The sequence below is a fragment of the Mesoplodon densirostris genome, chromosome 4 (assembly GCF_025265405.1).
Source record: "Mesoplodon densirostris isolate mMesDen1 chromosome 4, mMesDen1 primary haplotype, whole genome shotgun sequence".
NCBI lineage: Eukaryota > Metazoa > Chordata > Mammalia > Artiodactyla > Ziphiidae > Mesoplodon > Mesoplodon densirostris.
In genome coordinates, this window is record NC_082664.1 from 88632827 (window position 1) to 89767201 (window position 1134375).

The 1134375-nt window shown below is 41.0% G+C and overlaps 25 protein-coding genes, 1 long non-coding RNA gene, 5 other non-coding genes and 3 pseudogenes across 63 annotated transcripts; 19 read left to right on the forward strand and 15 right to left on the reverse strand.

The window, feature by feature from the left end:
- Positions 1–8213: 8213 nt before the first annotated feature.
- On the forward strand, positions 8214–8332 carry LOC132489444 (5S ribosomal RNA; annotated as a pseudogene).
- Positions 8333–12110: 3778 nt separating this feature from the next.
- LOC132489684 (small nucleolar RNA SNORD88) lies at positions 12111–12192 on the reverse strand. Its single transcript, XR_009532074.1, has one exon. It is a non-coding gene; the product is annotated as a small nucleolar RNA SNORD88 (small nucleolar RNA).
- Positions 12193–17989: 5797 nt separating this feature from the next.
- On the forward strand, positions 17990–40087 carry MAP1A (microtubule associated protein 1A). 2 transcript variants are annotated; one of them, XM_060096726.1, is made up of 7 exons: positions 17990–18227; positions 19188–19289; positions 27425–27507; positions 27786–27926; positions 28152–36357; positions 36512–36732; positions 37070–40087. In XM_060096726.1, the coding sequence occupies exons 1-7, from the start codon at positions 17990–17992 to the stop codon at positions 37223–37225; spliced, it is 9147 nt and encodes a 3048-aa protein (XP_059952709.1). In that variant the 3' UTR covers positions 37226–40087. The 2 variants fall into 2 exon arrangements, with proteins under 2 accessions (XP_059952709.1, XP_059952708.1); XM_060096725.1 differs by lacking the exons at positions 17990–18227; positions 19188–19289 and adding an exon at positions 24343–24353.
- Positions 39837–89365, reverse strand: PPIP5K1 (diphosphoinositol pentakisphosphate kinase 1). 11 transcript variants are annotated; one of them, XM_060096727.1, is made up of 32 exons: positions 89333–89362; positions 85458–85553; positions 84997–85171; positions 84368–84563; positions 83831–83921; positions 83520–83605; positions 83066–83220; positions 82832–82933; positions 82208–82369; positions 81937–82058; positions 79918–80019; positions 79609–79695; positions 79416–79491; positions 79163–79272; positions 78995–79077; positions 78695–78826; positions 78418–78539; positions 77862–78044; positions 75479–75620; positions 75066–75289; positions 74618–74745; positions 74292–74406; positions 74015–74122; positions 73286–73402; positions 72958–73122; positions 70979–71128; positions 70252–70342; positions 67222–67347; positions 66443–66505; positions 61132–61269; positions 44439–44552; positions 39837–41816 (listed from the first exon to the last, which is right to left on the reverse strand). In XM_060096727.1, the coding sequence occupies exons 3-32, from the start codon at positions 85141–85143 to the stop codon at positions 40882–40884; spliced, it is 4572 nt and encodes a 1523-aa protein (XP_059952710.1). In that variant the 5' UTR covers positions 85144–85171; positions 85458–85553; positions 89333–89362; the 3' UTR covers positions 39837–40881. The 11 variants fall into 11 exon arrangements, with proteins under 11 accessions (XP_059952710.1, XP_059952711.1, XP_059952715.1 ...); XM_060096728.1 differs by lacking the exon at positions 85458–85553 and having other exon boundaries at positions 89333–89365; XM_060096732.1 differs by lacking the exon at positions 70979–71128 and having other exon boundaries at positions 74642–74745.
- On the reverse strand, positions 58272–59183 carry LOC132489192 (forkhead box protein K2-like; annotated as a pseudogene).
- A 4611-nt stretch (positions 89366–93976) lies between the features above and the next one.
- On the forward strand, positions 93977–98931 carry CKMT1A (creatine kinase, mitochondrial 1A). Of its 2 annotated transcripts, XM_060098322.1 has the most exons (10): positions 93977–94133; positions 94595–94603; positions 94671–94945; positions 95147–95242; positions 95623–95844; positions 95990–96075; positions 96185–96308; positions 98156–98290; positions 98494–98619; positions 98818–98931. In XM_060098322.1, the coding sequence occupies exons 1-10, from the start codon at positions 93977–93979 to the stop codon at positions 98929–98931; spliced, it is 1344 nt and encodes a 447-aa protein (XP_059954305.1). The 2 variants fall into 2 exon arrangements, with proteins under 2 accessions (XP_059954305.1, XP_059954306.1); XM_060098323.1 differs by lacking the exon at positions 94595–94603 and having other exon boundaries at positions 93977–94125; positions 94747–94945.
- Positions 98932–99326: 395 nt separating this feature from the next.
- On the reverse strand, positions 99327–116303 carry STRC (stereocilin). Its single transcript, XM_060098324.1, has 29 exons — positions 116167–116303; positions 115074–115859; positions 114960–114984; positions 112956–114210; positions 111923–111985; positions 111703–111813; positions 111365–111531; positions 111009–111195; positions 110777–110892; positions 110388–110520; positions 109832–110014; positions 109510–109548; positions 109174–109341; positions 108946–109011; positions 108339–108464; positions 107976–108034; positions 107026–107149; positions 106800–106912; positions 104258–104393; positions 103649–103845; positions 103364–103454; positions 102991–103147; positions 102213–102382; positions 101417–101572; positions 100522–100664; positions 100182–100330; positions 99855–99952; positions 99611–99758; positions 99327–99415 (listed from the first exon to the last, which is right to left on the reverse strand). Exons 1-29 carry the CDS (start codon positions 116210–116212, stop codon positions 99327–99329), a joined length of 5301 nt encoding a protein of 1766 aa, XP_059954307.1. The 5' UTR covers positions 116213–116303.
- A 5662-nt stretch (positions 116304–121965) lies between these two features.
- Positions 121966–136588, reverse strand: CATSPER2 (cation channel sperm associated 2). The gene is made up of 13 exons (XM_060096739.1): positions 136418–136588; positions 135795–135941; positions 135115–135288; positions 134853–134921; positions 131276–131448; positions 130362–130517; positions 129962–130086; positions 128541–128719; positions 128230–128329; positions 127870–127926; positions 124868–125079; positions 124336–124503; positions 121966–122249 (listed from the first exon to the last, which is right to left on the reverse strand). Exons 2-13 carry the CDS (start codon positions 135937–135939, stop codon positions 122218–122220), a joined length of 1590 nt encoding a protein of 529 aa, XP_059952722.1. The 5' UTR covers positions 135940–135941; positions 136418–136588; the 3' UTR covers positions 121966–122217.
- A 201-nt stretch (positions 136589–136789) lies between these two features.
- Positions 136790–159722, forward strand: PDIA3 (protein disulfide isomerase family A member 3). The gene is made up of 13 exons (XM_060096740.1): positions 136790–137082; positions 143445–143523; positions 145266–145383; positions 149995–150102; positions 151529–151658; positions 154981–155097; positions 155410–155535; positions 156126–156308; positions 157137–157245; positions 157794–157922; positions 158483–158562; positions 158918–158975; positions 159404–159722. Exons 1-13 carry the CDS (start codon positions 136916–136918, stop codon positions 159515–159517), a joined length of 1518 nt encoding a protein of 505 aa, XP_059952723.1. The 5' UTR covers positions 136790–136915; the 3' UTR covers positions 159518–159722.
- A 1846-nt stretch (positions 159723–161568) lies between these two features.
- On the reverse strand, positions 161569–175000 carry ELL3 (elongation factor for RNA polymerase II 3). 2 transcript variants are annotated; one of them, XM_060096741.1, is made up of 12 exons: positions 174876–175000; positions 164753–164886; positions 164479–164514; positions 164019–164131; positions 163689–163890; positions 163520–163599; positions 163309–163384; positions 162940–163123; positions 162813–162855; positions 162515–162686; positions 162240–162284; positions 161569–162161 (listed from the first exon to the last, which is right to left on the reverse strand). In XM_060096741.1, the coding sequence occupies exons 2-12, from the start codon at positions 164882–164884 to the stop codon at positions 162051–162053; spliced, it is 1194 nt and encodes a 397-aa protein (XP_059952724.1). In that variant the 5' UTR covers positions 164885–164886; positions 174876–175000; the 3' UTR covers positions 161569–162050. The 2 variants fall into 2 exon arrangements, with proteins under 2 accessions (XP_059952724.1, XP_059952725.1); XM_060096742.1 differs by lacking the exon at positions 164479–164514.
- SERF2 (small EDRK-rich factor 2) lies at positions 174221–175981 on the forward strand. 2 transcript variants are annotated; one of them, XM_060096743.1, is made up of 3 exons: positions 174221–174299; positions 174896–175004; positions 175622–175981. In XM_060096743.1, exons 1-3 carry the CDS (start codon positions 174293–174295, stop codon positions 175905–175907), a joined length of 402 nt encoding a protein of 133 aa, XP_059952726.1. In that variant the 5' UTR covers positions 174221–174292; the 3' UTR covers positions 175908–175981. The 2 variants fall into 2 exon arrangements, with proteins under 2 accessions (XP_059952726.1, XP_059952727.1); XM_060096744.1 differs by having other exon boundaries at positions 175645–175804.
- A 961-nt stretch (positions 175982–176942) lies between these two features.
- On the reverse strand, positions 176943–181448 carry SERINC4 (serine incorporator 4). The gene is given in 14 exon segments (XM_060096086.1): positions 176943–176972; positions 176974–177021; positions 177023–177158; positions 177353–177506; positions 177993–178189; positions 178594–178695; positions 178697–178718; positions 178823–178918; positions 179103–179305; positions 179555–179648; positions 179774–179853; positions 180325–180503; positions 180679–180855; positions 181347–181448. Coding segments are annotated over 14 exon segments (1620 nt in total).
- Positions 181449–181814: 366 nt separating this feature from the next.
- On the forward strand, positions 181815–183340 carry HYPK (huntingtin interacting protein K). Of its 2 annotated transcripts, XM_060096745.1 has the most exons (4): positions 181815–182227; positions 182565–182620; positions 182973–183024; positions 183173–183340. In XM_060096745.1, the coding sequence occupies exons 1-4, from the start codon at positions 182066–182068 to the stop codon at positions 183266–183268; spliced, it is 366 nt and encodes a 121-aa protein (XP_059952728.1). In that variant the 5' UTR covers positions 181815–182065; the 3' UTR covers positions 183269–183340. The 2 variants fall into 2 exon arrangements, with proteins under 2 accessions (XP_059952728.1, XP_059952729.1); XM_060096746.1 differs by lacking the exons at positions 182565–182620; positions 183173–183340 and having other exon boundaries at positions 182031–182227; positions 182973–183032.
- Positions 183341–184949: 1609 nt separating this feature from the next.
- On the reverse strand, positions 184950–197906 carry MFAP1 (microfibril associated protein 1). Its single transcript, XM_060098325.1, has 9 exons — positions 197687–197906; positions 193814–194033; positions 192538–192667; positions 191836–192023; positions 191205–191313; positions 190942–191102; positions 188893–189052; positions 185787–185876; positions 184950–185691 (listed from the first exon to the last, which is right to left on the reverse strand). Exons 1-9 carry the CDS (start codon positions 197763–197765, stop codon positions 185509–185511), a joined length of 1320 nt encoding a protein of 439 aa, XP_059954308.1. The 5' UTR covers positions 197766–197906; the 3' UTR covers positions 184950–185508.
- A 138-nt stretch (positions 197907–198044) lies between these two features.
- WDR76 (WD repeat domain 76) lies at positions 198045–271829 on the forward strand. 12 transcript variants are annotated; one of them, XM_060096750.1, is made up of 16 exons: positions 198045–198123; positions 199372–199438; positions 199518–199618; positions 199857–199938; positions 200909–201209; positions 215443–215535; positions 216839–216894; positions 235863–235989; positions 237611–237727; positions 237813–237856; positions 238730–238883; positions 255797–255955; positions 260862–261079; positions 261895–262047; positions 263665–263718; positions 270274–271829. In XM_060096750.1, exons 3-16 carry the CDS (start codon positions 199612–199614, stop codon positions 270527–270529), a joined length of 1821 nt encoding a protein of 606 aa, XP_059952733.1. In that variant the 5' UTR covers positions 198045–198123; positions 199372–199438; positions 199518–199611; the 3' UTR covers positions 270530–271829. The 12 variants fall into 12 exon arrangements, with proteins under 12 accessions (XP_059952733.1, XP_059952739.1, XP_059952732.1 ...); XM_060096756.1 differs by having other exon boundaries at positions 198051–198123; positions 200799–201209; XM_060096749.1 differs by having other exon boundaries at positions 198058–198754.
- Positions 271830–277453: 5624 nt separating this feature from the next.
- Positions 277454–638520, reverse strand: FRMD5 (FERM domain containing 5). 5 transcript variants are annotated; one of them, XM_060098328.1, is made up of 15 exons: positions 638419–638520; positions 327089–327193; positions 322010–322052; positions 321702–321780; positions 312708–312805; positions 310418–310541; positions 307359–307446; positions 293395–293483; positions 290321–290384; positions 289636–289727; positions 286905–286979; positions 286268–286336; positions 285254–285360; positions 278410–278753; positions 277454–277531 (listed from the first exon to the last, which is right to left on the reverse strand). In XM_060098328.1, exons 1-15 carry the CDS (start codon positions 638518–638520, stop codon positions 277454–277456), a joined length of 1557 nt encoding a protein of 518 aa, XP_059954311.1. The 5 variants fall into 5 exon arrangements, with proteins under 5 accessions (XP_059954311.1, XP_059954310.1, XP_059954309.1 ...); XM_060098329.1 differs by lacking the exon at positions 277454–277531 and adding an exon at positions 278183–278230; XM_060098327.1 differs by lacking the exon at positions 277454–277531 and having other exon boundaries at positions 278176–278753; positions 321702–321775; positions 322026–322052.
- LOC132488500 (uncharacterized) lies at positions 300400–302999 on the reverse strand. Its single transcript, XR_009531753.1, has 2 exons — positions 302624–302999; positions 300400–302498 (listed from the first exon to the last, which is right to left on the reverse strand). It is a non-coding gene; the product is annotated as an uncharacterized LOC132488500 (long non-coding RNA).
- Positions 302308–302380, reverse strand: LOC132489660 (small nucleolar RNA R38). Its single transcript, XR_009532053.1, has one exon. It is a non-coding gene; the product is annotated as a small nucleolar RNA R38 (small nucleolar RNA).
- On the forward strand, positions 598884–598956 carry TRNAG-UCC (transfer RNA glycine (anticodon UCC)). The gene has a single exon. It is a non-coding gene; the product is annotated as a tRNA-Gly (tRNA).
- A 60521-nt stretch (positions 638521–699041) lies between the features above and the next one.
- On the forward strand, positions 699042–699425 carry LOC132489403 (MORF4 family-associated protein 1-like). The gene has a single exon (XM_060098332.1). The coding sequence runs from the start codon at positions 699042–699044 to the stop codon at positions 699423–699425; it is 384 nt and encodes a 127-aa protein (XP_059954315.1).
- Positions 699426–712758: 13333 nt separating this feature from the next.
- GOLM2 (golgi membrane protein 2) lies at positions 712759–821494 on the forward strand. 2 transcript variants are annotated; one of them, XM_060096759.1, is made up of 10 exons: positions 712759–713385; positions 752249–752303; positions 759001–759103; positions 760820–760910; positions 764812–764956; positions 765499–765579; positions 782780–782878; positions 783813–783983; positions 811720–811887; positions 818644–821494. In XM_060096759.1, exons 1-10 carry the CDS (start codon positions 713059–713061, stop codon positions 818712–818714), a joined length of 1311 nt encoding a protein of 436 aa, XP_059952742.1. In that variant the 5' UTR covers positions 712759–713058; the 3' UTR covers positions 818715–821494. The 2 variants fall into 2 exon arrangements, with proteins under 2 accessions (XP_059952742.1, XP_059952743.1); XM_060096760.1 differs by lacking the exon at positions 811720–811887.
- Positions 756836–757671, forward strand: LOC132489404 (large ribosomal subunit protein uL22-like). Its single transcript, XM_060098333.1, has one exon. The coding sequence runs from the start codon at positions 757103–757105 to the stop codon at positions 757655–757657; it is 555 nt and encodes a 184-aa protein (XP_059954316.1). The 5' UTR covers positions 756836–757102; the 3' UTR covers positions 757658–757671.
- A 7729-nt stretch (positions 821495–829223) lies between the features above and the next one.
- On the forward strand, positions 829224–902945 carry CTDSPL2 (CTD small phosphatase like 2). Of its 2 annotated transcripts, none has more exons than XM_060096761.1 (13): positions 829224–829414; positions 848661–848870; positions 865865–866003; positions 867537–867686; positions 873991–874206; positions 878242–878320; positions 878618–878729; positions 881498–881584; positions 892209–892271; positions 892376–892455; positions 895673–895799; positions 897282–897377; positions 898033–902945. In XM_060096761.1, the coding sequence occupies exons 2-13, from the start codon at positions 848685–848687 to the stop codon at positions 898096–898098; spliced, it is 1401 nt and encodes a 466-aa protein (XP_059952744.1). In that variant the 5' UTR covers positions 829224–829414; positions 848661–848684; the 3' UTR covers positions 898099–902945. The 2 variants fall into 2 exon arrangements, with proteins under 2 accessions (XP_059952744.1, XP_059952745.1); XM_060096762.1 differs by having other exon boundaries at positions 867540–867686.
- Positions 902946–913410: 10465 nt separating this feature from the next.
- Positions 913411–935428, forward strand: EIF3J (eukaryotic translation initiation factor 3 subunit J). Its single transcript, XM_060096765.1, has 8 exons — positions 913411–913518; positions 913605–913708; positions 924085–924142; positions 924647–924738; positions 928741–928855; positions 932084–932245; positions 933931–934004; positions 934348–935428. Exons 1-8 carry the CDS (start codon positions 913482–913484, stop codon positions 934477–934479), a joined length of 774 nt encoding a protein of 257 aa, XP_059952748.1. The 5' UTR covers positions 913411–913481; the 3' UTR covers positions 934480–935428.
- A 640-nt stretch (positions 935429–936068) lies between these two features.
- SPG11 (SPG11 vesicle trafficking associated, spatacsin) lies at positions 936069–1011654 on the reverse strand. Its single transcript, XM_060096764.1, has 40 exons — positions 1011387–1011654; positions 1008848–1009032; positions 1007757–1007981; positions 1006106–1006307; positions 1002892–1003029; positions 1002258–1002706; positions 1000812–1000957; positions 995818–995950; positions 993596–993751; positions 993009–993184; positions 991014–991190; positions 990069–990140; positions 989652–989779; positions 989151–989332; positions 988207–988420; positions 984351–984554; positions 982711–982817; positions 980538–980683; positions 979199–979360; positions 976810–976876; positions 972466–972631; positions 971090–971295; positions 970729–970837; positions 969634–969793; positions 968988–969260; positions 968152–968352; positions 967291–967398; positions 954340–954580; positions 951943–952157; positions 950737–951490; positions 945069–945208; positions 944133–944331; positions 943571–943708; positions 941502–941635; positions 940616–940723; positions 938867–939035; positions 938341–938429; positions 938036–938191; positions 937164–937315; positions 936069–936694 (listed from the first exon to the last, which is right to left on the reverse strand). The coding sequence occupies exons 1-40, from the start codon at positions 1011614–1011616 to the stop codon at positions 936514–936516; spliced, it is 7398 nt and encodes a 2465-aa protein (XP_059952747.1). The 5' UTR covers positions 1011617–1011654; the 3' UTR covers positions 936069–936513.
- LOC132489463 (U6 spliceosomal RNA) lies at positions 939677–939784 on the reverse strand. The gene has a single exon (XR_009531873.1). It is a non-coding gene; the product is annotated as a U6 spliceosomal RNA (small nuclear RNA).
- Positions 950292–950364, forward strand: TRNAG-CCC (transfer RNA glycine (anticodon CCC)). Its single transcript has one exon. It is a non-coding gene; the product is annotated as a tRNA-Gly (tRNA).
- A 3724-nt stretch (positions 1011655–1015378) lies between the features above and the next one.
- On the reverse strand, positions 1015379–1023100 carry PATL2 (PAT1 homolog 2). The gene is made up of 14 exons (XM_060096087.1): positions 1023025–1023100; positions 1022403–1022623; positions 1021705–1021785; positions 1020844–1020986; positions 1020272–1020343; positions 1019901–1020042; positions 1018517–1018637; positions 1018322–1018419; positions 1018055–1018108; positions 1017827–1017954; positions 1017528–1017687; positions 1016870–1017010; positions 1016101–1016198; positions 1015379–1015532 (listed from the first exon to the last, which is right to left on the reverse strand). The coding sequence occupies exons 1-14, from the start codon at positions 1023098–1023100 to the stop codon at positions 1015379–1015381; spliced, it is 1689 nt and encodes a 562-aa protein (XP_059952070.1).
- Positions 1023101–1028896: 5796 nt separating this feature from the next.
- On the reverse strand, positions 1028897–1029364 carry LOC132489405 (transmembrane emp24 domain-containing protein 5-like; annotated as a pseudogene).
- Positions 1029365–1037464: 8100 nt separating this feature from the next.
- LOC132488506 (beta-2-microglobulin) lies at positions 1037465–1044435 on the forward strand. The gene is made up of 4 exons (XM_060096766.1): positions 1037465–1037578; positions 1040810–1041085; positions 1041664–1041691; positions 1043301–1044435. The coding sequence occupies exons 1-3, from the start codon at positions 1037512–1037514 to the stop codon at positions 1041675–1041677; spliced, it is 357 nt and encodes a 118-aa protein (XP_059952749.1). The 5' UTR covers positions 1037465–1037511; the 3' UTR covers positions 1041678–1041691; positions 1043301–1044435.
- A 13627-nt stretch (positions 1044436–1058062) lies between these two features.
- LOC132488507 (beta-2-microglobulin-like) lies at positions 1058063–1064911 on the forward strand. Its single transcript, XM_060096767.1, has 4 exons — positions 1058063–1058171; positions 1061286–1061561; positions 1062140–1062167; positions 1063777–1064911. The coding sequence occupies exons 1-3, from the start codon at positions 1058105–1058107 to the stop codon at positions 1062151–1062153; spliced, it is 357 nt and encodes a 118-aa protein (XP_059952750.1). The 5' UTR covers positions 1058063–1058104; the 3' UTR covers positions 1062154–1062167; positions 1063777–1064911.
- Positions 1064912–1078539: 13628 nt separating this feature from the next.
- LOC132488508 (beta-2-microglobulin-like) lies at positions 1078540–1085392 on the forward strand. The gene is made up of 4 exons (XM_060096768.1): positions 1078540–1078648; positions 1081767–1082042; positions 1082621–1082648; positions 1084258–1085392. The coding sequence occupies exons 1-3, from the start codon at positions 1078582–1078584 to the stop codon at positions 1082632–1082634; spliced, it is 357 nt and encodes a 118-aa protein (XP_059952751.1). The 5' UTR covers positions 1078540–1078581; the 3' UTR covers positions 1082635–1082648; positions 1084258–1085392.
- Positions 1085393–1099277: 13885 nt separating this feature from the next.
- LOC132489406 (beta-2-microglobulin-like) lies at positions 1099278–1105785 on the forward strand. Its single transcript, XM_060098334.1, has 4 exons — positions 1099278–1099386; positions 1102511–1102786; positions 1103365–1103392; positions 1105262–1105785. The coding sequence occupies exons 1-3, from the start codon at positions 1099320–1099322 to the stop codon at positions 1103376–1103378; spliced, it is 357 nt and encodes a 118-aa protein (XP_059954317.1). The 5' UTR covers positions 1099278–1099319; the 3' UTR covers positions 1103379–1103392; positions 1105262–1105785.
- A 19138-nt stretch (positions 1105786–1124923) lies between these two features.
- On the forward strand, positions 1124924–1125644 carry LOC132489407 (E3 ubiquitin-protein ligase RNF4-like). Its single transcript, XM_060098335.1, has one exon. The coding sequence runs from the start codon at positions 1124975–1124977 to the stop codon at positions 1125530–1125532; it is 558 nt and encodes a 185-aa protein (XP_059954318.1). The 5' UTR covers positions 1124924–1124974; the 3' UTR covers positions 1125533–1125644.
- The last annotated feature ends 8731 nt before the right edge of the window (positions 1125645–1134375 follow it).

A 1134375-nucleotide genomic window follows, 5' to 3' on the forward strand; every position in this document is an offset into this window, starting at 1 on the left:
CGCCACCAGGGAAGCCCACTTTAACCATTTTTAAATGTATAGTTTAGCGGCATTAAGTGCATTGACATGCAACCATCACCACCATCCATCTCCAGAACTTTTTTATCCTCCCAAACTAAAACTCTGTACCCATTCAACATTTATTTCCCCATTCCCCTCTCCCTCCAGCCCTTGGCAACCACCATTCCACTTTCTGTCTCCATGAATTTGACTACTCTGGGTACCTCACACAAATGGACTCCTACAATATTTGTCCTTTTGTGTCTGGCTTATTTCACTTAGCATAATATCCCCAAGGTATATCCATGTTGTAATTTTAATAGCATGTGTTAGAATTTCCTACGTTTTTAAGCCTGAATAATATTCCATTGTAGGTATATATCACATTTTGTTTATCATCCTTGTTCAGTTTAACCCACTTTTCAAACATTTCCAGAGCCCCAACTTTGCCACACCAAAATATAGAGAAGGCCCTGGAGGCACATTTGCAGAACCCCACCTGGGCAGCACACTGCCACCCCTTCCAGGTTGCTTAATTTTCCAGCCAACCAGTTAGCTGTAGGCCCTCTTATCAACCTGAGTCTCTCAAACACACAACACCAGGCACAATTGTGACTCCACCTTTCCAAATGTTTAATCCAAAGAGCTCAACTCCACCAGAAGCTGCCTACCTGGAAAGAGAGAGGTAGAAACAGAAGGTTGTGGTATGAGGGGGGAACAAAATGGAATCCTTGTCTATCTGAATACTGATGGGGCCTGCCATTTTACCTTCTCTGGCTCATTCCCTCTCCTTATAGAAGTATTCAAATCTCCACATCCTAGTAGCATCTCCCCTACACTCCACTTTTTTATCAAGCTCCAGGCCTTTCTTTTGTCGTTGCCCTCCAAATTCTGCTTTCTCCATACCAGTAACTCCATAATCCTTTGCAATCTAGCTTTAACCTCCATAAATCTAGTGCCTAGAACAAAGCAGTTACTCTAAAAATGTTTGTTAATAACTGATTCTGAAAATTTCTTGTCAAGTCATCTTATTAGCTTTGACCTCTATCATGTTTGATAGTGTTGCTGATTCCCTCCTCTTTAAAATTCTCATCCTGTAAACAAGCTAAGTGCCCATGAACAGATGAATGGATGAAAATAAGATGTGATATATATATATATATATATATATATATATGAATACTACTCAACCATTAAAAAGAAGATGAAATCTTGCCGTTTGTGACAACAGGATGGACCTTGAGGGTATTATGCTAAATGAAGTTAAGTCAGATGGAGAGAGACATATACCATATGATTTCACCCATGTGTGTGTGGAACAAACAAACAAACAAACAAATAAATGAACAAGCCAAACAAAAACAAACACATAGATAAAGAGAACAGAGTAGGGGTTACCAAAGGGGAAGGGGTTGGGGAAAGACAAAGTGGCTAAGGGGGTCAACTGTATGGTGACAGATGGAAACTAAACTTTTGGTGGTGAGCACTCGGTAGGGTACACAGAAGTAGAAATATAATGTTGTACACATGAAACTTATGTTGTAAACCAATGTTACCTCAATAAAAATATAAATTTAAAAACAATAAATTTAAAAAATAAAATAAAATTCTCATCCTATGACTCCAGAGTTCCTGGTTGTCCTCCCTGTCAGTTATTCTTTCCAATCCCTAATTTCCTGGAGGCCAGTACTTACTACAGAATAAGAATCAAGAGTGTTCCCAACATGCTACAACATGGATGAACCTTGAAAACGTGCTAAATGAAATAAGCCAGATACAAAAGGACACATATTGTATGATTCCATTTATATTCCATTTATATACCTGGAATAGGCAAATCTACAGAGACAGAAAGTAGAACAGTGGTTTCCAAAGGCTGGAGGAAGGGAGGAATATGGAGTTATTGTTTAATAAGCACAGAGTTTCAGTTTGGAAAGATGTAAAAGTTCTGGAGCGGGATGGTGGTGATGGCTGCACAACAGTGTGAATGTACTTAATGCCACTGAACTGTACACTTTAAAATGTTTAAAACGGTAAAGTTTATGTTATGTGTATTTTACTATAATAAAAAAGTTTTTCAACGAGACAAAACTAAATTTTAATAAAGATGCATACCTAAATCATAAAAAAATAATAAAGAAATTACATGATGCAATAAAAGTCAGGCCTAGGGTCTTCCCTGGTGGTCCAGTGGGTAAGACTCTGCACACCCAATGCAGGGGGCCCAGCTTCCATCCCTGGTCGGGGAACTAGATCCCACATGCATGCCACAAGTAAGAGTTCACGAGCCGCAACTAAGATCCGGCACAGCCAAAATAAATAAATGATAAATAAATAAATATATATATATATTTTTTAAGTCAGGCCTAGTGGTTAACTTTAGAGGGTATAAAGAGGTTGTAATTCTTTTTTTTTTTTTTTTTTTTTTTTTTGCGGTACGCGGGCCTCTCACTGTTGTGGCCTCTCCCGCTGCGGAGCACAGGCTCCGGACGCACAGGCTCAGCGGCCATGGCTCACAGGCCCAGCCGCTCCGCGGCATGTGGGATCTTCCCGGACCGGGGCACGAACCCGTGTCCCCTGCATCGGCAGGTGGACTCTCAACCACTGTGCCACCAGGGAAGCCCCCGAAGAGGTTGTAATTCTTTAGGAGCCAAGTGGGGTGCTTGGAAATTCTATTTTCTTACTAGAGGCATTACACACGTGTACTACAGTTAAGTCTCCTACATATGAACCTTCAAGCTGCAAGCTTTCAAAGATGCGAATGTGCATCTGGTTCCAGCAAGGAACCAGAAACTGTGCCAACAACATCATGCATGAGTGAAATTGCAACTTGCCCTCCGTTTCCTATTGCTGACAATTCTTCAGCTCTACCATCTTCCACCTCCTCTCCCTCCACTAGTCAGTAACTCTTCTTGCTTCACTCGATGCCAGTCCCTGTTTGGCAGCTGGTGTACTGTACTTTTCAAGGTACTATACTGTAAGATTAAAAATGTTTTCTTTATTTTTTTTTTTTTTTTTTTTTTTTTCTTTTTGCGGTATGTGGGCCTCTCACTGTTGTGGCCTCTCCCGTTGCGGAACACAGGCTCCGGATGCGCAGGCCCAGCGGCCATGGCTCACGGGCCCAGCCGCTCCGCGGCATATGGGATCCTCCCAGACCGGGGCACGAACCCGTATCCCCTGCATCGGCAGGCGGACTCTTAACCACTGCGCCACCAGGGAGGCCCTTCTTTATTTTTTGTTTGTTTTTTATGTATTATTTCTGTGAAAAGTATTATAAACCTATTACAGGACTTCCCTGGTGGCACAGTGGTTAGGAATCCGCCTGCCAATTCAGGGGACACGGGTTCGAGCCCTGGACCGGGAAGATCCCACATGCTGCAGAGCAACTAAGCCCGTGTGCCACAACTATTGAAGCCCGTGAGCCTGGAGCCCGTGCTCCATATCAGGAGAGGCCACCACAATGAGAAGCCTGCGCACCACAGCAAAAAGGGGGCCCTGCTCCCTGCAACTAGAGAAAGCATGCGTGCAGAACAAAGACCCAACTCAGCCAAAAATAAATAAATAAATAAATAAATTTTTTTAAAAAACCCTATTACAGTACAGTACTATATAGCCAATTGTGTTAGTTGGGTACCTAGGATAACTTTGTTGGACTTATGAACAAATTGGACTTAACGAACGTGCTCTCGGAATGGAACTTGTTCATCTGTAGGGGACTTACTGTATTTATAATTCATACATCTGTACATTTATGTTTCCTTCACTTTTTAATGTGTTAAAATAAAGATGATTTAAAATAAATAAATATCATTGATACTAAAACTAGTACTGTGCTGGAAAAGGGGGTATTTATATTGTCTCAAACTATCTCCCTAAAATGTACTGAATTATTACAAACAGAAAGTAGTAAATTTGCAGTGAAAAAATCTGGTAACTTAATGAAGTGATCCCAGTTAACATCACTAGTAATGGGACAAAATATCATCACGTGTCACTTGATATGATACACTGAGAAGGAAACAACATCACTTTAATTGTATTCCTGCCCAAAATTCATAATCTGAATCTGATCATGAGGAAACATCAGATAAGCCCAAATTGGTGGAAGCTCTGCAAATAAGTAGCCCATATTCTTCAAAGAGAGATATACAAATAACTATAAGACAAGATACAATAAAAGTGCTGTAGGAGTGCAAAGAAGAAATCAAAAGAAAGAATTTTAATCATGTGGTTATAATGAATATTATTGAGCATTTACTGTGTTCTAAGCTCTGTCTAGTCTCACTCCTTTCTGATCTCATCCGGTCTCATTGCTGTAACTACCATTTATATACCAATGACTCCCAACTTTATATATCTAGCCCTGACCTCTCTCCCAAATCCTGAACTTATATACCTAACAGCCTATTCAATATCTCCCTTTGGATGTCCAATTGACATCTTAAACTCGACATGTTTAAAACTGAACTCATTCTATCAAATCTGCTCTACTTGCAGCCTTCCCCATCTCAGTTGATGGCAACTTCATCCCTCCTGCTGTTTATAACAAAAAGCTTGGAGACATTCTTTTTTAATAGAAAGGAAAAAATAACCCAGGTACTTATCATCCAACTTCAACAATTATCAACAAATGTCCAATCTTTTTTAAAAATTTATTTTATTAAAGTATAGTTGATTTACAATGTGGTGTTAATTTCTACTGTACAGCAAAGTGATTCAGCTATACATATGCATACATTCTTTTTCATATTTTCATTATGATTTAATCACAGAACATTAAATATAGTTCCCTCTGCTATACAGTAGGACCTTGTTGTTTATCTGTTCTACATACGATAGTTTGCACCTACTAATGCTAAACTCCCAATCTATCCCTCCCCCTTCCCCTCTTCCCTTGGCAACCACAAGTCTGTTCTGTGTCTGAGTCTGATTCTGTTTCTTAGATAAGTTAATTTGTGTCATAGTTTAGATTCCACATATAAGTGATATAATATGGTATTTGTCTTTCTCTCTCTGACTTACTTCACTTAATATAATAACCTCTAGGTCCATCTATGTTGCTGCAAATGGCATTATTTCATTCTTTTTTTATGGCTGAGTAGTATTCCATTGTGTGTGTGTGTGTGTGTGTGTGTGTGTGTGTGTATAACACAATTTCTTTATCCATTCATCTGCCGATGGACAGTTAGGTTGCTTCCATGTCTTGCCTATTGTAAATACTGCAGCAGTGAACATTGGGGTGCATGCATCTTTTCAAATTACAGTTTTGTCTGGATATATGCCCAAAAGTGGGATTGCAGGACCATATGGCAACTCTATTTTTAGTTTTTTGAGGAACCTCCATACTGTTTTTCATAGTGGCTACACCACTTTATGTTCCCACCAACAGTGTAGGAGGGTTCCTTTTCTCCACACCCTCTCCAGCAATAAATGACCAATCTTGTTTCAACTATATACCCACCCACTTCCCCCCAACTGATTATTTCTAAGAAAATCCCAGACGTCATATCATTTCATCCATAAATACTTGTTTGTGTGTTAAATATAAAGAATCTTTTAAACATAATATCATTAACACACCCAAGGAAAATTAACAGTAATTTTTTAATGTTATCAAATATATAGTGTTCAAGTTTCTGCAATTGTCTCATAATTTTTTTTTTTTTTTACAATTCCAAACAAAGTTTACACATTGCATTTGGATGATACTTACCTTAGGCCTCTTTTAATCTGTAAGTCTTCCTCTTTTTTATTTCCTGCAATTTATTTATTTGTCGAGGAAATCACATCATTTGTTCTGTAAAATTTCCAACTTTGTGGATTTTTCTGATTGCATCCCTGTTGTGTCATTTAAAGTATTTTCCGGACTTCCCTGGTGGTGCAGTGGGTAAGAGTCTGCCTGCCAGTGCAGGGGACATGGGTTCGATCCCTGGTCTGCGAGGATCCCACATGCCGCGGAGCAACTGAGCCTGCACGCCACAGCTGCTGAAGCCCGCATGCCCTAGAGCCCATGTTTCACAACAAGAGGAGCCACCGCAAGGAGAAGCCCCGCGCACCGCAAAGAAGAGTAGCCACCGCTCGCCACAACTGGAGAAAGCCCAAGAGCAGCAAGGAAGACCCTATGCAGCCAAAAATAAATAAATAAATAAAATTAAAATATAAATAAATAAATAAAGTACTTTCTTTTTTATTTTTTATAAATGAACAGATAGGTATATTTGTTCAGATTTATGTTCCTTTTTTTGGCAAGAATAACTGGTATCATAAACTTCCTATTGCATCTCATCAGGAGGCATATAACATCTGGTTTAATGTATTTTTGTTCTGTTACAATTGATTAATAGGTTTAAATATTACCATCTTTTTACTTGACAGCTTAGCAGTCACTGGTAATCATTTTCTAGCTGCATTATTTCATGAGGGGCTGTAAAAAAGTGATATTCTAATTTTAGAACACTATCTTTATTCATTAGCTGGAATTCTATAAATAAGAACTTTCCCTTCATCAAATATTTGATTACCTAAGGAATGGCAGGATAAATGTTTGATTCTTTCCTTTGATTTACTAGTTTTCAAAATAATGAGTTGAGGTTCTCATGTAATACAGAATAGTTCTCTAAATAATGAACTTCTCCAGCATACTGGATGACTTATGAGACTTTTGTTTTTAGTATCACTATGAACTATGGGTTTTAACACATTTGGTGTACTTCAACCCACTGCAATTATTCTTCATTTTGAAATGCATATTGTCCCTTGGGACTTCCCTGGTGGCGCAGTGGCTAAGAATCCACCTGCCAATGCAGGGGACACGCGTTCGATCCCTGATTCAGGAAGATTCCCACATGCCGTGGAGCAACTAAGCCTGCGAGCCACAACTACTGAATCTGGCGTGCTCTAGGGCCTGTGGGCCACAACTGCTGAGCCCACGTGCTGCAACTACTGGAGCCCATGCACCTAGAGCCTGTGCTCCATGCTCTGTGCTCCACAACAAAAGAAGCCACCGCAATGAGAAGCCCACGCACCGCAATGAAGAGTAGCCCCTGCTTGCTGCAGCTAGAGAAAGCCCATGCGCAGCAAAGAAGACCCAACGCAGCTAAAAATAAATAAATAAATAAAATAAAAATTAAGAGGACCCAAGTACGTTTTAAAAAAAGAAAAAAGCATATTGTCCCATCTTTGGGCTGTGGAAGTCCTTTCAGATTAGCCCCAGATTTCTCTTGACATGATTCCAGTAGTCTTGGATAGCTTCCTTGCTTTCTGATATAACAAGATGTTCCAGGTTCATCTTGTTTATTTCCGGCCTCAGATCTAGAATCAGATGTTTCTCTAAGAAGTCTTGGTTCATTTAGTAGTAAATGGCATTTAAAGACCACAATTTGGATGGTTGGATGCTTGTTGCTACTGAGTTGGTCATTGTTTGTCTTTTTCTAACTAAATGTAGGATTTCAGGGATTTTATCCAAGTTTCTTGATTTTATATTTGTATCTCTTTCTAGTATAATCAACATCTTGGTTCCTGATAACATTAGCACAATTTATTTTCTTTATTCTATTACATATATAAAACCATTTCTGAAAAAACCCAATATTACTAATAAGGTGGCTAATGAAAACAGTTTAACATTTTTTGCAGTTCATTTCTTTCCTTTGGGGATATCCCATAAAAATGTATGATTGGGCTTCCTGGTGGCACAGTGGTTGGGAGTCCGCCTGCCGATGCAGGGGACGCGGGTTTGAGCCCTGGTCCGGGAGGATCCCACATGCCGCAGAGCAGCTAGGCCCGTGCGCCACAACTACTGAGGCCCGCACGCCTGGAGCCCGTGCTCCGCAACGAGAGAGGCCACCGCAATGTGAGGCCCGCGCACCCCAAGGAAGAGTGGCCCCTGCTTGCCGCAACTAGAGAAAAGCCTGAGCACAGCAACAAAGACCCAAAGCAGCCAAAAATAAATAAATAATAAAAATAAATAAATTTTTTTAAAAAGTATGATTAAGACGTATGTTACAACATGGATGAATCTTGAGGACATTATGCTAGGTGAAATAAGACAGTTACAAAAAGACAAATACTGTGTGATTCCACTTATATAAGGTATTTAGAGTAGTCAAAATCATAGAGAAAGTTGAATGGTGGTTACCATTCAGGGGGGGAATTGGGAGTTATTGTTTAATGAGTATAGAGTTTCAGTTTTATAAGATAAAAAGAAGTATGGTGTCTATGGCCATACCACCCTGAGTGTGCCTGATTTCATCTGATCTCAGAAGCTAAGCAGGGTTGGGCCTGGTTAGCACTTGGATGGGAGAAGACCTGGGAATGCTGAGTGCTGCAGGCTTAAAAAAAGGGGGGTAGGGTATGGAGACGGATGGTGGTTACGGTTCCACAACATCATGAACATATTTAATATCACTAAACTGTACACTTAAAAATGGTTGAAATGGTAAATTTTATGTGTATTGTATTTTATTTTATTATTTATTTATTTGGTTGTGCCGAGTCTTAGTTGCGGCAGGTGGGCTCCTTTAGTTGCAGCTCGCGGGCTCCTTAGTTGCAGCTTGAGGGCTCCTTAGTTGTGGCTTGCCTGCGGCACGTGGGCTCCTTAGTTGAGGCATGCAGGCTCCTTAGTTGTGGCATGCGAACTCTTAGTTGTGGCATGCATGTGGGATCTAGTACCCTGGCCAGGGATCAAAACCAGGCCCCCTGCACTGGGAGCACGGAGTCTTAACCACTGCGCCGCCAGGGAAGTCCCATATGTGTATTTTATCACAATAAAATTTTTTGAAAAAAATATACAGTTAAACTATTATATTTTAAAGTCATTTGAAAGAATTCTACCAATACACAGGTTAATTTATTTCACTTTGATTTTTATTTTTAGTGACTGCTTTCTTCATTTTGATTTTTTAATTGAGGTAAAATTTAAACACAGTGAAATGCACAGATCTTAGTTGTATAATTTGATGAGTTTTGATAAATATAAACATCTATTAAACTTATATACCAGTCAAGATATAAAACATTTTCCTCACTCCAGAGAGTTTTTCACGGCAACTATATTCTTATTTCTATCACTATATATTAGTTTTGCTGCTCAACAATTTTATATAAATGGAATCATGCAGTATGTAGTCTTTTGTATCCATCTTCTTTGCGCAATACAACATTTTTGAGATTCATCCATGTTGTTGCATGCATCAGCTCAGTAGTATTCTTTTGTATACATGTTCCACAATTTATCAATTCACCTATTGATGGATATTTGGGTTGTTTTGGACCATTATAAATAAAGCTCCCATGAATATTCATAAATAAGTCTTTTTGTGAACATACGTTTTTATTTCTCTTGGGCTGATATACAGGAGTAGAACTGCTGGGTCATAGGATAAGTATTTGTTTAACTTTATAAGAAACTGACAAACGGTTTTCCAAAATGGTTGTATAATTTTATACTCCCACTAACAACATATGAGAGTTTCAGGTGCTGCACATCCTCACTAACATTTGGTATTGTTAATGTGAAGTGGTAGTTCATCGTGTTTTTCAGTAAACTTTATACATCATTTATGTACAATAAAATGTACCTGTGTTAAGTATAGAGTTTGATGAACTCAACAATGTATATATGTGTGTAACCACTACCATAATCAAGTACAGCACATTTTCTTCACTCCAAATTCCCTTGTACCCCTTTGCAATCAATTCCCATCCCCTCCCCAGCCTCAGTAACCACTTTTTTGCTTTCTATCACTGTAGATAAGTTTTGCCCATTCTGTATAGAATTTCACATAAACTTATTCATGCAGTATGTACTTGTGGTGACCATGAATACGCATCACTGAAATCTTCTTTCAGAGAGTATATTTGGTTGGTGACCACACCTGCTGCCACTCTGGACCTACTCCCACGTTTGCACCAAAGCCACACTTCCATAGGCTAATCCCAGCCAATGCCAGAGAACAACAGGGCTACAAAGGCAGGCCCAATCCTGTGATAAAAAGGATTCTTCCAACAGGTCCTTTGACTTGAAGACTCTTCATCAGCCTGGCCAAACCTTTTTGGGACCTATGCTGTAGGATAAGACTCTTCCTTTCCAATCCTCATTCCTTTCCTCTCTCTTTTCCACAGATGTCAGACCTGTATCTTGGTCTGAAGCTCTCTCTGCCTTCCCTTGATCTCTCTCTGTGGTGGTTTAAAATATATCCACAAATTCAGTGACACTCCCTTCAAAAGGTAGAGCCAATTTCCTTCCTCTTGAGAGTGGACTACACTCAGTGACTTGCTTCTAATAAATAAAACAAGGCAGAAGTGATGATGCCTAACTTCCAACGCTATGTCGTAAAGAGGCATTATAGCTCCCTCCTTATTTTCTTGGTTCACTTGCTCTGGGAGAAGCCAGCTGTCATGAAGATACTCAAGCAGACCTATGGAGAGTCCTACAAGGTGAGGAGTTGAGGTTTCCTGCCAACAGCCATGTGAATGAGCCATCTTGGAAGCAGATCATACAGCCTCAGCCTCAAGCCTTCAGATTACCGTAACCCCAACTGACATCATGACTGTAACCTCACAGGAAATCCTAAGTCAAAACCACCCACCTAATTTGCTCCTGGGTTTCAGAGCCTTAGAAACTATGTGAGATAATAAATGTTTGTTATTTTAGGCTGCTAAATGTTGGAGTAATTTGTTTCAAAGCAATAGATAACCAATAAATCTCTTGCACATCTAATCACGTCTTGGTATCTACTTCTCAGGAGACCAAAAAATATTCTTTTGTGTTTTGTTTCTTTTATTTCAGCATAATGTTTTTTATTTTTCACCTATGCTGTGTATATTTGTAGTTTCTTTTTATAGCTGAGTAGTATTCTATTGCATGAAGGTAACACAATTTGTTTATCCATTTTCCTACTGATGGATGGGTTGTTTCCAGGTTTTGGCTATTATGAATAAAGTTGCTATGAACAACTATCACAAATCTCTTTGTGGACATACGTGTGTTGATTTTTCTTGGGTAAATGCCTAGGAATGGAATTTCTAGGTCATAGTGTAGATGTTTAGTTTTATAAGAAACTTCCAAATACTTTTATAAAGTCATTATAACTTTTTACACTACTATTAGCAGTATATAAGAGTCTTAGTTGTTCCACATCCTTGCTCACATTTGGTATTATTGGTCTTTTAACTTTTGCCATTTTGTGGATAAGTGATGTTACACTGTGGTTTTATTTTTTATTATTATTGTTATTTTTTGGTTGTGCCACGTGGCTTGTGGGATCTCAGTTCCCTGATCAGGGATTGAACCCTGGCCATGGAAATGAAAGCCCGAAATCCTAACTACTAGGCCACCAGGGGACTCCCCACTGTGATTTTAATTTGCATTTCCTTAGGACTAATGATGTTAAACACTTTTTCATGTACTTATTGGTCATTTGTATATCATCTCTAGTGAAAATCCATTCAAATTGCTTGGCCACTTTATAATTGGGTTGCCTTTTTTTATTGATTTGTAGATTTTAAAAAATATATTCTGGGACAGGTTATTTATCAGATTGGTCATTTCGATTTAATTTTGTTTTATACTTATGTAAAACATTTACATGATTCCAATGTCAAATTTACAAAATAAGATAAATTCAAAAAGTCTACCTTCCATCCCTGGCTGCCTTACAATCTGTTTCTTCTTTCCTCCTATAGATAACTTTTTTTTTTTTTTTTGCTGTACGCAGGCCTCTCACTGCTGTGGCCTCTCCCGTTGCGGAGCACAGGCTCCGGACACGGCTCGCGGGCCCAGCCGCTCCGCGGCATGTGGGATCTTCCGGGATCGGGGCACGAACCCGTGTCCCCTGCATCGGCAGGCGGACTCCCAACCACTGCGCCACCAGGGAAGCCCTATAGATAACTTTTGAAAAGTTTTTCATTTATCTTTGGAGTCACTATTTACTCTCTTTCTCTCTTGCTCCCCATTTGGGAGGCAGGAAATCAGATTGGCTCTACCTTTAAAATACTGTGTGTCTAGCATCCCACCATCTCCACTGACATTGCTCTGATCTGAGCTACATCATTGCTCACCAAGATTACTGCAAGTCCCCTGGCTGGTTTCCCACTGTTTTAACCAGGGCGCCTCAGACCCCCAGGTGTCAAAGTCCGGCGGGCACTTCATCCTCAGGGGTGATCGGAGTCCAGTGCTGGACATCATGAGACTGGTTTCCCACTTTAATCCTTACAGCCTCTACAGTCTATTCTCAATACAGCAGCCAAAGTTATCCTGTAAAAATCTACATCAGACCATAACATTCCTCTGTTCAAATGCCTGCATATGTTCCCTAATTCACTCAGAGTAAAAACCGAAGTCCTAACAATGCCTACAAGGTCCTAGGTAACCTGGCCTCTATTATCTCCAGTCTCATCTCCTGTTCCTCTTTCTTTCACTCCTCTGCTCCAGCCACAGTGGGCTCCAGCTATGCCTTGAATATACCAGGCATACCCCTACCTTAGGGACCTTGTACTGGCTATCCTCTCTGCCTATGAGACTCACTACCAGATACCCAAATGGCCAACACCCTTACTTCCTTCAAGTCTGCTTAAGTCTCATCTTAATAAGGCTCACCCTGACCAGCCCCTTTAAAATTGCAATCTTTCCTGCCCCTTCACCGTTCTTCCCCGTCACCACACCCTGCTCCAGCATTCTCAATCACCCTTACCATATTTTTTTCTTTTTTGCCACAGCATTAATCACTTTCTGACATACTATATACCTATTTATTATTTATTATCTGTCTCCTCCACTTGAACATAAGCTCCACAAGACCAGGGATCTTTGTGTTTTATTTGCTGGCACACAGTAAGTGCTCAATAAATATTACTGGATGAATGACTTAAAAAATGAATTCTAGGCATTGTTCTAAGCATATTTAAAAGATTATCCCACTTAATAATCAAAATAATCCTTAAGGTGGGGTGCTATTACTAATAATTTGACAGATGAGAAAACTGAAGCACAGAGAGGATGAGAAGTTGCCTAAGTTCACACAGTTGGCAAGTGAGGAAGTCAGTTTCAGAGAGGCAGTTATTTGAGTTAGGCCATACTCCTTAAATTCTTTGTGAGATGAGATGGAACCTTATTCCACAAATAAAGTAAATCATAAAGGTAAAGGTAAATAAATCCCTAGATGAGAATTAAGGGTAACAACACACTCAAGGAAAGAGATGCAGCCTGAACAGAAAGTTCAAGAATGGGGACTTCACTGGTGGCGCAGTGGTTAAGAATCTGCCTGCCAATGCAGGGGACACAGGTTCGAGCCCTGGTCCGGGAAGATCTCACATGCCGTGGAGCAACTAAGCTCGTGCGCCACAACTACTGAGCCCGCGTGCCACAACTACTGAAGCTCATGTGCCTAGAGCCCATGCTCAGCAACAAGAGAAGCCACCACAATGAGAAGCCCGTGCACTGCAACGAAGAGTAGCCCCTGCTCGACACAACTAGAGAAAGCTGTGCACAGCAACGAAGACCCAACACAGCGAAAAATAAAAATAAAAAAATAAATTTATAAAAAAAGAATGGCTGAGGGAAAGGCAAATGTCTCAGATTGACTGAATGAAGGGGTTAATGCAAAGTACTTACAGGAGGTATCATTAGAAAGGGAAGTTAGGATGTATGATGAAGGATCTTCAAGAAAGAACGGATGAGGACTTCCCTGGTGGTCCAGTGGGTAAGACTCCGCGCTCCCGGTGCAGGCGGCCTGGGTTCAATCCCTGGTCAGGGAATTAGATCCCGCATGCATGCCGCAACTGAGATCCCACGTGCCGCAACTGCAACCCGGTGCAGCCTAAATAAATAAATAAATAAATAAATAAATATTAGATAGAAGGAAAGAACTGATGAGAAGACAAAGTATCTGTGAGTTTGTAATATTGTAAAGGGAACAAAATTTCTGCAACCCTACTATACCTTGAAGGAAAGTAACTCTATTATATGAATATCTTGAAAAAAAAAGATGCAAAATTTAATTCATACACAGGCATGGCCTGCAAACTAAGTTATACATATAGATTCTCTGTACCACCATCCTCTTAACCATCCCATGAAAATCCTTAGCAATCCCTACAGTAAGAGGCAGCTTTATTCAGACTAAAGGAAAAGGTGTTATCAGAGGCCACAGCCAAACACTAACTTTCATTTCAGATGCTAATGGAATGGAAAAGAGAAAATAGTATCCATAAATGTTTCTTTCTCACATTTGGGAATCACTTTCTTAAAAAGAAGACTGTGGAGAGTGAAGGAGGAAAAGGGGAAGTTTCTTCGTTGTCCTTTGCAATGCTCTGCACAAGGAGGGTAAACCCAGTGCCTTTGCTCTTCCCATTACTTAGGGAACAAATAATAATTAGGAAAATTATGCAACAAATGTTTATTGTGGGCTTCCTCTGTGTGCTAGATAGAGTAATAAAAGCAGACTTCTTCCCCATCTCAAACTTTTTAGAGATTATTTTACTCAGTACCCGGTTAGAGGTTATTTCACTCAGTGCCTTTGCAGATAAACCAGCTATTCATGCTAAGAAGTGATCCTTTGGTTGCTGGTATGTATTATGATCATAGCATTTTCCCCAAAAGCCAAGGATAAGCTTCTGACACATCAATCCTGTAATCCAACACACCTCTCTCTGTGTAAAGAATGCTTTATAGGCAGAACTGAGTACAGGATGGGAATGTGAGCTGCATACACCTCCTTTTGGATATTTTGGTTGATAAGACCATGCAATCCAGCAGAGCAGGCTGGAATTCTGCCAAACAAGCTCATATCCCCAGAAAAACTAATGACATTCATTGGGCTAGCAGGGAGGAGCCAGTATTTTTTCTTTATGAATTATCAGAGCTAGCTTAAGTCCTATGGAGACCCTAAGCATTGAAAGGATTATGGTACCTTCCTCTCCCACACGTACATAATTCAGGATGAGTGTAATTAATTCCAATAAATTTCTGACTTTCTCATGAGGACAACCGCAATAATTGAAATATCAAAAATGAAATTATTTCCACAAAAAATTTAGAGAAGTCCCTCCTACTTTGTTAAGCATGTATATGATTTACCTGTTGGGTATTTATCACTATGTATTATGAACTGACAAAAGTCTGGGGGCTGAGAATCCCTTAAGTGGCTTAAACTTAGCCAAGGCTACCGTTACCTTTCAAACAATTTACGACCTGTAATATCTTCTGCCTTGTGCCCACTCCAGTGCATACGCAAGGAAAGAGCCTGTAATACCGTCTTCCTTTTACACCCCCTCTAACTTCCTTTTTCAGTGATGGATCCCTAGAGACCCCTTCCACAATTCAAGGGTCCTTCATCACAAATAGTTTGGAAAGCATTGGTTGTAACTGTTATATCTACGAATGCTGTATGACAAGAGTGTGGAAGAGAATACAGGAGAGTTCTCAAAAGATCACACCTGGTCAGTTCAAGGGGTAAACAGGAAAATGAAATACTACAATGGGCCCTATAACCACCACACATTACTGCATGTGCCTCACAATCATGTATATCATAGGTTCTCAAATGGACGGGTCTTTGAATGCTCCTGCCACAGCAAACTATTCCTAAACACAAAATAGGGCTTCATATACTTCTCAATTCATGTATAAATGTATTTCTTTAAAAATTTTATTCAGCTTTCGATGCATTGTATGTAGGTCGATCAGTGTTTTCTGTCTTCAGTTGTAAAATTCTGGAGCATAGATGCTAACACCCCACAGTTTTCTTTTAGTACTATCATAACCTGTATTTGCAGCTCTAATTATTATTATTATTTTTATTTATTTATTTTTGGCTGCATTGGGTCTTCATTGCTTCACATGGGCTTTCTCTAGTTGCAGCGAATGGGGGCTACTCCTTGTTGCAATGTGCAGGCTTCTCATTGCGGTGGCTATTCTTGTTGCGAAGCACAGGCTCTAGGCGCGCGGGCTTCAGTAGCTGTGGAACGCAGGCTCAGTAGTTGTGGCTCGAGGGCTCTAGAGCACAGGCTCAGTAGTTGTGGTGAATGGGCTTAGTTGCTCCGCGGCATGTGGGATCCTCCCGGACCAGGGCTCGAACCCGTGTCCCCTGAATTGGCAGGCAGATTCTTAACCACTGTGCAACCAGGGAAGTCCCCTGCAGTTTTAATTATTAAAAAAGCCAATTCTAGCAGGGTCTGAGATCACAGGCCTGAATTTCTGCCCCTACCATCTGATCAGTGTGTGGTCCTTCCCTATACCATTCATATCTATTGTCTAACCTCTTTGTCAGACTTGATGAAAGCAGAGCCTATGGTTAACTGCTGCTGACCATTATACTGAGGCCCTGTGCTAGTTAAAGGCTTCATCTTTACAGTTGCTATGGTAACTATCCCCTTCCTCTCCCTACAACCTATTCTGGCTCTGTCTCCATGTGGCACTCTTTTCTGATTGCAGAAGAGGAGGCCTGCACATCTCTCTGTGCTCTTTGCCAGATTCAGATCTGCAAATGGTGGGGTGGAGGTGTAGCAGAGCATTGTCTCATGCGTCATATAGGGTGAGGCATCCCCACCGTCTTATGTTCTGCCAGTACTATTTCTCTCTCTGCTACAAAAAGGATTTTCAGGGCCCTGTCCATTTTTAAAAACTGAGATGTAATTGACATATTATGTTCATTTCAGGTAGGGCCATATCCAAATTGCAGAATGGATTGGATATTTTGCTAAATACATGTTCCATGATAGGAACCAGGACTGCTGTGAGATACTCAAAATGCAGACACTGTCCAACCCTCCTCAGGGCCTCCAGAGGAGGCCTCCAGTGGTTCACAGGCAGTCTTGCTGAATCAGGTGCCGTGCTCCTTTCTTCCCTGTACATCCGGAAAGTATAAGGCAAATGAGACCCCAAAAAGTGCTGCTGGAGCCCTAGGGTGAAAGACAGGCTCTGTCTGATACATACACAAACAGAATGATTCAGTATTCTGTGTAAAAGAAGACACTGGAGTGCAGAGTAGGTGGTGGAGACACACTGAGGAAAGGGGGAGGGTAGACTAACAGCACCACACCATTTTTACAAGGATGTTCCAGTCAGTCATAAAACAGTGCCAGCCTCCTCAGTCCTCTTTCACCTCCCCTGGTTTTTGTTTTGTTTTGTTTTGTTTTTAATTTTGGAAGGGCCAACCTCTTCACTGGTTCAAACACTGCCCCTTCTATTTTGAGAATTCCCTGGGGGGAGTAATACCATTGTCACCCAAGGTTACCCAACTCACTGTGTCACATTACTTGCAGTTGGGTAGGTCTTTCCTGGGTTTTACTCAAACCCCCCTTGCTGCAGTCTGAGCTCATTGCACTCAGCAGAGATGGCGATGAGCCAACCACTATCTTCGGAATAACAACTCACCAGGGACTCAGGGCCGGAAGGTCATTCTGTCCCTCCAATACTGCACAGCCTTCCAGAGCACACCCAGGGCCTGAGGCAATGAGGACAGAAACACCGAGGATGCAATGTAGGACCCTGGCAGGCCGTGACAGAAGGAAAAAAAAAAAAAAAAAGCTCCAGACAATGATAATACAGACACACCGACAAAGAACGATGCACCCAAACAAACTCAGAGTCAGAGAGGGCCAAGATGGCTCCCCTCAGTTCGGGCGAGGCTGCGGAATTGCCAGATAGCACTTCTCCGGGAAATATCCTAACTAGAAGCTTCTTCTGGCGCCGAGGCAATAGACTCGCCCCTCCACCCGGCCCTCAGAGCCCCCTTCCCTACTCAAGTCCGAGTGGGAGCTCCCTCTGGAAAACGAGTGGGGGCGAAAGGGGACAGCCACGCCCCCGCCCCCCCAGGCACAGCGAAACCGCAGAGCCGGAGCACGCGGCCCCAGCCCGGCCCCTGCGGCGCCAACGGCCCACCCCCTGACAGGCAGCAGCCAATGAGCGACTCCTGCCGCCGGCCTTTAAGAACCGCGCGCACTCTCCCTGCAGCGGATGCTGCCGGCCTAGCACTCCAACGGAGTTTCCATGGAGACCGAGGCTGGGCCCTGGCGGCCTTTCGACGTTGCCATGGAGACAAGTCCCGGGCTAGGGCTCCGAAGCCCCGGCTCTCTGCTGGCTCAGAACCCCGCGGAGCCGCTGTGCGAGGCCGGAGCCGCGGTGGCGGCGGCACACTGGGACCTGCGGAAACACTCTTTGCTCATCGTGATCGGTGATATCGGTACAGAGAATCAGCTGAGGGCCGTTCGGGCCCACCTTGAGCAAGGTGAGCTTGCTGTCCTGGCTGCGCTCGGGACATCCTCCATCCCGTGCTTCTCTGCCATGTGCATCCTCCATCCCTAGCGTGCACTTCCTGAGATCTGCGCACCCTGTTAATCTGAATCATCAGAGCCTGTCACCTGCATCTTCTGTGTCACGCGTTCATATCCTCCCAAGCTGCCAACATCTCACATCTCCATCCTTCCCGCACAACCCATGGCGTTCGCAATCTCCCTGAGGCAGGGGGGAGCGTGGGGGAGGTGGGGGGCTGGGCAGTGCCTGGGTGGGGGGCCCTCTGGTTACACCCCTCTCTCCCGCAGTGTCTTGGGCCAGAGGTCCTGAAAGTCGTCACCATCCCCTGGAGAGTCCATGTCCCTACCTTAGTTTCTTCTTTAGGGTGTCTGAACAGGAACAGGGTGCGTTTTGAACGCCGCAGACAAATCTCAAATATCCCAGTGCCAGCGGCCAACCTGAGAGAGTGACCTTCGTGGCCACAAGCTCCTCAGTCCTCCACTGCCTGTGGCGCAGTGCTGCGGAGCCACCTGCGGGTGGAAGCATGCCGCGGGGCAGTGGAGGCAAGGAGGGGGCCACGGAAGGAGAGTGTAGAATCCTACTTACCTGTATGGGGAAGGCAGTCCCTAGTATCTGGGAATGGCCCCTTGGGTGTCACTTCTATCACAATTGGGCAACTGCGCAAGAAAATTCCTACATACAAACTCGTTAATGACCAAATTTAGCCTAAACTCTGCACTTCTCCCTCTGGCTCAGCAAAGCCCAAGAAAGGCACAGGATGGGAGCTAGACATAGGCACTAGCCACATTTCTTAAAGACATCAGTGAGGCTGATCATGGCAGCCGTCCTTATCCCCTCCCTCTCCTTACCCCTTCTGTGAGCTTGAAAATGCTCCCACAAGTCCAATCCCTCTTGACCTTATCTAGGTCCCTCTTTGTTTCTTTTTCTCTCACAGGGATTCTCTCCTGGAACATTGATTTATCATCCATTGACTTGAACCAACAACTGAGACTCTTCATTACCCGGCACCTAGCTCACTTCTCCTCAGAGGTCAAAGGTTAGGACCAGTGTCATTTGTCTCAGTCCTTTGGGTGAGGGCTGGTCACAGAAGAGCAGAAGTCCACTCTCCCTGGCAGAACTGGCCTTGTGGGAAGTTTGGGTCAGGGAGGAGGGAGGGACTCCTGAGGGGAAAGTTGTAAAGCTCCTTAACTATCCCCATATACCCAGTACACTTCGCAGACAGATGGTATGATGGTGGAGGAAGCCTGGAGAACGTAATTTCTACTTGAGAAGAGGGTGGTTTATGGACAGCCACTGACGTGCAGTAAGGGAATGTGGTACCTCTTGAGTGATCAGTCATCTCCCAAGTAAAAATTCCTTTTTTTTTGTTTGTTCCCCTTTCTGTATGCCCTGGCCTCCTTGCTTCGCTTTGCAGAGACCCTTGAACCTCCCACTCACCTTCCCAGATCCTTGCTTAGGACTTTCCCTCAGGCTGCACAGCCTATCCTCCAGCTTTCAGGGTTTCTGGCTCCTCTTTTGGCTCAGTCAACAGATGTCCAGAGCGGAGCAGAAACCTTGTACCAAAGGCTGATGAGCACCATGAAATCCAGAGCGGAAGCAGGGTTTCCTGGATTTACTGCTGCAAGAACTAGTCATACTTTGAGGTTTGGCACTGAGATCAAAGTTCACAGGATGCAGCTTCCCATTCTGCTGTGTGGCAGAAATGGTCAGGAATTTGAGAAAATAATATTTTAGGAGTTATTATTCCACGACAATATCTGTGGGGAGACTGCAGAAAGCCCTACACCCCATTATAAAAGTGCTGGGCATCTGCTCATGTTATTGGTAAATATTGACAAACCAATTCATACACCAGTGTCTTTACGGAATATAAATCCACCCAACTCGACAGTCACTGCCATCAAATGACTGAATTCGTATCTTATACAGATAATTCTCAATTATCCAGCATAATAGATAGTCACTTCCCTTCTTTTCCTGCTCCTCCTGCTAATTGCCACATGGTTGGTCATTTCCGTGATCACCTACTCCTCTGCTGCTCCTGGAGAGAGAAGACTTGGTTAATATGACTAATGCTCCATTATCTTAGGAATATGTGCAGCATTTTTTAAATGTGAGGCTGGCATCTTCTTGATGTGACTGGCTTCCTATGAAGGGAACCAGTCACTGTTTTTTTGTTTTGTTTTGTTTTGTTTTGCGGTACGCGGGCCTCTCACTGCCGCGGCCTCCCCCGCTGCGGAGCACAGGCTCCGGACGCGCAGGCCCAGCGGCCATGGCCCACGGGCCCAGCCGCTCCGCGGCACGTGGGGTCCCCCCGGAGCGGGGCACGAACTCGTGTCCCCTGCATCTGCAGGCGGACTCTCAACCACTGCGCCACCAGGGAAGCCCCCAGTCACTGTTTTGAGACTGCCTTCTGTTTAGTATTACTCAATTCATGGCTTCCTCCATTAGCTCTAATAATTTTAAAATCAACAGTTTTACCACTTTATTAATCCTAGGAGCTTTGGTGCAAGGCTGGATAAAGGGAAGGCAGCATGAAATTAATGACTGAACTGAAGTTTGGGGAGTGTCTGCTGATGTTATTAATTCACACTGAATTCTCCAACCTTGTCCTTTTGGACACGGATGTAAGAGTAGGATGCCTTCTGGAATGATGTAAGAATGAACAGAACTTAAACCAAAACACCTAGCCATTCTTCAGATTAAGATTTGGGGATGCTTAGGAAAACACTTACAGGGAGATGCATAGTTACTCTCAGGGACCTCTCAGAAACAAGCACTGATATACAAGCACCTACTAGATCTTTTCAAGCAAAGAGTTTTACCATGGTGTCCTCAAGGGGCTTAGGGCCATTATACCCAAGATCAGGGCTTACTTTTGAGTTTTTTTAGGTTTGGATATTTTCATGGTGGCCTGTGTATGTCCCTGGAGAATAGTGGAGAATTTCCTGGAAAACCCCACAAGGCCCAAGACAGCCACAGCCCCACCCCTGCTGGCTCCTCTTTCAGCTGTCCCCACAAACAACAGCCCAGAGCAGCTGCAGACACTTCCCCTCCCTTCAGCCTCCATTAGTGGGGAGGCAGAGGGAACCAGGCTGCTGGGATGGGCTCAATGGAATATGCTAGTACCTTATGATTTAATCCTTTCTGCCCACCCTGTAGGCTGGGCCACCATCCCTCTCACCTCTCCTCAAGCCCTTGGCCAAAATATTGAAAAGGAGGACAAAAATTTATCTTGCTATGATAGGGAGAGTGTAATCATTCCTGCCACTACCCCCTACACACACACACACACACACACACACACACGCACGCACGCACACACACACACACACACACGCACACAGAATAGGAGGGGACCCTTTGATGGAGCGTCAGTGGCCCAGCTCCTTCTAGTGGTCAAATGTGGTAAAGGCTTTCCGAGGTGAATTTGCACCACTTTTGTCTCCAGTGGTGACTTGGAGCCTTCCTTTCTAACTCCTGCAAAAAAATGTGGAGCTTCTAAGCATTTTAAAACAAACCCAGAAACAATTAGAACAGTGGGAAACTGAGCTTAAATAACACTCTAATACTACTTCTACTATTGGGCACATATAAGAAAGGGAGAGGGCTTCATAATTTATAATTCATGATGGATATTCTAGGACTAAAAAAACACAGGCTGAAGGACCAGTTTGGAAGCCTTCTGTCTGACTCTGCATCACCACTGATGCACTCACTCAGGAACTGTTAGTTCCTTTACTTCTGCAAACATGAAGACTATTCTGAATTAATACAACAGCTCATTGGCCCCTAGAACTGGGTTTTGCATGGCTGTCAGAAATGGGAAAGGAGGGACATGAAGAGTATTTTAAGTCCCTTCCTGCAGGCACCTCCCAGGCACCTGGGTTTACCTGGGAGCTAAGTTACTCTAGAGTTGAGATTCTGGTTTAGGATTTCCCTGATCACCTAGGTGACCTCTCATAAATCTTCCACAAAAGGGAGACAGACTTCCAGTGGTATTTGTGCATTGCAGGTTTTTAGGATTCTAGGAATGAAGGACTTTTTCATCTTTCATGTCATTCACTCCTCATAGCATTATTGGAGGATGGTACTAATATTACACTCATTTTATAATTCAGGAAGCAAGCTTTCAGAGGGCTTAAGTGGCTTGTTGAAAAGCATGATTAGTAAAATGGTAGAGAGGGGTCTCAAATCCAGGACTTGCAATCTCGCTTTGTGTCTGAGCTCAGGCCTCCCTCTCATCTTTGGCATCTCACCATTTCATTGCAGCAGAGCCAAGGAACACAGCGGGTGGAGGTGTGGTTGTGGTGGGTGGCTGTTCAGAGGGTGAGGGCTGAAGGAAAACTCCACTGTGAGTTGGAACCTTGCCCAGGGTGTGGCCCTTGGGGGTAACAGCTGAGAATAAGGGTGGGCTCTGCGTTGGGCTGAGAAATGTTATTTTGTTCTCAAGCTACATGTCTACTCAAGTTTCCCTCTTTGCACACTCCAGAAAGCTCCAGAAAGCAGGGAGGAGATGGAAGGTTTGAGGTGGGAGGAAATAAGAACTATGAAGTTGCAGAAAGGAGGTGTTTCCCCTTTGTGATGTTCCGAACTCAGCCTGGTTTGTGTTGTGTATCTCTGTAGCTGGCCTCCTCTATCCAAGTGGGGCTGTTGCCATGTTGCTGCTTTGCATCCCCTGATCTCTGCAAGGATTCCTCCTCCTCTGGAGTCCCCCTCCCCCCCTTGCACTAGTGACTCAGCTCCTCCTCTCCTCTGGTGGCAGTTTAGGGGGGGATGGGGATGCTGAGAGCAGAGACTATTTTGGCTTCTCTGACCTTCAAAAGCTGCTCTTGGCAGCCAGGGGCAAGGGTGGGGCTGGTGCTGGGCTAAGAGTGGGTGGATGTCATTGTGAGGAAGGCAATAGGAATCGGCCAGGACTGGGGAGGGATGATGGAAGGGAAGAGTGCTGGAGCTCTCCAGGTCCTCTCTTTGAGTCCTAGAGCACGTGCCACCAAATCTGAGACAGGGGTAGAGACTAAGGGAAACAGGGCCAATATTAGAAGGATTAAGATCCTATAAAATGGAGACATCAAAGAGAAATAGCAAAGTGCAGAGACAAGGAGGACAGGGACCCAACACCCTACAAAGTCATTACAAGATCTTTTTAGTCCAAAGAGTACTTTCTGTGACATTTAATAATTGGCCTAGAGTAAGAAAATCTTGTTCGCTTGGGGCCCTGGTGATCTTCCTTCATCCCTTTAACTATTTCACTGAAAGGCAGAAAGTGCGCTGAATCTTCAGAAAATGCCTCTTCGTACCCAATGACCAAGAATACCAAGTATCAGTGCCTGTGTGGTTGCTGTGCTGTGCTGCATCGGCACAGAATTGTATGCGGTCTTAGGGCCCCTGTGCCCCACCCCCGATGGGCTAGAGATGAACTAAGGACCATGTGTCCACTCCAGAATTTCAAACTACCCTCCAACCTAAAATGAGACTTATTTCTGCACTCCCACCCCATTTCTACAGCTATGGCTCAGAAGCCAGCAGAGCTCAGCGCAACTCCCTCCCTTCAGTTGTCCCCAGCCTTCTCAAGTAGTCCCCCCTCACTCCTACCCCATGTTTTCAGGCCCCCAGCCTCTTTGTCTCCTGCTCCTCCAGGGATTGAAGGTCACTCCCTGAGTCTGAGGGGAGAGGCGGCAGATGGTTCCGGAGAGAAGGGGGAGGGCCCAAAGCAGCCCATACCTCCTACGTCCCCCCAGTGTGTAGCACAAGGCTTTGGTCTTTTGGCTGATGCTAAAAGAATATTTCTTAACTAAGCGGGGTTGGGGGAGAAGGGCCCTGTGGGCCATTGCAGACCACCCTGGCTCTGAGCTGCTAGACAACTCCTCAGCTCCCAGCCAAGCAGAAGCACCAGATCACTGACATTGTGAAGGCAAAGAAACAGTTAAGTCTCCAGTGCCTCGTCATGGACCAGCCCCTCTTCCCCGCCCTGGCGCCGCCCTCACCATCAAGCGCCCCCCCCACACTCCCACCCCTAGTGCCGCAGACTTCTTTCCCGAAGCTGCCGGCTGAGGCCGGAGCCACAGCCTCGATGAGGGTCTCTCTCCCACACCCCGGGGTAAGAACCGAACCGAACCAAAGGGCTTGGCATGGGGCACGGGGGATGCTGTGATAGGGAGGTGGGATGCGTGTAATGGGAAGGGAGTTGATACCTCATCTGGTGTGTCTGGAACTAGCCCAGCGGGGGTGGGCAGGGTGGGGGAACAGAGAGAGGAGATGAACTGGCTGTGGGGCCAGCCTGGACCCAGAACCAGGCGGAGGCCAATGGGGCCGGGACCGTGACAGGCCACCTCGCGGGCTGAGCTGGGCTGAGCTGAGCTGGGAGCCAGCCGCCTAGGGGCAGCCGCAGAGGGTGGTGTCACTGGCTCTGCCCCGAGGCCTGGGGCTCTGGTGGCGTTTGGGGGCTCTGTCTTTGGTAGGGGCAGAAGCATCTGAGGGAAGGGCGGATGTTATGGGAAGGCACCTGATGGGAGGGTCTCTGGGTGTCAGCTGCTAGATTGCTCAGCTGCCCCTATGCTGGGGGGCGAACGGGACTGCGAGTTTTTGCCAAGTATGGGAAGGTGGGGACACTATGGAAAAGAAGGAAGGAAAGGGTCATTAAGACGTGGCATGCGCCTCCTCACAGACCAACCTATTTGCAGCGTACTCCCCACACCCATTCACTGCGAAGAGCTTGAAACTTGGGCCGCGAGCCCCCCTTTCTGGCTCCCTCCGGGGATGTAGAGGCCGCTCCGGAGATTGAGAGCACTCCCTCCCCAGCAGCTGCCCCGCATTCCCCGTCCTGTCAACCCCACAGGTTCCCAGTCACGGCCCCCGCCACCTCATCTCTGCTTCCCTTCCCAAGATGGGGGCTCTGAACAGAGAAGCCAGTTCCTTCTCCCTCTCTGCGTCCCCCCCTCCCCGCCCCCCGTGTAGAGGCAGCCAAGAAAATGACTTGTCATGCTGGTGGGGGGGGTGGGGGCGGAGCTGGAGCCTGAGCTCAGCGCGCACACTCACACTCGCTCACACACTGCGGCAGACTGCAGCTGCCCGGGCGCACCCCCTCCACGGCCGCCTCCCTGCGGAGACACCTGCCCTCCCGCCCGCTCAGCCTCAGCACCCGCAGCCCACCCCCCAGCTCCATCTCTGGCAAAGGGACGGGCCCCTGCCGCACCAGGTGTCCTCTCCGAAGAAGGAGGGAAGACAAGTCCATTGCCTTCAGTGGGATTGCGGGTTGGGGCGGGGTGGGGGGGCGGTGTAGAAGAGAGAAACAGGGCTTTCCCCCAGGCCTGAAAAGGAGGAGCACAAGGTATAAACCATGTAATTGCCAGTCACAACCGGAGAGCACATGGGTGAGGGGTAGGGTCTTGCGCCAAGGCAAGTACTGGGATCAGAGAAGTCTAGTGGTTATAAGCCAGTCTAGGGGACTGCAGGGAATGGTAGTAGACTGGGGAAGGCAGGTAGTAGATAGAAAGCAAATCCATCCGTACCCCAGATCTTTCTCTTTCTGGCCGTCCTAGTTCAAATGTGTGACCTTGTGTGTTCGTGGTGTGTGCGGTGGGTGGGTGTGGGGGGAGAGGAACTGCCCTTCTAAGCTAAACTGCTTAGAGCTAGCGTAGGGCTGGCCGCTCCCCGAACCATGGTGTATCCCTCATCCATCACCTGCCCAAGCCCTGCCCGTGCGTGTCTCTGAGGTGCTCCTCATCCTCTGAACTGACCTCAAAGTGTCCCTCAACTCCCAGGTTAATAGAAGAGAACGCTTGAACTCCTCATGGGCCCCACCTACCCTGTGCGGGGCTTGGTCTTCTGACACCATCCCTAGTTCATTTCCCCCCGCAGCTGCAACTGCAGCCCAGTGCTGCTAGATCTGCCCGATCCTGGCACCATCGCTCTTCCACTTAACAAAGGCCCTGGCCCCAGGGTCCTCCTGTCTGAGCCCCAGAAAGAGGAGAGAGCGCTGGGTCACAGAAGAGGGTCTGGGGGACAGGTTATGTGTCCTCCCACCAATATCCTCCACACAGCCCACTCCCCAGACCATCTGTTCAACTCCATGTTTGTAAGGCAACTCCACTGTGTGCTGCAGTTGGTAAGGGCAGGAACGGGATGGCAGCATCCTTCTTCAGGATCTCCTGTCTAACCTGGCACTTTTTTTCTTTGCTGCATTGCTTGGTGTTTCATGTGAGCCTGGATAAGGGAAGTAGAGAGAGGGGATTTGACGGTGTATTATGTTCCTCCATAGCCTGGGGAACACTCGGAACCTCTCCTGCCTTATCTGTTTCTTGTTTGTGAATCCCAGACTCCTCTCTCCATGACAGAAGGCCCACAGGAGAGGTGCAAGGATGAGGAGAAACTGTTTGAAAGGGATGGGTTGTGGGGAGTGAACCAGGTCTTTCTGGAGCCGGGGGACATGAAGGTGAGGTGGGAGGGGGAGCTGTGAAACCTTTGGTGGTGGAAACAGTATGATTGTGTGCATGTTTGTGAGTGCAGGCTCAGCCTCTGAGGAACCAGAGCACAGAACAAGAGGTCCTATTTCTCCTCTGCATTGTAACCAATGCCCAAGGGTTTAGATAGCGTAGATTTCTCTGAGTCTTTTGGAATGGGACTTCTGGCCTTGGATGGGGGTTTGAAAGGAGGGTGAGGAGTCTGTACTCAGTGCACAGAAGCGCCCATCTCCTTATTTCCAGGCACTCTGGCAAGAAAGCCCAGGGCAGAGGCAAGCTAGTGAGGACAGAGCCGAGTGAGGATCATCCTCCGAGAGGCCCTCCCTTCAGCTGAGCCCCCACCCCACCCCCAGGCAGCACCAGGAGCTTAGTGCTCAGAGAGGGACAGACAGGGACAAAAGGTTCTTGTCTCCAGGGCAGCCTGAGGCGGGACTTCCAGGCAGAGGGGGTGGCAGATGAAGGGAGGGAGAAGATAGCCATTGTGGGAGAGGGGAGGAGGAAACCCTGAAAGGGAAGGGCTGCAGGAGCCAGTCCCTAGACCTTACTCAGCAGTAGCCAGAGTGGCAGGATCTCAGGATAAGCAGGCTTCTCTTTCCCCTAAGCCCCATTTTCTGACAGCGCATTCCTTCCTCTCCTGCCCTACACAATGCCTCTCCGTTTTAGTCTATACCCACTTCCTCCAGTACAAATTCCTGCATCTCTCCCTCAGGCCAGAGGACCCTCTGCCACCAGAGTGAGATCCTAGAGACCATCGTCCTGGTAAACCCCAGTGCCGACAGCATCAGCTCCGAGGTAAGGCCAGGGCCTGTGCTTTGCCACGAGGGCCTGCCAAAAGTGCCGTAACCCACCCTTGCCAGTGCTACTGCTGTAAGGCCAGGAATTCCCAGACCTGGCTTTGAGCCATCCTCTCTCTGCCATCTAAGCTGCCTCACAATCCCAGCCCCATCCTGGAGGTGCTGTGGGGCTACCAGTGGGGAGCATGTCCTTGCAGAACTGAGAGGGACCAGGAACATTCTGTGCCCTTCCCTGGGCTTCCTCTCTCTGTGACCAATCCTCTCCTTCCACTCTAGGTTCACCACTTCCTTAGCAGCCCATCAGCTCACAAACTACTGATCTTGAGTGGGCAAAGTTTAGAGCCTGGGGGAGACCTCATCCTACAGAGTGGCACCTACTCCTATCAAAACTTTGCTCAGGTCCTTCACAACCCAGAGGTAAGTTCTATGTCTGAGTGTCTAGGAGGAACAGAACATGGGGTAGGACTAGAGCTGTGGGGAGGGATCCAAGGAAGGGAAAATCCCACATTCCTTGACCACCAGGGATGCTGGCAGAATGGTAGGAGATCACCTCAGAGAGAGATGGAGATTAGCAGATTGAGTCTGAGTTGGGTTGCGATAACCCCAATGACCTGATCAGCCTTCTATCTCCCCTTCATCTAGATTGCCCAATTGCTCAGCAATAGAGACCCTGGGATCCAGGCTTTCCTCACTGTGTCCTGCTTAGGGGAGGGTGATTGGAGCCACCTGGGACTATCCAGTTCCCAAGAGACCCTGCACCTCCGGCTAAACCCTGAGCCCATGCTGCCCACCATGGATGGTGTGGCTGAGTTCTCCGAGTATGTCTCTGAGACCGTGGATGTGCCATCCCCCTTTGACCTGCTGGAGCCCCCCACCTCAGGGGGCTTCCTCAAGCTCTCCAAGCCATGCTGCTACATCTTCCCTGGCGGCCGCGGGGACTCTGCCCTCTTTGCCGTTAATGGTTTCAACATCCTGGTGGATGGTGGCTCTGATCGCAAGTCCTGCTTCTGGAAGCTGGTGCGGCACCTGGACCGCATTGACTCCGTGCTGCTCACACACATCGGGGCAGACAACCTGCCAGGCATCAACGGACTCCTGCAGCGCAAAGTGGCAGAACTGGAGGAGGAGCAGTCCCAGGGCTCTAGCAGCTACAGTGACTGGGTGAAGAACCTCATCTCCCCCGAGCTTGGAGTCGTCTTCTTCAACGTGCCCGATAAGCTGCGGCTGCCTGATGCCTCGCGGAAGGCCAAGCGCAGCATTGAGGAGGCCTGCCTCACTCTGCAGCACTTAAACCGCCTAGGCATCCAGGCCGAGCCGCTCTACCGTGTGGTCAGCAACACCATCGAGCCACTGACCCTCTTCCACAAGATGGGTGTGGGCCGCCTGGACATGTACGTCCTCAACCCTGTCAAGGATAGCAAGGAGATGCAGTTCCTCATGCAAAAGTGGGCAGGCAACAGTAAAGCTAAGACAGGCATTGTGCTGGCTAATGGGAAGGAGGCTGAGATCTCGGTGCCCTACCTGACCTCCATCACTGCTCTGGTGGTCTGGCTACCAGCCAACCCCACTGAGAAGATTGTGCGCGTGCTTTTTCCAGGGAATGCTCCCCAGAACAAGATCTTGGAGGGCCTGGAAAAGCTTCGACACCTGGACTTCCTGCGCTACCCCGTGGCCACGCAGAAGGAGCTGGCCACTGGGGCTGTGCCTGCCAACCTCAAACCCAGCAAAATCAAACAGCGGGCTGATAGCAAGGAGAGCCTCAAGGCCACAACCAAGACAGCAGTGGGCAAGCTGGCCAAACGGGAGGAGGTGGCCGAAGAGGGAGCCAAGGAGGCCCGCTCAGAACTGGCCAAGGAGTTAGCCAAGACAGAGAAGAAGGTAAAGGAGTCATCTGAGAAGCCCCCAGAGAAGCCTGCCAAGCCTGAGAGGGTGAGGACAGAGTCGAGTGAGGCACTGAAGGCCGAGAAGCGAAAGCTGATCAAAGACAAGGTGGGGAAGAAGCACCTGAAAGAAAAGATATCAAAGCTGGAAGAGAAAAAAGACAAAGAGAAGAAAGAGATCAAGAAGGAGAGGAAGGAGCTCAAGAAGGATGAAGGAAGGAAGGAGGAAAAGAAGGATGCCAAGAAGGAGGAGAAGAGGAAAGATATCAAACCTGAGATCAAAAAGATTTCCAAGCCAGACCTGAAGCCCTTTACCCCTGAGGTACGTAAGACCCTCTACAAAGCCAAGGCCCCTGGCAGAGTCAAGATGGAGAAGAGCCGGGCTGCCCGTGGGGAGAAGGAGCTGTCCTCTGAGCCCCGGACACCCCCAGCCCAAAAGGGGACTGCACCATTCCCAACAAGAGAGCTGGCCTTGTCTTCACCAGAGGATCTCACACAGGACTTCGAGGAGTTGAAGCGTGAGGAGACAGGGTTGCTGGCTGAACAAAGGGACACAGGACTAGGAGAGAAACCACTCCCCCCAGACACTGCAGAGGAGGGACTCCCAAACACAGCAGCCCCGGGGGCACCACCCTCCGTCCCAGGGCTGGAACCAGAAGAGCCTGCGATAGAGGAGAAAGAGGCTGTCCCAGACATCCCAGAGGAACAAGGCAGCAAGGACAGAGGGCCAGACTCTGGGGCTGAAACAGAGAAAGAGAGAGCCCCCTGGGAGGAAAAGAAGGCAAAGGAATCAGAGGGGCTCCCCGACAGAACAGAAGCCAGAGAGGAAAGTGAACCTGAGGTAAAGGAGGATGTGATAGAGAAGGCCGAGTTAGAGGAAATGGAAGAGCTGCACCCTTCAGACGAGGAGGAAGAGGAAGAGACAAAGGCTGAGGGTTTTTACCAAAAACATATGCAAGAAGCCTTGCAGGTAACGCCAAGGGGCAGGGAGGCTCTCGGGGGCCAGGAACTAGGACTCCAAGGCAAGGCCCCTGAGAAGGAGACCTCGTCATTCCTAAGTAGCCTGGCCACCCCTGCAGGAGCCACTGAGCACGTCTCTTACATCCAGGACGAGACAATCCCTGGCTACTCAGAGACCGAGCAGACTATCTCAGATGAGGAGATCCATGATGAGCCGGAGGAGCGCGCAGCTCCACCTAGATTTCCTACAGGTACCTATGACCTCCCTGGGCCTGAAGGTCCTGGCCCCTCTGAGGCTAGCCAGCCTGCAGACAATGCTGTTCCCACCACCCCCAGCAAAGGCTATGGAGCGCCAGAGTCGGAACTCACCTACCCCCCCAACATGGTGGCTGCCCCTCTGGCTGAAGAGGAGCATGTGTCCTCGGCCACCTCAATCACTGAGTGTGACAAGCTTTCTTCCTTTGCCACATCTGTGGCTGAGGACCAGTCCGTGGCTTCACTCACAGCTCCCCAGACAGAGGAGACAGGCAAGAGCTCCCTGCTGCTTGACACGGTCACAAGCATCCCCTCCTCCCACACGGAAGCCACTCAGGGCCTGGACTATGTGCCATCAGCTGGTACCATCTCACCCACCTCCTCACTGGAAGAAGACAAAGGTTTCAAATCACCACCCTGTGAGGAGTTCTCCGTGACTGGGGAGTCAGAGAAGAGAGGAGAGATTGTACGGAGAGGCTTGTCTGGAGAGAGAGCCGTGGAAGAGAAAGAGGAAGAGGAAGAGGAGGAGACCGCAAATGTACAGATGTCCGAGAAACTTCACGGTCAGTATGAACCCCTGATGTTTGCTGCCCCTGGGCACACCCTACCTCCAGGGGAACCAGCCGTTGGAGACGCGGAGGAGCGCTGCCTCAGCCCAGATGACAGCACAGTGAAGATGGCCTCTCCCCCACCATCTGGCCCACCCAGTGCCACCCACACGCCCTTTCATCAGTCCCCAGTGGAAGAAAAGTCTGAGCCCCAAGACTTTCAGGAAGCAGACTCCTGGGGAGATACTAAGCGTACACCAGGTGTGGGCAAGGAAGATGCTGCAGAAGGGACAGTCAAGCCAGGGCCTGAAGAGGGCACACCAGAGGAGGAGGGACAGCTGCCTCCTCCCAGGAGCCCCCAGGCCCAGGAAGCACCCATCAGCATTGTTGGAGGACATGCAGGCCGTACCGTCCAACTGCTGCCAGAAGAGGACAAAGCAATAGTCTTTGAGACTGTGGAGGCGGGAGAGCCCACAGGGCCGATTCTGGAAACAGAAGTCCTTCCCAGAGACTTGAGAACATCACACCAAGAACCTGGTGAACCTCAGAAAGATGAGGTGCTCCGGTTTCCTGACCGAGGCCTCTCCCCTGAAGAGGTGGAGTCCCCCTCTGTCCTCAGCGTGGTCTCCCCAGACATTGCCAACCAAGAAGCCATCCCTAGGTCTCCCTGTGGCCTAACAGAGCAGCACCTACACAAAGACCTTTGGCCACAGGTATCTCCAGAAGACACCCGGTCGCTTTCTCTCTCAGAAGAGAGTCCCAGCAAGGAGACCTCTCTGGATATCTCTTCTAAGCAGCTGTCTCCAGAAAGCCTTGGCACCCTCCAGTTTGGGGAACTAACCCTTGGAAAGGAAGAAAAAGGGCCTCTGATGCAGACTGAGGACACCTCTCACCACCTAGCCCCTGTGTCTATTCCAGAAGCCCGTGCAGCCACAGGGTCACCTCCCACAGATGGGACCAGTGGATATGCTGCACAGGCAGACATCACAGATGAGAGCCCTGACGGAAAATTACCTGCCAGCTACTTCTCTCACTCTACACTGTTGGGAGATGGGAAGCACTCACCTGGAATGATCACAAGCCCTGGTGAACACATTCTGACACCTGATAGCTCCCTCACCAAGAGTCCTGAGTCCTTGCCAAGCCCTGCCATGGAGGATATTGCCATGGAGTGGGAAGGTAAAGTTCCAGAGTTGAAAGAAAGACCCCCAGAGCAGAAGGAGAAGGGACCTGAGCCAAAGGATGAAGTCCTACAGCAAAAGGACAAAAGTCTGGAGCAGAAGGATACTGTCACAGAGCAGAAGGATACAGCCATCTATCGGAAAGATGAGGTTCTGGAAGAAAAGGACAAGGCTGTGGAACAGCAGGATAAGGCTTTGGAACAAAAAGGCAGAGACTTAGAACATAGGGACACAGCCCTGGAACAAAAGGACAAGGCCCTGGAAGGAAAAGGCAAAGACTTAGAACCTAAAGACAGAGACTTAGAACCAAAAGAACCTAAAGACAGAGACTTAGAACCAAAAGAACCTAAAGACAGAGACTTAGAACCAAAAGAACCTAAAGACAGAGACTTAGAACCAAAAGACAAGACCTTGGAACAGGAGGACAAGGTCCCAGGAGAGAAAGATGAAATCTTAGGACAAAAAGTCAGAGACTCTGAACATAAAGACAAGGTTCCAGAGGACAAGGTCCCTGAACTGAAGGGCAAGGCCTTAGAACTGAAAGATAAAGCCCCTGAGCAGGACAAGGCCCCGGAACAGAAGGACAAGGCCTTGGAAAAGGAGGACCAGGCTTTAGAACAAACATACTTGGCCCTAGAACAGAAGGGTGAAGCTCTGGAACAAAACATTAAGGCTGTTGAACAAAAAGACAAGATTCTGGAAGAGAAGGACAAAACTCAGGAGCAGGAGAGTCCTGTGCAAGAGGATGAAACCATGACACTAAAGGAGAAGATCCTAGAGGAAAAATCTCCAGAAAAAGTCAAGGCTGTGGGACAGAAGGAAGAGGCTCTGCTGGAGAAGAGAGGCTCACTGGAAGAGAGCCCAGTGCAGGAGTACAAGGCCCGGGAGCAGGACGAGAAGTACTGGAAGGAGCAGGACGTGGTCCAGGAGTGGCAAGAAGCATCTCCAGCCAGAGGAGAGCCAGCTGGAGAACAGAAGGAGCCTGCCCGGACATGGGAGGACACATCTCCTGAGCAGGAGGACAGGTACTGGAGGGGCAGAGAGGATGCAGTCCTGGAACAGGACACATACTGGAGGGAGCTGAGCTGTGAGCGGAAGGTCTGGTTCCCTCATGAGCTGGGTGGCCCGGGGGCCCGGCCACGGTTCACAGAAGAGCGGGAGAGCACTTTCCTCGATGAGGGGCCGGATGATGAGCAGGAAGTGCCCCCCTTGGAGCATACACCCAAGAGTCCCTGGGCCTCAGACTTTAAGGGCTTCCAGGAGCCCTCACCACAGAAGGAGCTGGAGGTGGAGCGCTGGCTTGCTGAGTCACCAGTTGGGCTGCCACCAGAGGAAGAGGACAAGCTGACTCGCTCCCCTTTTGAGATCATCTCTCCTCCGGCCTCCCCACCTGAGATGGTTGGACAGAGGGTTCCGCCGGCCACACGACAAGAGAGCCCTATCCCAGATCCTAAGCCCATGCCACCCATGAGGAATGAGCCCACCACCCCCTCATGGCTGGCTGACATCCCACCATGGGTGCCCAAGGACAGACCCCTGCCCCCTGCACCCCTCTCCCCAGCTCCAGCTCCCCCAACACCTGCCCCACAGCCACTCACTCCTGTGCCCTTCTCTTGGGACACAGCCGAGTATGACAGTGTGGTGGCTGCAGTGCAGGAGGGGGCAGCTGAGTTGGAAGGCGGGCCGTACTCCCCACTAGGGAAGGACTACCGCAAGGCTGAAGGGGAAAGGGAAGAAGAAGGTGGGGTGGGGGTTCCTGACAGCAGTCCCCGCGGGTCAAAGGTCCCAGAAGCCAGCGAGAGCCATGCCTCTAAAGAGCCCGAGCAGACCGAGCCAGAGCAGAGAGAGCCCACACCCTATCCTGATGAGCGAAGCTTCCAGTATGCAGACATCTATGAGCAGATGATGCTCACTGGGCTGGGCCCTGCATGCCCCACTAGAGAGCCTCCACTTGGAGCAGCTGGGGATTGGCCCCCACACATCTCAACCAAGGAGGAGGCTGCTGGCCGAAGCACATCTGCAGAGAAGGAGCTTTCGTCTCCTGTCTCACCCCATCGCCTCCAATTCGACACTCCAACCTTCAGCTATGCAGCTCTGGCGGGACCCACCATACCTCCCAAGCAGGAGCCTGAGCCAGAGCCAAGCGTGGATCCCAGCCTCACCCCACCTGCAATACCCCCCCGTGCTCCTATCCCCCAGAGCAAAGGCCCAAGCCCCCCACTTAATGGTAACATCCTGAGCCGTAGCCCAGATAGGAGAACCCCATCCCCCAAGGAACCAGGCCATGGTCACTGGGATGACAGCATGAGTGACTTGGAGCTGGAGAAGGGGGCTCGGGAGCAGCCTGAGAAAGAGGCCCAGTCCCCAAGTCCCCCGCAACCCATGCCTGCAGGCCCCTCCACCCTGTGGCCTGAAAGTGAGGCACATACCAGCCCTTCCTCAGACTCACACCTGGGTCCTGCCCGACCCAGCCTGGACTTCCCTGCATCAGCCTTTGGCTTCTCCTCATTGCAGCCAGCTCCTCCACAGCTGCCCTCTCCAGCAGAACCCCGCTCAGCGCCCTGTGGGTCCCTTGCCTTCTCTGGTGACCGCGCTTTGGCTCTGGCTCCAGGGCCCCCCACCAGAGCCCGGCATGATGAGTACCTAGAAGTAACCAAGGCCCCCAGCCTGGACTCTTCACTGCCCCAGCTCCCATCACCCAGCTCTCCTGGGGCCCCTCTCTCCAGTCTGCCGCGACCTGCCTCACCAGCCCTATCTGAAGGCTCCTCTTCTGAGGCCACCACACCTGTGATTTCGAGTGTGGCTGAGCGCTTCCCTCCCGGCCTGGAGGCTGCAGAACAAGGCTCTGTAGAGCTGGTCCCAGGAATGGAACCAGCTGCCCACGGCCTCTGGGACCTCACTTCTCTGAGCCCAGCACCTCCAGCTTCACTGGACTTGGCCCCAGCTCTGGCTCCAAGCCTGCCTGGAGACATGGATGAGGGCACCCTGCCCTGCCGCCTGGAATGCTCAGGGGCAGCCACCAAGAAGCCAAGCCCCTTACAGGGCCCCTCCACGGGTCATGCCACCAATGGCCCAACTGAAACCAGCCCCAAGCCCCCAGGCCCTGCCCCAGCTGAGGCTGAGAAAGGAAAGGCTGAGGCCTGTCCCGCCTGGGAACGTGGGGCCTGGCCTGAGGGAGCCGAGAGGAGCTCCAGGCCTGACACACTGCTCTCCCCTGAGCAGCCACTGTGCCCTGGGGGGGCCTCTGGAGACCAACCTAGAAGTGTCTCCCCTGAGATGGAGACGGGGCCCCAGGGATGTGCTGCTGAGCCCCGGCCCCATCGTGGGGAACTCTCTCCATCCTTCCTGAACCCACCTCTGTCTCAATCCACGGATGACAGTGACCTCTTAACTGAGGAAGCCCGGCTGGTAGGGAGAGGGGGGCGGCGTCGGGTGGGCGCTGCAGGGGCCACAGGGGGCCCCTGCCCCGTGGCAGATGAGACACCCCCGACGTCAGTCAGCGACTCGGGCTCCTCGCAGTCAGATTCTGACGTTCCACCAGAAACTGAGGAGTGTCCATCCATCACAGCTGAGGCAGCCCTCGACTCAGATGAAGATGGGGACTTCCTGCCTGTGGACAAAGCTGGTGGGTTTAGTGGGACTCACCATCCCAGGCCTGGCCATGACCCACCCCCTATCCCCCAGCCAGACCCTCGCCCATCCCCTCCCCGCCCTGACGTGTGCATGGCTGACCCCGAGGGGCTCAGCTCAGAGTCTGGAAGGGTAGAGAGGCTACGGGAGAAGGAGAAGACACACGGGAGAGTCGGCCGCAGGGCCACAGGCAGGGCCAAGCCAGCGTCTCCTGCCCAGCGTCTGGATCTTCGGGGAAAACGCTCACCCACCCCTGGTAAAGGGACTGCAGATCGAGCATCCCGGGTGCCACCCCGACCACGTAGCACTCCAAGCCAGGTCACCCCAGCAGAGGAAAAGGATGGACACAGCCCCATGTCTAAAGGCCTGGTCAATGGACTCAAGGCAGGACCAAGTAAGTATAACATGGAAAGTGGGAGAGATTGTGGTTTGGGGCTGGGTGTGGCTGGTCAAGGGCTCCAGTGGAAGAGAGGGAGGGTGGGAGGGAAGAAGAAGGTTGCCAAGAGTTCTACTTTCCCTCTACAATGAGTCCTGTGTTGTCTCTACAGCGGCCTTGGGTTCCAAGGGCAGCTCTGGCCCCCCTGTATATGTGGATCTCGCCTATATCCCGAACCATTGCAGTGGCAAGACTGCTGACCTTGACTTCTTCCGACGAGTGCGTGCATCCTACTATGTGGTCAGTGGGAATGACCCTGCCAATGGCGAGCCGAGCCGGGCTGTGCTGGACGCCCTGCTGGAGGGCAAGGCCCAGTGGGGGGAGAATCTTCAGGTGAGTGGCAAGAAGCACCCGAGGAGGTAGCCTGGTCAAACTTTACTCAGAGGCAGCAGTGGAACACAGTCTCTATTTATAAAAGGACTGAGGGGCACTTCCCTGGCGGTCCAGTGGTTAAGACTCTGTGCTTACACTGCAGGGGGCACAGATTTGATCCCTGGTCGGGGAACTGACATCCTGCATGTCACGCAGCGTGGCCAAAAAAGTAAATAAAACATAATAAAATAAAAGGACTGAGCTCTTTCTACGGGAGTGGGACTACATCCTGGACCATCAGGTGCCCCATCCCCCGACTTCACATCCTCACCTCAGGCATGTCTTGTCTCCCACCTAGGTAACTCTGATCCCTACTCACGACACGGAGGTGACTCGTGAGTGGTACCAGCAGACTCATGAGCAGCAGCAACAACTGAACGTTCTGGTCCTGGCGAGCAGCAGCACCGTGGTCATGCAGGATGAGTCCTTCCCTGCCTGCAAGATTGAGTTCTGAAAGAACCACTCTCCCCTCCCCAAGGACCTGCTCCCACACCCCCCTTAGAGAATGGCTACTGCTGAGTCCTTTGGGGTTGAGGGACATGGGAGTTGAGGGGGGCGAGGGGGACAGGATGTCTCGTGGGAACTTAGGCTGGGCTAAATGGGAGGGGTTGTCCCTCCCCTTCATCCATGCCTGAAAGGAGTCTCAAAACCAAAGGTAACAGGATTAGGATAGGGGGAGGGTGAAAAATTAGGATACAAGGTCATCTGATGCCTGAGAACCCTGGAGTGACACCCTCTCTTAGCACTGCCTAATGCTGGTGTTGGGTGGGGAGTGAGGATGGATCTCAGAGAGCAACCTCCTCCCTCATGGAGGGAGATCATATCCCCAACCCCAAGGACCTCTTTATCTTAATCTATGTATTTAGCATCCCAAGGAAGGATTTCCAATAGTAATTTATGTGACCTGGGGGCAGGATACTGTCAGTGAGGTTGCCAGAGCTGCATCCTTTCCTCCATCTCCCATTCCCTTCCCCACCAGAGTCTGGGTCCCAGCAGGGGCCTGGGGGTACGCTGCTGCTACACTGTCCCACTGCTTCCCTCCGTACCTGAATGTTTCAATCCAAAACTTGAAGCTCTTTTGACCAACATTGGTGAGAGAAGAAAGGAGCTTATCCTCCCGGCCCCTGCTTCATACCATTCACATCCCAGAGCTGTGCCCAGACCAGGCCTACTGGGCAGCACAAAGGAGCAAGGAGAGCCCAGCCCCAATCGCAGACTTCTTCCAAGCTCCCCTGACCTTATGAAGTTTTCACCCACCCATTCCAACTCTCCTGATCCCTTCTCATACCTGCTTGGCTTATCTGCATGTGGTCACCTGCTGTGGCCTGGTGTGTAATGGGTTAAAAAGCCACTGCCTGACATCCTAACATTTGACACCCCAGCAATGTGTGACTCCCCCAGCATTCCACTATACCATCCTGCAGCTGAAATGGGAACGCTGGCTGCTTTTCCAGCCCCAAACTCTTGGACCGAGGATCGGGGAGGTGGAGGCCATGCCAGAGGACTTGGGGAAAATGAGAGGGAGAGGAAGCTGAGCTAAGTCTTAACTCCTACTGAGTGAGATGAAAACAGGCCGAAAATACCACCCCAGGAGAGGACCTCACCCCAAGCAAGCCAATAAGCAGCCCTGCCAGACTACTGTGGGACTGAGAAATCCAGACGCTCTTCAGGGCGCAGCTCTCCAAATGACTGTGTGGTGATCAAAACGAGACCACCTGTGTTCTTCCCAGCTCCCACCCTCTCGTGCTGCTGTGCTCTGCTCACCCCCAAACGTCCCTGCTACAGTTCCCAGCTGCTGTAACGGAGCCACCTCCAACTCTAACAATAAATCAAGTTCATTACAGACGCTGTAGTGCTGCTTAGGCTTTTTCTGACTCCACACGTTGCTTAGTTGCTGGGCCCTGACTTCTAACTCTCTGCTTCTACCAGCATGGTCATTTATCTTGATGCCTTTGATGACTGGAAGCAGTTCCAGGACCCAGGGAAGCCAGAGAATATAGGGCGGGTGAAGGGAGAAAAAGTTACGGGAAGCCAGCATAATTTCTGAAAATAGGTGAGAATGCCCAAGTATGGGTAATAGGAACTGAGGGTGGGGATATACATTTGGTTTGGGGGGAGGAAAGAAAGGCAGGGGGCCTCCTGGGAAGGGGATCTGCATACCATGGGGTCAAGAGCTAAGGACCGAATAACCAGCATCAGATACCTTGCATAGAAGAACACCAAAGAGGTAAGGAATTGAGGGGCCCTAAGAGATCCAGAGCCTATTGAGGTTGTAAACAGCTTTCACCTGTGCAGTCAGGATTTCCATGAAGTAGTATAAAATGTTGGATTCTCCTCTGCAGTGAAACCCGTTATAGTCCTGGGTATGTCAGGAAAGGCCAAGTTGTGAATGTGAATACATGCGGAGGGGGATATTCCAGCCCCCCTAGTGTTCTAGGCTCTCCCAGTGTACAGACATCAAGGGGGTAAAGAAAGCACACCCCGTTTATATCAACTCCTGACACTCACTCCCAAGCATCAGAGTTAAAAATTAAGAGGGTGATTTCAACGATCTGGTGAGAAGGCACTGTACCCTTTGGTGCTTCACAGAGATAGAACCTCTCTTCCCGGTAACACTACTTATTTAAGAAATTTTGGGATTGTAGGCTGATTGCCATAGGGACCTCCTGGGATGTTTAATCTCCATATTTTTAAGGTCCATTCCTGCTCAACTATAATGGCTTTTGACTGGTTCAGATTAATTCAGTCACAGACATGACTGACCTACAGTCATTCATTCTTTTTTTTTTAAATTATTTATTTGGTTGTGCCAGGTCTTAGTTGTGGCTCGCAGGCTCCTTAGTTGTGTCACGGGTGCCCCTTAGCTGCGGCCAGCAGCCTCCTTAGTTGTGGCATGCAAACTCTTAGTTGCAGCATGCATGTGGGATCTAGTTCCCTGACCAGGGATTTAACCCCGGCCCCCTGCATTGAGAGCACAGAGTCTTAACCACTGTGCCGCCAGGGAAGTCCCCAGTCATTCATTCTTGAGTTCACAAGGACATCATCACCACCATTATTATGGTTGACTATTCTCATTATATTTATTGAGCACTCATAGTGTTCCGGCCCCCAACTCCAATGACCACATTACCCCTCCTACTCATCCCCATCCCCATCCCCATATCTTTGGGAAAAGCTTCATAATCACACCTGGCCTTAAAGACACAATGATATGAGGACAAATCCTATGGGGACCCTGGAGTATTTGGTCTTTGGCCAGTCTGTCCCTGGCTCGACTACAGAAATATATATATAATCTTTGCTCATGTCTGTACAATACTGATCTCTGCTGATTGCTTAAAATAGAACCTGATTTTTCTCTACTACAGTATCTCCTAAGCCATATAGTCCCACAACAAAAGGAGGCCCAGCTTTACAGATTGGCCAAGAACCCCCATAGCATTTTAAGTAGTTACTCTGAAATTTTCACAGCAATCTAATACCTATTTTTCCCTAGAGCGATTGCCCAGAGGAACAGGACTAGGGCAGAGAGGGCACCTGGGGATATGGAAACATCCATAAGCCCAATCTAAAAATTTGTGGCCATGATGGATATTTGTTTGGGAAAGGAACTCTTTTTTCCCAGACATTTCAGACAGCCATCCTGGGCCCACCTGAGGATACTAACAAAGACAAGAGTCCCCTGAATGCGCATATGGTCTAAGGGTACCTTGAAAAGTTGTGAATATTTTCCGGAAAAGTAGAGACCTTGGAGTCCCCTTTTGCACTTGCTACCCCCAGGTGTTGTCTTCAGCAGTTAAGTGGCAGTTCCTTTACCAATCTGGGATTTCCTGGGATGATCAGAGAAAGTTAGGTAATGATAGACCCATTTACCTCTTGAAGGAAATTGTATTCAAGTCTAATGGCTGGGTGAGAAGTCAACAGCTGGTTTAACATGAAGTTGGCTCCTCCCCAAGCCCAGCTCTGGCACAGGTATGCTTCATGCCAAGAGGACTGCTTCCTCAGACACCTCTGGTGAGATCCAAGGCCTTAACGCTGGTGGGTGAGTTAGCCAATAGAAAAATGTGCTCAAATGTCTGGTATAGTGTGACACCACTAATGAGAAAATGATTAATCACATGTTGCTGGCGGAAGGGGTGAGTTCTGGTCACGGGCTAGAGACTGGCTCTGAAGGTTTGCATTGCTAGATGGATACTGGACTTGAGGAACATCCTCTCCAGACAGCTGGTCAATCAACTCAGGGACCACATAGGACTGCTGCTGATTCCCCTCCTCTGGGACCTCCTGGACATGCATATCACCCGCCCCAGGGAACTCTTGGGATGGTTTATCAACCTCTGGGATGTCCTGAGACAACAAAATGATTGCAGAAGCCTCTTGGGCCAGCCTGCCAATGTCCCCAGAGAATTCCTGGCATGGCTGGCTGAGCTCCTCAGGGATCCCTTGGGCTGGTTTGCCGACTTCCACGAGGATTTCCTGGGCCAGGCCACCAACCCCTACAGGGAACCCAGGGACCTGCCTGCCAACCTCCACAGGGACCCCCTGGCGTGGATGGTTGACCTCCTCAGAGTTCTCCTGGCAAAGCTCGCAAGCTTCCTCAGAGACTTTCTGGTACAGTTGGCTGGCATTCTGGCATGGTCGGCTGATCTGAGGGACCTCCTGGCATGTCTGGTTAACATCATCACGGTTCTCCTTGCATGGCTGGCTGATGTCAGGGACTTCCTGGCATGGCTGGCTGACCTCTTCAGGGATGTTGTGGCATAGCTGGCTGACCTCCTCAGCAACCTTCTGGCATGGCTGGCTGGTTTCCACAGGTGGTTCCCGTGGGGACTGGGTTCGTTCAAAAGGCTCTTGCTCCCCTTCTATGGGGCGCTCTTGTGCTCCATTCCCAATGGTCTCCTGGAGCAGCCCAAGGCCTTGATGTTCTTCAGTCACATGTGAATTTAGGGAGGGGTGATCACTGAAGCCAAAATGGCAGTTACCATCCACTGCAGTAGGGGAGGAAGGACCAGCACTGGACACAGTGCTGGAAGGGCCACTGCTGTCTGCAAAGCAAAGTCAGGAGACCAAGTCAGACAAGGTGGAAGAGTAGGCTCTATGTATGTGGTTCAAATGCCAGAACAGACGGCCTATATTACTCATGTCTTTGGGAAAGAGGGTCTGAATTCTTCTTAAGTTTTGCAGAGACTCCTAAGTTAGCCTAGCCCAGGAACTGTTGCTCTGGCTTAAGGTGTACTAAAGGAGTGGCACTAAGGGACATCTAAGACTTCAGGAGAGAGTGCTGAGGCCCACTTCATCCAGTTCTTTCATAAATGTACCCCCATTCCAACTCCAAATTCCCATGGCCCCTCATTCTTACTTTGGAGGCATATGAACACTTCATACCAGTGGTTCACAATTAGGGTTACATACCAAAATTTTTTAAAAATAGATATTTCCAGGTTCCATTTCCAGAGATTCTAATTCTAGATTTAGGGTAAAGGTGTGGGATGTTGAAACACTCCCAGTTAAATCTGATGTATATCTTTTGTTAAGAATTACTTCTTTAAAGCACATTTCTGGGGCAGAGGTAACCTTTATTTACTGCCCAAGAGACAAATAAGCAGGAAAATGTAGAAAAACTTTGTGAATCAGAATAATAGGAAGGAAAATGATTTACTCAAAGATGGAAGACTGCCATGAAATCTCTAAATGGCAGCAGTTCTTTTATTTTTTTTAAATGGCAGCAGTTCTTAATTAACCTTTCTGGAGGTCACTGACCCCCTTTGAAATTCTAGTGAAAGTCATGGACTATCTTCCCAGGAAAATGTACATATGGATATTCCCCCTCACCTTTACATATAATTCCTGGGGTTCATAGACTTTACCCTGAAATCCATCTACAGATCCAGGGTTAAGACCCTCTAAGTCTTGGGACATACAGTGTGTGTTACAGGCTTATGGATATTATATACATATAAAATATAAAAACTAATTTCCTAGATCTTGACAGTAGTAAATGAAGGCCTTAGAGTCTTCAGTTTCACTGTGGGACAACTCCTACCCCAACTTCTACCTCTACATTAATTTCTAGTAGGGGACTAATCTACTTTTCCCTTTGTAAATATCATACTAATTGATGGTACTGTAGCTTTAAAGCACTCTGATGTCAATAATGATAGATTTTGGAAATCGGGGACACCTGAATAGCTTGTCATCAACGAGAACCAGGGAAGTTGGTAAACCTGAGTCTGCAAAGGCTCCAACAGTCATTGAGTTTAAGGAATGCCAGCTATCTCTTTTCTGTAAAGCAGGGGTCCTCAGCCCCCTGTCCGAGGCCTGTTAGGAACCAGGCCGCACAGCAGGAGGTGAGCGGTGGGCTAGCGAGCGAAGCTTCATCTGCCAGCCGCTTGCCATCGCTCCCTATCACTCGCATTACCGCCTGAACCATGCCGCTCCCCACTGGTCCGTGGAAAAACTATCTTCCACGAAACCAGTCCCTGATACCAAAAAGGTTGGGGACCACTGCAGTAAAGGATCATATGAGGTATGCTTCAAGGCAGAAAAAAAAAAAAGAGGAATGTGGTTTGGGGCCAACAAGGCCTATTTAGGGCAGACAGACAGACTCTAAAGAAAATGTTTATCAGTGAGGCTATACATCTGATACTGAGATTTAAAAAAGAAGAAAAAATGTGTAAGCTGAGTTCACCCAAGGATAGAAGTAGCCTTAATATTCAGCTAGTAGTTTGATTCAGACAAATCAAAGAGTTCAGACAGAAACTGAAGTTGAAGAAAGATAAGATTTCTAGGGCACAGAACCTATAAACACTATTGGACAGAGGTAAAAGGACCAATGGCAAGGTGAGTATAGGATAATCTGAAATTCAGGGGAAGAATTCTTGGTGTCAGGAAGGAAAGTTTCTTCTGCATAGAGGGTGCTAGAAGAAGGGCAAAATTCTACAACTGTTTGCCCCAATGCTAAAAATATGAATCTGTGCTTCAGTTCTATCCAATTAAAATAATGTTTGATTTTAGATAGTCCCTGGAGGTAGGACGAATAAGGAAAGGATCCTTCCATTGCCAGTGTCTCTGGGCCTTATCCCCTGTCTGGTCACCACTGGTATCTCTCCCCCTCTACAATTACCCTAAGAACTCCTTGTGGCTCCACTGTTCACACTGTTACCAAGGATAAATAGTTATAGGCTAGAGATTATAAAGAAGAGATGGGGAAAAGCAGCACCTGAACTTGAACTAACAAATGAGAACAGACAACTTGAAAGAAGGGACAGGTAGAAAGTAGTAGCAGATTCTAGTTTATTTTTCCCAGGTTTTCTATATATCCAGGTCTCCTCCCAAGTCATTTTTACTGAGAAAGCTGTAGAGACCAAATGCAGACTTGAGGAGAATGCAGCCTTCATCTTTTCTTCCCTAAAGGACCCTCTGAGCCACTGTCATTTAGGAGCCCCTCCAAGGAGATAGAGGGGACAGGGAGGACAGAGGCGACGGATGAGAGAGAATAAACAGATCCGCCCTTCACCTTGGAAACAGCAAGTGCAACTGCTTCCCTGCCTGGTTACTCCTGGTCCTTCAACCCTCATCTTTGTTTCCCTCCTGCGATGAGTCTCTTATTCACCAATCCCTCCATTCCCTCTTGGCCTTCTCTAGGCAGTTCCAAAACAATTACTTACACCAAGGGGGCTTTTCAGAGCGCTGCCGGAGTTGCAGTGTAGGTGAATGAAGAGTGCGAGGTGGAGAAAACGGGCTATCAGAGGTCTGGTTGCTGTGCATAGAGTCAAAGAGGGCTGGACATGTGAGGGAGAGAGAGGGAAGAAAAAAAAAGGCTATGAGGAAGAATTCAAGAACCACAGGTTCTCAATATAAGTGAAAACCAACTTACACTTCCTCAGGCTGAGAAGTGGCATTTCCTAGGGACCCTTCATACAAACCATTTTTAATATTTTAAACTTTATATTATGAATATTGTCAAACATATTTTTTAAAAAGTAGTTGAGGGACTTCCCTGGTGGCGCCGTGGTTAAGAATCCGCCTGCTGGGACTTCCCTGGTGGTCCAGTGGTTAAGATGCCGTGCGTGGGCTTCCCTGGTGGCGCAGTGGTTGAGAGTCTGCCTGCCGATGCAGGGGACACGGGTTCGTGCCCTGGTCCGGGAAGATCCCACATGCCGTGGAGCGGCTGGGCCCATGAGCCATGGCCGCTGAGCCTGCACGTCCGGAGCCTGTGCTCCGCAACAGGAGAGGCCACAACAGTGAGAGGCCCGCGTACCGCAAAAAAAAAAAAAAAAAGATGCCGTGCGTCCAATGCAGGGGGTGCGGGTTCAAACTCTAGTCAGGGAACTAAGATCCCACGTGCTGCGTGGCCAAAGAAAAAGAAAGAATCCACCCGCCAATGCAGGGGACACGGGTTCATCCCTGGTCCGGGAAGATCCCACATGCCACGGAGCAACTAAGCCCATGCGCCACAACTACTGAACCTGCGCTCTAGAGCCCGCGAGCCACAACTACTGAGCCCAAATGGCACAACTACTGAGGCCCATGCTCCTAGAGCCCGTGCTCCGCAACAAGCAAGCCACTGCAATGAGGAGCCCGTGCACTGCAAGGAAGACCCAACGCAGCCAAAAATAAATAAATATATTTAAAAAAATAAAGTAGTTGAAAGACTAGTACAATCAATACCTGTATATTCATCTCCTATATTTAACATATGTTAACATTTTGCCGTATTTGTTTCATCTATTTCTTCATGCTGAAGTTCTTTAAAATAAATGACGAACAGTATGAGACATTTCACCTCTAAATACTTCAGTATTCATTTCTAAAATATAAGGAATTTTCCTACATAGCCATACACCATTAATAAACTTAACAAAATTTTAAAATACCCTAATATCATCTTAGTACCCAATCCACATTCAAATTTCCCCCAATTATTCCCAAAATGTCTTTTATAGTAAGATCCAAACATGAACTATGCATTCCATTTTATTATGTCTCCAAAGTCTCTTTTAACACATTTTTGACTGGAGATGTATTATGGCCACAGGTGTTAGTTTCTGCAAAAATCCCCCAGTCAATAATGTGTTACCTAGAATCGAGCTCCCCCCTATTTTTTTTATACTGACTTTTTAAAAAAAATAAATTTATTTATTTGTATTTTATTTATTTATTTTTGGCTGCGTTGGGTCTTCATTGCTGCTTGCGGGCTTTCTCTAGTTGCGGTGAACAGGGGCTACTCTTCGTTGCGGTGCGTGGGCTTCTCATTGTGGTGGCTTCTCCTGTTGTGGAGCATGGGCTCTAGGTGTGCAGGCTTCAGTAGTTGTGGCATATGGGCTCAGTAGTTGTGGCTTGCGGGCTCTAGAGCACAGGCTCAGAAGTTGTGGCGCGTGGGCTTAGTTGCTCCATGGTGTGTGGATCTTCCTGGACTAGGGATCGAACTTGTGTCCCCTACATTGGCAGGCGGATTCTTAACCACTGTGCCACCAGGGAAGTCTCTCATAGTGACTTTTTGAAAAGAACAGGCCAGCTGTCTCACAGAATGTCACATTCCACACTCTGGATTTGTCTGATTGCTTCCTCACAGAAACATTTAACTCGTTTCACTATCCCTTGTACTTCCTATAAACTGACAGATACAAAAGGCTTGATTCAATGATTCAGGTGTTTTCTCTTTTTGTTTGTTTGTTTTTTTGTGGTACACAGGCCTCTCACTGTTGTGGCCTCTCCCGTTGTGGAGCACAGGCTCCGGACGCACAGGCTCAGCGGCCATGGCTCACGGGCCCAGCCGCTCCGTGGCATGTGGGATCCTCCCGGACCGGGGCATGAACCTGTGTCCCTTGCATCCGCAGGCGGACTCTCAACCACTGCGCCACCACGGAAGCCCTCTTGTTTGTTTTTAATTTTTAATTTTTGGCTGCGTTGGGTCTTTGTTGCTGCACACATGCTTTCTCTAGTTGTGGCGAGTGGGGGCTAGTCTTCGTTGCAGTGCACGTGCTTCTCATTGCAGTGGCTTCTCTTGTTGTGGAGCACGGGCTCTAGGAGCGTGGGCTTCAGTAGTTGTGGCATGCGGGCTCTGTAGTTGTGATTCACGGGCTCTAGAGCTCAGGCTCAGTAGTTGTGGTGCACGGGCTTCGTTGCTCCACGGCATGTGGGAACTTCCCGGACCAGGAATTGAACCCGTGTCTCCTGCATTGGCAGGCAGACTCTTAACCACTGCACCACCAGGGAAGTCCAATTGAGGTGTTTTTCTTTTTCTTTTTCTTTTTTTTAGTGTAAAAACAAATGCTTACATTTTTTTTTTTTAGGTTTTGATAATTTTTTAAAAATTGTAGTTGATTTATAATGTTAGTTTCAGGTGTATGGCAAAGTGATTCAGTTATGTGTATATATATTCTTTTTCAGATTTGTCTCCACTATATGTTATTACAAGATATTGAATATAGTTACCTGTGCTATACAGTAGGTCCTTGTTGGCTATCTATTTTATATGCAGTAGTGTGTATATGTTAATCCCAAATTCCTAATTTATCCCTCTCCCCCTTTTCCCCTTTGGTAACCATAAATTTGTTTTCCATGGCTATGAGTCTATTTCTGTTTTATAAATAAGTTCATTTGTATCATATTTTAGATTCAAAATATAAGTGATATCATATGATATTTATCTTTCTCTGCCTGACTTACTTCACTTAGTATGATAATCTCTAGGTCCATCCATGTTGCTGCAAATGGCATTATTTATTCTTTTTTATGGCTGAGTAATATTCCATTGTATATATGTACCACATCTTCTTTATCCATTTATCTGTCAATCAACATTTAGGTTGGTTCCATGTCTTGGCTACTGTAAATAGTGCTGCTATGAACATTGGGGTGCATGTATCTTTTCAAATTACAGTTTTCTCTGGATATATGACCAGGAGTGGGATTGCTAGATCATGTGGTAGCTCTAATTTTAGTTTTTTAAGGAACCTCCATACTGTTCTCCATAGTGGCTGCACCAGTTTGCATTCCCACCAACAGTGTAGGGCTCCCTTTTCTCCACACCCTCTCTAGCATTTATTGTTTGTAGATTTTTTGATGATGGCCATTCTGACTGGTTCAATGATTCAGTTTAAATAACTTTGGGACTTCCCTCGTGGTGCAGTAGTTAAGAATCCAATGCAGGGGACACAGGTTCGATACCTGGTCTGGGAAGATCTCACGTCGCGGAGCAACTAAGCCTGTGTGCCAGAACTACTGAAGCCTGCATGCTCTAGAGCCTGCAAGCCACAACTACTGAGCCCACGTGCTGCAACTACTGAAGCCCACGCACCTACAGCCCGTACTCCACAACAGAAGACACCGCAATGAGAAGCCTGAGCACCACAGCGGAGTAGCCCCCACTTGTGGCAACTAGAGAAAGCCCGTGCGCAGCAATGAAAACCCAACACAGCCAAAAATAATAATGATAATTAATAAATAAATAACTTTGGCAAGAATACTTCAAGAGGTGATCCTGTGTACTTTATATTGCATCATATTGGAGGAACATAATGTCTCATTATCCCACTAAGGCTAAATTTACTAACAAAGTTAAAGTGGGGCCCATGAGATCTCACCATTGTAAAGTTTTCCCCTTCTGATTAGAGGTAATCCTTTGGCACTGTGGAACCTGATCAACATTTCACCTAATTGTGTTAGTATCCATTGATGATCCTTAATTACTTTATTAGGAGTGTCAAGTGGTGATTTTCTAATTCTATTAATTCTGTATTTATTAGTTGGCATATTTTCTGTAAAGCAGAGCTTTCTCTCTTCAACTGGGGCCATTTGATTACATTAAACTGCAGTTCTTACTGAAAAGGAGGGATACGTGTTTATTTCCCTTTAATTAGTTTTCAGAAGAAAGAGTTGGTGAAAAGTATTCATCAATAGTGACAGATGATTATTATTTTATTTTATTTTTGTTCTCTTTTTTGTAAGATTATGAGCTTGTAGATGTTTACATGTTCAGTGCACTTTAATCAATTACAATAAATTACTCTTTTTAATGCTAAAATATTCCAATTCTGGTCAGTGGGAGCCTCTTCAGGCTTGATTGCTTCCTTGCTTCTGTTACAACATGCCTCAGGATCACCTTGTGCTTTCCTTGCCCTAGATCATGCATCCTCAATAAAATTGGTTCTTGGTGAAAGTGAAAAAACTTAGATATTCCACTGGTTTGTGGTCCACCAAATGGCTACAATACATAAACAGTCATATTGGAGGAAAAAAGTCTAAAAAGGCTCTGTAGCAGGGGGTGTGATTTTAGTAAAAAAAAAAAAAAAAAAGAAGGTTAAAAAACATGGGCCTAGACCAGGAATCCAACCATGGAATCCTGGTTGCTTTTAGTGGGGAATGATATGTAGAGACCAAAATCTAGGTGCCAAGGGAGCTCACTGATACTCTTCCTAATGCATGATATTAGAAAAAGCGTTAAAAAATGGAAATCATATTGATATTTTCAATTCAAATTTAACATTACAGCACTTTAAAAATCTTCTGAATTTATATTTGTATCTAATTTATCTTACTTTGAGAATTCTTATTCCTAATAACAGAAACATAATTACTTATTTGCATTACTCTATTATATGTGTGTGTGCATATGACACATACGTTTCATAATAGTATCAATATCACTACTAACAAACCACTGAATGAGGATTAAAATTATTTTATATTTCTTTTTGTTCCACTAAATAATTTACAGTCAAAGTACAGTATTCCAAAGTTATTTGAAAAATTATTTTCCCTGTGTGATTCTGTTACTATTTTGATATAAAGCTAGGGTAATTTCTTTCCATTTTTTTTTCCAATTTTAGGATTTGCTTCTTTTGATTTAGTCTTATATTTTGAAAAACATTTATAGGTTCACAAGTCAAAGGTTTATAAAAAGGCATATTCAGAGGAAGTTGCTTTTTCTTCGTGCCCTTCAGCCCCGTTCCTATTGCTCTCCGGTGGTAAACATTTTTATTAGTTTCTGGTGTTTACTTTTATCATTTCTTTTTGCAAATATGTATATTTTCCCCTTATTTCCCCTCCTTATAGAATGGGTAACATACTATCAACACTATTCTGCACCTTTTTTTTTTCCACTTAACAATATATCCTGGAGATAACTTCATATCAAAACACAGACCTTCCTCATTAGTTTTAACAGATGCATAGTACTCATTTGAGTGGACATACCACTGTTTATTCAACCACTCTTGTACTGAAGAACTTTTGTGTTGTTTCCAAAAATAATAAATAAACAACATAAATTATGTCACAATAACTGTATACAAATGTTATTTCAACTTTGTATACAGTAGCTTCAGAATAGATTCCTAAAATTGTATTATTAGATAAGAGAGTAACTGTATCTGTAATTCTCTGAGATATTACAAAATTTACCTTCATAGGGGTTGTACCATTTTGCACTCCCACCAACAGTGTATGGAACTGCCTCTCTCGTTTTAGACTTGTCAAGAGAATGTGTTATCAAACTTTTGGATTTTTTACAATCTAATAGGTGAGATACGATATCTCAGTGTAGTTTTATTTATTTATTTTTAATTTTTTAAAAATTTATTTATTTATTTATTTTTGGCTGTGTTGGGTCTTCATTGCTGCATGCGGGCTTTCTCCAGTTGCGGCAAGTGGGGGCTACTCTTCGTGGTGGTGTGCGGGCTTTTCATTGTGGTGGCTTCTCTAGTTGTGGAGCATGGGCTCTAGGTTCGCATGGGCTTCAGTAGTTGTGGCACGCGGCCTCAGTAGTTGTGGCTCATGGGGTCTAGAGCACAGGCTCAGTGGTGGCACACGGGCTTAGTTGCTCTGTGGCATGTGGGATCTTCCGAGACCAGGGATTGAACCCATGTCCCCTGCATTGGCAGGTGGATTCTTAACCACTGCGCCACCAGGGAAGTCCCTCAGTGTAGTTTTAATTTGCATATTTCTTATGATCGAGGTTGAGCATCATTTCACATGTGTAACAGCCACCTGTATTTCTTTCTTTGTAAACTATCCTTTTTCAAAAATCACACTTTTGGTCTTTTCCTTCCTGATATGTAAAAGGTCTCTGTATGTTAGGATGATTAAGCCTATATGTGATATAAATTGCAGAAAAAATTTTTCTTTGCTTATGATGTTGCTATTGGTTTTGCAACATATAAAAAAATGTTTATATGGCTTAGTTTATCAATCTTTTCCTATTGTTTCCCAAATTTAAGTTTGAGTCAGAATTAGGTTCTCCTTACTTTCAGGTGATAAAGGAATTTATCACCATCACCCCTGCTTACTTTTAGTAGTTGCATTGTTTATTTTTTTAATTATTATTATTGAAGGGAAAGCCATATAACATAAAGCTAACCATCTTAAAGTGTATAATACTGTGGCATTTAGCACACCAACAATGTTGTACAACTGCCACCTTATCTAGTTCCAAAACATTTTCATCACCCCAGAAGAAAACCCCATATCCATTAAGAAGTCACTCCTCATTCTACCCTACCTTCAACCCCTGGAAACCACCAATTTGCTTTCTGTCTATATTCTAGTTCTTTCATATAAATGGAATCATACAATATGTGACTTTTTCTGTCTGGTTTCTTTCACTTGCCATGTTTTTGAGGTTCATCCATATATTAACATATATCAGTACTTCATTCCTTTTTATAGTTCAGTAACATTCTATTGTATGTATATACCACATTTTGTTTACCTATTCACATACATTTCAGTTGTTTCCACCTTTTGACTATTGTGAATAGTGTCACCATAAACTTCTGTGTGTAAATATTTGTTAGAGTACCTGTTTTCATTTCTTTTGAATATATACCTGGGAGTGGAATTGCTGGGTCAGATAGTAACTCTATATTTAACTTTTTGAGGAATTGTCAAACTGTTTTCCACAGGGGCTGCACCATTTTACGTTTCCCCCAGCAATGTACAAAAATTCTAATTTGTTCATGCCATTACTAACACTTTTCTGCTCGCTCTTTCTCTTTTTAAATTATAGCCATCCTAGTGGGTGTGAAGTGGTACCTCATTGTGGCTTTGATTTGCATATCCCTGATGGTTACTGAGGGTGAGCATTATTTCATGTGCTTCTTGCCTATCTGTATATCTTCTTTGAAGAAGTGTCTATTTAAGTCCTTTGCTCACTTTTAAGTTGGGTTGTTTGTCTTTTTGTTGTTGAATTGTTATATTATGGACCTTTATCAGATATATGATTTGCAAATATTTTCTCCCTTTCTATAGGCTGTCTTTTCACTTTCTTTCATGTTCTTTGATGCACAAAAAGTTTAAATTTTGGTGAAGTCCAATTTATCTATTTTTTTTCCTTTTGTTGCTTGTGCTTTTGGTCTAAGAATCCATCAGCCAACTCCTTAGGTCATGAAGATTTATCTTATGTCTTGTAAGAGTTGTACAGTTTTAGCTCTTATATTTAGGCCATTGATCCATTTTGAGTTAACTTTTGTACGTGGTATGAGGTGTGTGGGGGGGTCCATCTTCATTCTTTTGCATGTGGGTATCCAGTTGTTCTAGCACCATTTATTGAAGAGACAATTCTTTCCCCATTAAATGGTCTTAGCAACATTGTTGAAAATCAACCGGCCATGGAAGTATGGGTTTATTTTTGGACTATTGATTCTATTCCATTGGTCTATATCTTTATCCTATGGCAATCCCACACTGTTTGGATTACTGTAGTTTTGTAGTAAGTTTTAAAATCAGAATATGTGAGTCCTCCAACTTTTTCTTTTTCAAGATTATTTTGACTATTCAGGTCCTTTTGCAATCCCATATAAACTTGAGGGCCAGCTTTTCCTTTTCTACAAAACAGTGCATTGGAATTCCAATAGGGATTGCATTAATCCAGAGATCTCTTTGGGGAGTACTGTCATCCTAAAAATGTTATGTATTCTACATGAACATGGAATGTCTTACCATTTATTTAGGTCTTCTTTAATTTATTTCAGCAATGTTTTACAGTTTTCAGTGTACAAGTCTTTAAACTTCTTGGTTAAATTTTGCTCCCAGGTATTTTATTCTTTTGGATGCTATTATAAATGGTATTGTTTTCTTAATTTCCTCTTTGGATTGTTCATTGCTGGTGTATAGAAACACAACTGATTTTTGTGAGTTGATCTTGTACCCTGAAACACTGCTGAATTTGTTTATTAGTTCTGGTAGTTCTTTTGAGGCTTCTTTTCCATTTTCTCTATATAGGATTATGTCCTCTGTGAATAGCGACAGTTTTACTTCTTCCTTTCCGATTTAGGTCCTTTTTTTTTTTGCCTAACTGCTCTCCCTAAAACTTCCAGTACAATACTGGATAGCAGTGGTGAAAGTGGGCATCCTTGTCTTGCTCCTGATCTTATGGGGAAATCTTTCAGTTTTTCACCACTGAGTATGATTTGTGCTGTTTTTTTGTTTTTGTTTTTTAATATGTATTTATTTATTTGGCTACACCAGGTCTTAGTTGCAGCACACAGGATCTTTGCTGCCTCATGTGGGATCTTTTTTGTTTTGTTTTTTTGTTTTTTTTACATCTTTATTGAAGTATAATTGCTTTACAATGGTGTGTTAGTTTCTGCTTTATAACAAGGTCACGTGGGATCTTTGATGTGGCATGTGGGATCTTTGGTTGCAGCATTTGGGCTCCTTTAGTTGTGGCATGCAGGCTCCTCTAGTTGCGGTATGTGGGATCCCTGACCAGGGATCGAACCCTGGCCCCTTGCATTGTGAGCACAGAGTCTTAACCACTGGACCACCAAGGAAGTCCCTAGGGGTTGTTCATAAATGTCCTTTATAGTGCTGAGGAAGTTCCTTTCTGTTCCTAGCTCGGTGAGTGTTGGGTTTTGCCAAATGCTTTTCCACATCAAGTGACATGATTGGTTTTTTTCTCTCTTTGTTCTATTGATGTAGTGTATTACATTGACATAGTTTCTTACGTTGAATCACCCTTGCATTCCTGAGATAAATCTCACTTGATCATGGTATATTATAATCCTTTTAATGTGTACTGTTGGATTTGGTTTGCTAATATTTTGTTGAGAATTTTTTTGGGGGGGGATTGTTGAGAATTTTTGCCTCTCATAGGGGAAATTAGTCTGTAGTTTTCTTTTCTTTTTAAATAAATAAATAAATAAATAAACAAATTTATTTATTTATGGCTGTGTTGTGTCTTCGTTGCTGCATGGGCTTTCTCTAGCTGTGGCAAGCAGGGGCTACTCTTCACTGTGGTGCATGGGCTTCTCATTACAGTGGCTTCTCTTGCTGTGGAGCATGGGCTCCAGGCATGCAGGCTTCAGTAGTTGTGGTGTGCAGGCTTCAGTAGTTGTGGTTCATGGGCTTCAGTAGTTGTGGCTCACGGGCTTAGCTGCTCCACAACTTAGTTGCACGTGGGAATCTTCCCAGACCAGGGCTCGAACCTATGTCCCCTGCATTGGCAGGCAGATTCTTAACCACTGCACCACTAGGGAAGCCCTGTAGTTTTCCTTTCTTAGGGTGTCTTTGTCTGGCTTTGGTATCAGGGTAATGCTGACTTCATAGAAAGTGTTTCCTCCTCTTATATTTTTTGGAAGAGTGTGAGTAGGACTGGGGCTAATTATTCTTAAATGTTTGGTAGAATTCACCAGTGAAACCATCTGGTCTTGGACTTTTCTTTGTTGAGAAGTTTTTGCTACTGATTCAGTCTTTTTCCTTGTTATAGGTATGTTCAGATTTTCTATTTCTTCTTGAGTTGGTTTTTAGAGTTTGTTTCTAGGAATTGTCCTTTTCATCTATATTATCTAATTTGTTGGCATACAATTGTTCATGGTACTCTCTTACAATCCTTTTCTATTTCTGTAAGGTCAGTAGCAATGTTTGAATTGATGGCAATTAGCTTCAATAACATACAAAAACTCTGTTCCTATAAAGCTCAGTCCCCACCTTGTTATTGTCACAATTATAATATATCTTTGTACATTGTGTGCCCATTAAAACAGACATAATGATTGGTTTATTCATTTGCATGTTGTCACATATGAAACAAAAAGACAAAAAGGGGAGCTACAAACCCAAAATACAATAATGCTGGCTCTTATATTTACCAGTGTAGTTACTTTTACCAGAGTTCTTTATTTTTTTTCTTCTTTCTTTCTTGTTTTTTGAGTTCTTTATTTTTTGATATGGCTTCAATTTTCTGTTCAGTGTCATTTTAGCTGAAAACCCTCCTTTTAGCATTTCTTGTAGGGCAGATCTACTACTGACAAAATCCCTCTGCTTAAAGATGTTACTGGAAAACTACTAGAGCTAAACAATGAATTTGGTAAAGTAGCAGGATACAAAATTAATGCACAGAAATCTCTTGCATTCCTATACACTAATGATGAAAAATCTGAAAGTGAAATTAAGAAAACACTCCCATTTACCATTGCAACAAAAAGAATAAAATACCTAGGAATAAACCTACCTAAGGAGACAAAAGATCTGTATGCAGAAAACTATAAGACAATGATGGAAGAAATTAAAGATGATAAAAATAGATGGAGAGATATATCATGTTCTTGGATTGGAAGAATCAACATTGTGAAAATGACTATAATACCCAAAGCAATCTACAGATTCAATGCAATTGCTATCAAACTACCACTGGCATTTTTCACAGAACTAGAACAAAAAATTTCACAATTTGTATGGAAACACAAAAGACCCCGAATAGCCAAAGCAATCTTGAGAAAGAATAACAGAGCTGGAAGAATCAGGCTCCCTGACTTCGGGCTATACTACAAAGCTACAGTAATCAAGACAGTGTGGTACTGGCACAAAAACAGAAATATAGATCAATGGACCAGGATAGAAATCCCAGAGATAAACCCATGCACATATGGTCACCTTATCTTTGACAAAGGAGGCAAGAATATTCAATGGAGAAAAGACAGCCTCTTCAATAAGTGGTGCTGGGAAAACTGTACAGCTACATGTAAAAGAATGAAATTAGAACACTCCTTAACACCATACACAAAAATAAACTCAAAATGGATTAAAGACCTAAATATATAAGGCCAGAAACTATCAAACTCTTGGAGGAAAACACAGGCAGAACACTCTATGACACAAATCACAGCAAGATCCTTCTTTGACCCACCTCCTAGAGAAATGGAAATAAAAACAAAAATAAACAAATGGGACCTAATGAAACTTCAAAGCTTTTGCACAGCAAAGGAAACCATAAACAAGACCAAAAGACAACCCTCAGAATGGGAGAAAATATTTTCAAATGAAGCAACTGACAAAGGATTAATCTCCAAAATTTATAAGCAGCTCAGGCAGCTCAATATCAAAAAAACAAACAACCCAATCCAAAAATGGGCAGAAGACCTAAACAGACATTTCTCCAAAGAAGATATACAGATTGCCAACAAACACATGAAAGAATGCTCAACATCAGTAATCCTTAGAGAAATGCAAATCAAAACTACAATGAGATATCATCTCACAATGGTCAGAATGGCTATCATCAAAAAATCTACAAACAATAAATGCTGGAGAGGGTGTGGAGAAAAGGGAACCCTCTTGCACTGTTGGTGGGAATGTAAATTGATACAGCCACTATGGAGAACAGCATGGAGGTTCCTTAAAAAACTAAAAATAGAACTACCATACGACCCAGCAATCCCACTACTGGGCATATACCCTACCCTGAGAAAACCATAATTCAAAAAGAGTCATGTACCACAATGTTCACTGCAGCTCTATGTACAATAGCCAGGACATGGAAGCAACCTAAGTGTCCATCGACAGATGAATGGATAAAGAAGATGTGGCACATATATACAATGGAATATTACTCAGCCATAAAAAGAAACAAAATTGAGTTATTTGTAGTGAGGTGGATGGACCTAGAGACTGTCATACAGAGTGAAGTAAGTCAGAAAGAGAAAAAAATACCGTATGCTAACACATATATATGGAATCTAAATTAAAAAAAAGTGGTCATGAAGAACCTAGGGGCAAGATGGGAATAAAGACGTAGACCTACTAGAGAATGGACTTGAGGACACGGGGAGGGGGAAGGGTAAGCTGGGACAAAGTGCAAGAGTGGCATGGACATATATACACTACTAAATGTAAAACAGATAGCTAGTGGGAAGCAGCCGCATAGCACAGGGAGATCAGCTTGGTGCTTTATGACCACCTAGAGGGGTGGGATAGGGAGGGTGGGAGGGAGGGAGACACAAGAGGGGAGAGATATGGGAATATATGTATATGTATAACTGATTCACTTTGTTATAAAGCAGAAACTAACACACCATTGTAAAGCAATTATACTCCAATAAAGATGTTTTAAAAAAATCCCTCAGCTTTTGTTTATTTGGGAATGTCTTAATTTTCCTTCATTTTTGAACCGTTTCGACAGATATAGAATTCTTGGTTGATGTTTTTTTCTTTTAGCACTTTAAATATGTCACCCCACTACTTTCTGGCCTCTATGGTTTCTGATGAGTGACTTGTTAATCTATTAAATATTCCTGGTATGTGACAAGCTGTTTTTCTCTTGCTACTTTCAACATTTTCTCTTTGTCTTTTGACAATTTGATTACAATGTGTCTCAATGTAGATCTCTTTGCATTTATCCTTCTTGAAGTTTGAACTATTTGGAGACATAGATTTGTGTCTTTATCAAATTTGAGAAGTTTTCAGCTATTTTTTCTTCAATATTTTTTTCTGCCTCTTTCTCTCTCTCTTCTCCTTCTGGGATTTCCATTATACATACAGTGGTATGTTTTATGGTGTCCCACAGTATCTTTGGCTCTGTTCACTTTTCTTCATTCTTTTTTATTTCTTCTCCTCAAACTGGATAACTTCAACAGACCTACCTTTTTTTTTTTTTTTGGCTGGAACACTATTTTTATTATAACATGTTTATACATCTGCAGGTAGAAGAAAAAAGTTTTTACCCTCCATTAAACAGAATGGCTTACCCCCACCCCCACCCCACCCACATCACTTGATTATGGTTATGGTTCAACAGATGCATTTTTCAAAGGATCATTTACTCATTAAGCCTCAAAGGAATTCTGTAGCCATTCCTGGTTACTTAATAAATTCAAAATTTGTAAATGTATATTTCTTCTCTCTTTTGTTATGCTTTTACCATTCCATACTTCAAATTTACCCTTTCCCATACTGTCTTAATTAGTGAGATCCTGCTAAACACCTAGTAAATGGCCACACATAACACAGACATGTAGAGGAAAAACATACACAATGTAGAGGTTTAAAAATTAAACAAATTAAAAAGCTAAACAATGGAAATACTATGCACCAATTTCAAAGTGTCCTCTGAGGAGGCCTGGATTCACAGACAGCCTAGGAATAGGCTGGAAGTACAGGTGGATCATTGAAACAGGGCAGCACTGTGTTCATCTGTTTTGTATACTGGCCAACTGGAGGAGGTATCTTTTGAAGAAAGGGTTCCTCAGGAAAACAGTTTGAAAACCATCACTGTGCAAACTTCAAAAAGATACGTATGTCAGCCTACGTATAGCTGCCAGCCCGTCTGCAGTCCTGTAGTAGGGATAGTTTTTCGTGATATACGAATAAATTCCATTTAGGGTGAGTTGTTTATCAGGAGCCATCGTAATTGCGTGTACGATTAATTGTGCATAGGAAAAGGTGGCTTTGAATCATCCTTTGGGCTGTCTCCACCTGAAGCTTCCTTCTTATTTTCTGGCTGTGAGTTGTCGGCCATTAAATTGAGGTCAGATGGTACCACACGGCCCATTTTGTACCCTGAAGACCCTGCTCCCCAGGGGGCTGGATGGACAGGAGTTCGCAGCACTGATGGTTCCTGTGGGGGAGGGGAGGGGGCTGATGAGGTTGGCCATGGTGTCTGGAATGTTGATGGTCAGTGGGGAGATGTGAGCCTGCACAAGCTTCACCAGGGATTCGGGCGCTTCCTGTTTCTCCCTCTTCTTGCTGGACAGGGCAGTGAACGTGAGTGATCTTGACGTTTGTGCTCGGGAACCTGAATGTGCACATGCGCGGCAGGTGCAGCATGGCGCCCCGTGCCTTTGGAACACACCGCCCACGCACACGCCATTCTTGCCGAGGCAGCGCAGGTAGAAGTCGTCATCCGCGTTGGGCCCGGGCTGCGCTGACGGCTCCAGGGCTGCCCCGGGATGGCCGCTGCCACCGCCGGCCGGGGGCATTAAGATCTCGCGGTGGCACTGTGAGATGAAGCTCGAGTGGCCCATGCTCACGTCCACCGAGCCCTGCAACAAGTTTCGCCCGATGGTCACTGAGCGCTTCTTCATCAGGTACTTGAACTCACGGCCCTCGAGGCGCGCCACTGCCCAGCTGCCCGGTGGGTACCTGCTGCCCCCCAGAGGCCCGCCCGCACCCGGCAGCACCACGGCCGCCGCCATGGGTCTGCGAGGGCCCGGGCCACCTTCCAACGCCACTACTGAGCTGAGGGCCAAGCTAGGCCGCTGGCCAGCGAGCAACGAGTGGCAGCGAGGGGCGGAACACGTGCAGCGCACCGGCGCCAGACCATGACTGACGGCCTTGACCTATCTTTAAGTTTGCTGATTTTTAATTCTGCCTGCTCAAACCCTCTAAGAAATCCTCCAGTAAATTTTTCATTTCTGTTATTATGCTTTTCAGCCCCAGAACTTCTGTTTGGTTCCTTTAAATACATATATATATATATATATATATATATATATATATATATATATATATATATATATAAATAAATTTATTTATTTATTTTTGGCTACATTGGGTCTTCCTTGCTGTGCCCAGGCTTTCTCTAGTTGCAGTGAGCAGGGGCTACTCTTCGTTGTGGTGTGCAGGCTTCTCATCGCGGTGGCTTCTCTTATTGTGGAGCATGGGGCTCTAAGCGTGTGGGCTTCAGTAGTTGTGGCACGCGGGCTGTAGAGCACAGGCTCAGTAGTTGTGGTGCACGGGCTTAGTTGCTCCGTGGCATGTGGGATCTTCCCGGACCAGGGATCGAATCCGTGTCCCCTGCATTGGCAGGTGGATTCTTAACCACTGTGCCACCAGGCAAGTCCCCGAACTCCATTTTTTTTTTTGAGATGATCATATGGTTTTTCTTCTTCCACTTGTTGATATGCAGTAACACATTGATTGATTTGCATATATTGAAGAATCCTTGCACCTCTGGGATAAATCCCACTTGATCATGGTGTATGATCCTTTTAATGTGTTGTTGGATTCTGTTTGCTAGTATTTTGTTGAGGATTTTTGCATTTATATTCATCAGTGATATTGGTCTGTAATTTTCTTTTTGTGTAGTATCTTTGTCTGGTTTTGGTATCAGGGTGATGGTGGCCTCATAGGATGAGTTTGGGAGTGTTACTTCCTCCGAAGTTTTTTTGGAAGAGTTTGAGAAGGATGGGTGTTAGCTCTTCTCTAAATGTTTGATAGAATTCACCTGTGAAGCCATCTGGTCCTGGACTTTTGTTTGTTGGAAGATTTTTAATCACAGTTTCAATTTCATTAGTTGTGATTGGTCTGTTTATATTTTCTATTTCTTCCTGGTTCAGTCTTGGAAGGTTATACCTTCCTAAGAATTTGTCCATTTCTTCCAAGTTGTCCATTTTATTGGCATAGAGTTGCTATAGTAGTCTCTTAGGATGCTTTGTATTTCTGCGGTGTCTGTTGTAACTTCTCCTTTTTCATTTCTAATTTTATTGATTTGAGTCCTCTCCCTCTTTTTCTTGATGAGTCTGGCTAAAGGTTTATCAGTTTTGTTTATCTTCTCAAAGAACCAGCTTTTAGTTTTATTGATCTTTGCTATTGTTTTCTTTGTTTCTGTTTCATTTATTTCTGCTCTGATCTTTATGATTTCTTTCCTTCTACTAACTTTCCAACTCCATTTCTTAAAGGCTGTCTTTCCCCTAGTATTTTGAAATGCTAACTTCAACTATTTCTGGATTTTCTACTTTGTTTGCTTGGTCTCTGTTTATTCATGTACCAATACTACACTGTTTTTATTATAGAAGTTTTATAAAATGTTTTAAAATCTGGTAGGGCCAGCATGACTTCATTGCTCTTCTTTTCAAGATTTCCTTGGCTATTCTTGCTTGTTTTTTTTTTTTTAATGACAACTTCAAAATCAATTTGTCTGACTTTAGAAAAACAGTACTATTTTTATTGAGATAACATTAAATTTATAAGTTAACTTTGGAAGGAGTGATAGTTCTATGCTTTTGAGTTAACCTATGCAATTAAACATCTTTTCAAGTCTACTTTTTCAGAGTGCCTATCTTTTTAATTTATTACTCATGTTCTAGGAAGCATGGGAGTGCGGGCAGAGATAGTGGTACAAGATAAGAGTATTCTCCATACCTGCAGATGCCTGTGCTTGGGCATCAGTGTGGCGCTGGCAGACTCTACTCAAGAATTCACTCACTTGACGCAGGGAAAGGGCATTATGTAGTGTTTCCAGGGGGTAAATGGTAGGCACCATGGAGCACCCTTCAAATCCTGTTAGAAAAGAGATGGGCAAAGTCAATGTTATTCCTGCTGGATATACCCCAGCTGGCCAAGGAAGCATGGAGGGTCCCTGAGAACCATCAGGAGTGTCTGTGGCTTTTGGAGTGTGGGGTATCCAAGATTCTCAGGAGAGGGAACTCTTTAGAGCCCCTACAGGAATCTATTTTTGTCACCTCCAGATTTTCTAAAAAGTCTTCCTGCTAAGGCCTCTGGGTGAATCAAATCACCTCTTATCCTACCTATGGAAAGTCTGCAATATTCCATGGAAAAATCAACAGAATCCCAATAGGGTAAGCACCTACACTCCTCTTGTACTTTCTGGGGGAAATAAAACAAAGGTCCAGAGGTAAGGGGTGAAATTGTAGGTCTAAATGAGAGGTAGGGAGGTCATGGAGCCGGGAAAAAACAGCAGATTTCAGGGATCATGTACAAGAGAACCAGATTAAGGAGGAGGGTTTGGGATCTGAGGAGGGGTTCATGCAGATTTAGGATATGGGTAGAAAGGCTAGAATATCGGAAGCAGGAGGGCATGCAATACACATGAAGCTCAGCTCAGGAAAACCGCATGTATGAACAGGTTGGGGGATGGAAGTTCTTTCTTGGTTATTTTCATCACTTCAAAGCTTCTTTCCTCTGCTCTCACTGAAGACCCCAGGCTTGCTAGTATTTCTCTATTCCTTCAGGAAAATGAGGCAAACCCCCTAGAAAAAAGAATAAATACCAATTCTCTGCTCTGAACCCAACAATTCCAATGTAGATCTACATTGTAGGGTGAAGGGTAAACCTAAATGTGTAACTCTAATCCCAGGGCCTGTTGATGAAAAAAAATATGCCCCCATTAGAGGATCAAGAAGCATACATCTCAACCACTTTTTTAGTCCCCAATATTTCCTATGCTTCCTTTATATCTCCTTAAATGGATTAAAGGTAGGCAGGACAGCAATATCTATTCAAGACACAGCCTCCTCTCTGACAATGATTAAAACCTATATAACTCGAAAGGATTATACCTGACCATCTTCTAACCTTCGGCCCTTGTTTTCTTCAAGGATTCAATTGAGACCTCTGTGCCTCAATTTCCCCCTGTACTCTAGTGGCAGGAGGGCAGGAGAGGTACAGTCCCCAGCTTCTCAGAACAGTTAGAAAAACATTTGGATTTGAAGATGGTGGTAGTAGAGGGTCATAGAGATAAGAATAGATTCCAGGGCAAGAGACTACTCCTGTACCGAATAGCACTGGGAATAGGTAATATTAGGAGGCAGTGAGGAAGGAGAACAGGAAGGGGAGGAGCAGCCAGCACTACAGCTACCAGGCAGTCTGGCCCCAATCCCATCCAAGCAACTAAATGCAAGTCCCATAACCTTAGAGTAAATAGGAGAAAGGAATAGGTGGGCTCTCCTGCCAAAAGTGCAAGAAGCAAAGCAGTCAGTCCCAGCCAGGGTAGTGGCAGCAGCCAGCTTAGTGGCAGGGGGTACCGTAGAGGCACTCAGGATCATCCTGGCCTGAGTGCAGCCAGTTCCGGAAGAGGCGCAGGTGGTAGGAGCACTGGTGCAGGTGATGCGCCAGCGTGGCATCCAAGGAGACTGGCCAGCCCCCTGTGCAGTCAGAGGAAAAACTGCGCAGCAACCGGACCACAGGGTGCTGGTCATCCAGCAGCTCTTGGAGGGGGTGGGGGAACCACGGCAGGAAGCACAAAGATAAAGAAAGAGAAGAGGGAGAGACAATGAGGAGGGTACTGGATGACATAAGCATTCCTGGGAGGTGGGGCCCCTCAGCTCCAAGGTGAGCTAAGAGAGAAGCAGAGATGGTCAGAGCCACAGGACATCTCTTGCAGGGGAGAAGAGTATTGGCATCATGCTAAAAGAAGTCTAAAAGAAGTGAGTCTAGAAGAAGGGGCATGTGAGACCTCATCACACAGCAGGCCCTCTCCTTTCTCGTTGTGCACAATTCAGTCAGTGCTTGCAGACAGCAGGCACATCGTTCTGGATGGGGTGAGCTGGCAGTTCTGTAGCTAGGAACTCCAGTGTCCCCAGTCATTCTTGGGCAAACCCTAGTTAGGGCTTGTTTCTCAAACGAATGTATTTATGAGGTTGGGATAGAGATGAAAAGATTTGAAGTCACTCGGAGAAGAGGGTCAAGAGTGGTATAGGTTATCAAGATAAAGTCTGAAGCTAAAAAAGCTCCTAAGGACTCAGGCTGGGCTCCCTGGACCAGACTCTAAGATAGCCACAGACAGGGCTTGTGTTAGGTAACTGACGTAGATTAGCGGGAAACCAGGTGTCCTTTAAAACAGCATGTAAAAAACGGAATCAATATGTGAAAATGCCAATATTGATTAATCATCCTTCATTCTTGTTCAAATACATAGACTTTTTAAAAAACGTTTGCACAAGTCTTGGGGGACATTGTACCAATTATAGAAGCCAAAAGAGATAATTTTATATTTTCTTCCCACTGCTGGTGAGTTTAACTGCACTTTGTTCAGCTAGATGAGTGGAAAAGCTTTAATACGAAACTAATTACTATCTTAGCTGGTTGGCAAACTTTGTGGATATATGCGATTCAGCTGCAAATGGTTGAAGGCAGTGAAAGGCATGTGGAAGGGGGTTTAAGAGGAACAGTAGGAAAAAGATCTTGGGGAAAAGGTACAGGGTCTTAACTGATAACAGGAATATGGTACAGAGAAAGTAGGCTCAAGGTAGCTGAGGATGACTGCTCAGAACTCCCAGACCAGAATGGGCTCCACAGGGTGATCCCATGAGACTATGGTTTCCAGAGACCTTAGTCTGGATGTCAAGAGAGATTTCTGTACCAATGGTCACACAGTTGTATGGGTCCCTAGAAGAGAATGAGCTTGGCAAATCTGGTGGGTACACTCTGACATTCTGGATGAGGGAGAGACACAGTCTCTTTCCCACTATATTAGTTCACCTTGGTAAGTTCAGCATGCAGTTTACTAATGGGCCATACTTATATACTTGTTGTAGTCACAGGATGTGACAGAAGCTTATCAGGAATAGAGGGAGGGATGGGCTGAGGGGTGTTCTCCCATCAAAGCAAGGAAGTAGCACTGCCTTGCCTCCTTTCCAAAGCCAGGTCCAGTTCTTCCAGCTGCTATTTCAAAGCCACACATCATGGCAAAGAGATGGTGGTGATGGACAGTAGGCTGGTACATTGTTGTGACTAATCTGTTGCAAGCAATTGCAGACAGAGCATCCACTCTGTAATTGCTGGGTCAGTCCAGTAACATGTGGCCATGGGGTAGAGCCCTCATATTGTCCTGAGGGCCAAATTAAATCTAGATAATCTTCAGCAAGAGACATAATAGCTCCAAATCTTTTTCTCCTAGATCCCAGATTCCGGCTTCTCAGGCACTTTAGCCTCCAGGCTCAAGTACAAGAAGAACAAAGGCCAGCAGAGCCCTGAGGTTGTGTGCAGGGTGCTGGAGGAGATCTTGAATTTACTCTCTTGCACTATAATTGTCCAGGTCTTTCTTCCTCTCCCCCTTTTGGTAGAATTAATTCTTCTTTACTGGTGAGGCTGCTAACCAAGCCTTCAGGGAACTAGAGATATATAGGTTTGAGGATCTGTTTTAGGAATTTGGATCTTTTCTCACAGAGCCTAAGAGTTAGGAGAGTTGTGATTTAGCTCTCATGTCAGGGGCCCAAGTTCCTAGTACCATCTTCTGTTCCCTAAGTAACAAGTCTCCTAAGTCCAAATCCCAGGCTGTAGTGTTGGGGTTGGTGCCTGAGGGTCTACTCTGGAGATGACTGTGGCACGAAGGCCAGAAGAGCTTGAAGCTAACCGTGCAGGCACAGTCACGCCACTCTGAATGGGAAGCTCCTGTCACAGGCACAAACAAGAGTGCAGGTCGGGGGTAGGGGTATAAACTGAGCAAGTATAAGCTAGTCAACATAGGGAGATTTCACCAGTGCCTAGTGGAGATGTATGGCCTGACTGGGCTAAAATCTAGCAGCTGCCACTGTCTAAGGAGCAGGTGATCAGCACCTAGAGTTTTTTCAGCCAGGAAAGCCAGGCTAATTTTACCTCCCTCAGAGTCTTAGCTCTTGAACAGAAGAAAATCGTATCTAACAAAACTGGATTTACCTTGAAGACAAGATACAATGCAGAGAGAAACTAAGGATATAAAGGCTAAAGCAAGGAGTAAGTCCTGGGTTCCACTGCCATACCCTACAAAGAGACCACAGCCCTTCAGTTTTGGGTTTACGCAGATCTCTAAACTCTCCCACCTTAGTGTGGGCAGACCCTGTTCTTCAGTATTCTTGAAATATTATTTATTCCTAAGCTCCCCCAGAATCTCCAGTAGACACCTCAACTCTTCACTTCCCCTTCCTGGAGACTGCAGTGCCATAAGTAGGCTGGGGCTACATGGAAACCGCATGGAAACCCTCAAGGCACAATTCTTTTTCCTTTACCTACCACCTCCTACTCCTTTTGTTCTTTCTTGTATCCCAAACCAATCTGGACTCCTGTTTTCTAGGCCCAGACCCTAGGTTAGTAGTGACGTAAAGCAGATGTCAGGAGCACAAGAGCCACACAAAATACACACAATGGTAGGAGATAGGAATATGGAGATGGAAAACAATATACTCAAGACTAATGCATTTATGGGTAGGCTTGGGAACTGGGAACTGCAGCACTGCTCCAAAAGGGAAGCAAACTAGTCATCCACTCCAACAAAAGAGCTGATGAAAAAACAGGAAGATCAAAATTACATAAGCTGATGAGTTGGGGAAACAAATAGACAGAAGAAATGGGGATGATATAGGTAATACTACGCTCTTTCTAAGAAGGGGAACCATTATCATGTTTGTACAAAGCCTGGCAGTCATGTGATGGGAAAGGAAGAGGTTTAATTCATGTTTCGGTGATGATGCTGAAAAAAGTGACACAATGGTGATGATGGTGACCATGGAAATAAGACCTTGAGTTGCCCCAGGAATCGGGCAGCCAGGCTGCAGCCAAGGCTAAGGTCTGTCACAACAAGTGATATATCCCAAGAGCGACAATAAGTGAATGGTTCAGAGACAGCAGGGTGTCAACACAGTGGAGGGAGAGGGAAAGTCAGTGTCAGAACTCAGAGGTTAAGTGTCTGGAGGTGACATGGTGAGGAGGAATGACGTTGAGTCAGAAGCAAACGTACCGTTAGTCGGATGCTTTGCAAACGACACAGAAAATCGTTTTACGGCCGGGACAAACAAGAGCTCTGGGGAGAAAAGACATCACGGGGATTATACCCACCGCTGTCCCCACCCTCTGCTCTGGAATTTGCTCACAATACACTCTGTTCTTTACAGTTAGTATACGACCTGCTCCCACCCCCGCCCCTTAGATTCCTTACTACCACATTTCAATCTTTTCCTTTGGATGATCTCCTCTCAGGAATCCATGTGTCATCTCTACCATAATACGGCCCCACAAACAACCCTAATCTCACCACCACGTCCTCTTTCTGGTCATTTACAAAGAAATAAAATCTTTGTAGAAACTTTCATCACTTCCCCCAGTCTCTTTCCATATCATTTTTCCTGCCTTGGCTGAACAACTTCCCCATCCCTGATTTCCTAGATTTTAATTGAGGCTCCACTGCATTCTTCCTGACTGTGGATCCTCCTCCTTGGTCCCTACCCCTACAGGCCAGAATCCAGGAAAGAATACAAAGGTGGAGTAAATTGATGTAGCAGGGCTGTATGTGGCTGATTATGAAGGGATAAGCATAAATAAGTAGTATTTGTATGGCGAGAGGGAATGCAAATGGAGGGGTGGATGGGGTCTTGGTTGCTTCTCCCCTCTATAACTGATGCAGAAAACTTGTCATAAGGCTAGTGTCAGCGCCATCTTAAGCGTGAATTGTTCTTGAGCTGTGTCCTTGCTGGCGGACAAATGAAGAAAAGAGTTGCCCCCCAAAACCCACCCACATACCATCTCGGTGCTTCAGACTGGCAGGTGGTAGCTTTTTGCCTTGGCTGCGGGCGTAGTCCTGAAGATTCGGGGCGCTGGAGGAGCCGCCCAGCACTGTGGTGCTGAACAGCCCCGTGCACTGTGAGCCTGCAAGGCCGGGAGTGCATTAGTAGCCACGCAAAGCTGCAATTACCACACAGAAGTACGCACAATTTCACATGACAACGTCAGGACACACACACATAACCATTCAGAGCCACCACCACGTGGCCACTTCACATAGCCACACACAGCTTTCACTACTGTCCACAGCCACACTGGGCAAGCAAAGTGAGGATGCTCCTGAAAGTCTACTTGGCAGATACAAGAGGCCACTACAAATACAGGGTTAGTCATATTAGGGGACTCAAAGCTACTGAAAGGGATGAACTATGCTCTCCAGGTGGCTCTCAGGAATGCTCAAAGAATAGATAGATTCCTCTAGATCTCCCTAGATTTAATTCAGTGCTCCTTATGCTGGATATAGGGTTTGAAGAACCCAGAAATCGAGTCCCTTATTTGTTTAAAAGGAAAGAAACCTTGACTGAAACTAGAGACTAAGTTTAGAGTACTGAACTCAAATTCAAAGTTCTCATAAGTTCCAATTCCTCCTAAGTTTTTCATCCAACATTCCCTCCCTTCTATTTTCCCTTAGGCCTTTTTACCTTTCCCAAGAAAGTATGAGACTCACTGAGTTTTTGAAGCTGGAATGGATTCAAAGATCATCCAGTTCAGCCTTCTTATTTTAGAGATGAAGAAACTGACATTCAAAAGGGATCTCATTTGTTCAAGGTCATACAGTTTGTTAGGAGTTAAGCTGGACTAGAATCCAGGTCTCCTGACTCAGGATCAACTGTGTTCAGTTAGAAAAGAAATAGTAATTTTTTTCATCAAGAAGAAACAGAGCATTGTTTCTGAAGTGAAAATGGACACAAATTGAAAGGCATGTGAAGGGTCCGGTGATTATATGCAGAACATGCCTACTAACAGCTGAACACCCTACTTACTCAGGAGAACCTCGTGAGCAGAAAACAGCAAAAAAGATGTTTTTTCCACTCTCGAAAGTTTATTGTCTTGTAAGTTCTGTGCTCAAAGCCAGATGCCCACACACATAAGTTCAAAGAAAGCAAAGAGAACTCTTGACAGTAAGTGGAGTAAATAAAACTTGAAAAATCCCAGAAGCAAATAAATCAAGCTAGTCACTGTCCCAAGTACCTGATCGACAGTAGGGTTGGGACTCCCATGGTCCCATCTCCTACTATAGCCCACAAGGAGAGAATGGGCAGGAGGAAACAAGATTAACACTCCAGTTTGTGGGATTTTCTCCTCTACTTCCAAATCCATCTTAGCCAAGACCCTGGGTTTGACTTGGGAACTTAACATTCATAGGGGAAATGCAGAGAGTGGAGACGTCAGTTTCCTTTGAGCCCACAGAGGGGATATGGTTTCAGGGGTCCCAGCATTTCAGGGTCACCACATAAATCAACAAGTTCAAAAAAAAAAAAAAAAAAGAAGTTCAGATGGCTGATAATTTCCACCCTGGAATTAAGGACCACTCCTCTGCACAGCAATTTCTCCTACCTTTCACGTTGAAACAAGCTCAAGAATAGAGTGCCAGAGAGAAATAAGGGTTGCTAAATATGTCTGCTTTTTTCAGAGAAGCTGGAACTAGCTGGCTGTATCCCAGCCCACCCTCAAGCTTTGTTCTACATTTACTTCCTCCACGAAATAATTTTCTGGCATAGTCCCACCAATCCTGCCGTGTCCAGTCTTGGATCATCTCAGGGGGTAGTCTTTACCTTACCACCACCATCTGTCAACCAGACTCATGCCTCTGCCCTGTTCTTGACAGCACTCCTCCTTAACTGGGCCAGACACACCTATCCTCTTTCCCACCTACCTGAAACCTATTCTCTTCTGGGGTTTCTGGGAAAAAAGTCCATATTCACAGATCTAGACATTTGTCATTTATTTTTCATGCACCAAACCATCTACCTCATTTTAGGGATCTAGAAGGCAATCTACTCCCATAAAATTAGCCTGGAAAATTACTAAAAACCTTTCTTCCCATTTCTGGTCCAAATGCTGACTGTTGTAGGGTCAAGAAATTGGGTGCCAAGGAGAAAGGTAACAGAAAAATGAAAGGAGCTAAATGGAGAGAATAATAGGACAAGATAGAAAGAGCCAAGGGACCCAGTCTAGATCCCACACCACTGTCTCTACCTGCCAGTTCTGGTTAATGGCTCACAGATGCTGTGTTCAAAGATAGTCCCTCCCAAGGACCCCTCCCCACTCCCAAAGAATACAATACCCTCTGAGGCTTGGTCCTTCCTGCAGTCTGTGTTCTTAGGAAAGGTTGAATGATGTTCTCCACCCCTCTCCAGGAATCAAAAAAATCAAGAGACATTCCCTCAAAGTCCTGAGAGAAGCCTCTGCCACTACACCAGTCTCAGATTTGTCCCTCAATTTTCAGGAAGGAAGGAGGAAGAATTACAGGATTAAGAGAGGATGAAGGGGAGGGCATGGAGGTAGGAGGGGCCAAAGCAAGGATGTAATAAACACAGGTCTGAAAGGAAGACATGGCACAAGTTCTCCAAATGTGAATATGACCGTTATTGAGGGAAGGGAGCGTCTCACAAGTGCCTCTATTTATAGCTTTGTCTCTGAAAACTCTGAAGAGTCAGAGTCTCCGTGGACCCTAAATGTCTGGGCTAGACTGAAGGGACAGATAAGGAATAAGACGGGAAGCCAGAAAAATGCCCTTCAGCCAGAGAAATGGGGGTTGTGTAGTAAACCAAAAGACAGACGCCTTCTTGGAATACAAACGATCATCTGGGATCAAAGTTCACACCTACATGTGGCTTCTCCCAATTCATCCTCCCTAGCCCCACCCAACAGTTCCACTGACTAGATGACCCCAACTCCCATGACTAAGGTTCCCCACAATAAAACTCTAAAGAACAGACAGACACCCCTTCCCAACAACAGATGAGAGATGCTGGAAAACCATACCTAGGCCGCTCTGCTTCATCTCCGTTGGTGGCCGTGAAGATGAAAAGAGTCGGTAGCCACTAGGCCTGGAGGATGAAGTCTCAGAAAGCACCTGGAGAAAAAGGACTCTATGTTAATTACCGTTTTGCCACCTCAACTGAGAAGTCTAAAACCCAGGTCCTGAATTCCTGCCCCTACAAAACCAAGCAATGTCAGGAAGTTTAAGGATTTTTATGAGGAAGAAGAATGCAAAGTCTAAGAGTATACTTTACAGAGGAAACTGTCCAGGGAATCCTTCTATACTAGAAAGCACTTCTATTTCCAAGATGCCTGTCCCTACAGCTCTCTAATCCCAAATCTGAGAAATCACTATTCAACCATTCTCAGTGCTTAGCAGGGCAGGGTACCTTAATCTTTTATATTCCTCCACAGAACTCAGAAAGCAAATCACAATAGCTCAGCCACAATAAGAAGTCTGGCTACGCTCTCTTCTTTCCATGGGACAGCGGTGGCTACGGCAGCCATACTCAGTTTCTTATCTGAGCCGAAAGCCCTCCCCTCCACTCCTGGAGACATGAAATGGATTTCTGAAAAGCCCACAAGGGCTCAATCACACAACCCACACCACACACACACACACACACACACACACACACACACACAAAACCCCCTCAACGGTGTTCTGAGTCCCTAAATCCCAAAAGGCAAAGACAGAGGCAATAAGGGAAGATGAAGTATGGAGGGACACCTGTGTGCAGGATGCCAGGTGAGTGGTGGACACAGCCCGGGGCTGTAGGCCGATGGCTGGGGAAGGCCGGGGGAGGTCCCCTGACCTCCGGCGGCGCCGTCCCCGCAAGGGGATCAGGTCCAGGTTCCCCGTGCACTGCATGTTCATGACCTGCAATCAGACCGGGTGGAAAGCCGGTCACGGCTCCTTACACCCCCAGGCTCCCCAAAGCCCTGGGCCCATTGGGCAGAGGCAGTTGTAAGGCTGGAGAGGATGATTGCCTAGGGCACAGCTGCTCTGAAGGTCACAGATTTTGTATTCTAAACCAGTCCAAAAATATAAGATGACAAGAGGAGAAGAAGGGATGGAAAGAAGGTTGTAGTGGATAAGAATAAGACTACCAATGCCTGTACTTATAGAACACGGAGAGGAAATATTAATATTAAAAGGTTGTATGACCAAAGAGCAGAGAGAAGATTTTCTTGCAAAGCTGAGGAACATATCTTGGGCAACCATCATCCTGGGTAGCCATGGTATAAACAGCACTAGTAACTGAGAGGAAGAAATCTGATTACAACAGAAAGCTTCCTATAGGCCTGAAAGAAGTCAATTTCATCAAGTCTGAGAGATGATACACTGAGAGCTCTGCTTTGCCTGTCTCTTGACTGCTTAAATCAGAAGAAAAATGGGGGTCCAACATAATAGTGCCAGAGACTGACAGACGATGTGAATGGGGAAGACACTGGATGTGGAGGAGCAGTTTATTAATGGAAGATCATATGTCATTCTGTCCATTTGATCTATTCACATGAGTCTGCAGTGTACTAATGTACTATGGATACTAAGTTAACTTACACCTCAAAGAAAATATGATGCATACCCCACCTAAGGAAACTCTGAGTATTCATGACCTCAAGTCCATCTTAAAATAATCAGGAAGAAAAGGATGAGTCTAGAAGAGAGACTGCAGTTTGTCTTCTCAGCATTCTCCAAAATCTGAACCATAAACCTTTGTCTGAACCTATGTAAGCTAGTTATAGATTCTTCTGAGATATTTCAAAATGGAAAGACCAATTCCTTTAAGACAGAGAGCAGGCACCAAGCCAAGTGAACGGATTCATCTGTCAAAGCAGGACCCAAAATAGACAGTCATGGTCCCTGAGACAGGGATAAATCATGGGGTCAAAAAGAGTCTCATTGGGCCAAAGAGGGAAAGGATCTCTCCAGGAAAAGACCAAAACTTTGGTTTTTACTCCAGGACACAATGTGAGATTTACAACAGTCCTTTCCTCTAGGCTAGAGAAATAGAACCAGGACTAGGAGAACCCAGGCCCAGACTGATAAACCTCATCAGAACAAAGGGGAGACAGACCTCGAGACTTGATTCCCTTTCTGGGATGAGAGTATAGATAACCCTAAAGAGGTTAAATTAAAGTGCCATTTTTAGTAAAGTGATATTTACTACAATCTCAGCTTTAATATTTACCCAAGACAACAAAGAGATGGAGGGGGCCTGGCCTTCAATATCAACTATATTGTTATCATTGTTACTGTTTACTAAGCATCTATATGGTGAGTATTACGTATATTTTACAGATGAAAAAAATTTAGGCTTGGAGAAGGTACCTGTCCAAGATCACACAGCGTCTGATTATCAGACTGGGATTTTAGCCCAGAGTACATGCTTTTCTACTATATTTCCTTTTAAAGAACTGCCTTCTCAAATTCATCCAGAGGCCTCCTCCTCAATCTCATCTCTAAAAGTCCTTATCTCTCAGGCACCCCTCACTGGCATCTCTTTAACCTCAGAAGTAGCAACCAGCTTAAAGGAGCTTTCCTGCGAGACCAGCTGTGAAAGAGAGATTAAGTAAAACATATCCATCAGGGGCCGGAAGACTCTGTTTAAGGTCCTAAGAATCCCACTGAGGGGATTCAGAGATTCATGGACATTGTCCTATGAGCACTTCCACCACTTCTTTCTCCCAAGCCCCTCCCATTACCTCCATGGAGCCGGCTTTGCGGTTACGAATGAGGGGTGATCTCTTTGGGAGGCCAGGGCCCTCAGAGGGCTGGGGTGAGGTCTGCAATGCTCCGTCTGGCTCATCTGATGCCTTTCCCGGGCACAGGTCCTCCATGCTGCCTTGGTCTGTTTTCATCTCCTCATTCTACCCAACAACAGGCATAGACAGGAGACAGGAGAGGTGTTAATGGTCTCCAGCCTCCTAATCCAATTCTCCCCAATCCTTTTAACCTCCCTGTACTGTTTCCGAGTTTCCCATCACTTGGTTCCTAAATCCTCCAGTCCCAAATCCTAGAACTCTGACCCACCTCAGAAGAGGCTGGACGGAATCCACAGCCAGGTGGGGCACTGCCTTCTTCCTCCACACCTTTCACTCCAGGGCTGAAGTGCAGCTCCACGTGGAACCGCTCCTCTGATAAGGGATCCTTTAGGGCATCACCAGATGAAAGGGCAGTTGGAGAAGCTGTACATGGTGGTGGAAGACCAGGCAGGCACAACAGAGAGGAACTCAAGAGGACACATCCTCCCAGGGCTGAGGTTTCAGTGTCTTACACCCCTCTACAGTAATAGCTCCCTTTAACTACAGTCTAGTGTTACAGGATCCTCATACTCTCAACCTCCACAGGACTTGCCAACTTCCAGTTCTACAACTGTCCCCCTCCCTATCCATCTCCCACAGGAATTCAGCTTTGCTACGGTGCATACAGCAGCACATTTAAAGATATCTTTGTGGAGCCAGATGAAGAAGGTATATGTGTAACAATGTTTGAGAGAAAAAGACTCATTGTAACATTGTTCAAATTCCATACCCTCCCTAATGCCAGAGCTATGTTCTCTGGTATCTCTCTGGCTCAACACCAACCCAAAACATGTTTTCTGTTCCAGGAGGAACCTCCTGGATGTTCTCTATCATGCTGCACCTAGGTACCACACCTAACTGGATTCTACAGAATCTAAGCATAAGAAAGTTTTTCCCTAAAAGGGGATGGAGAAGAAAGAAGGGGCCCTCTCCTCACCCCACCCTGTTAGCTCCTCACCCGTGTGTTGTCTTCATAAAGCATGATGACAATCTGGGTCATGTAGTTGAGCTCTGAGATGGCACTAAGATAAGCCAAAGCTCGCTGCCACTGTGCATCCTTGGTCTCCTACCGAACACAAGAAGAGGTAAGCTAATGCCCAAGGACGAGGGAGTCAGTGAATGGGCAGGGAGACGAGGAGAACAGAGGAAGCTTGCAGTAAAAAAGAAGCATGAGGAGGAGGGTAAAAGAACGCTGGGAAAAGATGTTAATAGGCTGAAGGGAAAAGGATCCTTACATCAAGAAGTCCCCCATAACGGAAGACACTGAGTAGGGAGTGGACGTGGCTTTCACTGGTGAAGTAGAGACGTGTTCGAACATGGCGGCCTGGGGAGAGCACTCCTCGGGAGTACCTGAGACAGCAGCTAAGTCACTCACACTGTCAGCCAGTCCTCTTCTCAGCCCTCCACAAACTCCCTCCTCCCGCCTCAAAGACTTCTCTCTCTTTTCCACCCCAGGACCCCTTCCGTTCTTGGTTCCCCAAGCTGTCCCAGCCTGGGTTCCCCCAAGAGCTCCCTGACATGCCCCTCCCTCCATCCAGCACCCCACCCAGCCCTCCCTCACAGGGGGTGCAGCTTGTTGACAGACTCATCCTCGTGGGTTCTCTGGAGGTCAAGTAGTATCTTCCGCAACAGTGGAAGACAGAAGCCCACAGCAATTTCCAGCTTCTCCTCCCGACTGATCCCGTACTCCTAGGGGCCACAGGCCAGGAATAAGCACCTCAGTGAATCTTGTTTTCCTCTTGCCTCATACTCCCAGGTCCAAGAGCATGCTTGTCTTCACCTCAGGTCTAGGGCTTCTTCCAAAATCACCACATTCCCCCTCTCCAGGTTTTTCCTCAGTTAGCCTCTTGGGCTTCCTCAGAGCCAGGATTGTAGCTCTAATTGTAACAACGAATTCCTTCTCTAAGTTTCCTTCCCCTGGTTCCCACACCGCCCCTCCTTCCTGACTTTTCTCTCCTTCCTTCCTTAGTGCCCCCAGCCCCAGGCTCCATCCCTTATGTGAGACGCACCTGGGGAATGACCACATCAGCCAGTGCCTTAGAGAGACGGAGCAACTCCGCTGTGCCTTCAAGTCCCAGACTCCCGTTGTGCTGCACGTCATACTTGACACAGTCATAGATGTCAGGGATCTTACTTATATCATAGCGCCCACTCTTCTGTCGAAAGTCACGCTCCAGCTTGCTCCAACGCTGTAGCATTAGCTCTAGTGTCTCACTGTGGTAAAGCTGCAGGTCTGGAAGGAAAGCAGACAGTCAGACAGAGCTAAAGGCTTCACCTCTAACAAAAGACCCTAGCAAATCTGAAGCAGAACCAGAGAGATGAGGATGACGTGTCTCAGACACTTAGGAGAGGACACAGGATTGCCTGAGGAACCCATCCGTACCCAAAATCTTGAAAGGAAGATAGTAGTATTCAAACTCACCTACAGACTTGGGGTCCTGCATCCGTTCCTGGATCTGGTGAGTGAGGTTTTCAATCAGGGCAAATACCTGATCACAGACCTTCACAGGATTATGGATTATAGCCATGGAGTTGAGTAGGGAAGTGCTTCCAGTGGGAGCCAGCTGTGGAGAATAGAAAGATGAAAAGCAAGACAGGTTCAGTGCCAGTTGCCTAGATTGCTGTGAGCTTATTAGAGAGACTGCCTGCAAATAAGCTCTGTCTGTTGGCTCACCCCAACGAGCATTCTTTTTTCTTCTTCTTTTTTTTTTTTTTGAGGTACGAGGGCCTCTCACTGTCGTGGCCTCTCCCGTTGTGGAGCACAGGCTCCGGACGCGCAGGCTCAACGGCCATGGCTCACGGGCCCAGCCACTCCGCGGCATGTGGGATCTTCCTGGACCGGGGCACGAACCCGTGTCCCCTGCATTGGCAGGCGGACTCCCAACCACTGCGCCACCAGGGAAGCCCCCAACGAGCATTCTTAGGCTAGTGGGAACACTAGCAGTTCAGATGAGGGGACTGCTCTAGCACACAGTCATCTAAGAATGGGTCATCTTAAAAGTCTTGGAGCCAGAGGAAATAAAATAGATCCAGGTTCTTTTCTTGGGGGTTCTAAAATAAGCATGGAAAATGCTGAGGAATACAGATGAAACCAAAATCCCCACAGAACGTTTTCATGAGGGGGTAATAGACATAACTACCTTATTCCTCTAAACAAGATGCTTGCTTGAATCTAGAGTAGAGGTGCTGTCTCAGAACTAAGTTCCAACTCAAGCATTTAGGATGGTCACAGTCAATGAAGAATGGGGAGGGGCAAAGGAGATTGCAAGTTGAATGTACTCATTCTACCTCGGTCCTCACAAGTTCCATTCTTGCTGGCAAAAGGAAGCAAGGAAAAAGGAAAGATACCTTAGCTTTTTTGGATTTGACGTTGAGCAATGGATTGGAAAATAAGGCAGCAAGGTCCTGCCCCTTTATCAAGGCCTGCTCAGAGAACACAGAAAATGCCATTCTCTAGTCAACGTGCTCAGCTACTTGGCTTATTTAAGAATCTATCAAAAATGGTTACACAGCAGTTATGAAATGAGGAGCTGTGAGTAGGAGGATGGTAGAAAATCATTGTCTGGCACATGATCCCCAGTCAATCATGGCATGGATACATAGGAAAAAGGAAAAAGGATGGCTTGGGTAGTGGCATCCACTGGGATTAATACTGTGAGGCAGTATATTATAGTGGCTAACAGCCTGGGCTCTCTAGTTAGATTCCTTGGGTGACCTTGGAAAGGCTGCTTAAGTTCTTCTGAGCCTAGGCTTCCTCATCTGTAAAGGGTGGGGGGGGGGGAAGTAGTACCGGTCCACAGTTCTTACAGTGGATTAAAGATGGCCATTAATTCTTTGTCACATTCCCCTTCCCTTGAATCTGGGCTGGCCCTGTGACTGCTTAACCAACAAAAAATAACAAAGTTATACTGTGCTAATTCTGGGCCTACACTTTAAAAAAGCTTGAAAGTTTCTGCTATGGGGGAGTCCTAAGCTACTATTTAAGAAATCCGTCTAGGGAATTCCCTGATGGTCCAGTGGTTAGGACTTCATGCTTCCACTGCCGGGGGCATGGATTTGATCCCTGGTCTGCTAGAAAAACCACATGGGAAAAACACTTGGAGAGGAGAGGCTCTGAGACTACAGGGACAGGGACATCACGAGGAGGGAGAGAGCCCAGCCATCCTAGCATCCCAGTTGAGCCTCCAGATGGTTCCAGCCCCAACATCTGGACAGCAGCTGGGCAATTTTAGGGAAGACCCTAAGCAAGACTAGTTGAGCCTAGAGCTGTAAGGTGATAAAATGGTTTTTGTCTTTAAGTTACTGAGTTTTGGGGTAGTTTTTTATACAGCAACAGATAAACTGAAACATCCTTTCATTCAAAATCCTTGGGATCAGCTGTGTTTTGGAATTAAGAATTCTTGGGACTTTAAGAAGTTAATACGGTGCATATGCCAAATGTTAGATAATACCTCCAGCAGGGCCTAGGACATAACCAAACACTTTTCTATTTCTGTAGCAAAATGTATGACTATTTACACTAGATGGGATAAATGGGAATTAGAAAGAGTCTTACCATGTCGGGTTTTGCTGTCAAACGAATCTTGGTGGCAAAGTTATAAAAATCTTTTTCATTTCCAAAACTGTGGATGACAGATTGTGGACCCATACTTATCTCAAAGGGTAAGGATTAAATGATACAATACATGGAGAGCACATAAAACAGTGCCTGGCACATAGTAAGTACCATTACTGATCACTATTATTTAGAATTCTAGGATTTGGGGATTGGGTTGTGTTGGGCACAAAGTCTAGGAGAGCCTGACCTGATCATAATCCTCAGGGGCAAAGGGTGCATCCTGCTGCAAAATGTGGTGCAGCCGAGCCTTCACCCGGTGCTGGCAGCTGCTCAGGGAATCACCATCACTGTCCAAGAGCCCATTCATGTTGGCACTCTTCACCATTTGTACCAAAATGGGTGTCAGCTCCCCTTCTAGAGCTAGAAGGCCCTGGAGGGGAAGCACAAAATCTATTAGTTTTCCTTCCAGTCTAGTTCCCCCAGGCCTCGATGGTCCCAGAGATCAAATGAGAGCTGACTTGGGAGTTGGGGTATAGGTCAAGGGGCCCACCCCACTAGTTATTCTCAGAAGTATAGAATGCAGTCAGTACATACAGCTGATTCACTTTGCTGTACGGTAGAAACTAACACAACATTGTAAAGCAACTATATCCCAATTAAAAAAAAAAAAAAGAATGCAGTCAGACACAAGCAGAAACTTCTCTGAGTTGGCACACAAACACTCTGAAATTTCCAACTAGTTCTCCAAACTCTGCTTCTCTACCTAATGGAAGCTGGAACTGTGGGAGAACTGTAGTGTGCACCTTAGCAAAGGCTGCAGCAGTCATCTGGACACGGCCCTCATCAGAGGCATAAATCTTGAGATCATGGCGGAAGGTGCTATGGAGGCGAAGCAGCCCACACCCAGGGAAGCCAGCATAGTCACCTGGGGGCAAAGGGGAAAACCAGGAATGGACGGCTATAAATACCCAAGAATGCTCATTTCCCCTTTAACTTCCCTATTGTCTCTGTCCCTTGTTTCCCCAACTTATTCTCTAATCATCTTATCTCAGCCCTGCTAGGTATGTACAAAACACTCACCCTGTCCTCCAGGGTACATGCAGCGGAAAGCTCGCCCCAGCTCCTCAGCCTGAACACGGCCAGCAGGGGTCAGTTCTCCACCCCACTTCAGTACCAGCAATAGGGATGGGGCCAGAGCCTCCCCCTGTGGATCTGCAGGAATAAGGGGCAGTGAACAGGTCTAGATCTAAGGAAAATAGTGGGGACATCTAAATGTTAGGTCTTCTGAGGAGCCCGGAATGGTAATTTGGGATAGAGGTCATCTAAGGGTTCAAGAATAAAAGATGTGAGTGGTAATGGGAAGGGGGTATTACATCTTACCTTGCCCCTCATTAGAAGCTTTTACTCCATGAGGGTAGTAAGTTAACTGCACCTTCCGGTTGATGCCTGAGAAGTGACCATACCTGCAGGATAAACTCACAGTTTACTTTCTACCCCAGCACCCAATTCTCACTGCTAGTGGCCCCCCTTTCCTATTCCCTTTCTCACATCTCCAGCACAGATTTCAGCTGTTCCAGTTTCCCAGTCTTCTCCTCAATCTCACCACCTGGTTCTTTTTCCAGTTCAGCCAATAGCAGCCTTGTGATGTCCAGCACCTCCTGGAGGAAACAACAGGGTATCTGTGCAGGGGGCCAAGTCCTGGCTGGTTAGGCTTTCATCCTGGTCTCTCACTGAGGCCCCCAATCCCATACCCTCTATCTTTCCGTAGCACTGCTCCTCCCAGCCAGATTTATCACCTTACCTGTAGCTGCTCGGGCCGCTTCAGTTTTAATTTCCCTGTCTTGTAGCCACCATGTTTTTCAAATAGACTAAAAAACCTGAAGAAATAAGGAGAAGCTTCAGTATGGGCTGAGACAGACAAGAGCCTCTGGGAGGTACCCCTCCCCATTTCCCTCACAAAAACCTATTTGTCTAGATTAGGATACTCTTCCCACCTTGGGTGTGTCACTTCCATCTTCATCTTCTGCTTGGGGGTACGATCCCCGTGACGGATAATTGCAATGACGCAACGAAGTTCCATCCTAAGATAGGGAATGTTGTTAGAGCCTCTCCCCAATCCCACCCCACACCACCGCCCATTTCATCCTACCCAACGGGTCAAAGAACAGAGGAAAAACTATCTGAGATTAGGAATAAGGGTAGGCTCCACCAGTCAGATGGCACAGGGTCAGGAAGTAACCACTGGTCTGACACAGATGCCTTAAGTAGGTTACTCCAGATTTTTAACTTTTACTTTTGCTCACATAGTGCCAGATGTGGTAGGGACAATGGGAATGTCCTCAGCTTCTGTGGGGATGGACCATGGGATCTGGAACTGCGGGGCAAGCTCCCGCATTATGGTGTTCCTAGAAGGAGAAATGCAAAGAAGCCATGTGAAAATGAATGAACCAGAACTACATATATGAATGAAGCTCACAAAAACTAACAAGTAGTTGAAAAATACATTAATATAAAATCTAAAAACATGCAAAAGCCACCCCATATATGTAATAAAAATATGAATATATAAATGGGAATGACCAAATAAAGGACTGGTTACCTCTGGGGGGTGGAAGGGAAGGGAATATAATTAGTAAGGGGTATGTAGGGGCTTTAACTATATTCTTTTTTTTTTAATTTATTTTATTTTTGGCTGCATTGGGTCTTCGTTGTTGCATGCGGGCTTTCTCTAGCTGCGGTGAGTGGGGGCTACTCTTTCTTGCAGTACGTGGGTTTTCATTGCAGTGGCTTCTCTTGTTGCAGAGCATGGGCTCTAGGCACTGAGGCTTCAGTAGTTGTGGCTCGTGGGCTCTAGAGCACAGGCTCAGTAGTTGTGGAGCTCAGCCTTAGGTGCTCTGTGGCATGTGGGATCTTCCAGACCAGGGATCAAACCCGTGTCCCCTGCATTGGCAGGCGGATTCTTAACCACTGCTCCACCAGGGAAGCCCTATATTCTTTTTTATTTTTTGGCTGCACTGTATGGCTTGTAGGATCTTAGTTCCCCGACCAAGGATTGAACCCGTGCCCCCTGCAGGGGAAGCTCGGAGTCCCAGCCACTGGACCGCCAGGGCATTCCCACCTTTTTCACTTTTAAACCATTTTTACAATATTTAAAATACAGGCATACCTCGGAGATATTGTGAGTTCAGTTCCAGACCACCACAATAAAGTGAGTATCGCAATACAGTGAGTCACGTGAGTTTTTTAGTTTCGCAGTGCATATGAAAGTTATGTTTACAGTATACTGTAGTATATTAAGTGTGCAATAGCATTAGGTCTAAAAATATGTACATATCTTTTTTTTTTTTTTTTTTTTTTTTTTTTTGCGGTATGCGGGCCTCTCACTGTTGTGGCCTCCCCCGTTGCGGAGCACAGGCTCCGGACGCGCAGGCTCCGGACGCGCAGGCTCAGCGGCCATGGCTCACGGGCCCAGCCGCTCCGCGGCATATGGGATCCTCCCAGACCGGGGCACGAACCCGTATCCCCTGCATCGGCAGGCGGACTCTCAACCACTTGCGCCACCAGGGAGGCCCTGTACATATCTTAATTAAAAAATAATTTATTGCTAAAAAATGCTAACCATCGGGATTCCCTGGTGGCACAGTGGTTAAGAATCTACCTGCCAATGCAGGGGACACGGGTTCGATCCCTGGCCTGGGAAGATCACACATATTGTGGAGCAACTAAGCCCATGCGCCACAACTACTGAGCCTGTGCTCTAGAGCCTGTGAGCCACAACGACTGAGCCTGCGTGTCACAGCTACTGAATCCCACGTGCCTAGAGACGGTGCTCTGAAGCAAGAGAAGCCACCACAGTGAGAAGCCTGTACACCACAATGAAGAGTAGCCCCTACTCGCCGCAACTAGAGAAAGCCTGCGCGCAGCAACAAAGACCCAACACACCCAAAAATAAAAAAAAATAAAATAAATTTACTAAAAAAAAAAATGCTAATCATCATCTGAGCCTTCAGCAAGTTGTAATCTTTTTGCAATAGTAACATCAAAGATCACTGATCACAGATCACTATGACAAATATGATAGTGAAGAAGTTTGAAATATTGTGAGAATTACCAAAATGTCACACAGAGACACGAAGTAAGCAAATGCTGTTGGAAAAATGGCGCCAACAGACTTGCTCTACACAAGGTTGCCACAAACCTTCAATATGTAAAAAAAACGCATATCCGCGAAGCTCAATAAAACAAGGCATGCCTATAAAGTAAAAACTTTCCAATTCTCTTCTTTAAGCCCATTCTCCCCAGCTCAGACCAGTGTCCCTTACCCCAGAATCTTGGCACAGTCATCGTAGTATTTCATCGAATTCTTGACGAAACTGAAGCCATTGACATCACACACAAAGGAGTGACCATTGGCACGAAGGAGGTCAAAACCGCAGACTGTTTGCTGCAGGGGATAAAAGCAAGATGAGAACAAGAGAGCCACTCTTCCTTCTCAGCACCCCCCTCATTCCACAGCCCCTCTCCTGCATCCCTCCCCCCCCCACCCCCCAGCACACACACCCTCCCCTTCGCCGCCAAGGGGACTTCCTCCACCTTAAAAGCTACGCAGACTTTCCTGGCCACCAGCTTTTCCATGGCAGTCAGCATGACTGGATATCGAATTTCTTTCCCCTCACTGTCTCTTTCGACCTTCCCATCCAAAGCTGGAGATTTTCTGGCTTCAGCATGGGCATAGTCTGGTCCCACTGTATACACCTGCAGGTACATAGCATCACTGAGTATGCCCACAGCTCACCCTGCATATGAGAAGACAATATGAGCACTATGTCTGTAGACTAGTTTCACAGTAAACAAAAACAAAAACAAAACAAACAAATCCCCAAGTTTTATGAACAAGGAGACTGACATTTTTCTTACTGAGCTCTCCTTTAGTATCATTATGAAGGTTTCTCCACAGGACTCCAAAACTATTGCCTAGTCCTTACTAAGAAATAACTTACCAACAGTATTCTATTTTCCATGTCACTCTTGCCCTTGCTCTGATAGTAACAATGTAAATACCTACTTCCCCCACTTCTTACGTTCACCTGCATATGAAAGCCAATCACGTTCATACTTTATTTTCTACGACCACTTCCATACACTTCCACTTGCTTCCCAAGCACCCCGCCCCACCCAGACATTTATAACCTCTTAAATCCCTGTATCCACCATAACCTTGACATCTGTGCCATCTGTTGGCATAAACTCCTCATAGATGTATGACCCTGTCTTCCGGACGCTGCTCTCAGGAGAGTAAACGCTGCTCCGGCTGCCAATCTTCAGGAGAAAAAGGAAGGGGAAAAAAAGTTGCCTCTAACTTGTCCCCAAATCCTCCAGCTTCCCTCCCCACAACCTCACTCTCGCCCTTCTACTTCTCTGCCTCCCCAAATGCCCAAATGTCTCCCATACCTTACGGAAGAGGCGCTGGCTTCCTCCTCCAGCTGAGCTGGGGTAGTAGATGTAAACATTGTGGTCCTCTGCACTCACTGGCTTCTCCACAAAGGGCTTGGGAAAGACGGCTCCATTTACCTCCACCTGGTCTTCACCCTCAATCAGGTTGCACTCTGAAAGGTAGGCATGTGGTCATTCCTAGGGCCTAAGAATACTTCCAACTCCCACTTCTCTGAGTTGTAATCTCTATAACCCTCAAATTGCTATGACCATATCTTAATAATAGATATCGTAATTCATATCTATATAAGAGGTCCAAGGTTCTGTCCAAAGACCCATGGCTCTAGCTCCACCCATAATCCAGTAACCAAAGCCTCACTGAGCCAGGTGGTACATAGGAGACGTCTAGAGGAAGGAGGACTGGGCTAAGTCGTAGAAAGAAGGGCAGGACTGGACAAGGCCAGGTACTCACCCTCAGGCCGGGCAGGGTCACGGTTGAGCACAGCATATCGAGGCAGATCAATACCCTCCTCCTGCAGGATCCGGTACACCTCCCTCCTGTCACCCCCGAATAAATTAGCTGGGAGAGGTGGGGGATGGTGACCAGGGGAGAGGCTAGGGATTTCATTCATTCAGGAATTGGGAGACACACATGTACAGAACTCAAGAGGGTATGGTACAAAAATTAAGCATGTTTGTTTGACTCTGCCCCTCCCAGAGTGGGTTCTCTAAACAGGCATGATCTCAGGGCCACCCATCCCACCAGTCAACAGAAAGCTATACCTATCCTGGATGTAATACTGCATAGCCAGGTCATTGATAAGAAAAGGGTTTCGAAGCTTGGAGTAAGCAACAGCTTTGTCCAGAGGAAAGCCTGGGATGGAGAAAGGAAATAGAGAGACCAAAGGAAGCAAGTGAAAGAGACAGTGAGAAAACAGCAAGAGAAATAAACATATTAAAGCTATTAGTTGCCACTGAGCTCCACCACCCATCCAACCCAGCACTCATCCTCCTGCCCAACTTCCCAAGTCTGGAATATCCATCAGAAAAAAGTAAAACAGAAATTATTTTTAGGGTCCTTCCAAAGACCAATTCTGTCAGAGACCCTAAGAATCTTAGAGCTGTCCTGAGGTTCAAATATGGGCTTTAAACTACCCCCAGCAACTCCTCCAAGATGTAGGGAGAACAAACCCCTTTGCACTGTTCCCTAGTGTGTTGGGAAGAGCTGATGGCCTCCTTACTATTTGACAGTAAGAGCCTCATTTCCCAGTCCAGCATTCCCAACACCATTCCTTCGCATTTTCCTTCACACACACCAACCTTTGGAGTGGAAAGAGATGAGGCAGTGGCAGGATGGCCAGTTTTCCACAGGTTCATTGAGGATCACATCTTCTCCCAGGATGATAACAGTCAGGTAGTCAAATCTGCAGAGTCGCTCTAGGATTTGGGTCATTGGCTTGGACTTGGATTTCTTGGTCATGGCACAGATGCCAACAATGATCTGAGGTTCAGGAGGCTACAGAGAGGAAGTGCTGTCAGGTACTTCCCACCTAAACCATCCCTATCAGGGAACACACTGTCTCCTCTCCTTAGGGCACAGAGTTTCTTGCCAGGACTTTGGACCTATGGGGTTAAGGTTATCTCCTAACTGAGGCCTAGACTGGGGTACCTGCAGGTATTCCCACTGCCACAGTAGGAAATGTGTACTCGGGCAGAAGAGTAGGAGAACCAATAATAATGAGACAACAGGAGGAGGGCATAAGGGTTGGGGCTTCAAAGAGAGGCAATCTAACCAACCTCCACTGCCCTTCCCCTTAATCAGAATAGGGCCTGTTTATGACAGGGAGTCTATGCCTTTGGGAAGAATGGGGAGAGGTGTCTCCATCTTATGGAATCTCAACTATGACAGGGGTCCCAGAACCAAGTTACATTGTTTTCCCTGGTCTTACCACTTCATCCTCCTCATCCTCAAGGAGCTCGCTGTCACTCTCTTCTGTCCTCATGCCTATTCCACGGGTGCCCAGCCCCTCATCTCCAGCTCCAAGGAAGAAGTGGGCTGTGGCGCTCTCGCCCTCACTGGCCGGCAATGACCACATCCCCGCCGGAGCACCCACTCATCCCGCTCTGCAGTGGAGGGTATGTATCCCTGTTAGTTCAGAATCCAAGCCCCATGGCAGTGGTTGCGGATGGGGGATGGGGAATGAGAAAATAAGAGGGAACTACAAGGGGACTAGGGGAAACAGGAAACAAAGCTATGGTGAGAAGGATCAACAGGAAAGGAGGCATGTGGGCTATGACTTGAGAAGACTAAAGATCCCTAAGAGAAAATCATCAAGGTCTCCCTTTTCCTCCCTGCTCACCCCACCCCCAACCATGAGACTGGTAAGAGGATCAGTAGATTAACCCTTACAGTGCTGGCATGTCCCTGATTCTGCCAGCAGGAAAAACCGTTAACTCCAGCAGCAAATGGGAAAGGCAGTTCCTCATGGAAGGCTACTGTTGATTCCTACCAGAAGAGAAGGTTAGAGTGACATTTCAACTTTGGATTCATTCCAAAATGTTCCTGGCCCTTCTCCACTTCCCCACAGTAGTGTTGAACTCAGTGATTTAATTCAAGAGCAGAGGAATAAGAGAGTTCATTTGCCTTTGCTCTTAACCCCTATCTTCATTCCTACCAAGGATTAACTCAAAAAAAACATTGACTGAGGGCACCCTATGTTCTAAACATTAAATCAGAACATTAAAACCCCCTATGCTCCGTCTCTCCTTCACCTGCTTTACCTTAAAAGAGAGATGCTCAGTTCCAGAAAATCTGTTCAAGGAAAGAGGTCTAGTGCTAGTTGGGAAGCTGAGGATACAGGCATCCATACAACAGGCTCCAACCCATTCTCAAACTGAAATTTCAATTTTCTCTCTACCATCTCAGGGTACAACAGACACAAGGCTGGTCTAGCCCAAGGTACTTCATACCAGAAGCTACAATGGACTACAATGGAAAAAAAAATCCTGCCTAGAGCCATTATCAGTGAGAATATCTTAAGACTTAAAAATGAGTCAGAACAACCTGGCAGTTCCACTTCCGCATACATACACCTGCAGCAGTGGTTCTTAACCAACTGTGATTATACTGTGCAAAGGACATTTGTCAGGAGACACTTTTGGTTGTCACAACTGGGGAGATGCTATTGGCATCTAGTGAGTAGAGGCCAAGGATGCTGCTCAACATTCTAAAATGCATAGGATATACCCCCACAGCAAAGAATTGTCCAGTCCAAATTGTGAGTGGTGCCGAGGTTGAGAAACTCTGCTGTAGAGAAACTCTCCCACATAAGAAGACGTTTGCAAGGATGTTCATAACCTTACTGCTGGTAATGGCAAAAACAGAGAACAACTCAGATGTCACAAGTAGAAGAATGGATAAATATAATGTTGTGTTTACAAATGGTTGACTAACAGCAATTATTAAAAATGAATCGGAGGGATAAATTAGGAGCTTGGGATTAACATATATATACTACTATATAAAAAATCGGTAAACAGGGCTTCCCTGGTGGCGCAGTGGTTGAGAGTCCGCCTGCTGATGCAGGGGACACGGGTTCATGCCCTGGTCCGGGAAGATCCCACATGCTGCGGAGCGGCTGGGCCCGTGAGCCATGGCCGCTGAGCCTGTGCTCCGCAACAGGAGAGGCCACAACAGTGAGAGGCCCGCATACCGCAAAACAAACAAACAAAAAAAAAATCGGTAAACAACAAGGACCAACTGTATAGCACAGGGAAATATACACAATACCTTGTATGTGTGTATATACATATATATATATGAATCATTTTGCTGTACACCTGAAACTAACACATTGTAAATTAACTATATTTCCATTTTTAAAAAGTGAATCAAAGCTATATATAACATGGACAGCTTCCAAATGCAAACTGCAGAAATATACATGCAGGACAATTCCACTTGTACAAATAAAAAATACTACATATGTTTATGGCTGTATACATAATTAGAAGTATAAAAACAGACGGGAAAGAAAGACATCAAATTCATGATAGTGGTTACCTCTGAGCAGAGGGGAAAACAGAACTGAGAAGGATTCAAATGGAACCTCACAACCTTATCTATAATGTTTATTTCAATTAAGAAAACTCTGAAGCAAAAATACAAACGGTTAACATCTGTTAATACTAAATTGTGGGGATACGGGTATCTGTTATTTTTTTCCAAAAATGAAATTGAGTCACATCAGCAATTTTCTACATTCTGCAGAAGTTTCCAGAAATACTGACCAATGGCTCTAATGAAAGGCACAAACTCCTTAAGTAAATGGAGCAATTTAGTCTTATAGGTTTTTAGTCTTCAATATTTACTTTCAGTATTTTTATTTTAAATCCTTCCACTACAAGTGAGTTTGCAGCTTTGATTAGAAAGTTATAGCTAATCTTTATATAGATCTTGACCTTTCTAGTCTTCACCATCTGCTTTTCTCTGTTGCTCAACCACCGTGAGGGCACAACATTCTCCTTAGGCTTAACGTTTTCAGTTGTACACTGCAGGTCTTATACATACACACTCCTCTGATTATAGCCTGTTTCTTGGAAATCCTTTTTTGTGACCTAACCCAATTTCCATGACTTGTGACATTCCCAAGGTCCCTGTATAGTTTAAGCAAGCAGAATTTTGTTGCACGCTTTATCCTTTCTCTGAAGCAGGAGCTTTCTCTCTGTCTAAGATTCCTAACCCTCCACACTTTCTTCCACTAGGTCTTTCCTGGTTTTCTACTGAATGTACACTGTCACATTCTTGAAATTCTATTATAACTCTATAACAGGAGATGATAATTGCATGGCAAAGGAGAATCTGTTCACAAATATGGAGCTGAAGAGAGATGAAAGGTCTAAATTCATAGTTAACAAAGCAGAAATAGAAGCTTGACAGAAATAGCTATGAAATAAGCCAGGATTTATTTAGATGTACCTCTGCGAGAAGCTGGGATTTAACGTGTTGTTCCAGGAGCCATTGCCCTGTTTTCTGTGCTCTTCTCCCCTTCCCCCTTTCCCCTAATACTTTGTTGCAAAAGAAAACTTCAGACTCTACAGTAGGCTAAAGGGCAGTCTTACTAGGGCCTGAATCAATGTGGAAGGGAGCGAGAGAGGGGAGGAAGGAGGAGATAGTATAATAGGTAAGGAGAGAGGGAGGGGCAGGTGGGCAATCTTCTCAGGAACATCTATTTTAAATGAGATCTAGAGACGGGACTGAAGGGAGGGTAAACTGTGTAACTTCTTTATCCCTTAGAATTTAGGGCTGCTTTCCTAGTCCTCTAATTTCTTTAACCACCATGCACTTCTGCACTTGATGGAGGGCTCCATCAGTGATGAAAGAGAAAGGTCAGTACAGAGTCAGGCGGGAATACTTCCAACACAGTTAAAACTCCTCAGGCCACAAACACTATCTCCTTCAACAGTGGACTCCTTCTCTCCTTCTTGATGCAGTTTTTAATGCTTCACACATACCCTTATTCTGCCACTGATGAACTGTGTTGATGTCCTTGTTCTCGGTATCAACTCACTCACACTGCCTTCTTTCCCCAACTTACTAAAAGGACTCTTCATTGACTCCCCTAACTACTGCCCCCTCCTACATCACTAATCAACCGATCCAATCAACAATACAACGAATCCTCTCGCTCATTGACTCCCCAGCCTTAAACAGTCCTTCAAACCCTCAGATGAGTCACCACACTTGGTAACAAATTTATATGGAACCCTCAATGCTCCCCCGCACAGACTGTCTGAGAGCCACTCCTTCCCAACCTGCCTTCCCTCCAGGCTCCCCTTCTCTCTCCTCTGCAACAACCCCTTCCTCCAGCCGAGCCTCCGGTCTGACTCCACTCCCACGCCTCCTCACACAGACCTGCCCGCCCTGACTCTCTCCTCGGCGGACTCCCCTGGCTCAGCAGGACCCCCTCTTCCTCACGCACACCTTCACACGCCCATCTCTTCTCTCGCTGACCCCCTCCTCTGCGCTCTCCCTCACTCAGCTCCGGGTCACGATTACCACCTCCCATCCCGACTCCTCTAGCCTTTTGCCCGCCCCCGCCTTCCCCGCCTCACTCTCCCTTCGCTGACACTGAGGCCTCTCCGCTGGGTCTCTTTCTAGAGCTGCCCCCAGCCGCTCCTAACCAGCGCCCTCGGCACCGAAGGAGCCCACTCTACCCAGTCCACCCCCTCAGATACCGCCCCCAGCCCCCAGCCACTCCCCCACCGCCCCCGGCCCTCACTCACCCGCCTCCCTGCGTTCGCGCACCCGAACCTGCCGGCAGCGACACCTGACAGCGGCCCAATCAAAGCACGACTTCTCTTCGGCGCCACCAATCAGCGGAGGGCGCGCACCGGCAGCTGAGTCAGGCTGCGTTGGCCGGCGCTTCTGCGCGGAGGATGGTGGCCTCTAGTGGTTCTGGGGAGGAAGTGCAACCTGTTGTTCTTTCTCTGATTTCTAACTGCGTCGCCACAGTCCAGATGCTTGGTCTAGACAGAGAATTTCCAGTGAGACGAAGTCTGGGGAAGCGAGATGTAGAGGAAGAAGCAGAGTCTGTGCCATTGCACCTCCATGAGGACAAAACCAAGTCTTCTGTTCGTTTTGTAAAATAAAACGGGATATGATAGACGTAGAGATCCAATAAATGTACGTTGCAAATGTTAACGGACTAGAGGAGTGAAAGGGAGGCTAGAGACAAAAACAGAGACAGAAACAAATCAGAAGGTTAAGGGAAGGAAAAGAGACTTACTTATGGAGGAGACAAGACGATGGATGGACTTGGAAGGCTGAACAAGTGGATTCCTATCTCCACACTCTGCTTGCCCTCTTGCCTTTAATAGCTGTGCAGCCTTGGACAAGTCATTGAACTTCCCTCAGCCCCTCTTTTCTCACTTGTGAGAGAGTGGGACTAGAAACCCTAACTCACAGGGTACTGATTATATGAAAGCATTTTGTGGATGTTTGTATTGTTATTATCTTTGCATCCTCACTCAGCTTTCCCTGGTCAAGACTATTCCAAGTTCTGTTACCCAACACAAGTTTGTGTGCCCAAAGCACAGTGAGGCCAAACAAACAGAAAGGCCAGAGTTAGGAGCAGAGAAAGGTTTATTGCAGGGTCAAGCAAGGAGAACAGGTGGCTTGTTCTCAAAAAACCCCATTAACTCCCTGATGGTTTTGGGGAAAAAGTTTTATAGGCAAAATTTGGGGTGAGGGCTGCAAGTGTGTGACTTTCTTCTGATTGGTTGGTGGTGAGGTAACAGGGCGGTGCTCCAGAAATATGTTATTCAGCCTAAAGTTACCATCTTCCATGTGGGGGGTGGGGTTAGTTCCTGCAGAAGAACTCAAGGATATTGTTACAAATATTCCTCTGTGAGGAACCAAGATCCTGCTTTAATTGCTGCACTATAGTTTTTTGATTGTCCCTCCTGTGTTTCTGTATCCCTTCCCTTCCCTGATTAGCAACTGTTTGAATCTGCCCTTGAAACTCTGGAAAGGTCAAGGAGGCTGAATGAAGCCTATTTCCTACAAACAAGAAACGGGGGACACAGAAGGGATTTGTACCTGGGAGGGACCCACAGTGTCCTGCTCCATTTTGTCCCTAGTGTAAGCAGATAGGTTAGGGGGTCACCGGAGAAAGAGAGCCAGGAATGGCTTTCTTGATATAAGAGAACCCATTTTGGCCTAAGCCATTTTGTGATATAAGCCTGGCCCCAGTGCTTGCCCTTGAACAGTTCTCAGTAATTAATTATCTTAAGGGAGGGAATGCAGAAACAAGGGAGGAGCAGTCAAGAAACAACAGTGCAGTCTTGGGGCAGGGCCCTGATTTCTTAAAGGATATACATAATAATTCATCTTTGAGCCCCATAGGGTCCTGCTCGGTTTCACCCCTTCATGAATATGAATGTATCCTTAGCTGAAAACTTCCCAGATTTTGCTGTTCGGGGAGACGCTGCTTTGGGAGAGATCCCTGGTGTTCTCCTTACTTGTGGCAAGTAATAATAAATCCTTCCTTCTCCTGATCTTTGGCTTGGTTGTGTCTATTGGCTTGACACCCACCAAAAGGCAAACCCAGTTTTCAGGTAACACAACTGCAGAACTCCATCTATTCTCTGATTATTGCTCTCTTACCAGGAGAAGAAGGAACTGATGAACCTGGAAGAGAGGTAATTGGCTACTAAGGCTACCCACAAATGAGGAAGAAAGGAAAAGGAGTACTAGGGAAGCCTGAGAGGAATGAATGAAGTGAGAGTAAAGGGATGGAGTGGGGTCTCATCAGTGAGGCCAGCGGACAACTTGAAGGGAATTTCTTTTTCTCAGATACTCTCCCTTAAGATTAACAAGTATCTTGCTGTCTTGTGGGTACACCAAGGTAATGATACTGAGCAGGGCCCTGTGGGGCTCCTGGGCACAAAGACTTTCTGTGTCCCCCATGTCTTTGATTTCAGGAAATAACCTTCATTCAGCCTCCATGACCTTTCCCTACTTCCAATAGGCAGGTTCAAGCAGTTGTGGTTTTTTTGTTTGTTTTTTGTTTGTTTGTTTGTTTTCTTTTGCGGTATGTGGGCCTCTCACTGTTGTGGCCTCTCCCGTTGTGGAGCACAGGCTTCGGACGCGCAGGCTCATCGGCCATGGCTCACGGGCCTAGCCGCTCCGCGGCATGTGGGATCTTCCCAGACCGGGGCATGAACCCACCACTGCACCACCAGGGAAGCCCTCAAGCAGTTGTTAATCAGGGAAGTGAGAGGATGCAAGACAGGAGAGAAACAGTCAAGAGAAACAATAGTGCAGCCTTGGGGCAAGGTCCTGGTTCCCCATCAACGGACACACACAAAGGTATCTTTGGAGCTTCCCTGGTGGCGCAGTGGTTGAGAGTCCGCCAGCCGATGCAGGGAACACGGGTTCATGCCCCGGTCCGGGAAGATCCCACATGCCGCGGAGCAGCTAGGCCAGTGAGCCATGGCCGATGAGCCAGCGCGTCTGAAGCCTGTGCTCCACAACGGGAGAGGCCACAACAGTGAGAGGCCCGCGTACCGCAAAAAAAAAAAAGATATCTTTGAGCTGTTTTGCAGATACTGAAACCCCCTCCAGGTGGGTATGCTGCCCACAGGCACGTAGACCCCAGACCAGCTGGAACCTGAAGGTTGATGTTGCTGACTCCTACTTACCTCACCACCAACCCATCAGAAGAATGCAAGCCCAGTCACTGCCTTGATCCGCCCTGACTAGAAGACCACTCCCTATTCCACAGGGAGGGGGGCACAGTTCTTGAGGTGCTAGCCTGCTGTGTTCCCTCCAAGAATAAAGCTACTATTTATTTATCCTCCAAAACTCTGTCTCTGTATCTCATTTTGGCATCCGTGTACAGAGAGCCAATATTTTGTCATCAATACCTGAAAGAATGGGCTAATGCCACCATGCCTGCCCCATCTTAACTGACCCTCCATACTGAAGCCCACATCTCTATTTCAGCTCCAAGCATTCATTCTCCTTCTGCCAGGACAAAGGTCAAGTCATACCCAAGTCACACTTGGAGATATGGGAACAAAGCCCTCTCAAATATGAATATGCACCTTGTGAGGAGAGAGGAGAAGGGACCAGGTGGAAGGCAGCGATTCCTTGGTGACCCTATGCCTTTGGACACCCCTCCTTACAGTCGGGATTAAACAGCATTAGGGAGCCAAGAGAGGAAGCACATGTGGTGGTTGGGGACCTGTGCCTGCCTGTTTCCGTCCTACACCTCGTCATCTCACCACACCCTTCACGTCACCTTACGCTGCCCTTCAGCTCAGGAACTGGGAGCTACAGAGAGCGGGGAGAAGGGAGAGGAGGAGAAGAAAGCATTGTAATTCCTTGTCCAACTCCAGCCCCACGCCCAGCACAAGCAACAGGTAGGCAAGCCTGCGGAGAATACTCAGAGGGAGTCCTGTGAGCAGCAAACTGGTCGGAGCCTGGAAAATACTCTGAGAAGTAAAAGATCAAAGGTGAAGTAGGAGATGGGGAGGAGGGCAGAGGTGGGGGGAAAGTGAGGGATCTTGAGAAGTGGAGGAAGGACAGAGCAGGGCTTCAGACTTGGGGGCAGGGCGGGGGTGGGCAACACAGCACAGATGGGGTAAGAGTTGATGTTTCCCTGATTTCTCTCCGGGAATCCTTCCACAACCTTATAAGGAGAGCACAGGTGTGGCAGGGAGGAGCTTTGGTCCTCTTCCTGGTTCTAAGGAAAAGGTGACCTTGAGCCATCTTGTGTCTTTCTCAGTGTCTGCCTGTGTGCTTTCTCTTTGTCTTCCTCTGGTATCTGTGTTTATTCCACGGTTCCCCGAGGCCGCCTCCCCTGGGAAGATGGAGAGGTTGCTGAGGCAGGCCGAGAAAACGAGAAGAGGTTGGGTGGTGTCACGCTTTCACACCCACAGGGCGACGAAACGGGTTTCCTATTAAACCGAGAGGCTTAGGGGAAGGGTGTTCGGGTCTCGCCTGTCCCCTTGGGTGCTGTCCTCTACTTGGTGCTGAAATCTGGGCGACCTCATCTCAGGTGGGCCCGTTCCCCGGCCTAAGGCTGCAAATCTCCAGTCGCCCTACTCTACCTGGTGGGTGGTGCCTGCCCTCTGCCCCCGCACACCTAGGGCCGTGGCAGGCGGGAAGGCGGGGCCTGCACGAGCCCCACCCCTGGAGACTGCAGCTCTGCTTCCCTCTCCTGCGCCCAACCGCCACTAGCTCATTGCGCCTCTCCTGCAGCCTGGTCGGCACCGGCTTCCACTCCCGCTCCAGCCTCCCCCCATTTCGGATCCAGCCTCGCACCCACCTCCGGCTCTCAGTCAGCCCGTTTGCATCCTCCCTCCCGGTTCCTGCCCTGAGCCAGCTCCTACTCCGGGATTCCGTAACCAGACCCTCAAGCCATGGCTGGTCCCTTCTCTCGTCTCCTGTCTGCCCGCCCGGGGCTCAGACTCCTGGCTTTGGCTGGAGCTGGGTCTCTAGCCGCTGGGTTTCTTCTCCGCTCGGAACCTGTTCGAGCCGCCGGCGAACGACGAAGGCTGTATCCCCCGAGGTATCAGTGTCTCAGGCGCCTGGGTGAGGGTGGGGGTGGGGGACGGGTAGGTGCTGACGGGGATGGAGATGGGGACCTGGGCAATAGAGAAGGGCTATAGTCACGAAGGCTCTGGAGTACAGGCGCTGGACAGTCAAAACCTCAGTGGGGTGGGGATGGAGGCCAAAACCATAAGGTGAAAGCATTCCTGAGGACTTGGAGCCCGCAGTTCCCACCCCCAAGGCCAGCTCTGGCCCTGTGAGTTCTGGCTGCACCTACTCTGCCCAAATTCCTAATTGAGAGACCAGGAACTATCCTTTCCGCTCTCCTCCATCTCCTTTTCCTGCTGTTCTCTCCCGTTTCCTGAATTCCCCTCCTTAGTCTTTCCCCTCCCCCCATCCCTAATGTGTCCATGGGAGGAAAGAACTGAGCAGATCTGGGAGAATTGAGCCTCCAGCCAGAGGAAGCTAGAACTCTTGGGAAAGAATAGATCCTGAAAGTCCCTGATGAGATTACCAAGGTTTAGCCTCCCTCTAACCTCCCCTCCTCCCAAGGAACAAAGCCAGACATGCTCCCAGCTGAGTGCACTGGGTCTAGGCCCCCTGTGCCCTCCCTCCATGGTTACTGGTACCCCCTCCCTAGTGCTGAGTACCCAGACCTCCGAAAGCACAACAACTGCATGGCCAGTCACCTGACCCCAGCAGTCTATGCCCGGCTCTGCGACAAGACCACACCCACTGGTTGGACGCTAGATCAATGTATCCAGACTGGCGTGGACAACCCTGGCCACCCCTTCATCAAGACTGTGGGCATGGTAGCTGGTGATGAGGAGACCTATGAGGTAGGGGGCCCCCAGAGTTTCCCCGGTGACCCAATTCATCTCCCCAGTAATCCTAGCTCCTTTCCCCTAAAGACCTCACTTTCCCTTAAGACTGGAGCATCCATACTCATGTTTTCTCACCCAGTGAAATCAATCCACAGCTAAAGCTTGGGAAGGGATTCCCTCTCCTTAACCATCCTCTTCCTCTGAACTGCCCCTCAGGTATTTGCTGAGCTGTTTGACCCTGTGATCCAAGAGCGACACAATGGATATAACCCCCAGACGATGAAACATACCACTGACCTGGATGCCAGCAAGGTAGGTCGAATATTCCACTTCTGACTTGCATTGCCTTAGGTACAACATTCTGTTTCTCCCGTCCCTTCAACCATAATTATACCCTGACTCATAGTCATTATACTGCTGAGCTTTTAGTCTCAGTGTGGGGAAATAATTGTATGTTCAGGAGCAGCCTCTGTGGAGAGGAGAGGGCGGATGAGAATGGCCATCCCCCAAGGTGGGCAGGTTTGCGGGAGGGTTTACAGTGCTCCTTCAGTTGGAATGCTTGCCCAATGGGCTTCGCCTTCCAGTGCAGGCAATGAGGACCCCTCTAGTCCTTAAGGTCTCTCCTACCCAAAGGCCCTCAGCTCCCGTCCACTGTGTTTCTGTGACTTACATGAATTTCTCTGATTCCCCAGATCCGTTCTGGCTACTTTGATGAGAGGTATGTATTATCCTCAAGAGTCAGAACTGGCCGAAGTATCCGGGGTCTCAGCCTGCCTCCAGCCTGCACCCGGGCAGAGCGACGAGAGGTGGAGCGTGTTGTGGTGGAGGCACTGAGTGGCCTGAAGGGTGACCTGGCTGGACGCTACTATCGGCTCAGTGAGATGACAGAGGCTGAGCAGCAGCAGCTAATTGATGTGAGGGGCTCTGAGAGCGAGCTGGGCGGGAGGGGCAGATGGAAAGAAGAGTCAGGGGAGGCTGGGCCAGATGAGGGAGATGGGCTCTGAGAAGCCCAGGGGCTACTGTGAGGATTCATAACCCAAGTCCCTTTACTCTCCCCAGGACCACTTCCTGTTTGATAAGCCTGTGTCCCCATTATTGACCGCAGCAGGAATGGCTCGAGACTGGCCAGACGCTCGTGGAATCTGGTATGAGGCTTAGCTTACCCCCTGCCCCTATAAGTGCCCTTTTTTTTCCATCTCTCCCAATTCTTGCCCTACCTCTTAATCCCTGTCCCTCCCTCTCTCCTGCCTTCAGGCACAACAATGAGAAGAGCTTCTTGATCTGGGTGAATGAGGAGGATCATACACGGGTCATCTCCATGGAGAAGGGTGGCAACATGAAGAAAGTGTTTGAAAGATTCTGCCGAGGCCTCAAAGAGGTTGGAGAAGAATGTATAAGGGAACTAGGTGGGAGGACTTGAGGAAAAAACAAATTTAAGTAGGTAGATTGACCATATAATTTATCAACCAACCCAGGATAATTTTGATGGTGAAAAGGATCACCACCAATCACTCTAGGACAAGAGGTATAAATCAGAACTGTCCAGGGAAAACCAGGATATGTGGTCACCCTAAGAATAGGAAGAGAGAAAGAATGTCAGGATTCTAAGGAAGTAAATAAAGCAGTTGCCAAATAATGCAAAGAAGGAGTAAATGAGATGGTGGCTCAGTGCCTGGGGGATGTGGTGTGGGATGGTGGGATGTGCAGATAGGAAAAGGTTTAAGCCTGGATGGATGTAAGGAGTGAGAGATTGGTATGTTCATGATTCTAATGTAACCACCCAGTTGGGAGCCAAGGTAGGCCTTAACTCTGGATTCTGTCATTCTTGCTAAAGTAGCATGTCTAGATTTTAAGCTGAGAGTAGGAGGGAAACCAGGGAAGGTGGAGGATGGAATGGCCTAAATTCCAGAATGCGTTGCTCTGCATGAGGAGTTGAATCCTCAGTCCTATATGGATTAGGTCTCCATATTCAATTCCAGATTACAAATCCCCATAAACCCCATCCTTATTGTATGTTCTCATGTATACAGTTCTATTTTGAACTTGTAAAGGGAGAGAGCTCCTCTTCCGTTTAGATCTTGGCTGGGAAGTTTCTATTATTTTTAGCAAGTAATAGGTAACATATTAAATTATATGCCTTAGTATTCTCATCTGTAAAATTGGGAGAGTAAGACTTCCTACATTTTTTTTTTTTTTTTCTGTACGCGGGCCTCTCACTGCCGTGGCCTCTCCCGTTGCGGAGCACAGGCTCTGGACGCGCAGGCTCAGTGGCCATGGCTCACGGGCCTAGCCGCTCTGCGGCATGTGGGATCTTCCCAGACCGGGGCACGAACCCGTGTCCCCTGCATCGGCAGTCAGACTCTCAACCACTGCGCCACCAGGGAAGCCCCTTCCTACATTTTAAGTTGTGGGGTTTAAGTGAGATAATGCATATAAAGTGTGTGGCCCGTAGTAAGTGTTCACTAAGTGTTAACTGCTGTTACTGTTGTAGATGGAAGAATTTCCCCTTGTTCAGCATATACAATATCCCCCTACGCCATGGTTCTTTCTGAACTAGGAACAGCGTCCCCCTTACTCAGGTTAGGTAGTGGTCTTCATGTCCATCAACTCCGGCAGATCTCCAGTCTCTTCAACTCTAATAGTCATCTTCATGATTAGGATGCTTAAGTGAAACAAAAACATGCTTCCCACACTCCTCCCCCACCCTCCACAACTATGAATCCGGCTCTTCTGTTCCATATTCACCTTCCTCTTGCTTTCTCACATGTGCTCTTTCCACAGTTAACAGGCTCCCTTGCCTCTTCCTGTTGCAAAGCCTACAACCTCATTTTTTGGCTGAAAGAAGCTTCCAAGCTCTAGGCTCATTAGCAAAGTAAAGATGTCAATGCATGCAGAACTCACTGAATAATCGATCTTTTCTCAGTTCAGTTTACCACCTCTGTTCATCTCCCTAGATCATCCTTAATGCATCATTCCCTCAGGTTTCTCTTCTTCCACACAGGATATTTTTGCACAATCTCATCATTATGGGCTTGCAACATCAAAATTATCTTTTATGCATGATAATAATGAGCCATTTCCACCAAAAAAAAAAAAAAAAGCAGTGTCATTCTTTCACATCCCAAGTCTATGTTTCAAGACATATTTCTAGAGTTCCTGTGGGTCTAGCTAAGGGAAGGCTAGCATATCCCTGGCTTTTCACTAACAGAGCCTTTCTGCACTCAGGTGGAGCGGCTGATCCAGGAGCGTGGCTGGGAGTTCATGTGGAATGAGCGTTTGGGATACATCTTGACCTGTCCGTCTAACCTAGGCACTGGACTTCGGGCAGGAGTGCACATCAAACTGCCCCTGCTAAGCAAAGTAAAGGAGATGTGGAGTTAGAGTGTTGTGAAGGAGGAAGGTGGCTGTGTATGGGTGGGAGGGATTGGGCGTTTTGGAAAGGAGCAGACATAGTGTAGCTAAAGAGTCAAGGGGAAGAGCTCTGAGTGGGTTCAGGGCTCTTTCAGGTCGGACCAGTCTCTGCCTCTGTTGACCCTGCCCCCCAATCTCTATCTCCCTTCTAGGATAGCCGCTTCCCAAATATCCTAGAGAACCTAAGACTCCAAAAACGTGGAACTGGAGGAGTGGATACAGCTGCCACAGGCAGCATCATTGACATCTCTAATTTGGACCGACTGGGCAAGTCAGAGGTGAGATTCTTAGGGATTCGGGATAGGTCTGTGGGGGTTGAGATGTGACAGGGAGTGAGCCTCAGGAATGTAAGAGAATCTGAAATGAAATTCAGGTTGAGTGGGGAGGAAATTGGAAACGAGTTCCCAGAGCACCCAAATCAGTGCGGAAGAGAGTCGGATTGTGGGAAGCAGAGATCAAGAGTTAGTGTCCTTCAGGTGGAGCTGGTGCAGCTGGTCATCGATGGAGTAAACTATTTGATTGACTGTGAACGGCGTCTGGAGAGAGGCCAGGATATCCGCGTCCCTCCGCCTCTCCTCAACAAGCATTAACTCCCATCCCCAGCAGATGACTCAAGACTCGCAGGACCTCTGCCATTCTAACAGTAGCCCATTCTCCTTACTCTGGATGCCCCCTTTTCCCCCTCACTCCCTCTGTCCTAGTAAAGACTCCTGGCTACGCTCCAGTTGTGTTATTTCTAATGGTGGGATGAGGAGGAACTAGCCTCCAGAAGAAAAAGGCAGTGGGATTATTTGTGATGGAAAGAGACTCCAGATATGGCATGCCAGGAACACTGATTCTCAGGTGGGTGGAAAGCATTAGCATTTTACCCATATTCCTCATCAGCTTCCTGAGGATAATTAGATTGCACTTCCATTTGCACTTTATTCATTATTACTTAAAATGACTTCCCCAACAATCCCTCTCTTTAACTGCAGAGACAGGCTCATAGCAGGTTGCCAAGGAAGTAGATGGTCAGTGCCAGGGCCCAGGAGGGTTGTGACCAGTCCTGGAGACCCCAGGCTGTGCTTCGACCTACAATGAGACAGAGAATGGAAGGAATATCACAGCTCTGCTCCACAGGAGCCACTGATACTTGGAAACTATCTGCCTGTAGACCCCTTCACTCCAGGATCTCTCTGAAGGATTCTGTGAGCCAACCAGTACCAAATTAGGGTTCAGATTCTGGGTCAGGGGTTGGTGGGTCAAGCTGTGCAGTTGGGAACTCACCCTGCTGTTCTGGGATCTCCTTCCCCTCATACTGGGCCCATGCAACTGCTCGTCGCTGCTCAGGACTCAGAAAGGCCATTTGCTCAGGAGTGACAGCCACAGCCTGAACACTGGTAAGACTAGATAGCTGGGTGGGGCTGAACACCACCTAGGGGTGGAAGCAAGAATCAGGACATCCACTGTAGCCCTTGTTGGGCCCTGGCTCTCTTGTGGTCACCCCAGACCCCACTCCATCAATACTTACAGCAAATTTCGGAGGAGGGATGACAGAAATGGCCAGAGGGGTAAGGCCCTGGATCTGTCCTCGCAGCAGTGCTGAAAGAGCCAGGTCTGGGATTCCAGCTGTTGAAGCAAGTGGGATGGGCATGCAAACATTATCTTGTACTGGCCTTCTCCAGCTAATCCCAAGGTATCCTACCATAGACCTTCCCCAACACATCTCCAACCTCTTACCTAAATGCCTTCTCAGACTCCCACCTTAAGAATTCCAGAGCAGTCCTCCAACCAGTCCATCCATGGTATGGAAACCAACCCCTGACAACCAGCAACAGCAGTGGCCCAGTCTCCCTACCTGCTATTGTACCAATTTCGGTGAAGATCTCAGGCCCCCAGTTACTGACTGGGCCAAAACCACCAGGCAGCACAAGGAGCTGGGCCAGAACCTCCAGTTGCTCCTCAGAACACGGGAGATGCAGGTTGCCCAGGAAGAGAGCTGCTTGGCTGTGGAAGAGTGGGAAGGAAGGGAGAAGGATTCAGCCATGGTGATAAGGGTCCGTGGTCATGAGTTGATGGTAGAAATGGCTTCAGGTGAGATCCCTTCCTCCATGGGACCACTGCTGTATGATCCTTCCCTCCCCAGTGAGCCCACCTTTCCCTCAGCACCACCACCCACACCCTCCTCCACAGGTGACCTAAACTCCCAACTGCTGATATGCTGCAGCTCCTCTGGCCGAAGTCCACAGAGCGTGTAACCCAGTGCAGTCAGGTGGAGGAAGTCCAGGTGGCTCACGTGCCGACCACTCTGCTTCAGGAAACTGGAGACCACAACCCGGAGCTGGGGTGGGGGTGGAGGCCACGGGATAAGGAGAGAAGTCATGGGGAAGTCATGGATGGGCAACTGCTTAGGGAAGGGACAAGTGCTACTGGATTTTTTATTATTAAGACCTGAAGATCTGGGATTCTCTGGTGGTGCAGTGGTTAAGAATCCACCTGCCAATGCAGGGGACACAGGTTCGAGCCCTGGCCCAGGAAGATCCGACATGCCACGGAGCAACTAAGCCCGTGCGCCACAACTACTGAGCCCGCGCTCTAGAGCCCACGCACCACAACTACTGAGCCCCCAAGCCAAAACTACTGAAGCCCGCGTGCTCCGCAACAAGAGAAGCCACCGCAATGAGAAGCCCGCGCACTGCAACCAAGAGTAGCTCCCGCTTGCCGCAACCAGAGAAAGCCCGTGCACAGCAACGAAGGCCCAACGCAGCCAAAAATAAATAAATTTATTTAAAAAAAAAAAAAAAGACCTGAAGATCCAATGGCCATGGGAAAGGTTGAGGATCCAAAAAAGAGAAGGATGGAAAAAAAGAAGGCCAAAGGGAAAGGAGGCAGAAGGAAGTATTATGTGTCCAGGGCCTCAGAGTGAATAAATCACAGAGTTCCTAAGGCTACTAGTATGGGGTATTAGGAAAAGATAGAAAGAATGGCCAGGCAGGATCACAGGAAAGAAATTCCATGGGCTTTAGATGCCCTAGAGGCCTGTATCTGTGGGATGGGTGTTTGGAAGGTGGTAGAGAGCATAGAAGATGTTACCTGGATGGAGCTCCAGCCATCTATCTGCCCCAGGGTGCTCAGCACACCCCAGTCCACCAGGCTCAGCTCCTGTAGTTCCCTCTCTCCTAGACCTATTAAGAGCCGACCCAGCTGCAGGATCTGCTCAGGACGGAATCCCCAGGGGGGACCCCACAACTAGAGAAAGAGAGGAAGAGTGTGAATGGAAAAAGCACTGGATTAAGAGTCAGAATGCTGGGTCTTAGTTTTGCCTCTGACCTTAGCTGTGTAACTCTGGGCAAATCACTTGCCTTCTCTGGGTCTTTAGTTTCTTCAACTGTAAAATGAGAGGACTGGATTAAGGTTCCTCTGACTAAGGTGTTATTTATTGAAAGACTCTAGAGTCTCAGTAGTGAAGAATAGCAGACTCTAGTCCATGAGTTCTAAACTCTTACATGCACCAGACTCTTGGGGTTTGGGGGTGGGCGGTGACTGCTAAGATGCAGATGCCCAGACCCCATCCTCAGAGATTCTTCTTCGGTGAGTCTAGCATGAGATCCTCGAATAAGCATTTAAAAAACCTGCTCCCTAGATGATTTTGATACACACTAAAGTTTGGTAACCACTTCTCTAGTCCCTCTACCCATTTCACTAGCTTCCTTCCCTCAGTATTCATCCCCTCTGACTTCCTACTCAGGATCCAAACCCTCTAATTCTTTTATCTCCTATGTCCCCCACCCCTCACCCAGCTATCCATTCCCTTGTGTTCCACATCACACCCAACCAGCTTCCTCATGTTATTCCACCTCCAACCCCAACTGGACTCTCCATCACTAACTTGTTTTGCTTTGCCCATCGCTGCCCGTAGTTCCTCAGGCCCAAGTCCTGGGTCTCCTGCAAACAGTGCTAGGCAGTCCTCAAAGTCTAAAAGCTCCATCTCTGCGATCTGGGTTGCAGACCAGGCTGATGGGAATGTTCCCCGTACATCTGCACAATTTGGCACAGGTTCTAAAGGGGGAAGGCAGGGCCAGGGGGTCAGTGTAGTACTAAAGTATGCCCAGAGAGATAGCTATAGATGGAATGACCCCCCCAACCTTTGAAGGACAGGGCAATATGGGCACTATGGCTCAAGGGATTACTACAGTGTGAGATTTATAGGACTCGATATTAGAACAAGTGACTGGAGAGGACAAGCCCCTCACTGTATAGATGGAAGACCGACGGGGTTGCTCAGGGACTGAATGGCAAATCTACATTGGAACCCAGGTCCCTAGCCCCACAGTGTCACCTTCCTCCATCCTAAGCATCTTCCCAGCAGAGAGCTCCACGCTTAATCAAGCCTAGAGCTGAGTCAGCTGTTAACAGGGATAAGACAGCAGGGAAAGGGGAGTCCTGGGCTAAAAATATAATGAGTTATAAATTACCAGAGCTATAGAACCCTAGAACTAGAAGAGACCTTGAAGATCATCCCTCACACCTCTGTGCTTTATAGGTTAGAAAACCCCAGCCTAGAGAGAAGTTACACAAATCTGCCCAAAGGGCACAAGTCTGACTGCATTGTTGGATACTCTTTCCTGTAAACCATGCTACATGTATGGGCATGTGGGGATTTTCACCTGGGAGATCGTCTGCTGTGGGCCGCACAACCCCAGCTACCAGGGCTGCTTTCTTGGCAGTGAGCTGTGGCCCTGCACACAGCTGTCCAGCTCTGCTCTGCTCCCAGCTCTGCTGCTTTTCTAGGAGCCGCTCCAGGGTCTCTGGGCCCAAGGCCTCCTGGGTGAGAAGGTAGAAGGAGGGTGGGCAGAGCCGGGCAGGTCAGGGCCAGCTGCTACAGCTGTAATTCCAAAGTCCTGTCTCTTTTTAGCAGTCTCCCCCTGCTAAATTCGAGCTTCACACCCTTTGCCCTCAACTTCCTTGGCCTTAGCTCCCTGGAACCAGCTCCCCAGTCCCCTCTCTGCTCTTACTCCCTCCCTTGTTCCTTCACCTCACCCTGGGGATCAAGGAAATAGCCTCGGGAGACAGAGTGAATACTAGGCGTCCTGCTTGCTCGACTTCATCCTGGCTCCATAACTCTGGTTTCCTGAGGGACAGAAAGAAGATCAGGGGTTGGGATGTTGAGTGAACTGTGAGGGGAAGGAAGAGGAAAGACATGCTGGGACTGGGGACTCAGAGCTCCAAGGACCTCAAGCATATTGAATGGGCTGCCACTGATGAGGGTGGTTGAGAGAGTGGGTGAAGGATGAATTAGAATCTGAAGTTTCCGGAGGTCCGTACCCAAGAACAGGCTCCTGCAACAGCAGCCATCCCAGCTCTGTGGCAAATGGTTCTCCTAGGCAGATGCCCTGCAGCTGACTGAGATGGGCCAGCAGGATCTGTAGGGGGATCCGTCGTGTGCTCTCTATTCCCAGGAATCCAACCAAGGGACCCAATGTCTCCAGCACTTCCCTTGACACTGTTGTCTCCTCTGGAGCCTGGAGAGGGGCATCAGGCCTTGGGACAATGCACCACTGGCTCAGAGGACCAGTCTCTTTGATCAAGACACCAAGATCTTTGACCTTGCCTCCCTCCAGCTCCCAACCCAAGACCCTATGAAGTTCATTGCCATTGTTCACTTTTCTAAACAATGAGCCCAAATAGGAGCAGGCAGGAAGACTGGGAGGTGGAATCCAAGGAATTCCTTATACTCCGAGGGATATGGACAAGAAACCTGAAGCAGACTATCAAGGAATAGAACCCAGAGGTAGATCTAGGGGCTAAGGCCTTGTAGACAAAAACCTGTTTGGCAGCAAAAGTTCAGGTCTGGGCCTAGAAGACAGAGAGCATTGTCTGAGTGGTAAGAATGGCCCAGGCTACAGTTCTGAGTCTGATGGTGTGGACTCTTACCAACTTTTGTAGTGCCCTTTCTGCCAGGGCTGCACGGTGGAGTGGAGTCAGTGCCAGCAGCTGCTCTGGAGTGCCTCGTACCAGCTCCACCACCAACATAATGGATTCACTGGACAGTCTGTCCATCAACCGGACCCTATAGCAGTTTGACAGTCGGGGGACTCAGAATTGAGCCAAGTTGAGAAGGGACCACAGAATGCCACATTGCCCAGACAAGAGGTAACACTAGACCAAACCCTGTGGCCCTGGAAAGGAAGCCCCAGACCCAGTTCCCACCACAGTGCTTGCAGGGAGAGAACAAAGGGAGTGACATATTTCCAGTCTTCTTGAGAAGAAGTAACAAACAATCCTACCTCATCTAATGGAATCAAAAGCCCCAAATATTAAGTATCACTAAGTCCCCTCCCCCATTTTATTAAACACTGAGGTTCAAAGAGATCAAATGGTGGGGTCTTACTTTCAGTTCCTGTTTTCCACAGTACGACCCTTCCTCTACTTATTGTGAGAAGGTCCCCTCTTGTTCGTATAGCACTATACAATTGACAAAGTTCTTTTAGGCATTATCTCATTTGATCCTGTGGCAAAACCTGGGGGTAAGAGAGGTATTTTCTCATCTCTCTTTCACAAATGAGGAACTCGGGTCTTCCAACTCATGGTCCAGGGTCTTTCACCTCATCCAGGTCTTTGGGATTCTAAATTATCTCCAAGAACCAATATATTTAAATAGATTTGAAAGGCTTTTTTTTTTTTTTTTGCTGTACGTGGGCCTCTCACTGTTGTGGCCTCTCCCATTGCGGAGCACAGGCTCCGGACGCACAGGCCCAGCGGCCATGGCTCACGAGCCCAGCCGCTCCGCGGCACACGGGATTCTCCCGGACCGGGGCACGAACCCGTGTCCCCTGCATCGGCAGGCGGACTCTCAACCACTGCGCCACCAGGGAAGCCCTGAAAGGCATTTTTAAAAAAGCCATTTTGCCCAAAAATCAGAAGTGACACCATGTACTCTATCTAGGGTTGCCAAGTCTGGAACTGGACCAAGTAGTACAAAAGCCAAAATCTGTAGGAAGGTCTATAAAAATGTAAGGATGGAGTCACCTCCCAGAAAGACCAACGCCAGCTTTTTCCTACTCTGACTTACAGTTCAGTTGGCAATGGGGTGAGCATGGGGGTAAAATGGGAACAGAAGCCTATGAGTGAGATACTCATAAACTCCTAGAGTCTCTAGTTTAGGAGCCGCCTTAGGTTCATCTAGTCTTCTCTCTCCTCATGCATACTTGAATCTGCTCTACAACATTCCTGCTATGGGGCCATCCAGACTAGGCTTGAATAGTTCCAGTGGCCAGGAACTCACTACCACAATTTTCCTCATATTGTGTAAAAATCTGACTTACATTCACTGGTACTAGTCATGCCCAGTGGGGCCATTCAGAAACATGTCAATCTATTTTCTATTTGATAGCCCCTGGGGTATTTGAAGGTATTTATCACATGCTTCATACATTTTCTCTTTACCTACTCCTCTGAACATATTGAGAACACAGTTCTCTAAGCAGACTACGGTCCTATAGGGCAGAATTGAATCACTACCTCCCTCATTTTTTTTTTAATTTTTATTTTTGGCCATGCCATGTGGCTTATGGGATCTCAGTTCCCTGACCAGGGATTGAACCCGGGCCACGGCAGTGATAGCCCAGAATCCTAACCACTAGGCCACCAGGGAACTTCTACCTCCCTCATTTTAAATATTCTAACTCTATTAATGTGGCCTAGGTTATAATAAGATTGCTTGGGGACTTCCCTGGTGGTCCAGTGGCTAAGACTCCATGCACCCAATACAGGGGGCCCGGGTTCAATCCCTGGTCAGGGAACTAGATCCCACATGCTGCAACTAAGAGTTCGCATGCCACAACTAAAGATCCCACATGCTGCAACTAAAGATCCCTGCACGCAGCAAATGAAGATCCCATGTGCCACAACTAGGACCCAACGCAGCCAAATAAATAAATATTTAAAAAATATATATATATATTGCTTGGCAGCTCACATCACAATGTTGCCACCCTCAGGTGTCCCATGCTGGGGCTTTGTTTGGGGAGCCAGTCAATACCTAGAGCAACTCTGTTTTTCATTTTTAAAAAAATATTTCCTTATTTAGGCTGCGCCAGGTCTTAGTTGCAGCACGCGGGATCTTCGTTGCAGCATGTGGGATCTTTAATTGTGGCATGAGGTATCTTTAGTTGCTGCATGTGGACTTCTTAGTTGCGGCATGCTAACTCTTACTTGCGGCATGCATGCGGGATCTAGTTCCCCTACCAGGGATCGAACCTGGGCACCCTGCATTGGGAGCATGCACTCTTACCCGCTGGACCACCAGGAAAGTTCCCCTAGCACAACTTTGAACAGAATCCTCTGATTTAGGCTGTAACTGATGTCAGGGAACCACCAGACAGAAAAACACCACCTCTAAGGTGTTTCCTAAGGGCAGATCTTCTACCCCAGGTTGAGCCTTCTGAGAATCCAGTATCTCCAGTTGTAGCCTTACGGTAAGTCCAGGAGTAGCTTGGTGTCCAGCCCACTCAGTTCTGGCCCCAGGGTTGCCAGCTCTGGCTCTGGCATTGTCATCCTCCTCTGTAGCTCTGCCCAGATACAGGTCCTCTGTAGGACAGGGTAGGGAAGCAGGTTCAGGACAGTGCTGAGCATGGAGGCTGGGTTCTATACCCAGCATCCCCGCCTTCCTGCTCCCACTAATGCCCAAGCACCCTTCTCACCAGGCTCCCTCGAACCCCAGTGGACAGTTGATAGATCATGTGTACCACTTCAAGGAAGTCTGCCATCGAGTTGATCTGCTGCAGAAACTCACAGGACATGCCCCCTGCCAGAGTACCCAGAGCCCTGTAGATGTGTGAGTGGGTAGATGCTCATTCAACACATGCCACAGCCTCTCTGCTCCTTGATATCAACATTCTCAACACAAGTACAGATGTTCATTTACGGTAATTTACAGTTTGAGAAATATCTTTCCATAGATATTCTCACTGGCTTCCCACAACATCATCACTGTTTATCCGAGAAGAAAAATAAAGATTTACAGAGGTCAAGTGACATTCCCAGCATCATTCTACTAGAAATGTGGTAAACTGAGACTAGAGCCACGTCTTCAGAAGCCCATGGTTCTTTTATTGTGGGTGGAAGTAAGGTGATACTTAACTCCTGTCTATTCCTGCTTGGTCAGTAGCTCTGAAGGATTAATTAGCAAATGTCTACCAGAAGCTTACACTGGGCCCAGCACTGTATTAAGTACCTTTTATGCCTTATCTCATTTAATCTTCACAACGACCTATAGGAAGGTACCATTTTATTTATTTTTAAAATTTTTATTGGAGTATAGTTGATTTACAATGCTGTGGTAGTAGGAAGGTACCAGTTTAATTCTTATTCTACAGAAGGAAAAATTGAAGCTTAGAGAGGTTAAATGACTTGCCCAAGATCACAAACAGGTGACGGGGCTAGGACCTGAACCCAATCAGGATAGATACTGTGCTATGGAAGGGCAGGAGGGTCAGGGGAGGAGGAGCCAGAAAAAGACCCCCAGGCTGAGGCTATGCATCATTGATCCTCATACCCCCACTCCCCCACATATCACATGGTGCCTGGCACATGGTAAGCACTCAAAAAATGTTAGTTGAATTAAACTCACAGCTCAACACAAGTTACTCACTGCAGATTCCTGAGGGTCAGGTTGGTGGGCACCTGCATCTTATTCCAGAGAAACTGTGCCTACAGGAGAAAGAAAGAGGAGCCACTTCCCAGCAGAGATATTGCCCAAGGACCTATGATGCCTTGGACCCAGTGCTGCCTCTCCACCCTGTGGGTCCCACCAGCTTCCTACTCTCCCAAATGCCCACTGCTGAGACAGAGAGAGAGAGAGAGAAATGGGGCAATAGGGAGGAGGGAAAACGAAAGAGCTAAGCAGGTCACATCATAAGGGATGCTAGGGATAATATGCCGTATGTCTGAGGGATGGGTGAGGGAGGTGGAAAATAGTGAGAGAAGGGAGTTCTGGGGTAGTGGGAAGAATTACCTGCTGCTCAGACCAGGGCAGCTCCCGGTAATGCCTTCGGTCAGCCAGAACAGCAGCAGAGTCCAGCTGTAGCAGCTTTAGTGGGAGCAGAGGCAGCAGGCAGTCTGGCCAGGTGGTGGGGATAGGCTGCTGGTGGGGTGGGTGTAGCAGTGTAGTGATAGGTGAGAGGGTCTGGACTCAGGCCTCAAAGAAGAAGGGGAACCATGGGGGGCAGGAAGGGACCAAAACTAGGAGAAGGGTGGAATGGCATGTGCCACTCTAGAAGGGCACACCCAAGAGCCCTCACATAAAAGGCGGTTGTGGTCAAGTGTCGCTGTTGATTAGGCACCTGATGGACAAAACTCCCTCAGTCTCTCAGAGCCTTGGTCTCTTTATCTGAAAACAGGATGATTGGCCTGGAAGATTTCTCAGACCCTTGTGCCTTTGACATTCTAGGATGTCATGCTGTCCGGCAACTGGCCCTGGGGAGAGCTACGAATGTCTTGGTGGACACAGAGCTAACTTGGACTCTCGGGGCCACTGCAGGGAGAGAATGTGGGGCAGCACCAGCCACATGAAACAGCCCTGGGATGTGGAGAGGAGCTCAGTCGGGAGAAACCACACGTACCTGACCAGGGATACACACAGCTGCACTGGCACCTGTTGCACCCATGTTTTTAACTCCATCTTTCACCTGCATGAGAATTGGCTGCATGTATGTGTGTGTGTGTGTGTGTGAGTGTGTGTGTGTAAAAGTGGTGAGGTTTGAGGGGGCTTCCCTGGGCACAGGGAAGATGCCCTCCGCCCAACCAGAGCCCTCATCCCTGATTGGCCATCCTCCCTGCTGCTCTCATACCCGAAAGGTCTGCAGCAGTGCTGCGGTCTGGCAGGCTGAGAGGCGTGACAGTTCAGGGGCCAGGCAGGAACAGGCCCCGACCAGAACTCGCCTAGGGATGGCCTGGAATGTCTGGGAGCTGAGGCCTGGAAGCAGAGGGTGCAAGGAGCAGAGTTCCTCCAGGGACAGCTGGGGAGCAAGAGAGACAAGAGGCCTGAAGAAGCCGGGCCAGGTGGTAGGGAAGACGACAATCACAGTACACAGAAAGGCGGCAGGTATGAGGGGAGCTGAGAGGGAGCCAGGGAAAACGGGGGGACAGAGAGCTCTGGGGGATGTTGAGAAGTTGCTTCTACTCACGTCACGCGTAGGGAGAAGCCGTCCAAGCAGTAGGACAGCCTAAGGGAGGATGGGACAGGAAACAGCAGCTCTCAGGTCCTGGCAGCCAGGTCCCAAGCAGGTCCCTAGGGCCCGCCCTCCAAAGCTTCCAGCTCCCTCTCTACCACACCAGTGACCAGCCTGGCTCTGGGCTCTTCTTCATCTGAGGAAGGGGGTTGAGGGAGTCCTCCTTGGGACAGAGGAAAAGGAGGCTTCAGGGGGGCCAATGGTATCCTTGAATGTAATTCTCTTGACTGAGGTTCCGCGGGTGGCAGGTGGAAGCCAGGGAGTGAGATAGGCCCACCTGGGCAGGTGTGACACTGGTTCCTTGCAGCGCAGGAAGCATGGCTCTAAGCTGGGGCTCTGACAGCTCCTGCAGGAAGCGGAGGCCCAGCTGAGGGAAGAGAGGGGCCCAAACTCGAAGCTCCCGGGGACTCAGCACAGTTCCTCCAGATGAGCGCAACACCCCCAGAAGTTCATATGCTACCTGTAACCAAAGGAGGTCTGGGACTGGAGAGAAAAGACAGGTGAACCTTAAGCCTCCTCTCTAATCCCACATCTGGATTTCCCAGGGCCTGGATTAGGGCTTGGAACCAGGGATGGGAGAGGAGAAGATTGGGTTCAAGACATCAAAGGATATGTTCGAGATGTCATAGACCAGGTGGAGCAGGGTCCCGAAGAGGTGGTAATAGATAAGAATGGCCATGGAGTAAGGAAGTAAGGAATGAAGGTAGCCAAGGTGCGGCAAGGGCTGGCACCAACTGTGCTCAAGCTTGGTTGAGATGACTGGGCACGTCCTCCACACAGACCACCCCCCACGGGAAGCCTGGAGTCTTGTAGGCCTGTGCCGAGGGGCTCACCCGTCCTTGTGGGCTGAGGGTCCCGTTGGCCGCGCATTCCAGCAGCCCCTGTTCTACCGACCCCATTGGATCGTTCAAGGGTACCAGGCTCTGCAGCTCCTCAGGGCTCAGGAAACAGGCGAGGGGCCCCAGCCTGAAGAGGGCACAAAGCTGGCCTTCACTGAGGCTGGTACTAAGGCAGGGACCATGTGGGTACGTGGAGCAAGCACTCCGAGCGCTAAACTAGGAAATGTGGATGCCACAGACAGGCCTCTCTCCTGGAGCCCTACACTGCCAGGGGCCACTGCCTACTCTCTTGCCCCTTCCTTTCTAGGACCCCAACCCATCATGGCAGCTGTACCTGCCTCTCCCCCGCTCTGGCCGTGATCACCGGTCCCACAGCCACTCACCTGCGCACCTGCTCCTCTCCATCCTGGACACTCTGGTTCACCAGGCTGCGCAGCACATGTCGGGCATGTCCTGGCCCAAGACCTGCTGCTGGCCAGCTATCCTCCAGGGCCTGGATCTGAGATGGGGCAGGTCAGCTCATGTTGGGGTCACTGTGGGACTAGGAGACATGCCACTGACTCCCATCCCACCTATCAGAAAACAGCCTAGTCAAATAAAGGATCGTCCTCATACCTGATGAGGGCTGAGTTGCAGAAAGTTCTCCAGAGGCAGATGGGGGAGCAGGGGCAGCGCTGCCCATAGCAGCTCCTGGGGCCAGGCGGGCACTTCCCCAAACAGCTCGGGGGCCAGCAGTCGCCTTGCCAGAGCCTCCTTCTGTTCAGGCCTCATTTCAGGGCTGTAATTCCGGATGGCAGCCAGGCTGGGGAAAGTAATGGGTCTTAGCCCTTGGCCCTGTTCCCTGACTCTGTGCAGCCCTGCTGTCATGGACAGGAAGGAGACTCCCCAGTTTTAATCGAAGGGGCTGCTCTAGGTGGGGGGGGATTGTCCTGACCCTGACAGGGTCAGGAGGAGTTGTACAAGGTCCTTACACACTGTCATTGGCCAACAGGGAGGGTGGGAAGCGCATCAGGTCGGAGACAGCCAAGAAGGGGATGAGTGGTGAGAGATCGATGAAGAGCTGGGAGGTGAGGCGCGGGTACCGCTGGAGCAGCAAGGCTGTCAGACGACCCAGGGCCTGCTCCTCAGATGGTGGCACCTGTGTGGGCACAGGAATGAATGCCGGCTCTGGGGATGCCCACTCTTCTGGCCATCTCCCCTGCTGAGTTCCTCCTTCTGCTGGAGTGAGCCCACTGCCTACCTGGTTCCAGGTGCTCTTGATTCCTAGATTTTCCCCGCCACCCTCGTTCCCTTCTCCCTCCGTGCCCACCTGTAGCTGGGCCCAGGAACGGTGCATGAGCGTCAGGAAGCCCTGAGCAGCCTCGCTCTCCGCTGAAAGCACCAGCTGCTGGAGATTTTCTGGCGGCATGTGCAGGTATGCCTGGGAGTAGGAGGTCATGGTGGTTATGGCCTCACTGGGCAGGGACCTCAGGCCACAGCTATCACCCAGTCCACCCACATACTTCCCCCCCACCCCCCGCATCTGTTACCTGCACTAGAATCTGCAGGGCCCAAACACTCTTCTCCCTCTGGAGCAGATCCCACAGCACAGGCTGGTGGGGAGACAGACAAGATGCCAAGAGAGCTGTCTCCTCTGTCCCTCCTGCGGCTTCCCCAGGCACTCCAACTCCACTTGCTAGAATGCTTGTCCTTCATCTAAAGCTAGTATGTGTGTCTGCTCAGATGTTACACTCCTTTAGGTCAGGGACCACGTCTGCTATAGCCTTTCCCATGACAGGCCCATAGTTGGCTCAGTAAATACTTGTAGATATGAACCAAATTATTACATTTCACTGGTCTCAGGACTGGAGAAAGTGGGCCCTAACTTGGAGTAAGGAATCTTTATATTCCCTACAGAACCTAGCAAAGTGCCTTACAAATAAGCGGAACTCAATGAATGAACTAAGGTATTCACATATTCCAGCCCCTTCACTCTACAGAGAAGAAACTGAAGCCCAGGAAAACCAAATTAAATTACCCCCCTAAAACCACACTTGTGGCATAGTTGAACCTGAAACCCAACCCTTCTGATTTGCAATCACCCTGAATTTTTTCTCATTTCTGCCTTATCTTCCTATATTTTGCCAGTTTCCAATTCTCACTCTCTAGGGACAGAATTAGAGCCCTCTAACTTGATCCCTTTCCTTTCCAGAGCAGAAAGGGGGAAAATCAAAAAGTCAGGAAGAATAATGAGATCACATTTATTACATGTTGTTTTTATATCATATACTAGTGCTAAGGTCACAGCATGTGTTATCTGATGTAATCCTTACAGCCACCCTAAAAAAGAGTGGCACCGTTATTCTCCCTGTTCGTTTGCAGATGACAAAAATATTGCTCAGAGAGGTTAAAAACTTGTCCTGGGTTGATCACAGAACTAAGATGTAAACCCAAGCCTGTATGACTCCAGAGTTGTGGGCTTAACCGCTGCACTACACTTCTGCCTCTCAGTAATACAGTAGAGAATTCCCATGGAGGCCCTTCCCTCTGTTCCAGGAGCTTTCACCTTGGCAGATCACTCACGCTGAAGCAGGCCAGCAGCTCCATCTTGCTTAAACCAGAGCTGGAGCTGGCAGTGGGGTCAAAGTCCAGGGGTATCGGCTGCTCCTCCTGTTCCAGGTACTCCCCAACTGTCCGCAGCACACTGCGCCGGCCCTCGGGGCGGAAGGCATCCCAGAAGGAGCAGTTGTCTGGGAGACTGGAGAGCATCAGGGCCTGTCCCAGCATCCCCTGGGCCTCCTTCCCTCCGGCCCCTGGACCCAGGAGGAAGGTCAGCAGGCGCAGGAGATAGTGTAGGCGTGTGGGGTGCGCAGGGGCTGGCACGGAGGACTGACAGCGTGGCAGCTGGGACAGCATGCCAAGCAGGAAGGGGCCTGGAGCCAGGCAAAGTGGGGACGGTCCCAGTGGGGGCTGAGAGGGCAGAAGAGGGCCCAGTAACCCCTCTAGGAAGCAAGTATCATTGCCCCCACGACTTATCCTGCACTGGCCTGCTAGCCAAGGCCAGGAGGGCACCAGGGCCTCGTACATGGTGTCATTGGCACAGACCATCATCAGGAAGCTGCCCCCATCTGGGCAGCGTTCCCCACACGGTCCAGTGTGGCAGGGTGGGAAGGCCGTGACATCGGGGGTGGGGCCCTGGCACACGTGCTGAACCCAAGCCTGGTTGCTGGGGGGCACAGCCTGCAGACTCGCCTCCCCACACATCCGCTCAGCCCACAGAGTCTCGTTCTCCAAGAAGCAGCCCCAGAAGATCTCTGGGGTGAGGGGGACAGGGGGCAGGCCTTCAGGGCAGCTGGTAGGGGGTGGGAGCAGGCCCGCACAGAGCCGCTTTACCAAGCGGCGGGTGGGACCCGACAGGGTGGAAAAGGAGAGGTCGCTACAGATTGCCTCCAGGAACTCTTCGGGAAACTGGTCGTGGCAGGCCTGGAGCCAGCCTTGGGCACCTGGTGCCCATGAGACTGCATACCACACAGCTGTCTGGCAGATGGCAGCGGTGCTGGGAGGGGGCTGCGGGGAGACAGGCTTGATGTGCTGGCAGATCACGTAGAGGGAGAAGTTGGAAATGCTGTAGTGCGGTGCTGGGCCTGCGGAGTTCTCGCAGAGGGCCTCCACAGAGATGGCCCGCCGCTGGCGAGGGCTGATCTGGCCTGAGGGCTGGGAAGTCCTGGGCAGAGGCACAGCTGTGCTCAGGCAGTGGAGGAGCGCAGGGGGTGGAGGTGGCGATCCAGACAGAAAGCCCAACGCCCGCACATCCCAGGAGAGATTGTGCCGGATGCCCCTGGATGCAGAGGGAGGAGCAGGTGAGCATCTGATCAGTTTACATGTCCTCAGGTTGAGACTTCTGGCCCTGGCCCAGAGCCCTGCAGGGAGGGTGGCAAGCATAGGCTTTTCCAAAACTGAGGTCGTTGGGAGTACTGGTGTTACCGGTGTAAATGTTGGAATGGGGGGAAAGGGGAGAGAGATCTGTCCCGCCAAGGCACAAAAATCACCTAGGAGCAGTTGGAGTCCCTTCTGTCCACCCGGCCCCCTTCTTTCTCCTTTCTGCATACGCTTTTAGGCAGCTTAAACACAACCCTTGGTTGGCCTCAGATCAGGAAATCTGCCCAGCAACTGAATATGTCTGCCTGTGCTCTGGCACTGTTGTACTGAAACAGTAAGGGGTGGAGGAAGCCAATCCCATCCTTTCTTTCCATACCGCATCTTTATTAGTTAACATTTATCAAGCACCATGTGCAAGGCACAGTTCTAAGTGGTTTACACATACAGTATCAACTCATTTAATCCCTTGCAAAAACTCTGAGGTAGTTAATATTATCCATATTTCCCAAGTGGGGAAACTGAGGTATAGAATGAGGCTATAACCTGCCCAAGGTCACATGGCTAGGAAGAGGTAGAGCTGGGACACCAACCTCGACAGTCACACTCAAAAACCAGTAAACTACACCCCTCCCATCAGTTTCCTCTTCAGCTCTGGAGGCTGATGACGTCCCAGGCCCAATCCCTCAGAACTCCTCTCCTGTTACTTACCACAAGAGCAGCTGCTGAAGATTGCCTAGGAGGGAAAGAGTAAGGAAGAGAACTACCGCAGTCTCACCCTTCCTTGCCCTGCCACAGCCCAGCCCCAGGCCCGGCAGCACTCACCTCCCTGGCACTGCCCATTGACATCAGGCTCTGGTTGCCCCAAAATGGAAAAGACCTCATCCTGCAGGGAGTCAGTGACTCGGAGCAGCCCCTCCTGGAAGGTAGCATAGAGGGGGGCCCCCACTGTGCGCAGCAGACCTCCCCAAAGAGCCTCCTCAGAGCCCAGCTCCCCCACTGGGGTGAGCAAAGCCAACAGACCCTGCAAAAGGTGGGGGGCTGGCTCCCTCCCATCGAGGCCTGTGGCATTGGTGGGGTCCACGCTGGGCTGCACCTGCACCAGGGCCTGCCAGCGTGTACCCTCTAACAACAGCAGCAGAGAAGGCAACCAGTCAGCTGCCAGAACGCAGTCAGAGGGCCCATCACGGGTGCATGGGGGCCGGGTAGGGCTAGGGGGTCCCCCGGGAACTAAGGCTCCCAGCAGCACCTCTGCAAGTCCACCCAGCACACCTGCCTGGTGCCCCAGGAAGTCCCTGGGGGTCTGCTCGTGTCCCAGCAGTGCCAGCACATCCCCCAGCAGCCCCAGCATTGGCTCCCAGTCTGGGCTGCCTCTCAGCGTCACTAAGAAATCATGCAGCCGGAGGGCAGGGGGCTGGAGAGGTGGGGGCTCTCCCACCGGTCCCTCCCCCATTCTCCCAGGCTCAAAGGAAGAAGAAATGTTGGCCAGGAATGCAGAGAACCGTGAGCGGCTGAGGGACCCCTGGGGAGCCTGGTCCAGAACGGAGAGCAATGACTTCAGGAAGGAGAGACCAGGGTCCAGGGACTGAGGCCCAGTAGGGACCAGGGTCACTGTAAGAAGAGACACCAGAGATCACTGAAGGGGAAAAGCCTGGAACCCAAATTCAGCCCTGCCCTGGAGCCCGGTCCCTGCCTGGATATAAATATGATGTGAAAAAGATGGTGAGCTGAGTCCCTTTCAACAGCCTACAGTAGGTCTTGGCCTGATTTCTTAACCCTCATTCTCTCCCTTAGCTCCAGTCTCTGCCCCTCTTCCTTTCCCCTTTATTTTTTTTCTAACCAGTTAACCTCTGCATTCTTAAGTCTCTTTCCAGCAACCATTCCCTTCATCCCCAGCCCAGCTCACTGTTCCTCTCACCTGCACAGGACAGCAGCAGCACCAGGGCCCAGAGGCTCAGAGCCATGTTTCCAGGTAAGCGCTGGTACTAGAGGTGAGTTCTGGTTATTCTCACCTTGTGTGGGATAGCCAGGTGAGGGCAGGGTACTGCAGGCAGCCTGAGTCTCCACTGACACTGTAGTGTGGTCTTTCAGGAAACAATATCCGTAACCTGACAGCAGGTTTGTCACCTGAGCCACTGAATACCTGATCCTTTGGCTTTGGAGAAGGGTGTGCCTGTCAGAGGGACCAATGATAGGGGATCCCAGGGGGCCCTCAGAGGAACCCAAGGATATAACTTCAGTTAGGAGCCAGGATGCAGATAGGAGTAGGCAGACATAGAGATGGAGCAGTTCTGGAGATCAGGAGTGTAATCTGGGAGGGTCTGCAGAAATATAAGAAATATATATATATAATATTAAATAAACAATAATAGAAATATAAGAAAAGAGGGTGCAAAGCAGCTAAAAAGCAAGTAGCATTTGAGGGAATTGAAGAAGAAAGGGGGCCAAGAGAAGGGATCTGGGCAGCCAGGTGTAAACAGAGAAGAGGAATGAAGACAAAGGTCTGGTCTAAGGATGGAGCATTCAGGAAGAGAGGGGCTTTTGATTCAGTACCCAGAGCCACAAAATGTTAAGAGTTGGGCAGGATTTCAGAGATCACATAGACCAAACCTCTCATCTTATGGATAAGAAAATAGACACAGAGAGGAGTGACTTGCTCATTAGGCCATTCAAGTGTTTGGGTTTGCCCTCTGGCTCTCTTCCTGTGGCCCAGGAGAAAGCCCTTAGAAAATTCTGAGGTGAGAAAATAAATAAATCAGATTAAATGACTACGCAAGGGGGCTATTCCCCACTTGCATACACACACACACACACACACACACACAGAGAAACTGCTCATAGATCAGAGAGATCCATCTCTCTGATCTGGTCAGGGTGAGAAGTCTTTTCTGCCCTCCGTTTATATATCCCCAAGGCCTTTACCTGACACCAGTTCTAAACAGTAATTCACCACAGGCTCCACTCAAACCTATTCTGTCCTTCTTTCCTTAGAACATTTCTCTATTCTAAAGCCCAAACCCATACGTTCAAATCCATTATTAATGTGCCTCTGTCCTGGAAGGTCTATTTACGATCATAGAATTTTTTTTTTTTTTTTTTTTTTTTTTTTTTTTTTTTGCGGTACTCGGGCCTCTCACTGTTGTGGCCTCTCCCATTGTGGAGCACAGGCTCCGGACGCGCAGGCTCAGCGACCATGGCTCACGGGCCCAGCTGCTCGGCGGCATGTGGGATCTTCCCGGACCGGGGCATGAACCCGCATCCCCTGCATCGGCAGGCGGACCCTCAACCACTGCACCACCAGGGAAGTCCAAGATCATAGAATTTTAGAGCTGGAAAGGACTTGAAAAATCCTTTTGTAAAAGCTTCTCATTTTATAGATGAGGAAATGGAGGCCCAAAGAAATAGACTGCCTTGGCCCACGCAATCAAAGGAGGTGAGGGCAGTGCTGGGACTTTCCAAGGTAAGTCAAAAAGTTAGAACCAGTGAAATGATCTGTTGCATCACTTTGCCAATATTTTCTCTTTGCTTATCAAAGGTACATCTAGTCTGAAAAGCAGAGAGGAGAATCAGAGGAAGAATACGGCCTGGGTTCCCAAGAGCTTTCTAGCTCCTGGCTCCAGCCCATTCTGCAATCCACTTGAATTTCTGCCCTTGATTCTATAACAACCCTCTTATAATAAATCCTCCTATTTGCTAATAGGGTAGCAAAAAATGAGATGGCTGGGTTCAAGTCCTGGCTCCAGCATATACTAGCAGTGTGTCCTGGGCAGTTTCTAAACCTCTCTGTGGCACAGTGTTCTTTTCTGTAAAAAGTATAGAGTTGTCATGAGTATTAAATTTGATAGGGCATTTAAAGTATTTAGCACAGTGCCTGGCATTCATTCAAAAAGAGTAAGCACCCATTATGTGCCAGACACTGGTACAGAATAAACATTCACTAAATGTGACTACTATTATTATTAGACTAGCTCAATATGAATTCTTTTATTTGAAACTAAAGAGTCCTAATTAATACAGAAATTGTCACCAAGAAGTAGTGTCTTGAGTGAAAGACCTTTAGAACAAGTATGGAGCTAGCTGAGTCAAGCAGAGAGGGGAACAATGAGGACTCCCTCAACCCAGGAGGGGAAATTCTTGGTACTCCACATGATGATGGAGCAATCAGGTTAAGCAATCCTGTGGCTGCCAAGGATTCAGGCTATCTGCCAACTGAGGATGAAGTGCTTAGGGTTTATAGCAAAGATATCAGCCTTATTCAATACAAGCAAGTTACTGCTTATACTATGGTAAGGTTCAACAAAAGCAAGACAAGTTCCAATCCTCAGATGAGCAAATGGAAAGAGAGAAAACCAGAACCAACAAACTGAAATTACAGGGGTCCAGAGCACGATATTAATCATGCGTGTTGCTAAAGTGAAATGGATTAGATTGGTGGGGTGATTGGAATGCTCTGTGATCTGGCAGTTGGAATGGAGATACCTGCAAGGAGCCAAACGAGTTGAGAAATCTGAAGCATCCTCAATCTCCCAAATCAGCCACAGGGCACTTTCTGTCTGATTAGAACAGAGGCCTCCCTTTGTACAATTGTTTTTCTCCCTTTTTGGTTTGCCTTTTGTAACTTAAATATAGATACATATTGCTCACTAAGGATCCAAGCAGTCCCCAGATCTCTTGCTGTTAGGTGGGGTCAGGTGATTAGTTTTGGCTAATGGATAGTGAATGATCAAAGAATTTAAGGGCTAGTGAATGATGCTCCAGCAATCTCTTCCCTGTTGAGGTAACCTAGAAACCACACATTGAGATGGCAGCATCGTAAGGCCAACTAGCCTAAAGCTCCAGATTATCACACCGCATTTAGAGTAAATTCTCATTTGTGAGTTCTGTTGCAGATTCCTCTGCTAAAATTTATTTGTGACCCCAAAATCAATACCTATGGCGTTTTCACAACCATTCACAGACATCTGCAGAGTGGTAAAAAATTTGAGTCGCCTGATGTGTACATTCCCAGCTGAGTTCAAACAAGGCAATACTCCTCTACAGCCATACCACCCTGAATGTGCCCGATCTCATCTCGGAAGCTAAGCATGGTCGGGCCTGGTCAGTACTTGGATGGGGAACAAGGCAATACTCCACCTTCTTCTCATACTGTAAATCAGTGTCCTTTTCATGATCTATTTAGTGCCACAATTTTAGCATTTTTGTGCTTTTTGTTGGTCATTTCACTGTTTAAAATGGTCCCCCAGCTTAGTGCTGAAGTGCTTTCTAGTGTTCCTAAGCACAGGAAGGCTGTGATGCACCTTACAGAGAAAACGTGTGTTTGATAAACTTTATTCAAGCATGAGTTATAGTGTTGTTGACAGAGGTCAATGCTAATGAATCAACAACATATATTAAATAAGGTGTCCTTAAACAGAAACACCTTACATAAAACACCATACATAAAAAAAGTTATGTATCCATCGATATTTGACAGTGAGTGATAATTGAAGATCAAAGGGGGAAACCATGTTCCAAAATAAAAGCTTAATACAAACCATATGTGAAAAAATTCAATTGTATCACAATATCTAAATCCTAACTTCACTTCCAAAATGCTCCTGAGGAACCTTCATACTTACCTGGCATAGAGCCTGAATCTCTTCCTTGACTTGAGAATACTGGTGAAAGTTATAGCAGGGTTATTAGGTCAGGGCAAGGATAAAAAGGAAGCTGGAGGAGTAATGGATTCATTGCCAGTGGGGCTTGATCCTCAGACCTTAAAATATTTTTATTTAGTCAGAAAAAAGTTTGGTTTTGTTTTTGAGCAGATGTTATCACATGGCTCTGGGCTGCTGGAAAGATAATTTGGGGGAAAAAATAGAAGGAGGTAAAATCACTGTCTTCATGGAAGTTATTTATTACTTGGAGATCTTATGGGGAGCTAATCAGAACTGGCAGGGATCTCTGTCTTGTTCATTCATTGACATATCCGAACACCTATAACAGTGTCTGGAACATAGGAACATGGGAAAAATTCAAATTTGTTGAATAAATTCCATTCCAATAGAATTGAAACCGATCATTTTCGTTAAGGAAGGAGTTAAAGAATGAGGCAGCATGCATGGGCCATTCATTTGAGAAGGTTAACTATAGAAAGCAGGAAGGGATCAGTCATCACATGACTATAAAGCAGTGCTTTTTGAAACTTTAACGTGCATATGTAACACCTGATTCAACAGGCCCTGAGGATGGGACCTGAGATTCTGCACTTCTAACAAGTCAGGTGAAGCCAATTCTGCTGGTCCTCAGACCACACTTCGAGCAAAGCTACTCAATGATACTGCTCGATGAGGATTTACTTTGTGGATAGCACGTGCAAGATTTATTAAATACTTCCTTATTCTGTTTTATTATATTTATTGTATTCTGATTGCTGGGTTCAATGGATGCTCCAATCCAGATCTTACTGGACCATTCCTTTCTTGAAATTCTAGGGACATTACTCTAGAATGACTATCCTCCTGTCTCTTCAGTTCTTCCCTCTCAGGCTTTTTTCTGGCTCCTCCTCCTCCTATCCCTTAAGTGTTCCTGTTTCCCAGGTTTCTCTCTCCAGTCCTCATTTCCTCTATTTGTACTTAATGGAAATTCTTTGTTATCTCTAATTCTATTTGATTCCTTTGGGGTTTCTAGGTATACAATTGTGTCTAAAAATAGTATTTGTAGTTCTTCTTTTCAAGTATTTATTTCTTATGATAAGATTTTAATATAATATTATATACTGGCATTTATTTTTAAAACATTTTTGTTTTGTCCCACATGTTATGGGGAATGACTAAAATGCTTTTCCTTGAAACATAATGTTGGTTATTGGGTTCAAATAATCTTTTCTTACTTTATTTTAAAAATTGAGATCTAATTCACATAAAATTTACCATTTTAAAGAACACAATTCAGTGTTTCATGTAGTCCTCATACATGTGTATGTTCATACATGTTAAGCACTCAATAAGTGATAGAATTTTTAATAATAAACATGTCTAAAGACTTGAGTCATCCAACAATGGAACATGATCCCCTCTAGATAATAAGTCACCAGTAACTAGAAACATTAAAACATTGGATAATCCCCTTTCAGTGACGTTCTATATAAAAGGTGTTCCTACTTTGACAGGAGATAGATTGACTCTAAAAAAATCTGTGGGAGGGCCTCCCTGGTGGCGCAAGTGGTTGAGAGTCCGCCTGCCGATGCAGGGGATACGGGTTCGTGCCCCGGTCTGGGAGGATCCCATATGCCGCGGAGCGGCTGGGCCCGTGAGCCATGGCCGCTGAGCCTGCGCGTCCGGAGCCTGTGCTCCGCAACGGGGGAGGCCACAACAGTGAGAGGCCCGCATACCGCAAAAAAAAAAAAAAAAAAAAAAAAAAAAAATCTGTGGGACATACTGATTTGCTCCGCCCCCTACAGAACAGAATCACTGCCCTCAGAAAAGGCAAGGAAATGGAATAAAGGGATGCTCTTTTGGCACAGAAACAGGTGAAAATGACGTTTGATTGAAGTTAATGGTGCCCAGGAGAAGCAATGTTCTTTGAGTAGCAATGGAAACAACAGTTCTCAATTAGTTACACTCACAGCTCCTGGGGTCTTCTTACTCCCAACCCCCAGGGGCCTGTACCCACCAGTGAGGGAGAAGGTGAAATTAGGACTCTAGCAGGAAGTAAATGCTATAGAAAAGGTGGGGGCTATAGTGATAAAGCCAAAGAAAGAGCGAGAGGAGCTGTGGAAAGGGTAGAAAGCCAAGGACCATGGGCCTCACTGGCATCTGAACTAACTTCCACCTGATCTTATATCTTTCAGTATCCCCTATGTCTCAGAGACAGACCACTGTATAATTATCAGCAGGATTTATTAGACATTTATACTGGGAATTCTCCATTTCCAACACTTCCCTTCATTAATTTTTGCCAAAGATAGTGAAGCCATCCGCTGTCAGCTTTACTTGTCTTCAAAATTCATCAGCGCCTGCACTGTAAAGAAACAGACTGTGAAGCTGGAGAGCTAAGAATATTCAGAACATACAAATGTTTGGTGAAGACCCTGTTTTTCTGGGTTCTAGGTTTCCACTCAAAGTTTTACTAATCTTTACTCTAAATTAAGCCTATGAGTCTGTCCTCTTTGCCACAGATGAATTAATCAGGATTAAAGAAGCCATCTTGCTACCTTCGCCGCCCTTTCACCCTGTTCTCCCCAGAACAAATGGGGAGGCAGGGCTGAGGGCAGTTGGAAAGAGCAGGTTAACAATGCAATATTCTAAGTAGGCAAAGCCTGTCTGACATCCTGCTCTAAATTCCATGTTCCAATGTTATAAATTCCTCTTATTGCTCTCCTGTGCCCACCACACACACATTCCTCTTCCCCCATTGATATTTTCACTTTGGGTTGACTTCAGCTAGGTATTAGGAGGATAACACTAATCCACATTAAATTGTTTAAAAAAAATTGTCCCTAACTTTTGTAATTTTAGAGGGAAAATTCATTGATCCAAATTAATCTCTAGGTGGTGAAATCTCAAATGAGAAATTTAGGGAAAATAATTCTGAGCAGGTAGTTCTCAGCTTAAATCAAATTTTACTGTTTTTTTCTGGGCTTCCCTGGTGGCACAGTGGTTGAGAATCCGCCTGCCAATGCAGGGGACACGGGTTCGAGCCCTGGACTGGGAAGATCCCACATGCCGCAGAGCAACTAGGCCCGTGAGCCACAACTACTGAGCCTGCACGTCTGGAGCCTGTGCTCCGCAACAAGAGAGGCCGCGACAGTGAGAGGCCCGCGCACGGCGATGAAGAGTGGCCCCCACTTGCCACAACTAGAGAAAGCCCTCACACAGAAACGAAGACCCAACACAGCCAAAAATAAATAAAGCAATTAATTAATAAAAAATTTTACTGTTTTTTTTTTTAGAGAATTTAAAAAATTTTTATTTATTTTATTTTTGGCTGTGTTGAGTCTTCATTGCTGCACGAGGGCTTTCTCTAGTTGCGGCGAGCGGGGGCTACTCTTCGTTGTGGTGCGCGGGCTTCTCATTGTGGTGGTTTCTCTTGTTGCAGAGCACGGGCTCTAGGTGTGCAGGCTTCAGTAGTTGTGGCACACGGTCTTAGTAGTTGTGGCTCATGGGCTCTAGAGCACAGGCTCAGTAGTTGTGGCACACGGGCTTAGTTCCTCTGCAGCATGTGGGATTTTCTCGGAACAGGGCTCGAACCCATGTCCCCTGCATTGGCAGGCAGATTCTTAACCTCTGCACCACCAGGAAGTCCCAACTTTACTATTTTTAAAAAACATTTATTTATTTATTTGGCTGTGTTGGGTCTTAGTTGCGGCACACAGGATCTTCGTTGCGGCACGCGGGCTTCTCTCTCTAGCTGTGGCATGCGTGCTCAGTAGTTGCGGCGCATGGGCTTAGTTGCCCCATGGCATGTGGAATCTTAGCTCCCCAACCAGGGATCAAACCTGCGTCCCCTGCATTGGAATGCGGTTTCTTAACCACTGAACCACCAGGGAAGTCCTAAACTTTACTATTTTAATCACATATTTTCTCTGCATAGGCTTGACTCTAGAAGGGACTGAAAGGAAGAGGAGTCTGTAATTCATAAACCTCTTGAGGACAGTGGGCACTTGTGGGCTTTCTGCTGACTGTCTAAACCCCATAGCTATTGAACTTGAGCCTGAGGCCCTTACTGTTGAGGTCTGAAAGGTGACCTTCAAAGAGAAGAAACATGTACAAAAGGGGGCAGGCTGCCCAAATAGAGTGAGAGCCCACCTTATCCTAATTTCCAGCAGCTGGAACTGGATACTCTCCTCTTGGGAAATAAGCTCTCAGACCTAACAGGATTTAGGTATCCCCTATCAGAGAAACAGGGTTGCCAGGTCCTCATTAGAAGAAATCCAGACATATGCCCAGAATGTGACATACCAAACAGTGAATTTGCCTTTTTTAGGTGTGAGGTGGAAATTCAGAGGCTGAGGTGCCAAAATAGCAAACACCCTTCTTCTCCCCAGTTATATATGCTACTCCAATGGACTTAACTCCTGGTCTCCATGGCTGCCCTAAATCCATACCTGCAAACTCTTGCAACCGCTTACGCTCCTCTAGGTTATACTGCAGCTTTTCTAGCAACTCAAAATATCGGAAGAGTGAATCCCTAGGCCAAATAACACGTTCATCCTGATCCATATCCATTAGCCCAGGCAGATTCTGGTGCACATGAGTCTCCCAGTCCAACTGACCTGGAGGGAGAAATGCTTCTCAAAAACATATCTAGATTCGTGGAAGCTGGATAAAAGCTGATAAACTCTATGGGGGCAGGCGAGGAGAAAGCAGGGATGAAAGAGGATATAGGAAGGAGAGGGAGAAAAGTATGTATCACCAAGACACCACTTCTACAATAAACAAAGAGAGGCACAACCATACTTTTCCAAAGTGCAGCAGAAGCACAGGGGAAATGAAGAAGCGTGAAGAAAGTAACCAAGGCCAGAAAATCGGACTGGTGGAGAAAATCGGGAAATGTGCATAGTGGGAGAGCTCCTATGAAGAATGGGATGTCTCATGGAGAAGGAGTCTGAATTCAACTGGGAGAAACCCTCGGCTTACCAATAGGGTCATAATATCTGGAGCCAGAAGAAGAGGAACAGTAGGAAGATGAAGACGAGGAGGAAGAGGAAGATGCAGACTTCTTCATTTTTGACAAGGACTTCTTTGTTTTTGACTTAGATGGTCTTGAACTCTCTTTAGTGGCACTGCGTTTGGACTCTTCTTTAGAAGCTTCTGTTAAGTCCAAAGGTTCCCCTTGTTGATTGGCATTTCTGTAAGTGAAAGGCAAAATTTTATTGCTTCAAATACATTTACACGATATGGCTAGTTCTTTCATTATTCTGATTCTGGCCCTGGGCTAAAGCTAGGAGTTAAGGCAATGAAGGCCAAACTGCTCCCCAAATCTAAGTTTAAGCACATCCAACCTAAATTATCCCATGTCATGTACCCCTATTAGTGCCCCTCACCACATAACAACTGTGCTCAGGCTTACTTGGGCTTCCACGTTGCACACGCCACCTTATTTTGCAAAGTTTTAGCCCCCTACCCCTTGGCCCTATGCCTATTACACCACAACTATAGCCTCTGGCCCATCGATTCCATCTCTTAATATTAGAGGGACCTTGGGCTCAGCTCTTTATATCTTCTCCATCTACAGTTGCTCCTTTGGTGATCTCATCTGCTGAGTTCGAATGCCTACCAGATGCAAATTTAAGCCTCTTGTCCAGACCTCACTCCTTAATCCAGACTTGTATATACAACTTTTACTCACTTAGCACCACTTGAATGTCTAAGGACATCTCAAATTCAATCAAAACTGAACTCTTTGCCCACCAAACCTCTTCCACCCACAGCCCTCCCCATCTCAGCTAATCAACCCTTCCAGTTGCTTGGGTCAGAACTTTCATCCTTAATTCTTCTCTCATACCTCACATCCAATCCATCAAGAAAGCCTGTTGAGGGCTTCCCTGGTGGCACAGTGGTTAAGAATCCGCCTGCCAATGCAAGGGACACGGGTTCAAGCCCTGGCCCGGGAAGATCCCACATGCCGCGGAGCAACTAAGCCAGTGCGCCACAACTACTGAGCCTGAGCTCTAGAGCCTGCAAGCCACAACTACTGAAGCCTGTGCGCTTAGAGCCCGTGCTCTGCAACGAGAAGCCATGACAATGAGGAGCCCGCACACCACAACGAAGAGTAGCCCCGGATCACCCCAAATAGAGAAAGCCCGCGCACAGCAACGCAGACCCAACACAGCCAAAAATAAAAAATAAAAAACAAACAAAAAGAGCCTGTTGACTCTACCTTCAAAATATATCTTTTCTCACTAGTACCACTGGTACCACTCTGGTCTGAGCCATCAATGCCTCTTGCCTGTATAGCAGCATAGCCTCCTAACTCATCTCTCTGCTTCTTCTTTTATTCTTCCCTCAGTTTATCATCAACACAGCAACCAGACTAATCCTTCTTAAATGTAAGTCACTGCATGTCACTGCTCCACTATGTTCCCCATTTCACCTGAAATCAAAGCCTAAGTCCTCACAATGGTCCCCACAGCCCTACAGGATCAAGTCCCCATTACCTCTCTGACCTCATCTCCTATCATTCTCCCCGCTACTTACTCTGCTTCAGTCACAGTAGCTCCCTTGCTATTTCTCAAACACACCAGGCATGCTTCTGTTTTAGGACATTTGTACTAGCTGTTCCCTCTGCCTATAATACTCTTCCCGTAGATATCCACATAGTAATCCCTTGACCTCCTCCAAGTCTTTGCTCAAATGTTACCTTTTCAGAGGCCACCCTGACTACCTTGTTTAAAATTACAACCCATATGCAACCCCCCCTCTTATACTCCAATCCCCCTTAACCTGTTCTACTTTTTACTTTTTTATAATGCTTATCCTATTTTAATGTTTTTTATTAAAGTATAGTTGAGTTACAATGTTAATTTCTGCTTATAGCAAAGTGACTGTTATACACACATATATACATTCTTTTTATATTCAATGCTTATATTTTAATGTGCTAATTTTCTTATTAATATGATTGTTTACTGTCTCTTTCCTCCTACTAGTATATAAGCTCCATGAGAACAGGCATTATTGTTTATTTTGTTCACTGATATACTCTGAGCAACTAATAAGCATTCAATAACTATTTGTTGATGGATTTCTTATTTCTCCTTCTGCTCTCTTGTCCACTGCTGAACACTCAGGGTCTTGAATAACATGTTTCATGGAAGGTATTTTTATTAGTTTCCTGTGGCTGCTGTAGGAAATTACCACAAACTTGGTAGCTTATTTATTTATTTATTTATTTATTTTTTTGCGGTACGCGGGCCTCTCACTGTTGTGGCCTCTCCCGTTGCAGAGCACAGGCTCCGGACGCGCAGGCTCAGCGGCCATGGCTCACGGGCCCAGCCGCTCCGCGGTATATGGGATCCTCCCAGACCGGGGCACGAACCCGTATCCCCTGCATCGGCAGGCGGACTCTCAACCACTGCGCCACCAGGGAGGCCCCTTGGTACCTTAAAACAACAGAAATTTATTCTCACAATTCTGGAAGCCGGAAGTCGGAAATCAATGTGTCAACAGGGTCATACTCCCTTTGGGATCTCAAAGAGAGAAGGTTCCTCGCTTCTTCTTGCTTCTGGCAGTTGCCTTGCATCCACTGGCTTCCTCTGGCTTGTGGGTGCATCACTCCAATCTCTATCCCTATCTTGACATCTTCTCCTATTCTCTCTGTCTATGTCTTCTCTCCTGTCTCTTAAATCCAGTGACCCTTGTCACTGGATTTATGGCCCACCTGGATAATCCAGAATGATCACATCTCAAGATCCTTAATTTAATTGCATCTGCAAAGACCCTTTTTCCAAATAAGGTCATGTTCACAGGTTCCGGGAGTTAGAACATGGACGTATCGTTTTGGAGGCCACCATTCAACCCACTACAATAAATAGTTATTGAATGAATGAATTCTCTCTCAAAGCCAATCTTCACCTTTGGTTTTTCTACCCTTTCCTCCTTCATGTGTGTCCATCCCACTTCACAGATACACTCCTCACCTGGCATCTATTTTGCTAGCGCTTGACCTCTGTGCCTCAGGGATTAGGTTTTGTCTCCTGCAAAGCAAAAAACACCAAAGAGTGAAGAGAGTTACACTGAAGCGGGAGTGTAGTAAGGAGAAAGAATTTGGATCATCAAGTGAGAAGAATAAGTAAAGTGGTAGTAAAGGAGTGAAAAAGAGTGGGGAAGCCCTGACAGTGGATAAGGAATCAGGCAACATTTTAGAGCTGGGGAATTCTAACTCTGAGGCAAATCTGTCACAAAGGGGAAAATGGCATTGTGGCCAAGGAGCAGAAACAGAGAGTGAGATCGGGGCACCCTCAAGCACTAAAGCTGGGTTTGAAAAGGGGGAAGCAGACCTCCGGAGAATCTGCCGCTTGAATACGTCGGCTTTGTGCTGAACCTCCAGGTGTGCCATCTCCTTGTTCAGCTCATTTCTGATTTTCTGGAAGTTAGTCACTGCCCCAAAGGGCCATTAGGAGTCGGGAGATGGTGGTGACTAGACATGGGGAGAGGGCTTGGGTGGGGAGAAGCCAAGTGAAATATCCATTCCAGGCCCCGCACTTTCCTGTTACATCAGCTTCTCTCTCTGTAATTCACCGATCCTAGCTTTCGCTCTCATTTCTTCCCAAACACCCCTCTCACCAAGTTTCACCTCTTCTATGCTTACCCATCATGGCTACTATGATGTTTCGAAAGATAATGGAACCAAGTAACAACCAGAGGATGACATAGATGCTGCTGAAGGTACGGCTGACTTCAGGCACCTTCCAGGTATCCTGAAGCAGTGCATACCAATGATCCATAGTAAAGAGAATGAACACTGTCACTATGGAATTCGGCAGGTCCCTAAAGAAGAAGGAGGTGTGTGTATAGACAGAGCTAATTCTCTAAGAAGCACTATCATTCTTACTCTCAAAGCAACGTAAGAGCACCTCTTTGTAGTTTGCTCTGACTTTAGCCCCTTTTCTACCATACTCAATTTTTTACCTAATCTTTCTTCAGTTTGAGATTGTTTTGTTAGGTTTTCCTTTATCATGAATAATCTATGAATAGCTCTCACCATTTCATCAGTGCCTGGGGCACAGTAAGTATTTAATACATAGGTATTGACTGAATGTTTATAAATTGAATCACCAACTACACATCATTTTTTTCTAAGTTCATTCTCCACTCTTCTATGGACTTCGCCTAACAGAAGGTCACATACAAATTTAGCAAACATCATGCCTACTTAGTTTGCTGGCATGAACTGACAGTCAAGTAAATGCACGGATATGTGACATAAACATGTGATTCCAAATAATGAATGATAATGAATATATCACAAAAGGTCTCAGGAAGATATCTAAAATTGCCTTCTTATCCCTCAATATACAGATTACTGAAAACATCAGCGCCTGAATAGAATTAATTCTAGGACTTCCCCAAGTCAATACTCTTACAAAACTACCTGTTAGTCTAAGATAGAGACCTGAGAGGTGCTGAAAAGATTGGATTCCAATTCACAAATAACACTGTCTCCTCTAAATCCAAATTGACTTTCTACTAGTAATCAGTGTTCTCTAGACAAAAAGCTTATCAGGATTTTACTTTTGAAAGAATTTAAGTATGTGCATGTGTAATCTCTACATTTAAGAGACTGGGGTAAAACCAGTGACCATGTTTGAGGTCATAGTAACATTTACTGATCACTTACAACGTGTGAAATGCTGTGCTAAATGCTTAAATGAATTACCTCATTTATCCCTACACTCTTATGAAGTAGTACTACTTTTAATCCCATTTTTCAAAAGAGGTAACTGAGACATGGAAACCAGGGCTTAACCCCTGGAGTATACTGCTATTTAAAGGTAAGAGTAAGTTTGAATTTGCAAAACCCAAAGCAAACCAGGAATAACTGACCTATCCTCAAAATTGGAGCTAATACCACTCACTATTCCTTTGCTTTCTCTTTACCTCTCTTTACTGTGTTCTATTCCCATTTCTTACAATATATTATATTTTTTGTATTACTGTACTTTGGACTAGCTTCCCAGTCTTATGCCCAAATTCTCTCCCCCAACCCAGGCTTCCCCCAGTCCTGCCTACGAGAAGAACATGTGATACTCCAGGTCCTGGCGAGTTGAACGGGTGTAATCCTCGAAGAAGTAGACACCAGCCACAGCAAAAATGTAGAAGAAGATGAGCAGCAACATCAAGAAGGAGGTCATGCTCTAGAAGTCATGACCTTGAGTCAGAGCTGGGCCAGACTAGGCTGATCTCCACCTACAGCCTAGTCAGACCCACCCTGGAAATCCCCCACCAAACCCTCACTTCTAGCCCGAGCCCAGTCATCTCTAGAACACAGCAGCTTGTCCCTAGCCCTTTCTCATCGACAACATTTCACAGGGTCTTTCATTGCCTTCTTTCATCCACCCAGACTGTTTCATGTTAAACCCCCATGTTTATCCACCTTGCCCACTTGATACAGCTGCAGCAGTCAAATCACCTTGAGGGCCCTGACCAGGGCCAAAATAATGACTCGAACTTGACGGAATCGTGCAAAGAGTTTAAGAGACCTTAGCACCCGGCAGATCCTCAGCAACTGGAGCCATACGGAATGGCTCGTTACCCCTACCAGCACCACAACCTCAGGAATCAGGGACTGTAGGAAACACACAGATCATGAGTAAAATATACCCCAAAGCACCCACGCTCAGTTGCCCTTTTTTTTTTTTTTTTTTTTTTTTGCGGTATGTGGGCCTCTCACTGTTGTGGCCTCTCCCGTTGTGGAGCACAGGCTCCGGACACGCAGGCTCAACAGCCATGGCTCACGGGCCCAGCCGCTCGGCGGCATGTGGGATCTTCCCGGACCGGGGCACGAACCCGTGTCCCCTGCATTGGCAGGCGGACTCTCAACCACTGCGCCACCAGGGAAGCCCAGTTGCCCCTTCTTTATCTCTTCATTGTCATAGTTCCTTGGTCATTATCCTTTGAAAAGCCTTCTCTGGGGACTGTTTCTTATTCAGCCTTTCTATAAGAAATTACTTAAACCCTGCACTTCAATTTGCTCAGACATTAAAAGGGGATAAATACAATGCTTAACTCATTGGGTTGTTGTGGAGCTCAAATTTTTAAAAATGCATGAAAAACAGGATAGTTTCTGACATTTAGTAAGTGGTTAGTAACTGGTAGAGATTATTGCTGGGGTTAATGTTGTGATCAGATTCTTCCTTGCTCCTCATACTAACTACTCCTACCATGCCTGACTTTTAGAGAAAAAAAAAAAACCAAAATAAGGAGGTTAGGTACATTTCTATTTGTTTCTTCCTGTGCTCTAAGTATCTTAACTTTTCTTGTCTTTGATTCACATAGGCACATTTCTCAGCCCAGTAAACTAATCTTCAGGATATCTATCCTTACCAATATGGTGACAACAAAGTCAAAGACATTCCAGGCATTCTTCCAGAAGAGGAAAAAGCTGGATAGCCACATAAGAAGGATCTCCACGATGAAAACAAGCAAGATGAACCAAGCTGCCACCTCCAGAGTCAGCTTCAGTGGCCACAGTTGGGTACTTGAGGATTCGAGCAATTCTGTGAGAATAGAGCAAAGGATGAGTAAAGGGTAAAGAAGCAGGAAGCTGAATGATGGAGAATGATCAGCAACTGTTAAAAACCACAGTTGTGCCCACTGCTATGCCATTTTTCTTTTGAGTTTCTCCTCTTAATGCCGTTGTTGCTTCAGCCTGTGAAATTCAGGGGAGGACAGAATCGAACATGAAAAATAGCTACAACTCATCTCCTGCTGGTACCGGTATGTCTAACAGCTGTAAGTTACTGCCTTCCCACTCTGGGGTCAGAGAGCCACCAAGGGATTGCTCTCTTAATGACCACCAACCCTATCTGTTCTGTTACCCTGGTACCAAACTTCATGAAGAAGCAATAGGCCTTGAGAAAAGAACACAAATGTAGGGCCATGATATGGAAAGTGTTGTATAACAGATCTTGGAACAAGAAGCCAGATTCATGGGGCATATTAGGTTATAATAAGAAATTACTTGGTTCTTTGTTACTTTTAAAGCTTCCCTTTTCTACTCTGCCTAAAATTGATTTTATTCTGCAAAGCAAACTGAATTCTATACTTTCTCTCTAGAACCTAATTATTTGCTGACTTCAATTCCTTAACTCATTTGCCTTCACCTTTCAACTCTCTTCACCTCTTCTATAAATTTAATAGATGTATATCATGATGTAGAAAAAAGCACTGAGATCAAAATAGGTTTAAAAGCTAAATAAAATTTTCTCTTTGAAACAGAACAATCTGAGAGCCTCCAAATGCACTATGACTGATATGCCTGGCAGTTAATAGAGACAAGAGAATACTCAATCACCCTGTAACAACACAAATGGCTGTGTAGATTTTGACACTTACAGTTTTAAATTGTTATTGCTTTTAGCAGTGTTTTGGCTAATTACATTAACGAAGTAAGGAACACTGATGTTGAAATACAACTTAATGAAGAGCAAAAGAATAATTCCGCAAGTTTATCTCAAGACAATCTTCATCAGATTCTATAAATTGCATTCATCTGATAGAAAATTTTATATGGCATATGAAGATATCTCTAGAACCTCAAAAATCAGTGTTTAAATTATAATAATGTTGTACTCAGTTTTTTGTTGGAAATAAGGACTATTCACACTCACGATGTGTTATTTTCAGAGAAGGGCTTGCAAATGAGCCAAATCTTTTTTCTTTTCTCACCTTCTCACCATTTAGAAACAAAATATGAAAATTATAAAAATAAGCCCATTGATTAAAGTTTAAAGTGCAAAGTAGAATTACCAATATCATTGTGGAAGAAGATTTTTTTTCTATTTTTTTATGCCCAAACACATAATTAAATTTCCACCTATACTTTAACATATAACATGTATTTAACATACAATACACAATGTTGTAAACCTAAAACTAATATATGTTATATCTAAACTTTTTAAAAGAAACAGAAAATTTAGAAATATAATACATAGGGAATTCCCTGGCAGTCCAGGGTCCAGTGGTTCAGACTCGGTGCTTTCACTGCCATGGGCCCAGGTTCAATCCCTGGTCAGGCAACTAAGATCCTGCAAGCCACTTGACACAGACAAAAAAACACCCAAAAACCATAAATTAAATATATTTCATCCCCAAACCGAACTTAATATATAATGTCACTTAAAAATTCATTTGTAGACAAATCATATATTTTCTTTAAAAAAAGCATGATCACTTATAAAATGGCAAAAGTAAAAATTTGCTTACATTTTATGATTATTAAAATTATAAAATAATATGCACTAAAATATAATGTTTAGCAACATGTTAGTCTAAATTACCATTTTTACTTCAACTTGCTTCTCCATATCACAGAAAAAATGTGATAAAATAAAATGATTAAAATTACTGTGGAGGTTTTCAAGGTTATATATGTTTTTCTGGGAAACAAAATCATAAGATGAAAAAGATTGGGGAGCTTTGATCTAGAAAACTGTTTGTTCCTTATCTATAACAGCATTCTTTATGATCTGGAAAATTGCTTTTTAAAAGTCTAAACAAAGTCTTAATGTTTATCACACGAATTAGTCTATTCAAAGAAATCTGTTAGTCACAAATTATTTCCCTTTGCAAAATCCCTCCTGACTTTCTACCATGAGAATGTACTTAATAAGATACAATTTTCATGAGCTTGCCAGGTGATTCCCACTCAGGCAATCTACCTATCTTCTGGCACAGTGAACATGTTTCATATTCAGCTGTTTTACCAAAAAGAATGGTTAGTGTTATTCTATTTTGATTTGTCTGTTAGATCCAGGGAATCCCATATATTTACTGTTACTTACTTTATTCCAAGGTTGAAATCTATATCTCTAATCCCACAGGGCAAATACTTGCCAATTATCATTATCAACAAGAAATAGGAAATGTGGGTGACTTAATTTAAAACCTTCATTACTGTGGGGAGGAAATAAAACAGTTCAAAGCATATAGTATACTGCAGTTGGTCAACGACACCACATACTGTTGTGTATTTAAATGCCTTTGACCTGATTCCATTAAAGACTATTTTTTTAAATTTACTTTTTATTTTTATTATTTATTTTTTGGCTGTGTTGGTCTTCCTTGCTGCGCGGGCTTTCTCCAGTTGCGGCAAGTGGGAGCTACTCTTTGTTGTGGTGCACGGGCTTCTATTAGGGCTCTAGAGCGCAGGCTCAGTCGTTGTGGTGCATAGGCTTAGTTGCTCTGCGGCATGTGGGATCTTCCCGGACCAGGGTTTGAACCCATGTCTTCTGCACTGGCAGGCGGATTCTTAACCACTGCGCCACCAGGGAAGTCCAAAAGACTATTTTTAAAGTGGGAAACTTCCCCAAAGTAGTGAGGATGAAATAAGGAAGTGAGTACTTCTACTGTCCTTTCTGAGCAGTTTGAGATGATAATCAAATGAGGTCACTGATTCTCCAAACATTTTTTTGCTTTTAATACATTTCATAAAATTTATGATTGGTTTTAGAGTCATCTACTCTTTAAGTCATTTTTTGGCTCACCTAATATCTTAGTTGTAACTCTACATACATTGTGAGTTTTCTTATTTGTACTTAATCTTTCTAAACATATTTGTAAAAATGTAGATGTTGGATCACTTGCTGATAGGTACCGATATCTCTATTAGAAAAGATTCATTCAAATTATTAGACTAACACAAGAAATGCAACTGGTCTTCCCATCTCCAATTCCTTGTGAGACTACTACACCCCACCTCTAAGTGTCTAGACTACCTTATATCTACTACACTTGAGAGCCCTTCAAATGTTTCTAGGTCTTAGCAGTTGCACAAATCCTACTCCAAGAGACTTAATATAATTGTCCCTATCACAATTCAAATAACATTCAAATGTGTAAAATGATCAACTTAAAAGGAAAAATGACTCCCACCCTTTCATTCAATGTGAGTTCTCACCTATTTCAACCATCAGTACAATTGTATTCAGAAAAATGAGGAAGATGATAAAGTTTCTGAAGAGAGGACCTGTTTTCTCTTAAGAAAACATAGAGTGGAGTTCTTTTTGGTTTAGGCAGGTGACATAATTAGGGCAAGAACAGAACCGGTGAGAATGAGAAGAAAATAGAGTTTGGGAAGGGAAAAATAAGTCAATAGGCAGATGATGAGGCCAGAGAGACCGTAAAGCCATGGGATAAAAATGAGTGGCATGAAAGGATACACTCAAGGACCCATCCAGCCCACAAGGAAAGAGGTGGCCTCTCGCTGCAGCGCACTCGAAGGGTGCTCATCAGTCTCTGGGCATGTGTAATCCGTTCTACATGACGAGGCTTTATGGAAAAGCGCACAAGCTGGTGTTGATCTCCCAACATAACTTTCTTCTGACAGGAAGGATCTACACCAAAAATAAAAAAGGGACAGTGGATAAATATAAAAAGAAGTCTGGGAGTATCAGGAGCAGGTAGGATTGGGGGCAGGAACACTGGTTACTTAATGGGCCTCCTAGTGCAGGGTCTTACCTTGCTGCTCCTTCACACAGCAACTAATACTATTTTGGAGTAAGAGCTAACCTACTGCTTATGACCAACACTGTCCCTGCCCAGAATAAAGGCTGCAGGTTCAACACTCAAAGTTTTAAGTGTCTTTGGTAGAAACTTCCAAGTCAGCCAGGGCTAATAGTTACCCTAGGCCTAAAAGTGAGTGACACGGGTTCCATCTCCTGGAACCAGAGTTTTATTGATAAAGGCTTTGATTTATCAAGTTTGGTGTAACTTCCAAACTAGCAACCAAACCAATCTCCTCTGAATTTTCCACCCTTAAAATTGCCTCTCTGCTTCCTACTCTTTGGAGGGTGTGGAAGGGAGTCTTAAATTCATCCTAGTGAAGAAACAGGCTGCTGACCAAGTATCTCTCGAGTAGTGTGCCGTGGCACAGCTTGGCTCAAGCCGTGCAGATGCTCAAGGAGAGAGAAAGTATCAATGAGTCGGGAACGAATGGCATCAGCCCGGGGCAGTTGCATGTGTCCTTCTGGGTGATAAGTGGCCATGTCTGTTAAGAACATAAAAGAATCGAGTGTCATTTCATTTTTGGAGTTGCACCAAGCCTTCCCTTCCTCCCAACCTCTTTGCCCTAAAGAAGACACATTGTACCCAGACTCAAGGCTTTTTTAAACAAATGAGACAGGAGTCATTACAGAGAATCTGCGTAGTTGACTAAGCGGACAGGCACCTTCACCTGTGTGACAGCATTTCTAGTTAAAAGCAGCAGCCACAAAGAGCAGGAGTCCCGGGGTTGGACAAAGAGGAATTCAGGCACCACCTGGACCTGAGGGTATCAGGTAATGCGATGAGGTGGGTCAGTGGGAGGGCTTAGGACTGCCGCCAAAAGAAAAACCAAGTTAAGAGGAACTGGACAAAATGCAACAGCCTGACATTTTGAAAATGTGTCCCGTCCCAAGTGTGTCCACTCCAACGCGCTCCCTCGGGTGCCAGCTCCCTCTCTCAATTCCCACTTCTGGGCCTCACCTTTGCCCAGGCTCTCTTCCGCCCACTCAGCCCTGACTTCACTCCTCCTCCTCCGGCTCTGACGCCCCCTGAGCTCGGCTCTCCCCACGCGGGGCGAGCTCAGGGTCGGCTCCCAGCGCCGCAGCGCCGCACGTCCAGCTCCGCCAGCCCGCCCGCTCCCGGGTTCCGGCTCGCCCCGGCCCCACCCCCAGCACCAGGCCCGGGCGCCAGCCCCCTCCCGGCTTCGCTCGCCCCGGCGCCCGTCGCCTCCGCCCAGCCCCGCTCTCCGGCAACTCGGCGGTTACCAGCTGGTCCCGCCCGCCCGACGCAGGCGCCGCACAGCCAATCGGCGGCTGCCACACTGCGGCCCGAGCCGGCCTGGGGGGTGGGACCTCCGGCTGCGGGGCCGACTGGGCCAGACGCGCGAGCGTAGGCTGAGGGCTCGTGGTTCACTGCCCGGCCTCCGCAGTCCCCGCCGAGCCCTGACCCTCCTGGCCGCCGCCGCCTCACCTAGTCGCCATGCGCCTCCGCCGCCTAGCGCTGTTCCCGGGCCTGGCGCTGCTCCTCGCAGCGGCCCGCCTCGCCGCTGCCTCTGACGTGCTGGAACTAACGGACGACAACTTCGAGAGTCGCATCTCCGACACGGGCTCTGCAGGCCTCATGCTTGTCGAGTTCTTCGCCCCCTGGTGAGGCCATTTAGCCGGGGCGGGAGAGGGAGGGCCGGGTGGGCAGGGGGCGAAGGCGCGGGGACGGTAGGGCCTACGCAATGCCGGCGCCCTCCATCGTTCCCCCGAGCCCGGCTGCGGCCGGCAGGTTTTCCACCCACCGGGGAGCCGAGCTGCCTCGCGGAGAGCGGAGACGTCGGTGCTGATGGCCTGGGAGCGAGATCCGAGAAGGAGAACGCGAAGGCCCCTCTCGGGCAGGGCCACATCCTTACCTCGGTGCTCCTGCGGCACTTCCTATCTGCAGAGGGTTTCACCCCCTGCACCCCATCCTCCCTCGATTGGTATCTTTAGAGTTTCTGGGTGAGTCCGTTTTTACTGTTTTCCATTCTATAGACGAGGCATCTCAAGGCCTTATATTGGAAGCCAACGTTTCACCAAGTGCAGAGGCCCTGGGCCCCCAGGATACTTCCTTTCTTCTTGCCCCACGCAGCCGTTGGTTTCTAGCCAAGGTCAGAGTGGCTGCAGAATGGTCATAAGTGCTCTTTTAAGGAAGGCAGTTATTTGTCCATCGCCAGGTGCACACTTTCTCCATTAAACTGAGCATTTCTCAGCACCAGCAGAATTCCGTTAAAAAGAGTAGGTGAACAGAGTAATTCCGTCAGGATCTGTCTAAATGGTCAGTTTTAATTAGGATTTCTGAAAAATGCCAAAGAAGACCCCAGTGAGAAAGTAATCAGTGTTGGAGAAATACTCCACTTGAAAGTGCTTTAACTGAACTAGGATGTAAATTACTTAGGATAGAACTAACTGGAAATAAAAAGCTGACGGTGGGGTGGGACTGGGGAGAGAGCAAATAGGATTTCTGACCCAGTAAACCTGAGCGTTGGTTTTTTTTTTTTTAACTCCCACATCTTTACCATAGCAAACAATGATTATCTTAACGCTGGGGACAGCTCAGTATAACCACGCTAATTACAATACTTAATTTTTCTCCTGCCACAGTGACCCTTAATTAAAAACTATTTGTATTCAAAAGTCTCAGTAAAAGAAAGTTAGTGGATAACTTTCACTTGCTTCTAACTCTGGTCTTCACTCTGCAGGGGCTCAGCTGACTCGAGGGTTACACTAGAAGTGCTATAATGAAGACCACCTGAGCCAGAAGGGTGTGCTTAGAGGCAGCACATTTTGTTTTCAGCTTCTGACAGGTTTTGCATCCAGGGCATTACTGCGACTAACTAGCAGTACTGATTACACATCATAGGTGGTCTTTACACGTCACTAGAAATCACGTTCTCTTAGAAACAACTCTTCCCAATCATGTAACCATGCTGTTAGCTTTGAGGGGGTGTTACTGTAATTAGAATGGCTGTATGGAGTTGTATCAAAACTGGGAGGTGCCTCTGTGACTACAGGGGTCCACATGAAGTGAATTGCTGGAGAATTGTGGGCTATTAGACTATTAGTTTAAAGCAGATTTTTCCCCCCCTGATTGAAAGTGATCTATGCTACTTTAAATTGTTGCATGTGCTTCCCTAAAAACTACATATCCCATCATGCACTAAACTATCCCTAAAGTTGGGTGGATCACTGCTGTGGTGTCTCCTTGTAATTGGTCTGGAAGGTAAAGTCATCCTCCACAATGCCTACAAGAAGGATCAGTTTTCTGAATGAGTAATTTGGAATCAAGGAAGTCTCCTGTTGATGATGTCCTTATTTCGTCACATTCAACTCTTATTTATTGATATCTCAGCTGGAAATGCTCTCTAACTGCTTTGTACTCCTGTTATAAGTTAGATAGGAACAGTTAAAGAATCCTTATTAAGAGTAAAATGGACCCATTTTGAACAAGTTGTTTTTCTCATTTGTTTTAGGGTATTTTTTCCACTTTCATTTTACAAGTGAAAGTGAAAGATTTCTTTACAGCTGACTCTTTAGACTAATATTTCCATTATGGAATCAATCATCTATATAGTTTGTAAGAATGGGAGTGTCAGAATTTCTCTGGAAGTAAATAGAACTATTTAAATGTTTGTGATAATTTCTGAATATTTATTAGTCTTAAGTCTTCAGCATCTACCTGTGTTGTAGATTTGTGCCCTACCCTCTAGGACAATAGTATTAATTGATGATATTTGATACACAGTGTTTCTAGAGTATAGAAAAGGACTACGTAGATAGTATAAAATGGAATATTTAATATTTCTTATACATACTGATTCCCTTACTTGGAATTCCCTCCCCTCCCCACCCCCAGTTGATCTTTTCAACAATATTTAGCTCAAAAGTGATTTCTTCCTTCCCTGGACAACTAACTGGTTGTTCCCTCCTCTCTATTGGGACCTAATAATACTATCACCCCTGCCAGACTGATGCTCCTACAGGGAAAGGACTATATCAGTTTTTCTTCTATCAGAGGCTAAAGTAGCATGAGGCACATGACAGGCATGAAGTAATGATTTTTGGGTGAGTATGTGTTGGGAGTCATTAACTGCTGGGTGCCATCCCTGAAGGTGAATGGGATTATTTGTGTTTTAGTATTATCTAGTAGTAGGTGAAAGAAGTAGTGGTAAAACTTGATGATCACCTTCAAAACCCACCTAAATTCCATTCCTGGTGAATTTAAAGAGGGCAATCTCCTCCAGCCTTATTGGAACTTGTTAGACAGGTCCTCCCTTTGGACATTTGATGATGTTGTGGATATTAACAATGCTTAAGGCGATGGTTTTCTTTTTTTTTTTTTTTTTTTTTTGCGGTATGTGGGCCTCTCACTGTTGTGGCCTTTCCCGTTGTGGAGCACAGGCTCCGGACACGCAGGCTCAGCGGCCAGGGCTCACGGGCCCAGCCGCTCCGCGGCATGTGGGATCTTCCCGGACCGGGGCACGAACCTGTGTCCCCTGCATCGGCAGGCGGACTCTCAACCACTGCGCCACCAGGGAAGCCCAAGGCAATGGTTTTCAGTCCCAACCTTGCCACTTATACACACTCCCCCTACACCTCTGGTTATCTCCTGGATTCCTAGAGGAATCATTCAATAAGTCCCAGGGTGGGGCCTAGGCACACAGTTTTTTTTGGTTTGTTTTGTTTTTTAATTTATTTAATTTTATTTATTTTTGGCTGCGTTGGGTCTTCGTTGCTGGACGCGGGCTTTCTCTAGTTGCTGCAAGTGGGGGCTCCTCTTCGTTGCGATGCACGGGCTTCTTATTGCGGTGGCCTATCTTGTTGTGGAGCACGGGCTCTAGGCACGTGGGCTTCAGTAGTTGTGGCATGCAGGCTCAGTAGTTGTGGCTTGTGGGCTCTAGAGCACAGACTTAGTAGTTGTGGTGCATGGGCTTAGTTGCTCCGTGGCATGTAGGATCCTCCTGGACCAGGGGAACCCGTGTCCCCTGCATTGGCAGGTGGATTCTCAACCACTGTGCCACCAGGGAAGTCCCTTTTTTTTTTCTTTTTTTTTTTTAATGCTTAATGGATATTTTTTATATGCATCTGTTTTGAGACCCACTGGTCTGGCCTAATTATTTTGTACTATTTTTTTTTTCTCTTCAGATGTTTAAAGGTAGTTGAGGTGAAACTTCTTAAATCTGTTGTCTGTCTTCTTAACAATTACTACATACCTATTCAACAGAAATCTCTTAATACATATAACACATTTATTATCTCTTAACCAAAAAAAAAAAGCCCTTCATAGTTCTGTTTTTTTTAACCAATATTTTGTAATTCTCAGTGTACAGTTCTTACGCCTCTCGATAAATCTTTTCCTAATTACTTTTCTTTTTTTTTTCTTTTTTTGGCTGCGCTGGCTCTTCGTTGCGGCACATGGGCTCCAGAGCGCACGGGCTCAGTAGTTGCGGCACGCGGGCTTAGTTGCCTTGCGACATGTGGGATTAGTTCCCCAACCAGGGATTGAACCCACGTCCCCTGCATTGGAAGGCGGACTCTTAACCACTGGACCACCAGGGAAGTCCCCATAGTTCTCTTGAATGCATCATTCTCACTAGTAATTTTAACTTTGCTCTACTATTCCCCTTCTCTAAAACACCCTACCCCATCCTGTCTGAAGCCTTAAATCTTTAAGGCCCAGATCCAATTCTTACTCTAACACACATTCATTTTTAACCTTTGCACCCTTATGTTCCCAAAACCTTAGGTTTATCAGATAAATTGGTTATTTTATTAAATCAATTGGAATTTGTGTAGTTTTGTTACAACCCATGTACATGAATTTTTAATTTACTATGGAATACAGAGGATATAATGAATATATTTTATGTCTCACGAAGAGAGAAATGCTACCAATGAAACTATGACACGATTGCAAGACACATCCCAACTTCAGATATGGTAAAAGGTGCATCTGTGAAACACATTATAAGGAATACCATTTATTCACCACCCAGTCTAAAAAATAAAGCCAGTACAGTTGAAGTCCCTTGTGTACCCCTTCCCCATCTTACACACTGGCCATCCTGAGTTTGGTTTTTATCATTTGGTTCTTTTATACTTTTAGTAAATATGTATGTGACCCTAAGCAACATCTAATATTATAGTCTTTTTTTTTTTGCGGTACGCGGGCCTCTCACCGTTGTGGCCTCTCCCGTTGCGGAGCACAGGCTCTGGATGCACAGGCTCAGCGGCCATGGCTCACGGGCCCAGCCGCTCCGCGGCATGTGGGATCTTTCCGGACCGGGGCACGAACCCGTGTCCCCTGCATCGGCAGGCAGACTCTCAACCACTGCGCCACCAGGGAAGCCCTCTAATGATTATTTTTGAATAGGACTTCTAAAGACCTTGAAGAATATAAATTCTTAGAATTCTTTGTTTTAAACAAGTTTTGGGGGCAGAATGTTTCCAAGTTATTTATCCATCCATTACTTAATAAAATAAATTTTGAGACTTTGGCTATGAAATGTCAGCTCAAATTTCTTCTGTTTCCTTCCTTCTGTTTTCTAATCCTATATTTGCTGTTTGTGGGGAGGTCACAGAACTACTCACGTTCTCCCAGTGATCCCTCTGCAAGTCGTTGGCTTTTGAATAGATGATACATAGCTGGTGCTAGTTGCGTACTGATAAGCCCCTACCCACACTGCATGTACAGTGTGCCTGTGGGACTGTTGGGGCTTTCTGGGCAGAGGAACAGGTGTTCATGATGGCCCTCTGGGAAAATATTCTAATTGACATAATGCTTTATCTTCATCAGTAGTTACAGTCAGGTGAACTGTGTAGCTGTAAAAATCAAGCTTGCTGTCTTAAATATATCATTCTCACGCTATGTTGAAACTCAGCTGAGAAGGAAAAAAGCCTCCATCAAGCTGCTAAAGTATATCAAATGAGCACCTTCTGGGCCTTATTCGACTAACCCCCCCTCAAACTGGGTTTCTGGTCAAAGAGTCATATTCAAGGAATGGAGAAAAAGTACTTGATTGTGACTCTTAAAGAGTTAATATCATACTTGGGACCTTATAAAGTTTCAACCACTATATTTTTAAGAACCACAGTGCTGGTTTTCTAAGGAAAAATACCTACCTTCCTTTAGGAAATGCTACCAGGAATGGGATTATTGCTGTCTTGCCCTTTATTTTGTCCTCATTAATTGGTCAAAAGGGCTTGAGCCCTTTCCCTCTTTAATGTGGCTTATACTTCTGACCACAGTTTTCAGGGCTCAATTGTACTTTTTTTTTTTTTTTGCGGTACGTGGGCCTATCACTGTTGTGGCCTCTCCCGTTGCGGAGCACAGGCTCCAGACGCGCAGGCTCAGCGGCCATGGCTTGCGGGCCCAGCCGCTCGGCGGCATGTGGGATCTTCCCGGACCGGGGCACGAACCCGCATCCCCTGCATCAGCAGGCGGACCCTCAACCACTGCACCACCAGGGAAGCCCTCAATTGTACTTTTTTAATCTTTTTTTTTTAATCGAAGTATAGTTAATATACAATGCTGTGTTAGTTTCAGGTGTACAGCAAAGTGATTCAGTTATACATATATATATCTATTCTTTTTCAGATTCTTTTCCAGTATAGGTTATTACAGGATAGTGAATATAGTTCCCTGTGCTAGGTCCTTGTTTATTTTATATATAGTAATGTGTATATGTTAATCCCAGACTCCTAATTTACCCCTGCCATTGCCACCCCATTGCACTTTTGAGAACATAGATGCTGCTCTGGACTGAACCAGTCCTATAGAGTCGACCTCAGGCTAGAGAAGGTAGCTTTACCTCTGAGAGCTCTGGTTTACCTTCTCAGTACTGGATGTTGTTCAAGTGATGTTTTTGCTTTTGGAAGCAGCTACTAGTCAAAAGTAGTATTATAATTAGAGATTTTTCCCAGAGAAACAAAATTAACAAACTTATAGGATATATTTGCCTTTTTTCTTCAATATATCTGTATAGGTGCGGACATTGCAAAAAACTTGCCCCAGAATATGAAGCTGCAGCTACCAGATTAAAAGGAATAGTCCCATTAGCAAAGGTGAGTATAGGTGGATTCTTCATTAAAGGAAATGAGGTATTTTAAATAGTAGTTGGTAAAAATTAACATTGATTTTCTTTATTATTACGGTGCTAAGAAGAAGAGGGAACACTAGTTTCTGGGCAAATACACAACTGACTTGTATTAATTACGGTTTCAAAAGATTACAAGTAGTGAAACTAAGGGAAATGCTGGCATAAGAAAGAAGTAAAATATATGGTAAATAAAAATTAAGGGGAGGCTTCCCTGGTGGCGCAGTGGTTGAGAGTCCGCCTGCTGATGCAGGGGACGCGGGTTCGTGCCCTGGTCCCAGAAGATCCCACATGCTGTGGAGCGGCTGGACCCGTGAGCCATGGCCACTGAGCCTGCGTGTCTGGAGCCTGTGCTTGCAGTGGGAGAGGCCACAACAGTGAGAGGCCCACGTACAGCAAAAAAAAAAAAAAAAAAAAAAATTAAGGGGCAAACATGGAAAGTAAAATTACAATAGTCAAGTTTAGAGGAAAATTATCAGTGGGTAAATGAGTTTCCTAAATTACTATATGCTATTCACAATGATGGGAATAGGAAGATGACAAGAGGATGTGGATAAGTATTAACTAACTGGTCAGCTGTAAACTTAATATTTGCTTTTACAGTCAAACTAATGCTTCCAGAATTTTATGTAGTAAACCCCTAGTTGCCCCGGGCTACAAGTTCACATCTTGGCCAGCCTCAGATAAATAGTTCATACATATATAGGACTTTTTTTTTTTTTTTTGCCGTATGTGGGCCTCTCACTGTTGTGGCCTCTCCCATTGTGAAGCACAGGCTCTGGACGCGCAGGTTCAGCGGCCATGGCTCACGGGCCCAGCCACTCCACGGCATGTGGGATCTTCCGGGACCAGGGCACGAACCCGTGTCCCCTGCATCAGCAGGCAGACTCTCAACAACTGCGCCACCAGGGTAGCCCAGGACTGTTTTTGAAAACTATTTTTAATCCTGATGTTCTGTGGCAGCTTGCCATAGAAAAAAAGAGTTCAGTCATGATTTTGTTCGTGCTTCATGTAGCTATAGTCTTTGTTACTATACATGCATTACTTTTCTGAATTTTAGTTTTTGTTAAGGCATTGGGATCATACCTCAGAATCTTACGAAGATTAATGAGATAATACATGCAAAGTGCTGATGGCATTACCTAGTTTGGAATAAGTCACTAAATAGATGGAAGTTGTTTTTCTTCTTCTTGATAGGTCTCACTAGATCTGTCATGTTATAGTTTAGCCCAGATTCACACTAGCTCAGGGAGCATGTTTAAGTATCAGTACATTTGCTAATAACCATAGGTGACTTGCCAAATCAAATTATACCCCAGCTCACCTAAGGGGTATATATCGATACATCCCACTGATGATAATCATTATCAAAGTAAGCCACTATTACTAATTTAAGTGATTTATCCTTTGCATATTCTGAGAGGCGGGAAAAAGGTGGAGAACACTGCTTTAGACAATAGAGACTCTAAGGGCAGAATTTAAATAGTCATTTGTGCATTTTGTATAAGGCCCAGGGATCTAAATTTTAGAGTTCCTTAGGTGGTTCTGAGGTAGCTAGCCAAGCACCAGTCTGCCTTTAAAATCTAATATTCTGTAGGATGTGTCAAAAATTGCTTGATATTTTGATTTGACCACTCTTATTATTTTGGGAATATAGGAAGAGCCTGCAGCAGGCTTTTGGATAAGTGGTTCATGTATTTTAATCTTTAGGTTGATTGTACTGCCAACACAAATACCTGTAATAAGTATGGAGTGAGTGGATATCCAACCCTGAAGATATTTAGAGATGGTGAAGAAGCAGGTGCTTATGATGGGCCTAGGACTGCCGGTAAGGATCCTGGATTACATTCTGGAAACTGGATCTGTTTAAGTACCCTGTTCTTTGCAGTGGGAACATGACATTTTCTATACAAGATACTTTAAGTCTTAAAAATTCCTCACCTAAGAGGTCAGTTTGGAAGCTAACAAAAGACTTCTCTAACTGAACAGATTATGTAAGTAATATAGAAAATACTTGAACTTGATTTATAAGGTTTACTAGGCATTTTTTTATTTGACAAATACTTATTCAGTACTTACTCTGTGTCAGATATTCTAGATATACTGGGTGCCCAGAATTTATTGATAAATAAAGCAGACAAGGTTCCTATTCTTGTGATGCTTACATTCTGGGAGATGAAGAGAAGAAGGCAACACACAAGTTTAAAAATATATATAGATAACCACCTCACATCCATTAGGATGACTACTATAAAGAAAAAAAAGAAAAGAAAAGAACAAGTGTTGGCAAGGATGTGGAGAAATTGGAACCCTTCTGCACTGTTGTTGTGGACTTACATAAAATGGTGCATGCAGCTGCTATGGGAAACAGAATGGTGTATCCTAAAAAAACAAAAATAGAATTACTGTATGATCCACTATTCCACTTCTGGGTATATACCTAAAAGAATTAAAAGCAGAGTCTGGAAGAGATATTTGTATACCCATGTTTATGGCTGCATTATGGACAATAGCAAAAAGGTGGAAGCAGCCCAAGTGTTCCATCAGTGGATGAATGAATATACAAAATGTAGTATATTAATAATAATTAATTATATGTAAATTGTATATAATACAGTGAGTGGGATATTATTCAGCCTTAAAGAGGAGGTTCTGATGTGCTACAACTTGGGTGAACCTTGAAGACATGCTAAGTGAGATAAGCCAGTACAAAAAGACAAATACTGTGTCATTCCACTTATATGAGATTCCTAGTCAGTTTCACAGAGATAGAAGTAGAATGTGGTTCCCAAGGGCTATGGGGAGTTGCTTAATGAATAGAGTTTCAGTTTTGCAAAGTGAAAACAGTACTGGAGATTGGTTGTACAGCAATGTGAATGTACTTAATGCCACAGAATTGTATACTTTAAAATGGTTAAGATGGTAAATTTTATGTTATGTATATTTTACCACAATTAAAAATTTTTTAATGCCAATAATATATGTGGATAAGATAAATTCTGTTAGTGATAAGAGCATTAAAGGAGAAAAATAAAACTGATGTGATAGTGATTGGGGTTGGGAGTACCACATTATGAGTGATCAGGGAAGTAACCTTTGAGCTGAGACCTGAATGATAGGAAGGAGCTCACCATGAGAAGATGTGGACCGGAGCTTTCCAGGAAGAGGGAAAACAGGTACAAAAAGACCCTAAGGCATAACTGAGCTTGATGTGTTCAAGGGACAGAAAGACCTTGTGGCTGGAATATAATTAGCAAGGATGACAGGTGAAGTTTGGGAGGTAAGTGGGCTGGCCCTGTACGTAGGGCCCATAATTAATGAGAAAGTATGTTTTGGACAGTTTTATCTTGAGTCTGTCAAATAATTAGGCATATTTTACCTTTTTATGATGAAAAGGTGAGAGGAAAGGGGTTCGTTCAGTTTGGGCATTTTAGGTGATGTGGAATTTTTTCAGCATGTATGATTGGTACTCGTATACAGAGCTGTACATAAGATGGCCCCTGTCTAACTCTTAAGATTATTAAGACTTAAGCCTATTTCACTTTAGGACCTTTGCCCTAGCTGTGTCCACAGCCTGAAATGATCTTCCCCCGTGTTTGCATGGCTTGCTCCTTTTTTTCATTCAGATCCTGGCTTAAATTTCACCTCCCAGGGAATTCCCTGGCGGTCCAGTGGTTAGGACTCGGCGCTTCACTGCAGTGGCCCGGGTTCGATCCCTGGTCATGCAACTAAGATCACACAAGCTGCTCAGCACGGCACCGCTCCCTCCCCACACACAAAATTCTTCCAGATGCTTTCCCAGGCCACCAAACCTAAGGTAGCCACCTAGTCATACTCTTACCATCCTCTTAATTCTCTGCATAGCACTGGTTATTATCTGATATTTTAAATTGTTTACTTATTTGAAGATTTATTGTATTATTTATTTGGGGATTTATTTGGAGATTTACTTATATTGTAAGCTCCAAGAGATCAGAGACCTTGTTTGGTTCATTTATTACTCTATCCCCAGTACCTAGATTCTCCACATGTAGTAGATAATAACTCTTCAATGCATGAATAAGTATTTTGGCCCAACTGAGGTCATTTAGCCAACACTCAGAATTTGATATGTCTAAGAACAAAAGGTAAAATCTTCATTTTTTTTTTTCCTGATCTTAAAAGCATTAATGAACACATGTTACGATTCAGATTTTATTAGCTCAGGGTAGAGTTAGCAGTTAGAATTATTGATATGTTTTTCTCTGGACTTAGGTCTAAACTATATTGTATGTGAACCCAACCAGACTGCTACTAGGCAGATAATCTCACTTGGGCTGCACATAGATTTCTTAAACTCAAGTATTTCTCAGCATCTGACTAGGTGATCAGACGTTTGGCTACTTAAGATGGATTATTTTATTCATGTATTCTAAGAACTATGCTGTTTGCCTTCCTGCTTCAACTGGTTACTCAGCACTCCCATTATACCTTCCAGAAAGTTTTAAATACTCAGGGAGAAAAGTAACACTTTTCATCATAGCCCTGAGGTAAAGTTCTTTATAATAATTTATATTGTGATATAGTAATTACAATCCCCTTGCAGGCCAAAACATTCATATCCGATTTCAATTTACCTATTGATACAACCCCTCCTCTGTGAGGAGTTGAGGAAAACATTTAAGAGGAAAAAAAATCATGAATGGAGAGAGAAGGAAAGAAAAACCTCTAAAAGAAGCAAAATAGACTCAATCATGTTGAAAGAGTTAAACAGTACTCTGTCTCAGTGGGTCAGCAAATCCTTAGAGTTCTCAGAAGAGAAAGGGGTGGGAGGGGTGGAGTATTACAGAGGAGTAGCACGGAGCCCAGAAGAAAATAGAATAATGGTCTGTCAACTAGACTTAAAGGGTAAAAGATTTTTTGTGTTTTTATGTGTGATTATTATTTTCAAACAGTTTTACTTACCTAGCGCATTTCACCTAAATAGGAAAGTGTGATTTGGGTGGATCTGGTTCATGGCATAGTTTGACCTGTATATAGTTAAACCCTGAAACAAGATAGCCAAGGCACTGCATTTTCTACTTTTAAAATGCAAGGCTACATGTGACTGTGCCACTTAAGAATAAAGGATTTGTTTGTTTAATTCATTTGCAAAATGGATATTTCTTGAACTTGTTATGCGTTAGGTATTATTCTTAGAGTTAGGTATATATCAGCAAAACAGACAAAAATAAATAAGGATAGAGTATTAGACGGGTGAAATGTGCTGTAAGAAAGATAAAGCAGGCGATAAGGGAGTGTTGGGGGTTGAATAGGTTTTAGTTTACAGGAAATGGTTAGGGAAGGCTTCCTTGAGAAGATGACTTTTTAAAAAAAATTTGTATTTATTATTTTTGGCTGTATTTGGTCTTTGTTGCTGCACGTGGGCTTTCTCTAGTTGCAGTGAGTGGGGGCTACTCTTCGTTGTGGTGTGCAGGCTTCTCATTGTGGTGGCTTCTCTTGTTGCGGAGCACGGGCTCTAGGCGCACGGGCTTCAGTAATTGGCAGGTGGTTTGGTAGTTGTGGCTTGCGGGCTCCAGAGCACAGGGTCAGTAGTTGTGGCTCACGGGCGTAGTTGCTCTGTGGCATGTGGGATCTTCCCGGACCAGGGTTCAAACCTGTGTCCCCTGCATTGGCAGACTGATTCTTAACCACTGAGTCACCAGGGAGGTCCCGAGAAGATGACATTTTGAGTTAAGACCTAAAGGAGGAGGTGAGGAAGGAAGCCAGGTGATATCTGGGGCAAGATTGTTCTAGGCAGAGAACAGCATGCACAAAGGTATTATCTGTATTGTTATAAACACTTTAATACATCACTGGCAGGGATATGAATAAGTACAGTCTCTTTGGGGGGGCAGTTAAACAGTTATAAATGCATGTACTCTTTGACCCAGTGAATCCACTTTTAGGAAATTGCCCTACAGATACACTCAGTCATGTGTAAAATGACGCTAGTACAAGGTTGTTTATTGCAGAATCATTTACAGCAGCAAGAAATTGGAAACAAATGTTCATCAGTTGTGGCTGGTTAAATAAATTATGGTACATCCATACAATGAAACACCATGTGGCTATAAAGAAGATTGAGGTAGCTTATTATGTATATTGACATAAATTATCTCTAAGCTGTGTTAAATGACAAAAAAAACAAAATACAGAACAGCATATGTGTGTGCTGCCATTTGAGGAGAAAAGAAAAGAATAAATATGTAGTTGCTTGTTTGTGAATAATATGTCTGGAAAGATGTACAAAAAACTGAAATGTTATCCTATAGGGAAGAAACTGGGTCACAAGGAAAAGGATAGGAAGAAAACCTCATTGTATATGCTTTTGAACTTTTTAAACTTTAAATCATGTGAATGATTACCTTTTCAAAAATTATAAATTTGTGTTGCTATAATCTTTCATCTTGTCTTTAAGACGGAATTGTCAGCCACCTGAAGAAGCAGGCTGGACCAGCTTCAGTTCGTCTCAGGACTGAGGAAGAATTTGAGAAGTTCATTAGTGATAAAGATGCTTCTGTGGTGGGTGAGTAGCAAATTTGATAATGCCACAAAATCATCAACATGGTTTCAAAAGCCCTCTATGTCTGAGTAAACGATAAAGTTAAAACTGTTTAGGAAACCTTGGGGCAGCTGAAAAGACAACTCGCAAAATTAGGTCAGCATTACTATAATGTAGAAAAAATTGTTTTATTTGAGTGGCCTGGTATTCTTTCAGGTGTAAAGATTTAATGTCAATTAAAGAAAATAGGAATAGCTTCAGTTTTTCCTATCACTTCTTAGACTCCTGAGATTTAACTCAAATAATAGAGTACTTAAAACTGAAAATGGGGTTTTAAGGTGGGAGGATATAAGTATATGATAAACCTCTGTGTCTGCTATTTTCACAGTTGTAGGGGAATTTTCAATTTAGGATCAAATTGCTAGGATTTGTGTATGTTTTTACAGCAATCTTTGCTTTCTTGGGTGTTGCAATATCTCATTATTATTAAAATAACTTGAGCCAATTAAACACATTCTACATCTTGGTGTTTTTTGTTTTGTTTTGTTTTATTTTTTTATTTTTATTTTTTTTTGCGGTATGCGGGCCTCTCACTGTTGTGGCCTCCCCCGTTGCGGAGCACAGGCTCCGGACGCGCAGGCTCCGGACGCGCAGGCTCAGCGGCCACGGCTCACGGGCCCAGCCGCTCCGCGGCATATGGGATCCTCCCAGACCGGGGCACGAACCCGTATCCCCTGCATCGGCAGGCGGACTCTCAACCACTTGCGCCACCAGGGAGGCCCTGTTTTGTTTTAAATGTAATGTATAATACATTTGACTAAAAAATAAATTTAAACATACAAGCGTGTGTTCTCTTAATCTCCTAATTACTGTAATAAAACTGACTTTCTGGCAGTAGAGGATGGTTTATCATTTAAGTTTGGCTAAGTCACTCCTTATCTGGATATTGATTCTGTATATTTTACAAGGAGTTAACCATAAGTAGACATTTAATAAACACTGAGGTTTCGGGCACTTTACTAGATTTGAAGTTCTAAAGACAAATACGACATAGAAAAAAATATGGTGAATTAATTTACAGTTTATTTTGACATACTACCTTATTTAATCCTCTGACACCTGAAATAGTCCCTGAGACTCTAAGGAGTTAGGCAATTTGCTCAAATTTTTCAACTGTGAAAAACTAGAATTAAGACTTGAACCCTGACAAATTGTCTCCCTTGGCTTCCTCAAAAAAGTTTTTTTTTTAAAGGTAGAGAAAGAATTCTTATCCTAATTGTTTCATCAAATATCCTCAGTACTCATGGCAAAGCAGACCCAATCCTCCTATCTATCTTGCTTTGCTTATCCATAATAAGATAAAGACTTTGAAAAAATAGAAGAATTTTAAAGTTTTGAATATGTCTCAGCACTTACTGTTTCTTCCTTGTGTTTGACATTTTCTGTATAGGTTTTTTCAAGGATTTATTCAGTGATGCTCACTCTGAGTTTCTAAAAGCAGCCAGCAACTTGAGGGATAACTACCGATTTGCACACACCAGTGTTGAGTCTCTGGTGAACAAGTATGATGATGATGGAGAGTAAGTAACTGAGTTAAATGCCCTTGTAAATGTGCACCTTGACCAAGTGCTGTTGTGTGAACTGGTGGTTTTTAAGCCTAGTTTTTCCAAAAGCTTTATTGAGCACATACTAGGCAGTAAGCTAAGTTCTGGAAACTGTTGCTGCCTTTGAGGGGCATCTAGTAATGGGAGACAGTGAATGTATTTAAAAATACAAGTGTAAGTGAGCATTATATGTATTATGGTAGAAATTAGGCAGAGTGTACCAGAAGTACAGAGGAGGGAATGATTTTTGGGGGGGCGGGGGTGGGGAGTAGTATCAAAAAATGTCATAGAGGAGGTGACTTTTGAGGTATATCTTGAAAGATAAGTTTTTCCAGGCCGGTTATGGTGGGGGATAAAGATTATTCCAGATAGAGCAGCAGGAGAGAGGGCCCCAAGATGTGAAACAACCTAAGCGTATTGGGACCTGTAGTATTGCTGGAGTATTGTTCGTGGATGAGGTCATAGTGAAAGGTAAGCTTGAAGAGGTAGGCAGAGACCAAATTATAGAAAACCTTAAGTGCCATACAGAAAAATTTAGATTTTATCTTTTAGACATTTGAGAGCCATTGAAAGACTTTGAGCTAGACAGTAATGTGATTAATTTTGTGTTTTCAGAGGAAAAGACTGGCACCCATACAGTGGTGGTTTAAAAGGGAGGGATGGCAAGGCAGTCAAGAGAGTCTAGACTAAGAGTGATATCTGAGAATCTAAATTAAGGCAGTATTAGGGACAGTGAAGAAGAAGGAGTGTGTATAAAAAATATAGACAGTAGGATTTGGCCCCTAGCCAGGTGTGAAAAAGGGCAGATCTACAGTAAGTCTAGGTTTCTAAAGACTTGGATAACTGGGCCAATCATCATCAAGCTATGAAGAAGACGAAGAGAAACAAATTTGGGGGGAATGATGATGAGTTCTATTTTGGCACAGTGAATTTGAGTAGTTTTGAGACATCCCGGTGGTGAAGACCCATTGGACAATTGGATAAATGAGACCGAAATTCAGGGAAAGTTCTCAACTGAGATAAAAGATTTATAGGTCAACCACATGTAAGTGGTTATTGAAACCATGGGACTAGATGAGATCACTCAAGGTGAGCATATAGAGTAAAAAGAAAAGCGTGACAAGGGTTAGTGTTATTTATATTTAACAAAATATGCAGTGTTTACTATGTGCCATGTACTGTTAACTCTTTTAATCCTCTTAACAAATTGTTGAGGCAGCTGTCATTATCTCCATTTTACAGAGGAGAAAGCACACAAAGAAGTTAAGCTTCACATGCCGTAAACGGCAGAACCAGGATTGAACCTTTGCAGCTAGAAGGTCTAGCTGCAAAGTTGTTGGGCTTAACCATGAGGCTCTACTGCCTTTTACCAAGTCTGTAAATGATGTGGAGCCACTTGTGGCTCATTAAGCACATCACATTATCAGCCTGTTACCCTTAGATTTGTTCACTGTGTCTGCCTCTCACACTTGCCATTAAAAGCGGCCTGTCAGCGGGACTTCCCTGGTGGTCCAGTGGCTAAGACTCTGCCCTCCCAATGTAGGGGGCCTGGGTTTGATCCCTGGTTGAGGAACTAGATCCCACATGCCGCAACGAAGATCCCGCGTGCTGCAACTAAGACCCAGGGCAGCCAAGTAAATAAATAAATAAATCTTAAAAAAAAAAAATTGGCCTATCAGCCTCTGATCAGAAGTCTTATTTAGAAGACCTTATATGAAGGGTGTCTTAAGTTCTTCATGTGTACCCCAGTGCCATAACATCATTAAAAATCACGTTTAGAACTGATTTCTATTTTTGACAAGAACTGCTCTGAAATTAGTAACTATGCTTTTAAAAAAAATCTGAGACACATTCACCTTCTTGGTTGCCCAGCATGTTTATATTAGGTCCCTTTTTGCTATGTAGTTTCCCTGTGTACTATGAAAATGCCTGTGTTTTAACTGACATAAAGTTAATGGTTAACACTGGAAGAGTTGAGAGAGGGATATAAGGACTTAAAGGTGCTGACACCTAGCCCAAAACAAGTGATAAAATTGTATACAGGCGTGTATAGTGTGGGGAGGAGGAATGAGTGAAAGAGAAGCAAGAGGCAAGATATTGATAGTTAGAATAGTGATATTTTCTGGGAACGCTTGTACTAGATATAAACCTGTGACTCAGAACCAAATTGGGGTTCAGTTTTAGCTGAACAAAAGGTTAGAAAGTAAAGAAGGGCGCTTCCCTGGTGGCACAGCGGTTATGAATCCGGCTGCCACTGTAGGGCACATGGGTTCGAGCCCTGGTCCGGTAAGATCCCACATGCCGCGGAGCAACTAAGGCCATGCGCCACAACTACTGAGCCCACGCTCTAGGGCCCGTGAGCCACAACTACTGAGCCCACATGCCTAGAGCCCGAGCTCCGCAACAAGAGAAGCCACCACAATGAGAAGCCTGCGCATCTCAATGAAGGGTAGCCCCTGCTTGCCACAACTAGAGAAAGCCTGCACAGAGCAACAAAGACCCAGCGCAGCCAAAAATAAATAAATAAACTTATTAAAAGAAAAAAAAAGTAAAGAAGGAATTTCCTTCAAGTATTCTGGTGGAATGAGGAAAGCTTGGTTTAGGGAGAGGCAATGTAGTACCAGGAAGAGAAAACTTTGTAAACTGTGTTTATTCATATAGAGAAATCTAGAACAAAAAAATTTTTAATGGACTCAAGCTAAACATTATCTATAATCATATACTTACCTATAGAATTTTTACAGCTGGGAGGAATCTTAAATATATTTTCTCTAATGAATAATTTTCTTACTGTATGGGAGAGTTGAATTTTCAAGGAGACTGGCAGGGCAAGGTACCTTCGAATAAGAGCAAGTTCTGCTTTATTTTATTGTACATATTGGGTCTTTGGGGTAAGTTGGGTTCTATTTTTTATTGTTTTTAAAGGTTTAGAAATTAATTATCTACTCTAACCCCCTTTTGTACTGATGTAAAAGCTGAAGCCCAGAAGAATTAAATTGATACCTGGCCCAAGGTCTTTGAAGTTAGTGGTGGAGCAAGAATTAGAACCAAGGTATTCTGACTTTGCAACCCAGGTTTATTAAATCATCATACCCAATTATTGCACTTGAAATTAAGGTGGTTAACTCCTTAGCGTTAATGAGAAGGTCATGTTGCCAAGGCTGTGGTCCCAGAAAAGAGTCCTTATGTGCTTAAATGGTGATAGTAGAAGTGCCAGCAAGCGTAGATAGTCTGAGCTTTAAATAGAAGGTGGGAGACAGTTATTTTGCTGTCTACCTACTAAGACTTTTTTCTAAAGGGGTATCACCTTGTTTCGTCCGTCACATCTGATGAACAAGTTTGAGGACAGGACTGTGGCATATACAGAACAGAAAATGACCAGTGGAAAGATTAAAAAATTTATTCAGGAAAACATGTGAGTACCTCTTTATACTTTTTGGGATTTCTTGGCTTCATTTTAGTTTGTTTATCTCAGTTATTAAGCAGAGCCATGTTTTAGATTAAATAGCCTCATTCATGGGATTGTAATGATAATAGTTGAGTTTATATTAAAGTAGTAATGTTTGGGTCCTAGAACTCCTATTGTGGTCCTATAAGTTACATTACTCGGTACTTATCCTATATATTGAAAATTTCTTTCCTTTTTAAGTGCTGTCAGTTACTTTATGATAATTCCATAATATAGCTATAAACCAGCCAAATTTGATAATCGATTGTATCATTTCAGTTTTGGTATCTGCCCTCACATGACAGAAGACAATAAAGATTTGATACAGGGCAAGGACTTACTTATGGCCTACTATGATGTGGACTATGAAAAGAATGCTAAAGGTTCCAACTACTGGAGAAACAGGTAATAAGAATAATTTTTCCCCTTTGTAAGTAAGTTTAGCCAGTGCATAAACAATTCCTTCTAACTATCCTATTACCATGTGTGATGTAAGAACAGATAAGAAAATGGGATTTGAAGCTGTAAGGATAAATAAACTATTTCCAAAATCTGTTGGGCATATCTTCCATAGGTGTTCCTTTGTCGTGTGACACAGCTGATTCTTGACCTCCCAATAAAAGATGCAAATGTCATCTAAAACGTCCTTTAACACATTGTGCCTTGTTGCCCATTGAGACCCTCAGTGTATTTTATCCTTATAAATTTTCTTTTTAGGTTAGTTATTATGCCTGCAATATTTTATAGTTATATAGTATAACAAGTTTCAGTGGGAATGGACTATTTGCTTGGGTACCACCAGTTTGGCAGTGAAGTTCAGTAAGACACTGGAGTACACCATAATCCTATGTCAGTGCCCAAGAACACAAGTTCAGACTGTTTCCAGAGGGCTGTAGGGACTATGAAATTTTGCTTTCTAGTCTCTTGTTTCTTGGTTTAGAAGTGCTTTACCACCCTGGTATAGTCTTGGCATAAATATCTCTTGTATCCTATAGAGTGATGATGGTGGCAAAGAAATTCCTGGATGCTGGGAAGAAACTCAACTTTGCTGTAGCTAGCCGCAAAACCTTTAGCCATGAACTTTCTGATTTTGGCTTGGAAAGCACTACTGGAGAGATTCCTGTTGTTGCTATCAGAACTGCAAAAGGAGAGAAGTTTGTCATGCAGGAGGAGTTCTCGTGAGTTACAAGTTAGCGTGGGTTTGGGATTTGATTCTGCAAAGAAACTATTAAAGCCTTTTACACTACTGAGGATTTATAAAGAAGAACATTGGAATGTGAAGCTAGGTCTTGTAATCAAGACATATGACGGTCACTTTTCTCAATTAATTATACTTTAAGGATCATGATTCTTAATAAATTTTGAAAAGTAACAAAAGGATGGCAGCTTGGAATTCTTACATGATTGTTTCCACCCTGCCATTAAAAATAGTAGATAGAGAATATTAGACAGTCTCTTTGAGATTCATGTAACTTCAGACCAACCCAGTCCCCTCCCATCCCTACAGAATGTCTTTTCTTCTTGGAATACCACATTGGCCTAAAGTAAACTCAGGGTATTGGAAAGATCTTAAGACCCCAGACAGTTTTGACTATCACCTTGTGAGACTTCGGGAGATTAAGACAAGAGAAAATCTTCCTGTGAGTGAAATCAGTAAAAAAAAAAAAAAAAAAAAAAAAGATAGGCATTATTATCCAGAGCAACAAAATAGGACCTGGTTCTTTTGCAGAATTGAATTTCCAGAAGGACCAATGTTTTCTTCCTTCTCTGACCTTTCTAATCCACAAAGAACACACTAGAAATACAAGAAGGTGGTTGCTTTCTTGTTCAGTCTGTAGTTCTGCATATTGAGAAACAAGGGCTCTGTCTTTTTTTTTTTTTAAACTTCCAGTTACTTCCTAGCCTTGAAATTTAAACTATGTAGAAACTATTCTAAGAAATGGTTTTTAGTTTTCTCAGTGGAGGGAGCAAGTTAACAAAAGTGATCCTTGTTTTTCTAATACCAGGCGTGATGGCAAGGCTCTTGAGAGATTCCTGCAGGATTACTTTGATGGCAACCTGAAGAGATACCTGAAGTCTGAGCCTATCCCAGAGAGCAATGATGGGCCCGTAAAGGTGAGGCGCACACAACCTCCCCAAGCCTCTACACAGCTGTCTCTCCTCATTTCTTTATTCCCAAAATACTGGGAAGTGCTAAGTGAAGGCCGTGTTGGTTACTCAGTTTCTGTTTTTGTTTGTACTCACCTCCCTCATCATAAAATAAACATTGTCAGAGTTCATAATGCTTAATAGGGGCAGGAGTAGAATTTTCTGATGATATTTGTATTAGGGTTAGGTTACTCTTCAGGGCAGAGCAAGCTAACCCCTAATAGAATACTTTTAAGAAGAGTTTTAATATTGTTGTTCTGAGATTATTTTAAGGAAGGGTTGGGTAGCACTTGTTTCCTGTGACTTCCTGAACTTAGTCTGACAGGTGACAGACATGGGAATGAGTTGATTTCTGGGGAATGGTAATATCTTAATAAAGTCTATAAATATGAGTTGGGTTTCATATTTTTAGTGGCAACACAACAAATTTGAGAGGGATTGGGTCCAGAAACAAATATAGCTCATGAATGTATTCAACTTGCCTTACCAGCTAGAGAATCTTCTTTGTTTCCCAGGTAGTGGTAGCAGAGAATTTTGATGAAATAGTGAATGATGAAAATAAAGATGTGCTGATTGAATTTTATGCTCCTTGGTGTGGTCACTGTAAGAATCTGGAGCCTAAATATAAAGAACTGGGAGAGAAGGTAAGTCTGAACCATATTCTGAAGTTAAATTTGAGTTGGGAAGTTTACATACATAGTCAGCATTGGCTATTTAGTTACCCTTATTAGTTCAGAATCTAAGTACTGGTAGATTTTTTTTTCAACTCTCTACTGTTTACTCACTTTCTCCTGACTGCCCTCTGAGCCTGTGCAGTGCCTCAGATACCTGCTTTACCTTTCCACTCCTCAGACTCAATCTAGATTGGGGTTAAAAGTATCCTGGCTTCTGAATTTTGGTAATGGCTTATATGAATTCATTATGTTCCTTCATGTTAAATCACTTGGCTTAGTCCTTATAATATCTTATTTAGGCCAGGTAATTTTGAAGGTGTCTGTATATAGAGTCCTAATGTGTAGGAACCAAGAGAGAAAAGGCAAGTTTATGGAAAGTTTGATATTGTGTGCAAGTATCACTACTCTTCCTATCTCAGCAGCAAAACTTATCCAAGCTTTTAAAGAATGAGATTGTTTTAAGTCCTAAATTGACTGTCCCTCAGTCACTGAAAACTTGAAATTTAAAGATCTAACCTTTTTATTAACAGCTCAGAAAAGACCCAAATATTATCATAGCCAAGATGGATGCCACAGCCAATGATGTGCCTTCTCCATATGAAGTCAGAGGGTAAGTAGATTAAAAACTAGTAAAACTATATAGGTAACTGATAGGAAAAAATAAGCCTGTAAACCGTTTCTGTATTGTGCATAGTTTGGAGAGTCCTCATATTCCAGTTGAGCACAGAACCACCAATGCCTTCCTGGCTTAAAGTTCTGGAGCATTGGTCCACATGACTGCCACAGACCTTGTGAGCTTTCATGTTTCTGAATTTTGATAGGATGTAACGTAGCCACCAATGGAAAATAGTATCTGGTCAGATTAGAAATCATGAAGAGAAGTTACTCCTAGAAGCAGTTATTAGGAAAGTGTATGTCAGAGTTACTCTGGAATCTAAAATTTGTCAACTCTTTTCTTTTCCCAGTTTTCCTACCATCTACTTCTCTCCAGCCAACAAGAAGCTGAATCCAAAGAAATATGAAGTAAGTGCATTGTCTCATCTCCCCACAAATACATACACACACACAGACACATATTTAGTTCTTTGAGTTTATGTAACTGGAAACTCAACTCATGGTCCATATATGTGGTTGCTAATGTGCTTTTAAAAATTCAAGTCTTGGGCTTCCCTGGTGGTGCAGTGGCTGAGAGTCCGCCTGCCGATGCAGGGGACACGGGTTCGTGCCTCGGTCCGGGAGGATCCCACATGCTGCGGAGCGGCTGGGCCCGTGAGCCATGGCTGCTGAGCCTGCACGTCCGGAGCCTGTGCTCTGCAATGGGAGAGGCCACAACAGTGAGAGGCCCACGTACCGCAAAAAAAAAAAAAAAATTCAGGTCTTCCTATTGGGGAAAAAGAAAATCCACAGTTCTTTAACAGGTTAAATTTTCAGAGTTATCTTTCTGTTTTCAGGGTGGCCGTGAATTAAGTGATTTTATTAGCTATCTAAAGCGAGAGGCTACAAACCCCCCTGTAATTCAAGAAGAAAAACCCAAGAAGAAGAAGAAGGCACAGGAGGATCTCTAAAGCAGCAGCCAAACACAACACTTTGTAAAAGGACTCTTCCACGAGAGATGGGAAAACCATTGGGGAGGACTGGGACCCATATGGGATTATTACCTCTCAGGGCTGAGAGGACAGAATGGATATAATCTGAATCCTGTTAAATTTTCTCTAAACTGTTTCTTAGCTGCACTGTTTATGAGAATACCAGAACCAGTTTATGTTTGTGGTTTTGGGAAAAATTATTTGTGTTGGGGGGAATGTTGTGGGGGGGGAATTGAGGTGGGGGGTATTTTCTAATTTTTTTTGTACATTTGGAACAGTGACAATAAATGCGCCCCCTTTATACTGTCTTTTCTCCACGAGGTGGGGAAGCAGAGGTTCTCTAGACCAGCACTGTCCAGTAGAACTTTCTGCCATGATAGAAATGTTCTATAGTCTTCATTGCCCAATACCTGTAGCTATTGAGCATTAGAAATGTAGCTAGAAACCATATTTAAAATTTTCATTAAACAGTTACATATAGGGCTAGTGACTGCCATAATGGTCAATACAGCTGTACTGTTCTGGGTGTGGACCCAGTTATCACCTGTAATTCCTTTCCAGATTTCATCTCTTTCTATCCTCACGTGTTTATTGCACAGGACCCTAGCCTGATGATTAGAACAGGTGAGGGACCTTTCTTGTTGGGCTGTTTCTGGCCTGCCCATGCCCTAAGGATGGATTGCAGTTTATCCTTGCCATGCAGCTGAGCATGTTTATATCTCCCAAGGGCTATTCTCTGCCCAGAAATGCCCTGTGTGGGTGTGGCATCAGGTTGGGGTTCCATCCAAGTTGTTTCAAGAATTGCTGACAGGGCCTCCCTGGTGGCGCAAGTGGTTGAGAGTCCGCCTGCCGATGCAGGGGATACGGGTTCGTGCCCCGGTCTGGGAGGATCCCATATGCCGCGGAGCGGCTGGGCCCGTGAGCCATGGCCGCTGAGCCTGCGCGTCCGGAGCCTGCGCGTCCGGAGCCTGTGCTCCGCAACGGGGGAGGCCACAACAGTGAGAGGCCCGCATACCGCAAAAAAAAAAAAAAAGAATTGCTGACAATGGGCTTCCCTGGTGGCGCAGTGGTTGAGAGTCCGCCTGCCGATGCAGGGGACACGGGTTCGTGCCCCGTTCCGGGAGGATCCCACATGCCGCAGAGCAGCTGGGCCCGTGAGCCATGGCCACTGAGCCTGCGCGTCTGGAGCCCGTGCTCCGCAACCAGAGAGGCCACAACAGTGAGAGGCCCGCATACCGAAAAAAAAAAAAAAAAAGAATTGCTGACACTGCCGGGTACAGCTCTCTCCCCCACAGCCCAGGGTGTGGTCATCAACTTCCTTCTCCAGCGGAACTGGGAAAGGCAGTATCATTCCTCGTTGTGAGTGAAACATCCACTTTCTTATGCAACAGTGAGGAATGAAAAGGATACGACTGGTGTGATCTATGGTTCAGATGAATTGAACCATTTCCCTCTTCCTTTTTGTGGGTAAATCCAAATCCTATCCACAGTTCTAGTTTTCAGTTACTGGATAATTCCAGATAGGAGCCCCAGTTGCAGGTGATCCTCAACCTCCATGTTTGGAAAAGGAGAGCTTTATTCCTACTATATCCTCTAGTTACCAATTTCAACAGGGGTCCCCAGCCCCTGGGCCGGTCCGTGGCCTGCTAGGAACCGGGCTGCACAGCAGGAGGTGAGCGGTGGGCCAGTGAGCGAAGCTTCACCTGCCGCTCCCCATCGCTCGCATTACCGCCTGAACTACCGCCACAGCCCCCCGCCCCAGTCTGTGGAAAAATTGTCTTCCATGAAACCGGTCCCTGGTGCCGAAGAGGTTGGGGACCACTGAATTACGAGACTTGACAGAGTCTCCTAGCAAAATATATATCAGGATCATCCATAGTGCTTTGAAAAAGTAAAGATGCCTAACCATAATCTTGGAGATTCTAATTCATAAGACCTGGGCTGGGATCTGGGGATCCGATTTTTTAGGGAGCCCCAGAACTGGCTCATATACACAGCCAAGGGTAAGAGGATTCAAGGAAAACATAAACTTGACACAGAAGCAATCAGTTTTAATTTTTTAGCCATGTTTGTAAAAGAATTCACTTTCAGTACGTGGGTAACATCCAAGCCCTTTCCCATTATATCCAGTTGTATTACAAGTTCCTTTAGTTCTGTTACCAAAAGTTTTCATTGTTTCTTCAGGGAGGCTACCAAGTAAATTCTGATGTTCTCAAGGTATCTTGTCCTGGAAATGGTATCATTTCTCAGCATTTAAAAATAACTTGGCTGAACTAAAGGTGGAGAAGCCAAGTCTCTGCTACTTTTCCTAGTCTCTTGGGCACAGCTGTGGAGTCTTGGCACTGTGCCCATGCCCTAAAAATTTAAATATGGCAATACGAAAACCAAACCTTAAGAACCTGGTGGGAACATGGACTCAGCAATAAGAAGAGCAGACAACTGTACTCTAGTTAATAGCTGCTTTGTTCCTTCATAGCACACTGGGCAGAGGGTAAAGAGCCCTCTGTCATCTTCAGCTGCCCCTGTTCTTTTCCTCAAACTCCAGGATGAGACCTTTAATGTGGGACAATTTCTGATGCAGGTACTCACAGCGGCGCTTTTCTTCCCTGTAACCTGGGTACCGCTGCAGAGAAAAAGCATCCATGTCAAAAAAAAAAAGTCAGTTCTGCCTTTTTGCTACCATTCCCAGGCCTGGTCTTACCTTCCTGAACTTTTTATATTCCTGGACTATCTTTTCTTCCAGCATCTGAAACAGAAAATGTTAGCACCAAGTTTAACCTTAAGAAAAAAGCTCCAGTTCTCTTAGGGAGTGAAGGAACTTCCCTTCTCATTCTACCAAATTATACAGACTAATTTTTCCCTTAAAACTGGCTTGCTTGTCACGTTGGTTGTTGAACAAACAGGATTATGGGCAGTTAGCCAGGAGTTGACGGCCAGTAGAGCTCAGGGGCCAGCCTGGGCCCATCCAGCCCTTACCTTGTGTTCTGGAGTTCCTCGTTGGGTGCTCTTCATCTCTGCTCCCAGCTCTCTGAACCTTTGGCTTGCAGCCCCAACACGGGCATGCAGGGTGCGGTATTCAGCATAATCTGTCTCAAAGTCCTGCTTGTAAGCATGGTGCTGTTCTGCACTGTGGATGGCCCTGTATTGCCTGCCAGGAACAGAGTATTGTCACCTTCAATATCATTGCCCCCCAAAGCTTCCAGCTCCCAGGAAGTTTACCTTAATATCTCATATGCACAAGGCTTGATAAAATTGGAAATGGCAGGGGACTCACAGGAGGTAATCTGGTACCTCTTCAGGGCTTGGGGATTCAGAGTCTAGGAAGGAAGCAAGACATGAAGGTGATGATAGGCTTTTTTCCCCCCGACTATGGCAGTTTCACCCTCCTCCCATTAACTCACCTGCTTGAACTGAGGGACAGTGCACCAGCCTGGAGCTAATGTCTTCATCTTTATCTTCTTGCTCCCAATCTTCTCCCTCTTGTAGCTCCAGACTAGGCAGCCCTTGTAGGGGATTTGGAGCTAGAGACAGAGATCTGAGCCTCTTTTCTTTTAGTTTTACAGTAGCTGCAGGTGCTGGACGTTTCTGTTGGAGAAAATATCTCTGTCACATGAACAGTAAGCCAGAAGCCTCCTATTCTGTCCTTCTCTTTAAAATTACTTCCATATAATGAGCTCTAGGAGCATGAAAATGATAAGGTCCCAATTGGTACATTTTTAGCCTCATTGGACACAACTCTCTTTGAAAAAACCCTTGCTATTACAACTTACCTTGTCCACGTGTTTCTGGCTAGCAGAGGAAGGCAGTACCTGATCAGGCTCTCTGTTTGGAAGATGGGTCTGGTTCCTAGGGTATTTGAAGAGGGAATGGGAGAGGTGAAGCCAAGGGTAGGGCTAGATCCCTTTTTACAGCATTTAGGGTGGAGATTAGAGAAGACAATACCAGGGCTTCCCAGATTAGTCCCACCCTGCCCCCAAGTACCTCACTTCCCACTGTGCCATGTGTTCCCTCAAGGATCCTGGGAGTGACTGTCCTTGGCTGCTTGCCAGTGGATCTGACACCTGGCAGGGAAAGTGGCAGGGGCACTTGTTTCCCTAGGCTTCAGGCTTTGCCCCACCTTATCCCAACTCCCTGCAGTTTCTGGCCTTACCTCTTCTAGTGCCATCTGTGGCTGTGAAATTGTGTCTCCTGCAGAATAGTCTCCCATGTTCTGCCAGCTCTCGTGACCTCTGGCATCTTCAGTCAGGTTGTGTCCCTGAACTGAAGATGGGGCTGGGATAGAATCCATGGCTGCCCAAATAGTGAGGCACCCCCTGAGTGGACCCAGGCAGTGGAGGCGGTTAGGCCCAGATCTGGAAAGAGGTGGTTTAAAACAAAAAACAAACAAAAAACAGGAAGGTGGAGATCTTTGAAGCACCTCTGATATCCCCTTCCCGGACTTTGCACAAACTCTTTCTTACCTGCTACCTATTCCCCTTACCTGCCTAAATGTTGGCACACAAGGTCCAAGCCACCACCAGGGCCCTCCTGGCCACACTGAGACACTATGAAGGAAAAGAGGCAGGACCAGCCAGGACCTGGGAGCCTCAAATACTGTGGGTGAAAGGAGACGGTAAGCTCTATGAAAGTCAGTTCCTCCTCCTACTATCAATGCCACTCCTCCCTGAGCCAGCCTAAGCCTGAAGATGGGTCCCACGGGGCTCATTAGCACAACAGGTGCAGCTGGGCCTGAGTTCCTCAGGAGGCTAAGACGGCACAGGCTCTTCAACCGCAGCCTCTTGGGACCACAACCCAGCAACCCTTTGCCCCATTTGGGGTTCAATTCTCGAAACTTCCTCAGACCTTGACTGCCCTCAGCCTCCCGCCCTGATGGTACCTTCCTGGAGCCCATGTCTGTTCTCCCTGCACTCCACCTCCACACACCCCAGGCCCGCGCTTACCCCTCGGTTGCCTTGGAAAGCAATCACTGGCCGAACCTGGGGGGAAAGCACAGACTTGAGCTATGAGCAGGTGAAGCAGCGTCCCGGATCCGGCGTTGGGTGCCCGGGGTGGGGGTGGGGGGACCTGCCTCGCAGGCTTCACTTGGAAAGGTGGGGAGGCCGGAGACTGAGGATGCTGCTTCCCATCCCCAGGCCCCTTCGGCAGGGTCGCCGGCTGAGGCCCGACTTCCCGAGGGGTAGGGGATGGAGAGGATGGGGCCCGGGCGGGCCGTACCTGTTGCCGCTGACACTCGTGCAGCGCCCGCAGCACCGCGTCGTTGAGCCTGAGCAGCAGGAGGCTGGTCCGGGCAGCGGGGGTGAAGCAGAGCCGGAGCTTCCCACTCAGAAGCTCCTGGGGTCCCTCCATGGCTGCGAGGTTCAGAGCAAATAGGACGGGAGCCACAGACCAGGGCCACTACCACCGCCGCTGTGCAGGGCTAGGCTGGCACACCCGGTATCCCAGGTAGGCCCCGCCCCCCGCCGGGACCCCACCCCAGGCCCCACCCACAGCCAGCCCCACCTCTGGGATTTCCCGCTCGCGTGGGCGGCGCTTCGCTCTCCCCCAGATGTTAGCACCTATCCCAGCGGTTTCTTCTTGGATTGGCATGCGCTTTTTGGGCTTTCGGAAGGTGCTCTCCCAGTTCCGGGGAGAAAGTCTGCAGCCAGCTTCAGACCTCTCACCAGAGTCCCCAGTCCTGCCTCAGTTTTTCCACCTAACCTGAACACTTAAAGAGTTTCGGTCTCTAAGTGAAGCTGAACCTGCAACCCCTCGAGGGTTTTAGACGCAGAAGGGCGGGAGACAGCGACAGCGACTGGTTGCTGGGCGGGCCCAGCCCATCACGCCAAGAGCCCCAAGGGACCGGAGGCTGGCAGACCCGAAGGGGGATTCCCGACGCCAACACCTGGCCTAGCGCTTTTGCTTTTTCCTGCCCGACGTACTGCGGCGAACCCGGAGCCGGTTTCTAACTATGAATGGAGAGAAAATCAGGCCCCGTTTTTGGCAGCAGTGAAGCTTGGCTGTCGCAAGCCGGAGCGCCCCCCATCGATGGGCAGAGATGGGGGCCGTGGTTGGTGGCAGGAAAGTTGCAGGGCAGAGGAGAGGGAGAACTCAGTCCCAGGTCTCCCTTCCTGGCCTATACACGTGAGATTGGTGGACACTGGTGTGAAAGGGAGCAGGCTCACTCCCTCAGGAGGACCAAGAGGTGCCACGAAGTTTCCAGACATTCTGGAGGTCCAGATCCTGGTGCAGTGAAACCCCAGGACCAATCTCCTGTCGGCCCTTGGTGTCTCCACCTGTCCCTGTTTGGGTATGTCTCCCAAGAGCCCTGGTGTTGTTCTCTTTCCTAGCTAGGATACCTCTGCTAAATCCCTGGACGGGCATAATCCCAGATGACCTTAATGCCCTTCACCTTAAATCAAATTATCTATACATTTGTCAAAACTCATCAAATTGCACACTTAAAATGTATCTATTTTAATGTCTGTAAATTATACCTCAATAAAGTTGATTTTTATTTTTTGGCCACACCCTGCGGCTTCTGAGATGTTAGTTCCCCCACCAGGGACTGAACCCAGGCCACAGCAATGAAAGCACCATATCCTAACCACTGGACCTCCAAGGAACTCCCTAAATTTGACTTTTAAAAAATAATTTATTTATTTTATTTTTGGCTGCGTTGGGCCTTCTCTAGTTGTGGAAAGTGTGGGCTACTCTTCGTTGCGGTGCGCATGCTTATTGCGGTGGCTTCTCTTGTTGCGGAGCACGGGCTCTAGGCTCACGGGCTTCAGTAGTTGTGGCACGTGGGCTTAGTTGCTCCGTGGCATGTGGGATCTTCCCGGACCAGGGCTCGAACCCGTGTCTCCTGCCTTGGCAGGCAGATTCTTAACCACTGCGCCACCAGGGAAGCCCCCCAAAATTTGACTTCTTAAAAAAAATTAATTAATTTTTGGCTGTGTTGGGTCTTCGTTGCTGCTCACAGGCTTTCTCTAGTTGCGGGGAGAGGGGGCTACTCTTCGTTGCTGTGCGTGGGCTTCTTATTGCAGTGGCTTCTTTTGTTGCAGAGCACAGGCTCTAGGCGCGCGGGCTTCAGCAGCTGCGGCAGGCAGGCTCAGCAGCTGTGGCTCGTGGGCTCCAGAGTGCAGGCTCAGCAGTTGTGGCACATGGGCCCGGTTGCTCCGCAGCATGTGGGATCCTCCCGGACCAGGGCTCGAACCCTTGTCCCCTGCATTGGCAGGCGGATTCTTAACCACTGTGCCACCAGGGAAGCCCCACGGTTGGGTTTTTAATTTAGTATTTACTTGTCTTTATGGAAGTTATATATGTACATATAAGTTCCATACAAGACATAATGAAAAATATTTATCCCTTATTCCTTTCTGCTTTCTACTGCTTAAAGGAAGTTAAAGCTCTTTTAACTGTTTCTTCTGGCATTTATTGCTTTTTCTAAGTATCATGCCATTTCTGGCCTTTTAAGTGTCAGATATTAGCCATTGGTTTCTATCTTAAAAATGAGGATTTTAACTCTCCCATCCTCTCCATATATATGCATGTACTTTCTCTCTTCATCCTCCTAGTGTAGTAATGTTACTTTTTTTAGATCAATAATGAATGTTTACATTTTATGAGTGTGTAAATATTATTTACAAGCTGTGACACAGTGCACTGTTTACATTTCCTTTCTTGTATGTTTCCCCCTTGATATTAATAATTATTCCTTTTTTGGTTTGTTTACTTAGCTTTGTATGTACTTTTTAAAAAACATTATTTAATTAATTTATTTTATTTTTGCCTGCGTTGGGTCTTCGTTGCTGTGCGTGGGCTTTCTCTAGTTGCGGAGAGCGGGGTCTACTCTTCATCGCAGTGCACGGGCTTCTCGTTGCAGTGGCTTCTCTTGTTGTGAAGCATGGGCTGTAGGCACGCGGGCTTCAGTAGTTGTGGCACATGGGCTCAGTAGTTGTGGCTTGCGGGCTCTAGAGCGCAGGCTCAGTAGTTGTGGCGCACGGGCTTAGTCGCTCCATGGCATGTGGGATCTTCCTGAACCAGGGCTCGAACCCCTCTCCCCTGAATTGGCAGGCGGATTCTTAACCACTGCACCACCAGGGAAGCCCCTGTATGTACTTATTATCAATTAATTCTTTTTTATATCAATTAATTCTAATATGCTCCTCTAGAAGTGGAAATTTCCTCCTCATATATTCAAATATAATCAGTTATATTATCAATTTTATCAGTTATAAAACTTATCAGTTTTATAAGTTTCCATTTTTTTCCTTAGGTATATACCTCCAGACCCTTTCATTCTCCTGTTCCACTCTGAAATAGTTGCTTCTCTAAGCCTGCTGCAAAGTTATCATCCTGGGGTCTCCCTTCAAACAGCCTGGGGATTTCCTTATCTCCTATATTGGATGCCCTTTTTTCCTGAATTCTACTACTTTTTTCCTTGATTTACCCCCTCATTTTGGTGTACATCTCCAATAGCTTCCTGGAAAGGGTGCATGGTAGATAAGTCCTTTGAGACTGTGTGTCTTTATTCTATTCTACTTAATTGATAGCTTGGCTGGGTAAAAAAAATTTGGTTGTTAGTTATTTTTCTTCAGATATTTGATGACATCACTCACTGTCTTTTGGACTCCAGTGTTGCTGCTGACAAGTCTGAAGTCATTCTGATTCTTCATCCTTTGTATGTGACCTATTTTGTATCTCAGAAACCTTTAGGATCTTCTCTTTGACTCCAGTGTTCTAGTATGTTGTGGCATCGATCTTTTCTTATTCTTTGTGCTGGGCACTCAGTGGGCCCCCTCTCATTCTGAAACTCATATAATACAGATGTTGGACCTCCTGAACTGATTGCCTAATTTTTAAATTTTTTCCTCTCCATCACTATCTTTTTGCCCAATTTTCTTGACTATTTCTTCAAGTTTTATCTTCCAATGCTCTTATCACATTTTTAATTTCCAAGAGCTCTTTATTGTTCTCTGAATGTTTGTTTTTTATAGCTCCCCTGTTTTTGTTCAATATCCTCTTCATTTCTAAGGTTACTAATTATAGTCCCCCTCCCACTTTCATTTCTGGAATTGTTTCTGATCCTCTAAGACCTTATTTTCTGTTTCTGTTTTGTTTTGGCCTATTTTTATGTTAAAAGTGTTTTCTCCAACGCTTGGTGATCCTCAGTTATCTACTCATCTCTACAAGCAAGGCACTAAAATCTGACTAGAAGCTTAATATGCATGGAGAGTGCTGGTTGTACTTTAAGATAATCTTACTGGATCATTTCATTATGTGATCTCTGTAATTTCTCTAATTATTCAAGGCTTTTCCCATCTCAGGGCCTTGGCATATGCTATTTCTATTGTTTGTGTATTTCTTAAAATGTACTTGGCAGAAGTTACAGAAATCTGACTCAAGGCAGCTGACACAAAAAACAAATACGTATGGTGGTTCTCATAGCAGGAAGCTCAGTGAGAGAACAAATATTATAGTTGATGTATTCAGTGGCCCAAGAGCATCATCAAGGACCAAGTTTCCTCCTGCCACTCACTTTGCTTCAACCTAAGGCTTGTCCTTCAAGGTCATAGAAGCCAAAAGCAGTAAGGGTTATGTGAATTCTTATTCAAGTCAGTGGGAGAGAGCACTGTCTGTCTCCACAATGGAACAAAAATCCTTCCCTTTGGTCTGATAAGACCAATTTAGGTCATATGCTAACTTCTAAACCTATAACTGTCACAAGGTGAATATCATGCATGGTTTAGGCAATCCTGAGCCAGTAATGCTAAGAGTGATGAGTTTACTTTGATTGACTTAGTCATTCAGGACCACTTTTGGAATATAGGGAGGGAAAGAATTTCCTAAAACTGTATTGCTCTTCCTTGTTAAAGGAGGGATGTTAGAAATGTTTGGAATTCAGCTGCACTGCTGGAGCCTTCTTCTACTTTTCCTACAGGTCTCAGTTGAAAAGTCACCACAGGGTGGTCCAGTGGTTAGGACTCCATGCTATCACTGCCAAGGGCCTGGGTTTGATCCCTGGTCGGGGAACTAAGATCCCATAAGCTGCATTGCGTGGCCAAAAAAAAAAAAAAAGTCACCACAGAAGTGGGTCTCTCCCATTATTCTTTGTCCTTGAACTTTTGTTTCTCTTTTAACACTTAACACAAGTTGTAACTTCATACTGTTTGGTTTGGCTACTTGTGAATTTTAAGTCTCCTCTACTGAAGTGTTAACTTCATGAGGTCAGAAACCATGTCAATTTTGTTCACCACTGTATACCCACTGCCTAGAAGTGTCTTGCACTTAATAGGTGTATACTTAATATTTGATGAAGAACCTAGAAATCAATAGTATCTTCCTCTCTAACTGAATATCCAAAATATATTTTGAAGCTGCACACTTTTGCCATTTCTGCTGCCACCATTTTGGTCCAAGTGGCTATCTTCTGTTCCCTGATGTAATGGACATCTTTTGTTTGAGCTGTCTAGCATCCTCCTTTTCTGGGGAACAAACCCCCTTTCTTTGATAAACCTGTTCCTTCCCCATACTAACCATATGGTTCTGGTGGGGGCTACTCTTATTATATCCTGCCCCACACCACCTCCTCACCACAAAGGTAGGCACCTAAACCATCAGAGCCCTGTCCTGGGGTTTTAAAAACTGAATTTAAAGGAAGAGACTCAGACCCCCTCTCTTGGACACACTGTGATATGTGAGGGCAGGGACCACTGGTGGCCCTTTCCTACCATGTCAAGGGATCTGGATCTGAGAAAATAAAGCAAAGAAATGGGGAGGCATCCCCTGTCATTGGTTTTAGTCATTCACACCCCAGCCCATGCCCCAGTTTGGTTATGTAAGCCAACAAATTCCCCTTTTTGCCCCAGTTGGTCTGAACTGCATTTCAATTATCTGTTACCCAATTAGGCCTAGAATCCTGGATGTCTGTGACAGCCTCCTGACTGGTCTCCCCATTTCCATTTACCTGCTCTAACCCACTTTCCTTCCATGGAGTGATCTCTTCAAAATTTACATCTTGCTGCTGAAGAGCAGTGACTGGGTTAAACTCTCAGCCCCACCCTTTATTACCTGTGCTTCCTTGGGAAAGTTATTTAACCTGCCTGTGCCAAAGTTTCTAAATAGGTAGAAAGGGAATAATGACACCTCAAAAGGTCATTGTAAGGCCCAAATAAGAAAAGTAAACTTAATATACTTAATAAGTACTCACTCAATGTTAGTGAGTAGTGGTATTAGCAGTAGTGACTCAGATCATATCACTACCCTACTTTCTCCCTGACCTAGTTTCAAAGCATGCTCACTAGGCATTAGTGACTCGCCTACTACCTACCTATCCACTAACCTTGTGGCTCTTGATGGGATGGCCTGAGGGAGCAGGGCCTTAGGGCCTTCACACATTCTGTTTCCTCTCCTAAAATGTTGTCCCCGCCTCCCCCCACCCCTTGCCCTGGCTAAATCCTCCTCCTTTTGCCTCAGCTCAGTTATCACTTGCTTTACTTCTCTAATCAAAGTTAGGGTCTACAGATATACTCCCTTCACAGAACCAGAAGTAGTATGATTTCTTACCAGGAGAGGTAGAAAAATTGTTCACAGATAGTCTTTATTCAGATTAAACTGACATGTATTTTGATGGATAGGTGCTTATGCTGTGTGCCCTGTTAACTCTTTTGAATATCATCCTTGTGTAAAATCAGTTCATTTCTTTCAAAGCAATTATCACAATTGATTTGCATATATATATATATATATATATATATACACACACACACACACACACAGAGAAATACCTATATATGTATTATATATAGAGAGAGAGCTGTTTCTTCTTCTCTACACTATATGTTCCGTGAGTATGGAGATATACATGTTTTGTTCATCACTGTATACCTAATGACTAATACAGTAGTTGGTACATCGTTGGTGCATAACACAATGAATATTTGTTGAAAGAATGAGTGATTTCTTTGGCAATTCCTGGAAACGTTAGACTGGAGGGAGGTGTGGCAACCAGCCTAGGTTCTGTTAGGATTGGAAATAGACTCTTGAGCATGGGGGTAGAGTGGGGTGAGTTAATAAGAAGAGACTTGTTACAGGGTTGTTTCACTCTCTCACCCACCTGAGCAGCTGGAGTTGATAAAGAGGTAGCAGGTGCCAAAAGAGAACTTGCTTCCTCATCCTGCACTATTTCACTCATCCCTGGTTAGCTCAGTTTTCTCCATGGGGCTGGTTCTGTAGTCTCTCTATATGCAAGAGGACCCATTGGAACCTGGGGGCTAGGAAGCCAGATAGTCCAAACTCTTTTTGTGAACTGTGGTCAGTCTGTTGCTATAAGTCTGCAGATGCTGTCCCCACCCTTGAAGTCCAGTTTCCTCATCTTCTCACTTTATATGTGGGGTCCCTAAATCCTGCCTCACCTCCTTCTCTCAGAGCCTTGGGTCCCTAACTCTCAACCTCGTGCTAAGTTAAAGTGGAGGTATTTTCTCTGCCCTCTGGCTGTTGGCCAGTGGCCACAGTTCTTCACCACATGGGCCTCTCCTCCTGACATGACAGCTGGCTCTCCCTGAGCCACTGATCCAAGAGAGAAAGGAAAGCACAAGCTGCAATGTCTTTTAGCATCAGAAGCGATATACCATCACTTCTGCCATATTCTATTGGTCACATAGACCAACCCAGATTTAGTGTGGGAGAGGATTACACAAGGATGTGAATACCAGAAGGGAGGGATCATTAGGGGCCATTTCAGAGACTGGTTAATACTCAGGAGTTAGAGGAATTTGGAGAATGAAGAGGAGGTTTTAGGACTTGCCAAAGGGAGATGGAGAGGACATTAACCAAGTGCCTATTATGGGCCAAGTCCTTTATATTAATTATCTATATTAATCTTTTCCACAACACTAAGGGGTAGATATTATTCCCATTTTTCATATAAAGGAATTGAAGCATGGAAAAAATGATTGTCCAAAATCAAATCCAGTAAGTAGCAGAGTCAGAATTTGCACATTGTTATGTGTGCCACCAATGTTGATCTGTTACATTTGGTATGTACCAAAGGGTGGGATATATGCTACTGGTGATATAAGAAGTAAATTTAATAGTATAGAGACATAGCAGTAAGTAACATTGAAAGTATAAAAATTAAATGCTTTTCAATATTCTGATGATGGCAAGAAAAAGCTTCAGTTTGGGAGACTTATGCCTTATTATCTCTTTAACACTTGTTAATTTCTCTCTCTGAGAAAGAGAGGGCAGGCCCCAGTTTCAGTAGCTTTGACGTTGATGTTATTTTGGTAGAATTTAATAATACATTTCCTTTTCATTGTATTTCTTTTTATAGTTACTTTCAGTTTGTGGGCAGGTGATACTGATTTTAAATTTACTAAAGGAATATGAAGTTTGGGTTATATCCTTCATTTGAAACTGATACAGGGAGTTCCCTGGTGGTTTAGTGGTTAGGATTTAGTGTTTTCACTGCAGAGGCCCAGGTTCAATCCGTGGTGGGGGAACTGAGATCCCCACAAGCCACACAGCGCAGCCAAAACAAAACAAAACAAACCAACCCTGGTAAAAAATTTTAAAGTAATAAATAGTAGTAGTTCAAGTGATACCTGGGTATGGCAAAAATTGTGAGGATGGTACTGAATGAGGTTTATTGTCTTCCCTCAGCTCTATGTTGAGAAAGAAGCCAGTCTGAAGTGCCAGCCTCAGCTTGGTTCTGCTGTGGGCACTAGCTGGAGAGAATCGGAAGTTAAAATTTACAACCAGTCCTTTCCTGTGAGATTTCCTAAGCATTTCTCCTTTATCCCATGAATTCCTTGGGACTGGTGGGGAGTCTTGTACACAGATTAGTGAAACTGGGAATGAGAGCGATTTTAGTGGGAAATCTAAGCTTCCCGCCCTATTCAACTGCGAATTGTAAACCAGGTGTGGTTGGTGGTGATGGTGGAGATAGTACAGTACAGTGGGGAAATGCCAGAGGGAGAAATGGACATAGTATGTGGATTTTCCAATCTCGTAGTCCCTGATCCAACTCCATAGTCTGTGATTTTGGGGTCCTCCAATACTTCCAAGCTACATATTTGAAGCTTCTATGGGGATATGAACAGGACCAAAGTTTTAGGACATATGGGATGTGGATGCGAATTTCTATACTGGAGGAGTTTGGGATGGGGGAACAATGTGGTTAGAAAGGGGTTTCTGAAGTTGCGTTTCTACACGATTTTACATAGTATGCAAACTCAAGTGTCTAAACAGGTGGTTGGTTGGGGGGGATCCTAGGTAACAAGGGCAAGTTTAGTCCCAGAGTCTTGGTAACAGCACCGGCCGGACCATTTCAGCCCCCACGAACCCCCAGCCCTCTGTTTCCCCTACGTTCCCTCAAAGTGAGTCTGTCCGTGTCCCAAACAGTCCCCGCATGAGGGCACTCTGCCAGGTCACGTGCCCAAGCCCGCGGGAGCACCACGTATCCACCCGGAACGCCCCCCCCCCTGCCCACGTGACCTGGCCTACTTTCTCCCCTCCCGACCTAACGACTGGTTTGGAAAGCCCCGCCCCACGCAGCGCGTTCTGCCTGCGAACCTCCGCCCCTTATCCGCCCGAGCTCCAGCGTGGCTCGCGGCCCCCACGTGTTTCTTCCTGTCCAATGGGAATCGGCTCCAGGGCGCGAAGGGGCGGGGAGGAAAAGACAACTTCGTTACGCTTCGAGAAAGGGGCGGGGCCTGCAACGTCGTATTGAACGAGGGGACGCAACGGAGGCAGGCCGGAGCTGCTGCCGTCGCCATGACCCGTGAGCACTGAGACCCCCTCCTCTTGCCCTTTTCTCCTTTTCCATCCTAAACATGACTGCCGGACCTCGGCATTGACCTCGTTTTGGCTTCCCCAACGAGACCTTTCTCTAGGAGCGCTGTTTAGCGACCCTCACACTTGGAGCCCGGAAGTCGACCCTTTGCCCACCGAGACACTTCTTGAGAACCTCCCCACCTCGTCAGGCAAAGGCCCTCCCCGACGCTCTGCGGTGTGGGAAGAAGCCCTGCGCCCCTGTGATAGACCCAGATCCCCCATTCCAGATCCCTGCCCATCCCCCACAGAGACCCAGACCGTCTAAACATACCGCCACCCCCTGTCTGGGCCCCCATGCTGCCCCGAAATTCGAAGCACGCTTCTAGCAGGCTCCTCAGGACCGTCCTCCGTCCACTCCCCACTTTGACCTGCCCCGTGGCAGCTACCCCCTCCGCCCAATCTGCAGCCTAGGCCCCGAAAAGGGCCGGTGTCGGCGCCCCGGGAATGAATTGTTGGACCCTACGAGTGTCCGGTGAGGGGAGAGGGTCGCCGGTGTGTGGCCAGAAAGGCCCTCGCGTCTCACCTTTTATCTTCTTTCTCTAGGCGGTAACCAGCGCGAGCTCGCCCGCCAGAAGAATATGAAAAAGCAGAGCGACTCGGTTAAGGGAAAGCGCCGAGATGACGGGCTTTCTGCTGCCGCCCGCAAGCAGAGGTAGCCCCAGGGAGGGGAGGGGAGGGGAGGGGAGGGGAGGGGTGGGGTGGGGTGAGACCTGGCTTTAGACCAAGGGTTGTACCTGGAAAGAGAGTTAGCTCAGAGCTTACATCTAGACGAGTCGTGAGAGACAGAGTGCATTGTTTCCTCTAGGGTTTTATTCCTCTCACCCTTTAAATTGTTAGCTCACAGCCTTATAGGAAGGGACTGGGGCGGGTGCTGCCCTCGGTCTGATTTCTGAGTGCCCCCGGGTCTGACATTAAGGGCAAGGGCAGGGAGCTTCACATTTCAAATGCAGTGGTGGTTATGACAGCCCAGTACTTTTGGCCCTCCTTGCTGTTCATTTGTCCTCCCTTCTCCCAGCCTTCTCACTGGTGTTGCTGGGTGTGGTACTCAGCACAGAATAGCCTTGGGCCTGTGTGGCCAGACTTCTGACCCCTCGGGCAATAGCCAAATAGAGACTGATTGCCTTTTGAGCCTCAGCTCTCTTCCTCTTGTTCTCCTAGGGTGGGAATACAGCAGCTACATGCTGAATTTTGTCCCATCCACTTCCATCTTATCCTTTGTGCCCTTCATCCCCCTGCATCTTGTCCCTTTTGCCCTCTGGTACCTCCCAGTGCCCCATCATCTCTACCCCCAGGGACTCGGAGATCATGCAGCAGAAGCAGAAAAAGGCAAACGAGAAGAAGGAGGAACCCAAGTAGCTTTGTGGCTTCGTGTCCAACCCTCTTGCCCTTCGCCTGTGTGCCTGGAGCCAGTCCTACCACGCTCGCGTTTTCTCCTGTAGTGCTCACAGGTCCCAGCACCGATGGCATTCCCTTTGCCCTGAGTCTGCAGCGAGTCCCTTTTGTGCTTCCTTCCCCTCAGGTAGCCTCTCTCCCCCTGGGCCACTCCTGGGGGTGAGGGGGTTACCCCTTCCCAGTGTTTTTTATTCCTGTGGGGCTCACCCCAAAGTATTAAAAGTAGCTTTGTAATTCCTTGAGCGCCTGGTTTGACTGGGGATTTGGGGGGATGGGGGTGGAGGAATGGCTGTCCTTTCCCACCAAGAGGGGAGAGAACTTCAGACTCTAAAAGGATGTGGATATGTAGACTAAGTGAAACATCACAGGAAAAAATTCTTTTTTGTACTGCAACAAACAGGTATTCTGGGTATGTGGTAGAGAAATCCTCTAAGAGCCTTAGGGACTTCTTTTCTGTGATTTTTTTTGTCCCCCACTCAGACCCTGAACATCATCCTACGGATGGAGTTGAGGTCCTAAGAAGGAAGGCTGCAAGACCTAAATTTATGTCCCTCTTCCTCATTCTTCCTCAGTTTGTTTGCCTGCTTGGACGTTGGCCCAGATCCTGCTGCTCACTGACTTCCCATGGTTAGCTGCTCTCAAGTGTTCACATTCTCTTCTGTTCTGTCATTCCTCATGTGAGGGTGGTTTTTGTCGTCCCATTTCCTTTGACCTCAACATCAGGATTAAAACCTAGGGTAGTCTCTGTGCTCCTTTCTTCCTGCGTCCTGGTTTGTTCTAGGGTTCTGGGCTTCTTAAATCCCTGTACCCAGGGCTGAATTCCTTATTTTCCTTTTTATCTCCAAGGGCAGAGCCAAGTAAGTCTTCAGTCCCTGTTGGTCTTTCCCTGCCCCCATCTCCACCATGAGAGCCAGGAAGGAGCTGATGCCGCACTGTCTGCTGGTTCCTGAGCTGCTGACTTGGGAGTCAGGCTCTTGAGCTGGGGTGAAGACGTAACGGTAGCTCCAGCGTGTCAGATGCTCTGCCCAGAGCATTAGGGTGTGTATGGCCACTTTTTTCAAGTCAGACATACTACTGACTTTAGCCTAAAGGGAGGTAACTACCCATTATGTCCTTGAGGTATTTGTTGGGCTGGACAGCTCCTGTGAGTCAAGACTAGGGGTACAATTTGAAGGGAACCCCAGTTTGTTAAAAGTACCTAGACTGGATATTTGTTATCTGGCAATACTTACGCCATGACGGTGTCACTTGAAGATAAGAGGAGGCTGGGGGTCCTGGGGTTGGGGACCAACAGAATGGTGCCAGTAGCAGCCCCAGATAGAGGAGTACACAGGCCTAGCATGAGGCAACCTCGACCCAGAAGGTAGTCCAGCTACCCGTGGTGAAAGTCTTTTCCAGTTCCGCTCCCTCATAGCTGTGGAACCAAAGTCTCTGGTTAGAGAATCTACAGGGCCATGACTTTTAGATCTGTCCTACCACCCCACCGAAGAGTATGGTATACGGTAGACCCATGTGTGTGTCCTGAGAACTCGGGACTGGCCTTGAATTGCTCTTTCCCTAAAACAACTAGGTTTTCAGAAGAGTGTCCCAGGCCCGCCTCCATCCTACCTGAACCAGTTGGTGAGGGTAACCATGACATAGAGAGATGCAAGGAAGACGACGAAGTGGAAGGCAGAATAGCTATAGGAAAGCTGCTGGGCTTGCACTGGAGGAGCTGGAGCGGTCTCTTGGTTAGCTGGCCTGGCAGCCCCACCTCTTTGCCCTGGAGAGAGGAAAGGACTGCTGGCAGCAGTGCTGCTGAAACACCTCTTCCCTCCCCCATCTTCTTTTGTGAAGGCACTTGAGGGCTCTTTGGCACTCTGCAGAAATCTGCACTTACGGATCCTCACTTGACACCTTCCTCTGGCTCCACTGTTTCAGGGCAGCAGAAACTGTGAGGGCTTTTGTAAAACAAAAGGCAGCATGTTTTGGAATGACTTTAAAAAGAATGTCTGGGTAACAGTACAGGAAACTCCTCTTTGAAAAGATTGGTGTGGTGTAAAAAGTGGAGGCACACCTGGGTTCAAATTCTAGCTTCAGTATATAACTGGCTATGGGAACTTTGGTAAGATGTTTAACCTTCTGTGCCTCAATTTCTCCATTTGTAAAATGGAGCAAATACCTACCTCACAGGGTTGTTGTGAGGATTAAATTAAATGAGATTATGTATGTAAAGTATCTAGCACAGTGCCTAGCACATTGTGGGTACTCAATAAAAGGTAATAGCAGCTAGAATCTGAGCAATCTGGGTAGAGGTTGATAGGATGTGTGTGTGTCTGTGACTGTGTGTGAGGGGGGAGGGGTATTGGGGATATTGTGCTCTCCATCCTCACCTGGATCTCACAGCTGTAAACCTTGACAGTCCACAAGGGCCCAAATACCTCAGCAAGGTAGGAAGCCTCATTGCTGAGAAGGAAGAGATGGTTCTCAAGCTGGTCCAGTCAGATAGCAGGATTATTGCCTGAGGACATTTACTGCTAGCTGGTTGGTCCATATTAGTAACTCTCAGGAAGGGTACTGTGCTCCTGGAGCCCTTTTCCGCCAAAGATTTAGAAATCTTTTCATGTGAGGGCCCTGAAGTCTTTACACATTTAAAAATTCTCAAGTCATTTCCCCTACCCCCTTCATCTCATAGAGATCATCTGACAAGTGCTATTCTTAGAAGTTGTTTTTGTTCATGGGGAGCTTTCCTTTTATCTTGCTCTAAAGTTTAAATAAACCGTGGTCCCAGACAGTCTCCTGACCGTCGTTCCCTGTCCTTCTGAGCATCCTCCCGTCTCTCATACCTTTCCCTTGACACCTTTATGCACCAAGCAAAAAGCACACAAGCATACATGATGCCAGCACTCAACACTGCCAGAGAAGTATCTGGTGTTTGGGGTTCCATTTTACTCAGGCCAGGCAGGCACAGAGTGATTCTGTCCTTAAAGGATTACTGAGAAGGGGCAACAGAAGAGAAAGGTGGTAAGAACAAAGAGTTAGGTATTTGGCAGGAGCAAAAAAGGTTTTAGCATGGGGAAATCCATGTCCTGTCCTTACCACTCTCTGGAGGACGGCTGGATAGCGCAGAGAATGTCAGGTACGTGATATAGCAGCTGTTGACAGAGGCTTGTAGAAGGCCAGAGTGGAGCTGCTCTGGGGAGAATGGGAATCCTTGCTTTAGCCTACAGGGTAGTAATTTCCTTTACTTCTACCCTCACTTGTACTTCTGTTCCCCCACCCTTTGGGGGAAGCAGAGAATTGACTGAGGTAGGGAGGCTAATGAAATTGCTATACTAAAGGTCCGCAAAATCTGGAATGTTGCAAGGCATGTATCCACTGAGGTGGATGCAGGGAGTGATGGAGAGGAGACCACAGCAACAAAGATGCAGACTAAGCAGCATCTTGTTGAGCAGGCAGCCATCTGGGGGTGTGTAGTAGTGGAGCAGGAGCACAGCTGCTACACCTGCCATGCTGTAGAACCCTAGGGTGGTCAGCAGCACAGCTAGGAACAAGCGGCAGTCGTGGGCTGCACCTGTTTGCCTAGGGCTGGGAGGTGGGCAATGGCTTGGCGCTCCAACTCTTCTTTTTACCCATTATCAACTATTCCCCCTCTTCCAGAAGACTGGTGAGACTTACCCATCCCACCTGGCCCACAGTCATTTCACATTCCTGAGCTTTTCGATACTGCTTAGTGAGAAGCTCTAGGACCTGTCATGTCCTTTGCCCAACCCAACTGAGTCTAGTAATGTCAGACTTCCCAGGAAGCCTTTAGGGTTATGCCCTCCTTACCAGTTCTTGTTCCAGGAACGAGCAAAGGCTGTAAAAAGCACCAACTGCAGCAGGATGAATGTGAAGCCGCTATAGATGCCAATGTAAAGCCAGGCTGCACGTGAGGCACCAGTGGGAAAATGTAGCTGATCATATTACTCCTGGTCCTCTTCCTACCCTCTTTTTTTCTTAGAAAATCTTTTAGCTTACTTCTGCTGATCAGGATGAGATGGAAGGTACCTGGGAAGAGATGCTCATCAGGCATGCAGAAGGCCACAGCACAGAGACCTAGCAGGAACAGAAGCTTGAGGAGCCAGAAGCTGGTTAAGAGGGAAAGAGAAAACCAGACTCAGAAGAAAAGGCAAAGGAGAGTGAACAGTGCCAATGGAGGAAGGCAAAGGAGAAAGCAGAACTATAGGAAGGGAGAGAAGAGACAACTAAGTATAGGAAGGGAGGAACCAGTCCCATGTGAGAGGGGCTGGAGATGGGCCCATCACAGCCCATTCCAAATTCTGACTTTCAGATACCTAAATAAAAACATCCGGACAATGTTTTAGAGTTGACAAAAGATTTGCATATAGTAACCCCACTGTGATCTCCATTTCAGAAACTAGAATGTCAAAGAGGATAAGTTTGTGGCTTGTAGTCACACAGCAAGTATAGTGGAAGCAGGGACTTAAACCTGTTTTCTGTCTTTTTACAGTGCTATTACTTCATCTTGGAATTTCCTTTACTCAGCTTGTGTCTACCTTCCTCCTCATCCCCTCCCCACCCAAAGAATACACACACACCTCTTACGCAGCTGTGCTCTCAGGCTGGTGGGGGAGTGGAGGTCGACCAACAGCACAGCCTGCAGCAGGTGAAAGGTGGCAGTTCCTGCACATACTCGGTATACAGCCCCCGAGCCGCTGAGCACTGGGCAGTGAGAGCGGCCAAACAGATGGGCACACAGCCCTGAGGGCATCTGGATCTGGAGGGAAGGTACATGTGAGAAATGGCTGGACAAGTCATCATGCATAGAGAAGTACCTCCTTCTTATGGGTATGTCCACTCATTTGTCCCCTTCCCCCAACCTGAATCTTTTGTTTATCTCAGGGTTTCTCCTTTTATCCTGTCCTGCTGCACCCCAACCTCCTCCCACTTACCCCATGTGCCTTGCCCCAGACTCTTTCTACTACCGTCCTTGACAGCAGGAGGCAGCGGACTGCTGAGGTCCCCACGTGGAGGAGGATGTAGAACAGGCGGCTACAAGGAGACTCCGTGAGAGGGGGCCACCTAGAATGGCAGCAGCAGGTACAGGGAGCAGGCCCACAGCAGAGCACCTGAGGGTAGAGCAGATGCAGGGCAGCAAAGTGGAGATTTGCTGAGGAAAGGCTTACATTAATGTACATGTGAGGTTAACCCAAGAGGCTGAATTCCAAAATTTCCCCCTCCCTTCTCTTCTCTCCTTTCACTCAGGAATTCTCAGACTGTCTGGTTCCAAGCTATTTGGGATTGCCTTCCACTGACATCAAGTAGAGCTTTCATCATAAGAGCTTAACTGCAGGCTTGAGCAGAACTTTCTAAAAGCCTAAGTCACATCTGGCCTCTAATCTTTCCCAGGATCTAAACATCCGGTACCGGGTATATGGGAGGAGATTTAATGATCAGTAGTCTTAGAGGCAAAGAAGCAGAAGGGCCTCACAAGTGAAAGGAAGGCCTATCATCTTGATCAGCTCCCATGGGTTTTCCTCCCTGGCTTCAGCCACCATTCCCTTCCACTTTTTCAGACAGCGCTTGCTCCAGGGAGCTCTCTGCCCAAGTACGCCCCCACCTGATAGGAGGGAAGACCCACTGTGACACTGCGGACTCCACTGCGTTGCTGTGCCAGGCGGAGGGAGGTGCGGGGGCCTGTGACCGCCTTTGCACCCACCATCCTTATCCCAGGGATTAGGCCCAGGTCCACCAGATGGAAGGCAGATGAGAAAGTAGTAGCTTTCTTTTGTCCTCAGCTCATTGGACTCCTGCTGTGCCGGGGCTGGTCACCCAGTTTAAGGCAGAATGGGGAGGGACATCAGGAAAAGAACACCGACCTTCAGGATGTGGTAAATGCAAATGTCCCTGTGAAACTACTTTCTCCCCAGGGCCCTTGGGCCACTCAGTCTGTTCTCCCCAGATTAGGGAGCAGTTTGCATATCTGGTTTGTAGATTAGCATTCTTAATTGGTTTAGGATTAGACGTCATCCATCTTGAACAGAATTCCTTGGGGTGTGTGGGCTGGACCTAGGTGAAGAGGGGGGAAGGATGGGAAGGCCTGGAGTGGTGACGGGTTAGGTCTGGGACACCGCCTGGCAGAAAGCAACACTAGAAGCCGGAAAGGAAGTCTGAGAGGCGTACTGTTTTCCTCGCTGAAGCTTCTAGAACCAGAGCACCCAAGGAGGTGTGGCCCAGGGCCGGTCCCGCCTCCTCCTCTCCCGGCGGAAGTTGCGAGGCAGTTACCGGAAGTCTTCCTGAGGCGGGGCCGGGCTTTTGGGGCGGCGAGGTGGGGTCGACATGGCGACCGAGGGGGACGTGGAGCTAGAGTTGGAGACTGAGACCAGCGGCCCGGAGCGGCCTCCAGAGAAGCCACGGAAACATGACAGTGGGGCGGCGGACCTGGAGCGAGTCACCGACTATGCCGAAGAGAAGGAGATCCAGAGTTCCAATCTGGAGACGGTGAGGTTGGCCGGGAGCCTGTCTGGGAGGGATGAGAGCAGAAGGGGCTTGGGCGGCTGAAACTGGAAGCCCAGCTCCAGGACGGGTCTCCATCTCCGTGGTGGGAGGAGGCAAGAGGGAAACTGAACCGTCATTGGAGCCCGCCGCTTGCGAAAAGGAACTTGATGGAGATTGGGTTTAAAATGGGTCTCAGGTGCACAGAGTTGAATTAAACGTAGGCCCCGGTTCCTGGTACGCTCGTCATCGTGAATACACACCTCCCCGGCTTGTTACTGGTATTTTAGATTATTAGGAATTGTGGGTAGCAGACCAGTAACTCGATCTTTCTTTCCCGTAGGCCATGTCCGTGATTGGGGATAGACGGTCCCGGGAGCAGAAAGCCAAACAGGAGCGGTAAGTCGTTTTACCTACGGGCCCCTCTCATTCCCCCAGACAAAAACAGCCATCGTTAAGCCTTTGTACCTTGTACTGTTCTTCAACTCTATCACCCATTTCTGCAGATCTAAGATTTACAACTTTACTCTTGTTGGTGGAAGGAAAGGCCCCCTGGCAACACCTACTGCCTGCTGTAAATATTCCAGGGGATGGGATGGGATGTTAGGTGAGAGGGTAGGAGTCGTTTTGTATTTTCAGTCAACAGTGTTTATCAAGAGTCATTTATTTGTAAGGCACAGCTGGAAAAAATCCTTTCTGGGAGTTTATAGTGGAGGTAAAGAATGAGGACTAAGTACATGAATATTTGCAGGGAGAAGGAACTGGCAAAAGTCACCATCAAGAAGGAAGATCTGGAGCTGATAGTGAGTAGTAATGTCTAACTAGTGTATGGGTGGGGGAGGTTTCTTTGTTTAATTTGGGTTGTTTCCTGAAACAAGTAGAGTCATGTTTTGCTGGCACATTAATGCCCGGGAGGAGACTTAGGTAAAATCATTGATCCTTTTCCTGCAGATGACAGAGATGGAGATCTCGCGAGCAGCAGCAGAACGGAGCTTGAGGGAACACATGGGCAACGTGGTAGAGGCTCTTATTGCCCTAACCAACTGATTTGTATTTTCTCAGACCTACCCACTGGATTAACTTATTTCAATAAAGATGTCGTTTTTTTTTTTTTTCCAAGTTGCAGTTTTATCATTTTGGATCAAGTGCAATGTATATCATATTGTATTTTATTGTGGGAAATTTACATGTTGGAGTATAACTCTTAATGAACCTATGTGAAGGATCAGTGTAGAAGAGTACCTCATGTTCAGATGCAGATGCTATGTGGCAGATCAGGCTCATTCATATGACTAGTTCTCAACAGCATTCGAGGTACACTTAGAGTCTCAGCAAAGTGTACTGTACTCCATGGCATGCGTCTCTAGGGTAGCTTCTGAACAGCTGAAAGGCCAGTACCTGCCTAGGAGCCACTGTATATAATTTTAAGTTCCCAATCCAGTTCATAAGCCACTGTGAGTTAGAATTTAGGTACTGAGGTGGAAACATGGTAACTACAATAGAAGTTATCAAAGGTTATGTCTTACATAGAATTAATTTGTGAAAGATTTTGATTTAATATTTTCTGAACCACAACACTTACACCTTGGATTCCATTTTCTAACCTGGAGAGAAAGCAATTTTACTTTAAAAGTTGATCAAATTTTTGATCACCAACTCACCCTTGCTGAGCTTGTTTCCTCAACTATAAAATGATACATAGATCTGATAGGTTGTTGTAAGAATTCATGAGCAGGTGAATGTAGCTCTCACTCTCATTTTGGCTCTAGGATAATTCTTAGATTGTATCTCCTTCTGGCACATACAAGTGACATATTCATCTCTGTTTATTACCTCACAGTAATTATTTGCACTCGTATTTTTATTCTAGGACATTTAAGGATTTATGAGTGTTTCTTCTAGTGGGGCATTTAAAGATTGTGAAAAGACCTTGCCCGTCTCATTTTTTAAAATGAGATATTTTTGGCTGAGTTGGGTCTTCGTTGCTGTGCGCGGGCTTTCTCTATTTGTGGCGAGCGGGGGCTACTCTTGGTTGCAATGCACGGGTTTCTTATTGCAGGGGCTAAGCCTCTTGTAGAGCACGGGCTCTACGTGCATGGGCTTCAGTAGTTGCAGCATGTGGGCTCAGTAGCTGTGGCTTGCGGGCTTTAGAGCGCAGGCTCAGTAGTTGTGGCACACGGGCTTAGTTGCTCCGCAGCATGTGGGATCTTCCTGGACCAGGGCTTGAATCCGTGCCCCCTGCATTGGCAGGTGGATTCTTAACCACTGTGCCACCAGGGAAGTCCCGCCCTTCTCGTTTTTTAATGCAATTTCGAGATAGTCTTCCCACTGGTTAAATGTCCTTTCTTATAACCCCTGGGACTCGTAATGCTCTGCCACATGCACGGTGGTCATGTGGTAAATATTAAATGGAAAAATTAACTGCCAGTGACGTCTAGCATGTTGTCGCTACATTGCAACTCAGCACTGTGCCCTTGATATATGAGCTGGGCAAGAAGATACTAGTATGCTAGCTACATGGATTCCTCATTTCATGTGTCCTGTTTTGTTCTATATGCAGCTACAGTTTAGACAGCAAGGACAACCACATATGCATTTGCTCATGGAATAACTCTAGGTGCCACTTAAAATACAGCCTGTCTAGCATCTGTGCTGGTTTCTGAGACCAAAGGGGATGATTAAAATGTGAAACATCATTTGCCTGACAATTCCCTGCTGTCTTTTATTTTAGTTAATAGGTAGGTACTTGTCAGCCTGCACATTTTATTTCTGGTATGCTAAAAAACCTCTTGGTGTATGATTCTTTTATTTCTTGACACACATACACACACATAAATGGATCAAAAAGTTCATCTAGAAAAATTTACCCCAAAAATGCAAAACAGGTTTCAATGAGCTTAGATTTCCTGTACGGTAGAAGTAACGCATTGTCCGCTTACATGCCCATCCATTTTTCTAACCCAAGCTAAGGGCTGGAAAAAGAAACCTGGAACAGTCCCAAGTGAATATGGGAAGCCAGAGCAGTAATGAAGTTGAAGATTTCTCAGAAATAATCCTAAGTGGGGAGGCTCTAATCCTACCTGGACAGTGCTTTTCTGCAGGTTTCTCAGCATGAGTCCAAACCTCACAAAGCACCTCAAAGACTAGGTTTGCCCAGTGTCACAAGTATGGCAGTAGGCTCAGCAGGCTGGATACAGGGGCCATGTAAATAGTAGTAAAAACAATCAAGGACCAGATGCTGAGATTTCCCCTTGTGTCCCACAGTTGGAAGAATAAGTAGTTGAACTCTAAGTAGTTTTCCGCTTCTTGGCAGATGGCCGCTCAAATACATCTCGTACCCCAGCTGCCTTTTGTTTAAAGAACTTTGTGTTCTGAGCACTCTCTTGGCCCCATGCTGAGTCAAAGGAGGTGGTGTCTTGATCCACGAGGTGGGTGTACTTGGTACGACCAGAGCGTCCAAAGTTCTTGACCTGTTAGGATAGATGATCAGTTATACCACCAGACATATCATGTCACAGCCCTCAATACGTTACTTTCTCTCTCATGTCATTAAGGTACCCCATACCTGCATGACTTTGGGAAGAATGGTTTTGTTGAAATGATCCTCCAGGGTAGGTGCGCTGAAATCTCTCTTGTATACTTCTTCATCCTCATCCTGTAGAAGAGAGTCTTTATCAATCTTGTGGTTTTATTTCTCATATATTCAAACTACATTTTTTTTTAGAGATCATTTTTTAAAACCATTTAACTTTTTTATTATTTTAATTAATTAATTATTTTTGGCCGTGCTGTGCTGCATGTGGGATCTTAGTTCCCTGACCAGGGATCGAACCCGTGCCCCCTGCAATGGAAGCACAGAGTCGTAACCACTGGACCACCAGGGAAATCCCTCAAACTACAAATTTATTAAATTTTACAACAAGGGATAAAAAGAAAGCAGAGGGTATTGAACCTATTGAACCAAGGGCTTACATCTAGTTGAGGAGATGATAATCTTTTTTTCCCTGTGTTATCTTTTTCCTTCCTAAGTGTAGACATTTCCTGAAGGTTGGCTATATTCTTCTCTGCACTCAACATGTTCATTCACTCACATGATTTCAACTTCGTACAGGCCTCTCAAATCTCCAATCCTGATTCTTCTACTGCCCAATACACATCTTAGCTTGGGTATTCTGGGATTTCAAACTCACATCTAAAGTGAAAACTGTATGCCTAACCTTTCCAAATCAGCCTCTTCCTGACTTAACTTCTGTTAATAGGACCAACATTCTCTCAATTACCTAGATGCTCATTACCTGGGTTATTATAGTTTTTCCCTGCAATCAATCTTACACATTTCATGGGATTAATGTTTCTAGAACACAACTCTCATTATACCTCTGTTCTGCTCAAAAACTTTCAATGGTTCTCTACTTTATTAAATAAGCACAGTTCCTCTGTGTACTAGTCAAGGCCAAATGCTATGTAGCCTTAATCTACTCCTTGCCTTTACAGATGATACTTTTTGCCTCCATTTCTTGTTCCTTTACATGGAATGTTTTCCTACCCCCCTGAATGTCAGGAAGTCTATACATCTTAATTTTTTTAAAAAAAGATTTATTTATTTATTTGGCCGCACTGGGTCTTAGTTGCGGCACATGGGATCTTCCTTGCAGCGCGTGGGATCCTTAGTTGCGGCATGCAGGATCTTTTTTTTCTTTTAGGTGCAGCATGCGGGATCTAGTTCCCTGACCAGGGGTCAAACCTGAGCCCCCTGCATTGGGAGCGTGGAGCCTTAGCCACTGGACCACCAGGGAAGTTCCAGGAAGTCTATATATCTTAAATGTCACCTCCTTGATGTTACCCTTTTCAATCTTCTACCAAATATAACACCTCTCTCTTCGCAAGTCCCTTAGTACTTTCACTGTTCCTTATGTTACAGTAGATATTTGCCTTAGCTCTATTATTAGATTGTAAGCCTTCTGAGGGCAAGGATTATATAACCTGTAGCTGTGCTTAACAGTAGTACCCTTCATACAGTAAATGCTCAAAAGGTTTACTTAATGAACTGTATAAAATAACTATAGAGAACAGTTTCAAATCAACATATAAGTAAGACTATAATGTTATGATACAGATCATAAACATATGTGCTGAAAAAATTAAAATAGTACCATTTTGGTTAAGGACAGTTTCATGGAAGAGCTGAGTCCTTTAACCAAACATACTTTTGGAGTAATCTTTTCCCTTCAGCTATAGAAAGGCCAATTTAAAGGCAGGACAATTAAACAGTTTTCATGAAACCAACTTTTCTCCTTGTTAGAGTCTGAGAGTCCCTCATTTAATCTCAGAAGCCATTACAACTTCCCTCTCCTTGTCCAGATGAGAAGAGTTGATATTTGAGTATGTGCACCAAAAGACTCTCACATAAACCTTTCCTTATGTATCACAGTCAGCAATGCACTGCTTCCTTAAGGAGCTTGGTTATTAAAGCTGCTGAAATGCTTAAGCAATGATATTTTATGACGTTGAAGCAGTATAAGAAGTAATTCATAATCTCCACTGACTCCTATCTTGAAAACTACACGGGCTGGAAAACTACATAATAAGCAAACATTTCCTGCTGAGCAGATAGACTGAAACTGATTATGGAGGGAGAGGAGTAAGGAATCCTCCAGTGAAGTTTTAAAATTTTTCTACAGTGAAAGGGAGGAATTAGCTGCAGTAGGGATATTTAAGGTTTTCTATACAGCATTTGAAAAAGCTAGTCTAGTTTTTGATAAAAACTTCTTTAACATCAGAAAATAGTTTGACAAACCACATGCTATTAGAGTAATAAATGTAACCAATTCTCCCATTCCCTTTCCTGCTCTCTGTTACGGAATTATCACTAGTGCTAACCCAAATCATTTGGAAGAAGTCCTTTTCACTTTATACAGGGTTAACAGACTGATATTTTGACTTTGGTTTTTATATGAAGAACAAAGATGATGGCATTACACATAATGGTTAGATAATTAAGTTTTTTTTTTTTTTTTTTTTTTTGCGGTATGTGGGCCTCTCACTGTTGTGGCCTCTCCCGTTGCGGAGCACAGGCTCCGGATGCGCAGGCCCAGCGGCCATGGCTCACGGGCCCAGCCGCTCCGCGGCATATGGGATCCTCCCAGACCGGGGCACGAACCCGTATCCCCTGCATCGGCAGGCGGACTCTTAACCACTGCGCCACCAGGGAGGCCCGATAATTAAGTTTTTTTGGTTAGACTTAGTCACTTTCTGTCACTCAGAATGAAGTAAATTAAACTTATGCCACCCAAACATGAGTTAATGTAAAGCTCTTTGCAGAGCCTGGTTTTCTCATAACCAAAATTTCTCACTCAGCTATGGATAATGATATCTAAGTGATTTGGGGAACCCAAACAGTCTAGTATCTATACAGATCACTCTCTATTTCAGTTCCTCTGTTCTTCTACTACATCATTTCCTCCTTCTGAGAGCTGGGGCCAAAAGAGAACAGTTGCTGCTACATCTAAAATCCTGTTGCCAATGCTTTCCTCTATTTGGATTTATATTCTTCAGAGGCAAAAAGCAAATGAGAAAGTTGACCACTGGCAAGTGGAAGTAACATCCCAGGACCAGGGAAATGGGGAGTTATTCCTACTGCCCCATTTTCCCATTCCCTTTTCACTTCTTACCATGAAGAAGGCACCCCGGTGATAATACTTCTGTAAGAACTTATATTTGCCCTTAACAGCTTTGTTGGTAATGACTTTGCCATTTGCCCGAAGCTCAGCTCGCCTCTCTTCCTCAGTCAGGTTTCGCATGCGTTCAATTTCTGCTTTCTCCTTTTCAAGCCTGTCCAGAGAACAAAACTATTTATTAGTATCATTTTAGCTTCAGAAAGACCCAGTTATCTGAATATGACACAGTCCCACCTCCTTTCAACCATCATTCACCTTCATCAATTCTAGTTATTACCTGTTAGGAATCAAGATCGGGAGCTCAATAAATAAGAGGGTGACATAGTCTTCATTATGCTCGCAAGACCAGGTTTTGCAAACTTCTGAAAGTTGATTCTAGCCTTTCTGAGGTTTAGACATACTACCACTGCTTGATTTTATAACATTACTAATTTCCCTTCCCTAAAAAGCCTTCTTAGTTAAAAAAAAAATCAGAATTTAAAATGACTCTGGGGGCTTCCCTGGTGGCGCAGTGGTTAAGAATCTGCCTGCCAATGCAGGGGACACGGGCTCAAGCCCTGGTCCAGGAAGGTACCACATGCCGCGGAGCAGCTAAGCTTGTGTGCCACAACTACTGAGCCTGCGCTCTAGAGCCCGTGTGCCACAACTACTGAAGCCCAGGTGCCTAGAGCCCGTGCTCTGCAACAAGAGAAGCCACCACAATGAGAAGCCCATGCACTGCAACAAAGAGAAGCCCCCGCTCGCCACAACTAGAGAAAGCTCACGTGCAGCAACGAAAACCCAACACAGCCCAAAATAAATAAATAAATAAATAAATTTATATATTAAAAAAACAAATAACTCTGTATAAGAGTTTACTGGTATTTCTTTAGTAATGTACTTATTTGCCACAAACCAAGGATCACCCTCATTAATTAAACTGTGTGACTTTAACCCTTTTTTTGGGGTGGAGAGTCACAGATCCCTTTTCTTCAAAAAATGCAAATAAACATAATTTTTCATACAATGTTAAAGGGTACATGTACTCCTTGAAGCCCAGGATAAAAACCTTAGAAACTGCAGGCTGAGGACAGAGTCTTCTACTGAGGATTATAATCTGGGATTACCCTCTCTCATTCCTAGTAATTTTTAGGAATGGGTGATGCAGCTCAGAAATGATTCTGCTCTAACACAGTGATTGTGGTAGATTATTTAAATGCCACAAATTCTTCCCCTCACAGTATGCATGTCCCTTTGCAGAAATGACATGTGAGCTTCAAAAGACCTTGCCAGCTTCCACCTTTGCCCTCTTAGAATGCTGCCCTGAGACCATTATGTAAGGAAACTAGTCTAGCCTACTGAAGAAAAAGTGAGGCATCGTAATTGACAGTGCCAACTACCAGACACATGAGTGAAGCCCAGTCAATCTTCTAGCTGGACACAACTGCATAAGAGAACCCAGGTGGGCTTCCCTGGTGGCGCAGTGGTTGAGAGTCTGCCTGCCGATGCAGGGGACGCCAGTTCGTGCCCCGGTCCGGGAGGGTCCCATATGCCGCAGAGCGGCTGGGCCTGTGAGCCATGGCTGCTGGGCCTGCACGTCCAGAGCCTGTGCTCCACAACGGGAAGGCCACAACAGTGAGAGGCCCGCGTACAGCAAAAAAAAAAAAAAAAAAAAAGAGAACCCAGGTGAAATCAGCAGAGGAACTGCATAGCCAACCTCCAAAATTATGAGAAATAATTGTTTCAAGTCACTTACTTTTGGGTTGGGTTGTTATGCAACAAAAGATAACTGATTACAGTGAGTAACTTGTGTGTGTCTACTAGGAAACTACTAAAGGGAGTATCAGCTGGCACTCTATCGTGGAGAAACACGGACATAATGCATTTCTTTTCCCTGATTTTATTGTAAAAGCCACATTCCAATGTATGGGGAACCCACCCAGTTGCAGGAACCCTAAAGGAAGCTAGAATGGAACTCAATAGTAGGTGTGGAGCCTCAGAGCTACCCTACTAGGAGCCTGTCCCACCAGTGGTATTAAACCCTAGGCCCATCCAATTACTCACGCTTCTCGATCTTCTCTGTCCCTCTTGATTCTCTTTAGCTCCCGAACTTTCCATGCCTCATATTCCTCCTCATCATTTTCATCGTCAGTATTGAGTGCATCCAGTGCAGCCAGGGACCGCTTGTTCTCCTCCAGCTCTTTCTTGGTCTCCTCTTCTACAATCTGGATAGGGAGAACAGTTCAACTGTTGGACTTCCTTATTCTCCTCAGACAGACCTAGGCACACAACTCCTGGCACTCAAACCTCACAGCTACCCCCAGTACCTTGAGTGTGTACTTGCGCCTCTCCTCAGCCATACGTTTGGCCTCCTGCTCCAGCTCCTTCTGTTTCAATGCTTCAGCCTCACGTTCCTGAACCGTTACCCGGTCCTTCCTGCAGCACAGAGGTCCTGTTAATTACCCAAAGCCCTTAGAGTGGAGGTCTTTGTTCCCCTAAATTAAGTCCCATCCAAACCAGACAAAGCCCAACAATCTCTGGCTCTATTATTTGCAAAGAGCCAAAAATGGGAGTCATTCCCCGTTTTCAGAGTATCAAAATTCCATTCATCTTTGAGAACTGCCTGAATAGCAAGAAATCTGCTGGACTGTAGGATTTCTAACCATTAGAAAAGGAATAGGAATTTGCTCTTCAAGCTTGATTTTGTGTTTAAAAGAATATAAGACCTTGGCAGGTATGTCTTCTTTAAGTGGAAAAGGAGATGTGAAAACAAACTCAGTCTCCCTGCTAACAAGATATTCCTCAGCAAATACCCTGCCAAGTTGGGGCACTGGGCAGAAGACTTTTCCTTGGTGCTTACATTTCAGAAGAGCGTGAGAGAGAAAAGAGGCTTCCATCTTCAGACCTGGAAAGCAGTAATTATTTCCAGGATTCAGGCCTGGTTTGTGAGATACTTACTTCCGAATGAAAACTGGCTTAAGGCGAGGCTCCATCTCATCTTCACTGTCTGTGTATTCTTCATACTCAGACTCTGATTCTGACTCCTCCCCAGAACGTCCTTCATCTTCCACCTCCATGACTTCCAGCTCTTCATTTTTTCTCTCCTGCGCTCGTTGACGCATCATGCCACGGCGCCGTTCTATTTCCTGTCAAGTTACATGTCCAAGCCAGTCAGCTAATTGGCCTGTGCTCTGAGATGTCTTTTTATTTTAACCTCATCAAGCTCAACAAATTTTGATATGAGTAAATGCAACTTAGTACCATTCTATTTCTTTTTTTTAAACATCTTTATTACACTATAATTGCTTTACAATGGTGTGTTAGTTTCTGCTTTATAACACAGTGAATGTTATACATATACATATGTCCCCGTATCTCTTCCCTCTTGCACCTCCCTCCCTCCCACCATCCCTATCCCACCCCTCTAGGTGGTCACAAAGCACCGAGCTGATCTTCCTGTGCTACATGGCTGCTTCCCACTAGCCATCTGTTTTATGTTTAGTACCATTCTAATTCAATCCTATCCCCAATAAGCAGGGAACACTGGATCAGACTTCTGCCAAAAGCAGATATCTTGCGCCTTTAAGGCCTCATCAAAGGAGCACAAGCCCTAACTTTTTCTTGTACCCAGAAAGAACTTCCCATTTTCCGAAATTATACCTCATCATCAATCTCTTCCTCTTCTTCTTCACTGCTATCTTCTCGTTCCATGCGCCAAGCATCTCCTTCCACTTCGGAGTCACTTTCTCCAACCACTTCAGGTTCCACTATTTTCCGATGTCGAGCCAATCTGAAAGACAGCGTCCAAGTGTAACACCAACCTCACAAAAATGAAGGGGCATCAACCACATTTCCTTAGTCACAGAGCACCTGGACATTATGTTTGCTTTTATTAGTACTGAAGTCTTGAGATGAGGAAACTGAGGGGCAGATAAAAGAAACTAACTCAAAGTGTTAGAACAAATAGTCATGTTGGACCCAAAACATTACATGTATGCTGAGGCACCCTGGGGCACTGCAACAAACGTAGATGGGTGCACTGGGATATATTTTAAAGCTCAAGGTAGTTCACAATTTCAACAGTAGATCACACTATGTTTCCTTTCAATGATATATCTTAGTAAAACTGGGATTTTTGGGCTACTGTGATAAAAAGTAAGTACTGCATGAAGTCAATATGCAACAGGAAATGAGTGACAGGGCCAATGTGACTAAGGTTTGAGAAGTTGTCAGCGCCCAAGAGAGACGCAAACCCCAGTAGTAAGTAAGTGTGGTTATGTAAAAATGAAATAAAAGTGTTTTTTCTCTTATACATATTATATTTTTCAAGTGGCTAAGTTGCTAGGACATAAATATTTATTAAATCATTTGGATCTAACTACTTAATAAAATAAACGGAATTGTTTGGGCCCAGGGCTCTGTGAAAAAACTCCTGAGACAATATGAACTGTGAAAATTTGGGGCCTCTGGCCTCCTCTGTAAGGTAATGTCTCTAGTCAATACACAATACACAAAACCCCTTATTGGGAGGCTCCCTCTTCGACATCAGTCCTTTTTTCCTACTTCATCAGTGTCATTTCTCCTCACTGGCTTTTAGAATAAATGCATGGATAAAATCAAATTTCTCAAGTTTTATAAAACATCTTTGTGCTAAAAAGACTCCTCAACAAACTAACCAACAGTCAGTGTTTTCCATCACCTTAGTGAGTTATTTTCCTAACCCCACTGTGCCTGTTTGCTCACTTGTAAAAATGGGGATAACAGTACCTACCTCATAAGGTTATTATGTGGATTACAAGAATTAGTAAATGTAATATACCTGGAACAGTGCCTGGCACATAGTAAGTCCTATTCAAGTATTAGCTATTACTGCTGTTGTTCCTATTAATTAACCTGTAGGGGTTCAGGTCCAGGGAAACATAACCCTAGTCATTACCTCTCCTCCACATCTTCACTAATACGGTTCTGCAAACGCCGTAGCCGAGGGTCGCTAGATGAATCCTCCTCCTGTTCCTCAGGCTCTGCTTCTTGTTCTTTGGCTTTCTTAATGAACTGAAACTCTTCATCCTCCTCATCTGAGGACTCCATAGGGGCATAGTCTGGCCTCTTTCCCGACACATAACGTTTTACCTTCACTTTTTCCATCGAAATCTCACCTGGGTGAGAAAGATAACTTATGTTTCAGTAGCCTCTTTCCCAATGTCCTTCAACCCTTGGCCTTTCCAGGTAGAGCCCTGTATTCCTGGCAAACCAGAGTCCAAGCAGGAGAAGAAGAGAGCCATTACCCAACCATCTATTCATCTAATGCTGTTTTCCTACAAAGGCCAAGTCATGCGAAGGCATTCTTGTGAACACCAACACTAATGATAATGAGGCTTAGCTTGGGTACAATGAAGTGGAGGAAGGCGGGCAGTGAAACGATAGAAAAAGTCCCCCCGAACAGGGAGACTACCTCCAACACAAATTCATGCTATTCCACCTCAACTATGTGCTTAAGCGAATTATTTGTAATAGTGCCCAGCACACAGTAAGGATGACTTAAGTGGGAATATAAAATTAAAATACTGCTCATTCTTTTAGTTCGAGACTTTTCCGTGGCAGCCTTTATAAATTACCATATAACGCAATCTTCTAATCTTTATTTCTACCTTCTTTTCTTTTAGCTTATGTTCTATCAAACCTTTAAGAGTAGATTATCTGTCTTTTACAAATACCAACAATTCCAGTGAACAGAAAATAAGTGAAAACTAACCAACATATTTTATAAGATGAATATAACCCTGATAACCAAACTGTACAATTCAAGGGAAAATTTTAGGTGGATTTCACTTATGAACATATACAAAAATACTACATAACATAATAGCAAATGTATTCAGGCAATGTAAAAACTAACCAAAAAACCCCTGTAAGCTATAGTGACATAACAGGATCTAGCCCAGGACTACAAGCATGGCTTAACCTTAGAAAATTAACAGGGGAAAAAGTAATGTACTATTTAAAGTTTATATATTTATGGGACTTCCCTGGTGGTCCAGTGGTAAAGAATCCACCTTCCAATGCAGGGGACGTGGGTTCGATCCCTGATTGGGGAACTAAGATCCCACATGCCACAGGGCAACTAAGCCCGCGCACCACAACTACTGAGCTCGCGTGCCTCAACGAGAGAGCCCACGTGTTGCAACTGAGACCCAATGCAGCCAAAAAAAAAATAAAATTAAAAAATAAAATAAATAAATATTTAAAAAAGAGAAATCACAACAAATTAAAAACTAAAAAAATAAAGTTTATACATTTAAAGTGACATAATCTAACAATAGATACAGCAAACATTATATTTAATGATAAAACATTAGAAGCATTCCTTTAAAAAACAGTGGGCAGGGCCTCCCTGGTGGCGCAGTGGTTAAGAGTCCGCCTGCCGATGCAGGGGATACGGGTTCGTGCCCCGGTCTGGGAGGATCCCATATGCCGCGGAGCGGCTGGGCCCGTGAGCCATGGCCGCTGGGCCTGCGCGTCCGGAGCCTGTGCTCCGCAACGGGAGAGGCCACAACAGTGAGAGGCCCGCGTACCGCAAAAAGGAAAAAAAACAAAAAACAAAAAACAAAAAACAGTGGGCATCATTAGGTTGTCCCTATCATATCTTCTAATCAACATTATATTACAGTTTTAGTTAGCACAATAAGAAAAGGAGATAAAAGGTAAGAATTGAAAAGGAAGAAACTGCCACAATTTACAGATTATATGATTACTTATGTAGAAAATTCAGTTTAAAAATACTACTTACAATAGCAACTAATCTGTAAGATACTAAGGAATAAATCAACAAATGACATAGACCTTTAGGAGGAAAAATATATAATTATATTTAAAGATATAAAAGATCAAAGTAAATGGAGAAATATATCATGTTCAAGTATGAGAAGTCGGCAACTGTGCCCGAGTTGATCGATAAATGTGTGATCTATAATTTTAATGCAATTTCATTAAAAGCTGTTCCCAGGCTGATTTTAAAATCATATGGAAGAACAGGAGGTCAAAAAGAGCCAAGACAATTCTGAAGAACAAGGTGAGGTAAAAGACTTTAACAGACACCTCAGCAAAGAAGATATAAAGATGGCAAATAAGCACGTGAAAAGATGTTCCACATTATATGTCGTCAGGGAAATACAAATTAAAAAAACAATGAGATACCACTACACACATATTAGGCTGGCTAAGATCCAGAGTTCTGACAATACCAAATGCTGGTGAGAATGTGGAGCAACAGGAACTCTAATTCACTGCTGGTGGGAATGCAAAATGGCACAACCACTGTAGCAGATAGTTTGATGGTTTCTTACAAAACTAAGCATACTCTTACCATATGATTCAGCAATCGTACTCCTTGGTATTTACCCAAAGGAGATGAAAACTTATGTCCACACAGAAACCTGCACACGGATATTTACTGCAGCTTTGCTCATAACTGCAAAAACTTGTAAGCAACCAAGATGTCCTTTACCAGATGAATGGGTAAATAGACCGTGGTACATCCAGATGATGGAATGTTACTCAGCAATTAAAAAAAAAAAGAGCTATCAAGCCATGAAAAGATACGAAGGAACCTTAAATGCATAGTAAAAATACTATGTGATACCATAATGATGGATAAATGTCCCTACACATTTGTCCAAACTACAGAATGTACAACACCAGAGTGAACCTTAATGTAAACTATCGACTTTGGGTGATAATGATGTGTCAATGTAGGTTCACCCTACCCTAGAGAAATTCTTACACAAGTGCACTAAAGAGACATGTTTAAGCACTGTTTGTAACAGGAGAAAAAGGAACAAAACAACACTGTCCCTCAGCAGGGAGCAAACTGTGGTTTAATTATATAATGGAACTCATAAACAGTTAAAATGAATGCATAAGATCTTCATGTATTCAAAGAATACTTCTCAAAAAACATGTTGAGTCTTAAAAAAAAAAGGCAGGTTGCACAAGGATAGGTACTGTATATTTTTTTAAAAAAGAATTGACATTGTTTTTCAAATACTTTACTGAAAAAACTCTATAACTTTCAGTCTGACTTCCCAAACAGGTACAGTTTTCCTTCATCCATCTGCACCCATCCTTTAAAGATCAAGTTAAATACCCCAATCTGAAGAGATTATTCCTTCTCTGCCCTCCCTAAGCACTTCGTTTGTATCACCTATGTGACAGTTATTATAGGTGCAAAAGACCGTACACCTGCTTAGAATGTGCCTCTTTTCGCATGTCTCACATCTAGTAGACTATGAGTTCCTTACACCACTGTCTTACACCATTTTGTATTCAATTTAACAAATACAGGCACTGCGTTGGTTGAAGGGATAAAAAGTTTAATAAGACAGAGTTCCTGCCTCAAGGAGGTTATGAGCTTATGATGTAGTAGAGGGAAATGGACATGTAATTAACAACGATAAGAGTTATAAAAACATCATAAACAGACTATGGATAACAAAAGAGGGATTGTATCCCACACAACCCCTTGCAAACAGCGGCATTCACTATATTTATTAGTCTAACTTATTGGTGGAGGCCAAGGCAACAGGGTGCTTGCTGTAGGAGAGAGCACACAGGCTCTAGTAACAGGATGAGACGGAAGTAGCTTTTTTTTCCCCTAAGCAACGCGACTGGATGCGAGTTTGATAGGGAAAGTCGAAGAAATAGGGGGCAAGGTCGTAAGGGTCGCTGGGGTTGAGGTGGTGGGCCTGGGGTAGGTTTGGAATATGCTGGGGAAAGAGGTAAGATCCGACTGGAAAGCCGCTCAGCACAGTACCTTTCTCATTGCGAACCGGGACGGCCCCAGCCGTAGACTGAATGGGCGGCTGTTTCATGAGTGAGCTTGGGACCGACATGTTGACGGCAGCGGCAGTGACTCCCAAAACTTGACTGATTCCAAACTGAACAGAACAGAACAACGTCAACAAACAGAAAAAACCTCTTCCACTAAGGCCACTGTACACCGCTGCGCGACTGATAGAGACACCACTTACGGCTGAGCTAGAAAAACCGGAAATATGCGGCCAGAGGATTGTGGGATTGTGGAGGACGTCTGGGCGCCTACGGCTAGAACGTCGAGTCTGTTACTGCGCATGTTCCTAGGCTGCCCTGGCTTCCTCAGTCTCGCAGTATTTGGACGCCCTTTCTGGCGGGAAGTTGCTTCCGCTGGGCTTTGCTGTTGAGACCTTGCGGCGAGGAAAGGCTGAATGAAAGGTTTCGCTCGTTAGGGTTGGTTTGAAGCCGAGGAAAATCGGGTAGTGAGGGATAAGAAACTGAGGAGATAGTGAAGGGCGGTTTGTCCAGATTGTTGAAAGCTCAGAATTAGAGTTTAATCGGAATAGAAATCCTGTTAATAGTACCTGATTAGCTCAGTTGATGAGGCTGAGCGGGTTGTGGTGAGGTATTTTTTTGGTCACGTGAGGGCAAGTGTCAAGAAAAAAGAAAATCCCCTAAGCGGCTTAGAACAGTGCCTGAAATCCGAACACTCTTAGGCTTTCCAGTTCTTTCCGTTTCTGGAGACTGTCTATTAAAACATATTCCTGGCTGGAATGTTTGTACATAAAAGTCCCTAAGTAATTATTAAGCACCGCGCTTAGCTTTCTCTAAGGAGTATGGAATATTGTTGAAAGGCTTGTTTCCTCCAGGAACTTGAATTTCATTTAGTAAGTCTTCAAGGGCTTATAGAAGAGTAACTGAAATAATCCCAATTTACTAGTTGGGTTGTGTAAAAAACATAGGCTAATTGGTAGTCAGAACACAGTCACTGTAGAAAGGATTTTATAACTGCAGTGGTGGGGACAGAAGGGACAGCCTGAGCAAAGTCTTGAAGTCCAGAAATAACGTGGTATGTATCAGACACTATGAAAAGTTTGATTTTATCAGTAATTTTTGAGTCGAGGAGAGTGCAAGTTCCTGAAGGGCTTTAAAGGTGCTCTTAATAGGATTAGTTCTCAAATTATTTCACCTGTATCCTAAAATTGGGCCTCAGCTGGGAGAAGAAATAAAATTGGGCAAGTCTCGATCAAGGAACAGTGGATAACTCAAGTAACCAACCAAGGGAGCAGTTTTGAGCTATAAAGAAAAGGACTGTAAAAGAGTAGATAGAAATTTGTTATAAATTCATCAGCTCCAAAACTATGCTATCCAGAGGGAGTAAATCTGATGGGAAGGCAATTGTTTCTGCTCGCGGCAACCCAGAAAATAGGAAAAAAAAAAAAAAAAAAGGTTTAGTATGGCAGTGACTATAAGAAATATAGTGCCCTGGAATCTTATTTATGATGCTTTGTGATACAAAAGTTATTTAAAACTTTTCCCCAGTCTTTGGGCTTTGTAAGGTCATCACTAAATCTTAGTTAACTGGTGGGCGAAATTTAAACCAACTTAGTTAACTGGTGGGTGAAGTTTAAACCAGCTTAAGTTATCAGCTCTTGAAAAAAAAAATCAAAATGCTTCTCTTCCTAGGAAGAAAATACGGTGGCCGTTGGGCATAATTTTCTGGTGGTGGGATTACAAGGAACTAGGGGCTGAGGTAAAGGCTGCATATATATTGATTTCATTTCCTCTCTATTTCATATGGCATTTATTAAGTGCTCCTGAATCTTTTCCAGGCTCACGTTGCTAGGCAAGGTGGTTTTTCCTTAGGAGAGGCGCAGGTGTTTTTCAGAGTGAGAAACTGGCATCAGCAGCATCAAAATCACCGGGATGCAAGGTAAAAATGTCGACTCGCTCCCTTCGCTTCCCTGAGGAATTTGAGTTTGTGGTGAGGCTGGCAACCTTGCCTCTTTAAGAGACTAATGTAACGCCCCGTGCCCCTCCCCCTCCCCCCCACCCCGCCCGGGCTGGGATCTGAACCCTCCTGCGCCGCCCTGGCCTCCCCCGCCCCGGACCCCTCCCCGCCCCTCCCACCTCCACCCATCCCCGCCTCCCGCCGCAATCTTGGCGGGAAGACGCCAGCTGCCAAGCGGAGGGAGGATGTCTGGGTCGCGCGCGGAGGCCGAGGAGAAGGTGGGCTCCAGACAGCGACTCCAGGTGAATGGGAGAAAAGGCTTGTCCCTTTCGGGTGTGTTCCTGCCTCAGTCTTCGTGAGGGGTGTGCCGGGCATAGGCCGAGGAGGATGGGAGGACTTGGCACCCGGCACCTCCTGACTCTAAAACTTTTCTGCTCCTTGGGGCATCTCTCAGTTTAACGGGTTTTTGGGGGTGTTGCTTTAAAGATAAGCGGGGATGTCTGTCCTGGTTTTCCTCTGGAAAGTAGACCTTCAGCATTGAGGAAGATGCTTATCAATAACCCCCAAAATAGTGTCTGGCTGGGATCCGGAAGCCTGCATTTGCTTTTGCAGTCGTTATGGTCAGTTTCCCACTCTTGAAACAATTCCAGTTACTCAGTCTCCTCAGTTACAGTTACAGATTGTCGTCATTTTTTTTTTTTTTTTTTTTTTTTTTTTTTTGCGGTACGCGGGCCTCTCACTGTTGTGGCCTCTCCCGCTGCGGAGCACAGGCTCCGGACGCGCAGGCTCAACGGCCATGGCGCACGGGCCCAGCCGCTCCGCGGCATGTGGGATCCTCCCGGACCGGGGCACGAACCCATGTCCTCTGCATCGGCAGGCGGACTCCCAACCACTGCGCCACCAGGGAAGCCACTGTCGTCATTTTTATTATTGGTCTGGCCGACTCATGGGTAAGAAATGTGTCCAGTATAATAAATAATTCTATTCAGGTTAATGAATTAGGTATCTAGATTTTGGAGGGAAAAAGGTTTCCTTACAGGCTATCAGTTTGACTTTATGTTGTCATTATGAAATAGGAATTAGATTTATTTACGCAGATCTGTAAGAAAAGGCTTAAAACCTGGAATTTTAATACTCTGTTTTCCTTTATTGACCTGAATAGGTGAATGAATATAAGGAAAACCAAAACATCGCTTATGTGTCTCTGAGACCGGTACAGACTACAGTTTTAGGAAAAACACCTAAGGTGTATCTTGTTCCCTTTTCACTCAGTAGCTACAAGCCAGATCAACTTAAGCGCCCCAAATCCCTATTAGATAAGAATTCTAACAATGAAGTGGCATGTAAGAAATGTAAGAAGGCTGAAATAAAGAAAACTTGCAGAAGGATTTTAACCCCAAAGATGGAAGCCACATCTTCCAAAGCAGAATCCACTCTGCAAAAATCATCCTTAGATGTTCATGCTGAAAGTAACAAGTGGCAATACAAGAGCACTTCAGATACAGTGATTCTCAGTGCTGATACAGAGAGCAGCCAGGATGGAGACAGTGATGAAGGTACCACACCAGGCATGGTAAGAATTTAATTACTCGCTTATTCAAATTTTTCATATTTAAAAATATTTTTTAAGTTCTGATAAGCTAAGGTTATCAAGGGTCTCTTTAGCTCAAACAAATTATTTTATCATCTAATTTATGTTTAACTGAAATTTTATTCTTTAAATGTATAACATAACTTCCTTGGGTTAATTTTACTCTTGGTTTCGATTTGTGAAGGAGGGGATTGACTTAATCTTCACTCTGCTTCCCTTTTTCTTCCTCTCAGCTTATTGCATTTATTTTTGAGCTTACTTCTACTTTATGGTGTCATGCTCACCTTTATATGTTTATGCACAGTATACCACAAGAAGTTGAGTTATGGGACATATAGCATTTGAATGACTCGATGTCAGGGTAGGAAAATCACCAGTAATTGATTGCATTCATGTGCTGAATATTTCCTTTAATTATGTAAAGGAGACAGGTGATGGAGTAGAGAAGATACGTGAGAAACACTAATTCTATTTAAAATAATAGTTCCATCAGTTTAAGGAATTAAGCATCTAATCCCTTTGGCTTCTATTGCCTACCGGGAGTGTTGTACTTCATTTAAAGTGACAAATTTTATGCAAGACAAGATAAAACCCTACCACATGATGAAAAGTTGATGGAACTAGAACAGAAAATGATGGTAGGGAAAGGGAGATGGGATAATTGACGCGGTGTTGTAATGAACTAGGACCTGTGGTGGGACAGGGTGGGCTAAGTCATAAATGCATTGGACTGGGGGTTGGAAGCCTGGGTTTTAGGCGTGGCCGCTTCTAAGAAACCTTGTACCTTTAAGCAGGTCACTTCTACGGTGAGGGAATTGGATAAGATTGGTGGTTCTCAAACTTTAGCCTATATCAGAATTACCTGGGAGGCTTGTTGAAACTCCTTTGCAGGGCTCCACCACCAGTTTCTGATTCAGAAGTTTTGAAGTGGGTATAGAATTTGCATGTCTAAAATGGCTTCCTAGAGACAACGGTCCAGGACTGCACTTTGAGAACCAGTGGATTTGATTATCTCTCTGGCCTCTTAGACTGTAAGATTCTGAGTATATGAGGCTAATATAAAACAGATTTTATTTTGATGTAAGGTAAACAGGGTCAGAAATTAGAACATGAGGTAGGACTGGAGATAGAGTCATAAATGCTCAGCATATATTTTCTTAGGACAAGCTGAAAGAGCTCACATCTTTTATAGAACATTTCATTCTTTTGTTCTCTTCCCTTTTGTTAATTATCTTTTTGGGGTAAAATGGTTAAGGCTTTGTGGTACCATGCTTTAGGAAAAGTATTTAGTCTATAAGCTTATTTGTTCTCAGATGAAGGATGGCTTCTGTCACATCAAAAACAAGTGCCTGCAAGTCTAGAATTTTATTCTCCTTTTCTGGGAAGTTTGCTAAATTTCATCTCTTAGTCCTTCTATTAAATATTTTAATGTCATGAAGCATTTCTGAACAGTTGTTTTAAAAAAATTTGAGAAAATTTTACGCTTACAGAAGAGCTGCAAAAATAGTAAAGAGAATTCTCCTATATCTTTCTCCCGTCTTCAGTTTTTGTTAATATCATACATAGCATAGAATGTTTATTGAACTAAGAAATTAACCTTGGTACAGTGCTGTTAACTAACGTACAGAATTTATTAGGATTTCACCAGTTTTCCCACTAATATCCTTTTCCTCTTCCAGTATCCAGTCCAGGATCATACAGTGGATTTAGTTGTCATGTCTCTGTAGATCTGGAAATAGTTTCTCAATCTTTCGTGACCTTGACACTTTTGAATAGTGCTGGGCAGTTATTTTGTATAATTTCCCTCAATTTGGGTTTATCTGCTGTTTTCTCATGATTAGAGTAAGATTTTGCATTTTGGGGAAGCATGCCACAGAAATGAAAGTGCCCTCCTCAGTGCATGATATCAGAGTGTACATGATGTTGGTATTTTACTGGTGATGTTGACCTTAATCATTTAGCTAAGGTGGTGTCTGCCAGGATTCTCTAATGTAAACTTACTATTTTTCCCTTTGTAATTACTAAATACTTTGAGGAAGATACTTTGAGACTATGTGAATATCTGGTTTCTGTCATCAAGCATATATTTATTTTTTTATTAAGATAGAATTCACATAACATAAAATTTACTAAATTGTGTAATTCAGTGTTTTTTAGTATACATACATAAGGCTGTGCAGCCATCACGACTATCCAATTTCAGAAATTTTCATCACTCCAAAAAGAAACCACATAACTGTTAGCAGTGACTACAAACCCTATTCCTCCCTCCCTCAGCCCTGGAAACCACTAATCTACTTTCTGTCTGTAGATTTGCCTGTTCTGGACATTTCATATAAATGGAATTATACAATATATGGCTTTTTTGGTCTGGCTTCACTTACCCTGTTTTCATCATTCATTCATGTAGCATGTATTGGTACTTCATTCCTTTTTATGGCTGAATAATATTCCATTGTATGGTTATACCACATTTGGTTTATGCATTCATCAGTTGATGGACATTTGGGTTGCTTTCACTTTTTTGCTCTTAAGAATAATGCTGCCATGGGCATTTACTTGTGAGATTTTGTGTGATGTTTTCCATTCTCTTGGTATATACCTTGGAGTGAAATTGCTGGGTCAAATGGTAACTGTGTTTAACTTTTTGAGGAATTGTCAAATTGTTTGCCAAAGTGACTGCACCATTTTTACATAACCACTATGAAAAATCCAATTTCTCTATACCCTCAACAATACTTATTATTGTTTGTCTTTTTTAAAAATTAAAAATTTTTAATTGAGGTAAAATACACAATGTATAATTTACCATCTTTACCATTTTTAAGTGTACAGTTCAGTAGTGTTATGTACATTTACATAGATGTAAAACGAATGTCCAGAACTCTTTTCATCTTGCAAAACTGAAGCTCTATACCCATTAAATAACTCCCCATTCCCCTACCTCCTTTCAGCCCGTGAAAACTACCATTCTACTTTTTGTCTCTGTGGATTTGATTGTTATAAGTACCTCATATAAGTGGAATCATATAGTATTTGTCTTTTTGTGACTTATTTCACTTAACCTAATGTCCTTAATTGTTTTGATTATAGCCATACTAGTGGATGTGAAGTGGTATCTCACTGTGGTTTCTAAAATCAATTAATTAATTAATTAATTAATTAATTAATTTTTGGCTGTGTTGGGTCTTCGTTGCTGCACGCGGGCTTTCTCTAGTTGCAGCGAGCGGGAGCTACTCTTCCTTGCGGTGCGTGGGCTTCTCACTGCAGTGGCTTCTCTTGTTGCGGATCACGGGCTCTAGGCGCGTGAGTTTCAGTAGTTGCGGCACATGGGCTCTAGGCACGTGGGCTCAGTAGTTGTGGCTTGTGGGCTCTAGAGCGCAGGCTCAGTAGTTGTGGTGCATGGGCTTAGTTGCTCTGTGGCATGTGGAATCTTATTGGACCAGGGCTCGAACCCATGTCCCCTGCATTGGCAGGCGGATCTTAACCACTGCGCCACCAGGGAAGTCTCCCTTCATTGTGGTTTTTTTTTTTTTTTTGGCGGTACGCGGGCCTCTCACTGTTGTGGCCTCTCCTGTTGCGGAGCACAGACTCCGGACACGCAGGCTCAGTGGCCATGGCTCACCGGCCCAGCCTCTCCGCGGCATGTGGGATCTTCCCGGACCGGGGCACGAACCCGTGTCCCCTGCATCGGCAGGCGGACTCCCAACCACCGTGCCACCAGGGAAGCCCTATTTTTAGTTTTTTAAGGAACCTCCATACTGTTTTGATTTGCGTTTTCCTAAAGACTAATGATGTTGAACATCTTTACATGTGCATATTTGCAGTTTGTACTTTGGAGAACTGTCCTTTCAAGTCCTTTGCTCATTTAGAAATTTAAGTTGTCTTTTTTTTTTAACATCTTTATTGGAGTATAATTGCTTTATAATGGTGTGTTATTTTCTGCTTTATAACAAAGTGAATCAGCTATACATACACATGTGTCCCCATATCTCCTCCCTCTTGCCTCTCCCTCCCACTCTCCCTATCCCACCCCTCTAGGTGGTCACAAAGCACTGAGCTGCTCTCTCTGTGCTAAGTGGCTGCTTCCCACTAGCTATCTATTTTACATTTGGTAGTATATATAAGTCCATATCACTCTCTCACTGCATCTCAGGTTATCCTTCCCTGTCCCCATGTCCTCAAGTCCATTCTCTACGTCTGCATTCTTTATTCCTGTCCTGCCCCTAGGTTCTCCATAACCATTTTTTTTGTTTGTTTCCATATATATGTGTTAGCATACGGTATTTTTCTCTTTCTGATTTACTTCACTCTGTATGACAGACTCTAGGTCCATCCACCTCACTACAAATAACTCATTTCGTTTCTTTTTATCACTGAGTAATATTCCATTGTATATATGTGCCACATCTTCTTTATCCATTCATCTATCGATGGACACTTAGGTTGCTTCCATGTCCTGGGTATTGTAAGTAGTGCTGCAGTGAACATTGTGGTACATGACTCTTTTTGAATTATGGTTTGCTCAGGGTATATGCCCAGTAGTGGGATTGCTGGATTGTATGATGGTTCTATTTTTAGTTTTTTTTTTTTTTTTTTTTTGCGGTACGTGGGCCTCTCACTGTTGTGGCCTCTCCCGTTGCGGAGCACAGGCTCTGGACGCGCAGGCTCAGCGTCCATGGTTCATGGGCCCAGCTGCTCCGTGGCATGTGGGATCTTCCCGGACCAGGGCATGAACCCGTGTCCCCTGCATCGGCAGGCGGACTCCCAACCACTGTGCCACCAGGGAAGCCCTATTTTTAGTTTTTTAAGGAACCTCCATACTGTTCTCCATAGTGGCTGTATCAATTTACATTCCCACCAACAGTGCAAGAGGGTTCCCTTTTCTCCACACCCTCTCTAGCATTTATTGTTTGTAGATTTTTTGATGATGGCCATTCTGACTGGTGTGAGGTGATACCTCATTGTACTTTTGATTTGCATTTCTCTAATGATTACTAATGTTGAGCATTCTTTCATGTGTTTGTTGGTAATCTCTATATCTTCTTTGGAGAAATGTCTATTTAGGTCTTCTTCCCATTTTTGGATTGGGTTTTTTTTTGCTATTGAGCTGCATGAGCTGCTTGTATATTTTGGAGATTAATCCTTTGTCAGTTGCTTCATTTGCAAATACTTTCTCCCATTCTGAGGGTTGTCTTTTGGTCTTGTTTATGGTTTCCTTTGCTGTGCAAAAGCTTTTAAGTTTCATTAGGTACCATTTTTTTTTGTTTTTATTTCCATTTCTCTAGGAGGTGGGTCAAAAAGGAGCTCGCTGTAATTTATGTCAAAGAGTGTTCTGCCTTTGTTTTCCTCTAAGAGTTTTATAGTGTCTGGCCTTACATTTAGGTCTTTAATCCATTTTGAGTTTATTTTTGTGTATGGTGTTAGGGAGTGTTCTAATTTCTTTTACATGTAGCTGTCCAGTTTTCCCAGCACCGCTTATTGAAGAGGCTGTATTTTCTCCATTATATATTCTTGCCTCCTTTATCAAAAATAAGGTGACCATATGTGCCTGGGTTTATCTCTGGGATTTCTATCCTGTTCCATTTATCTATATTTCTGTTTTTGTGCCAGTACCATACTGTCTTGATCACTGTAGCTTTGTAGTATAGTCTGAAGTCCAGGAACCTGATTCCTCCACCTCCATTTTTCTTTCTCAAGATTGCTTTGGCTAAGGTAGGATTGAATTGCTATAAACTTCCCTCTTAGAGCTGCTTTTGCTGCATCCCCATAGGTTTTGGGTTGTTGTGTTTTCATTGTCGTTTGTTTTCTAGGTATTTTTAAATTTCCTCTTTGATTTCTTCAGTGATCTCTTGGTTATTTAGCAGTGTATTGTTTAGCCTCCATGTGTTTGTATTTTTTACAGATTTTTTCCTGTAATTGATATCTAGTTTCATAGCATTGTGGTCAGAAAAGATATTTGATACGATTTCAATTTTCTTAAATTGAAGAAAAAGTCACAAGGCTTGATTTGTGACCCAAGATATGACCTATCCTGGAGAATGTTCCATGAGCACTTGAGAGGAAAGTGTATTCTGTTGTTTTTGGATGGAATGTCCTATAAATATCAATTACGTCCATCTTGTTTAATGTATCATTTAAAGCTTGTGTTTCCTTATTTATTTTCATTTTGGATGATCTTTCCATTGGTGAAAGTGGGGTGTTAAAGTGCCCTACTATGAATGTGTTACTGTCGATTTACCCTTTTCTGGCTGTTAGCATTTGTTTTATGTATTGAGGTGCTCCTATGTTGGGTACATAAATATTTACAGTTGTTCTAGCTTCTTCCTGGATTGAACCCTTGATCAGTACATAGTGTCCTTCTTTGTCTCTTGTAATAGTCTTTATTTTAAAGTCTATTTTGTCTGATAAGAGAATTGATACTCCAGCTTTCTTTTGATTTCCATTTGCATGGAGTATCTTTTTCCATCCCCTCACTTTCTGTCTGTATGTGTCCCTAGGTCTGAAATGGGTTCTTGTAGACAGCATATGTATGGGTTGTTTTTTTTATCCATTCAGCCAATCTGCTCCAGGTTGGAGCATTGAATCTTACGTTTAAGGTAGTTATCGATATGTATGTTCCTATTACCAATTTCTTAATTGTTTTGTGTTTGTTATTGTAAGTCTTTTCCTTCTCTTGTGTTTCCTGCTGTGAGAAGTTCCTTTAGCATTTGTTGTAGAGCCGATTTGGTGGTGCTGAATTCTCTTAGGTTTTGCTTGTCTGTAAAGGTCTTAATTTCTCTGTCAAATCTGAATGAGATCCTTGCTGGGTAGAGTAATCTTGGTTGTAGGTTTTTCCCTTTCATCACTTTAAATATGTCCTGCCACTTCCTTCTGGCTTGCAGAGTTTCTGCTGAAAGATCAGCTGTTAACCTTATGAGGATTCCCTTGTATGTTATTTGTGTTTTTCCCTTGCTGCTTTTAATATTTTTTGTTTGTATTCAATTTTTGTTTGATTCATATGTGTCTTGGCATGTTTCTCCTTGGATTTATCCTGTTTGGGACTCTCTGTGATTCCTGGACTTGATTGACCATTTCCTCTCCCATATTAGGGAAGTCTTCAACTATAATCTCTTCAAATATCTTCTGAGTCCCTTTTTTTTACTCCTCTTCTTCTGGTACCCCTATTATTCGAATGTTGGTGCATTTAATGTTGTCCCAGAGGTCTGTGAGACTATTCTCAATTCTTTTCATTCTTTTTTCTTTATTCTGCTCTACAGTGGTTATTTCCACTACTTTATCTTCCAGGTCACTTATCCGTTCTTCTGCCTCAGTTATTCTGCTGTTGATTCTTTCTAGAGAATTTTTGATTTCATTTATTGTTTTCATCAGTTTTTGTTTGCTCTTTATTTAGTTCTTCTAGGTCCTTGTTAAGCGTTTCTTGTATTTTCTCCATTCTATTTCCAAGATTTTGGATCATCTTTACTATCATTACTCTGAATTCTTTTTTAGGTAGACTGCCTATTTCCTCTTCATTTGTTTGGCCTGGTGTGTTTTTATGTTGCTCTTTCACCTGCTGTGTATTTCTCTGTCTTCCCATTTTGCTTAACTTACTGTGTTTGGGTTCTCCTTTTCGCAGGCTGCAGGTTTGTAGTTGCTGTTGTTTTTGGTGTCTGCCCCCAGTGGCCAAGGTTTGTTCAGTGGGTTGTGTAGGCTTCCTGGTGGAGGGGACTAGTGCCTGTGTTCTGGTGGATGAGGCTGGATCTTGTCTTTCTGGTGTGCAAGACCACCTCCAGTGGTCTTGTCTGTGACCTTATTATGATTTTAGGCAGCCTCTCTGCTAACGGGTGGGGTTGTGTTCCTGTCTTGTTAGTTGTTTGGCATAGGGTGTCCAGCACTGTAGCTTGCTGTTCGTAGAGTAGAGCTGGGTCTTAGCGTTGAGATGGAGATCTCTGGGAGAGCTTTTGCCATTTGATATTACATGGAGCTGGGAGGTCTCTGGTGGACCAATGTCCTAGCTCGGATCTCCCACCTCAGAGGCATAGGCTTGATACCCAGCTGGAGCACCAAGACCCTGTTAGCCACATGGCTCAGAAGAAAAGCGAGAACAAAATGAAAGAAAGAAAGAAAAAATAAATAAATTAAATAAAGTTCTTAAAATAAAAAATAATTATTAAAAATTAAAAAATGAAAAAGTAATTAAAAAAAGGAAGGAAAGAAGAGAGCAACCAAACCAAAAAAGAAATCCACCAATGATAGCAAGCACTAAAAACTATACTTAAAAAACAAAAACAAAAACGGACAGACAGAACACTAGGACAAATGGTAAAAGCGAAGCTATACAGACAAAATCACACAAAGAAGCATACACGTACACACTCACAAAAAGAAAAAGAAAAAGAAATCTATATATATATATAAAAAGGAGGAAGAGAGCAACCAAATTAATAAACAAATCTACTAATGACAATTAACTCTAAATACTAAACTAAGATAAACATAAAACCAGAAACAAATTAGATGCAGAAAGCAAACCCTAAGTCTACAGTTGCTTCCAAAATCCACTGCCTCAATTTTCAGTTGATTCGTTGTCTATTCAGGTATTCCACAGATACAGGGTACATCAAGTTGTGGAGATTTAATCCGCTGCTCCTGAGGCTGCTGGGAGAGATTTCCCTTTCTCTTCTTTGTTCGCACAGCTCCTGCGGTTCATCTTTGGATTTGGCCCTGCCTCTGCGTGTAGGTCACCTGAGGGCGTCTGTTCTTCGCTCAGACAGGATGGGGTTAAAGTAGCAGCTGATTAGGGGGCTCTTGCTCACTCAGGCCGGGGTGGGGGAGGGAGGGGTATGGAATGTGTGGTGAGCCTGCGGTGGCAGAAACCAGCGTGTCATTGCAACAGCATGAGGCGTGCTGTGTGTTCTCCTGTGAAGTTGTCCCTGGATCCCGGGACCCTGGCAGTGGTGGGCTGCACAGGCTCCCGGGAGGGGAGGTGTGGATAGTGACCTGTGCTTGCACATAGGCTTCTTGGTGGCTGCGGCAGCAGCCTTAGTGTTTCATGCCCGTCTCTGGTGACCACGGTGAAAGGCGTGGCTTGCGCCCATCTCTGGAGCTTGTTTAAGCGGTGTTCTGAATCCCCTCTCCTCGTACCCCAAAACAGTGGTCTCTTGCCTCTAGGCAGGTCCGGACTTTTTCCTGGACTCCCTCCTGGCAAGCTGTGGCGCATTATCCCCCTTCAGGCTGTGTTCACACAGCCAACCCCAGTCCCCTCCCTGGGATCTGACCTCCAAAGCCTGAGCCTCAGCTCCCAGTCCCCTCCCACCCCAACGGGTGAGCAGAGAAGCCTCTCAGGCTGGTGAGTGCTGGCCGGCACCGATCCTCTGTGCGGAAATCTCTCCACTTTGCCCTTCCTAGTGTGTGGAAACTTTTCCTCCTTCACAGCTCCCTCCCAGAGGTGCAGGTCCTGTCCCTATTCTTTTGTCTCTGTTTTTCTTTTTTCTGTTGCCGTACCCAGGTACGTGGGGAGTTTCTTGCCTTTTGGGAAGTCTGAGGTCTTCTGGCAGTGTTCAGTAGGTGTTCTGTAGGAGCTGTTCCACGTGTAGATGTATTTCTGATGTATTTGTGGGGAGGAAGGTGATCTCCACATCTTACTCCTCCACCGTCTTGAAGGTCTCCTCTAAGTTGTCTTTTTATTGTTGAATTGTAAGAGTCCTTTATATATTCTGGACACTAAGTCCTTATTAGATATATTATCTGCAAATATTTTCTCTCATTCTGGGACTTTCTTTTCACTTTCTTGATAATGTCCTTTGACGTACAAATGTTTTAAATTTAAATTTCATTAAAAAATTTTAATTCGAGGTCAGTTTATTTTTTCTTTTGTTGCTGGTGCTTTGGTGTCATATCTAAGAAACCATTGCCTACTCCAGGGTTATGAAGACTTACACCTATATTTCCTTCTGAGAATTTTATAGCTTTAGCTGTTAAATTTAGGTCTTTGATCTATTTTGAGTTAATTTTTGTATATGATATGAGATGGGGTCCAAATTCATACTTTTGCATGTGGATATCTTTTTGTCCTAGAACCGTTTGTTGTCAAGACTCTTCTTTCATGTTGAATGGTCTGGACTTCCTTATTGAAAACAAATTCACCATAGGTATATAGGTTTATTTCTAGACTCAGTTTTGTTCAGTTGATCTATCTGCCTATCCTTATGCCAGTTCCACACTGTTTTAACTACTGTAGCTTTGTAGTTAAGTTTTGAAATCAGGAAGTGTGAGTCTTTTAACTTGGTTCTTCTTTTTCAAGATTGTTTGGCCATTCTAGGTCCCTTGCATTGCCATATGAATTTTAGGATCAGCTTATCCATTTCTGAAAAAATGACATTTAGAATTTTGACAGATATTGCGCTGAATCTGTAGGTCAATTTGGGGAGTGTTGCCATTTTAACAATATTAAGTTTTTCAATCTATGAACATGAGATGTCTTTCCATTTACTTAGATCTTCTTTAATTTCCTTCAATATTTTGTAATTTTCTGTGTACAAGCCTTGCAGTTCTTTGGTTAAATTTGTGTCAAAGTATATTTTTCTTTTTGATGCTATTATGAATGGTATTGTTTTCTTAATTTCATTTTCTGACTGTTCATTGATAATGTATAGAAATACAACTTATTTTTGTATATTGATGTTGTATCTTACAACTTTGCTGAAGTCATTTATTGTAATTTTTTTGTGTGGATTCTTTAGGATTTTCTGCATATAAGATTATGTCATTGGCAATAAAGATAGTTATATTTCTTCCTTTCCAATCTGGATGTCTTTTATTTCCTTTTTTGTCTAATTGTCCTGGCTAGAACTTACAGTACAATGTTTAACAGAAGTGGTGAGAGCAGACATATTTATCTTGTTCCGAAGTTTAGGGGAAAAGCTTTCAGTTTTTCACCGTTAAGTATGATGTTAGCTGAGAAATGTATATTTTTAAAAATTTTATTTCAAAGTGATTACAGATTCATAGCAATTTGCAAAAGTAGTACAGAGAGGTCTCATGTATTCTTCACTCAGTTTTTCCCAATGAGGACATCTTGTTTGTTCTTTGATTGAACCGGGCCCTTGGCAGTGAGAGTGCAGAGTCCTAACCACTTGGCCACCAGGGAACTCCCCCAATGAGTACATCTTAAATAACTACATTGCAATATCAAAACCAGGAAATTCATATTGGTATAAGGTGTGTGTATAGTTCTGTATCATTTTATTACATGTATAGCTTCTTGTAGCTACCACCACAATCATGATACAGAACTATTCCATCTCTACAAAGATCTCTGTTAGGCTACCCCTTTATAGTTAGTTATGCCCACTGCCCTCCCTCTCACCATCCTTAACCCCTGGCAACCACTAATTTGTTTTCCATCTCTACAGTTTTGTCATTTTGAGAATGTTATATATATCTTCATACAGTTTGTAAATTTTTGGCATTAAGCATTTTTTTTTTTTTTTTTTTTTTTGCGGTACGCGGGCCTCTCACTGTTGTTGCCTCTCCCGTTGCAGAGCACAGGCTCCGGATGTGCAGGCTCAGCGGCCATGGCTCATGGGCCCAGCCGCTCTGTGGCATGTGGGATCTTCCTGGACGGGGGCACGAACCCATGTCCCCTGCATTGGCAGGCAGACTCTCAACCACTGTGCCACAAGGGAAGCCCAAGCATATTTTTAATTCAAGTTATTTTCCTTCTTTCGTTTTTTTTTTTTTTTTTTTCGGTATGCGGGCCTCTCACTGTTGGGGCCTCTCCCGTTGCGGAGCACAGGCTCTGGACATGCAGGCTTAGCGGCCATGACTCACGGGCCCAGCCGCTCCACGGCATGTGGGATCTTCCCGGATCGGGGCACGAACCCGTGTCCCCTGCATTGGCAGGCGGACGTTCAACCACTGCGCCATCAGGGAAGCCCCTTCTTTCGTTTTTTTAAAGATAGCATTTCTTTTCCTGTTTTATAGATGCAGTAACTTCTCAAGTGTCAAGATAATGGAATTAAAAAGATTTCTATTTCCTATAATATATTTACTTTGAGACCCCACCTTGTCTGATATTCTTTGCTCGGTGTTTGATGTTGCAAGTTTTTGAGGGGTGGCTAATGGGTGAGAATAGTTTCAATTACACATACCTCAAAGAAATGTCTGATGATTTTTGTTAATTTTCTTAATTTTTCCTGTGGTAAGTAGAATCATTTACATTTGTTTCTTTGATCTCCAAATGCAGCATTTTGAAATAGATTCTTAGGAAGTTCTTGATGATGATGGTGGTGATGTTTTTCTCTGAGAAGCAATTTTAAAGGCAATGACAAAATAGCCGTACACCTTTGCTGCCACTGTTATTTTATGTGTGTGTGAGAAAAATCTTTATTTTGGTCAAATTGATGCATGTACATACGTTGTTTACATCATATGATTCCACATGTATGTGTATATGTATCTTACATAGAGGTAATTCCATATGTACACACATGTATACACAGGAACAAATCGAAACAGCCAACAGGGCTTCCCTGGTGGCGCAGTGGTTGGGAGTCTGCCTGCCAACGCAGGGGACACGGGTTCGAGCCCTGGTCTGGGAGGATCCCACATGCCGTGGAACAACTGGGTCCGTGAGCCACAATTACTGAGCCTGTGCGTCTGGAGCCTGTGCTCTGCAACAAGAGAGGCCGCGATAGTGAGAGGCCCGCGCACCACGATGAAGAGTGGCCCCCACTTGCCGCAACTGGAGAAAGCCCTCACACAGAAATGAAGACCCAACACAGCCATAAATAAATAAATAAACAAATAATTTAAAAAAAAAAAAAACAGCCAACAATTTTCTGTCACATACCTCTCTATTTGTGGTTGCTGCTCAACAGACAAGTTGCACTTTAAGCCATTTTAGCTTTTCTCCCCCACATTATCTGTTGACTTACTATGGAAAATGAAGTTTACACATGTGTGCTGTCCTCTTTTCCCCCCACCCCATGTTTTCCCTTCCCAGATCCTTATTACATATAGTCCCAAGTTTTACCTGAGTTGAAAAATTCCTCTCAATGTAAATCAGAGAATTCTAATGGCTTCATGTGTATATATATATTTTATTCAGGAAATATTTTCTGGGGCCCTCCATCTTCCTACTTCTTTCTGGACTGTTTTACTCTTTCTTGGCCTTCTTTTTACTGTTTTCCTTTAAATTTCTTTTATCTTTTATCTGTCCTGTGTTGGAACTTCTGTAGTCTGGATCCTGTCTTTCTCTTTCTTGGTTTATTCTCTCATTTTGATGAAGTGCAGCTTAGAGTAACTTACTGAAAACAGGTGTATGAGAGATAGTTTGCATGTCTGAAAAAGGCTTTATGCTTTTTATTTGATTGCTGGCTTAACTGGATTTAGAATTGTAAGTTGAAAATAATTTAATTTTTCCTTATCATTTTTAACACATTTTTCCGTTGTTTTCTAGCTTCCTCGATATTGAGAAGTTAGTATCATTCTGATTCTTGGTTCTTTGTGGTCTATTTTTCCCTCTGTAAGCTTTTGGGATCTTCTCTTAACTCACCCATCTCAGGAACTGAGAAATTTTGTGATGATGTGCGTAGCCTTGAGTCTTTTTTCATTCATTGTGTTGCATACACGTCAGGCCCTTTTAATCTGGTAACTCATTTCTTCAGTTTTGAGAAACTTTCTTGTATTATTTCTCTGATGATTTTCTCTCCATTTTCTCTGCTCCTTTTTCCCCCCTACAACTATTAGTTGGATATTGGATCTCCAAGATTTTCTAGTTCAAAGTTGTCTTTTTTGCCCATGTGTTTCTCTTTCTTTGTTCTTTTTTCTGAATTTCTTTAACCATTTCAATGAATTTAAACATTTCTGTTATTGAGTTTTTTTTTCTTGTTTTGTTTAATAAAAAGATAACTTTGAGAAATAGTACAATTAATGGCCAGTAGGAAGTAATGTGCTATTAGGTTACACTAGCTGACTTCTGACATCAGATCACTTGTTATTTAATTGGGAAGCCATACATATATTCTGTGATTATCCCAAACTCAGACTCTTTATCTCAATATTCAATGTAGCAAAGATTATGTGCTGTTTGGTAAGGTAACATAAAATAATTAGAGTAGGTGCAATTCAAAGGAAAATATACATGTGGAGAATGCAACAACTAGTTTTGCGAGGCACTTTTGCTATGGATTATGTAAAGTAACAGAATCTTTTTGGTGTAATTTCATAGGATGATTTTTCAGGATTGTCACCATACGAAAAGAAGAGACTGAAGAACATATCAGAAAATGCGAACTTTTTTGCTTCTCTTCAGTTGTCTGAGGTTTGTGTGGAGTTTCTAATTAAAACTGAGATACTATTCCTCTTGCTAGTAGGTTGATAAAATACTCATAGTATCAGGTTTCATAGTGTCAAATGAGGGAGGGTAAAACTAGGAGCAAGATTTTCACTTAATAGAAAGAGGTTACTATATTTTATTGATTCCAAGACATTTTTTTTGAAATTGGCATATTAAAATTATAACTGTCAGCTTCCCCTCACCCCTTTTTTGGTAGTACATAAAATAATGGTGTCCTATGAATAGTTGTCTTGGATTCAAAGAAACGGGGTATGTTCCAAGAGGTTGCTTTAACTAAAGGTTAAAGGTTAAGTGGGAGGGATGGGTTAAGGGATGTGTGGTAGAGGAGAGAGAGGACAGCTTTTTTTTTTTTTTAAACTTTAAGAATAGATGCGAGGAACTTTCCTGGAGGTCCCATGGTTAAGATTCCGAGCTCCCATTGCAGGGGGTGCAGGTTTAATCCCTGGTCAGGGAACTAAGATCCCTCATGCAGCATGGCAAGGCCAAAAAGAAAAAAAAAGAATAGATGGGAATATGCTTTGTATAGGAAACTTTAAGGATAAGTGGCCAGAAGTATGCTAATGTCTTATAATCATTATTACTAAAGGTATAATTTACACTGAAGGTCTTCACACTGGGGTAAAATTTCTATGTGTGAGAGAATAGCTGTTTAGGAGGGTGTGTGATGTTTTCCCCCAAAATACATTAAATCCTTGGCTTTATTAAATAACTATTTGGTTTCTCTGAATACCAGATTCCTAAATATTCAGTGTGTATTTGCATCTTGAGGGGAGGGAGGGTGAGTTAATATAAGGGACTAAATTGTTGAGTCACTAGCAGTTGAAAATTCATAAGAAATTTAGACAAAAGTATCTCTGATTTTGATTTTAGTTAACAGAAATTCTGATTTGATTTGTGGAAGTATAACCTGTAACTTTTCTGGAAAACACCAAAGTAGGATTGCCTGTAGTAGAATTTAAACTTTTAAATTTCTAATAGTATATTTGATAAATGTTTAATGTTTAATCATGTAAACTTGTTAGCAACTTGGTCCAAGGTATCAGAATGTCAGTACATTAGATAGTATTATATACTTGTCTTTATTATTGATAGTGTATTTGTCTCATGTCTACTAGAAGAACAGGTATCATATCTCAGGGTTCTTTAGTTCCTATATAGATCTTGGTTTAGTGTGGATACAGTAGCAGATACTTAATATTTTAGAAGGCAATCTATGTAGTTATAAGATAGTGTTTTTTAACATGTGTATGTTTTGTGTATTTTGCAGTCAGCTGCAAGGCTCCGTGAAATGATAAAGAAGAGACAGCCTCCGGAATCCAAAAGGTAAAAAGATTTGGTTGACATTTCCTGTACCATGATATATTGCTGAGTTGTTTTATAATTTGAAAAACTGGTTCAACATAGTAAAATAAATAGCAGATCAGAAACTCTGTAATTTAATGTAATTTAATCTTAATCCTTTATAGGAACTCTGAGGGAATGCTACCTTTTAATAAGTCTAAAGTTCTCATCTTCATCAAAGGACTGTACAGGAAATAGAATCTTGAGAGCTGAATTTTGTTTATATTTATTATTGCTGCTAATGGAGGGAAATCTTTATTACCACTAAATTGTTCTTATTTTTGCCTGAGAAACTGTTCTTAAAGATTCTTCTACTTTATTTTTCTGGCTATCTTTTTGCTTCTCAATTTGTTTTTTCTTTCCCATTCCTAGAATAAAGGAAGGAAATGAGCATTTGTTGCACATTTATGAAATACAGTGCAATGACCTAAAATTTTTATACTGCATTATCTCATTTATTTCTGGCAAAAATTTTGTGGGATAGAAAACAGGCTCAAAGAGGTAAAGTACTGATAATTTGCTCAAGGTCGAAGTAGTTCTTAAGTAGAAGCTTCAGGATTTGAACTCCAGTATTCCTTAGGTTAAGTTCTCTCCTCTTCATTTTAGCAGGGCTTATGTATAAGTGAAGAAACTGAAAATCTTGGCATCAGTAGACCATTTTTTTAGTGCTAAATGCTAATGAAATGTAGCATCATTTAATTGGTTTGATTCTCATACAGGTTAGCTAGCTTGAGAAAAGCTAAACCTTTAATTATGACCAGGTATCTGCAAGTGTGAAAAATTGTTACAGGAGGAACATCATTAACACTGGAAGATAATAGCACCGGTTGTGTTGTCAAGTGGTCATTAGCTTATATTTGCATATTTTTTATTAGCAAAGATTAATGGTGTTTTTCTCACCTAAGTCACAGAATTCCAGCACTTAGTAGTTGTATAAGTATTAGTATCCAGTAGATAGAGCAGAAGTTATATAATATAGAGGAAAGAGCATAGCTTTTGAAATTTGGCAAACATGATTTCAAGTTTCAATTCAGCAACTTATAGCTGTGGTATTAACTTTGGACAATTTACATAATTTTCTTTCCTTATCTGTAAAGTTGGCATTATGCCAATCTAGAGGTGTTTAAGTTTTTAAAAATTACTAAATATATTATACATACAAAGAAGCACATATGAAGTATTTTTTTATTAATCTATTTTTTTTTAAAATATTTATTTATTTTTGGCTGCGTTGGGTCTGCATTGCTGTGTGTGTGGGCTTTCTCTAGTTGCAGCGAGCAGGGGCTACTCTTTGTTGTGGTGCACTGGCTTTTCATTGCAGTGGGTTTTCTTGTTGTGGAGCACTGGCTCTAGGCACACGGGCTTCAGTAGTTGTGGCACGTGGGCTCTAGAGTGCAGGCTCAGTAGTTGTGGCACATGGGCTTAGTTGCTCCGTGGCATGTGGGATCTTCCCAGACCAGGGATCGAACCTGTGTCCCCTGTATTAACAGCCAGATTCTTAATCACTGTGCCACCAGGGAAGTCCCCACATATGAAGTATTTGTATAGTTGAAAAAATAATAGTAATTCAAGCACCCATCCATGTACTTGTCATCCAGGTCAATAGAAATTTATAGTACCGCTTAAGGCCCTCCCTCCAGATAACAGTCATTATGTGAATTCTTATTTATTTATTTATTTGGCTGCGTGGGGTCTTAGTTGTGGCACACGGGATCTTTCGTTGCAGTGCGTGGGCTTCTCTGTAGTTGCGGTGCGTGGACTCTAGAGCATGCGGGCTTAGTTGCCCTGCAGCATGTGGGATCTTAGTTCCCCGACCAAGGATCGAACCCGCATCCCCTGCAATGGAAGGCTGATTCTTAACCACTGACTGTCAAGGAAGTCCATTATGCTGAATTCTGTGATAATCACTCCTTGCATTTATTTATAGTTTTACCACCTGTGAATGTATATTTAAACAGTATTTTGCTTATTTTGTCCTGTTTTTTATATTGACATATAATGTGCCATTTTTATATTCTGGGATTTTATTTTGCTCATTTTTATATCTTTATGTCTTAAAATTCATTCATGTTGATGTGTACAGCTTTACTTCATCATGTGTTTTCTTCTGTATGAATGTGCTATGTTGATGGACAGTTGAATTGTTTCTTTTGTCAATATCACACTGTTTTGCTTATTATGGCTTTAAGGTAAGTTTTGACATTGGGTAGTCAGTCCTCTAACTTTGCTCTTCTCCTTAAATATTGTGTTAGTTCTTCTGTGTCTTTTGCCTCCCTGTATAGACTGTAGAATCAGTTTGTCAATATCTGCAAAATAACTTGCTGGGATTTTGATTGGGATTGCTTTGAATCTATAGATTAAGTTGGGAAGAACTGACATCTTGACAATATGTCTTCTTATCAAAGAACATGGATAATCTCTCCATTTATTTAGTTCTTTGATTTCTATCATCAGAGTTTTGTAGTTTTCCTCATATAAACCTTATAAATATTTTCTTAGATTTATGCCTAAGTATTTTTTTTTTGGTTTATAATTTAAATGGATTGTATTTTAAACTTCAAATTTCACTTGTTTCTTGCTGGTATATAGGAAATCAGTTGACTTTTGTATATTAACCCTGTATCCTACAACCTTGCTATAATCACTTATTACTTCCAGGAATATTTTTATCCATTCTTTAGAATTTTCTAAATAGACTATCAAGTCATTTGTGAACAAATACTGTTTTATTTCTTTCTTCCCAATCTTTATACCATTTATTTATTTTTCTTCTATTATTGCATTAGCTAGAACTTTCAGCACAACACAGTGGGGTTTTTTTTTTTTGGTTGTTAGTTAATTAATTAATTAACTTTTGGCTGTGTTGGGTCTTCGTTGCTGTGCTCAGGCTTTCTCTAGTTGTGGCAAGAGGGGGTTACTCTTCCTTGCGGTATGCGGGCTTCTCATTGCGGTGGCTTGTCTTCTTGTGGAGCACAGGCTCTAGGCGCACGGGCTTCGGTAGCTGTGGCATGTGGTCTCAGTAGTTGTGGCTCGTGGGCTGTAGAGTGCAGGCTCAGTAGTTGTGGCGCATGGGCTTAGTTGCTCCGCAGCATGTGGGATCTTCCAGGACCACGGCTCGAACCCATGTCCCCTGCATTGGCAGGTGGATTCTCAACCACTGCGCCACCAGGGAAGTCCGACAGTATTGAAAAGGAGTGGTGAGAGAGGACATTCTTGCCTTGTACCTGATCTCAGTGGGAAAGCTTGGCATTTCTCACCACTAAATATTATGTTATCTATAGGGTTTTTTGTAGATTTTATTTCGTTGAGGAAGTTCCCCTCTATTTTCAGTTTACTGAGAATTTTTATTCTGAATGGATGTTGGGATTTGCCAAATGCTTTTCCTGCATTTATTGATAAGATCATGCAATTTTTTTTCTCAGCCTGTTGATGGGTGGATTACATTAATTGATTTTTGTGTGTTGAGCTAGTGTTGCATACCTGAGATATATTCCAGTTGTTTGTGGTTTATAATACATTTTATACATTGTTGGATTCAATTTACTAATATTCTGTTGAGGGTTTTTGCATCTCGGCTCATGAGAGATATTGATCTGTAGTTTTCTGTTCTTGTAATGTCTGTCTGGTTTTGATATCACAGTAATGTTAGCCTCATAGAATGAGTTAGGTAGTATTCCCTCTGCTTCTGTCCTCTGAAAAAGATTGTAGAGAATTGGTTTAATTTTTCCCTTCAATGCGTGGTAGAATTCACTAGTGCACCCATATCAGCCTGGTGCTTTCTGTTTTGGAAGGTTATTAATTACTAGTTCAATTTCTTTAATAAATACCGGCCTATTCAGATTGTTTCTTGTATGAGTTTTGGCAAATTGTGTGTTTCAAGGAATTGGTCCATTTCATCTAGGTTTTCAAATATGTGGGCATTGAGTTGTTTATATTATTCCTTTATTACCTTTTTAATGTCCATAGGATCTGTAGTGAGTCCCCTCTTTTATTTATTTATTTTTAAATTGGAGTATAATTGCTTTACAATGTTGTGTTAGTTTCTGCTGTACAACGTGGTGAATCAACTATATGTACACATATTCCCTCCCTCTTGGACCTTCCTCCCACCCCCCACCTCCCCATCCCACCCATCTAGGTCATCACAGAGCACCAAGCTTAGTTCCCTGTACAGCAGGTTCCCACTAGCTATCTGTTTTACACATTGTAGTGTATATATGTCAATCCTAATCTCTCAGTTCATCCCACCCTCCCCTCCCACCCACCCCCACCCCCACCACATCCACATGTCCGTTCTCTACGTCTGCGTCTCTATTCCTGCCCTGGAAATAGGTTCATCTGTAGCATTTTTCTATATTCCACATTTATGTGTTAATATACGATATTTGTTTTTCTCTGACTTACTTCACTCTGTATGACAGACTCTAGGTCCATCCACATCTCTACAAATGACCCAATTTCGTTCCTTTTTATGGTTGCATAATATTCCATTGTATATATGTGCCACATCTTCTTTATCCACTCATCTGTCATTGGACATTTAGGTTGTTTCCATGTCTTGGCTATTGTAAATAGTGCTGCAGTGAACATTGGGGCACATGTGTCATTTTGAATTATGGTTTTCCACGGTATATGCTCAGTAGGGGGATGGCTGGGTCATATGGTAGTTCTGTTTTTAGTTTATTATTTATTTATTTATTTATTTATTTGCGGTACGCGGGCCTCTCACTGTTGTGGCCTCTTCCGTTGCAGAGCACAGGCTCCGGACACACAGGCTCAGCGGCCATGGCTCACGGGCCTAGCCACTCTGTGGCATGTGGGATCTTCCCAGACCGGGGCACGAACCCACGTCCCCTGCATTGGCAGGCAGACTCTCAACCACTGCGCCACCAGGGAAGCCCCTGTTTTTAGTTTTTTAAGGAACCTCGGTACTGTTCTCCATAGTGGCTGTATCAATTTACATTCTCACCAACAGTGCAAGAGGGGTCCCTTTTCTCTACACCCTCTCCAGCATTTATTGTTTGTAGATTTTTTGATGATGGCCATTTTCACTGGTATGAGGTGATACCTCATTGTAGTTTTGATTTGCATTTCTCTAATGATTAGTGATGTTGATTATCTTTTCACGTGCCTCTTGGCCATCTGTATGTCTTCTTTGGAGAAATGTCTATTTAGGTCTTCTGCCCATTTTTGTATTGGGTTGTTTGTTGTTTTGATATTGAGGTGCATGAGCTGTTTGTATATTTTGGAGATTAATCCTTTGTCAGTTGCTTCGTTTGCAAATATTTTCTCCCATTCTGAGGGTTGTCTTCTTGTCTTGTTTATGGTTTCCTTTGCTGTGCAAAAGCTTTTAAGTTTAATTAGGTCCCATTTATTTATTTTTGATTTTATTTTCGTTACTCTAGGAGGTGAGTCAAAAAAGATCTTGCTGTGGTTTACGTCAAAGAGTGTTTTTCCTATGTTTTCCTCTCAGAGTTTTATAGTATCTGATCTTACATTTAGGTCTTTAATCCATTTTGAGTTTATTTTTGTGTATGGTGTTTGGAAGTGTTCTAATTTCATTCTTTTACATGTAGCTGTCCAGTTTTCCCAGCGCCACTTATTGAAGGGGCTGTCTTTTCTCCATTGTATATTCTTGCTTCCTTTATCAAAAATAAGGTGACCATATGTGCATGGGTTCATCTCTGAGCTTTCTATCCTGTTCTGTTGATCTATATTTCTGTTTTTATGCCAGTACCATACTGTCTTGATTACTGTAGGTTTGTAGTATAGTCTGAAGTCTGGGAGTCTGATTCCTCCAGCTCCATTTTTCTTCCTCAAGATTGCTTTGGCTATTCAGGGTCTTCTGTGTGTCCATACAAATTTTAAGATTTTTTGTTCTAGTTCTGTAAAAAATGCCATTGGTAATTTGATAGGGATTGCATTGAATCTGTAGATTGCTTTGGGTAAAGAGTCACTTTCACAATATTGATTTTTCTGATCCAAGAGCATGGTACATCTCACCATCTCTATGTATAGTATTGTGTCATCTGCAAACAGTGACAATTTTGCTTCTTCTTTTCTGATTTGGATTCCTTTTATTCCTTTTTTCTTCTCTGATTGCCGTGGCTAAAACTTTCAAAACTATGTTGAATAATAGTGGTGAGAGTGGGCAGTCTTGTCTGGTTCCTGATCTTAGTGGAAATGGTTTCAGTTTTTCACCATTGAGAATGATGTTGGCTGTGGGTTTTATGGCCTTTATTGGCCTTTATTATGTTGAGGTAAGTCCCTCTATGCCTACATTCTGGAGGGTTTTTATCATAAATGGGTGTTGAATTTGTTGAAAGCTTTTTCTGCATCTATTGAGGTGATCATATGGTTGTTCTCCCTGAATTTGTTAATATGGTTTATTACAGTGATTGATTTGTGTATATTGAAGAATCCTTGCCTTCTGGGGCTAAAACCCACTTGATCATGGTGTATGATTTTTTTTTGAAATTAATTAATTAATTAAATTATTTTTGGCTGCGTTGGGTCCTCGTTTCTGTGCAAGGGCTTTCTCTAGTTGTGGCAAGCGGGGGCCACTCTTCATCACAGTGTGCGGGCCTCTCACTGTTGCGGCCTCTCTTGTTGTGGAGCACACGCTCCAGATGCGCAGTCTCAGTAGTTGTGGCTCACGGGCCCAGTTGCTCTGCGGCATGTGGGATCCTCCCAGACCAGGGCTCGAACCCGTGTCCCCTGCATTGGCAGGCAGATTCTCAACCACTGCACCACCAGGGAAGCCCTTGGTGTATGATTCTTTTAATGTGCTGTTGAAATCTGTTTGCTAGTATTTTTTTTTTTTTTGGAGGAGCACAAATCAGACATATCAAGTGAAAAAACCGATATGTGTAATTTTCAAAATCCATTTTTCATTTATAGTTAAGAGACTATATGACAAACTTGTGCTTTTCTAAGAATTTGTCCATTTCTTCCAGGTTGTCCATTTTATTGGCATATAGTTGCTTGTAGTGATCTCTCATGATCCTTTGTATTTCTGCAGTGTCAGTTGTTACTTCTCATTTTTCGTTTCTAATTCTGTTGATTTGAATCTTCTCCCTTTTCTTCTTGATGTGTCTGGCTAATGGTTTTTCAATTTTGTTTATCTTCTCAAAGAACCAGCTTTTAGTTTTATTGATGTTTGCTGTGGTTTACTTCATTTCTTTTTTATTTATTTCTGATCTGATCTTTATGATTTCTTTCCTTTTGCTAACTTTGGGGTTTTTTTTTTTTGTTCTTCTTACTCTAATTGCTTTAGGTGTAAGTTTAGATTGTTTATTTGAGATTTTTGTTGTTTCTTGAGGTGAGATTGAATTGCTATAAACTTGCCTACAGAAGTTCTTTTTTTTGTGTCCCATAGATTTTGGGTCATTGTGTTTTCATTGTCATTTGTTTCTGTGTATTCTTTTCTTTATTCTTTGATTTCTTCAGGATCTCTTGGTTATTTAGCAGTGCATTGTTTAGCCTCTATGTGTTTGTGTTTTTTTATAATTTTTTTTCGTTTAATTGATTTCTAATCTTACAGCATTGTGGTTGGAAATGATGCTTGATACGATTTTTATTTTCTTAAGTTTCTGAGGCTTGATTTGTGACCCAAGATGTGATCTGTCCTGGAGAATGTTCCATGAGCACTTGAGAAGAAAGTTTATTCTGTTGTTTTTGGATGGAATGTCCTATAAATATCAATTAAGTGCATCTTGTTTAATGTATCATTTAAAGCTTGTGTTTCCTTCTTTATTTTCATTTTGGATGATCTGTCCATTGGTGAAAGTGGGGTGTTAAAGTGCCCTACTATGAATGTGTTACTGTCGATTTACCCTTTTCTGGCTGTTAGCATTTGCTTTATGTATTGAGGTGCTCCTATGTTGGGTGCGTAAATAGTTACAAGTGTTATATCTTCTTCTTGGATTGATCCCTTGATCATTATGTAGTGTCCTTCTTTGTCTCTTGTAATAGTCTTTATTTTAAAGTCTATTTTGTCTTATATGAGAATTGCTACTCCAGCTTTGTTTTGGTTTCCATTTGCATGGAATATCTTTTTCCATCCCCTCACTTTCAGTCTGTATGTGTCCATAGGTCTGAAGTGGTTTCTTGTAGACAGCATATGTTTGGGTCTTGTTTTTGTATCCATTCAGCTAGTGTATGTCTTTTGTTTGGAGCATAATTATCGATATGTATGTTCCTATTACCATTTTCTTAATTGTTTTGTGTTTGCTATTGTAAGTCTTTTCCTTCTCTTGTGTTTCCTGCCTAGAGAAGTTCCTTTAGTATTTGTTGTAGAGCTGGTTTGGTGGCGCTGAATTCTCTTAGGTTTTGCTTGTTTGTAAAGGTTTTAATTTCTCCGTCGAATCTGAATGAGATCCTTTCTGGGTAGAGTAATCTTGGTTGTAGGTTTTTCCCTTTCTTCACTTTGAATATGTCCTGCCACTCCCTTCTGGCTTGCAGAGTTTCTACTGAAAGATCAGCTGTTAACCTTTATGGGGATTCCCTTGTATGTTGTTGCTCTTCCCTTGCTACTTTTAATATTTTTTCTTTGTATTTTTTTTTTTTGGAATTTTTGAATTTTATTTTATTTTATTTTTTATACAGCAGGTTCTTATTAGTTTCTCAGTCCCCCCCTTTTTTTTTTCCTCTTCTTCTTCTGGGACCTGTATAATTCAAATGTTGGTGTGTTTAATATTGTCCCAGAGGTCTCTGAGATTGTCCTCAATTCTTTTCATTTTTTTCTGTTTATTCTGCTCTGTGGTAGTTATTTCCACTATTTTATCTTCCAAGTCACTTATCCATTCTTCTGCCTCAGTTATTCTGCTATTGATTCCTTCCAGAGAGTTTTTAAAATTTCATTTATTGTGTTGTTTTTCCTTGTTTGTTTGCTCTTTAGTTCGTCTAGTTCCTTGTTAAACATTTCTTGTATTTTTTCCATTCTATTTCCATTATTTTGGGTCATCTTTACTATTATTACTCTGAATTCTTTTTCAGGTGGACAGCCTGTTTCCTCTTCATTTGTTTTGTCTGGTGGGTTTTTACCCTTGCTCCTTCATCTGCTTTGTATTTCTGTGCCTTCTCATTTTGGCTTAACTTACTGTTCGTGGTGTCTTTTTTGCAGGCTGCAGGTTCGTTGTTCCCATTGCTTTTTTGTCTGCTCCCAGTCAGTAAGGTTGGTTCAGTGGGTTGTGTAGGCTTCTTGGTGGAGGGGACTGGTGCCTGTGTTCTGTTGGATGAGGCTGGATCTTGTCTTTCTGGTGGGCAGGACCACGTCCGGTGGTGTGTTTTGGGGTGTCCGTGACCTTATTATTATTTTAGGCAGCCTCTCTGCTAATTGGTGGGGTTGTGTTCCTGTGTTGCTAGTTGTTTGCCATAGGGTGTCCAGCACTGTAGCTTGCTGTTCGTTGAGTGGAACTGGTTCTTAACGTTGAGATGGAGATCTGTGGGAGAGCTTTTGTCGTTTGATGTTACGTGGGGCTGGGAGGTCTTTGGTGGACCAGTGTCCTGAACTCCGCTCTCCCACCTAGAGGCTCAGGCCTGACACCTGGCCCGCGCACCAAGACCCTGTCAGCCACATGGCCTAGAAGAAAAGGGAGGAAAAGAATGAAAGAAAGGAAAGAAAAAATAAGTAAAGTAAAATAAAGTTAGTAAAATAGAAAAAAATTTAAAAAATTAAAAGTAATTAAAAAAAGGAGAGAGTAAGAAGAGAGCAACCAAACCAAAAAACAAATCCACCAATGATAGCAAGTGCTAAAAAGTATACTAAAAAACAAAACAAAACAAAACAAAAACAAAACGGACAGTCAGAACCCTAGGAAAAATGGCAAAAGCAAAGCTATACAGACAAAATCACACAAAGAAGCATACACATACACACTCACAAAAAGAGAAAAAGGGAAAAAAAGTTATATATATAAAATGTAAAAAGGAAGAGAGCAACCAAATCATTAAGCAAATCTACCAGTTATAATAAGCTGTAAATACTAAACTAAGATAAACGTAAAACCAGAAACAAATGAGATACTGAAAGCAAACCCCAAGTCTGCAGTTGCTCCCAAAGTCCACTGTGTCAGTTTTGGGATGATTCGTTGTCTCTTCAGGTATTTCACAGATACAGCATACACCGAGTTGACTGTGGAGATTTAATCCGCTGCTCCTGAGGCTGCTGGGAGAAATTTCCCTTTCTCTTCTTTGTTCGTACAGCTCCTGAGGTTCAGCTTTGGATTTGGCCCTGTCTCTGCGTGTAGCTCTCCTGAGGGCATCTCTTCCCCACCCAGACAGGACAGGTTAAAGGAGCGGCTGGTTAGGGGGGCTCTGGCTCATTCAGACTGGGGGAGGGAGTGGTACAGAATGCGGGGAGAGCCTTTGGTGGAAGAGGCTGGTGTGATATTGCAACAACGTGAGGCGTGCCATGTGTTCTCCCATGGAAGTTGTCCCTGCATCACGGGACCCTACAGTGGTGGGCTACACAGGCTCCCAGGAGGGGAGGGATGGATAGTGACCTGTGTTTGCATACAGGCTTCTTGATGGCTGCAGTAGCAGCCTTAGCGTTTCATACCCGTCTCTGGTGTCCCTGCTGATAGCCGCGGCTCACACCTGTCTCTGGAGCTCGTTTTGGCGGTGCTCTGAATCGTCTCTCCTCACGCACCCTGAAACAATGGTCTCTTGCCTTTTAGGCAGGTCCAGACTTTTTCCTGGACTCCCTTCCGGCTAGCTGTAGTGCACTAGCCCCCTTCAGGCTGTGTTCATGCAGCCAACCCCAGTCCTCTCCCTGGGATCTTAACTCTGAAGCCCGAGCCTCAGCTCCCAGCCCCAACCCACCCTGGTGTGTGAGCAGACAAGCCTCTCAGGCTGGTGAGTGCTGTCAGCACCGATCCTCTGTGCAGGAATCTCTCCGCTTTGCCCTCTCCACCCCTGTTGCTCTGCTCTCCTCCGTGGCGCCGAAGCTTCCCCCCACCCAGCCCCCCAATCCCCACCAGTGAAGGGGCTTCCTAGTGTGTGGAAACTTTTCCTCCTTCACAGCTCCCTCCCAGAGGTACAGGTCCCATCCCTATTTTTTTGTCTTTGCTTATCCTTTTCTCTTTTGCCCTACCCAGGTATGTGGGGAGTTTCTTGCCTTTTGGGAAGTCTGAGGTCTTCTGCCAGTGTTCAGTATGTATTCTATAGGAATTGTTCCACATGTAGATGTAGTTTTTTTTTCGGTATGCGGGCCTCTCACTGTTGCGGCCTCTCCCGTTGCAGAGCACAGGCTCCGGACGCGCAGGCTCAGCGGCCATGGCTCACGGGCCCAGCCGCTCCGCAGCATGTGGGATCTTCCCGGACCGGGGCACGAACTCGCGTCCCCTGCATCGGCAGGTGGACTCTCAACCACTGCGCCACCAGGGAAGCTCCCTTCTAGTGTATTTTTCATTTTAGTTATTGTATTGTTCATTTCTTTTTGTTTGTTGTTTAGTTATTCTAGGTCTTCATTAAACATTTCTTGTATCTTCTGAATCTGTACCTCCATTCTTTTTCTGAGATCTTGGATCATCTATACTGTCATTACTGTGAATTCTTTTTCAGGTAGATTGCCTTTCTCCACTTCATTTAATTGTTCTTCTGGGCTTTTATCATGTTCCTTAGTGTGGGATATGTTTCTCTGCTGTCTCGTTTTTGTCTAACTTCCTGTGATCGTGGTGTCCATTATGCAGGCTGCAGGGTTGTATTTCTTCTTCCTTCTGCTGCCTGCTCCCTGGTGGATGAGGCTGTCTAAGAGGCTTGTGCAGGCTTTCTGGTGGGAGGGACTGGTTACTGCCCACTGGGGTGTGGAGCTGGGTCTTGTCCCTCTGTTTGGCAGGGCTGGGTCATGCTGTGTGTTTAGTGGGCAGCTGTGTGCTCAGGAAGACTTTAAGTAGCCTGTCTGCTGATGGGTGGGGCTGTGTCCCGCCCTGTTGATTGTTTGGCCGTGGGGTCCCAGTAATGGAAGCTTCAGGTTGTTGGGTGGGGCCAGGTCTTGGTACGACATTGGTGGCCTCCAGGAAGGCTCACGCTGATGAGTACTCCCCAGAACTACTGCTGCCAGTGTCTTTGTCCCTGCAGTGAGCCACAGCCACCCCTGCCTCCAATGGAGACCCTCCATTTTTGGCAGGTAGGTCTGGTACAGTCTCTTATGAGGTCACTGCTTTTTTCCCTGAGTCCTGGTGCGCATGAGACCTTGTGTGTGCCCTCCAAGAGTGGAATTTCTGTTTCCCCAGTCCTGTGGAATTCCTGCGATCAAACTGGCCTTCAAAGCCAGGTTCTCTGGGGGCTTCTTCTCCTGTTGCCAGAAACCCAGGCTGTAGATGCTGATGTGGGGTTCTCCCTCCTGTGGGAGAACTTATGTGGTATAAGTATTTTCCAGTTTGTTAGTCATCCACCTGGCAGGTATGGGATTTGATTTTATTGCGATTGTGCCCCTTGTACCAGCTCCTTGCGGCTTCTTCTTTGTCTTTGGATGTAGGGTATCTTTTCGCAGCTTCCAGCGTGTTTTTGTTGATGGTTGTTCAGCAGTTAGTTGTGATTTTGGTGTTTACGTAAGAGGAAGTGAGCTCACTTCCTTCTACTCTGCCATCTTGTCTTTTTGTCTGGAAACTCCAGTCTTAAAGAGACAGGTGTAATCTGGTCAGCAACAACTCCATGAATCTGGGATTATATCTGAGTAAACTGGATGCTTGTTGGTCCTTTTAAGAAAGTGTCCCTGGAAAAGGTGTGAGTAGTAATCACAGAAGGTTCTCAAGAGCACCATTCACCTTGTGCTGTTTATTACAATGGATATGACTCAGGAACAGCCAGATGGGATAGATGCATCAGGCAAGGCATGGAGAAAGGGCACGGAGCTTCCATCTCTCTCTGAGAGCATCACTCTTCTAGCATCTGTCCGTGTTCACTGTCTCAGAAGTTCCTAATTTGCTTTTCCTTTGATGGATAACTTCCCAGGGTACAGAATTCTAGGTTGGGTTTTTCTTTTCTCTCAACACTTTAAATATTTTCACTCTCTCCTTGCCTGCATGGTTTCTGAGAAGATAGATTTAATTTCTATCTTTGTTCTCTGTAGGTAAAGTGGTTTTTCCTTCTGGTTCCTTTCAGGATTTTATCCTTGATTTTTCTGTAGTTTGGAAATGAATTGCCTAGTTGTAGATTTTGTTTGTTTGTTTTCATTTTTGTTTTTGCATTTATCTAGCTTGATGTTCTCTGAGCTTTGTAGATCTGTGGTTTGGTGTCTGACACTAATTTGGGGGGAATTTTCAGTTATTATTTCAAATATTTCTTCTATTACTTTTTTCTTCTCGTATTCCCATTATTTATATGTTAGACTTTTTTGTTATCTACATTCTTGGTTATTCTGTTCTGTTTTTTGTCTTTTTCTCCTTGCTTTTCAGTTTTAGAGACTCCTATTGAGATATCCCCAAGGTCAGAGATTCTTTCCTCAACCATGTCTAGTCTATCACTGAGCCCATTAAAGGCATTCTTCATTTCTATTATAGTGTTTTTGATCGCTGGCATTTCTTTTTCATTCTTTCTTAGTATTTACATTCCTCTGTTGACATCGCTTATCTGTTCTTTCATGGTGTCTATTTTATCCATTGGAGCCCTTAGCATGTTAATCACAGTTGTTTTAAATTCTTAGTGTGATAATTTCAACATTTCTGCCATGTCTGGTTTTAAAGCTTGCTCTGTTTCTTTCTTTCTTTTTTTTTTTCTTTTGCGGTACGCTGGCCTCTCACTGTTGTGGCCTCTCCCGTTGTGGAGCGCAGGCACAGCGGCCATGGCTCACGGGCCTAGCTGCTCCGTGGCATGTGGGATCTTCCCGGACTGGGGCACGAACCCGTGTCCCCTGCATCAGCACGTGGACTCTCAACCACTGCATCACCAGGGCAGCCCTGCTCTATTTCTTTAAATTGTGTTTTTTGCTTTTCAGTGTGTCTTGTAATTTTTTCTTGATAACTGGATGTGATGTACCAAGAAAAGTAACTGTTATAAATAGGTCTTTAGCAATGTGGTGGTGAGATGTTGGGGGAGGGGAGCATTCTGTAGTCTTGTTATTAGTTCTCAGTCTCTGACTGAACCTATGTCTTTGGATTGTGAACTTCACAAGTGTTTTAGTTTTTTTCCTCTCCTTAGGTTGGAGAAGATGGCAAGAGTGGGCTGCTGTTGGGTATTTCCCTTCCCCAGGTTAGTTAGCCTCTGACAATACCCTAGCAGGTTAGGCTCTGGTTAACTTATTTCTCCTGAGGGCAGACCTGTTAAGAAGAACAGAGTGCTCTGGCCTATTTCAAAACTCTTCCTTTTCTCCTCCCCCTGCTAGAAGCATGAGGAGATTTTTCTCTGATATTTACTTTGAGGGCCTGGTCAAGCTCCTGGATATAAATCTTACAAAATTGTGGGGGTGAGGCCCCCTTGAGGTTTCTTTTTTTTTAAGATTTTATTTTTAGAGCAGTTTTAGTTTCACAGCAAAATTGAGAGTAATTTACAAAGATTTCCATCTCCTGCCCAACACATGCATAGCTTCTCCCATTATCAGAATCACTCACCAGAGTGGTACGTTTGTTACCAAGGATGAACCTACCTTGATATATCATAATCACCCCAGATCTGTAGTTTACCTTAGGGTTCACTCTTGGTGTTGTTCATTCTTTGGGTTTGTACAAATGTATAATAACATATATCTATCATTATAATGTACAGAGTATTTCACTGCCCTAAAATCCTCTGTGCTCTGCCTTTTCATCCCTTATCACCCTCACCCCTTGCAATCACTGATCATTTTTGCCTCCATAGTTTTGCCTTTTCCTGAATGTCAGTCATGTATTTGGAATCATACAGTATGTAGTCTCATTCAGGTTGGCTGCTTTTTTTAGTAATATGCATTTAAGGTTCCCCCATGTCTTTTCATGGCTTAATAGCTCATTTCTTTTTTTAAAAATATTTTTATTATGGATCTTTTGTTATTTAGATCATTTCAGCAAAAAGATTAAGGCTAAATTACAATGGAACTGCCATTGACTAAGTAATGTGAGAGATCTACTTTTCTCCAACTACCAGTCTTTTTACTTTTTTCAGAGTTCAGTCACCATAGGTCAAATTCTTTTGGAGATAAATGTCAGTTTTAATAATATACGATATCAGGCTTTAGTTCTGTTTACAGTGCTATAAATATCTTTGTGACAAAAGATTTAGGGGACTTTGAAATTGGCACATTACTTATAATATTTTAATACTATAAAAGTTAATAAAGACTGTTAAATTTACCAAAGACTTCTGGAGGAATCTTTGGTAAATTTAACCAGTATTTAACCAAGTATATAACAAGTATACTTGGTTTTGCTTTATACCTCATTGTTAAGCTAAAGTGGTAACATTTAAGTTAAAAGGTACTGGTTACAGTCTTTTTAAGGCCGTGGGCCAGAGATCATTTCAAATTTTTGGTCTTCATATTAGGTTTCATAGCAGTACAGTTTAAGTGTAGTTGATTTACAATATTATATTATTTTCAGGTGTACAACATGGTGATTTAAAATTTTTATAGATTATACTCCATTTATAGTTACTATAAAATGATGGCTGGGGCTTCCCAGGTGGCGCAGTGGTTGAGAGTCCGCCTGCCGATGCAGGGGACGTGGGTTCGTGCTCCGGTCCGGGAAGACCCCACATGCCGTGGAGTGGCTGGGCCCGTGAGCCATGGTCGCTGAGCCTGCGCGTCCGGAGCCTGTGCTCCGCGGCGGGAGAGGCCACAACAGTGAGAGGCCCGCGTACTGAAAAATAAATAAATAAATAAATAAATAAAATGATGGCTGTATTCCCTGTGCTATAAATATATCCTTGTAGCTTATTTATTTTGTACAAAGTGGTTTGTACCTCTTAACCTCCTACCCCTGTCTTGCCCCTCCCCTCTTCCCTCTCCTACTGGTAACCACTAGTTTGTTCTCTATATCTGTGAGTCTGTTTCTGTTTTGTTATATTCATTCATTTGTTTTATGCTTTAGATTCCACATGTAGGTGATAACATACAGTATTTGTCTTTTTCTGTCTGATTTATTTCACTAAGCATAATAGCCTCCAGTTTCAGTCATGTTGTTGCAAATGGGAAAACTTCACTTTTTTATGGCTATGTAGTATTACATTGTATGTATATATATATATATATATATATATATATATATATATATATATATATACACACCACATCTTCTTTATCCATTCATCTGTTGATGAACTTTTAGGTTGCTTCCATATCTTGTCTATTATAAAAAAAATGCTGCTATGAACATTGGGGTGCATGTATTTTTTTTTTCTTTTTGGCTGCACTGGGTCTTTGTTGCTGTGTGCAGGTTTTCTCTAGTTGCAGTGAGCGAGGGCCACTCTTTGTTGCAGTGTGTGGGCTTCTCATTGCGGTGGCTTCTCTTGTTGCGGAGCATGGGCTCTAGGTACACGGGCTTTGGTAGTTGCAGCACACGAGCTCAGTAGTTGTGGCATGCAGGCCCTAGAGCACGTGGGCTTCATTAGGTGTGGTGCATGGGCTCAATACTTGCAGTGCACGGGCTCTAGGGTGCATGGGCTTCAGTAGTTGTTTCGCGCAGGCTCAGTAGTTGTGGCTCACGAGCTCTAGAGCACAGGGTCAGTTGTTGTGGTGCACGGGCTTAGTTGCTTCGCGGTATGTGGGATATTCCCAGACCAGGGCTCGAACCCGTGTCCCTTTCACTGGCAGGCAGATTCTTAACCACTGCACCACCAGGGAAGTCCTGCATGTGTCTTTTTTTTTTTTTTTTGCTGTACGCGGGCCTCTCACTGTTGTGGCCTCCCCCATTGCGGAGCACAGGCTCCGGACGCACAGGCCCAGCGGCCATGGCTCACGGGCCCAGCCTCTCCGCGGCATGTGGGATCTTCCCAGACCGGGGCACGAACCCGTATCCCCTGCATTGGCAGGCGGACTCTCAACCACTGCGCCACCAGGGAAGCCCCTGCATGTGTCTTTTTGAACGAGTGTTTTTCTTTTCTTTGCATAAATTCCCAGGAGTGGAATTGCTGGATAATATGGTAGTTCTATTTTTAGTCTTTTGAGGAGCATTTATACTGTTTTCCACAGTAGCTGCACAAATTTACATTCCCACCAACAATGTACAGAGGTTCCCTTTTCTCCACATCCTTGCCAACACTTGTTATTTGTGGTCTTTCTGATGATAGCCATTCTCACAGGTGAGAGGTGATATCTCAATGTGGTTTTCATTTGTATTTCCCTGATGATCTAATCTTTTCATTTGTTCCTGTTGGCCATCTCTATGTCTTCTTTGGGTCCTCTACCCATTGTTTAATCAGATTTTTTTTTGTTTTTGATGTTGAGTTATATGAGCTGTTTACCTATTTTGGATATTAATCTGTTATTGGACAAATCATTTGCACAAATCTTCTTCCCTTCAGTCAGTTGCCTTTTCATTTTGTTGATGGTTTCCTTTGTTTTGCAAAAGCTTTTAAGTTTGATTAGGTCCCATTTGTTTATTCTTTGCTTTTGTTGCTCTTGCCTGAGGAGACACATCCAAAAAATATTGCTAAGACCAATGTCAAAGAGTGTAGTACCTGTGTTTTCTTCTAGGAGTTTTATGGTTTCAGGTCTTACATTAAAGCCTGTAATCCATTTTGAGTCTGTTTTTGTATATGGTGTAAGAAAATGTTCTAGTTCCATTATTTTACATGTAGCTGTCTAGTTTTCCCTGGAGTTTTTAACTCTCAGACTTGTGTACACTGAACCTCCAGCAATTGGTCAATTACAGTTCAGGCTTTCCTACCCTGGTGCTGGTTCCCATGATGGTTTCCATTTCTAAGTCTGCTCCAATAAGCCATGACTTCTTGCATTTGCCTGTCTGTCTCTCCAGTATTAGGCTCAGCAGTTTCTACTGTGCCCTCATTTCTCTTAAGGATCCTAGAAGAGTTGATTTTTTAGTCTGTTCAGCTTTTTACTTGATAAGACAGTGCAGTGACTTTCAAGCTCTTTAAATTTGGAACTGGAAACTGGAAGTTCTGAACTACTTTTTTAAAATAAAAAAATGATGCATAAAAAAGTAGGATATGGGCTTCCCTGGTGGCACAGTGGTTGAGAGTCCGCCTGCCGAGGCAGGGGACGCGGGTTCGTGCCCCGGTCTGGGAGGACCCCATGTGCCGCGGAGCGGCTGGGCCCGTGAGCCATGGCCGTTGAGCCTGTGCGTCCGGAGCCTGTGCTCCGCAAGAGGAGAGGCCACAAGAGTGAGAGGCCCGTGTAACAAAAAAAAAAAAAAAGTAGGATATGTATATGATTTAAAAAAGTAAACTATATGGAAGGCAATGCCATGAAACATTTAAGTCTCTTTCCTATCCTGGACCTTAGTTCTCCAGGCCTTTTCCCTAGAGGAAACCACTGTTAATAGTTTCATGTGTATTCTTCCATAGGTAATCTCAGCAATTACAAACGTATGTGTATATATTTTGTAAAAAAGCAAATGGAACCATATTCAACATGTGCTGGACCTTGTTTTTGCTTCTTGTATCTTAGAGTTCATGTCATATCAGCACACAAAAATCTATTTCCTTTTTTATGACTGCATAATATTCTGCTAGATATGTATGTCATAATTTATTTAACACCCCTCACCTCCCCATGATGAACATTTATGATGTTTCCAGGCTTTTAATTAAAATCAGTGTAGGGACTTCACTGGTGGTCCAGTGGTTAAGACTCCGTGCTTCCATGGCAGGGGGCACGGGTTTGATCCTGGGTTAGGAAAGTTCCACATGCTGCGCAGTGTGGCGAAGAAAAATAAAAAATCAGTGTAGCCATGTATATACATCTTTGCAATGTGTGAATATATCTGTGAGATAGAATACTAGACGTTATCTTCTTGATATTAATAAATACATATAACTTTTATGAGTATAACATGATTTTTCCCCCACTCCTTTAGAAAGAAGCCTAAGAAGAAAGAAAATGAGACTGGATGTAGAAGGTCAATGCGATTACTAAAAGTTGATCCTTCAGGAGTTTCATTACCAGCAACTCCAACCCAGCCAATATTAGTAGCAGATGAAAATGTAAGAAAGAGTACAAATACAATATATTAACCAATAAAATACTAAAAAATTTGAAGTGTTTGAGAGTAGAGTAAAAAGTCATTAAATTATGTTTAATTTGTACTTCATTAATTTAATACTTGGCTGTTGTATGGTTTAATGAGTAAGATTTCAAACTCATAAAAGACTGGCTTGGATTCTATATTTCTGCAGACTTACCCTGTGTGGGATTGTGGGTAAATTCCTTAGTCTTTCTGAGCCCCAGTTTCCCCATTTTTAAAATGGCAACAATAGCAGAAACCTCTCAAAGAGGTGTTGTGAGGGATAAATGAAATAGTATCTATAAAGTTTCTTACATTATATTAAGGACTTAGTAAGCAATAAATGGTAGTTATTAATATTATTAGTAATAAATAATATATGTCAGTAGTGATGGGGTTCTCTTACTGTAGTTTAATTTTATGCTATCAGTGAGTGGAAAGAGTTTTATTTACCAAATTTATTGTCTAAATAAGATTATGAGTATATTTTTTATTCAGGGGCACCTACTGTTTTTAATACTTTGTATCTAAGTGCTTAATTATAAATTGGAAGATTAGCCTGGTGCTTTGAGAGCTAATTGCAAATTAAGTTGCTAGGGGAAGAGTAGCTTTCAAATTTTTTTGAAGCCTCCATCCATCCATGATAAGAAATACATTTACATTGAACCCATTCCACACACACACACACACACACACACACACACAACTGAAACAAAACTTTTGTGAAATGATACTTATCCTTACTACATGTGATACGCTTTTGTATTTCCTAGTCTGTTCTTTTCTTATTCACGAAAACACACTGTTGGTTGTAATGTATTAAAATGATTTCACGACCTATGGGTTACAACCTGTGATTTAAAAAACACTGACATACAGAAAGAGAAAGACAAATATCATATGATATCACTTAATATGTGGAATCTAAAATGTGGCACAAACGAACCTATCTACAAAACAGAAACTCACAGAAATAGAGAACAGACTTGTGGTTGCCAAGGGGGGGCAGTGGGGGAGGGAAGGACTGGGAGTTTGGGATTAGCAGATGTAAACTATTATATATAGGATGGGTAAACAGCAAGGTACTACTGTATAGCACAGGGAACTATATTCAGTATCCTGTGATAAACCATAATGGAAAAGAATATAAAAAAAGAATGTCTATATGTGTATAACTGAGTCACTTTGCTGTACAGCAGAGATGGACACAACATTGTAAATCAACTATGCTTCAATTAAAAAAATAAAAAACACTGACATAGAGTAATAACTTTGAGGTATGAAATTGAACTGATCTGAATCAATTCCCAGCAACTTCAGGTATTGACAGTGTAACTTTGGACAAATTAACTTCTCTAAGTTTCATTCCACTGTCTTTATAATGTGCTATCTCATTCACTGGATTATTAAGGGGATTAAATGAGATAATACATGTTATTACTTTACAGGATACTTGGCATTCATTCATTGAACAACTGTTTTTGAATGCTAACTATGTGTCACCACTGTTGTTGGTATTGAAAGTAAAGTAGTAAGAAATCTTAAGCTTACATTCTAGGGCAGAGCGACAACCAACTTTTTTTTCTTATTTTTTATAACAGCCTTTGTTACCTCCTGGGCCTTTAGAAATGACTTCTGAAAATCGAGATGATAACAGTGAACTATTTAAAGGATTTCTGCAGACTTGGGCAGAAGTGAGCAAGGTATCACTTGGGAGGGTAAGCCCAAGCTTTTAGAATCATCTGTTAAGCAAATTTTAGTACATATATTAACTTAGTGCTTTGGTTTCTCCCATTGTTTCAGACAAGAAGTAAAAACACTGAGAAGGAGTTATCTAGCATTAAAAGGTGAGTTAAAATTCCTTGCCTTTGTTTTACATTTTCTGAGATCTTTATAACTTAAAGACTATACCATTACAGGAAATTTGAAAATGAGGTGAGAAAAATTATCCATCATATTTCTACCCTAACAACTGTTGTTTTTGTATATTTCCTTTCGTGTATCACCATATGCAATACCACTAGGATATGAGCTTCATGAATGCATGGATTTTGTCTCAATAACCAGAACAGTGCATTTCACATAGTATATATTCATTCAGTGTTTAATAAATGAGTGAAATCACATACATTTTTACTTTGTTATGTTCTAATATATGTACAGTTTTGCATTATGCTTTTCTGTTAACATTGTGGTTGCATGTTACTAGAGTCTTTAAATTTATTGAATAATTGCATAATATTTGATTTAGCAGGTAGAATTTACCTAACCTCCTCTTACTCCTTTGATATTTGGAATTGTTTTCTATTTAGTTTTGAGTGTTTGTATGTGTGTTTGTTGAAGTTTATATTGTGATAGGGGATTATTTCCTTAGGATAGATTCCAGAATTGGGATTAATGTGTCAAATATTATGGACATTTTCATGGCTTTTAGGACATGCTGGATTGTTTTCCAAAATCTTTTTAAAAAATTTCTGAAAATCTTAAATGAATTTACTCTGCTGTTAGCAATATATATGAATGTATGTTTAACTGCAGCCTCCTAGCTTTTATAAGTGAAAAATAGTACCCCATTGTTTAATTTTATTTCCTTGGTTGCCAGGAAGTTGAATATTTTCCCACATTTACTAATTGTGATTTTACTTTTTCGAATCATCTTTTACTTGTTTTGACTACTGAGTTTGGTTTTGCTTCTAAATTTAACCTTTTAATCTTCTTAGCTACAAAGCCAACTTAAATGGCATGATCATTAGTGAAGATACTGTTTATAAAGTTACCAAAGGCCCAATATTCTCAATGGCTCTCCACCCATCAGAAATTAGAACTTTGGTGGCAGCTGGGGCCAGATCTGGACAAGTTGGGCTTTGGGATTTGGTAAGTTATTATTAATTGTTTTGAAGATATTAACATTTGAAGCAAATAGTCTGCGAAAGAATAGCCTAGAGCCATGTGTTTCGAGATGTCACTTGAGATTTATAGTTTTGTGCTTTGTGATTCCAAATTTTAGAAACCTAGAGGAATTTAAATTTGCTTTGTAGAACTTTAACATTTTTAGCTTGAATATCTTTAGTCATCTGGGCATAAATTCCTGCCAGGAAAGTTTATTACAACTTTAAGCGTGTATATGAAAAGAATCGTACAAAGTTCTTAGGTTTCTAATTATGTTTAAAATACAGTTTCCAAGCTGGATCAAAATATCTTCCCAAGGATCTTAGGATGGTCCTAGTAATTTTTTTTTAATTAATTTATTTTTTGTCTATTTATTTTTGGCTGCGTTGGGTCTTCATTGCCGCGCGTGGGCTTTCTCTAGTTGCAGGGAGCGGGGGCTACCCTTCGTTGCGGTGCGCGGGCTTCTCATGGCGGTGGCCTCTCTTGTTGCAGAGCACGGGCTGTAGGCACGCAGGCTCAGTAGTTGTGGCACATGGACTCAGTAGTTGTGGCTAGCGGGCTCTAGAGCTCAGTAGTTGTGGTGCATGGGCTTAGTTGCTCCGTGGCATGTGGGATCTTCCCGGACCAGGGCTCGAACCCGTGACCCTGCATTAGCAGGTGAATTCTTAACCACTGAGCCACCAGGGAAGTCATTTTTTGATGAGTCAGAAACAGGTACTGAATTTCATTTATTGTACGTATAATAATGCATTGGTTGCTTTCAGTGTTTACAAAATTGAAAAAAACCAAGTTAATGTTCTCTGAATTTATTTTTTAATTGGGGAAGTAGAACAAAGACCTGAAAAATGCCATAAGGACAATTAATGGAGATGGAGAAATCATGGTGACTTGCAGTGGGTTGGGGTTAATAAATAAAATGGATTTTGTAAGTGAGAAGAGAAGAAATGAAAACCAAATTCTCTCTTATTTTGGGAGCATAGGTTCTCCCTTATTTTGATAAGATGTGAGTGAGGGTAGGAGGTGAAAGGATTTGGTAAAGAAAACAGAAGCAGAGAAGTGGGAAGAGGACCAGAAATAGTATAAGGTTGTATAAGCTAAGAGATGAATTTCAAGCATGGGAGTTTGACAGGGCTTTTTTTTTTAGATGAGTTAAAAAGAATGGAAACAGAAAAAGGGCCATTAGTTTTGAAAATAGGGTATCATAAGTGAGTTGAGAGAATAGCTTCAACAATAAGGTAAGAAAGGAACACAGACTTTAGGAGATTAAAAAAAGTATGGGGTGGAAGAAGAAATGGAAGCAATGGATAGACTATTTGTTGAAGAACTTAGAAAAGGAAAAATAGAGAATTAGCATAGTCAAGTGAAGATCTTTTCAGGGTGTGTTGAAGATATGTCGGAAAGTCCCTTTGTCATGTCTTTCTGGTGACTCCAAAAATCTGTATTATTGGGTCTCTGTAGTCCAATATTTTTATCAACTTTCTAATTTTTCAGGACACCTGGCTATCTCATTAACAGACTGAGCAAGTCTAAAACCATTATCTTGGCTATCCTGTGCTCACTCCACAACTCCCCTAGTTTTTTAAAAAAAAGTTTAGCTTTACTGAGGTATAATTTACATTTTATAAAATCTACACATTTAAAATTTACAGTTTAATAATTTTTAATAAGTTTATTGAGTTGTGTAAAATATCACCATAATTCAGTTTGAGAACATTTTCATCATTCCTGTAAGATTCCTCATGGCTACTTACATGTAATCCTTGTTTCTACCCTTATCCCCAGGCAAATCTCCACAAATTTGCACTTTTTGAACATTTCATAGAAATAGAATCATAAAATATGTGGTCTTTTATATTGGAGTTTTTCTTTTAGCATAGTTTTTTTAAAAAATTAATTTATTTTCGCTGCGTTGGGTCTTAGTTGAAGTACGTGGGGTCTTGGTTGAGGCATGCAGGATCTTTTGTTGAGGCGTGCAGGATCTTTCATTGAGGCGTGGGCTTTTTGTTGCGGCGCGCGGGCTTCTCTCTAGTTGTGGCATGTGGGTTTTTCTCTAGTTGTGGTGTGCAGGCTCCAGGGCTCGTGGGCTCTGTAGTTGTGGCATGTGGACTTAGTTGCCCTGCGGCATGTGGGATCTTAGTTCCCCAACCAGAGATTGAACCTGTGTCCCCTGCATTGGGAGGTGGATTCTTTACCACCGGGCCACCAGGGAAGTCCCTCTTTTAGAATAGTTGTTTTTGTTTGTTTGTTTGTTTTGTTTTTTTGTTTTTTTTGCGGTACGCGGGCCTCTCACTGTTGTGGCCTCTCCCGTTGGGGAGCACAGGCTCCGGACGCGCAGGCTCAGCGGCCATGGCTCACGGGCCCAGCCGCTCCGCAGCATGCGGGATCTTCCCAGACCGGGGCACGAACCTGTGTCCCCTGCATCGGCAGGCAGACTCTCAACCACTGCGCCACCAGGGAAGCCCTTTTAGCATAGTTTTAAGGTTTATCTGTCTTATAGCATCTATCAGCACCTCATTCTTTTTTTATTGCTGGATAGTATTCCATTGTTTGATTTTACCACATTTTGTTTATCCATTCATCATTTGATAGACATTTGGGTTGTTTCCACTTTTTGGCTATTCTGAATAATTCTACTATAAACATTTGTGTACACATTTTTGTGTAGGTCTGTGTTTTCATTTCTCTTGGGTTTTGCTAGGTCATATGGTATCTGGTTAACATTTGAGGAACTGCCACGCTGCTTTCCAAAGTGGCTGCATCGTTTTCTATTCCTACCAGCAATGTATGAGGGTTCAAATTTTTCTACATGCTCACCAACATTTATTATTATCTGTCTTTTCGATTATAGTCTTTCAAGTGGGTGGTATCTTCCTAGTGAAGTTGTATCTCCATGTGGTTTTGATTTGCATTTCTCTAATGACTAATGATGTTGAGAATCTTTTCCTGCCACTTGGATATCTTTGGTGAAATGTCTATTCAGATCTTTTGTCAATTTTTTATTGTGTTGTTTGTCTTCTTGTTGAGTTGTAAGAGTTCTTTGTATATTCTAGATACACATCCTTATCAGATATGTGATTTGAAAATATTTCTTCTTTTCATCTTCTTAATGCTATCCTTTGAAGTGCAAATTTTTGAATTTTGATGATGTCTGGTTCATCAAACTTTTAATGGACTGTGTTTTTTGTGTCATATCTAAGAAATCTTTTGTGTAGCCCAAAGTCTTAAAGATTTTCTCCTGATTTTTTGTAAAAATTTTATAGTTTTAGCTTTCACATTTACTTCACTGATCCATCTTGAATAGTTTTTTTTGAATTATTTTTGTATATGCTGTAAGGTAAGGGCCCAAGTTCATCTTTTTGTATGTGTATATCCAGTTGTCTCAGCACTATTTGTTGAAAAGACTTTTTTTTTTTTTTTTCGGTACGCGGGCCTCTCACTGTTGTGGCCTCTCCCTTTGCGGAGCACAGGCTCCGGACGCGCAGGCTCAGCGGCCATGGCTCATGGACCCAGCCGCTCCGCGGCATGTGGGATCTTCCCAGACCGGGGCACGAACCCGTGTCCCCTGCATCGGCAGGCACACTCTCAACCACTGCGCCACCAGGGAAGCCCTGTTGAAAAGACTTTTACCTCATTGTATTGTCTTGGCAGTCTCTCAGTTTTCCTCTTAACCTTCTGTCAGATTCCTAGTCTCATCTAGTATCAAAAGATGAGCTGTCATTTATTTGGTCACCCCACCCATTCATTCATTCCACACTTATTGAGTATTTTGTGCTAAGTACTCTTTTTTTTTTTTTTTTTTTTTTTTTTTGCGGTATGCGGGCCTCTCACTGTTGTGGCCTCTCCCGTTGCGGAGCACAGGCTCCGGACGCGCAGGCTCAGTGGCCATGGCTCACGGGCCCAGCTGCTCCGCGGCACATGGGATCCTCCCAGACCGGGGCACGAACCCATATCCCCTGCATCGGCAGGCGGACTCTCAACCACTGTGCCACCAGGGAGGCCCAGTACTCTTTTTTTTAAATAAATTTATTTCTATATTTATTTTTTGGCTGTGTTAGGTTAAGCCTGCGCGTGGGCTTTCTGTAGTTGCGGCGAATGGGGGCTACTATTTGTTGTGGTGCACGGGCTTCTCATTGCGGTGGCTTCTCTTGTTGTGGAGTACGGGCTCTAGGTGTGTAGTCTTCAGTAGTTGTGGCACGTAGGCTCAGTAGTTGTGGCTCACAGGCTCTAGAGCACAGGCTCAGTAGTTGTGGCGCATGGGCTTAGTTGCTCTGCGGCATGTGGGATCTTCCCAGACCAGGGCTCACACCCGTGTCCGCTGCATTGGCAGGCAGATTCTTTTTTTTTCTTTTCTTTTTTCTTTTTTTTTTTTTTTGCGGTACGCGGACCTCTCACTGTTGTGGCCTCTCCCGTTGCGGAGCATAGGCTCCAGACGCGCAGGCTCAGTGGCCGTGGCTCACGGGCCCAGCCGCTCCGCGGCATGTGGGATCTTCGCAGACCGGGGCACGAACCCGTGTCCCCTGCATCGGCAGGCGGACTCTCAACCACCGCGCCACCAGGGAAGCCCGGCAGGCAGATTCTTAACCGCTGAACCACCAGGGAAGTCCCCTAAGTACTATTCTAATGACTTCCCATCCATATTTGTGAGGAAAGATTGTCTCTGTCCTTATGGAGTTTAGAATTTAGTGGCAAAAACAGCATGAATGAAATAATTACATGTTTGATAAGTGGAGTGAATTATATACTGTGATTAATGGAGTGGATGAAAAGTAGTGTTATAAAAACACATAACAGGGGAACTGGCCTGATTTTGAGGATCAGGGAAGGCTTCCCTGAGGAAGTGAGAATTGAGTTGAGATTTGAAAGCTAAGTAGGAGTAATAAACCAAGCAATGAAAGGGAAAAGAGCATTTCACACAAGAGGAACAGCATGTCAAGGACCTTAGGCAGGAGGATGCCGCTTGATACATTTAAGGACCTGAAGAATGCCTCTGAAAGAATGCCTCTGTGGCTAGAGCATAAACAGCAGAGGCATAAACGGAAGGGATGAGCGGAATAGGGGGAAGCTGTAGAGGTGGGTAGTGGTCAGATGTATAGCTTTATACATAAAGCCTCTGTAACAACTTCCTGTAAAACAAATGCTGAATAATATTTTCATTTTTCACCTTTTCTCACAAAAGCAAAAATCTTCTTTGGATTCCCTTCAGTTAGCAAAAATAGGTACTAACATAGGTGTTTTGTAAGAGCAAAGTGTCATAAAGCGAACTTTTGAAAAGTGGGGGATATGTGTATTTATTTTAAATTAATTAAAATAGAAAATTCAGTTCTTCAGTTACACCAGGCACATTTCAAGTGCTTAATAGCTGCACATGACTAGTGGATACCATATTGGACAGTGCATACATATAACATTTTTGTCATCTCAGAAAGTTCTTTGGGACAGTGCTGCTGTGGAGAAAGTTAATATCAACATTAATTTGGTAAAATAAGACTCAAAGATAAGGTGATAAAACAACAGAATGAAATGAAAAGGGAGACTGTAGAACTAAGGAAACAAATTGAAGATCAGTGAAACTAATAAATTAGACAAAAGCAAGGAACAGAATATACATTGCTGAAAATGAAATTACAGATATTAAAGGAAAGATACGAGGTAATCTGAAACACAGATGAAAAAAGTTTTATGAGAAAAACCAATAGAAAAGGAAAGCCAGGACTTCCCTGGTGTTGCAGTGGTTAAGAATCCGCCTGCCAATGCAGGGGACACGGGTTCAATCCCTGGTCCAGGAAGATCCCACATGCTGCGGAGCAATGAAGCCCGTGTGCCACAACTACTGAGCCTGTGTGCCACAACTACTGAAGCCCATGCGCCTAGAGCCTGTGCTCTGCAACAAGAGAAGCCACTGCAATGAGAAGCCTGCGCACCACAACGAAGAGTCGCCCCCACTTGCCATGACTAGACAAAGCCCGTGTGCAGTAGCAAGACCCAAGGCAGCCAAAGATAGATAGATAGATAGGTAAATAAATAAATTCATTAAAAAAAAAAAGGAAAGGAAAGCCAGTCAAAGATGACCCAACAAATGGAACAGAAAATATATTCAAAGAGAACTTTTCTGAAAAGACAGAATTGAATTGGCAGATTTGAGTGTGTATGCCATGTTCTAGGAAGATTTGGACTTCAAGGATAAAGAATTCTTTAGTCAGGAAAAACAAATTATATTCAAGGAGAAAAGCCAGGTTTGCCTCAGTTTTCTACAGCAACATTTCATGTAATGTCTACAAAGTTCTGAGAGAAGGAAGTGTGGCCTGGAATACATACCCAGCCCAAGATATTATTCTAATGTAAAGACAGCAGGTAGGTCTTTTCACATCTGAAAAAACTCAAGAAATTGAAGACCTATGAGTTCATCTGGAAAAAACTGCTTGATAGCAAATCTTGGCCAGTTGAGAGTAAATCAAAATTAAGGATTCAGGAATGGAGAAGCTTGACAGAAAAATTGATGATGAGTATTGAATCCATTTAAATACAGAACTGGGACTTCCCTGGTCCAGTGGTAAAGAATCTGCCTTCCAGTGCAGGGGACACAGGTTCGATCCCTGGTTGGGGAACTAAGATCCCACATGCTGTGGGGCAACTAAGCCCGCGGGCCTTAACTAGAGAGCCCGCATGCCGCAAACTACAGAGCCCACATGCTCTGGCGCCCACGCACCACAACTAGAGAGAGAAAACCTGCGCGCCACAACTAAAGAGAAACCCATGTGCCACAATGAAGAGCCTGTATGCTGCAATGAAAGATCCCGCGTGCCGCAATCAAGATCCCACGTGCCGCAACTATGACCTGACGCAGCCAAAAATAAATGAAATAAATAAATAAATATTTAAATACAGAACTAATATTAAACAGCCATATGAATTATAATTACAGAACTGGATATGAATGTTGTTTACCTGGAAAAAACAAAAATAACAAAATATAGAGATGAAGAAAGGGGAGATTGGAGGAGGGGTGAGAATAATGTTCTCAGTCAATAGAAATTGTCTAAAATTGAGACATCCATAGTTACAGAACTGGATATGAATGTTGTTAACCTGGAAAAAACAAAAATAACAAAATATAGAGATGAAGAAAGGGGAGATTGGAGGAGGGGTGAGAATAATGTTTTCAGTCAATAGAAATTGTCTAAAATTGAGACATACATAGTTAAATAAAAAAGTGTAATGACTAAAACTGCTTTATATTTTATACTTTTTCCTTCTTAGGAGATAGCTCTTGTAAAGAAATACTCGAAGTTCAAAAATTCCTTCAGCTTGATTTTCTTTTATTATTTTAAAGTATATAGTTAAAATTTTTTTAAATATAAATTTATTTATTTATGGCTGCATTGGGTCTTTGTTGGTGCGCGCGGGCTTTCTCTAGTTGTGGCAAGCGGGGGCTACTCTTCATTGTGGTGTGTGGGCTTCTTATTGTGGTTGCTTCACTTGTTGCAGTGCATGGGCTCTAGGCATGCGGGCTTCAGTAGTTGTCGCACAAGGGCTCAGTAGTTGTGGCTTGAGGGCTCTAGAGTGCAGGCCCAGTAGTTCTGGCACATCAGCTTAGTTGCTTCACAGCATGTGGGATCTTCCTGGACCAGGGCTCAAATCCGTGTCCCCTGCATTGGCAAGTGGATTCTTAACCACTGCACCACCAGGGAAGCCCCTAAAGTATAGTTAAAATATTTAAATTTAAAGTGGCCTTTTTTTTCCCTCTAAATTTCTTCTCTGTCCTTCTATCTGTATAAGTAAGTACATGTAAAGACATCTTTAATGATCACTTAGTATTTTAATGATAATTTTGGTCAATTTTGGGTTTTGAATGATTTTTCAAAACTTTTGTCTTTGTATATTCCTTTGTATATTTGTTTGAGTTCCTTATAACAATGGAGAGTTTTGTTTTTCTAAAAAATATATGCTATAGACAAATATGCCAAAATGTTAACAGTGGTTAACTCTGGGTAGGAGGAGGAGTTTGTGTGATTGTAATTTTTTTTCTTCCTTCTCTTTTCATGTTTCTTTAAATTTTTTTTCTCTTTATTTAAAAACTTAAATAAAAAAGACGAAAACAAAAGTGTTTGAGTATTTCAGAGCCGACTAAGCTAGATTTAGAAAGTTGTTCTGGTTCATAATATGACATATGGCATAAGAATATAACAGCAGAATCCGAAAAATGATGATTTCGGAGTTGGTAATCCAGTTGTGGAAAGGATAATCCTTAGAAGTAGTAATATTACTACTGAAATTCAAGTTCATGCATTTTTAAAATTTTATTTATTTATTTACTTATTTAGGGCTGTTATTTATTTATTTATATTTGGTTGGGTCTTCGTTGCTGTGCGCGAGCTTCTAGTTGCGGTGACTTCTCGTTGTGTACTACAGCTCTAGGCTTGTGGACTTCAGTAGTTGTGGCACGTGGGCTGACTAGTTGTGCCTTGCAGGCTCAGTAGTTGTGGTTTGCAGGCTCTAGAGCACAGGCTCAGTAGTTGTGGCACATGGGCTTAGTTGCTCCGCAGCATGTGGGATCTTCTCAGACCAGGGCTCAAACACATGTGCCCTGCATTGGCAGGTAGATTCTTTTTTTTTTTTACATCTTTATTGGAGGATAATTGCTTTACAATGGTGTGTTAGTTTCTGCTTTACAACAAAGTGAATCAGTTATACATATACGTATGTTCCCATATCTCCTCCCTCTTGCGTCTCCCTCCCTCCCACCCTCCCTATCCCACCCATCCAGGTGGTCACAAAGCACTGAGCTGATCTCCCTGTGCTATGCGGCTGCTTCCCACTAGCTATCTATTTTACGTTTGGTAGTGTATATATGTCCATGCCACTCTCTCACTTTGTCACAGCTTACCCTTCCCCCTCCCCATATCCTCAAGTCCATTCTCTAGTAGGTCTGTGTCTTTATTTCCGTCTTACCCATAGGTTCTTCATGATATATTTTTTTTTACTTAGATTCCATATATATGTGTTAGCATACGGTATTTGTCTTTCTCTTTCTTTTTTTTTTTTTTGCGGTACGCGGGCCTCTCACTGTTGTGGCCTCTCCCGTTGCAGAGCACAGGCTCCGGATGCGCAGGCTCAGCGGCCATGGCTCACGGGCCCAGCCGCGGCATGTGGGATCCGCCCGGACCGCGACACGAACCCACGTCCCCTGCATCGGCAGGCGGACTCTCAACCACTGCGCCACCAGGGAAGCCCCTGTCTTTCTCTTTCTGACTTACTTCACTCTGACAGACTCTAGGTCCATCCACCTCACTACAAATAACTCAATTTCGTTTCTTTTTATGGCTGAGAAATATTCCATTGTATATATGTGCCACATCTTCTTTATCCATTCATCCATCCGATGATGGACACTTAGGTTGTTTCCATCTCCTGGCTATTGTAAATAGAGCTGCAATGAACATTTTGGTACATGACTCTTTTTGAATTATGGTTTTCTCAGGGTATATGGCCAGTAATGGGATTGCTGGGTCATATGGTAGTTCTATTTGTAGTTTTTTTGTTTGTTTGTTTGTTTTTTGTGGTACGCGGGCCTCTCACTGTTGTGGCCTCTACTGTTGCGGAGCACAGGCTTAGCAGCCATGGCTCACGGGCCTAGCCGCTCCGCGGCATGCGGGATCCTCATGGACCAGGGCACGAACCCGCGTCCCTTGCATCGGCAGGCAGACTCTCAACCACTGCGCCACCAGGGAAGCCCTATTTGTAGTTTTTTAAGGAACCTCATACTGTTCTCCATGGTGGCTGTACCAATTCACATTCCCACCAGCAGTGCAAGAGTGTTCCCTTTTCTCCACACCCTCTCCAGCATTTATTGTTTCTAGATTTTTTGATGATAGCCATTCTGACCGGTGTGAGATGATATCTCATTGTAGTTTTGATTTGCATTTCTCTAATGATTAATGATATTGAGCATTCTTTCATGTGTTTGTTGGCAATCTGTATATCTTCTTTGGAGAAATGTCTGTTTAGGTCTTCTGCCCATTTTTGGATTGGGTTGTTTGTTTTTTGCTATTGAGCTGCAAGAGCTGCTTGTAAATTTTGGAGATTAATTCTTTGTCAGTTGCTTCATTTGCAAATATTTTCTCCCATTCTGAGGGTTGTCTTTTGGTCTTTTTTATGGTTTCCTTTGCTGTGCAAAAGCTTTGAAGTTTCATTAGGTCCCATTTGTTTATTTTTGTTTTTATTTCCATTTCTCTAGGAGGTGGGTCGAAAAGGATCTTTCTGTGATTTATGTCATAGAGTGTTCTGCCTATGTTTTCCTCTAAGAGTTTGATAGTGTCTGGCCTTACATTTAGGTCTTTAATCCATTTTGAGCTTCTTTTTGTGTATGGTGTTAGGGAGTGATCTAATCTCATTCTTTTACATGTAGCTGTCCAGTTTTGCCAGCACCACTTATTAAAGAGGCTGTCCTTTCTCCACTGTACATTCCTGCCTCCTTTATCAAAGATAAGATGACCATATGTTCGTGGGTTTATCTCTGGGTTTCTATCCTGTCTCATTGATCTATCTTTCTGTTTTTGTGCTAGTACCATACTGTCTTGATTACTGTAGCTTTGTAGTATAGTCTGCAGTCCGGGAGCCTGATTCTTCCAGCTCCGTTTTTCGTTCTCAAGATTGCTTTGGCTTTTCGGGGTCTTTTGTCTTTCCATACAAATTGTGAAATTTTTTGTTCTAGTTCTGTGAAAAATGCCAGTGGTAGTTTGATAGGGATTGCATTGAATCTGTAGATTGCTTTGGGTAGTAGAGTCATTTTCACAATATTGATTCTTCCAATCCAGGAACATGGTATATCTCTCCATCTATTTGTATCATCTTTAATTTCTTTCATCAGTGTCATAATTTTCTGCATACAGGTCTTTTGTCTCTTTAGGTTTATTCCTAGATATTTTATTCTTTCTGTTGCAGTGGTAAATAGGAGTGTTTTTTTTTATTTCACTTACAGATTTTTCATTATTAGTGTACAGGAATGCCAGAGATTTCTGTGCATTAATTTTGTATCCTGGTACTTTACCAAATTCATTGATTAGCTCTAGTAGTTTTCTGGTAGCATCTTTAGGATTCTCTATATATAGTATCATGTCATCTGCAAACAGTGACAGCTTTACTTCTTCTTTTCCGATTTGGATTCCTTTTATTTCCTTTTCTTCTCTGATTGCTGTGGCTAAAACTTCCAGAACTATGTTGAATAAGAGTGGTGAGAGTGGACATCCTTGTCTTGTTCCTGATCTTAGTGGAAGTGGTTTCAGTTTTTCACCATTGAGGATGATGTTGTCTGTAGGTTTGTCATATATGGCCTTTATTATGTTGAGGTAAGTTCCCTCTATGCCTACTTTCTGGAGGGTTTTTATCATAAATGGGTGTTGAATTTTGTCGAAAGCTTTCTCTGCATCTATTGAGATGATCATGTGGTTTTTCTCCTTCAATTTGTTAATATGGTGTATCACGTTGATTGATTCACATATATTGAAGAATCCTTGCATTCCTGGAATAAACCCCAGTTGATCATGGTGCATGATCCTTTTAATGTGCCGTTGGATTCTGTTTGCTAGTATTTTGTTGAGGATTTTTGCATCTATGTTCATCAGTGATATTGGCCTGTAGTTTTCTTTCTTTGTGACATCCTTGTCTGGTTTTGGTATCAAGGTGATGGTAGCCTCGTAGAATGAGTTTGGGAGTGTTCCTCCCTCTGCTATATTTTGGAAGAGTTTGAGAAGGATAGGTGTTAGCTCTTTTCTAAATGTTTGATAGAATTCGCCTGTGAAGCCATCTGGTCCTGGGCTTTTGTTTGTTGGAAGATTTTTAATCACCATTTCAATTTCAGTGCTTGTGATTGGTCTGTTCATATTTTCTATTTCTTCCTGATTCAGTCTTGGCAGGTTGTGCATTTCTAAGGATTTGTCAATTTCTTGCAGGTTGTCCATTTTATTGGCATGGAGTTGCTTGTAGTAATCTCTCATAATCCTTTGTATTTCTTCAGTGTCAGTTGTTACTTCTCCTTTTTCAGTTCTAATTCTATTGATTTGAGTCTTCTCCCTTTTTTTCTTGATGAGTCTGGCTAATGGTTTATCAATTTCGTTTATCTTCTCAAGGAACCAGCTTTTAGTTTTACTGATCTTTGCTGTCGTTTCCTTCATTTCTTTTTCATTTATTTCTGATCTGATCTTTATGATTTGTTTCCTTCTGCTAACTTTGGGGTATTTTTTGTTCTTCTTTCTCTAATTGCTTTAGGTGCAAGTTTAGGTTGTTTATTCGAGATGTTTCCTGTTTCTTAAGGTAGGATTGTATTGCTATAAGCTTCCCTCTTAGAACTGCTTTTGCTGCATCCCATAGGTTTTGGGTCGTCGTGTCTCCATTGTCATTTGTTTCTAGGTATTTTTCGATTTCCTCTTTGACTTCCTCAGTGATCACTTCGTTATTAAGTAGTGTATTGTTTAGTCTCCATGTGTTTGTACTTTTTACAGATCTTTTCCTGTAATTGATATCTAGTCTCATAGCGTTGTGGTCAGAAAAGTTACTTGATACAATTTCAATTTTCTTAAATTTACCAAGGCTTGATTTGTGACCCAAGATATGATCTATCCTGGAGAATGTTCCATGTGCACTTGAGAAAAATGTGTATTGTGTTGTGTTTGGATGGAATGTCCTATAAATATCAATTAAGTGCATCTTGTTTAATGTATCATTTAAAGCTTGTGTTGCCTTATTTATTTTCATTTTGGATGATCTGTCCATTGATACAAGTGGGGTGTTAAAGTCCCCTACAATGAATGTGTTACTGTCGAGTTCCCCTTTTGTGGCTGTTAGTATTTGCCTTGTGTATTGAGGTGCTCCTATGTTGGGTGCATAAATGTTTACAGTTCTTATATCTTCTTCTTGGATCGATCCCTTGATCATTATGTAGTGTCCTTCTGTGTCTCTTCTAATAGTCTTTATTTTAAAGTCTATTTTGTCTGATATGAGAATTGCTACTCCAGCTTTGTTTTGATTTCCATTTGCATGGAATATCTTTTTCCATCCCCTTACTTTCAGTCTGTATGTGTCTCTAGGTCTGAAGTGGGTCCCTTGTAGACAGCATATATATGGGTCTTGTTTTTGTATCCATTAAGCCAGTCTGTGTCTTTTGGTGGGAGCATTTAATTCATTTACATTTAAGGTAATTATTGATAGGTATGTTCCTATTGCCATTTTCTTAATTGTTTTGGGTTTGTTATTGTCGATCTTTTCCTTCTCTTGTGTTTCTTGCCTAGAGAAGTTCCTCTAGCATTTGTTGTAAAGCTGGTTTGGTGGTACTGAACTCTCTCAGCTTTTGCTTGTCTGTAAAGGTTTTAATTTCTCCATGAAATCTGAATGAGATCCTTCCTGGGTAGAGTAATCTTGGTTGTTGGGATTTCTCCTTCATCACTTTAAATATGTCCTGCCAGTCCTTTCTGGCTTGCAGAGTTTCTGCTGAAAGATCAGCTGTTAACCTTATGGTGATTCCCTTGTGTGTTATTTGTTGTTTTTCCCTTGCTGGTTTTAATATGTTTTCTTTGTATTTAATTTTTTTTTTTTTTTTTTTTTTTGCGGTATGTGGGCCTCTCACCGCTGCAGCCTCTCCCGCTGTGGAGCATAGGCTCCGGACGCGCAGGCTCAGTGGCCATGGCTCATGGGCCCAGCCGCTCTGTGGCATAGGGATCCTCCCAGACCGGGGCACGAACCCACGTCCCCTGCATCGGCAGGCGGACTCCCAACCACTGCGCCACCAGGGAAGCCCTTTGTATTTAATTTTTGACAGTTTGAGTAATATGTGTCTTGGCATGTTTCTCCTTGGATTTATGCTGTATGGCACTCTCTGTGCTTCCTGGAGTTGATTAACTATTTCCTTTCCCATATTAGGGAAGTTTTCAACTATAATCTCTTCAAGTATTTTCTCAGTCCCTTTCTTTTTCTCTTCTTCTTCTGGGATCCCTATAATTCGAATGTTGGTTCGTTTAATGTTGTCCCAGAGGTCTCTGAGACTGTCCTCAGTTCTTTTCATTCTTTTTTCTTTTTTCTGCTCTGCAGTAGTTATTTCCACTATTTTATCTTCCAGGTCACTTATCTGTTCTTTTGTCTCAGTTATTCTGCTATTGATCCCATCTAGAGTATTTTTAATTTCATTTATTGTGTTGGTCATCGTTGCTTATTTCATCTTTAGTTTTTCTAGGTCCTTGTTAAATGTTTCTTTCATTTTCTTTATTCTATTTCCAAGATTTTGGATCATCTTTACTATCATTATTTTGAATTCTTTTTCAGGTAGACTGCCTGTTTCTTCTTCATTTGTTAGGTCTGGTGGGTTTTTATCTTGCTCCTTCTTCTTTTGTGTGTTTTTCTGTCTTCTCATGTTGCTTATCTTACTCTTTGGGGTCTCCTTTTTGCAGGCTACAGGTTCGTAGTTCCCGTTGTTTTTGGTGTCTGTCCCCAGTGGCTAAAGGTGGTTCAGTGGGTTGTGTAGGCTTCCTGGTGGAGGGGACTAGTACCAGTGTTCTGGTGGATGAGGCTGGATCTTGCCTGTCTGGTGTCCAGGTCCACATCTGGTGATGTGTTTGGGGGTGTCTGTGGACTTATTATGCTTTTAGGCAGCCTCTTTGCTAATGGGTGGGGTTGTGTTCCTGTCTTGCTAGTTGTTTGGCATAGGGTGTGCAGCGCTGTAGCTTGCTGGTCGTTGAGTGAAGCTGGGTGCTTGTGTTGAGATGGAGATCTCTGGTAGATTTTCGCTGTTTGATATTATGTGGAGCTGGGAGGTGTCTTGTGGATCAGTGTTCTGAAGTTGGCTCTCCCACCTCAGAGGCACAGCACTGACTCCTGGCTGCAGCACCAAGAGCCTTTCATCCACACGGCTCAGAATAAAAGGGATAAAAAGTAGAAAGAAAGAAAGAGGATAAAATTAAATAAAGTAAGATAAAATAAAGTTATTAAAATAAAAAATAATTATTAAGAAAAAAATTATTTTAAAGTAAAGAAAAAAACAAAAAACGGACGGATAGAACCCTAGGACAAATGGTGAAAGCAAAGCTATGCAGACAAAATCTCACACAGAAGAATACACATACACACTCACAAGAAGAGGCAAATGGAAAAAAATAATAAATCTTGCTCTCAAAGTCCACCTCCTCAATTTGGGATGATTCGTTGTCTATTCATATATTCCACAGATACAGGGTACCATCAAGTTGATTGTGGAGATTTAATCCGCTGCTCCTGAGGCTGCTGGGAGAGATTTCCCTTTCTTCTCTTTGTTCGCACAGCTCCCGGGGCTCAGCTTTGGATTTGGCCCCGCCTCTGCGTGTAGGTTGCCAGAGGGCGTCTGTTCTTCGCTCAGAGAGGACGGGGTTAAAGGAGCAGCTGCTTCGGGGGCCCTGGCTCACTCAACGCCGGCTGGAGGGAGGGGTGCGGATGCGGGGTGAGCCTGCAGCGGCAGAGGCCGGCGGGACGTTGCCCCAGCCTGAGGCGCGCCGTGCGTTTTCCCGGGGAAGTTGTCCCTGGATCATGGGACCCTGGTAGTGGCGGGCTGCACAGGCTCCCGGGAGGGGAGGTGTGGATAGTGACCTGTGCTCGCACACATGCTTCTTGGTGGTGGCAGCAGCAGCCTTAGCGTCTCGCGCCCGTCTCTGGAGCTCCTTTATGCAGCGCTCTTAATCCCCTCTCCTCACGCACCAGGAAACAAAGAGGAAAGAAAAAGTCTCTTGCCTCTTCGGCAGGTCCAGACTTTTCCGCGGACTCCCTCCCGGCTAGCTGTGGCGCACTAGCCCCATTCAGGCTGTGTTCACGCATCCAACCCCAGTCCTCTCCCTGGGATCGACCGAAGCCCGAGCCTCAGCTCCCAGCCCCGCCTGTCCCGGCTGGTGAGCAGACAAGCCTCTCGGGCTGGTGAGTGCGGGTCGGCACCGATCCTCTGTGAGGGAATGTCTCCGCTTTGCCTTCCGCACCCCTGTTGCTGTGCACTCCTCCGTGGCTCCGAAGCTTCCCCCCTCCGCCACCCGCAGTCTCCGCCCGCGAAGGGGCTTCCTAGTGTGTGGAAACCTTTCCTCCTTCACGGCTCCCTCCCACTAGTGCAGGTCCCGTCCCTATTCTTTTGTCTCTGTTTATTCTTTTTTCTTTTGCCTTACCCAGGTACGTGGGGAGTTTCTTGCCTTTTGGGAGGTCTGAGGTCTTCTGCCAGCGTTCAGTAGGTGTTCTGTAGGAGTTGTTCCACGTGTAGATGTATTTCTGGTGTATCTGTGGGGAGGAAGGTGATCTCCGCGTCTTACTCTTCTGCCATCTTCCCCCTCTCTCGGCAGGTAGATTCGTAACCACTGTGCCACCAGGGAAGTCCCTCAAGTACATGCATTTTTCATGGGGCATTTAGGGGCTAAAATATTTTTAAAACTATCATTTTGTGCCAGGACCAAACACCTTATGAAAATTGAGCTGAGAATGACATACTTGTATAGAAGCACACCTAGCAAGCAAAGTGGGAGTGGTATTGATAGAAGTTTAGGTAGTAAGGAATTATTCTGCATGTGAAATAAAAGTAAATTTCCCATTTCCTGAGAATTTCATGAACTGAAGTCATTATAAGCAGTAATTTTTTCCCTCTGTATTATGAAAAACTAGTTGGCTAGTTGCAAAAAGCTGGAAACTATTAAAATAAATGTGACTTAATTTTGTTGGATTGAAAATTAGGAAAAAGTAACTTAGTGAGTGTCTAAAGTTTCTAGTTCTGACTTTCTGAGTGGGAAGGTGGGTACAGTTATAGACTACGACTGAATATAATACAATCAGTTTAATGACATAATGGTGTAGAAAATATTACTGCTTTTCACCAGTTTTTGTCTCTCTCCCCACCCCCAACTCTATCCTAGACTCACCAACCTAAAGAAGATGGAGTTTATATTTTTCAACCCCATAGTCAACCAGTTAGCTGTCTTTACTTTTCGCCTGCCAATCCAGCTCACCTGCTGTCACTGAGCTATGATGGCACATTACGCTGTGGGGATTTTTCCAGAGCTGTTTTTGAAGAGGTAAATGTTAATGTGTTTACATATGGACCTCAGGTGATATTCTGGATTCCTTACGAAATGCCACATGAATGTTTATTATACCATCAAACTGGGTGAGATGGTGTAGAATAGGGACTTTAGAACTACACTGCCTAAATTCAAATCCCATCTGTTACTATTTGTGTGACCTTGGCAAGTTGCTTAACCTCTTTGTGCTTCAATTTCCTTAGTTTTGAAATGGAATGGTAATAGTATCTACCTTATAGGATTGTCATGAGGATTAAATGAGTTAATGTAGATAAAGAATTTACTTAAAACAGCCTGGTACATAGTAAGTTTTTGCTCTTATTTTTTATTTTTGCAGAAAGCTTTTAAATAAAATAACTTATTCTTCTATTTTAAGGCTTAAAACTTGTCCTCTTTTATTCAGGAAAAAATATTGGAATATTATTTTACTTTTGTTCATTATTTCTAGCCTTGGCAGATATGAATTTTGTCGGGATGAGTCTTAGATGTGACAAAAAAGACTAGAGAAATTCATCACATAACAGTTCTATAACACATTGTCCAACACAGTAATGTAACACAGAAACTATAAAATTTGTTTTTTTGTCTTCTAGCTAAGATTTATCATCTCTTATATGCCATGTATAGCTGATGGTAGAGAGATTAGCTCAGCTGTTTTTATCCGGTGAAGTTAGAATGAAAAACTGCCATTCGATGTCATATAATTGTACTCTGGCAAGAAATGGACACCTAAGTGGTTTCATTCAGAACATCTTAGGCCAGGTTTATTCATAACCACCTGTTGAGGATAAGGTCTTTTCCTGGGCTAGTCTAACCCCCTGCAAGGTAAGATTAAGTTGAAGTTTAAGAATAGTTGAAAGATGTTGGTCTCATACTCGTGACTGTCCATCCTCCCAGAGATAGTCTACCAAGTTAACCAGACTACTTACCCTTGGAGGTTTTCAAATTGGTTTGATCTCTGGTTGGGTAGGCCAGAAGCTTCCAAAGGCCTGAGGAATCCTCACAATATTGGATCCCAGTGATTACATTTTGTTCTACTACTTAAATATCTACTACTTAATGTTACAACAAACATATTTCAAGTGAGCTTTCAGATTTACTTAACCATATCAGATTTCCTCATTAAGAGAATTCCTACAAACTCTTTTTTTATATGGATTTTAATCTTTGTGAAATTTAGGATGGTTTAGATGTAGGTTTTCATTCTTTAGCTTATTTTGAATGGGACTTTTAAAGTTTTTAGAGGTCCTCAGTATAAGAGCATTTTATTTGTGATAGACAATGAAGAAAACAGGGTATTATCACTGATTATGGCTTACCATCATAAATATTAATTGATGATCTAATTTTATGCCTTAATTTTCTTATGTAAGCCAGTACTCAAAGTTAACACATTCTGTCTTTGTAATTATTCTAATATTCTATGTATAGATGATTCATAATTACTTACAAAAGAGTTTTTAACCAATTATTTTAATAGCTATAGTATAATACGTAACTGCTTTTGTTCTTCACTGAACTCCTAAAATGATCTTTCTTATAGTTGGGAAGACTTTATCTCTCTTCTTGAGAGCTAATAGTTTTTGGGTTTTCTTTTAAAAATGAGGATGTTTAATTTCTTTTAAGTCTGTTTTTAACCATATGAAAAAAAGACTTTTCAAGACTGTTAATGTATTGCTGGTCAGACTTGATTTCCTAATTACTGACAATTAGAAGAAACACAGTTTCTTTTTTTACTGGTGTCTTTGCTTTTTTTTTTCTTTTAATTTCTATTTTTACCTTTTTAAAAATAGGTTTTTAAGAGCAACATTGATATTTAAAATCCTTAGTGGAAATGGATGGGCTATTAATCATGGATTAAATGAAATAATTTTTGTGAAAAGTCCTCTTTAAACTGTTTAATGGTAGCACTTTGGTTATTAATGCATACCATATAGTTATGTATGCAAGTCACATTCTGTTTTGTATTTGTTTATATGCTTACAGGAAGGTTGGAGTTTGAAATTTGAAGGTACATCTATGTTTTATCAGCCACTTAATAATAACTGATTGTACTTATTTTTTAATACAACTTTGTTGAGATATATAATTCACATACCATTCGATTCACCCATTTAAAGTGTAAAGTCCAGTGGTTTTTAGTGTATTTATAGGGTTGTGAAACTGTTACCACAATCTAATTTTAGAATACGTATCACCTCCAAAAGAAACCCCTTGCTTATCAAGTACTCCCAATTGCCCCTTTCACCCTAGAAAACCACTAATCTACTTTCTGTCTCTACATATTTGCCTGTTCTGGACATTTCATATAAAAGGAATCATACAGTTTATAGTCTTTTGTGACTGGCTTCTATACTTATCAAAATGTTTTCAAGGTTCATGCATGTTGTAGAATGTGTCAGTACTTCATTCTTTTTAATGGCTGAATAGTATTCCCTTGTGTGGCTGTACCACATTTTACACATCCATTCATTAGTTGATGAACAATTGGGTTGTTTCCATTTTTAACTATTACGAATAATGCCATTATGAACACTCATGCACAAGTTTTGTGTGCTTTCATTTCTCTTGGGTATATACGTAGGAGTGTAATTGCTGGGTCATGTGGTAACTCTATGTTTTACATTCTGATGAACTGCCAAGCTGTTTCCCAAACCGGCTTCACTGTTGTACATACTCATCAGCAATATGTGAGGGTTCCCATTTCTCCACATCTTTTCCAACACTTGTTGTTAGTGGTGAGTATAGCCAACCTCGTGGGTATGAAGTGGTATCTCATTGTGGTTTTGATTTGTGTTTCCCTAATGATTAATTATGCTGAGCATGTTCATCTGCTTATTGGCCATTTGTAATTATTTAGAGAAATTTGGATCTTTTGCCTATTTTTTAGTTGGGTTATCTGTGTTTTCAGTATTGAGTTGTAAGAGTTATACACTTATTTATTTTTTTAAAAGTCAGGTTTATTGAGGTATACAGTACATATTATAAAATTTACCTTTGTTAGGTGTGCAGTTTTATAAGTTTTGGCAAATTGTATATACCTGTTTAACCACCACTGCAATCAAGACATAAAAAATTTCCATCACTCGGAAAAATTACCTCATGACCCTTTGTAGTCAGTCCTCTCCCCCTTCCTGAAGCCCCTGGCAACCACTGATGTGATTACTGTCCCTATAATTTTGCCTGTTCTAGAATGTCAAGTAAATGGAATCAAATGGTGTGTAGCTTTTTGTGTCTGGCTTTATTTACCTAGCATAATGTTTTTAAGATTCATCCATGATACTGCATGTATCAGTAATTTGCTTCTGATACTACTGATTGAACAATTACCTTGTGTTAGGTACTAACCTGAGTGTGCTTTATATATATTATTAAGCCTAATAACACCCTATGAAATAGGTAATGTTCTCCCCATTTAACAGTTGAAAAAACTGAGGTAAAGAGGTTTATTAGCTTGCTGAAGGACATAAATGGCAGAACTAGAATTTGCACTTGAGTCTCTCTGACTCCAAATCCCCTGCACTTAACTATTTTAATATAATGACTGAATACTTCAAGTTTCATTTGTGTATATTGGGCTTTTTTTGGTATAGGGGTTGGGATACCTTTGGTGTACTAATTTGTTAATCTCAGTTTATAGTAATAGTTATTAAAACTAAAAGTCAGTAGCAATTCATGATTCAGTGATAAGAATTGTGGTAATTCTCTCTTACTTGAGTACTGACACGTTCTACAACATTTATTTTTTATTCCTTATATGTGTGAGCCCTGAACCCAAAGTAATAATATTGTGGATTGTAAGTGATTAAAAAGTTATAACAATAATACCTGCTCATGATAAAATATTTACAGTAGGGGACTTCTGTGGTGGTCCAGTGATTAAGAATCCGCCTTCCAATGCAGGGGATGTGGGTTTGATCCCTGGTCGGGCAACTAAGATCCCACACGCCGCAGGGCAACTAAACCTGCATGCCGCAGCTAGAGAGAAGCCCGCAACGAAGACCCAGTGCAACCAAAAAAACCCCACAAACTTACAGTAAATAGGATGTGCAAACTAAATCTGCCCTTTCCCCATTCCCACTCTCCCGAAGTAACCTTTGTATTTTTTGTGTATGCTTCCAGAAAGTACACATATACTTACAAGCATATAGATACAGATTTTTTTCTTTGTGCTAATGGGTTCACACTATATACATACTTTTTTGCAACTTGCTTTTTTCATTTACTAGTATATCTTGGACAGTTAATAGCACAAATCTACCTCATTCTTTTTTAGCATTGCATGGTATTTCAAAGTAGAGATGTACCATCATGATTTAACCAGATCTTTTTTGGTGGACATTTAGGTTGCTTTTTATTGCTGTTATAAGCAGTCTGGCAGCAAGCATCCTTATATATATCTTAGTGAAATTACTGGGTCAAAGGGTATGTATAAGCATTAAATATTTTGATAGGTGTGTCCTGATTGCTGTAAAAATTTTGTATCTATTTACACTTCCACCAAGAGTAGGTGAGCATTCAAGCCATATACCTTGGACTTAGTTGGCAAAGTTACTTGGTATATTAAGGTATTTCAACTGGGTAAGATTCAGATTCAGTCCATTTCCTAGTAAGTTTCACAGGGTAGCTCTGTATCTGAGGTTTATTGGATTTAAGAGATTTGGGATGTAGCCCTGACATGGGTGGATGGGCTGTTTGATTGCAGTCTCACAGCTGATCAATGCCTTAGTTTCCATCTAAGGGGATTACCATTTTGCCCTATGCTTCTTGTGGGGATCAAGGGAGGATAAATGAGGTTATTTGGGTTAAGTGTTTTGTTACTCTTTTAACAAAGAATTTATGCATTGGCTTTCTTTAAAAGAAGAGTGTTACATAAGTTGATTGTTACTTATATCCTTAGGTATATAGAGATGAAAGAAGTAGCTTTTCCTCCTTTGACTTCTTGGCAGAAGATGCCTCCACTTTAATAGTAGGTCACTGGGATGGAAGTATGTCACTAGTGGATAGGCGGACGCCTGGAACTTCTTGTGAGAAACTTATCAATTCTTCTTTGAGCAAAATAAGAACTGTACATGTCCACCCAGTGCATAGACAGTATTTTATCACTGCGGGATTAAGGTATGTCCTTCATGAAATTTTATGATTTAGGCCTTTTAATGTTAGGAATAATGTTTTAGTTTGGTGGTCAAGGACTTCTGACTTTTTTTGTGATACCCACAGACCAAATAATTTTCCTTTCTACACTGATTGAGCATTTTTTTTTTTTTAACGTGATTTTTTTTTTTTTTTTTTTTTTTTTTTGCGGTATGCGGGCCTCTCACTGTTGTGGCCTCTCCCGTTGCGGAGCACAGGCTCCGGACGCGCAGGCTCAGCGGCCATGGCTCACGGGCCCAGCCGCTCCGCGGCATGTGGGATCCTCCCAGACCGGGGCACGAACCCGTGTCCCCTGCATCGGCAGGCGGACTCTCAACCACTGCGCCACCAGGGAAGCCCCTAATGTGATTTTTTTTAATGAGAGATTCTTTTGGATTTAATAAATAGCGCAAGTATTGAAAAAATATACATTTTTGTTTTCCTTGGCCTCGTGTTTACTTCTAGTCTTTTGAGAAGAACGTACGTAAAAAATATAAAAGTTCCATGTAACCTATAGCTTCTTGGTCTGTGTTAACTTTTTTCTTGGATAGATTAGAAAACCAGCTAGAATCTTGTCTCTCTATACCCACCTGGTTACATATATATGCTATAATTTTGAAAATTTTCTTATTTTTTACTCTATACCAGTGTTTTTAAAATTAATATAGAAGATTAGAGGGTTCTGTCTTAACTGTTCTTCAATGTAGTGAGTATTTGAGTGTCTAATTTATGTTCAGTGCTATTGTAGAGTCTTACTATGTGTACTGTGAAAACACTGAGAATTATTCCTCCTGTTACAGGGATATTCATATTTATGATGCAAGGTGCCTGAATCCCAGTAGAAGAAAGCCTTTGATTTCTTTGACTGAACACACAAAGAGCATCGCTTCTGCCTATTTTTCACCTCTTACTGGTAACAGAGTAGTAACCACATGTGCTGATTGTAAGCTGAGGTAAATTGGGAAGACAGAAATACTTGTTAAGGAATCTAGAGTCTGTAGTTACTGTGTTAAACAGTAGCTTTGTTGACTATCGCTCCTTATTATATCACTGGTGTTATTGTTTCATAGTCATGTCTAAGTTCCCAAAGATCAATGACCTGTACTTAATGGCTTTTCAGCAGTTTTGGGATCTGTAGATTTCCTTGAGATTGGCAAGGAAGGTCTGTAGCTACCCTGGAGAGTGATGTCAGTCTTTGCTTTTAGCACTGAAATCTGATGAAATCAGGCTTGTGATATCTTGGAAGGCAGATAATTTTAGCATAGGGAGAAGCTCTTACTTTGGAGATAGTGGGGTCTACCCCACAAGTGAAGTGCTGAATCGAAGTTGCAGAGCCCCAGGCCATGGGCAGGCAGAAAAGGTAGCAAAAATTGGGCTTCTATACAAACTACTGGATAAAATTTTATGGTTTTAGCTTTGATACCTTTCTATAGCTACTTCCTAAAAATGGATTTTAAAATGTAATATAAACCAATTGAACAAAAATAGAAAATAATGCCAATTAAAAAAGATGTGGAGAATGTTAATACAATCACAAAGGAAATGATTTTGTTCTCTTCTAAAATCCCTGATTTTGCTTAACATTGCAAGCAATTCTCTGTTTATGAGTGTTTTACCTTAAGTGATTTTGGAATTCGTTCATTATTCATTCAGCAAGTATCTGTTAAATGTATGCTATGGGCCAGGCTCTAGAAAGGCACCTAATTTCTGTTTAGACCCATCTATTGGGAAGAACATGGTTTATAGTGTGTGACAGGTACCCAGTTAATTTCTAGTAAAGTGTGTAAGCATTACCAGGTAATACATTAAGAGATTTAGTCACCAGACAGTGGCAGCCCAGTGTCCCCTTTCCACCCACGCAGTTTTCTTTGTCTTAAGGGCTACTTATTTGTCCCATTCCTGTTCATTTGCACTGAAGAGTTTACTCTTGTTACATTAGCTATTAGTGATTTGGCTTTCTAGTAATCTAATTAGTTAATAAGCTCCAGTGCCAAGAAATTTCAGTGGAATAGCTAGGCACAAGGAGAAGGGGGAGGTGGTGATGATTCGGTTAGTTTCTGTCTGCCAGGGTACCTAGTGGAGGCTTCTGGATTCCTCCAGTTGCCCCACAAGAACTCCTCCCCTTGGTCACTGGACAGTCTTAGTCTCGCCAGAATCTGGAAATGACACTATCACGCCCTCAACTGATGAGTCTCCCTTGATACATGCATGCACTTTTAGGTTATTTTTGCATTTTCAGACTACATCCCTTATGTATGACCTATATTACTGTGAATCTGAATATAGAGTCTAGATTATCACTTTAGAATGTACATTTAAGTTTGGAGTAATAATGTCTAAATAAGTAATTTCCACACTAAATTATAAGCACTGAATTTTATAATATTCTTTGTAACTTCTGTAAATATATTAGCTGAGGTTTGTTAGAGGCTGATCCTATATATTTTAAGATAACAATCATATTTCGTATCATGAACCAGTGAAAAGCTTGTTAAATATACTGATAATATTTCAGAAAATTTTCAAGAAACAAAGAGTGTGCTCCTTTATTCTTGCTCTTTATTTTGTAGAATCTTTGACAGCAGCTGTATATCCTCGAAGATTCCTCTTCTCACCACCATCAGGTAGGTTTCCATGTGCCAAATAAAGTAGACCCTGGATTACTATGAGGTCTTTGTTGGAGTGCATACATTGGACATCTGATTATCAAGGAGATGTAATAGGTCTGATTTTGTATTACATTGTTCCAGTGTTCCAGGTTGCTAGTTCCTATCCTATACAGAAGGGTTCTTGCTTCCAGGTTTCCTGTTTCTGTAAAGAGGTTCAATCTCTTTTAGTCAGTAGCTGTTCTCTGCCTCTGGGTGGTTATTTTTGGTTAAGATGTGGCTATTCCAACCTGAATTACTCATGTTATCTTATTGAGACTTACTTGCTGGTGAGGCTAGCTGAAGCTCTGTTTATTTGCACCTGTTTGTTCTGGGCTTGGAGGGCTTCCCCACCTTCCCACTTACTTTGTTTGGTTACCCTTTTTTTTGCATCTGCTACTTTTAATGTATGTATTTTACATCAAACTTTATGCGATGCCTTCTTCCTAGACATACCTCTTTATTAGTATTTATGAAGTTGGGGACAGGGTGTGCAATGTATGTTGATTGTTGCTTCATGAGTTTTATAGTCTATAGAGGCTATATTTAAGCATGTTTGTTTTCTTTTTCACAGAATTTCCCTCTTCATTTCCTTTTTCAAACTTTATTAATTCTAGTTTATTGGTTTCTAATGCATATTTTAAAAAAATTATCTAGTGTGATGATTCAGAGGTCAGTAGAGATAGGGTCATTGAGTGGCAGAGGGAAGTGTGGTTCTCCATTGTTCATATTTCTTTAGTAAGAAAGGGTTGCTAATGGTGTTACAATATAGAGAATAAAAAGGCAGTGCTTTGTTTTTTGCTTTGGAGAGCAGTAAAGAGCCCCAAATATATTAAAAAAATTTTTTTTACTTTATTTTTAGTTGTGGTTATAAACACATAAATTAACCATCTTAACTATTTATATGTATACAGTGCAATAGTGTTAGGTATATTCACATTGTTGTGCAGCAGACTTCTAGAATTTTTTTATCTTGCAAAACTGAAACTGCCCATTAAACATTAATTCCTCTTTCCCTCTTTTCCTAGACCTTGGCAACCATCTTTCTACTTTCCATTTATATGATTTTGACTACTATAGATACTTCATATGAGTGAAATCATACAGTATTTGTCATTTTGTGACTGGTTCATTTCACTTAGCATAATGTCCTTGATGTTCATCCATATTCTAGCATGTGACAAGATCTCCTCCTGTTTAATTTAAATTTTTAAAATTAATTATTTTTTCCCCATATTTGCCCCTAGGTTCTTCATGACCATTTCTTTCTTTATTTTTTTCTTATATTCCATATATATGTGTTAGCATACGGTATTTGTTTTTCTCTTTCTGATTTACTTCACTCTGTATGACAGACTCTAGGTACGGGAATAAAGACGCAGACCTACTAGAGAATGAACTTGAGGATGTGAGGAGGGGGAAGGATAAGCTGTGACAAAGTGAGAGAGTGGCATGGACATATATACACTACCAAACGTAAAATAGATAGCTAGTGGGAAGCAGCCGCATAGCACAGGGAGATTAGCTTGGTGCTTTGTGACCACCTAGAAGGGTGGGATAGGGAGGGTGGGAGGGAGGGAGATGGAAGAGGGAAGAGATATGGGAACATATGTATATGTATAACTGATTCAATTTGTTATAAAGCAGAAACTAACACACCATTGTAAAGCAATTATACTCCAATAAAGATGTTAAAAATTATTTTTGGCTGCGTTGGGTCTTCGTTGCTGTGCACGGGCTTTCTCTAGTTGAGGCGAGTCGGGGCTACTCTTCATTGCGGCGCGCGGGCTTCTCATCGCAGTGGCTTCTCTTGTTGCAGAGCACGGGCTCTAGGCGCATGGGCTTCATTAGTTGTGTCACACGGGCTCAGTAGTTGTGGCTTGAGGCCTCTACAGCCTGGGCTCAGTGGTTGTGGCACATGGGCTTAGTTGCTCCGCGGCATGTGGGATCTTCCTGGACCAGGGATTGAACCCATGTCCCCTACATTGGCAGGCGGATTCTAAACCACTGCGCCACCAGGGGAGTCCCTTCCTCTTTTAAAGGTTGCATAATATTCCACTGTATGTATGTGCCACATTTTCTTTATCCATTCATCTGTTGATGGACATTTTGATTATTTCTACCTCTAGGCTATTGTGAATAATGCAGTGAACAAATGGGTGTAAAGATATCTCTTTAAGAACCTGCTTTGAATTCTTTTGGATATATACCCAGAAGGGGGATTTTGATGGATCATCTGATAATTCTATTTTTAATTTTTTGAGGAAACTTTGTACTGTTTTTCCATAGCAGCCAAACCATTTTACATTCCAGTAGTGCACCAGGGTTCTAATTTCTCTTTATATGCATCAACACTTACTGTCTGTTCTTTTGTTAGTGATTATCCTAAGGAGGTAATATCTCGTTGTGGTTTTGATTGAATTTCTCTAATGATTAGTGATGTTAAACATCTTTTCATTTGCTTGTTGGCCATTTGTGTATCTTCGTTGGAGAACTGTCTATTCAAGTCTTTTGCCCGTTTTTGAATTGCATAATTTTTGCTGTTGTTGAGTTATAGGAATTCCTTACATATTCTGCATATTAACCCCTTATCAAATATATGATTCATGAATATTTTCTACCATTTTGTGGGTTGCCTTTTCACTCTGTTGATTGTTTCGTTTGATGCACAGAGTTTTTTTTTTAATATTTAAATATTTAAATATTTATTTGTTTATTTATTTATTTATAGCTGTGTTGGGTCTTCGTTTCTGTGTGAAGGCTTTCTCTAGTTGCGGCAAGCAGGGGCCACTCTTCATTGCGGTGCGCTGGCCTCTCACTATCGTGGCCTCTCTCATTGCGGAGCACACACTCCAGACGCGCAGGCTCAGTAGTTGTGGCTCACAGGCCTAGTTGCTCCGTGGCATGTGGAATCTTTCCAGACCAGGGCTTGAACCCGTGTCCTCTGCATCAGCAGGCAGACTCTCAACCACTGCACCACCAGGGAAGCCCCTGATGCACAGAGTTTTTAAGTTTGATGTAGATTTGTCTGTTTTTCCTTTTGTTGCCTGTGCTTTTGGTGTCATATTGAAGAAATCTTTGCTAAATTCAGTGTCCTGAAACTTTCCCCTATGTTTTCTCCTCTGTTTTATTAATAGTTTTATGTCTTATGTTTAGGTCTTTAATCCACTTTGAGTTAATTTTTGTATATAATATAAGATTATTGTCCAACTTTATTCTTTTGAATGTGGATATCCAGTTCTCCCAGCACCATTTGTTGAAGAAACTGTCCTTTTCCCATTTTGTGGTCTTGGCACCCTTGTTGAATATCACTTGACCATGTACATGTACACTTATGGGATCTCTTCTGTTCTACTGGTCTGTAGTGTCTGTCTTTATCCCAGTACCACACTGTCATGATTACTGTTGCTTTGTAGTATGTTTTGAAATCCGGAAATATGAGGCCCCCAACTTGGTTCTTTTTTTTTTTTTTTTTTTTGGCTGCACTGGGTCTCCGTTGCTGTGCGTGGGCTTTTCTCTAGTTGCGGCGAGCAGGGGCTACTCTTCGTTGTGGTGTGCGGGCTTCTCATCGCAGTGGCTTCTCTTCGTTGCGAAGCATGGACTCCAGGTGCACGGGCTTCAGTAGTTGCGGCATGCGGGCTCAGTAGTTGTGGCTGCGGGCTCTAGGGCGCAGGCTCAGTAGTTGTGGTGCATGGGCTTAGTTGCTCTGCGGCATGTGGGATCTTCCTGGACCAGGGCTTGAACGCATGTCCCCTGCGTTGGCAGGAGGATTCTTAACCACTGCGCCACCAGGGAAGTCCTGTTCTTCTTTTTAAAGATTATTTTGACTGTTTGTAGTTCCTTGAGTTTCCATATCAATTTTAGGATTTTTTTTCAATCTCTGTAAAACATGCCATTGGGATTTTCATAGGGATTGCATTGATTGAATTTTATAGATCACTTTGGGTAGTATAGACATTTTAACAATATTAAGTCTTCCAGTCCACAACCACAATGTCTTTCCATTTATTTGTGTCTTCTTTGGTTTGCTTTAGTAATGTTTTGTAGTTTTCAGTATACAAATCTTTCACATCTTTGGTTAAATGTATTCCTAAATATTTTATTCTTTTTTATGCTATTGTAAATGGGATTGTTTTCTTAATTTCCTTTCTGGATTGGTCATTCTTAGTGTGTAGAAATGCAACTCATTTTTGTGTGTTGATTTTTGTATCCTGTAAATTTGCTGAAATTGTTTAGTTTTTTTGTGTGTTTGTGGAGTCTTTAGTCCTACCCAGTTTTCTGGTCCTACCAAATTTCCAATACTATGTTGAATAGACATGGCAAGAGTAGGCATTCTTGCCTTTTACCACATCTTACAGGAAAAGCTTTCAGTTTTTCATCATTGAGTATTCTGTTAGCTGTGGGCCTTTCATATATGGCCTTTATTATGTTGAGGTAGTTTTTTTTTTTTTTTTTTTTTGCTGTACGCGGGTCTCTCACTGCTGTGGCCTCTCCCGTTGCGGAGCACAGGCTCCGGACACACAGGCTCCGCGGCCATGGCTCGCGGGCCCAGCCGCTCCGCGGCATGTGGGATCTTCCGGGATCGGGGCACGAACCCGTGTCCCCTGCATCGGCAGGCGGACTCTCAACCACTGCGCCACCAGGGAAGCCCCTGTTGAGGTAGTTTTTGTCTATTCCTAGTTTGTTGAGCGTTTATCATGAAAGGGTATTGAATTTGTCAAATGATTTTTCTGTACTGGTTGAGAGGATCTTATGATTTTTGTCCTTCATTCTGTTAATGTGGTATATTACATTAACTGAGTTTTATATGTTGAACCATCCTTGCATCCCAGGTATAAATTCAACTTGGTCATGGTGTATAATCCTCTTAATGTGCTGTTGAATTTGGTTTGCTGGTATTTTGTTGTGAATTTTTACATCAATATTCATCAGGAATATTAGTCTGTAGGCTTTTTTTTTTTTTTTTCTTGTAGGTTCCTTGTCTGGCTTTGGTATCTGTGTTGGCCTCACAGAATGAATTGGGAAGTGTTCCCTCCTCTTCAATTTTTTGGAAGAGTTTGAGGAGCACTGGTGTTAATTCTTCTTTAAATGTTAGGTAGAAATCTCCAGTGAAGCCATCTGGTCCTGGGATTTTTTTGTTGGGAGGTTTTTGGTTACTATTTTAATCCCCTTACTAGTTATAGTTCTATCTAGATTTTCTGTTTCTTCATGATTCAGTCTTGGTAAATTGTATGTGTCTGGGAATTTTTTAAAAATAATTAATTTATTTATTTTTTGGCTGTGTCGGGTCTTAGTTGCAGCACATGGGATCTTCATTGAGGCATGTGGGATCTTTTGTTGAGGTGTGCGGGCTTCTCTCTAGTTGCGGCATGTGTTTTTCTTTTCTCTGGTTGTGGCGTGCAGACTCCAGATTGTGTGGGCTCTGTAGTTGTGGTGCATGTGCGTAGTTGCCCCTCAGCATGTGGGATCTTAGTTCCCCCACCAGGGATCGAACCTGTGTCCCCTGCATTGGAAGGCAGATTCTTTACCACCGGACCACCAGGGAAGTCCTTTGTCAGGGAATTTATTCATTTTTTCTGGATTGTCCAGTTCATTGGTGTATAATTATCCATAGTATTATAATCCTTTTAATTTCTGTGACATCAGCTATAATGTCCCATTTTCATTTCTTATTTTAGTGATTTGCATTTCCTCTCTTTTTTTCCTTAATCTAGCTAAGGGCTTGTCAATTTTGTTGATCTTTTCAAAAAACCAACTCCTAGTTTATTTTTTTCTGTTGTTTTTCTATTCTGTAATTCATTTATCTCTGCTCTAATCTTTATTATTTCCTTCCTTCTGCTGTCTTTTGGTTTTGTTTGTTCTTCTTTTTCTAGTTCCTTGAGGTGTAGATTGTTGATTTTTAGATCTTTCTTTTCTAATGTTTACTGCTGTAAATTTCCCTCTTACTATTGCTTTCACAGCATCCTGTAGATTTTGGTAGGTTGTGTTTTCATTTTTATTTGTCTGCAGATATCTAATTTCCCTTGTGATTTCTTCTTTGAGCTCCAGATGTATTTTTAACTTTAAGGTTGTATGGAATATAAAATGATTTCAGGGTTTGGTTATTAGGGGAATACAAATATGGGAAATAGCTGATCCTGTTAAAACAACAAAAACCTAGATTATATATTTCTTTGTTCTAGGTCTTCTTCTGTTTGCATGTGCTAAAAAAAAAAGGAGGGGAGTAGTCCATTGAGCTAGTAAATAGTGAACAAAAAAGGTGCCATTTCAATAGACATTTAGTGACCCTCCACTGAGCACAAACCACTATACCCAGCACTGGAGATTCAAAAATGCAGAATACATCATGTCTGTCCTGAGTTTCAGTCTTGCATGAAGGATGAGACTAGGTTGTTGGTGACGCAGTAACTTAATGAAAAGAAACTTGGCAGAGAATATCAGCATTTGGGAGCAATGCCATCTTTACCCTCTGCCCATGCTACCTGGAGTTATTTAACACTACTGTCCTTTTAAAAAATCGTTTTTTTTCACTAGGCACAACACCATTACTGGGAGATGGCTGACCAGGTTCCAAGCTGTGTGGGACCCTAAACAAGAAGACTGTATCATAGTCGGCAGCATGGCCCATCCACGGCGAGTGGAAGTCTTCCATGAGAGAGGAAAGTGGGTGCACTCTTTTCTTGGTGGAGAATGCCTTGCCTCTGTGTGTTCCATCAACGTTATGCACCCAACTCGGTATATTTTGGCTGGAGGTAACTCCAGTGGGAGGATACATGTTTTTATGAATTAAGAAAGTTGCCGAGTTTTTGGTTTGACAACGCTGATTTGTTCAAATTAATCAGTGTCTAAGGAGCCCAGTAATTCACGTGGCTTAGTCTGTTTACTTGGTAATATGTTCTATTTTTAGCAAATATAAAATTGCCTTGTTAATAAGAACTATGAGCAGTAGGTACTTTTAGTAAGAGAAGCCTTGGAGGTTGTTTCTGTAGGATGGCGAGGGAATTAAAGGGGAGACTGTGATGCCTTCAGCACTTTTAATCAGGCAGAATATTGAGAAATTCTAACATTATAAATTATAAAGCTTTGAGTGATCAGTATTTTGGTTGTTTTTGTGGTTTTGATTCTATGGTGATATATAGATTTGTTTTTTTTTTTATAGTTTGCAGTAAATATTTATTTCTAGACTCATACACTGGAAGGGGTCCTGAAAGGTCATCTAACTCAGTGACTTTGAAACTTTTGAGTTTTTAAATTGAGCACCTTTTTTCCCCCTTGCCTCTAAATTAAATCTTACATGAAACCCCAAGAAATTGCTGAGAAGCTTTGGTTCACTTGGGCAGGGCCTGTGTCTGTGTGTGTTGACCCTTTCCCTCCAGCTCCTCTACATGGCTCCTGAGACACAGCCAAGGAATCCCAGGGCTTGTAGGCACAGGGTTTGGATCTACCTGATTGCTGTAATCCGGTATGAGATTACCTTCAGACCAGTGTTTCCCAGACTGTGGTTTGTAGCTGTTCACATGAAATCAGTTAAGTGGCCATGAACAGTGTTTACAAAAATGAAAAGGAGAGGAATAGTAAAGAATAGCAAACATAATTAGAGTAAGTATTCTTTTGTGAAACTTAGTTCCATATGCATACATATTTGTAGGTATACATGCATACGTATATTCTGACATAAAATGTATTTCTTTATTACTGTGGTACTGTGGGTCATTGTTAAAGAAGTAAAAGCTCCTGACTTAGAAAGTCATAGATAGCCTTATCTGTCCCTGTCTTTAAACTCTCCAGAGGAGATTCAATAACTTGGGGAAGTGTTATAAATACCATTTTTGGAATTTCTTCATAAAATATTTTTTTCAGAAGCTATGGCAATTTGAATGTGTCTGTTGTTGGATATTACTAAATCAGTGACTAATATTACTGTGTGACCTTATCTATCCAACTTTTTCCGTTGTTCTTCATTGCCAAACTACTACTGAAAGCCTGTTGTAAATAGCTTCAGCGATATGTTTGATTTCTAAGAGGAAATATTATCTTTTCATAATTGTATATTACAGAAATAAAGTGACGTGTATCATTTCCTTGAAGAATATTTTTTTGTTAAATTATTTCCTTCTCTAATTAAAGTCTAAATAAGTTTTGAGGCTTAGTTTATTAATAGGTTGTGGGAGTTTAGAAGGAATAGGATTTCTCTATTTTCTTGGTGATATGAATACAGGAATTGATAAGCAAGGTGGAAATATTAATTTATGAAATGCAAAAAGTAAGGTTATGTGAGGTTGAGGTATATTTAAACTGTCCTGGAAATAGTAAATGAAACCTTTAGGCTCCCTTTCCCTTTAACACGGCACTTAATTTTACAGGTTCTAGAATGGCTAGTTCTGTGGGAGTTGTTCTTTTAAGATGTTGAAAACTACTCTCAATCAAATTAGTACTATCATTTAAGCTTCGAATACTTGGTGGTATACTTGGTGCTAATTGCCTGGCTTCTGCACTAAATGTTAGCAAATTCTTGATGTTTCTCACTTTTCTGGTTTCTTTTGCCATTGTAGCTTCATCAGCTGTGCTATTTATATCCCATTCTACTTAACAGAGTTCTGTCTTCTTGAGGCGGTGCAGGAAGGAGAGGAGGAGAGTGAGTGGGGGACTTGTTTCTTGGTGGTAAGTTCTATAAAGGAGCAATTGTTTAAATCTAGAAAGCATGTAAAGGACAGTTGCCTCCCTTAGGACATCCTTAAACTGTATTCTGTTGTGAAAGGCACTTCTCCCAGAGACTCGCTTAAAGCTGTGTGGCTTCTGTAATTATGTGTGTATTATGATTGCTCTCTCCCTTCTGGATAAACCTTTTTTGTTAGCTGGCCTTTATAACATCTCATAAGCATGTAAGCTCTGCATTCTCCTGTAGTTATATTCTTTGAGATGCCTGACCTTTTTTAATGTGACGTTAAGGAGGAAGGAGATGATCTCATTTGGGGTGGATGGAGACTTGGTCAGACTAAGAGAGACCGCAAATGATTAGGAACTGATAGAATCTGAATTGCTTAAGACCCATGTTAGTATTCTGTCCTTTGAGTTAATGTCTCCACAGAGAAGACTGCAAAGGTAGTTCTCCAGGAAAGCAGAGAGCTTTAGGGCTGTGGATACAAAGGTTTAAATACTTTCAGCCAGTGTACAGTACATGAGAAGAGGAGGAGGGCAGAAACATGTGCCTTCTGTATCAAACTTGAGAGGAAGAAGTATATGCCTTCTGTCTTCAGATTCCAAAAACTTAGGCGTCTCATTTGTTAGGCTGTCCCTTCTGATTTAGTACTTTTGTTTTTCCTTGTTAGTACAGAGTTGATGGCCACTAATGAGTTTTAGTTTTAAGACAGCATAGACCCATAATTCTGGTTCATGTGGCTGTAAATGTTTGACTTTTCAAATGAAAAGGTGGAATTTTGTGAGGAAGATAATATTTAGCACAGTTACACAGAGCGAGGAGTAAAACATCTTAAGGTATGTTTTCCTAAAATGGAAGCTATGCAAGAGGATATGTTTTAAAAGTATCTTTTGTGTGTTTTACTCCACTCCATCAGCATGTTGTAGGGGTGTGTAGAAGAAGCCTGTTCATGAGCTAAAACCAGAAGTGTGTTCAGGTGCAGAGGGGCTTGGTTGTGGTTGAGGCACCCTAAGCAGGGGCCTTGAAAGGATGTGTGCATAGGTGAGTCATCATTAGTTATCCAAAGAAGGGCTATAGGGACTTCCCTGGTGGCACAGTGGTTAAGAATCCGCCTGCCAATGCTGGAGACCCGGGTTCGAGCCCTGGTCAGGGAAGCTCCCACATGCCGCGGAGCAACTAAGCCAGGGCGCCACCACTACTGAGCCTGCGTTCTAGAGCCCATGAGCCACAACTACTGAGCCCACGTGCCATGACTACTGAAGCCCGTGTGCCTACTAGAGCCCGTGCTCCACAACAAGAGAAGCCACTGCAATGAGAAGCCTGCGCACCGCGACGAAGAGTAGCTCCCGCTCGCCGCAACTAGAGAAAGCCTGTGCGCGGCAACGAAGACCCCAATGCAGCCAAAAATAAATAAGTAAATTTATTAAAAAACAAAAAAAGGGCTGTAGCTGTAAGTCTGTAGGATCATGGGAAACCACTCGCATCCAGCGGTTCTCACGCTTTTTTACTCTTCAGATCACTTTAAGCAGAGACTCCTGTCATTAAAAAAAAAACAACTTCCCTGGGGACAGGGCACTGGATATAATTTTATTTTTTTATTAATTTAATTTTGACTGCATTGGGTCTTCGTTGCTGCACATGGGCTTTCTCTAGTTGCAGTGAGCAGGGGCTACTCTTTGTTGTGGTGCACAGGCTTCTCATTGCAGTGGGTTCTCTTGTTGTGGAGAACTGGCTCTAGGCACACGGGCTCTAGAGCGCAGGATCAGTAGTTGTGGTGCACGGGCTTAGTTGCTCCGCGGCATGTGGGATCTTCCCGGACCCGGGCTTGAACCCGTGTCCCCTGCATTGGCAGGTGGATTCTTAAACACTGCACCACCAGGGCGGTCCCTGGATATCATTTTAAAGGTAATAGGAACCTCTTAAAATTTGGAAGTAAGTGACATAACCTGATCAGTGCTTTAGGAAGATGATCTAGTGGCAGAATGGAGGGTTGGAGGGCAGGTAGAACTGAAAATAGGAAGATTAGATAATAAGCTAGTACAGTGGACTAGCCTAGTCTCACCTTTTATCCTCATGGAATTTAGAAGACCATTACCAGTCTATAGCTACAGAGTGATGGTTACAGAATCAGATGAGATAGTGTTAAAGGAATGTATGTTGTTAAGTTGTAAATATGAGGTTTGTAATTGTAGTGGTGATATCATTCTGTTCCCTTCATAGGAAGTGTTTGCTGTTCTCTCTCTTACTCCAGGCTTACAAACACTGGTGCAGAAGCTGGACCATCTAGATTCTCCTTTGGGCTCTGAGACTGTGTGTAACCTTGGGAAAATCATTTCTTGGTTTTCCTCATCAGAAAAATGTGGTCCAATTCATCTCCAAAATTATTCCACACTTACAGCTTCTAAGTTTTTAATAGTATTTATTTTGGGGGGAAGAACAAGGATAATAGATGGCTATAAACAAAATGATTATTTTAAATAATTCCAGTCGCAGACAGCAGTCAGCTGTGTAAATCCCACTGGTATTCTTTTATCTATGTGTTGTTAATTTTAAGGAGGAGAAAGTGAGATAGGCTGTAAGTTTAAAAAAAAAAAGAGTCCACTCTTCTATGATATTTAAATATTTATTTACGTTTAAAAATAATTTTCATGGCACCAATGATTTTATGCTAACTACATACTGCATATGTAGAAAAAAGTACATTGCTTTGAAGGAAAATGTAACTTCGAATTTTTGGCACACAAAAGGTTAACAACTATATATATTTTTAATGAAACTAAGAAATTCACATTTGCAGGTAGTTTACCTTCTACTGCTTAAAGATGCAGTACACTATTCTTTAGTAAGAGTTTTATTTCCTCTGATAGATGAAGCTGTGGAAACCACTGCTTTTTCTACAATGAGATCAAAACTAATTTTGAGAGAAAATAGGAGACATAGTGGAACACAGTAAAATCAGGTTAAAAACTTGAACAATTTTTAATGATGGGGAGATACCAAAAAAGACTCGTCACCAACAAAGGAAGTTTGTTATTCAAGCACTATTTGAAAAGCAAATTGAAGGAAACTTCTATCTGTATTTTGTGGGATAAGCCCTGGAAAAAAATAACCCAAAAGTTTCTGTTCAGAGAGCAAAAAACCCAGCTGTAGGAAGTGGTATGGACTATTGTACTGTTAGAACTCTAGACACAAGTACGTACCAGGATATGGAATACTGCATCTTTCTTTAATGTGAATATGAAAGGTCAGAGTCGAGGCTATCACTCACTGCATAGAAACACCATATTCTACAGACTGAGGTAGGAACACTACACTAAATGGTAATCTGCTATGTTGCATAAGACAGTAGATATCCAGGTTAAAACCAGCCCCCTATTTCCTGACAGCCTTTTCTTCTCTAAGTCTACTTTTTACTCCAGTCCTGTGCTAATAAAGCCTTTCCTGTGTAGATGACAAGTGGCAGTGGCTAGTTGGTTCTAAGCGATCCCTAATCTTTACTAGGATCTCCCTCAGTTTTTGTCTTGTCACTTTGAAAATAGATGTTTGTAATTCTGCCCAAATTGTTGCTGGTATGGAAATGATCAGACAGGCCCTCTTCCATGCTTAGATTCTGGCTGCGTTTTAGCATATTTCAGCGCTTGATCTTGCTCATCTTGGCATCAGACATCTCTTTGCTGGTTGGTTGTTCGAGCACCCTTTAAACAAGCAACCCCAGTGCCTCTACTGGGAAATGATCCCGGATCTTTAACACGTGTCAGGCACTGGAGCAGAGCTGGCCCTCTTTCTGCTCACACACTGGTGAGGAGCGGTTTTATTGTCGAGATCGGGGTTGGCAAATTATGGCCTGTGGGCTAAATTCAGCTCACTGCCTGTTTTTATAAATAAAAATGTTATTGGAACACAGCTTTGCTCCTTTGTTTATGTCTTACCTATGGCTGTTTTGTGATAAGATGGCAGAGTTGAGTAGTTGCCAAAGAGTATGGCCCACAAAACCAAAAAAAAAAAAAAAATTTACTATCTATCTGGCACTTTACAGAAGAAGTTTGCCTACCCCTGGTCTAGATAAAAGGGCAATTAAAATTTCGAAACACAGCACCACCCCCAACCTTAAAAAAGGAAAAACTCCGTTTATTCCATGGCTATTAGATTCTGTATATGGACATGGTTCTGCCGTCTCAGAGGACAAACTAGGGGAAAGCAGATCTACACATGACTCATTCTGTTCTGCATTTGGGGCTGCCCAGCATCATAGGGTGTCAGCAGCTGCTCCACTGTCATGTGGGTCCCAGGAATATGTCCACTGACTGTCCTTACATAAGTCCTCAGGCCCCAGATGACTTAGAAATCTCTCCCTGAGATGAAAACAAGATCTTGTGTGTGAGTGGCTGTAAGAGTTGCAGAGCTTGGGCCTCGGACCCCACACTCACCCTCCACATGCTGCGCTTCTGCATGCTTCCACGGCGCCCCTCGGGCAAGGATGGCAAGTGCTTTCCTACGACTTTCATTTTCCCAGTGCAGAGGATGACGCTAGGGGGCAGGATTTCTACATCTAAGTCTTGGTTTCTGCCACATTCACCTTCTTTTGTAGGCATCTCTTAGAACTCCTATTTAAAGAGATTCTTTTCCTGGTCCCTTCCCAGGCTGTTTGTTGATCTTGGAATTCTATTTTCTGAAGCTTTTCATTCTCAGGATCAGTTTCTTCCTTGTATCGTTTAAGTTCGTCAGGCTCTATTTTTCTTAATCCATAAAGTAAAAACAAAATATGAATTGATAAGAAAATACATTTTGTTGTTAAAATATAAATTGAAATAGTCTTTTTTGGGGGGGACGGTGTTGTACAAAATAAGTACTGCTCTGTGATCTCAACAGTCTCTCAGGTACCTTAGCTCTGGTTTCTGTTAAACTTAGTCCTGCATTTCTGACAGTTCTATCCCTGGCACCACCGAATTCACCTAATGCTTCTGGAGCACTATAAAAGTCTTGAGGTTCTTCAGAGAAAAACCCCACAGAGGTCTAAGTTCAGTATACAAAACTCTTGGTGATGCCCACTAGGATCTAGTCTAAGGGGACAGACTTACCCCACCCCTGCTGCTGCTGCTGCTGTAGTGGTGGTGGTCCCTTCAGATGCCCACTCTGCTCAGATTTGAAAGAAATAAAAGGAAAAGAAAATCCAACTCAGACCGTCATAAGAAGCAACTTTCCATTTAATCATTCTACACGGATGTGTACTTTTTTTTAAAAGCTCTGTCTGGGAAGAAAACCTAGACAGTCCCCATTGTCCAGACCCCTGGCCTGCCCCGCTGAGGCTGCAGTGATGAGTCTACTGGAACTGAGTAGGAAAGCTCCTGCAGAATACAGAAGACAACAGCTCTCTAGTAGTCTCCAACTAGTGTCCCGTCTACTAGGTGACACTACTGCGAGAATCAGTAATAATAAAATAAATTATTTTTGATATTTTCAAAATAATACACATCTATGAAAAATCAAAATTCAAAACCAAAAATTTTATCCTGCAAATTGGGAGGATGAGAAACAGAGTGGCCGAGCCTTTCTTGAAAGAACCTCTGAAGGAAATGAGTTTTCCCAGTTAGTTTAGACAAGGCATGAGCCTATCCCTTTCTTCTTCTGGGAAACGACCCTCCTAGGCTGTGGACTTTGAGTCATGAGAGGAGGACTTGGTACATGTGCCGATGGTTCCGCGATGGGTCCCATTGCTGGGAATGGGTAGCCGGGCTCCTTGGTCCACCTGGCTAGTTATTGGGAGGATTCATGCCTTCTCAGGTGTCAGTGAGCAGGCTCACCACTGAGCGGATTTTGCAGGCAAACCATCGCCTGAGGGGACAAAAGTATTGATAGTGGAATTGTTCAAACTCGGGGGTCTGGCGGATATCGCGGAAAAAGGCAATGTCAAGGTCGGACTCAGTAAGGATGATCAGGAGGAGGAGCAAAACAAAGAGGAGTCCCATGGTCACAAGGAGCAAACGGAGGACACTTAAAACAAACTTATTCACCTGTTCCTCCTCTGGCCTGCCGTGCCCCTGACACAGGGCCCTCAGCTCTCCCCCAAGGGCCTCCATCTCTGCAGCAGTTGGGGTGCTGGCCTCAGACTCCTTCTCCTCCTCAATGCTGCAGGTGGCCCCATTGATCTGCCGGGAAAGCAGCATCAGCTCCAGGCTGTGCTCGGCCACAGGGGTGGGCAGCACGCTGTCTGCAGGGCTGTAGGCCTCATCCGCGATCACGGCGACTCGCTCATTGCTGTCTGCCCGGCTGCTTCTCACGTGAGGCAGGAAAGTGTCCCCGTGGGAGGAGGAACGTACCGGGGTGGAGTGGGCACTGTCCCGTAGGGACTCGAGGCCTGGAAAGGCAAAAGGAAAATGAGCAGGCCTTCTGTGTGCCGGCACCCACTTCGCTGTCAGGCAGAGGCAGCACCTACCTTGCTTTATCTGGTCACTAAAATCTTAGGAGAAGCCCCTTTGCACGCCCCACGTGACCAGCAGCAATGGCCACTGCACTCTGTTTTGATGTATCAAGAATAGGACAAGAGAAGCAGCAGGAACTAGAGTGGCATTGGTTGAAAGTTTCTTTCTTTTTGCTTATAGTTTTGGCCATATTGGTTAAAGATTCTGCCTTTCCTGCCTTTGGTGTCTTGGGCCTGCCTTTAGCCCAATTTGAAAGAGAATCGCAGACTATCCCTGACCCAACCAGAGCTGGGGTCATGGTTCAGGGAGCCGAGGGCCTTGAGAGGCAGGAATGTGGAGGAGACTGTGTTTTGCCCAGCTGGGCCTCATCAAATACAGATTCTGGAGCTGAGTGTCCTCCTAACAACCCGGCACACAGCTCCTTGAGTTCATGAGCTCATCTTTTGGATTTCTGCAGTTGCTATCAGTCTCCTTAGCCTCCCAGTTCTAGCTGTCCTGACTTTGTGGGAGGTAAAAACCTGATCTGCTCTTCCTAAGTGCTCTCCCTCTCTTTTCACCTTAGACTGAGCCGGGTCCAGAACAGGCTAACAGCTCCCCTTGCTTTAGCTACTCCAGAGTACAGAGTGGTCTCTGAGACTATCTTGTTGCATCGGTGGGAAATTCTCTTACATTAGTTAGGAGAAAGGGTCTTCTGCCCCTAAAACTACTCATTATCTCTTTACTTTCTTAGATGGAACGTTTCTTTCTTTCCAGGGCTCAAAGCTCTAGTAGGGAAGAACAGGAGCTGGTTACCCCCCTCAACCAAACAGCAGCCACCCAGGCCAGAGGATGTCAGAGCTCAGAGTCACCAAGTGTGGCCCGTGTCATAGTGCTCCCAAGGAAATGGCTTCTTGTTTCAAGTTCAGTGTCTGTATTTTCTACTCCTGGCCATATTGGTGGTTCCAGAGTGGCTCTCCCTGCTTTTGTGGTTCACATCCAGAGAAGCTCGTCCCCTTCTGTTGCTCTGAAATCGACCCTGACTGCCCCAGACAGCTGGACACCCAGCTAGTAAAGGTAAGACCTAACCAGAGCCGATTACGGAGTTTTCTGGTTCTGGGCTGGCTTCAGAAGCCCCAAGGTCTCTTTTAAAAGGTGGCAGTAACATTTCAGAAACAGTGTATCTCGTCTTCCTTGGCTTCCTTGGTAGGTAGCCAGTTGCAGCCAGGCCTCCTGCCTGCCCAGCCTGCTGTAGCCCGTCTCGGCATACACACAGTAAAAGATTCTCCATAGGAATGAACCCTGGGTTACGAACGAGTGGCTGGCATGGGCAGGGGAGATGGCAGCCCCCTGCTATCCGCCTCTGCTCCCCACCACCTCACCATTGGTATACTAGCCGCAGCTCTCGGCTCCTGCTTTCAGAAGCTGCACGGTCTTGGCTGTATTTCCTTTGTCCCTATGCTATAAAATACTTAAATTTGTATAATGTTTTAAACTTTTTAAAGCACTTCCATTTTATCTTTAAACAACTTCATGAAGTGGTGAGGGCAAGAGGTTACAGTCACGTGGTTGGTTGTTACTGGCAAAGACAAGGGTAGAATGCAAGCCTCTTTCTATTCCGTGGTGCTAATGATCATGCAGTTGGATTCCGGGGAGTGGAACAACAGGCCAGGATGAATTAAGTCAACAGCCTGCACCTGCCTTAGACTTAGGTCCCAATTGCCCAAGAAACTGTTGTGAAATAGGTGAAATTAAGAGACTGTCCCTTGTTCCAGAGCCTTTGATGTTCCTCCGCTCTCTGCTTTCCCCAGTGTTCCTCCCTTCTTCCCCCACTTGCACGTGTGTAGCATGAGAAACAGTACCTGGGAGTGTGAAATGGGTTTCTGATAAAACAAACCTTTCCAGGCTCTGACCTTACATGTTGCTGGCTCAGCTCCTTTCCCAAGTACTCTTCTGGCTCCCTGTTCTCTGGAACCTCAGCCCCGTTGCACAGGGCACCTCACACCCTTTCAAGGGCTGTTCCCTCACAAGGACAGCTCTGACTGCCAGATCTTCCAATGTATGACCAGCATAGCTGCCGGAAGCCACTTAGTGCAATCATAGCCTGGCCTACAATTCAGCCCTAAGCTTGCTGGGGAAGGTGAGAGGCAAAGGCTGTGACATCAGAAAGAGCAAATCTGAGGGACACCAGAAGCCACATTAGAGTGAGTTGTTGGTGCTCTCAGTAAACAAGATAATGGCTACATATGTATTTCTAAGTAGAGGGCCTGACAAACAAAATTACTCAGTGAATGTTAGTCTTCTGTTCCCTCAACAGACCTCACCTGTAAAGTTAAGGTTATTCCTATGCTAGGTTAGTCCTGTACAGAATTTCAGGTTTCACTAGAAACCACCACTCGCCTCAAACATGTTATTCTGGGATGGATGGGGTGGGTGCCGTGGGTGGGATCTGGGTGAGGGGCACAGCAAAACAGAGGGTGTCTTTTTACCTTGGAGGTGCTCCAGCTGATCTCCTTGCCCAGAGGTGGCTCCCAGTGGGCCAGGGGGCACAGTGGTCAGGAGCCTACCCTGGAGCCGGGGCCCCATCCTCAGGATGCGCACACTCAGGGGCCGAAGGCAGTGATTAGTCAACCGGAGCTGAACTCGGACTCTGGTGTGAATCTTAATCAGACTCTTCCCCATGGTGGCCCAGGAAGGCAGGTACTTCTTCAGTGGAAACCAGCTGATCTCTTCATGGGAACCAGCCAGGCAGGGAAGGTACAGAGGGAGAGGATGGGAAACCAACTGCTCTCACGCCACGGCAGCCCTGTCGAGTGCCTCCCATGCTGGAGAGAAAAGGTTGGCTCTGAGAGTCTCAGAGCAGACTGAGCTGCAGGGAAAGAGCAGCTCTGAGAGGCCAGTGTTATCAGGGGACTGGATTCAGTCAGAAGGACTTAGAGCTATAAAAGGTAATGCTTTCCCAGCCAGTAGCTGTTTCCCTGAGGCCCGTATAAGGGCCCCAGACCTCTCAGAGGATGAGGAACAGAGAGGGCAGGGAATAATCCCAGAGAATAGGGGAAATCGGGACTGTCCTAGAAAATTCAGGATGTGAAGCTACAAAGAAAATGGCTTTGGGTTGGGTGGCTCTGAAGTGTGAGGCGGTGGCTCTGGGGCTGGAAATGGGCTGCGTCCCCTCCTCCACTGGGATCTACGCTATTTGTCTGGCTGCCCCATGGGGCACAATGGGTGAAAGGAACTGACATACCTGAGTGTCCTCTCTGGGTCAGGCCTGTGCTAATAACGTGTTATCTTGGCATCCCTGAGAGCAGAGGGCAGGGCCAACCAATGCAGTCTTCTTTTTAAGGGTCTCAGCTCATTGAGATTACATGGTTTCATTCAAACTGTAACGTTACGTTAATGTTTTTGCAATTTTCCCCACTGTTTTTGGAGATAGCAAACAAAGCTTTCCCCTGGAAAAGGCAAATGGTTTCTGTGATATTAATTTACGTGCCGTATGGACTACAGGAAAGACAATCCCTGATGAAGCGTGAACCAATTTCAAATGTCCACAACTTCCTGGGAGTTTTGATGGTTTGTGTCCTTCCTCTGAGGTCCCCATCGCGTCCCTCCCACCCTTCCCTGCCTGGTTGGGGTGAACAGTGAGGGTCAGCCGTGTTAGGTGCTTTAAAGGCAAAACCCCCTCTTGAGAGATGATGCAGCTGAACTCTCACCATCACAATGGATTAATGAAATAATCCATTCTTTATTTCCCCAGACTTGATGATCCCTGCACTGACAGAGCCACTCAACTGCTAAACTCTTGTATTTTTTTTTCACGTCCAAACCGGATGTCCATCTGCCTCTCCTCACCCTGAATTACATTCTGCCTGTGAGTTTCATTCCTGCCAGGGCAGTTCTGAGCTGCTACCCATGCCCTTCTGAGTCTAATGGCCCCCGAGGGCCATGACCAGGGATGAAGACTGTGCTTGTCTATAGGCACCACTGGGCATGGGGTGTAAGGAGCACGTTGGCTTGGGGAGTAGCACGTGGAGGCCTGCTGTGTTATAATCTGCCAGGTGTGAAGTTCTGAGCCTAAGCTTTTGAGGCCGTGCCCTGGCCCTGGGGTGTGTGTGGGGGGTCTCTGCTCTAATAGCTTTCTGCACCCTCTCCTGGCATTTTGTAAGCATGGGTGACAGTTTTGGATGTTGAGGAGCCTACTGCTGCTACAATGGGAGAAGACAGGTTCTGGGAGGAGGCTGAAGGCACAGCCAGAGCTGGTTGGGAACTGAGGCAGCCTCACAGATCGTCTTGGGGGAGCTTGAGGATGGTTCTTCCCACCTCTGAGTTGTTCTGCTAACCCTGCTTGGCAGCTACTCCAAATGAGTTATATCCCCACATGGAAGGCCTCAGTCTTCCCTCTTCTGGGAATGCTGGTTTTACTGGACATTCTTCCATATGCTGGGGAGCAGTAGTGCCTGAGGCTGCTCTTCTATGCGATACCTGCATTAGGGCCAGCTTCCCCCAGGGGGCGGCCTTTTCTCTGGGAGGACAGCTGTCCCGACTTTCTGCAAGAGCCTTGGGATGAACCTGGTGGCTTCAGCCTCAGGACAGATGGGAACAAGGGCCACAGAGAGGGGAGAAAGTTATGTTTCCTCAAAAGAGGAGAAGACAGTCCACTTTCCTGAGATGCACACCCCAAAATAAGAGAGCTGGGCTCACTTCTCCTGCTCAGCCTAAGATATGAGGGAAAACCAGGGGGCTGTGTCTGATGATGGCCAGACCTCAATAATTCCATACCTTGCATAGCGATTATACTTGGGAGTTTCCAAGGCACCCTCCCTCACCCCCCCACCCCTTTCTACAGTGGGGGCAACAGGCTCAGAGAGGTTAAGCAACCTGCCCAGAAAAATGTGTGGCAGAGCTCCTATTTTGACCTCATCCTTGACTTCCTGACCACGGCTCTTTGCATTGTGCTTGCTGCCTGCCCAGTAAATGCTTTCATCTCTTTAAAGTACTTGCACGTAGATCAGCTTCCTCGAAACCCATGGGGTTTTACAAATGGAGCAACTAAGGTACTCACATAAATAAGGCCTTTGATGGTGGTTGTCCAGCCAGGGTTTTCAACCCCTAGACTGTTTGTAGTTTTACAACATACTCAGGTGATGCAGAGTCAGTGACACACTGTAAAATCCTAAACACAAACCAGAGATCCTCCCGGAGGAGCAGCAGAGCAATGTCCTTCCTAACCTAAGCGATTCTTCATTTTCATTAACAAGCAGCATTCCCACAGAAAGGGCAGAGGGCCTTCCCTCCCCAGCTTCCAGGAAAGGGACAGGTTTGAAGCAGTCCTACTGCTGTGTACTGCTGCTTGAGATCTTCTGAGGTCCTACAAAACACTGTCTTCAGGGGACTTCCCTGGTGGCGCAGTGGTTAAGAATCTGCCTGCCAATGCAGGGGACATGGGTTCGATCCCTGGTCAGGGAAGTAAGATCCCACATGCCGCGGAGCAGCTAAGCCCATGCATCACAACTACGAGCCCAAGCGCCTAGAGCCCGTGCTCCCCAACAAGAAAAGCCACCGCAATGGGAAGCCCGCGCACCACAACGAAGAGTAGCCCCCGCTCGCCGCAACTAGAGAAAGCCTGCGCGTAGCAACAAAGACCCAACGCTGCCAAAAATAAATAAATAAATAATTTAAAAAACCCCAACAAAACAAACAAAATGTTGTCCTTAGGAAGGAAAGCACTCAACTCTATACCTGTATCAAGCCTGTGGGGCAAGCTGGGTCAGTGACTCCAGCTGGAGGGCAATCTTCCCAGAGTCTCCTAACAGTATAAACTGCCCAGAGACTGGAGAGGTATCAACCCCAGCTACTGGGTCATCTCGTTCAGTGAAAATACACAGACTTTGTCTCTCTCCCCACCTCCACCTCCTCCAGAGCGAGGGAACGGTAGAGAGAGAAGGGGCATATTGGATTTCCTGAGACAATGTTAAAGAATTCAGATAGCAAGAGGACAGATTTCTACAACTGAAGTAGAAGGTGGTGGCAGCTACTGGAATGCTTCAGAACCAAGAGTTTTCATTTCTTGGTTACCTGCCTCAGCCACCCTGATCCTTTAAGCTGTGGAAACTGGTTATCAGATCTGGAACACAAGTGAAAGAAAGCCTCTGATGGAAATCAATTTCAGAACTGCATGGAGCCTGGTAGCTTCCACGTACAAAGTTCTCTCCCAAAGGTTTAGTCTAATACTCTCAGATCTACAAACCCCTCCTGGACCACAGCTCGTCAGGGCTGGATGGGATTACCCTTCACCTGACACCCAGCTGGTGTTCCCACTGACGGGATGACACATTCTCCCGACCGTTGGAGAAACTTGCTGCTGTCTCTAGTGCAAATTCACTTCTTTTCAAGGTCCCTGTGCGGAACTGGTCCGGGTGACAACTTGGAGGAGCCCCAGGTCGTCTCCAGAGCTCATGCTCACCTTCCATGATGGAGATGTGAACAGCTCTTCTCCGGGTCCTGGGGACACTGCTCAGCCTTGGGCCATGGGTTATGGAGGGACAGCTGCGGCTAGGGACCATCCCTGCTCTGAGGTTAAAGAAAAAAAGAATTCTGTTGACTTAGTGCACTGACAAATGTGGTCAGGACTCAGAGTTGAGGACTGGTTACTAGAATTGCCTGAGAATTGCCTGGCTGTGTTAAGTTTTGTTTTGTTTTTAAAAATCTTTAATACCTGCTTTCTGCCTTTAGCCCCTGGATCCCAGTCAGAGACACTACTTCAAACTTGTCAACCTCCTTATATCCCAGACCCACCCGAACCTTTCTCTAGTGTGTGGTAACGGTGCCACTGGTCCCTGGGCAGGACTGTCAGAGAGCAGAGCCCAGGATATGCGGTGCTCCCAAACATGTGCCTAAGACTGAATCGCAGCCTCCCCTGACTTCCCACAGAGGCTGCTGGTGGCAGGGGGCTCCGTGTGAAGGCAGGTAGTAATGCTCCCATATTCCCAGAGGTCAGTCTGGTTGGCAACCCCCAGACCTTTTGGCCAATCATATTCTCCCTCAGTCTTACCAGGTTTTAGGAGATGGCCTCCTGGACATACATGATTTACAGTTATACATAAAGCATGGATCCTGAAACTGTTTCAGACCTAGTGTGACTGGCTTCCTGTAATGGACTGTTTACAGAGCCAATGAAATCTTGCTGCTTGTGCATGTCCTCCAAGGTCTATGACCAGTTTCAGGACTTGGGATGATGGTAGAGAATTACCCAGGAAGGTGGCTCCTGGGTCTGATGTACTGTCTGCATTAGCCCACCTTCCCTCATTCTCCAGGGTCACCCTGTTCCCATGCCTTTGGCTGAGATGGGTCTCTTTACCCTGCTGCCCTATTAGGAAGCCATCATGGCCAGAATCTTCACAGTACTCAGACTGCTGGCTCTTTTAAGATTCTGAGATCTGAGCTGGACCTGGTTTTGGGGTAAGCCCCTGGTGCTTACCTGTGTATTTCTGGTGGCTCCCGTTTGATCTTGGCACTGGACTCCATTACTTCCTTTGCAACTCGGCCACTATAAGTAGTATAAATAAAACAAGCAGCAAGACATGAGACAGTGTTCCAGGACTGAGCTCCTCTGTAAGATCTCAGATACTTGGGCTGAATCGGGAAGTGGCCTCTTTGGCCTACCCCTTCTCAATGTTTAGGCCACTGAGTAGGGCTTGCTTGCTGGGGTAAAGAGCTCTAAGGCGTCCTGACAGCTCTCTATCTCTGTGGTCTTTGGGATCTTCCATCCTCATTTAGGAATGATTCCTCATTGTCCAGCGTGTTCCAAAAATATTGCCCCCCAAAAAAGAAATCTTTATATAGAAATGAAAGGAATCACTCTTACAGTTCTTATTTTGCTGCTTTTGTAAGGGCAGGAGAAGACACACATTTTAACCCCTACAGGCAAACAGCTGCAGGGAAGGAAAGAAATAGTCAAAGGGTTAGGAGACAGGAGAATCGGATGGAAACCTCACACTTCTCTGGAGGTTCCCAGTGTCTTTGTTCTCAGGATAAGGACCACTGGGCCAGGCCACCCTTCTCCAGAGAAGGGTCTCAAAATAGGTCCACAACGGTTACTTACTGTCACTATTTACCTGTATCGGAACCGGCTCCCTTTAAAGAATAAATTGCTGCTGGACACTGTGCGGACTTGGCTTGATTTCTCCAGCCTGCAGCAAGGCAAAGTCCAGTGTGAGAGATGGCCTGCAATGCCTTACAGCCTAAGGCTCTGCAGCAAGGCAAAGTCCAGTGTAAGAGATGGCCTGCAATGCCTTACAGCCTAAGGCTGTGTCCCCAGCTCCTTCCAAAGGCTACTTGAAGAAACCCTTCAGGAAAAGGCCCTTCACAGCCCTGCTCGTCTCTGACTCTCCTTTAGCACCTGAGGGCCGTGTTCACGGTCTCAGTGCTCTGGACAGGCATGCTGCAACCCACTTCCACATTAGGAGAGTGAGGGCTCCCCAAGAGTGCCTCATGGGTTCACCATGGGGACTGAGAGAATAAATGGTAGGGAAAGAGAATGCCACCTGCTGAATCTCAGCCAGGCCACTGGTTAGCAGCGTGACCCTGGGCAAATTTTTCCTCTCTTAGCCTCAGTCTTATCTATAAAATAGTGGAGCTGGGACTGCTTGACCTCAGGAGTCCCTTCCAGTCCTAGTATTTGAGAATTCATGTCCATGTCTGGGTAACTGTGGGTGGAGAAGAGAGTAGTGCCCTTCCTACTCCATCTCCTTCTTGGAGAGAACCTGAAGTATATTGTCACATTAGAGACTCTGAGAAGTTGTGAAATGAAGAAACTAGCTGAACTTCAATAAAAGTTCCACCATTTGTTTGAACTTGGAACCATTTGCCCTCCCCCAGAAAGCCCATTAACACCACTTTCAAGGCCGTGAACAGCTGAGGTGGAGACTCTGGAAGCCACCCTTGAGTGACTGCTCTGATCCCTGTACCTCCTCTCACTTAGAAAGGGAAGCTTGGGCAGAGCTGCCCAGATTGAATCTCCTGAGACCTGACCCCATCCACAACACGCCCTGGGTGCCTGTAGTGCTCACCCAGCTGGGAACCGAACTGGTCTGGAGCCTTTGTCCTGAGCGGGCAGTGAATATTTAGGGAGTTGTCCCTATAATCCATGAACAGCAGGTGCTGGGGACACCATCCCCACCTGTCTCAGGGCTCCATGAGGCTCTGAGCCTACTTACTCTCCTGTCTGAGCACATTTTTTTTTTTTTTTGGTTTAAAATATTTAATACGTGTTAGACACGTAAAGTTATTTTTATCTGAGCACGTTCTTGAGTCTGACCGGCTCCCTTCAAAGCACTAGGCCAAAAGCAGGGCAGGGTTCTGCCCATGACAGACACTCTGAGTGAGGCCGAAGTGGCTCCTGCTAGCTACTTGGCATAAATGGGGGTCTGACCCAGGCTAGAGGCTTTTAACACCTAATTAGTAGTCATGGAGAACAGTGAAAAGGGGCCTTGGTTTCCAGTGTGGATGTTGGCAATCTGTTAAGGAAAGACTCAGAAACTGAGTTTGGTCACAGGTTCAGAAGCACAATTCTGTTCCCATGGCTCATACGGAAAAACAAAGGAGGGCCTCCAGAAATGGTGCTGAAATGTTTTCTTGGCTTTCCTTGGACAGCCAGGGACTGAATAGGAGGGAAATGTGACCACATGAAAGTCTTCCGAGTGTCTTCTCCATGAAAAGAAAGAAGCCCACTCAGGTGAGAATTCAGGCTGCCCATTCAACTCACCCCTGATTCTGGTATCAAATGCACAGAATTTATTATACAACTCAGAAAGCCTGCCCAAGAAACAGCCTCTGGGGGCCAGCATCCCACAGCAGTCAGCAGGTAGCAGAGTCTGTTGAGTGGGGAGGAAGATGGTGCCCTCCCAGCCCAGAGCAATTCTGCTCTGGATCCTTCAGGTAACTGGAGGGAGAACTATGGCCTGTCGGGGGGAGGAATATACCACACATTCTGTCTTACGTTGTTCTGACTAAGATGCAGCTTATTAAAGCATAAGTCATGGCATTCTATTTTAAAAACAAGACCAAGGGTTTTAGCGAAATACACTTTATCTGGCATCACCCCAGTTTCTCGATGGGCTATTTCTTTGCTCCCTAATGCTTTTATAACAACTTTTTAAATCTTTTCTTTAAAAAAGAAAACTGGGCACAAAAGCCTCAATATGCTTCACAAAATCATTTGGTAAGCTAAGCTCTCTCCTTTGCCCCAAAGCTGCTATCTCAGTAACAGTCAAGTCCTTGCTTCCTCCAGCTACCCCACCCCCAGCTCCTGAGCACTTGGCCTGTCACTGGCAACACCTCTGTCAGTGACACACCAGGAAGGGCTGGTATCAACCCCAGCTCAGCACCAGGCCACCCACCGGGGAGCGGGCCCCAGAGTCTCTCCAAGGCTTAGGGAGCTGCTCTGGGCTGCGCCTGTTCCTTCATGGAGCTCTTGTATTCTGGGCTCTGAATGGCTCCAAGGGGCCAGCTTTATTCAAGTCAGGCACCTATGGGCTTTCTCTGGCCCAAGCCTTACCCTGAAAAGACCCAGAACTGCTTTGCCACTGGGGGCTGTCCAACGACATCGCAAGGTAGACGCCTTGGGCAACTCCGCTGACACACATTCCCAGACATCAGCTCTGACCCTCCAGGTGGTACAGACAGCCACCCGGAAAGGGGTCTGAGTTTTATAAGGAAGCCCAGCCTTGTCATCTCATGTCTCCTTTGTCAGAGTTTCTCAAACTTTCCTGCCCATTGTTCCTCTAAAAGTAGCTTCTATGGCTTTGGCCCTGATAAAGGCAGTTCCCATCCCAAGTGTCCACTCACTTGTAGAAGGCTTGGTTCTCTATCCCACATTTCCAGAGGTGCTTGCAGGCTTCTGGAGTTGGAGCAAAATATGTGAGAATAATTTTCTTTTCCTACAAAAAATCCCACATAGAAACAGCTGAGTGTGGATGGCGAAGCAAAGGGTGAAGAGGGCCAGGACACTGAGCCCTGAGCTGTCTGAAGGCTCCCCAGTGCTCTCAGGGAGAGGCTTCAGACGGGGAAGGGGCTGCCTGGCGGGAAGAGAAGCCTGCAGTACCCACAGGACAGAGCTGAGTTCAGTGCAGAAGGGCACACCTGGCAGGTCCAATCAGAGTAAGTCTCTGCTGGCACCGCTTGAACCAAGTGAGCCCTCCCCAGAGAAAGTGGCACTCTCATCTGGAATTTTTTTTTGTATTTATTATCTTCCTGGAATTTTCATATGGAAGCAAAAGAATCTTACTCTGTACTTCCTGGAGGTATGGAACCTCTGAGGGTCACCAGCATCCCTGAGGAAGTCCCTGTGCTCCAGGACCTACAGCCACCTCTCATCATCTCATGTCTCCTCACCTCCAGCCTTGACCTTGGTCCCGGCTTGGCATGCAGGGGGCTTAGCTCTGCCTGGATGGACCACTTTGGTTCAGCCCTGGCCATCAGGAGCCACCCCAGTGCCCCAGCCCTCCCTGAAGAGGAGGAAGCCAGCACTCACCTCTTTCTGACTTACGTACAAATAAAAAGTCTTTCCTTCAAATTTCAGCTTGGTCACCTCATTCCTAGAAGCACAAAGAGAGCACCCGTCATCTCACTGTGGGCTACTTGCTCACAGCTAAGTCTTGTAGATGCACAGCCCACCCTGACTGGAAGGGGCTCCAGGCACAGACACAGTTTTAGCCAAAATTAGAACTGAAACATGACAGCAGCGCAGGGGCCTTAGAGAACAGTTGTTGAAACAGTTCAATCCACAGTTTTCTGGTCAATCACACTATAATAATAGGGTGATAGGAGGATTTCGGGCTCATCAACAGTGGCTGTAAAAGGGAAACGTTTGCATGGGAAGTGAGTTTAGGTAGAGTGGTCCTGGGCCATTTCGGGATTTGGTTCATAACACAGGTGCATTATCTGGATGGGACTGTCAAACGTAAGATGCCACAGGTAGCTGATGAGGCCAAAGTTCAAGATAACAGCAAATAATGAAAAACAATGCGACCAGGTTCTGAGGGAGTTGAGTCTTTCAGGTGACTGTGCCACTGGATGGAAAATGCAGTTTAATGCAGACAAATGTCAAACGATCTCAGGGAGGGGGGCAGGGCAACATACCAAAGAGAGAGAACAGATTACATGGAACAGTCATGCAGCGTACTGACCAGGAAAGGGGCTTAGGGGTTTTTGTAGAAAAATCCTTGAAGCCACCAGCCCAGTGAATGGCTGCAGTAAAAGAGGCAAACAGGATACTGGGGTACATCCACCCGCAGGACAGACGCAAATCAGAAGAAGGGACATGGTTACTGCACATGGCACGACTTAGACCTCACCTCCACATACTGCTCTCAGCCTTGGTTACATTTACAAAATGGAGAAATGACTGGGGTCTTAGGTGGATGTCCCTGAGAGCCAGAGAACTAGGCCTCAGCATTGGTCACTCCTCACTTCCCTTCCATTGGCCTGACACAGCTACCCTCTGGAGCCTGAAGGCCCTCCTACCTCACTGGGGGCAGAGTCTTTATTTTTCTACCCAACTGGGACCCCACAAGGAGGTCTAACCATGCATATCTGCCTCCACTTGGCTTCTTCCTCTTTGCGATTTCTAGGGAGATTTCCTCAATATCCTAGAAAGTAGCAGAAAGGTAGTGAGAACAATGTACCCAATTTACTACTGGACAAAACTCAGGGGACAGAGGAAGGTCACCTGTTCCCTGGAAATCATGGCTGGGTCAGGATGAGAGCTCACAACTTCTGACCACCAGATTCCTTCCCTGTTAGATTCCCTCCCAATCAATCTCTCATACACATACAGAATACAATAAATATCAATTGATTGATAAATAAACAAGCACACAGATCATCCTAGGCTTCAATAAGCAAGATAGGAAAGTAGGAAATTTTCTATTGGAAGTGTGATTAAATTTACATCTATTACTTGGAAGTTGAGGTATATGAAGAGACGTCCTGAAGAAATGGGCTGTGAGAGAAGCTATAGAAGGAAAAAGGGTCTGGGACAACCCAGTGAGCAGCAGGGCTTCTGGAGGGTAAGGATACTTTAGGGACTACAGGCCCGGGTGTGTCCTACCTGTTTCTAGCTAAAATGCCCCCTACCAGCCACCTCATGAGACAGCTACCCTGGTTGGAGTGTGGCCAGGATCCGGGCCTTCTAAGGAACATCAGACGACCCAGAGGTCTCCAAATAGCAAGTGCTCCTCACTGGGAGAGCGGTGGCCTGACCCTGTTCATTGTCTTTTTCTGAAAAGTATCTTGTTGGATAGAAGACCGCAAACCCTCACCATCTTCACCCAAGAAGTGCAGTGAGTGGGCCAGCTTGAGAAGGGGTAGCAAATGGGCGTGTTAGGGAGCACACCAGTTAGCCCAGTGGAGCAGGCCACCCTGGGAAGGGGTTTTCTGGGGGAATGGGGCCTGGCCAGGCATGTCTGGGGAGCAGTTTCACAAGCACTGTGGTTGATCATGTCGCCAAACTTCACAAGAGCCACAAGGGTTGGAAAGGGGGTGTCTGTTCACAAGCTAACAGGGGAGCTGAAGAGGATGTCACAGGAGAGCTGGCCTGCAGCATCCCCAGCAGAAAGCTCACCAGGGAGCAGCTCTGTCATCAGGTTCCCTGCTAGCTCTTCTTGAGAAGGCGGAGGAGACAAGACAGGAGCAGGCTTCCCTGGCTGAGCTCTGCTGGGCCAAGGAAAGATGCCTGTCCAAGTCCCTGAGAGGAGCTGGCCAGCTTAGACTTGGCAGTCTAAGGCCCAGGAAGGTTCAGAGATCACAGGGGCTTAGTAAAACATGCAACGTGAGGCTGCAAGATGTTTGCATGGGCCAGAAAAAGGGTCTCTAGGAGAGCCAAACCTCCATCAACAAACCAGAGTCTGCAGCATCAGCTCACAGAGCCACGCAGCAGAACAGACCCCAACCGATGGGCGGAGAGGAAGCAGTTCCGAGCAGCTGTGGCTGCAGCAGTGGCTCTTGCCTGCTAGAATTGGGAGTGGAAGAGGCAGGGGAGGGAAGAAAGAGTGGGGATGTGACTCTTGGAGGCTGAGGACACCTAAGCCCTGAAGAGGGACAGGAGACGGAGCAGCATCTGTGCTCCTGCAGGCAGTGCCCACCGTGGGGTTTGGTCCAAGGAGGGTGTTTTGCCAGAGCAACAGGGTAACTTATATCTGCCCCAGGGGTCATTGCAAGCCCTCCTTCGTTAGGAGAGTGGGTAAGGAGTAAACATCCCTGCAGATGCTATGGTCCTCAGTGGGGGACAGTCCCAAGGACTCAGTTCTCATGGGAACTTTGCTTCCCTAACATTGGCTCCAGCTCTAGACGTCTCATCCTACCCAGAAACCAACTTCCCATACCCTTTCTCTCTCTGGAGAGGCTGTTGGCTCTCAGGAACACCCCTGTGAAAGCATAGGATCCCTAGAAGAGACCACTACCTTCACCAGTTACCATTATGGATGCAAGGCTTTGGAGAGGGCTCAGAACCAGAACTTGCCCAATCACAGACATAGGACATGGGAACCACAGCCCTCCCCAGTTGGTGAGGTATAAAAAGCCTATTTTGGAAATAAAGACACTCACCATTTAATGAAGTGGACCCTCTTGTTTCCTTGCAGAACAACAAACCCAAAAGGAGTGAAGGCCAGAAATGCAGCATTTCCTGACACGTCCTGTAACACATAAAGATTTCTCATCAGGGTGATGCAGGCATAGAGGTAAAAGGGTGAGAAACACAGTTGTTCACTGGGGATACAGGGTTAAAACTTGGCCGTTGGTCACAGAGGGAAGAGCCTGGCATTTGGAAGTAATAGCCAAGTTACTTACCTTTTCTGAGCCTCGGTGGTCTTAACTGTAAGTTGCAGATTATAATACCAATCTTAGAAAGCTGTTGTGAATATCCAAAGAGAACCGCAAACCCTGGTGGGATTGTAAAATGGTGCAGTCACTTTGGAAAGCAGTTTGGAAGTTCTTCAAATTGTTAAACGTAGAGTTACCATATGACCCAGCAATTCCACTCCTAGGTATGTACCCAAGAGAACTGAAAACTATGTTCACACAGAAACTTGTGCATGAATGTTCATAGCAGGATTATTCATACTGGCTGCAAAGTGGAAATAATCCAAATGTCCATCAGCTGATAAGTGAATAAACAAAATGTGGTACATCCACACAATGGAATATTATTCAGCAGTAAAAAGGAATGAAGTACTGATACCTGTAACAACACAAATGAACCTTGAAAACATTATGCTAAGTGAAAGAAGCCAGTTACAAAAGATCACATGTTGTATGCTTGCATTTATATGAAATATCCAGAGCAGGCAAATCCACAGAGACAAAAAGTATACTACTGGTTGCCAAGGGCTGTGGGGAAGAGGAGATAGGGAGTGACAGCTAATAGGTACAGGGTTTCTTTTTGAAGGTGATGAAGATGTTCTAAAATTAGATAGTGGTGATTGTTTCACAAGTTTCACGATTCTGTTAATGGACTAAAAACCATCAAATTGCACACTTTGAAAAGGATGGATTTTTTTTTTTTTTTTTTTTTTTTTTTTTTTTTTTTTTTTTTTTTTTGCGGTATGCGGGCCTCTCACTGCTGTGGCCTCTCCCGTTGCGGAGCACAGGCTCCGGACGCGCAGGCTCAGCGGCCATGGCCCACGGGCCCAGCCGCTCCGCGGCATATGGGATCCTCCCAGACCGGGGCACGAACCCGTATCCCCTGCATCGGCAGGCGGACTCTCAACCACTTGCGCCACCAGGGAGGCCCTAGGATGGATTTTTTTGATGTGTGAATTATATTTCGAGAAAGCTGTTCTGTGTGAGAGAGAGAATAGCTGTTGTCATTATCATGAAGGCCTGACACCCTGGGCTCCCTCAGGAAAGTTTAGCTGAAGAAAATATAAGAAGCAACTGGCCAAGTGGAAGAGCTATCGCCAGCCCTGTGGTGCCTGAACCAACAAAGAGGCCTCCTGGTCACCTGTCACTGTCAGTTGGTAAACACAAGGCTTGAGGTTCTACTGGGCAAAGAGAGGAGAAGGTGCAGAAGCCGTAGGTCCTGGTTCCATCACGTGGGAAATGAGCTCCAGGAGGCCCAGGTCTTTTCTAGGCTGGGACGGGGCACAGAAAGCTGGGTGACGATTACATTCTCTCACCTGATAGCGGCCACAGGTGAGAATCTGCTCTGTCAGGGTGTGTGTTCAGGTGGCCAGAAAATTATGCCAGGCTGCTGATCGCATGGGCATGCAGGCCAGTTGTCTGGGCCACAGCTCAGGTAGTGCCAAGGGGTCGAGGCCAGGCCCCTGGTGTGAGGGGTGCAAGTGCGGGCCGGGGCTGTCAGGCTCTCCTAGTCTCTCCCGCCTTCAGGCTTCGCCTCCCTGGCACAGATCTTCAGCCTAACCAGTCCTAAGAACAGTGGGGCCTCTGCAGTGCCTCATAAGCCTTGCCTCAAGGAAAAGTGCAGTTTTGCCTTAAAGCTATCTCTTAGAGTCAGGATTACAGGTATGAGCATCTGGGCCCAGGGAATAAACTAAATATATATTTTGCAGACATTTGAATTAATGCATAGTTGTTACTGTCCTTTCCTCAGGGTCTGTCGTGACCCCAACACTTGGCTGCAAGCATAGTGTCATTCAACCCACGGGCACAGCAAAATGCTGTTTAAAAATAACCTGAATGGAGATACTTTGAAGCCACGGGGCTGGGCTTCCCCCTGCCTGTCATCAGGGCTTGGTGGTGGGTGCTAACAGCTGAGCGCCAGCAGTGCACACAAACACTGTCCCTGCCAGGGGGCACCGGCACTAACTGGGCAGGCTGGCCGGGGGGGGGGGGCGGCGGTGGGTGAGGGAGGGCTCTGTGCGCAGGGTTGGAGGGTGGGCACCGGGAGGCCTTCAGCTCACTGTGCAGGCAGGACCCGAGGAAGGCCTACAACTGCGGGTTTAGACAGAGACTCGAGGGTGGAGGCCTTACCTTATTTGTACTCAGAGAACAGGCCTGCAGGAGACGTTTATCAGGAGAATGTGTGAGGCAGTGAGGTGGGCCAGAGGGACCAGTGTGGCTGGCGGGGGCTGGCGGGGGGAAGCCCACACGTGAGCAGAACGAGGGGAGGGCACAGTGGGGCAGAGGGAGGAAGGTGTCTTCTGCTGCTCGCTGAAGGCCAGGCCCAGGAGGAAGGATGGAAAGGAAGGGCAGGGCCTGCAGAGGCTTGTGGATGGACTGTGGATGGTAGAGGAGGGACGGGAAGCAGCGAAGTGGGCAGGAAAGGCCTCCTTCCAGGTCTCGCACTCCAGGCCCCTGTGGGCAACGGTAGAAGAGCACCTGCGCCAGAACCAGGGGCTCCGGGTCAGTCGGCCCAGGTCCTGGCCCTGCACTCACCGCCCGTGTGGCTTCAGCCAGGTCCCTTCGTTGCCCTGTGTTTCAGGCCCCTCGCTGTCAAGTCAGGGTTGATGATATCATCTGCCTCTTAGGCTGTGCTCAGTCAGCACCCAATACATGCTAATGGTTGTGTTGCTGTTAATAATATTATAGTTGCTACTGATTAGCTGAGTTTATTGAACTCAATACAGAATCTCTTTTAAAAAAGCCTAACATTTTACTATTTTTCCTGATGCTGATGGATTTAAATTTTGCTACTTAGGAAAAGAGGGTGTGGGAAGTTGAGGTAGAAAGGGAGAAGTTACTCATTGTTAGGGACCATGGAGAAGGGGGATGTGGGTGATACATTTGGGATCCGGGGGAAAAGTGAAGTGGGCAGGAGGGGAAGGACGTCTGTGAGAGTCATCGCGGTGACAGGCCTGTCTCTGGCCAGAGCAAAGGGAAGGGCAGGTCCTCCCACGAACTGGGTGGTGCTGGCCATCTGCGCCGCCCAGACACCACAGGGCCGGCCTCCAAGTGAAGGCAGGTATTGGAGTTAGAGGGGAACAGTCTCTCCTGACCAGACTGGCTGATTTGGAACAGGGAACAAACTGGGAGTAAATCCCTATTAGACGCCAATAAGTATTACTGATTATTCCAATAAGTCATAATAGCACCTTGTGCAATCCCAATCCATCCTCCCATTTGAAGAGAGCAATTATCCAAACTGCTTCCAATGCAATAGTTGCAGATGAAGCTGCAAGGCCCTGGCACGTGGGCATCCACAGTGTGGGCAGCTGGGATGTTTGCTACTCGTCTCTGACACGTGAGGCATGGGGCTGGAATTACAGCAAGAAATCTCCCATCTGGACCAGCATCAGGGAGTTCCCTGGTGGTCCAGTGGTTGGGATTCCACGCTTGCTTTCACTGCTGAGGGCTCAGGTTCAATCCCTGGTTGGGAAGTAGGATCCCCCAAGCTGCACAGCGCACCCGAAAAAAAAAAGAGCGTGGACCAGCGTGAAAACACAAACAGGCAGCCACAAGTTTCCCAGTTTCTTTCATCTAACAAGCCATTCTCCTTGTGAGCCTGCCCTTTGGATTTGTATGTGGAAGGACAAGTTATGTGACAAAAAGAGAAGGAAATGACCAGGAGAGAAGTGATACAGAGGGCAGTAAGCTGTCCCTCAGCTCTTCCATCTTATCAAGCTGGATTCTGCCTTTTCTCCCTGCCCCCTGCCCATCCCAATGCAATCAGCACCCACAGGACTGAGCCATTAATTATCTGGGAGGTGGAATAAAAACTCAGGTCTTAAAGTGAAAGAGCGGCATGGACATATATACACTACCAAACGTAAGGTAGATAGCTAGTGGGAAGCAGCCGCATAGCACAGGGAGATCAGCTCGGTTCTTTGTGACCGCCTGGAGGGGTGGGATAGGGAGGGTGGGAGGGAGACGCAAAAGGGAGGGGATATGGGAACATATGTATATGTATAACTGATTAAATTTGTAAAAAAAAAAAAAAAAAAAAAAAAAAAAACTCAGGTCTTGACAGCCCCACCGCAGATATCGCCACGCCCGCTCTACATCAGGTAACAGTCAAAAGACTTTAGCTTGCTTCTGTGGTTGTGAGATGACAAATCTATTTTCAATTTTTCATCCTTGTGGAAGGAGCTTCAGCCTTGGTTTAAGAACCCAACTGTGCTTCTTATTTGCTCTGTAACCTACTTGCTTCCTTCTCTGGACCTCAGTTTCCTCATCTGTAAGATGAGGACAATAATACATACTCCAAGAAATACTATCGATACTTCCATCCGATTTTAGGGAGATGGCCTAAATGATGTACTGCCAGGACAAGGCCACTGTGTTTTTCTTGGGGAGGGGATGGATTTGCACAGTCATTCATGTTCATACGGAACCCACCATCAAACTTGACCTGCATCAATACATCATCATCAAATGTTCACCCTAAGACGATCACTCTGTCTAGAGAAGGATTTTTGGAAATCATAGTACTGACTGGTTCTTGGAAATAGGGACATCTGGCCATCTTTGCCCAGGTCTACCTATGGATACAATGAAGTAGGCTTCTGTCTGCTGCTCCCCAGAGGACATCCTGGATGTGACTGAGTCAGGACCACAGCATTCTTGGTTGTTATGCCTCTCAAAGTCAGCCATCCCCTCTCTGGAGCACGACTGAAACTAATTCAGTCTGGGTGGATGAAGCCTCTATTATTCTTAAAAAACCTGAGAGAAGAAGACTCCATATGCTCTTCCAGACAGTGGTGCCCATTCCTGAAAGGGCTCATAGCTGGGGACCTTCACATTCAATCAATCATGAAAACCACCCAGTTTCAATACACTTAAACACAGCCACAAGAAGCCAGAGTGGAAATGAGGAGGAGGAGGCAGGCACCCTGGAAGAAGCTTGGCGTCAACCCGTGACAGCTCAGAAATGGAAATCTTGGCAGAAACGTGCCACTTAAGTGGCTTTAGTTCTTCATTTTGGCAGTAAACCTAACACGCTCCCCACAGTGTAGCCAAGAGGGGCCCACCTGAGGGGGAGGGCAAGTCATCACTGATGCTTCTTGTTCTGTTTCTCTGAGGTCAAGGGCAACGTGTCAAGATGGGGAGCGGGTTTATTTAGAGAGGAGCTTTGGTAGCTGGATTATGAAAGTAATGATCTTATTTTAAGAGCAGGCGAATGACACTATCATTTTATTTGTGTGGTTGATCTAACGTAGACCCTGCTGAAATCAATTTTCCCCTGGTCTATACAAAACAGACATAAAGCCATTTGGTGAATTTACATCACATTTTTCTATGATGATTTCAGTAGTCTCGTAGGTCTTTTGTCCTCTCTTTATCAGAACTGGCAGTGAGTTCCGCTTTGTTCCTAAATAAATGCCATCTCTCCAGATGGAAGACCATGAATGATAACTGAAAGAGCACAGCACTGAGACTCCACAACTCCAAGTTCGAGTCCCAGTACCGTCCTTGCCACTAACACTGGACATGTTAGTTAGTTCCTCAGAGCTCAGTGTTCTCATCTTAAAAAGAAGACAAGAATGTCTTCTTTTTTTTTTAAATAAATTTATTTGTTTTATTTATTTATTTTTGGCTGCATTGGGTCTTCGTTGCTGCGTGTGGGCTTTCTCTAGTGGCGGCGAGCGGGGGCTACTCTTCGTCGCGGCGCACAGGCTTCTCATTGCGGTGGCTTCTCTTGTAGTGGAGCACAGGCTCTAGGCGCGGGGGCATCAATAGTTGTAGCATGTGGCCTCAGCAGTTGTGGCTCATGGGCTCTAGAGCACAGGCTCAGTAGTTGTGGCACACGGGCTTAGTTGCTCTGTGGCATGTGGGATCTTCCTGGACCAGGGCTCAAACCCGTGTCCCCTGCATTGGCAGGCGGATTCTTCTTTTTTTTTTTTTAAACATCTTTATTGGAGTATAATTGCTTTACAATGTTGTGTTAGTTGCTGCTTTATAACACAGTGAATCAGCTACATGTATACATATATCCCCATATCTCCTCCCTCTTGCTTCTCCCTCCCACCCTCCCTCCCTCCCTATCCCACCCCTCTAGGTGTTCACAAAGCACTGAGCTGATCTCCCTGTGCTATGCGGCTGCTACTCACTACCTATCTATTTTACATTTGGTAGTGTATATATGTCCATGCCACTCTCTCACTTTGTCCCAGCTTACCCTTCCCCCTCCCCATATCCTCAAGTCCATTCTCTACGTCTGTGTCTTTATTCCTGTCCTACCCCTAGGTTCTTCATAACCCTTTTTTTTTTTTTAGATTCCATATATTTGTATTAGCATTCGGTATTTGTTTTTCCCTTTCTGATTTACTTCACTCTGTATGACAGACTCTAGGTCCATCCACCTCACTACAAACAAGTCAATTTCGTTTCTTTTTATGGCTGAGTAATATTCCATTGTATATATGTGCCACATCTTCTTTTTTTTTTTTTTTTTTTTTTTTTTTTCCCATTTTTATCCATACTTTATTTTTCCCTATTCCCATCACATCTGTAGTTACCAAAACCTGTCAACCGGTTAGAGGGGTATAAGATTAATTTAGTGGGAAACTTATAAACACCAAAACATCTGATTGCATCCTGTTACCCACAACGATTCTTCTCTGAAACTTTCACTTATAAAACAATATGCCGAGTCACAGAATAAAACATTGCGTTTACATGGGTCTCAACCTGAAATCCACAAATGCTGGTAAGTCAGTTTTAAAATTTTTTAATTTGTTTCAAAGTTAAACCCAAGACACACTGACTTCAGAGGAAATCCACCGAGAAATGTTTTTCTAGGCTGAACACCTCTTTCCTTTTGGCCTCCCCCCACACAGCATGCACATGTTAATGACTTTCATTTCATAATCACTGCTGTCCCACCACTATACCAAGATCACCTATACTATGTGTGTAGTATTCTGAATGTTCTTAGTTATACCCTAATTTCACTAACTGCAAAAGATTTTCTGGGATACCCTGTCACTTGAATTCTTTGGCTACTTTGAAGTCCAAAGAACTCTTAAATGATTCTCCTTTGCAGGGGGGAGGGTGGTATTTTATAGGCATTAGCAACTAGCACCTGGGGCTCTGCTGATCCCTTCTGGCATCACTGGGAGGCAACCTATAAAACCAAAGAATCGGGCTTCCTGGTGGCGCAGTGGTTGAGAGTCCGCCTGACGACGCAGGGGACGCGGGCTCGTGCCCCGGTCCGGGAAGATCCCACATGCCACGGAGCAGCTGGGCCCGTGAGCCATGGCCGCTGAGCCTGCGCGTCCGGAGCCTGTGCTCCGCAACGGGAGAGGCCACAACACTGAGAGGCCTGCGTACCACACAAAAAAAACCCCCAAAGAATCATTTGATGTGGCAGCCAACTAAGAGACTCAAAACTAAGGTTAAATTTAAAGAAAATTTAAAAAATGGTAATCCTAGAGGAACTCATTCTAAGCAATCAACCATTATGCGTGTGCGTGTGTGTGGAAGGCACAACCAGATCAATTCAGTGCAGCCTGGTTGGTCCCAGATGACTCTCCTTTTCGGGAGACTGTGCTCTGAGGAAGCAGATCTGGCAAGTGGCCAGTACCAGTAAAGAGCAGCCATTAAGTGCTGGCAACATTCATATTCAACCCCCGTCTGGAGTCAAACCTACAGGTTCGGGAATTCCCTGGCAGTCCAGTGGTTAGGACTCATCACTCTCACTGCCAAGGGCCAGGGTTCAATCCCTGGTTGAAGAACTAAGATCCCACAAGCCATACGGTGCAGCTTAAAAAAAAACAAAAACAGAAACCAACCTACAGGTTCACTTGGGTCCCACAGAGCAGTCAAGTCCACTCAGAAGCAGACTATAACCCAGCAGGTAGACTTTCCCACTTGCTAACACGTCCTTTCGCTTTGTTTTACTTCCAGCTATAAGCTGCTTGGACCGGTTTTCAGGCTCTTTAAATCTCACTCCAAATATAGCTTCCTTGGTGACCGAACAAATATGTGACCTTATGTATAAAAAGTTGCACACACCTCCCAACTTCAACAGAAAAGGCAATCTGTGTCCAGTTCAAGCCTGGCATTTAAATGGGAACAAAGCTCAGCTCCACTCTGCTACTCTCTTGCTCACATGCCAGCCATGCCATTCAGACAGAGCTCAGCTAACACCAGCAGAGCTCCCTGGTGTTAACAAAGCACCTGGAAACCAAATCGCTCTGCTAGTGCCACTGTACCCTGTCTTTCCTGGATGTCAGGATATGGTGCAAGGGCAAGAGGTCAGACAGTCCTGAAGTGTTCTCACTGCCACAGCTGGCATACATCTGCCATTCCCGTCTGTTTCAAACAGCACATTCATTTTTTTGAAATATGTGACAAGCACTCTTTCATTCTACAGTAAGTGTACAAATCAAATCTGGGCCACTTGCCCATTTCTGCCACCTCTTATAGCCTGTGCCCTCAGAGCCATTAATCAAGGGGCCTAAAGTGTGACAGGGCAGCCACACCACTGGTTTTCAAGCTGCAGAGGGATGATGCATTAGGACTGGGGTCTTGGCAGGGTGTGCACAATTCCCTTTGGAGTCCATTCAATTCGATCCCTTATAGAGCCTGAACTTCTTTTAAGAGCACAGGGCCAGCCCCTTAAGCCTCAGAACAGATTGTTTTCCCTCAGTTGAGATTTTCAGACAGGGATAACTAACCATCATAGGCTTGTGGGGCTTCTTTGGGACATGTTAACATGGAAAGAGAAAGCTTACAAACAACAGGAGAAGAATCATCATTTCACTTCTTCAGGCAAAGCAGTTCAATTCTGTCTCACTCACTGCAGACACCTAGCGAAGAAAACAAACCTATGTGAAAGTCTCCCTGCCACTCAGCACAACTCAAAGGCCAGGACAGGGGAAGCAGAAAGAACACTCCACCCAAGCCTGTTCCAAAGATCTTCTCTATTACACACACGAGAGAAATTCCGCCTCGGGTCCAGGGCAGCTGAAACGGCACTGCTGCTAGTTAGTGTCTTGTTCTGGAGCATCCTTTTCGGCCTCAAACTGAGGCTGAGACTACCATTTATAGAAATTTCATCACGAAGATCCTTACACTCAATATCTTTGGATGATGGTTTTCATGTGACTTTTTTCCAAGTCCACAGCCAACATCTTTAATCTGCATCCATGCGACTCAATTCAGGGTTCCATGCGCTAGTTTTAAGCTTCAACGTGCACGTCGGCTTCTCACCGTCTCTGCAGATGCCGAACAAAGGCCGCCGCCAAAGGTCCGAGGTTGCCGGAATAGCTCGGACGGGCCTGAGGCCGCCATGACTTCCTGCCACGAGACCGATCCCGAAAAGCCACATCTTCTTTATCCATTCATCTGTCGATGGACACTTAGGTTGCTTCCATGCCCTGGCTATTGTAAATAGTGCTGCAGTGAACATTGTGGTACATGACTCTTTTTGAATTATGGTTTTCTCACGGTATATGCCCAGTAGTGGGATTGCTGGGTCATATGGCAGTTCTAGTTTTAGGTTTTTAAGGAACCTCCATACTGTTCTCCATAGTGGCTGTACCAATTTACATTCCCACCAACAGTGCAAGAGGGTTCCCTTTTCTCCACACTCTCTCCAGCATTTATTGTCTGTAGATTTTTTGACGATGACCATTCTGACCAGTGTGAGGTGATACCTCGTTGTAGTTTTGATTTGCATTTCTCTAATGATTAGTGATGTTGAGCATCCTTTCATGTGTTTGTTGGTAATCTGTATATCTTCTTTGGAGAAATGTCTATTTAGGTCTTCTGGCAGGCGGATTCTTAACCACTGCGCCACCAAGGAAGCCCAAGAATGTCTTCTTGGCAGTGTTATTGTAAAGATGAAATGAGATTGGGACTTCCCTGGTGGTCCAGTGGTTAAGACTCCACGCTTCCACTGCAGGGGGCACAGGTTCGATCCCTGGTCGGGGAACTAAGATCCCACATGCCGTGTGGTGTGGCCAAAAAAAAAAGATTAAATGAGATAGTGTAAGTGGCTGGCATGTGGAGGCTCTCAATAAATGGCACCTTCATGATTCATGATAAGGCTGGGCTCACGTGGTAGGTCCGACCACTTCAAATCCTTGACAGGGCAGGAGGCCACAGTCTGGGCCTGCAGGAGACCCAAGGCAAACAACCAGTCCCAGGCCCCCTGGAAGGAACAAGATGCTGAGAGGTTGGAGAGGTGTCGGGGCCGGGGAGCAGACGCAACCCTGGGCTGTCAGTGGTTTGCTCCATCCTCCTCCTCCTCCAGCAGCTGTAGGCTTGGTCTGCTAGGGGCTCCTGCCAGGAGCTGGGGGCCAGGGGAAAGGCAGAGAGCTCAGGACAGCTTGTGCAAGTTCAGAGTTTGAGTATTAGTGTAAGACAGCTAGCTACTGGAGCCCTCTGGCTGTCCCACCCAGATGGGTAGGATATCCTCTTCCTAGTCCCAGGGCCAGGCAAGGACCCTCTGGGCAGAAAGAAACCATCAGTGTGGACAGAAAGAACAGCAGCTTCTTAATCAGTCCAGGAGAACAGAGCCCGACCGAAACGTTGTTCTGATCTCATTTAATCATCGAAACGATTCCTCTTCTTCTGTCCTCCCTAGGGCTGTGTGCCCCAGATTCCCAGGGCCCAGTAATAGAAATCATCAGTATTTATTACACCAAGCACTCCAGCTTATTTCAGCTCTCCTTGTAGCAACATTCAGGCGAGTGCTTGGTAGCCTATCACCAAAGTGGCTCTAGTTAATGACAAGAGTAAAGGCTCCCAAACTGTTCTCCTTTCTCAGGAGGGCCGAGGGAATCCTGAGCCAGAGCCTAATGAGATGAGCCGCGGGGTCTGCAGCAGGGCCCTGATGTGGCCCTGGGTGAGCAAGAAGTATGGGGCCCAGGAACAAGGGAGTGGAATCCCAGCAAGATGACTCCTCCCACCTTCTCCCCAGAGGAAGTCTCCTGGCGGCTTCTGCTCCTTAGAGATATACAGCAGCAGGAAGTGACCTTCGTTCATGTATTCTTGCTCTGCCACTCAGGGCCTTCCTTGTACATTGTGGCCTCCTGGAACCTTCATCTTCTTCATCTCCTTGTCTATAAATCAGGAAGAATAATATCCACCTCCCAGAGCTGGCATGAGGATTAAATAAGAAAGTAATGTGAAAGGATTCCAGTGGGCCTGCTAGGGAAGGTGTGCCACAAACATCTCTTCCCTCCCTCCTTCTAGGAGTGGGTGCTGTGGGGATGAAATGATATGATATATGGGACTGGGCCTTGTGCAGGGCCTGGTATGAAAGCCGGTTCCTTCCTGTAGCCTCTTCACCTCCCTGTCTGTTGGTGGACAGACTCGTCAAAGACAGGCCTGAGCCAGGACCCCTGCAGTCCTAGGGTGCATGTGGATTTGGGCTGGACACCGAGCTGGCTGCCGCTGTAGCTTCCAGACCCCCATAGGCAACAGCAGAGAATTCCCACCCTGCTACACTCAGTTGTCACGCTCAGGTTCATTGTCAGCCCACCTCTACGTGCCATCAGGTGACAGCCCTGCCTAGGGACCCATCTCTGAAGAGGTGGGCACTCTGTGTGGCCTCAAGGGGACTGGACAGATGTGGGTTAAATGCAGAGGTGACCTGGCATCTTCTGTTGACCATATGTATCTTTAGGCAGCTATGTCTTTTTTTTTTCCCCTTCTGACCAAAGGTCTCACGTATTTACTACTAAACCAGAGCACTAGTGCAGAAACACGCAAAGAGAAAAATAATTTTCCCAATAAAACACACCCAGCTGGTCAGACGGTCGTGATGTTCTCAAAGTGATACGGTAAGATGCAAGTGACCTTGACACAGCATAAATGTGTGCCACTTCATATGCGAGGCTCCTTACAGACCCAGCTTGGTTCTTCTCCAATGTCTTCTCTTGGAGTTGTACCTCATTTTATTACCAGTTTTCATTCCAATCCATTGGGGAATGGGATGATTCTGCTTTTGTTTCTTGGCCAGGAATTGCTTGATCCTGAAAGTCTTGTGAGAAGACAAGACTTGTGAGCCTTGTGAGAAGACATGGAGCAAATCCAGCCGCACACAGGATGGCGGAGAAGAGAAGAAGGCAGCTGTTGTCTTTTCAGGTCCTGAAGTGACTCAGCGGTTCAGGGAGCACAGGTGTGGAGTATCTGCTGAGGACTTTCACACGGATGAGGAAAGCGAGGCTCAGAGAAGTTTCTGAAGGCCCCAGGAAGGAGGAGACCAGCCCTGGAGCCAAGGCCAGCTGACTCCAAAGCTCTCTTCAGTCCTCTGCAGCCCCCTGCTGATAGTATCTGAGGAATTTATGCAAGTTAAACTACATCGGTTGTACAGAAGGCATTATTCAGGAAGCTTTGCTAATTCATTTGTAAATATCCATATGTCTTTTTTTTTTTTTTTTTTTTTTTGGTATAAAATGGCATGAATGTGTTTTCTGACAGTATGGCCCCCAAGAGCACAGGGGTTATCTTCAGTAGGCTGTGCTGGTAGATAGGGGCCTGTGGAGCTGGGGGGGTGACCAGGTTTCTGAGTGCCAGAATGTTCTCAAAGTTCATATTTGACATTTCGGCATTAAATCCTATGCAACAAAAACATCACCAACTCCTCACCAAGCGGCCAAGGGAAACGCAACTCTGCCTCCACATCACTGGGTTCCTCGGTTTCTAGTCTATTAATTTTTATTGGAAACTTATGGTGCCCCTCACTTATTAGGAAGAAGAGGTCAGTGTTTGAGAATCAGTTTCACTTGTGATACTGGGGTCTCTCCAGTAGTGGAAAGAGAGAGGCAAAGATTTGGAGAAACTGAGGCAGAGACCAGAAATGTCAGAGCAGCTGGGATGAGGAGATGAAGCGCAGGGACCCGGCCACAGAGAGACAGGAAGAGGCCACGGGTCTCCACTGCTTTCCATAGTCTCGAGTGGCTGCCTGAGCTCGTCTCTGAAATGCCAGACTCACGTGAGTAATCACAGAGGTTCCTCTCTGGGCAGAGCCTCCCTGGCTGGTTCCTGTCCCGCCCTCACACGCACATAATGGAATTAAACGTGACTCCACTGCAGTTCCACGCAGGGACTTAGGCTGCTGCAGTCAATAAAAACCCACTCTTGGAAGGAAACTAGATTACGGGTCAGGGAAGGGGGGGCAGTGCGCTGAGCCGCCTCTGATCATTCCCTGTGGGGGGCCTCCCCCATTCCTCCTCTCTTCACTTCCACCAAATTACCCACTGCTGCCAAAGTGGGGCCCCGGTTTCCAATTTGTTATTTAGATGGACTTTGTCTCGGACCCTCTGACATCGATGTGGCACCACAAGATTATGCAGCGTGGAATCCAGAGGAGTTTTCACAATGAGACATTTTCTCTGGCGTCTGTCACTAAAAAAGCCAATCATCCCAATACTGAAGGGGCGGGTGGCACAGGCACGTGGTCCCTGTCTGTCTGTTACCCTCTAGAGCAGCGGTCCCCAACCTTTTTGGCACCAGGGATCACTTTTGTGGAAGGCAATTTTTCCATGGACGGGGGCGAGGGGAAGATGGTTCAGGCCATAATGCGAGTGATGGGGAGTGGCAGATGAAGCTCTGCTCGCTCGCCTCCTGCTGTGCGGCCCTAACAGGCCGCGGACTGGGGACCCCTGCCTAGAGGGGGCAAGGTCAGCGCAGTCTCCGGCCATGGGGGCAGGTCTCACCTTACACGGGTGAGGGTCCACTCCGTATGTCTCCAATGTCTGCGCTTTTCTTAAAAAGTTCAGCTCCGATGTTGCTGGTGTTTGGCCACTGGAATAAAGAAAATGGGATAATTTCAGGATTTCCTGCTCCCATAAGTTCCCCTGAGGTAAACTCAATTAGGAAGTGCTCAGGGTGTCTCACACTCCGATTTTTCCATAGAGTGTGCTCCCTGCTCCATCCTAGGACCGAATTCAGAGACTCTTATCTAGGGTCAAAACCTTGGAAGTCTTGAGAGTGAGGCAGGCTACATAATGAATGACATGGGCTGAGTGTAACACAATAGGGAGTGGTGGGGACTAGGGCAAACTGGGAGTGCCACCCCGTCTAATGAGGGCAGCTGCTCCTCAGCTATAGTCTTGGAATGCAGTCTTGGATTGTAGTCACACCAGCATTGCTAGGTGTGACTTTTAAAGAGAATTCACAGATACCGATTTTTATGTGGCATTTCAGTTTTAAGTACTATGGGGGCAGAAAAAAAAATACATCTGTAGGCTGGCTGCAGGCCATCTGATCTAGACTGAAACACAAAGAAGGGACCTGTATATCTTGCTGCCTAACCCTCTTCCTTTACCAAATGGGAACACAGGAATGGAGGGTAAAGAGATGCAACAGAAGACAAGGCTGAGCTCCCCAGACTCCACAATAGCTCTGTCTGCCCACAGGGTGATGACTGTGAAAAGGAAACAAGCAGAAAAAAGGAAGAAACCAGCGCTGGCACCAAGCCATCTGAAGAAGGGGCCTTCAGCATCACTCCCCTCCTGGCTGCCTCTTTAGCAGGGGCATGGATGGGCTCCACACAGAACCAGTGCAGGATCACCACAGGCTGTCTCAGGGTCCAGTGCCCTGGGAAGCTGACCTCCTTCTACAGATGTGGGATTGGCTTCAGTGTGAGGAGGTGTGGGCAGTTTGTCAAGTCAACAACTCTGACGGCTGGTGGGCAGGACTGAAACTTTCTAAGTTCATCATTTGCCTCAAGTAATATGGCAGGGCAGGAAGACAAGCCAGCCTGAGGGAGAAGCAGACCAGATTCCCTCTAGTGTCTTTCTGGAGAGGCATCAATCAATCAGCACCTCAGCAGCTTCTGTGCTGCCCTGTATGAAATACACCATAAACTATAGTGCAGTCTGGGCCCTCAAGGAACGCATGTTAGAGTTGGAGAAAGGAAACACAGACATATTTTTACATTATGAAGACGAGGCTGAGCCTGTGTTAGTACCTGTGTAAGGAGGCATTTTGTAGAATGCAGATGTTTACACCCACCAGCGCACCTGAGACACAGGGAAGGTGTTTGGAAAATGCTGGCACATCAGGCAAAGGACCGGGCACCAGAGGCATCTGAGCACCACTACCCCTTCCAGGGAGCCTCCTTATTCCCTGTGTGGAGACTGGAGGGCTCTGTGGGCTGCATTCACCCTCAACCCTCTGGGGCCCTCAAAGTGGGCATCCTTTCCTGGGGGATCCCCTGACTTCTGTGAGGTTTCTGGAGGACTGTCCCCACTGCTCTGACATCTCCTAAAACCCTCCTGGCAGGGCCTCCCTGCTGTCCCAGCACACCCTTGATCTCTCCTTTGAATGAGCCAGGAGCCCTCACACATGTGTTTATTCTGACCTGTACCACAAGGGGCCACTATTCCCTAAGGGTGATGGGAGGAGCTCGGCAGCACCTGCACAGGGAGAGGGTGGGAGGCGGCTAGGATTCCACCTCTGGTAGGTGTCTCCATTCCTCTGGAGGGTGGGGACCAGTCCAACCACACAGTGGGCAGGTGGTCTGTTTATAAGGCTAAAGAGGCTTTGGGGACGTATTTGTTGATAAAATCTTTGAGTGAAGGTGAAGATTTTTTGTTTCGGGGGGCATCAGGTAGGAACTAGTTTAAGGTTAATGTTATCATTAGAAATATCTTTTTCCCACCCCTTGGACATTGTCCTTCCCCAGAAAGGTAGTTACAAAAACATTTGAAAAAGTTTTTTTTTTTTTTTTTTTTTTGCGGTACGCGGGCCTCTCACTGTTGTGGCCTCTCCCGTTGCGGAGCACAGGCTCTGGACGCGCAGGCTCAGCGGCCATGGCTCACGGGCCCAGCCGCTCTGAGGCATGTGGGATCTTCCCGGACCGGGGCACGAACCCGTGTCCCCGGCATCGGCAGGTGGACTCTCAACCACTGCGCCACCAGGGAAGCCCAAGATTTTTTTTTAATTGCACTGTATTAATATGATAGCAGGTTTTATTTTACAATGCTGTATTGTATATAAATTTTTTCTTCATAGTTTATCACTTTGGGGAATCTGTGCTCCAGTGTGCCATACAAAGTAGAGCCTAAACACCCTTTTGTTGCTTTTTAAAAAACCAGCCTTTGTAGAAAACACTATTTCATATGGGTGAGAGGATGCATTGATGCTATTTTATGGGATGTGGCCCATTCTGGGTGACCTAGGAGAATCTGAGGAGGACAAGCCTCCTGCTTCCAGCTGCTTCTCCCCTCCTTCCCTCAGTGCAGGGGTGTGGGGTTGAGGAAGCAGTGCTGAAGACACACCCCTGAACGAGGTGCTCTCAAGGTACCCACACCAGCTATGAATCAGGCCAGCCCTGTGCGGTCCCATCCACTGATCCAGAAGCCCCCTGTCACTGTCACGGACCGAGGTCGGAGGCTTGCCCATTTTTCCCATCCCCCCACTCAACCCCTCCTCTCTTCCCTCTTCTGCTCTTTTTGTTTTCCTTTTCCTTTTCCCCAGTTCATGATTCTTCCCTCTGTCTCTTCATTTATCTTAGTGGAGCAAATACCTTTCAGAGGCCAATCCTTCTCCATTTTCCTTACAATATAGCTTCTCTCTTGCCTTTAAGCCTCAGCCTACACCACTGTTCTTGGAGAGGGAGCCTTGAGGTTGTACTGTCAGTGGATCACTGAAAATGGTACATCCCAGAGTCTGGAAGCCTGGGTCTGCAGAAGCAGAGGGTGCAGTGCAGAGGCTGTGTGCTCAGGCTGTGAGGGGGACAGTGGCCTGGACTGAACCGAGTGTCACGCACCTGAGTTCTGTTTTGTGAATCTCAGCAATCTTCCTTTCCAGCTTCTCTGAATGTTTAGGGAAAAACTGGAACTTGGAGCTGTAGCCTTCAGGGTGTTTTCCTGGGTCATAATCCCCAATCTCCGCTTGCAAAAGGAAAGTAGAGGAAAACAATTGTGGAGATAGATAAATCATCACTAGCAAAGCAACAAGAGATTAACACAGAGAGCAAAAGCCAAAGTCTGCACCAGATTTGCAAAGAACAGTGGATCCTGAGCACGGGTGTGAGTCAGGCAGAGGGCATGTTCCTCTGGAGCAGGCCCACCTTTGTCTTCCCAGGTGTGCACACTGAGTTGCTATCAAGGCCAAGTAGAGATGGTAGAGCTGACCCTGCGTTCTGAGGTCACCGCATGTAAATTTGCAATAGAAGAGCAGAAGCCTGCACCATGGCCCACAGGCTCCCAGAAGAGAGCCTGAGAGCAATGCTCTTTGTGGCAGCACAGGAAACTGTGAGCTTGATCAGAAAGACAGAAGCTTTGGGGCCTGAGCCACATCTAAAGTCTAAATCTCGTTTTGAGGATTTTAGCAGGGACACAGCAAAATGACAAATGAGCCATGACCCAAACTCAGAACTCAACTCTCAGTCCCAATCAAATCCAATCAAGTGAATACATTTGAATAAATATTCACTGAGGGCTGAACAGGTGCCAGGCCCCCTGGAGAGGGCTGCAGAGTGGGAAGACTGGCTGTAAGCAGAAAGTGCCGCTGAGTTCAGGAGCACCAGGTCCTAAGGCTGACTTCTCCGTTCCCAGCAGGGGGTGGGGCTTTCTCATCCTGCAGATGCACAGAGAGTCCATCCCCAAAGCTGCTGAGATCTTAGATCTGGGGGGGCCAGTGGGCCCACGCTACTCCCTGCAATGTGTTCCTAGGTCAGAATCCAGCCTTCTCAACACGCAGCATTCCACAGGGAACACTGTGTGTGTCAGGAGGAAGGATGTTAAGAAGTTCAGCTGCTTTGTGGTTGTCTTTTCTCCTCCCCTAGTGAGAACCACAGCCAGTGCAGATGAGAAGTCTTGAGCGGGGAGTAAATATTAAGAGGAAAATGTGCCCTTTTTCCACAACTGAATATTGTTCTGTGGCACAGGTCTCCTCATCGTGCCTTCCAAACTACTCAGGAATTTCTATCATTTAGCAAGAGACTAAAGGCTTCCCTGGGCTTAAAGTCTGAAGTGATCTTGAGCCATGGAGTCATTTATTATGATTTTACTTAGAAAGGTCCAAATGGGAAACATCATTGTTGGATATCAATAACTTCTTTAAATTAAAAAAAAAAGAAAATTTCAATATGGTTGTCAGGGTAAAACTAGAGTTTAAAATTTCACTTAGATGGGACCAGGTTTTCCTTTAAAAATGAAAGGAGTATCTTTGGGTACCTTAACGTTGGCAAGTACCTTCTAGACTTCAAGCTTAGGAGGTTTTTTAAAACAGGAGTCTCAGAAGTCAAAGTTGCAATAGGCTGACTTTTACATTCTTAACGCAGCTGTGATATTTTTTTTTGCCGGAAGAACTTTAGTTTCTTATTGGCAAGCATTTTTTTTAGGTTCTGTTCACAAAGTAGCTTCCTGGAGTTCACAGATTTCTGATTATGAATTCAGATTCTTTGATAGAAACTTCATGATTTTAGTGCTATGGTCCAAAATAACCCAGTGACAGCTTCAGGCCAAAGGACTAAGAGAAGTCTACGAACTTAGAATACTTAGAAGTCCCCTGTATTTCCCGAAAGGAGAAAGGATCACATATGAAGAGTATGTACCTTTCCCACTGTTTTGCAAAAACCGCCAGACTGGGTACTGGCTGAGTACAACCCCAGCTCTGCCTTCTTTGCATGTTAGAAAATGGGTTTGTTACTTGGAAACATTTTTAACTTAGAGCACTCTGAATGGAAAGGTCTCTGAAACAGATACCAGAATTCCAACGTGCTTCACATCTTTGAGATTTGAATAAAAAGACAGGGAAAAGCTGATCTGGATTACTCTCCAGTGTCTCGATAACTTTATCAACCAAGGGTGCAAGGAAAGCCACCCCCCCGAACAGAGTCTGAAGGGGCTGCCAGAAAGACTTTAGGTACAAACAATTTAAGGTTGCAAGGTCAGGGCTTCCTGGGTCTAGGGAGTCCAGGCAAAGTCCTTTAACTCGGGCTCTGTTTCAAGTTAGATACTGTTTATATCCAAGAAGTAGTCATCTGTGGTAACTGAAATAATGTAATCAGTACTTAGCACGAAAAGCAAATTTATCCTGTCAAAAGTCATTACCTTGAAGGATATAAGCTGCTAACAAGGCAGCATCTGATGTTTTACAGAGGAGGCGGCCGTGGTACAGATCCCTTTTGATCTGCAGGAAGACTAAATACCTGGAGAGAAAACAGAAAATGAACTAGAAAGGATTTCTTTGATTGCTTTAAAGACATAAATATGTAATATAAGCCTATCAAAATCTCTGTCAGGACACTTTTACTACATTAAAACAAAAATCTCAAAACATACCACAGAACAGATAACATTTTTCATTTCCCTGAAGGCTCTTTCAAGCACTTTGCCCTGACCTGATTTTGAAGTTCAATTCAAAACAACCTGTCAGTTTCCTTCTGTAGCTCAAAACAGAAATGGCGGGCTTCCCTGGTGGTGCAGTGGTTGAGAGTCCGCCTGCCAATACAGGGGAGACGGGTTCGTGCCCCGGTCCGGGAGGATCCCACATGCCGCGGAGCGGCTGGGCCCGTGAGCCATGGCCGCTGAGCCTGCGCGTCCGGAGCCTGTGCTCCGCAACGGGAGAGGCCACACAGTGAGAGGCCCGTGTACCGCAAAAAAACAAAACAAAACAAAAAACAGAAATGGCACCTCCTGGTTAAAAGTATTGTCCCCCAGTGCTGGGATTTGGAAGGAGCCAGCCCCCCTCAATTCAATGCTGAGAAAGAAACCTGTGTCATAAGAGAGGGGCCGATGGGGCCTCTCTCCACCTTGGACTCCCGCTGACATTGCCTCTTAAGAAGCAGAAAGGTGGTGAAGGAACTAGCCCTGGGGAGAGTTCTGCCTCGGCTTGCCAAGTCAATCTGTCCATATGTGGAATGGCCCTCATTACGGGCAGAGGTCAACCAGACCTCTCAGAATTTGAATAAGGTGTAAGAAGAGGCACTGGTGAAGGAAATGCAGAAACTTGTGGCTAATATTTCTTCAACCGTAGGAAGCTCTCACCTCAGGTGGAAGCAGGCTATTAAGAACAGCTAATAGTAGCTGATGTGTATTGAGCACTTACTATTTCCCAGTCCAGGACTTACACACTTGACATCAGCATCTCATCTAATTTTCGCATACCACGTTGAGATATATATTGTTATTATCTCCCTCTTTTAAGATAAACTGAGGCTTAAGTGATTTTCTCATGGGCACATAACTGGTAAGTGGCAGAACCAGGATTCAAATTCAAGACTGAGGTTGGCTCGTCATCACTGTGTTATTCTACCCTCTTTGCACTATAACTGCTTTGTAGTTTCACAAGTAATTGGGTGGACTCTGTTGCCATGGGATGGAACTGTTGACGTTCCATTCTGAAAGGTCTTTACAAGGAGTGGGGTCTCTGATGTTCATAACCTCACAGGTGCCCTGAGAAGAGCAGAGGCCAGGGGTATCACACCCTTAAGTGAGTCACCTACCACAGTGGCTCCTTGGCGGTGGGCATTTGTGGTGGTTTAAATATGTCCACAGGGAATTCCCTGGCAGTCCAGTGGTTAGGAATCTGCACTTTCACTGCTGAGGTCATGGGTTCAATCCCTGGCTGGGGAACTAAGATCCCCCAAGCCACGTGGCATGGTTAAAAAAAAAAAAGTTCACAAATTCCTTGATACTCCTCATTTCTAGAGGTAGAGCTTAATTCACTCCATTTCAGTGTGGGTTAGACTCAGTGGCTTGCTTCTAACAAGCAGACTAAAGCAGGAGTGGTAGTTAGCGTCTGACATCTGAGACTAGGTCACAGTGTCCCTGCAGCTTCCTCCTTGTGCTCTCCTTCTCTTGGATCACTCACTCTGCTCGAGGACACTTAAGCAGCCCTATAGAAAGGTCCATGGTGAGGAACTGAGGCGTTTTGCCAACAGCTAGCAAGGAACTGAAGCTTTCTGCCAACAGCCATGTGAGTACACCATCTTGGAAGTGAATCCTCCGGTCAAGCCTTCAGATGACCACAGGCCCAGCCAACCGCTTGGCTGTAACCCCAGGCGAGACCCTGAGCCAGAAGCACCCAGCTAAGCTGCTCCTGAATTCCTGACCCACAGACACTCAGAGATGAGAAATACTTTTATTTTAAGTGAAGTTTTGTGGCATTTTGTTAAACAGCCATAGATAACTACAGCATCCTCACAGGAGTAATGGGAATATGGTAAAATTCCCTTAAATTCCATCCGTTTGAACCAAAAAGAAATTGGGCACTCCCTGGACAACTAGAGGTGTTTCTATTGCTTCTGTTTTCAGGCTGAAGAATAAAACAGAGGATTCCGTGCCCACTTGATCATGTGAAAATGCTCAAAAGAAAGAGGACCAGTGACAGCACAACTTCTGGGGTGAGGAGGGGCACCAGCACGTGACTCAAGTCATTAAATAGAAACGAAGGAGGAATCAAACCTTCTTTTCTCCTAAAGCTTTGCTATTCAAAGTGTGGCCCACATAACAGGGGTGTCCGCAGCATCTGGGAGCTGGTTGGAAATGGAGAATAAGGCCCATCGGAGACCTACTGAATCATTTTAACAAGATCCCCAGGTGATCTGTACATAGATTAAAATTTATGAAGCACTGTCCTAAGAAAATTCGCAAGCATCCTTCTAACCACATCAGGATGGACTGCCCTCCTCAAACCAAAGGGAAGGCGACTACTGTGGTCCGGAAGTTAGTAAGAACTCCCCTTCTTATCCCAAGCACTCCCACTCGGCCCCAAGGAAAACTGAAGGAAAAAGACAACGTGCAATGAGTAGTAATTTTTTAAGCTGGATCTACCAGATCAAGCTTGTCTTCACTCTGCTTCCCACGATGAAATGCCACAGGTGTGTGGAAGGAAGGAGGCGGTGCTTCTCTGCCTCTCACGGCTTCGACTCCCACCTTCCACCGGCTTTGGCAGGGTGTGGCAGCAAGCCTTTGGCCTCTTACTTACAGATCACTCCCGGGGCCTGAGTTCATGCATCACTCCTCCCACACCCCTCTGCTTGTCTGTGTCCAAAATTCAGGGACTGCACGTACTGGACTGAAGGAGATATTTCAAAGGCTCTGGATAGTGATCCTCAAGGTGGTGGTGAGGAGAACACCCCCCCCACACACACACACACACCCCGGGGTGGAGCATGATGAGAGTCTGTGTATGGGTGCTGCTGGGTTTGAAAAGGCTCCTCTAGAGCTTCTGATTTGCCCTCCGAGGGGGACACACTCCTCCTCACAGTGAGAACCACGATAGGTGCATAGGTGCATGACGGGTGCCTCAGGTGAGCTGGAAAGTAAACAAGGCTTTCCGCTGCTGGGCGGGGTTCCTTCAGACTTCAGAAGGTAGAACAGCTACAGGGAGGTCAAGGGTAAGGCCGTGGGAACACTGTCAAGCAATGGCATAGCGACTGGAGGGGGAGGGGATGGAGGGGCAAGTCAACATCCTAAAGAAACACACCACAGTCTGCAGAGGACGAGATGAGCTCATGAAAGAATCAGCTGACAGCTTCAAGGGAGAGAGTTACACTAGGGGTCCCCCCTCCCTTTTCTCCCACAGCAGCTTCCGTCAAGCTTTGTGTTTTGTTCATTTAAGGAGGTAACCAATGACTCAGTGTTGTTGGTCATGAAAATACATCCCACATGACTCATAGCATCCTTAGACCTATTCCCAAGAGGGTCTGGCATGTTCTCCCCTGCGACATAAGGGCCTAAGGAAGACTATCTTGTTGCCTGAGGCATTGTCACCAGGGCCACTGTGTTGCCAGGCAAGGGATCAGCCTGCTTATAATAAGCAGCTCATAATGAGCAGGCTGGTTGGGCTCCCCAGTCTCAGACCCTCATAGTAGGAGTTACAGAGCCTAACTCTCACATTTTATAGCTGAGGAAACAGAACCCGCATGGTAATTCAGTGAGCTATGGTTAGGGAGAAAAGGGTCCTAAATGAAGTCAGGGGAGCTCTTTGTCATCAGAGAGAAATTCTCACTGGAATGAAAAAGAAACCAGCTTTAGACCAGATTTAAGACAAAAAGCTTTCTCTTTAGGACACTTTTTTGGTTAAACTTTGCCTATCTCCTTCTGGCTCCAAAGAGGATTTACCTCACCTCCAGTTTTGTTTAAATGCCAGGTTGTCCTAAATTGATGGAGGACCATCCAAAGGCAGAATGTGTGACAGCCTAAAAGACGACCAAGGAGGGCTTCCCTGGTGGCGCAGTGGTTGAGAATCCACCCGCCAGTGCAGGGGACACGGGTTCGAGCCCTGGTCTGGGAAGATCCCACATGCCGCGGAGCAGCTAAGCCCGTGTGCCACAACTACTGAGCCTGTGCTCTAGAGCCTGCAAGCCACAACTACTGAGCCCACGTGCCACAACTAGTGAAGCTTGCGTGCCTAGAGCCCATGCTCCGCAACAAGAGAAGCCACCGCAATGAGAAGCCCGCCCGCCACAATGAAGAGTAGCCCCTGCTTGCCGTAACTAGAGGAAGCCCGCGCGTGGCAACAGAGACCCAACGCAGCCAAAAAACGAAAAAAGAAAAAAGATTCTTCAGGGTTAAAGAAAAAAAAAAAAAGATGACCAAGAAAAACCCATGTATTTCTGGAACATGTACATCCAAGGAACTGGCTTTGGCATTCTGATTTCTGATATCAGAGGGTGAGGATGAATCCAGAGATATTTCCCCAATTAAAGGTTCTGAACTCTGGAAAGCACTGGCAGCTCCTGAAGAGTTTCTTCCAGAAGATCCTTTGGCCCTGTCTTCCCTTCATTAGAGTCTTTGCCCCTGGTTTCCTCTGTTTTCTGCCATCCCTTTTCCTAACTATGATCGTGTTTAGTACGTCTTCCTCCCCCATACTAGACTGCGGGCTCCTTGGAGTTAGAGATTATGTTTTGTCACTTTTAATATTCTTCTAGAGAGCCTATACATCCTGTGCCTATTCACCCTCCCTCCCACCCATCCATCCACTCATTCATCCATCCATCCATCCACTCATCCATTCATCCATTTATCCATCCAACCACCAACCCATCCATCCATCCAACCATTCAACCATCCCTCCATCCGTCCATCCAACCTTCCATCCATCTATCCATCTAGTTCTGAGCACACACATGTGCCAGGCACAGCCACAGGTGCTGGGAATACAGCAGAGAACAAAGCAGAGTCCTTACTCTTATGGAGCTTACATTCCAGTGGAGAGAGACACAATACAGCAGTGATATACTGAGTGCACGCTGTGTGCCACACACTGTACTGTTCAACACGCACTCTTTCAGCAATTCTATGAGGTGACTACTGTTTTTATCCCTGTCTCATCATACATGAGGAAAGGGTGTGATCAGAGATATTGTTGCTTGCCTTGTCACATATCTAGTTAAAGAACGACCTGGGATTTGAACTCAGATCTTTTTGATTCCTTCTCCCAGGATTGGCACACTAAACCTGCCACCAGAGTCCCCAGTGAGATAAAATAACATTTTATTGGAACACAGCCATGCTCATTCATGTATGTACTGTCTGTGGCTGCTTTCGCATTACAATGGCAGAACAGATTAGTTGCGACAGAGACCATATGGCCCATAAAGCCTAAAATACTTACTATCTGGTCTTCTACAGAAAAAGTTTGCCAACCCATCTTAGCCTAAGCCAGGCTCAAGTGATGTTCACTGATGGAATACATTACCTATAAACTCTATTAACTTTTTTTTAAAAAAAATAAATGACCTGAAAAGTCTATTAACATTTTTTGAGCACCTGCTCAAACGTGTCAGGCAGTTTGCTTCCTTTGGAAGGTGGGGCCCCATGTGCACTCAGTTTCCTTCTATTGATCTTTCAATGAGTTCGAACACCTGCAGCCCTTGTTAAAAGCTAAATCTGGTGCCTAATCCCCATTTTCTCTGCCTTGTCTCTAGCTCAGACAAGAAAATCTATTTATTTATTTAAAAAATGACAAAAGAGATTAATCAGGATTTGGCAACTAAATTTATCATCTGGGAAGCGTCCAAGAGATAAATTGAAGCACAGTTCTTCTTCATCCCCTCCTCTAAGCCTGGCTTTATGGGAGAAGCTGAGACGGCAGCAAAATTTAGGACTGATGTTGCCAGGAAAAAACCACACTGACAGCTAAATTGGTTTGGCAGGAAGGTGGGGTGGAGAGCTCTAAGCCAGTAATGAATTATGGGTATTGAATGAGGCTGGGGCAGGTACCCACTCTTTTAAGAGCAGCAGGGATGTGAATGAGGAGAAAGACACAGCGAAGCCCAGGGCCTCCACAGAACGCCTCAGGGAGGGGGAGGGGCACAAAGACTCCAAATCAGGCCCAGGCACCCTGAGGTCCACACACCTGACAACGCTTGGAAAATGCACTCTAGGGAAGGAAGGCTGGTGAGGCAGAGAGCAAGGGAAAATAGTCGAGGATGGTGGGCACAGTTGCATGCGGAAGGGGCAGGAGCTCACATGCTTGCCCGTGTCTTTGAAGTTTGCTGACTTGGACAGAGGCCTGGCCATGGCTTTCCCAGCCCTCACAAGTTAGCTGCTTAAGTGTTAGGACTCTAGCTAGGACAGAAAAGGAGTGGGGATTATCACATAAACAAGGGAGAAAAGCCAGAACCAACTGTACTTGTGCCCCATGCAGAGCCCCTGAGGTCTGCGGACCATGTAATCGACCTGGCAGTAAACAGTGAGCCTTTGCTCAGTGCCAGGCTCCCTGGGGGTGTATTAAGAAGTACAAGACCCCGTGTAGTGGTTAATCCTCCCAACAAAGCTGGGAGGTACTATTACTATCCTCATTTTATAAATAAGGGATCTGAAGGTCAGAGAAGTTAAATATTTTATGTCCAAGGCCACATAGCCAAGGAACAGAAACAGGATCTGAGCCTCCTGGTCTATGCTACTCCTTGGGTAGGAGGGTCTGTACATTAGTATCATGTAGTGACATTTGTTTTAGAAAATTGTATTGTTAAGACCTCCTCCTGGGACTTCCCTGGCGGTCCAGTGGTTTAGACTTTGCCTTCCAATGCAGGGGGTGTGGGTTTGATCCCTGGTCAGGGAGCTAAGATCCCACATGCCTCACAGCCAAAAAACCAACACATAAAACAGAAGCAATGCTGTAACAAATTTAGTAAAGACTTTAAAAATGGTCCACACATTGGGCTTCCCTGGTGGCACAGTGGTTGGGAGTCTGCCTGCCAATGCAGGGGACACGGGTTCGTGCCCCGGTTCAGGAGGATCCCACATGCCGCGAAGCGGCTGGGTCCGTGAGCCATGGCTGCTGAGCCTGCGTGTCCGGAGCCTGTGCTCCGCAACGGGAGAGGCCACGGCAGTGGGAGGCCTACTTACCGCAAAAAAAAAAAAAAAAAATGTCCACACATCAAAAAAATCTTAAAAAAAAAAAAAAAGACCTCCTCCTAAGGGCCCAGAGAACTATATATTTTTGTCCTTTAATCAAATCAGAAAGCCGTGTGTCTGTCGTGCTCTCACTGGCAGCCCTCTGAGTCGTTAGACCAAACCCTCTCATCCTTACTGTTGGTCCAGTGAGGTGCAGAAAAGGTGATCCTGATGCGAGGTGTTAGGAGGCTAGGTGCTAGGCTCTCAACAAAGATGTGTTAAATCTGCCCTGACATGTGGACAGGAACGTGGACTTCTGGGTCTGCCCTGGCACCATTACCTCTTTCGGGAGAGAAAGGTGGGGAGGGAGGGAGGAAAGGAAAGGGGGGAGGGGGAGGGAAGCGGGGAAGGAGGGGCAGGTACAGAACTGTGCCAAGCACTCTGGAAGTCATGAGCAGGGCAGGCTAGCGCTTTACCAAAATTCCTCCCTGTTTAAGTGTTAAACACAGTGGGTCTACCCTTACTCTCCCGCCTAAAGCTACAGGATTGCTCATTAATATGGATGAGCTTGGTTTTCACAGGCAAAGTAGGGGCCACATCCCCTTCCACATGGATTAGCAGAGCCTGCAGTTTCCATGTGCCCAGTAAGGAGCACGAGGCTTGGTTGTAACTACACGCTTCACTGTCCTCAGTGCTTTAAAGTGGGTGGTGGGTGCGCTCAGAGCACCTGGAGGAAACAACCTTCCTGATCCTTTTGATTCCTTTGCAAGATTCCCCTCAACCTCCACTGGGGCTCATGTGGAGTTCAGGATCTAGAAATCGATCTCAAGGCCTTAGAGGACAAGCAGCCTCTACACTGGCAATGGCTCGTCCCACTCTTTGCTGTCTCTCGGGCTTTAGGGAGGGGGCGCGCAGAGCTGGCAGAGCCGTCTCTTCCTCGGCTCTAGGATTCCCTGGCATCGTCTCTTCACCTAGGGCTCCACCCTTTACAAGGTAACATCAAGGTTTTGCTAATGTCCAAATTACATCTTTCTAATATAAAAATTAAGGATCCCAGTTCAGAGAGTTCTAAATCTCTGAGGTCAGACTTTTAGAGTGGATTTGGCTTAGATACACAAAACCCTTGGGGGAGCTTTGAAGCCCCAATTCACTGACCCTCTTGTAGGATGGTGTGGGCACAGAGGTTCTTTCTCATCCCCAAGTGGTGCTGGATGAGACAGGATTCATTCCATGTAGCTGCCTGCCACAGAACACGATCCCCACAATGAAGACTTTATCATGGGCCTGATCCATATAAGCACACGGGAGGTCACCCACTTGGATTTAAAATCTTCAGTGTTTCCCAGCTCGTTTTTCAGTGTCCTGCTTTGCCATTTCCCAAGTACCTTAGGCTGCTGGAGTCTATTTCAAGCCCCTAAATAAGGGGCCGTCTCCAAAACCATCCATGGTGGCCACATCATTGGTAAAAGAAAAAAATGCTTTTGATTAATTCATTACTCCAGACCCCTTTGCAGATGACCAGTTTAAGATGAAGTATTCTTGAAGGAAAGAAGCTCACTCAGTTGCAATTCTGCTGAGGGGATGGGCAAAGAGAGCATGTGGAAATGAAATATAGAAGTAAGGCTATATTTAGGAAGAATTCCTTGCCTATCAGAGTTGGGAGCTTCCAAAGTAGAGGATCTAGGAAGTTACAGTCCCTCTTTCCTATCCTCTCCAACAAGTCTTAGAGGCTGAGGGACATGGGCTCAGCCTTACCTGGTTATTTCTTCTTTCAGGGCAGCAGGGTCTGCAGGGTAAAACTTCACGCGGAAACACATGGTGAATGGAGGCTGGGCTGCAGAGAAAAAGAGGTGCCCATCAGGAAGACCTTCCCAGAAAGATGACTGGGCTCCCTGCCCCACTGGGATGCACAGGTCTCTGAACCATCTGAAGAAAATCTTCACATGTTTAGGGCCAACTTACACTTAGAACAGTGGAAAATTCCCAAGACTCAGTGCAAGTGGGAGGTTTCCTCCCACCCTCCCCAGGGGTGAGGCTTCCGTCTTTTCATGGACAATACTTACATCTCAACTGCTTCACCACAGACTTTGTAAACTCCAACCAATGCTGAAACAGAGAACACAGAACAAGAAAGCCCTAATGAGAAGCAGTGTCAAATATAACTTGTTTTATTCAATTTAAAAAACTAGACAGATTGTAGCCCAGGGTGAAAGCAGCTCAGAAGCTTGTGATATGTAGGCTTGGAGAGTACAGAATGATATGATTTTCTGAAATAAGCTCTCCATGGAACCAGCTGTGAAGGGGGGAAGAGATCCAGCTTCAGATGCCATTTCTGGGCTTCCCTGGCAATGCTGCCTTCCAACGTAGGGCGCCAGAGTTCCAAGCCATGTTTCTGGCACGCCAGTAGGCACAAATGAAAGCACATATGTGTGATGAGGACAGAGCCCCACCTGGCTTTAGTAGGGAAATACTCCCTTTAATGGGTTGTGTTTGTGTTATGCAGTGGGGACAGGATGACACACAGAGGCTATTGGTAGCAGCTCTAGAAAGCAATGGCAGGTGGAATTTCATAAATGTTGAGAAGGCAGGGATGGCTGGTGTATATTTCATCTTTGTTTGAGCAACGCATTGCCAACCCTTGTGTTAGGGAATACATACTCAGGATTCCTTGGCATCCAGGGATGTTTAAAATCTAAGTCTCATAAGATAACTAACCACAACCAGTGTGTAGTATCCTGTTCTCCCTGGATTTTCACAGAGGCAGGACATGGTAGCAATGCAGTTTTTCCCATGGTACTTACGTTTGGGAAAGGAAGCAACGAGAACGTTCTATATCAGTTTCCCACTTCTCCATGGATGCCTTATAAAATGCACTATTGATGTTTATTGCTTTTATGATAATGAGGAACCTTGATAATTTGCAGAGAGCTAGAATTGCTGATATTTGGGGCTTGATTATCTGGAAGTAGCTTAAAACCACTGCTCTGTGAGGGCAGAAAACTCTGTCCTGTTTACCACTGTATCACTGGTGCCCAGCTCAGTGTTCAATGTGCAGCTGTAGAACAGGAGAAGGAACCAGGTCCACACCTCCCTCTTTTCTGACTACTTCTATTTAGTAAAACGTCTGGCAGAGTCCTCCCTCTGGCAGGAAAGCAGGCAGGGCCACGCAGACGCATCCTAGCCTCCCTCGATGCCCAGCTCTCACCTTCTGGGCTGGGCCGTGGGTCACACAGTTAATGGACCCACCAAGAGCCAGTTCTTCCGTCAGCTCCACATGGATAATCTGGGCTGACATCCTGCTCTCTTGCTTCCTCTGATCTGAGTTCCCACGAGGCTGGCAACTCATTATAGCCACTCAGTGTGGTTTAAGAGGTCCTTCTCACATTACACGGCCCACTGCGGCTTGGCTTCACAGGGAAGCAAAGGCAGGAGATGAAACTGCATGGAAACAACTGGGGTTCCAGACCATGCCTATGAAGGCGGAGGAGGCCTGTCTGTGCGGAGCACACCAGAATTGTGGACAGTGAGAAGAGCACAGCAAGTGTCGGGGACTCAGAAAACTAAATGCCCTGAGGCACTGGACCGATAGATTAAAATAAATAAACGAAGATAGAAGGAAGCTAAGTGCGATGATAGATCCATTATCAGCAGAAGGCAGAGAGGCTGAATGACAAAAGGCTATTCCCCTTGGCAATAGCTGGAGAGAAGACTTTAGTTTGTACTGGAGTGAGAGCTCCAGAAAGGAGTGAGGCTGGAGGAGACCAGGAGCAGGTGGAAAGAGGGTGGAACGCTTGTCCAAGAGAGGGTCTGGTAGAGAAATCTTGACAGGATCCCCCAAATATGGTGATGGCCAGAGTTACCTTTTGCAGCTGTCTGCCTACATCTGGGTCCCAGAATCACTAGCAAATTGATAACACTGGGTTGGGGAGGAGGGATCAGGAGAAGAGTAAAAAGAAGGTTCAGAGGGCGGAGCTTCCTCCTGCATGTGGGTGAAGGAGCCAAGGTGGTCCAACCTTCAGACTCTGGGGGCTTGAAGGAGAGGGTGAGAATAGTCTGAGACCAGGGCCTGAGTCAGGAACAGGGGAGGGGAGTGAGGGCAGCTCCTCCAGGAGGGACCAGAGAAATCCCAGACCCCATGGAGACCCCTGCAGAGCAAGCGATGATGGGATGGATGTGAGCAATGGGCTCTGCCGCCCTGGCGCTCAGGGGAAGAGGTCTGGGGCAGGCAGGGAGCTCACCTCCTCCATCTCTATTGTGATCAGTAGATCTAGGACAATTCTTTACAGGTCCATTTCCCCACAGCTCTCAAGGACCCTCTCAAGCCTCCCTGCTCTCCTTAAACCCTCAATAAAAGCACAGAATCATGTCACTTTAGAGGCTATAGGCTATGAATTCAGCATGGAACCCCCAGAAACCACACAGGCTCTGGCATCAGGCAGGTCTGAGCAGGAGACAGGCTTTGCCACTTGCCTTGGGCAAGGTACATAACTTGTCCGAGACCGTCCACTCATCTGGAGAATGGATGGTATAACTGTGGATACTCATCTCATTCGTGTTAAGGATCAAATAGCACATGTGAACCTCTTAGCTTCGTGCCTGATACACTTCATCACTCAACGTCCACTGGCTGAAAGATCTAGGTTTATGCCCAGCGTGGAGCCTGGCACAAAGGAGTCACTCCATGAAAGTTTCTTTCTCCGTTTCCCCATTTCCTTATTTTTCTCTGTCTCCTTTGGCTTTTAATCTTTGTCATCTCAACATACTCTCTTATCCTCCTCAAGCACATGCTGATCCAACTAAAAAATAATGAACAGGATACATTTTACCCTTTTTTCTTCATATGCCACCGTCTTTGGGAGATGAAGAGACCTTGGGGTAACTGGTCTTCCTTCTTAAGGAGAAACAGCTCTGACTGCCCAAAATAAACAAACTACAACAACAAAATCCCTTTGTAAAAACCGTCTAAGACTCTACCATTACAGAGTGAACGGACACCTAGAGCATGTGATGACATGTAGCTTCCTGGTGTCATGGCACTTTGGGGGGTCTTATACTATCGTCCAGAGCTAAGGATAGTATTTATGACAAGACAGTGGGGCCTTTATAGGGTGAGAGGCTGACCTCAACACTCCTCAAACACTGGTGACGCTCAAAATTCTGCTGAGCCAGGAGGAATGAAACACGGCAGCAAAGTGGGGCAGGGCTTGTCAAAGGAAACAGATTCAGGCTTTGGTTTCTTCCCTATAGCTCAAGTCTTCAGCATAAAACCCTAAATGTGACCTGGAGACACAACGGCTCAGAGCATCAAACAACAAAACAACACCTGGGGGCTTCTGTGGTGGTGCAGTGGTTAAGAATCCGCCTGCCAATGCAGGGGACGCGTGTTCGATCCCTGGTCTGGGAAGATCCCACATGCTGCGGAGCGGCTGGGCCCGTGGGCCACAACTACTGAGTCTGTGCTCTAAAGCCTGCGAGCCACAACTACTGGGCCCATGTGCTGCAACTACTGAAGCCCGTGTGTCTAGAGCCTGTGCTCCGCAACAAAAGAAGTCACTGCAGTGAGAAGCCTGCTCACTGCAACGAAGAGTAGCCCCTGCTCGCTGCAACTAGATAAAGCCTGGGAGCAGCGATGAAGACCTGATGCAGCCAAATAATTAATTAATAAATCAATGAATAAATGAATGAATGAAACAAATAACACCACCTGATTCTGGCTTGGAGAGGGAGTTACCTGTGGCCCTGGGCACTGCTGGGAGGCTGCGCCCTCCAGGGCTCCAAGGTCCCCAGTGGTGACAGAGATGAAGCTCATGTTTGGAGCTATGAAAAAAATGAGTGGACCCACGAAAGGGGGGCCCGCTGGGGCTCGTGGTGACAGTGCTTTTGGAGGATGGTAGACGACAGTGGGTGTGGGGAAGGGAGGCAGTGAGGCCTGAACGCTTCTGCATACTTTCCCACTTCGGTGGGGATGCCAGAGAGAACCTCCCCACACGGAGCAAAGGGCTGATGGACGGAAGTTATAGGAACTGCAGGTGTGGGCCTGAAGGGTAGCTGGGCAAGTGGAGGGCAGGAACATGGCCCTATAACCCACTAACTCACCCACTCACCATTCCTTCAGCAGATATTTATTGAGCATCCACTGCATTCTAGGCCCTGTGCTAGTTCCATGGGTTACAGTGATGAATGAGATAAAGTCCACGCCCTCATGGAACTCATATTTTTGCAAGGAACACAGGTAATCAAACAGGTGATACCAGCATGGTGTAATAAGTTCTACTCCAATAGGGGTAGAACAGGGCACATGGGGACACATCAGGGGGGCCCCTCAGTCAGAGTAGGGGTTAGGGAAGGCTTCCGGGAAGAAGTCAAAGCCTAAGCTGAGACCTTACATGTGAGAAGGAGTTAGCCAGAAGGAAAGTGTGGAGAGTAGAGAAGTGAGGAAAGGGGAAGCGATGTTCCAGAGGAGAACTGTACAGGTGAAGGCTCTGAAGAGAAGACTGATGTGTGTGGAGAGCCACAGTATGGTCCGGCGGGGCCACAGCAGGGTGGAGACAGTCGGGGAGATGAAGCTGGAGGGGTAGTCAGGGGCCTTGTTTCTGTATCTGTCCGGAATATCACAGTCCTTGTCAATGCCTTGTGTCTGTAGAGCCGCCCACGTTGTGTAGAGCAGAACAAGAATTGCAGGATTTGCAAAGGCTGAAAAGCCCACGTCAGTTTGGCTCCATCTCTGTCCTGCCCAGACTGGGTTGTTGTGGCACTTAGGTGAGACCCTTCCTAAGCAGAACAAGGCGAATCAGCCCATTTACTAGAGAGGGGCAGGAGAGCCTCAGCCTGTGACCTGGGCTCTGAGACCACAACACCTGCCCAGCTGCCCTGACTCTAACTGGGCAGCTTTGGGCACATCACTTCAGCTCTCGAGGCTGCCATTTCAGCATCTAAAAAATGATGGACCACTCCAGCTGAGCTCTGCTACGGGGTCTTCTTCCAGGTCTCACAATATGATCTGAAGAGGTGACACCGAACTGCAGGGTCCGGTTGGTCCCCGACTCCTGCGGCTAAACTCTGAACATGAGTGACAGACAGTTCAGGGCCTCAGGCTTACTGACCAACCCTCTCCTCGATCTGTGCTTTGAATATTGACTTACCCGCTGCTTATCAGGGTCCACAAAGCGAATCCCAAAATAGTCTTTCTCAAGCAGATTCAGGTGGTGGCAAAGAAGGTCAAACAGGTATTGGCCTTTGGCATCTCTCTGCAAAGAAAGCAAGCTCCGTTGAGAAATGGGCGGGCTTCTTCAGTATAACTTTGTTTTGTTGGTCATTAAAAATTGTCTGTAACAGTTGCATAAGGATGTGAAAGGGGCACATGTCCATAACTGTGTCCTCCATAGTGTGATGGATTCAACATTCTCAGGAATTCTGAGGCTTTCAGCACCTGGAAGGAGACCAAGAACCCTTCCATCCACAAAGATGTCAGAGAAGGCAGACAGAGTCAAGTAGGCCCAGTTCCCACCTATAATGCACACAGCTTTCCTCTGGCCTGTCGTGTGGAACTCACCAAGTCCAGCTGGCTCTGTCTCTAAAGTGCATCATGAACCCTCCTGCTTGTCTCCATCCCCATCACCAACTCCCTAGGTGAAGCCCCCACCACCCGCAACTGGACCATGGCCAGAGCCTACTAGCCAGTCCTCTGCTTCTGTGCTCACCCTTTCTCCACATGGCGGCCAGGGTGACCGCAATTTAGACAAACTGTCTTTTTTTAATGAATAAGTAATACAGGCACATAGTAAGATATTCAAACATACAAAAGAAAATACTATGAAGAGTCTCCCTTTTACCTATGCTGCAGTTCCCCATCCCCAGAAGCAAACCCTCACCAGCTTCTTGGGTATCCTTAATGAGGTTATTTTATACACCGGCAAGCCTGTATACATATACATCTCCTGTTTTAAAAAGACATTAGCAGGGCTTCCCTGGTGGCGCAGTGGTTGAGAGTCCGCCTGCCGATGCGGGGGACGCGGTTCGTGCCCCGGTCCGGGAAGATCCCACATGCCGCGGAGCGGCTGGGCCCGTGAGCCATGGCCGCTGAGCCTGTGCGTCCGGAGCCTGTGCTCCGCAACGGGAGAGGCCACAACAGTGAGAGGCCCGCGTATCGCAAAAAAAAAAAAAAAGACATTAGCAGCATATTTTATACTGTATTCTGCTTCTTGGGATTTTTCCCCACCTAGGGTATCTTGTGACTCTTTCTACAGCAGCACATATAGATATGCCTCATAGCTCTTAACTGCAGCGAGCACACAGTGATCTTTAATGACGTTGCCGCTTGTGTGTAACACTGTCAGCAAGGGGCTTCTCTTGCTCTCAGAATAAAATCCAAGCTCTGACCGTGGCCTCCAAGGCCCTACACGACCTGGCTCCTGCCTCCTCTCTGAACTCACCCCAAATCATTCTTCTCACCACTCTCCGGCCACCGTCTCTCTGTTCCTGAGCATGCCGAGGCTTTTCTGCCTCTGCGTCTTTGTATCCCCTCTGCCTGGGATGCCCTTCCTCCAGCTCTTCATCTCCTTGAGGTCTCAACTCAAATGTCCTTGCTGCAGAGAGGTCTTTCCCTACAGAGCAGCCCCTCCCTGTCACTGTCTATCTCATTTATTTATCCTGCTTATTTCCTTCATGGCACTGACAACAGCCGGTCATTATCGTGTTGATTTGTTTACTTATTTATCATCTGCTCCCTTTCTACACCATACTTTTCATGAGGGTAGGAGCCCCCCCACCCCAGAATTTAGCACAGGGCTTGGCATATGGCAGGTGTGTCCTCAATAATTATTTGTTGAATCAACGGATAGAAGGTGGAGGGGTGGCTAAAAGGTTTTACAAAATGTCAAGAAATTAGGCCACTTCTAAACCCATAACCTTCTCCTCAGGGACCTGCCTGGGTATCTCTGATGAGCTGGGAGAATGACTTGCAGGGAAGTGTCCGAACAGCTGGAGTTCTGCAAGACAGCACCTCTGGGCCTGTCCCCAGTGGTCTCCGCAGCTCAGCTGAGATGCTCATCTCTGGGGGATGTGTGTTTAATTCTGCATGCAAATCAAGGTGGTCTTATAAGATCCAAACTATCTCACCTATGACAAGGCCCAAGGCCATGGGTAATTACAGAAGGACCTGGCCCTGTTCCTGGAATGGAGAGATCTTTAAGACCGTTTACCCCTCACCTCCATCCCTTCTGCCAGCTCACCCTATACTTTCCAAGGAGAACTAGGGCAGGCGATCAAATCTCTCAGCAAGTATCTTAAGAAGCTTACGCTTGCAGGATTGGAAGGATGAGTGAGTGGACAGCTCAACTAAGGAAGGTGGTGCCATGTGGGCACCTCCCCTGCTCTTCTGCTGGCCTCACACTCCCGCCCACAACATAACCTTGAGGCAACTGGCCCCATTCTTACACCCTTCGGTCTCCCATCAGCAAGAGCTACTCTCACAACAGAGACTTGTTATGAATCACACTGGGACTTCAGGGCAGTGGGCCACAAACCAGGTCTTTCAAAGGACTCCATCAACAACTGTCACTGTGGGCAGGGGCTGTCAACTCTTTCCTTACTGATGCCCCAGAGTGTGGGAAGAGTTTCAAGTCATTTTTAAGGTTCTTCTGGGAACAGAGAAAATATGCTTAACCCGGTCTCAAGCAGCATGTCCTGTACCGTTCTCTCTCTCAAAGCAATTGAAATGGAATACTAAGAGACAGTTGCATATTATGAATATTTTTCTCTACAAATTGTCCTTTGCACCAAGCTGGCTACTACACTGTGATCAGCTGGGGTGAGTTTTTTTTTTTTTATTGAAGTATAGTTGATTTACATATTATGTTAGCTTCAGGTAAACAGCATAGTGATTCAGTATTTTTGCAGATTATACTTTATTACAGGTTATTACGAGATAATTGGTATAATTCCCTGAGGTATAGAGTATATCCTTGTTGTTCACCTATTTTATAAATAGTACTTTGTATCTGTTAATTCCATACCCCTAATTTGTCCCTCCTGGTGTGAGTTTTAATAGCTGAAGAAGTTCCCTTCCTTACATACAACAGCCATATTAGCAGAAGCCTGGGGCAGCCATGGGGAAATTGCGCCTCTGTGATAGAAATCACATGGACTTTTGATAAGAATCATGTCTTCTCGCAGACATAGAGAATGGACTTGAGGACATGGAGAGGGGGAAGGGTAAGCTGGGATGAAGTGAGGGAGTGGCATGGACGTATATACACTACCAAATGTAAAATAGATAGCTAGTGGGAAGCAGCCACACAGCACAGGGAGATCAGCTCAGTGCTCTGTGTCCACCTAGAGGGGTGGGACAGGGAGGGTGGGAGGGAGACACAAGAGGGAAGAGATATGGGGATGTATGTATATGTATAGCTGATTCACTTTGTTATATAGCAGAAACTAACACACCATTGTGTTAAAGCAATTATACTCCAATAAAGATGTTAAAAAAAAAAAGAACCATGTCTTCCACAAAAACAACTCATACTCATGGGTTGGCAGCTCAAATACACTTGTAGGGCTCTTAGCTGGTAAGAACATTAAATTCAGCAGATCCAACCTCAGAGTTCTTCCACTTCACAGGAAGAAAAAGGAAGCATGGTTTTTCTCTTCAGGTAGTTGTAAAAAAAGAAAAAAAGGCACATGCCATTGTACATTCCCTTTATCAGTGAAAAAGGATCTTTTTATCATTATTTCTCAGCATCTGGTGAAACCCCTGCTCCCCACCAGGAAGTCAGAGTTCCCTCAGGTTCCCACTTACCCGTGGTGGAGGCATGGTTTTGAGCCTCGAGGCTCTCGTGGGGACTAATGAAGACAAGCATCTTCCCTTGCTGTGTCTCCAAGGTTGGAGGGAAGGAAGGGAGAGAGGTAGGAGCAGAGCCCCTCCTTAGAGCGGAACCCCATGAAGTTTAAAACCCCAGAAGAAACACAAAGGCAGGATCTACTGAGAGCCGCTGGGACACCTTTCACACAGAGTTGCAATCGCCCCTCCCTTGGAGCACCCGCTCCTGTGGCTGGTGGAGTGGCCCCAGGCAGTCTTTGGGGGGAAAGTCACATTCAGCTGGACCCTCCTGGTGGGTTCCTACAGCAAGCCTCTGGCAAGGCCTAGGGTTTAGGAATTTAAAACTTCCTGGCCTTGCACTTCCAGATGCCAGCCATGTCCTAGGATTCCCTCTCCGTGGTCTCCCTGCCTTAAGTTGGGGCTTTCTGGAATATTCTCTGGCAGCCGGCTTTCTCTTTTGGTGGGACGGCAAAGTCCAGCGAGTTCTGTCTCCTTTTCCCTTTGCTGGCGGTTGCCCTGCTGCTATGCTAACCCGCATGTTGTGTGCTCAGTGTTGTACCATCGATTATACTGGAGAAACAGGCACTCACGCTGACAGGTGATTACTGTTTAGTCAAAAAGTCGGGGCTCCAAGCCTGAGGCCGTTTATCTTCAGGACAAGCGAGCCGAGGCGGAGCACACAAATCCAGCTACACCTCAGAGGTTATTCTCTTCACAAGGACATTAGTGGGTCACAATGACGTACTAAACACCCATCTAAAAAATACATTTACATTTTATGAACCACAATAGCACCTACACACACTTGAAAATAATAGTGCGTACACATGCATCCTTTTAATTCTCTCTATATGGTGCCCAGAATGATTCGTGAGCCCCTTAGAATCATTTTGAAACTCAGAGGTCAGGAGAATTCATATTGGTGCTCCTTCCTGGAGGGCCTGGTTCTAGTTCTCTATGGTTTGTCTGTTCTTTAGGGAAGGCGCTGAGACAGCAAGCAGTAAGCAGGCTTGGGCCAGTGACCTAAACTAGTCAAGGTTAATTGCATTTTCTGCCTCACAGTCAATACCCTTGGGTAGGAGAACCGCTTTTTTTTTTTTTAACCCATCACAGGGTCAATCCCAGGGACTCTGGTGTGGTGCATCCAGGTAAGAGGAGCTAACATGTAGAAAGCTCCCCACTCACTGGGCCTTCTTCAATCCAGCTTACCTGTGAGGCAGGTAGATTATAAGTGCAAGCTACCTGAGTCGTGAAGAGGGCACGAGCCATCACAACTTTCTCAGATCCTGGGCCACATGCAGTTAAAGGGGAGCTGGCCATGGTTTCACGGCCCTTCAAGAAGGCAGAGGGGAGGTGGAGGGTTGCAGGAGGTGGGCACCTGGCCTCCAAAAGCGCAAGAGTCCGGGAGTGTGGAAAGGCCATGCCAGGATGGGGGGTGGCTGGGGGAGGAAGCAAGAGCTGAACAAGTTGTCCTCGGGGGCCCGAGAGTGAGGGACAAGGTACCCAGCACCCTAGGGGTGGGATGGCATCCCAGCCTCTATTCTGTCTTAACTTTATATTTACACTTCTTGTGGGTCAAAGACTTCCTGGCTTTCCTTATCCGTGTCGTATAAGGGCATGTGCACGCAGCCATCTGCCAGATTCAGGAGCAGATGCTGTGTAAAAGCACTTTAATGTCGGAACTTCCCTGGTGGCGCAGTGGTTAAGAATCCGCCTGCCCATGCAGGGGACATGGGTTTGAGCCCTGGTCCGGGAAGATCCCACATGCCGCGGAGCAACTAAGTCTGCATGCCACAACTACTGAGCCTGCTCTCTAGAGCCACGAGCCACAACTACTGAGCCCATGTGCCACAACTACTCAAGCCTGCGCACCTAGAGCCCGTGCTCCCCAACAAGAAAAGCCACCGCAATGAGAAGCCTGTGCACCGCAACAAAGAGTAGCCCCCATTCGCTGCAACTAGAGAAAGCCCGTGCGCAGCAACGAAGACCCAAAGCAGCCAAAAAGAAATAAATAAATTAAAAAAAACAAAAAGCATTTTAATGTCACAGAGGAACAGCCACATTAGCTCATCTTCTCAGGGCCAGGGCGTGAGTACGCTGAGCTGAGAAGTGTGAATCCATCCCTGGGGTGCAGTCCTGCCCCTGTGTTCGCACACTACAAGCGGCCTGGCTTTCTGAGGCTCAGGGAGGAGAGGGGCACGAATGCTAAATGCTAACCGCAGGGCCCCAGAGTTCTTAGCCTCTGCACCGTCCATGCCAATTTACATTTTCTTTGAAGGGACACAACTCCTGCCGAGCTTCTGGCCCAGGAGCCCACTTTTCTTGCTTAGTCATAAACCAACAAAATCTGCCCAGGAACTGCTGAGGCTGCGGCTAGAAAAGGCAGCCAGCTCGCTCTGGTAGAAGATGAGGGAGGGTAATTGCAGGGAGAAGTGCAGCTGTACTGTGCCGTATAGCGGGTTGCCCCCAGTGCAGCAGGGCCAGAGCTTAGCCCCATGCAGGCCCTCGCTCCCTACTCTCAGAGGAGATGGACTCCAGAGCTCGGCAGTTAGGCTGGGAATGATGGGGCCCATGCAGGTACTTGGTACCTAGAATGTAGCACCAGGAGGCTGCCCTGGAGCCAGGTGGCCATGTGGCTACTGGGGGAGAGGTCCGGCCCTGAGGAGGGAAGGCAGAGTTCAGAGGGAGAGAGGAACAGTGGTCACCCAGACTCCTGCAGCCACTGGCCCCAGCTAGTCCTTAACAAACGCATCACCTTCTTGCACCAATAACCAGCCATTCTACATGCAAACTGAGGGAATTGGGTGCTTTTCATGATGCAAATAGATATCTGTAGGTTCAGATGCCAGGCATGGGGCCTCAGGGAGCCCTGTTGGCAGTCCTTGCTTGGGTCACAGAACTGGCTGAGCTTGGCGCCACATGGTGTGGTAGGCAGAGGACATGCACGTGGGGCAGGCAAAACACATTCCGTCTGGAAGGTGGAGGTCACTGTGTGCAAGTCAGTGGCAGGGAGGACTACGTGTTCTGTTAGCACAGATGGTCCAAGCCAGACTCAACAAGGGCAGTTAAGACCCTCTGAGCAGATCCTCAAACCTGCTGTCGTAGCGCTTGTAAGAGCAGGGCTAACGAGAGGGCTAGACTTACTGAGATATCAGTGACGATGCTTCAAGAGCCAAGGCGTCCCCATTCCTATGTGGATTCCTTGTACCCGGTGAAGTTACCAGAAGGACAAAAAACCTGAGCTGGGCCTGAAGGAAAGCAAACTCACCTATCTTTCTCATGGTGAGGCCACTTTTACAGTAAAGTGACTCTTAGAAGCGTCACTGTTTCTTGCTATTGATTGAATAAATTTGGGTTGTATTTTTCTAGCCAGTGCTGAATACCTCAGTGGACTAGTCATATCACAGCTATAGAATTACTGAAAACTCAGCCAGGCTTGTTAGAAAAAAACTCAAACACTTTGTATTTGTGTAAAGCTCATATTCTCTCTCTCTTTCTCACACACACACACACACGCACACACACATCCTCTCATACAACTATGCCTACAACCTTTCTTCAGATAATTTGTAAAGAAAGCCCAGCATTGCATTTGGGGGCAAATAGACAACCCCTTGGAATGTAAACTGGTGCAGCCACTATGGAAAAGAGTATGGAAGTTCTTCAAAAAACTAAAAATAGAGTTGCTATGTGATCCAGCAATCCCACTCCTGGGCATATATCCAGAAAAAACATAATTCAAAAAGATATATGCACCCCTATGTTCACAGCAGCACTATACACAATAGCCAAGACATGAAACAACCTAAATGTCCATTGACAGATGAATGGATAAAGAAGATATGCTACATATATACCACGGAATATTACTCACCCATAAAAAGAATGAAATAAGGCCATTTGCAGCAACATGGACAGACCTAGAGATTATCATATTAAGTGAAGTAAGTCAGAAAGAGAAAGACAAATACCATATGATATCACTTATATGTGGAATCTAAAATATGACACAAATGAACTTATCTACGAAACAGGAACAGACTCACAGACATAGAGAACAGACTTGTGGTTGCTGGGGGCAGGGGGGGGTGGGGGAGGGAAGGACTGGGAGTTTGGGATTAGCAGATGCCAACTATTATATATAGAATGGATAAAAATGGATAAACAACAAGGTTCTACTGTATAGCATAGGGAACTATAGTCAAGATCCTGTGATAAACCATAATGGAAAAGAATATGAAAAATAATGTATATATGTGTAACTGAATCTCTATGCTGCACAGCGAAAATTAGCACAACATTTGTTGTAAATCAGCTATACTTCAGTAAATAAATTACTTAAAAAGGAAATACAATAGACATCCCCTTGCACCCAACCCTAAAGACAGTTTGACAACACATTTTATTGCCTTTTTCTTTTTCTTTTTTTTTTTTGCAAAGGGCAAATGCACATGCTATTTGTCAAGCCTGGGAATTTCTGGGGTTAAGGGGAGTGGCCTGGGTGGCCAGGGTCAGGAGCACCATGTCAAGCTCAGCAACCTCACTGGTTCTCATAATCCTGCAGCCTTTCCCCCAGTCTCCTTGCCCCTCAGCAGAAAACTGTTTATTGGCCAGTACCAACAAATGTGGTGGGTTCTAGGCTGGACACATCCCATAATGAAGAGGCCAGGATTTCTGAGTCCTGGTGCAGTCTCCTTTTCAATTACCCTATCAGGTCACTCACGTTCCCTTGGAGTTGACGTGGAGGCAAAGAGAGCAGAGAGGGTAAGGGCCCTGGGAAGCTTCACTGAGGATGAACCCTGGGCTTGGAGTCAAGGCCCTGCTCTGCCACTTCTCAGCTTGTGACCTCAGACCTGTCCCTTAATCCTTTGGAGCTTCTGTTTCCTTAGCTACAAAACAAGATTAACACTGCATCTCTCAAAGGATTATTGTGAGGCTCAAAACAAGAGACATAATATACATAAAAACCCTGTGTATTTTCCCTACCAACCTCCTCTGCCTCCTGTGACCTCTTCTTCCCTTAGGCTGAATGGACTTGAACATAACACGGCCTTAGCGATGAGGCTGTGCACTCACGGAACAGAAGCCAGTCCTCCCTGGACAAGAATGCTCAGGTGGGTCCTGGCTACACGTCCACCTGTGCAGTGTCCCCGAGCTTATGGGGTTGGCCACTATTTTGGAAATCTGCCCCGCAGGGCTCTCAAGGCACAGATTTGCATCTTCTCCATATCCCAAGGCTATTTTCCCCAGACTAGGTCAGAAGAAAAGTATAAAATATCAAATATATGCCATCAACCCAAACCCCTCAGAGGCCTGGCAGCTGTATTTAATTCCATGGGGACAAAGGCAGAGCTTCCTCTGATACACTCTTGACATGCTCCTAACACTAGGGAAGGAGTGAGTGAGGTGGAGGATAAGACACGACACAGTTCCAATGGCCACCATACCATTTAATGCCTTGGCATTAATTAGAATAAAAAGAAAAAAAAATTGGAAAAGTGAATTTAAGTTACTCCAGAGCCCCGATCTCTTTCAAAAATCATAATTGGTTCTCTTTGGCATTAAAGCTACAAGAGTGAACTGTAGCTTCAGACTCTTCCCCCTGCAGTCCACAGGTGACTGCCCATCCTGCTGGCAGGTAAAGGGGGAGGTACGAACAAGCAGAGCTCACAGCTCCTGGATTGCAGTCCCAAGTTCCTCAGAGCTCACTCAGTCACTCACAGATGCTGGTGTCCCTAGCTAGGACCAGGCAGGTCATTCTCATTGCTTCTCCTGAGAAGGACAGCCAGGGCCTCCCTTGAAAAGTCTCTCATCAGAGCAGAGAAGCCTCTGAGGCAGGGTCCAGGGCCTGGCTCTTGGTCTGTGGTCCCACTGATGGTACAAAGCCACACTGATGAATGACCCCCTTCCCACCATTTAAGTGGAGACAACCTCACTGGAACAACAAAATTGGAAGTCCCAGGAGAGGAGTGAGACATCTGGGGCCAGAAACCAAGCAGGTGGTGGAAAGATGGTTTATTTTACAAATGCTGAGGCCCGGGAAAGCAATGGGGCAAACCCCAGATCTCCCAATAGCAGCTGTCCCAGTGGTGGAGGGGGATGGAGAGGGGAGGTAAGGTAGGAGGCAAGCTCTCTTGAAAATAGTTTCCTTAATAAACAAATTCAGAACCATACCATGCTCTGGACCAGTGGTTCTAACTGGAGCCTGCGTTGGAATCACCTGGATAGTTGTTAAAACAGAATGCTGGGCTCCTCTCCCAGAGCATCTGGCCCAATGGGTCTGGGATGGGGCTTAACAAGATCAAGGTGATGCCCATGCTGATGGTCTGGGGATCATGGGACTAGATCCACCCTTCTCCAGCACCTGTTGGTCACTAGCAGCTCTCGGGGCAAGGACTGCAGGGATAAGGGGGAGAAAAAGTGGATATTTGAACTCCAGGACAAATACCACTCTAGAATTGTGCTCCTGCTTTGTCAGCACAATTCTCACTATTTTTTTAAGTGCTCAGTTTATTTATTTTTTTAAAGATTTTTTTTGATGTGGACCATTTAAAAAGTCTTCATTGGATTTGTTACAATACTGCTTCTGTTTTATGCTTTGGTTTTTTTTGGCCGTGAGGCATGTGGGATATTAGATCCCTGACCAGGGATCGAACCTGCACCCGCTGCATTGGAAGGCGAAGTCTCAACCACTGGACCGCCAGGGAAGTCCCACAACTCTCACTTTTTATTCAGTTTTCATGTTCTCATGTACCAAGAGTACCAACTTCAGAGCACTAGGCTTGTGGGTTCAATACTACAGAGGAATTCTGCTCCTTCCTGCCAGATTTTTCAAACTCTACCTTTCATGACAGTGGGCAGCTGCCCAGTTCTGGCTGGAAAGTTCAAGTCCCCAATCACCATTTACTTTCAATGGCTAAGTAGCAGAAAATTCACTGCCCTTTTGCCATGAGCTACATCATCAGAAAATAAAGCTGGCAGGTATCATCAAGCCTAATTCAGAGAAAGAGCTCCCTTCTCACCCCAGTTCTGCCATCAGTGGCAGGGAGTCTGTTCCAGAACATTTCCTCTCCTGGCCTCTAGGGTCTCTCGTCTAGGAAGCAGGTGGGCTGGGGGCTGCCCGAGACCCCTGCCTGCTTCTGCCTCCTTCCTGTATCTGTGCTCTTTAAGGTTCTCAGTCAGACTTGCGTCTTGGCGGTCATGACCAGCCTTCTCCTTTCTCTTTCCTGGGCGAGGATCCAGATGTTCCTCCATCAGTGGGTGGGGAAGTAGATGGGTATGGGATAGGTGCCCTGAGGATGTTCCGTGCCAGGGAGGAAAGTCTTCTGTGTTCAGCTTTGAGCAGGGAGTTTGGGGCAGGAGGGGCGTGAGGGAGTAAGGAAAGGCAAATTCTGAGACCAAGAGAATTTGGGCAAGTCATTTCTTTCTCTGAGTCTCAGTTTCCCTCTGTGTAAATGACCTTGTGTCCCTTTATGCCTTTATGTGCCCAGAGCCTCTGATTCTGTTCTTAGCTGACCAGAGTAATCACACTCCAGGTCCATCTTCTCTTAAGTGAGGATAAAATAAGTGAAAAAAAAAAAAAAAAAAACAACCTCAAAAGGGTAATCAGGTAGCTTTACAAGGTGGATGTTTATTAAGACATTTATCGCTAGTTTAATTAATTTGAAAAACTCAGGGCCATTGCTCAACGTAAATGGGAAGAGTAGCTAAACAGAATTCATTCCATTCTGGAAACTGCCTCTAGCAGGCCTCAGACAGTGAAGACCATTAGGTGAAACTATTATCCCACTATGAGTTAGGTCATTTTACATTCCGCTGTGAACTACGGAAACAATCCTCTTAGATCCTCCAGTGCACCCCTCCGGCCTCACACAGAGGGAACTGCTGCAGGATCTTCTCAGGTTGGATGCTGAGGCTGTGCCTCCCTCTGTCCTCCCCAGGCCCACTGTTTCCTAGACTACATCCCAGGCAGCAGTGAGGCTCCTGAATTTCTGTATGAAAGGGCCTTAGGGGTGATAGTCTGGGGTTGGGGAGGGGAATGAAGTTTTCTTTGCATGACCCTGAATATAAGATTGACAACTCTTCAACTGTCTAATAAAGAAGGGATAGAGAATGACAGAGATGGGAAGGGGCTGATAAGGTGTCCCTTCCAACCTCATCCCACACTATCCTAAATTTGCCTGGAGGCAGAGCCTCTGAACTTGGGCTGAGGTAAAAGTCAAGGATGTGCTTTGAGGTAAGTGCCCTCCCAGTCCCTGAGCTTAAGTTTCCTGAGGGTTCTTCCAGATATAATTACTTCAGTGGCTGAGCAGCAACAGGTACCTCTTGGTCTATGAATAATTCCTGGGCTTGGAAATGTATCTCCTCACATGCACTGGAGGTGGGGTGGGGTGATCACCTCCCCAGGACATCAGGTGAAACCACGGTCTAGGCCTTGCAGTATGGTGGAGAGAGCAAACAGAGGTGGCAAGACTTGGGGACGTGTGTCAGAGCTCCTTCAGCAGTTCTTCGGCCTGAAGAGTAGGGGTGAATGCAGGAGAGGTGGGAGCCTTGAGCTCAGCAACACTCCCGAGGTCTCCGGCACATCCCTGTCATCTCTGTGCCTCCGCACAGCAAGGCCACCAATACTGAGACCAAGAGTCCCCTGAGGGCTGTACGGCAGCGCAGAGAAGTCACCACTGAAAAAAATTTTGCACATTTGCTGCAAACTGAATATTGTGTCATTTGAAGGCCAAAAAATGGATGACAAACCACTGGGGAAAATGCTCAACTCAGTATATATCTATTGAGGGCCTCCCATGGGCAAGGCACTGCCTGAGCGTTCTCAGGACTGCAGAGACATGGGATTTAGAGGCATCTGAAAAAGCGACTTGGGAAAAGCCATCTTCTTTCCTCCAATCTCCTGGCGCTCACGACGTGTACCGTGCACCTGTCCTCCTGCTGCCTCTCCATGTTCACGTCCCCGTTCCTGTGTGTCACCAGGAGAGGTAGAAGTGTGCTCCCCAGCGTTTGCGCTCATGGGGCACAGCCCAGGGACTTGTACCTGATCCTCAGGAAGTGTTTGTTGATCAGCTACTAAATGATATGACCAGGCTATTAGCTGAAGATGAGCAGTAGCTCATCTTCCTGATGAGGTCCTCCTGGGTCTTCAACTCCTAATACCCAGTGAGATCAGTGCAGGAAAGAACAGAGAAGGATCATGTTGGGATAAGACTGCTCCTGGAGATGGAGTCCCTGTCCAAAGCAGAGTCAAACTTAACCCTAGCAATTATTCCAGGATTGGAGTCCCAAGTATTATCTTTTGTCTGGCCTCCTGATTCTAACTCCACCTGCATCTGAGTGGTACAAGGGGCTCCCAGACTAAATGCCACCAGGCAATAGACAGTGGCCTGCAGTACAGCTCAGCTCCAAAATAACTGCTTGGTCACCCACACACAGTCATGGGAAAGGGAAACACAGCTCCGCTTCCAGGAAGGTCTCTAGCTGGGTCCTTGCCATTGAAAAGGGAATTAAAAGTTCGATACTGGAAAAGACGAATCATTACATATGTGTAATTATATTGATGTGAATCTCAGAGCCAAGTTCCTTTCAGGAAGTTGATTTTGGAAAACACTTTCATGCTCCTGGGATCATGTGGAATAGGATTTAGGATGTTTTTAATTTCTGTAAATTATCAGACACCTTCCCATGGGCAAATTCCACATGTCTCTAGGTATTTCCTCTTTCCCTTACAGTTTTTCTGATGCTTTGCCTGTCTTTCTAAAATATTTCCCGACACCTAGCCAAGGTGCCCAGGATCTTCTCTGGGCTTCAGATCAATGGGTGATTAATAACATAGGACTGGATACCTTCCTTGTCATTTGTCACAGGTCAGGTTATACAGGAAGTGACTCTGGGATGGAGTTTAGCACACAGGATGTTTTTAAGGAGTGCTCTTGGAATTGACACCCATGGAAAGTTATGAAAGAAAGCTGGAGTGGGCAGAGGGAGAAGGTGAGCTGTGACGCAGGCCTAGTGTCGACTTGGCTGAACTATGGAGAGCTCTGGAGCTAGAATGGTCCTTCAGAGTTATTTCAAGTTGAACCAAAATAGCCAGGCCTTGTATACCCCTGCTTGAGCAGTCACTGGATGTAGACCACTGCCAACAGCACTCCCAGGGGATTGGGTGGAACATCAGAGTCTATCATATCACTCTCAACACAAACCCAAAATCATAACTACCATTTCTTAAGAGAAATGTGAAAAGCATTCCTCAAGCATTCTCTCTGATGCTAACAATTCCATAACAAAGGCTTCTATTAATCCCATTTTACCAAAGAGGAAACCAAGGCTTAGTGGAGTTAAATGACATATCTAAGACCACACAACTAGTATGTGGGGCTCAAATCCAGGCCTACCTTGCCCCAAAGTTCACACTCCTTCCATTATGCTGAACTCCCATCACTCGATTTTTCTCGTATGTCCCCTGCGGAAGCAACCTACAGCTCCATACTTCTATGCAGCTTTGGGTTGGATTTATAATCCTCTGACTCTATGTCTAAATGCATAGCTAAGCCCATTGCTTGAATTTTTTTCTGACTCTTTAGATCTCTTAGACCAAGGCACTATTGGCCTGCTTCAAGCAGAAAACCACTCCTGCTGGAAAAAGTGGAGCTGCCAGGCTTCTCCATGAGGATACGCAAAGGGGAAAAATCCTCAAAACCTAACAGGAAACCAGTAATTTAGTGACAATATTTGAAGATGATGAATAAGAAATAAGCAGCATTTAAAGCCAGATTTCTTCTTACTTTTCTTTTAGGTTTTTTTTTGGATCAGAACATTTCCAAATCTTTATATCCAGGAGATTAGAGATCAGCTGGTAACCAATCCCAAATCCCCTAGATGGGGGAGCTGAGGCAAGAGCTGGGTGTAACATGAGAGGTCATATGCACTCTTTCTATACCCCCAAAGGCTGTTATCAATTTTTCTTTTTTAATTTTTAATTTTGTCTGCGCCAGGTCTTAGTTGCAGCATGCAGGACCTTAGCTGCGGCATGTGGGATCTAGTTCCCTGACCAGGGATTGAACCCGGGCCCCCTGCATTGGGAGCATGGAGTCTTACCCACTGGACCACCAGGGAAGTCCCTACCTTATTCTTCCTTTGTACACTCCAGATATCGTTAAACTTTAACATGACATCTAGAGGCCAGAGGAAGTCGTCAGCTCATGACAAGAAAAGCTGTTGTCTCAGCAAAACGATGCATCATTGGCAAGTTTACTTGGCCCTGTGGGTCTTTCTCCCCAGGCAGAGTGTCTTATATGTTGTTCTCTGAGGTGCTCTTTTCAATTCATCAAAGGTACTTACTTAGGAAAGCATGTGACATCAGACTGTGTAAGAGACACAGTCAGTGGAATAAGCTCTGGAGCAGCCCCTCAGTGTGTTCAAGTCCTCCCTGAATTTCAAGTAAGAAATTGTTTGAGGCCGTATTACTGATGCCTATTCTCCCTGCCCAGGAGGACTCCAAAGAGGAAGAGTGATGGGGTGATTCCCTCACTTTTCCATTAACTAGAGGTGAACCTTATTTTGAGGAGGGGAAGAATTCTCACAAATTACGGTGAGGAGATATATGTCATAACAGAGGTATTGTACAAGGTACAGGGATAGTGTGATGGAATGAGACTACCAGAAGGACCTCACAAATGGAGGGATTTACAAACTGAGTCTTGAAGGATGCATAGAGCTTGCCAGCCTACGAGTGGGAGAACTGCATAGGGAACAGCATGTCCAGAGCAGGGCATGTTCTAGGAATTTTACCACCTGCCATGGCACAAGCAGGTCTGTTGCAGGAGATCAAGGTGAAATACGGAGAGGCAGACAAGGGCTGGGTGGTCAATGGCCACATACGCCATCCTAAGGGCTTTATTCTGTCAGTGATGGCAAGGGTTGGAAAGATTTTGAGTGGGAATAAGATGTAAGTAGATTTCATGTTGGTGGAGGAGGATTAGAAGACGGTAAGACTAGAAGCAGGAAGACCAGATGGAAAATCATTGTAACAATCCAAATGAGCTTTGATGGACACACAGACTACGATAATGGTGATGAGAATAAAAATGGGATGGATTAAAGAAATATTTAGGTGGCAGAATAAACAGTGTTTCAGTGACCAGTTTGAAGAGGGGTGTGAATGAGTAGAAACGGAGGACAATTTCCACAATTTCAGTTCAGCAAGGAGGCTGGGAGAATAGGTTGAAAAGCTATCTTTAAATTGAGCATTATCACAATGACTTTGGTGAATGGGTCATTAATTCTTTCAGGGCTCCGACTATTGAATTAATTAAGGAAATAATTAAGATTTCCTAGATCAGTCATTACATTGATTTATTTTTAGAGCACACTGTTTTTGGCAAATCTTATCTTAAAAATATTTGCTAGAATACGTTTCCTTCTTATAGGTACCACGATTGAATTCAATTATCAAGGCATATAAGTCATGTTTGTATAAATAGAGATTTGTACCTTTCTTTAAAGTTAGTTTTAGATGCTCTCCTCTGATCTTCCATAGCATTCTGGGCATACCTTCCCTCTCCGTATGTTGTAATGATCTACTAATTTGTCATGGAGGCAGGGTGGATGGGACAGGGACCTTGTCTTACTTCTTTGGTATGCCTAATCCTTGAAACATAGCAGGCACTCAAGGAAATAATCTTGACTGAATAAAAGCTGTAAAATAAAAGTAGTAGAGTATATCTAACAATCCCATTCCAAGTGCCCTTTCCTTAGACTGGCCAGTAGAACTGAAACTAATTGTGCACAAAAACCTATGTGAATGCTCCTCTCGTCCCAGCAACTGAGTCTCAGCACTAACTTCAAGTGGTATATTGGTGATCACTTTCACACCAAGGAGAGTCAATTCCAGGCATAGGAAACACAAGACATCTCAAGATTTAGCCCATCAGCAGGCGTTCTGGAAGCAATATTTTTTTCATCTCTAAGATTCTTATTCAAGAGGTATATTAAGAGAATGACTGGCACTTATATTTATTGTCAAATTAGCCATGACAGGTGTACAATGTTTTCACTTTAAGGAAGAGCTTCAAGATGGCAGAAGAGTAAGACGTGGAGATCACCTTCCTCCCCACAAATACATCAGAAATACACCTACACGTGGAACAACTCCTACAGAACACCTACTGAACGCTGGCAGAAGACCTCAGACCTCCCAAAAGGCAAGAAACTCCCCACGTACCTGGGTAGAGCAAAAGAAAAAAGAAAAAACAGAGACAAAAGAATAGGGACGGGACGGGACCTGCACCAGTGGGAGGGAGCCGTGAAGGAGGAAAGGTTTCCACACACTAGAAGCCCCTTCGCGGGCGGAGACTGCGGGTGGCGGAGGGGGGAAGCTTCGGAGCCACGGAGGAGTGCACAGCAACAGTGGTGCGGAAGGCAAAGCGGAGACATTCCCGCAGAGAGGATCGGTGCCGACCAGCACTCACCAGCCCGAGAGGCTTGTCTGCTCGCCCAAAGGGGCGGGCGGGGCTGGGAGCTGAGGCTCGGGCTTCCGTCGGATCCCAGGGAGAGGACTGGGGCTGGCGGCGTGAAGACAGCCTGAAGGGACTAGTGCGCCACAGCTAGCCGGGAGGGAGTCCGGGAAAAAGTCTGGACCTGCCGAAGAGGCAAGAGACTTTTTCTTTCCTCTTTGTTCCGTGGTGCGCGAGGAGAGGGGATTAAGAGCGCCGCTTAAAGGAGTTCCGGAGACGGGCGCGAGCCACGGCTATCAGCGCGGACCCCAGAGACGGGCATGAGACGTAAAGGCTGCTGCTGCTGCCACCAAGAAGCCTGTGTGCGAGCACAGGTCACTATCCACACCTCCCCTCCCGGGAGCCTGTGTAGCCCGCCACTGCCAGGGTCCCATGATCCAGGGACAACTTCCCCGGGAGAACACAGGGCGCGCCTCAGGCTGCTGCAACGTCACGCCGGCCTCTGCAGCGCAGGCTCGCCCCGCATCCGTACCCCTCCCTCCCCCCGGGCTGAGTAAGCCAGAGCCCCCGAATCAGCAGCTCCTTTAACCCCGTCCTGTCTGAGCGAAGAACAGACGCCCTCAGGCGACCTACACGCAGAGGGGGCCAAATCCAAAGCTGAACCCCAGGAGCTGTGCGAACAAAGAAGAGAAAGGGAAATCTCTCCCAGCAGCCTCAGGAGCAGCGGATTAAATCTCCACAATCAACGTGATGTACCCTGCATCTGTGGAATACCTGAATAGACAACGAATCATCCCATATTGAGCAGGTGGACTTTGGGAGCAACGATATATATTTTTTGTCCCTTTTTCTCTTTTTGTGAGTGTGTATGTGTATGCTTCTGTGTGTGATTTTGTCTGTATAGCTCTGCTTTTACCATTTGTCCTAGGGTTCTGTCTGTCCGTTTTATGTTTTGTTTTTTAAGTATAGTTTTTAGCACTTGTTATTATTGGTGGATGTGTTTTTTGGTTTGGTTGCTCTTCTTTCTTTTTTTTTATTAAAAAATTTTTTTAATAATCACTTTTTATTTTAATAACCTTATTTTATTTTATTTATTTTACTTTCTTCTTTCTTTCTTTTTTTTCTCCCTTTTACTCTGAGCCGTGTGGATGACAGGGTCTTGGTGCTCCAGCCAGGAGTCAGGGCTGTGCCTCTGAAGTGGGAGAGCCAAGTTCAGGACACTGGTCCACAAGAGACCTCCCAGCTCCACGTAATATCAAACGGTGAAAATCTCCCAGAGATCTCCATTAAATGCCAAGACCCAGCTCCACTCAATGACCAGCAAGCTACAGTGCTGAACAGCCTATGCCAAACAACTAGCAAGACAAGAACACAACCCCACCCATTAGCAGAGAGGCTGCCTAAAATCATAGTAAGGCCACAGACACCCCAAAACAACCACCAAATGTGGACCTGCCCACCAGAAAGACAAGATCCAGCCTCATCCACCAGAACACAGGCACTAGTCCCCTCCACCAGGAAGCCTACACAACCCACTGAAGCAAGCTTAGCCACTGGGGACAGACACCAAAAACAACGGGAACTACGAACCTGCAGCCTGCAAAAAGGAGACCCCAAACACAGTAAGTTAAGCAAAATGAGAAGACAGAGAAACACACAGCAAATGAAGGAGCAAGGTAAAAACCCACCAGACCAAACAAATGAAGGGAAAATAGGCAGTCTACCTGAAAAAAAATTCAGAATAATGATAGTAAAGATGATCCAAAATCTTGGAAATAGAATGGAAACAATACAAGAAACGTTTAACAAGGACCTAGAAGAACTAAAGAGCAAACAAACAGTGATGAACAACACAATAAATGAAATTAAACATTCTCTAGAAGGAATCAATAGCAGAATAACTGAGGCAGAAGAACGGATAAGTGACCTGGAAGATAAAATAGTGGAAATAACTACTGCAGAGCAGAATAAAGAAAAAAGAATGAAAAGAATTGAAGACAGTCTCACAGACTTCTGGGACAACATTAAACGCACCAACATTCGAATTATAGGGGTCCCAGAAGAAAAAGAGAGAAAGAAAGGGACGGAGAAAATATATGAAGAGATTATAGTTGAAAACTTCCCTAATATGGGAAAAGAAATAGTTAATCAAGTCCAGGAAGCACAGAGTCCCATACAGGATAAATCCAAGCAGAAACATGCCAAGACACATATTAATCAAACTATCAAATATTAAATACAAAGAAAAAATATTAAAAGCAGCAAGGGAAGAACAACAAATAGCATACAAGGGAATCCCCATAAGGTTAACAGCTGACTTTTCAGCAGAAACCCAGCAAGCCAGAAGGGAGTGGCAGGACATATTTAAAGTGATGAAAGGGAAAAACCTACAACCAAGATTACTCTACCCAGCAAGGATCTCATTCACATTCAATGGAGAAATTAAAACCTTTACAGACAAGCAAAAGCTAAGAGTATTCAGCACCACCAAACCAGCTTTACAACAAATGCTAAAGGAACCTTTCTGGGCAGGAAACACAAGAGAAGGAAAAGACCTACAATAACGAACCCAAAACAATTAAGAAAATGGGAATAGGAACATACATATCGATAACTACCTTAAATGTAAGATTCAATGCTCCAACCTGGAGCAGACTGGCTGAATGGATACAAAAATAAGACCCGTACATATGCTGTCTACAAGAACCCACTTCAGACCTAGGGACACATGCAAACTGAAAGTGACGGGATGGAAAAAGATACTCCATGAAAATGGAAATCAAAAGAAAGCTAGAGTAGCATTTCTTATATCAGACAAAATAGACTTTAAAACAAAGACTACTGCAACAGACAAAGGAGGACACTACATAATGATTAAGGGATCAATCCAAGAAGAAGATATAACAACTGTAAAAATTTATGAACCCAACATAGGAGCACCTCAATACATAAGGCAAATACTAACAGCCATAAAAGGGGAAATCGACAGTAACACAATCAGAGTAGGGGACTTTAAACACCCCACTTTCACCAATGGACATATCAACCAAAATGAAAATAAATAAGGAAACACAAGCTTTAAATGATACATTAAACAAGATGGACTTAATTGATATTTATAGGACATCCCATCCAAAAACAACAGAATACACTTTCTTCTCAAGTGCTCATGGAACATTCTCCAGGATAGATCATATCTTGGGTCACAAATCAAGCCTTGGTAAATTTAAGAAAATTGAAATCATATCAAGTATCTTTCCTGACCACAACACTACGAGACTAGATATCAATTACAGGAAAAAATCTGTAAAAACTACAAACACATGGAGGCTAAACAATACACTACTTAAGAACGAAGTGATCACTGAAGAAAGCAAAGAGGAAATCAAAAAATACCTAGAAATAAATGACAATGAAAACACGATGACCCAAAACCTATGGGATGCAGCAAAAGCAGTTCTAAGAGGGAAGTTTACAGCAATACAATCCTACCTTAAGAAACAAGAAACATCTCAAATAAACAACCTAAACTTACACCTAAAGCAATTAGAGAAAGAAGAACAAAAACCCCCCAAAGTTAGCAGAAGGAAAGAAATCATAAAGATCAGATCAGAGATAAATGAAAACGAAATGGAGGAAACAATAGAAAAGATCAATAAAACTAAAAGCTGGTTCTTTGAGAGGATTAACAAAATTGATAAACCGTTATCCAGACTTATCAAGAAAAAAAGGGAGAAGACTCAAATCAATAGAATTAGAAATGAATAAGGAGAAGTAACAACTGACATTGCAGAAATCCAAAGGATCATGAGAGATTACTACAAGCAACTCTATGCCAATAAAATGGACAACCTGGAAGAAATGGACAAAGTCTTAGAAATGCACAACTGTCCGAGACTGAACCAGGAAGAAATAGAAAATATGAACAGACCAGTCACAAGCACTGAAATTGAAATGGTGATTAAAAATCTTCCAACAAACAAAAGCCCAGGACCAGATGGCTTCACAGGAGAATTCTATCAAACATTTAGAGAAAAGCTAACACCTATCCTTCTCAATCTCTTCCAAAATATAGAAGAGGGAGGAACACTCCCAAACTCATTCCACGAGGCTACCATCACCCTGATACCAAAACAGACAAAGATGTCACAAAGAAAGAAAACTAAGGGCCAATCAATATCACTGATGAACACAGATGCAACAATCCTCAGCAAAATACTAGCAAACAGAATCCAACAGCACATTAAAAGGATCATACACTGTGATCAAGTGAGGTTTATCCCAGGAATGCAAGGGTTCTTCAATATATGCAAATCAATCAATATGATACACCATACTAACAAATTGAAGGAGAAAAACCATATGCTTATCTCAACAAATGCAGAGAAAGCTCTCGACAAAATTCAACACCCATTTATGATAAAAACCCTCCAGAGGGCTTCCCTGGTGGCGCAGTGGTTGAGAGTCTGCCTGCTAATGCAGGGGACACGGGTTCGAGCCCTGGTCTGGGAAGATCCCACATGCCGCGTAACAACTGGGCCCGTGAGCCACAGCTACTGAGCCTGCGCATCTGGAGCCTGTGCTCCAGCAACAAAAGAGGCCTCGATAGTGAGAGGCCCACGCACCGCAATGAAGAGTGACCCCCCCGCTTGCCACAACTAGAGAAAGCCCTCGCACAGAAGTGAAGAACCAACATAGCCAAAAATAAATAAATAAATGTGGGTTTTAAAAAAAAATTTAAAAAAAAACTGGAAATAATAACAGTCCTTTAAAAAAAAAAAAAAACCCTCCAGAAAGTAGGCATAGAGGGAACTTACCTCAACATAATAAAGGCCATATATGACAAACCCACAGCCAACATCATCCTCAATGGTGAAAAAACTGAAACCATTTCCACAAAGATCAAGAACAAGACAAGGTTGCCCAGTCTCGCCACTATTATTCAACATTTTTTTGGAAGTTTTAGCCACAGCAATCAGAGAAGAAAAAGAAATAAAAGGGATCCAAATCAGAAACGAAGAAGTAAAGCTGTCACTGTTTGCAGATGACATGTTACTATACATAGAGAATCCTAAAGATGCTACCAGAAAACTACCAGACCTATTCAATGAATTTGGTAAAGTAGCAGGATATAAAATTAATGCACAGAAATCCCTTTCATTCCTATACACTAATGATGAAAAATCTGAAAGAGAAATAAGGAAACACTCCCATTCACCACTGCAACAACAAGAATAAAATACCTAGGAATAAACCTACCTAAGGAGACAAAGGACCTGTATGCAGAAAACTATAAGACACTGATGAAAGAAATTAAAGATGATACCAACAGATGGAGAGATATACCATGTTCTTGATTGGAAGAATCAACATTGTGAAAATGAGTCTATTACCCAAAGCAAGCTACTGATTCAATGCATTCCCTATCAAACTACCAATGGCATTTTTCACAGAACTAGGACCAAAAATTTCACAATTTGTATGGAAACACAAAAGACCCCGAATAGCCAAAGCAATCTTGAGAAAGGAAAATGCAGGTGGAGGAATCAGGCTCCCTGATGTCAGACTATATTACAAAGCTACAGTAATCAAGACAGTATGGTACTGGCACAAAAACAGAAATATAGATCAATGGAACAGGATAGAAAGCCCAGAGATAAACCCACACACATATGGTCACCTTATTTTTGATAAAGGAGGCAAGAATATACAGTGGAGAAAAGACAGCCTCTTCAATAAGTGGTGCTGGGAAAACTGGACAGCTACATGTAAAAGAATGAAATTAGAACACTCCCTAACACCATACACAAAAATAAACTCAAAATGGATTAAAGACCTAAATGTAAGGCAGACACCATCAAACTCTTAGAGGAAAACATAGGCAGAACACTCTATGACATAAATCACAGCAAGATCCTTTTTGACCCACCTCCTAGAGAAATGGAAGTAAAAACAAAAATAAACAAATGGGACCTAATGAAACTTCAAAGCTTTTGCACAGCAAAGGAAACCATAAACAAGATGAAAAGACAACCCTCAGAATGGGAGAAAATACTTGCAAATGAAGCAACTGACAAAGGATTAATCTCCAAAATTTACAAGCAGCTCATGCAGCTCAATATCAAAAAAACTAACAACCCAATCCAAAAATGGGCAGAAGACCTAAATAGACATTTCTCCCAAGAAGATATACAGTTTGCCAACAAACACATGAAAGAATGCTCAACATCAGTAATCATTAGAGAAATGCAAATAAAAACTACAATGAGATATCATCTCACACCGGTCAGAATGGCCATCATCAAAAAATCTACAAACAATAAATGCTGGAGAGTGTCTGGAGAAAAGGGAACCCTCTTGCACTGCTGGTGGGGATGTAAATTGATACAGCCACTATGGAGAACAGTATGGAGGTTCCTTAAAAAACTAAAAGTAGGGCCTCCCTGGTGGCGCAGTGGTTGAGAGTCCGCCTGCCGATGCAGGGGATACGGGTTCGTGCCCTGGTCTGGGAGGATCCCATATGCCGCGGAGCGGCTGGGCCCGTGAGCCATGGCCGCTGGGCCTGCGCATCCGGAGCCTGTGCTCCGCAACGGGAGAGGCCACAACAGTGAGAGGCCCACATAACGCAAAAAGGAAAAAAAAAAAAACAAAACTAAAAGTAGAAGTACCATACGACCCAGCAATCCCACTACTGGGCATATACCCTGAGAAAACCATAATACAAAAAGAGTCATGGGGCTTCCCTGGTGGCGCAGTGGTTGAGAATCTGCCTGTCAATGATGGGGACATGGGTTCAGGCCCTCGTCTGGGAGGATCCCACATGCCACACAGCAACTAGGCCCGTGAGCCACAATTACTGAGCCTGCACGTCTGGATCCTGTGCTCCGCAACAAGAGAGGCCGTGATAGTGAGAGGCCCGCACACCGCGATGAAGAGTGTCCCCCGCTTGCTGCAACTAGAGAAAGCCCTCGCACAGAAACGAAGACCCAACACAGCCATAAATAAATAAATAAATAAATAAATAAATAAATAAATAAATAAATAAATAAATAAATAAAGTAAGAGTCAGATCACTGGAAGACAGCTGATACTTAAAAAAAAAAAAAAAAGAGTCATGTACCACAATGTTCATTGCAGCTCTATTTACAATATCCAGGACATGGAAGCAACGTGTCAATCGACAGATGAATGGATAAAGAAGACGTGGCACCTATATACAATGGAATATTACTCAGTCATAAAAAGAAACGAAATTGAGTTATTTGTAGTGAGCTGGATGGACCTAGAGTCTGTCCTACAGAGTGAAGTAAGTCAGAAAGAGAAAAACAAATACCGTATGCTAACACATATATATGGAATCTAAAAACAAACAAATGGTCATGAAGAACCTAGGGGCAAGACGGGAATAAAGATGCAGACCTACTAGAGAATGGACTTGAGGATACGGGGAGGGGGAAGGGTAAGCTGGGACAAAGTGAGAGAGTGGCATGGACATATATACACTACCAAATGTAAAACAGATGGCTAGTGGGAAGCAACCGCATAGCACAGGGAGATCAGCTCGGTGCTTTGTGACCACCTAGAGGGGTGGGATAGGGAGGGTGGGAGTGAGGGAGACGCAAGAGGAAAGAGTTATGGGGATATATGTATATGTATAAGTGATTCACTTCGTTATAAAGCAGAAACTAACACACGATTGTAAAGCAATTATACTCCAATAAAGATGTCAAAAAAATATTTTCTCTTTAAGTTGAATCTCAAAAGCTTTATTTGAATTTTCTCTAACTCCAGGGATATTGTTAAGAAAAAGCCAGGGTGGCTGGCTTAGGGGTGGAGGGAGAAGGAGGAAGAGGATGCTTCATCTCCGGTTCTTCTAAATTGAATTAAATATTTTAAATCAGTCATCTCTGATCTGTCATTAGGGGATTTGCCCCAATGCTTTTTACAAATTACAGCTGCCAGGAGTTTACAATTTAAGAATCAGTGAAGGTTAAAAATATGGACTTCCAACTAATATCTGAAATGATAGCCTCAAAGACAAGAGTCCTTTACTGTCCCCTCCCTCTCTAGAGCATACTAGTACAAGGGCTACTGCTGAGATGCAGACATTTCCAAATGTAGCAACACTGAAACTCATTATAAGTTTTAACAACTTGCTTTTCTGTCTATGGGGCTTTGACAATCTAAATTTAGGTCTCCTTAATGGAATGGCTTTGCTTTAGAGAACAGATTTTGTCAAGGGCCTTATAACACTATTCCCACCCAGCTTCATTTAACCTTACTCATTTGGAACAATGGAAGGGGGAAGGGGCCAGGAGAAGGCCAGGATTAATTAGCGGTATCTTAATTTTAAATGTTCACAATAAAAATAAATTGTTGTTACTTCCAATGATGACATATATAAAAGTTAAAATACAGATGAGTCATGAATAATTAGGTAATCATAGCACACAATACACTTTCCTGAATAATAGTGTTCCATAAGACAGAGAGTACTTTAATACTTAAGGATTAATTAGACCCAGAACTTAAAGTTCTGGATCTTTCACAATACTTTTTATTCCCCTCTTTACTGGGTAGAATAGCATTCCCCCCCTGAAAGCTCATGTCTACCTAAGAACCTCAGAATGTGACCTTATTTGGAAATAAGGTCTTTGCAGACTTATTTAGCTAAAATGAAGTCATCCTGGATTAGGGTGGGCCCTAAATCCAGTGGATAGTGGCCTTATAAGAAGCCCATGTGGAGACAGACATGCAGACAGAAGAGCCATATGAAAATGGACGCAGGGTTATATCAGTAACCACTAGCAGCTAGGAAGAGGCAAGGAAGGAGTCTTCTGAGCTTTCAGAGGGAGCATCGCCCTGCTGACACCTTAATTGCAAACTTCTAGTCTCTAGAACTGTGAGAAAGTAAAGTTCTGTTGTTTTAAGCCACTCAGTTTGTGACTGTTTGTTATAGCAGCTCTAGGAAACGAATACGACTCTTTCAGGGCAAAGTCCCACTCTGTGTATGACAGACATTTGGCACTGAATGCGGCCTTGTTTTATTTAATGTTTTCACATATACATGTGTGTTATGGTTTCATATGTGTATGGAATTTCAACTAGTATCTGAAATGATAGCCTCAAAGTCAAATTTCAACAATATTTAAATTCCTCCAGCACACAGCCACACACCAAACTAAATGCTCAATAAACCGAGAATTTATTTGCATTGTTTAAAAAAGGAGATGCTACCTAGAGAGGATATAAAGTTTCAATTCTTTTAGGCTTAGCTGGGATCCTTGGAGTCTGTCCCAGGAGTGCATAGTCAAGGGTCAGCCAGAGATTTGGGCAGAATTTATGCACAAAATTTGGGCCTCCCTTATCTGCATCTCTCCTTTCTGGGATTTTCCTCTTCGCTTTCCAGCTGCTGTGGTTGACCCAAACTCTGACCTCTGTGGGTTCGATAGAAACTAGGGGTTTCTATGAGTTTTAGCCGCCTTACATGACACCAAATGGGACACATGCCCTCAAGCTAAAAGCCGTAAAAGAATGGGAGGCTTGCCCACTGCTGTCTCCTTCTCCCAAGAGTAGACCCTCCTTCAGTTTCTGCTGCTTTCCAGTCATGCTCCAGTGGCTTAAAGTGGTTGTGCTTTATATTTTGTCCAGCATTTATAGTTGTTGTCTGTGGAGAGTGGGTTCAATAGGAAGTACTTGGCCATTAAAGGAAGCAGAAACCTCCTTCACTAAAAATTCTGATGCCATTTTTTTTTTTTTTTTTTTTTTGCGGTACGCGGGCCTCTCACTGTTGTGGCCTCTCCCGTTGCGGAGCACAGGCTCCAGACGCGCAGGCTCAGCGGCCATGGCTCACGGGGCCCAGCCGCGGGATCCTCCCGGACCGGGGCACGAACCCGCGTCCCCTGCATCGGCAGGCGGACTCCCAACCACTGCGCCACCAGGGAAGCCCCCCATTTTTTTTTTAAATAAAAATTTTCCTGAACCCAAAGAACTAGAAAGAGTACTACACAAAAGCCAAAGTCATAGCCACTTGCAAGCAGAGGGGAAGTGATTTAAAGTACCACTCAGGAAGTCTCCATTTAATTTTTTAAAAATACGAACTTACATTGGCCTGTAACATTAAATATCAGTAGGAAGGAAGAGGCTGCTGGAACCTGAACCTGTCACACTCCCATTCTGCGCCCACCGCAAGGACACTGATACCCAAAACACCTTCAACATCATGTATGCTCAACCACATGCACCCAACTCCAAACATCCTGAAATGTAACGCAGACTTTTTTGTGAACATTTCTTAGGGAATGGAGCAAGGAGTACACAGCACGACAGAGAGTAAAACTTTCCCCCAAGTGACTTTTAAGATGTCTTCCCCCAAGTCTCACTTTCTCAAGCAGCTACTCAAATCCCTCCTCATGTCTCCCTCTTCCAGTCTCGTCCAGCCCCTCCACTCTCTTCCCTTCTCTCTCTTTTTTGAGGCAATGCTCTCGACTGCTTCAAATCTGCAGCTCTCTCCAGTTCTCTGCTCATCATAACAAAGACAGTGTAGTCGAGCTGCTTGACAGCAGGATTCTTTTCCTCATTGTGTGGTGGGGTGTGTATATGTGTGTGGGTGTGTAGCATGACTGCAAATAGTTATAAATTAATAGCTTTCTCCTGTCATAGCTGCATATTCATATACATGTGGAAATAACTGGAAGGAAAGGGGAGCATTTCAGGACAGCAGAGTCTGAGCTAACCGTGTGCCAGGCACTGTATTTACACACATTATTTCTAATTTACACACATTATTTCTAATCCTCTCCATCTTTCAGATGAGGAACTCCAGGCTCAGAGCCGCTGTTCATTCTCTTTCGCCCAGCACACAGCCTCTGGGATGTTGTTAACATATTAATGTAAAATGCAAAAGAAAACATGAAAGATACGTCTGGGAGTTACTGGGGAGAGGAAATGGAGTAGAGGCTGGGCTGTCTTGTGCTCGGGAGGGAAGGTCTGGAGGCTGGGGCAGTGGAGGGAAAAGGTTGTTTAAAGGAAGGGTCCTGTTAGATGGAGCAGGGGCTCCAGGGGCGGAAGAGGGTCTCGGGCTCGTCTTGTTCTCCTCTTTGCCCATATGGTGATCAAACGGCCACCTCTCTGTTCCTCAAACTCTTACAGCTCATTTTTAAAGATAGAGACCCTCTGAATGATGACTTGGTTAATTTATGTACTAAAGCTAATTAAAGTAGATACTTTGGAAGTCTCATAGGCAATTTCAGTCTTTAAAACACTGAATGACACCATTTCAAACAGTAAACTACTTATCTTGGTTCACCCATATGCTAAAGAGTACGAGCTTTTAAATTCCTAAACACCTTGTCAATTTGGGGTGAACTGGTTCAAAAGAAAAAAAAAGTATCTGTAGAAGTGACTGCTTTTAAAATTATCACTTGAGTAGAATTTAATGAATACTAGTACTTAAGTGACTTCTTCTGTTTTATTGTATGATATCCTTTAAAATCTAAATTTCCTGGCATAAATGTCTTGAATGATTCATTTTTAGCAAGCATCACACAGGGATGGCTGCTGGATATTTATCTTGGATCTGAGCATATGTGTGAAGAATATTAGCTAGGAAATATACTATTGGTAGATTACAAAAAGCCATGCGTGGCTACAAAAATTTCCATTTATACTGTGTTCTAAACTCCATATATTTAAAAGCTGTCATCTCGATTTCATGCTGATAACTTTGAGTTAGGCAAAAATTGACAGTTAAAACTGCCTTCCCATAGAGTTTAGGTGTTGTTTTATAAGAAGCAATTTACAAAAGAAAATCCATTCAAAATTTAAAATTCTGATTTTAAAATGATGGTTTTTATGATCTCTGGTTTTAAGGCAGTTTCAAGGAATAAGGAAGGCATGAAAAACAAAAACAAGAATGAACAAATGATGAAGGAAGATGGGAGATAGAGTCAAGGGAATTGGTGAGTTGAATCACTGTCAGAGAGATTCAGAAAGGCAAAGACGGGAGAAACTGCACATCCAGGGAGAAAGCACAGCTGCACATTATGCCAGATAGACAGTGTAGTCCTGGGAAAGTTTAAGTTTTGATAAATTAAATTTTCCTGTTGATGAGGCAGAGGCAGCTGGGATATTTGAAAATTAAGAGACAGCTCAAACCCTAACCACATTTCAAATACCTCTAGCACTTAAAACCTTCTACCCCAGCTGTTAGCAAAAGCTAAAAAGTGGCCAGGCTGATGTTTTTTAAATAGCCATCCTTGTGTTTATCCTCCTGCAGGTGGATAAATAAGAGAGGCGGGGAGGGAAGGAGAAAGAAAGCCAATGCTGACTGAGTGCTAGTTATGTGTCAGGCCCTGTGTTAAGCACTCCACTAATGTACTCCTTCATCTTCACAGCAACCTTATGAGACAGGCACTATCATCAAGCCCATTAGACAGACGGGAAAGCTAAAGCACGGGGAAGGTTGGTAATGAGATAATTATCACACAGTCAGTCAGTGACTGAGCTGGGAGTTGAAACCAGGCAGTTTAACCATAGAACCCAAATACATAATCACTGTACCATATGGCATTTTCTAAAATAACCAAAAATTAGTTGACAGGATAAAAGGGACTGAAAGTGTGTGGTACTCAAACACCTGGCTGCTACCTGGGAAATCTGTTAGGACATCGTAGTAGAAGTCCCGAGTCCTCTTGGGTGTTTGTCTCAGACACCCACTATTATTTTTAAGTCAAGGAAGAAAAAGAAACCTACCTGAAGGTATCCTTTCTTCTAAATTCAAACGTGAATAAGTGAAAGAATTTAAAATGTTTGAATTTTTGACATATTCACTTCATTATACTAAAATTTCTACAAAATGTCAAATACCCCTTGAGGGGAACATTTCAGTAATTTGGTGGTTGAATCATGTAGCAATTATAAGCCTAACTTCTAAAGCAGTTTCCAGAAAGAGAGTGCAATTTTTTTTTCAAAGTACGTATAAATACACACACATACCAATACTCTCTCCCTATAAGACATCTTCAAGCCAAGTTTCCATTTCTTTCAGACTCTATTTATATGCAAGCAGTTCTAAGAATTCTCAGAAAAGGACAGGTCCGACACTGTCCCCTCACTAACATCCCTCAGAGCAAGAGTCCTCATCCATTTTTCAGGCATGACCCACTTTAAGGGTTCAGGCTCCGTGGTGAGTCACATGCATATCTTCTAAGGACCTGGATGGGCTGCAAATGAGATGAAATGAAAATGACTAAAATGTTCAGAGTCAGCCACCTTAGTCTCTTTCTTATTTGCCATCTGTCCACAGATCATTAGGTTCAAATCACATTTTTGTGAATAAATATCTAGAATTCGGGGACCTCTTTTTGGGACACTTCTCCCACTTCACAGCCATACAGGCCCAAAGCAGCAGCTATAGGGCTCCAGTGGCCAGTAGGTGAAGCTCGCAGGGCAAGAACTCAAGGAGGCCCAGAGCTGGGGGCACTGCAGGCCCCCGAACGAGTTTACCTCCTCCTGCCTTTGTGGATGACTCAGACAGGCCTTGCAAAGCCCCTACAAGGCTTCTGACACCCCCGCAGTAACGGCAAGCTCCTTACTCCCTGCCTTCCCCTCAGTCCCATCTTCTGCCATATACACTCATGGTCCACACGAGGCCCCCTTCACAATGGCCTTTCCATCCCTCTTCTAAATCAGTCTTAAGGCCCTCCTAACTTTCCACTCAGTGCTGTAACTATTCATAAACATATTCTGTTTCTCACTAGACTGTAAGCTCCCTTTAGTAGGGCCCTCATCCAATTCCCCTTTCTGGAACTCATGGAGCCTTGCCCAGTAGATGTTCAACAAATACTGAATTAAACAAATGGTTCTGAAATCCAGTTTCTGAAAACTGAGAAGTCATATGCAGCTCAGTGGAAACCATAGCACTGGATGGGCACCTTTTGAGCCTCAGAATGTTCACTCCTTGTATAACACTGGAGTTGTGGGATTATTCTGCACAAGCTGATGGTGTTTTCTGTAGGTCTGCTTTGTATACTTACCAGCATCCCAAAGGTGAAGCAGTCTGATTTAGGCAATGACGGTTTAAACACACATTAATCATGCATTAGGAGTCCTAAATTGAATAGCATGATACACAGGAAAATACCTTGGACACAAGGCATCCATTACAGACAGAAGTGATCTCTCACATCCTGCTGTGTACATATTTGGAGAGTAAGTGCACTTTAGGGAGCTCTGCTTACTTAAAAGAAAAAAAGGGATGAAAGAAGAAAGAATACATCTGCATGCTGCTTGGAGGCCATGGCTTGGCGCGGATGTCAGGGAGCCAGGGGTTTTGGAACTTGTATTGGCCATCGCGACGATGAGCTGCTCAACACAAGGATGCCTCAGTGTCTCTAACTGCTTCCTTCTTCTTCCCTGGCATGCAGGAAATCTAGGAGGTTGTCCTACACTGTCTTATAAGCCCGCTGCTCAGTGGCCTCAGCCCTCCCAGCAGAGGTAGCAGCAGTTGGTATAGCACCTGCAGAAACCCACTCAAATATCTGGTCTAGAGGCCCTGTGTGCTTGAAGTGTTTCTGCAGGACAGGGAGGCTGGAGGGGTGAGGCTGGAGGGGTGTGACCAGGGAGATCCTACACCTATTCCCATTCTCCTCAAGAAAAAGGGGAGCAGTGGGGATATTGGCTTCACCCTTTAAAAGATGCATTCACACAGATGAACATCCATGCCTGAACTACACCAGGATGGAAGCTGATGACAGGTCCTTGGGGATTATGGATCTGTGCCCTCTCTCTCAGCTGTCTCAGGAATGCTTGGGGACGGACACACACACACACACACACACACACACACTTCTCTTGTCAGGGTCACACTGAGAGAGGCATCAACTGTGCTTCTTAACCTCAGTTTTACCTGCAGCTCCTAAATGACGGAGGCAGAGGCCAAGCACTCCCATTCGATGGAGCTGAGTCCCCCAAGTGAGCTCAGCTTGGGACCTGGCATCCTAAGATGATGAAGAGATCTTGCACAACAAGGCGCAGCTGGGGCATCCTTACCAGAAACAGCAAATTCCAGATTCTCAAGTGGTTTTCTCCAGCTGCCTTGCCCAGATGTTTTCATAACCAGAGAGGGAAACTGGGTGCTTAACAGAATGAAGAATGAATGCTCCCCTAACCGTCTTTTTGGTACTTCGATTATGAGCAAAGTGACACTGACTTTGAACAAGAGGGATATATACTCTACAATATAATGCTCTTCATGTAAACAGAGATTGATTAACCTTTGTTTCTTTCCTTTAAACATGGTATGAGACCAGATAAAATTCAAGTGGGGCAGTCTGGAGACCTACAGAGGTAAAGCACTTAACAATGTAGAGCATTATGATTACACGTACAAGAGTGAATAAGAAAAAAGACTAGAAGGAAATAAGAGCAAATTATAATGTTAGTGTATTAAGATGCTGAGGTTGAGAACTTTTCTCATAATTTCTCAATGTTCCATGATGTGATTTTTTTTGTGATGAAAAATATTTAAAGTAAAATAATGTAGACTTCAGGTATTAAATAATTTGTGCTTTGGATAATTAAACATAGATTACTCAATTCTCCACACACCAGATGACATAATGTATGTGAAAGCACCTTATACACAGAAAGGCATACAAATGTATTGGATATTATTGCCCCTCAGTGCTTTTGAGTATTAGGCTGCCATATCAGAAAACTATTTAGAATGGCTCTTGTTTGTTATGGTGAGTGATATTCAGTAGGGATAATTCACATGCCATCAACGAAAAACATCCTTACACTAAAAAAGGGCTTGCCCACTATCTCTTTAAAAATAAACACTAACCTATGACAAATTCTATCCTGGCCAGGCCTCTCTCCTGTCCTGGGGGGAAGGCTAAACTATGAATGGGGCGCATTCTTCTAGCCAAAGTCTGTAAGTGCATCTGTCTATATGTGTGAGTGGTTCGGAGTTGCCATGTGGTCAGACTGCCATACAGTGTCCCATCCAAGCTGGCTGAGTGGCTCTTCCAGGACGACTGGGGTCACATAACAATCTGCTCAGCACAGCGAGCAGCTTCCTTCCTAAGTGGGAAAATCTGGACCTGCCCCATACCGACTTTTTTTTTTTTTTTTTTTGCGGTACGCGGGCCTCTCACTGTCGTGGCCTCTCCCGTTGCGGAGCACAGGCTCCGGACGCGCAGGCTCAGCGCCCACGGCTCACGGGCCCAGCCGCTCCGCGGCATGTGGGATTCTCCCGGACTGGGGCACAAACCCGTGTCCCCTGCATCAGCAGGCGGACTCTCAACCACTGCGCCACCAGGGAAGCCCCATACCGACTTTTTATCACGCTCCACATAAGCAAATGGTGCACTAAATATATATTCCAAATACCATTTTATCAGAGCAACACCAGCATTTGTGCTCAGGCTAATGCTCTATTATATGGATTATAGTCAACTGGAATAAAATGAATATTCTTCACCACAACTCAATTGTTCTTTACACAGTTTTTAATGAGATTCCGCCCAGTGTCACAGCAGTACTTATGTAATTACTCTATATAACTCTGCCAGCAAGGAGGGAATGAAATCTCCTTATCAGGGTATTGCAAACCAACAACACCTCAGCAGACTGTCTCTCTCAGTGCACTGCTGAATTTTGGATAGTCTGGGAGCGTGGCCATCATGCAGAGGGAACGCTTGGGTGACCCAGGCTTCAGCACCGCAGAATAGCTTTCAGGGATGAGGACTGCACTTTCCTGACATTTCTCAAGGAAATGTTCTATGAAAAGAAAGGGAGCCTGCAACTTCTAAGCTGGGTCCTCTTTAATCAGGATGGTCAAAGGGACACGTGTGGCAGCGTGTACCTCACTCAGAGGCTGCCGAATGCAGCTTTGCTGGAACCTGGGACAATCCATCAGGGAAGGGTAGAGAGCAGAAGTGGATGGAGTTGAAAAATAGTTTATTTGCCTCCTTGAGGAAGACTGTAGGTCAGCAGAAAGCAGCATAAAGAAAGTGCTGCTGGAAGCAGGTTAAATCTGGTCTCGGAAAATTATCTAAATCAGCAAGACGGGCCTCTGCCTCCTATTCCTGGGGAACCCCAGAAGCCAGGGGCTAGACCCTGAGAAGTTCCACTGAGGCTTTGTCCTGTGGTCTCAGGAATGACTTTGTTCTCTACTTGCAGTTCTGCTTTGGGCCATGAGAGAGAGGACACTGCAGCATAGTCTTGGTTTCTGCTGAAGAATCCTCAGAGCATTCAGGGAAGCAAAACTCCACAGAAGCTGCCGAGGGAGAGTGGAAGAGGGGACAGGACAGCTGCATTACAAAGTCCCCGCTCCTGCTTTCTGGGCTTCTCGGTGGTAGCATCGCCCCTGCCCTGTCCAAGCAAGACGCAATTCTTGGTGGTAGAGGCAGGCAGACTTAGGAAGCAAGTATTGCTCCTATTCCACAACCAAAAGAAGATCAACAATGAGAAGGCTTGGTCAGAGAGTAATAGGAAAACACAAATGGAGAATCTCTACTCCTACGGTCTACACTGCCGATTACTGTTCTATACGGTTGATGTCACTGATCAACCATAGACCACGTTGCTCACTAAGCCTTGTAGATCCTTCTTTGCTCCTTACACACCTGGCCTTCACACCCACTTCCCTCACATTTCATCTCCAACTTCCCCTGCCAATAACAACAAGGACAGTAACCTCACACCTTAGCTACAATTTACACTTCTTGTGTAAACAGAAAGACTGCTTAGCAAGTTTCCACACTGTACCTTTCATTTGTTACCTGCATGGGTGCTAGTTTTTGCACTTGGGTGTGTTAATAGTAAGACTCTAGTAATCGTAATATTCAGCACATATTTAACCCTTCGAAGGGCATTCTCAGCTATTATGTGATTTTTACAGTCTCAGATAAAAAATTCACAGAGACTGGCAGGATGGGTATTCTTCCTAATTTATAAATGAAGAAAATGTAATTCGCAGATGTTAAGTGACTTGCCTAAAGTGTATGGCACAAATGAAACCAATTCCCAGTTTTCTTGATCCTCACCCAAGGTTTCATTTAATGAAAAAGTTCTGTGCTACCTGGGTGGAATGATCATTACAGAAGAAATCTGGCAGAGCTGAGCGGCACGTGGTGGGAAGAAAGCTACTCAGCCAAGCCTTGTCAGTGCCCAGATTCAATTAAATATCATCAGGAAGAGGGCTATTCAGTTTGTGCACCTCTCATCCCTTCCTGCTCTCATGCTGTCATGGGGACTGGCACAGAACTGCACAGACTGTGATCCAGGACCTTCTGGTCCAGAGATGCCTCTGTCTGTGTGCTTACCTAGGAGATGGAGGCCTGCTGGAGGCTGAAGCCCAAAGCAGATGGGCAAGCTCATCACTGCACTTGGCATCGCCCCTGGCTCATCCAGGCACTGTGAGAGACAGTGACTCAAAGGTTATTTTACAGATCCCAAATTATTCAGTTGGCCCTATGTGCTTCCCTACCCCAAATACAGGGGCTGAGCAAGAAGGCAAAGTGAGAATTTGGGGGCCAAAGTAAGATGAGTAATATTAAAGGGTAAGCCAAAGAATGACTCTAAAAGGTGAATGGTGTTGCTTTTTACTCACCCTGATGCCATCCCAAAATAGGTAGCAGGTGATAATGTGTGTGGGGAAGGGGAGTTGACTCATCCTGGCTTGCCATATCTGAACAATAACTATGACATTTTACTTTGCGTTTCTGTAGCATCTCTTTCTATTGAGCTTGGCATTGGCCACATCCACCTTCCCTCAGCTTGATGAAATAGTCTTGTCTAGCAGGGGATGAGAGGGTTCCTTTAGCAAGACTGTTCCCACCATCCTGCAAAGCCTAACATGCAATTTACCTTTCTTCATGAAGTCTTCTGATTCCTTCCAATTATCAATGATATTTCCTTCCTTTAAAGCCTCAAAACATTCACCTCTAAACTCATGTCTTTTTTTACAGACATTTGTGCAGTACGCTCATTCCCCTACAAAGAATAATCATTAGACTATGTTTCTTGGGGGTAGAGACTGTGTCTCACTCACTGTTTGCCCACCCCAAGGCCTGGCAGTAATGCCCTGTCCACGGTGAGTGCTCCATGAATACTGCTCAAGAGACGTGGATTATTTTCATCTTATCTAGGTTGGAACCTCTCACAGTACCTCCCTGCTATTCTTCCAGGTAGTCTTGACCATACTGAGCGCTCACATCTATGGCAGTAACTAAGCAGAGGCACAGCTTTCCTCTCTCAGGGATGTGCTGTAAGCAAAGCTGGGCAAACTGACTGGGAGTTAGGATTAGGTGATTGCTGAAGTTCCTTCTAGTTCTGAAACAATAATTCTAAAATTTTGGATAAATGAAAATAGGAGGTTAGTGAATGTGGAGGGGGAATAATAAATACTGAAATAATGAATAAATGAAAAAGGAATTGGGTATGTTGTAGGCTCAAGGAAAATACAAAATATTCAGGAAAGATATTCTGGGATGACATAATTTAAGATGCTCCATGTAGAATGGGAAGAACGTTTTCCAGAAAAAGTGGGGTTTTCTAGTACAACAGGGTCTGGTTTAGGGAGTCTTGAAATGAGATAAATGAATATAAAATACTGTTGAGTAAATCTGACAGGGAGAGTAAAGGAAAGGCAATAAGACAGTCTGAAACAAGTGACAATCTGAAAAGACAGTGAACTCAGACACTGTGTGTGTGTGTGTGTGTGTGTGTGTGTGTAGGTAGATGTGATATATTAAGTATAGGTTTTGGAATCAGATTAGTGTGGAATCCCAGGTGCCATGCTCAGTAGCTGTGTGACAGTGGATAAGTTATTTAACTGAAGTTTCAGTTTCTTTACGTTTATCATGAAGATATATATGCATCTTCATATGAAATTAAATGAGATAAATGATATAAAATGCTAGCGCTCATTCATTTAACAAATATTGAGTATCTTGTATGTGCTAGATAGTTTGCTAAGCATTTTTAAAAAATTAATTATTTTTTGGCTGCATTGGGTCTTCATTGCTGCATGCAGGCTTTCTCTAGTTGCAGCGAGTGGGGGCTACTCTTCATTGCGGTGCGTGGGCTTCTCATTGCGGTGGCTTCTCTTGTTGTGGAGCACGGGCTCTAGGCGTGCGGGCTTCAATAGTTGTGGCACACGGGCTCAGCAGTCGTGGCTCGCGGGCTTCAGTAGTTGAGGCTTGCAGGCTCCAGAGTACAGTTCAGTAGTTGTGGTGCACGGGCTTCATTGCTCCGCGGCAGGTGGGATCTTCCTGGACCAGGGCTCGAACCTGTGTCCCCTGCATTGGCAGGTGGATTCTTAACCACTGTGCCACCAGGGAAGTCCAAGTTTGCTAAGCATTTTACATGATAAATCATCAGAAAATGGACGCTATAATTGTTATTAGCCAAAGGGACTATGCCTCCCCTTCCTGCATCCCCCACTGCAAATTATGTCCCTTTTGATTCTGGAACTTAGAAGAAAAAATGTCATTTTATTGTATATGTGAGTTCACTTATTGGCCTTTCGTATATTTTGCTTAAAAAATAAAACAAACCAAAATTTTGTCCTGAGCTTTACGTGCACTGTAAATACAAATTAAGTAACAAGAATTTTCTTAAAGTCTCAACTTTTTAAGACAGTCTCTCCTTTGTGCACAGAGGTGTAATCAAAAAGCCAAACACACATCCTTCTCTCCTCTTGGAAAGTCATTTCTTGACATGGTACCCAAAGAAACATCTTGAAAGAGACATGCATGGTTATGTGTCCCCTCTCCGGGGACAGTCTTCTCCCGTGGATGTGAAACAGGCTTTGGCAGCTGCTCAGTATCATTAGACCAAGGGCAAGTCAACTGCTCTCTCAGGCTTAAAATAAAGTTATCATCTCAAACCAAAAATGCTATGCATTTGACCAAGAAAAGAAAGCCAACAGAGATTCAGTTATCATGAGGGATTTCTTTTTTTTTAGTTTCTGCTTTATAACAAAGTGAATCAGTTATACATATACATCTGTTCCCATATCCCATGAGGGATTTCTTGTTGATCTTATGAGTTTTCTACAGTGAATGCCTGAAGGTCTGATTTGTATTTTTGTATGTATGTACATACATATGTATGTATATAGGGTATTATGGAAAAATTGCTGAAGGATACCTGCTTTGCAAAAGGGCTGTTCTTGTGTGTAGATTAGCAAACCATAAAACTTGAGTGAGGTTTGTTTTGCTAAGTATACAACTTCTTAATACATTTCATGAGCAATCAATCTCTGGGGAAAATATATTAGTTTTCAATAAAGGAACACATTATTTTTCTATTCTGTATGTTGCTTGTTTTCCAATGGGCCTTATCTACTCTGGTTATAACCAAGAATAAGGTGGCAACTTCAGAGACTGTTTTCTTGAGGTCTTGGCTGTATGAGAGAACCAAAATGTTTTCAGAGTTGCAGATGGATAACCTGGGATTCATTTGGAGTTCAAGTATTTTGGTGGGAAGTTCCCGACAAAGAAGGCAAAGATATAAGGATAAGTAACTAGTACATGCAAACAAGGAGTTTTTAGAAAACCACTCACAGCTACACTTATTCAAGCCTTGGGTAAGAAGAAAGGAGGACATACATTCACTATTTCGCTTAATAATTTGAATATGATCCCATCACACTTAGAGTAGATTCATTTCGAAACTAATGCTTGGTTTTCTCTAATCCCTATTTATTCTTAATTGACACAGTAATCTCTAGCTAGGATAAGGTATTTTCTCTCATAAATTTATAAACTTTTACAAAGGAAATTACTTTGGGGAAATTACTTCAAATGTCAAGTAACTCAAGGGACTTAATCTTGGAATTTATGTTTTCTATTTTTAACGTTTTAATCCAGACACAGTTTTTCCCCCTTAAGTCCCTTCAAGTATTGAAGGGACTAAATCAGCTCTCATACAAAGAGCTCATCAAAAGGGAAATCAGAATTTTCCTCCTCATTTACTTCTTTTAAATTCAGCTGTTTTGTGAGATGTAAAAAAATAAATAAATGAAATCAAACCAATTAAAATACACATGATGTGAGATGACATTTTCTGCTCCAAAGTTTTCAACATCTCAGTTACTTAGAAACATCTGCTCCACTATTTTTCCATAAGAAAAATAGATAGAAGTAATCTCAAAAAGTCATTCAATCTATGATCCCATTCCTGGGTCATATGTCAACTAAAATATCCCTAAATGAAACTGCCTATATTATGGTCTCTGAACCTTAACTTTGCAGCACTCCAAAGCATCAAACGAAATGTATTTTAAACTATTTTCATTTGTTAAAGATGCTATATAGCACTCTTCCCGTGTGTGTGTGTCTCCTTCCAAAAAGGCTGGGAATTATGAGTCTATGAATTTTAGGAAAGGTATAAACAAGGAGGGGATTACTAATGCTCATTGTTGGCCACTGTTTACATAACTTTATATTTAGGCTTTTTTTCTTTTGTCTCTGCAACATTGATTGTACAGTTATCAATTCATTTCTTTCAACTCTACCCTCTATGAAAACAAGAATTACCATCATCTATCCCTTATTTATTTTTTACCTGTAATATCAGGAGGCAGTTTAGTCAGCCTTTCTTGAGGGGAGTAAATATCTTCCCCCATTATCGCCTTAAAAAGTGATTCATACAATGTTTTGCAATTTGCAAAGTTGCAAAGCATATTCACAGAAATTATCAGAGATTTAAAAATTATTTTTAATCTTTTTTACAGATGTGAAAGCTAAGTGAGGCTATGTGTTGCCTATTAAAGTATTTGTGATAATTTCTAGTTAGGTGCCTAGAAAATGCTGAGCAGAGGCTCACATCCATTTTCTCTACCCCAAATCCTTGATTCTCTCCACTGTTCCTTACTGACATTCCAGAAGGCATTCAGACATTTGTATTACTTTTCTTCTCTTAGTGCTTTGAAGTCTTGTAGCCCCAAACTGAAGCAACACTCCAGTGATGTACAGTGAAAGCATGATCACTTGATTTTGAATGCCATGTTCTTGCCAAATACCCTTTTAAAATAGCCTCTTCTCATTGATTATTAATTCAACTACCAGTCTGCCTTGATTCCTTATCATTTCCCCCATGTTTCCTTGTGGTAGCAAGCAAGTAAACATCACTGCCTACTTACTTAGTTTACTTCCCTTTCTAAACTCAGAGACCACTTATTGAGTCCTTACTGTGGGCAAGACACTGTGATAATTTCATTTTACTTAATTCTCATGTAACTCCATGAGGTATGTATTGTTATCCTATTTTATAGATGAAGAAACTGAGGCTCAGAGAGGTTAAGTATGTGTCACCTATTAAGCTGTTTGTGATCGTTTCTAGAATACATCTAAGAGAATTTGAATTTTTTTCAGGTTTTTCTTCATCCCATTTATGATACAATGTATGTTCCTTTCTTCTTACATAAATTAAAGAAGCACTAAATGCCATCCCAAAGAAAGACTAAATGGGGCACGCACTAGACTCAGACTATCAGACTAATTCTCATGTAGCCAGATTCATGCTAACATAGTGGCTGGCACACAGATGCTGAATAATGTGGTACCGAGGGCTGCTCATGCCTTGACTACCATTGATGGACCTAAGTAAAAAGGTAGGGAAAAGTAATCTTGGAAAGAAAAAAAAAAAGGAAAAGGTGAAAGAAAGAGTAAAAAGAAAGGGGATATGTTTTTGCATGTTTCTGTTGCCTCTGACATGATGCTTTTTAAAAGCAGGGTTCATTGCTTCACATTCTGTTACCAAGTTCTTATTGATACCATTATTGCTCGAGTGCCTGTTCTTTCCTGTGTGGTGGTCTCTGTGACTAAGAATTTCCAGGATGACAGACCCTGTAGAAACAGAACATCTTAGTGTTGGACTTTATGCCTCTCTGCTGGCCACTCATGTCAATCCAAATCACACCTGGCACACCAGCAACACTGCTGTCAACTCCCATCCGTTCCATGAACAGAGTAGAAAAGAAGAGGCCTTCCTTACCTTAGTACAAAGCCCAGCCCCCACCATCACAGAAGACTGTGCTTACTTCCAAATTCAAACAACCTCTAGTGACTAATTATGTAAGAAGTCTCTCTCCTTGGACCTCATAGCTCACTACCTCAATTCCTCTCAAGAGAGCCATCTGTTAGCCAAGGACTCAACATCAAAACATTCTTTGATTAGTCACAATTAATTGACAAGTACAATGTGAATACTGCCAGAATGATAAATTTAACACTAGTCAAATATTCATCATGGACTAAATAAAGAGCCTTTTAGGTTTTGAAAACAAAATATTTTAAGGTTTAAAGAACTGCTTGGCTTTAAAAATAAACCAAATACAGTCCTGGCAGTTCCAAAGAAATCGACTGATATTGAGGTGGTGTTAGCAAAGCTGCCATTACGTGCCTGAAAATAATCACAATTGACTTATGTTAATTGTTGACGTGGAAAACTTTGCAAATAAAGCAGTGAGGTGAGTGCGTGGTGAACTGGAAGATGAGACCCAAGAGTTCTTACTCTGGCTGGGACACCAACTACCTTATGTCTCTTTGGTAATCAGCTGGTCTAGCTGATTACCAAAGTCCCTGCCAGGACTAATACTCCATCATTCTATGGGTATATGATTTAGATCCACAGACATATGGCTGCCTTTGGATTTCAAGGGGACCTCACTGACAATTATACTGTCTCTGTTGAGATTCCTGGCAATCCTCTGAAATTTTTTCTGGACCTTCTTGCTTGTTAAAAGACCAGCAAATACAATGAGTGGAGTTAGTCAATATTTCTTTTCCCTTTTAATGGGTTCTAGTTGGCAAGACCCATTACTTGGTACTAATGAAAGAGCAAGTTATTTACATTCACACACTCACTAAAATTCTTCAATGAGATGATTATTTTTTAAAAAAGAGATCCATATAATGGAAACCAACAGTTCTCCTTCGGTCTGTTTTGCAATCAATAAAAGATAAGTAAAAAACATATCAGTGATAATGAGCAGTAGAAAAACGAATATAATTTAGAATTTGAGTCCCTTTCTATGACTCAAGGCTGAGGAGCAAGAGTGAACAAATTGAAGTCTAATACTGTGTTTGAAAAAAGGTAACCTATATAAAATTGCCCTTTTAAAAGCATTTGTGAATGCAACTACCATAGATTAAGCAAGATGACCATTCACTGGTTATAGATCAACTTTAAACAGATTAGCCACAAGGGCTCCATCTCAGAAATGGCATTCCATACAGTGGGTCAGACTCACAATCAAAAGTCCTTACATATAATAACATGATAATCTTGTGATGTTATTTTCCCTATTCAATTCTTTGATAATTAATGCTTTTATGGCCATTTTTCCTGAAATTTTTATTTCTTTTTCAATCATGAAATAATACAGCATTAAATATTGAAAAAAATGCCCATAATGACAGAATCCTGATATAACAAGGTTTTTCTATTATGGCATATTAGATTTTGGCCTTTTTCACATACTGATTCTTTTTCTTATGCATAAGCAAGCACATGTCCAGAAGCCTGCCCTCAGTGGAGAGAAAATATTACCTAACGGCCAATTCCAGATGATGATAATTCTCTTTTGACCTTGTATTTTGCTAGTTTCATATCTTCAAGTATTGACAACATCGTGCTTTATGACTGAAGTCTGTCTTTATCATTGCTTTGGGTCTTGCCTAGAAGAAGCAACCTTGGATCACTAAATAAATGAAAACACGATGATTTACAGCCCATGGTTCAGACTCAGAGCTGGCAAACCCCACGTAACTGCAGGTAGAAGAATTCAGGAAAACTAAGTATAATTAGGGTTGCTATGAAATAAAGGAGCAAGGAAAAAAGAGGGTATGACTGAGCTATGGTTTAGGTTGAGGGGGAGCCTCCAAAGAAGTACTAAGGGACTCACCTGGTACAGAATGGGATGAAAAATGGCCTGGGGACCTAGGACTTTTTAAATTGACCATTAGGGATTCCAGCTATATTTAGCCCATAATCCTTATGGCTAAGGATGCACAAGAGCAAATAGAGAGCACGGAGGCAGGGCTTGGAGAAGTGGGTAGAGGCTTTTCCTGACTCTGTTCTATTATTTGCTGTATCCTAACCCACAAGAGTTAGATAGAACCATGATCCTTCACTTTGACAACCTGTCAAAACCATATGATGTACACTAAGATAATATGTCTTTTACTGATCACTGGCCAGGTACTATACGTCTATTGTGCCAAACTGTGCAAAGCAAGTATTAGTACTGCGTTTCCATTATATGATTGAGGAAGATAAGGAATCAGAAGGTCAAGTAAATTGCCAGGATTTCACATAGCTAATGTCTCTAGGTTGGGATTTGAATTTAGATCTGTGTAACACTTAAGACTGAGCTTTTCCCCCATGATGCCACTCTATAAGGTATCATGCAAAATTTAAAAAAAAATTGAGGTCATTTTTAAGATCCAAAGAAATACAAATGAGGGTAGTATTAATATGCTAACTATTGGCCTCACCAGGGACTATGATGGAAGCAGAGGGTAATGTTTGAAAGGGTTAATCAAAGTACCTGCTATATGCAAAGCACTGGGCCTTGATACAGAAAGACACAAAAGTTACAGTTCTTGCCTTCTAAGAGTTTGTAATCTAATAGAAAAGGCCATGAAGGAAGTTAAGGAACAGCAGGGATAATTAACTATTTAATATAACAATACAAGTGATATCATGAAGGAATACATAGTTAATTGCCAAATCAAATATATTTAAAACTGAGAAAAAGGAGACATTATATGGTCTGGAAAGGTTTAGGAAGACTTCCTGGAGGAAGAAGGATTTAGGCTGATTCTTAGGGATTGATAAACTCTGGGCAGACAGGGAGAAAAAGGGTACTGCATCCCTAGAGGAGAAACGGGGAACAAAGGCACAGAGTAAGACTTTGAAAGGGTGGTTAAGTAAACTGGATTTAATCCCATGGGCAGTGGGCATCCAGGAATGTTTCTGAGCAAGGAAATCACATGATCCAAGTGGTGTTCTAGGAAGATTTCTCTGGCAGTAGATTGCAGGAAGATTGCAGAGGGCCATAAAGAAGGCAGGAAAGTCAGTTAGGAGTTGACTAGAGGAGCAGCTCAGATCTCTGATGGAAGCAGAAGGAAAGAAGAAGAAGATGATACTTCATGTTTGTTCTGCTGCTATAGATATAGAAAGACGTGAACTTGGTTCTGGCTGGAACTGGTTTAGTTAAGTGTGGGAAAAGTAAAGCACGAACAACTTTGGATAGGTTTATAGTTCAATTAAGAATTATTTAACTTTACAGTTTTGTAGAAATTTACAAGTTACATAGTATTTTCAGAAATATTCATTCATTTATCCTCATGACACCCTATGAGCTAGATAAGTTTGGCATGGTTTCCATTTTTCAGATGTTGAAACTGAGGTTTGAAGACCTGCAGTACCTAATACAGGGTCACACTGTTAGTACATTTTGGGACTGAGACCTGCATATAATGGACTTCTGATTCCATATTCCATGTGTCTGCTATTTACCATGCCAATCTCAAAAAAAATTTTTTTTCCATTTTGGAGGATCAATATGTTTAGTTTTCTTTTTTAATGGAAAATTTCAAACATACACAAAAGTAAAGAGAACAGTATAATGAACTGCTGTGTGCCTATCACCCAGCTTCATCAATGATAAATTCACAGCTAATCTAGTCTCATCTGTACTCTACCTATCTGTACTCTACCTATCCCTGATTATTAGAAGCAAATCTTCCAAATCACATCATGATTCTTTTACATTTAAGGCTCAGCTGATGTTCTAAAGAAGAACTAAAAATCAGTTGTATTCCTTACAAATGGAATATTTTCTATCTTTAGCTTTAATTGAAAAACTGAGAAGGATGTATGCTGCCTCGCAGAGCACTTCTTTTCTTACTGAGATGTGAGAAAGTGAACAGCAAAGCAACTGACCCCTTTCTCAGAATTTCCTGGGAATTTCATTTTTTCAAGGTACCTCTGGTACATGAAAAATGAAATATATTTCTTTTGTTCTTCTGACTCCTATTCTGTATGTTTCCTTTTTCCAAGCTGGAATGATGACAGTCCGTTTACTGTACTTGAGGCGCTTGTAGCTTTCCTAAAGGTGGTTTTAATAGAATGCCTTGTATCTACATTATTGAATGTGTATGGAATATACAGGGCAATTTTACTGGCTAAAGGAAAACTGTTTTTCTTTCTGTACTCAGAGGGAAAAATATATTCCTATATTTAACAAGCTTTTCCTAAAATTGCAAAAAGATTTCTTTTGCTAAGGGCATGATCATTTCAAAATCATTTATTTATTTTTTCTTTTTTTTCCCACAATCATTTATTCTTACATTGCCTAGGGAAAAAATTCTATTTAGAATTTTAAAGTTAATAATTGAAAGACACTGAAAAGTCTTTGCTTTCACCCCAAATCCTGTAAGTTGTCTTTTTATTCTGAATTTGTACCTAAAGTAACATTATTTTATGTTACCTGGGGTGAGACAGGACTGTGGGTGAATAAGGACTGATCGATTATATACAGAGGCCTTAATTCAGATTTAGAGGGAAGGATATACTTTGTTACAGACACCCAAAAAAGAGGTTTAAATTGTCTTGATTCTTTAATTATTCAGAATTTGATAGCTTTGCAGATTCATTCATTCATTTGATCAACATCTACTGTGCCCAGGTTCTGTGTGAGACTCTTAGGATGCAAATAATGAACAAGACAGATGTGGTCCTTTCCCCTAGGTAGTATTTCTCCATATAAATTAGTAGGATTTCTACAAATAAATATTGCAATATTTGATTCCTGAAAATTGTCACATATGCTCAAAAACACTGAAAGGTCTTCTTAAAAGGGGCTCATTTTAAATGCCTTAGCAAATAAATAACTGTAACTAGGATCTGAGAGGATTGTATGTGGCCTGTAACCTAATCCATAAAACGTTCCAGATAGAACGTATGCCACTGATAAGCCTGCGCCTGTGGGAATAGGAAGGGCCTCTACTAGTTAACTGGATAGTTCCCTGGTTAAGAAAAGATGAATAAGGGACTTCCCTCGTGGTCCAGCAGGTAAGACTCTGCGCTCCCAATGCAGGGGGCCAGGGTTCCATCCCTGGTCGGGGAACTAGGTCCCACATGCATGCCACAGCTAAGAATTCACATGCCACAACTAAGAGTCCGCATGCCACAACTGAAAAAAAAGAGATGAATGACACTAACCCTCTAAGATTTTCTGGAGGTAAGAACTATAATGGTTATAAATATGTTTTTGTTGGAGCAATGTAATTTTATTTCTTGTACTTTCTAATATAAGCACCTCCTCCCTCAGCCGGCGCCTTACATCATAAAACCTGCCAACTGGCTTTAATTATTGCCAGTTTTTCTGTCCCTTCCCCAGAGTGAGGATCCGTTTTTAGTGGGAGTCTGCAGGAACTTGTGGCAAATCTCTGTCCTGGCAGTGTCTTAGCAATTGGAACACGCCCTTTAGCTGGTGAGGTGCCTGGATTACACACAAGAGTGAAGTCAAAGCAGATTGCTGCACAGACACACAGTCACACGAGTGTCCTAGCTGAGACACAAACTGCACCTGACAAAATGCAAATCACAAAAGGGAGGGTAGAAAAACAGGAAATTGGATTCTGTGCTTAATTTTCTACAATTACTCCATTGTAATGTGATTGATGAACTAGATAAAGAGAGGTCTAAAATTAAAACAAGAACCAGGTGGAGATTTAAGATAAACCTCTATTCCCAGAAACATCAGAGACACCCTGGGTTGCTGGCCTGATGCTCGTGGCCTATCTGCTGTCAGCAGTTCTGACAATTTGCTCTTTCTAACTGCTTGATGCTTCCATTCTTTGTCTTTGAAATGCTCCTCTTCCAGCATTGCACTGGAGACAGAACACAGCTTAGGAGTCGAAAGTACTGCATCAGATGTTTGTTTGCAACTTACGCCTTCTCCTGCTTCAACATGTATGGAATCTAGGAAAACTCACTCTTCTTGGATATAGCATTTTACCCCATCTGTTTCTGAAGGTCATTTCCAGGATCAATTCCTCAGTCGATGAGGTGTCTTTTTTCCCCCAAAGATTTTAATTGCACTTTGTTTTGGTAGTATGTGGTAGTAATGCAATCGAAGAATTGAGAACGTAGAAGGTGTGAATCCCATTGGTGAGTAATCTGCTGACAGGGTGGGAGGATGAATCAAATTCAAATTCTGTTGTGCTGCTAGATACTACTATACTTCAACGATCAACCTAGACATACCATGGGTAACTCACCGAACTGACCCAACCCATTAGCTCAGTAAAATAGACAAGTTTGGGTCATGCAAAGTTAAAAAAGAAGAGACCGTTTTTCTTCTTATATCATATTTGGAGACATAAGGTGAAATGAAACATTTAAAATGTATACTTTTCAAGGTGAAGGAAAGATTGTTTTAAAGTATTTGTTTTCCGTTTACAAAATACATAAAACTCACCAATTATTCCATCCCTCAGAGAGTAGATCTCTGTTATTATTTTGTTGTCTTTGATTCAAGAAAATTTCTATGCAGCGGAGTGGAAATGATATTATATGTACAGTTTTATATCCTGCTTTTAAAATTTACACTTAAATATAAGGATTTTCAGTGGAAAACATTTTAACGGTGCTTCATCTCCAAATAAAGATATGACAGGCACTGGATATGCCTCGGATGTAGCAGAGCTCACATCTTGTTATTGGGAGAGCTTAGCAATAAGCATGGAAGACCACCAAACTCCATCCCTCTCATTCCCTCCTGCACAGCGCAGCAAAGAATGTCATGTGGAGAGAGTTAAGGAGCCCTTCAAATGCATCAATACTTTGAAAAGCATAATTAAATTATGCTCCTTTGGGTTAAATGGAATGTTTGCTTGGTTGTTTTTTTTTTTTACTTTATTTTCTTGAACGATAAAAGTTGGCAGGGAGTTAGCAGTTACTGATCTGTTCTCTCGCCTGATGAGAAAATCTCTCTGTATCTGCTAGACCTGGAGTATCTTTTGGTGAACTATAAAAAGATGCCTCTTCCTCTGGGGGACCGATGCCAGGATGCATGATATAGCTACTGCAGCACTGGCTGGATTTCAGCCTTAGTTGCCCCCTTGGCCAGATGCCGTGTGTACCAACCAACCTATACAACTATACAGCCCTGATCTCAGGGTGATGGCTTTCCACTCTCCACTTGAGTGATAGAGAGCTCATCAGCTCACATACATACTCCATTGCACCTCTGAATAGTGTTAACTGCGGCAAGTTCTTTTTGACAATGAGAAATGTCTTCCTGTAAGTTCAACCCACTGATCCTAGCTCTGCTTCTGAAAGAAATGAAATATCCTCTACTCAGGCTTCCACAAGATTCCCCTTTAGATACTTGATGCTGTACTATACCATGTCTTCCACGTCTTCCCTTCCCCAAGCTAAATACCTAATTCTTACAACTGGATCTTCACATGACTTATTTCTAGATCTTGGTCAATATCCTGTGTTATTCTCTGGTTTGCTAATATTTGTTAACTCAGAAGATCATACTGAACATGATAGTCCATGTATATTACAGCTTTATGAGATAGTAAAGCTATTAAATTTTTTTTAAATAAATAAATAAATTTATTTATTTATTTTTGGCTGTGTTGGATCTTTGTGGCTGCGTGCGGGCTTTCTCCAGTTGCACTGAGCAGGGGCTACTCTTTCATTGTGGTGCACGGGCTTCTCATTGTGGTGGCTTCTCTTGTTGCAGAGCAAGGGCTCTAGGCACGCGGGCTTCAGTAGTTGTGGCTCACGGGCTCTAGAGTGCAGGCTCAGTAGTTGTGGCACATGGGCTTAGTTGCTTCACGGCATGTGGGATCTTCCCAGACCAGGGATCGAACCCGTGTCTCCTGCATTGGCAGGCGGATCCTTAACCACTGCACCACCAGGGAAGCCCCAAAGCTATTAAATCTTGATCTGAACATTATAGTTCCCTTAAAAAAAAACCTAAGCCTGTATTTGGTTTAAGAGAAACTTACATTGTTCAATTTGTGGATATCTAGAACCCCATTTCAAGTATTCCTTTACTAAGCTAGGCCTCCATTATCTTCTACTTGTGCAATCAATTGCTAGAACTAAATGTGAGACTTATTATGCTAGTACATTTCTTTTTGTTGATGTTAGCCCACTGTTTCAGTATGTTAGGGTCCTGTTAAAACATATCAAATTAATTTCTTGGGAAGTCACTCCACAGCTAAGCCAGGGAAAGGTCATAGCTATGGTGAATTGACTTTGATCAAGGTACTTCACCAAGTTGGAGAGTCATCTTTTAGGTGAGTTTGATTTACAGCCATTTGAACAACCATTTCTGAAAGGTGTTGCTTAACAGATCAAATAGTTCTAGAAGGGAGCTCTATGTCTTAATCCCGTCTTTTTCAGTAGTCCCTTCACTTAGATAACAACAGAAGGCACCAGCTTCATCTGCAAGCACTTTATGGGAGAGACCATAATTCCCAGGACACCTAATACACAACTAGGCACATAATCAATTTTTGATAATTCCTGCCAAGTCTTGAACTTGAACTGTGGAGGAGACTGGGGCCAACAACAATCAGTAGCATGATGAAAAGGAGACACTCCTCCAATTACTGATGCTGTCTAATAGTACGTACCCCTCCAGTTTCAGAGCCCTTAGCCTTATTCTTATATTGGGGCCTTTTCTTTCTCTGGGCTAAACACTCCCCCTCCCCACCCTTCATTTGTTCATCAGTTTGTTCATTTACTTATCAGACACTTCACTGTTTATTCATTTATTCATCAGATACTTAATAAGTGCCTGCCACATGCCTTATACAATGCTAGACACAACACTGTACAATACAGTGGTGAACAAGATACATCTGTGGTCTACTGGGAGGAGACAGACAAATAAAGGGGCACTTTCAATGCAGTGTGATAAGTGGAACAGTAAGGGCATATGTTACGGTGCTATGAAAGCACATAAGAGGGTCCCCTAGCTGAAATGGGAGATAAGGAGGAAAGCTTTCCCATAGGAAATAAAATCTAAGATGAGTCCTTAAGGATGAGTGGGAGGTGGCCAAATGAAAAGGGTCATGGAAAACATTTTAGGAAGAGAACAGCATGAGCAAGGGTCTGGGAGCACAGAAATCTGACTGCCAACTTCTTTCAATATTTCTTTTTGGTCTCCAGTCATCTAGAAATCACATGTTGCAGGTATTCATTTAATTCTCTAGATCTACTCTTCCTGACCAAGTTTCTATAAGACTGCTTGCTTTTTGAGCCTTAGAATGCCTTTACCTTCCCTTTTCTTTTTCTGATAAAGCACTGGAGTTAGTTAACTCCCACCTACATTCTGGTGTCTCTAAGCCTTCCAGGGGAAGAACCATGCCGTCTTCACCCTGATAGTGTAGATTCTTGACACACTGCTCGGCATACAGTAGGTACTCAACAAGTGTTTGAAGTATTGAAAAGCAAAACATAATTATTTACAAACTGTAATATCATAAAGAATATTCTGTAAGACATAACCAGATTCATGTAGGACTCTGACTTAGAAATCACAGAAAGCCTCTTTTATAACCAACAGAAATCAAACTTTTTAATTAAAATCAATCAACAGGGACTTCCCTGGTGGTCCAGTGGTTAAGACTCTGTGCTTCCACTGCAGGGGGCATGGGTTCAATCCCTGGCTGGGAGAACTAAGATGCCATGTGGCGCAGCCAAAAAAAATAAATTAATTAATTAATTTAAAAAAGAAACATGGATCATCAATAAAACCAATCACCAAATTTCTCTTGAGAAATTGTTATCTGCAGATCCCTTTTGCGGCTAAAGCAAGTTCACAGAACAATGACTGAGGCTCTTGTGCTTTCTGACAACCCTCTCCCAGAGGGTTGAGCACTCTGCCAAGGTGCCAGCTGCCTCAAAGGTGAGAACCCCAGGCTACCCAAGTTCTGCCCAGTGATGCGGAATTGTCTCTCTCTTTTAATATGCTCAGTTGGAACAGAATCGCAGAATGTCCAGAGCAGTGAACCATGAGGAATGAGCAGATTAGCTGAGCAAAGAGATAAACTAGGCATTGCCCAAGGGACGCTGACAAGTTAAGTGACCTCCTGCTTTGCTTTCAAATCAGAGTTCTCAGAAGTTATCTAAGCTAGAACATCCAGGGCACAAGAGAAAGACTGGAACTTCCTACTGGCAGAAAATAGGAGAGGATAAAGTTAATAAGAAATGAAAAGATGTAAAGAGGTATTTGCCCCAATGTCTAAATTACTATATCAGAATTCAAGAGCTAAACAACAACAAAAAATTCGACTATCAATAAAAACTAAAGATAGATGAAAAACAGGTGACCCTAAGAACACCCAAATGGAGATATTCTTGCTAAATAAAATATAGGGTCAACATGAAAGCAATACAGGGAAGAGGAAACCTGAGGGCCAATAATCACTCAAAAAATGCTTGATCTCAGTGGTGATCAGGGACCTCCACTAAAACCTCAATGAGATAACATTTCACATGCAAGTGATTAGCAATTTTAAAAACTCTAACAATTACACTGAAAAATCACAAAACATTGCTGAGAGAAATTAAAGAAAACCTAAACAAATGCAGGGATATATTGTGTTCATGGATTTCAAGACTCAGTATTGTTAAGATATCCATTCTCTCCAAACAGATCTATGGATCCGGCATAATTGCTGTCAAAATCTCAGCAGGCTTTTTTTTTTTGAAGAATAACAAACCAATTCTAAAATTCACGTGGCAATACAAAGGACCTAAAATAGGCAAAACAATATCACAAAAGAAGAACAAATTTGGAGGACTAATACTGCCTAATTTCAAAATGTATTATAAAGTTACAGTAATCAGGATAGTGTAGTACTGACAGAAAGAAAAAAAAGATCAACACAACAGAATAAAGAGCCCAGAAACAGATGCACACTTTTTTCCTAGGTTGCTTGCTCTAGGCTAGCATCCTCTTGATTCATATACTGTTTGTTCATCACACTCTTTGGAGAGAGAAAGCTAATTGTGACTCGAGTCCTGTGTAGGTGAAAGAAAATGGTCCTCCTGGCACTGGATATGTGATTAGTTTTACTATATGTAATTTGTGATTGGGTTGTACAGTGCTGTGGGCCTGTAATGATAAGATTGATGAACAGGTCCGTTCTCATCAGTGCCCACAATCTTGCCAGTCAGCAAGGAGCATCTTTTCCTCACCAGGAATCAACTGAGAGAATCCTGGGAGCATGGAAGGGATGGTTTTGGTCTTTTTAGCCATGCCTGTGAGCACTCCTGGCCTTTCCTCATCTCTGTGGATTGACATCATAGACAAATACCTCCATCGTAAGCATTCTTCCATGTCGGCTTCCAGGATACTATTCTGTCTGATGTGTCTCCTGTTTTATATTTTAGGCTCTTTCTCTTTTCCATCCTTTAAATGTTGGTGTTCCCCATGGTTTCTTCTTCTAATCTCTTTCCTTATTCCATGAAATCTGAGATTTCCCATCCACTTCTATAGCTTCAATTGTCCCTGCGAAGAGATGACTCATCTCCCTCCTGAACTCCAATTTAGTTAATACCACCTCGGCAATGTTTTCCTCATTTCCTTAAAATTTTTTCATTATAAAAGTAAAACACATTTACTGTTAAAGGATTAATAAAGAAAATAAAAAGTGTCCACAATTCCCACACATTTCTTTTTATCTTCCTATATCCTCATACATTCTTTTCCAACTCAAAACATTTTTATCATTTTTTCCTTTCTCCTCCTCTCACTCTTCATTCAACTTGTAAATACAAAAATGATCTAAATTATAGCTAATAAGATCTAGTTATATGCTGGTTTCAATGAACATGAAAGCAACATGACTTGCAGCAACGATAGATAAAAAATTAGTGAGTCAACAAAAAATTTCAAAATTTCAAAATTTGTTTGGAAAAACAAAAGACCCCGAATAGCCAAAGCAATCTTGAGAACGAAAAAAGGAGCTGGAGGAATCAGGCTCCCTGACTTCAGACTATACTACAAAGCTACAGTAATTAAGACAGTGTGGTACTGGCATAAAAACAGAAAGATAGATCAGTGGATCAGGATAGAAAGCCCAGAGATAAACCCACGCACATATGGCCAACTTATCTTTGATAAAGGAGGCAGGACTGTACAGTGGAGAAAGGACAGCCTCTTCAATAAGTGGTGCTGGGAAAACTGGACAGGGACATGTAAAAGTATGAGATTAGATCATTCCCTAACACCATACACAAAAATAAGCTCAAAATGGATTAAAGACCTAAATGTAAAGCCAGAAACTATCAAACTCTTAGAGGAAAACATAGGCAGAACACTCTATGACATAAATCACAGCAAGATCCTTTTGGACCCACCTCCTAGAGAAATGGAAATAAAAACAAAGATAAACACATGGGACCTAATGAAACTTCAAAGCTTTTGCACAGCAAAGGAAACCATAAACAAGACCAAAAGACAACCCTCAGAATGGGAGAAAATATTTGCAAATGAAGCAACTGACAAAGGATTAATCTCCAAAATTTATAAACAGCTCATGCAGCTCAATAACAAAAAAACAAACAACCCAATCCAAAAATGGGCAGAAGACTTAAATAGGCATTTCTCCAAAGAAGATATACAGACTGCCAACAAACACATGAAAGAATGCTCAACATCATTAATCATTAGAGAAATGCAAATCAAAACTACAATGAGATATCATCTCACACCAGTCAGAATGGCCATCATCAAGAAATCTAGAAACAATAAATGCTGGAGAGGGTGTGGAGAAAAGGGAACACTCTTGCACTGCTGGTGGGAATGTGAATTGGTACAGCCACTATGGAGAACAGTATGGAGGTTCCTTAAAAAACTAAAAATAGAACTACCATATGATCCAGCAATCCCACTACTAGGCATATACCCAGAGAAAACCATAATTCAAAAAGAGTCATGTACCAAAATGTTCATTGCAGCTCTATTCACAATAGCCCGGAGCTGGAAACAACCTAAGTGTCCATCATCGGATGAATGGATAAAGAAGATGTGGCACATATATACAATGGAATATTACTCAGCCATAAAAAGAAACGAAACTGAGCTTTTTGTAATGAGGTGGATAGACCTAGAGTCTGTCATACAGAGTGAAGTAAGTCAGAAAGAGAAAGACAAATACCGTATGCTAACACATATATATGGAATATAAGAAAAAAAAATGTCATGAAGAACCTAGGGGTAAAACGGGAATAAAGACACAGACCTACTTGAGAATGGACTTGAGGATATGGGGAGGGGGAAGGGTAAGCTGTGACAAAGCGAAAGAGAGGCATGGAGATATATACACTACCAAACGTAGGCTAGATAGATAGTGGGAAGCAGCCGCAGAGCACCGGGAGATCAGCTCGGTGCTTTGTGACTGCCTGGAGGGGAGGGATAGGGAGGGTGGGAGGGAGGGAGATGCATGAGGGAGGGGATGTGGGAACAGATGTATATGTATGACTGATTCACTTTGTTATAAAGCAGAAACTAATAAAAAAAAAATGGAAGAAAAAAAGGAAAAAAATAAAATTTAAAAAAAAAAAAAAAAAATTAGTGAGTCATGTATACAGCCCCTGAAAATGTCCAAAAGCCTACTTCAAAATCACTGTAAAACTTTCCATCCACTTCCATATTAGCGGACGTCCCTGGTGGCGCAGTGGTTAAGAATCCACCTGCCAATGCAGGGGACATGGGTTCGAGCCCTGGTCCGGGAATATCTCACATGCCACGGAACAACTAAGCCCGTGTGCCACAACTACTGAGCCTGCACACCTAGAGCTCGTACTCCTCAACAAAGACAAGCCACCCCAGTGAGAAGCCTGCACACCGCAATGAAGAGTAGCCCCCACTCACCACAAATAGAGAAAGCCCGTGCGCAGCAATGAAGACCTAATGCAGCCAAAAATAAATAAATAAAATATAGAAAGATATTAAAAAAAAACTTCCATATTAGCCTCTGATAATGTGATTTTCATTAGGCACCACATTCAAAATTTTCAATAAGTGTATTATTCAATATTGGGTTTCATTTTTACAACCTGTACTGCACTATTTGTATTTCTGCTGTTTTTCATCACAAAAGTACAGTTCATCAGTTGTCCCATGAGTTCAATGATATTTTGTGGGCTAACCTAAAAATTACATCGCCATTTACAATGTTATGTCTCTGGAGAAATATATTATAGGTTTCTGTGAACCAATTTAGAATAAAGTTTTGGAATATAATCTATGTGTAAATTGGAAAAGTTCCTGCACTTTTGAAGGGCTGTGGAAAATGGTGCTATTTATTATATCTAATGTCATTTAAAAACTTTTATGTGGTTCCAACTGAAGTTTTAGGGACTATCCTTTATATCATTAGCCCTATCCAAACTACTCATTTGGTCATATTTATTTCTTCTGTATAATTTATACTGATAATCTCCCTTTGAGATGGGGTATGGAAATGTTTGCAGGGATCACATCCTGATTCCTAATTCTATCTTTCATCTACCATTTACTCTTTCTACAATATTTATGCTTTCTAGAATTCAGAGTCTAAGCAAATTGAGAGCTGGTAGGATGTGACACTATCTCCTTTCCCTTCTTCTCTCCTTTTATCCTCACATTGCTACACTAACTAATATACAGCTGAGGATGTATTTCCTTGTCCCTTAAGATTTTCTTTTTCAGGGCTGTCCCTTTTCTTTCTCTTTTTTTCCTTTTTGGAGACAGTCAGTCATACCTACTGGGGATGCCCTTTACATGCCCATACAAACAAGGCAAGCAAATTGCTTAGGCTATTCTCCATGAATTTCAAAAGTGAGTGTAACACATTTTAGTCCACAAATGCCTTTACCACAATGGGAAAGATAAGTGGACTTAAGGTATATCTTCTTTTATACGACAGATTTTCCCTAAAAAATTGGAAGTTAATTAGAAATTAAATAAATACTTTAAAACGCATTAAGAAAAATGGACATGACTAAAATAGTGTCTAGGAATGCACATTTGGGTGATAAAATGATAAAAATGCAAGGAAAAGTGATTTCTATAGAAGTCAGAACAGTAGCTACTAATCAGGAAAGGAAAGGGCTATGATTGAGTTGGGGCATACGGATGGGACTATCAAACAGGTGGCAAAGTTCTATTTCATGACCTTCATGGCTGTTTTAGCCAGTTCAGGATGCTCTAATAAACTACTGGCCTAAACAACAAACATATATTTCTCACAGTTGTGGAGGCTGCGAAATCCAAGATCAGGGTACCAGGTGACAGCCCTCTTACTGGTTTACAGATGGTCATCTTCTTGCTGTGTCCTCACATGGCAGAGACAGGTGATTTCTCTGTGTCACTTCTTATAAAGGCCCTAATCGCATTCATGAGGGCCCTAGCCTCATGGTCCAATTACCTCCCAAGGGCCCCAACTCCAAATACCATCATATTGGAGATGGGGGTTTCAACCTATGAATTTGGGAGGAGAAACAAACATACAGTCCAAAGCAGTGGTGTTCACCTTATAATAAGGTATTAAGCCATATATTTGGTTTACATGGTCTTCCATGTCTGTTTTATTTTATAATAAAAAGGTTTTAAAAACTACACCAGGAAGTTTGGTTTTTAGATGAAACATGGGCCAACTTAAAAAAAAAAAAAAGCCTTTAGGGCTTCCCTGGTGGCGCAGTGGTTGAGAGTCCGCCTGCCGATGGGGGGGACACGGGTTCGTGCCCCAGTGCCGCGGAGCGGCTGGGCCTGTGAGCCATGGCCACGGGGCCTGCGCGTCTGGAGCCTGTGCTCTGCAACGGGAGAGGCCGCGGGAGTGAGAGGCCCGCGTACTGCCAAAAAAAAAAAAAAAGCCTTTAAAACAAAAAGTTCTTTACCCCTCACTATGGAATAAACATAGTTTTTACATGTGAAGTTTGCTTAAAGGAATATGGAACTGTATTGGCAAAGTACTGTTCCCTAAATTGGCAATACAATTCCCTGTACTGGCAAAGTACTGTTCCCTAAATAAATAAGCCTGTACTTTTGAGGGCAACACATTCTATTTCTGGCACTGTAGAAACTGCTTACAGAAAGGGTTCAATTTGCTTCCCATGGCATGTTCATGCAGCTTCTATAATCCTGGACTTTTATAGGTATATACTGACCCATAATGATTTGGATTCCATTCCCAGGAGAAGGGATAGACACGAAAGTCAAGGGACTGGGACTTAAACTCAGCCTTCCATGGCTTAAAAGAGGCAACCTCCTTCCAGATTCAAAACAGTTTACTCCACATAGATTGGGGCAGGGGTCAGGGGAGGAGATAGCAAATCTGGAAACATCACCACCATTACTGACCAGAAAGAAACCTAGGTGGTGATACACAAAACTGTCGGGTGATTTCTTTCTCTCCAGCCCCAAAAGTCCAAATGGATTGTCATGAGGCATTAGTGCAGATGCTCTGAATATTTTTGTATATTTTCTGATCCATTAAGAATTTCTGGAGTGATCTCTGCTTACTTTTACCCACTGTTTTTCACAAATGTTAGGTAAGCCTGGAAAGTACCCCAGAATGATAAAATAGTGAGATAAGGCAGAATATTTCTTATTCAACAATAACAACACAGGTGTTGGGCAATGATGTGAAAATCAAGACTTGAAGAACAAAACCAATCTCCAATTGGAGAACAGACTATTTAGTATTTAGGGTGAGGGAACCAGGAAATAACAGATTATGATTGAATTCCAAGTCCAATACACTGCCCAGAATAGCCGATGTTCCATTTGAATTCCTCCAGTTGCCACTTTGAAATACTAGTCTATAAATTTAGTCGGTTATAACCATAATTTCCCAAGAAACCTGTTTATTCTTTTTATGTAGTATTCTATTGCTTTTAATAAGGTATTTAGGCCCTACAAAGTATGTTTCCCCCCAAATCAAAGCTAATTCACTACACTTAGCAGTTAAGTGCTTCTCTGAGTGAATAAAACCCACCTCTGCTTAACAATAACTAGAATCTCAACTATCTCAGCTCCTGTAACAGAGAGCTCTCCCTTCCACTTGTGCAGAACTCCTTCAGAAAATGGACAATGCTGGCTGGGTGTAAGTCATCCAATCTTTAGATTATTCTTATTAGAAAAACAAATGCGCCCCTCTTTAGGAAGAGTTAGTATTAGTGAAAATAACTCATTATCTCTAACACGATATCCCCCATTAAGTCTTTACCATTTCCCTATTCACTTCCTAATGTCTTTTCTGCCACCACTGAAGTTGTTTTGGTTCCTTAAGATAGAGCCAAGGAAGCACTCAATTAGAACCTGGCCCTGGCTGTCTCCCAATACTCCCTGGTTTACGGTGTTCTACTTTGACACCCCATCTAGTTTCTTGATCATTTTCCCCCTTACATGTGAAATGAAGTAATCACTGAAAACATAAACACCCAAACCATATATCAGAAATCAGAGTCTTCTTGATATTAAGACTGGTTCCCAGTTGGAAGCATCCTAGGAGAATGAAGATATATGCTATTTTATTTTATTTTTAAAAATTTATTTATTTGTTTGTTTGTTTTATTTCTTTATGGCTGCATTGGGTCTTTGATGCTGCGTGCGGGCTTTCTCTAGCTGTGGCGAGTGGGGGCTCCTCTTTGTTGCAGTGAGCGGGCTTCTCATCGCAGTGGCTTCTCTTGTTGTGGAGCACGGGTTCTAGGCAAGCAGGCTTCAGTAGTTGTGGCACATGGGCTCAGCAGTTGTGGCTTGCAGGCTCTAGAGTGCAGGCACAGTAGTTGTGGTGCACGGGCTTAGCTGCTCCGCGACATGTAGGATCTTCCCGCATCAAGGATCAAACCTGTGTCCCCTGCATTAGCAGGTGGATTCTTAACCACTGTGCCACCAGGGAAGCCCAATGCATGCTATATATTTTAATGGAGGAAAGGGTTTCAGTAAAGTTAGGGCTGTAGTTGACCCTGGCCAACCATAGTTGTGGACGGTGCTCATTTCATGTATTCATTATATACTATATGTAAGAGACATTAATTTATTTATTCATTCAAAAACATTTATGCACCACCTACCCTGCCAGGTACTATGCTTGTGGCTGCAGATAGAATAATAAGCAAAATGGTATAACCTCTGCTGTCTTTGAACTTACAATAATAATCCACAAGTCTACAAACCCTCAAATCTACTATGTAAGTTTCATAATGGAAAACTACAGGGACAACAGGATAGAAATAATGAGGAAGATCTGCCTTAGACTGGGGTTTAGGGACGTCTTTGAGGAAATGCTCTAATATGAAGGAAGTATAGAAGATATCCAAGTGAAAGGGGAATGAGGAGAAGAGCCCTCCAAGTATAAAGAACAGATTTTCAAAGGCCATGAATCAAAAAGGAATGAGGTACATTCAAGAAAATGGAAGACTATGGTTGAGCCCCGAGTGGGGCGGATGTGCGAAAGGAGATGGAGGTCAGCTGGTGCAGAGCCTTGGAGACAATGTTAAGGATCTGAGATATTATCCAAAGAGCAAAAGAAAGCCACTGAAGAGTTTTTAAGCAAAGGAGTGACAGGATCAGACTGTGAGTGATCAGAAAATAACAAGATTATGAGAAGGAGTCTAGTTAGGAGGCTCTTTCAATGACTCTGGCAAAAGATGAGAAGTGGATGGATTTGACAGTTCTTTAGGAAGTAAAATGGGTAGGACTTGGTGATAGAAGGACCATGAGGGGTGATGGATAGATGGAAGTTCCATTTATTGACATAGGGCTTCCCTAAGAATACTTCTACAGGGGAATGGAGCTTCAAGATGGCGGAAGAGTAAGACGGAAGAGATCACCTTCCTCCCCACAAATACATCAAAAATACATCTGAACAACCCCTACAGAACACCTACTGAACGCTGGCAGAAGAACCCAGACTTCCCAAAAGGTAAGAAACTCCCCACGTACCTGTGTAGGGCGAAAGAAAAAAGAAAAAACAGAGACAAAAGAATAGGGACGGGACGTGCACCAGTGGGAGGGAGCTGTGAAGGAGGAAAGGAATCCACACACTAGGAAGCCCCTTCGCGGGTGGAGACTGCGGGTGGCGGAGGGGAGAGCTTCGGGGCCACGGAGGAGAGCACAGCAACAGGGGTGTGGAGGGCAAAGCGGAGAGATTCCCGCAGAGAGGATTGGTGCCGACCGGCACTCACCAACCTGAGAGGCTTGTATGCTCACCCACCGGGGTGGTGGGGCTGGGAGCTGAGGGTCAGGCTTCGGTCGGATCCCAGGGAGAGGACTGGGGTTGGCGTCGTGAACACAGCCTGAAGGGGGCGAGTGCACCACAGCTAGCCGGGAGGGAGTCTGGGAAAAAGTCTGGAGCTGCCGAAGAGACAAGAGACTTTTTCTTGCCTCTTTGTTTCGTGGTGCGTGAGGAGAGGGGGTTAACAGCTTCGCTTACAGGAGCTCCAGAGACGGGCATGAGCGTGGCTATCAGCGCGGACCCCAGAGACGGGCATGAGATGCTAAGGCTGCTGCCGCCGCCACCAAGAAGCCTGTGTGCAAGCACAGATCACTATCCCCACCTCCCCTCCCGGGAGCCTGTGCAGCCCGCCACTGCCAGGGTCCCGGGATCCAGGGACAACTTCCCTGGGAGAACGCACGGTGCGCCTCAGGCTGGTGCAATGTCAGGCTGGACGCTGCCGCCGCACGCTAGCCCCGCATCCGTACCCCTCCCTCCCCCCCAGCCTGAGTAAGCCAGAGCCCCCGAATCAGCTGCTTCTTTAACCCCGTCCTGTCTGAGCGAAGAACAGACGCCCTCAGGCGACCTACACGTACAGGCGGGTCAAATCCAAAGCTGAATCCCGGGAGCTGTGCGAACAAAGAAGAGAAAGGGAAATCTCTCCCAGCAGCCTTAGGAGCAGCGGATTAAATCTCCACAATCAACTTGATGTACCCTGCATCTGTGGAATACCTGAATAGACAACGAATCATCCCATATTGAGCAGGTGGACTTTGGGAGCAACGATATATATTTTTTGTCCCTTTTTCTCTTTTTGTGAGTGTGTATGTGTATGCTTCTGTGTGTGATTTTGTCTGTATAGCTTTGCTTTTACCATTTGTCCTAGGGTTCTGTCTGTCCGTTTTTTGTATTTTTTTAGTATAGTTTTTAGCGCTTGTTATCATTGGTGGATTTGGTTTTTGGTTTGGTTGCTCTCTTCTTTCTTTCTTTTTTATTACCTTACAAATTTTTTTATTTTTAATAATTATTTTTTATTTTAATAACTTTATTTTATTTTTTTCTCTTTCTTTTTTTCTCCCTTTTATTCTGAGCCATGTGGATGACAGGGTCTTGGTGCTCTGATCAGGCATCAGTCCTGTGCCTCTGAAGTGGGAGAGCCAAGTTCAGGACACCGGTCCACCAGAGACGTCCCAGCACCACCTACTATCAAATGGAGAAAATCTCTGAGAGATCTCCATCTAAATGCCAAGACCGAGCTCCACTCAACAACCAGCAAGCTACAGTGCTGGACACCTTATGCCAAACAACTACCAAGACAAGAACACAACCCCACCCATTAGCAGAGAGGCGGCCTAAAATCATAATAAGGTCCCAGATACCCCAAAACACACCACCAGACGTGGACCTGCCCACCAGAAACACCGGACCCAGTCTCATCCACCAGAACAAAGGCACTAGTCCCCTCCACCAGGAAGCCTACACAGCCCACTGAACCAACCTTAGCCACTGGGGACACACACCAAAAACAATGGGAACTACAAACCTGCAGCCTGCGAAAAGGAGACCTCAAACACAGTAAGTTAAGCAAAAGGAGAAGACAGAGAAACACACAGCGGATGAAGAAGCTAGGTAAAAACCCACCAGACCTAACAAATGAAGAGAAGATAGGCAGTTTACCTGAAAAAAAATTCAGAATAATGATAGTAAAGATGATCCAAAATCTTGGATAGAATGGAGAAAATACAAGAACGTTTAACAAGGACCTAGGAGAACTAAAACACAAACAGACAATGATGAACAACACAATAAATAAATTAAAAATTCTCTAGAAGGAATCAATAGCAGAATAACTGAGGCAGAAGAACGGATAAATGACCTGGAGATAAAATAGTGGAAATAACTACTGCAGAGCAGATTAAAGAAAAAAGAATGAAAAGAATTGAGGACAGTCTTAGAGACCTCTGGGACAACATTAAACTCACCAACATTCGAATTATAGGGGTCCCAGAAGAAGAAGAGAAAAAGAAAGGGACTGAGAAAATACTGGAAGAGATTATAGTTGAAAACTTCCTTAATATGGCAAAGGGAACAGTCAATCAAGTCCAGGAAGCGAAGAGATTCCCATACAGGATAAATCCAAGGACACATATTAAACAAACTATCAAAAATTAAATACAAAGAAAAAACATTAAAAGCAGCAAGGGAAAAACAACAAATAACATAAAAGGAAAGCACCATAAGCTTAACAGCTGATCTTTCTGCAGAAACTCTGCAAGCCAGAAGGGAGTAGCAGGACATATTCAAAGTGATGAAAGGGAAAAACGAACAACCAAGGTTACTCTACCCAGCAAGGATCTCGTTCAGGTTAGATGGAGAAATTAAAACCTCTACAGACAAGCAAAAGCTAAGAGAATTCAGCACCACCAAATCAGCTTTACAACAAATGCTAAAGGAACTTCTCTAGGCAGGAAACACAAGAGAAGGAAAAGACCTACAATAACAAACCCAAAACAATTAAGAAAATGATAATAGGAACATACATATCGATAATTACCTTAAATGTAAATGGATTAAATGCTCCAACCCAAAGACATAGATTGGCTGAATGGATACAAAAACAAGACTTGTATATATGCTGTCTACAAGATACCCACTTCAGACCTAGGGACACATACAGACTGAAAGTGACGGGATGGAAAAAAATATTCCATGCAAATGGAAATCCAAAGAAAGCTGGAGTAGCAATTCTTGTATCAGACAAAATAGACTTTAAAACAAAGACTATTACAAGAGACAAAGAAGGACAGTAAATAATGATCAAGGGATCAATCCAAGAAGAAGATATAACAATTGTAAATATTTATGCACCCAACACAGGAGCACCTCAAAACATAAGGCAAATACTAACAGCCATAAAAGGGAAACTGACAGTAACACAATCATAGAAGGGGACTTTTAACACCCCACTTTAACCAATGGACAGATCATCCAAAATGAAAATAAATAAGGAAACACAAGCTTTAAATGATACATTAAACAAGATGGACTTAATTGATATTTATAGGACATTCCATCCAAAAACAACAGAATACACTTTCTTCTCAAGTGTTCATGGAGCATTCTCCAGGATAGATCATATCTTGGGTCATAAATCAAGCCCTGGTAAATTTAAGAAAACTGAAATCATATCAAGTATCTTTTCCAACCACAATGCTATGAGACTACATATCAATTACATATCTTAATAACCAAGAGATCACTGAAGAAATCAAAGAGGAAATCAAAAAATACCTAGAAACAAATGACAATGAAAACACGATGACCTAAAACCTATGGGATGCAGCAAAAGCAGTTCTAAAAGGGAAGTTTATGGCAATACAATCCAACCTTAGGAAACAAGAAACATCTCAAATAAACAATCTAAACTTACACCTAAAGCAATCAAAGAAAGAAGAACGAAAAAACCCCAGAGTTAGCAGAAGGAAAGAAATCATAAAGATCAGATAAGAAATAAATGAAAAAGAATCAAAGGAAATAGCACGGATTAATAAAACTAAAAGCTGGTTATTTGAGAAGGTAAACAAAATTGATAAACCATTAGCCAGACTCATTAAGAAAAAAAGGGAGAAAACTCAAATCAATAGAATTAGAAACAAAAAAGGAGAAGTAACAACTGACACTGCAGAAATACAAAGGATCATGAGAGATTACTACAAACAACTATATGCCAATAAAATGGACAACCTGGAAGAAATGGACAAGTTCTTAGAAATGCACAACCATCGGAGACTGAACCAGGAAGAAATAGAAAATATGAACAGACCAGTCACAAGCACTGAAATTGAAACGGTGATTAAAAATCTTCCAACAAACAAAAGCCCAGGACCAGCCCACTCCCAAAGTCATTCCATGAGGCTACCATCACCCTAATACCAAAACCAGACAAAGATGTCACAAAGAAAGAAAACTAAGGGCCAATGAATATCACTGATGAACACAGATGCAACTATCCTCAACAAAATACTAGCAAACAGAATCCAACAGCACATTAAAAGGATCAAACACTATGATCAAGTGGGGTTTATCCCAGGAATGCAAGGGTTCTTCAATATATGCAAATCAATCAATGTGATACACCATATTAAGAAATTGAAGGAGAAAAACCATATGCTTATCTCAACAGATGCAGAGAAAGCTCTCGACAAAATTCAACACTCATTTATGATAAAAACCCTCCAGAAAGTAGGCATAGAGGGAACTTACCTCAACATAATAAAGGCCATATATGACAAACCCACAGCCAACATCATCCTCAATGGTGAAAAACTGAAACCATTTCCACATAGATCAGGAACAAGACAAGGTTGCCCAGTCTCTCCACTCTTATTCAACATAGTTTTGGAAGTTTTAGCCACAGCAATCAGAGAAGAAAAATAAATAAAAGGGATCCAAATCAGAAAAGAAGAAGTAAAGCTGTCACTGTTTGCAGATGACATGATACTATACACAGAGAATCCTAAAGATGCTACCAGAAAACTACCAGACGTATTCAATGAATGTGGTAAAGTAGCAGGATACAAAATTACTGCACAGAAATCTCTTTCATTCCTATACAATAATGATGAAAAATCTGAAAGAGAAATTAAGGAAACACTCCCATTCACCACTGCAACAAGAAGAATAAAATACCTAGGAATAAACCTACCTAAGGAGACAAAAGACCTGTATGCAGAAAACTATAAGACACTGATGAAAGAAACGAAAGATGATATAAACAGATGGAGAGATATACCATGTTCTTGGATTGGAAGAATCAACATTGTGAAAATTAGTCTACTACCCAAAGCAATCTACTGATTCAATGCATTCCCTATGAAACTACCAATGGAATTTTTCACAGAACTAGGACAAAAAATTTCACAATTTGTATGGAAACACAAAAGACCCCAGATAGCCAAAGCAATCTTGAGAAAGGAAAACGGAGGTGGAGGAATCAGGCTCCCTGACGTCAGACTATAGTACAAAGCTACAGTAATCAAGACAGTATGGTACTGGCACAAAAACAGAAATATAGATCAATGGAACAGGATAGAAAGACCAGAGATAAACCCACACACACATGGTCACCTTATTTTTGATAAAGGAGGCAAGAATATACAGTGGAGAAAAGACAGCCTCTTCAATAAGTGGTGCTGGGAAAACTGGACAGCTACATGTAAAAGAATGAAATTAGAACACTCCCTAACACCATACACAAAAATAAACTTAAAATGGATTAAAGACCTAAATGTAAGGTCAGACACCATCAAACTCTTAGAGGAAAACATAGGCAGAATACTCTATGACATAAATCACAGCAAGATCCTTTGTGACCCAACTCCTAGAGAAATGGAGATAAAAACAAAAATGAACAAATGGGACCTAATGAAACTTAAAAGCTTTTTCACAGCAAAGGAAACCATAAACAAGATGAAAAGACAACCCTCAGAATGGGAGAAAATACTTGCAAATGAAGCAACTGACAAAGAATTAATCTCCAAAATTTACAAGCAGCTCACACAGCTCAATATCAAAAAAACAAATAACCCAATCCAAAATGCGCAGAAGACCTAAACAGACATTTCTCCCAAGAAGATATACAGATTGCCAACAAACACATGAAAGAATGCTCAACATCATTAATCATTAGAGAAATGCAAATCAAAACTACAATGAGATGTCATCTCACACCAGTCAGAATGGCCATCACCAAACAATCTACAAACAATAAATGCTGGAGAGTGTCTGGAGAAAAGGGAACTCTCTTTCACTGTTGGCGGGAATGTAAATTGATACAGCCACTATGGAGAACAGTATGGAGGTTCCTTAAAAAACTAAAAATAGAACTACCATACGACCCAGCAATCCCACTACTGGGCATATACCCTGAGAAAACCATAATTCAGAGTCATGTACTACAATGTTCATTGCAGCTCTATTTACAATATCCAGGACATGGAAGCAACCTAAGTATCCATTGACAGATGAATGGATAAAGAAGATGTGGCACATATATACAATGGAATATTACTCAGCCATAAAAAGAAACGAAATTGAGTTATTTGTAGTGAGGTGGATGGACCTAGAGTCTGTCATACAGAGTGAATTAAGTCAGAAAGCAAAAAACAAATACCATATGCTAACACATATATATGGAACCTAAAAATAAAAAATGCTTCTACAGGGACTTCCCTGGTCATGCAGTGGTTAAGAAACCACCTGCCTGTGCAGGGTACACAGGTTCGATCCCTGTTCTGGGCAGATCCCACATGCCGCAGAGCCACTAAGCCCATGAGCCACAACTACTGAGCCTACGTGCCACAACTCCTGAAGCCCGGGTGCCTACAGCCTGTGCTCCACAACAAGAGAAGTCACCGCAACGAGAAGCCTGTGCACTGCAAAGAAGAGTAGCACCCACTCGCTGCAACTAGAGAAAGCCCGCAGGCAGCAACAAAGACCCACACAGCCAAAAAAAAAAAAAAAAAAAGAATACTTCTACAGAGAGGGGGAAAAAGCATAGTTTCATTCTAAACTTTATACAACAAGTCTTAATGAATATCAGTCTTCTACATTAATAGTAAGATTGTGTGAGCTCTTAGAATCATCTTGTATTCTGGAGAAGAAAGAGAAAAATATCTCACAGTCGTAGAAAAATTATCTCATAAGGATGTCAGAGAACTTTATAAAATGCCATATAACCTACCTCATTAAAGAAAGCATGGATGGTGGAAAGTGGCGGGGGTGGTGGTGGTGGGATGAACTGGGAGACTGGGATTGACATATATACACTAATTTGTATAAAATGGATGACTAATAAGAACCTTCTGTATAAAAAAATAAAATAAAATTCAAAATTAAAAGAAAGCATGGATTCCAAGAATTTTAAAGTAGTGAAGAAAAGGTTTTACTTATTGCAGAATTAAACACTTTCATGTAGAATGAAGCCAGGACACTACAGCCTTTAATTTATTTTATTTTATTTTTTTCTCATGATGGTTTTTCTTTGGAGAAAATGAAAAAGAAGCACTGGAAGACCTTTAAAGGTATCTTACTTTAAAGCTTCACTGGAAAGGCACCACTTTCAGGAAAACCCAGTAATATTATCCCTGGTCCTCACTAAATGTTATGAAGAAAGTCTCTGACAGATACCATTTTGAAACTCTTGAACTAGTGACCAGCTAAAAATACCAAATTGAGACTGAATTGGTCTCTGCTTAGGCAAGGTCAGGGACTAGAAAGTGATGGAAAACTTCAGGTAACTAAATATAGTGTGCAGACTGCAGGACTACTGAGAACTATACAGGATTCACAGAATGGGGTGAAGACACCTGGTTCTATATACATACAGGGAACCTGCTGGCAGACTTTACTTTCTGTTCAGAGGACTCAGTTTTCATACTTCACTGGGGGAAAAATGGGACTTCAAGAACCTGACTAAGAGGTTCTTAAAGAACACTTTGACGTTTCACAAATTATACTGAAAAGCTTTTAGAGAAAAAATAGAAAATAAAAAGAAAATTATTACCTAAAATAGACTGCTGGTATAGTTCCCAGAGAACAGAAGGCAATGTTTCTTTGTTTATCAGGGTGTATGACTTGATGTTAAAAATTTTTATTAATTTATGCTAACCTTTACTTGGAAAGATAAAATTGAGCGTTCACTTGCAAATTAAATTTCCCCCACTTTCTTTTTCAAATCTTCTAGCTTTTTAAGATGATTGTTCCCTTCTCATTATCCTGGGATCGGATGCATCTATACATAATCAAAATAGGTGTTTTCTGTACATTTTGGTCTCAGTCTTCAGGGTGAGCCATAACTTAAACAAGTAATGGAACCTTTTCTGCACCTTCTCAGTAGGGCCTGTTAATGTTTTTAAAAGAGTATGCTACTATGAAAGGTCCTCACGGATAATTCTTCATGGTTCCAGTCTGTAGCCCAGATAGGAGTGTCTCAACTTCTTAAAAGAACTTTCTGGAAACTTGAGTCATGTAAAAGAATGTGGAAGGTAGGGTCTGCCACCTTAATAGCTTCAGCCTGCAATACTGACTAAGCTTGAAATGTCAGAATAAATCAGAGATGGAACACACCAGGGATGTGGAGATGACACTGCAAAACCAGTTCTTCCAAGAACTAAGCAATCCCAATGGCAGTCCATACAGGGAACCCACTCTCAGGGAAGCTGGGCGTGCTTTTAGAAACTGAATGGTGTTTATTCATAAGTTCTGGTGAAGTTAGGAGAAGGCAAAAATGATTTAAAAGGGGGAAAATCACCACCACCAAGGAATAATCAATGGGTTCAAATCTGTGAGTTGCCTATAAAATCAATCCCAGAAACATTACCTTTGAGGTAAATACCCCTGCCTAGAATCAGCTGGCTAATGAAGAACATCCTTCCTAATGTCCTGTTTACATAAAGACTTTCTTCCTTTACCTCCTGACATTTTAAGCAGACTTATGTTAAAGTTCCTTTCATTGCTCTATTATCTGTAAGTTCTTGGTTCTGTCTGCAAGTGGGTTTTTTTTCCTCTGTGAACTCATCTCCAGTGAGAGCTGCCTTTTGTGAGACTCCTTCTGGTGCCCTGAGTTGAAAAGTTATCTCAATGGAGAGGCTGTGAGCATGGCTGGGATTTTTTGTTTTTTGTCTTCAGTCCTTGGACCAGTTTACACATTAGATTCCTTGGCTTGCGGCTTGTGCACTTTGCAAGTAGCCTAACTTTGGGACCCCGCATCAAGTGAGTAATCCCTTACCAGAAACTGAACAGTTCCTTTCTGGCCCCTGGTTTTAGGCAAGGAGCCCAGGTCCATCTCCTAGCCACTCACAGGGACCTAACTATCTCAATTCCAGCCACACTGAATACTTTCCAAATTCTATCTTCTATTTAGTAGAAAAGTATTGATCTGACTTCTCCAGCTATAACAATGCAGTCCCATGTCTCTAAAAGTCTGTCACAGCTACCAAAATTCACAATTGCCAAATCACTAGGATTTCATATTAAAAGAAGTCTGACAATGTTTTTATGTGCAATATGATGCAGCCATAACCACACTAGCCTGGGAATCAGGAGACCTGAGCTCTAGTCAAGTCCAGCTCCAAACAAGCCATGTGACTGTAGCCAAGTTTGTTGACCCCTTGGGGTCTCAGGGGAGAAAACTAAGAATGTGGAATTGAAACAGAATGCTAATACCTCTTCCAGCTCTAAAATGCCATGATTCATTGAAATACTATCTTTCATCCTCTGGGGCCTAGCGGGAGGCTGGGATGAGGGCAGCACATGCTTGAGAGAAGGTGGGAAAATTTATAAGGAAGCCCCTGGATTTCAGCTTCTAGGATTATGCAGCTCCTCCTCCTACAAAATGGCTACTAGACACATTAGCATTTCAAACACCGTTGCCTGTGACAGGGCAGCTCAGAGAGATTAGGAGGTAGACAAATTCTGTTTTTGTTTTTTTCATGGCAGGCTCAGTATGTAAACATTAACTGTTCATACACTCTGTTCAGCGTTCCCACTCATTTTTCATGAACTCATAAAACATATCAAAGGGATATATGCTTGACTCCTTAGTTCTTCTCTCAGAATTACAAACAGACTCATTTTCCCTTGTCAACAAACCTGAAGGCTAGAGTCTTCGTTCAGTTGTAAGAATGTCTGATGGAAATAGAGAAAGCTTCACAGAATAGGACATTCCCACCCCACCCTGCCTTCCTCCTCTCCTGTCAGGCAGTATCTGTAGTTACACAAACAGCCTCTGGAAACAAATGCTGTGTACAACGCAAACAGATATCTAAGCACATCAGAGGAGCAGCTTGGGCACCAGTGGGCAGACACAGAGCAGGCAGAGAGTACACACCAGAGCTGGACTGAATTGAGGCTCCCAGAGCTTCTCCAGGGCCCACAGCACCTATTATGTCAAAAATCTTTGCCTCAACCACTGTCCCAGCTGCTACAGAGAACCTTAGATAAGCATCTCTCCTCAAAAGTTAATGCACAGATACACTCATAACCAGAAAAAAAAAAAAAAAAAAAAGACTGCCATAGCAGAGCTTGAAGATGATAGTCAGTGCTTCTGACTGTGACCCAACTGATGGAAATTAGGTAGAAACAGTACTAGATTCAGAGTTTGGAAACATGGGTTCTAATCCGCACTCTGTCTGTAACTATGAGACCACGGCCAAGTCATCTGGCATCTTTGTGTCTTACTTTTCTCATTTATAAAATGAGTATGTTTGACAAAGTGATCTCTAATGTATTTGTCAGTTCTAAAGTTCTATGAGTCTATGATAAGGTTACTAAGAACTAGGAAAACATAGTTTATATTACAGACCAAACCTAGCTAATTACAGGGGAGCATTCAAATATACAGATTCCCAGGCCCTTCACCAGTCCCTTACAGGGCTTGGGAAGCTGTTTGTAGAGCTCCTTGGAAGAACCCGATGATGAACCATATCTGGGAACCACTGGCCTTAAGCTAACAGAACTGACTGAACTGTATGACCAAAATGAATTAGCTGGGTCAACCTGGGAGGTAATAAGGAACTGACATTCTGTGAGGATAATTAGTATTCACATTAATGAGTGGGGAAATATTTATTTAATTTGCAAACGCGAATAAACTTGGGAGGGGAATCAGTATTCCAAAAAACTTTAGAAACTGAAGGAGTGCTCTCTAGTGGAAACCAAAAGTATAAAATCAAAGAGGAAAGACCTAAGGTATCAATAGCACCCCTGGCGAAGAAAGAAATGTCACTAAGATGAAGTTGGCAAGGTTGTATGTCAGAAAAAGACCTAAGTGTTATTAGAGTGGATAACAAACTGACCAGGAACCAGAACATTAGCACCAACCTGGGGGTAGATGTAGGAATTGAATAAGGCCATTCTCATTTTGTGTGGTTCTAAAATGCAAGAATTTCAGTTATAATCGTTTAGCTAAACAACACAAGTGCTCCCAGAACAGGGTTTAAATTTCAGCTGCCATGGGATAGTAGCATAAGGTACAAATTTTACTGCTAGCTCTTCAGTTCACAAATCACAACATAAATAACAAATGTGCATCATGATCAGTGACAAATCACATCTCTTCTTTCAAAGTCTGTTGGTGATTGGTCACTGTGGGCCTGTTATTCAGGTTCACACACAAACAACAAAGTGTCCAGTGGGGTTGTCTTCTTGAGTCCCAGTGATGAACCTGATAATGGGAAAACAGAATTGGCCAACAAAGACGAACGTGCAGCAAAGAATAAAAAAGTGATAATGCTGGAATGCATATAGAGTTATAGAAGAAAGAGCTAAGTGTGGGATTGTTGACACTGCTACCATTCGAGAGACTAGATATGCACCAGAGGAACTGAGGGAAGGCAAACTAATCAACATAAATGAGGAAAGTGGTTGTGATGAAAAGTAGAAGATGTCCCAGAGGAAGTGAAGCTGGCAAAAAACTTCACATTAAAGGAACTCTTGGAGCTATTTCATGACATTGATAGCACAAGGGAAAAAAATGTTTGAAGCCGATCCAAACTTAGGAAGGAGTCTAACAAATTGCCAAGGCATGGAAAGCATGTGTGCCCAGTATGGTAAATTACACGACAAGAAGAAGGCAAGCACTATTCAAACTACTCTGGATACGTTTTTTTTTTTGTTTGTTTGTTTGTTTTTTTTGCAGTACGCGGGCCTCTCACTGTTGTGGCCTCTCCCGTTGCGGGGGGACGCGCAGGCTCAGCGGCCATGGCTCACGGGCCCAGCCGCTCCGCGGCATGTGGGATCTTCCCAGACAGGGACAAGAACCCGTGTCCCCTGCATCGGCAGGCAGACTCCCAACCACTGCGCCACCAGGGAAGCCCTCTGGATAAGTTTTTACAAAGAAATAAAACACTTAAATTCTTAATGTTTTAAATTACAGTATACTAATATTAGTTTAACCATGTTTTTTAATTTCTCTATACATTTATAACCAACAGGAACAGTGTTTTAAAGGTTTTGACACACATTCATGTATCATAATTTTCCCACTGATTATTAAGACCACACTATACAGTCTCAGCCTGCATGGTCATTTTTATAGTCTCACACTACCGTGCAAAGCAAAAGCCTCTGGTATTTAGGAATCATGAGGTGATTTTCTCATTATACTAAGTACTTGTCAGATATTCCTACAGTACTGGATCCAGTTGAGATATTACAACCGAAGACTCACATGAAGAACTTGAAGGAGAAAATGAAAGTAATAATAAGTAAGAGACTAAAAAAATAGGCTATAGTAAAATATGTAAGGAAACAGATTTCTGTCACTGAAAAGAAGGTTGAAGTGGTAATTTAACTATGGCGGATCTTCAGGGACTTTTGTTTGTTTGTTTTTGTTTTTTGTTTTTTGCTGTACGCGGGCCTCTCACTGCTGTGGCCTCTCCCGTTGCGGAGCACAGGCTCCGGACGCGCAGGCTCAGTGGCCATGGCTCACGGGCCCAGCTGCTCCGCGGCATGTGGGATCCTCCCAGACCGGGGCACGAACCCGTGTCCCCTGCATCAGCAGGCGGGCTCTCAACCACTGCGCCACCAGGGAAGTCCCAGGGACTTTTATATAAGGGATACTGACTAGTCATTATACCTCTCCACTAAAGAATGAACAAATAAAAACCAATTTTAACTGCAATATGACTGATTTGGGTTCAAAGAAGAATGAACTTACAGTGAAAAAGGTCCTATATATCAGAACATGTTCCAAAGGGAGTCATGTAATTTTTGTTCTGGAAGGCCTAAAACGTAGAAGCAGTTCTTATTCACCTGGAATGGTTTAAGTTTTGAAGACAGGCAATGGAAGATGGTCTGTATGACCTTTCAAGGTCTCTGCCAGAGCTAAGATGCTATGATTTTTACCACTGTGGGACTTTATCTTACCCTAAGCTGCCAATTATTTCTGAGCACTGTACTTAAATTGTTCTTTGCTTTGTACATTCAGCTCTCTTTGTCCCAGATCCTCTCTAGTTAAAGGGCGTTAGGTTATGAAGTGGAACTCTGATGGGAAAGCAAAGCTGTAGAACAATCCTGTTTTCCATGAGGCTCTATGGTGGGGACTGCAGTAGCTTTGATGTATGCAGCTCCCACAGCATCAGTGCATCCATACACATGAGCCCTGAGTGCCTGGGACAGGTCCTTGCTGCTGCTGCCACTGCTGCATTCTCTGCACTCAGACCAGCACTCCTTCAGAGCTGGGTTTGAAGCATAGATATTCACAAAAACCTACTGCCAAACCAGGCTTATAAACACCCTCCCAGGACAAACCATTCACAGTAAGGACAAAAATGGACCTTTGGAGCTCTCTTCAGTGCTGACAATTCTTGAACTATAATCCAGACAATTGTTGCCACAAGAAACACACAATCTCTTCACCTTTAAGAATGATTGGGGCGACCAAGTGAGGGAATACTTGATATTTTTAAACAGGACACTGAACTGTTCTCCATTCTCCCATTCTCTGATCTCCATTTATGTATTAGCTCTGCTAAACTTGAGATCTACTCCAATATTCTTCAGGGGATGGCTCGATAATGAAATCTCTAATACACTATAATGTCCTAGCCCCTGCAGCCTTCTTCCAATTACTAGATTTCCAGGAAGAAAACATGTGATAGACAAAACCCAAACCCTGACTGCCCATAGCTCCCAACAAGATGAAATATGAGAGACACAGAAGTTCATTAAACTATGAGTTACTTGAAGACAAGGTGTCTTTGATTAAAAAAAATACTACTGGGAGTAGAATATTTGTTTTCTGTTACAAATTTGGATTTAGAAGTAGAGACTACACATATTCTCCATAAATGAGTGTCACATCAGAATTGAAACTATTCTTTCAGCAGGCTTCTAATGGGAGGCTTTTCTCAGTTTTCCTTGCTTTTGTTTTGTTTTAATTCGATGTGTAGTTTCAGACTTGAGAATTGCCCCTACAGCAGAAACAATCCAATTTTGGTTGGGCATTCCTGAGAATGACCAATTGTCTATTTGAAGAGGAAGTTGTGAATTCTTAAAAGAAATAATTATAAAATTATAATAAGATTAATTACTTAATTTTTCATTTAAATTTAATGTTGACATTAATATACAAATGTCACCAAACACTTTTAGAGTTTAAAAGAGAGATGTTTCAGCCCGCTCCCTATCACACATGTACAAACCTTGCTTCAACTTCTGATATAAGTATCTCTACTTACAAAGAATGGACAATACTGTTCAACCAATGTGTTCTTTCACAAGCTCACAGAAGATTCTACTAGGAGATGGGAGAACAGGACTCTCTGAAAATAACTATTATAAACTAAAATAAAACAGTAACTACTATTATCCAGCCTCTTTTTAGATGAAATTTGATTTTTTTTTAAACTAAGAGAACAGAATGCAACAGTTTTAGAAATAAGAGAACTTCTCCTTTCAGAATATTTGTTGTATAGAGTTGCTCTAGATTTTTTAGTGCTGGCCAATAGAACTTAGTGTTAATGGAAATATTCCACATCTGCACTATCTAAGCCACTTGAAATGTGGTTAATGCAACTGAGAAAGTGAATTTTTTGTCTAATTTAATTTAAATTTAAATACCCACAAGTGGTTAGATGCTAGTACAATGCAGATTTAGAACCAAGGTGCCCAAACCTAGCCACAGAATGGAATCATCAGGGGAGCCTAAAAAATACCCATGCTTGCTGAACCCCATCTCTTATTGATTCTGACTTCATAGGTCTGAGTAGGGACCACTATTGTTCTTTTTTTTTAAAGCTTACCAGGTGCTTTTACAACTTTTTTTTTTACAGCAGTTTTAGATTTATAGTAAAATTAAGAGGAAGATACAGAGATTTCCCAAATACCTCCTGCTCCCCAACAAGCATAGACTCACCAATTATCAACAACAGATTAGTACACTGTTACAACTGATGAACTTACATTGATACATCATAATCACCCCAAATCCATAGTTTACATTAGGGTTAGCTGTTGGCATTATACATTCTATGGGTTTGTACAAATGTATAATGACAATGTGGGACTTCCCTGGTTGTCCAGTGGTTAAGACTCCACGCTCCCAACACAGGGGGCCTGGGTTCCATTCCTGGTCAGGGGACTAGATCCTGCATGCCACAACTAAAGATCTTGCATGCTGCAGCAAAGATCCCACATGCGGCAGCAAAGATCCTGCATGCCTCAACTAAGACCCAGCGTGGCCAAATAAATATTTTTTTAAATGCATGACATGTATCCATCATTATAGTATCATACAGAGTATTTTCACTGCCCTAAAAATCCTCTGTGCTCTGACTTTTCATCCCTCCATCCACCTAACCCCTGGCAACCACTGATCTTTTAACTGTCTTCATAGTTTTGCCTTTTCCATAATGTCATATAGTTAGAATCATACAGTATGTAGACTTTTCAGACTGGCTTCTTTCACTTAGTAATATGCATTTAAGTTTCCTTCATGTCTTTCCATGCCTTGCTAGCTCATTTCTTTCCAGCAGTGAAGAATATTCCATTGTCTGGTTGTACCACAGGTTATTTATCCACTCACTTCATGAAGGATATCTTGGTTGCTTTTAAGTTTTGGCAATTATGAACAAAGCTGCTACAAATATCTGTGTGCAGGTTTCTGTGTGGACATAAGCTTTCAACTCCTTTGGGTAAAAACCAAGGAGTGCAAATGCTGGATTGTATGGTAAGAGTATGTTTCATTTTATAAGAAGCCACCAAATTGTCTTCCAAAGTGGCTGTACCATTTTGCATTCCCACCATCAATGAATGAGAGTTCCTGTTGCTCCATATCCTTACCAGCATTTGATGCTGTGGTATTTCATTGTTTTTATTTGCATTTCCTTGATGACATACAGTGTGGAGCATCTTTTCCCATGCTTATTTGCCATCTGTACATCTTCTTTGATGAGTTGTCTGTCAAGGTCTCTGGACCATTTCAGCAATAGAGTTGCTGTTTTTTTCCTGTTGAGTTTTAAGAGTTCTTTATATATTTTGGTTCTTTATTAGATGTGTTTGATAAGTGTTTTGCAAATATTTTCTCCCAGTCTGTGGCTTATTTTCTCATTCTCTTGACATTGTCTTTCCTGGAGCAAAAGTCTTTCTTTTTAATAAAGTCCAGCTTATTTTTTTCTTTCATGGATCATGCCTTTAGTGTTGTATCTAAAAAGTCATCACCATTCCCAAGGTTATCTAAGTGTTTTTCTCTGTTATCTTCCAGGAGTTTTATAGTTTTTTCATTTTACATTTAGGTCTATGATCCTTTTTGAGTTAATCATTGTGATGGGGGTGCAAGGTCTGTATCTACACACTTTTTTTTTGCATGTGGCTGTCCAGGTTTCCAACCACATTGTTGAAAAGACTATCCTTGTTCCATTGCCTTGCCTTTGCTCCTTTGTCAAGGATCATTTGACTACATTTATGTGAGTTTATTTCTATGTTCTCTGTTCTATCCCATTGATCAATCTGTCTATTCTTTCACCAATACCACACTGTCTTGACTATTGTAGCTTTATAGTAAGTCTTGCTGTGCCAGTCTTCCAACTTTGTTAACTTTGTTCTTCTTCAAAATTAAACTGGCTATTCTAGGCCTTTTGCCTCTCCATATAAACTGTAGAATCAGTTTGTCAACAGCAACAAAATAACTTGCTGGGATTTTGATTGGGATTGCATTGAATCTATGGATTAAGTTGGAAAGAGTGGACATCTTGACAAGTTTGAGTCTTCTTAACAATGAATCATGGAATATCTCTCCATTTATTTAGTTCTCCTTCTATTTTGTTCACCAGAGTTGTACAGTTTACCTCATATAGATCTTGTACATATTTTGTTAGATATATACCTAAGTATTTCATTTTTGAGACACCAATGTAAATGGTATTGTGTTTTTATTTCAAATTCCACTTGTTCGTTGCTGATATATAGAACGATTGACTTTTGTATATTAACCTTATATCCTGAAACCTTGGTATATTCACTTACTAGTTCCAGAAATTTTTTCATCAAATTTTTTTCAGATTTTCTATATAGATGATACCATTTGTGAACAAAGACAGTTTTTTTCCATCCTTTCCAATCCATACATCTTTTTTTTTTTTTTTTTTTTTTTTGCGGTATGCGGGCCTCTCACTATTGCGGCCTCTCCCGTTGCGGAGCACAGGCTCTGGACGTGCAGGCTCAGCGGCCATGGCTCACGGGCTCAGCCGCTCCGCGGCATGTGGGATCTTCCCGGACCGGGGCACAAACCCGTGCCCCCTGCATCGGCAGGCGGACCCTCAACCACTGCGCCACCAGGGAAGCCCATCCAATCCATACATCTTTTACTTCCTTTTCTTGTCTTTGCATTAGCCAGTACTTCTAGTACAATGTTGAGAGCAGTGATGGGTACAAACTTCCAGTTATAAGATGAATAAGTTCTGGGGATGTAGTGTACAGCAATGTGACTAAAGTTAACAAGACTGTACTGTATATGTGAAAGTTGCTAAGAGAATAGCTTTTAAAGTTTTCACAACACACAAAAAAATTGTCACTATGTGAGGTGATGGACATATTAACTAACCTTACTGTAGCAATCATATTGCAATATATATACATATCAAATCATTACACTGTACACCTTAAAATTACACAATGTTGTATATCAGTTATATCTCAATAAAGCTGGAAAAATTGGTTTCCTTATGTTCACTGCTCCCACAAAATAAAATATGAAAAAAAAATTTAAAGGAAAAAGCCTACAAATAATAAATGCTGGAGAGGCTGTGGAGAAAAGAGGACCCTCCTACACTGTTGGTGGGAATGTAAACTGGTGCAGGCATTATGGAGAACAGTATGGAGGGTCCTTAAAAAACTAAAAATAGAGTTAACCATATCATCCAGCAATCCCAATTCTGTGCATATATCTGGAGAAAACTATAGTTTGAAAAGATACATGCACCCCAATGTTCACAGCAACACTATTTACAATAGCCAAGACAGAGAAGCAACCTAAATGCCCACTGACAGATGAATGGATAAAGAAGATGTGGTATATATATACAATGAAATATTACTCTGCCATAAATATGAATGAAATAATGCCATTTGCAGCAACATAGATGGACCTAGAGATTATCACACTTAGTGAAGTCAGACAGAGAAAGACATATGTATATGTATAAGATTCCACTTACATGTGGAATCTAAAAAAATGATACAAATGAACTTATTTAAAAAACAGAAATAGACTCATAGACATAGAAAACAAACTTATGGTTACCAAAGGGGATAGCAGGGGCAGGGGGGGAAGATAAATTAGGAGTTTGGGATTAAGATATATATACTACTATGTATAAAATAGGTAAACAACAAGGACCTACTGTATAGCAGAGTTAACTACTCAGTATCTTATAATAACCTATAATGGAAAAGAATCTGAAAAGTATATATATATATATCTATATATCTATATCTATATCTATATCTATATCTGGATCACTTTGCTGTACACTTGAAACTAACACAACATTGTAAATGAATTATACTTCAATTAAAAGAAAAAAGAAAAAAGAGAAAAGAAAAGGAATAGTGAGAGGGGATATCCTTCCCTTGACCCTAATCTTAGTAGGAAAGCTTTCAGTTTCTTTCTCACCATTAAGCATAACACTAGCTGAAGTTTTTAGTAGGTAGTCTCAATAGGTTGAAAAAGTTCCCCTCTATCCCGAATTTACTGAGAGATTTTATGATAAATGAGTGTTGGATTTTGTCAAGTGCTTTTCTGGGACGTATTTATAGGATCACGTGATTTTTCTTTTTTAGCCTGTTGATCTGAAGGATTAATTGATTTTTGAGTGTTGAAACAGCCTTCCAAACTCAGGATAAATTCCATTTGATCATAACATATAATTCTTTTTGTACATTGTTGGATTCAATTTGCTAATATTTTGTTGAGGGTTTCTACATCTATGTTCAAGATAGATAGGGGTCTGTAGTTTTCTTTTCTTGTAATGTCTTTCTCTGGTTTGGGTATCATGGTAATGCTGGCTCATAGAATGACTTAGGTAGTATTTCCTCTGCTTCTATCCTCTGAAAGAGACTGCAGAAAATTGGTATAATTTCTTCCTTAAATGTTTGGTAGAACTCATCTGAGCCTGGTGCTTTCTGTTTTGGAAGGTTATTATTTATTTATTTAATTTCTTTAATAGATGTAGATTGTCTATTTCTTCTTGTGAGAGTTTAGGCTAATCATGTCTTTCAAGGAATTGGTCCATTTCATCTAGGATATGAAATTCGTGGGCATACAGTTCTTCACAGTATTCCTTTATTATCCTTTTAATGTCCATAGAAGGATTTGGTTTTGCTGATTTTCTCTATTGACTTCTTGTTTTCAATCTCATTGATTTCCATTCTAATTTTTATTATTTCTTTTCTTCTGTTTATTTTGAACTTAACTTGTTTTTCTTATTCTAGTTTCCTAAGGTGGAAACTTAGACTACAGATTTTAGATTGTTCCTCTTATCTAATAATTACATGCAATGTTAAAAATTTCCCTCTAAGCACTGCTTTCATTATATGCCACAAATTTTGATAAGCTGTGTTTCATTTTTATTTAGTTCAAAACGTTTTTAAATTTCTCTTGAGATTTCTTCTTTGACCCATGTGTTATTTAGAAGTGTGCCGTTTAATTTCCATATGTTATCAGAGATTTATCCTTCTGTTACTGATTTCTAGTTTAATTCCATGGTGTTCTGAGAGCAGACACTGTATGATTTCTGCTATTTTAAGGTGTGTTTTATGGCCCAGAACGCGGTCTATCTTGTTGAATGTTCCATGTGAGCTTGAGAATCATGCGTACTCTGTTTTTGATGGGTGAAGTAGTATATAGATGTCCATTCTATATAGTTGATTGAACGTGTTGTTGAGTTCAACTATGTCCTTACTGATTTTCTGCCTGTTGGATCTCTCCATTTCTGATAAAGGGGTGCTGAAATTTCCAACCATAATAATGGAGTTATTTCTCTTTGCAGTTCTATTAGTTTTGCCTTACAGTTTGGCACTCTGTTGTTAGGTCATACACATTAATGACTGTCATATCTTTTTGAAAAATTGACTCCTTTATCATTATGTAATGTCCTTCTTTATCCCTGATAACTTTCTTGGAAATCTGCTCTGTGTGCCCTGAAGTTAATACAGCCACTCCTGCTTTCTTTTGATTTGAGCTAGCATGGTATATTTTTCTCCATCCATTTCCTTTTAGTTTATATGTGTCTTTATATTTAAAGTGGGTTTCTTGTAGACAACATATATTTGGTTGTTGTTTTATGATGCACTCTGACAATCCCTGTTTTTGAATAGGTGATTTAGACCACTGATGTTCAAAGTGATTATTGATATAGTTGGATTAGTATCTACCTTTTTTTTTTTTTTTTTTTTTTTTTGCAGTACGCGGGCTTCTCACTGTTGTGGCCTCTCCTGTTGCAGAGCACAGGCTCTGGACATGCAGGCTCAGTGGCCATGGCTCACGGGGCCAGCCTCTCTGTGGCATGTGAGATCCTCCCGGACCGGGGCACGAACCCGTGTCCTGTGCATTGGCAGGCGGACTCTCAACCACTGAGCCACCAGGGAAGCCCTATCTACCATATTTGTTACTGTTTTCTACTTGCCCTTGTTCTGTTCGTATTTTTATTTCCACTCTTTTTCTGACTTTTGTGGTTTTAATTGAACATTTCATATGATTCTATTTTCTCTCCTTTCTTAGGATATCAGTTATACTTGACTTTTACTTTTCTTAGTGGTTACCCTAGAGCTTGCAATATACACTTTTCCCTTAACAACATGGGGGTTAGGGGCATTGACCCTCTGCACAGTTGAAAATCCACATATAACATACAGTCAGCTCTCTGTATACACGGTTCTGCCATATCTGCATTTCCTCTGAATCCACACTTTTGCATCTGGGGATTCAACAAACTGTGGATCATGTAGTACTGTAGTATTTACTATTGAAAAAAATCTGCATATAAGTGGAGCCATGCAGTTCAAATCCATGTTGTTCAAGGGTCAGTTGTGGGACTTCCCTGGTGGCACAGTGGTTAAGAATCTGCCTGCTAATGCAGGGGACATGGGTTCGAGCCCTGGTCCGGGAAGATCCCACATGCTGTGGAGCAACTAAGCCTGTGTGCCACAACTACTGAGCTTACGCTCTAGAACCCGTGCTCCGCAACAAGAGAAGCCACCGCAATGAGAAGCCCGCGCACTGCAATAAAGAGTAGCTCCCACTCGATGCAACTAGAGAAAGCTGCACACAGCTACAAAGACCCAACACAACCAAAAACAAATAAATAAATAAAAGGGTCAATTGTACCACGGGCAGTATCTTAAAATAATCCTAATTCCTCCCTCTTGTCTTTTATATCATTGCTGTCATTCATTTCACTTATATATATAAGTATACAGAATCAAACACTGTGATCTGTTAGATCAATTAAGAAGTTTTTATTTTTACCTTCACTTATTCCTTCTTTGATGGTCTTCCTTTCTTCATGTAGATTCAAATTTCTGACCCATATCATTTTCCTTTTCTCTAAAGAACTTTTAACATTTCTCATAATGCAGATCTACTGGCAAAAAATTCCCTTAATTTTTGTTTGTCTGAGAAAGTCTTTATTTCTCCTTCACTTTGAAGGAAATTTCAGAGCATACAGCATTCTAGGCTGGTGGGGTTTTTTTTTTTCCTGTCAACACTTAAATATTTCATTCCACTCTCTCCTTGTTCTCATGATTTCTGAGAAGTTTATGTAATTCTTTGTTCCTCTATAGGTAAGGCTATTTTCTCTCTGCCTTCTTTCAGGATTGTTTCTTTATCTTTGATTTTTCTGTAATCTGAAAATCATATGCTTAAGTGTAGTTTTTTTTGGCATTTATCCTGCTTGGTGTTCTCTGAGCTGCCTGGATCTATGTTTTGGTGTCTGACATTAATTTAGGAGAAATTTTCAGTCATTATCATTTCAAATATTTCTTCTATTCCTTTCTTCTCCTTTGGTATTACCATTATATATGTTATACCTTTTGTAGTTGTCCCACAGTCCTTGGATATACAGTTCTTTTTCTTTTTTCAGTCTTTTTTCTCTTTGCTTTTCAGTTTTGGAGGTTTCTACTGAGAAATTCTCAAGCTCATGGCTCCTTAGCCATGTCTAGTCTGCTAATAAACCCTTCAAAGGCATTCTTTATTTGTTATAGTGGTTTTTATCTGTAGCATTTCTTTTTGGTTCTTTCTTAGGATTCCTATCTCTCTGCTTTCATTGCCCATCTGTTCTTGCCTGGTGTCCACTTTATCCATTAGAGCCCTTAGCATAATAATCAGGTGCTTTAAATTCCCAGTATGATCATTCCAACATCCCTACTATGTCTGGTTCTGAAGCTTGCTCTATCTCTTAAAATTGTGCTTTTTGTCTTTTAGAATGCCTTGTAATTTTTTCTTGATGGCTGGACATGATGTACTGGGTACAGGGAACTGCTGTAAATAAGCCTTTAATAATGTGATGGTAAGGTGTATGGAGGGGGAAGCATACTAAAGTCCTATGATTAGGTGATTAGGTCTCATTCTTCTTGTGAACTTGTGCCTCTGGACTGTGAACTTCCGAAATATTTCTTAGTTTTCTCCCCTACCCCCAGCCCCCGCACCTTTAGGTGGAATAGGATAGCTAGAGTGGGCTGGAGTTGGGTATTTCCTTTCCCTAGGTCAGTTAGGCTCTGAAATTATCTGAGTACGTTAGGCTCTAGTTAACTAGTTTCTCCTGAGGGTCAGCCTTATTAAGAAGAGAGAGTGCTCTGGTGTATTTAAAAATGGTCCCTCTCCTCACCTCCACTCCCACCCCTCAGTCCCCTCTGCAGGAAACATGAGGGAATTTTTCTCTGACATGTATTGTGTGAACCTGGAGGAGCTCCTGGTGGCAAATCTCACATAACTGTGGGAGACCTCCTCTGTAATGGGTCCCCTGGAGTTTTCAACTCTCACAGTTGTCCATACTGAGCCTCTAGCAAGTTGTCAATTATAGCTCAGGTTTTTCTACCAGGACACTGGTTCCCTTGACAGTCTCTGCTCTGGTAAGCTGCGACTCCCTGTATTCACCTGTCTCTCCAGTCTTGGGAGGCAGTAGTTTGCGCTGTATTCTCTCTTCTCTTTTGGATCCAAGAAGAGTTGTTGAATTTTTAGTCTATTCAGCTTTTCACTTTTGGGACAGGATGGTGATTTCCAAGCTCCTTACATGTAGAACAGGATACTAGAAGTCTCTCCAGGTGATCTTACTGTGTGGCCAGAGTTTGAGGACCTTTGTTGTAGAATTTTGCTACTCAAAGTGTTCTGTATCACCTGATAGCTTATTAAAAATGCAGAAGCTCAGGCTCTGCCCTGGATCTACTGAAATCAGAAACTGCCATTTAACAAGATCCCCAGATGACTCACTTGCACATCAAAGCTTGAAAATCACTGCTCTTGAACAGTATTTTCTACCTTGGCTACACATTAGAATGATGTACAGAGTTAAAAAATAATAATACATATATCAGTATTTTACAGCATCTTTGCTCTATATCTCTAAAACCAGGTATCATTGTTGTCCTGTTCTCTGCCCACTCCTCTCCCCAAACCACACGCAAACAGTACTCTTGACATTTCTCAAGAAAACATATTTCTGGTTCTAGGAAAGCAGAATGGATCACACTTAATAGAAATACCTCATTCTGCAGTAAAGCTGTAAAGGATATATTCCTACCAATGCATTCTCTTGTAGTTCATCACATCCCCTTCAGGGTGCCTACTGCCAACAACCTAGGATGCCAGAACTGCCGATGAAACCTAGTCTTTCTCCACACAAGAAATTGTCTCTTTGCCTATTGTCTTCCTTCCCTCAAATTTTCTTTTTTTTTTTAGTTTATTCTTTTTTTTTTTTTTTTTTTTTTTTACAAATTTAATCAGTTATACATATACATTTGTTCCCATATCCCCTCCCTTTTGCGTCTCCCTCCCACCCTCCCTATCCCACCCCTCCAGGCAGTCACAAAGAACCGAGCTGATCTCTCTGTGCTATGCGGCTGCTTCCCACTAGCTATCTACCTTACGTTTGGTAGTGTATATATGTCCATGCAGCTCTTTCACTTTGTCACAGCTTACCCTTCCCCCTCCCCATATCCTCAAGTCCATTCTCTAGTAGGTCTGTGTCTTTATTCCTGTCTTACTCCTATGTTCTTGATGACATTTTTTTCTTAAATTCCATATATATGTGTCAGCATACAGTATTTGTCTTTCTCTTTCTGACTTACTTCACTCTGTATGACAGACTCTAGGTCCATCCACCTCATTACAAATAGCTCAATTTCATTTCTTTTTATGGCTGAGTAATATTCCATTGTATATATGTGCCACATCTTCTTTACCCATTCATCCGATGATGGACACTTAGGTTGTTTCCATCTCCGGGCTATTGTAAATAGGGCTGCTATGAACATTTTGGTACATGTCTCTTTTTGAATTATGGTTTTCTCAGGGTATATGCCCAGTAGTGGGATTGCTGGGTCATATGGTAGTTCTATTTGTAGTTTTTTAAGGAACCTCCATACCGTTCTCCATAGTGGCTGTACCAATTCACATTCCCACCAGCAGTGCAAGAGTGTTCCCTTTTTTCCACACCCTCTCCAGCATTTATTGTTTCTAGATTTTTTGATGATGGCCATTCTGACTGGTGTGAGATGATATCTCATTGTAGTTTTGATTTGCATTTCTCTAATGAGTAAAGATGTTGAGCATCCTTTCATGTGTTTGTTGGCAGTCTGTATATCTTCTGTGGAGAAATGTCTATTTAGGTCTTCTGCCCATTTTTGGATTGGGTTGTTTGTTTTTTTGCTATTGAGCTGCATGAGCTGCTTATAAATTTTGGAGATTAATCCTTTGTCAGTTGCTTCATTTGCAAATATTTTCTCCCATTCTGAGGGTTGTCTTTTGGTCTTGTTTATGGTTTCCTTTGCTGTGCAAAAGCTTTGAAGTTTCATTAGGTCCCATGTGTTTATTTTTGTCTTTATTTCCATTTCTCTAGGAGGTGGGTCAAAAAGGATCTTGCTGTGATTTATGTCATAGAGTGTTCTGCCTATGTTTTCCTCTAAGAGTTTGATAGTGTCTGGCCTTACATTTAGGTCTTTAATCCATTTTGAGCTTATTTTTGTGTATGGTGTTAGGGAGTGATCTAATCTCATACTTTTACATGTCCCTGTCCAGTTTTCCCAGCACCACTTATTGAAGAGACTGTCCTTTCTCCACTGTACATTCCTGCCTCCTTTATCAAAGATAAGGTGACTATATGTCCGTGGGTTTATCTCTGGGCTTTCTATCCTGTTCCATTGATCTATCTTTCTGTTTTTGTGCCAGTACCATACTGTCTTGATTACTGTAGCTTTGTAGTATAGTCTGAAGTCAGGGAGCCTGATTCCTCCAGCTCCATTTTTCGTTCTCAAGATTGCTTTGGCTATTCGGGGTCTTTTGTGTTTCCATACAAATTGTGCAATTTTTTGTTCTAATTCTGTGAAAAATGCCATTGGTAGTTTGATAGGGATTGCATTGAATCTGTACCTCAAATTTTCTTGATGTAGCTCCATCACCAAAGCGAGCGACTATATTCCTTGGGCTTGTTTTCCAGTGATAAGACTTTATGATAGTGAAGTCTAACAATGATAGGTTTTCTCCCTATAATTTAGAGGCTACTTGCCAATGATGACAAGAAAATATCTCCACTCTTTCAGAAAAACCAGGATGGTCATACACAACACAAGCAACAATCACTTCAGCCCAAATGACTTCTGTTATTTCTGAACAACAACAACAACAAAAGATACATTTCTCAAGATTCATGAGATTGAGACTTCCCATCTGCATCCAGTAGGTCTTTAAAATTTTTTCTCCTCTGTTTTGTGTGAGGTATTTTCTCCATCACATTGGAGAGACTTTACTAGACAATGTGATTAATAAAACTACATTTCCTTAACTGGTTCAATGTGGAAACTTAGATACTTTCTACACCAATTCGTCAGGGAAAAGAGTCACAGCTGCTTACCAATGGTATATGATCTTTAGCTATGTTTCTTTCTCTACAAAATGGGGATAAGACTCTTTTTTAGTTCTGTTATCAAGATTAAATGAGATAATGGATATACAAGGGCCTGTAAGTTACAAAGTGCTCTATGAGATTTAGATATGCTTGTTATTGGTCAGTTGGAAAGAATGATGTTTCCTGAAAGATGAGTATAGAAATAATTTCCAGGGCACAGTGAAGGTATCAAAGGATAGACAGAGGCCTTCTGATAGCAAATCTTTGGACCAGTGAACAAAGGTTTTATTTCTCATTTCTTGTCAAAGATTAGTGCCAACACTACACATTGCCTTTGACATTAGTTTCAAACAAGCAGACTGATCAGAGGCAATGCATATGTGATCCAGCATTTGGCGGGGAGGATGTCTGTCATGACTGTTAGGCTCTCTAGTTCACTAACTTTAAGTACAACCCCCCAAAGCCCACTGCTGTTCACAATGGCTGACACTAGGGCTTGCACACTAAAGGGGAAACAAGAGGGTACTCTTTCAGATCTAATTATGGATAGCCAGGGGTTTCTATCCCCAGCAGCACAGCTGCTTTCTACCAGGAAACTGATGAGAGGAGCTTGTGAGATGAGGGCTGATTTTAGCATCCGAAAGTTTGCCTGTGATTTGAATGAAAGACTGTTTGCACTCCAAAGTTCTGCCCTGCTGTGAAACAGGCAGGCCTATTTCTATCCAGCTGCCATCTGCCATGCAAGATGACTTCACTTTCTAGAACACAGATATTCTCTGTGGACAACCTGCTGGCAACTAGGCACCAAAACATCTGGGGAAAAAAATGAGCTGGGGTCATCGAATACTGGAGATAGGAGACACACAGTAATTCCATTCCTCAGCTGTTAACAGTGTTTCTTCTTGCTTCACAACTAGCTTTTAAACAAATCCCAAGTTCTTCAACTTGGACAACTGACTAAAAGTGAAGTAAAGAGCATTATTGAGGGAAATATAAATTAAGTAGTTAACTCTTCCAGGACTCAGTTCTTGATTCTATTCTACCTTAACTTACTTCCTTGGTAATCTTGTCAATTCTCATAGCCTTAAACTCCATTAATAATGGAGACCCCCAATTTTTTATCTTCAGCCCAGACTTTTATCTCAAACTCCAGAACATGGTACTGCCTGTGTGACATTTCCATTTAGATGTCTACTAGATATCTCAAACTCCACATGTCCAACAATGAACTCCTTTTTGGAATTTTTTGTTTTCAAATAATTTCAGATTTATAGAAAATTTGCAAGAATAGTACTAAGAAATCCTGTATTCCCTTCACCCAGATCCCCTAATTGTTAACATTTTTCCATATTTACTTAAGCATACTTTCTCTGCCCATATATGTATGTATATACATTATTGTTTTTCTGATCCATTTGAGAGTAAGTTGAAAACATAATGGCTCATTACTCCCCCAATGCTTGTGATGTTTCCTAAGAATAAGAACAGTCTTTAACATAACCACAGTGCAATTATCCAAATCAGGAAGGTAATGCTGACACAATATTTTTATCTAATCTACAGGCCTTGTTCATATTTAGCCAATTGTCCCAATATTTTACTATGTATTTTTTCCCTCCTTATCCAGGGTTCAATCCAGAATCACAAACTGTATTTAGTTGTCATGTCTTTTTAGTCTTCTTTCATCTGGGACAGTTTCACAGTTTGTCGTCGCCTTTCATGATTTACTGAAGATATTTTATAGAATGTTCCTTAATTTTTTGAAGATTTTAAAAAATTGTGGTAAAATACACATAATATAAAGTTTATTATCTTAACCATTTTATTTATTTATTTATTTTAACAACTTTATTGGAGTATAATTGCTTTACAATGGTGTGTTAGTTTCTGCTTTATAACAAAGTGAATCAGCAATACGTGTACATATATCCCCATATCTCCTTCCTCTTGTGTCTCCCTCCCATCCTCCTTATCCCACCCCCCTAGGTGGTCACAAAGCAGTGAACTGATCTCCCTGTGCTATGCAGCTGCTTCCAAATAGCTATCTATTCTATATTTGGTAGTGTATATATGTCCATGCCACTCTCTCACTTTGTCCCAGCTTATCCTTCCCCCTCCCTGTGTCCTCAAGTCCATTCTCCACGTCTGCATCTTTATTCCTGTCCTGCCCCTAGGTTCTTCAGAACCTTTTTAAAAATTCCATACATATGTGTTAGCATACAGTATTTGTTTCTCTCTTTCTAACTTACTTCACTCTGTATGACAGACTCTAGGTCCATCCACCTCACTACAAATAACTCAATTTTGTTTCTTTATATGGCTGAGTAATATTCCATTGTATATATGTGCCACAACTCTTTATCCATTCATCTGTTGATGGACACTTAGGTTGCTTCCATGTCCTGGCTATTGTAAATAGAGCTGCAATGAACATTGTGGTACATGACTCTTTTTGAATTATGGTTTTCTCGGGGTATATGCCCAGTAGTGGGATTGCTGGGTCGTATGGTAGTTCTAGTTTTAGTTTTTTAAGGAACCTCCATACTGTTCTCCATAGTGGCTGTATTAGTTTACATTCCCACCAACAGTGCAAGAGGGTTCCCTTTTCTCCACACCCTCTCCAGCATTTATTGTTTGTAGATTTTTTGATGATGGTCATTCTGACTGGTGTGAGGTGATACCTCATTGTAGTTTTGATCTGCATTTCTCTAATGGTTAGTGATGTTGAGCATCCTTTCATGTGTTTGTTGGCAATCTGTATATCTTCTTTGGAGAAATGTCTATTTAGGTCTTCTGCCCATTTTTGGATTGAGTTGTTTGTTTTTTTGATATAGAGCTATCTTAACCATTTCAAAGTACACACTTCAGTAGTGTTATGCATATTCATATAGTTGTGCAACCAATTTCTATAGAACTCTTTTCATCTTGCAAAATAAACTCTAGATCCATTAAACGACTCTTAATTTGGGTTTGTCTGAGGTTTCTTCATGAGTAGGTCGAGGCTGTACATTTTCAGCAGGAATTCTACAAAAGTGATGTTATGTCCTTCTCAGTGCACCATATAAGGAGGTCATGATGTTAGTCTGTCCCCTTTCTGGTGATAGGAACGTTGGCTAGATGATAGCTGCCAGGTTTCTCTACTGTAAAATGACTATTTTCCTTCATAATAAGTGCTTTGAGGTCATGTAGAGATGCTATTCCTCATCAAATTTTTATCTTTTAGTTTAGGACCCATTGATAATTCTTGCATAAATCAATTATTACCTTCATATTTGTCAAATGGTGATTTTTCTAACTTTACCATTCCTTACTCATTTATCATCTGGCATTATACTATAAAGAAGAGCTTTCTTTCTCTCCCATTTAATTCACTTATTTATATATCAGTATGGACTCATGGACCTCATTTTATCATATGAGTGATAATCTATTACTATCACTATTTATTTTGATGCTAAAATAGTCCCAGATTTGGCCAATGGAATCCTTTTAAATTGGCTCTTGTGTCTTTTTGACATAAGTAATGTTCCTATCATTACCTGAGTACTTTCTGGCACAGTAAGATGTCCCAGGCTCATCTCAACCTTTCTCTGCTCCAGCCTGGAATCAGCTGTTTCTCCAGGGTACCTGATGTCTTTAGTGGAGAATGATATTTAAAAACATACATCTAGGTGTTGTGTGCTCACTGTTAGTGGAATGTCATTCCTTTCTGGCCTTTTCAGTGATGGAGTTAAGAAAATATGTTTGAGAGTATATATTTATATCCATTTCTATACCTATGTATCTATATATTAAAAATCATGAACTCACAACAATATCTCTAATTGCAATGCAACATCACAAGGTTCATTCCGGTCTTCCCTCTTGCCATACTGTAACTCCCTTTTCTGACAGTGAGAGACCTGGCTCCTATTATTCTCAGTTTACTTATGAGCTAAATCCCAGAGGCACCAAAAGTAGTCTAAGAATTCCCAAGTCATATAACCCTTGGAAGTTAAACTCCTGATCTTTCATTCCAAATGGGCTCCACCCATAGCCTTTTCCATCTCAGGTGATGGCAACTCCATCCTTGTAGTTGTTCAGGACAAAAACTTGTATTAATCCCTGACTCTTCCTCTCTCTCTCTCTCTCTCTCTCTCTCTCTCTCTCTCTCTCATACCCTGTACCTAATCTGTCAGGAAACACTGACATTTCTGCTTTCAAAATACATTCAGGGCCTTGGACATGGATCCAGGGTGCAGACGCCTATCAAGCCCAGGCAGAGTCCCTGGCACACTGGGCAGTGCAGGCAGCGCAGATGACCTGGCTCTGACCCTGAGGACATCAGGCCACCCTGTGCACCTCAGGCCGCCGCCCTGCCACTCCAGAGGATCTGGGTCCCCATCGGCACACACCACCCAGGTGGTTCCAGGGATTTGGACGTCTGTGTCTTTGACGGACCATTACTTCACCTGCCACTTGCTTGTGGGATCTTGGTTCCCAGGCAAGAGGTCAGGCCCGAGCTCCTATGGTGGGAGCTCTAAGTCCAAACCACTGGACTAACAGAGAAACTCATATCCAAGGGAATATCAATCGGAGTGAGGCCTCCTGGAAGTTCTCATCTCAGCACGAAGACCCCGCTCTATCCAACTGCCTGCAAAATCAAGTGCTGGACGTCTCAGGCCAAACAACCAGTAAGACAGGGATACAGCACCACAATTCAAAAAAAAAAAAGAAAAAAAAAAAGAAACGACAAAAAAATATGTTACAGACGAAGGTGGAAGGTAAAAACCTACAAGACCAAATGAATGAAGATGAAATAGGCAATCTACCTGAAAAAGAATGCAAACTAATGATAGTAAAGATGATCCAAAATCTTAGAAAGAGAACAGAGAAAATACAAGAAACATTTAACATGGATCTAGAAGAACTAAAGAGCAAACAAACAGTGATGAACAACACAATTACTCAAATTAAAAATACTCTAGAAGGAAGCAATAACAGAATAACTGAGGCAGAAGAATGATAAGTGAGCTGGAAGATAAAAAGGTGGAAATAACTGAAAGGGAGCATGATAAAAAAAAAAGAATGAAAAGAATTGAGGACAGTCTCAGAGACTTCTGGGACAACATTAAATGCACCAACATTCGAATTATAGTGGTCCCAGAAGAAGAAGAGAAAAAGAAAGGATCTGAGAAAATATTAGAAGAGATTATAGTCAAAAACTTCCCTAACATGGGAAAGGAAATAGTCAATCAAGTCCAGGAAGCAAAGAGAGTACCAAAAAGGATAAACCCAAAGAGAAACATGCTGAGACACATACTAATCAAACTATCAAAAATTAAATACAAAGAAAAAGTATTAAAAGCAGCAAGGGAAAAACAACAAATAACATACAAGGGAAAACCATAAGGTTAACAACTAATCTTTCAGTAGAAACTCTGCAAGCCAGAAGGAAGTAGCAGGACATATTAAAAGTGATGAAAGGGAAAAACCTACAAACAAGATTACTCTACCTGGCAAGAATCTCATTCAGATTCGATGGAGAAATTAAAAACATTGCAGGTAAGCAAAATTAAAGAGAATTAAGCATCACCAAACCAGCTTTACAACAAATGCTAAAGGAACTTCTCTATGCAGGAAACACAAGGGAAAGAAAAGAACTACAAAAACAAACCCCAAAGAATTAAGAAAATGGTAATAGGAACATACATATCGATAATTACCTTAAATGTAAATGGATTAAATGCTCCAACCAAAAGACACAGACTGGCTGAATAGATACAAAAACAAGACCCATATATATGCCGTCTATAAGAGACCCACTTTAGACCTAGGGACACATACAGACTGAAAGTGAGGGGATGGAAAAAAATATTCCATGCAAATGGAAATCAAAAGAAAGCTGGAGTAGCAATTCTTATATCAGACAAAATAGACTTTAAAACAAACACTATTACAAGAGACAAAGAAGGACATTACATAATGACCATGGGATCAATCCAAGAAGAAGATATAACAATTGTAAATATTTATGCACCCAACATAGGAGCACTTCAATACATAAAGCAAATGCTAACAACCATGAAAGGGGAAACTGACAGCAACACAATAATACTAGGGGACTTTAACACTTTACACTTTCACCAATGGACAGATCATCCAAAATGAAAATAAATAAGGAAACACAAGCTTTAAATGACACATTAAACAAGATGAACTTAACTGATATTTATAGGACATTCCATCCAAAAACAATAGAATACATTTTCTTCTCACATGCTCATGGAACATTCTCCAGAATAAACCATATCCTGGGGCACAAATCAAACCCTGGAAAATTTAAGAAAATTGAAAACATATCAAGTATCTTTTCCAACCACAACACTGTGAGACTAGATATCAATTACAGGGAAAAAAAACCATAAAAAAAAACAAATACATGGAGGCTAAACAGTATGCTACTCAATAACCAAGATATCACTAAAGAAATCAAAGAGGAAATCAAAAAACCTAGAAACAAATGACAATGAAAATATGACAACCCAAAACCTATGGGATACAGCAAAAGCAGTTCTAAGACGGAAGTTTATAGCAAACAATCCTACCTTAGGAGACAAGAATAATCTCAAATAAACAACCTAACCTTACAACTAAAGCAATTACAGAAAGAAGAACAAAAAACCCTCCAAGTTAGCAGAAGGAAAGAAATCATAAAGATCAGATTAGAAATATATGAAAAAGAAATGAAGGAAACTATAGCAAAGATCAATAAAACTAAAAGCTGGTTCTTTGAGAAGACAAAAAAACTAATAAACCACTAGCCAGACTTATCAAGAAAAAAAGAGAGAAGACTCAAATCAATAGAATTAGAAATGAAAAAGGAGAAGCAACAATTGACACTGCAAAAATACAAAGGATCATGAGAGATTACTACAAGCAACTCTATGCCAATAAAATGGACAATCGGGAAGAAATGGACAGATTGTTAGAAAAGCACAACCTCCTGAGACTGAACCAGGAAGAAACAAAAAATATGAACAGATCTATCATAAGCACTGACATTGAAACTGTGATTAAAAATCTTCCAAAAAACAAAAGCCCAGGACCAGATGGCTTCACAGGTGAATTCTATGAAACATTTAGAAAAGAGCTAACACCTATCCTTCTCAAACTCTTCCAAAATATAGCAGAGGGAGGAACACTCCCAAACTCATTCTACAAAACCACCATCACACTGATACCAAAACCAGACAAAGATGTCACAAAAAAAGAAAACTAAAGGCCAATCTCACTGATGAACATAGATGCAAAAATCCTCAACCAAATCCTAGCAAACAGAATCCAGCAGCACATTAAAAGGGGTTTATCCCAGGAATGCAAGAATTCTTCAATATACGCAAATCAATCAATGTGATACACCATATTAACAAATTGAAGGAGAAAAACCATATGATAATCTCAACAGATGCAGAAAAAGCTTTTGACAAAATTCAACACCTATTTATGGCATAAATTCTCCAGAAGGTAGGCACAGAGGGAACTTACATCAACATAATAAAGCCATATATGACAAACCCAAAGCCAACATCTTTCTCAATGGTGAAAAACTGAAATGCTTTCCTCTAAGATCAAGAACAAGACAAGGGTGCCCACTCTCATCCCTATTATTCAACATACTTTTGAATGTGTAAGCCAGAGCAATCAGAGAAGAAAAAGGAATCCAAACCAGAAAAGAAGTAAAGCTGTCACTATTTGCAGATGACATGATACTATACACAGAGAATCCTAAAGATGCTACCAGAAAACTACTAGAGCTAATCAATGAATTTGGTAAAGTAGCAGGAGACAAAATTAATGCACAGAAATCTCTGGCATTCCTGTACACTAATGATGAAAAATCTGAAAGTGAAATCAAGAAAACACTCCCATTTACCATTGCAACAAAAAGAATAAAATATCTAGGAATAAACCTACCTAAGGAGACAAAAGACCTGTATGCAGAAAATTATAAGACACTGATGAAAGAAATGAAAGATGATATAAACAGATGGAGAGATATATGATGTTCTTGGATTGGAAGAATCAACATTGTGAAAATGGCTATAATACCCAAAGCAATCTACAGATTCAGCGCAATCCCTATCAAACTACCACTGGCATTTTTCACAGAACTAGAAAAAAAATTTCACAATTTGTATGGAAAAGACTCCAAAGAGCCAAAGCAATCTTGAGAAAGAAAAACGGAGGTGGAGGAATCAGGCTCCCTGACTTCAGACTATACTACAAAGCTACAGTAATCAAGACAGTATGGTACTGGCATAAAACCAGAAATATAAATCAATGGAACAGGATAGAAAGCCCAGAGATAAACCCACACACATACGGTCATCTTATCTTTGATAAAGGAGGCAAGAATATACAATGGAGAAAAGACAGCTTCTTCAATAAGTGGTGCTCAGAAAAATGGACAGCTACATGTAAAACAAGGAAATTAGAACACTCCCTAACACCATGCACAAAAATAAACTCAAAATGGATTAAAGACCTAAATGTAAGGCCAGACACTATAAAACTTTTAGAGGAAAACATAGGCAGAACACTCTAAGACATAAATCACAGAAAGATCCTTTTTGACCCAACTCCTACAGAAATGGAATTAAAAACAAAAATAAACAAATGGGGTCTAATGAAACTTAAAAGCTTTTGCACAGCAAAAGAAACCATAAATAAGATGAAAAGACTACCCTCAAAATGGGAGAAAATATTTGCAAATGAAGCAGTGACAAAGGATTAATCTCCAAAATATACAAGTAGTTCATGCACCTCAATATGAAAAAACAAACAACCCAATCCAAAAATGGTAGAAGACCTAAATAGACATTTCTCCAAAGAAGATATACAGATTGCCAAGAAACATATGGAAGGATGCTCAACATCACTAATCATTAGAGAACTGAAAATCAAAAGTACAATGAGGTATCACCTCACACCGGTCAGAATCGCCATCATCAAAAAATCTACAAACAATAAATGCTAGAGAGGGTGTGGAGAAAAGGGAACCCCCTTGCACTGTTGGTGGGAATGTAAATTGATAGAGCTATTATGGAGAACAGTATGGAGGTTCCTTAAAAAACTAAAACTAGGGCCTCCCTGGTGGCGCAGTGGTTGAGAGTCCGCCTGCCGATGCAGGGGATACGGGTTCGTGCCCCGGTCTGGGAGGATCCCATATGCCGCGGAGCGGCTGGGCCCGTGAGCCATGGCCGCTGGGCCTGCGCGTCCGGAGCCTGTGGTCCGCAACGGGAGAGGCCACAACAGTGAGAGGCCCACATACCGCAAAAAAAAAAAAAAAAAAAAAACTAAAACTAGAACTACCATACGACCCAGCAATCCCACTACTGGGCATATACCCTGAGAAAAACAATTCAAAAAGAGTCATGTACCACAATGTTCACTGCAGCTCTATTTACAATATCCAGGACATGGAAGCAACCTAAGTGTCCATCAACAGATGAATGGATAAAGAAGTTGTGGCACATATATACAATGGAATATTACTCAGCAATATAAAGAAACAAAATTGAGTTATTTGTAGTGAGGTGGATGGACCTATAGTCTGTCATACAGAGTGAAGTAAGTTAGAAAGAGAGAAACAAATACTGTATGCTAACACATATGTATGGAATTTTTAAAAAGGTTCTGAAGAACCTAGGGGCAGGACAGGAATAAAGATGCAGACGTGGAGAATGGACTTGAGGACACAGGGAGGGGGAAGGATAAGCTGGGACAAAGTGAGAGAGTGGCATGGACATATATACACTACCAAATGTAAAATAGATAGCTAGTGGGAAGCAGCTGCATAGCACAGGGAGATCAGCTCGGTGCTTTGTGACCACCTAGAAGGGTGGGATACTGAGTGTGGGATGGAGACCCAAGAAGGAGGAGATATGGGGATATACGTTTATGTAGTGCTGATTCACTTTTTTATACAGCAGAAACTAACCCAACATTGTAAAGCAATTATATTCCAATAAAGAGTAAAAAAACCAAAATACATTCAGAATCTGACCACTTCCCATTACCTCCAGTTCTACCAACCATGCTGATCCAAGCCACCACCAGTGTCTTGGGCTTGGAATTCTCCCAACTGGTCTACTTGCCTCTTAATCAGTCTTTTGTCAACACAGGAGCCAGAGTTGTCCTTTTAAAATATGTCACCTATTTTATATATAGTAGTGTGTCTTTTTCAATCCCAGTCTCCCAGTTTATCCCCAACCATCCCCCAGCCCCACTCCCCTCACTGGTAACCATAAGTTTGTTTTCCACACCTGTGACTATATTTCTGTTTTGTAAATAAATTCATTTGTATAATTTTTTTAGATTCCACATATAAGTGATATCATATGATATCTGTCTTTCTCTGTCTGAATTATTTCACTCAGATAACTAATAAGGACCTACTGTATAGCACAGGGAACTCGTGTCAATACTCTGTAATGACCTATATGGGAAAAGAGTCTAAAAGAGAATGGATATATGTATAACTGATACACTTAGCTGTACAGGAGAAACTAAAACAACAGTGTAAATCAACTATACTCTAATAAAAACTTTTTAAAAACAGAAATAAAATAAAATAAAGTGTAAATCACTCTTCTGCTAAACCCCTGCAATGCCCTCCTGTTTTACTCAGAGTAAAAGCCAAAGTCAATGGCTTAAAATGGCCCTACATGATCTGGCCTCTTACACCTTTCTGACTTCACCTCTAACTTTTGTCTCCATCGTCTTACTCCAGCCATGCTAGACTCCTTGCTATTTGTCAAACACTCCAGCCACACTGCCGTTTAAGCCCTTTGCTCCGAATCCCCTGCTAAAAACAATTCCTTCATTTCCCTCAAGTGTTCAATCTCACTTTCTCAGTGAGGCTCACCCTGACTCCTGGGTTTGAGATTACTTTCCACCTCCCCAGCAGTCTATCCTCCTCATGCTGTTCTAAGTTTTCTTCTTCTGTAACACTAATCACCTTCTCACATACCATGTAATTTACTCATTGATTATGTTAATTATTTATTGCTTATCCTCCATCCCTGGCTCTCTGCCAGAATTTAAGCTCCATGAGGGCATGAATTCTTGTCTGTTTTGTTTGCTGATATATTCCAAGTGTCCAGAATGGTGCCTGGCATACAGTGGACACTCAACAGATATTTGGTGATGTTGAATGAATAAATTTTTGAGACCTAGTCTCAAGAATTACTTCATCTCCTAGTTTGGCTGTGTAGTTGGATTAATGATTTCCTATAAACCATAATTTGATCTTTAACCTATAACAGCAGTTTGGGCCAATGACTCTCATATTCATACTTCAGACTAATATTCTCCCAAGGAGGAAGGTGTCCTTGACAGATATTTAATAAGTAACACAACCATACCAGTGATCCAAGGGACTTCAATAAATGTCAAATAAAAGTTCCAGAGAAAATTGTATAGCTTTTATACAACCTGTGTGAACCTACACGTAAGGCTTCTGTTTTTAATTTCTATAATACTGTGAGGACCTAGAATTTCATTTGGAGTTAATGTACACATTTGACAAATTTGCCCATTTTAAGAGCACTGTTTAAAAACCTTCCAGGGACTTCCCTGGTGGCACAGTGGATAAGACTCCACGCTCCTAACGCAGGGAGTCCGGGTTCAATCGCTGGTCGGGGAACTAGGTCCCACGTGCATGCCGCAACTAAGAGTTTGCACGCCACAACTAAGGAGCTGGCAAGCCACAACTAAGGAGCCCGCCTGCCACAACTAAGACCCGGCACAACCAAATAAATAAAATAAATAAATATTTTTTAAAAACCCACAGCTTTTGCCCCAGAGAAACTACCTAAGGTGACAGTGTTTATTGACTTAGTCAACAAGTATTCATAGGGCACCTACTATGTGCCAGGCATCGTGCACAGTGTAAACGTGCATGACGCAAACCCTGTCCTTGCGTATCTTGCACTCTTTAAAAACAAACAAACATACAAAACCTTCCAGTTCTCCTTCTACTGATCAAAATGGAGATTAACATCCTAACACACTGCATTTCCCAGCACCTACCAGGCCAGGTATTTTTAATATTGGGTTCACCAATGGTTTTTGTATTCAGAAGTTTGTGTGTATCTATTTTCAGTGGTGGAAGGAGAACTAATACTTTCTTCAAATTCTCAAAGGAGACTCTGACTTAAAAAAATTAAGAAACATTACACTTCACTATTTAGTGGCACACCTCCATTAACAATCAGTTTCCTGAGGGCAGGAAACATGTCTTTCTCATCATCAAACCTCAGTGCCTAGAAAATAATACATAAAAAATGTTTGTTGAACCATCAAAAAATAAATGAATGAGTAAAGAACAAATGAATGAGTCACTGCTGCTTCAGCTCACACTCTCTCCCCTTCTCCAGGTTTCTGAGGACGTGAACCCCAGCAGCACATCAAGAAAATCTGAATGATAATGTTTCAGAAAGTAAGAACCACTCCAAGAAGTTATCACTAGATTTGAGTGAGGGAAACTTCATAGGAGTGGAAAAGAAATCGTAAAGATGGGAGAGACTTTTGTCTTTCTCTAGCTTTTTAAAGTTATGGTGTTCTTTTGAGGCACTGGGTTCCTAGGGGCTATGGGGCTTTGTGTACTGCTGGGTGCTAAGAGGAGAGGCCCAGAGTACAGGCTGCAAGAACTTGCTCTAGGTCCTCAGTTTAAGGGGGAAAGGTGATAATACCTTTATGTTCCTTTCTAAGTCGTTCATCAGGGTAGGAAAGAAAGCAGAAATTCAAATAAGAACCCTGTCTAGGGGTGGGGCTAATGGTGGACTCCAGGAGGGCTCAATGCCAAGGAGTACTTCCCAGAACTTCTGCGGCCAGTGTGCTTTTCCCCGTGGTGAACAACAGACACCCCCCGCCTCTGCAGGAGACCCTCCAACACTAGCAGATATAAGCCCAGGAGTCTCAACTGGAGAGTATGTCTCTACTACGCTCTCTGACGACAGGATTCAGACATCCTTGACAAATTGATAGCAAGGACATCTTTTGAAAAATGGATTTGCTCATCTTTTCTTTAAGGACTTCATTTGGCTCATCTCTGGAAGTGATACAGCAGACAGGGTCTTGGTACTCCGGTGGGTGTCAGGCCTGTGCCTCTGAGGTGGGAGAGCTGAGCTCAGGACGTTGGTCCACCAGAGACCTCCTGTCTCCGCGTAATATTAAACAGTGAAAGCTCTCCCGGAGATCTCCATCTTAACGCTAAGACCCAGCTCCACTCAATGACCAGCAAACTACAGTGCTGGACACCCTAGGACAAACAACTAGCAAGATAGGAACACAACTCCACCCATTAGCAGAGAGTCTGCCTAATATCATAATAAGGTCAAAGACACCCCAAAACACACCACCGGACGTGGTCCTGGCTACCAGAAAGACAAGATCCAGCTTCATCCACCAGAACACAGGCACTAGTCCCCTCCACAAGGAAGCCTACAGAACCCACTGAACCAACCTTAGCCACTGGGGACACACACCAAAAACAACGGGAACTACGAACCTGCAGCCTGAGAAAAGGAGACCCCAAACACAGTAAGCTAAGCAAAATGAGAAGACAGAGAAACACACAGCAGACGATGGAGCAAGGTAAAAACCCACCAGACCTAACAAATGAAGAGGAAATAGGCAGTCTACCTGGAAAGAATTCAGAGTAATGACAGTAAAGATAACCCAAAATCTTGGAAATAGAATGGAGAAATACAAGAAATGTTTAACAAGGAACTAGAAGAACTAAAAAGCAAACAAACAATGATGAACAGCACAATAAATGAAATTTAAAAATTCTCTAGAAGGAATCAATAGCAGAATAACTGAGGCAGAAGAACGGGTAACTGACCTGGAAGATAAAATAGTGGAAATAAACACTGCAGAGCAGAATAAAGAAAAAAGAATGAAAAGTATTGAGGACAGCCTTACAGACCTCTGGGACAACATTAAACACACCAACATTTGAATTATAGGGTCCCAGAAAAAGAAGAGAAAAAGAAAAGGACCGAGAAAATATCTGAAGAGATTATAGTTGAAAACTTCCCTAATATGGGAAAGGAAATAATCAAGTCCAGGAAACACAGAGAGTCCCATACAGGATAAATCCAAGGAGAAACATGCCAAGACACATATTAATCAAACTAACAAATATTAAATACAAAGAAAAAATATTAAAAGCAGCAAGGGAAGAACAACAAATAACATACAACGGAATCCCCATAAGGTTAACAGCGGACCTTTCAGCAGAAACTCTGAAAGCCAGAAGGGAGTGGAAGGACTTATTTAAAGTGATGAAGGAGAAAAACCTACAAAGAAGGTTACTATACCCAGCAAGGATCATATTCACATTTGACAGAGAAATTAAAACCTCTACAGACAAGCAAAAGCTAAGAGAATTCAGCACCACCAAACCAGCTTTTACAACAAATGCTAAAGGAACTTCTTTAGGCAGGAAACACAAGAGAAGGAAAATACCTAAAATAACAAACCCAAAACAATTAAGAAAATGATAATAGGAACATACATATCGATAATTACCTTACATGTAAATGGATTAAATGCTCCAACCCAAAGACACAGACTGGCTGAATGGATATAACAACAAGACCCACATATATGCTGTCTACAAGAGACCCACTTCAGACCTAGGGACACATACAGACTGAAAGTGAGGGGATGGAAAAAAGATATTCCATGCAAATGGAAATCAAAAGAAAGCTGGAGCAGCAATTCTCATCAGACAAAATAGACTTTAAAACAAAGACTATTAGAAGAGACAAAGAAGGACACTACATAAGGGTCAGGGGATCAATCCAAGAAGAAGATATAACAACTGTAAATATTTATACACCCAACATAGGAGCACCTCAATACATAAGGCAAATACTAACAGCCATAAAAGGGGAAATCGACAGTAACACAATCATATTAGGGGACGTTAACACCCCACTTTCACCAATGGACAGATCACCCAAAATGTAAATAAATAAGGAAACACAAGATTTAAATGATACAATAGAAAAAATGGACTTGGCTGATATTTATAGGACATTGCATCCAAAAACAACAGAATACACTTTCTTCTCAAGTGCTCATGGAATATTCTCCAGGATAGATTAAATCTTGAGTCACAAATCAATCCTTGGTAAACTTAAGAAAATTGAAATCGTATCAAGTATCTTTTCTGACCACAACGCTATAAGACTAGATATCAATTACAGGAAAAAATCTGTAAAAAATACAAACACATGGAGGCTAAACACTACTTAATAACCAAGAGATCACAGAAGAAATCAAAGAGGAAATCAAAAAATACCTAGAAACAAATGACAATGAAAACACAACGACCCAAAATCTATGGGATGCAGCAAAAGCAGTTCTAAGAGGGAAGTTTATAGCTACACAAGCCTACCTTAAGAAACAAGGAATATCTCAAATAAAAAACCTAACCTAACACTTAAAGTAATTAGAGAAAGAAAAACAAAAAAACCCAAAGTTAGCCGAAGGAAACAAATCATAAAGATCAGATCAGAAATAAATGGAAAAGAAATGAAGGGAACGATAGCAAAGATCAATAAAACTAAAAGCTGGTTCTTTAAGAAGATAAACAAAATTGGAAAACCATTAGCCAGACTTATCAAGAAAACAGGGAGAAGACTCAAATCAATAGAATTAGAAATAAAAAAGGAGAAGTAACAACTGACACTGCAGAAATACAAAGGATCATGAGAGATTACTACAAGCAACTCTATACCAATAAAATGGACAACCTGGAAGAAATGAACAAAGTCTTAGAAATGCACAACCTTCTGAGACTGAACCAGGAAGAAATATAAAACATGAACAGACCAATCAAAAGCACTGAAATTGAATCTGTGATTAAAATTCTTCCAACAAAGGCCCAGGACCAGATGGCTTCACAGGCGAATTCTATCAAACATTTAGAGAAGAGCTAACACCTATCCTTCTCAAACTCTTCCCAAATATAGCAGAGGGAGGAACACTCTCAAACTCATTCTATGAGGCCACCATCACTCCGATAACAAAACCAGACAAAGATGTCACTAAGAAAGAAAACTACAGGCCAATATCACTGATGAAGATAGATGCAAAAATCCTCAACAAAATACTAGCACACAGAATCCAACAGCACATTAAAAGGATCATACACCATGATCAAGTGGGGTTTATCCCAGGAATGCAAGGATTCTTCAATATACACAAATCAATCAATATGATACACCATATTAACAAATGGAAGAATAAAAACCATATGATCATCTCAATAGATGCAGAAAAGGCTTTCAACAAAATTCAACGCCCATTTATGATAAAAACCCTCCAGAAAGTAGGCATAGAGGGAACTTTCCTCAACATAATAAAGGCCACATATGACAAACCCACAGCCAGCGTCATTCTCAATGGTGAAAAACTGAAAGCATTTCCACTAAGATCAGGAACAAGACAAGGTTACCCACTCTCACCACTATTATTCAACACAGTTTTGGAAGTTTTAGCCACAGCAACCAAAGAAGAAAAAGAAATAAAAGGAATACAAATTGGAAAAGAAGAAGTAAAGCTGTCACTGTTTGCAGATGACATGATACTATACGTAGAGAATCCTAAATATGCTACCAGAAAACTACTGGAGCTAATCAATGAATGTGGTAAAGTGGCAGGATACAAAATTAATGCACAGATTATCTCTTGCATTCCTATACACTAATGATGAAAAATCTGAAAGGGAAATTAAGAAAACACTCCCATTTATCATTGCAGCGAAAAGAATAAAATATCTAGGAATAAATCTACCTAAGGAGACAAAAGACCTGTACGCAGAAAATTGTAAGACACTGATGAAAGAAATTAAAGATGATACAAATAGATGGAGAGATATACCATGTTCTTGGATTGGAAGAATCAACATTGTGAAAATGAGTCTACTACCCAAAGCAATCTACGGATTCAATGCAATCCCTATCAAACAACCACTGGCATTTTTCACAGAACTAGAATAAAAAATTTCACATTTTGTATGGAAAAACAAAAGACCCCGAACAGCCAAAGCAATCTTGACAAAGAGAAACAGAGCTGGAAGAATCAGGCTCCCTGGCTTCAGATTATACTGCAAAGTGACAGTAATCAAGACAGTATGGTACTGGCACAAAAACAGAAATATAGATCAATGGAACAGGATAGAAAGCCCAGAGATAAACCCACATGCATATGGTCACCTTATCTTTGATAAAGTAGGCAAGAATATACAGTGGAGAAAAGACAGCCTCTTCAATACGTGGTGCTGGGAAAACTGGACAGCTACAATGAAATTAGAACACTCCCTAACACCATACACAAAAATAAACTTAAAATGGATTAAAGACCTAATGTAAGGCCAGACACTATCAAACTCTTAGAGGAAAACATAGGCAGAACACTCTATCACATAAATCACAGCAAGATCCTTTTTGACCCAACTCCTAGAGAAATGGAAATAAAAAGAAAAATAAAGAAATGGAACCAATGAAACTTCAAAGCTTTTGCACAGCAAAGGAAACCATAAACAAGACCAAAAGACAACCCTCAGAATGGGAGAAAATTTTTGCAAATGAAGCAACTGACAAAGGATTAATCTCCAAAATTTACAAGCAGCTCACACAGCTCAATATCAAAAAAACAAATAACCCAATCCAAAATGCGCAGAAGACCTAAATAGACATTTCTCCCAAGAAGATATACAGATTGCCAACAAACACATGAAAAGATGCTCAATGTCAATAATCATTAGAGAAATGCAAATCAAAACCACAATGAGGTATCACTTCACACCAGTCAGAATGGCCATCATCAAAAAATCTACAAACAATAAATGCTGGAGAGGGTGTGGAGAAAAGGGAACCCTCTAGCACTGTTGGTGGGAATGTAAATTGATACAGCCACTATGGAGAACAGTATGGAGGTTCCTTAAAAAACTAAAACTAGAATTACCATACAAACCAGCAATCCCACTACTGGGCATATACCCTGAGAAAACCATAATTCAAAAAGAGTCATGTACCACAATGTTCATTGCAGCTCTATTTACAATATCCAGGACATGGAAGCAACCTAAGTGTCAATGGACAGATGAATGGATAAAGAAGATGTGGCACATATCTACAATGGAATATTACTCAGCCATAAAAAGAAACAAAATTGAGTTATTTGTAGTGAGGTGGATGGACCTAGAGTCTGTCATACAGAGTGAAATAAGTCAGAAAGAGAAAAACAAATACCGTGTGCTAACACATATATATGGAATCTAAAGGAAGATAAAATGGTCATGAAGAACCTAGGGGCAGGACAGGAATAAAGACGCAGAGGTAGAGAATGGACTTGAGCACATCGGGTGGGGGAAGGGTAAGCTGGGACGTAGTGAGAGAGTGGCATGGAGTTATAAATACTACCAAATGTAAAATAGATAGCTAGTGGGAAGCAGCCGCATAGCACAGGGAGATCAGCTGGGTACTTTGTGACCTCCTAGAGGGGTGGGATACGGAGGGTGGGAGGGAGACGCAAGAGGGAGGAGATATGGGGATATATGTATATGTATAGCTGATTCACTTTGTTATAAATCAGAATCTAACATACCACTGAAAAGCAGTTATACTCCAGTAAAGATGTAAAAAAAAAACAAAAACAAAAAAAACAAGAACCCTGTCCAGGAATAAACAGGGATTTATGAGGTATCTTTTTGGGACCTGAATATTTAGTCAGGGCACAGAGGCTACTCCTCTAATAGCATACCCTGAACTTCTAAGGGATTTTGAAATATTTATTACACAATTTATGCACCATGTTGGCCAAAAGGATTCATTTCTATTTATAAGAGAACTATCCACTAAGATTGATCAGGCTGTGGTTGAAGATAGATTCAATCTCTGGAATTGGCTGCATCTGTCCTGCTGAGGGAACTTTCTGCTATGGATGGCTTGGCTATGAATTACCCAAAATACTCCAGAGGGCAACAAGCCGCCTTCTGTCCCCACTTGACACTCAGCAATAGACCAAAGTGGCTACAGAACACAGTGAGTTGCCCAGAAATAATCATGACTCAGGTTCTTTAAGGCCACAGTGACAGTGACGGCTAACCTCATAGAAGAAGCCGTACAAGAATCTCTCCTCTAAATCAGACCCCACAAACCATGTTTATGACAGAGGCAAGGAAAGAAGCAAAAAAGGGGTAAAGCAAACATGCATACAATGGAGAAATCTTCCATTTACCCTTTATGCTGAGCAAAAGAGCAGTAACTGGGGGCAGGTGTAGTGACGGTCACACTTCATTCTCAGTACTTCTGTGAGTATCTACTAGCTGTTAAAGCACAGTGCTGGGTACGGGGGGTACTAAGTGAACAAGATGAGAGCCCAGGGTCTCTAGTAGTAGAGATAAACATAAATGCTAATAACTGTAATTCAAGTGAGAAAGAGAGGTACAGATACACGTGTTTAGAAGAGGTAGTGAGAATATTTGCTACTGGCAGCGAGGTCTGTTGCTTGTGCTTGGTGGATCAAGGAAGGAAGGAGTGAAGGTTGGGTCCTTGGGTGCCCAGCTAAGGAAGCCTCTTCTCTTTTCTTTCCTCCCTCTCTCCCTCTCTTCATTTCTTTCTTCTTAATACTTTATATCCTTGAAAGTTTTGAATAGAGAATTAAAGATGATCAGAGCTATTCTCTGGAGAGATTAATCAGGTAGTAATGAAGTTTGTGGGAATGGAAATTAAGAGACAGAGGCAACGGATATTTAGGACATAAAATCAACAGGTCCAGGCCACTGACTGTTGTGGGGATCAGCAAGAAGGATGAGTCAGAGGTGACTTGGAGAATGCTGATGTCATTCAAGAATAGGGTCCCTAGGAGAGAAACAGGAGGCTTGAGAGAAACATATGATGTGTGGTTTTGGACACACTGAAGTGCTAGGGAAGCTACCTGACAGGCTGTTGGACATGTGGGGCTAAAGCCCTGGGGAGAGGTCTGGATTGCTGAAACTACAGATGAGAGAGCGTTCTGCATACAAATGGGAGCTGACACCGTGAAAATGCATGAGATCTACAAGGGAGGGAGTTTAGGAGGAGGAGAGAAGAGGGTCAAGGACAGAACCTGAGGGAATGCCTGCATATAGGATGAGAAAAAGGGCCAGACAACAAAACTAAAATAGTAGTCATCAGAGCAATAATCTGAGACTCAGCAGACTGTCACAGAAAATAAAGCAGGCAAGTGGCTCAAGAAGGAGTGGGAGGTCACAAAGGTAAGTGCCACACAGAGATCAGAGGATGGGACTTAAGGAAATGCTGGTAGGGCTTCGAGGTGCAGTTTCACTAGACTTGTGGTGGGATCACAAATCAGGTTTCAAGTTCAAGGGTCAAAAAGGGAGCAACAGTTATCTAGTTTACATATAGTAGTGTGTGTATGTTAATCCCAAGCTCCTAATTTATGCCCCCCCCAAAGTTTCCCCCTTGGTAACCATACATTTGTTTTTTTTTTTTTTTTTTTTTTTTTTTGCTGTACGCGGGCCTCTCACTGCTGTGGCCTCTCCCGTTGCGGAGCACAGGCTCCGGACGCACAGGCTCCGCGGCCATGGCTCGCGGGCCCAGCCGCTCCGCGGCATGTGGGATCCTCCGGAATCGGGGCACGAACCCGTGTCCCCTGCATCGGCAGGCGGACTCTCAACCACTGCGCCACCAGGGAAGCCCCATACATTTGTTTTTGAAATCTGTGAGTCTGTTTCTGTTTTGTAAATAAGTTCATTTGTATCATTTTTATAACTAGATTCCACGTATGAGTGGACCTTCTGTATAGCACAGGGAACTCTACACCATATTCTGTAATAACCTATATGGGTAAAGAGTCTGAAAAAGAATGAATATATGTATAACTGAATCAATTTGCTGTACACCTGAAACTAACACACATTGTAAGTCGACAATACTCCAATAAAATTAAAAAAATAGAGGGAACGTATGAATTGTTCAATTCACATTTGTGAGCGTCCATCTGTCTTTACTGCTTGCTTCTTCTTTTTCCTCAACTGAACTCACCATCTGTCCACACTCCTCACTGCTATGTGCAAGTTTCTAAAGCCTCTTCCTATTAAGGATTCAATAGACACTGACAAATATTGACAAAACGAATGAGTAAGTCCCTCTAGGAAACCCCAGGCTCCTAAAAGGTTATTGCTTATCTAGATTTTGTTCTCCAGGCAAAGATATACTGAAGACAAAGAAATGTAGTTGTTTATTTTCATGGGCTGTGAGTCAGACAGGTCTGGGTTTAAATTCTTATACCCCTACCACTTCCTAGCTGTGTAATTTCAATGTGTCAACTGAAAAAAAGGATATAATAATCGTTCTTACCTCACAGAGCTGATGTGAGGACTAAGTGGGATAATGTACACGGTGCCTAATATATAATAAGGACTCAAAAACTGTATCACTCTTTATTATGTCACTGGACATTATCAAGGTTACTTACTGAAATAAGTATTTATTATTGATAGAGACAATAAGGAACACAGAAGAAGCATTTGAAATCGTTTCTGACCTCACAGGAGTTTACAATCTCATTAGAAGAGTCAAGGCTGACATAGATGAGAAAATAAAGGAACAATACCCTACAGGTGCTAGGTGGTGTGGTAATGTCTATATGCGAAACAGGAAATGAGGACAAGGTGGAGATCACTGGAGATTCAAAACAGAGGTGGGATGAAGATACTTTTGATAGGCTATTGAGAGAGAGACAGAGAGACAGAAAGTAGTCCAGAGGACGGGTGAATGTGTTAATGCAGAAATGCCTATGCAGGTATTGGGGTCACTTATGACCAGCTGCCTGAACATGGAAGATAAGTGATGAGGAGTAACTACATATGAAACTGGTTATGGCAGGATGGAGCCTGTCAAGACTTTAGTACAACAGTTCTCGGTGTTTGGTGGCTATCGCTGGGAAGTCCGTGCAAGTCTATCTGGAGGTGGGCAGAAAGACCTGGTAGGGAGACTGGCCTCACATGGCAGAATCAGATAGGCAGACTGAAGTCTGATGCTCATGCAAGGGTCCAGAGGACTAAATGATTTTTTGAATACCAGCCAGGATTGGAAGCAGAAGACTCATTCCAGACTGGATTTGCTCCTAATGAACCAATAAATCTGGATCTTGAGGCTTTAGATAACAGGGAGCATCAGGGGAGCTGGGGCAGAAGTGGGACAGGCAGATATCAGTGCCACACGTACGTATATGTGCACCAGTGAATGAATAGTTATGTGTGTGCATACTTCCAAAGTCTTCCTGGGAATTGCAGAGACTCTAAATCTCCCTAAAGATTGCAGAGAGCATCATTCTTTTGACACCTTTAAGTTCTGCAAAGCTACACACTCTAATTACATTTAGTGACAAACCATCTTAGAACTTAAGTGTATTTAGCCATTTCAAGTCTGTAACAGAAAATGGCATTAAATGATAAAGTTTCCCTACCAAATTAAATACGCCTAACCATTATATTTATAGATGAAAGAAACACATAACACAGATATAGCTCTTCCAAATTCAGTGACCAACTTCCAAAACATCTGCACTGAAAAATATGATGTTGAGGAGCATTGGGGGTAAGAATCACAGTATTTGTCACTAATGTCATTCACTGATCTCAATTAATAGGATGTCCACTTGCTGGGTATATAAATTAATCCAGGTTTAATTGGTTACTGGAAAGGTATCATATTTTTTAGAAGTTCATTCTCAAACGAAAGCACACATTTATTTCTGAAAGTCAATATTTTGCAGTTTGCATTTCCAAGTTTTAAACTTTTCTCAAACACCTGAAGTTAAGACTGTCATTACTGGCAATACCTACATTATGAAAGAGGTACCTTCCCAGAGTTCATTAGTGCTTCTTTTCTCATATATTCAATGCTGTAAATAATGCATTAGGTTCTATGGACCAGCCACGGACTTAATCCAATGGTGGCAATTTGTGTCCCTAGCACCTCGTATAATACCTGGCACATGGTGCTCTTTATTTATTTATTTATAATTAATTAATTTATTTTTAATTAATTTATTTATTTTTGGCTGCGTTGGGTCTTCGTTGCTGCGGGTGGGCTTTCTCTAGTTGCGGCAAGCGGGTGCTACTCTTTGTTGCGGTGCGCAGGCTTCTCATTGCGGTGGCTTCTCTTGCAGAGCACGGGCTCTAGGCGTGCGGGCTCAGTAGTTGTGGCTTGCGGGCTCTCGAGCGCAGGCTCAGTAGTTGTGGTGCACGGGCTTAGTTGCCCCACGGCATGTGGGATCTTCCCAGACCAGGGCTCGAACCCGTGTCCCCTGCATTGGCAGGCGGATTCTTAACCACTGCGCCACCAGGGAAGCCCTGCACATGGTGCTCTTTAAAAACTTGCTGAACAAATGATCTAATGAATCAACAAATAAATGAAGTATAGGTCTATGCTGTCCTGAAAGTAAATAACACATAAAAACAACCTACCATATATAAAAACGTTTCTTTTGGAAAATGTGTTCTGAGTCCCAGTTTAGTCACCAAGAATGACCTCTCCTATGGTTCATCCTCTAACTTTGGTTGCCAAACAGGAATTTCTCCCTCAACTCTGAAAGAAAACTCAAATTAAGTACCAGCTATCCTTGACATTTTCTCACTTCTCACTTTATAGGAAGTCCTATAAAGAAAGAGGGGTGAAAGGAAGGGGATGATGAGAGGAGAGTGATGGGAGAGTTTGGGACACATTCAACAGAGACTATCATTAGGGTTGGTCCAGCCTATTTTGTCACTACATGTTCAACATTAGCATGACTGGAGCAGGTGAGGACAGAGACTGGAGTGGGTAGGGGTCAAGGTAGCAAAGAGTCTGCACTTGTGATGGGGGAAAAAATCGCAGGCAGGGCTAACACTGAGGAAAGGAGTCCTCCTGTGGTAGCCCATCTAAGGCCAAAGCACTATAGCATAGTGGTCAAGTGCAAGGCCCCTGGAGCCATAATTCCTGGGTTCAAACTGCAGCTCCCGGGCTTCCCTGGTGGCGCAGTGGTTGAGAGTCTGCCTGCCGATGCAGGGGACACGAGTTCATGCCCCGGTCTGGGAAGATCCCACATGCTGTGGAGCAGCTAGGCCCATGAGCCATGGCTGCTGAGCCTGCGCGTCTGGAGCCTGTGCTCTGCAACGGGAGAGGCCACAACAGTGAGAGGCCCGCGTACCACCAAAAAAAAAAAAAAAAAAAAAAAAAAAAAAAAAACAAAGTGCAGCTCCCAACTTATTAGCTTTGTGATGTCAGATGAGGTACTTAACCTCTCTGTATCCCAGTAAAATGGGGATAAGGGTCCTTACCTCAAGAGTTGTAGGAGGATTAAATAAATTCACAGTGCCTGTGATGTACAAGGGGTGTTTAAGTGTTAACTAAACAAACACATTAGGCCCCTAATAAGTTGCTAATTACATGTTATAATATTAAATGAATATTAAAAACATATTCAACCTCGGTAACTATAGGCCTTCCTAAGGATTAAGGAGCAAGAAGAAAAGAAGGTGGGTATTGTTTACTAAATATCAATAAAAAGCATAGTACTATCTTCAGTTGTACTGGGACCACTGTTTTTACCTCAAAAGAAAAAAATTGTGCCAAATCACCATCTAGGAATAGGAATTGTAAAATGGTACTCTGAGGTTCGCAATGAGAACCAAACAAGTCTTAGACTTATTTTAGGAGTGTATTTTCTTCTGATGATACGGAAGAATATAAATTTAGCTCTTTCATTTTTTTTTTTGACAGGGCTGCCCTATGAACAACTATTCAAAATGGGTTCCATTAAAGAGTTCATCTCATTTCACTAAGTGAAATAAGGTCATCCTTTTTAATTTCAGAAATGTCTTTGCCCAGCCAAATGACAAACGTCATTTGGACCCTTGGTACATAAATTGCAGTAATTTTTTAGACACAAACTTCAGGGTTGGACTGCCAAGTCCACATGCTTCCTTTCATGGTTTGCCAGCACCAAGAATTACTAGGGAAAACTGTTTGTTAAATGAAAAAGTTTACGTCATATTGAAGGACTGTGTGCTTAGGAACGGTTTCCCTTTGCCCAGTATTCGAAGATCAGAGTAGCTGTCATTTCCTCCTTTACTGCAGGATTATCCTTTTAAGTAAATGAAAGGTTGATTTATATGTGCATTACCCTTATTATCTTGCTAGAGCACAGAGTAAGGTTTAGAATACAGTATTCGGGTCTAGGGAGTGACGAGATGTGGTGAAATTCCCTGTTTACAGAGTTTCTAATAGAAAAGACTAACCCCTTGGTTTCCTACCAGTTCACAGGACCCAAAGAAGCATTGCTCTCTTTTGCCTCAAAATGAAGCTGTTTATCAGCTATGCTAGCTGTCCTCACCATTCTCTCATCCTCTGCAGAGCAATCTCATCAAACAACATCTGCAAACCCAGAGTGATGACAAAACGTGGCAGATCTGATCAGAGAGGGGAAAACACTAAAAATCACAAAAACTGCTTAGAACACTGAGACCAACAAGTACCAAGCCATGTAACAGGAATTTGCTATGCCACTGAAGTGTTTTCCAAGACACCATCACAGTCTTTATAACATAGCTAATATTTTTATATGCAAATAATGTATTTCTTCACTATATCCTGAAACAGGTGATAGACATAGCATGGTATTGTGGAAACTGCACAGGTCCTGGAGTGTGATGACTTGGGTTCAAGTGTAGCTCCATTATTTAGAAACAGGGTGGCCTTCGATAAAAAGGGATGATGATAATACCTGCTGTATCGACTTCACAGCATTTTTGAGGGGATCAAATGAGATCATGTATCTGCAAGTACTTTGTAAACTGTTAAGGCCTTTCAGATCCAACTCTATTATCATGATTGTATTTGGCTGCTTATTTTGTATATTAATCAGTATGGGTCACAGGGTATACTGTAAATCAATCAAGCGCTGATTTTAGCAAGTCACTGATCTAATAGCATGAAGCCTTTGGGGACTTAAGCATGGCTCTCAAACCCTGCTGCAGGCTGCAGAACAAGTCTCACTGTCTAGAAAAGGCTAAATGTTCATCCATTTTTGTGTATAAGGAAAGAGCAGTAAGCAAATGGAATCTTGTACATCTATATTAGCATTTAAATCAATATTTTCTCTGAGAATATATTAGGCAGCAGGATTATTTAGGTTAATGTTATCTATTTGAAATACTTTTTCAAAGCACAGGCTGCCATCGAAGTATTTAATGTGGTTTAGATCAAGGGATTAGACTTTGAGGCTTAATGGAAATAAACTTCAAAAGGCACTTTTCACAAAAGTTAATATAAATGGAATATATAAATATAAAATATCATTTTTGTCTCAAAGGAACGGTTAAGCTGTAAACACAACTCTGTACCATGTCTCAGTGAGATTTAGGTTTTTAAAAGGGGGAGGGCCAACTCCTGTAATAAAGTGTGGAGCTACTCTTAATGGCTGTCTTTATAAAGTGATGAGGAACAATTTGATTAAGGTTAGGCATGTGGGTGATTAAGCCTTAGCAGGAAAATCTGATTGGGGTCTATGCATATGGAGGCTTGAAAAGAAAGAATACCACTTTGGGCCATAGTCATTAAAAATGTCCTGTCACTAACTTCTCAAACTATGTACTTGTTTAATACCAAGTCCACTGGCACCAGCCAGCGACTGCACCCCTAAGAATTCTAGTCCAATTTTACAGGGTGAGACAAAGTATATAGGGTGGGAAGAGAGGGCCCTAGCTTCCACAGCCCTAATCCTCTCCTTTTCCATTCTTTTTTCTCATTTAGTTCAAAAGAGCCTTTTGTCCTATAAATCCCAAGCCAGCACTATCCCTTTGTCCCCCATGTCCCTCCCGACATAGACAATTTATGCCAGGAAATAATTTTTGGTAGAGTAAGACAGACTGTTGAGAGGCAGAGAGATGGCTAATAGTTGCTGTGGATATATATTTCTAATACCTCTCTGCTTGCCTATTTTTCTTCTCCAACAAGCTGTATTTCACCCAACTTTGTAAATCATAATGTTGACATTCTTATTAGCACAGTGAGTGCACACAGTGATCATCTATTAAATGCTTACTAATGATGATCAAACATCACCATCCAAGATGCCCTGGAGAAGAAAATCTACGCTACTTTAAAGGCATTAGAAGAAGAGTTTTTATAACCAGAAAGGCTACTCACAATACCTTTGGCATCTCATTAAGAAAAAAAAAATTAGAGTCCTTGGCAGAGTAGCAGATCATACACTCTTTCAGTGCAAGGAATATATTTCTCTGGTATTTTCTAGACCATCTAGAACTGAACCAGGCAAAAGAAAAGACTGCCAAGTATTTAAAGAAATAAAGTGAACATATGTTTTCTTTGGGTGAAGCAAATGAGCTATATAAAAATCCTTATTTCATTAAAGAGTCCTCTAACCAACATATGAAGAAAATATACATTCAATATATATCATATCACATCATATTTTAATAAGACTACTTTACATTGGTTTAGTGCTACTTGTTTATAAAGCACTTTATCTTTACTATCACCTTTGCTCTTCCCTCACCCCAGTCTCAAAGGAAGACTGTCCTAGGAAGCCGCTTAGGAACACTGTCCTTAATTTACAGATGAGAAACTGAGACACTGAGAAGTTAAGTGTCTTCATTTGTTCAACAAGCCAGGTACTTTTCTGGTTTCCCTGTTTACAGTGATGAACAAGACTAAGTTCCTGCTCTTATGGAGCTTTATCAGTGGTATATTTATAAATATTTAACAACCAGCTCTTTGAGTGTAGGTTCACCAAGAACTTATGATTTAACATTTCTTTTACTTTAATAAGACAGAATTGAAATAACAAAGTCATATGTTGGAACTTCACTCATTTCTCAATAGTCTGAGTGACTTCTTTGCTAAATTAATAGTTTTCAAACATTAGAAGAATATTTTCTCAATTTTTTGTGCTATTCGCTATGTAATAGCCATAGACAATAAATTATTAACATTTTATCCACCATTTTCTTAAATTTAGATCATCAACAAAACAATAAACCAAACGCTGATTTGTAGCTTTGATGATTTCAGTGCTATAAATACTCCTACCGTGACCAATTTTATGCTATCAATATGAAGTCAGTGAACTCAGAGTTGGGAAAAAAAGTACAGTAGTACACCACTGTATAGTATTTCCACAATTCATATGTAATAGATGTAAATATACTGAAGAACATAGATAATCATAAAATGGTAAGTTTTGAGCATTTATATTTTTCTTTTCTTTTTTTTTTACCACCTTTATTGGAGTATAATTGCTTTACAATGGTGTTTCAGTTTCTGCTTTATAACAAAGTGAATCAGCTATACATATACATATAACCCCATATCTCCTCCCTCTTGCATATCCCTCCCACCTATATTTTTAAAATATAACTTTATAATTTAATTTCTAATAATTTCCATATTTTTTACTAGCTCACAAAAGGCAACACAGAATTTTCTTAATGTCACTGAAATTCAGACTTAAAAATGATTAAAACAAAACACTTTACATTATATATATATAGAGAGAGAGACACACAGTTACAAAAGAGACAGCAGGAAATAAAATAAGGAATATTCTGATGCTTGAATAATGTTTGAAAAGCAACAGCTGACAATGTTGCTGAAAATTTAACAGATTTTGTGAGCCAGGACAGGCTGGCTCCAGCATACCAATGAGCTTGCCTTCCTTCTAATAGGGAGGGAAAAGACAGAGTGGCTCAGGGTCATACATGAAATGGAAGAGCCAGCCCTGACTCTAGATCCTCTAGCAGTCTAGCACTATTTCTACAGCAGCATACTGTTTTCCGTAGAAGCAAGTAATTATCAGATTGGTATCAGAAAGTTCCAAGGTATATCTGTTTGTTATAGAACGGCTATATGGGGATCAGAAAAAAATGCCCCAAAGCTTAAACTCTATAAAGATGCTGAATTTGGTAAGAAAAGATGCAGCAAGTTCTGGAGAGAATGAAGATGGGAGAGTAGGGTAGGAGGAGTCTGAAGGTCCAATAGCTGTTAGATCTGTAGATATGCAGGAATGTTGCAGTGGGGAGATGGAAGAAGCCCCCTTCTAAATGGGTCCTGATTAAACTTAAAAGCAAAATTTTGTAGAACATCCAAGGAAACCATCAACAAAACAAAAAGACAATCTACAGAATGGGAGAAAATATTTGCAAATGATGGAACTGACAAGCGGCTAGTATCCAAAACATACAAACAGCTCACACAACTCAATATCATAAAAACAAACAACCCAGATCACTGCAACAGGACAGAAACCCCAGAAAGAAACCCGCACACCTATGGTCAATTAATCTATGACAAAGGAGGAAAGAATATACAAGGGAGAAAAGACAGTCTCTTCAATAAGTGATGTTGGGAAAACTGGACAGCTACATGGAAAAGAATGAAATTAGAACATTTTCTAACACCATACACAAAAATAAACTCAAGGGATCAAAGAACTAAATGTAAGGTCGGACACTATAAAACTCTTAGAAACTGGGTCTTAGTGTTGAGATGGAGATATCTGGGAGAGCTCTTGCTGATTGATATTATGTGGGGCCGGAGAGTCTCTGGTGGTCCAAGGTCCTGGACTCAGCTCTTCCACCTCAGAGGCTCAGGCCTGATGCCCGGCCAGAGCACCAAGACCCTGCCAGCCACATGGCTTGGAAGAAAAGAAAGAAAAAACAAAGGGGAAAAAAAAAAAAAAAGAAGAAGAAGATATAGAACCCCAAACCAAATGGAAAAAGCAAAACAAGACAGACAAAATCACACAAAGACACAAACACATACACATTCACAAAAAGAGAAAAAAGGGAAAAAAATTTTTAAGTAAAAAAAAAATAATAATAATAAAATAAAAATTACAAAATAATATAAAAAAGAAGAGAGAAACCAAACCAATAAACAAATCCACCAATGATAAAAAGCACTAAAAACTAAACTAAGATAAACATAAAAACCAGAAACAAATCAGATAGAGAAAGCAAACCCCAAGTCTACAGTTGCTCCCAAAGTCCACTGCCTCAATTTTGGGAACATTCATTGTCTATTCAGGTATTCCACAGATGCAGGGTTCATCAAGTTGATTGTGGGGATTTAATCCATTTCTCCTGAGGCTGCAAGGAGAAATTTACCTTTCTCTTCTTTGTTCGCACAGCTCTTGGGGTTCAGCTTTGTTTCTGACCCTGCCTCTGCATGTAGGCTGCTCTCAGGCATCTGCTCCCCACCGGGACAGGAGGGGGTTAAAGCAGCTCCACCCAATGGCCAGCAAGCTACAGTGCTGGACACCCCATGCCAAACAACTAGCAAGACAGGAACACAACGCCACCCATTAGCAGAGAGGCTGCCTAAAGTCATACTAAGTTCACAGAAACCCCAAAACACAACACTGGATGTGGTCCTGCCCAACAGAAGGACAAGATCCAGCCCCACCCGCCAGAACACAGGCACCAGTCCTCTCCACCATGAAGCCTACACAAGCCAGTGAATGAACCTCACCCACTGGTGGCAGACACCCAAAACAACGGGAGCTATGAACCAGAAGACTGTGAAAAGGAGCCAGCAAATGCAGTAACTTAAACAAAATGAGAAGACAGAGAAATATGCACCAGATGAAGGAGCAAGGTAAAAAACCACCAGACCAAACAAATGAAGAGGAAATAGGCAGTCTACCTGAAAAAGAATTCAGAATAATGATAGTAAAGATGATCCAAAATCTGGGAGATAGAATGGAAAAAAAAAGGAAACACTTAACAAGGACCTAGAAGAACTAAAGAGCAAACAAACAATGATGAACAACACAATATATGAAAATAAAAATTCTCTACAAGGAATCAATAGCAGAATAACTGAGGCAGAAGAATGGATAAATGATGAGGAAGATAAAATAGTGGAAATAAACACTGCAGAGCAGAATAAAGAAAAAAGAATGAAAAGAACTGAGGACAGTCTCAGAGACCTCTGGGACAACATTAAATGCACCAACATTCGAATTATAGGGGTCCCAGAAGAAGAAGAGAAAAAGAAAGGGACTGAGAAAATACTGGAAGAGATTATAGTTGAAAACTTTCCTAACATGGGAAAGGAAATAGTTAATCAAGTCCAGGAAGCACAGAGAGTCCCATACAGGACAAATCCAAGGAGAAACACTCCAAGACATATTAATCAAACTATCAAAAATTAAATGCAAAGAAAAAATATTAAAAGCAGCAAGGGAAAAGCAACAAATAGCATACAAGGGAATCCCCATAAGGTTAACAGCTGATCTTTCAGCAGAAACTCTTTCAGCCACAAGGGAGTGGCAGGACATATTTAAAGTGATGAAAGAGAAAAACCTACAACCAAGATAACTCTACCCAGCAAGGATCTCATTCAGAATCAATGGAGAAATTAAAACTTTTACAGACAAGCAAAAGCTAAGAGAATTCAGCACCACCAAATCAGCTTTACCACAAATGCTAAAGGAATTTCTCTAGGAAGGAAACACAAGAGAAAGACCCCCCAAACCCCCCCACAAAACAATTAAGAAAATGGTAATAGGAACATACATATCAATAATTACCTTAAATGTAAATGGATCAAATGCTCCAACCAAAGACACAGAGTGGCTGAACGGATACAAAAACAAGACCTGTATATATGCTGTCTATAAAAGACCCACTTCAGACCTAGGGACACATACAGACTGAAAGTGAGGGGGTGGAAAAAGATATTCCATGCAAATGGAAATCAAAAGAAAGCTGGAATAGCAATTCTCATTTCAAACAAAACAGACTTTAAAATTATGACTACTACAACAGACAAAGAAGGACACTAAATAACGATCAAGGGATCAATCCAAGAAGAACATATAACAATTGTAAATATTTACGCACCCAACATAGGAGCACCTCAAAACATAAGGCAAATACTAACAGCCATAAAGGGGAAATCAACAGTAACACAATAATAGAAGGGGACTTTAACACCCCACTTTTACTAATGGACAGATCATCCAAAATGAAAATAAATAAGGAAACACAAGCTTTAAATGATACATTAAACAAGATGGACTTAATTGATATTTATAAGACATTCCATCCAAGAAGAGCAGATTTCACTTTCTTCTCAAGTGCTCACGGAACATTCTCCAGGACAGATCATATCTTGGGTCGCAAATCTATCCTCAGTAAATTTAAGAAAACTGAAATCATATCGAGTATCTTTTCCAACCACAATGCTATGAGATTACATATAAATTACAGGGAAAAAAACTGTAAAAAATACAAACACATGGAGGCTACATAACCAAGAGATCACTGAAGAAATCAAAGACGAAATAAAAAATACCTAGAAACAAATGACAAAGAAAACACAATGACGCAAAACCTATGAGATGCAGCAAAAGCAGTTCTAAGAGGGAAGTTTATAGCAATACAGTCCTATCCCAAAAAACAAGAAACATCTCAAATAAACAACCTAACTTTACACCTAAAGCAACCAAAGAAAGAAGAACGAAAATACCTCAAAGTTAGCAGAAGGAAAGAAATCATAAAGATCAGATCAGAAATAAATGAAAAAGAAATGAACGAAATAGCACAGATTAATAAAACTAAAAGCTGGTTCTTTGAGAAGATAAACAAAATTGATAAACCATTAGCCAGACTCATCAAAAAAAAAAGGGAGAAGACTCAAATCAATAGAGTTAGAAATGAACAAGGAGAAGTAACAACTGACACTGCAGAAATACAAAAGATCATGAGAGATTACTACAAGCAATGATATGCCAATAAAATGGACAACCTGGAAGAAATGGACAAATTCTTAGAAATGCACAACCATCCGAGACTGAACCAGGAAGAAATAGAAAATATGAACAGACCAATCACTGAACAGACCAAGCACTGAAATTGAAACCATGATTAAAAATCTTCCAACAAACAAAAGCCCAGGACTAAATGGCTTCACAGGTGAATTCTATCAAACATTTACAGAAGAGCTAACACCTATCATTCTCAAACTCTTCCAAAATATAGCAGAGGGAGGAATACTCCCAAACTCATTCTATGAAGCCACCATCACCCTGATACCAAAACCAGACAAAGATGTCACAAAGAAAGAAAACTAGAGGCCAAGATCACTAGTGAACATAGATGCAAAAATCCTGAACAAAACAGCAGCAAACAGGATCCAACAGCACATTAAAAGGATCATACACCATGATCAAGTGGGGTTTATCCCAGGGATGCAAGGATTCTTCAACATATGCAAATCAATCCATGTGATACACCATATTAACAGAATGAAGGATAAAAACCATATGATAATCTCAATAGATGCAGAAAAAGCTCACCAAAAAATTCAACACCCATTTATGATAAAAACTCTCCAGAAAGTAGGCAGAGAGGGAACATACCTCAACATAGTAAAGGCCATATATGACAAACCAATAGCCAACATCATTCTCAATGGTGAAAAACTGACACCATTTCCTCTAAGATCAGGAACAAGACAAGGTTGCCCACTCTCACCACTATTATTCAACATACTTTTGGAAGTGTTAGCCACAGCAACCAGAGAAGAAAAAGAAATAAAAGGAATCCAAGTTAGAAAAGAAGAAGTAAAATTGTCACTGTCTGCTAATGACATGATAATATACATAGAGAATCCTAAAGATGCTACCAGAAAACTACTAGAGCTAATCAATGAATTTGGTAAAGTAGCAGGATACAAAATTAATGCACAGAAATCTCTTGCATTCCTGTACACTAATGATGAAAAATCTGAAAGGGAAATTAAGGAAACATTCCCATTTACCATTAAAACAAAAAGAATAAAATATCTAGGAATAAACTCACCTAAAGAGACAAAAGACCTGTATGCAGAAAACTTTAAGACACTGATGAAAGACATTAGAGATGATACAAACAGATGGAGAGACATACCATGTTCTTGGACTGAAGAATCAACACTGTGAAAATGACTATACTACCCAAAGCAATCTACACATTCAATGCAATACCTATCAAACTACCAATGGTATTTTTCACAGAACTAGAACAAAAAATTTTGCAATTTGTATGGAAACACAAAAGATCTTGAATAGCCAAAGCAATCTTGAGAAAGAAAAATGGAGGAAGGAATCAGGAAGGATTCAAGCCTGAAGGAATCAGGCTCCATGACTTCAGACTATACTACAAAGCTACAGTAATCAAGACAGTTTGGTACTGGCACAAAAACAGAAATATAAATCAATGGAACGGGATAGAAAGCCTAGAGATAAACCATACACATATGGTCACCTTATCTTTGATAAAGGAGGCAAGAATATACAATGGAGAAAAGACAGCATCTTCAATACATGGTGCTGGGGAAACTGGACAGCTACATGTAAAAGAATGAAATTAGAACACTTCCTAACACCATACACAAAAATAAACTCAAAATGGATTAAAGACCTAAATGTAAGACCAGACATTATAAAACACTTAGAGGAAAACATAGGCAGAACACTCTATGACATAAATCACAGCAAGATCCTTTTGGACCCACCTCCTAGAGAAATGGAAATAAAACCAAAAATAAACAAATGGGGCCTAATGAAACTTAAAAGCTTTTGCACAGCAAAGGAAACCATAAACAAGATGAAACCATAAACAACCCTCAGAATGGGAGAAAATATTTTCAAATGAAGCAATTGACAAAGGATTAATTTCCAAAGTATGCAAAACAGCTCATGCAGCTCAAAATAAAAAAAAAACAAACAACCCAATCAAAACTGAGCAGAAGACCTAAACACACATTTCTCCAAAGAAGATATACAGATTGCCAACAAACACGTGAAAGGATGCTCAACATCACTAATCATTAGAGGAATGCATATCAAAATCACAATGAGGTATCACCTCACACAGGTCAGAATGGCCTTCATCAAAAAATCTACAAACAGGGCTTCCCTGGTGGCGCAGTGGTTGAGAGTCCGCCTGCCAATGCAGGGGACACGGGTTCATGCCCCGGTCCGGGAAGATCCCACATGCCGCGGAGTGGCTGGGCCCGTGAGCCATGGCCGCTGAGCCTGCGCGTCCGGAGCCTGTGCTCCGCAACGGGAGAGGCCACAACAGTGAGAGGCCCGCATACTGCAAAAAAAAAAAAAAAAAATCTACAAACAATAAATGCTGGAGAGGGTGTGGAAAAAAGGGAACACTCTAGCACTGTTGGTGGGAATGTAAATTGATACAGCCACTATGGAGAACAGTAGGGAGGTACCTTAAAAAACTAAAACTAGAACTACCATATGACCCAGCAATCCCACTACTGGGCATATACCCTGAGAAAACCATAATTCAAAAAGAGACATGTACCACAATGTTCACTGCAGCTCTATTTACAATATCCAGGACATGGAAGCAACCTAAAGGTCCACTGACAGATGAATGGATAAAGAAGATGTGGCACATGTATACATTGGAATATTACTCAGCCATAAAAAGAAATGAGATTGATTTATTTGTAGTGAGGTGGATGGACCTAGAGTCTGTCATACAGAGTGAAGTAAGTCAGAGAAAAACGAATACTGTTATGCTGACACATATATATGGAACCTAAAAAAAAAAGGTTCTCATGAACCTAGGGGCAGGACAGGAATAAAGATGCAGACGTATAGAATGGACTTGAGGAAATAGGGAGGGGGAAGGGTAAGCTGGGACAAAGTGAGAGAGTAACACTGACATATATACACTACCAAATGTAAAATAGATAGCTAGTGGGAAGCAGCTGCATAGCACAGGGAGACCAGCTCGCTGCTTTGTGACCACCTAGAGGGGTGGGATAGGGAGGGTGGGAGGGAGGCTCAAGAGCGAGGGGATATGGGGATATGTGTATACATACAGCTGATTCACTTTGTTACACAGCAGAAACTAACACAATATTGTAAAGCAACTGTACTCCAATAAAGATGTTAAAATTTTTTTAAATAATAATAAAACTCTTAGAAAAAAACAAAGGCAGAACACTCTTTGACATAAATTGCAGCAATATCTTTTTGATCCACCTTCTAGAATAAGGAAAATAAAATAAAAAATAAACAAATGGCACCTAATTAAACTGAAAAGCTTCTGCACAGCACAGGAAACCATGAACAAAAAGACAACCCTCAGAATGGGAGATAATATTTGCAAACAATGCGACCGACATGGGATTAATCTCCAAAATGTACAAACAACTCATGCAGCTCTATGTCAAAAAAACAAACAACCCAATCGAAAAATGGGCAGAAGATCTAAATAGACATTTCTCTAAAGAAGACATACAGATGGCCAAAAAGCACATGAAAAGATGTGCAACATCACTAATTACCAGAGAAATGCAAACTAAAAGTACAATGAGATATCATTTCACAGGAGGCAGAATGGCCATCCCCAAAAAGTCTACAAACTATAAATGGTGGAGAGGGTGTGGAGATAAGGGAGCCCTCCTACACTGTTGGTGGGAATGTAAATTGGTACAACCACTGTGGAGAACAGTATGGAGGTTCCTTAATAAACTAAAAAGAGAACTACCATATGATCCAGCAATCACACTCCTGGGCATATATCTGGAGAAAACCATAATCCAAAAAGATACATGCACCCCAATGTTCACTGGAGCACTATTTACAATAGCCAAGACATGGAAGCAACATAAATGTCCATTAACAGAGGAATGGGCAAAGAAGATGTGGTACATATATACAATGGAATATTACTCAGCCATAAAAAAGAATGAAATAATGCCACTGCAGCAACATGGATGGACCTACAGATTATCATACTAAGGGAAGTAAGTCAGACAGAGAAAGACAAATATTATATGGTATCACTCATTTGTGGAACCTAGTTTTTACAAATGAACTTAGTCACAAAACAGAAACAGACCTAACAGATATTGAAAACAAACTTATGGCTACCAAAGGGGAAATGTGAGGGGGAAGGATAAATCAGCAGCTTACTGATAAATCAGTAGTGTGTGAACATTCACACACTACTATATATAAGATAGATAACCAACAAGGACCTACTGTATAGCAGAGGGAACTCTACTCAATATTCTGTGATAATCTACATGAGAAGAGAACCTAAAAAAGAATGAATATATGTATACGTACAACTGAATCATTTTGCTGTACACCTGAAACTTACACAACATTGTAACTCAACTATACTCCAATTTAAAAAAAAGAAAAAAAAATAAAAAACCAAACAGCCCAATTAAAAACTGGGCAGAAGACCTGAATAAATATTTTTCCAAAAAAGACATACAGATGGCTAACAGGCACATGAAAAGATCCTCAACATCACTAATTATTAGAGAAAAGCAAATCAAAACTACAATGAGGAATCACCTCATACCTGTCAGAATGGCCATCATCAAAAAGTCAACAAATAACAAATGTTTGAGAGGATGTGAAGAAAAGGGAACCCTCCTGCACTGTTGGTGGGAATTTAAATTGATGCAGCCACTACGGAAAACAGTATGGACGTCCTTTAAAAAACTAAACATATAACTACCATATCATCCAGCAATTCCACTTGTGGGTATATAACCAGAAAAAATGAAAACACTAATTTGAAAAGATATATGCACCCCAATGTTCACAGCAGCACTATATACAATACCCAAGATATGGAAGCAACCCAAGTGCCCCCTCAACAGATGACTGGATGAAGAAGATGTTTTACACACACACACACACACACACACACACACACACGCACACTGGAATATTACTCAGCCATAAAAAAGAATAAAATTCTGCCATTTGTAGCAATGTGGGTGAATCTAGAGAATATTATGCTAAGTGAAATAAGTCAGAGAAACAAATACTGTATGATATCACATATGTGGAATCTAAAAAATAATACAAATGAATATATATGCAAAACAGAAACAGACTCACAGATACAGAAAACAAACTTGTGGTTACCAGAGGGGAGAGGAAAGGGGGAGGGACAAGTTAGGGGTATGGAACTGACAGATACAACCTACTATATATAATAGAAAAGCAACAAAGGTTTATTGTATAGCACAGGGAATTATACCCATTATCTTTTTTTTTTTTTTTTTGCGGTACGCAGGCCTCTCACTGTTGTGGCCTCTCCCGTTGCGGAGCACAGGCTCCAGACGCGAAGGCTCAGCAGCCATGGCTCACGGGCCCAGCCGCTCCACGGCATGTGGGATCTTCCCGGACCGGGGCACGAACTCGTGTCCCCTGCATCGGCAGGCGGACTCTCAACCACTGCGCCACCAGGGAAGCCCCCCATTATCTTTTAATAACCAATAATGGAGTATAAGCTGCAAAAATACTGAATCACTATGCGGTACACCTGAAACTAAAACAGTATTGTAAATCAACTATACTTCAATTTTTTAAAAAAGTCCCCTTCTTTGGGCCTCACCAATTAGGTACACTCCTAGGTTGTGTTCAAGGGTCTCTGAGAGATGTCCCTGCCTTGTAAGTGTAGCTACCACCTTGACAACAGATATCCAAGGATATCTTCATCTCTCCTAAATTTCCCCAGATCCTCTAGTACCTCCCATCTAGAGGTTGTCTTAGGAATTGCTACAAATGAGGCATTACCAGTGATAGCCTGACAAAGGAGTCCTAAGCTATGATGTTGAGAAAAACACTTTATTCAGAGAAAATGGCATGTACAAAGGCTCAGAGGAAAGAATAAGAAAGCCAAGGGCTTTGGATAGAAAACATCTTTGCCAGAACAGGGAGGTTAGCAACAGGCAGACCACTGCAAAGCATCCTGAACCCTGTGATGAGGAACATGTCTCATTGTGAGAAAGATGCTGTTTTAGCACAACACCTTTTCGTCTATTTTTTTGTTTTCAGAAATAAGTTCCTCCCTCAACATCTGTTTACATCTAGACTTTAAAACTGTAGAGTGAATTTTTAAAGCCCCTTTTAAAGGAAGTTGGACTTATTTATGGTTCTCACGCTCCCAAAAAAGCAGAGATCCTTCCAAGGGTCTTAAAATGAAATTATAAGGGGAATTAGCAAATATGAAAGTCTTTGAGAACATTTATAGTGTTTGAATTTCGTTTTTACTAATATTAAAGTAGACTCTTCTGAGAGATCAAGTTATTTCCTGATTGTAAGATATGGAGCATTGATGCTTTCAAGAGACAAAAGTAATACTTCGTGGATTTCTGAGAATCAGCAAGATCAAGAAAGAAGACATACTTTACCTCCCTGGGCATCTTTTACCCATTTACTAGCTAGTCTAACAATTCCTGCATTGCAGGGTTGTTGTGGGAAAAAAGAAGAAAAGAGTGTGAGGTACATACAGCACCTAGGAATAAGTAAGCATTCAGTATACTATGACTGCTGTTAACATTGTGCACAGAAATGTTTAATTCAATAAATGATCATTAAGTGTTACAATATACAAAACACGGTCTAAAATCTAGGTTTTGTTTCATCTTTTAAGTTATAAGATATTTCAGTCACAGAAAAAATACAGGGAAAAAACCCCAGATGTCTGGCAGATCATTTAATTCCCTATGATTTCCTTTATGAAAATACCACGGTTTACCCATTCCCCAAATAATACTGGCACTGAACCTGCCTCCTGGGAGAATTTCTCTAGGGTATATATCTAGAAGTGGAATTGCTGGTCACAGGGCATGATAATCTTCCCATCACAAATTGTTCTCCAGTTTGGAACATCATTTTCTTTTGCACCCAACATTGTAGGAGCATTCTCATTCAACAACACTAGATGTCAGGTGTTTTACTTTTTGCCAACACTATGGGTATGAAATGGTATCTCATTGTTTTAACTTATATTTCCCTAATTACTAAATAGGCTGAGTATCATTTCGTGTGTTTTTGTCTATTATAGGTTTCTCCTGCAGTAAACTTCCTGTTCATGTCTTCTGCTCATTTTTTAAATTGGGAAATCAGTCTTTTCCTTGATTCTATTTTGACTCTCAGTTTTTTCCCAGTTACATGTACTATAAATATCTTCTCAAAGTCTATTCCTTGTCTTTTCAAATTTTGTTTACAGTGAACTATAATCATCTGAAAATGGAAAAGATAGCGTTACCTCACATGACAAATAATGCACCTGAAAGCCCCTACTCAAGCATCAGGCACAGATTAGATATTCAGTAAATGTGCTTTGCTCCATTCTCCCTCAACTCCCAACCTTAAGAAGTTCATAACTCAGTAGCAGAGGAGTGATTAAAAGCATTGGTCCTGGAGTTGAACAGACTTTACTATATTTAGCTCTATAACCTTGGCTCACCTTGCTTTAAGCTCTTTTAGCCTCAATTTCCTCATTTGCAGAAATGGGATAATAATAATTAACTCACAGAGTTATTGTGAGGTATAAAGTGTTTAGCCCAGGGTCCGGCAAACAGAAAGGTCTCAAAATATGGTAACTGCTATGACCATCAACATTATCAGGAGAGATACACAATGTATACAAATAATTATAACATAGACCCAAATATCATTAACATTCCCTATGAGAAAAATAGTAATTCAATGTTATCACAAGGCAGAGATGAGTGTGATAACATCCAGCTGGGGTCCAGAGGGAGTGAGGGAGGCTTCATGGAGGAATGGAGTGCGAATGGGCCTTGAAGGAAGATAGAAATGAAGGAGAAGGACATTCTAGGAAACAAAGCAGAGGCGTGGAGATTAGATACATCTATCTCCAGTCTGCCAAGGTATAGGGACAACTGAATAAATCAGACTCAGGAAGTGAGCATTCATTTTTCTGGTTATAAGAGTATTCTATTAGGGCTTCCCTGGTGGCGCAGTGGTTGAGAGTCCGCCTGCCGATGCAGGGGACGTGGGTTCGTGCCCCGGTCCGGGAGGATCCTGTGTGCCGCGGAGCGGCTGGGCCCATGAGCCATGGCTGCTGAGCCTGCACGTCCGGAGCCTGTGCTCCGCAATGGGAGAGGCCACAGCAGTGAGAGGCCCGCGTAACGCAAAAAAAAAAAAAAAAGAGTATTCTATGCACTAAAAGGTAACTCATGGATTAATTAGCATTCTGAGTATAAGTACGGAATATTGTTGGCTTTGGAATAAAATTTGGTGCACAGGACTCAGTGGAAGAATTACTCAGAGAAAGGTGCATTAGGAGAATAGGAGATGGAACATCTGACAAGTACAGGTAAAGCAAATAGATGTAGATGCCAAATGAGTGACAGGTAAGGGGCCTGCTGCTCTGAAAAGCCAGGTTTGGTGGCTGCTCACTTACTGAGTTTCTGGGGATCAGCAGGTATGATTTTCTTTCTTAAACAAGATGAGTTCTGAAATCTGACCCAGAAAAAAAACACAGCCTTTTCTCATTGCCTCATTGCCTTTGCTTATATAGGCTCAGGCAATCATTATCAGTCTAATTTTCTTTTTTTTTTTTTCTTTTTTTTTTTTTTTGCAGTACGCGGGCCTCTCACTCCTGTGGCCTCTCCCATTGCGAAGCACAGGCTCCGGACGCGCAGGCTCAGCGGCCATGGCTCACGGGCCCAGCTGCTCCGCGGCATGTGGGATCTTCCCGGACCGGGGCACGAACCTGTGTCTCCTGCATCGGCAGGCGGACTCTCAACCACCGCGCCACCAGGGAAGCCCCTAATTTTCTTTTTTTTGAATGAAACAAATTTCATATATTTTGTCTTGAACAAAATGTGCTCCACTTATTATCTACTTTTATCTGCTTAAATTTAAAATAGCATTTGACTGTACTAGAATATACTAAAATATCTATTACCATATTTCTCATGAGCTAGTTTGTTTCTTTCCAAATTCATAGTATGTAATCAATTACTTTAAAAATAATTAGGCCTTATGTTACTGTTTTCTTAACAGTTTATAATTTATGTACTCATGAGAGAACTGACCTACAAACCTGTTATCAGGTCCAGCTGTAAACTCTGTCCATCAAGACAAGTATCTGAAGTTGGACTTCCATTACAGTAGGACTGTTATTCTTGTTGTTGAACCCAAGTTCATGTGCCTGATGCATAGTGAGACCAAACAAACAGAAATGTTGGAGTCTGGAGCAGAGAAAGATTTATTGCAATGGCCAAGCAAGGAGAATGGGTGGCTCATGCTCAAAAGACTCCAAATTCTTTTGGGGAAGAGTTTTCAAAGGCAAAATTTGGGGTGAGTGCTGCAGGGTGTGTGACTCTCTTCTGATTGGTTGATGGTGAGGTAACAGGGTGATGTCTCCAGAATCTCAACCTTCTGGTTCCAACCTGTCTGGGGTCTATGTGCTTGTGGTCAGCATGCAGTCATCATCCTCCACCTGGGTGGGGGGTCTTAGTTTCTGCAGAATAACTCAAAGATATGCATCAGATTGTTATCTATAGCTCTTCAGGAGGAACTAGGAGTCCTGTGACTCTGTTGTCCTATTAACGGCTGGAGTCTGCTCTCTGGAACTCAGGGAAGGCCTAGGAGAAAGCCTTTTTAAATTTTTTTCTACAAACAAGAATACAGGGAACAAAGAGGGGTTTTTGTACCCAGGAGGGCCCCACGGGGTCCTGCTCAGTTTCACTTTTTTTCTTAGGAAATCCCAGGTTTGAGCATGGCGAAATGCTTTTTCTCGAACAGAAAATAGTGGGCAGTTCTGTATACAAAACCAGAAATGAACCACAGTAGCAGGGAAATTCCAATCACTCAAATCCAGCAGAACCCTAGGCATTTCTAAAGGAAAAAGCTACTATGCTTTTCTACCTTTTCCAAAATTTATCTGCTCATGGTGACTACTGTGTGTGCACAGATGTAGCTAAAATAATCACGCGGGACCAACAGTTCTTTCCTCACTGTTTCCAGTTCTTTTGTTTGCCTCTGGAATAAGTAAACAAACAGCAGGTGTATTCACCACTAAATAAGTCTTAGCTGCTTGCAAGTCCCTAAAATACAACAGAATGAAGAATGGCAAGAAGAATCCTTGCTGTCTGTTGGAATTTGAACTCAATCACATGCATAAGGACAGAAGGGATCTTGTGGTTGGTCACAAACTATGGACCACAACTCTGAGATCACAGCCCAGAATTTACCTGCCACTGTATGAGGTTAGCACCCTCTTCTACGTATTACATCTCTGTAACAATACCATAACCTCAAAATGTTACTTTCTATCCTTTAATAACCACTTTCTAATTGTCACCTAGATGTGCTGTATGCATAGCATATACCACCATGTATTTACACAGTGGTGATTACTTCTTTCTTTTGGAGCAAACAACCCAAAAGCAAAACACACACAAATTAAAAACAAACAAAACCAAAAAAATCACAGTTTGTTTTCCACATGAAGTTCCTCTCTTTATGTATGTAACCTGGCAATATTTTGAAAAGAATTAAGATAATTTATTCTTTTGCCTTTCTGAAAGCATAATCTTCACCCTGTCTAGCTCAAGGCATCCATCTGCTTGGGGTGAGATTACGATTTATTAGAGAAGGAATATAAATAGAAAGAAGGAAGTGACATTTGGCTTTTGATATGCAAAATATTATGGCGTATATTAGTCAGCTTTGTTACAGTAACAAATAACCCCAAATCTCAGTGGCTTATAGCAAAAAAATTTTATTTCTTACTCACATTAGAGCTTGGCCACATCCAGTGTCAGCTCATCCTGTGATGAAGGCTGACAAAGAAGCCCCTGTTTTGGTCATGCCACCCTCATGGCAGAAGGAATAGAACAAGAGGGCTGGTGGAAACCTGCACTGACTCTCAAAGCTTCTGCTCAGATGTGGCCTCTATCACATCCACTCACATGCCGTTGACCAATGAAAATCACTTGTCTCGTCCCCACTTCAATGGGTCAAGAATGTGTACTCTTCTCATAGGAGGTGTTACAAGTCACATGGCAACAGGAACAGAGAATGAACAACTGCACACAACAAGAGAATCTACAACGTGCCTAAAGACAGCAGCCTGGCAAGCCAAGTTGTCTTGCGAGAGGGTTTTCCAAAATTCTTTACCTCTCCCTTTGCTATATCAACAAGTCTACATAAAAGAGAATGTGGAGGAGATATTCCATCCAGCTATTCAGCCACATTAGGTCTATGGAAGGAGGAGGATATAATGTCAGAGAATGCCCAGTCCTTCCAGACCCTGAGAGACTGGGGGAAAGGCGGCAAAGCAGCTCTCATTTCCTCTGCCTGCAGAGTCTATTAAGAGAGGATGAAACCAAAGGCTGAGTGCCTGCTCTCTCTTCTTGTTTGAGACTCCAGGACAAGATCAACTCTCTGGTGGCCTTCACCACCACATGGGGCAAAGACACAGCGACTCAGTGTTGCAGCAGGGCTGGCAGAGAAGAGCCTGAGATTCAGGTGTCCTGAGCTCCCATAGGTCATATGAGGCACGGACCCTGAAAGATTACAAGAGGAGAGAGGATGGCAGATGCAGCACAGACTCAGGGATGTGCAACCAGTAGAAGCCAAGGTGAAGCCCAGCCAGCAAGAGTGCTACTGGGTTCTGATCAGGCAGCCTACAGCCATATTTCAGCCGTAATGCCAGCAAAGCAAGCAGCACTCAGGTGGATGAGGGACACTGCCCCTGAGACCCAGAGACTGACAGGCCTGTCATTTGTGATACTACCTCAAGGGACTGTTTGAATCACTGCATCAGCTTAAGCTTTAAAAGAGATTGGATATTTCGGTAATCTGTCTTCCCTGCTAATCAGCGGGTAGAAGCTCAGGAGAAAGGACACTGTGATACTGACAAAATTATGAAGCTATATATTCTCTTGGGAAGGCTCAAAGAAATAAGTAGAACCACTTCTATTCTGTTCACCACTATATCCGCAGCCCTAACACAGTGCCTGATGTAAGTATTCAATAAATATTCACTGAATGAAGGAATGAATGAGAGGCTGTGAGAGGAAATTGATCAACAGGTAATGCTATATCATCCAGGCAGACTTAATTAAGAAGACAATGCCGGGGCTTCCCTGGTGGTGCAGTGGTTAAGAATCCGCCTGCCAATGCAGAGGACACGGATTTGAGCCCTGGTCTAGGAAGATCCCATGTGCCACGGAGCAGCTAAGCCCGTGCACCACAACTACTGAGCCCATGTGCCACAACTACTGAAGCCTGCGTGCCTACAGCCCGTGCTCCACAACAAGAGATGCCACCGCAATGAGAAGCCCGCGCACCGCAACGAACAGTAGCCCCCACTCACCACAACTAAAGAAAGCCCACAGGCAGCAATGAAGACCCAACGCAGCCCAAAATTAATTAATTACCAAAAAAAAAGAAGACAATGCCAGTATCTTCTTGGTATCAAGTCAACACAGTCCCTAGTTCATTCCTAAAACAAGCTTATAATCTTTATGACATGGTTCCTACCACCATATTTAACTTACATCTGGTTCCCCATTTCAAAGCCCTTTGGATAACTGCAGTATCCTCTTGCCTCAAGAGAAAAACATGAAAAGCTGCGCAGGATTCAACCTTGCAGTCACAACAGGAAAGCAGTGAGCATTATGGAACCACAATGGGTGATGTCTGAACCAATAAACTAACTTTGGCATTTAGTGGCAACCTGACTTTACCTGTCCCAAGAGAATTTCAGTGTTGGAGCTATGCAGCCTGTCGGCATTACAGTGGCTAGGATTCATAACACAGAATATCACAAGGAATGACAGAGAAAACATGGTAAATAAAATACAAGGTTATACAGGACTGAGGTGGAAATGTGTGCTGACTGAAACAATGAACTTCCACAATGAACTATGTTTCTCAGCATCCTAGCTGTATACCAGAATCATCTGTGAAGCTTTAAAATAGACAGATGCCTGGCAGTTCTAAGTAGGGTGGGGCCTGAGCAATACTAATTTTTAAAAGCTCTGCAGGTAATTCTGATGCACAGCCAGAGTGTTCTGCAAGTGAGAACACCTGAGGACATAATCAGCAAGTACTGAATGAATCAATGAATGAAAAAGCTCCGTGGGATTATAAATTCTTCATGCGTATGGACTATGTGTCTTATTCATTTTTGTATGCTAGCCTCCAATGTTTCCTGTAATGAATGAATAAATGGATGAATGAGTCATGAATACTCTGCCTTGGGTAGCCTGATCTCTCAGGGAGTTTTGAACATGGGAAACAAATGAAAAAGTCGATAGCTGATGTTTGTTGTATAGACTTCCTTAACAGAATTCCTGGCATAATTTAAACAGACTAATTGAGAATGAACATGTGTGGTCATTAGAACACTAATTTTTAAAAAATTAAATGAAATTAATTTTTGTTGAACTTGGGGGGGTGCTAAGGGAGGGGGACAGAGGAAATTGGTGCTATGATAAGATTTGCGTAATGAAATCCTACACCCAGGATATGAAAAAGAGCAGAAGCACAAAGCCGCCTCATTCTGCCCTCTACTATTTGTTTATTTCTATATTTACTTCTCCTTGAGCAGGAGTATAAGGTACAGATGAAAATACCTACTGCTACTGATATGATTTATGATAAAGTGCAGCACTGCTTTATAGAAATGTTTAATGTGTTAATGACTCCAAAGCCCTGGATGAGTGAAGCAAACACGGATGGGCTCAGTCAAGTTTCTAGCTCCCTGTAAGCTTCATGCTCAAGCTTTGCAGTAACAGAACCTACGCTGGGGAAAAGCGAGCATGTTTCTCTTCCTAGTTAAATGCTAAATCACAGGCAACTCCGCCTTGTTAGCAAAGCTCAGCTACACCACAGATCCCACTCCGTTTCCCCAAAAAGAGGAGGTGAAGGAGGAGGCTGAGGAGAGGCTGGAGTGGTCTGACTCTGTGGAGAGTCTGAAGGAGGTCCTGCAGTCTCCTGTCACACTGACACTTGAGCTTACATGGAAGGGAGGGGGATGGAAGTGCTGGATGAGGGATACTGAACAAAAGAATGTGAAGTCTGAGGCAGGCAGGAGAGAGAAGAATGGCTTGGAACTAAAGAGGGTCATTTGTAGAGACGTGGATGGACCTAGAGAGTGTCATACAGAGTGAAGTAAGTCAGAAAGAGAAAAACAAATACCGTATAATAACGCATATATGTGGAATCTAGAAAAATGGTATAGATGATCTTATTTACAAAGCAGAACAGAGACACAAACGTAGAGAACGAATGTATGGATACCAAGGGGGAAAGGGGTGTGGAGGGAGGAATTGGGAGACTGGGATTGGCACACATACATTATTGACACTATGTATAAGACGGAAAGCTGGTGGGAACATGCTGTATAGCACAGGGAACTCACCTAGTGCACTGTGGCAACCTAAATGGGAGGGAAGTCCAAAAGGGAGGGGATGTCTGTATGTGTATGGCTGACTCATTTTGTTGTGCAGTGGAGGCTAACACAACATTGTAAAGCAACCATACTCCAATAAAATTTTTTTTTAAAAAACTAATCTCAGGAGAAAAAATAATTAAAAAAAAATAAAGAGGGAGAAGAAATCTATTCTCTGTTAAAACGATAAGAGCTTTCTTATTAGAAGTTTTCCAAAAAGGGCCAGTGTAAACAGGGAAGGAAGGAGAAGACCTGAGCATGCAGGAGAGCTGTTAGTTTGACCGAGTGTCCTAACCAGAAGGCCTGGCAGAGTGATTAGACACCCACGTGCTCGGCAGCAGAGCTCTGGGCCCTGCCCGCCTGGTGGGTGCGGCCACACACGTGGCTATCTTGCCCTGGCTGACAAAAGCAATTATACGAGACAGTGCAAATGAAGGTTGTCTTTGAATTTCTTGAAATAAGCAAGAACCTAAAGTCTGTCCAGGGCCTCTCATCTGTAAGAAGGAAAAAAAAAAAAAAACAACTGTGGATATTATAGCAATCCCATTATTGCCCAATGAAAATATTAAAACAAAATTAATAATGTTAATGTTCTTTTGTTCTATTTTGTGTACTCCGATATTTGGTGGCTATTTCTATGGTGTTCCTCAATCACCATACACCTTCTTCTGCCTTCACTTTTTTTTTCTGGCCGTGGCATGGCATGTGGTATCTCAGTTTCCCCACCAGGGATCGAACTCGTGCCCCCTGTAGTGGAAGCGCAGAGTCTTAACCACTGGACCGTCAGGGAAGTCCCCGCCTTAACTTTGAGATTACCTGAATGTTACAAAGACATTAGAGAAACTAAAGACAAGGACAACTTTTGTATTTCTCAAATGATTACTCTGTCCCTGTTCTACAGATTATACGGCCAGAAGCAGGCCACATGCTGACCAGGTCCCTTGGAAGCTTTTTAAATATTGCAGCAGGCCAGAAAATAGACTATTAAAGCTTTTCAAACGATGATAAAGGACAAATTCTCTTTTAAGACGCATCTCCACAAATATCACAAATGACCGTTTTTCCACAAGCCCCTTTCTTGATATGGCATTAGTGAGCTCTATGCTTAATATTTTCATGTGATATAATTTGCACTGTGTATATTCAATAGAGGCTTTCATTTATCCCCTTACTTCCTTTTGTTTTGTAAGATTTTTTTCTTCAGGAAACTCCATAGGTAAACATTTCTAATATTTAAAAAATGGTTTTAGTTCTGACTTAATTTCAAAAGTGGAAAGAGGAAAGGCAATAGAATATAATGATTAAAATCATAGGCATTGCAGTCAAACTCCTTGAGTTCAAATTCTGGCTCTTTTACTAACTTGGTGACTTGGGCAAGTTACTTGATCTAAGTCTAGCTTTCTCTATAAAACAGGAAAAATAGTTTGTCCCTAAAGATTTACAAAAATTAAATAAGATCATTCATGTTTGGGGCTTAGCACGGTGTCTGATATCTAATAAGTGTTCAGTAAATGGTGATTATGATTCATTTGTACCTACGTGATCTACAGCACAAATTTTCCCATGCAGCACTCACAACATACAGGAAAACATAACAGGTCACAGACACAGCATATATAAAACTGGTGGTTAGAAAGATTTCAGGAGTTTGCCTGGTCACACAGGGATTTAGCCAGGCTGCAGAGTTGAAGTTGTTGCTCTTGCTTCCTTGGCAATAGTCTGGGTGTGAAAAAGATCCCAATTTCAATAATGGAAATAAACTTTTCAGGCAGGTATCTAGTTGAATCTGGCTTCCTTGAAAAGAAGAGTGATATAATTTGCCACAATAGGATCTTAAGGGTCACCAATCACGCAGGGATGACTTCTGTTCATTCAACCCTCCTTTTCCAGCAAGGTAGTTTAGTTTTTCAGGCCTTCTAGTTAGAATGATCTGACTAGTTACTTAAATGGTTTTTTCTCCTGACCTAATAACATCTGTGTATTTTCCTTGAAGGCCCACTTGGCCTACACTCAAGTTCACAGACTTCTATAGACCGGTAAACTGAGTCACATTCCCTTCATTTACCACCTGCATTAGCACCTGTTTCTGCATCAATTTCACAGTAAGGGATTATAGAGAGAAAGCTGTGTTCCCTTTCTTACTCCTTTGAGAGTTAATGGGCTTATCTGTCTATCTCAGGGAAAATATATCCTCCTTACTTAGCATTGCTTGGGGCAGGGAGATGTAGGGCTTGCCTACTTCCCTGTCCCTCCACCCAGGCCCCAACCTCCAAACCAAATCCTCAGAGACGTCAGCTATTTCAGATTTAGCTCTTTCTCTAGGCTTTAGGGCAGTCTGAAACTTGGGAGCTGAAAGGGAAGAGATTTAGGAAGCCCTAGTCCAATACTGATGAGTTCTGCTATCAGGCTCAGTCTAGCTCTAACCTAGCAATTGGTTGCTTGTAATTAGGAGTCTACTTTCCCTGTACCCAGGTTAGAGAACTGTATCTCCCCCTTGTCGTCTTATGTATCTATCCCCTCTTTTGGTGATATCAGGCACTGAAGATGACTCCCTGAAACACTGAATGATGCTTACTCCAAGAGTCCCCATTTCCACTGGCATCTTGCTGGAATCCTCCTTTTCTCCATTTCCATATTTGCCAAAGACCTTGTCCTAGAACTAGAATTGCCAAATTCCTCCCAGCACACGCAGCAGGTTCCAGACTTCAGTCCAAGACCTGGCCTTCTCTGGTGGCACAGTGGTTAGGAATCCACCTGCCAACGCAGGGGACACGGGTTCGAGCCCTGGTCTGGGAGGATCCCACGTGCCCCAGAGCAACTAAGCCCGTGCACCACAACTGCTGAGCCTGCACTCTAGAGCCCACATGCCACAACTACTGAGCCCACGTGCCACAACTACTGAAGCCCACGCACCTGGAGCCCATGCTCCTCAACGGGAGAGGCTGCCGTAATGAGAAGCCCATGCACCAAAACAAACAGTGGCCCCCACTCGCCGCAACTGGAGAAAGTGGCCTTCGCGCACAGCAACGAAGACCCAACACAGCCAAATATAAATAAATAAAATAAATAAATTTTTTAAAAATGTTACTCTTCCAACATTGGTCATGTTCTATACAAACTGCCATTATAAAAAAAAATAATTGCTGCCACAGGTGGCTCTTCCAGAGCTGGCTGAGTTACAAGATACAGAACCCACACCCAGAGGATACTCTACATAAATCCATAGTTTAAATTTTTTGTTGTCTTGCCATGGCATGCTGACAAAAGGCCATAGAGTCTCTTAAGAAATTTATAATCACTAAGCCATGAAATCAACCATGGAATAAGTTTACACCACTTAGGCTTGGTCTGAGTTCAAATTTTGAACACATACACCTGGAGCAGTATCCTAAGTGCTACTCTGATGGTGCAGAGAAGTACCCCTTAATCTTTACATGTGCCTGACTGGCTGTGAGCCAAGCACCCAGCATCCTGGCTGACTGAGACTCTGGCACTTGCTGCAATGTCTTTTGCCAAATTCTTCTGGCGTTTGTTTGAAGGTGTCAAAATGTGTTTTATTTCCTAAAGAATATTTTACTTTCTTATCCAAAGAATGTCTGTTGATTATTATCTGCCTACTAGTGCTGTCAGTATACCACAGACGTAACAGAATTTGGAGACACCTTTGGATCTGCACCATCAGTGATGTGCAATTATGTGGATGCTTCTCTTGTTAGAGGTTGGTACCTTACTATATTTTCCTTTGAACCAATTGTTCCTTTGCCAATTGAACAATTCTGATCCTATATTGAAAAATCTATCTGCTGTTTATATATCACAAACCTGAGCAGCCCTGCGCTATTCTCAGGCATCTCAGGAAGGTGAGGTCAGTCCAGTACTTTTTATTCATCAGCTGAAAGGCTCTTATTCTGTCCTGGAGCCAACTAAATAGAATGACTCAAAAATGTCACATGTGTGTTCCTGACAGACCTTCCCCATAGTAAACTCTCTCTAAAGGTACTGCTTGGATGAACTAAGTGAGAAATGTGTGCTGACCTAAGAGAAGCCGCTGGCGAGAGAAACTGCGCCACATGTCACAAAAATCAAAGGAATAGCTCCTAATACATCCTACTACATCCAGTCAGACAGCCCTTGTCAACGGGACAGAACACCACCAGAAATGCCTTACTCCAAACTCTGCTATCTCTTTCAGACATAACCACTCTTGAACTAGTGTCAGAGGAGGAGGCATCCTTTCTCCGACCAAGGTTGAATGTGTCCTGAGGGTTTTTAAAATCTCTTTCTTTTTTGTCTCCTTCAGACCTAAGTTTCATTAATCAGTGGCTCTCAGCCTCATCACTCACACACTCGCTCAACATCCACCTATCTTTAAACTAAAAAAACAAACAAACAGAAAAACTCTCCTTGAATCCTGGGTCTCTTCTAACTGCTCTGTCCCTGTCTTTGAAGACAGTAGAGAGCAGCGGTTAAGAGTTTGGGTCCTTGCAGCTGGACTGCCTGGGCTTAAGTCCTCTTACCCACATGGCTGTGTGACTGTGTTAGTTGCTTAACCTCTCTGTACCACAATTTCCTTACCAATAGAATGGGGAGGATCACTGTACTTCATTGTAGTTACTAAGAGGAATAAACAAGAAAATACATGCCAAGCACTTGAAGAAAAATCAAATTCTGATTTTTATATATTCTTGTACCCAGTAGTCTGTAGATTCTCTTGGATTTTTCTAATAGAAAATTAAAAAAAAAACATATCATCTGTAACAACATTACTTTTGTTTCTTTCTAAGCCTTACCCATTTTTGTTTGTTTTGCTTTATTCATGGGCTTCCAGTACAATAGTGAGTAGAAGCATCCTTATCATCTTCTATTTTAATAAGGACCCCTGCCCCACGATGTCACTAAAAGGCCCTGACAAAGGCCATTAACGACCTCCTTGTTGTTGAATCCAACAGGCACATCTCGATCATCATGTTCCCTGTTAAGCACCATTCAACATTAATGACTACAGCTTTTTTTTTTTTTAACTCTTGCTTCCTTTACTTCCCACTAACACATGCCCTGTGTTTATCTCCTACCTCTGAACATTCTGTCTCAAACGTCTTTGATGACTACACTTCCTCTGACCACCCCTTAAACATAACTGCGACACATAACAGCTCACACTACGACTCAGATGTGGAAAGAAAAATAAAATTCCTTTATTTTGTTTAGAACTACTCTGACTTCCCTTCCAAACCTATGTTCATTGGTTAGTGGGAAAAATTAGTTAACTATCCAATTCAGCTTAAAGTACAGTCTTATCCAATAATTTATAAAATCCTATTAGGTGGAATTCAGTCTCTCTTGGATTAGACAGTCAGATGTGTCCAGGAAGGCAATCGTTCTCCTCCAAGATGATTACAAGTGACATTACTGAATAATTAGCAAATTCCACCATTTTTCCTAGATATTTTTCAATTTAACCTTAGATTTTTAGATATGGCATTTACGGCAAGGACTCATTCTCCTGTCATTCTCTCTTTTCTAACATGAGAGAAATGGCTAATATGTTATGACAGATTCACTTCCCCCTCTGGTGTATACCTTGTACTCTGACTATGCTTAAATGATTCATACCAAAAGACTACTCAACCCACATCAACCATAGTTAAAACAACTTAAAATGGCAAAAAGAGAATGGGAAAACGGAATAAAAAGTTTACTATGCCTAGGTAAATATTTGTGCATACATGTACATATGTCCCTTAAGCTCAACATGGAAAACCAGACGATTTGTTAAGGAATATCAGTGACACCAAAACTAGTAATAAAGACTATTATTCAACAGAGAGTAATATGGAAGGAGGAGAAATAAAATTGAGATAAGAATGGTCAGAAAGGACATTTAGAAGTATAAGAAAAGGGCAGAAGGAGAAGAGTAGAAAGGAGAAATATAGTAGTATTTGTCATCCACTCTCTTTGATATGTGAATACAATGCTGTTATATCCTGAATATGAGAACAACTGGCTTTAACATCATGTCAAAGCACTATCTCACCCCTGGGAAATACAGTCATTCTTCAGCTCATGATTAGGGCCTGAACAAGGTCTGTTGCCATTTGTCATTCTGTCACAGAGGGGTCAATGGAATTATCTATTTCTTCTTACCTACAACAGTATTGTCTCTTTGCTGCTACCATCATTCATAGCACTGTGATGTTAACATTAAAATGTACTTCAGAGCTCAGCTTTGCAGTAATCTCCTTGATTATTTTAGAAAAACCCACAACCTTGCCTAATGCCTTGCACAGAGTAGACACTGAATAAACAATTCCTGAATGAATGAATGAGGATCTCCTTTCATTGAAGAAGGGAGGTAGGTGTCTCATTCTTCCCTGTACAAATATTCCACAAAAGGAAAAGATTTTGGCATGTTTAACTTAGCTCTGGGGCTTCCCTGGTGGCGCAGTGGTTGGGAGTCCACTTGCCATGCGGGGGAAACGGGTTCGAGCCCTGGTCTGGGAGGATCCCACATGCTGTGGAGCAACGGGGCCCATGCGGTACAGCTGCTGAGGCCCGCGTGCCTGGAGCCCATGCTCCACAACAGGAGAGGCCACCGCAATGAGAGGCCCAGGTACTGCAGCGAGGAGTGGCCCCTGATCTCTGCAACTAGAGAGAGCCCACGCGCAGCAGCAAAGACCCAACACAGCCAAAAATAAATAATTAATTTTTTAAAAAAGAGAGAGAAAAGAATCAAAATAAAATAAAATAAAATAAAATTTAGCTCTGAATAGAGACCAAGTAGGAGAGAAGTCAAAGAAAATAAAAAGGGGAAAAATAATAAATAGCTACAGATGTGCTATTACATTACATTAAGAATGGAAGTAGACAAATCACACATGCAGAAAAAATAATGTTTGAAGACAAATGATGGAAAATGTATTATGAGCTTTACTGCTACAAGGTCATTTCCATGTAGTACACATTTCCATCTATTTCCTTAATTCAACATCTAATTACCAAAGCCAATTCAAGGCAAACAGAAAAGTACAATGGACCACACACAAAAGAACTGACTCAAGATGCTAATATTAATTTAATTTCCCAATTTTCCTCCCTAGCAGCTTTCCTAGTGTTTGCAAGGTTACTTTGACACAGTTTCTGTTGGCTCTGGAATTGAAATACAGTGTTGGTGTAATTGCTTTTCTAAGAATAGCAATGGTCACTACAATTTTTCTAAGCAGTTCCTAACCTTTCCAAATTTTTGGAGTTTGCTAATTCTTGGAAACACAGTATATAAATTTAATACATTTGAAAGCTATATTAAGGTTAGCCAAATTCAATTTCCCTTGATTCTAAAATTCAAGAAATAGAGCATCCATGCAGGCTGAGAAAAGATTACCCTATCACTTTTCCACACCAATACTGGATGCAACCTTTCTTAAAGACATTCAGATTTAGCTGTAGGTGTCTAGCATGCCAGTACTGTCTCTACTGTGAGGACAACGGCTTTATTAAGATAGATGCACTTCACATACTTTACAATTCACCATTTAAAGTATACAATTCAATGGTGTTTATTATATTCACAAGGTTGTGCAACCATCACCAGGATCTAATTTTAGAACATTTTTGTCTCCCCTAAAAGAAACCATTAACAGCTAATTCTCATTCCTCCCAACACCTACCAGCCCCTGGTAACAACTAATCTACTTTCAATCTCTATGGATGTGCCTGTTCTGGACGTTTCATATAAATGGAATCATACAACACATGACCTTTGGGGGTCTGGCTTCTTTCACTTAGCATGTTTTCAATGTTCATCTGTGTTGTAGCATGTATCAGGACTTTCTTTTTATTGACAAACAATATTCTATTGTAGGGATATACCATATTTTGTTTATCCACTTCTCAGTTGATAGACATTTGGGTTGTTTCCAATTATTGTGTACAAGTTTTTGTGTGGACATATGTTTTCATTTCACTTGGGCATATACCTATGATTTGTATTGCTGGATCATATGGTAACTCTCTATATATTTAACTTTTGGAGGAACTGCCAGACTGTTTTCCAGAGTGACTGTCCCCATTTTATATTCTCACCAATCATATATGAGGGTTCCAGTTTCTCCACACCCTCACAAGGCTTGTATTATATACTTTTTTTATTATAGCTATCCTAGGGAGTGTGAAGCAGTATCTCATTCTGGTTTTGATTTGATTTTAATTTCCATAAGAACTAATGATATTGAGCACTTTTTCATGTGCTTATTGGCCATTTGTATATCTTATTTGGAGAAATGTGTGTGCAAATCCTTTACCCATTTTTTATTAGGTTGGCTTTTTATTATTGAGTTGTAGGAGTTTTTATATATTCTGGATGCAAGTCCCTTATTAGTTAAACGATTTGCAAATATTCTCCTCCATTATGTGGACAGTCTTTTCACTTTCTTGATGGTATCATTTGCACCACAAAAGTTTCTTATTTTAATAAAGTCTAATGTATCTATTTTTTATTTTGTCACTTATGATTTTGGTGTCATATCTATGCTAGTTTTTATTATAGCTGTATCCCTAGAAACCACTGTTAAAGCACTTTGTATTTCTTGAAGGAAAGGCAGCACGCATTATTGCTATTACCTGTAGATAAAAAACTTGGGTCACTTAAAAAACCAAATTACAATAGTGCAACCAACAGGGAAACCCTCCTAAAAATGGCTGAGATATGCTATCAGCTACCTCTTAATAATCCATAGAAATGAGAGAAAGAACCCATATAACTGAAATCCACAGATGATATGCAATATTTATTTTAGATATAGTTTTAACCTCCTTCACCAGAACCCTGACCAGAGTTTTTAAGAAGTAGATGACTCATTTGATTTTTATTTCTTCTCCCTGAATTGGTACCACTATCTGGTAGAGAGTTCCACAAGCCTTAAAGTAGCCCAGAGAAGAAAGGCAAATGAAAGTATAAGCTGCCTGATTAAATCTCAGCTTGGACAGTGGACTCCTAAACAATAGAGCCCTCTGGTTGAATAGAGGACTGGCTCTGCTCCTTCATTCCATATCCTAGCCATTGGAAAGTCACTGTAAAAGCCTTTGTAAATAATGTATTCATAAGTAAGGTATTTGTTGAGATGCAGAAATGGAAAGTGACAGAATCAAACTAACTAATTTATCAACTCAATAATCAACGAGGCAAAGAAAAAATACGATACACAGACGTTAGTCTTATATCACATTGTTAGAAGCAATAGGTAGGACTATAATGTCTTTCCTTCCTCCTATCTCTGCATTTACAAATTCTTCAGTCATCCAACAAATGTTATTTAATACCTACTATGTGCTAAAGGTACACAAATTAATAATACATAAACTCTGCCTTAGTGGAGTCTGCAATTATTTAAGACCAAGTCAAACTACTATTTCCTTCATGAGCCCTCCAATTTGGAGTAACCTTTTCCACTAATCATCTTGGATAGCACTTTATCTACACCTTTATTGGAAAGTAACAACCCTCTACTTTATAGTATATTTGTTTATAAACATGTCATGTCTCCAGCACTAAACTATAAACTCTTTGTGGGCAGGATCTGTGTACAAGTCACCTTCCTGATCACCATATCACCCTGTACATGAATACACAATCAATTTTAGTTGAGTGAACGGAGTTTTTAAAATATCAAATTTAGAAACACCAGTAGAAGATTAATATAAAGCATAACCTTCACAAAAATTACATCCATGAATTGTTAATGCCGAAGCTTATTACTTTAGTCTGGAATACCAGCTATTCTAGTTTCCATATAAATGGTTTCTTCTCAACTTCAGCAGAGTGCCAAAAAGGGGGTGGTTACATTTTTAGAATTTTTCAGCTCAAGTGAAAGAAAAAAACGCTAGAAACAAAAAATTATGGGAAAGTTATACTTGGAGGGGTATCTGATGAATAAAGAGTATTTTCCTTTAAGAAAAACTTTCACCAAATCTACCCCAAATGGGCAATAGATAAACCTACAAAGCAAACAATTAGATCCTAAGTTGATTTCTTAATTGACCCTGAAATTCAGAGTATTCTTTAACTTTTCCCTATCTTTCATCTCCTAATTAGTTTATATATTCAGCTACATTTTAAAAAGAACATTTAAATAATTTAAAACATTTTTAGAACAGTTTTAGAGATACAGAAATTTGCAAAGATAGTACGTTTATCCCATACCCAGTTTCTTCTCCTATTAAAACATTTTACATTATTATGGCACATTTGTCACAATTAATGAACTAATACTGATATATTATTTTTAAGCAAAATCTACACTTTATTCATATTTTCTTAGTTTTAACCTAATGTCCTTTTTCTGTTCCAGAACCCCATCCGAGGAACCATTGTACATTTTGTAGTCATGTCTCCTTAAGCTCCTCTTGGTTGTGACTGTTTTTCAGATTTTCCTTGTTTTTTAAGATCTTGCCAGTTTTGAGGAATATTAGTCAGGTATTTTGCAGAATGTCTCTCAGTTGGGATTTGTCTAAGGTCTTCCTCATGATCATACTGGGGTTATGGGTTTGGGAGAGGAAAACCACAGAGGTAAAGTGCCATTCTCATCGTATCATACCAAGGGTGTGTATTATGAACACTTCCTGTCACTGTGGATATTAATCTTTATCACCTGGCAAAGGTAGTGTTTGTCAGGGTTCTACATTGTAAAGTTACTCTTTCCCTCCTCCATTTTCCATGCTGTATGCTTTGGAAGGAAGTCACTATGTACAGCACACGCTTAATGAGTAGAGATTTACGCTCCACCTCCTTGACAGCAAAGTAGCTACATAAATTACTTGGGTTCTCCTGTATGGGAGATTTGTCTTTTCATCACCATTTATTTATTACAGATTTTTCTATTTTCTCCCATTTATTAATTTATTCATTTATTTGTATCAGTATAGACTCATGTATGTGTATTTCATACTTTGGGTTATGATACAACACTACTTTATTTTGTTGCTCAAACTGTTGCAGCTTTGACCATTAGGAACTCGTTCAGTTGGCTACTGTGTCCCTTTAACATATCCCACCATATGAGTTTCTTTTGAGCACTTCCTTACTCTCTGGCACTAAAAGATGCTCTACACTCATCTTGTATATTTCCTGCCCCAGTCCTGGAATCAGCCATTTCTCCAAGGATCTTGGGTTCCTTTTACTGGAGAAAGGTATTAGCATCCAAAAAACTGTGTGCTAGCTCTACTTGTTGCTACTTGAGTACCATTGCTTCTACAGCCACTTCTTTTTATACAATATTTCTCTCCATTTCCAGAATCAAAATGTTGTTCAGGCCACCCTGTGATAGAGCCTAGGAAGGATATTAGAGACCAGTAAGCCTTCTGCTCTGATCTCTGGGAAGCCCCACTCTCATGGATCAGTTTCCATCTCAACAAAAGACATTGTTACCATTTCTTACAAAGAGTGAACAATTAGACTCCATTCAATACTTATCCAGTAGTATACTTCTCTGCCTCTTACAGAATCATAGATGTTAGGACCAGAAAAGGCTTTAGAGGACATCAAATTCATTTGTTCACTCATTTATAAACACACATTGAGGGCCTACTATGTGCTGGGTACAATCCTAGATGATACGGATGTAACAGTACACAAAACCAGATACAGTCCCTGATATCATGAAGCTCATGGTCTTGTGAGAATGATGAATATTAATTTCAAAATATCACAGCAATGCAAGTGTGCTAAGTGCATAAGAAGAGGTAAAGGATAGCATGAGAGAGTACTGCAGGGAGTCTAGATCTGTTGTGGATTAGGATTCAGGGAGCTAAAATCAGGTAGAGTAGCAGGTAACTAGGTAAAAGGCAGAAGGAAGACAATTCCATTCAAAGGGAAAGCATGTGCAATGGGCAGTGGCTGGAGGGAACGTGGTGTATTAAAAAGCTCAGAGAAGGGAGCTCAGGAACCTGGCAAAAGATGAGGATGGAAGGGAAGCAGGGACTAGAACACAAGTTCTTGCCAAATAGAGACTTTGCCTCTATTTTAAGAGGAATGGGAAGTTCCTGAAGTAAAACTCATTGAGGTTTTAAGCAGGGTGGAAGTAGGTACAGACATCTTGAGATTTATGTTTTGTAAAGATCATTCTGGATGTTGTGTGGAGAATGGATTATGGGTGGGCGAAAAGCTCCAGTATGAGGTGACCAATCATGAAACTACTGGAGCAGGATAAAGAGATGATGCTGGAGAGCTTGGATTGGAGTGGTGGCAGTGGAGATGCAGAGAAGTGGGCAGATTTCAGGACTACATAGGAGGCAAAGTTGAGGGAACTCTGACATTTTGGGTATGAGGCAAGAGAAAGAACAGTTTAAGGGCAAGAACTGAGTTTCTGGTTTTGCACAACTGGATGGTGGATGGCGATGTCATTCACTAATAAGGAAAACATTGGAAGAGAACCAAGTTTGACAGGGAGGCCATGAGTTCAGTTTTGGATCTGTTGAATGTGAGGTATTCATGAGACATCCAAATGGAGAGGCCAAAAATATCACTGGATTAAAAAAATCTAGAGCTCAGGGTTAGTGATAAAAACTTGATATAGTTAGGTGATAACTGAAGCCATGAACACAGATAAAATAGCGTAAGAAAGGATACAGAATGGAAGAGAAGTGGCACTGGAGGAGTCAAGTTACCCACAAAATGAGATTAATAATAATTCCTGTTTCACAGAGTTGTAGTCAGGATTAAATGTCATCACATATGTGAAAGCAAGTGGCAAACTGTAAGCAACAACTATGTTAGTTACTACTATTAAAATTGTGCGTTTTATAAAAAACACTCCAATGGGATTTGTGTATGGCTGTTTACCTTCTTGTGTTCAACCACTTAACAGAACATAATGTGTATACCATTACTCATTATTTGAAAAATACAAAACCTCTAGTAGTTACAGTAAAGGATTAACAGCTATTAATGATATGAAGAACAAGATTGGCTTAATGTTATCTCATTTTCCCACTCATTGGCCCATAGGTGGAAAATGAGGCACTGAGAGAAGAAAGAATTAAGGTGCAGGAACAGCCCACATCCTGGCCTCCATCCTATTACCTTCCCTGCAATTCTGTGCTCTACAAAGCCATTTGGAACCACAAAAATCTGAAACACTGTAACTTGGAAAAATCTGCCAGATTTTACCAAGACTCTCTTCAAATACACATTAACTAACTAAACATAAGTGACAAAGTAACATCTTCATTACAGAAACTGACTTGAATGAATGGGGAAACATTTAATACAAAGAATTATTTCTTTAATAGATTGTGACCATCAGCTAAATGCTATTTTCACAGGGGTGTCCTCCAGAAAATGAAATTAGCTTCTTTATAGAGAACTGGATATATTTTTAAAAATTAGATTCTACCCATATTTTAAACAGATGCAAACTCTTTAAGGATACAATTTTAATATGTCAGTTTTCATAATGGTAATCCCAGATCACAAAGGTGAAAGGTACACAAGGATCTGCCTCCAAAAATGTTGAGCTGTCTCCTAAGGTTTCACAGTTTGTGAATTGCCCCAGGCACCTGGCCATGGGGGTCTGAAATTCAGCCCATGTTCCTCTCATAAAGTCTTGTGACTAGGAACAGGGTTAGGATAGCTTGGATAAAGACAGGGGATGGGGGGTGGATTTTATTTTGTTTGGCCCATAATTGGCGCCATTGGCACCAATATGTTACAGTAGCACTGCAGAAGGATCATACAAGAGCAACTGTTTGAACTCCAGACAAACACTGGACTCCTTTAAGATCTGATTTGGGTTTATGTGGTCTTGAAAGGAAGCTTATGACAAAAGCAACTATTAAAATGCTTTTATTAAACTATTAATACTATGCTCAGCTAAGAAGATGGTTTGATTTTCTTGTTGAAGCCCTTTACCTGACACTACACTGTCAGTGTGAAGTTATTACATAAACTCTAAGCTTTAATACCAAATGTATTTGGAAACATTAGAAGTAAACAAAAACTCAGGTACCTTTAATTTTACCAAGTACAGTGGTAAAAAGAAAAAAAAAACACCAAATAGTAAAAATAATTCTGTAGAAGCTTTTCAGGAAAAGAAGTACGGAACATTGTTACAGTAGATGTGGTACTTTGTGGTACAAAGCAGGTATGGAACAACCACCTGACTGAAAACCTCAGTTCAAAAACTGGGATCTGAAGCTGTGGTTTGGCCTTAAGTCACTCAACCTCTTTCAGCCTCAGTTTCTTCACTTGTACGAAGTGGATTGAACTAAATTATATCTAGAGCTTCCTCCAGCTCTGACATTCTCTAATTCTACAAATGTCATTGTTACAAATCCCCTTTTCTTTGTGTCAGCTTCATTTTCTATACCACAGTTATCATTTAACCACTGTTTTTGCCCTTCTTGTTCTGGTATTTCTTACCATTTTCCCCCACAATGAAATAACCTCCTCTCTTATTCATTAACTAATATATGATCCTCTCTCATCTTCAAACCTTTTCAAACTCACTAAATTTTTCATTAGCAATTATTCACTGAAAAGCTTAAAGACTTAATCATCTCTTTGTCCACTGTCCAGATTCTGCTGGACAGCTTAGCCTAAATAAACCCAATACTCCAACCCATGTTTGGACAGTCAACAAGCATTCATAATTCTAGGCAGTGGGAGGATTTACAAAAAGTAAAGGACATTCAAATTAGCATAGAATCAAACTAGGAGAGAATAATTCCGAAGTGATATATAAATGAGAGAGAGTAGGGTAAATACAGGGAAAGCAAACTTTAAGAGGTCAGAGCAGGAGAAATCTCAATATAGGCTGGAGAAGAATAAGAACTTAACTGGCAGAGGAAATCTCTCCATGTGGGGCAAACGATACAGAAACCTAGGTACTGAGCAATTATAATTATGAAAAGACTTTCCAGATGTTCTCTTTATTGTAGAGAAGAGAGGTGGTCAAGAGAACAAGTTTCCTAACTCAAGGTTTTCGTTACAGGTTTCTAAATATTCAGTACTCTGAAGAGTCTCAACCACGACAATGTGAAAAAATATCTTGTTAGAACAAAGACTGTTACTGTCAATCTAAATAAATCCTTCAGATATATTAGCTCATAAATGACTTCAGAAACCTAGGCTAAGAAGGATACTATCTTGCCAAGACATCAAACATAGCTTCTGCACCTCCTCAATTCCCCTCCAGACCATTATTTCATTGTCCCTGAAGCCAACCAGGGACACCGTGGGTGAGGGGGTGATCCCCCATATTGACGGCTAGTTAGCCATATACCCTGAGTTTCCGGATTCTCCTGTTACTTCCAAACTTGGATAAAATCCTACACCAGGGCATGCAATCTGGCTTTCCAAGTGACCACTGGTGAAGCAGGAGGACACAACTCAGAACTATGAATTAACTCACCACAGGGTGATGTTTGATAATCAGAAACAGTAGGCAGAAAGGGTCCAGGCAGATACATTTCCTCTCCCTCCCTGCTCCCACGAACTGTTCATCTATCCTATCTGGACACACCACATGAGGTCAAGTATATGCACTTGCTGAACAACCAGCTTAATCCCTTTGAGGATCAACATGACACAGTCACGGCAATCCAATCACTTTACTTTGTTTCTCATAGCTTCTTTTTTTTTTTTTTTTTACAGGTTTAATGGGTTTAATAAGTTTACCCCTTCAGTTCCTATTTGCAGCACCCAATATTCCTTTGAAATACCAGACAGACCCAGCAGTGGCCAACAATAAAGTTCAGACCTCCAGAGTTTAAAAGTTCAGGTTTCTCATAGCTTCTTGTTTTTTGATTTTGTTTGTGGTACGCAGGCCTCTCACTGTTGTGGCCTCTCCCGTTGCGGAGCACAGGCTCCGGACGCGCAGGCTCAGCGGCCATGGCTCACGGGCCCAGCCGCTCCGCGGCATGTGGGATTCTCCTGGACCGGGGCGTGAACCCGTGTCCCCTGAATCGGCAGGCGGACTCTCAACCACTACGCCACCAGGGAAGCCCCTCTCATAGCTTCTTGCTTCTCATCTCTTTCCCCTTACTCTCAGTGTTCTGGGATTGTACCTCTAAATAAATCTTCATTTTAATTCCTGCCCTCAGACTCTGGCTTCTAGAGAACCCAGGCTAAAACAGCAATCAGGCCAAAAAGAAGTAAAGGAAAGAAGCTTGGATTAGTAATTGAGATACACTGGTTCTAATCTTGCTATGACTGGCTCTATTAATTGGCTATTTGACCTTCTGGGATCTGTAACACTCTGAGATCTGTGAAATGGGATAGGAGTTAGAGAAAGAGAGATTAAGCCAAATGACTGCTGGGTTGCTTCCAGCTCCAATGCTTTATGATCCTTATGAATTATACAATCCAAAGCCTCACATAACCCATGAGAAGATGGGTCAGTGTGAAAACCATGGAGTCCTATTATATTCCAATTCATTTGATCACAGCAATAGTTTGGAACAGCCTTATGAAATATAACTTTAACTGAATCTTGTGCAAAATTCTCTTAGCTCTGAAATAGGGCCATTTTCAATACCATCAGCAGCCAGTGTTATTTGATGTGTGACAGTATATTTTGCAACTTAACCAAATATCACAAATCCAATAAAAGTAGGCCACAGAAGGAGTTATGAGAGTTATAAGGCCACATCTGTTCTGTAGAAAGTTATAAATATAAGAGTATTTTTAAAAATAAGTAGTATTAAGTGAAAAAGGTCAGTCACAAAAGACCACATATGGTATGATTCCATTTATATGAAATGGCCAGCAAAGGCAAATCTATAGAGATAGAAAGTAGATTCATGATTGCCTGGGACTGGAAGGTGGGGAAATGGAGACTGACTGATAATGGGCAGGGGATTTCTTTTGGGGATGATGAAAATATCCTAAAATTAGTTTATGGGGATGGTTGTGCAACTCTGTGAACATACTAAAAAACACTGAATTATATACTTTAAATGTGTGAATTGTATAATATGTGAATTATACCTCAATAAAGTTATTTAAAAAGTAGTGGGCCTATTTTATTGTGGGGAGTGAACTGGCTCAGAGACCAAAAAAAATGTGTGAAGAACAAATGAGCATTTATTCCTAAGGACAGAGAATTGTAAAGAACTTATTTATATCTTTAAAAAGGCTGTAGAAGAGGACTTACATAGTAACTTTATCTGGTTTCTGTTTGACACTAAATTCCCCTAAGCAGCAAAGAGCCAGACTCTTTGGGGACAGACTATCAGAAGAATTTAGGAATTTGGGCAACTGGCAGAGGAGATTCAGTGTGACCAAGTGCAAAATGACACAAATGGGAGAGGCCTTCAACTAGCATCAGTCACAAACTACAAAAGGGATCTGGGAGAGACAGTGGGTTATTAATTCAACAGAACACTTTGGGGACAACTATTATATACAAGGTACTGTTTTAAGAGCAATAGTAAAGAAGGAAATTAAAAAATGACACCAATATATACCCACTCCCTCCTCTACTTCAAAGAGCCCCTAACGTGGTAAGAGACAACAAGCATACTGAGAGGCCAGGTGAATAAATGCTGTGATAGAGTCTGAACAGGTACTAGGAAGGTTAAGGAAGACTTCATGGAAGAGCTGGCCTTTTCTCTGGGCCTCAAACATTTGAGAGTATCAATTCAATATGCTGCCGTATCCTGGAAAACTAAACAAATACTGGGATCCATTCAAGAAGAGTAAGAAATATAAACACTAAATTAGTCTACCTTATGTAAACAAGAAATGCACTCTAGGATGACTACACTTCACAAGAGGTAGAATAAAATGTCATTTATATAGAGACAAGTCTCGACAAGTCCTTGGCTTCAAATTCAGAAGCACCTTTTTTCTTAAAGTATTTAACATTCAGAGTCAGCCCCTGAACACTTGGCTACAAAAACAGCCCAAAGTGTTAAAGAGCTTCAGACTGATCAGATGGCTATTTGTAGGAAAAGCCTTCCTCAGATTTGCTAATAATGTCCATGAGCACAAAGGAGAAGAGAAAGGGTAGAAAAAGATAAGAAGGGAAGGGGAGAGAGCTGTCAGACAGCAACAGAGATGGGAAGCAGAAGCAGAGATTACAAACAATGACAGGGTAGGCGGCAAGGCTGCAAGTGGCAGACACTGGCACAGAAGAAAGCCAGTTACAAAAGAGGCAGAAAAGAAACTCATTCTACCGTCTAAACCAACGAGTTACCAGCTCACCAACAGCCCTGGAAGGCAGGGGAGAAACAGAAAGCAAAAGGTGCCTAAGGACACGCACATCCACCCAGAAGCCTGCCAGCCAAGGCAGTTCAAGGGCCCCTGGGGAGAAGGGGCTGTCCACGGTGCAGAGTTACATAGCTGCAAACTACATCAATCAGCTCCATGTCCCCACGCCATATATATGCACAGCACAAAATACTAACATTCCTAAACATGACCCTGAGTCAAGAAGAGATCAAGTCAAGATAAACATTCTATGTTTAGGGACTTCCCTGGTGATCCAGTGGGTAAGACTCCAAGCTTCCACTGCCGGGGGCACAGATTCGATCCCTGGTTGGGGAACTAAGATCTCACATGCCTTGTGGCAAAAAAAAAAAAAAAAAAAAAAATTCTCTGTTTAAAAAGGCGCCTCTTCAGAAATACACACACAGATGTAGAGAACAAACGTATGGACACCAAGGGGGGAAAGGGGTAGTGGGATGAATTGGGAGATTGGGATTAACATATATACACTAATATGTATTAAACAGATAATGAGAACTTGCTATATAGCACAGGGAACTCCACTCCGCTGTACAGTAGAAACTAATACAACACTGTAAAACAACTATACCCCAATAATAATAATAATAATAATAAAGGCACCTCTTAAAACAATTTCACTCAAAATTAAAGTAAAAAATTGGGAACATAAATCATCAAATCCTCAACTATATGGAAAACTTATTTTTTTAGTCCTCAAATGGCTTATTCCCTAATGACTTCGCACAATAGAAATTTCATTCCATAATGGAATAAGAAGATAGAAATGACAATTCTATAAGGGTGATCTAAAAGAAGACAAGGTCAGAAGCCATTTAATTACATAAAATAAGAAAAAAATCCCTGTCATACTAACTTATTCTCCAAATATGAATCTAAGAATACTTGGCTTAAGGGCCTGTGCTCTAGAGAGTAAATGAGAGAGGACCCTATGTGAAAACATGTTAAATCCCTTTAAAAATATAAGCTCAATGAAGGAAGGAACTATTTGATGATTCTCTCTCTATCCTCCATAGCCCTTGGACATAATGTCTCACATGCAATATAACTTTCCAAACTGCCACATTCTTCCCTGCATTTCACAACTGAAGCTTTCATTATGCACTAGCTGCTGCTTCTGATTAGGTCAGAAGAGTACAACAGTATCCTCCCACATTTTTCAACTCTTGACACAAAGATACAACAGTGGGGAAATCCTACATCTTTCACCTCTCTACTCCTTGTGCTTTACAAATGTGATTTTATCATTACGTTATCTTTTCTCTCAACTCCCACAACCCAGACATGCCAGCTCCTCTCAATATCATAGTTACTTAACTCTGAATCCCTCCCAGTCAAACTCTAGGGGCAGATTTTTGGGAGAGCATTTGGGAGAGATCATCGTATAAGTCTGGGATCAAAGAAGGCAAACTGTAATGCCCACGGATACTCCCAGAGGCTCAGTCCTAAGGAAAATTGTGGGGTAATCCCAGGGTTGACCAAGATAAAAAGCAGTAAAGGAGGCGGAGTCAAGATGGCGGTGTGGGAAGATGCGGAGTTAACGTCTCCCCACAACTAGGGCCCCTGCCGGCCACTGGAGGGGGACTCTGACACCCAAGGAGACAGGAGGAACCCCAAAGTGAATCGGCGGCTTGTGGGATCTTGGTTCCCGAGCCCAAGGTCAGGCCAAAGCTCCTGTGGTGGGAGCTCTGAGTCCAAACCACTGTACTAACAGAGAACGTCAGACCCCAGGGAATATTCTTCAGAGTGAGGTCTCACGGAGTTCCTCATCTCAGCACCAAGACTCAGCTCTATTGAGTAGCCTACAAACCCCAGTGTTGAAAGCCTCAGGTCAAAAAACCAGTAAGACAGGAACACATTCCCACTCATTAAAAAAAGAAAAATGAGATGGCAAAAAAATACGTCACAGATGAAGGAGCAAGATAAAAACTTATAAGACCAAATAAATGAAGAGGAAACTGGCAATCTACCTGAAAAAGAATTCAGAGTAATGATAGTAAAGAAGATCCAGAATCTTGGAAATAGAATGGAGGCATGGATTGAGAAAACATAAGAAATGCTTAACAAAGATTTAGAAGAACTAAAGAACAAGCAGAGATGAACAACACAATAACTGCAATGAAAAACACACTAGAAGGAATCAATAACAGAATAACTGAGGCAGAAAAACCAATAAGTGAGCTGGAAGACAAAATGGTAGAAATAACTGCTGAGGAACAGATAAAGAAAAAAGAATGAAAATAATTGAAGACAATCTCAGAGACCTCTGGGACAACACTAAACGCACCAACATTCGAATTATAGGGGTCCCAGAAGAAGAAGAGAAAAAGAAAGGGTCTGAGAAAATATTTGAAGAGATTATAGTTGAAAACTTCCCTAACATGGGAAAGGAAATAGTCACCCAAGTCCAGGAAGCACAGAGAGTCCCATACAGGATAAATCCTAGGAAAAAAAACACCAGACATATATTGATCAAACTAACAAAAATTAAATTCAAAGAAAAAATATTATAAGCAGCAAGGGAAAATCAAAAAATAACATACAAAGGAATCCCCATAAGGTTATCAGCTGATTTTTCAGCAGAAACTCTGCAGACCAGAAGGGAATGGCAGAATATATGTAAAGTGATGAAAAATAAAAACCTACAACCAAGACTATTCTCCCCAGCAAGGATCTCATTCAGATTTGATGGAGAAGTCAAAAGCTTTTCAGACAAGCAAAAGCTAAGAGAATTCAGCACCACCAAACCAGCTTTACAACAAATGCTAAAGAAACTTCTCTAAGAGGGAAACACAAGAGAAGAAAAAGTCCAAGAAAAACAAACCCAAAACAATTAAGAAAATGGTAATAGGAACATACATATCAATAATAACCTTGAATATAAATGGATTATATGCCCCAACCAAAAGACACAGACTGTCTGAATGGATACAAAAACAAGACCAATATATATGCTATCTACAAGAGACTCACTTCAGATCTAGGGACACATACAGACTGAAAGTGAAGGGATGGAAAAAGATATTCCATGCAAATGGAAATCAAAAGAAAGCTGGAATAGCAACACTCATATCAGATAAAATAGACTTTAAAATAAAGACTATTACAAGAGATAAGGAGGGACACTACATAATGATCAAAGAATCAATCAAAGAAGAAGATATAGCAGTTATAAATATTTATGCACCCAACATAGGAGCACCTCAATACATAAGGCAAATGCTAACAACCATGAAAGGAGAAATCAACAGTAACACAATAATAGTGGCGGACTTTAACACCCCTCTTTCACCATGGACAGATCATCCAAAATGAAAATAAATACGGAAACACAAGCTTTAAATGACACAATAGACCGGATATATCTAATTGATATTTATAAAACATTCCACCCAAAAGTGGCAGAATACACTTTCTTCTCAAGTGCACATGGAACATTCTCCAGGATAGATCACATCTTGGGTCACAAATCAAGCCTTGGAAAATTTAAGAAAATTGAAATTGTATTAAGATCTTTTCTGACCACAACGCTATGAGACTGGAAATCAAGTACAGGAAAAAAACTATAAAAACCACAAATACATGGAGGCTGAACAGTGTGTTACTAAATAACCAAGAGACCACTGAAGAAATCAAAGAAGAAATTTAAAAATACATAGAAACAAATGACAACGAAAACACAATGACCCAAAACCTATGGGACACAGCAAAAGCAGTTCTAAGAGGGAAGTTTATAGCAACACAATCTCACCTCAAGAAACAAGAAAAATCTCAAACAATCTAACCCTACACTTAAAACAACTAGAGTAAGAAGAACAAAGAAAACCCAAAGTCAGTAGAAGGAAAGAAATCATAAAGATCAGAGCAGAAATAAATGAAATAGAAATGAAGAAAACAATAGCAAACATCAATAATACTAAAAGCTGGTTCTTTCAGAAGATAAAATTGATAAACACTTAGCCAGACTCATCAAGAAAAAAGGGAGAGGACGCAAATCATTAAATTTACAAATGAAAAAGGAGAAATCACACCTGACACTGCAGAAATACAAAGGATTATAAGAGACTACTACAAACAACTCTACACCAATAAAATGGACAAGCACGAAGAAATGGACAGTTCTTGGAAGGGTACAATTTTCCAAGACTGAACCAAGAAGAATTAGAAAATATAAACAGACCTATCACAAGTAATGAAATTGAAACCATAATTTAAAATCTTCCACAATCAAAAGTCCAGGACCAGAAGGCTTCACAGGTGAATTCTATCAAACATTTAGAGAAGAGCTAACACCAATCCTTCTCAAACTCTTCCAAAAAATTGCAGAGGGAGAAACACTCCCAAACTCATTCTACAAAGCCACCATCACCCTGATACCAAAACCAGAAAAAGATATCACACACACAAAAAATTATAGACCAATATCACTGATGAACATAGATGCAAAAATCCTCAACAAAATACTAGCAAACAGAATCCAACAGCACATTAAAAGGATCATACACCATCATGAAGTGGGATTTATCCAAGTGATGCAAGGCTTCTTCAATATACACCAACCAATCAATATGATACACCACATTAACAAATTAAGGAATAAAAACCATATGACCATCTCAATAGATGCAGAAAGAGCTTTTGACAAAATTCAACACCCATTTATGACAAAGACTCTCCAGAAACTGGGCAACATTTACCTCAACATAATAAAGGCCAATTATGACAAACCCACAGCAAGCATCATATTCAATGGCAAAAAACTGAAAGCATATCCACTAAGATCAGGAACAAGACAAGTATGTCCAATCTCACCACTATTATTCAACATAGTTTTGGAAGTCCTAGCCATAGCAATCAGAGAAGAAAAAGAAATAAAAGGAATCCAAACTGGAAAAGAAGAAATAAAACTGTCACTGTTTGCCAATGACATGATACTATACATAGAGAATCCTAAAAATGCCACCAGAAAACTACCAGAACTAATCAATGAATTTGGTAAGGTTTCAGGATACAAAATTAATGCACAGGTATCTCTGGCATTCCTATACACCAACAATGAAAAATATGAAAGAGAAATTAAGGAAACACTCCCATTTACCACTGCAACAAAAAGAATGAAATACCTAGGAATAAACCTCCCTAAGGAGGTGAAAGACTTGTACTCAGAAAACTATAAAACACTGATGAAAGAAATCAAAGATGACATAAACAAATGGAGAAATATACCGTGTTCTTGGATTGGAAGAATCAATGTTGTGAAAATGACTATACTATGCAAAGCAATCTACAGATTCAATGCAATCCTTATCAAACTACCAATGGCATTCTTCACAGAATTAGAACAAAAAATCTTACAATTGTATGGAAACACAAAGACCCTGAATAACCAAAGCAATCTTGAGGAAGAAAAATGAAGTTGGAGGAATCAGGCTCCCTGATGTCAAACTGTACCACAAAGCCACAGTAATCAAGACACTATGGTACTGGCACAAAAACAGAAATATAGATCAATGGTACAAGACAGAATGCCCAGAGATAAACCCACGCACATATGGGCATCTAATTTACGACATAGGAGGCAAGAACATACAATGGAGAAAAGACAGCCTCTTCAGTAAGTGGTGCTGGGAAAACTGGACAGCTACATGTAAAAGAATGAAATTAGAACACTACCTAACACCGTACTCAAAAATAAACTCCAAATGGATTAAAGACTTAAATGTAAGACCAGAGACTATAAAACTCTTAGAGGAAAACATAGGAAAAACACTCTTTGACATAAACCACAGCAAGATCTTTTTTGACCCACCTCCTAGAGTAATGGAAATAAAACCAGAAATAAACTAATGGGACTTAAATAAACTTAAAAGCTTTTGCACAGCAAAGGAAACCATAAACAAGACGAAAAGACAACCCTCAGAATGGGAGGAAAAATTTGCAAATGAAACAACAAAGGATTAATCTCCAAAATATACAAATAGCTCATGGAGCTCAATATCAAAAAAACAAACAATCCAGTTTAAAAATGGGCAAAAGACCTAAATAGACATTTCACCAAGGAAGACATACAGATGGCCAAGAGGCACATGAAAAGATGCTCAACATCACTGATTATTAGAGAAATGCAAACCAAAACTACAATGAGGTATCACCTCACACCAGTCAGAATGGCCATTATCAAAAAATCTAGAAATAATAAATGCTGGAAAGGGTGTGGTGAAAAGGGAACCCTCCTGCACTGTTGGTAGGAAGGTAAATTGATACAACCACTATGTAAAACACTATGGAGGTTCCTTAAGAAACTAAAAATAGAACTACCATATGACACAGCAATCCCACTACTGGACATATACCCTGAGAAAACCGTAATTCAAAAAGAGACATATATCACAATGTTTATTGCAGCACTATTTACAATAGCCAGGACATGGAACCAACCTAAATATCCATCGACACACGAATGGCTAAAGAAGATGTGGTACATATATACAATGGAATATTACTCAGCCATAAAAAGAAATGAAATTGAGTTATTTGTAATGAGGTGGATGGACCTAGAGTCTGTCATACAGAGAAGTAAGTCAGAAAGAGAAAAACAAATACTGTATGCTAACACATATATATGGAATCTAAAAAAAGGTTCTGAAGAACCTAGGGGCAGGACAGGAATAAAGACGCAGATGTAGAGAATGGACTTGAGGACACGGGGAGGGGGAAGGGTAAACTCAGATGAAGTGAGAGAGTGGCATGGACATATATACACTACCAAATGTAAAACAGATAGCTAGTGGGGAGCAGGCATATAGCACAGGGAGGTCAGCTCAGTGCTTTGTGATCACCTAGAGGGGTGGGATAGGGAGGGTGGGAGAGAGAGACGCAAGAGGGAGGAGATATGAGGATATATATATGTATATGTATAGCTGATTCACTTTGTTATAAAGCAGAAAGTAACACACCATTGTAAAGCAATTATACTACAATAAAGATGTTAAGAAAAAAAGAAGATGGCCTTAGGAAACGATTTTAGTAGATAATAAAAATAATTTGTAGTATATAAAATGTTTTTCTGAAACACTTAAAAAAACAAACAAACAACAACAAAAAGAGATGTACCACAATGTTTATTGCAGCGCTATTTACAATAGCCAGGATATGGAACCAACCTAAATGTCCATCAACTCATGAATGGATAAAGATGTGGCACATATATACAATGGAATATTACTCAGCCATAAAAAGAAACAAAATTGAGTTATTTGTAGTGAGGTGGATGGACCTAGAGTCTGTCATACAGAGTAAAGTCAGAAAGAGAAAAACAAATAACGTATGCTAACACATATATATGGAATGTAAAAAAAATGGTATGAGGAACCTAGTTGCAGGGCAGGAATAGAGGCAGACACAGAAAATGGACTTGAGGACATGGGGTGGGAGGGCAAAGCTGGAGCAAAGTGAGAGTAGCATCGAATATATGCACTACCAAATGTAAAATAATTGGCTGATGGGAAGCAGCCGCATAGCACAGGGAGATCAGCTCGGTGCTTTGCGAGGACCTAGAGGGTTGGGATAGGGAGGATGGGAGGGAGGCTCAAGAGGGAGGGGATATGGTGACATGTGTATGCATATGGCTGATTCTCTTTGTTGTGCAACACAAACTAACATAGTATTGTGAAGCAATTATACTCCAATAAAGATCTATTAAAAAAAAAAGCAGTAAAGGGTACCCATGGTCTGCCACTATTAGTCTGACCCTTTGGCTAGAGTGTTATCATTATCCACTGTACTTTAAAGTGTTTAAGACTTCGGCTAGGTAATAAATGTGTGATCATTCATCCTGGCCTGTCACCCAGTCCAGGTTACAGCTGCCAATCAGGGAATTCCATAGAGTGTGACATTTGAATCAGAGTATCTACTTTTCAGAAAGTGTTGTTTTGTTTTGTTTTGTTTTGTTTTTGTGGTACGCAGGCCTCTCACTGTTGTGGCCTCTCCCGTTGCGGAGCACAGGCTCCGGAAGTGCAGGCTCAGCAGCCATGGCTCACGGGCCCAGCCGCTCCGTGGCATGTGGGATCTTCCCGGACCAGGGCACGAACCCGTGTCCCCTGCATCGGCAGGCAGACCCTCAACCACTACGCCACCAGGGAAGCCCTCAAAAAGTATTTTTCACTGCAATAAAATAAGCTTGGATGGGCTGGGACAGGTTTAGCAGGCTCTTTGCTTTGAACTTCCAGCCTCTTCCATGGTCTTGTCTAGTGGTGAGACACATTTCCCATATGTTGTTAAATCTGCAAGATGACCAGCAATCATTTTCCACCACCATTTCCTGATACAAATAACTAACATTGTCCTTTCAAAGACATCATGCAAGGTGCCTGCTGGTAAAATGAAGTGTGCCAGAACACAAGTGGCTAGGCACAACTCATTCTTTCCTGTCCTGAGTGTTCACAGGAGAAGTATTTGATGCTGCTGTCCCCTGCCATCTACCTGATAAACCAGCCAATCATGTTGTAACCCATGCCATCCATGTGTTGTGAGATGCACAAAGCTACCAGGCCTCCAGGATCAGTGGGAAATATATTAAGTCACAGGTTAGATATACGTGAAGAAAATACAACCTGAGTAGTCCTGCTGTAAAATATTTGAACAGTAGAGCATTCCTTCTACAGTACTTTTGTCATTTATTTTACTGGTGTAAACAAAGACTGTATTTTATTGCTTGGTGATGTGTTTTTAATTTGTAATAAACCCTTTCAGCATCAATGAGCGTTTAAAATGTGCATGCTTAACGAAAAATTAAGTCCCAAGTTCCTTTCTCAAGTAAGTGGATTATGAGCAAGTACCCTACACAAAGTATTTGTTGACATCTTCCATCTACCATAGGAGGGGTAGAGATATCACCATCCATACTAAAACTAGAAGATATAATCTTTTTGAAGAAGTATTGGCATTTACATCAAAAATTAGTAGCTGCACGTACAGAGGAGTCGAACAAATAAGTAAATGAGTGGTGGATGGTGGGAGCCAGTTTTCTTACTGTTAGAGAGGAAGCAAGGGAAGAAGGCCAGAATAAGCCATGTAGTACTGGGTTAGAGTTAAACATGTTATTAGAGTCAAAGACATGAATATAAACTCATGTTCAGCTTAATATATGTATGAAGATAGATGCAGAAATAATTATAGATATGTACTTTTCCATGGGTTTGCATGGAGACATTTTCTGGCTCTGTCTGCTGAGAGAGACTAGAAGCAGTCACACTCTAGTAGCAGTGAGCACACCCAGATCTTGGTTTCTAAATACCATTCTACAATAAAAGAAACCAGGGTTCCTTGGATAAGTGAATGATCCTAAGGCTGGGGAAAAATGAAAGATAAGCCTGGAGCAAACAGTAGTGCCACAAGGTAAGGAAGTACTAAAAAATCAAAAAAGGATGGGAGTATATCAAAGGAATTTAGAGCCAACCTGAAAGAATGGCTAAAGCTGAAACAGTCTGAGCAATAAAATAAATAATATAGTTTGGTTTACAACACAAAGTAGAAAATAAATAAGCATGAGTTGATGATGATATAAATAGATTATTGAGTAAATAAATGAATGGGGCAGAAAAGATAAATCTTCCTTTATAGAAGATAAATCTTCCTTTATAAAAGAACTCCAAATAATTTATGTAGATACTGCCGCTCCCACTGCAAGAGATAGAGCTTAATTCTTCCCTCCTCTCTCGAGTGTGAGCTGGACTTAGTGACTTGCTTCCAAAGAAGTATAGCAAATAGTATGGTGGTAGGCTGGGGGTGGGTATGAGTAACTGTACAGTGTAGAAATCGGGCAAACACTGCTTTGGCCAGGTGACAAGGTTTACATCACCAGTGATAAGTCATGCTGATAGCACGTATACCCCTTTATGTTATTCAATGAGAACACTTCATTTCTGGGGGTCTTCCCCCTCCCCAGCTTCACTGAGATATTACCGACATATAATATATGTAAGTTTAGGGTGTACGTTGCAAAGATTTATATATATATATATATATATATACACATACACATATGTATACATATATATATATATATATATAATAATGAAATGATTACCATAATAAAGTTATGGTAATACATCCATCCCTTCACATAATTACTTGTGTGTGTGTGTGTGTGTGTGTGTGTGTGTGGTGATAACATTTAAGATCCACTCTCTTTAACAACTTTCAACTATATAATACAGTATTGTTAATTAGACACCATGCTGTTCATTAAGTCCCCAGAACTTATTCATCTTATAGCTGGAAGTATGTATATTTTGACTAAAATCTCCCTATTTCCCCCACACCCAAGCCCCTGGCAACCACCATTCTACTCTCTGAATTCAGCTTTTTTTTTTTTCTTTCAGTACGCGGGCCTCTCACTGTTGTGGCCTCTCCCGTTGCAGAGCACAGGCTCCGGACGCGCAGGCTCAGCGACCATGGCTCATGGGCCCAGCCACTCTGCAGCATGTGGGATCTTCCCGGACCAGGGCACGAACCCATGGCCCCTGCATCGGCAGGCGGACTCTCAACCACTGCGCCACCAGGGAAGCCCTGAATTCAGCTTTTTTAGATTCCACATGTAAGTAAAAATGTACAGTATCTGTCTCTGTCTGACTTATTTCACTTAGCGTAATACTCTCCAGGGTACATCCATGTTGTCACAAAAGGCAGGATATTCTTTTTAATGACTGAATACATGTCTGGTATTCTTTCCTAAGACCATAACTCCTGTTGAATCATGAGAAAAACGTCAAACAAATCCAAACTGAGGGATATTTCACAAAATACCTGACCAATACTCCTCAAAACTGTCAAGGTCATAAAAGTCAAGGAAAGGCTGAGCAACTACCACAGACCAGAAGAAATTGAGGAGACAGGATGCTGTGTGGTACCCTGAATTGGATCCTTGGACAGAAAGAGAACATTAGTGGAAAAACAGGCGAAATCCAAACAATGTTTGGTTAAGATAACAGTAATGTAGCAACAGTGGTTTCTTAATTTTGACAAATGTACCATGGAAATATAAGCTGTAAACAACAGGAAAAACTAGGTGAGGGATATGTGAGAACCCTCTGTACTATCTTTGGAACTTTTCTGTAAATCTAAAATTATTCCAAAATTAAAAGTTTATTTTTAATACAATGTTATATGTAAATTATACCTCAACAAAAGTTAGTAGTGGACTTCCCTGGTGGCACAGTGGTTAAGAATCTGCCTGCCAATGCAGGGGACACGGGTTCGAGCCCTGGTCTGGGAAGATCCCACATGCCACAGAGCAACTAAGCCCATGAGCCACAACTACTGAGCCCATGTGTCACAACTACTGAAGCCCACGTGCTTAGAGCCCATGCTCTGCAAGAGAAGCCACCACAATGAGAAGCTTGAGCACTGCAATGAAGAGTAGCCCCCACTCACCACAACTAGAGGAAGCCCACGCACAGCAAAGAAGACCCAATGCAGCCAAAAATAAATAAATTTATAAAATAATAATAATACTGGGGCTTCCCTGGTGGCGCAGTGGTAGAGAGTCTGCCTGCCAATGCAGGGGACACGGGTTCGTGCCCCAGTCCGGGAGGATCCAACATGCCGCGGAGCGGCTGGGCCCATGAGCCATGGCCACTGAGCCTGCGCGTCCGGAGCCTGTGCTCCGCAACAGGAGAGGCCACAACAGTGAGAGGCCCGGGTACTGCAAAAAATAAAAAAAATTAAAAAAATAATAATAATATTGAAGTATATATAGTTCAATGAGTTTTGACTCACTGTGTACAATCATGTGAAATCACCACAATTAAGACATAAAGTATTCACATCACTCCAAAAAGTTCTCCTGTATCCTTTGCAGTCAATCCACTCACCGCTCTCCAGCCTGGCAACCACCGATCTGTTCTGTGTCCCTATGGTTTTGCCTTTTCTAGAATTTCACATAAATTGGACAGTACAGTAGATAATCCTTTGTTTCTGGCTTCTTTCATTTACCATAATGCTTTTGCAATTCATCCATACTGTAGCCTGTATCAGAAGTTTCTGCCTTTGTACTGCTGAGTAGCATTCCATTATATGAATTTACTGCAGTTTACCTGCTGAAAAATATTTGGGCTATTTCCACTTTGGGGCTTTCATGATTAAAGCTGATACGCACATTTACATACAAGTCTTTATGTGGACATATGTTAGGAGTGGGACTGCACGGTCATATTCTTAGTGTATGTTTACCTTTGTAAGAAATGGCCAGGCTTCCCTGGTGGCGCGGTGGTTGAGAGTCCACCTGCTGATGCAGGGGACACGGGTTTGTGCCCTGGTCTGGGAAGATCCCACATGCCGCGGAGCGGCTGGGCCCGTGAGCCATGGCCGCTGAACCTGCGCGTCTGGAGCCTGTGCTCCGCAACGGGAGAGACCACAACAGTGAGAGGCCCACCTACTGCAAAAAAAAAAAAAAAAGAAATGGCCAAACTGCTTTCCAAAAAGGGTGTATCATACTGCATTCCTGCCAGTAGTATACAATAACACTACTTCCTCCAGATTCTCAACAGCACTTGATATTATAAACCTTTAATTATAGTCATTCTAGTGGGTGTGTATTGCTATGCCATTGTGGTTTTAATGTACATTTGCCTGATGACTAACAGTGTTGAGGTTCTTTTCAAGTCATTATTGACAATTTGTATATTTCCACTGGTGAAGTGTTTAAATCTTCTGCATATTTTAAAAACTGAGTTTATTGTCTTAATGATTTGTGATATTTATATATTCTGGACATAAGTCCTTTATGAACCTATTCTAGGTTCTCTGCACTTCCATATGATTTTTAGCATCAGTCTGTCAGTTTCTTTTTTAAAAAGCCACCCAGGAAGAGTTTGTATATGACTGTAAAATTTATTAGCATATCGATCTAGGACTATAGTTTATTTGTTGTTGTTGTTTTTTTTGGGGGGTATGCAGGCCTCTCACTGTTGCGGCCTTTCCCGTTGCGGAACACAGGCTCCGGACACGCAGGCTCAGCGACCATGGCTCACGGGCCCAGCTGCTCCGTGGCATGTGGGATCTTCCCGGACCAGGGCACGAACCCATGTCCCCATGCATCAGCAGGCGGACTCTCAACCACTGCGCCACCAGGGAAGACCTAGGACTAGAGTTTTTGTTTGTTTGTTTTGGTTTCAAGGTTTCTAACTATCAGCTGACTTCCTTTAAGAGATATGGGGCTACTCCAGCTATCTGTTTCTTCCTGAGTGAGCTTTGGTTGTGTCTTTCAAGAAATTTGTCATCTCATCTAAGCTGTCAAACTTCCTGGCATGAATTTATTCATGTACTTATATATTTTAATATAAAAACAAAAGCAAAAATATTCCCCATTTAATAGAATTTGTTCTGAGTTTATCAAGTACCTCAGCATCTTAGAGGAAGCATTTTTTTCAATTAATAATATTATGGTTTATATAGAAGCATCAGTAAGGTCACATTTATGAGCCATAAAATGTAACTGTGAAGACAACTGAGCAATTTTGTAAAAATACTAAAAACAGTAAGTTCATTTCGAAATATATTCTTCAGAAAAAGACCAGTGACATGCTAATAGATACAGACATAGTTAAGAAAATGATTAGAGTATGTGATTATGCCAAGAATAACTGTTCTGATTGTTATTTTTGAAAGTTTGGATAATCAATATACAGTTTTTTTTAGTTTGTTTTCATGTATATGTGTACATGTGTTTTAGAAAAAAATATTTCAGGAAAATTGTTTTTGAACAGGCTATTTTAAAGTCCACGAATGTAATAAAACAATTTTTCAGTCAAGAAATACTTTAAAAGATATGTATTTTAAATATCTTAAGAATCCACTTTCATTCTCAAAAGTGAATTAGGAGGAAAAATTATATTGTCAACTCAGACATAATCCACCGCTCATATCACAATTAGGATGACTTTCTAACCTCTTCCTATCACTTTACTGACCTTGAAAGCCTATCTTCAACAATCCTGGGGAAAAAAAGCAATACAGAGAAATAGATATGGTCCTGGGCATATGATAGAGGAAAGATTTCAAAGAATCAGGGAAAGGATGGACTGTTCAATAAATGAGTGAGATAACAGGCTTTTCATTTGGAAACACACATGCAAAATTATATGTATTACAACTAGATCTCTACCTTACATTCTATACAAAAATAAGCAGCAAATAGGTGGAAGGCCTAAATTTGAGGTGTAAAACTTTAAAACTAGTACAAGAAAATCTTTATTCAGCAAAAATTCCTTAATGGGGATAGCATCATCCACCAGCAGGCAGACAGCAGAAGCAAGAAGAACTACAATCCTGCAGCCTGAGGAACAAAAACCACATTCACAGAAAGATAGACAAGATGAGAAGGCAGAGGGCTATGTACCAGATGAAGGAACAAGATAAAACTTCAGAAAAACAACTAAATGAAGTGGAGATAGGCAACCTTCCAGAAAAAGAATTCAGAATAATGATAGTGAAGATGATCCAGGACCTTGGAAAAAGAATAGAAGCAAAGCTCTAGAAGGTGCAAGAAATGTTTAACAAAGACCTAGAAGAATTAAAGAACAAACAAACAGAGATGAACAATATAATAACTGAAATGAAAACTACACTACAAGGAATCAATAGCAGAATAACTGAGGCAGAAGAATGGATAAGTGACCTGGAAGACAGAACGGTGGAATTCACTGCTGCGGAACAGACTAAAGAAAAAAGAATGAAAAGAAATGAAGACAGCCGAAGAGACCACTGGGACAACATTAAATGCAACAACATTCACATTATAGGGGTCCCAGAAGGAGAAGAAGGAGAGAAAGGACCAGAGAAAATATTTGAAGAGATTATAGTCAAAAACTTCCCTAACATGGGAAAGGAAAGAGCCACCCAAGACCAGGAAGCGCAGCAAGTCCCATCTAGGATAAACCTAAGGAGAAACACGCTGAGACACATAGTAACCAAATTGGCAAAAATTAAAGACAAAGAAAAATTACTGAAAGCAGCAAGGGAAAAATGACAAATAACATACAAGGGAACTCCCATAAGGTTAAGAGCTGATTTCTCAGCAGAAAGTCTCCAAGCCAGAAGGCATGGCATGATATACTTAAAGTGATGAAAGGGAAGAAACTACAACCAAGATTACTCTACCCGGCAAGGATCTCATTCAGATTCAATGGAGAAATCAAATCTTTATGGACACGCAAAAGCTAAGAGAATTCAGCATCACCAAACCAGCTCTACAACAAATGCTAAAGGAACTTCTCTAAGTGGGAAACACAAGAGAAGAAAAGGACCTACAAAAACAAACCCAAAACAATTAAGAAACTGGTCATATGAACATACATATCAATAATTACCTTAAATGTGAATGGATTAAATGCTCCAACCAAAAGACACAGGCTTGCTGAATGGATACAAAAACAAGACCTATATATATGCTGTCTACAAGAGACCCACTTCAGACCTAGGGACACATACAGACTGAGACTGAGGGGATGGAAAAAGATATTCCATGCAAATTGAAATAAAAAGAAAGCTGAAGTAGCAATACTCATATCAGATAAAATAGACTTTAAAATAAAGAATGTTACAAGAGACAAGGAAGGACACAACATAAAGATCAAGGGATCAATCCAAGAAGAAGATATAACAATTATAAATACATATGCACCCAACACAGGAGCACCTCAATACATAAGGCAGCTGCTAACAGCTATAAAAGAGAAAATCGACAGTAACACAATAATAGTGGGGGACTTTAACACCTCACTTACACCAATGGACAGATCATCTAAAATGAAAATAAATAAGGAAACAGAAGCTTTAAATGACACAATAGACCAGATAGATTTAACTGATATTTATAGGACATTCCATCCAAAAACAGCAGATTACACTTTCCTCTCAAGTGCGCACGGAACATTCTCCAGGATAGATCACATCTTGGGTCACAAATCAAGCCTCAGTAAATTTAAGAAAATTGAAATCATATCAAGCATCTTTTCTGACCACAACACTATGAGATTAGAAATGAATTACAGGGAAAAGAACGTAAAAAACACAAACACATGGAGGCTAAACAATATGTAACTAAATAACCAAGAGATCACTGAAGAAATCAAAGAGGAAATCAAAGAATACCTAGAGACAAATGCCAATGAAAACATGATGATCCAAAACCTATGGGATGCAGCAAAAGCAGTTCTAAGAGAGAAGTTTATAGCTATGCAAGCCTACCTCAAGAAACAAGGAAAATCTCAAATAAACAATCTAACCTTACACCTAAGGAAACTAGAGAAAGAAGAACAAACAAAACCCAAAGTTAGCAGAAGGAAAGAAATAATAAAGATCAGAGCAGAAATAAATGAAATAGAAACAAAGAAAACAGTAGCAAACATCAATAAAACTAAAAGCTGGTTCTTTGAGAAGATAAATAAAATTGATAAACCATTAGCCAGACTCATCAAGAAAAAGAGGGAGAGGACTCAAATCAATAAAATTAGAAATGAAAAAGGAGAAGATACAACAGACATCACAGAAATAACAAAGCATCCTAAGAGCCTACTACAAGCAACTCTATGCCAATAAAATGGACAACCTGGAAGAAATGGACAAATTCTTAGAAAGGTACAACCTTCCAAGACTGAATCAGGAAGAAATAGAAAATATGAACAGACCAATCACAGGTAATGAAATTGAAACTGTGATTAAAAATCTTCCAACAAACAAAAGTCCAGGACCAGACGGCTTCACAGGTGAATTCTATCAAACATTTAGAGAAGAGTTAACACCCATCCTTCTCAAACTCTTCCAAAAAACTGCAGAGGAAGGAACACTCCAAAACTCATTCTATGAGGCCACCATCACCCTGATACCAAAACCAGACAAAGATACCACAAAAAAAGAAAATTACAGACCAATATCAGTGATGAATAGAGATATAAAAATCCTCAATAAAACAGTAGCAAACAGAATCCAACAACACATTAAAAGGATGATACACCACGATCAAGTGGGATTTATCCCAGGGATGCAAGGATTCTTCAATATATGCAAATCAATCAATGTGATACACCATATTAACAAACTGAAGAAGAAAAACCATATGATCATCTCGATAGATGCAGAAAAAGCTTTTGACAAAATTCAGCACTCATTTATGATAAAAACTCTCCAGGAAGTGGGCATGGAGGGAACATAATAAAGGCCATATAAGAAAACCCCACAGCAAACATCATTCTCAATGGTGAAAAACTGAAACCATTTCCTCTAAGATCAGGAACAAGACAAGGATGTCCACTCTCACCACTATTATTTAACATAGTTTTGGAAGTCCTAGCCATGGCAATCAGAGAAGAAAAAGAAATAAAAGGAATGCAAATTGGAAAAGAAGAAGTAAAACTGTCACTGTTTGCAGATGACATGATACTATACATAGAGAATCCTAAAAATGCCACCAGAAAACTACCAGAGCTAATCAATGAATTTGGTAAAGTTGCAGGATACAAAATTATTGCACAGAACTCTCTTGCAATCCTATACACTAATGATGAAAAATCTGAAAGAGAAATTAAGGAAACACTCCCATTTACCACTGCAACAAAAAGAATAAAATATCTAGGAATAAACCTACCTAGGGAGACAAAAGACCTGTATGCAGAAAACTATAAGACACTGATGAAAGAAATTAAAGATGATACCAACAGATGGATAGATATACCATGTTCTTGGATTGGAAGACTCAATATTGTGAAAATGACTATACTACCCAAAGCAATCTACAGATTCAATGCAATCCCTATCAAATTACCAATGGCATTTTTTACAGAACTAGAACAAATCATCCTAAAATTTGTATGGAAACACACAAAAGACCCCGAATAGCCAAAGCAGTTTTGAGGGAAAAAAACGGAGCTGGAGGAATCAGACTCCCTGACTTCAGACTATACTACAAAGCTGCAGTAATCATGACAATATGGTACTAGCACAAAAACAGAAACATAGATCAATGGAACAAGATAGAAAGCCCAGAGATAAACCCACGCACCTATGGTCAACTAATCTATGACAAAGGAGGCAAGGATATACAATGGAGAAAAGATAGTCTCTTCAATAAGTGGTGCTGGGAAAACTGGACAGCTACATGTGAAAGAATGAAATTAGAACACTCCCTAACACCATACACAAAAATAAACTCAAAATTGATTCGAGGCCTAAATTTAAGACCGGACACTATAAAACTCTTAGAGGAAAGCATAGGAAGAACACTCTTTGACATAAATCACAGCAAGATCTTTTTTTATCCATCTCCTAGAGTAATGGGAATAAAAACAAAAATAAACAAATGGGACCTAATGAAACTTCAAAGCTTTTGCACAGCAAAGGAAACCATAAACAAGACCAAAAGACAACCCTCAGAATGGGAGAAGATATTTGCAAACGAATCAAGGGACAAAGGATTAATCTCCAAAATATATAAACAGCTCATGCAGCTCAATATTAAAGAAACAAACAACCCAATCCAAAAATGGGCAGAAGATGTAAATAGAAGACATACAGATGGCCAAGAAGCACATGAAAAGCTGCTCAACATCACTAATTATTAGAGAAATGCAAATCAAAACTACAATGAGGTATCACCTCACACCAGTTAAAATGGGCATCATCAGAAAATCTACAAACAACAAATGCTGGAGAGGTTGTGGAGAAAAGGGAACCCTCTTGCACTGTTGGTGGGAATGTAAATTGATACAGCCACTATGGAGAACAGTATGGAGGTTCCTTAAAAAACTAAAAATAGAATTACCATATGATCCAGCAATCCCACTACTGGGAATATACCCAGAGAAAACCATAATTCAAAAAGACCCATGCACCCCAATGTTCATTGCAGCACTATTTACAATAGCCAGGTCATGGAAGCAACCTAAATGCCCATTGACAGATGAATGGATAAAGAAGTTGTGGTACATATATATGATGGAATATTACTCAGCCATAAAAAGGAACAAAATTGGGTCATTTGTTGAGACGTGGATGGATCTAGAGACTGTCATACAGAATGAAGTAAGTCAGAAAAAGAAAAACAAATATCGTATATTAAGGCATGTATGTGGAACCTAGAAAAATGGTACAGATGAACTAGTTTGCAAGGCAGAAGTTGAGACACAGATGTAGAGAACAAATGTATGGACACCAAGCAGGGGGAAAGTTGTGCGGGGGTGGGGCTGGCGGTGTGATGAATTGGGTGATTGGGATTGACATGTATACACTGATGTGTATAAAATTCATGACTAATAAGAACCTGCTGTATAAAAAAATAAATAAAATTAAATTTTAAAATTTAAGAAAAAGAAAGAAAGAAAAAGAGAGAAAGTAAGGAAAGGAGGAAGGAAGGAAAGAAGGAAGAAAGAAAGAAAGAAAACATGAGTCCATGTTTCTGGGAGTAGGTCCTAGGCATTAGTTGTTTTGTTTTGTTTTTGTTTTTTTTTGCGGGGGGGTGTGGGGAGAAAAAAAAAAAGAAATGTAAACCAAACCACACATGTAATTCAAAATGTTTCAGCAGCCAAACTAAAGTAAAAGAAATAGGGAAAATTACTTTTAATAATATATTTTCTTTAACTCAATACATTTCACAATAGTATCCTTTCAATATGAAATTAATAATCAATGTGTAATAATATAAAAATAAAAATGAGGGCTTCCCTGGTGGCGCAGTGGTTGAGAGTCCGCCTGCCGATGCAGGGGACACAGGTTCGTGCCGTGGTCCAGGAGGATCCCACAGGCCGCGGAGCAGCTGGGCCCGTGAGCCATGGCCGCTGAGCCTGCGCGTCCGGAGCCTGTGCTCCGCAACGGGAGAGGCCACAACAGTGAGAGGCCCGCGTACCGCGCAAAAAAAAAAAAAAGAGAGAGATGTTATTTTCATACTAAAAGTGTGAAAGTTTTACTTCCAACATGTCTCAATTCAGATTAACCTCATTTCAAGTGTTCAATAGCCATGTGTGGTTAGTGGTTATCATACTGGACAACACAGCAATAGAGCTTTGTTACTCAAAGCGTTAGCACTACCTAAAACACAGAATCCCAGACCCAACCCCAGTCCTACAGAATCAAAATCTCCATTTTAACAAGATCACATTTAAATGTTTGAGATTTGCAGCAACATGGATGGATCTAGAGATTGTCGTAACTGAGCAAAGTAAGTCATACAGAGAAAGATAAATATCATATGATATCACTTTTATGTGGAATCTAAAAAAATGGTACAAATGAACTTATTTACAAAACAGAAATAGAGTCAAAGATGTAAAAAACAAGCTTATGGTTATCAGGTGGAAAGGGGGGATAAATTGGGAGATTGGAATTGACATATACACATTACTATATATAAAATAGATAACTAATAAGGACCTAATGTATAGCACAGGGAGCTCTACTCAATACTCTTTAATGACCTGTATGGGAAAAGGATCTAAAAAAGAGTGGACATATGTATATGTATAACTGATTCACTTTGCTGTACAGCTGAAACTAACACAACAGCGTAAATCAACTATACTCCAATAAAATTTTTAAATAAAATAAAAGTTTGAGAGACAAGGCCCAAGAGCAGAATTTCTCAAAAGGTGTGATGTGGCAAGATGGTCCTGATGTGCTTAAATAATGACTCCTTCAGCCCTCAGGATGGCAGTGGGGCTTAGCCAGAGACCCTGCCATTTACCTCTAATCTGTTTACCACAGTCTGCCATGCAAAAATCCTTTTCTGTCTTTGACTTAGACAAAAAGTTTGGGAAGCCCTGCCCTAGAAAACCTCTCACACAGGTACGTAAAGAGAGATGTACAGGGATGTCCACTGAAGAACCATCCATAAGAGAAAAAAAAATATGGGAAGAACCCAAGTATCCACCTGTGGAAGGTGACATAAATTGTGATATATTCATATTACTGGATACAATATATATTCCTCCCTCAGTATCTGTGGGGGATTGATTCCAGAACCACATGAATACCAAAATCTGTGGATGCTCATTTCCCTTACATAAAATGATGTAGTATTTGCATATAATCTACACACACCCTTTCATATACTTTAAATCATCTCTAGATTGCTTGTAATACCTAATATAATGTAACTGATGTACAAATAGTTGTAAATACACTGTAAATGCTATGTCAATAGTTGCTGGCACGAGGCAAATTCAAGTTTTACTTTTTGAAACTTTCTGGAATTCCCCCCCTCCCGTTTTTTTTTTTTTTTTTTTGCCATGCTGCATGGCTTGTGGGATCTCAGTTCCCTGACCAGGGATTGAACCCAGGCCACAGCAGTGAAAGTCCAGAATCCTAACCACTAGGCCACTAGGGGACTTCCCCCCAAATATTTTTGATCTGCAGTCGGTTGAATGTGCACATATGAAACCCACAGATATGGAGGGCCCACTGTAGTACTAAAATGTTTGAACTAGATATGAAGATATTGACATGGCCAGATATTGAGGCTAGTTATTGACCTCAGGGAGGGAAATAAAGGAATAGAATTGGGAAGAGAATATAGGTGATTTCAACTATATAACTTTAATTTTTAAAAATTTCTAAAGCAAATATTAAAAAAGTACATTTCTTCATTTTGGTTGATTGGTGCATGGGAGTATGTTTTATTATCTTTGTACTTTTTTGTATTTAGGAAGTTATTTTTCAAGAAAAACAAACCCAACACAACCAAAACAGAAATAAAAGCACATATAATTTTAAATAAAACAGAAATATGTAGAATAAAAAGTCCTACTTCATTCCTTCCCTCAATCTCAGTCTTTTCCCCAGAGTTAACCATAGTTGAGAGCTTGGTGTATATTATTCCAAATAATTTTCTATACATTTACAAATATATCTTCTATATATTAATAGGCTCTTAAGGGGGAGAATACTGAATATATTTCTGGAACTTGCTCTTTTTACACAATATACTGTGGACATCTTTCCTTGTGAAAACATATCTAATTGCTACATAGTATTTCACTGTATGGATACTCATAATGTACTTAAAAGTAGCAGTAGAAAATTGGAAAGCACTCTTACCTGAAGATAAAGCAAAGGTTCCTTAAAAGTCTTTAAAATTATATTTATTTTTTCTCTCATCCAATAAATTTGATATAAAGAAAATCTCAAAGTTGCCTCTACCTCTCCCTTTAGAGAGGCATAAGTAGATAAATAACTTAGAATAAAAGTTCCTGCAATTCGCTACTTCCTTTCTCCGTAATTGGGAGATGAACATGACATCCTTCCTAACAATTCTAGGGCCATGATTCTGAACAGATTATTCAACTTGTCACATAAAGTGACTCTACATCATTTTACTCAACTGGTTCTGCTACATATACATATATATGTGTATGTGTGTGCATATTTATATATGCACATATATATATAATTTTTTACCCTTGGTGTTTTGAAAATAAAGAATACATCTGTATGCAATGATCAGTTTTAAAACTGACATTCAGAAAAATTAGGTTTTGAGCTTATATTCTGATTCACTGTAAAGCTAAAGCATAAATTACTTGCTCAGCTTCACCAATCCCTGTCTACCTCATGTTTTCTGCCTTATCTTTTCCAGATTTTTCTCCAAGGATGTGGGTGCCCTGGTTCTTGTTTTCAATTCAAGTTTCATCAATTCAAGAGATACTTACTCAGTACCTACAGATCTAAAGCCCTGTCTGGTTACTAGAGAAGGTCCAGAGACGGACAAGCTATTAGTCTCTGCCTTCAGAGAGCTTACAATCTATTTTAAAGAGCTATAATACAAGGCAGAATAATCAGGGCCACATAGAAGTTTGCAATGTGGTAGGGGTATACAGATTAGAGAGTGCCCTCTGGTGGAAGGGGGAGGAGATGGTGAAAAAAGACCGGGGTGAGTAAAGACAGAATTTTCATAGGAAAAGAGTAAGGAAAACAGGCATTCTGGGGAGCAGACATTAGGCAGGAAGCTGAGGGGCTGTGTTTAGGGCAGAGTGAGTTGTCCAGATGTGTCAGAGTTGAAAGGATGTTATAAAGACTTTGAATTAAATTAGTCTGGAGAGTCCTGTAGATAACTTGGTATTAAATGAGTCATCAAAAGATTTTAGGCTGGAGAGTTAGGTGATTAAGAACTTCATTTTGGGAAGATTTATCTGATGGAAAGTGCGTAAGATGAGTCAAAGTGGGAGACTGGGGACTTGGAGACCATTGAGAAGGTTACTGCAATATTTTAGATGAGGTGAAACATCTTCAAGATTAAAAGTAAAGGGAAAAGTCAAAGAGGTTGTTAGGTTAAAGGAAAAATAAAACTGGGGAACGTCCCCCCCCTTATTTTTCTTTAAAGGGGAAACAGAGGGCCTCCCTGGTGGCGCAAGTGGTTGAGAGTCCGCCTGCCGAGGGGATACGGGTTCGTGCCCCGGTCTGGGAGGATCCCATATGCCGCGGAGCGGCTGGGCCCGTGAGCCATGGCCGCTGAGCCTGCGCGTCCGGAGCCTGTGCTCCGCAACGGGGGAGGCCACAACAGTGAGAGGCCCGCATACGGCAAAAAAAAAAAAAGGGGAAACAGAGACCTGAGATTATATGAAGGCAGAAAAGAAAGAAGAGTAGAGAAGGAGAGATTATTGATGCTAGGAGGAAGAGAGAGTCCAATCATTGAATCAAAGTCTGAGAGGAGGGGATGAAATAGCCCAAGTGGAGGTGTTCATCTTAACAAGGAAAAGCAAAACTTTGTATTTCAAAGGAGGATGTGACAAGAGGAGGGAGAGTGAAAATACATAGAAACTTATGAAGTTGAGACAAAGGAAGTTGGGGAAATTATCGCAAATAATCGCAGCCTTCTCAGAAAGAAGGAGGCAAGTTCATCTGTGTAAAGTAAAGGAACTAGGGAGATAGGGTACTTGCTGTGAGTGGGGGGTACTTGGAAAAGATCAAAGGGGTCATAATAAAGAGTAAAAGAACATAGTTTAAAAATTGCTAAGATACCTAAAAGCAAAAGCAACCAAAGGAGAAATAGTTAAAATGGTCTTATTCCAAATTAACAACCTTTGTGCTTCAAAGGACACCATTAAGAAAGTGAAAATACAGGCCACAGAATGGGAGAAACTATTTGCAAATCCTATATCTGATAAAGGTCTTGCATCCAAAATATATTAAAAAAAACACTCTTACAACTCAACAATTTAAAAACGGGCAAACAAGGTGAATAGACATTTCTCCAAAGAAATACGAATAGCCAATAAGCCTATGTGAAAATACGCAATATCACTAGTCATTAGGGAAATGCAAATCACAATGTGGTATCATCTCACACCCAACAGAATGATCATAATCAAAAACAAATGGCTGTAATAAAAATAACAAGTGTTGGTGAAGGTGTAGAGAATTTGGAACTCTCATACATTGCTGGTGGGAATGTCAAACGGTGCAGCCATTTTGAGTTTGGCATTTTCTCAAACAGTTAAACATAGGGTTACCATATGACATAGCAGTTTCATTCCTAGGTATGTCTCAAAAGCAATGAAATTGTATGTCCACACAAAAACTTGTACACAAATGTCCACAGCAGCATTCTTCTAATAGCTGAAAAGTGGAAATAAATATCTATTAACTGATGAACAGATAAACAAAATGTGGGATGTATCCATAGAGTATTATTCAGTCCTGAAAAGGAATGAAGTACTAATACGTGCTACAACATGGATGAACCTTAAAAATGAACCTGGAAAACATTATGCTAATTGAGAGAAGCCAGACCCAAAGGGCACATACTGAATGATTCAATTTATATTAAATGTCCAAAACACGTATATCCACAGGGTCAGAGAGTAAATTAGTGGTTTCCAGGGACTGGAGGAAAGGGGGAATGGGGAAATTCAGAGTGACTGCTAATAGAAACAAGGTTTCCTTTTTGCAGTGATGAAAATGTTCTGGAATTACACAGTGTGATAGTTGTACAACTTTGTGAATATACTAGAAATCAATGATTTGTACAATTTAAACAGGTGAATTTTATGACATGTGAATTATATCTAAGAAAAAAAGATTGTTAGGCAGCTGTAAGTTCAGACAACCTGTATTTTGTTCTACATCTATTCAGAATGGAATCACAACTTTTCCAGGCTATAAGAAGTCACACAAGTCAGGCTATGGGAGTTACCCTGAGCAGGGTATTGGCAAGACAGGTATGACAGAGGTAATGAAGAGCACATTGTTGAATGGATATCTATAAAAGTTCAGGCTCTTTCAAAACCTAACAGTAAAAATGCAAACAATCCAATGAGGACATGGGCAAAAAAAAAAAAAAAGAACAGACATTTCACTGAAGAGAATACACATGTGGCAAATAAGCATATGAAAGGATGTTCAACATCATTAGCCACCAGGGAAACGTAAATTAAAACCGCAATGAGAGGGCTTCCCTGGTGGCACAGTGGTTGAGAGTCCGCCTGCCGATGCAGGGGACACGGGTTTGTGCCCCAGTCCGGGGAGATCCCACATGCCGCGGAGCGGCTGGGCCCATGAACCATGGCCGCTGAGCCTGCGCGTCCGGAGCCTATGCTCCGCAACGGGAGAGGTCACAACAGTGAGAGGCCCGCGTACGGCAAAAAAAAAAAAACAAAAAAAACACATTGAGATATCACTACACATCTCTCAGAATAAAATAAAAAATAATGACAACACCAAATGCTGGTAAGGATGCAAAGAAACTGGGTTATTTATACACTGTTGGTAGGACTGTAAAATGGTACAGCCACTCTAAGAAACAGTTTGGCAGTTTCTTATAAAACTAAACACCAACCTACCATATAACCTAGCAATTTCACTCCTGGACATTTATCTCAGAGAAATGAAAACCTCTGTTCACACAAAAACCTTTTCACCAGTGTTTATAACAGCTTTATTCATAGTAACTGAAAACTGGAAACAACCCAGATGTCCTTTAACAGGTAATGGTTAAACAAACTGCGTTACACCATGGATATTTCTGGGCAATAAAAAGAAAACTATTGTTAACTACAACAACCTAGATGAATCTCTAAGGAATTATGCTGAGTGAAGAGAAACAATCCCAAAAGGTTATATGAGGTATGATTTCATTTATATGACATTCTTAAAATGACAAAAATTATAAACATGGAGAATAGATTAATGGTCGTCAGGGTGAGGGATAGGAGGGTGGACGAGAGGAAGGTGGCAATAAAGGGGCAATAACAGGGATCCCTGTGGTAATGGAAATGTTCTGTATCTTGACTGTATCCATGTCAATATCCTCCTTGTGATATTGTGCTATAGGTTCGCAAAGTATTATTGGGGGAAATTGGATAACGAGTACACTGGATACCTCTGTATTTATTCTTAAAACTGCATGTGAATCTACAATTATCTCAAAATTAAAAGTTCAATTAAAAAGTAGTTCAGTTTGGGCTGGAGTCAGGTTGATCAAAATCTAACATACAGTTTTCACATTTATAATACAGGGATTAGAATACCTACTAAGGAGAATTTTTTTAAATATATGTAAAGTGAGTAGATTTTAGGAACACGAGTTCTCTTAATGATAAATGGTAGTTTAATATAACTTCTACCATTACGGAAATGGCTCAGGAACTGCAAACGGCTGGCTGTTTCCAGAGGATTTATTATCAAGGACTGTGAATGCACACAGGCTTGCAGGGCACATTCATGACACTAAATCCCATAAGAAACCAGATCCCCGAATGCAAGCTGGGCCCTCTCATTGAGAGATTCCTTCTGTTCAAAAATGTTGTAAGTCATGAAAGAAAGGATCTAAATAAATCTAATACATATTTATGTGAGTCAGAGAACTGCAGTTAAGGGTCAGCTGCAGCACAGAAATTACCAAAACTGGCTCTGGAGCCCAACTGCCTGTATTTGAAACCCACCTCATCAATTACTAACCATGTGACCATAGGCAAAAACAAGTGGTTCTCTGGGCCTCAGCCTCCTCATGTATCGTCAATATTATAAGACTCAATGAGATAATACATATACACTACTTTAGCATAGCAATCCATAAGTACTCAATAAATGTTAGCCCTTATTAGCAATTAAAAGGGGCTATAATAATAAACTAGTATATTCCAACCTTTCCTGCACAGAATGTATCACCTCAACAACATTCTCAGCCTTAACTTGAACATATCCAGTGATGGGCAGCTCACTGCTTTTCAAGGCAATCTATTCCAAATTTAGGCAGCTGTAATCACTAGGAAGTTGTTGCTTCTATTTTTATTTCAAATCTTTCCTTCAACTTCCAAACATTAGTCTTGGTTCTGCCTTTTCAAGCTATGAAAGACATCTGGGCCCTCTTCCACACAGCATGTCACATATTTGGCACCTGCTCTCTCATCATGTAGCACTTTTGGAAACTAGTCTGCTCCTGTCTTGTCCTGTGACTCAGGACACAGCTCTCTGAACCAGTTTCCTCAGGTCAAAAGTAAGAGTTCCAGATTAAATAATCTCTTAGGTTTTTTTCCCCAGAGGCAAGAACTATGATTTTACTTATGCTTTCCCCCAGTTACTCTGCTTCAGTCTCTCGGGAACTTTTCAGTCCCCTCATTACCCTGCCACCATCTGTCCAGTATGCCTCAGTTGGCTGACATCCTTCTTAAAATGTAACCCCCCAGAAGGGAACACAACACTAAAGTTCTGGCAACAATAGTCAAGTGTACTGTAAAACTCTCCTCCCTATTAGATGCAATTTAATATAAGCATTTGGGGCTACTGTCTTACCACTTTGCTTTAGGTGAGCTTATAATTAACTAAAATCTCTGGGGGTTTTGCCATAAAATGCTATCATCTCCATCTTGTATACACAGTTGACTTTTGGAATTTAAGTTCAGGATTTTATATTTACTTGTTTAATGTCATCTCTTTAGGCTTTGTTCCATCATTTCAGGACATAAAGCTTTATTTGAATCTTAATTATGTCATTCATTATCTTTTTTTTTTTTTTTTTTTTTGCGGTACGCGGGCCTCTCACTGCTGTGACCTCTCCCGTTGCGGAGCACAGGCTCCGGACGCGCAGGCTCAGCGGCCATGGCTCACGGGCCTAGCCACTCCGCGGCATGTGGGATCTTCCCAGACCGGGGCACTAACTCGTGTCCCCTGCATCGGCAGATGGATTCTCAACCACTGTGCCACCAGAGAAGCCCTCATTGTCTTAATGAAGGTACACTAATCATATTCTTAACAATTAGGAAAACATTTATTTAAAATCTTTTCATATTCCACTACACACACAAGTGCTTATATGCAAAAACTGCTTCCTTACTATTAATGCTGGCTTTTCTTTTTAACTTTAAGATATTTCTTAAGAGTTCTTATTGTACAAACAGATAGAAAACATGTTTTGGACCTATCAACCTCGTCAGTCTTTTAATAATTCTAAAACCTAGCAGTTCTATGTGTGACATAAAACACTCAAAACAAAGAGCAGGGTATGCCTCTTATGTGTTGTGACTGCCTGGTGGAAGAGGAGACCAATCCACACCACCCTGCAAATGTTTGCACCTTCCAGCTACTTGTCTGTCACAATAGTGCCTGCATGATTCTCCTTTATTAATTAAATAAGGGATTTTGAAACATCGCTAGACTATCTTGTCCTTCAGAAGTGAAAAAGGTAAAAATTGTTAAAGAAACGTTGTCATAGACAATTTAATCAACTTCAGAATTGGTTACTGCTTACCTCCATTATAAAAACTTCCAGTGACAAGCACTCATTATTTTTGCTTTTGTAGGGCTCCAGAATTTGCTGTGTTATATTCCTTTATGTCATACTAACATCAAAATGACTGTGTTCAGGGCTTCCCTGGTGGCGCAGTGGTTGAGAATCTGCCTGCTAATGCAGGGGATACGGGTTCGAGCCCTGGTCTGGGAAGATCCCACGTGCCGCGGAGCAACTGGGCCTGTGAGCCACAACTACTGAGCCTGAGCGTCTGGAGCCTGTGCTCTGCAACAAGAGAGGCCACGATAGTGAGAGGCCCGTGCACCGCAATGAAGAGTGGCCCCCGCTTGCTGCAACTAGAGAAAGCCCTTGCACAGAAACAAAGATCCAACACAGCCATAAATAAATAAATAAATAAATAAATAAATAAATAAATAAATAAAAATAAAAGAATTCCTTAAAAAAAAAAATGACTGTGTTCAGGTTGGAAGAGGTTCATTCCATTAACTGGACTATGATTCTGGATGCTAGATACTGCCTCTTTCAAAGATAAAACTGTCCCATATTTTTGCTAGCAAAAAAAAATAATAATAATCTGTGCTTTTTATTATCTCTAAATTATACCTCAATAACGTTTTAAAACATGAAAATTGTAAAGAGTTCATCTTTCAGGTAAAGTTTGGTATTTCTCTCCCCATTGTATGACTTCCTCATATTCTCTACATGAATAGGGACTTGTGATTAATAATTTTGACACTCAAACTTAACTGACCATCTATTATCTTGTTGACATGTTAATAACAGCAAAAATGCAAAACATCATAGAAACTAGAATCTTGACCCACTTCAAATCCTTGACCTTGCTTCGCTGCAGAGTTTCACCCCTGGTTTTCTCTGTAGGCTTTACAAAGGTTGATGCCACTGTTCTCAAGAGTCAATCTGTTGTGGCTGCTACTGGCCTGATCTCAAGTTGATGACATGTACCCTCAAGCGATTCCCTCTCCTGGGGCCATAAGGAGGGTGTTCCCACATCCTTCTTGGACAAAATGGGTCCTCTATGACAGGGGTCCCCAACTCCCGGTACTGGTCTGTGGCCTGTTAGGAACCGGGCCACACAGCAGGTGGTGAGTGGTAGGTGAGCGAGTGAAGTTTCATCTGTATTTACAGCCGCTCCCCATTGCTTGCATTACCGCCTGAGCTCCACCTCCTGTCAGATCAGTGGCAGCTTCAGATTCTCATAGGAGCTCGAGGCCTACTGTGAACTGCACATGCGAGGGATCTAGGAGCTAAGGTGGTGATGCTAGTGCTGGGCAGTGGCTGCAAATACAGATTATCATTAGCAGGAAGGTTTGACTGAACAGAGACCACAATAAATCAATTGCTTGCAGACTCATAACAAAACCCTATCAGTGAGTGGCAAGTGACAATTAAGCCGCATCTTACGGAGTAGACTGGACATAAGCAACACACTTCGGGTGTCACTGTCTCCCATCACCCCCAGATCGAACCATCTAGTTGCAGGAAAACAAGCTCAGGGCTCGCATGATCCTGCATTATGGTGAGTTGTATAATTATTTCATTATATATTACAATGTAATAATAATAGAAATAAAGTGCACAATAAATGTAATGTGCTTGAATCATCCCGAAACCATCCCTCCCCCTGGTCTGTGAAAAAACTGTCTTTCATGAAACCAGTCCCTGATGCCAAAAAGGTTGGGGACCACTGCTCTATGACATCTATTCATAGGAATTATTTTAACCTGGTAGAATTTTGTGATCCATAACAATAAAACATTAGTATGAACTATGAGCTAGATCACTGAAATATGCAATTATATTATATGTAACTAGATGTGAGATAATAAAGTGTGTATTAAAATGGGATTCTATCTGTAACCTATTTTAATCAGCACAATCCAAAAAAAAGAGCCAAGTGTAGTGGGAAGCAGCCGCATAGCACAGGGAGATCAGCTTTGCGACCACCTAAAGGGGTGGGATAAGGAGGGTGGGAGGGAGATGCAAGAGGGAGGGGATATGGAGATATATGTATACATATAGCTGATTCACTTTGTTATAAAGCAGAAACTAACACACCATTGTAAAGCAATTATACTCCAATAAAGATGTTTAAAAAAAAAAAAAAAAAGAGCCAGGTGCTTAAGGCCTCATTCTAAGTATCCTCTCTAAGCCCTAGCCTATATACCCATCTTAACCAGACTCTTTAAACTGGGAAATGGGAATCAATTAGTCTGGCTTTACCAATAAATCATTTCACTCTAACTCCTTACACTTTAGCAAGTTTATCTATAAAGTGAGTAGGTTAGACTAAATCATTAATTTTCAGTCTGCATGCTCAGACTCAGAGGAGACTTCCAAAAAGTAATACTGGGCTGGAAGTTACTTTTATTTCAAAAAGCTTATTTGTTACATCATCTAACTAAAATGTCAAATTTCTTTTTTTCTGAGCTGGAATTACAGTCCTAACTAACCATGATTTTCTCATGTTGACCAGAAATCCTGGTTGGCTTTGGTCAATAAAATTAGAAAACAAATAAATTATTACCTAATGCAGAGCAGGAAATCTTTCAAAATTTGGAGGCCATGGGAAACAAAATTAATTTAAAAGATCTTTGCAAAGAAAAAAAGTGCAAATCACAGAGCAAGGTCACTGAATTATTCTTTCAGCTAATATTTACTGTTTACTTACCTGTGCCAGGTTTTCCTCTAGGCCTTAGTATTACAAGGATAACATTGAGAAGCCCACGGCCACAGTCCAATAAAGGAGATGATCTATTAGGTGCTTTCCAATTGCGGTATGGGAAATCTGTTTATTTGTTAATGGGGAAGTTGGTTGTTGGTGGTGTAGTGTTTTAATTTATGATTTCCCCCTTAACTGTAGGTAGGATATAAGAAATTTTAAACTTCCTCACAAAGGGCACAATACCTCCTGCCCACTTTTCATAACGATGTCAGCTTTTATGCCATCACCAGGAATTCCTAGGTGTACATTTCAGAAATCTAGAACTTATACCTCAAACACCAAGGAAATGGAGTATTGGGGTCCCTCCTGAGGCTGCAGGCTACAAGCTAAAGCAAGGACTGGGGCAGTTCAGGATGACATGACAAAGAGCCGGATTTTCTCTGTCTAGGCCTCAGTGCAAGTGAATCCTGAGGGAAAAGAGTGATTCTTAGGTCCTAAATAGTATAAAATAGAACACGCTTGTTTCTTCCCTCTATATAATAAATCTCTAAAACACTACATAGGCCTTGGAAGGTTACTAGACATTGCTGGTTTGGTACAGAGTCATCATACACAGGCCCAGAAAATATCATTTCCCTGGCTTGGAGAGCAACAATTTTAAAGTATAGGATAGAAATGAGGTCTTACACAAGTAGACCTCAAAATGTAAATTCTAAGCGGTGTCAGTTTTAATGGAAAATAAATTGCTTCCAACAAGATGCTGTTCAACCCTTGAATAGTTGTAGTTTATTACATATATTAAAGGATATAAGTTTCTTAATCCTCTATTTCCAAATATAGAGTTTAAGCATCATAAAAGAACAAGTGTTTCCCCTCTTAATTTAAATGAGCTCTAACCCAATCTGCTTTTTGAAAGTTATAATAAAAAAACATTCAGGGCTTCCCCGGTGGTGCAGTGGTTGAGAATCCGCCTGCCAGTGCAGGGGACATGGGCTCGATCCCTGGTCCAGGAAGATCCCTCATGCCACAGAACAGCTAAGCCCATGCGCCACAACTACAGAGCCTGCGCTCGAGAGCCCGCGCTCGAGAGCCCATGAGCCACAACTACTGAGCCCATGTGCCACAACTACTGAAGCCCACGTGCCTAGAGCCCATGCTCCGCAACAAGGGAAGCCACCACAATGAGAAGCCCGCGCACCGCAACGAAGAGTAGCCCCCATTTGTTGCAACCAGAGAAAAGACCATGCGCAGCAACGAAGACCCAATGAGGCCAGAAACAATATATAAATAAAATAAAATAATAAAATAAATAAATTTATTTAAAAAAACATTCAATGATAAATACTCAAATGACGATATGACTATAGAACACTATCCTCTTATTTTAGACAGTACTTTCCTTTTACATAGGTTCTAACATACCAAAGAAAACAAATATGTATGTGTCCATGTAAGCATTCAGAGTTGCTTCCCCTGCGTGTCCTCTGTTTGACCCATTTCTTCTATGGAAGTTCCATATGGAAAGTATTGGTCCAACTCAAAAACCAACTATCTAAATTCAGTTATTCCCTCCCCTGGTGTGAGGGCAGGAATTTGTGAGAACACAAGGCCTGACAGGCAGAGGGAAACACTCAGAAAAATGAAAAGCTCTATGAATAAGAATAGAAGTTTCCTGGTCTCTGGGTGTAAAACAATCCCTCTTCCAGTCATCTCTCAGTTTGAGATGTCCAGAAAGGGGTATCTGATAGAGGCCCATAGTTGTCACCAGAAATCTTAATTCCAGCCATCACATATATTCAGAAATGCCAGATTCATCTGCTTGGCTGGCATAGATTTGCTCTTGGATACAGACTGCTAGAGGAAAAAATTGTGACGTCTGAAATCACAATGCTCTTGCCCTGATTCTTTCCCCAGAAAACATTTCTTTTGCTCACTGTCCTGGAACATTTCCCCTGGGGAGATCTATAAGCCAAGGATGACAGGTTATAGCATATCCACGTCAATGGTACCTCACGGTTCCAATGCCACAGAGCAACTAGGCCCGTGAGCCACAACTACTGAGCCTGCGCGTCTGGAGCCTGTGCTCCGCAACAAGAGAGGCCGCGATAGTGAGAGGCCCGCGCACCGCGATGAAGAGTGGTCCCCGCTTGCCACAACTAGAGAAAGCCCTCGCACAGAAACGAAGACCTAACACAGCCAAAAATAAATAAATAAATAAATTTTCCCTTTAAAAAAAAAAAAGACTGAACTGAATCTGAGCAGTAGACAGAACCTTCAGTCTTTCTCCATCTGGTCTACTTACACCTGAAATATACAGATTTCTTCTAAATCCTGGCTAATCATTTTGGCTCACTTGTAAATGGAAGGTCAGAGGTTTACAGCTGGACCATAAAGTCTATATTTCAGAACCCATTTTACTGCATGAATATCATTCAATAAAAAGTACAAGCCAGGAATTTCCCCTTTTTTGGTTCACTCAGCTCCAGACTCTCCTTGTACATCCACCCCTTCTTGAGAATCCTGGCACAGAGTTTCACAGCCAAAAATAAGGCACAAGGTCAAGCAGTGCTCCTTTTGCAGAGAGGATATTCCCTCCCTTCCTTTTGGAAACACTTCAACTAACCTTGTTTTAGTTTGGCTGCTTTGCCTCATTTCAAAAATATTTCATTATACTCCATAGCCCTTCCCTTGATGCCCTAGTTAATTAAGTTTACATAATTTCCTACTGATTAGTTTTGAACAGCTTGTTCTGGATTTTCTCTCCTTTAATTTTCTGCCTTTACTGACTGCTTAAAATCCTCAACTACGAACTTGGGAAAGGATGTATAACCTCAAAATTCACTGTTCTACACATCAAAAGGCAAGTCAGTATTGTGATTCTTTAAGAGATCTGAGATCATCTGTTCCAGGAAACAAAGAGATTGTTAGGTGGAATCCAGCAATAAGCCAGTAATAATAAACACAAAGAAGTCACTAGTTATATTCTTTCACATACAAAAATGAACTATGGTCATTCCTTTACTTATAATGTATTTACTAAGATTGTTTGAGATTTTTTCTCTTTGCTTAGGAACTCAGAGGATTAATAAAAAAATTATTAGTATCGCTCACACTGATTTATATCCCTTCTCAAATAAAATTCTGAACTGACATTTTGTCCGTCTGTTGGTGCCATAATTGAATGGCTCATAAGGCATTGAAAAATCCATTAATTTTGGACATCTTAGGGGCTGATGTGAATTGCAGCACAACCAATGAAAGTTTCCAATAATGAATATGGTCAAAATTAATAGGTCAGCTGTGCCACACTCTGGTCCATCTGCTGCATATATACAGCCTCAAAGGACAATGAGGAAGGAAAGTTAACCCAAAACATCAACACCAATATCCTAAGGTCTTTCATGATCTGCAGAATGGCAGTAGGCTTTGAAATTACTCTAAAACCTGCTTTTCCCATTAATTCTTTCATTTTCTTGGTACTATGGGGACAATAAAACTATTCATTTTCATAAATGGTCATTCTTAAGACTGATCAAAGTTTCATCCAGTTTTCTCTTGCTCATGTTAACTCTATAAAACAAAGTCAAGGGCCCCTTCCTCCATGAACCCACATCAGAACAGAGGCAAGGAAAGTGACTTTCAAGGTTGCAGCAAATCTCCTTCAAATACACTCTATCCACCAATCAAGAATAAGTCTGAAATGGCAAAAACCAAACAAGTGCATTTTTTAAAAGTACTCTCGTGTGGATCAGCTCGGTGCTTTGTGTCCACCTAGAGGGGTGGGACAGGGAGAGTGAGAGGGAGACACAAGAGGGAGAGGATATAGGGTTATATGTATACATATAGCTGATTCACTTTGTTATAAAGCAGAAACTAACACACCATTGTAAAGCAATTATACTCCAGTAAAGATGTTAACAACAAAAAAAAGTACTCTCGGGTGACTTTTCTGATGGTGAGATTCCCTCAGTGAACCATGCTGGGTCAGCCAGTATTCTTGCTGTGTAACAATCAGTCCTCCTCCCTGGAAGGATCAGTGCTTTTTTCTCTGGTGATTTTGTCCATAACTGACACCTAAATGTGCTGACTTTTCAGAAACATGCTTTGCATAAATCTCATTCCAGTGTTCTTTTATTTCTGTTGAAGATTATGTTGTTTCATATGAAAAGAAACGCTGTAAGATGGGAGGTTTCTGTAAAAAATTTTTTTAAAAAATCAGTTTCCACATACAGCCTGCAGATTTTTTTTACCCAGACATAAATAATCACTTCCTGAAAGCATAGCTGAAGGTCATATTATGCAGTGATGAGATGTCTAGCAAAGGAATACATACTTTTCAATTTACAAGCTCACAGATAAGTGTCGGTACTTGGAGAGAAAAAATTCATAGGTGTGGGAATGAAAGATAAGATATGGAACACTGGCTAATTGGCTAATTCAAAAGGAGAGCTTCTCCTTGGAACAAGCCTTTGGAACAAGCATAATCCGCATTATGATAAGCACTTTGCAGGTGTGCTGAAAGGAGGAGAGAGAAAGTTTGGCAATTAAGTTAGTGTTTTCCCCAGTAAATACTGACTCCAACAGGGGTATCAAAGGAGTGTGATGCAGTTATGAAACTAAATTTCACAGGATTTGGTGGCTGAAGATAGTTTGTCAATGACTTACTGAAAATGCTCATAATTCATAACAGGCTTCTCAAACACTTTCTGATCATATGCTTTAAAAGACAGATTAACATGCCCTTCTTTTACCTTTGAGCCTCAGTGGACATGTATAAGTATCACAGGATATTTCCTGTGATAACAAACAGTGAAAAGAGACCTGGAAATATGCAGACTATCCTAATACTCTCTTTAGGATGCTATGGGAAAGATTAGGATATGAAATCCCACAGGGAAGAGCAGAAGGGAATCAAGATGTCCCCAGTACCCTGAACAGCATCCATTTTAAGGAAGAAAATTTATTTGATAAACTCCTCTTAAAATATTCAAAAAAATGATCAAGATTAGATTTTATTTCTCATGACAGTCTTACAAGGTTACTAATTGTTACAATACTTTCAGGCTATGTGTTTAAATTTGGGGGACAGAAGTGCTGTCTATCCATAGTCTGGCACATCTACGTGTAATGTGACCACCTCAGTGGTCCTGCACAGGCCTCATAACTGGCTGGCATGCTCCTAGCAGGGCTTCAGCTGAGCCCAAGATTTTTTCCCCATTGCTTTTATTTCATTGTTCTTGAATGCTTTACTGTTATCAATGTTAGAAGTTTTGAATCCTTTGCTGTTTAATGCATTTGTTGTGTGTGTTACACATTCAAGACACTCAGATAAAGGTGAACGTGGAATAAAACAAGATTGGTGTGATCAAACTAGGAAAATAATAGGACATTCAAAAACAATGATAAAGGCAAAGACAGAAAAAACACAAAGACATAGAACACAGTTTAAAGGGCCATACTGTGTCAAATCAATGGTTCATTCAGTACAATATCTTCTCTCTGACAGCGGCACCAGGGTGAGTTTTGTGGTAAAGCTTGTCATTCACTCTTTGATCTTGTCCTCAAAAGGTTAGAAAGACATCCTGAACATACCTAGCTTTCATTAATAATACATTAGGGATCTTGTCATAATCTAGTCTTGGATTTGTTGGTATTTCTATCCAGTAAATTATTTGTATCTTCTTTTAATTGTTGAAATGAATAATTCTCTCATTTATTTTATTATTTTTTAATTAAAAAATTTTTATTTATTTTAAAACAATATGGATTCTAGTCCAGACTCTGCCAGTAATTGAGTATTTGACCATGGGTGTGGTGAATAATCTCTGTATCTGTATCCCCATCTATATAATAAGGAGGCATAGCCGAAGTGATCAATGAGGTCCTTCATTGCTCTAAAATTTTATGATTTGGCTACCAAATTCCAAGAGAATGATAATATACTCATCTTTACCTTATACTTGCCCACCGTTTTCCAGGCTGTAGTTAACTTCCTCTACCTTTGTTTTCTCTAGACATCAAAGAACCAGTTTCTCTTGGTTGAAAGGAACCTCAAAAATCATCTAAGACAACCCACAGGATGCTGAATCACCATTACAGAATTCCGTACTAGCAGTCATCTTGCTCCTGTTTGGATACTATTATTGATGGAGAATTACAAGAACTCCCAAGGCGGCCCAATTCATTTGCAATTAACTCCATCTGTCAAAAATTATTCTGATATGAATTCAGATATAAATGTTGGAATAAATCTATCTCCTTGAAACTTCCTGCTTCTTCCCTCTGGGGCAAGATAGCACAGCTCTAAACCTTTTTCCAAATGTTTCACATGATAGGTCTTCTAATCTGAAAGAAGCTAACACATTCTTCTTTTTTTTTTATAATGATCTTTATTGAGGACTGAATGTTCCTGACCCCCCAGAACTTCAGAATTTTTTGTTGTTGTTGTTGTTGTTTTTGGCCACGCCGTGTGGCTTGTGGGATTTTAGTTCCCTGACCAGGGAATGAACCTAGGCCCTCGGCACTGAGAGCGCAGAGTCCTAACCACTGGACCGCCAGGAAATTCCCACAGCTATCATGTTCTTGTAAGTCTTCTCTCTTCTCCATGCCAATCACTGGAGAATACAGCCTTTATTCCTATATCATAGTGTTGAAGCCTTTCATTGGCTGCTCTTCTCTGAACAAACTCCAGGTTGACAGTACCTGTCTTAATGTATGTCATCCCAGATGGAAACTAACATTTTAGCCATGGGACAGTTAAGTGCTAAGGACAAAAGGATTATATCTTCCCTTCTTTCAAAAACGTATTTGGATGTTTCTATTAACATAACTAAGATCATATTAACTTATGAGGTTTATACTTTTTAATATTTTTAATGCATTGCTATCCAGCTCTGTTTCCCCCACCTCATATTTGCAGCCAGATACAGATAGCAGCTGAGAAACACAAAGAGAAAGATGGCCACTACAGGTGTTAGAAGACATGACTCTTATTAGCTGTGTGACCTTTGGCAAACAAGTTCAATTTCCTGTGCCCCGGTTTTCTCATTTCTAAAATGGAGAGGAGAACAATTTTTTTAAATATCTAAGATATTATAAAGATAAATCAGTAGATGTACTTATTATTTTCTTAAGTTAAAAGACCTATGAAAAACAGTTGGGCAGCTCCTAAAATGGTTAAACAAAGAGGTATCATATGACCCGGCAATTACATTCCCAAGTATATACACAAGAGAAATGAAAATATATATCCACACACAGAAAAAAAACTTTACACAAATGTTCACAGCAGCATTATTTATATGAGCTAAAAAGTAGAAACAAGGACTTCCTTGGTGGCACAGTGGTTAAGAATCTGCCTGCCAATACAGGGGACATGGGTTCAATCCCTGGTCCAGGAAGATCCCACCAGCCACGGAGCAACATGCCACAACGCCCATGTGCCACAACTACTGAGCCTGTGCTCTAGAGCCCCTGAGCCCACAGGCTGAGCCTGTGCTCAGCCCTCACAACTGCTGAGCCCCTGAGCCACAACAACTGAAGCCCACTCACTTAGAGCCCATGCTCCATGACAAGAGAAGCCACCGCAATGAGAAGCCCCCGCACCGCAATGAAGAGTAGCCCCCACTCGCCTCAACTACAGAAAGCCCACACGCAGCACTGAAGACCCAATGCAGCCAAAATTTAAAAATTAAAAAAAAATAAAAAGTAGGAACAACTTAAATAGCCATTAATGGATGAATGGGTAAACAACATGTGGAATATTCATACAGTGGAATATTATTTAGCCTCAAAAGTGAACTGATACATGCTACAACATGATGACTCTCTCAAACATGCTAAGTAAAAGAAGCCAGACACAAAAAGCCACATTTTGCATGAGTTCATTCCTATGAAATGTCCACAACAGGCAAATACAGACAGGAAGTAGATTAGTGGTTTCCAGGCTGAGGGAAGAAGAGACTAAAAATAGGTACAAGGATTCTTTTCGGGGGGCATAAAAATGTTCTAAAATTGCTTGTGGTGATGGCTGCACAACTCAGTGAATATACTAAAAGACACTGAATGGTACACTTTAAATGCATGAATTGTATGATATTTGTTATACCTCTATAAAGTTTTTTAAAAGAACTATAGAAACGTGAGACATTAATTGTTGTTATGTCCCTAGTGAATAACTGACAGCAACACTAAGAATACTTCCATGAGTTATAAAACTCAGAGGCCGTCACTCACATAAAAATTATAAATATAATTCTGCTAAAAGAGTGTGACTACAGTACACAATCTGGGGAAGTGGCATGTGTAAACCACGTCCCGGGATCAGGATACATAAATGCCTGTGATCTGAGTACGAAGACATTTACCCTTCGAAATCTAATACAGCTACTGGGAAATGTTCCCATATGCACAAACTTCAATTAGCAGCTGGCATTTATACAGATCATTATTTAACAACTGCAGCCATCAGTTTGTCGTGAATTTTTAAAAGTGAACAAGTCTTCCAAATAAACATTGTAGCCTGGAGAATACACATTAATTCACTAAAGAGATATTATATAACCACTGTGTCCCAGACCCTAGGCATATAAAGATGAATTAACTCCAGTTCTAGTCCCAGAGGAGTCCTGTATGAAGGCAAATGGGAGAGATAGGAGATGAGACTAGAACTATTAAAAGGACTTTTTATTTATGACAATAGGGTGAACCTGAAAAGCTTCCTCCAACATAGCTCAATGAAACTCAGAATAAAATTTAGCAAAGATACTTTTAAATATATAGCTAAGTTTTCAAGAAAATAAGGAAACTCCTCAGAGACCAAAACAGAACATTAAGTAAAAAAAACAGAAGAGTAAATAAATGGTCTGTTGCTGTGGAAACACTGTGGATGGTGGGTATGCAGACAATAGTCTTGAAAATATAAGGGTCCACACAGGACAGGAGAAGGCAAATAATATGGTCTTTAATCAAGCTAAGGAGTCTGGACTTTATCTTGTAGACAAAGAGAGTTGTGACATAAAGTAATATTTATCAATTATACCTCAATAAAGCTGAAAATAGCAGGGAAGCGACATGATCAAATTTGCATTTTAGGAAAATTATTCTGGCAGCAATATGGCTAATGGATCTGAGGAAACCAAACTTGAGGAAGAGAGACAAGTCAGAAGACTACTGATAATAGCTACCATTCACTGAGTCCTCATGTGACAGCATAAAGAGCTTTATATGTATTATCTCAATTATTATAACTCTATATAGAGATTTATTCCACATTTCATCAATAATGAAACTGAGACAGGGAGAGAGAAATAACTTGCTCAAGTCACACAATCATCAGTTGGTTTGGTAAGATACATTAAGAGTCTGATGGCTTAAGTGAAGTTGAGAAAAGGAGTTTCAGAGGTAGAATTGAGAGGACCTGCTGACCAATTAGCTCTAGGAAAGAAAGGGAGGTGTTTAATTATAATACAAGTAGCAATATCTTTATGGGTTATACAATATCTGTAACATGACTAAAGGGATACTGAAGGTTCCTCAATAAACTAAATATAACATTACCATATGACACAGCGATTCCACTCCTAGGTGAATACGCAAATGAGCTAAAAAGAGGTGTTCCAACAAATACTTGTGGATGAATGCTCATAGTCACAAGAGCCAAAATGTGGAAAGGATCCAAATGCCTATCAATAGATTAATGGATAAACAAAATGTGGTATATTCATATAATGGCATATTATTCAGCTATAAAAAGGAACGATGTACTAATACATGCTACAATGTGGATGAGTCTTGAAAACATTATGCAAAGTGAAAGATGTCAGATACCAAAGGTTACATATTGTATGATTCCATTATATGAAATATCCAGGATGGGCGAATCCATAGAGATAGAAGAATCCATAGAGATAGAGATAGAGATAGATAGTGGTTGCCTGGGTAGGAGAGAACAGGGAGTGACTGCTTAATGAATACGGAGTGTCCTTTTGGGGGTGATGAAAACGTTCTAGAACTAGATAGTGGTGGTGGTTGCACAACACTGTAAATGTACTTAATGTCACTGAATTGTACATTTGAAAATGATTACAGAGTGTTATGTGCAGCACTTCCTCACATGCCCGCTGACCTGAGGTGCCAGGCGCAGCCGTTTTGCACTAGGTACTCTGGTCTGAAGCGCTGGGTCCGAGCCCTCTACGTTGCACCCTATGAGCAAGTGAAACTAGATGAAGCAGGAGGGAAAAGGGAGATAAAAGTTTTCTTCCGAGCTGTGTGGCTGACAGGGTCTTGGTGCTCCGGCGGGGTGTCAGGCCTGAGCCTCTGAGGTGGGAGAGCCGAGTTCAGGACAATGGATCACCAGAGACCTCCCGGCTCCATGTAATGTCAATCAGTGAGAGCTCTCCCAGACATCTCCGTCTCAACGTTAAGACCCAGCTCCATCCAACGACGAGCAAGCTACAGTGCTGGACACCCTATGCCAAACAACTAGCAAGTCAGGAACACAACCCCACCCATTAGTAGAGAGGCTGCCTAAAATCATACTAAGCTCACAGACACCCCCAAACACACCACCGGACAAGGCCCTGTGCACCTGAAACACAAGATCCAGCCTCATCCACCAGAACACAGGCACTAGTCCCCTCCACCAGGAAGCCTACACAAGCCACTGAACCAACCTCACCCACTGGGGGCAGAACCAAAAACAACAGGAACTACGAACCTGCAGCCTGCAAAAAGGAGACCCCAAACACAGTAAGTTAAAAAAAGAGAAGACAGAGAAATATGCAGCAGATGAAGGAGCAAGGTAAAAACCCACCAGACCTAACAAATGAAGAGGAAATAGGCAGTCTACCTGAAAAACAATTCAGAGTAATGATAGTAAAGATGATCCAAAATCTTGGAAATACAATGGAGAAAATACAAGAAACCCTTAACAAGGACAAAGAAGAACTAAAGAGCAAACAATGATGAACAACACAATAAGTGAAATTAAAAATTTTCTAGAAGGAATCAATAGGAGAATAACTGAGGCAGAAGAAAGGATAAATGACCTGGAAGATAAAATAGTGGAAATAACTACCACAGAGCAGAATAAAGAAAAAAGAATGAAAAGAATTGAGGACAGTCTGAGATCTCTGGGACAACATTAAACACACTAACATTAGAATTATGGAGGTCCCAGAAGAAGAAAAGAAAAAGAAAGGGTCTGAGAAAATATTTGAAGAGATTATAGTTGAAAACTTCCCTAACATGGGAAAAGAAATAGTCAATCAAGTCCAGGAAGCACAGAGAGTCTCATACAGGATAAATCTAAGGAGAAACACACCAAGACACATATTAATCAAACTATCAAAAACTAAATACAAAGAAAAAATATTAAAAGCAGCAAGGGAAAAGCAACAAATAACATACAAGGGAATCCCCATAAGGTTAACAGCTGACCTTTCAGCAGAAACTCTGCAAGCCAGAAGGGAGTGGCAGGACATATTTAAAGTGATGAAAGGGAAAAACCTACAACCAAGATTACTCTACCCAGCAAGGATCTCATTCACATTCAATGGAGAAATTAAAACCTTTACAGACAAGCAAAAGTTAAGAGAATTCAGCACCACCAAACCAGCTTTACAACAAATGCTAAGGGAACTTCTCTAGACAGGAAACACAAGAGAAGGAAAAGACCTACAAAAACAAACCCAAAACAATTAAGAAAAAGGTAATAGGAACATACATATTGATAATTACCTTAAATGTAAAAGGATTAAATGCTCCAACCAAAAAACACAGACTGGTTGAATGGATACAAAAATAAGACCTGTATATATGCTGTCTACAAGAGACCCACTTCAGACCCAGGGACACAGACTGAAAGTGAGGGGATGGAAAAAGATATTCCATGCAAATGGAAATCAAAAGAAAGCTGGAGTAGCAATTCTCATATCAGACAAAATAGAGTTTATTGATTTTTTAACATCTTTAATGGAGTATAATTGCTTTACAATGGTGTGTTAGTTTCTCCTTTATAACAAAGTGAATCAGCTATACATACATCCCCATACCTCCTCCCTCTTGCGTCTCCCTCCCACCCTCCCTATCCCAGCCCTCTAGGTGGTCACAAAGCATCAAGCTGATCTCCCTGTGTCATGCAGCTGCTTCCCACTAGCTATTTTACATTTGGTAGTGTATATATGTCAACGCTATTTTCTCACTTCATCCCAGCTTACCCTTCCCCCTCACCGTGTCCTCAAGTCCATTCTCTACTTAAGTGCAGGTTTTGAAGCTACATTGAACTTTGACTCTGCTATCTACTACCTGTATGACCTTTCAAGTTGTTTTTCCTCAATTTCCCCACCTGAACTTGAATTCTAGTTGACAAAACAGGCAAGAATCTAACAATTTCTTAAACAAATTTATTGAGATACAATTCACATACCATACAATTAATTTTAAAGTACACAATTCAATGACTTTTAGTGTATTCACAGAGTTGTGCAATTATCACCATAGTCAATTCCAGAATATTTTTCATCACCCCAAAAAGAAACCTTGTGCCCACTAGCAGTCATTCCCCACTTCCCTCTAACCCTCTCCCCACCAGCCCTAAGCAACTCTTCAGCTACTTTGTCTCTACAGATTTGTCTATTCTGGACATTTCATATAAGTGGAATCACAAATACGTGGTAAGAATTCAATCATTTTAAGGCCACTCCAGGATAAGTATAATACTCCCTTACCTAAGTATTTTTCGGTTCAATATTGGGACTTGAAAGAGAGAAATGATGCCCTGATTCTTCTTCCACAAGTCTGATTCTGCTTGCACACCTCTGAGTGGCACCAACTATTCCTATTCCAGGTCATCCCTTCTAGCTTGTTATCTTCTTCCTTTCTTCAAAACCTATGTGTCCAGAGAGGTACTGAGGACTAGAGTTAAGGAGGGAAAATGACTCTAACAGCTACCATTTATTCATTCCATATCACATGCCAGGCACTATGACAGGTACTTTACATGCATGACCTTTCATTGTTACAGAAACTCTGGGAAACAAGATCTACTATTATCTTTGTTTTACAAAAGAGAAACCTGAGGTTCAGAAAGGTTAACTAGCTTCCCTGAAGTCACACAGGCAGCACTGTCAGAGGTGGGATTTGAGTCCTGTTCGGTCTGACTTCAAGGCCCTACCCCTTTAAACCATTAAGCTCTACCACTCAGTAGAGTAGTGGTTTTCTCCTGAAAATGGACAATCAAAATGGCTTATTCAAGGAATCCCTTAGTGTAAAAAAGCAAATGGATACTTGATCCATTTGATATTGTAGATGAACTTTCATATTAATTCTATTTTTATATGTATACTTATAATAAAAACTCAGAGATAGAATTCTAGAGAAAATAAAAGCTGGCTGTCTGATATAACAGAAAGAATGTATAAACAAGGAAAAGAAAGGCAGTGCCTCTGGGACTCCAGATCTACCTATATTTCCCACATTTATTTTTGCCCTCAGCTAACCTACTTCACAATTTCAGACATGCTTTGAAATGTTTCTCTGTGGGTCCATTCTTCTATGTAAAATAAGAAAGAAAAAAGCCGACATAAAGCTATTACAACAGTTATAAAGTTTATATGTAATGTGGAACTGACCATTCCTTGTCAATACCATAGATTCCAGGAGATAAACAGGCATGCCCTTGTTTGTCCTTTAAAAAGTTGATCACTTTCTAACAGGTGGCATTTTATTGGGGTAGGTTTCAGCAGTCAGAGCAGGCAGAAGGAAAATAATTGGGATGTAAGGAATAGCAACACTTTCATTGGAGGATGTCCACAGTGCATGCAGCCAGCTAAGTCAAGACATCAGAAGTGCATATTATAAGTCTACAGAGATGAGAAAGTAGCTGATTAGACCTAAGGGCCTAATGAAATTTTGTCTTCCACCCTTCTTCCTTTCATCTTAAAGAGAGAGCACAGCAAAGACCGCCAACACCGTCCCTCAGCAGTGTATGCATGAGTGTGTGTGTGCATGCACACAGGCTCACATGCACACTCACCTCCAACTTACTTTACTTGAACTAAATTTGTGAGTTAGGGAACTACTCCAGTCTCCACATGAAACTCAGCTATTCTGGAGTTAAAGCCAGAGGCAGGCTATGGCAATGCCAGGAATCTGAAAATCTGTGGTATTGGTGAACGTCAGACACACCAGTGGATTCCACCCCTGAGCTGCAAGGCCATAAGCAAGTTAACTCCTCTCCTAGAGCTTCAGAAGGCTCACCTGTAAAATTACTGAGATGACATTAAAAAAATACCTATGAATACTTCTCACTTTAGATGCCCCACATGTGTTACCAACTTTAATTATGTGTATCATAGCCAGATTTTGCACTTTGACGTGTAACTATATTTCAGCACATACAAGATTTAGCCACAGCAGCCAGCTCAGCCTGCTCAAGACACTTTTTTACCAAATACAAAATGCGGTGGAAGCCTTCTCCGAATTACCAGAGAGATGAATACTGCCATTTTCCCCTGAAGATGTGCGTCTTTAAGTCTTATTGTACTCATTTCCAAAGAAAGTGCTACATTTTAATCACTCTACCCTCCTTGTTTTGAATTTTTAAAAACAGCACTATGAATCCCTAGCACAACTACTAAATTCTTTCCATTGCTACAGACTGCAAATATGCAAACTGAGAAAATGGACAATTTGAGACTATCTAACACAACCAGCTCCGGGACCTTGCACAAAGAGCACTGTAACTATGGAAACATTTGGCAACAGAGTTACAACATAAATCAAAAAACCTGTTTCATTATTCAAGTACCAAGCAATTGAGATCAATTTACAGCAACGGTAAGCTATTAATAATTGTATTCTATTTAATTTGTCAAACATGATTTTCTCTCTCAATGAGATCTTTAGGAAATCCTTAAGTGTTTTCCTTAAGGAGAAGAAAATGATAAATTAAATCCACTTAAGTGGTGCGGTGTACCTGACTGGTGGTTCTGATCCATTTATGAAGCAAACAGTATGAAATCAGGCTTATTTGGCACTTAGTATATGCTTTGTAATATTACTTACTTCATATATATATATATATATATATATTTTTTTTTTTTTTCCTGTTTCCTTAACCAGGGTTATAAATTCCTCAAGTGCAAGAAACCGGAACAACTGACTCCTCATCACCACTACCTAACAGAGGGCTTACAATACAATCCTTAATGAATGCTTTTCTTAGTAATTTACCTCCTACTTCCTGAACACAAGTGGCTCTGGAAGAAGATAAATCACAGCACATGAATGTGAACAAGACTTTAAGAGGGGGAAAAAATGGGAATCGGTAACTGAAAGCGCCCTACAGTGCTAAGCTCCAGAAGGGTATCTTTAGGAGGTTTACAATCTCTACCCCTATAAAAACGGTGGCTGTTTCATTACAGACTCATTTTGCCACAGACTTTGTTGTTGTTGGAGAAAGGAAACCCTAGGCCAGCTCCAACTCTTAATTTCCTTCTGTGCACAGGAAGTTTTCTCTTTTAACTGGCAGTTTTTGTGTTATTTTTCTTTAGAACAGTGTGCTGCCTGAGCCCCTCCTCCCCTCTCTCCTGTTCCCCCTCAGTCAACAGGAGAAGGGGAAAATACAAAGAGGGCTCATGTATGAAACATTTTTAGGATAAAGTTCAGGCCTCCTCCATGGAGCATCAACAGAAAGCCGCACTGTATGACGACACAAGGACGGGAAAGAAGCAGACCTCGAAGTGTATAGTTTTTAAAAATCGCTTCTAATTGATTTGGTTTAATGTTCTCAACTTTTAATTTAAAAAGTCAGGTGAATAAAATATTTCATATTTTTCTCTCATAAGACAGTAATATGTAGGTTTTGTGTGGTCCTCAATCTCTTTAGGAATCCAGTCCCTTAACTGAAAGGGTCTCTTCCCTCTGGTGTGTATCTCTGGTCCTTCAGATTCTACCTCCACAGTATCTTACAGGAAGCCTCCATCCTTTCTGTTCTAGCTGAGAGGTCTTCATTAATTCTCATCCAAACTACTTTATTCACCTCGAAACTGCTCCTGCAGTTCCCAGTCTTCCCCTATAACTCCATCTGGTACTGCTAGATTAATGCTGCTAAAAAATGGTTCTGATCATTCATGTAGTCACAAATATTTATTAAGCACACATTCTCTGTATCAGATACAATGCTAGACTCCAAAGATTCAGAGAAAAAGGCACACAGGTTTTTGACCTCACATATTCTAATGATGTAATTCTTCTGTCCAAAATCTGTCAATGGCTCCCCATTGCCCAAAAAAGGAAACCCTTTCTAAGTGACCCTTTCTAGATTATTCTCCTAATGCACCTTTATCCTTTGTTCTAGTGAAATGAGCTTTGCACACCTTGAATTTTGCTACATCTATGCTCCTGTTTATTCTGACCTCTGTACCTAGAATCCTCTCTCTCCTGCCACCTCAACCTCCAGCAAGTCAACTTGTATTTCAAGGCCTGTCTCAAGTGAAATCTCCTTCATAAAGTCTTTCACTGACCCTATATCTTAATGTTATGTCCTCCTATATTGTTCTTCTGGAACTTCCATTTTGCTTCATGTTATAGTAATCGTGTATTACTTGTAGCCCTGTCTTGCTCTCTTTTATCAGCATGCAAACTTGTACAAATTAGATAGGAAGTACAGGGCCTAGGGCTCATTTTCAAAGATATGTACATTTTCTAAACTCTTTTTCCTTTCCTCCTTCAGGCCAAAAATACTTTATCTCATCAGGGATAAGGGAAGGGAGGGGCATACAGAAGCAAGGAAAACTGACTGATGAGTTCTTCTCCTGAAAAGAGTTATGTAATATGAAAGTTGAACATGAATAGGGGTCAGTCAGGTGAAGAAGGCAGGAATGACTAAATCTGTTAGCGTATGCAAAAGCACAGAAGAGAAGCAATACCTTGGTGATAAAACACTGCCACCATGCTGATATTTTAATGGAGCAATATAATCCAGCCCCACTGAGAAAAAAAATCACAGAAATCTTCAACAATATATATGGCAGTAGTTGTGTTTTGGGGTGAGCAGGTCACCTCACAAGGATCTTCCTTTCTCAGGGATCGCATCTCCACATTCCATTCCATATTTCCAGAGATATATGGACTCTGGCAGCCTTGGATGTACCATGATCCCAGGAATGCACACTGACTAAAGCCAGGCCAATCAGATTTCATCTCCTGAGACTCTGGAGTAAGAACCATGAGAAAGTCAAGGAAGGTCTCCATGAGGCTGGAACTGTAACAGAGATAATATAATAACTTGGGTACTATCAGGTAGTCCTTTTTCTACCAAATGGACAGTGGTGCAGAGTAATTAGGTCTATACATAGATAAGAAATAAGCAGATGTGCAAATAAAAGCATAGGAAGAAAGAACACAAGAACCCCTTAGGTCTGTGCTGGCTTCCTATTTGTTCCCTAGTTGCAGTATCTGCTCTCTTGTTCTTGGGTCTTCCAACCCCTATATCCTTATAATAAACCCCTCTTTCTGCTAAGGCTAGCTCAAGTTTCTTTCAGACACCTATAGCCAGCTAGTCCTAACTAAGACATAAACATTGTACTGAGCCACAAAATTCCCACTTACCAGTGTGTTGGAAACCCTCCAGTGTTAATCAAGCTCCTACAACTCACAAGTTGTCCACCATCAGTGTACAGAACGCTAAGAGGTTTATTTTCCATTCTATTTAACATTTTATTTTGACTATAGCATAAATTATTTTAGGCTACACATATTTAGAAGTTCTATGTCCATGATGTAAATCCAAAGCCTATGATTCTTGTTTCATTTTACAGCTAGTATTCACTCTGAGTTGCTGATATATGGACATGAATATTCCGAAAGACATTTTGGAACATGAAGGGGCCATGAGTTCAGAGAAGCCATTTTTCCTGGCTTTAATCAGACCAAGTTCATCTAACAAATTTCAAGTGGGCTGATAAAATTCATTGAGGGACACACTGAAATGGCCTCTTTAGAAAGCATCAATGGCATTATCACATCCACAGATTTCATATTACCATGATGCAGTGATTCACTGTTCATCACTCATCGGACCCCTGAGGAGCCAGCCAGCGCAGCCATCTAACAAAATGCATGTAGTCTAGCTGCAGGGTGTTTCCCCAAATTACCCAATCATAAGACTCACCTGGAACACTGGTAAACACAGATTCCAGAAGCCCATCTCAGACCTACTGAGTCAGAATCTCTGAGAAACAGGCTGAGGACTCTGTATAATGAGCATCCCCAGAGGACTCAGTTTCCCCAAACAGTTTAGCAAGACTTTAAGAATGACCCCTGAGCTTCACACTCAAGAGGAAGGCCCTGTCAGATGTTGCTGAACCAGTCTGTGACTCCCCTTTGTACTTCATCGTCTCTCTGGCTCACAGTTTCTGACCTTCACTAAACTCTCTGGCTCCTCCCCAAATGCACCCTCCTGCAACAAGGCTCTGGAGCTTTCCTAGAGTTCAGCTACCTTGTTCTTCCTGGCATAGCTGACTGGAAACCCATAATAAATGACCTGCCCCTTTAGGTTCTCCCCTTCTTGCCCTAGCCCCTCCAACTGTATGCTGCCCTCAGAAGCAGCCCTGACGGCGTATGGCCCGGCCTTGATAGCCCACCTCAGCCCAAAACAGACCCCAGGAAGGCTGACCAACATGCTATCCATAAATATGAGAGTAAATCATGTCCATGATTCCAACTCAAGGTGATCTATTTGATCACATATGCAGCACTTTTCCTGTATGTACACTTTAAAAATACTGAAGCAGATTCCCCAGCGTACTACTAAAGAATTAATTAGGGCCTCCCTGGTGGCGCAGTGGTTAAGAGTCCGCCTGCCGATGCAGGGGATACGGGTTTGTGCCCCGGTCTGGGAGGATCCCATATGCCGCGGAGCGGCTGGGCCCGTGAGCCATGGCCGCTGGGCCTGCGCATCCGGAGCCTGTGCTCCGCAACGGGAGAGGCCACAACAGTGAGAGGCCCACATACCGCAAAAAAAAAGAAAAAAAAAAAAAAAAAAGAATTAATTAGTAGTATATTTCTTTGAAATAAATTTTGTAGAAGGGAGTTTTCAAAAGGGCAGTCCTTGACCAGCCCGTTTCATAAACCACAAATGTGCTTAAGGTCACTGTGCAAACAGTCAGCACTGTGTTTTCCACATGTCCACTACTCCCTGGGAAACGTCAGAAGCAAGAAAAGAGACAGTAAGAAGGACGGACAAGAGTGGGTGACCCTTGTCACATCTTGTGATTATGGGGCTCCAGACTACAAAGTGTGGGGTCTGCTTTGGAAAGTACAAAAAAACGTGATAGTGAGTCAGCGGCCAAAAAGTAAAGGACGGGTGTAAAGAGAAGTTTATTCACAGACTTACTGATAATTGTTAATTAAATCACGGACAACTTTATGCAAAATTATAATGCTGTCATTTTAGTTTATGGAACACAGGATTCTTTTTTCTCTCCACAAAAGCTAGTGAGAGAACAAGAAGTCCAATAAAACCACCCTCTTCTCCAAAATAAATGGACACTTCTGATGGTAAAATCCACATTGCCAAGGTTGATGAGTGAGAATATAGTAAACCTAAGGGGAGGGATAGGGCCATAAGACTTACTCGAGGTCAGATGTGAACTGCTGGAATGACATGGCTATGAAAGTGTCCAGGTCAGGCAGACGAGAAGCAGAGCACCCAGCAGCCTGACGCGTCCTCACGCTGGAAGAAGTATAAGGTGCTGCAAGTGTCAGCTACAAGGAGGCTCTCTGAAGAAAGGAAGGCAGCCCAGGCGAGGCTCTGCTTTCAACGCTATATATTAAGATAATATACAAGCATGTGTACAACCAAATACACATATGGGAATGATCTATGTATGTCCTGGAGATTCAGACCAGTAACTTGTCTAATGTGTGCAAATTCCTTCTGTGGACAGAAGGACTGCTACTGTGCGCCCAGCTGAGTACACGGACAAATTATGTTTGCCCAACTGCAGAGAAACCATGCCAACTATTCCTCCCAAACAACTGATTTTAGCTTGTTCTTGTTTTCCTCCAATCACAGCCTAACAAACTGTTTCAGACAGGCATTTGACTTTTCAAATATTTGCAAGCAACCATGGCAAACTCAGTGAGTCTTTGTGTTCCAGGAGCTGCGGCATGGCCTTTGAATGACATGTATACTGCATCCTGATGTAAAATGTCATGTTCTTAAAGTACAGGAGAAAGGCCCTGCAGCAGTATAGACCTGGCCTGACCCTGTGGTATGTGCATCAGCGGGAGCCAGATGCCTAAAGCAGCCAAAAAAAGAAACGCCACACTACCAAAAGTTCAGAGTAACAAAAAAAACAGACAAAATAAAAAGTCTAAGCTTCAATGCCAATGTGTGTGACTCTCCCTGGTCACTTGACTCTTCACTGAACAGAAAGCATATTCTCTACAAAAGGAGACACCAACAGAAAAACAATCCAGGAGGTAGCTTCTGTCAGGGCCTTGGATCTCCCTTCACTCACAGAGTTGGATGACTGTGAACCACAACTGAAAATGTGCCATATCTTCACCCACGGTCATCTGATATTTCTGATGCTTCATAAAGAGACCCAGTCACAACTGTAACTTAAAGGGAGACCCTACTCCATACCTTACTGCTTACATTTTTGTACATCCATTTAATTCCTTTAAAAATCATATATTAGAGTAATTAGACTACGTATCAGGCATAATTAGACAAAGCCACCTTTTCCCAACAACTCTACAACCAATGCAAAAAAAAAAGATATGGGGATATATGTATATGTATAGCTGATTCACTTTGTTATACTGCAGAAACTAACACACTACTGTAAAGCAATTATACTCCAATAAAGATGCTAAAAAATTATCGTTTGAGTTTCTAAACCAACTATTTGCTATTTACAGTAAAGGTGCTTGCTTTGCAGATGAAGAGAGGTGGACTGCTTTCCACCTCATCGATGTATCTATCAAAGTAGAGCAGGACAGTAGTCAGACATCAAAAATATGATGTTATTACAACAAATGCTAAAGGAACTTCTCTAGGCAGGAAAAACAAGAGAAGAAAAACACCTACAATAACAAACCCAAAACAATTAAGAAAATGGTAATAGGAACATACATATTGATAATTACATTAAATGTAAATGGATTAAATGCTCCAACCAAAAGACACAGACTGCCTGAACAGTTACAAAAACAATACCTGTATATATGCTGTCTACAAGAGACCCATTTCAGACCTAGGGACACATACAGACTGAAAGGGAGGGGATAGAAGAAGATATTACATGCAATGGAAATCAAAAGAAAGCTGGAGTAGTAATTTTCATATCAGACAAAATAGACTTTAAAACAAACACTATTACAAGAGACAAAGAAGGACACTACATAATGATCAAGGGATCGATCCAAGAAGAAGATATAACAATTGTAAATATTTATGCACCCAACATAGGAGCACCTCAATACATAAGGCAAATACTAACAGCCATAAAAGGGGAAATAGACAGTAACACAATCATAGTAGGGGACTTTAACACCCCACTCTCACCAATGGACAGATCATCCAAAATGAAAATTAGAAGGAAACACAAGCTTTAAATGATACATTAAACAAGATGGACTTAATTGATATTTATGGGACATTCTATCCAAAAACAACACAATACACATTCTTCTCAAGTGCTCATGGAACATTCTCCAGCATAGATCATATCTTGGGTCATAAATCAAGCCTTGGTAAATTTAAGAAAATTGAAATTGTATCAAGTATCTTTTCCGACCACAACGCTATGAGACTAGATATCAATTACAGGAAAAGACTTGTAAAAAATAAATACACATGGAGGCTAAACAATACAATACTTACTAACGAAGTGATCACTGAAGAAAGCAAAGAGGAAATCAAAAAATACCTAGACAGTGGAGACACAACGACCCAAAACCTATGAGATGCAGCAAAAGCAGTTCTAAGAGGGAAGTTTATAGCAATACAATCCTATCCCAAAAAACAAGAAACATCTCAAATAAACAACCTAACTTTACACCTAAAGCAACCAAAGAAAGAAGAACGAAAATACCTCAAAGTTAGCAGAAGGAAAGAAATCATAAAGATCAGATCAGAAATAAATGAAAAAGAAATGAATGAAATAGCACAGATTAATAAAACTAAAAGCTGGTTCTTTGAGAAGATAAAGAAAATTGACAAACCATTAGCCAGACTCATCAAGAAAAAAAGGGAGAAGACTCAAATCAATAGAATTAGAAATGAAAAAGGAGAAGTAACAACTGACATGGCAGAAATACAAAAGATTGTGAGAGATTACTACAAACAACTCTATGCCAATAAAGTGGACAACCTGGAAGAAATGGACAAATTCTTAGAAATGCACAACCTGCTGAGTCTGAAATAGGAAGAAACAGAAAATATGAACAGACCAATCACTGAACAGACCAAGCATTGAAATTGAAACTGTGATTTAAAATCTTCCAACAAACAAAAGCCCAGGACCAGATGGCTTCACAGGCGAATTCTATCAAACATTTAGAGAAGAGCTAACACCTATCCTTCTCAAACTCTTCCAAAATATAGCAGAGGGAGGAACACTCCCAAACTCATTCTACAAGGCTACCATCACCTTGATACCAAAACCAGACAAGGATGTCACAAAGAAAGAAAACTACAGGCCAATATCACTGATGAACATAGATGCAAAAATCCTCAACAAAATACTAGCAAACAGAATCCAACGGCACATTAAAAGGATCATGCACCATGATCAAGTGGGGTTTATTCCAGGAATGCAAGGATTCTTCAATATATGCAAATCAATCAATGTGATACACCATATTAACAAATTGAAGGAGAAAAACCACATGATCATCTCAATAGATGCAGAGAAAGCTTTCGACAAAATTCAACACCCATTTATGATAAAAACTCTCCAGAAAGTGGGCAGAGAGGGAACTTACCTCAACATAATAAAGGCCATATATGACAAACCCACAGCCAACATCATCCTCAATGGTGAAAAACTGAAACCATTTCCACTAAGATCAGGAACAAGACAAGGTTGCCCACTCTCACCACTATTATTCAACATAGTTCTGGAAGTTTTAGCCACAGCAATTAGAGAACATAAAGAAATAAAAGGAATCCAAATCGGAAAGGAAGAAGTAAAGCTGTCACTGTTTGCAGATGACATGTCGGTATACACAGAGAATCCTAAACATGCTACCAGGAAACTACTAGAGCTAATCAATGAATTTGGTAAAGTAGCAGGATACAAAATTAATGCACAGAAATCTCTTGCATTCCTATACACTAAGGATGAAAAATCTGAAAGTGAAATTAAGAAAACACTCTCATTTACCAGGCAACAAAAAGAATAAAATATCTAGGAATAAACCTACCTAAGGAGACAAAAGACCTGTATGCAGAAAACTATAAGATACTGATGAAAGAAATTAAAGATGATACAAATAGATGGAGAGATATACCATGTCCTTGGATTGGAAGAATCAACATTGTGAAAATGACTCTACTATCCAAAGCAATCTACAGATTCAGGGCAATCCCTATCAAACTACCACCAGCATTCTTCACAGAAATAGAACAAAAAAATCTCACAATTTGTATGGAAACACAAAAGACCCCGAATAGTCAAAGCAATTGTGAGAAAGAGAAATGGAGCTGGAGGAATCAGGCTCCCTGACTTCAGACTATACTACAAAGCTACAGTAATCAAGACAGTATGGTACTGGCACAAAAACAGAAATATAGGTCAATGGAACAGGATAGAAAGCCCAGAGATAAACCCACGCACATATAGTCGCCTTATCTTTGATTAAGAAGGCAGGAGTGTACAGTGGAGAAAGGACAGCCTCTTCAATAAGTGGTGCTGGCAAAACTGGACAGCTACATGTAAAAGAATGAGATTAGAACACTCCCTAACACCATACATAAAAATAAGCTCAAAATGGATTAAAGACCTAAATGTAAGGCCAGACACCATCAAACTCTTAGAGGAAAACATAGGCAGAACACTCTATGACATAAATCACAGCAAGATCCTTTTTGACCCACCTCCGAGAGTAATGGAAATAAAAACAAAAATAAACAACTGGGACCTAATGAAACTTCAAAGCTTTTGCACAGCAAAGAAAACCATAAACAAGACGAAAAGACAACCCTCAGAATGGGAGAAAATATTTGCAAATGAAGCAACTGACAAAGGATTAATCTCCAAAATTTACAAGCAGCTCATGCAGCTCAATATCAAAAAAAACAAACAACCCAATCCAAAAATGGGCAGAAGACCTAAATAGACATTTCTCCAAAGAAGATATGCAGATTGCCAACAAACACATGAAAGAATGCTCAACACCAGTAATCATTAGAGAAATGCAAATCAAAACTACAATGAGATATCATCTCACAGCAGTCAGAATGGCCATCATCAAAAAATCTACAAACAATAAAAGCTGGAGAGGGTGTGGAGAAAAGGGAACCCTCTTGCACTGTTGGTGGGAATTTAAATTGATACAGCCACTATGGAGAACAGTATGAAGGTTCCTTAAAAAACTAAAACTAGAACTACCATACGACCCAGCAATCCCACTACTGGCCATATACCCTGAGAAAACCATAATTCAAAGAGTCATGGGACTTCCCTGTTGGCGCATTGGTTGAGGATCTGCCTGTCAATGGGGGGGACATAGGTTCAGGCCCTAGTCTGGGAGGATCCCACATGCCACAGAGCAACTAGGCCTGTGAACCACAATTACTGAGCCTGCGCATCTGGATCCTGTGCTCCGCAACAAGAGAGGCTGCGATAGTGAGGCCCGCGCACCACGATAAAGAGTGGCCCCCGCTTGCCGCAACTAGAGAAAGCCCTTGCACAGAAACGAAGACCCAACACAGCCATAAATAAATAAATAAATAAATAAATAAAGTAAGAGTCAGTTCACTGGAAGACAACTGATACTTAAAAAAAAAAAAAACCGAGTCATGTACCACAATGTTCATTGCAGCTCTGTTTACAATATCCAGGACATGGAAGCAACGTAAGTGTCCATCAACATGAATGGATAAATAAGATGTGGCACCTATATACAATGGAATATTACTCAGCCATAAAAAGAAATGAAATTGAGTTATTTGTAGTGAGGTGGATGGACCTAGAGTCTGTCCTACAGAGTGAAGTAAGTCAGAAAGAGTAAAACAAATACTGTATGCTAACACATGTCTATGGAATCTAAAAAAGAAACAAAAAATGGTCATGAAGAACCTAGGGGCAAGACGGGAATAAAGATGCAGACCTACTGGAGAATGGACTTGAGGATTCGGGGAGGGGGAAGGGTAAGCTGGGACAAAGTGAGAGAGTGGCATAGACATATATACACTACCAAACGTAAAATAGATAGCTAGTGGGAAGCAGCCGCATAGCACAGGTGATCGGCTCGGTGCTTTGTGACCACCTATGGGGTGAGATAGGGAGGGTGAGAGGGAGATGCAAGAGGGAGGAGATATGGGGATATATGTATACTTACAGCTGATTCACTTTATTATACAGCAGAAAGTAACACACCATTGTAAAGCAATTATTCTCCAATAACGATGTTAAAAAATAAAATAAATATAGTAAAATACAAGCTGTTGACAAGTTGCTCCTCTGAACTAAAAACCACTCCTACATTATTCATCTTAGTGACCTCACATCACATCCAAGGTCTCTTGTAACAAAAGAAAGTGACAACGATGTCAATGAGACACCACGTGAGGAGCTGGTATCTCCTAAGGCAGATGTGAACCACAGGCAGTTTGACTTCTGAGGTTGAAAGTCTACCTCCCAAAGAGGTAGAATTTGCTGAAGGGACAGAACCCTGATATTTCTGGATTCTTTCTACTTGTTAGATTAAAGGGTCTAGACCAGAGAACTAGTTCCTGCAGCTGTAAATAAACTAGTTCTTCAGGCCTTGCAATGCCAAGCTGGAGAAGCCAGCTTTGTGACCAAGCAGCTATACATATAACTCCGTGGGGCTTTCCCCCAGGAAGGGGAGCACAGAGAAAGCTTGTAGATAGCGGGCAGTGTAGGAAATTAAACCAAATCAAGTCAGAATGTTAGAGGATATACATGGTTTCCCCCAAATACAGGCATAGTGGAGTATCTTAAACGATGTGAAACAACACTAACACCATAACCTCATTAACTAACCTACTTACTATATATTTCTTGTTGCTAATTCTCTTGGGTGCTTCTGGATTCCAGGCCTTTTACAGATGATTCTGAAACTCCTGTGAAGGTAGAAATAGACTGATAGAACTGGTATGCCTGCTTCCTTTAGATCTTCACTATAAAGAATGGCAATGGATGTACTTGTTCCCAGGGTGAGGATGAACAAATATAAGGTGGTGAGTACTGTGTTATTTCAGAAATAGATATATTCCAGGTCCTAGGCAACTTATACCATATTTTGCAAATTACTATTAGTTCCTCCTTATTCTCTAGGGATGTAGCCTATAACTAAAGGAAAGGGGATGGTGGCATTGCTTGCTCTGAGAATGATGAATGGAACAAGTGCATCAGAATCATTTGCATGTTTTTAAAAATGCAGATTCCTGGGAGCCACTTCAAGAGAACATGAATCACAGGTTTGGAGTGGGTCCAGAATTCTATTTTAAACCATTACCCTTAGTGATTCTGAGCTCTCTTAAGTCTAGAGAACCCTGGCTTAAGGTACTTCAGTGCTGAAAAGCTTTGCAATACTGACTTGTTGAAAAACCTTGTTAATCGATCTTTATAGTGCTTGCCACATCACACTCAATGGAAGAAGCAGTCCACTTGGCAACATTATCCATTCTTTGCAGGTACCTTTAATCTGTTGGACACACCCACTACCCTGGACCACAAGGTCTAGATTTAAACCAGATGCAGCTGGTCATGAACCCACATGTAGAGCCTTAAGAGAATATTCCAGTTAGGGGATGAGAGAAATACATAGTTCATTGCAAGAGACAAAGATAGATCAGCTGAAAAGTAAGAAGTAAGCCTTGATGCTTCAGTGTGAGGAAATGTTATTGAATCCAATAAGCATCAGTTGAGTTCCAGTCAAAGGAAGAGAGAGTTCTGAGAAGGAGGAAGTGGTCTGGATGTTATCACTAATGTCAAGTAGAATGCAGATTGGGGATTTTGGCGTGAAGGAGGTCCTCAATTTATAAGAATCTTATTTCTGGTAAACAGATCTAGCAAATCAATAGAAATAAAAGCTAAATTGAAAGAGCCATAGAGAAATCAGGGTAAGAAAATGAAGACTACTTTTTGATAGGAAAAGGAAAGGAAGAAATTTACCTAATTTGAAATGAAACATAGTTTTTATTTATTTGCTTGTTTGTTTGAAGATAAGAGACCTTCCAGAAACTCCCAAGCAAACTTTCATTCTGTCTTGAGGACAAAAAAGAATTTAAAGGTACTTTGTAAGAGTTGAAAAGCTTTTCCAGTCCACAGCCTACCCACCCCACTAATCAAATGGATGGTTAGAGTTGGACTTAAGGGCTCACTGGCTCACTTGGGGATCACTTAGACAAGCAACTGGACAGAGAACCTGGCTGGGCTCCCAGCTGTCCACTGTGTGCGCCTGAAAGAGCGAACAAGCCAGAAAGCTCATCAATCACAATCTTTTGGTCCAAGGCTTGGAGACCTAAAAGGAATGAAGGGAAATGGACAAAAGGAGATGATGACTTTGGAACAAATGCTGTGCCTACTCTCATACCCTGGGACACTGGGAGAGGGATAGAAGAGAATCCCAGTAGTTATGGTTGGGAGGCTTTCCTTCTGTTGTCCAAGAAAGAGAGACCTGGCTAGGACAAGAAGACACATATGGTCACTCAGAAAGAAAAACCTCTCTGTGGCTGATATATTGCATTCATTGTCCGCATGTCATTTGCCCAAACGTCAGTACAGCCTTAGGAAAAGAGCCAGCTCGGGCATCCACTGCTGCAACAGTGCTAGTCTCTGAGACCTTGTCAGATCAGTATGGACCTGTCAGAGTCCAAAGTTTCTCCAGAAAGAGAGAAAATAGGAATTAAATAGTAATAAAATGACCACAAGATATAGGAGTTTTTTACTTTCCAAGAGGAAAAACATCCTTGTATTCAAATTATGAAGCAGTTTTATGGAATAATTTTGATTAGACATATTCTGTACTTTATAGTCTGTGGCTTTTTACCTCCCCTTATAACATGCATTTTCAAACTTTTCAGTCTTCAAGTTATCGCTCTAACTGTTGAGATAGAGATAGATGAAGAGACAGATCAAACAGCTTTATTTAGATATAACTCAGACTAATTCACTCATTTAAAGTATACATAATTCAGTGGGTTTAAGTATATACACAGGGTTGTGCAACCTTTACCACCATCAGTTTTAGAACATTTTCATCATCCCAAGAAGCCCCACACCCATCAGCAGTCATACCCATTTCCCAGCTCCACTCTCCCTCAGCCCCAGACAACCATTAATCTACTTCCTGTCTCCATGGATTTGCCTATACTGGACATTTCATACAAATGGAATCAAACAGTATGTAGTCTTTTGTGACTGGTTTCTCTCATTTAGCATGATGCTTTCAAGGCTCATCCATGTTGCAACGTATATTTCTTTATATTGCCAAATAGTACTCCATTGTATGGATATGCCACGTTTCATTTACCTGGTTTCTCAGTTGATGGACATTCGGGTTGTTTCTACTTTTTGGCTATTATGAATAATGTTGCTAAAACATTCATATCAATACCACTATTACTACCATATACAGTAGGCAAGAGCCTATCACTCAAATTATTTCAAAGGTCTGAAAAGCAAGATGTCTTAAAAAACAAATGTGCTAGTTAGAGAAACTGTTAGAGTTAGATTTAAATAGCTGCAAACAGAAAAAAAAAGATGCAGATTTGCTAACATGTTTTGTCATTTATTACTGAGTTGAGGAATTTAAGATTGGTTCATCTTTCCACTATTTATGTGTCGCCTGTCATTTGCTTTCCTGGCTATCCTACTTAGCTCTAGCAGTTCTCAATTTAGCCTTTCAAAAAATGGAAATACTTTTTACATTCATTAGCTTTAACAAGAAAATATGTTAACATTACTGCCCATTAGAACTAAATGGATGGTGAATATTTACCACACAATTCCTTCCTATTAAGCTTATTACTGTGTTTTTTTAAGTTATGGTTAAATTTGTTCCACAGAAAAATAAAGTTAAGTGCTTGCCAAAGAAAGACAGTAAACTTGCAAAAATGTTTTTCAATTTGGAGTAAAACAAGTAGGTACTAAAGCTTATTTTTCCACCTATTGTTTCAAGGTATCACAGAGCCTATGAGAAACCAATATTTACAAGCAAACATCAAAAGACATTAGCCCTTGATTTTAAAGCAAAAACATAAATCCATATATGGACAACACAAAGCAGAGAATGCACTGGAAGGTTAGTAGTATAAAAGTAAGCAGAAAGACAAGCTCACAATATGGAACAAGCTTATTTCATACACATTCATTGCAGAAACCTTTGAATTTCCACATATAACCAAGTAGGGGCTGTGACCCAATTTACACATTTACCTCATAACCTGCATTTGAAGCTCCCAAGGGGTTATTTTCACAGAAGCCTATTAAGGTCCCATTTGCTAAATGTCTATCAACGAATGTTAATAAAAGGGCTTTATTATTAGAATATAAGCCAGAGACTTATTATCTGAGTTGTATCTATAAAAGCTCTATGCATCTCAACATAAGGATCTTCCTTTATTGAGATATAACTCACACAACTATACATTTCACCCCTTGAAACTGCACACTTCAGTAGTTTTTAGCACATTCACAGAGCTAGTTTTCATTTTTGAGAACAGTTTTGTAACCAGCTGTTCACCTCTCAGAACTTTACGCTTTCTCCTTTTCTTTTATACAAGAGGTGCGACAGCATACCAGTGAAGAGTGCTGATTCTGGAGCAAGGCTGCCTGGACTTAAATTTATCATTTCACCCTCTAGATAGCTATGTATCCCTAACCTCTTTGAGCTTTCATTTTCTCATATGTAAAATGAGGATGACTGTAAAGGGTTGATATATGTGAAATATTCAGAAGTTAACCTGACACTCAATAATTAGCTAATATTGTTTTAATAAACCAAACTCTTCAAGTATAGAAAGAAGCATTAAAACTGAATATGTGCTTAAAAAATTAAAAAGGTCCTTTCCTTCTAAAGATGGAATCCAAACTCCTAACAGGCCAAAAATGGCTAAGATCTCTCTAGCCTCTAGCTGCCACCTCTAGCCTCCGCTCCACTCCTCCCTGAGACCCACCCGACACACAATAACACAGACTGGCTGTGTTTGCCTGCACACACTGCACTCTTCTTTGTTTCCATTCCTTGGCTCCTGCTGCTTCCTTGAGAATGCCTATCACAGTCCTCCAGCTAGCTAACTCATTCTGATTTTTAAAATTAGTGGTTTAGTGGTCAACTCCTCTGGAAAGGCTTAACAGATATGGTTCCAGCTTCTCACTGATCCCTTCTACAACCATCATCATAATAGTTAAGTGTCCTTCCCTCTGGATTCCCATGATACATGATTATCTCTGCACTTACTGCCTCCAACTATACTTATTCTTTGAGGAGTCTGTCTTCTCCACTAAACTGTGAGGTGCTTTTTTTTTCAGCTTCACTGAAGTATAACTGATATATAAAATTGTAAGATATTTAAAGTGTACATAGGGTTGGTTTTATATACATATACATTCTGAAAGGAGGCCCCCACCTAATTAATTAACATATCCACCACCTCACTTTCTGAGTGTGTATGAGAGAGAAAATGTAAGTACTACTCCCTTAGCAAATTTAATTATACAATACAGTGTTATCAACTATAGTCACCATGTTTTACATTAGATCTTCAGACCTTATTCATCATTTTTATTAATTAATTAACTTATTATTTATTTTTGGCTGTGTTGGGTCTTTGTTGCTGCGTGCAGGCTTTCTCTAGTTGCGGTGAGCAGGGGCTACTCTTTGTTGCAGTGTGCAGGCTTCTCATTGTAGTGGCTTCTCATGTTGCAGAGCACGGGCTCTAGGTGCGCGGGCTTCAGTAGTTATGGCTTGCAAGCTCAGCAGTTGTGGCTCGCGGGCTCCAGAGAGCAGGCTCAGTAGTTGTGGCGCACGGGCTTAGTTGCTCCGTGGCATGTGGGATCTTCCTAGACCAGGGCTTGAACCCATGTCCCCTGCATTGACAGGCGGATTCTTAACCACTGCCCCACCAGGCAAGTCCCTCATCTTATACATGAAAGTTTGTACCCTTTTACCAACCTCTCCCTTTTTAAACTGTGAGATGTTTGAGGGAAAGTTCTGCCACTTATTCCAAGGGACTAGAACTCTGCCTGAAAATACAAAGGTGCTTAATCAATGTTTGCTGATAGGATAGGACACATCAGCCATTCTCAAACTTTTTGGTCTCAGGATGCCTTTACACTGCTAAAAATAATTAAGAATTTTAAAACTTTTGTTTATATGGGATATCAATAAATATCTACCATATTAGAAATTAAAATGGATAAACTTATAATAAAACATGTATTAATTCAAGAAAGTTAGAAAGGTAAATAACTCTTAGCATTATTATGAAAATAGCTGTGACTCCAAGGACTCTCTGAAAGGGTCTCAGGGACCCCCAAGAGCCCCAGACCACAATATATGGTATAGTGGAGTTTTCATTTGTTTCTTAAATTATAAAATGTATCTTCATTCATAAAATAGTTAAAGTATTTGGGAAGGGTGATGGGAAAATGAAAAGATCTAAGATGGGAAGGGAGATACAACCTTGCCATAGCTAGAGAAAACTGCTGGAGACAGGAAGGTAAAGAAAAGGAAGAGTGGTAATAAAGTACATCACCAGCAGTCTTAGGAGAAATAATAAAGAAGCTACAAGTAACTGCACAAACAAAACCAAAAACAAGAATGACACGGAAGGCCAAAAGTTGAACAAAATCTTAAATAGAAATTGATATTTTAGGTATGAAGTGCACCATTTTGACAATTCTATCCCACCCCATTCCCATCTTTTTTGACATTCTCAATCCTCATGTGCTCTTTTTTTTACAGGACTCTCCACTGTGGAACTCTATTCTCTCTTGCCTTATAATCATTGGCTGAAAAAAGCTGCTCAAATGTTATGTGATTAGAGAAGAAAAAAAAAAGTGACAGCTCTGATGAAGCTGCATGATTGGAATCCAACTGATAAAAATTTTAACATTCTATTAGATCATAAAAAATGATAAGATTTTTAAAATAGGAATGCTGAAGTTATTTTTACATGCTGAAAATACATTAAAAGTTAGTGTCCTTAAAATATGCTACATGAAGGCCAGGATTGGAAAGTAATATGGACTTGGTTATAGTGCTAGGGTGGTAGATGGTTTAAATTATTTCATTAATGTTGTGATATTATCCTTTCTACAGCCACAAAAGCCATGGAAATATGACAATTAAATTTCAACTTACATTTGGCTTTGGTCTTTTCTACAAACTTTTCAGGGATATACAACTGGTTTGAATTTTGTTAAGTAGTCATATGTGCTGGGTCAAAAACTCAATGTCAAGACCAGGCGTAGGCAAACTACAGGCCAAGGCCAAATTCAGCCTGCAGACCCTTTTGGTATAGTCCTCAGGCTAAGAATAGTTTTTCGTTTGTTTGTTTTGTTTTGTTTTGTTTTTGCGGTATGCAGGCCTCTCGCTGTTGTGGCCTCTCCCATTGTGGAGCACAGGCTCCGGATGCGCAGACCCATCGGCCATGGCTCACGGGCCTAGCCGCTCTGCGGCATGTGGGATCTTCCCAGACTGGGGCACGAACCCGTGTCCCCTGCATCGGCAGGCGGACTCTCAACCACTGCGCCACCAGGGAAGCCCTAAGAATAGTTTTACACTTTAAAAAGTATGTAAAAACAAAACAAAACCATCAAACAAACCAAAAAACTAAGAGTAATATGCAAAAGAAAGTGTATGTGGCCTGCAAAGCCAAAAATATTTACTATCCCTTACAAAAAAGTGTTTGCTAATGCATTCATCATAGTGTTGGGTCCATAACATATACTAAATAAATGTTAGCTACTGTTGTTATTAATTTTGATATTATTATTCCTGTATGTGATTATCCTTAATGATTATGCTCCTTGAATAATTTTAATTTCTAAACTCGGAGGACATGGCTTGAATCTTGTCTTATCACATTAACTATGAAGTATTGCTGTCACTATTTTTTTTCATTCTTTTCATCCTGATTTTTTTAACATCTTTATTGGAGTATAATTGCTTTACAATGGTGTACTAGTTTCTGCTTTATAACAAAGTGAATCAGTTATACATATACATATGTCCCCATATCTCTTCCCTCTTGCGTCTCCCTCCCTCCTACCTTCCCTATCCCACCCCTCTAGGTGGTCACAAACCACCTAGCTGATCTCCTTGTGCTATATGGTTGCTTCCCACTAGCTATTTATTTTACGTTTGGTAGTGTATATATGTCCATGCCACTCTCTCACTTTGTCACAGCTTACCCTCCCCTCTCGCCATATCCTCAAGTCCATGCTCTAGTAAGTCTGTGTCTTTATTCCCGTCTTACCCCTAGGTTCTTCATGACCTTTTTTTTTTTCTCTTATATTCCATATATATGTGTTAGCATACGGTATTTGTTTTTCTCTTTCTGACTTAACTTCACTCTGTATGACAGACTCTAGGTTCACCCACCTTACTAAAAATAACTCAATTTCGTTTCTTTATATGGCTGAGTAATATCCATTGTATATATGTGCCACATCTTCTTTATCCATTCATCTGTCAATGGACACTTAGGTTGCTTCCATGTCCTGGCTATTGTAAACAGAGCTGCAATGAACATTTTGGTACATGACTCTTTTTGAATTATGGTTTTCTCAGGGTATATGGCCAGTAGTGGGATTGCTGGGTCATATGGTAGTTCTATTTGTAGTTTTTTAAGGAACCTCCATACTGTTCTCCATAGTGGCTGTATCAATTTACATTCCCACCAACAGTGCAAGAGTGTTCCAATTTCTCCACATCCTCTCCAGTATTTATTGTTTCTAGATTTTTTGATGATGGCCATTCTGACCGGTGTGAGATATCTCATTGTAGTTTTTTTTGTTTGTTTTTTTGTTTTTTGTCTGTACATGGGCCTCTCACTGTTGTGGCCTCTCCAATTGCGGAGCACAGGCTCCGGACGCGCAGCCTCAGTGGCCATGGCTCACGGGCCCAGCCGCTCCGCAGCATGGGGGATCTTCCCGGACCGGGGCACGAACCCGTGTCCCCTGCATCGGCAGGCAGACTCTCAACCACTGCGTCACCAGGGAAGACCCTTATTGTAGTTTTGATTTGCATTTCTCTAATGATTAATAATGTTGAGCATTCTTTCATGTGTTTGTTGGCAATCTGTATATCTTCTTTGGAGAAATGTCTATTTAGGTCTTCTGCCCATTTTTGGATTGGGTTGTTTGTTTTTTTGGTTATTGAGCTGCATGAGCTGCTTGTAAATTTTGGAGATTTAATCCTTTGTCAGTTGCTTCATTTGCAAATATTTTCTCCCATTCTGAGGGCTGTCTTTTTGTCTACTTTATGGTTTCCTTTGCTGTGCAAAAGCTTTGAAGTTTCATTAGGTCCCATTTGTTTATTTTTGTTTTTATTTCCATTTCTCTAGGAGGTGGGTCAAAAAGGATCTTGCTGTGATTTATGTAATAGAGTGTTCTGCCTATGTTTTCCTCTAAGAGTTTGATGGTGTCTGGCCTTACATTTAGGTCTTTAATCCATTTTGAGCTTATTTTTATGTATGGTGTTAGGGAGTGTTCTAATCTCATTCTTTTACATGTAGCTGTCCAGTTTTGCCAGCACCACTTATTGAAGAGGCTGTCTTTTCTCCACTGTACATTCCTGCCTTCTTAATCAAAGATAAGGCGACTATATGTGCGTGGGTTTATCTCTGGGCTTTCTATCCTGTTCCATTGATCTATATTTCTGTTTTTGTGTCAGTACCATACTATCTTGATTACTGTAGCGTTGTAGTATAGTCTGAAGTCAGGGAGCCTGATTCCTCCAGCTCCATTTTTTGTTCTCAAGATTGCTTTGGCTATTCGGGGTCTTTTGTGTTTCCATACAAATTGTGAAATTTTTTATTCTAGTTCTGTGAAAAATGCCAGTGGTAGTTTGATAGGGATTGCATTGAATCTGTAGATTGCTTTGGATAGTAGAGTCATCTTCACAATGTTGATTCTTCCAATCCAAGAACATGGTATATCTCTGCACCTATTTGTATCATCTTTAATTTCTTTCATCAGTGTCTTATAATTTTCTGCATACAGGTCTTTTGTCTTCTTAGGTAGGTTTATTCCTAGATATTTTATTCTTTTTGTTGCAATGTTAAATGGGAGTGTTTTCTTAATTTCACTTTCAGATATTTAATCATTAGTGTATAAGAATGCCAGAGATTTCTGTGCATTAATTTTGTATCCTCTTGAAAAATCTTGATTTCCTCTTTTTTCTTATACTGTGGTAAAATATACATGACAAAGAAGTTATCTTTTTCCCCCTTTTCTAACTTTTATTTAATTGTGGTAAGAACACTCAACATGAAATCTAACCTGTTAAATTTTTTTAACTACCCTCTTAAATTTTTAAGTGTACAATATTGTTGACCACAGGTACAATGTTGTTTAAAAGATCTCTAAAACGTATTCATCTTGCTTAATGCAACTGTATGTCCGTTGATTAGTAACTCCCCAAGCCTCCTTTCTCTCAGCCACTGGCAACCACCATTCCATTCTTTGTTTCTATGAATTTTACTATTTTAAATATCTCATATAAGTGTAATTTTGCAGTATTTGTCTTTCTGTCACTGGCTTATTTCACTCAACATAATGTCTTCAAGATTCATCCATGTTGTTGCATATTGCAATTTCCTCATTTTTAAAGTCTGAATAATAATTCATTGTACGTATATAATACATTTTCTTTATCCATTCATCTGTTGATGGATATTTAGATTGTATCACAGCTATTGGAGATAGTGCTGTAATGAACACAGGAGTGCTAACATTTCTTTGAAATCCTGATTTCAATTCTTCTGAATAAATACCCGGAAGTGGGACTGTTAAATAATACAGTAGTTCTAGTTTTAATTTTTCAAAGAACCTCTGTATTGTTTTCCATAGTGACTGAACCATTTTGCATTCCCACCAACACTGCACATGGGTTCCAATTTTTTTCACAGTCTCACCAGCACTTGTTGTCTTTTTTTTTTTTATAATACCCATCCTGACAGGTGTGAAGTGATATCTTATTATGGTTTTGATTTGCATTTCTCTGATAATTAGTGATGGTGTACATTTTTTCGTGTATATGTTAGCCATTTGTATGTCTTCTTTGGAGCAATGTCTATTTAAGTCCTTAACTATTTTTTTAAATAAATAAATAAATAAATAAATTTATTTATTTAATTAATTATGGCTGCACTGGGTCTTTGTTGATGCACACAGGCTTTCTCTAGTTGCGGCAAGCAGGGGCTTCTCTTCGTTGCGGGGCTTCTCTTGTTGTGGAGCTTGGGCTCTAGGCGTGCAGGCTTCAGTGCAGGCACATGGGCTTAGTTGCTCCGCGGCATGTGGGATCTTCCCAGACCAGGGCTCGAACCCGTGTCTCCTGCATTGGCAGGTGGATTCTTAACCATTGCGCCACCAGGGAAGCCCCTTAACTAATTTTTAGTTGGGTTATTAGGTGGTGTTTTGTTTGTTTGTTTGTTTGTTTTGCTATAGAGTTGTAGGAGTTTCTTACATATTTTGGAGGTTAAACTCTTATCAGATATATGGTTTGCAAATATTTTCTGCCATTCCATAGGTTTCCTTTTCAATATGTTGATTGTTTCGTTTGCCGTGCAGAAGCTTTTTTTTTAAGTTTGATATAGCTCCACTTGTCTATTTTTGCTTTTGCTGCCTGTGCTCTTGGTGTCATATCCATGAAATCACTGCCAAGACCAATGTCATAAAACTTTTCCCCTATGTTTTTTTCTGGGAGTTTTACAGTTTCAGATCTTATGTTTAAGACTTGAAACCATTTTGTGTTGTATTTGCATAAGGGTGTTGAATTTTGTTAAATGCTTTTTCTGCATCTATTGAGATGTATTCTGTTAACGTACTGCACCACATTGACTTTTGTACGTTGAACCATCCTGGCATCTCAGGGATAAATCCCACTTGTTCATGCTGTATGATCTTTTTAATGTACTGTTGGATTTAGTTTGCTGGTATTTTGTTGAGGATTTTCCTCCTTTATTCATCAGGGATATCGGCCTGTAGTTTTTTCTTATGGTGTCTTTGTCTGGCTGTGGTATCAGGGTAATACTGGCCTCATAAAATGAGTTTGGAAATATTCTCTCCTCTTCAATTTTTTGGAAAAGTTTGAAAAGTCTTGGCACTAATTCTTCTTTAATTTGGTAGAATTCACCAGTGAAGGCATCTGATCCTAGGCTTTTCTTTGTTGGGAGGTTTTTGATTCCTGATTAAATCTCCATACTAGTTATAGGCTTGTTCAGACTTTCTACGTCTTCACGATTTAGTCTTGATAGGCTGCAGGTTTCTAGGAATTTATCCAATTATTCTAGGTTATCTGGTTTTTTTGGCATATAGTTTTTCATAGTAATATCATTTTTCTTTTTATTTCTGTGGCATCAATTGTAATGTCTCCTCTTTCATTTCTGATTTTATTAATTTACCCTTCTCTCCTTTTTTCTTAGCTAGCTACGGGTTTGTTAATTTTTGGGGGTTTTTTTTAGAAAAAACAACTCTTGGTTTCACTGATTGTTTTCTATTGTTTTTCTGTTTTCTATTTCATTTATTTCTGCTCTAATCTGTATAATTTTCATCCTTCTGCTAATTTTGAGTTTAGTCTGTTCTAAAGACTAAGGAGTCTAAGGAATTTTCTAGCTCCATAATAAGGTGTAAAGTTGCATTGTTTGAGATCTTTCTTCTTTTTTAATGTAGGCATGTATCACAATAAACTTCCCTCTTAGTACTGCTTTTGCTGCATCCAATAAGTTTTGGTATGTTGCGTTTTGTTTTCATTTGTATTGGGATATTTTCTAATTTCCTTTTTAAATTTTTTCTTCACCCTTTGGTTGTTGAAGAGTATGCTGTTTAATTTCCACATATTTGTGAATTTTCCAGTTTTCCTTCTGCTATTGATTTCCGGTTTCATTCCAGTTGATCAGAATAAATACTCGGTATGATTTCAGTCTTCTTAAGTTTTGTAAGACTTGATTTGTAACCTAACATGTGATCTATCCTGGAGTAAGTTCTGTGCACTTGATAAGAATGTGTATTCTGCTGCTGTTGGATGGAATGTTCTGTATATGACTTTAGTTCCATTTGGTCTAAAGTATAATCCAAGTCCAACGTTTCCTTATTGATTTTCTGTCTGGAGGTTCTGTCCATTATTGAAAGTGGAGTACTGAATCTTCCACTATTTTTGTATTGTTGTCTATTTCTCCCTTCAGTTCCGTCAATGTTTGCTTTATATATTTAGGTGCTCTGATGTTATTAGGTGCATAAACAATTGTTCTGTCTTCCTAGATGACTGACCCTTTATCATTATTTAATATCCTTCTTTGTTTCTTGTGTCAGTTTTTCACTTAAAGTCTATTCTGAATTGACGGACTTTTTTCTTTCAGCACTTTAAAGATGTTATTCATTGTCTTCTGGCTTGCCAGGTTTCTGACTAGAAGTCTGCTCTAATTAATATCTCCGCTTCTGTATATAATGTGCCCTTTTTCTTTGGCTGCCTTCAAGATTTTCACTTCATCTTTGGTTTTCAGAAATTTGAGTATGATATGGCTAGGTAGGATATGTGTATTGTGTTTGGCATTTATACTACTTGGGATTTCTGAGCTTTTTGGATCCATGGTTTAACGTCCTCCATTTCACCAGTTGTGGAAAACTCTCAATCATGTGCCTTCCAATATTTCTTCTGCCCATTCTTTCTGTCTTTTTTTTTCTGGGATTCCAATTATATGGTACATTAGAATGTTATACCATGTGATATTGCCCCTGAGCTCCTGGATGCTCTGTATTGTTTTGGAGTGCTTTTTTCCCATTCTTTTTTCTCTTGGTGTTTTTGGTTTGGGTAATTTCTATTGATTATCTTCAAGGTCACTGATTCTTTCTTCAGCTATGGTAAGTCTACTGATGAGCTCATGAAAAGCATTCTTCATTACTATTACTGTGTTTTTTATGTTTACCATTGCCATTTGATTCTTTCTTGAAGTTTCCATCTCTGCTGAAACCCCCTGCTTGTTCATTTATGTTGTCCATATTTTCCACTAGATCCTTTAACATACTAATCGTAGTTGTTTTAAATTCCCTCTATAAGTATTCCAACACCTTGCTCATCTCTAAGTCTTGTTTTGTTTATTGCTTTGTCTCTTGACAGTGGGCTGTTTTTTTCTTGCTTTTTGGTGTGTTTCATAATATTTTTTATTGAATACATCATGTAGGAGACCTTTAATGGTCTGGGCCCCAGATGGTTTCCCCTTATTCCCCCACAGGTAGAGGGTACTTTATTTCCTTTTCCCCCAGCCACAGTAGGTTTATACATGACCCCTGGGGTGCAACAGGGTTTGCTGTTTTTCTCCAAACAAATGAAGGCTTTTTTTTTTTTTCTTAGAGAAGGGTATGGATAGAGCTTTGTATCTTTTCCACTGCAGCAACTACTCCCCTCCCCAGTCCTGCAGAACTGAGGGAGGATTTCCCTGGTCTCCCACCCCTGTTCCAAAACTTTCCAAAGAATATACAGCAGAAGACCTTGGATATGAACTGTAAGTAGGTACAAATACCCTTTGTGTCTGCAACTCTTAGGTGTTCCATACTCTCATCCTAGCCCACACTCCACCTTTAATAATTGTTAAAATTTATTGCTGAGTTCTTATTCACTTATGTGGTGGTCCCATCTTCCTCCCATGCTCTGCCACAGTAAGACAGTAGTTGCTCCTGTCTCTCCTTGTAGGTACCTATATATTCCTAGCTTTTTGGTTAGTTGATTGCCTTGCAACCTCAGCTCTCTGATAGGTTCAAGAAAAGTGATGGTTTGTTATATTATCTTTTTCTTGTTGGTGGTATAAGAGTAACACTCTATCCAGTTTTCTACATACTAGGCCTAAGTCTGTCCCATCCTGACTATTCTAGAATACTCCAGTTATGAACAGCTCATAGACATTTCATAATTACCTTCATTCTTCTAATCTATTTTATAGATATGCCTCATGTCATCATGCACCAAGAACAAATCTGCACCATAGAGTACACATCCTATTGCAATAATAAGCAGGTATTTATCCATTATGATGCCCCAAGCTATTTTTAAGATGCTACCATTGTTACCCAGGCAAAACAAATTCTTTCCTGTTAGCTATGTTTTGCAGAATTTCATATATTTTACAACTGTAGTACAGACAGTCCTCAATTTACTGCCATTCAGCAAAGTAAATCACTCATACAACCCTCTGGCAAAGACATCCCATTATTGCTTTCAATTCAGCAAAAGCACAGAGCATGGCTTCTTTTCCATTAAAATCCATCTAGCCTCAATTTTTCTCATTGCTCTTTATATCTCTATCCCTGAAACTCTCAAGGAATAAGCATTTTCTAATCCCTTTAATGAATCCATGCTGTAGTACTTCCTGGCCCTATGATCTTCCTCAGATTATTGAATTTCTCCAAACTTTACTTTCCTCATTTGCAAAATGAAGATAACAATGTGAGAAATTAAATGAGAAAATATATTATCTTTGAAAAGTGCTTGGCTATTATTATTATGCTTTTCTATCATTAATAGCTGATTATATATTAGAGTTATAGCCAATTGTATAGAGACTCAGGTATCTCTCCTCTAGTCAAGAATATAACCCTTTTAATAATGTTACTTTAAAAGGAAAACCAAATTAAAATTAAAAATCACTTCCACTTAGAATGCCTTTTCCAGGAATGCAACCCACTGAAAATATAAGGTCTTATTATGCACTACAAAATATCTTTTCTTTCTTATTTTAACTCTCATGTATACATATATATATATATATATATGTAGCATATATATGTGTATGTATGTGCATGTGTTTCTATATATATGAGCCTGATGATTGGCGACTGACTGCCCCTGCTCATCTGGCCTTCCATCTGCAACAGGGACAGGGACAGGCACAGTGCTTAGCTCATTTTTTCTTGGACAGACTCCATTACCCAGTCACATATTTCACTGACTCTACAAGAACCAAGCAAATGATCTGATGGTTTTGGTAATTAAAAAACTTCCGGCCAGCATGCATTTTCAGAAACTGCCAAAGGTATTGCAGAGTGATAAATTGCTCCTGCAAGGGCCTGATCAATTTATTTCTCTTGATCTTCAGGTTTTATCCTGTCAATAAACAAAATCCCTAAGAATATTTTGATGCAGCTGCTAGCAGTATCCTTGAGATACTAACTGTGTATGCATCCTTTCATGATAGTTACCCTAAGGCTAAAAGAGACTCATAGGAAGAAGACCTCTAGATCTAAAAATGTAAAGAAATTTTAATGTCCATAGGACACTTCTTATTTATGAAGACATATCTGTTTGTCTTGGTAGCATTTGGAAAAGCATTTGGTACCATTTGCAGATCATGTGAAGGTTTTTTCCCTTAGAATAACTTGCATGTTGAAAAGTTCCATAGGTTTGAAGGTAGTCTCGAATTTTTACTAAAGCTAAATACAAATCTAGTAATCACTTCAGACTTCATGGAAAACAATTTTCCATCCCTACAAAGGTTTCAACCACCAAGATTAGAATGATGATTTTGCTGCAATAGAGATTAGTTGAGTTCTAATTATGATTTATATATGCTCTGAATATAAACTAATTCAGCTCAAATGTACGGATACATCTGAAAGATTTCAAAAACATACCATTCAATAGAGACATATGGTTTCTTTAAGCTTCTTTGTAAATCTCAAGGTCACTAGGCCTACAGGAGCTAGATTCCAACTTTCTTTAAACTCTAAAGCATTTAGAGTTGTTCTTAATCACATATTCTGAACATTCTGAAGAAGTAAGACAATAAGCATCTTGTTTCTAATCTCTACAAAAGAAATGGATGCACTTCATCCCCCACGGCTCCATTCTCAGTCATTTGGGGTGTAATAACAAGGTAGGAAATATATTCACCAACTTGGAAACCCATATGCCAGAAAAATTATTTGTTGAATACTTCTCCCTCCCTCTTCATATGAAAATGCCAGAGGTCCCTGGAGACAGAAATAGATCTCATTTTTATATTTAACAGTTTTGCTGTAATGACTATCTTAAGTGTACGGTAATTAGAATGAACTTATAATAAAATTAGTTTTACACAAAAATCTATTATATGCTTTTAGAAATAATTTTAAGAGAATAAAAGCCTAAAGGGAATATAGGAATTCCTTATATTAGGCATTTTGTTCATTATTTTAAAATTCACAACTCAATCTTCTCAGTATCTTGAAAAAAAATTGAAGAAAAACTTAATGAGCAAAGAATCCCCTATCTACCATCCCACCCTCTCTGATTTTTCCCTTCTGTCTTATCTCTAAATCAACTTTTAAAATAAAAATGCTTCAGGGACAAGTTAAGCTTTACTAGCGAGTATCTTTGTGTCTAGCCAGATGAGAAGAGGGGCTTTCTAGGAATGGTTCTGTAAGAAAATCTCTCTTCAGCTTTTGCCCTGCAGCTGCCCCCACAGGACCAAAGGGTACCAAATTTGCAGGACTCTCACAAACAGGCTGCAACTACCTCCCTGAGAAACCCTCTTGTAGAGTTCTCCACCACTTATATCCAGACAACCCTGCTGTCACAGCAGGAGCACAAAAGACCTTCAAATGAACAATCTGCACCTTAGGATCATGCCTCCTTCTAGTTTCTGAACCACTGAGATCACTGTCAGGTTCTACCTGATCTCCTGGACTCCAGACTACTGCTTACTTTGGATACAGGGACTTGAAGTCAGAAAATCATGGTTTAATTCTCAACTGCATTACATACTGTCTTTTTGACCTTAAGCAAGTCACTTACATACTCTGATCATCAGTTTCTTCATTTTCAAAAATAGGGATCATGATACTCTGTCTCAGAGGACTGACAAAGGGACTGAAAGGATAAAATAATATATGTGAACTTTATTTGGGGAACTGTGAAGTATTAAACAAATGCCGGTTTAAAGATTACCCAAAGCTTGGAAGATAAAACTGAACATGAATCTACAAAGGGTAAACATAATGGATGGCATTCGTTCTCTGTAAAAGTCATCGATCATAAAAAGGCCATTTGGGTTCCTCTACCCCAAGTCCAATAAGATGATTTGGTATCTCAGCAAAAATGATTTATTTAAAATAAAGTTGTAACCTAATGTTATTGAAATTTATATGAAGTAAGAATGTGTTAAAAGAAGATAACAGTATAAGTGAATATTTTAGAAAGGTGAGGAAGGTGTTACAAAGAAGAATTTGGTGCTATTTACCCTGCTGTGTCCAAGGGAAATGGATACTGATTCAGCAGGCATTGTGATTTTGAGAGACAGATGTTCTGTATTATAAAAGCAATTTTAACATATCAGTCTCCACTGAAGTATAATGAAACATACTTTCAAGACTACTTGGAGACTCACAGACTTCAAAAACAAACTTATGGTTACCAAAGGGGAAAGGCGGTGGGGAGGGATAAATTAGGAGTTTGGGATTAACGTATACTATATATACATATATAAATGAGGGAACTCTATTCAATACTCTGTAATAACCTATATGGGAAAAGAATCTTTAAAAGAGTGGATATATGTATATGTATAACTGAATCACTTTGCTGTACACCTGAAACTAACACGATATTGTAAATCAACTATACCCCAATATAAAATAAAAATCAAATTTAAAAAAGAAGACTAACTGGAGCCCTTTATTCTGATTCTATGTTCATCAAGCCATCTTTTGATTACTAATTGGATCAACCAAAGTAAAAACCAGAACTAAACTGATGTGATCCCCACCAGGACAGTGTGGGTGGGAAGCCAGCCTTAGTGATCTTTATTGAGGAGGTACTTGCATATTTATCAAGAACCATATAACTGTTCTCATTCTTCTGAATCTATACTTCTGCATCTAGGGTATAATGCCAGTGTGGAAAAATATGTTTACAAGGTTGAAAATCACAGAATTATATACACTTTAAAAAAAGGAAACATCATTATAATAGTATACTTACTCTATAGATATTTCATAATAATTTAAAACAATGGTTATAAAGACTACACAGAGCAGGGGTCACAAACTCATATGCCCACAAGACCAGGAAAGAAAGAATAAAGATAGAAGCAGACTGGTTTAAGAGACAACAGGGAATGATGACGACTATGGTGAACTCCTAGCTAACAAGGGCAGCCACTACTTAGCTCCAGTCATTTACTGCCATGGGGGAAGGTGGACCCAGTGCTGCCAAATCTTCTGATTTTTCAAAAGCATCTGGAAGTCAGGATCTCTTTGTGAAACATTTTGACATTCACACATTGGCAATTAATTCAATCTAAAACAACAACAACACCACCGAGTGAGCCAATATTATGAGAGTCAAACAAAACATGAGTATAGCCTGGATTTGGCCTGGAGTCTGCCAGTTTGAACTCTGCTCTGCAACTCTGAAAAATGCTTGTGTTATAATGTTTAAAACCAAAAAATACTGGGACATATCAAATTATACAAATGCAATGCGCTCTTATCATATCAGAGATCTATCAAAACTGTCCACAGGTCACATGTAATATAAAGCAGTAAGAAAGTTTGTTATCTATGTCAACTTTTATCTCCAAGACAATAGTAGTCATTTGTATTACTCACACATATATGCACTTTATCCTTTTAAATCTGGGATTGACTTACAAAATCAACTTAACATATTCTATACGTTTTAATATGCTTGAGCTGGAAATGTGTTTCTTTCTAGCAAAGAAAACTATAAATAATGTTCAGATTTTTAATAATGTTTTGAGTCAATCACACATAGAAGGGTGACATTAAAACCACAGAAATATATGTAAAATAATAAAAACTAAGACTGGATTGAGATGATAGACTTTACACACATCCAAACACCTTCCTATCCTAAATCCAATGAAATGAAAGAAAATACTTTAGAAGAATACATTCAGAATTTCAGTGAAAGCAAGGAAGAGTGCTAAGCAGATCATAAATTTTGAGAATTTCTCAAAGGATAGGAAGCAGGTGGATTCAGATCAGAGAAACAAGATCAGAGGAAAACTGAGTTCTAAACACTTGTAGGAAAAAACTGCTGTGAAGGTAGGTGCAGTTTCAGGGGGCTTCAAATTTAGAGTCAATTGAATGAGGAGCATATGGAGGTTCTGAGGCGATCATCAGGATGAAAAGGCACATCAGGTACAGTAAGACAGGGTCACTCCTTCTCCAGATTATGCCAATAAGATGACTGATCAAAGCAGCTAATATGAGCATAGGAGTCTAAGCTATCCCTTGTTGACAATGCAGGCCCTCTCCCATCACCCCCATCTGACAGCTAGCCTTCTCCAATATGACAGCATCTTATAATAGGTGCTAACCAGAGGAAGTGGCAGGCATAAGGAAGAGAAGGAAAGATGATTTATTTGGGGATATGGAAGAATGTTTCAGGATATATAGATATATACAGAGATACAGATATAGATTTTTTTTTGCTTAACAACTGGCAGAGCCTCCACCCTGACTATGAGGCTATAACAGCCAGAGGATCTAAATGTGCCAGTTAGAGGTGATTCTGCCAGCATAAAAGACTTCTATTAAACAGCTAAAGGGTTAAAGAAGGAATCTGCTGCTTGCAACTGAATAAGGTTGGGAGAGAGAGAGAACAGGTCAGCACTATCTCCTTTATGCTCCCCCCTCCCCTGCTGCTGGTTACTGCTCTCTTCTTTTCTGTCTGCATCCTTGCTCCCTTGGACCCAGAAAATAGAATTCCGGGATCCTCAAAGCAAACTTATATGACCACAACAAGATTTATTAAAGTGTGAATGTACTCCTCCTCGGAGAAGGAGGAGAAAACTAAAATGCATTTTGTCTCCACACATTCAACTTGCCCCTAACCCCTTTCACAGCCCTCTAAGGAAAGTTCTATTTTGTACTGCCCAGTTTCCCAGGACTTACTGTGGTTCAGAATCCAGAGAATGGACAGAGAAGGGCAGAACTACAGAGGGAAGAAGGAAGAATTCCTGCTTATTCTGTCAGTTTCTGGATTCACCTTTGTTGCAGACAATGTAATGTAGAGAGTAATATAATGGGCAAGGAATGGAGAAAAATAATTAAAGAAGCCAGAAAGACTAAGTTTGCCCATCTAATAAAGAGTTGGAGAGAGTAGCTGAGAACAAAAAAAAATCAGGTTGAGGTGCTAGAAATAGCTCAGTCTTTTAGCGAGGGAGGGGTGTCTGAGCAGCCCTAAGGTAAAGAATCTGGAGAAAAGAATAAAGGGGATTGCGAGAAACATAACTAGATTTTTATTTCATATTCTTTGAGAGAAGCAAGTCAAGACTGAGATCACTTTTAAATTCCTCCTGGTTGCTGGATTGTGCTTCTCTGTATGCAACTCTGTAGAGATGATCCAGCAGGGCCTTAATATTTCATGAAGGTGAGGGACTTGGGGTGGCCAGGAGAGGTGGAAGGGAACAGGCTGTAGGTATAGTCAGGGGTTCTAGCAGCTATATGTACCTCTTCCCTTGTCTAAGATACTTATGTTCCAAACATTAAAAGGCATTTCTAAATATAGCAACAGCTTTCAATCATTAATATGTCTTCTACCCTCTCTCTAAAACGTACACACAGCCTTAACAGTCTGCTTTGAGGAATTAGAGGAAGGAATAAATAAAAATTAGTTAACCTGGATTCCATTTCATTTTTTGTCACTGTTCTTTGTAGAAACAAATATCTCAAAGATTAACGAAGTTTGTTAGGGGCAGTGATTGAGGCAGGTTCATATATTCTAGTAATCTCCGCTTGTGATTTAGAATAAAACTATGAGGAAGAAACTAAAGAAGCAATTATGAAAACTCTGGTACCTAAACTTCTTTAATAGGTCACAGGTAACTTCATATTAGTACATAACTCCAGGGCAGCATCTACTCTAAGCCAAATTTCAAAGCAGACCAAGTTAATTTATAGAGAGCATAAGGTGTTTTTCTTTCTACACACATTTGCATTGCACAAGGTCAAAGACATCTTTAAAAGAATGTTTAGCCTAGTAAATGGAAAATATACTTTAGGGCAGAGGGAGATGTCTTTCTGGTGCTCCTAAAAATCCAAAACATGTTGATGGTCTCCTCCTCTGAGCACTACAAGGCCAACCTTGCTTAATACTCTTTATTATTTTATCATAGGAACCCCATTTACCATTTCTGCAATATCTTAGATCCATATTCAATCACTTTTGCCCATATTCACTTTTCCAAGAACCTATCTTTTCTTCCTTTCCTACCCTTATATTTTTCACTTCACTGAATTCTTACCTCAATTTATCAGATTATTTACTTCTCTCATTCAAAATATAATTCAAACTCAAGCCCCAAGCAGATAATCTTCATAAACTAGGCAGTCACAAACTCAGATTCAATCAGATCCCCAATGTGATTCACAAAGGTGTTACAGAGAACTCTGTATATAGCCTGTCCTCTAGGAATAGTTTTATATTATTATTGTTGATTTATTATCATTTATTAGATTTATATGGCACTTTTCCTCCAAAATGGCTCACCAACCTTCCAAGATCCAAGAAAAGGATGTAAACAGTATTTTTCTCCCTAGCTGACAACTAGGGATAAAAAAAATAGTATGAATGGGCTCAAGGTTCCTCATGAAATTGTCACAATGTTAAAAACTGAAGGCCACTGACTTCAGACTCAGAGTGACTACCCACCATAACCTAACTGGTTCTATTTCAGGATGCCTTTTTCTTTCTTTCTTTCTTTCTCTTTTTTTCAGTTTTAACAGTATTGAAAAAATGCAGATTGCTCCAAAATTTAAACTTGATCTTAAGCAATTTGATGCAAGCGTAAGGTTTCTCTGGCCTTTTGGAATGGAATATCTCCGAGAGAGCTAATACTTTAAACTCTCATTTTTACCTTCTATAAAAGGAATAAATTTAAGTTCCTTTCATGAGAACAGGTTTTGATAATGGATGAGAGAGAGGGCAATTTTTATGCATTAGCAGTGATGCCATCTCCAGGGAAGGATATGAGAAGAAAGGCCCTTGATAGAAACATCAGCATCACAGAGACTAACTTCATCTACTGCATACTGAATTTAAGAAAAAATTTAAAGAAAAAAGAGTAAGGCACTGTGAGAGGAGTAAGGCACTGTGAGAGGACAAAGGCACCTAACCCAGTTCTAGTTCTACTAGAATGTAAAGCTCCATGAGGGCAGAGATTCCTCTCTGTTTTGGGGTTTTTTTTTTAATAAGTTTTTGTTTTGTTTTGTTTTTCTTCTTTTTTTTTTTTTTTTTTTTTTTTTTGCGGTATGCGGGCCTCTCACTGTTGTGGCCTCTCCCATTGCAGAGCACAGGCTCCGGACGCACAGGCTCAGCAACCATGGCTCACAGGCCCAGCTGCTCCGCGGCATGTGGGATCTTCCTGGACCGGGGCACGAACCCGTGTCCCCTGCATCGGCAGGCGGACTCTCAACCACTGCGCCACCAGGGAAGCCCTGTTTTGTTTTTTGACTGCGTTGGGTCTCCGTTGCTGTGCGTGGCCTTTCTCTAGTTGTGGCGAATGGGGGCTACTCTTCGTTGCAGTGCGTGGGCTTCTCATTGCAGTGGCTTCTCTCGTTGCGGAGCACAGGCTCTAGGCGTGCAGGCTTCAGTAGTTGTGGCTCGTGGGCTCTAGAGCGCAGGCTCAGTAGTTGTGGCACATGGGCTTAGTCGCTCTGTGGCATGTGGGATGTTCCGGGGCCAGGGCTCGAACCCGTGTCCCCTGCATTGGCAGTCGGACTCTTAACCACTGCGCCACCAGGGAAGTCCCCTCCTCTCTGTTTTATTTATTACTATCTCTGGCATTTAGAACAGTACTTTACACATAGCAGGTAGTAAAAAGTATTTACTGAATGAATGAGTGGGCCTCTCAAAGAATGTGACTAAGTAAAGAAGAGGGAACATATCTCAAGGGAACAGAATATGCAAACACAAAGTAGGAATGGTCAAGAGATGTACAGATAATTCAATATGGCCGGAGCATAGAACACCTGTCAGGGAAGGTCAGGACATAATGTGGACAGGTGCAGAGGACTCAGATCATAAAGGGACCCTATAGGTCATGCTAAGGAGTCTGGGCTTTAGTCTGACAATAATGAAACCATTAAAGGATTCCAAGAAAAAGAATGGCATCAGCATAATGGGTTTTAGAAAGATCTCTCTGTAATCATTGCATAGGTTAATTAGGAAAGAACTGTCTAGAGGCAAGGAGCCTAAGTAAGAGGGCACTGTAGTTTGGGCAAGAATAATGAAGACAGGAAATAAGATAGTGGCAGAGGAGGTGGGGTGGGAGGGCCAGATTTAAGAGAGATTTCAAAGATGAAACTGACAAAATGTGGTAACAGATTGATGCATAAGTGAGACAGAAGAAGGATTATAGGATAAGTAATAGATTTGACTTAGGTAACTAGATGGACAATAAAGACACTGCTTCAAAATAGGGATTATGTCAGAGCAGAGGATTTTGGAGGTATGATGATGAGTGCAATTTGGACGTGTTGAGTTTGAGTGTATGTGCCTCATGCTTGGGAACACAGCCTGAACTCAATCAACATATAGGTTCGGTAGTCATCAGTGTCGTAAGTGGTAGTAGAAACTGAGGCCAACAGTAAGATTACCCAGAAAGAAAGCATAGAGTAAGAAACAGAAATTCAAGTATAGACCTCTGTGAATCCCCAGCATGCAGGAAGGAAAAAGAACTTGCAAAAAAACTCAGAGAAGTGGAAAAGAATGAACAGAAAAAGAGAAAGAAATATTTAGATTGATTTAAAGGAAAACATCACAGAAGAAATTGTTAGCTGTGTCAAATGTTGCAAAAAGGCCAATTAGGATAAGGGCTAAAAAGCATGTCCAGCATCTAGTAGTTAGAAGATCACTAGCGACATTAACTACAGCATTTCAGTAGGGTGGAAGCAAAAGCCAGATTCTGGTGAGTGTGAAGTGAATAAATGCCAAGGAAGTAAAAACAGCAAGAGAAGGTGGTATCTTTCAAGGTGGTTGGCTATGGAAGAAAAAGAGTAACAAACAACTATCAGAGGGAGAAAAGGACTTTCACAAAGTGAGAAAGACCACTAAAAAAGTACTGCCGCACTAGTGTTGAACTATTGACCTGGTTTCAATCTTTAAGCCAATGATCATTGTTCTAAATGTAGTAAAACTAAGACTGGGAGTCTCTAATAGGTAGACAAGAGTCCGATCACCAAATCTCTAAGGCTTGTTTCTTGGTTCTATTCCCTCCCCTCTTCGCCTTCTGTCAGACCCTTTCTTGGTAAATTCTATAACTTGCTGTACCTTTCCTGGGTATTTCCAGGCTTCATGGGAGAACATTTTAAAAAAATATTCCTTATATGATAGTTAAAATAGTCTAGTCAATACCATACTTCTCACTATAAGATATAAAATAAATTTATTCAAATTGCATTCCTAAATTATAGTGACATGTAACTATTAATAGAAGATGTAGTGAAAAATAAAAATTCATTAACAAAAGGTAAAAAACCTTGAAATAGACATTATTTTAACAAAATTTAAGACATTTATTTAAGGAAAGAGACTTAATGGTAGAATAAAAGAAGACATTAATTAATAAAAGCTATACTTCAAGCTGATAAGACTAAGTATTGTAAAGACAAAACTCCTAAAGTAAAAATAAGTTTAATTTAATACCAGTTAAAATATTTTTGTATTTTCATTGATTATCAGCCTGACGAAACATGGAAAAGAAGATGGCAAGAATTATTTATGGAAAAAAATAATTATTTATGGATACAATAAAATGAACATTAATCAAAATTGTATGACACAGACTTGAGAATAAGTGACCCACAGAATGGGATAGATTTATTTGGTATTGTTTATTTAATACATAGAAAGTGAGAAATCAGTAGCAACCCAACATTTGGGGGAAGGACTCACCACTTAAGAAATGTTGAAATAACTGAATATTAGTACAAAAAATTTATTTGGATCCAAACCTTGCCTAGTATATCTGTATATGTGTATGACTGAATATTTAAAAAAATAATAAAATGAACCAGAAAATTAACCTTTTGTGGTGATTAAGAAGATATCTCACAGGAAAAAAAATAAAAACATCAGTTTACTAAACTATAATAAAGAAAAACAAAAAGGAATACAAATTGAGAAAATGTGATAAACATTTGCTGTCCAAAAATGTAAAAGAAGCATACAATTATGTAAGGACAACATCTAAAACTCACTCGCAAGTGGTCAAAGGAAAAAATTTTGAAAAAGAAAATACAAATGAGAAAGTAATCATGTGGGAAAATACACCATTAGAAATTAAAGAAATGCTAATTAAAATTGGTTTTAAGTACTACTGTTTAACTAACAAAATAGAAATTATAAAATCTGATGTTGAATGAACTGTATTTTGACTTAGTGACATTATTAGTCAATTCAATCTTTCTGAAAAATAATCAGTAATGCGTAATCAGTAAGAACTATAAAATTGTTCATATTTTTTGATTCAGTAATTCCAGCTGGCAATATAAGGAATGTAAAGAAATATTCAGTACCCTAAAAAAAGAAAGAAGGGAGGAAGAAAAGAGGGAAGGAAGGAAGAAGGGAAGAAAAAAGAAAAACACAGTTGGCTCTCCAGATCCACAGATGTGGAACCCACAGAAACAGAGGGTCGACTGTACTATGCCATTTAATACAAGGTAGTTGAGCATCCACAGACTGTGGTGTCATGGGGATCTTGGAACCAATCCCCTGTGGAGATTAAGGGATGACTGTAATCTATATAGAGATGTTCTTAGATGTGCTATTTAGAATAGTGAAAAACTAGAAATCACACAAGTACCCCTCAGTAGGAGAATGGTTATAAAAACTACAATATATCAGTAAGACGGACGTTGACACAGAAATTAAAAATACATCTGGTGACAAAGGACAGCAATTAATTTGGAAAAATCTAAATAAATTTTTGTTTTTACTGTATTCTTTTTTTCTGTGCAGTTTCTTACACTCATGAAAGGGTGCTTTCTAGTTTGCCAATGAAAATGTCTCATGAGTCAGAATTGAAAGCTTACTGAAATTAAGAAACAATAAAACTAGGGCTTCCCTGGTGGCACAGTGGTTAGGAATCCGCCTGCCAATGCAGGAGACACGGGTTGGAGCCCTGGTCTGCTCCTGCCACGGAGCAACTGAGCCTGTGCGCCACAACTACTGAGCTTGCGCTCCAGAGCCCAGAAGCCACAACTACTGAGCCCACGTGCCACAACTACTGAAGCCCGTGAGCCTAGAGCCTGTGCTCCACAACAGAAGCCTGCACACCACAACTAGAGAAAGCCCGCGTTCAGCAACGAAGACCCAACGCAGCCAAAAATAAAGTAAATAAAATAAATAAATTTATTTTTTAAAAAACGAAAGTAACTATTTCATCCTTGTCTATGGGTCTTTCGTTCTGTTATAGAACAGGAAATGGATCTGACATGACATTTTCACAGAGTCATTTTGATTATTGCCCTAGTACCTTGTGCTCTTGTAAGTGATACCAAAGTAGATGATAGATGATTTGTTCAGTTTCTCTCTAAATGCTGAGGTTAAGCTGATTTTTTAATTAATTAATTAATTAATTAATTTTTTTGCCTGCGTCGGGTCTTCGTTGCTGTGCGCGGGCTTTCTCTAGTTGCGGCAAGCGGGGGCTACTCTTCGTTGCGGTACACAGGCTTCCCATTGCAGTGGCTTCTCTTGTTACGGAGCAAGGCTCTAGGTGCGTGGGCTTCAGTAGTTGCGGCTCATGGGCTCTAGAGCGCAGACTCAGTAGTTGTGGTGCACAGGCTTGGTTGCTCCACGGCATATGGGATCTTCCCAGACCAGGGCTTGGACCTGTGTCCCCTGCATTGGCAGCCGGATTCTTAACCACTGCGCCACCAGGGAAGCCCTTAAGCTGATTCTTAAATTCCTTTATTTTATACCTCGAGGCCTTTGGAATTGAGGATAAAGCTTCAGCTATAACTTCTGAGATCCTAAAATTCTTAGACGTTAGAGGGGAGAAGGGTGGTCTGATGAATACTAACTACTTTTGATTTGACATTCAGAAGAAATAAAAGCTCTTTTCTCCTAAAGAAAAAAAAAGAATATGAAGATGATAAAATCTCACTCTTTCTCATCAATCTTCAAAATTCCACCATCATTTTTATGACCTCTTTTGAGTGTCAATGATCACTGAATAAAGCACCGGCACCAATCTTGCCATAGTAGTCCTCTTTTTGCTGTCATTTTGAATTGACTCACTGCTACAGTGCCACCACTGACTACAGGGTAAGCACAACATTAACAGTGAAGCCTAGGACATCTTGGCCTTTTCTGAGTGTATCTAAAAGCAATAAGAAGCTTTTTAAAATGTAAGTGGTCTTATCAGTAAGTTCCATAAATTAACTTTCACTTGAAGAAATTCCCACAGAGTTGCAATCAGATGCTATCAAAAAACCAATATAAGTCAGGTCAGCTACTTCAATGATTTTGTGGGACAAATGTATCATAAGTACACCAAAGTATCATTAAAAGTTCACCTCTCTGAACCTTCTCCCAAGTGATTGTCCTTCTATCTGATATATATGTTACCATATTAAAATGACACAATCCAGCTAGGTCAGTTTAAAAAAAAAAAATCTCCAGAAATATGGATCCAGGGCTTCCCTGGTGGCGCAGTGGTTGAGAGTCCGCCTGCCGATGCAGGGGACACGGGTTCGTGCCCCAGTCCGGGAAGATCCCACATGCCACGGAGCGGCTAGGCCCGTGAGCCATGGTTGCTGAGCCTGCGCGTCCGGAGCCTATGCTCCGCAACGGGAGAGGCCACAACAGTGAGAGGCCCGCGTACCGCAAAAAGAAAGAAAGAAAGAAATATGGCTCCAACTGACAGCTTTGAAATCCAGGCTTACTGTTAGAGATACTAGCATTCCCCTATGGCGGGTTTTACTTTCTACAAATTTTGATTTAACCTTCTTCTTAAACCTCATGATAAAAAACTAAAATGCATAAATTGATACAATAAATCTTTAAAATAGTCTAAGTTTGTATGTGACCTGTATTAGAGCATGCTGAGACTAAATGCCACAGTTCTAGAGACTATGATATATTCAAGTAAGTGTCATACAGCTCCTAATAAAATGTGGGAGTCTACAAAAACACAGATTCTTTTCCCTCTGCACTGGTGAGATCCCTTCACAAACTTTTGCAGGAACATTACATTATCCTATTGACTAGGAACCAACTCCTTAACCTGAGTTTCACACTCCTGTCACTGCACTTCAAGGACCCTCAGCTCTTCTTATTCTCCTATAGACTCTTTCCTCATTAGAATGTTTCTAATCCTCTTTCTCTTTGCCAGCCCATCATTCTATCCTGTCTCTTGGCAGTCTCACACACTGTGTCCCTCCTGTCAGCCAACCAATCCTTCAACCTGCCATTACTTAAATCGTTGTGGAAATCAGTCTTCTTTACAAAAATGTTCCTAAGTAACAAGAAGTGAAGGGAACATCCAGCCACTGGATTGTTAAATTAAACTAATAAAATTCCCTCATACCAATCACTGGGGACTATTGCATTCACACATTATAAGCACTTCAAGTATCTGTTTGATGTTTGATCCTAGTGAGTGTTCATTCTGTGATTGTTCACTTTAAATCACAAACAATCAAAAAGGAGCACTCTCTCTATATATCACAAAACAGAACATGTTTCACACAGAGTCATTTAATAAATGCTTTTTTATTATGGAAGTCATAAGAGAGAAATATCCAAATCTCAATCTGGAGTGGTCAGTGATCATTCCAGAAACGGAAAAGCACTGACTAACCACTACCAGCCCCCATTTCCATGACTACTAAACAATCCCAACTTCGTTGTTGTTGGCTCTTTTTTCCCTAATGATACCCGTTAATAAAAATAACCCACCAGATGTTATTGTCACTCTAAGAGAACAAGTTTTTAGTACTATGAAGGAGGCAGCCGGAGGAATCTGGCTTTTCCCACTCTGCCTCCATTTTTACTTATACTTCCATGTTTGATTAATTTCTTCAGCAGCTGTACCAAGGAACAGAAAAGGTAAAAATTTCACCCCCAACGTACAGATGGGATCATGGCAGTAATTTGTAGAAACTCATATTTTAATGATTCTCCTGAGAAAAAAAGGGTACTCATCAAAAAATGTCCAAGATGGGCAACTATTTTGATGTCTGTATTATTTAGTACTAAAGAGTTAAGAAATTAAGTTTCACAAAGAAGTATCAGTGAAAAAGGAACAGGATTATGAAGTTGATTAAGATATAGAAGCAGAATGTTAGTCGAGATCTAACACTCTTACAGAAACAAGTCAACAGTATTGGGTATAAAATATTTCTACATTATAAGATCTCAAACAAGTTTTACTTTGAAAAAGATAACACAACTGATACCTAATCCAAATAGCCCTTAAGGATCAAAGTCAATTATATTGGAAAAATGTTCCAGATGCTCTTATTTTTCCCCAATCTAAAATGAACAAAGAGATACCTACTTACATGCCATTTTTAAAAGTCAATTCAAGAAACTCCATCTAGTAAAAAGGAATTTTGCCTCTAAAGTCAAAACCCCAATTTATGCACTTTAATTAACATTTCATATACTTGGAACCTGACCATTCTGATTTACCATAAGTCAGACTTTGCAAGTGCAAGAAGCACTGTCCCAAAAATGTAATAAGCAAAGGAATCACAGACATTATCCCCAGGGCTATGGAACTATAGCAACAACTTTGTGCTGTGACTGAAGAATCCAGTGAGGAGTGACAGCAATTCCTGTAATTGTGTCTTTACCCTGCCATCCATACCTCAAAGGCATTTTTTATTTAAAATAAACAAAAAGTGAAAGTAATCCTTAGAGATTCCCTGCAGTCCCCAGATGACAATTTAACTCAATTTCCACTTCAATATCCCATTAGCTCCAAACAAGAAGAGACAGCTTAAAGTCATTTCCAAGGACATCAAGAGATTCTGCAGGATAAGCTTTAAGAATAAAGCTCCTCACAACAGTCCACACCACAAAAATAGACTTAACTAGAGCCAAGAACAGAAGGAAGAACCTTTTCCTGTCCGATTTTCACAGCACTGTTCTTCCTCCAGCAAGAAGGTCAGTCTAGAAGCTTTGACTTGCAGTATTTCCCCAGGTTAGTGACTAGGACCCTTCTCGTGGTTGACTTCTGGCAAGGAACAAATGAGCCACGGGTGACACCAATGACTCAGGTAACTTTTATAATAGGTGTTCCTTAAGGAACCCCAGCTTGGGGAGCTCAACCAAGGATCCTCAATGTCAATATCCACAATGTCAGCTAAGATATCCCTTACTTGATGCTCTGTCCCACACAAATCCCTCCCTTCCCCTTGAAAGACGATGGGATGGCTTCAGCCTTGCTTGGTGATTAGTAAAATTACCCCTCCTGCAGCCAATGGCACTACCTCCAAGTGGCCTACACTACTACCAGAACCATCCTCTCCCCTGTAAATCCATCATGCCCCAGCAGGTTGCTACCACCTGTCATCATTACCACATCTGTGACCCCGTGCAAAGTGAGACCCGTGAGAGACTGGCATCCCTGTCAATCCCTGGAGGCAACAGGACTTGCCCTCTGGACCTCAACGGCTCTGCTTCATCTTCGTAGCCTTCTTTCCCAAACGGGCAATGCAGATTAGATCCCTCCCTCAGGGCCCCGATTACATTCTTGTCTACCTCTTTTTCCAAGGATTATACTTCAGTCTTACTACTCCAAGGTAGTTCCAAGTGAGACTTATATACCACCCACAAAGGGAAAGCTCTTCTCAGGTGACTCTGGGAAACTAAAAAGAAAAGGGGTAAGTCTGGTGCAGTCCAGGCCAAGTGAACCTTGTTCAAAATTCCAGCAAATGACTCTAGAAGAAATCTTTCCATAATATATATGTATTATCTGTTAGAGTTGTGAAGCTTATTTGGGAATTTGTAAGATTAGCACTTCAGAAGGTACCTATTTCTTCCAAACTTTGAGCAGCTAACACAAGTTATAGGATAGAAACTGGTTTATAATTGTATGGATCCACTGAGGATAAACTAAAAGGGAGAGAACAACTACTGGGCATATACCCTGAGAAAACCATAATTCAAAAAGAGACATATACCACAGTGTTCGTTGCAGCTCTATTTATAATAGCCAGGACATGGAAGCAACCAAGGTGTCCATCAACAGATGAATGGATAAAGAAGATGTGGGTACATATATGCAATGGAATATTACTCAGCCATAAAAGGAAATGAAATTGAGTTATTTGTAGTGAGGTGGATGGACCTAGAGTCTGTCATACAGAGTGAAGAAAGTCAGAAAGAGAAAAACAAATACCGTATGCTAACACATATATATGGAATTAAAAAAAAATGGTTCCGAAGAACCTAGGGGCAGGACAGGAATAAAGATGCAGACATAGAGAATGGACTTGGGGAGGGGGAAGGGTAAGCTGGGACAAAGTGAGAGAGTGGCATGGACTTATATATACTACCAAATGTAAAATAGATAGCTAGTGGGAAGCAGCCACATAGCACAGGGAGATCAGCTTGGTGCTTTGTGACCACCTAGAGGGGTGGCATAGGGAGGGTGGGAGGGAGACACAAGAGGGAGGAGATACGGGGATATATGTATATGTATAGCTGATTCACTTTGTTATAAAGCAGAAACTAACACACCATTGTAAAGCAATTATACTCCAATAAAGATGTTAATAAATAAATAAATAAAATAAAAGGGAGAGAACGTAGCATCTCTTGTGTAGCTTTTCATTATTAGAACTTCGAAGCACAGGGTACACAGATATACAGATTTACTTACAACCTTGACTCAGGCAAGCAGGAAACCAGTTGGCATAAACTTGTTGGTGTTAACATTGAAAAGAAATTCTTATTTCTGTGCTACAAATTTTACAGTAATGTCACTACCAGAAAGTAAGTAAGTAAGTAAATAAGTAAATAGGGCTTTGTTTCTTTGGCACAGATGACCTCTACTGATCAAAGGATGAATGCAAGCCAGGTTTTAGCCTTAAAGTTACCCAAACTTTCTGTCTATCCAAAAAGCTATCTGGTCTAATGTTTCTAACCTCACTTCTTGTTGCTCTTTCCCTTGCTCCCTCATTCTATAGTCACAGGAGCCATCTTGCTGTTTCTCACTTAGGCATCCTGCCAACTCAGGACCTTTGCATTTGTTGTTGCTTCAGGCTGCAGGGCCTCTCCCCCATAGCCCGGACCCTCATCTCAGTCAAGTCTCTCCTCAAATGCCATCTCAGAAAGGCCTTCAGTGATTATCTAAAGAGTATTTCTATCCTCTTGCCCTGCTTTATTTTTCTTTAAAGTATTATCACTACTGAATATTATATTCTATATTTATTTGTTTGTTGTCTATCTACTCCACTAGAACAGAAGTACTATGAGGGCAAAGATTTTGTCTGCTTTGTTCACCGTTACATGTTCAGTGCCTGGATCAGAACCCGGGACACAGTAGGTGCTCAATGAATGAAGTGCTCCCTTACCAAATATACAGAATTTATTACTTGCGTTTGTTTAATTTCTTTCTAATCAAGGTTTTTCATTCCTTGCCAAGTAGAGTTTCAATCTGGATAAAGAAAGAGACAAACAGGAACTGAGAGCTTCTTTTTTCTCTGCCTCATACAGTGGTCCTTTCCTTACCTTATTCCCCCTACTTTTCTATGCATCTAAGAAGAGCTATTGGAACTCCAGAACAGGGATAATTGTGGCTAAATGAGCCTGAGTCCCCAAGTCTATATAAATGACATCTCAGAATATCAAAAAAATATAGTTATGTTGTTCGCACAACTACTCTCAATAATTTTTTACAATTGACAAAAAAGAGTGCCAGAAGCCTACAGATAAATGTTTTCCTAGTTTTCACAAATGGAGGAGAGGAAAGGCAGATTGCTGAAACTAGGAGTCAAAACAAGCCTACTCTGAACAAAACAAGCCCTCTAGAATGCATCATCTCTTTCCAATTTTTTTCATATTTCTTTCCAGTCCTTAGTCCTATGCATAAATAATTTTTCAAAGTTGTAATTATAATGTAGACATGTTTTTAAGGCCTAATTGTTTTAGATTTCACTGTATTATAAACATTTCTCTGTGTTATGAGTCTGGCATAATTTTTTAAATAACTGCAAATGAAAGGGAACAATGAGACATGTTTGTAGATGAGGCATAACATTTTAAAGATACTTCTGCCTATTTCCTGGACTGGAGTCACAATATTATTTAAAATGCAAACCTGATACAGGTAAGTTTTGGTAACCACAAAGTCATGCCAGGAAAATTATGAAATAGAAGATTTCCTAACAAATGCAAGTAACATTTTAATCAAAACAGAATGTCAGAAATCCCAGAACCCTTTCACAAAGACGGCTAGAGTGAATATTTATTTTTATTCTATAAATCCTAGAGAAGAGCTTTATTTCTCTAGGTATAAAACTAGCAGTCTGGCTATGATAAAATATAAAAGTAGAAAGAAAACAGGGAGAGTAAGATTTAGTTATTCCTATATGGTGTTTTCTAACTTTTTGGTCATATTAATTCATCATAGTCTTCAAAGAGCATAACCTTTCATCACCTTCCAGTGATAGAAAAATGTGTTACATCTTCTAAGTTTCTTTAGGCTGTATTGGAATCTTGAATACGTACTGTCTTCTTTCTCCTTAGGGGTAACAAATACCATTTTATTTCAGTTTCATAATATTATGGTTCAGACAACTATACAAATCAAAAGAGTTTTACATGTTGAGGACCTAAAAGAAAGTGCTTGAAATTGAAAAACAATATTAGAGACAGAGAGTCTGAATAAGACAGTTGTGTAAGTTCACATTTTGAGGCCACACTGCTCCCTACTCCCTGCCCAACCCCCGCATTACTGCACTACTCATATAACAGCAATACACAAAAAAATAAAAGGTAAAAAATGTAAAATCCTAGCTGCTGTATTAGTTAGGGTTCAGTTGCAGGTATGAAAATCTTCTAGTATTTTAAGCAGAATCAGATTTAATACTTAGATGCTAACACAATAATTGGGAGGGTTGGAAGAATAGCCTCTATACTAAACCTTAAGGAACAAGTCTCAGAATCCACACAGAACTCGCCTGCCAAGGGAACTGCCGCCTCTGCCACCATCAGAAAGTTAAGGAAGCAGGGTGCTCCTGTGCCGAGTGCTGGCCCAGATTACACCTCCTTAGCCACAGTCCAGGAATTAGGCAGCCACCAATGTGATTGTTGGCTCTAAGAACACAATGCCTTAGCTTCAGTTAGAGATCAGGAAGTTGCTGCCAGAAATGCTGGCTCTAACAAACTAAGGGCTGCAACTTGGGGACCAAAAATAGCCACAAAATTTAAGCCACTGGATCTGCTCCAGCAAAAGTGATGCCACGTGTACTATATCCTATCCCTATACTATATACTATACTTAGCTCTGAATTCAAGTCTCATAGAAGTGAATATGATTAGTGCAATCTGAATCACATCAGGAACCCTAGATGTAAGGAAACCTATGTGGTAATTTTTACTTTTCAGTCTCTGTGGTAAAGGAAGGCATACTAGAAGGAGGTTCAAACAGATACTCAGTTATTCCACCTACCATAAATGCCAAAGCCATACCCAAGGAGATGACAGTAAATCATATTAATTCTATTGTAATACATTAGCTAAAACAAATATTTCCAGGGACTACAAATGGAACAGAAACATAAAGCAGTGAGTGAGGCCTAATGAGCTCCAGGTCTGGAATCAAGCAAAGAGGGCCAGGAATTCAGCTTCTGTAGGTTAATGAGAATTAAAAGTGCCTCACTTAAGGAACTGGAGCCAGGCTCATTGCTTAAAATCAGGGAGTGGGCAGAACTCCAGAAATGAGACTGAAAAGATCAGTTTATGTGAAACTGTACACCAAAAAAGGCAGGATCCAAGCCAGCCACTTGCTAGCTCAATGGCCGGATGTGCATTATCATGACTATTATGAAGATCAGGAATCCTGAGTTACCTAGTGGAACGAGATGGAGGAAACCACAAAACTGTTAGGCAAGACTGGGTAAGGTGAGATAGGTAATAATTCTCACTCAAGTTAAGCTCTCAAACCAAAATTCCAAAATACATGAACTGACACCACAATTACCAAAACAATCAACTACTGAGAAATCAATTCACTCAAGACAAAATGAAAATAATAGAACAATCTGAAATGACCTTAAAATAAATGTGTTTAGGATCTCAAAGAGATAAAGGAAAAACAGCCATAAAACACAGCATTCAAAGTGCAGTCTCAGTACTAATCGGGATAAATACAAATAAATCCACACCGAGACATATAATTGTGAAACTGCAGAACATCAAGGTGCCATAAAAAATATTACCTACCCAAAAAATAACAATTAGACTGACAGCAGATACTTTATCAACAATAATAGATGCCTTGAAGGTAATGGAGTTAGATTGTTCAATATGTTCAAAGTGTTAAAAGAAAAGAACTGTCAAGCCAGAATTCAATGCCCAGTTAATCTTCATAAGAATGAGGACAAAATAAAGACATTTTAAGACCTACAAAGACTCTGAGTTTTCCACTAACAGATTCTCAGTAAGGAATTGATATATTTTAGGATGAACTTCAGAAAGAAGAGCTCAAAAAAGGAACAAGATATACTGATGCTCCCACAAACTGATAAAATGTATTACCAGGACTTCCCTAGTGGTCCAGTGGTAAAGAATATGCCTTCCAATGCAGGGGACACGGGTTCGATCCCTGGTCGGGGAACTAAGATCCCACATGCCGCGGGGCAACTAAGCCTGCGTGCCACAACTACTGAGCTCACGTGCCTCAACAAGAGAGCCTGTGTGCTGCAAACTACAGAGCCCATGCACTCTGGAGCCCGCGTGCCACAACTAGAGAGAGAAAACTCGCACACCACTAGAGAGAAGCCCACGCACAGCAACAAAAGATACCGCATGCGGCAACTAAGACCTGACGCAGACAAAAATAAAGAGAAGAAAATGTATTATAAAATGTACCTAATTATAGACTATAAAGAAAATAACTAATCTTTCATGATTAAAAGAAAAGTGGTAACAAGAATGAACCTTTGAAACATTATGCTAAGTGGAAAGAAGCCAGTAACAAACAAAACCACATATTATATAATTCCATCTATATGAAATATTCAGAATAGGCAAATCTAAAGAGAAAGTAAGTTAGTGGTTGCCTGGTCCGGGAGGACAGGAGAGGGAATGGGGAGTAGACCAGACACTGTTTAAGGGTACAGAATTTCTTTTAAGGGGGATAGAAATGTTATAAAATTAGATTGTGGAGATGGTTACATAACCCTATGAGCAAACTAAAAACCACTGAATTGTGCATTTAAATGTATGAATTGTAAGGTATGCAAATTATATCTTAATAAAGCAGTTTTTACAAGTGGAGCTAGAAAAGAAGAAGGGGATGTTCAAGTATACCAAGATCCTTTTAAACTCTGATATAAAATTCTATAGTTGTGTGAATATTAAAAACTTAGGAACAACCATTGTAAGAACAGAAATGCCATCTATGGATTCTAAAATCAGTGGAGGAACCAAAAAAAATGATACTGACAATTTTATCAATCTAAATTACAAGAGTAATATAAAAGAAAATAAAGAAAAAGTAAAAATGGCAAAAACGAGTTCAATTCTCTCTCTACACACACACACACACACACACAAACACAGACACACTCATCTATTAAAAGACAGTCTATCAGGGCCTCCCTGGTGGCGCAGTGGTTGAGAGTCCGCCTGCCGATGCAGGGGATACGGGTTCGTGCCCCGGTCTGGGAGGATCCCATATGCCGCGGAGCGGCTGGGCCCGTGAGCCATGGCCGCTGGGCCTGCGTGTCCGGAGCCTGTGCTCCGCAACGGGAGAGGCCACAACAGTGAGAGGCCCGCATACCGCCAAAAAAAAAAAAAAAAAAAAAAAAGACAGTCTATCAGACTAGTTAACAAATCCAATTAATGACACATCTAAAGCAAAATGATCCAGAAAATTTGAAAATAGATGGTGAAAAAATTTATCAGGTAAATATTAAACAAAGGAAAGCTGGCAAAGCAATATTAACAGACAAAATAGAACTTAAGATATAAAACAAAAATAAGAACAAAAAAGACATTATATAATGATAAAAGAACACTCTACAAAGAAGATATAATGAACTTATACAATTAATAATATAGGCTCTCAAATGTATAGGAAACAGAAACATATGCAATTAACAAAGAGAAAGTAACAAAACTACAATTGTGGTGAGAGATTTTAACATTCTGCTATCAGAAACTGACAATCAAGCAGACAAAAATTCCCTAAGGATATAGCAAATTTAACACAACGTTAAGTTTGACGTTATACATACACCCTCACACACACAAAAAAAACCCAATACCAAACAGAAAAAGAATAAATACTGGTTTTAAGCACACATAAGACATTTATAATATTGACTACATATTAGGTCTCAAAGGTAGCATCAACTAATTTCTAAGAATAAATCCCATACTAATCACATTCCTCAAGCACAATTACAGATAATCAGAAATCAACAATAAAAAGTAAATAGAGAACAAACAATCATATGTTTAGAAATTTTTAAATGTACTCAAAAATAACTCATAGGGATGAAATCAAAATAGAAATTATGAAATACTAGAACCAAACAATAATGAAAGCAATATATATCAAACATTGTAAAAAATGCAACTAGGGCTTCCCTGGTGGCGCAGTGGTTGAGAGTCCGCCTGTCGATGCAGGGGACATGGGTTCGTGCCCCGGTCTGGGAATATCCCACATGCCGCAGAGCAGCTGGGCCCGTGAGCCATGGCCGCTGAGCCTTCGCGCCTGGAGCCTGTGCTCCGCAACGGGAGAGGCCACAACAGTGAGAGGCCCGCGTACCGCAAAAAAAAAAAAAAAAAAAAAAATGCAACTAAAGTGGTAAAGAGAGATAGTCAAGAATAGAATGATGATATCCACCATCACCACTTCTAGTCAACATTATTTTGGAGGTCCCAGACAGTATAATGAAGTAAGAAAAAAGTAAAGATAAAAGAATTTAAAAGGAAATATCAAAACTGTCATTATTTGCATGTTATCATTACTCTCATAAAAAATCCAAGGGAATCTACAATCAGAATTAATAAAGAGAATTCAGCAAGGTTGCTGGATATGAGATCAACTTACAAAAATTGATAGTGTTCTTAAGTACCAGTAGTAAACAATTCAAAATGTCATTCAAAAAAAGAAATCAAGTATAAGCAACAAACACTATAAGGCAACTAGAAATAAATTCAACAAATTATGTGTAAGAATCTGCTAGAGAAAAGTATAAAACTGTATTAAAAACTCAAAGAGGAGCTAAAGACAGAAATATATCATGTTCATAAACAGGAATACTTGATGGAATAATTATATCAATTTTCCTCAAATTACTCCATTTAAAAAAATCAACACAATTCCAGTAAAAAATCAATAAGGAATTTTTATAGAACTCACCAAGCTCATTCTAAAATTCACATAGAAGGGACTTCCCTGGTGGCGCAGTGGATAAGGCTCCGTGCTCTCAACGCAGGGGGCCTGGGTTCAATCCTTGGTCAGGGAACTAGATCCCAGATCCCACATGCATGTCACAGCTAAGAGTTTGCATGCCACAATTAAGGAGCCCATGAGCCGCAACTAAGGAACCCTCCTGTCGCAACTAAGAAGCCCACCTGCCACAACTAAGACCCGGCGCAGGGCTTCCCTGGTGGCGCAGTGGTTGAGAGTCTGCCTGCTGATGCAGGGGACACGGGTTCATGCCCTGGTCCAGGAAGATCCCACATGCCACGGAGCGGCTGGGCCCGTGAGCCATGGCTGCTGAGCCTGCGCTCTGCAACGGGAGAGGCCACAACAGTGAGAGGCCCGCATACTGCAAAAAAAAAAAAAAAAAAAAAAGGGGGGACCTGGCACAACCAAATGAATAAATAAATAAATATTTAAAATTCACAAAGAAGAAGAAAAAGCCAAGAATAGCCAAGATAATTTTGAAGAAAATGGTAAAATAATTAAAATCATGAGATACTGGCCCAAGGATAGACCCACAAACCAATGGAAAGACAGTCAAGTGCACACACAGAAACTGGATATTGGACAGTGGTGACACTCCAAACTGAGGGAGGAAATAGACTATTCAATAAAAGTTGGTGGGATACTTGGCTATGCACATGGCAAATTAGATACCCACCATACAGCCAAGTAAAACTGATGGGAGAAGAAAAAAAAAAACCCTAAATGTGAAAGCAAAACTGTAGAAGTTTCCAAAGGAATTATAACACTGTGGTTCCTTTGACTTTCCTTCTTGATTCAGTTTCTAGGCTCTAAACAATCCTAATTGTTCTCCTCAAGGGCACTCTGTACTGAATTCTCCTTGTAATTTGGAAGCTGTAGAGTGGGAGCATCACTTTCCCAGTCCTGTTATTAGACTTCTAGTAACACAGTCTACCTAAGCCCACATTAGCTTTACTTGGTCACTACAATATAGGACTGATGAACACTGTATGCACCATCTATTAAACCTCTAAGTCATTTTCATGCCTGCTACACTTAAGCAAGTCTCTCATATTCTGGGCTCATTTGTATAGGGTTTTTTTGTTTCCTCCATGTGCAGGGCCTTATTCTTAAATCTATTTAATGCTATCATTAAATTAAGCCAGTTGTCTTTATCCTTGGGGACCGTTTCCATATCTTCCTACGTCATCAAATATATTCATTATCCCTTCCCACACTATGTCGTTCACAAAATCAATAAGCATGCCTTTGATAGAAGGCTTCATCTGAAGAACTGACAAAAATGTTGATCAAGAAGTTCTAAACAGAGAACCCTAGAGGTATGATAACAGAAAATTTCTTCCATTGATTAATTAATACTAATCTACCTAATTATATTAGCAGTTAGTCCATATTTTTCCATCTGGCCTTCAAAAATATTATGACATGTGGGTAAATGTCCTATTGAGTTTTAGCTAAACTTTGCTTTTTGCATTTCCATGATCGGTCAGTCTACTAAACCTTTCCAAGAAGAAGTGAGATGAGCCCGACATAACTTGGTTTTGGTGAATCCATGGTAGCATCAAATAACTTGTGCTTCTTCTCTTAGATGCTCATAACAATTTATTAAGAATTTTTTAGAGCTACACGTGGAACAACTCCTACAGAACACCTACTGAACGCTGGCAGAAGACCCCAGACCTCCCAAAAGGCAAGAAACTCCCCACATACCTGGGTAGGGCAAAGCAGAGAGATTCCCGCACAGAGGAGCGGAGCCGAGCGGCACTCACCAGCCCGAGAGGCTTGTCTGCTCCCCCGCCGGGGCGGGCGGCGCTGGAGCTGAGGCTCGGGCTTCAGTCAGAGCGCAGGGAGAGGACTGGGGCTGGCGGCGAGAACTCAGCCTGAAGGGGGCTAATGTGCCACAGCTAGCCGGGAGGGAGTCCGGGAAAACTCTGGAGCTGCCGAAGAGGCAGGAGACTTTTTCTTCCCTCTTGGTTTCCTGGTGCGCGAGGAGAGGGGATTAAGAGCGCCGCGTAAAGGAGCGCCAGGGACGGGCGTGAGTCGCGGCTGAAAGCGCGGAGCCCAGAGACGGGCGTGGGACACTGGGGCTGCTGCTGCCGCCGCCAAGAAGCCTGTGTGCGAGCGCAGGTCACTGCCCACACCGCCCTTCCGGGAGCCTGTGCAGCCTGCCACTGCCGGGGTCCCGGGATCCAGGGGCGGCTTCCCTGGGAGAACGCACGGCACGCCTCGGGCTGGTGCAACGTCACGCCGACCTCTGCCGCTGCAGGCTCGCCCCGCACTCCGTGCCCCTCCCTCCCGCCCGGCCTGAGTGAGCCAGAGTCCCCGAAGAGGCTGCTCCTTTAACCCTGTCCTGTCTGAGCGAAGAACAGACGCCCTCCGGCGACCTACACGCAGAGGCGGGGCCAAATCCAAAGCTGAGACCCAGGAGCTGTGAGAACAAAGAAGAGAAAGGGAAACCTCTCCCAGCAGCCTCAGAAGCAGCAGATTAAAGCTCCACAATCAACTTCATGTACCCTGCATCTGTGGAATACATGAATAGACAACAAATCATCCCAAATTGAGGAGCCAGGAGTCAGTGCTGTGCCTCTGAGGTGGGAGAGCGAACTTCAGGACACTGGTCCACAAGAGACCTCCCAGCTCCACATAATATCAAACGGCGAAAATCTTCCAGAGATCTCCATCTCAACACCAGCACCCAGCTTCACTCAACGACCAGCAAGCTACAGTGCTGGACACCCTATGCCAAACAACTAGCAAGACAGGAACACAACGCCACCCATTAGCAGAGAGGCTGCCTCAAATCATAAAAACTCCGCAAACACCCCAAAACACACCACCAGACGTGGACCTGCCCACCAGAAAGACAAGATCCAGCCTCATCCACCAGAACACAGGCAGTAGTCCCCTCCACCAAGAAGCCTACACAACCCACTAAACCAACCTTAGCCACTGGGGACAGACACCAAAAACAACGGGAACTACGAACCTGCAGCCTGCAAAAAGGAGACCCCAAACACAGTAACATAAGCAAAATGAGAAGACAGAAAAACACACAGCAGGAGAAGGAGCAAGATAAAAACCCACCAGACCTAACAAATGAAGAGGTAATAGGCAGTCTATCTGAAAAAGAATTCAGAATAATGATGGTAAAGATGATCCAAAATCTTGGAAATAGAATAGACAAAATGCAAGAAACAGTTAACAAGGACCTAGAAGAACTAAAGACGAATCAAGCATCGATTAAAAACACAATAAATGAAATAAAAAATACTCTAGATGGGATCAATAGCAGAATAACTGAGGCAGAAGAACGGATAAGTGAGGTGGAAGATAAAATAGTGGAAATAACTGCTGCACAGCAAAATAAAGAAAAAAGAATGAAAAGAACAGAGGACAGTCTCAGAGACCTCTGGGACAACATTAAACGCACCAACATTCGAATTATAGGGGTTCCAGAAGAAGAAGAGAAAAAGAAAGGGACTGAGAAAATATTTGAAGAGATTATAGTTGAAAACTTCCCTAATATGGGAAAGGAAATAGTTAATCAAGTCCAGGAGGCACAGAGAGTCCCATACAGAATAAATCCAAGGAGAAATACACCAAGACACATATTAATCAAACTGTCAAAAATTAAACACAAAGAAATCATATTAAAAGCAGCAAGGCAAAAACAACAAATAACACACAAGGAAATCCCCATCAGGATAACAGCTGATCTCTCAGCAGAAACTCTACAAGCCAGAAGGGAGTGGCAGGACATAATTAAAGTGATGAAGGAGAGAAACCTGCAACCAAGATTACTCTACCCAGCAAGGATCTCATTCAGATTTGATGGAGAAATTAAAACCTTTACAGACAAGCAAAAGCTGAGAGAGTTCAGCACCACCAAACCAGCTTTACAACAAATGCTAAAGGAACTTCTCTAGGCAAGAAACACAACAGAAGGAAAAGAACTACAATAACGAACCCAAAACAATTAAGAAAATGGGAATAGGAACATACATATCAATAATTACCTTAAATGTAAATGGACTAAATGCTCCCACCAAAAGACACAGACTGGCTGAATGGATACAAAAACAAGACCCATATATATGCTGTCTACAAGAGACCCACTTCAGACCTAGAGACACATACAGACTGAAAGTAAGGGGATGGAAAAAGATATTCCATGCAAATGGAAACCAAAAGAAAGCTGGAGTAGCAATTCTCATATCAGACAAAATAGACTTTAAAATAAAGACTACTAGAAGAGACAAAGAAGGACACTACATAATGATCAAGGGATCAATCCAAGAAGAAGATATAACAATTGTAAATATTTATGCACCAAACATAGGAGCACCTCAATACATAAGGGAAATATTAACAGCCATAAAAGGAGAAATCGACAGTAACACAATCATAGTAGGGGACTTTAACACCCCACTTTCACCAATGGACAGGTCATCCAAAATGAAAATAAATAAGGAAACACAAGCTTTAAATGATACATTAAACAAGATGGACTTAATTGATATTTATAGGACATTCCATCCAAAAACAACAGAATACACATTTTTCTCAAGTGCTCATGGAACATTCTCCAGGATAGATCATATCTTGGGTCACAAATCAAGCCTTGGTAAATTTAAGAAAATTGAAATTGTATCAAGTATCTTTTCCGACCACAATGCTGTGAGACTAGATATCAATTACAGGAAAAGAGCTGTAAAACATACAAACACATGGAGGCTAAACAATACACTACTTAATAACGAAGTGATCACTGAAGAAATCAAAGAGGAAATTAAAAAATACCTAGAAACAAATGACAATGGAGACACGACGATCCAAAACCTATGGGATGCAGCAAAAGCAGTTCTAAGAGGGAAGTTTATGGCAATACAATCCCACCTTAAGAAACAGGAAATATCTCGAATAAACAACCTAACCTTGCACCTAAAGCAATTAGAGAAAGAAGAACAAAAACATCCCAAAGTTAGCAGAAGGAAAGAAATCATAAAAATCAGATCAGAAATAAATGAAAAAGAAATGAAGGAAACGATAGCAAAGATCAATAAAACTAAAAGCTGGTTCTTTGAGAAGATAAACAAAATTGATAAACCATTAGCCAGACTCATCAAGAAAAAAAGGGAGAAGACTCAAATCAATAGAATTAGAAATGAAAAAGGAGAAGTAACAACTGACACTGCAGAAATACAAAAGATCATGAGAGATTACTATAAGCAACTCTATGCCAATAAAATGGACAACCTGGAAGAAATGGACAAATTCTTAGAAATGCACAACCTGCCAAGACTGAATCAGGAAGAAATAGAAAATATGAACAGACCAATCACAAGCACTGAAATTGAAACTGTGATTAAAAATCTTCCATCAAACAAAAGCCCAGGACCAGATGGCTTCACAGGCGAATTCTATCAAGCATTTAGAGAAGAGATAACACCTATCCTTCTCAAACTCTTCCAAAATATAGCAGAGGGAGGAACACTCCCAAACTCATTCTACGAGGCCACCATCACCTTGATACCAAAACCAGACAAGGATGTCACAAAGAAAGAAAACTACAGGCCAATATCACTGATGAACATAGATGCAAAAATCCTCAACAAAATACTAGCAAACAGAATCCAACAGCACATTAAAAGGATCATACACCATGATCAAGTGGGGTTTATTCCAGGAATGCAAGGATTCTTCAATATACGCAAATCAATCAATGTGATACACCATATTAACAAACTGAAGGAGAAAAACCATATGATCATCTCAATAGATGCAGAGAAAGCTTTTGACAAAATTCAACACCCATTTATGATAAAAACCCTGCAGAAAGTAGGCATAGAGGGAACTTTCCTCAACATAATAAAGGCCATATATGACAAACCCACAGCCAGCATCGTCCTCAATGGTGAAAAACTGAAACCATTTCCACTAAGATCAGGAACAAGACAAGGTTGCCCACTCTCACCACTCTTATTCAACATAGTTTTGGAAGTTTTAGCCACAGCAATCAGAGAAGAAAAGGAAATAAAAGGAATCCAAATGGGAAAAGAAGAAGTAAAGCTGTCACTGTTTGCAGATGACATGATACTATACATAGAGAATCCTAAAGATGCTACCAGAAAACTACTAGAGCTAATCAATGAATTTGGTAAAGTTGCAGGATACAAAATTAATGCACAGAAATCTCTGGCATTCCTATATACTAATGATGAAAAATCTGAAAGTGAAATCAAGGAAACACTCCCATTTACCATTGCAACAAAAAGAATAAAATATCTAGGAATAAACCTACCTAAGGAGACAAAAGACCTGTATGCAGAAAATTATAAGACACTGATGAAAGAAATTAAAGATGATACAAATAGATGGAGAGATGTACCATGTTCTTGGATTGGAAGAATCAACATTGTGAAAATGACTCTACTACCCAAAGCAATCTACAGATTCAATGCAATACCTATCAAACTACCAATGGCATTTTTCACAGAACTAGAACAAAAAATTTCACAATTTGTATGGAAACACAAAAGACCCCGAATAGCCAAAGCAATCTTGAGAACGAAAAACGGAGCTGGAGGAATCAGGCTCCCTGACTTCAGACTATACTACAAAGCTACAGTAATCAAGACAGTATGGTACTGGCACAAAAACAGAAAGATAGATCAATGGAACAGGATAGAAAGCCCAGAGATAAACCCACGGACATATGGTCACCTTATCTTTGATAAAGGAGGCAGGAATGTACAGTGGAGAAAGGACAGTCTCTTCAATAAGTGGTGCTGGGAAAACTGGACAGGGACATGTAAAAGTATGAGATTAGATCACTCCCTAACACCATACACAAAAATTAGCTCAAAATGGATTAAAGACCTAAATGTAAGGCCAGACACTATCAAACTCCTAGAGGAAAACATAGGCAGAACACTCTATGACGTAAATCACAGCAAGATCCTTTTTGACCCACCTCCTAGAGAAATGGAAATAAAGACAAAAATAAACACATGGGACCTAATGAAACTTCAAAGCTTTTGCACAGCAAAGGAAACCATAAACAAGACCAAAAGACAACCCTCAGAATGGGAGAAAATATTTGCAAATGAAGCAACTGACAAAGGATTAATCTCCAAAATTTATAAGCAGCTCATGCAGCTCAATAGCAAAAAAACAAACAACCCAATCCAAAAATGGGCAGAAGACCTAAATAGACATTTCTCCACAAAAGATATACAGACAGCCAACAAACACATGAAAGGATGCTCAACATCTTTACTTATTAGAGAAATGCAAATCAAAACTACAATGAGATATCATCTCACACCAGTCAGAATGGCCATCATCAAAAAATCTAGAAACAATAAATGCTGGAGAGGGTGTGGAAAAAAGGGAACACTCTTGCACTGCTGGTGGGAATGTGAATTGGTACAGCCACTATGGAGAACGGTATGGAGGTTCCTTAAAAAACTACAAATAGAACTACCATATGACCCAGCAATCCCACTACTGGGCATATACCCTGAGAAAACCATAATTCAAAAAGAGACATGTACCAAAATGTTCATAGCAGCCCTATTTACAATAGCCCGGAGATGGAAACAACCTAAGTGTCCATCATCGGATGAATGGATAAAGAAGATGTGGCACATATATACAATGGAATATTACTCAGCCATAAAAAGAAATGAAATTGAGCTATTTGTAATGAGGTGGATGGACGTAGAGTCTGTCCTACAGAGTGAAGTAAGTCAGAAAGAGAAAGACAAATACTGTATGCTGACACATATATATGGAATTTAAGAAAAAAATGTCATCAAGAACATAGGGGTAAGACAGGAATAAAGACACAGACCTACTAGAGCATGGACTTGAGGATATGGGGAGGGGGAAGGGTAAGCTGTGACAAAGTGAAAGAGCGGCATGGACATATATACACTACCAAACGTAAGGTAGATAGCTAGTGGGAAGCAGCCGCATAGCACAGAGAGATCAGCTCGGTTCTTTGTGACCGCCTGGAGGGGTGGGATAGGGAGGGTGGGAGGGAGACGCAAAAGGGAGGGGATATGGGAACATATGTATATGTATAACTGATTAAATTTGTAAAAAAAAAAAAAAAAAAAGAATTTTTTAAGTATATTCATTAGAAATTAGCATAAATTACAAAAAACCAAATTATGAGGACTCCACACAGTTATAACATAATTACTATAATCTCTATGGGGGACTTAAAATTATGAAAATATGTATATACATCTCCACAATGTGTAGACCAGAAATTTTCTTTAAAATCTATCATTCTCGTAATGATAACTCTAAGAAATGGAGACCCTCGGAAAAGGAAAAGAGTATGGGGAGGGTGATAAATATAAAAGGTTAACTGAATTAATAAGAATTACTTTGATTATTTAAATTAGGAGAAGGTGTACTGGAATACAGCTGGACAAATTCTGTACTTCTTCCTAAGTGGAGGGTAAACAATGTGTTCCAAATCCAGAAAGAGTTATAAAACTCAGCTCCAAGATAACAGGAGGTGCCCTGCCTGACCACAAAGAAAGTATCATGCACAGTACACCCCAAACACTGAAACTGGAGATTAGAAAATACTCTGCCATCCTCACACGGCCAACTTTGAAACACTTCTCATTTGATCTTCATGTTGAATTCACACAAGAGCACTTACAAGATTTACTTCCATCTAGCTTTCTTAGTGTCTCAAAAATACAGACTGTTCACTCTGGGACTGAGAAATCAGCTGTCTATAAAGATACTGTGTATACAGAGAGGGACACACAGCCCAAAATTTTCACTAACCATATAGAACCATGAGCTAGAATAAACATTTTGCTACTTAAAGCACCTTTCCAAGGGTTCCATTAATAAGCAAGATATTATTAGAGAATTATTAACTGTAAAAACTAATTCTGGAGACCAAAGAAACATGATATTTCCCAACAAACTACATGAGAGGGGTCCGGTGCAATACTGGATAATAGACAGTATTATCTTTGCCTGAAGCTCTTTTTCTTGATTGTAAATGAGAAATGGAAACACAGAACTCCTAAACCTAAACACTATAGCCAGCTACTATGTGTGACTATGAAAGTCTCCCAGAGCCTATTAGTGTCTAATACAGTAGGTGTTCATAATTTTGTATTTTGTCTGCTTCTGTGCAGTGATTTCCTTTACACCAGAAGCCTTGCAAAGAAGACTGAATCACTTAGATGTTAGGATTACCATTCAATACCTATTTCCTTGGAGATATCAGTAGGATCTGAGAGCTGAAGGATAATCTAGAAGCCACCTAATGCAACCACCTAAACTTTAAACATTAAAGAGGAAAAAACAGACCCAAAGAGTTCAAGAGCCCGAAGTCTCATGATTACTTCATAGTGAAACTGGAACCAGAACCAGGCCATGAGGCTCCACTATCACAGTTTTCTAAGGTCTCACTCTTCTAAGTAGGACTCATTCTTTTTCATCCTCCTCAAGCTTCACTGGCCATTGTCAGACACTGCAATGACATTTCACAAAAGCATTACAACTCTAGGAAGGTGTAGGACACATTGGGGCCCATGGTCATAGTATTTGGGAACTGGAAGAGTCCTCAGATTGTCCCTTCACATCTCTGCCTCTTACACACGCACAAACAGAGGTTAGGGGTTGGCACAAGCTCCGAATGTGGAGCACAAAGTCAGAATTAAGAACTGACTGTACTGATTCCCAGGCCAGTGTTCTTCACCAGTCATTGCAGGGCTTCTCTTCTCTTTGTTTCCCTTAAAAAAAAAAAAAAAAAAAAAGCAAAACAAAACCAAAAAAACCAAAAAACATAGCTTCTGCTTAAGAACAGGAGCTTTGTAAGTTGAGGATATCTATAGAGTAGATGTTGTTTTTATAAATTTTTTTTTTAAAGTAAAACCCCTCTGGAAAAGGAACTTGTAAATAAACAAGGCCCACTCAGCCTCTGATTCTATCAGTCTTTGGGCTGACTGCTCACTGCCTCTTATCCAACTAGACATGGGCAGGGCTGAGACACAGGAGACAGAAAGGCCTGGCAATGAATCAGTGAGCAGAGGAAGGAATGCACTTAGGAGTCTCCACTGCTTCACTCATGGGACTTCATGTGATGCAAAGCTTTAAGCTATCAAGTGTCTTGGGCCCAGAGGACTTGGTGGTTCAGGCACCCTAAAGGATCCTAGATGATAACAACTTCTCTTCACAGGTACAACCTGAGCTAAATGGTTTCTGTGGACTAGACTGAAAACATAACCACCCCTTAGCACAAATCTATTTCAAACACATTTTCCCATAAGCAACTGACTTTTTTTCTTTTTGTTGGCTGCGTTGGGTCTTCGTTGCTGCGCACGAGCTTCCTCTAGCTGCGGTGAGCGGGGGCTACTCTTCGTTGCGGTGCATGGGCTTCTCATTGCAGTGGCTTCTCTTGTTGCGGAGCACGGACTCTAGGCGTGCAGGCTTCAGTAGTTGTGGCACGTGGGCTCAGTAGTTGTGGCTCGTGGGCTCTAGAGAGCAGGCTCAGTAGTTGTGGCACATTGGGCTTAGTTGCTCTGAGGCATGTGGGATCTTCCCAGACCAGGGCTCAAACCTGTGTGCCCTGTGTTGGCAGGGGGATTCTCAACCACTGCACCACCAGGGAAGTTCCCAGCAACTGACATTTGAATGCTTGCATAATTCATAAATATTCCACTGTTATATTTAAGACATTCCATTCATTTTCTCCGAACAAAATCCTTTTAGAAGGGGGAACTTGCAACAGAGTGAGTCAAGTTCATATGACATCCAAGCGTTCCAAACTGTGAGAAGACTGAGGAAGCCCATGCTTGTTCCCTTACTGTGGCAGGCTGCAAAGAAAGCTGATCTTTGTTGGAAAGCAAGAGAGAAAAAGAGTTCTGGTTGAAACCTGATGAGAGTCACACCATCACAGACTGATGAACTTATCCCAATAAGTTGTTCTGGAGGCAGAAAACTCTTACTCTTTTCAGTTTACTAAGATTTACAATAAAAATGTCTGGAGTAGACTCCCACAAAGATATATAAACTACAGCAGTTTACTCCCCTGTTTTTGCTGCTTCACTACTGATTCTGTTTCATAGACCTACCCATAAAGGCCTCCTGCAAACATCTGTCCTGCAGTCCTAATGCTCCAGGCCATCAGAGAGCTGGCAGATAGCAAAGCTGTACAGAACTGAGCGCACCAACTACTCACCATAGGCTAAACTGGGAATGAGAAATGATCATCCGTTATGGCACCATCACTTTGTGTGCCCATTAACACTTAACTCTGTAAAATCCAGCATCTCTTTAAAATCGCTGTTTCAATTAGTATATTACTTTTCACTATTGCATTTGCTAGAACAAGAGTTTCATAAACGTGGTGTTCTTATATCACTAAAACTACCAGGGCTTAATTGCTGGTAAAAGTTTAAAATAAGGTTTGGCAGGAAAGGTAAGTGGAAACATAGATGAAACATACACTACAAAACACAAAATTTGGGAGTGAAATCCATTTCAGTGTAAAACTTATCTGAACAGGACTCCAGTTCTAAGAAACCCAACCCTAAAAGTCACTACTTAGAGTCTGGGATTCGTCAGCATGTTACTCACAGTTACAGCTCTGATCACCCACTAGCGGTCCAATTATGTTTAATGAGCCACAGGGACACATGGTTACAAAGGATAATTCTGCCAAACTGAATGAGAAAGTTCAATATTTAACACATGGAATTTAGTGAACACATTTGGCCACTAATAAAATATAACTGGCTCCTTGTCTTTCATTTTAATCATCTTTATTAGAAAAAAATACATCATACTAAAGAAGTTTACCATACGGAAATGGCAACTTAAAATTTAATGCTCTATTACCATGTAAAAAAATTAGTACATTATGATTTTGCACAATGAGAATGGAATTGAACTTTCACTATGATGTGAACTTAACTTGAAATAACTTTGTCTTTTAACATGACTTAGAAAACAGGTGTTAAGAACAGACCAACCAATACAGTACACAAGTTTTTAGTTTTCCCTAATCACCATGTTACTTCTTTATCTGCTTACATGTTTGGTTACTTAGGGAACCAAAGCTTTTTCTTTGAGATTAATTTGGATTTTAATCATACTCAATAGTGTAAAACAGTATTTATGATTTATAATCAGAGCAGATTTATAAGATGCTTCTGAGTGAAAACTGCTTGGTATATACTGCTAATTAAGTTTTAGTGAATTGTTTTCATTGCAAAACAGGCAACACTTTATGGATAAAGCCTTTATTGCAACCACTATATAATGTCTTTTCTATTTGACATTGAAATTCTGATAATTCATACTCTGAAGCATTATAGAAAGGGCCTGTATGAAGCAAATTCTATAAATTTATGACAAGTTTGAAAGATGAAAAGCCCTAAATACCTCACAGAAAAATTCTAGAAATCACACAGCTCTTTCCTAATTGTTTTAAAAGGCTGTTTCTTAGATATTCTGGACTCTATAAAATCCTTATTTACCCTCTATCCCATTCCAAGAGAAGATAATAACACACAGTATTGACCACGGTTCCTTCAACAATGAAATCCAAGCTAAAATATCTTCTGTGAAATGAGAGTCCAATACTTGGTACTTACTACTCTCTGATTCCTGGCTCACACCCTTGTTGTCCTCACATCCCATCATACTGAAGAGCACGACCACTTAGAAATCTTTCTCAAACCATGCTCCTTGGAACAATGGTATTCCACAAAAATGTGTGTTCAACATAATAGATGTTAGCAATGTTTATTTTAAATTTTATTTTAAATATATATCTAGGCAAAATGGTAAACACCTTTACACAGTTACTGTCATACACAAATCTTTAAGAAATAATGCACAACCCAAGAGAAATAAAAACATATGCTAGCACACAAGAACTTATGCACAAATGTTCATGGCAGCATTACTCATAATTATGCCAAAAAGCAGAAACAACCAAAATGCCCATCTTCTGATGAAAGTGTAAATAAAATGTGGCATATCCATACAACAGAATATTACTCAGGAATAAAAATGTACGAAGTACTGGATACATGCTGAAATATGGATGAACCTTGAAATCATTATGTTAAGTGAAAGAAGCCAGTCACAAAGGACTTCAAATTGTATGATTCCATTTAGATGAAATGTCCAGAATAGGCAAATGTATAGAGACAGAAAGTAGATTAGTGGTTGCCACGGGCCCAGTGGATCAGGGAGGAGAGTCCTGAGAGGAGGGGTTGGGTGGTGACAGCTAAGGAGAGCAATTATTTTTCGCACAATGAAAACATTCTAAAATTGATGTGGTGATGGATATACAACTCTGTGAATATACTAAAAGTCACTGAATTGTACACTATAAATGTGTGAATAGTGTAGTATGTGAATTATGCCTCAATAAAGCTATATGTAAAAAGAAAAATAGGTATTTGAACAGATTCTTCACTAAAAAGACATCCATAAACATATGAAAAGATGCCTAATTTTATTAGGTATCAGAGAAATATAAAATTAACACGAACATGAGACACCACCACAGACCTACCAGAACAACTAAAATAAAAGATGGATAATAACACATGTTGGTGAGAATGTAGTGTAGCAGACATACAGCACTGAAAAGAACTTAAGTTGTAAAGCCACATAGGAAAGCTTTGGTAGGATCTATTAAAGTTGAATATAAATATACTGTATGACCTAGCAATGCTACTCCTAGATATATATACACACCAAAAAACATGTATAAGAATATTCATAGCAGGATTATTTGTAATAGCTCTAAAAAGAGAATATCCCAAAGTCCATAGAAAACTATGGTATATTTATACACTGCAATACAACACAGTAATTAAGATAAACTACGGACATATACAACATAGATAAATTGGACTAATATTACATTGAGGATAAAAACAGATACAAAAGAACACATAATAAAATAATTTAAAATGGGCAAAAGTGACGTGTTATTAGAAATTATGATAGCGATTACCTTTTGGTAGGAAAAAAAGGCAGTCATGGGGGAGAAGAATGAGTCATGAGGAAGGCTTCTCAGGGTATTGGTAATATTTTATTTCTTGATCTGGGTGCTAGGTACATGGATATGTTTACTTTGTGATAACTCATCTAGTTATATATTTATTATTTGTATTTTCCTATATAAATATATATGTATAAAAAATACTGTACTTTGGTTTAAAAGTTTATTTTTAAAAAGTGAGGGAGAAAAAGAAATGGTACACAATAGCAAAATACCTGACAATGCCGAGAAAGTTTGACCTGTCATTTACCCAGAGTATTTTCCAACAAACAGTTATACAGAACAATGTATTGCCAATTAAATAAATGCTGGTCTATGTTGTGAATCCTGTCATTTTGTTTCAGCATATATTTGTGATATTTTATTTATTACATTGAATATTTATACCACTCTTAGTTATTCCCCACAGACCTATGGCTAGTTCATAATCCATACATGCTGACCCAAGCAAGCAAAAATCCAGACCCCTTCAATGTGAAAATAATAATCATAGCACTTGGTTTCTAAAAAATTGGAAGGTGAGCTGTCCAACATGAAACAATTTATGATTTTCAGAGCTGCATACTTCAAGAGCAGTAGATGACTGTAAACCTGCAGTTCATGTTCTCCCCTTTGTTATAAAAATCTTTTCTGAAATGGGCTTATGCTGTAAGAAAACACTCTCGGGATTTCCCTGGTGGTCCAGTGGTAAAGAATCTGCCTTCCAATGCAGGGGACGCGGGTTCGATCCCTGTTCCGGGAACTAAGATCCCACACGCCACGGGACAACTAAGCCTGCGCACCACAACTACTGAAGTTGCATGCCTCAATGAGAGAGCCTGCGTGCCACAAACTACAGAACCCACGCTCCCTGGAGCCCGCGCACCACAACTAGAGAGAAAAACACCCATGCACCACAACTAAGAGAAGCCCGCATGTCTCAATGAAGACCCCGCGTGCTGCAACTAAGATTCCCACAAAAAATGAAAGAAAATAAATTTTAAAAAAAGAAAACACTCCCAACAAAATTAATGAATAGGTTTGATGCTACATCTACTATGAGGATCAGACTGAGCAACATGGTTCCTGAGAGTAAACAGTGGATATGTATAAAATACAAAAATACTGTTTTCATTTTTAATGTGGTTTTTAGGTTGTATTTCAAAACCAAAAAAAAACTATAAAATATTTTTATCTTGCAATTTTTTAATTCTTTTTGTTCTTAATTAAATTTTTTGCTTGTGGATTAACACTATATATTTATAACAAAAAAAAACAGCAAAAGATTCAAATTCTGATCATTTCTTGCAATAACTAACTCCTCTGTAAAATAGTTTTGTTATATGTCAATCCATGCATTAATTATACATCTCATATATTTCATTTTTACATTTTAAAATGTTCCATGGTCAACATGTTTGGGAAACTCTGACCTAGAATTATCTTCTCAATTTTAAAATATCCCTAAACCTGCATCCATAATAACATTCTATGGTCTCAAAAGGTTAAATTTTTTAAATTCACTAACTTAATCCCTCCCCCACTTTTTTACAGTGACCATTGTCTAGATGCAGTAAGGAGTGTAATGAAATATGCAGAAAGTGCTCCAAAGGAAAGGAGAAAAAAAGAGTTGATAGTAATGATAAACAGTATAGTATCATAAAGGCAGAACCACTGAGGCAAAGATGAAAACCTTAAGTGTATTGAAAAAGACCATGTTTTGTCTCAATGGACAAAAGCCAGTCAACTAAATGCCCAACTGCAAAAACAAAACAAAACAAAAAGTACATGTACAAATATTTTTTAAACTGTAAATATAGGTCATCAAAGATTGTTCTTTAAAAAGTAAGCACAGGGGCTTCCCTGGTGATGCAGTGGTTGAGAGTCCGCCTGCCGATGCAGGGGACACGGGTTCGTGCCCTAGTCCGGGAAGATACCACATGCCGCGGAGCAGCTGGGCCCGTGAGCCATGGCCGCTGAGCCTGCGTGTCCGGAGCCTGTGCTCCGCAACGGGAGAGACCACAACAGTGAGAGGCCCGCGTACCGCAAAAAAAAAAAAAAAAAAAAGTAAGCACAAAGTTCAGGATTTTGTAGTAGCTTTGGCACTCAAGCTTTCCTTTGAGGTTCACACATTTGACTTTTATATGTGTTTCCAGTAACACATAATGTATGAAAGTTGAAGAATACCTATATGCCCCAGGTAGGCTCTTGCTTCTGAAGCTAAGTCACATCCTTCCCCTGCTATTTGGAAATATGAAAATGGGATTTTGTTTGGCACTGTGATAAACACTGGGAAAACATCTTTTAAATTGACACTTCTAGATATGCAAGAAACTAGTAACATTAGTTGCCACTGAGAAAGCAAGCTGGGAGACTAGAGGTCAGGGATGGGACAGAGATCAACTTTTCATTCTATTCTCAAATTTAAAAATGTAATTATTACATCTTCTACATCATGTTAAACATACACAATAATTTTTGCACACATTAGTTATTTTTATGTGGAGCTGAATTCAAATGCCTTCAGATACGTTTCATTCCTAAGTCTCTGCATGAAGCCTCCTTTCTTCAGAAATCCCCATCCTCAACCTCTATTTATAAAGCACAGTTCATGTCAACAAACACTTAAAGGATCCAAAGCACTCCCCACTGGCCAAATGTTCAAGAATAATCCATCAGCATCAGTGTAAGACATATTCTATATTTGTGATCTATGAGGTTCCCTCACATTAAGGACTAAATCTTCAGAATTACTCCTCTTTAAATAACTGTGGATCATTTGATTATATCAAAGTCCTAATAGATGTTTAAATTATTAGTACCACCATAGTACCCTGCAGGCAGCAGTGCCTACATGCTTTCTTTCTTGAAAAGCATTTCTTCTAAATTATACACACTTTTAGATAAATAAATCAACAAAATTACAACATCAGCTTTGTTCAGAAAATATATAACATCCTTAAACTAAATGCTTTTGCTAAGCATGCTAGAAGAAAGGATCCATGTTGAACACCCTTATTCTGAGTTGTTACTTACTTTTTAAATGACATATTTGGGGAGCAAAAGACATTCAGTTACATCAATGCACAATGTGGCCCTAAATTACTAGTGGGTGAATTAGGCTAAATTCTTAGACACAGGCATTTTACAACGACCATCAGGTTGTTTTATCAGTGTTTAAGTTAGAGAGCTAAAAAAGAAAAAAGAAAAAAAAAAAGAATCTAAGTAACAATGATGATTTTAAAAGTCCTAAACAGGGCTTCCCTGGTGGCGCAGTGGTTGAGAGTCCACCTGCCGATGCAAGGGACTCGGGTTCGTGCCCCAGTCCAGGAGGATCCCACATGCCGCGGAGAGGCTGGGCCCGTGAGCCATGGCCGCTGAGCCTGCGTGTCCGGAGCCTGTGCTCCACAGCGGGGGAGGCCACAGCGGTGAGAGGCCCGCATACCGCAAAAAAAAAAAAGAAGTCCTAAACAGGTAAATCACACTACCAAGCCACTACTTTTTCAATATGCTGAAACAGAAATTTCTAAATGTATTGTGTTTAAAACAACTACTGCAAAGTCATTTATATCATAATTGTAAATCCAAAATACCACTAGTTCTACAATATGCAAATGTACCATATAATTTCACTTTAAATTACTCTCACTTCCTTTTCCCACTGGACTCCAAACAGGAAAGAAAATGAAAGAGTACAACTCAAGAGTTGAAAGAAAAAGAAAATGCAGGAACCTCAATCAGATCTGCATGACTCATGTTGTGTCAATTGCAAATTTCTGATTTCAAGCCTTTAAAAAAAAGAAACTTCAAGGACCCTTCAAATTATGTTCAAGTCAGATGCTTGATTAGACAACTGAATCACTTTACTGGACTTCATTTTTTTTTCTTGATTCAGATCTCTTCTCTTGCTGCCGCAAATATGTTTGTTCAGTGTAAATGGAGTGATGAAGATTGACCTTTCCAGCTGAGCAGCTGGCTGAACAGGATTTTAAATGGTATGCTTAGCATTTTACTCCACTCAATTTAAGGCAAAAGGAAGTGAAATCAAAGTGCATGAATGATAGATACACATATCTAAGTTTTATTCTAGGAATTTTTTTTAAGATGTTGGGGGTAGGAGTTTTATTAATTTATTTATTTATTTTTGCTGTGTTGGGTCTTCGTTTCTGTGCGAGGGCTCTCTCTAGTTGTGGCAAGCGGGGGCCACTCTTCATCGCGGTGCGCAGGCCTCTCACTATCGCGGCCTCTCTTGCTGCGGAGCACAGGCTCCAGACGCACAGGCTCAGTAGTTGTGGCTCACGGGCCTAGTTGCTCCGCGGCATGTGGGATCCTCCCAGACCAGGGCTCGAACCCATGTCCCCTGCATTAGCAGGCAGATTCTCAACCACTGCGCCACAAGGGAAGCCCTTATTCTAGGAATTTTGGAGCCTCTGTCCCACTCCTTCTGACAAAGCATCTCACATCAGGGTGAGGTATAACCAGAAGTGAAACGTTGAACGACTACCATGAGAAGTTAGGGACGCCAAAATAGAATTAGTAGTGTCTCTGTCTTTTAAGAATTGTCCCTATATATTTTCCTGTTCTCGGAAACAAATACTGGACAGAAGGAAAAAAAGAAATTGCTGTGCCCTTAAACCCTGCCTAGTACCTTGACTCATTCCAATGTCTTTTCTCTGATTTTCCATCCAATAGCACCAAAGTAAGACATCTATTTCCTTCTTTTATACCTCATAACATGACAAAAAGCAGTCTTGGAAACTCACTATTCTGGATATTGAAGACCACACATATTATACTTTCAGCATTTTGTAATATTTTTACTCTCCCTAATTCTCATCCCCCCTTACGCAGTCACTGTATACTCCTAACTCAACCCATCACTCACCCATTAAAATCATAAGTATAGGAGACTATGTCTAACTGCCTGAGAAATTACATACTCAAAGCTGCCCTCAAAAACAAATTTCCATGAATATCTAATGGAAAGGAGAAAGAGCCTATATTTATGAAATTTCTTTTAGACCTGCTACCTGATTTTCATTCAGTGCTAGCATGTGAGCAAGTGCTAATTTGCCTAGCTGATAGGAAGCTGAGTCCAATCATTTATTCACAGCAGGCACAATGCTAGAAGCTAAGGATGAAGAGATAAAAGACTCTTTATTCAAAGTCAGACTTTTCATTCAAAGACCTCAAAGTCTAGTGGAAAAGAGCCTCATAAGCCAACAATCATAATATCGTAGATGTGTCATGATAGGTGTATGTCCAGAGTGGCACGGGAAGACAAAAAAGCATACACCAAACTCAAGTCTAAAGAATTGTGGCAAGTTTCTCAGACAAGGTGGCATTAGATTCAAGTCTGGAGAGATCCTTAGGAGGAACAGGGGTGGGAGTGGGGGGACAGGGCATTCTATTTAGAGGAAGCAGCATGTAAAAGACACAGCAGTTCGGGGAATTCTCTGGCGGTGCCATGGTTAGGACTTCCCATTTCCACTGCAGGGGGCACGGGTTCCATCCCTGGTCGGGGAACTACGATCCCACGTGCCATGCTGTGAGGCAAAAGAGACACAACAGTTCTGTTTGGGACGATGAAAGAGTTCTGGAAATAGACAGTGGTGATGGTTACACAATATTGTGAATGTACTTCATGCCACTGAATTGTACATTTTAAAATGGTAAATTTTATGTTATATATTTTATTACAATTTTTTTTAAAAGACACAGATGTCTGAGAGAGTAGAAACACCAAATAAGGTATCTATAGAGAGACTGAGTGGCAGGGAAAAGGATGGAACTGTATCAAGGCTAGACCATAAAGGGCTACGTGTTCCATGCTAATGGAGTGTGGAAGCTAACTCGGAAGAGGAGGAAGACTTGGAAGCTTCATGAATGATTAGGAGGCTATTAATATAATCCAGATGAGAAATGAAGGCCTGAACTCTGGAGAGGCAGTGGAGACAAAAAGGATTAACAGATTTCCAAGACTGAAAGACAAAAGAATAAAGAAAACTTGGAGGCTAAACGTGAGCGATCGGGAGGAGTCTGGAATGCCTCAGGTTTCTGGCTGGAACACGGAGGCAGATGATGATGCCATTCACCCAGAGAGCGAAAGCAGGTGGACTGGGGAGCACGGTAACTTCTGCTGTGATCTTCCAAGTTTGAACCCTTGTGAATAAAGGATGAAGACCAGCAGTTAGAGGAATTTCAGGATTTCTTAAGTGGGTCTGTGGACTTTTGCAACAAAGCCCAGCTTTGTGGAGGAGGCCACTTTCCCCCACCTATGAAAAGAGCAAGCACTTCTCTGGCACACCAGACTTAAGGGATTTGATAGACTCATGCTGAATAGAGGCAGCTTCTCTGTCAAGGCCCTGAGGTTCTCAGCAGTACCTTCAGTGAGGCTCATCAAGGGTAGCATCTATCAACAAGGGTGAGCCAAAGACGAATAATATGGCACATTTAGGACTCTCAGAAATAACTGGGAGGTATTACAGGATAGACCAGAATCTGAGAGGTTGGTAAGAAGGAAAGGGCAAGATGGGTTATTATCATTTGGAGAACATAAAAAGGACCTATTTTATTCTTCCAGGCTACTGAGGCCTGGAGCTTACCAGTTAATACACATTTTAGAAGAGTGATACCATGTTATTCACTAACCCATTTGTAGACCACTCTTGGACATTCAGCAACATGGTGAGCATCTATGTCATAACATTCTTCCATAACTTCATACTTAAGGCTAAATAGTATCTGAGAATATACCATGATTTATTCAATCAGTCCCCTATTGTTGGACATTTAGGTTTGAATGGAGCTTTTCAAACTATTAAATATTAAATCCATCATCACCAATTAAGCACATTTTCATGACAACTAAGAATATCTAAGCATTTTGTTTGAAGATTCCTTGTCCAAAAAATTCTCTTTGGATTTTTGTCTAAAAATAAAAAACTTGTAAAAAAAAAAACCCTATATAACCAGCTAAAAGAATACAAAGCAATTTACTAGCCCTGATTTTATAAGAAGAAAGTAAATTGCTCACTTGTGGAGGGGGTGTTAATTTTATCAAGCCACTAGCGTACGATATTGCACAATGGAAGAGGCAGGTAATTCGCTAAAGGACACCCTGGTGGCACAAAAGAATAAATACATCTCCAGTAAGTAAACCATGTTCTCTTTGTCAGCAGGATCAAATGTATTGTTCTTTATCTCCTTTACCATCCCATGGATGCTTATTGGTCCCTTCTTGAGTTGGCAACACATGTAGGCAAAGACGCCTCTACCTGTGCCCATGCTGTTCCTTCTACCTGTAATGTTCCACGGCTCCCCCAATTTCTTTTTTTTTTCTTTTTGGCTGCATTGGGTCTTCATTGCTGCACCTGTGTTTTCTCTAGTTGCAGCGAGTGGGGGCTACTCTTCGTTGTGGTGCATGGGCTTCTCATTGTGGTGGCTTCTCTCGTTGCAGAGCACAGGCTCTAGGCCCACGGGCTTCAGTAGTTGTGGCATGCAGGCTCAGTAGTTGTGGCTCGCGGGCTCTAGAGCGCAGGCTCAGTAGTTGTGGCACAGGGCTTAGTTGCTCCGCGGCATGTGGGATCTTCCCGGGCCAGGGCTTGAACCCGTGTCCCCTGCATTGGCGGGCAGATTCTTAACCACTGTGCCACCAGGGAAGCCCTCCCCCAATTTCTGTGCCCAAACAGCTCCTAGTTATTATTCAAGACAGTTCAACTGTTACTTCCTCTAGAAAGTCTACCCTGACCACTCTCATCCTGAGCCAAGTGTCCCAAAGTATCCTGTCTATATATACCTCTGAATACTTAGCACAGTTTATTATGGTGATTTGATATTCACCCACCTAATCATAAGCCTGTTTAGGCTAAGACCTTGGCTTTCACTGTAACACCTTCAGGGTCTAGCACATTGCTTCATTAAATGATTGCCGAAAAAAATGTTATGACTTAAAGAGCACCAGAAAGTCTCACCTGCATATCAATACTCTTACCCACCAGTAATGCTTTCTATTGAGAGTAATTGAGCAACACACCTAACTACAAAAGTTATGTACAGTTTTCTAATAAAATAAAACACAATAATTTGACAATGCATAATCATTGTTGTGATGCATGGTAATTAAGCAAACAATAAGTGATTGTATAAATTACTACCACTGGTAATTTCCAGGAAGGCACTGGGATGGCATACAGTGATCAACTTCTTTCTCCATCAGAGATGGGACTGATCTTAACTAGTTCTGCTTCTATTTAAATGTCCCAAACTCCACACCTGCCCTCTACTCCACCATACCTTCCCCTCCTTCTACACACTCTCCACTACAATGATTATTTTCTCTGGAAATGGGATTCAGCTGAGAGACTGCTTTCTCTGATTTTGTAATGAACTGTCTGTCACCTTTACGAGCCTCACGTTCTGCCATTCCTTCCTGGGATTTTTAGGTAGAGACACTTCCTTAAAGGGTTATAAGAACCTCAGACTCCTCTTTTCCTTCCCTACTTGAAGTGTCTTTTTTTAGTAAATAGGTGCAATAGGTTGAGTGGTATGAATGAAGAAAACCTGTCCTGCCTCAAAATCTCTCCCTTAGATTACAAAGCATTTCCATCATTTACACCTTCATTTAAGGTAACAAATAAACACATACACACACACCTCCTGCCACCGAAAGCAAATAAACTAAGTAAAACAGGTCTATTGGTCACTTAGGTGGTTGAAAGAAGCTGACAATCATACTGGGGGAGAGTTTCGAGGGAAAGTGAGGAAGAGGAGGAGCAGTGGAACTCTTGTAATGAGGCGGCAACAGAGCTCTGGCAATGAGAGAACAAGGGATGACAACAGAAAGAGGAAGGAAACTGTGTGGAGCCCAAAGATTCACTTCGAATTTCAGTCTACAGCTGCCCAAGCATCCCTCCTTTCTTCCCCTCTTTTCTTTTCTTTTTTTTTTTTTTTTTTTTTTTTTTTTTTTTTTTGCGGTACACGGGCCTCTCACTGTTGTGGCCTCTCCTGTTGTGGAGCACAGGCTCCAGACGCGCAGGCTCAGCGGCCATGGCTCACGGGCCCAGCCGCTCCACGGCATGTGGGATCTTCCCGGACCAGGGCACGAACCCGTGTCCCCTGCATCGGCAGGCGGACTCTCAACCACTGCGCCACCAGGGAAGCCCTCTTCCCCTCTTTTCTAAAAGCCAACTTCCAGGAATTCCCTGGTGGTCCAGTGGTTAGGACTCTGCACTTCCACTGCAGGGGGCACAGGTTCGATCCCTGGTTGGGGAGCTAAGATCCCACATGACGCATGGCACGGCCAAAAAAAAAAAAAAAAAAAAAACCAGAAAGAAAATGGGGACAATACCACCTGCTCTCAGACCAAGAGAAGTTAGGTGATTGCCCAGGAATACATTAACATTACCTCATCAGTCTAAGAGATGCACTTAAAATACAAGTCCAAAGTTCAATCTTCACCATGACTGAAATATTTCAGATTGAAAGTAAATTCTGGTACACAAATGTTCATAGCAGAACATAACAGCCAAAAAGTGGAAAGGATCCAGTGTCCACCAAATGATGAATAGATGAACAAAATGTAGTATATCCATACAATGGAATATTATTCAGCAATAAAAAGGAATGAAGTACAAAAATGTGAATGTACCTAATGCCACAGAACTGTACACTTAAAAATTGTTAAGATGATAAAATTTGTATTTTTTATGTTTTACCACAATTTTTTTAAAAAGAAATGAAGTACTGATACATGCTACAAGCAGGTAAACTTTGGAAACATTTTGCTAGTCATTCACAAAAGGCCACATATTACATGATTCCATTTGTATGAAATTTCCCAAACAGGCAAACTCACAGAGATGGAAAGTAGATAAGTGGTTGCCAGGAGCTGGTGATAGGAGGGAATGGGGAGTGACTACTAATAGGTAAAGGGTTTCTTTTGGGGGTGGTGAAAATAAAAATATAAAGTGGAAATAGACACACAACTTTGTGAATATTCTAAAAACCAGTGAACTGTACTCTGTAAAAGGGTGAATTGTATGGTAACTAAATTATGTCTTTTATATTTCACTTTTTAAAAGGCAAATGCTAGTAAACAAAGTGTGCTGATATATATCTGGGACATTTAAGAACATTTAGAAGGTCAGGATTAAGGTAAGACCTCAGAAAGTGCATAAATGATCTATTTGTATATGGGAAAACAGCAATAAGTTACAAACACGACCACCATCATGAAACTAACAACAAACACACTGTTCAGAAAAAAAGTAAGACTGCCAAGATGCTAACTAAATCCACATGAAGTGAAACGTCCAAGTGTTCATTCTTAACCAGATCTGAAAGAGAAGAAAGTGAATGTCTCATGAATAACAACCTTTGCAGGGTCTCACGTTAGGGTCAAAAGCTGCTGTCTCGGGCTTCCCTGGTGGCGCAGTGGTTGAGAGCCCGCCTGCCGATGCAGGGGACACGGGTTCGTGCCCCGGTCCGGGAGGATCCCACATGCCGCGGAGCGGCTGGGCCCGTGCGCCATGGCCGCTGAGCCTGCGCGTCCGGAGCCTGTGCTCCGCAACGGGAGAGGCCACAACAGTGAGAGGCCCGCGTACCGAAAAAAAAAAAAAAAAAAAAAAAGCTGCTGTCTCCCTCTCCTCTCCACTGTGCTAAGATTTTTAACAAGGCCTCTTCTCTTGTTGCATGGGGTGAGTGTGCAGCTGATTAGAGGCCCTGAACGTTGCCTAGTCAAGTGCCTCCACTTCATGTCATAAGAGCCAAATTAAATGTCGACAGACATCATTATCCATTTTTAACCTCACATTCTCTATCTCTGCCTTTCTTCCAGCAAGAAGTCTTTCAAATCTGCATGCTCCATTGTATGCTCCTCCTTAACCTGGGCACCGTCTCTTAGGAAAGCAAGACAAGAGGCTTCTCTATCTCCTGCTTCTCACTATCCTCTCCACCTTTCATTTCTACAGCCTCACTTCCTTCCACACAATGTCTACCCACCCCCATCATGTTTTCTTTGGTTTCCCTGAACATCCTTCCTTACTAGTGCATGTATGTGGTGGTCATCCTAGCAGATTGCGAGAAGTCCAAGATTTTTCTCATTTCATCTTCTGATATAATAGTCTACTAATGCACTTCCAAATGATGATCTAGCCTGAGATTCCAGCACTTGATCACGGTACACTCTCTTTGTGTACTGATTATTTTTAAGCACACTTTTTTGGTTATAGAAAAATATACTTTTTCTAACTTTTATGGATTTGTTTAACAACATTTACTGACTACTCACCATGTTTGAAGCACATATTATTGGTCATTCTTTGCAGATTCAGAATTATTCTTTAAACTAAAATCAGCCTACATTATTGAAAAAGCAAGAAATAAGTGCTGGTAAGGATGTGGAGAAAAGGGAATGTCCCTTCATGCACTGTTGGTGGGAATGTAAACTGAAGTAGCCACTATGGAAAACAATATGGAGACTCCACAAAACATTAAGAACAGAACTACCGTTATGACCCAGCTATTCCACTTCTGGATATTTATCTGAAGAATACAAAAAAATATTCAAAAATATGCACCCCTATGTTCATGGCAGCATTATTTACAATAGCCAAGATATGGAAACAACCATATGAATGGATAAATTTATCCATTTATGATGGATAAATAAGATGTGGTATATATCAATGGAATATTACTCAGCCATAAAAAGGAACGAAACTGAGTTATTTGTATTGAGATGGATGGTCCTAGAGACTGTCATACACAGTGAAATAAGTCAGAAAGAGAAAAACAAATACTGTATGCTAACACATATATATGGAATCTAAAAAAAAAAAAAGGTCATGAAGAACCTAGGGGCAAGACGGGAATAAAGATGCAGACCTACTAGAGAATGGACTTGAGGATATGGGGAGGGGGAAGGGTAAGCTGTGACAAAGTAAGAGAGTGGCATGGACATATATACACTACCAAATGTAAAATAGATAGCTAGTGGGAAGCAGCTGCATAGCACAGGGAGATCACCTCAGTGCTTTTTGACCACCTAGAGGGGTGGGATAGGGAGGGTGGGAGGGAGGGAGACGCAAGAGGGAAGAGATATGGGGACATATGTATATGTATAACTGATTCACTTTGTTATAAAGCAGAAACTAACACACCATTGTAAAGCAATTATACTCCAATAAAGATGTTAAAAAAAATTTTTTTAAAGACGTGGTATATATATACAATAGAATACTACTCAGACATAAAAAAGATAAAATCTTGCCACTGTGACAATATGAATAAAGCTTGAGGGTATTATGCTGAGAGAAATCAGATGGAAAATACAAATATCATGTGATTTTACTTGTACATGGAATATAAAAAACAAACAAATAAATGCAAATAAGTGAACAAACAAAAACAAACACATAGATACAGAGAACAGAGTATTGGTTACCAGAGGGGAAGGGAGGTGAGGAGGTGAGAGAAATGGGTAAAGGGGATCAACAGTATGGTGACAGATGGAAACTAAACTTTTGGTGGTAGGCACGTTGTAGTGTTGAAATATAATGTTACAAACCAATGTTGCCTCAATAAATAAAATTTTAAAACAAAAAAAGCAGCCTTAATAATGGAGAAAGCTATGCATGTGTATGGGAAATCCCTCTACCTTCCTCTCAATTTTGCTATAAATCTAAAACTGCTCTAAGAAAAAAAGAAAAGTCTTTCAAAAATTAGCCTAAAGATCAAAGATCATATATGAAACTCGACTGTGACAATCATAAACAGCATCATACAATAATAAAAATTAACAGAATGCTAGCCTATTCACTAGCAGGATAAGGGCTACAGAAATTAAAGTTTAAAATTTAGTTCATTATTTTGATGGATGCATAGATATAATGGATTTTTCTGCTCAGCATAACTGCCTTCTAACTTTGTGAGTCTTGGTGGGAGGTACTGTAGAAACTGAAAACATCAGACACTCACTTTCCTAGCCTTCCTTGCAGCTGGAATACAGCATATGACTTTGGCTTGGCCAACCAGACACTTCTACCCTGGACCTCGACTCTGAAGCTGTGACAGTGAAGAAGGAGAGACCAAAGAGAATACATGCTGGTGGCAGACACAGGCAGCTAAGACAGTTGCAGCACCAATATCAAGTGTACAGAGGCAGAAGTGGCAGGAATGTGACACTAGTTTCCGGTATCCTTGGTGACAGTGGGGCAAGTTGTGGCATCAGAGACAGAGACAGCAGTATCTTCTCCAGACAGGCTCTACAGTGTTATTCTTGGTTCTGGGTGCTCTCTAGCCTCCCTTGCTGTTGTCCGTTTTCCAAACCTGCTTTGTATCCTCCCTATAAGTTTTCTGAGCTGTCTAATGTCTTTTCAATAAATTCCTCTTCTGTTAAAATCAGCCAAAGTCAGTTCTGTTGCTTGCAAGTAAGAACTTTGATACAATGGGCTAATGGTTGGCAGGTAGCAGATATTAATCTAATTCCCGTAAATTAATATTTGTTGAGGACCCTCTCAGTATACCTTAACTCTTTTTTGGTCAGATTTAGTGGAGTACAATTTACAAAAAGTAAAATTCACCTTTTTTAAGTAATGTGTTTTGACAAATGTTACAATCATATAACCACTACCACAGTGAACATACAGAATGTTTCCACCATCTAGAAAAGTTGCCTTGTACGTTTTTAGTCAATTCCTTCTCCCAGGCCCCAGCCCCTGATAATCACTGATGTAATTTCTGTCCCTATATTTTTGCTTTTTCCAGAATGTCGTATCATAGAATTATATAGTCCAAAAACCTTTCGTGTCTGGCTTCTATTACTTAGCAAAACGCGTTTGAAATTCATCATGTTGTTGCATAAATCAGTGGTTTGTTCCTTTCTATTGCTGAGTACTATTCCATTTTATGGCTGTTCCACAGTTTGTTTATCCATTCACCAGTTGATGGATATCTGAGCTCTCTCCTACAGCAACCTTTTTTGAAACATAGAAATTTATCAAAATAGATATACTCTACCTTCTGGAAGCTTAAATGGTGGGAATCTTAGGACAAAACAGAGGAAATATGGTATTTTCTCTAGCATAAAACATTTTATTTTTAAAACTGATATATGCTCAGATGTATATATTTTTCTACAAATACCTCCTTTTGGCGCATTTATGAAAATAAAGACAGCATCCCTCCCAATTTCCAAGAAAATTATAAGAAAAATTCTTCAGGGGAAAAAATTCAAGAAATATATATATGTACATTTTTGTTTCTCCTTTGCCTAGCAGTATCATTATAGCAGGATGCAATAAAAAGCAGAATGCTACTTCAGTAACACCTTCTCTCTTAAATTAACTAGGTTCCTAACTCGACAGCAATTCCAAGGCTGTTTTCATCCTGTGGTAATTCATCCTATAGGAGAAAAATCATTCTCCTAACCTATTTTCATGACTCTCAAGTTTATGAACATATGGCCTAAGGCTGTTACAATCCATTTGACCTCTAAGTATTAAAACAGATACAGTTAATATACGTTTCAATATGTAGAAGAAATACTGGCTCAGAAAAAAAATCTTAACACTTCTATGTGAAACAAAGAATTCTAACCCTAATTCTGCTGATGCGGTTTGGGCATAAAGGCTGACCTCTCCACTTCTACTTTCCTCTGGTCATACTAAAAATAAGCATCCTTGTCAAGACTTGTCAAGATTCTAATATGTCTTGGAAGGCTTTTTGAGATTTTCAAAATTATAGATTTGCTTAACTCTATTATTTTGTGGTCATTTTGCAAGCATATTTCCCAAGCACATGGATTCCAGTCAAAGACATTGATCATAATTAAATGTAATTTAAGGTTAAAAATAATAAAATTAAAATCCCCAGGCAATCAGGGTACATATTTATACCCATACTAAGGAAAGTCAATTTATTTCACTTAAAATAACTAGTATTGGTGAAATAATACTATTCTGGATAAATTATGGAGATATTATCCAATATGTATAAAATCAGGGAAAGCTAGATACTGCAGCATACAATAAATCACAGAAATGAGATCTTGAACTTGGTTATATCACACTTACTAATTGAGGCAGGAAATCTTCCTGCCATGTTACAATTCTACTGTAAAAGGTAACATGCATTTGCTATATATTGTTTTATATATGTTATATGTGACTTATCAAAGGCCACCTTGACCTTTAACAAAACAAAGTAAACTAAGGAACTGAAATCCACTCTCTACCCCACAAGCTTACCATTTTTTATATAGTCTCAAACCTAATATTCAACTTCCCCCTCATTTCCTTTACTTCTTAAAGAAAGGACTTGGGGAATTCAAAGGAGTAGAGAATAACAGGGTTTCATAATAGTAGCAACTGCAGCAATGTTAGTGATAGAAATCTTCAGCTGGATGGGAATAATTTCAACCTTCCAGCAACCTGGGGTACCCAACTCCAGCATGGCTCTGGAAATGAATGAAGATACTTCAGGAACTACCAAATTTGAGCAGAAATGAACGGATGAGATCTTATTTGCATCTACAGTTATAAACACAGCTAAGCTTTCTTGTCTTTACATCTTAAAATTTCACCACATTGCTATCTGTCCATCAAAATGAAATGGAACACTTGTTTCTTTCTAAAGTTAGAAGACAGTTTAAGCAAAGTAGAAAGTGAGTTGAAGATGAAAGGTAGATTGGGGTAGCTAATAATATAAAAACAAATTCTGAACGATGTCCAGAAGTTAAAGAACGCTGACAAAAGCAGAGATAGTTTTATCAAAGATGATGGAGGAATTTACAAGTTTAACTTTTGATTCAATGATTAATTTTGTAGATAATAGTCATACTACACTTCCCTAAGAGAAGAATAACTTAAAATATTTATTTAAAATATTTTACGAAATAAATTCTAAGGGTGCTCCTAACCCAGAGTTCTCAGAACATTTAGGAATAAAGATGTCCATTAAAGCCACTACCAGTAAAGAGAATAATAGTGATAATCTATGAGGTATTTTCAATATTTCAAAGAGCCCAGTGAAAATTCTATATTGGCTCAAGATTTCTTTGTATTTGGCTATTCATAATGATCAGAAATTCTAGTTGGCATGTATATATGTCCTTCATTAATTAAAATGGGAAAATTTAATTATTAGTAAATATAGTTTAGTGGTTAAAAGTCTTTGAAAAGCAATCCATAGGAGGACAAATAATAATGGAGTTCTGTTTATCTGTCCTGATAGGGTACAACTTCTAAATCAAATACCCATAATAAAACTGAAGGGGAAAAAAGTCATATTTTTAATGTTTTAAATCCCTTCTGAACCTCCAAGCAGAGTGACCTGATAGTCAAAGATTTCAAAAAGGTTTAAATCATATCTGATACAGTTTAAGAGAAGCTCATGGAGTTAATATTACTTCCCTGAGTCTTCCTGGAAGACAAGGATATAAGATATAAAATTTAAATCCTCCATAATCACAACACCCAGAGATAATAACCATCAAAATTTTTATGTATAACCTTCTGTAACAGGCTGAATAATTGCCCCCAAAGATATCATTTCTAGTCCCTGAAAATGTTACTTTATTTGGAAAAGGTCTTTATAAGATTGATTAAGTTAAATTAAATTCAGGAGATCATTCAGAATTATCCAAGTGGGCCCTAAATGCAATCACAAGTGTCTTTATACAATGGAGGCAAGAGAGGTTACACACAGAAGAGAAGGCAGCGTAACTGAGACTGTAGTGATGCATCCACAAGCTAAGGAATGCCTGTAGCCTCGAGAAGTTGGCAGAGGCAAGGAACAGATTCTCCCCTAGAGCCTCTGGAGGGAGATACAGCCTTGTCAACACCTTGATTTCAGCCCAGTGATACTAATTTTGGACCTCTGGCCTCCAGAACTATGAGAGAATAAATGCTTGTTGTTTTGAACCACGAAGTTTGTGGTAACAACAGCAGTCACAGGAAATTAGTGTATCTTTTGATATTTTTCTATGACATTTTCTATAGTTCAGATTATAATACACATTTAAATTTTTATAAAATTATCTTTCAAATTATCAGATCCTTGTATACATGATTAACTCTATTATTCTATCTTCTGACATACCATATTTACTTAACCATTCTTCTATTTTATATATAAGTTTAATTTTTTCACTCTTATAAATAATGTTCTAAAGAACACCTTAGTATAAATATTATTTTCCTGTGTTTTTAATCATTTCCTTGGGAGAGTGTCCTAGGAATAAACTTGCCAATCTTTTCAAAAAAGACTGCACCAATTTAAACTTTTACTCAGTGTATTCTTACCATAATTGAGAATTATTTTTTAGTTTTTTCTAACTCAAATCAAAATACCTGGCACCTCATTTTAATTTATAGTTTTTTGCTTATGAATGAGGGTGAAGTAAACATTTTTCACATGTTTATTAGCCAACTGTAATTTCCAACTGCACTGTCCACTTTGTGGCATTTTCCCCATTGAGCTATTGGGTTATTTTTTAGTGTTTATATATGGAGTTTCTATTATTATTACTAAGGATATTAATCTTTTACCATATTAGCTACAAAGTTTTCTCCTGAATTTTTGCTTACCTTTTAGCTTTTCTTTTTGATGTTTCTGACATGAAGAAATTTTTAATTTTCATGTGATATATCTTTTGATCTCTTTCTTTTTGATTTCTTCCATTATCTTTATGCTTAGAAAGCTCTCCCCATGCAAAGATTAAACAAATATTTCTAATTTCTTCTAGTGATTCCTATTACTGCTAATTTTGAAATTAAAGTTTTTCCAAAGTGAGAAATTGCCTTCTGAGTTTGCTTTTATCTAAACTCAGATATTTCTGAAAGTCAATGAATCATTCCAACTGAAGCAAAGACCAAAGGTTTAACATCTTTCGGCATTTTTCAATCCAACTAACTCCTTAATTTGTAATTTTTTCCTAATAAATCTGTCTTTACCAATTGGACTTTTCAATATAATAATAAGTAGACAAACGGGCCGACAGGTTTCACTGCCAAGCAACTGGTATGGACCGCCTAGGTGCACTGGATTAAGAAAAATGCTCAGCAGAGAAGAGTATCTGCATTACTGACAATAGTCCAAGAAGGAGAGTACAGCAACAATGCTCTCTTCCCCAGACACCTGGACCCTGGTGGTCCTGACTTTCTTCTTCATTCTTCATCCTCTGTACTTGGCCTAGTGCCTAGCATATAAGAGATATTTATTGAGAATTTTATGGGTGACAATGATATCCATTCCAAGTGCCCTCTCTCTGAGGCATTCTAAGCACTTTAATGAGGCATAGTACTAATAAAATTTAACTTCAAATTTGTAGTAAAGTCACTGAAAGTCCATGTTCAACAAAGCAGAACACTGATCCTATTTATCCTCTGTTCTGAGAAATCTGATGCTAATATCAATTAACAGTTCAATCTTCTAATTAAGTAAAGTGACTAGAAACTCTATTGCCAATCAATAATAGATAAGCAACCCTTCATTAAAAAGGGGGAATAATTTACTTAACTACTAGGACAACTGTTAGAATAAATTAAATTGTTTGCACTGAGAAAGCACACCTCTTGCAGAAAGAGAATGAATGCACTAAACAGAATGGACCATGACAGTTTATACAGCTGTTTAAACATAAGTCTCATGCTGAGTGATTTCTCAATTAAGAGGAAATTAATGTTATAATGCAATTAATATCTTTTCTTTTAATCTCTAAAACTTTGAAGTCCACACTGTGTATGAGGATCCTTCTGAGTTTAAAGTTCTTTCACACATAGAAGATCACTCATTTGATTAAGTTCTCACAAGGACTAGTGGGAAAAATCACATGTATACAGACTTGCTCACTGCCAAATTAAAAGGAATTTCAGAATTCTTGTGTTTGACTTTTGTGTGTTAGAGCCAGTTTTATTTTTGGTGGCAAACACAATGGAAACTATAATAGTAATGACAAGAACAGTTAATTTGGTGTAAAACCTGTTTTTTTTAAACAGCTCCACTATCTGAAAGTGAGCATAAACTGTACCTTTACTGCCCAATCAGACCCCAGGAATCAACTGAAATGTATATGGGAGTTAAGAGTTCAAATTGTAGGCGCAATTATATTTAGAGGCTGGGACAATGCTAAGAATTGGAATTGACTGACTTCCCCAAGATAGTTCATGTTTGATAGTCCAGATTTTACATTTACTCCACCTCTACCCACCCTTTTTCTGATTCCCTCCTAGGTGCTGATCTTAATTCCCTAGTTCCTCTTCTGCCAAGCCGACTAAATAAGTGCTACTCCATCATACACTCACCTGCTGCTACAGGCCTCCTTTACTTCAAAGGTTTCTCCTCTCCCTGTTGTTCCTTGATCGATACCATTTCAGGATCTCCTAGGCTACTCCTCCCTATCACTTACTACTTCAAATTGCTCTATTTGATCTCTCCTGTGCTTACATGTAATCACTGGCCAGAGAACTCACGTGGAAAATGCATGAGCCCTGGATGAGGCAGCTTTCATTTTATTCAATAGAAATTGACAAGTATAAAACATATGTACCGAATAAACCACTTACTTCTGTGTTACACTTGAATTTACTCTCTTCATCTCCAATTACTCCAGGCTTCCTGAAAGGCTTTAATCATCTCTTATACTCACCTTGCATGTATTCCTTCAGGACACTCTACATCCTTTGTCTTCCATCAAGAAAATATAAAATGGTCCCTTACATTCTCCTGCATTCCTCCAGACCTTACAGGAAAATTACCTTTAATCAAATGATTCCTTTGGAACTGGAATCCCAAAAAAATATTTTGAGTAGAAAAGACCCCTTTTTCTAAAAATCCCTGAGACTTAAGATCATCATGAAGAAGGGAGAGTTGAGAGAAATGAAGTTCCTAAGAAAATAGAGTTGAAAGGAGGGAAAGGGGCTGGCAGAGAGCTGCTGAGAACAGTTATCCTGAAAATATTCAAGCACACATCTCCTCCAAGTAAATGTAGGTGTAATATGAAGCCACTCCAGGACCTGCTGTGTCAGATTTTATAAGGGTTTACTTGACAGCAGCAGATTTCTGGAGACCCTTGCTTGAGACAACTCATCAAAATATGTGAGTTCCAATATAACACAATGACAAAATTAGGAAATTTTTTAGCCAAAAATATGGTAACTATTTGTATATAATTTCTGATAATACCAAATTTAGACTATCTGAATATACTTTTTTTTTTTTTTTTTTTTGCGGTACACGGGCCTCTCACTGCTGTGGCCTCTCCCATTGCGGAGCACAGGCTCCAGACGCGCAGGCTCAGCGGCCATGGCTCACGGGCCTAGCCGCTCCATGGCATGTGGGATTTTCCCGGACCGGGGCACGAACCCATGTCCCCTGCATCGGCAGGCGGACTCTCAACCACTGCGCCACCAGGGGAGCCCTGAATATACTTTTAAAAATATGGTAACTAGGGCCTCCCTGGTGGCGCAAGTGGTTGAGAGTCCGCCTGCCGATGCAGGGGATACGGGTTCGTGCCCCGGTCTGGGAGGATCCCATATGCCGCGGAGCGGCTGGGCCCGTGAGCCATGGCCGCTGAGCCTGCGCGTCCGGAGCCTGTGCTCCGCAACGGGGGAGGCCACAACAGTGAGAGGCCCGCATACTGCAAAAAAAAAAAAAAAAAAAAAAAAAATATGGTAACTATAGCTATTTCCCTATTTATATATAGTACTAATACTCCTTTCATGTTATAGAAAAAAAATACTATCATTACCGAAACACATGCAGAGGTAGAATATAATATTCAGTCTTTTGCCTATTGCCTTGTATATAGCAGCTACATGCCCTTTTATGCCTGGAGAGAATACAGGATTAGTGTATAAATTTTTCCTTCTGATTTTTAAATACTACTTTTGGAGGTTTTCTGCTCAAATACAGATTTCCCAAAACTTACTTTTCCCACCATTTTTTAAGACTACCTAATTGTTCTCAGCTGTCTCTTTAAACATGGAAATAAATCTCCATTTTCTCAAGATTTTTCCCTTTCAGTAGAGTTGAGAGTCCTTACATTTACCATTAGTCTCTTTTTGGCCCAAAAAGCATTTCGAGGCCCAGGACCTCCTGCAAACAAAGCAGGCTGTGTCTTTGACCCCTGTCAGCAACTTCTGATGGAGCTTATTATGCCCTTAGATAAACCACTGGCTTTTGTCTGCTATTCCAGAAAGAGTTATCTTACCTAGGTGGTTATACAACACCTTTACCATGAAAACTAGGTTGAGTTATATATTACTTTATATATGATTTTTCATTTAACAACAGGATTTGCTATAGATTTTCATGAATAGTTCATTTAAAAACGCTTCCATTTACAATCAGTTTTTTTAGAAAGTCATCTATTCTGTGACTCAAGATATACCTATATTACTCTAGCTGATAATGCTTTAATTGATATATCCTATTTATGTTGCTATGTTTAAAACACACACACACAACTATTAAAATCTACAGTACTCACAGCTTGGTCAGGAGATGCATGCCTACAATCAGAAATTTTTAAGAGCCCACAAAGATGCCCTATAGCCCTAAGCAGAAGAATCTGCTCTTCTTAAAATATGTTAATGCACATTTTTTGTGTAAAACATCTAAATACAAAATACACTGTTATCACAAAATTGTGACACTTTTAGAATACAATTTAATGTATACATTAGTGAAAAATATGAAAGTTGCATTATAATTCCCACCATAATTAAGTCTGATAAGTGATATTTTAGAGAAGTCATTCTACCGGCAGTCAAATTACTGATCAAGCTGTTCAAACTGCCCGATTTTGCTGGTTATGAATTTCTCTGATCTACTTAGTATTCAACACTGTAAGCTTTTGGTTATAATTGCAAGGATGTATTTAGGGACCCAGCATTTCTGTTTTTGTTTTTAATATACTATGGAGCATATGCACACTGAAAATGCTGGCCCTGTAGTATTTTTAGAAATTAGATTTCTCTAGGCCAAGATATGATTTTCCCCTACATATGAATGATTAAAGCATATGCCAACCTTTGAATTCTCAATGAGGAATTCAACTGGCACAGGCACCTTCATCTACTCCATCCCAGGCTCTGTTTTCCCAACCCTCAGGAAAGACTGTCATGAACAAAATAACCCTAGAACATCATCACTGAAAAGAATATTCCTTAAATGACTATCTGTTGCCTTTTAACACAGTATCCCTATATATAATTTTTCTTTTTACTGAAATATAGTTGATTTACAATGTTGTGTTAGTTTCAGGTATACAGCAAAGTGATTCAGTTTCATGTACATCTATACTTTCTCAAACTCTTTTCCATTATAGCTTTTTACAAGATATTGAATATAGTTCCCTGTACTATAAAGTAGGTCCTTTTTGTTTATCTATTTTATATATAGTAGTGTGTATCTGTTAACCTCAAACTTGTAACCTATATATCCTTTTTATTTAAGTACACAAATGGTGTTTTCTAAAATACAAAGTATAACATAACCCAGTAGTAACTCTAAATAAATCATGAACACACCAGTATTTCTATTCCTTTGCTTTAATTCAGAATTAAATTCAGTGACTTTTTAAAAACTAGCCTCTAATTTTAAAAAATGAAATGTGTTGTTACTTTTAAAATATTACTCCAAATGATGAAGGCAAGCCTAACAAAAATCATAAATAAATCTCCTAACAATGAAACAGTATTTCATGCCAGATATGATTGTTCTCCAAGATATTCATTTGTATTAGTAATATTTAAAATATACAACTTTTTAAAAATTAACTTGAATAAAAAGAAATAAGACAGACAATGGCCACTCAAAATGACTTTGAAAACCCTCTGGTAAAATTTTGTTCTTCTCTTAACCAGGAAGAAAAAGAAACAACACTACAATTGACAACTTCATCAGCTTCAAATATCAGAAATGGAAAATACTTCCATTTCACCAACACAGAAGAAAGTTGTTTCCAGTGTCTACGGTTTCTGAAGACTGACAAAGACCCTTAACTCCATCTAAGACACAGGAGTCAGATCAGCAAATGAAATCTCTTCTTGTCAGTATTGGGGGAGTTGAGATATATGATTCCACCATTCATGTCCACAAACTAAATCTTGATAAGGTATCATGAATTCCATTACAAACCAACAAATGGGCATGACCAAGGTAAAAGTATATTAGGTGTCAAACACACCTAAAGGAAGCAGAGAGCCCAGAGAAAAGGCAGGAGTACAAGAAACTCTACAACCATGAGGAAGGGAAATTCAATACCAAATAAGAAAACCTACATGCAGCTTATAGCTTTAATACTTCAGCCAGGCTTCTTAAGCTAAATATCTGTACAAAATTAAAGAAAAAAACAACTTGTCTTTTCCTTAAGAAAAAACTAACACAGTCATCTTTTCTAATAGACAGCAGTGAGAAAGGGTCACCTATTTGAAAGAAAAAGAAGACAACTAAGGACAGAGCAGAACTTCCCCTAGAAACTAGAGACACGTGACAGAGACAAAAAGAATGCAAGTTATAAACAAACGGGGCCTAATTAAACTTAAAAGCTTTTGCACAGCAAAGGAAACCATAGACAAAATGAAAAGACAACCTATGGAACGGGAGAAAATATTTGTGAATGATGTGACCAACAAGGGATTAATTTCCAAAATATACAAACAGCTCATACAGCGTAATATTACAGCGTAATAAAAAAAACCCAAAATAACCAACAACAACCCAATCCAAAAATGGGCAGAAGACCTAAATAGACATTTCTCCAAAGAAGACATACAAATGGCCAACAGGCACATGAAAAGATATTCAACATCACTGATTATTAGAGAAATGCAAATCAAAACTACAGTGAGGTAACCCCTCACACCAATCAGAATGACCATCATTAAAAAGTCTACAAATAATAAATGCTGGAGAGGGTGTGGAGAAAAGGGAACCCTCTTACACTGTTGGTGGGAATGTAAATTGGTGCAGAAACTATGGAAAACATTATGGAAGTTCCTTTAAAAACTAAAAATAGGGCTACCATATGATCCAGCAATCCTACTCCTGGGCATATATCTGGAAAAGATGAAAACTCTGATTCGAAAAGATACACACACCCATATATTCATAATAGCACTATTTACAATAGCCAAGACATGGAAGCAACCTAAATGTCCATGGACAGATGAATGGATAAAGATGTGGTACATATATACAATGGAATATTACTCAGTCATAAAAAAGAATGAAATAATGCAGCAACATGGATGGACCTAGAGATTATCATACTAAGTGAAGTAAGTTAGAGAAAGACAAATATCATATGTTATCACTTATATGTGGAACCTTTAAAAATGACACAAATGAACTTATTTACAAAATAGAAATAGATTCACAGGCATAGAAAACAAACTTACGATTACCAAAGGGGAAGGGGGGTGGCGGGATAAGTTAGGAGTTTGGGATTAACAGATACATACTACTATATATAAAATAGGTAAACAACAAGGACCTCCTGTAGAGCACAGGGAGCTACAATCGATATCTTATAATAACCTGTAAGTGAAAGAATCTGAAAAAGAATAGATACATATGAAACTGAATCACTTTGCTGTACATCTGAAACACATTATAAAACAACTACACTTCAATTAAAGAAAAAGAATGCAAGTAAATTGTGGCCAAATATCAGGAAGAAAAACCACTTTAAAAACCTTGTATATCACAATTCTAAAAATTATTATTTATAATAATACTATAGCTGAGCAATACTTTAAAATTTACAAAGTACCTTATATGTTTTTCTTATTTTTTTCTCTCCTCATATGACTCTGGGAAGTAGCCTGGGCAGATATCACTGTCATCCTTTCTAATTGAATTTTTTTAAAAAATGAAAAAGTCACAGAAGTGACTCATTCAAGGTCACAGAGCTAGTATGAAGCAGAACTAAGATTTGACTTTAAGTTTTCTGAATCCAAATATGATGCACCTTTCACAATGCCATTATTAAATAAAACTTCTACTCAAATCCACCAAAGGCATTCTAATAAAATTCTACTCAATCTAACCATGCACTGCTTACTCATCAGTCCTGCAGCCAATCTCAGAACTGTCAATAGAGAATTGCTTTCACACTCTAGTAATTTCTAGAAAAAACCTCAATAAAGGAAGAATTTCAGAACTGAATGCTTCTTATAAAATATAACTTATTCTAACCATTATGATTGTGCCTAATGAATTCAATTTTACACTTTCAACCTTGATGAGCCACTGCCAGTGTTTGTCAAAACTGATAAGAAAATATAATGTCTGTTTCCCCAAGGCAAATCCCTGCTTGTTCCCTCACCTATTTCCATAATGTATTGTCATTTATAACCTCTGACAGTTGTGCCACATTTTCTACACCACTTAGAAACCAAGCACATAATTTTAAAAGGTTTTGTACTAGAAATTGGTTTCCTAAAGAAAAAAAAAAAAAACACTTCCTTAGTCAGTGCAGCTAACTCATGAAAGATGACTTAGTTTCTATGTACTATTTTTCAGCATAAAAGAAACTTGTTTTTTTAAATATTTATGATTTTAACAAATCTTGATGATGCTTTTTATCATAATTCTTCCTTGGGCCAACAAATACTAGAATTTTAGTTATGACAAGATAATATAATATAGAATAAAGATCACTGGAGTATGAGCCTACTCCAGACTACCTATATGAGCTTAAGTAAATTTACCTCTCTCGGTCTCAGTTTTGTCCTCTAAAAAAGAGAGTGAGTTCATTAGCTTTCAAACATTATTTTTTTCACAGAGGTATCTTTTTTCTAGTAACATGTTACATGGAAATTCAATATAAAAAATGATAAAAGGAGAGCTCTTCTGGTCAGTGAGCTCAGATCCACACCCAGTCAGAATGCTCCTCAGTCCCCCAACTCCCCCAGCCTCAGACAGCCCATGAGATATGTCTGAGGAACACTGCATAAAAACCAGGAATGAACTCTTTCATGTTTATGCTGACTCCAAAAGTCTAGGATTTCATGAATTTTATGTCCCATAGCATATGTCATTAGAGAAATGCAAATGAAAATTTCAATGAAATACCACTACACACCTATCAAAATAGTTTTTTAAAAAAAAAAAAAAACAATACTACCAAGTGTTGCTGAGGATTTGGAGCAACTGGAACTCTCATATATTGCCAGTGGGAATGCAAAATAGTACAACCACTTTGGAAAACGGTTTGGCAGTTTCTTGTAAAGGTAAACATACACTTATGTACAACTAGCAACTCCATTTCTAGGTACTTACCCAAATGAAATGAAAACCTGTATGCAAATATCTTTTACAGCTTTATTCGTAACTGCCAAAAATAGAATTAACTCAAATATCCATCAACTGGTTAACAGATAAACAAACTGTGATCTATCCATAAAATGGAATAATACTCAGTAATGAAAAGGAACAAACTGCTGATACATGCAGTAACATGAAGGAATCTCAAAACCATTATGCTTACACTGAAAACTACAAAACATTGTTTTAAAAAATCTAAATAAATTGAAAGACATTCTATGTTCATATATTAGAAGACTTAATATTGTTAAGGGGATCGCAACACTCCCCAAACTGATCTACAGATTCAGTGCAATTCTTATCAAAATTCCACCCGGACTTTTTGCATAAATTGATAAGAAAATCCTAAAATTCATATAGAAATGCAATGGACTAAGAATAGTCAAAATGATCTTTTTTTTTTTTTTTTTGGCTCCGTTGGGTCTTAGTTGCAGCACACGGGATCTTCGTCACGGCATGCGGGATCTTTCCTTCCACCAGGCTTCTCTCTAGTTGTTGCGTGCACGTTTTCTCTCTCTAGTTGTGGTGCATGGGCTCCAGAGTGCGTGGGCTCTGTAGTTTGCAGCACGCGGGCTCTTTAGTTGAGGTACGCAGTCTCAGTAGTTGTGGCATGGGGGCTTAGTTGCCCCATGGCATGTGGAATCTTAGTTCCCCGACCAGGGAATGAACCCACATCCCCTGCACTGGAAGGCGGATTCTTTACCACTGGACCACCAGGGAAGCCCCAAAAATGATCTTTTAAAAGAACAAAGTCGGGGGCTTCCCTGGTGGCGCAGTGGTTAAGAATCCGCCTGCCAATGCAGCAGATACAGGCTCGAGCCCTGGTCCGGGAATACCCCACATGTCACAGAGCAACTAAGCCTGTGCGGCACAATTACTGAGCCTGCACTCTAGAGCCCATGTGCCACAACTACTGAAGCCCACGTGCCTAGAGCCCGTGCTCCCAACAAGAGAAGCCATCGCAATGAGAAGCCTGCGCAACACAAAGAAGAGTAGCCCCCGCTTGCCGCAACCAGAGAAAAGCCTGCATGCAGCAATGAAGACCCAACACAGCCAAAAATAAAGCAAATAAAATAAAATAATTTTTAAAAAAAGAACAAAGTTGGAGGATTCACTTCCCGATTTCAAAACTTACCACAAAGCTGAAGTAACCCAGACAGTGGTGTGGTACTGGCATATAGATACATCAGTGGAATAGAAAAATCCGGAAATAAACACATATGTTTATGGTCAATTGAGCCTCAACCAAAGGGACCAAGATAATTTGATGGGGAAGAATAGTCTTTCTAACCAAAGCTGCTCGACAACTGGGTGTCAACATGTAAAAGTATAAATTTAGATCCCTATCTCATATCACACACAAAAATTACCTCAAAGTGAACCACAGACCCAAATGTAACAGTTGACACTACAAAACTCTTAGAAGAAAATACAGGAAATTTTTCTGGGGTTACATCAGTGATTTCTTACATATGACACCCAAAGCACAAGCAATAAAAAAGACTGATAAATTGGACTTCATCAAAATTAAAATCTTTTGTGATTCAAAAGATATCATCAAGAAAATGAAAAGACAACTCATAGAACAGGAGAAAATATCTGTAAATCATCTGTCTGATAAAAGACCTGCATCCAGAATATATAATGAACTATTACAACTCAATAATAAGGACAAGCCATTTTAAAAATGGGCAAAAGTGAATAGACGTTCCTCAAAAAAGATATACAAATGGCTAATAAGCTCATGAAAAGATATTCAGCATCTTCAGTCATCAGGGAAGTGCAAATTAAAACCACAATGAGATCCTACTTCACACTCATAGAATGGCTATAATCAAAAAGACAACAGTGCAGATTGGAGAGGATGTCATGAAATTGGAGCTCTCATGCAGTCACTTTGAAAAACTGTTTGGCAATTCCTCAAACGTTAAACATCAAGTTACCATAGAACACAGCAATTTCACTCCTAGGTATCTATCCAAGAGAATTAAAAACATATTTCCACACAAGAACTTGTATACAAATGTTCATAGCATATCCAAGAGAAATGAAAACATATCCACACAAAAACTTGTACATAAATGATCATAGCATTATTTTTAAAAGCCAGAAAGTGGAACAATGCAAATTTCCATCAACTGATGAATGGAAAAACAAAATGTGATATGTCCATACAATGGGAAACTATTTGGCAATAAAAAAGAAGTACTAATATAAGTTACTACTTGGATGAGCCTCAAAAACATTATGCCAAGTGAAACTTACAAAAGACTATATATAGTGTGATACCATTTATTTGAAATGTCCAGAATAGGCAAATCTATAGACAGAAAGTAGATTAGAGTTTGCCTAGGGCAGAGAGTTGGGAGGAGGGAGACTGGAAATAGGGTACTGCTAATGGGTACACGGTTTATTTTGGAAGTTATATCAGTGTTCTAAAATTGGATTACGCTGATGACTGCACAACTCTGTAAAAATACTAAAAACTTTTGAATTGTACACCTTAAACAGATTAACTTTATGATATATAATTTGCATCTCAAAAAAGCATTATGCTAAGTGAAAGAAACCAGATTCAAAAGATTACATATTGTATGATTCTATTTATATGACATTGTGGAAGAGGCAAAACCATTAGGACAGAAACCAGATTAGTAGCTGACAGAGATCCAGGGAAGGGGGAAGAGACTGACCACAAAAGGGCACAAGGTTCGAATTATAGGGGTCCCAGAAGAAGAAGAGAAAAAGAAAGGGACTGAGAAAATATTTGAAGGATTATAGTTGAAAACTTCCCTAACATGGGAAAGGAAATAGTTAATCAAGTCCAGGAAACACAGAGAGTACCATACAGGATAAATCCAAGGAGAAACATGCCAAGACACATATTAATCAAACTATCAAAAATTAAATACAAAGAAAACATATTAAAACCAGCAAGGGAAAAACAACAAATAACACACAAGGGAATCCCCATAAGGTTAACAGCTGATCTGTCAGCAGAAACTCTGCAAGCCAGAAGGGAGTGGCAGGACATATTTAAAGTGATGAAGGAGAAAAACCTACAACCAAGATTACTCTACCCAGCAAGGATCTCATTCAGATTTGATGGAGAAATTAAAACCTTTACAGACAAGCAAAAGCTGAGAGAGTTCAGCACCACCAAACCAGCTTTACAACAAATGTTAAGGATCATCTCTAGGCAAGAAACACAAGAGAAGGAAAAGACCTACAATAACAAACCCAAAACAATCAAGAAAATGGGAATTAAAAAAAAAAAGAAAGAAAATGGGAATAGGAACATACATATCGATAACTACCTTAAATGTAAATGGATTAAATGCTCCCACAAAAAGACACAGACTGGCTGAATGGATACAAAAACAAGACCCATATATATGCTATCTACAAGAGACCCACTTCAGACCTAGAGACACATACAGACCGAAAGTGAGGGGATGGAAAAAGATATTGCATGCAAATGGAAATGAAAAGAAAGATGGAGCAGCAATTCTCCTATCAGACAAAATAGACTTTAAAATCAAGACTATTAGAAGAGACAAAGAAGGACACTACATAATGATCAAGGGATCGATCCAAGAAGAAGATATAACAATTGTAAATATTTATGCACCCAATATAGGAGCACCACAATACATAAGGCAAATACTAACAGCCATAAAAGGGGAAATTGACAGTAACGCAATCATAGTAGGGGACTTTAACACCCCACTTTCACCAATGGACAGATCATCCAAAATGAAAATAAATAAGGAAACACAAGCTTTAAATGATACATTAAACAAGATGGACTTAATTGATATTTATGGGACATTCCATCCAAAAACAACAGAATACACATTTTTCTCAAGTGCTCATGGAACATTCTCCAGGATAGATCATATCTTGGGTCACAAATCAAGCCTTGGTAAATTGAAGAAAACTGAAATTGTATCAAGTATCTTTTCTGACCACAACGCTATGAGACTAGATATCAATTACAGGAAAAGATCTGTAAAAAGTACAAACACATGGAGGCTAAACAATACACTACTTAAGAACGAAGTGATCACTGAAGAAATCAAAGAGGAAATCAAAAAATACCTAGAAACAAATGACAATGGAGACATGACGACCCAAAACCTATGGGATGCAGCAAAAGCAGTTCTAAGAGGGAAATTTATAGCACTACAATCCTACCTTAAGAAACAGGAAACATCTCGAATAAACAACCTAACCTTCCACCTAAAGCAATTAGAGAAAGAAGAACAAAAAAACCCAAAAGTTAGCAGAAGGAAATAAATCATAAAGATCAGATCAGAAATAAATGAAAAGAAATGAAGGAAACGATAGCAAATATCAATAAAACTAAAAGCTGGTTCCTTGATAAGATAAACAAAATTAATAAACCATTAGCCAGACTCATCAAGAAAAAAAGGGAGAAGACTCAAATCAATAGAATTAGAAGTGAAAAAGGAGAGGTAACAACTGACACTGCAGAAATACAAAGGATCATGAGAGATTACTACAAGCAACTCTATGCCAATAAAATGGACAACCTGGAAAAAATGGACAAATTCTTGGAAATGCACAACCTGCCGAAGCTGAACCAGGAAGAAATAGAAAATACGAACAGACCAGTCACAAGCACTGAAATTGAGACTGTGATTAAAAATCTTCCAACAAACAAAAGCCCAGGACCAGATGGCTTCACAGCCTAATTTTATCAAACATTTAGAGAAGAGCTAACACCTATCCTTCTCAAACTCTTCCAAAATATAGCAGAAGGAGGAACACTCCCAAACTCATTCTATGAGGCCACCATCACCCTGATACCAAAACTAGACAAAGATGTCACAAAGAAAGAAAACTACAGGATAATATCGCCGATGAACATAGATGCAAAAATCCTCAACAAAATACTAGCAAATGCTATCAAACTACCATTGGCATTTTTCACAGAACTAAAACAAAAAATTTCACAATTTGCATAGAAACACAAAAGGCCCCAAAGACCAAAGCAATCTTGAGAAAGAAAAACAGAGCTGGAGGAATCAGGCTCCCTGACTTCAAACTATACTACCAAGCTACAGTAATCAAGACAGTATGGTACTGGCACAAAAACAGAAATATAGATCAATGGAAAAGGATAAAAAGCCCAGAGATAAACCCACGTACATATGGTCACCTTATCTTTGAGAAAGGAGGCAGGAATGTACAGTGGAGAAAGGACAGCCTCTTCAATAAGTGGTGTTGGGAAAACTGGACAGCTACATGTAAAAGTATGAGATTAGAACACTCCCTAATACCATACACAAAAATAAACTCAAAACGGATTGAAGACCTCAATGTAAGGCCAGAAACTATCAAACTCTTAGAGGAAAACATAGGCAGTACACTCTATGACATAAATCACAGCAAGATCCTTTTTGACCCACCTCCTAGAGAAATGGAAATAAAAACAAATGGGACCTAATGAAACTTCAAAGCTTCTGCACAGCAAAGGAAACCATAAACAAGACCAAAAGACAACCATCACATCGGGAGAAAATATTTGCAAATGAAGCAACTGACAAAGGATTAATCTCCAAAATTTACAAGCAGTTCATGCAGCTCAATGTCAAAAAAAACAAACAACCCAATCCAAAAAAGGGCAGAAGACCTAAATAGACATTTCTCCAAAGAAGATATACAGATTGCCAACAAACACATGAAAGGATGCTCAACATCAGTAATCATTAGAGAAATGCAAATCAAAACTACAATGAGACATCATCTCACACCGGTCAGAATGGCCATCATCAAAAAATCTAGAAACAGGGCCTCCCTGGTGGCGCAGTGGTTGGGAGTCCGCCTGCCGATGCAGGGGATACGGGTTCGTGCCCCGGTCTGGGAGGATCCCATATGCCGCGGAGCGGCTGGGCCCGTGAGCCATGGCCGCTGGGCCTGCGCGTCCGGAGCCTGTGCTCCGCAACGGGAGAGGCCACAACAGTGAGAGGCCCGCATACCGCAAAAAGAAAAAAAAAAAAAAAAATCTAGAAACAATAAATGCTGGAGAGGGTGTGGAGAAATTGGAACACTCTTGCACTGTTGGTGGGAATGTAAATTGATACAGCCACTATGGAGAACAGTATGGAGGTTCCTTAAAAAACTACAAATAGAACTACCATACGACCCAGCAATCCCACTACTGGCCATATACCCTGAGAAAACCATAATTCAAAAAGAGTCATGTACCAAAATGTTCACTGCAGCTCTATTTACAATAGCCAGGAGATGGAAGCAACCTAAGTGTCCATCATCGGATGAATGGATAAAGAAGATGTGGCACATATATACAATGGAATATTACTCAGCCATAAAAAGAAACAAAATTGAGTTATTTGTAGTGAGGTGGATGGACCTAGAGTCTGTCATACAGAGTGAAGTAAGTCAGAAAGAGAAAAACAAATACCGTATGCTAACACATATATATGGAATCTAAGAAAAAAAGAAAAAAACGGTCATGAAGAACCTAGGGGTACAACGGGAATAAAGACACAGACTTACTAGAGCATGGACTTAAGGATATGGGGAGGGGGAAGGGTAAGCTGTGACAACGTGAGAGAGTGGCATGGACATATATACACTACCAAACATAAAATAGAAGCTAGTGGGAAGCAGCCACATAGCACAGGGAGATCAGCTAGGTGGTTTGTGACCACCTAGAGGGGTGGGATAGGGAGGGTGGGAGGGAGGGAGATGCAAGAGGGAAGAGATATGGGAACATAGGTATATGTATAACTGATTCACTTTGTTATAAAGCAGAAACTAACACACCATTGTAAAGCAATTATACTCCAATAGAGATGTTTTTAAAAAAAAAAAAAGGCACAAGGGAAATGTATGAGTTGGTGGAAATATTCTACACATGTTGGTTATACAACTTGTATATATTTGTCAAAATTCAAAGAACTGTACACCAATAAAAGAGTGAATTTTTACTCTATGTAAATCAAGTACTGACTTTTTAAAAAGGCAAGTTTACATTATAGAAAATGCAGAAAACAATATTTGGAAACTTGAGAGCAAAAAAATAGTGGAAACCTTTAAAATACTTTCCATAGCATATGTGGAGTATGCCTCCTATTGATGTCATCAAGATAATACTGTCTATGATAGAGTGATATATGAGGACTATGCCAGAACCCCCCTTAAAATTTGAGATCAAAGTTTTAAAAAAGGCCTCCCTCTGAAAGACAGACAAAATTAAAGAAAGTTCTCTGGCCAAGTCCACTAACTTAGGGGGGAAAGTGGCATTTCAAGTAGAGTCCTGAGAAACACCTAAGCCTAATCAAAGTAAACAGAGTATCCTCTAGACTGGATATAACTTTAAAAAAAAAAAAGAAAAAGAAAATTTGAAGATGTATTATTAACATATGTACATGTTAATGTATAATCTGCATGAAGTGGGGGAGGGCTAAAGAGAAGACTTTATCAGCATTTAGTAAGTACTTCTCAAGGGAGATAGAAAAACTGATTCTGGTAGATACATCATTACTAGAACTCTAGTATGGAGCAGAGATAGTTTATAAGGCTTTTACACAACCTAGAAGAATATCCCTCAAAACCATTTGATTTTCTTTGCCTTCCAAAAAAGCTTTTAATTTGGTTTTCCAAAGTCTCTGATGCTAAAAGAAGTGCCTACAATGACAGAAACTAGTATTCAGTACCCTACTATATAATTAACAGATTCTGGATTACAAAAAAAAAAAATTCTTATGACTTTGATTAGCATGAGTCAATCCCCCAGAATCTAATGTGTTGAATGAGTAGATAAAACCATATTTTGTGTTCTGCAAAACCTAGGGCCAGATAATAGACTGAAGCAGTCACCAACCTCTTTTTTGACATCTTTCTTTAAAAGGAATATTTGCATTTATAAAGAATATCCTTCACAGAGGGAGCACAAAGAAAAACACTACTGAGCCATGGACAAATGTCTGTGCTAAAAGAGACTTGAGGGGTCTTCTATTTGAGCCTCCGCATTTTGCAGATGAGAGGTTAAGTTGCATCTTAAAGCTTAAGTTACCTGCTCAAGGCCTCAAAGTTAACCAGTCAGAGTCAGGCATGTAACACAGGTCTCCTGACTCCCCAACATCAGTGTTTTCCCCATTGGACTATACTGCCTGCTTCATCACACAGCAGTGTGTAAGAACAACTCTGAGGTCAGAGACCCATGTTCAAATCCCAGCTCCCACACTGACTAGCTGTGTAACATTGGGGGAGCTATTTAACATCTCTAAGCCTTATTGTACTCACCTGTAACTAGGGGCAATAATATTTTCTATTAAATAGGTAGGATTAAATGAAAGAATGCATATAAAGTGCTTATCACAGAGCCCAGAAACACAGTTAAGTACTCAATAAATTTTTAAATGGATCAATTAACACATATTACAATTAAGATACATAATATGGTCATTACATAACTCTCTAACACATAAGAATGGCACCATGTTATGATATGCATAATTTGTCAGTAGATTCATTTTAATTGTAATTAATTATGTCAGGGAAACATTATAAGGAGAGGAACAGAAAATCATAGAAAAAAAGGATGCAAAAAAGACTACTGAGATATTTCTAAACCCTTAATTTATCTTATTAGAATATAATTGAATTTACTGTATTTTCAAGTACCATATGTCAAAATGTATCTATCTACTTATAAATAATCCTACATAATTTTGTAAAGTAACTGGATCCTAGGGGGCTTCCTTGGTGGCGCAGTGGTTGAGAGTCCGCCTGCCAATGCAGGGGACACGGGTTCATGCCCCAGTCCGGGAAGATCCCACATGCCGCAGAGCGGCTGGGCCCGTCAGCCATGGCCGCTGAGCCTGCGCGTCCGGAGCCTGTGCTCCGCAACGGGAGAGGCCACAACAGTGAGAGGCCCGTGTACTGCAAAAAAAAAAAAAAAAAAAATAGTAGCTGGATCCTAATCAAGTGAGAAAACTTTCTATAGTCATTCTAAACCATAAATCCTAACTAAATAATAAACATATTTGCTCAGGAAAACTAATTTAATCACTCTTTAAAACTTTTTATTATAATAATAGAAAAGTTGTGAAAATAGTTTAAAGATGTCGCATGTGTCCTTCCCCCAGCTTCCCCCAGTGGTAACTTATATAACTACAGTACATTGTCAAAACCAAGAAATTGACGTGTGAATTGAAAATTCACAACATAAGATTACCATTTTAAAGTGTACAATTCAGAGGTTTTTAGTATATTCCTAGAGTTGTGCAACCATCACCACTAAATCACCACCTTTTGAAGTCACCATAACATATCTCTAAAGACCAGAAAATCTGATATGTTCATTTTTTAAAATAAATTTATTTGTTTATTTTATTTTTGGCTGCGTTGGGTCTTCATTGCTGCGTGCAGGCTTTCTCTAGTTGCGGCGAGCAGGGGCTACTCTTCTTTGTGATGCACGGGCTTCTCATCATGGTGGCTTCTCTTGTTGAGGAGCACAGGCTCTAGGCCCGCAGGCTTCAGTAGTTAAAGCACGCGGGCTCGGCAGTTGTGGCTCGCGGGCTCCAGAGCACAGGCTAAGTAGTTGCAGCGCATGAGCTCAGTTTCTCTGCCACAGGTGGGATCTTCCCGGACCAGGGCTCACCCTCGCATCCCCTGCGTTGGCAGGCGGATTCTTAACCACTGCGCCACCAGGGAAATCCCTGTTCATTTTAAAAAATCTATTTAGTTCAAGTCAGAGGTAACCTTACATTTGCATTATTAATAATCCCCTTTATCAGAGATAACATTTTCATTCATGCACATCTATTACCAACATTTGTTGGGCCCCAACATGAGACCTTACCTACTAACTGTACAAAGATATAATCTGTGCCCTTCCAACAGTTCACAGTCTAGTGAGAGGAAGACATGTGAGTAAACATTTACATTTCAATGTGGTAAGTGCTACAATAAGGCCCCCCAAGGCACTGCCTAGCAACACTGGGGAGTGAGTCTACCCTGGAATAAGGAGGTAATGAGAGGCTGATGATTCATGCAGCAGGAGGAGAAAATGCATACGGAGGATGATAGGAGACAAGGCTGGAAGGGAGGCAGCAGAGAGATGATGGAAGACCTCCTATGCCAAGCTAAAAGGCTGTAAGCCAGTAGGCAATGGGAAAAGCTTGAAGGATTTTAAAAAGAAAATGATCAGAGTTGCATTTTGGAAGCATGAGAAAGGTCAGAATTCGTTCACCACTCCGCAGGAGGGTAAAACTTAGACCTTTAGGACCCCATATCTGGCAAGCACAAATGGAGAGCCAGGGAAGGCAATGTAGGAGCTCTGATTCCTGCCATCACTGAGGCTAGAGTCCAAAGAGGAAAACTGAACTCATCCAGATCCCTATCTTACCTCAGAAACACCTGAGCTCTTGTGGCCTCTTGGAAGTTCCCATCTCATCCCACATAACAGAAGAAGCCTAAGGGAGTGATGAGTGAATTCAGCTTGGTGTGCTATCGATAAGACCATGCCGGTCATTAAAACTGAAATCTCTCTCTATCAGTTGGCAAATAGCCTCTGCCCTGAGAGGCTTCTCCCTTCTGCCCTGGGACCAATCCCAACCCCACCTCCCATGATTCAGCACTAAATATTTAGTGTCTGGCGCAGCACAGGGCGCTAGACCCAACTTCAGTGCCCTCTGGCAGAGTCTTGGTCAGTGAGGTAGGTATTCACCATGACTCATTGATTGTTGAATATTTTAAACATCACCCCCACATGGGGGCCAAGCCCAGAGGCCTCCTTTAAACCATTAAGCTCTTCTATCACATTCAGCTGCAACAACAAAAAATAACAGGTTGGCCAAAAAGTTCGTTTGGGTTTTTCCTTAAGATGTTACAGAAAAAACCCAAACAAACTTTTTGGCCAAACCACAGATCTTCAATGTTCTTTCATTATCCCCAACTTTCTTCTCCAGATCCTCCCTCCAAATTCTGACCAGGTATTTCTGCTTAAGGCTCATCTTGCTCTATCCCGACTGTTTCTCTGGTTTTAATCTTTTGTTTCTTCCTTTAGTCAACTATTTTAACTCTCCATCCAGTTTCACTGATTTTAGCTGTCCAGAGTAAAGACTTTCCTGGTCATGGGCAGCCCTACCATGTCCACCCATTCCCTAAGAACCAGACCTGAAGTCACAGTAGACATAGAGTCTCATTAGGTCTATTAATCCATTAAGTATAAAAAAAACTGCAAAAAAGTTAATAGAAAACTCTAAACATATAATACTCAGCCCAGCCTCAAGATACCATTTTATACAATACAGACTTTCATTTGTTTGTATTGTCTCAAATTCCAATTAACTAAAATATACAACACTTTTGTGTTAAATAATGAAACTAAAGGATATGGATCACATTATGCCTCAGTGTATATATACATACGCTATGATTATATCTTTTTTTAACACTTCCCCCCACCAACAGAAGGTGTGGCCACCACACAAAGAATCTGACCATAAGCAAAGGTATAACTTGGCAGTGATGCCAATTAGAAGTGGTGATAAGAGACTGTATTAAATGAATGGCCCAAAGTATAAATCAGCATAAAACAGAGGACATAATAAGAGATGGACAGAAGAGCTATCACGTCAGAAAAGATGGTAGGAAATAAAATTGTGGAAACCAAGAAGAGAAAGTAAAGTTTTTCTACTTCTTTTGTCATTTTCTTTTGACCAGAAGCTAAAGGTATCTTATATGAGATACATTATTAGTAGGAATAGTCCATAATATTTTATAATGACACACTAAAAGATCTAATTTGCAGCAAGACAATATAATAGCATTCTATCTGTCTCCTTAGAATAATCAGACTGTCTAGTATTCCCAAAATCAAAAATTGGAACACAGGTAATATGTGTTCTCCTTTACCATAAAAATTATTAGTAGACAATTCCTAGATGTGCTTTCTGTACTATGGGTATTCATTTAAACAAGCTTGTCTAAATTATCCAAGGTGTATTTAAAAATAAGCAAAGAAAGTGTTGATTAGCTATTCTGCTTATAAAACCTGACATTACAATAGTTAGCTCAGTAACTTATGTCCTACAGCTATACCAAGCAAACTCTCATTCACTTCTTTTTTTTAACCTACTTCACATGTACCAGAACCTGAAACTGGACAGAGATTGAAGAAGCTGCACTGTAGTACTGGAACTACCTTCTGTTTTGATCAGATTTTTATCTCTCAACAGCCAAATTTCCTGAGTGGCCTCCCAAAGAGCTGATGGGATATTCTGTTGTACAGATGAGTGTTACTACGAAATTGTAGGTTCAACATGTCTTATAACATCCCACGCATCATTGCCAGTCCATAGGTCCTCCGGACCTACAAACCTCCAATTCCGTAATAACTCCAGGGGCTTTTAGATTTTTCTAGAGGCAAAAATCTGAAAGAGGGCAGGCTGGATGCCTTCTCCAGCCTCAATTATCCCCTAGAAGTACTTGAGATCCTTAGGTGAATTGATTAATTCTGCTTCCTTGTGTTGTGATCAATTTCTTACCTGCTTGGCTCATGTTTGACAAAACGAGAATCTTAGTAGCACCTCCTCACTAGAGTATCTGGAATCCTCTGGGACTCCTGAAGCCAACTCTTCCACTTAGGTGTCCTCAGAATTAGGCTAGGACCCAGACTAGAGGCCCTAGAGTTAAATCAAGCTATAGAGAAATAAGGCTGTGCACCTGCCTAGAGGCAAAGGATAATTTGCCTGATTATGCAGTGCCTGGAGGGAGTACCAGACTGAGAAGATTCCTAATGATTTGGCTTTTTCCTACCACAAATTCAATGAAAGTGGCCAGACATTTGAGTGTGCCCTAGGGCATGCTGTTTTGAGGTACCACTATTTCTTTCAGGCCTTGGGCCTGTGGGCCTTTGCTAATTTAACTGGCTCCCATAATACCATTTCACAGAAAGCCTCCTTAAACTCACCAACAAAATGGAGTGCTTGTATTGTCAGTCATTCCCCTATTCATCAGTCTTTAGACTATCCCTCCTTATTCTCCTCTTCCAGAGCAAAATAACCTATTAGCATTGGCATTCTGCCGAACATTGATTGCCCAAATGCCAAACAGTGCTTTCTTGGAGGTTCCCATCCCCTAAGCTCCATCCTGGCACTGTGTTGAGTGCTAAAAGTGCACCCTGTGTAGGGCTGGGAACTTTGGAGCCAGCAGGCAGCAGCTCACAGGAGAATCCAGGGAAGCACTCCTCTGTCCTCCAGAAAAGCTATTTTGGGTGGCCACTTAGGTTTGGGAATAGAGATGCTGAAAAGTGCCTTTTAGGGCTCCACGGGTTACATTTCCTAACTGTTAATGCACAATCTAGGCTACACTGTATCAGTCAAAGGATTTTCAAACAACAGCTGAATGTTGGAATTTGATACCCTCTTTTTTTGTCAGATAACTAAACTGATGCCAGACATGACGTCCCTTGAAAATAAAATTCATACTTAGTTGCTGCAGTCACAGAATTAAGATTGATATCCCAATCTACCTTTTCTTTATATGATGCCATTGCTTTGTGAAAAATCTTAATTTGTGTTACACAGTTTTGGAATTAGATTTAATTCATTGCCAGCTTTATGCATTTATTTTTAGTTTAGACTGATTCCTCTGAGCACGTCAAGAATGACTGAAATTTGCTGACAGTAATTTTTCCTAGGCAAGTAGATTTCTGTCGTTTGACTCAACTGTACCAGAGTAAGTCAAATCAACATAGTAAAGGAAAGACTAAGCATACTTGGCTTTACATTTTTAGCTTTTCTACCTAGAAGTAGCCTGCTGTTACCTTAGCCTGGAATGCCCTTTACCCATCCGCACAGCCCATTTTCTGCTTTTGGCAATCTTTCATGACCTAGTTCAAATCTCACCTCCTTTGAGAAATATTTAATTTCAAGTCCCCCACATGTGCACTGCCACAGCATATCACCTTGTCCTAGCCCTGAATTCTGTCATGTTTCATAGTTTGCTATTTACATGTTTATAATCTCTCTCTAGATTGTAAGTCCTTGGACGACAGGGAGCTTTACTCCTCCTATTCCCCCAGTGCTTTAAGTTGTGAAGATTTCTTTGAAAAACAGTATACAAATATGAAATAACCATATTGTTTGTAGGTCAGGAAAGACAAAAATAAAACTAACCAATAAATATAAGAGCATCAAATTGGAATTATGAACCATCTTTAGAATCCTGCCCACTTGAAGACAGATATGCATATCTGCAAATAACTTTTTACCTTTTAAGGGTAGAGAATCAGTTAAAGCCATTCAGAAATAAATCAAAAGTCAGAAATATGAGATTCACTCTTGGCTTCTCCTTCTCCCTCATTTTTTATATCCAGTCAATCAACAATACTCATCAATGTTATCTACTAAATATCTGTGTGACCAAGTAGTAGCTATTCTCAAACCTCAGCAAGCATAAGACTCAGCTGAAAGACTTAAACTGATGAGTTCCAGGCCCCAACTTTCAAATTTGCCAGGTCTGCAGTGGGGACATGAATCTGCGTTTCTAATGAGTACCCACGTGAAACTAATGCTCCTCATCCAGGAACCACACTTTTAAACCACTGAGAAGGTTTAACCCACCCACTCTATTCTCCTTGCTTTTAACACGGTTCACAATTTCTACAAAAGGAAGAAAACCCCTGAGTTGTGACACAGTAAGATGGCTCAAATAAGGCATAAGAATAGCTAGGTTTGGTCCTGATCCTGAATGGCTTCCCCTGGTGGGCAGTGGTTGCCTAACTTGAGATGATCTTTAACATACAAGAACAAGTCCTAAAGCATTTCTGGAGTGGTCCAGAGTGCCTCTAAATACAGACCAACAGATGAGGTCATGGTAATGCAGGGAGTCAGAAGTAGAGGAGGGGGATGAAAGCTATAATCACTGTCAAAGGGGTGTTTTCTGTAGACAAGTGAATGGAGCTATTGTACACAAACTCAGTGGTTGCCAAGCATGTGGCCCAATTATTTTGCCTGTATGAGCATGGCACGGAAGGATCTCCTTAGAGGACTTGATTCACACAGTTGATGTTTACTCTGACGGTAGCAAGCAAAAGCCTAGAGAGTTTGAACCTAAGATTCCTCACAAGTTCCTACCTTCCAAATCTAGGATATGATGCAATTAAGCTGGAAAGACCACAGAGTAAAACACCATCCTTAGAAAGAGTAAATTATAATTGGTGAAAGACCAATACAGGGGCCTATCTTGTTCAAAATATTGACAACAGTAGTGAGTGTCACGTGATGGCCTTGGGAGGCAAGAGGTCCATAATTTAAATCTGGGGATTACCCTCCCAGAGAAACTGCTCTCCCTAGTCTATCTTTGGCTCTACTATATGTAAAATGTTTGTAAAAGCTTCAAAAGTTCTATTGGCCACAAGGGCCTAGGGTCTTAAAGGAACAGAAGGCCTGCTTCAATGGCTAGGATAGACGTATGACAAGGTGTTTTGCTTTCTTAGGGGAAATACCATTCACTGTACAGCATAGGATGGAGATGCTTCAGTACTCTCCAAATTTCTCAGCTGCATAAGAAAACCATTCAGGTGGTTGGCTTGAACCCCAAGGATCAAGGCCATAAAACAGAGGGGCAACAACTGCCACTGGGCCTCCTGGAGAGCAGCACCCTCCTCCCTGAGCACCATTAGGTGAGATACAGAAGCTATGAGGTTGCTGCCAATCCTCCATGATATTCACATCTCTTGTACAAGCTCTGGCTAGGCACAGCTGAGGAAGAGTGACCCACAGGAGGCTGCTCCAAGAAACAGGATTTGCAGAGTCCAACAGAATGTTACAGATGAGGCTATTAGAGAGAAGATGAATTCAACTTAAAATAGACATAGGGCTTCCCTGGTGGCACGGTGGTTAAGAATCCACCTGCCATGATTTGTGACCACTAGAGGGGTGGGATAGGGAGGGTGGGAGGGAGACGCAAGAAGGAGGGGATATGGGGATATATGTATATGTATAGCTGATTCACTTTCTTATACAGCAGAAACTAACACACCATTGTAAAGCAATTATACTCCAATAAAGATGTTAAAAAAAAAAAAAAAGAATCCACCTGCCCATGCAGGGGACACGGGTTCAATCCCTGGCCCGGGAAGATCCCACATGCCGCGGAGCAACTAAGCCCGTGAGCCACAACTACTGAGGCCCGTGCGCCTAGAGCCGGTGAGCCACAACAAGAGAAGCCACCGCAATAAGAAGCCCGTGCACCACAATGAAGAGTAGCCCCCACTCACCGCAGCTAGAGAAAGCCCAAGCACAGCAATGAAGACACGACACAGCCAAAAATAAAAACAAATAAATAAATAAATTTATTTTTAAAAATAATAAAATAAAATAGACATAATTAGAAACAGATTGGGAAGCATGGTTCACTTCCTGTCCAGACAACAGGTTAGAAAATGAGGCTGTGAGGAGGTTGCTTTATGTAGTACTGACTTGGAGCAAAGGAGTGCAGGAGGGTTCTGTGGCTGTGGTGAACCGTATGCTCAATACCCTAATTCTGCCAGACCTCTAACGCTCCATGAAGCACTGTACTACACAGTATTCATTTGCTGTAAGCCTTCTAAACCTGCAGAGATGGGGGAAGTGAAGGCACCTGAAAGGCTTGAAATCCTAACAGACAAAGGAAAAAAATCATAGGAGCTGTGGGCTGAAGCTCCACTAATTCAACAAAGGATAACTGCAAAAAGTTAGCAGGTTTCATAAAATACCACATTTACATACTGTACTTCTCACCAGAGAGAGGGGCTACCCAGCAAAATGGTTTGAAATGGGATGGGATGAAACTACAAAAAGGGTTATACAATTGTTAGAAAATGTTTATTGTTTTCAGGCAGAAGAAATGTTAAAGTGTTGTAGTTAACACAGCAATCATGTAGCACAAACGAATCAGAAAAAGTATTTACTGAACTATGTAAGGCACTGAACTAGGTGTTGTAATTCTTAGGGTTTAAGATTTATAGCTTCCTCTTACTCTCTCCTTTATAAATTCTAAAGTATAATTTATCAGAAAATAAAGTTCTTAAAATAATCCAAAATATTTTAATATAGTAACTATTATATCATTGGTAAATTGCCTCTAAAGCTAATGCCTTGCTACTTATTTTGGATTACACATTTTAAGAATTATACATAAACCACTACAAACATACGAAAAATGACTGTTTTTTGCCTTCAGGTCGTCTGATTTTATTTTGGCAAACATTTCTTTTTTAAAATATGATATTAATATCACAGACATGATACACAAGTCTCTGGACAACGTATAAACAGAGGACTCAAAATCACATGCTCTGTACACTATGTTGAATTGCCTCATCTAGCATATTCATTCCAAGCATTTAACAGAATGCAAATTCATACAAATACCCTTGAGTAAAATCTGCTGTAGTGATTGCATCTAGGTTTCTCTTGGATGCCAATGACACTAGTTAAACAGGACTTCTTCAAGAAGAAAAAGAATGAAAGCATAAATACACATCTAGAATTTACCTTCTGTACTGAAAAGACTGATTTGCATTAGTTTTATACAATAAATGTTTTAATATACAAATTAAGAAACAGAATACAAGTGCTTTTAGGATCCTAGAAGGCTAATTTTGGAACTTAGTTTTAAGAATTAGATTCTAACTGACTTGCTATTGTAACAGAGATCCTGAGACAGCATAATTACTTTTTAAAATAAAGTTTTTAAAAACCAATATTCATGAAAATACAACAGCCTTGTGTTGTTCTCTATGAATAAAATTATCCTAATTCTCTAAGTACATCCTTTTTGCATTAATGAAACGAAGGATTCCACTTACCAAGAAGCAGAAGTTCTTAGAAAAGACAAATCACGGTCCAAGCAATAAATTCCTCTCTAAAGCCAAAGACTTGGTAGAATAGAAGAAAAGCAAACCTGAACTCTTGATTTTAAAGAAGAGTTCTAATAAAGATTTCAGTTATGCCAGTCTTGAATTTCACAATTTTACTGAAATTAATCAGAAATCATTTTACGGGGACTTACAGCTTAAGTTAAATTATTTTTCTAAAAAAGTAAAACATTTCTCAATTCTATTTCTTTTTTTTTTTTTTTTTTTTTTTTTTTTTTTTTTTTTTTGCGGTATGCGGGCCTCTCACTGCCGCGGCCTCCCCCGTTGCGGAGCACAGGCTCCGGACGCGCAGGCTCCGGACGCGCAGGCTCAGCGGCCATGGCTCACGGGCCCAGCCGCTCCGCGGCATATGGGATCCTCCCAGACCGGGGCACGAACCCGCATCCCCTGCATCGGCAGGCGGACTCTCAACCACTTGCGCCACCAGGGAGGCCCTCAATTCTATTTCTGAACTGAATAGAATAAGGCACAATGTAAGTACAGTATATTAGTCTATTTAAATGTTCCTTATTATTTGTAGTGATATCTCCAAATAACTTTCTCTTTACTGCGAAATAAGTATTAAATTTCCATTTTATAGATGAGGAAATTAAGGTACAGACAGGTGAAGTAACTTAAGGAGTCAGAATGGATAGAGGGAATAAAGATGGGATTTAAAGACAAAGGGGCTGGGGTTTAAATACAGTATAGCCACCTACTAGCTTTGAGCAAGTTCCTTCATCTGGGACTATTCGTCATCTGTAAAATGAGGATAATACCACCTACCTCTCAACGGCTGATGTAAGGTATAAGCAAAGCACCTAGCACAAAGCCTAGTACATAGTTAGCCATTCAACAAATATAAGCTCTCCCACCAATCTACAATACCATTTTCTTTAGCTGGTACAATGGGTATAAAATCAATCCATAACACTGATGTGAGGTAAATGAGATAATAATACAGGCGAAGTGCCTGGCAGGTGCAAGGATCAATACATTTGTTCTCTCCCTCAATATTCTCTCCCTTACTCCATGTCCCACAGTTACTAAATGGCTGAGCCACAATCAAATCCACATCTTGGTTCCACTTAGAACTGCCTCTGCACACACATTTCATTTATGGTTGTACCTTATTTAACTGCAAAAACTAATCTAACCTAGCTGCTTAATCAGTTGTTATTTTAATGTGTTCCCAGTAAAATCAAATTCATTTCTAGGGTAGCTTTACTTTTCAGCAATAACCCCAAAAAATTGATTAATATTCTGACTTGGCAATATATATTTTTCAATACATATTTCTACTGGCATTTCTGGAATATATTCTTAATATTTTATAAGCTGTTATAACCTGAAAGATAGTTAAAAATCTATTCTTTAGATATTACATGCCTAAGCACCTAAATGACTCCATTCGGAGAGTTCAAAGATAGTAGCTAACCTTTTCATTTTTCCTATTTTCTCCCAAATAAAATAACAAAGTAAGATAGTAAATGTGGTAAGTAAATAAATATGTGCTTAAATGAAACAGATGTGTGAAAAATATGGACCAGATCTGCATTTATGAGGCAATGACCTTCAAAACTGGCAGGGAGCTGTTAACAATGTTCTTCACAGGGGAGCAATTATACTACAACCCTCCTATGTATACTTTCATTTCTCATGGTCTACAACTACATTCGCATAACAGAAAGAATAAAAGAATAGTCTGGTAACTGTGGCAACCTTCATTGAGAAGATATAAGGCATTTTCATTACCTTAATAATCACATCCTAAATGCCAGATCAGTATAACTACTGCAATATGAAAGACCAACACTTTGACAGAATTTCCTACAACTGAAATTTACCAAATGTAGCTATTATGACTCTAACCCAGTGATACACTTCTGATTCTGTAATACCCTAAGTGGTCTCTGAAGATCTCAAGAAGCACTGAAATTTTTCTAAAATAAATACCTTATTTAAAGAAAAATATGCCATACAATACTTTTAGGAAAAGGAGGTCAAATTATCACCAATTTTTTTTAATATACAGTACTGCAATTCCTAAATGTTGTAAATACAGCTTTAACCCAGTAAGTAGCTCACATACTGATTTAAAAGACCCTGTGCCCAGTGTCTGACAAATAAGCGCATACGTGCTCGCTCTCTCTCTCCCCCCCCACCCCCCAACACACACACACACACACACACACACACACACAATAGAAATATACAAGTGGGAAAAGTTGCTAAGAAAAGCTCAATCTCTAATTCTCAAAAAAAGGTGTATGCACAAAATATTAACTTCACATAAAATATTGTCTTATTTTCCACATTTCCTCACATGGGTAAAAAACAAAAGCAATTCACAATAGTAGTGCCAAAGAATGACAATATTACATATACTTTAGAATTCCTGTGTTTTTTAAATTTCATGCAAGAATCACAATGCACAATCATTAACATATCTAGATAGTGAACACTTACTACAGTATGGTCATATTACACCAAGCTTAATTTTTTTAAGTGGCCTAAATTTTTATAACATATTAAATTGTAATAATGTAAAATAAGACCAGCAGGAAAATAAATACAACCATAGTAGCATATAGCAAGCATAAATACAATAAGTCCTGCTCAACTTAAAAATATTTTTCGCAACAGTAATAAAAACCACCCACAACTATAATACCAATAAGCCAACTGGGTTTTCCACTATCCGAGAAAAATAACTAGTTGCCTTGTTGTGATACCTTAAAACCACAAGGTTACCACTAAATGGAGAGGTGATATGAATTGTGTTTCATTTGTACTTTATATCTTGGCAGAAGTTAAGGATCCGTCCCAGAAATTTTATTTCACCATATACCCCAAAAGTATCTTTAGGACTCATGAAGTCTAAATCTCACACTGCCCTTGATATGCTATTGTGTAAATGCTTTAAATTTTAAAACAAAAGAATAAAGACTTTAAAAGCTCTGCACAATGTATTCAAATGGTAAGGATGCCCACTCAATCCATGTTTCCTCCGAGCCCCCCACCAAAAAACAAAAAAAACCTGTACATGACACATAAAGATACAATAGAAACAAAAAGTAGCATGACACTCATTCAGTAAGGACATAATACACAACATCTCTATATCATATTCAACTACAAAAACCCTTTCACTTGATGGCTAGCATCTTTATGACTGCTTAATCTGTATTTAAGTGGCCTGAAAAAGAGATTTTGTTCTCTTTCTCTACCCTCATAGATCTTTGGCAGCAGTCAGCACTCATGCCCAGAGCTTGTTTTGGAGGTGGGAGAATAAGGAAAGTGGAGAGAAGGCTGACCTGAGCACGGAGTCAGCAGAGAGCATTTGCTCTCATATACTATCCAGCGTCTTTCTCACCCACCGCTATTTTCCGCTATTGAGCATTGTCAGCGAAAAAAATTAATGGGGGAGGGGGGCGGGGAAAGAGACAAAGAGAGTAGGACCCCGGCCGTCAGTTTTTGTCTGCCACATCTGAGGTGAGAAGCCCTCTCGGGTTTCTTGCTGCAAAGGCAAGGGATCAGGTGAGACGCTCTGGGTCCAGCTCAATTTGCTTCTCCAGAAAGAGCAGTTTTAGGCAGTGAGCGCAGGATCCTCCTGGCTGGCGAACTAAACACCGGAGCATTGTTAATGTTTTCTATCTCTTACTTTATAAAGGAGGGAGAGGGCTGTGACCGCATTCCTGGGAAAGACTACTACTCCTGACGTGCCACATAGCGAGAGGTTGTAAAAATCCCTTCAAAAATACCAGGTTCTGAAGAAATGCTGTGCAGCCTTATCGTATTGTTGGCGTTTTTTTGTAAGTCACCGATTCGCACCAACGCCAACCCTCAAATCGCTGGGACTTGTTGCTAAATCTTTACCTCACGGCCCCCAGAATTGCCCAACTGAATAAGATTTGGGGAGCGAAAGGCCAGAGGGGGGCCTACGTCTTTAAAGCCCGGAGGGCTGGTATCCCCTTCAATAGGCCACTCTGCATGGGCTACGCGTTCAATTCTACCTTCTGAAAGCTCTGACTCACAAATGCTGGGCCGGTGGGGGGGTGCAAATTATGACATACACCATTATCCTTCCAGCCAAAGAGATGTAAGAAAAGCCGCCAGCCATCCTTGCCGGGCCGGAGAGTCAAAGCCTGCGCCCCCCGACGGGGCGGCCGGGGAAAGAGCCTCCCTCCCGACGCCCGAGGAAGATGCTCCCCACACCGGCGGGCTCGAGGAGCCAGGATGGAGCGTCCTCACCTCGGGAGAGGGCAGGGGACGAGGTGGGGGTCCAGGACGCGAGGACTCGCCTCTCAGCAGCGCCGAGCTCCGAGTGCCCAGCCCCGGACTGGGGCTCAGGCTGAGGCTCCCTGCACCGGGGCCGTCCGCCGCAGCCAGGGGTGGACAAAGCGCTGGGGTCTGGAGCGACGCGCGGGCGCGGGCCAAGTTGGCCAGACTCGGGGGACGAGGGGGTCCCGCGGGCGGGGCGGGGCGGCACTGACCTGGATGGTGCAGGTGTACTCGCTGTCGTCCAGCAGCCGCACGGTGCAGCTGTACTCGCGCTCCAGGCTCCTGCTGCTGCCGCTCATCAACCTGCTCAGCATCTTCCCGCCCGCCCGCCCCCGGGAGAGACGCGGCGGCGCTGCGGACCCCGGACCAGGCGCCCCTCAGCCGGGCAGCTCCGCACCGGCCCCAAGCACCTGCACCATCACCCCAGCGCGGACGCCGCCGCTGCCTCCTGCTGACCCAGCCCCTCCTCCTTCTCCTCCTCCTTCTCCGCCACCGCCTCCCCACAGCCCAGAACAAGCGCCCGGCTCTCTTTCCTCCGCGCCCCACTGCCCGTGTCCTGCTCGTGGGGCGGGGCCTGGCCGGAGGGGCCCAATGGAGTCAGCGCGGCGGAACCGAATGGCAGACAGTCGAGCCAATAGAAATAGGTCATTGCGATGATGGACAAGCTGGGGAAGCAATCACGGGAAAGCAGTCGGACCGAGCCAAGCCGGACCAGCCCTCTGGCGTCCCAAACCAGGGGCTCCTTTTCTCCCTGCGGTTCCTGTAGATGCTACTTCCCCGCCCCCGGGCCAGGTGTGGGCACCCGGCTCGATCAATGTCAGCTGTTTGGAATATATTTGGCCTCTCCTTCAAGGGCCAAGCCCCACACTCTGCAACGCCTCGGTTCTCGCCTCTCGGGAGCCGGAGCGGTGAGAGCTCACAATCCCTGCACCTGCAGAATGCAAGCACCTTCGGCTCTGGACCAGGCGGCTACCCCCACCTGCGCTGTATCCCAAGGCAGCCCGACGGTCTCCTCTGTTCCACCCCTCTTATTTTGGAGAACATCTGTTTTACAAGAGCTACTTAAGGAAAACCTGCAGGGTTCCCAGAGGGTCTGAAGCACCAGGGTTTAACCCCTAGAAAACCCTCCACTCAAACACCCTTTGCCTCCTTCCTTTTATTTTCAGAAGACAAAAGGAAAAGACTGAGACGTGCTCCTTCAGCCGGTATAATACAGAGGAAACGATCAATCCTTTCCTTACACCTTTAGAACTAGAATTATCGTGTCTTCATACTTCCTCAACAAAACGCCAGAGTATGTAAGGAGGTATACATCACAAAGAAAAAAAATTATCTCCTGCCTTCCCTGACCTCATATCTAAAGACCTCATGTTCTTTATAAAAATTTCACTAAGAGACAGTATTCTCCCTCAAAAAATTTTGATGGAAGGAAATGTTACAAAAGGATCAAATCAACAAAGAACTTTAATGCTGTAATAAATATACTAATTGAAAATAATGAAATACACATAATTTCCTGTTATTTTCATTTACACTGTTGTTTGTAGGTATAACATAACAAAAATAAAATCCACTGTTAACCGAGAAAAAAGCCCGACCATTAAAGTATGCTTCTTCCCTAGTGTCTTTGGACTCCAGAATTTATCCTTTTTTTTTTGCATGTGACCCACCCTGCCCCCCTTTGTATCTTGGATTGCTTATCACCTCAGTAACCTGGATTGCTCTCCTCATTAGTTACATTCTCCCCTATGGCATTCAGGAGCCATAAGAGGAGGTTCTTCTTCTCAGTGCAATCCTGGATGAGTTAGTTTAGAAACTAGAAGCAGTGAGTCAAGTATTCTAGCCATAAAACCAGATGTGAGCTCCTCTATTTCATAGCTCCAGCAGGTAGCCTGGTGCCTGCAACATAATACTCAATAAATGTTTTTTAAATGAAGTAAATGGAATTGATAGATATTGTACAGCATCTAAACCCCAAGAGAAGAAACTAAGAGAATTTCAGGAAGGTCTTAGAGACAAGTACAATTATTAATGTGTCAAAGTGATATTCTACAGAGTTCAGCTTTGTTGTGTAGTTGGGAGAAGATGATGAAAGATTTCAGACAGGCAGAACTTTTGTTGAAGGAAAAGTTGCTATTTGATGTAAAATCTAAGAGAGCAAGAAAAAATATCCAGAAAGCTAGAGGAAAGCCAGTAATGTGATGATAGGGAGGCCTCTTTAACAAGTTATGCAAATAATCAGCTGTCAGAATCAAAAGACAAAGCACCATGAATCCAGAAAAGCTCTACAGAACTGAATGCAGCCTTTTTTCAAAGTATGAACATAAATACAATCAACAGGGATAAGATTGTGGCTGCTATGCCAATGCATCAAGTAACATTCCTGCTCAGCCTAAGAAAATCATGTCAGCTTAGATGTTCTTCTCATTGAAAGACCAGTCAGATACTCATCCATGCTTATGCATAATATCCAGAAAAAAACTTAAAACTCTCCCTTACTCTCTGAAACAGAACACTTTGTAAAGAAAACAGAGGATGGACAAATAATGGAAGAAAAGCAAGAATCTATCAGTTTCTGGTTTCTTGTATGCCTCTACAATAAGACTTGAGAACAGAGGCCTAAGGGGAACTAAAAAGAAAGGGTTCATATAAAATCAAATGGAGGAATACTTTGTTTACCTTTGGTTTTCTCAAGTCTATTGAACAGGATGCCCAAGATGGAAAGGATTTGTTCAATAAAAGGCCTCATATGTCCTTGAGAATCGGAGTGTCATAGCGTTCAAGTTTTTGACTATAAAGGAGGTCAGATTTAAAATAAAATCCCCCCCCAAAAAACCCCAACTACAATACGTCTGAGTTCCCACCTTCCAAATTATCAGGATGTCAGCCAGCCCCCTTTAGAGTTTCCCTCCCTTCTCTACTATGGAGGAGTCCCCAGGAGAGGTGCTGTCACCCACATATTCCTGAAATAACTGAACTATTCCTGTCTCTGCTTCAGATGTCCCATACCCTGATGTTCTGGAACACTGAGCTCTCTCCAGCCAATGCAATCTTCAGCATTGCCTTGGGATTTGGCAGGAAGGGGCAGTGCCCTCTCTTCCCCAGGACATCACAAACCTAAGAATGACATGGCTACTCTCAAAGCCCTTATGGACTAGATCAGGCCTGCCTTACTGTTGAGTTTCCAGCCTGGGTCCATATGTCTGGGTTCATACATCTCCCCTCTCAATCAAGAGTTCCCCTAACCATGTCTTGAGCATCCCGGCCCAACCACTGTAAAGCTCAGAGAAGAAAACAACTCTCCTCACTCAGTCAAAGGTCCACTTTCAAACTCCCATTTTCTGTCCCAGGTGCAGCTTCTCCCTAGGATGACTAACCATGGGAATATCTACTCCTTCAGAGGAAACCCCACCCTACATCCCCAGGGGTGTGACCTTGATCTCTGACCCAACTGGGCTATCACCTTAGAACATAACAGTCCAACAGCAGCACACTTCTCACAAAGATTGAGTTATTCAGTCTTTACATGTAGGTCCTCAGTCTTTACAGGTAGAACCTCACCAAAGTCAGTTCAGTACCTTTGCATAATTGTTTCTCTAGGAAACAGTAAGAATCATGCCTGTCTTTGCTTTCCTATATCCTTTAGATCTCAGCATCTGTTCTCCTAAGGGCATGGGCTCAAACAAGGATATCCACATCTCTACAGAAAAAGCAATATATTGACACATACATGGTCTAAATCAACAGAAAGAAACAGTTCTGTTCTCTTCTGCATCAATGTCTGGGGAAGCCATGCTCCTGCTCTACACACAAAGATTTACATATCCAAATGGAGCACAGCTTCTCAGCCTAAAGCATCTACATTCAGGTTAATGGTTACTTTATAGTTTTCCAAGAGTAATACATGTATAGTTGCTTTAATTTGAGGAACTAAACAATTCACAGAGTTTTCCCAGAGTAGTCTACCTCTGAAGGCTTCTCTTTTATCAGGACAGAAAACCACAGTTTAAGAGACAGATTTTCTACCTTCTACCAACCCTTAGGATTTTCAGTTTAGCCCTCATTACTTAAAAGAATTATTTTTATATGGAAATATAAGAAATGCATGTGGTTTTTAAATTCCAAACCACAAACATTTATCTAGCATTTACTATGTGTCAGGCACATACTCCGTGACAGTTTTCTAGAATACATAAGACACAGACCAAAGAATATGGGAAAAGGAAATGTACAAACCAAGAAGTTCACAATCTAGGAGAGTGTGTTCAATATATGTACAATTAGGTATAATATGATACATGGAGCATGAGCAAATTACTGCGGAAGAACAACAAATGGTACAATTATTTACGCATGGGAGACAGCAAAGCCTAACAGAGAAAGCAATGAAGTTGGGTCCTAAGGAATGGAGTCGTGTCATGATGGTTTCAGACAGGAGGAGAAGAGAAGGATATGGGATGAGAAGTGACTTTTTTTTTTTTTTTTTTTTTTGCGGTATGCGGGCCTCTCACTGTTGTGGCCTCTCCCGTTGCGGAGCACAGGCTCCGGACGCGCAGGCTCAGCAGCCATGGCTCATGGGCCTAGCCGCTCTGCGGCATGTGGGAATTTCCCAGACCGGGGCACGAACCCGTGTCCCCTGCATCGGCAGGTGGACTCTCAACCACTGCGCCACCAGGGAAGCCCGAGAAGTGACATTTTAAGTAGAGGAAACAGCATGAGCAAAGATATAGAAGCACAAATGTGTATAGCATGTTCCCAAAATTGCAAGTACCCCTGGATGGATAACATGTGAGGTGAATTGGCTAGAAAGAGATGGACTGAAGCCAGATCATATAGGACCTTCAATGCCATGCTTAGGAGTTTGGATTCTGTTTTTCAGACAGTAGGGGAGCATGGGAGGTTTTTAAGGAGAGAAGTGACAGGATCAGATCTGTGTTTGGAAATGATCATTCCTATAGCTGTATGAATGATTAAATTAGAGCAAACGGAGATTATTTACTGGGGGGAAAATGCATTCTGAAAACAATAGAATGTCTTTAATGAGGCATCAGAAGTGTTTATAATAGGTCTCTCAGATGTGGGTGACAGGCTTTATCATATTCTCCAATTATGGTTCATTTTCCTTATATTTCCAGCCAGCCATTGTTCTAGCAACAAAATGTATATGAAACAAAGTAAATTAATTCATTTATTCAAAAAAATTTACTAGTGATCTACAATATGCAAGTCCCTATGCCAGGTACTGAGAGAATTCAAAGATGAATAAAACATATTCTCCATCCTCATAGAATTTACAGTCCCATGCAGTCTGCAAAATTACTTCAGCAACATTTATTAACTATTCAGTTTATGTAGATTAATATTCAATCTACATTGGTTTAAAAAAAGATATAAAGGGGAATGGCAGCAAAGATATGAGAAATAGCCCAAAAATATGGGCAAAAAAAATATATAAACAAGAAGAAATCAGAATAGCCCATATTTCTTGATTAATAGTGTCAATTGACTACTTGCTCAGAAAATGAAATAACTAACATTATTATACTTCCTCCCACCCTCTGTACGCCAACATCCAATTTTTGTGGCTTATATTATTTCTGTTTTGTCAGGGTTTAACAGCTTTTGGCAACCATATTTACTCTAGTTGTTTAGTCTCACTTCTGTATTCAAATGGATTCAGTGCTTACCACCAATCCTTTTATCTTAGCAACATCATTCTGGGTTTTTTATTTTTATTCATATCCTGATAGGTGGGATTTCTTTGCTAAGTAGTTTGTTCAAGAATGCTTAATGGCCACATTCCCTGAGTTCTTTTTTTGTCTGCCTGTTGCCACTACTTGTGGCTCACATTTTGTTCACGTTCCTTCTCTCAGAATTTTGTAGCCATGGCTCCTATGTTGTTTTTTTTTTTTCCTGACATTTGCTATGGAGAAGTCTGAGTTGAGTCAAAATTTTTCCACTATAGGTGATTTTCTTTTCTTCTAAGATGGCTGAAGGCTCTATATAGTTAACCCTGAAGTTCAAGAACTTAATCAGAATATACCTCTATGTTAATTGTTCTAAATCAATTTTTCCTGGTGTAAGATGGTAGGTTTTTTGGTACAATAGCTCTTATTATTTTTTAATTTGTTGAGTTCTCTTCCTCTGGGACACCAATTAGCCCAATATTGGATTATATTTGACTGTATCTTTCATTTCTTTTAAATTCTTAAATCTCTATGCCTTTTCCCTCTTTATTCATTGTGATTGTCCCAAATCTTTCCTCCATGCTATTAACCTAATATTCAGCCAATTTTATTTTGTTCCTTGATGTTGAAATTTATTTATATGATCTGTAATGATATTATTTTGGTTCTCAATCATTCTATTGTTTAACATCTCATCTTGGACCTCTTATTGTATTGAATATTATTTCCTACTGAGTCTATGGAACAAAATATTCTTAAGGAATATGCTTCTTTTCTCTGGGTTATAACAAAGAGTCTGTCCTTGGCCAAACTTTAGTCTGGCCCCTATGGATCCCCTTCCTAACCAGGCCTCGACTTTTGGACTTTTTTCCATATTTTGGACTTCTTTTCCATCTTTTGGACTTTTGTCTGTCTTTGTATACCTAATTTTAGCAAGAATCCTGTTAAGTCAGTTTAGCCAGAATCCCCCAAATTCAATATCCAATCATCCTCAACATCTTACCAAATTTCTCATAACCTATCATCCCCCAGATAATGTCTGATCACCTTGGTCTGCCTTCAGCAAGAATATTGTTAGGTTGGTTTAGGTGGAATCCCCCCTTATGCCTGATGCTTCCTCTTAGTAATTTCTCATTCACTGACCCCCAACTCCACCCCCCAATCCCCATCCTGCTCCTTAGCTATAAATTCCCACTTTTCCTTGCTGTATTCAGAATTGAGCCCAGTTCTATACTGAGGACTCTTTTCCTTTATTACAATAGTCTTTCTGAATAAAATCTGTTTTTAAACACTTTAACTACCATCCAGCTCTGGTTTTTTCTTTAACAGCTATTTTCATCTAAACTAGATTCTTCACCTCTCTTTCAAAAATCATGTTTCTTTCTACCATGCTTGAATAGTAGTCATGTCCTTATATTTCATCCAGTTCATGCTCAGCATGGACAGACTCTTCAGACTTTCAATTTGCTCTGACATGTGTCAGTTTTTCTTCCCCCAGTTTGGAGTTGTTTTCTAGTCAATTTGTTCTAACATGAAGATGCAGGATAAAGGGAAGAAAAGAGGGAAGTTGGTGCTGAGTGTTGCCCTTATTTTTCTGCTCTCTTGTGAGAGTCAGTAAATGGCTAAACCCAGCCCAATCTAACCAGCCAGGGGTATATTACACTCTTGTGTAATTTGTATCAGTCCTTCTGCTCAGCCCAATGAGCTGGAAAGTGGAAAGAGGAAGTGGAAAGCTCTGGAGGCCCTTATTGTCACTGCTGAGGTCCCATGGTGGTTTATGGTGGCTTCCATTCTAAAACAGTTTTCTTAGATTCCCCCATTTCTCCACTCTCCCCAAGGTTGCTTATCTACACCCTAAGAATTCTTCTTCACACATTAGTGAAGGCATGAGGGAGAACCTCAGAACGTTGTCAAATCCCCCACCCTCGGGAGGAGGGATAAATTGGGAGATTGGGATTGACATATACACACTACTATATATAAAATAGATAACTAATAAGAACTAACTGTATAGCACAGGGAACTCTATTCAGTGCTCTGTAATGACCTATATAGGAAAAGAATCTAAAAAGGAGTGGGTATATGTATATGTATAACTGATTCACTTTGCTGTACAGCAGAAACTAACACAACATTGTAAATCAACTATACTCCAATAAAAAAAAATAATAAAAAAATCCCCACCCTTTTTTCCAATCATTCTGCTTCTGAGGAATAGGGGCAAGGTGAGTAGCCACACTTGACTGAACCAGAATACTGTTTCTCTTATTGGTCACCTTTAAAATTTTTTTCATTTATGTGTAAGGTTTCATTCTTTACCTTGTTTTCACCTAGCTACTGGTGAATTTTGGACTTTGTAAATGCATTTTTTGTTGTTATTGTTAATTAGGTTGATGGATAGAAAATCTGTGACCCTGCCTAATTCTTCTGTCCTTACTCAGAAATTTGTCATCCAAGCTCAACTAGTTTTGGAGTAGTTACTAATCAAAGATGTTTTCATAAAGAGGTTCAAATACAAGAGAAAGGAAGAATAAACATTCCACAGTGCACATGTTAATTATTCAGTAAATGTCTGCAGAATTAATTTAAAAGGTTCCCTGAACATAGTTCAGTTAATTAAAACTGTAAATCATTATTATATCTTATCATTTCAATTTTTCCATTATAGTAATAAGGGAGCACTTACTATATGCCAGAAGCTCTGCTGGGTACTTTACATGTATTATCTAATTGAATCCTCACAACACTATGGTGAGGTTGTGCTATTGATATCATCCCCATTCTATAAATGAGGAATTTTCATTGTAGTGAGACTAAACAATTCATCAAAAGAATACAGTTATGAAGAAGCAAAACCTGACTCATACCCAGGTCTCTGGTGCCAAAGACTGTGCTTTTAACAACTGCATTATACAACCTTCTTTTTTAGGAATTTAGTGGAAAGAGCATTGAACTTGGAGTCAAAAGTCCAGAATGAATACAAGCCCTAGATCTAGCATTATATGCTGTGTAATCCTGACAAGTCATTTGAATTCTGTTTCTCATTTATAAAATGGGGATGATAATGTCTTCCCTGGTTGTTCTCAGAGTCATAAGACTTTTGCTTAAAAATAGCAGGTTGAACACATGCATTTACCTCTACTTTTGCTCCAAATTTGTTAAAACAACAGTAAGGGATTTTTAAAAACATAAACCTACATGACCAATGTGAATGAAGAGGAACCACAGTAATAACATTTTGGGAGCCAGAAAGCATATGGGTGAGTAATAATTGAGCAGACCCAAGAAAGTTGAATCCATATCCAGCAAAGGAGAAAGCTGAGAAGCAATCTGATTTGCATATAGAACCCACAAAATATTTAGAAATTGATGCAACAGGTGCTTTAGGAAGTGGAGACAGGACTGAAAACAGGAAGATTGTTTGAAAGTCCATTTAACAAACAGTTCTCTTCCCTGACTGTAAGCAGCCAAGAGACTTCTTTTGTCTATTTATTGGAAAATAATTCTCTGGAGAGGGCAAAATAGAGTTGCTGAACTGGGGGTGGCGTCACCAGAAATTTAAGGAGTTTAAGTAATTCCTCTAACATAAAATGTAGATACCAAAACGAAAAGGAAACAGGCAACTTGAAGGATGAAAAGACTAAGCAGGAAAAAGAAAATGTTCAAAAAGCAAATTATTAGTAAATATCTTAATAGAGATAGGAGAAGATAAGGCATTCCTGAAATAAGTACCAAATGCCATTTAGGAAAAAAACACATTCAGATAATTAAAAAGAACCTTTAAAATATAAAATAAAATAGGAGACATGAAAAATAAACATGACTAGAAATAAGGGGAAAAAGGTGGAGGGCAGGAAATTATCAAAGGCATAATTCAAGAAAATTTTCTAAACTGAAGGACATGAATTTCCAAATTTAGAGGGTCTATGAGCTATCCAGCACAAAGTATGGAAACAAATCCACACCATGACACACCACTGTGAAATTTCAGAACTTCAGGAACAAAAATAAACTTCCAGACGGGAAAAAAGTTATACATAAGCATTAGGATTACATTGGACTTCTCAACAGCAACACTGGAATCAAGAGGTAATTCCTGAGGAAAAATAATTTAAATCTGGGATTCTATATCTAAATTAGCTGTCAATTGGGTAAAAAGACATTTTAGAAATACACCATCTCAACAAATTTAACTCTTATGCACCCTTCCTCAGGAAGCTACTGGAGGATGGTTCTCCAAACATGTTGGGGCAAACCAAGAAATAGGAACACATAGTAGATAGTGTTATGTGTTCAAAAAGTTCCCTGCCCTTCTCTATCAGGGTTATGATTTTACTTCCCATCCCAGTGACATCAAACTTGGCTATTGGTTTGCTTTGAACAATTAAAAGTAAGTGGAAATGATGGATATCATTGCTCTTTTCTCTCCCGAAAGATTGGTGTGGGCCAGATCAGGACTGCTCCTGGGTCCTGAGAAGAAGCCGACATGAAGCAGAGCTGCAGCCAACCTACAGAGGACATCTAATGAAAGTGAGGAATAAATCTTTTTTGTTGTTAGCCACTGAAATTTTGGAATCATGATTGAAAAAGAAAAAAAAAGAAAGAAAGAAGATAAAAGAAAAAAGTATCAAAAGCTGATTAAGATGTAGGATTCTGGAACTGAGATCTAACACAAGAAAGAGACGTGTAAATTCTCAGAATAGTGGTCACGTTTGATCCCAGAATGACAGCTGTGAAGCGAGTCTACTCGAAGAATCAAAGTCAAAATGGATGGGTGGCGCAGTGGTTAAGAATCCACCTGCTAATGCAGGGAACGCGGGTTTGAGCCCTGGTCCGGGAAGATCCCACATGCCACAGAGCAACTAAGCCCATGCGCCACAACTACTGAGCCTGCGCTCTAGAGCCCACAAGCCACAGCTACGGAAGCCCATGCGCCTAGAGTCTGTGCTCTGCAACAAGAGAAAGCCCACAACAGTGGAGACCCAATGCAGCCAAAAATAAATAAGTAAATTTATTTTTTAAAAAATCAAAATGGAGAAAATCAGAAGGCTCTCAGATATTTCAAAGAAGGTGAAATTTATAGACTACCTAATGTGTCTGACTATATTGAAAAGAAATACACCTTTGGGGGAGAATTTGGTTATGAGGTAGTGATAATTATAATAAAACAAAGTAAGTGAAAAATAAAAACAAAGCATGTATAACTCCATGAAAAACAAAAAAGAAAGGTAATCATAGTATGTAGGCATTTACATAGTCATAATAACATAAATATTGATTTAACATAACCAACATAATGATATAACTATATTGAAAGCATGGATAGGAAAGTGTGTAGGTGTGTGATTGGGGTAGGCTGGGGTTGAAGTAGTTGAAAGATATCTTTCATAAAACACCTAATTTTTAAAAAATCAACAAGTAGCAGTATAAGCATATTATTTAGAAATACTGAGACAAATACCAAAAGAAACAGCAGAAATAGCTGACAGCTATTGCCTCTGGGGGAGGGGACTGAGAAAATTGGGGCCTAGGAAATTGCTTCTTTAATGGGCCTTATAGAATGTTTTGACTGCAAAACATTGCAACACAGGGGCATCTTGAGGCTTAAGAACTCAAAAGATACAAGAAGAAAATTAATATAATAAACCAAAGTAGTACATATTTACACACACAAAATAAAGGATGAAGGAAGGGAGGGAGGGAAGGAAACATTTGTAAACTATAAAGCACTGGGAACATTTACAATGACTGGAAACAAGTTAGAAGTCTGAGTAGCGTGGAAGTAGGAGAATGTAATGGGTAAGAGCATGTCTCTAGTTTCAGACAGCCCATGGTTCAAATTCTAGCTCTGCTTCATACTAGCTCTGTGACCTTGGGACTACTGCTAGGCCTCGGTTCCCTCATTGGTAAAACAGGGATAATAGACCCTCTCTTATAGAGTTGTTGTGAGAATGAAATGAAGAAAACACTGGGAAAGTTTTAGCTAACATTAATCTCTTTTGTTCCCTCATCTTCCCTGTGGATTAATAGCCATTAAATGGATGACTAAAGGGCAATCGGTAGAAGGGGACATCTGAAGCAAAAACCTGAGGTGACATACAAACTGGAGAACCAGCCTCTGAATAATTGAAAACAGTGTATTGTAGTCGCTTCAGCAGCAGTAATTGGTAAGCCAGCTGCCATAGGGTTACAGCTGTTTCGTGCCTTTCTCTGTCCCTTTCCCTTTCCTTTTCCTCCTTCATTCCTAACCATTGTCATCATCATTATTTGTAATGCACACTGAGCATCTCATTCATTCAGAAATGTAAATTGAATACCAAATGCTCTTCTTTTAGTCTCTGATTTCCATGTGCTTGGTTTCTACCTACATAATTTAGGCAACAGGTTATGTTTGTAGTTATGAAAAGGAATTCTTTTCTGCAACAAGAAGTAGTTATAATCAATGACAGTTAGGGAGGCTTATTAACTCAAGAGCAACCACAAGGAAATTTGCGCAGCACCCAACTCTCATAGAAGATCATTTTCCTTTGCAACTAGTGCAATTCTGATTCCAAAAGCCATTGTGCTTCCCTAATCTGGTAATCAAAAAATATGAATTTTCAAAGTAGATTTTTATGTCATGCTAAATAAGCCTAGTTCTTCCTTGCATGCTAGGAAGCAGGTATTTTCAGGACATAAGAGAAAGGGAGAGAGAGAGAAGGAAACTTCCAATCTCTTAGAGTTTATTGCCAGGAGAAGCCTAGTAATTCTGTAGGGAACATAGTTCTTTTTATTTTTTTCTCCTACCCATCACTCAGAGATGTTGCCCAGACTGATGCAAGGCATTCTTAAAGACCACCATTCCTTAAATGAGAAAATGTCCAGAAGATCAATGGTGCTTTCTGTGACTCAAAGTTTAGAAGACAAAAGAAACTACCTAAAGGACTCCCTCACTCCTTCATAAACATCCTGGTATTCTTTTCTCCCTCCTCCTTCCAGCCTTTTTTTATCCTTATCCATACGGGTAGAGCCATTGGACATAAAGGTTCTACCCAAACCATCCCTAGGACCATCCTAACCAATCTTTATCCCAACATCCAGTGTAATCTGCCATTGCTGCTATGGTTCCAGTCAGACGCTCCAATTCTGACACAGAGTTCTGTCCGATTGGTGAGATCTGGCCCCTACTTCTGGTATCTCAATTCCCTTATGGCTCCTTTAATTAGCTCCCTCATCTTGAAACACCGAAAAATCACAGTCCCTCTGAGAAAGGGTTTAATGTATTCTTAATAGTCCCTCCCATTCCAGATGCTGCTATCTGCAAACAGCCCTGATTCAAACAGCAGGCTGCTAGTGGGAAGCAGCTGCATAGCACAGGGAGATCAGCTCAGTGCTTTGTGTCCACCTAGAGGGGTGGGTTAGGGAGGGTGGGAGGGAGACGCAAGAGGGAGGAGATATGGGGATATATGTATATGTATAGCTGATTCATTTTGTTACACAGCAGAAACTAACACACCATTGTAAAGCAATTATACTCCAATAAAGATGTTAAAAAAAAAAAGACAAACAGCAGGCTGTCTGTCTAGATCTCTGAATAGTCCCTCTCCTGTATTACCTAGCACTGTGATATCCAACTCAGAAAAACTCTCTAACATCGAGTTATTTCTCCTTATTATCAACTGCTTCCCCAAGATACCCTCACTTCCTTATTTCCGTGCCCTTCTGATGTGTATCAGTGAGGCAAGGATTTCCTCCCAGAATCTGCAGTTGGGTCCATCTTGTACCTATCTTGACCCAGTATATCTTGTCTACTTACCATTAACCAGAACATGCTGGCCCTGTCTGAAGATAAGACAGTCATCCAGCCAACCTACTGGGAAGAATGTGTTTCTCATAAGGAAGTAGGAAGCCTGATCTTTGAGATCAAGGCAGCTTATACATGCATGACTCTATACCCCTCCTTACCCACACTGGTCTGCCTGTAAAAAGGCAAACATATGTCTATTTCCCTACTTTTGAGTCACTAACTGGGTTTGAAAGGATATTGCACTAATCGGAATAATTAGTTCCACTGGCTGAAATTTTAGGAAAATATAAGATTTTGCATTTGGGGTTACAATAATGACTAATAACACTTACTGTATGCTAGGCACTGTATTAAGTGCTTCATATAAACTAACTCACTTAATCCTCACAGCTACTCAATGAAGTAGGCACTGTTTTATCCTCACTTCACAAATGAGAAAATTAAAGCACACAGAGGTTGAATAACTTACCAAAGGTCACATAGCTAGTAGAATTGGGTGTTGAACCCAAGTAATCCTCAAGGACCATTAAGCTATACTGCCCCTAGGAAACTAAGGTTAGGTAAGGGCTCTAATTTAGATCCTCCTTCAAAATGGACTCTGTAATCCTTAAAATAAAGTCCAAAATGATTTCTCTCTGTGAACCAAGCAACTCCTAGTGCATTTGGCTTCATCTCATAATTCATTTGCTAATGTAAACAGGAAAGTAGCCAATTACTACTAAAGTGTGTTTTGTATTTATTAAACAATACTATAAAATTCTGATGAAAACCTCTATTGTAATTCAGACTTGAGGTTTTTTGTTGGTGTTCAGAAACTGGTCCAGCTGTTTCTCCAGCTGCCTGGTAATTCCACAGGAAGAAAATCAGTGAATCGGTTCAAATTCTAAATTTTGAAAAGGACAGTGCATTTCCTTTTGTCTTCATAAGACACCTACATTTAAATTACAATTCAAAAGCAACCAGGCACTGTGTGAGCAAATTTGCATAATTGGTGCCAGGGGTCTAAAGCAGAAGCAAAAGGGGGCTAGAAATTAATGGAACTGATAGAGCTGATTATTCTATCCATCTTAGCATCTTTTCAAATGTTTTATAATGGAGACATTAAATTGCTATGCATATCTCCTTTAAATCTAGCTATATTATTAAGAGCTTAATTAGGTTAAAGAAGGAAAAATGCAAACATAAGGTTTTGCATGTTTGGATCTTTGCCTTTTTGTTTAGAACTTGTATGGTAAAACATGTGCCCATTGTTCCAAAGATTTCATGGCATTCAGCATTTCTTTCTGACCCATTTGCTCACAAAGCCTGCCACATCCATTATACTAAACAGCCAGTTCATCCACCAGAAGACTAATGTGGATAATTCAAGCAAAATTTTAAGAAGCTGAACGTCTGCAGTAAATGTGGCCTATATCTTTCATAGATTTTAGCTGTTCTTTGTGGAGAAGAACACTGTCGTAATCAGGAATAATTGCTTGCAAGGAACAGAAACCCACTCAAACTAACTCAAGCACAGGGGGTGACGCTTATTCAAAGGATACAGGAGTATCTAGTGGAAGCAAAGCTGGTGGGACAGCCAGGTCTTGACATGGAACTTCGCATGCCAAGGAACTTGACATGGAACTTGAAAGTCAGGAACTAAAGGTATTCTTTTCATCTCTTCTAAGCTCAGTAATATCTTTTTTCTTTGAAGATTGGCTTTCTCTGCATCCCCTTGCTAGAAAATGGCGGTCTAGCCCCAGCTCTTTATCACCTACTAGCTCCATTGCCCAAGAAAAACTAGCTAGAGATTGCATCCCAATTCCAAATATCCAGGAGAGAGAATGTAATTAGCCCAACCTCAGGTCACATGTCTACTCCTTGTCCAGTCAGCTATGGCTAGGGGAGCAGCATCATATGCCACTGAGCGGCTCTCCCCCCTTTAGTAAGTGGAGCCGGTAGGCATTTTGAAAGGGACTCATTACAACATATTGTTGCCATTCTTCAGAATTAGATTAGAACTAGATTAGAATTAGAATTAATTAGAATTAGATTAGAATTAGAACTACAGATCAGTTAGCATTTAAACCTTCTTGGATCCACATTTTATCCATCTCTGCATCTCAAATCCATCCTTATCTCTACAGGTAACCTTAAACACTTGATTTTCTCTTTTCTGCCTATGCCAAAATCATCAACAAAGTGTTGACAAGCTAGTTGTGAGCATTTGTCAACTTGTACAACTGATGCTGACTCTCTCCTTCTCATGAAGAATTTCCTAGAAATTTTATTTTCCAGCTTCAAGAAATTTCACAAGAAATGTCTGCAAATATCTCCACCCTTGCCCTTAAACGAGGTACTCAGTGACCAAAAATAACATCAAGAAAGACAATCTACACCTTTTAGTTAGAACCTCCAAATAAATGAGAACAATGTAAACACCATCTCCTGTGAAGATGTGTAAAAGGAAAATATAAAGTCATATACTTGCTAATCAACACATTATAATTTTGACTTCCTGGCTGGAAATGGAGTCACTTCATTAAAATACAGTCATATCAAAATTAAAAAAAAAAGAAAAGAAAAAAAATACAGCCATATCATTGTCAATTCCAAGTGACATTTCAGGAAAGAATAAGTGATGATACATCTAATGACCAAATTCAGCCATGATAACCCTTCGTCACTGTCATTTAGCCACCAAGACCCCTTTCTAAGAAGGAGAAAGTGCTTTATCTTCTTAATTTTTAAAAAAGTTAATTTAAGTTTTAATTTTCACAGTCTATGTGAAAGTGTCCCCCTGCCATCTAGAGTTTCCCTAGTTATAGAGGATAAAGAAGATTCCATGCTGAATAGCTTTTAACTCAGTAAGAATTTTAAATTTTAGGAGCTGAAGACAGAGATGATTTCCAAATTGCATCTGTGCAGAAAATGCTGACTATGGGTACTAGTCCAGGAATAACTACAGCCATATTTTTTCCCTTCTTATGTTTTCCAAATGAGTCATAAAGGACCCTCTGCATTCAAATAGTGCGTCATGAAATGGGAAAGATAAAATACAGAAATTGGACATTGCTGTCTCTTATTGATGAATCCAGCTTTTTGTTACCTGGTGTGAGGCCAGAATAGCCCTTCTAAAATAGAAGTGAGTTGTACTCCATGCCAGCCATTTCCAGTGCACTGTGCTATTTCTCTGCTATTTGTGTGGCACTTCTCCCAGGGGAAGCAATGTTGCTTTGTCTTTGAGAATGTCTGGTCCAGTGGTTCTTAACCCTGTTTACAAATTAGAATTACCTGAGAGCTTTAAAAAAAATACCAATGTGTGGATTCTACCAATTAAATTAGAATCTCTGAGAACCACACGTGGGTATCAGTGTTTTTAAAAAGCTCTCCAGGGACTTCCCTGGTGGCGCAGTGGTTAAGAATCCACCTGCCGATGCAGGGGACATGGGTTCGATCCCTGGTCCAGGAAGATCCCACATGCCACGGAGCACCTAAGCCCATGCACCACAACTACTGAGCCTGCACTCTAGAGCCCACAAGCCACAGTTCCTGAAGCCCACATGCTCTAGGACCCACGTGCCGCAACTACTGAGCTGGCGTGCTGCAACTACTGAAGCCCATGTGCCTAGAGCCCATGCTCTGCAGCAAGAGAAGCCACTGCAATGAGAAGCCTGCACACTGCAATGAAGAGTAGTCCCTACTCGCCGCAACTAGGGAAAGCCCGTGCACAGCAGCGAAGACCCAGAGCAGCCAAAAATAAACAAAAAAATAATAAAATAAAATAAAATAAATAAAAAGCTCTCCAGGAGCTTCAAACGTGCCACCAGAGTTGAGAACCTCTGGCTTAGACTTTATAAAGACAGGCTGACCATTACTTTTTGCCTTAAAGACCAATGTTTCTCAACCATTATTTCATTATTGCCTCCTAATGAGCCTTTTTAGACATTTTTTTCCCTAGGTCTCCCCCACACCCAGCCCCATGAAAATTTAATACCACAGATATATTGTATACTTGTTACTGCATGTATATCTGTGCTTTATACACGAGAAGAGTAAGCCTCTTTTGCCCTCTAAGAACCAATTTTTGCCCCCTTGGGGGCAGTAGTATTCTCACTGAGAATGTATGTAGTAGACTGAACAAATCAAAGAAGTTGGATGGGTCAGTTGTGCTGCAGTGACAAACAACCCAAAATCTCAGTGGCTTAAAACAAAAAAAGTATACACCTTGCTTGCAACAACATGTGCATTAGAAACCAGGAAAGGAGCCCAGCTCTACATCATGATCTTTACTCCAGCACCCAGGCTGCTGGAGCAACTTCTATGTGGAATATTACCAGTAATCATGGCAGAGGAAAGAGGGAACATTAAAAAAAAGCATGCTCAGGCTCTTAAAACTTATGCCATGATTGCAGATTAGTCTATGCTCATTTAAAGAAAAGATGGACACTATCTTAAAGTGATCTTTAATATATATATACATATTTTTTGGGGGGTTGCGTTGGGTCTTTGTTGCTGTGCACGGGCTTTCGCTAGTTGCGGCGAGTGGAGGCTACTCTTCGTTGCGGTGCGCAGGCTTCTCATTGCAGTGGCTTCTCTTGTTGCACAGCATGGGCTCTAGGCGCGTGGGCTTCAGTAGTTGTGGCACGTGGGCTCAGTAGTTGTGGCTTGCGGGCTCTAGAGCACAGGCTCAGTAGTTGTGGCACACGGGCTTAGTTGCTCCGCGGCATGTGGGATCTTCCCGGACCAGAGCTCGAACTGGTGTCCCCTACATTGGCAGGCAGATTCTTAGCCACTGTGCCACCAGGGAAGTTCCTAATGTGTTTTTTGTTGTTGTTGTTGCACCGGCTCCTTAGTTGCGGCATGTGGGCTCCTTTCGTTGTGGCACGCGAACTCCTAGTTGCAACATGCATGCGGGATGCAGTTCTCCGACCAGGGATCGAACCCAGGCCCCCTGCATTGTGAGCGTGGAGTCTTAACCACTGTGCCGCCAGGGAAGTCCCCCTTATGTATTTTTATATAAACAAATTTGAAATACAGTTTACTTTGGTTGTTTTTATACATCAAGTCCCATAGGTCTTGTATTTGTTTCTCATAAGTGTAACCCTGGACCATGACTTTATGTTATCTTTGCTTTGTCTTTTGGGTGGCCTAACCTACATTAACAAGAAGGCTGAACATTTTTAGACTTTTTTTCCAAAAAGCATAATAATGATTACTTTATTAATAAACGAAGTCCTGTATTTGAAAAAAAAAACAACAATAAACTTATGCCAGAGGAACCCCCAAAGCCTCCACTCACATTTCAATGGCCAGAGTAAGTCACATGGTGACACCTGAGCTCATCAGACTGTAATCCTCCCACAAGAAGGGGAACCAGATATTGATGAGCAATATACAAAGCAGGAAATCCTCTCAGACAATAAGAAAGGGTTACACATGCTTTTATTGATCACTAAGAGCATCTTTCCTGGTTACCATGCACCTGGTTTCAGGGCAAGGAAGGGCATGGCATGGCACTGGCAATGCTATTCCCTTCTTGGTTTTTACATCTATCTTTTACTTGAATTAAGGTGAAATTAAAAGAACTCAGTGGTCATTTTTAAAAATATTTTTTCATGGTTCTACTAACTCCGTAGCAACGATCGTGGCATTCTGCTTGCGTTATTGTCAATCCTTTTAGTGGATACTCCTAATTGTCTTTTGGAGCACATCAGGTTTTCCTCGCTGACTTTTGATCAGGTTTCATATTTCCAGTCTGAGGTTTGGGAGTACTCATTAACTACATTATATACCCTGTGAAAAACTCATTGTAGCTTCAAACCCAGAAAATTCAGGTCAACATCTCACTTCTTTTGTTTATCAATCAAATTTCTGCCAGGACTATATAAGATTTCCAAGCCTCATGAAGGAAATGGTCAGAATTACAAACCATGATGACTGGACACATTGGCAAGTGCCCTAATCTAGAATTAAGTTTGGATACAGTGAAACAAACAAAACCAAACCAAAACAAAAAAGAATATAACTTCATAATTAAAATCAGGCATATCATTTAGATATAGCTAGGGGGCCCTGAAAGGAATAATGCCTGTGGAAAGTAAGGATTTTAACTTGAATTGACATTATGACGAGGACTATTTAACATGATGTCTGTCTTGTTTCTTGTTGCGATTAGGCACGCCAACTGCCATTGGTTACCAAAAGACCTTTTGAACTACAAGTTGGTCTAAGAGTTTGTACGGTTTTAGAGAGTCCTTTGATTAGGAAAAATAAAAACCGAGTTCTCGGTCCTTGCTCTATGTTCTGTGTTGGAGGATAAACCCTTTACTCCGAAGGATCCCTAATAGATCACTATAGATCTGAAGTTATTAGAGCTTTACCTTGCAAATTCCATCATGTGCTTTCCACATATCTCTTTCTCTTTGGTTTGTCTGGATTCACCTTGGGGACAGAGCTTCCCTCCCATAACCTTTTCGCTCTCATAGTCCATTCCTTGCCCCAGGCCCCATCCCTGCCTCAACAATCTCAAGGCTTTGAGGACATTAAAGAGTTTTTCTGGGACTTCCCTGGTGGTCCAGTGGTTAAGACTCCACACTCCCAATTCAGGGAGCTGGGGTTCGATCCCTGGTCAAGGAACTAGATCCTGCATGTCACAAGTAAAAAGATCCCACATGCTGCAACAAAGATCTGGCAAAGCCAAATAAAGAAACACGTTTTTAAAAAAATAAAAGAGTTTTTCTTCCTAAGATCTAATCATTTTATGACTTTCTTCAGTTCTGTCCCCTGCTAGGTCATGGAGAAGCCTATTCCTGAACGTCACAAAGAAGGGATATTGTCTTAGGATCCCAAAGATGTCACCAGTAATAAACTTTTTATTCTAGTAGATACATTATACCACATAGAAAGTCTAAAAATCATTCTCCTTACATCATATGTTTCTGGAAGTTAATGACAAAAACCAGGGCATCTGTGATTTTTATCACCTGTTCCTGGCTGGAAGTCTACCAGGTTTGGGAAACCCAAACATGATCCCCTCAGCACTTTTTACAAGGACACTATCAAAAGATCCAGGCTTTTTTCTAGTAGCCCACAGACTCCTGGAGCTGTAGGGATACCATAGAAGCCCTTGACTGGGTCCTACAGCCTCAGATCAGTTTGTTGTAAAGGGAAAATTTTGTGCAAGACAGAGTTGGATGCACATTTGCACAAAACTGGACCCCAGCCCTTCTAGTACCTCCACAGAGAGAGGCAACTGGTAGGTTTCCAGACAGCACCTTGCCCTGTGCTTCCATTTGTTTCCTCAGTCCCTGATCTATTCCTAATGTTTCTCCACACAGTTACAGCTCTGTCCAGTGCAGTTCTTTGCTCACATCTGCATTTCACTGTGAATTAGGAATCTGGCTTTGATGTGGCATTTTAGTACCAGGGCCCGATTCTGTCTCTGGGAGGATTTGAGTCTTCATAGCCCACCCTGGACAATTAGGGAAGTATCAGGCCTTCAGGGAGATTGTTGAAGAGTAAGCAATACTGCCGCCTTGTGGAAGGTAATGGTTATACTCTTCGTGGAGAAATTATTTTTTAAAAAGTAACTTTGAAAGTGAGATTTGAAGTGGGTTTGGAGATTTGCTTTTCATTTTATATCTTTGTGTGTTGTTTGAATTTTTGTCATTTGCATAATGTATCTTATTTTAAAGTAAGTTCAGTCCATTAGTAAATAAACTAAATTTCTAAAAGTGAAAAGAAGCATTTAGGATATTTAAAAATATCCTGTTGTTTGCCATGTAAAGATTTCCTGGCTCTATAACTAACTGGGTAACCTTAATCATTTGAGTCTGTTTCATCATTAGTAAAATGTGGGATTTGGATTTGATGACACTTAAATTATAACTATTCTCTATTATCTTTCAGTTAAATTTTTTCCCAGTCTTCATTTTACCAGATATAGCAATTAATATGTATGGAACTCACATAAGAGAAAAATGGAAATTTTTTAGTACTGAAAGCTAAATCAAGGCAGTCATTCTAACCTGGTGGTTCTCAAACCTAGCTGCATATTAGAATCCTTCTGGGAAGCTTTAAAAATTCCAATACCTGGACCACACTCCAGACCAATTACATTAGAATCTCTGAGAGTAGGGTCTTGGCAGTAGGCATCTTTTAAAAAGCTTCTCAAATGATTCCAATGTGCAACTAAGTTTGAGAACTACTGCTAGTTAAATTGTTACCTGACCTAAAAAAATCTCCTTTACTGAGTTTAAAATTCCACTACCAAGACACAAGTAAGATTAATGACTGTCCTCTTTTCAAAATTAAATATACTCATAAAGACTAAACCAAATGCTTTGATTCAGATTAGCTTAGTAAGAGTACTTTCTTCCTAACACTTAGCTAAAGTCAGCCCCATGAAGAGGTTGAGAGTTTAAATAAGGTTAGGGGAAAAGATAACTCATTTTGGAATATATCATGAAATACTTGGGAGCGGTTAGGTATGAATAGGCTGCAGAAGGAAGCAATGAGCAACCGGAAATCATCATGAGGATACCAGGAATATGGAAGAGGATGAAACAGGGAGTAGCAGAGGAATGAAAAGGAGCAGACAAGTGAAGCAAAGACTAATTGCAACTATTTAAAAATTTGTCTAGGTCAAAGGGTACAAACTTACAGTTGTAAGATGAATAAATTCTGGGGATCTAATGTACAGCATGGTGATTATAGTTAATAATGCTATATTATATACCTGAAAGTTGCTAAGAGAGTAGATCTTAAATGTTCTCACCAGAAAAAAGAAATGGTAATTATGTGATGTGAGGATACTTTTGGCTAAAGCTAAGGTGATAATCATTTTGCAATATATACATGTATCAACCAACACATGTACACCTTAAACTTACACACAATATTATATATCAATTATATTTCAATAAAGCCAGGAAATTTTTGTCTAAAAATTTCCATTAATCCAATCTGTAATGTAATCATTCCTAATAATATCAAATCTTTCAGGTTGACTAGAAGAGACTAGTTATGCAGAGCATCTTAGTATGATTTCTATATATTATTTCATTAATCAAATATTTTATGTACTTTTAAAATATAACATTTAAAAATTTTAATCCTTTCAACTTCATGAAGTACATATTATTATCCCCATTTTACAGATAAGAACACTGGGTTTGAGGAGGGATTAACTTTTTTTGTTTTGTCACAATGAAAAGAAACTTAATCAAAAGGTAATTTTATTGAAATGCTAGAGAGGGTATGGAGAAAAGGGAACCCTCTTGTATTGTTGGTGGGAATGTAAATCAATACAGCCACTATGGAGAAGAGTATGGAGGTTCCTCAAAAAGCTAAAAATAGAATTATCATATGACCCAACAATCCCACTACTGACTGGGCATATAACCTGAGAAAACCATAATTCAAAAAGACACATGCCCGGAGCCTGTGCTCCACAACGGGAGAGGCCACAACAGTGAGAGGCCCGCGTACTGCAAAAAAAGAAAAAAAAAAAAAAGACACATGCACCCCAGTGTTCACTGCAGCACTATTTACAATAGCCAGGTCATGGAAGCAACCTAAATGTCCACCAACAGATGAATGGATAAAGCAGATGTGGTACATATATATGATGGAATATTAGTCAGCCATGAAACGGAACGAAACTGGGTCATTTGTAGAGACGTGGATGGACCTAGAGACTGTCATACAGAGTGAAGTAAGTCAGAAAGAGAAAAACAAATATCATATATTAACGCATATATGTGGAATCTAGAAAAATTGTGCAGATGAACCGGTTTGCAAGGCAGAAATGGAGACACAGATGTAGAGAACAAATACATGGACACCAAGGGGGGAACGGGGAGGTGGGAGGTGTTGGGAGATTGGGATTGACATATATACACTAATATGTGTAACATAGATAACTAATGAGAATCTGCTGCATAGCACAGGGAACTCCACTTTGCTGTACAGTAGAAACTAACACAACATTGTAAAACAACGATACCCCAATAAAAAAAATTATATTGTAATATTTGGTATCTGAAAGCATATAGATATAGATATAGGTATATCTCCCAGCTGCCCTGAATAATTATGCCATAGATAACTGGTTATTGTCCTCTGATATCTGCTCATCTGTTCTTTTCTTTTTAAAAAATATTTAAAATGTTTTCTAATATGTTATAATTATGTTCATTTCAAGGTAAAAATGTAACAAAGAAGAATTATCCTTTACTTTTCTTCTTGAATCACATCTATGCATACCCATACACACTTCCCTTTTTGGTGATAAGTGGTTATCTTGAAATAAAAAAAAAATTACTAAGCATAAAAAAATCTCTGACACAAGATAATCAAATATCACACCTGGACTGATCTTCTAACTTCACAAAAGATTAAAAGCATAAGTTATTGTTTTTATGCAGTAAGCTAAGGGAGAGATTTTATTTGCATATTTTGAAACATTAGCAACCAAAGCAAGAGCCAGCTAATGAGAAAGCGTGAGCTTCCTTCCTCGAAGCTGAAAGGAATGTCATTTCCACCAACACTTAACAAGTGACCTTTGCAGGGAAGTTTCCCTTAAAATGTGGCTGGCAGTAGTTTAAGCTACAGCATTTTCTTCCTGATACAGAATCTCCAGGCATCACCTAAGAAGGAATGGTTTGCTCTGGGCTGATCGGACCTGGGGCTCACAGACCTGAGGAGGTCATCTGGAGAAGAATGCCTAACTGTTTGAAATGCCTTCCTGACACTGTCTTGTGGTTTATATGTGATGTGTCGATTAATTTACTTCAGTTCAAGAAACATTTCTTACTATACTGGAAACAAGCACTTGTATTCAATATTGTAAGACATAAAAAGATCTAATAATCTAAGTCACCATTGTCTCTTGCCTGGATTATTACAAAAAACAAACAAATAAAACCAGTCCCAACCTCTCCCCTCCCCCCAAAAAACAAAACAAAAACAAAAAACTGGCCTTCCGGGGCTTCCCTGGTAGCGCAGTGGTTAAGAATCCGCCTGCCAATGCAGCAGACACGGGTTTGAGCCCTGGTCTGGGAAGATCCCACATGCCGTGGAGCAACTAAGCCCGTGTGCCACAACTACTGAGCCTGTGCTCTAGAGCCCACGAGCCACAACTACTGAGTCCGTGTGCCACAACTACTGAAACTCACGAGCCTAGAGCCCATGCTCCACAACAAGAGAAGCCACCGCAATAAGAAGCCCATGCACTGCAACGAAGAGTAGCCCCTGCTCACCGCAACTAGAGAAAGCCGCGCACAGCAACAAAGACCCAATGCAGCCAAAAATAAATAATAACTAAATAAATTAAATTTTTTAAAAACTGGCCTTCCCCCATCTACTCGTGTGTCTCCAATCTATTCTTCATATTGCAGCCAAGTGTGCTTTTTTTTTTATTGGAGTATAATTGCTTTACAATGTTGTGTTAGTTTCTGTTGCACAGCAAAGTGAATCAGCCATACGCATACACATGTCCCCTCCCTCTTGGACTTCCCTCCCCCAATCCATCCCACCCAACTAGGCAATCATAGAGCACCAAGCTGAGCTCGCTGTGCTATATAGCAGGTTCCCACTAGCTATTTTACAAATGGTAGTGGATTTATGTCAAACCTAACCTCCCAATTCATCCCACCCTCTCCTTCCCTCCCTGTGTCCACACGTCCGTTCTCTACATCTGCCTTTCTATTCCTGTCCTGCAAGTAGGTTCTTCTGCCCCATTTTTCTAGATTCCACATATATGCATTAATATACAATATTTGGGTTTTTTTGTTTTTTTTTAAATAAATTTATTTATTTTTGGCTGCATTGGGTCTTCGCAGCTGCAAGTGGGCTTTCTCTAGGGCTCTAGGCGCACAGGCTTCAGTAGTTGTGGCACGCGGGCTCAGTAGTTGTGGCACGCAGGCTCAGTAGTTGTGGCTCACAGGCTCTAGAGCGCACGCTCAGTAGTTGTGGTGCACAGGCTCAGTAGTTGTGGCTCGCGGGCTCTAGAGCGCAGGCTCAGTAGTTGTGGCGCACGGGCTTAGTTGCTCCGCGGCATGTGGGATCTTCCTGCACCAGGGCTCGAACCCGTGTCCCCTGCATTGGCAGGCGGATTCCCAACCACTGCGCCACCAGGGAAGCCCCTACAATATTTGTTTTTCTCTTTCTGACTTACTTCACTCTGTATGACAGACTCTAGGTCCATCCACATCTCTACAAATGACCCAATTATTTTTATGGCCGAGTAATATTCCATTATATATATGTACCACATCTTCTTTACCCATTCATCTGTCAATGGACAATTAGGTTTTTTCCATGTCCTGGCTATTGTAAATAGTGCTGCAGTGAACATTGTGGTGCATGTGTCTTTTTGAATTATGGTTTTCTCAGCTTATATGTCCAGTAGTGGGATTGCTGGGTCATATGGTAGTTCTATTTTTAGTTTTTTAAGGAACCTCCATACTGTTCTCCACAGTGGCTGTACCAATTCACATTCCCACCAACAATGCCAGAGGATTCCCTTTTCTCCACACCCTCTCCAGCATTTATTGTTTGTAGATTTTCTGATGATGGCCATTCTGACTGGTGTGAGGTGATACTTCATTGCAGTTTTGATTTACATTTTTCTGATAATTAGTGCTGTTGAGCATATTTTCATGTGCCTCTCGGCCATCTGTATGTCTTCTTTGCTGAAATGTTTATTTAGATCTTCTGCCCATTTTTTGATTAGGTTGTTTGGTTTTTTGATATTCAGCTGCGTGAGCTGTTTGTATATTTTGGAGATAAATCCTTTGTCTGTTGCTTCATTTGTAAATATTTTCTCCCATTCTGTGGGTTGTCTTTTCGTCTTGTTTATGGTTTCCTTTGTGTGCAAAAGCTTTTAAGTTTAATTAGGTCCCATTCTCTTATTTTTGTTTTTATTTTCATTACTCTAGGAGATGGGTCATAAAAGATCTTGCTATGATTTATGTCAAAGAGTGTTTTTCCTATGTTTTCCTCTAAGAGTTTTATAGTATCTGGCCTTACATTTAGGTCTTTGCAGATGACATGATACTATACATAGAAAATCCTAAAGATGCCACCAGAAAACTACTAGAACTAATCAATGAATTTGGTAAGGTTGCAGGATACAAAATTAATGAACAGAAATCTCTTGCATTCCTACACACTAACGACGAAAGATCAGAAAGAGAAATTAAGGGAACAATCCCATTTACCATCACAACAAAAAGAATAAAATACCTAGGAGTAAACCTACTTAAGGAGGCAAAATACCTGTACTCAAAAAACTATAAAACACTGATGAAGGAAATCAAAGATGACACAAACAGATGGAGAGATATACTATGCTCCTGGATTGGAAGAATCAATATTGTGAAAATGACTATACTACCCAAAGCAATCTATAGGTTTAATGCAATCCCTATCAAATTACCAATGGCATTTTTCACAAAATTAGAACAAAAAAATTATACAATTTTTATGGAAACACAAAAGACCCCGAATAGCCAAAGCAATCTTGAGAAAGAAAAACAGAGCTGGAGGAATCAGGCTCCCTGACTTCAGACTATACTACAAAGCTACAGTAATCAAGACAGTATGGTACTGGCACAAAAACAGAAATATAGATCAATGGTACAAGATAGACAGCCCAGAGATAAACCCGTGCACCTATGGTCACCTAATCTGTGACAAAGGAGGAAAGAATATACAATGGAGACAAGACAGTCTCTTCAATAAGTGGTGCTGGGAAAACTGGACAGCTACATATAAAAGAATGAAATTAGAACACTACCTAACACCATACGCAGAAATAAACTCAAAATAGATTAAAGGCCAAGTGCACTTTTAAGAACATAATTCTGACCTCATTCCCCTTATTAAAAACTCTAATTATTTCCTACTCCCCCCAGGATAAAATAATAAATTATTAGGACTGCATGATGAAGTCCCTGACTACTTCAATCAGTCTCATGTCATGCCACACTCCCCCTCATTCATTAAATCTCCATAACCCTGACTTTTTTCAGTACTTAGAACACATCGTTTTTTCTGAAATCTTAGATACTGTTCCCATCTACTTTTTCAATTCCCTTCTCACTTTCACCTAGCTATTTCCTACTCTCCATTAGAATTCACTTTAAACATTACTTCTTCCAGGAAGCATTCCCTAATCCCCCAGACTAAATTATGTCCCCTTATTGTATGCTCCTGTTAAAACCTGCATTTCTCCATCATTATACTGAACACACTTATAATTATTGGTTAACGTCTGACTTTTCTTTTTCTTTCTTTTTTTAAAAAATTTTTGGCTGTGTTGTGTCTTTGTTGCAGCGAGAAGAGGCTACTCCTTGTTGTGGTGCACAGGCTTCTCACTGCATTGGCTTCTCTTGTTGTGAAGCATGGGCTCTAGGTGCACAGGCTTCAGTAGTTGCAGAATGCGGGCTCAGTAGTTGCAGCACACAGGCCCTAGAGCATGTGGGCTTCAGTAGTCATGGTGCATGGGCTCAGTAGTTGTAGTGCATGGGCTTGGTTGCTCCACAGCATGTAGGATCTTCCCAGACCAGGGATCAAACCCATGTCCCCTGCATTGGCAGGCAGATTCTCAACCACTGTGCCACCAGGGAAGTCCCAATGTCTGACTTTTCTGATTGACCAGAAGTTTCATTAGTGCATTTAAGACAGTGGTTACCTCCATTCACTATTATTATTATATATTTTTTTGCAATACGCGGGCCTCTCACTGTTGTGGCCTCTCCCATTGTGGAGCACAGGCTCCGGACGCACAGGCTCAGCAGCCATGGCTCACAGACCCAGCCGCTCCACGGCATGCGGGATCTTCCCAGACCGGGGCACGAACCTGTGTCCCCTGCATCAGCAGGCAGACTCTCAACCACTGCACCACCAGGGAAACCCCTCCGTTCACTATTGAATGAATAAAATTAATTAAAAATTTGTTCACTGCCCTCAGAAGAACCACAGTCTAGTTGAGCAAACACACACACACACACACACACACACACACACATACACACACACCACTTTTAATTTTAAAACAAGATAAACTAAGTGTAGGAGGGACATGACATGCAATGAGAGTGATAGGAAAATAAGGAAAGGAGACATTAACTTTTAGTAAGAATATGTAGAATAGCACTACTTGAGCTGAGCCATGATGGATGGGAAGAACTCCGACAGGAAGAATGGTGGGAAAGGATTCCACAAGGAAGGAGGAGCCAAGGTATGCAGAGAAGAGACTACAGGTAGATTTGGGCAAAGGCAAGTACTCCGCTGTGACTGAGGTATGGCATGTTTGAAAGGGGATGGTGCAAGACAAAGCTGGAAAGGTAGGCTGGCTTTATCAAACTGAATATCAGACTGAGGTATTTGTGTGTTATTCCACAGGCAGGAGGATCAGATCTGGCTTTAGAGGATATTCTCCATCATATAGAATTAAATAAAAGAGGAGGAGAAAAAGAGGAAGAGAGATCACTTAGGGACTGTTTAGAGATCTAGTTCCAATAGATAGCAGTCTCTCCACACTCTCAATATGTCTGTAAGCATTTTAAACACACAGCAATGAAGAAACCTCTGTCCTGCTGCACATAAGCATTTCCAAGGGAATGCAGGTTATCCTATGGATACTACAGATGACAATTCCAAGAGAAGAAAGGATCTATTCAGCTAAATTTATGCTGAGAGGTGCAAGTTCCAAAGTTCGAGTGGTTTTCTCATGTTTGTTTTTTTTCAGCTTTATTGAGGTATAATTGACAAACTTGTAAGATATTTAAAGCTTACATTGTGATGATTTGATATACGTGTATATATTGTGAAAGAATTCCCCCCAAAGAGTTAACTGACACATCCATCACCTCACGTTTGTCTTTTCGTTTTTTTTTCTTTTTCTCTTTTGTGTGTGTGCGTGTGTGTGTGTGAGAACATCTAAGTTCTACGCTCTTAGAAAATTTCAATTATACAATAGTGTTATCAACTATAGTCACTATGCTATACATTAGCTCCTCAGGCCTTATTCATCTTATAACTGAAAGTTTGTACCCTTTTACCAACCTCTCCCTCTTTCCCCCACCCCAAAAACCCTGGCAACCACTTTTCTATTCTCATTTTCTATGAGTTTGACATCTTTTTTGATTCTTCATATAAGTGATACCATGCAGTATTTGAAACAGATTTTTATCAGGGCTGATTAACATTATCTCCAGTAACAGTGCTGCTCTTTCATTTAAAGAACAAAATGCCTCAATTATGTAAAGAAAGGAAGGTGATGTGGGGTTTTTTAATTATTTATTTATTTATTTATGGCTGCATTGGGTTTTCATTACTGCGCATGGGCTTGCTCTAGTTGAGGCGAGTGGGGGCTACTCTTCCTTACGGCACACGGGCTTCTCATTGTGGTGGCTTCTCTTGTTACGTAACACAGGCTCTAGGCGCGCAGGCTTCAGTAGTTGTGGCACACAGGCTCAGTAGTTGTGGTGGGTGGGCTTAGTTGCTCCACAGCATTTGGGATCTTCCAGGGCCAGAGCTCAAACCCATGTCCCCTGCATTGACAGGTGGATTCTTAACCACTGCACCACCAGGGAAGTCCCGCTGATCTGGCTTTTGAGTACAAAAATAATAGTACAAAGTTGAATAATTAAAAACTCTTCCCCTATTTCAGGAAAATGAATTTTCATACACAGCTGGTATAACCACAATCTACCTAGAAAACTAATTTGACAATCAGATTCCTACAAGCAAAAGACGTTTGATAATATTTCTATTTTCTATGGCACAGTGCCTTATGCATGAATTCGTAACACAAGCCTCTCACAACTTTGAAATTTCTTACATCTTTTCTAAAGAATTTGACTTTTTTTTTCTTACTTTCAGGTGCTTTGTTTGGCATATGATGGGCATTCCTTTTGCATGCATCTCAGTAACAGAGTGTATGCAGTTTCATATATATGTGGGTATCTTTCTTTCCTAGGTCCTATATAAAGTATTTGCAAGAAACTATGGAATTGTAATTCCTCCAAGGATGAATATTGCTCCATTTATATAAAATGTATGTTTCACTGATGTTTCTGTGCATTTCTGCAGACTTAATAAGCTTTTATTTCAGTTCTGAATCACGATGTAATTATGATTAATTTTAAATGGCAATTAAACTTAATATATGTATTTCAAGTAATACCTATAATTAAAACATCAGTAATATGAATGGTATGACGAAGGTCATGCACGCAGGCACAGGCATTGACAACTAAGTTAAGGCTGCCGTTTGGCTGAGAACAATTTTACGACACTACCCTGATTTCAGAGATACATCCTGATTTCAGAGATGCTAATGTGTGGGTAAAGGAAATACATCACAGAGTCAATGAAATATGGTAAGTCCTGCCTCTGCAACTAGATTATAAGTCTTTGAAAGTTGGAATCTGCATCCAAGTAGGATGTTCTCTGTAAATAACCTCACCTTGATTCAAACTGACCTAATAAGAAAGTATATTGGCTCACAAAACTGGAAAGCCAGAGTGATGTGGGAGAAGCTTTCAGGATTGGTTAACCCAGTGGAAAAATTATGTGATCAAGAACTCAAGTTTTGGGCTTCCCTGGTGGCACAGTTGTTAAGAATCCACCTGCCAGGGCCTCCCTGGTGGCGCAAGTGGTTGAGAGTCCGCCTGCCGATGCAGGGGATGCGGGTTCGTGCCCCGGTCTGGGAGGATCCCATATGCCGCGGGGCGGCTGGGCCTGTGGGCCATGGCCGCTGAGCCTGCGCGTCCGGAGCCTGCGCGTCCGGAGCCTGTGCTCCGCAACGGGGGAGGCCGCGGCAGTGAGAGGCCCGCATACCGCAAAAAAAAAAAAAAAAAAAAAAAAAAAAGAATCCACCTGCCAATGCAGGGGACACAGGTTCGAGCCCTGGTCTGGGAAGATCCCACGTGCCGCGGAGCAACTAAGCCCGTACGCCACAGCTACTGAGCCTGCGCTCTAGAGCCTGCAAGCCACAACTACTGAGCCCGCGTGCCACAGCTACTGAGCCCGCATGCCACAGCTACTGAAGCCCGTGTGCCTAGAGCCCGTGCTCCGCAACAAGAGAAGCCACTGTAATGAGAAGCCCGCCCACTGCAACAAAGAGTAGTCCCTGCTCAAAACCATGAGAAAGCCCGCACGCAGCAACAAAGACCCAACACAGCCAAAAATAAATAAATTTATTTTTAAAAAAACTCAAGTTTTTTCCATCTATCTGCTTGTCTTCCTTAATATCAGCTTCATTCTGAGGCTACCCTTTCCTCTTCCTCAGTGGTCTTAAGATAGTTGTCATTAGCTATCGAGGCTACATCCTACCTCTTAACATCCAGCCAGAACAATAAGTGTCTTTTTCCAGAAGCTTCCAACAAACATCTATGACTTGTTAGAATTGGTTCACATACCTATTTTTAAGCCAGTTACATGAAAAGGGGAGGGATTATCCTGATCAGTTTAGATTAATCAAGCATCCAATATAGAATTGGATTTGTTTCTCCTGAGGCATATGGAAGGGTGAACTCTTGGTCAAAATCAGAGTTCTGTTAGTAAGGAAAAACAGAATAATAATTTCTGCCTACTCCAGAATCCTCCTGAATACTTTCTCAACTCCACTAGTCCCTAGCACATGACACACTAATGGTAATTTCATTAAGACCAAGGACTGTGCCTTACTTATCTTTTCTACTATCTTTAATTTCCTGCACATAGTTGATGCCTAATAAATATATTATTATTGTGTATAATAGTGGTTGTGTTCTTTGCCAAAAGAATCTCGAAATGACCTATAGTTTTCCTTCTTTATCCAGAGGTGAAGCCCTGAAACAATAGAAAGAAAACAAAAATCTTGCTTGAAAAAATCAGCCCAGTAAAATTCTTGATGTTCTGAAGAATTTCATCGACATAGCAGCTTATCCATGAAAGCAAAGTTGAAGGTGTGTAGTAGATGAATAGTGAAACTTTTTTTTTAAGAAACAAGATATATTAAACAAAGCTGTTTATTAAGAACTTTAGAAAAGATTCAGGGACAAGATAAGGTAACCTTATGTCCATATCAAATGATTGCTTTTTGTGGAACTCTACTCCAAGGAAGATAGAAAGGGTAGCGAGTCTAGCTTTTTATTTTCTTCTTATTCTGATTCTCTTCCAATATGAATCATTTCTTGTTCTAAACTATTCTGATTTCCTTTCCTTTGATCCCCAAGGTCTGAAGACTAAAAAATAGACAAGATCTGTTTGGCTAGATAATCCTTTTCTCCTAGGTAGTCAGAGCTTCATGCCTTAGAGACTTTTTTTCTCCTATTCTTCCCACTGTAAATGTCTCAAGGGCACCAGAACATGAGCTCCACAAAGGCAGGGACTTTGTCTTGTTCCTGTATCCACAGTTCCTACTACTGTCTGGCCCAAAGAAGGTGTTCACTAATTTTTTTAAAATGCAATAAATGAATGAGAAGAATGTCATTAAGAAGAAGAAATGATGTTACTATATAGTGAATTGTGGAATATTAATACTGTATTGTATTTTCCACCTAGAAAATTCTTTTAGAGTTTTAATGAGACGTGCTTGGAAAATGTACAATTTAAAATTTCATGGTAATTATTTTCCTATAGAAAATTGATATCTTCAAGGCACAGATCTGGAAAAACCTCAAATCTTGATTTTCAACAAAGTAGAAATGTATAACTTAGTTTTACATATGGTTTACAAAAAGATCTTAGAATTAAATTAACAAAATGTCTTGCACAAAGAAGGCATTTCAGTGATTAATTTAATTACATTGTCATAAATTGTCAAGAGTTCAAAAGACAAGTAGATGATTTGTGAAAAGACACTGCCATGCTGAACTGGAGAGTTTTCCTATTCAAATGCCTTTGGTTACTTTTCCACCATATACAGATAATGCCCCAAAATCCCTAGAAGGATTACTATGTGTGTGGCACTTAGATGACAGATAGCAAATAGAGGGGGAAAGTGTTGGAAGAGGACACATCTCTTTCATTATTCAATAAAATTGAATTATAATTTTAGGAAAAAAGCTGGATACTTAATATTCCCAAAGTGATTTCTGGACTCTGGGAATGGCAGTCTATCAGATGCGCTATACGCATAATCTCATACACCCTCCTACACCCACAGGAGGAAAACGTTTACTTCTGTGCTGCTTACTATGTATGCTTGAAGGAAGCTTTTGAAAGAGGGTGACCAACTCCTTTCAGTTTGCCAGGACTTTCCCAATTATACAAGTCATATGTCCTAGGAAATCCCCCAGTCTCAGGAAAACTAGGACAGTTGATCATCCTACTTTGAAAACTCCTTTTAAAAAATAATAGAAAAAAAAAAGGTCATGAAGAACGTAGGGGTAAGATGGGAATAAAGACACAGACCTACCAGAGAATGGACTTGAGGATATGGGGAGGGGGAAGGGTAAGCTGTGACAAAGTGAGAGAGTGGCATGGACATATATATACTACCAAACGTAAAATAGATAGCTAGTGGGAAGCAGCCGCATAGCACAGGGAGATCAGCTCGGTGCTTTGTGACCACCTAGAGGGGTGGGATAGGGAGCGTGGGAGGGAGCGAGACGCAAGAGGGAAGAGAAATGGGAACATATGTATATGTATAACTGATTCACTTTGTTATAAAGCAGAAACTAACACACCATTGTAAAGCAATTATACTCCAATAAAGATGCTAAAAAAAAAACACAAAAAAACAAAACAAACAAGTCACTGATGGGGCCAACTTTTACAAACATGGACTTGTATTCCTACTTGGTCAGCATCAATTTGTAACTCAGAAAGTCTTTGTTAAATATTGAAATTAAAATGGCTTTCCTGTGGGGTTAAAATTAATAATAATAATAATAATAATAATAGAAAACTTACTTGGACCTACCCAGGTTTCCTAACACACTTCTTTTCTCCTTCCTGTCTTTTCCCAATTGCTCTATTACAATTCTAAAATGTTTCTCTCTTGTACCTCTACTGTCTTGTTTCCCTTCAGCTTGTAGTGGACTTACAAGCCAAGGTTTGGTTTATAGCTTAATATTGATTATATTTGTTAACTTCTAAGTAGGTAAATGACCTCCATGAATTTTATCTGAGTTTTCAGAAAAGGTGATGTAGGTACATTGAAAGGCCTTCTTTTCTTAGCCTTCGACTTTGTAATGAGGGATCCTAGAATAAAAATGAAAAGTAACAAAATTGTGTTTACAGATTTGAAAATAGAAGTGTATGACAGTCTTTGACGGCATAAGGATACCTCTTTTTTGGGATTCTCCCTCAGTTTTTAAAAAAGTGATTCAATTTAAATTTTCTTCTAGTCTAGTGTATCCCAAGCTGGGGCATGCTGGAGATAATTTTAAGTGATATGCAGTGATGACATCATAACTAACTTGGGCAATGAGAAAATTATATTCCTTTCACTTTTCTTTTAGTAACATTGATTTTGGCACGAACAAAAATTTCATTTTAACATCAACATGTCTTTTTTTAATATTTGTTTAATTATTTTGGCTGCGCCGGGTCTTAGCTGCAGTACGTGGGATCTTTAGTTGCAGCATGCGAACTCTTAGTTGTGGCATACATGTGGGATCTAGTTTCCTGACCAGGGATTGAACCCAGGCCCCCTGCACTGGGAGTGCAGAGTCTTAGCTGCTGGACCACCAGGGAAGTCCCATCAATATGCGTTAACACCTCTCTAAGACCTACTAATCTTCCTTTGTAACAAAGAGTGAGTCAAGTCTTGGGCTCAGAGACCAAAAGTGTCTAGCTGGAATTTGATGAAAAGTTTTTGTTTTTGTTACATTTATCTTCATGGTTACATTCTACTTATGAAAATAGAAACTGTTTTTTTTTATTTTCAGGAGTGATATAGAGACATTCTTCTTTTAAGGTAAACATATGTAAATAAAAATAATCAATTTAAAGGAAAAATAGTTGGCGAAAACCATGAAGGTGAGATAAGGATTACTTAAGACAGGAAACCTTGTCCAGGTAATTTCCACATACTCAAGGAGAGATAGAGGATAGCCTGAAAGAGGATAGCATCTAAAGCTCCCCCTTTCCCTACACAAATACATGCCCTATTTCCCTAAAGCATAACTGAATAAAACAGTGTAGCACACTATGTCAAGACACAGAACCTCAGATTTCTACCAGGATTTAAAAGGAAAACACTTCATAGTCTCTGCTTTTCTTTCTCATAGCAGAATGCCCTTCTTAGCATTCAACAAAAACCACAACTAGCACTGCGGTTGGACTTAACAGATTCCTTTAAACTCTAAGGTCTTGGCATGTCCAGAACCTGGATGCATTATGTGGGAGAGCAGCCATGAGCTCTCCATGATATTAGTGTTAGAAGGATTGAAATGAACATCCTTGAGTTTACTTGTTGAGCTGGCATTTAGAAACAGAAACTTTAAATGGTGTTTGGTTTCTGTAATTTCTCATTCCCTTTTATGAAACTTTTTTTAGGTATCACATTCATACAAAAGAGGATAAATCTGTGAGAGAGCTTTCATCAATGGTAAACTTTGTTTTTATTAAAATAAATGATGCCATGATATTTTACCTTCTAGTCAATATTAGAGACAATATAATTTGACATTTGATTAAATTATTTGGAAACATCACATATCTTATCTTGGATTAAGATTTGAGAAAGCTGTGTTTCCCAAAATACCAACTTCATCAGATTAACTTCTACAATATTAATCAACCAAGTGTTTTTGAGCTTCTACTATATACTCAGCTCACGTAGACACAGAAGAACACACAAAGACTTATAACTCATGTATTCTTCTCTTAACAGATGTATGATACAAATAGGCAGACTCTGCGAACTAATCCACATAAAATAATTATATAGTAATAAATTGGAATAAGTACTTAAATGGTAAATAGGATAATAAAGATTTTATATGGAAGTTATGTAAGTTTACAAGGGAGTTATATGAAGAAGACAGAAATAAATGAAGGTTACGACAGTCCAAGAAAGTTTTGTGATGGGATCCTGTTTTCTTTTTAAAAGATGGATAAATTTTGAAGTAAAACTTAAAAAAAGATAAAGGTGTTTAATGATTGAGATGTTGATTAAAGCAGGATTTGGCATGATATCAGGAGGGGGTGTGAAGGAAAATATGTAGAACTAGTGCTATCAGCTTGGGATGGAGCATGGAGTTTGTGAGGGGTATTGGTGAGAGAAAATACTGGCATAAGTAGAGTGAGACCAAATTGCGGAAGACCTTGAAAACTAGCCTCAGAGGATAAGCTGATTCCACAAACAGTAGAGAAACCATCTTCATAGGGTCGTTGTGAGAATTAAATGAGCTAATATTTGTGCACAGAAATGGTATTTTAGGAATATTTGTATAGCAGTAACAGGTAAACTTTATTAAAATCAAAGAAGAAAATTAGAAAGCCAGATAGAAAGCTATTTCAATATTCTGGACACAGTCAATGAGGGTCTGGACTAGGGTGGTATCATTAGAGATAAAGAAGAGAGGCAAATCTAAAGCATATAAAATTAAAATCTAGTAATTTTTATTCAATCATTATTCAACATTTATTGAGCAAGTACTATGTGTTAGGCACTGAGCCAGGCACGTGCAGAATTAACGGAACTCAGGAAGATTCTGTACATAAGAAATTCATGAGCAGTGTCAAAGATTTCTGAACTAGGAGATTAGAAATAAAGGTGGTTCTTGGTAACTCCCTGGCCGTCCATTGGTTAGGACTCAGCCCTTCCACTGTTGGCGGCCCAATTTCAATCGAAGTGGTTCTTAACAGAGAGTCAGGGGAACTGCGATGGGGAGTGGTTAATCAGCTCCAATTTGGCATTTGAAATTTGACGAGAATACGGATTGTCCATCACAGTTTATTTACCAAACACTGGGCTAGATGCTAAAGCTACAGGAGGTGTAAGACAAGGTCCCTATCTTCAAAGAGCTAACACTTAAACCAGGAAGAGAAGACAAATTAACAAAATGGTAAATGACAATATATAGTGAAATAAGCTAACTGTCAAATAAGTGGGACAGATAACAAATGCTACAAACATTCAGAAGTGGGAGGTAAGCACTGTGGGTGGAGCACTGAGGCTGCTTTGTGGAAGATGTAGTATTTGTGCTAAATGCAGAAGATCTGGTGGTAACAACAATGGAATAACTACTATTTGTTAATTGTTTACTTTGTTTATATCATCTTCTTCACATATACTACCTCATTTAATCCTCACAGCAATCCTATGATATAGATACAGATGAGGAGATGGCTTGGAGAGTTGAAGTATGTTACAGGAGGTCATATGGTTGGTAAGAAGTAGACCAACCCATGTTTGACTCAAATGACCGTACTCTTAGCCACTTCTCTACAAGGAGAAGAAAGAAGCTGTAGAATTGAAAGTAAGAAATAGATTCAAGGGGCATGCAAGTGGAGATGTACTAAAAGCAGATTAGAAACTTGATCTAGAACATAATAATAATGATAGTTAATACTAATATAGTAGTTACTATGTAACAGGCACTATTCTATGCGTATCACAGGAGACTACTTAATACTCCAATCCAATGAAGTTAAGTTCTATTATTATCCACATTTTACAGATAGGGAAATTAGGTGACACTGCTAGTAAGTGGCAGAGCCAGTATATGAACTCAGATATTCTGACACCAGAATCCATGCTTTTAACCCGCATACTATCATGACTTTTGAAATTAAGCACAAGTTAAAGTTAAGTCTTAGAATTTGGGAGGGGAAGATATAGAAGCCTAGGAGGGCATAAAAATGAGCAAGAGAATGAATATAAAGCCAGGCCAAGGATACTGCTTTAGGGGCACACACAGTGGGGACAAAAGGGGGAAGGCATGCTGACAAAGGAAATAGAGTGATGAACCATCAAAAGACACTAAAGACAGGTTTGTTCATCAGAGAGCGTGGTCATCAGAATAAATGTTGCCGAAAAGAGAATATGGAAACTTCCCTGGCTGTCCAGTGGTCAAGACTCTGAGCTTCCAATGCAGGGGGCATGGGTTCAATCCCTGGTCAGGGAACTAAGATCCTGTATGCTGCACAGCACGGCCAAAAAAAAAAAAAAAAAAAAAAAAAAGGAGAGAGAGAAAGAGAGAGGGAGAGAGAGAATATGAACTAAATAAAACTGACAGAAAAAATAACACTGGTTTTCTTATAGAAAGCGCTCTTAGGGATGGAAGTCAAAGTCCAGGAAGTTACTAAGAGAATGGGAGAGGAGGAGGTAGGGACAGTGACGGTGGACCACACATTTTAGGAGATTGACAGTGAAAGGAGAGAGAGAGAGCCTGAGCTAATAGAGTTAGCAAGGTCACTTCTCTTTGCTGCCCTTAGGGACTTGGCCATAGACAGTTGCTCCACTCCTTCCAACCACTAAGTTGGAAGAGAATGTCCACAGAAGTTCCTCCTTTAATAAGTCAAATGGAAATGATGCATTAGTAAGTGGACAAACAGGATCTCATTGTGAGTTCTTGTGATCCCTTTCAGGGCAAGTCTGTTCTGTACTACTCGTTCTAGCCCTTCTTTATATACTCTTTTGAGTTGTAGCTTAGATATTGCTACTAGTAGGCTGTTTCATGCCTTTGAGTTTTTCCACTTTGTTGTCTGTTTATATTCTGCAAGGTTCGACTCAAATGCCACAGTCTTTTCGAGGCTTTCTCTGACCCCAGTCTGAGTGAGACTATATCCCCACAGAACCCCGTTCCCACCCTGTCATAGCACCTGCTTCATTCCCCTACAGCTGTTAGCAATTTCATTGGTCTCCACGCACAGATGACAATCTCTTGTGAAAGGAGAGTAAGGTTTTCATGGCTGGCTTGGCAATGCCAAACACAAGCCTGACATAAAGTAGGCACTTGTAAGTGTTCATTGAACAAAGGTGTAAATAAAGGAAAGTAGGATTAGAAAGCATCAGGTAGCACTTCATTTGTCTATTCAGTCCATCAGTCATCCTGTAAGGACAAGTTGAGGACTGGGCTTCCAATAGTCACTTGACTTTATTTATTAATTTTTAATTTAATGTAATTTTTTACTGAAGTATAGTTGATTTACAATATTATATTAGTTCCAAGTATACAACATAGTGATTCAATATTTTTATACATAATACTTTATTTAAAGTTTTTATAAAATATTGGCTATGTTCCCTGTGCTGTACAATATATCCTGGTAGCTTATTTATCTTATTTACTACTATTTTATACAAAGTAGTTTGTACCTCTTAATCCCTTACCTCTGTCTTGCCCCCTCTCCCTTTCCCCCACTCATAACCACTAATTTGTTCTCTGTATCTGTAAGTCTCTTTCTGTTTTGTTATATTCATTCGTTTGTTTTGTTTTTTAGATTGCACATGCATTTGACTTTTTAAAATTAATTTTTATTGGAGTATAGTTGCTTTACAATGCTGTGCTAGTTTCTGCTGTACGGCAAAGCGAATCAGCCATACATATATATATATCCCCTCTTTTTCGGATTTCCTTCCCATTTAGGTCCCACAGAGAACTGAGTAGAGTTCCCTGTGCTACATAGTAGGTTCTCATTAGTTATCTGTTTTATACTTAGTAGTGTATATTTGTCAGTCCCAATCTCCCAGTTCATCCCACCCCCCAGATTCCACATGCATTTGATTTTAATGTGGCATATCACACCAAGTTCCTCACCCATAAGATAAAGTCTGCTTATAATAATAAAATTTTAAAAAAAGATAAAGTCTGCTTAGTCTCCAGAAGCTGAAAAATAGGGATTTTTAAACCTTGTAGCCCCATTTCACCGTATCCTTAAACAGAAGTGGAAGTGAGAATAAGCATTCTTATTCCTTTTCACAGACAAGGAAACTAAGGCAGAAAGCAGAAGAATAATTGCAAGAAGCTCATCTCTTTTATACTTAGGTTCTCAGGGTCTCTCAAGGATTAAATGATTGCTCAGTCTGTGCCAAGTTTCTAGATGAGATTGGCCTGTGACTCTTTCTATTCTCCATCAGTCACCTACAGATGCTCATCACCCCATGACAGGCTCCCACTCCCACAACCCAGTAGTCTGCCCTGGACAAATCTGTCCCTATGCCAAATACATAGTTACTTGCAAAAGCATTACCCAAACACTATCACAAATCTTCCTATCAGCCAGGGCTCTTCCCCAGATGGGCCCATTCTAGTCTTGCAGAACAGAATCTGAACCACCAAAGGCTAGCCCCCTGTCTTGCAGAAGCTTGTAACAAAGGGTGGGGGTATGGGAATCATGAGGTACGAACAAGTTGGTTAGTTGGTATTTATTTGATCCATTTTCTTTAATCCACATGAGATGAGCTAAACAAATTGTTTACCTGGTGTCTGTCCCCTGAGGCCTGAGCATTCAAATACACTAAACAGATGATTCACCATAAAACTCTAGTTCTGTCCATTTGTAAACCCCCAGCAAAGTCAGGTTTTCAGGTTAAGGGGGCTGTGCTCTTTGCTGATTTGTAAGTTTTAAGGCAGTTGGGTGTCTGGCTCCACTTAGTGCTGAAATGTCATAGTGCAGCCTGGTTCCGTTTTTCCACAGCCATAAAAAGCAAGGAAGGGGTAAACTATTGACCACTTTTCTGTTTTAGGAAGATATGTAGCAATCATGTTCAATTTGAGAAGTTTGAAGTTCAAATCCTTCAGTGTTTGTGCTGAAAATAGTAAAAAATGCAGGCAGGGCTTCCCTGGTGGCGCAGTGGTTGAGAGTCTGCCTGCTGATGCAGGGGACACGGGTTCGTGCCCCGGTCCAGGAAGATCCCACATGCCGCGGAGCGGCTGGGCTTGTGAGCCATGGCTGCTGAGCCTGCGCGTCCAGAGCCTGTACTCCGTAACGGGAGAGGCCACAACAGTGAGAGGCCCGCATACCACCAAAAAAAAAAAAAAAAATGCAGGCAAGAAATATGAGGCCAGAGTTGGAGTCAAGAGGAGACCCTCTGGCTACTATGTGGTAAACCAGTTTGGGTTCTTGGTCTGTGTTCTTTGCTTTATAGATAATGCTGCAGATCCTTTCAAAATCACTGTCCTCATGCCATTCCTAAGACTTCATGGGAGAGGGAAAAGGGCCCAAAGTGAGGCTAGAATCAGAAGCTGGAGGTTTTCAATAGCATCACTGTATTAGCCCCAATTTTTAGTTTACCACATACAAAAGATGAGATGGTACATTACTGGGTTATTTTAGATTTACTAAACCATCGGGGGCACTGTGTGCTTCTAATAAACATTTTTAAAGGATTAATAATGTTCTATGTTGAATTTCTTTCAAACATTGCACCATAAAACACTTATTTGATCTTCAGTGTCATTCTCTGTCCATCAAGAATTTGGTCAAGTCAGGGGCTTCCCTGGTGGCGCAGTGGTTAAGAATCCACCTGCCAGTGCAGGGGACACAGGTTTGAGCCCTGGTCCGGGAAGATCCCACATGCCATGGAACAACTAAGCCCGTGCACCACAACTACTGAGCCTGCGCCCTAGAGCCCATGCTCTGCAACAAGGGAAGCCACTGCAATGAGGAAACCACGCACCGCAAAGAGGAGCCCCCGCTCGCCGCAACTAGAGAAAGCCCGCGCACAGCAATGAAGACCCAACGCAGTCTTCATTTATTTATTTAACAATTAATTAATTAATTTGAAAAAATCTCACTGACTGATGAACAGGTGGGTGATCGCTCTGAGCAAACAACCAGACTCCACAACTTGAATTGCTTCTGTATGATGTTTTATATTGGTTGAGGAAACATATTGCATGGCTTTGGAAAAAAAGAATTTGATCCTGACATAGTTTTATTTTAATAAGGACAAAGGCTTCATTTTATGTCTGCAAGACAGAGGGCTCATGCTTATTACTAGTATAATCCTCGGGTTTTCCGAATGAATAGAGTTATAGAAATGAGATTGCATCTGAGTAAATACATTAATCTGGTTCCAGGCACATTTCTTTTGGCTAGTACAATTTCAATTGTTCATTATTCTCACTTGAATGGACCTCTCTGTGTAATCATAAAAACATTTTCTTAACAACCAGTACCAAATAATTAAAAGGATAGGATACAGTGCCCTTGTGCTATGATACAGAGATAACTCTATAACTTTTATATAAAACTTTATAAATAACAAGGTACTTTTTAAATCTTAAGACACAACTCATCTAGATATTTATTTATTTAGGCTGAGCCAGAATCTTCATTGTGGCATGTGGGATCTAGGTCCCCGACCAGGGGTCGAACCTGGGTCCCCTGCATTGGGAGCGCAGTCTCACCCACTGGACCACCAGGGAAATCCTGACACTTAAGTCATCTAATCTATATGACTCTGCAAAGTAAATATTAGTACTTTCATCACCATTTTATTGATGAGTAAACTGAGACTTAGAGAGATTGGGCAACTTGCCCACAACCGTAAATAAAGGAAAGAATAGAAAAGCAAGCCCTGTCCACATAGATCTCACCCTCTTTCCCTTCTCAGTGTATTTTCCACACCTTAACCTTTCAGTGTAATTTGGGATATTCATAATGTTTGAATGATAAGAGTAAGGAAAGAAAAATAGTTAAAATGTCAACCGAGGAAGAAATTAATAAGTATTTAACGAAAAGATAGCCTCCTAAATGACAGTGTCTATTAGGTTTACATAAAAATTGCATACACAGTGCCAGAAAGTAAGGAAGGGCTCCCCCACAAAAAAGGAAAAAAGATAGGAGCATGTCAAAAGGACACAGAAGTGACCTGAAAGAGCTTCCAGTGGCCAGAGCTGGAAGAATTTGATCAAACAAAATAAATAATAATAGCATTATATTATAACCTGAAGAATAGAATAAATATCCATGAGTCCATACTGATATAAATAAACGATTAAATAAGTAAACAAACAAATAAATGGGGGAGAAGGAACAATTCTTCCTCACAGAAGAATTCCAATTAATGATGTAGAAAAAATGAGGCAAATAGAAAATCACCATTAGAACACCACAGTAACAGTTGCTACAGGCAAGATCAATCAAATGTTAAAATCATTGAGTGAAACAGTAAAATCCAAATAAAGTATGGAGTTCAGCCAATAGTAATGTATCAATGTTGGCTCAATAGCTGTGACAAATGTATATGTAAGATGTTAACAATAGGGGGAAATGGGTATATGGGAACCCTATGTACTATTTTTGCAATCTTCCTGTAAATTTAAAACTATTCTTAAATATTTGTGGAATATTACAAAGACAAAATTCCAATTCTCAATTACAATGAGAAAAAATAGTAACCTTGCAGTGTGAAACCTGGCAGACAGTACCTTAACCAAATGATCAAGGTTAATATCACCAGTAATAAGACATGTCAATATCACGTACCCCTGATAAAGGATGTGCTGAGGACATTGTCTCTGTGATATTTTTCTCAAAAATTTATAACCTCAATCTAATAATGAGAAAACATCAGACAAACCTAAATTGAGGGACAGTTTACAAATTTCCTGATCTGTAATACTTAAAAGTGTCAAGGTCATGAAAGACAAGGAAGGATTGAAGAACTATCACAGATTAGAGGAGACTAAAAGAGACATGACAGCTAAATGCAATGTAGGAGCCTAGATCAGATCCTGGAACAGAAAAAGGATATTAGTGGAAAACTGCTGATATCAAGATTAGGTCTATGTTTAGTTAATAGTATGTACCAATGTTAATTTCCCAGTTTTGATAAATGTACCATGGCTACATGCCAACATTAGAGGAACCTAGGAAAAGGGTATATAGGAATTCTTATATAGGTGTATAGGAAGGGTGTAAGGAATATAGATTAGTGCTATCTTTGCAACTCTTCTGTAAGCCTAAAATTATTTTGTATTTAATTTTAAAAGTAAAAGCTGTATGTAAATAATACACAAATTAGCTCTCTTCTGCTTCTTATGGCTGAAGGAAAGTCCTGTTAAGTTTTAATACTCTGTGTGGTATAACTTAACAAACACAATCACTACGTATGAAATCTTCCCTTCAGGAAGACAAATACTATTAGATCATAAACTCCTTGAGAGCAGGGTCCATATTTTATTCATCCTGCATCCTTGATGCCTGGCACATAGTAAGTACTTAATAAATGCCTATTGAACTGAACTATGCTATATAGATGCATATATAGATGTATATTACATATACACATAATTACACACACAGATACATATGCATATATCAAGGTAAGGGGGAAGCAAAAGATTACAACCATAAAGACATGTGTTCCTGAAACTGAAGAGCCAAATTCAAAAATAAAACATCCCATGAATTAATTGAGCATGTTGTATAAGCTCAGATGCTATAAACACATCAGTCTTTTCCTCTCTGATAAGCTTTTGGGCTATTTGACAGAACAGGTTTACCTTTGCCACCTGGTAACAGGATGGCAATAATAGCAGTGGCTGACAGCCTCTCCACTTTTCTCCAATGAGACACCTCCCACAAAATGTTCAGAGTTCCCTGCATAACCATAAAAGAGAGTCTCTTGACGGTTTCTGTCAGCTGACAGCAGCATGGAATGACTGAAAAGGGAAATCATACAGTGGGAAATAAGAGACTGCCTTTTTGCACACCCACTTTGTCTCCCACCCAGCATGAATAAGAGAATAGGGACTAAAAGAGGGAAATGAGTACAGGACTGAATATTCTACCCAATTTTTCAATGATAGATAGAAAGGGCAGATGGTAGGTGGATCAGATAAGAGTTGTTTTAATCTTTTTTTTCTAGATCCTTTTCTTTGTGTGTGTCTGAATATATATGTGTGTGAGAAAAAGAAAGAGAGAGAGATACAGAGAAAGGGGGGAGACTGGGATCCATTTCTGAATGTGTGTAAGAGGCCATATGCAGCCACAGTTACACACAGACACTTAGAGGTGTAGATAGAATTGGAGACAAAACTGCCTGCCTGCCAATTCTTCTAAATAAATATGTTCACAGATTTCATAGCATTAATGAACTGAAAAATAATCACATATTGAAGCTGGATGCAGCTGACTACACTAAGTTTGAGAATATTTTAAGTGAATATTAAACTAATAATAGGGACTTCCCTGGCGGTCCAGTGGTCAAGACTCCGCGCTTCCACTGCAGGGGGCAAGGGTTCCATCCCTGGTGGGGGAACTGAGATCCTGCGTACCATGCCGTGCGGCCAGAAAAATAAAAATAAAATAAAAAGGAAGTCTTCATTTAAAATAAACAAATAGGGCCTCCCTGGTGGCGCAGTGGTTGAGAGTCCGCCTGCCGATGCAGGGGATACGGGTTCGTGCCCCGGTCTGGGAGGATCCCATATGCCGCGGAGCGGCTGGGCCCGTGAGCCATGGCCACTGGGCCTGCGCATCCGGAGCCTGTGCTCCGCAACGGGAGAGGCCACAACAGTGAGAGGCCCGCGTACGGCAAAATAAATAGATAAATAAAATAAAATAAACAAATAATCTAATAATAGATATTAGAGAGGCCAAGTTCTCAAAGATGCTTGAGTAAGCAGCCAGTTAACATAATAGAGGAGGAGTACATAGTTTGGATATCAGATGTTAGATTCATGGGTATTCATCATAACTTTATAATTTCAATATAAAATATATATGTCTTGTGAGTCAAAATGTATGTCCTGGGAGTATGGTAAAAAGATAATAGGAAAAAAATTTAATTGGTTTATAAGCAACTACAAATTTTTAAATTTAAAAAGTTGAGGCACAAGCTACAGTTATGATACATGAGTAAGGATGCTCAGAGTTGACTGATACGATGTCTGCAGCATTGTTGTGATAGCTTTGACACATTCCTGAGCTGGGCTGAGAAATATTTATCGTGATGTCCACAAACCTGTGCAGTGTTGAATTTTAATAGTAATTTTAGTAATAAAGATGTTTTTGTTACTGTGGACTACAAATAACAGATGGTTGATCAAGACAGACAAAAACTAGCCCAAACCCTTCTAATGGCCCAACTAAGAGAGAGTGGCAGGGATAAACTTCAGCTCAAGTCAGACTCCACAGCCCATGTTTTTTCCACTATATCATATCCTTTCAAAGTGCTAGTGCCAGTAAAGCTCTAACTAAACATCATCCCAGAGAAACTTAGCTGAAAGTCAGCCTTATGAGAGAAATGAAAGTGCCACTGGACATACTGATTCTAAAAGTTATAGAAAGGCAAAGTAGCAAGAACAGCCAAGGCCCTTGTGAAGAACCAGAAAAGAGAATTTAATCTCCTGGATATAAAGACACAGTATAAAGCTTTAGGAATTAAGACAGTGTGGTGTTGGTGCAAGGATAGACAAATAGAATGGAATACAGAGCTCATGCATTGATCAACATTTGATTTTAACAAAGGTGCTACCTTCAGAGCAGTGCAGAAAGAACAGTCTTTTCAATAAATGATGCTTGAATCTTGGGGAGAAAAAAAGAAACTTAACCTTTAACTCATACCATACATAAAAATCAATTCAAGGTGGATTGCAGCTCTAAACTTAAAAGTCAAAAAATGTTTCTAGAGAATAATACAGAACATTTTCATGATTTTGGTGTAAGGAAACACCAAAAACAAGACACATAAATTTAAAAGTTGATAAATTTGACTCAAATTAAAATTAAGAACTTCTGTTCATCAAAAGACATTATTGGTGGGCCTCCCTGGTGGCGCAGTGGTTGAGAGTCCGCCTGCCGATGCAGGGGATACGGGTTCGTGCCCCGGTCTGGGAGGATCCCATATGCCGCGGAGCGGCTGGGCCCGTGAGCCATGGCCGCTGGGCCTGCGCATCCGGAGCCTGTGCATCCGGAGCCTGTGCTCTGCAACGGGGGAGGCCACAACAGTGAGAGGCCCGCATACCACAAAAAAAAAAAAAAAAAAAAAAAGACATTATTGGCATAGAATTTCTTGTAGTAATCTCTCATGATCTTTTGTATTTCTGCAGTGTCAGTTGTTACTTCTCCTTTTTCATTTCTAATTCTATTGAGTTGAGTCTTCTCCCTTCTTTTCTTGATGAGTCTGGCTAATGGTTTATCAATTTTGTGTATCTTCTCAAAGAACCAGCTTTTAGTTTTATTGATCTTTGCTATCGTTTCCTTCATTTCTTTTTCATTTATTTCTGATCTGATCTTTATGATTTCTTTCCCTCTGCTAACTTTGGGGGTTTTTTGTTCTTCTTTCTCTAATTGCTTTAGGTGCAGGGTCAGGTTGTTTACTCGAGATGTTTCCTGTTTCTTAAGGTGGGATTCTATTGCTATAAACTTCCCCCTTAGAACTGCTTTTGCTGCGTCCCATAGGTTTTGGGTCGTTGTGTCTCCATTGTCATTTGTTTCTAGGTATTTATTTATTTCCTCTTTGATTTCTTCAGTGATCACTTCATTATTGAGTAGTGTATTGTTTAGCCTCCTTGTGTTTGTATTTTTTACAGATCTTTTCCTATAATTGATGTCTAGTCTCATAACATTGTGGTCGGAAAAGATACTTGATACAATTTCAATTTTTAAAAATTTACCAAGGCTTGATTTGTGACCCAAGATATGATCTATCCTGGAGAATGTTCCATGAGCACTTGAGAAAAATGTGTATTCTGTTGTTTTTGGATGGAATGTCCTATAAATATCAATTAAGTCCATCTTGTTTAATGTATCATTTAAAGCTTGTGTTTCCTTATTTATTTTCATTTTGGATGATCTGTCCATTGGTGAAAGTGGGGTGTTAAAGTCCCCTACTATGAGTGTGTTACTGTCGATTTCCCCTTTCATGGCTGTTAGTATTTGCCTTATGTATTGAGGTGCTCCTATGTTGGGTGCATAAATATTTACAATTGTTATATCTTCTTCTTGGATCGATCCCTTGATCATTATGTAGTGTCCTTCTTTGTCTCTTCTAATAGTCTTTATTTTAAAGTCTATTTTGTCTGATAGGAGAATTGCTACTCCAGCTTTCTTTTGATTTCCATTTGCATGGAATATCTTTTTCCATCCCCTTACTTTCAATCTGTATGTGTCTCTAGGTGTGAAGTGGGTCTCTTGTAGACAGCATATATATGGGTCTTGTTTTTGTATCCATTCAGCCACTCGGTGTCTTTTGGTGGGAGCATTTAGTCCATTTACATTTAAGGTAATTATTGATATGTATGTTCCTATTCCCATTTCCTTAATTGTTTTGGGTTTGTTATTGTACGTATTTTCCTTCTGTTGTGTTTCTTGCCTAAAGAAGTTCCAAAAATCCTCAACAAAATACTAGTAAACAGAATCCAACAGCACATTAAAAGGATCATACACCATGATCAAGTGGGGTTTATTGCAGGAATGCAAGGATTCTTCAATATACGCAAATCAATCAATGTGATACACCATATTAACAAACTGAAGAAGAAAAACCATATGATCATCTCAATAGATGCAGAGAAAGCTTTCGACAAAATTCAACACCCATTTATGATAAAAACCCTGCAGAAAGTAGGCATAGAGGGAACTTTCCTCAACATAATAAAGGCCATATATGACAAACCCACAGCCAACATCATCCTCAATGGTGAAAAACTGAAACCATTTCCACTAAGATCAGGAACAAGACAAGGCTGCCCACTCTCACCACTCTTATTCAACTTAATTTTGGAAGTTTTAGCCACAGCAATCAGAGAAGAAAATGAAATAAAAGGAATACAAATTGGAAAAGAAGAAGTAAAGCTGTCACTGTTTGTAGATGACATGATACTATACATAGAGAATCCTAAAGATGCTACCAGAAAACTACTAGAGCTAATCAATGAATTTGGTAAAGTTGCAGGATACAAAATTAATGCACAGAAATCTCTAGCATTCCTGTACACTAATGATGAAAAATCTGAAAGTGAAATCAAGAAAACACCCCCATTTACCATTGCAACAAAAAGAATAAAATATCTAGGAATAAACCTACCTAAGAAGACAAAAGACCTGTATGCAGAAAATTATAAGACACTGATGAAAGAAATTAAAGATGTTACAAATAGATGGAGAGGTATACCATGCTCCTGGATTGGAAGAATCAATATTGTGAAAATGACTCTACTACCGAAAGCAATCTACAGATTCAATGCAATCCCTATCAAACTACCACTGGCATTTTTCACAGAACTAGAACAAAAAATTTCAAAATTTGTTTGGAAAAACAAAAGACCCTGAATAGCCAAAGCAATCTTGAGAACGAAAAACGGAGCTGGAGGAAGCAGGCTCCCTGACTTCAGACTATACTACAAAGCTACAGTAATCAAGACAGTGTGGTACTGGCACAAAAACAGAAAGATAGATCAATGGAACAGGATAGAAAGCCCAGAGATAAACCCACGCACATATGGTCAACTTATCTTTGATAAAGGAGGCAGGAATCTACAGTGGAGAAAGGACAGCCTCTTCAATAAGTGGTGCTGGGAAAACTGGACAGGGACATGTAAAAGTATGAGATTAGATCATTCCCTAACACCATACACAAAAATAAGCTCAAAATGGATTAAAGACCTAAATGTAAGGCCAGAAACTATCAAACTCCTAGAGGAAAACATAGGCAGAACACTCTATGACATAAATCACAGCAAGATCCTTTTGGACCCACCTCCTAGAGAAATGGAAATAAAAACAAAGATAAACAAATGGGACCTAATGAAACTTCAAAGCTTTTGCACAGCAAAGGAAACCATAAACAAGACCAAAAGACAACCCTCAGAATGGGAGAAAATATTTGCAAATGAAGCAACTGACAAAGGATTAATCTCCAAAATTTATAAGCAGCTCATGCAGCTCAATAGCAAAAAAACAAACAACCCAATCCAAAAATGGGCAGAAGACTTAAATAGGCATTTCTCCAAAGAAGATATACTGATTGCCAACAAACACATGAAAGAATGCTCAACATCATTAATCATTAGAGAAATGCAAATCAAAACTACAATGAGATATCATCTCACACCGGTCAGAATGGCCATCATCAAGAAATCTAGAAACAATAAATGCTGGAGAGGGTGTGGAGAAAAGGGAACACTCTTGCACTGCTGGTGGGAATGTGAATTGGTACAGCCACTATGGAGAACAGTATGGAGGTTCCTTAAAAAACTAAAAATAGAACTACCATATGACCCAGCAATCCCACTACTAGGCATATACCCTGAGAAAACCATAATTCAAAAAGAGACATGTACCAAAATGTTCATTGCAGCTCTATTCACAATAGCCCAGAGATGGAAACAACCCAAGTGTCCATCATTGGATGAATGGATAAAGAAGATGTGGCACATATATACAATGGAATATTACTCAGCCATAAAAAGAAACGAAACTGAGCTATTTGTAATGAGGTGGATAGACCTAGAGTCTGTCATACAGAGTGAAGTAAGTCAGAAAGAGAAAGACAAATACCGTATGCTAACACATACATATGGAATTTAAGAAAAAGAAATGTCATGAAGAACTTAGGGGTAAAACAGGAATAGAGACACAGACCTACTGGGGGTGGGCTTGGGGATATGGGGGGGGGGCTGTGACGGGGCCGGGGAGAGGCATGGACGTGTATGTGTATACACTGCCAGGCGTGGGGTGGATGGTTGGTGGGAGGTGGCCACGTGGCGCGGGGGAATTGGCTCGGTGCTTTGTGGCCGCCTGGAGGGGTGGGATGGGGAGGGTGGGAGGGAGGGAGACACAGGAGGGAGGGGATGTGGGAACAGATGTATATGTATGACTGATTCACTTTGTTGTAAAGCAGAGACTAATAAAAAAAAAGGAAAAAAAAGACATTATTAAGAGAATGAAAAAACAATCGGCAAAAAGAAAAAGAACTTTACAATGTATATAACTGACAGAGGGCTTGTATCCAGAGTACATAAAGGACTACTAGAAATCAATAAGAAAATGGTAAACAATCCAGTTGAAAAGTATGCAGGAGATTTGAGCAGGCATCACAAAAGAGGATATCAAATAGCCAATAAACATTAAATTTGCCCAACCTCATTAGTAATCAGGGAAATGCAAATTAAAACTGCAAATGGATAATACTACATATTCACCAGAATAGCTAAACTTAAATACACTGACCATAACAACTGTTGGCAAGGAGGTGAAGCTCTAAGAACTCTCGTACTCTGTTGGCAGAAGTGATACAACCACAATTTGACTTTACTAAAGTTAAGGACATATCCAAGGACCCAGCAGTTCAACACTCTGATACCCAATAGAAATGTGTGCACATATATACCAAAGAGACATGTACATAAATGTTCATGCAAGTATTATTTCTAACCTCTCCAAACTGGAAACAACCCAAATATGACATCAGCAGTGGAATGGATAAAAATGTAATGTGATATATTTGTACAATGGAATGATATACAGCAAATGAAAACGAACAGACTATACCTATGTTAAGGATAAATCTCACAAACATAAGGATGAGTAAAAGAAACTAGATACCAAAGAATACATAATGTGTTATTCCATTTGTAGAAAGTTTGAAAAAAACAGGCAAGACTGAACAACAGTGTTTTAGAGCACATGCTTAGAGAAGTCAAGAAAATGGTTACCTTTGGGAGAACAAAGGAGATAGTAATTGAGAGAGAGTTGCTGGTGATGTTCTTTTTCTTGAGCTGGGCAGTGGTTACATGGGTGTTTATTTTGGGATAATTTGCTGAGCTATTCATTCTTGTATTGTGCACTTTGCTAAATGAGAGTTCTATTTCACAACAAAAAAGGTTTTTTAAAAAAGCAGGATCTGGGCTTCCCTGGTGGTGCAGTGGTTGAGAGTCAGCCTGCCGATGCAGGGGACACGGGTTCGTGCCCCGGTCCGGAAAGATCCCACACGCCGCGGAGCGGCTAGGCCCGTGAGCCATGGCCACTGAGCCTGCGTGTCCGGAGCCTGTGCTCCGCAACGGGAGAGGCCACAACGGTGAGAGGCCCGCGTACCGCAAAAAAAAAAAAAAAAAAAAAAAAAAAAAAAAAAAAAGCAGGATCTTTTTAATCCCTGTTATATTCCATAGAGGGGAGAAAAGTATTGACCACTTATATGTTAGGTTTGGTGCTCCTTTTCTGAAGCCAAGAGAAGAATGGCATACAAAGATGCATGTCATGATTCCTGCCCTTAAGAAGTTTATAATCTTATAAGGATGAGAGATACATAAAGTATTACAAGGTAGGATTAAGTGAGCAGCAAATAAAGATACCATTCTGCTATTTGCATTGGTTGGGTTCCTACTAAATGTTATATTATCTAAAAAGTGCATTATAAAAGTGATTGTCTCCACTCCTGGGTATATAATTGAAAAACACTAAGTTGAAAAGATACATGTACCCCAGTGTTCATAGCAGCATTATTTACAATTGCCAAGATAGGGAAGCAATCTAAGTGTCCATCAACAGATGAATGGACAAAGAGGATGTGGTATATATATGTATGTATATACATACCCACACACAATGGAATACTACTCAGCCATAGAAAAGAATGAAATTTTGCCATTTGCAGCAACATGGATGGACTTGGAGGGTATTATGCTAAGTGAAATAAGTCAGACAGAGAAAGACAAATACTGTATGATACCACTTCTATGTGGTATCTAAAAAATACAACAAACTAGTGAATATAACAAAAAAGAAGCAGACTCACAGATATAGAGAACAAACTAGTGGTTACCAGTGGGGAGAGGGAAGGGAGAAGGGGCTATATAGGGGTAGGGGATTAAGAGGTACAAACTATTATGTATAAAATAAGCTACAAGGATGTATTGTACCATATGGGGAATATAGCCAATATTTTATAATACCTATAAATGGAGTAAAACCTTTAAAAATTATGAATCACTATATTGTACACCTGTAACTTATATAATATTGTACATCAACTATATTTCAATAAAAAATTTTAAGTGATTGTCTCAATGGGAAGAATTGAGATATAACAAAGAAAAATAAGTTATTTTTCTTCAGTATTTTCAGCAATGAAGATATTTTTGTTATTGTGGCCTAAAAATAACAGATTGGTTGATCAAAACAGACAAAAACAAGCCTGAACCTTTCTCATGGCCCTTTAACTTCACACACTGAAGCTTTTCCATTTCTGTTTTCATCTTTGGCCCTGAAATTTTCCAAGCACTTATGTTCCAGAAAGATAATTTTTAAAATCTTATTAACATTTACTCTAATGATATGAAATCCAGCAACTCTAATGACATTGCATATCTTTTCAAAGAATTTATTACCCTTGACTTTTGCATAAGTCATGGCCTTTATTTTCCTAGCTCTACACAATATTATCATTAACCAGGACTTCTTATACACACTGTTATCACTTTTATTACCCTTTTTAATGAAAGATATGAGACACAAATGAAATAAGATGCAAAATAAATTCCAGCCCAGTTCACAGAATGAGCCGCCAGCCATTATTCAGCCTTACGTTTCCATAGCAACAAGCAGCAACAGTTCCATGGCACCATGATGTTATAGAACCTGCAACCAGTCTAGGCACTGCAATTCACGTTCTCTATGTATTTAATTACATCCAGTTTGCAATATGAAAACCAACTGTAGGTGAAATGCCTGTGTATGTAAGTTGCTATGGAAATATGGAGAGGGAAATGTTTAATTCCTTCTTGGAGGGAAACTGAAGTTCAGGGAAGGTTTCACATTTGATCTGTGTTTTAAGTAAAGAGAAGGTTCCACAGGTGTTGAAGAGGGGGAGGCACCTCCAGGTCAGGATGCAGTGTGAACAAAGCCAGGAAACACTGCTGCGAAAGCCCAGAGAACAGAAATTAAATTGCATGGTTGAAATAGGGTTTTTTGAAAGTGAGTCTTCAAAATCTTTTAAAACACTGCAGATGTATATCCATCTCACTGTGTAGAACTAGTATATCTTATTTCCTCAGAACAGAAGCTGTTGCTCCTCAGTCACTTCTCAATGACATATTTAGATGATTTCACTCCAGCTAATCTGCATTCATTTTCTTCCTGTTAGACACGTTCCCCCTTTATAAAAACGACTATAATTCACAAAAGGCACTGGCAGTCTCTGATAAAAATATATCTCTATGGACAGGCTTTAGAGTCATTTGGCAACATGACTAAGCAGGATATCTGTCCTGATCCTTCAAGGAGCATGGCCTTCAAGGAGCTCCGTGATCCTGCTTAAGTCACTGAACCTGTTTTGACCTCAACTTTATTTACCTGTAAAACAAGATGATCTCCAAGATCCCTTCTATTATAATGGTCCTTTCAGATGGTGAACCATAAGCTAATCAGCAACCTAATGTCCTAATCTGATGCTAGGAGATCTGCCTCAGATACCTGGCACAAAACAGATATTAAAATATTTGCTTCCTAAGAAATGGGCTTTCAGATAGAGTTCCTCAGACAATGCTAAAGCAAAGGAAAGAACCTCAATCTAGGTACGTGACAAACTATACTATAATGCTCATCTGTCATTAAAGTTTGGTTCAATTAGATTCAGAAATCTCTATACTTGACCAATGCTATGCTTTTTTTAAAAATTGTAGTAAAATATGCATAACATGAAGTTCACCTTTTTAACCATTTTTAAGTGAACAATTCAGTGGCATGATGTACATTATCAATGTTGAATAACCTTCACAGCTAGTTATTAATGCTATGCTTTCGTGTTTTGCTTTCTCCCCCAGAGTTTCCTTAGAAAATATTATTTTAATTACATTTTCTCTTTCTCTCAGCTGAATTAAAAGGTAAAGGACATTTCACGCCTCTATCACAGTGGTTCTCAAATTGGGGACCATCTTCCCTGCTCAGGGGGTATTTGGCGGTGTCTGGAGACATTTTTGGTTGTCACAACTGAGGGGATGCTATTGACATCTAGCAGGTACAGGCTAGGAATACTGCTAAACATCCCACAGTGCACAGGACAGCCCCACACACAGACTTAACTGTCCCAAAATGTCATTAGGGTCAGTTTTAAGAATCCTTACTCTTTTAAAATTTTTAAAAATTTAAAGTTTTTAAATTTCAGAATCAATATGGGACTCAATGTCTCTCACTCTCAGTAATGGAGATGCGTGGCAGCAGCAAGATTGGGGAAGTTTTGAAACCTAACGAAAAACAGCAAGGCTTGGGCAGGTAAAGTGTGGAAACCAAATAAGGATGAGCTGTGAACATTTCCGTGTGGTGATGCCCTCACTGCTCTGCTCTCTGATTCTGTGGTAATGGTCGTTTAATAACCCTTCCTGTAGTACAAGGTTTATCAGTGGTACAAGTATAATATTTAAAAGGCCAGTCCAAAAGGCAAGAGGTCTAAACTGAGAAAGGCAGTGTTTAATTACTTCTTCCTTTGGGATGAGTTCTTTCTAAGAGGCAATCTCTCCTTGAAATCTGGCTTCTATTGCACCTTGATTACTCCCATCTCATCTCATCCTTAATTTACTGGAGATATGTCTGGCTCTGATTTTGACTTGTTTGAGATCTTTTTTCAAAGAGGACTACTAGCTTGGTTAAACCCAGCTGAGCTCCCTACCAGAAAAAGTAAGTAGTAGTTCCTTTTATAACCTCACTGCATTCTAATATGTTTTCATGAATTGGAAATAAAGGGATAGAATTGCAGCTTGTCTGGCAATTGCAGATAACCCTAGAAGACTGTCACATCAGTGATCATCATCCTTCATGTGTGCCAAAGAACAACAACAACGAAAACCATGAGAACAATTGGCTTATTAGAAAAATTTAGCAGTGTTGTAAACGAAACATAATTAGAAAGGTAAATTTGCTATAGTAAAGAATATGCATTGTAAACAGCTTTCAATAGTATTATATGACCTGTTTTTAGAATTTATATCCCTGTTCTCTTTTAGAAAAGATATGATTTAAAGTAATCTAACCTCTGGAGTTTATAGCTCTACTTTGGCCACCATGTACACTGTCAGTTCAGTTCATCCACATTTCCTTTAAGAGTGATCTGTTAGATCAGTTTTTAAATTTCAGGACTTTGACTACTCATTTAAAGAGCATAAATCATTTTGACCCTAGGTAGGAATACATTAGAAATTAACTGAACTGTCCTAGGACACAAATATAGGGAAATGGCCAAGTTGTTAGGTTCTGCATTTGATGTTTTATGAAGGCCCAAATGATTGTTGTTGGGAAAAGATCACAGCTTTTGACCCAAAGAGAAGTGATTAGCTCATGGAATGATGTTAAAAACAGAGGTAACTAGAGCAGCATTTCCTAAGGTATGCTCCATGGGACATTAATTCCAAGGAAGTTGGCAATTCATATGGCCAAAAAAAGAGGAGAATTTTTAAACCAAGACCCAAATTAATTAGTAGGTTCAGTAAGTGAAAATGTCAGTTCTCGAAGAGGCAGGCATCAGGTAAAATGATTTTTTTTTAAATTTATTTATTTATATTTATTTTTGGCTGTGTTGGGTCTTCATTTCTGTGCGAGGGCCTTCTCTAGTTGTGGCAAGGTGGGGGCCACTCTTCATTGCGGTGTGCGGGCCTCTCACTGTCGCGGCCTCTCTTGTTGCTGAGCACAGGCTCCAGACGCGCAGGCTCAGTAGTTGTGGCTCACGGGCCCAGTCGCTCCACGGCATGTGGGATCTTCCCAGACCAGGGCTCGAACCGTGTCCCCTGAATTAGCAGGCAGATTCTCAACCACTGCACCACCAGGGAAGCCCGTGCATCACCAGGGAAGCCCGTGTGCCACCAGGGAAGCCCAGTTAAAATGATTTTTAAACATAGTTCCCTGATTTTTTTTTTACTCAAGAGAGCATTAAGTAATCACTGGATATTACCCACACTGTTTTTTTAGCCACCTGCTCCTGGTGATCTTTCTCCTGGAAAGCAGAGCTAGAGATTGACCCCACATTTTCCTTAAGACATGACCTGGTCACTGCAGCCTCCCGGGTGACCTGCCTTCGTCTCTTTTAATCAAGATTGACAGTGAAGACATCCAACCACTACTTCTTCCTTCTCATCTGGAGCACTAAAAGATAGGTTTCCTCTCTTCTCTACTAGAAATATTATAAAGTGGTAAGCATGCAAACATTTTTGTAACATTATAGTACATCTGATATATTCTTTCCTTCCCTTTGATATAATTTATATACATTATTTTGTGGAAGAAGAACAACCTAAGCCTAAGCTAATACAATATTTTCCCAGTGACAGCTTAGCTCATCAAATGACAGTTTATGATGTCTAAATACTCACAGGCATATGGCTACAGTCTTATCTTGTTATTCAACACATGCAAAATTAATAGGTTTCCTTGTACATGAATGTTTATAGCAGCATTATTTGTAAATAATAAATTAAAAATAATGAAGTACTGATGCAGGCTACAAACATGTATGAACCTCAAACCTTATGTTAAGAAGACTGCTAAGAAAGAAGACAGCTAGGACTTCCCAGGTGGCGCAGTGGTTAAGAATCCACCTGCCATTGCAGGGGACACAGGTTCGAGCCCTGGTCTGGGAAGATCCCACATGTTGCGGACCAACTAAGCCCGTGCACCACAACTACTGAGCCTGTGCTCTAGAGCCCGCAAGCCACAACTACTGAGCCCACGCATCGCAGCTACCAAAGCCCGCGCGCCTAGAGCCCGTGTTCTGCAACAAGAGAAGCCACCGCAATGAGAAGCCCGCACACCGCAACAGAGAGTAGCCTCCACTCGCTGCAACTAGATAAAGCCCACATGCAGCAATGAAGACCCAACACAGCCAAAAAAATTTTTAAAAAGAAGACAGCTAAGTGAACCTTAGGCTAAATGAAAGAAGACAGTCACAAAGGACCACATACTGTATGAGTCCCTCTATATGAAATGCCCAGAAAAGGCAAACCTGTAGAAAAAGAAAATAAGCCTAGACCTTGTGAGGCAGGAGGATGGGGAGTGACGTCTTATGGGTTTCTTTTGAGATAATGAAAATGATCTGAAATTAGTGGTGATGATTTCAAAACTCTGAAAATACACCAAAATCATTGAATTATACATTTAAAATGGGTGAACTTTATGGTAAGTAAATTGTATCTCAATGAAACTGTTTAAAAAGTTAATAGGTTTCTTTATTATAAAACTTCTCATGGGCTTCCCTGGTGGCGCAATGGTTGAGAGTCCGCCTGCCGGTGCAGGGGACACGGGTTCGCGCCCTGGTCTGGGAAGATCCCACATGCCGCGGAGCGGCTGGGCCCGTGAGCCATGGCTGCTGAGCCTGCACATCCGGAGCCTGTGCTCCACAATGGGAGAGGCCACAACAGTGAGAGGCCCGTGTACCACAAAAAAAAAAAATAAAAATTCTCAGGACTTTAATAACTTGATGTAATTTGTGAATCTTCAAGAGGAAGGTTGAGAATGAAGTGCTTACCAAAATGATTTGCCCCATGGACCCATGCTCCCCACCCCCATCTACTTTTGAGCATTCCCATGGAATTGGTGTTTCTATGCATCCATTAAGAAAACTCTAATCTAGGACATATAAACAATCTTTAAAGAAGTTCTAAGCAAGAGGTAAATACTTGATAATCCTTGGATAACTATTTGAAGGAATAATTCAATGGATTTAGGTGAGATGGGCCAGGTCTTGCTACTTTACCCAAAGTTAGATGTAAATAATACTATAGCTAAGACATATATTCTACACCTGATCTTACCCCAAGGGCAGAGAAGCAATAAAACATTTATTCTAACAAGCAGTGTTTCAAGTTAGTAAATTCTTAGACTTAATTTGCTCCCATTCAAAAATTACCCCTCAGTGGAAGAGGAAAAGGAAGAAAGGCAGTGGAGAGAGGTCTCCTGCTGCAAGCACGATGGAGAACTGGCCATCAAATCTTGCTCGTATAGGTCCTGCGTGGGGAATAAAAGGCAGATGCGAGGAGCACCAGGCATAATGAAACTTTCCAGGTGCTACCTACTATTCCCCTCCTGGACTAAGGGAATTTTTTGTCTTGTTAACTAAGCTAGCTGACTAAACCAGAAAACTTGTTTCCTTTTCCTGTGGAATTCATTTCTAAAAGTCTCAGTCAACCATCCCTAATATTTCCTAGAAGTGAAGAACAGCCTGGACAGATGTTTCCTCCAAAGCAGCCTCCCAGAGAGTGAAAAAAAAAGAAGAAGAAGAAATAAGGGGGCACAGGGATGAATCACACTTTATGAGTTCATTATCAGAAGAAAATTTTAGTACTTTTTCTTATGTATCTCTTACACACTGGCAGGAAGAGGTGAAAGGTATGACATGGTATTCAGTCAAGAAAATTGATTCCATTATGATAGAGGATAAAGCCAGAGGAGTGAAAGTGAGATTCACAGCTTAAAACTGAAGACAACTACATCCCCATACAGCTCTTGCATAGATTTGAGAAAACAGAAAGATCTGAGGTTGTCAGGTGAAGATCTTCAAGGAGGTAGTGAAGTGATGTGCAGTTTTTCTCTACAGCTGAAAAGATTTCTGCAGCTATAAAAATGGCTATAAGTTAATTTACAAAGAAACTTCTGACCATTTCTCCAGGGTTCCCTATTTCAGTGAATGGCCCAGGAGTGATCCAGTTGCCGAAATTAAAAACTGTTTCCCTGACTCTATCATTTCTCACCTGAATTATCACAACAGTCTCCTAACTGGCCCTCTGTATATCGTCTATATACTTGAGGCACAATCACACTTGGCTGGAAAAGTCTTTCTAAATCATAAATCTGATTGCATCATTCTCTCTTAAAACTTTTTCATGGCTTCTTATTACTCTTAGGTAAAAATCCAGACCCCTTAATATGAACTTCTCCATAATCTGGCCCTCACTTATCTCTTCATCTTCATCTCTTTCCACTTCTTTTTCTAGTCTCTACACCAGGGGATACAAAGTGGAGTGAGTGTACAAGACTATCCTTTGGGTGTAGGATGAAAATATTTGAACTTCTACAGATTGAGAAGCAGGAACAGAAGCTGAAGAAATAGCATACATTAAGAGTCTGGAGTGAGCCAAGCCATAACTACATGCCAGTGGAAGTTTAGAGGAAGCAAACACTCTGAGGAAGAAGGGACTATTAGGGAAATATGGGGAAAAGAAAGATAGAGGCACCAGAAAGAGAAGGTGGTTCCTAGAGCTCTATTCCTGATAGATGCACTTCTGGTTCTACTTCCAATCTATATACATCCTTATAATACACCCTCCTTTTCCTTGAGAAAAGGGTCTTATTTATATTTTTAAAATGTCTTGGAAGAGTGGTATTTTTTCCACGCAACCATAAGAATCTACCTAAAAAACTTGGTGTCCATCTATAGAGATTGGTTAAAGAAAATAAAATATATCTTTCTATGCATTTACCAAAAGTGAATATGTAGGTCCTCTGCTTCTTTGCACCTGACTTGCATCCTGCGGTTCTGGAATAGCAGGGGAAGATGAGGTCCTTGGACATCACGGAGCTGGCAGAGCTGGAGGAGGCGGAGGTGATGGAGCCCGAGGAGGACTTCGAGCAGTTCCTGCTCCCGGTCATCAACGAGATGCGCGAGGACATCACAGCGCTCAACCGCGAGCATGGGAGAGCCTACCTGCAGAACGGGAGCAAGCTGTGGGAGATGGACAGTATGCTCATCCAGATCAAGACGCAGGTGGAGGCCTCAGAGGAGAGCGCGCTCAACCATCTGCAGAACGCGGACAATGGAGTCAAGGGCAGAGGGACCAAATGGTGCCAGAAGGTGGAGGAGAAGGCCAAGGAGATCGCAAAGATGGGAGAGATACTGGTAGAGCTGCTCTGGGGGATAGAGAAGAGCGAGTTGTCCTGAAGGATGGTCAGCAGTTTACAGCCAATGGATTCTGGTCAACTGATGGAGATTGGCTGACACCCTGGAGAAGCTGAAACCAGAGAGCCTTTTGTTTTCTCTTTTTTTCTCTGTCTACACTCTGTCCTCACTTATACCACGTTTCTGCTACGGTCTGTGGTTAATGACCTCAATGTGAGTTTTGACTGTTAAATGTTTTTCTTTGGGGAGGTAACTTTTATTTGGAAAATGCTCTCACAAGAATTAGGGCCTAGATTGTAAGCTCTTGCAGCAGTCACATTTGTTCTTTTCGTTATTTCTAAATTTTTGAGGTGCTTTGCTCTTTCTTGTGTGACCAGATAGCTCCCTGGAACTTTGGGTCTGTGTGTAACAGATGAGACTCAGAGTTGGAGTTCTCCAGCTCTGAAGGTGCTGAAGGAGCTGCATTACTTCTAGAAGACAGCTCCATGAAGCGATTGCTAAAGAAGCTGAAGAAAGGATCAGACTTCAACTGGGAATGTGAATGGGGCTGATCTGGCTAGGACTGATGAATCAGAAGGGCTGCAGGATGGTATTGTATTTGGGGACTTTAATTTCTCTGTGAGAACAAAGGAGGAGAGATGTATTTTGTTCAAATTTTAAGTTTTATGCAGCTCACTACGGTAACCTGTCTGGTCATATTGTTTGGACAACCTAACTTAGCTTTATGTGACATGGAACCTAGAATAGGAGACAAGATAGATCTTGGTATTCTGTATCATTGATGTAATACCCTGATGCATTTCAGGGGATTCTGGACATAAAATGAAAGAGATATTTGCAAAGGCCCTTGAGGGTCTGGGGAAGAAAAGCAAGGGCTGTCTGTTTTGGACCCTAGACTGAACAGGGACGAGGTACCTTCAAGATTCATAAGTTGTCTAGCTGTAAGTTCATTTCAGTAGCAGACCTGACAAGTATTTGAGGTCAAAACACTACCGTGTGTTTAAAAAAAAATTTACCATGTTAATAAAAGTATTCATTTGCTTAAAAAGACAAGACTTAAAAAAAAAGTGAATATGTAGTGCTAATTTGATTAACATGGAAAGTTGCTTCCAAGGTATTTTTAAGTGAAAAAGCAGGTCACAAAAATTTTGTTTAATGTTTTGTGTGTATGTATGTAGACAGAAAAAAATCAGGAAAGATCTATACTAAAATGCTAGTAGTGGTTACATCTGGATGGGTGGAATTGTGGGCAATTTTCACTTTTTGTTTTTCCTTTCTGATTATCTGATTTGTTGTTGTTTTGAGCATGCATTACTTTCAGAAACATGAAGGTAAACTATTAAATTTTTTTCATTTCTATGAAGAGAAAATATTAAATTATTTCCACTCTTAAAAAAAAACAAGAAAAATTTAGACTTTTAGGATTTTCCTTATATGTGGTAGAGTGACTAAGGATGAACCAACTACATCCAGAGGGAATACGTCTTTTTCATTCATTCATTAAACATAATATATGTGAGACACAGCACTAGATGATGGAAAGATAAACGGGACAAAATTCTCATCTTTAAGGATCTCACAGTCTAACAAGATGATAAATATGTAAACTAATAGCTGTAATACAGGTATAATAAGTGTAATATCATGTAAGTTAGGTGTAGCAGGACACAAGGAAGAAATCGTTGGGGAAGAGACATTCAAACAGGATCACAGAAGGCTTAGAGAATGAGAAGGGAGTGCTCTCAAGGGAAGAGAATGAGAGGGGTGTGTGTTCAAGGCACGAAGGCATGAAATAGCACAGGGTACACAGGGCGTCATCTAATCACATATCATTTGACATAAGATACTTTGCTATGGAAATGAACAGATTTTCTTTAAAATACCAATGATTTTTTTTTTTTTTTTTTTTTTTTTTTTTTTGCGGTACGCAGGCCTCTCACTGTTGTGGCCTCTCCCATTGCGGAGCACAGGCTCCGGACGCACAGGCTCAGCGGCCATGGCTCACGGGCCCAGCCGCTCCGTGGCATGTGGGATCTTCCCGGACCAGGGCACGAACCCATGTCCCCTGCCACGGCAGGTGGACTCTCAACCACTGCGCCACCAGGGAAGCCCAATACCAATGATTTTTTTTTTTTTTCTTTTTGCGGTATGTGGGCCTCTCACTGTTGTGGCCTCTCCCGTTGCGGAGCACAGGCTCCGGATGCGCAGGCCCAGCGGCCATGGCTCACGGGCCCAGCCGCTCCGTGGCATATGGGATCCTCCCAGACCGGGGCACGAACCCGTATCCCCTGCATCGGCAGGCGGACTCTTAACCACTGCGCCACCAGGGAGGCCCAATGATTTTTAATATAGATTTTAAATAACCCTAATAATGCCCAGATGTCAAAAGAAAGAACATTTTGTACACTGATATAATGTTAATAAGAAAGTGTTCACAGACATATTTCAAAACATATTAGTATTTCAAAGTTACTATACTACTCTGCTGAAAAATGTGTTCTTTTGCAAACACTGGCTTCTGTTCTGTCTTGGGATGTAATGTGCTACCTCTCCAAGATACTAACAAATCAAAATAGTACCTGAACAGGAACAGTGAGTGAGTTAAATCCATCATCATGTTTACTTGATATAGATCAGGGGACTGCACTGTTTAAAACAACACAAACAACATGCTGAAACTAACAGATTCAGTGAAAAATTATGTAGGTTTAAAAAAAAGCTTTTAGCTTCTACTTAAAGCTCAGACGATGGATAAACAAGGATCCCTTAAAGGGCACTATATGACACATGAGTAGCTCTCCTCACAGCTGTGTCTTCTGCCTGAACATCAGTGCAAGAGGATTTATTGTGGTGCCATACTAGCATCAGCAGCAAGTACACTGTTTCAGGGAACCAAAATTAACAAATAAAGGTTTGGAAAATTACAGGATGATCACTTGAAATTAGCCCCACATAAAGTTCCACTATATTAAATGGGGCCATATTTAATTGGGTCATTACAGAACAATGTCTAGCAGAGAAAGCCACCAAGAGCTAGAAGATTAGATGAAATGCAGTACAAACACACAAAAAAATAGAGCAGAAACCTTGGGTTTTCTGCCAAGTCCAGAAAAAAATACATTGCAGCAGACTGTGCAGAGGCATGACCGTCTTTTCATTGGTTGCCAAGAATCTAAGTCTGGTTTTTAAAAATTACAAAGGAAATAGAAGCGAAATGTTAAGGAACAAGACCCACTATATTTTGGAAAGGTATGTGAGAAGTGGTGATTAATTAGTAAAAATATTTACTGAATTCCTACTATGTGTCTACTATCTACTGTGCTACCTGCTAAGAAGGGAGAAAATAAAAGTGACAAAATGTGTGCTTTTTGGAGTTCATAGCTAACTGGCCAGGCAAGATACACCAATGTGAAAGAATAGAGTAACAATGTAAGGTTAAATGATTATTGCCAAAGTGATGCAGTTTGTGGACAATTAGTGCATAATTCAGAAGAGAAAGACATGAGCTGAGCTGGAACTTGAAGATCTCAGCGCGAGAGAGAGAGAAGATTTATACCAGATCTTGAAGAAAGCTTGGATTCTAATCCGAGGTTGGTCTTTAACCATTAGAATGATTTTGAGCAAGTCACACTACTTCTCTGGATTTTCATCTTCAGTTATAAACTGGAAATTTTAAATCAGGCAGTCTCTAAAATCTCTTCCTGTCCTAAAATTCCATAATTCCAGAAAAATTTTTTAAAAGGTGAAATGATTAAGAGAGTATTCAGAAAGTGTTTTAGACAAATCCAAAGAAACTGGGAAGAAAGAAGTGAGCAGTCATTGGAGAAGGGGAAGAAAGCCTAATGATGTGTGGTCAAAACAAAATCACAGCCTACTCCATACTATCAGTTCATATGGTCCTTCAGAAAAACACCTACTAAAAGTCTAGTAGGAGGCAGATATGTCACAGAAAAATAAACTGCTATGGTAGAAATCTAAAGAACATCGTGGAGGCACAATAAGATAGTGGTCATTTCTACTTGGGAGCAGCAAGGCATGGGAGGTGTCAAAAGGAGGTGTTTTAAAGGAGGTAGACTGAATAGTTTCCTTGTTGGGTATTGGTAAAGGAAGAAGAGACAAAGATTCAGGAGGACATTTCTGTCTCTGCTGTATGCTCTGCAACTCCTCCTACCTGCAACACTATCTGGTACACAGCAGGCACTCAAATTATATTTAATTAATTAATTAGTCAATTTTAATTAATGCACATTTTATGATATAAAGCCTTGAACAAAGTAGGATTCCAATAACAAAGTGCCACAATAGTGAAGTTTAAAATTTTTCATTTAATTCCAGGCTCTTGGATTAGGAAGAATTAATATTGTTAAAATAGCCATACTGGGACTTCCCTGGTGGTGCAGTGATTAAGAATCTGCCTGCCGGGCTTCCCTGGTGGCGCAGTGGTTGAGAGTCGACCTGTCGATGCAGGGGATACGGGTTCATGCCCCGGTCCAGGAGGATCCCACATGCTGCGGAGTGGCTGGGCCCGTGAGCCATGGCCGCTGAGCCTGCTCGTCCGGAGCCTGTGCTCCGCAACGGGAGAGGCCACAACAGTGAGAGGCCTGTGTACCGCAAAAAAAAAAAAAAAAAAAAAAAAAAAAACAAGAATCCGCCTGCCAACGCAGGGGACACGGGTTTGAGCTCTGGTCCGGAAGACTACACATGCCATGGAGCAACTAAGCCCATGCACAACTACTGAGCCTGCACTCTACAGCCCGCAAGCCACAACTACGGAGCCCACATGCCACAACTACTGAAGCCCGTGTGCCTAGAGCCCATGCTCTGCAGCAAGAGAAGCCACTGCAATGAGAAGCATGCACACCGCAATGAAGAAGCCCCCACTCTCCACAACTAGAGAAAGCCCACGTGCAGCAGTGAAGACCCAATTCAACCAAAAACAAACAAACAAAAAAAAACAGCCATACTACCCAAAGCAACCTACAGATTTACTGCAATCCCTATCAAAATACCCATGACATTTTTCACAGAACTGGAACAAACAATCTTAAAATTTATATGGAACCACAAAAGGCCCAGAATTGCCAAAGCAATCCTAAGGGAAAAGAACAAAGCTGGAGGGATAACCCTTCTAGACTTTAGACTATACTACAAAGCTGCAGTAATCAAAACAGTGTGGTATTGGCACAAAAAACAGACATATGGATCAATGGAACAGAATAGAAGGCCCAGAAATAAACCTATGCACCTATGGTCAATTAATCTATGACAAAGGAGGCAAGAATATACAATGGAGAAAAGACCATCTCTTCAACAAGTGGTGTTGGAAAAGCTGGATAGCTGCATGTAAATCAATTAAATTAGAACACTTCTTCAGACCATATACAAAAATAAACCCAAAATGGTTTAAAGACCAAAATATAAGACATGACACCATAAAACTCCTAGAAGAGAACATAGGCAAAACATTCTCTGATGCAAATCATAGAAATATTTTCTTAGATCAGTCTCCCAGAGTAAATAAATAAATAAATAAATAAAAGCAAAAATAACAAATGGGACCTATTCAAACTGAAAAGCTTTTGTACAGCAAAGGAAACCATCAACAAAATGAAAAGACAACCTACAGTATTGGAAAAAATATTTGCAAATGATGCAACTGACAAGAGGTTAATATCCAAAATATACAAACAGCTCATACAACTCAATATCAAAAAAGCAAACAACCCAATCAAAAAATAGGCAGAAGATCTAAATAGACACTTTTCCAAAGAAGACATACAGATGGCCAACAGGCACATGAAAAGATGCTCAACTTTGCTAATTATTAGAGAAATACAAATCAAAACCACAATGAGGTATGACCTCACACCAGTCAAAATGGCTATCATCAAAAAGTCTACAAATAATAAATGCTGGAGAGGGTGTGGAAAAAGAGAACCCTTGTATACTGTTGGTGGGAATGTAAATTAGTGCAGCCACTATGGAAAATAGTATGAAGTTCCTTAAAAAACTAAAAATAGAGCTACTGTATGATCCAGCAATCCCACCCCTGGATATATATCGGGAAAAAATAAAAACTCTAATTTGAAAAGAAATGCACACCCCAGTGTTCACAGAAGCACTATTTACAATAGCCAAGACATGGAATCAAACCAAGTGCCCATCAACAGATGATTGGCTTAAGAAGATGTGGTATATATATGTATATGTATACAATGGAATATTACTTAGCCATAAAAAATGAAATATTGCCATTTGCAGCAACATGGATGGACCTAGGGAATATTATACTTAGTGAAGTCAGATAGAGAAAGACAAACACTATATGATATCATTTATATGTGGAATCTAAAAAATAATACAAATGAATCTATATATAAAATAAAGACTTATAGAAAGCAAATTTATGGTTACCAAAATGGAGAGGAAAGGAGGGACAAATTAGGAGCATGGGATTAATAGATACAAACTACTATACATCAAATAAATAAGCAATAAGGATTTACTGTATAACACAGGGAATTACATTCAATATCTTGTAATAACCTATAATGTAATATAATCTGAAATACATATATTGATATAATTGAATCACTTTGCTGTGTACCTTAAACCAACACAATACTGTAAATCAACTATACTTCAATTAAAAAAAACAAGCATTACTCACTTCATAATAAACTTTTCAATTAAGTATTTTTTCAATCAACTATTATAGTAATAATATAATTGTGATCACATGGGTATCTGAGATATTTGTAACATTGTTATTAATGATGAAGAAATTAATGAATAATGGTAGTGAAAAAAGAAAATTAGGGAAGCTTTCCAATATGAAATAGTCAGACAAAGCATCAGAGACATAAGATAGCCTGAAAAACAGGATATCCTTAGAGCTAGGGCATGAGATATGGGGAAAAAAATAAGGCTGGAAAAGCTGATAGATGCTGGGTTGCAGCCCTACCAAAACCATGGCCCTTTAGTCCCGAAATTACCAATATTTGGACTCTAAGAACTTCCTTTTTAATGTCAGAAACTGTACAGATACTCATGTGACAGTAATTATACTTTCAGTGTCCACTGATTAAGAAAATATATAATGGAGGGCTTCCCTGGTGGTGCAGTGGTTGAGAGTCCGCCTGCCGATGCAGGGGACACGGGTTCGTGCCCCGATCCCGGAAGATCCCACATGCCGCGGAGCGGCTGGGCCCACGAGCCATGGCCGCGGAGCCTGTGTGTCCGGAGCCTGTGCTCCGCAACGGGAGAGGCCACAGCAGTGAGAGGCCCGCGTACAGCAAAAAAAAAAAAAAAAAAGAAAATATATAATGGAAAAGGTTATGAAGTCACTAGTAATTTTAAATACGTTTTTATTTTATTCATCACAATAGCATCAGATTTTTTTTAAAAAGTAGTGAGATTTTGTAGAAATTATTTATTCAATATATAGACAAAGGTTAGTGAACATATAGATTCATTTATGCCCCCACCACAAACTGAGAACCACTGCTATAGTAACAGCAGCAGTAGTAGCAACATTTATTGAATACTTGCTAAGTGCCTGTTCTAAGCACTGCACATGTATTAACTCATTTAATTCACACAACAACCATATGAGATGAGCATTATGATTACCCCACCTTTGTGACAGAGTTTGTTTGTGCTTCCTTATACTTTTTCTTCCCTTTTCCTTCACTAAAAGACCCTAATTTTCAAATGAGGACATTGCTGCTGTAAGATATATTTCCTTGCCTCCTTGGTCTCAGGGTGGTGACTGTGTGACTAGCTTCAGAGCAATGAGAAGTGAAAATGTACATTTGGAGAAGTCTTCTTTTTTTTTTTTTTTTTTTTTTTTGCGGTATGTGGGCCTCTCACTGCTGTGGCCTCCCCCGTTGCGGAGCACAGGCTCCGGACGCGCAGGCTCCGGACGCGCAGGCTCAGCGGCCATGGCTCACGGGCCCAGCCGCTCCGCGGCATATGGGATCCTCCCAGACCGGGGCACGAACCCGTATCCCCTGCATCGGCAGGCGGACTCTCAACCACTTGCGCCACCAGGGAGGCCCCTGGAGAAGTCTTCTTAATAGTTGGAGAAGGGCATACCCTTTCTCCTCCCTGCTTCCTGGACCAAGAATGTCATGTCTGGAAGTGAAGATGAGGTCCATATTGTAGGGATGACAGAGCAGTGAGCTGGAAAGAGCCTGCCATACCAGTCCTGGATGGCCGGCTTCTCAATTTATTTTATGTGAGAAACGAGAAAACCCTATCTTGTTTAAGTTATTATTTTTTCCCCTTAAATGGAGCCAAACTTTATCCTGATAGGCCATTTTGGAAATGAGAACACTGAGGTTCTGAGTTTAAGTAGCTGGCTTGATGTTACAATCTTATTAAGAGGCAAAGAGAGACTTTTAATTCACACATTCTTACTCCAGAGCCCACATTACCTCTTACAGCATACTGCCTCTTGCTATACAACTGTAGGAAATGGGTTTGACGTAGGGAAGTAACTTAACAACTGTGTTTTCTCTTGACTAGTACTGGCTGCCATGGGAAGGGGGCATTCTCTTCGCAAGGTAACCCTTTTCAGCTGAGGTAATTCTGAAGGGGGCTGATAGCTGAGGGCTATCTGTTGACAGCACTCGCAGCAGCTGGGGAAAAAAGTCCTTCATTCCTGAAATGGGATCTGAGTGGCACATCATAGCAACCATCTCCATGCATGACATCATACCCCTTCCTGTGACTGTGACTTCCCCCCCTAGCCATCCAAAACCTGGTTGATCTGGGGGTATAAAGGTCTGGACCCCTCCAACGCAGGACAGCTCTGAAGGGACATCCCAGCTTCAGAGATCTTCAGGGAGTTGGCTGAGGCTTTCACTGAGACTTTATAGCAGCCCAACTTCTCCCTCTGCCCATCCTGTTTTCCTCCCTTCCCTTTCCTGCTCTTCTATGGGTGGTGATCCCAGGAACACTCCCTTAAAAAAACCTTCCTGGGCTTCCCTGGTGGCGCAGTGGTTGAGAGTCCGCCTGCCGATGCAGGGGACGCGGGTTCGTGCCCCGGTCTGGGAGGATCCCACATGCCGCAGAGCGGCTGGGCCTGTGAGCCATGGCCGCTGAGCCTGCGCATCCGGAGCCTGTGCTCTGCAACGGAGAGGCCACAGCAGTGGGAGGCCCGTGTACCACAAAAAAAAAAAAACAAAAAACAACTTCCATCTCAGAGTTTGTTTCCTGGGGAACCCAACCTGTGTCACCATGTCTTTATTCAGTCACTGACTGTTCTTAATTGGAAGGGAGGTAACACATGTCAAGAAAAAGAAAACTGTGGGAATTCCCTGGTGGTCCATTGGTTAGGACTCAGTGCTTTCACTGCCGGGGCCCCAGGTTCAATCCCTGGTTGGGGAACTAAGATCCCACAAGCCACGACATTATTTGTTTAGTTCTACCCAACTCTCTTTCTGTTTCTTGGTATCAGACTGCCCACTGGCAATAGAGGAGTGTCCTATGTTGGGCCAATCATAATCCCCCAACTCCCTGGTCACAGTGATATGTACAAGTGGCGTGCACACGATCAGGCTTGGACAACCAGAACCTTTCCTTGGTCATTTTTGTACTGACAGCTAGAAAACTGAACTCCTTTGCTTCTCAGATCATGGAACTGGCAGGATGTGTCCCTATGGATGCTGGGGCCACATTTCCCATCTACAAGGAAAAGGGCCATCTGAAGTAGGAGAGAATAAAGCCAAGAAGAGGGCGGAAACAGAAAGACCCCAGTTCCTGGTGCTCTTCCAATAGTACTGTAAATTACCCTAGTATCTATCTATCTATGCACCCACCCACACACACACATATATATATATATATAATTTTACTTATCTATTTATTGCTTACACGAGTTTAGGTTGTTTTTTATTTACAATGGAAAGAACTTGCCTACACATCTGTGTATTTTCTATTTCTACAAGCTGCTACTTTCTCTAATCTAGTCCTACTCAATGTCCTAAATATTGAAGAATAAGCTATAAAATAACTACTCTGCTCAAATCCAGGAAGTCAAATTTTTTATGAGTCAACATATATTGAAGACAATATATGACAAACAGTGTTTTGAGCTCAAGAAAATGAGCTCCGGGCTTCCCTGGAGGCGCAGTGGTTGAGAGTCCGCCTGCCGATGCAGGGGACACAGGTTCCTGCCCCGGTCCGGGAAGATCCCACATGCCGCGGAGCCTGCGCATCCGGAGCCTGTGCTCCGCAACAGGAGAGGCCACAGCAGTGAGAGGCCCGCGTACCACAAAAAAAAAAAAAAAAAAAAAAAAAAAAAAAAGAAAAGAAAAAGAAAAAAAAAGAAAATGAGCTCCATATAAAAGCAAAATTCCTATGATTTAATCTCACTTGCCACTGGGTAATAGATTCTTACGCTTCAATTAAATCTTTTTTTTTTTTAGAAAGGGTTTTTTTTTTTTTTTTTGGCTGTGTTGGGTCTTCGTTGCCGCGCACTGGCTTTCTCTAGTTGCGTTGAGCAGGAGCTACTCTTTGTTGTGGTGCACAAGCTTCTCATTGCAGTGGCTTCTCTTGCTGCAGAGCACAGGCTCTAGGCGCGGGGGCTTCAATAGTTGTGGCACGTGGGCTCAGTAGTTGTGGCTCACAGGCTCTACAGCGCAGGCTCAATAGTTGTGTTGCACGGGCTTAGTTGCTCCACGGTATGTGGGATCTTCCACGGACAGGGGCTCGAACCCATGTCCTCTACATTGTTAGGTGGATTCTTAACGACTGTGCCACCAGGGACGTCCTCTATTAAATCTTAAAACATTATTTATCTGTGATTATACTGCCTTTCCAATTATATGAATATATTTATATCCATACTTGATATCATAAAAGATATCCCCCCAAATAGGAACTTTTATAACTAATTTTTAAAATTTTAGAACAGTTTTAGAAATACAGAAAACCTGTAAAAATACTAGAGTTCCTATATACCCTACATCTAGTCTCCCTCATTACTAACATCCTAGCTTAGTGTGGTACCTTTGTGACAATCAATCAGTAATAAAAACATTATTATTAATTAAAGTCCAAGTTTATTCAAATTTCCTTAGTTTTTACCTAATGTCCTTTTTCCGTTCTAGGATCCTATCTAGGATACTACATTATTCTTTTGGCTGTGAAAAATTTTCAGACTTTCCTTGTTTTTGAGGACCTTGATAGTGTGTAGGATTACTGTTCAGGCATTTTGTAGAATGTCCCTCAATTGGGATTTGTCTGATGTTTTCCTCATGATTAGATAGGGTTATGAGTTTTGGGGAGGAAAACCACAGAGTGCTACTTCCATCACATCCTATCAAAGGTACATGCTAACAACATGACTTACCACTGTTGTTGTTAACCTCGATCATCTGATTTAAGGAATTGACTTTTACCTCAATTAGTTTAAAGCCTAATCCAGAACCATCTATAGGAGAGCACTTATACACTGTCTTCATGATATCTGGATTGGGTTTGTTAGCAGAGGGAAGAACTCGAAGAGGTAACCATCAAAACAGATAAAAAATTTTTTTCTCCCTGGGGGAAGAGTGGAAGGAGGATTGTTTTTCAAGCTTCAGCCCTGCCACTTACTAGATGTATGACTTTGGGCAAGTTACTTCCACATCTGTAAAATGGAATTATGGTACCAAATAGTTCTTTTAAGCATCTGATGAAAAAAATGTATGTGAATGTGTTTTGTACAATAATATTATACTTCTACATGCTAGAATCCCACATAAAAATGAAAACACTTTTGGAAAGATCATCTGAAACATCTTAAGCAGTTTAACATCACTTTATAGTTTCAACTGCTGGCTAAGCAAAGCAAAATCAATATGAAATTGAGGAAAGGATAGGTGGATCCATTATAGACGAGGATTTCCCATTTTTGCCTTGCTCCCTTTTGCTAAGGTCTGCTTGTCCTTTGAGACTGGAGGGGATTTCTTAGATCTTATGAAGCCAGAGCAAAGGGCTCAAGTTTGATATGGACTAAATATTAATAATTTTGGTGTTTTTTCCCTGTATTTGTGAGAGAGAAATCATCACTCTTTCAGGGTGCAATAATTCTTCCAGGCTACTCTAGGACTATTAGGCAAGAAACTTTATTTTTGAAATGGACAGGAAACATAGAATAATTATTCAAAGATAACAAGTCTTCTTACTTCAAAATCATACCACTCTGATTTGAATGAAAATACCAAAGTTCTTGCGTTTGGTTGGTTTATGTTCGTTCTTGAACCTGAGGTCTGAAAAATAAAGCAACTCCATCTTCTCCTTAAACAGGATAGAGCCAAATAACTTTTAAAACTTCCATGCGAAAGATGTTTAAAAAAACTTTTATGCGAGGACAAATATGCAGAAAACACAGAAGAGGTGAGGGCTTTTTCTGCATCACTGTAATTAATGCCGAACATATAGCAACAGTTAGCCTGGTATAATGCAAAGAGCAATGATGTTAGAGACCAGTGACCCGAATTCAAGCCTAATTCTGTCTCAAACAAGATATGGGACTTTGAGAAAGTTTCTGGTACATCTTTGTGTCTTGGATTCCTCATCTGTAAAACTGTGTTGCCGAGAGGATAATACGAGACTAAGTATGCAAAAACAATTTGTAAGAGAGCTACTATATCTAACCCAGACCGTGCTTGCTGTCAGTAACAGCATAAGTTATCATTCATTGTGAGCAGCTTCTGGACTTTCTACTTGGAAGCCCAGTTCGAGGCAAAAGCAGCAGTGAGTTTAGGAACAGGGGCTCATACATTCTGAAGTTCTTTCCATTAGTGAAAAGAGTAACCTTGGAAACCAGGCTGGCACCACCTCTTTCAGTCATAAAACTTAGTTTCTCTTGCTTTCCCCAGTAATGTTTGGGGCACCACAATTTCATGGTCTTTTTCTTTCTGGTTATTGTTTTGTCTCCACATCATTAGCACAAGCAAGAAAACCTACTGAAGCAAATACAAAATCTAGTCGCCCCTTCTGCCCGCAGCTCACCTAAGTTTTCCTTACATAGCGGTCGCAACCTCAGATGTCCTCAAAAACAAAAACTCTCACGAGGGCCATGGCATGGTAGGCACTCCCTAGACCGTGGGTCAAGGGGATTGAGCAGGTAAAAGCCGAACGGGCTCCGTCCGGTTCAGGTATACAAGTACTAACCCAGACCGCCAAAATCATCACAACACTCTTCCAGACAGAGATAACCCTCGCGAGATAAGACTGAGAAGAGCGAGAAAAGCCCACTTTCTCGCGAGAAGAGGGGGCGTTGGCGGAAACTAGGAAATGGCCCCCTTGGCGACCCAGACCCGGCCAATGGGCGGGGCCAGAGTTAAATCCACCCCCTTCCGGCTCTTTTCCCCGCCCCCTAACCCTGAAGTGTTGGACCTGGGGTTCGGGCAGCTGGGTTCTCCTGGTTCCACCCAGCTGGTGAGGGGTCTAGTTCAGCGCCTGCGGAACGCGCTGTGGCAGGATTTGAGGGGGGGGGCGGGGAGGGGCCTGCGGCTTGCGGCCCCGCCCCCTTCTCCGGCTCGCGGGCGGGCGAATCGGCCCGCCTCCGGCTTCAGCCGGCCCTGGGGCCGTGTCCCCCAGGCAACTCAGCCACCTCGGCCAGAGCGTCTGCCCGCAGGCGTCGGCGCCGAGACATCGGGGTACAGCCTGGTTCGGCCCCATGGTGGGTTTCGGAGCGAACAGGCGGGCCGGCCGCCTGCCTTCCTTCGTGTTGGTGGTCCTGCTGGTGGTGATCGCGGTCCTCGCCTTCAACTACTGGAGCATCTCCTCCCGCCACGTCCTGCTTCAGGAGGAGGTGGCCGAGCTGCAGGGCCAGGTCCAGCGCACCGAGGTGGCTCGCGGGCGCCTGGAGAAGCGCAATTCGGACCTGCTGCTCTTGGTGGACTCGCACAAGAAACAGATTGACCAGAAAGAGGCCGATTACGGCCGGCTCAGCAGCCGGCTGCAGGCCAGGGAGGGCCTTGGGAAAAGATGCGAGGATGACAAGGTAAGGACGAGCCCTCTCCCCTCAACCCCCATAGTTTTTTTCAGCTCCGCGGTGGGGGTGTTCGCCCAGACGTGGCTGCCTTATGCCTTCCAGAATTGAAGCCTCGGAGGCTCCCCTTACCGCTAACAACCCTATTTCTTTCGGACTTTAACCGGTTTAATCACTGCCACATTTTCCAGTCCCTGCCAGATGAAACTGGCTGTAAGTTTTGGTTCTCAAGAGTGGCCTGTGTGTGGATGCCGCCTCTTCTCCAAGCTCAGCTGCTGAGCTGGCAGTAGTAATCATCTGGCCTATGTGGTCGGCCGCCTTACGTTTACAGATACACAAATCTGGAGGCTGCCGCATTTGGTGTGTTACCTTATTCTTTATTCCGTGCACACTGATTATTATTAATTAATTTATTTAAAGAATGGGGCCTCCTCTAACTCCTCTACTTATGGTGGTCACCATATATTTTTTAAAACAGTCTGAATTTTCTTACATCTCTATAGGGCTATGTATTAAGCAAAGAGTTGGATATTACTGCCTTTTTTGTGATGAAAATGTTATGATAGATGGGCTCTGGAGCCATATATGAGCCACTTGTGACTTGGACATAGATAATCCAAAATTATGTACTCAGTTTGAATGGTTAGTGAAATTAGTCGAAAAGGTAGAACCTAGAAATAAATTCTAAGCAACAGAATCTCATGTCATTGTCCTCATTGATCTTGAAAGGAAATAAAAATGAAATTTTATATGCTTAACTATTAGGGTTGGTATTGGAAAGCCATACTAAGTTTAAATTTTAAAAGTTTAAAGCTAGACTGTAACTAGACCCGCCGCTGAATAGTCTTTGTTTTCACCAGCATATTGGGAACTATGTTATTAACTTATGACCTACCAACTTCTGTTGATTTACCACAGTAAATTTCTGGGTGGGATAAGTAGATGCCTTTCTTTCTGGACCCTCTTTTGGTAGTCTTCACACTTTTTTGTGTGTGTTCCTATTATAAGTTTTTATTTTGTATATTAAAATCATTTGTAGTAAGTCATTATAAATTAAAATCTCCTGAGCTCCCAACTTCCTTATTGTCACCAACCTCTACCTTGTTTCTTATTTCATGAAGATTGAAGCCCTCAGGTAAGTGCTTTTCTATAACCTACATCTTCACCATAACAGAGACAGCTTCTGAGAGGAGCAAGCGCTCAGCAAACTTACAAACATACTACATACTGAACTCTATAGACTGAAAAATTCTCTTGGGTGGAATAGGCAGAAATCCATGAAATTTTGTAGTATTAAAACAAGGTCTTCAGTCTTGGAATGGTTAGGCATACTATTCAAATTCTCTCCAATCTGGAAAGAAATATAAGTCTTTTTTAGTAATTTATACTCAGGATTCCATTTCTTCCATCTACTGGACTGTAATTATCAGTTTCTTTCAGTAGGTTTTCACTTTTACCTTCAACCATATGTAGGTGTTCGCTGTTCTAAATTTTTTTTATTCTTCCATATACTCCCTTCTCCCAATCAACCAATGTCTTTTTAAATTTTCACGGCTAAACTCCGGTTATGGGTGGTCTATAAATGTTTCATCTATTTCTTTTTTCATCCCCATCCTAATTTTTTTAATTCTGTATACCATCCTTCTTTCCTCCTCTTTTCTGAAGCTATTCTCTTGAAGGTCACAGGTGTCAGTCTTCCTGGTCAAATGCAAAAAAACCATTTTTATTCTCATTCTATTTAATTTCATTGATTGTCTCTAGCCTTTTAGAAACTATCTCCTTTCTCGCTTCTGTATCATTGAACTCTCCGGATTTGCTTCCTGCCTCCTTCACTATATTCTTTGATGGATTTTTTTTCCCCCTCCAACAGCCTAATAGCAGTGGACTTTATTCTTGGGCCTTTGCTTTCCCCTTACAGCAGTATTTCTCAAGGTGGTGTTAAACAGAATGCTGTCCTAGAAATTGTTTGTAGATGGTCAGGAGAAAAGAGGAAAACCTTCTTTTTGGAGGGAAATGTTAAATAATATAAGCAGTATATCCTCCTCTTGGAATTCATAATGCCTGCTAGCATATAAAGGCTCTGAGAAATGTATTAATAAAGAAGCCTATTTAATTTTGTTTAACTTAGTCTCTAACAGTTAATTTGATCACCGACTACTGTTTTCATGGCCTACTTGTTACCATGGTACAGAAGAATGTAGCAAAGCACACTAGTCTGGGAAATGTTGCCCCAGGTATCTTAGCTATTGTTTGGCTAATATTCTATGCAGCTGGCTCACAAATCTGTACCTCTTCTTTGCATGTCAATTTTATATTTTGAACTAGCTATAGCATCTTCATTGGAGAGCTTGTATGTTCCTGGGGTTAATGAGGAGGCTTTGAGTTGCTAATAGAAAGGGTTGTCTTGGTCTAGATGAACTAAAGACGAAATTTGTCTTTCAGAGGTGTTTCCTTTATTCCTGCTACTCCCTCAATAGCTGAGAGGAAGGATTTATTTTCTATAAATGATCTAAAATCCCTTTGGGTGGTGATAGTGTTGAAGTAAATTTGACAGAAGTGTCTTCCATTTTAAAATAGACTTGTTTTAATGTTTAATCATATTAATGTAGTCTCTTTAAAGCAAAGGCTCTCTCTGCCTTTCAGGGTTTTTACCTATAGTACACACTGGTGCTGACCCCCTCAATAATCATTTATGCCCCCTTTGTTTGGTATATATCCTTCTCTGTGACTCAGGGCTAAGTCCTGATTGGTTTAAACTGATTATGGTAATTTCATTATTCCCAGTGATTAGTTTAGGAAGGGGCTGGCTAGTGAGTCGTGAAGGGAAGTTTCCTTGCTCCTTAAAAGAGTCATAGTTGCACCTCTTGGTTACTTACCCCAAATAACCTCTTGGTTATCTTACCCCAAATCAAAAATCTCCAGTCTAATCATAAGAAAGCATCAAACAAACTCATATTCAGGGACATTCTACAAAGTACCTGAGCAGTACTCTTCAAAATGAAGAGATGGTCTCTTCTGCCAGATACTGTTGCTTCTGCACGTGATACCTGAAATTGGGGCAACCAGAGTGCCAGGAGAGTTAGCTAAGGAGTGGCTGAGGCACTGAAGATGGCAGAGTGGAGTGTTACAATAGAATATTGGCACTCGTTATGTGAGATAAAAAATTTTCCGTATTGTTTAAGCCAGTCAAGTTGAGAGTTCCTTAGTTCCAGCCTAAGTAAGGTATCCTGACTGTTAATATTCTCATTGTCACCATAGCGTCTGAGATGTAGGTTAAATCTTATGTGTCCCCAGGGCAATGTGGGCAGTGACCTCAAATCTGCACGTGGTTTTGGGGTTCCTCAAGGGTCTTTATCTTAAGTATCAACAGTGGTGTTTGGACGCCTGACTAGGTACTTGCTTCACAGTTTTTTGGAGACCAGGATCTTATGGCGGCATCACCTCCCTATATACCCTTCCCCACTCCACTCCATAGATGTTCCACACCAAAAATCCCTTTGCCCTGATGAGCTAGCTGCCTTAGGTATGATGTGTTTTGAGGGGGTGTTGGCAAGGCAGTCCTTGCTCCGGCTACCATTTTTTTTTAACTGTTATTTTAGAACATTTTAGATCTATGGAATTATTGCAAAGATAGTAGAAACACTTTCCTCATACCCCACACCTAATTTCCCCTGTTATTAACATCTTACATTAATATGGTACATTTGTCATAATTAATGAATCCCTATTGATACATTATTAATAACAAGTCCATACTTTATTTTGATTTTCTCAGTTTTTCTCTAATGCCCTTTTTCTGTTCCAGGATCCCATCCAGGGTTCCACAGTACATTTAGTGGTCATGTCTCTTTAGTCTTCTTTTAGTTGTGACAGTTTTTTCAGACTTTGTTTTTTATGATATTGAAAGTTTTGAGGATCACTGGTCAGGTGTTTTGTAGAATGTCCCTCAGTTGGGATTTGTTTGATGCTTTTCTCAGGATTAGACTCAGGTAATGGTTTTGGGGAGGAAAACCACAGAGACAAAGTGCCATACTCATCATATCAAGGGGACATCTCTCAAAATAACTTATCACTAGATGTTAACCTTGATCACCTGGCTTGAGGTAGTGTTTGTCAGGTTTCTCCACTGTAAAGTTACTCTCTTTTTCTCCTTTTCCATGCTGTACTCTTTGGAAGGAAGTTACTATGTGCAGCCAACACTTAATGAATTGGGAGTTATGTTCTATCTCCTTAAGGGCAGAGTATCTATATAAATTACTGGGAATTCTTCTGCATATAAATTACTTGGACCTTTATCTCTTCTCCCTTATTTATTTATTCAGTCATTTATTTATATCAGTATGGATTCATGGATATTTATCTTATACTTTAGGTTATAATCCAATGCTACTTTATTTTGTTGCTCAAATCGTTCCAACTTTGGCCATTGGGAGCTCTTTCGTTTGCCTCCTGGATCCCTCTGACATAATACCCCATCATTGTGACAAACCCCTACTTTCTGGCACTACAAGATGCTTCTGGCTTATCTTATATACTTCCTGCCCCAGTCCTAGACTCCTTCTCCACGGAGCCCTAGTTCCTTTTATTGGAAAATGGTATTAGAGACCAAAGTCTAGGTGCTAGGTGTACTCATTGCAACTGTCAGGCTATCTTTGGGAATCTAGGAATCCCTGCTCCACAGGAATCGGAAAGGTGACATTGGACACCTTCTGATTTATTATTCTATCCTGCCATTTTCAATCTGTTATCTGGGCTGTTAGAACACAGAAATTCTTTAAGGGAGCTTGAAATTGTCCATGGAAGTGAGAAACAAGCTCCACTTCTTTGGGATTCCCCCCACATTTACCTTATTTTTTTGCCTTCCTCCCTAAGGAGTTTCAGCCTAGAGGGGTGTATTAGTTGGTTACGGCTGCGGTACAAAATACTACAGACTGGTTGGCTAAAAACAACAGAAGTTTATGTTCTGTAACATAAACTCTGATGGAGTCTAGAAGTCCAAGGTTGAAGTACCAGCAGGTTGGTTTCTTCTGGAGCCTCTCTCCTTGGCTTGCAGATGGCCACCTTCTTGCTGCTTTTTCATCTCATGGTTGTCCTTCTGTGCTCCTGCATCCCTGGGGTCTCTTCCTCTTCTTATAAGGACACCAGTCGTATTGGATTAGGGTCCCACCCTAATGGCCTCATTTTAACTTAATTACCTCTTTAAAGACCTTATTTCTAAATAGGTTTCATTCTGAGGTACTGGACATTGAGACTTCAGTGTATGGGTTTTGGAGGACTACAGTTCAGCCCATAACAAGGGGGAATCTGTGACACACACACTGCTTTTTCTTTCTTCTTTCTGTGAGGAAGACCCTTTCTTCTATTTCCTAGGTGTTGGTTATTTCTCTTATCCTAACTTGAATTCTTCCTGCCTGTATCTTGTACCAAAGTTATGTGATCCAGGTGGGCCAAGTCAAGCTCTTGATAAATAAAAGAAGCTGTTAGAATGTAGAAAAAGACCTTCCCCAAACTGTTGTTTTATTACAGATGAAAAAAAAAAAGTCAGTTTTTAGGTTTGAAGCTGAACAGTAAATGACCTCTTTTTCCCTTTAACAACCATAATCCTCCTTGATGGCAGTAATATATTGTACCTTTGCTTGAATAGGGGAAAGGTCATGTGCCAGAAAGGAGGGTGGGTAACATATTACTTTTTTTTTCCCAAAAAAATCCTCATTGCATTTGTGTGTGTACACAACACTCATACACATACCAAATAAGTATATGTAAAAACCCTAGCACAGAGTAGATGTTCATTACCATGGTCTCAAATCCTGGCCTGCCATTTGCTATGTGTAGAACCCCGGGCAAATCACTTAACTTCTCTGTGCCTTGGTTCCGCATCTGTAAAATAAGGACAGTAATAGTTAACTCTCTCACTCTTGTGAAGTTTAAGTGAATAAATTCATTTAAATGGGGCTTCCCTGGTGGCACAGTGGTTGAGAGTCTGCCTGCCGACGCAGGGGACACGGGTTTGTGCCCCGGTCTGGGAACATCCCACATGCCATGGAGCAGCTAGGCCTGTGAACCATGGCCACTGAGCCTGTGCGTCCGGAGCCTGTGCTCTGCAACGGGAGAGGCCACAACAGTGAGAGGCCTGCGTACCGCAAAAAAAAAAAAAAAAAAAAAAAATTCATTTAAATGTTTAGAACAATGCCTACCACATAGTAAAAAAAAAAAAAAAAGAAATGTTTAATAAGTGTTACATTAGCTATTACTATTCCACAACCTCTTCCTTATTTCTGTCCTGCCTTCTTTCCAGGATGGGATTCTGTCCGGGTTCCTGCTTAAGATCCGTCCCAGCTATAGCCAACCTGCCTCACCCTTTGTTCCTGGTTGTCTGACTCCACCCCTGCCACCTTTCCTGGTTCACTTCTAATTAGGCTTAGTTAACTCCTCTCATACTTGTCTCAGCCGACTCCCTGAAGCCTGCCTATCCCTCTGTAATTTGAAGATCAGCCTTGTACAGTTCTTTAATATGCTGCACATGAAAATTCCTGCCTTTGCCTCTGCCTCCCCCATCATCATCTGGCCGAATTCTAGCTGTTGTTTAATTGCTACCTCAAATTATTCATAAGCCATACAAAACTCATACCTCCTCTCCAAAGTATATATCCCTTTCCTCCCTCCTTGGCCTTTATAAAGCTCATGCCACTACTATTAAGGTAGAGGTTAGAAATTTTGGTGTCATCTTTGATTCCTTCAGCATCTCATATTCATTGAAGGTGCAGAGGAATTACTTGATCAAACTTGAGTTTATAAAAACATCCCTCTGGTTGCAGAATAGAAAATTGATTGGAAAGGAAGCAGGAGCTTCTTTTTTTTTTTTTTTTTTTTTTTGCGGTTCGCGGGCCTCTCACTGTTGTGGCCTCTCCCGATGCGGAGCACAGGCTCTGGACGCGCAGGCTCAGTGGCTGTGGCTCACGGGCCCAGCCGCTCCGCGGCATGTGGGATCTTCCCAGACCGGGGCACGAACCCGTGTCCCCTGCATCGGCAGGCGGACTCTCAACCACTGCACCACCAGGGAAGCCCAAAGCCGGAGCTTCTTAACTAGCCTCCTTGCCCTGGACTCTATTTCTTTCAGTTAGTTCTCCCCTTAAGCAAACCTGATCTTTCTCAAACCTTACTTTCAGAGTAGTTGTATCGCTCACTGTGTCAAATCAGAATTCTGCTGTCTAACCTTTAAGGTCTTCCATGGAGTGCCTCCATCTACCTTAGTCTCCCACTGTCTCCTGACCCAAATTGTGTGCCAGACGTGTTGCTTTGCTTACCTTTGTCTCCCCACCTGCCTTTCTGTGTCATGTTAATTTCTGTTTCTGTACCTTTGTTCCTGTTAATGACTCTTAACCTCTTGCCTCTTTTCTGTTTCTCTGTTATACTAATCTTTTGGTACTTCGACCATGAAGCCCTCTGGGACTTCTGACCTGGAATATGCTTTTTTTTCTTTGTACACAAGTAACATTTATTGTTTGAGCCACACTAGTTTATTTTGTTTTTCATTTTTCACTAATAGTTTCTTAGGTGTTGACTTTGTCTTCTCAACAAAATCTTAAGTTGCTTGAGGAAAGACCATATTTAAAAATTTTTCCAATGAGTTCTTGATAGTCCTTAGTGCTGATACGAAGTGTTATGGGTTACTGGATTGGAGTGGACCCTAATCCAATTTCTTGTGTCCTTATAAGAAGAGGAAATTTGGATACATAAAGAAATACAGGGAAGAAGGCCATGTGGAGATGGAGGCCTTGATTGGAGTGATGCATTTATAAGTCAAGGAATGCCAAGAATTGTCAGCAACTACTAGAAGCTAAGAAAGAGGCAAGGAAGGATCCTCCTTTAGGGCCTTCAAATAGAAAGCATGGCCCTACAGACAACTTAATTTTGGACTTTTGGCCTCCAGAATTGTGAGAGGAAATTTTTGGTTGTTTTAGTCACTGGGTTTGTGGTACCTTGTTATAATGGCTCTAGAACAGTGGTCCCCAACATTTTTGGCACCAGGGACCGCATTCGTGGAAGACAGTTTTTCCACAGATGGGAGGAGGGCGGGGTATGGTTCAGGCAGTAATGTGAGCGATGCGGAGCAGGAGATGAAGCTTTGCTTGCTCGCCTGCTGCTCACTTGCTGTGTGGCCTGGTTCTTAACAGGCCGTGGACCAGTAATGGTCCGTGCCCCGGGGGTTGGGGATCCCTGCTGTAGAAAACTAATATAAGATTCAATAAAAACTCTGGCAGACCTTTAAAAGTTATTTTATTTTTTTGTAGAAACTGACAAGCTGTTTCTAAAATGTATATGGAAGTGCAGATAACCTAGAATAGCCAAAACAGTTTTAAAAAGAACAAAGTAGGAGGACTTATACTCCCTGATTTCATGACTGATTATAAAGATATAGTAATCAAGACAGTGTGAAATTGTTGAAAAAAATAGGCATATAAATCACTGGAACGGAATAGAGTGCAGAAATAGACACACAGATATATGGTCAATTGATTTTTGGCAAAAGTGCCAAGACAATTTAATGGGGAAACATTTCAATGAAAGATGTTAAAGCAACTGGATATCTTTACGGTGGTGGGGTGGGTGGTGGTGTTGTATACTGTTGTGCTGCTTCACAACATATACAGAATTAACTTGAAATGAATCATGGACCTAAATGTAAAAGGTGAAACTATAAATCTTCTAGAAGACAACACAGGAGAATATTTGTGACTTTGGATAGGCATGGATTTTGAGGGTGCAATGAACCATACAGAAAAAAACAGACAAATTTGACTATCAAAATTAAAAACTTTCCTCCTCAAAAGGCACTATTTAAAAAAAGAAAGAAAGAAAAAGCAAGTCATGGGTTGGAAGAAATATTCACGCTACATTTATCTGATAGAAGAATTGTATCAAGGCAGTCTCCTGTACCAGGACCCAGCCCACCCATCAACAGGGCAACAGCAGCCCTAATACCCCCTTGGCCCCAGCCCTGCCCACCAGCAGGCCAACACCAGCTCCAAGACCACCAAGGCCCTACAACCAGAGACCTGGGAACTCCACTCAGCCCACTAGCAAGTCAGCACTAGCCCCTGGCACCCCCTGGGCCCCAAACCCCACCATTAGCAGGCTGATACCACCTTGGACCCCTTAGCCAGCTACCCCAGGATCCAGCCCCACTCACCAGTGAGCCAACGCCAGCTTTGGGACACCCTGGACCCTGCAGCCAGCTGTGTTAGGAACTGGCCCCACCCACCAGTGGGCCAACACTAGTTCTAGGACCCCAGGGCCCTCAGCTAGTAGCCTGTGACCCAGCCTCACCAACCAGTGGCCAGCAGCCTCCACACAAGGCACAGCCTGGTAGCCAACAGGGCTGGGGGCCAGCTACACCTACCAGACTGCCTGCAGTAGACAGACCGCCACAATAGAAGGGCCCATGTAGCCCACATAGGGGGCACCCCTAGAGCATATAGCTCTGGTGACCAGAGGGGAGTGTGCTGCTGGGACGCATAGGACATCTACAAAAGTCCACTTTTCCGAGGTTGGGAAATGAAACCAACCTACCAGATACGTAGAAATAAAAACAGTAAATTAGGCAAAATGAGGCAACAGAGGAATATCTTCCAAATGAAGGAACAAGATAAAACCCCAAAAGAGATAAGTGAAGTGGAGATAGGCCTCTATAGGCCTCCCAAAGAACTTGGGAGAAGATTGGATGAGCAGATGTTTGAAGTTTTTAACAAGACTTAGAAAATATAAAGAAGAACCAAACAAAGATGAAGAATACAATAACTGAAATGAAAAATACACTGGAAGGAATCAACAGTAGATTAGGTGATACAGAGGTATGGATCAGTGAGCTGGAAGACAGAGTAGTGGAAATTACTGAAGCCGAACAGAAAAAAGAAAAAAAAAGAAATGAGGACAGTTTAAGAGACCTCTGAGACAACATCAAGCATACTAACATTCATGTTGTGTGGGTCCCAGAAGGAGAAGAGAGAGAGAGAAACAGACAGAAAACATAACTGAAGACATTATAGCTGAAAATTTCCCTAACCTGGGAAAGGAAACAGACATCCAGGTCCAGTAAGCACAGAGAGTCCCAAACAGGATCAACCCAATGAGGACTACACCAAGACACATTGTAATTAAAGTGGCAAAAATTAAAGATAAAGAAAGAATGTTAAAAGCAGCAAGGGACACAACAGTCAGAATGGCCATCATCAAAAAATCTACAAACAATAAATGCTAGAGAGGGTGTGGAGAAAAGGGAACCCTCTTGCACTGTTGGTGGGAATGTAAACTGATACAGCCACTATGGAGATCAGTATGGAGGTTCCTTAAAAAACTAAAAATAAGGCTTCCCTGGTGGCACAGTGGTTGAGTGTCCACCTGCCAATGCAGGGGACACAGGTTCGTGCCCTGGTCTGGGAAGATCCCACATGCCACGGAGCAGCTGGGCCCATGAGCCATGGCCTCTGAGCCTGCACGTCTGGAGCCTGTGCTCGGCAACAGGAGAGGCCACAACAGTGAGAGGCCAGTGTACCGCAAAAAAAAAAAAAAAAAACTAAACTAAAACTAAAAGTAGAATTACCATATGACCCAGCAATCCCACTACTGGGCATATACCCAGAGAAAACCATAATTCAAAAAGACACATGCACCCCAGTGTTCATTGCAGCACTATTTACAATAACCAGGTCCTGGAAGCAACCTAAATCCCCATTGGCAGATGAATGGATAAAGAAGATGTGGTACGTATATACAATGGAATATTAGTCAGCCATAAAAAGGAACGAAATTGGGTCATTTGTAGAGACGTGGATGGACCTAGAGACTGTCATACAGAGTGAAGTAAGTCAGAAAGAGAAAAACAAATATCGTATATTAACACATATATGTGGAACCTAGAAAATGGTACAGCTGAACCGGTTTGCAGGGCAGAAAGTGAGACACAGATGTAGAGAAAAAAACGTATGGACACCAAGGGGGGAAAGCGGCGGGGGTGTGGGGGTGATGAATTGGGAGATTGGGATTGACATGTATACACTGATGTGTATAAAATGGATGACTAATAAGAACCTGCTGTATAAAAAAATAAATAAATTTAAAAAATAATAATAATGCTTATGCAGTGAAACCTCAATTAAAAACTCTGAACAGTGAAGTTTGGGGAGGTTCCTCATTGATGAATATATTGATGTACTGGAGGGCACCCTGACTCCACAGGGATGGATGCTCCTGCACCCTCCTCTCCCCCATCCTGTTGCCCTACGTACCTCTTCATCTGACTATTCATTTGGTTCCTCTATAATAAAAGGGCAATCACAAGTTTACTGCTTTTCTTGAGTTCTGTGAGGTATTCTAAAATATTTCCGAACCTGAGGACGTCATGCAAATCCCCCAATTTGTAGACGGCCAGGCAGAAGTGTGGGTTTCTTGGAGATAACTGAAAATTGTGGCTGGGGTCTGATATGGAAAGGGGTAATCCTGTGGGACTGTGTCCTTAACTTGTGGGGACTGTGTTAACTCTGGGTAGTTGGGTAGTTAGTGTCAGAACTGAATCAGCCCAGTCAGCGTCAGAGAATTGGTGTTGAAATGTAATCACACATTCCAGCCTTCCCCACCCACCCATGTCACCAAGGATACAGTACACCTCACAACTGGCCTGAGTTCAGTTCTGTGCAACAAAGTTTTCTTGAACACCCAGACATACCAGGAGCTGGGAGGCATGCTGAAAATAAAAAGATTAATCAGCCACAGTTCCTGCCCTTGAGGAGCTCATAGCCTAGCGTGAGAGAAGACAACATGTAATTTCAATATAAGTAAAGTCATAGGGTATGGGTAGAAGAGTGCAATGTATGGGGCTATGGAGATACATCTCTAAAAAGCACAGCTATCAATTTAAAAATGGGCCAAGGAGCTTAACAGACATCTTACTAAAAAAGATACACAGATGACAAATAAGCATATGAAAAGATGCTCCATATCACATGTCATCAGGAAACGCAACTTAAAACAACAATGAGATACCACTACATACCTATTAGAATGGCCAAAATCTGGAACACTGATAACGCCAAATGCTGGTGAGGACATGGAGCAACAGGAACTCTCATTCATTGCTGCTGGAAATCCAAAATGGTACAGATACTTTGGAAGACAGTTTGGGAGTTTCTTACATTTGTACCATCGTACCATCCCAGCAATTGTGTTCCTTGGTATTTACCAAGAGGAGTTGAAAACTTATGCCCAGACAAAAACCTGCACACATACATTTTATATCATTTCACTCATAATTGCCACAACTTGGAAGCAAACAATATGTCCTTAAGTAGGTAAATGGATAAATAAACCATGGTACATTTAGACAGTGTAAGAATATTAATCAATTAAAAAGAAATGAAACTTAAATGCACATTACTAAGTGAAAGAAGCCAATCTGTAAAGGATGCATACTATATGATTTCAACCATATGATATTCTAAAAAAGGCAAGACTACAGAGAGAATAAAAAGATCAGTGGTTCAATATTCATTGCAGCACTATTTACAATAGCCAGGGCATGGAAGCAACCTAAGTGTCCATCGACAGATGAATGGATAAAGAAGATGTGGCACATATATACAATGGAATATTACTCAGCCATAAAAAACAAAATTGAGTTATTTGTAGTGAGGTGGATGGACCTAGAGTCTGTCATACAGAGTGAAATAAGTCAGAAAGAGAAAAATACCGTATGCTAACGCACATATATGGAATCTAGAAAAAAATGGTTCTGATGAACCTAGGGGCAGGGCAGGAATGAAGACGCAGACGTAGAGAATGGACTTGAGGACACGGGGTTGGGGGAAGGATAAGATGGGACGAAGTGAGAGAGTAGCAGTGACATATATACACTACCAAATGTAAAATAGCTAGTGGGAAGCAGCTGCATAGCACAGGGAAATCAGCTCGGTGCTTTGTGACCACCTAAAGGGGTAGGATAGGGAGGGTGGGAGGGATGGAGATACAAGAGGGAAGAGATATGGGGATATATGTATATGTATAACTGATTCACTTTGTTATAAAGCAGAAACTATCACACCATTGTAAAGCAATTATACTCCAGTAAAGATGTTAAAAAATAAAAGCAGCAAGGGAAAAGCAACAAGTTATATGCAAGGGAACTCCCATAGAGCTGACTTTTCAGCAGAAACTCTGCAGGACAGAAGGCAGTGGCACGATATATTTAAAGTGATGAAAGGGAAAAACGTACATCCAAGAATACTCTCTCTGGCAAGGCTTTCATTCAGATTTGATGAAGAGATCAGAAGTTTTACAGACAAGAAGAAGCCTTGAGATCAGTACCACTAAACTAGCTTTACAGAAAAGTGTTAAAGGGACTTCTCTAAGTGAAAAATAAAAGACCACCATTAGAAACCTGAAAATTACAAAAGGAAAAGTCTCTTTATAACGGCAAATATACCATAATGGTAGTAAATCAGTCATGTATGAAGCTAGTAGGAAGGTTAAAAGACAAAAGTAGTAAAATCGTATATATCTGTAATAAGCAGTTTAAGGGATACACAAAAGAAAAAGATGTAAAATATGGTGTCAAAGCCAGTGAATGTGGGGGCAGGGAGTAAAAATGCAGGGTTGTTAAAATGTGTTTGAACTTAAGAGATCAGCAACTTAAAATAATCATATCTATACATAGATATAGATTACTATGTACAGTGTGGAGAATATATATATATATATATATATATATATATATATATATATATATGTGTGTTATCTTTGTATGGTGACATTGTAAGTAGACTTATTGTGGTGATCATTTTGAAATGTATAGAAATGCCACATCACTATGTTGTGCAACAGGAGCTAACACAGTGTTGTAGGTCATTTATACTTCAAAAACAAGCAAACAGGGCTTCCCTGGTGGCGCAGTGGTTGAGAGTCCGCCTGCTGATGCAGGGGACACGGGTTCGTGCCCCGGTCCGGGAAGATCCCACATGCCACGGAGCGGCTGGGCCCGTGAGCCATGGCCGCTGAGCCTGCGCGTTCGGAGCCTGTGCTCTGCAACGGGAGAGGCCACGACAGTGAGAGGCCCGTGTACTGCAAAAAAAAAAAACAAAACAAAAAAAACAAAAAACAAGCAAACAAACAAACTCATAGTAAAAGAGATCAGATTTGTGGTTACCAAAGGGAGGGGGTGGGGGGAGGGGAAATTGGATGAAGGTGGTCAAAAGATCAAAATAAACTTCCAATTATAATATAAGTATGTACTAGGGATGTAATGTATAACATGATAAATATCAGTAACACTGCTCTATGTTATATATATGAACATTGTTAAGAGAGTAAATGCTAAGTTCTCATCACAAAAAACTTTTTTTTCTATTTCTTTCATTTTATATCTATATGAGATGATGAACACTCACTAACTTATTGTGATAATCATTTCATGATGTATGTAAGTCAAATCATGCTGTACACCTTAAACTTATACAGTGCTGTATGTCAATTATATCTCACTAAAACTGGAAGAAAAAAATTTTACCAGAGTATATAAAAAGCCTTTACAACTCAATAATAAGACAACCCAGTTTTTAAAAATGAGAAGAAATTTGAGCAAACATTTCATCAAAGATTTATGAATAGCAAATAAGCACATGAAAAGATTCTCAGTAAAATTAGTCATCAAGAAAATGCAAATTAATGCTGCAATGAGACACCACTACATACCCATAAAAATGACCAAATCAAAAAGACTGATAAGGGCTTCCCTGGTGGTGCAGTGGTTGAGAGTCCGCCTGCCGATGCAGGGGACGCGGGTTCGTGCCCTGGTCCGGGAGGATCCCTCATGCCGTGGAGCGGCTGGGCCCGTGAGCCATGGCTGCTGAGCCTGCGCGTCCGCAGCCTGTGCTCTGCAACGGGAGAGGCCACAACAGTGAGAGGCCCGTGTAATGCAAAAAAAAAAAAAAAAAAAGACTGATAATACCAAGTGTTAGTGTGGACGTAGAGTAGCTACGACTCTCATATACTGCTGGTGGGAGTATAAAATGGTGCAACCACTTTAGCAACTACTTAGCAGTTCCTTATAAAGTTAAATATAACTTTAAAGTTAAGTATTTATGTTATAAATATGACCCAGCCATTTCACTCCTAGGTATTTGCCAAAGAGAAATGAAAAGATATGACCACACGAAGACTTATACACATATACCCGTAGTTGCTATATTCACAAAAACCAAAAACTGGAAAAACCCAAATGTTCATCAGCAGGTGAATGGATAAACAAATTGTGATAAATTCATACAGCAGAATATTACTCAACAATAAAAAGGAATGAATTATTGATACACTCAACAACATAGATGACTCTCAAAACATTATGCTGAGTGAAGGAAGACCAATGTAAAAGAGTACATACTTGTGATTCCATTTATATAATTGTCTAGAAAAAGCAAACTAATCCATAATAGTAGAAAATAGAACAGTTGTTGCTTGAGGCCAGAGGTGGAGGGAGGGAAGACGAAGGGGGCAAGAGGAAACTGAGGGGGTGGTAAAAATGTGCTATATCTTGATTGTAGTGGTGGTTACACAGATGTATAAAGTTATCAAAAGTCATCAAATTGCATACTTTAAATAGATGCAGTCTACTGTATGTAAATTATACAAGAACTAAGTTGTTAAAAAATAAAAATTAAAACATGCAGTAGAACTGTGGGAAAGCCAATCAATGGCTTCCTATTGCCCTTAACATAGCTTACAAATATTTTCACAGTATGACTTCAACCTTGCAGTCCAGTATCAAATATTATTATTCTTTTAACTCCCTCCACACCACATACTGAATTTTCAGATCCTCAAACTTTCCGTGCTTTTCCCTATTCTGTGCTTTGAAACATAGTGCCCTACACTCAGAACCCTCTTCTCATCTCTCCCAAGCTCCTTATTCCTTCAAACCTCTCACTAATTCTTTACCTCACTAAAGCCTAATCTTTTTTAGGACTCAACTAAAACTCTCTCAGAAATGTCTTCCCCAACCCCTTAAGCGATGTTAGGACCTCCCCTCATATTCCCTGCTAGGTTGTAAACTCCATAGGTATACTGTATCTGTCTCTTGTTCATTTGGTCACTGCTGTATCCACAGCATGGAGCATAGGAACTGACCCCAAATAGAGGCTCAAATATAAATAAAGAAATGAAATTGGGGTTAAAAATGGAAGCACAGGGTATATAAAGATTGAGTGGGAGAGGGATCAGTTGAGAGGAAATGGGTGTTATTGAAGCTAAGGAGAAAAGTTTCAAGAAGGAGGGACCAGAGAGATCATCAGTACAAAATGCTAAAGATAGTCAAGTTTAAGAGTGGAAAATGTTAGTGGATTAAGCCTTTGTTAATCATCAAATGAGAAGAATTTTTTTCCCAAGTTGATTTAACTTAGATATGTAGGTTTGAAATTGTAAAGAGAAAATAAATTATTTCATATTAAATAGAAAAGTCTTCCTAGAGATAAGTTTTGAAGTCATCCTTAGGGGAAGGACATAGTTTGTCAGAGAGGAAGAATGGGACATGGAAGGCAACTGATGAAAATCTCTGAGGAAACATTGTTCAAAAGGAGCTACCTGGCCAGGAAGAAATAAAGCAAGAAAGTTAGATATAGTTTTAAGCATCAGAAAGAGAAAATTGAAGCACTGTGAGAAACTAAAATTACTCCATGCCTTGCCTGTGCCAAGATGGACAAAAACTTTAGTCAAAGGGAGCGTTAATTCTCTTCCAAGTAAGAAGCCAAAATGTGGAAACCTTAGGTCTTCATTCACAAAAAAACAGTTTTTGCTTTATGAAGTCACAGTTAAACAAGTACTCCCTGTTGCTTCAGAGGACATATACTACATTGCCACATTATAGAACATGAGTTGTTTCTTTTCCTCTATGCAGTGGGTGGAAGGAATCTCCTTGAATGTTCTTTTAGGTTTTCTCTGCATAACTGAATCCTAGCCAACATTTTTCAAGAATCAGTTAGTTTTATGATCTCCATGAAACCTCCTGGGATTACTCTGACCCTTATCATGGGAACAAGAAAAGGCAGAGAAATATGGAAATAAGAAAGGAAGCCAAAAAAAGAAAAGTGGGGACATGTTTCTAAGAACTTTGTAGTGCAGAGTACATTACGTGATCAATATATTTTTGTCAGTTAATATATTAGGGTTTTAATACAAGACCAGGGAATTCCCTGGCAGTCCAGTGGTTAGGACAACATGCTTCCACTGAAGGGGTCGTGGGTTCCATCCCTGGTTGGGGAACTAAGATCCTGCAAGCTGCGTGGCGTGGCCAAAAAAAAAAAAAAAAAAAAAGACCAAATTTCTTCAAGATTAACTATACCAGTGCACCCAGGAAATAAAGAAACTAACATTATTAAATGTCAAATTCTGTACTGGAGGGCTTCCCTGGTGGCGCAGTGGTTAAGAATCCACCTGCCAATGCAGGGGACGTGGGTTCGAGCCCTAGTCTGGGGAGATCCCACATGCTGTGGAGCAACTAAGCCCGTGCGTTACTGAAGCCCGCATGCTTAGAGCCCGTGCTCTGCAACAAGAAAAGCCACCACAATGAGAAGCCCGCACACTGCAATGAAGAGTAGCCCCTGCTCTCCGCAACTAGAGAAAGCCCGCGCACAGCAACAAAGACCCAATGCAACCAAAAATAAATAAATTTATAAAAATCTGTACTGGACAGGCTTTTATGTATTTCCATTAATCCTTCTCATTTTATGGTTGAAGAAACAGGCAGGTGAGAGAATGGCAGAATTCTAAACTCAAAGGTCTGTTTGATTTCGAAAGTCCTTTCCAATAAACTATATTGCCACACATTATATACCTATATCTATATTGTTTTAAAATATATAAAATTATATATTATTATATAAGAGTAGTTATCTTGCCAACAAATCAAATAACTTTTGAGTATGCACTGTGTGTATTAATTGCCTAGGGCTGCTGTAACAAACTACCACAGACTGGATAGCTTCAAATAATAGAAATTTATTATCTCACAGTTTTGGAGAGTGGAAGTCCAAAATTAAGGTGTTGGCAGGGCTATGCTCTCACTGGAGACTCTAGGAGAAGATTCTTCTAGCTTCTGGTAACTGCAAGCGTTCTTTGGCTTATGGCAGCATAACTTCAGTCTCTGTTTCCATTTCCCATGGCTGTCTTCCCAACACGTCTGTGTGTCTTTGTCTCTACACATGGCGTTCTCTTCCCTAATTCTGTTTTCTTTTCTAATAAGGATACTGGTCATATTGGATTAAGGCCTACCCTAATCCAGTGTGACTTCATTTTAACTTGATTACATCTGCAGTGACACTATTTCTAAGTCAGGTCACATTCACAGGTATTGGGGGGGTTAGAACTCAAACATATCTTTTGGGGGGTACAACTCAACCCATAATAAGTCTATAAATCAATTTGGAGTGAACTGAATCTTAACCATATTGAATCTTCCAATCCATGAACATGGTATATCTATGTTTACATCTTCTGTAAATTCTTCAGCAACATTTTATAATTTTCAGTGTTTCAGACTCACATATTTTATTATGTTTATCCCCAAGTATTTCATGTATTTGATGCTATCAAAAATGGAATTGTGGGCTTCCCTGGTGGCGCAGTGGTTGAGAGTCCGCCTGCCGATGCAGGGGACACGGGTTTGTGCCCCGGTCCGGGAAGATCCCACATGCCATGGAGCGGCTGGGCCCGAGAGCCATGGCTGTTGAGCCTGCGCGTCCGGAGCCTGTGCTCCGCAACGGGAGAGGCCACAACAGTGAGAGGCCCACATACCACACACACACAAAAAAAATGGAATTGTGTCTTTTATTCCATTTTCCACTTCTTCTTTGCGGGTGTATAGAAGTGCTATTAATTTTTATATATTGGTCATTTCCCTGCACTAGAACTTATTAGTTCTAGCACTAATGGAATCTAAGGAATTCTAAGGATTCTACAAAAAGCCATTAGAACTCATTAGTAGTAGCTTTTTTGGTAGATACTTTAAAATTATTTCTGGACAGGATCATGTCATCTGCAAATAAAGACAGTTTTTCCCCCTTTCCAGTTGGATGCTTTTTATTTTATTTTTCCTTGCCTTATAGTACTGGCTAGGACCTCCAGTACAATGTTAAATAGAAGTGGGATTGGATATCCTTGCAGAGAGAGCGTTTAACAACATTTAACACTCATTCATGATAAAAACTCTCAGCAAAATAGGAATAGAAGGAAACTTCCTCATGTTCATCAGGGATGTCTATCAAAACCCCACAGCTAACATTATATTTAATGGCAAAAGACTAAATGCTTTCTCCTAAGATCAGAAACACTGAAGGATTTTAAGTAGAGGAATTACTTGAGCAAATTGAGCTTAAAACACTACTCTGGCTGCAGAATAGAGAATTGATTAGAAGGGAGAAAAAGTAGATGTAGGGAAAATAAATATAAGATTTTTATTAAAGAATTTTTTTAGTAGTACAGATGAGAGATAATGGAGTCTTCAGGTAAGCACAGTATAATTCTTAACCTGGGCAATACCAGCCTCAGGAGGCATTTTTGTTAGTACTGATGACTGGGGAGTGTTAATGGCAGTTAGGTGTAGAGCCAGGAATGCTAGATGTTCTGTATTGCAGAAGAGAGTCCTAACAATGAAGGACTGTTTCACACCAAATGCCAGTGGTACCTTGATGGAGAAATACTGGGTCATTAAGGCACAGAAATGGAGAGAAATAGAATTAACAAAATTTTGTAATACATTTGATGTGTGATGGGGAGGCAAAGATGAATCCTGTGATACTGGTGATACTGGTGGTGGTGCCATGACCTGAGGTAGGAACCTCAGGTAGAATTTAGTTTGAGAACAGTGCAATTTTAGGTTAGTCGAGTTTGAGGAATCTATGAAATATCTAGTAGGCAGTTGAAAATACACTTCTGGAACTCAGTAGAAAGGACAAGCTAGGAAAAGATTTTCGTTGTTGAAGTTATAGGAATGGTCTAGGTTATAGAGTGAGATGATGAATATGTAAGACAGAGCTTTGCAGCATATAAGGGTATAGTAGAGGAGGAGCAGGTTTAAATGACTGAGAAAGAGTAGCCAGAGAGAGGAAGAAAAAGCTGGATACTGTGGTGGCATGTAGGTCAAGGGAAAGAGTTTTGAGGAAGAGTCACCAGTGTTAATTGCTGTAATTATTTACTTATGATTGTCTCTCCATAACTAGATTGTGGGCCAAATAGGGCTGTATGTTTTGTTCATCTTCGTATTCCCACAGTCCCAGTCATAATATTGCTTAATAAATGTTTAAGATTCTTGAGGAAGAGTCCATATTTCTTAATCTGCATATGTTTTAAGTACGTGGTTTATACCCAGTTAATAAATAACTGTTGAGTGAATAACCATATCTGAACATTTATGCTGGATCTGTTTTTTCATGTCTTCCAATTTTATATTGTGAATTTCTTGACTATAAAAATCTAGTCTAGGGCTTCCCTGGTGGCGCAGTGGTTGAGAGTCTGCCTGCTGATGCAGGGGACATGGGTTTGTGCCCCAGTCCAGGAAGATCCCACATGCGGCTAGGCCCATGAGCCATGGCTGCTGAGCCTGCGCGTCCGCAACAGTGAGAGGCCCGCGTACCGCAAAAAAAAAAAAAAAAAAAAAAAAAAAAATCTAGTCGAAATTTTGTAAACACTTAACATATTTGGTACTATGCCCTATGTGTGGACTCAGTAAATATTTGATGATTGATTCAGCAGTTTGCACTGGCTCTTATACTTACTTTAAAAAAATTTTTTTTGGCTGCGTTGGGTCTTCGTTGCTGTATGCGAGCTTTCTCTAGTTGTGGCGAGCAGGAGCTACTCTTCATTGTGGTGTGTGGTTTCTCATTGAGGTGGCTTCTCGTTGCAGAGCACGGGCTCTAGGCGCGCGGGCTTCAGTAGTTGCAGCACGCAGGCTCAGTAGTTGCGGCACACAGGCCGTAAAGCGCATGGGCTTCAGTAGTTGTGGCTTGCGGGCTTCAGTAGTTGTGGCTCACGGGCTCTAGAGTGCAGGCTCAGTAGTTGTGGTGTGTGGGGCTTAGTTGCTCCACAGCATGTGGGATCTTCCCAGACCAGGGCTTGAACCCGTGTCCCCTGCATTGGCAGGCGGATTCTTAACCACTGTGCAACCAGGGAAGCCCCTGCACTGGCTCTTAAAGCATGCGTAATTATGTGCTGGGGCTACCACGGATATTATCCACATATCTGATTACACTACTTTACTGGAAGACATAATCAAAATATTCTGATGTAAAGGCACTCATTATCAACTCATTATCTTTCTGGCATACATAGAATGTATCCTTTTTTTGAAACATATGAGAGTACATCTAGATTAGTATTTTGCTCATTTAGAAACTCAAAAATATTCTCCTGGTTCAATTTAGCATTTATATGAAGAGAAGAAAACCTTAGGATTAATTAATGGGAGCATAATGAAAAAAATTGAGTTGTCTTATATACTGCGTATCATCAGGGACTTGTTGCATAAACTGGAAACTAACTTAAAATAAATTCACAAAGGGTAAAATGAAATAAGTCCTTTTCCTGATATAGTGCTTTGTGATTTTTCAAAGCACGTTATATGCGTAAGTCATTTATATGGGAAAATTGAGTATTTATCATGTGCTAGGTACTAGGGATAGAAAAATAAGATTCAATACTAGTCCTCAACAGTGGATATGTAAATCAGCTATACTTCAATTTTAAAAAAAGAATATTAAAAAAATTACTAGTCCTCAAGGAACTTGATCTAATGAGGGAGATACACATAGAGAAATAATTCGTAATGCATGATTAAATGCCACAGGAGAACTGTTTACAAAGGGATTTGAAAGTATTAAGGAACAATTGATTAACTGCTTCAGGAAGTCAGGAAAGAAAAGATTCACTAAAGATGAATCCTAATGGATGAAGAGTAGTTCACCAAACTTAGAAAGGGGTAAGGACAGAAGGAACATAAATAAGCCAGGAAAGCTTGAAAGTATGTTGTACCTTCACAGGTCAAGCAGTTCAATAGGAGAGTGGAATGCAAGGTACATGTTGGTGAGAAGGAAGGGAATTTGTGGCAGCAGATAAAGCTGTTTAGGGCCAGACTCTTTATTATTAATTTTTTTATTGTGGTAAAATTTATGTAACATAAAATTTACTGTTTTAACCATTTTTAAGTTTGCAGTTTAGTGGCATTCACAACATTGTATAATCATCACCACTATCTATTTCCAGAACTTGTTCACCATCCCAAGGAGAAACTGTACCCATTAAGCAATAACTGCCCCCCTCTCCCAGCCCCTGGTAACCTGTATTTTACTTTTTGTCTCTATGAATTTGTCTATTCTGGATACTTCATATAAATGGAATCATACCACATTTGTCCTTTGTGTATGGCTTATTGCACTTAGCATAATGTTTTCAAAGTTATCTATGTTGTAGCATGTATCAGAGCTTCATTCCTCTTTACGATTGAATAACATTCCATTGTATGTATATACCACATTCTGTTTTCCATTCTTCTGTTGATAGACACTTGAGTTGTTTCCACCTTTTAGCTATTGTGAATAATACTTCTTTGAACACTGGTGTATAAGTCTGTCTGAATCTCTGTTTTCTGTTGTTTTGGATATATACCTAGGAGTGAAATGCTGGGTCATATGGTAATTCTATGTTTAACTTTTTTGAGAAAGCACCAAACTGTTTTCCACAGTGACTGCACCATTTTACACTCTCACCAGCAATGCACAGGGGTTCCAGTTTCTCCATAGGCTTGTCAACACATGTTATTTTCCCTTTTTTTTTTTTTAAATAATAGCCCATCCTGGTGGTATCCCATTGGTAGTTTTGATTTGCATTTCTCTAATGACTAATGATGTTTAATATTTTTTCTTGTGTTTCTTGGCCATTTTTATCTTCTTTGGAGAAATCTCTATTCAAGTCCTTTGCTCATTTTTGATGTGTTTTCTGTTGATCCTTGTCAGATACATGATTTGCAGATATTTTCTCCTTTCTGTGGGTTGTCTTTTCACTCTGTTGATAGTGTCCTTTGATGTACAAAAGTTTTAAATTTTGATAAAGTATAGTTTTATTTTTTTCTTTTGTTGCCTGTGCTTTTTGTGTCATATTTAAAAAACCATTACCAAATTGAAGGTCATGAAGATTTTCCCCTATGTTTTCTTCTAAGAGTTTTATAGTTTTAGCTCTTGAATTTAGGTTTTTGATCCATTTGAGTTAATCTTCCTGTATGATGCAAGGTAAGGGTCTAACTTCATTCTTGATTGCATGTGGTTATTTAGTTGTCTCAGCAGCATTTGTTGAAGAGACTCTTCTTTCCCATTAAATGGTCTTAGCATTGAAAAATCAGTTTACCAGATGATATAAGTACACTACCATGTGTGAAATAGCTAGCTAGTGGGAACCTGCTATACAGCACAGGGAGCTCAGCTCTGTGCTCTGTGATGATATAGATGGGTGGGATGGGGGGAGGGATGTCCAAGAGGGAGGGGATATATGTATACATATAGCTGATTCACTTCATTGTACAGCAGAAACTAACACAACATAGTAAAGCAATTGTACTCCAATAAAAAAATAAGTATCTTGCACCATAAAAAAAAATCAGTTGGCCAGTATATGTGGGGGTTTATTTCTGGGCTGTCTACAGTCAGACTCTTAGAATCTTTATATGCCATACTAAGGAGTTTAATTTCACCCTCTTGGCGATGGGGAACAATATAATCAAATTTGTATTTTGAAAATATAATTATGGGCATAGTATGGAGAATAATTGTAGAGAAAAGAAATTGAAGTCAAGATCAGTTAGGAAATATGTTACTGCAGAATTTTAGGCAAGAACTATGGGCCTAAATTTAAAACAATGGCAACAAGAATAGAGAATAATAGATCTGAAAGGCTGGTTAATTTGATATTTACAATGAAATCATAAGGTAGATAGGGCTTGCAGTTTCCATTGTATAGATAAAACTAAAGCTTTTAAAAGTGATTTTCCTTTGGTCTCATACCTATTGTTGGATTTAAAACCTAGGTCTTCTGATTTCTAATCCAGTATTTTTCCCATTGTACCATGGTTACTTTCTCGGAGAATAATAAATGGTGGAGGACAAGAGATCATTTTTGCAACTGGTCATATTTAACATTTTTAATGAATGATTTAGAAAAAGTTCACAGTGTACAGATGGTACTGTTGAAGGGGATAAACCACAGAAAGATCATTAACTATGCATTGGGGGAAAAAATTGAAGCTTCAGTGGAAGCATTTAGGAGAAAAGAATCCACAGTACTTATAGGATAATTAGCTCTGAGCTATCAAAAAAAGGAAGTGGTGATAAAGTAATAAATTGGGAAATTCTGTGAAATTTCCAATATACTACTTTAGACAAAAAGGCTAAATTCTGGGGACTGCTGTGCTAGGTCCTGGGAACAATAAAGAAGACATTCTACTCTTTTACATAATAATAATAGCTAACATTTATGAAGAACTTACTACGTGCGGGAGGAGGAGGAGATATTGTAAACATTCGTTTGTCTCCGATGAGGCAGATAATATTCTCATTTTACAGATAAGGAAACTGAAGTGCAGAGAAGTTAAGCAGTACGTCTAAGGTAATAAAGCCAATAAGTCATGGATTCAGAATTCAGACTCAGACAATTTAACCTTAGAGCTTGTTCTTTTAAGCAATATGCTATTGGGCCTCTGTATAATCACAGTCTTTCCTCACCTGCAAAACTTTGTTCAGTATTGATTACATGATTTAAGTGTTAAGAAAGATCCAGAGAAGAGTAACTAAAATCAAGGGATGAAAGAGAGTTCCAACTAAAAAGACCTGGGAAAAAACTTGAAAGACTATATGACTAAAGAATATAGATATAAACTTTCATACAAAATTCTGCGAGGTAGTTTAGTACTTATACATATTCTGCTTATACATAACCCATTCTTATAGCTTATGCTGCTGCCCTAATGCCGTACAGTATCTCTTACTTTAACTGGAGGAAAGGAGGAAACTATAGTACAGCTTAGTGAGAAACGTTTAACAGGTTTTACTTCCTTAAATGGTGCCCCTCACCCAAACAAAACACATTTTACTCCTCAAATATTGTTCTGGTACCTGCAATGCCTCCAATTAGAGATTTATTTGACAGCAGGATATGATGTCTGTAAAAGAATTTTTTTAAATTGTGATTTAAAAACCCTACATAATATAAAATTTACCATCTTAATCATTTTTAAGTGCACAGTAATGTTAGCTATATGCATATTGTTGTGCAACAGATCCCTAGAATTTTTTCATCTTGCAGACCTGAAATGCTCTACCCAATGAACAAAACTCCCCTTTTCCCCTTGTTCCAGCCCCCTGGCTGAAAATGAATTTCTTTGTTTTTTAAATAAATTTATTTATTTTATTTATTTAATTTTGGCTGTGTTGGGTCTTTGTTGTGGCACGTGGCTTCTCTTGTTATGGAGCACGGGCTCTAGAGCGCAGGTTCAGTAGTTGTGGTGCATGGGCTTAGTTGCTCCGCAGCATGTGGGATCTTCCTGGACCAGGGCTCCAACCCATGTCTCCTGCATTGGCACACTCTTAACCACTGTGCCATGAGTGAAGTCCTCTGAATTTCTTTTTTATTTGAGAAAAAATTTTAATATGAAAACTCTTATAGTGGCATAAAATTAAATCATGTTTAATTGCACATATAAAGAATCCCCTTCATTAACAGGACAAAATTATATTAAATTGGAACCTTTAGAAAATCAAGGATGTATACTCACTCTAGGTGCTAAGAACTGAAGTGAGCTTTCTAATACAGTTATTTCTAGAAAAATTCGTTTCAGAGTACCAAGGACTAACTCCACCATAGAATTTTTTACTTGAAAGTAATGAGTATGATCAACTGAGGTAACTTTCACAGAAAGTGAGCTGAAACCCTATTGGCCTTCTGCTAAGTAGAAGAAATATTGGTGGAAGTAAATTCCTCTGGTAGCCTATGCTGGAAACAGCTTAAATACATTCCCCTTAAATCCACTCTAATCAGGCTTTTGCCCCTGCCATAGCACCAGTGTCCTTTTCAAGGTACCAGTGATTTCAGTGTTGCTAAATCTACTTGTTAATTCATAGTCATCATCTTACTTCACCTATGAGCAGCATTTGATAAGTTGGTTACTCCCTCCTTCTCCTCCTCCTTGAAACAGGCTTTCTGGAAATCCAGCTTTCCTTCTGCCTTCTAGCCAGTCCTTCTCATACTTTTTTCTGGTTCCTCCTCAAAGGAAGTGCCCTACAGCTTAGTTCTTGGACCTCTTCCTTATCTATACTCAGTCTCTTGGAGAGCTCCTACTAACACCTACTTAAATATCACCTATATACTGTTGGATTTCCAAATTTATATCTCTTATCCAAACTGTTCTCTTGAATTCTCAGCTTGATATCCCTACTCATCTTGAACTCCTTACCCATTATTTCCTCTTGGATGGCAAGTACAGTTTTGGACTTAACCTGTCCAAAGCCAAACCCCTGGGCTTTCCCATACCCTAGATCTACTCACAGCCATCCCCAACGAAGTTGATGGCAACTCCTTCCTTTATCAGGCCAGAAACTTCAGAGTTTTTCTTGACTCCTTCTTTTTCACCGCCACTTCCAACTTACCAGCAAATTCTGTTGGCCCAGGTTACAACACATATATCCAGAATCCAAACACTTCTCCCTACCTACATTACTACGACCCCAGTCTGAATTACCACTATCTCTTGCTTAGAGTATTGGTGATGGCTTATCTGGCCTCCTTCTCTCCTTGCTTCCACTGCAATGCATTTTCAACACAGTATCATGTTAAAATGTCAATTAGATCATGCTCCTTATCTGTCCAAGATGCTTCCAGTGGCTTCCATCTCAATTGCAGAAAAAGCCCAAGTCTTTACAGTGGTCCACAGGCCCCATACCATCTGCTTTGCTCACAGTTCTCTGACCTTGTCTCTTACTACCCTTCTTGTTGCTCACAACATTCACACCACACTGGCCTTTTTGTTGTTCTGTGAAATAGAAATCATTCTCCTGTGATAGGGCTTCGTACCCTCTGCCTAGGACACTCTTTCTCCAGAGAGCTACATGGTAATTCTCACTCTTGCAAGTCTTTGTTCCAATAACACCATTTTGTTGAGGCCTTTCCCCCTCTTCTCCATCTCTAATGTATTTCTTCCACAACAGTTATCAGTTTCTAATGTGTTGTGTAACTTCTTTGTTTATTGTAGCCACCCCCATCAAAAGAGCAGGAATTTTTTTCTATTTTTGATTTGCTGTATCCCCAGTGCTTAGAACAGTGACTTATGCAAAATAGGTACTCAATAAATATATACTGAATAATCAACATAGGAAGAAATTAAATGTGCCCTCAAGACCTAAAACAGGATTTGGCAACAGTAGTGGGTAGTCTTGGCAGGAGGTAGCTGGACATGACTAAATTAGAGGGGACCTGGAAGTGGAAGGTATGAATAGGGCCTAATAGCATAAAAAATTGGGAGCTTGTTAGAAGGATGGGGGACAGTGAATGTAATGACATTTTTATCTGTAAAACTTAACATCATGCTACTGTAGAATCAATTTAAGTTTTGGTTCTGATTTTAAAGGAGGCAATGTAATTTGTAGTAGTAAAAAGGAAAGGAAAGGACACTCCATTTGCTGATGATAAATGGACATAGGAAAGAGAAATTTAATTATTAGAGATGGTTAAAAGTAACTTGACTATGTCAAAGTGATCATTTCTGATAACTGGGTAGAGAAAGTGGTGCCCACCTTATGGAAGGCATTAAATCCTCAGTAGAAGAATTTTATAGTCTATGCTAGGGTCAGTAGTATTCTATTGTTAGATCTTGACTAGAAGAAAGATGATGGAAAACAAAGTTTTTCCAAAGATGTTTCTCACTATGGTTAGGAAATAAATAAAAGTGGGAAAAGACAATTGAAAGATTAGATATCTTCATGTATTTATTCAGTAATAATGTTGAGTACCTGCAGTATTCCAGGGGATACAGGGGTTACCAAACAAGTAAGTTCTCTGCTCTTATGGAGCTTATATTCTAGTGCAGCTAGATGAGAATAGTCCATTTAGGTGGTTGCCATGAACACAGAATAAGTTAAGGGTCAGATCTGAGAGAAACTGCAGAAGAATTGCCAGGGCTTGGTGATAGCTTTTATTTATTTTATTTATTTCTTTATTTTGGCCATGCCACACAGGCTTGTGGGATCTTAGTTCCCCAACCCGGGCCCATGGCAGTGAAAGTGCCGAGTCTTAACCACTGGACCGCCAGGGAATTCCCCGGACTTGGTGATAGCCTGTGCAGCATATGAAGGCATGTAGTTGTAGGCACTAATGGACTGGTGAATAGGATGAGAAGAGGTAAGAGGCAGGAGAACCAAAAGGATGATGATGCCACTGAAAGTAATGGGAAAGTTGACAAGGGTGCTAATTTGTGGAGAAACTCTTGATTTTTTTACATTTCAAGTTTCAGGGATTAGTGGATGTGCAAATAGAAATGTCTTATGGGCTGGATATGGCAGGTGGGGAGGAGACTCTTGCTCTCATACTTTCCAGGTCTGCCTTGCTTTCCCTTCCAAATCTGCCTTGATTTCCCTACCTATCTCTCATTCTCTCCTTCCCTTTCATAGTCCTCCATCTGCATCCTCTTATGTGGCTTAAAATTGATCACTCATTCATCATGCCCTTTGTGGGTCTACTGGAGGCATTGCTCTGTGTCTTTGTCTTTTTACGACCCTAGAGGACTGAGCAGCCGCCATCTAAAACATTGGTGGCTTTGGTAGAATGAGAAAATAGTGAACTGTACTCACTATAATTGCTTATGCCTGGAAGCAATTCCTGTCATTTTGCTCACATTTCATTGCCCCTCCCTTAACCCAATTTCAGAAGAATGGAGAGGAGCAATCCTACAAAGTGCCTGGGCTGAGAGCTAGAAATATTTGCCAACATTAATGACTACCAAAGGCCTTGATTATTAATTCATTGTAACATGAACCTGACATAAGATTTCAAATCCTTGAAACTGAAAGTTTGTGAACCTCAAACATGCATATTCTTGGGAGACTATATTAAAAAAAAAAAAAAGGATTAGAACTGCCGAACAAACTATACTTGTTTTTCAACTTCACCTAGACTGCTGATCCTTTTCTTCTTCCTTTCCAGTATCCCTGTTCATTCTTTACTTTCCTCCCTATACAGCTAAGATTCAGTGGTCTATTGTTTTAGTTTCTTGCCATTATTCTTTTACATGTCTATTTCAAGTGCAGGTGGAGAAATTCATATAACCAGACTGGTACTTACAGAAATTTATGATCAGCTACCCCAAGTGGGTTTTCAACAGCACCTTACAGATTACATATATCTAGTCAACACACTCATTCCAACAACTTTCAAACTTCTACCCTCCTCAGACCCTGCCTGCCTTTAAACTCCTCTTCTCCTTGAGCTCAACAGGTGATCTTGTTTCCCGCTTGACCAAGAATTGAACAGGAACTACTACACTACCAAATCTGCAGGCATACCTACATCTCCACCCATATGTCTTTCCTCCTTGTTAGAATAAAGAAGGGTTCATCCTTTCTCCAGGACCAGCCTCTCCACCTGTTCTCGGGGTCCAATCTTCTCTACCTTTTCAAAGACCTCGTCCTGTTATTAATCCAGTCTCCCTCTTATATTCAATCCCTTTATCTATACTTGCTCCTCAGCACTTAAAATATACTTGAGTCTTTCTTCCCCTTCCCAATCACATTTCTTGAACAGAGAATTGTCTTTGTCCACATTTGCATTTTTCTCTCCCTATTCCTAATTTCTCAGCATCTTTTTACCTAGCACTGTGCTCCTGGCTTCCATCATGCTAGACTCCCATTTTTCTTCTCTCAGTTCTTAGTTTCCCTTACTGGCTTCTCTCCTATTCATCATTAAGTGTTATAGTTCATAGTTTTCTATTTGAGATCCTCTTCTCATTCTACTCTCTTCCTAAGTAATCATAATCACTCAGAAAACTTCACTTACGCTGATGACTCCAAAATATGTATCCTTTATCCAGACCTCCCTCCTGTTTCTTGTATATTGCTACATTTCTAGGCCTTCTACACTGTCTTTCACTTAGTAGGTGTTCGATTAATGCTTTCCTTATGACTGGCTGACAGAATGAATGAATAAACAAACTTTAGTGATTTTTTGTGACTCTTCTTAACAGACCAAAACCAAATACTTTGTATCCTCAGGCCTAGCACATCGTGCATATTCAGTAAATGCATTATAAATGACTTAACAACAACAACAAAAAAGAATGAGTGAATAAAAAACCTTTGTAGTGATTCATTGTAGCCAACTAAGACCAAAGACCTTGCTTATCTCATTCTTTTTAAAAATGTAACTGGGGGGCTTCCCTGGTGGCACAGTGGTTGAGAGTCCGCCTGCCAATGCAGGGGACACGGGTTCGTGTCCCGGTCTGGGAAGATCCCACATGCTGCGGAGCGGCTGGGCCCGTGAGCCATGGCCGCTGAGCCTGCGCGTCTGGAGCCTGTGCTCCGCAACGGGAGAGGCTGCGATGGTGAGAGGCCCGCGTACCGCAAAAAAAAAAAAAAAAAAAGGTAACTGGGTATAGTTTAAACTAAAACTTGCTTCAAGAGAGACTAATTCTTTGACAGATAAGTAAAAGTTGCAAGTGTGTTTGGAATGTTGACTGAATTACATGTGTGCAATGTATGAGGAATAAGAAAAAAAGGTTATAGACACCTACTAACTACTGATCTAGTATATGCATGGGGGTCATAAGCACAGACTTTGGTCTGAGACTACTTGGGAGAATATCCAGAATCTACTGTAGGCATATGATATAGAGCACAGTTTCCTCATCTGTGAAATGGAGAGTCCACCAAAGAGGGTGGTTGTGGGGACTAAATGCAATAATATTTGATTAGCACTTAGCACAAGGCCTGGCACAGAATAAGCGTTTAATACTTAGTTATTATTAATGATATTCCACTTTGATCCAGCTGGTGTAGTTGCCAGCCAGAGACATACTATAGAGGAGTAATTGCTAAACATGGCTGCTTATCAGAATCACTTTAGCTTTTTAGAAAAAAAGATTCCTGGACTCATCCCCAGACTGCTGAATCGGACTGGAGTGGGGTTGGGGAGGCAAGGATATATATTTCTTAAAGCTCCCCGGGTGATTCTGAGCATCAGCCAGGTTTGGCAATTATATTACAGAAAATAGTTTTGTTTCCAGAAATCATTTGAGTATGATATATAATCAGGAAAAATGTTTCTAGTGTGGAGAAAAAGGAGCCAGATATGACATCTCTAAAAAGTCAATTGTATATAATCTTTGGGATCAGTGGTCATAGTTGTGCTGATTGCCTGAGAACAGGTCATAATGAAAGTGAAGCGTGCACAGCTGAGCCATTTTCAAGGTCCCAGAATGAAAAGAAAAGCAGAGCAAGTGAGCTGGTAACAGCTGCCAAACTTAATTCACAGTAGCCGTGTGGGATGGGGAAAGCGTTGAGAGAGCTTCAGAAAGAGGGGGTAGAAATATAAAGATTAAGTTTTAGGTATTAGAGGAACAAAGATTAGAGGATAATAAATGAAGTAGCTGAGGGTGAGCTCTAAGAAGTGCTATAGGAAAATATCAGGAGAGGATAATTCTTACTGAAAAAAAGAGATAAAGAACACATGCCTCAGAAGAAGAAGGAAAAAAGAGGTTGCAGGAAGGATCATAAACACATTTTGAGAGATTAACCTGGAAAAGGCCAAAGGAAGCATGGATAATCGGCCTATTATAGATGGACTCCACATCCTGGAGAAACAACTATTACCGAAGGAGAGAGGGAAAGTGAAGCCTAACTACAGCAGTGAAGTTGATAACAAAGGGAAATAAATGAGTGGGTTCAGAAGTATTGAAGGATAATTAGAATTATATAAATAGGGATAAAGTACACCTTCAGGTAGGAGAGCATGTAGTACAAAGAATATGGAACACAAAAGTCTAAGGAGCCATTCAGCAAACACTTATTGAGTGTTTATTGGGGTCAGGCAGTATGCCAGACACTGGACACAGGGATGAACGAGAGACAGTTTCTGTTCTCATGGAATTCTTATTTCTGATAAACCTTGGGGGTAGAAAAGAGACAAAGTGACATTCTGGTTGGAAATAGGGCTGCGTGTGATAAAAAAATGTTTTGTTTTTGAAAGGACTGAATATGAGCTTTCCCCAGTAGACTCTGAAGCCAGGCAAGGCATTTTGAGCATTGCGGGGGTTTGGAGGATATATCCGAATCTGGGTTGGAGTCTATCTGACCATAGATGTAAATTAGGCAAAGAGATGGGGCTGTGTTTGTGAATGTATGTGTGTGTGTGTGTGTGTGTCTGTCTAAACACATCTATCTCTCATCCCCAAAGAAATTTAAAAAGAAAATGATTATTTGGTATCTTTCTTGCATACTGTAAATAAGGATATTATGGGAAAAGTCTGAAAGTAACCAAGAAAGGACCTAAGAAGCCAATGAGAATCCATTTATAAAATAAGGATTAAATAATACTTCTTAGGGTTTATATACTGTTACTTGTCTGGAATATACTTAGAAAGAAAAGAAAGTATAGTCGTACCTCAGTACCGAAGGGATTGGTTCCAGGAGCCCATGTGCAGAGATGTATGCTCAAGTTCCTTATATAAAATGGTGGGTGCAGAGGGCCATCTGTATTTTATAGCATTGCCAGTTCAACAGAGCATATATGTGGTAAAGTGAAATACCTTTTTTCTAATCATGCAGTAGTGAGAACTCAAATTAATTTTTCAACAGCTCGGAAGTTTTGATAGAGTAATTTAGAACATAAGCAAATTCCTGGTAGAACACAAGGGAATTAAAACTATAAGGAGGAATGATCATCTTCCTTTTGAAGGTGAGGAGGTGGTGGAAGTATTAAAAGAAATGAAGGATCTCAGAGGGTTAAACCCAAAGAAGTTAAAGAACTAAAAAGACCTATCTATATGCAGAAATGATTAATGAGAAGCATAAAAGTAAAGAAAAACAGATTGAAGACATTGAAGGAAACATTAAAAATCAGAAACCAAGTGGAAGAAGTCTTTAAACAGCTCCAAGATGGTAGAAAACATAAGATTAAAGCCAAAATTAAGTCATTGCTTTACATTCTTAGATTTTGCAAAAATACAAGGGAGTGCCATGGTAGGTAAAAACACATTCAGGTTGCCTTAAAAGGATAAGATTGAAAGTTAGAGGAATTCTTTGTCAAACTGTTTTAGGAGCTAGATAAGGATTTTGGGGATTGGGTTGTATATGTGGAGAGAAGAGATATCAGATGCCTGTAATATTGCAGTATCAAAAAGATGAACAGATAATTTAGTAGCAGACATCTAGATTCTAAAACTGAGCAACATAATAAAATTATTGTAGAAGGAAGAGAACTTCTGGGATTAATGATCTCCCAAAGATCTATGAGCAAATCTGTGGTGCCTCTGTTCAAAGGCATATGGAAGGTGAGATAACCAGCGCAATGAAACTAGTATTAATAGGAAGTAAGAGAAATTGGGAACTGGTACCTGCTGATAATACTGAACACTGAATATAAGATTTTTGTGTGAAGAAAGACTGACAGGAATAATAGAGAACGTGAGATGCCAAGGAAACAATATGCCATAAAGTGGGTCTGAGAAGCTAACTGGAAAATCCTTGCATGGCAAAAGAATGAGGTGGGAAATAAATTCATTCTATTTGGATTAAGAAAGGCTTTTATTTAGACAAGCTGTGATTTTCTTTTTAATACCATGTAAAATATACTGTTCCAGAGCAGTTTTTGAAATGTGAGGACTTTATATATAAGAGCCATTGGGATCAGCGTCTCCATTCTCAATTTAAAAGATTGAAGAGAAAATTAAAGGGATAAGAATAAAGTAGTACTGCTCATAATATTCTTTACTATTTTTGTAGTCTGTAGATTGAATTACCCCTCCTCCATTAAAAAATGTTTAAGAGTATAAGGATATAGGGGACTTCCCTGGTGGTCCAGTGGCTAAGACTCCATGCTCCCAATGCAGGGGGCCCGGGTTCAATCCCTGGTTAGGGAACTAGATCCCACGTGCGTGCCACAACAGTTCACATGCCATGACTAAAGGTCTCGCATGCCGCAACTATGACCCGGCACAGCCAAAATTAATTAATTAATTAATAATAAAAAAAGAAAAAGAATAGCATCTCTCTAGCTATTTCAAAAGTAAATTTAAAATGGAATACAGGAAGCTGGAAGAGCATCATAAAAATGGATAAAAAACAAAGTAATGCAAACTTGTTGAAACCAAAAATAAAGGATGGCTATGTTCTTTGGAGGGGCAAAAAATGTAAAAAGAAAAACCCTAAACCCTATATATACTATGTTTTTTACATACATACCTATGGTAAAGTTTAATTTCTAAATAAGGCACAGTAAGAGATTAATAATAATAAAATAGAACAATTATAACAATATACTATAATCAAAGTTACATGAATGTGGTCTCTCCCTCTCTCAAAATATAGTATCTTGTACTTTACTCACCCTTCTTTTGAGGGTGTGAGATGATAAAATGCCTGCCTGGTGAGATGAAATGAGATGAATGACGTAGCATTAAACTACTATTGACTTTTTTGCTGATAGGTTAGAAGGAGGATCACTTGCTTTGGGTGATCTTGGATCATCGAGCCATGGCACTGTGAGTGGTTGGATGTTAGGAGCAGGTGATGTTGATGGTTAGGGATCCCAGGAAGGACAGAGCATGTCACCCAGATTTCATCACGTTACTCATAACAGCACGCAATTTAAAACTTAAGAATTGTTTATTTCTGGAATTTTCAGACTGCTGGTAACTGAAACCACAGAAAGCAAAACCACCTATTGGGGTGGGTGGGGGACTACTGTAAAAGAAACGGGAAAGAAAATAGACATAGGCTAATTAGAAGTTATTAGAGAGCAGTTCTTAGTAGTCAGCAGATCACATAGCTGTTGCTGTCAGATTTTCCTGCTGCCTCTTGCAGCTTTGCATCAGTGATCTCATCCCCATGGCTTTAATCGCCATCCGTATGCGAATAACTCTCAAGTCATCTGTGCCCAAGCTCTAAACCCGTATGTCCAACTTCCTACTAAAGATCTCTTGGGTGTGTTACAAGTGCCTCAAATTCAGTCGGTCCAAATCTGAAAAAGAATCATGTCCCCACTTCTCCCTCCCATCCCAAGTCTGTTTCTCCTCTGTTTCCCTATTATGGAGTATTGCAGTCTTACCTTAGTCCCCTTACTCTAGAAATTTAAACATCATCCTTAATCTTTCTTCTTTTACTCCTCTATCTAATCAATCAGTTAGACTATTCATTGTTCCCCTTTAATATCTCTCACATATATTTACCTCTCTGTTCTCGTTCTGTTAGTTTGGACCAGGGATTGGCACACTTTTTCTATAAAGGGCCAGATAGTAAATACTTGAGGCTTTGCAGTCCATATGATCTTTTTTGCAATCACTGCAGCTCCAAAGCAGCCATAGACGATATGGAAATGAATGGGTGGGGCTATTTCCCATAAAACTTTATTTATAGACACTGAAATTTGAATTTCATATGATTCATGAAATATTCTTTTGGCTTTTCTCTCCAACCATTTAAAAATGTAAAAACCATCCTTTGTTTGCCATCCATACAAAAGCAGGCAGCAGGCTAGATTTGGTTCACAGGCATAATTTGCCCACCCCTCGCTTAAAGGAACATTTTCTCTCACTTGAAAAACAACAGTCCCCCATTCTCCTACTATCTTACCTGGTCTCTCTAGTCTTGTCTCTCTGGTCCACTCATCATACTGAAGCCAGATTGACTTTTTAAAATGCAAATTGAGTTTCATTACGTTGTTTGAAGTCCTTTAAAAGTTGACCATAGCCAGTGGAATGTATCCATATTCCTTGGCAAGACGCTTTGTAATGTGGACCTTGCTTACCTTTCTAGACATATTTCTTGTCATTTCCCCTTAACTCTCTGTTCCAGCTTAAAACTGCTTAGAACTGCTTGCAGTTTCTCTGATGTGCAGTGTTTTTCACTTCTAAGTTTTGACACATGTTTCCTTACCCTCTCCCTACTCCCACCTGGCTAATCACTATTCTTCCTGCTGGACTTATTTCAGTTATCATCATCTCCAGAAACCTCCTCTCATTCCCCCAAGGCTGGATTTAAATGCTTTTTCTAAGTTCTGCCATCATGTCTGTAGAATCCAATAATAGCACTTATTTTACTATAATTGCCTGTCTACTTGACTGTGTCTTCTAAATAGTAAACTTGAGTGCCTAGTGTTTATCCATTATTTTATCCCCAGTTTCCTATATGGTGCCCCATAGTACCCTCAGCATTTTTATTTTTATTTTTTGCATTAAAATGTTGATATAATTCAAAGACCATAAAATTTGCCCTTTTTAAGTGTTCAATTCAGAGGTTTTTAGTATAGTCACAAAGTTGTGCAGCCATCTCCCTATTTAATTCCAGAACATTTTTATCACCCCAAAAAGAAACCCCATGCCCATTAGGAGGTCACCCTTCATTCCTCCTCCCTTCAGCCCCTGGCAACCACTAATTACTTTTTGTCTCTATGGATTAGCCTAGTCTGGACATTTCATATCAGTGGAAGGGCCCTCCAGTCTTTTTTTTCCCAACCTTCTTCATTATTATAGTTTTCCCTGTGTCATGTGCTTTAGCCAAACAGTACTTTGGTGGGGTCTTCATATATGTCTCCTGCTTTCTTACCTCTGTACCTTTTCTTATGCCACCTCCTCTACCTGAAATGCTTTTTTCTACTTATTTAGAGTTTTACCTAGCCTTCAATGCGTAATTCGGATAAGACCCCTTCCAAGAAACTTTCCTGATCATATTTGGTAGGAATCATCTCAGAAATCCTGCAGTAATTATACTAGTTTAGGTGCTACCTTGCCTACTGATTCTTTGAGACTGCTCTCATGTTTTCTAATTGTTTTATACTCTCCCATCCAGTACCTTGGCACAATAAGTTCTTAAAACGTATTTGAAAATGTCATGGACACTGTGGAAAATAACATGACAGTTTCTTTAAAAACTAAACATAGGGGCTTCCCTGGTGGCGCAGTGGTTGAGAGTCCGCCTGCCGATGCAGGGGACACGGGTTCGTGCCCCGGTCCGGGAAGATCCCACATGCCGCCGAGCGGCTAGGCCCGTGAGCCATGGCCGCTGAGCCTGTGCGTCCGGAGCCTGTGCTCCGCAACGGGAGAGACCACAACAGTGAGAGGCCCGCGTACCGCAAAAAAATAAAAAAATAAAAATAAAATAAATAAAATAAATAAAAAATAAAAAATAAACATAGACTTACCATACAACCCAGCAGTCTCACTCCTGGGCATTTATTCCAGAGAAATAAAAACTAATATTCATGTAAAAATCTGTACACAATTTTTCATAGCTGCTGTATTTGTGATAGCCAAAAACTAGAAACCACCAATATGTTCTAAAGTAGTTGAATGCTTAAACAAACTATTGTACATTCATATCGGAATACTACTCAGCAATAAAAAGGAATGAACTATTGATATATATAACTATGCATTATGCTGATTGAAAAAAATCTCAAAAGGTCACATACTATATGATTCCATTTATATAACATTCTTGAAATGACAAAATTACAGAGTGGAGAACAAATTAGTGGTTACCAGGGATCAGGTATAGTGGGGAAGGAGGATAGGTTTGACTCTAAAGGGTAGCATGAGGGAGATATTTGTGACGATGGAATAGGTCTGTATCTTGATTTTGATGGTGTTTACATGAATCTATACATATGATAAAATGGCATAGAACTATATACATACACATTGTACCAATGTCAGTTTCCTGATTTTGATGTCATATAGTTGTATAAGATGTACCCATTGGGGGAAATTGTGTGAAGGGTATATGGGATTTATCTGTGCTATCTTTGCAATTTCCTATGAACCTATAATTATTTTAAGATGAAAAGTTAAAGTTTTTTTCTTTAGAGATTGAAGTGGTATTTAGCATAATCATTTTGCCACTCATGGTGCTGCTTTTGATCAGTATGAATCAGTCTGCACCTTTCAAAATAATGTTACTCTTGAGGTTGACAGGATAACCTGTTTATAGTATTTTAGTTGCATTTTACAATTAGGTGAAACCTGTTTAAGCAAGAACTGAGACACAGTAGTTCTTTGATATCCTGGCTATCCAAGGCCTTGTCTTAATTTTTAAATTAAGTGGTAAGCCTTAAACTGAGTCATATTTTGGTACACTTTTAAGTTCCTGGTGCTCTTGTATACTGGCTCCTAGAGGACAGTGACTACAGCAATGAGTCCTGTGTAGTATCTGTCATCCTGTGGGAGCTTGATAAACAATAATTATTTTTGACTTGACTTTAATTGATTCAGACAATTCTTTTCTTAATATAGAGTTGAAAATCTTCTGGTAAGATTTCGAAAAAACATACTATTAAGCAATATTCAACTCAAACTTAAAAACTTTTGAAAATTGTTTTACTATATATTAAGTAAAATGAATGTTCTTGTGCAAATTTAAAATGAGTATTACAAAATCAGAACTTATTTCTAATTCTTTTTGGAAAGTGGTGTGGTATGCATAACTTAAGGATTTTTCTTTTGTGCTTATTATGATCAAGCTCAAAGTGAATATGAGGGAAAAAAGTAAATATGAGCAAAACTACATATTCTTTAATAAAATGAAAATGATTTTTTTTTCAGGTTAAACTGCAGAACAACATATCATATCAGATGGCAGACATACATCATTTAAAGGGTAAGAAACTTAATTACAGATTAAAGATAAAGGTCACTAAATGTCTAAAATCCTGAAGAATTAAGAAATCCTCAAGTTAAGCAGCTAAATGAAATAGAATTTTTGAACAAAGCTCCTCTGATGGCAAAACATTTATCCTTTTGTCTTAAGATATAATGAAAAATTTTTAATGTTGCTTTATATATAATAAGTGCAAGTTAATATTTGAGGTCTGCATTTTAATCTTGTGCTGTAGACAGAGTTCATGCAATGAAATGTTAGAAGAATCCTCAAAGAAAATTGAGGTGTAGCTTCGGAGACTGTCAGATTTCTAGGGAAAAGGTTAGGGGTGATTCCTCTGTACTGTGTCCAATCTGCTAAAATAATCCATTCAGATCTAGGGATGCTTTGGACAGATCCTCCAAACTTAATGTTTTAGATACCCCAGGATCAAAGAAACCTGCAACAAAAACTGGGAAGAAACCTGGAGACAGATTTGATAAATAGGTAGGTAGGTAGGTAGGTAGGTAGGTAGATAGATAGATAGAAAAAAAGAAAGAAAGAAAGAAAGAAGACAGATTTTTTTTTCACTTAGATGAAGTGATAGGAGATGACTAAAGCTCTTATGAAAAATAATAGGTAAAGAGAACAAGCTCTATCGTCTGCTTACATTACTGCACACTATCACTGGCCTTTGGAGTTTGGGGTCTGAGGACTATCCCGCTTCTCCCTCATACCCTTTGATTACAACACTATGTATTTTAAAACTTTGCATGCAGTGACTCTGAGTTTATATATGTGGGTAATACTTGCTCTCTAATTTCATAAATATATCTTTATAACCATTTTGAACCTATTTAGATAGAAATAGGTAATATATACATATATTTTTCAAATTTTTATTTATTTATTTATTTATTTGCTGCGTTGGGTCTTTGTTGCTGCATGCGGGCTTTCTCTAGTTGCCATGAGCGGGGGCTACTCTTCATTGCAGTGTGTGGGCTTCTCATTGCGGTGGCTTCTCTTGTTGTGGAGCACAGACTCTAGGCACGCGGACTTCAGTAGTTACAGCACACGGGCTCAGTAGTTACAGCATGCGGGCCCTAGAGTTCACGGGCTTCAGTAGTTGGGGCGCATGGGATCAGTAGTTGTGGCTTGCGGGCTCTAGAGCGCAGGCTCAGTAGTTGTGGCGCACGGGCTTAGTTGCTCCGCAGCATGTGGGATCTTCCCGGACCAAGGATTGAACCTGTGCCCCCTGCATTGGCAGGCAGGTTCTTAACCACTGCACCACCAGGGAAATCCCAGGTAATATATTTTCAAACATCCTCTTGAGGAAGTCAACCTAAGTTGACTTTGTAATTTATGTAAGTTTTGCTTCTCACCTAGCAAATCCATTAGGAAGTATCATTTGTGTGTTATAACCCAGACATAGGAATTATTAATTTTTTACTATCTATGATTTAGAACAGCTTTGATTTTCTGTTAAAAATTTACTTTCTGGTTAGCCACATTTATTGTTGTTGCACTTGTGTCCATATTCTACTCTTTTTGACTCACAGGAGTGCACAGGGTGACACAGAAGATGGCACACTGTCAGTGCTGCTTCCAGCTTGCAATTTTTACAGATGATTTTGCTTGTCATCAAAGTATATTTCTTATTAAATAGTAATAGATAAGTTGAATAAGACGTCCTATGGCTTTTGCTAGTACATGTCAGAGAAAATGACAGCCTATGTTACTGAGTAAAAATCTTTATTTTGCTGTATGTGTTGAAGTAGATCTTGAGATGTTTTGAAATTTTGATGATAATCTTTAGCAGAGAAAAAAGCTTTGATTTGAACTCATACCATGCAACTTTTGGTTTTAGTGCAGTTACTGAGGCTTGGATGCTTGAGATTGAATTTCATTAATGTGACTTTTGCACCCTGGGAACTCTTTCTGCTGAAACAAACTTCTTGACAAGTTGACAGTAAAATCCGTATTTGACTATTTTCATTGACATTAATGTCGGATATAATGGAATTAATACACATCAAGATCCTAAAAAAAATCTTTTAATATTTTCTTGGAAACAGAAGGATTAGGGTTGGTTTTTAATGCCTGAGAAACTAAATCAACATTCTACTGTACATTGATTTATTTTGAATAGCTTACCTTATTTTTATTCCTATTACTGAAAGAAAATTTGCAATAAAAAATTTCCAGAAGTAAATTTTTTGGGGGGGGCTTTAAAAGATCATCCTAGAAGTTAAATTGAGAGATTATGGCCATATCTTTCTATAGCATACCCTGATATTACTGTCAGAGCTAGACTACCCTGCACAATCGACCTTGGACCTGATCTCATATTAAGTTACTCTGGGGACTTTCCTGGTGTTGCAGTGGTTAAGAGTCCCCCTACCAACTCAGGAGACACAGGTTTGATCCCTGGTCCAGGAAGATCCCACATGCTGCAGAGCAAACTAAGCCCGTGCACCACAACTACTGAGCCTGTGCTCTAGAGCCCATGAGCCACAACTACTGAGCCCACTTGCCACAACTACTGAAGCCTGCAAGCCTAGAGCCCGTGCTCCGCAACAAGAGAAGCTACCACAATGACAAGCCTGTGCACTGCAACGAAGAGTAGCCCCCCTTGAGGCAACTAGAGAAAGCCCACGTGCAGCAACGAAGACCCAACGCAGCCAAAAATTAAAAAAAAAAAAAAAAAGTTACTCTGAGCATCCTGCTGTGGTGACCTAGAGCAGCCACACTAGACACAGAGTATCTTTGGGTTTAAAATGAAGAAAACACATGGCAATCAGTTGAAAGTAAAATTGTGATATAGGAAAATTTTGTCTTTAGTTTTGCTTTCTGATCTGTTTACTCCCCTCGCCCCCATTTTTTTGGCCACGCCACGCGGCTTGCGGGATCTCAATTTCCCGACCAGGGATTGAACCCTGGCCACTGCAGTGAAAGCACCGAATCCTAACCACTATACCACCAGAGAATTCTACTTGTCCCCTTTCAAGTCTTTATTTTGGCCCACTCAAAGCATCAATCTGCTGCATGCTTTATAATCCTTTCCCTGTGTTCAAATAGGTTAGAATCTGATATTTTACATGGACTGGAACTCACTCATACTGATGTTTTATTTTTCTGTCAATTGAATTTTAAGCCTTTTATCTCCATTTAGAAATGAAAACTTTAAAAAAAATGAAAACTTTGTTTCCTGATAAAGGTATTTCAGATATTGTTAGTGAGAAACTTTGTAGGGAGGCAGAGAAGCCATCCCAAATCTTAAAATCATACTAAGCCTCAGGTTCATTCTGAAGGTAAACTTAGCTGCTTCAGTTAGTTTACTGTGTAGGAAAAAGAAGCCTGAATGAGTCCTGGCCACCAGTTGAGGTCCATTCCCTAGTAGCTACTAGGTAGTGCTGATTTGATTTTTTCTTTTTTTTTTTTTAATTTCAGTAACTTTCAGTTCTAAAATATTTCCTTCTTGAGTACAGTTTCAAGGAACTGGCTAACACTGTCTGTAAACTACAAGGCTTTTTGTCACTGCCGCCTGCTGGGATCTCATTGTTTCTGTAGACTCAACATCCATAGCTGAGGTCAGAGTTCTGCTACCTCTAGCCCTCTATTTCTTAGTAGATGGGACCAGGGATCAGGTAACAAGCTGAATGTGTTATTCAGGGATACCTGACCTCAGATTTGTTACTTTTATCTAGGGTGGGAGTAATGTGAAAAACTACAGAAATCAACCGTGTTTATATATTGGAGAATTAATAGAGTAGGAAGAGAAATTTAAAATATGACTTGACTAAACTCATAGACACAGAGAGTAGAATGGTGGTTACCAGGGCCTGGGAGGTGTGTGGGGAAAATGAGATGTTGGTCAAAGGGTACAAACTATTATAAGATGAATAAGTTTTGGTGATCTATATACAGCATGGTGATTATAGTTAACAAGACTATATTATATACTTGAAAGTTGCTAAGACAGTAGATCTTACATGTTCTCACCACAAAAAAAGTGGTAATTATGTGAGATGGTGGACATGTTGGCTAATGCTATGATGGTAATCATTTCACAATACGTGAGTGAATCAAATCAACATGTTGTACACCTTGAACTTACACAATGTTATATCTCAATTAAAATAAAAATAATAGGGCTTCCCTGGTGGTGCAGTGGTTAAGAATCCACCTGCCAATGCAGGGGACACGGATTCGAGCCCTGGTCTGGGAAGATCCCACATGCCGCACAGCAACTAAGCCCATGCGCCACAACTACTGAGCCTGTGCTCTAGGGCCCGTGTGCCACAACTACTGAGCCCACATGCCACAGCTACTGAAGCTCGTGTGCCAAGAGCCCTTGCTCCGCAACAAGAGACACCACCGCAGTGAGAAGCCCATGCACTGCAACAAAGAGTAGCTCCCACTCGCCACAACTAGAGAAAGACCACACGCAGCAACAAAGACCCAACACAGCCATAAATAAATAAACAAACAAACAAACAAATAAATAAATTTTAAAAAATAAATTAAGAGTGTTTCTTTGGCGTCTCTTCCGAGTGGTGAATCCTCTGGTTATCGCTGCCATCCTGGCCTCGGCGGTGCCGATTTCGAGACCCTCGGGAGGAGGACTCTCGCGGCTACTGATTTCTTCCTGGGAGCGGCGTTCTGTGCGGGGAGACGTGTCGGAGTCCCCCGCTTGGCGCCCCGGTGCTCTCGGGCCTCAGCGGGGCGCGATGGTTGGGAAGGGGGCTGGCCGGGGGTACAGGCAGGCTGTGGTGGTTCCCGACTCCGGAGGTCCAGTGTCTTCGCGGTGACCTCTAAAAATGGTTCGCTATTCACTTGACCCAGAAAATCCCACAAAATCATGCAAGTCGAGAGGTTCAAATCTTCGTGTTCACTTTAAGAACACTCGTGAAACAGCCCAGGCCATTAAGGGTATGCATATCCGAAAAGCCACCAAGTATCTGAAGGATGTCACTTTAAAGAAGCAGTGTGTGCCATTCCGTCGTTACAATGGTGGAGTTGGTAGGTGTGCCCAGGCCAAACAGTGGGGCTGGACGCAGGGTCGGTGGCCCAAAAAGAGTGCTGAATTTTTACTGCACATGCTCAAAAATGCAGAGAGTAATGCTGAACTTAAGGGCTTAGATGTAGATTCTCTGGTCATTGAGCATATCCAGGTGAACAAAGCCCCCAAGATGAGGCACAGGACTTATAGAGCTCATGGTCGGATCAACCCATACATGAGCTCTCCGTGCCACATTGAGATGATCCTTACTGAAAAAGAACAGATTGTTCCTAAACCAGAAGAGGAGGTTGCCCAGAAGAAAAAGATATCCCAGAAGAAATTGAAGAAACAAAAAGTTATGGCCCGGGAATAAATGCTGCAAAAAATAAATGCAAATAAAAGTAAAAAAATAAAAAATAAAATAAATAAAATAAATAAATTAAAAAAATAATAAAAATGTGGCTTGAATAGGCAAGCATATTTACTACCTATAAGCACTTTATGTAAATCATTTACTTTTCATATTTGATTATTAATACTATACAATAGCTATTATTATGCATATTGTTAAACTTTATATACTTCAACAAACGTTCATGTGACTTTAACATTTTTACTTTTTGTCATCACCATAGTTATGATTCCACAATAAAATTTAGAAAGTAGAGAAAAAAATATGCTCAGAATCCCACCACTAAGTGTAATCACTGGTAGCATTTTGATATATTTTTATTCTCATCTGTTTTACATGGATATATTTTATATTATAAATATATGTTTATATCTGCTTTTTAAAAACTTACATCACAAGCATTTTTTGAGTGCCTTTAAAGTATCAAGATTATTTCTGTAAGCCCTCTATGAAAAGTAGATGTTGTTATAGTTATAATATTGTACATTATGGTTAGATATTATACTTTAGTCTTAATAAGTAGTTATTGCTTATACAGAATAGACCTCTGTTCCCATTTATAAAAATTAAAACTTTCTTAACTACTACTTTTGCTTAACTGCTAAGGCTGTTGGCTAATTTTTTAATCCTCTATCCAAGAAACTGACATTTCTCTTTTCTGGCTGAATTTCTTTTATTTGTAGGGTTAGATGAAGAGGGAGTGACTAGAAAATGTGGGGCCAGTGATGATGGATTAAAGGTTCCCAAAGGGGATCTGGTCCAGCTTTTAATTTACTATCCACTTTGAAATTTCATGTTATTCATTACAGCTAAAACTTTTAGCTCTAGTCTGGAGGTTATAAGCTTTGAAAATGGAATTTTGGTATATGTGGACCTAAACCTCAGTAGCAGAACTAGAAATGAGATCTAAAATGATTGGTACCTAATTTGGGAATCAAGTATGATTTAGAATTAATTGAATTCTGTACCCATAGCCAATACACCTAAAAAATATGATTTTTTCCCTACTTTCAAAAGCAGTAAGGTTTAGAGAGATAGGTAGTTCTTTTTATACTATTTATACAACTTAGCATATTGTCTACATAATGTGAAAAGATGTATAATTTTTTAATATTTCTGATTTATGTGAAAGCCACTGAGGCTATCTTATTTTATTGCCCATGCATGTGTAGGAAAGGCAATTAAATGTGGTACTAATTATATAAATTTAACTTCCTGTATATAATTTTTGAAAATCCCATACCTTCTCAATGGGAAGCAGTAAAGTAAACTTCATTCCTTTGATTTTTACCTTCTGCGGATAGAGCAACTCGCTGAGCTTCGTCAGGAGTTTCTTCGACAAGAAGACCAGCTCCAGGACTATAGGAAGAACAATACTTACCTTGTGAAGAGGTTAGAATATGAGAGGTAAGATGCTACATGCAACAGATATTTATGAATCTTGAATATTTGTCCAACTTTCACTTCATGTCTTCCTTTTTGGCTTCTGTTTTTCTTCTCTTCTTTCATTTCACTAGGTCTTTTAAGTTCCTTTTCTGTTATCTTTCTATGCCTCTTTGAAATCACTCTCTTTTATTTTGATATGTTGAACAACATGAAAATATATCTTACAAGTCATGTTGAATCTGCCCACGTAGTAGAGTTCATTGTGAGACAGAAAATCTTTCAAGGTCTGAGTTTTATTGAATGAGATGTGGCAAAGACTGAAAGAAGATTCTGTGGTTCTTTTCGAGGGTCAATCCAGAAGATAAAGCTGGCACTGGAAGATGTCCCCAGAATAGCTGAGGGACTAAGCACCAGCTGCTTCTCCTGTTGTGCACTTTAGTCCCCTTGCTTACATCTCTGCACTGTTGGTGATGAAGTTGGGAAACCTCTTAGGGGCCTTTCTAGAATTACTCTTTAAAAGGGTTTATTGTGTATTAAATCAGTTTTACAGTTAAAGGTATTTTTGGGTCTACACACCAAAAATTAGAAAGATTCACTGTATTTTAAACTGTTTATACATTTCTGACTTCTTACTCTTGTAGGTTATCAATATGCATCTACTTATCTATATGTATTTTAATCTAATAGTATTCAGTAATTTTACATATATCTTTAGGATTAAAGAAATATTATTCCAGCATGTTAGTGTACCAAAGCTTGTTTAATCTCTCCCAACTGCTGGGCCATTGTAGGAGTTTTCCTTTTCTCATTGTTATGACCATCAACTATGAAAATCTTTGTGCAAAAAGCATTTTCTCCCTCTTACATTATTTCACTGGTTATATTCTCAAGTATAGAACTTCTGAGGTGGAATGTTTTATTGATCTTGTTGCTTTTATCACATACATGAAAGATTGCTTTGTAAAATGACTATACTAATTTATAATGTAAATGTTTCCCTGTAGCCCCACCAACATTGGCTTTTATAATTCTAACTTAATTTTGCTAGTATAGTAATAAGATAGTACTATATATACATATAAGAAGTTTAATTTGCATTTTAAATGGTGGAAGATAACATTTTTCTGTGTATGTATTCTTTGTTTCTTTTTGCATGAATGATCTATTTGTATTCTTTGACTACTCGTCCAGTGGAAATTCACAATCTTTATGTGTTTTGTTCCTTTACATTTTCTCTTGCTGGTTGCATTCTCTCTTCTGTATTAGTTTCTTCCATTCTTGCTCTTCTTATGGTTTAGGCTTTTATTATTGCGTTGAAAGTACTAACTATTTGATGAATCATCTGCTGCCACTCCTTATCAACTCTTAAAATTCTAGCTTTTCTTATCTATTACTATATATTGGTCTTACAGTTTTCTCTTCTAAAGTGTTTTTCTCTTCTATGATTGAAGTTGACTTTGACAGTTGTTTCTTTATAAATGCAATTTATAAAAATAAATTTTCATCTTTCTAATTTCTGTTTTTTAATTAGTTTTATCAATATTTTTATCCTCTATTAAAGGTTCAAATATTGTAAGAATTTTGACTGTGAGCTATTTTTATGTCTGCTCGTTGTCTTTCCCTACCCACTCCCCTGCTAACTGAATGCTTTATCCTTATAAATGTATGTTTTCAACTTCTAGACATCTTTGAGAATCAATCCAAAATAATAGTCTAAAAGAATGACTTGTAATTTAGTTTTCAGTGTGGACAACAGATCAAGGAATTAAGAGCACAGCATGAAGAAAATATTAAAAAGTTAGCAGACCAGTTTTTGCAGGAACAAAAGGTAAATTTTAAAAATACTTAAAATATGTTCTTGTTATAAATCTTAAAATTTAGAAGTTAAAATTTGTATTTTTGTTATAAAACATTATATTTTTAAGTATTTTAGCCTGCCTAATTCTAAAAGTGACTTGCAGTGGCTTTACTGCTGAGTAAATTAGACATTTACAAAAGTATAACCTCAACTCTTAAAACTAATTTTGAGCTAAATATCTTTTACCTGACTTTTAAAAATAATTTTTGCTATTTATTTCTCAGGTTGTAAAGTGGATGATCATTTTACTGGAAAATCAATTATTTCCTATTTTATGCTTTTTGAGAAATAGAAAAAAATTGAGAAAAATTTTCCTTAATTATCAGTCTTTGTTATTCTGAATTCCTTTCTTAAAACACAGAAATGAAACACTAGCCACTATTTTGATTCATATTTGGGGGGTGGCAAATTCTTTTAGTTCATACAATTCCAGTTGATATATATTATGAAAGTCCTGCTAGAAATGGAGGGAATTTGTCTGAAGTTTACTAGTCATTAGGACATTCATTTTTTATACACTATAATCTAATCTGACTAGCTGTGGTTTGTATAAAATCTTGTGATTTAGAGTTAAGAGAGATTGAATAGTGAAAAGTATTTTTCTTGGTCTTTGGCAGCATCTCGTCTAAAGGACTAGAAGCTAAGGAAACCAGGTTTTCATTCTTTGCCCTTTCACTATTTTGCAGCATGATACTGAGGGCATCATTTTTTTTAATCTATAAAGTGGAATGGCTGCTGCCTATCTGCAGTCTTCCTTGAAGAGACATGGGGATAGATTGCTGGAAGATGGCAGGCCTGAATGAGCTACCTAGGTGGCATTGAGGGCAGCCAGAAGGTATTATTGAGACACTGGATGGTTAGAGGAGCATAGTAGAACATGGAAGGAAGGGGACAAGAGGCTTGCTGTTGCAATTGTGTTATTACAAGCCCAGTATATAAATAATGGGATGAATTTGCTCTCTTCTCTTCTCCCAAGAAGCACGTATATAAGCTTTATCCTTTTTCCTGCCAAGTGTAGTTCTCCCTTTCTGCTCTTCTATATTAGGCTATTTTTACATTATTAATTAGCTAATATCTACTCCAGTTCTTCTTTGCACTTATCCTGCCCTAAATGGAGCAAGGTGGGGAGGAATGGAGATGCTTAAGAGAATTTCTCCTTTGTAGGGTGACATACTAGCTGCCTAATTCTACTCCTCATCCTCATTCTCTCTTCTTCAACTACTACAACTAGTTGATTCTGTGAAATTTGAGTTGTTTTTCGTAGAAACAAATCCATTGTAAGCTATATGAAACAAGCATAAGTTGTATTGAGGGATTATTATTATTTTTTAACTAAGTACATTCCTGTCTTGGAAATTACTCTGGGGAGGGAGTCAGCAAACTAAATCCAATCTCCTGCCTGTTTTTAACTGCCCATCAGCAAAAAACGGTCATTACATTGAAAAATGGTTAAAAAATCAAAAGAATATTTTATGACATGGGAAAGTTGTAAGAAATTCAAATCTTAGTGTCTACAAATACAATTTTATTAGAACACAGCCACACTCAATTGTTTATTGCTTTCATGCTACAAAGATAAATGGTTATAAAACAGAGGAGACTAAGAAGACTTGAGTACTTAAATGCAATGTAGTAAAAAATTAAATAAATAAATTAATTAAATTGAATAAATGCAGTGTAGTATCCTGGATTGGATCCTGGAACAGAAAAAGGTCTTAATGGAAAAAGTGGTGAAATCTAAGTAAAGTCTGGAGTTTAGTTAATAATGTACTAATGTTGGTTTCTTAGTTTTGCTAATGTGCTGTGCTAATGTGATGTTAACATTAAGGGAAATTGAGAGATGGGTAATTACTTCTCTATAAATCTAAATTATTTCAGAGTAAGAAGTTTATTTAGAAAACAATTAGGGGGACTTCCCTGGTGGCGCAATGGGTAAGAATCCGCCTGTCAGTGCAGGGGACATGGGTTCAAGCCCTGGTCTGGGAAGATCCCATATGCCGCGGACCAACTAAGCCCGTGTGCCACAGCTACTGAGCCTGCACTCTAGAGCCAGTGAGCCACAACTATTGAGCCCATGTGCCACAACTACTGAAGCCCGCGCATCTAGAGCCTACGCTCCGCAACAAGAGAAGCCACCGCAACGAGAAGCCCGCGCACTGCAACGAAGAGTAGCCCCCACTCTCCGCAACTAGAGAAAAGCCCTCACGCAGCAACAAAGACCCAACACAGCCAAAAATAAAAAAACAAATTTATTAAAAACAAAAAAACAATTAGGTGGCCCCCTTACCAAATCAACAGTACTGCATTTAGAAAGCCATCTTATTTTGTTAATAGTATTTAATATTGTCCATTCACGTAAAGGTATCGCCGTTAATAATGCATCAAAGGGACGACATCTTTATTAACTGTTTTAAATGGAAAAGTATTTTTGACCAGTAGTTTGTTGACTTTTAAGTTTTGTTTATTATTGTTTGTTTTATCCACATCAAAAAGCAGTGGAATATTATGGAAGTAGCCTTATGATGTAACATTATAGCAAAAATGCACAGAGATGCAGGATGGCTGCTCAGGTTGTACCTCATCGATTTTCTCACCTTTGGCTTTCATATCGACATGTTCAGAAAGTTCAGTTTATTGTTTCACTCATCAACAATTAAGCTCTCAGAATTGGCTATCACTTACCAAGTTCCCCAAAACTGTGGGAATGAGAAAGACTGTGGTTTGAATCCCTTTTCCACACTTCTCTAGCTTTGTAATCTTGAACAAGCTGCTCAAACTTATTTAGGCCTCAGTTTTATTTTGTTTTTCCCAAAACTGTTCATTTGTCTCCACTAAAGGATAGACTTGAAAACAATTTGTAAACTATGAAACACAGTGCAAATGTTTGTTGTTGATTTTATCTGCCAGGTACACTGGAATACCTACACCTGATTGTCAAAGCACCCTTTCTTCTTTATTGTGACAAATTCTTACAATTTGCCTCCTATTTTTCTAGATTTTCTGTAGATTTTTTAGTACTATTGTTTTTTATAATGTTACCAATGATTGCATTGCATAATGCTTTAGAGTTGACAGAACATTTAATGTTAATATTATTATGCATTAAATATTAATATGGCAACCCAAGCATGTGTACTTGACTCCTTGCCTCTCCCAGTTTTCCACTGAGGCAACTCAACCAATATAAAAGAGAAAACTGGCCCCCCACAGAATTGAGTCAGACCTAATCATAAACCTGAAGATTCAAGTTTCCAAGGAGGAGATATGGTTAGTTGAAGCAGGTTACAGGGAGCACTGACTTGTGCATTGTTCTGCCATTCCTTCCTATGCTTGAGTGGCCAGTGCACCTGGGAAGAAGTTTGCCTGTTTTCCACCCTTGCTGTTTCTACTTGGGGAAAAGCCTGACAATGTCAGTAGCCATCTGTCACACTTGACGGGGCACCTGTGTGCCATCCTCCTGCTCTCTGCTATCCTGCTCGATTACAACATATGCCTATACAGAATCCACTCTGCCCACAGCACCCAAGACTGTGCCAAACTGTAGGCCTCCACAGCAACCTACAGTGCGCAGCAAGACCGTCTTCTCACAGAATCACCAAAGAGAATTATCAGCATAGCCAAAGAGAATTATCTCTGCCTAAAATTTTAGGCCATTTATGATAGAGACTTTTAAAAAATATTATTCTCTGAATTCATATCAGGTATAAAAACTGAACAGAAAATAATATATCCCACATCTCTAAGTGTTTAGAATTTAGACCCATGGTACGTATTTCAAAAAAATGAACTGTTTCAGAATATTAAGTTAATAGTTGTGTCAGTAGTTTCACATTTTGAACTGAAAAATGCTTACTGTTACCTAATCTAACAGCAAGAGGCCCACAAGTTTGAATCAAAAGATGGAAATGAATTGGATATAAACCATCATGCAGTACCTAAAAACATTCCAAAAGTTGCTGAGAATGCTGCAGGCAAGCATGAAGAACCCTCAAGCAATCATATTCCACATGGGAAAGGTATTACTATTATTTTGTGTTAATAAGATATTGACTTTTCTCATTTTGAAGTGGATTATTGAATCATAAAGAATATTGTTTGATTTTACTTCCATTATGATTAGGTGTCTGTTTCAAATTTGGATCCTTTAATAGAGAAGAAAAAACAGTAAGTTTATAGAGTTACAACTATGTCCAAAGCAAGATATAAAGATATTAATTTGATATAGCCTATTGCTCTACAAACTGATTATTATATTCCTTCAGAATATTTTCAATTTATGTAATGAAAAATATAAAATTAGGGCTTCCCTGGTGGCGCAGTGGTTGAGAGTCCGCCTGCCGATGCAGGGGACACGGGTTCGTGCCCCGATCCCGGAAGATCCCACATGCCGCGGAGCGGCTGGGCCCGCGAGCCATGGCCGCGGAGCCTGTGTGTCCGGAGCCTGTGCTCCGCAACGGGAGAGGCCACAGCAGTGAGAGGCCCGCGTACAGCAAAAAAAAAAAAAAAATATATATATATATATATAAAATTATATTTTTTGTTACTGTTACTTGGGCAGAACAAATCAAACGAGGTGGTGATGCAGGAATGCCTGGAATAGAAGAGAATGACCTTGCAAAAGCTGAGGATCTTCCCATTGGTAAGTAAAAGTTATTAGAATATTTAACTGAAGTGATCATGTTATTTTTCATGTGACTCTATTGGTTTTTTTAAAAAAATAAATTTATTTATTTATTTTTGGCTGTGTTGGGTCTTCGTTGCCGCGCATGGGCTTTCTCTAGTTGTGGCGAGTTGGGGCTACTCTTCATTGCAGTGCATGGACTTATTGCAGTGGTTTCTCTTGTTGTAGAGCACAGACTCTAGGCATGCAGGCTTTAGTAGTTGTGGCACGTGGGCTCAGTAGTTGTGGCTCGCGGGCTCTAGAGCGCAGGCTCAGTAGTTGTGGTGCACGGGCTTAGTTGCTCCACGGCGTGTGGGATCTTCCCGGACCAGGGCTCGAACCTGTGTCCCCTGCACTGGCAGGTGGATTCTTAACCACTGCACCACCAGGGAAGCCCATAATGTGACTATTGTTTTTCTGAGTAACACCTGAGAAAAGTCACAGATATCTGGATGATTGATATTTCCAGTTAACTAACTCCCCATTAGTTGCCAAGATATAATTGTGTTGGATATATTTTTATGAAAAATTTTGCTAAAATGTATAAAGTACTTGTTTTTGCCTTAAGAGTCAAGCATAAAAAAAAAAAGTCAAACATATTTGAACTTTTTCTTGATGACTCAGAGTTATTTCTCATGACAGTTATGCTATGTTAGTTACTTATGTTTACTAAAAGTATGTGTGGTTTATTTCTTTCAGGCTAAATGTTCCTAGATTGCTGTGTTGTTGATGTGCTTTAATATGGCATAGTAATACCCTTATATAGGTTTTTAGGACATGGCGTTTCTTTTCAGTTAATCACCCGACACTTTATTTATTTTATTTATTTATTTTTTGTGGGGTACGCAGGCCTCTCACCGCAGTGGCTTCTCCCGTTGCGGAGCACAGGCTCCAGACGCGCAGGCTCAGCAGCCATGGCTCACGGGCCCAGCCGCTCTGCGGCATGTGGGATCTTCCTGAACTGGGGCACGAACCCGCGTACCCCGCATTGGCAGGCGACTCTCAACCACTGCGCCACCAGGGAAGCCCCCCCTAGAGTTTTAACTATGAGTTGCCCATACTGAGCCTCTGGCAATTAATTAGTTACAGTTCAGGTTTTGGTACCCTGGCACTGCCTTCTATGGCAGTTTCTGTTCTTAGTCTCTCCTGTAAACCAAGACTCCCATATTTGCCTGTCTCTCTAATCATGGTTGTAGTAGTTTGCCCTGTGTCCTACTCTTTCTTATGGACCCAAGAACAGTTGTTGATTTTTCAGTCTGTTTAGCTTTTTTCTTGTTGTTAGGATAGAGTGGCAACTTCTGAGCTCCTTATATGCGGAACCAGAAACCAGAAGTCTTCTGGATTAATTTTTGAACCTCTTTGAACTGTTGGTGCTTTGCTTTGAGAATCATCGTTCATAACAGTTATCCTTAATTATTTAGAGAAATGTTTTGAGTATAAAAATTATTTTGATATAGTCACTGGTGAAAAGAAACTTTGAGCTATAGAGTCTAGTTAGATGCAAACACAAAGGAAAGCCATGTTGTACCTTCGTACCTTGAGCTCTCAGTATGGTCATGCCTTGCACATGGCAAGGTCCCAGTAAATGTGTATGGTCAAATTACCAGAATATCTTTAGCAGTGGGGCAATGGTCTCTAGAGTCAAACTGCTGGATTCAGACCCTTGGCTCTATCTTTTAACAGGCATGTGATCATTTATTTGCCCTTATCCTTATCAGTGAAATAGGATAACAGTTTCAACCTCATAGGGTGGATGTGAGGTTTAAATGTAAAGCACCAAGAACAGTGTGCCTGACATATAGCCCATGCTATATAAATCTTAGCTGCTGTGGTTATTACCATGAGTATTTTATATTATTAGAAACATATTTTTATCTCCTTGTCACTCCTTTTACTGAGTATTGTCTTTTCTCCCTGAAGTAATCTATGTCATAATTCTTAGTGCCAGTACAAGTTCTGGTGTGTATGTGGAGTCCCTAATGACTACAGAGGCAATAATCCCACAGAGGAAGTAGAGGGAAGAACAGTTCATCCTTCTATTTTTTTTTCCATCCTTGTAATTTAAAAACAGACCCTTATGTGTTAATAGCAGTTTTGTTTACGATAGCCAAGACTGTACTAGAAACTATAGCAGAGCAGTGCTGAACTATCTTAAAATACAGTTCTGAAACAGTCAAGGGGTATATAGCATGCGCCTGTGGTTAGCATGATGCTTCAGCTTCTCAGCTTCCAAAGCCATAGAGCTAAACCTTAATGGGTTTTGTTTGTTTTTAATGTTTATTTGGAGCTAGTCACAAGATTTTACAGGAGTCTTGTAGTTTAACCCATTACCTTCTTGACCTGGATATTTTAGGCACCTGTGATGTTAGGCAGTTACATATTTATATCACTAGTTTTTAAACTTTTTTAGATTTAGAAACATTCCAAACATACAGAAAAAGATAGAAAATAACATAATGAATAGTCAAGTATCCACTGCCCTTTAAAAAAACACACAAAAATAATGTAACATTTTGCCACATTAGTTTCAGATATTTCTGTTATTGATGTTATTGTTAAAGAAATAAAACATTACTGATGAACTGAAGCCTCCCTGTGTACCCTCCAGATCTCAATCCTGTCTCTTCTTCCTCAGAGGTAACTACTGTGCTGAGATTGGTGTGTATCAATTTCCATACATGTTTTTCGACTTTTACTGCACTTGTAAACATCTGTAAAACTATAAAGTATTGTTTTGTTTGCTTTCTTAAACTTTAAATAAATGATGTCTTATTGTTTATATGATTCTGCAACTTTTTTTTCCCCTCAGTATTATGCTTTTGAGACTCACCTGCGTTATACCTATGGCTTTTTAACAGTTATAATTATTTCACTGTATAAATATACCATAATTTATCTATTCATATATAATAAACAATTAGGCCACTTCCAGGTGTTTTTTTTTGTTGTTGTTATTTCAAGCAAATACTACAGTGGACATTCTCATATATATCTTCTTGTGCACCTGAGAGTCTCTGGATACTTCTAGTATTTGATTAGTACATTGAGATTAAAAGGTGAGCTTGTTGCTGACTAGAGGACAGGCCTAGAGATCTAGCTGTCACAAGTCCTACTCAGTCACTGAGGGTGGAGGAGATCAATAGCTCAACACACTGGTAGTCTGTAAACAATTCCCAGTGCAGTGGTTGCAAAGCTGTGCACAAGGATATGAACTTAAAAGTAGAATTCTTGCATTATAGAGTATCTTCAGCTTTACTATACTTATATCAGTTTACACTTTTGCTGGTAATATATGACAGTTTTTGTTTATCCACATCCTCAACTAATATTTGAGTTTGCTATACTTTAAACTTTTTGCCAATCTGAAATGGTACCTTAAATTTGCCTTGGTATGAGTGACATTAAACATCTCTTCATATGTTTATTGGCCATTTTTGTTGCCTTCTTCTGTGATTTGCCTGGTAATCATTTTTGCTCATTTTTCTATTGGATTGTTGGTATTTTCCTTATTGATTTTTAAGAGTTCCTTAATAGTATGTAATGCAAATACCTTTTCCATATCATGCATATCAACAGAGAGGAAAATCTTATTTCTTACTTGGAAACTTCTTTCTAGTGTTAAGATCTAGTCAATCTCAGTAAAAATTGCCTCTAATGATTTACTTTGGGGAAAACTCATAAAGATATAAAGATTTTTATGTACCTAAGCAGTCAGAAGTTCTTTTTTTTTTTTTGCGGTACTCGGGCCTCTTACTGTGGTGGCCTCTTCCGTTGCGGAGCACAGGCTCCGGACGCACAGGCTCAGCGGCCATGGCTCACGGGCTCAGCCGCTCTGCGGCACGTGGGATCTTCCTGGACTGGAGCACAAACCCGTGTCCCCTGCATTGGCAGGCGGACTCTCAACCACTGCGCCACCAGGGAAGCCCCAGAAGTTCTTTTATAATTAATAATTTATAAAGAAAAACTTTTTGGTTTTCTAAAAGTTTGGTTTTCTTTCTAGGTAGAGCTACTCTATTTATAAGATAATTTTCTAGAACAGAAGATTTCTACCTTGGCCATATATTGGAATCACTGGGGAGTTAAAAAAAGAAGAAGAAAAAAAAAAAAAAAGATGCCTGAGTCCCACTCCAGAGATTTTTTTTTTTTTTTTTTTTTTGCGGTACGTGGGCCTCTCACTGTTGTGGCCTCTCCCGTTGCGGAGCACAGGCTCCGGATGCGCAGGCTCAGTGGCTATGGCTCACGGGCCCAGCCGCTCCGCGGCATGTGGGATCTTCCCGGACTGGGGCACGAACCCGTGTCCCTTGCATCGGCAGGCGGACTCTCAACGACTGCGCCACCAAGGAAGCCCTCCAGAGATTTTTTTTTTTTTTTTTTTTTTCGGTATGCGGGCCTCTCACTGTTGTGGCCTCCCCCGTTGCGGAGCACAGGCTCCGGACGCGCAGGCTCCGGACGCGCAGGCTCAGCGGCCATGGCTCACGGGCCCAGCCGCTCCGCGGCATATGGGATCCTCCCAGACCGGGGCACGAACCCGTATCCCCTGCATCGGCAGGCGGACTCTCAACCACTTGCGCCACCAGGGAGGCCCCAGAGATTTTTATATATGTGATCTGAGTTGCTGCTAGGGCTCTGAATGTTTAAATGCTTCTTAAGTGATTGTATTATGTAGCCAACCTAGAAAACCACTGCTCTCAGAGGATTCTCTAGATCTGCACTGCCTAATATCAGTACATTAGCTGCTGGTCACATGTAGCTATTTAAATTCATTAAACTTAAATAAAACTAAAATTTCAGTTCCTTGGTCAAACTAGCCACACTTCAAGGGCTTAATAGTCACCGTGGCTACTGGTTATTGTATTGGACAGCACAGATATAGAACGTTTCCATCATTGCAGAAAGTCCTATTGGATAGTGCTGCTCTAATTGAAACTGGTAATAGGGTTTGTTTCTGGGGAAGAAGACTAAGGATAGAGATGAAAAGGGGACTTTTCATTATATAACCTTTTGGATGTTGGTTTCAAAATTTTATAAGGTAATTTTATTAAATACCTATTCAAAAATAAATATCTTTTAAAAAAATTAAAGAGAGATAATTACAGTGATATTTGAGAGGAGAAAAAAGATTATGTTTTAAAGAAGCAGTGTAGTTAATCTTTTTTTGGGGGGCAAAGATTCTTTCTCTAAAGTTTAGAGCTTTTAGAGGAAAAATTATCTAAATTTATAAAAATACACTAAAATATTTTAACAAATTAAATCATTGTAAATAGACTTTTAGGCATCTTGTAAAACAGAAATTGGCAAACTACAGCTTGGTTGCCTGTTTTAATAAATAGTTTCACTGAAACATTATCATGCTCATTTGTTGTGTATTGTCAATGACTGTTTTTGTGCTAGAACAGCAGAGTTGAGTATGGACTACAAGCTTAAAATATTCACTATCTAGCCCTTTAAGAAAAAGTTTTCAAACATCCCTGTTATAGAAGAAACAAATCAGGTAAAATTGGGCATTTTTTTATTGTTGTTGTAGGGGAGAAATACTAGCACAATATCAAATTGTACATATTCCTGGAAACTGCTACTAAAGGTACATAATTACATAAACTTCTAATGATACATTTGGTTTATAATTGAAAGACATTTCTTTCACTGTCATATTTTATAGGGCCACAATTTACATTGGCCACAATTAAGAAAAAAGGAATCAAAATAGCCTTGAACCAGCAAGTATCATCCAGAGAGAATAGGATAGAATAGGACTCAGTGAGTTTGAGGGTTTAATTGGTCCCTGTTTCTCTCACTTTTTAAAAACTATACTTCTAAAGTATTGTGTTTTAGTGGTTATTCTAGGGATTACTATATGCATCCTATACGTATCATGGTATACTTAGAAATAGTATTGTACTACTTCAGGTAAAATGTTAGAACCTTACAGAGATATAATTCCATTTACTTTGCCTCATTCTTTGTGCAGTTGTTATCATATATGATATTTCTATATGTTAAAAATCCCAGGGCTTCCCTGGTGGCGCAGTGGTTGGGAGTCCGCCTGCCAATGCAGGGGACGCGGGTTCGTGCCCCAGTCCGGGAGGATCCCGCATGCCGCGGGGCGGCTGGGCCCGTGGGCCATGGCCGCTGGGCCTGCACGTCCGGAGCCTGTGCTCCGCAGCGGGAGAGGCTGCAGCAGTGAGAGGCCTGCATACTGCTAAAAAAAAAAAAAATCCCAGTGTTTTCATTATTACTTTGGTTTAAAAAACCTTTTAAGGGCTTCCCTGGTGGTGCAGTGATTAAGAATCTGCCTGTCAATGCAGGGAACATGGGTTCAAGCCCTGGCCCGGGAAGATCCCACGTGCCGCGGAGCAACTAAGCCCGTGCTCCACAACTACTGAGCCTATGCTCTAGAGCCCGCGAGCCACAACTACTGAAGCCCGCATGCCTAGAGCCCGTGCTCTGCCACAAGAGAAGCCACCGCAATGAGAAACACAGGCACTGCAACAAAGAGTAGCCCCCACTCGCCACAACTAGAGAAAAGCCCACAGGCAGCAACAAAGACCTAAGGGAGCCAAAATTATAAATAAATTAATTTAAAAAAAAAACCTTTTAGGGGCTTCCCTGGTGGCGCAGTGGTTGAGAGTCCGCCTGCCGATGCAGGGGACGCGGGTTTGTGCCCCGGTCCGGGAGGATCCCATATGCTGCAGAGCGGCTGGGCCCGTGAGCCATGGCCGCTGAGCCTGTGCGTCCGGAGCCTGTGCTCTGCAATGGGAGAGGCCACAGCAGTGAGAGGCCTGCATACCACAAAAAAAAAAAAAAAAAAACCTTTTAAGAAAATGGGAGAAGAAAATATTATGGTCTCTTATATTTACCACATACTTACCGCTTAAACAGTGCTCATTATTCCTTCCCATGGATTCTAATTTCTATCTTGATTATCATTTTCCCTTCAGCTTGAAGAACTTCCTTTAGCATTTCTTGAAATGCAGGTCTTCTAGCAACAAATTTTTCCAACTCTTGTTTATCTGAAAACATTTTTATTTCGTACTCATTTTGAGGGATATTTTTACTGGATATAGAAATATGCTTGTTGTTTTTTTTTCTTTCAGCACTTTAAAGACGCAATTCCACTGCCTTCTAGCCAACAATGATTCTAAGTCAACCGTTATTCTTTCTGTTGTGCTTTTGTATTAGTGTGTATTCGTTTTCTCTAACTGCTTTAAAATTTTTCTCTTTAGCTTTCATTTTTATCAGTTTGACTAAAGTGTGCCTTGGTCTTGTTTTTCTTTGTACTTATCCTGCTTGGAATTCCCTGAGGTTATTTAATCTGGGGGGTGATTTTTTCACCAAATTTGGTGAATATTCAAATTCGAATATTATTTAGTAATTTTTCTGCCCTATTTTTTCCCTAAGCCTCAAAATACATGCATTGCAGACTGCTTGATATTGTCCCACATGTCACTGAATTTTTGTTCATTTTTTCACAATAGTTTTTCTCTTTCAATTTTTTTAATGTCTTTGAATTGTCTTCAAGTTCATTGACGCCGTTTTCTGCAGTGTTTAGACTGCTATTCAGAACCCATCTAGTGTAGTTTTCATTTCAGATGTATTTTCAGCTCTAGAATTTCCATTTGGTTCTTGTTTTAGTTTCCACTTCTCTGTTGGATATCCCTATCTTTCCCTTTAAATCTTTGTGTGTGTGTGTGTGTGTAAAACAGTTGTTTACCAGTCCTTGTTTGCTAGTTTATACAAATGGATCATTTTTGAGTCTGTTTCTGTTGATTGCTTTTTTTCTTAATTATGGGTGGTATTGCCTATTTCTTTATATGCTTAGTAACTTTATCGTGTACTGTATGAATGGATTTTGTTGTCTTCTTTTAAAGGGTGCTGAGTTTTTTTCTTGCAGACAGTTAAATTACTGGTGGATCTTCTTGATTCTGTTAGGCTTGGTTTTATGCTTTGTTTGGGCAGGTCAGTGTTGATTTTGTTCTTAGTCTGAGGACATGGCCCTTAACTCTAAGGTGTGATCCCTTCTTTTAAAGTAGACTTCTAGCATTTCATTTGAATGCCCAAGATGCTCAGTGAAGATTCTGTACTGTGGGCCAGAGATCCAGTTGTCTCCAAGTACTACATGACCTCTGTTTTTTTGGTTCAGTTCTCAGCCCTTTAGCAGGTGCTATGTGTTAGGCCCCATAGAGTCTCACCATATGTATACACAGCCCAGGTCTTGGCCAGAGGCCCAAGGGGACTATTCATGCAGATTTCTGTCCCCCATTTCACACAGCTCCTTTTCCTGTAGTATTCTGTCCTACAAGTTCCAGCCACCTCAGCAGCTCAATCTGCTTCCTCTGCTCACTAAGACTGTTCATCTCATGTATATCGCTTCTTTCAAGAATTGGTCTTGTACTCTGGTTGTCCAATGCTTTATCTATTTTGTCCATATTAAAAATTGTTTAGGATGTGAGAGAGGGCAAGTCCAGTACTAGTTATGATGTCATGGCTAGCATTGGAAGTCCATGTTATTCTTTTTAAATTATATAAATGGATTTTTAAGTATGAAGGAATTTCAGTTCACAGACCAGGTCTTAGGAGCCATATTAGAACATCATTTTAATAGTCTCTATAGACATGTATCTGTATTTCTTCGAGGGCTGAGGTGGCTCCACTGGTCAATATTTGAGCAGTTACAAGCATGTTACATCTGTTTATGTACGCAGAACAAAATAACATAAGAATGTTACATCATTGTTTTGTTCATGCTTCTGAATGATTACTATTTTAATGGGTAATTACTGATCAGAGTTTCGTGAACTTCCAAAAACGTTACTATAACTAGACATTCATCAGGATTCCTAAGTGTGAGCAAACTGTGTAATCAGGAGGCTCAATAAATTGGTTAGGGCTGGTAGTTTCACATTTAAATGTTTTTGTTTCCTTAACCTGAATCTTGGATTCTTTTTCATTTTAGTGATAAATGCTTAACTTTGACAACTCTAAATACTTAGTATATGTTGAACACCTACTATTTTCTAGGCGTCTATCACAATCTTTTAGCAAATATTCTCACTTATTCCCCACATTGATCATGCAGGGCAGATGGCATTATCCCTGTTTTTCAGATGAAGACTGAGGCTTCAAGAAATTAGGCACTAAAGTCTTACAGTTAATAAATTACAGAGCCATGATTTGAGCCCTGGTCTAACTCTAAAGCCCATGCTTTTTATTCTTTTATTCTCTTAGCTGTGCAACAGAACCACCTTTGGAGCTTTTAATAAATACAGATACCTAGGTACCATCCTGATATTCAGTATGTCCGGGGTGTTATCTGTAAAACTGAAGTGTTGCCAGATTTGATCACCACTGTTTACTAGTGCCATATTCCTTTTCCGTCGTCACAGGCACTGGATTGTGAAGCCCTGTAAGGCAGAAAACTAGGAATATGAACATTTTAAAGATTGTAGCTGTCACTGAAATAAGAAAATGAGAGTGAAAGGCAAGGATACTTCTTTTTTGGTTCTCAGGGTAAAGGCTGCAGCTGAGGGCTAATAGAGAAGCTGAGGAGGATTAGCCCTAAACTTCCTATTACCTTTTGTAAGCATATCAGCCAGGTTCTCCAGAAATGACTACTTTGAATTTTTAAGTCAAGTGAGAGGTATGTCTCATCTCTACTGTCATGAGTTTCAGTTCCTCATCTGTGAAAGGGGATATCTACCTCAGATAGATTTGAGAGTGACATGAGATTATTGCCTGGTTCATACTAAGTACTCAGAAAGTGGGAGCTACTATTATTATAATTAGTACTATTACTGCTTCCTTTGGAATTACCAGTTTAGTACCAGCCCTCAGCCCCCTAACTACCTATCCTAACTTTTTTTTTTTTTTTTTTTTTTTTTTTGCGGAATGCGGGCCTCTCACTGTTGTGGCCTCTCCCGTTGCAGAGCACAGGCTCTGGACGCGCAGGCTCAGCGGCCATGGCTCATGGGCCCAGCCGCTCCGCCGCATGTGGGATCCTCCCGGACCAGGGCATGAACCTGTGTCCCCTACATCGGCAGGCGGACTCTCAACCACTGCGCCACCAGGGAAGCCCCCTAACATTTTTTTATTGTTCGTTGTCTCTAATATGGCCCCTTCTCTCCTCTCTGACTTCATTTCTATGCTTTCCTCTCACTGCTTTCTTTGCATTTCCTCAGATATGCTGTGAATGTTCCTGTCTCAAGGCCTTTGTACTTACTGGTCTCTGCCTGAATAGTCTTCCTCCACGTTTCATTCATACCTCTGCTCAAATATGTCTCCTTCAGAAATGCCTCCCCTGACCAACCAACTAAAATAGAATGTCCCACTACTCTCTATCACACGTCCCTGTTTTACTTTATGCATAACATTTTCACTCTGACATTTATATTATATTCTGTACATACTTTTTTTAAGTAGCATTTACTTAATTTATTTATTTATTGAAGTGTGGTTGATTTACAATATTATGTTAGTTTCAAGTGTAAAGTAGCATTTTAATACAATAGAAGTAAATCAAGGGCTGATTGGATCTAGTGAATATAGTTAAAAATATATTGCCTTTAACATGAAAAGATGCTCAATATCACCAATCATTAGAGAAATGCAAATCAAAACCACAATGAGTTATCACCCCACACCGGTCAGAACGGCCATCATCAAAAAGTCTACAAACAACAAACGCTGGAGAAGGTGTGGAGAAAAGGGAACCCTCCTATGCTGTTGGTGGGAATGTAAATTGGTACAGCCACTATGGAGAACAGTATGGAGGTTCCCCCAAAAACCCAAACTAGAGCTACCATACAATCCAGCAATCCTACTCCTGGGCACACACCCAGAGAAAAACATGGTTCAAAAGGATACATGCACCCCAGTGTTCAATGCAGCACCGTTCACAATAGCCAAGACATGGAAGTAACCCAAATGTCCACTGACAGACAAATGGACAAAGAAGATGTGGTACATACCAATGGAATATTATTCAGCCATTAAAAAGAAAGAAATAATACCATTTGCGGTAACATGGATGGACCCGGGGACTATCATACTAAGTGAAGCAACTCAGGCACGGAGAGAGAAATATCATATATCACTTATATGTGGAATCTGCTAGTGTTGGAGGGTCTCCTGCAGAGGTGGGGGGTCGCCGTGGCTCACCGTGAGGACAAGGAAACTGGCAGCAGAAGTTTGGGGAAGCACCCCCCAGCGTGAGCCCTCCCAGAGTCCACCACCAGCCCCATCAAAGAGCCCAGGCAGGCTCCAGTGTTGGGTCACCCCATGTACATACTTTTTAATTTATTTGTTGTTATATAACTTGGTCTGTTTTGTCCACCGCGGAATCTCCAGCTTTTTAGAACAGTGCTTAGCATATAGTACGCACTTAATAAGTATTGCCAGAAGACTGAATTTCTAAATTTGATAGCTCTCCTTTATAAAAAAGACAAAACCCAGTATCATAGTGGTAAGATAAAAGCTATGTGTTCTAGTGTATCCGGTATTTTGTCTTTATGTTAAATAGGTTTTACCATTTTATGTTTGGTAATTTTCCTTAATAATGGCTTTATCAATGATATATACTTTAACAGCCTAGTTATTTTTTTTATTTATTTTTTTGCGGTATGTGGGCCTCTCACTGTTGTGGCCTCTCCCTTTGTGGAACACAGGCTCCGGATGCGCAGGCTCAGTGGCCATAGCTCACGGGCCCAGCCGCTCCGCGGCATGTGGGATCTTCCCGGACCAGGGCACGAACCCGTGTCCCCTGCATTGGCAGGCGGACTCTCAACCACTGCGCCACCAGGGAAGCCCAACAGCCTAGTTATTAATGATATTATCTGATAGTAGCATGCTGTCCTCTGTTGACTTGTATGTTTTCCCCTGGTTCTCAGTGGTCATCAATGGAGAAGACCTGAGTAAAATATATCACAAATTATAACTTTAATATCATACATAATTGTTTGCATTCTTTTCAGTGTCTAATTCTTTCCCAGACTTAAGTTGTCTTTGAGCTCACATTTATTTAGTTTCTCTTAATTTGTTTAAGAAGTACACATAGTCATTGACCTAGTGTTTAGTACTTCCCTGAGAACTCACTCTATCATGTAGTTACAAAAATGCTCACCATAAAATTATTTATAATGATAAATTGAAGACCATATAAATGTTATAGGTAATCTTATAAGTTCATTAAATGTGTTCTATCCATAAATGTGATATGTAGTCATTAAAAAAGATAGTGTTGAACTGTTTTTATTAATATATCTATGATTTTTCTTTTTTTTTTGGCCACGCCATGTGGCTTGTGGGATCTTAGTTCCCCAACCAGGGATTGAACCTGGACCCTCGGCAATGAAAGTGCAGAGTCCTAACCACTGGGCTGCCAGGGAATTCCCAATATACCTACGATTTTTTTAATGAAAAAGAAGGTTACAAGGAAGCACGTACAATATAATCTCATTTTTGTGGAGGAAAAATTAGATACCTGTATGTGTATAGAAAAAAAGTCTGAAGAATCCTATCCAAAATTGGAGAGCAAGATCAGCAGTCTTAGTTTGTGTCCAAGTCCACTAGTAATATTCCGGATCTTCATTTGTTTTGGTACCACTAACTGTAACTATTAATTCTGGCTCCTGGGAAAGCCTCTGTCTTGTCCTGGATATAAATAAACCACCTCTCCCCTTAGTTCAACAAAAAAAAAGGCTGGAGTTTTTTTTAAAGGAATTTTTCTAGGAAAATAAACAAATCACAGTGAAAGCATAGAAACCAAAGTGTTTACAGAACACACATTACTTTTTCCTAAGTAGTAAAAGTCTATCCACCAACTAGCTTAGCTGATGCAGTTTATGGCACTCTAAAGTCCTTGTGGCAATTCTTTACCCAGATCTTTCTAGCCAAACCTAGTAAGTTGGAAGTTTGGACTCAGTACTACCATTTAGGAATGTTGTAGAGGAAAATGGGATGACATAGAAAAATGTATATAAATATGAAATAAAAAATCAGATTATATAACAAAAAAAAGAAAAAAAATCAGATTATAAAATAGTATATATGATGGTGTCCTAATTTTGTTTAAGGTATATGGTGTAATGTACAGAAAAAAACAAACAAAACAGATAATCTTGAAATGGTAGCAGTGGTTATCTTTAAGTGGTGGAATTACAGCTCATTTTAAATTCCTTTCTGGTTCTCTATTTTTCTAAATTTTTACAGAAATGTAGTAATTCACGTCAAACTTATAAGGCTCCATATTACCACAGTCACGTCCTCAGGTTCCTTCTTGGTGAATTCAACCAGCCTCAGATTGTATACTATATTTGCACTCCGTGGTTGTTTGAATCCTCAGATGCAGAACCATGGATAAGGAGCACTGACTAAGGGACTTGAGCATGGGGGTGGGGTCGGGTGTCCTGGAACCAGTCCCCCATGGATGTCAAGGCTTGACTGTATAGTTTCTACTACAGACACACCGTGTTTTATTGTGCTTAGCTTTACAGTACCTCACAGATTGTGTTTTTGACAAATTGAAGGTTTGTGGCAATCCTGTGTCAAGCAAATCTATCAGTACCATTTTCCCAACATTTGCTCTTTTCATTGTCTCTGTGTCACATTTCGGTAATTCTTGCAATATTTCAAACCTTCCACCAGCAAAAAGATTACAACTTGCTAAAGGGTCAGGTAATGTTTAGTATTTTTTAACAATGAAGTATTTTTAAATTAAGGTGTGTATACATTGTTTTTTTAGACATAATTCTACTGTATACTTAATAGACTACTGTATAGTATAAACATAACTTTTATATGCACTGGGAAACCAAAAAAAAAGCATGCAACTCGCTTTATCGATATTCACTTTATTGCAGTGGTCTAGAACTGAACCTGCAATATCAAAGGTATGCCTGTGTATCAGTTCTAAACTCCTCTGGATGTTTTATAATGGCTTTCTTTTTTTTTTTTGGCTGCACCACATGGCATGTGGGATCTTAGTTGCCCAACCAGGGATTGAACCCGTATATAAAGGCTCTTTTTAATCCAGCTTTTTCTACCTATCTAAATCTTCATAGTTTTGCCTCTGAATAGTCACCTTGTTCTTGGGCAGGAGGCATTATTAAATAAAGCTAAGAACATGTATGATCACTTCTTGTTTAGTATTGAAAGTACCCTCTTTTGTCTTTTGGCTTATATAGTACTGGAGCCGGCTAGGGTCCAACAGTGATCCACAAGTTTGTACATTGTGACTGACTTCTCTTTCCAGTATATCTACCAGACGCTTAGTTGTCCTCAGAGTCTGTTAGCAAATCAAAATGGTGTTAAACCTGGGAAAGTACTGCTCTTTAAAGATGTTAGCTGATTGTTGTTATTTAGCTGTCTTATGTGCAGTGGTGGGTGTTGGGCATTGTAGCTGGCAATACAAACAAGGAAATGGGGGAACACAGTAAGATATAGAAAACCTCAATTTTCTGTAAATTTGAATGGGTTGCTTTCTTAGAGTGAATTTTTTTTTTTATTTTACAAATTTAATCAGTTATACATATACATATGTTCCCATATCCCCTCCCCCTTGCGTCTCCCTCCCACCCTCCCCATCCCACCCCTCCAGGCGGTCACAAAGAACCGAGCTGATCTCCCTGTGCCACGCGGCTGCCCCCCACCAGCCATCCACCCCACGTCCGGCAGTGTATACATGTCCATGCCGCTCCCCCACCCCGCCACAGCCCACCCCTCCCCCCCCATATCCCCAAGTCCATGCTCCAGTAGGTCTGCGTCTCCACTCCTGTCCTACCCCCATGCTCTTGATGACATTTTTTTCTTAAATTCCATATACATGTGTCAGCACACAGTACCTGTCCCTCTCCCCCTGACTCACCCCACCCTGCATGACAGACCCCAGGTCCATCCACCTCACCACAAACAGCCCAACCTCATTTCTCTCTATGGCTGAGTAACACTCCATTGCACACATGTGCCACATCTTCTTCATCCATTCATCCGACGATGGACACTTAGGTTGCTTCCATCTCCGGGCCACTGTAAATAGGGCTGCTATGAACATCTTGGTACATGTCTCTCCTTGAATCATGGTTTTCTCAGGGTATATGCCCAGCAGTGGGATTGCTGGGTCATATGGTAGTTTCTTAGAGTGAATTTTAAACTTCTTGGGTCCTTAAGTTTAGAAATCTATATAATAATAAATGAAATACAGTTACCGAAATAAACTTTGAGGATTATAAAAATAACCCAAGTATACTAGTTAGGACTGACAAGGCTGTTTTGTATTAACAAATAATCCCCAAATTGCAATTGCTTAAAGCAATAAAGTTTCATTTATTGTTCACATTACAGACTGATGCAGGTTGCATGATTCTCTTTGCAGCTCTCTCTAAGCAGTGTCCTCTTCCATTATTTGATGCCACCATCTTCATATGTAGCCTTCTAATTTGTGACAGCAGGGAAGAGAGATTGTAGGCGATTTGCACAGAAGATTTTATTGGCATAGTTGGAAGTGGCTCATTCTGTTTCACTTACATTCTTATGGTTAGAACCCAGTTTCGTGGCACATAAAAGTAAGGAAGCCTGATCTTCCTCTGTGCCTAGGAAAAATATAATGAAATGGGGTCACAAAGCATCGTGTCTGCCACACCAAAGTTTTAGAAGAATAAAATGTGCCACTAACCATATCTTATAGATGGGATCTCTGTTTTTTTTCTCTTTATCTGTTTGCCTTCTGTCTAGTTTCCTTCTTGTTCTCTGCCTTTCTGTCACATTAAGCTGCCCAAGGTTGCAGTGGAGTGAGTGAAAAATGATCTCTTTCCCTATTGCCTTTATTTCTTAAGGGAGAAGAAAGTCCCAACTCTAAGTAAGTACATCTTGGCTAGTAAAGCTTTTTATACAAAACTTAAAAATTCCCTTTTCAGGAACACTCTTGCACTGCTGGTGGGAATGTAAATTGATACAGCCACTATGGAGAACAGTATGGAGGTTCCTTAAAAAACTACAAATAGAACTACCATACGACCCAGCAATCCCACTACTGGGCATATACCCTGAGAAAACCATAATTCAAAAAGAGTCATGTACCAAAATGTTCATTGCAGCTCTATTTACAATAGCCAGGAGATGGAAGCAACCTAAGTGTCCATCATCGGATGAATGGATAAAGAAGATGTGGCACACATATACAATGGAATATTACCCAGCCATAAAAAGAAACGAAATTGAGTTATTTGTAGTGAGGTGGATGGACCTAGAGTCTGTCATACAGAGTGAATTAAGTCAGAAAGAGAAAAACAAATAACGTATGCTAACACATATATATGGAATCTAAGGGGGAAAAAAAAAGGTCATGAAGAGCCTAGGGGTGAGATGGGAATAAAGACACAGACCTACTAGAGAATGGACTTGAGGATATGGGGAGGGGGAAGGGTAAGCTGTGACAAAGTGAGAGAGTGTCATGGACATATATACACTACCAAACGTAAAATAGATAGCTAGTGGGAAGCAGCCACATGGCACAGGGAGATCAGCTCGGTGCTTTGTGACCACCTAGAGGGGTGGGATAGGGAGAGTGGGAGGGAGGGAGACACAAGAGGGAAGAGATATGGGAACATATGTATATGTGTAACTGATTCAGTTTGTTATAAAGCAGAAACTAACACACCATTGTAAAGCAATTATACTCCAATAAAGATGTTAAAAAAATTCCCTTTTCAAAAATAAAATCTGAACTTGTTGAATCAGTCATATTTAATTTTTATTTAAAATCTGAGCAACTTAGAGTAGCATATCCTCATAGCTTTGCCTAATCTATAAATGTCAATTTTTATTTATACTACCCATATAGAAAGGTCTCACTGTATCTGAAGAGATTCATTTATTTATTCATTCATCAAATTTTAGTTGAGCTCCTGTTATATGCCAGGCACTATTCTAGGTATTCGAGATATAGTGATGAACAAGACAGAATTCCTATCTTGTATTCTGGTCAGATTTATTGATCATCAAAATCTGTGATGGATGGTGCAATATATCAATTAGTAACCATAAATTAATTAGTTAATATACCAACTATAAGGATTACAAAATTAGAGTAAGCATCATAGGATTAGTGCAATGTAAACAGGTTCATGGTGGTTGGTATTTAGAAACCATCATATCACGGGGAATAATATGGATCTGTTTTTAATTTTAGCTTTAAAGAAACCCCCTGTTTCCTTTTCTCAATATGAAAGTCATCAAGTAATCTCCCATCTTCCAACTGGACAACCTCTCTCCCCAAATATGGTTCCAGGTATGAAGTTTTATTCTTAAAATTCCATTTGAAAATCAATTTTCTGGTCATGTATTGTTACATAGTGAATAAAACATGTCACTTAGCAGCACAGTGAAGTATCATTCATTATTCTAGTTAACTTTGTATATTATCAAATGACTGATAAAAGCTCAGGGAGAGATCATTACAAAATGAACTTTGTTTAATGGACTATTAAGAGTGGAAGAATTATTTGTTCTGCCACTCTGGACTATGTTCCCTTTCATCACTACTAGTATATATGTATTTACCTTCTCCAAAATTTCGTTTATCTCACAGAGGCCTTCTATAAAATGAGATCTGCCTGTATTAAACTCCCTACTCTGTACTTATCTGTATGTTTTCTACTGAATACCTACTCAGTTTTACAGAAATGTTCCCCTAAAATGAGAATTGATATGATTAAAATTAATTGTAATAAAGATCTAAATCGAGGCTTTGATGAGTTAAAAAGGGAGGTAGGAGAAAGAAAAGTTATATCCAGGAGATACTAATAAGAAAGAATCAAGAGTTAACAGTTGTGTCGCTGTGTAGATGAAAATGACTTCAAGATTAAAAATTCTAAAAGCCTTATTGGATTTTGGAGATTTCTGACAGCAATATAGAATTTGGAGGGAAGAAAAGTTACAGGTATCACTACCATTTTAATCTTTGGGTTTCTACTATTGATATATATTCCACTGATGAACAGGTTTATAATCAATACTAAAGATACCCACCTGGGAATGATTAGTAAACTTCACACAACTAAAATCACATTGGTTATAAGATTTGATTAAAGAAATAAGATAAAGCTTTAAAAAAAGCTACCTGACTACCCAGTATCAGATAACAGTGTCTTACCTTTTCTCAGGTAGGTTTTATGAAATTCTTCTGCAAAATATGACCTTAATTTGATGTTTTTATGCCATAGATTCTCATGGAAACCACAATGGAAACCCCAGAACTTCAAAACAGAAGCCTTCCAATCCTCTTCAACATTTAATTCCAGGCCCTAACTTGGAGAGTGAACCCAGAATTCAAGCAGATATTCTAAAGCAGGCTACTAAGGATCGAGCCGGTGATCTCCATAAATTGAAGCAAAGTAAGAATCAGTTGATGAATATTATGCTGAAAAGATTTCTTTAAATATAATATATTTATTTACAAGTCTGAATTAAGGTCTTCATTATTATAATCTCTAACTAATGGATGTATAGTGAAGTTATATACATACAAAGAGAAAGTATGGCGGTTGTAAAATTTAAAAGAAAAGTAGGTTTTAAATGGATAGAGATATTTTAAAGAACACTTTCAAAAACTTCTCTTGTTCTCTAGTGTTAAAAAATAAATTTCAGGTGAGTTGATTTTTAAAATGCTATTAGTTCTTAGGAATGTAAAATTTTTCTGAGAAGTGAGAGAAGATATATTTTGTTAGGCTAATATATGAAAACTTTGATTAGAAAGGAGGGAAGATAAAGAGTTTTGAAAAATGAGTTCTGGAAGAAATAAAGACTGTCATGGTAGAAAGTTCAATGTGGTTTCCTTTTCCATTCCCTCCAATTGCAATTTGCTTCATTTAGGCGTTAGAAGTGAAAGAAATTGAACAAATTCATAGTACTGTGTAATAATGTTTGACTGCTTAATTGTTTCAGAGGTATTGATTATGATAAATGGACAATACCTGTTAATCTGCATAATTTTCTAATTGCTAGATTTTCAAGATGTATAAGAAAAAATTCCGGTAGTAGACAGAACTGGGGACAGGACAGTGGCACTTAGACCAGCTCTCTTAAACTGTACTTTTCACTGCTTCTGCTTTTTTTTTTTTTTTTTTTTTTTTTTGCGGTACACGGGCTTCTCACTGTTGTGGCCTCTCCCGCTGCGGAGCACAGGCTCCGGACGCGCAGGCTCAGCAGCCATAGCTCACGGGCCCAGTCGCTCTGCGGCATGCGGGATCTTCCCGGACCGGGGCACGAACCCATGTCCCCTCCATCGGCAGGCAGACTCTCAACCACTGCGCCACCAGGGAAGCCCACTGCTTCTGATTTTTAAGGCTTCTTCCCTTCAACTTCTGAATAGACAGAATGTCTGAAAGCTCCAGTTTGCTTTTGTTTACTTTTAATGATGGCTTCTATGGCAACAACTCTTCAGAGCAGTGTTTAGGCATTTACTTGTACACAGGTTGTTTCTACTGTGATAACTGCACAGTGTTACTTTTTTTTTTTTTTTTTTTTTTTTTTTTTGCGGTACGCGGGCCTCTCACTGTTGTGGCCTCTCCCGTTGCGGAGCACAGGCTCCGGACGCACAGGCTCAGCGGCCATGGCTCACAGGCCCAGCCGCTCCGCGGCATGTGGGATCCTCCCAGATTGGGGCACGAACCCGTGTCCCCTGCATTGGCAGGCGGACTCTCAACCACTGCGCCACCAGGAAGCCCCACAGTGTTACATTTTTAAATTGGTCTTATGACAGTTATTCATATTTCTGCATCTATATGAATAGATATTTTGTGTACATTTAATTGACTTTCCTTCCTTGACATTTTAAAGCGTATCCATGTATCTTGGCTAAAGTATTATATAAAAAATGTTTTTATTTACAAGAATATGGTTAACATTTTAAATACAGTGAAAAAATATTTCCTCCAAATCTTGTTGGGGAATTGGCTTCAAAGGTCAGAATCTTAGTAAGGTCAGAATCTTACTAAGATAAAATATCTTAATTTGATCACTTAAGATTTTCTTCTACTTATAGTTTATTCTATAAAAATTGTTATTGTTGTCTTACCTCTCTTTTTTTTTAACCAGTCTTTGGGTAAAGAATGTGATTGGAAAATGATCACTAGGAAATTACTACTTTCCACAATTTTTTTTTTTTTTTGGCTGTGCCGTGTGGCATGTGGGTGCCTAGTTCCCCAACCAGGGATCAAACCTGTGCCCCCTGCAGTGGAAGCATGGAGTCCTAACCACTGGACCACCAGGGAATTCCCTACAATTTATTTTTGAAAGAGCCTATTGAGTTTTAAAATCTTACTCCGAATTCTTTTCAATGTATATATAGAGTTGAAATCAATGTGAGCACTGTTTTGTGATTTACTTTGGCATTATTTCTTACATGCGTTTTAACCTATCAAATAGTTATGTAGTTGTCATTTAAAAATGTATATATATACACATATACACACACGTAGACATATGCATATATTCCATTGTGTTTAGGCAATAATAATAGTACATTTAGCTCTACTCTTTGATTATTTAAATTATTTCATATTTTCTTATGTTAGATGTCATGATTATGAATATCTTTTTTTCAAATTATTTCCTGCTTCTCCTACTTTGGGTATTCCTTTAAAAGTGTAGTCCCCTAACTGAATTTATTAGGTCAAAGTACTTGACTAACTTTATAGCTCCTGTTACATAATGTCAGATTGTTCTCTAGAACAGTTTCACAATGTCACTAGAGATGTTTACTTTTATTTATTTCCCTAAGGCCTGGCCACATTTGCTTTTTAACTCTTTTGTAAGGCATTTAGAATATAATGATTCCTTAAGGGTGTTTTAATAGGCATTTACTTTCTGGTGGCCTGTCCATTTTTATGTGAGGAACTATACTATAGTTATATCTTGGTATATAATCTGTGCATCAGTTTTGACCACTGAGCCTGATAACTTTGGAGGTTGATCCTATACCTTTCTGTCAAATCTTTATCAATAATTCAGATGCTAACCTTTGATAAATTAACTGTACTTCAGTTTCCTCTTCTGCCTTTTGTGATATGAGACTTTATTATATCATGCAAATGATTTTTTTAGAAATTAAAGATAAGTTTAAAATTGTGGTAAAATACATATAAAATTCACCAAAGTGCACAATTCAGCGGTATTTAGTACATTTATAATGTTGTGAAATCATTACAACTGTCTAGTTCCAGAAAGTATTCATTACTGCAAAAGAAAACCCTGTACCCATTAAGCAGTCACTCCCCATTTTCTCCTACCCACAGTCCTTGGCAATGACTAACCTATTTTCTGACTCTATGGATTCACCTGGAATCCTGGATATTTCATGTAAATGGAATCATACAATATGTAGCCTTTTGTGTCTGGCTTCTTTTTCTTAGCGTACTGTTTTCAAAGTTCAGCCATGTTGTCACAGGTATCAGTACTTTATTTCTCTTATGGCTGGATAATATTCAATTGTATGAATACATTTTGTTTATCCATTCATCTGTAGATGGGCATTTGGATTGTTTCCACTTTTGGGCTATTGTGAATAGTGCTGCGATGAACATTGATTTACAAGCTTTTGTTGAACACTTGTTTTCAATTCCTTAGGTGTGTACCTAGATGTAGAGTTGCTGGATTATATGGTAATTCTATGTTTAGCTTTATAGGAAACTGCCAAACTGTTTTCCACAGCAGCTGCACCATTTTACAGTTCCATCAGCAATGCACGAGAGTTCCAGTTTCTTGACATCCCTGTCAACACTATCAGTATTTTCCACTGTTGCTGTTGTTTTTACTGTTGCCGTTGTTTTTACTGTTGCCATCCTAGCGCCTGTGAAGTGGTATCTCATTGTGTTTTTCATTTGCATTTCCCTGATGACTAATGACATTGAGCATCTTTTCATGTACTTGTTGGCCATTTGTATATCTTCTTTAGAGAAATGTATATTCAAGTCCTTTGCTCATTTTATTTTTTATTTTATTTATTTTTTTTCTTTTTGCGGTATGCGGGCCTCTCACTGTTGTGGCCTCTCCCGTTGCGGAGCACAGGCTCTGGACGCGCAGGCCCAGCGGCCATGGCTCACGGGCCCAGCCGCTCCGCGGCATATGGGATCCTCCCAGACCGGGGCACGAACCCGTATCCCCTGCATCAGCAGGCGGACTCCTAACCACTGCGCCACCAGGGAGGCCCCTTTGCTCATTTTAAAATTGGGTTGTTTGTCTTTGCTGTTGAGTTTTAAGCATTATTTATATATTCTGAATACTAGACCTTCATCAGATGTATGATATGCAAATATTTTTACCTATTCTATCGTTTGTTTTTTCACTCTCTGATAGTGTCCTATGATGCACAAAGTTTTTAATTTTGATGAAGTCCAATTTATCTGTTTTTCTTTTGTTGTTCATGCTTTTGGTGTCATATCTAAGAAACCTTTGTCAAATCAAAAAGGTCATGTTTTCTTCTAAGAACCTCATAGTTTCGCTCTTTTTTTTAACTTGAGGTATAATTGATTTACAATATTATATTAGTTTCAGGTGTACAACATGATGATTCAACGTTTGTATACATTGCAAAATGGTCACAACAATAATAGTTTTAGCTCTTATATGTAAGTTTTTGATCTATTTTAAGTTAATATTTGTATACGGTATGAGGTAAGGATCCAACTGTGTACTTCTGTGCATTGGTATTCAGTTGTCCTAGCACTATTTGTTGAAGACACCTTCTTTCTCCATTGAACAGTCTTGATATCCTTGTCGAAAATCAGTTGACCACACATGTATGGGTTTATTCTGGATTCTTAATTCTGTTCCATTGAGACCAGATGCCAGGAGCACACTGTTTTGATTACTGTCACTTTGTAGTAAGTTTTGAAATTGAGAAGTGTGAGTCTTCCAACTTTGCCCTTCTTTATAAGATTATTTTGACTGTTTGGCATCTCTTACAATTCCATGTGAATTTTAGGATCTGCTTGTCTATTTCTACTAAAGAGACCGTTGGGATTTTAATAGGAATTACATTAAATCTGTAGATTGCTTTGGGGAGTATTATCATTTGAACAGTATTAGGTCTTCCAATCCATGAAGATGGGATGTCTTTCCATTTATTTAGGGTATCTTTAATTTTCTTCAGCAGTTTTTATAGTTTTCAGTGTACAAGTCTTACGCCTCCTTGGTTAAATTTATTCCTAAACATTTAATTCTTTTTTATGTTATTGTAAATCAAATTGTTCTCTTAATTTCCTTTTCAGATTGTTCATTGCTAGTACATAGAAATATGACTGATTTATTTGTTTCCTTGACTTTTGGGTTTAAAAATTTTAATGCAAATTTCTAAGAATATGCTAATATTTGGGTTCATCTTAGAATGGTATTTTATTTTCACTCTTTTAGAAATAATAGTGTTTTTAAATATACTGTAAAAATATACCTATGTTATATACATTAGCATATATATAAACATGTGTATATATATATAAAAAGTCAATATTTTGAATATGATTCAAAAATTTTATAAGTATTTTACATCAACTACATTTTTTTTCCTTTTTACCTTTTGATGTCCCTTCACCCATTTCTCCCATGTCCCCACCCTCAACCTCTGCCAGCCACCAATCTGTTCTCTGTATCTATGAGCTTGATTTTTTTTTTTCTTTTTGGCTGCATTGGGTCTTCATTGCTGTGGGCTTTCTATAATTGTGGCAAGCAGGGGCTACTCTTCGTTGCAGCGTGCAGGCTTCTCATTGCAGTGGCTTCTCATTGCAGACCACGGGCTCTAGCCACATGAGCTTCAGTAGTTGCAGCACATGGGCTCAGTAGTTGCGACACATGGGCCCTACAGCACGTAGGATTCAGTAGTTGCGGTGCGTGGACTCAGTAGTTGTGGCACGTGGGCTTGCGGGCTGGGCTCTAGGGCATGCAGGCTTCGGTAGTTGTGGCTTGTGGGCTCTAGAGCGCAAGCTCAGTAGTTGTGGCTCATGGGCTTAGTTGCTCCATGGCATTTGGGATCTTCCCGGACCAGGGATCAAACCTGTGTCCCCTGCATTGGCAGGCGGATTCTTAACCACTGTGCCACCAGGGAAGTCCCTATGAGCTTGATTTTTATTTGTTTGTTTTACTTTTTCTTAGATTCTACATATAAAAGAGATCATATGGTACTTACTTATTTCACTTGGCATAATACCATCAAGGTTCAGCCATGTTGTTGCAAATAGCAAGATTTCATTCTTTTTTGTTGCTAAATAATATTTCATTGCATATATATACCACACTTACTTTGTCCATTCATCCACCAACGGACACTTAGGTTGTTTCCATATCTTGGCTATTGTAAATAATGCTGCAATGAACATGGGGGTGCCTGTTTCAAGTTAGTGTTTTCATTTTCCTCAGATAAATACACAAAATGGAATTTCTGGATCATATGGTAATTCTATTTTTAATTTTTTGAGGAACCTTCATACTGTTTTCCATAGTGGTTGCACCAATTTACATTCCTACCAAGAGCATAAGGGTTCCCTTTCCTCCACATTTCTCCAATTATGACTGATTTTCGTTTGTTGATCTTGTATCCTGCAACTTAGTTGAATTTAACACAATAGGTTTTTATTTGTGTATATTCCAACATATCCATCTTGACTCTTATGACAACTTTCATTTCTTTTATTGAAAATCATCTGTCCTTTTTCTGGCCGTAAATATACTACTCAATTTTCATTTTTTTTTTTACCACGAATGGATTATTTGACCTCTTTGGAATATACAATGATCCAAATTTAGTTTTCTCTATGTTGATAACCATTTGTCCCAGGATTATTATTTATTTTCCCTTTGTGATATTTACTTCTGGTTTATCTTATACACACATAAACTCACATTAAATTATTTCACTATTTTTATCTCTCTCTAGAATTTCCATTTTTTTCCATTTCTTGACTTTATCCCTAGCATATGGTACGATTCTGATACCAGTTCCAATGTGTGTGGGTTTTTCCCACACCACTAAGCAATTCTCTAACACCAGCTGGGTATCTACAGTTTAACTCAATTCTGACACTATCTACCTGGAGATAGCCTCAGATCTCACAGGTTAAGGGCTCAGTCCTCCCCCACTTCAGATGCCAATTACAAGTCCAGATTGTTGCCTATATTTCTGACTTGACTGGATGAAGATCTAACGTACCAACAGCCCCTTTCTTGGGTACAATTAGTTTGCTGGAGCAGCTTGCAGAACTTGGAGAAACATTTTACTTACTAGATTACCAGCTTATAAAAAATATAACTCAGGAGGAGCCATATGGAAGAGTTGCATAGACAGCACAGAGCTTCCATGCCTGTTCCAAGCATGCCAATCTCCCCAAATCTCCATGGGTTTTTATGGAGGCTTCATTACATAGGCAATACACATTCATTACATTGCTTTATAATAATCTGAACCTTCCTTAAAATTTTTAAAAAACTAAATTTTTCTCTGTTCTTCCAGAAGAATTTCACTGTCAGTTTATCAAGTTCTATGACTAGCCTCAAATGTAGTTTTAATTACAATTTTATCCTTTTTTTAAATCCTTACTGTTTTCTTCTTTGGTTTTATCCTTCTCAAAATCATATTTGCCTAAAAGTTTCTATATAGTAGAAGAATTATTTAAAATAAACATTTGGGACTTCCTGGCAGTCCAGCAGTTAAGACTCTGTGCTTCCACTGCAGGGGGTGCGGGTTCCATCCCTGGTTGGGGAACTAAGATTCTGCATGCTGCGCAGAGTGACCAAAAAAGAAAAATAAAATAGAATAGAATAGAAAACAAATATTTAAGGTATATACAAGGAACTGTTACCAGAAGGGGAACCCCTTCCAGGGCCCTAGAGTGGGGTCTTATCTAACACTTGGAAATGAATTGTCCATGGAGACACATTTACTGACAAAGCAAAAGACTTTATTGGAAAGGAGTGCTTGAGCAGAGAGCAGCAAGGTAAGGGAACCCAGGATAACTGCTCTGCCACGTGGCTTGCAGTCTCAGGTTTTATGGTAATAGGGTTAGCTTTCTGGGTTGTCTCTGGCCAGTCATCTTGCCTATGCCCATATTTGGTCCTATTCAAGGCCCTTCCTGATGGCGTGTGCATCTCTCAGTCAAGATGGTTTCCAGCAGGAGGGTTTCTGGGAGGTTGGCAGGACATATTATGGACTGGTGTCTCCTCCCTTCTTTGGGAACCAAATTCTCCTGGTTGGTTTGTGGTGGCAGCACTGTGTTCATTATCAGGACCTCCTGTTGTGAGACTACTCATGCAGGTGGTTATTATCATGTCTGGCCAAGATGGGTGGTTTTGGTCAATGGTTTCCTAATAGAACCATTAGAGATAATCTAATGACCTATTACTCACTACTCTGGACTAGCAGCATCCACATCACCTGTGATTGTTAAGAAGATTTCAGACCCTACCCTAGACCTTATTTATATTTACATTAAAGTTTGAGACTCCACTATTATGTGATTTCTTCATTTTACAGACAAGAAAATTTAGATCCAGAGTGTTTAATTTACTTGAGGCAAATACTGGAACAACCAGGACTATTATCTAGGTCCCTTATCTTCAGGTTCACTGCTTTTTCACTTATCACACTACCTCCTGTATACTTTTAAAGTTTTGGAAAAATTCTTTAATAGTTCCTTTTCTTGTTCTATTTCTGGCAAACTCCTAATCGTACTTTAAAGCTGTGCTCTGCTGGCATCTATTTGATAAAGCCCTTCTCATATCTCTACTGTCCTGACCAAATCAATCATTCCCTTCTCACTGTATAGTTGACCCTTGAACAACATGGATTTGAACTGCATGGGTCCACTTATATGTGGATATTTTGATTAGTAAATACTACAGTACTACGCAGTCTGCAGTTGATTGAATCTGAGGATGTGGTTGCATGTATGGAGGTGCAACTTTAAATTATATGTAGATCTTTGACTGTGCAGAGGGTCAGTACCCCTAACCCCCATGTTGTTCAAGGGTCAACTGTACTTCAACCCATTGAACATATTATCATTAGTGTATATACCACATCATTTTGTAATTAACTGTTGAAGGGGAGGGAAAAATTTTCCATGACCTTTTTAGGATCCCTGGCTAGGTCTGAAAATTAAACTGAGAAAGATTAACAGGGAAAAAAAAACCTACAAATTTATTTAACGTGACACAGGGCCCTTCATAAGGAAAAGGAGACCCAAATAAATGGTTAAACCTGAATTTTTATTTTTAAAAAAATGTAAACAGTACGTATATATGTGAAATAATTACTGTAGTAGTACAGAAAATTTAATCATTTTACATTATAAAAATGATTTATGCAGAAGTGGTTTAGTTTAGAGAAATTGGCATTATTATTACTGACATCATTTAGATATAACTGAGAAAAAATATAAGATGAATAAAATGTTTTTGGAACATGATATCCAAGAAAGTTTTTAATCTTCGTTTTGTTTTCAGTCAGTGTCAAGGTGGCTCTCTCCAGGTCATTGTGCAATAAGCTATTGGTACAAACCAAAACATGATTATGGAAATACTGTATGAGTTTACCCACCCTTTTACTGAGAATTTCCTCTCTATTGTCTCTTTCCCTTAGTGAAATAACTTCAAATTCCCTAATTTCAACATATTCCATAATATGTCTAACTATAAAATTATATGTTTACATAATATGTATATGTAAAATATATATACATACACACAACACTTAATACTCATGCAAATATTAGAGAAAAGTAAGAGATTCTTTAAGATACTTTTTTTTTTTTTTTTTGCGGTACGCGGGCCTCTCACTGTTGTGGCCTCTCCCGTTGTGGAGCACAGGCTCCGGATGCGCAGGCTCAGCGGCCATGGCTCACGGGCCCAGCCGCTCCGCGGCATGTGGGATCTTCCCGGACCGGGGCACGAACCCGAGTCCCCTGCATCGGCAGGCGGACTCTCAACCACTGCGCCACCAAAGAAGCCCAAGATACATTTTTAAAGGCAGGAAAAAAGAGGCAGAGGGAGAGATATCCATTCAGTTTAAACAGAAAAAGGCAGAAGATAGATCACATATTTCATTGAATCTGAAAGTCATTAATTTTAAGTTCAACACTTTTTCTTTTTTTGGCCATGCCATACAGCTTGCAGGATCTTAGTTCCCTGAACCAGGATCAAACCCGTGTCCCCTGCAAAGGAAGCGTGGAGTCTTAACCACTGGACCGCCAGGGAAGTCCCAACACATTTTTTTTTTTTTACCACCAAGAAAGGAAAAAAGTTGCTGCCAATTACACTATGACACATCACTGATTTGAAGATGTACCCTGATGTTAGCAGTATTAAATGTGAAAAAGTCCATCTTAGAATCAATGAAATGTATATGTAGTATTTTTTGTCTTTTTTCTATTTTGAGTGATATCTTCTTTCTTAAAAATCCATTTTCAAGATTAATATTTTAGGTTAACATTAGGGTAAGTTTTACCTCCAAGTAACTGAAATGGTAAATGAGAATGTCAGTATACTGCAAAAGTTTCCTTTTTTCATGAATTATCTCTGAAGTCTAAAACGTGTTTAGTGACCCGTTCATAAAGAAAAGGTTTCCTTTGCCAATAAACAAGTTATAGATTTGATACAAATGAGTGATCATTATTCATGTCTGGAACTTCATGGGCTCAGCCCGCCGAGTTAATAATTAATGCAGAATTAGGAACATATTTGCCTACTTTTTGTTTCTTCTAGATAAGTGTTCGAAGTGCAAATCTATATTATTAGGCTAATTTCCCCTTCCAATTTATTATTTTTTAAATTAATTTTTATTGGAGTGTAGTTGCTTTACAACATCGTGTTAGTTTCTACCATACAGCAAAATGAATCAGCTATATGCCCTCTTTTTTGGATTTCCTTACCGTTTAGTTCACCACAGAGCATTGAGTAGAGTTCCCTTTGCTATACCGTAGGTTCTCATTAGTTATCTATTTTATACATAGTATCAATAGTGTATATAAGTCAATCCCAATCTCCCAATTCCTCCTACCTCTCTCTTCCCCCTTGGTATCCATACATTTGTTCTCTACGTCTGTGTCTATTTCTGCTTTGCAAATAAGGTTGTCTATACCATTTTTCTAGATTCCGCATATATGCGTTAATATACGATATTTCTTTTTCTCTTTCTGACTTACTTCACTCTGTATGACAGTCTCTAGGTCCATCCACATCTCTATAAATGACCCATTTTCGTTCCTTTTTATGGCTGAGTAATATTCCATTTCCCCCTCCAATTGAGAACGCTTCAACAAATTTGTTATTCAGTCTTCAAAAGAAATGTATTTATCTTGCCCAAATTAATGGGAGTCTTAGACAGCTGAATATTCCTTCCAAATTATTTGGTTTTTTTAATTAGCTGTTACATAATTAAATGGTGCAATCTGGTATCTCACTATGGTACAGACAGATTTTAGGACCATCGATTCCTTTTCCAATCAATGCTAAATACTTAGCGTTGAATGCTTTTATAATAAGCTTGATGAAGAGTGGAAAGATATGATAGGACAAAGGATATGAAGTAAGTGTAGTAAACTGGGAGAAATTTAGCAAGACTCATTTGTTCAGATGCTTCTTGATGTTCTTCTGTCTTGGATATCCTTATATATCCTTATATTCCTTTACTCCAGGTATAGGGAGGGTACCACTCACATGAGGGTTTTATGACCTGCTTCAGGGGAAGGTCAGAAAGTCCTTTCTGCACATGCCATTTCTCACATTCCTTCAGCTTGAAATATTTAATATTTCAAGGTGCTATATTTTCAGGTTGCATGTCCTGAAACCTGTCATTCCCCTGTCTGAAACTTCCATATGAAGTTTCACAATCCAGAAACTGAGTTGTTAGCTTGCTCCATAACCCATTGAACTAGTCTCAGTCCTGGGTATTTCAAGGGAAACATAAGAAAAACAAAGGTTAATGGTTGGTACAAACTGTAAACTTGGTTTTTTAGTCCAGAAGACAGTCAATCAAGAAGATTTTCTAGATGTTGGACTTGAAGCATCTTCAGATGCTTCATATTGCATTGGCAATATGACAGCTTTTCCTTGAATATCTGGTAATGTCATCAGGTGATCTTTTGAACTTTCTAAGTGGCCTAAATGGCAACGGGCACAAAGGTTGTCCATACATGAACTGTTGTGGTGATTTCTCTGAAGTTTATATCAAACTGTCCATCTTCAGCTTGCAAGGCTTTGGGAAAAGGACAGTTTTAAGTTTTAGTGATTCAAAGTTAAAAGGGGTGAGAAAAATTGGAAACTTTAATTTGGAGAGTTGCAGCCAGATATTGAAGGAAACTAAAAGGATTCTGCATCTAGTCTAGTTTGCAGGTAGGTAACAAGATCTTAAAGACAATAAATAGGACTCATATTTAATAGCCACAAGGGTTTACTGTCATTTTCTATTGAAGCATCATTTTTCTCTCTATAGTCACCCCATTTCTATCAAAGATAATCAAAGACTATTTTTTAAAATAAGTCTAGTCTCATTAAACTTGGCCTGATTATTTATGTGAGTGCAAGAATAGTGATTGACCACATAGGTCTTTTGAGTTTTCTTTGCTGGAACTTTTCATAAGGATTCTCAGATTGGATCTTTAAAAGCCTCCGGAGGTGAGGAAGCCAAGCCAGAGACTCGCCTTCAGACTTCGCCTGCAGTACCTAGAGACAATTCGTATCTTCTTGAGGTTCACAGATATCCTGAAGTTCCTGGGCCTGCCAGGAAGTGACCTTCCTTATTCATCTGTAAGACTGGGAACTTTGTATACCAGGTATAAGCTGGTTTTTCCGAGGGGGGATGGGAGCACTTCATAAGTATTGACACTTTAAACCCAGCCCTAGTTCCATGAAGCTGTCTGGTCATATCTGATTTTATGCATCATTCTCAAATATGACATTCTAGTCAGAGCCTTGGTAATATAGCCAAAGTTTCCAACTGTGTTCTATTACAAGGAGAGCAGATTCTTACTGAACTTAAAATAACTATATTGCCATGAAAACAAGATTTCTGACTAAGAGTTCCTGAATTCTGGAGGGATTAGGTAGGGAGAAAAAGTAGTTGTTTTATCTTTATTCACAAAAGTACACTTTTGTGAATAAAGATAAATAACACCAAATTGCTGTGTTATAGATAGCTTAAGAGATAAGAGGAAAAGGTTTCCTTAAATCTGGAAGGCAAAAGATTAAAGGACCTCAATGTTGGGTAGTGTGTCCTGAATCCTATAACTGTTTGTATACATGTTGTCTCTGTTAGAGTGGTAACTCACAAGGGCAGGAACTGTGTCTTATTCTTTTTTATTTTCCCAGCCTTGCATATACATAGTAAATATTTATTAAACTTACTGCATTACTTTTGGAATTTTATATTTCTGTAGTTAGTCACACAATCAAAATGATTACTTGGTCATAAATTATATAATACATGAGAAGTTCCCTACTTTTAATTTCTTTATTCTAAAATTCTTAGTCCTGAATCTTTTATAGTCTCTCTCTTTTTTTAAATTGTAGTTTATGGATTGTTTAAATTTTTTTTAATTTTCCAAAAACCCAACTACTAATTTTGCCACTTTTTAATTTTCAATCTGCCTTTTATTTTATTCTTTGCTATTTGTGACTTGTCACTTTATTCCCCTTTTAAGTTTTTGGACAGATACTTAATTCTTCACACTTAATTCTTTCTTACTAATATATTAACTTATAAACAAACTTTTATCAAACTCCTGTTAGGGGCTTCCATGGTGGCGCAGTGGTTGAGAGTCCGCCTGCCGATGCAGGGGACACGGGTTCGTGCCCCGATCCCGGAAGATCCCACATGCCGTGGAGCGGCTGGGCCCGCGAGCCATGGCCGCGGAGCCTGTGTGTCCGGAGCCTGTGCTCCGCAACGGGAGAGGCCACAGCAGTGAGAGGCCCGCGTACAGAAAAAAAAAAAAAAACAACAACAACAACAAAAAAACTCCTGTTAGGCAAAACACTGTGCATTTGTAACAACAATTTTTCCTTTGTTGTTTCATTGTGTGTATTAAGTTTTTATATACTAAATTTCCATTTCTGTTGTCTTTTAAAAATATTTTCCATTTTATTCTGACTTTATTCTTCATGAATAAGCATTAAGGGCATTTTTTTTCTCTATAGTTTTAATTGTTTTTGTTTGTTTGTTTGGCCATGCTGTGTGGCTTGCAGAATCTTAGTGCCCTGACCAGGGATTGAACCTGGGCCCTCAGCAGTGAAAGCATGGAGTCCTAACCACTGGACTGCCAGGGAATTCCCTCTGTAGTTTTAATTGTTAACTTCACTTTTCCATCTGTATTTAATATAGGTAAAAGAGAACCTTTAGAATAGCAGATAAGGGATAAGTGTATCTGTTCATTAGGGAGATTAAGCCTTATAGGAATGGCCAGCCTTTAGTGGAATTTGAAGAAAGTGATCTTGTGTTAGGCTATATCTATATGTTCTGTTTCCAAAACTTTGTTAAATAGCAAAAATAATTCTTTGCAGAGATTGAAAACTGATGACACTTCACCATATCCAGCTAGCATATTAGTTTTGTTCAGTCCACACAGTGATTTTTAAAAATCTGAAATAGTTGCCAGTATTTAAAAGTCAAGAGATTTCATGTAAAATTCCCAGTCTCTAATTCTCTTAAACCAGATTGTTTGACATAATCACTGGAACTGATTATGACTATTCTGTTTAGAATGAGACTTGCCTTGTCCCATTTCTCATAATCCCACTTTGACATAATACATCCAATTATCTTGCTTGTCTGATACTTGGAGGCATTTGAGTTTGTGACCCCTTTCTATAACATGAGAATATAGAATAGAAATCTTGTAGTTGATCCAGGGCAGGGGCTTAGCTATTAGGAATCCATGGCAGTATAGAAAGGTACATGAGGTTAGACTGGGCTTGAGAGGGAAGTATTACCTGAAAGTTAACAAGCAAGGGGCATTAGACTGAGAAGTAATATTGAAAAATGGTAAACGAGGAGATGGTAGTCTCAAGAAAAAAGGTACTGCGTTAAAAATGCCAGAGACAGAACACTGTTATCATAATGAGGCCTTATTGATAAATGGAAAGTACGAAGTAGGAGTTGGAAGAAAGTGTCTGAGTATGTGAAGAAATCTCTTTTTCTGTCCTGACTCCTTTTACATCATGGAGACAGTTACAATCTCAGTCCGTATCGTCATCTAATTTTACTTCATCTAGAGACCAAAGGTATATAGAGAGACCAATAAGTACAAATGATAGAAGTGTAAATAGGTAATGAATATAAAAGTATTTGTTTCTGTAGATACTAAATGATATGCTGTTAGAACAAGTTGAAAATTTTGTTGAAACTGACTACTGGACATGGGGAGGAATCTTAGATTTTATACAATGACCATAACAATTTTTTTGACAGTTTTAAATTTAGTATATTTTATAACTTATTATATCATACTTACATTGATACATTTTTTATAAATTTAATTTTGTCTTGCCACATCATGCAAAAATAGCTAGGTAATTTGTTGGCACGTTTTGCCATTATTTAGAAAATATATTTGTGTTGGTTTAATTTAAAATGTAGAATGTAGTCTATATGGTGACACAAAATATAGTTTAGGGGATACTTCAGAGTATCCTGGAGGCACACTTCAAAGAAATAGTCAGACATCCTCCAAAGTAGTTGAAATGGAGAATTCATGGAAGACCCACCTGTTTGCCAATTAGGAGGGCTGTACTCTATATATTTAGATGCCTTGAATTGAGAAAACAGTTCATTTCAAATGTCAGCCCTGTACTGAAAGTCACAAGGACTTTCAAAATAGTAGGTGGTGATTGTTGATCAATGTGTGCTTTTCTGTATGCCTGTTCCAGGGTGAGTAGCAGCAGAAATTCATTTATTTAACTGTGGTTAATGATTCCCCTGAACAACTTGGTGAGACAAGCTAGTGTATCAGAGAGTACATGATTTTATGTATGGATTTTTTAAAGTATTTTTCAACCTCTGATCTAGATGGCTTAGTGGGTTTATCACCTTTGAGATATACACTCTGCCCACACAGATAACAATAGATAAAATGTAAAAAGAGAGAACTAAAAGGATATTGATAATCTCAAAAACATGTTAAAAATTACTGTGGTCAAGAAATGAAACAAAAATACATGATGATGAAAGGAAATGAATGATTAGACCTATTAGGTTCCAGGTCTGGAAATGAGGCTTCAAGGAATTTGACTCTTACGAGCAAAAGAATATAATGGGAGCCAGGCTTATTGCTTAATGCTAGGATCTAAATAAGGCCCCATCTTCCTTGGCAGAGGAAGCAGAAAATAAATGTTGCTGACTGCCATCAAGAACTACAGTGTTTAGCAACGTGAAGGCTTATGGAGCCAGAAACCTGCAGATGCAGCCTTATGACCATGCTGCATGGTCATACCACATCACTATTAGTTCTGTAATGAATCTGTGCTATCCCAAATAGCATCATGGTATAGAAATTCTGAAATGTGATTTAAAAATCTTATCCTAGACTGGGGAGCTGGGACATCTCTAAAATGAATACATAATAAAATAAAATAATTTTACTTTAAATAAAATAAAATAAAATGAATAGATAATATAGGTGAACACAGAGAGGGTAGAAGAGAAAAAACACAAATACCCCGCCCCCCATACACACAATACACACTGAAAATTAATCAGCAAACCAAAACCCCCAAATATACGAAAAATGTTAATGCTAAGAGAGCCAACATATCAACAATAGAAACATGAAAATTATTTTTGTGTTTACGGGTCCTCAAAGAGAGATGAAGAAATAACTTATTCATAAAAAGAAGAGATTAAGAAACAGGCAGAAATAAAACAAAAACAGCTAACTATAAAAACCAGTTATACATTTTAGAAATGAAAAATATAATCATTGAAATAAAAAATCAGCTTATGAGATAGACCATGAACATAGTTGACTGACTTATTAGGAATTTTGTACTGAGATATTCAACAAGAACGTAGCACAGGGCTTCCCTGGTGGCACAGTGGTTGAGAGTCCGCCTGCTGATGCAGGGGACACGGGTTCGTGCCCCGGTCCTGGAAGATGCCACATGCTGCGGAGCAGCTGGGCCCGTGAGCCATGGCCGCTGAGCCTGCGCGTCTGGAGCCTGTGCTCCGCAATGGGAGAGGCCACAACAGTGAGAGGCCCACGTACTGCAAAAAAAAAAAAAAAAAAAAAAAGAACGTAGCACAGAGTAGCAAAGACATAGATAGATATAGAGATAAGTATATATCATATGTATATGTGACAGAGATGTTAAGAGAGACAGAAGATATATGTGTGTCTAATAGGAGTTTTGGGTAGAGAATAGAGTAAATGGTAGATAATCAATACTTGAAATTTGAAAACTTTAAAGTGCTCAGAATTTTCTGAGGTTGAAGAAAGACATGAATTGTTAGATCAGATATGCCTGGGATAAATGAAGAAAGTCTTTGCTTTTAGGCATTGTAGGAAAACCTCAGAGTATCCAAAAATAAAGGGAAAAATCTTAAATGATACCAAAAAAATATAGATTATTTCCAGGGAATGACAATTATATTGACAGCAGATTTTTCATCAGCAAATTAAATGCCAGACAATAATAGAACAATATCTTCATCGTGATGAGTAGAAAATAACTACCAACATAGAATATTATACCAGCTAATGAGGACAGCAAGGACAAAATGAAGATGTACTCAGTGGGTAGAGGAGGAATAGGAGATAATACTGAAATAAAGGAAGAAGAAAATTCAAAGAAAGTCGTCTAAACAGTAAAATCAAAGAAATAAGATCAAATACTACAAAAACCACGATAAATATAAACAGATTAAAGTTACCTGTTATAAGAGATGATAAAAGGATATGCAAATCAAATCCAGCTATATATAGTTTACAACAAAATCTTAAACACAAACACGTAGAAAACATGAAAATAAAAGGACTATAAAAGAGGCTTCTCACTTCTGGGTATATACCCAAAAGAATTGAAAATAGGGACTTGAACAGGTATTTGTACATTCATATTCATAACAGCATTATTCACAATAGCCAAAAGGTGGAAGCAACCCAAGTATTCAACAAATGAATGGATAAACAAAATATGACATATATGTACAATGGAATATTACTCAGCTTTAAAAAGGAATGAAATTCTGACACATGCTACAACATAGATGAACCTTCAAAATGTTATGATAAGTGAAATAAGCCAGTCACAAAAGGCAAATACTGTTGTGATTCCGCTTATATGAGGTACCTAGAGTAGTAAAATTTCATAGAAACAGAATTGTGGTTGCCAGGGGCTAGGTGGGGAAGGGAGTACTGTTTAATGCATACAGAGTTTCAGTTTGGGAAGATGAAAAAAGTTCTGAACATAGATGGTGGTGATGGTTGCACAACACTGTCAATGTATTTAATGCCACTGAACTATACACTTAAAAATGGTTAAGGGGGCTTCCCTGGTGGTGCAGTGGTTGAGAATCCGCCTGTCAATGCAGGGGACATGGGTTCGATCCCTGGTCCAGGGAGATCCCACATGCTGCAGAGCAACTAAGCCCGTGCACCACAACTACTGAGCCTGCGCTCTAGAGCCCATGAGCCACAACTACTGAGCCTGCACACCACAACTACTGAAGCCCGCGCGCCTAGAGCCCGTGCTCTGCAGCAAGCCACCACAATGAGAAGCCCGCATAACTGCAGCGAAGAGTAGCCCCCGCTCACTGCAACTAGAGAAAGCTTGCGTGCAGCAACAAAGACCCAATGCAGCCAAAAATAAATAAAATAAATTAATTTTTTTTAAAAATGGTTAAGATGGTAAATTTTATGTAATGTGTATTTTACTATAATGTAAGAAAAAAGATATTCCTTGGAGAAATAATAATCAAAAGAAAGCTGATGTAAAGTATTAGCAAATAACATAATAGATTTTAAGGAAAAAAGAAAAATTAAAGGATACTCCATAGTAACAAGAGGAACAATCTCCTAAAAAGAGGGAATCCTCATCTAAATACATAGCTGGGAAATAGGAAGACAAAAAGCTGATGCAATTTCAAGGAGTAATTGATGACTACATAATTAATGGGAAATGTTTTAATATACTTCTTTTAAAACTTATAGATCACCAAGACTATAGAAATTTTGAAGGAAAAACTATCGTTTATTCAAATATATATAAATGTATACAGATCCCATTGCTTAATGAAGAGAAAAACATTTTTCAAGTACTCATGGAATAATCACAGAGTTGCCTAGATACTAGGTCATAGGGAGTCTTAATAAATGTCACACAATTTATATCATGAATATTATTTTAAAACTCATGTATTATAAACTATAAAGAGTCAATCCTCAACTCTATTTTGGGGGGATTTGTATTGGGCATTTCAAATTTTACAGAACTGAATGATACAATAATATAAGTACCACCCATATCAAAATGTGAGGGATACATCTGAAATAGTATTTACAGCTAAATTTATGGCCTCAAAAGCATTAAGGAAAAAAAACTAAAAATTAAATGAGTTGAATTCAACCCCAAAACAGTAGTAGGAGTAGTAGTAGTGGTGGTAGTAAGTGTACTTCTACTGTTATAATGATGGTTGTACTAAGTTCCCTGACCAAGGATCGAACCCATGCCCCCTGCAGTGGAAGTGCAGAGTCCTAACCACTGGACCACCAAGGAAGTCCCACAAAGAAGTTTCATAACACTTTCAAGACTACTTAGCTAGTAAGTAGGTAAGTTGGGGTTAGAAACTAAGCAAATCTAGCTCAGAGAAAGAAGGAGCAAAAAAATCACAAAGGAAACCTAAAGAATGTAGAAGGGAGGAAAAAATAAAAGACAAGAGCAGTTATAAATGAAATGGAAAATGAAAAATAATTAGGAGCAAAAAAGAAAACCACAAAAAACTTAAGATAAACATACCCCTAGTAATATTAATGAAAAAAAATAGAAGAGATAAAATAAATAATATTCTAAAAACTTGGACAATAAATTTGAAAACTTAGATCAAATGAATAGTTTTCTGGAAAATTAATTACAAAAATTAGCTCAAGAAGGTTTGAAAATTTTAGTAAACCAATAACTATTAAATAAGTTGAATAGGTAATCAAAAGTCTCACCACATCCCAAAAGAGATGCTGCTTTAAATAATAAGAAAGTTTAGCTAGATTACTAAACTCAGGATCACTGTATAAAATTGATAATTAAATCAACAAAACCAAAAACTGGTTCTTTGAAAAGACTAGTGAAAATAAGACCCCTAGCACAGATCAAGACGAAAGAGACAGCACAAATTAACAATACCAGGAATGAAAAAGAGAGCATCAATATAGAGCCTACAAATAACAATATTAGAAGATATTTAGTGAGGTATTATGAATTAGTGTTTGAAACACTAATTGAAAATGAAACATTTGAAAATTTAGAAGAAATGGACAATATCCTAGAAGAACACCTGTATACAAAACTAGCTCAAGAAGGTAAGGAAAATCTGAATAGCCCCATGTCTATTTAAAATATTGATGGGCTTCCCTGGTGGCACAGTGGTTGAGAGTCTGCCTGCCAATGCAGGGGACACGGGTTCGTGCCCCGGTCAAGGAAGATCCCATATGCTGCGGAGTGGCTAGGCCCGTGAGCCATGGCCGCTGAGCCTGTGCGTCCAGAGCCTGTGCTCCGCAATGGGACAGGCCACAACAGTGAGAGGCCCACATACCGCAAAAATATATATATATATTGAATCTGTAATTTAAAACTTTCCCTTAATGAAATTTTCATGCCCATATGGTTTCACTGGTGAATTCTTCCAAACATTTAAGGAAGAAATGCAGCCAATCTAGCAAGAACTCTTTCAGAGAACTGAAAAGGTGGACACACTTCCCAACTTATTTTATGAAGCTAGCCATAAGTTGGATAGCAAAACTAAGGATGCTATGAAAAAAGAAAATTATACGACAGTCCCTCTTATTGACATAGATATAAAGAATCTTTTAAAAGTGTTAGTAAATCAAGTCCAAAGGTAGATAAAAATTATATACATAATGCCCACGTTGGATTTATTCTCAAAATGCAAGGTTATTTAATATTTGAAAAGCAGTCTATGTAATTTACCACATTCACCAAATATGAGAAAAATCAAATAATCATCTCAATACGTGCAAAGAAAGCATTTGAGGAAATTCAACATATATTCCTTAAAAACAACAAACTCTAAGCAAACTAGGATTAGAAGGTAATTTTCTTAATCTGATAAAGAGTATCTGCCAAGATCCTATCACAAGCATCATACTTAATGGTGAACTATCAAAAACTTTCCCCTAAGGGGCTTCCCTGGTGGCGCAGTGGTTGAGAATCTGCCTGCCAATGCAGGCGACACGGGTTCAAGCCCTGGTCTGGGAAGATCCCACCTGCCACGGAGCAACTAGGCCCATGAGCCACAACTACTGAGCCTGCGTGTCTGGAACCTGTGCTCCGCAACAAGAGAGGCCGCGATAGTGAGAGGCCCGCGCACGGCGATGAAGAGTGGCCCCCGCTTGCTGCAACTAGAGAAAGCCCTCACACAGAAACGAAGACCCAACACAGCCATAAATAAATAAATAAATAAAGTAAGTAAGTAAGAGTCAGATCACTGGAAGACAACTGATACTTTAAAAAAAAGAAAAAACTTTCCCCTGAAATCCAGAAGACGACTAGGATAACCATTATCATCACTTTCATTCAGCTTTTCACTGTAGGTCCTAGTCAATGACATAAAGTATAAGAAAAGAAAATAAACAGTGTAGAGATTAGAAAGGAATAAATAAAACTGACAAAACTGATATTAAGATGATTTTTATGTAGAAAATTCAAAACCAATTTACAAACTATTAAATATATTTAGCAAAGTTATTAGATATAGGATTAATATAAAAATTGCATTTCTATATGTCAGCAGTAAACATATAAAATGAAATTTTTAAAAAAACTTTTTTTTAGCTTTTTGCAGGTAACTTTTTTTACTTGACGTATAGTTGATTTACAATGTTGTGTTACTTTCAGGTATACAGCAAAGTGATTCAGCTATACTTATATATGTCTTGCTAAGAATAGCCAAGACAATCTATAAGGAGAAAAAAACTTATTGATGTCCACTACCAGATATCAAGACTTACTATAAAAACTGTTATTGATAAAGTAATTCAGACAGTGTGGTATTTGCACAGGAATGGACAAATGGACCAATGGAACAGAACAGAGAATACGGGAACTGACTACATATATATGGTCACTTGATTTATGACAGAGTTGATACTGCAATGCAATGGGGGGAAGGATAGTCTTTTCAATAAATAGTACTGGGTCAGTTGGATAGCCAAATGGAAAAATAATAACCTTGGCTCCCCTATCTCACACAATACACAGAATTAAATTCAAGATAGATTGCAGATTTAAAATTTTAAGCTAATGAAACTTCTGGAGGAAAACAGGAGAATATATTCATGATGTGGAGTAGGCAAAGATTTCTAAAACCAGATAAGCCCCCCAAAAAGCTAACCATAAATGAAAAAGATGATAAATTGGGCTTTATTAAAATTAAGAACTTTTGTTAATCAAAAGATCGATCATAAGAGTGAGAAGATGTACATACCATGCAATTTAGCACCTAATGTTACCTACAAGCGTTCTTATATATAAGGAGGCATGTACAAGAATATTTATTGTTTATTACATTGAAAATTGAAAACAAATAATCATCAGTATGATAATATCAAGGTGTATGTACCAGACATACAGTGGGATCACATTGGAGTTAAAATAAATGAATAAAGCTACATTCATCAACGTGGATAAATCTCAAAAGCATAATGTGGAGGGAATAAAGCAAGTTGCAGAACAGATATATTAAGATGCTGTGTTCGGAGTCCCCCAAGACCACCCTGAGGCTTGATGATTCAATAGAAGAGTTCACAGAACCCAGAGGAGTTATAATACTCACAGTTATAGTTTAGTACAGCAGAAGGACAGAGATTAAACTTGGTAAATGGAAAGGCTCATGGAGCAAGGTCCAGGAAAAAGCAGATGTAAGCTTCCAGGTGTCTCCTTCCAGTCTCCAGCAAAGAAGTGTGACAAAACACATGTGAAGTGTTGCCAACCAGGGAAGCTCATGTGATCCTTGGTGTCCAGGGTTTTTATTGGGGGTCATTCATGTAGTATCCTCATGTAGTCATGTAGTGCCCACGTGAGGTCAGCTATTCAGACTCTAGACCTGCCTGCCTCCACCTAGCAAAAACAAATATTCACCATGAATCACTTCATTAGGATAAATTTTGTCCAATCAAACTGGTAAGCATGGCTCAAGGGCTCAGAAGTTATATCCCACAATCAAGCCAAGGACCAGTCCTGAAGACAAGCCTTTCTTTGCAATGTACAATGACCTTGTGAAGTAGATATAGGAAGCCTTTTAAAATCTCTGACTTTAAAGGTCTTCCATAATTATTCCCAATTCAAACTTCATCTTTCAAACTTCATCTTTCTGCTTTCTAATATAAATCCAGTCAAATTAATCTCTTTACTGTCTCCTGAATACTCCATCTTCATTCTTATTTGAATGCTCCTTTCCTTCTCTCTGTCATGGTCCAATATATTTGCCTCTCTTTTGTGAGGCAAACATGATAACCACTACACTATAGAAACCTGATTGCCTCTTTTTTGAAACCTTCCTTTCTAGCTCTAACCCACACTGATTTCTCCCTTGTATAATTTTTTGCAAATATGATGCCTAATAATTATATAATTTAGCAGTCTGTTATATTGATCGGCATCATGCATTTTATTTATATAGTCATATTCATTCACTGTCTACTATGAAGTTTGATATCCCTAACTTGACTGGCAGTTTTATGTAGTTGGCTCTGTTTTATTGTCTCTTGTTATCTATTGTACTGTATGAATTATTATTGTGGTCATCCATTCTTGTTAGTGATTTTCTTATTATCTCTGTAGGTCACTGTAATTGTAGTATGGAAATTTTATGACTGAATTCAGGCTAGTCAGAACACCAAACACCTTTAAAAAAAAAGAGAAGAAACTTTGTAAATTGTTCTGTTGGAATATTATAATAGGTACAAGTCGACCATTTCTTTGATTAATATACTATGTCTTATAATATTAGTTATATTAACTATATTTTGCAATAAATTTTTAGACTAGTTTTTTGGTCTTCTATATTTCATAATTCTCATAAAAAATGAAAATATTTTCTTGGAGGAAATAGTGTACCTTGAGAAACTCACTAATAACTACCGTATCAAAATGTTTATATATTTAAAACAGCAATTTCACATTGCATAAAGATGATTTAACTGCTCCAGGTATTTTGTCCATAATATTGCATATTAAAAAAAGAAAATATAGATTTCTATAAATCTCCCTTTTTTCTCTCTTACCTTGGCATCATTTATTTTATCATTAGAGAAACATAATAATAAAAGACACCAAAATGTTTTGTTTTGTATTACTATCATTAGAAGACAGTCTTTCTCACAAATAGCTTACCCATTCTTCTATTCTTACTCTTATTCCTTCTTAACTCTTGTATATCCATTTCTTTTCTCTTACTCTGTTTTATCAACTTTTCCATTTATTTATTGTACATACCCAACTCTATTCTAGAGTAGATTTAAGATGACTTTATGCTCTTTTTTATTATCCCCATTTACTTTAGTCTCCTGTTGTAAATTGCCCCCCCGCCAAAAAAAAAGCCTATGTGAGTATGATTTGTTCTTTAACTATTTTCCTGATTGACTAATTTTTTTATTGTGGTATAGCTGATTTACAATATTACATTATATTCAGGTGTACAACATGGTGATTCAAAATTTTTATAGATTATGCTCCATTTAACGTTATTATAAAATGTTGGCTCTATTCCCGGTGTTGGACAATATATCCTTATAGCTTATTTATTCTACATATAGTACTTTGTACTTCTTAATCCCCTACCCCTATCTTGCACCTCCCCGCTTTTCTCTCCCCACTGGTAACCACTAGTTTGTTTTTTTTGGCTGTGTTGGGTCTTCGTTGTTGCTAGTTTGTTCTTTGTATCTGCAAGTCTGTTTCTGTTATATTCATTAGTTTGTTTTATTTTTTAGATTCCACGTATAAGTGATAACATACAGTATGTATCTTTCTCTGTCTGACTTATTTCACTAAGTATAATACCCTCCCTGTCCATCCATGTTGTTGCAAATGGCAAAATTTTCATTCTTTTTTATGGTTAAGTAGTATTCCATTGTATATATATACCACATCTTCTTTATCCATTCATCTATTGATGGACACTTAGATTGCTTCCGTATCTTGGCTATTGTAAATAATACTGCTATGAACATTGTGGGGTACATGTATCTTTTTGAATTAGTGTTTGCATTTTCTTCAGATATATACCCAAGACTGAAATTGCTGGATTATATAGTAGTTTGGTTTTTTTAGGCCACACGGTGCCAAATGTGGGATCTTAGTTCCCCGACCAGGGATCAAACCTGTGCCCCCTGCATTGGGAGTGCAGAATCTTAACCATTGGACTGCCAGGGAAGTCCCTATTTTTAGGGGTTTTTTTGTTTTGTTTTATTTTTTAGGCTGCCTTGGGTCTTCGTTGCTGTGCGCGGGCTCTCTCTAGTTGCGGTGAGTGGGGGCTACTCTTTGTTGCAGTGAGCAGGCTTCTCATTGCGGTGGCTTCTCTTGTTGCAGAGCATGGGCTCTAGGTGCACAGGCTTCAGTAGTTGTGGCATGCGGGCTCAGTAGTTGTGGCTTGTGGGATCTAGATAGCAGGCTCAGTAGTTGTGGCGCACAGGCTTAGTTGCTCCACAGCATGTGGGATCTTCCAGGACCAGGGCTTGAACCGTGTCCCCTGCATTGGCAGGCAGATTCTTAACCACTGTGCCACCAGGGAAGCCCCATTTTTAGTTTTTAGGTTTTTAAATTAATTAATTAATTTTATTTATTTTTGGCTGTGTTGGGTCTTCATTGGCTGTGCACAGGCTTTTTCTAGTTGTGGTGAGTGGGGGCTACTCTTCATTGTGGTGCACAGGCTTCTTATTGTGGCTTCTCTTGTTGTGGAGCGTGGGCTCTAGGCGTGTGGGCTTCAGTAGTTGCAGCATGCTGGCTCAGTAGTTGTGGCTCGCGGGCTCTAGAGTGCAGGCTCAGTAGTTGTGGCGCATGGGCTTAGTTGCTCCATGGCATGTGGGATCTTCCCAGACCAGGGCTCGAACCCGTGTCCCCTGCATTGGCACGTGGATTCTTAACCACTGAGTCACCAGGGAAGCCCTATTTTTAGTTTTTTAAGGAACTTCCATGCTGTTTTCCACAGTGGCTGCACCAATTTACTTTCCCACCAACAGTGCACAACAATTCCCTTTTCTCCACATCCTTTCCAGCATTTATTATTTATAGACTTTTTGATGATAGCCATTCTGATCGGTGTGAGGTAATACCTCATTGTGGTTTTGATTTGCATTTCTCTAATAATTAGCGTTGTTGAGCATCTTTTCATGTGCCTGTTGGCCATCTGTATGTCTTCTTTGGAAAAATGTTTATTCAGCCAATTTTTTAATCAGGTTGTTTGTGTTTTTGATATTGAGTTGTATAAGCTGTTTATGTATTTTGATATTTCCTGAATGACTCTTTACACAGCAGTTAGAAATATATTGGCCTGATGATGTGGTGAGCCATCTGTAGAATTGACCAATACCTCCATAATTCTTTCTCTTTGTACTTAACTTTTCTTTTGAAGCAGAGGAAGTTTGTCTCATTGCAATGTGAATTTTAAAAATATAATTTGAAAATTTTTAAACCTATCATAGAAAGTGTTTATAATTTCTAAAAAAGTCTTAAATTCTTACATCATCAGTAAGTTAATGTTATTCATATTTTAGGGATTTACTAAAATTTACTTTTTTGCCACTTCAGTGTCAAAGTAGAGTTTAACTTGTGCTGTGAGTCACACCTTAGTTTGCCTAGCATTTTTATTTCAATGTCCATTTGTTGAATACTGTTGAATAGCTTTCTACAGTAGGTATTATGTTTGTTGCTCTTCTTGATTTCTAATTGCTATGAATGTGTATAATATAACAGCCTCATGTCGGTCAACTTTCTTAAGCTTCCTCTGTCATTGACTTTTAGAAATATGGTTCAGGAAATGAGAAAGAATAAATCAGAATTACTTCGGGATGTTTTTCAAAACACATACCACTAGGGATTCTGATAGTTTACTCTCTTTGCTATCCCTCCTTGGAAATCCATGACTATAGTGAATCACTGTTAGTGAAGAAACTTAAAATAGCCCTCCAGTGTGTTAGTCTGTCTTATTTTCCAAGAAGAAACTAGCCTACACGGCACTCATTTATTCTGATAAGAAAAGTTATCAGAATTATTCGTGGAAAGTTATATTTCACAAAGCAGTAAACAACTACAGATTTCAAGTATCTAGTAATAAAATTATTTATTCTTCTCCTAAAGTGTTAAATTAGACAAATACTTCTATCAGAAGTATTTGTATACTTCTATCAGAGAAGTTGTTGGTTATTAGGAAAACAATTCTGAAAATTGTGCCCTTTTCTTTCTTTCTTTTTTGCGGTACGCGGGCCTCTCACTGTTGTGGCCTCTCCCGTTGCGGAGCACAGGCTCCGGACGCGCAGGCTCAGCGGCCATGGCTCACGGGCCTCGCCGCTCCGTGGCATGTGGGATCTTCCCAGACCGGGGCACGAACCCGTGTCTTCTGCATCGGCAGGCGGACTGTCAACCACTGCGCCACCAGGGAAGCCCGTGCCCTTTTCTTTAAGAAAACATTCAAACCTTAAGCAGCAAGTACTGGAATTAACACAAAAGAGAAATTCTTAAATAAAATTATTTTCAATCTTCATTCTTATTTCCTTTTATCTTGGATAACCTTCAGAAAGTGTATCTTTTTTTAATAACCAGTATCCTGAAAATTGCCAGGTTTCACTTGTCTACTTTCTGGTCTACCTCCAGTATAGGTCCCTTCTTTTCTTCTCTCTTCACTCTTGAATTAATCCTCTACCTACTTCACAGGCCGATTCTTTGATGAGAATGAATCCCCTGTTGATCCGCAGCATGGCTCTAAACTGGCGGATTATAATGGGGATGATGGTAACGTAGGTGAGTATGAGGCAGACAAGCAGGCTGAGCTGGCTTACAATGAGGAAGAAGATGGTGATGGTGGAGAGGAAGACGTCCAAGGTGAGCGTGGGCCTGGCCTCCATGCTGTGACCGTGAAACCCACCTCTAAGTTTTTTGGTTGAATTTGTGTAGAATTTTCCCCACTTAATAGCAGTACAGTCTTAATACAGAGAGGTTCTGTGCAGTTTTTCAATTTTATTTTGAAAACAATTTTATGATAGTGGTATTTGTAGACCTTTAAATAAATCATTTTAATTTTTTTCATTTTTAGTTATTACGTGATATGTATTAGTGTTTATAGTTACAATCTGAAACTCAGACTGTTCAGAAATTTTAGAATTAAATTGTTTAAAATGGCTCTAGACTTTACCTAAGGCAAATACTCCCAGAAAAAAATATTTTCCAATTTCTCATCTGAAAGCATTTCATCATTCTAAGTACAGATATTAACCAGACAGCCACAAAGGGAATGGTCTCGTCCACACTGAAAACAAGATTATTTCACTAATGATTCAGCATAGGAAGGCTGTTTTTGAAATTTGTTCTGAGAGGCTTAAAATTTATACTAAACAATCAGTTTGTGAAGATTTGTCTGTTTTGTGTTTAATACACAGATTCAACATATTTTCCTTGTTAACTGTGTTCCTTCTGAACTTTTAACTTAGTGAAAGTTCAGAATCTCCTTGTTTGCATGCACCCCTACCCACGCATGCATATCAGAGTATGTTACTTTATTGCAAGTTCTTAGGCCTGTTTTCTGCCTGCTTATATCATTTAGTAGCATTTATGGAGCTTTTTCTCTTTTCTATAAAAATTGATTATGAACTTAATGTGTGAAGTATTCAATTTTATAATATGTTGCATGAAATATTTTTCAATGTAACCTGTCTTGATTTCTTCCTTAACTCTTTTTAAAGTAATTAAATTTTATTTAGGTTCCTGACAAGAATTGTTTCTGTAAAACTCAGAAGAAAATATAGTTCTCCTAGAATACTACATAGTTAATAGGAAAAGGAAAACTAGAGACTCTGACTTCCACCCAGGCATTATTTTGTTAGTACATTCTAGTTTGGGAAGAATGGTTATTGGATTAGAAAGAGATTAATAAATGCTAGGAGTTATATACGGATGTTAATGAGAAATTTCAAACACTTTTTGGTATCAATGAAAATATTGTGCTCATCCATTTTTCTATGATCTCATCCATTTTTCATAAATCTTACCATTTCTTTCTCATTGCTTTTGTAATTTGTTTGGATTATATTTATTTGCAATTATTTATAACTTAGTTTTAAGGCTTTTTCATTCATGCATATCATATCACCAATTAGATTGTAAGCTCTTGGAGGGCAGGAATTTTCATTTACTTTGCCTTTTATTTTGTTTGTATCCTTTTCTGCCTTCATATTCATCCCCCACCCCCGCAGTAGTCCTTAGCGTACCTAGGACCCTCGATAAATACTGTTAACTGATCATTTTATGCCTTTCTCATTGAGTTTTTATTCTTACAACTGTGACTAGGTTAATAACCCATTAACTTCTGGTCTTATAATCTTGCTTGGTTTACACTTTAAACATTCTCTGTTTTTCTTTCATAGAAGCTTCTATCATCTCATTGTATAATTTTGAGGTTTTTATTAGAACAATTAATTTCAGTGATATTGAAAATTATTTCTTATATTTTGACTATCTTAATGTTGATGACTTTTATCACAAAATTCTCGTTTGATGTTTTTATGATTTTTATCCATAATAGATACATTTATCTTCAGTGCCTTCTCTCTCTCTTTCTTATGCTCTTCTCCCTCTCCCACCCCTAGTTCTCATTGCCACTTTCTACTTTAGGTCCCCAGTACCCTCATGCTACCCCTCCTTTTCCTTTCACAAGAGAATAAATCCATTGATTCTAAGGAATATAAGGAAATGACCTAAGATGATATTCTCAATGAAGTAGGGAGGGGATGGTTAAATTTGGGTGTTTCCTCATTTGCAAGTGAATCTTACTTGAGCTGGAGGTTGCCATTTAACATTCTTTTATCCCATTTTGAGGTTCACTAGATGATAGCAGCAGAAGGATAGTGCAGCTACCAAGGGACTCCTTTATCATAGGGAACAGAAAGATGTAAGAACATCTGCTCCAGCAAATACAGAGAGAGAAGTTTGGGTGAACTGACTAAAAAGGAATACTGGAGACTTGGATATTTAATACCAAATAATTTTAAACATGTTTTCAGATATTCTTTAGGTATAGTATTAACTGTCTAAAAAGTGGAGAGGGAGAATTGTGGTTCTTCCCTAGTTTATCAACAATATGTATTCCAAATGTTTATTATTAAGTTAGAGTATTTAAAAGCATTTCTTCATAGCTTCAGTGTAAAAATAATGGTTGGGTTCCTAGGTCAGTTTGCACTTGCAGCGAAAGCAGGCAGTAGAGTGGAAAAAACCATTAGCCTTAAAATTAGGAGACCAGCTGTGTATTGCTTTTCTAGTCACTTATACTCTCTGGGCCACCATTTCTTCATCTGTAATGTAAGGGTGTTGAACTAGAATACATAGATGATCCTTCTTAGTTCTAAAATTTTGTGGTCACATTCATAGTGGATTCACTGTAACACAAGTATTAGGGACAAATGTGTTTTATATTTCAGCATGCCTAAAATAATACCTTCCCCCAAACCCTAGAAAGAAAAGTGGAAATTTATGCTCCCATTGAAACTCTGCAGCCAGAGATTTCAAAAATTGAAGCATGCACTTCAGAAGCACTTTAATGTTTCTACCAGTAGGGGCTCTGCTCTGCTCTCCCTGGTATTAGAAGCAGTTGTGTTTTTTTGTTTTGTTTTGTTTTTTCTCAAGCTGTTGGGTCCCTAGTATTAGACATTCCAGCAGCAGGACTGAGGTTCTAGCTTCAGCTAAAGACACTGACTTTGGTCTCCGAAATTCTGGATTATGAAATGGAGGCTTTGACAGCATCTGTGCCAATAGGGAGCTAAAGAATTCCAGCTTCATCTCTGATGCCTGTTTGTGCATATTCATCATTTGGGTCAGTACTGCCTGCAGAGTGTTTTCTGTAGAATTAAGTGAAGCCTGTTTTTCCTGTGTTTACAATACTGGTTTATTTTGATTTTTAATTCCTGGTTTCCTGAAGCATCCTAAAAGAAACATTATTTTATTTACATTGGTGTAAACATTTTTTCCCTGACTTCTGTTAGTGATCCAGTGAAAAGGTTAACTAAAAGATTAACTCTGGAAACACTACACATCTGATAGATATATCTTTTAATTCATTCTTTATTATAAAAAGGATATGGATGTTTACAAATTCCCTTTACTCTTATCTTTAATTCCATAGAAGTTCCAAGTTTGTTTAATAGAATATGAAATGCACATTACTAAGTATACCTATGGAAGGAAGTTTAGCATAGTACCTAAGTGCCTGGATTCTGGAGCCAGACTGCCTAGATTTTAATCCTAGCTCCACCACTTACTAGCTCTGTGACCTTTTGAATTACCTATACCTCTATGCCTTGAAATCCTCATCTGTAAAATAGGGATAAATATAGTTACCTAACTCAACAATTGTTATGTGGATTATATGATTTAAATATTTATTCAGCACTTAGAACAGGATCTTTCACACTGTAATCACTGTGTAAGTGTTGAATAAAATAATTTTTTAAAAAGTAAAAGCAAGTATAGAGTTTTTTCCCTGGGTTGCCTGCTTTAGAGGACAATTGCACTTTGGCCTGTGGATTAATTTGTACATTTTAATGGAGGCTCACTGCCTTATTTCCCCAAGGCATTCTTGCTTGGTAGAGCTTGCTTTATGGAGGTGGTCCTTTCTTGACTTAAGAGGGAATTTAGAAATTATTTGATAAATTATAAATATCTTTATATTTAATAGTCACTTTATGTTGATGAGTTATTTACAGATTTTGCTTCTTTGTAAAATGAAATAAAATATTAGTCCATATAATTGTATTTAGTGGCTGTTATTGTATATCAGATTTGGTTAGGTAGTTTTGTCACAGATAAATGCAAAGAGGTTGTTGGTAGAAACTTGAATTCTGGTTAGAATAGCTACACTGAAAGTGGACTCTAGTTAATGTAAATGATAGCTCAATGTAAGAAAAAGGCAATCAGAAGTCCTATGAAATTATGAAAAAGCAATGTGAAGGCACCATATTAAAACTTTGCTAAAAAGTATAAATTAATAAAACCAACAAACTCCTCCTTATATTTATAGAGGACTTCGGAAGTAAAGACTGCCTTCCTATGCATTAATTTACTTTGAAGTTGGAAAAATAGTTGTTACCCTAGTCTACCGAGAAGGTAATTAGAAGTCTAAAGAGATTTAGGAACTAGATCATGTTTGTTAAGTGCCTGAGCCAGGACTAGGGTTCTGTTTTTCTGTTCCTAGACCTTTGCTGTTATCTTGTTTTCTCTTTACAATTATTTATTTAAAAATCTCAAAAAGTAACATCATTTTTTCCTTTGAATAACTTTCCTGTAAATTTCTAGAAATTCTCCTTTATATAGTAGCTTTTCCCACTGCTCCATGGTGATTGTCTTCATTTAATTACTAAAGCCCTAAAAGATGTGTTTATAGCCATACGGTGAGGTCCCATAACATGGGTCCTAAGGAGAGCTTTCTGGAGAGGTGCCAGTGATTATTTTCCTTTTTAAAACCAAGATAATTTTTTAAAGTACGAAGAGTTCTTTGATAAGAGAATGATTAGTATATTTTCGAAATACAAATGTGATTATGGATGTAATTTCAGCCTTTGCACCTAACAGATTTGGGGTTATCATTGCTATTGAATTACAGTGTTAAAAATATGAGATCAATTTGCTAGAATATGAAGAATGATTGCCTGTAATTCTAAAAGAGAATTTCTATAAATTTAACAGGAAAGTTATTGAAAGGTGAGAGAAAGTTGGTTTGTTTGGCATTTCTAATAACTAAATGTAAAGAAGAAATAAGAACACGTCATTATGGAAAGTTAATACATAGTACGTACACTACATGGTACATACAAATACACATACAGAGTACATACACCACATGGCATCTTTCTTGAACAAAATGTTACCATAGAATATACTAGAGAAGCTGAGAGTGGAAAACCTATCAAACCTAAAAGAATAGATTGGAGATAGCTATAGTATACATATGAATTTGGAATCCAACCCCTCTTTAAAATATATACCCACGGGGCCTCCCTGGTGGCGCAAGTGGTTGAGAGTCCGCCTGCCGATGCAGGGGATACGGGTTCGTGCCCCAGTCTGGGAGGATCCCATATGCCGCGGAGCGGCTGGGCCCGTGAGCCATGGCCGCTGAGCCTGCACATCCGGAGCCTGTACTCCGCAACGGGGGAGGCCACAACAGTGAGAGGCCCGCATACCGCAAAAAAATAAATAAATAAATAAATAAATGATAAAAAAAAAATAAATAAATAAAATATATACCCAGACAGTTATGATAGTAGTACTTCAATCTATCAAAAACTAACCTATTGGGTAATTGTAACTGTGGACCAGAAAGTAACAAAAGTTATTTTTAAGGCTGTGGAGGAGCCAAAAGATGTCATTAAAAGCCATGTACTAAAAAGGGAGCCTCTTAAGCTCTAATTAAAATACTAATTTTAATACTCTGAGCAGTCTTATTTCAAAACTTGAAGATAGAAATAACTATAAAATTAGAAAGGAAGAGAAGAATTGTTGTTGGTAGTTAAGCTGAGAGTAGTGAAGTGACAGGTGATAGCCAAGAAGGACCCAGAAAAACCTGTCAATAGCCAAATAAGTCAAACTCTGAAGCACTACATGGAGTCATTTAGTATAACTACTCAAAGCGACTCTGAGGATGTTAGTGTCTAATAATATTGTGTGATAGTTTTTTTTTTTTTCGGTAAAGAAAAGGTTGTTTTTTAACATACTCCATTTAGGAAGTTGCTGGTAAGCTATTTGCAGAATAGCGAAGAAATTCACTAAAACGCTAAATTTGGGGATCATGAGTAACTTTTATTTTTCTTTTATTTTCTAATTTTTACTTGATGACTATGGATTAATTTTACTATTAGAAAAAATGTTTGGTTTATTTATTTATTTATTTATTTTTTTGCTGTACGCGGGCCTCTCACTGCTGTGGCCTCTCCCGTTGCGGAGCACAGGCTCCGGACACACAGGCTCCGCGGCCATGGCTCGCGGGCCCAGCCGCTCCGCGGCATGTGGGATCTTCCGGGATCGGGGCACGAACCCGCGTCCCCTGCATCGTCAGGCGGACTCTCAACCACTGCGCCACCAGGGAAGCCCAAAATGTTTGGTTTTTAAAGGCATGAAAATGTATAAAGAATGATTTCTACCAAAGCTTTAATTTAAAGGACTAACTTTCGTCTATATAGAAATAATATATTTACGTAAAAGGATCAATTCCTCAGTGCTTGTGGAATCCTAAAGCTTTGCTAACTATCTAGCTCTACTTGTTTCTTTCATCCTCTTTCTTTTCTTTTCCCTTCTTCCTTTCTTCTTTCCTTTCTCTCTCTCCCCCCACCTTTTCCTCTTTTCTTCCTTCCCTTCTTTTTTTTCTCTATCATCAAAAGATTTGTTAAAATTAAGTGATTTTCCAAAACAGTTACAGACTTTTCACTCATTTGCCAAGCAACTAAGAAACAGAACAGCATTTACAGAAGGTGTAAGATAACGAGTAGAAAACTACATTAAGGCTGAAGGAAAAAAAAGGAGAGAGAGAGATTATTTGATTGGATTTCTGTAAGTGATTTTAAAAATAATATTCTTGATACCTGATTATTTTCCTTACAGATGATGAAGAACAAGAACTTCAAATGGATCCTGCAGACTATGGAAAGCAACGTTTCAATGATGCCCTTTAAGCTGTAAAGGAAAACTTCAGAAAACCTAAAGTGCTGTAAAATGGAATCATTTCTACTTTGTCGATTTTGACTTTTGTTGTAAAGATACATTGAGATAGATTTAAGGAAAATTTTAAATGAAAGAATGTACCCATGTACATATGTGAACTTTTCATATTGTATTATTAAAGCAGAGACTTTGGGGTTATGTTACAGTTGAGCCAAAAACAAAGTAAGCAAAACTGTAATCTTTGCATTTAAAGCAAACTAATGTATATTTTACATTTTATTGAGCCTAATTCTTTCCACAAATAGACAAACAGGAAAAATGATTGTACAGTTTATATGTTGCACATAGCATAACCACAAAGAGAACAATTATTCAACTGGAAAACTTTTTATACACTAATACATGCTTGTTAGCCCAACAGGTGTTCTGTTCTATCCACCCCTCATCTCATGCTGTTCAAGGAATCACACCTAGAATAGTTGCATGAAAGAGAGGGGAACCTGGAAGCCAAGCACTGGGCAGCAATGTGCAAAATCACTTCCCTACTCTTTTTATTTTACATGAGTAATGATGTGTTTCGGCAGATAAGCTTTCAGCTGAGGCCTGATGGAAGCTGAGATAACCTGCAAAGACATAACAATATTTATGAGTTATACCTTACTTAGTTCATGAAATTGTGAAATGCATGATTGATGATGTATTTTCAATTTTTATTTTTTCAGGTAATACCAGTACTGTTTAACCGTTACTGGCTAAAATTTTTATATTTTCAGAGTTAAAGTTGGTGAAGATATTAATGATTTAAATGCCAGATTCTGAAAGAGGCTAAATCAACCTTGAAATGAATTTGCAATCAGTATTTCAAAGCATCTCTGGTAGTTTTAGTGATCTTATTTGACTAGACTTTTTCAGAAGTATTAAATAAGCAATTTTAACAAATTTTTATTAATGCACAGATAAGTAGAAGTACAGTGAGATCTACAGCCATTTTATTAAAATAGCTTAAAAGTTTGTAATAAAGATGAAGAACCTTTGTATTTACTTAATATGTTAGTTAAGAACCCATAAACCTCATATTTGCTAGATTTACAAAATTATTTTAAATGCATTTGTCTTTTTTGACCCTCTTCAGTAGAACATGTAAGCTAGCTAATCCTTGTTTTCTGATTGAAAGAACTTTTAAATCTTATTGCCCTCCCCCCAAATAAAAGGTTTTGATCATGAGAAATTTAAGCTTGTTAACTGTGTTTCAGAAGGGCTACTGTTAATGCACATGAACATGAGATGCTTTTTTTCCCCCCTGTACTCAGGTTCTAGTCAAAATTCAAACTTATAGAGATTTAAAAAAAAAAAAAAAAAGGTTGTTCAATTATTGGAGGTGCAAAAATTCTTAGACTTCAGTTTAAAATTATTTAGCAACCCAGAAAAGATGTAGTGATTTATTAAAATTGTTTTTTCTACCATATCAAAGTTAGTTATTCATGGTTTTGCTGTGAGTAGAGTCAGGCCTATAATTAATAGGTATGATAGTTCACAGAATTTTTTTAAGTGGAGTTAAAGGGAATTGATGTACACCTTTCAGAAGTTAGGGTGGGAAGATGAATCTAAAACAAATTCCTAGTAATACTTTATATATAATACTGTAAAATCTTTACAAATGAAAACCATGAAATTTCCTGCCTTAGTTCCTTTGTCATAAAAACAATCACTTGGTTATATGGTAGCTATTACTTACACAGCAAAATTTCTTCAATTAGCAGTCTAGACATTTTATAAACTGAGAAATCTTGGATCAATTGATAATATTTTTGAACTGTATTAACATTTTAGTGCTATAAAATACTATGTGAATCTCTTAAAATTCTGACATTCTACAGTCTGTATTAGACATGCTGGTTTTATAACATTTTACTTCTGCCTTAAGATTTACGTTTTTTAAATGTATTTTTGCCCTGAATTAAGTGTTAATTTGATGGAAACTCTGCTTTTAAAACCATCACTTACTGGGTTCTAATAAATTAAAAATTAAACTTGTTTTACTATTTTGCTGATTCTGATACATATACACACATCACACTCATGTGATGCAAATAGTTAGATTTTAACAATAAAATTTGAGTAAATTTAGAATTCATTTTAAGCTAAGCTAAACTAGAATGGCAGAAATTTTTACACTAGCACTGTTTACTGTAATGCTAGTTTATTCAACAAATTTTGAGTGCTTCCTATGTGCCCAGCATTGTTCTAGGTAGTAATAAGACTGTAGTAAATAAGGTAGACCAGGTTTCTGTTCTCATGGAGCTTACATTCAAGTGGCAGCAGTCAGACAATATACAGGTAAATACTTGAATCAGATAATTTTAAATTGTGATAAGAGCTATTATAAATAAAACAAAGTTCCAAGGTTCCAAGGTGTATAAAGATCCAAATAATCAGGTTTTCACATAACTGAAACATTGCAGTTGTGAGGCTAGAATATCATGAGCAAGGAAAAGAGAAATGAGGCTAAAGAGGTATGGAAGGGGTAAGATTAGGGAGAGCCTCGTAAGTTTAGGTTATTTGTTACTGACCCATAAAGAGAATATGCAGAATATAAAATATACATGGGAAGATGGTTCCAGGGAAAATGTAAATATGACTTCAAAGTCATTGCTCAAACATATACCTTTATTTAAAAAAATAAGATTGTATGACTTTTTGACTTCTCATTTGTATCATCTTGTAACAACAAAATTTGCTAGAATATGAGGGCAGAGAATGTTAAAAAATAAAAATAAAAACAAAAACATGAGGGAGGTAGTCACTTCCCATAATGGCTGACCTTGGTAACTTCCGTTCTTTCACGTCTTACCGTATGGTTTTAATAAGACAAACAGTGTGACACAAATGCATTTCCAAAGTTTAGGTTACTGAGTCTTAACATCACATGTGGGCCATCAACATTCAGTTCTAATTGGACTACATCTAGTTCCTTTTAAAAGATTCTCCTTGCTAAGGGTTCCAAATGAAAATTAAACCAACTATCCCAGAAAAAAAGGGGGAATTTAATGGTCCATGTAAGCAAACTGCATATAAGGCAAGTGTCTCCTGGACTTGAAGACGATTGAAACAAGGACTTGAATGCTGCCAACTTGTTTCACCAACTCCCATTTCTGCTTCCCTCTACTTGTTCTTCATTCTCTCAAACCAGCTCCCCTGCTCAAAGCTCTAACCAAGATTTCTAGCAGGTCATGTTTTCCTAGTTTTGCCACCTTAGAGGGGCTGCTCCTCTTTCCTTAGTTCCACTTCAGAAAATCTGAGGGAAGGGAGACTTGTGCTTCTGGCTATGATTTAGTAACTTACCTAGCCCTCCTGGATTAGGAGCAACTGTAAAACTGGACAAGATATATTAAGCAACTGTTTTCAGGTAGCACAAAACTGAAATTTCTGAGATAAGGGAAACTTAAGTAGTTGAGCCCCACAATCACCCTGCTTCCTGTGCTGTAAAGAGGCTGGAGTGCTAAGCCAGGAAGATAGAGATCACAGTGGGGAGCAGCTGAAATATTGAAAATTATGGGATGGGGCATCAGAGAAGAAAGCAATTCAGAGAGGTAGCCCCAGAAATCCATATAGGGGTCCCCACAAGTCCATGGCTGAGGACAGCCTGTATATAACCATAGCAAAACCACCTGATGCGTACCGAATAGCAGTTGCGACAAACTTGAGAATGGAACAGATACCAGAGGGCAAGCAGTGTTGGCATAAAAAACAGTGCTAAGGGACATTGGATGTCTGGGCCTGCCAAGATGGACATCTCCTTAACAACTGTGGCATCCAGCTGAAACACTAGAAAGGTTGCACCTTAGGAGTAAAGACCATGCCCTAGAGTAAGACCTACTGTAGACTGCCCTAACATGCTCTGACACCATTGACATGGGAGACAGAGTATGGAGATTTGAGTCCTGCCAAGTTAGAACTTATGAAACTCCTTTCCACATATATGAACTAACAAAGCATAAAACCAAGTCTACGCTAGTTTAAGGTGACCACTCAGTAACTGAAGTACCAAGAATCATCACTTTCCAGAAGAAGATAACAATTCAGAATTTCTACAAGATATACACAATATCTAGTATTCAATGGGAAACTACTAGAAGTACAAAGACACAAGAAATTGTGATCCATATTTAGAAAAATTGAGATGGCCTTGGTATTAAAAACATGTTCAAAGATTAAATGAAAATATGAGTGAACAGATAGAGAATCTCAGCACAGAAACAAAAGTTACAAAAAATGTAATGGGAATTCTATTGTGTGTGTGTGTGTTTTATCTGGTTTTTTTTTTTTTTTTTTTTTTTTGGCCGCTCAGCTTACAGGAGTTCCCCGACCTTAATGGGAATTCTAGAACTGCAAAGTACTATAACTGAAATGAAAAATTCATTGGATGGGTTTAATAGTAGATTAGAGATGGCAATAGAATGAACTTAAAGAAATACAAATGTAGTTGTTCTGTGAGTGTTTGGAAATGGAGGGCTGAAATGCTGAGAGACCCCGAAATGTGGATTTGGGATTCATTCTTCAAATATTTATTAAGTACTCAAGATGCTGTCCACTCCATTCCCTAACACATAAGCCTAAAGAATCCATCATGAAAGAACATGGATCATATTTTCAATTACTTATTAAGTAGAGAACTGTTCTGAGTACTGGGGATACAACACTGAGAAAGTCACTGCCTTCATGGAGCTTATATGCCAGAGGGAGAGATAGATAATTATTTTCTATACTCACAGTGATAAATGCTATGAGAAAAATAGATCTGAATAAATAGTGATGGAAGAGTGCTATTTTAGATAGGATAATCAGGGAGGGCCTTTCTGAAGAGATGGTGTGAGAACAAGCCATTTGAATAACCTGTGCAAAACTACTTAATAGAAATAATGCAAGTCACCTATGTAATTTAAAATTTTCTCCACCTTTAAAAAACAGGTGAAATTCTGACATTTAACCAAAAATATTACCATTTCAACGTGTAATCAATAGAGAATAGTACTGAGATATTTTACATTCTTTTGTACTAAATCTGAAATCTAGTGTATATTTTGTACTTACAGTACATCTCATTTTGGACACTAAATCGCCACTGAAAATATTTGATTGGTATTTAGAGTTCATTAAACTTATAGTTGAATAAGTATATTTACATACTCAGGTTCCAAGCATACTTAAAATAGACTTTACTTTTTAGGGCAGTTTTAGCTTGACAGCAAAATGGAATAGAAAGCAGAGTCACCACATACCCTATTCCTGCGTGCGCACACACACACACAGCTTTCCCCACCAACATCCTGCACCAGTGTAAAATTGTTACAATTCATAAACCAACACTGACACATCATTATCAGCCAAAGTCCTTAGTTTATGTTAGGATTAACACTTGTACATTCTATGGATTTGGACAAATGTATAGTGACATGTATCCATCATTGTAGTATAATCGTTTCACTGCCCTAAAAATCCCTTATGTTCCACTTATTCCTCCTCCCTTACCCCTAAACCCCTGGAAACCACTTATCTTTTTACTGTCTTTTGAGTTTTCCATAAAGTCATATAATTGGAGTCATACAGTATATATAATTGGAGTCATACAGTATATAGCCTTTTCAGATTGGCTTCTTTCACTTAGTAATATGCATTTAAGATTCATCCATGTCCTTTCATGGCTTGATAGCTCATTTCTTTTTAGCTGAATAATATTCCATAGTATGGATGTACCACCGTTTTTTTTACACAGTCACCTACTGAAGGACATCTTGGTTGCTCCAAGTTTTAGCAATTATGAATAAAGCTACTGTAAACATTTGTGTGCAGGTTTTGTGTGGACCTAAGTTTTCAGCTCCTTGTAGTAAAAAACACATAAAGTTTACTGTTGCACATTTACATTTAAAATGTACAATTTAGTGGCATTAAGTAAATTCACAGTGTTGTGCAGCCATCACCACTATCTAGTTCCAGAACTTTTTCATCACCCTAAGTGTAAACACTGTTAAGCAGTCACTCAAGTATTAATTTTGAAATTTAAGTTAATTAAAATTAAATAAAAATTAACTTCCTCTACCACACTAGCCACATTTCAAGTGCTCAGTAGCCACATGTGGTTAGTGGCTATTGAATAGCACAGGTCTGGGGGAAGAGAATTAGAGGCAGAGGAAACAACAAATGCAAAGCCCTTTATGCAAGAATACACTTTTTCAAAGAACAGTTAGTTGGCCAATATGACTGGAGTACAAAGAGCAAGAGGTAGGGAATGTAGTCAATGAGGTAGCCAAGAGTCAGCTAATGGTTTTTCATGTCATAGTAAAGACATTAGATTTTATTTTAAGGGTGATGGAAAATTTATAAAGACGTTTAAAATGATCACTCTGACTAATGTGTTGGAAAGATTGAAGGAGGTTAAAGAATGAAGCAGGAAGACTTAAAAGACTGTTACAGGTGAGCGATGTTACAGTATTCCAGGTGAGCAATGATGGTTCTTGAACTAGGGAGGTAGCTGAGGTGATGAAAAGTGTTTAGATTCAGGATATATTTCAAAGGTTTAGATTATTGCATTTACAATGGATTGGATGTTAGACATAAGAAAGAAAAACTATTCTGTAAATTATAGAACACTGAGAGAGAAACAAGTTTGAGAGAAAATTGAATTTAGTTTTGACCATGTTATGTTTTAGATGGTCATTGCCATCAAGTGATTGCAAATTTGGAGCTAGATGACAGCTCTGATATTTTAATATTTATTATAAATATTACTTTCTTGGTGAGTTGCTATAAGAGTGATAAAAAACATATAACTCATAGAGATAGAATTAATTAGAATGGATTCTGAAGTGCACATGCCTTATATATCAGGTAAAAGGTAAATATATATTCCATATATTCTGGAATAAGGGATCTACTGAAAGACTGTTGAAGATTCAAGATACTTGTATTACATTACTTAGTGATTAAATGATAAATAGAATTATTTTTAATGTTTTCATATAACATAGTTTTGAACAGTTTAAACAGATACACGCCCAAAGAACACATACAGATGGCCAAGAGGCACGTGAAAAGCTGCTCAACATCACTAATTATTAGAGAAATGCAAATCAAAACTACAATGAGGTATCACCTCACACCAGTTAGAATGGGCATCATCAGAAAATCTACAAACAACAAATGCTGGAGAGGGTGTGGAGAAAAGGGAACCCTCTTGCACTGTTGGTGGGAATGTAAATTGATACAGCTGCTATGGAGAACAGTATGGAGGTTCCTTAAAGAACTAAAAATAGAATTACCATATGACCCAGCAACCTCACTACTGGGCAAATACCCAGAGAAAACCATAATTCAAAAAGACGCATGCACCCCAATGTTCATTGCAGCACTGTTTACAATAGCCAGGTCATGGAAGCAACCTAAATGCCCATCGACAGATGAATGGATAAAGAAGTTGTGGTACATATATACAATGGAATATTGGCCATAAAAAGGAACAAAATTGGGTCATTTGTAGAGACATGGGTGGACCTAGAGACTGTCATACAGACTGAAGTAAGTCAGAAAGAGAAAAACAAATATTGTATATTAACGCATATATGTGGAATCTAGAAAAATGGTACAGATGAACTGGTTTGCAAGGCAGAAATAGAGACACAGATGTAGAGAACAAATGTATGGACACCAAGGGGGGAAAGTGGGGGGTGGGGTGGGATGAATTGGGACATTGGGATTGACATGTATACACTGATGTGTATAAAATGGATGACTAACAAGAACCTGCTGTATAAAGAAATAAATTAAATATAAAAAAAAAAACATGGGCTTTCCTGGTGGCACATTGGTTGAAAATCCGCCTGCCAATGCAGGGGACACGGGTTCGAGCCCTGGTCCGGGAAGAACCCACATGCCGCGGAGCAACTAAGCCCATGTGCCACAACTACTGAGACTGTGCTCTAGAGCCCATGAGCCACAACTACTGAAGCCTGTGTGCCGCAACTACTGAAGCCCATGTGCCTAGAGCCTGTGCTCCGCAACAAGAGAAGCCACTGCAATGAGAAGCCTGCACTGCACACCGCAACAAAGAGTAGCCCCCACTCGCCACAACTAGAGAAAAGCCCACGCACAGCAACGAAGACCCAACGCAGCCAAAAATAAATAAATAAATAAATCTATTAAAAACCCCAAAAAACAGATACATGCCACTAGTTTTTTGCATTATTTTTTTTCCTATGGTTAATGCTTTGCATCTAAATATACTTCACACTTTTTTTAAAGTCCATATTTTTAAACCTTTATTCTAAAATCTTGGACAGGGTTATTGAAGCTTAATGACATTAACAACTACCATTTAAGGAGAAAGGAAAACACCATAAATAATCTCATTTGATCTTTAAATGCTGCAGAAAAAAAGGCTAGCAGAAAGTGATGGATGTAAACGGTGTTAAAATGTTAACTAAATTGCAAAAGCATTTAGGCTTACTACCAGTAACCTTTCTAATCTTAACATCTAACAATAGTAACACTGTCATAGGACACAGTAGGATGTGATGTAATGAGCAGGAGGAGGACTTGAATCCTGATTGTATTTCTTACTAGCTGACTGCACTTGTCTTTGGATAAGGTATCTGTTTTTCCCTTTTTCTTCCCCCCTTTAAAAAGATTTTCAGTGTCTTCAACTAAAGAATGGGAGGACTAATATCACCTACTTATCTCTCAGAGTTGTTGGAAGAATCAAAATGCATATAAAAGCGCTTTGGAAATAGCATGTTTTACTTAAGTTTTAGGAATGAAGGTTTAAAACAATTACTACTTGAATTTTTTCTTCAGAAATATTTCCAATTTTAACCTGATTTAATAATTATTTTAGTAATCAATTGGTGTAATTGTTTACTTTATATTCTATTGCTTTCCATAATACACACTGGATAATTAGTAATTATCTGTTGATTTTCAATTAGTTTTACAGTAACCTATTATTTTGTGGACTGTTGCCAGTTCTGCACGCTGTATACCACGGGCTCTCAATAAATGTCACATTCAGAGCATTCTTGTAGCAAGAAGATTTAGGATCCAAATGAATTCTGAGCTCTGACAGACAGGATCTGCAGAATATAAGGCTTTCAGAAGACAACCCACCTGCTCCACACTTTCAAACAGCAACAACCAGATTCACAAGGTTCTCTGCCTACCTCTCAGCCTCATCTCTCTCCACTGTCTTCCCCTCAACTTCTCCAACCCCGGTGCGCAGAACAACTTCCCCAAATGCTCAACGCAATCTCATATTTGGACTTTTCCATCTCTTGTTTCCTTTACCTAGACACTCTTCCTTTGTAACACCAACTCTTTGTCTCACTTAGATGTCATCTCATGAAAGCCTTTCCAGACCTCCTGTGCTCTTACAAAGGCCTGTCAAGAACTCCTTCTTGTAGTCATTTTATCACACGGTATTTAAATCCTGTTTACTTGTCTGTCTTCTTCAATAAACTGTGAACTCTGGGAAGGCAGTGTCTGTGTCTGCCTTGTTCACTGTTATATACCGTGCATGTAGTATGGTTCTAACACATTATGGTTTTACAATAAATATTTCTTGATTGAATAACCAGAGTGGTCCGGAGTTTTAGTAGACAGATAATGCTCTTCCAATCACTACGCTTGGTTTTCTGCCATTCAGCTAGGACTGGACGCTCCGGATTGATACATTTTCACCTCGTGAGGTTGGCAGCCCTTAGACCAGGCCTGCAGGTAGGAACCCATTTATCTGAATGATCTGACTTAGCAGAACCACCGCCGACACGCGTGGCGTGGGTCTCTATGACCCACGAGCAACTGCTATGCCCTCTAGGTAGCGAGGTGGAAAGAGGATCTTCAGGGGCCACCAGGATCCCAGGAAAGACGAAAGATTCGTCTTAACCTGGCCTCTGGCAGCACTGTCTACACACTACCTCCTCCTGCGCGCCAAGCCATTAGTACCACCCGGTCCCACTCGGCTCCACCCACTTGGCGAGCCCGGGTTACTAAACCCTGGCCGCCAGGTTGCGCGAGGCGTTCCTAAGCCCCGCCTCCGGGGCGAGGGCGCGCTCCCCCTCCCAGCTCTGCCTAAACAGTTCCGTTAGCAGCGGGAGGAAAAAACCATCCTTCAGGTCCCCGCCTCTCCACTCCCAACACTTTACTCCCTACTCCCCTTGCGACCACTACACAGAGCTACGGAGGCCCCTAAAGTCCAAACATCCCCAGGCACTGCCATAGCCTGATAGATTTTGTCCTTGTTACTCCATCCCGTCCCAGGGCCCTGTGTTCTGCTTTTGTCAGGAATTCGAGCTCCTGAGTTTCTTCCGGCGGCAGGAACTCTAACGCTTTTCACGGAAGTAAAGTTGTTTTTTTGGCTTTTTTTTGCGGGGGGAAGTGGCTTTTTTTTTTTTTTTTTGGCCGCTGGGGCTGCCCGCATTCCTTCCCTCCCACCTCGCGGAATTGTGGCGGGAGGGGGAGGAGAAAGTCAAAGCGCCTGCGCGGAGAGGCCGCTTTCCATCCGGGTCTCCGTCCGTGCGGTGCAGCAGGTCGGTAGGCGGGAAATGGCGACTGGCTGAAGGAGCTGGTTCTGTTGCTGCTGCGGGCTAAGCGGGAAAGACACCACGCGTTGCGCAGTCGGGACCATCGCCGGAGCCTGAGGAGACTTCTCTGTCGTCACAATTAGGTAATCCCACTCGTCCAGACGCTGCCGCTGCTCCCAGTCTTAGTCCTCCTCTTCCAGGGCCGTCTGCTGGGATCTCCTCCCCTTCTTAACCGGGTTCTCCAGCGGCTGCGGCGCCTTGGTAGGCATTCAGTGTTGGCGCCTCGTACGTCCGCTGTGTGGAGCCGCTCTTCTCTGGACTTTCCCCTGGGAACAGAAAGGGAGCTCACTTCCCGCCAGCTTCGGCTCTCAGGCTGCGGCCTGTGTTGTGATTTCTGGGGTTAGATTTCACTTTGCTACCCACCCCCATCCCGATCTCACGTCCGTAGTCCCAAAACCTGTGGTCCCTCCCGGTAATTGGGTTAGATCAGCTTTTCTAACCTTGACCCGTCTGACGTTTTAGGTATTTCATTCTTTCTAGTAGGGTGCTTTTGCGGGGGGAGGGCGTTGCTCTATCTCAGTTTTTATAAATACCTTTTGAGGACCTGGAAGAAGAGATTTCACTAAGTTCTGTTTGTCTACTGTTAAAATGTTGAGTTGACATTGTTAACTTTTTCAAATTAAGAGTGGTGGTAAAGAACAGCCCATGTGGAAGGCCTCTGGTTTCTGTAGTGGTCAGTTAAGGGTGAATCTTACTGTACTTCGTATTCTACACTTTCTTTGGGTATCAAATGCCTGTATAGATGCTTATTTTTGTATTCTTTACTAGAATTCCATGGTAAATAATTGTATAAGTAAATCGTCTTTATTTACTTCTCACTTTAGTGGGGGCTGGAGGTGTGAAGGATGTTAAGCACTTCAGAGTACCTTAGGGAAACCTACAGAGATACTGCTCGTAAACTGCACTAAGATCCTGAAATGAAATGTACTTAGTAGATGTTCCTCCAAGGCAGGGATTTACCTTTCCAATGCTAATAAGACAATACCAAGATTACTGCCTAACATAGGTATACAATTAGTGACTTAAAAGATAGATTTATCTTCGTAATTTTCAGGTTGTAGATTTCTTTATATACTGTCTCCCCATTCTTTGCCAAGTTTTAAGTTTTCGTTTGTTGTCCAGCTGTTATCCTTATAAAAGCAAGGAAATGGCTAAAGCTACTTTTATTCCTCCTTCTTGTTCTTTTCCACCTTGCAGACCAGTTGTCCATAAAGAGAAGTAATAGGGAGACTGTTGGTGTTTTTCAGAATTTGTTTTTCAATCTTGTTGAATTTGGGGCCTTTGTAGTTGTTTTTTCTTTTAAACTAGTCAAATTAAGTTTTGAAAATGTGGTTCACATTACACGTCATTTGATGTTTGTAACTCAAAGGCTTTCAGCTCTCTAGGTTCAGTTTAAAAGACTTCACTATTGTTTGCATATTAGGATTAAATGTCACTAATAAACAGGAACACACAAACATTACAATTGTCATTTAGTAGATTCCCCCCCCCCAAGGTCATAAAGAAAGTCAAGGCAAAGTGTAGCTCTTAGGTGAAGCAGTCTTTTAGGATTGAGTTGAACTTCATACTTATCTTCAAAACCAAAAGAACAGGGGGTAGGAAGTGGAGGTGAGGGCATACTAGATACTTGCTGAGTCAGTTTGTTTAAAAAATAGGGCCAAATATGTGACTTAAAAGGATGTAAAATAAATTATTGGTCTAGTGTAGGTTTTATCTATACTTTAATGATCTTTTTGGGTAGTTTATGAAGCATTAATGTTTTAAATAAAATTTGTTTTACGGATAGCTGAATGAGCACTGTTTGTAGACTTTGTCTTCAAGAACTCTTCCAAATCGTTTTAATTCCTCATTCATTTGATTCTTTTAATATTCCTCCCAGTATACGTTGAAAGGCTGTGAAAGCTCTAAGTGGTATAGTCCTTAACCTTTGTGGACTTGTAGCTGTACAGAAGTTCTAAATAGGATTGCATAGAAAAAACAAATAGAATTAGTGGGTTTTATAATATTCTACGTAGTGTCTCTTGGACATTTCAGTTGAGCTAGTAAGGTTATTCTTTTCTCACTGTTAAGAAATTAAGAATTAGGGGTGTTTTATCTTTGCGAAATTCATCTAGCTGATCCGATGTTTGAGATTTCTGGTCAAGAGGATTCTTCACAAGATTATTATATAGCAGAATCCATCCAATTCGGATTTTAAAAAAACCTTGGCTCTGTTGTTCAGAAAGGATGTTCTAGACTCTAGACTTGTAACTATAGGATTAATTGCAGATTGAATAAAATGGTATAAATTTATCTCATTCATAGGGGATTTTTGGATTAATGCGATAAAGAAAAAGTGGTTTGTCTGAATAAACAATATGTAAGTTTGTAATTTACCGAGTTGTTGTGAAAGCATAAAGTAGAAAAGACACTAAGTCATAAATACCAAATGTTCTAAGAAGACCTCATATATGATATTCTCTAAGTAATTCTTCTGGGTAGGTTACCTGACCATTTTAACTGGATTGGCTACAGGGGTCATTTGCTCTACTTTGAAGATGAGAAGATTTAACAGAGATGAGACTTAAGATAAAACCATACAACTTTTAGTTTCCACTTTACATTTGCAATGAGACATATATCTAAACCAGACATATATTCACTACTGGTTTATGACTACATTAATTTTTAATTTAAATTGTATTAAATTATAATTGGATCTACATTACAAATAGGTGGACTAAGTGGTTGACTGTGTGGTATAATCTGAGAATTGCCAATGCCAAACTTTATTTGTGTCTCTGCTTTGTGTTATGGAATTCTTTCTAAAATGTTTCGTTTAAAATTACAAATTCTCTGGAAGAAAAGCTTTAAACTATTGCCTTTTATTGGCAATATTAGCACAGATTAGTTTATCAAATAAATTTGCTGATACCACAAACAGGTGAGGGTTCAGAGACAGTGGAACAACAGAAGTAAGCTTCTTTGCATTGGCTGTGATCAGGAGAGGTGTGGCATGTAGGAACATTGTCTGAAGGACACAGGCATGGTGGGAGTAGAGTTATAGTGAGAAGCTTGGGCCTCTTGGGGTCCTTTGGGAATCTTGTGACTCTGACTGACAGTAATGAGGAGTGAGGCTAAGTGTGGTCCCAAAAAGAATTGTAGGACCTTAAGGACAAACGTGGTTTATAGCTTTGGCTTGCCCTTTTGTTTATTTACCTCATCTGCAGGTCCCCATTTAGTATGGTATTTTTAGAAAAGAGTGAAGGAAAACACTAAAATGCCATTGAAAAAAAAAGTGTTGTAAAATATTTACATAAAAAGTCTTTTAACTTTAATATAAGGTCACAGTAGGCCAGTTAACTATATTAGGGACCCCAGGTTTTATGGTAATCATAGGCTCTCCTGTGTTCATTTAGAGAAATTATAGAAAAGGAAGTTTATCTAGATTAAACATGAATCATCAACTGTGCTTTGACTTGGGGTTCTAGCAGTCAGGTTTCCATAATAGCTATAATAATTTTAGGACAAGGAAATGTGTTTATTACTTTGATTAAAGAAACATAAAATTGTACTAATAGAAGGCACTTGAATACTTCAGAAATAATTGGGATTATACTTAGTAATAGTGGCTTATATATAGTTTAGGAAGAATGTTTTCTTTCTTTGGACTAAATACTTCTATATGGAGAAATTGGAAACTAAAAAGGCAGAGTCATTGCTAAAAATAAATAAGAAAGGGATATTAAGAATCTGTTAGCATCATGACATGATATTTTAAGTTTCTCATGTTGACCAGTTAAAATAATGTTTAAGTAGGAATTCAAAATATATTTTATTAAAAGAAGAGTATATTATTTGTTAAAGAAAAATATACAGAACCAATAATTATCTTTTCAGTTGAGAACAACTATGATTATTTGTTTCAGTAATAATTGCTTTCTTCCTGATATTCCCCCAATATATATGATTATTCTATTGAGTTGAAATTGATTAACTTCTCACTGACTTTACAAGTACCTGCTTTAGTGTATTTTGTTAAATAAGATAATTATACAGTAAAGTCCTTTAATTTTCTGATGTACTGATAAAAATTATTTGAAAAATACAATCACATTTCAAACTATCATGCATTTTTCCCTCATTGATAATATACCATTTTACTTTATTTTATTTTACTTTTTTAGTAGTAGCAAACAAGAGGGCACTTCTGTTAGAGAATTATGATCTTACCTCATCTTTGACTAGTAATTTAGATAAAAATTCTTAAAACTCTTCTTAAAACTTTTTGTCTTTGGTTTATCTCAATCATAGTGATTAGTTTTTCTTTGGTAGGTAGTATTAATAAGAATAGTAGGAAATTATTTCAGGTACTCAAAGATTTTTAATCAATAACTATTTTTGCCAACATCTCATTGATTCTTTTCTTATTATCAAATTAATGTGTTCTGAGAGTTTCATATTTCTACTGGCCTGAGAGTAAGTTGAATATAAAATTAATTTTCTTTAAATAGAAGCTTTTACTGAAGGAGTAGTTATATCTCTCCACTTGCCCAATTTTGGTGAGAACTACTTAAATAAAAAGCATTCTTAGGAAAATTCTGCCAAAATTAACTTCACTTTTTTATTATTCAAAATTTCTTTAATGTATCCAATAAGTACATTGTAACTTGCATGTATACAGGTAACTCCTGTAAATTTTAAAAATTGCATATATTGGAATATATTCCATAGAAAGGATAGTAATATGATGAAAAGTGATACACTGGAGTGACAGGTTTCCCATGTGCTTTTTTTTTAAATCTCATTAATAACATTTTAATATGATTTTTAAATTTTTATTTATTATTTCTTTTTGGTTGCATTGGGTCTTTGTTGCATTGCGTGGGCTTTCTCTAGTTGCGGCGAGCGGGGGCTACCCTTCACTGTGGTGCGTGGGCTTCTCATCGCGGTGGCTTCTCTTGTTGTGGAGCACGGGCTGTAGGCTCACGGGCTTCAGTAGTTGTGGCTCACGGGCTCTAGAGCGCAGGCTCAGTAGTTGTGGCGAACAGGCTGAGTTGCTCCGCGGCGTGTGGGATCTTGCTGGACCAGGGCTCGAACCCGTGTCTCCTGCATTAGCAGGTGGATTCTTAACCACTGCGCCACCAGGGAAGCCCTCCCATGTGCTTTTGACAAGTTTCTAATGAATATTATAGTACTCAGTTCTTATGAATTCATAACTATATTTTTTCTAAAATAGCACATTTTGTTATAAAGTTTTATTCGTATGAATTTCTTTCATGCTGTGTAATAGAATGCTTCTTTTTACAAGATGTGTAAATTATACTTACTGCAGTTAGTTAAAATTAGAACAATCTCCAAATTACTGTTGCCTTAAAGCTTAGGTGAGAGAAATACAAGTCTGTCCTCAGCAGAAGTACATACTGTCTCATTTGGTACATAACAAGTATTGATTTTGCCCTAATGGTATTTCTGCTGAGTACATGTAAAGTTTTAAGTTGGGGTCCTGATAATAGTATTTTAAAACATGTATGTGAGTGGCTGTATTTTCAGTGATCAACAAACTGAATAATGCCATCTTTAAAAAATCATTTCATATTTTCATTGAGCATTTAGTCATCAATAATCTAAAAACCCAGAGAAAATTAATTGATCATGGTTTTAGAAAAAACTTTTTTTTTTGGTTGTTGTTCATTGAAGAAAACTTTAAGAGGAAAAAGAGCCATAATTTTATCAACCCAACTCAGCAGCTGTTTTTTTTTTTCAAATATTTTTGATTATGTTTATATTTGGTAGTTTTTGAAGAATTCCATTATCTAGTTTAAAAAAGGAGAGAAAGTTATGTATCACATAATAATAACCTAAAAAGACCACTTTATCACGTACTTTGTTGGGCAGGGTTCAAGGAAAAGAATCTCCCTGTCTTGGAGTTGATGCTTTATATAATCCTCCTCTACTTAATCCTCCTGCCCTAGTTGACTTTTGACTTTTATTAGGTGATAAGTGGGAGGGACCAAGAAATCTTTTCTTTCTGTAAAGTCATTTAATGAAGGGCTTGGGAAGGTAGTAAAGGAAGGGAGTAAAAGTGGACAGTTGTAGTATCTGAAGCTGTTGATTTCAGATTATTCAACTGGAAATATAGATAGTGAAACAGATACTGATACTTTTGTCATTTGGTGTCAACTAAGGCAGTGATTTTTAGCTTTTTCTTTCATGAGTGTAAATTGAGTAGTGATACCATTTGTAATAGAGTATAAATTAACAAACTCAGAAATTTAGAGCTAGAGGAGACTAAAAGGGTCATCTAGTCTTTGTTTCCTTAATGATGAACCATCTGAAGACTTTTTAACATGTAGTAAGTGTTGGTTTTAATTAGGGTGCTTCTAGGTAAGTTGTATGTGATAGAAGGATGAAAACAGCTCAGATTAATTAATGACTCATCTCCTGTTTTGACAGCTCTTTTTTTAGGTAAAATTTACATGTAGTAAAATGCATAGATCTGATGTCCAATAACTTCTTTTGCTGTTGAGGAAATGAAATGCTAGAATGATTGCATGACTTAATTAGTGTCTAATCAGTGTTACAGCTAACTAGTGATAGATTCAGGACTGATACCTCCCAGTCCAGGGGCTCTTCCTCTAGTAACTCCCTCAGGAGCCTACTCCAGAACTTTGCATGCATATTTTCTTTATATAGGCAATTTATAACTTATATATACCTAAATTTTATGGGGAAACCCAGACTTTGTTGCCTTTAAAGTTTGATTTGTGATCTTTTTACAATTTTCTTATTCATATCTTTTTGCCACTTTTGTTTCCCTTTTCTCTCTTTTATTCAGCAAAAATTTGTTTGAAAGAATGCACATTAGATTAGTCCTAGATAATTTGTTAAGAATCCTTCATATATAATGTGCTGTTTTGTTGTTTTGATAGAAAATAGTGTACTCAAGACCTCAACAGCGAATTATCAACTGAGTTTCTGCTTGTATCATTATTATAATCTTGTTAGCACAAGACAATTTGCAGCCGTAATTGTTGGCATCAAATATTGCTTGGGGTCAGGGATTTTGTGAAAAGGAAGGAAATCTTATGAGGAAGGAATATTTTTAGTTTTATTCTTGCTCTTTTTGTGAGCAAGAATTGATTACTGCAGTGAGGATTTTGTGTTTCAGTGACATATTTTTTTCCCTATTCTCTTGTCTCTTTGAGGGATATGAGAAAAATTATAGTTCGGTTCAACAAAGGTTGAGCTTTCATGTGTACCGGGTTGTTGGAGTTACAGATAAGTTCTCTGCCTTAAACACTCTTTCAGTTTAGTGCAGTTAAAGATATATAAATAGATTATTTCAGTACGATTTGTTAAGAGCTAAGGAGAGATAATCACCAGTTTACACAGGCATGGGCATGTGGGGGTGGTTACTTTATTGGGGTGCATGATACTTGGGCTGAGCTTTAAATGATGAGGATAAGAATTAGTTGAAAGGAAGGAATGTTTGAGGTATAGAGAAAAGCAGAAGCATGATACAGCACAGTGTGGGCAAGAAACTATTATTACTGGAGTGCAAAGAGTGAGGCAGCAAATAGCAGTGAAAAAAGACTTGGAGAGGTAGATCTTGGAGGGTTTTATATATATTGCTAGAGTTTAGTCTTTATTTTGAAGGAAGTTCGTGGGATGGAACAGGCAGATTTGTAGAGTGCAGAGGATGGATTTAAAGGGGGCAGACTGAGAAATATTTTAGAGGTAGAATCATGAGGATTTGGTGATTGACTGTAGGGGACAAGGGAGGGGAAGAATGACTAGGTGTTTAGGATGGTTTCTGGCTTCATTGATTAGGCAGATTACTTGTGATTAAGAATATAGTAGGGGGTGGCTTCCCTGGTGGCACAGTGGTTAAGAATCCGCCTGCCAATGCAGGGGACATGGGTTCGAGCCCTCGTCCGGGAAAATCCCACATGCCGCAGAGCAACTAAGCCTGTGTGCCACAGCTGCTGAGCCTGCACTCTAGAGCCCACGAGCCTCAACTACTGAGCCTGCGTGCCACAACTACTGAAGCCCACACACCTAGAGCCACAGAGAGAAGCCCCCGCAATGAGAAGCCCGCACACCGCAACGAAGAGTAGCCCCATGTTCACCGCAGCTAGAGAAAGCCTGCGTGCAGCAACGAAGACCCAGGGCAACCAAAAAAAAAAAAAAAAAAGAATATAGTAGGGGGATTACCCTGGCGGTCCAGTGGTTAAGACTCCACAATTCCAATGCAGGAGGCTCGGGTTCCATCCCTGCTCAGGGAACTAAAAAAGAATACAGCAGGAAATATACAAAAGGAAGAGCAGGTTTGGGAATAGGGGTGGCATAGGAAAGGTGAATTCAGCCTTTGGTAAGTTGAATTTGAGGTGCAGAGTGAAAGTGTTGAGAAAGCTGTTGGATGAGAGTCTGAAATTTATAGATGATACAGAAGCTAGAAGAATTAATGTTGCAATTTGGAAGAGGCCCCCACCTCCAATCTTTTTAGCTGGGCTGCAGATACATAGAAAGCAAACTTAATTGCTTGGTTTTAGATTGCTGAACAATCAGCTTTTTCTATTCCTGAGATGAGATCTGGTTCAAATGTTGAAAAAGTGGAAATGGTTTACATTATATACTCTCCCCCCAATGTCATGAGTTCTTAAGCTTAAAATGTTGTTGCACCCATTGCTATGTTTGTTTTGTGATGTAATCTACTTAAATTGTATCTACTTCATTCATTAGTAGTAGATTTATTTCCCTAATGTACTCATTTCCCAATCTTTACTTGTATTATTCTATTTTTACTGGTAATAGAAAAGAATTTATCTAGTAATGGAGCTCTAAAGAAATTAGAGGATGGTTAATTTCTAACATAAATAGTAGAGTTACCAAGATGAGGCTGTATATGTATGTGTAAAACTCTTCCTTTTATATTTTATGTTTAAGTAATAAAATTAGACTATTGCAGATATTATGTAGGCAATTTCTGATCAGTACTTGGCCCAATTGATATGTATTGTTTTTGGTTTTGGTCAGGTAATGCTGGCCTCATAAAATAAGTTGGGAAGTGTTCCCTTCTGTTTTCTGGAAGAGTTTGTTGTTTGTTTTGTTTTTTATTAAGATGTTTGGTAGGATTCTCCAGTGAAGTCATCTGGGTCTGGAATTGTCTATGTTGGAGACTTTTCCTGCAACTTAAAATTTTTTAAAATATGAGGCTGATCAGGTTATCTTTTTTGTTGCTGTTATAAATTTATTTATTTACTTTTGGCTGCATTGGGTCTTCGTTGCTGCACGTAGCCTTTCTCTAGTTGTGGCGAGGGGGGCTGTGCGTGGGCTTCTCATTGCGGTGACTTCTCTTGTTGTGGGCTCTAGGCGCATGGGCTTCAGTACTTGTGGCACGTGGGCTCAGTACTTGTGGCTCACAGGCTCTAGGGCTCAGGCTCAGTAGTTGTGGCTCACGGGCTTAGTTGCTCCACAGCATGTGGGATCTTCCCGGACCAGGGATCGAACCCATGTCCCCTGCATTGGCAGGCAGATTCTTAACCAGTGCGCCACCAGGGAAGGCCGGTTTACATGTTCTTTCCTTGATTATTTTATTTTAAATATGTTTCTGTCCATTATAAAGTCACTTAGTGCATGCCTAAATCAGGGGTCTGCAAACTACTGCCCATGGGCTAACTGCCTGTGCTTATAAACCTTTTTTCGTTTTTCATTTTTGTTTTTGTACACAGCTATGTCTGTTCATTTACATATTGTCTTTGGCTGCTTATGCTGTGCAGTGCCGTAGACAATATGGAAGCCAGTGAGCATGGCTGTGGACACTGGACATTGATATTTGAATTTCATATAACTTTCACCCTATGGTTTGTAAGCCTAAAATATTTACTCTCTGATTCTGTAAGAAAAAGTTTGCCTATGTCTATCTTGCCTATATGTCTGAAGAATTTTCCCCCCATTTCTTAAAATTCAGTAATTTAAAGTTCTAGTAGCTCATACTAGACTGTCTTGGTATTTGTCTTTCTGGGTTGCTATTGTCATGTCTGTGTCTTTCAATACATGGTTTCAAACTTCTGTTTCTGGAAAGTTTTCTTGTACTTTTGAGTGTCTAATCTTTGACTCTCTTCAATATTTGATCAGTTTTTCTTGAATCTGCATTTTTTTAATGTTTAGAAATATGTCTTCTTTTTTCTATCTGTTGTGTTCATTTACTTCTTTGTTCTTTTTTCTTTAGTCTTCATTTTTGAGATAATTTTTTTTTTTACTTTTTAATTTTTTTCTGACTTCTGTCACTTCATCCCCACCCCCCTAAATTCCAGTTAAATTTGTTCTTATATTAGTGGTTTTAACCTTTCCTTGGAAGTGGTTTATAGTTGTGATCTGTTTTTATGGGGTTACTTTTTGTAATTTTATTGTTTGTAGGAAATTAGGGATTTTATTCTGCTTCTCTTTTTTTTTCTTCTTCTTATGATAGCTATATGGGCTCTGGTCTGATTTCTGTTACTGTTTAATGTGAAATTTGTTTTCCTAAACTTTTAGAAGGAGCTTTGGTTAAAGATAGGTTTTGGCTTAAGTGGAACTTTCTGTTGTTTGCTTACAGTGTTTGAAAATATGGAGGACTGCTCTCTGAGATTGCTTAGTTTATGTTCTTCTTTCCCTCTTTTTCTAGTATTCTTTTTGCTTTTCTCATTTGATTCTGTCCTACTCTGTTTTGACTTTATTCGGCAGTTTCCTCATTGAACCCTGTCAGTAGCTGTCATAGTCAGGATTTTTGTTCTTATTTTTTAATGGAAAATATCAAACATATGCACAAAGTAAACAATGGTATCATGAATCTCCATATAACCATCACTCAGTTTTAGTAGTTATTAACATTTTGTCTCTTCTTTGATCTATACCTCCACCCACTCCTACCTACCTGGTTGGTTGTTATTCATAAGAACTTTTTACAGGTGTTTATTTAGGTAAATTTTATATACTTTGAAATACATAGATCTTAGCTGTAAGTTTTGACAAATCTACACCCGTATCACAATATAGGACATTTCCTTTCCTCAAGGCAACTTTTATTCTGATTTTTTTTTCTCCTTAGATTATTTTTGCCTCTGCCTTTTTAATGGCATCACCAAATACATACTCTTTTGTGTCTGCCATTGCTCAGTGTCTGTGAGATTCTTTCTTCTTGTTGATGATATTAGTAATTGTTGCTTTCTGTTTCTGATTATTATTCCACTGTAAAAAACAAAGCAAAACCCACAATATTCATCTTTCTGTTGCTGAGCATTTTCATTGCTCCCAGTTTGGGGCTATTGTAAACAAAGCTACCAGGAACGTTTTGGTAAAAGTACCTTGTGGGCATGTTTATATTTCTCTTGCTTAAAAACTTAGAAGTGAAATTATTGGATCAGAGGGCTATGTGTTGTTTATTAGAAATTGCTCAACTTTTACCAAAATTACATTCCCATCAGCAAAATATGAGAGTCCTCATTGTTCTACATCCTTGTTACCATTTATTGTTGTCAGTCTTTTTACAATACTTTTTACGATTCAAGTACATGCGGATTAGTATGCTATTATGTTTCTAACTTACACTTCTGATGATAAATAATATTGAGTATCATTTCATATGCTTGTGGCAAGTTATCTAGCTGTTATGAAGTATCTTCTCACATCTTTTGCTCACTTTTTTCTATTGGTTTGTTTGTCTTCGTTATGTTTTAGGATTTCTTTGTATTCTGCATACAAGTGCTTTACAAGATACATGTTTTATGAATATTGCATCAGTTTGTTGCTTGCCTTTTGATTTTTTTTTACTGATGTCTTTTGGTGAACAGAAAATTTTTAATTTTTTTTTTTTTTTTTTTCTTTTTGCGGTATGCAGGCCTCTCACTGTTGTGGCCTTTCCCGTTGCGGAGCACAGGCTCCGGACGCGCAGGCCCAGCGGCCATGGCTCACGGGCCCAGCCGCTCCGCGGCATATGGGATCCTCCCAGATCGGGGCACGAACCCGTATCCCCTGCATCGGCAGGCGGACTCTCAACCACTGCGCCACCAGGGAGGCCCGTGAAAATTTTTAATTTTTATGAAGCCAAATTTATTCAGTTTTTCCTTTTATGTTATTGCTTTTATAGTTATTCTTTGTATAAGAGCATGTCATCTACAAGGAAATAGTTTTATTTTTCCTTTCTGACATGGGTTTCTTTTATTTCTTTTTCTTGCTTAATTGACTAGAACCTCCAGCAAAATGTTGAGTAGAAGTAGTGAGTGTAGACATCCTTGTCTTATTTTTGATTGTAGGAGGAAGGCATTTAGCTTTTCACTATGAAGTATGATGTTAGCTCTGGGGCTTTTGTAGATGTCTTTTATTGGGTAAGAATTCCCTTCTACTGGTTTGTTGAGTTTTTGTGGGGTTTTTTTTGCAGTACACGGGCCTCTCACTGTTGCGGCCTCTCCTGCTGCGGAGCACAGGCTCCGGACACGCAGGCTCAGCGGCCATGGCTCATGGGCCCAGCCGCTCCGCGGCATGTGGGATCCCCCTGGACTGGGGCACGAACCCGTGTCCCCTGCATCGGCAGGCGGACTCTCAACCGCTGCGCCACCAGGGAAGCCCCTTGTTGAGTATTTTTATTGTAAAAGGATGTTGGGTTTGGTCAGATACTTTTTCTGTATCAACTGAGATGATTGTGTGGAGTTTTTCCTTTATTCTTTTAATATGGTGTATTAGATTGATTAGTTTTCATATTAAACCACCCTTGTATTCCTGAGAGAAATACCACTTGGTCATGGTGTGTAATCCTTCTATTAAGTTGCTGGGTTTGGTTTGCTAGTATTTTGTTGAGGATATTTCTGTCTATGTTCCTAAGGGATATTGATGTGTAGTTTTCTTGTAGTGTCTTTGTTTGACTTTGGTATCAGGGTAATGCTGGTCTTATAAATTGAGTTGGGAGGTGTTCCTCAATTTTTTGGAAGAATTTGAGAAAGATTGGTGTTACTTCTTCTTTAAACATTATGTAAAATTTACCAGTGAAGCCACCTGGTCCTGGACTTTTCTTTGTGGCAAGTAATTTTTATTATTAATTAAATCTCTTTACTTGTTAGGAGTCTTTATGTTTTTTCTTGAGTCATTTTAGTTGTGTCTTCTTAAAAATGTGTCCATTGAATCTAGGTTATCTAATTTGTTGGGGTACAGTTTTTCATAGTATTTTCTCATAATCCATTTTATTTCTGTGAAGTTGATATTAATGTCACTCCTTTCATTGATGATTTTAGTAGGTTGAGTCTTCTCTTTTTTTCTTGTCTAGTTCTAAAGATTTGTCAATTTTGCTGCTCTTTTCAAAGAACCAACTTTAGGCTTCATTGTTTTTTAAAAAAGTATCTGTTTGATTTATTTCTGTTCTATTTCTTTATTATTTTCTTTCTTCTGCTTGCTTTAGATTTAGTTTGCTTTTCTCTTTCTAGTTTTTTAAGCTAGAAGGCTTTTTTTATTGATTTGAGGTCTTTTTAAAAATATTAACATTCACAGCTATAAGTTGTCCTCTGAGCACTGCTTTTAGGAGCATGCTATGAGTTTTGGTGTGTTGTGTTTTTGTTTTCATTCATTGTGAAGTATTTTCTAGTTCCCCTTGTGATTTCTTCTTTGACACAGTGTTTATTTAGGAGTTTGTTGTTTAATTTTTGCACATTTGTTAATTTCTCAACTTCCTTTTCTTGTGATTTCTAATTTAATTCCAGTGTGGTTGGAGATCATATACTTGTATGATTTCAGTTATTTAATTTATTTATTTATTTATTTATTTATTTATTTATTTTGGTCTCTATGTGCTTCAGATCACTCATTGGAACATTTTTTTTTACTTTATTTTTTTATTTTTTGCTTTATAACAAATTTAATCAGTTATACATATACATATGTTCCCATATCCCCTCCCTTTTGCGTCTCCCTCCCACCCCTCCAGGCAGTCACAAAGCACCGAGCTGATCTCCCTGTGCTATGCGGCTGCTTCCCACTAGCTATCTAGCTTACATTTGGTAGTGTATATATGTCCATGCCGCTCTTTCACTTTGTCACAGCTTACCCTTCCCCCTCCCCATATCCTCAAGTCCATTCTCTAGTAGGTCTGTGTCTTTATTCCTGTCTTACCCCTATGTTCTTCATGACATTTTTTTTTCTTAAATTCCATATATATGTGTCAGCATACAGTATTTGTCTTTCTCTTTCTGACTTACTTCACTCTGTATGACAGACTCTAGGTCCATCCACCTCATTACAAATAGCTCAATTTCATTTCTTTTTATGGCTGAGTAATATTCCATTGTATATGTGTGGTTGGAGATCATATACTTGTATGATTTCAGTTATTTATTTTATAAATTTATTTATTTTATTTTTGGCTGTGTTGGGTCTTCATTGCTGTGTGCAGGCTTTCCCTAGTTGCAGCGACTGGGGGCTACTCTTCGTTGTGGTGTGCGGGCTTCTCATCCTGGTGGCTTCTCTTGTTGCAGAGCACGGGCTCTAGGCGCACGGTCTTCAGTAGTTGTAGCACGCGGGCTCTAGAGTGCAGGCTCAGTAGTTGTGGCACATGGGCTTAGTTGCTCTGCAGCATGTGGGATCTTCCCGGACCGAGGCTTGAACCCACATCCCCTGCATTGGCAGGCGGATTCTTAACCACTGTGCCACCAGGGAGGACCGATTTCAGTTCTTTTAAAGGTGAGACTTGTTTTGTGTCTTAACATGTAGTCTTTCATGGAGAATATTCCATTTGTAAGTTGAGAAGAATGTGTATTCTGTTGTTGGATGGAGTGTTCTATGTATATGACTCTCAGGTCTCGAGAATTGTTCAGGTCTTCTGTTTCCTTATTGATCTTTTGTCTAGTTATTCTATCCATTTTTGAAAGTAGAGTATTAAAGCCTCTAACTCTTGTTGAATTGCCTGTTTTTCACTTAGATTGACATTTTTTTTTTTTTTTTTTTTTTTGCGGTACGTGGGCCTCTCACTGTTGTGGCCTCTCCCGTTGCGGAGCACAGGCTCCGGACGCGCAGGCTCAGCGGCCATGGCTCACGGGCCCAGCCGCTCCGAGCGCGTCATGTGGGATCTTCCCGGACCGGAACATGAACCCGCGTCCCCTGCATCGGCAGGTGGACTCTCAACCAGTGCGCCAGCAGGGAAGCCCTAGATTGACAATTTTAACTTTATATATTTGGGGACTCTATTGTTAGGTACGTGTATGTTTATAATTTCCCTCTAAGTGCTGCTTATTGCATCCCAGAAATTTTGATGTGCTCTGTTTTTGTTAATTTTCATTTCAAAATATTTTGTATTTCCCTTGTGAATTCTTTTTTGACTCATGATTTACCTATAAATTTAAAAAATTTCAAGTATATGGTACTATTTAAGATTTCTTTTGTTTTTGATTTATAATTGTGGTCAAAGAACATACTTCGTAAGATTTTAGTCTTGATGGTCAGTTTCAAAAGTTCATGAGGGCTTGACTGCTCCAGCCCTTTTAGAACTATTAAGTATACCTTTTACAACTCATTATTGGAATGGACTAAAAACCTCTACATTTCAGCCTCCTTCTTTAAATGCTCTTGTCTTTCTTTCCAGTGACTGGTTATTTTTAAGTTCAAAGGACCTTTCTCCTAAGCTTTCCTAAAATCTTCACTCTCCATGAAGAGTGATCTAGAATTTTATATATACACTATGATGTGTATCTATCCTTAACCTGTTAGACTTTTTGATTCTCATGGGAAGAGGTATCATTTTTATCCTTTTATTACCATACTGGTAGCAGGTGACCAGTAAATATTTAAATTTTAATGAGCTGAACCCCTTGGACTGAACTAGCTATATGTGTTTAGTCTTTTAAGACCTACTTTACATGAAGATATTATTTCATAAAATTTTTAAATTTCCAGTAAAGATTCTGGGTTTAAGATAGGTTCACCCATAGGTATTTTTGAAAATATTTTTTAAAAATTTTTACAGATTTTTACAGAAATCGAATACAAATAACTTTCTTTTTGAAAAATTCCCCTATGCATTTGCTTTATGGGAATTTTCCTTTTTAAGGAGTGCTGTGCTGAAGAACAAAGGAATTAAGACAAAATTTATACACTGTAAATAGAGTTATTTAAGTAAATAATACATGCTTTGAGTAAATCCCTTTAGAAATTAACATTGACTCTTTAGGAGAAAAGGCAGTATTTGTTTTATTTGGGATGACAACTTAAAACTGAGCACTATTTGGTGATGAAAAACAAATGGTTGGGCTTCCCTGGTGGCGCAGTGATTGAGAGTCTGCCTGCCAATGCAGGGGACACGGGTTCGTGCCCCAGTCTGGGAGGATCCCACGTGCCGCGGAGCGGCTGGGCCTCTGAGCCATGGCCGCTGAGCCTGCGTGTCTGGAGCCTGTGCTCCGCGGCGGGAGAGGCCACAACAGTGAGAGGCCCGCGTACCGCAAACAAACAAACAAACAAAAAATGGTTGTTTGGAAAGATATTTTAGGACTCCTCTGGTGAAGCCTTTGAGGTTGGGACTTTTTTGTTGGAGTAGATTGTGTGTGTGTGTGTGTGTGTGTGTGTGTGTGTGTGTGTGTGTTTAGTTTCTATATGTTAAAAAAAGGGAGGGGGTAGGGCCTCCCTGGTGGCGCAGTGGTTGAGAGTCTGCCTGCCGATGCAGGGGATACGGGTTCGTGCCCCGGTCTGGGAGGATCCCATATGCCGCGGAGTGGCTGGGCCCGTGAGCCATGGCCGCTGAGCCTGCGCATCCGGAGCCTGTGCTCCGCAACGGGAGAGGCCACAACAGTGAGAGGCCCGCGTACGGCAAAAAAAAAAAAAAAAAGGGAGGGGGCTTCCCTGGTGGCGCAGTTATTGAGAGTCCGCCTGCCAATGCAGGGGACACGGGTTCGTGCCCCGGTCCAGGAAGATCCCACATGCCGCAGAGCGGCTGGGCCTGTGAGCCATGGCCGCTGAGCCTGCACATCCGGAGCCTGCGCTCTGCAACAGGAGAGGCTACAACGGTGAGAGGCCCGCGTACCTCAAAAAAAAAAAAAAAAAGAGGTGGGGGAGGGGTCCTAACTTTTTTTCTGTGACGGTTGTGTTGCATTACAAAGACACAACTTTTTGTATGTTTGTTTTTTGTTTTTGGCTCTGTTGGGTCTTCATTGCTGCACGTGGGCTTTCTCTAGTTGCGGCGAGCAGGGGCTACTCTTCGTTGAGGTGCGCAGGCTTCTCACGGTGGCTTCTCTTGTTGCGGAGCATGGGCTCTAGGCACACAGGCTCTAGAGCGCAGGCTCAGTAGTTGTGGTGACAGGCTTAGTTGCTCCATGGCATGTGAGATCTTCCTGGACCAAGGCTCGAACCCATGTCCCCTGCGTTGGCAGGCAGATTCTTAACCATTGTGCCACCAGGGAAGCCCAAGACACGACTTCTTAAGCTTCCTAATTTGTCTGTGAAGACCCTGCTCTTTGCCAAGAATTTCTTCACCTTTAGGGGTTTAGAGTGCTTAACTGGTTAGACTTTTTTGCTAATGCATTCACTGTTGTGAGTTGTTTTACTCTTCTCTGAACTTTATAGCTTTTCTAATTCCTTTTTCATTTTGAGCGTCAAGATGGTAAGATGAATAATGTATTCATTATACAGGTGAAAAAATAGTTAAGTGGCTATAGCTTAGCTATGATTGAAGTAGGATTAGACCTAATTAACATCTCTTAATTATTAGTGTAGTAGTTTTTGTATTCTATTTCACAGATTATAATTCAGGGAATATTCTCAGCTACTTCTAAGTCTTGGGACAATTTTTGCCAGCCATTAATTTTCTCATCAGTGAAATGAGAGAGTTCAAATCGATGGCCTCATATTTTCTTCCTGATGTGAATTTGGCATTTAAAGGATCATTACAAACAAATGGCCAACAGGCACAGGAAAAGATGCTCAACATCATTAGCCATTAGGAAATGCAAATCAAAGCCACAATGAGATACCACTTCACCCCCACTAAAATGGCTATAATAAAAAAAATAAACAAGTAACAAGTGTTGGTGAGGATATGGAAAAAGTGAAAACCTTGTACATTGCTGGTGGGAATATAAAATGGTGCTGCTGCTGTGGAAAACAGCAGTTCCTCAGTATGTTAAACATTAAATCACCACATGAACCAGCAATTCCACTCCTGGTTACCTACCCAATAGAACTCAAAACAGGTGGTCAAAAAGAAACTTGTACATGAATGTTCACTCCAGCACTATTCACACTTAACCAAAAGGTAGAAACAACATAGATGTCCATCAGTAGATGAATGGATAAACAAAATGTAGTCTTACCCATTCAGTGGAACATTACTCAGCCGTAAATGGGAATAATGTACTGATACATGCTACAACATGGATGAACCTTGAAAACATTATCCTAAGTGAAAGAAACAGTTATACAGGACCATATATTGTGTGATTCCACTTACATGAAGTGTCCAGAATTGGGAAATCCATAGAGACAGAAAAGAGATTAGTGGTTGCTTACGGCTAAGGGCAGGGGGAAATGGGGAGTGACTGCCAATAGGTATGGGGTCTCCTCTGGGGGTGATTGAAAATGTTCTGAAAATAGATAATGGTGATGGTTGGACAACACCGCAAATGTAATAAATGTCACTGAATTGAACACTTAAAAAAAAAGATCATTACATATGGTAACATCAAATACCACAAAATGATCCAGTCATTCTTGTTATATTGACACTTGTATACTTGTTGATATTTAGAATTGTGCTCATGGAATTAATTCATTCATTGACTAAGGGTTTTTTCCACTACATTGTAAGCTCCAGAGGGTAAAAACCTTCTCTATCTTGTTTTACTAGGCACTTACCTAGCCCAGTGCCTAGAATGTGGTAAGTGCCCAATAAATACTTGTTGAATGAATGAGTGAGTGATTAAGTGAATGATAATGTCAGCATGGGTGGAGGCAGCATAGTGCTCTGGAAGGAACATGCATGCTCTATTAGATCATAGGATATATTTCAGAAGTTGTGGGAAGGTTATTTGGGAGAATGTAATAAAATTCAAAGCACTACACATTTCAATTAAAAGGTTAGTTTCTTGGGAATTCCCTGGTGGCCCAATGGTTAGGACTCCGCGCTCTCACTGCTGAGGGCCCAGGTTTAACCCCTGGTTGGGGAACTAAGATCCTGCAAGTCATGTGTGGTATGGCCAAAATAAATAAATAAATAAAATGTCAGTTTCTTATTTCAATCCCTTATAGACCTCTTTTTAATCAAGATATTTTTATTATATAAGCTGGGCATATATGGGTATGCTAGGTTTAATTTTAATAACCTGTATTATTTTTCTCTTATAGTTTTACATGTGGCACCCATAAAAGATGAGGCTGAGAACACGGAAAGCTTCTCAGCAATCAAATCAAATCCAAACACAACGCACTGCCAGAGCAAAGAGGAAATATTCAGAGGTTGATGATAGCCTGCCTTCAGGAGGAGAAAAACCACCGAAGAATGAAACCGGCTTGTTGTCTTCAATTAAAAAATTCATTAAAGGAAGCACACCCAAAGTAATGGTTTTACCTTTTAATTATATCATTAAAAATGAAGTTTAGGTTGTTTAAGCATGTAAAGATGAGAAATCTAATATTGCTAGAGCCCTATTTAAGGGAATGTGTCTACATTTTGGTGTTAAGAGTATTGAAATGTAAAATATTTAATGGTCGGTCAAGAAAACATTATTTATTCTACTTAACTGATCCACTTAGCCTTCTGTTTTCTCAGCTTAGAATTATGGGAAGTAAAAGAAATTTTTTCTTATCATTTACTTGAATTATTTCTTTTACTTCCATTTTTTTTCATTTCAAAGATAAGTTAAAGTTTCTTGTTAATATTAATACATTGTCTAATTAGGGAGATGATTTATCTATCTGAATTCTAACATTTGTACAATGAAAATGTATTATTCATTGAAGAAAAAACAAAAGTTATTAAAGAAAGAATGGAGAATTCCCTGGCGGTCCAGTGGTTAGGACTTGGCACTTTCACTGCCATGGGCCCGGGTTCAATCCCTGGTCGGGGTACTAAGATCCCGCAAGCCATGTGGCACAGCCAAAAAAAAAAGAAAGAATGGACACTGACCAGGAGTCATATGCTCCAGATTCATACTTCATACTCTGGACCAACTTGAATGATCTGAGGAAAGTCATTTGCCCCTCTTAGCCTCAGGAAGACAGTAAAATGGGACTAATACTAACTGCTTTGTCTGCCTCAGAGTTGTTTTCAGATTAGATGGCAAACAGGTGGAAAAGCATTTTGAGAAATTTTCATACATTAATGATAATGTTATTATCATTCATTGTATGTAGATTTTGTTATCACTGTTGCCTACTCTTATGTTCTTTCTTGGGATTATTATATATATGATAAATTTCTTATTACAATGTAAGTTTGTCACTTTGATAAGTAGAAAAGTAAATCAATGTGACGGTTTATACATAGTGATAGATTTTTGTCATCATAGAACTAACAAAGCCTAGTTACTGTGAACCATTGGCCAGGATTTAGAAGTATTCTGTGTTAGAATTTTCCTTTTTGTTTTGGTGGTTTTATTTTGTTTTGTTTTTCTAATAATACAAGTAAATTTTCTTTTGTTAATTTTAAATGTAATTTTTAAAAGTTTCTTTGAGGGGCCTCCCTGGTGGCGCAAGTGGTTGAGAGTCCGCCTGCCGATGCAGGGGATACGGGTTCGTGCCCCGGTCTGGGAGGATCCCATATGCCGCGGAGCGGCTGGGCCCGTGAGCCATGGCCGCTGAGCCTGCGCGTCCGGAGCCTGCGCGTCCGGAGCCTGTGCTCCGCAACGGGGGAGGCCACAACAGTGAGAGGCCCGCATACCACAAAAAAAAAAAAAAAAAAAAAAAAAAAGTTTCTTTGAGTTAATTTACATGAGCCTAGAAGTATTCTAGTATTATTGTATAACAATGATAAAATTCCTTCCAGAAACATGAATTCCTGAATCTTTAAATTCCCTATGGGTTATCATTAGCCCCTGTTGATGAGAACATCACTGTATGTCAGTTCATTCTCTGAACAGTTCTAAATGTTGTAAAGTTCTTCCTCATCTTGAAGAAAATATACCTACCCTTTACTTTTTCATAGGTTCTTTTTCTTCATGTGAAAGTACAAACCCTCAGTCACTGTCCTGGCTAAATATTTCTAGTTTTCATTATATGACATATATGATATAGATCACCATCTTGGTCACCCTTTTCTGCTGTTCATGAAAGGTAACAACCAGAAGCAAACATAGGTTTTTCCTATGTCTTCTGACTTCTGTTCATATTTATTTCTGTTGATTTGGACATTCTTCTGCTAATGTGGCATTATATTATATATCATGTCATGCTTTCTTTTTTCTCCTTTAGTAGTTTTAGATCTTCTTTGTTGGTCAGCAAATTTTTGCCCATGTCAATTAAAACACTCAGGGTTTTTCTGTAGTAATGGTTATCAATTATTTAACAATATGCACTACTGCCTTTCCAATAAGTGACAATACTGGGATTTAACCCAGGTACAATTTGACTCTGATATCTGTGCTCTTTTTCCTATACCATTCTGTCTCAAAGTAGCTAGATAATATCTTTATAGCATCACCTGTCTTGTGAAAGGATTGAAAATTTTCTTGATGAAAGTAAATAAGAATTGAGTCTTTCTATGCTGCTGATTTTGTCATTTATTTATATTCTATCATCAGCTCAAAGCTTGAAGCTTATTCTTCTAGGAAGTTTTTTTTTCCCTAGTATTTTTTGCATGTATCATCATCCTCTGTCTTCAGTCTTTCTGACTGGATGATAGACTGCTTCTCTTATTTCTACAAGTGTCCTTTTAAAATCCAAGTTAGTTAGATAACTCCCTATGCAGCCACTGTTTTCTTTGGTACCTATCCTTTCTCTTCTTCTGGACTTTTTTGTGTGTGTGTGTGGTACGCGGGCCTCTCACTGTTGTGGCCTCTCCCGTTGCGGAGCACAGGCTCCAGACGCGCAGGCTCAGCGGCCATGGCTCACGGGCCTAGCCGCTCCGCGGCATGTGGGATCTTCCCGGACCGGGGTGCGAACCCGTGTCCCCTGCATCGGCAGGCAGACTCTCAACCACTGTGCCACCAGGGAAGCCCTCTTCTTTTGGACTTTTAAAGTTATGTGGTTAGAATTGAACTTTATAGACAAGTCTTCTTGCTTTCTCTTTTGAGTTGTCTTTCTTCTAAGGCGTCTGACATTGCTCTCATGCCTGTCTTATGAGTCTGGCTTTTTGAAACTTGGTCTCTGCATATGGGCCAACTTTTTTGCTCTTCTTTACTGTATGATTTCCAGTTTGAATGGCTGCTGGTATTCTTGCCAGTTTACTATCACTGACCCATTTTTATTTTCCTAATAAGTTTTGATCTGTATTCTAGTCCGAACTTGGCATAAATTAGTCATGAGAGTATTTTGATAATTTAAACATATGTTGTTGATCTAAGAGGTGTGTATTAGTTTACTATGGTACATAATAGTCTGCCATAACAAAATATCACAGATTGGGTAGCTTAAACAACAGAAATTTATTTTCTCACAGTTCTGGCAGTTTGAAGTCGAAGATGAGGTGTTGCCAGGTTGGTTTTTTCTGAGGCTTCACTCCTTGACTTCAGATGGTCACCTTCTTGCCGTGTCATCATATGGTTGCCACTTGGTGTATGTGTTGTCTGTTTTGTAATCTCCTCTTCTTGTAAGGACACTAGTCATATTTGGATTAGGTCCCATCCTAAAGATCCCACTTTAATTACTTCTTTAAAGGCCCTATCTCCAAGTATGACTACATTCTCAGGCTTTTGGGGTTAGAGCTCCAACATAGGAATTTTAGGGGACACAACTCAGACTGTAACAGAATGAATGAAATCTCTCATCTCTTTCAGATCTAGATTTTATGATTCAAGGATCTACCACTTCTCTCATTTCAGAATTATGTCATTGTCAGTAAGAGTACTCAGGAAGTGTTCATACTCAGTCTTTCTGCTTTTAGCATGATGAGATTCCTAATATATATTTGAAGTGAAAGAAGACCTCACAACTAAAATGTATTTGCTTTATACCAGTGATCTCTGTATTCCTTTCTAAATAGGTGGTTTCTAGAGTTTTCCCATAACAAAATGGTCTTTTTCTCTGTTACCTAAATACTGTTACACTGTCATAGTTAGGGGTCATCAGTTTCCTGTTACATTAAATCAGTGTTTTTAGATCTTTTAACTATGATCCACAGAAAGAAATAACATCTTATATACTACATTCATACATATGAAACAAAACTCACCCTTAACCATACTTGATGTGTTCTGATTTTTCTTTTCTATTCTGTTGTTTCTTATTCTCCTTTTAAAGGTGATTTTCATGTTTTAAATTTATTTTATGATCCACTGATGGGTTGTGCTCCTTAGTGTGAAAAACATGATTAGATGAAAACTTTGTTCTCTTTAACCTTTGTATTATTAAGCTTCATAGTTATATTTGGGAATTTTCTTCCTTCCAAAGTTAAATCTCATTTGTTTGTATAAAAGAACGTCTTTCTAGATGAGTTCTTTAACAACTAGATTAATTTACCGTTTATTTTTATTTTTAATTAACTTATTTATTTTTGGCCATGTTGGGTCTTCGTTGCTGCACAAGGACTTTCTCTACTTGAAGTGAGCAGAGGCTACTCTTCATTGTGGTGGCTTCTCTTGTTGTAGAGCACAGGCTCTAGGCATGTGGGCTTCAGTAGTTGTGGCTCATGGGCTCTAGAGCGCAGGCTTAGTAGTTGTGGCGCACGGGCCTAGCTGCTCCGCTGCATGTGGGATCCTCCCAGACCAGGGCTCGAACCTGTGTCTCCTGCATTGGCAGGCGGATTCCCAACCACTGCACCACCAGGGAAGTCCCCTTGCATGTAAATTTTAGAATTAGCTTGTCTATTTCTCCAGAAAAGCCTACTGGAATTATAATAGAGATTGTATCACATATGTAGATCATTTAGTGAGACTGGACATCTTAATAATATTGAGTCTGCCACTTCATGATCGTGATATATGTCTATGTTAATATAGGTGTTCTTAATTTTTTCCTGCTAATATCAAGGTCTTACACACCTTTCATTAGTTTTATTCTTGGACATTTGATGTTTTACAATGCTGTTTTAAATGATGTAATACATTAAAGTTTTTACTTTCTGGTTGTTGCTAGTATATATAAATATAATTTATTTTTCTATATTGACCAGGTACTATGTGAAATTGCTAGATTCACTTAATCATTCTATTCTTTAAGATTTCATAGGGTTTTATACATACATAATCATATACCAGATAACTATAATTTTCTTGTTCTTTTCTGATTTCTAGGCCTTTTATTTTTTTTTCTTCATTTATTGCATTGGTTAGGACCTCTAGTACATTGTGTAGTAGAAGCGGTGGGAGCAAATACTTGTTACTGATCTTAGGGGAAGAGAGTTTGTTTACATTAGGTATGATGTTAGCTAAATGTTTTCCATAGTTATCTTTTATCAGTTTGAGGAAATTCCCTTCTGTTCCTAGTTTGCTATAAGATTTTATTATGTTGTTGAGTTTTATCAAAGACTTTTCTGTATCTATTGAGATATTCTTCAGACTTTCCTCTTTTAATGTGGAGTAGAACATAAATTTTTTTGAATGGAAAACCAAACTTGTATGGCTGGATTTGATTTGCTGCTGGATTTGTTTTTAAGGATTTTTACATCTGTGTTCATGAGGGTTTTGGTCTGTAGTTTTGATTTGTAATACTTTAAGATTTTGGGATCAGGATTATTCTGGTATCATAAAACAAGTCAAGAACTGTTCCTCTGCTGCTTTTTTTTCCTAAAAGAACTTGTGTTGACTAATAAGTATTATCTCATCCTTAAATTATGAGTAGAATGCACTGATGAATTCTGGAGAGGGATTTCTGGAATGTGGGATTTCTTTTTGGAATAGCTTTTATTATAAATTTGATTTCTTTAATATATATGGGGTTGTTTAGCTGTTCTATTTCTTTTTCAGTTTTGGTCATGTTTTCCAAGGAATTTGTCTGTTCATCAAAGTTGTCAAATTTTTAGGTGTAAAGTCTTTGCAGTATTTCTGCATTAACCTAATAATGTCTGTGGGATCTGTAATGATATATTCCTCTTTTCACTCCTGATGTGAGTAATTTATGATTTATCTTTGTTTTGATCCTTCTTGCTCCTAGAGCTTTATCAGTTTCATTACTTTTTCAAAGAACCAACATCTGTCTTTGTTCATTTTCTCTTTTCTTTCCAGTGTCTGTTTAATTGATTTCTACTTTTTATTTTTAATATTTTCTTCTACTTTCTATCTGGTTTACTTCTACTTTTCTAACTCATAGAAGTGGGAGCTTAGAATAGGAATTAGTAAACTTCTCCTGTGAATATTTCAGATAAGTGATATTTAAGGCTTTGCAGACTATATTATCTGTAATTGCAGTTACTACTCAACTCTTCCATTGTAGACAATACATAAATGAATGAGCATGACTTTGTATACTGATATTTGATTTTCATCATAATTTTCATGAGTCATAAAATATTATTGTTCTTTTCACCCCCCCCAACCATTTAAAAATATAAAAACCACTCTTGGCTTGCTGGCCATACAAAAACAATGTGCTGGACTTCGCATTTGGACTGTAGTTTGCCAGCCCCTTGCTTAGGTCATTAATACTACACTTTAATTTTTTTCTAAGTCAAGTATTTAAAGCTATGATTTTCAAAGTACTGCTTTCCCACGCATTCTGATTTTATATATATGTATATGTGTGTGTGTGTGTGTATTTTTTTGGGGGTGGGGGCCGTGTCATGCGGTGGATCTTAGTTCCCCAACCAGGGTTCAAACCCGAGCCCCCTGCATTGGGAACACGGAATCCTAACCACTGGACCGCCAGGGAAGTCCTCTGACTATATTTTTATTACCTTATTTGTGATTTATTCTTTGACCCATAGATTATGTAGAAATGTGTTATTTAATTTCCAGATCAGATATTTGGGCATTTCTTAGATATCTTCTAATTGCTTATTTCTAATCTAATATTATTGTTATCCAAGAATATACTCTGTATGATTTCATTTCTTTGGTGTCTTGATATTTTGTAGCATATAGACTATTTTGGTGAATGTTTTATGTATTTGAAAAAATATGCATATTCTGGAATTGGTTAGTGCAGTTCTATAAATATCAGGTCAAGTTAGTTGATAATATTCCAGTTTTCTGTGTCTTATTTTAAATCTCCAACTCTTAATTGTGAATTTGTCTACCTTTCAGTTCTGTCAGTTTTGCTACATGTGTTTCAAAGCTCTGTTAGGTGCATACACATTTATGATTGTTGGGTGTAAATTGTTCTTGTTACCACTGTGAAATGTCCCTCATTATCTCTAGTCATATTATTTGCCTTGAGGTTTACTTGGCCTGATATTAATAAAGCCACACAGTTTTCTTGCTTACCATTTGCATGATACACCTTTTTCCACCCTGTGTATTTATATTTAAATTGGCATGGTTAGTCTATTTACATTTAATGTAGTTATTAATATGGTTGAGTTTAAAGTCTCCCATCTTGTTATTTATTCTGTATTTATCCCATTTGTTACTCTGTTCTCATCCTGCCTTCTTTTTGATGAACTAGTTATCTTTTAGAATTCTACTTTTTCTCCTATGTTGACTTTTTTTTTTTTTTTTTTTTTTGGCTGTACGCGGGCTTCTCACTGTTGTGGCCTCTCCCATTACGGAGCACAGGCTCCGGACGCGCAGGCTCAGCGGCCATGGCTCACGGGCCCAGCCGCTCTGCAGCATGTGGGATCTTCCCGGACCGGGGCACGAACCCGTGTCCCCTGCATCGGCAGGCGGACTCTCAACCACTGCGCCACCAAGGAAGCCCTATGTTGACTTTTTAAAAATTAACTTTATGGGGTATAATGAAACACAATAAGACACACTGATTTAAAGTGTATGTTTTCATGAATTTTAACAGAATTATACACCCATGACCAAAAAGTACCCTTGGAGTTTTTGCAGACAGTCTCACAGCATCACCCTAAACAAGCTTTGATCTGCTTTCTGTCATTATAGATTGTATAAATCTTTTCTAGAGTGACCTATGAATATAACATGTCTTGCTTCCTTCACTCAACATAAAGTTTTTGGATTCATCTATGTTATTGCATGTATCCGTAATTTATCCCCTCCCTCTCCTGTACCCCAAGTAGTATTCTGTTGTATGAGTATACCACATGTCATAATTTGTTATCCACTTGGATTATTTCTGGGGTTTTGGCTATCATGAATGAAGTTGCTATGAATATTTCGGTCTTGAATCCATGTGTGGGCATATATTTAGGTTAAACGTGGGTAAATAGCTAAGATTGGCATCACTGGATTATATGATATATGTGTTTTTTTATGGTAGCTTTATTGAGATAAAATTCACATACCATAAAACTCACCCATTTAAGGTGTAAATTCAGTTGCTTTTAGTATATGCACAAAGTTACACAGACATTACCACAGTCAATTTTAGACCACTTTTATCATTCCCCAAAGAAACTCTGGACCCTTTGGCTATCACTTGTCAGCTCCACCTTCCAGCTCAAATTTTTTTCCCATTTTTTGGGGGTGACCTTTAAAATTTTCTCTTGTGATTTCATTAGTAGTCCCTCTTGAGCAAGTGGTTCTTAAACCTTTTGAACTTCGGATCCTTTACCTTCTTATAAATGATTGGAAGCCCTAAAGAACATTTGTTTATGTGGGTTATATCTGTCAGTATATCTCATTAGATGTTAAAACTGAGGAATTTTGAAAATATCAAAATTATAATTCTAAACCCATTATATGTTGATACAAATAATATTTTAACTATTTTCTAAAGACAAAAAGGAAATTAGTGGGAAACATGACCTTACAGTTTTATAAACCTCTTTAATCGAAACTTCATAGAAGGTAGTTTGTTGTCATTGAAGCATATAAAGAAAATCATACATGTATTTAGAAAAGGGAAGAGTATTTTAATATCCTTTGTAGATAATTGCAGATATTATACCAAAACTTGACAAATTGTGTAGTATCTTAAGTTCTTGTTCCAAGATTGAATTTGAGAGCACTACAATGATCTTTTCATTGGTCTGTCTTGCGCTTGGAATGAATCTTACCTATATATGATTTTGTAACATCATGCACAGGTTATTTGGAAAATACTGATTCACTGAATTATGTAGATCTTCCACATATGTACCCACATTGACATAGTTCATTATTTAATATTTAAAAATCACATTTCTGAACAACCCCACTGATCTCAACAGAACAATCTTTAAGTATTGGGAAGCTGTCAGTCTCATGGTGCTTTGTCCACGTTTTCTAAAATCTCAGTTTTTGCTTGAATGCTCAAATTTTATTGTTGGCAGCAAAAAGTATCAGTTTTTCTTGAAGTGACAGACTTGCTTTGTTCACTTTTCAGAAAATAATCTACTTCAAGTAAAGATAGCGTTCTATCAGAAAAAGTGGTCTAATTCAGCTTACAACTCAGTCACGCAAATGCTTTTTCTCAAGACAGTTGTGGAAACACAGTTTGCAGCAGAAACGCTTTGTACTTCCCATCTTGTCATATAGAATTGAACACATATTTAAGGGTTGAGATTTAATTAATTTTACAGCTTCATCAAGGACCTTCCTAAGTAGAGCTGGCTTTTTTTCCCCCATGCAAGTGCATGGCAGTGAAAAATAAAATAACTGTTGGGTGTCAGTGCCTTGATTTGTGCTAAGGTGGCAGTAGTTATAAACCATTTTTTTGCACAGTCATTGCAAATTTTGGCACAAGTTATTCTAGGATAAGTTGAGATGTAAAAAAATAATTCACCACTTGTGTTTGTTACCATGCATTCACAGTAAAGAAGACTTGATGATTAGTTGATACTAATATCAGACAAGTACAGTCAAAACAGAAAGTCCAACCACATTAGTAAGGCTAAAGTACAATTCAACACACCAGATTTTAACTCATTTTCTGTATTTACAGTTAAGTCTTTAATTCGGTGATTTACTTTATCATTAGAAAGTGGAAGTGCTTGTTTCTTTTATTGACTTTTTTTTTTTAAACATACACACACTCATCTGGAAGGTAAGACCTTCCAGATTCATAATTTATATATTTATTTATTTATGGCTGTGTTGGGTCTTTGTTGCTGCGCATGGGTTCTCTCTAGTTGTGGCAAGTGGGGGCTACTCTTTGTTGCAGCATGGGGGCTTCTCATTGCGGTGGCTTCTCTTGTTATGGAGCACAGGCTCTAGTCGCGTGGGCTTCAGTAGTTGTGGCACGTGGGCTCAGTTGTGGCTTGCGGGCTCAGTAGTTGTGGCTCGTGGGCTCTAGAGCGCAGGCTCATGGTGCACAGGCTGAGTTGTTCCGCAGCACGTGGGATCTTCCCGGACCAGGTCTTGAACCTGTGTCCCCTGCATTGGCAGGCGGATTCTTAATCACCTCACCACCAGGGAAGTCCCTCTTTTTTTTTTTTTTTTTTTTTTGCTGTACGCGGGCCTCTCACTGCTGTGGCCTCTCCCGTTGCGGAGCACAGGCTCCGGACACACAGGCTCCGCGGCCATGGCTCGCGGGCCCAGCCGCTCCGCGGCATGTGGGATCTTCCGGGATCGGGGCACGAACCCGTGTCCCCTGCATCGGCAGGCGGACTCTCAACCACTGCGCCACCAGGGAAGCCCTGGAAGTCCCTCTTTAATCGACTTTTATTGAGCAGGCTTCAGCACAAACTACTGTGCAAGAGTTTATAAGTCTCTCATAAGTTATGTACACTTCTTCGACCAATGCAATATGATAACTTTTTAAGATATCTCATTGGGTTTTGTAATTTAAGTTTGAAAAGCTATAACTTTTTGGCTTTTAAAGATCTCATCATGTGTACATTTAAAATATTGAGTTTCTTTTTTTAAAACGGAATGATTGTTCTCAAATGCAACTGAATTGGCACCATAATTCTATTTGAATATGTTCTATTGCATAAGACAACTTAATTTTACAGCCAAAGGGACATTAGTTTTATCATATTTTCATTTGTGATTTACAGTTCCGTTCAGTTTCCTTGGAGTACATTCCCCCCTTTCATGAGTTAGAGAATTCTATGTCGGTTTCTTTTCATCACTTGCAGTAATGGATTGAACTCACAAGTCGCCCAGCTCCCTTTTTCAATCCAACAATCCATTCTTAGTTATAAATTATAAATTTTCTTTTATTTAAAAAGAGTTACTAAATTCTAAAATAACTGTTTTAGGTGAAATTTTAAAAACCAAATTTAATAATATTGCAAAGCAAAACAAGAGTACTCTTACTATGTTTCCGTATATACATAGAGAGAAAAAAAGTAAAACTTTGAGACTTCAGAATAATTTATTGGATCATAATGAGACTACAGAGATTATAGCAGGTATTAGTGTTGAAGACAGTAAAGGCACAGTAGAAATATTGAACACAAAGATCTTTTGTATTTACTCATAGATTTGCCTTAGTGGTATTCATTCCTTATTGCAGATTTAGGATCCCATCTGGTATTATTTATTTTATGCCTAAAGAACTTCATTTGTTATTTCTTGTGGAGATCAGCTGGAAATGAATTCTGTCAGCTTTTCTGTCTCAGAATGTTTTTAAAGTGAACAATTAAAAAAACTTATATATTGACTATCTCTTGCCAGTTTTTCTTACAGTTTATATATTCTGAGCCTGTAGCCATTACATACTTCTTTTTTTAAGTTACAACACGTGGTCTGATAAAGTGTTTATTTATTTATTTATTTATTTTTGCTGTATTGGGTCTTCGTTTCTGTGCGAGGGCTTTCGCCAGTTGCGGCAACTGTGGGCCACTCTTCATCGCGGTGCGCGGGCCTCTTACTCTCATGGCCTCTCCCGTTCCGGAGCACAGGCTCTAGATGCGCAGGCTCAGTAGTTGTGGCTCACGGGCTTAGTTGCTCCGCAGCATGTGAGATCCTCCCAGACCAGGGCTCGAACCTGTATTCCCTGCATTGGCAGGCAGATCCCTAACCACTGCACCACCAGGGAAGCCCTACATACTATCTTTTAATCTTTGTCTTACACAGGTTCTACATGTGTTCTGTATGTTTAATGCTTATCCTCAGTCCTCTAGTTATGGTCTGTAGTCATTTTTGTTGTCGAAAGCTCATTTTCTGGTAGATGCCACACAAAGCACTCATGGGCACTGTTTCTGAGTTCTATGCTTAAAAATCAGTTTTACTGAATATGAAATCCTTGTCTCACAGTTTCTCTTCTTGATTTTTTAAAATGTTATTCCATTTTCTTCCAGCAGAAAAAAACATTGCTTTCAAAGTCTGATGGTACTCTAATTTTCCCTATGTAGATAAATGGATTTTGCCTTGTTCTCCAAAGGATTTTTTTTCTTTAAATTCTGTTAAGTTTAGGGTCTTGGTAGTTGTTTTTCTGGGTTGATAGTTTTAGTTAAACAGTATACTCTGGGAATTTCCTGGTGGTCCAGTGGTTAGGACTCCAAACTTTCACTGCCGAGGGCCCGGGTTCAGTTTCTTGTTGGGGAACTAAGATTGCACAAGCTGCGCAGTGGTTGCAGCCAAAATAAATAAATAAATAAACTAGTGTACTCTTTCAGTATGTAATTTCAGATATTTTATTTGAGGAAAACTTTCTGATATGCTCTTGTTTTGGCTTCTGTCTCAGGGCCTACTGTTTTCTGCCTGTTGGATCTTCTTTGTCCATATTCAGTGCTTGTCACATTTTGATGTCTTAAAATCCAGCCCCCCTCCCCCATTTTACCTTCTCTTTCTCTTAAAGGCATAATCTATTCTATTTACTCACTTTTATGTCTGTTCTAGTTTAGTCTTTATTTCCAAAAATTTTTTTCTCTTATTTCTAATTATTTTGTTCTGTTACTGAGTTTTTTCTAACTCTGATGTATATGTCATATCACTTTCTTAACTTTTTTTGTCTTTTTTTAAATAAAGGTATAATTTTTGTCTGTTCTCTTGTGCATTTTTTTTTTTTTTTTTTTTGGCCACGCTGCGCAGCACGTGGTATCTTAGTTCCCTGATCGAATCCACACCCCCTGCAGTGGAAGCGCAGAGTCTTAACCACTGGACCACCAGGAAAGTCCCTCTTATTTCATCTGCTGTCATTAAATTGGCCTGCCATGCTTTCAATTGAATATCTACCTGTTAGCTATTTGGGGCTTCTCCTGTTCTCAGATGTGTCACATGCCATGTTGCATTCCTTTGCTTTCTTCTGCACTGGTACAGATGGCTACTCCAGTGTTACAGCTGTTGGTTTGTTCTCATCTGCTTGGAGTTTGGGGGAGAAACCTTGTTTCCTGCTTTTGTTGTAAATTGGCTTTTGGGGTTTTGTTGCCTCTTTAGTTCTCTGTATTTTTCCTTTGAGATTCAGAGATTTAAGAATACGACCTTCCCAAGATTTTCCCTTTAAAAGCCCATCTTAGAGACAACTTTGAAAAATACAAATTCCAGACAAGACATTGTAGGGTTATTAAATTTTTTAAAATAACCTGTACAGTAATGTAGAAATCTGGTTTTTCCTAGTTCCTCTTCTAAAAATCATACTATATCCAAAAATGTCCCCAAATTGTATACTTGAATGTTTAAGGAAGAGTAGGATTTGGTGACACGTTTCAGAATTGGAGCATCAGCAGACATTTGAATGCATTATTCTGAAGGATAGAATTTTACTGTCAGTGACTGCAGACATTTAATCCTGATCTTAACAGCTTCCTCTTTCTCTTTAGAGATGTAAGCTCAAGTATTTGAATATATTCTCAATTGACCACAGTATAACCTTTTCTGTTATATGTGGTACCTCCATATTATCAGTTAGCTTATATACTATTGGTAGATAGGGAAGTAGTTTCAGTATAACATGGGTTTGGTTTATACATGATTTTTTCTAAACTGGACAGGGGGATCCTGAATAATGGGGGTAGAATTTTATATTGCACAGAGTTTTTGTTTTTTTTTTTTCTTTTTGCGGTATGCGGGCCTCTCACTGTTGTGGCCTCTCCCGTTGCGGAGCACAGGCTCCGGACGCGCAGGCCCAGCGGCCATGGCTCACGGGCCCAGCCGCTCCGCGGCATATGGGATCCTCCCAGACCGGGGCACGAACCCGTATCCCCTGCATCGGCAGGCGGACTCTTAACCACTGCGCCACCAGGGAGGCCCTGCACACAGAGTTTTTAATTAAAAGTGGTAAGCTGTGTCAGGGGTTCCCTCTCAGAGAGGTACACCCTGGTCTAGCAGGGACTCTTCTTTTCATATGGCAGTTTGCATTTCCTTTTGTGTCCATTTTAGCAGTCTTCCTGGCTTAAAGCTCCACTTCTCAGCTCCCATAAACCCTTCTACTTCTTTGTTTGGTTTTTTTTTTTCTGCGGTACGCCGGCCTCCCACCGCTGCGGCCTCTGCCGCTGCGGAGCACAGGCCCGGGATGCGCGCACAGGGCCCAGCCGCTCTGCGGCATGTGGGATCTTCCCAGACTGGGGCACGAACCCGTGTCCCCTGCATCAGCAGGCGGACTCCCAACCACTGCGCCACCAGAGAAGCCCTCTACTTCTTTGTTTCTAATACCTTTTATTAAGCTCTGAGGAAGCATTTCAGCTGCTCTTAGCTGCTTAACTGGGGTGTGCAAGTTATCTGTGGAGGTCCCAATCATTGGTTTTCTTAGTGCTGTGGTTACAGAGTTATAGGGGCATTGGCTGATCTGCCCCAATGTACCCCTCTCTACCCTTCTGGGCCTATTTTTTTCCCCATAAGCCTTGTTATTTTTAGGGTTGCAGAGTGCAGAGTTTCCAGGAATGTATGTATGTATTTACATTATACCAGATGTACTAAGAGACTTCAAGAAAATGCTGGAGCTTAGTGTAGTGAGGCTTTACAGCATTGTTTCTGTTCTTGAAGGACTTTATAAAAAGAGCCCCTATAATTCTCCTGTAATAAAGATCCAGTGTTTGGGATTTGAGGCTTCCTATTCATCATTTTTAAATGCAGGGGAATAATAAACAGTAAAAATTTGAGGAATTATGTTGTGGATCACTGAGGCTTCATTTTGTGCTAATGAGATTGTTTTGATAAACCTACCTAAAATTAGAGAAACTGGTGAGTAAATGTAAAATTCTGTATTGGATGATACTTACAGTATTACCTTTTTTCTATTTTGATCCTGGTAGGGAATTGTAATTTTGGCCATTTACAATACCAAGGTTTGTTTCAGAAATAATAATATTCAACTTACAGAAAATGCATAGTAGTATACTGTATTATTATTTGTTGTGGAAAAATCTAATCCTTATCAAAAGATTTCAGGTACTTTCGTTAAAACAGCAAGGAATTATAGGCCAGTATTACAGTAATGGAAGAAGATTGCTCATGTGTTGGATGACTCTAGAAAAATTGTACAGATGAGGAAGATGGATGTATAAATGGAGAAAAATCAGCTTATTGCATAGAGTATAATATTTTAGTTAAGTCCTGATAAACCCATTGTAAGTTGAAAATGTTGTAAGCTGAAAATGCACTTACGACACTTAACCTACTGGATGGACATCATAGCTTAGCCCAGCCTACCTTAAACATGCTCAGAACACTTACATTAGCTTACAGTTGGGCAAAATCACAAGTGTTGAATGTCTTATGTAATTGATTGAATACTGAAAAACAATAGTTGCATGGATACAGAATGGTTATTAAGTGTGTCAGTTATTTACCCTCATGATCAAGTGGCTGACTTTGAGCTGTGGCTCACTGTGGCTCACTGCTGCCGCTGCCCAGCATCACAAGAGAGTATAGTACCTGGAAATGGCTAGCCCGAGAAAAGACCAAAATTCAAAATTCTAAGTACAGTTTCTACTGAATACGTATTGCTTTCACATCATTTAAAGTCAAAAAATCTTTAAGTCAAACTATCATAAGTCTGTATTGCACAAATAGTGTAAACTGGTCATGTGGATTTGCCCCATATAAGGAAATGAATAGAGAGCTTTGTTAAGGAGTAGACTCCTTAGTGTTGATGTGGACATTTTGAGAATTGACATTAGGTGTGCGGCAGTGGCAGGCCCTATTAATTTTGTGTCATTTTTGGTACTCTGTGATAATGCCAGCAAATTCCAGTGGGGTTTGCTCAAGGAAATGACCCCTGTTCTTTTGAGTAATTCTAAAAGTAAGGAAAATTGCTGGAAACTTAGACCACATTGTGAGATTCAGTATTTCAGTAGCATGAAAATTTAATGGACCCTGGGGAAAGAATCTGAATTGTGAGGATGCTGTAATTATATTTGTGTATTGTAATAATGTTAATAAATACTCTTACGACTCTGTCAGATTTTTTCTGTGTTTTTTTCTACTGTTAGGTGTTAATTCTGTTTGTTTCTTCTGGATATGAAAAAAGAGGAGAAAGCATATTACAACATATTTTATCTTTTTAAAAATCTGAGCATAGTTGACATACAACATTATATTAGGTTCAGATATATAGCATGATTCAATTTGTTTTTTGGTTGCGCCACACGGTATGTGGAATCTTAGCTCCCTGTCCGGGGATCGAACCTGCACCCCTGCAGTGGAAACGTGGAATCTTAACCACTGGACTGCCGGGGAAGTCTGATTCAGTATTTTTATATATTGCAAAATGATTACCACAATAAGTCTAGTTAAAATCTGTCAGCATACATAGTTACAGAATTTTTTTCTCTGACAACTTTTAAGATTTACTCTCACAGCAATTTTCATATATGCAATACAGTATTATTAACTATACTCACCATGCTGTACGTTATATCACTGCAACTTATTTATTTTATAACCTTTTTCACCTTTTGACGCCTATCACCCATTTCACTCATCCCCACCTCCCTGCCTCTGGCAACCACCAGTCTGTTCTCTGTATCTGTGAACTTGCTGTTTTTGTTTTTTGTTTGTTTTTGTGTTTTAATTCCACATGTAAGTGAGATCATATGGTATTTGTCTTTCTCTGACTTTTTTCACTTAGTGTAATGCCCTTTAGGTTCATCCATGTTGTTTCAAGTGGCAAGAGTTGATTCTTTTTTATGGCTGAATAATATTCCATTGTTTATGTATGTATGTATACGTGTGTGTTATATGCATATATATATATTCACTGCATTATTTACAGTAGCCAAGATATGGAAACAACCATATCTAAGTGTCCATCAATTGATAATGGATAAAATTGGCTATTGTAAATAATGCAGTGAACATGGGGGTGCATATCATATTTTATCATTTTAAAAGTGTAACCTATAGGGAATTCCCTGGCGGTTCAGTGGTTAGGACTCGGTGCTTTCACTGCCATGGGCCCTGGTTCAGTCCCTGGTCGGGGAACTAAGATCTCACAAGCTGCGTGGTGTGGCAAAAAAGAAAAAAAGGGTAACCTGTAAAGCAGAATGACTGTTCAATGTATGTTTTTCCCTCTTATATCTTAAGGAAGAGAGAGAAAATCCTTCAAAACGGAGTAGAATTGAACGTGATATAGATAATAATTTGATCACATCAACACCAAGAACAGGAGAAAAGCCTAACAAACAGATATCTCGAGTAAGACGGAAAAGTCAAGTAAATGGAGGTTTGTTAATGTTTACATATTGCTTTATTAGGTGTAAGCAGAGTTCTCACTTGACATGTTTGTGTTCTGTTTTTAAAAATCTACTTTGAGCAATTTCTACCTTATTTTTGTAATCTCCTTTGTATTAAATATTAGTGGCATGAAGTAAATAAAAATTTACCTTCCTAATGTAAATCTACTTTGATGAATTAAAGTGACAGTTAAAGGCAGAGCAACTAGCTTTATACTGTTTAGCATGAAAATGTATATGAAACTCATTTCTTAAAGCGGTAATAATTGTGACTTAATTTATTTGAAATATGTACAAAGAATTTGTTTCTGGATTGTGGGATTTCAGAGCTGGGGGCGCTTGGAGCTCTCAGGTCCGCGGTTCTCAACTAGGGGTGTTTCTGTCCCCTAGCGGACACTTTTCAGTGTATGGAGACCTTTTTGGTTTGTCACAACCTGTGGAGGGATTGCTGCTTGCATCTAGCAGGTGAAGGTCAGGGGCACTGCTAAACATCCTACAATGCACAGGACATCCTCCCATAACAAAGAATTATCCAGCCCAAAAGCCAATAGTGTTGCTGTTTATAAATCCTGTTCTAGATCAGTACCTTATTGTATTGCTGACAAGCGCCTCAGAGTCAAAAAGGAGGAAAAAAAAGATGGACAAGCAGAGAAACCTATACAGAATAGCACTTTAGAGCATGGAGTGCTACCTTTTAACCAATACTATTTTAAACACAGCAGTGATAATAATTCCCTACCTCTTTCCTCTTAATGCAGTGATGTATCTCCATTGTTAGAATTGACCATAAGGGAGAAAAGGGATAAACAAGTTAAAAGGCTCTAACAAAGAAGGAAAGAAATGTGCTAAAGTTGTGGAGGGTCAAGGATGATTTATTAAGACATTTGTATTTTATATTTTCCCAAAACCCATTAAATTTTTTTTATTTATAAGAAACTTAAAAAAAAAACAAAACTGGTTATTCTTCCTAACTACTCTGAAATGGTGCCTCACAATATCCATAAGTAGTTTTTGATACTGCTGTATATATAGTCTTCTGCTTCAGTAGAACTAGTTGCCTCTATTTATTTAGCTGTTACTCATTAGAAATAGATTGGGGGGTAAGTTTTGTGAAGTAGGCAGCATCCCAAAATGTAAATAAACAAAGACAAAATCTTGCATTTGTGTTTTTCATATTGTAACTTGCTTGCTTTACTTACAAAGAGTTTATTTCATTTTCTGTTACACTGTGTTGATTTGAAGACTTTAGGTCTGTGTAATTCCACGTATAAATCTACTTTGTAAAAACTCAGTAAATTTTAGCATTTATAAACCATTATAAATAAATTTGTTTTAAAGATCATTTGATTTACAAGTGATTTACCTCAGGATTTCTTGAAATAATAAGCTTTTTAACATTAATGTTCATCAGTTTTCCTTATGTATTTTGAGGGAAAAAGTTATTTTTATAATGAATGGTTTAGAACACATTTATGAACGTCATATTTTCTAGATTGCAACTATTTTTGTTGTTTCTTTCTTAGAAGCTGGTAGTTATGAAATGACAAATCAACATGTAAAACAAAATGGAAAATTAGAAGATAATCCTTCCTCTGGCAGTCCTCCAAGGACTACATTGTTGGGGACCATATTTTCTCCTGTCTTCAACTTTTTTTCACCAGCAAATAAAAATGGTAAATATAAGTCATTAACCATAATTTGGGTTTAAAAGATTAATCATTTTCCTGGCTTTTTAAAAGATCTGCTTGATTTTTTGGGGCATATTTTTGTTAGCATCTTATGTTTGTTTTCAGCCTCGTTAAAAATACACAGCCTTTTTTTTTTAAGAATATATTTTCTTTCTTTTAAATTTATTTATTTATTTATGACTGCATCGTGTCTTAGTTGCGGCACACGGGATCTTTCGTTGCGGTGTGTGGGCTCCTCATTGCGGCACGTGGGCTTCTCTCCAGTTGTGGCATGTGGTCTCTGTAGTTGTAGCACACGGGCTTAGTTGCCTCGCGGCAGGTGGGATCTTATTAGTTCCCTGACCAGAGATTGAACCCAAGTCCCCTGCATTGGAAGGTGGATTCTTAACCACTGGACCACCAGGGAAGTCCCAAAAATACACAGTTTCTAAAAGCCTTTTTTTTTTTTTTTTTTTTTTTTTTTTTTTAGTGACTGAAATAAATGTAGGTTATGTTTAATTAACTATCTGAAAACCTAGATGATAAACTTTGGGCTGGAGGGAAAGTATTATTTTTTCTGTGTTGGGATGACTTCTGCATCTTTAGAGTGTGTACAGGAGAGAATTGAGAAGCATTTTCAATATTCTAGATCAGTAAAGTAGAATTTGTTGAATATTTTGAGTGAGTTGAAACCAGATTTTTTTTTTGTAATACAATTTATTTTTATTATTATTTGCTTGTTTTTTTCCCCCTGTAGGGAATCTTAGTTTAGATAAATAGTAAAACTACCCTAATTCACATGAGTTGAAGGTTCCATTGTATGCCTTTGCAAAAAAAAATTAAAAATGGCCTCTTTCTCAACATATTTTTTTTAAATTAGCTGGTGTCCTATTTTTTCTGATAATGTCTAATTTCATACCTGATAATTTAGTCTCCAGATTATTTGAGGGCAAGAGGTCATGTCTTTATTTTTGCATCTACCATGTTGTTTGATACAGTATTGGGCACATGGGAAATAGCCATTAAATACCTGTTGCCTGATTTCTGGATGATAAAGCAATTTTTAAAAGGCAGAATGGTGCACTGTAAAATCAAGATGATGTAGGGGCAGAAATAATGTATATTAGCACATTAAAGGACTGTGAAGTCCTAGAATAGAAACAAAAAACTACCTTTAACTTTGTTTAACCCAGTATTCCCTAGACATATCTGATCAAGTACTCTTCTATGGAACATCTGTTAACATCTTAACATCTTTTAGAACTAGTGCCTCCTAAAACATCTTTGGAAATGCTGGTGTAGTGGGAAAAGAACAGGCTTTGGTGTTAGATAAACTTGTTTTAAATTTGTTCCCAGCTGCCACTGTTTACTTATGTTATGCTGGACCAGTTCTTTAAACTCTTGAGTCTCTTATCCATGAGAAAGGGTAATTATACTTAAATGTGAGGAGTGAAGATTCTAGTTCACTCAACAAATATTGAGCATCTGCTATGTTCCAGCCATTGTGATAAGTATAATAAATTTTTATAGGTGCCTTGAGAGAGGCATGGAACAGTAGAGTATATTCAAAGAATGGAATGGTCCTGTCTTGTGGGTGGTGGCTCACAAAAGGCTTCATAGAAAAGCTGAATCTTGAAAGATGGTAAAGGGCATTCCATGTAGAAGGAGCAGTGTAAGCAAAGGTACAGTGTATTTCAGAAACAAATTAGTTTGTCACAGATGGAGCATCAGATTTGAGGAGTGCACAGGAAGGGATAAGATGGGAGAATTATAAAGAAGTCAGATTATAGAGCCAATTTTGTAGGTTTTTTGAACTTTATCCTTAGTCATGGGGGGATGGGCGAAAGGTTTTAAACTGTGAGTAATATGAACAGATTTGTGGTTTTTTTTTTTTTAAGTTTACAGATTTTATTTTTTTTTAATTTATTTATTTTTGGCTGTGTTGGGTCTTCGTTGCTGCACATGGGCTTTCTCTAGTTGCAGCGAGCGGGGGCTACTGTTTGTTGCAGTGTGCGGGCTTCTCATTGCGGTGGCTTCTCTTGTTGCGGAGCCGGGGCTCTAGGCGTGCGGGCTTCAGTAGTTGTGGCTCGCAGGCTCAGTAGTTGTGGCTCACGGGCTCTAGAGTGCAGGCTCAGTATTTGTGGTGCTTTTCTAAAGACCTATTTGGCAGTAGCATGTAGGCTAAATTCTAAAGAGGCTGGGTGCAGGGAGAACATTAGTAGACTTGTAGTCCATGTGAGACTTCATACAACCTTACTTGTGGTATTAGAGAAGAAAAGAAGGATCAAAGATACAGAATGGACAAATGTGGGGAATGGATTGGAGGTGAAAGAAGAGAGAGAGTAAGATGTACACATTAGATTTTCAAGAGAGAAAAGTAAGTTCCTGGGAGATAGATAATTGAATTTAATTTGGGCCGTGCTGAGCCTGAGAGGCCTTGAAACAACCAAATAAAAATGTCTACTAACAATTTGTCATTCAGGTATGGGGCTTAGAAATCTGGATAAGCAGTAGAGCATGATATTATCAGCTTTATAGATATTAATTGAAACCAGTGGAGTAAATGGTCCATTTGGTTCATCAAACTAAGACCAGAATCTTGGGGGAAGACATTTAAGGACTGGACAAAGCTAAAGAAGCCAACAAAGGAGAAATGGAGGAAACCAGGAGAAACTGAGTCATAGAAGTCAGAACAAGAGACTGTCAAACCCAGGGTCAAACAATTGTAAAGATAGAAGGAAAAGAAATGAGCATTGAAAAGGTATCATTAAACCTGGTAATTAACTGGTCATTGGTTTCGTTTGCCAGAAGAGTTTCAGAGGAGTGATTGGAGTTGGCAGCCTAATCCATGGGTTAAAAGAGTGAAATGGAGGGCTTCGCTGGTGGCGCAGTGGTTGAGAGTCCGCCTACCGATGCAGGGGACACGGGTTCATGCCCCTGTCTGGGAAGATCCCACATGCCGCGGAGCGGCTGGGCCCGTGAGCCATGGCCGCTGAGCCTGCGCGTCCAGAGCCTGTGCTCCGCAACGGGAGAGGCCACAACAGTGAAAGGCCCACATACCGCAAAAAAAAAAAAAAAAAAAAAAAAAAGAGTGAAATGGAGAGTAAGAAAGGGATCAGCACATATAGATTACTGTTATGAGGAACTTGAATATGAAAAAAACTAGAGAGGTCATGAAGCCTCAAGGGATGTTTTGTATTTGTGAGAAGCAAGCATGTTGTTAAGCCTCAGGGAAGGGTCTAATAGGTTGAACATAAGGGAAAAAGAAAAACTAACGAAGAAAGTTTCTAGGATCTACTGATAGGGATGGGATCAAGAGAACAGGTAGAAGGATTAGAATTGAAACAAGGAGTATAGACATTTTTCTCTGATGCTGGAGGAAAGAACGTTTAGGCAGCAGTAGTTCATGCTTGATAGAATTTTTTCTTTAAAGGAGGACATGGTATCATTTTGCTGAGATGGTCCTGGTGGCAGGGACTGAAGAGAATGAAGGTTTAGAATATTTGCTATTGGGTATAAGTAAAAGAAGCTGAATGACTCACACACAGAAATACTGAGCAGCATGCTATAGGCGTAGCTAAGATTAGAGGATTTTATTTGGAGTACAACCAGTCTTTATAATTGTATTGTTTTCTTTATTACCTGGGTCTAGTGCCTGAGAAGCCTGTTAGATTGATTCAAGAGGGATTTCTATGATGAATGACAGTGGAAAGACAAGGAAGCGAGGACAGTGAGGCTGCTGGCTTGAGAGTGGTTTAAATAATACACCATGAAGTCTAACTAGATGAGGAGGGTGGAGAAGAAGCCATTGAGGGATGTGTTTGGATAAAAGAGATTGGCTTTTATCAAACGTGGAGATCACATGTAATAGAAATATTAGCTAGCTAGCTAGCTAGATAGATAGATAGATAGATAGATAGCTAATTAGAAGATTAGGAGGTTGTGGTAGGAGATTAATTATTTGAATTTTAGGTTTCAGAGGTGAACAGATTCTCTGTGATAGTGTCCAGGTTGTAGCCATGGTAATAACTACTACAGAGCATTACAAATGTAGATGGAGCTAAAGAGGGCAAGACCTTTGAGGATTAGTTATTGGATGAGTCATTGACATCACCTGTAATAACTATATAGGCATTTAATAGAGCAGTAAACTGGTATCTAGGTGTTAAATTCCTCTGAGATTGAGAGAGGATGCTGGCAATAGATGGTAGGTGACAGCAGAGGGCACAAGTGAAGAATTGTATAGCCAGGTGACAGCAATCTCAAAGCAGCAAACATTTTTACACATTAGCGGAAAACCAATGATCTGGTGGCGGCAATGGAGGTAAATGAATTCTGATTGAGTAACAAGTATGGGAGAATAAACAGCTTTGAGGGAAGGGTATCAGGAAAAGAGATGTCTTTTGGAAAGAGGTTAAATGTAAGGCAATGAGGGAGAAAGAATATTCTGTGAGGAAATTGAGAGTTATTGGAGGTTGATTTTGTTGTTGACAGTGACATTTGGAGGATTTCATAAGGAAATGGAGACTTGGGGTCAGTCCATAGTGGAAGAAAAATTGGGCAGCGCGTTCATCTAGGGGATGGTTGAATATAATGAGGAAACTAGCTTCTATCTTTGTTATTGAGACGGAATCTTGTTGAGAAATTGTTCTTGTGTCTTTGAATAAAAAGGTTCTCATGGTTAGGGGAACAGTTAGCTCATTTTTTTTTTTTTTTTTTTTTTTTTGCGGTACGCGGGCCTCTCACTGTTGTGGCCTCTCCCGTTGCAGAGCACAGGCTCCGGACGCGCAGGCTCAGCGGCCACGGCTCACGGGCCCAGCCGCTCCGCGGCATGTGGGATCTTCCCGGACCAGGGCACGAACCCGTGTCCCCTGCATCGGCAGGCGGACGGACTCTCAACCACTGCACCAGGGAAGCCTAGTTAGCTCATTTTTCGAGAACTGTCTCTGGTTTAAAAATTACAACTGAGGGGCTTCCCTGGTGCAGTGGTTGAGAGTCCGTCCGCCTGCCGATGCAGGGGACACGGGTTCGTGCCCTGGTCCGGGAAGATCCCACATGCCGCGGAGCGGCTGGGCCCGTGAGCCGTGGCCGCTGAGCCTGTGCGTCCGGAGCCTGTGCTCTGCAACGGGAGAGGCCACAACAGTGAGAGGCCCGCGTACTGCAAAAAAAAAAAAAAAAAATTACAACTGCTCAAAATGGCTAGGATGCTTAGTACTGGAAAGATGAGGAGCTGTTTGAGGATAATGGAAAATTGTGTGTGTGTGTGTGTGTGTGTGTGTGTGTGTGTATTGCCCAGCACATAGTAAGCACTTAATAAATGATATTTGCTTTAATGAAGAGAAGTTCTGTGGTCAAAAATACTGAATGACAGTTGATCCAACAACAACATGGGTTTGAACTGCACAGGTCCACTTAATACAAGGATTTTTTTCAATAAATACTATAGTATACAATCTGTGGTTGGTTGAATCTGAGGATGTGGAACTGTGGATACGGAGGGCTGACTGTAAAGTTATTCTCAGATTTCTGACTGCATGGGGGTCAGTGTCCCTAATCCCTGTGTTGTTCAAGGGTCAACTGTATATACTTCAGAGTTCCTAAGAGACTGGATCTTAAATGTTCTCACCACAAAAAAGAAATAATTATGTGGCAGGATAGAGGTGTTAGCTAACGCTCAGTTGGTAATCATATTGCAGTATATAAAGTATTAAATCAATACGTACACCTGGAACTTACAAAACGTTATGTTAATTATATCTCAATAAAAAATTTTTAAAGTTCTAAATTGTTTGACTGTAAATGGATGTTTCTAAGCTATTTGAACACTCTTAAGAAAAACTTTGCTCACAAATATTGCTCTAGCTTATAGTCTTTACTCCTTATTTTTGAAATGTCTAGTAAACAGTCACTAAATAATGGTATCCTCAGCTTTGTTTCTGTTCCATTTAGCTTTTCTAAATATTTATGAATTTTTATTGAATATATTTGACATATAACATTGTATAAATTTAAAGTGTACGACATGTTGATTTGATAATTTATATATTGTAATATGATCATCATCGTAGTGATAATTAGCATGTGTTCTCTCTAATGTTATATAATTATTCTTTCTTTTTAGTGGTTGGAGTAATTAAGTACTAGTCTTTTAGCAGGTTTGATGATTATAATACAATGTTGTCTGTATTCACTATACTGTGCATTAGATCTCTAAGGCTTATTTATTACTTGTTTTAAGTTTGTTCCCATCTTTCCCCACCCACTATGAGCTTTTAAGTGACGATTAATGTACAATTAATCATGATTTCAGGAACATCAGGATCCGATTCCCCAGGACAGGCTGTGGAAGCTGAAGAGATAGTAAAACAGCTTGATATGGAACAGGTGGATGAGATCACTACCAGTACTACTACATCAACTAATGGAGCAGCTTACTCAAATCAAGCAGTTCAAGTGAGGTCATCAATAAATAATGGTTTAGAAGAAGCAGAAGAAACAGTTAATCGTGATATCCCACCCCTTACAGGTAAAAAAGATTCCTTTTTTTCTTATACATTTTCATGAATAGTTTGTAAAAATACTACTGTATTTTTTCTTAAATAGGCAGATTAAATGCATAAGTTTTTCTTCCTTGAAGTTAATAAAATTAAAACTGGAAATAACACTTTTCCCCCCAAATCCAGTCACTTTGAAATTGAATTTTTTAAGGTTATTTTAACTGCATATTAGTTACTTTACAGTTTAATTATGTGTACCAATCTTACCACTTAGAGAAACTTAACACAGCTAACAAAATAATATGCTTACATTTATGAATATATTTATTATAATTGCACGAGTCTTAGATCCTTAAGGTCTGAAGTCCCTACATAGAGGTAGTCTCATACCTTCAGATTTGTTTCATATACAGATGACATTCCCAAAGAAGAAGCTTCTGTTCTTGGGTCTCTCCTATACACAAACTTTGCAGCCTAATCCTGGATGCTTTTAAAGGCCTAACATAATTGTTAGGTCCCTGATCCAGTTGTTATGGAAATGTAGAAACATGTGAGATCAGCATTTGTAACTTCTGAGGGTTGTGGTAGATAGACATATAAGGCTAAAAGATGAAATTGTATTCCATTATGATTAAAAGCAGAAATAAAACTGAGGATGGACATCTTTTCCCAGAAGGAGAAGATCTTAGACTTTTATTTTAGATTTGTTTGTTTTTCCTTGTGATGCCAGATATTTGAGAGAGCCTAGTACATATATATTGGTTGAGAAGTAAGTTTGGCATAAGGAAGCAAAATGATGATCTCTCTGATATAAAGGGGAAACTTGAAAAAAAATCATTGAAACAGCATGATACATTTAAAGAAAAAATGCATACAATTATGAAACTTGTATACAGTGCAACCCTGTATCAGTATGAAGAGAAAAGCAGCATAATAGAGTTAAGGTTTATTTTATTTTATTTATTTTTAGTTTTGGCTCTATTGGGTCTTCGTTGCCGTGTGCGGGCTTTCTCTAGTTGCAGTGAGTGGGGGCTGCTCTTCGTTGCGGTGCGCAGGCTTCTCATTGTGGTGGCTTCTCTTGTTGGGGAGCACAGGCCCTAGAGTGTGCAGGCTTCAGTAGTTGTGGCGTGTGGGCTCTAGGGTGCGTGGGCTTCAACAGTTGTGTCACGTGGGCTCAGTAGTTGTGGCGCATGGGCTTAGTTACTCCGAGGCATGTGGGCTCTTCCCGGACCAGGTCTTGAACCCATGTCCCCTGCATTGGCAGGCAGATTCTTAACCACTGTGCCACCAGGGAAGTCCAAGGTTTATTTTAAATTTGTCAAATAAGGAATTCCCTGTGCTCTCACTGCCGAGGGCCCGGGTTCAGTCCCTGGTCGGGGAACTGTTGGGTTGGCCAGAAAGTTTGTTTGGGTTTTTCTGGAAGATCGTAAGGGAAAAACTCGAACAAACTTTTTGGCCAACCCAATAAAATCCCACAAGCCGTGTGGTGCGGCACTCAATCAATCAATAACAAATAAAATGTTAATATTGATAATGTTAAATTATAATGTTATAATTTAGGAATAATACTGAACCTAACAAGCAAATCTAATGCTGATTACTTTGCCTGGTGTTACAGGCTAGTGAATGATAAGGTATAGACTGAAGCCAGGGCTTTTTTTTTTTTTTTTGGCGGTACGCGGGCCTCTCACTGTTGTGGCCTCTCCCGTTGCGGAGCACAGGCTCTGGACGTGCAGGCTCAGCAGCCATGGCTCACGGGCCCAGCCGCTCCGCGGCATGTGGGATCCTCCCAGACTGGGGCACGAACCCGTGTCCCCTGCATCGGCAGACGGACTCTCAACCACTGCGCCACCAGGGAAGCCCCGAAGCCAGGCCTTTTGACTTCTTTGATGTTTTTTCTGTTTTTGTGTTTCTATATAAACCTTTGTACTCATTTTTTCTGACAACTGTGCCTACCGGGAAGGGGTTTCTATAACTTTAGTTTCTAGAGGGGAATAGTAAGATTTACTCCATTTGTCTCATACATTCGTTTTTCTAACATTTAATTGAACACCTACTTTTTGTGATGGGCACTATTTATAAGGATGACTAAGATGTGCTCATGGACCCTGAAGAGTATATGATCTAATTGATGAGCCAAGTGTACACAAAAATTACTGTACAGTGTGGTGAGTGCTGTTAGAAATAAACGAGCAAAATATTGAGGTGGCACATTGCAGTTACTCTGGGAGGATCATGAAAGGAAGAAGTAAAAGTTTTGCTGATCTTAAAATATGAGTATGAGTGACAAAAGTGGTCCTTTTCCCCAACTTCAAGAACGTAGCCAAAGAGAACAAGAAGGAAGGAGGCTGGCTCTACCATTTACTTATCTGTGTGACTTTAGATAACTTATTTAAGCACTCTGAGACAGTTTTCTTAGCTTTAAAATGGTAATAATAATTTAGAGCTTTGAAGACTAAATGAGATGAAATATGAAAAATGCTTAGCATGGAGGTGCTCGAATACTAATTACTTCCTGTCCCCCTTTCTCTGAGATTAATAGGAATTTGAAATAGTAAAGTAGTAGGAAGATATATTTTTCCATTTGTCCCCTTGTGCTAATGAACCGTTACTGGCATAAAGTTGTTAGAAATGAACAAACATTCTGCTTTACATCTGTTGTCATTTATTGAACATACACACTGTATTGGCTCTGTCTCAGAAGGTATTAATACATGGTAATAGCAAAAAACGTAAGTTTTTATCCTGAAAGACTAGTGTCCACCAGTATTCCATTCCTATAGACAGATCACAGCAATTTTTATTGAGGTCCACTGTCTTAGTCCTTTCAGGCTACTGTAAAAAACTACCATTAGACTAGGTGACATATAAACAATAGAAATTTATTTCTCATAGTTCAGGAGTCTAGGAAATCTGAGATCAAAGCCCCAACAGATTCAGTGTCTGGTGAAGATCTGCTCTCTGGTTCATAGATAGCTGTCTTCTTACTGTGTCCTCATATGCCAGAAGCTATGCAAGCTCTTTGGGGGTCTTTTTTTAAGAGCATTAATCTCATTCATGAGGGCTCCACCCTCATGACCTAATGACCTCATGACCTCCCAAAGACTCCATCTCCAGACACCATCACATTGGGGATTAGGTTTCAATATATGAATTTTGGGGCAACACAAACATTCAGTCTCTAGCATCCACCTTAAACTTTCATCTCCAAGACATTACCTGTTTAGCTTGTAAGTTATCGTTGTCTCATTGAATTTAAGTTGTAAATATTGTCTTAGAAAATTCTCAACATAATTTCTAAAGCTTTATCAGTTGATCAAATTTTAATTCAAACTTAGAATGGACTATGTGTCGTGGAATACAGAATTGTTGCTTGATTATTTTTAAGTTGCTTGTAAATGAGAAGTAAAATAATGGTTCTTCTAAAGCACTGATTTCTATATACAGCATAATTTCTTAACTTTTAAGATCATAGACAACCTTGAGATGCCTGTAAAAATGTACATAAAACATTTTTTCATATGTCTTTAGGGGTTTGTAGACCTCTTAAAGCCTGTTCATGGATCTTAGGTTTAAAACTACCTTCGGGATCTGTTGTCAGCACACATATATTGACTGACTGTATGTACTGTGCACTTTGTGAAGTATTACTGCTATGAGCACCATGAAATTTTTATGGTTATACATACAAACATCATCCAGTTAGAAATGGAAATTTTGTGGAGTGTATTTTCCTAATAATACACTCCACAGTGTAAGTAGTAAATAGTAGGAAATAGTGTAAGTAGTAAATTTTCTCTTAGCTGTTAGGGATTTAAATTTTGCTAGCCATGATATAGCTTGCCACTTTGTCTGTTATGGTAAATTTTTCCTTTGGATCCAGAGTTAGATCTATGTGTTTATAAATTTACTTTTAAATACTGTTTACAAATTATTTCTGTCTTATCTTTAACCTAAAATACATAGGGCTTCAGGAAGATCTTAATAAAAGCAGTAAAAATGTATACTTCATGGAAGCATTAAGTGAGTAAAAGCAACATTTTGTGTTTCACTTTTTTAAATAGCACCAGTAACTCCAGATAGTGGTTATTCATCAGCCCATGCAGAGGCCACCTATGAAGAAGACTGGGAAGTATTTGACCCGTGAGTTTTTTTTTTTTTCCCTTTCTCTCTTTGAACGGAATGAAAGTACATGTGTAGAGGGGTGGCTAAATGGTATATTACGAAGAGCATTTGACCTGTAGGTATTAATACTTTGCTGAGTTACTGAAATACTAATTTGTGTATTTTCAGTTTTACTTATGTGTTTTATAAGTTTGGTTTACTAGGTTAAATATGCATTATTTAATTAAAAACTTAAAGATGGGCTGAATTTAGTAATATGTTTTATATTTACAAAAAAGTAGAAATGTTGACATTTTCTTAAAATTTGATTTATAGCTATTATTTCATCAAACATGTTCCACCACTGACAGAAGAACAACTAAATAGGAAACCTGCCCTTCCATTGAAGACAAGAAGCACACCAGAATTCTCCCTAGTTTTAGACTTGGTAAGTATATTATCTGTAGAGTTAGGGAAAGTAAAGGCGTTAAATTCTTTTTTAAAAATACTAGCCCAAAATACCTAAAAGAATACAAGTGAATGAATAGCCTTACACATACATTTACTATAAAAACATGTCTTAGGTGTTCTGAAATGTTTTTATTTTAAGCACAGTCTAATGCCAGGGCCTCCCCAATTTGTTGGTTTCCAGTACCCTTTGAAAATAAATTAGGCTTTCTTTTTCTTTTTCTCCCCCCACCAACACCCCCATTTCACTATTTTTCTATTTACATTAAATTAATTATTGCCCCCATACTCCTATACCCTTTGTTTTGTTCTTTAATCTCCCAATAAATTCTGATTTCATGGCTAGATTTCAACCTTTTTGGGGGGTGGGGGGGTCACAGTCATGTTCCCCTGAAGGACCTAAGTCTTAATGAGTTAACCTCATGCAAGACCATACTCCTTTTCTTGTTCCTTTTTTGGGGGGAGGGGCAATCTATGTAATACTTAATACTAAGTATTAGTATTATCTAATACTAATAACTTTATTAAAAGACTCTCAAAAGCATGACTTCTTAATGCTGACTAATAAAACCTTTAATATGCTCTCCTGGTGTGAATTTTAAAATTTATATTTTTTTAGGGTACCAGAAGAGCTTTGAAAACTGAATATCTCTTATCTTTTCCTAACCAAGTTTAATATATGGTCACCATTGTTTACCATCTGCCGACAATTTCTTGATATTAGCAAAAATATGTATCTATTATATAATACTGGAAAACATTTTACTATTTAAAAGCCTTTGTTACTAGTAACCTATCATTGGAAATGTGGTTTAGTTCTTATTAAAAAATGTTTTTTTATCTTGAGGAAAAGCATATTTTTAAAATCTTAACTAGCATGTGTAGTTGTTTTGAGAGTTCAGCACCTTAGCCTTTGCCTAGCCAAAGAGATATAAGATAGGTATCCAGAAGGCCTAAGTATTTAAGGTGTTTATTAGAGGATAAGTGGGGAAAAAAAGAAAAATTTTGAAACTGATTATGAGTAGTTTAGATTTGATGTACAGAAACTGAAAAAGATTTTGCTAGATTTTTATGTTAGCAGTTGATGTCATGATAGCAAGTTTGGCCATATAATTTTTAATCCAATGTGGAGGTAAATAGAGAGGGGAAGATAAGAATTGGTGAGCATAAGTGAGTAATTTTACAGAACTGGGTAAAGAAGAATGATCAAAATTTAGATAGGCTGTAGATGAAGAAAGTAGAATTAGTTATGATTCAATTATAAGGAAGAGAATACCTTTTTTAAAGATACTAAGGGAATACCTTGAATTGTGTACTCTGATATGCTATTAAAAGAAAATGTGGGTGGACCTAGAGTCTGTCATACAGAGTGAAGTAAGTCAGAAAGAGAAAAATACCATATGCTAACACATATATATGGAATTGAAAAAAAAAATGGTTCCGATGAACCTAGTGGCAGGACAGTTATAAAGACGCAGACGTAGAGAATGGGCTTGAGGACGTGGCAGGGTGGGGAAGCTGGGACGAAGTGAGCTTTGACATATATACACTACCAAATGTAAAATAGATAGCTAGTGGGAAGCAGCTGCATAGCACAGGGAGATCAGCTCAGTGCTTTGTGACCACCTAGAAGGGTGGGATAGGGAGGGTGGGAGGGAGGCTCAAGAGGGAGGGGATATGGGGATATATGTATACATATAGCTGATTCACTTTGTTATACCGCAGAAACTAACACAACATTGTAAAGCAATTATACTCCAATAAGATGTTTAAAAAAAGAAAAAGAAAAAGAAAATGAGGCATATCTAGAGTATTTTTTGCTCTTTGCCTCCCCAGAGTTTAACTTTAGGTTAAAAGAAACACTCCAGCTAATAAGAGGTGGAATCACAAGGTATGAGCATTTGTGTTTCATTTTAATTCATCTTAAAACACATTGAAAAATTTGGGGGGTAGTTACTAGCAGCTTTATTTTTTTTAAGTGTTGTCACTTTCTACAAATGGAAGCCTTTTTTTTAATCCTTCAGGATTTGAGAAATATACATATTTGCACATACCTTACATTGAATGATCCTTACCTTCTTTTCTTCATAAGAAAACAGGGCTTGGTAATCAAAGATGAGAAAGAAGTCTTGATTGACTGCTAATTTAGTTAAACAATGTTTATGTCTATGAAACACATTCAACAGATACTGAAATATCCATTTTCTAAAATAAAATTCTTTATAAAAGGTTTAAGAATAAGGAGCTATATATAAATAGAAGATATATCTTTTTAATAGATACTAAACTTCCATTGGCAAATTGTAAAAAAAAAAAAATTAAGAAAGTATATATGTGGTTTGCTTAACAGAAAGTTGGCAACTGCAGGACTCAGAACACTGGTTGCCAAACATGCGTATGCATCCTAATCACCTAAAAGGCTTATTGAAACATAGATTGCTGAGCTCCTCTCTACTCCTTGCTGAGTTTGAATGATAAGAAATGGAGCTGGAGGTTTTGCATTTCTAACTAGTAGTTCCCAGATGATGCTGATGCTGCTTGCTGTTCTAGCAGCCACACGTGAGAACCAGTGACTTAGAAAATTCTACCCCAGTTTGCTATGCCACACACAATAATGTATTATAAATATAAAATTCCACGTATGAATGGGTGCTTTAATAAATGTTTTTGGTAATCATGAATACATAAAATTATCAATTGAAATGTCTTAATATCTTGGTTCATTCAATATGTCCTTTTTATTTTAAGGATGAAACACTAGTACACTGTAGTTTAAATGAGCTAGAAGATGCAGCACTTACTTTTCCAGTCCTTTTCCAAGATGTCATTTATCAGGTAATTAAAATTTTTTAACTTGAGTTTTGGCCTGTTAGATATTTTGAACCAAGAAATCTTTTGTAAATTTTTTTTTGGTGAAATTTAATGTGTTTATTCCTAATGGATTTCATCTGTATTTTAATGATTTAGTAACACAAAGTAGCATCATGCTAAATAAATAACTACATAAAACAACATTAATGTTACCAAAAAAATGTGAACTTTTTTTACCCATTGCTCTCTGCTAGTTTCATAACCTGTTTGCCAGCAGGTGGAGGCAGGAACACTGACATCTTAGGTCCCCGAGAGCTTGCCAGGTTAACACTTGGCGTTGTTGTTGTTGTTTTTCCAAAACCCAATTAATAGGAAGAAACCTTATTCCTTGTTGGTCATTTTTATTGCCTTTTCTAGTAATATGGTGTGTAGGTTGCAGTGTAGTAGATCTACTTTATTTTAATCACAGAATTCCTTGACACTCTTCTAGTTACTGCTTTACTTAAAAAATTAGAGTATTTCTTCCTCCTCTGTGTTGATGGACAGGTAACAGTGCAAAATACAAATACCATTTACATTTCACTGCAAATTACGTGTGTTGACCATAGGTTTTACTTTATGTTTCAGATTTTCCTATCATATAATTTGAATTAATATATGTGAATACACTTCAAAAACTACAAAGTGCCTTTCTGTCATGGAGATTGTTATTGAACTAGCATTACCTTCTTATATACCAGTTGTTGAAGGATTGGGAAAGGGTCAAAAACTTTGTTGTTTGTCAGGTGGAAGCCAACCCAAGGATTAACTAAATAAAGTCACAGAACATTTACCATGTGAGCAATGAAAAGGTGTTTATGGTTGTTTATGTGCTCTTAATAGGCAGTTAGAATATGTGTATAGTTTTCTTGGCACATGATAGTTATTAGAGCTTGGAAATCATAAAATTTTAGAGTTAAATAGTTTGTGGTTCAGGAGCTACTTTACCTACCTTATCTTGTAATCAGTCATAAGAGGATTTAAGCAGTTATTGTCAGTTCTGGTTTAATCTAGAAAGGTACTGTAGGTATGGTAATATCTGGATACTATCAATATATTTATTTCCCTTTTATGTAAACTGATTTTAGTTCTGATACAGATCAGAGGATGAGCAAAATATACATAAAAATGAGGGATTTTAGGTTTTTGAATTCCTTTTTAACTGTATATTACTTGTTTAAGGTAAATTTTTTTCTTAAGACATTTTCTGCCAAATAGGTTGTTCTTGTTTAGTGTAATTCAAGGACAGGAGTCTTGTGGCAAATATAAATAGCATGGCAATATGTTCTCTCTTTTTAGCTTGATAACCTTGTTTTTATGTTCAAAATTGCCCTTAAAAACAATGGCTTTCAGGCTTTTGAATTTGGAAAAGAAAACTGTTACTAAAACTATAAATAATAATTTTGATGTGATTTCTTAAGCTTCCAGATTTGAAATTTATTTCTGATAGATGGTTTTGGTCTGTTTACATAATTTTTAGTAGTGAAATAAGAAACTTGGAGAGTAGATGAGTTTGATTTCCCTCTCATGAGTATTTCTTTTCAGTGTGACCATAAAATTGAATTTTTTTCTTATTGCTTCCACCATTTCTTCTTCAGTTCTCTTCTTTATAAAATTCTTACTGTTTCCTATGGATCCGGACAGTTGTCTTATTTTGAATAAAAGGCTCCTAGCAGTGCATATGACTAATATAAAAAAAACTTCATATGTACTGCATCTGTGGAATTCAAAGAACTCTTTTTCTTATATATCTGAGTTACACTTTCTGAAACAGGAAAATTAAATGAGCTAACCTAAATCAGGAGCAATGAGCAGGAAGTTTGAATCTTAAAAATTATAGAGATGATTGTATTTTAAAATGATTTAGTTGTACTACATCATGTACAGAGTTTAGTTCCCTTTCAGTAAGTTTTGAGGGTGTCCATAGTTAATATTGGATTTCTAGTTTTGGCATAGCCGTTCTATGCATAGCCATTCTGTCTGCTTTTTAAAAAATAACTTTGAAGAAATCTTGGGTTAGGGTTCCCCCAGTTTTCAGACCAGCAAGCTCCCTTTAAACAGGGAATGATGTCTTTTAAACTTTCAGTGGTGTTGTCTCCATCTACTGGCAAAGAAGAAATATACACAAGGGTCTGGGATGATCTAAGAGATTTTGGAGAAACCACATTATTAGGTAAGATGTAACTTACATGTTTAACCACTACAGTATAATGTGGCCCACTTAAAGGTAGAAACCTGTAAAATACTGTATATACTCTTAAAAAATAGTTTGTTGAGATGAAATTCACAACATAAAATTAACCATTTTTAAGGGAACAGTTTCATGGCATTTATATACTCTTGAATATGTCAATTCCATAATATTTATGTATATACTCTTAAAATGGTAATGTTAAGATAGGATCAAATTCTTCATCTGAATCAAAGCTAGATAAAGTTTCCTCTTGGGACTTTTGTTACTTTTGCTTTTTGTTTATGGTAAGTTTGTTATAGTAGAACCATATCTAATGTTAATTCTATTTGTTATTCTCTTTCTTTCAAAACAATTTAAAATATAAATTGTCGTATGTATGTTTTGATAATGGTCTGTATCAGGGGTTGGCAAACTTTTTCCTTTAAAGGGCCAGTTGTTAATATTTTAGGTTTTGCAGTCTGTGTTACAACTACTTTTTCTGCCATTGTAGCATGAAAGTAGTCCTAAACAATACGTAATGAATAAGCATGACTGCGTCCCATTAAAACTTTATTTACAGAAATAAGTGATGATCTGGATTTGGCCAAAAGGCCATAGTTTGCTGACCCTTGGTCTAATAATTATGAGAGTATATGCAGTAAATTTACATATTCAAATTCTAAGTGGAAGTAAGTAATCAAATGTTCATCAAAATTCTTGTTAATATATAGAGAGATTTAAAATTAGATCCACTGTAACCTGGTTATGGGCTTTCTTAGGTTTTTTCAGATGAAAGTTTGAGGGAAATTTAAGGTGGTCACTACTCACGTTTAAAGATTGCCTTACTTCATGATATACACTTTTCTTTTGATTGATAAGTAGGACTCAACCTAGTTAATGCAAGACTTAGAATATATGAGGAGGTAGATTATTCAAGCCTCAATTAGTACCTTGAATGTATTTGAATTTCCATTTCTCTAGGAGATAAACCTAAAAGATCCAACTCAAATTAAAATTTTGATATATGTTACCACTGACACTATACAGATAGACAGATCATAGTTTGTGTATATGGAGAAAAAGTCATTTGAAAGAAGAACTGAGTTTTTAAAGTGAGGGTGTGGCATTCACAAAGGCAAAGTATATGGATTTTTGTTTGAATGGGTCTTTTCCTCTCCCTTAATTGGTAGTTTTTCCATGAATTGTTTTACAGTTAGATATTGGGAAACGTATTTATTCATAGAATCGTACAAATGCATTTGATATCTGGAAAAACAAGTGCGTGATCAGTTCCAATGCACATGTTTTAATTTTTATATTTAGCTTATATTGACACATTGTCAGGAAATCCATCTCGTGGTGTTACTCAGTTAAGAGGTCTCCACTGTATTTAGTTTCTGTTCCTGCAGATCCACCAATTCAAGACTCTAGGTCATCTCACTCCCTCTTCCATCCAGAAGATGACTTCTATCCACAAGCAGGACTGAATCAAAAGACAGATTTTTCACTTAGCTCTTGAGCTGAACCACCTCCTCAATGACCTTCCTCTGTCTCCATCAAGAACTGGAGCTCAGTTTTTTGAAGATGTAATAGAGCTACTCAGCCCAAACGTGGCTAATTGAAGACAAAAAGAAGATGCCTCATATGTTTCACTACAGTGCAACCAAACGTAACTGTGTTGTCCAACTCCTCATTCTGTAAAGTATGGCAGGGGCATCTGATTTTTGACTCTGTTCACCAATAAGACTTTAGCCAGTCAGTGGCTTTCTGAAGATCAGTAAAATCAACAAACTTTGGGTCAGCTGTCCAGAAATCAGATTGTGGTAAGCACTCAAGGAGAGATAGGATCCTGTAGGGAGCTACTTGCTAAAGGATGCTTTGTTTTAATAGTAGAGGTTGCTTTTATGGGAAAAGTTGGGGGGAGAGGTGGGTGGGAAACCCCATGTTTAGCAAAGCTCAGCCTCTTCCTCATTATTATAGTTTGTTTTCTTGGGAAACTTACAACCTAGGATAATTTTCATAAGGATCTCAAATATTTTATACCACAGAAAAATAGAAGTAGAGGGTCAGTGACATCTATCTCTTTTCCACAGTCTAGGAAGAAATGTCAGCATTATTTTTGCTTCACAAAGAAAAAAGCAATCGTTTAAATGAAGAGTTTTGTTAGTAAACACCTAATCAAGTTTTTCCTCCCCTCAAGCTCTGACTTAAATTGATACTAAACCAGAGGCATTTTGTTCTGACATTCATAAAGCATAATTTTATTGTACAAAAGTAGTATGTATTTTGTTCATTAAAACATCTGGGGGGCCTCCCTGGTGGCGCAGTGGTTGAGAGTCCGCCTGCCGATGCAGGGGATACGAGTTCGTGCCCCGATCTGGGAGGATCCCATATGCCGTGGAGCGGCTGGGCCCGTGAGCCATGGCCGCTGGGCCTGCGCATCCGGAGCCTGTGCTCCGCAACGGGAGAGGCCACAACAGTGAGAGGCCCGCATACCGCAAAAAGAAAAAAAAAAAAAAAAAAAAACAAAAACATCTGGGGTCATGGACACAGTATTGAGGATAAAAGTAATATTTTATATCTGGTAGGGAAGAATATTTTGATAACTAATTGTAAGTCAATATTTTAAATAATTTTAAAGTAATTTTTCCATCCTTATAGCTAGTCATTGGCACTAATTTTATCATCATGGTTTGTATTCTTTATAAATGTATCTTAAAATTAGAAGTTCATTTAAAAATACAGAAAATTCTTGTTCAGTAACTAAAAATATTCTTCAAATATAGGAGATGTGACAGTTGATTACTAAGCGTATTAAATTGGAGGCTTCAAAATTTAGAATTTGTTTTTAAAGGCAACATTTGTGGGGGGTTTTTTTTTGCTTTTAAAATGAGTAAACTTGACTTTAAGATAAACACATTAATATTTTATATATATACACAAATATGTGTACATACATATTTAAATTCAAAAATTATATATGTATATTTATATATATTATATATGTATGTAAATGGCCATGACTTGAAAAGTATGCTTCATTGCTAATTTTTAATATACCTTCTGTATGAATACATTAAACACTTTATCCCATTTGGACTCCATAAGAAAATATCTTTTCAAATTTATTTCTATTTAATACATTGTAAGGTTTTGCAGAAGGTTTTAGTTTGGGGGTTTTGTTTGTTTTTATTTTTATTGGTTCTGATGTTTTAGTATTTACCTATTCATCCTCAGATTGATCCACCTACAAATACTATCCCCAGCAGCCTCTTATTGGAACTGTGTGAAGCAAAAGGTGACTTGTAAAATCACCCAATGGGTTATGAAGTTGAGGCCTCCACAAGGCCTATCTGAGCAACCCTCTTTCTATGGAGAAGGTTTGGGTTTTGTCTCTATGATCTGGTATTGATGCTAAGACAATGTTAACTAAGTTAAATAGTTAAGTAATCAGTTGACTTACTTTACGTCTTCTAAAAGTATAGATGTGGCTTTCTCTTTGAGTTGAGGTTGCCCAGTTCTGCCCCCATAAAATCCTGCTCATTCAAGCTATTCTCCTTATGGCTGATTACTTTTAAATAATAAAGTGGATAGTAATAATAGCTATTAGGAGTCTCAGTGTGCTGGCACTGTTCTAGGTGCTTTATATGTATTAACTTATTTAATAAACAACTCTATATAGGTACTGTTATTATACCCATTTTATAGATAAAGAAACTGAAGTGTACAGAAGGGTTAAAAAAAATGGTAGAGCCCCTTGTATATCTGTGGTATCTGCTAATACCTGTAGCATCTCTTCACATTGTTCAGTGTTGTTAGTTTTCTACAGTTTTAACTTCTTACTGCTGATTAAATAGATAGCATCCACCAATCATCTTTTTATTTAAAGGTGCCTGCTCTTTTTTTTTTTTTTTTTTTTTTTTGTGATATGCGGGCCTCTCACTGTTGTGGCCTCTTCCGTTGCGGAGCATAGGCTCCGGACGTGCAGGCTCAGCAGCCATGGCTCACAGGCCCAGCCACTCCGCGGCATGTGGGATCTTCCCGGACCGGGGCACGAACCCGTGTCCCCTGCGTCGGCAGGCGGACTCTCAACCACTGCGCCACCAGGGAAGCCCATGGTGCCTACTCTTAAGTAGGTGAATACCACCAAATTTATCTTTTCTTTTCTTCCTACAACAGTGTAGCAATAAATTCAAAGGATTTCATGGAAAAACTATTAAAGATACTTTTTGAATATGTTAGGGTCATATTATCTGTGCTTAAAACTATTTAGAAATATTTTTCCTAAAAAGATCCACATGTAAGAAATTTTTTTTTCAGCTTTGCCCACAAATTGAAATTGCTTATCTTTTGGATGTTTTCTCCCCCACCCCCTTTTTTTGGTCATGCTCATAAAGTTATCTAGATAACTTAGATAATGGTTTGGTAAACTAATAGTCAGAAATTAGTGTATATAACTTGACATTGCATACTTAGACATGAATTTGAATTTAGGCAGACTGTCAGAAAATATTTATAATTAATTTATAACTGGCTTGCTATTTTAATGACTATTTTTATTAAATCTAGTTCCATTAACCATTTATTGCCTGTTAGGATCATCTTACATGCACAGTTATAGGACATTCTCTTGTACTAAAGAAAGTACAGGCTGACTGTCAGATATTGTTCAAATCAAGTAGTGTTAGTGTACTGTTAATGTTATTTTTCTATAATATATTTATCATTTTTCTATATAAAATTTAAGTTTTGGTAAAATCAGCCCACAATATATTATACAAGATTAGTTCCAGTATCACTATTATGCAGACATTATTCTAGTAGATTTTGTTTTAAAAGTTTACATCATGAACATATAATGAAGTAAGTGAGGGAGATTAAGAGGTACAAACTTCCAGTTACAAAATGGAGTCACGAGCATGAAATGTACAGAAATTTTACATAATAAACATTTCATAACATGAACATCTTTGGGTAGTAGGCAGTCTTATTTAAGACATGTTTTGGCTATGGTATTCTTGTATAACAGTTGTTCATTATTATAGTATTATGCATTATTTTAAAACTTTGACTTTTTCAAAATATATTTGGTTTAGTGATAGATTAAAACTATTTGTTGTATAGATAGAATAATTGCTGTATATTTGGAGGAATATATGTATACCAGCCTGAAATGAAACTTATGGCCTAGACTTACATTTGAGAGACTACATCATTTTGAAGAATTGCAGGTTTGAAGAAGGATGGTTTCTGAAGTACTAAGTAGTGGAAGAATGTAGAAAATAGGAAGTAGGCAGCTTGGGACAGGAATCTTAGTTACGAGAAGGTTAGGAGAAGAAAGATGGAGTTAAGAGCATCTGTGGAATAGATTTTGAAGCATTTGGAGGCATGTATATGTATGTATCTGTATGTGTATCTCTGACCTAATACAATAAGTGATTGTAGTCTCACTGTATTATACATACCTTAAAATTGTTCTTACTTATTTCCTACTGGACAGTGCTTAGTGCTTCTTAACTTCTATATATTTCTGCTTTAATATATCCATCCAAATGAGTTAGACCCTGTTGGCCTTATGTCTCTATTTCTTTTTTTATTATAAATTTTTATTTTATTTATTTATCTATTTATTTATTTTGGCTGTGTTGTGTCTTTGTTGCTGCGTGCGGGCTTTTTCTAGTTGCAGCAAGTGGGGGCTACTCTTTGTTGCGGTGCATGGGCTTCTCATTGTGGTGGCTTCTCTTGTTGCAGAGCACGGGCTCTAGGCACGTGGGCTCAGTAGTTGTGGCATACGGGCCCTAGAGCACAAGCTCAGTAGTTGTGGCTCGCAGGCTTACTTGCTCCGCAGCATGTGTGGTGATCTCGGACCAGGGCTTGAACCCACGTCCCCTGCATTGGCAGGCGGATTCTTAACCGCTGCGTCACCAGGGAAGCCCTATGTCTCTATTTCTATTTTTCTTTCTGAGATTTTGCCTTTTCAGCACATGGCAGAACCTCCTGGGGTCCCAACCACATCCTGGCTTGCTGTTACTTTGTACCTTTCTACATTCCTTTTTTTTTTCCCCGCTAACCATCTCAGTTTCTGCCTGTGTCTTTTAATCCTGAAACACCTTCCTGTGTTTCAAATGGTGAATCTGTTCTGAAATAGGAACATTTACAATCAAGTTATTCTATTCTCATGGTAAGGAAACACTCTAGCATTATATTCCCCTATCTCAGTGCCACCTTTCATCCCCAGTGAACAGGTATATTACGAAAGTAATATCAAATTTTAAGATGTGTTTTATATTTAAGTATAGTCAAAGTAGTAGAATGCATAATGAAGTTATAGTTTTGACATAATCTGGAAGTCACTGTGTAAGAAGTTGGAAAATGTCACCTTTGTACAGTGCTCCACTTATTATGCTTAGATAATATTGTTTAAATAGAAATATTCCTTTACAGTGGAAGTGTTTTAGTGTTCAAAGGAGACAAATCCCAAATTGTAGAGGCCCTGCTTATTTTACTTTACAATATGGGGCAAGTGATAGCAGGGATATTGAAAGCAAATGAAAACATTTATACATATGCAGAAATGAAGTATTTTTGGTTATTAAATGCATTTAACTGATAAGCCTTCTTAGCAATAAACAGAAGGTTCTGATGGTTTATGGTTTATCATCCTCCATGAGATAAGGTAATTGAAAAAAAGTATTGACCGAATTGTGGGTTTTTGTCAGTTAAGGTAGTAATATATGTAAATCTATCAGTTACTTGGATTACCAAACAAATAAGGTGTGTTGAAAACTAAACCAAACTATACCAAATATTTCACAATGTAAATGTTAAAATTAATTAGAAGCACAACTCTAGTTAAAAATTTTGTACCTCATCCTAAGTGATAGGGATTGGATACTAAGGATTTCATCATATTTATTTGCTAGGGGTGGGGGTGTGTGGCTTACTTGGTTTTTGATTAGTCAAGATTCTGAGATAAACTGCCTAATAGGCTTAAAAATGAGTAAACCTTTATTATTCTAGCCTGTAGGCAGGGATAGAGTGATATTATTAGCATATTAGTGTTTGAAATTTGTGTTCCACAAGTGATCAGTTCTTAAGGAAATTCAGTAGTTGTCCCTGTGTAGTATGTAGTCTTGCCTCTCTTTCTCTATTTTGTTTATATTGCTTAACTTCAGGCAATTATATTTAATTTACTTAACAGATTTTTATCATGTACTTACTATATATTTGGCATTGTCTTATGCCCTTTGGGCTTTAGAACTTACAAAGACTGGTAGTACATAGTCCCTACCTCCTAAAATCCTTTGCCTGATTTCCCTGTTCTGCCCTAAAACATTCCTAGAACTAGATTTTTATCATAAGGGCATTTTGGTTTAGATGTGTATTGACAACAAAATTAAATTCCATGAAGCCTAAATTTTGAATTTGTTGCCACCACAGCTTTTTAAAAAAAATCTGAATCAAGTGAATCTGGTGCATAGGCATTCTATAAGTATTTGTTGTTCATGTTTTTTGATGTTAATAATCACCTTTGAGTAGAGTACAAACTTTTCTTTTTATAAATTTTTGTCACAAAATAAATACAATTTAAAGGAGTCAGATTCTTTTTTAAATTAGTTTTAGTGGTTGCTCATGGCATATATTTCTGTGCCTTTTGAATATTGAGTATATTACAAGAGCTACATTAAATTTAGGCAAAAAGAAGACAGAAATAAGAAAAGAATGTATGTAAGTCAGTTATTTGGGTACTGTAGTCTTTCCTGATATTGTCAGTTGATTTTGATAACTGGTGTGTTTGACTTATATTTTCTATCTCAAGTAGCCCAGTAGTGCTAATTTAGATATCACATCTGAATCAGTAAGTATAGAACAAGATTGATTTCTGAAAAATTCCAGTTATTTAAACCCACCAATCCAGACATCTCTTTCTTGAACATTATTTACCTTAATAGAAATTTAAAATAAGGTACTCTTAGCAGGTGATTGTTAAGAAGAAATTCTGAGTAATTATTGAGGAAGGTCATTGAGACAGGTCAGCTAGAGGTGGATATACAGCCTGCCTAATAATTGGATGGATGCTACCTGGCTGGAAGATGGAGCTAATTGGTGGATCAAAATCTCAGAAGGAAACCTGCCATTTTTAGTTTAAATGTTTATTAAAATTATATTCCATGAAGTACTATTATATTATATGCTGCTATTTAACTATTAAAAAGTGAAATGATTACCAACGATTATTATTACCCTACCAAAAGATTGTTTTAAGTAACTTTTGGTATATGTGAAATATATTTGGTTGAGTGGTACTTAGTAAACTTTTGTATTACTTTAACATATGAACTTTTAGATTATATCCAAAGTTAGAACATATCTTATAAAAAAGTTGTTTCTGTTTTATATGTTTGTTTGCTGAAGCCTATCTTTGTATTTTTTCAGGTTTACGTGAGATTAAGACCATTCTTCAGGGAATTCCTGGAACGAATGTCTCAGATGTATGAGGTAAATATACTTAAGCTAATTATATAAGTATTTTTATTTTATTCAATATAGTACCCATATTTAGATCATGTATAACGATTACTTCTTTTCCCCTGAATTTGTAGATCATTCTTTTTACTGCTTCTAAGAAGGTGTATGCAGACAAGTTACTGAACATACTAGACCCTAAAAAGCAACTGGTCAGGTAAATTTAATTAAGAAATAGTGGAAATGTCTGTCACACTGATCTATGAAATTACTATGCTTCTACTTAATTTTGATAGCCATTTTCAGTTGGCTGCATATATAGAGATTTGTGTGTTAAATAGGGAAAATAAGTGAACTTTTTTTTAAACCCCAAAAGTCTTTAACAGTTCCTAATTATTTAACTCCAGACAGACATTCTTTAAAGGATACAAAGATCAAATGTATTTATTCACTTGTACATCTGTATCCTCACTTCTTTTGGGATTGGGGGGAGATTGGGGGTATGTGGAATTTTTCACTGTGTGCATGATGTTTTCACTTCTGTCTCAGATAATGCATGTGTTGTCATCTTTTTAATGGCTTAGAGAAATAAAAGTTAATTTTAACAAAAAGGATCAAATTAAACTCTTTTGCTTTTTTCAAGAGCAAATTTATCTTCCATGGAAAGAAAATGTTACATGAAATCTAATTGGAAATTGCAATTGGTTTAGTCACTCAGGTTATCCTGATCTGGACTCAGTTCCTTGTGTGTGTCCTGATCCAGCAGATGCAGTGTGTTCCTGGTTAGGTGGGAGTGCCTTGGGTAATTTAAAACAGTTTGAAAATTAGTTTCATTATTTTTGTCAACTGAAGTGAGACACCAAGACTCAGCAGTCTTGCTGCATCCTCTAAGGTATAGGAGTTAATGTTTGAGTTTTGATCAAGAGCTGAGAGAGATGCCACAAAAGGCTCCTAAAAGCTTTAATAGCTGGGTATTCATTGTCTTGAATACTTTCTCCCAGATTGTCTTAGTGGAAAATCCTAAACTTAATTTCTACTGTTAATAGTACCTGTATTATTGAGTGGTTTCAGCTATGATGAAAGGCTTTTCCTAATGTCCACATTTAGGAGATTTTTCCCTTGTAAATAGAATGTGATTTTTTTTTTTAATCTAAAAGATCAAAATGTGTCCTGTAGTCAGTTTCCATTTTATCTTCCATATCAGCAAGCTTCATACACACAAATGAAAATGGTATTTTCTTTTCATAAAAGTATATTATAATTTATGCTCATTTTACCTAACTTTAATAAAAGTATACAAGTGATTTTGCTCTGATGACTTCATTCATTCTGAAGATTTCTATTCAGCACCTCCAATGTTCCAGGGAACAGTGGTGAGCAACACAAGCCCTTCCCTCTTGGAGCTTTCATTTTTACTAGGGGACAAATCATAGTCACACAATTATGTTACAAATTAAAACCCCTCTTTTAAACTAGTTTTGTAAAATGTACACGTTTGGGAGTTTAAACTTGTTTTATCCAGTTGTATTTTGAAAAAGTTAAAACAGGAAAAACTTTTTGAACAGTATATTGAATGCGTTAGAGTGCTTTAGGGAATCATCTATGTTGGTGAAAAGGTAGACTCAGAAATTCCTATGATCTCTAAATCCCTTGAGTCCAAATGCAAATTTGATGACTAGCAAAAGTAGTTTCTTTCTAAAACTGCAAATACATTCTATTGACCCTCAGATTCCTGAATAACTGGAAGAGGTTTAGTATAATTTAATTAAAATAATCGTTAGTATCCATATATATATATTCAGCTGTCTCCTGTGTCTGGTGAATTTGCTGCTATTGGAGAAGAGTTATCAATAGTGATTTGCAGTTATGTGCTGTACCTGACTCTTCAATTTCCTCATATCTAAATGTTTATACAAATAAAATATGGAATCTTATTTAGGTCCAACCAGGACTTAAATTCTTTTGCCTAGTCTTATTTTTTTCAAAGTAGGACTGTCTTTAAACCTTCCAGAGGTAGGTGATCATTTAACTCATGAACATTTAATTAAAAGCATTCTTTGTGGGCTTCCCGGTGGCGCAGTGGTTGAGAGTCCGCCTGCCGATGCAGGGGACACCAGTTCGTGCCCCGGTCCGGGAAGATCCCACATGCGGCGGAGCAGCTGGGCCCGTGAGCCATGGCCACTGAGCCTGCGCGTCCGGAGCCTGTGCAATAAGGGAAAAAGAACTGTTTATACTACATTTTGTCTGGTTTTAAAATTCTTCTGCTTTTCCATCAACATTGGCCCTGATTAAAATATCAGTTTTGTTGTTGTTAGATCTATGACAGATTTTGTTGGTAGAAAATGCCCCTTTCTTGAAATTGGATAATTCAAAATATAGGTATGTGTAAGCCCTAGCTCCTGAAAAGTTGTATAGTGGGATTAAGACACAAGGAAGCCAAACAACCAAATTAATTAATGTATGCAAGTGGAGTATTTCAAGGTAATCTGTATCAGTTATTAGTAACATTCAGAAACTAATATTCTGAGTGCTAAATGGAGATTAATTATTACAAGTATATAAATATTATTATAACCCTTAATAGCTTTTTAAAATGATACAGCATTTTTCAGTTTCATTGGTGAAAGATCAGTTTACATTTGTAATACTTAAATCTGAATTCATCTTTTCATTCAATCCTTGTTTTTTCAAATGATCTCTCACCCCTGCGCGCGCACGCGCGCACACACACACACACACATGCATGCAATTAAAGATGGTGTTTGGGAAAAGTTGAAATGATGGAATGTTTTGGCCTCTGCACCTTTCCTCAAAAACTGTAAGAGAAACTAAAAACATTTTTTTAAAATGCCAACACGGATACATTCCTTCTTATATTTTCTGTTCTGGCATGTGCAGGGATAGGGAGGCTGTGTGGTCTTCTGGTTAGAGCAAAGGACTGGGAGCCAGGAGGATCCTGGGTTCCAATGCGGGGCTAACCACTGACTTACTGTGTGACCTTGGGCAAGTCACTTGACCTCCTTGTGCCTCAGTCAACCATCTGGAAAATTGGTTAAAAAGCAGGACCTCGATGACAACCAGATGCTGCATCTGAGCTGAGCTTTCCTGGGTAAATAAATTACAAAAACAATTTACAGAGTTTTTAATCCCTCTTTATCATTTAATATAACATTTTGGGATAAAACAGAGTTCTTTAAGGCATGGTAATATTTGGTTGTAAGGTTTCAATAATTGCTAAGAATTTTTATAATAGAACTGTAGCCCAAAGCGTAGGCCCACACTTGTATTTGAATTTCCTTTGTGAGAGAAAATGATAAGGCTTAACTTGTAAAGCCTATGGTATGTGTATTGTATATATGTTTCAGTATATGTTGTGCTTTTTACAGATATATATATATATTTTTTTTTTAATTTGTTTTTACTCTTATGTTTAGGCACCGGCTTTTCCGCGAACATTGTGTTTGTGTACAAGGAAACTATATAAAGGACTTAAATATCCTTGGAAGAGATCTTTCAAAAACTATAATAATTGACAACTCACCACAAGCCTTTGCATATCAGGTAGGAAGAGGGTTGCTAAACAAACTCAGACAAATGCTGCCAAAAGATATGATGGGACAACAGAATTTTCACTGGTGGAATTTCCCTGTTTAGTGTCATCTTTTAGAATTAGGAATGCCAAATTAGTATATTCCTTGTGGAAATTTTTCTTTTAAATGAAGTACAACATACATGTAAATCTGAAGTAGTGAATCCCTAAGAAGGGACTATAAGATATATATCATTTAATAGCATTCTTATCTCTTGTTAAATCAGTAATTTAATTGTAAACATGTTTCAGAATTACGAATAGCTTAACCATGTTCTTCTGGTCTGTTTGATTTGGCATTTCAAAATATTTTCTTAGACTATTTTGTCAATGTGTTTGTACCCTTTGTCAATGATTCTTAGAAATATAAATTCAACTGGAGGGAATTCCCTGGCAGTCCAGTGGTTAGGACTCAGCACCTACACCTGCTGAGGGCCCAAGTTCCATCCCTGGTCAGGGAACTAGGATCCCGTAGGCCACACAGCACAGCATATGGTAGATAGATAGATAGATAGATAGATAGATAGATAGATAGATAGAAGACAGACAGACAAGAGATGAGCCATCTTTGCAAGATATATTTTACATTATGAGTATGTTTATGTGATATGGCTGAGATTTTCTTCAGAATAAATCATTGCAGAATTGGAATGGTGGAAAATGGGTTGGGTGTAGATGAAACAAGATTTGCCCTTAACTTTTCTGTTTCAAAAATGTCCATAATAAAACGTAAAAAAGAATACAAGGGGGAAAATTGCATGTGGTATTGAAGTATGTTCAGTTTAGGTCACTACTTTTATTCACTTGCATTTTGAAATAATGTTTTTAAGAATTGGTTTGTAAATAATTTCAGTTATCCTCCATCTCAAACACAGTGTTCTGCGTAAATGTTAAAAGATATTTTATCCTAGAGAATATTTACTATAAAACAAATATGGTTTGTATTTTTGTTTTTAGACCAATGAAATACCATTGAGTCAATTTGTTATGTTCCAACTATGTTTCAGGTTATCTTGCTAGTTGCTGGGAATAAAATAATGGGACACAGTCCCTGTGTAAGAGTGTATGCTTTCTAATAGTATTCTCTGTTGAGATTGGTAAAATTCCTTTATTCAAAATGCCTAGCATTGACTAATAATATTTCTTGAATGAATAATGTTTTTAGTTATGTTAATGCAAAACTTGTTTTAATGAATATTTCTTATTAAGTTTTATATACACTAAGAATAAATTACTCTGAAAAACCAATTATGTTTCAGTTCATTCCTTAACATCTGTCTCTTGCACTATTAAGTTGTCAAAGAATATGACAGACATAAACTCTGATGGCATTCCTTTTTCAAAGGAACTTACTGATTAATGTTTACTAAAATCTGTTACTTCTTTTTTTTTAAGCTTTTCCAAAGTAGGCAAAATGTAAATGAAAAGAGTTAATTACTTATTTTTCACTTTAGCTATCTAATGGAATCCCTATAGAAAGCTGGTTTATGGATAAAAATGACAATGAACTTCTAAAATTGATTCCATTTCTGGAGAAGCTAGTAGAACTGGTAAGTATATCTTATCATTTATCTTTTGGTTAGGTTTTTGTTGCTTTAACTCTATTGAAATAAATCTTTTCAGTTGCTTTATGTGTACTAACTTTAAGTCAACATGGTGGGACATTAGGGCAGAGATTGAAAAAAGATTACAAGCATTTTTTAAACTTATAAATTATATTAAAATTATGTTTATCAGTATTTAAAAATCTATATATCGAATGTTTTATTTTACCAGACTTCCTCTTGCTAACTAGTTGTCATTAACTAGTTGTGTTGAATTGATTTTGTAGTTCAGGTCTAGAATTAATGCTTATGGTACTGAAACTTTATTCTGGGAATTTTTTCCTCTATGTCCATGGATTAATTTTAAAACTACTATATAAAGTAGAATTCATTGGCCTAATGCTTTACCTGTCTTTTGGTTTGACCTCTTATTGCATAATTGTTCTTACAAAATTAATACATTAATGACAGGCTTTTTTTTTTAATCTAAATTTAACTGCTTCTGTGTAGTATCTTTTTATTTGGCAAACAAAATAATGTAAGTTATAAAATATTGATAAATGGTGGTATAGTTTCTTTGCAAAGTAATAATGTTCATAATGTTATGAGGATCACGTCTTTGAAATTACGTGGCTTTTAAAATGTCTATTTCTCCACACAGAATGAAGATGTTCGACCTCACATCAGAGACCGATTTCGCTTGCATGATTTGCTGCCCCCAGATTAAGTACAAAGACTTGTCAAATCACTGAAGGGGGAGAGAATGCAGGACCCTTTTGGACTAAGACAAAAACATTGCCATTACTGTTGAAATTTTGCATTTTTGTACCCCGTCTTGCTTTTCTTATCTTGGTGCCCAATAATAATCAAGGGTTACAGAAAGAGACTTTATCTCAGATTGAATACATACAGTAGGTAGGCTAAAACAGAAGAGTCTTTAGAACTAGTGCAACTTCCAGTGAAATTTTTTTATGTACAGGACATCTGCAGTTTATAAAGAATTCTGTTTCTGCCACCAGCAGTTTGACCTGTAGTCACACAGGATTTTATGATAATAACAGAGATGAAAATGGACTTTTATTTTCTCTCTGTTTGGTGCTCTAAGTGGGTTTGTAGCCACTTTTCTGTTACTTTAAAATTCTCATTTCAACAGGAATGGCCAGTAAAAGTTGTTTTATTTTTCCTGTTAAGGTTTATAACCTTTTTACATTTTTGACCTGTATTAGATTAGAATTTCATTATGCATTCCTTTTAGTTGAGGCGCTTCATAGTTCTCTGGAAATAGTCAGTTTTTAGTTTTTTATTATACATTTGAATGGCCGTTTTCCTGCTTTGTCTGCCTGCATATTGTATATTTGTTTAAAAATATTCTCTACTTTTAGTCCATGTAAGTTTCATTTAGAACATGCATTTATATTTTGTTTCTGTAATATTCTACTGTAGGTGAAATCTTTTCAAAAATCAAGAGACTGGGTAGATAAGAATATATGAATGACTAATATTCAAAAGATTTAAACCATTGTGATGGCATGTGTTCCCAAGTGGTAATATCTTGCAGTGGCACACAGATTTGATGGATAAAAGGTATACCTCAGACTTCACTGTGCTCACCAATCTTTGAGGAGAATAAGTTTGGTCACCTGTTGGGCTTGATTTGGTTACTGATGCCTTTGGTTTTCTCCAGGAATGAAGTATTCAGCACAGTGATTCAGTATTTTTAGTTATTTTGCATGGGCTGGTAGTACCTCTGTTATGCTCTCAGTTACAATCAGTTAAAACTCTGTGTAACAGTCTTGGTACCTTACAGTAGCTATGCATAATCCTGTGGCACAGTAAACTCCCAAGCCACCAATGCAGTGAATATGTTCTCATAGTGGTTTTCTATGCTATATGAAAATAGTCTTCAAGCCTTGGTTCTCTAATGCAGCTACCACAAGAGGTTGATATTTTTATAGTGGCGTGTAATCTCTTTCGGGAGGCTTTTTATGGAAGGTAGAATTTGTAAAAGTTAGTATGCTTTGCCTCTCAACTGCATTATCATGCCACAGGCTCAGACTGTTTTTGTGTAAAGGATGTCAAAGAACGGCACTTTTTCTAAAGAGAAGTTTGATATTTTGTATGCTTGTTAAGAAAGTACAGTATTGGAAATTAAAGGTGGACAACTGATAATTGAGGAGTATGTCACTTAATTTTTTATGTATATTACCTGTTTACTTGTACAACTTATTGTACAAATTACATGCAGCTTCATTTTCAAATGAATCCTTAAAATAAGGAAATCTTTTTAGGAAGACATTTAATTTTTGTATTTTTGATTTTAAAGGCATGAGTTATGTCAATTTTCAGTGTATTAATGAAGATTTTAACTTTTCATCAGGTTGAGTGTTTTCTTACTATATTATCTGTTGTGTATGTAGTTAGCAAATTGTGTCACTGAACTGTTTAAAAATCTAGCATGTAGAGCAAGCCTGTTTTGTGGAAAATCCTTATTCATTAAAAAAATAATCATGGCAGATTTTCTGCAAAAAAAAAAAAGCAAAAGCATTTGCAATTCAGAATACTGGGGGTTTTTTGTTTGTTTGTTTTTAATTTAAAGAAAGGTATTTTGCTTGCAGGAAAAAAATACTACAGATTCATTTTAATGAGAATCTTTGAAATGTATTTATCTTTAGGGCATCTGGGCATCTTTATGCTGTTTGTCTTCTGTCTTTCTTGAAATAAAATGTACATATGTTACCTTTACATATGCTCTTGCTCAAAATTGTGAACCTGGTTACATTTCTCCTTGCTTCCTTTTTATGTTCAAACAGCAAACCCCAAAACCTATACAGGATCTAAACTTTCAGCTTGCGTTATAATTGCTGAAAGCTTTTCTGATTAAGTAAATACAGTCTCAACAGGCTTTCCCACAACTAAAAGGGAAATGTAAGCACCTATATATACCACTGTGCCTATAGGCACTTTAAAAACAACTTTTAATCATCTTTTATTGGTAAAGCTGTTTTTGATCCCCTCCTAGGAGAGCTCCTTTAAGTTGACTGACAAATGAATCGAGCCTAACAAGATTCTGTAAAGAAATAAACTAAGGAAGAATTTTATATGGCCTGAGAAAATTTCTTGAGATCAGTTCAGTCTATTTTTCTTTATTACTTGATTTGAGTCATTTTAAGTTTGTTATTAATACAAAATTTAAAATAAGTTATAGAGACAGTTATCCAGCTTCCTCCACTTTGAAATGTGTTATCTTATTACCCCTTCTTTCCTTTATCTGTTGGTAGATATTACCTTAAACATTTCCATTAGTTAAATGGAGGTGTTTATCAATTGAGATGTGCCCAGCCCCTTCAGTTCACACAGAAAACATGAACTCTTAAAAACTGACTAGTAAATGCAGGAGAGATGGATACCTGATAGGACACAGCAAAAGTGACCTATATACACATTACGACTCTGAAGTACATATTATAATTGTGATATTTCCAGTGGTAAATGTCTGACTTTTAAAGACATTCTTTTAAATATTTGTATTATTGTTAGGATGTTTTAATCAGTTGTGTTTTTTAATTCCATGTAATATATGTAGCCCTAATCAGATTTATAGCACCATATTTCTCCTTGGGTCTTAAAAGAGAGTTGACAACAATTTAAAAGCATAAATTGTTTTATATTAGCTAGTATGTATATTTATTTACCCGATGGCTTTATCTTGTTTCCCAAAATTTTGGGGGGATTTGTTGAAAGCATTGTAACTTCTATAAATGGCTATTTTCTTGTAACTGTCAGTGAAAATGGATGTGTACGTTGTGTTTTTATATTACTTTGGTTTTCCTGGTTTGTTTGTTTTTTGGGTTTTGGGGGGGATGGTTAAACATAGAATCATTTTTTTAAAGTTATCTTTGGCCAATGACTTTTTCAACTAGATATTACTTTCATTCAACCATCTAAAGAAGTTTGTTTTTCACTGTTTTGTTCAGTCAACTTACTGAAAAACAGAGACTTCATCTCATCAATGAAGAAAGCATTTCATTATCCCTACAAATCTTTGCAGCGAGCACAGACTTCTTCATAAGGACCAGATCTTTTCCACGTCTTGTGTCAATCACATAAAGCTGAAATGTAAAGGACACTGAAGCCTTCATTTAATTGTCCTAACATGATGGTGTTATATACTACATCATTAGCTAGTTAAGGTTTTCTGACCTGACTTCTCTTTGTCTTCCTAGGTATTTATTTGTTATCTCTTTTAATCTTGTGTATCTAAATTAACTTAGTGTTAATAGTCACCCACCAAGTAACTATGCCAAGTAACTAGGAAAGAATGTTTATTTTATTTCCCCTTATAGGGGAAGAGTGGGCTGGGAACAAAAATGTATGGGCCAAAAGGCCTTAGGTTGTCATTCATTCACTTTCTTATTCCTCTCATGAGCTGTTTTTGAGTATAGTATTTTTTCAGTGCTTATGTGCTTGATTATGTCATTACTTTTCATGTCGTCCCCTGAGTTAAAAGCCTGCTAGGAACCTGTATAAAATACATTTTAAAATTTCAGAATAAGAACCACAGAACTCAGTATCTTATATTTAAATGCTACTTAAATTATTATTGGAATCCAAGTCTCATTCACTAGGATACATTTTTATAAAATGTTTCTCTGTATCTTGAATTGAAATTACTTGCCCGGAGGCAAGAGTTCCGGGGTTATGTGTTTTGAGGAATTTTTAAAAGGGGAGATGAGAGCAACAAGTTTATACTTACTTTATGGTTTTTATATTAGTTATTAGTATTTTAAAATATATCACTGGTTCCCAAACCTGACTCTTCATTAGAATTACTCTGTGGAGCTTTTGAAATACAGATTCTTGAGGCCTGACCTCTGCCAAATTGTCTCACTGGGTCTAGAGTGGGGCCTGAGAGTTCTGTATTTTTTAAAAGCTCTCCAAGTGATTCTCATAGATTTGGGAAATCACTACTTTACTTAATGTGACAGTGGTTTGGGACTTGAGAATAGGCAACAAAATTAAGTTTACCAGACACCTCTTTGTGGTAGAGTTTTCTTTTTTCTTTTTTTAACTGGGACCAGATTTCACAGAACTTACTCAAGATGCATGGAGGAATAATAAAGAAGATTGAGGTTACTGCTTATTATCATTCATGTCTTTCATACTTTTTAAGAGTTTGCATTTTCTAGCACTTGGAATAGTTGATCATATACACAGCTGAAGGACATATCCCTGAATGAGACCATTATATATATATTAACTGTAAAATATTTCACTATTTTTTTATTTTATAAATCTTTGTAGAAATAAGCAATGAAATACTACTTTCATCTTTTGAAATGGGATTTTTCAAGGCAGTGTCCTTTTGGCATTAAGGTAGGGGGGAGTTAATATTCTCTCTGCCTTTTTCCACATGAATCAATATAAAGTCATGGACATTTAAATATTCAATTTAATTTCAACATATTTACTATGCAGTATAGCCGTGAACAAGTAATGTAGATTTAGTTTTCTCATCTTCAAATGCCCTGATCACCCTACCTCACAGGGTTGTTGTGGGGATAAATAAAACTTTTATGGAAGCACTTTTCTTTGGTGATATTTTATCAGCCATTAGAAACAATATAATATCTAACAACTTACATTTGTATAGTGCTTTGTTAGAAGCACACAATTTTTTCACATTGCTTTCTCTTTTGATGATCTGTTAAGGAACGTAGAGCAGGTTACAGATATGGAAAGAACAGATAAGGAAACAAGCTCAGAGAGGGCTGTGACCCAAGACCTCACAGCTGTTCTAGGAGACTTGAATTCAAGTATCATTACAACAGGCTATTTCCCAAGGCGTTGGCATTTTTGTATAATCATGTTTGTACATAAATACAAAGCTTTCCCTAGTTTATAAAATGAATGTAGCCAACAAAATGTTCTTATAAAAGAATATATTAACTCAGTGCAAAAGCTTGTGGTACAAACTAGGCCCTAGAGTTTAACGATCCAAGTTTTAAACTAGAAGGAAATTCCGTCTTCTAAGTGTACATCTTTATTTTACAGATGTAAAATATGTCTAGAAAAGTGTCTTCCCAAGATCGCAAAGTTGGGATTAGAATCTAGCTCTCTTAGTTACCATTACTCAAAGTAATGACTTTAGGAGGAATAATATTCTTAATTTCTGGAACTACCAGAAGTGCAGAAGTTGCATAAAACCTGAATAATGAAGTGATTAGCTTTAAAAAGTAGAGATAAAATGGCAAGAAAGAACCAGATGATGGTGAGCTAAAATGAAATTATACTTGATGTAATGGGCTAAGTAACTTGAACCAGTATAACAACAAAATAGCAAGCTGGTCCCACCCCAGTCTCTGTGATGAGACTTAAATACAGTATTGCTAACTATAGTCACCATACTATACGTTAGATCCTTGGAACATTAGATCCTCAAACCACTAGAAGTCTGTACCCTTTGACCAACATCTCTTCATTTTCCTTACCCCCACCCCCAGTTCCTGGCTGGGATGAGACTTGATAACTATTTTCCCTGAGCTTCAAAGGAGTGTAATGCACACAGACTGGTTTGAGTGCCACTGCAGTAGGCCTTTAGAAATAAATGACTGGAGTTGGGAATAGTTGACTTAGGAGTATGGGTAATAAAAAGGAAAGTTCAGAGTCAAAAGACCTGAATTCAAGAACTTAAGAACTCATCCACTTACTAGACAAAGGAGTTCTCTGATCCTTAATTTGTTCATCTGTAAAATGGGTGGTGAAACGTGTACACAAATAACTACCAGAACTGAAATGTTGAAGCAGCTAATTTTCTTGAGGGTGTGTGAGATATATACAGGGGGTTGGGAGATGTCTGAAGCTAGAGGGGGCAGAAATGAGCAGTAGAATCAGATTATTTTAATACCACAGATGTCAGGGAGATTTTTTAAAGAAAGACATGAGCAGCAAGCAGTCTGGAAAGACTGGAGAAGTGGTAATGGAGCGGTCACCTATGATTGATTGTTAAGAACAGCGGTCTCCAACCTTTTCGGCACCAGAGACCAGTTTTGTGGAAGACGATTTTAACACGGCCTGGTGGCGGCGGGAGGGATGGTTTCGGGATGATTAAAGCGCATTACATTTATTGTGCACTTTATTTCTATTATTATTACATTTGTAATATATAATGAAATAGTTACACAACTCACCGTAATGCTGACCGGAGGAGAAGCTCTGGCGGTAATGCGAGCGACGACGGGAAGCAGCTTGTTAATACAGATGAAGCTTCGTTTGCTCACCGGCTGCTCACCTCCTGCTGTGCGGCTTGGTTCCTAACAGGCCACCGACCAGTACCCGTCCGCAGCCCGGGGGTTGGGGACCCCTGGTTAAGAACATTTTGGAAGAAAATAATGCTAACTGTGAAGGAAGAAATGGAGGATGAGGAAATTAAAGAGTGAGTATTAAATGGCTTGAGAAGTAAGTAGTTGGGGTAGCAGGCTCATGTAAATGGACTTGACGAGTTAGAAGTCTCTTAGTAATCAGTGAACCAGATGAACTAGAGCTTTTAGTGGCTCCCATATACTGAGCTTTAATGTTCTATTTGATGTATGACAATTGTTGAAGGTAGCTGTAGGTAGCCTTCCTGATGACAGTAAAAGTCGTTTAAAAACACTGCCTTACTGTGCTAGGCTCTGTGGATGGCTGAAGAAAGCAAACCTGACACTGCTCTCAAGCTAACAGGCTAGCAGTGGAGACTGACATTTGCTGGGAAAAGGAACATGAAGAAAAGACTGGCTTTGAGGGCTAATAACACAATCTAATCTGAAGTCAGGCTTGGATTGGCTGAAGAAGTATTAAGTTGAGATCTGTAGAACATTTATTGAAAGAATATTAAGCCAGGCTTGGTTGGGGGAGGGGGTAAAGTTAAGCAAGGGGGTAAATAATCAGATTTGTTTTAAAAATGTCACTTTGATTGCTGAATAGGGAATAGATTGAGTGGGAGACCAGTTTAAAGAAATACAGATGTTGACCTAATTCGTTCCACGCAAAGAATTTCCTTTCTCCACGATAATATGGTTAATGTATTGGGTGCTAGCGTCGTAATGGGCAATCTGAGGTCGGAGATTGATAAAGTTCTAGGGAAAGTATGGCTTGCCCAGCTTAATGATAGAAATGGGAAGGTACTTTAGGATTTTATGGCACCATATAAAAGTTAAGTACGGAAAAATGTATAGGAGTTGAAAGGAAACATGCTGTCATTTCACATCTTGGGTAGGCTCTTTAGGGAAGGAGGGTTAAAATTGAAAAAACTCATTAGTTGTTTCTACATCAAATCATGTAAATCAAATCAGTGATTTTGGTATTTTAAAGATGAGTGTTTGGGGGGGGGGGTTTGGTCAAGCGGGGCAGCATGTGAGATCTTAGTTCCCCAACCAGGGATGGAACCTGTGCCCCCTGCACTGGAAGTGCGGAGTCTTAACCACTGGACCGCCAGGGAAGTCCCTATAAATGAGTTTTAATCTGGTGCTATTTGCAATTAAAACCGCCTCCTCAGCCTGGCCTAATTTCATCTTTATGAGATTTTGAGTCTGGTGCTTAAGGCACTTCACTTAAAAATAAGCCATAAGCAGCCCTGCTTCTTTTCTGCTGGTGTTTACTCTCCTATGGCTTTAATGATGAAGCTTCTTGAAGGCAGAGGTTTTAATGTTAATTTGTTCAACAAACACTGATCAGTTACTCTGCTCATCTGTAAGATGGGAATAGTGTTATGTGTGATTATAGGGTTTCCCTAGAGGTTAGTGTGTGGATCACAGATTAGTTTTAAGGAATAATCGAAGTCTCCAGCGCAGAGTTCTTGACAATTGTCTCCCGGCTTCTTTATTTCAAAAAGCAGCATGCACAATTCTGTGAATAAATTCTATTCTAAATTTCTGCTTCAAAAATTTAGCAATGAAGCATATATATAGCCCATGTATTTTTTCCATAGCACCTCCAACTCTCACACCCTATTTTCAATTGCATGTGGTTTAATACCTTGAAGTTAATACCCCAGAACCTAGAATAGTACTTGGTACAGGGTAGGCCGTCAATAATTATTTGTTGAATACATACATGACATAATGAATGAGCTCATATTTCAAAGTTTGGACTTCAATTTATAAGTCCAGAAAATTGATTCTGAATGTGCAACTCAGAATTGATGAAATGCAGAGGAATTGGTTCACACTAACTAAACTCACAAAACACTAATTTTTTTTTTTTTTTTTAATTTTGCGGTACGCGGGCTTCTCACTGTCGTGGCCTCTCCCGTTGCGGAGCACAGGCTCCGGACGCGCAGGCTCAGAAGCCATGGCTCACGGGCCCAGCCGCTCCGCGGCATGTGGGATCTTTCCAGACCGGGGCACGAACCCGTGTCCCCTGTATCGGCAGGCGGACTCTCAACCACTGCGCCACCAGGGAAGCCCCAAAACACTAATTTTTAGGCCAAATATCAATTCCATTCATTTACCTCCTTATGAAACTAAATCACAATCCGATGCCAGCTTGGTAAGGGTAGAACCAGAGAGAAGGTCTACTGAAAGAGAATCATAATGTCTAATATCAAGTCAACAGGATGCCCTCATCTTCATCTCTACTAGGTATCTGCCAGAAGTCTGCAGGTCAGCTTAGCCTTTTCTCTGGGGACTGTCAAAATCTTGTTCTTTGGCCTCACCGCCCCTATATTTCACCTTCTTTCTGTTAACATTTTTTGTTTGTTTGAAGATACATTGTCTTAGAACATCTTCAGGCAAGTAAATACAGATGACTGTATTACCACTTCAGAAATACACAGTCTTGCTTTCCTGAGTCTTCACCTTGGGATATTCGATTGAATCTGGCACCTTCTTAGCCAATTATTTACTATTTCCTAGTTCAGGTCATTGCTATAATGCTGTGGGCTTACTAGTAATATATTAAAAAAGCAGCTTTCTTTGGGGTGCAGCTGTATTAATTTTCTTTTGAGACTACCTTTCATGAGGAGAAACAATGGCCTGATGGGCAAGTTTTTCTTTGAGAAAAAAACCCAGTTTTGCCTAGAAATTTATTCATGCAGTCATTCAACAGTTATTAAGTGCCCACTATGTGCCAAACAGACTTAAGTATAGCAGAGCTTAGCCTCTCAAGATTTCTTATCTGCAGATAAGACTACTAAGATGTATTTGTTAACAATTTTAGCTGAGGCCAATAATGGAATTTACTGGAAAGATACTGGGGTACCTCATGGCATTTAAGGAAGAGCTGGACAACTGGACCTCAAGGGAAGGCAAGAGGAACTAAGGTGGCTTGGGAAATCATCACTTCATCAGGAGGTCTTTCCTTCAGGCTGCTGTCATCTGCCACCAACTCCCAGGTCCTGAGAGTCTTGAGTTCCAAATTCTAAAGTCCTGGGAAAGAGAATTTTTCCATTATCACTGTATAACAATTCACCTCAAGATTTAAGAGGCTTAAGATAAGTTATCTCTCACAGATCTGTGGGCTGACTGGGCTCAACTGGACAGCTCTTGCTTGGGGTCTTCTGTGGTTGCAATCAAATGGTAGTTGTGGATTGCAAATTCCCTGGTGGTCCAGTGGTTAGGACTCCAAGCTTCTACTGCAGGGGGCCTGGGTTCGATCCCTGGCCGGGGAACTAGGATGCCACAAGCTGCACAGCAAAAAAAAAAAAAAAAAAAAAGCAGCTGTGGATGGAATCATCTGACGGTTCAACTAGACTGGATGTCCAAGATGACTTCTTTGCTCCCATGTCTGGCATCTCTGCTGGGATAATCTGGAACAGCCAGGGGCTGGCTGAATACTTCTCTCTCCCTAAACAGGCTCTCTGTAAGGTTATCTTGAAACAGCATGGCAATCTTAGGGTAGTAAGACTTCTTAAATGGCGGCTGGCTTCTACCAGAGTGAGTATTCCAAAAGGCACAGGTGGAAGCTGCAAGGCTTGTTATAGCCTAGACTTGGGTGTCACTTCTGTCCTATTCTACTGGTTAAATATGAATCATAGGGCTACCCCAGACTCAAAAATTACATAAGGGCTTGGATACTATTCATTAAAGGGCCATCTTCGGAGACTAGCTACCAGATAATTTGATGGTTCCACTGGGTTATTTATATCCCACCTAGGGGCAGATTCAGATTTTATACAGTTTGAAGCATATACAATTTGGAGGGCTTTCTTGAAGAATGGAAGGGGCCTGTGCAATGAGGGGCCCTGAAGCTACAGCTTCATTAGATTCATAGATAATCTGCTTCTGATCCCCCCTTCGCAAATCAGCTACGGTAAGGGAGTAGAATGGCTTGGGGAGCCCACCTACTCTTGTACACTAGGACTATTTCCAGAAAAGGAGAAATCATTGTGAGCTTTCCCCACTCCTCACCATAAGTGTCCAGTGTTCAGTTCAATATAATCTGATCATTTGAATGTTTAGAACTCAGGTCTCCTGACTTACAACAGTGAATTTTCAAATATACTATATTCCATAGTATTTTAAAATTTGTATTTAAAAAATGTAGTAGAATTGGAAGGATACAAAATTTTCTTTAACTTACTATCATTTATATACCTTTTTCTCCTGGCTACTTTTAAATGTTGATGTCCTTCAAGGTTTCTCATTCTATCCTATCTTCAGATGGCCTCTACTTCACTTGATTCCATCCACCCCCATCATCAGATAACTCCTAATCCTCTATCTGTGGCTCAGACGTCTCTAGTTCCAAATGTATACTAGACATTTCTATTTGGATGCCTCAGAGGAATGTCAAGATCTGTGTGGCCAAGACTTAACCTATCCTCATTCCTTATTATGATGAGAAACACCATTCAGGCATCTTCAGAGACATTTACGGAGCATTTACTACATGCCAGGCACTGGGAATACAGTAGCAAAGAGCACAGACAAGATACCTGTGCTCCAAACAGATATTAAATAAGGAAACAAGGTCATTAGAAATTGTGATAAGTGCTATGACAAAACCAGAGTGACAAGATGAGTAACTGGGCAAGGCCCCTTGCTGGAGGGAGATCAGGGAAGAACTTTCTACAAAGGTAACATCTGAATTTTGGAGGAAGAAAAGCCAACCATGTAAAGGTGTGGAAAGAGCACTGTAGACAGAAAGAATAGCAAGCACAAAGTCCAAAAATAGGAAAAGGCTTAGTAGCCTCAGAGGGCCAGTAACAATGATGTTAATGAGAGGGAATGGCATCATAAGGGGGTTGGTGGGAGGTAGGAGTCAGATTATGCAGAGCCTTGTTGAATTTAAATCCAAAACAAACAAACAAACAAACACCAAGAAGCCACTAAAGGGATTTCAACTAGGAGGAAGGGGTGTGATGATCTAATTTACATTTTTTAAATAAACTGTCTGGTGTATAGTGAATGGACTGTGGAGAGGGAAGAGTAGAAGAAGGAAAACCAATTGAAAGCATATTATAGTAGAACAGCCTAGAGAAAGCTTGGATTAAGGTGGTAGCAAGAGACATGGATTCGAGATTAATATTGGAAGTAATTCACAGACATTGGTGATGGACTGAATTTAAGGGGTAAGTGAGAGGAAGAAAGCAAGGATAGCTCCCAGGTTTTGGACTTGAGCACCTATAGATGGATGTTACTTCCACTCAATCTCCAAAGGCATCATCCTCTACTGCTCCCTTCCCCTCCTCCTCCATATCCAGTCAGTCACTGTGTTAGTCAGGGTTATTCAGAGAAACAGAACCAGTAGCATGTGTATATATAGAGAGAAAGATTTATTTTAAGAAATGGCTCACAGGGAATTCCCTGGCTGTCCAGTGGTTAGGACTTGGCACTTTCACTGCTGAGGGCCCGGGTTCAATCCTTGGTTGAGGAACTAAGATCCCACAAGCTGTGCAGCACGGCAAAAGAAAGAAAGAAAGGAAGGAAGGAGGGAAGGAAGGAAGAAAGAAGGAAAGAAAGAAAAAGAAATTGGCTCACGTAATTGTGGGAGCTGGCAAGTCTCAAATCTGCAGGGCAGGTCAGCAGGCTGGAGACCCATAGAAGAGCTGATGCTGCAGAGTCCAAAGGCAGTCTGTAGGCAGAATCCCTTTTTCCTCAGTGTGTTTTCTTTTCTTTTCTTTTTAAAAAAAATTAATTAATTAATTATTTTTTGGTTTTCGTTGCTGGGCGTGGGCTTTCTCTAGTGGAGAGCGGGGGGTACTCTTCATCGCGGTGCACAGGCTTCTCATTGCAGTGGCTTTTCTTGGTGCAGAGCGTGGGCTCTAGGCGCAGGGGCTTCAGCAGTTGTGGCACACGGCTCAGTAGCTGTGGCTTACAGGCTCAGCAGCTGTGGCTCACAGGCTCTAGAGCGCAGGCTCAGTAGTTGTGGTGCATTGGGCTTAGTTGCTCTGCGGCATGTGGGATCTTCATGGCTCGAACCCGTGTCCCCTGCATTGGCAGGTGGATTCCCAACCACGGTGCCACCAGGAAAGTCCTCAGTGTGTTTTCTTTTCTTCTTTTTTTTTTTTTTGGCGGTACGCGGGCCTCTCACTGTTGTGGCCTCTCCCATTGCGGAGCACAGGCTCCGGACGCGCAGGCTCAGCGGCCATGGCTCACGGGCTCAGCCACTCCGTGGCATGTGGGATCCTCCCGGACCAGGGCACGAACCCATGTCCCCTGCATCGGCAGGCGGACTCTCAACCACTGCGCCACCAGGGAAGCCCCCCATTTAAAAAAATATTAATTAATTAATTAATTAATTTTTGGTGGTGTTGGGTCTTCGTTGCTGCGTGTGAGCTTTCTCTGGTTGCGGCGAGCAGGGGCTACTCTTCTTTGCGGCGTGCGGGCTTCTCATTGCGGTGGCTTCTCTTGTTGCGGAGCACGGGCTCTAGGCACGGGGGCTTCAGTAGTTGTGGCACGCAGGCTCAGTAGTTGTGGCTCGCGGGCTGTAGAGCACAAGCTCAGTAGTTGTGGCACATGGGCTTAGTTGCTCCACGGCATGTGGGATCTTCCCAGACCAGGGCTCGAAACCGTGTCCCCTCATTGCCAGGTGGATTCTTAACCACTGAGCCACCAGGAAAGCCCTTGGTGTGTTTTCTTAATGCCTTCAATTCACTGGATAAGACCCATCCACATTATGGAGGGTAATCTGTTTTACTCAAAATCTGCGTCTTAAAGGTTAATCATAAACAAAAAATACATTCACAGCAACAACTAGACTAGTGATTAACCCAAAACTGGGTACCATGGCCTAGCCAAGATGACACATAAAATTAATCATCACAGTCACTAAATTCGTTGATTCTGACCCTTAACTATTTATCTGATTGGTTCCTTCCTCTTTTGCCACTGCCTTGCTTTAGGATGGTGTTCTTCTCTATTAATTCATAAAATATTTACTTAGGTATTGGATACTGTGCCAAATGCTGGAGATATAACTGTTAATAAAAGACAGATTGTGCCCTAGGGACCTTACATTCTAGTCTTTCCTTGCCTTCTGTCTTGCCTCCTTCCAATCCCTCTTTATCAATGGATGGCTGTATAGCATTGCCTCTCACACTTTAACATACAAATCATCTGAGGATCTTGTTAAAAGGCAGCTTCTGATTCTGGGATGGGGTCTGAGATTCTACATTTCTGACAAGCTCCCAGGTGTTGCTGATCAGGAACAAACTTTGAGTAAGTGGGCTGTAGGATATCTTTTGGAAGACCATCTTTTATAAAATGTGTACTATTTGTAGACTCTGAAAAGGTACACAAGAAATGGGAAACAATAGTTGCCACCAGAAAAAAAAGAATGGCTGATCACTGTGTATACCCTTTTATAACTTGAACGTTGTACCAAGTACGTGTGTTACATATTCAAAAATAAATTAAGAAAACAAAAACAAAATAAAAATAACTGAAACTGCACGCCTCTGAAAATCCTGCAGTGGACCCCAATGGCCCAAAGGACAGAGTGCAAGTTAACCCATCTTAAACCCTTTATTACGATCAGTTTACCTTTTCAGCTTATCTCCAATTGCGCCACGCAGTCAGACCAGGGACCACATGCAATCTTTCTACTGGAAATGCACTGGAGCAAATTTCACCTGGTCTTTAAAACTCGTTACTGCAGTGCTTACCCTCCCGAAGCCTTTCATGTAGCCTACCGCTCCCCGCCTGCCCCCCGCGGTTAAAGTTACCCATTTACATTTAACCTCGCAATGCTTCTTTTTGTTGCGGTCATCGCACTGTGTCGAAATGTGTTTACATATCTATTTTTGCTACTTGATTGTGCGCTCCTTTAGGGCAAGGCTAGAGTTTACGCTTAGCGCAGATCGAGTTCCGAAATTATTCTGCGAAAGAATGAATCATGTATTGGCTTCAAGGAGCTCAAAGGAAGGGAAAATCCTTGAGCACTGGGGCTGCCTTCTATCCCTTCGTGACGAACTGGAGGCAAGTGTGCCAGGAGCAGACTCTGAGCACCCTGGCTGGGAAGGCTGACAGGAGCTCGGCCCTCTCCGCTCGCTTCTTCCCGGGAGCCCTGCGTACCCCGGCTTCCAGAGGGACCCCACCTCGCCCAGTGCAACCGCGCCCTCCAGTGATCGGGGAGGCCAATCCACCGCCCCCACAGGTGGGCGTGGAGTTCAGAGCCCGCTTCTGAGTGAGGCGTGGAGAGGCTGTGGGTCTCCTAGGTATCAGCCAGCGGCAGCGAGTGGCGATCCGTGTGACCAGAGGAAGGGCGTATCCGACTGGTTGGGGCGCGGATGGGCTTGGCAGGGGAGGGGTGGAGAGGGCAGGCGAGAGCCTAGCGCCAGGCAAGGTACCGCCCTGCGAACTTTCCCGCACTTACATTTCCTTCCCAGGGCCCAGGATTGGGTGCCTTCCCTCAGCCCCTTCCTCTCTCCCCACCCCACTAGCCCACAGGACCTCCCCGGGGCGTGGAGTACAGGACGCTCCGCCTCGCCCGCCGCATTCCGCGTCCCCTTCTGGCCCGCGCGCACGTCGCCCCAGCCGCCGCCAGAAGGGGCGGGGCCTGGGCCCTGGCGTTCAGTCAGCCAAGGTCCCAGCGTGCCCTGCGCCGGCCAACGAGAGCAGATCCAGTGACTCACATCCGCCGCGCTAACTCTTTGCTCGCTCTCTACTCGCACACGCTTACACCCGGCTCGAGATGGCGGCGGCAGCGGCGGGGGACTCCGACTCCTGGGGTGAGGAGAAGTTCCGGGAGCAGGGCCCGGGTCGGCGCTGGCCCCACACCCAGGCAGGCATTAACGTGGCTCGCTCTCTTCCGTAGACGCTGACACGTTCTCCGTGGAAGACCCGGTGCGGAAGGTGGGGGGCGGCGGCACCGCCGGCGGGGACCGCTGGGAAGGCGAGGACGAGGACGAGGACGTCAAGGTGGGTGCGGGCCGGGGCTCCGAGCAGTGTTGGAGCGGGCTGGCGCCGTCGCGGGCAGAGTTGCCCGCCGACGGGCGGGCGGACGGACTGTGGGCCCAGGGGCGCCGCCCGGGCCTGCGGGCCGTGGGTCTAGGCTCGAGCGTAGGGCCTGGCGGTGCCCTGTACCCCCCACTTTCGCCGGCCATATGGGCCGGAGGCGGGCAGCGTGGTCTGTTGAACTTCCCTGGCGAGTTGCCGGCCCCAGCCCTAGCCTTAGCCCTAGCCCCAGCCCTTCATTGAAGGTCTGCGCTCCGGCCTGGATCCCACCCGCCAACTGGCGACGGGAGGTGACAGCAGCTGCTGGACCGGCCCATGTGCAAACTTCGCGGTCCGGAGTTGTTCGCGGGGATGAGACTGGGAAGCTGAGAATGGAGCCCCTGGCTTATCCCATATGGAAAGTCTTGCAACCCACCTGCCCTTTCAAGCTCAGGTCTCCCCAGGGCCAGTAACTCATTTATATCCCCGAAGGCCCATTTGTAGAGTTTGTTCGAGGTGTTAGATGAGTGAAATATTGTGGTTTAATTTCAGCCCCCCCCTTTTTTTCCCCACACAAAGGCAATAATTTTTAGCCTCCCTTCTCCCATCCTGTGGTAAAAGGATGAACTGTGTACTGAGATAGCTAGCAGTTAGTGATGAGAAACCTGGGTAGTCCACACAGCGACCTATTATTCATCTACACACGAACGCGTAAGGGAATAGTGAAGATTTGGTGGTTGGAGAAGACGAGGGAGTCAGTGTTTTGTGTTTGTTTGGTGGTTGTTTGTTTTTCCTATGCCTGTAGATTTGAACCCGATTTACCGTCTTCGTTTGTTTTTGAGAACTCCTGGGGGCTTCAGATGCGGCTTCAGATGACATTATGACTACTGCGTTCGTTTTTGTTTTTCAGGTAGCTACAAAAGTCTCAAGCACAGAATGTTAAGACTCTTATTAACAAACTTCTCAAAATCTTTTTATTTTTGTGAAGATAAAGTTTAGTATGAGTTGGAAAATGGTTTTTTATGGTTTCGATTCGTTTAGTGAATGTTTTACTCTTCTAACTTCTACCCTTCAGCTCATGCTAACAACCCTACAAATCCTTCTGCTTGGGTTGAAAAAAATTTAAGCTAGGTAATCACTCTGAATTTTGTGTTAATACTGCTTTTGTTACATTTTTACCTGAGTCTGTTGAGGTGGATGTCCAATTCATTGAACAGCCTGAGGTTCAGGGATGACGCGAGCTTTGCAAATCTTGGGGTTAATAAATGAGCAATACTATTGTGAAGATACTTAAATGCTTCATTTAAACGTTGTATAGACATGGGAATGGATTGTGTTATCAGCCTCATTGCGAGATATTAGTTACCTCCCTACATTGTAGCAGATTTTCTGTTTTGAGCCTTTAGTTCAGATTTGTCCTTTCACTTTTTCTGTGCAGAGTGGATGTAGGAGTTAAGACATCTGTTATGAAAATTGGGAATAAGTGAGAAGAAACGACTAGAGAAATCAGAAAAGAATTACCAGAAAATGAAGTTTGAATGAAGTAGTCTAGACTGATATCATGAAGAAGCCTGACTGAAATTATTGTATCTAAATGGTGTCAGTCCTGATAAATATAATTCTGACCACTTGGAACTAATTTTGGAGATTTATAAGTTGTAAATCTTATTTACAAAAAGGTAAATCTTACGTACCCTAAAGGTCATCTCGCCTCTTTGCACTCTTTAGTGCAGAATTTCTTTCTTTTATACAAGTAGCTTATTTCTTTTACATAAACTTTGAAGTTGATATTGGAGTAGAAAGCTGAACTTGTCCATTTTATTTCTATGTTGAAATGCTGGTTTATTTCTGAGTTTCTCCAAGATTTCCAAGATAAGGTGTTCATGGAGTAGTTTGATTCCTAGTAGTTTGGAATAGACAGACCTGGATCTATATTTTTGCCTTGATATTTTCTGTTTGTTGTCATGAACCAGTTTTTTAATCCTTTTTTTTTCTCTTCCATTTCCCAATCTTTGTTTTGTTTTGTTTTGTTTTGTTTTTGCGGTATGCGGGCCTCTCACTGTTGTGGCCTCTCCCGTTGCGGAGCTGTGCTCCGGACGCGCAGGCTCAGTGGCCATGGCTCACGGGCCCAGCCGCTCCGCGGCATGTGGGATCCTCCCAGACCGGGGCACGAACCCGTGTCCCCTGCATTGGCAGGCGGACTCTCAACCACTGCGCCACCAGGGAAGCCCCCCATTTCCCAATCTTGTCATTACAGAAGCTACCTCAGAGGATTATTTTGCACTTTAAATGAGATAATATGTCAAGCATTAAGCAGAGTTGCCTGGCACTTGGTAGGCACTCAGTAAATGTTAATTCTCTCTCTGCAAGAGAGAATATTTTTCTAGCTAATGGAAAATATCTTTAGGCTGTTTAGATCGAGTAGCTGGGGTTATTTTTGTGCCACATTTTTTGTGCTTTCTTAAGCTCAGTAGGAGTAAGTTCTCTCCACGGTGGCTGTTTACTGTGAATTTTTTGTTTTGAACTGAATGACCATGGTTATCAAGCAAGCTTTTGCTTGTTCAGAGGTTACCAATCTAGAGTTAAAATTTGTCACCTTGAATGGTAGTGAGTACAGGTTTTCCCTGCTATCCAAAAGTAGAGCATTCCTATGAAACCTTCCCTAAGCTGAAAGAAGCAATTGCCTTAGGACACATCTTGCTAACAAATGCACAAGATGAAACAAGGTAAAGCACAGATGCTTGCAGACACAGTTCTAAGCTATGGCATCTTGATGCTGAGATGCTGAGTAGCTTGGTGGAGAAGGAGCTTGGCCTTGGCGGTGCCACTCTTGCTGCTTGGGTGCACGCTGCCTCTATGATGGCTCAGTGCAAAAACAAATGCTATTTTCACTTGTAATAAAAGCGAAAATCGTCTTTGGATTTCTTTCACTTAGCGAGCACAGTTATTAATGAAGGTCATTCGAAAAAGCGAAGTGGCATAAAGTGAACTTTAAAAAGTGAGGGATACCTATAATACCAAATTTCTGAATTCTAATGTTTTAGCGTTTAATCCTTTTGTAAGGAGATGCTAACAAGGTTTAGTTTCCATGAGATCGAATAATCATAGTCCTTAAATAATACAGTATGTGAATTTTTGAAAAGTCCTTCAAAAGTAAGGTATGTAGAAACAGTAAGTTCTTCAGTTTATGTCAGCATCTAGTGTTTAACCTTTAAGAGTACAGGTTTAATGTCATTTGTAGTGTCCTGAGAAATGAAAGGAAAATTGAGGTCTTCGTTACAGTAACTTGCTTCAGTAGTTTACTGTCTTTCAGTAGATATAGCATTTTGCTGCCCTTGACTTTTCAGATAGCTGTCTGAAAGTGGCAGTGCGTTTAGGTGAAACTGTAGAATTTTTAATATTCATGGTGAGGGGGAATTTATGCTTCTTCCCAGTGAAAAGGTGAGAACTAGGGAGCGTACTTTCCTGTCACATTAGCTTTATATTCCCTTTCTGTACTATCCTGATGTTATGCAGAGGCAGTGGGAGGAATTGTTTGCTTGGCATATATCTCTGGACTCCTTCCCCATTGCTGGAATGATGTGTAGGCTATGTTGATTAAGAAGGCACAGACTTCCCTGGTGGTGCAGTGGTTAAGAGTCTGCCTGCCAGTGCAGGGGACACAGGTTCGATCCTGGTCCGGTAAGATCCCACATGCCGTGGAGCAACTAAGCTCGTGTGCCACAACTACTGAGCCTGCGCTCTAGAGCTCACGTGCCACAACTACTGAAGCCTGTGCGTCTGGAGCCCGCACACTGCAACAAAGAGTAGCCCCCGCTCGCCACAGCTAGAGAAAAGACCACGTGCAGCAGCGAAGACCCAACGCAGCCAAATAGAAAGGAAGGAAGGAAGGAAGGAAGGAAGGCAGGCGGGCAGTGAGTACCTACTCACTGCACGCAGGAACAATACAACTTTTACTCCATTTTACTGGTATCCCATCATTTCAGTAAAACAGATTAGAAGCTAGATTTATTCAAAGGGTGTGGAGTTTGTTATGAGAAAACTTCTGGCTGTGATCAATCATCTCAGACATTTGCTTCTGTAATGTTATTACAGAATTTCTTTAAAAGATCCTAGCGAGCTGACTTAGTTGAAAACTGCCTGCCTCATCGTGCCCATTCAACTGTGGGTTAGGATCCTATCCTGTTTAATAGTTTATATCTACCAGAGTAAGGACATTTTTAAGCATTGGAAACAGTACTTCTGAAGTAGGGCATCTGTATTTCAAAGAAATTGGAGATTGCTGGGAAATTCTCAGAAGGTGGCATTTTGCTAGGATATGGGTATCTGGAAGTGTGTGTGTGTAACTTACGAGAGGTTCTAAACATATAAAGAAGTGGAAAGAAAAGTTTAATAAACCCATGACCAGGGACTTACCTGGTGGTCCAGTGGTAAAGAATCTGCCTTCCAATGCAGGGGATGCAGGTTTGATCCCTGGTCAGGGAACTAAGATCCCACATGCCATGGGGCAACTAAGCCTGCGTGCTGCAACTACTGAACCCACACGCCTCAACTAGAGAGCCCATGTGCTGCAAATTACAGGGCTCACCGACTCTGGAGCCTGCGCGCCACAACTAGAGAGAGAACCTGCACACCACAGCTAGAGAGAAGCCTGCGTGCCACAACTAAGACCCGACACAGCCAAAAAATAAAAAATAAAATAAAGAAAAATAAAACTTTTAAAAACCATGACCAATCTTATATCTTCTGTATCCCCACTTACTGCTCTCCTCCCCCAACCAGATTATTTTGAAGAAAATACCAGTTGTATCATTTCAATACCCTGACAGTTTTTTTTATAAACGAATAAGTTTTTAGTTAGGAAGCATGTTTAGTTAGGATGGTTATTTTTACAATAAGGCATCCATTACCCCCTCCTGGCCCCCCACCCAGTTCGCCATAATTAGACTTGGCTACCTTGTTTCTATCGAGTAAACTCCTCCTCCACTTGTGCCTCTGTATTCTCCTTTGTTTTGCAATTTGAATCTCCTTTTACATTTTTTGTTTTTGTCTTTTCCTTTTTTAAAGAAAAACACACAATAAATGACATCTTAAGAATTTAAAAGGCAAAAAAAATACTGAAAAATATTTACCTAATATATTTGTCATGCTGGACCATTGAAAATAAATAAGGCACTTGTTTAGAGTTCAGTGTCTTGTTCTTGATCTAGCTTAGCCAGGAATTTAAAGTAGAATTGATAACAGTTCCAAATATGAGACAGGTCGGCATTAAGATGGAATTCAGCAGAGTGCTGAGCCATAGTAGGGTGTTAAAAACTTAATGAACTGACTTAAGTGAAGTAGAATTTATTGAGGCAGGTACCTTGGCTTCCAGAGACCATCATAGTTCTGAGGTGATGGAAGAATATTTGGGCTTTTAAAAACTAAACTTTCCTGGCAGGTCTAGCCATGGCAGGAGCTCACTACAGAGTTCTGAGGCTTCTCAGAGCAGGTTGGTACAGCTTACAGAACACCAGTAAATGACTATTACTGCAAGAGATTATGCTTTATCTAAACCAAACTAAAGAAGAAAGGGGGAGGAGTATTTGTTAGTTAATGGGCTATTGCTATGGGACAGAAGAAATTTACTGCTCATTTGAAGCTACTTCTATTTGACAATCTATAAATATATCTTGCTTAAGTTGGAAAACATTTTCAGCCCTAAATGTGTTCTCTCATTGCATGTGACATTCTGTAGTTGTACATTATAAAAATGACAGACTGGCCAACTACTGGCTGCATTATTAGGAATAAAGAAAGCAGGGTTTAAATTTTTTATGTTATATTTTCAATTCTTAGTCATATTTGATTGGGAAGCAGGTTTTAAACTTGAAAAGCAGCCATCTCTTTCAGAGAAATGGCTCAAATGATGCTGGGTGTGTGTAGAACATGAGTATAGATAAGCGAGTAGTTTATCAACAGCCTCTCTTCTAAGGAAGCTGGCCATTTTAGGAGAGCAGCCTGGTTAATACTTCTGGAGATAGATGGGATATTATAGTTGGAAGAGTTACTGGTTACTAATGATAATTGGGTAAAGAATTTAACTGGATATTTATAAGTAATCTCTTGAAAAAAACAACCATTTAGGACTTACTAAATTATAGACTTAACTCCCTATTTTAAGTGTTCATTTTAGGTGTTTCTCTTGGAACCCTTCTTACATTTTATCTGAATTTATTGTCAGTATTTACAAAGTCCTGATGTTTATGGAAAATTAGGCAAATGTAGACATTCTACTTTTATACATTTACTTTTATAACTAAGGATGCAAAAACTCTTTAAGTTCTGGGGGAAAGCTACCTGGCCTTCTGCTTTGGGGATTGCATCTGTTTGGAAGTATGGCCAGTCTCTTTTTGCTGACATCACTATGCTCCCTTCTTTAGGAACTTGTCCCCAGTATAGGAATAACTTCAGGGCAGTTATTACTCTTTCAAGCAGTCTGGGGTGAGGGTGCCTTTCATGGTCCTTTTATGAACTGAGGAGCAGATGTCATGGTTGTTTCCAAGACTTATTGATAGGAACCACTGTTTTTGCTACTAAAATCCATTCTGTGGTGGAATTCTAGGTAGCCTTGTTATGCTTGCACTGATGGGACAATGTAATGACTGTCTGGAATAAGGTTTATTCTTTGATAGGGAAACCAGGGCAGGGTAGAGGTGGGGAATAGAGTTAGTGTGAATGAGATACTGAAGGAGCAGTGATATGGGTGGGGTGATGTTTTACTGGTAAAGGGAACTGAGGCACATCAGCACTGAACAGAAACGTTACTCTGTTGTGCCGTTTCTGTATGTTGGAGTTACTGGGATGGAGCTGCTCATTTTCAGCTATACCTCTCCCTTCTTGGCCTCCTAGTACCAGAGGCTGCTAGACTAATTTGTTAAAATTAGTGGAAATCTAGCACAGGCAATTTGAGATGAATGATTGACATAGTTGTAGCTGGGCATATCTTAGTATGTACTGTAACCCTTCTCTTTGATATGGGGTTCCTTGAAATTCCAGGGGACCTCATTCCAGAACTAATTGAAAGAACAAATTTTGGCGTGGAGGGACCTAGTTCCCAGACATTTATTTTATACTTCAGCACTCAGGTAAGAAGTCATGTTTAATATGACGCTTTAAAGGAACTTTGGCCTGTTCAAAACAGGTTCCTTCATTATTTTTCCATTCAGATTGTGGGATAACTATCTCTGGGCCTTAGTGTACTTATATGTAAAGTAGGGATAACACCACCTTACTTACAGAACTTTTGTGAGGGTTAACTGTTACTATATGTAAGTCCTTTGGGGAATTCCCTGGCTGTCCAATGGTTAGGACTCCGTGCTCTCACTGCCAAGGGCCCAGGTTCAATCCCTGGCTGGGGAACTAAAATCCCACAAGCCTCTCTGTGCAGCCAAAATTTAAAAAGTAAAAATAAAACATAAAGTATGTTGCACAGTGCTTGGTGCAAAGTAAACCCTCAGTAAATGCTGTCTATTATTATTATCCTCATCACTGTTATTAGTAGGGAGTTATAAATAAACATCCCCTGGAAGTAAGCAGATGGTCCTTTTATCTGAAGCACCATCTTAAGCAGCATATCACTCACAGACCCAGCTTTCCTGTGTTCTGTGAAGATTAAAATGACAAAAAACTCTTGGTAGTAGTTAACTTTTATATTTAGCTCTCTGGTTCCTTTTGTACTATGGTGTATTGATACAAGCACTTAAGCAAACCATCAGGGTAATATAAACATTTGCTATCTAATTTCTAATCTAGTATCTTAGATGTTCAAACAGTGACTAGCTGGTTTGCTTTCATTCTGTTTGTAAACTATGAACTAAGGGTTAAATTGTGAAGGTAAAGTTATTATAAAAATGCTTTTGTACAAAGTTCTTCCCACTGCTTGCAGACCCAATGGCAGCCTTAACCAGGATTTTTTATTTCTTTGGATTTACAGATTTTTATTAAGAATCAAGGCTTGGTTAGTTTATATACCTAGACTGATTCAGATTTATGACCTGTCTTGTTAAAAACCAGAAGCTTGGTGTCATAGTTATGGCACATTAGTCAGCCTCTGCCTCTTCCAGTAGCATCAGGGCCTCCTGCTTTACACCTGCCATGCTGTGGCTCAGCTTCCAGTGGGTGTGTCCTGGTGTGCCTGGCGGTTGTTGAGACAGTGGTCAGGCTACCTATAGATTAAAGCCTGTTTAAACACAGGGCTGTGTCTTTCTCTATTAAACCTTCTAACTTCTGTGGAGCCTTTAGAAGATTGTTTGATAATTGGTTTATATTTTGCCCAGTGACTGTGCTGGGCATAGAAAAGACAGTATATATAGATCCACCTTAAAGTGCCCCGCCCAAGTTAGGGAGTGGGTTCCATGAAGCTGTTGATCAGCTCTTGACTTTTCTAATACTGGGATTAACTTTTTTTTTTAATTTAATTTTTTAAAATTGAAGTATAGTTGATTTATAGTGTTGGGCTTAAATTTTTATAAAGATTTAATTCATTAACCAGGGTTGTGTTGTATGGAATATTGCTTGAAATAATCAAGCCATTAGCTAGAATGTTGGATGCTTTTACATTTGGGGAAGTAAGAAGTATAAAGACTGCTCAATTTTTCATTTAAAACAACTGAATTATTTAAAAGAGGCTATTAGTTTTGGCTTGGTTGTCTTGTGTTTTAATTGTTAATGGAGAAGCTTTTTTGTGGAGTTAGACAAGTTGATATAAAAGTTCATATGGACAAACAAATGTGCAAGAATGGCCAGGAAAACAGTAAAAATCCCTGAAAACCTGCAAGGGGTGACTAGCCCCAGCTTACATACAATAAAGCCTGTAATCAAAACAGTAGGTACTGGTATGTGAAGAGACAACAGACCAGTGGGATAGAATAGAAAACAGAAATAGAGTAGGTACCTAAGAAAATTTAGTATATGGTAAATCACAGGGCAAAGATGGACTTTTTAAAAAATTGAGATATAGCTGATTTACAATATTTTAAGTTTCAGGTATACAACATAGTGGTTCACAATTTTTAGAGATTATACTCTATTTATAGTTAGAAAATATTGGAAAGGTGGACTTTTCAATAGATGGTGCTGTGACAGTGGGTAACCATTTGGAAAAAGATAAATTTAGATCCATACTTCACACCATACAAAAGAAAAACCTCCAGTGGATCAGAGATCTAAATGAAAAAACAGTGAAAGCATACATGTTCTAGAAGAAAATTCCTTGCTTTAAGAAAAGACTTTCTGGGCTTCCCTGGTGGCGTTGTGGTTAAGAATCCACCTGCCAGTGCAGGGGACATGGGTTCAAGCCCTGGTCCGGGAAGATCCCACATGCTGCGGAGCAACTAAGGCTGTGCGCCACAACTACTGAGCCTGCGCTCTAGAGCCCGCAAGCCACAACTACTGAAGCCCGCGTGTCTAGAGCCCGTGCTCCGCAATAAGACAAGCTGCCACAGTGAGAAGCCTGCATACCTCAATGTAGAGTAGCCCCCGCTTGCCACAACTAGAGAAAGCCGGCATGCAGCAACAAAGACCTAACACAGCCAAAAATAAGTAAATAAATAAAATTAAAAAAAAAGACTTTCTGATTGACTTGGAATCCAGAGGGAATAAAAGGAAAGTTTAAATTTTACTGCATAAATGTGGTGGGGTGCATAGCACTTAATGGCGAAAACACTAGAGGCATTTCTGTTAAGAGAAGAACAGAGCAATGATGCCCATTTTCTCTGCCACTGTTCATTCACGCTGTACTAGAGGTTTTGCCAGTGCAGTTAGATAAGAGAAATCAATTGTGGAGGCACACGAATTGTTAAAGAAGGAATAAAGCTATCTCTTGTTTGCAGATGATATGGTAGTGTACCTGGGGAAACCCTAGAAAATCAATGATGGAACTAACTTAAGAGAAATGAATTTAGTAAGGTAGCAAGATAAAAAATTAACGTACAAAAACCAATAGCTTTTCTATACTAAAATACTAACTGGTTAGAGGACATAAAAGGAAAAAAAAAAACCTATTTACAATGGCAACAGAGATGATGAAATACTTTGGAATAAACCTAAAGAGAAATGTGCAAAACCTCTAAGAGAAACTTTAAAACACTCCTTGAAAGATACAGAGGTAGCCTTGAACAGATGGAAAGATAGCCCTTTTTCTTGGCTAGGGCAGTTCAACATTATAAGATGTCAGTTCTCCCAAAATTAATTTATAAATTTAATGCAACACCAAAAAAAAACCCCAACAAACTTGTTTCTGTGGAGTTAGACAAGCTGATAATAAAGATCACATGGAAAGTAAACATGCAAGAATTATTAACGGAGGTCCTTTTCTTTAGGATAACTGGGATGATGATGATGATGATGAAAAAAAAGAAGAAGCAGAAGTAAAACCAGGTGAGCCATTGGGGTTCTTCCATTTTTGGTTTTATATCTTAGTGAACATCTGATGCTTATGTTAAGACAAATGAGAAAATGCCTACAAAATCGGAAATTTTGGTTATTTTTAGAAACCAAACACTCTTCCGTTCCCACTTCATTCTCTTCTCCCTGTATCTCTTCTCTCTCCTCAAAACATAATCAGATTAGATACCTGCCAAATTTCTGTTTGAGTGCTTTTGTTAAAGGAGAGAGTAAAGATGAGGCATCATAGTTGAATGATCTAAGTCCTGCCTAAAGGACTGTAGGGAAATAAGAAGGGAGATGTTTGGATCTTAAGGGTCAGACTAGAGAGGAGAAAGGAAGAGTCCCAGAACTTTCCTATTCTTATTTGCCAGGAAATCACCATATGAAATTGGAGCCGGGTGAGGTTTGGTCTCTTGCAGTATATACGTATCATGTCTGTCTCATTCATAAACTGGAAAGTATTCAAGATAACTGTGATTAAAACATTACTTTCAGAAGTAAAAATTTCAGAAAAGAAAAAAACAGCAGAGAAGATAAAAGAGAAAGAACGGCAGCAGAAGAAAAGGCAAGAAGAAATTAAAAAGAGGGTAAGTACTCTTTATTTTCTAAAATACAGAATTCTCACATCAGTAGTGGTGCAGTATCTTAATAGGCAATATTACCTAATCATTTGAAGGGCTTTGTAAGGACTATAAATGGATACCGTCAGATAAGATGATCCTAAACAAACTGAATTTGTGGTTTTCGCAAAAACCAAACCCAGAAGCTTTATGTATTAGAATGCCTTTTTAAGTTTTCACAGACATTTGGGAACATGACTGTGTTGTGACCATAGTCAGTGATTTTTGTCAGTGCCTGCAGTTCTCTCTAGCTGTGATTAGTCTTTTTTTTTTTTTTGCAGTGTACATTTTGAGTGAATACAGAAAGTGTCCATTTCTCTGCCATGTGCTGTATAAATGTTTTTGTTCTTGATTATTCGGAGCAAGATCAGGAATTTTGTGTTAATTTACTTGCTTTTTGAATAGAAAACACATTTACATGATTCAAAAATCAGAACGGTATTAAGAAGCTCTCCCAACTCTTCACTCATTGTCCTGTTTCCCTCCCTCTATCCCATAAGTAAATATTGGTTTATGGTGTCTCCAAGGTGACTTTGTACATTCGTATACGACTGTATAGTCATATTCCTCCCAATTTTATAGTTTTCATCTTGCTTTATTTCATATATCATGGAAATCTTGCCATAGATCATGGCGAGCTTTCTTATTTTATTTTTAACCCGGGCCCCCGCAGTGAAAATGCCCAGTCCTAACCACTGGACCACCAGGGAATTCCCTTGACTTTTCATTAAGAAAAATTTCAAGCAAATAGCATAATGGATAATCATACAAATTACCTAAATTTAACAGTTGTTAATATTTTACCATACTTCATCTGTTCTTTTTTTGCTAAAATATATCAAATAACAAACATTATGCATTTTACCTTTAAATACTTCAGTATACATCTCTGAAAAAGCAAGAATATTTCTCACATGATTACATTCCTAATGTAATGAACAGTAATTTTTTAAGATCATCTAATACTCAGTTTATATACATTTCTTTAATTGTCCCAAAATGTCTTTACATATGGTTTGTTCAGACAAGGACCTTGCATGTACTTTGTATCCTAAGTCTCCTAGAGTGTCTGTCTTTCTCTTTAAGATGACATTGACTTATTGAAGAGAGCAGGGCAGTTGTCTTGAAGAACACCCCACCTTCTAGATTTGTCTTATTGCTTCCTTGTAGTTACAATTTCCTGTAACTTGGCGGTGAAGTCTGAAAGTTTGATTGGATTCAGATTAAACATTTTTGGTTGGAATACTTCAGAGGTAATGCTGTATGCTTTATATTGCATCACACACATCAGGAGTCATGTAATGTCTGTCCTGTTATTAGTGATGCTAAAATTGATTACTGGGTTAAGTTGGTGACAGTCTGATCCTTCTATTGTAAAATTAATTACATATTTCTTCTTACAGGTAATCCAGTTTCACATCAACTTGTCACCCAATAGTTTTAGTGTCATTGACGATCATTGCCTAATTATTTCTTAAGGGATTGCAGAATGGTGGTTTTTCATTCTATGATTTTTCTTCCATTTTTTAATTGGCTGGCTTTTTTTTCTTTTTTGTTATTTGGTTACTTTGGATATGGTTTGTAGTAGAAAATGTAAAAGCTTCTTTTCTTTTAATTGCCAATTTTCAGAGTAGGGAGGAGGTGTAATAACTTTAAGTGGTGAAAAATGAGGGATTTTATGGGTTTTAATTTTTTCTTTTTGAGTAAATTTATGGACTTACAGGTTTTTATACATTTCATTCGGATACAGTTATTATTTTTTTTGATGCTTAAATTGTCCCAACATTGGACAGTAGGGGTCCCTCTAAGCTGTTCCTATCTTCATCCTTTTGACAGAACTCCATTAGTCTTTGAAAGGTTCCTTGTTTTCTGGCACAATAAGTAATGCCTGGGGCTTCCCTGGTGGCACAGTGGTTGAGAATCTGCCTGCCAATGCAGGGACATGGGTTCGAGCCCTGGTCTGGGAAGATCCCACATGCTGCGGAGCAGCTAAGCCCATGCGCCACAACTACTGAGCCTGTGCTCTAGAGCCCATGAGCCACAACTGCTGAAGCCCGCGTGCCTAGAGTCCGTGCTCTGCAACAAGAGAAGCCACCACAGTGAGAGCCCGCACACTGCAATGAAGAGTAGCCCCCACTCGCCGCAACTAGAGAAAGCCTGCGTGCAGCAACAAAGACCCAATGCAGCCAAAAATAAATAAAAATTAAAAAAAAAAAAAGTAATGCCCGGCTTATCTGGTAAACTCCCTTAGGCCTGGAATCAGCTACTAAATTTCCTTTTTAGTAGCAAATTATCATAGCCAACAATGTGTGAGAATGTCTGTTTCCCCCAAGTCAGGAACATTTTAGATGCTTTTTAATAATTTGTATATCTAAAAATACCTACATGTGTGTTTTTTAATTAATTAATTTTTGGCTGCGTTGGGTCTTTGTTGCTGCGCGAGGGCTTTCTCTAGTTGCGGCGAGTGGGGGCTACTCTTCATTGCAGTGTGCAAACTTCTCATTGCGGTGGCTTCTCTTGTTGCGGAGCATGGTCTCTAGGCATGCAGGCTTCAGTAGTTGTGGCACGTGGGCTCAGTAGTTGTGGCTTGCACGCTCTAGAGCGCAGGCTCAGTAGTTGTGGCACACGGGCTTAATTGCTCCGCAGCATGTGGGATCTTGCCGGACCAGGGATTGAACCCATGTCTCCTGCAGGCAGGAGACAGATTCTTAACCACTGCGCCACTAGGGAAGTCCCTACATGTGTGTTTATATGATCAGAACAAGCAATGGATTCTTATAGCTCAGTCTAAGAAGTTGTATTGATTTGATCTTTCTTGGTCATTGAAGTTAGAATTATACTTACTTTGATATATCTTGTTATTAGTCTCCAACATAAAGAAACCTTAGTTTGCGTAAATTAATTTTATCTTAGGTCAAGTATTGAGTTAAGATACATTCAATTTTGATGCAGGAAATACTTAATGATGTTCAGGTCTACTAAGGCAATTGAAATATTTCCCTTTTTCTTTTGAGAAAGTGTTCCGAGATTTCCTAACTTGGTATCATGACCTTTCTTATTTCATCTTCTCCATGAGAAATAAAATGTGACCTATTTCAGAAGTGGACTTCTGAATCAAACTCGTCGAACTGCACAGGCATGGATAACCATGAATGGCACAAATTTCCTTCATCTTTTTCCCACTTTGATAAATATTATCAAAGATAGCCCCTTGTAGTAACATATTGTAGAAAATTATATCACAGTATATAGAAAGGATATAAACTAAACTGTTAACTGTCATCTCAGAGAAGTGGAACAAAAAGATAAATGGGGGGAAATGTTTTTCTAATTTTTTGAAAAAAAATTTTTTTCTGTCTACATTGTATTGTCATACGGATGTGCCATATACTTTATTTAACCGTTCTATTCTGGAACATTTAGGTCATCTCTAAATTTATTTGATATTATGAATAATACCCCGTTTGACCTCCTTTTGGTTAAATATTTGTATGCAGCTTTGGTTTCTTAAGATGAATACCTACAAGTGGAATTATTTGATTAAAGCATATAAGAATATTTTTAAGACTTGATAAATATTACCAAGTTATCCTAGAAAGGTTGTTTCGATATACAGTCTTAGCCAAAGTATGTGAGAGTGCCATTTTCAACTTGTCTGCAATCTCAATTCCTTAATTAAAAAAAATTACCATAAAATAAACCCAGTCTTCAAATCTGAACTCTTGTCACATGACCACCAGAGTTAACCTTCTGTTACCATGGGCAGGTTGCTTACCCTCTCTGTGCCTCAGGTTTTTTTCCTGTAAAATTGGGATAAGAATATCTAAAAGAATGCCTGAAATACAGTGAACACTTTATAAGTGTTTGCTATTATTTAATGTGTCTAGAAAAAACATTCATACAATACAGAAATGTTCTGGGTCCATTATAATCCAGCCCTTTAAAAACTTCATTGCTGTCTCATTTTAGTTAGAAGAACCTGAAGAACCTAAAGTGCTAACACCAGACGAACAATTAGCAGATAAACTGCGGCTAAAGAAATTACAGGAAGAGGCAGACCTCGAATTAGCGAAAGAAACTTTTGGTAAGTGGGGGTGTGATAACAGTGCAGTATTGAAGTTCCAAGTGAATACTATGGAAGTCTTACTAGTTACGAAAATTCAGAAAACACCTTTTTTTTTTTTTTTTTTTTTTTTCTGTACGCGGGCCTCTCACTGCTGTGGCCTCTCCCGCCGCGGAGCACAGGCTCCGGACACACAGGCCCCGCGGCCATGGCTCGCGGGCCCAGCCGCTCCGCGGCATGTGGGATCCTCCGGGATCGGGGCACGAACCCGTGTCCCCTGCATCGGCAGGCGGACTCTCAACCACTGCGCCACCAGGGAGGCCCAGAAAACACCTTTTTTGAAGAAACATGATACTGGCTAATTTAGATAGTAGAAAGCAGTTTTTAATCTCTGGTTTATATTTGAGAGTTCATTACTTAAGGCAGAGTGAGATACATGTTCAGATTTTTGAATAATTTATTTTGAGTATCGTATAAAAGATGATTAAGATAAAAAGTCACTGTGGAAGCAACCTAAGTGTCCATTGACAGATGAATGGATAAAGAAGATGTGGCACATATATACAATGGAATATTACTCAGCCATAAAAAGAAACGAAATTGAATTATTTGTAGTGAGTTGGATGGACCTAGAGTCTGTCATACAGAGTGAAGTCAGTCAGAAAGAGAAGAACAAATACCGAATGCTAACACATATATATGGAATCTAAAAAAAAAAACCATGGTTCTGAAGAACCTAGGGGCAGGACAGGAATAAAGTCGCAGACGTAGAGAATGGACTTGAGGACACGGGAATGGGGAAGGGTAAGATGGGATGAAATGAGAGAGTGGCATGGACACGTATACACTACCAAATGTAAAATAGATAGCTAGTGGAAAGCAGCCGCATAGCACAGGGAGATCAGCTTGGTGCTTTGTGACCACCTAGAGGGGTGGGGTAGGGAGGGTGGAAGGGAGACGCAAGAGGGAGGAGGTATGGGGATATATGTGTATGTATAGCTGATTCACTTTGTTATAGAGCAAAAACTAGCACACAACTGTGAAGCAACTATACTCCAATAAAGATTAAAAAAAAAAAAAGATAAAAAGTCATTGGACCCGGGCTTCCCTGGTGGCGCAGTGGTTGAGAGTCCGCCTGCCGATGCAGAGGACACGGGTTTGTGCCCTGGTCTGGGAGGATCCCACGTGCCGCGGAGCGGCTGGGCCCGTGAGCCATGGCTGCTGTGTCTGCGTGTCCGGAGCCTGTGCTCCGCAACGGGAGAGGCCACAATAGTGAGAGGCCCGCGTACCGCAAAAAAAAAAAAAAAAAAAAAAAGTCATTGGACCCAAATAAAGTATACTGCTGCTTTAAATGTATGTATCAGCTGGATGAAATTTGGGTGAAATGTGAAGTCTGTAGCTTTGAGACTTAAATATTGAACTGACTGTAGGACTGTCCTGTTGTCTTAAGTCTGGATAAGATTTAGACAATAGTATGCTGGTCCCGGTGGGGCATTCAGCTTTGGTTGTGCCTTCTTAATGCTCAGGGTCCTTTCTTTTTGTATCCCTTCTTGGCCTTCACCATGCCCTATCTTTAGAGGACTTCCATTTCTGTGTGCCATGCCTGCAGCTGTGGTTAGTGTGTAAGATAAAAGATATGTTCAGGATTCTGTAAATAGATAATAAGTTCAGAGTGTTCCAGGAGGATAGTTACATGGCACAGAGGGTAATGTTAGAAACACGGTCAGAGAAATAATTAAAAGTTCTCATTTCATTTAACCAAGTTTGTTGTTGTCTCTATTGAGTGCTTTTCAGAGTAGAATGTTGTGTTGAAACAGTTAAATAACTTTTTTTTTTTTTAATATTTATTTGCTTGTGCTGGGTCGTAGTTGCGGCACACGGGCTCCTTAGTTGCGGCATGCAAACTGTTAGTTGCGGCATGTGTTTGAGATCTAGTTCCCTGACCAGGGATTGAACCCGGGCTCCCTGCATTGGGAGTGCAGAGTCTCAACCACTGCGCCACCAGGGAAGTCCTGAAACAGTTAAATAACTTTTAAATGAAACCTAGAGCCAAGAAGGAACTAGTTATTTTGATTTTTTCCTCCACTACCCTTCCTCTTCTTTAAAATGGATCAAGCAGGCTGACTGTAGTGACCGGAAGTATGACCTTATCTCTCAGTGGGTCTTTAGCAATTTCAAGAGTTGCTATGGATGCTCCACTGGCGAGTGCTTGGCATGTCTTAACCACACTCATCTCATTACAGAGAGCACTTGGCCACTATCCTGTCTTTGTAGAATGGTAAAAGCCACCCATGTGTTTATTAAAGAGAAGGGTTTGGGCTTCCCTGGTGGCGCAGTGATTGAGAGTCCGCCTGCCGATGCAGGGGACACGGGTTCGTGCCCCGGTCCGGGAGGATCCCACATGCCGCGGAGCGGCTGGGCCCGTGAGCCATGGCCGCTGAGCCTGCGCGTCCGGAGCCTGTGCTTTGCAACGGGAGAGGCCACAACAGTGAGAGGCCTGCGTACTGCAAAAAAAAAAAAAAAGAGAAGGGTTTATGTGGTAATAAATTCTAAGATGGGACACCAATTATAGATTAAAAGGCAAAAACATGTATTCATACGGTGATCATTTGGTTAATAGGATTTTAGTGTTGTGTTTCTCATACTAAAATACTGGATCAGTGTTATTGTTAACAACTCATTTACTTGATAATTGAGGAGTATACAGAAGCATAGTGTCTAATCGCCTAGAATCCTTTTAGGCCAGATTAATTTTTCTATTGGGATTTAACACATGGTTTGCTCTTATTTAGCTTCTGTAGTTAGCTGGATACTTTCACAGGAACCATCTTCGTTTGCTTTGCTTTTTTCTTTCTCTCCCAACTTTTCTGTGGGCTGTTCTTGGACAGATGCTTTAAGAGCATCGCTTTTGTGCCAGGGACTCCTTTGGCAGTCTGGTGAAGCCTTTGGGCCCCTTCTTAATATACTGTTTGTTTTTTTTATTTTATATACTGTTTTTAAATGCATAAAATACACAGGATTTTACTTACAAAGGAAACCTGTTATAATGAAATAGGTATCAAAATATTGAAATAACCTGTGATACAGTAATTATGTACAGACCATTTGAATTCTGTCCAAGGATTTCAGTAGACTCAGGTTAAGAACCTCTGTTTTAGAATGAAATAACAGGGTTATTCAGGTATCTAATTAGTTTCTAAACTTTAAAAATATCTTTCTGATATTTTCTGTGTCCCCTTTCTCCTACAGGTGTTAATAATACAGTTTATGGAATAGATGCTATGAACCCATCTTCAAGGGATGACTTCACAGAGTTTGGAAAGTTACTAAAAGATAAAATTACACAATATGAAAAATCACTATATTATGCCAGTTTTTTGGAAGCCTTAGTTCGAGATGTGTGTATTTCATGTAAGTAATTCTAATCTCTGGCCTCTGTGAATGGATTTAAGTAGGGGCACATCATACTTAGGAGAATGGAGATTGACTTTTGACGGGAGGGGATGCTCTAATATATTTAAGATTTGCTTTTTGGCAGTTAGCTTGGGAGTGTTGTTCTGCAGATATACATTGAGTTTGAGTGGTTTTGTTTTTGTTTTTTGAGGGTGCCTTCTGAGTGTTTTTACAGTGGCTTCCCAAAGAGACATCTGTGCTTGTTGGTACAACAGCTAATAAAACACTAGTTTCTTATTTTATCTAATATATATTGGAGGCGGCGGCTAGTGAAGTGTCTTTTGGGGAAAACCATACAGAATTTTAGAGCTGAGTGAGACCACAGCGAGTGTCTGTTCACTTTATAAATGAGGAAGCCCATGGCCAGGTACAAGTTGCTCAGCAGAGCTGGCACCCATTCTCTGGGTCCATGGATTTGGTTTCATGCTGAGTCATATATTTCAGGGGCAGGGGATATGGGAGTGACAACCCGGGGTGATATAGCACTAAGGTGGGAAGAACTGCTTTTGCTAGTGTCCGCTGTTTTTAAGATGGAGAAAAATAAATTCTACACAATGAGTTTTTTTTTTTTTTTTTTTTAATAATCTGGTTGCGTTGGGTCTTCGTTGCTGCACGCGGGCTTTCTCTAGTTGCCTCAAGCGGGGGCTACTCTTCCTTGTGGTGCACGGGCTTCTCATTGTGGTGGTTTCTCTTGTTGCGGAGCTCAGGCTTCAGGCGCACGGGCTTCAGTCGTTGTGGCACGTGGGCTCAGCAGTTGTGGTGCACCGGCTCAGTTGCTCCACGGCATGTGGGATCTTCCCGGACCAGGGCTTGAACCTGTGTCCCCTGCATTGGCAGGCAGATTCTTAACCACTGTGCCACCAGGGAAGTCCCTACACAATGAATTTTAAGTTAGGTTTTCTTTGGGAAATTATTACTAAGCTGAAGGTTCTGAATTTGATCAGTGATATACCCATAGTTGGTACTTTATTTTCCATATATATTTTTACTGTTTTTGAAGGTGCTCTCTAACCAGACTGAACACTTTTTTGGGTAGCTGAAAACTCATGTCTGTTTCCAGCTTTATATTTTTATAAGGATGGAAGGATGTGTTGTCCACTAAATAGGCTTATTTCCTGGTGGGGCACTTAGATTTCTGAGATAACTACCATTTTCATTCTCGTTCCTATGCTAGAAAATGGAGACCCCAAGGGGTGGGGAGTTATCATCTGTAGGTTTAAGAATTGTCATTACATATTCATTCAGATACTCCTCGCTGAGCATCAAGGATGTTTATTTCCATAAGTCATGGTTATTCTCTGCGTATTTAGACCAGATAAGGAAAAATGGTAGGGAGTACTGTGAGCTTATAAAGACATTTCTAGTTTCTCTCTGGTTGAGCAGTGTCATTATAATTACAGTTCATTATAACTTTTTGTTGCTGAGTTTGCCATTTTACTTTAAACGGTTCTGATCTGTGAGCCTAGCCATAGACTGAATGATTCTCCATCGTGTTATGTTAAACAGGAGAAATTAATAGCCTTTCCAAGTTACTGAAGTTAATGATGGACAAATTAGATTTCTCATAACACTGGAAGAATGTATATTTTGCTTTTACTTATTCTCCAAAATGCTTAAAAATTACTGGTATTTTTTTTTTTAAGTGGAAATTGATGACTTGAAAAAGATTACCAATTCATTGACTGTACTTTGCAGTGAAAAACAGAAGCAAGAAAAGGTAAGAGCTAGCTGTGTGGGAAATGTGTATTACACAAGGATGGGGTATAGGCATAATATTCTCAACAAGTGTAGTAGGAGCCTGAGAAGTCAGGCAATTCACCAATACCATTTATATTGGAATAGACCAGGAGTATGAGTGCCATTACCATCCTTTTATTTACAGACATGTTCATGTTCTTCTGAATTAATAATAGAAATTTCTCTGGGTCAGGTGTGGGATCTCCCTTAGAGAACTAAGGTTTTTCTGGAAGCAAAGCTTTGTTGACTCTGTGAGGGTTGCTGTACCATATAAGATGCCCATAGTAGATAAAATCTCATGAATTAATTCTTTTTATCTTCAGCAAAGCAAAGCCAAAAAGAAGAAGAAAGGTGTGGTTCCCGGAGGGGGATTAAAGGCTACCATGAAAGATGATCTGGCAGATTATGGTGGTTATGATGGAGGATATGTACAAGATTTTGAAGACTTCATGTGACGTTTTATCTTCTCCTGGTGTCTTCTTTCTGTTGCCCACAATCCCTTCAACATGTAGCACAACTTCCTTTCCTTTCAGTTCTGCCAAATGCTACAATCAGAAGTGCAGTATCTTTTGTGCTGGTTATTAACCCCTTGACACTTAGGTGCTAATGTGCAAATGAGGGAACTTGGATCTTGCTGCCAAGGGGTTAAAATTGGGAACCTCCATTGCTACTAAATCATAGTTTAAAAAAACAGACCTATTAAGGTTGTTGTTGCTATCTGATTCCATAGCAGCAGTCACTAAATTGGAAACAAAGGTTGCAACATGACAAAAAATTGTGTAGTTTTTACCAGCACCATTCAGTAATACAGCCTTAACCATACCTCCTTGAACTACTTCATAACTTGTCAAGAAAAGCAGTCTGCTGCAAGGGCATGTGGTGTGCACCTAGTATTAAAGTTGCTTTGTCTTAAAATTGAGCGTGAGGATATTAAAAATACATTGTGAAGAAGACTGCTTATCTCAGAGTGAAGATACGGCGGCTGAAAAGCACTAGTTTGATACTTAAAAATTAAATGACCAAAACCCTCCAACTTGGAAGCTGAAGAAGGTAAACCTCTCCATTATTGCATTACCAAGTTGTGGAATCTCTTGAATGCATAGACTGTCTAGTTTCTATTTATCAGACTATTCTACTGATGGAGTGCTTCAGATGGGGGAGGGAAACTCCTTACCTATTCTATTTGTCTGATTTAAGTGTCTGAGAAACAAATCTCCTTTGTTCTCTGAGGCTGCAGTGGATCAGCTTTAACAGGGTTTTGGCATTTCCTTTCCTTTATAAAACGTGTTCAGCAAACTGCGCCACTTAACTACAGTTTGGTAAATTGTTATGTTAACAATTATGACATCTGCAATGTTTTATAAAGCAACTAATTTAATAAAGTCACGATTGTGAGGACTTAAATTTTGTGTTACCTCCCAAGAGATATTTTTGGAGAGTAAAGAACAAAGCTCTTGGGACTAGAGTTCTCTGTATACTTATAAAGCTATTAATAAGTGTTTGATGAGTAGATGCAGTTTTAAAACAAAAATGATTTGTGAGGTCCTTAATAGTGTCACCCTAGAGCAACAAAGGCATAGAGCTGCCTTCCTCTTCTTATTTATTTGGGGAAATTGTTTGGTTGTTTGTTTGTTTAGATACTAAGGCCTAATTGAGTACCCAGAAGAACCTAGAAGAACTATTTATTTGGAGTAACTGAACTTATAACTCAGGTTGTGGCTGTAAGCAGAGATAGGGTGATCGTCTCTATTATATATTTTCTTTTAAGCAATTTAACCAAATCTGTGGTTGGAGTCTTTTTTTGAAACTGCCACAGAATCAAAAGTAGGGACAGAGCAAAAAATATTTTAAATTTCTCTTACACAGGAAGTAGGATCCTCAGTCAGAGCTCTACAGACCACTAAGTGGAAGACAGGACCATCTAAATGATTTGAGGAATTAACAGAAAGTAGTGACTACACAGCAATAATTACAGCCAATAAAGATTGTTTTAAGGCAGACAAGGGCTAAGATTTCCTTAGCAGTAATAATGACATACACTGAATTTAAAATCTATTTTATTATAGAGATCAGTTTCTAATAAATGGAAATGTATCATCTGTTCCTTAACTGTGTAAATAATATTAAATTCCTTTGAAACTGGAATCTGCAGGCACAGGTATTCTTTACTAAATACTGTATCATCTCCTAAAGTAGAAGCTATCCTGAGGAAGATGGAGCTTTTGATCTTAATACCAATATCTATATAAAATGGTATAGATGAATAATTATTTTCAAATAGGAATTTCCTTGTGAAAATTCTCCTTCTTCACCCACTATTCACAAAGGACTGGTATGGTCAGTCCTGGGGTTTTACAATCAGACATCAAAGATCCCCATGGCATTTCTCTAGTCTGACCACAAACATCTGTCAGTACCTCATTTCAGTATAAGAAAACAGGCACGTATGAATTTTTGGCAGTAACCATCCTCATGTCATCTGAATCCAGCTAACCTGCTAGCATGTCCTTTAGACAGCAGCCTGTCTGAGGGTCCTTCAGAAGCACATTTACAACGTCATAAAATTTGTGTTCGTATGCCAGCTTGTAATACAAGTAGACATCTTCACAATATGTGAGTAACCTCTTCAGGTTTTTCACAACTAAGTCAGTAGGCTGATGATGTTTACATCTAGACAAAGAAACAAGAACGTACAGGTTAAGATGCTGCATCTTGAACGAGGGCTATCAGCTCTGATACTTATCACTGTCTATAGAGGCGAAGGTGCTTGAATCTGAGGAATCATTCAGACTATTAGGGAGTGCTTGATACACGATGAAATTATTTCATTAAAAATGAGTATCTTAATGCTGGCCTTAATTAGAATAATTTCAGTACTCCAAAGGGGACCTCTGATGTTTAGTGTTTTTGGCACTTCAGACAAGCTGAGTAGCTCTCCTCTCATTTTAAGTACGGAGCACCATAAGCAAACTATTCTCATTCATCCGTTTGCATAAATTTGTTAAAAGATCGTCTTTCTGGGTGTTCTTGACACCTCTTTGCCATCTCAAGAAGAGTGGGTAGCCTATAGGCATGTTATACGTAGTCATAAAATTCTTACCCGTGCCTGATCTCAAAGCAGAGGCATTTTAATACTTACTTTATTGAAATTTCTTCAAATATACTGGATCTTAATAACCTTTGCTGCTTAAATTCTTCCAAGTAATTAAAGTCTCCTTTAAGAATCACTTGTTGGTATAGAATTTCAGCCCAATCAGGAACAAAGTCATAGGCCTCAGCCACAATAGAAGCCTTAAAAGGATGGAGGGGAAGGAGGACACCATTAGAGCCTATTTGATGTAAAACTGAAGGCAAACTGCTCTAGAAAATGACTTCATATTCACTCTATGAGTGTACAGTATTATCAGCACCAATAATGTTAGAAGGCTCTATGTATCAGGGTTGGTGAAAAGTTTGCTATTTCCCCTTCCCTGACACCCCAAACACCTTCCTTCAGTGTTTTTAATCTTCCTCACAATGGGCTAAAAGAACTGCTGATGAATATTTTTCTCACTAACTCAACTCTAAGGAACAGTGGGAGGGCTGATTCCCTGATAACCATCCCTCCTTGTTAAAAGGGCTAGAACCAGCCTCCCTCCCAGAAGCCCTGACTTTTTATGCTAACACAAGTGCACTGGTCTGGAAATGCTGGGGCTAAGAAGATGCTCACAGGACCACTAGCAGGGATGTTCCCCTGAACCTCAACTATCTTAAGTGCAAAGATGTCTGCCTCTCTGCTGGCTTAATAGTGTGGGGAAAGGAGACAGTATGTCTCACTGTTCTCCAACCTCTGCCCAGACAATATGCTGGTAAGAAATACTACTATGGAAAGGAAGTTGGAGAGCTGGACTGTCCTGGGTCTGTCACTAGCCCTGAGACCTTAGGTAAACCACTCAGCTTCTGGGTCCCATGACAGGGACAGCAGGAGAGAGGATGCTGGCAGCACAGGCTAGGTTTTTCTTCCTTGCTCACCTGGTAGAACCGAGGTAGGGCCATGATACAGTCCATCAGCCTGTGGCGGCCCAGGTTGATGAGCATTGTGTTCTGGCCGGTGTTCAGAAAGTGAATCTGCAGTGTTATCAACTTGGTGAGCCGGTGACAGTGCAGGGCCTGTCGCACGCAGGAGTCCTGAGGGGTGAGGGTGGCAGTAGGCACAGATAAAGACTTTGTTGCCGTCGTCTCCCCCGTGAACCCTCCAGCAATGGAACAAAATAAAATTATTCCTACTGCAGACACCAAGCCGCAAGTCCAGTCTGGAGTAAGACTCCCATGGTTACCTTGGCATAACTCTCTGCTGCATCCACCATCAGAGTTAGGGCCTTCAGCAGCAGCTGCTTCAGTTGGTGCCCATCCTTGAGGCTGTCCTCTGCAGGGGAGTAAAGGAAACTTGGGTGTGTCTGACTCCCAAGGCTGGCTACTCTCATCCCACTCAGTAGTAGGGTGGACTATAGAAACAACCCAGCTCATGTTCACAGGGAGGCAGGTATGTCTCACTCAGGTAAAGGCTACTGGGCCACTGCCCCATCTAGTTCAATTTCTCTCTGAAACAGCAAGGCGGGCTTACACAGCATCATCAACATACATTGGTTCTTGACAGGTGACACCCCTGGATGCACTGGCTACAAGAGGGGTAAAATGCCTTCCAACCCCCCTTCTGTCTCCTTTCTGCCCCCCTGGGGCCCCACTAAATATGTTAGAAGCTGAGGTGGGTATTAGTCTCATGGACTCTTGCCCTGCTTAGCCCTGAGAACCTTCCCTGGCCGGCAGCACTGCCCTGGAGGTGCTGCTGTGAGCTCTGCTCACCCCAGGGCTGAGACTCAATCAATTTCAGTTGGATGCAGGCAGCTGCCTCATGGTTCTCCCCAATCTCCCGGCACATGCTGAAACACAGGGCAATCATGTTGTGCTTCTCACTGTCCCCAGGGCGGCAGCGTTTGATGTAGTCCAGTAGGGCCGTCTTCAGGGTACCACTCTGCCCAGAAAAAAGCGGGGGAGTACCAAGGTCTCAGCCATGTATTGCAAGGTAGGCAGGACTGGCCTAGTCCTTTGATTCTGAAAGTTCCTCAGAAACTCCCAAGGAAAAGGAAAAGATAAGCAAAAATGACTACAGAAGTTTATACTCTCCTGAGTATAAGGAAACAGGCACATCCTCTCTGCTGGTGGGAGTGTAAATGGTAAGACCTGTCAGAGGCGAGAAGCCTTAAAAATGTACACACGTGCATTAGTCTAATGACTCCACTTCTAGGACTCTATCCCTAAAGAAGCAAGCAGAGAAAAGTGCTAAGATGGATGTAACAAGGATATTTAATAGCAAACAATTAGAAATATTCCAGATGTCCAGAATAAGATCTAAGAGAACACCATGTAGCCATTAAAACCGATGTTGACTTGAAAATTATTCATGCTTATTATTAACTGAGAAAAGCAGGCTATTTCTTATCTGCACAGCATGACAGAAGTTTGATAAAAATATGTGAATATGTATGTATATATGTTTGTGGGTATATGTGCAAAGAAAGGGCCTATACCAAATTGTTAGCAGTGGCTGTCTGCAGACAGTAGCTAGACACACGGGGCTTTTTTTCATGTTCTGTTTTCCAGGTGTTTTTTTTTTTAACTATGGAACGCTTCACGAATTTGCGTGTCATCCTTGCGCAGGGGCCATGCTAGTCTTCTCTGTATCGTTCCAATTTTTAGTATATATGCTGCCGAAACGAGCACCCGTTAAGTGTCTTAACGTTGAATATTCAATACTTTTGTAATCAGAAACAAAGTTATTAAAAGAATATTTAAATGCAGGAACAAAAATGCCTCAAAAACAATTAAAATCCTGAAGGTGTCCCTATGTCCAGGACTTGCTCCTTTCCTTACAACTGGACTGGTCTGTCCTGAAACTAGCCCAGCATTGAGGAGAGTTTTTCTGCTTTGTCTCTTAATCCTGCTTGGCTGGGCCCAAGTTCCCAGATGTCAAAAGTGCACCTAGGTTTTTATTTATTTATTTATTTATTGGCCGCGCCACGCAGCACGCGGGATCTTAGTTTCTCGAAGCGCAGAGTTAACCACTGGACCACCAGGGAAGTCCCATAGGTTTTTAAATATTTAGAGGTGAAATGGGTGAAAACAATGAATCAGCCAATGAATAACTTGAAAACAGAGGCTCTGTGAGTGCATGCCTGGTGTCACATAGTATGCTGAGGACAGACAGGCGCCCGGAGACCAAAGGCCTGGCAAGTCAGGCTTTTGCTTCCCAGCCTCCTTCCTGGTCATCATCATAAATAGCTCCACAGCTTTCTAGACCCAGACCTTGGCATTCACTTCTGAATAGCACTCGACAATACACTTTTTCATGGTCCCCTGAAAACTCTCCACTCTAAACTGGTCTGAGCTCTGTAACCTGAAGCTACTGGTTACAGTATATGTCTTAGGGAGGTCCTTAATTCCCTCCCTCTATATCCCAGGAGTCCATCCTGATTGGGATTAATCCTGAGAAAACAGACTCCCAAGTGTCAGTAGTACATGTCATACTGCAGCTCAAAAATACTGTACACCTACCGGGTCCAATTTCTTCCTCATCAGCACTTCAAAGTAGTGTTTTTTATGCAGCAAATCAAATATGTATGTCATCTCATTGTACCTTCCAATGCCAGTGAGGAGACGCACCTACAAAGGGAGAGGGCAGCTTGCATCAGCATTGCTTGGAGTTCTCTGAGCCAGACCACTACCCCAACAGTTTGGTTGCTTTCAAATACCAACTCTGGCGGGAAGAAGGGTTAATGGCCAGGCTGCCACGCTTAACTCCTTTCCTCCTTGCCTGTCTCCCCCCCTTCCCATCCCATGTACCCAACAGGGGCCTTCTGTGGAGGATTCAGAAATGCTAGTCATTGGGAAACCACTGGCTGGCTGTCCCCTCCTCTGTTGTCTCTAAACATGACTATCAAGTGCTTAAGTGCCCTCCTCCTGGGCGGGCGCTCTTCCCTCTTGCCACCACTCCTTATTACAGCACCCAATGGCTTGCTCAGACACTTGGGTCAGTTTCAAGCCTAGAGAATTTGGGGGGAGGTACAGGAAGCTTGAGTTGTCAGCTCATTTCAGTTTTCAATTCAGATATAAGAGGCAGGTCTGAACCTTGTTTTGGGGGGGAAGTAACTGCCCTCTTAGCCCTCTAGAAAAGCCAACTGCTTGGTAAGGGGGTGTGACAGTCCTGGAGCATGGCAGGGACCCTCTTTGATTTCTATTCCTTTGGAGCAGTCTCTGATTTGGACAGAAATCATAACCTGGAGCAGAGGGTTGAACTGCCCAGCCAGCTACCAAGTAGGTAGTGGTATCCAGATAGGAAAATTCCGTAAGACCACATCAGCTCTGAGCTGATAGTCTCCAGCCTATCTGTTCTATCAAAGGTTTCCGCAGGATGGAGGGTGAAGGTGAGGGGGTGACTTACCACCAGTCCATACTCCTCACTGGGGGCCAAGTGGTTGTCTGTGAGCAGCCGGGCAGCCTGCAGGACTCGGATGATGCCCTCCATGTGGCATGTCAGTGTGAAGCAGTGATGAGCCAGGATCAGCAGCTCTGTGGCTGGGTGGGTTGGGCACTGGTAAGACAGGACTGTCAACCCTGGTTAACCCCTGTCTAGCTCTGTGCCTGGCAGGAGGGTCAAGGGGCCTGGTACAGCTGGGCCTGTCTGGAGAAGGCTCTCTCACCAGTCCTCTGAGATCCCTGACCTCACCAGTTCTAGCTCTGGGACGGCCCCCTGATGAAGTCAGTTGTTCTCTCAGTGACAGCACAGGGATTAACTCTCTTCTCAAAGACAGTCTGCATATAGTGACAGCATTTCCAAAAGGCTCAAAAAATGAGAACAAAGAACGCTAGCTTTCTAAAGATGGAGAAACTTTCTGCAGACAACCTGATGGAGTACCTGCCAATACAAGTCCGAGGGCATTCTCTGTAGCTGAGTGGAGAGTCTTAGGGCCTAATCAAGTGCTATTTGATGCTCTGCACTTCTATAGGCTTTCTAGATTGAGATGTGACGCACACAAATTTAAAACTACTATACACTATCACTATGAGCACAATTAAAAGGCAAACTGGGAAAAATATTTGGAATGCTGGAAGACAGAAGAGGGGTTCTCAGCCTTAATACATGCTGTGCCCTCTGGGCCTTTGCACCTGTGGGGCCCTCCCCAAACCTACTGGCTGCTAATGCTTCTGGTCTTGGTTTGCACATTTCCTCCCCAAACCGTTGTTGGCCCCATCAGTATGCTTACTGTGAATGACACCCCTAGTCTGAGCTCCAGGACTGCTGCTTAACTTGTTCACCGTACCCCTGTTTTTAGAGTGCCTGGCACACAGTCAGTACTCAGTAGATGTTGCTGAACTGGACTGAGGAGAGATACAGAAGGCTATTTTATTTATTTATATTTTGGCCGTGCTGCACGGCTTGCGGGATCTTAGTTCCCTGACCAGGGATCGAACCCGGGCACACAGCAGTGAAATTGCCGAGTCCTAACCACTGGACCGCCAGGGAATTCCCAAAAGGCTGTTTTCAAAATAAACCTATACAACCTCTTAAAATCTCACGTGTTCACTAAACATCAGTAAAATGCCTTTTACGCGTCAATCAAATTTGCAGAGTATAATGGGCTCCAGGAAATGAAACTCTCACACACTGCTTAAGAGGGAGTGAAAGTGAATTTTTTTTTCCTGAAGTAAATTTGGCAATATATATATAAAGCCTTAAAAATGGGCATACTCCTGAATCAGGAATTTGTCTTAGGGAAATAACCATGGATGTGCACACAGATTTGCCTATAAGCATGTCTATCACAATGTTTAAAACAGCAGAAAATTGGAAGCAATCTATAGGTCCTACAATAGGGTATACATTTTTAAATTACATATAAGAGAAATATTATGTAATGACTAAAAATTATTTAAAAATTATATAGAATAGTGTCATGGAAAGACATTAATGACAGCATATTGGTAATTATAAACAGTATACACGGTATAATGCTATTCTTGAAAAATAAAAACCTATGGACTTGCATAGAAAAAGATGAGAGGGACACATACTACTGAATGCATACACCACCACTGTGAGAAGTGAGCAGGCTTTGAAATCACACAGACAGGGTTCAAATGCCAGCTCTGCCACTTAATAGTTATAAATTAATCAACTTTCCTAAAGCTTCAGTTTCCTTCTTCTAAAATGGGGACAATAATAGCCATTTTTCAGGGTAATGTAAGAATAAAATAAGCTAAATATGCAAATGTTAAAAGGTTACCTTTTTGTATGATTTTAAGTTTGGGGCTGCTTTGCCATATATATTTTCTAACTTTTCTTCAATGAACTTATGGCTTTCTACTAAGAACTTATCCACAATCCTGGAGGAGTAGGGATCCAGAGAAGGAACAAGGATCCAAATTGAGTTTTGAAAAGACTTAACCTCAGAAGACTTCTTAGAGACGTGCTTGGGCCCAAAACATGTAAGAAAGTGGCCAAGAACTTACTGCAAGACAAGTCTCCATGGGGAACGGAGGAAATCTTATCCAACAGCTTCATGCCTACCAAGGTGCGGTCTTGACACAGAGCGGTCAGCTGAAGAAACGTCTGGCTTTCCTCTGTTGGGGTGAACGTTTGCTTATGTCCTATACAGAAAGATGTGGAGAAAGGTGCTAGTTTTACCTTGAGAGAGATGAAAGGAAGACAAGAGCCCCAGGGTGGTAGGAGGCCCACTCTGCCCAGGCCTGGGCACCAGGAGGTAATGATGAAGGTGCTCCCGGGCAGCTCTCCTCTTGCTGGGGTCAAATATCTCAGGTGAGATGCCATCTTACAGGACAGCAGGAGCTCATTAGCTCAGAGAAAGGCACAGTTACTCTAAATATAATCATAAAACAGTAAACAAAAAGCAATAATAACAAAATAAATGCAATGTGTTCTCCTCTTACAAGTGCAACCTGGCAACTTGAAAGTACAGCATACAAGATATATATGAGCATAACATCAAATCCTTAATGCTGGGAACTTGAGAATGTGATCTGAAAGGCTGGGGAGGCCTGAAAGGTAGGGCACCTGTTCCCTCTGATGGGGTCAGCAGCTCCCGGGTCACCTCTTCAGCCACAAGTTCAGCCACTGTGTCTGGCTCGAGGTCCTGGGTGCTGATGAAGGCTTGAGCTCGCTTGCATCGGTCAGGCTGCTGAGAGGCCAAGATTACCCGGAGAATGGCCTCACCATCCTGGGCAGCGACATCAGTGTAGGAACAGCCCAACTCCTGAGAGGAAGGCAGAGCCAATCCAAGCCATCATTTGGAACCAGGAAAAAGCTAGCAGAAGACAGCCTTTCCTGAAATCTGATGTGGACAGATGCCATGGTTTTCTGAGCTTAAAGATCCCTCATCCTGAGCAGGAACCTTAGAAGAAGCAAACACTGTTTCCTAGCCCTTTCTACTGCTTTGCCAATGAGATGAATCCAAGCAAGAGAAAGGCTTGTTCAGAAAACATCAGGTGACTGATCTCTCACTGAACACTGAGCTTCTCAAATGTTATGAAACCTAAGGAAGTTAAATAAAAGGCAGAGCCCCTTCTTTATTGTTCCCATGGCAGCAGGAAACCCTCAATTTCCAAAGAAGTCTCTGAGCCTTGTTGTCCAAGGAAGGGCTTTTAGTGCTCGGCTTGCTTTCTCTCGTGCTCTTCCACTGCACTTAGAATCTACTCTTTTTCTCCCTCAATCAGCACAAAGCCAGAACAATTCCTCGCTGCTCTGGCTCCTGTTTTATAGTCATTCCATTCCATTTTATTTTATTTAAAAACTTATTTTGGGCTCTTTCCCATATGGAAAGCTCACCACCATTCCCCAGGGATGGATTCATCCTGACAAGAGCTCCACTCCCAGGTCATGATTATAACCTGAAGGGCTGACTGAGGGCAACGTCCAAAATCCACCTTCATCTTCTCCCTTCCCTCCCTCTCAGAGGAAGCTCCTGTGGAGACCCAGCCCTTTGGCACGTACCTTGGCAAGTGCATAGAGACAGAGGACCTGCCGGCAATAACTCTTCCCATGGAGGCACTTGCTTGTCAGAGTTTCCAGAGTAGTCACCGCTTCATCACTGGGGGGCAGCATCCCAGATGACTGACTATCCAGACTTGAAGCTGGAAGCAAATACAGGTCTGAGGAGGGCTTTAAGGGGCTTTTAAGGTCTCTCCTCAGCCCCCTATGACTCTACCTCTCTGCTCACAGCTTCCTTCACTGCACCCTGTTGACTCTCCCTGGGTCTGGGACCACTTCTAACAGGGCTCACACCCCACTTAAACTTCTTTCATTGCCTTCTTCTAGGAAATCCCCAGCCCAGGATACTTCAAAGACTCGAAGCCACCTAATGAACACTCTAGAGATCATCACCAAAGATGGCTGCCAGACTCTCCTCCACATACACTGCCTCCCAATTTCCCCTTATGTCAAATAATCACCAGGTCTACCTGACTGTATCTCCAAAACTTCTCTCCAGTCACCACCTTAGTTCCAGCCTTTATCACCCTGCATCTAAGAGGTGTTACTGTCTCCTGCCGCCAGCCTCCCTTCTTCCCCAACTCCACTTCCACACACTCAGCATTCTTCACATTCTAAAATGCAAATCACAAAAATCAAGGATCATCTGACAGATACCTTAAAGGCTCAGTAAAATTAGAATCCATTCCTGCTTTTTTAAAAAAAGCTCTTAGCCTAAAATAAAACTTTCTTAATTTGAGAAAGGGTTTCTGTTAGTGGGAAAAGGTAGAAAAGAATATTTATATAACACTGTTTCTAACAGCAAAAACAAACTTGAAAAATTTTAAATGTGTATCAGTAAATCATTGTTAAAAAAATCATAGTACATGACCTGAGAAGGAAATCCAAAAAAGGGGGGATATATGTATACATATAGTTTATACTGTACAGAAAAGTGAATCAGCTAAAACAATATTGTAAAGCAACCATACTCCAATTAAAAAAAAATCATAGTACATTCATATAGTAGAATACCCTGCAGTTATTAAAAGAATGAGGTCAATCTATCTGTACTGACAGGGAAAAATGTTGCAGAACAATATAACCGTATTTTTGTAGAAAATAAATAAATATTTGTGTGTGTGTGCACACACACACACACACCCGCACACATGTGCGAGCCCACATGTAGAAAATAATGCACGCCAAGCAAATAAAAGATGTTATTCTGGGGAATTTGGTGGGTGTGGTGTTGAACAGATAAATAACTTTCACTTTTTACTTTATGCACTTCTGTATTGTGTGATTTATTACATTAAGCATGTAATACTTTTGCTTTTAAGATATTACTCTTTTAAAAATATTTAAACACAAAAATTTAAATTTAAACAGAAAAATATAAAAAGCAACTCAGACCATGTTATTCCCCTGCTTAAAATCCTTCATTAGAGTTTTCAGTTCTAGGTCTCTCCCACTGACCTCAATATAAAACCTGGACACAGTGCATGCAGTGCTATATGAGGACTCTGAAGAGCAAGGAGTAGCAGATGGATCGAAGACAACCTGCATTACCATTTTCTCCCCTCTAGGAATCTCCAGATTGAATGCAGCGCTGCCCGAAACCCAGAACCAAGCACTACAGCTCACAAAGAGAGTGGGCTCCAGGAGACGTCCTCCAGAACAGGCTCAAGGAGCAGAAAGGGAACTCCCACAGCCCATTCTCTCTGGTCCTAGCTCCTAAGCAACCACTAGGCTGTGGTGGGAGGGGCTGCAGCAGCAGTTGGCAAGAGCCAAAACTCAGAGAGGGACCTTCTTTTCGGATCACAGGTGCTCTGGTCCTAAGGGGGCAGAGTGAATCCCTGTTCCTTTTTGTATTATCCTTCTGTCAGCTGGCCCTAGATGCGGGCAGTCAGGAAAGTACATGACAGGATGGGGTAACTAAACCTCCAGCTTTGGCCAGAAGACTGAAAAGGGAAGCCTCGGGCAACCAGAAAGTACTTGGAAGAGAGATTCAGGAAAGCAACACAATGAAGTTGTTTATAAACATTAGGGCTCATTCCTAGGCTTTGCATGTATGGATCTGATCCTGACCAACAAATCAAAGACTTTGAAAACTAAGTCAACAGACAGACCACTACGCAGGTTGCAGACTGACCACAGGATGGCACATACAGGATGGATCTGAACATCACCACAAAGAATTTGAAAACTGAACTGATGTTAGAACCACAGCCCACAGAAAGTACACTGGAATGTGTAGTCTGAACATAGCCAGGTCAATTGCCTGCTAAAAACATATCAACATTCTTCATAGGATTTAAACAAGACGCAGCATCCCGTAACACACTATTCGAAATGTCCAAGATACAACATGAAGTTATTCAGCATACAAAAATACAGGAAGATCTCAACTCATATAAGACAAAGAAAAGACAAACAATGAAACCCAGCACTAAAATCACATAAATGTTGAAATTATCTGAAAAAGACTTTAAAGCAGCTATTACAAATGTTCCAACAAGCAATTATGAACGCTCTTAAAATAAACAGAAAAACAGAAAGTCTTAGCAAAGAAATAAAAGGTATAAAGAAGAATAAAATGGAAGTTTTAGAACTGAAATTTAAAAATCACAGAAATTAAAAAAAAAAATCTTAATAGCGGAATGGAAATGCCAGAGGAAAGAATCAGTGAAATTGAAGATAGATAAATAGAAATTATCCAATCTGAACAAAAGAGAAAGACTGAAAAAGACTGAACAAAGCTTCAGGGACTTGTGAAACAATAACTTTTGTTTTTGTTTCATTGGAGTCATTGGAGTCCCATAAGGAGAGGAGTAAGAGTATGGTGCTGGAAAAATATTTGAAAAAAAAATGATGTCTGAAAACTACCTAAATTTGATAAAGCTACATTTTTTTTTTTTTTTTTTTGTGGTATGCGGGCCTCTCACTGTTGTGGCCTCTCCCGTTGGGGAGCACAGGCTCCGGACGCGCAGGCCCAGCGGCCATGGCTCACGGGCCCAGCCGCTCCGCGGCATATGGGATCCTCCCAGACCGGGGCACGAACCTGTATCCCCTGCATCGGCAGGCGGACTCTCAACCACTGCGCCACCAGGGAGGCCCTGATAAAGCTACATATTTAAGAAACTCAGTGAACTCCAAATAGCATAAGCCCCCCAAAATACATGTCCAGTCATGCTATAACCAAATTGCTGAAGACAAAAGACAGGAAAAAATCTGAAAGCAACAAGAGAAAAATGCATTATCTACAGGAGAACAATGATTCGAATGACTGCAGATTATTCATCAAATACCATGGAAGTCAAAAGGACGTGGCAGAACATTTTTAAGTGTGGAAAGAAAATAATAAATGTTCTATATCCAGCAAAAATCATCCTTCAGGAATGAAGGTGAAATAGAGACATTCTCAGATGAAGTAAAACTAAGACAATCTGTTTCCAGCAGACAACTCTGAAAGAATTACTAAAGGAAGTCCTTCACACAGAAGGAAAAAGAAACTAGAAGGAAACTTGGAACATCAGGAAAGAAGGAAGAGCAACAAAAATTGTAAATATCTGAGTAAATATAATAAACTACTCTCCTCTTGAGTTTGTTAAAATATATTTTTCAGTCGAAAACAAAAAATCTAGCATTGTTTGATGAGATTTTCAGTGTATGTAATATAATAAGGCAACTAAGACATAAAGGGAGAGAAGTAAAGTAACCTACATGATGGTAAGGTTTCTACCCTTAAAATATAATTTTAAGTAGACTGTGAAAAGTTACAAATGTATAATATAACCCATAAAACAACCAATTAAAAAAGCTATGCAAAGCTATACAGTCAAAATCACAAATTAAAATGGATGACTAAAAAATGTGCAAATAACCCAAAGGTAAGAAAAGGTTTCCTCAAAAACCACAAACTACCAAAACTCACCTGAGGTGAAAAAGATAACCTGATTAGTCATATAACTATGAAATAAATTTGTAGTTAAAAATCTTCCAGGGCTTCCCTGGTGGTGCAGTGGTTAAGAATCTGCCTGCCAATGCAAGGGACATGGGTTCGAGCCCTGGTCCGGGAAGATCCCACATGCCGCAGAGCAACTAAGCCAGTGTGCCACAACTACCGAGCCTGCGCTCTAGAGCCCGCGTGCCACAACTACTGAAGCCTGTGTGCCTACAGCCTGTGCTCCGCAACAAGAGAAGCCACCACAATGAGAAGCCTGCACACTGCAATGAAGAGTAGACCCCACTCACCCCAACTAGAGAAAGCCCGCCTGCAGCAACGAAGACCCAACACAGCCAAAAGTAAATAAATAAAATAAAATTAAAAAAAAATCTTCCAAAACAAAAATCTCCAGGTTTAGATGGTTTTACTGGTAAATTCTACTGAACATTTGAAGAAGAAATAACACCAATTCCATGTAATGTTTTCCAGAAACGCATTAAACTAGCATTACCCTGATGCAAAAACCAAAGACGGTATTAAAAAAATAAAGTACAGATCAATATTCTTCATGAACATACATTAAGAATTCTCAACAAAATACCAAGTTGATTCCAGTAATATATCAAAAAGAATAATGCACCATAACAAAGTGAGGTTTTTCCTGGGAATACAAAAGCTGGGTTCAATATTTTAAAAGATCAATTAATGTAATCTACTGCATTACTAGTCTAAACAAGAAAAAAAAAAAGCACGATCATATCAATGGATGCAGAAAAAACAGGAAAAAATTCAACATTGATCCATGATAAAAACTCTCAGCAAATAGGGAACTTCCTCAACATGACAAAGGGTGTCTTCAAAAAAACCTACAGCTAATATCACACTTAATGATGAAAGACTGAATGCTTCCTTCCTAAGATCAGTAACAAGGCAAGGATGTCCACTCTCACCACCCCTATCCAACATCATGCCGGAAGTCCTTGCTAGAGCAGTAAAGCAAGAAAAATAAATAAGGCAAATATATTGGAAAGGAGGAAAAAGAACTGCCTCTATTCACAGATATGATTATCTCCATAGAAAATCCCAAGGAATCTATGAGAAAACTCCTAAGATAAGTGAGTTTAGCAAGATCACAGGATTAAAGGTTAACATAAAAAATCAATTATATTTCTATATGTCATCATGTACAATTGGAAACATGATTATTTACATAGGATAAACTTCAGTGAACTAGCCACAAGTCAGATAGAATCCCTCTAACTTTGCTACTTAGCTAGTTAAAAGACCTAGGTGGGACTTCCCTGGTGGTCCAGTGGCTAAGACTCTGCACTCCCAATGCAGAGGGCCCGGGTTCGATCCCTGGTCAGGGAACGAGATCCCACATGCTGCAACTAAGAGTTCGCATGCCACATCTAAAAAATCCCGCATGCTGCAACTAAAGATCCCACATGCCACAATTAAAGATCTCTCATGCTGCAATGAAGATTCCGCGTGCCACAACTAAGACCAAACGCAGCCAAATAAATAATAAATAAGTAAATAGATAAATAAGTGCGATAAACTGGAGCTCTAGGTTAAAAAAAAAAGACATAGGTGTTTCTACTTCATTGACTAGTTAATTACCTAGTTTATGAATTACCCTTAACTTAGTGTAACTGGTGTGCCAAAAGGGACCCTTTCTTACTGGAGAGAATGCCAACAGCACCTCACAGGACTCAGGGCAGTTTGATCTCCTTCACTTACTGCTTTGGACTTTTCTTAGAGGAGTGCCAGGTTCTTCTTCTTCCTCAAGCAGCTCAGCACTTTGTAAGAGAGCGTGGACCTCCGGGTGCAGGTCACCCACACTAGCTTCCCCTGAAGCTAGTGCTCTGCAATGCAACACCAAGGCAACATCTTGGTTATAGAAATGAAAATATCGGCATACTCTACTTGCTTCATGCACACAGCCATCATCCAATAGGCACCCAATCAAAAAGTTGAGGGACTCCTGCTCCTTCCAATTCAGTTTGTTCTCACAAGTGTCTTTGGATGGAAGGCCATTAAATTCTAAGTATTTTGATGTGTTCAGAGCAGCCAACTTAGAGAATGAAAACTCACTGGCTAAGCTTTCAAAGGAAAGTTCACCACTAGTTGAAATCTGTTGAGAACATCTGGGGGCTATTTCCTCCTGGCTTCCCCTGAGGGTGTGCTGGGTGATGCGGCAGAGCCAGATCTGCTTCTCTAGCTCCTCCAGCTCTTCCAAAGGCACCAGGTCCTCCTGGGCAAGCCAGTGTCCTGCCAGAGTGAGCAGCAGATGGCGCTCCTCAGTGCTGCTTGGTCCCTCTTCAGCTGGGCACTCACATGCCGTAAGAGCCTGGGCTGAGAAAAAGGAAGAAGCTGCTTTGCTTGAAATGGAATTTTTCTTAAAATTCTCATGACATTTTTTCCAGAAGTCAATTCTTGCTTGTTTCAGGGACCACTGGTCAATGTGTTTTAAGGTCTGCATTTCCTGTGTTATCTGTGAAATTGAACACAGCAATTTTTAGCCTTTCCTGGATAAAGAAATATCATAAATGCTAATGCTCCCTCGGTATACCATACTTGTTAAAACCCAAATCAAGTTAGAGAACATGGGACTTGGCTACAGATGATCCTGGATATTTTATCTGGAAAGTTAAGGTATGAAAAACAACTCTAAATTTATCTAATTGAATGAGGTTCAAGAGGAAGGCACCTTATATTTAATTTTACTCAAAGTAAAATAGTTGTAGCATGTCCTGTAAGCTAACCTTATATTAAAGCAAACATTCCTCAAAAATGGGCATTCTAGCCTCATCCATTTCTGAAAGTAATGTCTGTGTCAAAAGTGAAAAAGTATCATCACTGGTAAATCACATACTTCATTTAGTTCTCGGTTTAATGCTGGTTCAAAAAGCTAAGAGTTTAAATAACTTAAAAGACTAATGATACCTCTTCAATAACCAAGTTGTCCACAGGTAGCTCAGCTAGTTCTGCTACCCTCCTGGCCAAAGCAAAGTATCCATCTGTCTCCAGTTTTTCTAAAATTGATCTACATTCATGCTGAAAATTCTCAAGGCTGTAGCTGGTAATAATTACACGATTAATGGCTATGGATGTATCCTTCAAAATTTGGCTAAGGGCACACAGCTTCTTCACATCTGGACCTGTGCCAAAGAGAAGCAGATATAAGCATTTAATCAGTAAAATACTGCTATGGCATTTCAAGAGTAACTAAATATGAGGGGAGAATATTTATATTTAACATAATAATGTAGTTAAAGGGAAAATAAAAACCTATTTTTCTACTCTGGTTGGCTGGCAGAGGAAGCCAAAGGCAGCTCCTATATAGTAAGAACTATTAAGATTAGCACATGGACTCCATCTACAAATCTGGCTTTATATACCAGGCAGAAGTTGGTGGCCTGCTATGTAGTAGCAACTCAGTTAACCTTGGGAAGATTTGGCCATTCATTCAGGTTAGTTCCATCTTTTTCCAGATTTTTCTCCTACCTTGAACAAATTTGTTTTTACGATTGTTCACTCATTCATTCACTGCAGGCATCATGTGGATCAAGACACAGAACTTCTAGGACAGTTGAAACTGCAGGTGGTCAACGGCCAAAGCTCTAACGTGGTACACTGTCTTCAGAATGGAGCACCACTTGCTCCTCCAGATATCTATCTAACTTAACCCAGGGAGACCCAGCTAAGCACTTCCTGATGTCCCCAGGAAAGTCTCTCTCTCTTTTTTTAATCAAAGTATAAGTGACTTACAATATTATATCAGTTTCAGGTGTACAACATAGTGATTTGATATTTTTGAACATTACAAAATGATCACCATGATACATCTAGTTACTGTCACCATACAAAGTTATTACAATTTTATTGACTATATTCATTATGCTGTACATTACATCCTTGTGACTTACTTATTTTATAACTGGGAGTTTGTACCTCTTAATCCCCTTCACTTATGTTGCCCATCCCCTCACCTCCTCCTCTCTGGCAACCACCAGTTTGTTCCTGGTATCTATGAGTTTGTTTCTGTTTGTTCATTCGCTCTTTAGATTCCACATATAAGTGAAATCAAACAAATTCTTATCCTTAGTAACATTAGGAATTCTCTGCCAATAATTTATGTGGCCGGGTTTGCTCCTACTCCCAAATATAGTATGCATAGAGCCTATGTGTGCCCTACCATAAAGGAGGGGCATGAAAAACATTCTATAGGAGCCTGCTCCCAATGCCACCTGCTGAGCTGTGGTCTGATTTAGGTAGTTCCAGGGACAGTGAGACACCTTGCACAATAACCACCAGTATGAGCATGCTGGGTTTCTTTGCAGGCATAATATAAAACATAAGTCTTTTAAAAAACTTTTCTTTTCTCTAAGCACATACATGATATACACATACAAATATTCTATAAAAACAGAAATAATTTAATTATGTGAATAAAAGCATTATAGTAATGGTTAACAATGTAGACAATCCTTGTAATTTTTTAAGGATAGGGTTAACTCTGGCAAGAAAACAGGAAATTTATTTCTTAAGAAAATTAAAGTTATTAAAGAGCAATGAAAGTATCTTATATTAAAAGGACCTACTACTGTTTGGCCTACGTAATAACTGACAGTAGCTGATATACACTGCATTTTGGAAACACGCCCCCTTCCCTTCTAGTCATCAGCCCCACAGCCCACAACATGGGCATGAAGCCCAGGCATTCTGTGCCTGTTCTGTGCAAATGTGAGCTTTCCAGTTGAACATCTGTGAGTTTAAATGTGATAAAATAACCCTGGTAGTGAAAAATACCAGAATCTAGCATAAAAGAACAACATTATCACTCAACAAAAACTTGAAATTATCAAACAAGTAGAAAAGAGGGTAAGGCAATATTGGTTTCATTCAATCAGCAACAAGCTTAGAGACTGCCAATGTCTGGAGGAATCTGCAAAAAATCGACACAGTTTGCCTCTTAAAACCTTCAAAATGAATTAGGCATTCCTGAAACAAGTCTGTGACCTTGAGCAATGATGACATGTTAAGGTTACTTGTCAAAGAAAACAATAATAGTGACAGGGTAGTATAGAGGCTAGCCAGGGGAAATTTGGCTATTTGCTTAGAATTAGTAGATAGTTGTATTACTTGTGTTATATCCTGTTGTGCTGTTTTAAATGCTTTAACCATGACTGAAGTTTCCTGTAACCTCTTCTTCACACCCCGTTCTGGACTGCAATGTCTTATATCCTATGCATTTTAATTTTCTGAATGCCCTTCTAAAATATTTTCAGGATAAAGTAAGCTAACTTCCTACCAACAACTTACCTGTAAGTATTGTCTTACCATCAGAGAAGAGATGCTCTATTCCAACAAACAGCTGTAAAAGCTTCCCCAGCTCATACTGGGGAAGTATTGTCTTACCATCAGAGAAGAGATGCTCTATTCCAACAAACAGCTGTAAAAGCTTCCCCAGCTCATACTGGGTCCTACACTGCTGCAGCATAAGCTTCAAAAGAAAATACACATGCTCCTTCAGCCATGGGGCAGGAATGATAGCGTCGACCCTTGTGGCTGCTGTTTCAAGCTATGAAAAAAAAGAAAGCGTCAGGGAAAGTGGTTTCTCAGGAACAGCAAATCAAAACCTCTGAACTTGGGAATGTCTAAGAAAGCCAAGGTACCATCAAAGGCATCTCCTATCACAAAGGAGGATGCTTATTCAGGTCCTTTTCAAACAGCAGTAATTCATAGTGCAGCTCAGAGGAGTAGCAAAAATAAGCCCTCTCTGGCAGCTTTGTAGTTTGTCTCTTTGTGGGACATCCTGTTGTAGAGAGCTGTCAAAAATGGGAAAGAGACCTAAAGACTGAATGGAGTGAAGCAATGCAAATACTGCCAAGTTAGTGACTGCCAAAGTAACAGTCCTGTGAGTGGCTGTGAAATTAACCAGACATGATTCACTTAGCAGCCTCTTTAGAGAGGGGTCTAGTCCTGCCCTGAGTCCAGAAGATTTGAAATTCACATATGAAGACCTCTTAAAAAGACTTGCTTAACGTTGCTGAGCTGGTTCTATTAGTTTGCTTGTAGTTTATACTATCATTAGAGAAGGATCTCAATTAGTAAGCCTGAACTTTTGTCATTTCAATCAAATGCTAAAAATATTAATAGGAAGATGACCCCAAGAAGCAGCCATATTAAGCTTGAATCAGAGCATTAGTTCTTTTTTAAAAAAAATTATTTAATTAATTTATTTTTGGCTGCGTTGAGTCTTCGTTGCTACACGCAGGCTTTCTCTAGTTGCGGCGAGCGGGGCCTACTCTTCATTGTGGTGCGCGGGCTTCTCATTGTGGTGGCTTCTCTTATTGCGGAGCATGGGCTCTAGAGTGCAAGCTCAGTAGTTGTGGCACATGGCATGTGGGATCTTCCTGGACCAGGGCTCGAACCCGGTCCCCTGCATTGGCAGGTGGATTCCTAACCACTGCACCACCAGGGAAGCCTCCAGAGCATTAGTTCTTAGTCTTTATTTACTTGTTTCCCTACCTCTACTGCTCTAAGAAGAGGGTCTATGGCAGACAGATGATGGAACTGGTTAAAGTAAAAAATATACGGAAGTAAAGAGCTCAGGTAACGTTGGAGCAGCTGCAGTGCCCCTTGGTTGGGGGCTGGAGCAGGGGCAGACAAGCAAGAATAAGAAGAGACCTGGAAGGACCTAAATGTAAAATGCAAAACTATAAAACTCCTAGGAGATAACATGGGGGGAAACTTAGGTGACCTTGGGTATGGTGATGCCTTTTTTAGATAAAATACCAAAGAAAGAATTCATGAAGGAAATAACTGATAAGCTGGACTTCATTAAAATTAAAAACTGCCATACAAAAGACAATGTCAAGAGAATCAGATGACAAGCCACAGACTGGGAGAAAATATTTGCAAAATATACATCTGATAAAGGACTGTTATCCAAAATATACAAAGAACTCTTAAAACTAAACAATAAGAAGACAAACAGCACTATTAAAAAATTAGGCCAAAGAACTTAATAGATACCTGACCAAAGAACATACACAGATGGCAAATAAGCTTATGAGAAAAAGGTCCATACCATATGTCATCAGGGAAATGCAAATGAAGACAATGACATATCACAACATACCTATTAGAATGGCCAAAATCTGGAATCCTGACAACACCAAAGGTTAGCAAGGATATGGAGACACAGGAACTCTCATTCATTGCTGGTGGGAATGCAAAACAGTACAGCCATTTTGGCAGACAGTTTGGTGGTCTCCTCCAAAACTAACATACTCTCACCATATGACTGAGTACTCCTTGGTATTGATATTTACCCAAATGAGTTGAAAACTTACCTTCCACAGAAAAACCTGCACACAGATGTTTAGAGCAGCTTTATTCATAATTGCCAAAACTTGGAAGCAACCAAGATGTCCTGCAGTAGGTGAATGGATAAACAGACTGGTATATCCAGACAATGTAGTATTATTCAGCACTAAAAAAAAAAGAGCTATCAAGCCATGAAAAAGACATGAAAGAAACTTAAATGCAGGGTGTGGAGTCAAGATGGTGGAGTAGGAGGATGTAGAGTTCATGTCTCCTCATATCTCGGGCACCAACCAGGCGCTGGTGAGGGACCTTGGACACCTAGGGGATGGGAGGAATCCCTGTGTGACCAGGGTCTTGGTTCCCAGGCCAGGGGTCAGGCCTGAGCTCCTGTGGTGGGAGTGCTGAGTCCAAACCACTGGACTAACAGAGAACCTCAGACCACAGGGAATATTAATCGGTGTGAGCTCTCCCATTGGTCCTCATCTCAGCACCAAGACCTGGCTCCACCCAACTGCCTGCAAACTCCAGTGCTGGACACCTCAGGCCAAACAACCAGCAAGACAGGAACATGGCCCCACCCATCAAAAAAAATGCGATGACAAAAAAATATGGTACAGACGAAGAAGCAAGGCAAAAACCTGTAAGATCAAATAAATGAAAAGGAAATCGGCAACCTACCTGAAAAAGAATTCAGAGTACTGACAGTAAAGATGATCCAAAATCTCGTAAATAGAATGGAGGCACAGATCGAAAAAATACAAGAAATGTTTAACAAGGACCTAGAAGAACTAAAGAACAAACAGTGATGAACAACACAATAATTGAAATGAAAAATACACTAGAAGGAATCAATAACAGAACAACTGAAGGAGAAGAAGAAATAAGTGAGCTGGAAGACAGAATAGTAGAAATAACAGCCAAGGAGCAGAATAAAGAAAAAAGAATGAAAAGAAATAAGGACAGTCTCAGAGACCTCTGGGACAACATTAAATGCACCAACATTTGAATTATAGGGGTCCCAGAAGAAGAAGAGAAAGAGAAAGGGTCTGAGAAAATATTTGAAGAGATTATAGTCAAAAAATCCCCTAACATGGGAAAGGAAATAGTAAATCAAGTCCAGGAAGCACAGAGAGTCCCATACAGGATAAATCCAAGGAGAAACATGCTGAGACACACATTAATCAAACTAATAAAAATTAAATTCAAAGAAAAAATATTAAAAGCAACAAGGGAAAAGCAACAAATAACCTACAAGGGAATACCCATAAGGTTATCAGCTAATTTTTCAGCAGAAACTCTGCAGGCCAGAAGGGAGTGGCAGGATATTTAAAGTGATGAAAGGGAAAAACCTATAACCAAGATTACTCTACCCAGCAAGGATCTCATTCAGATTCAACAGAGAAATCAAAAGCTTTACAGACAAGCAAAAGCTAAGAGAATTCAGCTCCACCAAACCACCTTTACAACAAATGCTAAAGGAACTTCTCTAGGTGGGAAACACAAGAGAAAAAAGATCCACAAAAACAAACCCAAAACAATTAAGAAAACAGTAACAGGAACATACATATTGATAATTACCTTGAATGTAAATGGATTAAATGCTCCAACCAAAAGACACAAACTGGCTGAATGGATACTAACACAAGACCCATATATATGCTGTCTACAAGAGACCACTTCAGACCTAGAGACCCATACAGACTGAATGTGAGGGGATGGAAAAAGATATTCCATGCAAATGGAAATCAAAAGAAAGCTGGAGTAGCAATGCTCATATCAGATAAAATAGACTTTAAAGACTGTTACAAGAGACAAGGAAGGTCACTACATAATGATCAAGGGATCAGTCCAAGAAGAAGATACAACAATTATAAATAGTTATGCACCCAACATAGGAGCACCTCAATACATAAAGCAAATGCTAACAACCATAAAAGGGGAAATCCACAGTAACACAATAATAGTGGGGGACTTTAACATTCCACATACACCAATGGACAGATCATCCAGGTAGAAAATAAATAAGGAAACACAGCTTTAAATGACACAGTAGACCAGACAGACTTAATTGATATTTATAGGACATTCCACTAGAAAGTGGCAGAATACACTTTCTTCTCAAGAGCACATGGAACATTTTCTAGGATAGAGCACATCTTGGGTCACAAATCAAGCCTCAGTAAATTTAAGAAAGCTGAAATCATATCAAGCATCTTTTTCAACCACAACACTATGAGATTACAAATCAATTACAGGCAGGACTTCCCTGGTGGTCCAGCGGTTAATAATGTGTCTTCCAATGCAGAGGACGCAAGTTCGAGCCCTGGTCAGGGAACTAAGATCCCATATGCCACAGGGCAACTAAGCCAGTGCACCACAACTACTAAGCCCGTGTACTCTAGAGCCCCTGTGCCACAACTAGAGTCCCCACATGTCACAACTACTGAGCCCATGTGCTCTGGATCCTGCACACCACAACTAGAGAGCCTGTGTGCTCTGGAGCCGGCACAACACAACTAGAGAGCCCGTGCACCACAACTACTGGGCCTGCGTGCTCTGGAGCCCATGTGCCACAACTAGAGAGCCTGCACGCCACAACTAGAGAGCCCACACACTGCAATAAAGAGCCCGCACGTTGCACCTAAGACCTGACGCAGCCAAATAAATAAATAAATAAATAAATAAATAAAATAAATAAATATTTTTAAAAAAGAAATAAATTACAGGAAAAAAACTATAAAAAACACAAACACACAAACACATGGAGGCTAAACAATACACTACTAAATAACCAAGAGATCACTGAAGAAATCAAAGAGGAAATAAAAAAATACATAGAAACAAATGACAATGAAAACAGAACAACCCAAAACCTATGGGACGCAGCAAAAGCAGTTCTAAAAGGGAAGTTTATAGCAATTCAATCTCACCTCAAGAAACACGAAAAATCTCAAATAAACAATTTAACCTTACACCTAAAGCAACTGCAGAAAGAAGAACAAAAAAACCCCTAGAGTTAGTAGAAGGAAAGAAATCATAAAGATCAGAGCAGAAATAAATGCAACAGAAACAAAGAAAACAATAGCAAAGATCAATAAAACTAAAAGTTGGTTCTTTGAGAAAATAAACAAAATTGATAAACCTTAAGCCAGACTCATCAAGAAAAAAAGGGAGGGACTTCCCTGGTGGTGCAGTGGTTAAGACTCCACGTTCCCAATGCCGGGGGCCCAGCTTCGATCCCTGGTCAGGGAACTAGATCCCACATGCATGCTGCAACCAAAAGTTTGCATGCCACAACTAAGGAGCCGGCGACCTGCAACTAAGGAGCCCATGAGCTGCAACAAAGGAGCCCATGTGCTGCAACCATGGAGCTGGTGAGCCATAACTAAGGAGCCCTCAAGCAGCAACTAAGGAGCCCACATGCTGCAACTAAGGAGCCCATCAGCTGCAACTAAGACCCAGTGCAACCAAATAAATAAATATTTTTAAAAAGGGAGAGGATTCAAATCAGTAAAATTAGAAATGAAAAAAGGAGAAATTACAACTGACACGGCAGAAGTACAAAGGATCCTAAGAGACTACTTACTACAAACAACTATATGCCAATAAAATGGACAACCTGGAAGAAATGGACAAATTCTTAGAAAGGTATAACCTTCCAAGACTGAACCAGGAAGAAATAGAAAATATGAACAGACCAATCACAAGTAATGAAATTGAAACTGTGATTTAAACTCTTCCAACAAACAAAAGTCCAGGACCAGATGGCTTCACAAGTGAATTCTATCAAACATTTAGAGAAGAGCTAACACCCATCCTTCTCAAACTCTTCCAAAAATTTGCGGAGGAAGGAACACTCCCAAACTCATTCTATGAGACCACCATCACCCTGATACCAAAACCAGACAAAGATACCACAAAAAAAGAAAATTACAGACCAATATCACTGATGAATATAGATGCAAAAATCCTCAACAAAATACTAGCAAACAGAATCCAACAACACATTAAAAGGATCATACACCATGATCAAGTGGGATTTATCCCAGGGATGCAAGGATTCTTTAATATACGTAAATCAATCAATGTGATAAACCATACTAACAAATTGAAGAATTAAAAACCATATGATCAACTCAATAGATGCAGAAAAAGCTTTTGACAAAATTCAACACCCATTTATGATAAAAACTCTCCAGAAAGTGGGCATAGAGGGAACCTACCTTAACATAATAAAGGCCATATACGACAAACCCACAGTGAACATCATTCTCAATGGTGAAAAACTGAAAGCATTTTCTCTAAGATCAGGAACAACATAAGGATGTCCACTCTCACCACTATTATACAACATAGTTTTGGAAGTCCTAGCCACAGCAATCAGAGAAGAAAAAGAAATAAAAGGAATACAAATTGGAAAAGAAGTAAAACTGTCACTGTTTGCAGATGACATGATACTATACATAGAGAATCCTAAAGATGCCACCAGAAAACTACTAGAGCTAATCAATGAATTTGGTAAAGTTTCAGGATACAAAATTAATGCATGGAAATCTCTTGCATTCCTGTATGCTAATGATGAAAAAAATCTGAAAGAGAAATTAAGGAAACACTCCCATTTACCACTGCAACAAAAAGAATAAAATACCTAGGAATAAAGCTACCTAGGGAGACAAAAGACCTGTCTGCAGAAAACTATAAGACACTGATGAAAGAAATTAAAGATGATACCAACAGATAGAGAGATATACCATGTTCTTGGATTGGAAGAATCAATATTGTGAAAATGACTATACTACCCAAAGCAATCTACAGATTCAATGCAATCCCTATCAAATTACCAATGGCTTTTTTTATGGAACTAGAACAAAAAATCTTAAAATTTGTATGGAGACACAAAAGACCCCGAATAGCCAAAGTGGTCTTGAGGGAAAAAAACGGAGCTGGAGAAGTCAGGCTCCCTGACTTCAGACTATACTACAAAACTACAGTAATCAAGACACTATGATACTGGCACAAAAACAGAAATATAGATCAATGGTACAGGACAGAAAGCCCAGAGATTAACCCACGTACCTCTGGTCACCTAATCTATGACAAAGGAGGCAAGAATATACAGTGGAGAAATGACAGTTTCTTCAATAAGTGGTGCTGGGAAAACTGGACAGCTACATGTAAAAGAATGAAATTAGAACACTACCTAACACCATACACAAAAATAAACTCAAAATGGATTAAAGGCCTAAATGTAATACTGGACATTATAAAACTCTTAGAGGATAACATAGGAAAAACACTTTTCGGCATAAATCACAGCAAGATCTTTTTTGACTCACCTCCTAGAGAAATGGAAATAAAAACAAAAATAAACAAATGGGACCTAATGAAACTTAAAAGCTTCTGCACAACAAAGGAAACCATAAACAAGATGAAAAGACAACCCTCAAAATGAGAGAAAATATTTGCAAATGAAGCAACTGACAAAGGATTAATCTCCAAAATATACAAACAGCTCATGCAGCTCAATATCAAAACAACAAACCCAATCAAAAAATGGGCAGAAGACCTAAACAGACATTTCTTCAAAGAACACATATAGATGGTCAAGAGGCACATGAAAAGATGCTCAACATCACTAATTATTAGAGAAATGCAAATCAAAACTACAATGAGGTATCACCTCCCAATCAGAATGGCCATCATCAAAAAATCTACAAACAATAAATGTTGGAGATGGTGTGGAGAAAAGGGAACCCTCCTGCACTGCTGGTGGGAATGTAAATTGATACAGCCACTATGGAGAACAGTATGGAGTTTCCTTAAAAAACTGAAATTAGAACTATTGCTTTTTAGCAATAAAGTGTTCTTAAATTAAGGTATGTATATATATATATTTTTAGACATAATACTATTGCACCCTTAACAGACTACAGTGTAGTGTAAACATAACTTTTACATGCACTGGGAAACCAAAAAATCCATGTGACTCACTTTATTGCGATATTCACTTTAGTGCAGTTGTCTGGAACTGAACCTGCAATATCTCAAAGGTATGCCGGTACTCTGCTTACAATAATGGACAGAATAACCTGACAGGAGACAAGTAAGGAAATAGAGGACTTCACACAATAAACCAACTAGATCTAACAGACATACACAGAACACTCTACCCAACAACAATAAAAACACATTCTTCTCGAGTTCACATGGCGTATTTTCCAGGAGAGAACATATGCTAACTGCAATTAAATCTCACACATTTTAAAAGACAGATAACATATTAAGTATCTTCTCTGACTACAATGGGATGATGTTAGAAGTCAATAACAAAAGGAAAACTGGAAAACTGACAAAATTGTGGAAATTAAACAACACATTTTTAAAGAAAGAAGACTCAAATTACTAAATCAGAAATCAAAGTGGGGACATTACTACCTATTCTACAGAAATAAAAAGGATTATAAGAGAGTACTATGAACAACTGTATGCCAAAAAGTTGGATGACCTAGATGAAATGGACAGATCCCTTGAAACACAAAACCTACCAAGACTAAATCACAAAGAAATAGATAATCTGAATAGACCAAATCTCCTAGTAAGGAGATTTAATCAGTAGTCAAAAATCTCCCAACCAAAAAAGCAAAACAAAACCAAAACCAATTCCTAACAAAGAAAAGCCATGGACCTGATGAAATCTACCAAAATTTAAAGAACTAATACCAATCTTTCTCAAACTTTTCCAAAAAACTGGAGAGGAGAGAACACTTCCCTACTTATTCTATGAAACCAGCATAATCTTGATACCAAAGACAGATAAAGACACTACAAGAAAACTACAGACCAATATCCCTTATGAACACTGATGCAAAAATCCTCAACACAAGACTGGCAATCTGAATTCAGCAGCATATTAAAAGGATTATATACCATAATCAAATGGGATTTATTCCTGGAATGCAAGAATGGTTCAACATACAAAATTCAATGTATACGTCACAGTTTTCTTCAACAGAATGAAGAAAAAAAAACCACATGATCATCTTAATTGATGCAGAAAAAGTATGTGACAAAATTAAACACCACCGCATGATAAAAAACTCACTCAACAAACTAGGAATAGAAGGAAACTACCTCCACATAATAAAAGCCTTATGTGAAAAACCCACAACAAACATCATACTCAATGGTGCAAGACTGAGAGCATTCCTCTAAGATCAGGAACAAGGCAAAGATGCCTGCTTTCACCACTTCTATTCAACACAGTTCTTTAAGTTCTAGCCAGAGTGTTTAGGTAAGAAAAAGAAATAAAATGCATCCAAGTTGGAAAGGAAGAAATAAAATGATCTCTGTTTGCAGATATGATCTTATATAGAAAACCCTAAAGATTCCAACATAAAACTTAAGGGTAAATGAATTGAGCAAAGTAGCAGTATACAAAGTCAACACACAAAAATCAGTTGCATTTCTATACACAAACAATGAGCAATCTGAAAAGGAAATTATAAAATGTTTCCATTTCCAATAGCATCAAAAAGAATAGGACTTCCCTGGAAGTACAGCGTTTAAGACTCTGTGCTTCCACTGCAGGGGATGGGGGTTCAATCCCTGGTCAGGGAGCTAGGATGCCACATGCCACATGGTGCAGGCCAAAAAAAAAAAAAAAAAAAAAAAAAAAGAATAAAGTACTTAGGAATTAACCAATGAAGTAAAAGACTTGTACAATGAAAACTACAAAACACCGCTGAAAGAAACTAAAGACATAAGTAAATGGAAACACATTCCATGTTTATGAATAGGAAGTCTTACTATAGTTAAAATCTCATTACTATCCCCAAAATCTACAGATTCAGTGCAATTCCTATCAAAATCCCCATGACATTTTGTTTTTACAGAAAATTCTAAAATCATATGGAATCTCAAGGGACCCCAAATAGCCAAAACAATCTTGAAAAAAACTAAAAAAACTAGAGGACTCACTCTTCCTTATTTCAAAACTTACTACAAAGCTACTACAGTAATCAAAATAGCCAATGAAGACAGACATATAGACCAATGGCTAAGAAAAGAAAGCCCAGAAATAAACCCTCATATACATGGTCAAATGATATTTGACAAGGGTGACAAGACCATTCAATAAGGAAACAACAGTCTTTTCAACAAATGGTGCTGGGAAAACTGAATATCCACATGCAAAAAAATGAAGTTGGACCCTTACCTAACAACCTACACAAAAATTAACTCAAAATGGACCAAGGACCTAAATATGTAAGACCTAAAACAATATAACTCTTAGAAGAAAACATAGGACAAGAGCTTCACAACACTGGATTTGGCAATGATTTCTTGGCTAGGATACCACAGGCACAGGTAGCAAAAAAAAAAAAAAATGCAAATTGGACTTCATGAAAATTTAAACAATTTTGTGCATCAAAGGACACCATCAACAGAGTAAAAAGGCAACCCACAGAATGGGAGAAAATATTTACAAATCATATGTATGACATGGGATTAATATCCAGAATATATAGAGAATTCCTAAAATTCAACAACAAAAAAACAAGCAACTCAATTCAAAAATGGGCAAAGGACTTGAATAGACATTTCTCCAAAGAAGATATACAAATGGCCAATAAGCACATGAAAAGATGCTCAACATCACTAATCATTAGGGAAATGCAAATCAAAAATACAATTAGATACCATCTCACACCCATTAGGATGACTACTATCAAAAATACAGAAAACAGGGCTTCCCTGGTGGCGCAGTGGTTGAGAGTCCGCCTGCCGATGCAGGGGACACGGGTTCGTGCCCCAGTCCAGGAAGATCCCACATGCCATGGAGCGGCTGGGCCCGTGAGCCATGGCCGCTGAGCCTGCGCCTCTGGAGTCTGTGCTCCGCAATGCGAGAGGCCACAACAGTGAGAGGCCCGCGTACCTCAAAAAAAAAAAAAAAAAAAAATACAGAAAACAAGTGTTGAAGAGGATGTGGAAAACTGGAAGCCTGGGTACTGTTAGTGGGAATAGTATAGCTGCTAAGGAAAACAGTATGGCAGTTCCTCAAAATATCAGAAATAGAATTACCATGTCATCCAGCAATTTCACTTCTAGGTAGATACCCAAACAAACTGAAAGCAAGGTCTATATATATTCGTACACAATGTTCATAGCAGTATTATTTGCAAAAACTAAAAAATAGAAGCAACCCAAATGTCCATTGATGGATGAATGGATAGGCAAAATGTGATATATAAATACAATGGAATATTATTCAGCACTAAAAAGGGAGGAAATTCTGACACATGTTACAACATGGACGAATCTTGAGGACATTATGTTAAGTGAAATAAACCAGTCACAAGAAGAAAAATACGTATGATTCCACTTCTGTGAGGTATTTAGTCAAAATCATAAAGACAGAAAGTAGAACGGTGATTGACAGGGGCTAGTGGGAGGGGAGAGTGGAGAATTATTGTTTAATGGCTATAGAATTTCAGCTTTACAAGATGAAAAGAGAGTTATGGGGGAAAAAAAAGAAAAGAGAGCTATGGGGATGGATGGTGCTGCTGATGGTTGCACAACAATGTGAATGTAGTTAATACCACTGAACTATGTACTTAAAAATGGTTAAGATGGTATAGGGCTTCCCTGGTGGTGCAGTGATTAAGAATCTGCCTGCCAATGCAAGGGAAAACGGGTTTGAGCCCTGGCCCAGGAAGATCCCACATGCTGCTGAGCAACTAAGCCCGTGTGCCACAACTACTGAGCCTGCGCTCTAGAGCCCACGAGCCACAACTACTGAGCCCACATGCCACAACTTCTGAAGCCCACGAGCCTACAGCCCGTGCTCTGCAACAAGAGAAGCCACCGCAATGAGAAGCCTGTGCACCGCAAGGAAGAGTAGCCCCCACTCGCCGCACCTAGAGAAAGCCCGTGTGCAGCAACGAAGACCCAATGCAGCCAAAATTAAATAAATAAAATAAATTAAAATTTAAAAAGACGCCTGTTTCTTTAAGAAAATAAAAAGGTTAAGATGGTAAATGTTATATGTATTTTATCACAATTTTTTAAAATAATTTAAAAAAAGAAGATACTGTATGGCTCTACCATGGAGAGTGACAGATGAAGGAAATGAATGTCCCTATTTTCTGTGATTTAGGAACTTCAGGCATATTTGAATAACTGATTCAGTATTTTCAAACAATAAAACTTTAAAAGCTTCATTACAGTTAAGATGAATGTGATTGAGAGGAAAATCATATACACAGGTTCCACTGTGATGTATTTGTTGGGTAAAATCAGTATATGGTTTTGTCTCATTTATCATAAAGCTTTTTTGGGATAGAGAGGGCAAAAGTGCTGAAACCCCAAGCAGGACTAAGGCATATTTTCCTTTTTTACAGCTTCCTCTTTCTTCCATAGGGCTAATTAGCTCCACATGTAAATAGGTCTGAAACAAGCATCAGAATAGGTAAAGCCTGAAATTGACCATAAGGCTCAGAATCATTTGGACAGAAGCCATAAGGAGTGTTGATGAAAAAAACTATTATTTTTTGTCACAGTGAATAAAGCAGTATTAAACACCCTTCACTCTCAATGCTCTTGGAGTTATTTGGATTGGCAAAACATGGCCCATGTACCACCACACTCCTCTGTAGCATCCACAGTGGATACCATTATTCCCTTTCCCACTGAGCTTGGCTGCAGCATCAGGATACTGATCAGAGTTCATTAGCACATTGGATGAAACCTCTCTGTCATCCATGGCAACTGATGTGCTGTAAGCAAGGTCCCTGCAACTCCTGTCCTGCCTCTCCATCTCTGGAACAATACAAATGATTCAGTTTGCATTATGCCAGGTAACAGCTATTCAACTGCTGCCGCATCCTGACTACGAGCAGACAAGAGGCCACTTTAGCCAATTTCAGATCAGTGAGAAAGAGCACTATAATTCCAACTTACAGTTTCAAGGCTCTTCTGGAACTCCAGAAGTTTAGCTTTGGCGTCCTCATAATTCTTGAAGAACATACACAGTTCATACATCTCCATCATAAAGAGTAATGGGGACTCCTTTGAAGAAGAGTTTGAATGAAGTTAAAAATCCTGAAACTTAATCAATACTATATTCTCAATGAGTAATGCCAATATAAGAGAGGTTAAAGTAAAAAACAAAACTATTAATAACAGCTTTGTAGTAGAATGAAATCATATATATTAAAAAGAAAGGAAATTAAATTTATATTTCCTTTTGGAAAAAAGATACTCAGGCCAGGTACACCTACTCAACAGTCCATATTCCAGTCTATACTTGGTCCACTACACATGAGCAGATGTTCCATTAGATGCTGCTAAGACACCTCTACATACACTCCTGGGTAATGGACTCCACTGATCTGTTAACCTACTGCTTGTTTGTGGCATTAATCCATACATTTCCATCACCCTGATGGGAGTTTTTTGGTCAGAGGATAGGAGTTCTAGAATTAGAGATTATGGGTCTGAACCGTAAGTAAACCACTTACTAAAGTACTCTGAGACCCTGGCCATGTTACTTAAGTTCTGTGAGCCTTAGTATCTCACTCTGTAAAATGAGGATAATATCACTTCATAACATTCTTCTAAAATATTACTTTATATAGGATTATTGTTAGAATCGACTAAAATAATATATATAAAGCACTTTGCTAAATAAATGATAGATCTAATATCGTTATCTGTTGTTGGCTTAAAAAAAATCCCAGAAATAGGAATAATTTTAAAAGCCAACGGGGGATATTCTGAAGTAACCCTTTTAAACTGAGGAAAGAAATGAACTAACACTACCTTAAAGAAAAGCTGGAAACCGCTGATGAGAGTTTTGCTCTTCTGCCGTGTTAATAATGTCCTCCAGATGACTGAGAGGTCCTCAAGGTCCCAGGTATGGCCCTCTATTGAGCCCTGAATGTGTCCCATTGCTTCAGCTGCAACACTGTGCTCCACAGAAGTGATGATCCAAACACAGAGGCAAGGAATAGCACTGGCGTCCTGCCAGTGGATAAGAACTTTTCAAAATAAGATAATGACTGCACATGGATTACTTGACTGCAGAAGCTTCCAGCAATGCTACAACTACAGATGGATATTTCCTGTTTAGAACAAGTCACCTCACTAAATTGGTTAAAATGACTTAAAAATCCTTCAAACATGAAACAAACTCTAGTGAACAACCAAGGGACTGTTATAAACTGTCCTGCAGAGTATAGTAGGTCAAAAGGCCAAGAAACCGAGGGGGTATATGTGGAGGTCAGGGAAGTACTAAGTATAAGAAAACAAGACTGTCCTCTACAGAACTGCTGATCAAGGGACTGTTCGGAGCATCCCTCCTTCCCTGCTCAAGACACAGAGGTGGTCGGTCCACCAAAGCATCCTTCTCTATGACTGCCAACCGGAAGCCAAGGCTCTGATCACTTAAGTTACTGAACATTAAGGCACAAGGAAATGCACTAGATGGCCTGAAGCCTAAGCTGGGGAAGCACAAAAAGTGGCAGTTACCTTGGAAACACATGCTAGGGCCTCACTGTCATCACCTCACATTCTCTCTGATTATCAGCCTTCCCTGTCTCTTCCCACTTTTTCTACTGCCCTCTGAGCCCCTAATGTAGGCTTCTCAAGATTCTCACCTGGACACATGAGGCCAGGACACTAAGGATTGGGGCCTGTTGTTTCACTGCTTCTGCCAGGAGCCAGCACCAGGAGTTTGGCACCTCTGAGCACTGAAGCAGAATTTCAAAGAAATCAGTCGTCTCTTCTTTGTTTCTTTGGAGTTCCTGCGGGGACTTGTTGCAGACTTGATCACTGTCCATTCTAGACTTGGACACTGAGGGCAAGTTCTCAAAAGCCAGTCTTAAGTGGTCTTGAAGAACAGGGCTGAAATACTGGAGAAGAGATTTCACCTAGAAAACATATTAGATGATTGATGATCAAAAAAGACAACCAACTTCCAATTTCAGCTGGAGCTGAAAATGTTGGAGAAAAGCATAGGCAAAATTTTTCTTTCTCACCCTGAACTGCGTCAGAGGTGACCATATAATTTTATATAATTGTTGTTTGAGTGAGTTTCCATATTCAATCTGGAGTCACAAAAACTCTTCCTTCAGCTCTTTAGTAGTAATGACTAGTCCTCTGAAGCCAACCCACTGAAATCTTAGTAAAAATAATAGTATCATAGCAAACAAAAGCCTATGTATATACAACAGAAAGAACACTGTCTTCTGAGAAGTGTTCCAATTTCTCTTCTTGAATAACTGGCAACAATCGGTGGCTTACCTCCTCTGGGTGGTAATTATGGAGTTGGCTGTGAATAATAAACTGTAACCAATCATTTGCTTTGGCACATTCTCTAAGGTAAGATGTGCTCAGTTTCAGATTGTGGAGCCTGCAGAATTGTACCACTAATGCCCACTGGCTGCTGGATTCACTGGATAACCTATAATTGGGAGTGGGGGTGGGGGGTAAGAGGAAAAACTTGTTAAATGTAGCTTTAAACTGGAAACTTAGTAAAAAATAAACTACAGTATATTCTCTAAAAAGCCTTTCAACAAATACCAAATACTTATTAGACTGCTTTGGAAAAAAAAGGACTCTTTCACCCATAATGTACAATAACTTTCTTAGCATACTGGCAAAATTCATTCCTCTTTTTTATCAACCAAGTATCAATCAAACCAGCTATGCACCATCTTTAGGAGAATTGAGAAAAATAGTCACTCAAGAAATTGTCTGAGTGCTTAATTCTCTTGCATGATTCACTTTAGAGTATCAGAGCCCTGACAGGTGCCTGGGCTTTCTTGCTAAGGGGAGGGTACCTGCTGAGAAGGAAACTGCTGAGAACAGTCAGTGACAGGAGGTACATGAGAATGGTGCATTCCCAGGGTCAGGGTAGCGGGTCAGCCCCAGTGGAGAATAGCACAGAGGAAAGATGACATAAATGTATAAGGAGAGGGGCTTTTGTGGACAGACGGTCACCTCACCTTCCATTATCAACTCACATATATTAGCAAGAAAAAACTCAAGGACATCACTTAGAGTCAAATTTTGTGAGATCTATCCCGCTCTTTCTGAAATGATTTCAACATGTAACACTTAAGAGACTTCTCAGACCAGCAGCACAGTAGAGGAGACAAAGCTCTTCTCCACCTCTTGGAAACTCTACCTGTAAAGAGGGAATCATTATCTTCACCCTTCTTTTACTGATGGCAAGATGCAATTGAAATCTGTTTTGTGCTCGATGAGTAAGAAGATAATAAGGTCTAGTAAGAAGATAAGGTCTGGTGAAAACATGTGTTGGAAGAAAGACTAGGCAAACACAGACTGGAACAATAAAGCTTGCTAGAAAAGAGGCTGGGATCGCAACTCACAAACCTCTTTATTTCCTGCTGCTGAATGCTGTCCCATATACCTTCTTCTAAGAGAACAAGCAATTCTTCTATGGTTGACTTTTCACCCATAGCCAGTTTAGATAGTTTTTCAGCTATAAGAAATATAAACAACAAAATATGGTCAAGAGAAAAGGTCGGGAACTGGGCAGTTCTGTTTGAAGAGTGTGGCCCAGAGACATTTCAGAAACCCATTAAAGGGCCCAATAAAGTGACATAAAGTGCAAAAATTCTGCAGAAAAAGGATGAAACAGAAGATAACTGTTTCCTCCCCAACCACTCACAATTCAATGCCTTAGACCTATTAGTCCCTTGTCCTCTCAACAAATGACATAAACGTGCTGTACCTAGAGACTCTCTGATAAAGTTGTACTGAGCATCTTCATTTCTACACGTGTAGCTCAAAATTACATTGGCCACTTTCATATCAACTCTGAGCTTGAGGCTGTCGAGGCCAAGCAGTTCTAAGAAACAAACACAGGCAGCTCCTATTGAAGGTATGTGGAAGGAGGAGAGCCCTAAAACATAGGCTTCATTGCCTACTTGCTGGATCCTGAAAAAGAAAGGAATCAAAATCACATGAGCACGTGAAAATTTTTTCTCACCAGGAAAAGCAGATTGAATTACATCAGTGATACTTGGAGCATCAGATGCATGCGATTTTTGACTTCCTCCCCCTTCCCTTTTTCATTTAGGTTCTTGGTAGATTTTAGTCGCCTTCTGGCTCCATAGCCCCCTATCCCCTTATATTTTACCTTCTCCTAAAATGCCTACTCATAGTCCAAATTATTTTTGCTTCCAACTTTATTCAGGGAACATGGAATAGAACTTATGAAAGACTGCCACCTTATGATCTTATTAATTGTGAGTATGTACACAAACTACCAAGAAAATTAATGCCACCTAAAATTTGACATCATAAAGCGCATACATTTTAAACGACTCACATATGTACTTTTACATGAATAGAAAAATTTCGAGGAAAGATGCACAAGAAATTAACCATGTTTATATACCATGTAGAATGAAGATGAGAGAATGAGGGACTTTCTTCTTTCATTTTTCACCCTTCTGACCTACTTAAATATTTTAACATAAAGATGCATTATTTTGTTAACTATAAAACAATAAATAAAATAAATCTGTATTTAGCTGCTGATTATATCAAATACTCCTCCCAATTCTGTGCTTTATAAAAGTGAATTATAAAAGACCAAGATCTTAAATACAGAATTCACATCTCACTATAGAATTCCCTCTTTATAATAATTGCTAACATTTGGCAAGCTCCTGGATCATTATTTAAAAACATTGTTTTCAGATATATTTATTATCTTATTTAAAATATATTTTAATCTTTTTTTCCTATTAACAGAAGTAAGGGAATTCCCTGGCGGTCCAGTGGTTAGGACTCCATGCCTCCACTGCAGGGGGCATGCGTTCAATCCCTGGTGGGGGGAACTAAGATCCCGCAAGCTGCGTGGCGCGGGCCGAAATACAAACAAACAAAAAACACAAAAGTAAGACAAGCTAAAATGCCAAAAACCTGGGATATACAGAAAAGCGCAAATGAAAAAATACATATATACATAATTCCCCAGTCAAATATAATTACTAACTGTGGTATGTTTCCAATAGGTTTTTTATATGCATTTATATGCATGTGTAAAAGTACACAGATATGCCTTTTATTAAGAGTACAAATTATGTTTTAAATACTCACAGCTGCTTGGGGGTCTTGCTCTTCGTTAATTCCTGAACCAGAAAAGTACCAAACGCAAACGACGGTCGTCCATGATATAAATAATAAGCAAAATTCAGACGTTCTACTATAGCATATTTATTAACCAGGTCAGGGCTAGAGAAATGTGGGAGCTGACTCGCTGCATCTGGGGGGAAAGTGAAGCAGTATTAATCCTCTGCACCTCACCATGATTAATTTGAGATCTGCATGTGGAAAACTTTACTCTGCAATGGTAAAAGAAAACTGGTTGCTATAATCATTTTGTACCACTGTGTATCACTTTGAACCACCAAGACGTAATAATTTTATTTTAATGTGTGGAGGTAGCCCTCATTTTATACAAAAATGTGTACCTGAGAAGCTGCATAAAAACTTATAAAGTATGCTTTTCCCCTACTGAACTTGTTATTTTAGATGCTTTAATTTTGTATCTGATGATCCATTAAGTTCACAGTGGCAATAACCCTTTAACTACAAAATCTCTGCTAATGATTTGCAAGTGTAGCGTTTTAATTCATTCATGCAGCTCATATTTATATGAATCCTCTATTCACCAAGGCCAACTCACTGTACCTTTCTCCAACAAATACTTTGAGAAGAACATCCTTTTCTCCATATTAATACCCTCCTAATAAACTTTTCTTATCACTACCTGTAATTTCTGACTTTGGATTCATAGAGCACCTTATTATCTACATCATGGTACCAACTTTCCAAGACCAGCAGAGTAGTTCAAAGTTCCTCTGTGCCCACGAAAAAAGCAGAAAAAAAATTTTTTTAATCTTTTTAGAAAAATATGAACTCAAAAGATATTTGGATGTGAAAAGTTGGTATGAAATAAAGTTAGGGCTTGATAGGAACAGTTAACTGCTTCTTAACTGCTTACTACCTATTAAAAAAATGAGACAAAACAACATTTTGAACTGTTAACAGTGCATCTGCTCTTATTTTCAAAGTTCAAAGCTTATTTCTGAAATAAAGTTGTATCCCTCCCATGGAATTCCAAGGGCTTTTTATATTGTGACTTAGCTCTTATTAAAAAAACAGGACTTGAAGACTTTAGAGGCGTCTGTCATCTTACAAAGCTATTACTTAAAAGTATACCTCCTTTGAGATTAAAAAACTGTCACACACCTTATCCGTATTCTTTGTAAGATCAGAGTGACTCTGGTAACTTACAATTACATATAAAGCCATTCATTCATGCAATATTTGCTGAGTTCATATAAAGCTGAATGAACAAACTTGAGTTTTTATTCAAATAAGACCCTGATTTTTTAGTGGTTTGGTGGCTAGTATGGAGATTTTGTATAAGAGACAATTCTACCTGAAGAGAAATTTTTCTCTGGCCTGCTGAAGCCAAATCACCACGCAGTTGCCTTGTGGCTACTTTCAGTGGTAAAACCATATGATAAAAGAAGTCAACATTCTAATTAAATACAACTCTCCAATTTTAAAAATCCATATTATGTCTTCATGATAATTGTTTCATTTAATTTGTGCTTTATTTCCTCAAATATGTTTTAAACGTCTAAAAATCAGGCAGGGAACATGCCTTCAACTTCCTCTGTGTACCCAGGAGAGTGCTCCATCTCCACCAGGGCCTCAGGACTCTGGCTAACTGATGGAGTTGGAGCCATTAGAACAGTACAGGGGATTCTGTCTACTCTCCAGTAACCTCACTGAGATTAGAATGAGTATTTTCACTTGAAAATGCAATAAGCACTACTTTATCCTGCACTGAACAAATATCGATTGAATATCTATTATAGGCCCGGCACTGCACTAGGCACTAGGTAAATTCAATATATTGAAATTTGAACTTATAAAACTGACACATTAGAAAATGCACTTTTACATAAGTCAATAAATATTTACAGGGTATATATTACAAGGTATATATTATGTGAAAAGTACTAATTTGAAGCCTCCTTTAGAGTAATATAGGCAGAGGCACCACAGGTAATATGATATTAAAGGCTAATTCAAAATGAATAAGTAAAAAAGAAATAGAAAAAGCAGAGTTTAAGAACAGCACAAAAAAAAAATCAGGGGAAGTTTTATGGTCTAGAGAGGATGGCAGTGTGTGCGCATCTGGTGCTTACCATGTGTCAGGAACCGCAAGAGCTTTTTAAATGCCTTGTCTCCTTTCATTCTCATGTAACATGTGAGGTGGACACTGTCACTTACCTTATTTTATAGAAAACTGAAGAGAAGTTAAATCAGTTGCCCAAGGTCATACAGCTATTACATGGTAGAGCCAGGTTTTGTCTAATGCCAACACCTATGCTCTTAACCTTTATAATACTATAGTGCAAGTGAACAAGGAGTTTTGGAAAGGGAGAAATTTAAGCAGAAGGTCTATATTACATTCCCCAGCAAGTAAAGCACTAGTGACCTCATACAATGACTTTTAACTCACAGTATGTTTTCAATTCAGCTTCCTAGAAGATGTTTTCCATCAAAACTACCATGAGGTATCACCTTACTATGGTCAGAATGGCCATCATAAAAAGTCTAAAAATAATAAATGCTGGAGAGGGTGTGGAGAAAAAGGAACCCTTCTACACTGTTGGGGAGAATGTAAATTAGTACAGCCACTATGGAAAACAGTATGGAGGTTCCTTAAAAAACTAAAAATAGAGCTACCATATGATCCAGCAATCCCACTCCTGGGCATATATCCAGAGAAAGCCATAATTCGAAAAGATACATGCACCCCCAATGGTCACTGCAGCACTATTTACAATAGCCAGGACATGGAAGCAACCTAAATGTCCATCAACAGAGGACTGGATAAAGAAGATGTGGTACATATATATATAATGGAATATTACTCAGCCATAAAAAAGAATGAAATAATGCCATTTGCAGCAACATGGATGGACCCAGAGATTGTCATACTGAGTGAAGTAAGTCAGACAGAGAAAGACAAATATCATATGATATTGCTTAAATGTAGAATCTTAAAAAAAGGGTATAAGTGAACTTATCTACAAAACAGAAATAGAGTTACAGATGTAGAAAACAAACTTATGGTTACCAGGGGGTAACTGGCAGGGGAGGGGGGGAGGGATAAATCATAAGATTGGGATTGACATATACTCACTACTATATATAAAATAGATAACTAATAAGGACCTACTGTATAGCACAGGGAACTCCACTCAATACTCTGTAATGGCCTATGTGGGAAAATAATCTAAGGAAGAGTGGATATATGTATATGTATAATAGATTTACTTTGCTGTACACCCAAAACTAACACAACATTGTAAATCAACTATACCACAAATTAAAAAAAAAAAAAAAAAAGGCCGGGTGGAGGGTATACTGCTGTTCATTTTATTATTTTTACCATACATTTACATTATATACACTCTTCTATATATGTTTCAGAATGTAAAAGCCAATCTAAGGAAGGGCATCATACATCCAGTGAGAGCTTTGTGTTTGTTTTTTAATATTCTCCATAGCTGATTCAACATAGAGAGTGTCTTGATATTATTTATGAGAATAAAGGATAAATATAAGTGGGAAAAAAAAAAAAGATCCAGCAATCCCACTCCTGGGCATATATCCGGAGAAAACTATAATCAGAAAAGATACAAGCACCCCAAAGTTCACTGCATCACTATTTACAATAGCCAAGACATGGAAGCAACCTAGATGTCCATCAGCAGATAAATGAATAAAGAAAATGTGATATATATATATATATATATATATATATATATATATTGAGCCATAAAAAAGAATGAAATAATGCCATCTGCAGCAACAGGGATGGACCTAGAGATTATCATACTAAGTGAAATAAGTCAGACAAAGACAAATATCATATGATATAGCTTATATGTGGAATCTAAACAAATGATACAAATGAACTTATTTACAAGACAGAAAGAGACTCACAGACACAGAAAACAAACTTATGGTTATCAAAGGGGAAAGGGTGGGGAGGGATAAGTTAGGAGGTTGGGATTAACAATATACACACTATTATATATAAAACGGATAACCAACAATGACCTACTGTATAGCACAGGGCACTATATTCAATGTTTTGTAATAACCTATAAGGGAAAAGAATCAGAGAAAGAATATATATACAACTGAATCACTGTGCTGTACACCTGAAACTAACATAATACTGTAAATCAACGATATTTCAATTAAAAAAAAAGAAAATGTTTTCCAGTGGAATGTGCCTTTATTTTTAAAATAGAAAGCAGGGGGGAAACTAGGTTGGCTTTACATAAATGAACTTCTGTCAACACTGCTGAAATGCTTCTAAAGCAAGAAGAATCCATAATGACTTACCTCCTATAGTCAGTGTGTTGGCAGACTGCCAGCCAAACAATCTGCTAGGATCAAAGGGCAATAATGACTGAAAAAGGGGAAGAGTCAAATCAGAGTTAAAAGTTAATTGATTCTAAAGTGAAGTAAACAAAATCATATGAAAGAGCTTCACAGGCAGTCTGCTTCCCTTCTTCAGGGCAATTAAAAACTTTTATCTTTCTAGACATAAATTCTTTGAACACAAGCATATGAGACATTTTTCTACATTAATAAAAATAGAACTGGTTATGTTCCTTTTGAAGACTCTATGCACTTCAAACTATGTCTGCAAAGTATACTCTCTTTTGGTAGAACCAGCATCAATTATAATGTAAAAATGGCTTTACAAGTCCTTTGGAATCAAAAGGCAAGAGGACTAAGAGGTTAGAAAATGTTACCACGTAAATACAACAAGGTGTGCTGAGGCAGGTCAGGAAAGAGTGAGACAACTAGATCAAGGGTTAAAGGAATGTGATGACCAAACCATCAATAACAACAGCAAAGAAAAAACAGCCAACTAAGATCAGGTCAGTCAGAAAAGGTTTGAGAGCAAGGAGCGCTGGGTGTTTTGAAATCTGTAGGCCAAAGGTTTAGCAAAGACAGTAAATAGATGGTGGGAGGGATATGAGACAAGAGAACTCTTAGGCCAAGATCTGGATGGCTAAGAAAAGAGCAGCTTTAAGTTTATTTATGCATTTATGTATGCATGTATGTATGTATTGACTTATTAATTCTTAGTTCCCAGACCAGGGATTGAACCTGGGCCATGGCAGTGAAAGTGCCAAGTCCTAACCACTGGACTGCCATGGAATTCCAAAGCAGCTTTAATTTTAAATTAAGGGAGAAGAATCTTGTGGTCTATTAAGGAAGGAATACTCTTCCTAAAATAACAGGACTAAATAATTGCATCAGTCAACCTGAAAACAGAACAAAGAACAACCTGAAACCTCTTATGTTTTAGGCTGATTGAATCCACTTTAGGTAGTAAAACTATGTTTTTATATAATCTACTTATATCTAGTTTATATACCAATGTTACTCAAAGTGCCGATCTGCAATGAGATAAGAAGCTTGTGATAAATATAAATCTAGCTTACTGCTTCCTTCTTTGAGAAAGTCTTGCTACATAAAAACAAAACAAACAAACAAACCAAAAAAAAAAAAAAAACCCAGCCCTGCTGACACATACCAGCAACAAGCAGTTCATGGACTGGCACCTGCCTGGGGACCACATTTTTAAGTAGCACCAGTCTGTACCCTATAAAATTTTACATTAGAGTAAGAGAGGTTTTGTACCTTCATAGGATTATAGAGTTTAGATTGAACTGAAGACACTGTAGGAATATTTGTACCCAGGAAAAAAAGCAAAAGCCTTTTGAGATGAGAAATGAGCAAAAGAAGGTGTCCTTAATTGAGGATCCCTGGATAGGTTTCAGGGAATCTGTGAATTCCTCTGAAATAGAAGCAAAATTATGTGCAACTTTTCTGGATAGAGGGTTCATAGCTCTCTCACATTTTTTTTTTAATTTATTGTTTTTGGCAGCATCAGGCCTTGGTTGGGCACGTGGGCTCTCTAGTTGGGGCTTCTCTCTACTTGAGGCGCACGGGCTCTGTAGTTGCGTGACGCAGGCTTAGCTGACCGTGCGGCATGTGGGATCTTAGTTCCCTGACCAGGGATCAAACCCGCATCTCCTGCATTGGAAGGCGGATTCTTAACCACTGGACCACCAGGGAAGTCTCTCACGTTCTTAAAGAGGTCTTTGTCCTAAAGGTGACTTAAATAAACAGCCCTATTCACTGAGAAGAGACAGAAATTATCAGTGGTAGAATGAAGCAGCTTTCAATGAAAGTAGCAGACAAGTATGCTGGCCAACTATCTGTCTGCTCTCAGATCCATTTCTACCTTTCCCATGTTCTGCCCTGAATTGCAGAGAAGTGCATTTCCCAAACTCATTTGCCTTCTGGCTACCAGATAGGTTTAGTCATGAGAGAAAACATGGGAGATTAAAGGTGGCAAGAGGGGAGAAACCAAGATATTTTCCCCTTCTTTGTTTTCTAGGGCATCTCCTGCATGGTTCCAGCCCTACCCTCTTGTCCCAGCTCCCAGTAGGTAGCCCGGTTGTGATTTTAGCTCCCAGAGAGGCTCCAGCTGTTGGGTTCAGACAACACCACTTTCTTGCAGCCTTAGGGAGTGTTGACTGCTTCCTTCTTTGTTAATTTTTGGGTTGTCTCATCATCACACATTTGGTTTCTCCATTTTGCTATCATTCTGTGTAAGTAATTCCCTATATTAAATGTCCTCCATTTGGAAGACCCAGAGTGGTTCTTGTTTTCCTGGCTGAACGCTGACTGATACTCCTAAATACTGTACCTGAATCAGGTGGTAGAGTGTAATATCTGGTGGCAGGACACTAGGGGCAGTGTACTGTGGGAAGAGAGCAGTTTTAAGCTTGGGGTAAGGAGTTAATGCCATCTTCAGTAGCTGGGGATCTACTTTCTTCACGCAGTTCTCATTTTCTTCATTCTGAACAACCTAAATAAAAAGATAACATGGTATAGAATAATGTTTTTCTCTTCTCCAAAGTTAAGTCCTTTTTTCATAAGTAGCCTGTGAAACAAGATTAGTTTAATATAATAGGTGGTAGTGAAAACAGCACTGGACAAGGAGTCAGTAGCCAATAGTTCTAGTTCTGGTTCTAAGACGAACTAGCTGTATGACCTTGGTCTAGATATTTAATATCAGGCAGGCTTCAGTTTCCCCATCTACAGAATTAGAAAGTTCAGCTAGATCAGTGGTCTTCAAACTGCATAAGGAAAAGCTGTTTGAAAAAAGGCTCTACTACAATATTTAAAAATTTCAGATATTAAATAGTGAATATTTTACAAGAAAAAAACCTACTAGACTAGATGACTCTTAGGTCCTTTCCTCTCAGGTCTCAAGTTATTCTGACTGATTTCTGACAGGTGATCAAAAACAGGAAGAATAAATAACCATGAAGTTAAGGTATACTGCAACAATCTAAAAGAGGTGGTATTAAATTAAGCTAGCATCAGTAACAAACTGTTGCAGATTAGATGTTTAACAGAATTCTTAAGTTCCCTCTAACCAGCCACACTATACTTTCAAAAAAGCAGAGACGGGCAACTTTTCACTGGATTACTCAAAAGAGTTTTTAAGGGTAGCTAAAAATTATGATTTCCTTTTTAACTCCCAAAGAGGTCAAATAACAGAGAATAATTCCCAAGTCACAGATTTAAAGTATACTTACTCCAAGGAGCAATTAGATCTTGATTCTATCCTGAAAACAAACCTGGAGTATTAGAGAACAAATAAACGGGAAAAAAATCGCTATACAACATTCAGTCGCCCCTTGGTATCCACAGGGGATTGGTTCCAAGACCCCCACAGATGCCAAAATCCGGGGATGTTCAAGTCCCTCATATAAAATGCTGTAGTACAGTCAGCCCTCCATATCTGTGGATGCAGAACCCCCGAATATGGAGGGCTGACTATAGCAGTCTCCTTTCAACTTAAGAGGATATGATATAAAGTTTAAAAATTCACCCTTGTTTTATGCTCTTTAATCTAATGAAATACTTGTAAGTGGTTATATTTTAATATCAACTGAGACCTAGAAAATCCACCAATATTTCTTCTAAATTTAAAATCAGTCCTATTTTGCCATAACAGGTCAAAGTGCTGTCCATACCTGGCTGACGCCCCCAGGGGCATACATTGTGGTAGCAAGGGCCAGGAGGGTATGTCCTTCTAATAGCATACTGCTTACACTGGCCTGGTTGCTGGGAATCAGTATCTGAGCATTTGCAAGGCTAGCCTGGAAGATCAGTTTGGGATCTGAAATATAAGAGAGTACATTTTTCTCCTTGAGAGAGAGAAATACTAAACTAAGGATTACATAATTCTGAGAAAGAAAATTAATTTTTAACTCTATCCACAGTAAGAAGGATTTTCTAAGTTTAAGAGCAATGGGAAAACGTCACAAAGGGAAAAAAAGAAAGATTGGTCCACATAAAAATAAAAACTTCCATTCAAACAAAGAAAATTGAAAGGTAGTAATGAACAAGGGGAAAAATCAATAACAGATGACAACCTAACAATTAATGCCTTCAACAAAGAGCTCATATCAATACAAAAGCCCAAAATACTGACTGTAAAAGATAAATGGACAAAAGAAATAACCATTTTACAAACAAGGAAATATAAATGTCTGACACATAAAAATATATAAATCATTAGCAATAAAGAAATGCAAATTAAAATAGTAATTAGATGCCATATATCACCTATCAAATCAGCAATGATTTTTAAAAATATTCATCCTCAAGCACAGAGCTGGTCAGTGTGCACAGAAGCTGGGACTTACAGAAAAGAATGGTGTAACCCTCCTGGAAAGCAATCTAGCCTTATATCAAGAAACTTCAAAATGCATATAACCCCAGACCCAGGAATTTTATATCCAGGAACCTATCTGTACTAAGGAAATAATCTGAAACAAGCACAAAAATTTTATGTTCAAATATACTCAAGATTATTATTTATAATAGGAAAAATTGAAAACAGCCTTAATGTCAAAAAATGAGAGCATAGTAAATTAAATAGGAGTATTTCTATACAATGAAATATTATGTAGACATAAAATGGTCATTGTCTCTAAGAACATAGGAAAATTCTTATGTTATAATTACTATATGAAAAAACACAATATACAAATACATAGATGTTTCTGGTTATATCCCTAGCACTTACACACTGTCACAAGGTAGGGGATAAATAAATATTTGTTGGATGAATGAAAAACAATATTGACTAGGTTTAAAAAAAGTATAGAGAAGGGGCTTCCCTGGTGGCGCAGTGGTTGAGAGTCCGCCTGCCGATGCAGGGGACACGGGTTCGTGTCCCGGTCCGGGAAGATCCCACATGCCGCAGAGCGGCTGGGACCCTGAGCCATGGCCGCTGAGCCTGCGTGTCCGGAGCCTGTGCTCCGCAACGGGAGAGGCCACAACAGTGAGAGGCCCGCGTACCGCAAAAAAAAAAAAAAAAAAAGTATAGAGAAAATAACCAGAACAAAATATATTAAAATATATCAAGAGTTCCCTATGGATAGTTATCTTCCTGTTCACTTAAGCTATCTACCTACTGAGGTGTTATCTTGACAGTTGTCTGTGGCTTCCTTTTTTTATTATTATTTTTTAACAATGAAACATGTTACTTTATGATCTCCAGAAAAATAAAACAAAACCAAAAAAACCTCAACCCACATTATGAAAAAAATTATTCATTAGGAAAGAAACCAGGCATTACATAAAAGTGAAAGATTGGCTGTTGACATTCCTTGCCTATGTTGTGGCTTGGCCTGTCCCCTTTCCTGAACCTCTAGAATAACGCCCACTAAGCCCTCAGGGGTCACAGGGTTTTTCTACCTGATTATAACCAGAGCAAGGCTCTCCATCATTGGCTCCACTAGAGAAGACACAACAATCCCACATATACTATGGATTTACTTTCACTCCAATTGGAGTTCCTTACTGAAAGATTCAGGGCAGCCATTTGGAAGACAGATCACCTCCTCATGGAAACAGGGTCTCAGTCTACCAAAGAGCAGGAACCTGTGATGAACTGGTAGGATAAGAGATATCCAACATAACTACACATGCTATCTGCTCCGAGTCTGGTTTTCTTCACTGTCAAGAGGCTAACATTTTTGGTCTTTTGCTTTTTAAATAAAGCTTGAGTCTAGATTATGGTCAAATATTTGTCTACAGCTAGACAGTTTATTCAAAGAGTTCGCAATTTAAATTCCATTCAACAGACCAGTTACTTATCCAAAGCAAGTTTTGTTATTTAATACAATACACCCATACCTGTTAAATTACTGGAAACTTGTCGACACTGAACTAAAAATTCAAACCAAGGGTGAGCTTCATGTAATTCTTTTTTTTCCAAGAAGGGACAATTTGGAGGACTAAGTCTGTATATAAAACAAAAAACAAAAAAACTATCTGATTAACATAGAGGATAAGACAGGCAATTAAAACCATGTTTGCTCAGGTGATAACTAGCATAAAAAAAAAAGAACTTTGTAATTAAAAAGTAAATATAACACAATATAATCCCAGTCTTGTGTTGTGTTTTACATATGCCTTATGATCTGGAAATAGAGAATTTTAGAGACAGGGATAATATCACTTAAAACGTATTTCCTATTGTGATGAAATTTTACCAACTTTGTATAAGATTACCAGATATCTTTGCACTTGAAGATACGCTGTATTGGTTTTTTTTTTTTTTAACAACAAAAGCTCTTTAGCTTTTTCAAACTTAAGAGGTTTTTGAAAACCTTTACATAACTACAAGATAAGCTGGGACTAAGCAGTTAAGGCTCATAACAGGTCCTCTAAAAATACAGCTTTTAAACTTTCACTTGCCAGTAGCTTTGAGGAAAACATTTCTGTGTTCAAGTAAGTCTTAATGATATGAACAAGAAATATACCCTTTGCTTGACTTCCTAGTCTTTACTACACAAAATAAAATAAAAATGTTCTCCTTAGCACATGAATGTGGGCTCTGGAATCAAACATAAGTATAATTAAATCTAGCTTTACCAATTACTAGCTGTACACCTTAAATAGGGCACTTAGTCTCTCTCAAAGCTTCAGTTTCCTCATCTGTGAAATGGGGGAGTAAGTAACCACCTCACAGGGTTTTCTGAAGATTAAATGAGATAATGCATGTAAAGTACTAAGCCTAGTGTCAAGAACACTGTAAGCACTCATATGTTAGAGACTACTATTTTTATTATTACTGACCAATAGCAATTAACACTGGCCACAGATACAATTCTGCAGGTTGACCTTAGACATCAATATATATTGATATCTGTCTATCTAAATATAAACTTTAGAGCATTTCTAAGATACCTTGCAGTGGCGATGAATTCAAAGTTTTTAACATTTGTTTGGTAATGAAAATATTAAAGAAGTCCAAGTTAACCTTTAGAATCCTCCCTCTTTTAAACTTGTAAAGCATTTCTTTCTAATTTCTAGTTATTTAAAAGGTTAACAGAGATGTTACAGAATTAACATCACCAAAAAACACATAATAAGCATTCAGTTGAATGTGGTATTGAACTAAAAGATGTACCAAATGTTAGAGTGGGAGGAACTACTTCAAAAAGATCAGTATTGGGCTTCCCTGGTGGCGCAGTGGTTGAGAGTACGCCTGCCGATGCAGGGGACGCAGGTTTGTGCCCCGGTCTGGGAAGATCCCACATGCAGCGGAGCGGCTGGGCCCGTGAGGCATGGCCGCTGAGCCTGCGCGTCCAGAGCCTGTGCTCTGCAATGGGAGAGGCCACAACAGTGAGAGGCCCACGTACCGCAAAAAAAAAAAGATCAGTATTCCTCACGAGAATGCTTAATATTTTCCTAAAAGTTACATTCAGAAGTAGTATGGAAAGACGGAACGTGAAGGCCTGCTCAAGGACAAGTTAATTCTTAGTACTCACTTGTAATAGTCAAGAAAGACATAAAGAAGATACTGCAGACTGTGTTCCAAACAATAGAGAATGAAGTGACAATGGAAATCCCAACCATCTTTGGACCTATAGTTTTGAACAGGGAGGGTATCTTGCATCACGCCCCCAATACGGTTCAGTCTTTTGAGAAAGAGTTCAAAGTCTTCTAGTTCAGATGTAAGAAAAATTCCATTCCTATTGGGCAGGTTTAAATAAAAAATGGCAAGTTAAAAAGTTGCTATATTCAGAGCAGACCAAATCATTTCCATTGTTAAATAGTCTCAACTAGTTAAAAGTAAGTATTTACAAATTAATACTGCCAATTCTTACCCCATAAATATGTTCTGACACACGTATTTTGCTAGTTTCCAATAAAGGTTTCTGCACCACTGTAGTATTTTAATGTAGTAATGACAGTCTCGAGTTATATTAAATATAAATATTTCAAAAACCTAAACTAAGCTACCTTCATTACTTTGTTTTTACTGAAACTGTACAGCCCAGTGTGGCAACAGTGGTTAACTCTTGAAGCTAGATGCTTTACACACTGAGGGATTCACCAAAATATCCAAACAAGATCATTAAGAAATTAAAGCAGAATAATTAAAATAGACCAACCATTAAAGAACAGAAATTTGCATTTAAATATTTTTTATAAGTTTACTGTTAAATACATCATACATACCATTAAAGGAGTATAGAGAACATATTATGTGGAGTTTAGAGAAGCACTGCATAGCCACCACCCAGATTACAGAACACTGTACCTAGAAGTCCTTTCTGTATTCCTCCCCCTTTACATGTGCTTTGCCCTCAGAGGTAACCACTATCCTGACTTTCATGATAACTATTCCTTTACTTTTATTCACCCATATAGTTTTACCACCCATGTGTGTAACCCCAAATAATATAAGGTTTGGTTTTGCCTATTTCAAACTTTATGTAAGAAGGGAACATCTTAGATATATTGTTGTCTTGTTTCTTCTGCTCAGCATTGTGTGATTTATCCATGTTGATACCTATGGCTATAGTTTTTTAGTTTTCATTGTTGTATTGTGTTCCACTGTATGATTATACTACATTTTACTTATCTGCTCTAACTTTGATGGTCATTGTTCCTAGATTTTTGGTAAAATAAATTTCCACTTCCATGATTACAAATGAGGAAGAACATCTTCTCATATGTTTATTGGCCATTTGTGTTTCCTCTTTTGTGAAATGTCTATGTGTGCTGGTATCTTTCCCCTCCAGATCCAAGCTCTACTCTCCTGCTCTGCGTCCCTGGAGGCTCACCTGTATGGGTTGCTCTAGAAGACTCCTGTGCCCTCAGGTTTCTGTTTTGGTTTCGTTTCCTATGGGAGACTCCCATCAGGAGATAAGAATTAAAGTAAAAGGGAGGATGGGGATACCTTGGCGCTCTCTGTGTGAGGTGACAGCAGGTTGGCTGACATTCTCCACTAAGAGACACAACTCCTGCCAGGCAGCTCCCTTGGTCTCAGTAACTGTTGTCTTCCTTTGCCCCGTCAGGCCTTTTAGAAAGCACTCCCTACTCCCAAGGTCATGAAGATATTCTTCCCTACCTTCTAAAAGCATTATAATTTTTACATTTTACATTTAGGTTTTAAAATCTACCTGGAATTGATTTTATGCATGATATAAGGCAGAGGGTCCAATTTCATTTCCCCCATATAGCTATCTAGTTATCCCAACCCCGTTTGTTGAAAAGACTATTCTTTCCTCCAAAAAGACTGTTCTGCAGTGCCACCTCTGTCCTATATAAGGTGAGCATACATATATAAGTCTGTTTCAGGGCTTCCCCAGTGGCACAGTGGTTAAGAATCTGCCTGCCAATGCAGGGGACACGGGTTCGATCCCCGGTCTGGGAAGATCCCACATGCCACGGAGCAACTAAGCCCATGCACCACAACTACTGAGCCTGCACTCTAGAGCCCATGAGCCACAACTACTGAGCCCACATGCCACAACTACTGAAGCTCGCACACCTAGAGCCTGTGCTCTGCAACAAGACAAGCCACCGCAATGAGAAGCCCGCACACTGCAACGAAGAGCAGCCCCTGCTCACTGCAACTAGAGAAAGCCCGTGCGCAGCAACGAAGACCCAATGCACCCAAAAATAAATAAATAATTTTTTTTAAAAAGTCTGTTACTATGCTCACTCTTCTGTCTTAATTGCTATAGCTTTAGAGTAAGTTTTAATATCTGGTAAGGCAAGTTCTTCTTTTTCAGGGTTGTTCTTGACCCTCTGAATTTCCATATAAATATTTATAATCAGCTTGTCAAATCCATTGCTGGGATTTTTATTGAGATTGCACTATATCTAAAGATCAACTTGGGAAGAATTGATAGCAGGCTTGTCTTGTTCCAAATCTAAAGAGAATGCTTGTGATGTTTCACCATTAAGTATAATATTAGTTGGAAGATTTTTTGTTAACAGCTCTTTAAAGTTAAGGAAGTTTGCAGCTATTCCTAGTTTGCTAATAGGTTTTATTATAAATAGATGTTGAATTTTATCAAATGCTTTTCTGTATCTATCAGGTGGTATGATTTTTTCCCTTTAATCTGTTAATATAGTAGATCTCACTAATTCATTATTGTCATAATTCATGTTAAAACACATATATATTATCTTTATAAACAATCAAGTATTAAGCAAAATATTTGATAAGCATACAAGTTATACAAAAGTCTACTTTCAGCAAACAAGAAGAAAAGGATTTAGTGCAATGAAAAGAACAGTGACTAGAAAGTCAGGGGTAAAATGATTGAAGCCTGTAAGTAACTGGATTAGGCAAAGCTCTTAACTTCTTTAGATCTCCCTCTCCACATCTTTAAGTTGGGTAGGACAGTACAGTTATACTTCCCCAATAAGTATAAATATAAAAGAATACATGGGAAATAATTTTAAGAAACTTAAAAATTAACAAATATGTTAAGTCTCATATTATTTTGACAGCTTAGGGAGACAGGTTGAGCTCTATGAAATTGCTGATATTCAACCATTTTTCACCTCTACAAACGGCAAGTTCACATGGTTCAAGCTAACAATTATTTTTAGAAATGAATTAAAAGTTTAAATTCTTGGGCTTCCCTGGTGGCGCAGTGGTTGAGAATCTGCCTGCTGATGCAGGGGACATGGGTTCGAGCCCTGGTCTGGGAAGATCCCACATGAGGCGGAGCAACTGGGCCCGTGAGCCACAACTACTGAGCCTGCGCGTCTGGAGCCTGTACTCCACAACAAGAGAGGCCGCGATAGTGAGAGGCCCGCGAACCGCAATGAAGAGTGGCCCCCGCTTGCCGCAACTAGAGAGAGCCCTCGCACAGAAACTAAGACCCAACGCAGCCAAAAATAAACAAATAAATAAATAAATTTTTTAAAAAAAGTTTAAAGTCTTCAGTTATCACTTCAAGTGATACTTCCCCTCACTATTTTCTTAATTGAGCAGTCCTCTTTAGTTCAAGGCCATACATGGCGTACGGGTGCAGTGATAGTACTGAGAAGAGTGGGAAACATTATAGGATACTAAGGTATCCTCATCTCAAGCTCTTGTCACTTGGTCCTTGTACCCCCATGGAGAGCTTACCATTTCTACCCCAAAGCATATACAGTGTTTTGGGGAGAATCTTCATCTAGAATTTGAGAGCCTATTCACTACCTAATGTTAAATGCATGTGATTTAAAAACCTCAATATACAATAATGCCCTTTCAATTTTAAAATATCAATATTATGAAACAATGTCATATTGGATTTATGGCAGTTCAGAGGAAAAGTTGCACCACTGTATTTTATTGTTCTGCCTTTTACACATCCCCATAGTTTACAGTACCTGGCCAGCGTATCTAAAATTTCATTCCTCATGTAGTTGCTGCAGCGAGTATTCTGATCAACAACGTCAACAGTCAGAGGGGGCCATTTGTTCTGCTGAAGTGAGGCATGACTATCCCGGGTCTGAAATTCTCCAATCCACAAGATAATGCTGAACCAATCATGGCGAGCTGTGAGGTATCTCCAGAGGGCTTCGGGAGAATATGATTTGTATTCTACATTAAGAACAAAATACATTTTAAAATAGCAATGAATGATGATTACTGACACAAAGCTCAACACTAATTGAATAAATATGATGATCTGGACAAATATCTATATAACAGATGAATTATTCAGGCCCTCTGCTTCTTTTACTATTTTCCTCTTTTGTGGTGTCGTTCATTTTATAATCGATATATCAGCTGGAGGAAGAGCTAAATGTTTCTTCTCATTACTACAGTGGTTAAATGAAACTTGGGAATTTTCTGTGTGTTTCATTTACCTTTTCAGCCCTCTTTTTCCCTTTTCTTTTCCTTAATATAAATAAAAACTCTGGCTATAATAATAAACACGAATTTGACACCCTATGAATTACCACTGTTTGCCAGTGTTAGTTATTCCCCAGAGCCCTGGTATGATACAGATCCTCAGTTTAAATAAGAAGAAACCAAAGACTATTTGGAAAATCAAAGAATGTCACTCTGAGGCGGGGAAGAGAACTCTTAGCCTTGAAATCTCAATTCACTGAACGACGTGACTTTTCTCTTTCACTATCACATTATAAATCCCTTACAAAAACCTCAAGAAAAAGGGCTCAATGTAATGACTTGCATTTTAAAGTAACTGAATATATTTTTTCCCCAAAAGGAATTCTAAAATGAGGACACACCAAAATATTCAAATACCAATGCCTAATTTAATCCTCATTCACTATGTTCAGATTTTAGGCTCTTTCACACTTGCCTTCTGGACTTATCCTGGGGAGAAGGATGGATTCTTGTGTTAGTTGATTCCACCACTGAGCCCAAGTTAACACAATTCTGTGATCTTGCTTGTTAAGTTTATCTGTATCTTTATGATCATATTTCAGGAATGAGTCCAAAACAGACTTGTGCTTGAAAAAATCCTGTTCCTTTATTGAATACCTAAAAGAGCAATATGAAATTTTTTTAATTTTGGAGGAAAAAGCATCATTCCTTCTTCTCTGCTCAAGAAGTTCTACTCTTTTGGGGAAAACAAAATTCAATACTCTTAATTTTGTATTTATTATCTTAAAAATATATATCTGATTATGCACATATTGAAATGACAGGGAATTCCTAAGTCCCTTCTAGATGATACAAGTTTTATCTTAATAAGGAATGTAAGCTCAGTTCCACATAAAAAGTCCATGCTAACAGTTATAAGCTAAGTCTTGTCTACAATATTCTTCCCATGTTATAAAAAGGGGGCTAATGAGACTACCTGGGAAAAGACTGGATCTGCATATTTTCTTGGAAATGTCCTGAATAAAACTTCTCAACTTGATGCACGAAGTCTATAGTTCTTTTTTCTTTTTCAGAAAAATAATTTTTTTCTTTTAAAGTTTCAACCTTGAATAAAAAGTAATTAAAGCAGTGACCTCACAAAAATCAAGAACATTTGCAAAACAAATGTCGTGATATTAAATATCATTTAAGAATTGTGTTTTGAATTTTTGAGGCAATGTATGTATTCACACAAGTTTTCCTTTACCACAAATGCAAAATGATCATTTAAAAAGACAAAAGAGTTGTCATATTTTTACTTACTGGGTATTAGTTGAATATTAAAATAATTCGTTTTGAAGTTTCACCAACATTTACTAGAAAATGTAAACTACTTAGTCTCACCTTTACCTACCAAAAAGTCCCGTATGTTTTTATCAGTTGTATAGAAGCATATCTTGAGCAACTGGTCTTTTACATTAAAGCCCTGAAGTAAACACAGAAAATCAAGAAAACTTACAATTTGTAATGGAGCTATTTTGAACATAAATATATGTTAAATACAGAAGTACTCTATTATAGACATATGCCTTGTTAGAATTCCACAACTTTTCAGCTCTTGTAAACATTCATTTTCTACATTTATCATGCATATTTACTTCCTATCCCTAAAGTCCTTAAGGCACTTTGTTTGCCAGAAGAAAGGCAGCACATAGAACAATTTAGGGTAATGCCAGGCTACCATAGTACCAAAATTACAGTTATCTGTTATGATGATTCACTTGAAGACAAAAGTCTGTGTAAATAACAACCTTTACATAATTTCACTCCTCTGAACTTCCAGAAAGTTACCATGGGCAAGACCTCAACCACGCAGATGAGGCCCAGATCTCAGCTTTGTCCAGGAACCCCACCTCTAGGACATTCCCTTCTCAAATGAAGTAAAACCATGGAACACAAAGTAAAGGTAAAAGCCATTGGAAAGTTCAAATGGAGATATAAGAGGTCACACAGACAATAAAGAATGTCCCCCAACAAATAATGAGGTCCTGTGCATGCTCTGACATGTGTGAAACCTTTTATGAGAAACACTGTCTCCTTCTAACCAAAGTACCAAATCTAACAGAGAACAAATGATGGAAATTCCAATCAAAAATTTCTTCAAGAAAGTTCTTAGTACCAAAGAATGTTTCCCAGTATTACTGTCATAATTTCCTAGTAAAAGTTACACAAATTTCTTAGTTTGTGACACATCTATGAATACAAATCAATTTTTCTATCAACCAGAAATTATATTAAATACATAAGAGAACTTCTCTTACATTAGAGACTTTATGATCAAACAGATTATGCTACTTACCATATTCTTCAAAAGCTCAGAGGCTTCCTTTATATTATTCTTTTTCAAATTGTCAAAGACCAAATCTAGGCCTATTCTAATCAACTCCTCGAGTCTTTGAGCAGAATGACTGTTAATCCTGAAGAAAGTTTGTGCCTCTGGTATTTTGTTGTTTAAAATGGCATTGGCAATAACTTCCTAGGAAAGAAGGAAGGAAGAAAAATATTTGTTTTTGAGTTCCTTTTTATTACCTTATTATGATTATCAACATGGGACTTATACATTTACTGAGTACCTCAATAAGGGACTTTTACTGAAAACCTTCTACTAGATTTGGGGCTTTGCACAGGGGGACATGAATTGACCAAAAGATGGACTCTGCTCTCTAGGAGGTTTTAGACTAGTAGAAGAAATGCAAATAAAGCCCTGATTATAGTACTGTATGATAAGGGTGATGATATAGGTATCCCAGGGTTCCAGAGAGGAGGGTCCAGAAAAGGAACATCTAAATAAGAGAGATGAAAAAAAAAAGAAAAGGTTTCCTAGTAGAGATGACTGATGAAGTAAAAGTTTTAAAGACAAGTATGTGTTACACACGTTTATTGAAAAAAGAACATGTGTTCCAAAAAGAGAGAATATTATATGCAGAGGCATAAAGGCAAGAAACAGTATCAAACATTCAGAGAACTCCAAATTACTTAATATAACTGGACAAAAAGCTGAAGAGAGTAGCAGGCAAGACTTGAAAGAAAAGCAAAGGCTCCATCGTAAAGGGCATTGTGTGTGTGAGATGGATTTTATCCTGAAACTTATGCAGAGCCACGGAAGGATCTTAAAAGCAAGGGTGATATAATCATATATATATTTTAGGAAGATATATATATATTTTAAAAAGAACATGCATTCATATGCATGTTTTTGGAGACAGCGTCCACTGCTTTCATCAAAGTGGACTGTAACCTCCCCTAAAATTAGATTTTAATTTAATTTTTTTAATCTTTTGGCTGCACCCTGTGGCATGTGGGATCTTAGCTCCCCGACCAGGGATGGAACCCGTGCCCCCTGCAGTGGAAGCGCAGAGTCTTATCCACTGGACCGCCAGGGAGGTCCCTCCCCCCAAATTAGAAATCAATGATTATGAGTAAAAAGAGCAGAAGACCATGGATGAAGCCATGGAGCACATTAAAAGAGGGGAAAACAGTACATGAAACCTGCGAAGGAGCTGGGAAGAGGGAAGCCCAAAAGAGTGGAAAGAAAATCAAGTAATTTTTGGCTAGAGAATGATTAAGAGACAGAAAATGCAGTCACAGCAGGTACTTCCCTACCCTTCCACCCCAAGAAGAGCAGTCTTGTGAACCTGGCAGCATCTCAACCTTATCAACTTTCAAACCCTATCAATTCTGATCCTCTGGGTTAAGCTATTCTGGCCTTTGTCTTTCCAATGCCAACACTCTCCAAGAGGTTAGAGGAATTCTTCCAGTCCCTAGTCAGAAAAAAGAATCAGAGTTTGGCTGTATTAACTTATACTATAAAAGGAAAGGCAAGTTGATAAATACAGGAAACTTAATTTACAAAATATCTTAACTAGAATCTGAGATAAGACTCGAATATACTTCTAAGCAATAATGTCATAAAACAAAATTTTCCTAAGATAGAATCAACAGCAGCAATTTGATTTATTCAAGGGTCAGGCAGAATGCATAAGTCCAAAGTGCCAGGCCCTAGACATTGAAGGAGTGACAGTTCACAATGAGTTGGGGTTGGATGTTTGTCCCTGGATCCAAATGGGCAGATCTGGCATAAAGAGGGAGCTTATCTGTGTTCTGAATTAAATAAATGAAACTTGTAGACATAAATTTGAAGTTGTGCCCAGAGATCCAAAAATCTATAAAACCTAAAACCCTTGCCAAAGATTCTGAATCACAAGTGTACAGATTCTAAATTCTGTTTCTTCTATCGTTTTCTCAGATCCTCTAAATTTGGCAAATAAAAGAAGTGATAATTACTCATATTTACCTCAACGCTGAGCTTCTCCCATATATTGCTCTCCTTTACTTTGGGGACATTTTCATTTACATCATATTCATCTATAGCATCTGTTAGCTTCCAAGGAAACTTTATCATGAAGGTTCGAAGTTCATTAATGTAACTGGTCAAAATGTTCACTCCTTTCTGTAGATGTTCATCTAGCCCTATGGAAAACACCAATGTGCCAATTTCATATACATAAATGTGTGTGTATGTGTGCGTGTGCACGCAGACAGAATAAACCATGAGCTATTATAATTATAAAGAAGTTTACAAAATGGCAAAATTCAAACTCAGCGTTTTCATGTCAAACAAAAAATCTCTGGGCTTTCTCCTATTTACAAGTATGTCCATGTTTTAATATAACCCTTTTCACCCTCTTCACAATGATTAGTTCTTTCTGCCAAATTTCCCAGTATTAAAACCCCATTCACTCACTCAGTTACACACTGACTTTACCCAACCTAAGCAAATGGCACTCCCCGGCTTATGCTCTCTCACGCAATAGGACCACTTATATCTCTGTCCTGACATAAGAATGGACTAATTATCCCCTTCTTTGCTGCTGTTCTTACCTTCATTGTGAATAAAAAGCTCCTTTATTTGTTTGTTAAGGAAAGACAGTGTAAGATTAAGCAATTGTTCCGAAAAGTGTTTGCTCTGAGTTTCAGAATCATTTTCTCTAATTGCTGAGCAAAGTAAATCCAATGCTGGTGTCAGCTCTTCCACATCTGAGGAAAAACCAAAGAAAGGAACATGAAGAACACCAGGATACTCCCAGTAAAATTAACCTATCCAGAAATACCATGCTGCCATAACTTAAAACATAAGACAAAGACTAGGGCTTCCCTGGTGGCTCAGTGGTTGAGGGTCAGCCTGCCGATGCAGGGGACGGGGGTTCGTGCCCCGGTCCGGGAGGATCCCGTGTGCCGCGGAGCGGCTGGGCCCGTGGGCCGTGGCCACTGGGCCTGCGCGTCCGGAGCCTGTGCTCCGCGGCGGGAGAGGCCACAGCAGTGGGAGGCCCGCGTACCACACACACACAAAAAAAAGACAAAGACTAATGTCATTCTCCAAAAGCTCACAAAACTTTCATGAAGACTCATTACTTGCAAACTTTAGCTACTCTACTTACTACTAGTCATCATTTACTGGTACTACTAGTAACTACAATTTTGCTGACCAACTACTATATTTTAAATACTGTACTTGGTGTTTTATAAATGTTATCTCATTTATTCCATTTAACAACCTGAGAGGTAGGTGTTATAGCCCCCTTTCCACAGATGAGGAAACTGAGGTTTAGAGAGGATAAATAACTTGTCCAAGCTAATTTGAAAGTAAGTGGCACAGACAGAATTTGAATTTAAGCCTGTCTGATTCCAAAACCATTCTCTTAAACACACAGGTGAAAGCAAGGCCCCTGAATCCTCTTATTTGCCAGCTTCAAATAAATAAAATGATTCCTGTCTATCTTAGCATTGGCCCCACCTCTAGAATTGTACCTGTGTGAGAATGATGGGAAACATGGATTTTACCCTGAGAAAGCAGGTAAAGTTAGTCCTATGCTTCTTGTTTCCAGATCCATCCCCACCCTTTAAGGAAAAGCAGTGCAGCTGAGAGTGGAGTAAGGAGTAATCACTGACCACCCAACAGCAGAAGTGAGTGATGACCATATAATCACTGATGGAATCCCCCTCAACACCACAAACCAGGCCTTTCTCTATAAATTCAAGCAGACTTAAAAAAAACAATGGAGCATTAAAAAGTTAGCAATTCAAGAGGGAGGAGGCCAAACTCTGCACGCAAAACAAAAGAGAATGTTTTTAAAAAAGAAAATTTCTAATCCACATTGTCAATAAGGACTAACGTTAAACTGATAGAAAAAGTAGGTTGACATTTTCTCCACTTAAGAGTACAAATTGGTGAAACTTTTCTGGAGGATAATTTATAAAAAAATTTAAGAATGTAAATTGTGTGTCTCTTTGACCTGTGAATTCCACATCTAGAAATTAATCCCAATAATTGTACATATGTGAAATTACACAAACACACAGCATTTATAGCACATTGCCAATAATAGTAAAAATTAGAATCAACCTAAATGTGTAATAGGAGTTTGGTTGGGTAAATTATGGTACAGCCCATACAATGAAATTCTATGCCACCATAAATAATAGGTATATCTATCATTATCAAGAAAGATGTCTGTAACATATTATCAAGTGAAAAAAAAAAGCAGATTATAAAACTTTATGTACAAGGGAAAACACACTTTATTACCCTGTCCCTCTAAAGAGAGGATTTGCATGACAACCTGGTCCAAGAAGAAAAGCAGAGCTCTCGTTTATTAAAAATGAAAGCCAAAGTCTTGAAATGAAGTGTTGCTAATGTAGCAAAAAACCAGAAGAGTCAGGCTGAAAAGTCTTATAACAAGTCCCAGTCCCCAACTCAGCCAGCTGCACTGCCACTATACATCAATATCTCAGACAACAGCAAGCGCTGGAAATTTTTGCAAATGAAGTTTATTCTCTTTTGAATAAAATTCTCCTGAATTTGAAAGATTATCTCTTCTTTGCATACCAAAGATACAAAGCACAGTACAGGATATGAATAATCAACACATATGATAAGAACATTTATAGATTCTCACAACTATCTCAAGATTCCAGAAAGTAAATAAAATGTTATGACTGACTCCTGGCAAATAAATAAGTCATCAGAAAACAAAACAATAATTTGAAAGTGATTAAAAAGGAAAAATGATAAATACAAATGTAGAAGTCTCTACTCTACTTACGTTTTAAATATAAATGGGATGGAAAGTGATCAAACTGATCAGGTACAGAAGATTTTGAGGATGGACTCAAAAGATTTTCCTTGCTCTTCAAAAAGAAATCTACTGTGTCCAGCTGACGATTTTCTATTCCTGCCTGAGGTGGGAGAAAAAAATTACAATAGGAAAAATAATTGGGATACAGATTTTTTAAACTTTACAACTTAATGTACTAACACAAAGAGACACAGGCTATTTATGTATGTATGTATGTATGTATTTATTTACTTATTTACTTATTTATTTATGGCTGTGCAGGCCTTTAGTTGCAGCACGCGGGATCTTCGTTGAGGCATGCAGGATCTTTCATCTAGTTGGGGCATGTGGGTTTTCTCTCTCTAGTTGTGATGCGCAGGCTCCAGGGCACGTGGGCTCTGTAGCTGTGGTGTGCAGGTTCCAGAGCACGTGGGCTCTCTAGCTTGTGGCACGCAGGCTCTCTAGTTGAGGCGCGTGAGCTCAGTAGTTGTGGCGTGCGGGCTTAGTTGCCCCGCAGCATGTGGGATCTTAGTTCCCTGACCAGAGATCGAATCCGCGTCCTCTGCATTGGAAGCCAGGTTCTTTACCACTGGACCACCAGGGAAGTCCCCACAAGGCTATCTTTATCTTGCAAGAGTACCTGAGTTCTAGTGAGGATTCTGACAATGACCATGTGACTTGGGGCAAGTCTCTGTAACCTTTCTGAACATCAGTTCTGCTTTAGTTCTAAAATTCTGTAATTCTAACACCATTCAAAGCTAGGTACTCAGGGATCACCCTCACAGTTATCGTCTATTTGAATTAAAATGTTAAAGCAGTATGATAAAAAGTTAAACTGAAAAAGCAGGCTAAGTACAGACTCCCATTTCTAAAGTAGGCATCTGAGGAAAGTTTTCTATAAAGAACACGTAAAAATCACAGATTTAAAAATATATATACAGTTGACCCTTGAACAACTCAGGAGTTAGGGACGCTGACCCTCCCATGCAGTGGAAAACCCATGTATAACTCTACAGTCATCACTCTGAATCAGAGGTTCCACATCCATGTATTCAACCAGCCTTGGATTGTGCAGTACTGTAGCACTCACTATTGAAAAAAGTCATCATACAAGCGGACCTGCGCAGCTCAAACCCATGTTGTTCAAGGGTCAATTACATGTGTGTGTTTATAAAGTATACTTTTAAAGGCTCAGTTGAACTGGAAAGAAAGAGAAAAATCCTCAGAGAGTACAAACAAATCTCTGATGACCTAAATAAAGCAGGGGCTGAAAAACAGGGCCCACCAACCAAATTCAATTCCTGTCTGTCTTTGTAAATGAAGTTTTATGGGAACACGGCCACATCCGTTCATTTACCTATTGTCAATGGCTATAATGGCATATCTGAGTATTTGTAACAGAAATCTTCCTGGAAAGCCTAAAATATTTATTCTCTGGTCCTTGACAAAATAAGTTTCCCATGCCTAGCCTAAAGCACTGTGCCTAAGAATCACCTGGAGAGCTTGTTAAAATGTGGATTGCTGAGCCCATTCCCCAGAGATTCTGATTCCCTAAGTCTGGAGTGGGGCCTGAAAATTTACATTTCTAATAAATCTGCAGGAGACGGTGATGCTGCTGGTCTGGGGACCACACTGAGAATCAATGGGCTGAAGTTCTGGGTGCTAGGCCAGGCAGGCTAGGTGAGAGGTATTGGTGAAAGTAATGTGTGAAGGAAGAAAAGAGAGGATAAACCTAGGGTCTATGCACAGTGAAAATCTCCAAAAGAAGATGAACTAGAAAAATTACTCCACCAGAGGGAGACCATAAACAAGCCATGCCTTTGCACTAGGTAGTGAAAGGAAAAACTATATTATGTATGGTTAAATAAGAATATTATTGCTCTCAGGAGATATATGTTAAAGTACTTAGAATGAAAAGTTACAAAGTTTGCAACTTTCAAATAGTTCAGCAAAAATAAGAAGTACACATACAGTTAAAACAAATAGCAAAATGTTAACAGTCGGTAAATGGGAAAGAGGTAAATGGATGCTCATTTTACGATTTTTATAATTTTTCTATAAATTTGAAAAATTTCAAAATAACACATTAAAAAATGATGAACAAATAGTAATTCTAGAAATTAAAAAAATAAAAATTGAAACTACTCAGTGGATGTATTTAATACCAGATTAGATATAGCTGAAAAGAGAAGTAACGAGCTGAAAGAGTGATATAAAGGAACTATCCAAAGACATGAGTTAAGAGAGGCTAAGAGAAACTGAGGAAAGTATGAAAATTCTAACTACTTCTGACTGAAGTACCATTGTGACAACTGAAAAATGCACATTCAATTTTCACACACATGGAACATTTATGAAACTGAGTACTTACTAGGCTATACCTGAGTCTCAACAAATTCACTCGTCTGTATGTGGGGGGAGACTAAGGCCAAAACAATGCTGTAACCCCACATCATCCTAATTAAACTCACTACATGGACACACTATGTATAAAGACAGAGGCTTTACAGTCACACTGCCTGGGTTTAAACCCTGGTGCTACTGCTTAGTGTCCAAGTATATCTGTATTAGAATTCACAACCTCTCTGTGTTCCCTCACCTATAAAATGGAAATAATAAACAGTATTTATCTATAGATAAGAAAATTAATGAGCTAGCATCTGACTATTAACATTAATATTTAGGAAAAATAACTATAGGAAATAACCTAAGAGTAAACACTATTCCTTCTGAATAATAGATTTATAAGAGACTAATTTTCTTTTTTCTCCCATTCTCAAATTTTCTACAATAAATATTTTGTAGTATATAAAGGTAAGTTTTTCAACAAATGGTGCTGGACTACTGAATATCCACATGCAAAAGAATGAGGTTGGGTGCCTTCCACTGACCATACATAAAAATTAATCAAAATGCATCAAAGACCTAAACGTAAGAGCTAAACCTATAAAACTCTTATAAGAGTAAATCTTCATGACCTCAGAATAGGCACTCGTTTCTTAGATATGACACCAAAAGCCCAGGTGACCAAAAAAACAAAAAACAAAAAACCCCAAATTAAAAACTTTTGTGTTTCAAAGGACACCATCAAGAAGGTGAAAAGACAACCCACAGAACAGGAGAAAATATTTACAAATCATATATCTCATAAAGGTCTAGAATACAGAAAGAACTCTCAGAATTCAAAAATAAAAACAAATAACTCAATTACAAAATGAACAAAGGATTTAAGCAGACATTTCTCCAAAGAGATACACACATGGCCAATAAGCATTTGAAAACATGTTCAACACACAGTCATTAGGAAATGCAAGTCAAAACCACAATAAGATACCACTTCACTTTGACTTCACAGCTAGTAGGATGGCTATGATAATAAAAAATTGGACAATAGGGACTTCCCTGGTGGCTCAGTGGTTGAGAGTCCGCCTGCCAATGCAAGGGACACAGGTTCGAGCCCTGGTCCGGGAGGATCCCACATGCTGCAGAGCAACTAAGCCCGTGCGCCACACTACTGAGCCTACGTTCTAGAGCCCGTGAGCCACAACTACTGAAGCCTGCACGCCTAGAGCCCATGCTCCGTAACAAGAGAAGCCACCACAATGAAAAGCCCGCGTGCCACAACGAAGACCCAACATAGCCATAAATAAAATAAATAAATTTATTTTTTAAAAAATTGGACAATAACAAGTTTTGGTGAGAATGGAGAGCTACAGGAACTCCCACACATTGCTGGTGGGAATGTAAAATAGTGTAACCACTGTGAAACTGTGAAAACAGTTTGGTGGTTCTTCAGAAAGTTAAATGACTTCATAATTCCACTGCCAGGTGTATACCCAAGAGAAATAAACACACATGACGACACAAAAACTAGTACACCACCTTTCATAGCAGGATAATTCCTAACAGCCAAAAAGGAAAAACCACCTAAATGTCCATCGACTGATGAATGGATAAAAAATTGCTTTATCCACATAATGGAATGTTATTCAGCCATAAAAACGAATGAAGTATTGACACATGCTACATGGATGAGCCTTGAAAACATGCCAAATGAAAGAAGCCAGTCATGAAAGGCCACATTTTTTATAATTCCATTTATATGAAATTGTCAGAATAGGCAAATCCAGAGACAGAAACGAGATTTAAGTGTTTGGAAATTAGGGTTTGTGAGGAATTGGGAGTGACTGCTAATGGGTATGCTGTTTCTCTTTGGGGTGATGAAAATGTTATGGAATTAGGATGGTTGTATAACTCTGAATATACTAAAAACCACTGAATTGTACATTAGAGAGGTGAATTTTATGGTATGTACATTATATCTCAATAAAGCTGCCACTAAAAAAACAGTCCGGTACATAACATTATTAACTTCCAGTTTTTGACCTTGCTGGGCTGTGTGGTACAGTAAAAAGTGCCCTGATTTTGATCCTAGACCCTGCCTTATTAGTATGGCTATGGGCCACTGACTCAACCCTTCTGAGCCTTACATTTTTCATCTGTAAAATGAAATGAATAAAAACTACCCAACTCGTCCCATGTGGTTATTTTAGCACAATTTAGAGAATGCATAAAAAAGAGTGTTTGTGAACTATAAAATGCTACATAAATTCAGGTATGTCACTACCACAGCTGGATTAGAGGATTAGGGGCTATAGAGTAGGAATAAGAGATCACTCCGGCTCGAGCTTTCCATAGCTTGTTTCCACTTCATTTATTCTCATCAGCTTATTGCTGCCTCCAACTCTTGTAACTTTTTTTCTTAAATAGTGTTTATTATAAGCTTTTATCTTTTAAAGCCAAAAAGGGTAAACTGCTAAGCAAAATAAGGGTAACAAAACAGCCAAAACTAAGCAAATGGATGGGTAGAGGCTACAGATCCTTTGCTGCTAGGTTAAATGAATCTCCGAAATTGTTAGTCAAATAAGGGTAGGTAACAGAAAATAACCAAGCAAAGTTCTACAGACATTTAATTCTGTTACCTCTAGCGCATGTATGGGGATGGAGCACCTCCCCCAACCATTGAGATGGCAAAGAGAGTCCACAGTGCTGGCACTTCCATGGATCATTAGCCTATTTAAAAATTCCTCTTGAGTCAAACCAAACAAAATCAGAGAGAGTCCATCTTCTATAAGAAAAAAAAGTTAGCTTTAATAAATTATTAGGAGTTAGGTTTTAGGATTATGACAGGAATTTCTAATTACTCAATAGTTCAGCACTGTAATTACAAATAGATTTATTGGGTACTAGTAACTAATGACCTTAGGTAATAAATTCATCATAACTTTTCAAAGAATGTTATTTTTTACAACAGTAACTGCAAGGCACATGCTCATAAGAACAATGCATCCTATGAAATAACATTGAACCTCTCTTTTCTACATTGTACTGTATTGCACAATCAATACCTGGAACCTTTAACTATTTACCGAGATGTCACATTTCTGGTTTACTCAAATAAAACAATTAATAGCATGCTCTTGACACAAAGAAATACATGATTACCAAAATTGAGATACTGAAGAAGAAACACGTGGTTAGTTCAATGAGAACACTCAGTAGCTTTATAGGAGGTTATGGCATAAATGCTGAACCAGTGTATATCTGACACACCAAACCCAAATGCCTATGGGACCAAACAGGTGGGGAGAAGAAGTGCAAGAAAACCTAACCTGAAAGAAACTAACCCATCTAAGAGCACTGAAATTTGGCTCCAATCCATAAATTACTATGAGGGATGAGGGGCAGTGTGGCAGATCTTTTAATTTTTCAGTAACAACTGAAATTCCAGATTTTGTGTGAAACCCTCTAATTTTACATGTTTATAATAAATAAAATCTTTTTTAAAAAGCCTAGGTAGGGCTTCCCTGGTGGCACAGTGGTTGAGAGTCCGCCGGCAGATGCAGGGGTCACGAGTTCGTGCCCAGGTCCGGGAAGATCCCACATGCCGCAGAGCAGCTGGGCCCGTGAGCCATGGCCGCTGAGCCTGCTCGTCCGGAGCCTGTGCTCCGCAATGGGAGAGGCCACAACAGTGAGAGGCCCGTGTACCACAAAAAAAAAAAAAAAAAAAAAAAGCCTAGGTAGTGTAGGCCAAACAAAATGAATCTGAGTTCATGCATGGCCCACGAGCTAACAGCTTGCATCCTTTGCCTGTACAGACTGAAGTGCCATGAATGACTCGCTGGGTTAAAACCAACCTTTCTTACTCTTAAACTCTTCCTGACTCAGTCCTAGCATTTAGCTGAGCAGAAATAACCTTAATTAAAAATCAAACACATGAGACAACATTACTGAGAGTAAAACCAAATTTTCTCCATCAAAGCCTAGGCTTAGAGGAGTAGGCACCACCACCACCCGGGCAGCAGAAGTAAAATAGATAAGAGAGCACCTCTCAGCATGGATTTCAACCTGATACAAGACATTCTCACCTGTCAAAACAAGGCACAGTTGCTGGTGTCCACCACTGTCTACAGGAATACACTTCTTGCCCAGCGAAAAACACTGCATGCTCTGGGTCTCCAAATCCCACAGGACAATGGTACAGCCCCTCCTTTCAACTGCCCAAGTAAACAGCACAGTGAAGCCTGTCACAGACATACATGTGAGCTCAAGGGGTTCCTCCTGTTCACTGATGTGTATTCTTTTCCATGATCTTCCTGAATCACTGGTCTTGGCAGGACCTTTCTGTGGAAAATTATACTGGCTGCACATTACATCCTGTGGAGTGAAGGCCCAGTTTGGCACACTGGTACTGTGGTTACCAGATTCAGGGGGCTCCAAATGCAAAATATCCTGGAACCACGGAGCACAACAGGTACCTTCCAGTTTGGAGTTCTTTATTGTTTCATTCAGTGATGACAGCTGGGCTTTCCAAGACCTGGAAGATAGGGCAGAACTTACATCTGTGACAGTGAAAGGCACAAAGTAAAGCAGTAAACCAAGCAAAGATGCACTTAGGAAAATAAAAGTGTCTACCTCTGTAGACTTTTAGTGAAAAGGTACAGTGTCAGCATGACAAAAAATGGAAATAATAAAGTAAATCCAAAAAGGAGGTTTCTGTACCGATCAACTTGGAAGGAAAACTTGGTCAGTTTCATGTTGTAGTCAGAATTAACAGGATCATCTTCATCTATCCCCTTAGGGCCTTCAATAGGAATGTCTTCTAGTGTTCTTTCACATAGTAGGTGTCCTGGGTATTGCCTATGTTTTAAAAACAACAGTCATAGTAAAAAAATGATGATCAAACAAAATCTGTGTTATTATTGCTCCTGTTAAAAATGGGAGGGCGGTGGGGGTGGGGGGAACTTCCCTGGTGGTCCAGTAGTTAAGAATCCACCTTCCAATGCAGGGGATGCGGGTTTGATCCCTGGTCAGGGAACTAAGATCCCACATATTGCGGGGCGACTAAGCCCGCACGCCACAACTAGAGAGGCTGCGTGCTGCAACTACAGAGCCCATGCGCTCTGGAGCCTGCGCACCACAACTACAGAGCCTACGTGTGCTGGAGCCTGTGCGCCACAACTAGAGAGAAGCCTGCACGCTGCAACTAAGACCCAAACGCAGCCAAAAATAAAATAAATATATATATATATATTTTTAAATGGAAGGGGGTATGGGATGGAGGTGTTACAGAGTAGAAACGGTATAGAAAATGTTTCCCTGACCCAGACTCCTCACCTCCATTGCTTAAGGCAGATTGATAAAGTCAACCTTAAAAATTTGACACACCTGTAACTATGTGTGAAGATAGATGTCAACTAGATTGATTGTGGTGACCATTTCACAATATACACACATATATGTTGTGTATATGAAACTAATATAATGTTTATGTCAATTAAAAAAAAATTGACCCTTGGGCTTCCCTGGTGACGCAGTGGTTGAGAGTCCGCCTGCTGATGCAGGGGACACGGGTTTGTGCCCTGGTCTGGGAAGATCCCACATGCCGCGGAGCGGCTGGGCCCGTGAGCCATGGCCGCTGAGCCTGTGCGTCCGGAGCCTGTGCTCCGCAAGGGGAGAGGCCACAACAGTGAGAGGCCCGCATACGGCCAAAAAAAAAAAAAAAAAAAAGAATGGACTCATAAAAAATCATTGTAAAATTTCCAGGCAACATGAGAGACCACAGAAGGCAGTGAATGTCAACTTATAGTGGTATCAATTTTCCTCTGTGGTTTTCTCACAAGTGCTCAGTTGCCTGAGTGCAGGGAATGAGAAGAGAATTAAAAAAAAAGATTTGTCAGATCAAGTGCTACCACAGGGCAGGAGCAAGAGTTAAGGGCTCATTCAAGAAAGTGACTGAAATGACAGGTCACAGAATCTATGCTGTAAAGGGAGGGCAGTGAAGACAGAGGGGGCCCCTGTCTTCACTTGGGAAGTCAGCATATTAGAAATTCCAGTGAGGTCAGACGAGAGAAGTGGGGGTACTTGAGTAAGCAAGCTGTACAGTTTGGCAAGTTGTGCTCAGAGTGGGATGTGTAGAAGAGTGATTTGGGGGAGGAGCTGCGTGTCCGGAGCCTGTGCTCTGCAACGGGAGAGGCCACAGCAGTTGAGAGGCCCGTGTACCACAAAAAAAAAAAATGAAAAGGGGTGGTTGACTTTTTGTATGGCAGGAAAGAACAACTAGGGTCAGGAGGCAGGAATGGTAAAAAACAGTTAGATCTCAGAGTACACTTAGAAAATAAACATGCAGTCAACTTCCTCAAGAAATTATACTAATTAAAGAGCACTCATGTAAATAATTAACAAATAGAGATCACTCATTTAGTTAGACAGGACAGATCCCTAAATTGACTATAGGGAACAGAACAGCAGCTCTTCACTGGCTGATGTTACAGTGGCTGAGTTCAATGAAATCTGTTCAAAGGGATGTGCCTGGTGACCACTTCAGTGTTCTTCTCTTGGGGTGTTGCCAAAACATCCAGAGGAACAGAACCCTACACTCAAGGATCAGAGTAGCTGAGTGGGCGTTCCTTCCCCCATCACCTGTCAAATTATTTTCCAAGGAAGTTGATTAGAAGGTAACTCTACACATACAGGATATATTTTAGTCAGTGAAAATGGCCTACTGATACACAAGCACACAGTCTGAAAATGTGATAATCATCCCTGCTCAAAGATTAAAAAAAAAAAGTATTAAAAGGCCATTGAAAACAAATGAAAAAATCACAGTAGTAAGAAGTTCTGGCTGATATGTGAAGATGAAATTAACCCTTTTTTGTAAACCAGACAATGAGCAATAAACCCATCAAAGTGCATTCCCAATTACTCAACGATATGTTTATTTCATTCATATTAAGTTAGGATCAAAAATCCTAATGGTTTGAAATGTCCCTTAATACTGAAAGTCATAAATGTGGATTACCCTACTTGCAAGTTTCAATAAACTGGGTGCGGTGTGTGTGTGTGTGTGTGTATGCACATTCACATACACACATATATTCCTTTCAAACATTATAAAATCAGAAGCAATTAGAATTTCTCAATCAAAAAGCTACGCAAAGAAATACTCAATTTTCACTAATATATTTAGGAAGTGTGTGGGCCCTCAAAAGGAAACACCTGAGGAAATCCTAAAATGGAGAAAGCACAGTTAATACATCTTGTCAAAGTCCTTAAGTGAAAAGTGATCCCCTAGGCAGCCAGGACCCTAACCCACATAAGATACAATTCTAACACAGGGTAAATCCCATTTTTCTTCTACTCTAGTATTGAGAAGAAGTGAGTAGATAATGTATAATAGCTAAGGGCTTTTAAAATTGTGCTTGGTTACTTTTCATGTATGATGATATAAGCCATATATAATAATAAACATAAATCAAAATCAAACTTGGATATGTATCCAGAAATAAAAAGGTAGCCAGTGGTCACTTGTACATATTTTTATATAGTAACAAGCTCATTAGGTAGTAGCTAGAACGTGATCAAGCAAATGGAGGAAAAAAACTGGTTAAAAGAAAAAAAAGAAGCTAACAAGTACATTTTTAACCTCTTTTTTTTTTTTTTTTTTTCTTTTTCTTTTTGCGGTATGCGGGCCTCTCACTGTTGTGGCCTCTCCTGTTGCGGAGCACAGGCTCCGGATGCGCAGGCCCAGCGGCCATGGCTCACGGGCCCAGCCGCTCCGTGGCATATGGGATCCTCCCAGACCGGGGCACGAACCCGTATCCCCTGCATCGGCAGGCGGACTCTCAACCACTGCGCCACCAGGGAGGCCCCCATTTTTAACCTCTTATGGCTCTAATTATTTACCTGAAATCAGAGAAGGAAGTAATCTACATACCTGAAATACAAATTTAAGTTAAGAGCAATTGCAGTGTTGGAGGAGCTGACAATCACTACAACATCTAGGTCTTGAGACACTTTCAATGAAGTAAAGGAAGAACTCTTGGCTGGCTCTTGTTGCTGCTCATTATACGTATCTTCTTGAGGGAGTGCCAAATCCACATGAGCTACGTGTCTACCATCCACAGTGTCAAAAATGTCTTTGAGTTAGAGTTAAAGAAAATGTCAGTCTTAAGTATGCCTAACCATTTAAAACACAGGACGAAATAGAGTTATAGACTTCACTGCTCCAACCTTGTAGGAATAATAATAGAAGGAAGATGGACACTAAAAATCCCATCATATTAACCAGGTGACTATGAAGTTGGGGACCCAATAAACAACCTGATAGAGAGTTCACTCAACAATACTTGCTGAATCTCCACTCTGTGCCAGGCCCTGAGACAACAATAATATTTTCCACTAGTGTTCTACAACAGTGCTGTCCAAAAGAAAGAACGCGAGGCACATTTGTCACTGTAAATTTCCTAGCAGCCTTATTAAAAAAGTAAAAAGAAACCAGTGAACCTAATTTTAAGAATATATTTCATTTAACCTAGTATATCCAAAATATTATCTCTATATGTAATCAATGTAAGAAAATTGAGATAGTTTACATCTTTTTCACATAAGTGTTCGAACCTAGTTATTTTATACTTATAGCACATCTCAATTTGGACAATTAAATTTTCATTGGAAATATCTGGTCTGTATTTAGACTTCAAAAATTTATATTTAAGAACTTGGAACAGCCTGAGTTGTTCCAAACATACTCAAAAGTTCTCCAATAACTGAACCAAGTATCAGACTTTAAGTCTAAAGTAATTAAATACAATTAAGAATTCAGTTCCTCAGTCACACTAGCCAAAAAATTTCAAGTGTTCAACAGCCACATATGCCTACTGCCTACCACGTTGGACAGCTCAGTTCTGTAACCTGGCAGCAAAAATGAAGTTAATCCAATATTCTATAACATTTTTTACAAAATAAATTTTAATACAGGCTATGATACATGTAAAATAGAAAAATTACTCCTTTAATGCAAAAATGAAAGTTTCAAAAACACGTAACGGGTCGTTCTTCAAATAATCTTCAAAATAATTTTGCTGGTGACCTATGAATCTGCTAAAGACAAAAAATCTGTGATAGTTTTCCAAAAACAAATTTCAAACAGTTATGTAAACCATTTGATTCCCTAATATGATGGAATCATCATCAGAGACGATAAGAGATAGGTAATATTCATATATGAAAATGTGTGTATCATATCATAAGCAGTCATCTAAATCTCTCCTGGAACAAGCACAAAGTAGATATTTAATAAGTATATTTTAAATAAATGGGTAATGCAGAACATATACAATTTTAAAACAACATAAATAAGTTGGACAGGATGATTATGATTTATAAACTGAAAAATATTTGAATGGAATATAAAGTAATGTAGTTGAGTATTTTAAGTTCATGAAGATCTTTTTCCCTGTAAGTTTTACTGAAAAATTAATCTTTTTACCTACAGCCCAGTCCCTAAAACTAAAAGCCTATAAAAAGGCTCATTTTTCAAGGTATTCTCCTCCCCAACACATCAACATCTTTACCAACAAGGATACAGATCCAGCCTAAACGACTCAAAACAAAAAGAATTCCTCTGCAGAGCTGTGTGTCAATAATCCTGTCCACTGCCTGTGCAGGCAAGGATAATGTGAAACAGTTGAGTACCCTAATCTCAGCATCTCTTTCAGGAAATATAATGTGCAGGATGATATATTCATTGATGAACAATAATGCTGTGTTACTGTGAAATGACAGAATTCTCAAAGATAATAAGGAAATACCTATAAAACAAAAGGATATTACGTCAAACTCACTGGTCACAATTTTACAACTGGTAAATTTGATTCTGTTAACACAAACATGTAAAACAAAAAAGAATCAGCACTTAACTTAGTCCAACTCCAGACAATTATTGGTCAAACTCACCTAAGCAAGTGGAAGGTAAGTAAGGAACTGAATAAAGATGGCCTACAATGTCTCTGTGCCTTCTGTTTACAGCCAGAGTGTGACAACACACCAGAAGATGATCAAAAAAACCTACTTACCCATGAGACCAAATAAGAACAATCACAGACTCTTTTTTTAAAAGGAAAAGAAGGAACCTTATAATCAGGGTAGCGAGAATGCAACTGCCTTAAAAATAGAAGCTTGAGGGCTTTGATTTCTGCTCCCTGCAGCCCTCAGGATGGGACATAGCAAACAGGTCTGTAACCAGTGTAGATCAGCACATTATCCAATAGAAATATAATGTCAGTCACAAAAGTGAGCCACACATGTAATTTTAAATTTTCTAGTAGCTGCACTGAAAAAAGAAAACAGGTGAAACTAATTTTATTATATATTATTTACCTCATATTTAAAATATCATTATCAACATGTAATACAAAAACTATTGGTGAGATATTTTACTTTTTTAGTACCAAGTCTTCAAATCTGGAATGTATCAATATTTGACATTTAAAGGACATATTAATTGATATTAAGCACATTAAGGGCTTATAGCCTCACGTGGCTAGCGCCTACTATACTGGACGGGGCAAATATCTCTCCCTGACTTCACCTCTATAAGAACTTTTCCTGAAATACATAAAATTACATAGTAATACACAAATTCAAACATGCTAAAAGACCACCTGCAAATACTTACTGATAATTTGATCTTCAACGAGCTTTTGCAATGTCTCCTCAGTATAGCTATATGAAATGGTTGCATCACATCTTCCATCTTTCAAATTAAATTCACAGATGAGCAGTTCATTATTTTCACTAAGAGCAAGCAGTCTGGGCTTGTCTGTTGGTGTCCCACTGTTATGAGAGTCCTCCCATACAAACCTAAGGAAAAAGTTTAGACTATTTATTATATTCTATATCCATAATAATACCCACAATGGTGAAGGTACGACAGAAGAAGTAGAGAACAACTCTTTGGTTCACCTAATAGCATTACGTCTATATACAACCCAAGGGAATGTAAACTGCTCTAGAACTTCCAGCCCCTTCCCCCATCTCCTTCCCCTTTCTCACTTCTTTCCCCTCAGCCCCCTTCAGGGCAACACAAGAATATAGGAGTCATTTGTGAAAAGGGGGCAAAGAGCAAGAAATGGTGGCTGCTTTTTTCCTTCATCCTAAATCTGGACTGATGGTATGTTTAAAGGAACTGTCATGATCAAGGATATGTTTCAACAACCAAATATGTCTATTATTTATACTAGACATATTATAATAGACATATCACAATTAACAAAATATGTTTTGGCTAACATAAATGCTTTCAATAACTTAAAAGAAAGTGATTATTTGCATTTATAGACTTTGAAGACTCTAAACTGGCATATTATACAATAGCTCTGTCCAACGAAACTTTCCATGAGATGCAAGTGTTCTACACATCTGCAAAGTCCAATACAGTAGCCAACAACCTCATGTGGCTACTGAGCACTTGAAATGTGGATAGTGCAACTGAGGAACTAAATTTTCAATTTTAAGTGCAGTTATAGAACATTTAAAGCAGTGTAAAGTCAACATACCAACATGATTAACAAGGATGGAAAGAGGCTAATGATGCTACAGCTTCAAATTAAATAATAAAATTAAGTTACATTAAAAGAGAAAAATAAGAGCCCCAATTCTGAAAACAATGCAATGGAATGAGACGAGGTTACCATGCTGATAAAGTTTCATCTTTTAAAAAAAGCTTTTTTTCTACAGAAGTAGTAAGTTTTATATCTAAAAACAGTGGACTTGGTGCTACTATGTTATTATTAGAAAAAAACACTGACATTTTATATTTCTGTCTTTATACCTAGAATAATGTTTCATAAACAGCCAACTCCTGACTGTTCACACTGAAATCTGATGTCAAATATGGAAAAGGTTAAACAAATTAAGATATATTTAAAAGGCTGAAAACTGTGAAACCAGTAACATCATTAGCACATGGGACTATACTTCCACGTGGAAAGAGAATTTTCAGTGAACATAATACAAAATGTACAGTGATTTCAACAATATACAAAGGACCATACATACTTTGAGAAAAGGAGGAAGCAAATTCTGTACACTATAAACTTATCCTTATTTTTACCCTACGAATTATTTTAACTGAATTAATTCAATTCAACGAAAAAAACTAAAAAGTAGTCCTTCTTGATCCTCCCCCACTAATTTCATTCAATAGCTTACAAAAGCCCCCATTATTTTATATCTGTTTTGCCTATCTTGTGAGGTTCTCTCTCTGCCTCATTCCTTTCCTTATATGGCTATGTTCATAGGTACTTAATACTGTTGAATCAACTAACTTTTGGTAAGGAGGGATTCCTTTTCCTAGCAACTAGAGATCAGGAATAAAGACGACAAACATAAAACAGGTTAAAACATTCAGTGATTGAAGAAACGAATGTCTACTGTGAGGCACTTTTATAGGACCTGGATATTCCAGAACTCCTCTGTGGCTACTCAAAATCGTTAACATTTCTAAAATGTTTTGTTATTAAAGAGTCCAAAGCGTCGGAAGGCACTCTCAAACTTAATGATGTAAACTGTAAGAGTTACATATGTGTAAAGTAATACATGATTGAAATTGTTTCTTTTCCGTCTTCCCAACCATACAACCTCACATGTAAGAACTGTCTTATTACACCTTTTAGGCACTGCTCCTAGGTAACGAACAGAAAGCGCATAATAAGTATTTGTTGAGTGAGTAGAAAACGCAGGCTCTGTCCTTGAAGGGGGGTGGAGGGGAGGAGAGGCCCAAATGTGAAGGAAACAGCTATTTGTATCAGAGATAAGTAAGAGGTAACAGGATGATTCAAATGAGAGATGATACCCCCAGCTGGTCTTTAACAGATTTAACTAAAGAAAATGGGCGTGGGGCACGGCACAGTGACGATTAATCAACCTGTGTTAAATGAATTAAAAAAGCGTCCAAGCTGGGATTCATTACAGGTTGTCCACGTCCGGAGAGGATCTGGATACTGTCTCCACCAACCCGGAACGGGAAAGAATGGGTGCAGGGACGCGACAAACCGAGGAAAATGTTCCGAGAAGGAACCGGGCCTGCCTCTGAGGCGTTGCCCTCCACCGTCATCCCTCTCCCGCTACCTCCAAGGTAGGAAGGGAGCAGAGGCGCCAGCCAAGCTAAGGCTGCGGACCTCCTCCACAAGGCCAGGCCCAGCCACAGCACTTACTGCCGAAAAGGGCCTTCCAGGCGGCAGCCGCCCCCGCCCCGGCCGCCGGGCGCCAAGGGAAGCACATGAAGGCTGCCTGCAGCCGTCAGGCTCCCCAGAACCTCCTGCTCCCTGTGCAACTGCGCCCGGGATCCCAGCCGCCCTGTTGCCTCGGCGGGGACCGGCACCAACAACACGGGTAGAACCCGCTCCACGGCTTCAGCGTTTCCAGCCCCCTTGTCTGCAGCCATCCCGCGCGCACCGGTCCTTCCGGTCCCTGCGACGCGCTGCGTCCTGCGCGTGCGCAGTGTAGCCGACCCGCTCTCAGATGACTCCCGCGGGGAGATATGCGCTGACGTAGACTGCCCGGTTACGTTCTCCGCACCCCCCACTCCAGCAAAGCCGCATCTGCCTTTGTTTCGAGCCCACTGTTTGCTGAGAGAGTTGAGGGCCTCCATTAGCGGCTTAAGGTGGCTGTAGCAGCTGTTCTCACTCTGTGGCATTACCCTTTGCTTTCTTACCCTTGCTGCCTCCTATCTATTGGAGGCCTGTGCCTGCCACTCTTCGTTTTTTATTGGGCTGTTATTTTTGCTTACAGGCCCTGAGTGGTGCAACGTCCTTGGTATTTGACCGATCCATGATGAGGGAGCTGACTTGATGCTGACATCAAATAATATCCATTGTAACAGCCAGGGGAACAGGGTGGGTGGAAGTGGTAGAGTTGCTGTTTCCTACTACTCTTTCCTCTGGGAGGTATAATCCAAGATCGGCAGCAGAGGGGGCGAGAAGAGGTGGGGAGTAAGCATTTTGGAATGGTCTCCTAAAGGACTGCAGTGCCTTTCTTAACACATTCTTTTCCACAATCAGATGGGGTCACACAGCTATCAAAGGTCACCTCCTGGGCCTCCCTGGTGGCGCAGTGGTTGAGAGTCCGCCTGCCAATGCAGGGGATACGGGTTCGTGCCCCGGTCTGGGAGGATCCCATATGCCGCGGAGCGGCTGGGCCCGTGAGCCATGGCCGCTGGGCCTGCGCGTCCGGAGCCTGTGCTCCGCAACGGGAGAGGCCACAACAGTGAGAGGCCCACATACCGCAAAAAGAAAAAAAAAAAAAAAAAAAGGTCACCTCCTTTGTCTGTGCTTTGATTCCCATCCTCCTCCTGTTGTAGGACTTCGTAAACTTTCTTCGCCTTCATTACTCTCCACCCTTCCCCGCCCCCGCCACTTTATTGCAGTGCTTTCATTATCATGCAGGCATGCTGTAATATCACTCTTTAAAAGAAAATCGTTCCTTAACCTACACAGATTACTATCTACTGTCCAATTGCTCTGCTACCCTTTCAGAAGATTCCAAATTGACTCTTTCTGCAGTCAGTGCCTCCCACCTCCGTCACGTCTCCTCATTCCACACTCTTTTTTAAAAAATAAATTTTTGGTTGCATGGGTCTTTGTTGCCGCGCGTGGGCTTTCTTTAGTTGCGGTGAGCCGGGTCTTCTAACTGCAGTGGCTTCTCTTGCTGTGGAGCACCGGCTGTAGGCGTGCGGGCTTCAGTAGTTGTGGCACACGGGCTCAGTAGCTGTGGCTTGCGGGCTCTAGAGCGCAGGCTCCGTAGTTGTGGCCCATGGGCTTAGCTGCTCTGCTGCGTGTGGGATCTTCCTGGACCAGAGCTCGAATCCAGGTCCCCTGCCTTGAGCAGGTGGATTCTTAACCACTGAGCTACCAGGGAAGCCCACACACTCCTTTCTTAAAGTACTTTCTTTCCAACTTTGGTAGTACCACTTCTGTAATTTTCAACCTATTTTTTTCAGATAACTCCTCCTCAGTCCCCTATGTTGGCTTTTCTTTCTACATCATCTCTTCCTCACTCCTAACTTGTAATACATCTGTGTGCTGATACTCCCACTTTTGTGTCTTTATCCCTGACCTTTTCCTTCACCTCCAGACTGCTCTTTACCTACTTGATGTATCTACTTGGATTTCTAGCAGAACATATTAAAGTGTCTAAAATGTTGATTATAACCCTTCCCAACGCATTTTTCCTCATGTTTTCCCCACATTAGTCTAGGGCACCCACCATTCACTCTGCCTGGGAGTCATCCTGGATTCTTCACCACCACCCTTATCCAGCCCATCAGCAATGTCTGTCAACTCTTACTTCCAAAACCTTTTCCAAACTTCTTCTCTTTCTGTCCCTAAAGCTCTTCAATTCTTGCCCCAGCTTTGGAAAAAAAACTTCTGAACATTTTTTTCTCTGCTTTCTATCCTGTTCCCCTAACAATCAGCAGTCAGAGTGATCTTCCCAAAACAAAATCACGTCATGTCACTTCGTTGTTTAAAATTCTGACTTCCCAGCAGTTAAAAATCCAGACTTTAAAAAATAATCGTGGCTTACAGATGTGTACTCTGCTTACCTCTCTCCTACCTTATCACCCTCCCCCCCTTACCTGTATACTTCAGCCACACTGTCCTTCTTTCTTTTCCTGAAACACACCAAGTTCATTCTCACTTTGGGGGCTTTGTACTCACTAGTGCCTCTGCATGGAATACATGTCATTGATTCCAGCTTAATTGTAACCTCTACTGACAGGCCTTCCATTCCACTCCAGTCACTCATCCCCCAATTTTGTTTTCACCATGGTATTTATCACTATTTGATGTCTTCTGTCAGTCCCTGTCCAATCAGAATGTAAGCTTCAGAAGAGCAGGGGCTTTTCCTTGGTCACCACTGTTTCTCAACCACCTAAAATGGTACCTGGTTCATAAAAGGGACTCTTGTGTTTTTTGATGAGTGCATGACCTTGTTTGTCAAAGTAAACCAAACATCCCATATCTCAAAGGAGATATTTATATAAAATGCTCTTAGCTCAGCTAGGACTACTTATAAAAAATGGCAACAGTGGAACAGTTTCCAAGGTCAATCTATTGTTAGACATAACAAGGGCTTGTCCCTTACATTAAGGACACTTGAAGCTTCACACATAGGAGGTACAATGAAAGCCATTTTCTTAACTTACAAACAAACTGCCACACTTCATTCTATTATCTTTTTAATTATACCTCATTTTGCCATGCCTTTTTAGGCACATAGTTCATGGTTTTTGAAGCATAAGAAAAGGTTTTGGGCAGGGTTCACCAATATATCAAGGCATACAACTATCTTCAGACTCTCTGGATCGCTTTAGGCAAAACCCATACACAACTAATGTCTGATCATTAAACTCTTCCCACATATACGTATTCCGGAACAACCTGATCAGTAGATCAAGGCAAACCTACAAAGAGAAGAGGTGTTAACTCCAAACAACTTCCCTTTAAAATATTGTGTGATGTGATTAATATGTCTCTTTCCAGCAGATGGTAAGTTCTGAGAGATGACCTACATGTTGTTTGTGTGTTTACATCTTATTTACATTTGAGTTGTCCCTCAAATACTTCTTTAATGAAAAGTTCATCTTCTTAAACTAGTTCTTACTCTCAGAGAGCTTCGCATGATAAATAATCAAAGTTCCTGGGAATAAATGGAAAGGTTTGGCTGAAGAAACAGGCCCCACGACCCTAACTTGGAGCAGCCTGGTTACTCAGTAAGTACCAATGTTTAGAAATACTTCTAAAAGCAAGTTATCTTCCATACTCTTGGTTTAAAAGTAGTAGAGGGCTTCCCTGGTGGCGCAATGGTTGAGAATCTGCCTGCCAATGCAGGGGACATGGGTTCGAGCCCTGGTCTGGGAAGATCCCACATGCCGCGGAACAACTAGGCCCGTGAGCCACAACTACTGAGCCTGCGCGTCTGGAGCCTGTGCTCCCCAACAAGAGAGGCCGCGACACTGAGAGGCCCGCGTACCGCGATGAAGAGTGGCCCCTGCTCGCCGCAACTAGAGAAAGCCCTTGCACAGAAATGAAGACCCAACACAGCCATAAATAAGTAAGTAAGTAAGTAAATAAATAAATAAATGTAGTAGAGAAGTGACAGAACCTAGTCTGGGCTTGAACAGGGGGCTATTACCTTGTTTCCACAGTCACTCCATCCTAGCCTCCAGCTGCTGTACCAATTGTTTGTCCACATGGTGACAGAACAGAGGAAGAAGGTTGCTGGGGAAGGCCAGGGGTTCTGCCAGAGAGGCTGTGGGCATTTGAGCTATCTCCCAGGCAGTGAGAACTACCATGTCTGTCCTGGAGGGCAGAGAAGTAATACATCAGCATCTTTGTATGCATGCAGGAAATAGGCTCAGGGTCCAGGTTTTTTATTATCTTTCTACCACCACTATCACCCTCTCTGTACCTCCAGCAACTAAGAGAGAACATTTGCACATTTGGTATGTGCCAGGCAATGTTTAGTGCTTTACATATCTTCCATCTATTTAATCTTTAGATCTCTAACTGGTTAGTACCCTTATCCTTAAATCCCTAGTTTATAGATGAGGAAACAGGCTAAGGAAAGTAAAATAATGTGCCCCAATGTTATGTTCCTGATAAGTGACAGAAGCAGAATTCACACCTAGGTCTGTGAGTAATTAAAGGGACAAGCTTTAGAGTCTATCTTACACTGCCTTCCATGGGGGACAATGCTCTAGGGCACTACAGAGGAAAAAAAAAAAAGGGCAGAACAGCTACACCTCTGTTTCTCTGTCCAACCTCCTCCCTGGTGCTTGAATAAACCACTCAGGAAACATCTCATCTGGCTCAGCCTATACATCCCAGGGGTACTGAAATAGTATTTACAAGGCTTTTATGATCTTACCAAGCTGTGTGGTCACTGCTGGGTTCCTCTAGGGAAGAATCCAGGGATATCAGCTGTTCCCCATGACTTAGCAGGGCATAGAGCAAAGATATTCCAAACTGCAAGTGATAAAATATCCAGAGTAAAATGAGTTTACCCTAGGCATTCAGTGCTTCCCTGGCTCTGCTATCTCCCAACTAAAAGGGCAAGTTCACAGGTACAAATGGAGTCCAACACCCATAAACCCATCAAGTTTTATACTGGCTGGCCAAGAACTCTGAGCCCTTTCCAAGGAAACCACTGCTCTGAATATTCCAAAAGATTCCTCTGGGGAGTTGATTAAATGCACACTTGTGGGCTCCACCCCCAGAATCAGAGACCGTAGATCAGGAACAGACCCAGGAATCTGACGCGGGTAGGCTGTGGAGCCCATTTTAAGAGGCATTCCTTTAGGCAAAGATCTTCAGAGGGGTTCACAAGGTAATCCACTAGGTTATTAGAAGATACGAGATCTTTCACATCTAGAGTCTCATCTTGTATTTATTATGTACCTAAGGTAAGTATAGTGTTCCACGTACATGATTTATAAACACACACGTGGTATAGTTCAGCATTTTTTTGGTAAAAGGGATTCACTATCAAAAATGTTTGGTGACTTCTGATCTAGAGGTGATAGCAGCACCACCATCAGGGAGTTTGTTAAAAAAAAAAAAGCAGCCCCACCCTGGGTCCATTCCAGATAGCACCTGGAGTCACCTGTGGAAAGACAAAAGCCTCCCACATGTGTTACCTGGTTCTGCAGCACCACGGTGACTGGCCGCTCTGAGGAGCCAGGTGGTTGCAGCATGAGTCCCTGAAGTCCTTGGAGGAGTTCATGGAAGGTCAAGTGGCTGATACATTTGCCCAGAGGTTCGAATAACGTTTGCAGGGCCTGCAAGAAGGTCAGTAAGGGCCTCTCTCTGACTCCTCGACAACTTCACCTCCGGTCTCTTTCCTTGCTCACCTGCCTCTGGCCCCTTCTGGTCAGGTCAGACGTACCAGGCCTATCACCACTCAGGTGTCTCCATCCATAACACTGGTCCTTCAATACCCACTTGTCTAGGATGCCTTCCCTAAGCAAAGTAGCTATGGGGCTCACCACTTATCAGGGAGCCCTGAGCTTCTTAACCTCCAGAGCACATTCACACCTGTGTAACCATAGGCCTGTGGGTTTTCCTTTCTTCATTTGCCTGAAGATGATCAGCTGTTCCTGTGGTAGTTTGTTCTGTAACCCCCTCAACCTGAGGGTAGCAGGGTCAACACTCCTCACTGCCCAGCACCTTCTCTGGCTTCTCTGGGGGAGGGGATTGAAGGAGGAAGAGGTGGAGGAAGAAGGGGAAGAGGAGGAGGAATAAACATTCCTAACCCATCCACAAAACCGTCCTCTCCTCCACTCGATGCCACAGTACCTGATCAGCCACATCCCTCTTGACAAGGAGGGGCAGATGGCGGGTGATGGCCAGAAGAAGGCTGACAGTTCGATCTCGGGGCAGAAAGGGGAGCAGCCGGGCCACTAGGGCTTTTCCCTTCCTCACGGAGAGCACCTGCAGGAAGCCATCCGCTGCCTCCCTACAGGTGACATAGGAGAGCATTGCATGGATCTGCATAGAGCAAAGGGCCACAGGCCAGAAAGGAGAGGCAGAAGCTAAGCCACTGTCTTTGCTGAGCCATCCCTTCCTGGGCTGAGGTGTGACCCTCCCACACTCACTCCAGATTATTCTGTTCCTGGGTCTTTAAGGCCTGGAAGAGCTTCTCAAGCTGGCTGCTCTGCCGCTCACAGGGCTGTGCAGGCCCATCCTTCTGGCCCTCCTCTATCTCTAGTAACTGAAGGAACAGCTGGGAATGTGAGGGTGGGGAGAGAGGAAGAAGGGGTCAATGTGAGTATATCCTGTTCTCAAGGGAGGTAAGGAATTCACTTATAAGGCTGATGTCTCACCTTCTCAATCCGGTACAACACCTGAAGCCTCTGACTGCTTGCAGCTCCTGTCTCCTAGAGAAAGAGTCCCTGGCTGTCAGCCACCCCTCCACAGCAGCAGCCCAAGCCTAGGTGAGCTAGAACGTGATCTGGAAAGGCTAGACCACAAAGTCCGATCACTCTTGTTCCTCATTCTTAGGTCACAACCTGAACTCAAGCATGAGAGTGTTCCAGACCTTTCTTCAAAACAGGGGAGAGAAAAAGGGTGTAGGAAGATAATGCTCCTACCTGCTCTTGAGTTCCATGGGGCACAGCATCAATAGCTCGGCGAGGGCTAAAGCACGTTGATACAGCTACCTGGCCCAGGGAACCCTCAATTCGAACCACTGCGTAGAAGGAGTCAGACAGGCATGTGCCCCTCTGCTTTCCACCTGTGTCCACCCGGCTGTCCACCCCAACCCAGCAGGTCAGCCCCGGTCCTACCTGACTCATAAGCCTCCGCCTTCTGAATGTAAGGGGTGACCAGCTTGAAGGACTCAAACCTGCTCCTTCGCCCAAGCAGCTCCTCATCTGCCTGCTTCTTCTCTAGTTTCTGATAATATTCCTGAGAGTCCATGGATTAGTCAAATGTATACTCATTGGCTGAACTTAGAGTTAGGGCTCTGCAATGCAACCTCTTAATATACCCTTGCCTACAGCATTCATTCCAGAAATGCTCCTGGCACCTTAAGGCCTTATAGTAGCCACTATAATGCATCATAAAGCACCCTAGGCCTCATGCCACCTGTTTTAGGGTCCCATCCTAAGGACTTGAAGAGCTAGTGCCACCACCAGATCTGATGGAAAGGCAGAGAGAGCAAGGCAGCAGAGAGCCAGGAAGCAAACGTGTCCCAGGGTCTGCAACCTTCCTGCAATCTTTATTCCAGGTTACACATGGGACACCGCTATCCTTCCCCCTCCCCATTTTAATTTGATGATCCTACCTGTGCTCTCCAAAATCAGAGTTATCTGATGGTACGAAGAACAATCAGCAGCTTGAAGTACAGAGAGAACACTATTTCAGTTGGCCTCTAGGCCAGTTCTACGCTTATGAGGCTTTGTGCAGCAGCTCTAATATCTTAAGGAAGACTGTGAAATCCAGAAATAAAATAAAGCCACTGACTGAGAGACAAATGAGGATTTAAATACAGCTCCTTCACTGAGGAGCAATGTCTAAAAGTCAAGAGTGGAAGATGATCACATTCAAGCAATCCTGGCAGAAGGCAGAGGGTTTTGAAGCTGGTGGGAAGTAAAGGAAGAAATTAATGTCCATAGGAAGGAGATAAAGGTGGAAACCTCAGTAGGGGTCTCATGGAGGGTGAAGAGAAATTGAAATACAACTTAGACAACCCAAAACTCATGGACAAAGGGCAGACAGGAATCAGACAGAAAGGAGTCCAAAAGTCTGCCAGTTCAGTTCAAGAAATTGAATCCCATTACTTATAAAAGTTCCCTGTGTTCTAGATCTTAGAAAGTAAAAAGTAGATGAATGTTTATAACAAGTCATTTCCGAGAGAAACCAAAGTGTACAAAGATGAAAGAGTCCTCATTTACCAACTGAATAGGAGAAATTCTCGGCAAAGGACAGAGACAGAAACCTCAGAGTGTGTTTGGGGAATCATAACTAATCCCATGTGGCTGAAATTTAGGAGAAGGGGAAGGAGTTTGGATGTCAAGTGTAGAAATATGACCCCCATCCTTTAGCAATCGTTCCTCCCACCTGAAGGGACGTGGTCACTGTGAGGGGAAGGGAGAATCTCAGAGGACCCACGGAGTCAGGCCCACTTGACGCCAAGGTCAGAGGCTGGGCAGAGCCCCTGGGGCTCACCTGGTAGTAATAGTCATCCAGGCGGGGGTTCTCACTCTGCAGCTGAACCATCTGCACTTTTACCACCCAGTCCTTCTCTTTTCGGGTCATGAGGTTCGCATAGGGGTCTGGCTGCTGAGACCAAGGCTTCTTGGCTGGGGGACTTCAAGCCAGGAGGAGTGTCCCTTTAGACCTACCCACCCCTGCCACAGAGAACTCCCCCAAGGAGTGGAGAGCTCAGAGCGGGATGTCAGGGGAGCACAGCAGAGTGCAGAGCTGGGCCGGGGTGTGAGAGGCTTAACTGGTGGGGCTTTGGGGGAGGTGCTCTGTCACAAGGGAAACCCCAGCATGCAGGGGGCCCCCCTTGATCCTGCTTCTCCTCTCGGTTTTACCTTGGTGGTCGACCATGCTGCTGCTGTTGCTTCAAGATCCGCTGGTGCTGAGGGTGGAGCTGGGTCAGATGACTGGGAAGACGTAGAAAGAAAGTTGGGCTGGGTGGGAGCAAGCTCTCAGCCCCCCGCCCCCATTTGTTTAGCCTCTGGGAACCTCAGCCAGACATCTAAGGGACCCTACCTGCTTATGACCCTGCCCAGGTGTCAGCCACATGAAGCTTCACTATCCTAGCTCAGCAGGGCTTACCTCCCCTCCAGGATATGGTTTTCCCTGAAACTTGGCTACAGGAAATCCTGACACAATATAAAACCATTTGGCCTGGTTGTCAGGACTTCTGAGTCCTACTCTCAGTTCTGCTATGCTGGCTGACCTCAGATAGTCCCTGGGCCTCCATTTCCTTACCTGTGAGGGGAAGGAATTGCACTCTACCACATCCTTCTCTTAGTGAGTTTCTCTAAGTATTATCTGTGTAGAGGGCAGCCATGCCTCCTCAGCTACTACCTCCTGAGACTTCTGGAGAAGAGCTCAGCCTGTCCTGGACCCCGGGACACTGGGCACTCTGAACCAGTACCTGAGCCTAAGGGGCCACGAGGTCGACGGGCTGCAGAGGACAGATGGGTCTGGCGAGAGCAGTCGAGGTCCGAAGTGCGGGGCTGCAGTGCTGGTGCTGGGAAAGGCAGGCCGGAAAGGAAGTGGTGCCAGGTAGTCCAGGGTCTGGGAGAGGAATTTCAGGGTCTGGGAGAAGGGCATCTCCACCAACAGAATCCTGCTTTTGCTGTTGACTGCCTTTCTGCCTCTATGGTCTCACCTGCCTTTTCCTTCAATAACCTCACTCAACGTTTTGCCATCTTGGGGCCCCTCAAGCCAGTTGTGAGGACACCAGACTGTGGATCCCCGTTCTTGTTTCCAACAGGTTTGTCGCCTCCTAGGGAGCAACTCCACAGTCCCCGACAATGTGGAGGCCTGTGCTTTCCCCACTGTGTGTGAGTCAACTCCCTGCCCTTTCCTCTCTGAGCGTTCACTCAGATCTTGTCTTTAGCCATTGGGGCCATGCTTGGCTCTTTTCAGACACCTCTGAAGCCCTCCTCAGTCTGCAATTCCCTTCTCTTCTCCCGGCTGGATTTCTGGCAATTGCTCTACCCCAGACCATATGCTCGTTCTAGCACTAGGCTCAGTGCTACTTATATTCTGTAAGATGGAATAGTTTGTCCTTTTCATAGGAAGGCCAGTTGTCCCAGTACCACCTCTGTTGTTTACCAAGCTCCCCCGCATAAGGGGCGTTTCCCCCTTCCTACCCACACTTCACTTTGGGCGCTGTATCTCCAGAGCAAGGTCAAGGGCACAGTGAACATAACGGAAATAAGGCACAGGCGGCATCCTGCTTCTCAACACCCAGCCTATTTCTCAAAGGAGGGAGACTGGAGTGACTCACCTGCCACAGAAAGTGCAAGGAAGCAGGCGACATCCCCAGCACACCAGGGGCCTTGATTCCAGGGGAGCTGAGAAGACCCTTCTGGAATGAGAGGGCGGAAACGCCAGGCTGGAGTGAGCCCCTGTGGCATCATCTACATTCACCTGTGTTAATGGGGGGAGGGGAGCAGCAGGACCAACCATTTCCAATACCCAGGACAGTGGCAGCCTGGCTCTCCCTCAGTTTCAGAGTCAATACAATCAGGACCCCTCTCCTTCCACTGAAGGGAAGCCAAACTGGCATCTTAGGAGTTAAGCTGAAGCAGGGTCTGAGTAACTTCATTTCTACATGGGACTCCTTTGGGTCTCTCCACCTGCTGGGGGAATCCAAGGGAATAAAGACCAGGGATGGACTGGAAAGACACAGGGGCCCAGGGTCAAAGATGACTCACTTTCACCACCAGGAGCAGGGCCAGCATCTCTAGGTGATGCACAGCCCTGCTAGGACCTGGATTCAGGTGAGGGCAGCATCAGAAACCAAGGAGGAGACAGAAGGAAGGAGGGAAGGAAGGAGACAGTCTTTACTGGGGTTCAAGCCTGAAATAGAAAGTGTCAGCCCACCTAGAAAGGGGTGAAGAAGAGGAGAGAGATGTGTAGCAACAGCCTGTGAGATGCAGACAGCTCAGGACAACCCTCCCCCACGTCTTCCTGCTATGGTACCTGGATGTTACGGACAGCGCTGAGGACAGCTGGATCCCCGAGATCATTTTCTTCCTCCTCCTCTTCCTCCTCCTCCAGGTCAGGGGCTAAATCTGGGTCCAGCTCCTCCTCCCTCTCTTCTTCATTTTGTTCCTCTTCCTCCAACTGGGAGGCACAGACCAGCGCTTCCTTAAGAGCCAAGGGGTCACAGGACTTGCCTGGGCTTTGGTTTAAGTGGGTGCCTGAGGAGGAAGTAGACAGGGGTTCAGCTGTGAAGGGTCTGGTCTAGAGAGGATGCTTCTCTGTAGCACTTCTGTTCACAAGCCATCTCCAGCACCATCTTCAAACATCTTCTCTTGTTCTAGGAGTTCAACTCAGCCTCACTACCCCAGGGCGCCTCTAACCATCCCCACTAGAGCAAACAGAACCTGGCAGGTGCCAATCACTTTCACTTCCTTCATCCCCTCTTCCATTGCCTCATTAGTCCCACCACAGGCTTCTCCACCTGCTCGCCCCCTCTAACAGCCCTTTCTGTGCCTCTTTAATCAACCAAGTTCCAGCTGCCCTGACTCATGACAATTTAACCCCAGTGGGCCAGGGATTTTACATCTAGCTGTTCATTGAATTCTCACAACAACCATACAAGGCCGGTATTGATCATTTTTCTCTGGAGGTGAGGAAAATACAGGGCCCATAAAAGTTATCTCAGTCACCGTCATGATGTCGCTGGGAATCACTCCCAGCAATTCTGGACATCCAAACCCATGTCTATCCACTGAACCAGACCATCAAACTGATGCACTCCTGGGCCTTTTATCAGATACCACAGACCACTTGGTAATACTACCTTGAAGGCATTTCATCTCTTTGGGCTGGCAGACTTGCTCCATGGCTGTTTCCTCTGGCAAGAGAGCACTGTCAGCCTCTGGAAAGTAAACCTGGGAAAACGAAGAGACCCAGAGACCCTGTCCTGGGTAAGGATGGCGTGGCACCCAAACAGCCAAGGTCTCCCCCCCAGCAAGGTTGTCAGAAAAGTTTTGACCCAGATCTCAAGAAGGAGGACCCTGGGCTCTCAGACTGCCCTAAACCTCCACCCTCTGACCTCACTAGCCCAGCTCTAGGGAGCTGTCCTGCAAAGGGACAGAGAAGAGGAGCAGGGCTAGGAATTGGAGGAGAAGCACTTCCACACAGTCACCACCATCCTCGGTCTGTGCACAGGGAGGGGGCTCACAGCTGCCTGGGTAGCGACACCCACCCCAGGACCGTGGCTGTCCTTTCTGCTTAGCTTAGCCATGGCGGCCTGGGCCAGGCAGGCTCGCTGCCCCTGTCTTTAAGATTCCCAGCCCCTCCCCTGCTCCCCTGTTAAAGGGCCAGCATCCCCAACCACTGCATCCTGGTAGAAATGTCAGAACACAAACTCATGAGAAAGAAAACCCTTGAAAGGGCAAGAGAACTAAAGTGCATTTTTTATCCATCCATGGTTGTGAGTACAGTTTATTGGGATTGCTATTTGGGAGCAGATATTTAAAAAGAGGGTCCCTGTTTTCTACACCCTTAATAGGAATTTTGTAAGGTTCTGTTCTCTTCAATCCCTAAGCTTTGCTCCATTAAATTGGATAGGAAATCCCTGGGTGGATCTTGAGGCAATTACTGAGCAGCCAAGTTCTCAGTGCTTCAGGGCAGGGTGCTTATGGATCCCTACTGTCCACCTGGTGATGCTTGCCCTTCACCGTGTCCTTGAGTCCGCTTGAGCTTGAGTCTATTAAGCACTCCTACTGAGGAGAGACCCCTGTGAATACAGAAGCCAGATCTTCGAGGTAAAAACACTTTTGCATGAGTTACACAGATAATCCCATATCTTCTTGGCTGCTGTAAATGGAAAACTGGTTTAGAAGCTCAGGACTAAAAAGAAAAGGAAACAACAACAAAAACAAGCACCTCAGGACTGCTGGTAGCAAAACCTGAGACCCATCTGCGCCTCAGCGATTCTGGGTTCTGTGCCCACATCCTGTGTTCAGCTGAAGCACACAGGCTTTACAGAACTTCTGCATAAAATTAAAAATGAAGCTAATTCGCTACATTAAAAATGCAAGTTAGGGCCCTATTGTCATGGTTATAGGGCCATGATTCTTGGTGCCTCTAAAGAAAAATATTCTTTTCAAAAGTTTTGCTGTAGGTAGAACCATATGGGTGAGGGAAAAAATTTAAATAGCTTGAAAGTTATTGAAATTATTTTCAAATATCTAATTGGGTTCAGGCCTTTTTGGTAATGCTATTCAGCTGTTTCTCTCAATAACTACCTAATCATTTACCCTGGTATTATCAAAAGGACCAAATGGTGGGCTTCCCTGGTGGCACAGTGGTTAAGAATCTGTCTGCCAATGCAGGAGACACGGGTTCGAGCCCTGGTCTGAGAAGATCCTACATGCCACGGAGCAACTAAGCCTGTGCGCCACAACTACTGAGCCTGCGCTTTACAGCCTGTGAGCCACAACTACTGTGCCCGTGTGCTACAGCTACTGAAGCCTGCGTGCCTAGAGCCTGTACTCTGCAACAATAGAAGCCACTGCAGTGAGAAGCCTGCGGCACCGCAACGAAGAGTAGCCCCCGCTCGCTGCAACTAGAGAAATCCTGTGCGCAGCAAAGAAGACCCAAAACAGCCAAAAATAAAAATAAATTAATAAATTAATTTTTTTTAAAGGGCCAAATGGTGACTTTCAGGGTTCCAGAAGTGATTTATCTGGTTGTTATAGAGACCAGGTGTTGGGGGAGATTCACTTGCTGTATGCAGAACTTAATTTATTTTATTTTAATTTTTTTATTATTTTTTTTTGCGGTACGTGGGCCTTCACTGCTGTGGCCTCTCCTGCTGCGAAGCACAGGCTCCGGACGCACAGGCTCAGCGGCCATGGCTCACGGGCCCAGCCGCTCCGTGGCATGTGGGATCTTCCCGGACCGGGGCACGAACCCGTGTCTCCTGCATCGGCAGGCGGACTCTCAACCACTGCACCACCAGGGAAGCCCCAGAACTTCATTCTGAAGGCACTTCCTTGTACCAACTAGTACCAGAGCATGTGGACTAGGGGTAGTCTGCAAGATTACAGCCCCCTCTTGCCTGTTTGAAGTTTCACTTGGGACCTAGAGCCTTTTGTAAAAGTCCCTTCCCCTTTTGAAGTCTTATATGTCTACTGATCCTTTAGATTTTGTAGCTTTCTGCCACAGTTTGTGTTAAGTTTAAGCCAAGCTTGAGCTAGCCTTGAGGCATAGGCAGTGAATGAGGCAATGCTACCCGTGGACTCTTAGAACTTCCCATAATAGAATAAGAAGTATAGACAGCTTAACAGGACTTTTGGATCAGATAAAAGATATATTAGAACTGTATCACACAGGGAATTATATGCAGTATCCTGTGATAAACCATAATGGAAAATAATATTAAAAAAATGTGTGTGTGTGTGTGTGTGTGTGTGTATAGAACTGAATCCCTTTGCTATTCAGAAGAAATTAACACAACATTATAAATCAACTATAATTCAATTTAAAAAAAAGATACATTACAAAGGTTGGGACTTCCCTGGTGGCACAGTGGGTAAGACCCTGTGCTCCCAATGCAGGGGGCCTGGGTTCAATCCCTGGTCAGGGAACTAGATCACACATGCATGCCGCAACTGAGAGTTCACATGCCACAACTAAAGAGCCTGCATGCCGCAATTAAGGAGCTGGCGAGCCGCAACTGAGCCCGTTTGACACAACTAAGACCCCACGCAACTAACTAAATAAATATTTAAAAAAGGAAATGTTTACATTTGCTGAATAAAACACCTAAGAACTCTTCCACTTTTATGGGGAGATTTTTAATCCATTATTTCAGTTTCTTTAATGGTTGTCAGTCTATTCTGGTTTTCAATTTCTTCTTGAAGCTATTTTGTTCAATTATATATCTTCTAGGAATTTGTCCATTCCTTATAAGTTCTCAAATTTATTGGCATAAAGTCGTTCATAGTATAAGAGTATCTTTCAAATCCATGCTATACCTGTACTTTGTCCCCCTTTTAACTTCTAACATTATTTATATATTATCCCCTCCTTTTATCTTCTTCTCAGAGTCTATATATTTCATTAGTCTTTTCAAAACATCACACATAAGTCAGAGTTTCTGCAGGGATAAATAGGACACTGAAATTGGATAATTTTAATAAAACTAAATTTATTAAGATAGAATTTTAATAAAAGGATATTTATAAATACATAGAAAAAATATAGTCCAATCGTAAGGAATAGTACAGTCCCCTGGGACTAGTAACAGTTGGTAGTAATCACTTTAGGCAAGAGAATGGAGTGGTTACCAGAACCTGAAGACCAAAGTAAATTCTTATGGAGCAAAGTTTTAAATATTAAAAAAAAATTAAACCTCAAAAATATACAAAGAAAATAGTGTAAAAATTTCTTTTTAAATGTGGAGTGAGTAGAGAAGGCCCTGCTAACCATGACCCCAAACCATAAGCCATGAAGGGTGAATGATAAATTTGCCTACATAAAAATGCCCAGCTTCTGAGTGTCAAAAAATAAAGCCATAAACAAAGAGCCATAAACAAAGTCAAAAGAACTTTATTCTGATCTGGTAATCTTATATTTACCTTTAAAAATTATTTAAAAGGACTTTTAGGTGAAGATTCTCTGTAATGTTTCTGAATTTTGAGGACTCAGAAAAAGAGATATTTATGTTAAACCCAGATCCTTTTATCCATATTTCCTTCACAACTGCTGGTAATCAATATTATCCTACCAGCGCCCATGTCAAAATTAACATAACACTGTTGATGGATAATATAAAAATAAGAGAGCTATTTTCTCTCACATTTACTTTTTTTTTTTTTTTTTTTTTTTTTTGTGGTATGCGGGCCTCTCACTGTTGTGGCCTCCCCCGTTGCGGAGCACAGGCTCCGGACGCGCAGGCCCAGCGGCCATGGCTCACGGGCCCAGCCGCTCCGCGGCACATGGGATCCTCCCAGACCGGGGCACGAACCCGTATCCCCTGCATCGGCAGGCGGACTCTCAACCACTGCGCCACCAGGGAGGCCCATCTCACATTTACTTTTAAAATCTTATCCTTAATTATGTGCTGAATATCTTGTAACAGAACATTGCATCCTGTGGAGACTGAGAAATCTTTTACCATGTCCTCACTTCTTCAAAAGGAAAATTTGTCCTGATTTAAATAAATATGACTTTGTATTTTAATTAATTATCGAAATGTGTCTTAATCCATTTGAGCCACTATAACCAAATACCAGAGACTGGGTAGCTTATAAACAACAGAAACTTATTTCTCACAGTTCTGGGAGGCTAGAAGTTCAAGATCAAGGTGCCAGCAGATTTGGTGTCTGGTGAGAACCCACTTTCTGGTTCACAGATGGTGCCTTCTCACTGTATCCACACAAGGTAAGAGGGACGGGCAAGGGAACTCTCTGGGGTTTCTTTTATAAGGGTACTGATCCGATTCATGAGGGCTCCACCCTCATGACATAACCACCTCCCAGAGGCCCCCTCCTCTTAATACCATCACCTTGGGGGAGAGGATTTCAACATATGAATTTGGGGGGGGGGGACACAGATATTTAGTCCAAAGCCATGACCTTTGAGGAATATAGGCTAAGGATATAAAACTACTAGTTTTTAACCGATATTTTAAGTTGAATTACAATATTTGGTTATAAAAATCTCAAAAATGATATTGTTTCACAAAACTATGCTTCTATTTACATTATAGGACAGGTGCATATGTAGACAAGGAAAAGTTGAGACTTTGTTTTCCAAACCTATATTCTATCTATAATCAGGTAATTCAATTTCTGTGATTAATCTGTAATTGTCACATCTATAAAGAAACTCCTGGTTAAGAGAAACTTTTAAAAAGAGATTGTTGGGTGCTGCATTTAGTCTCAATGTCTGTTTGTTTATTTATTAAAATTTTTACTTTCTTCATTTCAATGTTCATTCGTTTATTTTATTTTTTAAAAATATTTATTTGGTTGCGCTGGGTCTTAATTGCGGCAGGTGGGCTCCTTAGTTGCGGCATGCAAACTCTTAGTTGCAGCATGCATGTGGGATCTAGTTCCCTGACTAGGGATCGAACCCAGGCCCCCTGCATCGGGAGCATGGAGACTTATCCACTACGTCACCAGGGACGTCTCAATGTTCATTCATTTAAATCACCTATAATATTTGGAAATTTTTTTCACCTTAGGAAAGTGCAGTTTAGGGTTTCATTGAATTATACCTAAGCTCTAAAATATTTCTGTTACACAAAATTGAATGAATTACAATTGAATAAATAAGATTACATAAACAGACAAAAGTGAAGATTTTCCTTTCACATTTAAATTATATTTGTTTTACACATAAGACTGCCTGAAAACAAGTTGGAAGAGACTGTTAATGACAGTGACAGTGACAGTTCATTGCATTTTTCAGCATCTTTTTTTTTTCATGTTAAATAGTTGGGAGTATTAAGTTCAACTTTCCTGCTTACTTTCAAAAAAATGGATTAGCATAAAACCTGAATGGCTGACACTACTACCATGACCATTAAGTTGTTCATGGATCAGAATACAACTCTATCAAAGTTGCTTCCTTGTAAATTTTGATCATGAGCTTTAAATGCTCTAAGCAGAATGTGGATATGACTACATTTGCCTACCCCTGATTTGATGCTGATGATGGTTCCAGGATGTCTTTTGGTTTCATATCCAGCTCATCCGTGCCTATAATATATTTCCTCCTATGCTTGGTCCTGTTCCCCCATATTATCCAGGATTAACTCAGAGGAAGTCACCTTTCAGAAATGGTGTAACCTTAGTGTCCACCATGTGTACTCTACCTGATTTTCTCTGTTCATAAACTGAGGTTTTCATTCCTGGAGAGGCAAGATGAAAATCAATATCTTTTCCTGCTTTATCTGAAACGTGGTAGTTGATCTCCATTGAGGTGAAAGTCACTGTACAGAAGAGCTGAGGCTAGCTCAGGAGAAGGCTGGCTCTTGTCACCCATCCTGTTGGAAGAGGTGGACTCATCCAAGTTGTCTGAGAACCTCCAGATAGCGGTGTCAATGGTCCTCAGAGCTGGGAGCATGGTCAGAGAACGGGAGAGATCCAGGTTGGGCTGCAATCACTTTCTGAACACTTGTGGGCCCCTGTGTCCTCAGTACCCTCTTCCTCCTAGTGTTTTATTTTGAAAATTTTCAGTCCTACAAAAAGTTGAGAGAATAATAAAATTAACCTCTGTGTATCCTTTACTTAGCAGTTGATAACATTTTGTTTAGCAATATTCTTATTTTTTTATTTTTTAAAATTAGTTCATTAATTTATTTTTGGCTGTGTTAGTTCTTCATTGCAGCCCGCGGGATTTCTCTAGTTGCATAGAGCGGGGACGACTCTTTGTTGCGGTGTGTGGGCTTTACATTGAGGTAGCTTCTCTTGTTGCAGAGCACGGGCTTCAGTAGTGGTGATATGCAGGTTCAGTAGTTGTGGCTCATGGGCTCTAGAGCGCAGGCTCAGTAGTTGCAGTGCACGGCCTTAGTTGCTCCGCGGCATGTGGGATCTTCCCGACCCGTGTTCCTTGCACGGGTGGGCAGATTCTTAACCCCTGATTCACCAGGGAAGTCCCACAATATTCTTTAAATAAACTCCTTCTCTGCTACATCAGGCAGTGTGTGTCCCGAGGGATCAGGGACTTTGGCTGACAGACTATGAACAGGAAATTCACAGAAGAAAAACAAATAACAAGTAAACATGTGAAACATCTTAAACATTTCCTCCTTGAGAAAATAATTTCCCCAGATGAGCCCAGTGCCCAGCACCTAGCAAGGTGACAGTAAAGGTTTGCAGAACCTGAATGATTGCTGTGAACACTGAGGCCTGGTGGATAGGCTGGGGCCAGGCTAAGAAGAAAGAAGCCAAAGCTTTGGGGTACTTTTGTCCTGGCGTCTAGAGGGCTCCTCTTCTTACTCTCCTTCCCTGCTCAGCACTGGCAACAGCAGGTACAGCAGGAGTAGTTTGGCCCACTGGGTGTGTGGTGTCGGAGAAATAGTCCAGAAATGTCAGGGCCAGCTGGGCCCACATCACTGGGGCTGACCCAGCTCAGTCGGGGCAGTGGTAGGAGGGGGAGGACCAAGGCTCCTGACCAAGCCAGGCTACAGCAGAACTCCTTCCCCCTCAGCTGCTGAGCTGATGATAGCTCTCCCTCACACGAGAGTACCCAAAATGAGCTGTGTGGCCAGATCTGGTTAACCGACTGGTAAAGACAACATTGAAAAGGAAAATATTTACACTGAGCTAGGCTCCTGGCAACCAAGGCCTAAAACTGTATGATTCTGGAGCAGTAAAAATGGGGTTTGTTTCTTTTTTTCTTGCTGCTGTTATAAATACCACAAACCTGATGGATTAAAACAACACAATTTATCATCCTACAGTTCTGTAAGTCAGAAGTCCAACACAAGTCTCCTGGGCTTAAAGTTAAGGCAGGGCTGCTTTCCTTTCTGCAGACTATGGGAGATTCCATGTCCTTACCTTTCCCACCTTCTAGAAGTTGCCTACATTCCTTGACTCATGGTCCCTTCTTCCTCTGCAAAACCAGCATGCTGCATCTCTCTGATCGTACTTCTGTAGTCACATCTTCCTCTGACCACAGTCAGGAAAGTTCTCAGCGTTTTTTTTTTTTTGCCACTCAGTGAGGCACGCAGGATCCTAGTTCCCCAACCGTGGATCAAACTGGTGCCCCCTGCAGTGGAAGCTCAGAGTCCTAACCACTGGACCACCAGGGAAGTCCCAAAGTTCTCTGCTGTTAAGTCCTATGTGGTTACACTGGGCTGACCCCAATCATCTCTGATAATCTCCCCATCTCAAGGCCCCTAACCTTAATCACACCTGCAAAGCCCTTTATGCCATATAAGGTACAATATTCACAGGTTCCAGGAATTAGGCTATGAACATCTTTTTTGTGGGGATGGGGGGAGGCATTACTCTCTCTACCACAAGGTATGGTAAGGAGAAAAGTATAATACTGTTAACGATAAGTAGGCAGCTCTGTACATAACGACATGGATAGTATCGATGATATATTATGAAATGGAAATAAGCAAGTTCAGTAAGTATTTATAGAATGATCCAAATTTTGTGGAATCTCCCTTGTCCCCAATAAATGCTGAATGAATTCTCTCTGAGCCGCACCCCACCATTCATAGCCTGGCTTCTTCGGGGAGATGGTAGAGCCCACCTCACCGACTCAACTCTCAAGGCACTGGTTTCTTCACAGTCCTCTTTTAGAAGAAGAGTTTAGAAAGGTCCAAGACACCAGAGAGTAGAGAGGAAAGGATCTGATGCAGGTTCAACATAGCAGGGGACAGCCAGAAAGGACCACACACTGTAATTGGCCAGAGGCAAGTGTCAGCCAAGCAATGTGGAAAGTGCGAAGGCGAGGCTTACAGGAATTTGCCAAAAGGGAAAAAGGGCATTTGAAGGAGAGTCTTCATTTTTAATAGTGCTGAATAGAATCCAAGGCAGGATAGAAAATCCAAGTAGGAATTCTGCAGTTTTAAGTAGGTTCTGAGATGCAAACCCAAGGACCTATGAGAGGAAAACACCCATGAAAGGAGGCTGTGCCAGTAACTTAGTCACTGGGCGTAGCATTCCCCAGGGACAATGCCCAATCCGTGGCTCCTGAGATTGTCCTGTTGTCCCCACAGTGTCACGGGGTCTTGGCTTCAGCATTTCCCTAACCCTCTCTCCATCCAAGCTGAGGACGGATGCTACCTCTAACTCCCTTTATGCTTTTAGTGGGCACTGAGTTCTTAACACATAATAATAGCAGTCTCTGTAGTTATAATTTTAAAATTCCTCACCTTCTAAACTATATACAATATATAAAGCTTAACAATGTTTCCTGAGGAGAGGACAGTGAGATGGGAAGAGACACAGGAAGGCAACTTTCACTTTCACTCAGTAGACCCCTGACTGTTTGTATTTTTGCAACAGACATACATTCACGTATCAGAATTGTAATAAAAAAAAAAAGTGCTTGGGCTTTCCTGGTGGCGCAGTGGTTGAGAGTCTGCCTGCCGTTGCAGGGGACACAGGTTCGTGCCCCCATCTGGGAAGATCCCACATGCTGCGAAGCGGCTGGGCCTGTGAGCCATGGCCGCTGAGCCTGCGCGTCTGGAGCCTGTGCTCCGCAACGGGAGAGGCCACAACAGTGAGAGGCCCGTGTACCGCAAAAAAAAAAAAAAAGTGCTTGAAACACTGTAGTTACTACTGTTTATAGTTCTGTACTGCTTGATTTATTTTATACCAAGCCTGTGTGGTTTTCCCAATAAAATCACCCTGGTAATTGAAAGAGCGTGGTGGTTACACACAAGCCTGTGAGGCAGAGATACCCCTCACCAACGAGATACTTCACCTGTCTCAACTTTAGGCTTCCCACATACTCTCCCTCAATTAGTGTGAAGAGTACTTGCCTTCCCGGGATCTTGTGAGGTTTTTTCCCTCCTTTGTATGGCGTCTGACTTCGTAACTATCAGGAAACAAAACAGCTCCCCTCTGTGTCCCATTTCCTTTGGGTCTGTTGCCTGATTTGTAACAGCACAAATCTGAGAATTCAGGCGGCATGAACACCTTAGGTGGCTGCTAATAAATTAATTATTGGGCCGATTTGAACTCTAGATTGGATTCTCCTGGTTGGCAGTCTGGCATCTTCTGATTTATCCTTACAGTATATCCATTTGCCACAAAGCCTGCACTCAACTGACATTGGCTGTATTCAATGGGATTTAACACAGAAGACTGAGGATTGCCAGCCCCAACACAGATCTAACCAAGATTGACTTTTTTGTTAATGCTATTTTTCTAATTGAAGTATAGTTGATTTACAACGCTGTGCCAATCTCTGCTGCACAGCAAAGTGACTCAGTTACACACATAAAGACATACTTTCAGGATGGACTTCTGAGCAGGCAACCACCTTCAGACTCATTAAATTAAACCATTTAACGATAGTTCTCTCTGGGTTGGAGGGTCACTGTGGTTTTAATTTTCCTCTCTATAGTTTTTCTTATTTTTTTATTTATTTTTATTTATTTTTAATTAATTTATTTATTTTGGTCACGCTGCGCAGCTTGTGGGATCTTAGTTCCCCAACCAGGGATCAAACCCCAGGGCCCCTGCAGTGGAAGCTCGGAGTCCTAACCACTGGACCACCAGGGAATTCCCTATAGTTTTTTGGTTGTTCCAATTTTCTACCACATGCATATATTATTTTTGTGGGCAGACAAAAACAAATGTGAGTTAAATAAAAACTACCATACATTGTGTTACTTGTTCCTGCTTCTCTGCACCTTCTCATATGCTTTTAATCATTGCCCTGATCCAAGCCACCCAATGAACGGTTTCCCGTGAACCCTTTCTCAGAAGTGGTTGTCAAGTGGACATTATGAGGCCTTTCGAATCCCATGGACCAGCATTTGAATCATAGCTCAGAGCTAACGTGGACAAGCATCTTAATTCTCTGAAACTGTCTCTTTATCTGTAAAAGAAAGTAAGACCTACCTTCTGGATTGTTGTGTAGTTTGGGTCAGCAGCTTCACAAACTTTAATGTGTATACAAATCACCTGGGATGTTGTTAAAATGCAGGCTCTGATTTAGTAGGTCTAGGATGGGTCTGAGTGTCTCCATTTCTAAGAGCTCCAAGGTGTTGCTGATGTTGTGATGCCTGTACCACACTTTGATTAGTGACATAACATTTAAAAGAACTCAGGCACAAATGTCCTACATGTGCTTGTTCCTCTCCTTCCAGGGGGCCTGGATTTTCTGGCTGTTTGATGACTTCACCTCAGAAAGTGCTGACTGAGATCCACTGAGGTACAACCCAACTCATTTGAGCTTTAACCTATTCCTATTTTCTCCCCACTTCAATATCCTTCTTTTTCTTTCTGTTAAAGGACTCCATTCTTCCTTGGCCTAACAAAGATACAGGTACCTGTGCTTTTAGGTTTTGTTTGTTTGTTTGTTTGTTTTTGTTTTTGGCTGCACCACGCGGCATGTGGAACTTCCCTGCCCAGGGATTGAACCCATGCCCCCTGCACTGGAAGTGCGGAGTCTTATTAGGTTATTTTTTATTTTTTTTTTTTTTATTTTTTTTTTTTGCGGTATGCGGGCCTCTCACTGTTGTGGCCTCCCCCGTTGCGGAGCACAGGCTCCGGACGCGCAGGCTCCGGACGCGCAGGCTCAGCGGCCATGGCTCACGGGCCCAGCCGCTCCGCGGCATATGGGATCCTCCCAGACCGGGGCACGAACCCGTATCCCCTGCATCGGCAGGCGGACTCTCAACCACTTGCGCCACCAGGGAGGCCCGGTTATTTTTTTTTTAAAGGAGCTTTACTGAGGTATAATTGACGTATGATAAATTACACTTAAAGTATACACTTTAATAAGTTCTACTACATGTATACACTTGAGAAACCATCATCATACTCAAGATAATGGATAAAGTGTCCTTAGGCTCCTGATGCTCCCTCCACCCTCTGGAAACCAACCATCTGTTACATAGATTAGTCTGCTTTTTCTAGAGTTTTAGATAAAAAGAATCACACAGCACGTAGTCTTTTTTTGTCTTGCTTTTTTCCTTCAGCCTCATTATTTCATCCATTAATCTGTGTACCCATAGTTCATGCCTTGTTTATTGCTGATAGTATTCCATCGTATGGATAGCTGTCACAGTTTGTTCATCCATTCGCCTGTTGATGGAAGTTTGGATTGTTTCCAATTTCTGGCTGTTACCAATAAAGCTGCTTTGAACAGTTTTGTACAAGTCCTCATCATGAAAATACACTTTCATTTTCTCTTGGGTAAATACCTAGAGTGGAGTGGTTGGGTCATATGGACAGCATATGGTTAACTTTTTTAAAAACTCTGAAACTGTTATCCAAAGTAGTTGTACCATTTCCCATTCCCAACAAGAGTGTATGAAGTCCCAGTTCTTCCACATTCAGAAAATATTTACTATTATGAATAACATTTATTGTAAAAAAATTTTTAGAAAAGTCATTAGGCCAAAAAAAATAAATTCTGTCATTCATCCCACTGATGGGAGATAACACTGTTAAGAGGCCATGTTTGTACATTTCCAGAAGTTTGCCCTCGTAGGCAAACAGTGGTCTCCTTTAAAAAAAAGAAAAGAAAAGAAAAGAAAAAATATAATTTTCTCTGTCTTCACTGTTTTTTTTAAGTGTTTTTAAAACTTGTTTTCCAAGTGAATAGATCAGATTCTATCTTTTAAGAATTTTAAGTACTCCAGTATTTGTCTGTGATGTGGTAAACAAGGAATATAGAGGTGACCACTAGCCCTGTCTCTTCCTATACTCCCAAGGCACTAGAAAACAATTCAACACTAACATTCCAGGCGTTAAGACCCTTAAATGAGTTAACAACAAACAAACAAACAAAAGGGAGGGGCAGGAGTGTCTTTACTCATAACTTTATGCCTAACCATTATTCTTTCATTTCAAGAGAGTTATAGAGAGCTGGTAGAAAAAATAGGTAACTAGCATCAATAATCATATGCACTTCTTAATCATTACTGAACACTCCCTCTGTGCTCCCTGGGGCTCTCTCTGTGCCATTATCTCCTTTCATTAGGTCTGCAGAGAATATCCTTTTTCTAGTTTAGACACAACCACCACAGCAGGGATAGTTGAAACGTCTAAAAACATGTAAAAGAAATCCAGATGACATTTGTTGTGCTCTTTGGGGAAGCACCACCCAACTCCCTTCAAGTGCAAACTAGGGTGATTTCCAAGATCTCTGCCCCGCCCCGTCCCATGGTTCACTCCCTCTTCTGAGTGTCCCACTCAGAAAAGATCCCTGGACTCAGCCACCAGGTGATGTCAGCATCGTTTTATGGTATCTCTGGAGTGGAGGTTTCCTTAAGGAGTCTAACACTGACACGCTCTTAGAGTCAGTAGGCCTAACTTCTTTGGCTGGGCCCACAGCAGATGCAACCCAATTTCTCACTAAAATTGCCCAGGCCTCTATCTTCCCAGTGTCTGAAGCACGAATGACAAATGAATCAGGCCCATCTGAAACCTAACACTTAGCCTTTGTTTTCCTATCCATAAAAATGTAACGGGGTAATTCCTACATCCTAATGTTTACTCACGTATTCCCTCGCATGTTCGTTCGTTCCTTCATTCGTAGGTTCATCCATCCATCCTTCCATCCATCCATCCATTCACTCATTCAGTCAGTTTACCAAGTATTTACTCCATGCCAAGCACCATTCTAGTGTGATAATTCGAAGGGAATGATGTTCTTCAAAAGTCTAACGCTCTAAGCAGTTACTGCTTTTACCTTTTACTATCAGGGGTCATTTCCCTACAAATCAACAAAACAAAGAAAATTACCTAAACTACAGAGGCAAGATACAGGCCAGACTTTCTCCGCACAGGGTTTTCCCTGAAGGGACTCAGGAAGCACGAAGGTCCTCCTTCACTGTGGACGGTTCTCTGAGCTGTCCTCATGAGGCCTCGAGGTTTCTGGACGACTTTTCTCGCCCAAAGAATCCAGAAGCCCTACAGCGTATTTCCGGGCTCTAATTGTGAACCCAAGTTCTGATTCTGCCCACTACCATTCAATCTCTGTCCTTACTCTTATTAATTTTTCTGGGCTTCAGTTTTCCCGATCGAAAACCAGGTTCTAGGCTCCTAACTCGCTGGGGTATGCTTGGGGAGCAAGTGCCTTAGCGTTTCTGGTGCTGTTCCGAAAAGCGAAGCTTCCTCCACACTGAAGTTCTCAGGGGGGCGGCCCGCGCCCCAAGCTTGGGCGCGCACCCCTGATAAGAGGGCGCCGATGTACAGACAACGAATCCACCCGGTTCAACCCTGCCTTCCTAAGCATCACGAGACTTGTCAGAAAATGAAACTGAAAACCGGCAAGTCCCTCTTTCTAACCTGCCCGGGCCTCGCTCGCTAGGAGACCGGTGACGGCCCGGCGGGCAGGGTTCTGATTGGTGGCCTGGCGTGGACTATAAGTGCGGGCGCGGGACCGGGCCGTCACTTCGCCACCCGGGCTGCTCCTGTAAGCGATGGCTCCCTTCGTGACCTTGGTCCTGCTTGGGCTGCTCTCGCTGTCTGGCCTGAACGCCGTCTCGCGTGAGTGTCCCCTCCTCCCTTTCCCTCTTCCACCAGCCCGTCCCTGTCCCGCTCGCAGCCACTGGGCACTAACTCCGTACCCCCCGGTCCCGCTCCCAAGGCTCGGTGGAGTAGCACGCGGCTTTCTCTCGGGCTGTGGAGGCTGTGGGGGGGTGGGGAGTGGGGAGGGGGTGCGAGCCCAGGACGCCGGCTTCAAATCTCCGGTATGGGGGGAGGGGACCTCTGGCACGCCGGCACCGGGTGGGTCGGGACAGAGCGACCGAGTTGGGGGAGGGGTTCTCTTCCGCTGGTTCGCGGGGCCTTTGGCTCCCCCCGCGCAGTGGGAGCGGAGGGCGGGCTGGCGGGTCCCAAAGGGCTGGGTTGGGGGCAGCGAATGGGTGGAGACCACGCGTGGGCTTTGGGGGAGTCGCCGCCAGGGTGTATCCGTCCGCTGGGAGCCCGAGGGCCTCGAGCTTCCTCCAGGCGCCCGCCAGGTTCAGCTGCTGCTCTGCACTTTCCCCAAATACGCGACGACCAAACCACGGCGAGGAAGTTGCACGCGACTCTTGTGGAATGTCCTGAGGTGTTTACATACCGCTTCACGTCGTTCATTCTCTTGTTCCCGCTACCTGTCGCTCTTAATAATAATCATAGAGCTACCCGTTGGCGGCTCACTGACTTGCGCTATGTGCTGTATGTCATTTAATTGTGAAATGCGTCTACGATGTAAACAGGATGGCTTTATCATCAGCTTGTCATAGATGAGGAAAGGGAGGCTCGAAGAGCTGAAGTAACTTAATCACGCAGGGGATTAATGGCAGACAGTAGAGCCTGACCAGAGCAACTGGCGGGTCGTGAGCCCTTTGCCTGTAATCCGTGCGTTTTTCACAGTCTTCTGGGGTGAGAGTCTCGGGAGCAAGCTGGGCGGACATGGGCCCCTGTTGCCTTTCTTCACAGAGGGTTCCTCCTTTGGCTCCATGCCTGGTTCTTTCCGAGATGAACTGAGTCTCTACTTTCAGTTTTGAGTAAGCGAAGGTTTATCATTCAGAAAGGTTGTAAAACTAGGGATAAGAGTAATCAACATGCTTACACAAGCTGGCTGTCAGGGACACCATGGATACTGAGTACCTTCTAAATACCCTGCAATATACCGGACCCTCAGATTTTTCTCTCTCACAAAAGGCTCTGTGAAGCGGGTTTTTTGTTTGTTTGTTTGTATGTTTGTTTGTTGTTGTTCATGAGAAAAAGGAAGTTAGTTTAAAATTTATTTACAAAATAAAGCATAATGTCTGTATCATCACTATTATTGATATTTGGTGATGACTATGTAAGTCTTTTGAAAAAGTTAATGTCAGCAAGCTGACATTAAGACTATCTTAATTTGAAAATTTCCGAAGTAATGCCTGGAAGATACTAAAGACCGTCTCTGGAAGATATACAAGAAATGTGTAATTACGATTGCTTCTAGGGGGTGTATTTTCTGCTCTTTCCCCTGTGTGGGTTTTATTTCACTGTGGGCATAAATTAACTTTTTAATTAAGTTACAGAAGCTCAAATAACTCTCCCAAAGTCACAGAGCCAGTAGTGGCTGAGGCCAGGTTCTGATACTCCTCCCACTCTTGGAAGAGATTATTGTGATGTTCTTGCAGAAACTTCCCTGGCTCCCTCAAAGAGTGAATTCCAGGCAGGATGAACCTGTGCTCTGACTCCTGTGGCATTTATTATGTCCTGATTATTAGAAGTTGAAATGTCAAGGGCTTTCTGGTTTATCTTCACTTTTAAATTTATTTTTTAAAAATCAGCGTTCATGGGAATTCCCTGGTGTTCCAGTCATTTCACTGCCAAGCACACAGGTTCAATCCCTGGTCGGGTAACTAAGGTCCCACAAACCCCAAAGCACAGCCAAAAAAAAAAAAAAAAAGTAAAATTGATTAAAAAAATCAGTGTTCATTAGGATTCTCAGTACAGCTCTTGGTGCGACTAGGAACCTTTTCTTTGATGATAGGATGTTTCTAGACAGATACACCTGGTCAGAATAGCCTGGTTCTCCTCCTTACCCCACCACCTTCTGGACATGAAGGATGAGCTGACCTTTATAATCATGTACCCTGAATGTATTTGTATTTAAAGGTGGATTATTAACATGTATTACTGTTAGTCTGTATGTTTAGTAGCAGTAACACTTCACTTTGGAAGAAAAATATAGAAATAGAGTTTATAATATTTTCTTTACATCCCCATGGAGGGTCTTGTCATGCATCCCATTTTGGAAGCCACTGTTCTGTAGCATTATGCAGTATTCGCAACCTGGCAGATTATGGCAATCACTTGAGCATGCTAATTAAAAATGCAAAGTCCATTCCCATATGCATTATTCCACTTGGTTTTCTAATGGTGAGAGTATGTTCTCTCGCATGTGCCACAATCCTCACCCTTCCCTATTGTTCTTACCCAGCCCAACTACTTCATTTAAGGTATCTGCCATCTTCTGCAGGCATTTTAGTTTTCTTTTTTTCAAGCTCATGAAATCACATATAAAATCAGGTAGAGGTTTGGTGTGTAAACTTGGGGTAGGATGATGAGGTTGTGTTTTGCAGGAACATACTGAATCAGGTCTCAGAGCAAGGAGATAACAATAATTACACCTGCCACTTACAGAGCAATTGCTGTGTGCCAGGCACTGTACTAGGCACATATTGAGAAGTCTGATCAGTCTGGATCTAGGCAGGAGGCAAAAAAAAAAAAAAAAAGGAGTAAACATAAGGGAAAAAAATTGGTTAAAACGGTGTACAATAACAGGAATTTTTGATGTGGCTAAATATGGAGGGAGTGTGAAGTGAGAAATGAAGCTTGATAAGTAGATTAGGGCCAAATCATGTAGACTCTTGAGTGATAAGGAATTCTGTGGGTGCGGAGGAGCCATGAAATGTTCTTGAGATTTTCCACAGAGAGATTATTAAAGATACAGCACAATCTCCACTGACAGAAGAAGATGTTAAGAGAAATCTGCTAGAAAAAGCCTGAAAGGCATGTGTAGGGGAATTATGTGGGAAAGATACTAAGTCATGGTTTATCCCAGAAAATGGAGGCTGCCTTTTGGAAAAATGGAAGCTCATTTGGCATGAGGGGAAATGGAATTGGGAGAAATGGAGGATCAAATATAAACACTTGGGGCCTGATCTAGCTTTAGACCAAGGTAGCCCCAAGTGAAATACTCTGCAATTTCATCTGTCTTCCCCTGCTGCTCCTCAGGTCCTCCGAAGGTTCAGGTTTACTCACGACACCCTGCAGAGAATGGAAAACCAAATTACCTGAACTGCTATGTGTCTGGGTTCCATCCACCCCAGATTGAGATTGATTTGCTGAAGAATGGGGAGAAGATGGAAGTGGAGCAATCAGACCTGTCTTTCAGCAAGGACTGGTCTTTCTACCTTCTGGTCCACGCTGAGTTCACTCCCAACGGAGTGGATCAGTATAGCTGCCGTGTGAAACACGTTACTCTCACAGAGCCCAAGATAGTTAAGTGGGGTAAGTTTTCAAGTTCCTTCCTTAGCTGCTGACAGTTGTATCTGAACATAGCCACAGCATAAAGCTGCCTTGATATAAAAACATCTGCATACTGGGATTATCAGGGAATGTTATTAAAGCTCTGATTAGTGGCACCTGCTGAGAGATCTCTGCACAGCGTGGTCACTGAGACAGTGGTTTCCCTGTAGTGAGAGCAGGGAGCAGTAGCAGCACTTCCACAAGTGCACAGGCACTCCCAATGGTTCTTCCCTACTGGCTTCCTTGGGCCTTCCTGATAGCCTCAGGGATACTCAGGACCAAGGAGAGTCTCAGGAAGGCACCGGTCTTGTCTGTAAGCCCTGCTGTGGTGGTGCCCTCCAATCCTAGACTCCTGCAGTTCTCTGGCTGGCTTGGGATCTAAGGCTAGTAGGCAAGGTGGGTACCTGCTGGGTATTTCTTAACAAGGCACTCACGGTGAGGGACAGTGGGCTCTTCTGCCAGCTTTATTTATAACAGTTTTAGACATTTGTTAGTACATAGTATTTCAAAAGTGAAACTTAACTGTTTCTCTTTTTCTTTCTCCATTTTCTTTTCTGTAGATCGAGACCACTAACCAGCATCATGGAGGTGGGTTTCTAATCTTAAGAAAATCTTTCTTTTATCAAGTTATTTATTTATTTTTGGCTGTTTTGGGTGTTTGTTGCTGCGCGCGGGCTTTCTCTAGTTGCAGCGAGTGGGGGCTACTCTTTGTTGTGGTGGGCTGGCTTCTTATTGTGGTGGCTTCTCTTGTTGCGGAGCACGGGCCTAGGCGCACGGGCTTCAGTAGTTGTGGCATGTGGGCTCAGTAGTTGTGGCTTGTGGGCTCTAGAGCACAGGCTCAGCAGTTGTGGTGCATGGGTTTAGTTGCTGCGCAGCATGTGGGATCTTCCCGGACCAGGGCTTGAACCCGTGTCCCCTGCATCGGCAGGCGGATTCTTAACCACTGCGGCACTAGGGAAGCCCCAGAAAATCTTTTTTTTAATGTCTCTATCCCAGGGCTTCCCTGGTGGCGCAGTGGTTGGGAGTCCGCCTACCGATGCAGGGGACAAGGGTTTGTGCCCCCGTCCGGGAAGATCCCACATGCCGTGGAGCGACTAGGCCCGTGAGCCATGGCCGCTGAGCCTGTGCGTCCGGAGCCTGTGCTCCGCAACGGGAGAGGCCACAACAGTGAGGGGCCCGTGTACCGCAAAAAATAATAATAATAATAAATAATAACAATAATAATAATGTCACTATCCTGGGGACTGTTATAGACAGCTCTAATATGATAACCCTCACTGTCTGGAGGACATTCATCAGGGTAGCAATTTAGCAGGCAGAGAAGAACCCCATGGGGTCACATTCCCTTCTCCTGTGGGGTGGCATGAGGAAGGCATGTGACCCTGGGTGTGGCTCTGCCAGCATCACTGACCCTCTAAAGGGAGGACAGAAGAGCTGCAGGTGTGCTGTGACAGGACAGAGGCAGCGGTTACCCACAGCACCTGCAAGGGTTTGCTCTTTCTTCTGCCGTTTCTGCCTTGGGCATCTCTGGGCCTTCAAAAGTGAACCGTCCCTTCCTTTGCATGGCAGTTGCTTTGTTATTTAGCCAGAAGGGAAGAGTGACGTGGTTCTGCAGATGCACCATTCCTAAGTGTGTGGGCACTGTGGTTGCCTCTAGAAGCTCCCAGTCCAATAGAAGAAAGAAATGGAAACAGACTGTTGTAACCTAAGGTAAAGCTACTATAACAGACGTATCTTGCAAGTATCTGTAGGAGCATGAAACAGGGAGTAATTGGACTTCTCTGCATCTTCAGTTGGAGGCCAGAGGCAGATAATCCAGCTTTTCTGGGAAATTTTACTCCACGGGGTATCTTGGCACTGAAAACCTATTCAAATTTCCTGTTACACTGTAGGACAGGGAAGGTAATTTTCGAGAGCATGAGAGAGTTTGGGTGACCTGCCCAGAGTCACACAGTTACTAAATGGTAGAGCCAGGATCTGAACTATAGTACCAGCATTCTTTCCTCTAAGGTTGTGGGGGAACCAGTGGGATAAACTAGTAGGATATGCTCTTTTAATGGATCTGGAAAATCACCTGCACCTACTACTTTTACCAACAGTGATTTATACAGCACAAGTTAGATAAGTTTAGTGGTGCTATCTGTAATCCAAATAAAATAAATGTATTTGCTAATATTCCTTTTTTTCTTTTTTTCAGGTTTGAAGATGCCTCATTTGGATTAGACTAATTCCAGATTCTGTTGTCTTGCTTTTTATTTTCTTTTTTCTTTTCTTTTTTTAAATTTATTTTATTGAAGTATAGTTGATTTATAATGTTGTGAACTTCTGCTGTATAGCAAAGTGATTTAGTTATTGTTGTCTTGCTTTTTAATGCTGATATGTTTTTATGCTTTATGCATATAAATCAGAAGTTGTATTGATGTTACCACAAATATCATCTTCTTATAATTCTACCTAGGGTGCTACGTCTCCATGTTTGACCTGTCTTGGCAGGTAGCTATAGTGGGGGCTCTGGCAGCCTAGAGGTGGGGAAGACAGAATTTCAGGTTTAACATCAACATCTTGGTCAAATCTGAACTCTTCAGTCTCTTCTGCATACAAAACTGGATAATAAGATAGTATGTATGTTTAGAGTAAACCTCCAATTTGTAATTTTTCTTAGAATTTTGGAAAAATTTTGAAAGATAATTTTCAGAATTATGGAAATTTGTTATAGTGGATAAAACATTTTGCCATATAAAATTCATATTTACCTCTTATATCTGTTAGAGAGAGACTTGGTTGTGCCTATTTTGTTTGTTTCACTAATTAAAACAATGGTAAAACATTGTGTTCAGCTTCTCAAAGGAACAACAGCTGACTTCTCAATGTCAGTGGGATCCAGAACATAGCAGAAAGTAATCATGAATGTAGTAAAACAACTGCCTACCTAGAATTCCATACACAACAAAAATATCTTTTAAAAAATTACAGCAAAGTAAACATCCTTAGATAAAAAGTCAGATTTCAGTACCCTTTAGATCCTCACTAAAGGAGATTCTAAATGATGCACTTCAGGCAGAGAGAAGGCCTAAAATGTGAGCAGAAAGGAAGAGCAAAGGAAATGTATCAGTTCTGTGTAAAAATAAATCAACGTAAATAAGCACATAAACTGAATATTTAATATCTAACTAGTAGAGGGCACAGGAGTTTATGGAGTGCTAGTAATGTTTTATTTCTTGACATGGATGGTGGTTACAAGAGATTTTGCTTTGTAATTTTTTGTTAAATGTACATATATGCTGTACATTTTAAAGGAATGTTATATTTCACATTAAAAATCATAAAATTGATTAATGTGGTTTATTACAGTAACAGATTAAAGGAGATGATTTATATGCTTATTTCAAAGATTCAGAATAAGTGTTCAATTAAATTTCAATACTCAGTGAGTTTATGATAAAAAACTCATAGCTGGAGGAAAAACAGGCTAATTTACTTAGACTTATAAGGTTTTCTTAACACACATAAACAGACACATACACACATTAATAGAGAGATATCGGTATTTTACAGGTAAAATCAGAGATAAGATAAGGAGGCCCAATGCTACTTCTGAGTGATATTATACTAGAGGTCCCAGCAGCAAATTAAGGAAAAAAAGTAAAATGAATAAGGATTTGAAGAGAAGAAACAAAATTATATTATTTTGATGTTATATATAGATTATATAGAAATGTCAATAAGGTATAAAAGATGAATTATTAGGATTAATAAGAGAATTTAACAAATTTGCTGGACAGAAAAATCAACATAAAAGTTAAATGCATTTATACTGGTAACAAAATGTAAATTAAAAATATTTAATTTATAATAGCAATATACGTAGTACTTAAGTATATATAAATATATATGCTATATATGTTCAAGTAATAGTATTTAAATTTAAATACACACAAATTTAAATATATACAGTGTTTAAATATAAATGCATACACCAATATAAAGCTAACAAAAGATGTTAATGGAAGCTCTTAATGGAAAAATTGTAGGAATTGTGTTATTGGAGGAAATTAATGAAGACTTAAAAAAATGGGGAGAGAATGTTTATGGATAGGAAGATTAAATATCCTAAAGATATCACTTCTACCCAACTTGATATATAGACTTAATGTAATTATTAACAAAATTTTAATAGCTTTTCATGAAACTTGACAAACTGTTCCTAAAATATGGAAGAGGGTTAATGGAGGAAGAAAGACAAAGACACACCTGAAGAATAATAAAGTGAGAGATTTATAATTAAAACAGAATGGAATTGGCCCAGGGATGGACAAAGACCAATGGAATAGAAAAGAGACCAGAAACAAACTCATGCATCTATGGAAACCTGACATACAAGACATTTCAGATCAATGGTAAAAGGAAGGACTTCTGGAAAAAAAAAAAAAAAGTGCTGAGACAAATGGTTCTCAATATGTGGGGGGGAAAATAGGTCCCTACCTCACACTATGAACAAATGTAAGTTGCATCGGAAAAGGATTTAGATGCAAGATTCAAAAATTTTAAACATAGGAAAAAAATATAAAACCATTTTTATGACCTCAACATAGAAGTCACAAATTACATGCATATAGCAAAAGACTGATTGATTAATCTCATTAAAATTTAGAACTACATTAAAATTAGAGACCCCACAAAAAAAGTAAAAAGTCAAGCCACAGATCTGAATATATTCACCATACCTACAACAAAGATTGGTATCTAGAGTATATCAAACACTACAAACCACTAAGAAAAAGGCAACACCCCAAGAGAAAAACAGGCAAAAGACTTGAACAGTCATTTTACAAAAAGCTCCACACCATATATATATGTTGTTTAACATTAATGCAAATTAAAACCCATCATACCATCAGATAGGCAAAAGTTTTAAAAATCTGGATATGCTAAGTGTTGGCAAAGACATACCCCAATGAGAACTTATTACATTGCTGTTGAGAGCATAAACTGATAAAACAACTTTGGAAAACTAGAGTATTATGTAGTAAAATTAAAGATGCACATGCCCTATGACCCAGCAATTCTACTACTAACATAGAGAAACTCTTGCACACGGGCTGCAATAGATGTATAAAATGTGTATGCATATGGCTGATTTGCTTTGTTGTACAACAGAAACTAACACAGTATTGTGAAGTAATTATACTCCAATAAAGATCTGTTAAAAGAAAAACTTTACTGCAACATTGTTTAATGGCAAACAATGGAAACAATCTAAAGTTGGATAAAGATACATTCAGACAATGGAATGCTATGCAGGGGTGAAACTGAATGAATTGTTGTTATAAAAATTAACATGGATGAATCACAAAAAATGTTGAGTGAAGAAAAACCCAACAAGTCCCCCCAAATTATATACAGTGATTCCATTTTATACAAAACTCAACAGTAGCCAAAACTAAATAGCATTATTTGGGTATATATTTATATGGAGTAAGTCAGATCAAGAAAAACAGGGAATGGTAGAAAGTTTCAGAATGGTAGTTAACTCTGAGGCTGGCAAGGTAAGGGAATAGAATGGGGATGGGCACACACATGCAACAGGAGGGGCACACATTTAAAGATATTGGAGATACCTGAGTTCTTGCCTGGATGGTGGGAACAAGAGTATGTGTTTTGTTATTATTGTTGTTATCAATTAAATCATACATATTCACTCATTTGTATGTAGGGGGAGACTAAGGCTAGAACAATGCTGTAATACCACAAAATAATAATTTAACTCACACACACCTGCACATTGTATAAGTGCAGAGGCTCTGCAGTCACACTGCCTGGGTTCAAATCCTGGCACTACCACTTACTGCCCAAGTACATCTGAATTAGAATTCCCAATCTCTCTGTGTTCCCTCATCTGTAAAATGGAAATAATAACACTACTTACCTATAAAATTGATAAGATTAACTAGATAACACCTGATTGTTAACATTAATATTTAAGAAAAAACTATAAGGAAATAATCCTAATAGCAAACAAGATCACTTTGAGTAATAGATTTATAAGTGACAAATTTCCTTTTTTCCTCTATTACTCAAATGTTCTACAGTGATATTCTGTAGTATATAAAGGTAAGTTTTTCAACAAATGGTGCTGGAAAAATGGAATATCCACATGCAAAAGAATGACGTTGGGTCTGTTAGTCATACCATACACAAAAAATAATCAAAATCCATCAAAGGCCTAAATGTGAGAGCTAAAACTATAAAACTCTTGTAAAAAAAACTCCATGATCTCAGATTAGGCAATGGTTTCTTAGACATGACACCAAAAGCACAAGTGACCCGAAAAAGGTAAAAACTGACTTTTAAAAACTTTTGAGTTTCATAGGACACCATCGAGAAGGTGAAAAGACAACCCATAGAAGAGGAGAAAATACTTACAAATCATATACCTCAGAAAGGTCTAGAATATATAAAGAACTCTTAGAACTCAACAATAAAAACAAATAACTCAATTACAAAGTAAACAAAGGATTTAAGTAGACATTTCTCCAAAGTCATATATAAATGGCCAATAAGCACTTGAAAACATGTTCAACACATGAGTCATTAGGAAAATGCAAATCAGGGCTTCCCTGATGGCCCACTGGTTAAGAATCCGCCTGCCAACGCAGAGGCCACAGGTTCGATCCCTGGTCCAGGAAGATTCCCACATGCTGTGGAGCAATGAAGCCTGTGCGCCACAACTACTGAAGCCCACGCGCCCTAGAGCCCACGAGACACAACTACTGAGCCCATGCGCCGCAATACTGAAGCCTGCCTGCCTAGAGCCCGTGCTCTGCAACAAAAGAAGCCACCGCTATGAGAAGCTTGCACGTTGCCACGCAGCAACTAGATAAAAGCCCGCGCGCAGCAACAAGACCCATCGTAGCCAAGAAACAAATAAAATTAAAAAAAACAAAATACATCCTCTTAAAAAAAAATAGATTCCCAGCCCCTCCCCTGCTCCCCTGTTAAAGGGCCAGCATCCCCAACCACTGCATCCTGGTAGAAATGTCAGAACACAAACTCATGAGAAAGAAAACCCTTGAAAGGGCAAGAGAATTAAAGTGCATTTTTAACCATCCATGGTTGTGAGTACAGTTTATTAGGGTCACTATTGGGGAGCAGATATTTAAAAAGAGGGTCCCTGTTTTCTACACCCTTAATAGGAATTTTGTGAGGTTCTGTTCTCTTCAATCCCTAAGCTTTGCCCCATTAAATTGGATAGGAAATCCCTGGGTGGATCTTGAGGCAATTACTGAGCAGCCAAGTTCTCAGTGCTTCAGGGCAGGGTGCTTGTGGACCCCTAAGGTTCACCTGGTGATGCTTGCCCTTCACCGGGTCCCGTGAGCTTGAGTTGGCTACCCACGCATGGGTACTACACTCAGAATGTAGACGCCAGATGTTCAAGTTAAAAACACTTTTGCATGAGTTACACAGATAATCCCATATCTTCTTGGCTGCTGTAAATGGAAAACTGGTTCAGAAGCTCAGGACTAAAAAGAAAAGGAAACAACAACAAAAACAAGCACCTCAGGACTGCTGGTAGCAAAACCTGAGACTCATCTGTGCCTCATCTAGCCCCTCGGCGATTCTGGGTTCTGTGCCCACATCCTGTGTTCAGCTGAAGCACACAGGCTTTACAGAACTTCTGAATAAAATTAAAAGTGAAGCTAATTCTCTACATTAAAAATGCAAGTTAGAGCTCTTTTGTCATGGTTATAAGACTATTAATAATCTCTACTGTGACAGTTTATTGCATTTCAGCCCCCCTTATAAAATGTTAAATAGATTGGAGTAAGTTCTACTTTTCTGCTTACTTTCAAATAGATGGATTAGCATAAAACCTGAATGGCTGACACCACTACCATGACCACTGAATAGTTCATGGACCAGAGGGCAGTTTCATAGTGTGCAGGATGAGTTATAACAGAAAAAACTGGAAACATCCCCAATACAGGATTGGATAAAAATATGGAATATTCATATAATGAAAGGCTATGAACGTATGAAAAAACTATGTACATCTTTTATTATAGAAAGAGATATATTGTCCATGACACATCATTAAATAAAAAAGCTGTTGCAAAGAAATATGGGCAGAATGATTACATCTTTCCAAACATATATATCCATGCTTTTATCTGTATATGAATAGACAAAGTCTGGGAACAAACATCAATTCATTAGCAGTGGATATTTTTGGATGGAGGATTAACAGGTGATTTAAATTTTTATCTTTATTCTTACCTATATTGTGTGAACTTTTCACAATGGATATTAATTTTATAATTGGAAAAAATTAAGCTAAGTGGAAAAGTTTTTTAAAATATCAAACAAAAAACACTCAAAAGAAAACCACAAGGAAAAAAAAAAAACAAACCCCCAGTTCCACTGGCACCAGCGTCACGGTCTAAAGGTTAAGTCCACATTCTTTTTCTTGGCTCCAAAGTCTTTCACAGGCTCTTTGACCCCTCCATGTGGAACAGGTTGCTTTCCTGGAATCATAGTCTATTAAAGGTATATAAACCAGAGTCCATGAATTCTTTGAAGAAAGAGTTTTTCCCAGACCAGCCCAGTGCCCAGCACCTAGCAAGGTGACAGTAAAGGTTTGTAGAACCTGAATGATTACTGTGAACACTGAGGCCTGGTGGATAGGCTGGGGCCAGGCTAAGAAGAAAGAAGCCAAAGCTTTGGGGTACTTTTGTCCTGGCGACTAGAGGGCTCCTCTTCTTACTCTCCTTCCCTGCTCAGCACTGGCAACAGCAGGTACAGCAGGAGTAGTTTGGCCCACTGTGTGTGTGGTGTCGGAGAAATAGTCCAGAAATGTCAGGGCCAGCTGGGCCCACATCACTGGGGCTGACCCAGCTCAGTCGGGGCAGTGGTAGGAGGGGGAGGACCAAGGCTCCTGACCAAGCCAGGCTACAGCAGAACTCCTTCCCCCTCAGCTGCTGAGCTGATGATAGCCCTCCCTCACACGAGAGTACCCAAAATGAGCTGTGTGGCCAGATCTGGTTAACCGACTGGTAAAGACAACATTGAAAAGGAAAATATTTACACTGAGCTAGGCTCCTGGCAACCAAGGCCTAAAACTGTATGATTCTGGAGCAGTAAAAATGGGGTTTGTTTCTTTTTTTCTTGCTGCTGTTATAAATACCACAAACCTGATGGATTAAAACAACACAATTTATCATCCTACAGTTCTGTAAGTCAGAAGTCCAACACAAGTCTCCTGGGCTTAAAGTTAAGGCAGGGCTGCTTTCCTTTCTGCAGACTATGGGAGATTCCATGTCCTTACCTTTCCCACCTTCTAGAAGTTGCCTACATTCCTTGACTCATGGTCCCTTCTTCCTCTGCAAAACCAGCATGCTGCATCTCTCTGATCGTACTTCTGTAGTCACATCTTCCTCCGACCACAGTCAGGAAAGTTCTCAGCTTTTTTTTTTTTTTTTTTTTTTTGCCACTCAGTGAGGCACGCAGGATCCTAGTTCCCCAACCATGAGTCAAACTGGTGCCCCCTGCAGTGGAAGCTCAGAGTCCTAACCACTGGACCACCAGGGAAGTCCCAAAGTTCTCTGCTGTTAAGTCCTATGTGGTTACACTGGGCTGACCCCAATCATCTCTGATAATCTCCCCATCTCAAGGCCCCTAACCTTAATCACACCTGCAAAGCCCTTTATGCCATATAAGGTACAATATTCACAGGTTCCAGGAATTAGGCTATGAACATCTTTTTTGTGGGGATGGGGGGAGGCATTACTCTCCCTACCACAAGGTATGGTAAGGAGAAAAGTATAATACTGTTAACGATAAGTAGGCAGCTCTGTACATAACGACATGGATAGTATCGATGATATATTATGAAATGGAAATAAGCAAGTTCAGTAAGTATTTATAGAATGATCCAAATTTTGTGGAATCTCCCTTGTCCCCAATAAATGCTGAATGAATTCTCTCTGAGCCGCACCCCACCATTCATAGCCTGGCTTCTTCGGGGAGATGGTAGAGCCCACCTCACCGACTCAACTCTCAAGGCACTGGTTTCTTCACAGTCCTCTTTTAGAAGAAGAGTTTAGAAAGGTCCAAGACACCAGAGAGTAGAGAGGAAAGGATCTGATGCAGGTTCAACATAGCAGGGGACAGCCAGAAAGGACCACACACTGTAATTGGCCAGAGGCAAGTGTCAGCCAAGCAATGTGGAAAGTGCGAAGGCGAGGCTTACAGGAATTTGCCAAAAGGGAAAAAGGGCATTTGAAGGAGAGTCTTCATTTTTAATAGTGCTGAATAGAATCCAAGGCAGGATAGAAAATCCAAGTAGGAATTCTGCAGTTTTAAGTAGGTTCTGAGATGCAAACCCAAGGACCTATGAGAGGAAAACACCCATGAAAGGAGGCTGTGCCAGTAACTTAGTCACTGGGCGTAGCATTCCCCAGGGACAGTGCCCAATCCGTGGCTCCTGAGATTGTCCTGTTGTCCCCACAGTGTCACGGGGTCTTGGCTTCAGCATTTCCCTAACCCTCTCTCCATCCAAGCTGAGGACGGATGCTACCTCTAACTCCCTTTATGCTTTTAGTGGGCACTGAGTTCTTAACACATAATAATAGCAGTCTCTGTAGTTATAATTTTAAAATTCCTCACCTTCTAAACTATATACAACATATAAAGCTTAACAACGTTTCCTGAGGAGAGGACAGTGAGATGGGAAGAGACACAGGAAGGCAACTTTCACTTTCACTCAGTAGACCCCTGACTGTATTTTTGCAACAGACATACATTCACGTATCAGAATTGTAATTAAAAATAAAAAGTGCTTGGGCTTCCCTGGTGGCACAGTGGTTGAGAGTCCGCCTGCCGATGCAGGGGACACAGGTTCGTGCCCCCATCTGGGAAGATCCCACATGCCGCGAAGCGGCTGGGCCTGTGAGCCACGGCCGCTGAGCCTGCGCGTACGGAGCCTGTGCTCCGCAACGGGAGAGGCCACAACAGTGAGAGGCCCGCGTACCGCAAAAAAAAAAAAAAAAAAAAAAAAAGTGCTTGAAACACTGTAGTTACTACTGTTTATAGTTCTGTACTACTTGATTTACTTTATACCAAGTCTGTGTGGTTTTCCCAGTAAAATCACCCTGGCAATTGAAAGAGCGTGGTGGTTACACACAAGCCTGTGAGGCAGAGATACCCCTCACCAACGAGATACTTCACCTGTCTCAACTTTAGGCTTCCCACATACTCTCCCTCAATTAGTGGGAAGAGTACTTGCCTTCCCGGGATCTTGTGAGGTTTTTTCCCTCCTTTGTATGGCGTCTGACTTCGTAACTATCAGGAAACAAAACAGCTCCCCTCTGTGTCCCATTTCCTTTGGGTCTGTTGCCTGATTTGTAACAGCACAAATCTGAGAATTCAGGCGGCATGAACACTTAGGTGGCTGCTAATAAATTAATTATTGGGCCGATTTGAACTCTAGATTGGATTCTCCTGGTTGGCAGTCTGGCATCTTCTGATTTATCCTTACAGTATATCCATTTGCCACAAAGCCTGCACTCAACTGACATTGGCTGTATTCAATGGGATTTAACACAGAAGACTGAGGATTGCCAGCCCCAACACAGATCTAACCAAGATTGACTTTTTTGTTAATGCTATTTTTCTAATTGAAGTATAGTTGATTTACAACGCTGTGCCAATCTCTGCTGCACAGCAAAGTGACTCAGTTACACACATAAAGACATACTTTCAGGATGGACTTCTGAGCAGGCAACCACCTTCAGACTCATTAAATTAAACCATTTAACGATAGTTCTCTCTGGGTTGGAGGGTCACTGTGGTTTTAATTTTCCTCTCTATAGTTTTTCTTATTTTTTATTTATTTTTATTTATTTTTAATTAATTTATTTATTTTGGTCACGCTGCGCAGCTTGTGGGATCTTAGTTCCCCAACCAGGGATCAAACCCCAGGGCCCCTGCAGTGGAAGCTCGGAGTCCTAACCACTGGACCACCAGGGAATTCCCTATAGTTTTTTGGTTGTTCCAATTTTCTACCACATGCATATATTATTTTTGTGGGCAGACAAAAACAAATGTGAGTTAAATAAAAACTACCATACATTGTGTTACTTGTTCCTGCTTCTCTGCACCTTCTCATATGCTTTTAATCATTGCCCTGATCCAAGCCACCCAATGAACGGTTTCCTGTGAACCCTTTCTCAGAAGTGGTTGTCAAGTGGACATTATGAGGCCTTTCGAATCCCATGGACCAGCATTTGAATCATAGCTCAGAGCTAACGTGGACAAGCATCTTAATTCTCTGAAACTGTCTCTTTATGTGTAAAAGAAAGTAAGACCTACCTTCTGGATTGTTGTGTAGTTTGGGTCAGCAGCTTCACAAACTTTAATGTGTATACAAATCACCTGGGATGTTGTTAAAATGCAGGCTATGATTTAGTTGGTCTAGGATGGGTCTGAGTGTCTCCATTTCTAAGAGCTCCAAGGTGTTGCTGATGTTGTGATGCCTGTACCACACTTTGATTAGTGACATAACATTTAAAAGAACTCAGGCACAAATGTCCTACATGTGCTTGTTCCTCTCCTTCCAGGGGGCCTGGATTTTCTGGCTGTTTGATGAGTTCACCTCAGAAAAGTGCTGACTGAGATCCACTGAGGTGCAACCCAACTCATTTGAGATTTAACCTATTCCTATTTTCTCCCCACTTCAATATCCTTCTTTTTCTTTCTGTTAAAGGACTTCATTCTTCCTTGGCCTAACAAAGATACAGGTACCTGTGCTTTTAGGTTTTGTTTGTTTGTTTGTTTGTTTTTGTTTTTGGCTGCACCACGCGGCATGTGGAACTTCCCTGCCCAGGGATTGAACCCATGCCCCCTGCACTGGAAGCGCAGAGTCTTATTAGGTTATTTTCTTTTTAAAGGAGCTTTACTGGGCTTCCCTGGTGGCGCGGTGGTTGAGAGTCCACCTGCTGATGCAGGGGACATGGGTTCATGCCCCGGTTGGGGAAGATCCCACATGCCGGGGAGCGGCTGGGCCCGTGAGCCATGGCCGCTGAGCCTGAGCGTCCGGAGCCTGTGCTCCACAACGGGAGAGGCCATAACAGTGAGAGGCCCGCGTACCCCCCCCCAAAATAATAATAAAAGGAGCTTTACTGAGGTATAATTGACGTATGATAAATTACACTTAAAGTATACACTTTAATAAGTTCTACTACATGTATACACTTGAGAAACCATCATCATACTCAAGATAATGGATAAAGTGTCCTTAGGCTCCTGATGCTCCCTCCACCCTCTGGAAACCAACCATCTTTTACATAGATTAGTCTGCTTTTTCTAGAGTTTTAAATAAAAAGAATCATACAGCACGTACTCTTTTTTTGTCTTGCTTTTTTCCTTCAGCCTCATTATTTCATCCATTATTCTGTTTACCAATAGTTCATGCCTTGTCTATCCAATGATTTTTTTCTTATTTATTAATTTATTTTTGGCTGTGTTGGGTCTTTGTTTCTGTGCGAGGGCTTTCTTTAGTTGCGGCGAGCAGGGGCCACTCTTCATCGCGGTGTGGGGGCCTCTCACTGTCGCAGCCTCTCTTGTTGCAGAGCGCAGGCTCAGTAGTTGTGGCTCACGGGCCTAGTTGCTCCGCGGCATGTGGGATCTTTCCAGACCAGGGCTCGAACCCGTGTCCCCTGCATTGGCAGGCAGATCCTCAACCACTGCGCCACCAGGGAAGCCTCCATGCCTTGTTTATTGCTGATAGTATTCCATCGTATGGATAGCTGTCACAGTTTGTTCATCCATTCGCCTGTTGATGGAAGTTTGGATTGTTTCCAATTTCTGGCTGTTACCAATAAAGCTGCTTTGAACAGTTTTGTACAAGTCCTCATCATGAAAATACACTTTCATTTTCTCTTGGGTAAATACCTAGAGTGGAGTGGTTGGGTCATATGGACAGCATATGGTTAACTTTTTTAAAAACTCTGAAACTGTTATCCAAAGTAGTTGTACCATTTCCCATTCCCAACAAGAGTGTATGAAGTCCCAGTTCTTCCACATTCAGAAAATATTTACTATTATGAATAACATTTATTGTAAAAAAATTTTTTAGAAAAGTCATTAGGCCAAAAAAAATAAATTCTGTCATTCATCCCACTGATGGGAGATAACACTGTTAAGAGGCCATGTTTGTACATTTCCAGAAGTTTGCCCTCGTAGGCAAACAGTGGTCTCCTTTAAAAAAAAAAAAAAAAAAAAGAAAAGAAAAAATATAATTTTCTCTGTCTTCACTGTTTTTTTTTAAGTGTTTTTAAAACTGGTTTTCCAAGTGAATAGATCAGATTCTATCTTTTAAGAATTTTAAGTACTCCAGTATTTGTCTGTGATGTGGTAAACAAGGAATATAGAGGTGACCACTAGCCCTGTCTCTTCCTATACTCCCAAGGCACTAGAAAACAATTCAACACTAACATTCCAGGCGTTAAGACCCTTAAATGAGTTAACAACACACAAACAAACAAAAGGGAGAGGCAGGAGTGTCTTTACTCATAACTTTATGCCTAACCATTATTCTTTCATTTCAAGAGAGTTATAGAGAGCTGGTAGAAAAAATAGGTAACTAGCATCAATAATCATATGCACTTCTTAATCATTACTGAACACTCCCTCTGTGCTCCCTGGGGCTCTCTCTGTGCCATTATCTCCTTTCATTAGGTCTGCAGAGAATATCCTTTTTCTAGTTTAGACACAACCACCACAGCAGGGATAGTTGAAACGTCTAAAAACATGTAAAAGAAATCCAGATGACATTTGTTGTGCTCTTTGGGGAAGCACCACCCAACTCCCTTCAAGTGCAAACTAGGGTGATTTCCAAGATCTCTGCCCCGCCCCGTCCCATGGTTCACTCCCTCTTCTGAGTGTTCCACTCAGAAAAGATCCCTGGACTCAGCCACCAGGTGATGTCAGCATCGTTTTATGGTATCTCTGGAGTGGAGGTTTCCTTAAGGAGTCTAACACTGACACGCTCTTAGAGTCAGTAGGCCTAACTTCTTTGGCTGGGCCCACAGCAGATGCAACCCAATTTCTCACTAAAATTGCCCAGGCCTCTATCTTCCCAGTGTCTGAAGCACGAATGACAAATGAATCAGGCCCATCTGAAACCTAACACTTAGCCTTTGTTTTCCTATCCATAAAAATGTAACGGGGTAATTCCTACATCCTAATGTTTACTCACGTATTCCCTCGCATGTTCGTTCATTCCTTCATTCGTAGGTTCATCCATCCATCCATCCATTCACTCATTCAGTCAGTTTACCAAGTATTTACTCCATGCCAAGCACCATTCTAGTGTGGTAATTCGAAGGGAATGATGTTCTTCAAAAGTCTAACGCTCTAAGCAGTTACTGCTTTTACCTTTTACTATCAGGGGTCATTTCCCTACAAATCAACAAAACAAAGAAAATTACCTAAACTACAGAGGCAAGATACAGGCCTGACTTTCTCCGCACAGGGTTTTCCCTGAAGGGACTCAGGAAGCAAGAAGGTCCTCCTTCACTCTGGACAGCCCAGCTTGCTCCCGAGAAACTCATCCCAGAAGGCTGTGAAAAACGCACGGATTACAGGCAAAGGGCTCACGACTCGCCAAATGCTCTGGTCAGGCTCTACTGTCTGCCATTAATACTCTGCGTGATTAAGTTACTTCAGCTCTTCGAGCCTCCCTTTCCTCATCTGTGACAAGCTGATGATAAAGGCATCCTGTTAACATCGTACACGCATTTCACAATTAAATGACATACAGCACATAGCGCAAGCCAGTGAGCCGCCAACGGGTAGCTCTATGATTATTATTAAGAGCGACAGGTAGCGGGAACAAGAGAATGAACGACGTGAGGCGGTATGTAAACACCTCAGGACATTCCACAAGAGTCGCGTGCAACTTCCTCGCCGTGGTTTGGTCGTCGCGTATTTGGGGAAAGTGCAGAGCGGCAGCTGAACCTGGCGGGCGCCTGGAGGAAGCTCGAGGCCCTCGGGCTCCCAGCGGACTGATACACCCTGGCGGCGACTCCTTTGGCTCCTTGCCTGGTTCTTTCCAAGATGAACTGAGTCTCTACTTTCAGTTTTGAGTAAGCGAAGGTTTTCATTCAGAAAGGTTGTAAAACTAGGGATAAGAGTAATCAGCATGCTTACACAAGCTGTCTGTCAGGGACACCATGGATACTGACTGAGTATGTTCTAAATACCCTGCAATATACCAGACCCTCAGATTTTTCTCTCTCACAAAAGGCTCTGTGAAGCGGGTTTTGTGTGTGTGTGTGTGTGTTTGTTTGCTTGTTGTTGTTCATGAGAAAAAGGAAGTTAGTTTAAAATTTATTTAGAAAAGAAGCATAATGTGTGTATTATCACTCTGAGCTGTCCTCATGAGGCCTCGAGGTTTCTGGACGACTTTTCTCGCCCAAAGAATCCAGAAGCCCTACAGCGTATTTCCGGGCTCTAATTGTGAACCCAAGTTCTGATTCTGCCCACTACCATTCAATCTCTGTCCTTACTCTTATTAATTTTTCTGGGCTTCAGTTTTCCCGATCGAAAACAAGGTTCTAGGCTCCTAACTCGCTGGGGTATGCTTGGGGAGCAAGTGCCTTAGCGTTTCTGGTGCTGTTCCGAAAAGCGAAGCTTCCTCCACACTGAAGTTCTCAGGGGGGCGGCCCGCGCCCCAAGCTTGGGCGCGCACCCCTGATAAGAGGGCGCCGATGTACAGACAGCGAATCCACCCGGTTCAACCCTGCCTTCCTAAGCATCACGAGACATGTCAGAAAATGAAACTGAAAACCGGCAAGTCCCTCTTTCTAACCTGCCCGGGCCTCGCTCGCTAGGAGACCGGTGACGGCCCGGCGGGCAGGGTTCTGATTGGTGGCCTGGCGTGGACTATAAGTGCGGGCGCGGGACCGGGCCGTCACTTCGCCACCCGGGCTGCTCCTGTAAGCGATGGCTCCCTTCGTGACCTTGGTCCTGCTTGGGCTGCTCTCGCTGTCTGGCCTGAACGCCGTCCCGCGTGAGTGTCCCCTCCTCCTTTTCCCTCTTCCACCAGCCCGTCCCTGTCCCGCTCGCAGCCACTAGGCACTAACCGCGTACGCCCCGGTCCCGCTCCCAAGTTTTCCTTGCCGGCTCGGTGGAGTAGTACGCGGCTTTCTCTCGGGCTGTGGAGGCGGTGGGGGGTGGGGGGTGGGGAGTGGGGAGGGGGTGCGAGCCCAGGACGCCGGCTTCAAATCTCCGGTATGGGGGGAGGGGACCTCTGGCACGCCGGCACCGGGTGGGTTGGGACAGAGCGACCGAGGTGGGGGAGGGGTTCTCTTCCGCGGGGCCTTTGGCTCCCCCCGCGCAGCGGGAACAGAGGGCGGGCTGGCGGGTCCCAAAGGGCTGGGTTTGGGGCAGCGAATGGGTGGAGACCACGCGTGGGCTTTGGGGGAGTCGCCGCCAGGGTGTATCCGTCCGCTGGGAGCCCGAGGGCCTCGAGCTTCCTCCAGGCGCCCGCCAGGTTCAGCCGCCGCTCTGCACTTTCCCCAAATACGCGACGACCAAACCACGGCGAGGAAGTTGCACGCGACTCTTGTGGAATGTCCTGAGGTGTTTACATACCGCTTCACGTCGTTCATTCTCTTGTTCCCGCTACCTGTCGCTCTTAATAATAATCATAGAGCTACCCGTTGGCGGCTCACTGACTTGCGCTATGTGCTGTATGTCATTTAATTGTGAAATGCGTCTACGATGTAAACTGGATGGCTTTATCATCAGCTTGTCATAGATGAGGAAAGGGAGGCTCGAAGAGCTGAAGTAACTTAATCACGCAGGGTATTAATGGCAGACAGTAGAGCCTGACCAGAGTATTTGGCGAGTCGTGAGCCCTTTGCCTGTAATCCGTGCGTTTTTCACAGCCTTCTGGGATGAGAGTCTCGGGAGCAAGCTGGGGGGACATGGGCCCCTGTTGCCTTTCTTCACAGAGGGTTCCTCCTTTGGCTCCTTGCCTGGTTCTTTCCGAGATGAACTGAGTCTCTACTTTCAGTTTTGAGTAAGGGAAGGTTTATCATTCAGAAAGGTTGTAAAACTAGGGATCAGAGTAATTAACATGCTTACCGAAGCTGTCTGTCAGGAACACCATGGATACTGACTGAGTACGTCCTAAAGACCCTGCAATATACCAGATCCTCAGATTTTTCTCTCTCACAAAAGGCTCTGTGAAGCGGGTTTTGTGTGTGTGTGTGTGTTTGTTTGTTGTTGTTCATGAGAAAAAGGAAGTTAGTTTAAAATTTATTTAGAAAAGAAGCATAACGTGTGTATTATCACTATTATTGATATTTGTGGTGGCATATAGCTGTAGAAAAATAGCAAGCCGACATTAAAAACTCTCTGCATTTGAAAATTTCCTAAGTAATACATGCCTGCAAGATATACAAGGCCATTTCTGGAACGTATACAAGAAACATGTAATTGTGATTCCCTCTGGGGGATCTGTTTTCTGCTCTTTCCCCTATGTGGGTTTTACTTCACTCTGGGTGTAGATAATTTTTCACTTAAACTACAGAAACTCAAATAACTCTCCCCAAAAACCTGAGCCAGTAAGTGGTTGAGGACAGATTCAAACCCAGGCCTTCTGATACACCTCCTCCTCTTAGAAGCCACTATTGTGATATTCAAAAAAAAACCCCACAAACTGCCTAGCTCCCTCAAAGAGAGAATTCCAGGTGGGATGAACCTGTGCTCTCACTACTCTAGCACCTACATGTTCTAATTATTAGAAGCTCAAATGCAAAGAGGTTTCTGAATTATCTTCACTTTGAACTATGAAAAAATATCAGGGCTTCATGGTATGTCCAGTCTAGCTCTTGGTGGGCCTAGGGACCTTTTCTTTGATGATGGGACATTTCTAGACAGATACATCTGGTCAGAGTGATGTGGTACTCCACCTTCTCTCTACCACCGGACATGGAGGATGAGCTGAACTTTATAATCTTGTACCCTGAGTGTATTTGTATTTAAGTGGTTATATACATATATTTATATCAGTCTATATATTCAGTAGCAGTAACACTTCACTTTGGAAGAAAAATATAGAAATAGAGTTTATAATATTTTTTTTACACATCCCCATGGAGGGTCTAGACATGCATCCCATTTTGGAAGCCACTATTCTGTAGCATTATGCAATATTCCCAACCTGGCAGATTATGGCAATCACTTGAGCATGCTAATTAAAAATAGAAATTCCACTGTCACATGCATTACTCCACCTGGTCCTAATGGAGAGTATGTTCTCTCCCATTTGCCATAGTCCTCACCCTTCCGTGTTGTTCTTACCCAGCCCAACTACTTCATTTAAGGTATTTGCCAGCTCCTGTAGGTGTTTCAGTTTTGTTTCTTTGTTTTCTAGCTCATGAAATCAGATATACATTCAGATAGAGATTTGTCATATAAACTCTGGAAACGATGAAGAGGTTGTGTTTTGTAGAAATATACTTTGGGTTGACTCTGTTAGGAACCTGAGCAAGGAGGTAACAATAATTACACCTGCCACTTACAGAGCAATTGCTGTGTGCTAGGCACTGTACTAGGCACATATTGAGAAGTCTGATCGGTCTGGATCTAGGCAGGAGGCAAAACAAAAAGGAGTAAACATAGGGGAAAAAAACTGACTGGGTTGAAACAGTGTACAATAACGGGAATTTTTGATGTGGCTAATATGGAGGGAGTGTGAAGTGAGAAACGAAACTTGATAAGTAGATTACAGCCAAATCATGTAGACTCTTGAATGATAAGGAATTCTGTGGGTGCGGAGGAGCCATGAAAAGTTCTTGAGATTCTCCACAGAGAGATTATTAAAGATACAGCACAATCTCCACTGACAGAAGAAGATGTTAGGAGAAATCTGCTAGAAAAAGCCTGAAAGGCATGTGTAGGGGAATTATGTGGGAAAGATATTAAGTCATGGTTTATCCCAGAAAATGGAGGCTGCCTTTTGGAAAAATGGAAGCTCATTTGGCATGAGGGGAAATGGAATTGGGAGAAAAGGGGGATCAAATATAAACACTTGGGGCCTGATCTAGCTTTAGACCAAGGTAGCCCCAATTGAAATACTCTGCAATTTCATCTGTCTTCCCCTGCTGCTCCTCAGGTCCTCCGAAGGTTCAGGTTTACTCACGACACCCCGCAGAGAATGGAAAACCAAATTACCTGAACTGCTATGTGTCTGGGTTCCATCCACCCCAGATTGAGATTGATTTGCTGAAGAATGGGAAGAAGATGAAAGTGGAGCAATCAGACCTGTCTTTCAGCAAGGACTGGTCTTTCTACCTTCTGGTCCACGCTGAGTTCACTCCCAACGGAGTGGATGAGTATTGCTGCCGCGTGAAACACGTTACTCTCACAGAGCCCAAGACAGTTAAGTGGGGTAAGTTTTCAAGTTCCTTCCTTAGCTGCTGACAGTTGTATCTGAACATAGCCACAGCATAAAGCTGCCTTGATATAAAAACATCTGCATACTGGGATTATCAGGGAATGTTATTAAAGCTCTGATTAGTGGCACCTGCTGAGAGATCTCTGCACAGCGTGGTCACTGAGACAGTGGTTTCCCTGTAGTGAGAGCAGGGAGCAGTAGCAGCACTTCCACAAGTGCACAGGCACTCCCAATGGTTCTTCCCTACTGGCTTCCTTGGGCCTTCCTGATAGCCTCAGGGATACTCAGGACCAAGGAGAGTCTCAGGAAGGCACCGGTCTTGTCTGTAAGCCCTGCTGTGGTGGTGCCCTCCAATCCTAGACTCCTGCAGTTCTCTGGCTGGCTTGGGATCTAAGGCTAGTAGGCAAGGTGGGTACCTGCTGGGTATTTCTTAACAAGGCACTCACGGTGACGGACAGTGGGCTCTTCTGCCAGCTTTATTTATAACAGTTTTAGACATTTGTTAGTACATAGTATTTCAAAAGTGAAACTTAACTGTTTCTCTTTTTCTTTCTCCATTTTCTTTTCTGTAGATCGAGACCACTAACCAGCATCATGGAGGTGGGTTTCTAATCTTAAGAAAATCTTTCTTTTATCAAGTTATTTATTTATTTTTGGCTGTTTTGGGTGTTTGTTGCTGCGCACGGGCTTTCTCTAGTTGCAGCGAGTGGGGGCTACTCTTTGTTGTGGTGGGCTGGCTTCTTATTGTGGTGGCTTCTCTTGTTGCGGAGCACGGGCCTAGGCGCACGGGCTTCAGTAGTTGTGGCATGTGGGCTCAGTAGTTGTGGCTTGTGGGCTCTAGAGCACAGGCTCAGCAGTTGTGGTGCATGGGTTTAGTTGCTGCGCAGCATGTGGGATCTTCCCGGACCAGGGCTTGAACCCGTGTCCCCTGCATTGGCAGGCGGATTCTTAACCACTGCGGCACTAGGGAAGCCCCAGAAAATCTTTTTTTTAATGTCTCTATCCCAGGGCTTCCCTGGTGGCGCAGTGGTTGGGAGTCCGCCTACCGATGCAGGGGACAAGGGTTTGTGCCCCCGTCCGGGAAGATCCCACATGCCGTGGAGCGACTAGGCCCGTGAGCCGTGGCCGCTGAGCCTGTGCGTCTGGAGCCTGTGCTCCGCAACGGGAGAGGCCACAACACTGAGAGGCCCGTGTACCGCAAAAAATAATAATAATAATAAATAATAACAATAATAATAATGTCACTATCCTGGGGACTGTTATAGACAGCTCTAATATGATAACCCTCACTGTCTGGAGGACATTCATCAGGGTAGCAATTTAGCAGGCAGAGAAGAACCCCATGGGGTCACATTCCCTTCTTCTGTGGGGTGGCATGAGGAAGGCATGTGACCCTGGGTGTGGCTCTGCCAGCATCACTGACCCTCTAAAGGGAGGACAGAAGAGCTGCAGGTGTGCTGTGACAGGACAGAGGCAGCGGTTACCCACAGCACCTGCAAGGGTTTGCTCTTTCTTCTGCCGTTTCTGCCTTGGGCATCTCTGGGCCTTCAAAAGTGAACCGTCCCTTCCTTTGCATGGCAGTTGCTTTGTTATTTAGCCAGAAGGGAAGAGTGACATAGTTCTGTAGACGCACCATTCCTAAGTGTGTGGGCACTGTGGTTGCCTCTAAAAGCTCCCAGTCCAATAGAAGAAAGAAATGGAAACAGATTGTTGTAACCTAAGGTAAAGCTACTATAACAGACGTATCTTGCAAGTATCTGTAGGAGCATGAAACAGGGAGTAATTGGACTTCTCTGCATCTTCAGTTGGAGGCCAGAGGCAGATAATCCAGCTTTTCTGGGAAATTTTACTCCACGGGGTATCTTGGCACTGAAAACCTATTCAAATTTCCTGTTACACTGTAGGACAGGGAAGGTAATTTTCGAGAGCATGAGAGAGTTTGGGTGACCTGCCCAGAGTCACACAGTTACTAAATGGTAGAGCCAGGATCTGAACTATAGTACCAGCATTCTTTCCTCTAAGGTTGTGGGGGAACCAGTGGGATAAACTAGTAGGATATGCTCTTTTAATGGATCTGGAAAGTCACCTGCACCTACTACTTTTACCAACAGTGATTTATACAGCACAAGTTAGATAAGTTTAGTGGTGCTATCTGTAATCCAAATAAAATAAATGTATTTTCTAATATTCCTTTTTTTCTTTTTTTCAGGTTTGAAGATGCCTCATTTGGATTGGACTAATTCCAGATTCTGTTGTCTTGCTTTTTATTTTCTTTTTTCTTTTCTTTTTTTAAATTTATTTTATTGAAGTATAGTTGATTTATAATGTTGTGAACTTCTGCTGTATAGCAAAGTGATTTAGTTATTGTTGTCTTGCTTTTTAATGCTGATATGTTTTTATGCTTTATGCATATAAATCAGAAGTTGTATTGATGTTACCACAAATATCATCTTCTTATAATTCTACCTAGGGTGCTACGTCTCCATGTTTGACCTGTCTTGGCAGGTAGCTATAGTGGGGGCTCTGGCAGCCTAGAGGTGGGGAAGACAGAATTTCAGGTTTAACATCAACATCTTGGTCAAATCTGAACTCTTCAGTCTCTTCTGCATACAAAACTGGATAATAAGATAGTATGTATGTTTAGAGTAAACCTCCAATTTGTAATTTTTCTTAGAATTTTGGAAAAATTTTGAAAGATAATTTTCAGAATTATGGAAATTTGTTATAGTGGATAAAACATTTTGCCATATAAAATTCATATTTACCTCTTATATCTGTTAGAGAGAGACTTGGTTGTGCCTATTTTGTTTGTTTCACTAATTAAAACAATGGTAAAACATTGTGTTCAGCTTCTCAAAGGAACAACAGCTGACTTCTCAATGTCAGTGGGATCCAGAACATAGCAGAAAGTAATCATGAATGTAGTAAAACAACTGCCTACCTAGAATTCCATACACAACAAAAATATCTTTTAAAAAATTACAGCAAAGTAAACATCCTTAGATAAAAAGTCAGATTTCAGTACCCTTTAGATCCTCACTAAAGGAGATTCTAAATGATGCACTTCAGGCAGAGAGAAGGCCTAAAATGTGAGCAGAAAGGAAGAGCAAAGGAAATGTATCAGTTCTGTGTAAAAATAAATCAACGTAAATAAGCACATAAACTGAATATTTAATATCTAACTAGTAGAGGGCACAGGAGTTTATGGAGTGCTAGTAATGTTTTATTTCTTGACATGGATGGTGGTTACAAGAGGTTTTGCTTTGTAATTTTTTGATAAATGTACATATATGCTGTACATTTTAAAGGAATGTTATATTTCACATTAAAAATCATAAAATTGATTAATGTGGTTTATTACAGTAACAGATTAAAGGAGATGATTTATATGCTTATTTCAAAGATTCAGAATAAGTGTTCAATTAAATTTCAATACTCAGTGAGTTTATGATAAAAAACTCATAGCTGGAGGAAAAACAGGCTAATTTACTTAGACTTATAAGGTTTTCTTAACACACATAAACAGACACATACACACATTAATAGAGAGATATCGGTATTTTACAGGTAAAATCAGAGATAAGATAAGGAGGCCCAATGCTACTTCTGAGTGATATTATACTAGAGGTCCCAGCAGCAAATTAAGGAAAAAAAGTAAAATGAATAAGGATTTGAAGAGAAGAAACAAAATTATATTATTTTGATGTTATATATAGATTATATAGAAATGTCAATAAGGTATAAAAGATGAATTATTAGGATTAATAAGAGAATTTAACAAATTTGCTGGACAGAAAAATCAACATAAAAGTTAAATGCATTTATACTGGTAACAAAATGTAAATTAAAAATATTTAATTTATAATAGCAATATACGTAGTACTTAAGTATATATAAATATATATGCTATATATGTTCAAGTAATAGTATTTAAATTTAAATACACACAAATTTAAATATATACAGTGTTTAAATATAAATGCATACACCAATATAAAGCTAACAAAAGATGTTAATGGAAGCTCTTAATGGAAAAATTGTAGGAATTGTGTTATTGGAGGAAATTAATGAAGACTTAAAAAAATGGGGAGAGAATGTTTATGGATAGGAAGATTAAATATCCTAAAGATATCACTTCTACCCAACTTGATATATAGACTTAATGTAATTATTAACAAAATTTTAATAGCTTTTCATGAAACTTGACAAACTGTTCCTAAAATATGGAAGAGGGTTAATGGAGGAAGAAAGACAAAGACACACCTGAAGAATAATAAAGTGAGAGATTTATAATTAAAACAGAATGGAATTGGCCCAGGGATGGACAAAGACCAATGGAATAGAAAAGAGACCAGAAACAAACTCATGCATCTATGGAAACCTGACATACAAGACATTTCAGATCAATGGTAAAAGGAAGGACTTCTGGAAAAAAAAAAAAAAAGTGCTGAGACAAATGGTTCTCAATATGTGGGGGGGAAAATAGGTCCCTACCTCACACTATGAACAAATGTAAGTTGCATCGGAAAAGGATTTAGATGCAAGATTCAAAAATTTTAAACATAGGAAAAAAATATAAAACCATTTTTATGACCTCAACATAGAAGTCACAAATTACATGCATATAGCAAAAGACTGATTGATTAATCTCATTAAAATTTAGAACTACATTAAAATTAGAGACCCCACAAAAAAAGTAAAAAGTCAAGCCACAGATCTGAATATATTCACCATACCTACAACAAAGATTGGTATCTAGAGTATATCAAACACTACAAACCACTAAGAAAAAGGCAACACCCCAAGAGAAAAACAGGCAAAAGACTTGAACAGTCATTTTACAAAAAGCTCCACACCATATATATATGTTGTTTAACATTAATGCAAATTAAAACCCATCATACCATCAGATAGGCAAAAGTTTTAAAAATCTGGATATGCTAAGTGTTGGCAAAGACATACCCCAATGAGAACTTATTACATTGCTGTTGAGAGCATAAACTGATAAAACAACTTTGGAAAACTAGAGTATTATGTAGTAAAATTAAAGATGCACATGCCCTGTGACCCAGCAATTCTACTACTAACATAGAGAAACTCTTGCACACGGGCTGCAATAGATGTATAAAATGTGTATGCATATGGCTGATTTGCTTTGTTGTACAACGGAAACTAACACAGTATTGTGAAGTAATTATACTCCAATAAAGATCTGTTAAAAGAAAAACTTTACTGCAACATTGTTTAACGGCAAACAATGGAAACAATCTAAAGTTGGATAAAGATACATTCAGACAATGGAATGCTATGCAGGGGTGAAACTGAATGAATTGTTGTTATAAAAATTAACATGGATGAATCACAAAAAATGTTGAGTGAAGAAAAACCCAACAAGTCCCCCCAAATTATATACAGTGATTCCATTTTATACAAAACTCAACAGTAGCCAAAACTAAATAGCATTATTTGGGTATATATTTATATGGAGTAAGTCAGATCAAGAAAAACAGGGAATGGTAGAAAGTTTCAGAATGGTAGTTAACTCTGAGGCTGGCAAGGTAAGGGAATAGAATGGGGATGGGCACACACATGCAACAGGAGGGGCACACATTTAAAGATATTGGAGATACCTGAGTTCTTGCCTGGATGGTGGGAACAAGAGTATGTGTTTTGTTATTATTGTTGTTATCAATTAAATCATACATATTCACTCATTTGTATGTAGGGGGAGACTAAGGCTAGAACAATGCTGTAATACCACAAAATAATAATTTAACTCACACACACCTGCACATTGTATAAGTGCAGAGGCTCTGCAGTCACACTGCCTGGGTTCAAATCCTGGCACTACCACTTACTGCCCAAGTACATCTGAATTAGAATTCCCAATCTCTCTGTGTTCCCTCATCTGTAAAATGGAAATAATAACACTACTTACCTATAAAATTGATAAGATTAACTAGATAACACCTGATTGTTAACATTAATATTTAAGAAAAAACTATAAGGAAATAATCCTAATAGCAAACAAGATCACTTTGAGTAATAGATTTATAAGTGACAAATTTCCTTTTTTCCTCTATTACTCAAATGTTCTACAGTGATATTCTGTAGTATATAAAGGTAAGTTTTTCAACAAATGGTGCTGGAAAAATGGAATATCCACATGCAAAAGAATGACGTTGGGTCTGTTAGTCATACCATACACAAAAAATAATCAAAATCCATCAAAGGCCTAAATGTGAGAGCTAAAACTATAAAACTCTTGTAAAAAAAACTCCATGATCTCAGATTAGGCAATGGTTTCTTAGACATGACACCAAAAGCACAAGTGACCCGAAAAAGGTAAAAACTGACTTTTAAAAACTTTTGAGTTTCATAGGACACCATCGAGAAGGTGAAAAGACAACCCATAGAAGAGGAGAAAATACTTACAAATCATATACCTCAGAAAGGTCTAGAATATATAAAGAACTCTTAGAACTCAACAATAAAAACAAATAACTCAATTACAAAGTAAACAAAGGATTTAAGTAGACATTTCTCCAAAGTCATATATAAATGGCCAATAAGCACTTGAAAACATGTTCAACACATGAGTCATTAGGAAAATGCAAATCAGGGCTTCCCTGATGGCCCACTGGTTAAGAATCCGCCTGCCAACGCAGGGGCCACAGGTTCGATCCCTGGTCCAGGAAGATTCCCACATGCTGTGGAGCAATGAAGCCTGTGTGCCACAACTACTGAAGCCCACGCGCCCTAGAGCCCACGAGACACAACTACTGAGCCCATGCGCCGCAATACTGAAGCCTGCCTGCCTAGAGCCCGTGCTCTGCAACAAAAGAAGCCACCGCTATGAGAAGCTTGCACATTGCCACGCAGCAACTAGATAAAAGCCCGCGCGCAGCAACAAGACCCATCGTAGCCAAGAAACAAATAAAATTAAAAAAAACAAAATACATCCTCTTAAAAAAAAATAGATTCCCAGCCCCTCCCCTGCTCCCCTGTTAAAGGGCCAGCATCCCCAACCACTGCATCCTGGTAGAAATGTCAGAACACAAACTCATGAGAAAGAAAACCCTTGAAAGGGCAAGAGAATTAAAGTGCATTTTTAACCATCCATGGTTGTGAGTACAGTTTATTAGGGTCACTATTGGGGAGCAGATATTTAAAAAGAGGGTCCCTGTTTTCTACACCCTTAATAGGAATTTTGTGAGGTTCTGTTCTCTTCAATCCCTAAGCTTTGCTCCATTAAATTGGATAGGAAATCCCTGGGTGGATCTTGAGGCAATTACTGAGCAGCCAAGTTCTCAGTGCTTCAGGGCAGGGTGCTTGTGGACCCCTAAGGTTCACCTGGTGATGCTTGCCCTTCACCGGGTCCCGTGAGCTTGAGTTGGCTACCCACGCATGGGTACTACACTCAGAATGTAGACGCCAGATGTTCAAGTTAAAAACACTTTTGCATGAGTTACACAGATAATCCCATATCTTCTTGGCTGCTGTAAATGGAAAACTGGTTCAGAAGCTCAGGACTAAAAAGAAAAGGAAACAACAACAAAAACAAGCACCTCAGGACTGCTGGTAGCAAAACCTGAGACTCATCTGTGCCTCATCTAGCCCCTCGGCGATTCTGGGTTCTGTGCCCACATCCTGTGTTCAGCTGAAGCACACAGGCTTTACAGAACTTCTGAATAAAATTAAAAGTGAAGCTAATTCTCTACATTAAAAATGCAAGTTAGAGCTCTTTTGTCATGGTTATAAGACTATTAATAATCTCTACTGTGACAGTTTATTGCATTTCAGCCCCCCTTATAAAATGTTAAATAGATTGGAGTAAGTTCTACTTTTCTGCTTACTTTCAAATAGATGGATTAGCATAAAACCTGAATGGCTGACACCACTACCATGACCACTGAATAGTTCATGGACCAGAGGGCAGTTTCATAGTGTGCAGGATGAGTTATAACAGAAAAAACTGGAAACATCCCCAATACAGGATTGGATAAAAATATGGAATATTCATATAATGAAAGGCTATGAACGTATGAAAAAACTATGTACATCTTTTATTATAGAAAGAGATATATTGTCCATGACACATCATTAAATAAAAAAGCTGTTGCAAAGAAATATGGGCAGAATGATTACATCTTTCCAAACATATATATCCATGCTTTTATCTGTATATGAATAGACAAAGTCTGGGAACAAACATCAATTCATTAGCAGTGGATATTTTTGGATGGAGGATTAACAGGTGATTTAAATTTTTATCTTTATTCTTACCTATATTGTGTGAACTTTTCACAATGGATATTAATTTTATAATTGGAAAAAATTAAGCTAAGTGGAAAAGTTTTTTAAAATATCAAACAAAAAACACTCAAAAGAAAACCACAAGGAAAAAAAAAAAAAACAAACCCCCAGTTCCACTGGCACCAGCGTCATGGTCTAAAGGTTAAGTCCACATTCTTTTTCTTGGCTCCAAAGTCTTTCACAGGCTCTTTGACCCCTCCATGTGGAACAGGTTGCTTTCCTGGAATCATAGTCTATTAAAGGTATATAAACCAGAGTCCATGAATTCTTTGAAGAAAGAGTTTTTCCCAGACCAGCCCAGTGCCCAGCACCTAGCAAGGTGACAGTAAAGGTTTGTAGAACCTGAATGATTACTGTGAACACTGAGGCCTGGTGGATAGCTGGGGCCAGGCTAAGAAGAAAGAAGCCAAAGCTTTGGGGTACTTTTGTCCTGGCGACTAGAGGGCTCCTCTTCTTACTCTCCTTCCCTGCTCAGCACTGGCAACAGCAGGTACAGCAGGAGTAGTTTGGCCCACTGTGTGTGTGGTGTCGGAGAAATAGTCCAGAAATGTCAGGGCCAGCTGGGCCCACATCACTGGGGCTGACCCAGCTCAGTCGGGGCAGTGGTAGGAGGGGGAGGACCAAGGCTCCTGACCAAGCCAGGCTACAGCAGAACTCCTTCCCCCTCAGCTGCTGAGCTGATGATAGCCCTCCCTCACACGAGAGTACCCAAAATGAGCTGTGTGGCCAGATCTGGTTAACCGACTGGTAAAGACAACATTGAAAAGGAAAATATTTACACTGAGCTAGGCTCCTGGCAACCAAGGCCTAAAACTGTATGATTCTGGAGCAGTAAAAATGGGGTTTGTTTCTTTTTTTCTTGCTGCTGTTATAAATACCACAAACCTGATGGATTAAAACAACACAATTTATCATCCTACAGTTCTGTAAGTCAGAAGTCCAACACAAGTCTCCTGGGCTTAAAGTTAAGGCAGGGCTGCTTTCCTTTCTGCACACTATGGGAGATTCCATGTCCTTACCTTTCCCACCTTCTAGAAGTTGCCTACATTCCTTGACTCATGGTCCCTTCTTCCTCTGCAAAACCAGCATGCTGCATCTCTCTGATCGTACTTCTGTAGTCACATCTTCCTCCGACCACAGTCAGGAAAGTTCTCAGCTTTTTTTTTTTTTTTTTTTTTTTTGCCACTCAGTGAGGCACGCAGGATCCTAGTTCCCCAACCATGAGTCAAACTGGTGCCCCCTGCAGTGGAAGCTCAGAGTCCTAACCACTGGACCACCAGGGAAGTCCCAAAGTTCTCTGCTGTTAAGTCCTATGTGGTTACACTGGGCTGACCCCAATCATCTCTGATAATCTCCCCATCTCAAGGCCCCTAACCTTAATCACACCTGCAAAGCCCTTTATGCCATATAAGGTACAATATTCACAGGTTCCAGGAATTAGGCTATGAACATCTTTTTTGTGGGGATGGGGGGAGGCATTACTCTCCCTACCACAAGGTATGGTAAGGAGAAAAGTATAATACTGTTAACGATAAGTAGGCAGCTCTGTACATAACGACATGGATAGTATCGATGATATATTATGAAATGGAAATAAGCAAGTTCAGTAAGTATTTATAGAATGATCCAAATTTTGTGGAATCTCCCTTGTCCCCAATAAATGCTGAATGAATTCTCTCTGAGCCGCACCCCACCATTCATAGCCTGGCTTCTTCGGGGAGATGGTAGAGCCCACCTCACCGACTCAACTCTCAAGGCACTGGTTTCTTCACAGTCCTCTTTTAGAAGAAGAGTTTAGAAAGGTCCAAGACACCAGAGAGTAGAGAGGAAAGGATCTGATGCAGGTTCAACATAGCAGGGGACAGCCAGAAAGGACCACACACTGTAATTGGCCAGAGGCAAGTGTCAGCCAAGCAATGTGGAAAGTGCGAAGGCGAGGCTTACAGGAATTTGCCAAAAGGGAAAAAGGGCATTTGAAGGAGAGTCTTCATTTTTAATAGTGCTGAATAGAATCCAAGGCAGGATAGAAAATCCAAGTAGGAATTCTGCAGTTTTAAGTAGGTTCTGAGATGCAAACCCAAGGACCTATGAGAGGAAAACACCCATGAAAGGAGGCTGTGCCAGTAACTTAGTCACTGGGCGTAGCATTCCCCAGGGACAGTGCCCAATCCGTGGCTCCTGAGATTGTCCTGTTGTCCCCACAGTGTCACGGGGTCTTGGCTTCAGCATTTCCCTAACCCTCTCTCCATCCAAGCTGAGGACGGATGCTACCTCTAACTCCCTTTATGCTTTTAGTGGGCACTGAGTTCTTAACACATAATAATAGCAGTCTCTGTAGTTATAATTTTAAAATTCCTCACCTTCTAAACTATATACAACATATAAAGCTTAACAACGTTTCCTGAGGAGAGGACAGTGAGATGGGAAGAGACACAGGAAGGCAACTTTCACTTTCACTCAGTAGACCCCTGACTGTATTTTTGCAACAGACATACATTCACGTATCAGAATTGTAATTAAAAATAAAAAGTGCTTGGGCTTCCCTGGTGGCACAGTGGTTGAGAGTCCGCCTGCCGATGCAGGGGACACAGGTTCGTGCCCCCATCTGGGAAGATCCCACGTGCCGCGAAGCGGCTGGGCCTGTGAGCCACGGCCGCTGAGCCTGCGCGTACGGAGCCTGTGCTCCGCAACGGGAGAGGCCACAACAGTGAGAGGCCCGCGTACCGCAAAAAAAAAAAAAAAAAAAAAAAAGTGCTTGAAACACTGTAGTTACTACTGTTTATAGTTCTGTACTACTTGATTTACTTTATACCAAGTCTGTGTGGTTTTCCCAGTAAAATCACCCTGGCAATTGAAAGAGCGTGGTGGTTACACACAAGCCTGTGAGGCAGAGATACCCCTCACCAACGAGATACTTCACCTGTCTCAACTTTAGGCTTCCCACATACTCTCCCTCAATTAGTGGGAAGAGTACTTGCCTTCCCGGGATCTTGTGAGGTTTTTTCCCTCCTTTGTATGGCGTCTGACTTCGTAACTATCAGGAAACAAAACAGCTCCCCTCTGTGTCCCATTTCCTTTGGGTCTGTTGCCTGATTTGTAACAGCACAAATCTGAGAATTCAGGCGGCATGAACACTTAGGTGGCTGCTAATAAATTAATTATTGGGCCGATTTGAACTCTAGATTGGATTCTCCTGGTTGGCAGTCTGGCATCTTCTGATTTATCCTTACAGTATATCCATTTGCCACAAAGCCTGCACTCAACTGACATTGGCTGTATTCAATGGGATTTAACACAGAAGACTGAGGATTGCCAGCCCCAACACAGATCTAACCAAGATTGACTTTTTTGTTAATGCTATTTTTCTAATTGAAGTATAGTTGATTTACAACGCTGTGCCAATCTCTGCTGCACAGCAAAGTGACTCAGTTACACACATAAAGACATACTTTCAGGATGGACTTCTGAGCAGGCAACCACCTTCAGACTCATTAAATTAAACCATTTAACGATAGTTCTCTCTGGGTTGGAGGGTCACTGTGGTTTTAATTTTCCTCTCTATAGTTTTTCTTATTTTTTATTTATTTTTATTTATTTTTAATTAATTTATTTATTTTGGTCACGCTGCGCAGCTTGTGGGATCTTAGTTCCCCAACCAGGGATCAAACCCCAGGGCCCCTGCAGTGGAAGCTCGGAGTCCTAACCACTGGACCACCAGGGAATTCCCTATAGTTTTTTGGTTGTTCCAATTTTCTACCACATGCATATATTATTTTTGTGGGCAGACAAAAACAAATGTGAGTTAAATAAAAACTACCATACATTGTGTTACTTGTTCCTGCTTCTCTGCACCTTCTCATATGCTTTTAATCATTGCCCTGATCCAAGCCACCCAATGAACGGTTTCCTGTGAACCCTTTCTCAGAAGTGGTTGTCAAGTGGACATTATGAGGCCTTTCGAATCCCATGGACCAGCATTTGAATCATAGCTCAGAGCTAACGTGGACAAGCATCTTAATTCTCTGAAACTGTCTCTTTATGTGTAAAAGAAAGTAAGACCTACCTTCTGGATTGTTGTGTAGTTTGGGTCAGCAGCTTCACAAACTTTAATGTGTATACAAATCACCTGGGATGTTGTTAAAATGCAGGCTATGATTTAGTTGGTCTAGGATGGGTCTGAGTGTCTCCATTTCTAAGAGCTCCAAGGTGTTGCTGATGTTGTGATGCCTGTACCACACTTTGATTAGTGACATAACATTTAAAAGAACTCAGGCACAAATGTCCTACATGTGCTTGTTCCTCTCCTTCCAGGGGGCCTGGATTTTCTGGCTGTTTGATGAGTTCACCTCAGAAAAGTGCTGACTGAGATCCACTGAGGTGCAACCCAACTCATTTGAGATTTAACCTATTCCTATTTTCTCCCCACTTCAATATCCTTCTTTTTCTTTCTGTTAAAGGACTTCATTCTTCCTTGGCCTAACAAAGATACAGGTACCTGTGCTTTTAGGTTTTGTTTGTTTGTTTGTTTGTTTTTGTTTTTGGCTGCACCACGCGGCATGTGGAACTTCCCTGCCCAGGGATTGAACCCATGCCCCCTGCACTGGAAGCGCAGAGTCTTATTAGGTTATTTTCTTTTTAAAGGAGCTTTACTGGGCTTCCCTGGTGGCGCGGTGGTTGAGAGTCCACCTGCTGATGCAGGGGACATGGGTTCATGCCCCGGTTGGGGAAGATCCCACATGCCGGGGAGCGGCTGGGCCCGTGAGCCATGGCCGCTGAGCCTGAGCGTCCGGAGCCTGTGCTCCACAACGGGAGAGGCCATAACAGTGAGAGGCCCGCGTACCCCCCCCCCAAAATAATAATAAAAGGAGCTTTACTGAGGTATAATTGACGTATGATAAATTACACTTAAAGTATACACTTTAATAAGTTCTACTACATGTATACACTTGAGAAACCATCATCATACTCAAGATAATGGATAAAGTGTCCTTAGGCTCCTGATGCTCCCTCCACCCTCTGGAAACCAACCATCTTTTACATAGATTAGTCTGCTTTTTCTAGAGTTTTAAATAAAAAGAATCATACAGCACGTACTCTTTTTTTGTCTTGCTTTTTTCCTTCAGCCTCATTATTTCATCCATTATTCTGTTTACCAATAGTTCATGCCTTGTCTATCCAATGATTTTTTTCTTATTTATTAATTTATTTTTGGCTGTGTTGGGTCTTTGTTTCTGTGCGAGGGCTTTCTTTAGTTGCGGCGAGCAGGGGCCACTCTTCATCGCGGTGTGGGGGCCTCTCACTGTCGCAGCCTCTCTTGTTGCAGAGCGCAGGCTCAGTAGTTGTGGCTCACGGGCCTAGTTGCTCCGCGGCATGTGGGATCTTTCCAGACCAGGGCTCGAACCCGTGTCCCCTGCATTGGCAGGCAGATCCTCAACCACTGCGCCACCAGGGAAGCCTCCATGCCTTGTTTATTGCTGATAGTATTCCATCGTATGGATAGCTGTCACAGTTTGTTCATCCATTCGCCTGTTGATGGAAGTTTGGATTGTTTCCAATTTCTGGCTGTTACCAATAAAGCTGCTTTGAACAGTTTTGTACAAGTCCTCATCATGAAAATACACTTTCATTTTCTCTTGGGTAAATACCTAGAGTGGAGTGGTTGGGTCATATGGACAGCATATGGTTAACTTTTTTAAAAACTCTGAAACTGTTATCCAAAGTAGTTGTACCATTTCCCATTCCCAACAAGAGTGTATGAAGTCCCAGTTCTTCCACATTCAGAAAATATTTACTATTATGAATAACATTTATTGTAAAAAAATTTTTTAGAAAAGTCATTAGGCCAAAAAAAATAAATTCTGTCATTCATCCCACTGATGGGAGATAACACTGTTAAGAGGCCATGTTTGTACATTTCCAGAAGTTTGCCCTCGTAGGCAAACAGTGGTCTCCTTTAAAAAAAAAAAAAAAAAAAAGAAAAGAAAAAATATAATTTTCTCTGTCTTCACTGTTTTTTTTAAGTGTTTTTAAAACTGGTTTTCCAAGTGAATAGATCAGATTCTATCTTTTAAGAATTTTAAGTACTCCAGTATTTGTCTGTGATGTGGTAAACAAGGAATATAGAGGTGACCACTAGCCCTGTCTCTTCCTATACTCCCAAGGCACTAGAAAACAATTCAACACTAACATTCCAGGCGTTAAGACCCTTAAATGAGTTAACAACACACAAACAAACAAAAGGGAGAGGCAGGAGTGTCTTTACTCATAACTTTATGCCTAACCATTATTCTTTCATTTCAAGAGAGTTATAGAGAGCTGGTAGAAAAAATAGGTAACTAGCATCAATAATCATATGCACTTCTTAATCATTACTGAACACTCCCTCTGTGCTCCCTGGGGCTCTCTCTGTGCCATTATCTCCTTTCATTAGGTCTGCAGAGAATATCCTTTTTCTAGTTTAGACACAACCACCACAGCAGGGATAGTTGAAACGTCTAAAAACATGTAAAAGAAATCCAGATGACATTTGTTGTGCTCTTTGGGGAAGCACCACCCAACTCCCTTCAAGTGCAAACTAGGGTGATTTCCAAGATCTCTGCCCCGCCCCGTCCCATGGTTCACTCCCTCTTCTGAGTGTTCCACTCAGAAAAGATCCCTGGACTCAGCCACCAGGTGATGTCAGCATCGTTTTATGGTATCTCTGGAGTGGAGGTTTCCTTAAGGAGTCTAACACTGACACGCTCTTAGAGTCAGTAGGCCTAACTTCTTTGGCTGGGCCCACAGCAGATGCAACCCAATTTCTCACTAAAATTGCCCAGGCCTCTATCTTCCCAGTGTCTGAAGCACGAATGACAAATGAATCAGGCCCATCTGAAACCTAACACTTAGCCTTTGTTTTCCTATCCATAAAAATGTAACGGGGTAATTCCTACATCCTAATGTTTACTCACGTATTCCCTCGCATGTTCGTTCATTCCTTCATTCGTAGGTTCATCCATCCATCCATCCATTCACTCATTCAGTCAGTTTACCAAGTATTTACTCCATGCCAAGCACCATTCTAGTGTGGTAATTCGAAGGGAATGATGTTCTTCAAAAGTCTAACGCTCTAAGCAGTTACTGCTTTTACCTTTTACTATCAGGGGTCATTTCCCTACAAATCAACAAAACAAAGAAAATTACCTAAACTACAGAGGCAAGATACAGGCCTGACTTTCTCCGCACAGGGTTTTCCCTGAAGGGACTCAGGAAGCAAGAAGGTCCTCCTTCACTCTGGACAGCCCAGCTTGCTCCCGAGAAACTCATCCCAGAAGGCTGTGAAAAACGCACGGATTACAGGCAAAGGGCTCACGACTCGCCAAATGCTCTGGTCAGGCTCTACTGTCTGCCATTAATACTCTGCGTGATTAAGTTACTTCAGCTCTTCGAGCCTCCCTTTCCTCATCTGTGACAAGCTGATGATAAAGGCATCCTGTTAACATCGTACACGCATTTCACAATTAAATGACATACAGCACATAGCGCAAGCCAGTGAGCCGCCAACGGGTAGCTCTATGATTATTATTAAGAGCGACAGGTAGCGGGAACAAGAGAATGAACGACGTGAGGCGGTATGTAAACACCTCAGGACATTCCACAAGAGTCGCGTGCAACTTCCTCGCCGTGGTTTGGTCGTCGCGTATTTGGGGAAAGTGCAGAGCGGCAGCTGAACCTGGCGGGCGCCTGGAGGAAGCTCGAGGCCCTCGGGCTCCCAGCGGACTGATACACCCTGGCGGCGACTCCTTTGGCTCCTTGCCTGGTTCTTTCCAAGATGAACTGAGTCTCTACTTTCAGTTTTGAGTAAGCGAAGGTTTTCATTCAGAAAGGTTGTAAAACTAGGGATAAGAGTAATCAGCATGCTTACACAAGCTGTCTGTCAGGGACACCATGGATACTGACTGAGTATGTTCTAAATACCCTGCAATATACCAGACCCTCAGATTTTTCTCTCTCACAAAAGGCTCTGTGAAGCGGGTTTTGTGTGTGTGTGTGTGTGTTTGTTTGCTTGTTGTTGTTCATGAGAAAAAGGAAGTTAGTTTAAAATTTATTTAGAAAAGAAGCATAATGTGTGTATTATCACTCTGAGCTGTCCTCATGAGGCCTCGAGGTTTCTGGACGACTTTTCTCGCCCAAAGAATCCAGAAGCCCTACAGCGTATTTCCGGGCTCTAATTGTGAACCCAAGTTCTGATTCTGCCCACTACCATTCAATCTCTGTCCTTACTCTTATTAATTTTTCTGGGCTTCAGTTTTCCCGATCGAAAACAAGGTTCTAGGCTCCTAACTCGCTGGGGTATGCTTGGGGAGCAAGTGCCTTAGCGTTTCTGGTGCTGTTCCGAAAAGCGAAGCTTCCTCCACACTGAAGTTCTCAGGGGGGCGGCCCGCGCCCCAAGCTTGGGCGCGCACCCCTGATAAGAGGGCGCCGATGTACAGACAGCGAATCCACCCGGTTCAACCCTGCCTTCCTAAGCATCACGAGACATGTCAGAAAATGAAACTGAAAACCGGCAAGTCCCTCTTTCTAACCTGCCCGGGCCTCGCTCGCTAGGAGACCGGTGACGGCCCGGCGGGCAGGGTTCTGATTGGTGGCCTGGCGTGGACTATAAGTGCGGGCGCGGGACCGGGCCGTCACTTCGCCACCCGGGCTGCTCCTGTAAGCGATGGCTCCCTTCGTGACCTTGGTCCTGCTTGGGCTGCTCTCGCTGTCTGGCCTGAACGCCGTCCCGCGTGAGTGTCCCCTCCTCCTTTTCCCTCTTCCACCAGCCCGTCCCTGTCCCGCTCGCAGCCACTAGGCACTAACCGCGTACGCCCCGGTCCCGCTCCCAAGTTTTCCTTGCCGGCTCGGTGGAGTAGTACGCGGCTTTCTCTCGGGCTGTGGAGGCGGTGGGGGGTGGGGGGTGGGGAGTGGGGAGGGGGTGCGAGCCCAGGACGCCGGCTTCAAATCTCCGGTATGGGGGGAGGGGACCTCTGGCACGCCGGCACCGGGTGGGTTGGGACAGAGCGACCGAGGTGGGGGAGGGGTTCTCTTCCGCGGGGCCTTTGGCTCCCCCCGCGCAGCGGGAACAGAGGGCGGGCTGGCGGGTCCCAAAGGGCTGGGTTTGGGGCAGCGAATGGGTGGAGACCACGCGTGGGCTTTGGGGGAGTCGCCGCCAGGGTGTATCCGTCCGCTGGGAGCCCGAGGGCCTCGAGCTTCCTCCAGGCGCCCGCCAGGTTCAGCCGCCGCTCTGCACTTTCCCCAAATACGCGACGACCAAACCACGGCGAGGAAGTTGCACGCGACTCTTGTGGAATGTCCTGAGGTGTTTACATACCGCTTCACGTCGTTCATTCTCTTGTTCCCGCTACCTGTCGCTCTTAATAATAATCATAGAGCTACCCGTTGGCGGCTCACTGACTTGCGCTATGTGCTGTATGTCATTTAATTGTGAAATGCGTCTACGATGTAAACTGGATGGCTTTATCATCAGCTTGTCATAGATGAGGAAAGGGAGGCTCGAAGAGCTGAAGTAACTTAATCACGCAGGGTATTAATGGCAGACAGTAGAGCCTGACCAGAGTATTTGGCGAGTCGTGAGCCCTTTGCCTGTAATCCGTGCGTTTTTCACAGCCTTCTGGGATGAGAGTCTCGGGAGCAAGCTGGGGGGACATGGGCCCCTGTTGCCTTTCTTCACAGAGGGTTCCTCCTTTGGCTCCTTGCCTGGTTCTTTCCGAGATGAACTGAGTCTCTACTTTCAGTTTTGAGTAAGGGAAGGTTTATCATTCAGAAAGGTTGTAAAACTAGGGATCAGAGTAATTAACATGCTTACCGAAGCTGTCTGTCAGGAACACCATGGATACTGACTGAGTACGTCCTAAAGACCCTGCAATATACCAGATCCTCAGATTTTTCTCTCTCACAAAAGGCTCTGTGAAGCGGGTTTTGTGTGTGTGTGTGTGTTTGTTTGTTGTTGTTCATGAGAAAAAGGAAGTTAGTTTAAAATTTATTTAGAAAAGAAGCATAACGTGTGTATTATCACTATTATTGATATTTGTGGTGGCATATAGCTGTAGAAAAATAGCAAGCCGACATTAAAAACTCTCTGCATTTGAAAATTTCCTAAGTAATACATGCCTGCAAGATATACAAGGCCATTTCTGGAACGTATACAAGAAACATGTAATTGTGATTCCCTCTGGGGGATCTGTTTTCTGCTCTTTCCCCTATGTGGGTTTTACTTCACTCTGGGTGTAGATAATTTTTCACTTAAACTACAGAAACTCAAATAACTCTCCCCAAAAACCTGAGCCAGTAAGTGGTTGAGGACAGATTCAAACCCAGGCCTTCTGATACACCTCCTCCTCTTAGAAGCCACTATTGTGATATTCTTCAAAAAAAAAACCCCACAAACTGCCTAGCTCCCTCAAAGAGAGAATTCCAGGTGGGATGAACCTGTGCTCTCACTACTCTAGCACCTACATGTTCTAATTATTAGAAGCTCAAATGCAAAGAGGTTTCTGAATTATCTTCACTTTGAACTATGAAAAAATATCAGGGCTTCATGGTATGTCCAGTCTAGCTCTTGGTGGGCCTAGGGACCTTTTCTTTGATGATGGGACATTTCTAGACAGATACATCTGGTCAGAGTGATGTGGTACTCCACCTTCTCTCTACCACCGGACATGGAGGATGAGCTGAACTTTATAATCTTGTACCCTGAGTGTATTTGTATTTAAGTGGTTATATACATATATTTATATCAGTCTATATATTCAGTAGCAGTAACACTTCACTTTGGAAGAAAAATATAGAAATAGAGTTTATAATATTTTTTTTACACATCCCCATGGAGGGTCTAGACATGCATCCCATTTTGGAAGCCACTATTCTGTAGCATTATGCAATATTCCCAACCTGGCAGATTATGGCAATCACTTGAGCATGCTAATTAAAAATAGAAATTCCACTGTCACATGCATTACTCCACCTGGTCCTAATGGAGAGTATGTTCTCTCCCATTTGCCATAGTCCTCACCCTTCCGTGTTGTTCTTACCCAGCCCAACTACTTCATTTAAGGTATTTGCCAGCTCCTGTAGGTGTTTCAGTTTTGTTTCTTTGTTTTCTAGCTCATGAAATCAGATATACATTCAGATAGAGATTTGTCATATAAACTCTGGAAACGATGAAGAGGTTGTGTTTTGTAGAAATATACTTTGGGTTGACTCTGTTAGGAACCTGAGCAAGGAGGTAACAATAATTACACCTGCCACTTACAGAGCAATTGCTGTGTGCTAGGCACTGTACTAGGCACATATTGAGAAGTCTGATCGGTCTGGATCTAGGCAGGAGGCAAAACAAAAAGGAGTAAACATAGGGGAAAAAAACTGACTGGGTTGAAACAGTGTACAATAACGGGAATTTTTGATGTGGCTAATATGGAGGGAGTGTGAAGTGAGAAACGAAACTTGATAAGTAGATTACAGCCAAATCATGTAGACTCTTGAATGATAAGGAATTCTGTGGGTGCGGAGGAGCCATGAAAAGTTCTTGAGATTCTCCACAGAGAGATTATTAAAGATACAGCACAATCTCCACTGACAGAAGAAGATGTTAGGAGAAATCTGCTAGAAAAAGCCTGAAAGGCATGTGTAGGGGAATTATGTGGGAAAGATATTAAGTCATGGTTTATCCCAGAAAATGGAGGCTGCCTTTTGGAAAAATGGAAGCTCATTTGGCATGAGGGGAAATGGAATTGGGAGAAAAGGGGGATCAAATATAAACACTTGGGGCCTGATCTAGCTTTAGACCAAGGTAGCCCCAATTGAAATACTCTGCAATTTCATCTGTCTTCCCCTGCTGCTCCTCAGGTCCTCCGAAGGTTCAGGTTTACTCACGACACCCCGCAGAGAATGGAAAACCAAATTACCTGAACTGCTATGTGTCTGGGTTCCATCCACCCCAGATTGAGATTGATTTGCTGAAGAATGGGAAGAAGATGAAAGTGGAGCAATCAGACCTGTCTTTCAGCAAGGACTGGTCTTTCTACCTTCTGGTCCACGCTGAGTTCACTCCCAACGGAGTGGATGAGTATTGCTGCCGCGTGAAACACGTTACTCTCACAGAGCCCAAGACAGTTAAGTGGGGTAAGTTTTCAAGTTCCTTCCTTAGCTGCTGACAGTTGTATCTGAACATAGCCACAGCATAAAGCTGCCTTGATATAAAAACATCTGCATACTGGGATTATCAGGGAATGTTATTAAAGCTCTGATTAGTGGCACCTGCTGAGAGATCTCTGCACAGCGTGGTCACTGAGACAGTGGTTTCCCTGTAGTGAGAGCAGGGAGCAGTAGCAGCACTTCCACAAGTGCACAGGCACTCCCAATGGTTCTTCCCTACTGGCTTCCTTGGGCCTTCCTGATAGCCTCAGGGATACTCAGGACCAAGGAGAGTCTCAGGAAGGCACCGGTCTTGTCTGTAAGCCCTGCTGTGGTGGTGCCCTCCAATCCTAGACTCCTGCAGTTCTCTGGCTGGCTTGGGATCTAAGGCTAGTAGGCAAGGTGGGTACCTGCTGGGTATTTCTTAACAAGGCACTCACGGTGACGGACAGTGGGCTCTTCTGCCAGCTTTATTTATAACAGTTTTAGACATTTGTTAGTACATAGTATTTCAAAAGTGAAACTTAACTGTTTCTCTTTTTCTTTCTCCATTTTCTTTTCTGTAGATCGAGACCACTAACCAGCATCATGGAGGTGGGTTTCTAATCTTAAGAAAATCTTTCTTTTATCAAGTTATTTATTTATTTTTGGCTGTTTTGGGTGTTTGTTGCTGCGCACGGGCTTTCTCTAGTTGCAGCGAGTGGGGGCTACTCTTTGTTGTGGTGGGCTGGCTTCTTATTGTGGTGGCTTCTCTTGTTGCGGAGCACGGGCCTAGGCGCACGGGCTTCAGTAGTTGTGGCATGTGGGCTCAGTAGTTGTGGCTTGTGGGCTCTAGAGCACAGGCTCAGCAGTTGTGGTGCATGGGTTTAGTTGCTGCGCAGCATGTGGGATCTTCCCGGACCAGGGCTTGAACCCGTGTCCCCTGCATTGGCAGGCGGATTCTTAACCACTGCGGCACTAGGGAAGCCCCAGAAAATCTTTTTTTTAATGTCTCTATCCCAGGGCTTCCCTGGTGGCGCAGTGGTTGGGAGTCCGCCTACCGATGCAGGGGACAAGGGTTTGTGCCCCCGTCCGGGAAGATCCCACATGCCGTGGAGCGACTAGGCCCGTGAGCCGTGGCCGCTGAGCCTGTGCGTCTGGAGCCTGTGCTCCGCAACGGGAGAGGCCACAACACTGAGAGGCCCGTGTACCGCAAAAAATAATAATAATAATAAATAATAACAATAATAATAATGTCACTATCCTGGGGACTGTTATAGACAGCTCTAATATGATAACCCTCACTGTCTGGAGGACATTCATCAGGGTAGCAATTTAGCAGGCAGAGAAGAACCCCATGGGGTCACATTCCCTTCTTCTGTGGGGTGGCATGAGGAAGGCATGTGACCCTGGGTGTGGCTCTGCCAGCATCACTGACCCTCTAAAGGGAGGACAGAAGAGCTGCAGGTGTGCTGTGACAGGACAGAGGCAGCGGTTACCCACAGCACCTGCAAGGGTTTGCTCTTTCTTCTGCCGTTTCTGCCTTGGGCATCTCTGGGCCTTCAAAAGTGAACCGTCCCTTCCTTTGCATGGCAGTTGCTTTGTTATTTAGCCAGAAGGGAAGAGTGACATAGTTCTGTAGACGCACCATTCCTAAGTGTGTGGGCACTGTGGTTGCCTCTAAAAGCTCCCAGTCCAATAGAAGAAAGAAATGGAAACAGATTGTTGTAACCTAAGGTAAAGCTACTATAACAGACGTATCTTGCAAGTATCTGTAGGAGCATGAAACAGGGAGTAATTGGACTTCTCTGCATCTTCAGTTGGAGGCCAGAGGCAGATAATCCAGCTTTTCTGGGAAATTTTACTCCACGGGGTATCTTGGCACTGAAAACCTATTCAAATTTCCTGTTACACTGTAGGACAGGGAAGGTAATTTTCGAGAGCATGAGAGAGTTTGGGTGACCTGCCCAGAGTCACACAGTTACTAAATGGTAGAGCCAGGATCTGAACTATAGTACCAGCATTCTTTCCTCTAAGGTTGTGGGGGAACCAGTGGGATAAACTAGTAGGATATGCTCTTTTAATGGATCTGGAAAGTCACCTGCACCTACTACTTTTACCAACAGTGATTTATACAGCACAAGTTAGATAAGTTTAGTGGTGCTATCTGTAATCCAAATAAAATAAATGTATTTTCTAATATTCCTTTTTTTCTTTTTTTCAGGTTTGAAGATGCCTCATTTGGATTGGACTAATTCCAGATTCTGTTGTCTTGCTTTTTATTTTCTTTTTTCTTTTCTTTTTTTAAATTTATTTTATTGAAGTATAGTTGATTTATAATGTTGTGAACTTCTGCTGTATAGCAAAGTGATTTAGTTATTGTTGTCTTGCTTTTTAATGCTGATATGTTTTTATGCTTTATGCATATAAATCAGAAGTTGTATTGATGTTACCACAAATATCATCTTCTTATAATTCTACCTAGGGTGCTACGTCTCCATGTTTGACCTGTCTTGGCAGGTAGCTATAGTGGGGGCTCTGGCAGCCTAGAGGTGGGGAAGACAGAATTTCAGGTTTAACATCAACATCTTGGTCAAATCTGAACTCTTCAGTCTCTTCTGCATACAAAACTGGATAATAAGATAGTATGTATGTTTAGAGTAAACCTCCAATTTGTAATTTTTCTTAGAATTTTGGAAAAATTTTGAAAGATAATTTTCAGAATTATGGAAATTTGTTATAGTGGATAAAACATTTTGCCATATAAAATTCATATTTACCTCTTATATCTGTTAGAGAGAGACTTGGTTGTGCCTATTTTGTTTGTTTCACTAATTAAAACAATGGTAAAACATTGTGTTCAGCTTCTCAAAGGAACAACAGCTGACTTCTCAATGTCAGTGGGATCCAGAACATAGCAGAAAGTAATCATGAATGTAGTAAAACAACTGCCTACCTAGAATTCCATACACAACAAAAATATCTTTTAAAAAATTACAGCAAAGTAAACATCCTTAGATAAAAAGTCAGATTTCAGTACCCTTTAGATCCTCACTAAAGGAGATTCTAAATGATGCACTTCAGGCAGAGAGAAGGCCTAAAATGTGAGCAGAAAGGAAGAGCAAAGGAAATGTATCAGTTCTGTGTAAAAATAAATCAACGTAAATAAGCACATAAACTGAATATTTAATATCTAACTAGTAGAGGGCACAGGAGTTTATGGAGTGCTAGTAATGTTTTATTTCTTGACATGGATGGTGGTTACAAGAGGTTTTGCTTTGTAATTTTTTGATAAATGTACATATATGCTGTACATTTTAAAGGAATGTTATATTTCACATTAAAAATCATAAAATTGATTAATGTGGTTTATTACAGTAACAGATTAAAGGAGATGATTTATATGCTTATTTCAAAGATTCAGAATAAGTGTTCAATTAAATTTCAATACTCAGTGAGTTTATGATAAAAAACTCATAGCTGGAGGAAAAACAGGCTAATTTACTTAGACTTATAAGGTTTTCTTAACACACATAAACAGACACATACACACATTAATAGAGAGATATCGGTATTTTACAGGTAAAATCAGAGATAAGATAAGGAGGCCCAATGCTACTTCTGAGTGATATTATACTAGAGGTCCCAGCAGCAAATTAAGGAAAAAAAGTAAAATGAATAAGGATTTGAAGAGAAGAAACAAAATTATATTATTTTGATGTTATATATAGATTATATAGAAATGTCAATAAGGTATAAAAGATGAATTATTAGGATTAATAAGAGAATTTAACAAATTTGCTGGACAGAAAAATCAACATAAAAGTTAAATGCATTTATACTGGTAACAAAATGTAAATTAAAAATATTTAATTTATAATAGCAATATACGTAGTACTTAAGTATATATAAATATATATGCTATATATGTTCAAGTAATAGTATTTAAATTTAAATACACACAAATTTAAATATATACAGTGTTTAAATATAAATGCATACACCAATATAAAGCTAACAAAAGATGTTAATGGAAGCTCTTAATGGAAAAATTGTAGGAATTGTGTTATTGGAGGAAATTAATGAAGACTTAAAAAAATGGGGAGAGAATGTTTATGGATAGGAAGATTAAATATCCTAAAGATATCACTTCTACCCAACTTGATATATAGACTTAATGTAATTATTAACAAAATTTTAATAGCTTTTCATGAAACTTGACAAACTGTTCCTAAAATATGGAAGAGGGTTAATGGAGGAAGAAAGACAAAGACACACCTGAAGAATAATAAAGTGAGAGATTTATAATTAAAACAGAATGGAATTGGCCCAGGGATGGACAAAGACCAATGGAATAGAAAAGAGACCAGAAACAAACTCATGCATCTATGGAAACCTGACATACAAGACATTTCAGATCAATGGTAAAAGGAAGGACTTCTGAAAAAAAAAAAAAAAGTGCTGAGACAAATGGTTCTCAATATGTGGGGGGGAAAATAGGTCCCTACCTCACACTATGAACAAATGTAAGTTGCATCGGAAAAGGATTTAGATGCAAGATTCAAAAATTTTAAACATAGGAAAAAAATATAAAACCATTTTTATGACCTCAACATAGAAGTCACAAATTACATGCATATAGCAAAAGACTGATTGATTAATCTCATTAAAATTTAGAACTACATTAAAATTAGAGACCCCACAAAAAAAGTAAAAAGTCAAGCCACAGATCTGAATATATTCACCATACCTACAACAAAGATTGGTATCTAGAGTATATCAAACACTACAAACCACTAAGAAAAAGGCAACACCCCAAGAGAAAAACAGGCAAAAGACTTGAACAGTCATTTTACAAAAAGCTCCACACCATATATATATGTTGTTTAACATTAATGCAAATTAAAACCCATCATACCATCAGATAGGCAAAAGTTTTAAAAATCTGGATATGCTAAGTGTTGGCAAAGACATACCCCAATGAGAACTTATTACATTGCTGTTGAGAGCATAAACTGATAAAACAACTTTGGAAAACTAGAGTATTATGTAGTAAAATTAAAGATGCACATGCCCTGTGACCCAGCAATTCTACTACTAACATAGAGAAACTCTTGCACACGGGCTGCAATAGATGTATAAAATGTGTATGCATATGGCTGATTTGCTTTGTTGTACAACGGAAACTAACACAGTATTGTGAAGTAATTATACTCCAATAAAGATCTGTTAAAAGAAAAACTTTACTGCAACATTGTTTAACGGCAAACAATGGAAACAATCTAAAGTTGGATAAAGATACATTCAGACAATGGAATGCTATGCAGGGGTGAAACTGAATGAATTGTTGTTATAAAAATTAACATGGATGAATCACAAAAAATGTTGAGTGAAGAAAAACCCAACAAGTCCCCCCAAATTATATACAGTGATTCCATTTTATACAAAACTCAACAGTAGCCAAAACTAAATAGCATTATTTGGGTATATATTTATATGGAGTAAGTCAGATCAAGAAAAACAGGGAATGGTAGAAAGTTTCAGAATGGTAGTTAACTCTGAGGCTGGCAAGGTAAGGGAATAGAATGGGGATGGGCACACACATGCAACAGGAGGGGCACACATTTAAAGATATTGGAGATACCTGAGTTCTTGCCTGGATGGTGGGAACAAGAGTATGTGTTTTGTTATTATTGTTGTTATCAATTAAATCATACATATTCACTCATTTGTATGTAGGGGGAGACTAAGGCTAGAACAATGCTGTAATACCACAAAATAATAATTTAACTCACACACACCTGCACATTGTATAAGTGCAGAGGCTCTGCAGTCACACTGCCTGGGTTCAAATCCTGGCACTACCACTTACTGCCCAAGTACATCTGAATTAGAATTCCCAATCTCTCTGTGTTCCCTCATCTGTAAAATGGAAATAATAACACTACTTACCTATAAAATTGATAAGATTAACTAGATAACACCTGATTGTTAACATTAATATTTAAGAAAAAACTATAAGGAAATAATCCTAATAGCAAACAAGATCACTTTGAGTAATAGATTTATAAGTGACAAATTTCCTTTTTTCCTCTATTACTCAAATGTTCTACAGTGATATTCTGTAGTATATAAAGGTAAGTTTTTCAACAAATGGTGCTGGAAAAATGGAATATCCACATGCAAAAGAATGACGTTGGGTCTGTTAGTCATACCATACACAAAAAATAATCAAAATCCATCAAAGGCCTAAATGTGAGAGCTAAAACTATAAAACTCTTGTAAAAAAAACTCCATGATCTCAGATTAGGCAATGGTTTCTTAGACATGACACCAAAAGCACAAGTGACCCGAAAAAGGTAAAAACTGACTTTTAAAAACTTTTGAGTTTCATAGGACACCATCGAGAAGGTGAAAAGACAACCCATAGAAGAGGAGAAAATACTTACAAATCATATACCTCAGAAAGGTCTAGAATATATAAAGAACTCTTAGAACTCAACAATAAAAACAAATAACTCAATTACAAAGTAAACAAAGGATTTAAGTAGACATTTCTCCAAAGTCATATATAAATGGCCAATAAGCACTTGAAAACATGTTCAACACATGAGTCATTAGGAAAATGCAAATCAGGGCTTCCCTGATGGCCCACTGGTTAAGAATCCGCCTGCCAACGCAGGGGCCACAGGTTCGATCCCTGGTCCAGGAAGATTCCCACATGCTGTGGAGCAATGAAGCCTGTGTGCCACAACTACTGAAGCCCACGCGCCCTAGAGCCCACGAGACACAACTACTGAGCCCATGCGCCGCAATACTGAAGCCTGCCTGCCTAGAGCCCGTGCTCTGCAACAAAAGAAGCCACCGCTATGAGAAGCTTGCACATTGCCACGCAGCAACTAGATAAAAGCCCGCGCGCAGCAACAAGACCCATCGTAGCCAAGAAACAAATAAAATTAAAAAAAACAAAATACATCCTCTTAAAAAAAAATAGATTCCCAGCCCCTCCCCTGCTCCCCTGTTAAAGGGCCAGCATCCCCAACCACTGCATCCTGGTAGAAATGTCAGAACACAAACTCATGAGAAAGAAAACCCTTGAAAGGGCAAGAGAATTAAAGTGCATTTTTAACCATCCATGGTTGTGAGTACAGTTTATTAGGGTCACTATTGGGGAGCAGATATTTAAAAAGAGGGTCCCTGTTTTCTACACCCTTAATAGGAATTTTGTGAGGTTCTGTTCTCTTCAATCCCTAAGCTTTGCTCCATTAAATTGGATAGGAAATCCCTGGGTGGATCTTGAGGCAATTACTGAGCAGCCAAGTTCTCAGTGCTTCAGGGCAGGGTGCTTGTGGACCCCTAAGGTTCACCTGGTGATGCTTGCCCTTCACCGGGTCCCGTGAGCTTGAGTTGGCTACCCACGCATGGGTACTACACTCAGAATGTAGACGCCAGATGTTCAAGTTAAAAACACTTTTGCATGAGTTACACAGATAATCCCATATCTTCTTGGCTGCTGTAAATGGAAAACTGGTTCAGAAGCTCAGGACTAAAAAGAAAAGGAAACAACAACAAAAACAAGCACCTCAGGACTGCTGGTAGCAAAACCTGAGACTCATCTGTGCCTCATCTAGCCCCTCGGCGATTCTGGGTTCTGTGCCCACATCCTGTGTTCAGCTGAAGCACACAGGCTTTACAGAACTTCTGAATAAAATTAAAAGTGAAGCTAATTCTCTACATTAAAAATGCAAGTTAGAGCTCTTTTGTCATGGTTATAAGACTATTAATAATCTCTACTGTGACAGTTTATTGCATTTCAGCCCCCCTTATAAAATGTTAAATAGATTGGAGTAAGTTCTACTTTTCTGCTTACTTTCAAATAGATGGATTAGCATAAAACCTGAATGGCTGACACCACTACCATGACCACTGAATAGTTCATGGACCAGAGGGCAGTTTCATAGTGTGCAGGATGAGTTATAACAGAAAAAACTGGAAACATCCCCAATACAGGATTGGATAAAAATATGGAATATTCATATAATGAAAGGCTATGAACGTATGAAAAAACTATGTACATCTTTTATTATAGAAAGAGATATATTGTCCATGACACATCATTAAATAAAAAAGCTGTTGCAAAGAAATATGGGCAGAATGATTACATCTTTCCAAACATATATATCCATGCTTTTATCTGTATATGAATAGACAAAGTCTGGGAACAAACATCAATTCATTAGCAGTGGATATTTTTGGATGGAGGATTAACAGGTGATTTAAATTTTTATCTTTATTCTTACCTATATTGTGTGAACTTTTCACAATGGATATTAATTTTATAATTGGAAAAAATTAAGCTAAGTGGAAAAGTTTTTTAAAATATCAAACAAAAAACACTCAAAAGAAAACCACAAGGAAAAAAAAAAAAAACAAACCCCCAGTTCCACTGGCACCAGCGTCACGGTCTAAAGGTTAAGTCCACATTCTTTTTCTTGGCTCCAAAGTCTTTCACAGGCTCTTTGACCCCTCCATGTGGAACAGGTTGCTTTCCTGGAATCATAGTCTATTAAAGGTATATAAACCAGAGTCCATGAATTCTTTGAAGAAAGAGTTTTTCCCAGACCAGCCCAGTGCCCAGCACCTAGCAAGGTGACAGTAAAGGTTTGTAGAACCTGAATGATTACTGTGAACACTGAGGCCTGGTGGATAGCTGGGGCCAGGCTAAGAAGAAAGAAGCCAAAGCTTTGGGGTACTTTTGTCCTGGCGACTAGAGGGCTCCTCTTCTTACTCTCCTTCCCTGCTCAGCACTGGCAACAGCAGGTACAGCAGGAGTAGTTTGGCCCACTGTGTGTGTGGTGTCGGAGAAATAGTCCAGAAATGTCAGGGCCAGCTGGGCCCACATCACTGGGGCTGACCCAGCTCAGTCGGGGCAGTGGTAGGAGGGGGAGGACCAAGGCTCCTGACCAAGCCAGGCTACAGCAGAACTCCTTCCCCCTCAGCTGCTGAGCTGATGATAGCCCTCCCTCACACGAGAGTACCCAAAATGAGCTGTGTGGCCAGATCTGGTTAACCGACTGGTAAAGACAACATTGAAAAGGAAAATATTTACACTGAGCTAGGCTCCTGGCAACCAAGGCCTAAAACTGTATGATTCTGGAGCAGTAAAAATGGGGTTTGTTTCTTTTTTTCTTGCTGCTGTTATAAATACCACAAACCTGATGGATTAAAACAACACAATTTATCATCCTACAGTTCTGTAAGTCAGAAGTCCAACACAAGTCTCCTGGGCTTAAAGTTAAGGCAGGGCTGCTTTCCTTTCTGCACACTATGGGAGATTCCATGTCCTTACCTTTCCCACCTTCTAGAAGTTGCCTACATTCCTTGACTCATGGTCCCTTCTTCCTCTGCAAAACCAGCATGCTGCATCTCTCTGATCGTACTTCTGTAGTCACATCTTCCTCCGACCACAGTCAGGAAAGTTCTCAGCTTTTTTTTTTTGCCACTCAGTGAGGCACGCAGGATCCTAGTTCCCCAACCATGAGTCAAACTGGTGCCCCCTGCAGTGGAAGCTCAGAGTCCTAACCACTGGACCACCAGGGAAGTCCCAAAGTTCTCTGCTGTTAAGTCCTATGTGGTTACACTGGGCTGACCCCAATCATCTCTGATAATCTCCCCATCTCAAGGCCCCTAACCTTAATCACACCTGCAAAGCCCTTTATGCCATATAAGGTACAATAGTCACAGGTTCCAGGAATTAGGCTATGAACATCTTTTTTGTGGGGAGGGGGGGAGGCATTACTCTCCCTACCACAAGGTATGGTAAGGAGAAAAGTATAATACTGTTAACGATAAGTAGGCAGCTCTGTACATAACGACATGGATAGTATCGATGATATATTATGAAATGGAAATAAGCAAGTTCAGTAAGTATTTATAGAATGATCCAAATTTTGTGGAATCTCCCTTGTCCCCAATAAATGCTGAATGAATTCTCTCTGAGCCGCACCCCACCATTCATAGCCTGGCTTCTTCGGGGAGATGGTAGAGCCCACCTCACCGACTCAACTCTCAAGGCACTGGTTTCTTCACAGTCCTCTTTTAGAAGAAGAGTTTAGAAAGGTCCAAGACACCAGAGAGTAGAGAGGAAAGGATCTGATGCAGGTTCAACATAGCAGGGGACAGCCAGAAAGGACCACACACTGTAATTGGCCAGAGGCAAGTGTCAGCCAAGCAATGTGGAAAGTGCGAAGGCGAGGCTTACAGGAATTTGCCAAAAGGGAAAAAGGGCATTTGAAGGAGAGTCTTCATTTTTAATAGTGCTGAATAGAATCCAAGGCAGGATAGAAAATCCAAGTAGGAATTCTGCAGTTTTAAGTAGGTTCTGAGATGCAAACCCAAGGACCTATGAGAGGAAAACACCCATGAAAGGAGGCTGTGCCAGTAACTTAGTCACTGGGCGTAGCATTCCCCAGGGACAGTGCCCAATCCGTGGCTCCTGAGATTGTCCTGTTGTCCCCACAGTGTCACGGGGTCTTGGCTTCAGCATTTCCCTAACCCTCTCTCCATCCAAGCTGAGGACGGATGCTACCTCTAACTCCCTTTATGCTTTTAGTGGGCACTGAGTTCTTAACACATAATAATAGCAGTCTCTGTAGTTATAATTTTAAAATTCCTCACCTTCTAAACTATATACAACATATAAAGCTTAACAACGTTTCCTGAGGAGAGGACAGTGAGATGGGAAGAGACACAGGAAGGCAACTTTCACTTTCACTCAGTAGACCCCTGACTGTATTTTTGCAACAGACATACATTCACGTATCAGAATTGTAATTAAAAATAAAAAGTGCTTGGGCTTCCCTGGTGGCACAGTGGTTGAGAGTCCGCCTGCCGATGCAGGGGACACAGGTTCGTGCCCCCATCTGGGAAGATCCCACGTGCCGCGAAGCGGCTGGGCCTGTGAGCCACGGCCGCTGAGCCTGCGCGTACGGAGCCTGTGCTCCGCAACGGGAGAGGCCACAACAGTGAGAGGCCCGCGTACCGCAAAAAAAAAAAAAAAAAAAAAAAAAGTGCTTGAAACACTGTAGTTACTACTGTTTATAGTTCTGTACTACTTGATTTACTTTATACCAAGTCTGTGTGGTTTTCCCAGTAAAATCACCCTGGCAATTGAAAGAGCGTGGTGGTTACACACAAGCCTGTGAGGCAGAGATACCCCTCACCAACGAGATACTTCACCTGTCTCAACTTTAGGCTTCCCACATACTCTCCCTCAATTAGTGTGAAGAGTACTTGCCTTCCCGGGATCTTGTGAGGTTTTTTCCCTCCTTTGTATGGCGTCTGACTTCGTAACTATCAGGAAACAAAACAGCTCCCCTCTGTGTCCCATTTCCTTTGGGTCTGTTGCCTGATTTGTAACAGCACAAATCTGAGAATTCAGGCGGCATGAACACCTTAGGTGGCTGCTAATAAATTAATTATTGGGCCGATTTGAACTCTAGATTGGATTCTCCTGGTTGGCAGTCTGGCATCTTCTGATTTATCCTTACAGTATATCCATTTGCCACAAAGCCTGCACTCAACTGACATTGGCTGTATTCAATGGGATTTAACACAGAAGACTGAGGATTGCCAGCCCCAACACAGATCTAACCAAGATTGACTTTTTTGTTAATGCTATTTTTCTAATTGAAGTATAGTTGATTTACAATGCTGTGCCAATCTCTGCTGCACAGCAAAGTGACTCAGTTACACACATAAAGACATACTTTCAGGATGGACTTCTGAGCAGGCAACCACCTTCAGACTCATTAAATTAAACCATTTAACGATAGTTCTCTCTGGGTTGGAGGGTCACTGTGGTTTTAATTTTCCTCTCTATAGTTTTTCTTATTTTTTTATTTATTTTTATTTATTTTTAATTAATTTATTTATTTTGGTCACGCTGCGCAGCTTGTGGGATCTTAGTTCCCCAACCAGGGATCAAACCCCAGGGCCCCTGCAGTGGAAGCTCGGAGTCCTAACCACTGGACCACCAGGGAATTCCCTATAGTTTTTTGGTTGTTCCAATTTTCTACCACATGCATATATTATTTTTGTGGGCAGACAAAAACAAATGTGAGTTAAATAAAAACTACCATACATTGTGTTACTTGTTCCTGCTTCTCTGCACCTTCTCATATGCTTTTAATCATTGCCCTGATCCAAGCCACCCAATGAACGGTTTCCCGTGAACCCTTTCTCAGAAGTGGTTGTCAAGTGGACATTATGAGGCCTTTCGAATCCCATGGACCAGCATTTGAATCATAGCTCAGAGCTAACGTGGACAAGCATCTTAATTCTCTGAAACTGTCTCTTTATGTGTAAAAGAAAGTAAGACCTACTTTCTGGATTGTTGTGTAGTTTGGGTCAGCAGCTTCACAAACTTTAATGTGTATACAAATCACCTGGGATGTTGTTAAAATGCAGGCTATGATTTAGTAGGTCTAGGATGGGTCTGAGTGTCTCCATTTCTAAGAGCTCCAAGGTGTTGCTGATGTTGTGATGCCTGTACCACACTTTGATTAGTGACATAACATTTAAAAGAACTCAGGCACAAATGTCCTACATGTGCTTGTTCCTCTCCTTCCAGGGGGCCTGGATTTTCTGGCTGTTTGATGAGTTCACCTCAGAAAAGTGCTGACTGAGATCCACTGAGGTGCAACCCAACTCATTTGAGCTTTAACCTATTCCTATTTTCTCCCCACTTCAATATCCTTCTTTTTCTTTCTGTTAAAGGACTTCATTCTTCCTTGGCCTAACAAAGATACAGGTACCTGTGCTTTTAGGTTTTGTTTGTTTGTTTGTTTGTTTTTGTTTTTGGCTGCACCACGCGGCATGTGGAACTTCCCTGCCCAGGGATTGAACCCATGCCCCCTGCACTGGAAGCGCAGAGTCTTATTAGGTTATTTTCTTTTTAAAGGAGCTTTACTGGGCTTCCCTGGTGGCGCGGTGGTTGAGAGTCCACCTGCTGATGCAGGGGACATGGGTTCATGCCCCGGTTGGGGAAGATCCCACATGCCGGGGAGCGGCTGGGCCCGTGAGCCATGGCCGCTGAGCCTGAGCGTCCGGAGCCTGTGCTCCACAACGGGAGAGGCCATAACAGTGAGAGGCCCGCGTACCCCCCCCCAAAATAATAATAAAAGGAGCTTTACTGAGGTATAATTGACGTATGATAAATTACACTTAAAGTATACACTTTAATAAGTTCTACTACATGTATACACTTGAGAAACCATCATCATACTCAAGATAATGGATAAAGTGTCCTTAGGCTCCTGATGCTCCCTCCACCCTCTGGAAACCAACCATCTTTTACATAGATTAGTCTGCTTTTTCTAGAGTTTTAAATAAAAAGAATCATACAGCACGTACTCTTTTTTTTTTTTTTTTTTTTTTTTTGCGGTATGCGGGCCTCTCACTGTTGTGGCCTCCCCCGTTGCGGAGCACAGGCTCCGGACGCGCAGGCTCCGGACGCGCAGGCTCCGGACGCGCAGGCTCAGCAGCCATGGCTCACGGGCCCAGCCGCTCCGCGGCATATGGGATCCTCCCAAACCGGGGCACGAACCCGTATCCCCTGCATCGGCAGGCGGACTCTCAACCACTTGCGCCACCAGGGAGGCCCACGTACTCTTTTTTTGTCTTGCTTTTTTCCTTCAGCCTCATTATTTCATCCATTATTCTGTTTACCAATAGTTCATGCCTTGTCTATCCAATGATTTTTTTCTTATTTATTAATTTATTTTTGGCTGTGTTGGGTCTTTGTTTCTGTGCGAGGGCTTTCTCTAGTTGCGGCGAGCAGGGGCCACTCTTCATCGCGGTGTGGGGGCCTCTCACTGTCGCAGCCTCTCTTGTTGCAGAGCGCAGGCTCAGTAGTTGTGGCTCACGGGCCTAGTTGCTCCGCGGCATGTGGGATCTTTCCAGACCAGGGCTCGAACCCGTGTCCCCTGCATTGGCAGGCAGATCCTCAACCATTGCGCCACCAGGGAAGCCTCCATGCCTTGTTTATTGCTGATAGTATTCCATCGTATGGATAGCTGTCACAGTTTGTTCATCCATTCGCCTGTTGATGGAAGTTTGGATTGTTTCCAATTTCTGGCTGTTACCAATAAAGCTGCTTTGAACAGTTTTGTACAAGTCCTCATCATGAAAATACACTTTCATTTTCTCTTGGGTAAATACCTAGAGTGGAGTGGTTGGGTCATATGGACAGCATATGGTTAACTTTTTTAAAAACTGTGAAGCTGTTATCCAAAGTAGTTGTACCATTTCCCATTCCCAACAAGAGTGTATGAAGTCCCAGTTCTTCCACATTCAGAAAATATTTACTATTATGAATAACATTTATTGTAAAAAAATTTTTTAGAAAAGTCATTAGGCCAAAAAAAATAAATTCTGTCATTCATCCCACTGATGGGAGATAACACTGTTAAGAGGCCATGTTTGTACATTTCCAGAAGTTTGCCCTCGTAGGCAAACAGTGGTCTCCTTTAAAAAAAAAAAAAAAAAAAAAAGAAAAGAAAAAATATAATTTTCTCTGTCTTCACTGTTTTTTTTAAGTGTTTTTAAAACTGGTTTTCCAAGTGAATAGATCAGATTCTATCTTTTAAGAATTTTAAGTACTCCAGTATTTATCTGTGATGTGGTAAACAAGGAATATAGAGGTGACCACTAGCCCTGTCTCTTCCTATACTCCCAAGGCACTAGAAAACAATTCAACACTAACATTCCAGGTGTTAAGACCCTTAAATGAGTTAACAACAAACAAACAAACAAAAGGGAGAGGCAGGAGTGTCTTTACTCATAACTTTATGCCTAACCATTATTCTTTCATTTCAAGAGAGTTATAGAGAGCTGGTAGAAAAAATAGGTAACTAGCATCAATAATCATATGCACTTCTTAATCATTACTGAACACTCCCTCTGTGCTCCCTGGGGCTCTCTCTGTGCCATTATCTCCTTTCATTAGGTCTGCAGAGAATATCCTTTTTCTAGTTTAGACACAACCACCACAGCAGGGATAGTTGAAACGTCTAAAAACATGTAAAAGAAATCCAGATGACATTTGTTGTGCTCTTTGGGGAAGCACCACCCAACTCCCTTCAAGTGCAAACTAGGGTGATTTCCAAGATCTCTGCCCCGCCCCGTCCCATGGTTCACTCCCTCTTCTGAGTGTTCCACTCAGAAAAGATCCCTGGACTCAGCCACCAGGTGATGTCAGCATCGTTTTATGGTATCTCTGGAGTGGAGGTTTCCTTAAGGAGTCTAACACTGACACGCTCTTAGAGTCAGTAGGCCTAACTTCTTTGGCTGGGCCCACAGCAGATGCAACCCAATTTCTCACTAAAATTGCCCAGGCCTCTATCTTCCCAGTGTCTGAAGCACGAATGACAAATGAATCAGGCCCATCTGAAACCTAACACTTAGCCTTTGTTTTCCTATCCATAAAAATGTAACGGGGTAATTCCTACATCCTAATGTTTACTCACGTATTCCCTCGCATGTTCGTTCGTTCCTTCATTCGTAGGTTCATCCATCCATCCTTCCATCCATCCATCCATTCACTCATTCAGTCAGTTTACCAAGTATTTACTCCATGCCAAGCACCATTCTAGTGTGGTAATTCGAAGGGAATGATGTTCTTCAAAAGTCTAACGCTCTAAGCAGTTACTGCTTTTACCTTTTACTATCAGGGGTCATTTCCCTACAAATCAACAAAACAAAGAAAATTACCTAAACTACAGAGGCAAGATACAGGCCTGACTTTCTCCGCACAGGGTTTTCCCTGAAGGGACTCAGGAAGCAAGAAGGTCTTCCTTCACTGTGGACAGCCCAGCTTGCTCCCGAGAATCTCATCCCAGAAGGCTGTGAAAAACGCACGGATTACAGGCAAAGGGCTCACGACTCGCCAAATGCTCTGGTCAGGCTCTACTGTCTGCCATTAATACTCTGCGTGATTAAGTTACTTCAGCTCTTCGAGCCTCCCTTTCCTCATCTGTGACAACTGATGATAAAGGCATCCTGTTAACATCGTACACGCATTTCACAATTAAATGACATACAGCACATAGCACAAGTCAGTGAGCCGCCAACGGGTAGCTCTATGATTATTATTAAGAGCGACAGGTAGCGGGAACAAGAGAATGAACGACGTGAAGCGGTATGTAAACACCTCAGGACATTCCACAAGAGTCGCGTGCAACTTCCTCGCCGTGGTTTGGTCGTCGCGTATTTGGGGAAAGTGCAGAGCGGCAGCTGAACCTGGCGGGCGCCTGGAGGAAGCTCGAGGCCCTCGGGCTCCCAGCGGACTGATACACCCTGGCGGCGACTCCTTTGGCTCCTTGCCTGGTTCTTTCCAAGATGAACTGAGTCTCTACTTTCAGTTTTGAGTAAGCGAAGGTTTTCATTCAGAAAGGTTGTAAAACTAGGGATAAGAGTAATCAGCATGCTTACACAAGCTGTCTGTCAGGGACACCATGGATACTGACTGAGTATGTTCTAAATACCCTGCAATATACCAGACCCTCAGATTTTTCTCTCTCACAAAAGGCTCTGTGAAGCGGGTTTTGTGTGTGTGTGTGTGTGTTTGTTTGCTTGTTGTTGTTCATGAGAAAAAGGAAGTTAGTTTAAAATTTATTTAGAAAAGAAGCATAATGTGTGTATTATCACTCTGAGCTGTCCTCATGAGGCCTCGAGGTTTCTGGACGACTTTTCTCGCCCAAAGAATCCAGAAGCCCTACAGCGTATTTCCGGGCTCTAATTGTGAACCCAAGTTCTGATTCTGCCCACTACCATTCACTCTCTGTCCTTACTCTTATTAATTTTTCTGGGCTTCAGTTTTCCCGATCGAAAACTAGGTTCTAGGCTCCTAACTCGCTGGGGTATGCTTGGGGAGCAAGTGCCTTAGCGTTTCTGGTGCTGTTCCGAAAAGCGAAGCTTCCTCCACACTGAAGTTCTCAGGGGGGCGGCCCGCGCCCCAAGCTTGGGCGCGCACCCCTGATAAGAGGGCGCCGATGTACAGACAGCGAATCCACCCGGTTCAACCCTGCCTTCCTAAGCATCACGAGACATGTCAGAAAATGAAACTGAAAACCGGCAAGTCCCTCTTTCTAACCTGCCCGGGCCTCGCTCGCTAGGAGACCGGTGACGGCCCGGCGGGCAGGGTTCTGATTGGTGGCCTGGCGTGGACTATAAGTGCGGGCGCGGGACCGGGCCGTCACTTCGCCACCCGGGCTGCTCCTGTAAGCGATGGCTCCCTTCGTGACCTTGGTCCTGCTTGGGCTGCTCTCGCTGTCTGGCCTGAACGCCGTCCCGCGTGAGTGTCCCCTCCTCCTTTTCCCTCTTCCACCAGCCCGTCCCTGTCCCGCTCGCAGCCACTAGGCACTAACCGCGTACGCCCCGGTCCCGCTCCCAAGTTTTCCTTGCCGGCTCGGTGGAGTAGTACGCGGCTTTCTCTCGGGCTGTGGAGGCGGTGGGGGGTGGGGGGTGGGGAGTGGGGAGGGGGTGCGAGCCCAGGACGCCGGCTTCAAATCTCCGGTATGGGGGGAGGGGACCTCTGGCACGCCGGCACCGGGTGGGTTGGGACAGAGCGACCGAGGTGGGGGAGGGGTTCTCTTCCGCGGGGCCTTTGGCTCCCCCCGCGCAGCGGGAACAGAGGGCGGGCTGGCGGGTCCCAAAGGGCTGGGTTGGGGGCAGCGAATGGGTGGAGACCACGCGTGGGCTTTGGGGGAGTCGCCGCCAGGGTGTATCCGTCCGCTGGGAGCCCGAGGGCCTCGAGCTTCCTCCAGGCGCCCGCCAGGTTCAGCCGCCGCTCTGCACTTTCCCCAAATACGCGACGACCAAACCACGGCGAGGAAGTTGCACGCGACTCTTGTGGAATGTCCTGAGGTGTTTACATACCGCTTCACGTCGTTCATTCTCTTGTTCCCGCTACCTGTCGCTCTTAATAATAATCATAGAGCTACCCGTTGGCGGCTCACTGACTTGCGCTATGTGCTGTATGTCATTTAATTGTGAAATGCGTGTACGATGTTAACAGGATGCCTTTATCATCAGCTTGTCACAGATGAGGAAAGGGAGGCTCGAAGAGCTGAAGTAACTTAATCACGCAGGGTATTAATGGCAGACAGTAGAGCCTGACCAGAGTATTTGGCGAGTCGTGAGCCCTTTGCCTGTAATCCGTGCGTTTTTCACAGCCTTCTGGGGTGAGAGTCTCGGGAGCAAGCTGGGGGGACATGGGCCCCTGTTGCCTTTCTTCACAGAGGGTTCCTCCTTTGGCTCCTTGCCTGGTTCTTTCCAAGATGAACTGAGTCTCTACTTTCAGTTTTGAGTAAGCGAAGGTTTATCATTCAGAAAGGTTGTAAAACTAGGGATAAGAGTAATCAACATGCTTACCGAAGCTGTCTGTCAGGAACACCATGGATACTGACTGAGTACGTCCTAAATACCCTGCAATATACCAGACCCTCAGATTTTTCTCTCTCACAAAAGGCTCTGTGAAGCGGGTTTTGTGTGTGTGTGTGTGTTTGTTTGTTGTTGTTCATGAGAAAAAGGAAGTTAGTTTAAAATTTATTTAGAAAAGAAGCATAATGTATTATCACTATTATTGATATTTGTGGTGGCATATAGCTGTAGAAAAATAGCAAGCCGACATTAAAAACTCTCTGCATTTGAAAATTTCCTAAGTAATACATGCCTGCAAGATATACAAGGCCATTTCTGGAACGTATACAAGAAACATGTAATTGTGATTCCCTCTGGGGGATCTGTTTTCTGCTCTTTCCCCTATGTGGGTTTTACTTCACTCTGGGTGTAGATAATTTTTCACTTAAACTACAGAAACTCAAATAACTCTCCCCAAAAACCTGAGCCAGTAAGTGGTTGAGGACAGATTCAAACCCAGGCCTTCTGATACACCTCCTCCTCTTAGAAGCCACTATTGTGATATTCTTCAAAAAAAAAAAAAAAAAACAACCCCACAAACTGCCTAGCTCCCTCAAAGAGAGAATTCCAGGTGGGATGAACCTGTGCTCTCACTACTCTAGCACCTACATGTTCTAATTATTAGAAGCTCAAATGCAAAGAGGTTTCTGAATTATCTTCACTTTGAACTATGAAAAAATATCAGGGCTTCATGGTATGTCCAGTCTAGCTCTTGGTGGGCCTAGGGACCTTTTCTTTGATGATGGGACATTTCTAGACAGATACATCTGGTCAGAGTGATGTGGTACTCCACCTTCTCTCTACCACCGGACATGGAGGATGAGCTGAACTTTATAATCTTGTACCTTGAGTGTATTTGTATTTAAGTGGTTATATACATATATTTATATCAGTCTATATATTCAGTAGCAGTAACACTTCACTTTGGAAGAAAAATATAGAAATAGAGTTTATAATATTTTTTTTACACATCCCCATGGAGGGTCTAGACATGCATCCCATTTTGGAAGCCACTATTCTGTAGCATTATGCAATATTCCCAACCTGGCAGATTATGGCAATCACTTGAGCATGCTAATTAGAAATAGAAATTCCACTGTCACATGCATTACTCCACCTGGTCCTAATGGAGAGTATGTTCTCTCCCATTTGCCATAGTCCTCACCCTTCCGTGTTGTTCTTACCCAGCCCAACTACTTCATTTAAGGTATTTGCCAGCCCTGTAGGTGTTTCAGTTTTGTTTCTTTGTTTTCTAGCTCATGAAATCAGATATACATTCAGATAGAGATTTGTCATATAAACTCTGGAAACGATGAAGAGGTTGTGTTTTGTAGAAATATACTTTGGGTTGACTCTGTTAGGAACCTGAGCAAGGAGGTAACAATAATTACACCTGCCACTTACAGAGCAATTGCTGTGTGCTAGGCACTGTACTAGGCACATATTGAGAAGTCTGATCGGTCTGGATCTAGGCAGGAGGCAAAACAAAAAGGAGTAAACATAGGGGAAAAAAACTGACTGGGTTGAAACAGTGTTCAATAACGGGAATTTTTGATGTGGCTAATATGGAGGGAGTGTGAAGTGAGAAACGAAACTTGATAAGTAGATTACGGCCAAATCATGTAGACTCTTGAATGATAAGGAATTCTGTGGGTGCGGAGGAGCCATGAAAAGTTCTTGAGATTCTCCACAGAGAGATTATTAAAGATACAGCACAATCTCCACTGACAGAAGAAGATGTTAGGAGAAATCTCCTAGAAAAAGCCTGAAAGGCATGTGTAGGGGAATTATGTGGGAAAGATACTAAGTCATGGTTTATCCCAGAAAATGGAGGCTGCCTTTTGGAAAAATGGAAGCTCATTTGGCATGAGGGGAAATGGAATTGGGAGAAATGGGGGATCAAATATAAACACTTGGGGCCTGATCTAGCTTTAGACCAAGGTAGCCCCAAGTGAAATACTCTGCAATTTCATCTGTCTTCCCCTGCTGCTCCTCAGGTCCTCCGAAGGTTCAGGTTTACTCACGACACCCCGCAGAGAATGGAAAACCAAATTACCTGAACTGCTATGTGTCTGGGTTCCATCCACCCCAGATTGAGATTGATTTGCTGAAGAATGGGGAGAAGATGAAAGTGGAGCGATCAGACCTGTCTTTCAGCAAGGACTGGTCTTTCTACCTTCTGGTCCACGCTGAGTTCACTCCCAACGGAGTGGATCAGTACAGCTGCCGTGTGAAACACGTTACTCTCACAGAGCCCCTGATAGTTAACTGGGGTAAGTTTTCAAGTTCTTTCCTTAGCTGCTGACAGTTGTATCTGAACATAGCCACAGCATAAAGCTGCCTTGATATAAAAACATCTGCATACTGGGATTATCAGGGAATGTTATTAAAGCTCTGATTAGTGGCACCTGCTGAGAGATCTGTGCACAGCGTGGTCACTGAGACAGTGGTTTCCCTGTAGTGAGAGCAGGGAGCAGTAGCAGCACTTCCACAAGTGCACAGGCACTCCCAATGGTTCTTCCCTACTGGCTTCCTTGGGCCTTCCTGATAGCCTCAGGGATACTCAGGACCAAGGAGAGTCTCAGGAAGGCACCGGTCTTGTCTGTAAGCCCTGCTGTGGTGGTGCCCTCCAATCCTAGACTCCTGCAGTTCTCTGGCTGGCTTGGGATCTAAGGCTAGTAGGCAAGGTGGGGACCTGCTGGGTTTTTCTTAACAAGGCACTCACGGTGAGGGACAGTGGGCTCTTCTGCCAGCTTTATTTATAACAGTTTTAGACATTTGTTAGTACATAGTATTTCAAAAGTGAAACTTAACTGTTTCTCTTTTTCTTTCTCCATTTTCTTTTCTGTAGATCGAGACCACTAACCAGCATCATGGAGGTGGGTTTCTAATCTTAAGAAAATCTTTCTTTTATCAAGTTATTTATTTATTTTTGGCTGTTTTGGGTGTTTGTTGCTGCGCGCGGGCTTTCTCTAGTTGCAGCGAGTGGGGGCTACTCTTTGTTGTGGTGGGCTGGCTTCTTATTGTGGTGGCTTCTCTTGTTGCGGAGCACGGGCCTAGGCGCACGGGCTTCAGTAGTTGTGGCATGTGGGCTCAGTAGTTGTGGCTTGTGATCTCTAGAGCGCAGGCTCAGTAGTTGTGCACGGGTTTAGTTGCTGCGCGGCATGTGGGATATTCCCGGACCAGAGCTTGAACCCGTGTCCCCTGCATTGGCAGGCGGATTCTTAACCACTGCGGCACTAGGGAAGCCCCAGAAAATCTTTTTTTTAATGTCTCTATCCCAGGGCTTCCCTGGTGGCGCAGTGGTTGGGAGTCCGCCTACCGATGCAGGGGACACGGGTTTGTGCCCCCGTCCGGGAAGATCCCACATGCCGTGGAGCGACTAGGCCCGTGAGCCATGGCCGCTGAGCCTGTGCGTCCGGAGCCTGTGCTCCGCAACGGGAGAGGCCACAACAGTGAGGGGCCCGTGTACCGCAAAAAATAATAATAATAATAAATAATAACAATAATAATAATGTCACTATCCTGGGGACTGTTATAGACAGCTCTAATATGATAACCCTCACTGTCTGGAGGACATTCATCAGGGTAGCAATTTAGCAGGCAGAGAAGAACCCCATGGGGTCACATTCCCTTCTCCTGTGGGGTGGCATGAGGAAGGCATGTGACCCTGGGTGTGGCTCTGCCAGCATCACTGACCCTCTAAAGGGAGGACAGAAGAGCTGCAGGTGTGCTGTGACAGGACAGAGGCAGCGGTTACCCACAGCACCTGCAAGGGTTTGCTCTTTCTTCTGCCGTTTCTGCCTTGGGCATCTCTGGGCTTTCAAAAGTGAACCGTCCCTTCCTTTGCATGGCAGTTGCTTTGTTATTTAGCCAGAAGGGAAGAGTGACATGGTTCTGCAGACGCACCATTCCTAAGTGTGTGGGCACTGTGCCTCTAGAAGCTCCCAGTCCAATAGAGGAAAGAAATGGAAACAGATTGTTGTAGCCTAATGTAAAGCTACCATAACAGACGTATCTTTTTTTTTTAACATCTTTATTGCAGTATAATTGCTTTACAATGTTGTGTTAGTTTCTGCTGTATAACAAAGTGAATCAGCTATACATATACATATATCCCCATATCTCCTCCGTCTTGCATCTCCCTCCCACCCTCCGTATCCCATCACTCTAGGTGGACACAAAGCACTGAGCTGATCTCCCTGGGCTATGCGGCAGCTTCCCACTATTTTACATTTGGTAGTGTATATATGTCCATGCCACTCTCTCACTTCGTAACAGATGTATTTTGCAAGTACCTCTAGCAGCATGAAACAGGGAGCAGTTGGACTTCTCTGCATCTTCAGTTGGAGGCCAGAGGCAGATAATCCAGCTTTTCTGGGAAATTTTACTCCACAGGGTATCTTGGCACTGAAAACCTATTCAAATTTCCTGTTACACTGTAGGACAGGGAAGGTAATTTTCGAGAGCATGCGAGAGTTTGGGTGACCTGCCCAGAGTCACACAGTTACTAAATGGTAGAGCCAGGATCTGAACTATAGTACCAGCATTCTTTCCTCTAAGGTTGTGGGGGAACCAATGGGATAAACTAGTAGGATAAGCTCTAATGAGTCTGGAAAATTGTCTGCAGCTATTACTTTTACCAACAGTGATTTATATAGCACAGCTTAGGTAAAGTTTTGTAGTGCTATCTGTAATCCAAAGAAAATAAATGTATTTGCTAATAACTCTTTTTTTCTTTTTTTCAGGTTTGAAGATGCCTCATTTGGATTGGACTAATCCCAAATTCTGTTTTCTTGCTTTTTAATACTGATAAGCTTTTATGCTTTATGGACATAAATCAGTAGTTATATTGATGTTACCACAAATATCATCTTCTTTATAATTTTTCTTTGTGCACTACGTCTCCATGTTTGACCTGTCTTGGTTGTAGCTGTAGTTGGGGTGCTGGCAGCTTAGAGGTGGGGAGGAAAGAACTCTCACGTTCAGCATCAACATCTTGGTCAAATTTAAGGTCTTTATTGTCTTTTGCACACAAAACTAGGTAGTAAGATAACTATACATATTTAGAGTAAACCTCCAATTTGTAATGTTTCTTAGAATTTTGGAAAATTTTTGGAAAGATAATTGTCAGAATTATTGGAAACTTGTTATAGCGGATGACATTTTGTCATATGAAATCATATTTACTTAACACCTGTCAGTATGAGACATGGTTGTGCCTGTTTTTATGTTATTTTGTTTCACTAATTAAAATGCTGGTAAAACTTGATGTGTTAATACTTATATATCACTCCTCTTCTAATCCCTTTGTTCAAACATGGAAATGATCTTCAAATATCACTTGGAGAACAGTGTGAACTCCTAATGTATAGGGTTTGGCTCACAGTGGAAGGGACATCAGTAATCTGCATTTTACGAATGAGGAACAGCATCTGCAAGAAGTTAAATGACTTAGGGTGACACAGCTATCTGCTGGAAGACCTGGCTTCTCTCTTTTAACCAGAATTCTGTTCCCTGGGCTAAGAAATGAGGACTGTGCGGACTTTAAGAGGGAGCAAAAGTATCTGGAGGATTTCATATTTTAGCAAGTAACATACCTAAATGAAAAATACTAGATTAAAAAACTTCTAGGCATAATTTATACTTGATGACCAGCTTTGTGCATTTAAAAAAATTTGACCATGAATTTGAGTGAGTTAGTGCTACGTACTGACGAGACGAATAAGACACAACACTGCTCTCAAATTGCCTTGGTGGAGGGGTAGACATGCACTTGAACAATTAAAATATATCCTGATAAAGAGTATAGCATAGTTATGCCCAAAGAACTAGGTGATAGGAAACTGTGTTCAGGGAACAAAAATCCTTAGGTAGATTGTATGGTAGCTCTGTTTTTATTTCTTAAGGAACTTCCATAATGTTTTCCATAGTGGCTGTACCAATTTACATTCCCACCAACAGTGCACCAACTGTGTTCCCTTTTCTCCAATATTTATCTATATTTCTGCCTAACTAACTAACTAACTTCCAAAATGAAAAAAAAAAAACTTTAGGTATGTGTTAAGGAAGGCATTTGCTTGTGCTGAGACTTACTGGGTAGTGGTTCTTCCAATTGGTAAATGGGGCCTGAGGTAAGGAGGTAAAATTATAAGACGTATAGAGATGACAGGTGTGCATAATTCCAACCAGTGGAGCAAGGGTACCTGGGTGAAGACTTGTAGGAACTCAGCTGAGCAGATTGACGGGTGCCTTATTTAGACTGGTAGCTCTCCACCCTCGATGCACATTAGAATCACCTGTGGAACTTAATAAAAAATACCAGCTCTAAAAAATAAAGTCTATTAAAAAAAAAAAACGCCGGCTTTCCAGGCACCAATCCAGACCAACTAAATCACAATCTGTAAGTATGGAGCCCAGATATCAGTATTATTATTACTGTTTTTTTTTTCTTTTAATTAAGACCTTATGTTTTTAGAGCAGTTTTAGGTTCACAGCAGAATTGAAGGGAAGATGCAGGTATTTCATGTCTACCCCCTGCTCCCACACATACATAGCCTCCCCCATTATCAACACCCCTCACCAGAGTAGTACATTTGTTACAACTGATGAACCTACACTGACACATCATAATCAACAAGGTCCATAATTTAAGGTTGCTCTTGGTGTTTTGTTCTGTAGGTATATACTATGTATAATGACATGTATCCATCATTATACTGCCCTAAAATTCCTATGTGCTCGGCCAATTAATTTCTCCCACCCCTGGCAATCACTGATCTTTTTACTGTCTCTATAGTTTTCCTTATCCAGAATCATACAGTATGTAGCTTTATCATACTGACTTTTTTAATTTAAAAAAAATTTATTTTTTAAAAATTTATTTATTTATTGGCTGTATTGGGTCTTCGTTGCTGTGCGTGGGCTTTCTCTAGCTGTGGCGGGGGCGGCTACTCTTCATTGAGGTGCGTGGGCTTCTCATTGCGATGGCTTCTCTTGTGGAGCACGGGCTCTAGGCACGCAGGCTTCAGTAGTTGTGGCACATGGGCTTAGTTGCTCCACGGTATGTGGGACCTTCCCAGACCAGGGCTCAAACCCGTGTGCCCTGCATTGGCAGGTGGATTCCTAACCACTGCACCACCAGGAAAGTCCCTCATATTGACTTCTTTCACGTAGTTATATGCATTTAAAGTTCCTCCATGTCTTTTCATGACTTTATAATTCATTTTTTAGCTTTGAATAATATTCCATTGTCTGGATGTACCACAGTCTATTTATCCATTCACCTACTGAAGTCCATCTTGGTTTATTCCAAATTTTGTCAATTATGGATAAAGCTGCTATAAATGGCACGTGCAGATTTTTGTGGACATAAGTTTTCACAGTATTGTTTGTTTAAATTTTTGAATAGTTCTTATGTGCAGCCAAGGTTGAGACATACTGGGTTAAATCATAAAGGACTTTTTGTTCCATGTCACTCAACAGAACAATTTTGTGAAAAGCTGCTTTGCTGGCTAATGGTTCAGTGTAATGCCCCTTGGGAGCATGGCTTAGTCCCCCATTTCAGAAGAAGAGATTGATCAAAGAGGAGAAATATTGGAGCTTAATTAAGCTTATTAAATATAACTGTGCAATGCAAATTAAAAAGTCTCAATTTCAGTAATAAAGAATTAGATCTTATATACTGACATGGAAGAAGAACCATGCTATATTGCTGAAATAAAAAGCAGTTTCTAGAAAATATATATTGGAAGCCATTATATACAAGCACATGCATTTTATATTTGTATCACACACCATAGCAGATCTGGTAGGCAATGCCCTGAATAGTTGTTACTCAAGGCATGGATGAGGGGTAAATAAAGAAGAGAAAGCTGACTAGTATGTTGGAAAATCAATTTGCTAAAATCCATTTTCCTTGGAGTCAGTTGGTGTTTTTCTGAAACCATATGTATTGGGAGGAAGGAGGAGGGATTTTGGGGTGGGATGAGAGTGGAGGAATAGAGGGGAAATGGCAGGGTCAGACCCTGAGCAGTGGTGTTTCCCTCCTGCTCACCATGGCCAACAATAGAGCCTGTGTCTTGCTCTTCTAAACACTGGGGGATGTGGCAGCTGAGCCAACCACCACCTACCATGGCCTGGCCAGATGGAAGTGGGGTGGAACCCACAATACTCCACCATTCTCCCAGGCAGAGGGCTGGTCTCACCCCAGGCTGTGCTGACAAAAGGGCCGGAAGAAGCTGTCTCTTAGTTTGGGGCAAATTGATTATTTGAAGAATTATTTGGCTAATTGATATATAACATTTTTCTTTTAGGAAATTGATTTTATAATTGTTCTAAAATTGTTCCCCTCATCATCAAATAGTGAAAATAAAGAAAAAAATATCATAAACTCCTGTAATCTCTTATAACAGGATTACCACCTTTTGGACTCCACTGGATTCTCTCAGTGTGTACCCATCACTCTCCATTTTATGTTATGGCTATTTTTAAAATTTAACCTTTGGTAAATAGTTCTCCTTGCATTTCCTTATAATTACCCATTTAGAAGAATTTAGAAAGATCCAAGAAACTAGAGAAAGACAGCATATGATTGGATGCAGGTTCTAGAACTACAGGGACAGCCTGAGGGGACCCCCTACCTTAACTAACCAAAGCAAGCAATAGTGAGAAAAAGCTTTAGGGTGGGACCCATGGCTTAAGGCAATTCACCAAGGTAAAGGGAGAAAAAACACACCTGGAAGAGAGAGTCTAAAGAAGTTCAGAAATGTGAGTTAGAATTCATCAATTTTAACCTGGAACTGCTCTGCTGATCCAAAGACCTACAAGGAAACATCAAGAGATGAGACTGTGACTGTAACTTAGTGGTCTGTGTATTCCTCAAGAATATTCCTCAAGAATAGTGCTCAGATCTTGGCAACTGTGGTGGTCATCCTGCTCATCCCCCATTTCAGAGCATCAGCGTTTGCCACCTCAGGTACTCCAGGCTGAGGTGCTACCTCTGACCCCATTTTTATATAGATTTAAAACAAATTACATTAAACTTTAACTTTTTTTCTCAACCTCTCTAAGCACATACACCAACAAGAAAAGGTCCAAAAATGTATCCAACAACCTCTTAACAATGTTTACCTGGGGGTAGGGGCTAAGATGTCAGGAGAAGATGGAGGCAGACTTTTAAAATATAATTCTACATACTTCTAAATGATCTGAATTTTTACAACTTTTATTATTGAGTGTATGTTCATTATTTTTAAAAATAGAAAGTTTGGGGCTTCTCTGGTGGCACAGTGGTTGAGAGTCCGCCTGCCGATGCAGGGGACACGGGTTCGTGCCCCGGTCCGGGAAGATCCCACATGCCGCGGGGCGGCTAGGCCCGTGAGCCATGGCTGCTGAGAATGCGCGTCCGGAGCCCGTGCTCCGCAACGGGAGAGGCCACAACAGTGACAGGCCCGTGTACTGCAAAAAAACCACAAAAAACAAAAAACAAAAACCAGAAAGTTTGTATAGGCAGAAAAAAAACTTGTTAATCCCACCACCCAGAGATGATCACTTATCAGTGTTCATTTTGGTGTGGTTAGCTTTTCAGGAGATTTTAATTTTTGTTCTATCATTTAAAAAATGGTCATTAGTATTATGTTTATTTAAAAATTGTTTGAAATAATAATTTTTATATCTCACTTTTTTTTCACTGTCCCAAATGAAAACATGGCATAAAAGGAAACAATACAGAGAACTGGCAAATGTTCTTTTCTAGTTTTTGTCAACAACTACTCTCCCAATATGTTTGGGCTTGTTGCTTTTTCCTTATATTTCTTATGTTGTAAACTCTTGAGGTAAAACTCAAAGCCTTTCTTTAATAAAAATCAGTATTTTGTGTGCGATGTAGCCATCAAGATTTTAGGGCCAAAAATTAGCCTCATCTTTCCTTGTATTCTAGGTTTTTACAAAAAAAAAATTGAAGACTAAAATTTGGGTCCCAGTTATCTTAAGAAATAAAGTATCTGTGAGTACCTTAATTGGAAACTTTATGCATTAAAAACTATTCTGGGGCTTCCCTGGTGACGCAGTGGTTGAGAGTCCGCCTGCTGATGCAGGGGACACAAGTTCATGCCCCGGTCCGGGAAGATCCCACATGCCGCGGAGCAGCTGGGCCCATGAGCCATGGCCGCTGAGCCTGCACCTCCGGAGCCTGTGCTCCGCAACGGGAGAGGCCACAACAGTGAGAGGCCCGCGTACCACAAAAAAACCCCCAAAAAACCAAAAAAACTATTCTGATACTTTAGAGAGCACAAGAAGGGCTAACAGAAAAAAAACCAACTAGTAAATATAATTAAAAATCACAGTTTGATCATGTATCAAGTACTTACTATGCACTAAATTCCACACAACTTCTCTCATTAATTGGACACAGTTATTCATCTTCTTTGGTCCTCCACAACACAGATGATTAAAAAGTCTACAAAACTAAGGTGATATTTATATCTCTATAGCACACAGGCCCAGCTGAAGACCGCAGTGATGTGCAGCCTTCCCCTCCCCCATAGCCCACTTCCTCTTTTTACTGTTTTCACTTAGAAAAAACAGAGAGGACTCTTGATGCCACACAATGCCATACTGTTATTTGAAGTGGTTTTTTTGGTATACTAAGCTGTCTACAATTTTCCATACCATTTTCACCATCTGAAGTGTCAGTGAATGTCTTAGGTCGAGTTCTTGCAGAAGCAGGCCCTGAGCCAGTGGATGTAAGTGATTTAGTATTAAGGAAGGGCTTCCACGCACAGAGTCCCACACAGGATAAACCCAAGGAGAAACATGCCGAGACACATAGTAATCAAACTGGCAAAAATTAAAGACAAAGAAAAATTATTGAAAGCAACAAGGGAAAAACGACAAATAACATACAAGGGAACTCCCATAAGGTTAACAGCTGATTTCTCAGCAGAAACTCTACAAGCCAGAAGGGAGTGTCATGATATACTTAAAGTGATGAAAGGGAAGAAGCTACAACCAAGATTGCTCTACCCGGCAAGGATCTCATTCAGATTTGATGGAGAAATCAAAAGCTTTACAGACAAGCAAAAGCTAAGAGAATTCAGCACCACGAAACCAACCTACAACAAATGCTAAAGGAACTACTCTAAGTGGGAAACACAAGAGAAGAAAAGGACCTACAAAAGCAAACCCAAAACAATTAAGAAAATGGTCATAGGAACATACATATCGAAAATTACCTTAAACGTGAATGGATTAAATGCTCCAACCCAAAGACACAGGCTTGCTGGATACAAAAACAAGATCCATATATATGCTGTCTACAAGAGACCCACTTCAGACCTAGGGACACAAACAGACTGAAAGTGAGGGGATGGAAAAAGATATTCCATGCAAATGGAAATCAAAAGAAAGCTGGAGTAGCTATACTCATATCAGATAAAATAGACTTTAAAATAAAGAACGTTACAAGAGACAAGGAAGGACACTACATAATGATCAAGGGATCAATCCAAGAAGAAGATATAACAATTATAAATATATATGCACCCAACATAGGAGCACCTCAATACATAAGGCAACTGCTAACAGCTATAAAAGAGGAGATCGATAGTAACACAATAATAGTGGGGGACTTTAACAATAATAGTGGGGATCAATCCAAGAAGAAGATGTAACAATTATAAATATATATGCACCCAACATAGGAGCACCTCAATACATAAGGCAACTGCTAACAGCTATAAAAGAGGAAATCAACAGTAACACAATAATAGTGGGGGACTTTAACACCTCACTTACACCAATGGACAGATCATCCAAAATGAAAATAAATAAGGAAACAAAAGCTTTAAATGACACAATAGACCAGATAGATTTAATTGATATTTATAGGACATTCCATCCAAAAACAGCAGATTACACTTTCTTCTCAGGTGCTCACAGAATGTTCTCCAGGATAGATCACATCTTGGGTCACAAATCAAGCCTTGGCAAATTTAAGAAAATTGAAATCATATCAAGCATCTTTTCTGACCACAACACTATGAGATTAGAATCAATTACAGGGGAAAAAACGTAAAAAACACAAACACATGGAGGCTAAACAATACATTACTAAATAACCAAGAGATCAATGAAGAAATCAAAGAGGAAATCAAAAAATACCTAGAGAAAAATGACAATGAAAACACGATGATCCAAAACCTATGGGATGCAGCAAAAGCAGTTCTAAGAGGGAAGTTTATAGCTATACAAGCCTACCTCAAGAAACAAGGGAAACTCCCAAGTAAACAATCTAACCTTACACCTAAAGGAACTAGAGAAAGAAGAACAAACAAAACCCAAAGTTAGCAGAAGGAAAGAAATCAACAAGATCAGAGCAGAAATAAATGAAATAGAAACAAAGAAAACAATAGCAAAGATCAATAACACTAAAAGCTGGTTCTTTGATAAGATAAACAAAATTGATAAACCATTAGCCAGACTCATCAAGAAAAAGAGGGAGAGGACTCAAATCAACAAAATTAAAAATGAAAAAGGAGAAGTTACAACAGACACCGCAGAAATACAAAGCCTCCTAAGAGACTACTACAAGCAACTCTATGCCAATAAAATGGACAACCTGGAAGAAATGGACAAATTCTTAGAAAGGTATAACCTTCCAAGACAGAACCAGGAAGAAACAGAAAATATGAACAGACCAATCACAGGTAATGAAATTGAAACTGTGATTTAAACTCTTCCAACAAACAAAAGTCCAGGACCAGATGGCTTCACAGGTGAATTCTATCAAACATTTAGAGAAGAGCTAACACCTATCCTTCTCAAACTCTTCCCAAAAACTGCAGAGGAAGGAACACCCCCAAACTCATTCTATGAGGCCACCATCACCCTGATGCCAAAACCAGACAAAGATACCACAAAAAAAGAAAATTACAGACCAATATCACTGATGAATATAGATGCAAAAATCCTCAATAAAATACTAGCAAACAGAATCCAGCAACACATTAAAAGGATCATACACCATGAGCAAGTGGGATTTATCCCAGGGATGCAAGGATTCTTCAATATATGCAAATCAATCAATGTGATACACCATATTAACAAACTGAAGAATAAAAACCATATGATCATCTCAATATATGCAGAAAAAGCTTTTGACAAAATTCAACACTCATTTATGATAAAAACTCTCCAGAAAGTGGGCATAGAGGGAACCTACCTCAATATAATAAAGGCCATATATGACAAACCCACAGCGAACATCATTCTCAATGGTGAAAAACTGAAAGCACTTCCTCTAAGATTAGGAACAAGACAAGGATGTCCACACTCACCACTATTATTCAACATAGTTTTGGAAGTCCTAGCCACGGCAATCAGAGAAGAAAAAGAAATAAAAGGAATACAAATTGGAAAAGAAGTAAAGCTGTCACTGTTTGCAGATGACATGATACTATACATAGAGAATCCTAAAGATGCCACCAGAAAACTACTAGAGCTAATCAATGAATTTGGTAAAACCACAGGATACAAAATTAATGCACAGAAATCTCTTGCATTCCTATACACTAATGATGAAAAATCTGAAAGAGAAATTAAGGAAACACTCCCATTTACCATTGCAACAAAAAGAATAAAATACCTAGGAATAAACCTACCTAGGGAGACAAAAGACCTGTATGCAGAAAACTAAAGACACTGATGAAAGAAATTAAAGATGATACCAACAGTTGGAGAGATATACCATGTTCTTGGATTGGAAAAATCAATACTGTGAAAATGACTATACTACCCAAAGCAATCTACAGATTCATTGCAATCCCTATCAAATTACCAATGGCATTTTTTATGGAACTAGAACAAAAAATCTTAAAATTTGTATGGAGACACAAAAGACCCCGAATAGCCAAAGCAGTCTTGAGGGAAAAAAGATGGAGCTGGAGGAATCAGACTCCCTGAGTTCAGGCTATACTACAAAGCTACAGTAATCAAGACAATATGGTACTGGCACAAAAACAGAAATATAGATCAATGGAACAAGATAGAAAGCCTGGAGATAAACCCATGCACCTATGGTCAACTAATCTATGACAAAGGAGGCAAGGATATACAATGGAGAAAAGACAGTCTCTTCAATAAGTGGTGCTGGGAAAACTGGACAGCTACATGGAAAAGAATGAAATTAGAACACTCCCTAACACCATACACAAAAATAAACTCAAAATGGATTCGAGACCTAAATGTAAGACCAGACACTATAAAACTCTTAGAGGAAAATATAGGAAGAACACTCTTTGACATAAATCACAGCAAGATCTTTTTTTTATCCACCTCCTAGAGTAATGGAAATAAAAACAAAAACAAATGGGACCTAATGAAACTTAAAAGCTTTTGCACAGCAAAGGAAACCATAAACAAGACGAAAAGACAACCCTCAGAATGGGAGAAAATATTTGCTAATGAATCAACGGACAAAGGATTAATCTCCAAAATATATAAACAGCTCATGCAGCTCAATATGAAAAAAACAAACAACCCAATCCAAAAATGGGCAGAAGACCTAAATAGACATTCCTCCAAAGAAGACATACAGATGGCCAAGAAGCACATGAAAAGTTGCTCAACATCACTAATTATTAGAGAAATGCAAATCAAAACTACAATGAGGTATCACCTCACACCAGTTATAAAAGCCATATTCAGAAAATCTACAAACAACAAATGCTGGAGAGGGTGTGGAGAAAAGGGAACCCTCTTGCACTGCTGGTGGGAATGTAAATTGATACAGCCACTATGGAGAACAGTATGGAGGTTCCTTAAAAAACTAAAAATAGAATTACCATATGACCCAGCAATCCCACTACTGGGCATATACCCAGAGAAAACCATAATTCAAAAAGACCCATACACCCCAATGTATATTCCAGCACTATTTACAATAGCCAGGTCATGGAAGCAACCTAAATGCCCACTGACAGACAAATGGATAAAGAAGATGTGGTACATATATACAATGGAATATTACTCAGCCATAAAAAGGAATGAAACTGGGTCATTTGTGGAGATGTGGATGGACCTAGAGACTGTCATACAGAGTGAAGTAAGTCAGAAAGAGAAAAACAAATATCGTATATCAACACATATATGTGGAACCTAGAAAAATGGTACAGATGAACCGGTTTGCAGGGCAGAAATTGAGACACAGACGTAGAGAACAAACGTATGGACACCAAGCGGGGAAAGCGGTGGAGGGGTGGGGGTGGGGGGGTGATGAATTGGGTGATTGGGATTGACATGTATACACTGATGTGTATAAAACTGATGACTAATAAGGACCTGCTGTATAAAAAAATAAGTAAAATAAAATTCAAAAAAAAAAAAAAGAAAGGGCTTCCAGGAGAAACCAATAAGGGCATGGGGGATGAAGGATAGGGAATGGGAAGAAGCCAAATGAGGGTGTGATTTCAGAAGTCCTACACTCAACCTATGCCCATGGGAGTTCAGAATAAAGGAATAGACATCAGAGTTTGTCCTGCCTTGAAACAAAGGAGCTGGGCTTTGGTACTCCACATCAGCCTGGCTTTGGCTATAGGCTGCCAAGAGGGTGAAGTGGGGTGAAACATATAACTCCCAGGTAATTTCAGCTCACTCCAGTGCCTGAGGGTAATTTGCAGGACTAGGGTTAATGTGCAGGTGCAGCTGATAGCAGCAAAATATGAAAAAGCTGGGGATGGGCTCATAGACCATGGGTGGGGCATCAGTTTGCTACTGTGAGTTTCCTGGTAACTTCCCCTACTGGGCCCACAACACGTTATCCCAAACTTCCAATAAAAGTTCAAAGTTTCTAAGCAGCTGGCATGAAAGTGTGAATGCCACTGAACCCCAATTTGAGTTGAAATCCTAATTCCACAGAAGGAATGGGAAAAGTCATATTACTGTTTAAGTTTGAATGCTAACCCCATAAAAGAAATTGGAAAAGTCATTATTACTGTCTTGACTCTTTGTCACCATATCCATAAAATGGAAGAATCATCCCTACATCAGAAAGTTTACTCATTTATTTGATCAATCATTCATTCAATGAATATAGAGTGTTTACTCTGAGATTCTGTTCAAGGGTTATTCTGAGAAGCGGATGGTGATAAGAAGAGCTCTGTAAAATGTAAAGCTCTAGGCAACTGCTTTTATCTCCAGTGGTTATTTATTTTCACAGCCCAATAGAAAACATAAAATTACCTAAAATCACAGCAAGGAGATACAAGGGAAAACTTCTTGGTACTGAGCCGGTATAAGCAGGTTTTTCAAAGAGAGAGAGGAAGAGAGAGAGAAACAGAGTGTGTGTATAGGCTGGGGTCCCTGGCCCTCAGCCCTTAAATACCGTAGGGACCCCATCATTGGAACAAGCAAAAGAAGCCCGGTCAATTTCCAAAACTTCTCCTAGAGAGACGTACCGCCTCCATTGAGAACCACTTTTCTCAGCGTAAGAGTTGCTGATCTAATGACTAGAAAACAAAAAGCAAAAAACAAACCAACCAACCCGGTCCTTCCCCTTTCTCGGAAAACCTGAGACTTGAGAGACAGACTAGGGACGGGAAAGTCCCCTTTTCTAACCTGGAACAGCGCTTTCTGCCCAGAGACTTGTGACGAGATACCACGGGCTCGGATTTTGATTGGTCAGTTGAGAAACTAAACTAGCGGGTTGCAAGGAGAGAAAACCCAGTGTTTTCTGCCATCGGGTGGGTGGGAATAAGTGCCGCGACTGCTGCTCCGTAACCTTGGCTCTGTTCTTCACTGGGCGCTGCCGCCAGCCTGGGCGCGTTCACCGTGAGTACCCGCTCCCGCGCCGCCCCCTCCCTCGACTTCCCCTTTTCTTCCCTGGCCTCCGGCGCCTTGGTGCTCTTTCTCGGCCCAGTGTAGTCAGGCGCCAGGTTCGGCTGGTTCAGGCTCGGTCCCGAGCGGACCGACAAACAGCGGAGGGGCCGGAAAGTGGCAGGCCGCTGGAGCGCAGGCTTCCTGCTCTATTCTCACTGGATAGCTCACAGGGCGCAACCGGACAAAACACTAGGTCATTGATGAGCTGCTGGCTGCCTGGGTGGAGTCGAGGTGGTGGGCACTGTTTTGCAGGGCTGCCCGGTGTCACCCCGAGGGTTGTCTTTCCCTGAGTGCAGAGCCGGGACAGGCCGGTCACGAAGGTAGTGATACGATGAGAGACAGGTGTTTGTGGGGTCTAAGATAAGAACTGACTCAGTAAGTACGTCGGCGCCATCGGGTGGAGCATTGAGCACTGCACCCTCCTCTGGGCTCCCCCCATTTTCTTCTGGGGCTCCCAGGTTCGAGGGCTTGTGTCTAAATTTAGATATCTCACACTGTTCTGTGAAATATTTCTATGGCATCTTAAGGTATTTGTTTTCGTTAAAGCTTTACTAAGGTATTTGTATTCATTAAAGCCTCCTCTGGGCTCCCCCCATTTCCTTCTGGGGCTCCCAGGTTCCAGGGCTTGTCTAAATTTAGATATCTCACACTGTTTTGTGTAATATTTCTATGGCATCTTTTTTTAAAAAAATAAATTTATTTATTTATTTATTTATTTATGGCTGTGTTGGGTCTTCGTTTCTGTGCGAGGGTTTTCTCTAGTTGTGGCAAGCGGGGGCCACTCTTCATCGCGGTGCGCGGGCCTCTCACTGTCACGGCCTCTCTTGTTGCGGAGCACAGGCTCCAGACGCGCAGGCTCAGTAGTTGTGGCTCACGGGCCCAGTCGCTCCGCGGCATGTGGGATCTTCCCAGACCAGGGCTCGAACCCGTGTCCCCTGCATCGGCAGGCAGACTCTCAACCACTGCGCCACCAGGGAAGCCCTCTATGGCATCTTAGGGTATTTGTTTTCGTTAAAGCTTTATTGAGGTATAAATCATAAACCATAAAATCCTCCTATTTACAATGTACTTCAGTGGGTTACAGTATATTCATGGAGTTGTGCAACCATTTTCTCAATATTAGAACATTTTCATCACCGCCCCAAAAAACACTGTACCGATTAGACATCACTCCCCATTTCTCCCCAACCACCCCCAGCCCTAAGGAACAACTAATCTTTCTGTCCCTATGGATTTGCCTATTCTTGATTTATCATATAAGTGGGATCATACAGTATGTGGTCTTCTGTGACTGGCTTCTGTCATTTGATATGATGTTTTCAAAGATCATCCATTATAGCAAGCACTGGCACTTCATTTCTTTTTTTTTATTGCTGAATAATATTCCATTGTAGGACTATACCACATTTTATTTATTCATTCATCAGATAATGAGCATTTGGGTTGTTTCCACTTTTTGGCTATTAAAAATAATTCTATGACTGATCGATGTGGTGATGTCGCGCTCTCCTGGGCCGGGCCGAAGTCGCGCCAGACGAGGGACGGACGTTCTTGTCGAACGGGACCGCTCTTCTCGTTGTGTCCGTGGCGTGCCCCCTCGCCTCTCTTGTCACGCACTCCCGACCTGTCGAGAGATGTGTGTGGAAGGCGGGGGCTGGTGGTCCCCGGCCCTGACCCTCGGTCTCCCGCCACCCCCCGGCCTCACGGCGTGGGCGGGCCCGTGGTCCTCGGACGCAGCAGACACTCTTGCTTCGCCTCCTTGGCGTATGCCTCGCGAGCGGTCCTCCCCGCGTTGGTGGGGGGGGGCCGTCCCGCCGCTGCGCTGCGCGCTCCTGCCGGCGCGTGAGCGTGCCTTGCTTGGTCCTCTGTGGTGCCCCTGGAGCGCTCCGGGTCGTCCCTCAGGTGCCCGAGGCCAAGCGGTGGAAAAAAATAAAATAAAATAATTCTATTACTGGGCTTCCCTGGTGGTGCAGTGGTTAAGAATCCACCTGCCAATGCAGGGGACATGGGTTCGAGCCCTGGTCCGGGAAGATCCCACATGCTGCGGAGCAACTGAGGCTGTGCGCCACAACTACTGAAGCCCGTGAGCCACAACTAGTGAAGCCTGGTGCCTAGATCCCATGCTCTGCAACAAGAGAAGCCACTGCAATGAGAAGCCCGCACACCACAACAAAAAGTAGACCCTGCTCACCGCAACTAGAGAAAGCCCACATGCAGCAATGAAGACCCAACACAGCCAAAAATAATAAATAAATTAAATTAAATTTTTTTAAAATAAAAAATAAATAAAAATAATACTATTATTGACGTTCATGTACAACTTTTCAGTGTGAACAGAAGTTTTCAATTCTCTTGGGTATATATCTAGGAGTGGAGTTGCTGGGTCATATAGTAACTATGTTTACCATATAGTTATGTTTACCTTTTGAGGAACTGCCAGACTGTTTTCCAGAAGTGCCACACCATTTTACCTTCCCAGCAGCAGTATATGAGAGTCCCAATTTTTCTACATCCTTGCCAAGACTTATTTTTTCTTCCAGTTTTATTGAGATATAATTGACATACAGTACTGTATAAGTTTAAGGTGTTACATCACAAAACAATTATCACAATAAGTTTAGTGAACATCTGTCATTTCATATGGATACAAAATTAAATAGAAAAAAATTTTTCCTCGTGATGAGAACTCTTAGGATTTACTCTCTTAACAATTTTTATATATAACATCCTTTTGTTAATTATATTTATCATGTTGTACATTAGATCCCTATACTTATTATCTTATAACTGTAAATTTGTACCTTTTGACTGCCTTCATTGAATTCCCCCTCCCACAACCCCCTGCCTCTGGTAACCACAAATATGTTCTCTTTTTCTATGAGTTTGTTTTTGAAGTATAATTAACCTACAATACTATATTAGTTCCTGTCACACAATGTAGTGATTTGATATTTCTATACATTTCAAAATAGTCACCATGATTATAGTGTCACCATACAAAGATATTACATAGTTATTGACTACATTCTACACACTGTACATAAATTATACCTATGGCTTATTTATTTTGCAACTGGACGTTTGTACCTCTTAATCTCCCTCATCTATTTCTTTCCTCCCCCACCACTGCCCCTCTGGCAACCACCTGTTTGTTCTCTGTAATTATAACTCTGTTTCTTTATTTGTTCATTTGTTCTGATTTTTAGATTCCACATGTAAGTGAAATCAGACAGCATTTGTCTTTCTCTGATTTATTTCACTTAGCACAATACCCTCTAGGTCCATCCATGTTGTCAAAAAAGCAAGATTTCATTCTTTTTTATGGCTGAGTAATATTCCATTATATATATATATAAAATCTGTAATATTTTATGGGAAAGCCCAAATGAACTTCTTGGCCAACCCAATATATATACACATACATACCAGAACTTCTTTATCCATTCATCTATTGATGGGCATTTAGGTTGCTTTCATATCTTGGCTATTGTAAATAATGCTGCAATGAACACAGGGGTGCATATATCTTTTCTAATTAGTTTTTGTTTTCTTTGGATAAATACCCAGGAGTGGAAATGCTGGTTCACATGATAGTTCTATTTTTAATTTTTTGAGTAATCTCCATACTGCTTTCCATAGTGGCTGAACCAGTTTACATTCCCACCAACAGTTCACAAGTGTTCCCTTTTCTCCACATCCTTGCCAACACTTGTTATTTGCTGTCTTTTTGATAATAGCCATTCTGATGGGTGTGAGGTGATATCTCATTGTGGTTTTGATTTGCATTTCACTGATGATTAGTGATGTTGAGCATCTTTTCATATGTCTGTAACCACCTGTATGTCTTCCTTGGAAAAATGCCTGTTTAGACCCTTGGCCCATTTTTTAATCAGGTTGTTTGTTTTTTTGATGTTGAGTTATATGAGTTCTTTGTATATTGTGGATATTAACCCCTTATTGGATATATCATTTACAAATACCTTCTCCTATTCCGTAGGTGGCCTTTTCATTTTGTTAATAGTTTCCTTCACTGTGCAAAAGCTTAGATGCAGTCCCATTTGGTTATTTTTGCTTTCATTTCCCTTGCCTGAAGAGACATATCCAAAGAAATATTACTAAGACTGATGTCAGAGAGCTTACTGCCTGTTTTCTTCTAGAAGTTTTATTGTTTCAGGTCTTACATTTAAGTATTTAATTCATTTTGAATTTATTTTTGTGTATAGTGTGAGAAAGTAATCCAGTTGGTTTTTTGCATGTAGCTATCCAGTTTTCACAACATCATTTACTGAAGAGGCTATCTTTTCTCCATTGTATATTCTTGCCTTGTTTGTCCTAGGTTAATTGCCCAAATAAGTGTATGTTCATTTCTGGCCACTCTGTTCTGTTCCATTGATCTATGTGTCTGTTTTTGTGCCAGTACCATACTGTTTTGATAACTGTAGCTTTGTAGTATAGTTTGAAACCAGGGTGTGATACCTTCAGCTTTGTTCTTCTTTCTCAAGATTATTTTGGCTATTCAGGGTCTATTATGTTTCCATACAAATTTTAGAATTACCAGATTCATTGGTGAGTTCTAGTAGTTTTTTGGTGGTGTCTTTAGGAATTTCTACATATAGTATAAAGTCATCTGCAAACAATGACAGTTTTACTTCTTCCTTTCCCACTTGGATTCCTTTTATTTCTTTTTCTTGTCTGATTGCTATGGTTAGGACTTCCAATACTATGTTGAATAAAAATGGTGACAGTAGGCATCCTTGTCTTGTTCCTGATCTCAGAGGAAATGCTTTCAGCTTATAACGTTAGTTGTGGGCTTGTCATATGTGGCCTTTATTATGTTGAGGTATGTTCCTTCTATACCCACTTCACTGAGAGTTATTTTTTAAACATCTTTATTGGAGTATAATTGCTTTACAATGGTGTGTTTCTGCTTTATAAAAGTGAATCAGCTATACATATACATATATACTCATATCTCCTTCCTCTTGCGTCTCCCTCCCACCCTCCCTATCCCACCCCTCTAGGTGGTCACAAAGCACCGAGCTGATCTCCCTGTGCTATGTGGCTGCTTCCCACTGGCTATCTATTTTACACTTGGTAGTACATATTAGTCCATGCCAGTCTCTCACTGAAAGTTTTTAATCATAAGTAAATGTTGAATTTTGTCAAAACCTTTTTTTTGCATCTATTGAGATGATCATATGATTTTTATTATTCAGTTTGTTAATGTGATGTATCACATTGATTGATTTGTGGATATCAAACCATCCTTGCATATCTGGGATAAATCTCACTTGATAATGACGTATGATACTTTTAAGGTTTGTTGAATTTGATTTGCTAATATTTTGTTGAGGATTTTTGCATCTATGTTCATCAGGGATGTTGGCCTATAATTTTCTTTTTTCTGATATTTGTTTGGTTTTGGCATCAGAGTGATGCTGGTTTTGTAAAATGAGTTCAGAAGCATTCCTTCCTCTGCATTTTTCTTGGAATAGTTTGAGAAGGATAGGAGGACAGGTGTTAACTCTTCTCTTAATGGTAGAATTCACCTGTGAAGCCATCTGGTCATGGGCTTTTTTTTGGTTGGGATTTTTTTGGTTACTGATTCAATTTCATTACTGGTAAAGTGGTCTGTTTCTTCCTGGTTCAGTCTTGGGAGATTGTACATTTCTAGGATTTTTTCCATTTCTTCTAGGTTATCCACTTTATTGGCATATAATTGTTCCCAGTAATCTCTTGTGATACTTGGTATTTCTGTGGTGTCAGTTGTAACTTCTCCTTTTTCATTTCTGTTTTCATTTATTTGGGGCCTCTCTCTTTTTTTCTTGAGGAGCCTGGCTAGAGGTTGATCAATTTTGTTTATCTTTTCAAAGAACCAGCTCTTAGTTTCATTGATCTTTTCTATTTTTTAAGTCCCTATTTCATTTATTTCCACTCTGATCTTTATGATTTCTTTCCTTTCACTAATTTTGAGTTTTGTTCTTCTTTTTCTAGTTCCTATAGGTGTAAGGTTAGGTTGTTTGAGATTTTTCTTGTTTCCTGAGTTAGGTTTGTATCACTATAAACTTCCCTCTTAGAACTGCTTTTATTGCGTCCCACAGATTTTTGGATCATGTTTTTGTTTTCATTTGTCTCCAGGTATGTTTTTAATTTCTTCTTTGATTTCTTCAGTGATCCACTGGTTGTTTAGTAGCATACTGTTTAGCCTCAATGTGTTTGTGTGGTCTTTTTTTTCTTGTAGTTGATTTCTAGTCTCATAGCATTGTGATTGGAAAAGATGCTTGATATGATTTCAGTTTTCTTAAATTTACTGAGACTTGTTTCGTGGCCTTGTTTTGTGATCTATTCTGGAGAATGTTCCATGTGCAACTGAAAAGAATGTGTGTTCTGCTGTGTTTGCATGGACTGTTCTTTATATATCTATTAAGTCCATTTGTTCTAATGTGTTTCTTAAGGCCAGTGTTTCCTTATTGATTTTCTGTCTAGATGATCTGTCCATTGATGTATGTGGGGTGTTAGAGTCCCCTACTATTATTATGTTACTTTCAATTTCTCCCTTTATGTCTGTTCATATTTGCTTTATGTATTTAGGTGCTTCTGTGTTGGGTGAACACTTGTTATTATCTATCTTTTTAATTATAGTCACCCTAGTGGGTGTGAAATGGTATCTAATTATGGCTTTGATTTGCATTTCCCTAATGATGACTAATGATGCATTCTTTTTAAATTACAAAATAATTTTTAAAAAGTATTTGCATGCTGAGGTTTTGAGAACTTTGTCTGGGTCACATGTCCCAAAGTCACAGAGCCTACACTCCAACCATGTCTATGGCTAATGCTTGAACTCCATCCCTTGTTCCTAGAACAGAATCTAGGATAAAACTCTTTATAACTTCACACACTGCCTCTGTTAGAAAGGGAATCCCGGGTAAGATGAATCTCTGCATAGACGAATTGGTTCATTTCTTATTTGCTATTAGAAACTCAATTTATCAAAGAGCTTTTTAGTCTCTCCATTTTTACTATGGAAAAAAATAAGTGTTTTCTTGAGATCCTCATACTGGATCATGTGTGAAGTAGTGACCCTTTCTTGGTGTTTAATGATTTTGTGCTTCTCTTTATGTACGTGCCCATTGGGCTTCTCCTTCTCCTCACTACCATCAGGACACAGAATGAGGAGGGACGCAAAGTTTAAACTTTGTTTAAATGCACAGTTATCAAAAGCTTTTGAGTACACATTTTTCTCTATCTATATACTTTATACTGCTGTCAATCTTATTTTAAGTATTACTAATGCTTAATATTTGTCTCATTTTTTTTCAGTTAAAAATTCAGATTGAGCTTTTTCGTAAGTGGCTCCCAGAAGATTCACCCTACCCCACTTTGGGAACACAGCAGTTGTGGAGATGGAGACAGGAATGGAACCAGAATCAGAGTTCAAATATACCAGAAAATGTGGGCTTTAAATTCTTATGTGAGTCAGAGACTGACTGGCCAAGAGCTGTGGGACATTGAGGACTTTAGCATTCGCTGTAAACTTTGGCATAGGTCACTTGTTTCTCTGAATACTGGATCCAAAAAGCACAATGAACACAAGAATGTGCTATGGTACCAGGGTGAATTCCAGACAAGCACGAGAATTCTGTACACCTGGGGAAGGAGGCACAACTCCTGAGGTGATCTTGGAAGTGGAACTGATAGAACTTGGGGAAAGTGATGAAATAATTGACCTCACTTGTGACTCTCTAGAACCTGCAGTGATTGACCTAACTCACCATGACTCTGTTGTGATTACTGAAGAAAGGAGGAGGCCAAGGTCACTCCAAGGCCAAACTGGCAGCTGTGTGGTGAGCAGTGATAAGGAGGGGTTGATGAGGGACAGAGATGTATCTGTGACCAACAGTGCCTACCATAATGCCCTGGAAGAAGAAACTTTAAGTGGCACACTACCTGGTTATATCTGGTGTCGAATTTGTAGGGATGGGTACTTAGAGATTGAACTGAGTAAACGACATATCTACTCTACACAATGTGGCCACATCTTCTGTAGTCAGTGCCTCTGCACTTCCCTTAAATATACTAGAAATTGCCCAGTTTGTTTGAAAAAAATCAGCTGCCATCTGTACCACCGCATCTATATATGATGTGTGCTGTGTTGCTCAGGACAGACAACCTAGCTAGATTCTTCCATGTCCTTGTGCAGAAACTATGGGTTGTTGGCATTCAGTGCACCGAGTTAAAAATGCCTGATTTAAAAAACTGCTGCAGTATATAAATTTTTTTTTTTTTGGTACGTGGGCCTCTCACTGCTGTGGCCTCTCCCATTGCGGAGCAGAGGCTCCGGACGTGCAGGCCCAGTGGCCATGGCTCACGGGCCCAGCCACTCCACGGCACGTGGGATCTTCCTGGACTGGGGCACGACGCCATGTCCCCTGCATCGGCAGGCAGACTCTCAACCACTGCGCCACCAGGGAAGCCCAGGAGTATATAAAATTTTTTTTTCATTTTCCACATACAATGAGACTACCTTTTGATTTGTTTTGTTTCATGCTGCGGGACTGGACTTGGTTGTCATAGTGTGCCAGAGACTGGCGGTTGTCCTCAAAGCAAATTTTCCTTTCTTTCTCATAACAATCAATTTTTAATTGGCCACATGTGAGCATTTTGGGTCATGTAAATAAGGGCAACATCCTAGAGATGATGGAACAAGATGGAAGGAACCTGAGAGACTGACAACTTTGCAAACCACAGCCACCTACAAGTTTGGGCTTTTACTTGAGAGATGAATAAACTTCATTCTTGTTTACGCAACTATTATACTGAGTCTTGCTTAGAGCAATGGGAACTTTATTTTAATTAATGGAGCAGGCAGGGTGATATCTTCCTGGTTTTTCTGAATTTCCTGACTCCACTGGAATAAAAGGAAGTCAGTCTTTTCTGACCATCTCTCCAACCAACAAGGTGGAGGTAGGTATACAAGCAGGCACCATGTCCTGCTGGGACTCCTGGTGGCCTTTGAAACCAGCATGAGGAGTCACCTAGACGCACTGGAATCTAGAGTTGTGGTTCTGTGCTCTCTGACTTGCCACACCAGAGAGAGGCTCCCTTCACCCTAGGCTTACAGGTGTGCCTGCCTTCCACCATACTGGTCAGCTAATCAGCAAGTTGGTCTGCTTCTCTGTGAACAAATACATCACTGCATCACCATCCTAGCTGCTCCTGCAGCCTGACTGGGTCGCAGGCTTGAGAAGACCTCATCACTGCTGCCCACAGACCCCCAACACACACACACACACACACACACACACACAAGCTCTTTTTTCTTTTGAAGAAAATCACAAAGGACTCACAATTCCATCTGTACTTTAGAATTAGAGAGGACATGATTTCTACTGTGCTCTCTCCTTTTCCCTCATAATGAAATGTGCAGTAAAGCTTGTTCCTTACTTTCAATGGTTGTAGCAGTGTTGCTTTTCTCCATGGAGGCTCAGTTGTGCCAATGGAGCAGTGCCCATCCCAGCATCATGTCTGTTCTACACACTGCATTCTCTGCAATATCTCATACTCCAAACCTCAGTTGCTTGTCTTGGCACAGGATATGAAAGATAAATGGGTATACACCCTTCTGTGGGTTTCTTTGTGTGTTCTAAAATGAAATGAGGGGATTTCCCTGATGGCGCAGTGGTTAAGAATCCGCCTGCCAATGCAGGGGACATGGGTTCGGGCCCTGGTCTGGGAAGATCCCACATGCCGTGGAGCAACTAAGCCCATGTGCCACAACTACTGAGCCTGTGCTCTAGAGCCCACATGCCACAACTACTGAAGCCCATGTGCCTAGAGCCCATGCTCCACAACGAGAAGCCACCGCAATGAGAAGCCCGTGCACTGCAATGAAGAGTAGCCCCGCTCGCCGCAACTACAGAAACCCTGCATGCAACAACGAAGACCCAACGCAGCCAAAAATAAATAAATAAATTTATTAAAATAAAATAAAATGAGGAAGAAAAACAACATGAAATTTTTTTTAAAAGAAAAAAGTTCTAAATATTAGATGTAGAACTTCCTGCATTTCAGTAGGACATCTTGTGTGTTCCACTTTGGAGACTTAATTGCCCTGTCACATAGCACAGTGTATCACAAACTTGGCTAATGATCGAAACACCTGAGAGGTGCCTATTAAATATACAGATTCTGCTTTTGCATATATTGCCCATGTGATCAGGAAAAAGAGCATACTCTCTCCAGCTTGCCAGCAGCCCTTGACCCTCCCTATCGTGTTCTACCCAGTCCACTACATTTTTACCTTATCTACCAAACTCATGTAGATATTTGAGTTTTTGATCTCTGCTTTAGGGAAAAAATAGAGGGGATTCTGACTTTTCTGAAAAATTGAGATAAATTTTACAGACAAAAATTCACTGATCTTAAGTGTATAATTAGATGAGCTGGGGCAAATATGTACATTCACAGGACCAGCACCCCAATCAAAATATAGAACAATTCCAGAGCAGTTCTCCTGCATTCCCTTACCCTGTTGCTCTCCACCTGGGTGCCCCTTCCCAGTAAAGTCTTTTGCTTTGTCAGCAAAAAAAAAAATTTATATTTATATATATATATATATATACACACACACACATACATACACACACACACACACACACACACATATATATAAAACAATTCCATCATTCCAGAAAGTTCCTATCTAGTCGATCCCCATCCCCCACAGGCAACCACTTCTTTGATTACTATCATCATAGATATGTTTGGGGACACTGACTTTTACTACTTCATTGTCTAGCCCAGATCATCTGGGAGGAAAGTTTGATAGGGAAATTTGGAATATAAGCATTAGGCAAGGGTCAAGGGTTTATTTTAGTGGGAGTATGACTTATCTCTCTTAAGAATTGAAGCAAGAAGGTATTAATAATGACACCTGCTATTTATTAAACAATAGCTATTTTCCAGGCACAGTACAAGGCACTTCACACATCACAGGCAGTCAAGGTATACATCTAGGCAACAGCAGGAACCCAACAGGATGTAAGAACAAAAGTTGAAGGGAGCTGCCACAGGCACGTTAGTGTGAATAGGTTGGCTGACTATTGTACATGGCTGTGGGAAGAAGTGAGAACTAAAGCTAGAAAAGAATATTAAGGCCACATCATGAGTAGAGCATTGTGTGCTGTGTTATGGAGTTTAGATTTTATTCTACAGTTGCTAAGGAACCATTAAAGGCTCTGAAAAAGAGCCTCCAGAGAAGGATTCTTAAGGATTCAGCATGATATCAGTGAGGGTTGAAGATACTGTTTGAAAACTAGGGGGAAAATATGGAGGTAGGATCAGGAAGGAAAGATCCTGGTGTTGATTTTCCTCTCAAAACAGAAGTGAATTTTCTGAAATGTGTAAGAAAAAGGATGAAAGTAACCTTGGTCTCAGGAATGTGGTAATGCACTGGTACTCTCTTGCCCTTGATGTTAACAGTTTCATTTTAGCACAGCCAGCAGGGCTGTGCCAATCTTTTGAGCTATGGCAGCTCTTGGGAGATGGCTGTTGGTCTGAGGTGGCAATGATAGGAATTGAGAGAAGAGCTGTGGCGGTTTGGATTTAGCTTTCAGGTACCTTTCTGGAAAAGTGGAAGCTCATTTGACCAGAGTGGAAATGGATTATAAGAGGTTGGACAATCAAATTTATCCACTTGATGACCGATCTAGCTTTAGAACAAGTTAGCCTCACAGTGAGATGATCTGGCAATTTAAATTAGCTGTTTCCTGATGTTCCCTGAGGTTACATCAGGGAACTAAAGCCAAACTTCTTGAGCTATAATATGTGAGGATTTCATCAATCACTGATTAAAATCAAACTGTTCAAGAAAAGGGTTAAAAAAAAAAAAAAAGAAAAGGGTTAAGAGAGACAGAGTGGAGAAGTCAGAGGCATCTTTCAGCAAGGATTGGTTTTCTATTGTCTGATCCACACTGAATTCATCCCTGCAGCAAATGTTAAGCACACCTGCCAGAAGAAACAAGTTACTCTCTGAGAACCTAAAATTGTTAAGATGGATAAACTTTTAGATCCTTTCCTTAGCTATATCAATTAGATCCCACTGATTTGATATTAAAATCTGCATACTGAGATGACTATCCCAGGGAGTGTTAATAAAGTAGGTTTCAAGGGGCTTCCCTGGTGGCACAGTGGTTGAGAGTCCGCCTGCCAATGCAGGGGGACGCGGGTTCATGCCCCGGTCCGAAAGATCCCACATGCCGCGGAGAGGCTGGGCCCGTGAGCCATGGCCGCTGAGCCTGCGCGTCTGGAGCCTGTGCTCCGCAACGGGAGAGGCCACAACGGTGAGAGGCCCGCGTACCGCAAAAATAAAGAAAGAAAGAAAGAAAGTAGGTTTCAATGGTATCATTGGCTCAGTGTCTTGTCTCTAAAACAGTAGTTTCCCTGCAACAAGAGCAGGGAACAGCAGCGGCACTTGCACAAATGCACAGGCACTCCCAACGGTTCTCTCCTACTGGTTTCCTTATTTATAACAGTTTTAGACATTTGTTAGTACATAGTATTTTGAAAATAAAACATGTAGTTTTCTTTTTCCATCTCCAATTTCATAGTTCAGTTTCATGGTATTATGCAGATGGATTTCCAACTTTGAGAAAATGATTTTTGTTTCACTATCCAGGGACTATTTACAGACAGCTCTAACATGATAACCCTCCTGTGTGGGGAACATTAATCAGGGCAGCACTGGACATGGGCCCTTCCCTGCCCCCTTAGCTTTCAGCAGGCAAAAAGATCCTACAGGGCATAGCCCTTTCTCCTGTGGAGTGGCATGGAGAAGGCATGTGGCCCCAGGTATGACTCTGCCAGCATCACTGACCCTCTAAAGGGAGGGCAGAGGGGCTGCCAGTGTGGTGTGACAAGATAGAGGTAGCAGTTACCCACAGCACTTGGCTTCCCTGCTGAGATGAGAGCCTTTAGAGAACAAATTTCTCTCTTCCTTTCCTCTGAACAAGGCCAAGTCACAGAAGTAGCAGCTGCTGTATTCTCCAACCAGGAAAGAGAAGGCACAGTGCATTGCTGGGCATGGACCACTCATTAATTCTTTCATTCATCTGCTCATTTGCCTAGTATTTATTAAATTCTGATAGTGTGGTAGACCTATATAGTTAAAAAGATGAATAAGACAGTCTCCAAGAAGCTCATAGCTAGTGGGGAAGAGATGTGAAAATAGTTATAATACAATAAAAGAAATAATGCAGTGAAATAAAAGCTATGACAGAAATATCTGCCAGGTGCTGCCGAGGCATAAAAGAGGAAATAACTCTGACTTCTTGACTCTGAGCTTCCTTGGAGTCTAGAAGATGGAAAATTGAACTTTTAATTTATATTCAGCTCCATGGAGTCCTTGAAGATTAATACCTACTTACATTTCTTGTTATATTTCAAGACAAAGTTAATTTGAGGGAGCATTAGTTTTGTAAACTATTTTCTATACAAATGTTAGTGCAATAACAATAATAATAGCTATGACCATTTATTGGGTGCTCACTATGTGTCAGGTACTGTTAAGCATTTTATATACATCATCTCATTTAATCCTCACCACAATCCTATGAGGTATTATTATCTCTATTTTTATTTTTATTTTTTTATTTTTTGGCCACACCACGTGCCTTGTGGGATCTTAGTTCCCTGACCAGGGATTGAACCCATACCCCCTTCAGTGGAAGCATGGAGTCCTAACCACTGGAGCCAGGGAATTCCCTATTATCTCTATTTTATATATGATAAAATTGAAGCTTGGAAAAGAAAAGTAACTTTGGTTTATGACTTTGTTTTTGTTTCCCATCTCCTGGTACCAATTATATGGTAAAACCTGGTACGTAGTTTCTTAAACATCACTGTCCCGCTGCACAAAACTTCATTTTAAAGTAGTGAAATAAAAGCTCAAAGTGCCTTTTTGTGAGATTTGGGACCTCTTGCTACAGAGGTTGTGGAATCACAAACTTTGGAGGTGGAAGGGGAGTCTTAGGAACTCATATTTTATGGTGGAAGAACTGATGCCCAGAGGAGTTAAACATCTTAACCAAAGTTACTCATTGTTCTGGTGGGAGACAGGCCTTCTCTCTTCTTTTTTTAAAAATAAATTTATTTATTAATTTGTTTTTATTTTTGGCTGTATTGGGTCTTTGTTGCTGCTCATGGGCTTTCTCTAGTTGAGGCAAGCAGGGGCTACTCTTCGTTGCGGTACGCGGGCTTCTCATTGTCTTGGCTTCTCTTGTTGCAGAGCACAGGCTCTAGAGTGCAGGCTGAGTTGCTCCGTGGCATGTGGGATCTTCCCAGGCCAGGGCTTGAACCCGTGTCCCCTGCATTGGCAGGCGGATTCTTAACCACTGCGCTACCAGGGAAGCCCAAGGCTTCTCTCTTCTAGCCCACTGTTCTTGCCCCAGCGCCAAAGACTCAAGAATGTGCAGACTTCAGGTTTTCATACAGTCATCTTTATTAGACATTGTTAAACATTTTAGCCAACAACAAAACATTCAAGATGAAACAAAAAAAATTTCTTTTTTTACTTGGGGACATCGTTTCTAGGTGATCATCAGCATTTCATAGCCATTTATTTGACAAAGAATTTGATCCAATGAATGCCATGTACTGTCAAGGTAAGCAAGACACAGCACAACCCAGCAGTTGTTCACAACTTAGGGAAGGGGCAGACATGCAATCAAACAATTAAAATAATTATGTACAAGCAAGTACAAAGGTTTAGGGTGCTATAGAAATGTGTAAAGCGATGATTCTCAGCTGGGGGTGGGTCCCACTCCCATATACCCAATAGACACTTGGCAATGTCTGGAGACAGTTTTGGTTCTCACAACTTGGGGGGCACGATGGTGGTGATACTGGTGATCAGAGGCCAGAAATGCTGCTAAAACTCCTAAAGTTCACAGGTCAGAGCCCCAGCAACAAAGACTTAGGCAGCCCAAAATGTCAATAGGGCTGAGGTTGAGACTGTGGTAGACAGCCAGCAAAATATTTTCTACAAGGGATGGGTGAGAGGGTTATATCTTGGGGGACTGGTTGTGGAAGAGTTTACTGAAGAGATAATGATTGGGGTTAGGGAGGGAAGATCCCCAGAATAAGGAACAACATGTACAAAGCCACAGAAGCATAGCATATTTGGGCAATCCCACACACTGGTGGAAGAGTTGTAGGAATTAAGGCTGGACAGCTAGGCAGGAACTAGACATTCAAGAAAATATATCGAGTTAGAGGAATTATTGTAAGAAAAACTGGTTCCATGATGGCTCTTTATAAGTCATTCAGGAGCACAGTCTAGGTATGTACTGCTATGAGCTAAAACTGCTAAAGAAAGCTGTTTGAAATGAAGTTTTTCTCATCTTGCTTCCTTATGGTCTGGAGTTTTCCAGGCATTTGTTACTTTCTCAGAGACAGAGTTCAAGCCGTTTCAATGGAATGTGAACTCTGAGAGGTGGAATAACTATTAAAGCCACTTAGCTGGTGTCTCAGTGCTGTGATGAAATCGTGAGCAGGGATAAGGTGGTTATTTCTCATGTGTTAGACTTCTAGGCAGATGATAATGATTATTTCCTCTTTCGTAGAGTGCCCTAGGCCAGAAATGGGGATATGTGACCCTTAAGATTAGACTGCCACCTTGGATCTAAATGAGTTGCCTTCCCCTCCCTCACAAAAAATGGTGGGCAGGTAGGCCATTCCAGTCAGGGTTTCTCTTTCTCTTAAGCTAATGATGATCAAAGCAACTGACAAACTGTCACGGAATCTGCCAGACCTCACTCTGGCCTTCCCCACCTCCCAGCTCCTGAACTCTCCCTCCTTCCATCATGCTCTGGGCCCAGTCTTAGCAAACTAACAGGTCACAGACTTCTGGTCTGCAACCATCCTAGGCCTATTGAGCTCTGGTCCAAGTGCCTGCCTCTGTCCCCTGGTGGTCTGATGATAGAGCTTCATGGAGGTGAGTTACCTTTTTCTAACTTAGCTAATTTCTGGAGCATAATGTGGAAAACTGGATCAAAGAAGAGGGTATGGATTTTACAAAATGAAAGAAAATTCAGGGAGATAGTTAACTTGTGGCAGCTTATAGCTTCTATAATCTCTCTAGGCCTTGGAATAATTGAGAATTTAGAGAAGAGAGTTTGGTAGGAAAGTGATGAAACCTACCAAAAACTTTTGAGAAAAATTAAAATAAATACTATACAAAAATGTACTTTCCTTATTAATGTAATCACTTTATTATTTTAGATTGAAAAAATTTATTATGTATAACTTGATTTGCTCATTATACTATCACACTTGGTATTTTATACTTAAAGTGGAGTTGATTAAACATTTTAAATTGAATTCCTTCAAGATCTCTTCGGAGCTAAAAATAAATGCAGTTATATTCTGAATTTAGTGTTTTCTTGATTGTTATACAGATAAAAGAAAATGTTTATTTACTATAAGAAAGGTAAAAAACCTCACTAAAATTCATCAACAAGAGATTGTGACACTGAGCCCTTAGGTTCTGAGTTATCATTTCCACCAGTTACCATTCTTATAAAGTTTAATTATATGTATATTAATCATTAAGATCAGGTTCTAATTTCCTCTATCACAGGACCTTTAGATTTGCTCTTATCCTTCTCTGTCCTTAGCTGTTGAAACAAAAAAAGGTATAAGTATTTTGTTTATAATTTCTAGAGGAAAAAACCCCCCACTATTGCCTATTCCTACTACATTCTTGTTCCTTTAAGGCGAGGTCGATAAAAATAGACACTTTTCTCTAATAGTAAAAAAAAAAATCATTTGTGTCATCATGAACTTCCCCTTATTTCAAAATTTCAGGCAGAGGCTGGAAAGGAGTGAATTAAATGACTTAAGATCTCTTTCAATTTTGAGAAGTTCTGATAAGTCAAAAAGTTCATTATCTTTCCTTCTTACGTGAAAACGGCAGGATGTGTGAAGC

Coding starts and splice junctions, on each gene's coding strand:
- LOC132488507 (XM_060096767.1), top strand. CDS start 1,058,105: ATGGCTCCCTTCGTGACCTTGGTCCTGCTTGGGCTGCTCTCGCTGTCT. Junction 1,058,172..1,061,285: donor TGGCCTGAACGCCGTCCCGC/GTGAGTGTCCCC, acceptor GCTGCTCCTCAG/GTCCTCCGAAGGTTCAGGTT.
- SPG11 (XM_060096764.1), bottom strand. CDS start 1,011,616: ATGGCTGCAGACAAGGGGGCTGGAAACGCTGAAGCCGTGGAGCGGGTT. Junction 971,296..972,465: donor AGCAAGACCCCCAAGCAGCT/GTGAGTATTTAA, acceptor TTTCTTTTTCAG/GATCCAGCAAGTAGGCAATG. Junction 936,695..937,163: donor TTTGAAGAAATTTCAATAAA/GTAAGTATTAAA, acceptor TTCTTTGTCTAG/ATGTAAACATCATCAGCCTA.
- GOLM2 (XM_060096759.1), top strand. CDS start 713,059: ATGGTGGGTTTCGGAGCGAACAGGCGGGCCGGCCGCCTGCCTTCCTTC. Junction 764,957..765,498: donor TCATATTCCACATGGGAAAG/GTATTACTATTA, acceptor TTACTTGGGCAG/AACAAATCAAACGAGGTGGT. Junction 783,984..811,719: donor TCTCCATAAATTGAAGCAAA/GTAAGAATCAGT, acceptor CCTACTTCACAG/GCCGATTCTTTGATGAGAAT.
- FRMD5 (XM_060098326.1), bottom strand. CDS start 638,520: ATGCTGAGCAGGTTGATGAGCGGCAGCAGCAGGAGCCTGGAGCGCGAG. Junction 321,781..322,009: donor TGTGGTGAAGCAGTTGAGAT/GTAAGTATTGTC, acceptor TTTTCTCTGCAG/CCCAGCCTCCATTCACCATG. Junction 290,385..293,394: donor AGGGTCCACTTCATTAAATG/GTGAGTGTCTTT, acceptor TTGTGCTTCTAG/GAATGAGGTGACCAAGCTGA.
- HYPK (XM_060096745.1), top strand. CDS start 182,066: ATGGCGACCGAGGGGGACGTGGAGCTAGAGTTGGAGACTGAGACCAGC. Junction 182,228..182,564: donor AGAGTTCCAATCTGGAGACG/GTGAGGTTGGCC, acceptor TCTTTCCCGTAG/GCCATGTCCGTGATTGGGGA. Junction 182,621..182,972: donor CAGAAAGCCAAACAGGAGCG/GTAAGTCGTTTT, acceptor GAATATTTGCAG/GGAGAAGGAACTGGCAAAAG.
- MFAP1 (XM_060098325.1), bottom strand. CDS start 197,765: ATGTCGGTCCCAAGCTCACTCATGAAACAGCCGCCCATTCAGTCTACG. Junction 192,668..193,813: donor AGTGAAGATGTGGAGGAGAG/GTAATGACTAGG, acceptor GCTGTCTTTCAG/ATTGGCTCGACATCGGAAAA. Junction 189,053..190,941: donor GACAGAGAAGATCGAGAAGC/GTGAGTAATTGG, acceptor TTCTCTGGACAG/GCTTGAAAAGGAGAAAGCAG.
- LOC132489404 (XM_060098333.1), top strand. CDS start 757,103: ATGGTTCGCTATTCACTTGACCCAGAAAATCCCACAAAATCATGCAAG.
- WDR76 (XM_060096747.1), top strand. Junction 216,895..235,862: donor CAGCCTCCGGAATCCAAAAG/GTAAAAAGATTT, acceptor CCACTCCTTTAG/AAAGAAGCCTAAGAAGAAAG. Junction 261,080..261,894: donor TTTATCACTGCGGGATTAAG/GTATGTCCTTCA, acceptor CTCCTGTTACAG/GGATATTCATATTTATGATG.
- PATL2 (XM_060096087.1), bottom strand. CDS start 1,023,100: ATGACGGTGACTGAGATAACTTTTATGGGCCCTGTATTTTCCTCACCT. Junction 1,020,043..1,020,271: donor CAGCATGGTCGACCACCAAG/GTAAAACCGAGA, acceptor CCTGGCTTGAAG/TCCCCCAGCCAAGAAGCCTT. Junction 1,017,955..1,018,054: donor TGTTGTACCGGATTGAGAAG/GTGAGACATCAG, acceptor TCACATTCCCAG/CTGTTCCTTCAGTTACTAGA.
- PPIP5K1 (XM_060096728.1), bottom strand. CDS start 85,143: ATGTGGTCATTGCCGGCCAGTGAGGGCGAGAGCGCCACAGCCCACTTC. Junction 82,370..82,831: donor CAGATGGCACAGATGTCAAG/GTTATGGTGGAT, acceptor ATGTACCTGCAG/GTGTATACAGTGGGACCAGA. Junction 75,290..75,478: donor GCAGGACCCCAAGTCTGTAG/GTGAGTTTGAAT, acceptor CTTTCCTTCCAG/ACCTGCAGCTTTACCACAGT.
- CATSPER2 (XM_060096739.1), bottom strand. CDS start 135,939: ATGGCCACTTATCACCCAGAAGGACACATGCAACTGCCCCGGGCTGAT. Junction 130,087..130,361: donor CCCTGGTCAGGGCCCTCAAG/GTGATTTGACTG, acceptor CATGACTTCTAG/AGCATGACCTCCTTCTTGAT. Junction 127,927..128,229: donor AAGCGGCAGATTCTCCGGAG/GTCTGCTTCCCC, acceptor TTTGCTTTGCAG/GAGACAAAACCTAATCCCTG.
- LOC132488506 (XM_060096766.1), top strand. CDS start 1,037,512: ATGGCTCCCTTCGTGACCTTGGTCCTGCTTGGGCTGCTCTCGCTGTCT. Junction 1,037,579..1,040,809: donor TGGCCTGAACGCCGTCTCGC/GTGAGTGTCCCC, acceptor GCTGCTCCTCAG/GTCCTCCGAAGGTTCAGGTT.
- CTDSPL2 (XM_060096761.1), top strand. CDS start 848,685: ATGAGGCTGAGAACACGGAAAGCTTCTCAGCAATCAAATCAAATCCAA. Junction 878,730..881,497: donor TCTCCCTAGTTTTAGACTTG/GTAAGTATATTA, acceptor TTTTATTTTAAG/GATGAAACACTAGTACACTG. Junction 895,800..897,281: donor CACAAGCCTTTGCATATCAG/GTAGGAAGAGGG, acceptor TTTTCACTTTAG/CTATCTAATGGAATCCCTAT.
- LOC132488508 (XM_060096768.1), top strand. CDS start 1,078,582: ATGGCTCCCTTCGTGACCTTGGTCCTGCTTGGGCTGCTCTCGCTGTCT. Junction 1,078,649..1,081,766: donor TGGCCTGAACGCCGTCCCGC/GTGAGTGTCCCC, acceptor GCTGCTCCTCAG/GTCCTCCGAAGGTTCAGGTT.
- STRC (XM_060098324.1), bottom strand. CDS start 116,212: ATGGCTCTGAGCCTCTGGGCCCTGGTGCTGCTGCTGTCCTGTGCAG. Junction 103,455..103,648: donor TTGCAGGAGCCTGTTCTTGG/GTACGGACCTCC, acceptor TCTGTCCCTCAG/GAAACCAGAGTTATGGAGCC. Junction 99,759..99,854: donor TCCCTCCTCCGAAATTTGCT/GTAAGTATTGAT, acceptor TTCCACCCCTAG/GTGGTGTTCAGCCCCACCCA.
- LOC132489406 (XM_060098334.1), top strand. CDS start 1,099,320: ATGGCTCCCTTCGTGACCTTGGTCCTGCTTGGGCTGCTCTCGCTGTCT. Junction 1,099,387..1,102,510: donor TGGCCTGAACGCCGTCCCGC/GTGAGTGTCCCC, acceptor GCTGCTCCTCAG/GTCCTCCGAAGGTTCAGGTT.
- LOC132489403 (XM_060098332.1), top strand. CDS start 699,042: ATGAGGTCCTTGGACATCACGGAGCTGGCAGAGCTGGAGGAGGCGGAG.
- MAP1A (XM_060096726.1), top strand. CDS start 17,990: ATGGAGACCGAGGCTGGGCCCTGGCGGCCTTTCGACGTTGCCATGGAG. Junction 19,290..27,424: donor CTTCTCCTCAGAGGTCAAAG/GTTAGGACCAGT, acceptor TCTCTCCCTCAG/GCCAGAGGACCCTCTGCCAC. Junction 36,733..37,069: donor AGTGGGGGGAGAATCTTCAG/GTGAGTGGCAAG, acceptor TCTCCCACCTAG/GTAACTCTGATCCCTACTCA.
- LOC132489407 (XM_060098335.1), top strand. CDS start 1,124,975: ATGAACACAAGAATGTGCTATGGTACCAGGGTGAATTCCAGACAAGCA.
- SERF2 (XM_060096743.1), top strand. Junction 175,005..175,621: donor GCTGCCGCCCGCAAGCAGAG/GTAGCCCCAGGG, acceptor GGTACCTCCCAG/TGCCCCATCATCTCTACCCC.
- PDIA3 (XM_060096740.1), top strand. CDS start 136,916: ATGCGCCTCCGCCGCCTAGCGCTGTTCCCGGGCCTGGCGCTGCTCCTC. Junction 137,083..143,444: donor GTCGAGTTCTTCGCCCCCTG/GTGAGGCCATTT, acceptor ATATCTGTATAG/GTGCGGACATTGCAAAAAAC. Junction 157,923..158,482: donor ATAAAGAACTGGGAGAGAAG/GTAAGTCTGAAC, acceptor TTTTATTAACAG/CTCAGAAAAGACCCAAATAT.
- ELL3 (XM_060096741.1), bottom strand. CDS start 164,884: ATGGAGGGACCCCAGGAGCTTCTGAGTGGGAAGCTCCGGCTCTGCTTC. Junction 164,515..164,752: donor ACGAGTGTCAGCGGCAACAG/GTACGGCCCGCC, acceptor CTTTCCCCCCAG/GTTCGGCCAGTGATTGCTTT. Junction 162,856..162,939: donor CTGTCCCTCAGTTCAAGCAG/GTGAGTTAATGG, acceptor CTTCCTTCCTAG/ACTCTGAATCCCCAAGCCCT.
- EIF3J (XM_060096765.1), top strand. CDS start 913,482: ATGGCGGCGGCAGCGGCGGGGGACTCCGACTCCTGGG. Junction 913,519..913,604: donor GGGGGACTCCGACTCCTGGG/GTGAGGAGAAGT, acceptor TCTCTTCCGTAG/ACGCTGACACGTTCTCCGTG. Junction 934,005..934,347: donor AAAAACAGAAGCAAGAAAAG/GTAAGAGCTAGC, acceptor TTTTATCTTCAG/CAAAGCAAAGCCAAAAAGAA.
- CKMT1A (XM_060098322.1), top strand. CDS start 93,977: ATGGCTGGTCCCTTCTCTCGTCTCCTGTCTGCCCGCCCGGGGCTCAGA. Junction 95,243..95,622: donor CTGACCTGGATGCCAGCAAG/GTAGGTCGAATA, acceptor CTGATTCCCCAG/ATCCGTTCTGGCTACTTTGA. Junction 96,076..96,184: donor CCAGACGCTCGTGGAATCTG/GTATGAGGCTTA, acceptor TCCTGCCTTCAG/GCACAACAATGAGAAGAGCT.